Source organism: Anopheles stephensi, chromosome 2, assembly GCF_013141755.1.
Source record: "Anopheles stephensi strain Indian chromosome 2, UCI_ANSTEP_V1.0, whole genome shotgun sequence".
NCBI classification, from domain to species: Eukaryota; Metazoa; Arthropoda; class Insecta; order Diptera; family Culicidae; genus Anopheles; species Anopheles stephensi.
This window is the reverse complement of record NC_050202.1, coordinates 8517593-9663703: the sequence shown is the minus strand read 5'-3', so window position 1 is coordinate 9663703 and position 1146111 is coordinate 8517593. Positions and strand designations below refer to the sequence as shown.

Genomic DNA, 1146111 nt, shown 5'->3' with positions numbered 1-1146111 from the left:
TGCCATACCATTCAGTCTGCTTATCCGCACGTCAATGTCTAGCACCGTGTGTTCGCTTTACAGGTAATTCTTTTCAACATTCCATGCCAACGCGAATCGTACACCAGCTCGTTCCCGACACCCACATACAGATCCATGTAGAAATCGTTTTCGGGAAAAAATCCCGGCATTCGTAATGCATCCATAGATATGCCACGGAACTGGTACAGCTTCGCCGGGAACGGGCATTTTTTCGGTGCGTTTCCGCGACGCTTTACCTCGCGCAGCAGTATCTGACCGAAACGGTGCATGGACGGGTTGCGCAGAAACTTGCAAAAGTTGAAGGATTTATTTTGCAACGGAGCTTTTAACCCACCAGTTCCCACGTCGATGTACAACATAATGTTTAGCTAGGGACGGTAAACGAAAGCCAATATTTTGTTTGTTTTGTAGATGAGATCGTGATGGTTAACACCTACCCATGGATCGATGAGCGGTTTCTTGAGATCGATAGAAAAATCGACCTTATTCTCCGTCCCAGCATAGACTTGGGCGGAAGAGTTAAGATACTGTAGGTTATCCCTAAGGTCCACTCTCTTCACGGTCGGTATCACTTTAAACATACGGGTTGCCGATACGGGTAGGCAGATGGCAAACAGATAAACAAGCGAAACTTTCCACATTCGGACTGCTAACATCGCGCGAACAGTAGGTTGAACAGTGAAGAGAGTTTTGGAGCAAAGTTTGCGACTTTTAAACCAGATTCATTGGAAGCGTGAGCGAAATAATTGACCGCTGCATTAGCTTTAATTGCACCCAAGTTTTAATACACACGGGCAAATAATAGAGTGTTTCAGAGTGACGGTAATTAGCTGGACTGGACGTCGGAAACTGCAACATCGATAGAATGTTCTAGAATTGTAAAATCGAACATTCTGGTAGATTTTAGAATAAAAAAAAAAGATGAGGAGAAGAAAGCGATAATCGTTAGCTTCCAATGTTGACAACTAGAGGTCCACATGTGTTCTGTCAATATATTGCGAAGATTTTTCACTGGGTGAAGCGTTTTAAGCGTGTAGTATTTTGATTTTGAGTGTTATAAACGATGGAAAGATTTTCTGTTGATTGTGCGTTATGCAGATTAGTCATAGGATGCAATAAGCAAACTTGCTATGAATCAGAGACGGATCATTGTATTATCTAACTAAGCAGAGGCTGGAGATGCCCACAAGCGTTCAAGGGCCCAATTCAATTTGATATATGCGTATCTCCCTATAAGCAGGCTGTGTGGTTCTGGGAGACTCGACTATTTGTGATACAAAGTCTCGAACTCGAATGTCTCCGCTTGGCCTATGACTCTACCCCAAAACTTTAATTCTGCTTAAGACCTCCAAGGGGATTGATCCATCACTGCTTTGGATGTGTGTTAGGCCACAGAATTCTAAACCTACTCCTAGCCAAGAAGCGTTGTGTGCTTGATAGGTTTATTGATTTGCTTTACAGAAACGACTTCCACAAACAAACACGACGTCGCACCTAACAACGTTCTGGGGCAGTGCACTTCACTCTATTTAGCGTTCCATGCCAACGGGTGTCAAAGGTACGAAGTTTCGCCGTCCCCGTCAACCCGATAACATCCATCATAAAGTCGGCCTGGGTAAAAAAGGTGGGCAAACGCATCTGGCTCGTCGAAATGCCACAAAACTTGTACAGCGTGCGTGCGATCGGGCATCCGGTCGGTAAGTTTCCGTGCCGTTTCAGCTCCCGGTAAACGATCTGCACCAGCCGATGCGTTCCAGGGTTTTTGATAAGGCTGCATACGTCGATCGTTTGGTTGTAGAACGGGGCCTGCAGTGCACCGGAACCAACGTCAAGCCACAGGACAATGAGCAGCTGTAGGATGGAAGGCGGAGTAAAGAAAGCAATTAGCGCTAGATTCTTCCTGGTGTTATCCATACTTACCCGAGGGATGTGTATCGGTTGCAGTACATTAAAATCTAAATTTATGCGGCTCTCCTTGGCGGTGGATATAATTTCTATGGTTAAATTTACATACGCTGGGTTACTGTTCACTTTTACGTGCGTTGCAAAGGGTGTTATCTTATATCCAGGCTGCGACACTATGATCGGTACTAGGCTTAAGATTAGCAGTCGACAGAACATTTTTCTCTGATGGAAGGTCATCTGTCTGCTGGTTGCGGACAGCAGGATGATACTGCGAAATGAGCCATGCTTTCAGTCCGGTTCAGTTCAAGATGATTGTTCCGGTTGAAGGAATCCCTAATTAAAACAATAATGCGGTTTGAATGTAAGGGAGTGAATTAAACTCATTTTACCAGATATGATCTGCTTCTTCAACACTATAATAATGTATTGTAATGTGTGCAGTTTAGCGTTCAATTATTTTTATGGCTCGTTCTAATTGAGTGATTTTTAAAGTACAATTAATGTACTAATGCTTACCTTACTATAAACCATCTAACAGTCATTACTATTTTACATGATTTATTTGTCGACGTTACAGAAGATCATCATACCGTTTTTTTTAGTTTGGTTTATGGTCCATTTTATTTACTCGCACGACTACTCACTAGAATGATCGCTTGTTGGATTTATTGATTAATGCGCACCTTCTTCAAACGACCATACCATCGGCTATCGAATATCAGCGTCTTGTCCGCTCCTAGCCAACATTTAACCACCAGCTTGAAGTTAGATTCGGGCAGATAGACGGGCAGATGGATGTGGTTCAGTGTGATGTTGATGTAGCTGAGCCGTGTAGGCTCCACCGGGCAGTTCTTGGGCATCTCGCCGTGACGCTTCAGATTGTCGAAAACCATCTTCACCAACCGTTCGTTCGGACGCACGAAAAAGTTGCACAGATCGATCTTGCTATCGTACAGCAGATTGTCGATCATGCCCGACCGGACGTAGTAGCTGGACTGTAGCTGTGATGCACAAATAGAGAACAAAAAAACACACACACACACACACACATGAGACACACGGACAGGCGAGAAGTAATGCATCTTAAATCCGTACCGTAAGTGTGTTGAACTTCTCCGTCGAGGTAATCGACATGTTGAACGATGCGTACGGTGCGACATTGTAACGCTTTAGCGTTACGTTTGCATTTAAGTATCTCGTGGGGGCGGAAACTTCGACACTGGTCAAAATGACAATTAGCTGAAAGGCGGGCGGGCAGTTAGTGCATGAGAGTCCGGTGTGTTGGTGAGCTCGGCTTTCGTATAGCTCGGTACCTTCTCCGTTTTTGCACCTTCGACAAGTAGCAGATGGGCTAGTAGTAGGATTAAAACTGTAGGTCCCTTCATCACGATCTCTGGAACAGTAGTGGGCCAACCCATCCGAGTGTGATTGGCAATGAATAGCCGTACCGCTGGTGCCGACTGATACGGACCGCAGTTAATGAAGTTGGTAGATGCAACGATAAGGAATAGATTGGTTTGGAATTGGTGGAGATGTTTTGTCAATGATTACTAATTATGGTATGTACTGAGACTATTCTTATAGGACCACTCGCTGGTTTGTTGGTCCAATTGGCTTGCTTGCTCACTGGTGGATCTATCGGGTTGTTGGGCACATAGCACTGAATTTATACGAGGTGGAATACTCTTATACATGCCTTAGCATTCCAACAATATGACAAAAAAACCATTTGGTGGGACCGACGGGAAGTTGTATATTATGAGCTTTACATGTATGTTCTCTGGAGAAAAGGCTTACACTCTGGTTCTGGTGCATCTCGGTGGTTTACTTTGCGTGCTTACGTTAAGAGTAAATAAATATCAAGAGAACATTTAAGTTGGCAGGTATTTACGCTGCGTGGCGACAGGTTGCAGGACTGCCGTTCAGGGCAGTGTTTAATCGACCGATCCTAAACCTACCCTTTGTACGATGCATCGATAGGTTCAAGACTCGTCAAGCTACCGAACCACCGCGTGGCGAAGATTAAAACTTTGCGTGCCCTTATGTAGCCCTTAACTTCGATCAGAAAGTCGGTTTCCGGCACGAACCCGGGAACTTTAAAGCTGGACGGCGTAATGTTCAGCATCAGCGTAGCGCCCTTCGCATACGGGCAGCACGGTATTCTGCTGTGGTTTTTCACCGCGTCGTAAAATATTTTCAGCAACCGATTGCTGTTGGGCCGCCGCAGAAACTCGCACGCGTCGATCCATCGGCTGAGCAGCGCATTCTCGATCGCACCGTCGAGCGCACGTATCGAGTAGGTAAACAATTGCTAGAAAGCGAAGCAGAAAAAGCATGCCTTGCGGCGGAAGTTACAATTGCTGGGTGTAACAGCGGAAGCAGTCGAGGCAGCTCAGAAATCACCTTCATTTCTCTTATTTCACGCAGAGCTTGAAACTGTATCAAAAACGTCTTGTTGAAATCATCATCACCGATTTCCTCGATGGAAGCATTTAAGTACGCTTCATTGCCATATATTTCCGTCTGTGTGACGATGGGAAAGAGCTGTGGAAAATGATTTCGGTGTTAAAGCACATTGTATTGATTGCATCTCGCAAACTTCTAGGCTTTTGTTTCTTACCATCGAACCAGTGCTGGCAATGAAAGCCCAGCAAACACAAAGAGCCAAAAACATCCCAATCCAATCTTGCGCCATGCTTTCCGTTCAGTGGGCCGGTGGCAACTGATAGGCCAGAAATAGGTAGGCAAGATTTTAAAATGAAATAAACAAATGAAATTGCTCAATTGCGTTTCATCACGTACAATCAGCGTTGTGTCAAATTACTCCCGATACGATGAGCGTTGTGGTGAGTGTTTCGGTTGAATGCAAAGCCGATCACATTATCGGATAGTTGATGAAGGTTTAAGCTTTAAGCTAAAACTTTTCAAGTCAACCCCAACACGCATTTTGATCGGTTTTTGCTGTTACCGGAGCGAAGTCTGGTAGATCGAACAGAAGAAGCGTTACAAGGCGTTACAGTAGATTCTTCTTAGTATAGTAGAGTAACGGCTGGTTGGATTATAAGTGCCATTTGCTGTATTTCTTCGTTGTGTTATCTATTAGCTGGTGAAATTAGTAGAAAATATTCAAACTTTTCATCATATATAAGCCACCAAATGTTTATTAAAACTCTTTAGCTGTCACTTTTGGTTTGGATTTATTTGCCAGCCTCATACAACCCTGTTAGCAACGAGCTGCAACATTACACTTCACTCTGTTCACCTCTCCATACCAACGGGACTCGATCGTGCGAACCCCGCCCGTCCCTGTTAAACCGATAATGTCCACCATAAAATCTGTCTGCGTAAAAAACGCAGGCAACCGCATCTGGCTCGTCGAAATGCCCCGAAACTTGTACAGCATGCTCGCGATCGGACATCCGGTCGGTACGTTTCCGTGGCGTCTCAGCTCCCGGTACACGATCTGCACCAGCCGATGCGTGCCGGGGTTTTTGATAAGGCTGCAAATATCGATCGTTTGGTTGTAGAACGGGGCCTGCAGTGCACCGGAACCTACATTCAGCCACAGGACGACCATCATCTGTAGCGAGCGATAAAGAGCATAGAGAGTGATCATCGCCCTAGGTTAAGCCACAGCACCAACGTACGCGTGGATTGTGGATCGGCTGAAGCACATTAAAGTCGAGGTTCATCCGGTTCTCATTGATTGTGGATATAATTTCTACGGTCGTGTTTAAAAATTTTGGATTATCCGTCACTTGCACATGTGTTACGAACGGGGTGAACTTGTACCCTGACAGTGACACGGTCGCCGGTACTTGATTTAACGCTAGCACCAGATAGAACGATATGCTTCGAAGTAAAGACATTGGTACGGTGCGCACTAACAGCGATGGAATGGGCAGATCGCGTTACTTCCAGCCTAGTCATATGGGCGTAATCAGTAAATTAGTTGATAAAAATAGTAGCAATTCCGAGTGATTACGCGGTTGGTACATGATTGGCAGGGGTGCGTTACAGTCGATTGCTCAGGATTATACATTCTGATTATACAGCTCAGCTGAGCGTTAAATTGTGTTTCATTCGAAGGATTGGCAGAATAGAAGGAAAGGCAGAATGCTGTAGCTCTAAACTCCTGACACATAACGCTGAGAACGATGAATCCCCTGGCCAGATCCGGAACTAATCTTGCCATGTACTCGTCACATTAATGCTCAATCCGGTCTTATGGACCTTGAACTTCAGTACAAAGGGTGATTTCTAGAGCAATTCCCGTCCCAGATGGGATTCGAACTATTCCGACAGGCGGTTCGATCCGCTCGACTCAACAGTCGAAACATTGCTTCATCATCTGCCAATGGCCGATCGGCGATATGGGCTTGGTGGTAACTAAGATTTGGATCGCTCTAGGGAAGATTCTAAGGAGTTGAGGAATTAAATTGTTGGGATGGCTTAGTAGTATAAGAACACTAGCTCCATTATACTTATGCAGACAATGATGGGATCCTTCAGCGACTCTTACAAGCTTCCGAGCTTATGTACCGATCCAAACAAGGTTTGAAGGATTGTGTTCGCTTAGTAATATTAGTATATTGGTGATGCTGCTACTTCTTCTCTTTTGGCACTAATGCCTCAGGAATCGTTGGTCTGTCTATGACTTACTTAATCCAGGGTCAGTCTTGCTGAGACACGCTCGTTCCAGTGGCGGCTGAACTTCGAAGGAGCGGTCGCTCGGGGCTTCGACGGCGATGGATATCCTGATGGTCTTTCTTACAAACGAGCCACAGTTAGAGGGGCCTCAACTGTCGGGATTCCTCTCGGGGCCTCCAAAGTCTCTGATCCACCACTGACTCGTTCAGATAACTAGTATATCTAGCAAAGAGAAATTCCAACTGCTTTAATGATAAACATCATGTTCTTTATTTCTAGATTAAATGCAAGGTTACTAAACTAACCCGTGGACCACACCCATAAAGTTAGGAAGGTTTGCATTCTTACCCAACGGTTAGTAAAATTTATGCACATTTTCATACTTAACCAAGCTACCGTACCATCGTGTTTCGAGGATCAGCATCGTACCTGCTCGCGTGAATATTTTCGTTTCGATCATGTAATCCGTCTCCGGTATAAACCCGGGAATCGGAAAGTTGGTCGCGGTAATGTTCAGCGTGACGATGTATCCGGCCAGGTACGGGCAGTTAGGCACATTGCTGTTGCGTTTGGTAAGATCGTAATACATTTTCACCAACCGGTTGCTGTTCGGACGCCGGATGAACTCGCACAGATCGAACGAACGGCTCAGCAGTGCACTCTGTATCGCACCGTCAAACGCCCGTATAGAGTAAGAGAAGCCACCCTATAGAGGGATACAGATGTTACAACAAGTGTGTGGAATGGAACTGGAACTAAGAAGGAACCGTAACTGTCATCACCTTCAGGTCTCGTATTTCACGCAAAGCTTCCATGCGCAGCAGATACGTTCGGTTGAACTCATAGTCCCCTACCTCTTCGACGGTTGCATTCACGTACTGCTTATTTTCACGAATTTCATAACGCTTGATGATGGGATAGAGCTGGATAGAGAAATGAGAGAGAAGAAAACAAAAAAAAAAAAAAACCAACGCCCAAAAACACATTGCGGTCTTTAGCGCCTTAGCTGGTCGATAGTTTGCTTTATTTTACCGTCGCATCGGTTCGGACAATGATAACGCAGCAGGCACACAGTGCCACAAGGATGGAAATCTGTGCCATGTTTTCACCGCAACTAGTAAAGGGAACTAACAGGGGTGAAATGGGCCGAACGCGTTTAAAACGTTTTGCTAAAACGAACAACAGGATGGAAAACAAATTGTTGCTTTTCATTACAGTTAATTGATTCGGCTACATGAAGCGAACGGCCCCGACAAGAGATCGAGATCATCTGTTTACCAGCCAGATCAGTAGCAATTTATTTGAAATTAAGATCATCATCGTTTGGACTATTAACATTTTTGTTTTTGAAGAGGAAACTATTAGCTGACCAGGTCCAGGTTGTTCGGTGTATACCTCATAACGCAATCAGCCCATCGGAATGTTACAGTAAAGCCTCGGTATCATATATTCGTACCGTAAGTAACGCTCACTTATAAAATAACGCATTAAGCTAACGCTTCTAACGCTTCTCCCTAACGCTACGCTACCAGCGCCCAGTTATGCTGCTGGAAGCTTTTTAATTTTTTTCTTGTTTAGCGCCAATGGCGCCTCGTTCAGGAAACGGGTCAACTTACCGTAGTACCGTACCTCGATGAACGTTTCGAACAGTACGCCCGTTTGGTAGGAATTTTCGAAAATGAAACCACTCTCGGGCAGAAGGCCCGGTATGCGAATGGCGGACGGGCGCAGGTCGCGCACATACACCTGTGTCCCTACCGGAATCGGACAGCCGGTAACGAACCGATGGTTGGCCAGCACTTGATCGAGAAACAGCTTAATGAGCCGATCATTGTTGGGCCGCTTCACGTAGCTACACAAGTCAACTATACGCCTCAGGATGCGGTTGCTCGAACTCCCGGTAACGACGTAGTACGCGGCAGTTAGCTGGAAGCAGTGGTCGGAGCGAATGTTCGGATGGAAGGCGTTACGCGTTACGATACCTAGCCGCGTTACTAACCTTTACTTCTTTCAATTCTCGTCTTGATTCTACCTCGATGGTAACAGTCTGGTTCGTGTAGGAGTTTGGTTCGCCCAGGAAGCATGACATGTTGACGTACCGTTTATCGAACTTGCATTCCATCCGACTAACGAGGGGTAAGGTCTGGAAAAATAAAGCGTTACCATGAACCAAACCATCGACCGACAGACAGCTGAAACGTGTACGCACAGTTACAAAACAAGCGGATTGGTTGAGAGCTAAGGTTGCCATTACCGCTAACGAAGCCCACCAGAGTTCTAGCATGGTAAACGATTGTTCATGCACTGATAGTAACGGAGTTGCCGTTGCGAAGAGAATGAAATGTGCATTGACGCGGAATAAGTAGCTGTTCTGTGATTAGTTCTGTATTAATTGTGACTGTTAATAAAAGGTCAGTATTAAACTATTACAAAACCCACAAGCAATCCAGCTTTAACAGTTTATATTACATATATTTTACTTACAGCAAGGAATCATCCATACTCCTATTCTAAACGCCTTATCGAAATCAAGAAAGCTCACTGTTCATGACCCGCACCAACCGCCCATGATAACGCACCTCGACCATCGGCTCAAACAGTACGCCGGTATGGAAATTCGTGTCGAACATAAAGCTACTCTCGGGCAGAAAGGCTGGTATGCGTATGGAAGCTGGCCGCAGATGCCGTATGTAATACTTATCGTGCGAAGGGATCGGACACACCGTCGGTATGCGATTGTTGCGTTCGATGTGATCGTAAATCACCTTCACGAGCCGATCGGCGGCTGGACGCTTCACGTACGTGCACACATCGACGGTACGCTTGAGGATGCGGTTAATCGTATCGCCATTGACAGCGTAGTAGGCGATTGTCATCTGGAAGAAAAAAAAATCGAGAGATGGAATCGGATGAACAGCTTGATGTAGTACACAGCTCTGCCGGTAGATGGCGGTATTAAGCATTGGATAGTGATCTTAGCGCCAATATTAAAAGCTATTTTGTAGGCTACACTACTTATTTTTATGCACAAAACAGATACTAAAAAATTTCAAGAGTCAGTTGAAGTCCTAGTAGCCTACTGCGCCATGACACATTTATATTAAGCGTCAAATGGCTAACGATTGTAAAATCTTCATTCTCACCTTCATTTCCTTCAACTCACGGACCATTTCCATCTCGAACGTGACACTCTGGTTGGTAATGGATTCCGGTTGTTCGAAGGCGTGTGTGATATTGATAACTCGGTCATTAAACTTACATACGATTCTGTTCAATACCGGTATGAGCTACGAAATGTACGAAGCAGGAAAAAAAGAGTTAACCATGTGGCTCACGACAACCCCGCAGAACAATCGCACTCACTGTCATGAAACAGTTTATCGTGCTGAGCCCAACGAGAAGAATGATCGTAATGGGAACCAAACAAAGTTTGAACATTTTGCAATGTGCTTCCACTTACGCGCCCGTTGTCCGTTCGGCCTACACTGAGCAGCATGTGTGTTTATTTTCCTCTATTTGTAGAACGATTTTTAAGGCCTGTCTGTTCCATTTCCGGGAAGTTTAAAACATTTGTTTGCTTTTCGCTTAATTATAGTGGCGCGAAAAAAAAGTTCGAACTTAATATGACAAGGGGTGATTAGTGTATGGATGGATGTACGAGGCGGGTGACTATGTGCTCTAGGGTGGATAATTGATAGCTTATTAAAAAGTGCATTATTATTTTGTTTAATTCATTCTGGAACGTTCTATGATATCATTAGACAATAGGTAACAATATTATAGTATAAGAGTTATGTGAATCTTTTCACATAAAGTTTCAAATACGGTCCATTTATTAAGATATTTCTCATATTAGTATGGCCAGACTGTACCAAGTAATTTCGAACGCGAAGTGAAGAACATGTTTTTTGTCTTTATATGGCTTACTTAGACAAATGACATCCTTTGTACTGTTCGGCAGTTGAAGGGTAGTTCCTTAGACACTTTCTTTTATTTCAAATCCGCATCATCCGTCCATGGTAACGCACCTCGACCATCGGCTCGAACAGTACGCCGGTGTGATAGTTCGTGTCGAACATGAAGTTACTCTCGGGCAGAAAGGCTGGTATCCGTATGGCAGCTGGCCGCAGATGTCGTATGTAATATTTCTCCTGCGTCGTGATCGGACACATGGTCGGGAATCGGTTGTTATGTCTTATGTGATCGTAAATCAGCTTCACGAGTCGATCCGTTGCCGGGCGCTTGATGTAGGTGCACAAATCGACCGTTCGCTTTGCGATGCGGTTAACTGCACTGCCATTGTTGAAGACTGCGTAGTAGGCAACTGTCATCTGTGGGGGGAAAAATGGGAAGAGTAGTGTCTAGTTAAGTCTGGTCATAAGTATTGCAACGGTCATAACTGAACCTAGCAAGGCTGTTTTTGTTTTAACAGAGCCTACTCAACTCGTATGCTTTTCATATATTCACTAACCTAACAAATGCTATAAAATGAGCGCCACCTATCGGTAGCTTAGCTTACCACTTGTAGCAAACCGACTACTAACATGGAACAGCATCTATTCTCACCTTCAGATCCTTTATTTCACGTACCATTTGAAACTCAAACGAAACACTTTGATTGGTGACGGATTCCGGTTGCTCCAACGTGAATGTGGCATTGATGAAACGATCGTTAAACTTACAAACCATTTTATCCACAACCGGTATAATCTGTGAAATATAAGAGGCATATTTTAGTGGCTCTAGCAAAATGCGGAACCATTACACTTACTGTTATGAAACAGTTCATCTCGCTGATGCTGAGTAGTAGAAAAATTGTAATTAAAATCAAGCAAAATCTGAACATCTCAGCAAAGGGACGCAACGTTCGCTGTTAAGAGCGTACGCTAGACTACAGTGAACGGTTTTTTTCCTCTTTGGGGCGGATGTTTCACGTGGTGCCTTGGCGATATCCCGAATAATTAAACATTATCACTGTTCAATCACAGTTGTACTAAAAAATGTTCTAAAAAAATAACAAAATGATTAGTGTACCTGTGGGTTTAGGTGATGGCGTTGAAGCGTACGTAGTAAATTGTTTGAGTTAATTGGTGATTTTAGGTTTAGTATCAGTAGTTCACCACTTCAAAATGAGGAATTTCAAAATTATGTTAACATTTTAGACATTTTGTTATTTGCAATTGTTTGTTTCAAATTTTTATTACGTTTATGTTTTGATTTACCAAGTGTTCTAGAAAATGTTTTCTACGAAGCGTACCAATTTAACGTAGAACCGAAACTCGAACAAAGTTTCCCGCCGTACCGCGGACCGATAGAGCGCTTCGAACAGGACGTAAGCTTCGGGCAGAAAGGCCGGCAGAGGAACGTCGGCCGGCCGGATATGTCGCACGTGGTAGCTGCCCGGCATGATGGGACACTGGAGCGGTAAGTTGGTCCGCTCGCGGGTGTAATCGTACATCAGCTTCACGACCCGATCGGAATTTGAGTTCCGAAAGTAGAAACATAAGTCGACCGTACGTTTTGTGAGGGTCGTCTGAATCGAACCGTTCGGGTGTGTGATATAATAACTGAACTGCAGCTGGAAACGATGGGATGACGGCAAGCGAGAGAGGTTATGGTTTAGTGCTAGAGGTGCTGGGCAATCAATCTCACCTTTAAATCCTTGATGGTGCGTGTGAAATTCACCTCTAGCTCAAGCAGCTGATTAATCGGCGATTCTGAACGGTGAAAGGTGTGCGAAACAGTGATGCTTTGCACATTGCTTCTAAACTCTACTTTCTGGCCAACTGGTAGGAGCTATAAAAATGAGTTAGCATACTATAATTTAAGACATCACTAATATACTACGGTATGCTATAAACAAAACTTACCTTGACGAATGCTTTCGCTGGTCTTAACTGTGTTCCGAGCGAAAACAGAACCACGCACCAGAAGGGCACCACATGTCTCATGCTTCTGGTGCGAACACAATCATCACTATGACTATGACTGCTCCAAAATTTATTTATTTAGGTGCAATAAAAACTTTTGAGCTTAATAAGGGCTCAGTTAATTAGAATAGCAGCTTCTACTAATGACGCTCTTTTGATGATTGGCATTACTAAGAGGACAATCGCGTATAATTGGTGAGTTGATTGTCAGTTGATTGCTTTATTAAACGTACTGAAATCTATTTTTGGTATGTTTGGTAAATATAACTTTGTTTTGATATACTTTATGAAGCTCTCAAGGAAATATATTTATTAGCCGTTCATATTCTTCCGATAATTCTTACCAACTTGCCATAAAATCGAAACTCTACCATCGTTTCACGCTTCACCTCGTTCCGGTAGATGAGCTCCAGTATGAACTCGGCTTCCGGGATGAAGGCCGGCACTGGCACGTCGGCCGGCTTAATGTTTCGTATGTAGTAGTTGGCGGCAGGGATGGGACATCTTTTCGGTAGGTTCGTACGCTGCCGCACATAATCGTACACCACCTTTACCAAGCGGTCCGATTTCGGGTTCTGCATGTAGAAACACATGTCGACCGCACGCTTGAACAGTACCGTTCGAACCGTTCCATTTCCCGTCACGGAATAGTAGATGAAGTTCAGCTGTAGAAGAAGAAGCGAAAATTGTGTTAAAAATCTAGTCCCAACGCGCAACGAACAACTTCACCTACCTTCAGATCCCGCACGGGGCTTACAATAGTGACGCCAAAATCGAGCGACTGGTCCGTGATGGATTCGCGCCGATAGAACGCGTGCGACAGGTTAATGTTTTTCACCTTGCTGATAAACTCCACATCCGTGCCGTAGGGTAAAAGCTACCAAAAGAACCAAAAAGAATCGTTCAAGAATTCAGGTAAGTGCAGGTGCCAGAAGCACCCTTACCTTCACGAATGCGTGCAGATGAAGCAAATGGGACGAACATGCGAGCAGCACGATAAGTAGAATGGGAAACGAATTGGCCATACTAACCGTTGGAAGTAAAAGCGCACGAATGTTGAAGCGGCTAACGTTTGCTAGGAACGTTTGTTAAACGACAAATTTAATTGCATGATTATTGATAACTGATGCAGCAACAAGATACGCAACGTAATTTGTTAATGGGACGACGGGGCATGAGAAGATGAGTATTTATAGATTGGAATTAAGTAATTATAGCATGCTAGTAATATTTTCATTTTTATAGCATTTTTTTTAAATTGAAAATTAATTAGGGAACTGCTTGTTCAATTTTGGATTAACAAAATATTTGGAACAACTTTTTTCTACTATTCTAAACAAAATAGTTCACAAAATATTATAAAAATTCGAATTTATTAATTTTCTATAAACCGCACTAGCTTGCCATAAAATTTAAACTCCAGCAACGTTTCGTGCTTCACCTCCGAGCGAAAGATTTCCTCCAGTATGAACTCACTCTCGGGCAGGAAAGCCGGCACCGGAACATCGCCTAGCCGCAAATTGCGCAGATAGTAATTGCCCGCGGCCAACGGACATCTGAGCGGAATGTTGGTGTGTTTTCGCACGTAGTTGTACACACTGTTCACCAGCCGATCGGATTTGGGATTGCGTATGAAGAAGCACACGTCCAGCGATCGTTTCAGCAGTGCGGTTGGAACGTTCATTGCGACGGTATAGTAGCTCACTACTAGCTGTAAAAGGTGGAAAACGATTTGCTAAGGGTAGCGCGACTTTGGCGACAGTCAAATTTTACCTTGAGCTCTTTTATTGGACGGAATAGTTCGATATCACAATCGAACGTTTGATTGGCGAGGGAAAGCCGTGGACGAAATGCGCACGAGATGTTGATGTGCTTGCCATAACAGTTTGCCTCAATTTTCGTCCCGACCGGTACTAGCTGGATCTGTAGGGAGGAAACGATAAAGTAGAGGCAAATTCTTCTAATAATAATATTCTATTGATGAAACTATTACGCATTCCTACCCTTAGAGCGTTGTTTTCTGTTTTTAATGTGGAAAGAACCATTAGCACAGTGAGCAGCGATACAACGGACAGCGAATGTGCCATGTTAGCGCCATGAGCGTAAATAATCATTGGGAGAAAAGTCGCTGCACATTGCTGTCAAAATTTAATGTTAGGAACACGCTCAGAATTGTTCTGGAATATCGATTAAATGGCTTAATTTGTAATGGAACAAAATAATTGATAGCTGATATGAAACGAGGATAGGACATCAAAATTGATCAATCATAATTATGTACGTCAACTGTCTGATCCTTGAGATAGGGACACTTATTTCCTTTTAACTGGAACACAACAAATATTCATTATGGTTTTTGGCAGGCCTGAACACATGTGTCAACTCTGAGTAGATCAAGAAGGTTAAAGAGAAGTAGAGAAAAACTATACAAAGTTGATATTTCATTCCATCTTTTATCATAGCTTTTATAAATAATAGTTAAGTAAATTTTATGGCTCGCTTTTATGAGTAAGTCATATTCTGCCATAAATTAGCATTCCATAAAATGGGTTACTTAGCTAAAGTTGTACCATCCATAACTCTAACACTATTCAACGAAAAATAGATGCTTATTCCAATCCATTTGATACTACTTCAACTACTGTTCAGTGTTTTATTCCGTTTCCAATTTTTCATAAAGTTCCCTCAAAATTCTTCACTGCAACATATCATCCGATACACGCACCAACCGTCCATAGAATCGGCATTCCACCATCGGTTCCGACTTGATTCCAGAATAGTAATTGTTGTCAAACATGAAACTACTTTCGGGGAAAAATCCTGGCATTCGCACACTGGTCGGACTAACATTGCGAATGTAGTACGGTCCGGGCGGGATCGGGCACTTGGTTGGGATACGATTGTTGCGCTGCATCTGATCGTACACGCTCTTCACGAACCGATCCATCGATGGGCGCTTCAGAAAGGAACACACGTCCACCGTGCGTGATATGATGTGGTTTTGCGAGGCCCCATCGAGCCCGACGACATAATAGGAAAACGTTGCCTAAAACCATGCTCCACATCATCAACAACTGCTCTAATGTTTCGATGAAAACTGTCCACAATCTGCTGCCCTTGCTTACCTTCATGTCCTTAAGCTCTCGGAACATCTCCATTTCGAACGTAACCGTTTGGTTGGTAATGGTGTCAATGTTATTGATGGTGCGTGTTACGTTGATTATCTTCAGATTGTACTTTACCACCACTTTACTGAGAACTGGAATGAGCTACGAAAACAAAGGCATACAGAGTTATTTCGCTAGCGTGCGTTTGGTGAGAGTCTGGACCAACTTGCCTTAGCAAATCCTTCTGCAGGGGAGATGTACATGGCTAGGAGGAGCGCAAGGGCAAACAGGTCTCGTAGCATCCACGACATGTTTGCTACCGTGAACAATCACAATATTGAAGAGCTGATTAGCTGCAGTACACTAATGCAGAATCTTATGGCGCCACTAATTTTATAGCACCATGGGAATGAAGTGATTAGTGTGTAAGTGATAAAAGTAAATAAAAATTAATTAAATCAGTCGGGCTTTTTTCATTCAGATGAGCTGGCTTCCTATGGAGAAGATTTGCAATAGTGATATGAACGACAAGATAGAATGATTATTTTTAATTGCTTTAATTTTAATTCGTTATTTATAACCGGTACGACGACCCCTGTACGTCTAGAATTTCAATAGTTGTGCAATACTTCATAATTTCGTCTAAGGACTCAAAGGCCTCAGATCGTCTTTAAACAACGCTTTAAGTATTTGTTGAAAACAAACGCATTTGGATGGTAGTAAGACTAAGATATTACTTCAACCATTTTATTTATTTTATTCACTTAGAAAAGATGCCGTCCATAAGCCGTACCAGCTTTCCGTGCAGTCGAAACTCGACCATCTTCTCGGCCCGCACCTCCGAATAGTAAATCAGCTCGAGCAAAAACTCGGCCAGCGGTAGAAACGTTGGCACCGGTACGTCGGTTATTCTAACGTTCCGAACGTTATAGCTACCAGGGCCGAACGGACACCGCACCGGTAAGTCACTGCGCTCCTTCACGTAATCGTATATGATCTTCACCAGCCGATCGGATCTGGGATTTCGCAGGAAAAAGCAGATATCGATCGGCCGCTTGATGAGTGCATTCTGTACGGTACCGTTCCGTGCTACCGTGTGGTACAGAAATATCAGCTGTACAGATAGATTACAAGCAGCTTATTAAGTTCGTGCTGATGAGGTTAGTGAGAAGGGGCCTGCGTTTTGACTGCTGTCTTTACCATTCTTACCCTTAGGTCCTTAATTTTGCGCGTCACATCAATATTGCAATCAATCGATTGGTTTACGTAAGATTTCGGATAGTTCAACTTGTAGGACACGTTGAACGATCGCGTGAGTGTTTTAAACTCCACCTTTTTAGCGACAGCCACCAGCTAAATAAATTGTTGAAAAGAATGCATTTTTGTGTGTGTGTGTTTATAAGGTAAAAGAATAGATTGTTCGAAACATACTTTTACGAAAGCGTTTGCCGATCCCACACAATGTGAGTAGAGAATCACAATAATAAAGCAAATGAATACCCACTGCTTCATGTTCACGCTAGGGAAGTACCATCACGAATAGTAACAAGCAATGTAGGATGAATTTAAATTCTACTATCACGACTATCTTAATGGCGAGCAATACGGCCAGGCCGTTCTTTATGAATAAAAAAAAAGCTATCTTAATGGCGAAATAATGGTTGCCGATCGCGTTGCGAGATGTAAGGCCATGATCGTTTATTCGAATACTGGCAATTAATCGGAGACCATTAATAACCTGCTAAAGGTTGCATTAAATTAATGCAAATTTTCAAAAATAAATAGCAATAAATGTTGTTTACTTACATTTACACTACCATTGCCGGTTGACAGGATGACCCGGATAATCAAATAACCCGGATTATAGAGTTGAAGTCCTTTATCCCAACATAGGCTTGAGGAGCTAAAACAAGACAAATGGAGAGCGAGGAAGAGTATGAGAGCATGGGAGAGCGAGAGAGCAAAAGAGCGAAAGAGCGACAGATAGAGAGATAGAGAGAGAGAGAGAGAGAAATTAAGCATAAGAGAAACAACAGAAACGAACCGGCAAATGAAGCAGCTAACAGTAACGCTTCGTAACGCTTTTTCATTCAATTAAATATATTTAATTATTTTATTGCATGATAGGTAAAATATTCTCTACAATCCGCACCAATTTACCGTACAACCGAAACGAGGCCACTATCTCCTGCTTAATGCCGGAATAGTATTCTAGCTTCATCATAAATTCTGCCTCGGGCAGCAGCGCCGGTAACGGCACGTCGGCCAACCGTAGGTTGCACATGTGGTAGTAGTCGGGCTGGATCGGGCATCTCGATGGCAACCGGCTACGTTCCTTGATGTAGTCGAAGATGCTTTTCACCAACCGATCGGAACGTGGATTACGAAAGAAGAAGCAAACGTCGATCGAACGTTTCAGAAATTCGTTCTGTATCGTACCGTTCAGTGCGACAACGTAGTAGGACAGTACCATCTGTGTTGGGATATAATTATTCGTGTTTTTTTAAATTAAGTTTTAGTAGATGCAACGACTTTCTTTACCTTTAAATCGTTCAGCTTACGCGTGACCAAGATATTAAAGTCCAGTGATTGGTTCGCTAGCGATCTGGGATTGTGGAACGTGTACGAAACGTTAATAACTTTAAAGTTGCATTTCATCTCCACTTTCGTGCCAAATATTACTAGCTGTAAAATCAATAAGTAACGTTGCAAAGAAGGACTTCTAAGTAAAAGGGCAACAGAATTACCTTTACGAACGCATTAGCTGGTTCAAAGTAGTACAAAACAAGAACAACGGTTAGAATCAAAAAGGCCCCTGGATGCTTCATGCTGGTCACTCGAGGCGTGTTAGTACACGACTAAATAAAGGTTGCTGTCGTGTAGAGCCACATTTTTGCAGGGTTACAGCAACAAACGGTGAGATTACTGATAATCCATATGTTTTAATAGCTGTTTAATTAATGCTTCTGGCTGGTTTGATTTTCGTGTTGATGGCTGTTTACTGTTAATGGCATTATAATTGAGCATTTAATTAAGCGTTGAGAGTCGAATGATTTTATAATTAATCTGTCGGTTGAAGCAGTGTATTTAGTCGTTTTAATGTATATTTTGACCATTTATCTATCTTAAATGACTGAAGTCCCGATTTGAGTCCCGGATTTGATAAAAGAATTTTATTGTAAGCAAAATTTCTTCAAGACAAACCTTCCAGCACCATACCCAACCTACTTAAGACATTTGCTGGCCTAAAGCAAAACTTTTTGCACTATCCGTACCAGTCTGCCACGCAATCGAAACTCGACCAACGTTTCCGACCGTACCTGCGAGTAGTAGACGATGTCGAGAATGAAGTCGGACTCGGGCAGAAAGGCTGGAACCGGTACGTCAGCAAACCGAATGTTGCACATGTAGTACCTTCCCGGGGCAAACGGACATCTCGTCGGTATGATGCTGCGCTCGTTAATGTAATCGTAGACGCTCTTTAGCAAACGGTCCGATTTGGTATTCCGCAGGAAGGCGCACAGATCAACCTGCCGCTTGAGCAGCACGGACGATACGGTCCCATTCTTGGTCAAACCGTGGTAAACTAGTTGTAACTGTATCGATGAAAGGGATGTATCGTTATAAAGCCAGCCAGAAAAAAAGGATAAGGCTTACCTTAACATCTTTGACTGAGCGTTTAATATCGATTTGAAACTCTAGCGACTGGTTAGTGACGGAAGTCGGCTGATGAAAGATGTAGGAAATGTTGAACGTTCTAATGCTGTAATTAATGTTTACTTTACTGCCCACCGGGATTAGCTAGTGAGAATAATAAAAAATATTATTGAAAATTTAAAAAATTGCCTAAGTGTAACTCAACTTACCTTTACGAAAGCGTTTGTGGTGGGGAAAGGAATACATAAAATGATTACTGTATAGAGTAAAATTGAGAACGATTTCTTCATGGTAGCTGCGGGAGAAGGAATGCTAGATTATAGGTAGTAACATGCATACTGAAAACATTTTTATCAATTGATTAATCTGTACACTTTATGTACAAACATCACACCAGGATAGATTATTAGCCGAGATACAACTCATCAAAATTAAGAGTAAAGATCGAATAATTTTTTCAACAACATTTTTCCCATTTTATCAGGCTTTTTTGTGCTGTAAAAGACACATTTACTAAGCTTTCATTAAATAAGTAATTACAAATTATTACCCCCACACGCAATTATCTTCCCACTGCACACGATAATAAAGTCATTATTGCTCACCTTCATTTATTAAGCCTTCCCCAAAACCTAATCGAACAGTTTCTCCACAATGCGCACCAGTTTGCCGTAGAACCGGAACTCTACCAGCGGTTCCGACCGTACCTCCGACCGATAGATAAGCTCCAGCATAAACTCAGCCTCCGGCAGGAACAGCGGTATCGGAATGTCGGCTGGCCGTAGGTCACGCATATAGAAACTGCCCGGACCGAACGGACATTTCGTGGGCATGTTACCGTGCTCCTTCACCAGCTGATACACCCGGTTAACCAAACGATCCGATTTGGGGTTGCGCAAGAAAAAGCACAGATCGACGTGGCGCTTCAGCAGTGCACTGTAGGTGGTACCGTTCCGGGAAGCACTGTAGTACCCGAGTACAAGCTAAACGAAGGGGGTAAAAGTAGGCAAGGTGAAAGTGTTTACAGGCGAAACGAAACAGCATCGGCACCTTACCTTCATGTCCTTTATCTGACGTGTGACTTCGAGCTGGAAATCAATCGACTGATCGATCAACCGTTTCGGGATGCGGAACGTGTACGATACGTTAATGCTTCGGATGTTATTTTTCAGCTCAAGTCTACTGCCAACAGCGACTAGCTGCGGTGAACCGAAAACGGAGTTAAATGGAATGATCAGAGGCTTTGATATGTTTACATTACCTTCATAAAAGCATGCACAAGCCCGACGCTGGCTATGAGAAGCAGTAGTGTGAAGAATGCAAATGATTTCAGCGACCGCATGTTTACCGCAGTACGATGAACGGTAGAATGAAAGCCGGCAACGGCGTTGCAAATTTCAATGCTCGGTTAGCGTGCAGTTTTAATAAGGGTTAAATTGAGCATGTGTTGTTTGAGAACAATTTATTTCGGACCGAAAAAAGTGTCAAATTACAAGGTACTGTGTATACAGTAGTATGCGCATTATTACGAGCCTTAAAATAATTTATTTCAGAGAATCATCGAAAATATTGAAAAGGAGCATATAAAGTGTGAATAAATAAATGAAACATTTAAAACATTGAGGAGGAAAAATTAAATAAAACAAATATTAAAATTAACAAAATGTACTAATAAAAAAATAAATAAAAACTTCAAATAATCAAAAAAGCACTTCGTAAAACGTGGAAGAAAACCCCTACTTGGATTGCCAGTAAATATGGTTACTTATCGTTAATCTTCGTTTAACCGTGCAGCTCAATTACTCGGCTCGTTTATCACCACAGATTAAAGTGCTGAGTGTTACATTCTCTTCAGAGACAAACACACACACAATTTAATTCATATTTTCAAGCTTTATCTTACGTTTCGAACCACTTGCGAATGCTCTTAAGGAAACTTACACATTTCAAAACATATCCTGTGAAAGGAATTTTAAACTTTTACAAACCTCCCGTACCATTGTGACTTAAGGATCATTTTCTGCGCAAACAGTAGATTAAGGTCGACGCGAAAGTAGCTCGGCGGAAGCAGCGAAGGTATGCGCGCCTTGGCAAACGTTGCATTCCGCACCGAGTACGTACCGGCGCGAATGGGACACTTGCTTGGTATGTTGCCACGGAGCATAATTTCCTGCCGTAGGATTTGCAGCAACCGATTGCGGGCCGGTTGTTCCAGGAAGGCACACAAACTAACCGTGTTGTTGTACAGTGTTGTCTGGCTTTCTCCATCCTTCGAGAGGATCGTTAGAACGTCAGTGATCTAGACGGATAGCGATGGTTTTAAAAGTTCCTGAAAGTCTAACTAAGCTAAAGCATTGGCATTTACCTTTAGCTGCGGTACATCTTGGTTGAAGAAGAGGTCAATGTTGACAGCTGTTGCCGAACCGTGCCGAGAAATGGTTGCGTTCGACCGCAGTATCGGTGGATAATCGAAGACTTCTACTCGAGTGAGCTTTACACCATTCTGTGAAGATACTCAGAGATAAATTAAAGGACGGTAAACACTTTTGCAACTAATGCTTAAATGCACATACTCTGTTTGCACCATGTGCACTGGGCAGAATGTGGTAGAAGATGCTTAGGATCGTTAGTAGCTTCAAAGCCACAGTGGTCATCGTTGGTTTTATCGACATTAGGTACTATTGTGCTTTGAACGTATCGGGAACAAATACCAAATTTAACACTCTGTGCGTATAATATAATACCAAAATACCAAGCTTAGTAATTTAACCATTAAAATAGTTTTTTTTTAAATAAATGTGTCGTTCCTTTCCAAAATCACAGTGAATTAATTAGGTCAGACATCTGCATAGTTCAATCAAATCTTAATTAATGTATTTAATTGCTTTATTACGCATAAAAAAGTCTGTCCAAAACCAAACTGAACATTCTAGATCAATTTAACAACGCTAAACGGTTTGCGCCTGTCGCTATGCAATACGCAACACACGATTGCTAATTAAATCAATTAAACCTCAACCGGATAGGTACTTCGGTGGTTCCTATTACACAATAGCATGTCTGTTCCTAACAAAGGATCAAGTTAATGATCTCTTCCTACAGAAACACCACCACGAACGTGCGCGCGCGCGCCAGACAATGACCTCAACAGCAATAACTTCCTCAAGATCGCCCTCAAGACTTCCTATGCTACGTTATCTTCCTACTCCGAACGCGTTTACGCACGAAGACGAACGCTATCAACGCGCGCGATATCGTTTCCATATCTCTTCCACAACACTCAACCACAACCAGCAAGGGGGCTTACGGGATCGGAACAGCTGATCTTGGTACCGAATCTTCGAAATGAGAACGGGGTGCTTCGTTTCGCTTCCAAAGATCCCGTTATCTCGCGAGCACACACTCTGGTCTGGTGGATCTTAAGACGTGCGGCACAAGCTGTGTGAGACGGTACGCGTAAGCCGATCGAGCATGCTGTACTCGGTTGTCGGCGTTGGTTTCAAGCCGTTCGCCTAACGCGTTCGTTCAACTTCATTCGCGGTGTTGAGGTGCTGGTGAGTGGACCAGGTCCAGCGTAGGACCTGCAGTTTTTTTACGAACGAGGGGACCAGTCCGGTGTAAACAAATATGCAGCGAAGCGTCAATTTAGTGTTTACGCTGCTGGTGCTGCTGTTCGCCGGAAGAGACGTTAGATCGCGTGTGTACATCGAGAGCTCTACGGAGGGACTCACCGATTTGTTCTCGCTGGTGGAGAAAGACATTCCGAGCGAGGATGGTTGTAAGAGACCGGCTGAAAGCTTAACCAAGTTCCGTTAATCTGATGAGTTCTTTTCCTCTTCCTTTACAGCCTGCACCATATCGCTACACCGTGATCTTACGGCCGTGCAACCGGTACTGCTCCAACCAGGCACCGATCAGTTCGTATGGCCTCAGCTCAACAGTACCACCGTCACCCTCGACTATGGGCAGCCGGTGGAGTTGTTCTGCTCGCACGGTTTCCGGAAAGGTTCACCCGGTGGAAAATCTAAATCAGCCACCATCATCTGCGAAGATGACGGTAGGCTCGGTTATCAGTCCGAGCAGTACAACATGTCGGACTTTTCCTGCCAGCGGCCCGTATTCCACGTCGCCGAACGTACCGCTAGCCGCTGCTACGACAATGGGACGATTGTGCGGGTCGGGTTCAGTGTTGAAGCCGATCGATTCGCCCGGCTGTATGAGGTGTGCTTCGACGAGACACGCCTCCGGACGCATTACGTCAAACACAGGCTAACACCACACAACGCTCACCATCAACGGTCGGTGAAGAGACCATCGTTTCTGCAGGGCGCTTTCTACGGCGAGCTAAAGATGGCCGCTCTCTACACGTACGCAGCACAGCACGCCACACTGACCCGCATCCTTGGCTCGCCGGCCCGTGTGGACGCCCTGCTAGACAATAAGCGGGGCCTCTTCTTTGCCCGCGGTCATCTGGCCGCAAAATCGGACTTTGTGTTCGGATCGCACCAGCGTGCCTCGTTCTGGTTCATGAACGTAGCGCCACAGTGGCAACGGTTCAATGGTTTCAACTGGCAGCGGATCGAAACGGGGCTTAAAGCGTACGTAGCCTCGAACGATCTGCGGCTGACGGTGTACACCGGTACGTACGGTGTGCTGAAGCTGCTGGACGGCAACGGTGATCCGCAGGAAGTGTTTCTCGATTTCGACCCGAACCGTGATCCGGCGGGCCGGGTTCCGGCACCGGCCTTATTCTACAAGGTGCTGTTGGACGAGGATAATGATGCGGGACTGGCGTTGATCGGTGTGAATAATCCGCATGCCAGTGAGGAAGAGATTGCCGAGAGCTATGTGGTGTGCAAGGACGTTGCTGGTGAGGTTCGGTGGTTACGGTGGGATCGTAACGCGATCGCGGACGGTTACGTGTATGCGTGTGACGTGAATGAGTTTAACCGGGTGACGGGACATTTGGTGTTGGATCGTCCTGTCGGCGGGTTGTTGGTTTAATGGCGACGAAAATCGAAGGCGACGAAGATGAAGTTTTAAATTATTTTAGTTAAAATTGTTAAAATTTTATAGATTATCTTTGCTGAAAGCTCGTACGATTTTTTATTGCCGAATAAAATTTAATTAGGAAAGAAGAATGTTTGCACCGGAGCTGCATGGCCTACTTGTTAGGCGTGTATCGCTGTCCATCCGTAGCCCACGAGCAAGTGCCGTTCGTATGGTTCAGGATCACCACACGCTGCTGCTCAAACATACTCTTGGTGATCGTCTGACGCTTCCGCACGTACTCGATCAACACATCCGAATCGAGCGAGCCCGTTACGCGGTCCGTACCCTGTTTCAACATTTCGAACCCATCCTTACCGTCGGCCAGATAGGACGGCGCAACGACGTAGTAGAGCTGCTGCTTGTTCAAAGCAGTCATTTTACCATCAGCATCGACGATTTGAATTTCCTGCACGCGTTCGTAGGGTTTTTTGGAAAGATCCACCACCACCTTCATGCCCGACACCTGGATCGTGTTGAGCCGGAACTCATCGTCCAGCGTGAAGGAGTGATCGACTGCCTTCCACAGATCTTCACCCTTGAGCTTGATCATATCGACGGACGATCCGTACGGGGCGGCCTCAATCGCCAAACCGTTTGTGATTGCTTAGGAAGAGAAAGAGAGAGCGAGTGTTATGATGAGTGTGTGTAATTGGGGGGGTGTCCACAATGATTACCTCCTATTTGGATGGGATTACGGAAGTTTCCAGCCTGGATGATCGCCACTGGCTTTACGGTGGTGCTTGTATACTAGATGTGGTTGGAAGAACATTAGTATTGAATATGAATTCTGAGCAGCTTCTATCGCTCCATCACTTACGTTATCGGCGAACGCATCAGCAATAAGATCGCCCAACGTACACTCACACCATCGGCAGGATTCCCGATCCAGGAACACTTCCGTCTTCCCAATCTCTTGAGTTCCTAGACGCTTCACCTCATTGCGCCACGGTACGAGAGCCTTCAGAACTTCCGGGTCCTGTTGGACCGCATGGTTCATATAGATTGGATGCCCTTCCCAGCTCTGTACCTCACCGTGCTGATCAAAGTACACCGTCAACCGGCCAACGTATTTACCGAAGGAACGGGCCTGCGTTATAAGAACCTGTGGATGGATGACGGAAACCTTAGCCAAAGTTTGCCCAGGTGCAACTGCAACCCTTGCTCACCGTATGGTTGTTCGCCTTCGGAACCACAATCGGATAATTGCCTTCAATTGTGTCGTACTTGGTGTCGTACGGCACATTCGCGTCTTTGTCTAGCAGCAGCGAGTGCGAGTGAGCACCAACGATAACATCGATCAGTTCACCCGCTTCCGCTGCCAGCTGCTTATCCCCGTCCAGACCACAGTGGGACAGCACCACAATGATGTCCACCTTTTTCTTCTTCAACTTCTGTGCCTCCTTTCGGACGGCTTCGATCGAGTTGGATAGCGTCACCTTACCCGTCTGTGCTACGAGCTGTGGTGGAATGAGCAATCGTGGATTAGTGGGACATCCTCGATGGATGCTCAGGGTTTTCCATACTCACATGTGTCTTATCGTACAGAGCTCCAATGACTCCAACCCTTCGATCGCCAACCTTTAGCACAACGCTAGACTTGATTTTAGAGTCCTGCAGGTCCGGTTCCCCGTTCAGCTGCAGATTAGCAACGACCGTCGGGATCTTCATCTCCTCCAGCTCGGCCAGGTACGGTGCAAGGCCTTTCGGGCTGTGATCGAACTCATGGTTACCGAGAGTCTGCGTGTGGGTTTGTGTGTTTTTGCAACCAAGAGGAGAGAGAGAGTGCGATCAATAAACAGTTTTATCGGCTTCTACAAGGCGTCTCACCATTACGTCCGGTGGCAGCTTCTTGATCAGGTGTGCCGTCACGTTCCAGCGCAGCAGATTGTACCACAGCGTACCCTGGAAGTTATCGCCCGCATTGAGGTAGAGCGGGTTCTTCGATTTATAGTCATTCTTTAGCTTCTTGATCGTGTGATACACGCGCGCTATGCCGGCTATACACTCCGTCGGCTTGGTACAGTCGGAAGACTTCTGGCTCGTTTCATCAAACCTGTTAAAAGCGCACACAGTTTTTGTTTTTGTTTTTGTTTTGTTCGATCAATGGAGGCTCAATGGCGACCCTGCTCAGGAGCATAGCAAACCAACACACACTCTCCTCCACCGTTTTTGCTTACCGTGCGTGCAGATCGTTGATGTGGATGAGCGTCAGCGGGAAGGCATCTTTCGCCGGAGAATGCACACATTTTGTCCACCCTTCCTGGGCGATGCTCAGCACCACGATCGAAGCAAAAAGCTTCCAAGAGACAAAGCCACGAGCCCGGACCATTCTTTCAAACTTGTCGCCCTGACTGTGGGCAACCTTGTGTGAGAACAGCTGTTTGCAGAACTGTCTTTTATAGGGGATCGTAATGGGGAACCTTTGTTGTTCTTCTGCCTGTTCTTGTTACTTTGCCACAGCTGTGCACACGCTAGATCCGGGAGCACGCCTCGGATGATCGATCGGATCGGATCGATTGTGGTTGGAATGGTGGCAGTGTTGAGCATGTTGCAATCCCTGATGTCAATAGAGAGTAAGTAGCGCGTAACTCTTGTTGTGAGCATGCTTGATATTGTGATTTAAATGTGTGTACACCGCCTACCAGCTGAATAACGATGACTATTGATGCAGACGCCTTCGCACGATCACGATCACTACTTGTGGGAAACTGAGCTAGAACTTGAACTCTAATTTCAAGTCCAATGTCCTCTGATTTTTGAAGCGTCAAATTAAGCTACTACGCCTAAATACGACCGTCATTAGCATGGAAACGCTAATAACACTCATTACTAGAATCAGTGCAAGATGGCCGATAAGCCTAGTACGATCGCTCGGGGTTCGCTTGGGGCTATAAAATGGCGCCGGACCGTTGCGTTTAGTTTCATTGTCGAAATAGAAATGTTCAATAGTAGCCAAAGATGGATGTGGAGGAATGTGGCCATACTGGTTGCCTTCGCTTGCATGGTAAGGACTTGCTTTACACGGTAGAAATATCCCAAACTGACCTCATCATCTCCGGTGTAGATCGCGGGCAAAATCCTGATCACACAGGTTGACTACACATCGAACCCGGACTACCTGACGATGAAGGTGCAGGTCAACAACGAAACCGAGGGCAGCACGGTCGATGTGGACGGGAACCTCTTTCTGGATGTGGCACAGGGTGTGTTTGTGAACATTGAGCTTGACTCGAAGATGGACGGCGAGTACATGACGATGATCGGTACGAGTAAGGAGCTGTGCAGCAAGGAGGACACCGGCATGGATCCGGTCGTACCGCTGCTGAACGAGGAGCTGGAGAAATTCGGTAACCTGAGCTTCAACTGTCCCTTCGACAAGGTGAGTACGGGCGTGTCTCGCTAAGCTTTAGGAGTTTTCTAATTGAGTTTACGGTTGCTTTGCCAGGGCTACTACCGCATCCGAAAGTTTCGCATGAGCAACGATCATATGCTGGTGAAGATGGTACCGGCCGGGGAGTATATAGTGAAGATGGACCTGCAGCATCAGCACACGAATGACACCGAGAAGGTGCCGGTGTTTAAGCTGTCGTTTTACTTTGAAATTTCGTAAACCACCTACCCGCGTGTGGTGGGTTGGGAACGGGGAACCGGGTGGGCTTTTCTGTGGGACAAACGGAACAACAATAAATTCAAATGTATAGGCTCCAATGTTTGGGTGTGCGGGTGTGGATTAATTTTCTCGCGAATGATTAATAAACCTATCATCATGCGAGTTGATTATGGAGTGAGTTTAACTGTCAGTCATTCGGTCAATCAGTCAAGTAAATATCTTATATCTTTAAAGTGATTATCATACATTTTTATAGAATACAGTCAGGGAGCAACGAGGTCCTTTGTGGTCCAAGTGGTCATCAGTATGGTTCTTGAATTCTCGGTAAGTCACTGAAGTTCTTCATCTACGATTCCTTCACCTAAACGTCAACAAAACGGATGAAGCTTGCCTAGATTTGCCCAAGAACAGATGTCATATTATGGGCTCAGACCAGACAGCTTGCTATCGTAATCGTAGATTCTGGGATATCCGATAATGATGATGATAAACGATATTAGCCGAAACAAGGGTTATTGGAGTATATTCAATAGCCCTTGTTTCGGATAATATTGGAGTATCTCCAGGATATTCCTTCCAGTAGAGTTTGAAGCTATGGAGATTATCCTACAAGTTTAAGAGGGCTGACTAGTTATTCGATGCATTTCCTCTCTCACTCATAACCTTCGACACGAATCACCTTCAGCACAATTTTTAAGTCTTGCTGATTTTAACATATTCTCAAATCAAGAGCATTTAGAGTCACCACACCCAAGTTAAGACCTCGATGTCTTCAACAATCCTAACCAAGGGATATCACTTCCCGAGATCTATCACCTGGACGATCAAATACCGCGTGGAGCTTTATCCTAGTTACATTGAAAGGATTTCTAAGTCTCTGAGGATTACTAAAAAAGTAAATCTGAATGGAGTTCGTGTAGAGAAACTAGTTCAGAAAATTATAAGACAAAATTTGCTATTACGATATTGCGAAAAGCAAGTCTCGCATCATTCGGGAAAACCTGTATGTAAAGAAGCGTAATATATTCTGGCAAAGGCTTAAGTTATTTAAGATTACAATGCCTGTGCCATCCTAACCCCTTCGCCTTTATCCATCCAACCTAACGATGCGTCTAAACGGTTATTGCTTGTTGCAAGCAGACATGCAGTGGCCCATCCCAGCATGACCTCAAACGAGACCAGGCTATTTTGATGTATCCTGTAACCCCGTTTTTTCCAATGGTCCTCCACAGCCAATGGTCCGAACCGTCAGACATCCTTTAATTTGAAAGCACCGGCAGCAAAAATTTGCATATTAATTGAATAAAAGATGCAACCTACGCACCGGTGGGGGAAGGTGCATTGGCAGGTGGAAATGCAACCATGGAACGGCTCAATCGAAAGAGAGTAAGAGAGAGAGAGAGAGAGCGAGTACACGTCTCGATGCGTGAACAGTCGGTTGGAAATCGTTCACCGGAACGATGTGTAGCGTTTGCATGAAAAATGATTGATAGAGTGAGGGACAGACCTGCTCCCTTCCCACCGTACAGAGCATAGCCGGCCTGTTTCGGGGGTGCACGATTTTAATATGGCACAGCCCGGTAAAACACTTCGGGAAACACCGGCAGATCATTGTGCTCCGATGCTGGGGACGCTCGGAAACGAATCGCGCGATAGCGTCAATTTTGTTTGCCACACGCCCATACAATCGGCCGTAGTCATCCGGTGGAATTGTATCGACGCACAAAGGAGAAGGATGAAGCTTATGCGTTTTTAAATGATTGCCTTTATTTTGCGACCGGTCAGCAATTTGTCGGTTATTATTAAAATTAGTCGAACCGTGAAAAAATGGGTTCTGCAGCCGGCGTGCGGTTGCTATGCGGGATGATGTGGGAATGATTTTTCCTTTTGCACTGGAAATTGTTGCTTGTCGGTGAAGGGCTTTCTGGCGTGTGAGCAATTAATGGTGATGCCGGTTAAAAATGGGGGGGTCGAATGCGACGTTTATCAGATTTTAAATAACAGCTTTCGGTACGGTGATGATGATGGTATCGTTTATTTAAGCGCTGAAAATTGAGCCTTTAGTGAGGCTTCTTGGGGCAATACGGTCAGGTCGGTAATATCGAAGCAAAAATGAGGCATTTTATAGAGCTTTATCAAAAAAAAGTTTAAGTGACATTAATTGACAAAATTAAACAATTTAAAATAAAACTAGAAAGTTCAATAAAGTTTGATGAAAAGAGAAAAGTATGTGAGGCTTTTGAATAAACCAAGGAAATTATTTCTTTATTGAAACTGCTTAATTCTAAGATAGTTATTGAAATACAGATTTCATGGTTGGATTTAAAAGTATAAAATACTCAATCATATAAAATTGAACTCTAAATTGAATTAAAAGAATTTTATTAACATAATTTATTTCACTTTAAAAGCTTTACTTATTTTTAAACAGTTTTTCAAGTTTGAGGTTCCACAATTGAGCTGAAAGATTTTTTATACGACAGGACCGGATATTAAATCTCGTCTAGATCGTCTATTCGTATGTAGAACTATGAAGTCAAGGAAATCCGTAATGGCTTGTCCAGACCTCTCGAAGTTTTCAGAGTCAAACGAGAAGGAGTCAATTATATTTGCGGTTTTTGAAGTCAAATTTGTCTCAAAAAAATATTTCATAATTAACCTTTGATTTTGTGGGGTGGTCCGGTGGCCGAGGCGATAACGGTGCCGGTATTCACACGGCAGGAGCGGGGTTCAAATCCCATCCCGACCGCCTCCCCCCGTACGTGGGGCTTGACTATTTTACTACGGATAAAATTAAGTCACAGAAAGCCAGAAATGGCAGGCCAAAACCTCTCGAGGTGTAGTGCCAAGGAAGAAGAAGAAGAACCTTTGCCTAGGCCCTGATAAAAACTGACGAAACCCTCTTAGCCGCACGTTCGAGAGGAAGATGCTCAGAAGGATTGTTGGCCCCGTATGTGTGGCAGGACAATGGAGGAGCCGTGATGATCTCACTATCGTGCAGCGAATAAGGCACGTCAGGCTCCGATGGGCTAGGCTCACGTTATGAGAATGACACCGGACAACCCAGCTCGCAAAGTCATTTGACGTCGTCCATGAACGGCCGGGATAAAGGATTAGCAGTCGAAGGCGCCGGACCGTGTATGAAGGGTAGTAGTATGAAGGGTTGCAACTTTATCCTAAACCTTATCAGTAAAAACTGTTTTGCAAATATGACCTTATACATCGTTTAAGTAAAATTGTGTAGTCCTTCAGTCAGTTACAGCAAACCCAGCTCGGCCATTCCTATCTAGAGCACATTTAAAATCCTTTCTAATATCCACTCTCTTATCGTCCGTGCAGTCGCAAACGAAACGATTAACATTATTGAAATAAATTGGCTTGCCAATGGTGCTCGGTTGCGTTACATTTCCTGCCGTTCGGCTACCGGAATCCATCGTGCTGAGTGCCGTCGAGGGGGGCAACATGAAGCTACAACCAACCCAACCATAGCTGGATCAGCACATACTTCGGACGCTCCCGAAACACGATGTCGACAGTGGATAATTTTATATGCAAATAGGTCTAATCACGAATTGACACCCAATTACCGGTCACAGCCGGTTGTCGGCTGAAGAACCAGCACCAGCACCAGGACGACTGCAATGGTCGACGCGAATGCCGCAGCACAACGCGTTGGAGCACACGCGTTTTCTCGTGGGATTGGGAGTTTAAATTATGACGTCTGGTTCGGGATCGATTCTAGGCCCGGTTTTGCGTACGGACGTGCACGATTAGACAAAAGCGGCCGGCTGGTGCTTGGTCGGTCGGTACGTGATAATCGAGCCTCCCGTCGCAAGCCGTCGGGTGCGAGCGTGAATTGTAATAAACGATCTCAGCGACAAGGCGCATGTGACCGATACCCGAGGGTTGAACGATAAGAAGCCGTTGCATCCAACCGATGCCGATGGGAGTGACGATAATGAGTGCATTTTGTATGCATTTTACATCCGGGATAGCACATCGGTACATTAATACAGTTGGTGAGTGGATAAAGGCGTCCTGGGCGAAAGGATGCTTGCGCAGGATATCTGTCACGATTGATGTTGCATGGAGCTATTATTCATGCTCAACTGTTTCTTATGTGTACTCTCTTCTTATGTGTCATTTAAGTAAGATTAAAGAAGAGGTTGTATTATGATTATTTTAGCCTTATGTACAAACTAATATTAAATGCTAGTAGAAATATGAGTAATTAAGAGTAACGTATTAGAAAATGGAATAGGAACACTCGAATAAAATAAAATTGTGAAAGAAGGAATAGTTAGAAATAATAAAATCAAAACAACGTCAAGTAATTAAAAAATATAAAAAATGTATAAGAAGTAAAAAATAAAATTTAAATTAAATAAAATAGAAATAAAAATGTTACTAGGAATAACTCACACAAAATGCAGTTAAATCACAAAACGATAAACAACATAAAACTTGAACAAAAAATACAAACAGAAATCAAAATATAAAATAAGTATTAAAAAACAGCTAAAAAAGAAACAATAACAAATAACTAAAAAAATAGAAGACAATAACACAAAAAATCAATCAAAACATGAATAAAGAAGGAGGAAAATATTAAATAAAGAACAAAAGTTTAAAACAAAACCAAAAATAATTAAATAAAAAAATAACAAACACATGCTAGACACGTAGAAAACAGGAGGACAAATTTCCCTTCATTATCAAGTATTTTCCTACATTGCCTAAATTACTCACTAATTGACTTTATTCAGGACTTTAATTCAATTCAATTTCACCCAACATTACATCGCCGGAAAACAATGCGTAATGAAATCAGAGGCGGGAAAATTAGTTTCATTTTCTTTCAACCTTAGCAACAACACTTTTCCCCCAAGATTATTTTTCTTCTTGTTGTCGTTCGTAACAATTGTCCAGCGCAGATCATTACGTGCTGCTGAAGAAAATCGTTTACGAAAATCCCTAAATCAAGGTGCCGCACAGGTGTGAGCGCCTGAGTGACAGTTGGATAGAAGGGAGTGAGCCGTAAACATCAACCCCGGGAAACCGTGAACCGACAATCATCGGTCGTTTATGTATCCTTGACAGAAGACGCAGACGTGCAGGGATGATTACGGCGATGTTGCGCTGATGGGTTCGGGATGCTATCGTTGGCAACAGATTTGGGCACGATTATCACCCCCGGATGATGAGTAGAGGAATAGACGGATCGGAGGGAAGAGCTCCAATCGAGCGAGCCTGGTTGATTGTGCCCTTGTTAATCACAGTTAGGCTCCAATTTATCTGACTCGCTGACGGGTACGGTTGACATACAACCTGCTTTTTATGTTGTCAGATGAAAAAGAAGACGCCCTCGTTAATGGGCATCTGGTACGATGTCACGTAGGCTGGCGAGGAACCAGGTTAGAACGCAATTAGAGAGATAGTTGCAATGATGAGTGCTTGTAAAATTGCCGTCAATCTTGAATCTTGAGTCCTCGAGCTGCTCCAGGAGAATCCCAAGATTCGAAAGTGATACGAGCAGTGGAAAGGAATTTAATAACAATAATAATATTTCTTCAACCTTATGCTCGGACTACATCCGGCCCCGTCCTTTCCCGATCCATTTACTGAGCTCCCAGTTTATTAGGAAATAGTTCGGGTTTTGGGTAGTGGGATACGACTTCAGTCTAAGCGTCACCGTCAGTTGTGCCAGACGGAGATTTGGGATCGGTGAAAAATCTTAATTAGATTTTCTGTCCATTTTCTTCTGTCCACACGTTTGTTGGACGGTAAGCTAAAAAAAAAAAATCTCCAGTCTAGGCCTTCAGCCGGCTCTCATGAAGGTGATTTTTTCCTCATTAGTCCTCCATTTTCCCATTACACATGGCAACGGAACGAACCTGACGAAGTAAAAACTATCCTGGCCGTAATTGACGATCATGAGGTGTGTGTGTGTGTCTGTGTCTAGGAAAATGGGCCCGTTTCCATTCCAGACACCAGACCGTTTAAGCTAAGACGTAATTCTTTTTCCGGACACCGGACACTAACTGGGGGTGGAGGTTGTGAATTATACGATTGTGGGAGAGTACGTTTTTTTGTTCGCCTTCGTCTTCCTGTCCAGGTGTGGAAAGGTGTAGAATTTAATCATACTTATGGTCATCATTTTTCTTTCCGACGATTTGATTGCACCCTTCATTTGCCATGCAGTCAAATGTGGTGCAAATGGAGCGGTATTCCATCTTTGGACGCTCTCTTTCGGTAAGGAAAATTTGTATAATGTGATAAGGACTGTAAAATGTGGCATAAAAGTGCTTGCGTTGTGATGTCAGGGTAAGATTAAGTGCTACAAAAATGCTAAATATGAATTAAAATTTTTACCACGTTTTATTATCAATGGTTTCTCTAAGAAGGATGAAGTTGTGTTTCAAAAGCGGGCCCTCGCTTTCCTAAAAAGAGGTCGTTTAAGTAAAGTTTTGAAAATCTATACCATACCAATTGTTCTTTGAAGATTGGTTGGTTTCGACCCTGTTCCTGAACACAGGAACTGCATTGAATAAAGTTTTGAAATAATATTCTGAATACTTCTTCTTGGATGGGATTTGAACCCCGGTCCTGCCGTATGAAGACCGGCGCCGTAATCGTCTCGGCCACAGGACCGCCCCATTCTGGATACTGTGGAGAATAATTTTATTTTCAATAGAAGCAATCATTAAGACACAATCAGAAGTTTAAAGTAATCAATTTAAAGTAATAAAGTTTCTTATTTTTGGCATTTATTTTTCAATTTTGACATTTGACGTTTGGCCATCAGCCAAGTAGTTTAGTGGTCGTGCTGCTCGTACTGTTTTAGATGTTTTCTATCGTTAACAAGGTATATGGATATAGAAGGTAGAGTTGTTTTGAGCAAATTGACATTTCTCGACCTGACATAACAGTTCCGTGGTGATCGAGGGGAAGGGTATTGAGAAGAGTGATGGCAGCGTCGGAGGAGGCGCCGGTGGTGGTATCGCTTGCGATTTTTTGACGAAAAATGCAACCAAATATCGTCAATCTTCTGTGGAACAACATTTGATATGCGAAGATGACCCGTAAATTAGCGAAATTGCTCAAGGGATTGAGAATCGAGGCTGTTTGTTCATGTTTGTTGCCCCATACCATATGTTTTTGTAAACAAACTCTGACATAACTCGACTAAAATGTCGCCCTGTCAAATCGATAAAAATCCACCTTCTGAACAAGGTATGTAGATATAGAAGGTAGAGTTGTTTAGAGCAAATTGACATTTCTCGACCTGACATAACAGTTCCGTGGTGATCAAGGGGAAGGGTATTGAGAAGAGTGATGGCAGCGTCGGAGGAGGCGCCGGTGATGGTATCGCTTGCGATTTTTTGACGAAAAATGCAACCAAATATCGTCAATCGTCTGTGGGACAACACTTAATATGCGAAGATGACCCATAAATTAGCGAAATTGCTCAAAGGACTGAGAATCGAGGCTGTTTGTTCATGTTGGTAGCCCCATACCATATGTTTTTGTAAACAAACTCTGACATAACTCGACTAAAATGTCGCCCTGTCAAATCGATAAAAATTCACCTTCTAAATACATACACCTTGCTTCTGAATACATACACCAAAGTGAGTTGAGAGGAGGTGCCGTAAAAAGCCCGTTTTGACACATGGAAAGAAGTAGAAGACCGGCACCAGTTTGACGTTTACTTGACCGCATTGAATCAGCTGGTTATATGTGTTGTTTATCATTCTCGAAACAATAACATCATTATATGATTTGTTTTCTTCCATTCTGCTGTTCAATATCGTTCGGAAAGCTTAGATCAAGTGAAGAAATCAGGATATTGTAGTGTGTCAGTGCTATCTGAGGTGATTCTGTATTATATTTATAACTGTTTTTGTGGTAACGATTCTGCACCTATATGGACAGGGCAGCTGACTGTATCGGCGTCATGGACGGAGCCGGTTTGCATCCCCGAACTATTGGAAGATCCGAGATATAGGATCATTCCACTTTTTTGCCGATCTGCAAGCAAAAATTCATCAAGAGCACAGCAGATCCAGCTTAATCAATGTATGCTAGAGATCGCTTGCTTGACCAACAAAGAATGCTTGACCGCAGTTTGTTTACATTTCAGTCAAGTAAACGTCAAAATTTTTTTCAAAATGTCCGACCGAGAAATCGCTATTCCGACACCTCCTCTCAACTCACTTTGACATACACCTTGATCGTTAATAATAATATGACAACTATTCTTAAGGCTTCTCATGTCAGTTTGCTAATAGTTTGATCTGTCTTCAAGGAATTAATCAACAGAATATTCTCCTAAGAAATTTGTGACGCACTACTTTGTAAATGAAGTTAGTTATGTGGATTTTATGATAAGTAATATTTGATTTTCTATATTTTTTCTATCAAAACTATTAACTTTTGATATTTTTCCACCAGTGCTGTCTACTGTGCATGGACATCGCCCATTTATTAGAACAAGTGTCAAATAAAATTTCATCAAACAAACAATCAAACATCAACTCAGCGGTAACATATTCTTTATGTTAACTTTAATTACATTTTTCACTTAAGTAAAGAGCAGAAACTTAAGCAAAGAAGAGGATAACCATACTACTTTTACTTCTAATATCAATGTTAGTAAACAAAATTCACAGTTGACATTTAAACGTACGCTTACTGTTTAGTACTCGTTGTTTGCTCCTAGAGATTATGCTGTACGCATACACGACTACGATTCGGCGTAATAAGGAATTGTTTGGACTAGATTTATGAATAATGATTATCGTTAGAAAAAAAAAAATCAAGCTCTCGTAATGGAAATATAAGCAGTTATACAGCTTCTGCTTACGACACTTCACTCTCGATAACTTGTTCAAAGTTTTGATGATCTATTTTGATCTAATTTGGAGCCTTGACACATCAAATTTTATTGCCATTACAATAAAGAATTAAAATTAAAACCCCTAAACCTCGATTGACCAACACCAATACATCACCGGTAACCAAGCAAAGCAGTTTAAATAAATTAAACTTTTTCTCTACCGACCGATTGCTGGTAGCGCAATCCAATAAGGTAATAAGTCAATTAACAGACTGCACTGCTGCACGATGCCGTAAATTTCACTCAACACTTTGCTGGCCACTGATGGAAAAAACGGCATTCACACACCTACACGTATCTCTAAAACCTCTATCCTCTTAATTTTGCTCCCGGAGTTGGGCGGTTGGGCAATAAATCCAATTGGAAAAACGGTGGTCGTTTCTTGCCATTCCGGTGGACCAGTTACCCAACACCAGCTGTGGTCGGGCTCCTTTGCATTGGTTGTCGAACGTGGCGGAGCCATCGGCCCGTCGATGGGCGAAACAATATGACGCGGTTTGCGGCTGTGGAAAGTGTTTCGCTCGAGATAGGGAAATTTGGGACGTTTTTGGTGATGGATTGAAAAACCCCACCCCGGGTTGACCAGCGGAACCAGGGGAGATCTATTGTTTTCGCAACTTTGGAGCGTTGTGTGCCTTGGTGAGCTGGACTGAGAAAGGGAATCAGTCGGTTGGTCAAATTTTGAGGATTTAACTGTGCATTAGGTGGATTTTATAAATTCCTGGGAAGCAGTATATTAGAAAAGAGAAACACTGTTTGATATTTCTTATTACAGGGAATTTGTTAAATTGCAATCATTTGACCAGAGCCGTGCCGAGAAAAACCACTCCACAGCAAGTTTATTTGTTTGATGTTGCCAGCCAACCGACCATATCTGCCTAAACCATGCTCAACCACCGTGAGCGAAATGGGAAACTTTTTCCTCCAAAACCAATGGGATGATTCCGTCCACCGTGGGCGCTCCCTATTGAAATGTAAATCCCCCAAACGAGGAACTAAGGATGTGATACTTTCGACCCACCAACCTCACCACTGTCAACTGTCCAAATGTGCGGTCCTACCAGCTTCCCTCACCATCCCGGGATCTGGTGCAGCAGCTTCAATCAGTGTATAGTTCTCACCAGGGTTTTACCTCTTTCTGTAGAGGAGGATTTATATTTCCACCCCAACCGAACCAAAAAAACCCCCAACGCCGTGGGGGAGTGTGCTGGGTGGACAAGTGATATAAATTAAATTTCCCAAACAATAAATTGTGAAATTTTCAATTAGAATTCGTACTCGGGCAAACGGATGCGAACGGATGAGCAGCTGCGTCCGGCATATAATGTTGGCCGGTACGGTTGAGTGTGTGTGTGTGTGTGTGTGCTCTCCTTATCTCGAAGTAATTTTCGGGCGACCATCTCGGACCAGTTCAGTTTTGCCGCAGTTTGGGTACAATGTGTGTCGATTGTTGTGTCGAAGTGTCTTTCGGGGTGTTGCGATGAGCGGAAGAGTTGACTAAACCCGGAACTCGGCAAGCGACAATTTGGGACATAAAAAGGTTGTTTTTTTTTGTTTGCAGTGGATAAAGAAAATCTCCCAAGAGGAATGAGAGGACAATGTATTGATGTGTCATTTTAAAATGTTCGAGAAGGACTGTTAAAACCCGGATTCGATGTAAAAAGGTAAAAGCGAACATAATTACCGCAAGTTATTCGTGGTATACTTAGACTGTTTATGCTATCGAGTTGAACTCTAGTACCACAATAAGCGCTAAGTCTTTAATTATTTTTAAGGCCGCGCTCATTAATTTCGTTTTAATAAAGTCAACCCAGACAATCGACTTAATTATGAGGTTGATTAGAGCCGATGTTACATTTGAAATTAAAATTATTCTTCCCCAAAAGCTGCCTCTCATCCCACCACCATATGATCCAGCAAATAATTACCAAGTCCACAAAGTCTTTCCCAAGCAGCTCCTAATTATGGCTTGATGGTTTGATTCCCTCCAAAAAAACAAAAAACTCCTGGACTTAAAACAGTGCGAAAAGGATAAAAAGTATATGTTTGAGATCAGGCTCGACGTACGCAAATGACCGACCAACGGTTGGCGTTGGTTGATATTACTTATTACGGCACGGCGGGCACGAAAGCGCGACATTTGTCGCATGTCTGTGCGGCTGGCTCGGCTGTGCATCTGTGACAACTGACCACAGTCCATATATTATGGTAGTTATTTAATTTGTGCAATTAATCAAATGTCGCGCCCGCTGGCAGTTGAAGATTTCGAAAGAGCGCGCGCGTGTGTGCGTAAGACCATGGAATTGTAACAGGGATGGGTGAATGTTTCATTATTTATTTGTGGTTTATGGTACTTCTCATGTTATTTTATAGTTAAAATTGTAAAATGGAAGGGAAAACATGTTATAGTCAGTAACAATTGTAATAGATTAAAATATAGCGTTCAATGTATTCATCTCCTCATAAAGAGCATTGTGCGCCTGAGGGTATGCAATTCAAAATTACCTTACTGATGAGTGAGAAATGAATCTTGAGTGTTTTTCTATAAAGCAGGACACATTTAAATAAAAGTGAAATCCATTTAAAATACTCAGAAAAAATAAAACAACTAAAGATATAACAAAAGACAGGTGAAAAATCTAATTTTCCCACTACACAGCCAATTCAATCTGTATGAATACTGAACACCATGCAGAACTTTAGACTATTCTAACTTTCGTGGAAAATGTTACACATCTTCACCTTAGTACGAGATAGCACAATTTAACTCCCGAACCGGTTCAATCAAACTTTAGCTCTTCACACACGTACCCACGGACACACAACACAGTTGCATACTTTTAGGAGGAGTTTGTTAGAGTAAGCAACAAATTCGCGGTTTACTGAACGACACTTTTCCTTGCGGGGATGGTTATGTTATTTGGTTGTGTTGTACCGGTTTGGCCTCAGCATTTCCCGGGCACCTCACACCTCGTCTGAAGGAAGTCTCTCTGGATGGAGCTTTCAAATTTATTTCTTATTCTATACATGAACTCAACCGGTAGAGGTCGTCAGACTTTTTGGAACTTGTCTCCTGGTGGAACCGGAGATGATGCTGTTGTTGCAGTTTGAATTTTGATTACAAAATAAAGAACCACAGCGAACTGCATGAAACCGATTATTTTTGTTACCCATTGGACCCATTCTCATGACGTCCCCGCTGTCTCGCTTACCCAATGGAATTGATCATTGGTTTAAGCTAGTTTTTGTGTTTCCTTTGCTCAACTTCTTGCTTGAGCCACCTGTCCCCCGAGTCGTGTGCCGGTTGAAAAAGGGTTAGCTGCCACAAGTTTCGCACGACACTGTCAGTGCAACTACTTGACACCAACCAATTTCACGCGAATGTTCCTTTTTTTTTGGGGGAAGGAAGGCAGGATACTATGATTAGAGTCTGCAAGGGACGGCCACGTGAGAAGGTGAGATAATGCTTCTCCTGGGTGGACAAGGCGTTCTATCATACCGTCCCCAGGGCACTTGGTACAGACTGCACCAGACGGACTCGGAAGCCTATTATCGTTGGCATCCACATGCCCGTGGAGGGCGTACTCGGAGCATCAAGCAACAGGAGCTCACTGAAATATCAAAACGTCCCTAGGGAAGAATGAAAATAAAAACAGCCAAAAAAAACCTGCTCTTCTAGCACCAACCAGGTCCAACGTGTGACAGTGGCCATTTTTTTCCTGAGCGAGTTGTTAGCTTTTTAACTCTTTTTCTCAGCTTACTTTTCTCGTTGCCGATCGCAAATTGGACGAACTCGGGTGAAGGTTTTTTTTCCCCCCCCTGGTGGACAACATTGCCGCGTGTTACGCTCCGGCACCATGCTGTCTGAGGTTTTCTGCCCAAACCATCCCGAAAGAAAAAAAAGAAGGACGCTTGGCTGTCTTTTTTTTATTGGTGGCTGCTGCTGCTAGCTTGTTATCCCGTCCGCGCTCACACTATTATTCGGTGTTTCGATTGGGGCGCTTATATTTTATTGAGAACGCTTGCTTCCGCCTTGCCGTGAACCGGGACCGGCTTTGAACCGGCCCCGGTTTTTGGCAAAATTTATATCGTTTAGTTCCGTAAATAAATCATGTCATTTTACATTTTTGATATATCCGATTCGTGTTGGCTTTTTTTACGTGCTGGGAAGGGTTGGTAGTACGAAATAATCGGAATGAAGAATGCTTGTTATAAAATTATGGTTAAAACGGAAGTTTGTTATTTTGAAAATGTTATAATGTTATAATAATATGTTTTTAAACTTTACTCGTCTCTGTTATCTCTGGATCTTTGTAAAAAAATATATCAAAAGTATATTTAAGAAACTCATCACCAGCTTTGAAACATATTATTGCATACTTTTAGGCGCAGTACAATTGTACTGGGAAATACGCACTCGAAGACTCATTTTATCGAGCAGAAAGTATGATCAGATTAATGTTTAATTGTTTGCAAGATGTTTATTATCTTAAACCCTTACGTTACCTCAGTGATAAACTGATTATCTGGTAAACCTAAACAAATAATTCCCCAGCCGAAGTTCGTCTAAACATCTATTGGGACAAGACCAAACGGCTGGGAAGATCCTGCAAACCCTTGGTGCTCAAGAAGTCCCCGAGAAGGGAAAGCACATAATCTTGATAGCCATTTAGCCAGATTTATAGCCAAAAATTATCATGTTGAACGTAGTACTCGATCACTTGTCAGCCGTTGCCGTCCAGAGTTTGGTACGGCTTAGGCTTCTCCATAGAAATAGCCCACATTATCTTGTCCAGGGTTTCTTACATCTTTTGGAGTGGTTACTCTGGACCATCAATAGCTAGTTCAGACCTATAGACAAACTCCTTAGTTATCCCTCATCAGCTTCAGTTACACGTTATGGATATATCTTAACGTCCATCAAACGTCAGACATCAATCTTGAATTGAGAGAGAATGTTATCAAAGTTGAGTTATCTGGAGGTCTCATTCCTCTATATCATTTTTTTTTCTGTGGATATCTACTTCGAATTCAACAATTGCTTGTATCGATTCTATACATACCCTTCATTCGCTTCCACAACTTCAACGCATCGCAATGAATTATAATTCAATCGCATTATCATCACATATCCTTGTCCCCACACGAGTTGCGCCTCTTTTTCGCCCCAGACCGCTCCTTCTCTGATACAATATTATTATTTAACAATTTGACACGGCAAGCGGATTACCGCTGCCTTACTACCTGTTATTGTCTTTCCACTCAAAGGACAAACTTCCGAGAATGTGAAGCGAAATAGGATTACGGAATGCACGGAGCGTACGAATTGGATGATTATTAAATTGGAGAAAATGAAATCCCAACAGTTTTGGTGCGCACTCGTCTTTTTTTTTTTGCTGTTGCGTCTCCTAGATCTGCCAAGGACGTATGCTGTGGTGACATTATGGAGCGTACGAGACCGAGACAGGCGCTTCGTTGTGTCGTTGGAAGCTGCTGGTCCATATTGAAACTGCTTGCCAATGTTGCTGCACGCTGCGGACGACTGTTGCACTTGGCCCTGGTCGGACGGTGGGATGGCTTCCCGTGCACAGGAACAGCGGACGGTCTTCTGATCCGTCGTAATCATTGCCAAGGATCAGCACTAATATCACATTGCTCGGTTGCGCATTTATTCCGCACTGGTGAAGCTTCCCACCCGGGCAGTGCTCGCCGGTGGTCAAACCCGAACTATTCGCTGCAGAAGGACAGCCCGAGCGTCCTTTCCTTTTTGTGCGGCGCAAACCAAGCACAGAGGATAATGCAAATTCAATTCACAAAAATTTAAGTTCTAACTGCAAAAAAAAAAATAGGAAAAGAAGAGACACCAGCTTTGCAACCCCGTTCTCATCATCCTTACTCTTGAGGACTCCGCTATAAAGCGATAGTAAGGATTCTTCTAACAGGCGAGGTTTTTTGTTCGTTTTCATCTGTCCCAAAGTCACTGGCAGGTTATCCCAGTTGGGATACAGTTGGCACACGGCTAGGTAATATGACCATCTCCCATTGACCATCCTCCATAAGGTGAGTTTTTCCCTTCGGAAAAGGATTTTTCCCATTCTTTTCCTTTGCTCAGTTTGAGATGGTCAAACGGGTTCTAACTTTCGGGGAGTTGGTTTTTTTGCTGGTTTGTGTGGCCCTTGTTAAAAACAGTAACGAAAGGGAAGTTACCATTTTCGATCGAGTTTGTCTCAAGCATTTTACATCGGTAAAACAACGCTCCGAACGATTCCGGACGAATCAATTGATTTGGAACGATTTACTTTGACCGAGCGGGGGGGATGATTGCATCGTAATGATCTGTTGTAAAACACATGTAAGCGGATTTGTGAAGTAGTTTTATTGATTGGTGCGGCAGAATCTAGCGAGGTGGGAAATATTCCTGAAGCTGGTCTGGAAGCTGAGGATTTAGGATTTTAAAAGGTAAATTCGTTCTCAAAGTTGTACTTGAAGCTAAGATATTGAGGTTACATCGAAAACCGTTCAAATTGCAACAAAATGAGATGCAATAAAAAACTGTAAAATTGCTATAAAATGTACTTATTAAGCTGAACAAGACGAATATTTAGGAATATTTCAAAAATAATGTTTCAAATAAATAAAATTAGATAAGCTACCGTAATCATACTCCTAATTTGCTATAAAGTAATGCTATGATTAAAGTACAGGAAGCAAAGACAGTTAATGTGCGAAGTAAGATGTAAAAAATGAAATTTACGATATAAGTCGTACCATATTTTGAGAATAATTATTAAAAGTTCTTGAATCGCTAAAAAGATTTTGGAAATATACTTTTCGTGATGAAAAAAAATACTATAAAATATTGCTAGGGAGTGGGAAATATACTAAAGAAATATGACAGGAAAAGTTTAAACTGTGAGAGAATATTTTAAAACTAAAACATAAACAAAATTACAAAAAAAAATCGTTCAATATATAAATAATAATCAATAAATAAAATAATATAAATAATAACCATGAAAACTAGACACAGGAAACTGTCAAGCTATGCTATAAAAATGCTAGAAAACTCACTTAGTAGACCTGACAAAAAATTACAGTAAAAAACTTAAACTTTATTTTATAGCACCTACCTCGTTACGATGGAACGCCAATAGCTCTATTTTCACCGATTTAAATAGATTACACGACGCGACCTTTTACTGTTGATGACTGCCGACGGTATCTACCGTATCCACTAATACCATGAAAAGATCCGTATTCGACCGTTGAGCTAAACGACGTTTTTGTTTGTACCCGCGGACAGTGATGTTGTGACTGGTCTGGTCTGCCCGGTACTACTGTCCATTGTCATTGCCCTGCACATAACCCCTGAAGGATTCCACGATTTTTTTTCCACCATTGTTTTTTGCTGTGTCTTTCCCTTCGTGATGGTTAACCGTCATGCAGGTCGCTTCCGGGAGACTGTGGACAAAAAAATGGAATCATTTTTTTATGGTTTTACCTTTCGGCATGAATGATTTAGCTTTAAACAGCTTCCCCGGGATGCTGACCCTCGAGGGTCAAGCTTGACTAAATGCCATTTTAATACGATTTCCATACTAATTATTATGCAGATTTAAATTCATTATATTATTAGGTTGCGCACCTGGAAGAAGAGATGGTTGTTGTGGTGGTTAGAGCATTCGGATAGCGTTAAATTGAGCATTGAGTCATTTGGGTAACATTCATCTGAGAAATTAAGTGCTTTCATTGAATACCATAATGTATAGCAATCTAACTATTAGTATAAATAGATAAGTATACCAAAGCGAATAATAAATAATCATTAAAAGGACCTTAAAATAAGGTAAATTGTTCTCATAGTTTGCTCTACCGTTAAATCATTCCCAAAAATAGTATCCTCGTTAGAATTCCATCTCTCGTCCACCATCAAAACACAGCCAATTGGCACGTTCTAGTAAGGCGCGTAATTTAAGCGCCCTACTGCCAACTGGCTGTTTTAATGCTTGTTCCAGCCGTCCAATTTCTGCTTCTCTTTGGACGAAACTAAGCAAAAAAAAAAGACCATTATATCCCTTTTTCTCTTTCCTGTTTGCCGGTGGGATAAGCGCACGAACCGGGCATCCCACCCAGCATCAACAACACCGGCCATTAACAAGCACAAGAATCGATGCAAATTGTGAAACTATTGCACAATTTCGATGCCCCGTTCTGCTTCGCTTAGTGGCTCAAATTTCCACCCCGCTTTTCTCTGCCGCCCAGCCCGGGAATTAATTGGATTCGAACACTTGATTTTTAATTTTCCAACCCTACGGTACGATTCGCTTGCTCCCGGGTGGGCGTTGAATGCTTGCGTAGCATCCGTTTCGCAATTTCGTTTGCATACGCTTCGGCTTGCCGGGGAAACTACTGTTTGTGGAAATAATCGTGCCACCACCGATTTAGAACGATATTTAAGTCGGCTGCAGGAATTGCTAATAGATTTTCCCGTGCTAAGAAGATTGCTGGACAGCGTCGGGAAAACTCTCGAATGAGGAAAAATATATCATGCTTCTTGAGCAAGTAGAGGATATAAAAGTTTACTCCCCAGAATGCTCACTGGAAAAGCCGGCACATCCACTTCACGATTTCCGTTTAATTAAATTCTGATTTACGAAGATGGGAATTCTCGCTCCGATCGTGGTTTGTTTGGCGTTTAGTGTGATGTCTATTGGAGAGGAACATTATAACCGAAAACGGAACAAGGAAGACAGTCAAATTGGAAATTGGAGAAGAGAAATGAATCATAAAGGATTATTATTAGGCAATTATAGGGTCAGTCTAATCGCTTCGTACAGGATAAGAAAGATAAATGCGTGAAGTGCTATAATTAAATTTATAGCATTACGGCAGTAGTTTAAAGTTGCTAGTAGTTTAGTGCTAGTAGTTGAAAGCTCAACTTTATCATGGAAAATTTATAAGAAATAAAAGAAACAATTTGGAGTAGAGGCAATATCTCGCCAAAACCATGTAAAAATGGATCAAAAACTAATCCTCGCATTTTTATCGGCGCATAGATAAAAATATGCATCACTCAACTTCTCCGAAAGCCATCAAAATGCTCATAAATCTTCGTTTTCCCTATCGATAGACATGCTCATAAAAAAAATATCCCTCATGTCAAGCGGGACCTTTCCGTCACGCGCGCGCTTATTGATTGAGTGTGTCTCCTATCAAGGGAAAAATGCTACCATGACGAAAACGATGGTTGATCCTCGCCCCAAAACCGTGCTCGTACGGCGGTACATCAATCTGGCATCAGCCATTAGACACCCCAAAAAGGATAGTGGCTACCCTTTCAGAGCAACTTATTCTCAGCTCAGCAGGAGTACCTTTTAATCGACAACCGTGGAACGATATGCAATCATTATTATTGTGAATTAAATTTATAGACATCATCCGGCCGGGTAAGTGTGTGCAGCAGCACCCTTCGGAGCAATTGCAATTTCGCGTCGCTTTATAACGATCGCATCACGGACGACGTGACATTGATATAAATCAATTATGATTATCTTTGTCATCCCGTTCGTCCGGTGGTGCCCCATTCCTTCCAAACGAAACGTCGCTGTGACGGTTGTGGTCCACGGCTTTAAAGATACGACTGAGAGCGGATCAATTTAAGATAATCGTAAAAAACAAAAGCACAATTTACACAACCAATTTAATGAGCAACGGGTACGGAAAAACGGGTCGATCGAATGTGGAAAGGATTAACTTACGCACCCGTGGCTAGGTTTGGGGTGGTACCTTGTTCGGTTTCCGGTAGCCCACCTAAGTGCACAATGCGTATGGGTGGGAAATTCTGCAACACATTGGCGCTGCTTCTTTTTGGTTTTCTTTTTTTGTTTTCGGACCCAAAGCCACACATATTTTAATCAGCTTCCATTACGCATTAATGTCCAATGAGGTGTGAGCGAAACGGTGCTGGGCGCTTAAGCTTCTTTCGCTTTATTATGGCAAGCTTGCGCTATCGCATTATAGCAAAGTGAGGGTGAACGCTTGGCGTAGCAACAGCAATCGGTTCGGTGTGATGAACTTGGATTGATTATTTGCATTTGCAAAATTGAAGTGGAAAAATCAAATTTATTTGCAATAAGCGCATTGTGAAACAGAAGTTAAAGGCACAAATTAAAGCACCATTTATTTTTATTCGAATAACAGCTTCCATTCCCTGTCACAGTCGCTCGCCACCAAACCCCGACGCGGAATCGTCGTAAATGAACCGTAAAATGTTTAATGATTGGTAACAATTGTGGCAATCATTTTACGCCGGCTCTGTCCCATATGGCGGACAGACGATCTGGCGTTGGTTTTTCGGCAGGAGGCAGGAGACATCGCTCGCTCGCGGTATTTTATTGTGATAGATTTTGTAACAGGAACAAAAGCGTTTAAATAAGCACAGCAACGGTGTGCTCGGTGTGTTTGTTTTAAGCACCTTACTTCCGGCTGAAATGATGATGATGCACCACCGTTCACAATCGAAATGATTATGTGTGGTGCAGCAGATCCCGCATTATTACAACCCTCAATGTTGCGGCGTTTGCTGTGCACCGGGTGGGTTGGTTATTTATTTTATTGTATTAATATTGATTCGGGCAATAGATAGGCTCAACGACCATTATGGCGGATAAATCTCGGTGGATCTGTTTAATAACTTTTACAGTATAAATTAGTGATGGAATTATGCAATGAAAAATGGAAAATGTAACTATTCTTTGCTGCGAGTTGCACTGTTCGGATTGAAAGTCATTTGTTACACTGGTAACAAACACATAATAAATATGAAACTTGTTGACATTAATTTCGCCCAGTAGCATCGAAGTGTTGTGAAGAAAATGGAGAGAGCGACAGGAGAGTTTTGAGAGATAAATGTGTTATAATCGAGGGAACAATAACAAAAAAATTTTAGAGGGAATCGTGAGAGAAATCAGCGATAATCAAGAGAGAAATAAGAGAGAATTTGGAGAGAAACGGGATAGAAATGAGTAAGAATCGAGCGAGAAATAAGAGATAAATGAGAGAGATTCAAGTGAGAAATGAGAGAGAAAAAGGCGAGAAATGAGAAGGAAATGAAAGAGAATCGAGAGAGAAATGAGAGAGAATTGAGAAGAAATCAAGAGAGTAATGAGGGTAAAATTCGAAAGAAATGGGATGGATTCGATAAAAAATCGAGAGTCAATCATGAGAAATATGAGAGATAATTGAAAGAGAAATAGGAGTGAATCAAGAGAGATTCATCGAGAAAGAATCCAAAGAAAAATGTGAGACAATCGACAGAAAATCGAGAGAGAATCGAGAGAGAAAAACGCAAAAATCTCTCTCAATGGTCTCTCATTTTTCTCTCGTTTCTCTCTCATTTCACTTCCAATTCTCTCTCATTTCTCTCTCAATTCTCTCCCATTTTTCTTTCAATGCTCTCTCACTTCTCTTTTACTTGTTTATCATTTCTCTCCCGATTCTCTCTCATTTCTCTCTAAATTGTCTCTCATTTCTCCCTCATTTATCTCTCGATTCTTTGTCATTTCTTTTGCGATTTTCTTTCATTTCTCTCTCGATCCTCTCTTATTTCTCTCTCGATTATCAATCATTTCTCTCTCGATTCTCTCTCATTTCTTTATCGATTCTCGCTCATTTATCTCTCGATTTTCTGTCAATTCTCTCTTATGTCTAGATATCTCTATATCTCTATATCTATATCTCTAGATTTTTTCTCGATTTTCTGTCGATTCTCTCTTATTTCTCCCTCGATTCTTTCTCATTTTCCCTGGATTTAATGTTTCTCTCAATTATTATTCGATTGCCTCTCATTGCCTTCTCGTTTCCCGGTAATTCCACTCGCGATTCTGTCTCATTTTTCTGGGATTCCTCTCGATTCTTTCTTATATCTCTCTTGATTCTCTCTCAATTCTCTCTAGATTTTTCCCTCATTTCTCTTTCGATTCTCTCTCAAACTGATTTAATTTCGCTCTCGATTCTCTCTCATTTCTATATCTTTTATTTTTCGATTCTTTGTCATGTCGTTCTCGATTCTCTATCGATCTGTTCTTATTTTTCTTGATTCACTCCCACATTTATCTCTCTCTCTCTCTCTCTCTCTCTCTCTCTTATTTCTTCATGAATTCTATTTCATTTCTCTCTCGATTCGCTGTTGATTATCTTTAATTTCCATCACGTTTCTCGCTAATTTCTCTCGATACTCTCATGTTTCTCTGCCATTTCTCGCGTGTTTATTTCTGATTTCCCTCTCAGTTCAGAAAAACAGATAAAAAAAGTTTATCATGTTGTACAAAACAACGGCCCATTTTAAAATCAAACTAACGTATGAATCAAACTAACAACCAGTCCGAATGCCAAATTGCAGGTTTACGGTGGAAATGAAAAATTTAGTGAAAACATTCAGGCGCTTTACGATAACTGATTGGCTGCCTAAAGCCTGTAACGCACTTTCAACGAAACTCCAGTCATGAATCAGAAAATTGGCCATGAATGATAATGCAATTTCTTGATCTTATACTTATTTCTACCAGTGTAATTATGCACATCCATACGATGCACTCGTTCTCACAAGGTCCCCTAGAGATAATGCAGCGTTTGGTCTAACTAGCTCAATTGTTTACCGCCGATCGTTGCCATGCAAGATTAATATAGATTCAAAGAAGATTTCTAAAGTAAAATCTCAAAAAAATAAGCAAATCACTTTATACGGCGTGATTAAGGTTTTGTGTTTGCCACAACGATAACAATGACAATAACCGGCCGTCTCAGAATAGAAAACAGTAAATGCAAAGGTCAATTGCTTTATTGGCACCGTAAACAAATCCTCAAAAACACCGTTCCAAACAGTATTATAAATCATTGTTCCATTATCTCCCCATCGCCAGTACCAAGCTCGCAGTGTGGCAGCGGTGGTCTCAAGGCTCGATTTATCTTCGCTCAGCTTCTGCTAGATTCGCGTGCCACTTATCAAGCCTCCATCATCGTCCATCATAACGCTGACCCAGAATAATAACTCCACACCCTCTCGCGGTGCATATAACCGGTTTTGGGACGGGGACAGTGTGAAATGCAACGAATCGCCGTTGGTCAGTGCATCGGTGCATACGACCAGTGGCACTTGTGTTCGAGATGGTCCTCCCGGTCTGGTTGGTTCTGTTCTGTGGTGTGGTGTGTTTGGTAGTGTATCAACTTCGACGACTGCACAACTACTGGAAGGATCGTAATGTGCCAACGATTCCGGCTTCCTTTCCGCTCGGCAATTTCGGAGCACTTCGGACCAAATCCTTGGCCGAAGTATCGATCGAACTGTATCGTCAGATGGATCGCAAGGAACGGTTCTACGGACTCTCGATCCTGCTTCAGCCAACGCTCATGATCACCGATCTGGACCTCATCAAAGCTGTGCTCATCAAAGACTTTGCCTACTTCCCGGACCATGGAGTGTATCATAATGAGCGGGTTGATGCACTGTCCTGCCATCTGTTCTGTCTGGAAGGGGCCAAGTGGAAGACCATCCGATCGAAACTGTCGCCAACGTTTACGTCCGGTCGGATGAAGGCAATGTTTCCAATTTTGCTGGAAGTTTCCAAAAACTTTGCGCAATTCCTTCGCACCGAAGTGGGCAGTTCGGGTGAGCTGGATGTGAAGGATTGCTGTGCGCGCATGATGATCGATAACATTGGTGGCTGTGCGTTCGGGATTGAGTGTAACAGTTTCCATCAGCCGAACAGTGCGTTCCGACGCACGGGAGAGCTTGTATTCCACAGTCCACGCAATTCGCAGCTGGTCAGTAATCTGCTGCGGCTGTACCCCGTGCTGGGGCGTGTGTTTGGGTTGAAGGTGAACCACGACGAGGTGATTGAGTTCTTTACCGGGCTGGTGCAGCGCACGGTAGCGATGCGTGAGACGAGCCCTAACAAGCGTAACGATTTACTAGAAATGATGATCGATTTGAGAGATGGACAGAATGGCGCCGCACTCACGATGAACGAGCTGATGGCGCAAGCGTTCGGATTCTTCTTGGCCGGGTACGAAACTTCGTCCTCCAACGTGACCTTCTGTCTGTACGAGTTGGCACTTAATGAGGCGTATCAGGAGCGGGCAAGGGCTTGCGTTCAGCAGGCGCTACAAAAACATGGCGGTTTAACGTACGAAGCGCTAGGGGACATGGAATATCTCGATCGTTGCATTAACGGTACGATCACTGCTTTTTTTTGTACTTGTACATCTACCTCAATTAACACTGTATCTCATCTTCCAGAAACGCTTCGAAAGTATCCACCACTACCGATTGTACCGCGCATATCCTCCAAAGCGTACCGCATCCCGGACAGTGACGTGATCATACCACCCAACATGAAAATCCACATCCCGGTGTACGCTATTCAGCGCGATGAGCGGTACTATCCCGAACCGGACCGATTCGAGCCGGATCGTTTTGCACCGGAACGGGTGGCCGAGCGACATTTTAGCACATTCTTACCGTTTGGGGAGGGTCCTAGAATTTGCATCGGGCAGCGTTTGGGTGTGATGCAGTCGCGCGTTGGATTGGCCACGGTGCTGTCTAACTTCCGCGTACGGCCGGGTCCTCGGACGCAGATTCCGATCGTGTACGCGAAGGATGCGGTTACGCTACAGTCACAGGATGAGGTGTTCTTGAAGTTGGAGCCTTTGTAGATGCTTAATGTAGATGTTTTAAGGTACTTAAGGTTAAATAGATAGTTACTAATAAATGCAATTAAAGTGTTCAATAGTTTTTCATCGAGGAATAATAAATATACTTAGCTTTACGATCTTCATGCAATGACCTTGTCATTTGATTCGATTCATCCGACAGTAAGTATTCTGTTTTAACAAGCTTCCAGTTCCAATTATAGATGTTGTACATAGAATAGAGCATTGAGATCGGCAGCTAAAGTCGATAAGAATCATACAAAAGCTGGAGAAATGAGGTACAATATCTAATGTGGAGACCAGAATCAAGTGGCTCATAAGTACTTTACGATCTGAAGTGCTGCAGAAGGTCATATGAATGTCTGAAACCCTGGTGGCTCTATTGTTTCGCAACTTCCCAAGGAGTCAGAGAGTCCGATAAGGCAGATCTTGAACATCACGGGCATTATCGTGCAGGATTCCCAATCCATATTTCCCATATCTGCCCAGCAGACTATCCGTCACTTGAAAGGCGAAGTTCATGAAGGAAAATGGTGTCTTTATCAAGAACTCTCCCGCAGACAACGATATGGTATTATGGATAAATCTGATCTCTTTCGAATCCATTTCCAAGTCGAAAAAAATATGAATGTCAACAATAACTTCAAAATGCTTTAAATTTCTATCTGAAGTACACCAACAAGGTTCCACGGACCAAGTTTTTTCCAGGAAACTAAGCCAAAATTTCCCGCAATAGTCGAAACAATCCTCTGATGATAGCATGCACCCAAACGTGACTCGCGTGCTGAATGCACGCAAACCACTCCGAAACCTTCGCCCGAAGCCAATTTCGCTGATTGCCGTTGACTGTTTACCCAGCTGACGATGGTTTGTGCCGTTTCTTTCGGGGGGACAGCAAATCAGCACAATTGCCTACTACAAGCCAGGTCTGTCCACCCGAGTTTGACTTTCTTTCGCAGGGGGGGTTTTCGCACGGTTTCCAACGAGGCTGTTCCATTTTATTCGCCACACTGCAGCAACATTGATAAGTATTTTTTATTGGTAATTCAAATCGGTCAGCGCACGGTTTCGGTGCCGCTCGGTGTACACACACACACTTAGTATTTGCCCTTCGATTTACAACGTTTGCTTCTCCTGTGTGCTCTCCTTCTGTTTCAGTTCAGCTGGAAGGGAGCTTGCGCTACATGCTGTAGCATCCCTGTTCTAGACAATGGCTGACTTGCGACCATGGATGTCTTAATACTACTAATCTGGGGCGAAAAGGGCGACATCAATTCGTCGCTTCATGGTTTACATCCGTTCTTCATGCGGAGCTTCCGTTGATAGATTTGCAAGCAATTGCAGGCATGTCTTTTACATTTCCTTTTACTTCACATTCGATGCGATTTTCCATTTTCGTTTGGTTCGCCGTAGGAAAGCTCAGAAGCAGTTGGTTGCACTGTTCCCCTCAATTCGAACAAGAACCATTTACGTAAACTAGGACGAACCGAGCGCATTCGGGAGTCGCACGAAAGCAGGGCTAGTGGAAAAGAAATCATTCTGAAGCAGTCATCGTCTACCGCCATATTGAATTCACACGGAGCAGAAAGCTACACCGAAGGTGTTTTTTTTCTCTCTAGTTGTAATATCCCTTTCGCATTAGTATTCATCAGCGCCTTTTTCATCTAGCATTTATGTACAACAAACGGGAAACAATACAAAACTTACAAGAACACTTTTTGCATTCACACAATCACATCACACGCAAACACAGCTCGTCCATCTTCACACAACGACGAACTCATCATCACAAAGTTATGAAGTTGAAACTGAATTAAACCACTCGAAGCTATACGGTTACAGATCACAAAACTTTCATCCACCTAGGTTTCCCCCATGCTTTCCATTCTCTCACTAAATATGTCTTCCTTTACATTTGTTTCCCGGTTTCCGGGTGAAGCTGTAAAGCATCAACCACGCTCATCCTTCCGCAAACACGTGCCAAATTCACATTCTAAACAATCGATCAACCAACAATCAGCCATATTTAAGAAGATCGCGTAGACAATCGGGAAACCATTGAATACAAATACATTTGTGTTTTACCTTTACAGTTTTTGCTGTTTTTCTCTCAATAGTTTCTGTTATGGAATTATTATTTTAAAGGGTTTGGGGTTCGGTTTGTTATAGTTGAATCTCTCTGTCTCTCTCTCTGTTTTGCGTTATTTACTCTGTTTTATATCTTTCCCTTAACTTGCACTCTTCTTCTTCTTCTGTGTTCTTTGTGTCCGGTTTCTTTTAACCTTTTCCTCACTAATATTGCACTATTTAAATAGTTGTATTATTTCTTGCACGGGGTTTGCAGGGTTTGCATCTTCTATTACTGTATCTGGTATACTACACGTTAACGTTTCACATCAAGGACAAAGTATGGGAGTATTGCATTTAGCTGTTTTTGGTTTTGTTTGAGTGTGTGTGTTACAATCAACTGTACGCTCTATCTTACTATTTTGAGTGCAACTCGTCCTCTCTCTCTCTTTCTCACTTATTAATACGGTGGTTGTTGAAAGAAGGAGAGAGTTTCCATCAAACTTCCCTTCAGGACTGTTTGAAATGCAACGAACAAACGATAAATTGGACACAAATGTCATCCATCTTGTGATGAAGAAAACTGGTGGGAAAATCTTGAAAGCTTCGTCGGGAAATGCTAAAAAACGAAACTGATCTACAACTATATCTACCTTACTTTGCTTGGGTGCTGATTTTGACGACTGCGCTTCAATTCTTTGCTGCAACAAAACTGGATGTCACTTCTGCGCGTCGATGATATGAGTGCTTCCATGGTTCCATCAAGGTTGTATTTGTGGGTGTGTGTTTGTGTCCATTTGGCTACATTGAGTGCTGATTTAGAGCTAGCTTGCAACGCGTGAACTTTATGTCTATTACACCGATTGTGAAGTACGGCCAACGAATGTGAGTTCACCTTTCTTTCCAATGTTTCGCTCGTACTCGCCCATCTTGCCACGCCAGCAGCTCATTCGGTTCACATTGCTTCACCTCCAGCTGCGTTGTACGTTCTATTACATTTTTATTGATTCACGATTTCGAATTCTCCCCGTTCAAGATATCACACAGTAAGATTATGGTTGCTTTTCCCCGTAAGATTAATAGGACGCCCCAATCAGTGGTGTCGCTCTGTCGGGGTGGCTCTCGTCTAAACATTGATAAATCTCCCGGTTAGTCAGTCAGTCAAGATGCTGCTGTTTCGTATGTTTGTTTCCTTTATCATTTGCCACCATCGTTTGTAGCTTTACACATGCTCGGTTGGCTTTATTTGCAGCTTGCTCCTTGCCGCGATTAAGCGCGCGCGCACACACACACGATTGAAATCAAGTTGAGGGTGTAATTAAAATAAACGTTGAGCAGTGTAGGGTAAACACATGTGGAATTGCCGTTCTTACGCACAAAATAATAATTACGCACATAATGATAATAATAATAATAATGATATCGCGCATTACGTACACAACTAATCATATAAACAACTTAAAACAAAACAGGGTAAAGCTAACGTAAGGTTAAACGTAACAGATGCTAATAGGGAACACGAGCATTCAGATTAAAAATGTCCACACGGTTTAAAGGGCGAAAAAAGAAAGAAAGAAAAACACGTGCACACATCGATCACACTTAAGCGTTCCCTTTCGGGACACCAGACCACCGTACACAAGTCTAATTAAAAACAACATATTGCGCACTAATTACTCTTTCGCTTTCTTACTGACCCCGGCGCCATTGTTGTTGATGCTGGTCGTGGTCGGCGCATCTCCATCCTTGATGGCCATCTTCTCCATCAGCGGCACAAGCTTGTCTGCGGACGACTTCAGATGATCCTCTTTCGAGGGAACGCTGCTCAACGGAGCAGCACTCGACTGAGGAGCCGATTTCCCACCAGATGGCGTTGCACTTGTATTGCGCGATGCAGGAGGTCCAGATCCGGAAGTCTTTCCTGGCGCTGCCACTGCTGCTAACGATTCTCCACCCGAAGCACCAGTCGATGCCACCGATTGTGGAGGGTGGTTGTTGTTATTGACGCTATTCTGAGACGCCGACACGCTTGAAGGCTCCACTGTGCTACCGCCACAGGACGCTGTCAGCTGAAGTCCTCCCGGTCCACCGCCGGCAGCCGTCGTGATGGTGGAGTTTTGATTCGATCTCCAAATGCCAGCCACCGTACGGGGTGTGGTTTTTAGCGAAGTGTTACAGCAGAGCGGCGAGAGCACGCACTTACTCTCGGCAGCACTGCGTGGATGGAGCCGATCGGGAGATAACGCACGGCGCAGCAAAGGTGAGCTCGGTTCGGCTGTTTTCGCCCGCGGGAATCCTTTCTTCGTCGGAGGTGTCGGCGAACCTCCAATTCCACCGGCCACAATACCGGGCACGACGGCGGACGGAAGCCCGGTGGCGATGCCGATACCTGCGGCATTCGGCAGCCCACCGGGACTGTACGATTGTGTTGTGTTGGACGCACCGAGCGGATGCACCACCGGGAAGGCTAGCGGGCTAGACGAGCGTGTCGGTGAGGCGGGCAGAGGGGAAGGGCTCGGTGTTCGGGCCAGTGGTGACAGTGGCATGTGGTCGGCCGATTTCCGACGGTTCGAAGGACGTCCACCGGCAGCAGCGGCAGAGTGCAGCGCCTTATTGCTGGCACAGGGTGACGAGTGCAGCTTGTGCTTCAGGACGTGCAGCGTTGATGGTCGCTGGTACAGTGGAGCACCATCGTTGTAGCCGAGCGTTCCGCTACCGGTTGGAGTGCTTGGTGCGGATGTACTCGGAGAGCCCGGCGACGGAAGCGTTGGGTTGTAGAGCGTTCCGGCGGAGTTTAGCGGCGAGAGACTTAGTCGATTGCCCGGCGAGCTACCGGTTGCAGCTAATGTTGACTGTGGAAGAGGACCCACCACTCCAGCCGGTGGTCCAACAGGAGACTGTAACCCGGCCGGGTGTGGAATTGCACCAGGAACAGGCAATCCTCCGGGAGATCCTACCACAGGCCCGATACCCGGTTGTAGCAAGTTCGGTTGACTGCCCTGGAAGCGGGCCAACGATTGGAAGCTTCTGCTGGGCGGAACGGCCGACGTTGGCGATTGAATGCCCGCCACCATCTGCTGCATCTCGGCACTTGCGCGCTTGCTGCTTATCCGTCGGAACAGTGACGCCTTACGCTTCTTCTCGTTGTCTTTCTTCTGCTTACGCCGACTGTGCGTTGATTTTTTCGCAAACTTGCTCTGCCATGGTTCACGCTTGCGGCCACCGGTCTGGATGCTCGTGTGCTCGAGCGGTGTTGCCCGCAGACTCACCAGTTCGGATCCGCTTAGCAGCAACTGCAGAACCTGCGTATGGTACAGCCCTTGGACGGCTTCTCCGTTGACGTGTGTGATCAGGTCCGCAGGACGGAGACCAGCTTCGAACGCGGGACTTCCCTCATCGACGGCCATCACCAGATGGTGCATGGTGTAGAAATCCGTATCTCCGTAGTATACCCGTATCGTATGCACGGTGAACCCGAATCCGCGCGGTCCACGCTTTATGATCAACGGTGGCTTCAGGTTCGTGACTAGAGGGCTCAGTTCACGGCAGGGTGATGTGTCGCGCGAGCTAGCCGTGCTGGAACAGTTGCCCGCCGAATGCATCGTCGACGAAGCGATACCGCCCGTACTGCAGCCGGAGGAAGACGACAGGTTGGAAGCGGTCGTTCCCGTCGCATTACGACCCGAGAGGGAAATATTGCCTCCGCCACCGCCACCAAGCGATCGCCCAACCGCCGTTGTCACCGCGGACGATGAATCATCGGACGAAGTCATTGGCGAGAGCCCCAGGGCCGAGGCGGATTTGACGATGTGCCGCGAATTGCTGCCGCTAAGGTTGTGCAGCGAGTTCGATGGCGATGATGTCACGATTTGGGACGGTGTGGAAGAGGACGTTTCATGCCCACTTTGATCATCCTCGATCGAGATGGAGAATTTGGGCAGGATGCGGTTGTGGACGATCTTGCGCTTGCGCTGTATCTGCGGCGACACATCATCACTGTCCGTCTGGGAAGATTCGGGCGTGCTGAGCTGCTTCAGTGAGGAGAGTGGATAGAAGTCACTGAACCGTTTGTTCGTCTCGGGAGTTTCCGGTGTGCTCGGGGCGGCACGCATCGATCCAACGCTAACTGCCGTAGGCCGTAGATTGATGCCGTGATGGACCATGAAATCTTCCCGATCGGGTGTCGCTAGTTCGGGGAGATAGTCGAGATCGGGCGTTGATGGCATTTTGTAGCGCGAAGGATTGATGTTGAACTTACGCAGTTCGGGCGTTATGATGAGTTTGCTGATGTCGTTCGGCCGGGAGTGTGTCGCATCATACCCATCTTCGAATAGGCTCGGTAGTTGGGGTTTGCCCAGCGTCGAGCATGTAGTGATGCTCGGCGTTTCCACCACTGTCTCTCCCGTAGATGTAGATGTCTTTAGGGTAGAAGAAACCGTAGTAGTTGCAGGTGCAGTAGAGGTACTCGCAGGACCACTCACCGTTATCGTAGTTCCTGTTTCCCGCGGCATTCCAATCGCATCCGGAACCGAAGATCCTGACGATGAGGATGATGGAAGTGCCTGCGGAACGTTGGACGCATTGGGGGCCACAACAACCGACGGTATGTCGGCCGCCAAGGATCCACCGTCGTGCGCACCAACTCCACCACTAATCCGACTACCAGTGCTGCCACCGAAATTGCCACTAGAGTTGATGGACGCTTGCGAAAGGCTGTGCTGCTTGCGATACTGCGGCGAGTACGAGCTAAACGAACCGAACAATGGTGAGTCCTCCATCTCGTCCGTATCATCACCACAGATCTCGTGATTGAACCGATCGACGCGCGTATCGAAGTAGCTCGTGTCCTCCTCATTGTCCAGCTGTGGCACAAACTCCGCCTTCTGCCGCAGCAGATTGTTCCAATCGAGCCCGTAAAAGTAGCAATGCTCCTTCACCTCGTGTGCTCCACCAGTTCCGAGACGATCGCGAGGATTCTGCTGCAACAGTACCGTGATAAGATCCTTCGCCTCCTCCTGCAGTGGCCAATCATCTTCATCGGGCCACTCGATATCGTCATTGACCGTGTGCGCGAAAAGCTCTTCAGGCGTTTCGCCGAAGAACGGTACACAGCCGATCAGAAACTCGTACAGAATGATGCCCATCGACCACCAGTCCACCGGTTTACCGTATCCCTTGCGCATGATCACTTCCGGCGCGATATATTCCGGCGTACCGAACACCTGCTTGTCTGAGAACTGTCTTGTCTCGCTGTCCAGATAGCCTTCGTACAGATTCGTCGCCAGTGACATCAGGCCCATCTTCGATAGCCCAAAGTCCGTCAGTTTGATGTGACCGAGCGCAGTGATGAGCAGATTGTCCGGTTTCAGATCGCGATGCACGATCCCGTAGCTGTGCAGATACTCGACCGCGAGAACCGTTTCGGCAAAGTAGAACCTTGCCATATCCGACGGTAGCGGACCGATGTTCTTCAGCAGCGTCGCACAGTCCCCACCTTCGACGTACTCCATCACCAGACACAGATGTTTCTTCGTTTCGAACGAACAGTACATACTCACGACAAAAGGATTGTCCGCGAAGCTAAGGATATCCCGCTCGGCAAACACCTGCTCCACCTGGTTGCGCAGCATCAGGCTGTTCTTGTTGATCTTCTTCATCGCGAACCGTTGACGCGTTTGCTTGTGTTTTACCAAATAAACGGCCCCATACGCACCGTTCGAGATCAGTTTCAGTATGTCAAAATCCTTCTCATTCGGAACGGCATTGTTGGAGCGTGCCTTGAAGCTCTTTCCCACTGCACCTGCAGTTCCTGCGGTCGTTGTGGCGTTGCCAGTTCCGGTCGAAGTGCTCCCACCCACCGTGGCTCCTCCCGGTTCAGCGTTGTTGTTCAACACATTGCTCGTACTGCTGGCCGCACTATTCCCGGCCGAACTCGACGATCCCGACCCTTTCGGTGTGGAGCACGTCATGTCGTCACCACCGCGTGATGTGCGATCACTCGCGATCGAAGTATTCATATCCGCAAGCTCACTATCGTCCGCTCGTGCATTTCTATTGCTCCGCAAACGAGACCGCCGATCCACCAGCTCTTCCTGTTCCGCTTCTTCCTCCAGATCGGCACAATTCACGCTCGAGTTGAGCGACGCCGTTTCGATATTGAGTTCCTCCTGCAGCTCCGCTATCGGGTCACGGTTTAATCCCAGCTTCTGTATGATGTACTGTGGAATGTCCGCCTTGATGCCTTGCGTCACCTTTGCCTGTCCCTCAGCCACCTCCAGCAACCGGTAGAACTCCTCCGGATCGAACTCCAAACATTCGAGCAGCCGGGCCGGACGAGAGGTGATCAGCAGCAGCTTCTTAATCACACCCGTAATCTCCGGCGCAGCTTCGGGCGATTTTTCCCGCGTCTCCATCAACAGTCGCTCCAAGTTTTCACTCATCTCGTAGAAATACCGTGACGTGATCAGTTTGGCTTGCGATTTGTTCAGACAATCGCGTGCCATTTCCAGCACCTGATGATGCACGAACCGCACGATCGGCTGCGAGTTGCGCGCACTGTCGTTGATGATGTTTTTGTTCTCGTTGATAAAGTGGCTCAAGCGTTCCTCCATCTGTTGCGTCGCTTTCGGGAAGCGCTCCTTGTAGAACGTGTTCATGATGGAGATTTCACTGTCGGTGATCGGCGAATGGCTCGGACTGCTGAGACTGCGCGATCGCGGCCGATGAATCGGTGAACGGCATCCGCAAAAGTTGTTCATCTCGTCCTTGCCGGTAGGACCGCTGCCGCAGCTGCCCGAGCCTGAAGATCCCACGGAGGACTTCAGCGTGCAGTGCTGATGGGGAAGCGGACCGGATTGCGGTCCGGACGGTTGATTCGTGATGCTTCCCGGGCCTTGCGCAAATCCTACGTGAGCCTGTAGGCTGAGTGGTTGCTGCTGTTGATATAGCGTACCGCCGCTAGAGGCCCCCGAACCGAAGCTTGCTGCTTGTGGTGAGATCGACGAGGCTATTGCTCCACTGCCCGGTGCCCCAGCAGCACCCATCGCTAGCGGATGCTGGTGTGAGTATGGTAGTTGGTGTGTACCGGCTCCTGCCGGCAGGGAATGATGATGTTGGTGATGGTGGTGAAACTGCTGCTGCTGTTGCTGCTGCTGCTGCTGCTGCTGGAGAGCGTGATGATGCGCCGGCGGTACCATCGGATGATGCGGATGGTGCTGATGGTGCTGATGGTACGCATGGTGGTGATGATGGCTGTGATGCGTCCTCGCCTCAACCAAGCTCGGATTGCTGTCGTTCGACGAGAAATGCAACGACAGCAGCTGCAGATCGTCGTTGGTCGGGACGGCCGGAAACTGATGCAACCGTTCCTGGCTCGAACACTGCGAGGAAATGTTGGAGCTTCCGGGCGTCGTCACGTACCCGGACGATGGCAGCGAGGCGACCGACCACCGCCGACTGTCGCAGCTCTTCGACGCAGCCGTCGACGCGATGCGCTTGATCGGCATGAACGGAAACTGCATAATACTGGGCGAATTGATGCGCGGACTATCGATGGGACTAGCGGGAATGGGTGAGTGAGATCGGGGCGAAATGTTCGCAACGAAGCTAAGCCGATGCCGCGCCACGGCCGCACTCCGGGCGGCGGCCGCCGCCGACGATGACGATGACGAGGTGGGACGCTTTTGGCCGGCAAAAAAGCTACCACCACCCAGCGCACCAAGCCCGAAGCCGCCATTTTCCTTTGCGCTCAGCGAGAGCGTTGGTGCGGAGTTGCCGAGCGTGGAGTTGCGCACACGCACCAGGTTGGAGATGTCACTGCCACTGCCGGAGTAACGCAACGAGTGCGAGTGTTGTGGTTTGTAGGATGACTTTCGGTACGAGGCCGATTTGTGGAGGCTCGAGCCGGAGGAGGTGCGCATCACAACGGTCGAAGGTGATGCGGTCGGTCCCGTGCCGACTAGCGGCGAGCCAATGGCGGTTGTTGTCGGTGATGCTGCAGCAATCGTCGTTATCACAGGTGCGGTCAGTGGTTGGGGCGACACAGGGGGGGCCGCATGGTGCGGAGAAACACTGGCTGAAGATTTGCCGCCCAGCGGCGAAGAACAGGCTACCGGCGCACCGACAAAACCCGGACCCGGTACGGAGGATGCTTTCAGTAGCGCCGGTTTACCGGTCGACGATACCGCGGACGCCGTCAGTGGTGATTCAAGATGTGATTCGTGCTTCAGTGAAGCTCCCTGGTGCGGCATCGTTTTCTTGATACCCATTTTCGCCGGACTTCCTATCGTCAATGGTTGACTGTTGCCGCTAGCGACCGCCTTGCTGTCCTCCGGAGGGGGTTTCGAATGCGGTGGCTTCGACGCGGAAATAACCGTACTGGCGGCAAGCGAACTGGAACCCATCGGCACTAGCGCTCCACTATCCTTACGGTCTTTGGGTGCTGATTCTGTCTTGCGTCCAGGTCCCGCCACCGGTAGCAGCAGCTCCGGATCGTCAAAGTTTAACGATCGTACCGAGGAATGTGCTGACTTGGTTCGCGCTCCATCTGAACCTACTGTCGGTTCGCTTGACTGCTTTTGACTGACACTGGTAGACGTGGTTGTCGCGGGACCAGCTGTTGACGATGGTGGTTTCGTTTTGCCACCACCAGCTCCCGGTCCACCGCTCGCTGACGTTTTCTGACTCATGGTTTCTTGTAGCTCTCGGTCGTATTCGTAGGATGATCACCCGTCTTATTGCGGCCACTTTCGTCCTGCTCTAGCTCCACGACGGGGCGCTGCAGCGAAGGTTCCGGGATGTTATCAGGCAAATCTGAAGCGAGCACAACGGATGGGAACGGTTATCAGAAAAGTCTAACCAACCGCGAACGAACGCAGGGAATCGATCGATAAGCGTGAAAGCAGAGAACAGGCCGTTCGTTGACATAATGCACGGAAAGGAGAGGACATTGCCTTGAACTGTCGAAGGTCGATTTTTGTGTGGGAATGATGTTCCCCGGTTGAAACGTGCACTAACCTGTTCTAAGATAACACCATTTTGTTTTTTTGACTGCCCGGGGCTGCTGCCTTCGTCGTGTACGGTTGAAGGCTGGGAAAGGTGCCTCACAGTATTGATGCGCTTCGTGTGTTCCGCAAGCTCCTGAACGTTCCGGTAATAGAGAGGGCGTGTTCCTGTAGTCACGAGTAGAAGGAGAAAGTCCCTCCACGCTGCTATTGACAGGGAACAGTTTGAAGTTGGCGGTGAAATGCTCACAAAATTCGGTGCGCCCCTTTAGGTGACGAGGTTCCGTTGACAACTGTCCATATTTAACACCGCCTTCATCGTCGCGCGCTGGGTAAGAGGAAAAGAGGCGAAAAATAGAAAACATTAAAACGATTATAAAAACTGGTAAATGCAGTAATAAACGTTCATTTAGTACCCCTGAGCGTGGTGGAATCGTGCCCCCTTCCGACGGCCCATTGCAATGATAAGACGTGCCACGGTGCCCAGAGCGCAAGCGGAAACACGTTTCATTAGATAACGAAGGCAAATGCAATTGCATTCGAACTGTTCGAACGGTGTGTTGGCACAGGGTAGCCGAATGTACTGGGGCCTCCTCTCTACCTGGGCACCAGGCAGGCTGACTCTACGGCAGAGTTCCAGCAGCCGTAGAGTCCTTGATCAAGTGGCTACCGTCATCAAGTGGCTGTAGTTGCTTACCTCGCGCTGAGGTGAAGGTAACAACTCTGACTGCACGTCGGCGCAATCGTGTTCTGAGCCGTCCGGACCGGATTGTTCTCCTGGCAAAGCAAGAAGCAACACAAAAACTGTTGTTCCGATTGAAACGTATCCGGATGTGTAACGCATCCGGCCACGCTCTCCACCACGGGTTTGTTGATGGTGATCTTGATGAGCGATATCGGAAACACCGGTGTACTTCCCATCCCGCGTACAGTGCATGTGCCGCCTCCGGTAATGGTGTACCCATCCCATCTCGACACTACGCCGTCCGATAAAACCGACAATCGTCTAATGGACGTTAGGTGGGAGGTGGTGGTGTTCGCTTTCTATCGTTTCTCCGCCGTTTCTCTAATCTGTTCGCCAAGTTTGGAGCAAAAACCCCCCTCGAGGGTGGTGTGATGATGATGTTGTTTTGGGCAAATGTTTTCCTTTGTTCCCATTTTCGGGACCATCGATCAGCTTCATCGGTGCTGGAGAGGGTGGCATAGGTCGATCAGCTGTCCGTACCTAGACGCGATCGGCTGGCGCTGATGCCCTCATCGGAGTGTCTGTTTTTGGGGTGTACAATATTCAATATCCGGCCCACCTTACTTATGTACAATGATTTTTTTTTCTCTAAAAGCTGTACCTTCCGGACTTCGAGCCTGGTAAGGTGGATACGTGCCTGAAGAAGTGTAGCTGATTTTGAATACAGTAAGTAACTATCAACGCAATCACTTCATGCATTTAACATTCTAAAAACAAGTTTTACTGTTGGCTAAAATAAGCATAATTTAATTAAGTTTATTAAAATTCCAACAAATTCAAGCCGAAGTAACTTCATTACTCTGTCTGTTTAATATTCCACGGAAACACACATAGAAAAACTCCCCTGCGTGAGTGCGAACAAACATCGCATCATGCCCCCCCCTTTGCACTATCTTTTGCAGCCGTCAGTACACCACGGGCTACCCCATCGACGCTGGTTTCGCTGCCTACCCGGAAGGTTGACCGGTGCGTGGCGGTACAGGCTCGCGATCATCGAGCTCACGCGCCCGCACACACAGACCGCGATTGAGTAAGCAATAAATGGTTTTTAACTTTCAAACCCGACACTTCCGTCTGTCGTTGTGGTTCGCCGGAGATGGGGTCCGGTCGCACGCTATAGCCAGCTGGCCGCCGGATCAGATAGAAAGTCATCGGGACGCGATCGACCGTTGCAAAGGAAAAGGCAAGTGATCGGAGATTAATTAGTGGCTGCGCGGGTAAGCGATGGGAAAGGGCGGATTGATCGATGAGGTTTTCGTGTCCGATCAGTTATAAACTGTGGCACAAATGAAGCTCATTTGTTTGTACGCTAATTGGCCGGGTCTTCGAGTATGGCACCTCTTCATTGGGCGAATGTACTCGTGGTATAAAATTGATACTAAAATTATAAACAAAGCGAACCGTTCCAAGAAATCCGAACGTAATAAAAGCTACTACACCACCACAATATATCACAACATGTGAGGCGTGTGTGGAGCGAACGTTAAACATCCGAGGCGAAGGCAAACACACAACCTCTGGGCGATAAGGAGGGCAGTGCTGTTGATAAGACAAGAAGGTAATCATCATCGAAGCAACCATTACCGCAACGACCAACACCGGACACGGGGGCAGCTGCAATCAATGTCCACGAGACCGGCACCAAGTATCTCCCCGTCCAAACACGAGAGTCTCGCCTCGACATTCGAGAGTCACTCGTGGTCCCACACCGGCAGCGGGATCCAGTCGGGCTACTTGACTTTTGCAATTCAGGTTTCTCCCTCCACTGCACCCCTCTGCTGTATCATCAGGTGTACCGTGCGTGATTCATTTCGGTGGTCCAAAAACTATGAACCATAAAAAAAAACATCTCCATCTGACGGAGGCTAGGTTCCGAGGCTGTGTGCTTCGCTTCCGTTTCGAAAATTTTCCCTTTTCAAATGATAATCTGCATCGTGCACACTGGCACGTACATATTAAGACACGCGTTGCAGGGAGGAGAGTTGCAATTCACACACGAAATGCCCCCCCCCCCCTCACCACCCCCCGTGGTTCGTGAGTGTAACACATAGGTGTGGTTAATTGCTTGGAAATTGTTTTATATGATCTGGCCGACTGTGCGATACAGAGAGAGAGAGAGAAATCCCAAGCGACCCACTGAACCGACCGGGCGGTGTGTGTGTGTGCGATTGTTTCATTTTCTCCGGTCCAAGTCTGTGCACCACATCAACACCTAACTGATCCAGTACACCTCTGCGGCGTTGTTGTTGTGTTATCTTGGTACCGATCATCGGAGGCTTTCCAGTTTCGTGACCAGGTTGCTCTCACAGCGAACCCTCGTCGGAAGGCCATCGCTGGTGAACGGTGGTAGCTGATCATCTGGTTGGACAGGAAGGTACACCAGCAGCAAAAGGTACAAGGTTGATGGCACGCTCGTGATGATGGACGATGATGCTGATCTACAAGCGCGTTTCGCGTTCGCTTACCCAAAGCAGACAGACGCACACGAAGGGAAGGTAACACTAGAGGGGGGCAGGTAACCGGTAGATAAGCTGGCAAAAATCCTACCGACTGGTTGCGGCTGCAGGAAACATACCAGCCAACCGGACCAGAGATAATTATGTCAGGAGGAACAAAAAAAACTGCTCACAAAACCACACACACTAGCACTTTTTCTTCCACACAAGACGCTTCCAACAACGCTTCGCCGAGAGATCACTTCATGTGAGTGAATTCGGAAGCAAAATCGAGACTGCACCGACAAGTTCCCTGATCGTGGAACGCTACTGGTCACGTCGCGAATCGCCACAAACGAAGCACGTGTCAGAGCAGCGTGTCCTGAGTTGGGGTAGCCGTTCTTCCCCCCGAAATAGCGTCGTCTTAATCTACCGGCACCGGCGCAAATCAACACCCCTCGTGTGTGGATGATATGAAAATAAACCTCCTATTTTTCCGCTGACCATCAGTGCTGTCGGGTCAGGGACGATCAGCTGTATTTGACGGATATTACCCCGGCGGACGGGTACTATGCTACCTGCTAGGTATCTGTTTCGTGGGTAATGTGTAGGTAGCTCCAGGCGGTAAATTATAGTGGCGCCTGAACTCTCTTAGAACAGTCTAGCAGTCACGCGGTAGCAGTTCTGGACAAGAGTCATAGACAACGCTCGCAGAACGATCGCCGTACAGGGTAGGATTTAGGCACCACGAGTCAGAACGCCCAGTGTACTCATAATAAAGTGCGCCCTTGCCTACGAACCGACCCGGTCTACCGGTAGTCAAATTACTTCCTCAGACACACTGGTTTCGACGTGACTTTGGCAGACACGGGCAACCTCCAGCCGGGCAAGGTTAGGTTTGTTCAACCAGCACATACACAGTACGCGCCGGTTCGTTGTTGAATAATTATACACTCGATCGTTGAGGTTTTAGTGTGAGAGGAAGTCTTTTTTGTTGTCGTTGTTGTTTCCAATGTTTGGTGAGTGTTTGTGTTGCCCACACGTGCGTCTCTTCCGTCCGTCGAACGGCCCTGGAGAGGGATTCGATCTTGTGACCCATTTTACGAGTGCTTACGTATTTCGTGTCATTGTATGGTTGAGTGGATGAGACAAGAGCAACAAGACGATTGTTTTTTTTAAAGCGATTCATAATGAACGAATTAATCATATTTATTACTTTATCAGACAATCAAAACTATCAAAATTCAGGAGTAGATAATAATTTGGAGGTTGGGCCTTGCAACTCAAGGTTGACCAATTTAATAGGCACTATAGCACGATTTTTGTCGGCGGCGTCCATGGCATTGTGTATAGGTGCTTGCTGTTACAAACCGTAAGGTAATGGATCAAATCTCATCTAGACCAACCGAGGTGAGGAATTTTATTCTCAGGTTACATCGAGGGAGTGAAGAGAAAATACCACACATCTCCAGCTACAAAGTTCATTTGCCTCATATGAGTCGTCGGTCTCACCAATTACTACTGATCACCGATCGTCAAATGCATTGTTCATAGGGGCAGGGCTTTCCAACATCGAACTTCAACATGATTCTGAGGAATATCCCCATTACTGTTTGAGTTACATTTTCCAAGTATTCGGTGTAGAGACCTACTCAGTAACGTGTCCAGCTCATGGGACACTCACCTTGGTCACATATTCTTGTTCATTTTTTTTTTGTGCCTAGCATCTCTGTACAGCAGCATAAACAGTACGTGAGCTTCTACAAATTAGAAACGGAAGTATCTTGTTTGTCTAGCCGCTAGTGATCTTAACCGATACACCCCAGAGCATCGGGAGGGTCCGCTACGGCAGCACACACAAGGCTGCCAGAGCTTCTATTTGATAATGGCACACAGCGAGTAAATTGAATCATACGCAAACTGGGAACACCAAACAAACAACCCCACCCCAAACACGGTGTCTTATCAGATGAAACGCGTCCGTATAAATTTATGTGTATGGTTCGTGCAGCAGATTTACGATCGTTTGCCATATTTACACTTTCCGAACTGATACTCAAAAGCCCCTCCCCCGTCTAAGCTAGGCAGTCGTATGCACGGCCAGTTGTAGGAGCTGATCGGAATTAACGACACTTTAAATAAAGGCCTGCCCGTCGCCGTACCAAACCCTAGCAAACCCTGCCGTCACGAAGGTCATGGACAGTTGCACCGTCGACGTGCCGGATGACTAACGTTGCCCAAATTTATGTTTTGTTGGCAAGCGTTTCTATTCACACCGGGGATGACCACCTTAAAACATCGTTCGCATTCTCGTGATCGGTTAAAAATAGCAAAACACATTCACTCTTCGCCGGTTTGTTTGTTTCAAAAAGCAACTTCTCGCACGATCGTCCAATACAAACACAAACAGTGGAGCGTAAGGGTCAAAAAACGATCCTGGCTGGTTTAAAATGTATCACCTCCGCTAGCTTGTTTTCGTAGTCAATCAGCAAAGGCAGCTTTTCGCGTGGAGTAAAAACTTCGCCAACCGTACACAGAAAATGTCACGAGCAACAAATCACACCTCACATGTGGCCACGATTGGCAGCGATATCATGCCACTGACTGTTACCAGCCGGCCTATTACTCGCTCACTCACTAGGGGACACGACTGGACGTCTCGTGCCACGATCGTGGCTGTGATCGGTCAAGAGAACCGCGTCTAATTTAGCGAAACCGTAAGCGTGAAATACAGAATTTCCACACATGTTGGTTCGCTCACCAGTTGTGAGTCAGCCGGCAATAGCTTTTCCTTTCGTTGCCAGCCTCATCATCTGTGTCATGGGAGACAGATTTTAGCGATCAAGTTTAGGCGAAAAGATTGGATACCCTCAGTTCCCAAGTTTCAATGCCAGTGAAGTGCAACCTTTCCTTATGGATACAGTTGTTTTCCGTTTTTTTCTTTTCACGCCATCTCCCAAACGGCCAATGTCAAAATAAACAACTTCTGTTATTCACGAGAGCACTAATAACAGACAGAGCCCGTCTAATCCTCCTAAGAGCCCCAACATTTATTTTATCGGGGAGAGAGAATGAACATCTTAGAACATCCGTCACGCCGTGCGAACAACTATTAAGATAATGGATCGTGCTTTAAAGTCAATAAACAAATAGGACGCATCAGCTCAGCTCAGCTCCGTGCTCAGAATGCGAAGAGACTCAGGTGAAGAGTCCTATTAGGTAGCCCCTCATAGCCTTTGTGTTTTTATTTTAAAATCCGACCTGAACCGCTGTTACTATGTTTGGACATTGGTGGCAGATCGTTCATCGCTCACCAACAAAAAGAAAAAAATCCTACTCAACAGTCGCGAACAGTCGACCACACGTCTGGCACGAACAAATCGCGGCTCGGTCGACCGATTAATCAAGGGCATGTTTTGACACGAGTCCATATTTAGTGGAAACGAAGCGAACGAGCACACCTCGCTCGTACCGGTAAATGGGTTTTACTGGCGAGCAGCACAAATGGTTTTTGGGACGACATTTTTGAAACCACCGGCGGTAGTTGAATTCCCTCGCCCCATCATAGAATTCTCAAACAGATTTTTGATAATTAAGATGTTTTTCTTCTGCCAAACGTGTAACAAGGCGTGGCAGAATTAAACGGTGTACTAATGTTTGTTCCCACCGTGCCAGACACACGCAATCGGCCAGATAATAAACAGCAGCTGTGCTGTGGGAGACGAAATGGATAAAATCGGTACCGATTGACGTGTTTTCTAGACAAAAGTACAACGAGAGACAGATAGAGAGAGAGTGTTGTTGTTTTGGTGACACGATGTCTTTTCTCGTGCGTCTGCTGTTCGACTTGCGAAAAAGGTAAAAATAGCTACATAAACACCGCGTTCGCTACCATTTGTCGCTTTCGATGGCGTATCGTAAATACATGCGTTTGCAAACAAAATTGGATGCACGCGAGTAGCGAGTTTGATGTGCAAGTTGCCTCATGCATTATTCTTGATGGAGGTGGACCACTGGTGGACGAAGTTTGTCGCCAGATAAGCGGCATGCTATAGACTTAGCCAGGTAGTAAGCTCGGTAACTCGCAGATGTACGTTTGGATGACTACGTCCCCTGCGTGGGTTCAAATCTCAGAATTTTCGTTGTGGTTAAAACTGTGGTGAGATCAAAATTGTTAAGAAGTCCTTTGTTCGTGGTTTTTAAAGATGTATCCAATATCCAGCCTAGGCACATGGTATCATCACATCAAACATATACTCTAGGGTCTTTTCAGTAGCTCCTGAGTGTCACCTTATTCTACTAGGGGGTCACTAACAACTATCTACAGAATTTAGAAAATTGAAGTCCTTCGCAAGGTATCTTAGCCAAGATCACTTTAATTACGAATGTGATACGAACATGATGCTCATGAGCTATTTGATTTGACCACACGATTTACAACATTCTTCTTGTGAAGCCATCTCAAAATCCTGCCTCATTGCCAGATTTCAGTTTCATCAGTAGTTTTCAGTGGCAGGCCATTAAACCTTTTGGAGGGCGTCCCATCGAATCTGCCCTCTTTTATTCGCAGTGTAAACCTTAGAACGGTTAGAACACAGGACAAAGCCCCTCGACACACTTTCAAGGTACATCACGAACATGATTTTGACGAAGAATCCCCATGATCTACAGCAGCAGCAAAAAACTTCGCTTCACTTCGAGGCCCAACCGACCGACAACAGGTGTCCCACCACGACTACAACTGCTTACGGGAAAGGGATCACTTATAATTTTGCTTACAGCTGTTTTTTTTTTTGGTTGTTTTTGCTGCTCGACTACAGAGCTTGACCCTTCCGTTGATCCGGTAATTTATTCTGACATTAACTCAACGTGCGACGAGTGTTCCCCTTTCGCCGCCCGGTGAACGCAAACACTAAATACGCAGCTCGTCTTCACCGAGCTGGTGACAGCTCGAGCGGATGGCGAATCGGTGCCGGTTGACAGCCACGAATGCGCTGCTACTACTGATGATCATGCCGCGAGGTCGTGTGTTCCGCCGGACACCGCACATACCGGCGATCATCTTGATCGTACCTGGTTTGTGATGGGTGCGCGACGGAGAGTAACATCAGCTCATCAAAAGGAATTCAGATACAGATGAGATTAGTTTTTGTGCGGGGAATGGAAGTAGGCAGGGAGCGAGAACGTGACTTCATCAGACATTCTTGGCTGTGCGTATTTTGCGCGTGGTGACGAAAATAATCACTAATTATTCGTCCGATCGTATTGCCCCCGGGAGCGGCGTGCGTGTGCGAGACGCTGGGAGTTAATTTTGCATTTGCGGCCGCTACACTTCACGGTAGGGAAACCAAGGTTAATGAAACAGAATTCAAGGGCCACCACTCTCGTGCGCTGTGCGTTGCGGTTGCGGGTTTTCCTCGGTCGGTATCGAATGTGGACTAGCGCCGTATGTGGAGCACCTGGCGAGAGCGTTTACGCGATAGAATTACGCCAACCATCTTCAAGGTGTCGATGTTCAGGGTTTGACGGTGAATCTTCCACGGGAGATTGAAGCAAGATGCTAATAAATGTTTTACGAGATGTACGTACAACGTGATGCTCAATAAAACAGCAGTGCGTCCTCTGTAATGTTCTTGGGAAATGCGTGTTAATGCATTACTTATTACTTCTGTTCTGAGTTTCCTAATGCTTCTTAGTTACAGACTTTGAACATACAAAACTTTTCTTCTTTTTCGCTACTTTCCGCCTTTCTTGACATGATACGGGATTCGATTAACGATCCAGCCAATTCTTCAAATTCTGTTAAGGAGACTTCAGTCACTTTTATCCAGAACTCAGTTGTAAGATATGTAAAGCTGAGGTATTAAATCGTACACATTTCTGCATTTAATCATCATTAAAAATCCAATAAAGAAGGAGGAATAAAGATCATCGGCAGCGATGTACGACTTCGAATCGCATTTAAATATATTGAACTTTAATTTCTCCACGAGACCTTCAAATAAGGAGGTCGCTAATTAGATGCATACAATAATGCGCGTTGTTTATCACGATGCTCGCGAGTAGTGAGCGAGGAATACATTATCCAGCGTCGGTTCACAACAATAATCAATTTGAATGTTAATATTCCAAGTACATCTAATGATGCAAAAAATGTTGGCAAACTCCATGCGGGGATTAGCGTTTTTGAATAGCAAAAACCTTGGATATTGAAGTATTTGTTGGATATTCTATACTGCAACTTGCATGGGGCGGTCCGGTGGCCGAGGCGACAGCGGCGCCGGTCTTCACACGGCAGGGCCGGGGTTCAAATCCCATCCAGACCGCCTCCCCGTACGAAAGGCTGACTACTTTTCTACGGGTAAAATTAAGTCACAGAAAGCCAGAAATGGCAGGCCAAGACCTTTCGAGGTTGTAGTGCCATCGAAGAAGAAGAAGAACTTGTATACAAATCGGACTCTTCGCAAGATCTTAAATGTCCCAAGCTTCAACTACCTGCCAAATCCAAATTTCTTCGCTGATCGCTAAATCACGACAGTTCAAGCGACTGACTGAGCAAGGGATTCGATCCGCTTGGGAAGGATTAGAGTTGCCGCGCTCTTTCGAGTGTGCCCTTTCAAACGACGTCGCGAATGATTAGACGAGTGATTGCCGTCGGCGTTTGAGCTATGCTGCTGCTGCCGTTGTGGTATCTCGCCGGCGTTGATCTACTTTCCATTTTTTTCATTGTAATGAGTTTACGCTTTTTGGTACGGGTTGTTGGAACCACCGTCAGAGTTGCTGCCCGGTAGTTGCAATAGACTGAAGCACACTTTGGTAGCAGCGGATAGCACTTGGGGCGTTCTAGCGCTGAGAACGGCGTACCGATGTTGTGCAAACGCGTCACTCCGCTGCTGTGTTGCCGATTGCGGTCAACCGTGGTCGGGCGGGCGGTGCAATCGAGCTGGTTAAATTACTCAACCCAACAAACCAGCTCTCGGTGCGGGCCTGGTTAGCTAAAGTGTGTGTGTGCGTGCGTCTGTTTGCGAAGGTTTCGTTTTTTTTTTGTGGTTGTGCTGGAGAACCGGTGCGAAGGTGCAGGGCCATACGAACGTGCGGTATCCGCGTGCTAAGTGTTGCCTTCAGCTGCACAAGCTACGCTTGCGGACTAGTAACCACCCCACCGCCACCATGGTAGCCACTTCACCAATATGGCAATCGCGGCATATCCGAGATCCATAGGGGTTGCGTTTAGGAACAGAAAAAAAAGCCAGCAACCGCCGTTTGAGACCTTTTGTAAAAGCGGGTTCGCCGAGTGCTCGCATGCGCGGTAGAGCGAGTGATGGTCGGCCCGCGCACGTTCCATAATGGTGGTGGTGATCGTCACACACCCCACGTGGAACCCGGTGGAACCGGTGGTTGGGGCGATGCGAGGGAACCGCGCTTGCAACGCTATCTTCCCCGGAACTTCCACACACAAGTACGGTACTGCTAGACTAGTAGCAACTTCCCCAGCTAGCGTTTGCTAGAGATTGCGCGAGGGTCTGACTCTTTGCCCATATCGAGCCATAACTCGGCTAACCTTACGCCACACATCGTGCGTCTGCCCGGTTGTAGGTGTTGGGTCGCTGGGTTGGCTTTCAGGTGGCCCTATACTGTCAGGTTTCACCGTGCAGAAATGTATCGACAATTCGTTCTCAAGGTCAGGCATCACACACACGGTATGGAGGGAACAGTGAGTCACTCCGATTGCCAACGGCCAGAGGTCTTTCCCATCAGGCATTGCCCATATACTGCACCGGCGCGAGATTATGCACACAAGAAAAGAAAGAAGAAAAACAAACAGCTGGCAATTTGTAATAGTCATACGTAACAAATCTTGTCCTCTTTGTTGGAGAAGTAACCGCCCCCCTGTAGTGAGTAGCCCACTAAATGCGGGGAAATTAAATTGCCCGGATGACGCATCGCGATCATTCCGACAGCATCATCACGCCAAACCGAACAACCGACGTGTTCCCTTCTTTTCCCTGGGCAGAAGTTCGCCAAATTTGTACACACCAGCTTCAGCAGGCACAACCAGGTCACGCGTGCAGTGGTTTCTTGTGTGTAGTTGTGCAGCATAATCGTGCAAAAGGTTAAGAAACGAGAAAGGAAACGAAGCGTACGGGTCGTCCATTTTCGCGTGGACGTCCTCGAAAGCGGATGAAGAAAAGGCGGCGCTTAAATTTGGCCATACAGGCAGGCTAAACGATACCAGCTTCCTTCTTGAATGCATTTTTCTCTGCAGCCTATAATGGAAACGGTGCGCTCGAGGGGCGACATCATTTTTGCACATGTTTTTATGCTCTCTAGATGTGTGTGTGTGTGCGTTCCATGTCCATGGAAACAGGAACGGAGATTGCAGTTTAGAGTGTGCCAAAAATGCAAACTTCCTTCTGTAGTTTTCGTCGTCTTCGAGAGGCTGATACTCATCCGTCTTGCCTTTGTGCATCATCTCATGGGTTTCTCCTCTGTCTTTCGGGGGTATCCTTTCTTGCATCATTGTCCATCGAAAGCTCCCGATGAGTGTTTGCCGGACTCTCCAATAAAAACATCCCCAACGTGATTCATGGCGGCTCGCTCTTCTGCGAATCGACGATCGGCGAAATTTCTGACCATCCCGCGATCTCGCGATATCGATGAAGACGCGCCCGAGTACCGGCAGCCCGTAATAAACACACGCGAGCAAAATAAACACAAACGCAGTAAACGACGCCGCAGCGCATAGAATTGCGGACAAGCAAACGAAGGCAACAAAACTGACCTAATGGAACGCGCGGCAGGAAAGGGATTAATGGTACACAAACGTGTCTGCGAACAGGCTCTTTTCGCTTGCTCTTAGCTTCTCGTCCAACCACCGGTTTGCGAACTTTTCTTCAGACGATGATGATGATGGTTTTCTTTTGCACTCGCTCTCGAGAAGTGGTTTGTTTTGGGATCGGTCGAACGCAGCCAGGTTTCAACCAGTCACCAGGTTTCTTCTTGGTCGAATGGACACTTTTCTTCCACCGGTCGCCTTTCGCCGTCATGAGCCGCTGGCCACGGTTAGGCGTCAGCCAACGTTTCGCACCATCGTGACGCGATCGTAACCAACCCATGTGTGCTTGTGTCTGTACACGGTGGGATTGAAGATCGATTCGCACCGGTAAAATGGTTTCCAGTTCGGTTCAGCTGGTTTCCGTACAATAAATCTACAACTGAAGATAAGATTAATAATACTCTATCCAACAATGGAACTCTCACCCTCCATAAACCACAGCGGGCGAAGATGGTTTACAAAGATAATGTTCCTTCAGCCTAAACTTAACTCAGGCCACATAATGGGCCCTCATTGCACGCTGGGCCAATCTGCTGCTGTTTGGTTTTTGTGGTCGCTTAAAGACGAGCTTCTTGCTGATAAGTGTAGCAGCAACCCGAGATTAAAAGCTGCACCCCTTTTACCGACTGTTTTGCCGTCCTTCTATTAGATTATTCTAAGCTCGCCAGGAGGAGGCCAGCCGGAAAGGTGTGTCCATGAGAGAGAAGGCTAGCAGTTCGTGCTTAATTTAATTACACTCCCTTGCGAGCTGCAAAAAGAAAAATAGGAAACCACGGAAAGGGTCCTTCACTTTTCCTTTTTCCCGTTTTGCGCTAACCGTGTCATCGATTTGTTCCCCATGGAGCACAGGTCAATGCTTTTCCCGGGTTGGGTTCGAAGTAAATGTTTTCCTTTTTACCTCTTAATCAAATCAAGCTTCTCCGTCGGGTCGTATATGAAGGGGCCGGTAGGGTGGCCACCCTTAAGCAAGCATACCGGCAGCCGCCGGTATGTCCGTGTATTACACCTGAGTTTTCTCTCTCGCGTAATCTAAAATAAAATACAAACAACACGTTTGTATGCGCATGACCATGCTAGAGTGTGGGGTTCAGATGTCATATTTCCGAACCGACCCCCATCATGCAAAGCGTAGCCATCGTGGAGTATCCCCAAATGCGTGATTCATTAGAAAACGGTCGAGCGGGCTAGAGCCCGCCTTGGCTCCGCGGCCGACCGCGCACTTTCGATCGAGATTTTGAAGGTGAAGGCGCGTGGTCGAAGCCACCTCGAGCCGACCGACCCTCGGAGCGGGTTTTGTTGGGTGAACGGGGATTGCTTAGAGCTTAGAGCGGCCGTAGCCTTTCAGCCGTTTTTTGCTGTGGGTTTCGGACTGCTTATTTTTATGTGTTGCCTTCTTGCCTCGTTCTTCACTCAATTCGCGCGTGAGACGCGTGTATGTGAAGGGACAGTTTTGCGTCGCAAAACGATTCGCGGTCAGCACAGTCCTTCAGCACCGTACAGCCATCAGGGTTTCAAACGCCACTCAAAGCAAATGGTTGTGATCTCTTTAGTCTGACAATCCCTTTGGCAATGGAAATGCGCTTTTGTCTACGGATAAAGGAAAAGGTGTTACCGGCGGACTTACCTTCAAGAAGACGGTACAGATGATGGTGCCTTTTCCGCCAGGTAAGAAAACTGTTCTCGGCGACTGTTTGTCAAAGGGAAGCCAGGATCCTTCTCAGGAATCTCTCGGGGTGTGCTGCAGCTTTCACAAACGTTCACGAGTTCAGTTCGTAGCAAAAAAAAAAGAAAGCCCAACAATGGAAAACCGACTGAGAGAGCTTGTGATGGAACGTGAAAATCGTTCGCGTTCGATGTTGGGGTTTTTCCGGTTTTCGTTTTCGTTTACTCCTTCCGATGCTTCTTTTTGAGGTGTAAAATCAGATGAGACTAGGTAAACACAACAATTCCGTTTCAGGCCCTTTTTCACCGCCAGCTGCTACTACCCGGTGACAGTTTTCCTCCCGACACTCGTTCTGTCTCGTTCTCTCGGAACCGCGCTCTCTCTCTCTCTCTCCTTTACTCGTTCGGCGTTGCGTAGCGAACCTGGCAGCGCCTGCTATCAGTGAAAAGGATTTTCTTGTAGAACAGGAGCGCGCGCATATCACTACACACACACACGCACACCGTAACACACAGGATGCTCCAATTTGTTTTTCGCACTTGCTTTCCTTGCCACACGTACGGGCTTGGAGGCTCGTTTAGGCACGGATGGAACAACACGGACCCACGGGGTGGTCCCCCCCCCCCCCCGATCACAAGTGCACGCACGAACGGATTGACGCACATACGCTCCGTACACATACACACCACACACGGGCACGTAATCACACCCACTTCTCTACCACACGTCCCACGACGATAAACCTTCGTAGGCCATGGCCGACGAAATCCTAGCAATCACTGACTTGCGGAACGAATTTTCCCTATTTTTTCCCTCGCTCCAGGTGGTTCGAATATTATGCACGGGCGCACGGATTGAACTGCACAGCAAAGAAAGGACTCTTGCCCCTTTGCTTCCCGTTTTTTCCGTTTTCGCTGCTCGATTTTGCGGGTTATTTATCTGCTCGAAATTCCGATTCCGCTCGAGAATCGACCGAGAGGAAACTCCACTGTTTGACACACTTCTGGCTCACGCTCGTCGATGTTTCGTGTGCGTTCTGCTTCCTGCGATGCTTGCCTGAATGCTGCCGACGACCCGGTGATCATGGGCGTGCATCTTCCTCCGTTCGGTGCATCCGGCGACCGAGCAAATCAATCCTACCAAACCCACACACACACACACACGCACGTATGCACACACAGAAGGCGTTGTCGAAGGTCTGCTTGCGAGTGTGCTGGCCCACACGGCACGGATTATGACCGACGGGCAGGATGCAACACTCGTCCAATGGACGGAACACAGCACCCACCAGTCTTTAGTAGAATGCACCCGTTCTTCTTCTGCTGCTGCTGGCTGCTCCCACCGATAGGACAGCCAAGTTGCACTTGCATTATGCACCGCTCACGCGTCGACCGCGGTCGATTGATTTTCTTACCAGCAGACAGAGCAGCAGCTGCCTCCTTCTGCGCGAAAGGGGTAGAGCACGAATGTGCCAGCAGTGTTGCTGGTGAGAAGAAAACTCTCGCACTCGCCAAACAGCAGCTGACTGTTCCGGAATACACCGCAGCACAGGGATGGATGCTTGTTTTACGCTACAAGCGGCTCGCGACGGTTGCACTTTTCCATCTCGTCAGCAAACCACGGGCAAATTAATCCCCGACGACGACGACGACACGCACAGATACTTTTCATTCGATTTTTTCGTGACCTTTTTTCTTCTTTCGTGATGTTTTCGATTGACGGCTGATGCACGGTCAGCTATCGACTGAGCACGGGTTGGTTCGTTCGGGTCGGAGATTGACAGTTCGTGGTTTGACAGTTGCGGGTTCGGTTGACAGCTCGCTTTGAATTTGAAATTATTTTATTTGGTGAATTCGATTTCAGGTTCCAGTTTTTGCGTTTTCTAAAATATAAAACATAGCAAAACAGTCATAAAAATACGACATACGAAACTGCAGTCGATTTCGTAGCAAACAAAAAGCAATATTTACTCATGCCTCAAAAACGGTTAAAAAATGGCGGAGTAAAGTTGATGCCCATTTATTTGTTGCTTCAAGGCAAGCGAACGCGAGGAATTTGCACTATGGGCTAGAAGATCGTTATAAAACAATAATTTTCTAGTGACAAAAATACAGGTAAACTTTTAAAATAACTCGAGAATCTTATTTTTATTCAATTTCACTTCACGAATGAATAATTAAAATTACAGAAAAATCTTAACTTTCATTAAAAGTCGACCCGAAAAAATGGTTTGTACAGAAATTCTTGTACGGTACCCGTTGTCTCGCGCAAACGAAGGCTGCTTCCCATGCAACAATTTAATGTTTAAAAATTCAAAAAACGTTTTGAATAACAAATTTAACACAAAATTATTGGAAGCTTTTTGAAGACACAAAAGCGCTAAAGAAATTTCTGTAGTTTATTTCTGCGGTATTCTGTGATTTAAATAAAATCGTAGGCAAATGCCAGGCGGTCTACGATATCTGGTGCTGCCGAGTGAAGGCAAGCCTCGCTGCAGCGACGTCGTCTGCAAATCCAGTACTCCAATAACTTATTTATTATTACAATATCTGAATACGATTCTAGAGCAACGACAATGATGCAGTTTGGGACAGTCAGAGGACATAGTGATTAAGTCGTTTTCTTTTACACGGTAAGACCTTCATCAAATCATAATCGGATCGATTCCATGTACGTATAACTGAATGTAAAAGGCGTTAGAAATAGTTGACCAAGGCTGCTGAGGCTGTAGGGCCAATGAAGAAGAAAAAAATAATTTTTAGTCAATTTTCTTCAACACAATTAGAAAGAATGAAACTATCACCAGTTCCGGTTGCGCTAGCTTCTAACTAACGAAGACAAAGAATTGCCTTATTCTAAGGCGCTAATTCGTGAGTTTGAATCTGGCATGAAACAGATAAGACATTTACTAACAAGTGTACTCACCGACGGTTGTATTCCCTTGCCGACCTGCCCGAAGACTGCAGCGAGCGGTTTAAGAAGCTACATAAAATGAAGCGATAAAGCAATGAAACATTGGGCCGCCAAGATGAGCGAACCCGAAGACGTCTTTTCAATTTGCACAATCACTCGAGTGCACCGATTCAATCTAATTGGATTGGTACTCATCCATATGCATTCGCTCTCCCCCGTACGCTTGGCAAAGGGAAAATCCTTGAAGTTTCTTCTTTTGCCGATCGCGCACCGCATTTGAGGAATACCTCATTTTCTTGCTCCCTTCCTTTCGCGTGTCACTGGACGATGAGTTTGGGGAGATCTTCAGGAGTGAAGAAGAAGAACAAAAAGACCTACGCATACTCCGGCACCGTAACGAGCGCCAGAAAGATAAAAGCACCAGAAGCTCACTTAAACAGCGATAAAGGAGAAACCATTCAGCTCTTTTCCCTGGTCAATGGAGGGTATCGTGGAGGCATAAGGCGCTGGGGGGAGATGAATAGAAAAATAATTACATTTTCACATTTCACCCTCATTTCGGGACATTTTTTGTGTCTGTGAATGGTTTTCGGGTGGAAGGAAAATGGTGATGGGATACTCATGAGAAGGGACCAAAATTTACATCCTCTTCGTTCCATCGCCTAGGTACGGTTCGGTAAGGACATGCTCCAGCCCAGACACCGGAGACTATCCTTTTCATCGAGAAGAGCAAAATAGCAATGGAATAAAAAAGTGCTGAGATATGAAGTCATAAGTGAAAATATCTTTGACCAAATGTGTTTCTTAATGCCAACAAAATGGAAACCAGAAAAAAAGGACTTGGAGCTTTCTGTATAAGTTCAGTGGCGTCAAGTGGCTCGACTCGGGGGGCCGGTCGTAAACGTAATTGTGCACGATCACTGTTGAATGTGCGCTAGTTAAATTGAGCAGAAAAGAAACTCCTTGCGTCAGTCAAAAAGTGTAATCACGAGCATAAATAAACTTGGCAATCTACCTTCGACTTGGAGGAGTACTCAGCAATGGAATGGCATTTTAGGTTGACACAGCTAGAGAATGGTTCTGAATGTAATTGTAACTGCGGATACCGTCGAGAAACTTGCCAAATATGCATTAAAAACATGAGAATATGAGAAAAAACACCCCTCGAATGAGGCTGTGAAGATGATCATTAGATCTGTGCAAAGAGATAAGTCGGCATTCCTCCTGAGGCTAACTAGACATGCTATATTCGGAATACGAAATAGAATGGAAACGATTCACACTCACTATTTGTAGCCGGCATTTCGCTATACTTCAGGGAACAGTGTTTTCAAGTGCCTCGGCGGAGGTCTGCTCGTCTGCTCTTTCGTGATGACCTTTAGTACGCATGTGAACACTATCGCTTTTTTCTCACTGTATGTGGCCCTACCATTCAGCAGCATCTTGTCATGCACATAATGATGATGCTGTCTGGCGTCAGGTATGAATGCAGTCCGCACTGTAGTAAAATGTGTGCTCTTCTGGGTACATTTGTTTGCAAGTTCCTCCGTTAGACGCCGCAACGACAGCTGCGGCGTGTGGGATCGTAGTCAAAACGGGGGCTGCTTCTGCTGGTTGCTTCACCTGACCGTTTTACCAGTAATTGGTGTAATTACGGACAATTGGGAGTCTGTGTTCTGTGAATGCTGCTGGTCGGACCGGTGCTCAACTGCACTGCACTTAAGATGACGGCAAGTGACGGAAATGGCTAATATTCATTAGAGGCACAGTGTGAGCGCAGCGACGGCACCGCTCAACCGGAAAGCAAAAGTGACCGCGAGTGCGTGTGTTTGTGTTGTTGAAGCTCGCTGGCAGAAAGTATAATTATTTGAAGGTTGCAAAAGCTTACACGACGCTGCATTAGCATTTTGCGTTAGTTGACTTTAATGGGAGAGCATTTAATTAGCAAAGTCAATGGGCGGTGAGGATGGTCAGGTGGTTTTTGTTTGTCTTGTGGTGTAATGGTGCATAGAAGATGCGTTTTTTATGAAATTTTAAAAGCTCAACGTAGTTTAAAATGATATTAAGCTGTCTCACGCTTATCAGTAGGCAAACACATCTATAGCGCCTTGATGTATGCAATTAACAATATTTTTGTGATTGAGCGTTTCTATCGGCTAAATGATGTAGCTGCATTCTGCGAGCTCTTGAATTTATATTTAACAGAAGAGGAAAAATGACAGGTCAATATCTCTGAAGGTTGAAGTGTCACGTGATAAGTTCAAGCTAATTTTAATATCTCTAGAGTATTAATAAAGTAGAGAAAAACTAAACAAAAATCTTAAAATAAAATCGTATTGAAATAAATTATGTGTTCTTGCACTGTTTATTTAAATGTATTCATTAAATTGTCATAAATTGCTTGTTATCCAACTCAGCATAATCAAACTGCTTTTACGCCTAAATGCATGCAATAAATTCAATCACTCTTCCAAAACACGACTTAGTAGTAGTTTATTGACGAAGGCCTTCTTATCTTGTGCTACAACATCAGCGGGAACTATCTTATCTGTCATAGTAAGTCTTGCATGCTAGGAGAGGCGGTCTGCATTGGACTTGATACTCGGTCCTGCCATGATTGAAACCAGCAGCACCGGTATAGATTTTAGAATTTAAAATAGTACATCACAAAGATTTTTAATTATTTCAGTTGACCAAACAGAGATACTGATCGATTCGAATATCTCCAATACCCTAAAATGATTTGCATTTAATTCCATGAGCTCCAACAGTAGCCTGTCTTCTAAATATCGATTGGAGATTAAATACCAAACCATCATTGCATACTTTAAGGCGTTGATATCAGATTATACCAGCTTACAAACTTTCAACTCTCTTTCGCTTTAATTTCTTCAATTATTATTAAATATTTAATTCTGAAAATGATTTATCTTCTATATTCTAACATCTGACTGCAACTTCACGAACCAACCGACCCTCCCGCTTTCCTTCCCAGCAGCACCGTAATTAATACTAATAATCTCATTCGTGTGAAACCACGCGACACGACGTACCTTTTTTGGTCCTTGGTGTGCCTTTTAAGCGTGAAGAAATAATTCCTCGCCCTCCGGAAAAGGCATCCTTACATCCACGCCACAATTTCGAGCGGCACAAATTTCGCTCTTTTGAATTAGCCGTATCCGTACGTGTGTGTGTGTAGTGCTGGCCAAAATTTATTGCGACTCCCGTCGAAGCAGAACATCGTCGATACGCATCAACGATCTAATTGAAATGTGTTCCTTGTGTCTTGCGTGCGTGTGTGCGTGTCCCTGATTGTCCTCTTTATGATACGGCCAGGTAGCCAAGGTTGGCAATCCGCGTACCGGATGGTAATAGGAAGCTGGTGCCGAGCCGTCCCTGTGCGTGTGGTTATGAACAGCGATATTTATGGTGTTGTGAGCAGCACGCGGATTTCGTAAAACCCCCAAAAGGACCTTTCCACGGTCACAGTCAGCGTTTGTCGGCGATGCACGGCTACTCAGCAAACCCGTACGATAATGATCGAGGATCGGCTCATCCTATCGCGGACGGGATGGATAAGGATGCAGGAGATCGTTTCGATTGGATTTTCGGCATCCACCGAAGTCTGCTGCTAAAAGGGTGAACTTTTATGATATATTACTTCAGCGTCAGCAGGAATTGTAAGCGCAGGCTCGAAGCGCAGTCCAGCCATAGTTAGACACTCGTTTGCTTCACACGTTCGGCGTTCCGGCCCGCTTTGCATCTCTCTTTGCATCTCGTTCCGTGACAAGGGCACCTGCTACGGGAATGCCGTACCATCCTCCCCCGGGGGCGACATAGGTCAATTTCTGTGGCACACGTGTGGCAATATGCCGAGGCAACACCGACCGGCAGCGTAAGGCAAATGGAAACAGATGTTAATTAATAGCCTTCCTGAGGGTGATTTATGGTGACCGTTCGTCGAAAGTGAATGAATCAAATTAATTATCGTTTTTGGAGTGTCAAATGGGGCTGGATGTGCTAACGGGGGGGTGGGAACGGGGGGGGGGGGGGGGTACTGTTCTCTGTTTTTTTTCTCTCCCCGTTCCCGGATTTTTGGTTTGTTTGAAATTCTCCATCCTCACGCTTTTGTTTGGTATTCTAGCGACAGAAAAAAAAGAGAGTTCCGGAACAGGGTTTAGGAGCTCACCGGCAAGGGTAAGGGCGTTGAAGTTATCGATTACGCAAATCAATTTAATTGCAAATGGTGCTACCAATAAGCAGCTCATTTTTCTCGTTAGCTTCACCGGTACGTTTGGGGAATACGGGCGGACAATAGATGATTTGCTGTTTTAAAATGTCATTCCAACAAGTCACGATCAATGGAGCGCTAAATGGGAAAATGGTTGCGAATGGTAGCTGACTGATGGTTGCAGGTGAATGATAAAGTGTTTAACCAGTTAGTTGACTGTGGATAATCATTTGAAAAGTTTTTTTTTTCTATAAAGTAGTTCAATAATTATCCTCCTTCGTCTGTTTTTGGTTCTAAAGTTTTAAGAGGATTTAGCCGGCCATTTTTGACTTCACTGGCCTGATCTTGACCCCTAGCTTGATAACTTAAAGGTCCTGTGTACGGAAAGACTGTCCAGACGGGATTTGATAGGTCAATATCTTAGGAATTTTTCACATTTTGCTGGACTTTCCATTTGAAGATCATTTGAAAAGATGATTGCATATCTTTAGGCGCATAGTTGCATAGATTGATTTTCTTTTTCTTTCGTTTATTGTCATAACTGTCATTAGATTATTATGTCAAATTCTTAGCCAAAATACCTGTTTATGTATCATATATACCGCAATAATTTCCGCAAACCGCAATTAATTTAAGTAACAGGTAGTTGAGATTACAAGTTCGTTGGATCAAATCAAAATGGATCATCAATTGTGGCTTGTCAAAGTGATTCACTTCATCCAAATCATTCTTTAAATTAATTGAAATTTAATAACTATCTACTTGCCTTGGTTTTTGTCTTTTCCATGGTTATTTGTTGCTGGACATCAAACGAATTGCATTACGCCTAAAAGTATGCAATCAGATTTTATTTCGTTATTCAATGATTCGCTTCTCATGAGAGTGTTAATGTGATACGGAAATTAATAAAGTTGAGCAAATTATTTTTAAATTATTTCATTTCATTTTCTGAATCACCTCTCGGAGATAATCCTTTTCCTGAAGACAATCAAATCACCAGTTGAATCCAAAAACGATCGTCAGCTCCTTGTAACGTCAACATCAACAGTTTAATTCCACCCAGAAAGAGTCCCTACCTTATATTCGACCGTCCCAGACGTCTTATCGTGCCGTTTCCAATTGGGCCAGCCAATGAAACAGACAATTGAATTGAACCGTACCCAAAAACGGAAGACAAAGTACCTTAAAGAAGCTCATGTAGCAGGTTCCGGGAGGGGGGTGTGAACATCCGGCAAGGTGCCACATAAATAGCACTTTACATTTTCACGCGTTCAATATTTAATGAATGCCGGAGTGTACCGGGACAAAGCCGGCAACCAGTAGAGTCCCGGTGTCTCGGAAACCGACACCGGAACATGTCCTTGCGTTGCACATTTTCCCAAGGAGTGTGAAAATGGGCTTAAAGGAGCAGCACCAGCCAATCGTAACAGGAAACAAACAGCGACTTTGCCGGGAAAATGTGGACGGGAAGGGACTTTGCTTTCCATCACAGTGCATCTGCGGTCGCTGGCATTAACGAGATGTCGCGCAAAGTAGGGTTTTCCTTCCATCACCGCGAGTTTTCCCACCAGGTGGCAGCAGTTCTAGGTTATCAGACGTCCCATCCATCCGCAGCCACCGAGCCTGCTTGCCGTTCCACGATTGGGAACGGTGTGTTCTACGATTCGTTCCAGGGACGGAAGCGAATTTCCACCTTGTATTAGAATTGATAATTTGCCAACCGGATTTGCTCCGACACTCAGGAAAAAAAACGGGGGGAAAGCTTGTTGGTCGTTCTTCTTGCCATTGCCATTGTCAGGAGCAAGTAGAAAGTGATTTTTTATTCCCAAAACTAGGCAAAAAAAGACGAAAATCCAGGTGCATCTACATTTGACGTTTTTTTGTTGTTCTGAGTGCATTAAATTCTTCATGCAGAAGTAGGCGCCTTTGTGTGCAGTTGGGGAAGATCGTTTTTTTGGTTTGTACCGAAAAAGTTTCGTTTCGTTCGGTTTGGCAATTTGTATGCAAGCTTCGTTTTTCATCATTTCGTTGTGGGTGTGTGTGTGTGTTTTTCTGCTGGATGAGCGTCTCCGTGAGTTTGTGGGGTCTCTTGAAATCACCTGATAAAGCACCCTAGCACACTCAGCGTAAGGACATGGAAAATCGATTGGCAGATTTAAAGCAGGAAATGTTTGACCATTTGTATGGCGCTTCATGCTTCGCTTTATCGATCCACACCAAAGCCGTCGAGTGTGTGATAGTGAGTGAAAAATGGCTCAAATATTTATAATCTCACCTACCTACTTGTGCAACAATGTCTTCTGGCGTTTCGTTTTGGTCGAGTTTTGTTTATTTTTAAATTTGTTGTACGCTCGTTGAACCTGTTATTTGTTTTACATTTATTATAAGAAGAAGTTTCTTTTTTTATTGATTCTTGTTTTTCGTTCTATTTTCCATTTCTTCATTAATCTTTTATCGATGTTTGTGTTCAAATAATTAGCATTTTCCATGACATTTTGTCTTTCTTTGTTTATGTTGTCATTGTGAGGTTTTTTTAATAAGCTTGAGACTTTTTTTCATCTTTCGTAATGTAGTTTAAAGCTTTGCTAATCATTATTAAGCTTTTTAGGTTTTTATTGTATTGTTTGTCTTCTGCTTTATTTTTTAATTCTTTTCCTGTTTTCATGACGAATTTAATTTTTAGTTCAGAATTTTAAGTTTGATATTTTAACCTTTTTATTTGTTTTTTACATTTTTTCTTATGTTCCCTAGTACATAAACGTGTTTGATAGCTTTGATTTATGTTTCTTAATATATTTTCTTTGTTTATGTTTAAGAACGCCGTATGTATGGATTTGAATGTGTCAATTTGACCTTAAATAAATGGGTAGAAAATTCTAATCTAATGCTTGTTAGATGTGGAAAAATATTTGTTTGGTTTCTATTTGACGTATTTGATTGTCTTATTATACTGTATTAAACTGTGTGTTTTATTTTACTTTTTGGTTGTTTAATGTTTACTCTTATATTTTCTATTTTCTATTACAATTTGCTGTTTTTCTCTTTAACTTAAATATGTTGTCATGTTTAAATGATTGCTTTCAACTTTTTCTAAGAATCGCACACATTACAAAATAATAATTTCGAAGCTATCATACGACGCTCTCCACGCACTCAGCTCTTAAACTTCTTCCACCATTTTGTTTTTCCTTTTCCTATGAACGAAACGATAAACGATTTAAAGTACGACAGGAAACCAACGCAAAAAAAAGAATCAGCGGAATTAATCAACAATAGAACGACTAATCCCTGAACGACTGCATTCCTAAACGTCAGCTCTTCCGCTTTCCGTAGTTCGCGCTCTCGGTGGAAGAAGCGTTGGAACAGGGGCTGTTTTTCCCCACCCCCGGAAGACAACATTTTCAATTGTACGAAAAAGTTTAATCCATTTTCTGGACAGCTGGTTTTGTATGTGTGGCTGTGTGTATGTACTCTTCCGGCCGTTTTGCAATCTCAACTTCACACGACAATTCGCCCGGCAGTGCTATTGTTCTCCCGCATAAGGATGGTTTCTTTCATTGCAAAATGACCGATTTTTTGGTGCGATAAAAAGCCCGGTAGTGTATAGAAAAGTTCAATCCTTTTATCCTTTTCAGGAGAGGAGCGAGGAGGGAGGACGATAATAATAAGACAACCATACCTCTTCATACCTATTTGATGGATCTCCAGCTAGGGAAAGCTCACGGTTGCGACCGAGTAGAAGAAGAGGGAAATGAATAAATGAAGGCGATGAATTGCTGAGATTGCAATTGCATGATGAAGTGCATTCTAGTTCCAGTGCCGGTTGGGAAGGAGGCAACGCACTCACTAAGCACCAAAGCCTTGCTTCCACTGCTTCAATCCCGATTCTGATGGACGCTGGGACAAGTACGACGACAACGATGGCGAACAGTTTTTCTCATTTTCACACCCAGCTACGAAGGCTGCAGGAGGTTGCTGGAAGAGATTGGATGCTCACGGGGGAAAGTGGCTGGGGTGCAGTTGCATAAATGGAAGAATGGAAACTTGGATCGCCCGAAGGCTTAGGAACAAATTAGTTCATTTTCATTATAAATTATCGCCGAGGCTGCACTTAACGTAGAGTAATTATTTTCATTAGCATGTCAACTTTGGTGAGCAGTGGGCGAGGATCAGGAAGTGGGTTGGGGAGGGAGCACCCCAGGGAGGAAAAACCGGGCTGCAAAACCGACTGAAGGATACAGATGGCGCTTTTCTGTTGGAAGGGTTCCGCCAACCTGCAGTGGCAAATTCCCACGGGAGATGCCATTTGTTTCCAGGCCGGCAGATATGTGCTCCAGTTTGTGAATCCAGTGAATCGCTCGCTGCTTAATGGGTGACTCGCACTAGAAAAGGCTTTTCCGCAATTTAGCGGGGCCTATCTGATTGTGGCTTTCCCACCGTCCTCTAAATTCGATCAAATCAATAAATTCAATTCGAAGCTGGGGCGGGGATGCTGCTGACCTAAATTTATTGATCTGCCCTAGCAATGGATGAATGATGCCGGAGTAGGAAAAGATGCTGTCGTGAGGGATTTTAATGCGGAAAGCGTTCGCTCGTTCGTTCGCACCGTGTCTATAATCATAATCAAGTTTAGTGTTATTTAAGATTTATCCGATTCCATGGCACGTGAAATCGAACGCGAGACGAACGATTTGTCTTGTGAGGATTGATGCTGTGATGGTGATTGGTGGAAAGGAAAATGATGGAAAACTATGACCCAGGAGGGTATGTGTAATGATAGCTGACGGTTGGAATTAAGGTTTAAAGGACGACTGTGGTTGGTGATTACTTTCATGGCCTGAGGGAAGAGAGAGAGAGAGAGAGAGAGAGAGAGAGAGAGAGAGAGAGAGAGAGAGAGATTAGAGCTTTTGATACGGTACATTGATTTGTATTTAATTTTTTTAGGAAAATCTCTTGATAAATTTAAGCAACTAAACTCTTCTTGTAATAGTAGATAGTAGATGTAACGGATGTATAAAAAATAACAAAAAATGAGAAATAACAGATGTTAAATTAAATTGAAATATTTATTAAATAAGTGAAATGAAATTCAAGCTGCTGAGAAAACTTCAGTTTTGAAAACCATTTACGAAAATGAAGACTTTATACCAATAATAAAAACATAAATTAGCACAAAAGACTTACCAAACAGTTATAACGAAGCAAAAAAAAAATGGAATGAAAAATAATAGAACAAAAAGTAGACAAAGGAAGAAAATTTAGAAAAGAGCATAAGAGTTTAAAAAACATGATTAAAGTAAGATTTGTAAAATAATTTAAATGGTAATGAAATGAATAAAACTGCCATAAAAAATAACTCGATAGAAATGAAAAACATTAGAACACAAACCAAAGAAATCAAATAATAAGTAGATGAAGAGCATTAAAATGGATGAAAACACTGAAAAAAAGAACCTGAAAGATTAAAATAAGAACTGTAAAGTCATAGAAATCGTAGCACAATGAATAAAAGAGCCTCATAGAGCAACTAGTTTAGAAATGAAAAACACTTAAACAAAAAGTAAGGAAAAAATTATAACAGGAAATGTTCTCAAATAAAAAAAAAACTGGAAAACCCAAAAAAGGTTCAAATAAGAACTGTAAAAGCATATAAATCATATTTAAAATAAATTATTAGAAATGAAAATATTAAAACAAAGATTTAATTACACAGAAACAAATTATAAGTATAAAAAAATTTAAAGTACAAAAAAACAAATTGAAAAAATTTAAATAAAACTTGCAAAATAATCGAAATTACCAAGATTAATGAAGCCGTTAAAAAATAATTATATGAGAAAAGTACTTAGCCAAACCAATCAACCCACTGTTAGGTAAAAAAATGATATTTTAACAATTTTATGAAGCAAACAAATGACGTGCAATAAAATTTAAAGAGCCGCTAATGCTTCCCTCGTACCTTGAATTGCGTCAGGATTATGTAAAGACAACCTAACCGAGGAAAATAAAATGATCCCCAACAGCGTGACTCCGCATACCATACCGCAGATATCCCCACGACCGCAGCCCAACCACACCGGTTGAGACATCTTCATCCGATAGCCGTGTCACCGTGGCACAATAAAAGGTGTGTTTTATTTACCCAGACCGTGGATGAACCTTGCATCAGTGGCAACCGACCCTCCCGGGGAGTCGGTTTCGCTTCCGTACCTATTTATATTCCATAGCCAGAAGGATGAAGGCGGGCAGTGCAGTGGCTATGAATTTCCCAGCGGACCTTATCTCGGCGTGGCCCGTCGTTGGCTTGCTCGACGACGCATGCATGCTGAGCGGTGCCCCGAGTGTAGAGATTATATCCCGCATCGTTTAGCCTTTTTTATATGCAAATTCAGACAATTTTTCTCCTTACTCATGCATTTCATTCTCATTACAAATCATTCACGGTCCAATGAGAAGCGGCAAATGCGTGTCCTGTACAGGGTGGTATGGGGAGGTTTTTGGTTAAAACCCCCTAGAGAAGTTATAGTTGACTAGGAGATATAACCATTTCCTTTAAAATATGTGTAAAATATTGAAGAATTCTTAGTAAAACCATACGAAGAGCGCCTGAAAGTATGCAATAATCGTGCTCGGTGTAGAAAAGAACACAGGGAAAACCCTCCGGATGTGGCATGCGGTTCATCATCCATCATCAAAAGTGAACCAGCTCCCCCCAGTACGGTTCCCGCCAGGCCAGGCCAGGTTCATTGGGCGGCGAGTGCCAATATACTGTCTCGTGCCGATCCTGTCCGTGCGCTTGATCGAGCTTCCATTGCACGTCCTTCGTTTGTTCACCGCTGATTTCAGCTGATGCAGGCCGAAACCACGGCACGACGTCGACAATGATGATGATGGTGTATGACATCTATCTCACTTCCGGCCTTACCGGTATAAAGGTAACGAGCGGTAGAAGCAATCTTTCCCCAGCATCATCGATCCGGAAGACAGCTGCAATCTTTAACCATCATAATTTCTCAATCGTTCGTCGCGCTTTCTGGGTGATGGGGTGTGCACAATCCAGCATCCGAGGATATCCATTCGCTACGGCAAAGGATAAGAAGCTGGTTCACTGATTTATCCAATCGACGATGTGTCTTTGCATTTTGATGAACCACCATGCTCCTGCTCCTTCAAGAAACAAACTCGTCTTCGCTCGAACGATATTCTTTGGCGGGTAAAATGTTTGGTAATTGAAGGGGATACGAATTCGAATGAATTACACTTTAACGGTAGAGAAGATTGCGCTCGTAAAAGTAAGGTAGTTCCAGCATTATAAACACATCCCAGCAGCCGAAAAACCAACCGGAAAATGATAAAAATCAACCACAGTTGGCAAAAGGAATCGGTTTCATTTTTGTCCGGGAGGAAATTCTTCACGATCGACATCACGTGAAAAAGGCTTCCGATGACGCGTGTGTGTGTGTGCACCAATGATCAAAGGCCTTTAAGAAGTAAGGTAGCAGCAGTAGCCGGAAGAAAATCACGAATTCGTGTCCCCCCAAAATGGGACAGGAACGTGCAGATTCGTGGATGTATGATAGGAGAGGAGGAAGTGTCTTTGTAGTTCGGGTACGAATGGTTATCTCTCGGAAGCATATTCGTACATCCCGAATGCATCGTTACAAGCGGTTTCCGGTTGTGTTTGGCTGGATGGTTTTTAAACGGCTGATTGTTCAATCGATGTGCATTGTCAGGGTGGTGATGTTGTTGGGTGACTGATGTGGATTTTGAAAAATAAATTATTATAATATTTCTAAGTTTAATAGTATGAAATGTTGCATCGTTCTGTATTTATGGCCATATACGTTAATTACTGAACTCCTCCAGAGTAGCGCCGTAATGTATGCAATCAAATGTATAATTTTCGAATCAATTAAATAGCCTTTTGGAATATGGAAACACCAGACTTTGCTACTAAATTTGGGTTTATTAATTCCTTTTTCGGTTTTAAAATGAAGCAGAATTTTATTGTTGCATAAACTTAAGCGTTACGAAAAGAAATATTAAATATTTATACAAGTAACATTTTATTTACTTCTATATATGATTCAATTTTCATGCGTGCATTATGCATTTTTTCTTACTTCATTTTATCATTACACAAGTTAAAAAGCGAGCTTTTCATATGTACTCAATAATCCTAGATCGTGAAATTATTCTAATTTCAAACAGATTGCATATCTTTAGGCGCAATTATCTTCAGAACCAATTTTTAAATTTTCCTTGATTTATTACGTATTATTTCTAAGCATTTTGCATATTTACGTAGCTCAATGCGTTTTATTAAAAGGATTTAATATTTTCCTGCATCTCACACACCATAAGCTTCACAGACAAAATTAACGGACGAAAATCTCTTCCTTCGCTCGAACATAAGCCGCTACTTAAAAGAACCCTTCCCAATAGTTAATACTTTCATCGGCTAATCTGATCCTGTCTTATACCCACCGAGGAAACATTTTCACGCCACGTCACCTTCCAAATCGTCGTGTGCGCCGGGGATAGTAGAACTCTCGCGTTTTTCCGGTGTTTAATTCCGACAAGATAAACCATTGCCGACCATCGGTTCTTTCAGCTACCCCGGAGGTTAAACGTTACGGCTTTACCCCGACTGAGGCCGCTCCACAATCGAGCAAAACTAATCTGAGGTTAAGGTGCAACCGGGCACCGCCGAAAAGGGCAGAAAAGGGTTGATTCACGTTCACGATCCACTGACCCATCCATCGCCATCAATCAGAGCAATTGCAGGTGAACCGTGAAAAAAGGCGTCCCTTTTGTAACGCCAACGATCTAGGGAGGGGTTATCCGTGAGCTGGAACCATTGTACACCGTAAAGCGACCAAAAGGGTTGAGGAAGCCGGGAAAATAGGAGCACCGGGGGTACACCGTTTGACGGAATCCGGAATGGTGTCATGTCGTATTATACAGGATTAGGAGGTAAATCTTCCTTCGAGTGTTACGACGGTGCTCGGGGCTTAAAAGGGTGGGTGTAACGGCTCGTGAGTGGAAAATGTCATTTTGCCTTCCTTTCCAATTAACCTACCCATTCTCGAGAACTCCCCCCCACACGCACAGCGCGCCACGGTTCGCGCGTAGGCATTGCGTATTTGCGCACCTTGCACCCCGGCAAAGAACGTTCATTTTCAGTGGCCGGTTTTCGCTCTCGTTGCTCTTATGCAACATAAATCTCACCTCCGCTCCGCTCCTTCCCAGGCCTCTCGCGGTTCTCCTTCTCTTCTCCTGGTGGAAACGGAAGCGCGTTCCCTCACTCCTTCTCTCGCCGCTTATCCGTCGATCTGGACGACAGATTGTGGATCGATGTAAAGGCAGCCCCAGAAAACGTGTAACTACTTGTCCGTACGTCAAGTGTCAAATATCCCAGATTTATAGGCGATTGGTCGGGCATCTGGCCGTGTATCGGATTTGTGTCCATCTTGCATTTACCCCTTCGCCGGGTCAGCATCACCTCACCTTACCCGAACCTGAATGGTTACGGTTAGCGTCCACGAGAGGTCTTGTCCGTACAGACCATGCCGACTAGCGAAGTTTGTCTAAATCTAGTGTAGTGTATCGTAGTTGATCTCGCTGCTTGCAGGTACTTAGGTGCGTAGTATATGGAATTGTGGAGCATATTTATGCGATACAGTCACGATCGGTTTTATGGTCACATGATGCTATCATGTTTTTCTAATCCTTTTTTATATAATACTGTTTTTTAATATTTTTGTAATATTATGTTTAATCATGTTGTGTATGTCTTGTGTTGATTTAAAATTAATCATATTGTGCAATTAATATTTGTTTTGTTAGCTCAACTTTTATAGTTATTTTTATTAGTATTCTTTACTTGTTTTATTTTTAGTTTTTTTTATTTCAATCGGTCTGGTTGTAATGTTTTTGTTTGTCAATGTTATTGGTGTCAAGTTAATAATTCAACTTACGTTTGGTTAATGGAGTGATAGTTGCTGTCTTAAATATTTTTTATTTTGGCCATTTGAATACTTTATTAAATTTATCTCTTGTCTCTTTTCTTTTTACACTAATATTTTTTCTATTTTTATTCTTCTTCTTCTTTTTTTTCGCATTATCGATAATTAATAATCATTTTATACATTTAAGTAAATATCTAGAACTTATTGTGTTCCAATTTTTAGATTATATTGATTTAAGCACTTTATCTCGTTGTAAAATTGTGTTACTCACTGTACAAGAAAACGAATGTTATTGCACCTGTTTCGCAAAGGACATGTAATCTCCTTTGCTGCCCTCGTCTTAGTGCGCTTCTAACAACCCTTTCTTACCCGCTTCCCTTCCTTCCAACTGATTCATCCGCAGACGCTGTTCGTGCACGTTGTGCAAGTGCAACAACTTCATTGATTACCGTTCGACAGCCGTTACGATTCGCAACTTCGCTCGCCAAATTGCATGTACATCTTAATTCTAGTAACAACCCCACCACCCATGAGAGCCCCCCCTCCCCGAAAGGATTGTCGGTTGAAGCATGCTGAAACTCGCCAAGCCGGTGAGCCCGAACGCAGCTGCAAACTTTTCCAAAAATGGGTTTGTTAGCGTGTTTTAATAGCGAACGAGAGAGCGAGAAGCAAAGGAGGAAAAAAAACGCATACCCTGCAACCAGTATGCTCTATGACATGCCATTTGCCAGTAATTCTTGCCACACACACACACACAAAAACGGTTTCAGTTCGCGAAACGATTCCCATCAGATCGATGGTGTGAGGGAGCGAAAATAAAGCAAACAGATCACATGCGTAAAATGGAACGAAAACATACGTTTGCACAGTATCGTTGGTGTTTGGGTGAGTTTGGGTGAGCGCAGCTAAAAAAAAACGGAAAACCAATAGGGGCATATCTACGATGGTAACAGCGAAAAAGTGCAACAGTAAAATGGGACATTTAAAAAAATGTTTCAACCACCAGCAAAAAGGAAGAAGGGTGAGCCAGCAACGTGTTACTCGACCGATGGATGCACGAGCGCGACCACTGGAAGAGGACCTCGGCGCGGTGGGTATATAAATTTAAAATTTGTGCCTATTTGTTTTGACCCGCGGACATGGCTCCACGCGACCAACCGCTTCCCGGCAATGGCAAGTTCAAATTAATAATTTATGGACGATGGCTGTAGTACAACGCGTACAGCCGTTCCCGGATGTTCCCGGAGCGAACGATTTTCCGGCCGGGCAGGAATCATTCGCTCCTGTTCGGCGAGGAGTTGATGAAAGATGTCAAAAGGGCGCGCTAGACAGGCCGGCACTGTACTGGGGTTGTTTTACAACCCGACTGACAGAAGCACCCTGTCGGGAGGAGAAGAGTTTTCGGGAGAGCTTGTGTTGTTTGATAGTGCCACTTCAAAATGATAAATACTCGAAAGTGGTATAAAATATGGATGTCACAGTGACGAGCAAAATGGGTACAATCGTTGTTCCGCGCGTGGTTCAGGTTCGAGAGGTTGTCAGAGACAATCCTTTCGAGCAACGTCAGGCCTCGTGGTCCAGTGGTGAAACGCATTTTATGGCGCATTTGATGGACTATCGGGCAGAAATCTAATGTCAATGATAAATTCAGGTACGTACGGTACAATTGAGGGATCGATGGAGTTTTGTTTGCTTACCCGTAACGATGATTGCAATGTGCTTTTATGATGCAATGAGTGTGTTTTTTGTGAGTTGGAACGGTTGGGAGAAAAGGTGATCCCAGGAGGAAAATTAGGCAAACAGGGTGGCGTTTGTTGGAGGTGCTAAATAAAACATTATGGAAATTGTAATTTTTACCATGCATCAGGATTATCTCAGGAGATTTTAAATTTTAATGCTATTAATATTCTGTAACGAGCAGAGAACTGATCGATGCCTTGTTGTTCGAAGTATAAATCTATTTTTTATCTTTTCTTCAATAAAAAGCTTGTTCCTCAATGGGATTACTCGAAGGCTCTGGTCACATACACCGTAAAATTGAAGAACAGAGTCCTTACACATTAAACCTTATGTGTAGTCCTTAAGCGCGATCCGGTGGCCGAGGCGATAGCTGCACCAGTCCTCACACGACAAGACCTGGGATCATAACCTATTCAGATAGCCTCCCGGTACACAGGATTAACTCTCCAGCTGCGGATAAAGTCAAATCACAGGAAGACAGTACTGACAAGTCGAAACATTACGAGGTTAGGAAGTGCCAAGGAAGTCCTCAATTCTCGACATGACAATACGTTTTTAATTTTGAGACATTTGAGTGACAGGTAATAGAGCTACGAAGAAGAATATCTTACACCTAATCTTGATCTCGTCTTCATTGTGTTGAGGTATCCATCCAAAAATTTGAGAAATATTATCCGAGAGTTAAGATAAATCTTGGAGTTGGTCTAGACTCTACACTGATCTTTGATGGACGACATTGGAAGGTTTTGGTGCTCTGAGAATTTTTGAAAGAGAATGCTACGATGGACAATACACTAGCTCCACTACGAAGAAATTATGGAAAAAGGAAGAGCTCATGGCCATAAGGGGCTCTAATAGTTCCTCGGAGGAATATCCGTGGATATTCTTAGTTCTTCTTGGATAAAGAATCCATTGATATCCAAGAGTCTAAGCCCTGTTGAATTATTTGAGGAGCATAATCTTCTACAAATCAGCAGGATTTCAAAAACTTACAACTTCGTCAACATGACTTCAAATACTTGTACGACAACTCTCTTGACAACTTCGACAATGAATCAAAAACATCTTATCAACTCTTTCTTCGTTTTGCAAGAGCTATAAGGATACAAAATAAAGGTAATTTCGAAGCCCTACTCTCTGTTAAAAGTCTGTACGTTGTCATAAAAAGTTGTGTAACCTTTCACCGGCACAGTTAAACCTTTCGTCAACCATATGACCTTTATTTAAGGAACGGGGAACCAACCGAAAAGGTACCGTGATTTGTGTACGGTCCCTACCTGTAGTTACCGGGACAAATACGCTCAACACTTACGCAATGGCACTCCAGTTATTACGCTCATCAGAAACACGTACATGTGAGTCTCGACCTCCTCCCCGTTCCGCTGACTTTATTCTGCCCCCCCCGTCAGACTGTTCCAAAGATCAGAAATCGTCTTTTACGACGATGCTGTAATTGAAGTCAATTGCCTTCCATCGTACGGGATGCTTTTGGTCGGGTCGGAGGGGTTTGCATTCGGCTGCTACCGGCAGACAAACAGCGGGCTGTTTCGCAGTTCCGGTAATTAAATCGAAGTAATTTTACGTTCCAGCAAAAGGACGGCCCCGTACAGCTTTTCGCCACCGGGAGGCGGCTGGAGGGTGACATTCTGTAACCAACGGTGACGAAAGCCGTGGTGAAGAACTTCCCCGGGCCAGTGCATGTCGTAACTCGTGGCTCGTCTCATGGGAAATCAAACGACCGTACGGCGAGTGGCGTGGTTTGGCAGGTTCGCGTGTGCGTACCGTGAAAGCGAGCAAATTGAAATATTATTATCTGACTGGCTGCACTGGCACGAAAGGGGCAATGAGATAGGAAGCAACTCTGAAGGACATGCTCACACATGCAAAATTTAGCTCATAAAGCCGTGAGCCATTCGAGCTGGGTAGTAAATTGGCCGTACGGCAAATGTCAGTGGCTTAATATTTTCCCTAATGCTGCTTGACAGAGGACTGATCCTGGCAATCGAAAGGGAATTATAAACCCATTAAAAATGGCACTTTATCTACAGACGTGTCTACCGCTATCGTGCTGTGAAAGTAAAAAAAAACTCCAAAGAAAGGTTCCTGAGAGAAGGAAAAAAAATCGCACCAACTTTTCGCCCGGTTTTCCATAGTGTCCAGTTTTCTTGGACCGTTTACCCCATTCCTATCCACACCGATAAGTGTAATGAGCGAACTGTGTGTGTCTGGGGACAGAACAGCACACTGCGGACATAAAAGCTTCTCCGCACGTAAACTCCACTTATTAATCGCAAATTAAACACACCACTGTCTTGCTTTCCGGGGGGTTTTTGGGATTCTTTTCGTACGGCGACTACTGCACTGTGGGAATTGATGATTAAGTATCGTTATATTCGTTCTTCATGTGGTAGAATTTGTTTAATTTATTCTACGGAAGGACTGGTTCATCTGGCTTTTTGTTGGTGCCTTATGATGCTATATATAGTTACAATACTTTCCACAAGATGGCGCTATTAGGGATTTTTTTATATTCGAGATCCAGACTGTTCAATATAAAGCTTTATTATTTTTACTTATTATTTTAAGTTATATTTATATAAGTTATTGGAGAGTAAATTCCAAATAATGGAATCCATTTGATATAATTCAAAATCACTAGAAAAAAAGAAACAAGTGTTAGTATCTCTTATTATCCGGTAATGGAGAATTAATGGCAAATGATAGAATTCAAGAGATAGTATCTGCTAGTATCAAGCAATACGGCCAGATCGATGTATCGGAATAAAATTTCTCTTAGAATCGCTCGTAGTATCCTTCCTTACATTCGCGAAAAGCTTCCAAGTGATAGTAAATTAAGTGATAGGACCTCTCAGTATCTAGCAATACTAAGCAATACTCAATATTAAGCTTTTATATTCAAAGAGCTATTCTATTCGAAGGAGAATAGAAGAATAGAAGGAGACATTTTTATCAACTTTGTTCTAAGTATTTATCCCAAAAATGAACGAGTTTTCAGAGTTCATAAATGGAACGAGTATTTAACTGAAGAACTTAAGCTAAGGTTCTCTGAATTTTGTCCCAGCCATTGCCCATTGTGGACAACCGGAAGCCAAGGAAGCGCATCCTTTAGATAACAAACACCCGCCACAATCCATCCTCGGTACCGTGCGAGGTTGATACACTTGACTTCCGGAAGTTAGTGCCAACACGAAACAAGGGAGATGCTTTTTGGGCAAGCCAGAAAGAAGATGGGAAGGTAATGTTGGTAGTAGCGTTCCACCCTTCAACCCAGCAAACATCGTGCAAAACATTGGCCGCGAAACACGGACAAGCAAGTGTATAAACAATATTAATTGCTTCCTATTTTATTTACACTCAGTCGACACCGGGATCCTGACCGCGTGCTTCGCGCGTAGCCGCTATCGCAATCACCCGTCCGACAAACAGCAACAGCAACACACTAAATGGATTATATTAAATACTTTATTATCAAAAGTTTTTACATTACCGCTTGCATGGTAGTTGCAACGGGGTTTTGTAATGGTCAGTGGGGGTTTTCTCTTCAGCCAGCAACCTTACACAGTTTTCCCCATTCTCTCTCCCCAGTAGCTAGGTAGTAGTTGGAGGTCTTTTCTGTAAGGAAGTTTTCTTGCACGCGCTGCTGGTAGAGAATCTTTCATTAGCCTCATCGGTCAAGATTGCGCGTCGGCGTGAGTGTGAAAGTTGGTGGCGTTTGTGCTGGTGGGCATGTGATTACTGTTCTTGAGGTTCAAATTAAAAACCGGGCGGCAGAGCGAATAGAAGAATGAGTAGCAGGTTGTGTTTTCAACTCTCTGTTCTACTCTGCTTGAGAACGGGGAGTTTTTCTGTTTTAATTAAAATGGAAGTAGTTTTCTTATGGTGTTTGCTGCTTTTATTGAATCGTTGCTTAAGTTTTGTTTCAAACAGTAAGCTGAATCAGTTTTATGCACTTTAGTTTTCAAATTAGACGTTTATGTTAATTTTGTAGATAAGCGATTTAATTTTATATAAATTTAACTTTTAAACTTTTTTTCTATTTTAATATCCATTTTTAATTCTCTCCTCCAGCAAAAATGATTGTCAACAAGCAGTAAGTGTCGTTTTGCTACAAGGAAAATAATTATGTAGCTCTCATTATCCGATGTACAGCGCAAGACACACTACTTTACCGGCGAAACAAACAGTAACTGTGGATTAAGAGAATAAAAAATTGGTTCGTTTTTTTGCAAAAGCACTACAAATGGGAGGTGAGTGTAAGAAAGCAGAGCAAAGTGTCAGAACAAAACTAATGAACGGCGAAAAGCGTAGCACGATCACCATTTCCATTCTATTTTCTCCCTTTTTCCGCGTTTGATTTTTGCTGCTTAGCTCGTTGTCGCTCGGCATGTGTTCTCAGGAGCTGGAAGCAGTTTTTTCTTCCCCCTTACAAATTGGATTGCTTAAAATTTCGATTTTCTTTCCGCGTATTTTTCTTTTTCCAAGGTACAAGTACATTTTTTTGGGGCAAAAAACTCTTGGAAGAAAGATTGGAATATTGGAAATAAAGCTGGTAGTGACCGGCTCTTTTTGTTATATCCTTGTTCCTTTTCTCGATTCCATACATCGCACTCGTACCACGCTGGGTCAGTTCTTCCGTTCACGGTGAGGTGAGTTCAATTTTAAATGCTAATTTTTCATTTCACGATTTTCCGCTTTCCCTTCCGCTTTCGGCGCACACGTTCTCACGTTCGCGGCTTCGCGTGGATTATTCGCTAATCATTATCGCCACCAATGGTGTTCGGCGCCGGGAGTTTTTCTTCCCCGTATCCGGTGTCTTTAAATGTCTGTCCTTTGAATGCAGTTTTTCCCGGATCCGGAGGGCATTCACCGATGTTTCCACCCAGGATGAGGTGTGTTCATTGACACGGCTAACAATGTGATTATGGATTACGGAAGTTTGAAGTTGCCATCGTTGGATTTAAGACGCTTTTGGGACGGTTCAATTTAAGTACTCGGTATGTGTGTGTGGGTGTCAAAGTCTGGAAAGGGGATATTTAGTGCCTCCGGGTGACATTTGTTAATTCGGAGGAAAAACCCGGTAAGAGGACACCAATAGCACACAAAATAAATCACCATTGAATTAGTCATGCAAAACGAGTCCTGTAAATTAGCTTAGCTGAACAGCAAAGGAAATAGTGGAGTGAGTAGCGATTTTTTCTTCTTCCATGGAAATTCTCGAGACATGCGAACGTCCTCGTCGTCTACTACTTCCACACACCAGACTGCGTTGGAAGCGAAAATCCAACGCCCGATTAGACGGTGTGATTGGTGTGATAATTCTCACCCAACCCTCCACCCAGCCGAAATGAATTGTTTAGCCAGCTCGTTCACGCGAAACAAATATCGTAGTTTATCTTTCTCCTACCCAAACAAATCTGGCGTTGGGCTAGAAAAATTGGGTTCGAAATGAATGCTTACTCGGGTGTTGAAGATTGGCGGGTTGTTTAATTCATGAGATCCTTTTCCACAGCCCGCCTGAGCACGGCGTCTTTCTTAAGCGCTTTTTGTTTCCGTTTTTGAGGGAGCTGGGCGAACTCAGGTGACGAGCAATCGATCGCTATCGACCTTACTCGCGTCCGGGGGGAGAATCTGTCTAAAGGTGTCTTCAAGCTTGTTGAGAGTGCTAGAAACGAGGGCGTTTATTTGGGGTTTCTTTCCCATTTTCCGGGGGATTGGCAGTTGGAATTGAAAATGAGTTGCTTTAAATGCGTTTTCCTGGAAGATGAGGGCGAATGGGTTGATTTTGTTGAAGAAATATTGAGGGATTTATTTATGTTCTTATATAAAGTGCACCAGGAAACACATTCAGGAAAATATATCCCTTTCCACCTTACAGGAGAAACAGAGGAACGCTTCAACCAGAACTGCAATCCACAATCGACCTATCGAGCACGCAACGTCTCCCAATGTCTGAAATACATTGTCAACAACTTCATTCATCTTGCTACCGAAATATCACTTTTCCTGTCGAGGTTTCGTTTGCAAAGCTTGGAAGGAGTCTCTGCTAGCCGTCATCCGTCCTCCAAAAAATCCTCACCCAAAAAAGAAAAGACTTGAAAGAGTTTCCCAAAAAACGGATAGTCGATTCGTAAAGGCATCGTCGATTCGCTTTTGCTAGACATTGGTCTGTGTGTCTGTGTGGAATGGGATGAGCGCATTCGCCTGCCGTCCCGAGTGAGAAATGGAGGCAAAATCTGCATTTATATGTTTTAATATTGGAACCCCCTTAAATACATTTCTTTTCAATTTCCAATTTTACTTTCTTTCTGTCGTGTCGACGATAGGCAGCAAACAGGGCAGAGTTGTAGGAAATTTTCCTTTTCGCTTTCAATCTGATGGGGTTTTGCTTTTTTCGGAGTGTCGTAAGTTGCAGTAGTCGATATCGGACCAGGCTGCACCTAGCTCTTTTTTTGTGATTCAATTGCAGTAAGACTGGATCGGGATTCGGTGTGGTGTGGCGAACATGATAAATATCGAGCGAGCGACGGGATATCCCTGTGTGGATGATGTACAAGACACACGGGCGAACACACGTGAAGCTCATCCTTTTTTCGAGATTGAAGTAGTTTTGGGTCCTTTTAGCTGGAGCAAGGTTTGCCGAAGAAGCTTCCGGAGAAAAAAATTGTGCCAGAAAAGCGTATTGTAGGTTTAATGCATGGGATATCATCAGTTACACATTCGACAGGTTGGAATGAAGGTGTTTTCTGGGAGCTTAAGAAAATGGAAGCAAATCTTTGGTGTGTTGCAGTATTTTACACTTTGGGAGCTGTGCTTACAACTGTTTGCTGTATCTCGAGAGAGATGTGAGAGTAAATCGAGAGGGAACCGAATGAAATGAAACAGAGTCGAGAGAGAAATGAAAGAGATTCGAGAGAAATGGGAGAGATTCGCAAAATGAATCGAGAGAAAATTGGGAGAGAAATAATGAGAATTGAGAGAGAAATGAAAGTGAATCATGCGAGAAATAAAACAGAATTGAAAGATAATCGAGAGAGAAGCGAGAGAGAAATAAGAGAGAATCGAGAGAGAAATGAGGGAGAGTTGAGAGCCATTTGAGAGAGAATCAATAGATAAATGAGAATAAGTGAGAATCGAGATAAATTTGTGGGGGAATCGAGAGCGAAATGAGAAAGAAACGAAAAAGAAATGGGAGAGAAATGAGGGAGATTTGAGAGAAATATGAGAGAGAACCGAAAGAGAAAAGAGAATTAAATGATAGAGAAATGAGAAAGAATCCAGAGCGAATTGAGCGAGGAATAAAATAGAATCAAGAAATAAATGAGAACTAACCAAGAGAGAAACGGGAGAAAACCGAAAGACGAATCGAAAGAGAAAAGAGAGAGAACTGAGAGAGAATCGAAAGATAAATGAGAGAGGAATGAGTGAGAATCGAGTGAGAAATGAAAGTGAAATAAGAGAGAAATGAAAGTAGAAAAGAGAAAATTCGCTCTGATCTTTCCCCCTCGATTCTCTCTCCTTTCACTCCTTTTTCTCTCGTATCTCTATCTCTTTTCTCTCTCATTTCTCTTTCATTTCTCTTTTATTTATTTCTCGATTAATTTTGCTCTCGTTTTCTTCTGTTTATTATCTCATTTTTCTCATATTTCCCTCGTATTTTCTCTTATTTATCTCTCCATTCTCTCTCATTTCTCTCTCATTTTTTTTCTCAATTCTCTCGCTTCGTTCTCATTTCTTCCTCGATTCTCTTTGATTTTATTTATTATTGTTTTCTGGATTCTCTTTTGATGCATTTTTATTTCACACTCGATTCACTTTCGTTCATCTCTTAATTCTCATTTTTCTTTCTCGATTTTTCCTTGATTCTTTTTCATTTCTTTATCGTGTTTGGTTCTTTTTTTTATTTTCCTTGCATTTCTCTTCCATTTCTATCTCGATTTTCTTTCAATTTTGTCTCATTTTTCTCTCGATTCTCTCACATTTCTTTCTTGATTCTCTGTCATTTCTCCCTCTTAGCTCTCTCATTTATCTCTCGATTCCTTTTTCTAATCTCTCCCATTTTTCAATCGGTATGCTCTGATTTATTTCTCGATTCTCTTTTATTTCTCGTTCAATTCGCTCTCCATTCTCCATCATTTCTCCTATTGATTTTCTCTCATTGCTCTCTCGATTTTCCCGATTTTCTCACACGATTCTCTTTCGATTCACCCTCATTTTTCTTTCGATCGTTTCTCATTTCTCACTCGGCTCTCTTTCATTCCATCCAAAACGGCAAAACAGATCGAACAAATAGCAAAATGTAGCAAAACTTAACGAAACAACGGTAACATCTTTGAACGGAAAACAACGAAACAACGGAGAAAAATTACCACCATCTGCATCATTGACACATCTCGGCTGCAGATGCAAACACATTGACAAAGGACATTCAACAAGGACAGGAGCGTCTGCCATTGCAACTGTCAGCATGTCGAAACGTGCAGGGCCGCTCATCTATATTCTTGTGCTGTATTGTGTGGCACAACACAACATGCACCCATCCGTCTGACAGCGACACACACACACACACACCCACGATTGGTGCATCAACAGGAAGGACTTTCGATGCAACAACATTCGTTTCATCATTACTTCTGTTCTTTTTGCCCCGGTTCTCATCTCATATTTGTCGCAAGGTAATCGGATTGAGGCTGCTACAGATGCTATTCAACGGGAAAAATGTATTTCGAGAGAGTGTTAGTGACGCACTCGAAGGAGAAGGAAATAGACAGGCCGGCTTTCTATGGCCAGACATTTGCTTACCAAAGAAATCCTTCACCACCAGCGCCAGAAGAAGTCAAATTTTCATCCTCTCCTTCCCCCTCCCCCAAAAAAAAGTAGTAGAAAAAAGGGGCGAAAATGGACCTCAGTTGGGCTGGTGGTACGCAAGATTGAATGATGCGAACAATCCTTTGCTTGGTGCAAAATGAATAGAATGTGTATCCGGCTGAAAAGGAAAGGCAAAAAAGGGGCAGGAAGGAGGGGAGGACCCCAAACTTCTTCTGCTGTGGAGAAAAGATGAAAAAGATTTATCTCACAGCGAGTTGCTGCAATGGTAGAAGAAAGGTTTCGAAATGAAAGTCTATTTTATTATTTGATTTCATAACATTATAACTTTTTCCTGAATGGTTGTCGTACCGGCTGGCTGGCTGGCAGGCAGGCAACGACTCTTTAAGGAGAAGATGAAAAGTTACTCCCGCGCTGGGGACTGTAGGTGATGACGTGGCAACTTCGGCCCAGCTCACCCTTGGAGCTGAGATTGCATTTTATGCCACTTTTTTTTTTGTATTTTTGTGTATTTTTTGCCAAGCTTGTTTGTTACTATCATATTTTCACCTGCTCTGCAGCAGGGGTAAAGTTTTGTACCTAGAGTGTGTGTGTATGTGCGCGTGCAAAAGGCTAGTCAATTTTCGCAAAGTGCAGCTCATTGCCTCAAAACGAAACGGCTCTCGAAGGCTTGGAGCATTTTCTTTGATCACTTTGCACTTTGCCCACCACCTGGTTGTGGGGTTGGATGGGAGATAGTAAACATTTGCTGCAACTGATTGGATGGTGTGGAAGATTCCGAGGGCAAAATTTGGCCAGTCACCTATTACAGGCTGTGGAGGGTGGACATTTTTCGGCAGCTTCGAAAAGGGAGGGGGAGTTGGTAAAATTTGTTTACGTTATTTCTAGAGAGAGAGGGAGAGAGAGAGAGAGGGAGAGTCGGAAAAATTGGCTTTCCCTTCCCGAAAGTAAAAACTTTCCCGCCGGAAGGTATGAAGTTTTATTTTCCTTTTCCTGAAGGAATGCAGAAGATGAGCATTTGAATCGATTTTACAGGCAACAAAGATAAACAATCATATATTGAATGGGGGAGAAAGGTACATTGTGTCGTTCACCTGTTTGGAGAGTAGAATATCAGGTTGTTGTTTACGTTGACTTAAATTTTAAAATGCAGACCTTAATTATTTTTTTCTAGAGTCGTCGAGTTGTATAGAGATAACAGAAGGCTGAATAAGACAGAATAGGCCATCAGACAGCATATCCACTCATAACTAAAGTTTTGTTCAAGTAACAAAAATCATTGTCTTTAAGGGTAGAGTTCGAATAAAATCCTAGAGAAAGAGTCATTAGGGTCTCAAAATTGACCAACTACAACTAATTTTGAGTTTGAGGCTCTTGAAGCCGCGTTGGAAGAACTCCAGAAAATATTAAATTATGGATGACTCTTATCTATTGGTGTGATGCAAGTCTCTGATAGAGTGTCCTGTTTCAGATATGTTTAGTCTTCAGTTCAAGACTTCAAGGATTTTATACAACTTTCGAAAGCTGATTTAACCCTCCATCCTGGCGAATGGTAGTATTTCCATGAACCTTAAGCCGCTCATTGCCAGATAGAACGATATTTATCAGCACTAACTTAAGAAGGAAATGATATTTAGCTTTTGCGTTATTCAATATAGCTGAAGCCTGCTCTAGGTCTTAAATTATTGTTGAAAGTCGTCCTTCTGACTATCTACTTTTTCAGAGTACCTATCTAGTATTTGGATCATACCATCTCATCATCCGGATGATCTAATCATAATTCAGCTACTAAGGATATCTTGAACTCAGGGTTCTCTTTCAGCTAGGCCTTACATTAGGGACATACATATGAAGGAGCGACTCTATGGAAGAGGCGCTAAGGGCGCCGGTCTTCATATGGCTGAGCCGGGGTTTAAGTCCCATCCGGAACGTTCCCCTGTAGTGAGGACTGACTTTCTAACTACGAGGTGTCAATAAGTCTCGTAAGCTAGAAATGACAGGCATGACCTGAGAGGTCGTTAAGCTGAAGAAGAAGAAGGTTTCGATAATGCGATCATGCGTAACAATGATTGGACAACGACAGCAATCTCCGGCATTCATTATAACAACTTGCTGAATCACAATATTCTACATGAAATATTGCTACATATGGTGAGTTCTGCATCTTCAGCCTGTCCAGTCTGAGAACATTCCAACCTATATCGGTGTAGGTAAAAGGGTTCTCATCGTATCGTAGTTCGCAATCTACTTAGTCCACATGGTTGTGGAGAACAGTGTTTTGATCGGTGTAGAAGTCTTCATATCTTCATTCTCAATCCTGTACTTCGTATCAATATGAATGCTGATTTCGTTAGTTCTTAAGCGTCCATAGGCATGATCTAAAAAGTGTACTTACATGAATTCTTACTTCGCGTGTTCCATTTTGTTTCCAGTATCTGCTCATTCTATTTTTACACTCCGGAAATCCAAAAACAGTCATCAAAGGCACACGAAGCCGAATGTGAAAGCCTTCTTCAAAAAACACTGTCTCCTCTGTGTCCAACCCGACTAGCACGCCTAGCTCGAATCCTTTTATGTACGGGCCGCCTATTTTCGAACCTAATTTCGAATGACCAATTTGATTCCGGTCAATTTTCGTTGCTTCTAGCTGGTTCACCGTCCGCCGGTTGATCTTTGCCGTTTTGCCCAGCGCATTTTGTCCTAAATTTTCCATTCAATTTCTCAAACCATTAGAGGATGGCATTACCAGCCTGATTGTGGTCATGTAGACCGGTGGTCGATTGGTTACCCGATTGCTGAAGACATTTTGTGGGCGCATCGTGTGTTTTTGGTGCTTTCTGGTCCGGCGTTCTTGGCACCGATGAAAGGGTCTCTTCCGGGGGTTGAAAGGTTGATAAATTTGTAAGAAAAGAAGGCAAAAGAAGCACCCCATTTCCGGAAGGGTAAACAGGGCTGCAGTGGAATATTGTAAAACGGGCCATGTGAAATTGAAAAGAAATTGCATTAATGTTGTTTCAAGCTCTTGCTCGGTTTGGCTAGTACACTGCCTAGTTGTGCATGGTGTGGATGTTTGAAAGAATTTTTTCAAAAGGTTTGCTATTGAAATTGGTTTTCTCACTCTAAAATGATATCCAAATTGGAGTTTTATTCGTTAAAAAAAACTCGATTATTGATGTCAGATTTTATTTGAATCAAAACAGTCTGTCCTCGACGATTGACACACTTGCCAAAAATTAATATCGCTTCAGCACTAACTTTTAAAACAATTTCCGATGCCAATCATGCCTCCATGAAAAGCTGTTAATTTCAATGCAAACTTTTTCCTTCTTTTACATACCCAAAACACACACGCAAATTTCGGCGAGCATCCGTCATCGGTCATCAACCGTTCACTGTGGAGACTGTCCTGGCCAACAGTTTTCCCGTAAGCACATCAATCAAATTAAATGGAGCGACTCGCGGAGGAAAATAAAAACTAAATATATTTTCGCCCCAGTAATAAATGTCAGGCGTGTAGATATTTGCATGCCGATTGTACATTTCGTTGGATGAGTAATGTTAAATCAGTCGAAGCGAACCGAAGAGCGACAAATTAAAATAGAAGTGCAATAAGCAAAAACGGTGAAGCTTTAACATGTTCCCCCGGCCTAACACATCACAACTAACAGGCAGAAGCGGTATAATTTTCCCAAAATTGAGTTTTTTTTAAATAATTTTTCGTATGAAAAGAAATTGTAAATCAAGAACAAAAAAAGCTGTCACCTATGTCATAGCATGCGAAAGGAAAACTGTCAAACACATAACGCGGCCCCGGAGTTAAAGGGAATATATGCACGGACGGACCGGCCGCAAAAAAAAGGTTTCACCTCGGTTAGTCTAAATGGTGTACGAATGATGGAGGAAATGGCGAACACACTATAACGTTTTAAAAACGTTTTGCCATTCGCACCCTTTTCGCACACACACACGCGCGCGCGATAAATCAATCATTTCAATTGAGAGTGTTGGGACATTTTTCCTCCAGTGAGAAGAAAAATGGAAATAAAAGCATATAGGGATCGAAAAAAAACACAGTTTTGCATCTCTTTTGGCTTGTGACAATTCGACTAATTTAATTTTTCCCTACAGGCTTGAAATATGGCCTGAAAGGCCTGGCTTGGTTGGTCGGTTGGTTGGTTGGTGGTTAGGCAAAAAACCGGGTTTTTATATTTGATCTTTTAGCTTCGTTTAAAACGGTTCACGAATGCAGATAGGATTTTTGCTTTTTCGGTAGCGTTTTTTGTTTAAATGAACAGTACGTATCATTTATCATGTTCAATCGATCTTGAAGTGCAACGTCACGTTGGTTGGAGACATTTTTAGACCTCAAAGAATTTTTATCGCTTAAAATTTGGAAAACATTTTTTAATAATTTTTTAAATATTTTTGTTATAATTTTTAGTCGTTTAATTTATAATTGAAATTTTACTCTTTTTAGGTAATATTAATCTCTTCCAAAACTCAAGTTCCAATTTTCATCCTTCTACACCTTGCGTTTTTATACAGTGAGTCCTCCTCTCGTACCGATTTCAATACTCTTCTGCTCGATTTCCCATTTTCTCGCAAAACGTTAAAAGCGCACCCGTACGCGATGATGATCCTATGCAAACTCCCGAATTTTTTCTCCACATTTGTGTGTGTGTGTGTGTGTTTGTTGTTGTTAGCTCTCATGCTGCACGCTCGATTCCAAAGCTGTGTGCTCGCGGCATCATCCGCGTTGCATACATGCAGGCGGCCACAGTATGCGTTTCATGATCTGCGAAAATTAATTATATGGTTCAGTGGGTTAATTTGATTTTAAAATTTCTTTTATGTATGATTTGACTAGGGATGGGTTGGGGCTGGGAAGAGGTGAGAAGAGAAAGACTAGAATTAATCGTTGAGAAGCACAAGAGAGTTCACACCCGGAAGGGATGTTGAAAAATAATAATAAAATTTTTAAAGCACAAAGAGACAAAACTTTCTACTGTGTTCTGAGAAGCCCTCGTTGGAAGCGAGTCCTAATTGAACTGTCAAAACTAGTAATCGCAAAACCATCTCTGAAATGCAAACGAGTCGAAGGAAATACTGGGCTCGATTTTCGCTTTTTCGTGCTCCAAACGAACGGGCAAGCGTGTGAAAAATCGATCAAAAGCAGTAAAAAGTCCCGAAAACTATCGCACCTTTCCAAGCAAGCCTGACACCCGATGTAGAATGCGCTAAAGGAGAAGTCAACTTTAAAGAGAGCCAAAGCCGTGGACCATAACGAAAGGATGAAAATGTTGGACAATCCCATATTTCAGCTCCAAGAGCGTTCTCCAAGTGTAGAGAGTCTGGGTGGATAGCTGGAGTGTTGGAAGGTGCCGTTTCGCTATGCATAAGTTTATCAATGACAGCATAATACATAATGCCATATTGGACATGTCAGATGTGATTATGTGATTATTATTTTCCAAATCGGATTTAGGAAGCTTGACTCTCACCAGCCAGCCAGTCAGCCAGACCAACTGGTGTGACTCCCAGGTCTGCGAAAGGATTGTGAGTGTCCGGACGGCTTCAGGCACTCCGGTGTCCCCGGCAGACGGCTCACAGAGAAAGTGAAAATAGAGCTACTTCGGGACGTCTGGCCGATGCACATTTCCGACTGTGCCGGTAACGGGATGATGGGTTTTCCATAAATATGCAACACATAAATAACACATAAATAGCGCTCTCGGTGCATTCCGGTGGTGTGTTCAAACGGTCGGCCCCCGGTTCGACCTGCTTTCTGGCCTGTGGCGACATCCGACATTGGCTGGCCTCACCTCGGTGAGGCGCAACTGGCACTACATCATGCCGCCGGTGCCGTATTCGATCAGGATGTTTACCTTTTGAGCCTACGAAGGCGAATCAATACAGCTAGGAGCATCGAGTGGTGGGGTGAAGTCGTGGAGCGGAAGCACCGTTGAGCCTCACTATAAATTTGCTGTAAATTTGTCCTGCTCTTGCTCCAACTTTAGGGATACGAGGAGGAGGTTTTTGGGGCGCGGTGGTTGATTCAACCGATCGAAACCGTTTCCGGTTGTGTACGGACAGGTAGGCTCGGGTCGTTCTCGAACGTCTAAGCGAGTGTGAGTGTGTGTGGGGGCTCTAAAATATGGTTCAACATAACGCGACACAACAACAACAACCCTAACCAAGAACCACCGTTGGGTTGGGGTCGAGATTTTCCAATGGGTTGACTCGATTGACCTGACCTCGAGACCCTGCTCGCCGTGTGCCCGAATCTGCGTCGACCAAAAACCCCAACATACATGTGTTTTATGCTTTATGCTTGACGTTCGCAACCGGAAGTCATTCTTCAGTTGCCGTGTGTGCGTCACCTTTGCGACCCTCAATCCTCAGAACTCTCCCGCGGGAGCTTGAACCTTCCGAGATGTGTGAAAGCAACCAAAGGGAAATGACTTGAAGCGTCAACCGAGCTACCAGGAGAGAAATTAACCGGTCCCGAAAGCGTTTGACTTCAACTCCTGCTCCTCGCTCCTGTCCCGCGGGATGACCTCTCCGCCTCACTTGGTTCTTCGTGACCGTTTCGTGACATTGTGTCCGAATCGAGTGAGCCTGTCCGATTCTGAAGGAAATTGGCATTTGCATACTAATCATCAATATACAAATTTAATTATCAACTCCCGAAGCGTCGTCCGAACCACTGGCCATCGGTTCCACCGGGATGGAGGTTACAAAATCGGACCTCACAAAGGCCTCCAGATTGACACGGTGCAGGCCTGCCTGTGGGGGGGTCTGCCTATAGCCGGGAGGCATATTAATTTGTCCCTGCATTGTCGACACCGGGACAGCGTTGATCCTTCACCATGGCCTTCCTGTCAGCAGGAGGTGCAGGAGCGTCCTGGTGGATGACTGCAATGTGCATAAAATTAAGTACACACTTGTCGGACTTTACCGACGGCTGGCACGCCACCAACTAGAGTTGCAGGTGGATTGTGGTAGGAGTTATGATACGGGGCAATTAGAGAGTGTGGTTGTGCCGCATGCGAAGGATTGGTGCCGGTGTGTTTGCTGGGAACCGGGAACTGTCACACTGACTGGTGCGTTTGAATCGAGTGTGTGTGATGGTTGAAGGTTATTGATGTTTGATTGAGCAAATGTAGGTGGAGAAATATACCTAGATAGTAAGATGAACTACTCAAAATAAATTAATGTAAGTTGTTAATTGCTGTTTGATAAAAATATAAAGCAAAGTAGATGAGCTGGGATCATCTATAACATCCTTTAACACCCGAAAGTATGCAATTATTGTTCATTGGATTGCAATATTATTTGTACCATTTGTAATGTTTCATGTTCAACCGAGCTTGACAAGGATAATTTATTATAAACACTCAAGTTTTCAGAAGCTTTGTCAGCTTTTAATGGACACATACTGACTTAGAACATTATTATATACTTTTAGACTTCACCGTAACACTTTGAGGATACGCCAGAATGTATGCAATAATATTTCATGGGTAATGTTTCGGGTTGTACTGAGCTGGACGAGTTATCAACATTCAAGATTTCAAAAAGTTAGTCAACGATAGATGAGTTTAGTTTGATTTAGAAACAATATTTCGTTATTATTTCTTGGTTGCTTTTTAACAATACAATAGTTAAGTCTTTTTTCGGGAAAAATTAGTGACTTAGTCAAGAGCAGTTACAAAAACCGAAAATGTAAAAAGAGTTTGTCAGCTGGAACGATCCGAAATGACATCGCTTAGGATTGCTCAGCGTATGCAAATTCCATCATGATTCCGAACCGATCCATCACCTGTGTGACAGCTTGAAAAGCGAGACCATGTCTCCGTTAAACGATCATGATAGGTGAATGATACCGACAAAAAACCGAGGGTCTAAGCTCGTTTTAGATTATGCACAGAAAATCAGCCTTCCGCCGAAGAAAAAGAGTTTCTCGTTGACATTCGAGGAACCGTTTTTTTATCGGCAGAGGTTCCGGTCCAACACTTAGATGAACACACTGCTACCGATTTCGAACGCTGTCCAATTCCATGCTCATCACCGTCGCCATTCAACCGGTGGTGTTGTTGCTCCTGCTGATGCTTCTACTGCTGCTGCAAAAAACCGCTCTATCGCTCCGTTCCCATAAACACACACGTGCCCATAAATCGTGTACCCATTTTACAGTTTGGCAGCTTGCGAGTGTGCGGGCGATCCGAAATCGGATCAATCACGCCACGGTTTTTGGTCCGAGCTGGCCGCACGTCTGCCGATATTTTTGCACCGTTTGCCGAGATTCTTCCACCGTAGCTGAGGTTTCTGTGGAACGATGCAGCAGCTTACGATGGGTTGGATCGTTCATCATCATCATCATCATCATGGAAAGGCGCGAAAGAGGAAAGAGTTGTGCCCGCGTGAAAAACCTCAATGAAAACATCGGCGCAGTAAGCCGTGAAACGAGCAAGGTCTGGACGGTTGACGGCTCACTTCGGCCGCTCCCATTGCCTGCGGAGGCGAACGGACACAACATCTTGTCCGTTTCCAGAACTCACCTCACGCAGGACACCAGTAAGACCTGACCCGTGCTGGGGGGAAAAGCGGCTTTTCCCCAGAGCGGGCAGTGTTTGTCGAAACTGTTCGACCATGAAAAACGAAATCCGAAAGGAATTGCTGGTGCCTCGTGGTTACCGTGATAGGAGCCGTTCAAGTTCAAGGGACGAAACTAAACGTTTCGAAATGCCGGACCGGACTGCTGGCCCGGTGGAACTTGCACGGGACCGATAAAATGTTACAGCAATCCGGCCTCCGAACACACCCCGTCCAGGGGAATCCATAATTAATAATGCATGTTTCCGAACTCATTCTGTCACGTCTGATCTGATTGAAAATAAATGCCCACGGATGCCCATGTGGCCCATGCGTCTGTGTACGTGTGCTCTAGTGTGTGTGTATGTGGGATTGTAGCCGTGTTCGGTGGTCGTGTTGGTGGCCGCTCTGTGCCGTGCGAACCTACCTTATTCTCGCAGGAGTTGTTTCTGGCTCTGGTTGGAATAGTGATAAAAACGTTCGCAGCATGCCGATGGTCGGATTTCTGTTTTGGGAGATATTCAAATCGAGAGTAGAGGGCGCACTGAGTGCATCGGTTGTCGATTTGGATGGAATGCAAGGATGCAATGAGGGCTGCAAAGTGATACCGGCTTGAAAATAGGATTGAGGCTCAGCAACAGAGTGATCTAGTATGGGATTAGCAGGTCTATCCTATTCGTTTTTTGGTCTTACGATTGAGCTTGAAACGGCTTATTTGAATCAAACGCATCTTGGAAAGGACTTTAGGGACTTGCGTCTTCATTTTGGTTGCAACGATTTAGATTTTAGCGGGGAACGCTTTGCTCCTCGCTTAATCACGTAGCCTTATAAGAGATACGTGCACGTGATTGCATACTTTTAGGCGTTGATAGAAATAAATCTTACGTACAGTCCTTAGCTAAAATAAAATAAATCTTTCATATAGGGTTAGCTTAAATTAATTTTGTAGTAAGTTATAGTCAATAAAAAACACACATTTTGAAGAAGAAAAATATAACTTTCGACATATTTTAATAATTTTTCTGGCACCTGCTAAATTCCTCCATATAAAACAATTGTGTGAAAAGCTACAGACAATATTTTTCTCCGCTATTGCATTGGGTTTAAAAACCATTCAAAAATATGAATAGCTTAAGACAATTTTAATTAATGTCAATTAATTTTTAAATCATTTTGTTTTATATTTTTGGCTCCCTGCTATGCAGATTTTATGGCAAGAAATTGACTAGCAAAGTGGAAAGTTGGCAAATATCGAAACAACGTATTGCTTTACATGAGTACAGAAACTCGGAAACCTGTTGTATTATTATTAAACAATATATTAAAAAAAGATAAAATATAACAAAATATTAGAATTCTGAATATAACAAGAATTAGAATTAGAATTGAAGAATAATTCCTCTGTCAGGGTCGGCTAGGCACTCCTCTTGACAACGAGACGAACGCTCATGGTTTGGGTAAATCTTTAAAAAAATCCAGATATCGACAAATATTTGCTTTATACTTTTAAAATTACTTTTAAGGTTTCATAAAAGATCGAAACATTAAACCAACATCCAGAAAAAAAACCCTCCTCTCTCTAATGCCCCCAGCAGCGGGCGATATATTGTTAGGACAAATTGTTGCTATCCACCCGGCCATCCGGAATCAGCTCGGCTGCTGCCGATTGCGATTCTGCAGTTGGGTATGAAATCGAATTAAAACATGCATTCATAATTAATTAATGTTAATCAGCACGAAATGTGTCCCCGATTGCCGGACAAACCTACGGGCGCAGTCCAGCAATGCCGATTAGTTCCTGCAAAACCTCCAACCATAGGGCGCAGTTCGTACGGTAGCACAAATAGAGCGTACCGAGGATGAAAATGCGACGTTCCGGGAGGTCATCGAATGGCAGCAGATATGGCAGTAAATGGTGAGTGGGGGGTGGATCGATTTTACCGCCTCGAGCTGCAGTGCGTTCGATAAACGATCGAATGGCTAATCCCCAAACAGCGGGAGGCAGCTCTAACGATTTGAAGTAAGTGCAGTCGGTGCTGTGAAAGGTGCGCTCGGAACACGAGACCGGGCCTTAAAATGCACTGTAATGAGCGTTCGGTAAGATCGGGGGGTTTTTGTGTGTTCACCGCTTGCATACCTAATTAAACGCCTCTGCTCCGACGAATAATGGCCGCTTTTTTATGTATCCATGTGAGCAATTAATTGCAACTACCCGTAGGCAGCTGCTGAGTCGGTGTCGTCTAAGCTCACCACAAGAACGACTGTTAACGACAAATTGCGCGAGACGGTGCATGATTTGTGAGTGTGGGCAATTGACGTATGAATTGTCAATTAAGGTAATTTGATTAACTTCTTTTTACGATAGTGTCATTAGAATGGGCGGTTAATTTTTGTTGTTGCAGCGACCACAATGTACTTGACTAGGTGTGAAAATAGATGGGTGAGCTGCTTGCTGACGCCCTCTCGGAATAAAAGTCACACACAAATCAGACAGACAAATTGGATAATTATTAGAATGAAAGGTCATTTTTCATCGTCTAGACGCGAGGCTCGTACTGGCGAAGCGACACAGTTTGCATCATAATGCATGAAAGTTAGTGTGTGTGCTTTGTTGTTTTCGGCAACCGGAAAAGCTCTCCAAACGGTCTAATCTCTCGTGATACGTGTGGTCAGCAGGATCGCTACCACACTGACCGGCAGAAGAGAGCCTGGCTGTGGCTTTGGCCCTTGCGACCCAGTCTGATTGCACTGGTGGCGGTTTTCCAGCTGGATAAATAGTGCTTTCGCGTCCACCCTATCGGGGGAGGAGGAGCGCTGCACAAATTATGAGCTGTGTGGGAAAATAATTTCGCCGATTAGCACACCGGCAAAAGGACACACGGAGCACCAGCGGAACGACGAATTAGTTTATTAGCGAAAGCGACATCCTTTCGTATCGTGCCCGAGGTTAGCCCATTGGGTTGACCACTGATTAGAGCGTTTGGTTTTGTGTGTGTGTGTGTGTGTGTGTGTGTGTGTGTGTGTGTGTGTGTGTGTGTGTGTGTGTGTGTGTGTGTGTGTGTGTGTGTGGGTTTGGGGGTTTTGTTTGCGCAGATAAATGGGCCCGCGGCAAAGCTGGGGCTCGTAAACATTCGACGTGGGGTTGGGTTTGGTTGGGTGGTCGATACTGTTGTTGGCGGCTTGGGTTGACAGTCTTGTTGTACGTATGCAGCTCGTTTTGTGGTGTTTGTTGGAGAAGGGATGTTGGTTGAGGGATTTGCGGCACAACACTCGGTGTGTTCAAATACTGTTTGTTTGTTTAACAAGTGGTGCAAGTGCTGGTAACATTTTCGGGAGAAAATAAAATCATATCAGAACAATGGAATGGGGCTAATAGTATGTGTTAGATGGATTAGTAGGCGATTCGAAAATAACAGCTCTGAAACACGAAATTCGTTAAACTGTTTCTATGATAGGGGAGATTGAAATGATGCCTTTGACTGAAATATTCGAAGCGACTCTGAAATTTAAGGTCTAGACCCTGTTCAAACAGCTGATCCTAGAAAATACCTTCAGACGATCACTTCCTTGATATCACATGTCGAGCTGCAGCCTTTTAATTCCCAGTCAATTAATCATCCTTAAGAAACTCCTAACACTAAGGTCAGGGAGACGAGCACGTCCATTTACCCTCCAAATTTGTGCGCGTGTCTTCGAGAGACAAACGTTCAAGAATTTCTGCTATAAATCAATCCAGTATGTAGAACTCGCTGATGGTATATTATGATTCGTTCATGGCTCTCCTATAAAGCAGAAGCTACTGGTTAAAATGCTTGGATAAAAAAATAGGAACTAATATCTCATATTTGCCTGTGAACAGTGTTCCTCAAACTGCCCAGCAGTGATAGCCCAAGCTCGATCAAGCCAGCACCCAACTCAAAACACATGCGGTGCTGACAATACGACTTCAAGCCGCCATAATAAATAAATAAATAAATAAAATAATATCTCATATCCAATTTCGATGCCGATTTTCGCAGAGGTTATACAAAGAACGTTAAGAATTGCACGTATAAGTATCTTTTTCGAATCAAAAGCACCATCAGGAATACAGATGTATGGAACTCGCCAGCATTTCTAGAAGTTATTATTTGATTTGAAATTATTTGATGCACTTCAAGTGCCTATCTAGGAAATGTTTTGAAAAGTACTAATATTTACAATCCCTATTCTGGCTTGGAAATTTCCGAATCTGGTCCTCACAAAGGAGGATCGTAGACCAAATTTGGTCCATTCTGCAGTAGGGAGTTTTGACTATCCAACTCTGTGGTATATTAATAAGTTAAGCAAGCCAACAGTTTTGAAGGCCAGCATGAGACAGCGGGTCGTTAAGTCAAGAAGAAAGGTTCTAACGTTAAGAACCAACTCTGGAACAAGGACTCTAAGCAAAAGTGGCAATAACTCTTCAAGGACACTAGTCCAAAAAAGACTCCTCTGGCATCACTAACCTGGTAATGTCATGAGAATGGTACCAGACGGCCAAATGGACTGAGGAAGTGTGATAGGCCTAAACATTGATGGACTGGTTGAACAGACTATAGTTCTCGACTGAGAGGAGTTCTACGTCGGTCCAAGAGTCGTATTTCTAATTTACAGCTTACTTACATATAGGATAATTACTCAAAAAATATTGCTCACAATGATAAATAGAAAACTTTGGAAAGCAAAGTCAAAATAAACGCAAGAGAAATTACGTCAGTTGTGCCTATCTTGCAGCTCAAATGTTGCTCAAAATATTAAGTCACCACCGGGTTGGCTTCATCACCGTGATTTTATAATAATGCGACACAATTTAATTCTGTTTTCACTTGCCCAAAGATTGTATGTTAAAACGCCAAGAAGCAAAAAAAAGCACAACCCCCCGCAAGGCAGCTTCCCTGCAGCAAAAGTTGACGAATGAAGACATTTCGGTTTTCCAACGCAGCAAGTGGTGGCGTTTATTTTTTTCCTCCGCTCCAAAAGGAACTGAGGTAATGAGCAAACACACAGACACACGTTTTATTCCATTACATTCTTTCTAAATGACTTGAACAGCGGCGTTGTACGGTGGGTGCGGTACTCTGCATTGTTTTTCCCACTGGTTATCCACCGAAAGTTACAGCACTGATTGCGTTTATGACTGACTGTGGTGGGTTGGAGTTTTTTTTTGGTGTTCGTTCCATCGACTCCTCGAGAGTCTTAATCGACACCTTGTCACGTAACAAACGGTCACAGCGTGTTGGGTGGAAATAAAGTCATAAAATTCATCACCTTGGTCGCTTTTCACTCGGACTCGGAGGTTTTTCTTGTGTGCTCCACTCTCCCGCATTGGTCACAGCAAATCGACCATGGCGCACCACAATGGGTGGTCGAAACATCTTGGCTTCCAGAATTCCAACGAGCACAGGGAGGAGCAGCGCACAGCGTCACACTTCATGCGCAACGCCGAAACCGAGTGTCCGAACGTCCAAATAAAAACCCCCTCAAGCGTCGAATGGGAATTGTTTTTGACACTCGAGGAAACAATTAAAACGACGTAATTGGTTCGAGATCATCGAAGAATGTCGTACACTTCTCAGTCGAACGCATTCGCATGCTTCTGAGCGGCATGGATCGAATCTGGTTCGGGTTGGTCGGATTTTCTTCTCCAACCTCCTTTTCTTCGACCGCCACCGGTTTGGGTTTGCCAATAATTGGGAAATAAAATTTAATTATCACTTTTCGACCGTGTCTCGTTTCACATCATTGTGTTTTTGCGCCATATTTCTGCCCTTCTAACAGGTGCAGCACAGGATCGGGATGAAGCGTTGTGGTTGTGGTCGGAACCCCGGTGGTTCGTTCTTTTCCTACCCTCGCTAGGAACCTTTTGTCATAAGAGATTTTGCTTTGAGATTTTCCCTTTTCTTTAGCGAGGGAAAAGACTGAATGAATGAAAATCTCAGACGAGAAAAGATTTCCGTTGACCGAAAAGGGAAACCTAGAAGGAATATCACTCATTTCTGTAGGCAGTTCTTCCCGGTTCTTCCTGGTGGAGATACTTGGTTGAAGTTGTGACGGCGGAGTCTTATAAACAAGAAGAAATATCTTTCAAAAAAAAAGGAAAATCAAGACAAGGAAGGCAGATAAAAAATGGACGGTGATTATTATTAAAAAATGTCAGGCTCACTTTTGTTCTTCGGTGACAACACCATTCATTGGCGTGGAAGTCAGTCTGAAATGGTGCGAAATGTTGCGCCTCGGTGGCAAGGATTTAATAAAATGTCTTTTAAACATACTTTATCTGTTCTTGTTTAACATCATTAGTGTAGCAATTTTATTTGAACTTTTGGATTGAATTTCTTTCAATTTTCTCTTCTTTATTATCTTGTTTGTTAAACATATTTTTGTTTACTTGTTATTGTTATCTACTTGCAATGTTTTATATTGATGTTTTCTATGATATATTTAATCAAATCATAATTTTCAAAATAAATAAATAAATTAATAAATAAGTTAATGATAAAATAAATACAAAAATAAATAAATAAAGAAATAAATAATAAATAAAATAAATAAATAAATAGGTAAATAAACAACGAGATACATAAATAAATAAATACATAAATATATTAATAAATAAATAACACTTTCTTATGCTCTCTTTTAACATTTAGTTCTTTATTTTATTTACACTAGTTTTAAACTTGTAATTTAACTTGTTCTTCTTATTTTTAGAGGTTTTAGCCTATTTTCAATTTTTTATTGTTACAATAGTTCTTCTTATGCTCGTCTTTGTTATTCAAACTGAAAGCTTCCTTTTTTAATTTATCTCTTTTTTTGTTATAGCTGTTGCAATTTTCAATTACAAATTCTCTATCATTGCCTCCTAATCTTTGCAATTTCCTTCTCAGAGTGGAATCACGTCAGATTCTCAAAGTGAGTCAACGACACAAACACACACGCACACATGTCCCATATTTCATCTTCTTACTGTCCTCGTCCCCAGCACAACGTACGGCTTATCACTTGATTAAACGTGCGTTGAAGTGAAACCTATCACCCTCACCCCAGGTAGGTGTGACTTTCCTGTCCGTTACGCACTGATTGAAACATACCCGAGATAACGAGACGGAAAAACATCTAATGCAATTTTGATATCGATTCTATCCTCACAGCCCGTGTGTGGATGGTTGGGGGGGAAAGGATCCAGGCAAAAAGGTGATAATTGATGTTTACGCTTTGGGGACGGGCGTGTTAGAGACGAGGCATCGGGGCGCGTTGTTGATGGAAAAATCGAACATCAAACGTAGCATAGACGAAATCCAATATCGAACAGCACAGACGAAGTATCGGGAAGTTCTAAATGCTTCTGCTCTTTATGCAATTCCATCCCATCAAGCCCCGAAGAAGCAATAACCGAGGCATTGGGAGCGAGCCATCCAATATTTACCCCGGATTCGTTCGCGGAATGAAGAGCAACGATTCTGTCTCGAGATTGATGAAAAATTCGAACGCTCGAGAAGATTCGGTTTGTCCATCCAGGGCTGACTTCTTCGGTACATAGGTAGCGAACCCGGGCGAATTTATATGAAATTTCGACACTCGCTTAATGATAATCGGAGGTGAAATCAATCTTTGTTTGTGTGTGATTCGAAGCCAAGGTTCGTTGGGGATTGAATGAAAGCTGATGTGGATAGTAGTACTTTTCCCCTTTTTTCTATAGCATTATAGCAGCTTGGGGAGAAAAGGATTTTTGCCATCTATTTCCATTTCTCGCATTCGATCGTGTTAGGCTGGCTGGAAACGAAGTTGGTGAAAGATTTGCTTTTGATGAAGATTAGCTTCACTTCTACTCTTTCTTTGCTGTTGTTTGCCCGATTGTTGCAGGGGGGGTTTCTAATGATGCTTCCCGTACAATCCCGACCGAATCCCGACCGAAAGTCCGTCCGTCTGGCTAATGATGTCTGCCTGCCAGACCTCTGATAAAGATGGCTAGAGACGTGAGGAGGTAGAGAGCGAGATACTCATTCTTTTTCATCCCATTGAGATGTGTCAACACTCGTTGACACATGTCCTCTGGCACAACTAATGCATCGGGTGAAGACGTTTGACTTTTGCGTCGGTGAAGTCGGCTGAGGACCTCAGCGAAACCACACAACCAGGCAGCTCCCAAAAGGTTTCGGAGCAGAAAGCGTACTCGGCGACGGTTCAGGAAGAATTCTTAATCCGCTGCAATTGGCTGCTGGCAAGGATGCATCGTTGGGAGTTCGTTTCCCCCCCCCCACGAGCTCTGAGTACTTCCGATCGTTTCCTCGTCAATGGCGCGAGGCAAAATTGTCTGCACGCGCGGTTTCGAGTCGGGTTCATCTTTCGTCTCGTTATGCAGGTAATGCGCATACGGGGTTCAATTGCTGCTGCTGCTGCAGTCCTCTTGCCGTGGAGTCGAATGGTGCATGATTGCTGTCCCGCATTACCTGGGCCTTTGCCGGTAGCAGGAAGGATCGTAGTTGCCGGTTTCCCACTGAGCTATCTAAATCTTCTGCTGCAGACAAATGTGTGTCTTTCGATGGGCATCTGGAGCTTCAATGCTGGCACCCGATTCTCGAGGGGTGCTCGTAAGAATGGCGTAAGAACATGGTCGTGAAGGCTGGTAGCAGTCAGAATCAATAGTGCGAGCAGGTGCCGCGTGTGGCGTGGAAAAGAATTATAGTGAGAAAAAGGGAATGGAAGTGCATGAAATCAGACATAAGTATAATAATAATGCTCTTACGGCCAATAGATTTCATTCGCCGTACGAGCCAAAACCATGCGTAGTGGAACTTAGGCGTTGTGTGTACATTGTGGGAAGTCCTTAGAATTCTTGGTGTGCGCGTTTAGTTTTTATCTTAAAGAGTTTGTATCTTAAAGAGTTTGTTTGATAGAACTATTAAAGGGGAACTTGAATGTCCTGAGAGAGTTAATTTAGGTACTTAAGGTATCTTCCAAATCTTAGTTGGAATCAATAGTTATTAGTCTTCTTTACTCTTACTTATTACTGGCTTGTATTACCGTCAGTAAATGATGTTCATGCCTTCCATAGTCTCAAATATAGATCCTAAGTTATTAATACTAGTAAGCACGTCTTGTGTAAGTATCGGAACACGATATCAGTACATCTACTTCAAAACTATTAGCAAATTAAATCTTGCCTTCCATACCCAACTTCTCACACGAGTGGGTTTAGTGATGGGGAACAGTTCTTGGAAAAAATGTGCCTCCTTTGAGACTTTTTAGCCCGCAATCGATTTCTCGAGAGTGTGTACGAAATGCGTCCGGAAGGCAAGGCAGACTCCGGCGGCACGTAGGCAAGGGAATATTTTAAATTGATAATATTCATCGTTTTGTAATCGTCCTGGTGAGGGAACGATGCCAGCAACGACGTCGCACGACTGAATTTGTCATATATTCCAACCACACAGGATCGATCGGGATCGGTTCCTCCATGCCCCCGGGTTCAAACCCCCCCGGGTGGGTTGGTGGTCTCCGAGCTGCATGGTTGACTCCATCGACAGCCAATTTCGTAAAGGGAAAGCAATATTTTTGCTACTCCCGCAAACGGTCCCCCAACGGTAACTACTTCCGATGCTCTGGCACGAGTGCCGTTGACAGCGGGCTTTAAAGAAAAAAAGTGCCCGCATCCTTGCCCCATCCACCAGGAAAAAGTCAATTTGGTCTATTTTTCTTCCGGCGTTGGTGGGGAAAGTCTCGAAGACGCGGATGACGACATCGACGATGGCGATTATGACGTCGCTGTGCGATTTGGGCGATTCTACCAGCATTCGGACGTTTTTGCTCGAATACTCGATAGCGAGAGTTTTTGTTGGTGGTGGGGGTTTAAAAAAATATTCATAGCGCCGCAAGATTTTCCCAGCCATCGCTCATGTGTTGTGGGGATTGCGGGTGGAGAAAAAGCCACCACCAAGGTAAGAAAAGTTTCAATCAGAATCAAGCAAACCTTTCGTAGGAAAATAAAATAAAAAAACAGGAAGAAGTTCAGTTTGGGGCGGACGAGATTTCGATTCGATCGCTTTGTTTGGGTTATCTTTAAGATGGGAAATCGTTTTCTCGACAGGTTTGTGTGTGTGTGCTTTGGAAGAGGCTTCCACAAAGTTCACCGAGCAATAAAGCAGTCAATTTCTGGAAGGAAGAAAGTCCCCGAGCTCGGGATTCGTTTGGCGTATGTATGATGGGAGATAAATTGTGGAAATATATTCAACTGATTGAGAGGAAGGAGGAATGGGGGTAGGTTGGGGAGCAGCAGAAAAGATAAACTGCTATCGATCATTTGCATTTGGCACACACACAATCACTTTGGCAGCTTTGGCAGGTAGCTTTTCGTGTGACATTCGTACTAGGTAAATTGAAAGCAAGACGATGGGCGATAGGACTGAATTTGAGTTTAAAGTGACATAGAGGTGATTGTATCTTTCTCTGATACAATCAGAGAAATCTCAATTTAAAGGGAAGTTTTACTTGAAGCTCATACAAGAAATTTCCCACCAAATGCTCCGATACTTATTTTTCTTCAGGGCCACCACAAGCCCTTCGTTGAACTTTACCGGGCAATTATTTTACGATTTTCTTCCCTTTTTTACTACACCGTCACAAAATCGACGGATGGATGGTGGTGATTGTTATGCATTTCACAAGGTTTATTTTTATTTTCAAGAAGTACAAAGCCCATCGGCTAGCCTCAAAAGGTTAGTCAATTGAGGTGGTGCCAATTGTTCTGGGAAGGTAAGTGGGCTACTGGCATTGCATTGTGATTGTTGCTTTGAATCGGTTTGACGAGGTGTCGCTAATGGAAGTGGAAGGTTAAACACTCTTTAATGCGCTTCTTGGCTTTGATTTAAGTGTAATAAAAATATTTTTTATTGCACTTAAGGGTGTTAAGGTGGTTTGAAGGCATTTTTCTTAAAACGAAGAAAATTTGGTTGAATAGTGTGAAAACCCATCTTAATAACATTTTCCGAGGCACTATTCAAATTTTTAAAGTTAACTAGCCCAACTGAAGATTAACAAAAGACAACTGTCAAAAATACAACATAACATACAAGAAATTCATGCTTGTTTATTGGAGAAAATTGAATCAAATTTATATTTTTTCAATATGTTTGTTTATTGCATCTGAATATTTATAAACCAAAGGTTGATTCTTCATTATAAAAATAAAATAAATAAGGAAAGGTGAAAAATTTAGATATATGATTAGTTCTAAATAATTTAACATATACTTACTAAGAACAAGTGAATGGGAAAACCAAATAAGTAATAAGGTAATATATAATTAAACAAGAAAAAATGGAGGGGTATTAAAACAAAAAAAAAGAAATAATAGAAAGTAGTAAAAACGATAAAAAAGTAATGGAAAGTTGAAATTGAAATGAAAAAATATTCGTGAAAAATTGGAAAAGCAACTAAAAGTTGTAAATTTAGTAAAAAAAAGTTAAAAATGATGAAAATGATAAATGAAATAAAAAACATATAAAAAGTAAAATTAAAGTTAAAAAAGAAACTAAATAAAAAGAAGGAACAGGTAATACGACAGTAATAGGAAGACGGTCAGCACATTAGAATGTAGTTATTCAGTGTTTACAATAAAGATGAATATAGAAGAAAACCTGATAAACAATAAAAGGTTAAATATTTTTCACACAATATAAAAAATAAAGAACAAGAAAAAGAAAGAGAAAAAAAATAATTTTAAGCCCTTTTTTGAGAAATCTCTAACATAAGTGTATCAATTTCAATAATCGAATTAAAAAGCTCCAAGTATCAGAAAAACTACACCGGAAAATGACAAAACTTTCCACCACTCACAAACGAACGAAGAACACTATTTGCCAATGAAATCGCATCGCATGCCGGTGTGTAATGCAGTTTAATAAATTCTTTCCTTTCCATCAACCGGTCCACACGCTCCACACACGTGTGCCGTTGCCTTAACACACAGAAAAAACTCCCGGAATCATGCTTTTACAAGACAGACACATACGTAACAGACGGTACGACTAGCAAACTTCTAACGATTCCACCACCATCCTTGGAACATGATTCGTTGTACTTGCTTCACCATTTGCTAGTTCCTCGCTTTCTTTTTTTAAAGCATGGCGAAGAAAATACATCCCTGAAAAAGTTGGAAGGAAAAGCGCCACCGTTCATCCGTACAGAATGAAGAAAAAGTACCATCATCAACCATATGACAGCGAATTAATAAAATTGATTTGGTCAGCAGAGTTTTCGGGTGAGTCTCCTTCCTCCTTCTGGCGCATTGAATCCCGTACGTACCGCGTGCGCATTCTGCTGGCAAAATGATGGTTTGGGATGTGGGATTGCTGGGGCAGGATGCGCGACCATCAGTCGAATTGTCCCCGTGAAGGAGCGAGTTAATCGAATACGGTTGCCGATGACCGAGATGGACGAACAATTTCTAAAATCGTTCGAACAACTTTCCTTCACTTGTGCTGGGTCGCTCGCTCGCTGGTAATCGAACTCCCATGGTAGGGATGGATTCCTTTTGTGACACGCTCGAAAATGGCTAGCCTCACGGAAGGAAGCGCTAAACGACCTACATGACGACACGAGTGATCGAAATCGGATGTGGAAGCAGTTTTTAGCCGGTGTGTCGCTTTTACACTTTTTCCCTGCGTCTTTTGTGCTGCTGTTTTCGGCAGAACTTTTCTGACATTTGTTGGCCTCTTTTAAGTTGTGCAGTAATGTCCTTTAGCAGCATTAGAGGGAAATGTGTTACGATTCCGTTACATTTGTCGCAGTAATGCTTTTGGATTAAATAGCATTAGGATTCGATTTTTTTTTTGGTGTTGGTCATTTTTAGGAATGAAGTTTCCTGTGGGTGAAATGATAAATGATGAACGAGCGTTGTGCAAGTTTTGAGGATTAATAACTGTTGACTTTAGAGACTTGGCGAGTTACAGAGGGTTTAAAACTGGAACGGAGTTTAGAAAAGTTTTTTTTTCTTCCTTGACAGTACAACCTCGGGAGGCCTCGGCCTGCCTTTGCTAGCTATCTGGGACTTCTGGGAGCTGGACAGTCAGTCCAGTGTACGGGGAGGCGGCATGGTTAGCCTCGAATTCTTCTGAACCTCTTCCACTAAAACTTGGATAAGAAGGTTTAGTTAGTTTTGAAAAGAGTCTATATTCAGAGGAATAAAGAGAGGTGCTGGAGATATAATTGCTATACACAGTCCCAGCTTCGTTTGTCACGACAGATATTACAGGTAGCCACTGCAAGAACTGTAAAAAATCTGAGAATATTGTAGAAAAAATATAACTAAGTCACAGTAGTTAAGATTTTTTTGAATCTAGTGATTATTGATCCTGATTGAGTGGAGGAGGTCGCATGCATGAGCTGCCATTGGAGATCGGAGTACCTACGACGCTGAAGCTTGGCACAGTGCGTGGTGGAAGCTCAAGTTGCATCTGGAGCTTCCGCTGCTGTCGTTGATGTTGAGGCTACTGGCGACGCTGGGGACTAGCAAATGGAGAGGGTTCAGGTTGCGTGGGAACGTCGCTGTTGAATCTGGTACGTTTGGTGCAGCATCAATTTAATGATGCTGGGTCTTTCTTATCACTACAACTGCGATAGGTCTCTCTGGTCTGCTATTTTTGGCTTTCTGTGGCTTGATTTTACCAACAAGGTTGTCTTAGCCCTGCGTACGGAGAGGAATCTCGATGGGATTTGAACCCCGTCTGAAGACCGTCGCCATTATCGTCTCGGCCACAGGACTGCTCCTAGATGCTGACGAATTTACCTTGAATGGCTTTCAAGGATATTATCGAGGATTCCGAAAGTTGTATAAGGAAGTACTGGAGCTCATGCTAACATGTTGAATATTATTCTCCTGCTTTTCATAAAATACTTTCAAGAACTCTTAACCAAAAAGTCTCTCAAATATACTAAAATTTTACTCAAATTTTCAAGTACCTTTACCTCAATGGCCGACTTGTAGCCTCATGCATTAGATGATGCTTTAATTAATGATCTACTTCCTTTTCGCTAGCAATAAATAACAACATCTCCTGCGTACCTTTCGCTCTTGTTTCGATTCATTTGCATGTCGCTCTGCATAACTTATAAAGCAAACGTTCAGCCGGAAAATCCCCTCCTAAAAACAACGGAACACAATTTATGTGCTAAATGCTCGCATGCACGACGAGTTTGACATGTTTTCTGCAACGGCGGTGGCACGCGAAAGATAAGCATAAATTTATGAATCCATACTCGCGACATCCTTCGCGAGTTCCAAATTTCATCCGGTTATCAATTTTTAGGGTTGCCAGGGTTACCAATGCGGTGGTACTTGGGGTTGGTGTTGGTGATAAAATGTTATTGAATAATTGAAAACTCAATCGCTTTAACTCGAACTTTCTGCTCGGGTGCTGCGCGGAGGCCTTACCGACATAGCACGAGATGAAGAGGATGAAGGAGTTTGGGAAGAAATTCTTAATGGGTTCTCCCGCTATCTGGGTGGAAGGCACACTTTAGAGGGCTTCCCTTCGGTTGGGAAACTTCTCATTAGTCGCTGTTCCGTGACATACTTTAAACGTACGGCTGAAGTTGAAGTTCACCGCCGTACCACCGGTGCACTATGCATGCCGGCCAAGATCGATGAAAAGTTGCAAACGAGTGCGGTTTTCGGTGATGAAACGATCCGTGCTCGGGAAGCAATCGGTCTCGTAAGCGTGCAGTGGCCCTGCCGGGCCATTCGGAAGGAAACATCATGTTCGTGTTCGAAGGAGCTGTTAAGCAATTTAATTAACAAATTTAATACTTGAACAAACTCACAGACACAGCGGCAACTTTCTTCGGGGCGCTTCTTCTGGTCCCGGGGTTTTGGTGACTTCCGGTGAGCTCCGTGCGCTGAGAAACAAAACCCAAGCCTCGAGCGAGGTCTCGGGCGAAGGTTCCACCAAGAACAGTGAGCTGTGTGCTTGAGCCGTTTGTTGGCAGGCCTCTGGCACGTTTCGTACGGCCGCCGTTCCGGGAAGCACATCGTAGCCGTTGGCCCAAGCCGGCACAGTGCAGTCAACTGTGCAAAGAAACCGTGTACGGCGTCATCGTGTTGCTGGTCGGCTGGTCGGAAAAACCGCAACGAATGCAGAACCAGAACCACCTTGTTCTCCAACCCGTGGCGTGGAAGACGCAAGATGGGAAAACTCCGAAGCGTATCGGTTTTATGGAAAATTAGTCGCTCGAATACCATGGGCTGGCTTCTGCATCTTCCTGGGGCCGAGAAGCATTAGTCATTAGCCATTTTAAAATTACACATTTCGATGCGTCCAATTTGACTGCGGGACGGTTTGCGGGCTCGCTGTGTGGGTCGGAGCGTTGCCACAGACATTGTCGCTTTTCCTGCGTTTGTGGGCGCCCCTCGGGTTTACAGTGGGACCTTGTACCCGTCTGTGATGGGTGGTGGTACATCGGTGAAGCGATGCGTGAAAGTTTTGCTGTCTGTTATGCCGTGTGCTGTCGATGCGATAAGTTGAATCCGTCGCGTAGGGGTGTATAATCGAATTTGCTGGAAGGGGTAGAACAATTGAACTGAACGAGATGATAATTGTCACGCGTAATGTTCATTTTTCTCCTATTCCTTACATTTCCAAGGTGCTGCTCATTTTGAGTTGTTTTTGTTTTTTTGTTTTAATTTATCAATGTTGGTGTTTTTATATTTTACTTAAAGTTTTTTTTTTTCGTAAATGTACAATTTTTATCAAGCAATAGAACAGGTGTTAGAATAGTTGAATCTTGAATAAGAATTCAACATTTTTCGCCTTAAGCACAGTTATCACGCAGTTAGCGCTGCTATGTTTCAATTGATGTGACAACAAAAGGCTGTTCACTGATAGAGCCAAAAGTGGTGCCTGACAGGATCAGGGATCAAATCCCATCTGAACCATCGTGAGGACTCACTATCTAACTTCTCGGTATCATTAAGTCTAGTAGGCCAGAAAGGTCAGTCATGCTCTCAGTTGATAGGCCAAGAAGACATGGAGAGAGAGAGAGAGAGAGAGAGAGAGAGAGAGAGCGAGAGAGATAGAGAACAACTAACAATGACAGATTGGAAACCTTTATGATAAGTTTTATTGTTTCAAATTTTAATGAAAATGCATGCAATCGTTAGTTTATATTTAGAAAATTTATTTCAAACATTTTAACTTTAATGTACTATTTACTAATTAGCGTATCATCTACACTCCTGGCAGCATATTTTAAAAATTACTATGGGATTCTCTCCCTGTTATTTATTTTAGCTTGGGCATGTTCGGTTTTTAGGATACGTTTTTGGTCATATGAATAAATAAAATAAATGTTTGCATAGGAAAGTTAAAGGAAAATTAGATAAAATATTTATTTAAATTAATGCTCTTTAATGTCATTTTTTCAATCATTATCTTCTAATTGCGTTAAAGGAAAAAAAAATTTTTTATTCTAATTGAACGCCCGTTTTGTTTATGATAAAGTTGATTTTCTAGATACAAATAAATCAGAGCTAAACATTTCATCATCCCATCTGAAAACAATTTATTTACCTTGAGTTAGCCATTCAGTATTGCACAAGATACAATATTATGCACTTAAATCCATGCATGGCTTTAACCCGTTAACATTTAACCTTTTTAAACTCCTATGTTTACTTTCCTCCTTCAATGGTGCATTATGCAAGGATGCAAGCAGTAGCCTCTGAGCCGTTAAAAATGGTTCGACCTTACCGTAGATAAGTATCGCTCCAGTTTTTTTTTCTCTCTCTCTCCCCCTACAACAAGACCAACTACACCAACCCGAAGCTAAGTGGAACGATCAATTACAGTTTAGACGTAACCATGTATACTTGGCTAAAACCATCTAATCAACCCCCGGCTTACTTTATAGCACACCGGCACCATTGACCTATTGAAAATTAGCCTCGTAAACCCTGGCAGCACTGCCAGCCGGATTTACTCATCAATCCTCACACCAATTGTTAGTGCAGCTCCCACACAACTACCGGCCACTGGCTGACCGAGATACTGATTAATTCTTCTTCGCATGCAAAATACGATCGCATCAAAAGAGATGCTGTGTGCATCTGTTTTCCTCCGCCTCTCTCTGTATCGGGCAGAACAACCAGCGTCACGTGCAACCTTATTTCCATACGGAGAACGGTTATAAGGCCCATCTTTAGCTTGCAAGTGGGAAGTTTTCTGGTGTTTGTTTTGTTGAAGCTTGAGAAATGAGAACACACTGCTACTGGCGCTAACGAAAATCGGAAGCCACTCGTCAGGCACCGATTCGATTGGAGCCGGTAACTGTAGTTCTGTGAACAAAAACAGCACTCAAAATTCTTCCGCCTGCTGTACCCGGTGGGTGGCGCACGCACGCGTCGTTGTGCTGGAAAACAAAACTCCAACAGGCAGCCCTTCAAAACGACCCGGAAAACATAGTGTTAGGGAAACACTATCGAAATTGTAGGTTATTTTCATTCATGCGGAGGGCGCAAATTGTATGCTACTATGGCGAAGCGATCGTATAAATTCCGGGTGGCGTGTGTAAAGCTCCACACCCTCGGAGTAGCTCGATTTAGTGAGAGCTTTCTTGTCCAGCCACACTCGGTGCGGTGCAGAGAAAGACGAAAAAGCAATGATTTATTGAGCGTTAAGATGGAGGTTATTATTTCACACCAGTCAGGGTCCGGAATGGAATGGGCTCCGAGTGAGTAGGTTCGTTGTTTGGGACGTGGTCGGAAATGAAGTCATCGTCTAGTCCGACCGGTGACTTCGGACGTTGGTCCAAGTCGAATTGTAATGGGTGGTACGTGCTCTGGACTGATGCAGCCTCAGACGTGGCCCTGCGTGGCTTTCGGGAGACAAAAAGGTTTCGCAATGGCACGATTAAGGTGAGATTAAGGGTGGCTCATTGTGAGTCATGCGGTGCGTGAGGTCATGAAGTGATCCGAAGGTAGGCTGGAAACGTAAAAAAAAACAATCCCGCTGGGCTCAATGGAACTTTACTCTCTCGTGTCCGTCCCTGATGGGTTTCGTTATGACTTCGTTCTCGGCGCCACTCGAGACCAGCCTCTCCCATTTTCCGATAAAGGCTTTTATGGGCCTGGGAATCTTGCTTTCGATGGTTTTGATTTGCGGTCGGTTGCTTCCCGCTCGATGGTTTTTGTTTTGCTTACGGTATGAAACACCTCAAATGTTGCCAGCCGCAACACCGGTTCGTCACCGATCAGCCCGCCGAAGTCTTTCGTTGCTCGGACGCTCGGTTCCGGAATGTTGTGATGCTCTTCACACGCAGCAAAAAGGGGCTGCTACGGAAGGGAAGCATTTTGGAGCAATGTTCGATTGTGGTTTTTGTTTTCGTTTTACGGCTTTGCTGGATGCGATTTTCCCACCGAAGCCGATCCGATAAGCGGAATGCAACGGAAATAAAACAATAATTTGAAAATAAATCGCTACTTGTTTTCGGGAGCGTGTTTTTTTGAAGGTATTCAAACTAAATGTAAAGGTAAAGAATCGTAAAACTAAAATACAAAAACAGCCCAAGCGAAATAAAAGTAAAAACGTTGCAGGTTTGATCGTTAAAAGATCGGATCTTGCACACTACATCAGATATTCTGTGGCGGCGGGACTGTCTCACCACAAAGCTATCATAGATCTTAAATCTAAGATCAAGTGGTGTAGCAACGATTTCTGTGTGTGTGTGTGTGTGTGTGTATGTAACAATGGTTCAGTAAAACCATCAGAAACTGTGTACCCCCGCACACACGCAGTTTCGTCGCGTGCTGTGCCGAGGTTACGAGAAACTACAACGCCCTAATCGTGCAGAAGATGTTTAATCCGTTGTACGATCTGGTGAGCGAATAATTTTCACACCCTCCCGAAACGTGCGTAATTGTGCACGGCTTGATATGATGTCAACGATGCTAAGGTTAAACGATACCAGTTTTCGACACTAAACTCGCTGCTACCTGATGCTGCTGCTTTTAATGCACACCTAATAGCATCATTTAGGTGCGATGTTTCAGTGACGGGCGTTTTGAAAGCAGTTCAAGAAGGGAGATTAAAATTAAAAATACAACAAATGCGGGAAAACCGTGAAAAATGGTTGTAAATGATTAATTAAGCTGCTGAAAGGAGTTGCAAATTTTTAAGACAAATATTGCACGGCAAGTAGGAGAATTGTTTGAATTACTATCCCAAGGACGACCGAATGATCTCAACAAATATTTATAGAAGGCATTAGTTGTTTTTAATTGCTTTGACCAGGTCAAGTCTCTAAGCTAAAATTATTGCTGACCGAACATAGCTTAAGTCATAATTTTGATCCATCCAGTATTTCTATGCAGTTAAATTTAGCTTCCTCAAAATTTTATCTATTATTTTAGAATATTGTTTAAGTGTCCTTTCAAATATTGATGAGGAATATATTTTTGTATTTTTATTCTTTACCGATGGCGATGGCGATTTTTATTTAATTTAAACATTGTTTTCGATTCGACGGTTTCGATGAGATTTGGACCCCGGTTCATATTTCCAATAAAATATTTCAGCAATTGATCTAATGCTTCAGTCAAATGCTTCAGTTAAGCTTTAGACTAAGGATGTTTGCAACAGATTAATATACCATTAACTCTACCATTAGTTGAAAATATTTGGTAAAATTGGTGAGTTGTTTGCAATTTATGTAATGAATAAAGCAGTGACTGCCAACCTTTGGTTCTTAATTTCATTCACTTTAAAGAACAGTCTCCTGCGAGAGCTATGTCCTCTACATTGAGCGTGTATTGCTCTGTCCGATTTTTGCTCTTTGCAGTCTATAGAAATGCCGTATTAAGAGAGGCTGTTCTGCTGAAGATATAATTGCTCAAGTACTGTACAGATAAATCGATCAAAAAGGAGCCCCCAGCCCGTGTGAAGGTCATCGTAAATTATTTGACAGCTCACCCGGAACATTCTTTCAAACCTTCAACGCATATAATTTGGATGAAAATTGTATTCATGGTGTTGCAAAGCATTGCAGCTGCAGAACTGAAACGCTTGGACCACTCAGTGGATTATTAATCTTAATTTCACCTATTCTTAAGCTACTTTAGTTTGCTAATTATATTCACGAGATTCTTAGGCTATTTCCTTTAACCAAAAAACAATTATATATAAAAAGACAACTTTTAAATATGTTCTTAAAGAGTACAAAAGTTTAGTTAAATCGACCTACGAAATTTCCCCCCCCCCCCCCCCTCACTGTGCACTTTCGTTGAAAACCTCATGATCTCCTCAAGGGTGATATTAACTCCCTTCCTTTAGTAAGGTGCTACCGCACCCAATCGACAATGGGCGTTCCTTTGCTGAAGCATAACAGAATAATAGTTTAATTATGTTGCCCGACCGCACAGCGCTGGCCCCAAACCACCCGGCTCCGACCTGATGTTGTTGTGATCGCGTATCGTCGTCACTAGTCATTTAAAGCTTTGCTACCAGAACAATACTGAATTGTCTGTCTGCTTCTTCGCTGTGCAGTGTTCCATGATACTTCACATACGGTAGTTTTCTTCCGTATCGTGCTGAGCTATGTTGTACTTTCTACGTCGATTTAACGATGTTTTTTTCTTCTCATTTCTACACCACCTCTTTAGTCACCCCTTATTTTACCCTCTTGAAGTGAGAACCAAAACAAGATTCTTGTGGAAAAAACGGGGGTAGGCACGTATCTCATACAAGTGTTTCGAAAAGCCCGCATCGAACTATAATGCACATTATTATATTGGCTCATCGAAAACCGATGATCCGTTCTTTAGCGGACCGCGCCAAAGCAAAAACAGCTGAGTGGTCGATGATCGCAATTTGGAAAAAGAAGGGTGTGTGTACTATGTACGCCAGGCAGGAAGGAAGGAAATCGATCACCTGCTAACGGAATGAAAATGCTGCTTCGGCATTGGGGAAGGGGTGAGCAAAACCAAAAAAAAAACCTCAATAAGCTTAGGAAGCAATTATGCTTACGCTCATTGAAGCTCACACAGTGCACAATGTTGTTCTCACTTCAATTTGTGAGCCGTGTGAGCCGTGGTGGATACGAAGAAGTTGGAAGTCGGGTTGGCTACTTGAAGATCACTTTAATCCAATCCCTCTCGCACTGGGGCAAAATTACTACGAACCGGGGCTTCGGAATGAGCCCGGGAAGGCACGGGATGGCAGATGTGCATTCCGGCGCGTTATTGATTCTTTTCCCAACCGTTGATTCCTGCAGCTCAAATCGATCTTATCGGTCGAGAGGGATGGTTTTGAGGCTGATTGGGGATGATTGGAGGAGGCGGCAAAATAAGGGAGGAACATCAAAAGAAATCGCATTTCAATGAGAAACACCTGTGCGATACGATTTTTCCGACCGGTGATCGTCATGATGATGCTCTTACATCATACACCGGCAAGTGTGAAAAGAAAAACACGAATCATATTTTCATTAAATTGAAAATTCATTCTTTTACCCCATTGTGCACGGGCGGGATGGAACGCGAGGGCCTTTGGATCCGGATCCGCTCGAGTTGCGCACAGGTGCATTATCCGAACGACGGTATCCAGCCTGAATACCGTAACGGAGGTAAAACCAACAGGCAGAAGACGCTCGTAGATTCACGAAGAATAGGGGGCAAACAGAAGAATGGGCAAAAACCGTCGCCGGGTCCATCGGTTTGGAACGCGATTTATTAAAACCGCGAACCGTTTCGCGGGACGGACGATGAAGAGGAAGGCGAGCGAATGAAGCGGAGAGGTGGATGAAGCGGAGGTAACTGTTGTGGCCATCGGTTATGCTCGAATTGTTGGAATAATTGAGGCAATCCTTTAACGTTGCCTTTTCTGCGGTTAGGAGGAAATGGAGTGAGGCGATTGCAAGAAGATGAGATGCCTTCGGCATGACGCACGAACAGTCTTTGATGAGCTTGAGCGGCTGAAACGGAAATGATTGACATACGTAGCAGCTTGTGCGGTGATGATAGAAAGAAATGGGGATTGAAGGTTGAACTTTTATTTTGCAGGATTGATCGATCACAAGAAGGCAAGCTGGTAGAACATATTATTCAGGAAAAAAATGTAGTCAAATGTGCTATAATTACTTCTCTCAACAAACTTTCGCTCTCTTTCCGGCTATTGCTGTTCAAACAGGCAACCGATCATCACACATATCGCGACCTTATTGGCCCCAACATTCCAAGTCTTCAGGGGCTGGATTAATCCTCCCGTTTGCCGGGTGGAACTCGTCCGCGTGCTATGAGGTGTGAAATGCGATGGAATGTGGTGAACTGCGTTGAACCTGGTTGGCCGGATGACTCATGGAAACACACTTACACGCTTTCGTTCTCTTTCTTCATTTCATTCTGATGCCTGTCATTGTCAGTGGTCGTATTCTGGATTCATCTTCTGGCTGGCAGCCAGCAGCATTGACTTGGGCCTGTAAGTAAACTGAGAAATGTAACGCAAACGAACGGGTGCGATGGACGTTGGAGAAAATTAAAGTTTGTTTTATTTTGTTCGCGAGCTAGCCGTATGTGCGAAAGGTTGTGATCGTTTGAGAGCCCAGTTAGAATGAATGGGCAGGTAAATAGACGCTGAACAAAGAGAAAGGTGGCAAACAATTCCGGGGTTACAAAATGGGGCTAACTTGTGAGTGAGTTATTGTTTTGCAGCATTTTGCTAAAACTACAGAAAAGTAATGAATGGTTTTCTTACGATCATCTTATTTCAATTAAATAATATTGCTTCGAAGTTGTTGTTATTGTTATTGCGAGGGTCGATAATATTGCTGCCTTGATCTTTATACGGCATGATCATGTATCAAATCCAATTACGACTATTAAGTTATGATTTTAATGAAGCGCCGAGTGGCCGAGGCGATAACGGCACCGGTCTTCACACGGTAGGACCGGGGTTTATATCCCATCCGGACCGCCTTCCCGTATGCTTGGCTGATGACTACTCTACTACGGGTAAAATCAAGTCACAGAAAGCCATAAATGGCTGGCCTAGATCTTTCGAGGTTGTAGCGCCAAGGAAGAAGTAGAAGAAGAAAAGAATAAACGAAGAAAAAGAAGAAGAAAGATGAATGTATAAAACTAAAAAAATTGGAAAAAATATACAAATTATGAAAATAAATGAAGGAAATGTAGATTTGTTACAAAGTACACAAAAGGTGATGAAAAAAATAATAAAGAAAAAAAGGAGTAAGTCCAGAGGTGAAAAATAAAACATAAGTCAAGTTCAAAACATTAGTCAAATGTCTATAAACTTAAAAAAATATAAGAAAGATAAAATAAACATGCGTAATTTATATCGAAAACTCTTAAAAAAATATTAAAAGTAAATCAATTAAAAATTTCTTGATGACAAACCGGAAGAGCAATTAAAATCGAGATAAATAAGTACAAGAAACAACTTAAAGTAATAAAATAAAAGAATAGAAAAATAACATAAATACCAAAACAATTAAATATAAAGCAAAACAAAAAAAATTATGAATAAAGAAGAAAATAAAATAGCAAAAGAGGTTCAATAAAAGAATACAAAAGAGCTCAAGAAAAAAATATTAAACAAAGGAATAAATGGAGGACAGGGGACAATAAGATTGGAAAAAAAGACCAATGAATTCCACAAACAAATTGAATACACAAAACAAGCATTATTTTATCAGCAAAATGACACTTAACAGCGTTAACTCATACAGCTCGCTGTAGTTTAACGCAAAATTATCATCCACTTTACATCACACTCCTCATTATGTTTCAGACCTCAGCATGCCCTCAATAAAACAAACACACACTCACACATAAATTGCTCGTAAACGGTCGTTTTATTTCGTCGAAAACGCCACCACCGAAAAACCGTTCGATCGTTTGCCATGTTTGCCTTTCGCCGGTCGATTCTTCTTCCATCCTGCGCATGACATAATACACCACGATGGGTGATTGTTTTCAACCTACCTTTTTTTTCTGTACGAGGTGGTACATGCTGCGCATAATTTCTATTCCCTCTTCGCCAACCCCAATCTACACCTCGACTGCGGCCACTAGGTACGAGCGATCAATCGATCAAATAGACAGACTCGTAGAGCGATCGATGATCGGTCGACAAATTATTATTATTCCATTCACACAAACACGCACACGAGAAGCAGTGTGTGCGAAAGCCATTCGAAAAGCGTCACCACGATGTGATCATATTGTTCACGAAACACTCTTGCCCAAAACGCTTCCAACGCCTCTCCATTCCGAGCCCACGTCAATCCCACGAGCACGAGCCGAGAAAAACGGTCCGACATGGGTATCGATCGATCGTAGATCGTGCCGGATCCAATCGGAAATAACCGTTTCCGTTTAGAGATGGTATTGTTATGCTTGGGAAAGTTCCACCGGGCTCCAGCTCCAAATCGTTCGTAAGAGGGCAATTCTCCCTTCCCGAACGTTGTTGTTTGATTTCCTGACACTTTTCGGGTGGTTTCCTTCCTGCGGTATACAAATTCGAGGTTTTAGTTTTCCGTACCCAAAAACAGACAGGGAAAATTAATGATGCCGGATTCGAACGGGCAGAAAACCGCTACCACAGTCGACCCCACCAGCGTCGTTCGGAACGATTTTTAAATTAATAATCGTTGTTTACTAATGATGATGTTATGCAGCCACCATTTGGAATCAGTTTTAGGCGCTTCGAATTTCGGGGGGTTACGCTTTTCCTCTCTAAAGTGTGCGCTTTGCATCAACGGTTGGGAAAACAAAAAACACAAACGAAACAAAACGATCTGTTTGATCGAGCGGTCAAGATTGCATCTGACCAATACATCACACCGAAAAAAAGGGATTCCCGCTCGTTGCTTGGGGTGCACTTTTGATTTATGGATCGATCGCTCGATCTGGTGGTCGATTAGTTGGTTTGCTGGCAGGCTTGTGTACCGGTTCGGAGCGAAATAGAAATCGTCCGCACCTTGCGATGCCATGACTGGGCGACAAAAAGAAAAAAAAACAAGAAAATCAATCAACTCGGTAGGACAAGTGAAAAGAAGCGAGCAAAACACAAGACAAGATGCATTACAAATGTGATCATCTTCATCGGGAAAAGTCGTGTCGCGTGGATTGACCGTCGTCGGTTGAATGAATTGGTTGGCCATGTTCGTCAAATGCAGTTTAACTGTTCAGAGCGAAAGGTGAATGGGCCTTGGTTTGCAACACTATTTAAATCCATGTACGAAAACTACTTTCTTCGGTTACAATTTATCTTGTGATGTGTTTGTTGTTGTTCGAATGTGCACAGTGGGCATGTTTTTAACAGGTATGGGGTAAAATACATTAATTTTTCTTCTAGACTTATAAAGTCCCATCCATTTTCGAGTTCAAAAACTGTCCAAAGATGACGGAGGGTATCCAATGCTACTGTGGCATGTTTTTCCAATACAAATAAACATTTAAAGGAATAGATCTTATAAAACTGTTGTTTATATTTTTGCGCTTTTAAAGTTCACAGATAGAGGGAGCTGCCTTCATTATGTATTCTGCTGGTTTTTTCACTGGACTAGGGTTTAGCATAAAAAAACCAAATGTTATCAAAAATGAACAGTTTTAAACGATATTCGAAATTTTGCAGCGTAAGATCTATCCCAGCACTTGCACACGCCTCTGCCACAGACACGGGGTCTGTCCAATATTGACGAATTTCTCTTAGCCACGCTCAAGAGGAAGATCCTTTGAAGGATGTGTGTCCCTGTGGATGTGTGGAAGGACGTTGGAACAATCATTACAATATTGAGTCTTATGAGCTGTAAAGACCTCACCACTATTTTAGGTAGTTCTGGCCATGTCACGAGAATGACACCGAACGACCAAGTCCGTAAAATCGATTCAGGCCTTCTACATAGTCAGGGATCGAGGACACTTAAAGCCAGTCAAGACTTCGAATTTGATTTCAAGACCAATAAGTAAGTAAGTCATGCCGATCACCAATCAACCCTTTTTTATTTTAAATTAGCACTGAAAGTTATGAGTTGAATGAATTTAAAACGGACATGTTTTAATAGTATTCCAGATATTATCTTCGTATGTATCCACAAAAGTTAAATTAAATACTTCTTACTTTCATTCCCTAGATTCTCAAATAAAATCCAGCTTTATCTCAGAAGGTCATCAATTTCGAAGGTTTTTTTCCCACTAAATCACCAACTGCACCCAATGTGCAGCAAGAAAGATCTTGTTGATGAGATGTTATTTTGTAAAGATGAGTCCATGTGCGTGAAGTATGGTGTAGTATTTTTTTCTTCCACCATTTGCTACTGTATCGCCGCTGTCCTCAGCCCGAACTCATTGTGATGCAGCAGGAGCCACCTGGGAGGCGCACTGGTTTGACACTGAAACTGGAATGCCACGAGACATGACGGTCTTGAGTATAGCCGCCGCACGGTACATTTATGGAGCTTCGGTGAAGTCATTGGACGAAGACGAACACTCCTTCTCGGCGAACCGTTAGGATGCAACCGATGGTTCGTGAAAGTGAAGTGCTCTCGTGCTGCACCGAAAGGTTAACAGTCTGCCCATGATCCGTACAAGAGCAAGAAATTCGTGTGCTTTTTTTGAGGGTAACGTGTCCTTTTTTAAACGTGTTTGCTTGTACATCGCTTCTTCCAAATGTTCTTCTCACTTCGGCCAAATGTTCTTCTCACTTCGGTTTCGTTGTTTTGATTGCCTGTCAGAAATTTGTCTGGCTTTGCGCGGCGAGAGATCTTCAGCATTGTCACCCGCGCTTCACACTCGCGTGCTTAATCCGTGTGATTTGTTTGACGGAGGTCCGTCACCTTTGCCACGCGGCTGTAAGCTATCCGGCAAGTGTCCGTCGCCGTTCAAGGACCCTACGCTAGAAGGGGTTGCCGAAGTGGAAAGCAGAAATAAAAAAGCGTGCAAAAAGTCATAAATATAACCCATCACGTATGGTTCCACCAAAAAAACGATGTTGGTTCGTGTTTTCGTTTTATTTCACTTTCAAAAGACTTCAATGCGTGAGGTGTTAAGCGACGAACCCTTGTCTTCGATGATGTGACATTCATATACAAGCCTTCCTTTTTTTTTGGGGAGGAGTTTTCTTTTGTGTCCTGCTGTTTTTTCTTCGCCAAGTGCTGTTTTTTGCCACTCACATTCACCATAAGTCACCAGTTTTTAGCACAAAAAGTGAGAAAAAAAAGTATGCTAAAGCACTTACAAAAAAACACGAGGAACAGAAAATCATTCTCCCTCACCGAGACCAGTCAATCAACTTTAGCCCAGCTATTGTCGCCAACGAAATGGTGGTTGTTAATTATTTTGTTCTCAATTCTGTGTTGCGGTGGTGCTGTTTGCGAACCGGGTCCGGGCAGAAGACGAGTCGAGTCGGTGTAAATGGTAATCCCGTGCTGGAAGTTCTCGTTTTACGGTACGTTTCTAGCATGCATTTCTACTCGGGGAAGGCCATCATATTGCTTATGAAGTGGTCTGATGGGACCAGAATGCTGCCAGTGCGTGGTGTGCCCATAAAAACGGTGCGTACTTGCGTCCGGTTGTCTGGTATGCACTTGCAGATATCGTCAGGTAATTGTTGTCGCTGCTGTGTGCAACTTTGTACCGTGATGAAAAACAGAAGGTTCCCTTCAAAAGACATCGATGTGGATGTGTGTGTGTGTGCCCGTGCTCCGGCTGATAGTCTTTTGTTTACAAAAGCTTCGTGCAGATGGTTTCAGGTTCAGCCTCTTTTCGTCACCAGTAACAGCCATCCGTGAACCCTGGGAACCGGAAGTATGGCTCAGCAGTCGAAGCATTTGAAAAAAAAGGGGAAGACCTTCTTCCGGAATGCGCAGTGAGCACCATTTTTGGGAACGAGTGAAGCAAATGTGACACAAACGCGTGAGCAAGGGAGGAAGAAAGAGGACCAACAAAGGGAACCGGACCAGACAATCGTGCAGCCAGAAGGTCAACATGGTGCTGGTCAAACATGTGTATCGTGCTGGACGGTTTTTAGAAATGCATTTCCTAGGCCGTCGTGGGTGACCATGCCTAAGGGCGGGGGCAAAAAATTGTTTGCCTACCAAAGAAGGTGGAATAGAACTGGTTAAAGAGGAACAAACAGGGCGACCGAACTAGTTCTCGCGTCATCGCTAGGGGAAAAGGTAGCTAATGTGGCTGTTTTGTAGCAAAGGGTCGTTTTTAGGTTTGTTTCGAATTCTCCCTTCGGGGGTTGTGGCGTTCGGGCGCCGTTTGAATGTTATCGGACATTTGGAAAGCATACTGGGATCGAATGGGTTGACCGGCAGGAAGTAACTATTCTCGGTGCTCGGTCGGCTCGGTCGGTCGGTATGATCGATAAGGGAACGGTGCCTATGTTTAAAACGTACACCTGACTCAAGGGCTGTGGAATGCAGGTAGGGTGATTAATATAAATTATAGCTTAAGGGATAGGTTTATGTGTTTTTCATAAGGCAGAAATATTTAAATTAAATACATTTCCAATCGTTCTTCCTGTATTTTTATTTTTAATTTCAGATTAATTTTAACGTCAACTAGAAAAAAAATAAAAAATTAAACCGAAGGTTCGTCGCTTACCGCATGACTCACAACTTACTTTATAACTTGTAGCAACTTTTCCCCGGGGCAAATAAAAGTATTTAAATTAAATCATAAACCCATACCTCCTAAACCGTTTCAACCTTCTCCCTAGTTACTGTTCATTTCTAACGGACTGCCAACCCGAAACGCCATATCGCTCGCTAATGAAAACCGTCCGATCGTCCCTGGATGCATCTCGATCGCCTCCAGCAATCGCAGGTGTGATGCTGTTGTTGCGCTTTTCGAGCACGCGCACACACTTCCCAGCGAAAAGTCACTCCAGTCGATCACGAGATCAGTTTTCAATCAGCGCCACCGGCCACCGGGAGACTGCCAGTATCCGTCCCGAGCCCCTCGTATTACTGTAAAATATTCTTAGCTTTCTGTTACTTTGGCACCGTAAGTGCAGCGAGCCGCACTCTCACTGGTGCCGAGCGTGCGACCAAGTAAGGTGAACCAAGCGGCACTTTGCCGTAATTCATTCATTTCAAGTATTGGTTCCAGCGAAGGGTCCGGTCCGGGAGGCGTCATCCCCCCCCCTCCCCAGTAGTTGTCTTATTAGTCGGTCGTTGGTGCTGCACCTGCGATCACCTCGCTGCATAAGGATGGCCCAAAATGAAGCTCGACTGCAGCGCGTTTCTGTCGAAGCCGGTTCGAGTAAGTTAACATTTTAAAGCGAACCGTGATGCTTTTAAGTAATAACAATAATAACGTGCTTTATAGACCAGCGCTTAGGGTTTCGACCGCGCACCGAAGGCGAATTGGGTGGTGATCGATCGATCGGTCCGGGCTCGGTGCTGCAACTGCAACAACGGGGTTTACCGGTCTGCTGGAGGTAGCATAAAGAGGCCATTTCAGTTGGTGTCCGACCGCTAGACGGTACCGGTGAGTGAGAGTTTACGGTTGGATCCCACTTTGCTTAGGGATCCCCATAACATAGGCAGTCGGTAAGACGGCGTAAAGGTTCGTCGCCGTTACCGTCACACAAGCCGTTCGATTGTGTGGTTGCTTCCCTTGAGGCGTTTTGCTGCAGCGGTGCAGTGATCGTAGCTGAGTGTGTGTTTTTTCTTCTTGGTTGTTGTCTACCCCATGCGAGCCATTCGACTAAGCGTTCGATGTTCGCACATTGTTCCATTTGACGCGATGGGGTGCATTACACTGGCTACGCTGGCCGGCTAGTTTGTTGCTGGCAAGCCCTCACGGACGCAAGCTACGCACACTCGGCGCTTTAAACGTCGACACTCGTGTGTGTGTGTAAATGTGTACAGACTCACGCCATGTGGTGCGCGAGCTAGGAAGCTTCGATTTCGAATGTCCAGAGGGGAGAAAAACAAGCAACCAAAAATTGGGAACAACGCATGCACGGTTCGGGTTGGCTGTCCATCCGGAGCGTGACCCAATCGAAGATGAGGCGTCCGTAAATTAGATTTGTCGCGTTTTATTTTCACCCCACCGGTGGTGGTGTTTCCGTCAGCGGCATCATCATCAGGGCGCACTTTCAGTTCACGCCACCAATTCAATTCCATCGGCGACCCTGATTTGGCGACACTAATGGCATTTCGATGCATCGACCAATTTTTCGAGATTAAACCCTTTCGCTTGCCAATTGTTGTTTTTTGTTTTTTTTTCTGTTGTTGCGTGACAGAAAGACACCGTGAGCAACCGTGTGGCGATCGATTAACGATCAATCCTGCCTTCGCAAGCCTGGTGACGAGCGGTTCGATTTTCTTCATTTGCACACAGTGCTTTGGTTTGATTGAGCGATCAAAAAGGGCAAAAGGGGGTTTTAGAAGAACGGCTTTCACTTCTAGCTTCACTTAGCTGCAGAAGAAAAAAGGGGGCTAATCTATTAGTACAGCCAGTAAAACAAGCTTAACCGTCCATTGTCAGTCAGTTTTCTTTTTTTACCGAGAAAAAAAATGAATAAAAGCTTTGTTCTGCATCGAAAGCGTTAGTGATGAAATTAGGATTCGGTTTATCTGTGGTTAATCGAAATGTAGATTTTTAAGCCACTGCGCACTAACCGCCGGTGCAGCAACGTGAAGGCGGTCAAGCTTGGTAAGGGCCGGGCACCTCATCGGTCCCCGCATTGACTTGCACTTATCTGTCCGACCTAATGTTAATACGCAATCTAATGTCTAACGTATTTTTGTTCTCTCCGCCGCTTTCTTCTGCTTCGCTTTGCTCGTTGAAAAGGTAGCCTAAAAGGGTAGCTTATATCAGAATAAGGGAGAATGAGATACGGTGGGCATAAATTATCCGTCCGTAGCATGCAGTATGCAAGCGCGCGTGTTCCCAAGCCACGGCATGGTCAAGAGCAGCTCTAAAGGTGATCGCGAGATCGCGAGAGAGAGAGAGAGCGCGTGGTGCATAACAGAGAGTGGTAGGTGAGAGCATGAGTACCCATGCTGGTAACTCACGCCGTCCAACGAAGCACGGGGACTCCGTACAAACCGCGCCAACGCGTGTACGATCAATGAAGGGTTTACGCTGTAGCACAACGGACGCAGGTTCGTTGCTTACCGTGCCGTTGTAGTCGTTCGTTTCGTTTGTTTTATTTGCCTCAACCGTTGGCCTGGCTGTTATTGGTTTGTTTTAGTTTTGTGTGAAGTGTGTGTGTGTTTTTTTTTTCATTCTTCTTGAGATTCCCTGGAAGAACACCTGTTCCAACGAAGGTGATCGGGTGGAGTCAGCAAGAATTTGTAACTATTTTTCTTTCGGTTACCGTGGTGGCTGTCGTTGCGCGAGTTTTTCAAGTGTGATTCATCGGTGTCGGATTGCTTGTGGCGGTGTAACTGGGAATGGGAACAATTTTTCAAAACCCCGAGACATGTGCGGCTATGTGCGTGTGGTGAAGTTCGTTGAAAGTGACTTTGTCGAAGGGTTCTTTAAGGAGAACTTGTGCGAGCTAACGACTTTTCCTATTGCAGTGATCTATTGTACCGAATTTAGCCCGCGTTATTTACGAAGAGCAAAGGCTCAAGAAGAATTCCATCGGAAAGAGGCGAATCAGCTAAACAGCGGATCTACGATCCACGATCATTCAGCAGCTTGTTTGCTCAGCGGGTTCATGCAACACGTCTGTTATTGTTTTGTTATGCCCTTTTTTTCCTCTTAGTTTTCGGTGTGCGCTGGTGTGTGTTTTGCCTTTCCTCGAGCATCGTCCGCGTGAAGAAGATTTGTTTTATTTTTGTTCACAGAGCAGGCTCAAGTGTTTCTAGTTTGGCGTTTTTGGACAGCCTTCAGCTCGGGTTGCTGCTAACACCTCGGCCTAGCTGGTGGTATTATTCAAATTTAACGGTGTGAAAACGACGACGACGACGACGACTCGCCTGACACTTCCATCGATGGTGTAGTGTTGCTTCCTTTTACGCCCATCTATCGTAGCTTTCCAGTTCGAGAACGCACTTGTTTGCTTCTCTCGCTCTTTTCCACTATCGGATCGGCGTAGGTGAATGGCTGTCGCGCGTGATGCGCCATGTCGGAAGCGATCGCGCGTGGTTGCGTCGGAAGCGAACCATCCCTGGGATCGGATCGTCGCACTCGAAACCATGTTGACGCGGAAAACAATCGCCCTTTGACGGAAGACGTCCATTGGCGGTGGCAGTGTCATTGGAAAAGCAATTTAACCCCTTTTCCGGACTCGAAAAACAAAACCAAACCCCCCCCCCCTCCCCAAAAGGAAAAAAAACAGGAACGAGGGAAGCAAAACACAAGTGGACATAAAAATAAATTTGAGAACTCGTGGCGAGCGGGGAGCAAGTAAAATAAAAGAAAAAAGGGCGAATTTATGATATTATCGGGAGTGTAGAAAGTGATGAAAAATAAATAGATCTTTCGCTTCACACACACACACAGCCGACCGTAATGGGCCATTCAGTGTGGTTGGAGAATAAAATGGGGGATGCCGTGAAGTGAATCAAAAATTGTAATTTTCCGGGTGCCCTTTTTCTTCAAAACTGTGTCACCACGGAGCAAAAAAGTGTCCAAGATCAGGGTCGAAATCGGAAGAAGTTTAGAAGAATGTTTTTCAAAGTGTTTTACGTTAATGTGATCATTTTTTTCTCCGTGATCCACAGTGATCCGGTCCGGTCCACTACGGTAACGATACGTTTGAGTGCTGTAACAGTGTCTGGCAGTAAAACACAGTGACGGCGGACAAAAAAGGCATACTTTCTTCCTTCAGTTCAACCGTCAAACAAAGCTGGGGACCGGGTCTCTTGGGGTCCGCGGTGGTGATATCATCATCATCATTATAATTTTTACTTGCTTCACAAGTAACTTCAACTGTTGGTCGGGGAGACCCCTTGTCAGCCGTAGTGCTTAACGCGAAACCGCCACAGCCGTAATAAGAAGGTGCGGGTGCCTTTAATTTATACGCACCGGAGCGCTGCAGTGTCGCCGATCCGACCGCCGAGTCCTTCGCGGTACACCTCATTCTGAACGGACGCTTCCGTGACTTATGGGAATTAAGTAATTAAAAAATTTCGCCTCATCATCATTATTGCCGGGGCAGCAGCATCGTGTGACCACCAACTTCAACAAGCTCCAGCCCATTGCCCAGCTTGCGTTGATTCGGCGACCTCGACGTCATCAATCATCTCGTGTGCTCGGTAGAAGTGCTTTAGACAGTGTTGTGTGCGTACGAGTGCGTGTCTGTGTGGGGATTTGTTTTTTTGGTGCGAGTTCCGCAAACATAACCGATTGGTTTTACACAAAAAAACAGTGCCTGCCTGTCCGCCGCAAGTGTGAAAGTGTCTGTACAAGTGTGCTTTACTGTGTGTGTGGGACCGTGTGCGTCCGTATATGTCTGTTGTTGAATTTCGATGCTGCCACAGCGGATCGAAGACATAATTTGAAGTGTTTAAGTTATTTTTTCTCGACCGCCGAAAGTGATCCCACACAAGCCTTCACACTTCTGCGGGCGCATCATCATTAGCGGCGTTGGTAGAAGCTGCGATCATAAATTAACCATCCACCGGCGGCGGCCAACCGACAGAGTGACAGAGTGAAAGAGCTGGGTGCAAGAGGAGGAAGGAGCCATCGCACGTAAAGGTAAACAACCAAAATCTTGGTACAAATGTACAGTATGTAGGATTGGAAGGAAAACAACAACCAACCAGCAACAAAAAAATTAGTCAACTTTCACACTCTTTTCCATTCAGTTTTGAGCTCGCTGAGATGTGTGGATTTAAAAAACTGTTCGCAATGAATGTTGACCACTCTCACGTGCTGGACATTGGATTTTGGAGGAGGGGAGGAATCAAAACTCGTATCAGTTCGATCGCTCTTTAGTTAATTGATTCTGATATTTATGCGTTCGGACTGGTTTGGGACGGCTCCGAATGGAATGGAAGAAGCGGCTGCTGCTCTGAATTCGAATTCGTAATAATCTGGTCCGGTTGAAGGACACAAGCGGCGCAACGAAACTGAAACTGGACAGCTAGGCCTGCAAAAGAAGCCGAGGAATGTAGTAAAACAAATAAGTGTAGCATAATGACAACTGCTCTGGTTGCGTATTTTGAACCGGACTATTGCTGAGATAGCTGAGATGTTTTCCTCAGGACAACCTTAAGCTATGAGACTTACTGTTGCCAGTTGTGAGGAGAGAGAGAGCAACAAAAAAAAACACAACCACTGTCCAACAAGCATGACAACAGCGAAGAATAAAGGGGAAGGCAAAAAAAAAGGCAAGACATAAATACGCAGCCTAAAGCCCGAAGGAATTGGATGTCGGATAGGGTTTGAGGCGATTGCGCAAAATCGTCTCGTACGGGGCGCACCCAGGGCTCTGGCGTAACACTCCTGCCGGGCGTTTTGCTCGGAACGGATCGCGCCGAAAGGGAAAGGGAGAATATCGAGCGAAGACAACCGGCACATGAATGCTTGCAACGCCAGGCCACACAAGTGTGCCACATGTGTTGTGCCCGCTTGACACACTGTTCCTCGCTGTGCTCGCTCTCTCTCTAGAGTAGAGTTGGTTCGATGCAGGTTGCTGGACCGTTTGAAGCCTGGCGGTGGTTCGATTTCCAGATGAAATATTACCCCCGTCGGTCCGGCGATACTCCGGGCCGAAGTGTGAATGTGTTGTACGCACACGCGAATGTCGCATGCGTGCAAACAGGTGGACATAATTGATACCCTTGCGCGTAGAGTGCGTAGAATGAAAAAAAAATAACTCACCCAAGCCAGTACACGGGAGGGCGATAGGCGGTGCGGAGATGATCAATCGGACATGATTACGCGGTGTGATTGGAGTTCCGCGGACAGCTGGTGGTGGTGGCACATTGGGCCTTTTTGGTGGGATTCTTTGCGAAACCGAGAAATAGGAATTGATTAGATTTGATTTGATTTGGATTAAAGTCTGGTAATATAGCAGGACTCCAAGTAAGAGCTTTGGTGCAGTGTTTGAAAAAGCAAGAAGAGGAAATTATTTATGTGGATAATAATCGTTTGTAATTTCTAACGCCCGTACGAAAGGCTGACTACTTTTCTACGGGTAAAATTAAGTCACAGAAAGCCAGAAATGGCAGGCTGAGACCTCTCGAGGTTGTAGTGCTACAGAAGAAGAAGAAGAATTTCTAACGATTTTAAACAGATTTTTTGTTCAAAATCGAGTTGATAATTTGAGTCAGAAAACCAAATGCGAATATCTTGAACCAATCCACCCAGCATTGACTTACTGCTAGTGTTTGTATCGAGTAGCGGGTTAAGGTATTTAGAGGCCCCGAACGGAATGGCAGTTGAGGCCTCACACATTTAATTTTAGAAGAAATCAACAGGACTTCCCTAGCGGACGAGGCCCCGCTCCTAGGTTGATCCGCCACAGTTTGTATCTTATTCTGGGTCTAATAATCAGACTGCACCGGACCGAGGTAATCGGACTGCGGGGGAACGGTCCAGATTGGAGCTGAGCCCCTCTGTGACTTGATATACCCGTAGCTGGATAGTTAGGCTTGAGTTCAAGAATTTCAACAAAATCATACAACATTTAGACAATATTTTCTAGAGCTGCCTGGCACATTCAAGTCTGCCAACTGAGTTAAAAAGGAACCAATAAATATTAATATACTTGTTTACTTCTTTCAAATGTTTGGGGTCTCAGAATGGTTGCTCTTAATTTTAATTTTATTTAATAATGACACACTTTTGGAGGTGTTCTATTGTCGTAGATATTCCTTTTCAATGCTTTTCTCTAGAGAAAATCAACCCATTTGATAAAATTAAGAAATTCAAAAATGTTCAACTTCCATATTTTAACCAAGAATGTGTTCTAACGCTACCACCGTGCAGGGAAAACGTTACAGATTTGCATCATCACCCTGGCACCCCCTTTAAATCCTTCCCACCGAGCCCGATTGTCAAAGCATACTAATCGTGGTGTGTTTGCTGGCACGGGGGTTCGTCGCTTATAGCGCGATCACCTGTGATCACAATCTTTTCCCTCCGATCCGCTGATGCCGATTGCGGATTTTTCTTCACTTTTTCACCGATTCCGGTAGCCGCTGACAGCGGGTATCAAATAAAGGGAGCGAGAGAGATTGAAACCGGGAGCATGCGGCTTAATACATGCAAATAATGGGCTTGGTGTAGGGAAAGATAAAAGGGATGGTTTCCGTTTTGGTTTGGAGTCGGTCGGCCGGCCAAACCAAAATCGATACGATCGACGACGGATCGGTGGCGTGATCTCGTTTGCGGCTGAATGATAGGCCCCATGGCACCGCTTACCCGGGAGCAGGTGTTTAATGATTATGGAGCCATTTTTCATGCGCCCTCGTCGCCAAATTTCCTTACCCCCTGCGCATCCCCTAACAGGCTTCAGCTAAAGAACTTCATTTCCTTTCCAATGTGTCGTTCCACCCGATGGGGAGGGCTGTTTTTGCTTGCAAAAGGGAGGCCCTTTAAATAAGCACTTTTAAAACTGTTTCTCGCTTCCACCGGGTCCCTACCCGGTGACACAGTCTGCCCAAGTGATAAACATGAATCTCGCGGCCTTGTGACCTCGTAAGCGCAAGATGAAGATTGATGCCGGGTTATGTTGCAGTTCGCCAAAATTTCTTCCACCGTCCAGAGGATTCAGCGGCAACTGGAAGGAAAAATAGCAGAAAACGTGGGCAAAAAAACAAAAATCGCTCTCAACCGCATACTTTGCATGTCCAACTTTCTTTGACCCTCCTCACACGCGGGCCCGGATGGATCATTTGTTTTTTTGTCTCTCTCTCTCTCTCTCTATCCTTTCCTGGCGGTGCGTCGTTCTTCCGTGAAAGGTTTGGCCGGTGCGTGATAGGGGGTTTGAACCATTACCGAGCCGGAGAGTTAAAACGAAAACAAGACCACCGTGTGCCGGACGAGGGAAAACTGAAATTTTAAAAAGAAAACCACTGCCCGACACACGCATCGTTTTTTGGCAAAAAGGCAAACAGTGGAAGCTGGATGCAGAAACAAAGCGAGCAGCAGCAAAAAAAAACAAAAAAAACGGTTGTCTAAATTACGATTTCATTACCACCATTATGATATGGCCTAGTTCGGGGCATACGGCACGGTCTTTTTCAAGTGTTGTGTTTCTCCTTTTTTCCTGCCGAAGCCGTTGCACTTTTGCTGCTTGTTGATGTCCGCGGATGAGTGCGTTTTCGTTTAGAGGCGAAAGAGAGAGAGAGTTTTCACTTAGGTCAGGCGGAACGGAACGGCGTGTGGCCAGAAGAGGTCAAATGTCGGTTTATATTATCAGGCCGACTTTTCGGTCGATAAATCGTTTCGCACCGTTTGAATGTGTCGATCGAGGTTTGATAACGCCTTTTGAATGTTTTGCTGGTTAATGTTAATGAAGTAATCGACGGGTTTGCGAAATTGGTGGTAGCGACATTCACATCCTTCTTACGGGGTTACGCACATGTGTCGGTTGAAAGCGCTTAACGATTGATAAGGACGGTTGTTGCATGATGATTGATGTAAGAAGGCTTTTGGTGAATTGTTATTCAATTTTGATGTTTGTAGATCTTGCTCCAGAGCTTAATATTACGAGAGACCTTCAGAAAGTTTGATGTAGTTTTAAATGCTTGATGTCAACTTTCTATATCCTTTCGAAAGAACGCAATGCTAGATACCTGATGTTTAAGTAATATTGTCTGCGATCTAGAGACCAAATAGTGATAACATAGGACTTAAGATTACAGTGGGCGACAATTGTTCCCTCCGGAGTTGTATCTTTGATATCGGAATTCCTAGAGGACTGATATAGACAAAGAATAATATTTGAGAGGGTCGTTCTATCAACTTGGATCAATCTTGAATTCAAATCAAGTGTTTTGGAATCCTTAAATAGTAATTGGATGTAAACGAATTCTTGTCCAGGGGAATTGGACATGATATGCTATACATTAGAGAATCCTATGCTTTCGAACAGAACTCCGAGTATTCTGAAGAATATAGGCTCAGAGCTCTCTTCAAAATTATTCGGCATTAGGAATTTCTTTGAAGAAATTCTTTGGACATTGGAATAATCTAGCTATTTTAGGCAGGGATTTGAATTTTGATGTCCTTTTTCTTGATGAGACGGCCACTCTTGATGAGACGTCGGTTCAGTTTCATAACACTTGCTATGGGCATTGTTGAGCACTTATGGATAAAAAAAAACATAAAAATACTATTAACTCTACCGAAAAAGAAGCCCGTTAGAAGTCATTCCCCTCTTTTCCCAGCCGAAAGACTTCCCATCCATCCAAGGTGTCCAACAGCAGAAACCATCGAGTTCTTACGGTGGCGTTGTTCCGTCCCGAAACAAACGAATACAGCACACATTCTGTTCCACTCGAGTTGCTTTTTCCAACCCCACTTTATTGAACCATCAAACCGTAGCGTTCCTGCAGCCACAGCGTCATTTGTGTGTGTGTGTACGGTTCTGCATATCATTTCGGGTGGTTTTCTTCCATTAACGCGCTTCATATCAAGACCCGCCTGAGGCGAGGGAAACCCGCCCGTATTCCCGTTAAACGTACGGCAGCCCACCTGTGAGCGTCCAGAATTTCCGGGCTCGCGAATAATAATAGGAGGAAGTGTAAGTTTTCGGAGCCAACCGTATTGGTTGATAAAAGCAGACACCACAGGAGCACCACACAGAACACGGCGGATATCCGTCGCTTGTTGGTGGAGAATAAGACCTCCAAAAAATACGCACGCAAAATAAATCCTAACCCCCGAGGTCTCACCTTTTTTTGTGCGCAGAAATTCAGTCAGCGCCATCTACCTGGCGGTTGTGAAATTCTGCAGAATAGGGCGTTTATTGTCTAGGCGACTCACGCGCGCGCACTCCTATAACAACGCCGGCACAGACCCACTGCCTGTTCGAACGCTTCGTGGATTAATAATTGTGATTTATGAAGGTGCAAAACTGCACCGGCGAGAGGACCAACTCTTTGTGTCTGGGCCGGAGCTAGTCAAGGCAGGGCGTCATGAAATCTGTGCGAACTGAGGCGGGTCTTGATACGCTGGTTTGATTAATGCAGTAGCGTTTGGGGTTTCGGTACGCTTCGGCATCTTGGGTGGATTGTGTGTCGCCGGGCCGGGTTGACATTATGTGGCACCCATTTTTAATCGAAGCATGGGCACGTTGCTGTGCATTTACATTGAAGGGCACCGGTACCTGAGCTGGAGGAGCTGAGCTCTGGATAATTGCAGCTAATTCAATGTTTTATTGCTCTAAATGAATTAATTATATGGTGGGACATGTAGCTGTACCTTGAAGGAGCTGGGGCCTTCGATAGCTACAACTTCTATTTTATTTAGTTAAACACAATGCTCTTGAAGTTATCTTGAGTTAGTAAAGGCTTCAGCAGACTTGTTCTCAAAGTTAAACGTTGTGCTCTCAAACTTCTCATTGGCTCAAGAGACCTGTTGCCTAAAGGCAGCACGCCGATACAATACGCAACAAATAGTCGTCTAATCGCCGAAGCTAACTTTCTTCCCCAACTGGTTTTGCAAACAGAGGTGCATATCAGCCATCTCGCAAACGATGTAGACATTACCCGGACATATTGCTTAATTGATGGCGATTGACATATCAGTAATGAGTTATGAACCTTTTACCCCGCACCCCGCATGTTTGATATGCGATTCGGACCTTGACTCTTTTATCACCCAGATCGGATAGGCAAGACCCTCAAACCAGGCAATTAGGCCCGTTAGACATAGCAGACCACCGGGTTTCTCCCCCCTCCGAATCTAGCGTGTCGACAGGTTTCGGTACGGGCTAATGAGTGTCCACGATGTCCATGGGCAATTGTCAGCAGCTATTTTAGATTGAACCGAGAGAAGGTCACATTCCAGAGGTAACTAGTTTCGGGGTCGGTCCTAGAACAACACTTGCCTTATAATTACACCGGTACCGGTGACCGGGCTTTTTGACCTCTTGCGGGAGCTTGGTTCAGCCAGACACTCACCTGAAGTTTGGGGTGTAGCTAGCCATTTCTTGTCATTCGCTGGACGAAACGGTAGTTCACCGAAATACTGCAAGACTGCAAGAGAGGTCGTTGTTTCTTCCCAACCGAAGTCACCGAAGCGTAACGCCGGGTTGTGAAAGAGCGTTTCCCTTGGCTAGCTCAGAGTCGGATGAGGTGAATGTTGTTTCGGTGGTTTACGGTGGCCCGTTCCGAAGATCGTTAGCCTCCGATAGGGATTCCTCACGTACGATGAGATACAATGAGCTCCTATACCTCCCCCCCACACACTCTTTTCTTCGCGTGCTGCCAAGCTAAACCGCACCGAACCGATTTGATATGGAGTCCAGCGAGAAATATTAAATCAGTGGAACGAAGCACTCCTCGCCGGCACCAAACCACCGTGGTTGTATGGTGCGTGATCAGTGAGCAGAAAATAAAAGCAACACTATGTGGACTGGCTTCTCGCCAGTGATCAGCTAGGGCGATCACTGGTGGCGAAGAAATGTTTCGCAATGTGGTTCGGTGAAGAACTTTCCAGCCTAGCAATGCGTTTCCGCCGTCTGGATAACAGTGTTGCTTCGTCCGATTACATATAAATTTAAAAATTAGCAACACGGGAGAGAATCTGGCTAAAGGGGGGTTGGTTTGAGATAGTGGGCCCAGAAAGCCTAATTAGAATCGATGAATAAATAATCGACGAATGTGTGAAGCAAACAGCTGGGCGTCGTCCGCAGCTAATCCTCTGCCTTCGGTGCGTTAGCCTTGCTGGCGCGATTGCATCTGGTATATATGAATATGTATTACACCGTTCAAGTCGGAGCAACGGGAGAGACATACGTGAACCGTACGCGTAACGTTTCTAGCTGCAATAGCTTCCTAAGCAGGATTAGTCATTTCGTTAATTTTTCTTCTACTTTCGCAACTCACCACCAGGACAGTTTAACGACTAGACAATCCCCCGTCCAGGAAAGGGTGTTCTCATTAGTTGCGCTCTGATGACTTCGTACGTTATGCGATGGGATCGGGGCGACCTAACCCTGCATCGCGTAATACGCTCGAAATTAACAGGTTCGTTCTCTATCCTGCCCGACGAGTTACAGCTTGGATCATGTCTAAGAAGCTTTTCGAGCCAGACGTAAACCTTTCACGCGTCTGCCTACTCGTGATCCTTCAAGCGAAACATCAGGCAGCCAACAACTGTTTGTACACCGTTTTCTATTTGTACTGCGCCGTTTGCTTTGTGTCTTCGGGGAATTCTGGAAGATTTTACAAATGAATTCAATGCTCGTATGTCAACACGCTGGCCGTTAAACTACCTCCTTCGCTGATCACTCAGCTGTTGTGGTTGGAGTTTTTAATGATTAATTTCGTCGTGTGCTTTAATTTGTTGGTTTACTCTATCCGATTTTGCTTGCTTGCTCTTTTTCTTGTGAAGTAGCCCTCATTACCTTAAATATATGCATTAAGGCTCGCGCAAGCCGTTTTTGTTTGTGCCGGTGTTCGGTATGGCAAAATCGGATTTGATGGTTGAGTTTTATTTATCCATTTAGTTTTGCAATACGCACTTACCGGAGGTTGCCGCCGCGTAGCCGCTTCAGCCAAAAGCTTCCCAAAATGCTCTCGGGTGTAACGAAGTGGATTTGGTAGGCTCGTGTGGAACGCGCGTATCGGTCAAATCGGTTAGCAAAAAAAAAAAGAATCTATTAGCAGAGTATGGTTCAGATGAAGCAAAAGGAAAAAAAAGGAGATAAAAATAGGAGAAAACAATCTTGAAAGGCAACGTGCGGCATCACGCAACCTATTCGCGCAAGGTTATCCGCAGACAGTCGCTGATCTCTCCCTCGGTCGGTCTGTCTGCCGGCGTCGGTATGAGCCAATGGACGATCTAACGAGCAGCCGGTGATTAGCATTGCGCTTAAGTTTGACTTGAACTTATCGACCGCTTAGCAGCATTAGCGAGCAGTTACAGATAGTAGCGGCTACAAATTGCCACCGTGTGTCTCGTCCATCGTGCTGTGAATGGTTCACCTGTTTCGACAGTAGAGTGCTCGGAAAAAGAATCATCGATTCTGCTACAAATCGTGCTACAACACTCATCACACCCAAACTCGACTCGTGCCTGTCCTTGAGCCGGTTGGTTGCTGGAACTGGAAGCTGCAGTTCTGAGGAGAAGGAAACACAACTTCAACAGGATACCGAAATGTGTTAGCTCTTGTACGTGTGTTGTTCAATATCCGAGCGCCAACCTAATTCCAATGCCCTCCTTCATCTACACCATCGTGAGGTCATCATCATCAGGCAGCCCCGAAAATCCAAAATGCCGAAATGAAGTGTCAATCTGCGGGCCGTAATCTTTTGTGCTTGAAGCTGTCAAAATCACGCTTCGTCTCGTGCGCTTCCTCTGCTGCGGGCATCTGGTTGGCGAGGGCTCGTGGAGGAGAGCCGTATTCAAATTTCAAGGACCACCTGTGTTGGATAGTGGTGATTGTAGAAAGAGCACAGCAACCCCCTTCGGATGAAGGATACATGAGCACCCTCGAGCATGGTAAATGCGAAGGAGAATCGGTTAAGGTGGCACATATGACTCGGTGTTCTTGAATTGTTACGAAGAAGAAAACGTTTGGAGGTGTATAGAATTTTGGGGGCTTTTTTGCTTTATTAAATTACTTTGAATGCTTACTGTTGGGCATGAAGGTTGTAATGTGGGCGCTTACGAAGCCAAAGATCGATTAATCGATCTGATGTACTGAAAAAAAACCTGAGGATCTTATAGGTTTTCTTTGAAACTTAGAATCATGCACATAAGTTACAATACCTAGAATCTAAGAAGGGCTGGGGACACAGGATTTCTTGTTGCGTAGATTTGTTGACCTAGATTTGTAAAGAATATCTTGTGTTGGTGTTTTTTTATTAAATCAAATTGCTATTTTTAGAGAAATCAGTGCTATTGTCCGTATATGTAAAATTCCTTTACAGCTTGGTAAATGTAGCCTTTCAGCTCACTAGAATAAAAATGTTATTCAGGTGGGACTTTTTAAATGTTGTGTACTGTGAGATACAAGCTTCTAGCATCTTTCATATTGGTAGGGCTTGTTAAAGATCATGTATTAAGAGAGACTTGGATCGATTTATTTTAAGCGATATTATGTGAACTTCAACTTAACAGGCTTTAAAGTTTGGTGGGACACAAAATATGTTGTATACTGTGAGCTGCAAGCATAAAAAAAATCCTTGTTTCGGAAGATTATGTCTTTACAATCGTTATGCGATATGTCGTCTGATATCCGCCCATTTCAGCTGTTCATTCAGCACATCGTAGCGACGAAGCGACAGGAAGCAACAGTTAACAGACGGAAAGGAAATTGCGAAACATTGTCACTTCCTGGCTGCCGGCCCAAGACAATATGCATCCAGAGAAACCATTGCAACGCTATGCATAGCAGTCACAGCTAAAATATGCCTTCTGTCGCACGCGGCGCGGGTTTTGTTCGCTTGAGCACAGCTTGAATGCCATTTTCATACCTTTAACTTGCAAGGTTGCCCATCGCTGCTTCCTTCCAGCCCGGTGCCATATGGTGATCGTGCTGTTTGCGTACTTGCTCAAAGCTGGCGAGAAATCACAGCCACCTCTTCAACTCACGCGCTCCGGCAACTTTGTGTGCTTGGCAGGCTTTGGCTGGGAGTTGACGAGGGAAAAACCGGGTGTGTGTGTGTGTGTGTGTGGACGTGATGACAATCAATCAATTTGCTTTTGATCGGTAACGGCGTGCGCATACTTATCAGCCCGAAAAAAATAAAATCCACAAGCCGTTGGTGCCACCGAAGAAATTCCCGTCTGAAGTTCCTGTGAGCTTGGAACTGAGTTCTCGCCAGCTAGAAAGCATGCGAAGCATCCCGAACTGCACGGGTAACGCATCCTCCATGCTTTATCGTACCTGGAGAAAATTCCTTTCGTCAACGCCCTTCCCACAAACACACGCATTCCCTCGGATGCATCTTGTAGACGGGTGCGCTTACAAGCCCGTAAAATATGAACGGCCCACTAGAATCGCAACGGTGGCTAATGGTTTGCCCCAAAGCAATCGTGGTCGTGGAACGCATCGGAGCAGGCACCGGACCGATGGTGCAGACATCATCCATCCATTGGCTCGTTTGGCCGTCAGGAGTTACGAAGAAAAATAGCTGCCGTTCTGCGGGTGTGATGCGTGTGTTCTACGGTTCCCGGGCCGGGAAAGGGTGGCAATAACGAAATCACATCACGATTTTTGGCCTGCTGACTTCAGTGTGAATTTCTCATGCTACCGTACCGCTAACGAAAAAAAAGACAAACAAAACCAACATGCTCACGAGGTGAGTTCCTCGGGGATGGTTGTTTTTTTTTTTGCCGCTGGTTGCTGCTGCTTCTCTTATTTACTGTCACCCGTGGATCAACCGTGAACGTGAAACAATGTTTGGTGAAGCAAAACTGCTTTAAAGCTGCGCCCCAGAACATGCTCCTTAGCAGTGTGCCGAGAAGAGTGTACTTTTCGGACAGAGAGAGAGAGAGACTGTAACGCGATCGGCTGTTTCGGCCAGAAGGTTACCATTTTTATGAGTCATTAATGTTTTGCGAAATGGTGTAGCGGGTTATTTGGGGGCTGAGGTTGCTTGCTGTTTTATTTACTCGTACGGCAATTTTACAGATATACGGTTGCCTAACGAGAAAGGTGTGATGTGAATATGAGCACCGCACTTTTCCCGGTTGAAGGCTTGAAGCCCTCAAGATGGCTTTAAACTCTGGCTTTCGCTCTTCCTATATGCTTCTCGTCGTTGGAACACTACGGACATCGTACAAGAAATATGAATATTAAATTATTGTCAGGTCTTTTGGCATTTTTGAACGTGTATCACTGTGGCTTTTATCTAAGTAAAAGTAAATTATAGCATTTGAGAAGTTTCCCGTAAGATGGCGTTATTTATTTGAGGGCTTGAAGGCAGGTTGAGAACTTGAGCTTTCCTTTTATCTTTCTTAATGTTAGCACACATTGGGCATCGTTCAAGAAATATAGATATTAAAGTAATTTCAAACCTTTTTACACTTTTGATCAAGTATCTTCGTGGCGTTCATCTAAGTATAAGTAAATCATAGCAGTTCAGAAGATTCCCGCAAGATGGCGCTATTATTTTTATAAAAAAAATATAAAAAAAGGTTTTTTTTAAGAATATTTCAGGACAAAAACGCATATTTTATAATTCGTTTTGTTTCTCAAAGTTTTTCGATAGTCTACAGAAAAATCCTTTATTCCAAAGCCAAAGTCAAATTCTATGCCCACTGTAGACTAAAGTCCAAGGCTCCCAACACTTCTCATCTTTTTTTTTTGCCTTTAGTTGTCCATTACAAAACCCTTTCATAATGCTTCATATTCAATTCCCATTTAATGTGCTCCAAAGCTAAATTCTCCCCCTTCAAGTCTAAAGGTCTTCTGCATCAAAACAAAACACTCCGTCCCTTAATAAGGTAATTGAATGCGGCTGCGAAGCTCCAATTATTTACCCATCGCTAACCGCGGCCCCAAAATATCATTTAACCCGGACTCAGCTCGGTGCTGTCGGTGGTGCTGGCGCCAATCATCCATTCCGTTCGCTGGCTTGATCTTTTCGCATGCGCCAAGGTACGATGCGTTCGGAAGGCGTCACTGCAAAGGTCTTCTTGGAACAGCAACCAGGCGGAATTTGTTGATTTGCAACGAGCTTTTTTTTCGCGCAAAAACCAAAACCAACAACCGTTCAGGTTGGGTTTTGGATTTCGTTGCCAATGACGACGATGGGGGTAGATACGTGTGTGTGTGTGCTCCAAACACTAACGAATCCCTTATACGAAATGGTTTTGATCGATCGTTTTTCAAACCCCCTCGTTTGGTAATGCTAGACGAGCTTTGACAGCGGCCGACGGGGTAAGAGTGTTTCACGATCTCTTCAGCAGCCACGTGGCCCGAGGACTTTTATAAATAAAGACCGACCGGTTGTGTGTGTGTGTGTGTGTGTGCGTGGTTTTGCAAAAGGCGCGGACAAGATCGATTGAGTAGATCACGAGCCAACCCCGCAAGGAGAGAGGCAAGTCCACAAATCATATCTCGCCAGTACACTACGTCTTTAGGTGGATTGTCTTTAGGAACTGTTGAGCTAAGGTCTGAGGTTGCGAGTGTGTGTGTGTGTCTTGTAGAATCATAATTAGTATTCATATATTCAAATTGAACGCTAAGCGATATGGCTATCGGTGGTCTTGGTGCCGCCACCGCACCACCTTCGGGTCCGTGACATAATTAAGACACCTTCACCGGTTGGGGTGTCCCAGGGAGAAGAGACCTTTCGGTGTTTGCCATGAATCGTAAGCCATTGTGTGTGATGTGGATGGTTTCGGGATGGAGCTCGAAAGATCAGGCGTACCATTTCCCATCGCTCGCTCGATCGATCGAATCGACACTGGTGATGACTCTTCCGAACGAGGTCGGTAGGCGTCAAGTAGGCACACACTTGCCGAGAAGGAGGATCTAGCACGTCCGAGGTGATGATGCTAGGGGTTTACAACGAAATAAACACGCACGCGTATGGAGAAGCAATCGCTGGTAGCAAACGGTATCCGAAGAGCTCGCCGGTTGAAGAGTCTGACCCGCTTGCTGGCGCACACGCATCCGAACCACCGATTAATGTACAATGGCCGTTGTAACGCGCATCGTTGTAACCTCTCGCTGGTAGCACTCCGGGCCGGAGTGTACCAGCAATTAAATGCCTGGGAACTGCTCCCTTTTTTTGTGTTTTCCCTCGTTCCCGGTCTCATGTCTTGTTTGCCGAGCGCGAAAAGCGTCGTTCCGCTGTGTCGTGCAAAAGTCGTGACCGACTGGTCCTCGGCGTTCTCGCGGATGTAGATCACTTGCCAGCTCGGCAGGTTGGCATTCAAATGAATATGATACACCGTTCTTGGGGAGAGCACACCGGGCAGTGGTGCAGGAATGGAGCTAATTCACGCTGCTCGGGAAAGAACGGCTTCCACGGATGTAATGTATATCTCACCTGCTTCGGGGGACGATGTATGATGGTCGAGATTATTCCAATTACCGGATCAGGTGTACCGACATCTTAGACGCTTTGGGGGTTGCTTGCACCATGCTTCTATTTTTAACTGCAATTGAGCAATTCTAATGGAGGAATGTGGTAAGCATTGGCGTGAAGTATGGACGTCTAATTGTGTTTTAATGGCCTTTCGTCAGGAGTCGGGAACGGTAAGGTCATTTCTCAAAGACTCGAAGGTGTGTGTCTAGGTTCTGGTTCTTCTAACCAACCAACTTTCAGGCTTTAACAGTCAGCTTCTTCCTCAAGTTCGACAACGAGCGCATGTAACCAAATTTAGTTGTCCATACCCTAGTTGCGTGACATTTGCTGAAGGTCCACTGAGATGATTGGACATCACCAAAGTGAACGTCTAATGCCTAAAAAAAGACTGTATTAAGCTTACACAAACACACAAACACAGGTCAGGTGGTGCTCTCTAGGGTTTGGTGAGTCTTCAATTTTCGGCAGGCCTTATCTCGCCGCCTCGGAAGCAGTTAATAATATCGCGTCCCGCTTCGCACGGCAAATTACAATCAACGCACGCAACATAATTTCCGCTGACGCAAACGTTTGTCCGCTGGCACCACGAAGCCAAGGGAAAGGTTACGACGGGGAACTTGGTCACCGAACAACGTACGAAAGGTGAAAGAATCGATTTCCTGCGATCGATTGCAGAAGCAAATGCAGTTTTTTTGCTGCTGCTGAGTGGTGCTGCTTTAGGGGTGATCAGCAGCGTGGAGTCGCGTCTGTGTCTGTCTGACCTGCTTAAAAGTGGACCTCAGGTGCACCTGTTGCGTAAGCGGTGGGGTAATCTTCGGGTTCGGAGGACTTGAACCTGGCCAATTATCATCACGTTAAGTTCTGTTTGAGGATTCGGGTTTTTTAAGGGTTTTGGTGCAAAACAGACGGAAACCTCGTGCTTTGCAAATCGAAAACAGATATTGCTTGAAGTTGAACTTCGTTTTTTTTTGGGTGGTACCGACACAGACTCTATAATCTACAGGAACTGGTTGTAGAAATTGATCAATTTGTCTTATTTCGTGTTTTAACATATGTGTTCCTTTTCTCTTGCTCACTTCTTTCTGCAGCTCGAGAACACACACACACAGACCAAACGGATGCGGATGATTTGATCGAGCACGGATCATGCTGATCGCCGGGTGGTCGTTGCAGTCCATCGCTTAATCATGAACGGTAGCAGTGGTAGCGGTTCCGTTGCAGTTGTGGACCACCGTCCAAAGGTTCCTGCTGGCACTGCTGGTGGGCCACGGCATCATGCGGCAGCGATCGCATCCTCTTCCGCAGCGACTTGGACACCGCACAGATCAGCCAACCGACCATCACCCATCACCGGGCAGGATAGTTTACCGCGCAGGCAGAAGCAAGATACGCTCGAAGCCGAACGAAACGCAAGCGAGGATGAGGATGATAGTGGTTCGGTGCAGAGCGATGGGAACGAGTCCTCGTCCGGGACGGTGAGTGACTTCTCGGTGGATGAGATACCGGTGTGGATCAAGGGCGAGCAGCGATGGATATCGGGCGTTTCGGATGACACCACGTGTGGCGATCTGATCGAGGTGCTGATGCAGCAGGAACAGGGCGCCGGAGGGCCAACGCCGGATGTGAAGGATTACTGTATTACGGAGAGATGGCGGCAGGTGGAGCAAGTGCTGGACAATGGGACGAAAATTTGGCAGATCTGGACGGCTTGGGGGAAAGCGCAACCTGAGGTAAGATAAAGTCAAATAAGTTATTTTAAGCTCTTATCACGATGTCTTCAAGAAAATCGTCAATTTTTCTTCTTTTGATCACAATTTTGGTTTCTAAGTGTCAAGGATCTTCAATGTTGACTATTTCGACTTTTTGTTATTCGAATATTTTTGTTTTATTTTTTATTTCTTGAAGAATGAACCTGTTTACTAAAAGTTCCAGTTTAATCTCTGTGTCATATACTAATTCTCGGCTATGTTGACTGCTCGTTTACTCAATCCTCCTGATTGTGACACGCCTTTCTTTTTCAGATACTTTAGTATGATAGTTTATTCGTTTCTTGATAGTTCCTGAGCTAATTAGACGAAGAGTCGATGTAATATATAAAATAAATGGCTATTTAATTAAAGATGACTTTTTATGGCTAGACATCAATACAAAATCATCGAAGGACCATCTTTCATATAAATGTCTGGTAAACATCGCCATGATCATAAAGCTCGTATCCTATTGCTTGCAAGAAGTTGTACACAGTCCACTGTCCTATGTAGCAATCTGAAGTATAAAGCATGTCTTATAAGCGCCATAAATGGAAGTTCAAAGTCTGCTTAGAAATGAATGCTCAGTGATAATGATCGGCGACAACCGATCGAACGCTTAGTATGTCAAAAAGAGAGAGAGAGAGAAAAAAGCCGAACGCAAAAGTCAGTAATGTAAACCATTTTATTGACAAGCTGCTCCATTAGATGAACACCTCAAGGCTAGTCGTGGAACCGTTCACGTTAGCAAATCGACTTACAAATCGCCACCTCTAATCGCCAATACTAATGCGCTCACCATTTTGTTTTCTTGCTTCATGTGTGTGTTTTTTTTTTATGTTACTGCCGCAGGTGAAATTTATTCTTCGCCGTGTCGATGGTTCCCATGGTCCGGTTGGATCGGGAGGCAATGGTGCTGCCGGTGGCACACACGGCACGGTGGAGCGCGATCGTGACAGTGGTCGCGGAAGTCCTACGGGCAGCATCAACAGTGCAATAGTGCGTCGCAAGCGGCACCGGGCCCAGAAGTCGACCTTCGCCTGGATGACGCACGGCCAGACCATTCATCCAAAGTCGTCCAAAACGTCGATCGAACGGTTGATGAAGTTGATCCTCGAGCAGGGTGACATCATCCAGCAGCAGCTGTCAAAGTTGCGGTGAGTAAATGGTAGCGGGTTGGGCAGCTGGCCAGCTGGGGTTCTTAAGGATGATTTATGTTGAACTGATCGGTACCACTACGTTCACTACCTGTAGCGATCGAGAGATGCAGATCAACATGATCGAGGAGGAACGGCATCGGTTGCGTGAGCGTGAGCACGGTAAAAACTATCTCCTCGAGACGTACCTGAAAGGATTAACGGAAGCAACCGAGACGGATCCGAATGCGATCGATAGCGGCATTACATCCGAGGCAACAACTACCGCCTCACCGGAGATGGACTTTGCACCGGACCATGACTCGGACAATAACGCGTCGGCGAGTGGTGAAGCATCCTCGGTGAAGGAGCAGATAAAACTGCTCGAAAAAATCGTCTCACTAAACAAACAGATCCAGCGGGAGGAAGAATCTGCGGTTAAGCTGTTCCAGAGGGTCCGACACTACCAGCTCGAGGATCCACCGGACGAAGCAAAGACACAGCTTGAAGAAGCACTGGCAAAGCTCAACTCCTCCATCGACAAGGACAATCACGAGCTGCAGATGATCGATGAGAGTCTTCGCCAGTCGGATGCGATGTTGCAGGAGAAGACCGATCTGCTCCGTAGTCTCACGGAAGAGCTCAACCACCAGGATGTGGTGGATGCGAAAGTTATCATGGACTTTTCACAACCTACCCCGGTTATGCGGCTCGATCGAGGACTGGGAGAGGTTCAGGATAGTCATCAGCAAGTGGCTATGTCCCATGCATCTCATCCACCGTATCAGACGATGACCTTCGGACCTGGTAAACCTCTTCCAAGCTATCCACTGTATCCGATCGCCGAAATCCCCACGAAACCGGTCCCAGTCCCGGTAGGACCAGGCGAACCGGCAAAGATCGTTATAGCTAGCAACACGCTGCCCAGAAACTTCCAGCGTCCAACGCTGGTAGCGCCGAGCGGGTTGCCCGGGCTAACCGTACCTTCGGATGCGATTTCCGTGCATCAGATCAACAAGTTCATCCAGTGCAGCAACAATCTGGGCACAAACTGCAATACCAACATCGACGACAAGGTCTGTCCAAAGCAGCTGTTCCATTCGGCCGTATCCTCGGTAGAGTGTCAAAGCACCGTGAAAGCCTTGACGGAGGACTTTGCCAACATGGGAACGCTCGTGTAGAACGCAGAGAAGAACAATATTCAAACAACTTTCGCAACCAAATCAAACGAAACCGAAGAATTAGCAGTCGTGTTGTAGATAGAGCCGGAGCGAAGACATTGCAAAGACACATCACATAGTCGCGAGTTTATCGTTTAATACAATCCGTACCATTTAAGGAAGACAAAATGAGCGACGGTGGAGATATATGTTTGCCCCTTGTTATTGATTTATGTAGAAGGTGTGAATGTTTTGCGCGTGTGTGCGTGTGTATCGTTTTGTGTATCGCTAGGTTTGTGTTTGCTCCTACCGTCCAGTACAGGCGTCCAAATCGTAACGGCGCTTGCTGGCTAGTCAAATGGTAAGATTTCAAAGCATTTTTTGTTGTTGGTTTGTTTTTTTTTTCGCGGTACATGAGTAGTGTTGATCACGAAATGATGCATTATATCATAGAAGAGAGCTTTTGTTTAGTAAAATATCGAAGTAGCTAGTAGAATGGTGGGCAGTACATCTGGTGGAATCGTTGCAATTCGTGGCCCGAACACTTTAGAAGTGTGATTAAATAAAGATAGGGTGAATGTGGAAGGAAGGCGAATAACTTAACCAAAAACAAAAACACAGCACGTTCAATACCATATTTATACAAATTTACCTTCATGTGGAATGGCTCGATTGATAGAAATAAATGTTATTGAATAAAATGCTTTTTATTTAATTTCTTGTGGTTGTTCTGCGAGCATCAGCAACGAACCCTTCACTGAACTACGGATTGCATACATTTAGGCGCACGCTTTACTCGAGTTGTAAAATGCACTGATCGCGGCGCTAACTACGAGTTTGTTGATGCTTTTGTGATTGTTTTCTTCGATTGATATTGGAGCAACGATTTAATCCTCAGCTTTTCACCGATTTTCCACCGAAAAACCAAGAAAAAAGATGCAAAACAAAAACCTCAAAAAAGACACCATGCATTTGTCATGTAAATCACACCAGCGCTGGATGGTGAAAACTTTCCCGAAGCCCAAGTCTTGCCCAGAATCTTAAAACAAAAATCGTTTAAATCGTGGAAAACTGTAAATAAAAGCTTTCCGCGTAGGATTCAACCTCCGTTCTACTGCCGCATCCTTCGCTCTCCCAGTGAACGGGGTGAGTGTTGTTAAAAGCTGGATGAACGGTTGGCAACGGATGTCTTCTCTGGAAGCACTACGGTGGATCCCAGTAGTTGATCCGGAAGCCGTAATCACAATCCCTTCAGCGCCCGGGTGGGAGATGTAAACTTTCACCGTTTGCACCGGAGAAGAAGATGTTGCCCGCAGACGATTGCCTGTGTGCCGGGACGCGAACTCTTCAGCCCGAGCAGTAGACATAAAAGACACATCAGTGCAGTGATCCAACCGCGCCGCAGGATGATGCGCCCGAAACGGTTCGACTCGAATGTTTCGACAATTCTTTCCGCGCCAGAGCAATGAAATAAAAGTTGAGGAAAAATGCCGCAAAAGTACGTGATTAGCATTGACAATTCGCGTCGATGGGATGTGATTCGGAGGGGTTGGGTGCTGGCGAAGCCCTTTACCATTTACCTCGGAAGGGATCGCCGGGAAGAAAAAAGGAGCAAATCGAAACCATTGAAAATCCTTCCTTCAGTCGCATTAGCGAAGTGACGCAGTAGAAAGGGGGAAAGCACTGGGAAAATAGGTGACGAAACGAGTTTCAATCGTAAGTATAAGGAAAGTAAAGAAAAATCCTTCAACCGTTTGCACCAAATCCCAACCAAACAACTGCAAGAATGCAAAAGCGCCAAGATGTTAGGGAAACGGTTCGGTAGGATTTGCTTTCTTCCTCTTCTCGGTATGTGTCTGTTCTGTCAAGCAGACGAACATTTGGAGCAGTTTTCGTGAACATTTTGTGGTTGATTGTGTGTTGATTTGGATTCCTCCTCGTTTTTTTTGGCTTTGTTTCATTTCAAACATCGCTCCGAAAAGATGTGCTGCTCATCAAGTTTCATTGAACTGAACCCGTCTTTTTTTGCGGGCGATGGATTAGGAAAAAATGGGTTGTGGGAAAGTTAGCCGAGATTTTGTTTGATCGATCGTTAAAGCTCGGGTTTGAGCCTTTATGGGCGGAATAGTATTGAAGGCAGGTGTTTAAGAGGTGAAAGGATTGATTTTATTGGCGAAATGGTTTTAAAATATCTTTTTTAAACGACTAGGCTGATTGTTGGTACAAAAAAGGCGATTTTGTTATACAAATTGCATACTTTAAGGCGCTTTAAAGGGTTTTTTTTTATTTCATGTCGGTTTTTTTCGACTTAAAAAATATTTTTACTGCAGTTTATCTTCGTTAAATCTTTCTATTTACTTCTGCAGAAGTCTAAGATACCGCTCACGGCCGAGCATCGTCGTCTGTCAATATAATATCTCGGCCATTTTATCGGATTTATATAGGCCATCGCTCAGGCTTCCATTTCAGTGTAGATTGCCTCTTCTATTTATCATTGCTCTTCTGTCGATGTGGAAGGCCTAAAAGACTTCAGGGGATCTTGGTCGTCCGGTGACATTCTCATGACACAACCAGCCCGCCGAAGCCTAGCCGGTCTCCTTCCAATTTCCCAATCATTGCTCCTATCAATCAGGTCCAATCTTTTAAGCTTACATTATATTCAATCAACTCTCTCAGCATACCTTTGCCCCAAGAGCAAGCAACCTTCTTCAATCTCCATAATGGAGACAGTTTTTTGTTCGCAAATCTTTTATGTAAAATTATGCAATTAATACGATTCTCGTCGTTCCCGAGCCCCGAAATTAGCATCGATTGAACCATCAAAACGGTCATCAGACTGTAAAATTGCATTTCCATTTTTGTTACAACCCAGAAAAAGGGCACATAAATCCTATCCCGAGAAGAACTCGGTTTGCTCGTTGCCACACGCAAGATTAGTTGGCGCTGGTCACTAAATATTAATTTATATTTCACTGCAATTCAACTGTCGTTGCTTCTTAAGCGGATTAAAATTTTTGATCTGATTGGCTTCTTGTTGAGCTTCCACCAACCACCGAGCCAGCCGTCTGGCTCGTTTCGGTGCATACGAAAATTGACATTTGGGGCGTTCCAACTCCCAGCAACCAAATGGACATCACCCCAGGACGAACCTCGGTGCGATTGTCTCCGTGTCCAGGTGGGAATACCGACCGGTGCAGGGGTCGTCCAACCGATTAAGGTAGGGAAATGAAAGGCGGGAAAAACTTTCTAGTCTGGGGACAATTTTTCCAGCACAATGTGAACCATCATCGCTTCATTTTTTTTTGTTCGCCTCTTCTTCTGCCAGTACGTTGAATGGGTTCGGTTCGCGATTGTATCTACCGGGTCAGCTTTCCAGTGGCGGCGGTTTTATCGCTCCGGTTCCCGGGGTCCGGGTTTGGCGAAAACCGCGCCAACACTCCTCGTTGATTATGAATGCAAATCTAAATTAATAACATTTATCTCGTTCACATTTTCCATCTATTAAACGTTGTTCTGTTCATGCGGGTGTTCTGCGTGGTGCAGAATTTCGCCCTCACATGCACCGGGAGACAACCGCTCCGGGTAAAAGGGTTCACCCGGCGCAGGTTTTTTTCCTCCTCTTCCTCTTTGTCTTTGCTGCCAGCTAGCTCCAGTTGCCCATTTTCTGCCCAGCATCACCTTTTGCAACGGAACGGAAAACGATGTACCCGAATGTGCCGGGTGGCAATGTATGCATGTTATGGGTGTTGAATAAATTATCATTCGACGCTGGCAGTGTTGCCAGCGGCGAGCAGAGCCTCTTCTCCCCTTTTGTCAGGGATGACTAGCCACAGTCGAACCCCGGTGCTGGAATCTGGGAATGTTTTTGGGCTGTTGAACAATTCACCTTCCTTCGCGTGTTCCTCACAGTCGCCCTGCTCGTCAAACATTGGCAACACGGCCACGGGCAAACATTTTCCCACCTCTTCAGAAGCTATATCCTTGTTGTGTGGATGTGTGTGTGTGTTTTTTGGGAGAGTGTGGGTCCTTTTCAGCTACGAGAACAATTGTGATGATTGTATTGGGAGAGAGAGAGAGAGAGAGAGAGAGAGAGAGAAGGAGAGAACGAGAGCAGGCTCAACGTCCATCGAGTTCACCCAACCACCCGACGGGCACGGGTTTTGACGTTTATGTATGAGATTAACATTAATTTGCGCGAGCAAAATTTGTTTTAAATAATGAATTCCGAAACGTTCGGTGCGTACGTTGCAGCACTGCGATCGTGTGATGATGGATTTGGTGAATTCCGTATCAAACGAATCCCCGATCCCGCGTTTGGCGCAAGCGGATTGGATGTGTGAATCCGATATGAGTTATGATGATGATGATGTATGTGGGCGATGTTCAATTTTTTTTGTTGGTCTGTTCTGCATCCTTGTTCGCTTGTTCGACAACTGCGTTGTGTGATTTTTTTTTCAAATGGTGTTTTTTTTGCTTCCTTTCTCGCTCACTGTACTTACTTTTTCTAGCCCTGCGTTATATTGTCGATTTTTCTCGTGTTTGGTGGCGAAAGAACCTTTTTTTTTTCTTTGGTCGGTATTTGCGCTGTTTTGGGGTTTGATAATGTTTTTCAAAATGCTCTCTCCCCTCTCGGTGACGGGCAAACATTTCAATCCGGTTGCGGTACTCGCCAGCTCGTTTGGTTATGGATGAGTGGTTGCGCTGCGCCGTGCTGAGCCGGGATTGTATTGGATTGTTCGACAAACACAACTGTTGACAGAAGAGGTCAACTGGCGATGAGGCCGGTTCCAGCAGAACGGGAAACCGAGTGTTGAAGTGGGCTGAAGTTTGAAATTATGCACACGTCGAAAATATGATGACGTTGCTTGCTAACGGTTTGCATGCTTTTGGATGATGTGGATGCCCGGCGCTGGGGTAAACAACAAACATTAGCGATTTAATTTCCTATCTAGCTGGTGTGTGGTTGGGTTTTTTGTTGTTGTGGTAGTGATGAGGAAAAGGCTGAGGGGAAGGGATTGTGGTTCCCAGAATGAATTATTAAATTTCTACTAGGGCGTGGGAAAATAGAACTTTTCAATAAAGCTGTCGGTAGTGTCGGAGAATACGCAGGTTTGCTTCATGTTTGACTATGTTATTTGCTGTTGAATACTTAGAAATTTGAACGCTCTTGCTTGATGAAGAGTGCGAGGAACTTTCTATTTGTTTTTCGTATTTAAAACGTGAAGAAGAAGCATAATTGTGAGAATGAAAATAAATTGAGAAGTAATCAGATGAATAGCGTTTTGAAATTTCATGGCAGGCGTGAAACATTTCATGCTCGAAGCGTTTCGCGCCAGAAGTTATGCAATTTGGTGCATTTTTTCGTACTGCTGCTTCGTTTGAGTATTTTCTTCCGCTAAGGATAAAGTAAATATACTTTAAAATAAAATTAGTGTAATTTAAACTCTTCTTTACGCATCGCCAGTGCAAGAAACAATCAATGAAACGCATCTGACCGATCGCAATCTTCCGCAGCGGTCGGAATCACAAAACAAAGTGCGGGATTAATTGACCGTTCCGGAAATCCGGCCCCGTTACGCTGCTAGACGCCGCACGATACGCTAACGCAAAACCGTTCCGATTTCCACCATCGTGAAAGGATCAGGCAACTTTGACAGCTTGAAATCCAGTGCCGGAAGCTCGAAAGCTTTCCCGTCTCCCGCCCAATATCACCCAATCACGGTTAACAATGCCGTTTGGTTCGGGGAGGATTTACCGATTTACCGATGAGAGCCTTCGTCCCGGTGTCTCCGGACGCCCCCAGGACCGTGTTGTGACCGTTTGTTTAATGGCACAGTTAGTGCTCGATTCGATTGGTTTCTTATTTGATTCGTACCGTTTGATAATCGAACCTGCAGTAGGCTCTCGCTCTCTCTCTCCCTCTCGGTGGGTGACTGACCGACGCAAATCCGCATCAATAAATCGCACCCGCAAAGTCCTCGGAAAAGATGTCATGTCCGGTTGGTGGCTGCTGCTGCTGCCTTGCGTCCTTGTACGTTCCCACTTCGCTACGGACGAATCCCTTCAAGCGATAAATAATCATTCGATCGTAAACGGAAGATTACTACCAGGCCTGGATGAGGTGGGCTGTGGAATTTATGTTGCCCAGAGGTTTGCGAAAACGCGCTCCGGAGTGTCCGACCCAGGGTCTTTAAGAAGTTTTGTACAAAACTTTCGAACTAAGATTATGGATTTTCCACCGAATTGACCAGAGCGTGTAGTTGTTTATGGGAATTGAATGGGGGTTTTTATTTGCGCCCCTTTTCAGGGATAGCACTGCACATCGAGCGGGATTAGGGGAATGTATTTTCTTCGAGCTGACAAGACAAAACTAGGGAAAGCTAGGGGTAAAACGCCGCTTTACCGTAAGAGTGAAAGCAATAAAATGCATTAAATTCGGTAAGTCACTTGCGTGGAGTAGCTATGCATATATCTCACGAATTCGGTGCGCGTCCTGCGGGTCTTAGTCTAAATCCCGAACCAACTATTTATCGGATTCCGGAACCAGGGGGTTGGTTTTATTGTTTCACTCAACCGGCTCCTGTTGCTTTTCGCAGATGAAGTTTAGCCGCAGCCGGTTTTTCCACCACTCGTTTTTTTTGTTTCGCTTGCCACTGATATTGGAAAGCTGCACTCGCAAAAACGTTCTGGAACGCGTCGCCTCGAGGAACCTCTCGAGACATTGAGAGCTGGAGCGCGTGCAATGCAACTTTCGTAGCCTTTTTTTCCGGTCCGGTCCCAAAAAGATGGTGCAACTCACGTCGAGAACACGAGACACACTTCCTGGTGCGTCATACGTGTCTGCAAGGATGATTCAAAGAGTGGAGAACCAAAGAAAACCGAAAGAAATCCTAAGAAAGAAAGAATATATATCCTATCAGAAGATTTAAAAACCCTCCAACCGGAAAACGGTAAACTTTTTCATTCGTATTCTTATCAAGCGAGGGATTCTTGCTTCATGGGAGCGCTTTCTTTTACCTTCTTTCTCGCTGGGTGTATTTTCTTTCCTGCTAGGAACTTACCTTGGTGCCGGATCGAAGTTGCAATGGGGGAAAGGAACGCAAGCACGGTAGATAAGCGATCCTGATCCAAGGTATTGCTTCCCACTGTGTGTGAGGTTCTATAAGTTACTCCTATGCTTCCGCCAAACGATACCGATGTAAAGGACACCCACTTCAAATCACACACACTCACACACACACACACACTCCAGGTTCCGACTCAGCTCGGTACGACGGTAAGATGAAATCGGAATCAGTTTCTTTGAAAATTGTTTCTTTCCGATCTTGGTTGCCGGGTACCGTGCGCTACCGTCGATGCACCTTAGAAGTGCTTCTGGAAAGCTCACCGCAAATTGGAGGGAAAAAGTGTGCAAAGGGTTTTCCCAACACACACACACACACACACACACACCGTTGTCGTGTTGGGAGTTTGCCTCGAAGCACGCTTTAGTTTTATCTCTCTCTCTCTCGCTTCCTCTTTCTCTCGGTCGTCGATTGTATTGCAGAGGATTTGAGGATTTCGGGCTGTCTTATGAGTGCTTTTACTTTTTAGCAACCGGGAACGGGCTTCACTTCAGCATGCACTTTGTTTATGTATTTATCGAACATTAACATTAGCAGTACATCAATAGGTAGGGAACAGGTAAATCCGTACGAATAGATGGGTAGCTCATTTTGTAAGTGCTGTATGGAGCCCCATACTGCTTTTCGCAGTAAAGAGTGCATTAATAAAATAACGGACTTATGTTAATTTTTTTTTTGTCAAATAAAAGGTAAGATATAGCTGCCCGGAAGCAGATGAAGATATTCTAAGGAAGTGATTATTCTGAAGAAGCTATCTCACTCTGTTCAACGTCTTAGTTCTCCCGTGGAACTGATAATACTAACTCTTAGAAGCTTTTTTCTGGCGATTGTGGCTCAGTTCTTCAAACGGCTGGACCGGGGATTAAATCCCATTCAGATACAGTAACGGGTAAGATAAAATCAAATGAAGTTGAAGTGCCAAGGAAGAAGAAGCACACTGAGCTGGAACTACAAGTAGCCCAAGATGTTGCATTACGTGAACGACAATAGAGACTGGAGGATGACGACGAATCTGTCTCTAGCATCAAGTTTCCGAAGAGGACCCTACTTTGTTGTTCTTTGCCTCTGGGACTTGGAGTAGTTAGGGTCTTATTAGGTTTAAAGTATCTCAAGGTATATCTCCGGTCTCAAAAGGTGTCTAAAGTATCTCGAGGTATAACAAGAGTCAGATCCTTGTAAGGATACGAGAGACTAGAAGACAACATTGTTCCAAGGCATCGGAGAAAGTAAGAATTATTGATCAGATGGAAAGAAGAGAAGTATCGAAGATCGCTACCTTTCTAAATGGCCCTAAAAAAGGCCCTTAGAAATTTTGAGTGATCCTCGTTGTAAGAAGCTTCTAAAGCTTGGATCTAAAATGTCCTGAATGTGTTAGAAATGGATACTGCTTTTTAGGGATGCTTCAGACATTAAGTTCAAACAAGTCCATAATATTTTTTCTTGAATGTGTGCTCATAACTTATACGCATCTCTTAAGCTAGTTTAGCTCTATCACCCATTTACCTAACTTTATTCCAGCTCAATCCTTCCAAATCTCATCGCTCTATACCCGGTATCACGGTGGGATTGGTGTAATTGTTTTAAACTAAACGTACAATCAACGAGTACAACGGTACCGAACGATCCAAATCTCCCCAGCGTCTAAATCTCCATTTTAATCCAATCTCACCCGAGCAAGCTCCTTGCATCAGGCGGAACCCGAGGCTCGATCCCAATAATCCACAAAGGACAGCCAGGCAGAACACAAGGACATCCGCTTCAAATCCTCTGCAGTAATTCACCCCTGATCCGAATGCGTTTGGCCCGTGGTCAACCCATCAAGAACCCGGGGCGTTTGGTGCATCGACAAGGTGCCATCCACTACAAGCCACAAGCTACACTTAACGAAGGCTTGTGTTCCTTTTTGTTGCTTACAGCTTGCCGGGCTGGAACACGGACACCAGTGACATGTCGTACGGACAATAGCAGATTAGCATCATATCGATGGGAGAAAATTTGGTTAATTCGCCTAACCCTTTGCGAACCCTTTTGTTCAGCATCGATTAGGCACACTGTGTTGCCAATTTAAACAAGACATTTCGAGCGAGTTCTTGTATCTAATGCCATAGGAACAGGCACCTTGCCGTGAGTAAAAAGCAAAAGAATTTCTTTTCAGATCATGGTTAGGTATTTTTATTGCTCGTTTTTTCATTTAGTCTCGATGATATTGGGCTCCATTCTAATGGGCGTACGTTGAGTACGGTGAAGCCTAAAATCATCTACACCTACAATGATACGGTCTTGATACAAAGGATATAGCTCGGCAAGAATTTCATCGAGAATAGAACGTTCCACAGCATGATGCAACTATGGAAAGCGTAGTTTAGACGAACCTCTTACTCACGACACCTTGACCAGGCTTGGGGCTCTAACCACAATATCTATAAACATTTTCCGAATTCAGATTGACCAGTATCGTTCGTTTTAATCTGTTGCCCTTGTTGTGTGTTTGGGACCATCCACCATACCATACGCTGTGACTGCAGGTGAGCGTGTTGTGCCCGGGTTTCCGAGAAGCGAAATGAGCCCAATCAAAATCTCGTTGCTATCCGGTGCTATCTGGGCAAAAGCCCCAAAAAGGAGCGGTAAGATGCGTATAATTATGCGGTCAAGTTGAAATATTAAACCAGAGCAGCTCCGTGGCTTTTTCGGGTCCGAGCAAAAGGACATCTGTTCCGTTCCTTTCTCCGGTTAGAAGCTGAATCAGTATGGCAGGATGAGGCAAGTCTCTTACCACACTGGGAAAGAATTCCTCTTTTTATTGATGCTGTGAAGAGAAGAGCGTTCGTTGGAACGTTCCAGTGCTTCCTGTGGACACAAAGCAGTCGTCAGATATGCTGATGTTACAGTTCTTTTTGCGGTTTTTTCCCACCCAGCGTCATGTTTGGGGACTAGGTTTTCTGGGGCGAAAGGCCATCGGGGCATGTGTGGTATTCCTGTTGACTAATGCCATCGCATAATTGTCACTAATTGTGATCCGTTTGTTACGGCGGTACGATTTCGAGATGGGTAGTTGGATGGAACGTCGTTCGTTACTGGTATGTGAGAGGCATGCATTCGAGTTGAGCAAATGTTGTGGTGTGTCGCAGTAAACGCATCCGGTAGAAGTCTATGTGATCACTATAGCAGCAGATCATGAGCCTTTAATATCTAATCTAATATCTTTAAGTTAAAGAACATTACAGAACGGAGAATTGTTTGAAGAGATTTTCAAGTAAACTTTTTAAGATATTTAGCTAGAGGATAGAGGAGCTCCATACTAAAAATCTGGAATAGTCTATAGAACCTTTCAAATTATACCCATACGAACTAGTGATGGGTTCTTTGGAATGCACTTTCGGTTTCATTCCGGATCCGACCGGTTTAGTTTCGGTTCTTATTCCGAGGCTATTGGAACCGAATCGTCGGTTCCACGCAGAACTGTTCGGAATCGTCTGGAACCGTCGGAATCGACGGAACCATCAGAATTGTCAGAACTGTCTTAACTGTCGCAACCATCGGAATCGTCAGAATCGTCGGAACCGTCGCAACCGTCAGAACCGTCGGAACCGTCGGAGCCCTCCGAACCGTCGGAATTGTCAGAACCGGCAGAACCGTCTTCCATGGGTTGATAATTGTAATGAAGCTTGACATTAACGTTGGGGACGATGCAGGACTCTATTTACCACGGTCCCAGACGGTTCGTTTGAACAGTTCCAGAAGGTATTGGTGTCAATTTTTTTGGAATCATCCGGAACTGATTCCGGTTTTTTTGCCAGTTATGCTGATACGGACTTGGTGTGTGATACGGACAGGTATGAGTAGATGTGTTCTACAATTCTGCTTATGTATCTATAAACTGCATGCATGTTTTTAAGAGTATTTACGCTTTTTTTCTGAAAGAAGAACGAACTAAATGCAAATATCTAGCCAACCCTTACAACGACGACGACTCACGTCCTACGCAAAGGATCGTCTATTTCCCACAGAGCACGGTATCGGTGCTTCAAAACCGCAGCCTATACGCTGCATCACACCAGCTACACATTAAACCACGGCTATTATTCTACACGCCGATGACGCTGATGCCAATCATAAGAAGCAAAACCATCCATCACCGGTTAGCTGGAACGACACAAGCGTTGGTCGATTTTACCGGCGTGCCTGCGTAGAATGATGGTGTGAATGCCGATTTTTTCATGTCGTGTTTTTGGTAAACTGATCAAATTTATTCTCCCTTGAACAATGTGCTGCTGCATGGGGCCGTGCCAGGCGAATTTAACCTCTTTCCGATTGGATTTAAAACTGATTGCTCTATCGAATAACTGTGCGTCCCTTTTTTGCACAGGCATATTTTCCCATGTTTTCACCGATCGGTAAGATTAATTCGTTCGGAGGTTAAATTTTCTGCTGCATTCGCTAAAGCCACCGGCACCTCCTCAACGCCCGCAGCACCCTCTTGCTCGGAGTACCCCGAAGCTCTCTCGCTGAATACGCTGCGCCAGTTTTTGGGGTGTTTTTCGGGATTCATGGTGAGGCTCAAAAATTGACCAACGTAATCGATGCCACTAGCAATGAACGCAACCGGGCAGTATATTATCGTTTGCACGCTGCTAATGCAAAAAGCTTTCGGCCATACGAACATTGCACGGGGCGGAAAAAAAAACTCCACGGAAGAAAAATAGTTCCAAATCCTGATTTTGCTATCACAACCATACAAAGCGAGCGCTGAAGTTGAAGTGGAGCAAGCGGTGGTTGGGAATTAACAAGAGCGGGTGGGAAAGTGGCTTTGGCTGGGAAACGAATAAACGCTACATTTTATTGGACAGATTTTCCAATTTTACGGATCAACGACTTTTTTACGCTTCCGCGCTCGCGCACCGGATGGAGTAGTTCTTTTCTCCTCCGTTACGCCTGTAGGGTATCGTGTGTGTGTGTGTGTATCCGTGTGGGGTGCACTTTTCCAAACTCTCCGTGGGTGGATCATCCACCCGATGCCTAGGCTTCATTTAGCAGAAAATTATTTGCTGCAGTGATAGGTGTATGTGTGAGTGTTTTTTTTTCGTCCTTTCTTTCTTTCGTATTTATGTCGCTGGAAGTATATTAGTGATCCTGATAGGAATGCTGATTTTTAGAATGCATGATGGGTATGGTTAATAAAGTGTAGTATATTTGATAGAGGATCGCAAGGTCAGGAAATTTCTGGAAATCATTACGCATGAATCGAGTCATAACAGGTCCACTACTTATTAAATGTAGCTATGAAATCGTCAGTTCAGTTTAGTTTCACAATTTGCTCAGAGTCTCATGAAATTCCCAAATGCTTGCGAACCTTTGCACGACCTTTCCAGAGTCTTCGAAACATTAGCAAGATAGCTATTAATTTCCGAGTTGTATAAAATGAGTGGAAGATTCTAGGCTGAGATTCCAACATCCATGATCATCGTCCAACAATAGATGATCAGTCAAGCGAGATTTGTATTTACCAAGGACGAGATCAAGTATTATTCCTTGTGCCACAAGCTATCTGGCGTAATTGATACACATCGGAAAACATTAGATTCCTTGGAGAAATCTAATGAAGAGCTAAGTTTATACATAAGCAGTAAAACTTTGTGAAAATCTTTTTATATTAATCAGTTATAATGATCTCTGCATATTGGGGTTCGAATCCTATCCAGATCGCCTCCCCGTACGCATATTGTTATCTTTATTTGATACTAAACATCTACAGCGAATGGATCGAGCTCCAAAGTACAGGACCTCATGCAAGTGTCCAATAAGCTAATCTATTCAACTATCCAAGTACGTGATATCATTCAGTCTAATAATCCATCAGCTGGCCGGTATGATCAAACAGGTCGTTAAGCCAAGAAGAAGAAGAAGAAGAAGAGGAAGAAGAAGAAGAAATGTCCGATGCAATTATTGAATTCTTTACGTCTCCTGCAGCACGGCAAAGGAATGTGCGTGCTCGATTAGTAAACCTGTTTGAACGAGCTTTGCATATACGCCACACCGCAGTGTGAGTGTGTAAGTGTAGCGCTTCGTTCTGGTCCATGTGCGTTGAACGGAGTGCCGACGATCATACTTGATAGTATTGATATGTCCTGACGCGTGCTTCATAAAGCGATAAGATCGTATTTGTGTGGTGAGCTTTCTCGCAGTGTTTCAAGGCCACTCGTGGATGCTGCCTAGTTAGTCTTCGGTTGATCAACGTAGCTAACGCTTCGTTGCGGCGCGTTGTTGTTCGGAAAAAGCACGTGCTTTTATTGTGTTGTTCGTGTAATATAAGTGTTCGGAGTTGTGTGGGAAGTGTCGGTGTGATGAAATTTATACATGACGTCCTCTAGTGATTCAGTTTACCTGGGTAACTACCTTAAAAGTGTTTAGTGTTAATATATCGCTTAAAGTGTCCTATATTCATAGTGGTGTTCGCCTTTCATCCTGTGAGGTTCTACTTGTACAGTGCAGTGATTTGTGTGTGTATTTGAAATGTAAGTGACAGATGTCGTGAGAGAATTATTTAGAGGTGGTTGGTCTATGCTGATACATGCTTATTTTGTAGGAACAATCAAAGCATATTGAGAGAATGGAGATCAGTATATATTAAAGTCAAGATTTAGATTGCGAGGATCTCCATGCAGAGTCTTAGCCATTATTGTGCAGTCAGAATGTCTTTCCTTAAACATCTGATTCGGACTACGAGGTGAGCTACTAACTATTTCAGTGGACGATCGAAACAACTCCAGTCCAGCTTGAAACGATCATTTTGAACGTGTTGGAATTTCTACAGCGATCTTCAAGGTATGCTTAATGTTTCAGAAGCAGCGCAAATAATTGAAACGAGGATGTGACAACTATCAAATATGTGTCTAAGCATAAAGAGTATTTAATTTCCATTAAACTAAATCTTTAACAATTTAATTTTAAAACTCCATACTCCACTCTTGACTTTCTCTTCACTGTTTTCGGACATTCTCAAGGCTTAGCATGACCGTCTTGTCAAGAGAATCGATAAATACACAGCAAAAAGTAGACAACACACAGCAGGAAGCAACATAAAAACCATCGAGAATTGATTTATTGGTTGACCTTTTGTGGTTTGTGGTTATGTTTCGGTCAAATTTGGGTCTATTCTACAATTTGTTCGATGTCCATGTTAAGTAGCCATTTGCATGTTTTGGAGGATGAGGAGGATGGTTCTTTTTTGTGGAATAAATTTTCCCTACTGCAAGTAGAAAGGAAGCAGGAAAAAGAAGTTTCCTCCCGGGTTGGTAAAGCGGAAAAATGGTTGTAAATTTTATGACACTTCCCAGGGTTCGTTACGGCGTTTGTGTGTGTGTGTGCCTATTGTCGTTGGTTTGTTGCTGGTCTTCCGATGGTGGAGAAGCGCTTTTCGGTTCGTTGTACCATTTTTACACAGGAGAAGAAGATGTTACTTGGCTGGGTGGAAAAGAAATTGCAGTCAATCGAGTGATGGTGACCCAAACGAAGTGTGTTTTTTCTCCTCCAACAGCTTAATACACTCTATCGCCTTTTGGAGTTGAAAAAATTGGAGTGAGGCTGTAGGAAAGAAGTCCCACACACACACAGAGAAACATTCACATCCGACGTCCTTCCACGAAATGAAGCATTTGTTTTCGGAAACGGTTTCCAGGTTGTGTCCGCCCTTGTTAGTAGGTGATTCGGCGCCCAACCGACTCGGCGTTTGAAATTATTCAAATAATGTTTTTATTAGAGCCTGTTCTGCCTACTGCTCTTTCGGCCCCGAGAACGGGGAAGTGAAGCAGCCGACCTACAAAATTGTGTCTGGTCTGGGAGGATGAGTGTGGAGCTGGGAAAGTTAAACATGAAAATTCACGTACGACCAAACGGTGCCTTCTGAACCTCCCAAAAAAAAAAGAAGACAGAAAGAGAGGGAAGCGTCATACCAACCGAAATACAGGTCCTTGAAGGATCTCACCGTTTCGGGCTGCGGAACGGAACCCATCGGGCTTCTGGTTCGCTTTCTTTCATGTGATTATGGTGCCCGGTGCACGGTGGTACAGGATTATCCCTACACCGAGAGCTCAGCGCCTAGTGCAAGTACGTCATACATCATACACAGTGCGCGAAGGGACAACGGTGAGGCGAACGGTTGGTTTATGCAATTCGCAATTGGAGCGACCATGGACAACCACCCCCCGGTTGGGGGGAGGAGGAACTGGAAGGAAGGAGTTGGTGGTGGCACAAGAAACATTTTAATTTCAGATTCATATGTGAAAAGAAATTTTGCACAATTTACGCTTACCGATAGCCGAGGCGCTGTCCCTTCCATGCTTCGTGCGGGCGGCGAATGTTGCTCGTTTGTGTTTCGCTTCAAAGGATATATGTATGCTTCCTGTTTTGCTTGTTGCAGTGCGGTGGAAAAGTTGAACCCGGTGCAAAATATGTATTAACGGCTTGTTATTGCAATGCTGGGTGGGTGGGTGGTGCTCGTGGGAGAGTTGCATGTAGGAGAAGAATTTGTGTTTTTTTGGTTCGCTTCTAGTTGTTGAATAGGTGGTAGGTTAGTTCAAAGCAAGCTGTTTGATTCAGTGTGAGCTGCTTTTTTGAATAGCAATATGCATTCTCGATATGTTAGGTTATGTGTTGGATTTTTAATGGCACATAATTATTTAGATGCAACGAACGAAATTTTTAAAATGGCGTTAAACCCTGTGGAAATTTTAAAATAAATATAGGAAAATTATAAAAATTAAGTACTTATCACTTGAAAAAAAGAAATTAGGAATACATTTGTCGATGAATTGTTTTTGAAGAGATGTTTGATTTAAATTTTAACTTTTTTTATTTGAATTCTTTTTCATTTTATTCGTCGTTTTCATAACAGATTTTCTTCTCTCATTTGAATTCCATTTCTTTTTAAATGTTATTTTTTCTTTTGATATCTGCAACCAAATATTACTTTTTTTATTTTTGTGATGATGTCCTTATCTGTTCCGTTTTAAATGTTTCCTTTTTTCTTTTTTTCCTCTTCTTTCATTTATTCTTGCATCTTCCATTGATTTTCTTTTTCAATTTCTTTTTTTTCATTTTCTTCTTCTTCTTCTTCTTCTTCTTCTTCTTCGTTTTCTTATTCCTTCGTTTCTTTTACTGTTTGTTTTTTTCAGACTTTTACTTTTTATACTTTCCTGGATATCTCTGATTTTTCTGATCTTTGACTTTGCCATTGTTTTCATTTTTCATGCTGCGTTTATTTAATTGATTTTAGCTATTTATCCAACAGCTATCTTAGTCTTGGGCATAGTTTCTTCAAAATTTATGGAACTCTAGACATTATTCGATTAACTCCTACTAGCCATTAAACTTTTCACTAACAGCTGCGCCTTTACTTCCTTCATAGTTACAACGCTCCTGTATGGTGCTTTATATAAATCCTTCTAGTTATCCTCTCATTATCATAATCAACTCAAAGCATCCCGCTAGTGGGGCACCATATGGTAGCAACATCAAGCAGAAACTAGTTCCTTCCTTGATGCCCCACCCCTGGAGAAGCTTTTCTGAAAGGGGTTTTCCTCCATTTTTCCGCCGTATACAGATTGCACTTCAACGCATCCTATCTTAACCGTTTGCAGCTCGTTTGGAGAGTTAATAGGATGACTGGCTTCTATAATCGTCTTAGGTGCGTCTTCAGCTTACTGGCACCGGGGAAGAAGATGGCTTCGCCGCGCCCCAAACGACTGCTTGAATGGTCGCTAGAAAGTTGAGCCGTTTTCTTAAGTATTCAGCCACTTCAGCAAGCTTCAACGGGAGCCTTTTTTTGTCGCCGTATTCTTTCTCCCTGCGAAGCGAAATTATGCGCGAAAAGTCTTTAAAGTGAGGTGGGTTTTATTATTTTTAAATTCCCCTAGATTTTCCCGAGCAGTAAGGCGTGTGAGCGCAAAAAAAACGAGGACACAACACAACAAAAAAGAGGCAACAAATCCCAGCAGCTCAGCTTGTGCGACCGGTTCGTGATCGGTTTGTTTCGCTTGGTTCCGCTCCAGATCCATCGGGATGGCACTGGGAAACGGCAGGGCTCGAGGGCTTTTCACCTCAGCATTTGCCTCCTGCTTAAATGACACTCACGCGCCACTCGGCGGTACAGCGGACGCTGCGATGAATGAGCCTCCTTTTTGTGGGGGGGGCTCTCGGGATTGTGTGGATGTATGGAAAAGTTTTCCCTTTTGGCTTTCTGGTGGAAGAAGCCCCAGCAGTGAGTGGTGGCAGAGAAAACCCCAAGCAGTTGTTGGCTGGTTTGGTTGCCAGTGGGCAAAAGATACAAAACAAGAGCAAGCACCAACAAAAAAGGCGCTCGCTGTACATCGAGTCCTCCGCACGCCCCAAAATGACACAAGTATTCGTCACCAGTGTGGATGGGCGTTTGCGGCGAAGGAAAAGTTTCCCATCAAACTGCTTCAGGGGCTTCAACTTCATTTAGCTCGTCGCGCTGCCAGCGTGTGACGGGTGTGTGGTGGGGTGGCCCGTTGTTGGCCTGTCCGTGGTTGTTGTGTTATTTTGCCACCGGGAATGGCGAATGAAGTTGGGTCGAGGTGACAGGCGGGTGTACGAGAACATGCAATTGGTGCTGGGTGCCTTCGGTTGGTGCGAAATTATTCAACTAAAATACTCTCTCGTCATCATTTTCGGCGAAATGAAGGCAGTGGTTTCGGAGCGGGCGGTACATTAGCGATGTCGTAGGTCGATGTCGGTGGCAACATTTGGCTTAATGATGGCCCGCAAAAAGATGGTCCAAATGGGGATGTAGTTCTGTCTTAATTTATAGAAAACCAGTTTTTTTTAAATGGGGGAATTATTCTGGCAGTCATTTATTTGCTGCTTGAATAAGTTGTTGAAATTAAGACATTGCTAGTGTGTTGAAACTTCCTCTCTTAGCTTTACACTGGGAAGAATTTTTGATAAAATTCTTATGTCAAATAAAATAAAATGTAGAAATCTACCTGCCTTAAACACGCTGGATGTAAGCAGTAACAGTTTTTTTAAGTATCTTCCAGGTAAAGTATCATTGGTTTCGGAAGTTCAGTACCGGCTGCTCACCCGCCGCCTTTGACTTTTCAATGATGAGAGAAGTTTTGGGCCTCCGTTTTTTTGCTTGGTTTACCTTCTCGCAATATTTTTGGACACTTCCCAACCTCCGGCTTCCAAAATCCAACGATCCGGCCCGTGAAACAAGTGAAAAGTTTTTAATAATATTTGTTAAACTTTGCCGTTTTTCTTGGTAAAGTTGTGCCTGGGATTTCTGGATGTCTAATATGAAGGGGCTGGATGTCTCTTTTGGTGTTGGTTTCCTGATTTTGACTGTGAGGTTATCCTTGGGATCTTGTTGAGGGTGTGTAAACTGCTTACCAAGGCTAGATTTTGAAGAAAAGCTGGTGGAAAGCTTTTGAGCAAGGTAAGCAAAACGCAGTGCAAGCTTCAAGTGTCAAGGAAAATGAAAAGAATAAGACAGATTCAATAATAGAAAAAGTATAGGTAAAAATATATTTGGAAGAAAATGTTTAAGATGTAATCAATATTTTATATAAATTTATTGAATGGTCATATTTCTAATATGAAAAATAATAAAACCTATAAAAATGATACAAATAGGAAACAACTGTAAAAATTGAATTAAAGATGATTATGACAATTGTTTACACCGGCGGTAAACTATCCTGAGAGCTGCAAAAGCGAGCCCCAAACGAGCAAAATCTTAAAACGCCTCCAGCAAATAAATTGCACCATTGAAAATGTAATTTTCCCCGCCGACCAATCAAAGCTGGTCGGAGAAAGGACCCCAACCTCAACCTCAACAAATTATCCGAAGCAATAGAGTGATTCGGAAAGCAAGAGAAAGAAACGTTTTTCGCTTCATTGATGAGCCGCGGAAAAAGAAGGGGAAAAGAAAAACCTGCAACAGCTTCAAATTTGTCTGGCAAACTTCACACAGCACCAGTTAGTACACTGGAACCAAATAAAAAAAAAACCCCTGAAAGCGAGTAAAGAAAAATCATCTTTAAACGGAGCGGAGAAAAGTTTTCATTATTTCAGCCTCTTAAGAAACTTGCATTTGCTCGCCTTCGTTCGACGATTGCCTACCTTCAGGCGTCACCCAGCATCAGTCCGGGAATTGCTTTTCATCGCACCGTGAATGATTTGCATCGTCGAAACGGGGTTTTCTTCGATTCGGGCGAATCGATTGGTGCGGAGTTTTCCGCTTGAATCGATAACCTGTGCCGGGGTTACGGGTGAAAAGTTTCTCTTTTCGCAATTCGTGCTGCCAATTTATTGCTCGACAGGAAATAGCAAATCGGGACAAACCCCCATCCGATAAACGATAATGTTGTTGGGTGGTAGCGAGCGAGCTGGCGAAGGGGGTTAATTAGTGGACGCATGATTTAATTAACTGCGGTTGTGTGTGTGTGTGTGTTACGGGATCGAGAAGTAACGCCATTTTGACCCCAAAACCAGTGTGCTTTGTGTAGCTCGTTGGAAAGGAGCAGCGAAAGAGTGCGAGAGAGGGGCCGGAAACGAGCAATGACCTGTACGTCCGGTTTTTGCAAAATAATATCTTTCTCCCTCGAGGGAAAAGCGACGTGAAAATGTTATCGAATTTTCCCTTCCCTGCCCCATTCACTTGAAGCAACAAAGGTAGATCGGGAGGTTGGAAAACCGGAAGGAAGTAAAAAATTATCCACTCCAGACAGCGCGAAAAGCCACTCGGCCGTGCAGTGTGTTCGGGCCGGAAGTTTTGGCCTTGGCCGCAAAGTGACCAACCCTAGAGGGGGAAGGGGAGGGTTGGGAGATTGAAACAGGGGGTGGTGGGGCAGGAAGGCAATTCATCATCATTTAATATTCATCGACTACCATCGCCCACGGCGTTAAAACGTGGGGAGGAATCCGATCGATCGCCACTAAAGAGGTGGCGTTGTTGCACTTTAGAACTCACTCACCGTGCCAACTGGTCAGCCTGCCCATTCGCACCGCACGCCAAACGAGGTGTCATTAAATGTGTATTAAATAATTGAATTGAAAGGTACACTACGTGACCCAGATCGCGGCGGTACAGGTCAATTGGGCTCAGCCCGGGCAGGAAACGGTTAATTTGACCGGCATTATATGACGTTTCCTGGCGATTGTGAGGAGCCCATTGCTGGATTGCCGAGCAGCAGCAAACAACGACAACAGCTGGCTGTGTGCATTTTTTCGGAGCCCTGAAGGGAGAGTGGCAGGCGTGCCGGGAGTCCTTAAATACCCACATCAATTATCAGGCGACCATGTGTGTGTGTGAGAGAGTGGGCACCCCGTGTGGGTTGTTTATTTTTAAATTTTATTTGCCCAAAGTACGTTTTTCAGACGGTAAATATTTGAATAAATCGATCCGAGAGAAAAGCGAGTAGCACAGGAAAAGCGTTACGGGTTTAAATCGTATCATGTTGGACACGAAAAAAAAAGAGGCACAATACACTAAATCAAATTTACAAAAATAAAATAAAAACTACCGCACTGTTGAATCTGGCAACTCGGTCAGGGCAGCGAGAGACAGACGGCTCTTGCTGCGTCCTTATCGAAATGGCTGAAAGGCAAGAAAGGAAAAACTAAACCATGCCAAGCACAAAAACAGGGGTAGGCGAACGCTTTTCTCCCACCAATTCCCCAAACTAGGCTTGCTGGCCGTAGCCACCAGAGAGGCGGCAAGATAAAAATAAAATATATGAATATATGAATAGATCTGTTTCGGTATAAATAAATTCAGCCTGAACAACCGAACAATCGCTTGCAACATGTTGCGTGGTGACACGAGACTGTTGCAACCATCATGTTGCATCGCGTCCAGCAAATGGTGTCGCGCGACTGGTTTTCCGCCCAGACGTTCGGCTTCGCACTACACGGAAATGAATTTTCGCCAACTTTCCCGAACACCCGAACCCAAGCCGTACCGTACCGAGAGGGAAAAACAAAACCACATTCAATGGAAAACACCCGCGAAAGGCGGTTGTTGCAGTTTTGCCCGTCAAGCGAATGAACATTGCGCAGGTCCTGGCCAGATACGGTTTTGCTCCCACCCGTTACGAGCGGTTAGTTACATGACCATTGGGTGGGTGGATAAGGCCTGGTGTGTGTGTGTGTGTGCGAAACCCTCGCCGGCTGGAGAGGGTTTCGTGCCGTGCGTACCACTTGAGAAATAAACGGATTCTGAGGACCCTTACCTGAAGGTGGTTTTTTGATTAACAGGGTTCAGTATCTTTAATAACATTAAAATAGCCTAGCTGAGCTGTTGTTTTTTTTTGTCAGGAAGAAAGAAGAGGCGGAGAGACTTAGAGACGAGTGGTTGTGGGCTGTTTTGTGGGAAGAGATCAGAAATATGTATTTAATAAATGAACGATGATGAACCACCGGTCGGAGGCGTTCAATCGGTTTCGTTACTGATTGAGCATTTGAGTTACTTTAAGGATGATGTAAATAGGGGTTTTGGTGACATTTTTTTATTGAAAGCGTTTTCAAAGGTTTTTAAATGTTATTTTAGACATATTTTTCTGATTAAAATGTGTGCGAAACAGGTATAAAAATACATTAAATTAATGCATTTCATTACTTATTCTGAGTGTCTTATAAATGGGTTATTCAAGTCTTCATCAGATTATAATTTTTTCTTGTTAAAAATATGATTTATTCTTAAATCAAAATCCGTTTTATTCGAAGAATTAATAAGCAAAAATATTTGTGACGATTAATGATTTGAATTTATGAAATTATACAGATGAATTATATTTAACCTGCATTGAGTGTCTGAATTAAATAAAAATTATAATCTTTGATAGTTTTAAAGAACTCTTTCAATCTCATTGGACTTCAAATATTTAATTTAAAAAGTCTATCCTCGTTTTCCAGACAGAAAATGTCCATTCTGTTTCGTAATCTTGAAGTCACCCCAGTTGGTCTTGGAGCCTCCTTAAAGGAAACGCCTTTCTGCTACGTTCCGTTTTGTACGTTGCACCGAACGCCCGAATGCCAATTGTGCAGCTGCAATTTTGACACAGCATAATAAAAAGAAAACAAAACCACCGTCCAGCGCTTGCATCGTACGAGCCTGTGGGGGGGAGGTGTTCATCTGCTAGCTGCAGCACAATAATTATATTATTACGGTCAGGCCCGAATGGGGCTGGTTCGTTTCGTGCTGTGGGTGTTCGTGGTTGCCGAAGAAATCCGAAGCCTAAACCTACGTATGATGGGGAGCACTGGAGAATAATTGTGTCGCTGTCGGTTCGTTCGTTGGATACTTGCATTCGGGTGCTTGTTGGGGAAATGGTGAGTTCTCCGTTGAAGGACGAACAGTTCGAATTCGTTTTTGAGTGCAATTTGAATTTGAAAATTGTTTAAAATCCTCTAGAATATAATTTCGTTCTAATGAAGTGGCAGTACAAAATAAGAATATTTTTCGTCTAATAATTTAAAACTCAACAAAAAGGGAATAAACTCAACATATTCTTAGCCACCCAGCATCCAGACGACCACTCACTCGGCCGAGTAACTCATCCACCTCCAGGAACGGTATACTGCTGGGAATACACGACCGAACCATAGGCTAGGTCGAGCAGGATCCAACTCCACTGGGGAGCAGATTTTGAAGGTCGGAGCGCGGAACGTGAAGGTGGAGCAAAACGTATCACCCACACGAGCAGTTGCAGTTACCGAAGCTGCTGCTGCTGCTGCCGACGACGACGCGTCACACTAGAAGCGGGCCGTGTGGGTGTGGGTGTCCGTAGACACGACCGATCGGTAGACACCGAGCCGCACTAAGGCCAGTATATCGCGGTGTACCAGCGTGTAAAGACCTACCCATCATCGACCATTAACCCTCGGGTGTCGATGCTGTCAAGTGGCACTTGACTCCGGTTGGAAGGTTGCAGTCCGGGCAGAAGAAGAAGAATACGTACACAGCAACAGGGAAGAAACGATTTTCCCTCAACAATTCGAAACTACTCGAAGGCTTCCATAAAGTGTTGTGGAAGTTGTGTTTTAAAAAAATCTGTGCGTGAGCGAGTGATCCTTACCGTGTGCGTGAAGTTAAGATATCAGCAAAGATCTTCCAATCTAAATCATCCGCCTCCCAAAAAAAAAACCGAAAAAAGCTTTAGAACCCTTAGACAAGTTCGATCCGTCCCCTGCCGAAGTACAGTAGCAATCCCACCGGACAAGCGAAAGGGGCGCAAGCAGATTAAGTTTCGAACGTTCGGTTTTGTTTCCAAATTTTTCGCTTAGTTCCCGAGTCGACCTTCCCTCCCGCCATAGGGTGTACGGCCAACCGAGTTGGTTTGAAGCTCACTTAATTTTAGAAATGGTTGTGAACTAGTTGTTAACCTTCCCTGCAGAAATTAGTAAAGCGCCGGAGGTCTTTAAGTGTCCAAAGAAAAAAAAAACGGACAATCAAAGTAATAGTAGAGCAGCTAAGTCACTTATCCATCAACCCGCTTTCGGCAGCTCCTAGTAGTATTTCACCTTTAAGCAGTTAACAAACACTCTAGTGATAGCAAAAAACAAAGCGTTTGTGTGCGTGTTTGTGTATAAAAGTTCGTGTAAAAGTGAGTGTGTGTGTGTGCGTGATTGTGAAGGTATCGTCCGCGTCAGTGAATTACGCCGCTTTATCCTGCGTGTGCGGTGTACTACCATAGTCTACTTTTAGGCGCTAAAGAGAGCAGTCGACTACCCACACACTATTCTTCACGGTGATCAGGTCGTCAGCAAGGCATTCGGTACATTAAAGTGTGTGAGTATCGTATCGTATATCGTGTGAATATGTGTAGCGTGTGGTGTGCTGTCATAATTGTGCATCTGTCGTAGCACGGTAGTGTAACAGGCTTCACACCTTCCACGACCATCTCCCCAAAGGCACTCCTTACCAATAGAGCGAGAGTTTCTTTCATGGCACAGAAAACATGGCACATGAACCCACCACCAACTGATTGTGTGACGACTTTTGCAGATAGCAACTGACACAATCCCTCCACCTTCGCTTCCCGGTGGCTGGCCCAACACAGCTGGCACATGTCTTCTGGTGCCACCGTGGACCGTTTGCCCAACCAGACGGAAGAAAGCGAAGAACAAAGCATCGGGTAAACAATTGTCACAGCGAGACACACTCACACCGGCTGATGCTCTGATTTCTTTGTGTTTGCTCGCCTAAAAATTATCAACAGCCCAATCAGAGCGGGAGAGAGAGAGAGAGAGCTGAAAGGGTTTTCCAGCAGACAGAGGGAGGGCGCTTAAGGACACGACGGCCTGCGAAAAGAACAGAAGCAAAAGAAAGCAGCGCCGGGGTAGCATGTTTTTCATTTCACCGACTGCTCACGGGTCTGGAAAAACGACAGCAACGCTACAACAACGGTCGTGATTCGGGTCTTCCTGCGTACCAGCTGGTGGCGCATACTGCTGGACGGGGTCGTGCCGTTGGGTGTCGAACACTTTTTATCCCACTGTGTTCGGAAACCCCACACACCAAAACGCGGGGCCGCACGCGGAAAAATGTGTCCCAACGCAGCCAGGCGTGAAAAGTATAGGCAGCGGTTGTTTCTGGACGTGGTGAAGTTGGTCTAGAAAGCCGGAGGAAAATAAGAAAAGTGCTGTCCGTACCGTACCAGGAACTCCACTGTCTAATCGGGTAAAATATCTCCCAAGCTTCTTGACTTGGCACGGAGCTTTCCGGGTCGGAAAGAGCACGCGACACGTTCCTTTTTTGCGGGTTGCAGTGCTCTAGCTGCATCGGTTGCGAAACGTGCGCCACTGGCATTAAACTCGCATTGCCCGGTCCTGAACTTTGGGCAGGAACCCCGACTAGGTGTACGGTCCGATTGCTGGTAGCAATTTAAGCAGCACGTTAAACACGTAATAATTTCTTGGTCGCATCGTCGCTTTTCCCGTTCTTCCGGACAGTGCACATCCACACACACACACACAGAGGTCTCAAGTGTGAAGCACGTGCCGATAGTTCCACTCGAGAAGCAGTCAAACCCTCGAGGCAGACACACTCCATCTCGATCACGGAACCTTTTCCCGCACCACACGTACACACAAGGACGCAAAGGAAAGAAGTAGGGTACGAATCCTCGTTGGCTTGACTTGTTTTCTTCCTCCCCACACTATCGTAGTGCAAACGGTCGCAACACGCCAGTGAAGTGGAAAACGGTGTCCACCTCATCGTCCACAGCACTTGCACGACTTTGCGATCTCACAGGTCACAGTGAGTGGAAAGAACCAGGGTAGGGTAGTAAGTGAACGAATGGAAACGCAGAGACGCGGTGTGAAGTCAAGAAGGTTCCAAGTTTCGTGCAAGTGTGTACCTATTCCGGAGGTGTAAAGAAGGACCTGGCAAGACAAGACAAATCTAAGCGCGAAAAAAAAAGCACCAACGAACTTCTTGTGCACGCGCTCGAGGTAAGTGATATTGGGATCGCTGCTTGTCCGTGAGGGGGTGTTTTTTGTAGCTCGTTGAAGGTGTCCCTAAAGTTGATTCGTTTCTCACTTTTTTCTCGTTCATTTTAAACGGTTTTTTCTCGCTTTTCCGCTCTGTGCTGCTACCGTACCGACTACTGAATTTGGGATCCGCTCAAGTAGGGTAGGACAAACACCATCGTCCGGTGAATGAGGGGAATAAAATTAGGTGACAGAGCTGCCGGATTTTCCACGCTACGGGGTGTGATTTGTGCGCTGGTGTTCCTCACTGCTCACTGCCGGAATGAGGGATTTCCGGGATTTGATGGGAAGTTTATTGGAGTCATTTCAGTTTCTGGGCTCTTTTTTCCCTCTTTGCTTTGGCTTGCTCGCTTGCCCTCGTACCATCCTTGGCGCTCGTGATCTGTGAAGGATCAAAGTTGATTCTGTTTATCTAGTCTCCGAGTGGGTCGCTGTTTTTTCTATTTTGGTTGGTGGGACAGGATTTAGTGCAAACATATAGATAATTAGAAGCTCTTGCAAGGGGATTTTTCGTTTTGTGATAATCTGTATCAGACATTGAATGACATTGTTGTTAAGAATGGCGGTTTGTGCTACTAAAAGGAGACGAGAGCACACCATTAAAAATGTGTAGTAAAATGCAACAATCATGTGTTTGCTGATTGTAAAGCTTGAGACTTGCACACAGGATTAATTTATTTAAATTAGCTTTTTGAATGGTGGTTTTTGAAAATGATAGCCATTTTATAATTAAATCATAAAAATGGAATAATGAATAGCTAATTGATGAATTTAATCCACTTTTATCGTTATTAACTTCACTTGTCATTGTCAACTTACCTAGAGGTGAATGAGGTCTCAAAGACCCAAAGCCTCTATTAATAAACGAAAAAAATGTCAACTTAGCTGGTTCAATACTGAAGCCTAGCCCCTGGAGTTATGCAACTTATTCTTAAATTCCCTTCAAGTTTTGTTGACTGTATGACTTTCAGAGCAAATTTTACCAATAATCATTTTAATTGAAAAATCGTTTTGAATTCTAAACTGATTGAATTTTGGAGCATTTCTTACAGAGCTTTAAAGATGTTTCGAAAAGAGATTGCATACTTTCAGGCGTTGGAGCCTTTAATCTTAAAAGCCCAAGGCTTACTTGAGGAAAACAAAATTGTTTTTCAAATACCAATAAAATCCCAAATAATCTACCTTAAACCGAATTTATTCACCGACTTTAAAGTTTATGTCCCCAACGGTGCACTTGGAGATAATTAAAAATTGTCAGCAAACGTACATTTGCGTAAAAACTGTACTGCCACTTCAGCAGCCACAGTGCACCAAACTACTGACCAAAAATTGTAGCACCAAAGAAAACCAACGTCAATGCTTCTTTTCCACTTTTTCCCTCATATTGTTTTCCCGAAAATTTGCCACCACGGCTTTAGTTCCGATGTCGCTTTTACCGTGGTGTCTGATCGTCACTCACCAACCACCCATCCTCTTCGGTCACTTCCTGTACGGCACAGCAAAAGTACGGGAGTTTCCGGCACGAAAAAGTGTTGGAAAAATTAGTTCCTTTCCATTCCATTGTGCCGGTGTCTGCCACCAGACGAGATGGCCTCGGTTTCGGTTCGGTCACTCTGCATGTCACACTGGACGGATGCACTTTCACCGCAATCGAAACAAAGTCCGAAACCGTCGATTGGGACCGGACCAGACCGGGCACCAGGGCACCGGAATGTTGAAGTTCACTTTTTCCGGTTGGCAAATTTTTGGAGTCTCTCCCATCTCTCAGCCCTTTTTTTTGCAGTCAGCCCAACTTTAGTCAGCCCTATTTGCAAGGGTGTCGTTGTTCCTTCAAATGCCTGTTCTATGGGTGAAATATCCCAACCGGCGATTCTCTCCAGCGCGTGACTAGCATACGGAGATGGTCTCTCTCTCTCTCTCTTGCTCTCGCTCTGTGTTTGTTCTACATCCTTTAGCGACCATGCAATTGCGCTCGTACGGCCTAGTTTGACATGATTTTACTGCTGACAGTGATAATTGTTCACCGCTTATACCACTTTTGCTGATTTCGAGTGCTGATGCTGCTGTCAACCGACCGGGTGACTATGCGGTGACGGTAATCATGGTTAGTGATGCTGCTGATGAGGATGCTGATGATGAAGGATGGAGAAACTGCAACGGAATTTGGATGTTCATTAAATGTTGATTTAAAAGAGAGACCAATAGAAAATTTGATCTTTAGTGTATTTAAGCTCTTATATGAATAAGGCAGATTTTCGGTGGCAAATGAAAAAGTTTTGTAAAAATTTTATCAACTAAGTGAAGAAAAATTTGTTTAATATTTTACCCTATTCAGATTATCTTAGAATACACTCAAAAGAACAAAAGCGAACAAACTTGACCTAAAATGAAATATCCGCATCAGCTCCACTTCGAGATCGAAACAACTCTGCAAAACTGATAACAATGATTTAAATCGCGTCAAACAGCAGTGATAAAATCAGAACTTGTCTATAAGACCGGAAAAGTTCGTCCCCTAGTCAGCGCACGCTGGTACAAAATAATCCTTCAAGAAGTACACCAGTACCAACGCAGCAGCAAAAAACCCAACGTGGCAAAGGGACAACGCAAAAAAAAATCAGTTCCATCACTCGACTTTCCCGAACATAAATTGTGGAATGGTTGAGAGCTCGCGGAGGAAAATAACTTAATTAAAAGACATCCAACAGACAGCGCGCGGGAGAGTTTTGGTCAGAGCTTTCCTCGCGGCGTGTCGTCGCCTTGTGAAGGCGTCTTTGACCAACACGTCCTCAGGCCGGCGGTTTTCGGTTTACGTCAGCCCGCGATCCCGCTTCCGTTCCAATTTTCTGTCCAGTTGTCGGTTCCGGTATGAGCCCCCGGAATGTGACGACATCGCCATTCGGGCTTCGGTGTCTTTAGGACTTACGCTTTCGCTACTGCAGGCTGGCTCGAGATTCTTGTCTCGAGCTTTGTTGTAGTTCCTTTTCTGTTGGTGGCGCTATTGCCTCACAAATGTAGCTCCCGACGAACTGCATTGTATGCACCACGGTTCGCTTTTTTGTGTGTCGAGAGAGAGGAGAAATTCAATAATTATGCCAAACGGAAGGAAAAAGTTTTCCCTCATCGGGTTTCCCGCACTCCGAAGGGAAAGGGTTCCTTCCGCTTTTTCGGAGGACTTTTTTGTTGATGTGCAATTTTTCTTGGTCACCATGTTGGACTTCGTTTTTTCCTCTAAAGTGTGGGTTTTCTATGTGATTTAGCGCCAAACCCAGGGTGGGGTGTTAAATCAGCCAGCACAGCTCGCGGGCTGTGGGCCATTTCCCATGCAAATTTTGTATCCATTTTTTTGTTGCTGTGTTTGTTCACGAAACGTTTTCACTTCTCGGTAGTGGTCGGTGTTAGTGTGTAGTGGCTGAAATTGTCGTTTTCGTTCTTGATTGGCCAAGGGAGGTAGGTAAAAAAGAGAGGGCTCGGAATGGTTTCACTCTGCACCCAAGGAAGGAAGGATGCAATGGAATATTCTTTTTCCGGCTTTTACCGTTTGCCTTGCTCCGTTTTTGCCTCGCTGGTGTGACTGTCCGTAAGGCTTCCCTGGGTGGAGCGGTGGATAAAGTCAGTGAAGTTTCTTCGTTTCTACCAAATCCACTTTCTTATTGTTAGCGTTTTGCAGTGCTTTTCCCGAGAAGGATTGAAGCTTTGTCACCATTTGATGCTGTATGACTAATCGGATCGGCAGGATGAAAATGAGAGCTAAAATTGAATTCAATTTTTTATTTTTTTTTGTGATAAAATCAAGCTGGAAATTTTTCAAATCATGAGTCGTTTCCACTTCTTTGAAAATTGATTTTAAATAATGTGTAGAGATATTTACTAGAATTTGAGATTTTTTACCACAGAAAAATTTTATCAAATGGAGGCGCCTAGTACTTCACTCCAAAAACCCTAAAGTTTCCCTAAAGGTGTTCTTACGGATTCCCTAACGAATATATTTTCTCACCAAAATATCCATTTCAAATCACACTACCACTTCGCTGGATTCCCTCCGCTTTGGCTTAAACCATTGCACCGGTTGCAAGTGGTCGGAATAAATGAATGACTGAATAGCCGGGCATGGCAAGCAGATGCTAAAGCGGCTCACGGCTTATGTTAAGTAAAGTCTTCCTCGCCGCTCACGGGCGGGTCGGTCGGTTTGGCAGGCAACCGATTGCAATTGAAAATGAGACGGGAAATGAACGGGTTAGTATGAATGCACGATATTTCTAGAAGCTCCGTATGCTGGGAAACTGAATTTTGTGGAGCAACGGAAAATCATTATAATCAGCATAAGAAAGATTATCCTTCCGTTCGGAGCGTAGTGAAGAGCGCAGTGAAATGGATTCGATTTTGTGACAATTTGTCAGACACTTGCCAGTGTACTTACGGCTCAGTTCAGCCTCAGTTGGTCGATTTTGTTACGCGGATAGCTGACGAGAAGAAGCTTACGAAAGGATGAAAGAATATTAATTATGCTAAGGTTCCGATCGGCTTTTCAGTGTTCGTTGTCGTTTTCCCTTGCAAATTTCAGCTCAAGCGCCGGAAGTATGCAAAGCCTTTTTGATGTTTTAGTCTCCAATGACTGCACAAGGCAAGAGATGTATTCAATCACATTTGTGAAGTGTTAAACCCAAAGAATTATTGTAAAACTCAGAATTCAGCCTCTTGGTTAGTTGACTTTTACATCTTTAAGTTGTGAGATAATTGAACAACAAAGTAAGCAATTGATAAACGTAAAATTAATCTGAACATCGTAGCAGTCCTCATGTAACGTTAATCTTCTAAAAGAGAGAGGGAGAGCAGTTCATTCGTATTCTTGTCCAACTACTAACAGCGCTCGTCTCTTGCCACAATTAACCCAGCCGAAAAGCCCATCCCACCATGGAAATAAGTACCTTTTCCGAACTCGTCCCACTTCTTTCCAACTTTTGGCGAACCATCCCAACCCCGCTGCAGCTGAAGCTAGAAAGCTCCCTAACCCTCCTCAAGCAAGATCACAAACTAAGCAAGCTTTTCTTTCTGGGCCAGCTGGAGGCACACTCGATCAATTATCTGCTCGCGTTCGGCACCCCCGGAGTGGATCTGTTTCAACATCGAAAGTTTTACTACAGCCGTGACGGGGTCGGTTGGATACTGCTGCTCGAGCCTGCCAGCTGGAGCGAAGATTGGAGCCGACTTTGGAGTGAATTTACCGGAAATGGTAGTTTCGCGTTCAAAATTCGTTCCCTCGCAGCGGGAAGCCCGAGCGTGATGGTGAACGAACAGGATCGGCTGTGGTACGTGATGCATGCGATTCTGCGTGAAGCGGCCGGCGTTCCAAGGGGTGCGCTAAGAATGTCCACCGACGGGCAGATTGTGTTGAATCCGTTCTTTCAAGGGTTAAACCGGGAGGAGCTGGGTGAGCTGGGTAATTATCAACACTTCCGGCGGCCTGAACGATCGGCGGAAGAGAATCTGCGTGGCAGGAAGGAGTGTAATCTTGCGATGGATGTGTTTGATCCGCTGGAGAGCGATGTGTTGCCCGAAGGGAAAAGTTTCACGCTGCGTATGGACGATTCGGATCAGCTGGCGATGTGGAGTTCGTTGCATTGGTTGGGGTTGGATTTTTTCCACAAAGCGAACAGTAACGTGTTTGGATTTCTGTACAATGGTGATGGGCGTAAAAATTGGGATCTTCCCTTTATGGTTGAGCTGTGAAGAGTGAGAATAATAAACAGTTTGGATTGTGTTTAAGAAATAATATTAAAAAACATTTCTTTTCCTATTTCCTTCAATGAGTATGTTGATGTCATGACTGTGGTGTGTGTCTTGGCTAAAGCGATAGTTTCGCCAATCGTCCACCAGGGCACGCTAGCGTTAGCGCTCGGATTTTCCTTCCCCGTAACCGACCGAAACGAACGAACGAACGGAACTCAGTGTTCCGAGCCGACGGAGCACGAATTTTGCCTCCCGGTTTAGCTCCCGAACCGAGCGCACATCTCCCTGTGGAGTGAGTCGGATGAGGTTGGTTGTGGGAGGAGCAAACGCTTGAAGCGCACATTCATACGTACCTGGACACACACACACATAGCGATGTAGGTTTTGGTGAAGAATCGTACAATATTGCATCGCTAGCGCTAGCGACGAAAGCCGCTTCAAGTGGTAATAAGTTCTATTTTGCAGCCAAATTAAACCAAGCCAAGCTGTTCTGTCTACCTTTGCCGGGGGCGCTCATCCGTGGTGAAGGAGGTGAATCAAGGAGCGGAGAGGAAAAAAATGTAATTGAAAAAACAACCTCATAAACACACACACATGCGTTTCCTGGTGTGAGGTGGCTTGGCGAAAAGTAGATTTGGGTGACAAAACCTGCACACGTGTGCAAATTATAAGCGAAGACCTGGGTGGAAATGTAACGTGTTTGGTGGTGTTTGTGGTATGAAAGTTTTGGATGAAATGTTGAAGAAGGTCCTAAGAGCCGTCTGAGATTCAGTAGGAACATAAAATGCTGCAGGAACATATTTTAGTTTAGGGTGATAACTTCATACATCAAAACTTATTTTTGAGAGAGTTTTAATCAGAGAATTACTTCAGTAATTGTATTTGAGGAAAATCTAGTAAGTTGTAGATTTTAATTAAAATTTGACGGTTTAAGATTCAATAAAATAATCTTGACAAGCGTTTTGGCTTGCAAAATTAAGCATCATCATTCCTACTAAGGTGTGAGATAAGATAATAAATTCTTGGCTTGTCCTATGTTGGCGTGCCGGCCATATAATGGATTTCAAGGCTTAATGATTCTACGAAGCTAGATAGTCAATCCTCACTGAAGAGGAACGGCCCGCAAGAGATTTGAACTTCGATCCTGGCGTATGAAGACCGGTGCAGCTATCACATTTGGCAACAGTTCAATTGCATTCCGGATTCTAACTTTTTTTTTTTAATTTACAATTTAACTATCAAACAATATTATACTTTCTTCTATTGGTATAAAAACTCATATAGTAAAAAGAAACAATTTTTTGAAATAATTTAACTCGAAAATTAAGTTTTAACGACTAAATTTTAACAAAAATGTATTTTTTTATATTTTTCTGATAGACTTGTGCAAACATCTAAATTTTTCTTAACCTCAAAGTATAACAAACATTTCCACACTTTTGTTTACAGTTCACCGTATCAATGACAGCGCTCTGTTCTGTCGAATGTACACAGAAACCAAACACAAAACTATCGGGTTGAATCAGGAAACAGGTTGAAAAACGTCACACGAAAAGCGGTATCGAGCTGTGGTGAAGAATAACTACGCGCACCACAACGCTGCTGCCGAATTTGCATGAGAGCAAATTGATGAAAATAGGGACATTGGGAAACCAACCTCAAAAAAAAAAGAGCGCAAAGAGCGAAATGAAACAAAAGGAGCTTTTCGTTAGCCGTTCTCTGCACCGTTTAGCTTTCCTATTGTTTTGATCGTGGAGTTGTGCCTCTCTATATGACGGGAGGGGTTTTTTTTTGTGTCGGCCGAGTTTGGCCTGTCTATGCTCTTATCTACCGTTCACCCGTTCATCTTGTGGTGTTATTGTTGGCAAGGGCAACATGAATGTTTCACACGAGAAGGTTTCGAGCGTATCCGTTTTTCCTTCTGCCGTGTGAAGCCGTGTTGCACGGAGAAAGGGAATTGGAAATTCCGTCGCCCGAGGACACGTGAATTTTTGAATGCCAAATTGCAATCGATTGTAGCGCACGGTTGGTTGGCCTATTTGCGCGCACATTTCTACCTAAACGTTCGACTGTATCAGGATCATCATCAACATCATCATCGCCGACCGACGGGATCGGTCGCATGCATGAAACCGACGCTGGACCGGGGATTCATCGGGGAGAAATAAGTTCGAAGTTCAGCATGTGTGATTTTTATGGTAACGATTATGACGGGCAGAGCAGTGCGGTGGTGCGTGGTTGAGGTCGGAACCCGAGGGGGGGTGATATTGTAGAATTTAGTCAATTTCCCTTCAGTTCCGTTCTGCAGCCAACTCGCTCTCCCGTTCCATGTTTAGACATTGCGCGATACAGCATCACATCGGTCCCGGTGCACAGCAGATACGGGCAGCAGATAAAAAGGTAGCAAAGGCAAAATAAAATCGAATTGCAACCGGCAGGCATTTGTTAGGTCCGGTTTTTAGCCATCCGGGTTTTGCAGTACCCTTGCAGTTCGTAGAGGGGCAGTTTTGCCTCTTTTGGTGTGCTCTCTGGTGTTCTCTGCTTGCCGTCCGCATGGGTGATGCAGATACTTTATTGATAATGACAGTTCGATTGCAGGCTGCCTGTTAATTTGAGCACATATACAGATGGTGGTGGGAAGTTTGGGCTATCTCTGTGGAGCTTTAGGCTAGCGAAGGTTAGAATAAATGTTAGAAAATATGTTTTGAATAAAAGCTTTCCGACAAAGGCAGTCGTATTGTTCGCTTTATCATATTTTATTTCTTTTATACATTAACTTGTGTGCTGGGGTTTGAGTATAATTTAATTTAAAAAATATAATTTATACTATAACTACAAAAACTATTTATCGAACTGCAGAACAAATAAAAGATTGTAATGACTTATGAAAAAAGCTGCTATCGATAGCAGCCAGTACCCGTCCAATACGTTTCACAGACTCACTAACTTGATTGATCCCATATCTAAATAGCCAGACCTGAGTACGGGATAACGGACCAGATGGGATTTGATACCCCGCCTGCCGAGTGAAAGCTGACGCCAGTATCGCCTTGAATATGGAATTTTTGAACCACAATTCAGCTCAGACTAAAGCAATTATTTATCAAAATATAGCTTGAGGCAATTCATAAAGGAACAATACCGAGGTAGAATAAATTTTATTAAGCTAAACTTAACTACATTTGGACGAATATGGAGGACTTTCCTCTTCTTCCTTGGCACTACAACCTTGAAAGGTCTTGGCCTGCCATTTCTGGCATTCTGTGACTTGGGTTTACCCGCAGCAAAGTAGTCAGGCCTTCGTACGGAGAGGGGGGTCTGGATGGGATTCTAACCCTGGACCTGCCGTGTGAAGACCGGCACCGCTGTCGCCTCGGCCACCTGATCCGCCTTTTTTTGGATTTTTTCTTGCAATATTAATGATAAATTCGAAGTCTATTTTAGCCACCAAATGACAAAAACATTTTAAAGAAGAGCAAAAATTGAGTAAAGTCCCTTAAAATTAAAACTGAACTGAAGATTACCGAAACATTTATCAACTTCTCCAGTTCCTTTGACTCGATTTTATTTTTTGCTTTATGAAACATATCATTCAAGAACTGTCCTATCATGTCGTTAAAGTGTTTTTGAGATTCTCAGAAATTTGTAAGCATTTAACTTTGTCATTCAAACAAATAAACAAACCCACTCTTTATAAATTATTTATAAAACTCTATATGCACTGTAAAAAGTACTTAAAGAAACCATTAAAATGCTTAAAGTACATAATCGCTCATTTTTGTTGCTAAATTGTGTTTGACTTGCCCCAGCCCAGCGCTTACTGCCCAAGCGCTGAGGTAGCGCACGATGCCGCAACGAAAGAATGATTGCTTTCGCTTTTGCAACATCGGCCAGCTCTTAAGCAAACTATGTCAGATACAATTCTTTAAATCTTATGCATCCTCCACCATGCTTTCCTGCAGCCAGTAAACGCAACATCCCGCTCACGCTCGATAAACTTCGTGCCTGCCGTTCGTTCGCTGATTCGTAACGCAAAGAGGTTGACTTTGCTGCTTGCTACCGAACAATTATCCTACCGACTGCAGCAAGTACAAGTTGTTGGCTGAATAAACGAAGATACTTTGCCGGTTCGTTCGGTGGGTCCATCGTTGCCAGTACATTTCCCATTAGTGGAAAGGAGAGTGTGGTGGAAAAAGTGGGAAGAAAGTATTTTGCAGTTCGATCTTTGAGCACGACTTGAGGTGGATTCGATTTCTCGGCGTTGTGTTCGTGGGCCTTGTCTGGCAAGTGGTCTGACCTGGAAAAACGCTGCAAGAAGCATCCTTCGAACGCAGGCTGAGTTGCATTGTTGTGTGCAGATACGGGGGATAGGGCTATTGCTGCGTGATATGTATTGCTTCATCGAACCTGTGGCTGTACGAAAGGACGTCCTTGCAAGGACTGTGCCGCTGACTTCGTGGTCTGCCGTACCGATAAGGATAAGCTCGTCCTGTGGCTGGTCCAAGGGTTTTTGCCCATTTCGCTTCGTTTTCTACAAGTGTAAAAGACCGGAAGGTAGTAGCAATGAGTCCGAGGTGACGACAACGGCAGGGAACCTGGGCTGGGACGGTTGGTTGGCAGCTCGGAAGCAGTATTGTGTATATTCTCTTGCCCGAGCGCAACAAAAGAAACAGAGATAAATTGCAGGAGCAAGCGTGTTTTTGCAAGGAAATCATTAAGAACTTTAATCTTTTCATCGCTGCCCGACCCACGTTTGCGTTGCAATTTTCCTACCTGCTGGCCGTGCGCTGAAATGAAGTCTGCGTGCCCACTCGAAGGATCGCCCGGACGCCCGTGAGACGACGCTGCAAAGACGACAATGAATAGCTGAACTTCTCCGTTTTCTTCAGTAGGGAGACTCGCTCGCCCAGTGCCGCCGATACTTCTACCCCGGACAAAGATGGAAAGTGATCTTTGTCATTGCAGGACAACCACCAGTCCTTACCGGCAATACCTCACACGGCCAGCCATTACGGTCATCAAGCCATGCGGAAGGTTCTTAAGGCGGGCGCTAGCATACCGTGCGCTAGTGTGTCTGTGCGAGGACAGTAGTTTAGCACGGTGCGAGGGCGGTGGCGGATGTGCAGATAGAAATCGGGAAACAATCATGCTCCTTCCTCGGAGCATGCTGCTCGTTGCAAAAATGGTGGTCTTCTATTGTTGTGCACGACGGCCGTGGATGGCAAAGAAAGCTGCTCCAAACTGGTGGTCCGATGGATTTGAGGCAATATCCAATCCATTTCGATTATCGTCATCAGTGTAGAGTACGAGGAGTGTACAGGATACCGACCGTGGGTAATTCAACCGATTTCCCCTCCACCCAAACCCAACTCCACTACCGAGGGGGCGAAAAGACATTTTTCTCTTACTTCTATCGAAAAAGTTTTACTGCTGCCAGGATACACTTCCCGCCACCCCGGAGCGAGAAGTTATTGCTTTGTCCGGAATAGCGAGATAAGCACCGTGCCAGAAAATGGAAGGTGACGGGCAGGAGACAATTTTAGCAGTTTTATGATTGGGAAATTTATTTATATGATTGAGTGGACATGAATGTGAACGAGATGGTGGTTTAAATGCTTCTATGGTGAGCGGGGCGCAATGAGCTATTTGGTGCAGAATATTGCTGTAGATTAAAATCGTTTTAGTAGAAATGAGGAAACTACCGGGACGATTGCAATGATTGCGTGAAAAGTGTTATTTGAAACTCAGTTTTGTAACCGGAAATGTTTGCCACTACGGATAGTTTGAAGGTGCAGTGAGATAAGTCGGAATCGACTGTTAGAGTTTGGTTTGAGGAGGAAGCTTTCCGGTATAAGGTAATGCAGTTATCAACCCTAAATTTATCTAGTAAAGGTCCATTTGCTCTGAAATTCTTGATTTTGTAGCTAAAGTGAGAAGTGAGTTTAGTCGTCACACGTTATTGTTGTTTGCTACTGATTGTTTAGTGTCTGACAATTATGAGGTACTAGGCGTCTCCACTTTGTAAATTTAATTTGTTTTCAATTATTTATGGTCTGTAATCTTTTTTATTGAGGTTTTAAAAATAAGTGGTTATTATTTTAAAAAAAATACTTCAATTTCATATTATCATTTTAACTGACAACTCTATGAGGACTTGGAGGCCATTTCTGAATATCTTGACTAATATTATTCAGACTGATATTACCAGCGAACTTTCTACAACGGATTTGATGTTGGTTTGGTAGCGTTGGCAAGTGGCGCTGCAACCACTTCATGTACAAAAGGGCCACCAGAGGAAGTTTTACGTCTTAACACTAACTGCATCTCAATAGTAATCCTCCAACTAGATGCCTAAGCTCTGGTTCGGTATTTAAGAGTAACAACAGTAAAACAAATCAATCCAATAACATAACCCATTGATTTTAGAAGTCATTTTCAAAGCGAGCTTAGAATTTATTTCATTAAAATAATTTCAATCTTTATATTAGCACAAGAAGTGTTCTAAATTTTATTTCGGGTTTTCGGATACATTCTAAAGCATTCTAGCAAATAAAATCCAGCCAACAGTAAACCATCTGTCGTAAGAAAATTGAACATCCATTTTGAAACTTTTTTATAAAAGAAAAAGAAATCACCCAATATCATTCATTTCCCCTGGCTTCATCGGCGAAGCTTTCAATAATGTTGTTAGCGGAAAAAAAAATTTCCCCCACCAAGTTCACCTCACCATTCCGGCAGGAACAATACACTTCAGTTTAAGGGGCAAAAGTTTTATCTGGCAGTCGCTTTTGTTCCGAGCGACCAAATTTCATCCCCGAAGATGGCACGACCATCTGTTTTCCCCGTGCCGTGCAAAGAAAAATTCTGCAGAGAACACCGATTCTGCAACAACTGAACTGGATCGAAAGAGCGATCCTATCGCGCCCTGGAACTCTCCCGGACAGGGCTCATTTAAAGTGATGTTGTAAAAGTTTTTCCAATAATAATCACTAGCTGTTAAGAAGTTGCCCCTGACCGGGGGACTTAATGACAATGGAGAGAATGTGTTCGATGGGAGGGAGAAGTGATTTTTTCTTCTAGATTTGTGTGTGTGTTTGTGTTAGAATGGTTCATTTTGAGTTTAGAACATTGATCGAACGTTGATTAAACGCAAGAATTGAGAGGCAGAAAGTTTGCTTTTGTTTGATGATTTCAATTGAAAATTATTTAAGGGTTTTTATGCTGAAAAAAAAACGGAAGGAAATTGCGAACAATAGCCAGCATGTAACAAAATGGTGCTCGATTTTTTTTTATCCATTTGCTGTATATTTGAAGGACCAATGGCCAAAAGCGCAACCATTCCAACAGGCTCCAGCTTCGATCGGTTGGAAAAGCGTTTTCGGGGCTGAAATTGTTGCCTATTCAAATACAGGCCTCTCTTACGCCCCATTTTCGTCTCGGTTATCCACTGACTTTTATCACCATTTCACCGATTGGAGAAGCTTTTGAAAATGCAAATTGAAATGCTGGCCGGTACGACTTGCAAGCTTTACCAGACGACGATGAAGGGCGGTGGAAGGAGGCGGGTACCGAGGAGTGCTAAATTATTCGCATTGAAATCAAAATAAATCGTCCCGCATTCACGTTGCACTGATGTAACGGTTGGAAATTAGGGGTTTCTCCAGCCGAGGGAGGGACCGTCCGGAGCGGGATGGCAAGTGACCGGCATGAGCAAGGTCCGGTAATTATTTAAAATTACTTCAATCAAATATTCATGAACCTTTCACGTCGGGTGCCGGGGATGAATTTTGCTGCCAATCGTATGCCTCATCTCGCTGTTTCACTCTCTCATGCGCTCTGTCGTTCTCCTCCTCACGCACATATCAAATATCTCAGCACGAAGCAGCTCGGGGCACTACCCGGGCCCAGGGAGAAGGTATGAATGTCGTGCCATGTCCACTATCTCCCTTATCGGTGATTATGGCAATGATGACGTCGATGATGATTCCGATGGTTATGCTGGTGGTGTCCACCGATTACGATATCCCGGGCCCATCCGTTCCGTACCGTGTGCTGCTGCTGCTGCTGCTGCTGTACGTCACACGGAAAATCGGATGGAAAAGCAAATGGCGCGTGTACTACCTTGCACGGTGGCATGCTGCATACGTTTAGCCGTAACATTTAGCCCGGGATGAGCTTTTGTCCTGGCTGGTGGGTGAATTTACATACGTTCTTCGGTGGGTGGCAGAGAGAATGAGGTGGAGAAGGTGGTAAAGGACATGACAGACGTCGCTGGAACGACGTTCTGGCTGTCGTTTCCAACGCATCATTAAGGTTTGGGCGTTCGGCGTTCGGGTGGACAGGGATGGCATGGATTCACTACGTCTCGTGCAGACTGTGCTGGCAGTTCGTCGGTGTCTTGTGCTGGTGGTTTTGGCGCCTTGATGAAGGTCTTTTTGGGATGGATCGCAATCCGAACGTTGATTGGGATTGGGAGGCCTAGTGTCAATAGAGTGCGCGCTTGCGAGGCAATTGTACGATTCGGTTCCAGGAGGGCTTATAATGGTGCCTCTTGTGGAGACAATCGGTATTTAAAGAGAAGAGATTTGTGATTAGAGCAGAGTAGATTTGAAACATTAAGCTAAATGTTGAATTGATGCTGTAATGTAACTTATTTAAAATTAATTTTATTGAAAAATATGACCTTTGTTGTTAGAAAAGTAATAAAATACAATACAATTTTATTAATTTCAATACTAATTAATGAATCATTGTAATAAAAGCTATCAAGAGGTTTTAATAACGCTTTTCTAAGATTTTTTTATATTTTTGTAGCAATTTTGGTTTAATTCCTATGTTTTATTGTTATTATTCAGAATTTTTCTACGTCATGATATGTTTATAAAAAACTGTTTTCTTGTTGGACATTGACAATAAATACAAACCATTTTTTTATAGAAAATAAGAATCTCCCATCCCCATCTGTAAAAATGTTCTCTTTCATGGAAACAAAATTGTATGAGTTATAATTATTGTCAAACGACGTGTTATCGATTTCGAATATTCTTTTACTTCTTATTTGTCTTAATAAAAAGAGGCCACTCTTTGACAAGATTCGAAACCGATCGATTCAATCGCTCAATTTTTAAAAACTACCTCGAAGAAATTATTTAAAACTCGCTTTGATTGCTTTAAATTTCAACGATAAACCATCATAAAGTACTTGGAATGTTTAAAACTCACGTAATTTCACCTACCAAAATGCCTACAAGCATTCCTCTTCCTAAGTTCAAGTTATTTATGACATCTTAATCTAATCGCATTAGCCTTCACCCTCTCTGGTCTGGTTGGAATTGCTTACAAAGCATTTTCAATTTTTCAAAGCCCGGCACCGCTCGGCTGCCGTTCGCTTGGTTTTTGGGAGCACTACAAGGTAGAGTTCTACAAGGCTCACCTCATTCGCTCGGTTGGAAAAATGCAAAACCGTTCCGAACGCAAAACCCCAAAGGCTGCCCTAACCACAACGCCAACGGTGGTGATGCCGAGCGAAAACCATCCAATGCCCATTCCAACCACTAATTTGTGACCACCTTTTTGTTGCTGGTTCACCCTCCGATTCCGAATGGGGCTTGGATGGCTTTTGCCTGGCTCGGTGGATGTGGAAGCAGCAGCGAACCGTTTTAAAATAAATATATATTATAGCGGTGTTTGAGGTGATTAAATTAAAATAATGTCTTGATTCTACATTAAATTACGTTAATTTTACGTTTCGTGTACTCTGGGCTGGTATGTACTGAGTTGAACAGGTACATTGGGTTAGGTTTCTTGATTGTTGATGGTATCCAAGAGAATAAATAGTTTCAATTTTAATTTTTTTTTAGTCCATATGGGATGCACAAAATAATATCGTAAGATATCTTATATATTGTTTTAAGTAATGTATCATTCAGTATTTAAAATATAATCGAAAGCTGAGATTTCTTCTTAATTTATGTGGACAGCTTTTTATCTATTCAAATGATGAAACAAAACTATTATAAAACTAACTGTCCAAGGGTTTCAACCACCAGCTTTGTTTATTCACCGCCAGCTGGCGCTAGTGTTTGTTTGGCTCATTGTTCTTCTGGCTGCCACCTCTATCGCAGCATCAACCACCGCAGCCCGTCGGTAGCGTTAGCCAGTGGACAAATGAATGCTCATTAAATCTGCCGGCACAATTTCTCTCCCCCCTTAGCCCAACCTTCCGCCCCCCCCCCCCCCTTGCGACCCACCGTTGACCCTGCCCGGGTACTTCAGCTCACAAACAATGACATTAACATACTCAATCCAGTTTACCCCGTTGCCGAGAAGCTGTCTGGGAGAAGCTGGGAGGACCGCTAGTTTAAATGAGCACACATTTGTCCGTAGGAATTGCCTTCCAGGCTCTGGCCCGCTTCCGTCGTCGTCCCGGGTTCGTGATAAAGGGCACACACACACACACACACCGATTTCACATAGAGCTCGCAGCCGTTCTACTATCAGCAAAGTCGTTCGTTGTTTTAAATCGTGGCAACGGGCTAGGTAGCAAGTAACCTAGCATTTTTGCATACTGGAAATGGAGCCGTTGGAGGTTCCTTATTGTCTTTGCCACGCTTGGATCCAGGATAACATTTCACTCGCCAGGTATTTCCATGACCATGACCAACGTTTAGAGAGGGGAGAGCACGGTCGGTAACCGATTGTCCTTTCATAGACAGGTGGATTGAGAGAGGATGCTTTAATTTTAATGAGTTCAACCCATCTCGCTTGTGAACGATAATGCGCAATTGCCTGTGGCTTTGGGTCAACGGATCAGCAGCGGAAAACTGCAAGCCACCATTGTGCAGTTGAACTGTCACGGTTACAGAGTCGCCAGTTAAAGATGACGTTAAATTGTTGATGCTTATCGTTTTCTGCACTAACTTTTTCTGCAAATGGTAGCTGCTGCTCACAAAATCTGTTTGAGAAGTGCCTTGAACGATCGCTGTAAATACATCCAGGACCAATAGCACTCAGATGAATATCCGGCCAGTAAGGAAATGGAACTCAGGCTCGAATGGAAGGTGTAGAAATTCACCGCCTTCCTCCCCTAAATTGCCACACAGGTTTCTTCTCATATCGGAGCGACCGTTTAGTGCTGCAAAAGGAAGTCGATTTATGGTACGTGACACATGTACCTGCTGGAACGTACGTGTGTCCGCACACACACACACACAAAAGCGCCGAACCGGTTACCGGGGTTGAGCCACGTGAGAGATTAATTGTTCCCCGATGAGATGGAGGCGCCTGGTCGCTCAACGATGGGCGGGTACGATTGCGAGAAAGCGATTGTAAATTAGTTCTAAATTGAGGCAAATTGTTTTAGCGAAAGGCTATTGTGCCTGCCCATACCATCTCGAACGTACCCGATGGGATTAAGGGAAGAAAGGAGGGAAAAGGGAGGATGCCATGTGAGGAATGGGGGTGAGTGATGAACGTAACGGTCATTGGGCGTCGATTTCCTGCACGGCGCTAATGGACATCCTCAACGTGAATAGGCGAACGTGGCGCACCGTTCGCTCCGGTTGGCAAGATTAATTGGCTGGAAAGGATGGTACGGCTATTAAAGCAAAGTGTCCGCTGGAAATGGTCGGTGATGGCAATGGGTTCTGTTTTTCCAATACGCAACGTTGATTTTTAATGGTTGGACTTGCCTTTGGACGGTAGCTTTCAAAATTATGTTGATGTCTCTATTAAAAAAGCTTGAAAGATTTAAGTAGAACAGGTTTTTGAATATCGATTAGTATTGAAAATGTGTACACAAAAAGCAATGCTTTATTGGAATAATTTATTCATTGCTCTAAAACAAAGCTTCAGCCATGTTTTTTGTTCATCGATTTTGGGTGAAAAAAACAAGCCGCCGGTTAATCGAATTCTGCACCACATTGCATTTTAATTTAATCTTGTCACATTCGCAACGTATCCCAATGCGACACGCGCATACGCACGCCGTGTGAACAAACATTTCGCTTTGTCCGGTAGCCGCATTTTCCAATCGAACTCTGAAGAGGTCATCTGGAATGCAAACGATGATCAAACAAAGAGGCTCGCTGTACATAGATACATAGATGGGTGTGTAGTGGACTGTAAACATAATGTTGCTGTTTGTTGCTAGCCGCTGAGGACTGCAAAAGAGATTGTGTCAATAATAACTTATTTGCAGTTAGTAGCCTTTATTAGGGGAAGCAAATTAGAAGATAAAATTGAATATGATTTCGTAAGAGTATAATTTATCATATATTTTAAATGAATTGTTCTATATTCAATTTTATGTTAACAATTTAGTTCGATATGTATAGCATGAAATTATTTAATCACTCACGGGGAAGTTTAGAATTAATTGTGGAATATATCCCTTGTGGAGTGGAGAAGCCCTTTTGTGTAACATTGCAATCATTTAGTGGAAACTTGTGCCTAGCAAAGATAAGTTTTGTAATGGAACTGTGGAATTGCATCTTCAGCAAACTATGTTTAAATGAAGTGCTTAATAAATCTGTACATTCAAAATATTTTCAAGCTTTCCACAATACACTTGACAATCGGTAGATTGATGATCGCCTCAGGATTTATACGCAAAGATTGATGCCAACCTGATTAGCGTGCTCAAAACCATTCGGCCCGCACCAAACCTAACGAGCAGCTGATTATTTATTCCACTGTCAAATCCTTCCGACTATCCGCCCGACTAGCATCCCGGCTAGATACAATCACTAAATCGGAATATTTATGTTTGTCTCGTGCCGTCAACGTGCAACGTTCGCGTTCCTTCTTCAAGTCGATTAAATGCGACGAAAACGGGGGTATCGTACTTTTGCGCACGACTTGCCAGTACAACGGATCCCCGTACGCACATACATAAGCAAACATGACCGCAAACTTGAAGCCTTGCATTTCCGCTCGGCAAAAGGGAAGTCGCTCCGTCGTTGGCACAAGCGATACGATCCACTCCGACAAATCCAGGACAGGATGCCAATGCAAATGTACTTCGTGTACGCAACATACGTTCTGGTGGTGCCGGTACACCCGGATGTCACAGTCAAGACCGAGTGGGAAAAAGCAAATTCACACACAAACACGCACACACACACACACACACACACAAATGCAACCAAAAGTATGTCGGTGGCAGACCGAACCGTCACTGCCTTTTTGCATTACACACGGCATTAAAATGGTTGATGGCGGGAATAATAAATTCATCATCAAACAAAACGTGTTGAAAGCATTAACATTCAGCTTGACGTATCAAAATTGTGATTAATGAATAACAATCGTGGCGCGACCATATGCAGCTGACTGACAGACGTTGACTGAGGGACAGAGTTACATACAGAACTGCGTAGCAACAACAAAAAAAGCAACGGGAAAATTCCTCGCTTTTCCAACTGGTTTGCAGCCTGATGGTTTGCAAACCTCAGCTGGCTTGAACCGCATCATTGTGCCCGAGGTTTTGCGTTCGATATTTCAGCACACACAAAAGTCGTGCCTGTCGTGTGTTTGTTGTGTGTCAAGTGACAAGTTTTTGGTGAGTCTCGGGAGGGCACACTTACACAGCATGCAAGCAATGACAGCGTGCCGCTTCTTTGTGTGTGGTTGTTGAGAGAAAAATAAACCTCCGGTAAGTATTTCCGGCAAGGAAGCAGTGCTCCGTGCAGGAACATGTTTCGGTGATTTGGTTTCGGTGGGCGATAAATGTTTGGAGTAATGGTGTGGAAAATAGTTTTGCAATTGACAGTAGCGAAATTACGCTTGCGGTAAACGGAAGCGGGAACATGGGCCATGCATTTTGGGTTCTTCTCCTTATGCAGAACAACAGAAGTAACTTTTGTATTTTGGTACAATTGCTGTAGGGAAACTGTTGTACTGTAGTCGAGATCTAAAGTAAATTATTAATGTGACAAAATCGTTATTTAGATAGAGGTTGGATGCGTTGAACACGAAAGTTTCTTTAAATGATTCGATCTTTATTCTTGCTCAAGGAGATTTTTTCGACGAGGTCTATTGACGGAGGTCTTTTGCATGAAGACTTGAAAACACCTCTAGAAGGAGGTTTCATAGATGAGGTCTCTTGGTAGAAGTGGCAAGAGCTTCCCTGTAAGATATCACTTGGAAGAGGTTCCTTGAAAGAGCTCCCTTGGATGAGATTCCTTAAGCAATGTCTCTTGATAAAGATTGAAATAGGAAAGATTGGAAGAGGTTTCTTAGAAGAGCTCTTTTGGAAGAAATCCCTTGGGAGAGGTCTTATGGCGGACGATTTACAGACGAGGTCTCTTGGTAAAATGGCAAGAGTTCCCTCAGAAGACATCACTTTGGAAGAGGTTTCTTGAAAGAGTTCCCTTGATAGAGGCATCTTGGAAGAGGTACTTTAGACAGGATTTCTTGATAAAGATTTAAATTGGCCCCTTAGAAGAGGTTCCTTAGAAAAGCTCTTTTGGAAGAGATCCCTTGGAAGAGGTCTTATGGAGGAGGTTTTTATAGTCGAGGACTCTTTCAAGAAAAGGCAAGAGCTTCCTTGGAAGAGGTTTCTTGGAAGAATTCCATTGGAAAGGTTTCTTGGAAGAGATCACTAGGAAATGGTCACTTGGAGGAGGTTCCTTGAAAGATCTCCCTTGGAATAGATCTCTAAGACAAGTCCTTTTTTCGATGTCCTACGAACAAAATCTGTAACGCCATCGGCTAAACTCTCTAAAATAACAGGCAACATACAACTTTTTAAAAAATCTTATGTCATGGACTCCCTTATAGAATAAGATTATTTATAATTATTTTTAGAAAAACATACATCAGCTTACTTACTTCTACTTTCTAACTCTCCAAACAAGCGAAGAAGTTTCGAACTTAAATCCAGAAGGAATCTTCAAACAAACACATGCTCTATACCGCTCAACTCTCAATGAACTAGCCCAGCCAACCAGTATCAAATGAAAGTCCTACTAAAACATTACCACCGTCATCAACCATGACACATACTTTAAGAGACTGGCATTGCATTGCCGTTTGTTTGACCACAAGGCACTTTGACCGAAACCGTAAGCCTTCCCTTATGTTCTGCTTCCCTTATTTGCCCCTCTCTCTCACCCTCGCACTGGAAACAATTCGATCGAAACTTTATCAAGAAGTTCAAGTGACCATTAATCACACTCCCGCTGACTGACCGAGATGAATTGCAAGGTAAATAGTTGCGACGGGTATAAATTGCAGGCTGTAATTACGTCTGATCAAAAACTTCCTAATCATGGAGGTCGGTCCACTGGGCCTGCCTTTCCTTTCGGAATGGCAACGCTCGTGTTTCGAGCGTCTCGAGGCGCCAATCAGCAGAAGAAGCACCAACGACGTCCATGTGTGTGTGTTGTGCTCTAAGTTGGTCGAGCTGCATCGGCAACAATTAATTATTAAACCCGGTCCGAATGCAAAACCCCCTTGCTGACGATGGTGGTGGTGGTGCATTGCTGCTGCAGCAGTGTTTGATTTTCGATTTTGTCAGCAAGAAATTCTCTTTGATCGCTGCCGTTCGATATAATACGGTTAGCTGCAACACTCATGCATATCTCAGATCGAGTAAGTGATCGAAAGGTGAACGGAGGCCGTTCGTTTGTTTTGTGTACGGTCCGGACCGGAGAGTGCTCACACAGTAAAAGCCCACAACACTCAGATTGATGCCTGGGAGGGAGGTTCGAAAGTCAGCTGTACGCTGGTGTACAAATCCTAAATTCTGATACACAAACGTCATCAGAAAAGGAGGAGGCGAGTTGCGAGAGCTGTCCGGAACTGGTTTTGTGGCAAATCTAATCCAATCGAGAAGCAAATACAATCGATCCAGCCGTAGTGTTACGTGATGCTACTACTGGGAAAGGACATCGAGGTTTGAAGGATGAAGGATGGATTAAGTCGGAACCTTAAGTCAGGCTCAGAAGGATTTAATTTGATTGTATCCCAATCCCAATACCCACGTTGCATTACTTTCACTTTATTTCAGTAGCTTAGGAAATTTGGGTTCGAGTTTTCCACCGCGCTCGAAATCGATTTTTTGTCACACAGCTTAGCTCCACCAGGAACTGGGCTCGATGCTCCAATGCAAAACGGATAATGAAATCTACTTACCGATGCACGTTGCTTACCTGTCGTTCTCTCGTTCTCGTTCCTATTTTGCAGGGATAATCAGCAAAATCAATAAACAAAACATGTCCCGGTGGTTAAGGAAGGATTTCCGTTCGATACACTGAACCGACCGGCCACCCATTCGGAAACGGATCTCTCCCACGTGTCGGTGCTGTTGTCGGTGCAGTGAAGTGTGTTTCTTCGTACGTGTGCGTATTCGCTCGGGTGGTGAAAGCGGGAGCGATACCGGTGAGGTGAAGTGTGCGAGTGTATTTGTGATGTGTCGTGTCGTGGTCGGTGGAAAACATCCCTCCCAGCACCAGCGGGCACCAACCGGCAGCTGACTGACTGAGACACGGAGTGAAAACATTGCCGAGCCGATTTATTTGAGCAGCAGCAGCAGGAGTTTTGTGCTGTGAGTGTTGGGGCGGAATTTGGGAACATCGAGCTGCCCGGTCGCTTTGATCGCAAGCCAGCGTGTCCGGAAACGAGTGAAACGAGCCACCCGACGGTACGATGAGCGGCTATCAGCAACAAGGTAAGCGAACTGGGTGTGAGGTTTATTCAATTTTTGAAGCATTTGTCCGGTGCGAGGCACTGGCCGTTTTAAAGCAGATTTTCATTCATTTTCCCAGTTTTTTTTCTGTGCTCGTTTTTCTATTTTACCGGCAAAACATGGGATTAACAGAATGCATTAAGGCTGTTAATGAAAGTGTTCCGTGTTTTTTACTTCAAAAAACGAATTTTAAAGACCAGGAAAGAAATGTTTGGCGCAAAATATCTATTTTATTTTTAATATATCTTAACTCGAAAAAGAAGGGAACTGAACTGTGTATCGGTGTATGGGTGGGTGCATTATGTTGTTGCACTGGCATCCCCACTCCAGCATCAAACGCATCAACAAACGTCATTGTTGCCGTACATTAAATTGATCTTTTGATGTTGTACAGCTAGATGATTCCTTTGATTTCTATGCCGACCCCGGGTACGGATGGTGCATTTTATGGGATTTTTTTTGGCCATTAAACCGGACAGAACTCAACCCGGGGGAGGGGTTGAAAACTTTCGGTCGGATGAGTTTTGCAAACCGAAAGGCACATCGAAATAATAATGGGAGAAAAAAAAGGCCAGGCGAGCACATCAAAAGAGATTTGCCTTTTTGTGGTGGCGTTGAGAGTCAATCGCTTGGAGGTGCTGATGATGATGATTTGATAATAATTTTGCTATTATTTTGATTCAAGCTTTAACGGGGTTTTATTTTTTAATTAAAATTTGAGTATTCAAAGTTCAGTTTAAACTAAAGGGCACCAATGTCTTATTTTTCTAAAGATCTTAAGACACTACTTGCCATTTTTATTTCTAATTAATGATGTTGAATCCTTAGCATTTTTCAAGAGGATTTTCTCTCTTAACACATTGGCAACCACCCCTTGTACAATGTTGGCAAGCGTATTAAAAACCTGTTCGCATCGTACCGTCCATCCCCGAAGGGACAGTTTCGTTCAATTTTCCACCAAGGAAAAGCAACGCCTCGTTAACCATAAAAAAGCCCCCGTGCTACAAACAACGACTCCGCACGAACAATCGTTTGCACCTTGATTGTCCTCTGGAGACATCACACACACACACACACACGCTGAAACACACAGAAACACCTCGAACGCAATTATATGAGAAAATTGCCTTTTTCGCTGGCCTCGTCCATAAGATTGCATTATTACGATGATTATTAAATTGTAGCCAGCCAAACCATCCGAGCCTTGTGGGTGTGTGGCGAAGACCTGAGAAGATCCCACTCGGCCAGGGTGTTGGATGGTAGATTTTCTTTCCGGCTAACCGCTTGATTGCTTGCCTACCTTCCATATCGTCATCGTCGTCGCCATCATCGTCGGCACTATCAAATCTTCTCGCTCGGCCAACCCACCTTCGCCTATCGTATGAGGAAAATTTGTAATATCCTGTTCATCGTTGAGCATGTGGCATGTCCCAAGTGGCAATGGGATGCAATTCTGAGTGGAGGGAAAACCATCCATCGGGGACCTGATTTTCCTGATCCCCCAGCGGAATGGTGCCAGGTTCCGGTTCCGGTCTGGCAATCATCACCGTACTATAAAGTGCAGTGCAATCAACAATTCCTGAACCAGTGCCCATCATGGTCAAGGCGTTTTCGTGGGGCGTAGTTGTAAAGTAGGGAAAGAGTTTTATGGAAGTCGATATCATAAAGGTATGTTTGATGAGGTGATGGAGGTACTTGCGATATTGAAAAAAGTAGATTTACTCAGTAGTTTGAGAGCATAACAAAATAAAAAGGGCTAAACGAAAACATAACTTCAAGTGAGTTGCTTACTAGAATTACGTCTGATGCTACAGTAGTTGCCGCTGCTATAGAGCGACTCCAGTACTTCAAATATTAAGTCAGCTGCTTCTGATACTGCCTGTTCTACTACTCAGTCAAGATATTTGGATGCCCCGAGTGGAATGGCAGTTGAGGCCCCTCTAATTGTGATATTGGAGGGAAACAACAGGATTTCCCTCGTACCCCGAGGGGCCGCTCCTTCCGCTCCTAGGTTGATCCGCCTCTGCTACTTCCATAGCTGGTAATACTACAACTACTAATGCATAATTTTGGAAAGAGATGTAATTTTTCAATATTTTGACAGTGTAAACTCTAGGTCTTTTTTTACCCAAAGGACAGGTGAGGCCATCAAAATGAGTCTAAGATTGGTCTGAAGCATTCCTTCAGATCGGAGCGGACTCTTCACTATGTAGGATCAAACGTAATCGTGATTCTGACCCTGAACGTTTTTTAGCCCTACTTTAATATGGTTTTCTATGAAATGTGGATTTCTGTGGATTTCCCTCAAAGGTTTTTAGGTAACAATTTTTGATTACCCTTTATCTATTTCGTTGTATGATTAATAGGTTTAAATTTAATCCTTTGCCTGGATTGCTCATTAATGTCATCAATATTGACATAAGCTTGCGTCTCGTGGTATTCGTTATTCTTCAGAAAGATTTATAAAACCATTTTAGTTTTTTTTTAAATTTTTTTTATTAACTTGATTACAAACGAATCTTATTGCTAAGATTTTTTTATGAAATTAGGTTAATGGCTTTTCCGATAAATTTTTGCTATTTTATATTTCTCGTATGTGCCAGGAAAAAGGAACATAAATCCAAAGATGATTATTTTGGATCAGAATAATTTTTTCATGCTTGGCAATAAGTTTGTTGAGAAATATTAAGACTTTGAAAATGTAGAATAACACTATGCATAAATCCCTTAAAATAATGGACAAACAGATTAAAACCAGCTTGACCTCTTCGACCTCGAACTCCGTAGCAGCAAGCGTACCGGGCTGCGATGCAAATACGCGCTACGCCACGAAACTGTCAAATAAAGCAGGAAAGTTTAGAATTATTCATCAAGCTCGCGCTGATGATAAAAGTTTGTACCGTCGTTTCAATTTGAATTTTTGCACCACATCTACAGGCGGGACGGTTGTCTTTATGCAAACACTGGGTGAGCTAGATGGGGAGGGCGACCAGCTGCGACAAGGGTAGAGCTGATAACCGGCTGTCAGTTTTGTAGCTACCGTTTTTCTCCATACATACATGCACTCACACTTTCTGTACATCTTTTCGATCTTTCTGATAGTGGAGAAGCGCACTCGGGGGGTTGGTTTATTTTTTACTATCCTTTCCTATGATATTTTATCATGAAGTACTTTTCCTTCCAGGAGCATTTGCAGCTTCTCATGTGTGTGTGTGTGCGTGTGTGCAGCCGAGCTTAATGCAGAACCCAGTTGCATGTTATAAGCTCCCTAACGAACCAAGAGAATGGTGTTCGCTACACTCGATCCCTTGTAGGTTTCACATGAGTACGGAAGGGTTTTTTTTTCTCTCAGCATGTTTCGCTACGCTTTTTCGCCTGCCCGCTGGGAAGCTGGCGCAAAAACAGAGCGTCCTTCCGGGAACTGGGCCACCATCCTGCCCCCTGTGCCATTCCACTCCTTCCGCAAAACAGCGAGGGAAGTTCATCAGCATTCGTCATTTTCAGCGGAAATTTTCCACAATCCAATCCACGGCCATTGCCACCTCGTCGTTGTCGTCGACGTCCGCACCGGTTTGAGGTCTCATCAAGGTTTAAACGATGAGCCTTCGTCGTCACCGTCGACCAGCAGCATCGTCCAAGAGCACATGCTGGATGCATGCGCTGATAAAGGCCGTGTGGCTGGGCGCACAGGCGTCCACTTCATTTTCCTTTCCATTCGCCGCTACCGGAACTACTGGCGGAAAAGGGCTTTTACCCGGGGGTGATGGCAGGTGATGGCATTTCGATCTACTCGAGTGAATGCATGAATCATTGAAATTTGCACTTCATTTTCAATTTGAATTTCAAAAGCTACCGGTGATGAATGCTTTTACCCGCGTCCTCGTCCAGGCTTTACCGACCGCTGCCGCTGGCCGATGGGGATTTTCGTATTTTATAGTCCGCGTTTTGGACCGTTGCAGCGGGAATGTGTGTTTCGTGTGTTGGAGTATGGGATTTGAAAGCAACATTCAATGTTGGCATGGTTGGCAGACGGTATCCATATGCCGAGGGAAGCGATTCCGGTGTACTATCGGTATCGGTCTAGTACTTGACTTAGATTCTTGTGTATCGAACGGCATTGAAATTAACTTTAAAACAAATTTTTCGATTCTTATAAAGTCAAAAAATATCCAACCTAAGAGCTAAGAACCTAAGACCCAGGACGAATACCAATCAACATCAATTGTTCCTCTTTCCCAAATCTGCTTCTCTTATTGCCTTTAAAGCGCCCTTTCAAATGGCCAAAAAGGAAAATTTATTGTCACTTACGTACACACCTTACCAATCCAGGGTTTAAACACCTCGGTAGAAGTTTTTCCTATCCTACGGCACTCCGAGCAATTCACCGCGTGCCGAAAACAAGGTACAAATAATGTTCGGTTTTTTAATTAAATCCAACATTCCACCAAACCAAATGTACCAAAAACACAACGAGATGGCGCTTGATAAAGCACTTTTCCGCTGCTCAGTAATTTCGGCTGTGGATGAGTAGAATTTTATTGTTTTTCTTCCTCCATCCCCGCTTTGGTTCCGCATTGGACGGCGGGAATTGGAAAATAAGCTTCCCGTTTTACTCCTACTCTTGTGCTGCCCTAACTTCAAAGTCTTGCTAGCCTGAGGTGGCTTCTAAGGAGTTTCCAGCTCGCTTGGGAAACAGTTTCCCAAATTAATGATTTGATTTTCACGCCAGCGGACGGTTGAGATTCTGATGGCTGTTTTTTTTTGCTGGTGTTTGAGTGTGCTCCTTGTTTTATGCAAATATTTTATTCAATATCGATCGCGAGCTGTGAACTGGACTTTGGGAAGACGCTCCAGCACCCGCCTCCAAGTTTGCCCAAAAATCGATGAGAAATTGGTTCACCGTTTCATTTCATTTGGCGATTCTTTCGCTTTCCCTGCAGCCATCTTATTAAACTGGGTTTCTTTTCGCTCCTTGGCTTCGTTCCTTCAATAAAAAGTTATTGTCTTATCGACACCAGCGCGGGTGCGGTTCGGGCCCTGGAAGAGAAAATCGTACAGTGGTCACCGGTGTGGCTACTTACCCGGGTCGCAGCATCTCATTTCCTGGGACTCGTCGGTGCCGGACACTTTAACGGTCACCACCTTACTCATGATTATGATTTTGAAGCATCGAGACTTTGGAAAGACAAGACCAACAACAAAAAATCGAGTGGACCCGGTACGGATATCCGCCGATCGAACTGTTGCGAGAACGCTTTTGTGAGCACCGTGTTGGTGTCGGGTTTGGGGTTTCTCTTCCGGTCCCGAATCTATTGCTTCCATTCGACCGATTTCGACCGGCCGTTTACGGTAACGACTCTATTCTAAAACTCCAAATGTCCGGAGGTTTAGTAGATAAAATTTAATTTTGTCTATTGCAGCTACCGCTCTGTCATAGCTGCTTCGAAGCAGGGCAAAAGGTGTTTATGTTAAGGAGGATCCGATCTAGGGAAAAGAAAGTCTCGTTCTCAATAGTCTTTACGCTACGCTAAGCTCTCTGATATTCATCCGAGAATGGAAAAGAGCTTTTCTAGACCAGCGGTTTGCCAGAAGTGAAACGAAACGGGCTGGTACCGCTCGGGAGAGGGTCCGGAAATTTTTAGTCATAAAATTTAATAGCCATTATCATTCGATGGACATCATCTGAAATGGTGCTTTTTGTAGGGCGGAAGGCTTCAAAAAACGATACCAATCCAATGGAAAGGAGGCACCAAAGAGAAAGAGTTTCGTCAAACCAGGAGGACACAAGGATAGCGGCAGGAAAACCTTTTTTCCCCGTGTCCCGGGAGTTCTCCTGGAACAGTGAATAGGGCGAAAAGAATTTGTAAACGAGTCCGAATAAGCTCAATTTATGGTCAGTTGTTTCCCGTCGGGAAGCTGGGAATTGTTATCAGTTTTTTGAAGCTGGAAGTAACAAAAAAAGGGATAATGGATGAAAATGGCCTACATCGGCCTGGGCCGCTTGCTTGCTTTGAATATCGATTGATTTGGGCCAAACTTTGCGGCCCCAAACCTTTTTTGCAGGCTAACGAGCAATGGCTTCTTTAAAGTTTTTCCCCTTCACGTTTTATTGGGTTAAATTGCTTTATACAGACAAAAACCACACGTAACCGCACGGTTCCACAGCTCAATTACCGAAAACTCGATAATGTCAGGACGCGGGCCGAGCGTCGGTTTGGGGCCGACCATGAGCGAACGATCTAATTACGGCTGCTCTAAATAAGTTCACCACTACCACCACCACCAACACCACTGGGCTGGGTTGGTGCACACAGCGATTCGATTTTGCAACTGAGTGCGCGCGAATGCAGTGCGAACGCCACCAATGTCGGGCGGCCCATTGACACCCGGCAATTAACCGGCAATTGTACCTTTGATCGCCACTAAATCCCGTTTTCCCGTGGAGCGTTTAATGGTGTATTTATTTAATTTATTCAAATATAATTAAGCAGGATTCGGGCCGGCCTTTTCGATTGACCCGCAAATGGGTTAAGCGGGGTTACCTTGCACGTCCCTTTTGGCCGATCGGCTGTCGGGACTATACAGCCATGTAATGAAGCGTGCCCCTGACTGGGTTTTTGGTGGGGTTGGTTGGGGCTTTGGGGAATGATGGTTGGACCACGAGCAGGCTGGAATTCATAATGACAAAATGCAGACTCATTTATCATTCGCTTCCCTGGTAGGAAGGGCAGCCAATGTCGTTGGGGACTAATGGCAAGGAGGGCAGTCAGGTTTTTGGGGTTCGACTTTGGTCTTGGTTTAACGTGCCGTTTAAATCCCACAACTCCTATCGCCCTCTCTCTCTCTCTCTCTCTCTGGCTCACACGTACACCCTATTCATTATGCTATTGTGTTGGTGTGCATGTTTAAAATCATGGCAAAATACTGAAAACGGGATGTGTTCTCCCGGTAGGAACATTAGTGTATGTCCCCAATATCTCGCCTCGTCTACTCCCGTGTAAAGTTCATCCCTTTTGTACTTTATCCATCCAGTGTCCTGGCACGCTTTAGTACGTACTAACACACACGCACACGGACACGAGCACACGTACCGTAATTACGCATGCAGTGATGGTGCTCATCATTAACATCAACAACTCTATCATTGTCCACCTCGTTCACCAGCAGCGGCATCACTGTCGCTGTTTAGGTTTCACTTGCTGCCACTCCTTTGCGAAAGCCAAAAACCATGAACTGGATAACCAACGCTAACCTGGGGAGGATAATTTCCGAACCCATGGAGGGAACGCACATGAATTAGTTAGCTGAAGCTGTGTGGAGAGGCAAAACACTAATAGGGCTGACATGTTACACGAGCAGTTTAGGCGGTTGTTTTTTCGGGGGTTATGATTGATTTTTCGGAGATTAAAGCAGACACTTTTTGGTTGTCGGTCGGTCGCTGAAAAAAAATCAATCATTTAAAATCATTTAAAATTTAAAATACTGTTAGATTAAATGTATTGAAACAAATGTTTAATTAAATAAATGTTAATTGTGAAAAAAACAGAAAAAAATTATTTGCCTTATAAATATAAAGATATAAGAAGGTAATTGATTTTATTACGTAAAAATTTAAACATTGTTAAATTCAAAAAATCAACAGAAAGCAAGTAGAGTGAAAAATAAAATACTTGAAAATCAGACAAAAAAGAAATGAGAAAAGTCTTCGAAATATTGTTTTAAAAAACAAAACAAAAGATATAAAACAGAGGTTTCAGTAAAGAATCAAAACAAAAGCCAAAGAGAAGAAACAACATAAGAAAACGAAAAGCAAAATAATGAAAAAAATTTGCCTTCATTTTTTGGACTGTTCAGATTCAATTCATTCTATCGACTGTCGACTTCACGTAAATTGCCTCCTTCTCATCACCCTTTAAAGTAAGTTCGTGGTTGACAGGGCAAACTAATCTACCTCTCGTGGGTGTTAATTTTCCTTCTCATCCCCCGTTTTCTTCCAAAACCCCGCGCTTTACAATCTGTCAGAGAAAATGGCATCAGGATAGCGAATGCAGTCATTAGGGCGCTAACGGGTTAACGAAAATGGTGCACGTTACGATAATCAAATCTCGTCCCAGAATTTCCCTGTCAGGTGTCAGACTTACAAAGTGCAACTACTCTGCAGCGAAAATGCACCCTCAACCCATGTGGCCTCATCTTTTGAGTGCGCCTGGTAACGGGAGATGAAATTGAATTTGAATATATCATTAAATATCGACGCCCGAAACTTACGTCGATGATCTTGGGGTGCCATACGAGCCATGCCTGTGTGTGGTGTCCGTAAGTCTCCCGCATGGGACACACAAAAGACACCGAACCCATTCTCAGCTGCAAAAAGGAGCATCCAACGGGCTGATTGTCCTTTTGTAATCGAATTCCCTCTAATTACGAAATGGACCGACACACCTACTCCCGTGTTGCCAGTGAGTTCCCGCCGTCGGTGTTGATGACAATGGAAGGAGAAGGATAACAGCTTAGCTGTGCCAGGTGATGATGGTACTTGGCATTAGCGAACGCATCCCCATCAACATCCACCGAAAATGGGATCGAGATGGCGGTTTCTGATCCCGATAATGGGATATTAGAGTTTCGGACAGGGGACCCCCGGTAAAAAAACGGAATCCCACCTGCGCATCACTATTTTCAATTCACCAGAAACCTGCTGCAACCGTGCCAGTGTATGTGTGTGTGTGTGTAAGAGGGGGATGTAAGTTGGCAGCCGCCAGGTTTTGGAAATCTACGTGCGACGGACGTCGGACGAACCAACGTTTGCTTTGGCGAACGCACCAGCCGAATATCGCCGAGCACCATAAATTGATATAATATTATGCAAAACGATATGCTAATGAAGTAGGCAAGTGGATGAAATCTTTTTGATCTGCCGCAAAGTACCACGCCGAGGGAGAGATCGTAGGTAATAGGTTCGGTTAGATGATGTGCCAAAAATTCCATCTCGTTGCGTGTTTTTATGTCTCAATATTCGGCAGGGCGAAAGTTTTAGCCAACATCCTGGCATGGAGATTTGAAATAGGAAGCCCCGGACAAAGTTTAGCTCTTTAATCAAAATCTGTGTGCCCGTGTGAGTGTATGTTTGTGTGAGGAGAGTACTTTAAAAACGGTTGGGTAGAGTTTATTTGAATATTGAAACAACATTTGAGGCAAGTAAGTTGCAGTTTCTTGACGAGTTGTTTCGAAAAAAAGTCTGAAGAGAAACATTAAGGTAAGATAAGAGTGTGCGTGTGTGTGTGTGTATTTAAAGGAATAAAACGGCAGTATGGAAATTCCTAATGAACCACACTCATACTTCCAGCGAGAATTCCTGAGCTCAGGGCGTCTCTCTGAGTAGCACTGGCCTTACATATCGCCCGGCCTACCCCCAGACAAAACAGGTGATTTAATTCCACAACCCTATGAATATTAAATAAATTACCACCATTTGACAGACGCTCGACAAGGGCGGCTCGTTCCCAGTCGAAACCGCCCATAGAAGAGATTGGCCCTGCTCGGTCGCTATTTCAAGCTTAGGTTTCAATTTTCCTGCAAACTTCCCGCAGAAGCTGCGTGGCGAAGCGAGTGCGCCAGTCTCTCCCGCTCAGTGTGTGAAAATCCTTACGCATTTTCCGCCAGCAATCGATTGCTTCATTTGCATAAAACAATATTTATTGTTTGGTTGGGTGAGATTCGCTTGTTGGCCGCATGACGAGGCGCTCGGCACTAGCGGGTGTACGGGTCGGTGCGATAAGATGCGGGAGATTTGCTTTGTGGGTGTGAAGGCGAGGAACTGTGCTTCCAACGCAAACCACGCCGAATGGAGAATGAATTTCCAAACGCAACATAAAATAAGTCGATAATTGATAATGTATGATCTTTCCGACCCCGGGAGCACCGAGCTGGGGGGTACGAGCTGGCAGAATATATTTACACCTAGCGTTCCCCAGTCAATCCGCGCGAAGATTTCACCCAAGAAACTGGTGCCTAGAGCAATCTGCCACCTCTGCACTGAAATTGTCCGGGAAAGCGTCCGTAGCACGGGACGGGTTGAAGGAGCGCAACGGTTTGTTTATGCGTTGCTGGTGGATCAAATTTAATTAGCATAATGAGGAACAATATACACTTGAAGGGATACGACTCGACGACTCTCGAGGGCACATCCCCGGTGCCTTGATTGGAACAAGCGTGGTGGCAAGCGTTTGATGCCCACCGAAAATGAAGTGGAATCGGTTGGAGAGTGGATGTGTGTGTGTGTGCGTGTGTTGATTTGAAGCTAATCAACGGCCAGAAGGTTGATTTGTGCGCTGGTGTTGTGTGGTTCCACGTTGGAGCGTGGTGTGGGAATGCGAAATTACTGCACCATTTCGTACGTCACGGTGTAAAGTGTGTGTTTGAAATTGTAGCTGGAAACATCAGAAGAGAGCTCTGTTTCCAGTTCAGGTTGAAGAATGCAGTTTCTAGCGATTCATGCCATTTTCTGGTGTCGTGTTCTCTTGAAGTATCGAGGATCAATTTTCTCTTCAGCCTTCCTTTAAAGTCCTTACCATACTCAACTATTTTTAATAGCTTCGAATCAAGACATCTTTAATTGAAAACCACTTGTGAAAATACCTTTTAGCAATGGGGAAAACAAAACTTCTTGCCCAAAAACTTTTCCCAACGCGTGACTATGGAACGAGTCCACTTGCCCAATGCTTACCGGAAACAGTGTGGAAGCGCATGTCTTCATTTGTTTCGAAAACTACTTTTGCGATAATTATCGAACGAAACTGCACTTTTGTCACGTTCAACAGCTTCCTCTGGGAGTGTCTTGAGTGGGGGGGGGGGGGGGGGGAAAGAAAACTTTTCTTTTTAAGCATCCGTTTTACCCACCTTGCTCACTTCCCGGGGACTTTAAATGTGTTAAGGAGTGGTAAAAAAAAGTTGTACTGAAGTAAATAGTGCAACTGGTAGGTGGTGGCTCTTCTTGGAGCACTAGTTTTTTGTTAAAATTGTTGGTTAATTGAATAAGGAAAGGCTTATTAAGCGTCTTGTAAGTTTATTGAACTGAATAGTTGTGTTTTTAACAATGATTGATTTCATTATCATTTACTGTGGATCTCAGATCTTAAAACCAGTTTTTCTGATTGATGAAAATTAATAACTAAAACAAGGACCACTAAGAATGAAGAACAACATTTAAATAAAATAATTAAAAAAAAGAGAAACACTTAATAGCTAGCCAAATTAATGACATAAATAAAAAAAAACAAACACAGTCTTTTGAAAATCATGAGGCTGCTCAAATATTGAGAAAATAGCTATCGAATGTAAAAATTAAATTAAAAAAAATCCTTGAAAAAGTAAGAAGAGTCTTCTGATTAAAAAACGCTGACAAATCTTTATAAGACTTCAAAAGCTGAAGACAATGAAAACCACCAATACAGATATCCGTCTGTCTGTTTATAATGAAGAAAATTCCCATTTCAGCGAATCTTAATTTCATAAACAACTTGATCGTTCCCCGGGGGACAACCAAAGCTTATTTCCCTTAGCCCAAGGTAATAAATAAGTTATGGAAAAACCCCGGCGAGTTCAATCTTCCCCATCGTTCATAAATTTTACCCACTCATGCGTACCTTCAAATCGATCGGAAACGTAATGAAATGAGCAAGAAAAAAAAACCATTGGGAAAAGAAATATCATGAGAGAAGAAAATCGCTCAGCTCATTTGTACGTAAGGTTCGATTTTGATGCGAAATGTTAAATTTCCTCCAGCCGCGTGCGAGTGAGTGCGATTTTCTAATCCTCATTCAATTCATTCGCACACATTATCATTTCCGCTTGTTGAGTGTGTTTGACACGGGGAGGTACTTTTTTCGTCTGCCCACGGGGAGGTACTTTTTTCGTCTGGTTGGAAAGCTTTTTTCCCATCAACAAAGCCATTGCTCACCTTCATTTGCTCCGATGTGAAGGAATATTCGCCTCCACCCTTAGCAAGAGCCTGTCGGTTGTTTCTACCTTCCTACCTCCCGGTGATGATAGGAGAAAAAATAATTCGTCTTACCACGGTATTGCCTCTCGAGAATGGAAACGGTGCTCGGGAAAATTGACGGGGTGTGAAAAAGTAAGATAGAATGCGCCCAGTAAGACTCCGTTTTCTCTTTAGCTTCAACGGTACCACCACCTCAAGAAAAGCCGATTTTGGCGTGTGCGTTCGCACCCACGGACGGGACGGACGACTATCGGCACGGTTCGGAATAATCATCATCGTCATCACCATTATCTTCCGGTTCGGTGTGAGTCGTTGCTTCACTGGTTGGGGCAAAGCAACACATCGAAAGCTAAAATGGAAGTGAAACGTGGCAGGAAGGACCCACTCGCCGCCTGCTGTACACAGGCGAAACCGAATCCAATTTCAAGACTTTGCGGGTTGGTTTGGGTGTGCGTTGGTGAATTATAATTATTCTACCCGCGATACGATGTGGGGAGGTGGGTGGCCATAATCGGATATTTATACCACTTCGCGGCTGGGTTTGGGCAATGTTTTTCCGGTTTCGGTTAATCGTCTTGATTTATTTCGATTGATCCTAGGGTGGGAGATTTTCGGTGACTGAGTGCGGTTCTTTCAGGGAAAATGGTGTTACGTATGCTTGAAGGTAGAGGTGATATTCAGGTATGAAAAAAGATAGCTGAGACGCGCGAGTATTTTCAGATTAACGATGGGAAAAATATGATCACAGTTTCCCGGAAATTTTAATAAATAAACTGGAATAATTAGATACTCAAAAAGGAACAAAATGAACTTTAGGGCTTTAATAAATACTTTCAGGATTTCTAGAATTGAATTAAATGTACATCGATCGAAAAAGAACTGACTGATCGGATCCATATTTTAAAATTAGGCAGCAAGAGATAAAGACAACTACAGGCATTTATCTGCAAAGTAACTTTTTTTTTATTTGGAATGACATTAAATTTATTTGTTTTAGTCATCTCAATTTTTAAGTCAAACCTAATCTTAACTAGCTTCAAAATTACCAAAACATCCTCCGACGTCCACCAGTTATCACATCCTTAAATTGTGAGTGATTTTATTGACTACCAAGCTTCTCTGGCACTGAAGCCAAAGGGAAAGGCTCAGTACACTCTTCCTCGACTACAGAGCCACACGATTTACGAGCAGGCGCGGCCCATCAAACGTTTGTCACCAATCATTGCTACATCAAAACTCAACCACCATCGTCACCGTCATCATCATCATCATCATCCCGGTTGAATGGTTGGATTTAGTGCAGCTTTAGCTAGTGCAGGCACGCTAAACGGTGTCAAGCGTATATTACACGCTCATAATCGTACAGCCACCGTTCGCTTTTAGACCGATTTGCCATAAACATTTCGCCGATGATAAAAAGGGTGTTGTGATGGCGAGGCGAGTGAACAGAGTAAAAAGAACAACAAGGCGGAAAAGTCGCGCGCCCCGAAATGACGGACGTGATGAAGTCCTTAATCCACCGTGGAAAGCAGCAAAAATATCGCCACTAGTTGTCACATGGAATCGATTTATTATGGAGCGTAAGTAAGGGTAGAGCAAACGAGCTGAGCTGAACCCGGGAACCGATTTGCCCCACCGTGACGCGTGATGACATTTTCGGCTGTAGACAAAAAACCGTTGCTCACCCACTCAAAGCGGATCAGTACACAGTCAGCACAGCACAGTTTATGATGGTTTACGAGATGGTTTTATTTGATGACCGGCGGCCCATCGTGCTGGTTGTGCGCCCGGAAAAACAAAAAGCAACATGATTGTCGTACCACCACCGGGTAGCCATTCTGAGTCGGCAGAGAAAAAAAGCCTTCCAACACCAAGCTCATTGCGAACGCACTGCACGTACCCCGTGTACTCCGTGATGAGTGACGAGGCATTTTTGTTTTCACACACCGAAATGGGGAAAAGGATGCACTTATGTGTACGATGCCGGCGACGATGCCACCACGTCCGGTAAACGAGCTCCACGTGATGCTGCGGTACGGGTTTGATGCGTGGTTGTAATAATGTCGGATTTATTTGATTGCTTCGTGTACGGGCGGACAGCTTTCTTTCCACTCCCAGCCAATTGCACGCTGCAGTTCCATCAAGCGGTGGGCAGAAAAAAAGGGGTTTCTTCTTAGGCAGGAAGGCAACGTCGCCTCAAGGGAACGAACGAAGTAAGCGGGAAAGAAAACACAGCTTGTTCGCTTTTCATTACATCATTTCGTCTTACGGCCATGGGCGCAACGTTGGGTGGGGAGGAGAATGGGCGGCACATACTTTACGAGCACACGATGACTAATAATAACGCATAAATATTGCTATTACATGTTGTAGCACGCGTTTGGGAGCAACTTAGGCAGGGAGCTTGGGGGGGGGGGGGGGAATTTTATTCTCCCGAGGCATGGGAGGGAAAACTGTCCACAATCAGCAGATTGAACGAGATGTGCACGGTGTGGGGTGGATGTATGTCTACATTTTGCGCTGGAATTCCATGTTACTGTGAATAACACCAGTTGGAGTCTTCTTTAAGTGTATTTAAGAAAATTGCCAAAAATAATATGAGTATATTGACAAAAGAAATTTTTATAACAAATGTTTTACAGAAAATCAGAATTTAATAGCAAAGCAAAAGCAGAAAAATATTATTAAACATCAAAAAGAGAAAAACAAAAAAAAAACATTTGAAAAAAAGGAATAAAAAGAAAAAAGTATGGAAAACAAAAAACATAGGAGAAACTGTGGACGAAGAACAAAAAATTATTTTAAAACATTGAAAGTAAAAGGTAAATTCATGGCAGAAGAAGAAAAATGTCAGCAGATGAAGTAGAATTAGTAGCAAAGCAGAAAAATTAGAAAAAACATAAAGAAAGTTCGTAATAATATATAAATAAAAAAATAAGTTCTAAAAGAAGAAAGAGATTTAAAAAAAAACATAATGTGATGAATAGAAAATAAACGAGTAGATAAAAAATAACAAAATCAGTTTGATGATGAGAAGGAAGGTTTCGAAAATTAGATAATAAAATTAGAAAAAGCGACAAACATAAAAGAGGCATTGGTTTTTGGAGAAACATAAGACAAATCCGAACAACTATATTGCTCTTCAGTGATCCGCAAAGAAGGAAATGGAGCCGATAATGAATTATGGAAAAGAATTGGACTTACTTATCAAAACTTACAACCAGTTCTTTGGTGTGAAACTTGTTGATGTGCAGTGATATTTTATGGTAGAAAATAGAGCAAACGTCCAGCCGCACCGTGGCCAAGCGGGAACGGGAAAAAAATCCTCCGTTCGCGCAGAACTTACATGAAGCGTACGTGAAGTGTGTTTATATTGGAAAATTTTACCCATGAGTCCCTCCACGCTCACGCTGCTCTTTCAGTTCGCTTTTCGGAGGCAATGGGTCGAAAGAAGATTTTCCCGGAAGAAAATATTTAACTTGCCGCCACCGTACGAGTGATGCTTGTTACATGGACATGGGACTCGTGTATGCAGTGTAGCATTTTTTCTCTCCCAAGAAGAAGGTACAAGAAGGTACGTCCTGCTTGAAGCTTTTCCTTTGTCGACTCACCGAACGATTACTTACAGGAAAATGTAAACCACATCCGCAACCCCGGTCCACGGGAGCTGCGGAGGCCCTCGGTTCGTTTGTTATTTATAGCTTCAAAGTACATAAAATAGCTAATAATCATAAAGTTTAATACAAAAATTATGCTATTAAAAGTTTCACCACACACACACACACACACACACACACACACACACACACGCTGTTACGCTTGGAGCAGCGTGCGGTGGTTTGTGGTTTCTTCAAGTGTATGGGGTTTTTTTTTTGTTCGTCCTCTCAAGGAATTCCTTCCAGCGATGGAATGGAAACAAAAAACATGTGCGTCGTTACAATATTCCTAACACGAGGGTAGTCAGTCCCGACCGTTGACTGATTAGCATATATTTCTTCAGTTGCTTCGGAAGAAACCCTTCCCACCCCTCCCGGAAAAGACTACACGGCTTGTCGTCTCCCTTGTAAAAACCTTGGTAGTAATAGTAGCGCTAACGACAAGAAACAAGGGTAAAAACAACCACCACGATGGAAAACGAATGATGCAATTGAAAGTTTTCCATTATTTTGTGTCTCGGCACCCAGTTTACGATGGTCCTTCGTATCTGGAACAGGGACAGGTTTTCCATTGCCTCCAGATTGGCTATCGGGTTTTTTTTTCCTCCACTAGGCTGTTGGTGGTGGTTGTGATGATGACGATGTGTAGGTGTGTGTGGATGGAGTAATTTATTACATTGACTTAATGTAACATTAACGAGATGAATATTTACCATTTTGATTGAAGCAATGTTCCGGTCGATGCATTCTGCGTTGTTGCCTGCTTCATTCGCTGTTGGATTTACGCTGTATTGCCTGTTCGAAAGGGATTTTGGGTAGAGAGTAGTTTGGTTTCATCTATCAATAAAGATTTACATATTTTATAATGATCCTGTATGATACTGTCCTGGTTGTATGTTATTTTAAAACCAGTATGTTTTAATTAACTTTGGCTTTGAATTTTAATATTAACCTGCCCATAATATCCTTCGATAAAATATTAATTTAATGATTTTTTGTCAAGTTCGTTTTAAGCTTAACTATCTTTTTTTACAGTGCGTGACAGAAATATAAAACCATTGTTTTTTTTAAAGAATATTTAGCAAAACTGGCTCATTATAAATGTTAAAATGATGTTCTGCGCAAACCGTTGAGAAAATCCAAAAAAGCATTAACTCTAATATTTCTGATTATGTCTATTTTTTACAATTGTATGTTTTGGAAATTGAAAAATTGTGTTAAAAAATATGGAAAAAATTGTGCTTCACATTGAAACTTCATAAAAAACACACACAATTTAAATTTCTTATACTTTCCTCAAAGAAACTTCATACCGCCGTAGTTATCGTCCAAGGGGTTAAACCAATCCCTTAATCCATGGGTGACAGTCTTAGAGCATCTCATTATTCACACAACTTTCAAGGTTCATTAAGAAGTCCTTTCTGCCTCCGTCTTACTGCATAATAACCCCTTGCTACATCGTAATTCACCGCTCTATGTCTATCGTGTAAGTTCCTTTTGGGCACAACAATTTCATTATCTTACCATGCAACTGATCCCTTTTCCCGGTTAACAATTGGACGTGAAGCTATCGTAGTGGAAAAAGGACGCCGTGCAAAACTACCAACCGTAAGCCCGCTAAGTTCACACTTGATTCATCGCCGTGCATACAACCATCACCAGCTTAACCATTGTTGGTGTGACAATATTGCGTCGGGAACCCTGAAACCCCAAGCAGCTACTGCTTCCGGTAATGTACCGGTAATGAACCTCGGTTGATGGCGTCGTCTTGCGCCGGCATCGTGCTGTGAAAACTATGAACATTTATGTTCACCTTCGCTGCTAAGCAAAACGAGCAATGGATTAGAAATTTTGAAGAAACCCTTGGCTGTGGGCACATACTTGCTTACAGCTTCCGGCTTACGAGGGGGAATGATGCTATCATTCCGCCTCGATGTCCGTGTGGCCTAAATATCCCACTAACCTTTCTCCCACACCAGCAAACCGTAACCACCCAAAACCATACGCCTAATGACAGTGTGTGAAGAATTCTTAATTTCTTCCCCGGCAGCAACTTTCTTCCGGGTCCGGCCATTTGCATTCGGGTTGGGACTTTCGGATGGTGTAGCTGCTGGCGCGCGCCTAATCCAGGGCGGATAATCATCAGCAGTTTCGGCAACAAACCGACATACATCTTGCCGCGGTGTGTCTTGAACCTTCTCGACTACCGGTTCCCACAGTTTGTACAGTACGGGCCGGGAAAATTATTTAAATTTTATTGCAGAATTATAGCTTTTCTTGGTTAAAGGAAAGGAACGCGGCAAAGACAGCGGTGGGCAAGCAAGGTAAGACGCTCCAAAAAGTCACACAGACACATTCCTGAAGCAAGGCAGGAGGTTTCTAATCTTCCACACTAACGGAGGCGGCATCAGGAGATCGTTTAGCGCACGGAAGAATTATTCATCATGTCACCTTTAGCACACGGTGGCAAAAATTTGGACTATAAATTTGCACACTAATCACCTCTCGTGGCGGGATGAGAGTTTAGTGGCGGTTGTAAGATCCCCGGGTGCTTCGAGGTGCCATGGGACGGTGCCCTATTGTGTACGGTAGGATGGGTCATAAATGGGGCGCGTAAGTATCTTTTGCTTCTATTACGATAAGACTGGTCGCTTTCTTGAAGAAAAGATGGAACTTTAAGGAAGAATTTATTATAAAAGCGTATTTCTTTCGATTCCATTATTTATTTTATCGTTATCTGGCATAAAAACGTTGATTATTAGCCTTGTGTTAAATCCAAATTACTTTTCCGAAGAGCTTAAAGTCGCTGTTCCAAGTCAATTCCAAGACGATGCAACGACTAGCTTTGGACGACAAAGGTCTTTTGCCTGTTCGTTTTTCGTAGGCAATCTCATTGCTTTAAAACTGTTCGATACAATGATCCGGTCAGCAAAAGGTTTCAAGCACGCTTCCCTCGCCACCATAGTTGGGCCTCATGCTTACCCATCAACTGAACCGTAAACCAATAAAATACCGAAACATTGAGCAAACACAACTCTACTACCCAGAGTTCACCCGTGAAAGGTGAGTTGCGAATCTTTTTGCGTGTTTCGCTATTCCCAGTGTGCGCTTTTCTTCATCCGTTCGGTGACGCACGATCGGCTGTGTGTTTATGCAATGGGCGTTACGTGCGGAATGGGAAAAGTGCATAGGGCCGCCGTCCCTGGAGACCGACCGTTACCTCATCGGAATGAGTCACTGATATGTTGCAACACATTTCGTGTTTCATTCTTTTTTATGTAGGCATGATTTCTGGCCGTATATGAAGTCATGGTTCCAATCATCATCATCATCGTCATCTTCATCGTCATCAGCAATGGTCCCTCGGAGGGCCAACACTGAGCCTGCTGTGCCTCCCGGTTTGCTACGACTCTGTCCCGGTCGGGGAATTGAATCTAGGTCTGGGTGGGACTTGCTCCCAACAAACAACTTTCATCTCATTGACGTAGTTTTTCGGCGTATCCGGTTTTGGGTAAACAGATCACGTACTTTTCACGGGGCTGCTTCCTCCTGTCCCATTCTGTCCCGTAATTCTTTTTCGCTTTTATTTGCCACTCTACTGCTGCTGCTGCTGCTGCTGCTGCTACTTCTGCTACCAGTTTCCTATTTTCTGTATGTTTTATGCGCTCCACTAGCGAGGGTGGTTTCGATCGCGTTCGGTCCGTCATCGATTCTCGCAGCTGCCCGGCCATTGGCGCTTGTGTGTGTGTGTGACGGGGATTTTCCACACCTTTTGCCACCGGAGTGTATCATCGCATCGAGTCGAGGTGAGTTTCACTCTTAATTTGGAATTCCGAACCAGAAAGGCTCACCAGCCAGATGACCGGCCGAACAATCAACCCCGAGTGGCTTAGGGAAAAAGGGCATCAATGATGATGGTTCGATAGCAAACGGGACGCCGGGAAGTGAATGAGAGAAGGGGAGGGGGGGAAGCCTTTCGATCACCCGATTTTCGGATTATTTGCAGTCGTCTACCCGGTACAGTTCGAACTTTTTGCACCGAGGCAGTGGCCAATCATGCTCATTATCGTCGTTCGATGTGATTGCTAGCCGGCAAATCAGTAGCGAGGCCACGCTCAGGGGCCCGGGCAAAGTTGACTGAAAACATTTCCCCACGATTCAGGGCACGCGAGAGATGGCATTGTTTTCCCAGCTGACCTCAAACAGATGAACGCACACGGCTGGAAAATCGGCCCCCGAAGGCTTTCCCGTGGGTGTCCTCCAGCTTCCCGTTTCCCAAAACCCCACTCGGGGCAAACACACTTTAGAAGGAGAGCGATGGTAAAAGGACTATGCAGTGGATTTATTGATTAGTGGCAGAAGTTTGTTGCCGCAGTTTTCCGCAACCAGGGGTGTGGATTTTCTGGCACGAGCACGCGGGTTCGCAGAAGCGGTCAGAAGCGGAGCGAACAAAAACGTGCGGACAGTTCATTAAGGATGTGGAGAGTTTGTTAAACTTCACTCGTTGTTCGTGGCTGTCGCCCACGTTTGGGATTTTAGAGGGAGTAGAGCGAGGGGGTGGTGCGATTTTAAGTGCACTTGCACCCACGCCGGAATTTGCCTAATCAATAAACAAATTTCCACTAAGCACCTGCTCGACTGTGGCTGTGGCAAAATGGGGCGCTGAAGATGGAATAGAGGTGATGCTTTGGAATGCATACGAACATGCAGCCAACACACCCCAAAACACCAAATCATAGCACGGGGATCGATTTTCCCTGGACAGAATCACATTCCTGTCTCTGTGGTGGGTTTCCAGCAGTAAGGGTTGGGATGCTTTGTTTCATTTCACACTGGTCACCAACATACCACGGTTGGGCAGGAAGGGTGTTAAAATGGGGCCGGGACGCTTGGAGGAAGCGAATGAAAGACAAGTGATTTTGGTGGTCAATGATTCGGAGGCAGATGGCTGGTACTGGAATTCTAAAATTGTTCAACTAAATGCACTTGCTTCTGTGGAGGGTTTAGAGCTGCACAAGGAATCACTATTTTATATTCATGTTAAATGAAGTTCGAAATAGCGGATGCTCCCGCAATGAAGAAGTTAGAATGTTGGGATGATACTGGAACACAACTGAAAGTCTTTGGAAATATGTATCGGCATCAAAGATGTTATTTAAGTTACTGAAATTGATACTTTCTTACTTATCAGATTCTTAAACCGCTTCAAGATCATGGTCTACCACCACTCACGGTTTAATACACCAGTAATTGCTGAACTCTTAGCCGGTTTCTCCTCTTGGATATGGGATAGATAGCTTCAGACCTACCCAGCCAGCAATCACAAGGCATCGATTCACTATCACGTGTCTCAGTAATAATTTAATGATTTTCCTATTAGAGTGCTGTATCACCACCATGCTTAGATACTCTTCCTTGGTCCGACAGCAGGCCACCTCATGTGTTGAATTGTTTCGGTTATATGGAGTTGATTCTCCTGGTTAAACTTTCTTTTTGTTGAGAAGCACTATCTGATTTCTTAGAGTTCTCTCTTTCCCTCTCATTTCCTCTTTCTTTTCTCGGCCTAACGATCTCTAAGGCCATGACTGTCATTTCTGGCTTACTAGACTAAATGATACTATCAATTTGGCCTTATCGATGAATTTTTAATGAAATGACCAGCCCACCAAACAAGAGGCCTTGTTGTCTTTCCCCAAACAAGAGGCCAACACATTTTTTAAGACAATTCCTTTGAGTGAGTTCTTTGAGTAAAGTAATTCTTAAAATTGCCTCAAAGTAGTTGAGATCAAAACAAATATAATGGAAATATTTAATGTCGTCTCAGCCAAGGGATAGTAAGCAACGTATTCCAAGAAGTCCAGAATTCAATTGATCACTAAAATCATTGTTATCACAGTTTCTCCTTAATGCGCTTATAAACAGTTTTCTTTCCTTCCTGGAAGCTAAAAATACAATCAACTACATGCATCGCATTACACCGCAATGAGTTTGCTCGAGATTGATCCGTATGTAAACACTGCTGATGCATCAAAGCCAGGTGGAAAAACACTCCCATCAGGCGATAAGTCCTGATGGTCTGTGCAGCCTCCGAAGCTGGACACCAGGACGTGAAATGAAATTTTGTTGATGCAAGGATTAAAGCCTAAGCTACAGGGCGTCCTTGGTTTCCTTAAAATGGACGTCAACGCCTCGTTAACTATTCGTTCCACCGTCTGCATGAGTGAACGAATTGCAGCACATCGACGCATCTCAAACGATGCACCAGCTTTGGCTGAGAGCCTTTGTGTGTGTGCTTGTAGGAAATGAAAAGACAACACCTTGCTTGCCTGGCTGGCAGGCGCCGACCGAAATTAAGCCAGCTTCAAAATGTGTCTTTTTGATACGGGGTAGGCTCAATTGGTGTCTTCATTGTTTGGTGCTCCGAAATCCATGCTCCGTTTTTGGTGAAAAGTCCGCCCGGTGTACGAGGGAGCCTTTTGTGATGAAAATCTGGCAAACGTTTGGTACCGCTTTCATAGCGTCTCAGGCACTGGTGATGCGCCCAAGCACACACCACGAAGGGGAAAAATTAATTTTCCACATTGATTCCGTACGCTTAATCCAACGTTCACACCTCATGTTATTCAATTTTCAGGTTTTAATAGAATAATCAACCACCCTGCACTTTCCAAACCCCAAAGAAAAGACCAGGCTCTATAAGCTATGGCTCAATCATTCCTAACGAAACCGAACCACGCTAGGTTCGTCAACTGCGTACCGTCTCACCGTCAAGATGAGGAAAATCTACCCATCAAGCAATAACCAGTTCGCGGCTCACTTTCCTCGCTGTCATCATTTTTCTCGATGACTTTCTCCCGCAACTTGTGTCGGGGTGGGTTTCGAAAATTGGAACATCCTCATTGGGACCGAAAAGGGAGGGAGCCAGATTCGTCTGCTACGCTCGGGAATGTTTTCGGGGGGGGGGAGGTGGAAAACGGGTTCGCTCGGAAATTCTTCATCAGCAGTACTTCGTATTTCGCACCCATGCCTAAGCAGCTCGAGCAAGGAGATAGAAAGTAAAAGGGAATTGTTTGACGATTTTTTGGCCCGGTTGGAGCGTGTCGGTAGGAAAACATCACACGTAGGTACCCAAAATTAAACACTGTCGCACCGTGCCATCCTACCCAACCGTACAAGGCCTCACCGAGCGTAGGGAAAAGTTTATTAAATTAAATTATATTAAATTAAACCTTACCTCCTTGCCAATTTTATTTCGAACGTTTTGTTTTGCCGGTGATGGTGGGCTATCGGGATCTCGAGGGGAAAATGGGGAAAAACTGGTTTTGGTTTTTGGTCGCAACGACTCCTCATGCCACCCATGGTGCTTTGTTAACTGGTGGGATTTTCGTCATCATATCTACCCGCCCATCCCAGTAGCGTGAGAGGGATGAACCCATCGGGAACCTGTTCATGCTCGAGATTCGAAATCGTAAGCATTCTGGGTTGGGAATGGGGCCCAGTGGTTTAGGATTTTTGTTCAACAGGAACTCTGAACATCAAGGGACACGAAAACGAACCGAACCCACACACAGATACACACATCCACCCAATGTTTGGAATGACTATGAAATTAAATGTGAAATTTAAAACATTTAAACAGTTCGAGTGTTGTTGTTGGAAGGAGTTTCCCTCTTAGGGGTTCCCTCTTAAAGCTGAAAAATAGTGTCTCCATCCCCATCCCCAGTTGGGTTGAGTGTCATAGTTTTCCCGATTTTTTCGCTCCTCCCATCCATGGAAAACATAGCTTGTGGTTATTGTTACACACAGAGGAAAAAAAGACGTGGACAAAAAAGTCGGGTTTTTGGACTCCTTTTTCCCACATTTTCCTGATGGGGGTTTTCCCTACCGGTGGGGATGCAAAACCTTGTACCGGCATGGATGAAAAATTCGGCGACGATATTCGGAGATTTAGGAACAGGATTAGTTTGTACTTATTAGTTGTTGAGAGTAGTTCCTGTTTGCCTTTTTTCTGGGAAGAGAATGGTTCTCGGCAATCTTTTCACCCATTTAACAGGCCCACAAGGATAACGGAAAGGGAGAAAGGGATTACATTTACGGGATTTTTTTTTATTTTGGTGTGTGAGCTCTCTCTCTCTTATCTGTCTCATTCCATTTCAGCAGCCGTATATTAGGAGCAATTTTAATTAAAGTCTCCCTTAGGCTTGAAATGAATTCAATAACACTGTTATTATTGCTGTGTTTGGGGTTTGCTGTTTTCTTGCCCTGGGTTTTCTTGTAGCCACGAAATGCTGTTCCAAAGTTGGGAAGACAGAAATATATGTTTATTGCATTTCTGTGTTTCGTTTGGTTTGCCCTGCAAGAAATTATTTCTCAACTTTAAGGCAAAAAAATATTTAAATTATAGTTTGAACAGGATGTAAGTAAGAAGACTGTTTGAAGCAATTGTTACGTGATTGTGGACAAATAAATGTTTGGTGAAACTAAAGAAACTATCTCCTTCTGTTGCGGTGTCATTTTATTCATGAGACTTTCAGACTATATCCCTGAAGAGTGCTCTTTTGGCACCAGACAGTTGTGCAATTGTTCTTTCCCCCAGCCGGTTCACACTCACCCTGAGGAAGCGTGCAGAAAAGGCGACCCAACGACGAGTATGTGTGCACGATAGGTGGCAAGAAACATACGCTTTTGCGATTCATATTAACATATTACAAACGTTCGTGCCCTTTTTCACGCTTCTCGCCATATCGTCACCACGAAAGTCATCGTCACCACTGGCAGTGTCTTGCTTAACCCCCGTTCCAGGATGTCGTTAGCGTAGGGGACTTTGTTTTGTGTGAGCCAGAAATCTGCAAAAAAAGCGGAACAATTTCCTTTACACACCGTGCAAAGCTGAATTTGGAGCGAAAGTACAACATTGCAACCTAACAGGGTCCCGCCACCGTACCACCGAGCGAGCGGTGTAAAAGCACCCGGTAAAAGCTTGTACCTAACGCGTGTTTGATTTTCCGGCCGCGCGAGCCAGCACAAGACGGCAGCAGAGCGAAGGACGGACGGGCCCAAAACGTTCACAAATTCGCACATCGGTTGTGGGAAAAAAGGGCAGCAGCAAGAACGGTGTTGCTCGCTTTTTTGAGTCAGTTTACTTTTGCCAGCTCGACTGGCTTGGCAAGAATGGTGGAAAGGTTTTTGGATGGTGTTAACTTTTTCTCGCCAGCTTTGGAGCTCACCCGTTTGGTCTTCCACGGCCGATAGCTGTGGGTGTGAAAAGGGTTTTTTGGGAGGGTTGTGGGAATGATTTTGCCGATTGTGGTTACAGAGAGAAATGGTTCTTTGCTGACTAGTGGCGGGACTGATTTTAGCGAATCAGTTGCCCATTGATCCCGGTTGGGGATGTTCGCGAGGTTGGTTGGTTGAAGGTTTTTTGTATTGTTGTTGAGTTTGTCGTATTTAGTAAGAGGTTGGGATATTCGGTGTTGAAAGAAGAAAGTCAGGCGGGCTTTAGGAGTCATGGATAGCGTACTGGTGAATGAGCAATTTCAGGCTTGAATCCAACAGGATGTCGGAATTCGTGTCGTGCATTTTTGGCGATATAGATCCATCACCACTTTTTATACTATGTGGTGAATCCTTTATGGCATCTTTAAATGTATTTATTTTAAAAAAATACAAAATTAATATGAACTATTGAGAATTTCAAAGATATTTCGAATCATTCATAAATACCTAAAGTCACAACTTCAAAGCTGATATCGAATATGTCTCCTAAAATAAGTGAAAATTGAAATTTTCTTCTAGGGTTCAATAACTGTGACCTCTGCGATAGGGTTCTCCAATTCAAGAGCTACAAAAACTTCCATAAAGATCGTATAAGAAAATCAGAAAAAATTGAGAACGTTTCCCTTGAATGTCAATAGATGGCGCTAGCAGTCATTATTTGAGGCATTCGATGACTCCAATAGAACGTCTTGCTGGAAAGGATATTTTGATCATTACGGTTAAGAGGTCAGATAAGAAAAGGTATAAGTATTGGTAGAGCCATTATAACGAAACTTTATGTTTAATAATGTTAATAATAAATTAATAATAATTTAATATGTTGTAACGAAATCTGTACAACAATCCCAAATGGCGATATACATAAAAGAACGATCCGATCTGATAAAACATGTCTGTAAAGAAATTCTATGCACCGATCTAAGCTTATAAATGAGGAAGATTCAAACAGACGACTAATCAAAAGTGAGTTCTTACACCTTATTTCCAACTCAATTTTAAGATGCAAATCAAATTGTATGGAAACACGCCGTAACCTAATTGTGCCCTCACATCACCTGCCCTTCGTTCAAGCACACTCCACAGTGAATTGCCTCAAGCGACCGTGTGTGTGTGTGTATGTCGTGGTTGTTAAACGATTTATTGCCTGTGTATATACAATTTAAATAAAATTCAAATTAATTCAGACAAACAAGCAAACGTGGCCGGCATGTAGCCGCGGCACCCCTTTCGTGGCGTGCGAACGTGTACGTGCAACTTTTATTGGTACCTATCACTAGATAGTTTTTAACTTCAACACTCACTTGAAGGCCGAAGTTGATTTACAATGGTTTTTTTTTTCTTTTTCAAAACCCAATTTGAGTCCCGAAGAAAAAAAAAACTACTAACAGGAGACGAAACAAGTAAGGGGAAATGGAAAATCTGACGCGTTCGGTAAAGGGGCGAACCGTGCCAGCCGCTAATACCCAACCTATCGGCCTAATTATTCTCCTCAAATTCAACAACAACCGGTGAGATTTCTCCGAAAAAAAGGACCGAACCGGTACGCCTAATAACAGCACAAATTCACCCCTGAAGCGTCTCGAACGAACGACGCAGAGAGGCTGTCTGACATGGTTTTGGGTTAGTCTTTTCGGACCGGGAAACTAGGAAAAATCCCATTTGGTACTGTTTCAATTTCGTTGGGTAGATTAAAAAAAAACGGAAACAAAATATGGATGGATTCGAAACAGGGAGATAGATGTTGAAGTCTTCGCTCTACGGATGAAACCCTTCGGAAAGAATTGAAGGTTTTAGGTTTTTGTGTAGTTTCTGTTGGAAGGGTTTCTTTATGCTACCAACAGAAAGGAGATAGCTCAGCCAAAAGCGAGACCAAACACCCTGATCCAAGGGACGCTTGGTAGGGTAAGGGAGATGGGTTTTCCTGGTTTTGCCCTGGTCCTAAGGGATGTTGTACAGGGGCCGAAAGTGGAAAAGGGTGTAGCACGGAGTCTGTTATTACAGCAGTGCGGATTTATTTTATTACAACTGACGTTTCATTTGAAAACTATTTACCCATCGTTCGGTGAGTCCTGATTGGCAAATGGGATGTTGTTTGACATGGAGTGTCAGAATGAGAGAGAGAGAGTGAGAGAGAGAGAGAGTGAGGTCATTAGTGAGAGAAATAGGACAGCAAGCAGAATAGAACTTTCGTCCTGTACTGTGTTCAGTAAAATCTGTACTTAAACATTAGATCTCAACAAATTTCTACCAAAAAGGTCTTTGGATCTTACAAGAATCACTTATAAGGCTCGGTGGTTGAGGCGCCAGCGACTAAGGTTTTCACACGGTAGTATCGGGGTTCAAATCTCATTCGACTAGTTCACCCGTAGAAAAGACTGACTATCCAGCTACGTGGTAATAAGCCGTTAGATGGCCAACATGACCATGAGGCCGTTAGGCCAATGAGAAGAAGGAGATATGAGGTCTCTTATATCTCTACATTATATCCATTTTCTTGACTTCATAAAGAGAACTTAAAAATCAGATCCTTATGATTACAAGGAAAATATTTCAGATTTTTTGTGTTAATGAGGTAAATATTTTACGATAAATTATCTGTTAAAAGTTGAGTATTTCAATAAACTATCCTTACCTCCAACTACCATTTAGAATTTATTCTTACAACCTTCTACTCCAGCACGAATTCAAATTGGGAAAGAATGTTCCAAGACCATTCAGCAAACGAACGTAATGCAAAACGAAAGTACCATTGCTCTTTATTAGCACGCCTTGTTAAGCACTCGAACGACTTGCCGGGCCATCGGGTGCGGTAGACAACGAACCCCTTTTTACGAGCACCATAAACGAGTATACCGTTTGGAAAATTAAATTTCGCCGTTCAAGCTACATCTACTACCCATGGCTTGTCGGTGCTTGTTGAAATCTCCTTTCGCCGATGAAAATCTTGCACAACCACCAGCGGTTTTTGCACTGCACTGCCAATCAACCTGCCCTGTTTCGGTATGTGTGTGTGGATAGAGAATCGCGACGGTGGTGCAATTTGTGGTACATTTCCGAACGGCGTGGTGTTGTACAATCGAAAAAACAACAACCATAAATAAGCAGCACACACCCGACACATCTTGGTACGTGTCCGGGCACGCTCGTGTCCGGATTTTGTAAGCACAACGGTACGGGATAGCAAAACAATGGAAAATGATGTCGTCCTCCCGGTTTTTAGTCGTCATTGCGGCACAGCTCTCACCGCCCGAGTACCGAAGTGTCCGAATGGTTTATATCTTAAGAAAACGACACCACACATACATGCATGCACACACACGCACACATCGTCTTGGTTGAAGATAATTCTTAAGTTTTCCATCCCCTCACGCTCTCGCCTAGACTCTCCTAGGAACAGGAAACGGAGCGATTGGCCAGGGTGGAAAGGTTTTCCGTCGTGGGGTTTTTTGCTGATTGCAGTGTGACTTTCCGCAGTCTGGAAGACGGCACACATTGTTGTCAGGGGGTTGTTTGGCCTTTTGTTTTATGTTTTTAATGTGTACATGTTGCAGTGGTTGCCGTCGCTGCTGATGCTCCTCCGATAAAACGGCTACATTGTTGACGGTGGAAAGGCTTGCGATCCCAGAGAAAGGACGTCCGTTGTTTGGGTTTATAATGTGTTTTATTAGGAAGCCCGGGTGAAAAGAGCCTCGTTAGGCATTAGGAACGGAAGGTCGTCTTGTGCGGAATCGGACGGAGATCTGAAGAACTGTAATGAAGTGAGTCTCCCGGAAGTCGAGAAGAGGAATGGTCGCTTACTGATAGTACGTTGCCTTTTTTGCTGCTGCTACCCAATTGTTTCGTAAGAATGGTTTCAAATCTCGGCAAACGATGTAGTGGTCCTTGCATTGAGCAATAGTCAGGGCAAACCTCCCTAGCAAATTCTTTATCATTGTAATGAATGTCTGTACAGAAAAAAACCCAGTAGAATCCCATTCGCAAAGGAACACCATTCTCCCAAGGGTCCTCACTATTAATCATTTCGATAAAGCTCCTCTCGGCCGGGTAAACCTTTGGGATTGGGATTGCCAGCTTCTTCGTCCATTCTTTACCAACGATAGCACCGATTGTTGTTTGAAAAAGGGGACAATGAGACGTTGTTTTTTTGCTATCCACCAGGAAAAGGAATTAATTTCTCGATTTGCTCACCAGGCACCCTCGGAAAAGGGGGAAACCCCCGGTGCAAATGTCTTCATAATTTCCATCCGTCCGTGGGACGCTTTTATCGGCAGCAAAAATCACGGACACAGCGGCAACAAAAGAGCGCCTGATGATTGAGTGGTGATAATTAAGGTTTCCACCTTGGGAAATCCAGGGTACAACGGGAAGGCAAACTAAAGGCAGTAAAAGAGCAATTGACACATAATTGTCACCTGTGATGTTAAAAATTGGCTCTGATTAATGATGGAGTTATTACAACCTTTTCAAATGGGCTTTTTCCGTGTTGAACCCCCAAGCCAGCAAGCAATTAGTGTGACTATTACGCCAGGAAAGAGTGATATCAAGTTGAATTTTGTACCTTCTGGGTGGATTAATTTGTACGAGTCAGACCGAATTCCAGACCGAAAATTCTGTCCTCTAATTGGCAAGCCACACTTGGGCTCGGGCTGGATTTGAGGTTGGATTTTTCTTCGATTAAAAGCGACACTATCACCGTCCCGCTAATGGCTTTCCGAAGCCACATGTCACCCATAAATAGTGCGAACCCATTATTCCGCAGATCCATTCGGCTGTCGAGTGGGATTTCATATCTCAAATCCCTAACTCTAAGACTTCCCAATTAACTTCTCGCCTTCATCCACCGAAGTCATCCGTCCATGAAACGGGGGAGGGAAATCGGATGGGTTCTTTCCATTCTGGGCAGTTCCGATCACCCTTAGGGCCGAAAAGAAATGTGTCATTCCGGGGACACCGGGTTAAGGTATCTTTCGATCGTTAGCGAGAAATGAGACACCCGCTACTGTCTGGAGCAGGATCCGAATCACAATGCCGGTTTTGAAGAGGGAGAATCTTTTTGGTTTGGTGACACATTTCCCTCAATTTTCACCAGATGTAGACACGGCGTGTGGATATTCGATATTTAATTCTGGATATGTGCCCGACCGCTTGGTGACATTTGTGGAGTAATGAGGCCCGATAATGATTACATTGATGGGTGTCAAAATCGAGGGTTTGAGATAAGGAGACAGTTTTATTGGACGTCTAATAGAATTCTGAATTTTCTGATAGTTTGACAGATTTTTAACAAATGTGATTGCCTTTCGAATCAAATATACTTCGATGTTTTAAAAAACTTTATGTTAAGCGCTAATATGACCCTGTTTATAAAACTGTATCAATCGTTCTATAGCATATCTAAACAATTATCATCAAATTATACCCTATTCTTTCCTAAGTGCCAACTGCAAGAACCCTCATGCGAAAGAACGCTTTCGCAATCGCAAGTCAAGTGAGAAAACTGCTGTTCAAAACGCACGCCTATGCAAACCTTCCAAGTAGTCACGAGCCGTGTAGCTTACCGTCCGCTGACTCCATCGACTCATATTCTGACTTCCATTAACAAGATGAAAATTCGGCCCAAACCTCCGAAGCCACCGAAGTTGTTCAACTTTCTTTCGCCGTTTGCAAATTTTTCCCCTCGGCAAGCATCTCACTGACGGCCGTTTGTGTTATGCCGCTTCCGCCGGAGTCGAAGCAACGATTTACATCCGCATATCGGTCGGTCCGCCGTGTCCTTCGACCGAAGTCGAAATGGAAAAGTAAATATTTGCTCGTCAAATTCGCTTCGGTTTTGCGTGGAGTAAAGTGCATGGATGTAAAGCGTTCGGACACGCTTTGGTAAAACGTTGGCACCGTCGAGTACAGTCGGGCCAAGCCATTGCCATGGGTAAGTGAAATTTTTGGTGCAAAACTAACAGTTATGATTGAGCCACCGGCACGGCACACGGCCACGGAAGGTGGCATATTGCAGACTGCTGCCGCTGCAGCAATCTGCTCTAATTGAATCACATCAACGATAACGACCTCGTCGATGGGCGGATGGAACGACAGCGTTTCCCGCCATCGGGACAATGTGTCGAAGTAGCTGTTTGATTTTTCCCTTTGCTTTTGGGAGAAATTGTTTTAAATCGGTTTCGGAAAATTGATCGTATCGGACTCGGACCGACGTATGCCGCGTGGTAATAAGCCTAAGAAGATTTGTGCTAGTTTTTCAATTTTGACTTACGCACACGAGTTTCCAAGGCTCGCCGAAGAAAAGTCCGGAAGAGGAAATGGGACACCTAACAGCGTCGAGTGCGGCACGTGACCCATCCCAGCTGATACGTTTGAGTAACGTTCCTCATCGTTACTTACTGTTTGTACTGGGGTTTCACGGCCCAAGAGAGCTCTCGAAAGAGTCAATGAGTAGCGCTCGAAATTAGGCCCGCGTACTGTGTGCACGATTTGGTGATGAATTGTGAATAACGATGCCGTTGTGTAATGTTATCAAATATCGAACGCCCAACGCCAATCGATCGCAATCACTGCAACACAGTGCGTTTAAAATAAAAGTCACCCCACCAAACGGTAAGACGATTGTCGACAGGATCATCCGGCACACAATCGTCTCATCGCACCAGCCAGCGGATGGAAAAAAAGGGACACGATAATGTTGGATTCCGTACGCGGACCCGCAATCGGAAGCTGGAACTCGTGCCAAGCGCGTTTGTGCGAATTGCAACATGTGTCGGCTAGTGGCATTTTAAATCCTGCAGCATAATGTTGAAGCGCTTGGGTAAATGGGAACTGTTGTGCCGTGTGACCGTCATTACAGAAGAAATGTAGTCAGAAAAGGGAAAACAAGCGAGAGAGAGAGAGGGACGACGAGAGCTAAGTAGCGTGTTGATGTCGGAGGGTATTTGGCTCAGGAAGGCATGAAGCGTTTGACGTGTGTGATGGATTAAATGCCAGTTAGTGCTAGAGGGGAAATAAAACGGTGATTTATTTTTTTATAAAAATAGCAAAATCTAACATTTTTGATAGTAAATTATTGTATATGTTCTATTGAAGGTTCAGAGCATTGAACATTTAAAGAACATCCGTACAAGGTTCATTTGATAGAGGAGGATGTCAGTTTTAATCAATTCTGGAAGCTCAAACTATATGGAATGCGATCAATGGTTGATCAACCGAGGAGCAGTTTGGTGGTACAGGTGACAACGGTGCCGGCCTTCATACGGCAGAAACGTGGTTCAAATCCCATGCGGACCGTTCCCCCATAGTGAGGATTGACTTTTCCATTACGTGGCATATGAAAAATGGATGGATGAATGACTGAGTACAACAAATATGATAGTTTTTGCCTTGTTTTCCTCAATAAAAAATATTAAATTGGTTATCATTAGAATTAAAAATAATTTATTAATTTCATCCAATCAAAGTTCAAAAAAAATTATCTTTGTTAAAAGTTGTAAGACATTTAGCAATCAAAGTGCTTTTGGATGAAGATATCTTCCTTAATTGTTTATCTTAAACCATAATCTATTCACTGAACACCGTAATCGATTCCAAAGCGAAGAATTTCACGACGTAAACGTCTCATAAACATAAATAAATAGCATTAAGCCCGATTATTTACTAAACGATGCGATCCCATCACAAACCGTGCGTTTGTTGACACAGTCATCTCTTCTTAGACTATAAATATCAATCAATCAATGTGTATGGAAATTTTTACCCACAAACACACACAAACACACACGCGTACACGCACGTCACCAATCGAAGCAATTTTCTTATCAATCCTCAAAAGAAATTTCCAATCCCCAGCAGGAAACGATACCTTCACGGTTGAGATATGACGGAATTCATTTCCATCGAGATTCGCTTCGAGTTGCGAAACAATAAACCCTCGCACACACACACACATTTGTAGCCTTTAAATATTCGCCATTTTTCGACACGTGAGATTAGCTTCCCTGTGCTGAGCCATGGTTTCAAACACACGGGTTGCAAAAATTCATACGAAACCATTCGCACCACCCCAAGGGAAAATGGAGCTCGGTTGGGGATGGAAGAATCTTATTCAAATTTTACGATCGTATTTTGTTTGCACTTTGGTGGGTGGAGACCGTACCGGTTGACGACTTATTGCTTATCGTAAAGATATTTTGCCGACTTGGCGCTCCCAAAACCATGCCTCGATAGTTTCCACCGACAGGGTGTGTGGAAGAAGTCAAATCAATTGAATATCGAATTTGCACTGCTTTTTTGCTACTCTTTTCACTCTCGCGTTCGCAACGCATGGTTGCATAAATTCCCTGTCCGGACCAGGCCTATAATGAGAGGAAGGGTTGGGTGGATTTTTGCTTACGCATGACGGATGACGCCTTGCTTTGGCGCGATGCGGATAAAGACAACGCGGCTGAAAGATTTGTCACAGTTGTGGCGCAGTGCAAAATATTTCCTCGCCAGCTGCCAACCAGCCGAGTCAGTCAGTCAGATTTTCGTCAACAAAAATTGGGTTCAATTGGATGGCGTGCGTGGCCAACCCGTGGAAACTTGGGAAAACGAAATCCTTCTTAACGTCAATTTCACCTGTCACACGCACACGGCGTCTCGTGAGCACTCAGGTTGGGTGGAAAATCTTTTCTCCGCCAGTTTTTTTGTACCGAAGGGAGTGCAAATTTGTATAATTTTGCATTCAATTGTCTGACGGTGGTGACGGGCACCCTTTTGCGAGGATGTTGAGTGCTGAACCGTTCTAAACCTAAGCTGGATGTGCAGGGACACACACCGTGTGCTAGAGATGTAATAGGAAAAGTAAGACAAAAAAATGCGTACGAATGACAAAAAGAAAAACAACGAAGCCTCATACCCATGCTTTCCCCGTACCAGCCGGAAGCACACACCAAGCTTCACACCTGAGAGAAATTGTGCAAAAAAAAAAACGGGTCCGCAAGTGCGACAGCTGAACGTCATACGAGCAACGAGGTGGCTGAAAACAAACATAAATATTTCATGAAGACTAATCTCATTGAAATTCAGCGTGTTATGGCAGCAGTTGCCGCGAGGTTACAGGACGTAAAGAAGGCACCAGCAGCACGTTCGGAGTTGAACGGTTGAAAAAATGTATAAATTTTCCCAACCATCCACCCAAAAACCGTGGATGGAAAATCAGTCACTTGCGCCTCGCGCGTAATGCTCGATAGAGTGATTGAGGGGGTTTGTCGAGCGAGAAAGGAAAGCAAAAAGCCAGCAGCCGCATCCCGTCGCCCTGGACCTGGCGATGGAAGCATCGTAGCCAGGAATGCTCTAAAAATTGAGTGTGAAATAGACATTTCCTGCTTGTGCGATGTGTAGCATCTACACGCTAAATGTTTTTCATTCTCCAAAACGTTATGGTTTTGGCATCGTTTACAGCTCTTTGTCAGGCGAAATAGCGTGCGTGTGTGCGAGTGCGTTTTGTTAACTTCAAGCGACATTCGATAGGTGTTTTTGACGAGCGAAAAAGCGAATTAAGTCACACTCGTAGCACACTTCCTGTGGTGCTGTCATAAAACATGAAGCGTACGCCACGTCACGGCTTATGATTAAAATCATAAATATTACCGAGACCAAAATATGGCACTTAATCATGTCAATGAAAGCAAATCTTTCTGTACGGGTCCGAACGGGGATGGTTTATTCTTATGGCTGGTAAAAATAGTAGCTTGACGATAGATAACAAAAGCAGGTGGTAGGGAAAAAAATCGGTACACTTGGGAGGTGTGTTTTGTTGGCATGCTGCTGGTACCGTTTACGATTTTTTATGATATCGCTTAAAGAAGATGGTTGACTTCACGGACGTCTCTTCAGAGCTGCCTGATACAGCCGTGCATATGTGTGATGCTCTCTAGCCAGTGGATAGAGAAAGTTACTGTTGAGGGAGGTGTTGATTTGTACATAGTGAAAAAAAATTACAAAATGTTATTCTTCAAATATTAAATACTTAATATTTTAGCATTAAAGACATTAGAGTACTAGCAAACATCAACAAAATGCTCTAAAATACGTTTTTTTTTAAATTCAATCAGCATCAATATCGTAAGAACATATTTTCGTTTTTTCAGCATCAATATCGTAAGAACATATTTTACAAAATAATTTCTGAAATTTTAAATTCAAAACAACCTTCGTGTTCGTTTAAAGAAGTGAAATAATTGAAAGAATGTGGCATAAAAATTTTTAAAATATGAAAAATTCACAAAAAAATAAAAATACTCAAATGAAAGAACTATAATCACCAACAACAAACAAAAAATAAAAATAAATAAGAGAAACGTCACCATTTTTAGAAAATTAAATGAGGAAATCAAACTCTAAAAGACATGTAGAAAAATATAAGAGATATAACAGCATTAGCAAAAATTCTATGATAAAAGCTGTTAAATGGTTTGAAAGCTTATACGACAGGTGATAAATTTATAACAAGAAACATAAGCTAGCCATGCCGTTATCAACAATTCAAAATTTAAGAAAGACAAGAAAATAGCAGTTAAGATATAAAAGAAGAAGGCGGAAAAGAAGAAAAAGAAAGAGCTAGAAAAAAACAAGAAAAACAAGAAATGGTACAGCAACAAAAGAAGCTCAATTTCCAAATCATTTCGAATGAAAACTTAATTCAAAAGCATTTCAAAGTGCTGCAAAAACAATCAGTAAAAAAAAGTTGACAAAATCACTAACATATAAAAAATAAAGAGAAACCGCCAGGTTATCCTGTACATAAAAATAAAGGACGTGCAATAAAGGACATATATGAATGTCAAACAAACACAAAGTAATTAAACTCGCACAAAACATTGCTTGGTCGTGGCTCGGCACAAAGGCACTGGTCTTCGCACGACAGAAACGGGGCTCGAATCTAATCCGAACCATTCCTCCGTAGTGATGACTGACTATTCAACTAAGTGGTATCATTATATTTTGTTAGCCAAAAATGAGAGGCATGACCTAAGAGATCGTTTGGCCAAGACGAGAGAGAGAGAGAGAGAGAGAGAGAGAGAGGGAAAGAGAGAGAAAGAAAACGTAACTTGAGGCAATCAAGGGACGAACTATCAAGAACGTTAGCCTTTGAAAAGGGTTACTTACAATAAATCTTACTAGTAATCTAAAATAGCAAGTGAACATTACTGTCTAGAGAACATAATTTTGTTCTTCCAAGGGAAAAGGGGAATATTTATGACCTTACCTTATTAAAGCCCACTAGTACATATCACCCTTAAGACAAGCCAAACTACTACCGAAACTGATGAAAACGGCCTCATTTTCTTCATCGAGACAAAACGGAAACGAACTTCTCCGATTCAGTTTTCTTCCAATTTTACATTTTCACCCAAACAACCCAACCAAGGAGAACTGCTAACAAGCAAAGAGCGACAACATTTCATGCTCCATTCGATGGGGAAAAGGGTACTCCTTACTTCAATTGGTATTTAAGATGTAATACCGTGAGCTCCGAGTGCGCTTGGAACGAGTTTACACTTTCTAATGAATTAAAATAATGCCTTCACGGTGAAGCGAAAGCAAATAAGCGAACGGCGACGAAAGCGACAGCATATTTTCGTGGTCTACCGTTTGACGCTAGTACCTTGCTCGCAGTACCAGGGAGGGAGAAAGTTAAAGGTATTTTTATTGGTGCCAAACATAAATTCCAATAGTTGTTTTAGGCGTGCGAAACGGGAGCGCGAGTTTGGGCCGACACCGTATTTTTATGCCAATACCAATCGCGGTAGTTCCTTTGGGGGAAAGCGTCTTTTCCGGTTGATTTTTGGTCGGAAGGAGGAGCAATAAATAATGTTAAATTAAATTTTGTTACCGACTTTGCGGGAGGGTTGAGTGATATAAATTTATTTGAACGGTAGGTGTTTTGCGTCTCGATGGCGAGCCTTGGTGGATATGTGACCGGGTTGTGCAAGATGAAGTCAATTTCCATACGACAATTGATGGAGAATGTTTTTCCCCCACAATGAAGTACTCCCTTGGAGCTGTATTTGGAAAAAATTGTAAAAAGAATTTTTGTTACCTGATCAATTTCAAGTTTTCGTCTAAGATAATCAATAAAGACAAGAAAATCCTGGGGTTTGAAGAAGAGCAATATGTTTCAAAATTTATTAAAAGTGACGTTGAAGTCCCTTATGTCCCAAGCCACTGCAACAGATCACTTATCACAACCTTAGAACGATTTTATCACATAAACGTTCATCAAGGATCATTTTCGGCGATACCATCACAAACCAACCAAACATTTCTCAGGATCAGATAAATTCGAAATCCCTCTCTCTCTCTCTTTTGCTGGCTCAGTTTCATTAGCTCCTATCGTTTTTACCCTCCCGGACGAGTGCATTATGTTTATGCAAATTTCATCGCTCATTCGTTAAATTGTCTATGACTCGGTCGGTTAATGGGAACATTGAGCATCTGAGCGGGCCTTGAGTTCCTGTTACGTAAATCAAACTGTGCGTGCGTTCCCCATACATCGTACCAGCGCTGTAACTTGATCCGGATTTATTTTCCACCAATCGTCGCTACAAAAACATGGCCTCGCAAGGGACACTCGCAAGAGAATTGCACACGGGCCATCGAACCATGAAAAACAGCACCGTATTCGTATTAACTGTACGCAATTTTCCCATTTCGCGGTGCATTGCCCTTGAAAGCACGGGAACCGAGCAAGGGGGACAAAAAGGTACAAACCAGTCCCAGGGTTTGTTTGCTGCGTAAGCGCTCAGCGAAGTGAAAAAAAGAGAGAGAGCCAAAGGGAATTAACAACATTATTTACAAACAACAGCTCATAAAAGATTTTCACAAACATGTGACTATCGGTTTTGTTATTTTGGGTCAGTATTTTTGCTGTTCTTCTATCGTACGCAGCAGGGAGCCTAATGAAAGAATGCCCTAGAAAGAGGAAGAAAGTCCCGTGGATATTGAGAAACAGCTAATGAACCCCTCCAGAGTAACGGTAACGGTTAGGTGGTGAAAAATGAGCCCACCATGTGCTGCCGACGGTGACAACAAATGTGAATTGAATCGCAGTCAACTGCATAACTTCATTGCATTGCAAGTCAAACTAGACACCGGAACCTGGTGATAGCCTCGGGCGAAGGAAAAACATTCAGCAAGGCACCCTTAGCAGCCGATCGAGCCCGATGACCACCGAGGGATGGATGGTGCAGGACGATAGGTGCGACAGCCATGTACCATGGCAGTACAGGCCGTTTTTCATTCAATCCGACATTGAAGTGACAATTTCTTTTTGCCGGCGTTTGTACCCGCGCAGGGATGTGGATAATAATGACGCCAGCCACCAACCGACGAGGGTTGATCCTTGTTGAAAGGCAAGGCTCTGGCAGGGGCACAGCCGATGCACCCTGCACCCGAATGTACCTTTTTTGTTGCTCACGAAAGAACAATAATAAAGGACTCTCGCGCGCTCTCTCTTTATCTCTCTCTCCTATTCTTTCTCATTACCGCGATTCGATGATGGCAAGCATCGAAAGAAGGATCGCCGGAAATGGCGAGCGATAGGGACACAAACGGATGACTATATTTCAACCGAACCTTACATACCGCACCGAGCACCCTCGGTGGGACCCTCGCGACAACTAGCAAAAAGGTGCCGATTCTGTGGGCAGAGCAAAAGCAAAAAAAAAACACGGTAGCGTTACGCACGGACAGTTACATGATCCTGCTTTTCGCAGTGACCTCAGTGTTTTCATTTCACGCCGTTGCATCCGCTTGCGCTAAGGGGACTCTACTTTGGTCTGGGTTCCCTGATCTCGGCCGGGCTGCTATTAACGTCAGCTTGTCGGTTGTGATGATGTACGTCGGAGGATTGTTAAAGGAATTGGCCATTTATGAGATGTGCGTTGTTGTGAAGGTTCCTGCCGAGGTAGAAAGGTGCGATTGAATTTAATTCGGCGTATTTTTCCGGGTAACAATGAGCGGGACATTCCTCAAAACGCCGCCGGGGGTTTTCTAAAATGTATTGACAGCTATGCAAGAGGTGTGAAAATGGATTTCCGCAATTTTCGGTTGATTATGGTGTGCCTTTTTTTTAAATAGGCGAAGAGAAATAAAGGTTTAGCAGTGAGCATGAAGCTAAATAGTTTGATTGGATGGAAGTCTGAAGTCTAGATGAAGTTAATATTTGTCACATCTGCTATTCGAATATATTTAGTCTTTCTCAACAGATTTTATATTGAAAACAAGAAAAGGCATTTAATGAAGTACTTTTAAGAACTTTAAAAAATTTATTATACAATGAAAAATATTTTCTAAAACCCTAAGTTCTTAGGAAGACGAGAATGTAGCCCAATGACTACGAGCTTCAGCAACAGCATCTTGGTTTGAAGAAATAAATAATCAACGCACATGAGCGGTATCTTAGATCCATATTTATTATAGATAGAAAAAGTAAAGTTCATTGATAGTTGAAATCAAACGGCAAGCTAAATTTTAGTTGGAATTTAAAACGAATACCGAACGGCGCTGATGTGTTGCCTGGGAAGCGAAAATGTTGAGGTTTCCGAGTCTCACACCTAGATGGCGCTAGTAGTAATGGTTCTGTTTTCGGAACGACGAACCCGATTGGATTGATGGCAGAATTTTTTGCTTTTTATTCACAAATTTTAATCAATTTTTTTCTAATAATTACTTTCAAACTACTTTAAGAAAAGTATTATTAAATTTATACAAAGTCGAGTATTATTTAAATAAATGAAAATCAAGATAAAAAAAATAGTTCCACGTTATCTTTTGCTGTTTTGCAGCATGTTTTAAAGCAACCAAGGGGTCGCAATAAATGTTTAATTAAAAACCCGAAAGATTATCCTCTATCTGTGAGCAGTCCCATCTTTTTCCTCCTTTCCAGCAGTCCCAGCACGAGTCGCAAACGAACAGAAGTGGTTAATCCTTACACCGTTCGCTGCGTTGATAGCATCGCGATGCCCTTACCCTTCTTGGCGTAAGCATTCTACCAAAGAGGGAACAGCCATTTGGAAAGGGGTCTTTTGAATCCAAATCCCATTGACCGATAATTTTCCCATTCCACACCGCACCGCAGCATCGTGCGACTAATCCCTTGGTACGATTTTTAACACCATTTTAACTATCTTCAAAGCAAAGCCCTGTTTTCCCTGCAGCAGCATAGCACGAAGCCCTCTCGACAGCAAAATGTTTCAAACTGTGTAGCTGGCTCATATCGTACCGGACCGTTCGCACGAGAACGGCCTCCAAAATCCGACACACTTCGGTTTAACCACGAACGCGGCACGTAACATAAGCCCATCGTAGGCTGGCGAAGCGGCAACGCGTTCCGGGGGCAATAAAAATAAATTAAAATCAAATTGCACTATCAAACTGCAGTGCCGAAAATCGCGTTTGTGGATTTTGTTACCGGACGGTCGACTCAATTGCGTAGCTGCCGGAAGAGGAAGCCGCGTGTACGGTAGAACCTACGCGTTCGGGCCAATCGGGGGCCAATGGTCCCGCAAGGCTGAGAAATTAATCGAAAACAAATTTGATCTGTTATCTCGGCATGGAGAGCCATTAAAATTCGTAGCTGACGTTCATTTTCACCATTTTCCCCCGGAGGCATCGGGGTTGAGGTGTTGGTTCAGGTGAAGATGGGTCATATTTCAACCTCGATTGGTCGCTGGCTCGTTGGACGTGCGGACCAGGCAAACTACTGCTGGTTGATATGATGCACCGGTACACACATAATCCAATGCAGCTTGGGACTTGGAACCAACTGCTGCAGGGAAAAGTGAATCAGTTGGCTTTAGTGAAGGGAGGCCGTTCCTTGAAATGGTAATGCTCAAGTCCAGTATTTAGTTATCGTATGAAGATGCATTATGTGGGTCAACATTTAAAGAGACGGAGAGTGAACAAGAGAGAGTGCGGACATTGGCAACATGATGCGTTTTAATCGCCTTTACCATCCAGCCAATATTTGCTTATCATTTAATACGAATATCTCACATCCTGCTGCTCGCCACACAGTCATTCATGCGTTCAATATTTTTTTCTTCTTCTACTCTTCTGTGCTTTTGGCAGGAAAATCGCGCCACTATCCGAGATACTCGCTCAACAGCTCGGACAACGAGGATAGCCCAATCCACCGGTCAATCTACGCCCAACCGTACAACGCCATCGGCACCGCTGAAAGACAATCAAATTTCACTTATCGCTCCGCCAAGGGCAACGCACAGGCCGCACCACCGGTGGCCGCGGTCAATCCACTCAACACCCTCAACACACCATCGTCCGAGAACGGGTCCAGTGCGACGCTAACGGACGCGGAAGCTTCACTCGCCAGGGAAAATACGCTGCTCGTAAATAACGGTGAGTGGGAGAGTTTTGCGAATACTTTGTTGGATTTTTTCATGAGCACATTTCGGTCAGAACGATTGAGAATGTTTGACGCATCTTGCGTAAAGGTTTTGCTTTCGGTTTTGCAGATGACGAGTGAAGTGCTCAATATGTAGGAATTTTTTTTCTTCTTGTTTTGTTGTGTGCGTTCACGGGAATGGGGATTGTGAACAATTAGAGCTAATAGGAGTTTTATTGCGGCTGATGAGATTTATATTATCCACAGAGGGTGGAGTAATGGCACAAAGCAAAAATGCTGATAGTTAGTAGATGCAGTATTGAGTCGATGTGGAGAAAGGCAGCGATGGATTCCTTCTTCAGTAATATAGAGGGAGTCAAAAATTCTTCTGAGCATCTTCCTTTCGGACGCGGCTTAGAAGTTATCGTCAGGTTTGAACTGAGTTCATGTTGATTCTAGCATTCTCTGATAAAAGAAGTTCTTTAAACCTCAAATTGGATATCTCTTGACGCCATATAACAATATAACATATGTCTTAATCCATCACGTTTCAGTCGATAAATTCTCGCTCAATTCCTGGGCGTCTCCAGGGAAAGCACCACAAAAGACGATCCTATTAAAAAATGTTGGAATACCAATTAAAGGTCGATACTTACGACCCTGTCAAAGTGCATAAAGAGCGAGATTTTTTGGTAGTCCTTGCCAGTATTAAAGATTGTCGTTGGAGGCTCTTTAAGTCCAAGTTGATGCTGTGATAGCTTAGACTTAGACTTAGACTAGCTTAGACTTGGTCGAGGATGTATCGAGCTTGCTCAGAGACTTTAATCCAAACAGCCAATTTGTCTCAACTAGCTTCCAATAGACGTCCAATCTATTAGACTTTGATTGGTCTTTGAGCTATAAAACGATTATAGCAAAGACAATTTTTTTTTTTTATTCATAAAGAACGGCCTGGCCGTATTGCTCAAAGACAATTTTAATTACTTAAAAATATAACAGGCCATATAAAGGCTTATGGAAATATTAAATATGTGCCTTAAAGGTCCATCATCACCACCAATAGCAAATGACACTTTGTGTCCAAGTAATTACTGAACACATTTGTGTCTCATTGCACTCTCAGATCCAGTTCACATCACACACAAAAAACAGGCGGCTACACAAATTAAACCTCATCATGGTAAATTATGAAACAGAAACTTTTCGCACCGCTTGGCCAACCGCCAATTGGCATTTAATCTGTGCTGCTGAATTTTGCTGCACTTCTTCATCGTCGCCATCCGTCCTCCTCGTCACGATGAGTTGAATTCGATTCAAACATTCGGTGCTCGGTGGGATTGGTTTTGGAGGGGGGGGGGGGGGCCTCTGGTGAATATAAGCCTTTTTTCCTCGGAAGCAGCAAGTCCGACAAAATGTAGTTAGAATTCTTACACTTGCGAGCAGAGTTTCCCTCGGTGGGGAAAACCCAACCAGGAAGGGCCAACTTTCCCCCCCCCCCTCCCCTCTTACGCTTGGTTTGAAGCGAGCTAGCTGAAGTGAATAATAAATTCTACGGAAGTCAATTATTTCCCACAGGATTTATATTTGTGGTCATCTCGGAACGGTCCTCCGGATCCGGGGGATTGTACTGCAAAACGGAGCACAGCGAACTCGACGACACTGGTGAGATGGGTGCACCGAAAGGAAGTAGGGTGTGACAACCGAAATGCCAACGATAGTTTTGGTTTTGTGAGCAGAAGAGTTCGGTCTTGAGGAAAAACCAAAGTACTGGCTGCAATTTCTTATGCGGTTTTTTGGGATTGCAGCTAACTCTACGTACCCCGCGTGTACCTGTACCACGGGCTGAGTCGGGGTTTTTCCGTTTCTCCATCCAGGCGATCAAAACAGGTACATGTTAACCACAATGTAATGACCACCTGGAAATTCGGACACAAAAATTGCAATTTTATAACATGCTCCAAAGCCGGAGGGGAAAGAGTCGTAAAGCGTCGTATAATTGCCCAAGCGCTACAAGGGATGCAATTTTTGAGAAATGTACATTGCATTTCGGGGCTCCAATTGTGATGTTACTGGGTTTGGCTTAAGGTTTTTCACTCCAGGAAATCGTACCTTAACCGTAAAGATGATGTAGCAATGGTTTCGTTGTGAGATTTGTTTGGGGGTTTACCTGTTGACCAGATGAGTGTCGGTGTGGAAGGATTCATCAGGGGATAAAACGAGCCACTTTCTGAGACGTGAATCTCAGGCACCGAGGGTTCGACTGCTGAAGCATACGTGTGGTTGCAAAAGCGTTGGAGTAAGGGCTGCCAGAAGGATACACGTACAGACAATTTGCGAGTCGTTGTTGAAGGGCTCTTTCGGATTCGGTCTGGTCGGAAGGCAATTACATAGATTCTCTCGGCTAGACGATCTTATGTTTAGCGTGTGGGCGTTAGAATATAACTCCAAATCCAATAATGTCTTTGAATGGATTTTAAATTAAGGTGTTTGCTTGAATAATCTGCAGGGGCAAGTTGAGGATGCCTGGGACGTCGCAGATAGGTGAAGAAAAAACTGTAAGGAAAGTTGGGATTGAATGATTTTATTAGAAGTTTAAAGATATCAGCTAAAGAACAAGATTTGTTTTGAGATTACGACATTTTAATAACAAATCGTAGCATGATAATGATTTAACAAAAAGCAATATTTAAGTGCTAAGCTAGACTTTAAGACACTTTAAGGAATACTTTAGGAACTATTTAACAGGGCTTCAGCTTAACAACGTAACAAAAGCAAGTTCGACGCTATCCTTGGGAACATGACAGTCATAACGCATTCAGCACATTGAATCCTTCTGCACACAAACACACCGTATGCAACAATTGTAAAGTGCAGTGAAGCCACATCAAGCATCAGCATCAGCATCGTTCCATCAGCAGCAAATATTCATACGGCGGTCGAAATGTTTGTGCAGCCGTGAGGTGATGTTTTTCAATCGTACGACACGAGCCATGGTTAGCGCACGGAGCACATGCTGCGAGAAGCATGGGAGTGAGAAAACCACACTGAAAAAACTCCACCCCAGACTTCCCTGCAAGTCTGAAAATGGAGCACAAATTTCAAATCGTTCGAAATGTCGAACAAACATGCAAGTCTAACGAAATCGCAACCCAGACACCGGCACACACACACACATGCTGGCAAACCGTAAGCAGGATTTTATTTACATCATCAATCATTGTCAGTTGCATTGACTTTCATGTTTTTCTTCGCAACACCTACCCTTTCCACGGGTTGGAAGAAGGTAGCAGATCCCTTTGCAGTGAGAGCGTTCGATGTTGTGCAGATTGTGGGTATGTTTAAACCAAAGTATTTTGCAAACATACGAAAGTAGGCAGCCAATTCACTTTAAATAAATGGTACGCAGCTGGAAAACCACACCCCCCCGGGCCAGTCGGAATGCTTTTTTCTAAGCGTCTCGTGTTAAGAGAGCGAGAGAGAGAGAGAGAGAGAGAGTAGACACACTTTGCATACTTTCGGGCTGATAAGGGCAGGATGCATGTTGGTGTGCTGGGCAATGCTTTCGATCGATGTTTATGGTGATTTTTAAGCTTATGCCGGGGCGGTCTGGTGGCCGAGGCGACAACGGCGCTCTTCTTCACACGGCAGGACTGGGATTAGAATCCCATCCAGACAGCATCCCCAAAAGCAGGGCTGGCCACTTTGCAACGGATAGAATCAAGTCTCAGAGAGTCAGAAAGGGCTGGCCAAGAGCTTTCGAGGTTGTAGTCTCAAGGAAAAAGAAGTAGAAGTTTAAGAATAACGAAGCACTTTTACTAAGAAACGTTATCTTTGAATTACAAAAAAAATGTTGAGATAATTATATGGAGAAATCTGAAGTTTATGAATATTTAGGACCGGGTATAGGATAAGGCTTCAGCCTATTAAGTTGATAACCAATTAAATTCAAAGTATTTCATTTATTCATACCTTCCAGTGTATCTTTGATTCGGTATAATTTATGCTAAATTAATATTTCTTTCCCAAGTATTTGCTCTATCGATAAGCAGAAAGATGGAGGCGCCCAGTGGTTTTCATTTAATAAAAAAAAAACGATTCTTTTATAAAGAATAGAAATGCAACTTTAACGAAATAATTTAAGAGGAAAATCTATTTCTTTGAAATAGAGCCTGAACCGGTAACATTTTAAATTCCTTAGAAACAATGTACTATCTTTGCCCATTTAAATTCATACGATGCGTCATTAAATATTTGCACAAACGTTCATGCTAATCATGTAAACGGTCTAAGAATTCATTTCGTTCTTGCATCATCCAAAAACAGGAATAAAATTGCATACCCATGTGCTACCCATGTACACCGCACTATTGTCTCAACGCATCTTTTCCACCTTGGTTTTCCGTAAATTGAAAGGTGGATGACAACTGGCAACACGGTCTTTGGCAACAGGCTATAACTCGGGGAAACCCACCACAAGACACGTCACCACCCGGAGGCAAGCGGACGGCCAACCAATGCAATCAAGGATCGACCCACGTATGGGGACAGTCGCATTGAATCGGGACCGAAGCTGGATCCGTTTCACCGTAAACCCAGGTGCCCGGACCGGGGCAATCAACGATCGCTTGGGCATAACACACTCCCAACCGCTCTTCCCAGCATCCCGGTCATCCAATCTGTCATGCCGGTTGATGGTAAATCCACTTGAAAAATGTCAGCACAATAATATTCAATTACGGTCCGGATCTCACGTATGCTGGCAATTTCACCGTTTTCCCCCAATTCGGGGTGTAAGCAGGGGATGGAAAGCGGAGGAAGAAGAGCACACGAGAGTTTCGTATGTGTGTGTGCGGTTGAGTTGTGTGACCAAGAAGAAACCATCAGCCAAACCTGGGTCCACCCTGCTTGGTCTCACTCAATTTCATTTTGAGCACATTTCTTCCACTCGCTCTCAGGTTTTCGGTCGGTGCGATCGAAACGATGATTTCTGATCCCTTCCGTAAGAGGATGGATTGTTAGGGGTTCCGTGATGTCGCTCCCCCAACATCCCCGTATCCCAACCTTCTCCACTAGTTTTGGGTCGAACTTTCGGACTTTCCGTTTCGACTTTCTTAAGATGCTGAGCCGCAGTAGAATTCAGGTGGCTCTTCGTCTGCTGGCAAGCGGAAGGACACATGCCAAATCCTCACATGGTTCCATTGTTTGTGCAAGCCAAGGGTACCGGTACAGGTGCTGGCGCGTATGTGTGTGTGTGTGGTAATATGGGGAGGGTTCTTGTGGTTACTTTCACACCGGTAGCCAACGTTCTCGTACGTTGCGGATTGGCTCGAGTCAACATTCACATTTCCGAGAAGGTGACCGTTATTTCGACGCTAAAGAAACTCTCGCGGGAATTCTCGAAGCCTCGTGTCTGTGTGTGTGAGCAGTGACTTTAGGAAGGAAAAGAAAAGCGTCTTAAACGGAATAAGGTGCGCCGGGTCGAGTGCACTTGAGGTCCGGCACAGTTCATGCTCGGTGACGGTGAGTTTTATTAACATCTGTACATTATTTAAACATGTTTTTGAAATACAATTGCGAAATCGATTTTAATAAATATTTAAAACGATCATCATTATGCTCGATAAAAACTGATAAGCCTGCAACAAGATTTTATCGCTCCGAATGTCAATTTTGTCTCATTATTTAGATGCATTTGCACCAGGTTTATCGAACGCACTCATGCTGCTCGATCGCTTTAATAAGCTAGCATAATTGAGACCGATACACATACATGACCACTTCAATCGATCGTCCATGAAGCACTGGGCGCCTCCATCGCGCAATCGGTTGACCATTCGTAACGTTCCGGGCCGTGTTCCGTGGTAGCCTTTACGTTCAATCTTCTCCCATTAAGCTACCAGTTGGGAACCATTTGCTTCAATTACAGAAGACGAGATTGCTTTAGCAATCCATACACATTACTGCATCAAAACCAATATCAGCGACCAGAAACGCTGTGATCTCGCATCCAACCAACTCGCCAATCTTCAAACGGAGTTTTTCTCTCTTGTTGATAAACACAAACCTGGAACACTGGCGCACCACTGGCCAACTTCTATCGAGCACTGAAAGGGTTTAATGTTAAAAAAAACGCATCGATAGTATGGAATGGATAGCGTTTTGCCTCTATGTCGAGCCGATAATCCATTAGAAAAATTGGCATTTCCCGCGGTTCATGCGCCCAGTTCCTATTTTTACTTTCTAAGAGAACCTTACGTTTAACCGATAAAAACAGGGAACAAACTCATATGAGGTCTCCTGTTGGGCATACCTGCGAGGTTTAAGTTTTGCACATTGTTCACACATAATGATTTATCCTGCTCGTCACGGTAGTCACGTCCGTTCATCGCTGACCATACGCGGTAGAAGGCGAAACATAAAAAAACGACCAGAGACCACTTTGAACTGTGCTGTGCATGGATTTTTAAAATGCTAATTAATGCACCATCTGTACGTGCACAAGAAATCGGGCCAACCCCATCAGGCGAACCGGGTCCGCTAGCGCTCGTTCAGCTCATTCGGCTGAATCGTTAAACGAATGATTAGCTTGCATAGCTGCGCGGGTCTTCCGGGCGATATGCTTTTGCTTCACTTTTTGTGGTTCTGCGAAGGTGAACGAGCCCGTTTTTGTTCCTTCCTCCCTCAGCGGCACTATTCACTCACATCAGCGCTGGATCATTTACCAGTGATGCAGCACGAGTGATGCATCAATGGGCACCAAATCCGGGCACCTGAAGGAGTCTGGGGTTGCCGCGTGTACACTCGCTTGTTTTTTGCTTTCTCTTATTTTACTTCGTCGTGGTTTGTTTTGTGCTCGTACCGGTTCATCAGACACGTCCCTTGAGGCAAATGAACGAAGCGAGAAACATGAAGCAAAATGGGCTTTTGAGTGGCCTCTTAGCGGGAGTGCATGCATCGACACGCGGTCCCTTCGACAGGCCTGAACGTCCCGACCGGACCTCGCTTCCGGATCACCGACAGTGTGTGTGCATGTGTGTGACGTGTGATGTGTTCACGATGATGCGAGTCACTTTCTTCCTGAGCTGGGGAAAATGGTGGATTTATTCACAGCATAATCATTATGTTAAGTGCATCTGGTAGCAGGATTTTTCTTCGGTTGACTTCTACCACCTCTTTCTTTGGGTAGGTTCGATGAATGGGAACTGCTTTTGACCATTGATGACAAGCGTTACTGGCAGTTTTGTTTAAAATATTAATATGCCCTTAAAAAGACGGACTTGTATAAAATTAAAAGTTCCTTGATTTATATGGACTTCGATGAGTTCTGCGTTGATGTCGTCATTTTAACATTCAATTAAGAGTAATTGATTATCGGATTTGCGAAAATAATTTATATATAAAATACCTTGCAAGTCACAATGATTTGAAGCCATTTGCTTCTCCGAGTAACACAAATTGCACCTTTTTCAAGCGAATTTCGTACCTTGTAGTATTACCAATTTAATAAAAATTTCAGTTAAATTATAAAATTTTCTACAGAAAAGACATTAATATTGTAAAAAATCACCATTACTGGAGCCTATGATGACCTCTGCTTGAAAATCTGAGAAAATTTCCGAGCTTCTATCGAGCCAATATTAACACCTCGTTAAACCAAGAAAGCAATGAAAGAATGATTTTTACTTAAATTTATCATTAAATTCATGGATGCACAAATTTTACAATTTTCCTACAAAATTCATGGGCAAAATAATTTTCTCCCAACAATCCTTTTACAAAACTCATCATCGCCAGTCCAGCACAAAGTGCCATTCGCTGGTCAACTCTCAATTTCGCTTCATTACCAAACCAAAACCATCGAAGCCCATTTGGGCTTCATCCGCTTCGTTTTCAGTCCCCCCCCCCCACTCATGCAATTCGATAAAGCCAACTGGTCAATCGCGATTATCCGATTAAATTAAATTTATTTATTTAAATCCACCGACGGACTCCACGGAATCCGATTATCACCGGTTGCAAGTAATTGTTCCGTGCACGAGGGTGTGTTTAAAAATGTAAATTGTCCACTGACTTGCTCACTTGCTCGCTTGCTTGCTTGCTGGCCGGCTGGTTGAGTGCTGGGGCTAGTTTTATAGTGTTGCAAAACGGGAGGGGGCTGGGTGCAATAAAAAGATCGTAAAGAGAGTGAAATTAATTGTCCTTGCCGGATATGCGTTTGACCGTTTGCTAAATGCTAGATGTAGTGTGGCAGCCAGTACAGTTTGTTGGTTCAGGAGTAATTGATCGTTTGTGGTCGATTGGCATTAATCGAATGAGGATAGGCATCCTTTCATGCGTGTGTGTGTGTCTGAGTGTGTATGTGGTCCATCGACTAAGGGATGAGCAAAAATTAGTTTCAATTTAATAATTCAAGCGTTGCATTTAAATCGGCAGTTTTTGTGCCATCGGATAATGGGTTCATTCCTCTCCATCCATCCTGGGTGTCTTGTAATTGAGTTAAAACAAATGTAGATTAAATTACTGAAGCACCTGACATAAATCTTCCTTCCTTACACGCAATGCAGTGTCATCGTCACAAGCAAAGACATGCATCAATCTAATGTGAGGCTCACTATGTCACCCATCAAGCATTTTCATCGAAACGGGAGTAAAATGTCCCAGTTTTTCTTACACCAAACCAGCCTCATTTTGAGACACATTTATCAGCTCTCTCCCACAAACACCGGCACTTAGCACCTACGAATTTCGCCAGGGCCCCAAAAACGCTAACCTCGTTCGCTTGCTGCCTCTCCCACTCGATGATTACAACAATTTATTAGACTTTGGTGGCAGTCGGTATTCGGTGAAAAGTGGTAGCAACAATTTCGCCCCCCACCGCGCACCAAATACCGTAATGATAAAATAATTAGAAGTTTTAGTTTAGCCGTACACGAGGATCCCACTTTAGGATTGCCCGCATAAAACCGTCACCACCACTAGGAATGTGTAACGGGCTTAAGCTATCGTACCGTTCGCGGAGGCGGTTACGCTTCGACCCAGCGCATCAACAACCACCGGGATGGGACGATAAACATGAATAATAAATACTGTTAAGGATGTCGCTGGCTCGGGTGAAAATTATTGCTCACGGTGATAAATTATTTAAATTTATTTCTCACAATCTTGTGCGAGTGGCTAGATGATCGTTGACGTTTACTTTGGGCTTAGGACGGTTTTTTTTCCATCTCTCCACTGTTCGATAAAGGTTTTAGGGATGGCTAAGTACGTTCGATTGTTTCGGTAGATGAATTTTTAGGAAGGTAAATTAGATAGCAAAGGCTAGGCCTTTTAGGTATGTTTCGGTAAAATGTTAAAAGACCACTTCAAAATAGCAGATTTTATGGAAGCAACATTTTAAAAATCTCTTCTTAAGATCTTTGTTAGTTTGCTTGATGGAAGGTTTACGTAAATTAAACTCCTAAAGGAATTAAGTGAAAGAATGGATAGCAAAAGCGATAGTAGCACCGGTCTTCACACGGGTAGACCGGGGTTCAAATCCTGTGCAGAGCGTCTCCCCTCCACCTTGGACTATCCAGCTACGAGTAAAAATAAGTCCCAGAAAGCTAAAAATTGTATTTTTGCAAACTTTTCCAAAGTTTAGCATTGTTCTTTTTTTTATAAAGGCCGTATTGTAATTTTTTTTATATTTCATTATGAATCAATAAGCCTTCAAAGCTATTTATTCCATCAAATCAAAGGAATTATCAATTACAATATTTTTCTTCGTTGCCTACAATAATTCTCAGCGCGACTTTCATTCTAAATTAATGGAATTCACTTTCTGCAGAAAAATAAAACAAAAAAACCCACTAACGTTCACTTTTATTTAGCGACCACACCACCCATTTGCAAGAAAATCCGCTAAATACACCAAAAACCTAGACTGACGCTTTTTCCCCGGAATTGCAACCGGCGTAAGCTACGTACAACAAGCAACTTCGCCACCCGTCTGAGGATGTCATCAAATTTGTCTCAAGTGTTTGACGCAATGAATAGGCGTCGCTGAGACCTGGCCAGACCAGACCGTTGTCGGGCGTCTGGTCTTGGCTAAACAAGGAACCCCCTGGCTACCACCCCACCCGACTCTGCTCGTGCGATAAATGTGAAAAAATGTGTCAAACTGGTGTGTGTGTGTGTGTGTGTGTGTGTCCGTAGTGCTTTTTTCTCACTGACATCGTCCGTAGGCTTGCCGTAATTTCCGTCGGCTGCATCGAGCGATGCGTTTTTCCAACTGCACTGCTCTCCGTACGTTGTGATGCGTTCTGGCCGTGCATGATTGCCGTGCATATGCTTTGTGCTCTCCCGTACATCTCTCTTTTGTTCGCTTCGGAATGAAAAACCCATCAACAAAGTGTACATGTTATTTTGTTTTTGTAACAGCAAAGGTTACAACGCGGGTTTGATGGGATGGGAGGGGGTAGGAAGGAGGACGGAAGGAAGGAAAGACGGCTCATTGCAACAACGTGGAAGTGAACTGTCTGGGTGCGTTCGAGTGTGCATGAAAGACGACCGCCACTTCACCCTTTTGCGTTTGCAATTTGCACACATACACTCTTAGAAAAAAAAATCTGTCTCTCTCTCTCTCGCTCTCTCGCTGCATTCAGTTAAGATGCAGTTTACTTGCATGCTGACATGGACGAAGGAATAGAGGGAAAAAAAAACTTCCCGAGTTGCATCATTTGTTCAATGTGAATATGGTAGCGCTAGCGGAGAAGGCAAAAAACTGGTAAACCAGAGTACAAAAATCTATCGCAAACAGAGCGAGCCATTTTATAGGATTGCTGGGAAGTTTAAAGTCCTCCGGCATCACCAGGCATAAAACGCAACGCAGCGCAGACGGGCAGAAAGCGAGTAGGGCCACAACACCAGACAGCAGTGAGGCAGCCCGGTGACAGAGACCCGTGTCTCCGTGGGAACAGGATGGCCGTGGAGTACCGGGAAGAGAATGCAGGTCAAACAGCAATGTTTCCCCCCGGTGCGCCCGGTGTCGAAGAACTTTTGCACCGTGGTGCAGAACGTGTATAGATTGCACCGAAAAGCACGTCGAAAGTGTCTGGGATGACTTCCAATTGACTGCACGCCAGCTGCAGGGTGCCGCGAGTCGCTTCTGGAGGAAATCGATTTCCCGGCACACGGTGAACTGCCGGCACTGCCTACCCGGATTTCTGACTGCTCGCTATCAATTCTGTCTTCGTTAGTTTATCTCTTTCCTGGGCCGGGGTGCTATTTGTCTATGGGGTAGATTTTCAATTGAAGTAAATCCGGAAACCCGGGTTTAGCCGTAAGGTCACCGGGCGATTAGAGTTCAAGATCTTTTGCCCTCGAGTAAGGTGTGGAGGTAAATTTCTTTATCGGATGGAATGTTGCATAAAGGGTACTGTGAACAAAAACTGCTTTGCAGTAATAATTGATGCTGTCTGCGTTTGTTCAGATAAAAGGCTCAAAGATCATTAACCATTCACTTTCCATTTTTTAACGAGTTTTTTTAACGACTAGGCAAAGATACAATCAAATTTTAAAAGAAAATCGTATCGTATGACTTTATCACTTACCAGGCGCCTCCATCAATAAGTACATTTGATCGATTATTCAAAACTGTGGAAAAATAGCGTATCAAAAGAAAATTTAATTTAAGTTCATGAGTTCTTTACAACATTTTAATCTTGGTTGTGTGTTAAAACTTAAAAAAATTAAGCACATTCATTGCAAAACGAATAAATTTTAAAATTGTTGGTAGAAATGTTGCATCAAATTAATACTGCTATAAAAAAAAAATGCAAAAATATTTCAATAAAACAAATACACAATTGCATATCATACTGCAGGTGGCCTTAACGAGCCAGACTACTGCTGCTTGGTTTGAACCAACGTATCGTTATCGTCGCTTCAAAATGAGCTAAACAAGCAATCGAACAAAGCGAACGCTCTACGAATGAGTACCCTCGCGTGGAAAATGAGCAACCCCGTTAAATGAGTTACCTGGGTAAGTTCCACCGTGTCATCCTGTCTCAGTGAGAGATAACTGCCCCGTCGTCACAACAATGACGACGCCGACGATGATGACGGCCATGACGCTGCTGTCTGCTGAAGCGTGCACCAATGTGTTGCTCTCGAAAGCACGAGCAAAAGCTCCCCAGCTGCTCTCTCTCTTGCATTGGTGTGTGATCCTGCGTTAGTGTGTGTACGCGAGGCACGCTTTGCTCATTCTCAATTCCTGCAGTCCAACAGTCGCTCTGTTGACTATACGTACGAATGCTCGGATGATGCTCCACCGTGCTCCAAGTGCTCGCTTTCTCGCTCGAACGCACTGTCCTATCGCCGGCTCGCTCGCTCCTCGGTTGGCCGTAAACAACCAGCTGAAAGCGCACACAACCGAACGGTAGCCGAAGCAAGTGATCCATCGCATCGTTGTGTCAGTGTTTTGTGGTCCAACCAGCACCAGCAGCCCAACGAAATTGAACACAAAACTGACTTCGAAGGACTACGATCGTTCGCGTGGTTCCCTTCACATAAAACCCGAACCAGGCAGCTTCGCTCTCGTTTGCTGGTGGACACTGTGACGCTAGAAAATCCGAATCTGCTCCACAGTTTCCTTACAGGGGGTGGAAGAGGCGAAGAAGAAGGGTTTTCCAAGAGGGGGGGAGGGAAACAGTGTTTTCCACAAGTCGAGCCGCTTTTCCACGGTCGGTGCGCATATGGTGGCGTTAGTCGACGGACGATTCGAAACCGTTGCGGATGCGTTTGGTGTGTTTTGGGTTTCGGTTGTTCGGTGTGTGTTGAGGGTTTTCGCAACGATTCGTTCGAGCGCGGCGTCATCGTCGTCGTCGTCGTCGTAGCATTATGCGTCGGATCGCATGGTTCGCGTTCGGGTCCCGTAAACGATTGCAGTGCGTATCGGCTTGCGTATCGAGGTTGTGCGTGTTGATTGGCTGCGATGGAGCAATCCTTTGCAGCTGCACTTAAGCGTTACGGATCGTAGCGTACATGTGTCCGTGAGGCTGTGCGTGCGTCTGTGTGTGGGTGCGTGCATATGCATATGGAGTGGGTTTCCAAGCTCTGGTTGTGATCTTTCCATGGTTTTCGATTCGAAAACAAGTGTTTTATGCAATTTTAATCATTAAAAGGACCTTTCACTTAACCAAAAAGCAACCACTAAAACGTGAATAAAACGGCAATAAATTATTGTGCAATGAGAAAAACGAATAAATGTGATAACTACTAACTAAAAGCAAATTGTCCTTAATATAAGAATCACAGCGAAAGAGAGCATTTTGTTCGTTAAAAAAACACATCAGTTCACCGATTTCGCTGTCCGTGTCCGCCACCGTAGTTGGGGTGATGAGTGAAGTGTCGCAAAAAAAGATATACATACACTCGTGTGCAGCATAACGGAAAGGAATAATCAAATCAGTCAGCAGCCGTACAGGATTAAATGTACTATGCAATTGACAGCTCGGAAGGTAAGCTTTGTCGGACGACGGGGGTACTTTAGAGAAAGCCTCGACCAAATCGGCTGCTGCGATACAACAAAGAGCGAGAGAAAGAGAGAGAGAGAGAGAGAGAGAGAGAGAGAGAGAGAGAGAGTCCAGGAAGGGATGGTGTGAGGACGCAAGTCAGGGAATCTCCCATTCCCAGACCACCTGAAAGCTTGCAGGATTATCTCACGCTGTTGTTTAGTGTTTGATATGCTGTTTTATCTCCCGGTCGCCACCAGGAAGCGTCCTCTCCTGTCCCGTTTCTTCGCCCCCGCTCTATCCCGCTCCGTCTTTCTGTCGCTCACTGGCTCTCTTGAATAATCGCTTCGGGAAGAGATTTTATGGTGGAGCTTTTTTCCTTTGCGATTGTGCGAGAGTGTGTGTGTATTGGGAAGCTTTTGCAAGTTGCTTTCGTTAAATTCGAACCAGTGTTAGCGTCCCCGGTGGTGTGAAATGTCAAATCACGACGGCACGGTGGCGTCAGAACTCACCAACACATCGGCTGTTGCTGCTGCCGACACTTCCGGGTGGACATGATGGACACCTTCGAACGGCACTCAGCAGATGTAGTAAATGAGTGCTCGTTTTACTGAATGTTGATTCCTTTTTTGTGTTTCATTTTCACTCTTTTATTACTTTATTTTATATTCCTTTTATATTTATTCCTTAGCCTTTTTTATAAAAAAATACATTTCAATTTTCTTGCACACTATTTTGTTTCGTTTTTCCTATGCATTTTCATACTCTCCTTGATGGCTTTGCCAACTTTATCTTACTTCGAATGTTTTTAACCAAACAGCGTTCAATTTATCGGCAAACACTGCAGTGCTATGGCTTTCCATTAGCTGCATATACTCAGCGTGGTGAGAGCGCGTTTTCCCTTTTGCCATGCTATTTTTTTGCATTGCTGCACTTAAGCCCCGAAGAGTATTTGTTTTGATGCATTGATAGGATTTTTCTCGCTTGTGCCCGTTCTCCACTTCCCTTTCCACTCTCCCTCTAACTAGCTCCCTTTTACTAACATATCGTTAAACACTAACACACACGCACAGGCCAACATGATTCCCTTCTCGCTCCTTCGCTCTCAGTCGCATAGCTTTGTTGAATGTTCTGCGAGAGCAGTCCGTCGGGATGCTCGGGACACTCTAATACCCACACACACACACACACACACACACACATCTACTAGCCCACCCACACACAAGCGGCCACCCACACACCCGGCTCCCCCTTTCGGAACTGACTTCGGGGTTTCGGTGTGTGCTGGAGTTGCATTTGCTGCAGCCTTTGCCTGCATAAATATTTTTCCATCCAACGTGTGAAAGCAACATCGACATCGGTTTTTCACCTCGTTTGCTTCCAGCTCGTTTCACCACGTCCCACTGTTCCATTCTCCCACCCCGTGCACAAACCATCCTCCCGACACGGTGACCACCCGATGCACCGGTGCATAAATGAGTTTTAATGCGATGTTACGAATGGGATTATAGCGGGTATCAGCAACGCTCGGTGCACTGTGCACACTGGTACTGGGAAACCCCCCTCCCCCCCCCCCCCCCCTTTTTGTTGGAGCTGGGGAAATGGAAAAGCGACGTGAGGGAAAATATTTTTGCATGAAGTTTATCTTTAGGCAATAATTTCTCATTTATATCGGTGCATGATAATTGAGACGGTACGATGGCGTGCTCCTGGCCACGGTGGGTGGTTACGAAAGGGATGCACAGAGGGTCAGTGTGAGTCGGTGTATGTGTGTGGATGTGGGTCGATTAAGGGGTAGGCATCGACAGTCGATGCAAAGTGGGTGAAATTTATGGTTACTGTCGGGTGCAGCGTCCCAGATCGGAACCCACCTACCCCTCCTCCCCCACACCCACTCCCCCTGAACCCTGCCGGTAGGGGTGGCAATTTGCGGTAGAATAATAATTGGATTGAAAGGTTATCGAAGTCGTTCTCGTTCGGACACTCGGGAGTTGGCAAGTTTCTGACCTAACCCCCCGCTATTGGGACACATTTCTCTACCTTTCCTCCCCCATTGGCCACCTTCTCGCTCGTCATTGCTCCACACTTTCCGCACCGAGCAGCTTGTTTAAAGTAGGATTTTTAACGTTCATTAAAGAGCGGCGAAATTGAGCTTCAATCCCGTCCGAGCATACCGGGTCCGGGTGGCCCGGTATCGGTGATAAAATAATATTACCCGAGTCAACAAACCCGCTCACCTTCCTGCACTGCATCGAACATTCACCGGGCACTGCTTACCCAGCGTGGAAGGTGCATGTGTGTGTGTGCAGGAAGTGTTAAATTTGTAAGTTAGAGTGTTGGTTTTACGGCTTTGCTGTTGGAGCTGCTGATGCTGCTGCAGTAGGATAGTTAGTAGTGAGCAGCTTATTGGGCAGTTGCTAAAGTTTACCATCACACGAATACGTAGATTACGCTCAAGGTGTTAGTATGTGTTGATGTTAACGCACTTCTGGGTGCGACGGGTTATGAGCGATTGTACATGTTTGTTCTCGTTTGTGTGCGAGAGGTTGTCCAGGAATAATTTTCAAATAAAATAATACACTATTAAAACGTAAGCAGCGAGAGCAATGCACGATCCGTTCGCTGGGGATGGATCTGGAACACTGGTAAAAGAGTATTGATGCCTGATAAAATTTTCAAGAAATATATAGACGGAGATGACAGTCTCCAAGAATCTGAGGGATCAAAAATAATTCATCAATAATTATTAGAACTTATTATACAAGATTACACAGAGAATACAGAGCTTCAGCTTTTTCTACATGAATATTCAGCAGATGAGTAGCTTTCTTTAATGCAGCTCTTTGAGCAATCTTTCAAATGTACAAAGAGCTTCGTTTCCAATAATAATTTCCCCTCAATCCATGCTCATAACTATCAATTAATGATCTAACGACACAAACAAACTTCAATCCACTACTAACGTATACCTTTTCTTCATTTCTCTTCACAGGTAAGGCTTCTAAATACTCGCCGTCAGCGTCCCGTTGCCTTCGAACATGTGTTTGTTTACTTCAAAATTTGCCCTCGCCATGAATTTCTGTGGATCGCACCCAAGCGCGTGAGTTTGTGAACGTAAAACATAACCTTTGCGGCAGCCAGGTTTTGTGTACTGCCGCATCGAATTGCCGAAAAATTTGGCTCTCAACCGAACTGACCGACCGACCGACCTCTGCCCGGTTGACGAATCCATTTAGCACCGAAAACCAAATTCTGTCTGAGCTGTGCTCTCCACCGTCCTGTCGGTGGAAGCCTTAGTACTGGCCTGAAGTGGGTGAGTTAAGGCACTTGTCTCTTCCTACCCTTCGTCGCACTCCCGACCCCCGTCGTGTTTGTTTAGGTCCAGCTGGTGTTTGGACTGTATTTGTACTATCGGGAGCGATGATGACTATTTGCTTAACCGTTGTTCGGACAATTTGCCGAACGGCGCAACCTGAGGCAGTATGTTGAACTTTAATTTTCGCACCAAAACGGCCAGACCTTTTGCACCCTTTGCACCCTGGTTCTGTAGGTGACTTTTCCGGTTTAAGGGAAAAAAGATATCCCCCGACCAGACGCAGCTCGGTCAGCTTGAAATGATAATTTGATCAATTGCTTAGACTAACAATAAGCAAACAAACGCTCTACGGTAACATTTGGAGCCCCCTGTGAAGGGCCTCCGAAAAAAAAAAAACAAAATGCAACGAACCACACAATATGAGATGTTTTTAAACAGACAAAAGGATGGTACGGCACGGAAACGATCTGCTCAGAAGAAGCTTATCTACATTACTCTCCGAAAATCCTCGGGTAAAACTAGAACCAAACGAACAAAAGCGGCGACCGACTTCATAATGGGAAAGCGTTCCGAGAGTGTACGGCATGTCCGAATCTGGTCTGCAACTGGGCAACAGCGCTCGCAATTAGATGCAGCCAGGCGAAATAGGTCGTGAAAATGAATAATTTACTCGTCCGTTAGTACCGTTATCACCGGCGAACGCCGCACCCGGCCCATCGCCACGCAGTTGTGCTTTTTGGTCAAATGATTTTAATTTTTTTGATGGAACACATTCGGGATTTGTTCGGCAAAATAATAATGAGGAGTAGAGCCATTCACTGGCAATGTCCGGGCAGGTCCATTGTTCTCCATTATTATCCCACAGCTCTGGTGTCCCACATAAATAAATGTGAGAGAAAACATTAAGCGCTCGCACATATGTGCCTGAATGTTATTCGACTGATGGCTTTACTCTTCTTTTTCTTCAGTTCTTTGCGTCCTCTTATGCCAGCTGTAGCGACAGAAACGACAGGACAAACAATAAATAAATCCCAGCATTACCAGCAACCTGTGCCGCTGGAGACGATTGTGTGCCACTGGGACTGTTGATGCTGCTGGTGCTACTGCCCCAAAACCCCAGGGAAAGAATCACTTGAAAAGTCGAGCACGCTTGCTACTGTTGTCCGTGTGAATGCTCCACCTGGTTGGGCAATGCATTTTGCACACTACCCATCCCGATTTGGGCAGTTGTTTTTCTTTCACCCATTTTATCATAATAGACTTTCACGTGTATGCATCCGAGAGAGAGAACGAGAGCCTAAAGACAAGCATCACGCCTCGCTTCGGTAGGTCAGTTAAGACACATCAGCAAAGTTCGGGCTGAGACCCAGAAGAGTGTGTGGCACCGGATGGAGTGCCCTTGTGAATGGGTTGAGCAGAGTGAACAATTTTACGACAACACTTTTCCCCAGTTTTCGCCACACAATCGGAAAATGAAAATGCCCTCAGTTGTGGAATTCACATGTCATGAATCGGGATGGCCGATTCGGTCGGCCTTTCAGGAAGGATAATTGTTGGATACATTCGTGCAGAAAAGAGCTGCGGAGACACATGGTGATCATGGAGTTGTGTTGTTTACGGATCGGCGAGCTTTGCTGTACTGCTGATCGAATGTCGATTCAATGAGATTCGTGTGCAAAGCGTTGATCGTTGAAATGGAAGGATGCGTTACGGTAGCTACGGGCCTCAGAGCGCTTATTCTGCTCGTCTATCATTGATTGCCTGGAGCCTGGTGAAAATGTATAAAATCCAAGGTGAGAAATAGTTTGCAAATAAAAACGCTGAGGTTATGAAAATGTGAGAAGCAAAACTTCAAGAACTCTAGAAATAGGTAGAGCCTAGGTGCGCTATAAGACTGGTCCAGGTGCTCAATCAAGCGTCAGTCGGCAGAGCCATCCCGTTAGCGGTGGTTCCAGCTTTATACTGTAACAGGAGTTAGTGCTCCTATTGAGGAGCGTTCTTTCGTTGCGAGTAGTAGATCACCGTTGGATGCTGGAATTGTCTCATTAGCTCATTCAATAGTCAGTGTTGATAGTGAAGCTAAGACGTCTGGCATAGTGAGACGCCGAGACGATTCCTTCGGGATTTAAAACGCTTATACCTTTCATTTCTGAATATAACCCTGAATACGTTGGACGAAGGCTCATGAAGTTTTAAGACAGTAAATACATGACAGTGCCCGGCCTCCATAAGCTTCAACAAAATTACAGTACCTCGATACTTTAAGCAAGCTTCAAAGCCGATTCCTCTATACCCTCCTTTGTTATGAAATTGATTTCCTTTTCCTATTACTAAAAGACAGCTCAAACAAAAAAAAAGAACTTGGTAACGACAAAAGAGTAAACGACAAGATAATCGTAGGAAATATTTTCCTTCCCTTTCACCTTCCATCTTCCCCGACCGATCTACTCACCGACAAGTCACCACCGAGTCGTGTCCTCTACCAATAGCTCCCCAATTTCCAGCATCATTTCCCTACCCCAAACCCTAACTCACGCTCCGCGCCGAAGCATCCAGCAGCGCCCGATAAGCCGACAGCTTCACACCCATCGCAAATCCTTGAGACGGGATACACGCGCGTCGGACACACGAAAGGACATCGTTTCGCTGCGCCTGAATAGCGATGGATGACGAGCGATAATGGCTGTCATCATTATGATTCTCCCGTCGCTGATAAATCAGCCTCGTCGCTCTTTCCACCCATCGTTCCCAGTTTTTCGTCTTCTGTACTGCAATTGATGGCGTAAAGGAAGGCTCATTTTTTTCACCGTCCACCGGTATGCCGTACGCCGGTCCACCGTTACCACGAAGCCGTGGATCGCTTTCAGCATTGGGCCGTTGTAGCCCTAACCGACGGTAGCGCAAATTGGTGCGTGCATTAAGGTGAAACAATTTGCAGGTGATTTTCATTAGGCGCGATTATTCGGCCCGTGCAATGGAGCCTTCACTTTGATGTGTTGGTGAACGGTGGAAACGGTGAGCTTGTTTTTTTTTCCTTTTCGGGGTTTTGCAATACCCGCTGGTTTCGTTGGGTGTAAAGTTTGTGGTTATCCGATTTTGGCCTAGCGGAACCTTTGTAGTGGCAGCGATCCAGTGCTTAGATTTTCGGCACCAGTGATTTCTTTATTTTGAGCTGAAAAGCGAGATAAGAAGGTTTGATAAATTCTGCCGCGAAGTGTGAATGAGATTTGGAACAAAGCACATGATAAATATGATGATCTTCTTTGATCTCCTCTTCCTGGTGAAGAACAGCTTTGTGCATCCGGGAGACTATCAGGAACGTTGACCATTAACATTTTTAAGAGATTAATCCCGAATTTTGTGATTTCGGGAACGGCTTTTTCCTGTAGCAAATAATAACAAAAGGTGAGTTCGAAGTAAGATGCTTCTTTAAAACTCCAGTTAAAGAAACTTTTGACAACATGTGAGTATCAGCATAGCTCATGAGGTTCCTCTTCTTCTTACGTGGCTGTACAACCTCGAGAGCTCTCGGCTTGCCAACTCAGGCTTTTTCCTGACTTGATTTTGTCCGAAGCTGTATAATTAGCCTTGCTTACGGGCAGGCGGTCTGGATGGGATTCGAATCACGATCCTGCCATCTGAAGATCGGCGTTGCTATCTGCTCGGCAGTCGGTACGTCCCGAAAAGCTACAAGAGTACTCTACATGAACCAGTTTTTATGTATTTATTACTTAATTTTAAGTAAATTTAGTCTACTGTAATCACTAGTGTGTAACACCAGAACAAACATTATTTGTAAATTTCTACATGAATAATTGTTAGGAAGTAACGGATTATCGAATCTAATTACTAAAATTTAAAGAAAAGCACTAAAGTAAATTAAATTCTTCCAGTAAATTAATAGAAACATCGCTTACCTTTGCATTATGTTTTGGTTAACAAGGAAAAATCTGCGCCAAAACGCTCCGTTTCCATACCTTTGGATCTCGTCGGCGTAGGTACCCGACAGGAACAAATGCCATTAAAATCTTCAAACAGCATCATTACAATTTCTTATTAAGCCACTCGTTCACTCGCTCTCCCGTCTCGGTTTCATTCTATCTCTCTCTCTCTCTCTGTCTCTTCATCTGCCTCTGATTAAACGAGGAGTAGCGTGAGCTCGGGCTGGTGAAAAGCGTTCCATTTGTAATGGGATGCCACCGAGTGTTCCATTTGCATCGCGTACTCGCGCAATGCTATTAGTTTCGATGGTTGCAAAAGCACACACACACACCGGGAGTGGGAACAGTTGGAGCCTCATCGCGGAAAATCCCATAAAATACTGCACATAAGCACCGTTTCATTTTGCGCATACACACACGTTTGAGTTCACTTCAGCCAGTGGAGGAGGCTTTCGAGATCAGCGACCGGTCGGTCGGTTGGACGGTCGGTGTGCGATAGGAGATAAAATTTATGCAAATGTAGCGAAACTTCTCGTGTGAAACGGACCCGTTGCGTTTGCTGATTCTTACTGCTGCCGATGTGGGTGATGAAGTCGTGGAAGGGATAAAAAAAGAGGAAACAGCAAGCGAAAGATAGAGCTTCTCATTATATGGTAGAATGTAGAAATTAGCGAATGAGCAACTTCTTTATTAGCTCGCCGACTGTTGGCTTGGCGGGCAGACATAGAGAATGGATTTTGCAGAGCGGTGACACATATGGTTCCTATTTTTTTTTTTTCGGGGGAAACTTTTAGAAGAAGAATATAAAACTTTAAGTCCTTTACACGAGATCAAAAAGCAATATTTGAACGAAGCTCAAAATGATCATAATTAATAGCAATGTTGTAATAGAAGGAAAACTCGCTATCATTTCTTTCCGTGCCGTGATCGGGTTTTGCGCTTGACCCCGATCCCCGCTCCACTCAATTATCCGCGCACGGATGCCACCGGGAAAGCTAATTTGTTCACATAACTCATGCCAATTATCGCTCGGCTCGGCTGTTATTATTGTTATTAGCTCCCAAGTAGCCTCAAGTGCCCGTCAGATCAGTCCGCACAGATAGAGTTGGTCAGGCGGGAGGTTACTCCTTCGCGCTGTGTGGCGTTTTACCCTGGTACTGGAACACCGTGGAGAAGGTCCGGGCACAAATCCTCCCTCTTCGAAACATACATACACACACCCGCCACACATGCCATGACATGAATAGCAATTACTTTTTATTACATCTGACACGAACCAGGTTTGTGGCCTTCTCGTTAGATGCCCTCGGTTTTGGAGGGGAGGAGAGAGCGAGAGAGAGAGAGAGATAGCGAAGGGCGATGGTATAGATGGCAGGAGTCCTTGAGGTCAGAAAGCCATCCTGCCAGCTAGTGTTGGTGGCGCTGGTTAAATGAGAAACGGATTACAATTGCATCCGTGCGCGTGCTTTACACACGCGACCGCATGTGCTAGAGCAATGAGTAAAGCTCACGTGATTATTATTGCGACGCCCGGTACGCACACGGGTCGAGGGGTGTAGGCTAGGGGCGGGGGGGAGAGGACAGGTGTGATTGTAAAGGGAAGAAAAATGCGCTGAGACTACAGTTGCTCTAGGGACGCTCGCACTACCATAAATAGCGTTATAAAGCAATTAAAGCGTTAAACTATGGCGAAGACACACGAGACTCGAGCTCGGTTGAGCCCTGCACAGCAGAATGCACTTCGCATATGCGAGAGTGTGTGTGTGTGATGGGGAAAACTAGGAGTGAAAAATCAAACGTGTTTTTATTGCACTTTAATTGCTTTATGGTGGAATTGGTGCGATGTTTACAGCGTTGCTTCTCGGATGTCTCAATGCTGTCTGCTGGAGTGAGTCACACAGGGTTTCCACATTACGCTTTAAGCTGGACTTTAAATACAAGATGTAAAGGAAAAAGTGTTCACCAAATGCACACACACAGCGTTCATTCACATTCCAATCGTACCGATCATTAACATTACAATTGCCATAATCATCTGGCCACTTGTCACAATGAAATTCCTTGCCGTCGAAACCTTCTCACCTGAGTGTGTACATGTGTGTATGTGTAATTATGGCCTACATTCAACCAATCACTACCCCCCCAAACCCATCCAAAATGCACATTCACGTGCATTACTACCCATCATTGATCATAACCCCGGATGGATGGATATTGTTGCTGACAACAATAATGCTCGATAATTGCCTTTTGTCCTGCTGGCACATCAGCATCCTTCAGTCACCAATGGCTATTGAACTGGATTGGGGGGCCTTGTGTGGGGCCATTGTTCTCAGTGGCACGCAAGCTTTTGAACGGATAATCGGCGTGAAGTATTGATGATTAGGTGAGCTTTCCGTGGGAATGTTTCGATGACGGGTGAGTAATGTAAAGTCAAAATGTGATCAAACCAATTTCGGGAGGCGTTTTGAGATTTGTTAAGTAAGGTTGGGGAAAATTAGTTGCACTTAAGGAACTGGTTAACACTTGTTTTCTTTCGTTTGTTTGTTTTTTTTATTTTTTGCTTTTTTTGCTGTGATGTATTTGTGTTGTTTTCACATAGCTATACTTTATTCCTATATTTTATATATTTGTTCACTTTTTTATTTCATTCTTATAGATTAACTTGTTTATGATTATATTTTGTTTTCTTTTCTCACATTTTTAGTGAGTTTTCCTATTTTTAGTGAAATTTTTTATTGATTTTTAAAGCTATTTCTGTTATTTATTCATTTATTGAATTATTTATTCGTTTAACCATTTGACGCCGTTTTATCACTTTACGGTTTTATTGATAGATTTTATTTGGAGCTATCCAATATTTGTTCTAAACGGATCCAAAGCGGATTGGCACCCGATCAACAAATGCAGCGTATTTTTATTGCTCACCAACACTTGTTTTAATTATCCGTTCGAGGCCGTCCGGTATGTGTTTTCACGACCATTGATCCACACTGCGTCCCCGTGAGCATGGTGCAGGTTAGAAAGCTTTTGGCGAGATGGTTTTTTCTACCATCGCTCTTTATTTTCAAACCAATGTCCGTGGGACACCACGAGCTACAACAACAGCAGGATATGTTGTTTATGAGGCACAATGTTGGAAAACATTGCTGTCCCTTGTTGTTCTTGTGCGGTGGCGCCCGTTTTGTGCGAAGGTGTATGCTACGTGTAACCATAACAATGCGTGTGGGCGGCAGCGGCTACGAGCGAAAAATAGAGCACTGAAAAAAAAGAGCTCGAAACCGAACAAATCCTGTTTGGTGCAAAAATAATCTAAATTCATCGCAACACTGCACAACCGGCTTAGGTTGATGTTAATTCTACCAGCTGTGCTTTTTTCTGCTTTACAATAGATGGGTGCTTGGTGGGGCAGGTTTTTAATACTGTTTTGATTTAGATCAATTCTTATTTGTGTGCGTCTAGTTTAGTAGCGTGGCGGTCGTTTTCATGTTGATGTTGATGAGCTTGTTGTTTAAATTTTTGCGATTATTTTCCCAAAAAAGGACAATTAAATGATGAATCAGTTGGTAATTGCCGTTGAAGAGTATTATGCATTTTATTAAAGACACATTTTTCTCGGATTTCTACAGCTAATTACCAACTGTAACGCCTGTGTTGGAGCACATTTTATAACAATTTTTTTATTCACTAGCTTATAAATGGAAAAAATAAAGTGATCAAAGTGAAAAACCCAATAAAAAGTATAATTTACTTAAAAACAAAATCAACGCAATACATTGCTCGTTCCTGCCCGTTAAAATGGGTAGCTAATAAAGGAAAGCAAATCATGGCCATGAAATCAGAAACAAAATGGAGCAATGTTCATTACCACCAGCCCAAACCAATCGTCGGTTGCAATCGTGGCGGCTAATCTGCTGGCACAATGAATTTTAACGCCATCTGCAAAAGGTTACCGCCGGCCAACCGAACCAGCCCGGTGTGAGTGAATCTTTTGTACAGCTTAATCTGTTACAAGTAAACCTCGGCCCAGATCGAGCTGCTTGAAGGCAAGGCAGTCACACCATACAAACGGACGTTGGTAGCTGAGATAGTGATATCCGGATTTCTAGATTCCGCTTACGAGATTTGCCCAGCGTTGCCAACGACTCGGAAGGCAGTTCTCCTGGCAGTTCTCCTTCACTGGTTCAGGATGCATTTTTGTGCATTTATTCATGGCATGGTTAGGTTTTTTTGTGCCTTTTGCTTGGTTTTCTATTTTCCTTACTTTTCCTCGCCTAGCTTGTTGGCTAGTGGTGTGTATCGTTCGAAACTTCTAGCTTCTTGTGAGACATCAGCAAACCAGATCTGGTCCCTCTGAGTGTGTGAGTGGGCAATGGGCAGGTCTATTTGTTTTGATTGTGTGCGCATTGGCCGTAGTTTTTCCGTACAGAAAACAGACCGCTCGAAACGTCCACAAACGAGTGTTCGCTTAGTTGCAGCACAATCATCATCATCTGCTGCTGGTGGAAAACTGACGGCAAGGGAAAAGCGGGATGCATTCGGTGCATTATCTCGACCCGTTTCATCCTTCACATTGCTGGTATCCAAACACGACGACAGTCATCCATTTTCACGCTGATCCGTTTTCTTTCCGCCTAGCGGCAAGGATAGCTTAAAGAAAAGCCACACCGAAGCACCGTCGGAAGCAACACAACAGCACCACACATGCCAAGGGATCGCACGCACACCCCCCCTCCTGATGGCGTCAGGATGCGGTGGGCACGGACAGTGACTGCAGGAAGAAAAACTCCAGTCCCAGATCCAGTAAACAAAACACAATGTTATCCGTTTCGTAGCAGCGCAGTCCGAGTTCGAGGATGAATAATTCATTGTTTCTATCTTGATTGCTGATGCAACTGTCGTCGCCATCGTTGTCGTGCCGGTACGCTGTGGCCGCCGTGCTACGGGCCGGCACCATATTCTTGAGGGCAAACGAGACCGAGTACCGTTGGTTGTACTGCAGCCGGGTGCAGTGGTTGGTAGATAACGAGCATCAAAACCGGACCGAGGAGGAACACTTCATTACGGTGGACGAGCCGATTTTCTTGTCATTGGGATTTAAAGTGGGGCCGGGCATTAAGATCTATGTTAGAGATGGAGTTGGGTTGGTATGAAGTTGTTTCGGATTAGGTAGGGAAAAAAGGTAAAGCCAGGTACAATGCAAAATTGAAGGGACGAGCGTCGCATTACAAGATGATTGTAAATACATAATGTAAAACAAAAAAAATTGGATCGTTTGAAATTAAATGTTTTTATAAAAAAAAAATAAAAACTGAAAAATTCAAGTTATTTTCTTTTTATTTTTATGACTCTTGAAACGTAAATCCATCAAATAAATTAACATAATTATTAAAAATGGTTTAGAGTATGGCATTCACAAATATTTACCAAGTACTGGGCGTCTCCATCGCTATTATCGTCAAATAGAAGTTATTCAAAAAATTCTTAATCTTCATGGAGACAGAGCACTGGTGTGATTGAAGAGCTGTTGATTTTTTATTTGTGAACCTTTATTCAGTTTAATTTTAATGAGTAATTTATTTTACAAAAAAACGTAGAAAACAGGTTTTGGAATAATGTTATCGTGGCATACCAATTGTCTAAATATAAATTTTCTTTGTGTTATCTTGCTACCAGAGGAGTATATGAACCCCAAAAATCTGTACAAAACATTGCCAAACCATGTTTTGTTCCCTTGCCCTAGATGAATTGATATCTACGTTAATTGTATGATATAGTCTAATATAATAAAGCTGTTCATTCATTCTCACAGAATATAGGGCTTATGCAAAACTTACGGACCAAAAATGTGCTACTTTCTTTCACCCGAAGGTGGTTTAATAGTCTTCGGTTCATGAGTCAATTTGCTTGGGGTACATTAATCGATTTTTCACCCCAACCAGCTTCCGGCATCTCCACGGTGGAACTGGTGTCGTTTGATGCGTTTCTTCCGTACCACCCCCCTATCACGTGCTACACGGTCCATCTTGCGTTTCTTTTTTTCAGCTTTTGCATCTTGCTTTACATCACAACACACCATTCTGCTCCAGCACGCAAGATGCCATTCTTGCGTAAATATTAAATGTAAACATAATTTTACGGGCGAAAAATAAATTTACGAGTTAATCAATATCGAATTTATGTACTGACTTCATCCCTTCACCGTTGTTGGGGTTGCATTGGTGAGTGAGTGAGGAAAAAAAAACAACAAACGTCAGGAAGCGAAAACCGATGCCACATTGCGGCGCACGCACGCCCAAGCGTCTAAGAAAGTGGTTTTATGTCACATGAAAAATGCCCTTTCGATCGTTGCTTTCTCTCCTCTCTGTGCGTGTGTGTGTTGCATTCTCCTTGACCACTTTTTGATTGTTACTGCATGTTGTTTCCTTTTTAGCACCATCACCCACAAGGTCGGATGGTCGTGTTTAATATTGTAGAGAGAAAGAGAGAACGTAAAATTTTGTTTATGAGCTCCCGGTACATTCGATTCGAGGTCGTGTGGAGCAGCAATAATGTTTACAAGTTACACAGTCAGCGACATGCCGAGGCAACCATGGCAGGATACACACTTTATATGTCATCTTGTTGTAATCTGAGGATTGAACGAACAGCTCGTGGAAAACTTCTGTTATCAGGCGAGGAAAACGTTTGGGTGTGACATAACATGCACATGACACACATTTTTTAAAGCTGACAACCAGGTCAGCGTTTTGGAGGAAAGGTTTATGGTTTATGGCATCTGTATTCGAATATTTGTATAGTGAATACTTAAATTGCTTGAATAAGAAAAAATTCTGATAAAAAATTGAATATTCTTTTCAAAGGTTTATTAAGAATTATAAAAACTTTCGCCACGACATCCTTTCGCCGGGAAACAAATCGAGTTGCTTTATTAATTTTCACAGAAAAGAGTTTCCCTAGACACTTAAATTGGTTCACTCATTGTTGTCGAGGGTATTGCGTGCTCAAGAAGATGAAAGGACTAACCTTAGTCCCTTTTTGTTTTCTTTGTGACCGTCGTGAAACCTCCAAACGAAGCTACTCGCGAATGACGACGATGATAACGGCGATAATGATGATGATGAAAAATTGTCACCGACATTCGATGATGTCGCACCGAGACCGGCCTTGCGAGAATCCCAGACTTTTGTGGAAAGAAAATCTCTGTAAATAACAATAACAAAACTTAAGCAGTGCTTGCTTAAGTGGTCCTCCCGAAGTGGTCGCCAACCCCGGTGGGTCAGATTCCCACGGGGCAATTGGGGTTGAGTGGTGGCAATTTCTCCGCTCCCTCATTTTGTGCGGAAGTTCGGACGTACCAAACAGTTGCCGAAATTGGTCCGACTCGTAGATATGTTAAACACAAAGCAGCCGGAGCAATACAGAGCCCACCGAAAAAGCGGACAACAAAGATGGTCTGTTTGCTTCGCCTCACAGAGCTGGGATTAGAGATAAGGTTTAATTTTGGTTGAATTTGATGAAAATATAAATTACGCCAAGGCTCCCGGAAAAAGGAACGTCGCAGAAACTTACGGCAGGACAACGACACAAAATTGGGCGACGAAAACTTTTTTCCGTCAGTAGCTGTCCCTCGCGGGCACCCGGAGGACACAGTAAACACAACTGGGCCCAACCAAAATTTCATTCTTTCAACAACAGGCCGCATATCTTTCGGCCGGACTCGGGCCTCGGAAAAGCCGATCAAAGGCCAGCAAGAGGAGGGGAGGAGGGGTTACTCTCGAAAATAGGAAAAGTAAAAGTAATTAAGCAGCAAAATTGAATAAACAGTCTTAGTGCGACACAGCACGCTGATGATGGTGGTGGTGAAAAGTGAGTGTATTTGTCGTCGAAGCAATAGGAAAAAAGGAAGAAAAATGCCACGGGCGAAATGTTTGAGAACGATTGACAGCGGTGGTTCTTGCGAATGGTGGCGGTGATGAGATGCTGGACAGATGAAGTATGCAAATTGGTCGTTGAAATTGCAATTAAGCAGAGTTGTTTTTTTCTCTCTCTCTCTGTTTGCCCCTTGTAAGGCATGCGTAATTGTGAGCTGTAATTGTGAGTTTGATGAAGATATTTGTAATATGAAGCAGCCCACTGACGGCATTGAATTCTAGGAGATTTTTTGTTGTTGTCGTCACCTTGTAACCCTTTGTTTGGAGCGATATTTTGGAAGGAAATTATTAGGGAAAAAAGTTTAATCTTTTCATTTTATAACTTCCTACATTGAAGGCGAGTGTTATAGTGATCGAGGCCATAACGACGTCATCCTTCACCCGACAGGACCTTCAATCAAATCCCTTCCAAACCGCTTCCCCGTACGCAAAACCAGAAATGGCTTTCGAGCTAGTAATTTCAAAGCAGAAGAAGATATGAAAGGCAAACAAAGTCAGTCTTGTTTATTTTATATTTTATATATTAGAATGTGGCTTTTATAAATTGTATTGTAATTGTAATTTTGAGGGCAAATTTAATTAAATTTTATCACAATTTTCCTTGCTATTTTTAACCATTTTTTTCTTGTTCTTTGGCTCTACAACCTTAACAGGTTGATCTGATATTTCGATGTTATGTATAGTAATTTTAGACATTTTCTAACATTTATATCCTTTTATCTGGCTTACTTCTTCTTCTCTCTTGGACTAACGATCTATTAAGTTTGCGATCGACATTTCTGACTTATAAGACTTCTTGTTACCGCATAGTTCAATAGTCAGTCCTCTCTATAAGGGAATGGCCCCAGATATAATTTGAGCCCTGTCTTGTGGAGACCGGCGCCGCTGTCGCATCTATAAGAATCTATCTCTATCCACTGCGAATAAAAATCCGGTCTGGTTGAGAATTGATATTCGGTCTGATCACCTATGCCACCGAACGTTTTTATTCCTGTTATAAAAAAAATATTTAAAATTTATAGTTTAAATATTCAGCATTGAACCAAACTCTTTTTGGTTTGTCTCACAGATTATTTTATTTAATAAACTTTGTCTCAACTGATTATTGAACTATGAACTTTTGTCTCAACAGATTATTTTATTTAATACGTATGGCTGTGATTTAACATGTCCGTCTAGTTTTGATAAACATTTTCCATACAAATATTGAAATTCAATTCATAAAATAAAAAATAGATTACATTACCTAGAAGGTAACGATTCACTAGCCGAGCTGTACTTCCAAGGCTTCACTCGATTAATTAGACAACCTCCAGTCTGATTGCCACCTTACGCACGGGTACACATGTTTTTGCGGTACGGAATAGGTACTCTTTCATCGCACACCTCAGCAATGGTGGTGAACAATTTTCCTCAAACGGAGGATGAGGGGATCGTAAACTTTTCAAAACCAGCCACAAACCAAGCCAAAAAACCAGTCAGCCGAATTGAGCATGAGCACATTTTTAATGAAACTCTCAATTGGGCAATAAATATAAAAGTTAATTGTAGTTTTATTTTGTTTCCTTTGGGGTGGAATTTATGCTTCGCGCGAACGGTTTGCATCTTCTTCGTCTTCGGTTGGGGCCTGCAAAAACCTGCAACTTCATTTACACCGCCGTCTTTCGTCATCGCCAGTCGTCGCGCCGCGATGAGGTGTGCATAGCTGTTGTTGGGTGAAAGCAATGGCGCTGACTCAACTTTACGATGAGTCGGGAGTTTTTCGCCGTTGGGTGGGAGGGGAGAAGGCTGCTTGAGGTGGTAGAAATTTTCTCTCCGATTTACTACCCGACCGGTGCCGGGCTGCGAAGAAGTTTGTCCTGTGCAGTGCTGTCCGGGTTTTGTTGCAAAAGGCGGCATTAGATAAGATGAGCTGCCGATAGGTTGGTTGGATTGAATGAAGGGGGTTCGGGAGGAAGCCCCCCCCCCCCGGAGCATGTCAGAAACACGATCGAAACACACCCGGAAGCTGGGCACATCCTGTGGAAGAAGGAGTTATGATTAAAAATACTTTATTATACGACTTCCCGACGACGCAACGGTGTTCGCTGCCAGTCGACGGGAAAACAACGTTGCTGACGATGTTGATGCATGCCGCAAGCGATGCACGCCCCGGTGGTCCCGCAACACGCCCTGGTCTGGTGTAGTAGCATTTTCCAAGTTTTCCAACCCGATGCGGAAGCTGCAATTTGAAAAGCAGAAACATTTTCCTCACTTTCGTGCTAAACGAGCGTCAGCGAAAAAGTTGCTCTCTCTCTCGTGCTCGGTGTGGGCCTGGGGATGGGTTGGTTGGCTCCCAGCTCCCTCCCGAAGCACCACGGACGTTCAAGGAACCAGGGCGATCCGGGCGGTTTAGCTGAAGCCAAAAATTTAACGGGTCAAATCATTTGAAGACCTTGCCAAGAAGGTGGTTACCAAGGTGGCCAAACTTTTGCTACCGATGCAACAAGGTCTAACGAGTGTGTTAAGTCGTTTTTGCCAAACTGGATCGGGGGAGTGGGGATCCAGGGGTGTGGCGAGGGGCTAGCGGGAGATGGATGCTGGCAGGAAGGGTTAGAAAAATGTTTATAATGTTCCTTTAATTGGTAGTAACTTCTATCGCTGGTTGATTACACTTCATCGCAGGACTTTAAGCGCTCGAAAAGTGATCTAATAGGTGGTCGGGAAGGGGTTCCGGAAGCAGAGAACAGTAGAGAGAGAGTGAGAGAGAAGTTTCCGGTTCACGGTTGGTGCACTTTTATTTTTGCACTCGTTTCAATTCCAGTGCGAATCCAATCTTATTCCCGCTAACCACGATGACATAATTAAAACCCTCGTAATCTTCTTATAACGCTTCAGCCATGCAGCTTTCCGGCATGCAGCTGTCGGGTTGCAGTGTCCTTCGGTGGTGGTTGTCGTTGCAGCTTAACCCGAGATCCGAGATCTTTCTCGGGTTTAACTCCACTATAGTTAACCCTTTCGTTATGGTTTGTGGAGAGTTGAATAATTCTTTCAATTTTGGGGTTTAAGCACTTTAAATATCAATTTAATGTAAGTTTAGAAGATGTAATTTAACCTTAGAGACAAAAATTTCTTCGCCTTCCTATCGTGGAATCCATAGTAAAGACTACACGATGTAAAAATTAAAACCCCATCTGTACGACCACACCGAATAGACGATTCGCAAAGGATTAACAGACCGGAGCAGCGTACAAGCGAAAGGGAAAAGAAATGATCCCGAACCCATCTCATCGCTTTGCCGAGCATTTTTCCTAACCGTCGGTGGTTCTGCACTCCAGCTGGCAGCTCTCCGATTAGCTCTTATCGCGCTTCTGCAGTACTATTTACATTTCGTAAGGATTACTTGTAGTAAGTTAATTAGATTAAAATAATTACGCTGCAGCTTTTGTGCCGCTGGTCCTTCCGCGAATGGCTCGAGCCGTTGTGGGGCGGCTTATTGCTACCGGTGCTTTCACAGTATTCGATTTTGCTTGTTGAACCACTTGAACCACCCCCGGTCTCGTGGTATCACGGAAGGGAGTAAGGTTATTTTTCTCGTGAATTAATTCTTTCCTTGTTCCGAGATGTTTATTTGATGGAATTTCCGGTTCATGAAGTCTTTCTTGAACCTTGAACCTTGGATGTTCAAGGGTGGCTGCTGCTGAACAGCTGCAACACATGTGTAGATTGTGTCTTTGCTGGGCAGTGTGTCTCAGAGCTCGCCGCGATAAACCAGACAGAAAATCTCCCGAAACACCGAGATACCGACATCCGACCGGCCTGGGTAATCATTTTGCCGCAACAATCGGCTGCGGTAGCACCAACAGCGATATGACTGATAACACTGATATGGCGTTACTGATGATGACAATGATATGATGAACTGCTCGTTAATTACTGTGACTTTTATTGGACGAGTCTCACGCGGGCACTACACTCTCGCGCACGAACACCCGTTCCCGAAGTTGGTGTGCGTTTTCGGGCAAGTTTCGCCTTCTGGTGTTGGTGTGCGTGTTCTTGGGAGAAATCTCCCCCGGGGATCATTTTCATCAGCGCTAGCGCTGGGTTGAGGTGAGCATTCCTGCACTAGACAGCAGCGCACGGTTCAGGCAAATCCCTCGAGCAACTTTCGTCACCTCGGAACACAGCGGTATCGACGGTAATCACCGCCGGCGTAAGGTCAGAGCACTTCATTAACGGGCTTGGTGTTTGATCTAATTAATTTATAGCATTCTCACGAATGCTGCAACACCGCAACCGTACTGAGATGTTGGCGAAAAGCTGGTAGGAGCTGGAGGATTCTAATGAGCATGAGTCTTTAGGGTCTTCAAGAAAGTCAGTTGTGTAGCACATGAGGCAATGGTCGCTGAGACTTTAACTTGAACAGTAAGTGCATAATACCAAGTCCTTCCGACTTTGATTATAGTGACAATTTATGAAATCGCTTGCTGGAAAACGTTTTCCTCAACAAAGCGCGACCCTGCCAGTATCCTCATCAGTATTGCTATATCTTCCGTACATGAACAGACAAATATTGACTGACCGGATCTAAGCTCCAGATTTTTTATTCAACACGATAGTTAATTTGATTGATAAGACAGCACGGCGCACATGCCGGCACCGGATGCGAGCTAGTGTACGGATCACTATGCAGGGGGTGATAGATATTCAAAACAAGTAACAAACAAACTGCGGGACATGATTTGTACGATGGTTAGTTAAACACGACCCACAAAAACCGCCCGACACGCACTACTTTCTGCTGGCGGGCTTCACGTCGCTTCCAGAACGACGACAAATGATCAAGAACAGCGACATCTCAAGATGGCAACAGCAAGATGTTCTGTTTCTTGACACTGGCACAACTTTTTCCCTTCGCCCCTTTCTGGTGCTGGAACAGCGCAGCGTTCCTTCGCCCGGCAAAGCGAAACGAACATCAATCAGTAAAATAAATAATCTGAAAATTAAACAGTACTGATTGCGCTTCCTCTAGTCACTCTTGGCTCCAGGGATCGAGATGTGCGTCTGTACGTACGGCAAATTCTAAGGGTCCTGCCGATGAGGGCAGATAGTGAGCTGCCGTGCGTGGCCGCTTCGTTCCGTGCTTCGTTTATCATTACCTTCGATTAAAGTATGTTTTCTCACACCATCTCCGAAGGGTGATGATGCTGTGCGATTCATCCCGCCATTGCAATGTCGCTCAGCATAACCCTATCCAGCGCCCGGTGATAGTGGCTGTGTTGCATCAACTTGAAAATCATACCACCAAGCAGTTGAACCAAGCATTACGCATGAAAACCATACGAACCAGCAGTACGTATGAAATGGGAAAAATGTGTTGCGAAACTGTTTGAAGCATTCAATCTAGCTCGGAACCATCTTGTAAGACGTCGAACGTCGTGGCGTTCGGGAAGCGTTCGGGCGCACGAAGGGACGTTCACATTGATCCTTTGACTTGTAATTTCCTGCCGTGTCATGGGCAGAACGATAAACTAACGTCACGCGTACCGTATCGCGTGCGGTAAGTGGCGCAATGTGTAGATTGCTAGCTCGTAAAGAGTTTGTAAAGATGGAAGGTTAGTAAATAGGATTTAAGAAACTTTTAAGCTTAAGATTGTGTTGAGCTTGAGGAGTGTATTCAACGATTTTGCCACACCTTTTTAAGGGTCTGTAAAATTTCAATTTTATATTCAAAATTATAGCACTCTGCTGTTTGAATCTGAATTGATTATTTAAAAAAAATATTACTTTTCATTAATTACGACGCTTTGAGATTATTTTACGATCCTCGTATAGCTTCTTTATAGCACTCTTTATAGTACCTCAAGAAAATCCTTCACCGATTAAAAAAATGGTTGCTTTATACAATTCTTATTTTTAACCACTGCAGATAGTTTAGTTTTACTTTTAATTATTTATTTTTAGCTACATTTTTTATAAACTACATTTTATCAAAAAGTTAAGCTTTTATCATTGTAAAATTTTTCGTGTCATAATTGACAATTTTGAAATTTGTCTCGATTCGATTCGATATCCCTCAATCAATTCAATTGAACAGCTGTAGAAAATGGTGGACCCAAAGCACGCTCACTCCATTTTGTGAGTTCAATTGATAAATGTTACTGCAAGCAAGGCAATTCAGAATAACTTTTATTTTTAAATACTTTCATCCATGAAGCAAATTCCCCATCGAGCCCATCGAATTCCATCGTTTTGACTTATTCAATTTCCTTCGGGGTAATAGCGGTGTCGAATCGCTTAAATGTTTACGCGCTGGCTCACGTACTCGAACCTCGAGAAATTCCCCAGCAAAGCAGGAAAAAAAAACCTCCAACAAATGCTTCCCAATGACGATTGAAAAACGCATAAATAGCACACTCACATCGATGTCCTTAGGATCGCCGGCTGTACCATACCGTAACACAGGCAAAACTTCAAAGACGGTTTTGCGTTTCGGTAGAAATAACAACAACCAAAACACACATACACACACCGACAACAACAAAAAAAACCTCCTCACAAGAAAGCGTAAAGATAACGAGCCTGTGTGAACCGGGGAGATCATGTTGATATTGATAATCGAAGGCTGGAATAAATTTAAATAAATATCGTTTGAAGTCCTGTTGTTGACTTGCTCCGCATCTGTCGCGCCGGGCACATGCTAATGGCTCGAGTTTCCCCCTGCGGGTATGGAAAACAGTTTTCCTCTTGTTTTTTTTTTGTCCTACTGTTGAGACGATGTGAAAAAATGTAAAGACGTCATATTTCCATCTCCGTACTGCTGTCCGCGGAATGGTTTTGCGTTGATGGTTTTTCGGTCAACCTGTCTCCATCGACATGACACGCCATCGTTTAAACAAACGGCAGCCGGGCAGCTTCTTGTGATGGGTCCCCCAGTCATCCGTTCTGAGAGTGAGCCGGTGGACGCGGAGACAACTACCCCATAATGATATGATGTCTTACAGACAAATTACAATATTTTCGAATCCACCATCACCATCGAGGGGTGGGACCGTTTCGCGGCTACCATTCAGCTACGGAATGGAAATTGATGTTTACCTACCGTTCTCTGCGCAAGCTGCATTACGGGCCTCGGGTAAATATAATTACGCCATCGAGAAAAAACTTTCTCCCGGGCTGATGATGATGGTTCCGTCCATTGCACCGGAGCGCAAAGCAATATCGGAAAGCAATGATAATGTTTCAATAAGAAAATCAAACAACTGCCAGGGTTTGGCATGAGTTCTTCGTGGTTGAAGGTAGGAGAAAACTGCAACTGCCAGCAACTTCTTGGCTCGCAGAACATGGGCCAGAAGCGGTTTATTTCGCCCAGCCCCAGTTATCCAACTGGATCGCATAAGAAACCACGGTAAGCGTTGGAATTCTTCCATCCATTTCCGAGGCCCGGTGTGCGAAATGAATGGAAATAGTTTGTTTGGAGCGATAAAAACTGAGCTAGGCTGCGGAGTGCCCAAGAACTCCGATTCTGCACACCTCCCGTGTTCAACCGATAGTTGGCAAACCGGTGTTCAGGAGGAGTCCGTTTTCATAAACCATCGAGAAAGTTAATACAAATTTATTGTTATCAGAAAAGTTTTTTGATTAAACGCACACACATAGACTGGACTAGAGCGCTTGGGGTAACGAGGAACACAGGTACATAGCGTTCAGTTTTTCCTACCGTTTTGACTTGTGGTTTCGTAGCTGGCGGATGACTTGAGGTGAACGAAGAACAAAAAAAAGAGGTTCCCAACACCGTTGCATTATGTAGCAGCAATCTAATCTAATTCTAGCGCAATTGAAGAAAGAGTCGCAACCAGCTACCTTTCACCAAACTTTTAGATACTTTATTTGCCTTTATCTTAAAGAATTTAAACATTTCTAGACAGCGTTTGCTATTTTACAACGATTTTAAAGCCACCAAAGATCGGATTTAAAAAACAAATTGTAACGGTAGCTCCCGCCCCTTTGAGTCCATTTTCTCGCGAATTTTTCCATGACTCGCCGTTTTTCTCACCCCCTAGATCCGGGTTTTCGATTCGCAAGTCAAACTCATTTACACACAAATGACTTTTGTTCTATTCGTTTCGTCCGGCAAGATTTGGTTTCGCTTCGCTGCAGTAATAATCAGACAGCCACCGTTTGCTTGAATGTCCTCAAGGTTTTTTTAAAGCTAGTAAGTGTATTCGGATCTAATATTGTATTTCTATTTGTTAAGGAACTGCACCATCACCAACAAAATGATCTCGCTAGGTTAATTTTAAGGAAATGCCGCATCAGTTCCACACCTCGTTCTAGCAGTCCACACGGTTAGGGTAATCGCAGGTGCTAGTAACCAGATTGAAGTAAAGCCCGTTCATGCAGCTATACTTCCAGGAAGTGAAGAATGTTCTGTAGAGAGTTAACAGATCAGGATAAGCGCTCTTCTATTTCCTTAAAGACAAAGCTTACTTACCCATTCGGAATGCATCGGTAGTAAACGCTGCAGTTGTTTGGATCCCGGACGTATCCATTCCTGGGACACACGGTTGGTAGCTTGGATGGTTTTGCCGTTGTAGTTGTGGTTGGTTTAGTGGTGGTCGTTGTCGGCTTAGTTGTAGTCGTGGTCGGCTTGGTAGTAGTTGTGGTAGCTTTAGTCGTAGTTGTGGTAGCCTTAGTCGTAGTTGTGGGAGCCTTAGTCGTAGTTGTGGTAGTCTGACCATCCGTAGGAATTCGTCTGTTCAAGCCCGTATTGACAGCCGTCAGCAGTGGGTAATTTCCCAATCCACACTTGTTCTTCACATCATCATTTTCCATCGAGAACAGCGCCATCCCCGCTAGACCACGCGTTATGACGTACGAACCCTTCAACTTGATCGTTCGGTCCTGCTCGAACGTGGCCCAGATACGTTTGTTGTGGGCATAGTACGCCTGCTGAATCCCATCCAGCACTGTCTCCCAGCCAGCTTTCGCACGTTCCACACACAGCTCCGGGTACGACATCAATCCTTCGGTCGTCGTGTACGGGCCCTCATCGGCTCGGCCAGCAGTTCTCGCCCCAAGGCCCGTCTCGTTCGTGTAGTACAGCTTCATAACGTTCGCGGACGCTGTAATGCCCAAGATCAGCTTGGAAGGGGGTACGCCTTCCGCTATCCAACCGCTCACGATCGAATCCACGTTGAGTTGCGTTTCGTACAGTGTCGTTTCCTTGCCGCTAGAGTACAGCGCTGACTGGTGGCCCGTTTTACCGTCCCAATAGCTATGCAGATCGAACGCCATAATGTTGAAGTAGTCGACGGACTTCATCAAATTCGGCACATCGTAGCTGGACATGAAGAAATCGTTCGTGGGCGCAACGCTGATCGACAGCACTAGCCCGTACATGCGCATGTTAGCTGACAGCTCCGCAATGAAGTACACAAAGTTGTACCGATCCTCAGGATTGCCTCCCTTCAGCACCGGGTACTGCCAGTATACGTCCAGCCCATCGAATTTGTACTGCTGGATCAGCAGGCTCATGATGGACGATACCGCAGTGCTGCGCAGCTGGGCAGAGTTCATCATGGTGGTAAATATCTTCGACCCCGAAAGGCCACTGGTCAGTCCGATCATGCACTTTACGCCAGGATTCCGCTCGCAGATGCTTTTGAACCGTGTAAAGCCTCCATTCGTAACGTCGGTAAAGCTGTCGAGCAGCTGCGTCTTACCGGCGGCTGTCAGAGAGATCGAGGTGTACACGATGTGCGTGCAGAGATTGGAGTTGATATCTTCGATCGTCACTTTGCCTTCTCCGACGCGGTATGTGGCCTGGTTGTCGAAGAAACAAAACACTTTGTCTGAAATGAAGCAAACGTCACAAGTCGTTAGTTGATCAGTAGAGCTTTGTCGTTAAAGAATTAATTGACAATAATATGGCGATCATCAAAGAAAAGGCATATGGATTTGTGGAAGGATTAAGATTTATTAAAAAAAGGTTTTCGAGAGATGGCTTAGCACTAAACGCACAACAATAACTTAAGCTGAACAATCGGTGTTGAAGATATACGTGCAATTGTTGGTTTTCGGATCAAAGTAAAGATTAGTCGGGCACTTCAGAAGCCAGGTCGATTGCACGGGCCTGTGGGAAAAAAATGAATACGAATACGTCAGTGTTAGTAACTTTGCTCTCTGACCGGACATTCTGAGTCTACTTACAGTCCAGGGTAGCACTGGTAGAACTGAGCGCAATTGTTGGGATCCCTCAGGTATCCACTCGATGGGCAGACCAGCTTTTGATTGGGACGAGTAGTAGTGGTCGTGGTGGTGGTTCTGTAGGCAGTCGTAGTTGTAGTCGTAGCAGGACGTGCCGTAGTGGTTATGGTGGTGACGGCTGGCGTTTGAGTAGGTCCCTGCGTTGCCCCGCCCGTCCCGAACACTTCTTTGTACACCGCCGACGTGATCGGGTTCTGTCCCTCACCACAGATTCCCTTTGCGTCATCAGACTCGATGGACCAGACCATGACTCCACCGAGATTCAACTGCTTGGCGTACTGTACCTTTAACGCGATAGAGTACGTGTTGTCGTACGATATCCACTGATTGCCTCGGAAGGCATACGGGACCTTCTGCTCATTGCTGAATGCTTGCGTGTATCCTCCTGCGGCCAGCTTTTCACAAACTTCCAGATAGGACAGGGTTCCCGGCTCCAGGGTGTATGGTCCAGCATCGCCTGGCCCGACTGTTGGTGCTCCAATACGGGTGTCAGCAGTGGAAGCTAGCTTGAAGCTGTGCCCATGCACAGGAACTCCAAGGTTTAGCTTCGATGGGGAAAGTCCCGCACCAAGCCAAGCCTTCACACAAGCGTCCTGTTAAGAGAACTTTCATTTAATAAGAAGTGAAACGAGTTGAGCCTTGTCTCGTGTGGTACTTACCACATTGAGCATTTTGGTGGTAAAGCCAGTTTCCCAAGAATTCGGATACATCGGTGCATTCGCACCAGTCTGTGCGTCCCAGTACGCATGCAGATCGTACGCCATCAAGTTGACGAAATGTACGTACTTGTTGATCTCCGGCACATCGTACGCAGACTGCAGATAGTCAGCCGTCGCCGCAGTCGCAATCGACAGCAGTAACCCTTCCTGATCGAATCGCGCTCGAAGATCGCGCAGCAGCTTTATGAAGCCAACGCGATCCTCCGGCAAGCCACCACGCAGTGTCGGATACTCCCAATCCACGTCGAACCCATCGAACCCGTACCGCTTCACGAAGGCTACTGCCGACTCGACGAACACGGCACGCAGCAGATCGGAGTTGGCCATCGTCGAGTACGAAGCGGAACCCTCGTTCCATCCTCCGATCGCTACCAGCAGCTTCACATTAGGATTGCGCTGCTTGAGCTGCACGAAACGTGAGTAACCGCCGAGACTGATATCGAGCCAGCTGTCCAGAATCTTCACGTTTCCCTTGGTGTCGAGCCCAACGAACGTGTAGATGATGTGGGTACAGAGGTTCGGGTTGATGTTTTCCACGTCGTACTTTCCATTGCCGATTCGGTACGTTGCCCAGCTTCCAAAGTAGCACACAACGCGATCTGCAGGAGAATGGCGAGACAAAGCGAGAAACGATTATTCATAGTGCAAGTATCAAGCAAATCGGGAAGCAAGTCAAGTTGTAAGGATTCAGTAACTTTCCTTATAGTCGCCATTGAAAGATCAAGTACAAGAATATCAATAAAACACAAACACACACACAGAGAACCAAAAGCAACTGTGCTCTCCCTGTACGCGCGGACTCCACAAAAGGAATCTTTACACACGAGCTTCGCGAGAACACTTCATGCCTTGATGGGAGCACTTCTTTTTGGAACGGACAGAATTGACAGCTGTCACCGAGAGTCGAGATTCCTCTCCCTTGCTCTACCTACTCAAAACCGATCGATCACTTAGTCTATGGTAGGAGCTTTCCCATCTTGTTTGCATACCGGTGGCTGCGTTGATACTAGCAATGCTGAGCAGCAGTAATCCAGCTACCACGGCAGCCTTCATTGCTGACACGGTCGATGAGTTTCACGCTTTTCCAGAATGTTTTCCCTTAATCACTAGCCAATCTGCTCTCTCAACAAATGGCACTGAATATAGCACTAACTTGCAGGACCAGTGCCGGCAAGAACTTGCACAACAATCGTTCACTTTCCTGTCACGGGTACCGGAACTGAACTGAACCACCAGGCAGAAGGTGACAGCCATTTTTATACCACAATTCGGCGAATTTTAGTGCCGAATTTGCGACACAGATAAGCGACTGATTGTACCAAAATGGACGATCGCTTTATCTTGCGTGATCTGCAAAATGATGCTGGATGGAGGTGTAACATCACAGCCTGTTTACGCTAGCCAAACAGAATTCCGTCTGTGAGCGTGTTAGAGGAGGAGCTCATAAAGTCTGCCTAAGATAACGCCATTTTGGATGCAAAGCAAATGTTGAAGGCCTAGATTTTGTCTGCTGTAATGACCGGAAGTGGTTTTAAGTCAATTGAAGCATAGCTGTGGCATGATATTTTTAACTTTGATAGTCAATAACTCAAGAGTCCTTTCAACTAGTTTATTTTATTTGTTGTAATAAGTCATCGGAAATGCAAGGATTATTCAGATTGTTCAATTACAAGCATTCATCCCATTTAAATCCTCCTTTTTTTTCAAATTTTCATTCGTTCCTTCACATCAGCAGCGCAACTTTCTCCATCATAATCATTATCATCATCCGCTTTCGCTTCCATGCCTCACTCGTTCCCTCAAAACCCCTGCAGCTGAGGAATGGAAAATTGTTTTTCTTTTTCAACACACCCCCTTTGCCGGCTTATCTAATTCACGCTAATTGAATCCCGGGAGAGTCTTCGCGTAGTCGACCGCCCGGTGTGTATCGTCGAGAGGTGCACATGTCAGACACGTGCCGTGATTAAATCGAATCCAAATGATGAACGCTAGGAACGGTTCGTCTCATTTTATTTTATTTTTTCCCACCCGAAACTGTTTTATACTTGGATGGATGATGCAAGTTGAAGTAATTGCTTGGGTGGATGAATTTCTTATCAATTTTTGTGATTGAATGAGAGCAATAATTGAAGAATCTTCAGCAAGACACTGTCAAACATTTTTGTCTAAGAAGTTCAATAACAAAACCTTTGGCTCTATGAACAAATTCTCGAGGCTTGAGGCTTGTTTGAAGAATGCTTGAACTGCAGTCAATCTTCATTGGTTCGATTAAATAATCCAGCTGCTTTAATAATTTAAGTCGCGATATTATGAGAAGATATAAACAGACATTTCATGAAACATAAGGACTATTCCTAATGTTTAACTCAGCTTATCATTATGAAAAGGCGTGACCAAATTCGAAAATTGTACTTGTAAATCAATTCTTTAATATCCTCTTTCTCTCTTTTCAGGTATGTAACTTCAATCCTCTAGATCCTCAGCAAGGTAACCATATCTCTAAGTGATCTTTAAAGTATTAAAAAAAACTGATTATTTTCCAACTGATGAAAAAAATTAATTTTCTTCGAAAAAATTCTTACAACTGCTTATGCTTATCGTCTTCAAAAGAACGCTATCAAGAAAACATAATATCAGAAAGCAAAAATCAATAGCCAGAACCCATTTCTAAACGAATGCAAAACCACAAGATAAGGATAAGAAAGACCGAAACGGAAAGAGTGTGAGTGCAGCAAAACAAAAAAAAAAACTCCACCGCATCCCCGGCACCGTATGCAAATTCTTCGCTCGAAACTTGTTAGACAGCACAGTCGTCATATTTCCTCGAAGTCATATTTCAAACTTTTCTTACCTATCCGAACGAGTTCGAGCGCCACGTTGCCGCCCACCGCCCTGCTTGCCTCCGTTTGTAGGGAAAATTGTTCTTGCGGGTTTTTGTGGGGAACCCTTCACCGGCCGCACCAGCCCGCTGACATGCCACTGTCCACAATTTGCGCTGTGGTTGTCTTCGTTTCCCCCATCATCCCCAGAAGGTTTCGTCCGTTCCGTAGGAGGGCAGATAGGTTTTCAATGTGCTCGGTATGTAGGCGACAGAATACGCACGGAATAAACAATGGGGGCAAAAAACTGGCCAAGCTTCGCACCAATTTGTCCTCACTGGTTGGAAAGTTTTGCCCCCGTCTCGCCTCGCCTCACCTCATCGCTGGTGGAAAAACTCCGATGGCGTGATCCGTGGTATGGGGTTGTGCTGCCCAGGAGTACATTCTGGAAAAGCTGGACGGTGGGTTTGATAAGACACAGCCGAACCCGCCATGCCCGATGTATCGTCTGAGCTGGTACGTACTTCTGCCGCTGCTCCATCGCTCTCTGCGGTCGTTACACTCGGGTGTTGCTTCTTAAGCAGCGTGAAACTAACCCATCAACAGGAAGTCTTACCATGTGAAAAAGCGTATCGTACCAAGTGCAAAACCAATCCTTATCGTTCGCTTTTAGCGCGTGTAAGACGGAGCAACAACAACAGCAAAAAAAAGGCGTCGTCGGAAATGTTTTGCGGCTGAGAAGAAATATTCAAAACCGCTCCTTTTTTGCTCTGCTATCTGTGGCTATGGCACGGGGAAAAAGTCGGACTCTGGTGGGTAGGCGGAGAAGATGAGATTTTTAAGTTTTTCCACCACCACAGTGCCACCACGGTGAACAAATCCCCAACCGTGCACGGTACGGCTCATGGACAACTTGTTGGTTGTAACGAGTTTTGAAGTTTTGTCGCATAGTTTCATGCTCCGTTGTTGCTTACCCTGTTGTTATCACTCACTCCCAAACACTCCAACCCCAGACACTCCTATCCATCGTTACTGGATAGCGTTGGGTGTGTGTGTGTACGTGTGTGTTTTCCCCCCTTTTTCATTCCCAACTTTTAACATTGTTTTCCAAACTCTATCCACATGCATATCTGTCTACGGGTTGCTGCCGTATGGGTGTACTGTGGTGAAGTCGATCTTTTTTAATCTGTTCGTGTACGGTAGGGGCAGGATGGATACGTTGGAATCGGGAAGTGGGTTCCACGAATTGCTGTGTTTCGTGCGCATATGATTAAAACCTTATCAGTCGGCAAACAAGTCAGTAACGCCCAAGTGGGGCAGACACGGCCAGCACAACTGCGCACAGTAAGAAGATGCGTTTCATTCATGTGTCTCTAGGTGGGGTTTTTGGTGGTTGTTTTTCTCGCGCCCTGATCTTGATGCCCGTGACATTGATTTGTTGAAGTGACTAGCACGACTAGATCATGCTCTTGCTGCCTCCGAACATGTGCTATTTTGGGGATTTTAAAAGAAAGAGTTAAATCTTTTATTCGTAAAAGATTAAACTTTCAAATGAATAATATTGAATTGACAACAACAACTAGACGCGCTCAATTCATACGTATCGATTGAAGGCTCCCCTGCCTAGTATTGCCCAAAGGAAATGGAAATTAATTGAGCCGTGAAATTGATACCGGAGCATGTGTCACTCACCTCGAGATGTTAAGGCATCTTTAAATTGCGTCCTTAAAATGTCAAACGTTAAAATTCTCATCCCAAGGGTAGAGTATTTAAACTAAATCCTATTTTCTGGGATCAATTTATTTTTATTTATTGAGTATTACGGTCCGATGCCGTATTGTCATCTGGGATCAATTTGTTATGGAAAAAATGTAAATCAACATGTGTTGGAATTAAGTGGTTTAAAGGTAGGATTAATCTTTTTCCATCGTGATAAGTGATGTGTCAGGTTGCTCTTTTTAAAGAGGTGAGGGCTACTACTATGCAGCAGTGGAGAATTGAGACATCCAGGAAGCTCCACGATCACTGAGGGCAAAGAACTCGAAGAGTTCGTAGAGTTGTCTAACTAGAGAAGAGCTTCCTTGTGAGGACAGAGTTACTCCATGTGTGCACAACTTCAATTTAAAATGAGGACACAGCGTCATAGAGCAGCCGAGGCTTTTTATTGACAACTATTCTACAATTTTTATAATAAACTGGACCTTTAAGATCGCTTTATTCCTGCGAGTGAGTAAGGCCTTACAGAAGCTATTGAGCTCACTTTCAAATATTAATCGCAAGATTCTTAAAAAGACATATAAAAAATGATATGCCTTAATGAATGATGGCGTTTTCTATGTTTATTCAGAGTAACAGTTAAAAATTAATCATAAATTTAAAAATTAAAGTTGTATTCAAGCAAAATGAGTTGTAGGCAGCTTGGTAGCAGAGGTAACAATGGCAAAATTCAAATCCCTTCCAGGCCGTTTTTCGATGCCGTAAATCGCCATCTTCGAAGTTATTAAGTGAGGATCTACATTTTTTGTCAACACTGTTATTAAAGAAATGAGAACTATAGAGAACTTCAAACAACACTCTTCCCCGAGAATCTTTAGATAACTCCATTGCAATTCTATTCATACCAGCAAAAAAAAATCCTCCAACATTTCCTAATACATTTTAGGATTTTCTACGAACTTGTTACATTTAATATTACCTTTTTCGAGGATTTTTTTTTCTCCCAACAGAAAGTGGTTTTTGTTCCCGCGAACCATTGTTAGTTGATTTGATTTGTGGTTCAATCGATGAAAGCCGATTTTTTCTCTTGGTGAGCCCGGAACCAGTACGCACTGAGTGCTGGAGGAACCATCCCAGTATTAGAAAATGCTCGGAAAAACGGGGTATCGGCATCGGTACCGTCGACCTTGTAAGTGTTTAGAAACGCACACACATCCATACGCACGCCTACATAAGCTCGTCAGCAGTCTCCGCCAGTTCGTCATATTTACATTCATAACTAAATTACCGAGTGATTTGCCATTTTCTGCAACCGTCCCAGTTGGAAAGCCGAAGTCTAGAAAACGGGAAAACTGGTGACCTTTCCTTGTATGTTGCGTCCTTTTTTGTGCCCGCCTCTGGCTATGTCTTTGGTACCCGTGCCGTAGACGAAGACGAGAAACTGGCAGCTGTGGCTCGTTGCCACAGACGCGGTTGAAAGAGTGATCCGACGGAAAGTGATTTATTCAAATTTCGCCAAAAACCTCTTCCGAAACCATTATTCGTACGGCAGTGCGTATACATGTACGATGTGTGTCCTTTGCCCGTTTCGTTGTTGTTGTTGCATACGGTACGGCGTCAAACGTGTGGGAAAGGACAACCGGGCGATGGCACCATTGTGCAATGGGAATGCGCCGGTGCCGGAGTATTTGCGAACTTTATCAAATTTATGTTGGTGAAATTGAAAATTTGTTTCGTCGCCCTCAAGGATGATTTTGCTGACAGAAAAAGGGACCTCACATGCGTGTAACGAAAGTGTTTACTTCCTTCAGTAGATAGGTAAACATTTTTAAATATTTAACATTCATATCCGTATTCTTAAATACTTTCACAAACACACAGCAAGCACGAAGTTGTATCTTAGCATTTTGGCACAATCGGCATTGGAAGGTAGCTTTGCGCCTAAAAATAAAACCCCAAAAATATTGCTGAAACAGCACCAATCTCCATAAAAAAAACGGCGCCGGCCGTAAATATCAGCAAAAGTAGAGCACGGAAATCGTTTTCCGCAAATGATGAATATTAACCGAACCGAGAAGTCATTTTTATTTTAATGAATTGCTACCAGCACACTACTCCACACACACACACGCACACAATTTTAGGGGGAAGAAAATTAACATTCTTGTGTTCTCACCCTCATCTCAGCTTGACTATCTGTGCGCCTCTCAAACACACATACACACCTCCCTTTAAACATCATTTCGCTGAGAGTTCAAGAAGAAAAAAACGAGAATTCTTACCCGTCGGGGCCGAATCGTAAGAAGGAAGCAAAAAAAAAAAACAACGACCCACCCAAGACCCATTTCTGCATCTTCGTCTCAGTCTCAGGACACTAGGGAGTTACAGCTCAAGCTGGGGGAAAAAAACGAAACGCCATCAAAACCCCACCCCGAACGAGCGAGCGCGCGCGCTTGCAGCAAATGCGAATGTAATCAATTTTAAATGCGAAATAAAATGATTCCATTTTCCCATCCATCGGGCTCGCCCGGCCGAAGGGACGACAGTTGGTCACGGTGTCATTTATGCGGATGATGCTGATGCCGCTGAGCTCGCGGAAACGCCTGCTCCTAACGCGCAGCTAATCTTTGGTGTGCGCGTTCGAGTGTTTGCTCTTTAAGTGATGTGTTTTTTTGTGTTGTTGCTTCACGTTTTACTTCCAATGGCGAGAACTTCGGCCGCCCGTACCTTTTGCTGGTATGGAAAACCGTTTGAAGATGTCACCGGCGAGCGTCATCGTAAGATAACGGGGCGCTAGGTGGATGATTAATGGGTGTCGCGAGCGGTAGAGCGAGCGGGCCCGAGCTCGCAGCTGCCGTGATTTTTGCCACGTTGCGCATTTCGGGGCTGTTCCACTGATTTTTAAAAGAGCTGAAGGCGGGTATTGGGTGTGCGGGGAGGAGAACGAGGAAAAGTTTGTTAGAAAAGTGTGCATAATAAGTGAAAGATGGATGGGTGATGGCCGGTCGGTTGAAGATGGTGCTCGATGTAACGGTTACGAAATGGTTACGAAATTAACGTTACCTTAAGCAATGTGGGGTGCCAAGGTGTGTTTCGCTTTTGGGCGAGATAAGATGTTAATGCTGGAATTGATTTCCAGATTTGATACAAATTTGGGCTAATGAGATGTTTGAAAAGTTTTGCGATTTTATTTATTAATTTTAAAAGTCATAATCAAAAGGCTCACAAATTTAGGAACAATTTCATAATAATTACTTATATCTCTAAGTATTTTGAAATAAATATTAAAAAAATTAAAATGAGCTATCAAATATTTACCATATTGAATTGATGTGATTGAAAACATTTGTTTTGCTAGACGCATTACCAAATTAGTTCACGGATCAAGCCTAAATGTATGCAATGTCATTGAAAGGTTACTTTTTTCATAAAATTTTGATTTCTAAAATATTTTAGAATCGCTAGTGTCTATTTGTTTCCCATTCTTACGCTTTTATCTAGTATTTCTATGACTTTATATTATTCCTTCTTCTCCTTCTTCCACGGCACAAAAACCTCGAAAGGTTTCGGCTTACAGTGACTTGATTTCAGCATCAATTGGATAGCGAGTCCTGCATAAGGGAAGGGTGGTCTGGATGGGATTTGATACCCGTCCCTACCTCGCAGAGACCTGTTACTTACCTTTTTTTAATATTGCATGATGAGCAATCAGCTTGCTAGCATTACTTTTACAGTTTAATCCGTAAGTAAATTATATTTTCCATACACGCAGGTGTTACACTCTCATGCCGTAAAGTATAGTCTCTTAATAAAACATCTTTAAGGATGTAAATATTATAAAGCGTAGTGTATACGTTGCCTACATTTGAAAATTTATCGTAGTTTAGAAAAACGTAGAATGTTTAACAGAGTACATGATAAAATACATTGAGCTGTTTGTGAATCTCGCGAAAAATACGTTTGTTTATTGCATACATGAAGGCGTCATTTCTAACTTCCTTATTTGAAGTTCCTTTGCACCTTGTTTTAAACTTGCCTTCTAGAACATTTACTTTCGTGCAATCAAAAAAGTTTCCTGTTGACCTTTCATCAATTTTCAAATATTCCCTTAAAAATAACATGGAATCCCTTATCCCAAACAGAAAAGTGGTTGAAAATATGTTCATTTTTCTGAAGGACTCCACTCGAAAACTCTGTCGGCGTTCTTGCACTTAAGCCTTCCGCTTCTAACCATTTTCAGCCAAGCAAGAAAAAACATACACACACACACACTCATACACGAACTAGGGGTGATGACTAATTTCGCGACGTGTCACACCGACAACGGAACCTCGTGCCATAAGTCCACCCGGAAGGGCTCAATGCTCTCGGGCTGCAAAATGCCAACGGTCGGGGTTGGCCGTGTGTTCCGCTCAATCTATCAATCATGCACGGGTGGAAAAGTGCCGTCCCGCTAGGTCTCACCGAGCAAAGCCAGCCCAGTTGACACGACCGGGTTGACGAGATATTAGATTAAAGGGTATGCGTGTACTGATTTCCACCGGAGGAATCGTTGTTTTTTTTTTCGCGCGCATTCTATTTTGAAAGAACTGAACTGTTGTCGATTTCGACGCGAACGATACACCGAAAAAAGTGGGCCCCGGGTTTTTCGTGGCTTGTTCCCGCACTGCCAATTTGCTATTGGCGGAAGTTTTCGCCAACGGGTAGAGCACGTAGTTTAAGCATGCTTTCCCTCTCTCTCTCTCTCTCTCTCTCTCTCTCTCTCTCTCTCTCTCGCTCTCTCGCTTTCGGCCTTTCTACCGCCACCAAATTTGTCGATTCACGGGACACTCATGTTCCGGTTATTTGCAAAATCACGTTCGCCGACCGTGAAAATTGAACCTGTCAGCCACTTCAGACGAGCCCGTACCGTACCGGGTAGGTAGAGAAAATAACAACCAATCGAACTCCGGCGGGCACCCTACGACATTTTAATACACCAATATGCTACCGGTGTTTTGCGCCTAAAAAAGGGGTTATGGAATGGCGAAAAAACCTCCAACACCCCGCTTGAGTGGCACGTACACGAAGCTACGTCCCGGGGGTCCGGGAAAGTGGGCGCACGCAGGACGCTTGCGTTGCGAATTATTAATAATGAAACTAACTATCGCTTTGAATCAGTTGATTGAAATTTTATAAAACTTGTGTCCCTGTGCCCGAGCCCGTGTGTCGAGCAAAGTGCTTATCAGCGCTGATTGTTTCTGTACGCAGCGAATAATTGTCTGAAGCGTTTCCGGCCTAGCCAGGGTAGAGGGCCTTTTCAGGACAGACACGATAAATACGTGCACGTGCAGGAAGGATGGTATTTAGAGCAATGCATCTAGAGGGCAAATTGGCGTAAGAAACATTGTCTTCAAGTATTTTCTTTTCCACCGGAAATATGTGCCAAACGAAGGGTTTGCTTTTTTTTGGGGATTGTTGTGACCAGTCACCATATTGCTCTGGCATGAGTTAATAAAACTTAAATGAATTGTAGTTCGGCCAGTGGTAGGAAAAAAATGACACAAAAACCCGTTTAGATTTAAACAGCAGCAGCAGCAATAAAACACACTTGACCGGGAAAACGCTACGTAACGGAGCGTGGAAAGCGGATTCGAGAAAGTAAAGTTTGGTCCGTAATTTGACGTTACTTGTCGGAAAAATGAGCCAACCGTCGGTGCTTGTTTTTTTTCTTTGGCCCGACAACCAGTTACAATCGAACCAGTTGGCTTGGCTGGTTTGCGGCAAACCCATAAAAGTAATGTAAAAATGTTAGTTACATTTTATTGGATTGCTGCCGTCGCTTGCTTGGTGGCGCAGTTCTTCGATTCTTCCACCAGGTTCGGTGCCGTTTTTTTTCCTTCCCGAAAAACTGCAACAGCATTTTATTGGATACTGCGCTGAAATTTGGCCACTGGGTTTTTGTTTCTACTGCTGCTGTATCTCAGGCAAAAACGAAGCAATTCTGCAGCCGTTGCAGGGTGAAGTTTAATGTAGTTTCGTATTTCGTAGTTCGTTTACTGGGCGCTGCTTACCGTTTTTCTTCTTTGTATTGCTAACTTGCTTGCTGAGCTTTCTTTCCATTTCCTTCCTGATTTTGTCCGTTTACTTGCTCTGATTGACTTGGCTCTCTCTTTCTCCTTCTGTCGTTCTCTCACCGTTGATTTAGTTTGTTGAAGTTGTGCCAAGAATTTAATTTTTCTATTGAAAAGTAATTTCGGTGCTAGCTAAAGTGACATCCAGCTGACAGTAAGGAGGAGGTTAATGAAAGACGAAAGACGATTGAATGCAATTTGGAGTTTCGGAGGAGCAATAATCAATTCCACTAAAAGAATTTTGTTTTGATTTATCTCTGCTATTGTCATCCTCCGCTCGAAAGGTTTAGAATTACTTCACCTTCCACGTAACATCCGGTAAGTGTCTGGAAAAAGGACAACCCGAGAAACAAAACAAAAACTGCATCTCAAAGATGACATTCGATTGGTTGGTCGGAAAAGTTGATACGGATCTTCCATGGCTAGCAATTTTCGTTTACATCTTTGAAAGTGCTTCTTTTTGCTCCATTTATCGAGTAGTCGCCAAACAGACTCCATTCCGGTCGGTATTTATTTGTTCCCGTCGGCTGATGAATTGTGTTGTGTTGCAGCTTTCTGCTAGATCATGGTGTTGAGTTTTTTTTAGCTTTTTCCCCCCTCTGGTTGACATTCTTTTCTAGTTCTTGCTTCCGACGACGGTAACCGGAAGCGCGGAATGGGTTCGAATAGTTCATTTACGAAACAGGACCGAACGGGTAGCAGTGTGAAACGGTTGCCAAAAATGTTACATCGAAAGCATTACGTTATGCAGTTGGAAAAAATGAGAACCGAGGTTTTTTAGCTGGATGCAGAACGAGAAGAGTTTTGTGTGTATTTTGAAGTTTTTTAAATGTATTTCTGATAAAAAAAACAGATGAAAATGTCTTTAAATAAAATCTCTCTCTTTTTTGCTGTAGTATATTTACGTAAGGCCTCCATTTAGTGTTCTGAGTCTTGTGAACTTATTCCATGAAGATACCAATTTTCCTTGCCGACACACTTGATCGAAATCAGCTTCCAGGAATCAGAAAAAGGGTTCAAATCGTTTCCCCTTATACGTGTGTGTTAGGAGGGGTTTCAAGAACCTCCCAATAAGCGATACTGAGCAGTTTCATATTAATACGTCTCATTTGTTTACCAATCAACGCCTCCAATGGTTTGGTGTGTGGCTTTTAGTGCGGTGATTGAATAACTATCCATCGATACCAGACCAACAGAGCAGTAGCGGGAAAAGAGTTAAAGGTCCCCGAGGGAAACCCTTCCCAAAGAGGGATAAAAGCAAGGGAAACAAAAACAGGAAAAAAAGAGTTTGATCAGAAAAATATTAACCTCGGTGACCATTCTGACATTGACGGTCATTATTCAGTGCGGTAAGGGGGTTGCTTACCCATTTGATCGCCATAAGGTGGGAGAGTGGAATGATTTATCTTGCTCCAAGGAGGGTACCATTTAATGGAATAGTGTGTAATGGGTTGAATGAATGGTTTCACCTCATCAACTGTAAGTGGGTTAATCAGGCTGTAGTTTACTAAACAACAGATGGTGAAAAAAGGCTTCCAAAATGGCTCTGAACGTACTCTAAGCGTTGAAAAGAGTGAACATGTTCGCCCTAACATGTACAATAACTGCTCTTAAACATTATCATTATCCTAAATATTATTAACAGTATTATCGGTTCTACTGTATCCTATTGTTTACTTTATTTTCATATATTTTGGAGTATCTTCTCAGAATTTCATCTTGATATTGAAGTATGAGGTGGACAACTCCATCAACAAAAATTTAATTTGATGAAGACTTCGGATATCTTGTTGATGAGCTATTCAAAGTATTAGTTGCAGGATTCTCGACAAACAATACAATTACTCATTTGTTACATTCTTCTTTATAGCCCAACGAGGCTATCAAACCAGACATAACCGAAACAAAAGCGAAAAAAAATACCGACGACTATTCTGGCCTAGAAAGAACCTAAAAAGAGCTTCGAGATCTAAGAATCCCAACATCTATGATCTCATTCGTTCCCTCCAAATAAGTTTTCTTTTCCACCAAAAATAAAAAGGAAAACATTCCGTAAAAAAGCTCAAATTCTAGAAAAACATTCAAATAGCTCTAATAAGCCGATCTTTACACGGCTGGACTGGGGAACAAATCTGAACAAGACAATTGCCTAGTACGTAGGACTGACTATTGAGCTACGGGTACAAACAAGTCGCAGAAAGTCAGTAATGACAGGCCAAGACCTCTCGAGGTTTTCGAGGCCAAGGAAGAAGAAGCTAATGACACATCCTGTTCTCAACGTTTGAGGTCTTTTTTACTTAATAATAATGGCCAATCATCGTGCTGTGATTTTATTTTGTCACCAGTTTCAAGCGATTTGATTCATTAATCACCGTAAAAATATCGACTTTGTAATGTGAGTCCAGGGAAGCTGTAAAATATTCAATAAATCAATTATTTTTACCACCTACATGATACTTTTAAAGCCTCCCATTACCGATAATATGTACGGACGTGTGTTCAACGCATGTAAACCTCACCAAACGTCAGCTTGGTAGGATAAGATGGAATCATAAATTTTTATTGATTTCTGTCCTAGCCGAACCAATCTCCCCCGAGACTGGCACAGCCTCATCGTTCAACCAGATTGCTAAAGCTCCGTATCCAACCTATAGCCATTCAATCGGAACGCTTGCTTCTAGTCGTCCAAAAACTCTGCCCCCAAAAGTGCGGTGCCCTTTGGTTGCCGGCTCACGCACCGAAAGGTGCATGGGAAAGGTTGATGGTCAGCCTTTTAATTCCATACCAACCAGAACACCGACCGGGGGTCGGTACGAGATCGGTCTTTGGCAGATTTTCCGGCTGATTTGGTCAGACGGGATTTGGAAGGGGTCGGGCCGGTAGCGCGGGCAGTAGTAAAAAACCTTGACGACCGGTGTTCACTTTTTGCCGAACCGATTGGAAGCCAAAATACTGGAAGGTTCAGTAGGTGAGTTGGGTAAGACAGAAGCAGCACCGGCACACACGGTACGGAAGCATTTATTTGTGTATCGAATTTATTGTCCGGATAACCGTCCGGCATCTTTGAAAGATCGATTGGATTGCCAGTCTCGGGACGGTTGGTTCGATGGTTCGAAGACGATGGCAAAAAGGTTACCCCGGGAGCATAGGGCTCCTGCACGGGGTCTTAAACTGGTGGGGGGCTTCCCATAGAGAAGCCGTTTCCAATCGATCCTCAACCGAATCGAGTACGACCGATGGTGCTATAATATGTAAAATCTCCGAGGAAAATCCATCCCCTTCGCAACCTACCGATCCTCGCAGAAATTGGATACTGACCGGTTCCGTGCGGTGTTCAAACCTGCCTAGCCAAACAGGCCACAATTCGTTCGGTACGCCAAGGTTCCAAGGATTTATTACATCTCATTGAGTGAGCAAATCGGCAGACGGCACACGGGAAGAAATCGTACGACTTTTCTTGTGAATACACCAACCCAACCTAAGACCCACACAGCAACGAGACCGTCAGGATCGATATCCTTATTGCTGTTGTGCTGGAAATGTGTGAAAAAACCGTCCTGGACAGGACAGAAAACCACGAATAATGGTGGTGGCGAAGGTGGTGGTGGTCAACAAGTAAACTAATATTTTCTTTTGTGCCCCGATGGCTGAGCTTTCCATTTCCTTTTTCTTTCTTTTTTCCTACGTTTGTTCCTGTCCACCATTATCTTGAGCTCACCCGTCCTCCGTGTGTACGACGGCAAGGTGGAAAATCCTCCATCACGCTCGCACTGTGACGAGGTAAAATCAAACAGAAGCACACAACGGACAGGTAGCAAAAACCACTGGCGCTGCTGGTGCACAATCTTGAGAAGCCGTCCAAAAAGGAAAGCGATCCTTTCTTTACTCTGCTCTGTCCAGGTCCCTGCTGTTCTCGTCTCGATCCGTCGCGACAATTTGTGGAGATTTTTTGTTTCGTTTCGTTCTGCGCTGCTTTTTGTCCGCCCGGCACAACCGGGGAGGGAAAAGTTAAACACAAAAGCTAAAGCTGGATTTATCAAACTCCACTAACAATATTATCCGCAAATATTTGTTCGTGTGATATTTCTTTTTTTCCTGTTCTTGTTCAGTGTTTTGTACGGTTGGCATATAAGTTCTTCTGAGGTGGGTTTCTACTTTTGCTTCGTTAGCAGGATAGCTTTCAGTTTTTGTGTTTTGAAAATGATTGAAATGATAGGTTGTTTTCCAACTTGTAATTCAGTGGTTTGGGGTAGAAATTTGCACCAAGTTTTGGGTTATATTTTTAGGTTTTTCAGCTTTGGTTAATTGTTTGGTATTGGTGCTACTTTTTTTCAACTTTTTTTTTTATTTTCTTTCTTATATGAATATTTATATTCTCTTGAGTTTATTGTTTTTCTCTTGAATTTTAAATCACTGTAATTCAGTTTTTTTTTAATTCTTTTCTTCTAGCTTTTCTCGCTGTTTTTCGTTTGTTTTTTGTATTTTTAATTATTTACACAGATTCCGCAGCCATTTTCGTGAAATTATATTTTGAAAATTATATTCGTTTTCTTTGTTCTGTTTTCTATTGTATGTTTATCATTGTGAACTTTTCAGTTTTTTTTCCTTTATTTGAATTTTGATTGTTTCAGTTTATCTGTTCCTCTTTTTTGTTTTATATCCTTTCTGTATTTTTTGCTAGCTTTTGTAGTATTGGTAATATTTTTTTAATTTTTTTAATAGTTTTTTTGTTAACAAGATTGACATGTTCATTTACTAAGTTTCGTTTAATTTTTATCAATGTCAATATTTTTAAGTTTTTGGGTTTGCGTTGTTTTAAATTTTATTTTTCCTCACCTTGTCATACAAAATACATAAAGTAATTTGTGGTTTTATTGAGCAAGTTAAAACATTTCCAATTTCCATTATTACAAATTTTAATGAAGAAACAAACAAACTCAAGTCAACAAAACAATTACACTTCCCTAAAACAGCACTCTCGATTCACAAACCATTTAAACTGCTCACTATCGTACGCTAACTAGAGCGACTTGTCACGAGCTTTGACGTTTAGCGTCAAGAAAGGTAAAAAAGAACAAGTAAAATGCAGTATTGCCTGATAAAATTACTCATCGAACACGGTTGGCAATATTTGAGAACCCTTACGTTCGGGGGAGTTACCTAGGACTGTAACTGTTTGCCCATTCCGCTTTAGCGCTTCATTTCAGCTCGTTCCGTACCGTGCCGTCAGCCAATTTAATGTCTTGACAGTTCAATTCCTTTGATAGCAAGCACCTTCGAGGACCGTCAGTTCAGTGGTAAGTTCAGCCCTCGAACGCTTGCTGCGCTGCACGATGCCCGGTGTGAGTATCTCCTCGTGGGGTTTCTTCGGCAGGATACGCGTGTTCTCGCTCTCTCACCCCGAGCTCACTTTCTAAAGAATGGGTCGTTCCGTTGCGTAACGATGTGTTGTACGACAGTGAATGGGACACCGTTGCCTGCCCGTGGCATGTGAGGGTGATTGTGAAAACGCTGAAAGCAACATTACACTCTGCGAAAACACCTTACCTTGCTGCTGCTGCTGCTGCTGCTGTCCTGATGGGGAGGCTTTTCCGTGATTTCGAGGCCCAACATCCACACGGTCGCAACCCGAGACGTGCAACGTACACAGAATGTGACATGTAAATGATTAATGATTTTATTTTCCATGTGGAGGAAAATTATCTTCTCACCCTGCGGCGGCACGGGGAGCTCTGGAGCATGACAGGTACCGAAAACCGTTTATGCTTACAATGCTGCGGTACTTGCCGTTTGATGGGGAATAAGGTTTGCTTCCGCGACTTGCTTTTTCACGCAAACATATTCGCAACGACTCAGCGTTTATTGCTGCTGGCGTGAGTGTGTGTGTATCTAGGTTGCCGGTGATGTTGTGCCTGTATTAGACATTCTCCAGGACGTTGACCAGAAGGACAGGTACTCCCTAAGGATTCTTGATGAAGATAAAGCTACATTCGATCGATGTTGGTGGAGTTTACCGTTCCACTTTTCCAAAACTTCCCTCAAATTTACCATCCTAATCGTTCCCTTTTCTTCCCGTCATGCACGGCGCAGTAAATCAACGACCCGATAGCAGAAAGGTCGGAAGTATGTTGCATGGGAGCAGAAAGGTAGGCCCTCGCTGCGTGGCACCCGTATGCGAGGGAACGTCTTCTAAGGCATCACTTTTGCATCAAAACCGGTTTTCATGTCACCTCCACATGTGTCGTCAAGCGATACTGTCAACGCGTAATACGAAAAACCTCGGCAAGTCTTACCGGGAAGGTGGTCGATCCCGGATGACAGTAACAAGCGCATATGTCAGGACGCTTGGCTACAAGGACCTCACGCAGCGGATCCTTCAGGACGTTCCCAGCGTCGAGCGTCGAGTGACCGGTGTAATCCTTGCTTCAAACGTCCCGAAACGGTTGGCCATCGGATCGCAATCCAGGGGAAATGTTAAACATCTTCACCATCCTGTGTGTCCCCGGCCGTCCTGAGGTTTGCGCCATTGAACCCGTGCTCGTGGGTTGTGCTGGTTTGCTCGACCGGGCTTGATTGACAGTCCGTGCACAGCATGGAGTCATGGTGGCCGTTGGATTTGGGTGAAATTATCAAAGGAAACGCTAACTTTCCCGGCAGGAGTTCGTCGCTCGGCGAGTGTGTTTTCACCCTCGGCACTCGGCGAAGAGTAGTTATAAAATGCAGTGATTTATGTTTACGACAGCAAATGATTCTTGCGAACAAAAACTACGGACTACGGACGGGATGTTGGAGCGTTTGTGGATAGGAAGGTGAATGTGTGTCGTATATAGTTCCTGGCATCCCTCTTAAATCGATGCCGGGAAATAAAACTATCATAATGTGCCCTGGTTAATGTCTTATTGTTCGCTGGTGTAATTGAGTGTTTCGTATTATTTCATTACGTGCTTTATGGGCTGAAGAATAATGTCTTGGTAGGGAAGTTGCTGAAGGCACTTTTTCTTCTACACTTGTCTTCAGCCCATCGTAGAACAGCTATTGCTTCATATAGAATTTAGTTGCTTTATAATATCTTCATTTACTTCCTACGACTAGTAGGATTGTTGTGTTGAAAACGGTTTAAAAAAACATGATTTTGAGCGTGGAAATTAACCGTGTATATTCATAAGGCCATTGGGACATTGGGACCATTGACGTCCCGTATATCTTGAGGACTACCCAAGAATATTTAAAAGAGCTAAGTGTTGCCACGGCTTAAGAATTGAACGAATTATACGTCAACCAGGAAATGCCTTTATGCCTATTGTATATTTAAATCTCCAACCACTGGATCAAACTCAGGCTAGCAGAAGCAAATTCAACAAAAAAAGGTCTGTAACGGACTTTACCTCATTAGCAGAGGCGGATCAACCTCTGAGCAGAAAGAGCGACTGCTCGGGACCTAGTCGGTTAGGGGGGCTTTGTCGGCGAGGGAAATCCTGTTGCTTCCTTCTAATATCACAATTAGAGGGGCCTTAACTGCCTCACGGGGCCCGCACGGGGCCTCCAAATATCTTGACTGCTCTTGAACTGCTCATTAGGTGGCTCTACTACAACCACGAGAGGTCTTGGCCTGATTTTGTAGGGTTGTTGTGACTTGATTCTACCTTGATAGTCAGCCCTGCATACCGAGATTCGGTCCGGATGGGATGTGATACCCGATCCTACCGTGTGACCACTAACGATTCACAAGCTTTAAAACTGTGGTATAACTCGCTCTACGATAGCCAGAGAACTAGTTTCAAGGTTTCTGTTTTAAGTTTCTTTTAAACATCAATTTGAGTGCAATTATTACGCATAACTAGTTAACGCCACTCTCTCTTTTAATGCACCAAGATTTGCACTTGATGACTACTTGCCGATAAATCGACCTGGAAGTTCACGATAGTTCATGACAGCTCGCATGCTGATTCTTCCCTGTTCCTTGTTGTTGTTTATTTAATTTATTTTATGTTCAGGTATGATGTAGAACCTTCTAGCAAATTCTGACTGTCCTGATCCTGGACTTCATATTTCCAAAGCTTATTAGGCAATCGTTCAAGTGTAGTAACGATCAAGATCTAGAATCGTAATGCTCCTTACATTTTACTCTTATTGGAGTCCTTAGTAACTCTTCTTGGTGTCTTCAGTAAAAATATCTTGGAAGAATACCCTTGAGTCATAATATGTTAAGGAATTTAAAAAAATAAACAAATAATTGCTTTAAAAGATTTAATCACAAAATATTATACCGTTCCTGAGAAGAAAAAATAATCTAGCTCAATTAATCCCTCCTCAAGCGAAAGCTTTAAACCCGAGCTCCCCAAAACCACATTACCATTGATCATCATAGCCCAAGTGTGCTTCAATTATTCACACATTGCCTTCAAAACCCGATTTGAGCGTCAGGTTTTCCATCGCCGTTATGAAATGCTGCTCAATCATTGCTACCGTGCTCGTACACATTCCGGCAACCGGACGGGAGTGAAAATCCTCCCGGACTTCTATGTTTCCCGCCGTACATCGTTATGTTTGCAGGTGTGAAAACTATCATACAAATCACTTCCCTCGCTTTCCCATCGTCGATGCCCCAAACGCTACACGAAACCCGTTCCCAGCCCCCTTCGATCGTTACAACCACAATCCAGCTACGGCACCATTACCGTCACTACTCTCGAGGTTCAAACGAGAAGGAAAGCAAAAACCGAGGACCCAGCAACAACGCCAACACACACACAGGCAAAAAAGTGCACAGACGAGAAAGGGCACCACGAGATAACCGCTACCGTGAACGCGATGCAACGCAACAAACAAAAAAATCCAACCCTGCGGCGAACAAATAACAACTGTAACATTTCTATCAAACATTTCCGAGCGAATAAGTTTACGAGCAATCGAATTGTTTCCCAGCGACCACCAGTACCACCACCACTAGCCGAGCCTCGCTTCCATCTCCGGTACGATCATTCTGTTTGCGGGTTTTGTGGAAAGTTCATTCTGCCGGAAAAACCTGCAATGCATCCTTTGCTGCACCCGGTCACCTTTGCTGCACCGTTGGTCGGTCGAGCTCCGCAAATGATTCACATTCTCGGTTTTCGGTGAAAGCGTTGCAGGTGGTTGAGGTTCTGTTTTTTGGTTGAGGGGAAGGGGGGGGGGGGGGAGGGGGAGCGAGACACACAGTTCGTAACAAGGAACAGCAATGGTCTGAGGCTGGGGTTTTGGGGGGAACTGATGATTACAGATTCATTGCCAGAAGGGATTTTTCTTGCGAGCATGGTTGCGGTTTTCCGAGGTATTGTGGCGCTCGATCTGATCTGGAGAGGAGATTTGAACAATTATACACGGTGCTTGTTCGGTAACACTCGGTGTTGGAGTTCTATTTTTTGCTCCTGCACGGCAAGGTACAATCGATGGAAACTACTTATCTTGCGGCTAACTGAGAGTTGGCTTATCGAGTGAGGATGTATCGGCGATTACTATTTCCTTTCCTCGGACGTTATTAGGAGATGTGGTTAAAGTCGTACAATTAAGCGTAAACATTATTTGTTAGAACTCTTTTGTTGTTTTTTATAAATTTTCCTTTTTCCAAACTAATTCTGCTACAAAAACGAGTGCGCATAAATAGAAGGAAACTACTCTGATTACCTCAATAAATCATGGTTTACTTACTCCAGCTTTCGTATCAACAGTAACACGAACGCGATGCTTATCATTATGCGTTCCCCTCATGCAACCGGCAACTGGGTTGGTATGCTAAAACTGCACCATATGTAGCTCAATGCTTTGCTGCTACTTCCCAAACGACGAGTACCAGCAAGTAAGAGTTTAATCGATCGTATGCAGGGTGGAACAAAATTTGCATCCATCCATCCATTCCTCCCCGAATGGTAAAGCGTTGGTTGTTGTGCGTTTCGTAAATTAACACTTGTAAACCTGTGAATAATGAAATGAGCACCTTTCAATCGGTAAATATGTTGGTGTTTTTTGATGTTGGAAGGAGCGAGCGCTAAAGAGCATATTTTGTAACGAACGGCAGCGCATTTGATTGCTTTATTACGGGTGGTTTGAGCAAATGGACCCTAAGAACATGTGCTATTTGATATAAGTCGATTATTAAATGAACGAAATAGCATACTGTACATATGTTGAAACGAATTGTTTGTTTATAAAATAAATTTCTCTATTTTATGCTGTGCTCATAATAACCTGATTTCCTATTTTATTAAAGGTAAGATATACGTTAAAAGTTCTGTAACGCCTATGCGTTATCGTGTAACGCATATATATAACTCCTACCGCAACGCTCAATGCACGTTTAATCTTGTGCTTTTGTTTGCTCGCGGGATTTCTTGGCACCGTCACAAATATTAACACAGGTCAAGTCTTGACCACAATTCGTAGCTGTATAAGTTATAGACAACTAAAACGAAAAATAATGAAATATATACTGAGCTAATCAAAGTATAGAAAGTATATCGAAACACTTAATCTATAATGAGGTTTTCCCAAACAAAGGAAACCAAAGAATAGGAATCTAATTGAGAAGAGATTAATAAAGTAAACAAAAAATATTACCCAGTGCATCAGTATCAAGAACTGGCTAAAACTGTATGAATTCGTAGAATCGAAACAATTTTAGCATATTTTAGCTGTTAATACTTTGCAAAATAAATGATCCGGGTAATGATCAACAAATTATGCTACCAATTGATTTATGCTCACCCGTCCCAAACAAGCTGTGACTTTCCGGGGGGGAAAAAAAACGATACATTTTTCCACATGCACCACATGTGCTGTAGACACATTTTTTCCCGGTTCCTTCATTTTCCTTCAAGCTCACCTTAAACCGTGGAGGGATTTAAATATTGATTTTTAAAATTAAAAATGATATCCTGTCGTTAGGCACAGGCTGGACACGTTCCATGTCACCATCATGTGTTGAATGTTTAATAATATTTTTTTGCTATGTTCTGCACCACCCCAAGAAAAAAAAAGGTTCCAATAATCCATTACTCTTGGACCTAGTAGTCCAAATGTGCTCATAAAAAAGGGTGCTACTGGAAGGAGAAGAAAAAAAATGAGCAACATCAACACGACACCGGCAACGACAACTCATCTCTCGTCCGGTTAGCCTTTCTCTGTGTGTGAGTTTTGTTCTACAACGATCGTCACCTCATGAACGGTTAAAGGTCAAGCAAGCAAACGAAGGATCAAAGATTTTTTCATAAAGGGCGCATAGAAGAAAAAAAGAAACATAAATTCTACCACTAGACTAGAAATCTCGCCAATCCTCCTAAATGGGCGAAAACAAAAAACCTCCCGAGAGTGTTGGCACACGATGACAGCAACGAAAAGGCTAACTTAAGGCCACTCGGGCTGAAGTACGGGGAGCCAACCAACCAACCAGCCAACGAACGAAAAGTAGCCGAAAAGAAGCATGAAACATTTGCCGTAATTTGTCTCAAAATCAAAGCACTTTCTCATCAAGTATCCAAATATTTTCCGAGCCATGTGTCCCCATAGACAGCCCGCCTACCGGGAACCGTGAAGGTTAAGGTTCTGTCAGTTGTGTCAGAAAAATCGACATAGCTACACCACTCCCGGCAGCTCACGAAGGCAGCGTTCCCGCGTGCCGTGGTTTTTACTTTGCTTTACAGCACAACACCAGAGACGACGGCAACGGCTGTTGGTTGGGTCTCGGGTTTGGTTTTGTGTTTTATCTTGTAGCGCTTTGTTTTTTTCCGTTCTCTGGCCAGGCTCCACCGAACGGAAAATCCCTCGTGAGCCACTGAAATGAGAAGGGGAAATGCTTAAATGCTGTGAGTGAAATACGATAAAAAAGAGAGAGAAAGTATGGTGCAACGAGATGTCGAAAGTGGAAGCTGAGTGTAACAGCACAAAAAGAAACACAAAGTAAGTAACGAAGAGCTTGCTACTGAACTGCTGTCAATATGAGAAGGGAAAAAATGGGAGATGAAAATGAGAGCAAAAAAAAATCGAATCTCGTCAAACGAGCCACGCATGGAATGTGGGGAAATCCTCGCTTAGCGAGTAGCGAAATATTTACATAGACGGGTCATTAATAACAACAGGCGAAGTCACGGAGCTCGGACAGGCAGGCTGCCTGTGTGCCCTCCCGACTCGGACCACTCGAACGGGCGAAACACATCGACACTTCATACAGTTTGCCCATCATCGTCGTTCACCATTTTATAAATGTTAGAATGTGAGAAGGTTTTTGTTTCCTTTGAGGGCGACCGGTTCTCCATGAATGTCCTTGTTGGCTTTCGACATGATACTTTTGCTGCCTGTCCTGAAAGTATCGCCACCGTCGGCGTTCGCCGAGAATGTTGAGCTCGCGAAAGAAGCCCGCCCATATCGAGGGAAACATTCTTTATCTTGCCATTCATTCGAGGCAATCGGTTTTTTTCTTTGGTAGCTGGTCTCGGCTTCTGCTCCAGTGATCGTGGAGTCGTCCGGACGACCAGAAGTCCACGGTGTCCACGGTGTCAGTGCCATTAGATACACACAGTTCCACCCTGGGTGTGGGCTGCAGAGGGCGTCCTCTTAATGACCTTAAGTATTCGATGTCATCCTTGATTTGTGTCGCCGCTGTGTACGCTTGTGGCCGGGGCGAGATTCATGGGCTGGCATGGGGGAGTCGGCATAAATCACTTCACTGGGAGCTTCACTATTATCTAGAATTTTGAACCTGCCTATTGCGGATATTCAAGGACACACTCTGAGCTAATCGTACACGTGTAAGTGTCGTCAGGAACAATGAAAAATGAGAATCAAATACAATGAATAAAAGGTTAATTTCTGCTGCCCAATCGAATCGATTTGAATAATCGCTTTTTTGTGGCGTGAAGAGTTCCAACACTATTCTTGGAGGATATTAACTCGAATGCTAAATTATCACCCTGTACAACCGTGCACCCGAGGAGGGAAAACGATTGCCTGTGGATCCCCAACCCAACAGGGGTCCATGCCTCTGGGAGGGAGTGTTTTATTTGGCCAATAGGTGCGCGACAGATGACGGGCTAACTCCCAGCAGGATGCAACTCCGTACTCCGTAAGGTGTCCTTCGTACGGACGTGGTCCGGTCCAGGGCGTCCAACACCGTCCAACCTAACCGGATGCCATGAGAGCATGTGAATGTGTTTCATTTCGGTGGTTTATTTTTCCTTTCCGTAGCTTCCTCACTCTCCCTCTCTCTGTCCCCGCTGAAACTTTACCTTAGGGAGGTTCTCTCCTTTGCCAAGGTTCTCCTCGCCAGACTTGTTATGGATCACTTCATTGTAATTTATTTCCCATTTCTCTTCCACCGTACCAAGCATGTGTGTGTGTGTGAAATGATTTTTTTTTCCCGTGTGCCATTTGCTAAAAGTGTGGTTGGCCTGATGCGGTCTATTCCACTTTGAATAGAACACTAGACGGGGGGGTTTTTTCGGGGTTTTCCGGTTTCCGGTGTCCTTACACATCTTCTACCGCTGCTGTGATGGTTCTTCCGAATGTTTCGTACCATTTCGAGCACCAGTTTCCGGGGCAGGGTAAATCGGTTGTGATTGGGGCTCACGGTGACGGGTCTTCCTTTTGCTCGTTGTTGCCCGAGAAAATAATGAGGATGTCAAGTAGGAGATATATTAACTTGAAATTATTTCCTGACATTTTCGGTGCCCGTTTTCCTGAAGGATGGAGGAAATGTACTGCATTGAGAAGGATTTCAAATTTTATTTGAAAGAGTTTTGTTATGTTTGAAGGTGTAATATCTTAAAAAAACAAAATTAAGCAAACTAATTTGGAGCTTTATTCTTGAGAAACAATTGAAGCTGTTGGTCCCAAGAGAGGTCTAGTGGGTTAAAACAGCAACGGTAACACTCATTCAAACGACAGGAAAATCATCAATCAATCAATTATATTTCGCTTTGGAAGTTCAAATAGCTGCTAGGACACGGTGGCAATCCATTTGGCTTCTAGACTTTCTTCTACCAAGTATATGGATAGTCAATTCTTACTATGGTCCAAATGAGATTTGAGCCCCGGTCCTGCCGTATGAAGACTGGCCCCGCTGTCGCCCATAGCACTGAGCCGCCCCGGTATCGACAATAGTTGTAAAAATTGGAACCCAATATGATCTATAAACCTGACCTTACCGTAGAGTTAAGTTATACAATTTTAAGTAAATCTGCTTAGCTACCTCACGATTCTATTCTTCACTACTATGCAAACTATTTTCTACCATCAAACTGACCCATCACACAAAGGACAGCGACATCAAACTCCCAGTCCCACCATAATGAGCAACGGTCATCGCGTTTAACTCTTCGTGGCCCGATCAACGCTTCAGGCCACCGGGCGTGGAGAGCTTTAACAAAGCAATTTAATATTCATATTTCGCTCCCACTAGGAAAATAATGCTTACCTAGCGGAAAACCAACAAATCGAAGCTTCCCTTGTAACGGTACGAGCCAAGCCAGCTCGTCCTGGACGGCAAAGTGCCCTCCCGCACCAACCACGGGCTCATGCAAATGTAACAAATTTAGCCAAATCACGCGAGATGATTGTTTTAATTCGCTCAGTAAATAGAAAAACAACTGTGCAGGTGGGAAGGTGGAAACGATAGCTTTTGCTCCTGTGACTGTACTAGTACGGGGCACACGAATAATTGCAAACGAAAATTCAAATGTGCCCCACCGAAGCGCAGAACAAAAGCATCAAAAAGGGAAAAGCAAATCCGAATTGCTAAACCACTGCCCCGGTGGCTTTGGTTCGTGTTTCGTGTTTCTGTAGTGTATTTGTGCCTGTGTGTTGTCGGTTGGTAGTATTAGCTTCGCAACATTCTCTACATTTCCGGCACGGTCGGAATGTCGTGATTCGTCGTGGCTGACCTATGTGGGTCGGGCGAAATGTACGGCATTCGGCGAGTCATTCAAAAATTGGCAACCTGTAACAACTACCTTGCCTGAGCTGGAAGCCAGCGATATATTAATGCTGGAGTTTATTTTATGTTTCGTTAGGATGGTTTTGCTTTTTTTGTTTTGTTGTCCTCGTCTACAATGTCTGAAGGATATTTGTCTTTCAATTTGTTAGCCAAAAACCTGTTGGACATTGACTGCTGTCAGCATGCGAAATGGAGGTTATGAATGAACGAAATAGATTTGTTCGATTGAATTTGTTTACATTAATGACAGCATATTAATTAAAAACAAATTTGAACATTTAAACGCTTCGTTGAGCTCCGAATCAATCTCCAAGCTCCGAGTTGAGTAACTCATTTATCAATAAACTAGGCGAGAGCGAGTGCTTTGTAGTTTGAACCTCTATGTGGATCGTTAGAAGAAAACTCTGCTCTTCATGAGTGATGAACCGTCGAAAGATGAATAAACCGATATGAAAAGAACTCATTTTTCATTCATTGTAATGCCTCACCTTTTTTTTGCTCCCTCATAGCTCAAAATAACTACAACAAACACAAAGAGAGCACGATCTGGTTCGGTCCCTTGGCCAGAAGAAAGGATCCACCCGTCACCAAGATACATGCACATTTGCACCTCATTTCTTTTCAATTTAGCTCCCTATGCGGAAACTTTTCTCCACATCCAACGACGATCAAAGAACGACCGCTGGGAAGACAAATTCGTCTCGCTTCATCAAGCGAGGCCCATCTCTGCTCCGCGCCGTATATCCTTGCCGGAAAAGAAAAACCCTGATTCGTCCTACCCCGTGGTGCCTATCAATTGGGAAAAGATTCATCCATTTATCCGTTTCGGATGTTGGGAGGGACTTTGATGCAGTTTGTACCCTTGCTGGTGCTGATAGCAGTAGAACCAGGCAAACCACCACCAAGACTCTCGCCACACAGTAGGTGGCATAATTTGTACGCATTTGCAACAAAACTTTTCCCAACTCGAAGTACGAGGTGGGGTTTGGTTCGTCTACTGGCGCCAAACCAAGCTGCGTTAATCCTAGTCTCGGTTGGCTCGTCGGTCCCCCACGTTCAGCTGTGCGGGTTTCACGCTTGCGGAACTCAAAATAATGATGTCTTTTACCAGAACAGACGTTCAATTTATTTCGTATCAATAGATTTCCGGTTTTTTTTTCGGTCGATACAGTGAAGATATAGAGCAAGGCGAGCTCATGCATACCCGGAAGTGCGATTGGTACCGGTGGGTTTAATAAGAAGGAACAGATGATAAGCAGGGGGAGACCGTGGATGGGATGTAACGCAATTGCAGACTTTCGTTTGTTGTGCGATTTGTATCGCAACGGGAATAATTGAGCGTAGCTCTAAATGTCTTCCAATTTTCTTCTTTATTGAACTTTGCTTGATTGCAATTGTTGGTGGGTTTGAGCGAGAGAGAGACAGAGAGTGTGCGTGTGGACAAAGAATTCTGAGCTGTAATACAATTATTTAAACTTTGTGAATGGTAACAAGCTCTTTTTTTAATTTATTTGTACGTAGAAGATGATAGTATAAATTTTTGAACCTTCTTCAGTTCCGAAGTTCTGAGCAAACCTCTTCTAACATACAGAGTGTGCAGACCAAACTTGACAGATGAGTTTACACATATGAAAACAAGCAATGCTTTGAAACAGCAATAATCAGAGACGCAAAGCATCTTTAAATAATTTAAAAAACAAAGCTTCTTGAGAGCTTCGATTAAATTGAGAAACCCTAATAATCTGTAAAATTTAAATAGCCCACCCTGTATTTCTATTGGATTAGAGGTATCTGAATTTATTTATTCTATTTATTTTTATATTTTACTTTAACGCCTACGTTCATTAATGTTGGAAAAAATTGTTTTCACCTGTGAAAACAATGTTTTATTAATTATTATTTAATACATTTTGAAAAAATCAATGCGACTCAAATTTGAAATCTAAATCAAATTATTTTTTTTTCTTAGCTCTGTGATTTGAAGCTGCTGTCTTTCATGTTTTTCTCCAATTTTTGAAGTAAAAATTTAAATTATAAAGAAAATATTTTAAGAAATGCACAAATAAATCAAAAGATTTTTTCAGAAAATATTTTACTGAGGAAAAAACCTACCTATGATTGGTCTTTAAGACTGTCTTCCTAAACCTGTAAACTTCCATATCCACCACCACCACCACAGATTTCCACCAAAAGCAACAAATAAAACCGAAGCAAAAACAAACATTATTAAATCTACTACCGCAAACCAAAATGCAAACCAAAAAAGTAAGAAATAAAAATAGGTTTTCCTTGGCGAACATTTAACCTCATCGAAGAAAATGAGGTGAGCAAACTCTCAGCTCAAGGGGAAAAAAATGAAACCCCTCAGCTCAGCAGCCCCGGGGGTTGATGGACCGGGTCGAGATAGAAAGTTTTTCTTTCACGCTTTTAATGAATATTAATGGAGTGCGCACAGTATGGTGTGCGCTGCGATGGACGTCTGGCAAAAGGCGATCGTTGGTCTGATAAACCGGAACCGGTCTGGCCAGGTGGGTAGAAAGGGGAGAAAGACATAGGAAGGAAAAAGTGGCAACACCAAATGGCAACATTCTATGCTAAAAAGCCAACTGACACTCACACACTCACAATACCTATTCGCAGGACAAAGATCGAAAGATCCCGAAAACTTGCCGGAAGATGGCACGGTGCTGCAAAAGCACCTGCTAAACGATGCACTTCGAGGTGAATGTTTGGCATGGTCAAATGTTCGTTTCTGAATTCATTTATTTGTTTCTCGGGGTTTAACCGTGTGCATAAAACTAGTCGCATCAAAAAGAAAGCATTAAGAAAGCTATTCAAACGACTTATCGTAAAGCTTTTTGAGAGAGAGAGAAAAAAAGAACAGCAACAAATCTTCAAGAACTCCATCTTATCAACCCCTTTGGATTTAAGCCGGTGTTTTACTTCGCTAGAAAGCTTTGCATCTTCTCCTTTGTCTTTACTGAAGGGCGAGACCACATCAGCCATCAGGGATGGCACAAAAGAATGCACTCGCTGCTCCGTTTAGTGATTTGGAAATGACAGCAACTTTCAACCCGTTCCATCTTGGCTAACCGAAAGAATTTCCGTACCGACAGCTTTTTTTCTCTGGTCGAGGTAGACTTTCAACCTATTCAAACGAATAATTCTTTCACAAAGCGACGAGTTTGTGCCACTGCCGAGATGCGTCACCCAAAGAAAGACTGTGATTGTGAGTGACGTGTGAAAAGAAATTGCATCTGCAGAGGATGTGTTCCCTTCGTTCTTTATTTTGAGCCTTCGAAGGCAGCTCCAAAGCATTAATTTTCTTTAAAGGTTTAGCAGCGCATCCTAAAGCGTTGGTTAAACACATTTTCCAATCACCAACGAAACATCGCTTCGCTATACGACGTTTGATAAAACATTCCGATAAGCCTGTTCATACTCCACAAACCAACCGTGACGGGGAAAGCGTTTCATCCCACCACCTTCTATTAAAATTGAGGAAAACAACCAACCTGCCATTCACCGGGACACAGCCAGTACGATCGTTTGATGATCCATCCGAATCTGCTCGCAAACGCTCAGAAACCCCGTGTCGGGTAATGCAAAACCCGGTGCGCATTAGAAAGGATAAAACACCGTGTGCAAACTATGCAAATGCATCCGAGTGCATAAAACAGAAACCCGGCCGGGGTCGTTGCGTTGCATGCGGATGACATTTTCAATCAGTCTGACGATGCTCGGCAACATCGACGACGTTCGAGATGACACACGGACGGGCGGGTGACGAGTAGAGCTTAGTTGCAACTCGTTGGGATCGGGAGTGTGTCTGCGCTATTCCCCGGAAACCCGGAGCTTCCGTGCCCAAAACCAAAACCGATATCTGGGTGTGGAACGCTGAATCAGAAATTAAATTTTTAACCCATTGATTTCGGTGTTGCGCGCGGGTTCGTTTTTGTTTGTTTTGTTCGCGGTTTCTGGGAGTGAGGGAATGAAGGTACTTTTGGGAAGTTGGGAAATTTGTTAGGAAGATTTGTGATCGATCGAGAAGGTTTTAGGTGTTTTGTGAAGGAATCAGAATCGGATATTCCAATCCAATATTTTAGCGATTGAAGTCGCACTCGAATTTGACATCTCGTTGCCATGTGCAAAGCTTTATTTTAGCTTTGGATTATGAATATTTATATCTCATTTGAACGACATCCCGTATATCTTTATACTAGATAATTTGAAAGTTTATGTTGGATTAAATTAAAAAAAAAAACAAAGTGCCATGCTTTGTGAGTTGCAATTAAAATAACCATCACTCAAACCCCTTGAAAGCCACAGCCAGCAAAACCACAATGACAAACATTAAAGACAAAAAACATCGAAAGTGTTTTAGAGATGGAAATTAATGGCAGAACCTACGCACTCAAAACAAAATCCAACCCCCAGAAGTTTAACATAACCTTACCACATAAAAACACAAACCGAACCGTGCACTTACCCGGACAGCACACCAATCCCGACAGCGATGCGGGTTGGATAATCGATTATGATCGGTTAATGACTGCCACACCGCACCGCAGCCTCGGGTCACTTTGTCCGGTGGTGGTCCGGGTTTCCGGGGCGCATTTTTGACGTAGGCGTTAATTCGATCATCATTCGCCCCGGTGAGTCGTTAGTTTTAATGAGCGGGTTTCGGGGAATGGGAGAAACAACCCCATTTCATCCCACACCAGCCTAATGTCGATCTTTGGGAGAGTTTTTACTTTCTTTTCTTTATTGCTAAGGCTTCTGTGGTGGCGAGGAACCGAGAAGACGAAGGGAGAGGGAGTTTTAAAATTGTCACATTTAATTAAGATAAAATGAGAAGTGATGAGAAATCGAAATCTTAGGATCGCCGAACGCGTTTCGGGAAAGCATTGGAGGAAGCCTCAAGAAATTCTTTCCAGAGGTGGATAATCAGCTCCTAGGGGGCGGATGAGGACTGAGTGCTGTTTTAAAGTCCAAGTAGAATAGCATTAATTAGCGGGGTTTTTTGTCTGAAGTTATGTTGTTAATTTGAGAATCTCGTTGTGGATGTATCATGGAAGGCCGAGACAGCCATACAACTTTCGATCGTCTTTTTAAAACTTCAATTGCCAGTGACAGCAGATCAAGATTGATGGAACGCTATGGAAATTGATGAGTGACAAGTTTTGTATAATGAAATGTGTGTCACTACTTGACTGACGATCTATGAGTGTCGAATTTCGGATGAGTTCCGGACCAGATTTGACCTCGGGGGACAAATTTGTGGTGTTAACCTCGGTAAATTGTTATGGAAAGGGTTCGAATTTATTTATATGCTTTACTACATTCTTGAGCTTTTAAAACTGGTCCTTTGAGGTCCTTTTAATACTATTTATAAAACACGATCAACAGCGCCACCTGCCGGAATTACGAGTTACTAAAGTCAGGGCTACTCAACTTTATTTTGCCTATTAGATAAATTCAGTAAGTTAAGACTAAGTAATACGGCCTTCATGCCGATTCTTCACAGAAATATCTTAGCAGTCTTACGAATGTATAGGACTCTTTAAAAAAATCTCTTCGAGTTCCACCCAAACAAAACATCGTGCAGCAGAAAGCAATAAGCATGCGAATATTTCTATTCAAATTGCATCCATCCATTTTCATTAGCGTACCGACATTCATTCTAATAATTTCTGCACCATTAATATCAATCCCGGGATTGGGAAGCGTTTCGCGAGATTCGAAGTGTGAATTACACACACACATTTTACGCAATCCTGACTGCTCCGCTAAGCGCCTTCAACCAAAGATTTTTTTTCCTAAAAAATAGAAAACTCTTAAATAACTTTACATCCTCCAAAGACCAAACCAAAACAAAAAAGGCGATCAAACATCAGAGATTTGTAAATTTATTGCACTTCTGGAATTTGAGGTTCGATTTCAGTAACTTCACCTTATTCTGGGAGATTTCTTCTGCTTCGTTCGTCCATTGCTTATCTGCAATCATTTTACTTTCTTACAGACCATCAGACGAAACGAAACGAGCAAGGCGAGGCACGCAACAGACATAAAACGTTCCGCAATTTTTCCTGCCGATGCGCGTATCGGCAAAGTAAATCTTGCCAATGCTCGGGCTCGCACGAATGACCATAACGAATCGAAATAATGCGTTTTTATTACCGACAATCGGTAGACCAGGGTGGTTCCAGGCTGATGGCGCATCCTTTCTACCCCACAGCACGGCCAGGAGACCGAGTAGTGCGAGGACCCGGTTGATCGCACGTTTTTATGAACTTCAACCTTTTTGGGTTCGCCCCATTTACGGATGATGATGTGGGCCTCGGCTTTTTTTCCTCCCAGTCCCTCTTAGAAAGAAATGAAGAAATCGCCTATCGATTTGATTTCGCTTTTATCCCTGTCCTCCCGGGGGGAAAAAAACTAAAACTGTCTTAAGTATCAACTGTGGGTCGAAAAATCGGCAAATTCCTTCTTTGTTCAGCACGTTTTCAGAAAGGGGTTCCTAGGTTGGAATGGAATGGGACATTTGTTTGGGTAAATAGTTTTCCTCCCTTGCTTGGAAACTTTCCTCCACGGATAGCTGCTTTCGCAAGCCGGAAAAAGCAAGCATCGTAATAATTTTAATGTTTATCCACAGCGTCGTGGCTGCTTCGGCTTCGTCTTCGTTTGTGTGACTTTTGCTAAAAGCCATTTACAGGGGCTGGATTTAAGGCTATCAGATGAGTTTCCCATTTTGGCTTTCGCTTTTGCTTTCCGACTGATAGAAAATAAATAATTGGAAAAAGTCGTCGTTCGCATCTTTATGCATTGGCTTATTGGTGTGTCTCATTTTTCCGATGGGAAAGATGCCGACCAGGAGCTACTTAGAGCGCACAAACCGCTTTCCCTTTCAGTTCCCCAGCAGTTCCGGTTGATCTGAACATGTGTTTCGTTTTTGTGTGTCGATATGCCCTTCAGATATAGCCAAATAGCCCCCGGGAGTATACACACAGCACTCCCTCAGTCCATCCTTTTGACTTGCTGGGTACCATTAGGCAGGGTAAGGAATTTCACCAGATGAAATATGGTATTTACCCTGAAGGTGAACTCTCCTTGCTTACAGATTCGCAAACACGCACACAGACAAAAGCAAGTCTTTCAATCTCCTTCACGCATAAGATAAACTTTCGAATAAAGGCAGGATAAATAGAAAATTTCATATTCCAAACATGTATCACACTATCTCCTGAGCGTAAGTACACCGAAAAAAAGGATTTTCTCATACAACACACACACATATACACGGCCCTCAAAGGGTCATGCCAAACAGGGTTCAATGACTTATGTACAGAGCAGAAATTCGAAGGGCCCATTCTTGTTGCTTCTTGCCGAACCTAGCAAACCGGTGAAAGGTGACTATCTTCGAAAGGTTTCTTCCCTGTAAACCCTTTCAAGAAATTTTCGCTCAAGCTTCTTGGAACTAACACGAAGCGAAAAGGCATCAAGCAAGCAGAAAAAAAGGCCTGGAAGAATCTCGTTCTTATCCTTAATGAAATAAGCATGCAAAATTGATTGCAGAAACACGATCTACTCAACGCCATGTTGTGTTGCTTTTATTTGGAGGAGGGGACTCGAAAGGTTCTTCGCATTTTCGTCAGCTCCATCGCCATCTATTGCTTCTTCTCCGAACCAGGAATGATGCAGCACCTGCCGTACCTTTTGCAAGTAAATCAACCTTGCAAAATAAAGAAGGTGACAAGCGACCTCCACAAAAAGAGGTGATGATAGATGGAATGGTGCGGTCCTATTCTTAGGATGCCTTTTCCTTCTATCCCACTCTCATCTTTCCATCATTCGGGTACGAAAAGTACTCTCAAGCACTAAGGAACAGCTCGATGGGGACAGCCACAAAGACGAGGACTGAGGCTTTGCTCAATATGGGAGCCTCGCAGGGTAAGTGCACCGGTGAAGTGTGTCCGAGCGTGATGAACTGTCCACCCAAAAACGAGCTCACTTCTCCGGCCTCCTACCAGTCATCGGAGTCGTCTAAAGGCGTCCAAATTGAATAGCAAAAACGAGCCACGAGAAGGTACGATCTTAACCCATCTGTTATCTTCGTTTGCCCGGACAACACCGGACGATAAAGAAGCGTTTATCCTACCTACTCGGAAGCGCTAGCACGGAACCTCGGAACTGTTTGTCACGGAGGCACGAAATAAAGCGTTTTGAAAGCAGTGTGTTTGCTCGAACCGGGGGTACCTCAACACTAGCAAACAGCGTTTTTGGAGACTAAACTCCGGATTGTGATTCTTCCAGAGAAAACAGGAAGTAAAACAAAAAAGAAGCGTAAGAGCGATAGAAACGAAACACATTAAACCCAGAAGCAATATCAAGTTTTGTACTGGGACACAAGGCCCGGCCCGGGATGTCTTAATTTTGTTTGTCCCGTCTTTTGCAGTGCAAGATCGTGCCGGTTTTGGTGTTGTCGTTGTCGTCCGCGCAATTTATCTCTTGACATGCATCTCGAGAGGGGCTGGTTGGCTGGCACACAGTACGGAAAGAGCATTCTTAAGTGGGTTGCGCCTTAAGAATTGGAGCTGGACAGTTTCGGGATGCGAAGGCACACCCACCAGGCGAAAGGCTGAAGCGAAATTGGATGAAAGGCCACTTCAAGCGCTTAATTTTGTTTTTGGTAAGTGGAGCAAAATTGAATCTTGCTTCCGTTCGTGCGGACAGATGAGTTCTTGCGGTGTGTGTGTGTGTGTGTTTTCACTGTCTTTTTCCGATTATGATGATGTCTTGAGATTAGAGGAAAGATATTTAAAGGTTTATTTAGTGTTTTGAAGTATTTATTTAGCTATAAGGGTTTATGATTGTATAAGCAATTATATTTATTGTTATAAATTTATTAATTAATTTATGTATATTTTAGTATGACGGCTTGACGCCGTTTTGTCTTAAAATTGAATTTCTTTGTTCATAAACATACCCATCAATATGAAACTCTAATAGATTTTATAGACTCATAAATTATGAGGATTCAGAGAAACTCATCTGAGAATATTTTAAAATCATGAAAAAGTTTTCAAAAAATAAAAAGAGAAATAAAGACACATGCAAAAATCATACTTTCAAAAATAAATTAAAGTATTTATAAAATAAATTAAAAAATATGGAATATGAACTTTATATCATAACCATAGTTTTAAACAAAGACCTAAATTTCAAGAGCAGATTTTACAATAAATTGAACAAAAACAGATAAAAATGTAATCATTCATCAAATTAGCCAATACATAAATCCTATTTCGAAATCGTCACCAAATTCGTTAAAACAAACGTTTCTTCCCTTTAACTATCCAATACCGGAGAAATGCACTCGAATGTATCAACACCAAAGTGCACCAATGGCAATCGATGCGATCCTATCAAACAGCACACACTGAGACTTTTTCCTTGTCAGCGCTTTAAATCAAGCGCTTCCCTGGCCGTCAGCGTCTCCCGTGACCAAGGAAAGCGGGTCACGGGAAAATAGACCGGTAAGGGAAGTGAGTGAAGCAAAAGTTCCCTGGACTGTACTCTTACTCTACGAAACACGGCTCGGTACCGAAAGTGTATCATAAATTTTCAATGTGGGAAACGAAAAATATGTGCCAAACCACTCACCGCCGAACTGGTCCAGGAAGCACATCGAACCTGGCTGGCCGCTTGTTCCCAGTTCCATTCACGGTGCCATTTGGTGAAGCGTTGGTAGGGCTGCTTTCGGAGAGATTGATCGGTGGACGACGACGAGCGAAGGGTGAATGGGGGGGGGGGGGGGTCTTGTTCCACGAATGTTCACCCATTACCCATTATCGTAGGCTTGCTGATGACGATGAGCAGAGTTCTCTGTGTACAAAGCAGGGGATTGCAAAAGAATGCACTTGAGCCTCGTTCGCAATGTGGGGGCTGTTTGAATCTTGTTTAATTTATGATGAGCTTTCTGTGGTGGTATCGTTTGCGACGTTTGAGGAAGTTTTTGATTTTATTTGCGATTTCTACCTGGTTCGTGATATTTGTTTTGGGGTTTTAAATAAACTTATTGACACTTTTCTATTAAAAGAGTTACTTTATTAATCCTTTTGACAGCTTTTTGGTTGCTTCGTTTTAAATAATTAAAAGCGAACCAATACAATTTTCATTACAGATTCACCAAAAACTATCTTAAAATGAAAAGCACGGCAGACAAAAGGCTTCAAATTTTCATCAGTACTCAAAACTGTCTTAAAAACACCAAACTTCTTGTGTTTGGAACCCCCAAACCAAAAACCCACAAAGAAACGAAAAGACACAGCCCCTAGAGAAAAAAAAAGACTTCAAAAACCTCACTGCTCAAACCTCACCAGGAACTGAGGTACAAAGCTTCAGGAAACAGGAAAGCTTCTCCCACTTGGCAGGAAAATGTTCAATGTTGATGCGGTTTCGTCGGTGTGCGCTCCGCTGTCGAAGCATCCTGTTCAGCCTTGTGGGAAATTCGCGGTTTTTTGGCCGGGGCGGAAAACTTTCATTTTAAATATTTCACGCTACTGCTGGAATGCAAACAACACTTCTTTTCGCTCACTATTTCTGTGTGTCTGTGTGTGTGTGCGGGTCGCGTAAGGTGCACCGTGGCGAGCGTCTTTGTGGTTATGTTCTGGGTTTTTTTTTGTTTTCAGGGGAAGCGAAGAGGAAAATCTTTCCCAAACCCAAAAGCCCACGAACTATCGGAACTTCGGAATTCTGTATCGTGGTGATGTCGGAAGTCATACGACTATACATTAGTACTCATAGGAGACGTGCATTATTGACGATGTTTTGTGATTTGTTTAAGAAACAGGGATAATATGAGACAGCTCTTTCTAAAAAGTATCATACTTAAACGCTAACCACGCTCCCTTCTCTCTTTTCTTACAGGTAAGGAAAACATATTCAAATGGAAAGAAACATCACTTAAGGTAATTTTCATAAAAAAATTCTTTCAATACCTCTGAAAGCATTCGATAATCGTGCGAACGCTCAAAACGCCCGGATTTAATTAATAATATCGACAGCTGCCATGGTCGGTGTTGTGGCCATCCCCAAGAAAACTTTCCAATTATATTTAATACCGAATTAGTAGCTCTTGGCAGCAAATTTTTGTAGCCGTTTTTGTCGCATTGTGTGGTTTTGCCGTTGCCCCAGGGTCCGACTGGTTCTGCTTCGATTGTCTCCGGTTTCATTCATGATTTCCCAATGCATGTCTGCCATTTTTGGTACAAAAAGCTGCTAGAGCAAGGAAGAGAATTAGTTTTCAAAAGATAGAGAAAAAGCGACACGAAAACAAGGTTTGAATTAAAAACACCCAAGATAGTGCTTGGGAAGGGAACAAAGGCAGCCGATAGACAAAAGGCACTCTGGTGGTTAAGTTTAAATTAATTGAATTGCCAGCAGGTCGAGTGTGCTGGTAGATACGTTTGAGATGGGCGAAAAAGTCTCCCGGGAGCATGGCAAGTCTCTGCTCGATAGCCTCACAGACACACTCAACCAAACATGGCTTTGATGAAAATAAATCTTTCGCACAGGAGCTGGAAGGATTAAATGTTGTGCATTAATATTGCTGATTGCAAATCTAATCCCGGGAAAGCCAATTTGGGACATTGATTGTCCATTCATTTACCAAATGATGATCTATAGTATTGTGGAATATATGGAGGAGATTCTAGATGATATCTTGGCTTCAAAGCCTCAAGGCTGAATATTTGGAAAAATGGATCACAGACAACGATTTTGACTAGTTTAATTGATCAATAGTACCAACTACTTCAAGGAAAAACTCAATTTCAATTCCAACTATAATAGAAACAAAACAGTTCGAAGAACTTCCGAAATTGATGCTCAGAAACATGATGTCCCAAACAGCAGTTCTTTAACTGGAAACAAGCTTTTCTACCTACAAAACTGGGCGACCTTGTCAGTGGATCCTTCTACCACGCCAGAAGCAGCTTAACTTTCAATGCACAATGTGTGTGTGTGTGTGTGCGGTCCATACCATCTGTACCTGAAACCGAATACGCATCACACCATACTTGCACTAAAAAAGGTAACTGATATGAATGGTAAAAGCTTTTACTTTGACTTTCATTCAGAACATTTTTCACGGAATCCAATGGCTGGCTGGCTGACTCGCTGCCGGGCTAGCTGGCTGGCACACCGGCGGGGCAAGATACCGTGCGAAGGATTCGAATTTGTCTTCCACTTGCGTGCACTTGTCAGTGCGAAGATCAGGTGTCCCGGCGCACTCTACCTTGACGGGTGCAGTAATGTCGAAATGCTGTTCGTTTGGCGAGGGATGGGAATTTGCTTTTTTGAGCACAAAGAACACAATTCTTTTCTCGGGCTCTGTGTGTGTGTGTGTGCGCCACAAAACCCAACCAGCCCCAAATGTTATTCCATTGCTTGTGTGCGGGTCTTGTTTGCGTTTTGAAAGTTTAATACTCGGGTAAGTAGCTTCACCAGCTGCAGCGCGTCTTATCGTACTTCGCAGGGCATCAAAGAGCATCACCATTTGAAGACACACACACACGCACACACGAATATGGAATTTTGGGGTTTGAGAAAATATAGTTCTTTCCTGTCGTGAGCACCTGTGTGCTGTGCCGTAATAGTAAGAGGAAGGTGATTGAGTTGGTACGAAATACGCGCACTGCTAGATAGTGACAGTTGTCAGGGAAGACTGACGGACGACTGATTATGTCTCACCTGCAGGAAGGGGAGTAAATCTTACATGACAGGAAACGCATAACGTTTCCAGAGTAGCTTGAACTTGCATGCATGCATTTGCTGGAGAAGACGAATGAGCAGAGGTCTTTTAGTTGAAGAAATAAGTTGAAACTCTGGTGGATTTTCTTATAAAGTTACTGAGCCTTAAGGAAATTTGAATAACTCAATTACAGGACATCTATTAGAAAGTGTATTTGAAAGGAAAAAAGTGAAAAATTAAATATGTTCAACTACGTGTTATATACGTCATCATGCATCCTTCGACAACGATCACTGCGGGCGTTAGTTTTGGGCGGGTTTTAGTGTATTTCGATGAGAATTCTATTGAAACCGTCCAAAACTGAGGCCGGCAGTGTGTCCATACGCATCAGTGAAGATCACCATGGATTGGCAGTAACAGTGAGTGGATGTAAGTATTTGTTGTTCATGATAAGATCGACGAAGTATCTTCAGAATAGTTTGTGGGTGTTTTTCTAGGCCTAATGGCCTCTTAGGTCATGTCTGGCATTTCTGGCTTCTGGATTTATTAATAAAGGGTAGAACGACAGTCAAGTCCTCCCTATGGGAGTTCGGCCCCGATGGGATTTGAATCCTAGCCCTGCTGTGTGAAAACCGGCACCGCTGTCAAGTCTACCACTATATTCAAAATGCTAGTGTTTTCTTATTTAAAATATTATTTAATTATTTTTATTTTTTATTTGAAATAACGTTATGACACAACTAAAAATTGGATGAAGTTCAGTTAACTGAATTTTTCTTCTAGTCTCATCTGTCATTCAATTGTTTGTTATTCTGGTTGATGCATTAGGCAAAGAGTCCCTGCTTCTTAATTAAACGTTTTCCCTTGTTTTTGTGAAGTTTAATTTTCACTCCAGAAAAATTGCTGTAATTTGAAGGACCAATCCAACTCAATGCTTCCCTAAGGAATTCTGGTTTCCTGAAGAAAAGAACCGTTCCCTGCTGTGTCATGAGTTTATTGTATTTGTCTGTTTTTAAAATCACTTCCCCTCCATTGTATTGGTAATGAAACCCATGAATTTGATTTCATGCACTAAAATAAGGGATTTAACTGTTTCTTCACACATACAAGTTGCAAATCGTGCATTAAACACAACAGTGAAACGTTACTTCCCGTTCCATTCGGGCAAGGACTCGCTCCTCCCTATTGTGCCATGTATTGTTGCAGGAGACACTGTATACAGTGCTCCTCTGCCGCACCGTAATTGTTGTCGTTTCACCGTTTGCAAATGTGTAAGCAAATGTGTAAAAGTAATTTAAGTGCTGCCATGTTGACGACACTCACGGTTTGAAGACAATCCTCCCGCTGGAAAGGAATTCTATATTTTCTTTTTAATTACCGACCCGCGTAGACCAGACCTAGAGGAAGCTCGTTTTGGGTTATGTCTCTATCGCAGTGAAGGATGTGTAAGAGGATTCTTCGGCAGGAGATGGTTGCCGGGAACGCAAATTACTGGAAGAACCAACCCGAAACCATTGCACACAGGTAAGCGATGCCAGGCGGTTTCGTTCGCCTCATTCAGCAGTTCCCACTCCTCCAAAGATATCAGAGGGTACCAATTTGTGGATTTAATTATTTTATAATTGTTCCTAGAAGGAGTACGATGAGACACACCGGCACACCGACTTTGGTAATTGTTCCGATGTTGACAAGTTGCCAACGAGATTGTTAAACCCCTGATTTTCGTGTGGAGCACTAGCACCGGCAGAAGTAGCAGTTACCATTTTACGACATCCTGCACGCAGGTACAAGACAAGGAGTATCTTCCTGTCCTCAATTGTCATGTGCAGTCAAATTTAATTTGATGTGGAAATTCTTTCTGCAGCATAAAGACGATAAATGGCTTGTCGGAGGCAGTTATTAAACGATACTTAATGCATTGCGACAGGCTATTTAATATGAGGTATTCGGAGCAGAATAGTGGTCTTCAATTTCTTCTCAGTTTCTAATTGAATGTTCCCTACGAGGCGTGTTGTTAAAGTGTTGTGCTGGTGTCGGAATGCTTCCATATGCTCCACTTTGAAGGATATGATAGACAGCAATCATGCCAGCATGGTGGTGTGATTGAAGGATTGTTATTGATCCCCGGTTTCGTTTACTGCAACGTTGAAGTTGATTTGTAACACATTCACAACACATTGTACATCGCAATCTTTTTCCTTGAAGCGTATGCGCTTTCTACAAGGCTCTTTGATACTGCAAGGAGGAAAGGGACACGAACTAAATATCCCACAGAAACAATCTAAAGTACCAACTTTTTCGCAAGGTGTCCTCGGTATTATCTGCAACTTCAAAGCCACGGACAGCCCATCTCCCCCGACGAACTTTTCAAACCCATTCTCTTATCGAAAATCATCGATAAATCTTAACTAACTTCTGGCCAAAGAGTCATCATCACCAATAGTTATTACCTGCTTGCTACAGCAGATCCAGCTCGTTCACCAACGTTCTCAGCATACTGAACTCCACTCGTGATACGCTTATCACTCCATTTCTACCGCCTTGCGAATACGTACCGCAAAAGCCTAGACCTACCTTGTGAAAATCGTATAAATCTTTCGCCTTCTTATCTGTCAGGCTTGTGTAATGGAGGAAACTATTTTCAACTTTTCACCCGGCTGTCCGGGGTGTCTCTGTGTGTGTGTGTGTGCCAGGAGGATAGTTGGAACTCTATCATGTCTGTCAAATCGGTCGGCTGGTTTCCCTTTTGCTTGGTTGAATGGAGTGTCTGTGGCTTGGTTCGGGATGTGTTGAAAATTCGTAGTACGATAATAAGAAGTTTTTGGAAAAGCGAGATGGTTATAATAAGGAAGAGTAGGAGAGTTTTTCAATAAGAGAAGGAAAATTCATTTAAGTTAAATTAAAAATAATTTTAAATTATATTTTTCTACAAAATTTATTTTTGTAGTTAAACCTTTTTTTCTTTCATTTTTAGAGAACTATCAGCACGTAGTTTAAATCAACCCGTAATCCCTTCAAAAACTGACTTCACTTCCATTTTGTTTTCTCCATGCATTATTCCTCATTCTTTTTCAACCCTTGAAGTGCTTCTGAAAAAGCTTTTCCAGTTGAACAGGAAAAAAAAACACCGGACGAACAATTGTAAAGTCTACCACTGGGGCCGTGGAAAACGTCGGACGAAAACCCCCCGAAAGTAGATATATTTCATTTGACGTTTTTATGAAAATAATCGAAATTTATTAGATCATTATGAATTCATGATTATAATGCGATGATTTATTGCCTTCCCGGTGAATGCGCTCGTGAGTTCGCTACCTTTTCGCCACTGTACGAATCGATCTCGACAGCGGAAAAAAGGGACAGATTGGAGGAGGTGAAAGGCGTCTGAAAAATGCCCGGCACTGGGTGATTTTTTCGGAAAAGCTAAAAAGACACACGCCGGGAAAGATGAGTACATTGTGCTTGTAAAAAGTAGCAGGACCATTGAAAATGATATCACTCGATTTTTGAGTTGGACTTTTTGTGGAGTCTTTTGGAGCTTAAGCGGTTTGAAACCCTTCGGGTTCTAATTTGTCCTTTTTCATGTGTGTGTGTGTGTCTTCTCCCTTCACCTACCTACACGGAAGCGATAAAAAGGGAATCAATATTTCCATTCGAAAAGCGGATCGATCAGATGGAAGTACGTAACGTAAGGAACTTTCCACTTAGCAACAGCCAGCCACTAACCAGCCACAGCGCTTTGTCATGCGGAAAATGGAAACTTTGGAGCCACTGCTTCGATGTGCAACACTTCATTCGGTATCGTTCGGCGAGTTTTGTGGTTTAATATGCGGTGAAATTTTGGCGATGTGAGCGAAAATTTGCGTACAGTTTTTCTTTTTATCTCCTAGACATCGAAGAGATCTTGTGCTGATAGACTTGGGTTTGAGAACTTTTTAATTACTTATCCCGAGTGCGAGTGAGCCACAGTTACCTTACCAATTGAAACTTTTCGCCAAGAAAGTCAGCTCTCCTTGGGATGTGTTTTGGAGGAGTTCGAGTTGAAGAAGGAATGTGCCACAGAATTAGCTTAAGATTGATCTACTTAATATTTTGCTTGCTGTTGCTTCTTGCAAGGTTGTCTTTTGATTTTCTTATATAGTTTGGTTTTATTCAAACTTCACATCTGCTTGTTTTTTTTATAAAATATTTAATAATTTTTTCGATGAATTTTAAGCCCTTTTTTAACGTGAAATCCTGAAAATCCTGTAGTAATACTAGTATCCCGAAAAACATAACACCCAGCTGCCCTGCCCTGTTAATACTTTAATCAATAACAAACACTCAACGAACCAGCTTCTATTTACCTTTTCCAATTGCAAACGGCATCTACAAAACTCGCCAGACTGTGACGAAAGATGAAGTGTGCTGGTGCAACTGCTATCCTCCATCCTTAGTCTCGAGAACTAAAACTGGCATGAAAAAAAAGCCAGGCCTCAAACAGCTACTCTACGTGCGCACTTTGAATATCTGCCAGTGCGTCGTTGTGTGCTGCCGTCTCTGGCTTCATGAAACATATTTGCCAGAAAAAGGAAGAAAATCCTCCAACCCGCCGGTAGGTTTAGTTACAAAGTTTAACCACGAACCAAAGCATTAGAGCACGTTCGTGCATCGATATCCGGAAGATCCGGGCTGGGGGCGTTTTCCAATCATTGGAAAAATTCTCCCCACCCATCAGGTCCACAGTCCGTGAAAGAAGGCGGATGTCGGTGTTTTGCTGCCCATCGAAAGCGAAAGATCAACCATCAATGTACCGTGGGTCTGCTTGTCGTAAAAAAGGTCTGGAATCAGTGAACCGTTGTACTTGAAGAAAGAAGAAAGAGCCAAATGTACTTTGGCACGAGTAGTGTACACGCAGGCAGAAGTGGTTGCCTTCGCACCCGTCCGGCGTACTGCTGGTTGCGCATGAAAAGTGTAAATAAAGAAGGTTGAAATAGAACGCCTGGGGCGAAACGAGCGGTTTGGTAAAGAGAGATGGATGAAAAGGAAAACAGATTTGAAAAGTAGACACTTCGGACGAGATTTCGTAAAGTGTTGGAGAATCAAAATTTTTGCAAACCTGATCATTAGTTGCTGTTGAAAGTGTTGAAGGAGTGAAGTTGTTAATTAATTGCTTGCTAGACAAGCTCTCGGGGCGGTCCGGTGGCCGAGGCAATAATGGCGCTGGTCTTCACACGGTAGGCCCGGGTTCAAATCCCATCTAGACCCCTTTCCCGTACGCAGAGCAGAGCCTACTTTGCTACGGGTAAAATCAAGTCACAGAAACCCAGAAATTGGCAGGTTGAGGCCTTTAGATGATGTAGTGCCAAGGAAAAAGAAGAAGTAGTTACTCCTTATACATCATGTATCGATTCAAATCCTTGGTTGATTCCAATATTATTCAACCGCATCAACAATCAACAAGAATTGACAATTATCATCAATCCCACATGCCTACAAAATGAGCACAGTTCAATTCTAGTTAACTAGACCATCAATCCTTTGTAAACCTTCCCACCCGTTTCAATCACCTGACAATTACGATACAATCTTATCGCACCAAATGCATCAGTAGCCGGAAGCGTCGCGAAACGGTGTCTGAAAAATGATAACCAATTTAGCAAAGCCCAACACTTAATTGCTTTAAATTATATCAGTACCTTTCCAACGAACAGGCCAAGTGCTGCAATCCAATAACAAAGCGTTTTAAAATGTTACACAAAGCAAACCAGGGATCTCTTTTTGCGAATCTGATGCCCGTTTCCCGCTATCTTGTCCAATGAAGCGAAAGGAGAGAAAGAAAACCAGCCCGGAAAAACCACGACCAGAAGTAAACGAAAAGCGCGATACATCACCTGCTTAACCCGCGTACTGGTGCTGGCTGCCAGCAGAACCAGTTCCACCTGGGCCAGATATAATGAAAATGTCACAGAAAGAAATTAGAAATGAAAACGGCGTGGCTTTTTCGGCCGGGGTGGTGGCCGCGTTGCGAAAAGCACCAAAAGCTAACGACATAACCTGCAGCACGACAAGGCAGCAGGGCCCCGAGAGACTCGGCAGCGATTAAGGTGGCGCATCGGGTTGAAGGCGTTAGTAAGCAGAAGAGGAAAAAAAACCTTGACGCCTTTCCCATTTCCGGTGATCCAATTAAAAAAAGGACTCGGTTGGATGGCGTTTTTTGGACCATTTAGGTAGCAACAACACTTTGGTGGGATTTTTTGTACCAAACTGGCACACTCACAGTCGCTTATCGTTGGTTTAAAAAGGGAAGCCAGGAATGAAGCGCCTTTTGGATTGATAAATGTGTGTTGTGTGTGTGAGCGTCACACACGATTGCCCAAGACACTGTGCGACTCATTTCCATCCTTTCGTAAGTCCTCACCTCCCGAGCTAACGTCGCTGATCGACGTTTCGCAGTTCGAAAACACAGTTTCCCCAACGGAAAGCGAAAGAATCTCTATCTCGCATCACCCCAAACCCAACAGCGCTCGATGTGCAGGAATCGGATCCGGTGGGAAAAGCGTCACGAGATTGGAAATAGATTGGAATTCATTAGAGTCATAATTACATTCTAATTTTACATTCGTTTCCATTCTGTGTTCGTGATCGTCCGCCGTGGTGTTGCGAGGACCTGCCGCCCTGATGGCAAGCAGCGGAGACAATTTGTTTATCAACTCCCGCCCGGAGCGGAGTTTTTCCGAGTCTATTTCGCAGTGGATAACGTGGCACATGTACGGCACGATAAGCTGGCACGGAAGGCGATAAATCACCTTAAACGAATTGTCTTTTCCCTTCATGAATGTGATTGGCCTTATCGAAGGCGAACGAACGAGCGCGACTCCGGGTCGCTGCAGCAGTGGCAGTGGATGTGAACGAACGAATAATAAAGCTATATTTTAACCTTATGAGGGGGGTAATTTTTTAGACGGAAGCACATTCATCCACAGATCAGTGCTGTCAAAGATCTGGGTAGATCATGCATTACATGGGCTGGAGTTGTTTCACAGCAAATATAGCAGCATTTTGTGGTGGTAGTTAAGAAAGTATTTGTTACTGTTTAAGTTTCTTTACTAAGACGCTTTACTTATAATAAATTCTTTGCTTAACGTGTGCCAACAAATAATTATCGTTGGCTCAGGCGTTCCAAAACAATGATAAAATCATTTTGTTTATTAATATTAATTTACTTATATCACTTCTTCTATTTCACTGTTGGCATAACGACTTCTTATAGGTAATGCCTATAATTTCTGGTTTGTTATTAATACCGCATACTTATTGATACCGCATATTTGGCTGGTCAGTCCACACTATGGGGGAACGGTCCAGATGGGATTTGAACCCTGGTCCTACCGTGTGAAGACCGGCGCCGCTGTCGCCTCTGCCACCGAACCACCAGTTTATCACTAAGCAGCAGTTTAAGTGCACTAAAGCAAGATTTGTTCAGGGTATAACAGTTTATTTTGCAAATAACTGTCATCGTATAATAGTTTTCAAAACATGGAAGCGTTTGAGTTGAAAATGAGCTATAGTGAACATAACTGAACTCATTTTGTACATATTTTTAATTTTACTCAAACTACTAAGAAACTGAGTACATCATTCATTTTGCTGTAATCGTCATCGTATAACAGATTTCAAAACTTTGTAGCGCTTATCGTTCAAATGAACATAAGTAAACATTAGCATTAACTCATTTTGGAATTTATTATCTATTTAATATATTATTTATTAGAAGTTCAGGAATCAAAAAATCTATTTCTATGCGCTTTACAGTTCATTAGGGAAGTAATCGTCATCGTATAACAGCTTTCAAAACTTGGTAGCGTTTAGCATAAAAATGAACCTTAATGAACTTAAATGAACATCGCTACAGACGAATGGAAGCACCTGAGAGTCTCTCGCTAAAGGACTGAATTAACATCAAATAAAAAACAGTTTTGTGGCTAAATTCCATTTGCACCAATGCATTAGTGCACTCCTTTAGACGACGATGGCTTGAAGATAAACCGCTTCCTGTTTGAAGCTTCTAGCAACAACAAAATAAAACAAAAAAACGCGCAACCATGAGAAGGAAGCGAATCCGTAAGGCAACGTCTTAATTATGTGTTTTTGCTGGATGGATGAAAAAATACCATTAGTAGTGTAAACAATGGAAAGTGCTTTCCGTCGCCTGTTTTGTCCTGCTTTGCTATTTACGAAAGCTATTCAAAGAAAAGGTGTTCAAAAAACATAAATAAAGGTGAGTGATTCCTGTGAGGTGGTTTTCGTGAGGGAATTCATACAAAAAGGTTTTGTTTAAAGTGTTTAAATTGCGGTTAATGTGGTATTGAAAACATTTTTACAATACTCAAAATAATTTTTCCTTGAAGAAATCATTACCAGCCTTTTTTTACCTTCTTGAGCAATTCTCATTAGTTGCTTCGAAAAGCGTTCTGCCATCCAGTTGAATTCATTTCGCCGTCCATACATGAGTTAAAAATCCGCATCCGCTTTTGCACTCGACATCCGTCGAATCTGTTGGTCATGTTTCCTTTTGGCAGATGGTGCGCCTCGAGACGAATAGAGAGTACTTCAACACAGTCTTCAAAAGACGTTTTCTGGCTGGTGCCGAGTTTGGTGATGGCTTCGTCAGATCGGTCCATCCGGATGGAAAATCTTTCCCCTTTTCCCCATAGCTTCCACTGTTCCTTCCAAAGGAGCTGCGCCGCTGTTTACTGGTCTTTCATCATTTATTGAGTCGACCTCGTGGTCGTCCTTTACGCGATTAAATTGAAGCGCATCGGTAGCCGGGAGAAGCTCGCACAGGACGCATAGCTGAGCAACCCGCTTTGAAGTGTTGGACGAAATATAAAGGAGTAGAAATTTTTCATAATGCTCCATCCGGCCAGCGTCTACGGTCTTGCGAGAAGTGTAAGAAAAAGGGAAAAGGCGAGCATAAATTCTATCAATGTCGCTACGTCTTTTACGCAGCTCAGCCGTGCCCGGAAATATGAGTTTATTTCCAGTCCGTTAAGCGTTCAACTTTTTACTACTCCTAATGTCTACCGTGCCCTGAAATGTGCGATTTCATTTTGTTTGCTCATCTTATCCTTTTCTCACTCGGATTGTTGGAACAATGGAGTGATAGTTGAAAATATCTCTTTAAAACTGAAGAATGCAAGAGGAAATAAGGGGAGCAATTTATTTAATAAAATGTTCCTTCAAAGAAGCTGATTACTCAAAACAACAACAATCGATCAAATTGATTACACGTTGGTCACGTGTTGGCAATCATGTTGCTGCAAAACCATTTGATTCGTAAGTTTCCCTTAAACTCTTTCCCGCGTGAAGAATAAAAAGTCAGACAGCTCATTTTTCCCAACTGATATCCTTCTTTTTTCCTCCTTCAAGGGAAGAGATTCCTATCACCTGCAAAGTATTTGATTGTTGTTTTTTTCTTCTCTTCTTCTTGCTTTCCACTTAAGCTAAAAGCAAAAAAACATCGGCCTGCTACCAAAGGGGACAAACCTTAAGTCAAATAGTTCGGAACCGAATTGCATGACAGGTTTCATCAGAACGGGATTCAATCGACCAAAGCACCAAAACATTTCCCAACACCAGTATTTGGCCAATCATTTCCTTCCCTTGCTGGTTCTCTTGTTTTTTTTGCCTACTGTAATGTGAACTATATCTTTTAAATTGCTGCCAAAAAAGACGTGATTTCATCCCCAACCCACACACACAGTCATATAGAAAAAGAATCATAAAACTACCATCAGAATTTCCGGTTCGGTTACGTTTAAGGTGCGTCTGTTAATGGCTTTTTAGGGAAGTTATCCGGTTTTTGTTCACGTGAAGGCTCGACTAAAACACTGACTTTTTTCGAAAAACCGTATCATGGAAAATGGGTAGGGCCACTCGGTTCTCATTATGAGGAAAGTTCGTCGTTCCTTAACTTCTTCCGGGGGGACAAATCACGTCAACGAGAAAGAGAGAGAGAGAGAGAGAGACGAGGAAAAGCGAAAGAAAAAACTCACCTTCGTCTATGGCTATTTCCCCACAATGTATATCAAAGACAATGACGAAGAAGATAACGCAACGGTGTGCTAATGAAAGGGAAAACAACGACAAGGAAAACACTGAAACGTTCCTCTAGATTCATCCATTGCGTTTGCTCCATCGGCATTTGATAACTGGCAAATGGGACGTTGTTTATTGTGGTTCACTTTTTTCTGGGCATGAAAAAAACGTTTCCACCCGGAAGAGAGGTGTGCCATAGTTCATTTTTTTGTCTAGTAGAAAATGAAGGAAAGTGTGCCTTAATCCGGGGAGAAAGGAGGAAAAAAAACTCACCTCGAGGCACGGTCAGATAAGGAGTGAATAATCTTCGGCACAATTTAGCACGCCGTCTGCTATCGATGTGTCATGTGATTTGAAAGGAAAAATGAGCTTCTTTAGGGCGTTATCAAGATAGGACTTGCTTCGTTACATTATTTGATTTAAATATTCTTTTAGTAGAAAAAATACAATTAACTTTTTCAAACACAAAGTAGAGAATTTATTCCACTTCATTAAGCAATAAACACGATGAAAGGCAGATAACAATACAAATGCAATTTCTACTCTTCGAGTAAACGACAATTTAGCAAACCACGTTGATAAAACTTTCTCGAATGATGGCGAGCAAGAGCGAGCAGCGCCAACATGGCTGGACCGAAACTATAAAACAGCCTTAAACCGGCCAACAGCCGTAAAACTTGGAATGAAAATAAATGCAAAAGGTACCGCGCATGGAAATGTACGTTTTATGGTGTACAAAGTAGGGTTTGTGTGTGCCGTGATGATAGCTAATGTGTTGGAAGTTGAACAGTTGTTAACAAAGTAATACAAAACGTGGCGAATACCGAGCACATCGTTGGGTTGTGATATTGTGAAGAGAGTTGTTTCCATTCTCTGCTATTTTTATTCTTTCTGCTATAAAAATTTAAAATCATAATAAAAATTTGTAATATTTTTTCTCGTTTCAGGTAAATTTAATATTTTCTGGAAGCATGATCAACTCCACTTTTATAAAAGGCTGAAAGTGGATTCTATAGATGCATTAGGACAATCTGATAAGTAATAGACCGATCGTTTAGTAAGTAAACACCTATGTAATCCCAGTGGTTGCGAAAACTCAAGCACTAAGTACTGGGGCGGTCTGTGGGCGGTGCCGATCTTCGGGAACAGCAGCATCGGGGTTCAAATCCAATCCAGCTACTACCAAAAATGTTTATCGAGCAACGGATTAAAATCAAGCCAGAGGAAGCCAGAAATGTCAGGTCGAGGAGTTCTCTCCAGGTTGTAGAGCCTCGAAAGTCTTACCTCTTATAGTCAGTCTCTAATCTCAAACAGGATATTGCTTAAACCAAGAAGATGTTTGTTTTGTGATCTAATATACACCGTAGACAAAAGTTATATAATTTAAAACCTCTTAGAATCTTCTTCTTCTTCTTATTTGGCCTGATGACCTCTTGGGTCATATGCCTGCCATTTCTGGCATACTAGTCTTATTGATACCACGTAGTTGGATAGTCAGTCCTCACTACGGGGAAACGGTTCGGATGGGATTTAAGCCTCGGTCCTGCCGTATGATCGCCACATCCACTGAGCCATCCCAAACATCGAGCTCATCACTTCTTATGATACCTCTGGCATACAGCAGCCAATTTGTGCCAACCAGATTGTGACCAATACCTGTCTTTCAACAGAATAAATGTGACTAAATCAATTCATGCTAACCACAGCGTTGACAAGTCATTTACAGTTCAATTGGTCATACTGTTTGAGTGGATGTTTGGAACGACCTCAAACTGTCTCTGAGCATCTTCTGATTTACTGAAACAATTGATTCACTCAACAATATCTTTTCTAGGCTTAATTATTAGCCATTGATGAGCTCAGCTATTGATAGTAAGTGGTTGGACAGTCAATCCACACGGACAGTCTGGAAGGAATTTGAACCTCGGTCTTGCTGACGCATTTTCCATCAGGCCTCTAATTCTTTAAACGACTCTTTTTAAACCATAATGAATTGTGTTCGGGCTCAAATCAGTGGCGAATCAACCAAGGAGCAGAAGGAGCGGTCGCTCGGGACCTCGTCGGTTAGGGGGGCCTCGCCAGCGAGGGAAATCCTGTGGTTTCCCTGTAACATCACAATTAGAGGGGCCTCTACTGCCATTCCGCTCAGGCCCTTCAACTATCGTGACCCACCACTGGCTCAAGTATAACGGATGGTCCACATTCTAAAAAACTTCTCGTGAGAAAAATCAGCATAAACATCGCCTTCAATCTAAACTCATAACCATTTTCGTGAAAACTTTGCTCCCAGCTCTTACTCTTAAGGGCCATAGGTCCCGCAAGTGCTGCCCACCATTTTGCACCACAACCTGTACCGTTTACCTTGGTACACTGGTGTACACTTTATTTGAAAGCTTATCCTACCCCAAAAACACCTAAGGTGCTTTCATCCCGGTCGCCACAAAACAAAGCTGGTGAGCGAGGTTTGCTTTTTCGCGGGCATCAATCACGTGCGATCAATTGTTGTTGTTAGCGAGAATAACCGGGGAGAAAAACTTTTCAAATACAGCAGGTTACCACGTCGATCGTTCAACATCGTGCTGTTGAACAACAACTGTACGAAATTGGTTACTGTAAAGCAAGGTTTAGTAGCAGTTTGGTAGTTAAATCGGGGGGTTTTTTGTTTTGGGTATGGAATAGGAATCATATTTTTGAATTGAATAGCAAGCTGACACGATGCTGGTTCATATTTACTTGCTAAACTAAGGTTGTGGACAGGTGACGTAAGGAACTCGCTCCAACACGTTTAAGGCGATGCGAGTCAATATTTTGGCAACACTGCCCTCAACCATTTTTGATGCTCTGGGTTTTCTGATATTGTTGGAGTTGGCTCTTAAAACTTGAGTTGATCTACTGCTTATTGCCTCTTCTGATTTTTTGGAGGGAAAATGTTCAAAGCTTTATACGATTAAAACATGTCATACTCAAGTTCCCTTCAAAGTATATTTTTCCAATCGTCCATATTGCTCTGACTCACTTAGTAATGGCAACCGTTTCATATCGAACAAAAAACCGAAAATGAAATTAAATATTATCAACAGCTCAAAAACCCCGCCATCACCACAGAACTTTAATCGAGTCATGATCGCTAGATAACCATCAACGAGACATAAACATCGCCGAACCCCTATTTTTGCCGGCTGGTTGGATCGTTTTTCATTGTAAAATTTCCTTCTCCTACCAGTAATATTGCCCGGCTGCTACACCGCCAAGAACTCGCCAAGTCATTCGTTAGTCATTTCTGCATTCGATACAGCTAATGGGAATCCATAAGCGCCGGGATCCGATGCCGGTGCTGTATTTTATCTTTCGCGGTATCCGTATTCGTTTCGGCTTGTACTAAGGTTGCACTTTGACTTTTCGATCCAATGTCTGGTCCGACTGGAAGGGTGAAATAAAGCGCAAAAAAGGAAAAAACAAATTGAACTATGCGTTTCTAGACCCCTTGGCGTTGCGTTGTGGTTCGAGTCGGTGATCCGAACGACGACTGCTCATATTGCAGCTCATCGTCCCGATGTCTCCTTGCGTGGAACCGTTTGGAGGTTCATTGTTTTTTTTTCGTTGACTAGTAACGGACAAAAATTGCAGCATCATGTTGCAGCCACTAGCATTTGCTGCCTGTCACCTCGGCAGCAGTGGTAATGGCGATGTAAAGGCTACCCTAATGGCCACGATTCGAATGAGTTTTTTTTTACTCTCTTCTCGCCACCATTAATTGAACCCTTGCTCATTGCATTTTGGTTAGGCCGAGGGAGGGTTTTTTTGTCACTCAAAAGGTCGGGAAAATTGGAACCGGTCCAATGTTACTGGTACCATCTATTTCCGGGCTCCCGAACATCGGGTGTCTATTGATGAATAATCATTATTTTATGATGAATGACTGTTTAATCGATAGTGACGAATGAAAAAAGGGACGAAAGAGTTGTGGTCGGTAATCAGGCTCCCGCTTTTCGGTTGGTACTTTATCCCTTTTCCCAGTTCTGGTTTCCGTATTTACCGCCATTATTGTTCAAGAACTCACCAAACGCTAGAAGAAAGCTAGACTTGGCGCACGTAAATAGGTGCCTACAGCTCCACCACGAACACTGAAGTGACTCAGGATAATTTACCACCGTCTGGCAGCTAAATCCTGCGGCAAAACAACACGGGCAGGGTTCGCGTATCGCGTTGCCAAGCCCACAGGATACAACTGTCGGCCAGCCCCCCCGCTAACGAACACTCGGATGGGGCTAGTTAAGTCAGATAACAATAAATCACCTCAGATACTCATATAAAATGTAAATTTATTTTTCAATTTTAAATCTCCCTCACGTCTGGCGGCCGGCCGAGCAGGGAGAAGTTGCTTTGTTTTTAGCGCCACCACTCATGCATCCACTTCTTCCTTCTCTTGTTTCCCGGATAAGCAGCCCTGGGGCTGGCTTTCCTTTCGCAACGGGACGCACGGTTATGATGCGCTGATGGTTGTCTAGTCGTAGCGCACGGTGGTTAAAAACATGTGCTGATATGTGCCGCGGACTCTCACACCCCTGGAATGGTTTAGCAAGTGGTGCTTTTAATTTTACGCGGCGGAAAATGTGGCCTCCCAATGGATGGGAGGCGACGAAACAAATCATACCACGCCTCCTGTTACGAACCGCCGAAGTTGGCGCACCGTTTTGCCGGTTGCTTGGTCCTTGGTTGCGAGGGATCAGATCGGGTTCGGATGGATTGAAACGTTAATGGAACAACTCCTTTATTATTCTTTACATATGTTATCAATTTTTAATAAAAAAAGGAATATTTTAAATGCTTTTGTGTGAAAGCTTTCAGTCACACTTACATTTTTGTGAGATGAAACCTGAGAGACCAACTTTCCAAGCTTATCACTCTTCAACAAGCTTAACGATCGGCGTGCGTTTTTCCAGACCCTAGTGTCCATTTCCACCACTAATCATTCGAAGGCGTCAACGACCGAAGGATGGTATCGTATTTTGCAAAACACCCAACTACTCCGTGGCCCCCAAGCCCGTTGTGGCAAGTCGTGTAGAGTCGTAAATTGTTGCGCGTAGTTTCACGACTCTCTACTACGGACCAAGATGGGTGTGGGATGCATGCCAGCGCAATCTTGTCGGTGCATTCGTTCGTTCATCGCTTAGCCGTGTGTACGTGTGTGTGTGTGTGTGGAAGTCTCTGTCCAATAAACGGGAGGGTTGTGTACGTTGTCTACTTTATTACCAGCCCTTTATTCATGGTACGAAACGCAGCCTGGTCAGCCTGGCCTAGCGAGAAGTGGTTGGCTTAGAGTTGCTATTAAGCAGATGTGTTTATAGCGAAAAAACCGTAGCTAGTAATAATGAGATAAGCAAAAACTATGGTAAGAAAGGTAATTTATTATTTTATTTATTTATTTATTAAGTATAGAGGTAATTTATTAGTTGTGGGATTTTTTTCGATGCTTTCTCTTTCGATGAGACAAAGGAAAGAATAGATTTTTTTAAATATATTTTTTGAACCAGCATAATACGGGACAAATCATCGTGTAGAAACCATTTTTCATTTCCACAACGCATAAACCAATTTGTCCTACGCCAAACAAAACTGCCCCACTCATATATGGTTTATTGGCAAGGGCAAATCTCGTCAACAGTCCGCCGAATGACCATCTGGTGCTTCGGTGCTGGTCCCTTATTTTGATCGCTTGTACCTCAGGCCGGTCGTTTCTTCACGTCCACACGTGAAAAAGAAACCCTCTCGATGGTGAGTTTTCCACGCACTGATGCAATCAACCCAACGACGAATGGGACAGCTTTTCCCGAACCATTACCCTGAGTTTGGGTGATCTGTGTAAAATCATTTTAAATTTAATATATTTTGCGATTCCGTTCCGCTTTGACACACTTAAGCCCATGTCCAGTTCGGTGTTCTGATTTGGATCGTGTTCGGTTACAATGATTTCCACCGTTTTTTTTTTTGTTCGTTACCCTTCTTGAGGGATATGAGAAAATCGGTGGTAGAAAACTAAAAAAATTGAGTTGATCACAATTTACCGAAACCGAATACCGGAGTCTGGTGTGGCACACTTACAAAGGATTGTGTGACTGGTGGTGAGAAGTTTGGGTGCAGAGGAAAAATACAAAAACTTTACACATCCTTGCCGCATGCCCTCACCAGTCGTTGCAAGATTTCCAGCCACCTTCAGTCACGTGCTGAATCAAAATAAATTCAAGCTTCATTTTAGTGCTGTGTCAACAGATTGAAATCAACCGGAAGAGGAGTTTTGAGCTGCTGCGATGTAGTCTTCCTATCTCTTTCTTCCCGAAGCTGCCAAAGTCCAACCAGGCGAGGTATTTCCTGCAGATCTGGCCTCAGTTATTAGGAACAAGAAAGCTGCCAGAGGCCATTGAAAAGGGTCGCAAATGTTCTTAAAAATGCTGCTCATTCGGTGTTTGTCTCTGAGCAAGAAGTATCACACCAGCCGGTGACTGCTCTTCCGGTTCCGGGGTTTCACTTTTCGTCTTGAAGATGCTGCTCGATTGCACACCAGCTGGTGCCTGGGTTCGAGACATGCCGAAGTCGTGATGTGATTATGGACAGAGATGTTTTTGGGAAATTAAATTTTTCGACAGTTTTGAAATGGATAAAGACTTTGAGGGAGTGATTTTTGTTTAAGCTTAAGGTTGATAACAAGTGGCAGATAATAATGAAGAATGTGGAAAATTGTATGCAAGTATGGAATAAATAGATAAAGATATATTATTATTTGCTCATCTTTAATCAAATGCATATCGTTCACCATTACTGCAAAAAATTAGCTTATTCATTACTAGACAGAAGCTCATGCATTGATCAATGCGACTTGCCTACCGGATGAATCTTAAGAATCTTCATGAGATTATTTGGATTTTTTCCCGCTGCATAAGGTGCTTGTTGCACTGCACGCATTTTGACGTAAAAAAACTCATCTACTTCATACCACACAAACTCATCGCCTGCAAGAAGAATTCAATCCTTTCTACTTCCAGCGCATTAAGCACCTACATTGTAAGTAGAAAACGGAAAAACACAACACTGCAACTTATTTTCCTTCCTTCCAGTGCTTCCACTCGCACTCGGACGTAATTATTTCACTGCGACCGGAAGCACGAAACAATCCTTTTTCCGGCCCGTCCAGTGGGGACCAGAGGAGATCTGAGCCTGTGTTTAGTTGAAGCGGTGCTACGGGAAATGTGCTACAGGCTCGGGAGGATCGATTTCGATTGCAACCGGATTTTGGGCAGGCAGGCATACCACCCCACCTGGCACCTTCGAGCAGGGGTGCAAGCGGGGAAATTCTCCGGAAAATCGGCCTACCAGAACTCGAAGCACTACCGACACACACACACACGCATCCGCTACGCATCGGAGCGAAGCATTTTCTCATTCAGCCTTTCGCCACTCGACTTTGGTGTAGGATTAATTAACGGAAATAAAGGCACAGGCAGCGCCTTTTGCGCGCTAAGCGGATTATCATAATTGTTATCGATTGCAGTGGCTTTTCATCAGCCAAAGCCGGTTTGATGAGAGCGTGTGGGCCACCGGGTTGGCCGACACTCCACCCTGCCTGGGTAAATCCCTTTCCCGGATGAACGGTTCCTGGCACAAAGCTTTGTACTGCCGAGGGGTGGGATGGAGGAGTGAGCTGGAAAGGGGCATGGAAGGACAAGTGATACACGATAAAGGCGTCGCTGATATCATGATAGAAATGTTTAATACGCTCTACGTACAATTCGATGATTGATTCGATTAAAGGATCACGGGTAGATGGTTGCGCAAAAACCAACGAAATCACGCCAGATGCAGACCGAAGCCGTAGCGTGTGTGTGTGTGTGCGTGTTGCTGCTGGTGTTTGCACTATCGGAAGAAGCAGGGGAAAAAAAACCCGAGAAATGCGAGGCTCGAAACTGACCGTTGGCTAGATTCGTTTATATTCGCCGTTTTTTTCCACTACAGAGGACTCTCATTCAGTGCGAGTCCTCATGAAAAATCCCAACTCAAACACCACAAACTGGCTTATCAAATTTCCAGATTGCTGTTTGCAATAGAACCATACATAAAGGTGCACTGCACAAACAATATGGGTAGAAAAATGTGGGGGTAATTTAATGGAAAAAAAAACCCGAGAAGCTAAATCTCATTGATGTCACACAGATTATATCACTTTGGTGTACAATCGTCAAAATCGCTGGAAGAAATTGGGGAACGAATAAAACAGTCGAGCAAAATCAAAGAACATTTCAAGTCCCTAGCACCCTAGCAGACGAAAGAAAAACCTCCATCCATCGATTCATCCATCCATTGCTGCAATAGGTGATGGTGGACAGTACTGCATTCGGCTTTACCCTTGTCCAGGCACATATTAAGGATCAATTCAATTTCCGAAAATGAGGCTCAGTGAGGCGTGAAGAAAGAAATTGATTTTTTTTTGCGTTTGGAAAAACCGGTGATTTCATTTGAGGTAATGCTATGGAAATAGCTGTTTATTGTTTGATGAAACAAAAAGGCAGTTACGTGCTGGATCGTATTGAGGAGGTGATATTCGGTACAGAGATGAATAAATTTTTACAAATGTCGATCAAGAAAGATGATAAATTCAATTTACTCTTTTGCTATAAGAATAAGATAGGCTGCCTCGTTGCATCTACCTTCTCACCGTTACTTTATCACAAAGAATCCACTTTCACACTAAATCCAAATCATTTTACCCTTTTCATAAGAGTGAAGCTCATCTTGTCAACACTATATTATCGGAATCCTAGCCTTGAATGTGATTGTCACCAATCAACACTGGATTAGCACATTCAATTTCAGCCTCTCCTTATCCGAACCACTTAAGGCAAGCGTATGATAATTGGAAAGCAAACCTAATGTTTTATGCATTGCGAGGCTTCAAACGCCTTTCTCTAACTAAACGTTGAGGTTAAAGACAATGATTGGAAATGGCTGAACAAATCTTAAAGTAAGTCAGTTCTTTTCTACTTGATGTTCGACTTTTTTACTTTAGTTAGAGATACTTACTTACTAATTACTCATTGGGCGCTAGAGCCGCTTGGGTGGTATGGCCTGCTAGGTTTAGCGCCGTCGTCTGCCAATCGATTATCCCGGCCCTTCTCCTGCATCGACGCCATCACTCCATCTCAATTTGGGACTCCTTTGTCCGTGTGGACGGTCTGAAAGGACTTTGCGGACTGCGTTGTCCGATGCCATCCTCATGACATGATCAGCCCACCGGAGTCTGGCGAGTCTAATTTGCTGCACGATGGTGAGATCGTACAACTCCTAGATTGTAGTGACTCCTCCATTGAATTTTCACAGAAACGGGGCCAAACATCTCTCTGAGGATCTTCCTCTCGAACGGGACTAAGAGGTTTTGCTCAGTATTGGACAGAATCTATGTCTCAGAGGCGAATGTGAGTACTGGGACAATAAATGTTCTGTGCAGTCTCAGCTTCGTCCATCGCTATAGGTATTTTGAGTGGAGCTACGTCAATTAGTTTCTTCCAAGACTCTCCTTTGTCGTTGTAAACAGAATAAAGGATCTTTAGCAGCTAGCTCGATTGATGGCATGCTTATGACACGGCCAATTGGCATTTGCTCGATTATTTGAAGCGCTTCAATTTCATGGAAGAAGCTCAAGCCAATATGGTCTATGTCATCAGCGTATGCCAGGATTTGGAATGACTTAGTTAACATGTTTCAGTCTGAAGATTTTGTCTACAAAGTTTTAACCTTCAAATCTAAGATGAACCTCGATAGGACAAATCCCGAGCTAGTTTATTGACCTCGGTAATGTGCAGGGATAACCGTGAGATTTTTCTTCGAGAATCCGCCGAGCAATAGGAAGACAAAATCCGCACCAAAATCCTTCATTTCTTCAATTCACCCATTACGACCCATGCTCATCATCAGTTAGCTCATGCCGTTTCGCAAATCAATCTATTTATGATCGAATTTCCCTCAACCATTTCACCAAACGCACCAAGACGTTCAATTATCCTTCCACGCAAAATCACCACGAAGGCCGTGTCTAACCACAAGTGAATGCAATTTTCCTTTTGAAAAAAAACTTAAAGAAAAGCTGAAAGCATTCAATGCTACCCACATAACCACGCACGCAGGAGGCAGGTTTTCCCATCGTCCAAAATCGGTCAAATGCCTTCACCGCAAAGCAACTTCTAACGCAGGCACACCTAACGCCCAATCAGCCGGCGATCAAAATAATCATGCAAAATTTTCGTTTTTACCAGTCTCCTGAGACCCTTCCTGCTTGCGGGTTGGTTTTCCCGTGGAAAGCTCGTGTACGTGTTTATTTTATTTCGCTCACAATTTTGCGTTTTCCTGTTTTACGTCTTTTTTTACTGAAACAAAAAAAAAAACCAGCCAACCGTGTTGGGATTTACACGTGAAAATCCTTGTCATTTCTATCGCAATCATCATTATCGCCATCATCAGCCGTTTTTTTCGTCTGTGCCGACGCTGCGTATCGTATCGGCCCGAGCGATTCGCGTTTGAAGATTCAGGCTTTCGCTTTAGCCCGTTACCCGGGAAAGCGCGTACCGGGAGGGTGGGTTGAGAAATTTATTGTCTTCGATCAATTTCCCTACACAAGCCTTCAATATTCACCCAACAACAAAAAAAACAGCTCGTAATGGTGTGCAGACAGGTTCGCGTTCCCTGAGGAAGAACCCCATCCAAACCTTGGCCGTGCTGTCGTGCGGAAAGAAGGTAATGTGATTTTTTTTATTTCTCAAACTCTACCGCGAAACCATTTCTAGTTGTCGTTTGTGTTTTTCTTTTTTGGCGCATGTTTTCTTTTCCACTGAAAAGTGCCCATAAAAAAGGGAACAACCAATTTCCGAAAAGGCGCGAAATAAAATGCTTCTTCCATAAGCGCGAAAAGCCCCTCCGCTTTCCACCAATGTCCCTGAGGTGTTGGGGCGGCAAAAAGGATGCGACACAAACACACACAGCAAACCGTGCCTACAATCCAGTTTTATTTGAGGATGATTTTTATGTCACCGTTCGAACTCGACGATTATTGTCATCCGATAGGTAGCGGGCACACAGTGTTCGCGCTTTTCCAGGGTTTGTGTGTTCGCTCTGTTGTATTTATCTTTGTTCAGTTTTCACTCAAATCTTGCTCAATTGGACGAAAATGGATGGCTCGAATAAAATTCGTACAACTGTTGCAGGAACAGCGGGCCCGGAAGCCACCGCTGACACCGGAACTCGGGTGCTCTCCCCTGGGCCGTTTACCCGGGTTTCCCTACCGAGCGAGCATTCCCGACGGTGGGACGCTTTGTGACGAAAAGCAGAAGGACATGCGATTTTTACAATGATCATAAATTTAGATTGAAAATTGTCGCTTCTTAAGTGTGAACAAACCCCTTTTCTTCTTGGGATGGGCCGTGAGCTGGTGGCCTCCCGTGGTGGCGGCTGTCACGCCACAAACACTAAACAGCAAAAGGAAGGCGAACGTGACGAAATAAATCTTTTAAAAAGCGACGATTTAGCGTGTTTTGCTAAGTGAGATATGTCGGGGCAAATGTTTTTAGCACGGGGTGGGTTTGAATGTGTCTGTCGACGGGATCAACATATTAGGATGTGGGCTATAATTTGATTAATGCCATCGTGCAATATAAGGCCGCTAAATGTATTTTTTTATCATGCGCCATCAGTTGTTCCAGCTCCGAGAATTTCACATTAGAAGACAATTAGAAGTGGAGTTAAAATTATAAGAAAGATCTTCAATAAAAAAAAACTCTATAGTTGTTCTAACCATATGGTCTTCCTTGTCAGTCAGTGTCAGCCAAAGGACTCTTATGCTTATCTTGATGGCATTATTAGACCTCTCCCGTATTAGGACTTTAGTTGAGCTTTAGAGATGATTTCTCTAATGAGGATGTAAGGATTTCGTTACTTGTGGATCGCTCAACTGTTCCGTACAATGAACCTTGCTCCAGGTCTTCCAATTCAAAGCATGTTTTCCAAAAAATAAGTCTTGATGTTTCATCGGCGAAGCTCGATCGGACATGAGTCTCCCATCGATCCCTGTCAAACAGACTTGCATTCAAATCAAATAATCAAATAAGTCTACATTATTTAATAAAGTCTGTAATTTAACAAAATCAATATCTGTACCATTAAGAATGTTTAAAGTGTTAATTTAGAAAACCTGATGGTGCATTAAACTTGCTCAAGATATTAAAAATGCATCATCTGTCCTTCCATATCAGGACAATATTAACATTGTTTTCTGCACACGTTTCACTGTGGGATGAAAAATACACTCCTACGAACCACTTTGTATCCCCATTCGTGAGGCAATGAAAGTGAATATTCTTCCTACGCTAGGTCCATATTAAACATGATCGAAACACTTACCCACCGCTCCGTCACCGATAACAAGGACAACTGAGACATCGGCCGGTGAAACCGTGTGTACCTTGTTAAAGTGGAATCTTTATGCGACAGAACCAGCCTGATTTTTAATGCTGTCCAGAGCGTTGTGTCGCCCGAAGTGCACAAAAAAACGGGACAAACGAAACGGTCTGTTACGTATGCGACTCGCATAACCATGCAACGGGTACCCATTATTATTGACCAGCCAGCACGACCGACACCGGTAGACGAGCGCGAACTGTATCACAATCAATTTTCGCTGAAATGAGCTCATTTTCGTTGGCTACCTACCTCCAAATGGTGCCTCATGCTGCCCACCAGGGTTTTTCCTCGCCAACCCGAACGCCATTTATTTGGGTGCAATTTCCAACTCCCACCGACAAACGGTGCCCGTTGTTATGTTGTGGTTGTCCTTGCTGCCAAACGGCGCTACAAACGGATGGACACGATTTGCAGTGTCGCAGTAGAAATAATCAACCTTCCGAAAATTATCAGCTACGAGACAAAAGCGGTCCAAAACGGACAGCTCCCGGACCAGCCATAGGGAGGGGGGGAGGGGGGCTTTTTCCCGGCGAGTCGAAGCGTTGGGAAGTCAACCAACCGTAAGCCACGCCACGCCGTTGTCTTTCGCGTTTTCCCGGGCGAAGCGTATTTTCGGGTCCAATGATGTGGTGTCGTTTATTTTCTCGCTCTCGGCAACCGGTGGACCCTGTGGAGCGACGTGAAGCGAGCGGAAGGCTCGAATTTCGGGCGAACGAGCCGTGTGCAGGGGTAGAAGATGAAATGAACGGAAAATTATATGTTCAACAAAACCTCGGCCAATGGCAAACGGACGGCAGTGTCGAGCTGCTGCTTTGCTGTCGTAGTTGTAGCCGCACAGTCGTAGTGAAGCCGAACTAGTGGACTGGAATTGGACTGTTGTGTTTTAGGTTTTTACATGTTCCGTTTTATTTGTACCTCCGCGGTACCCGTCCGATCGGCAAGCGTGCCCGGTTGGCAATGACGATGGCGGTTGCTTTCGGTTTAAACGGTGTCTGCTAAATCAGTTCGAGGTTGGTAAAATGTCAGTCGATTGCAGACGACACGCTTCGAATAGATATGGCGGATGGGGTTGGCGAGGACCACTTTCACTGCCATTGCTGCGAAGGACGTTTTACATAAACTGTCGATGATTTTGGAGCGCAATTTGGAGCACTACATTGAATGGTGATAGGGGTTGTGTAGACTTTTTTTACGTTTGAAGTGAGCTAGATAGAGTTTGTCTGTTGGACATTATGTTGTAGTTTTGTACAATTTATGTTCTGAAGCTGCACCTGGATAAGATAATAAGAACAACTTAATATTTCATGAAATCTTCATCCTTAAAGTTATCTTGGGCAGATTCATCAGTTTTTAAAAATTTCTCTCAGTCACACTTAGTCTTAACTGGAGTTTTAGTGTTCTATTATCGCAATATCAAAATAATTTGTAAAAGGACTTCATAGTTCAAAGGCTTTATATGCGGTCTGCAGAAATTTGAGAAATATACCTTAATATTCCTATATAAATACAGAGATAGGTTCATTTAAAGAACTTCAATTTCTCATCTGTCCCATGGACCAATGAGGCAACTTGCTACTACAGGTCTCAGCCTACTATTCCTGTGACTTGAATCAACCCATCATTACGGAAAGGCAGGGTCTAGATGAGATTTGAACCACTGCCCTGCCGTGTAAAGGCCAGCGCAGCAGTTTTCTCTGCCACGGGACTGCTATTTGGAATCCGCACAGCAGCATCTGGACAGCTTCTTGGTAGAAATATTTAGAGACCGGTGAAGAAAAGCCTAGGATATTCCTATGTTAATATTAGTTGGTGATTGACGTTTTGATAGTCACCTTTCTTATTCACTTCCGAATCTCGCTCCTTTGAAAATATGTTGATATTTGAGAGGACCGTCAGTCAATAAATTCTTCGTCATTATCCAGAACTATCAGGATGAATACAGATTGGTCTCGGAAAAATCCAGCTTTAAAGCAGTGCTGATCTGAGAGATGCTAGATTGATTTTCAAACTTCTTCTCAGATTATGAAAGTCCTTATCAATTTAATTTAAGCCTAGCATTTTTATAAATGCTATCAAAAATCCTTCACAGTAAAGTCACCTACCATCGAAACATCATAACTGTTAGCAAATGCGGATTGAAAATTTGTCAAATCGTTATCACATCGTAACTGCGCGTTCTAATCGTCCCATTTCGATCCGTTATTAAATACAAATAGCCAACAGCTTCAGCAAACCCCATCCAGCCACACCACGTTCACCCATACGGTCGTGGCGGATGGTGGCGTTGGTGAAAATTATTGTATTCTTATTTTACGACTTGCAAAATCCAATCCTCTTCACGAGTCCCACCATCGGTTTGCCCGATGGTTCAACGTGCAGCTACGTGAAAGCCGTATCCCTTGCACCACTAACACCGGCTCGTAAAACCTCAACACATTCACACAGGGCTGCCGTCCCGTGTTGGATGTGAAGTTTGCAACATGCAAAAGATGAAACCCAGCGCAATGTGGCGACGATCACTAGTACAGCGGTTTCGCTCGCCAGGTGGATACGATGGGCCCCTTAGAATGTTGACGGCGTCCCGGGAATCGTGTGGCAACCGCACCGGGATGGGCCCGGGGAAAGAAAAGTCATAAAATCTAACGCTCGCCTACCAGAAGGGAGTTGGACCAAAATTTGAACCTCTTCGAAGAAACGTGGTGTTCCTGGACCGACCAACCGAACGCTGAGCATGTGGTAATCCATGGTTCGAAAAGGAAAACTGCACCACCAATTGTGCAGGATGGAAATTTCAATGTTTTCAAGACGGGAAATTGTACTGGAGCCATTTGTTTTTTCGCCCTGCGTCTGCAAGTGTGAATTGGGGAGGTGATTGTTGCGCTTTGCTGCTAAGGAAAGCGGCCAAGTGACAACTGGAACTGACACTTGTTTCGGGCCACCCTCGCTGCGCAAAAGTGCAGCCAGCTAATACCATCCACGGGCGTACCAATGTCACCGTATTAAAATAAACGACCTCAATTTATGTGCCGACGACACATATGAAATATTTAATAATATACAATATTGCACTTTTATTCATACGTTCATTACGGCGGATGAGGAGGAGATGTTCGGTGGTCGTCGACTCTTTATTACACAGTACACTGGGGGTGTTGCGTTCCACGCATTAGGGAAACGTTCCAGTTTTTTCGCACTCAATTCCCTCTTTCTTGCAATAGAAAGAGAGAGAGGACCGATGTATTTAACAGCCTAACTAAGGGTGTCTGTTACCGAGACATAGCAAAGAAAGAAGGGATAATGCAGAACTCATCCCAACACCGTATGGCACATTCTGTGTGGCTAATTCTGGCGGTGTGTGGTTCTGCACGTATCAATAAAAAGATTTGCTATGGTGCATACAATGTGTAATCGTATTCAATTTTGATCCTCACCACACTGCATTATACTGCTACAATGTGGTATAATGCTTCTACACGCAGTGTTTTGTTCAGGCCAGCATGATTTCAATTAGAACAATTGCGTTGGACATCCGTCAGCAACAAACTGTATGGCGTTCAAGCCCAATATCGATCGTTGATCAAAGAAAGTTTTCAATTTTATAACTTCGTACGTTTCGTGCGCTTGCTGGGTCGCCCGGAAGTACCGATACGCCGTTTTGCATTTTGCATTTCTATGCAGCTTAAAGTTGATAGGGAACTCTGGACAGGTAGAGCGAACGCTTGGCCTTGATGTTCTACCGAAACCGATGGACGGATTGTTTGGTAGAGAAGGAGTCCCGGATTCAATCAAAGAACACACTGCACAGTGTGAGTGAGAGTTGGTAAAAATAATGGCAAAAATATTAAGAGCATTACTCATTAAAACAATATGTTTGGTATAACTTATTGTTTAAAGCAAGATTGAATTAAAAAAATTAATTGTATGAGAAGCAAAAATTATGTTTTTAAAATTTTGTCCTTCATTTTTATCTGACGCATAGTGCAGTGACTTAGTATAGCCTGAATTCAATAATACTGCTCTTGATTGATTACTTGAACTCCGTTGTGAATAATTTATGCAAGCTTGCCGACCTCTTCAAACACCAACCACCCCTCCCTTAGGCCGTAAGCCCTCTCCCTCTAACCGCTCAACGCCATTGTTACTGTGTGCCGTAGCACGCCCCTGAAGCAAGTCAAGTTTTGTTTATCGTGCTGAAGCTGCGGCAAAGGGCCTATAAGCCGGCAGCCTTTCGTCTCTCATTTTGCAACCAATAACCATGCAACAACATTTCGATAGTTTTGCGATGCGTTGCAATTTCGCCATACTTTTTTGGTCGCAAGCACAACCCAAGCGGCAGGCTGGAAACGTTGGTTGACGTTTGATCGAAAAACTCCTGACCGTACGCCGTAACGCACGCAACGTACTGCAACGCACAGGTCTGCTTTTTTCGCTACCACCGGTGAACGGTGGTTCGCACCGGTGCCTGGATCCAAGATGAAAACTAGGTGCGTTTTTCCGGAGGCAGGAAATTTCATCAGTCTGATTGCTTTATTATTAAAATACGTCCATCAAAAATCCCGTCACTAGATGGCAAGGACCGGTGGCAAGCTAGGACGCGGGAAAGACCAACTTCCGGTTCGCTATTTTTCCTCCTTTGCGCACACATTCTCGCTCCTTCTTTAGCAAAAAGGAAGGCCATCTTTTCATTGCCCGCATCAGCATTTCCCCCGGCAAAGAGGAGGGATTTTGTTTTGCGTCCTAACCAAGGTCGAAAAACATGTCCGAAAGCCTGCCACCAAACCCGGCTGGTTCTTTCATCAGCGTTTCGCCGGTACCTTGGCTACCTCGGTGAAAAGTTGGACGGTAAGCTTTACCCCACCCCAACCCAACCTGATGACCGACCACACTGACCAGACGACCACCCGACACCCGGCTGTGCTGTGGTGCATTGTATCAGACACCGGTCGCTTTTCGGCTGTTTTTTTTGCGGGAGAGAACCTTCAGAAAATCCCTTTTTAATCATCATCAAACAGATTTCCGCTGCCTTTATTCAATCAACGGAAGTCAAGAAAAATCCTCACCCATTCCACTTGGTTTCCTTGCTTACTTCTCTCGTTTCCCGATACAGCACCAGCGAGTGTCGGGCGTCGATCATCACCATTCTACTAGCAGCACACACACACACACACACACACACCCAACGAAAGATGAGTTCTTGTTGTGAAAAATCAAACTCAGTGATAGACGGGGTCGTCTAGGGCTGTGAGCAACATGGGGAAGCACGAAAGCCAAAGATGGAAGGAAAGTTAATATTTTTAATTAGCATTATGATAGAAAACAATCAACCAAAACTTGCTCAGTCTATGGCGTCCATGGGATGGGCGAGAGTGTTTGATGAGGTTTTTCCCCGCCAAGGGGGGTTTTATTGGAAGCATGACGAGGTGGAAGCCCTAAAAGCTACAAGGTTGTTTATTGTTTGCGCCTTGTTTCAAGAGAGGGGAATCTAATATTGCAACTCACAACTTGTGAGCATGGCACAGCTAAGCAGTTTTAGTTGAAGTGAAAATTTAAAATGGTTCCGTCGTGCTCTGGTACCCTTATCGGAGAAGTAGTTACTGATATTGGTAGGTACTGCATGGTAGGTAATTTAAAAATCTCATCGCGTGGAATTGTTTACTAATGAATGTTGAAGAATTTGCAATTCGATGCCATGAAATTGAATTGCCGGTAACGAGATTTGATTTGTTGCTTTTCATAACTTACTCTAGGATTTATTTGTTCAACTTAAAGTCACTTATGACTCTTGAATCTGTTTAAATATTTTATTCTTTACTTTCACTTTGAACCAGAGATGGGTCTTTAATCGAGTTCCTTCCTACAGGAATCGAGTTCGACTCGTGGATGAAGCGAGTTCGGGTCAACACGTGGGGGCATCGATTTCGGGACGATCCATGGATTAGACCGAACTAGTCGAACTCACGGGTCGTCTCTAACTCGCTGCACCCACGAATCGATCCGAACCTACGGGTCGAACTCGCGTATACTTTGTTTCACCTACGGGTCGACCCGAACTCTTAGGATAGCTCCTAAGGAATACGATCCGAACGATTCCAGGGGGCTCCGACTCGGAAGGTTCGGGTCGTCCCGCCCATCACTACTTTAGAACTCTTCTGCCGAGGCCCTTGCGACTTTTGGAGTTTGTCCTGTCTGTTCACTTACTCGCTGTTGAGTCAAGTTTGACATTGGTCAATTCCAAGTTGGTACAAAAATGACGATCTAAGGGAAAATCAAGCCAACAAATACAAAAAAAACGATGGCTCGCTAAGCCCTCAAGAGGATCTAGAGACTGAGTTCTTAGGCTCCAAAAGACTATTTTTCTCCCTTCAAGAGCTTTGTCTATTGCAGTCAATCATTTGGAACACCTGAACATAATTTTATGTTCAAATTTTTCTACCTTCACTGAAAATTTAAAGAGGAGTGTTTGTTTTGATGATTTCGACTTCCGCTATGCTTTAAACTTCATCTTTAAATTCCCCAGCGAACACCACTACACCAAACACAATTGTTGCACAAAAAATTAAACCAGGGGTCTCACAATCTGACCAACCTTTCCGGAAAAAAAGCCATCACACATGAAAGAAAATGCCCGCACACAAAAAAAACACCTATTTCTCTCGCAAACCCAAAACGGACCCTCGTGGCCATGTTTGACAAGTCCCTAGGTGGAAGGTACTGTTTTGAGTTGAAGTGGTTTCCATTTCCTAGTTTTTGTTTCTGCCTGCTCTGTAACATGTAACACCGCCAGCAGTTTGAGGTTGAAGTTTGAACTAGGAAGGCAGACGAGTGGCCGGTGAACCTTTTGCTTTGATTTTGAACATCCTGTAACTGGTTGTAAAAACTCATGTCAACCGTTTTGCAATGCTAAATCAATGTGCGCGAGCAGGAAACCGGGAACGGAAGAAACAAAACGGCTTGGAATGATTTCTGGTTGTTTTTGTCGGTATTACCGAGCAGAATATATATACAGCTAGACGTACTTCCATCGATGCAATAAAACTATTAAAGAAAAGCGGAAAATTTTACACCTAATCTCGCAATCGGCGCTCTCGTGCGCTGACCAGTTGGGGACGGATTATTCAACTCTCGCAATGCAATTCAACGACTCGATTTGCATACGAATACCCTGACCGGATGGATATGCGAGGTGTGAACGGGGGCAAGAGGCGTTGGTGTTCGGGGGGGTACTGGACTACTCTTACCCCATTTTCGATTAATTGAAGTCTGTACAAGAACTCCAGAAATATGGCGTACTCCACCGAGTGGACCGTACCCCGGTAAGGCCGGAGTGATTTTATGCCCTTCCGTTGGTGTGCCTGACTGCAGAGTGGGCTCCGGACCAGGACCAGGGAAAACTAGATTTACGACCACCAAGCATCAGGCGTCCCTTTTTTAGTCCTGTGTCTAGTTCGCTCCGTTTCCTGCTTGTCCGGGGAGAAGCTAGAAGCCATTGATCAGCCAAACCCAATCCCAAAACCGTCGGTGAGTGCTTGCTGTGTGTGTGTGTCCGGTGTGTCGGTTACGGTACATGCATTAAATTGCCGTAATATATAAATTTCAATAAAGAACACCCCGGTCGTTCAGTGCTCGGTCGGCTGGGCTTCCCTGCCTGGCCTCCTTCGGGTTCGGAAAATAATTTCCCAACCCCAGCAGTGTCTTTCGGTGAGGTTGTCATCGTGCCACATGAAACACTAATTACATTAGGCCTGTATTTTATGTAGATTTTGCAGCAACATTGCCAGCAAAAACTCCCAGAGCCCCTTCACTTAGATTCCGGCCGGCCGGGACTCTATCACATCCATATTGAAACTGTCCAATAATGGGGTCCCGGGGTTTACCGATTTTTGATGACCACCTTTCTCTACAGTCTATTTCTGTACGCTCGGTTGTTCACGCTTTCGTAGGTGACTGGGTGATTTTCTGGGCTGAAGTCCACACCGGGTCATCCCAAAACCGAGCTCCCTCTCTATTAACGAATCCCTCCGGATAGCTCCAAACTGCACTCATTTTACGGTTGATTTGCAGGGCAAAAACCAGTATGGACGTGAGCTGTCTATGATGGTATGATTTTTACATCGAACGTCTGTCTTCTGGTTGGACGGGGCAGCCGTTTATCCAGCAAGCACCACCCTCGACGCCCCATCGAAGCAAGCCATCAGGCTCAGGAAATGAGGTGTGATTTATAGTAACTGTCCAGCGACCGTGCGAGGGTTTGCATGCCGAACCCTCCGCATGCTCTGTGACGAATTGCAAGAAAAACGCTACCCCCCTCTAGAATGTGAAGTGAAGGGTGCTCGAGAATCGTTGGTCTTGGTGGGTTCGAACATGGAAAGGCTTTTCGGCCGAAACGAATCCGGATTTTCTTTTGGGGAGTCTCACAGAAAAAAAGGGGAAAAACAAACGAATCGGCTGTATTAACGAAACAATGTATAATGAATAATCAGCACAAACCTTTCCTTTGGATCAGTGAGGTACGATTTGAGCTCCTTCTTACATGTCCGCATTTCCCCAGCTTTTTTCGTTGAGGATTGGGTCTCCAGACTTCGGACTCGCGTTGGAAAGATTGTGGTGACTCACACCCGACTCGCATGTAGCTAACGCCTTTCCTAACGGATAAGGATAATACCGAATTACCCGGGACAGAAAGTTGCGAAACGCGTACAAACCGTCCAGAGGGTTCTAAGCTCTGTGGCGAATGTGAGTTTGATTAACTTCACCAAATTATGGCAACCACGGTGCGTATGGTTCGATGACACAATGAAGCGCAAAAACTTTTTTCTACCACTGTTCGAAAGGGACGAATAAATCGCAGCCGTTTGTGTGACAGGGCTGCTATGGCTGACACACGGGAAGATAATTATTGTACGCAGTAACGACGGTGGACACGTGCGCTTGTGGCCGGGACGCTCCGACTCCGGCCCGACCCGGTACGTGACGTCGTCTGAAGGCGTTGATCATAGAGTCATTTGTGCGTAATTGCTTCGTTAATGAAATACGAAGCTGAGCTTCGAGGACGAGCGACACAGGAAGTAAAACACTGGGATGCTTGTTACTGTAATGGGTGGGTAACGTTAACGATGCATTCTATTGGCATGATTACGATTGCTAATTATTGTTATAGAAAATGTATACCACAAAAGTAAACTAAAAATAGTAAAAAAAACGTCTAAACACAAACTTTACTTCATCTCAGTTTGGGCCTACCACGCATTCTTGTGGACGGCTTAAAAGGATTTTCCGGACTGGGTTGTCCGGTGTCATGCTCAAGACATGACCAGCCCCTTCTGTTTTTTTTCTGATCATATTTCTCTCAAACGCAGCTAGTATGGTTGAGTCATTTTTTTACAGAGTCCATGTCTCAGAGGCGCATTCGAGTACTGGGACTTTAAATGCTCTATAAAGTACCAGCTTCGAAGTTTCTTCAGGTTGGGGTATGACCGGCTAGCAGTCAGAACTCTTGGTCGATGCTGACTTTTTACCGAAGATAGATGAAGTTTTGGGCGATTTCAAAGCCATGGTCACCTGTCTGTAAAGATTTGTGCCTGCATAATTATGGTTTTCACCTCGTTAACCTTCAACTCAAGGTATAGTATCGTTATCTCAATCCTTTGGAAAGCTTTTTCTACATTGGAGAGCTTCATACCAATGATGTCTATGTCATCGGAGTATGCCAGGATCTAGATTGACTCGTAGCAGATGGTCCACATGTTTTCTCCTTTGAGGCACAGTTCAGGGAACAAATCGTTCAAGCGGTTTTCTATTTCTCTAACCTATCTTCCTGCTTGTATAAGGGATGGTGAATGCCAAGATTACAAGCACAAGCCATTGATTCATCTTACCACAGCTCATCAACGAAATTTATTTACTTGCTTAAAAACTGGATAGACAATATGTCAGGCAAAATTCAATTCGTAAATTTTTGATCAACTTTCACCAGAATTATTGCTGAAATACCGAAGCAATAATCGATGTCACATTTTTGCATGTTTTTTAATGCCAGAAGCAGGGGAGAAACCTACTTCACACCAATGCACTTGACCGGTATTTCGGATCTGAAGTGGAGTTTTTTTTTTGCTGATCTGCTGATATTCGTTTGACATGTTTTATTTTATTCTCAATAATTTTATTTTATTTTTCATTCTCCGAACGTACAACAGCCCCCGGAGCGCTTCACAACTGTGTGTGATGTATGATGCTCGAATTTTTCTCCCTAAAGGCTTGAAATGCGCCACCGTCGAAATCGGCAATGATCTGTGCACTGCAGAGCAGTAAAAATAGCAGCTTTAATCTGTTCATTGCTTTGCACGGTTCATGGTAAATATTTAAACACTTATTCTGTTTCTTGTACCCACTGCACCGAGTACCGTGTCACACCAGACGATCGGAATGAATGATTTAAAATGTGAAATAATTTTAAAATTCAGTAAGCATTAATTGATTTCATACGTGCCGCTTCGTCTGCACCGGAGGACACACTATTCCATCAGGAATGTCACGCATTTCTTCGATGCATTTCAAAAATGTAGGCACTGGTACAGACAGAGAGCCGGTCTGACGTGCCGCTTGACAGAATCCATCCCGAAGAAGGGCTGAGTGTGAGCTGTCCATTTGGTTAGTGAGCCCTGACAATACGCCCAAGAACTTCGACCACTTTCCAGTGCACTTTGCCAACACCGAAAACGTCACGTTCTGCAGCTCACGAACGAGCTGCACTTGCTCGCCGGGGCTGATCATTACCCACCGATAGACCGAAACCAAAAAATAAGAGCCCCGATAGCAGTTTATTGCTTGCCGGTTCATAAATTAAGGACAATTTACGAGCCTGGTGATCAAACGGGCAACCATCGCGAACAAAACAAAGTGAAATGCACCATTTACACTGCCAATAAACGGAATGGGGACAAACACAGCAAACGGGCATCAACAACAAGTGCGAAATCGAAACTACCGAGGCTGCGCCCCCTGATGCAGCACCCAATAATGCATCACAATTCCGCGAGACAAATGACAGCAAATGGGTAACGGATATGTGTGAGCTTAACCCTGGTTTTTTTGTTGTACATTTTATTTACGTTTTGCTGGCACTTTTATTTCTCTTGCTTTCGCCTACGGCAGCGGAGAACTACAGCCGAATGGCTTTTGCACGCGGCTGTGGAAATGTAGGCAAATAATGCTGACTTACGTGATCTTTTTCGCGGTACGGATGTATGTATGAAGTAATTGAAGGATTTATGGCAATTGCAATGCAATCGGTGCGTTATTTATTAAGTGATTTTTCGAAAAAAAAAAAGCTCAATAATAGACTGGTAAAAAGGTTAATGCCATGTTTGCCGCGCAAAGGTTCGCTTAATGATCTCTGCACAGCTCGGGGAGGTTTTTCTGTTAAACCTTGATTTATACGGTTGTTGTCCATATTTGCCTTGCTTCTAAAATATTATTATAATCAAATTAAAATTTTCACAAAATTTGATCGTAAATTTTCCTTCACAAGCTACTCAATCCCAATCCTCCTTATTCCTTCGAGAGATGCCAAAAGTTTTAATTTTCAAAGTCGTTTTAAAGTCAATTTATTTCGCTAACGGGAGGTAACGCTCGCCGAAGGAAACGTGACCGGCAGGAAGTTTGCCCATTTTCGCCAAACGGTCTGTCACAGACGCTTTAAAGTTTGCCCAATTTGAAGCATTCGATTGGGATCATCTTATCGGTGTGGATGAAGAGTTCGCATCCAGTTCGCTGGACGAGTTTTTCAGACCTGCTCCAAGGATTCCACCTCAGTAATGGTGCTCGTTCGTGACGTCCCGAGCTCTGTTTTGAACTTTGGTACCCATTTTGGTGGATCAGATTCACTAACTTCATTGGCCAGGCAGGGGAGATCAGATACTGTTAAGTTGCACCAACAGTGCAGCGTGCATCGCCGAGGATGCACTTTCAATTTTGCTCTCAATTTTTTGTAGGGGATTTGAATCTTTACTGGGGAAAAAACCCAGGACACACACACCCTTTTGCCCATTCGCACGGAACATTAAACTCGGAGCGGCCAAGTGCAGTCAGTTCCGGTAGATGGCAGCTGGTCGGTCCACAAGTTGGATCGCGGGCCAATCGCTTATGCGCCGAACGCTTCACGTTCATCATGGTGAGCGTCCTGGCAAAAATAAAGTGAAACGATTCCTGGGCAGAAAGCAGGAGGCAATCGGGCAAGCGATCGTTGTCGTCGTCGATGTCGCCTCGCGTATGCTAATGTGATTATCGTGATTTATGTGCATGACATGTTAAATATGTACTTTATCGCAAATTTGTGTTAGCTGCCCTCGGTACGCTCCCGGGTGCACTCACTCGGGGGAGGTTCTGTTCGCTTTTTTTGCTGCTGCCGCCTTCCTTCAACGGATTCGCCCAGGATGCACTTTGGGATTTAGTTTTCTGCTCTGATTTTTTGCTCCCTGTCCCTGGCGTGTGTCTGTGTTGGTTGATGAAGGTTTCCTTTCCATGCTGCCGGCCGCCCAGTGCGCACATGCATCAACTCACCCACCCAGGCCCTGGTGCATATGGTGGTAGGGCAAGTTTTAATGCAGTTTTATTACTGCACCGTCATAGATCTTCATTCGCTCCATCGGCTACTTTCGGTACGCTGTGCTGTGATTATGCAATTTTTCTTTGGCAGAAGTTTTCTCGCATGCATTCCGGGATTTTCTGGCATGGACGGTGTATGAAAATGGGATGCAGCGGGTTTGTGTGTATGGGTGAGCTTACTGGTCGTCGGTGGTGGTGATGGTTGTTTTATGAGTTTTATGGGCGAAGCGTATCGAAATAAATGCCATTGAAGTTGGATTTCATTAAGGTGCAGCAAGATCAATAAACTGGTAGAAATTTTCTTCTTTAATAAATTATTTTGAATTAAGGATTTTCAAAAGATAAATGCTATTTTTTTTAACCATGCAGGAAAGCACTGATTACAAACTCAAAAAAAAAATACATATATAAACAAAAAGAGTAAAATCCTTCAAACCTTGTCATGGATGTATTAGGTCTACATGTATGAGCATGTTGAACATTTGATATGATTTTACCTGCGGTTTGTAACTACCAGAACTATGCTCAAAGTAGACCAAATAAACCTTAATTCCTCTTATAACATGCAATCATGTATCACATCAAACACTACTAACATATTTCTACTCCCTTCTATAATTCCAGGTAAGGCATAAAACTCCATCACTGGAATCTACACCCAACCAAGCGTAAGTACACAACCGGTATCGCCCCCTGTTTTTCGCAAACGCAACCGTCAACACAACATTTTTCCCTTGCGGTGCGGTACATAGCTGCCGTGTTTGCTGGGCGGAATGCAGTTTGAGTTCGCAAAATTTATCCATCTCACAACGTTACGGCTGTCATTACGGAACTTCTCATTATGGTTATGGACAAAGTTTCGGCCATCGGTTTTGGCGATGGCCTGTCGTTGTCGTCTCGGACACCAAACACCCAAATCAAAATGACAAGCTGGTTTACCACCAGGAGCAGGGTGTCAGAGTTACCAGAGTTTCCCTGCTCCCGAGTTACGCCGGACCGGTGTGAAGTAGAAGTAAGCACCTTGATTTGCCGTACCTTTGAAGGGAGTTTCATGGGCGAAACGTGGATGGAACATCATACCTTTGCCTGCTAGTTAACACTGATGTTGGAATTTAACTTGCTTTCACATATCTTAGACCTCATTTGTTTATCTTTAATAATTTGAACACATAACCAATGACTTTCAAGCGACTAAACTCGCCTAACCTAAATTTTGTTCCAGATGTCCAAAAATTAATTACCATTATTTAAATTGATCTCAAAATTTCCTTCCATCTTCTTCATCATCTCATCGAACCATCAATCAGCATAGAAAAATAAAACTGCTTTCTGCCAGCCCGGCATCGAAACCCCTCCAGAAGGAGCATATGTGGATCACTAAAATGCATCTGTGTGTACCAAGCACTTGAGTTCAGTTGTTGCAAAACTTCTCTCCCTGACAATGGCTGCCAGTTTCTTCCGGCAAATGTGTGTGTGTGTGTATTTAAATTTTCAACTCCCACCCGAAAACGCATTACGCCCTGCTGCGCCCCTGCACCAAAACCCCCGACGATGGCAAATTTTCACTAATAATTAAACTCATCAAATGCATCCCCCCGGGAGAACATCACAGTACCGGCCGATCCATTTTCGTTACTTCCGCTTCATCTGCAAGACAAACAGTGGCAGGGCAGGTCCGGGCCCCCTTCCCAAAGAGGGGTTCAAATTGCAATCGACTTCGGTGCCCGGGTCGGATGGTTTGGCTGCAAACCATCGATGATTGCATTCGGCCGGGCGAGATGCAATACGGTGCTGCCGGGTTGCGTCGCTGCATTTGCGATGCACTTTGACTTGAAGTGTGCTTGAAGAAAAACACAAATGTTGTACGGAGATGGAGTCGGCACTTTCGGTACGAAACAGCGTTACCAGGATGGCTCAGGATGTCTCATTGTAGCACCGAGTTTGGCACTAAAATTTTGGAGCGAAAGTTTGCGTTACGGTTGTCTGGCAGAGCAGTCGGAGGAAGTAAGCACTTGAATCGAAATGCAAATATACCACTCCAGGTTATATGTGGGCGACTGGTAGATAATGGATGTGCGAGTTCGATTAAGCAGATAAGTACCGATGCCGTACAGCAATGTTCAAGGAAAGCTTCAGGAAATGCAAATAACCTGGTCGAAGTGCAGTTGTGTTTAGCGTAAACCCTTGATAAAATTCCATCCTTGGATGAACCTGTACAATATTTAAAACAATTCGTTAATGGTTTTTCACAAAGGAATTTTACTCCATATTTTGTATGCTTCCACAAACCACCAGACTCTACTCCGACAATCGTGAAAATGAAGACAAATATGATTGCACTTTATTCTGCTATCCGCTCCACTGAATGCGACGATTATGGGATGCTCGGCGAGGCAGCAGCGTATCCGAATCGTACCGCGCTTCATACCATTTGCCTAACCCGATACACAAACGCGAGAGAAACTTGTCTTCAAAAGACAAATTCTACCGCATCCGTCCATCCGTGGTGTGATCTCTCGTCATGCGTTTCGGGGAAAAAAAACCCCGAAAATGTTTTACCATTTATCATCTTCACATACAATCCTCCTGTGTTTTGCTGCTGCTGCTGTTGTTGAAGGACGCGTATCTACCGCCCCGGATCCTTGAAGACTTTCGAAGGAGGAAAGAACTCCATGGGGTATTGTAAGGCTCCCCACACGGGAATGCTGCCGGTTCTGATCCGTGCACTCTTTTGTATATTCTTATTTTGCACCATGGGTTTTGTGGAAAGATCTGTTAGTTGCCCACGGTCGTATTTCTTTCTCCGACTGGGATACCGTGGTCTGGTGGTAATCATAATAAACGAAAATAAATTGTAATCGTCATGCATATGTAATTTATGCATCGTTCGTTCGTTCTCCTTGGTTCTCGCGGTTTTTATTTGCCATCATTTTATCGCTCGCTTGTAAGCTTCAAGGCATTTCTTTCGTTTGGATTGGAAACCGAGGTCCCTTCCTGCTAAACTGCATATCAGACAAGTTTTGTAAAATTTTCAATTTACATCTGAGCTGTACCGTTCGGTTTAAACATCAGGAAACAGTCTACCTTTATCTTCACACTTCACCACATTTCGGGTTATAGATTTTTCAATAAAAAGCATCATAAATATAGTTTTGCCATGGCCGGAGACACCGTGCACCGGAACCGAGAGACGGAACGGAACGTGTTTAAAGGACGTATCAGCAACAACAGAAGATGGCTCAAGTGGCTTCAGTACAGCGCAATACATAGTTGCTACTTTGTTTGTTCAAAAACCGTTTTCTCGATCCTTTCGGCACCGAGGGCAAACACTCACCTTGGCGATTCCTTGGCGAGGTTGAAACAGTGATGAAGAAAGGAAGGTTACTGGAGGTGTGCTGCATAGTAATAGTGAGCAATTCAAATAAAATATCCTCTTGTGGATTTACGCGGTCGGGTGCTTGGTAGGGAAAAGGAAACAACGAATGTAGACAAGAAATTCGTTACTTTTGTGCTGCAAATTTAAAGTGGCCGACGAAATGCATTTATTTTATCTGTATGATTGTTCAATTTTGGCGGAGAAGTAAGGATGTGATCAGGATTAGTGTGGTGAGGTACAGTCAAGCTTTTGAAGTAGAATAAATTGTTGTAAACCTCAATTAAAAGGCCTCTAAACTAAAATGGAACAAGTCCTCAGAATAGTTGGGGTAATATTTTACCAATATGGCTTCAATATTTTAAAGAGTTCTTCATATAGAAGTTCAATATAGTAAGATCCTATTGATCTTTAAAGGCCACTAAACACAACATGCCCACAAGAAATGTCAAATAATAGATTTTGCTAAAATTCAATTTACCAAAGTATCCCAAACATTTAGAAATTTTCTAGACTAGGACGATCAAATTCAAATTATCAAGACAGCAAGATGTAAGGATATCAAATAGGCAATATATCTCACAGGAATATCCAGATTCAAGATTCTGAAAGATAAAGATGAGGTGGTCCGGTGGCAGAGGCTATAACGGTGCAGGTCTTGCAACGACAGGACCGGGGTTCGAATCCCATCCAGAACGCCTCTCCGAAAGTAGGGCTGACTACTTTGCTATGGGTAAAACCAAGTCACAGAAAGCCAAAACTGGTAGGCCAAGACCTCTCGAGGTTGTATTGCCAAAAAAGAATCCGAAGAAGAAAAAAATGGAAGTCCGATGACCAAGGAGATAGTGACGTTGATTTTCACACGGCAGGACCGGGAATCAAATCCCATCTTGGCCTCGTCTTCCCGTACGCTCTGGAGTGACTATGCAGCTACACTTATTATCACGTAAGTCACAGAAAGCTAAAAAAGGCAGACCAGGAACCTAAACCAACATTAAAACTGTCTATGGCTAGGATAAAATTGAGAATATGATACCAGTAACATTGAGAATTTTGTCAGGCTATTCTAGATCAGCAACCAATGCAAGTCAAGCATTGCTGTTGGGATTAAATTTTATAGCAACTTAAGATATCAAAGACAAGCTGCATCATCACCATCAAGGATTTCTAGCTTCTCGCGAGCAGCTATACTTTCGGGCTACATCAGCTAGAATAGCTATATCATTTGAGCCATTGTAATATTAATCAAATAACTTAAAACGCCTTAAAAATGCATTTTATCGCTGCGCATACCGAAGTCGACATAAAATTTGCACTCTGTCGGCCAATTTTCACCTCAACCACGTGTGTTTGCAATATTTACCTTCCAATTCATATTCATCTCCACCCCAGAGTACTTCAGCCCTTAGACATTTGCCGCCTCCCATTATTTTTTTGCCCAATTCTTTGTGCGCCCAATTTCACTTCGCAGCACCATTTACCGAACGTAAACAATTCCTGCCAAATGGCTCATACCAACAACTCATTTTACCTAGCTCCCCATGTACAACACTGCTGCAGTCACCTTGAACGGCGATGCGAAAGAAGAAGCTCCTGGCTGGATTGCTGGAGTAGGAGTAAATTTATTTGTTTCTGATGTGACGATAAGAATTTTGATTATTTTCTTTTGCGCTATCGTTTATGCGCCCCGGTTACCCCGAAATACTTGCCAAAAACATTATGCCTCACATAAACATGCCGTCTGGGCACATTTTTTCTCTCCACAGGCTCCATTTCCATGCTCTCCTAGCTCACGCTTCCCGCCGGCTCCGGATGTTTTGCCCAAAATCCTTAAGAAAACAGTCTGTTCGGTACTTGCTCCTTTGCCGCTGCCTGCATCGGGGTAAGACAGGCAGGAATTCTTGTGTGCGACCTTCGTTGTGCTGATGGAAACAAACAAATACACGCTCGATTCAAATGGGGACCGGAAACGATAAATTTGATTCACTAGTCGAGGAGGACTTGCCCGTTATTGCCGCTTTCCCTTTCGATCGAGGGATCGTGGCCGGAGGGATGTGTGCTGGCTAAACAATTGGACTGCTTTTCTTTGGGTGGAAAACGGGGATGGAAAAAATACTTTTCCGCCTTACCAAAGGATGCAGCGAACAACCGGTAGAAGGAAGTGACTTGTTGGAAATTATTCGGCCTCAAGACCATCTCGATTCACGAAACTTCCCGCTTGGGTTTCGGAGCATCCTTTTATTTCGGGTCGGGTTAATAAAAACAATAAGCACGATCGGGATCCCGGTTTTTATGGTCATATTTTTTTGCCTTCTTTTATCAATTCCAAACCCGGAAAAAGGGATGATTCGATAATAGCAAGGATAGACCGATAACCGAAAAAAGAAACGATTCATCCACTGACCAATTGGACGCTGGATAATAATCAAACCCCAACCCCACAGGGTTTGACCATAGTCGGGGTTCCTTTCTTTTTCCCCGGTTTCCGAGTTTTCGATTCGCATTGCAAATTCGTTCCAATTCGATACGGTTGTAATTTGATTGATGTGATTTCGGTGGCGGGATTATCGGCGAGTCGGGGTGCGTGTGTAGAGGCCTCGATGAATGTTTAGCATAAGAAACAATAACAACAACAAAAAAGCCCTCGAAACGAGGGAAAAGCGATAAACCATCATCCCGAGGAAGCGCCCGGGTAGACGCGCACGGAAAAAGTGCCGATCTCATCCTTCACGCGCGGCTGCTGCTCGGGAAAAGGTAATGATGAGGCACAAAAAAAAAAGAGCGAAACGCGCACGATTTGCATGACTGCTCCCTGAAGTAAAATTCCTTTGATCATTCCGACAATGGGAAAAATGGAAGGGGGGGGGGGGAATTGTATGTTCTAGAAACGTGGAAAAAATGGATTGATAATTGAAAAGGCAAATAAAAAATGTTTGATGCGTGGCTGAGTATGGCTTTAGTGGAGAATTGGAAAAAGGGAATATTTTGGGACATTAAACGCTGGTTCAAGTTTTTTTTTCTAAAATTAAGTTCAAAGAGTTCTCTTATTCAATTCTTCCTCCAAAATCTCTTCAATCCCTTCGAATCGGTCCTTTAAAGTCTTTAAAGTCTTTAATCTTGTGATCTACTATCTCACCTCTAATGCGTCTCCATCGAGACGATCAGCTGATTGCATACATTCAGGCGGTTTCTCGAGGAAGCACACAAAGCTGTCGCTTTCCTTGACTTTGTCCATCAAATCCATTAGTCACGTTGGTGGATCAGAGGGAATAGCTTCCCTGGCTTTCCTTCCAACGACACACGATCGAGAATGACCTCGTCACACATTGTACGTACTCATGCTTCCAAAAAAACTGGAAGATAATCATTAAACTCTCATCACGTAATTCCTGAACGTTCAATCCCTGTGAGGATTTAGGTACGGTGGTGTTGCCCTCCCGCAAAGACACTGTGTGCTGTGTGGAATGCATCAGAAAATCACAAGATGTGATCAGCTGCACCAGTCACAGCTGAAACGACGAAGCACAACACATCAAAATTATGTTCAGAAACATTTCATCACCAGCTCACCAGCAGAAAAGGTGCTTCCGGATGCTTCGGGTGAAAGTCTCCTCATCCGCAGTAGTTCCGCACAAAACAAAGCGTCTGATGAAGTCGACCAAGGGAAAAGCGAACCGGGGAGATAAACCGTTGCTTTATTCTAACATGTCGGAATTTATTACGGCTTCGCCCGGAAGCACTGGCCGGACCGGAGGTTTCTTTGGCAACAAGCCGGCACGGCGAATGAATGTCCATTTTTATTGGCGCATAATGCTGCTGGCAGAAAGTTGCTCCTGTTCAGCGCTGACTTACAGGCGAGTTCCAGCAGCAACCACCTTCAGCAGGTTTAGTGTGTTTCGAAAATTAATTACTTGATAAAATAAACCCCCTGTACCGGTAATGGGTTGGTGCTGTGTGTTGGTTGGTTCAACACCCGGGTGATGTTTTCCATTTCGTCAGGCAGCATTCGGGAACGGAAAGCGATGAGGTGAAGGAGTATAAGAAATTTATGAAAAATTATGAGTCACGAATTTTAGGTTACAGTTCTGTACTTACTCAGACGCCTCAAATGGACTGGATATCTGTACTGGTTGCATTTACCGTAGTTGTATCGCCTTCAGAACCATAACCTCACTCTCTCACTCGTTCAGCAACCCCATGCGGTAGCAACATTTGATGATGACGGCAATGATGACGTTGCACAACGCTCTGCAGCCTAAAATGCATTCGATGGCGCTTTTCTTGGTGTGCTAGTCTCTCTTCTGCCCTCCATCCAGCTATTTTCTTTACGGCTGAGGACGCTCCGGTACAAATGCAAGCAGCGGCAGCATGACATCAACGATGGTGATTGCCGTTCAGCTGACGCGATGACGGATGAGGGTCTGAGTGTGGTGCGTTTTTGAGTAAATCCCTTAATCGAGCTGGGAGCTAACTGGATGGGTCATGACCATGAGGATTACACCAGGAATACCACCGAAGGACGGAGCATGCGAGCTGATGTCCTCCGATGAATCCGTAGGGGAAATGGCCTTTAGTGTGCATTGCATGCACAACAACGGATCAACAAGGGGAGGTTCTTCACTTTGAGACATCGTCGAATGGTCGTTGATCATTTTTGGTCGTCGCGTGGCAGGGAATGATGCAGCAAAAAGAATGTTTTTGTGAATGGAAATGAAAAATAATGTTCTAAGATACGGTTTAAAATGTATCATTTGCATCGCTTTCAAAAGGGTCTTTCTAAACTATGATAAATAAAACTTCCAGAAGCAAAATACTTAAAAAAAAAAAGTTCAAGTGGTGACAGAACCTTCTAAGTGGTTCAGGAAAACACTGAAAAAATCTTTACGGCACTGTGGCAGACATTTTGCCATTTTGCCACTGATTGCTCGGGGAGCGTATCGTTATCGCTCGGGGAGTTTTGGCAAGATTTTCCTTCATCGTCATCGTCAAGGTAGCAGCGTCAAGCTATTCTTGCAGTCACCTCTAGACGGAGAGCAGTTTTCATTCTTCTAGCCTGCATCGGGAGACGATGTTGTGCGGAGAAGGTTACAGTTTTATTGCAGAAAATTCATCATCAACTATATCATAACTCTCGGCGTGTTTGGTGGTTGCTCTTTCTTTAGGGTGGCTAGACGACTTCATCTACCAGGAGCGTGTTGATCGGTCGATTAATTAATCCAGCGGGAATTATTGGTAGATTGGGAGAGGTTATTTGCAGTACGAACGGAAGTACTAGTCAACATTTAAGCTAAAACTCGTCCATACATAGCAAACTTTGTTCTAAGTATATAATACTCTAGGTTCCGTTGCATTATTCTACACCTCAGTTACATAGATTGAGGACTTCCGAAATAAGAGGTATTGCAAGCTAGCATGATTATTTCATGGGATAGAAGTACTTGCCATTAAGCAGCTTCAACACATTAATTTTAGTTTAAAAACAGTTCCCTTTCTCTCTCTCTCTCTAAAGCTGATGCTTTATACCACACTGTTTGACCACAACTTGATCTCAAAGGTGCTAATCGAGTGCCTGAATTATTCATATCACTTATGTCCTTCACTTAGCCGTCGCTCTTGTTCATGATGCATGACGGAGTAGGGATCAAAAGGGTTATTTAGGGAACAAGCATTAATTAGTACAGCGATCAGGGTGTGCCACAAGCTACAGAGTTGCTTAAAAACAGTCTGGAAGCCAGTTTTTCTAATGCAATTTACATACTTCTATGAGTACGCTCTCTCTACATTTTTCTTCGTCTGCATATATTTCCTTCATTTAAAAACCCACCTACGATATCACACGTTCTATAAGTGCACCGCCATTTTATTCCTCTTTGCAAGGAACTAAGGAACCCTTAACAAATGTGTCCTGCTTTATTTGTTTGGCCCCCCCAGACACTGCATCACTCACCCACCAGCAGCCACGACGGAATGATTAATGAGACCATCTATTATATCTTTTCCGACGCGTTCGAATCACACTCCATTCACCCCCGCCGTGATGCCCGTGATGCCAATTCTGCCCATCAACCCTCCGGTTTTCCCAAGCAGCTCCAAACAGCCCATTTGTCCACCTTACCCTCCCATCCCAGTGAGGGTAAATACAACTCCCAGCCCCGGGGTTGGAAAAGTTTGCGTGACAGGAAGTTTTTAGGATGGAAGATTTCAATAAGTAGCTCTTCCTGGTTCCTCGATATCACGGTGAAATCCAATGGCAAAAAGGTGTGGCATTATCCCTTTCGCTTGACCATCGTCATCCCCCGTGGGGTTTGTGGGTAAGCTAATGTCTTCTTGGGCTCGCAGTATGGAAAAAAACGTGTGGAAAAGAATACAGTTTAGCGTTCCAGGATCCCCGAAAACGCTGTCGAAATGTGTCAAGCAAATTCCAATGCAAACAAACGTTGACGCAGCGTGCTGCGAATGGCTGGAGGGAATTACTCACCCCGTGCGACGAGCAAACCCAGCAGTGGAGTGGATCTCACACCGATACTGATCATGATGTATTAGGTCCATTTTGGGACCGACATAGTACACACACACACACACACCCCTTCAACGGTTGGTCCATCGGTGCGATACCGACCGACCCCCAAAACATTCCATGATAGGCTCGCAGGGCGGCTTCTGTCTAGGTGGCGCGGGTGGCACAGATTTTCTGTATCGTGATACAGTGTCATTCATTCGTCTGTTTGCTTATTCATTGAGTGTTGTCAGATACTCTCTGCAACGATCCGTGCATAGTGAGTGTGTGTGTGTGGGCAAAGAAATATATGTATCGATGGGTTATTTGAATAAGACCGGTTCGTTGTGCCCTTCTTTTCCTATTGGGAACATCAGTAGAATTTTTAGACTACGATCGAGTTACAGCTGGTTAGGTTTTCTGTTGATGCAGAAAAGACTTCACAATATTAAAGTATTTAAAGTGCTTGAAGTAACTGGCACACAAACACGCAAAACTGAAGCACAGTTTTGTCCAACAGTCTCAACTCACTGGCCCATCGTTTGTCAAATGAAGCGAAAAGACCAACCGTGCCGTCCGACAGTGTGCGGCATAAAAGTTGAAAGCGCATCACAACGATAATAAAGAGTCATGGAAATGGTGCATCAATACCGGGTGACGGCCGGGGTTTTTTGATGGTGATGTTAATGATGACGTCGTTGATGAGGAATTGCAATCACACCGAACATCCTCGTTTCTCGGTCATTCTCCCTATCCCCGATCCTTCCGAACTGCAAGTCAACGGTGGTGCGTTTACCGTGTTCTTTTTTCCTCCTCTTCTCTCTTCCTCATCCTTGTCACCATTGTCACAAGCACGACATGGTCTTTTAGCGACCCTTGGAATCGCAACCATTATTGCGAACCCCTGCCCGAACCCCGCTTAGCAGGACAGCTCGCCATCATTAGCTGTCACGTTAGGTGTGTCATTCTCCATTGTCGTTCTTTCTAATGCTGCCGGAGTCCAGGCCACTGGTGCCCCTGTTGTGTGTGCGTGTGTCCTTTGCATTCCCTGTGATGGATCCTTTTCTCTCTCTCTCCATCCCGGAGGCTCGATTGTGTTTGTGCTCATTGGGTGTCGGGACCAGAATAGCGGAACTAATGCAGGGTGACAACAAATACTGATTTCCCAATTTACCTTCACCCGTCCACCCTTTTTTTTTCGCCTCGGCAACACTTGATGGACACGTCAACGGAACTAATGAGTGGTCATATTTTAAATGCGCTTCCGACAGGAATAATTACCTCAACGCACCAACGGTATGGATGGGGTTTCCAATCGAGAAATTCCTTAGGGAGGGCGTTTTGAACAACACGACCCTACCAGAAGGATCTAAACGGAAAAAAACAACTTCGGAACGGCTACGCGTTCCGGAGGTCAAATCAATCTGTAAATGTTTGATGAAGTCCTCCGAATGTCGCGTCAAAACACGGGCAGGATTCTCCCCCGAGGGCAAGTGAGAGGCTCTGGTGAGTGATATCGTGTGTCTACTTTGTCGAAACAGTATCAGGGGCTTGTACAAACAGTTTTGCATCCCTGTGCTTTTGACCCTGGGCAGGATAGGCTGCCGAAATCAATCGGTATCATGATTTGAGGATCGATCGCTGAAGTTCGATAGATTGAATGGTAAAAGGTTTCTTTTGCACAAACAGCTTTGTGCCGGTTTGTGTATGTTTTTGACGAAATGGATGTGATGGTGAATGTGTGTGTGGCCCGTGGACAGGAGTTGTTGCCAATGTTCGGTATCAAAAGCACGAGAGTAAACAGCCCGGAGGTGATGAAGACGTTGAGCGAAACCTTCCGTTGATTGAATGGACTTGGCTGAGATTGAGTGATTAGAATTTTAAATATATCGAAAACAGTCGACGTGTGATTTTATCAAAGCTTTAAGGACTTTAGTTTCACGGATTAAGAGATTACAGGAGAAGATAGTTCCGAGACAATCAGAAGGACCTCTAGGATTTTTAGGTTAACAACAACGTTGGTTGTTGGATAGAAAAATCAAGAAATCTTCAAATTTATCCTTAAACAAATTACAGTCCTTTGTTAAATTAATATTTTTTCAAAGAACTTTGTGCCTTACATAAAAAATGACAAAGCAGAAATCAAACCATTTAAACCTAAACCACCGTCCGGAGGTTCATTTGCATGTTGCATTAGCTGCGAGCACACTTCATACCCATGTGTGGCGCTGGTTCTCCCACACTCACTTGACGCTGGGCGTACGTCACGACCCCTGCCTGGCCCCGGAACACAGTTGACAACCGTCACACGGAATGGACAGTGCCATCAAATATCAACCGGAACCGCAGCGTGCAATCAAGCACCCCCAGCATATCCCGGTTGCCATCAGCTACTACTTGCCACCCGCACCAACTGCAACGCTGCATTTTCTGCACATTCGGCAACATTCCACGAATCGTGGTGTGTGTGTGCGCGCACCAGGGTTTCCATGGTCAACCGGTACGTGCCTGGAGCCTGACCACCGTCGGGACCAGTCCAGTAGTGACTGACAGCGACATGAAGCGTAACATGACAGCACAAATTAAATGTGTTTGATTTTTAACCACTGGGACACATCGAACGATATTGAGCGCGGTGGTCGTCGGATATGAAGGGAAGAGCATCCGTGCTGCATCCCAAAGCGCTAACGAGACACACCGCTCCCCATCGGCGTTCCGTTGCGTGATTACAACACCTCCCCACTTTTTCTAATGATCTGTGGCCCACTAGCGGAGGGACCTGCTATTCCAGGTGGAAAAAATAATTGTTATTGAGAAGAAAACATTTATTATCTTAGCTTTTCAGCTCAACTCCCGATGCTGCTCATCAGTTCAACTCAGTAACTCCCCAAGCAGTTTTCCAGCAGATTTTTGTTTGTTTGCAGGATGCTGTCATAATTAATGCATTTCAAATTGACTCATTACTATGCAATGAGACGAGAAGATGAGACGTTTTTCTGCCAATTATTTAACCCATTCAGAGTAATGGAAATGGGTAGCAAAATTAGGGCAACCAAACCCCCTGATGTCGAACGCGTCGAAGGAGGGTTACGAATGGTTCCTTAACGCAACGCACTTTGCGAAGTGGTACTTCATTTTTACGATACGGAAAACGCGTTTTGAACAGTGAAATGTCTTCGCGAACATAAATTTTCCATCAACCAGCAAGTCATTCACGCCGGTAAGGGGTTAAAAGCAAAATTCCCTACTTAACACTTGACTTTTTGGGGAAGAAGAATGTCTGGAGTGGAAGGCCTCTCCCGGTGCTTCATACGGTAATGGTAATGATCATGAACGTTGGTCATTCAACCATTCCCATTACAGCCTAAGATGCAAATTTTATCAAGAAACCATCCTCATACTTACTTTTTACATTAATTTAGGGGTTATTTAATATTGTGTACAGTTTTAGAATATTTTCTTGAGCTAACAATTTTTAAATGACAAGTTTAGTAAAAAAAAATCACAACTCACAGGAATATTCTCCGTGTTAACGAGACGAAGATAAACATCCTATTTTAAATTCATTTTAATGAAATTTCTTCTTAAAACACAAAACATTCCGGCGACGCCCAACAACACGGGAAAAACCGCTAGCCGAGACAACCTACCCTGCAGCTTCCTTTCCATGGAGCGCGCCGAAACAAGCGTAGTACATTATGGATAATTTATTTCACATCTTCCAAAATCGCTTCTTCCGTCTGTGTCTGTTTGTCCCTTTGGCTAACGCGTGTGTCTTTGGTGGCGAAAGGGTTGGAACGACGAACCACAGCCAACCAATGTCGAGACAGTGTGGTGTAGTAGCAGTATTTTACTCACTTGCCAAATAAGTGAAACCACACGAACACACACAACACATGCCACCCTCCCAGAAGGATCGTTAAACTGAGTGACAAAATAAAATTAATGAACCTATTCCTGGCGCAATAACTCTCCCTCTCTCTCTCTCTCTCTCTCTGTCTCTGTGAAGTCTTGAGGGAAGATGGTCAAGAACGATTATGGTGTGGGGACAAATTCTTGCCCTTCAGACACTATTTTACACATGTTTAGTTTCTCAAGTTTAAAAAATGTGTTTAATAACAACTGTTGTAAAACTTCAAGAGAATCAATCATTCACCAGGAATGTCTCAGGACAAACAGAACCGCGTCGCATAAACATAAGGATATCTCCTTGTTCTTCTAGCAGCTCCTCTTGTAGGAAGACCCGTATTAGGAAGACCACACAATGCACACACCCGAGATCGGATTACACAGCCTCCGAGCAGGGTGACAGCCGCTGCTCCGTGAACAGGCAGCAGCAGCGTAAAGCTTCCGAAATCCGATAGACATCTTAATGCACAACATGTGTAGTGATGCGAAAGGTCTTACTGTGCTGCGCTTTTTGTTGTTGTTGCTTTGTTGTGGGAAACAGCATTTCATTTACAAACCCGTGTGCCTTTCTTTTTGGACGATTCGTTTATGTAATGCAATCCCGCAGCATATGGTCGAATTCGGGTTGCTCTCTACATTCGCTTCAGGAGAATGAGACACGTTCGATATGCGTCTTCGAAACCTTTGTAGCTTCTTTTCCCCTCTTCCTTCGCTTTCTATTTCTCCATTCAACGACATCAATGCTGATGCAAAGATTGAGGTATTTTCTTATTTAAAAATCCTTCGAGATTACCGCACCGTTTCGGGAGCACACCGAGCTTCTGGAAGGAAGGTGTGCGCTCGTTGCAAATATCGTTGCATTGTTTGAATGGATGCGAGAAAAAAAAGGGAGACGACATTGTGCACACTCACATAAAGCACCTGGGAGAAAGCGCATGCATTCCCTGCGCCACAGTCAAAGCTCAGCCAGACCGAACGCTCAAGAAACGCCCAGACGCTTATCACAATCTCAAACGTACCGGTTACGGGTACGTTCATTGATTTTGATCACACCCAACGTAATGGTGAGAGCATCCAGCGATGAAGACGAACCGATTGCTCGAGTCCCCGTGTGAGCGATGGTTTAAAAGGTACGAACTTAAAGGGCACATTCCCAACGGAAGCGCTACTGGGTTGATCTCGGTGAACTGTTCAGCAGAGATCGGAGGTCGGGTCAAAGGTACTATTCTATTCCACAACGATGCAAGCGAAGGATTCTTTGGATGAGCAGGAGAAGAGAAACACTTCAGTAAACATCTCTATTTTTTCAATATTCTTTTAGATACCTTTAATTCAATGAAGCCTTATTTTTTAAAGTATGGACTACCATATTGCACATCAGTTGTTAAGATTCCTAGATATTAATGGTTCAAACATTTGCTACTAATTCAGGAAATTTTAAGACATTTTACTAAAGTGACGTAAATAATGTTAGCAGACCCAAAATATTAATACATTACCGTAGTTGTGAACAAGTGCTCATGCAAAACAAATTATGAAGCGTCGATTTTCATTAGCTTCAGCTGCCAGTCGACCAGCTTCTCAACACAGCTCAATATTCATCATCACCACTTCCAGAAAGCCTCCCATAATGACCGAAATCAGAACCCACCGCAGCAAATAAGACAGATTAATCATCGGAACCGCTCAATCTGAAGCGGACGACGAAAGCTAAACCCTTCCATAACTTTCCCCATGCCGCGTCTAACCCATTCTAACCCCTTTGCTTCGATTTCGCCCAAGGTTCCGTTGGCCAGAACGACCAAATAACCAAGAAAAAAAGATAAGCACGGCACAGAAATACTTCAAGAACTTCAAGGCTGGGCGCACTCGTCCAGTCTGGACGAGAGCCTCGAGGCTCCCGAAGAAGTGTAACTTTCCAAATCACATTATCTCCCATTAGAGATGCTTCCGCACAAGAGGCGTTTTCGGGATCGTTTGGACCGAACTTTCCCAGTGCCCGCTGCTCGGTCGGCCCTCGCTGGCAGGACGGGAGATGTATAATGAATTATCAATTTCTTATCGGATTTGCTCGACGTCTGCGTCGACGATGAGCGTCACAGGGTCGGGTTTTTTGTTACCGATTGGCAGGACCACTTCATTCCCCGGGCATATCATCCATCAGTGAATCCGTTTTGCTGCCTGGGTCCCTGGGTGAGTTGAGGTTTTCTTTCCAGACGTCTCTCCGCGTTTCCATACCATTGGGCAGAATTTCGATTTAATTATTATTACTACCGATCTATTCATTACATTTCCGCTGGAGTGCATTTATCTTCTCTGGAGCGGGTTTCTTTTTTGAAGTGAGATGGTGTTTTGGTCAGGGAATATAATATTTAACAATTTGAAGCAGCTACTGATGTAGTACTTTAACCCTAAATGCAATTTATTATCGCTAGGAACATAGTAATAATAAAAGCAAATTTATGTACTATGATCATTTCTGTCGAAAGGTCATGAGAACATTTTCAGAAATTTCGGATCAAACCCTTCAATTCCTCAACTCATTTGATTAGCCTTCTTTCCCATAACCTCATAAATTTGCTTTTCGCCCAACAAAAAAAAGTCCCAAAATGTTCGATTTCAACATCTCATCCACCTGCAGTGTGTTGCAAGATTCATCAACGCCAGCGCCGTTACTGGCTCTCTCGCGCCCTGCAGGCAACCTTCTCGACGCTACCATATCTGCAGCACCATAAATCGTGATAAACTTCATCATCAATTTTCCGTTCGATGAAGCCAAAGGAATTGGTGCTTCTGATTGTACCTACGCAATTGCACAGCTGGGCAAACTCGTCGTCGTCGCTTTGATGCACAATGGCGATTTCATTCGTGGATTGTTCTGAGTCGGACCTTTTGTTTTTTTTTTTTTTGGTACGAAAGTGTGCTGGATTGTGGTACCGAAGATAACAAGATTGAATTGTACACTTCTGGAGCGAAGCTTTTTGTTTTTGTCTCTTTCGTCCAGACGACGGCTGCAGGCAGAAGGTTCAAAGTAATATTCTCAAATCAAATCGAAGTTTCATTTTTTGTTTTGCGTTCTGCGTGAAATAGATATCAACCGAAAATTTATTCATTTATTTTCAACACTCATTTACATTTTCTTTTGAATTTATTGTTTCTCCTCTTTTTTGGTTGTTTTTTTTTTGTTTTCTGTGGTGGAACTTCAACATTGAATATTATTCCTACTTTAAGAGAGCCCAATTGGATTTTGTTCGTGTTCCGCGAAGGACTCCTCATATCACTGTATCCTTGTATTGTTTTGAGCCAAATTTAGCTAACCATACTTACCGCGTGATCATCGGAGATTACGGAAGATAAACTGTTTATTGTACGGAAAAAGTACGAACCAAGGCGCACAGACAAAACAAAAATCCCCTAAGAAAATCAAGAAAAAATCCACTGTTTGCCTCATCTTCAAGCGTCTTGGGATTAGGTGTGTGGAAGATTGGGGTTGGTTTTTTCTTACTCCTCCTCATCCTCTTTGACGCCATACTCAAGTGCCTTCCATGAACCCTCCTGTTTTATTTCGCACCAGCCTGCCACCTGCACCAACCGGCCGGTAGCTGTTAAGACAGTGATGTGCGAACGAAGATAAAAATTACAATGAACGAGATAAATTTACAACTTTTAATGTAATCACCCTCACGTGCGTACTATTTTCGTAGCCCCTAGCCCGAGCCACCAACACGCACTGCATTTAGCGTTCCCTGCCGAAACTTTCTGACCCTTCGATTCAGTGTTTCGCGGTGCTCCAACCGACTTGCCCAGCCTGGCTGGAGCGAGCGAACGAGCGATGAGAGAGAGCGAGTGGATGCTAAATTCCCGACGGCATAATCATCGCCAACACCTTTTTCTCGGACTCCCGGTCCGGTGCCTTGCTCTTGCTTCTGGACCGGACGGACAGTCATTCTGTCATGCAGGGATTTTCCTCGTCCGTGAGGTGTCTACCGTCTAGCTACGTAAGGCATCATAATTAAAAAGGAAAAACGCATCCAAGTGCGAAGCTGCGTCGTCCTCTTGAGGGAAGCCTCTTCTCACCGGGCAAACGGGACAGTAAAACACAGGACGAATAACGGAAAAGCCCACTCCCCTGGACTGTGGTTGGGTAAGCTTCATAATCTGTGGAGACGGCGCCATCACCACTGTATTAAGCGGGCTGGATGGCCCACCGTTCGACGGGTGGGATTTTTCGAATTAAAACTTTTGATTACTTACACGAAGACGGCTCACAGGAGAAACACTCGACCAGGCTGATGCTCATTCGGGGCGTATACAGCTTGTTCTGGCCAAGACATTGAGAAAGGAAAAGAAAGAGCATGGAATTTTCCTGGACTTCAAATCCACTCCGAGAAAAATCGCTTAATGCAGTCTTAAGAAAGCGTGTCCACGGCTCACACTCGCATGTCGGCAGAATCCTCATAATCTGTTCTTAATTAATCAGATCAGAAGATGCTCACTGATCTGAATCGCAGGCGGAATATTATCACTAGCCGGAAAACCTTTTCTTACCCAACCACAGCAAACTCATTTTCAATAGCAAAATATAATCTTCCTTTGCCCGGTTTTTCCCCCTGCGAAACACCAGGAAAAATATCCTTCGGATGGGCGATGAGAGTGCAAAATTCTACGTGAATCCGCCTAAGCTACCGATGACTCCCGCAGTACGGGGGTTTTTTTTGCCCACGGGGCGCGAGATTTCAAGCCAACCACAGAGGTGGTTAAATACCGTACGTTTTCCAACCCACCACCAACTCTGTTGAGCCTCGGTACCGTGGCATTCCAACTCTCGTCTAGCAGCAAAGAAAACGGCAAAACCCGGAACACTCTCTGCCCGGTTACCAGGTAAACGCGTGGAGATAACGTAATCTGGCCCCACGGATTACGTCGGAATGGTGATTGAGCAGTAGACAAGTACAATCCAAAATGCAGCATTTTCTGACTTTTTTTATTTTCGACTTGCTTTCCGTTCCAGTATTTTTGCGTTTCGTTTTATCGCTTTGCCGCTAAGATTGAAACGGAACTAGATTTTTTTCTGCCTCCCAAAACTGTGTTCAATGAGGTTTGCATGAGCTTAAGCTAGGAAAATTTTCGAAGCACTTTTTTGGGTGTTGCTGTATTTCATCGTCAGATTTGTGCTTTTCGTTTTTCGCTAAGCTGACCATCAAAGTGGCCGTGGGATGGATATTCTCTTATTTTCGCTCGACTCGCTGCTGGACACTGCCGTGCAGTGGGTGGATTAGTGACCTTGGTAACTGGGCCATGAATAATGAAACCAATGGTCAGCGCTGGTTCAATGTGGTTAGCGAAAATGGAACGCAAAGCTAAAGGAAGGAAGGATACGAGAGCAATTGGTTAAAAAAAGCAGTTGTTCCAAAAAAATTATTTTACAGTAAGAACTACTATATTTTTTATTCTTTATGGATAACTAACTACAATTGATATGGTAGAATAAAAAAAGATATTTAAAATCAATTAATTAAACAAATCGAAAGTAGAAAGAAAAGCATTACGGAAAAAGAAGGAAATTCACGTAAAAAGAACCTAAAATATTTTTTATATAAAATGAAAACGATATGAAAGAAAAACGACAGTACAAAATAAAATGAATGTCACAAACAAATTAAATTGGTCTGAATAAAAAAAAACTTAAAACAAGAGAAAATGTTATAAACGAAGCAAACAAAAAAATAAATTCGGCAGACAATTAAACTCCTGCCAATGAAGAAGAAAAAACATTGGCAAACAAAAATGAAAGTTATGTAAGGAAAAATAAATTATGAATTAAAAGCAAAGAAAAAAACAAAATTAATAGAATAAAAAACCATAAAATAAAAAGAAAAATAAAAGAGTAAAAATCGAGTTGGAATTGAAAAATAGCATAACAAACAAAATTAAAACAGATAGTAGATAAAGTAAAAAAAATCAAAAGAGGTCATATCGAACAGGTACAATACTAGCACAATGGCTTGTCAAAAACAATGAGTTATAGAAAAACGAAACCAAAAACTGTTGTAGATAAAAGCAATAAACTAAACTAAAAGTACAAATAGATATAGATAAGCTAAGGAAAGGAATACAAACATGAAAATAATAGAAAAATGAACACAGAAAACAAAGTGAAAAATAATCAAGAACCGAAAAACACTCAAATACATCAATATGACCAAACAAAAGTTTTTAAATGATAATGGTTGTGGCTCCTTTCCAGCATCAAATTTTTAAAACTAATTCAATTTAAACAACCAACAACAAACACAACTTCTTCACCCTCCAGTAATTGCACCTTCACCTTTAATCTCGATGCTTAAATTCTGGTAAATAAATTCCTTCATCACATTTCACCCCTTTTGTATACCCAACTAATGACGTTCGAGTGGGGTCATCCTGTGTGCATTCTCGATGGTCGTAAACTAACTACTTTCCCCTTTCCCACAGTGCCCCCTCGAAAACTCCTCCCGCCTACCGGCCACCCCCCCGAAGATACGGTTGCAACATACACTTGCACCGATGATAATGATTATTCGGTGAGAGTTACCCGCACGGTTAAATGAAGTGCAATCGCAAATGATTAGCCTCTCCGGTGCTGTACCTTTCGCCTAGCGGCACTAATCACCTTCCACGCCCAACACATTCAAGCCGAGCGTTCCGTTGCCGCATTTGTACGAAACGGTAAGAAAGTATTTCTTACTACCGGATGCAATAAAATCCATCCTTTACTTCCCGCCCAAAAAAAAAAAACAAAAAGAAAAACTCAGAAGCCCCACAGTAAGCTGGCAGAGCGTTGGGTCGGTCCTGGGCCCATTCGTTTGTTTCCGAGTCCTTTCTTCTACGCCGGAAGTCATTATCTACCAGCGCGTTACGCAACAGCTCGTAAAACGTAGCCAAAAGCTGAGCACTCCCGAAACCCGACCAAAAGGGGGTGAAAGTAAAAACCCAACCCAACGGTCAGAAAATTGCCCAAATGCTGGAATGAATGCCGAGACACCTCAAGCTCTTGGGGGGGAGTGGGAGATTGCGTTGTAATTTATTTCAAGAACGTACGCATTCACATTCCAGCAGCGCCACCGAAAGTACTCCTTTGAGTATTGATCCTTGCCCAGTTCGATTGTTACTGCTGGTGGGTGGGAAAAGGAGGGAGGCTACTTACATTCGTTTGCTTTGAATCTGTAACAAGGGGGGTCGCTGGTATGAAGCACATTAAACGGGGCCATTTCAAAGGGAGAGAAAAACAAACCTTCTTTAATGAGTAACTTCTTTGTTTGTTTGCGGCGGGCGAGTCAAAACAAACCACCGGAAAATGTGTGAAAATGCTTGAAGAATGTTTTTAAATGTGTTTTAAAGGGGATTTTATAAGTTGAAATGTAAAGGTAAAAGACAATGCAAAACTTGAACTAAGTGATAAGTAAGTATAAATTACTTAAAACGCAAGAAATGGAACGGAAAAAGAAACAAAAATTAGAAAAAGTAATTAAAAAAATAATCCATTTTTAATCTATTTAAAATATGAAAATTGAAGATAAAAACTAACCAAAAAAAAATGAAAAGAGTTTTACAAAATTCAAAACAACAATAAACTTTAAATAAACAGATAAAATAATAACAAAGCAACAACAACAAAATAAAACTCAACTTAAAAGTAGTAAAAATTATAGTATGAATAATGCATGGAAAATTAAAGGAAGAAGAAAAAAACAAACTAATAGATAAAACAATAATTCAATTAAAATGCAACAATAAACTCAACGGCAAGAATTAAACAAATTGTACTCTAACTAAAACAGGAATAAACTTGAAACAAAAGACAAAAACATTCTTATTCATCTGCATTCCGATCGATTTTCACATAGAAACCAACGAAAAGAAACAAAACCTCAACACTCTTCCAAGTGAAAACGAGCGCAACATCACATCAGCAAAACGAGCTTACCTGTTTCAATGCATTCGAAGAAAACATCAAACCCATGCACAGTAACCCCTAAGGAATCATTCCCGCCAATCTGCTCGACCCAACCCAGATGGTCATCGTTCGTCGTCTTCGTCCGGCAGTGGCAATCGTTTTGCTCTGGTCTGTTTTCTCCTTAAAAATCCGCTTTTCCGATTTTCCGACAGCCAACCAAACCATTCGCGTGTGCCCCGATGCCCATCATCGGGCCATTCCTACCCCATCGCGGGTCCTATGCTAAAGATTAATTGCTCTGTGTCGAGGCTATAAATTTTGAATTTCCAACCCGAGTTTTCCCGGAGTTCTTTACGGTGGGTTCTTTCGCCTTCCACCTATTCTGCATCGAGGTTTTCCACCGTGAGTGACGCGAACAGTGTGTGTGTGTGTGTGTGTGTGTGTTTGGTGCAGTGTGGTAGAAAAAAAACGAGGAGTTTTCGTTTCGTTCTTCCGTATCGGATCACCGTGCTTGGATGTTGTCGCTGACGGGTAATGCCGATTGGGTGCAAAGGACCCTCTACCCGTACCGGACCTGAAGTGCATGTAATTGTGCGCACCAACATTGTGTGTGTGTGCGCGAGCGAGTGACCAGTGCCATGACCGTACGTCCTGGCAACTCTCTCACGGCGCTTCGGCTACCGTACCAGGCCACAACAATCGAATTCCAGGCGAAGGTGATGACCATCGAACCCGTCCGGCCATCGGCTTGAGCAGGATCAGAATCCGAGAGTGAGGATTAATTGCTGCGGTGGAATTTTTCACGGCCCTTTTACCGAACGGGGACATAGAAAACTGGGTTGAGCAAAAATAGGCAAGGAACAAAAGCATGCACAATGCGAGAACGTTGTTTTTTGTGTGTTGCTCCACCCGGAAGGAAATGAAGCAAAAGGACTTTGAGGTGATAGAGAAGAAAGGAAGAAAAAAAAGCATCGGAAACCGGCCCACACTGGCATATTTCCATCGGTGAGCATTCTCCGGGCAGTTCGAATAGCTCCAGGACGCTCCGGGACGGAATGTTTTGGGCCCTTTCCCCTTGGTTGGGGACGATTGATTGGTGTCGTACCGTAAGCGTATTGATGGTTTGGTCCGTTGTGGACCCTTCGAGACACACGAGAAGCATGCCCGGATCGTGCAGAATGCACTGCACTGGGACCAGTGTGGAGAGAAAATCATCATCCTGCCAACGAATAAAACTGCAGAACGGAGCAAAGATGCTAAAAGAACGAAAACAACACAACAGAGAAAGAGGGATCGAAAAAAAGCGAGGTGAACCACACAGACAAGCTGTGGAAATATTTTAGCCCATCCATCACCATCAACCGATGCTGCCAGACCGGTCGAAGGAATGAGGTGCATCTTTGGTGATTGGATGGTTACCGTGCGCGGTAAAACTAGGCAAAAAGGAATTTGTATTTAAATTTTAACTTTCTTTAAATTGAACCCCGAACCCTTTTTGATGCAAATTGCACGAAGAATTGCTTTGCATTCGTACGAATTGCATCCGCACTACCGTCAGCACATGAGCCAGCGATGAGTGTGAATGAGAATGGAAATTTGGTGAGTTGAATAAAATGTTTGCGAGGGCAGGCGAACGTTTCCTTGACTGTCTTCCTTTGAAGAGTCTTTGAAGGGATGCATAATTTCCAGGGAGGGATTTAAATTGAGTTTAAGTAAGGAAACTATAAAGAACATATTGGGCCAATTTTAGTTTGAAGGAATATTCCTTACCCAGCTCAAAACATAGGAAACATAGGAACCAACAAATGTAGGAATACTTTCAATAAATTTAGCAATAAAATACTTTAGCTAAAACAAATTGCATGTACAGTATGTGAAACAAATTTGAATGATTTTAAGGCATAAAAAAGAACAACAAACAATTGTTAAATATAAAAAAATTTCTTCACTTTATATTGTTCAGACATTATTTTACACATTGGTTTTATCTCAATTTTAAAGCTTTGCTCCTAAAGGTTTCGATAACTATATTTTTTTTAACGCAAGTGTCTATACAGAACAATATAATAAAATTTGTGAAAATATGAAGGGGTTGGATATCCTCTCGGTAATTCTTGAAGCATCTTTCGTGAATGTCATTTTATTCAACAAGATTTCCTCTATATCCTTCAAATCATATATACCTAAAAATATGCAATGAACCGTGTGACATTCAGTAGTGGATCAAACCGATTGAAAACCCTAAGCAAAATGAAAGTCGGAGGTCTCTACCATATCATATCTGCTGACTGAGGCTGAGTCAGAGGCTCTGCCAGTGGAGAAATTATGCGAGGCCTCTTTTGAGTCTCAAAGCCCTCTAAACGATCGTGGTGTCTAAGAGGTGAGATCCTGCTTCAAGGGTGACTCTTCGGTGGATATGAACGGGATCCCTTGTGAGCACGAGGCCATAATCATTTGCTTAGTGTGCTTTGTGGAAGTGACAACGGCGACGGTCTTCACACGGCAAGACCGGAGATCAAATCTCATCCGGACCGTTCCTCCGTAGTGAGTACTGACTATCTCCAACTACGTGATATCATATAACTAATTCTAGTAAGCCGGAAATCGCAGGTCGTTTAAAAAGTCGTAAGGCCATGAAGACATAGAGAGAGAGTTTGCTTATACCATGATACGTCTCTAGTGACATTTATTCTTAAATTACTTCAAACCACTGAGCATGTATTGAATATGCTTTAAGTAGCATAAAAGAACTTTTTTTTAAATATTCATAAAAACGTTTTAGGAATATTTTCGAAATACATCAAATCGTCTATTTTTGAAATTTAGGAATAATAACGTAACAGCCTCACTTTATCCTAATGCGCATCGTCAACCCACCTTGAAATAGCCAGTTAAACACGCGTGCGAAATCCCAAACGCAAACAGAACACGTTAATAATGCAAACACAATTCAGCTGCAACTTAGTTTGCACCCGGCAGCGAACGATGAGCCCGTCCCGGTGAGCATTCGGTGTGCATAAAAACATCTTTAACCATCGTCAAGATGTCACACTCATCTTCCCGTTTGAGGCACCAACCCAACCTCCAGCCAAGTCCAGCTCTCTGCAGGAAAAGTGCCCGCAGCGGGTGACCGATATCAAACGCAGAGCGCACACACCGAGCGAGCATTTTCACCGGGAAATCTTATCATGCACTTTGGCTCGGTTTTCGTCACCGACCCGTCCTGTCCTGTCCGTCCTGGTTCGTCCTGGTCCGTCCGGTTCTTCTGGTGGCTGGGGTGGCATGATTTGTTCACTAGTTTGGCTAGTGATAGCTCCCGTGTTCGGGTTTTTTTCTCTCTCCTTTATCTGTTTGCTTCGTCTTGGGTTCCGGAACAGGAAGTGCCACCGGAAGAAGGCTGGGGGGGGGGGGAGAACTGGGTGCAGTCAGCGCGCGGCTATGATACTTTGAGTTCGTTTGTTGGTCGGTTGGTCGTTGGGAAGGCGAAAAGGAAAAATCGGTCGCGAGAAACCGAAGCACCGCACCGAATGATAATAAATGAATGTGACTGACTGAAAAACGGTGGAAAACGCGAGCAATGATGAAAACCACCCAAATGATAGAGGCGCAAGGTCCCGCAGGGTTGGTGGACGTGAAGGACTTTAAGATCATAATGGTAGCGGTAAGCAATGGTCCTTCGGGTTTCTAGGTGTTTTACTTCTTCGGTCCGAATAGTTTTCCGACTGTTTTCCTTCTTCAGTCCTGTCACGGGAAACGTTCGCTCGCTCTTATCTTCTACCGTTTGTTCTGTGTGTTCGTCTGTTTTTCTCATTCTTGTTTCGTTTTCCCTTATTTTTCCTTCTCCTTCACAGGTAAGATGATGGAATCCATTAAGAAAATTGCAATTCTTTTGCGCTGCTTCGGTGTTCCGGTGATTGGAGTCCAAGCCGGTGGGTTCCGAGCATACCGGAACAAATGCTTTTAACCGGGCCGCCACGAACACAGGGAAAAACTGCATTGACAAACGGTGGAAGATCAATATCGGTGAGCATAAAATAAGGAAGCTGATTGTGTGTGTGTGTCACATTGGTGGACAAGTTTTGTCCTTTCTACCACCATGTTGAACTATGATTCTTGAGAGATACTGTGTTTACTTTTTTCCTCTCTCTTAAGGAAGTAAAGTTACTTCCTTTTATGTCTAGAACGAGGCTGTAAAAAAATGGAAAAGCTTTAACTTTCCGTATTGCACTTTCTCTTTGATTGTGGCGCATTTTCTGTCTCATCCAAATACTTTCGCACATGGATTTTTCTATTCACTCACTATTTCCTGCCTAGGAGTGCAAGGACTTTCCTGTGGTTGGGCATCGTACTAGGTTTCATAAAACAACTCTCTTTCATTCTTCGACTGATGAATGGATGACTGTTGCGTGAAAGTTTTTTGAAAGCAAGAAACGAAAACCCCTTTCTTCGGCTTCCTATTTTGTGCTAGTGAAGGAACTGATTCCTATAAAAAGTAATTCTCTAACGCCATTCCACTTGCAGGACACATGTGTGCGTACATGAGTCTGTGTCTCCGGATCCCGGATAAAGTTTCATGTGTAATCAAAAGATTAGCCAACAATGATTTCCACTTCGAAACTCGAATGCTTAACTTTTCGGTGTGTTGATTTCAGATGAGATCATACAGTTTGTTGCATCACACTTGTTGGGCGATTTCTATCGTCCTGTTGGTGGAGGGAACTGGTACAAAAACCTTCGTTGAACGATGGGCCAGATGGGAGAAAAAAGGGGTAACTTGTTAACGGATGATGAGATGAGTTCATTAAGGAGAATTGGAATGGGAGTCAAAATTTTTGTGGAGTTCGAGGGGAGTTTTTACAAAAAAATTGAATTTTGATGAGTTAAAGCTGGTTGATTTTCAGCCTTTCAGCCAGTTCGTATAAGACTTAAGCTTTTTAATGCATCTCCATTTTCTAGGTAAAGGCATTACGATCAGGCAATCAAGATTGAATGCAAATTAAAAAAATAGTTGAAATAGACATTAAAGTAAAATCTCTTAAATTTTACCAAATGTTTTGAGCTATTCTATTTTCTCGAGGAAAGACCTATCTAGACCCATTGGTTGGTCCCCAAAGCCAAGGTTCCCAAACCTACTGAGTACAACAATCTTTATGAGCTCCTCAAAAATCATTGAGGATGCCTTTAAAATCTGGGTGAAGCAGCTCACGAAGAATCGGCTGTTAAAAAAATCTTTCCTTATGCTTAGTAAATTTAAGCTTTAGTGATCAATATACTCCACTGGGGTTCCAGGGGCCGAGGCGATAGCGGCAGAACTGGGAATCAAATCTCATCCGGGCCGCGTCACTGTATGCAGGATTATGGGTAAAAACCAAGTCATGGAGAGTCAGAAAAGGTTCGTAAAGAGCTCCCGAAGCTGTAGAGCCACTTATGAAGAAGAAGACACTCTACTATCGCTTACTGACTCAATTTATTTCCGAGTAAATATAATACGATCAGGTTTGAGAGTCGAAAAAATGTTGAAAAGACTTCACCGATTTCGGATGACATGGTGTTGGGATCATGTCTAGGACTTCTAATAATCACATTCCAATCAGACTTTCATATAGACGATCTAGACTTGCAGACATAGGTCCAGTAGGGAAAGAATTGACTTCCTCCCATTATACTCATGCAAAAACTAGTAAAACCTTTGACATTGTGCAAAACTTTGAGGTCAAATTATTGAGGAATTCAGACACATCAAAGCGATATTCTATCCAAAAACAGGATCGTAACTTGCGAACCCATGCTGTCTAAGTCATTATTGGTAGGTTTCATACACTTTAATCAACCTTTCGATCCTCTATAAATTTCCAATGACTTAAACTTGTTTTCACTTCTCTTGTATAAAGCTGACTGTTACAACACACACACACACAGAATACACTTCGGCAACAGTTGCGTCGAAGGACAAGTGACAAGCGCACTTAAACAACAAGCGAAACTCCCACTCACTGCCAAGCAGGATGTCACCGACGAAATATTTATTACCTTTTCCCCGGTGTACCGTTCCAGGCTGTTGCAGTTGCAGCAGGGCTTTTTGTTTTTCACACCTTTCGCACCAGAAGGTAACGATGCGTTACAGTTCTCATATGCCCCTGTTGGTTGTTGAGTTGTAACGCACGTAAATCCGCGAGAAAGGATAAACTGTCCTTGTAAGTCCTTGCGTGCCACTCAAGTGCATGTGTTGCCGGAGAAATGTATGCGTTTTCGGGGGGAACCGGTCTAATAAAGCACTCATGACCAGCTGGTACAGGATTTGGATGGTGGATCGATGCGACTCCAACAAGCATGCAGGTGACAAGTAGCACGACGTTTGCTATTTAAATTGTTACGTGCCGTGCGATGTTTGAGGAGCATATTTAACCCTTACGTTTTACCATTATACTATGTAAATCCAACTATCGAAGGAATATTTATATCCTGAACAATCTATTCAATATGGAAATAGCGAATCGTCCCCGCACCAGCAACAACTTACCACAAGAAGAGTTTCAAGCAACAAATACTTCCCTCCGAGAAAACCCCCGAACGACCTTCACCATTCAGCAAATAGAGACATCCAGTCGGTGCTGCTTCACAAAGAAACGATTAGAATCGCATCACCCACCCAACCGCCAACGGTGGTCCGCCGATGGTAGAGTGCCTCCAGGGAGAAGAAAGTAAGGATCGGTTGCCGGAGTCATTTTTCATCCACCACCAACGGTTAACCGACGGAGGATCAAATTTCTTACAAGAACACGGCCTATCACATCCTGTAACGCGTCTCGCTCCGTCAGCCCTTGAGCACCTTCCGAAATAAAGCAATCTCGAAACAGCTGTTGACGGGTTGATTTCTCTGGCGGCCCCGTTTCTTCACCATCGTCGAACGTCGCCCGTTTCGCCGGAAGCACAGGCCGGCCCTTTTCATCCCTTTTACGCATTTTTCGGTCGAGGATTTATTCCCCGCTGCAATATATCATTTTTTATTGCATCCCGATGCACGACTGTTGCCCTCGTTCGCTCCGGTTGCCCCTTTCATCGATCGAGCCCTGATTCGAGGTCGGAAACGGTCCCTCGAGAACGTTCGCAGATGATATCTGCCAACCACGGTCCCGGAATCCTTTCACACCAGTTCGGTTCAGGAAAAATAGAGAGAAACGCAATTTCTACGATCGGGAGCTCGCAACGATTGAAATCGAGCTTGAAACCGTTTCATACGTCCCAAGTGTGTGTGGGGGGGTCTGATCAGATCTCGGGTGGTTTTGACTGCTGAACGTGACTGTGGTGACCGGTGACCAGACCACACGGACGTTTCGGTCACTACCCGGAATGGTGGGCCGAGGTGTATTGCAATTATGGCGCCAACCGGGCGTTAATTTTTGACAAATTAAATGACCTATGTGTGCGATGCTTTGTGGTTCATTTTTGTGGTTTACATGCACTGTACTGCGATGGGTTTTTATTTATTTCAAATGGTTTTAGTGGCTTATAATGAACAAAGGCATGTTTGAGAATTGTGGTGGAGCCAGGTACTCTTGGAAATATTGACATGCCACGCATGTTTGTTGACTGGAAACAGTTAAAAGTGTTTCAATTTTTAGGAAACAATAGGAAAAGTAAAGCCATTGAATTGAGCATTAAAAACTTCTGTGGAATGTGTTTGTTTCATTAATTCGTATGTAAATTCCTACTGAGTTTTCTCTCCCGAACTACAGTGCAAAGCATAACTATAGGATCAGTTGTTATTACAATCAGATTGAGACATTAAGGTCCAACTACTTTCACATTAATTACTTGTAGTTGATTCATCTAAGCTGGAGGTATATTCTGGAGGTATATTCAGTAAGTAGGTTGGAGTGTACTGAAGGTGTCAGTGTACTGGAGTGTACTGGAGGAGGGTCAGAAGGTGATTTTGTTATGACCAACTTTTGAGTTTTTTTAAAAAAGATTTAAAAATGATCAACTTTTTCATTGTACATTGACTTTTTTCCAAAACAAAAATTCGAAACTAATTTAAGATCTAATTAAATTTTGCGCCGGGTTGGATAATCAGCTTGCGGTGGATCAACAGGGAATTTTCCAAGAGTTCCATTATTTTCTTTCTAGACTTAACGACTTGCCAGCTTGGGCCGTATATGGCCGGCCTTGCTCAATTAATTAATTACATAGTACGTAACCAAATAGTCAGTCCCTGCTTCACGGAGGCGGTTTGAATCAAATTCGATTAATTTAAATTATCACAAATATGCACATAGTAACGGACAGCACTGTACCGAGGATCGAATAAAATTCATTAACTTTAGCTCTCCGCATGAATTTATTTTAATGACAATTTAATGATATGGGGAATATGCAAGCCACCGTATCGATTTAAACTGATCCGAACACCAATTAATGAATAATCAAACCAACAAAGGCATTTGCAGCCTTTAGTGGCATGATTCAATTCAAAATAAATTTAAAGTCAACGCTAGGAATAATCTCCTACCGAGAACCGCAGCGAAGCGATTGATTACAATTATAATAATTTCAATTTTACACACAATTCATCACCTACGCAGTCTGTGAATGGCGATGGAATGTTGTCGCCTGTCACGGTGCAATGCTAGCTTTGAAATTGCTGCCTTCTGAAGTGTTTTCCAGCACTAGGCGAAGGACTTTTTCTTCCCGAACGCAATTTGATTTGCTACCCCACTTGAAACAGCCTTTTTTCCTGCTTGGGCCCGTGGCGTGTGCAGTGCCATAAATTAAATATTGAGTGTGACATTTTATTTCTCACTGCAAAATCCCATTCCGCCCCGGCCAGGCACGTGTTTAACAGTGTGAAAAATCCACCCAAGCATCGTGGGCTCTTGAGCCGGGCCGGGACGGATGATGCGACCAGGTGATGCGGAATTTAATAAGCGGATCGTCGCATATTTGCACATTCCACCTGTGGGAAGATGATGCGCGGTCTAGTTCCGCGGGTACCCCGATTCGCAAAACCCACGGGTTCCACGCCACGCCACGCGGTTCCGGTGGCCGACATCTTAAGCTGCAGGTTATTGGCCTGCGGATCGTGTGCGGTTCAACTGTTGGCATGGTGAACTTATCCCGTGTGTTAAAGCATCTTGGCGCCATTGGTAGCGCTCGGGTCCCTTTTTTATCCTTCTTCCCTGTCGCGCTCTCTGCCAGGCATAAATTATCCACTGTCGCTCGAGGTTGATCCTGGTGCTTCGGTGCCGGGAACGGTTACGAAACGCGCTTTCAAGCGTTGGCGTGACGGTATGCCGCGCACACGGGTGCACGGGTAGGATCAAGCGACTGATGAAATCTTTCCACCACCAGGTGAGTAGCTCGCGAGAATGTACTTAGCCGACGAGGGTGCTTCTGCAAGGGATAGAGAAGATTACTTCAAAAAATAAAAACTAGGACACCGATATGGCTGGTGGAGCAGCTGGGGTTGACTAGCGCTTAGGAAGATGATGAAATGAGCAGTTTAATGAAATTCAAACGAATAGCTACGTACACCGGAGAGCAATATTTTAAGAGTTGAGATATTTTGTACAATACGACAGACTTTTGACATTATAAGCAATGCTATTTTTAGCATTAATTGAGAAACACGTTCACCCTTTAGCAAACGTAAATACTACGAAAAAAAGGAACGAACTTTTCCCATTGACTTCAGGGAACGCTGCCATTCGCAACTGGACCGGACTCATTTATTCATTGGCCGACGAATGAATGATGAGCTGGTCACATGTTGGCCTTATTCTTGAAACAGTCCCTCAAGGCTTCATTCCTCAATTTCGTTGCCATTACAGTCAAGCTGGTTGCAGTGGAACATTGGTTGCTCCCGGTTTCGCCACATGCCACATAGAGGCTTGTGCCCTTATGGCTCGCAGTACTGATTGACGAACGAGATCCTTTGTGTGTTTGTATGAATTCTAAGGCACAAATAAGTACTATGAATACGATAGTATCATCATTCAGTAGATTTTCAGTGGTGGATAAGAATTGCTGAAGAAGTTTGTTTGGTTTTCATTTCAAATGTGTAACATTGAAAAACTTTGGCACACAACCAGTTGCTAATATTATGAAGATCTATTATATCCTACTTAAACATAAATAAAACTGCATAAGAAACATTTTTCGAAGTTTAAATTAGTGATTGAAATATACACTCTTTAACTTGAATCCAATTTTAGAAAAATGAGATGAATCTTTAACTCACTCTTTAAGAGTTAGTTCCAGCTGAATGATTAAACTCTCCTTGCGGAATAACTACTCTCTCACTCTTTGTTTACTCACTCATGAGTTAAATGTTTCGTACATTCTTTTTTACTCACTCCAAATTTAACTCACGAGTGAGTAAAACATAGTGAGTTAATTAAAATGAAGCAAGTGAATAAAACATATTGAGTGAGTTTAAACAAAGTGAGTGAGTGAATGATTTGTCGGAGTTGAAATAACTATTTTTGAATATTTAAATCATCAAACTGATTGCTTAAATTTAACTCAGTTTGCACATTAATAGTCAAAATTTGTTCAAAATACTTACAAAATTATAGTCTGAATTCAAATTACCAAACCTTGTAATATTCCTTTCATGGGAAATATTGTCCGACCTTAATTTGCCGAAATTTCACATTTACTGCATTTCTTTCGAATGTATCTTCGAGCGTGTGATTGATGATTATCGCTATCCTTCAATATTGTCGCTTAAAACTGTCTAATTTGACTCATTCTCCCTGGTCTAAATCACCCAAGAAACTATCAGCTTCAGGCACATTAAGTGTTATTAACTATGCACAACTATCACTACGTGATTTTCATCCCATAAGGATGTCGCCCAAGATAATCCGTCCCGGCCAGGATGGCCCGAGTCGCTGATTTAAAACTCGTACTCGCTTCAAGCTATCGCCCTCTCCATTATTATGCTCCTCGTTCGCTTTCCACAAAATGATAGACTGGAAACATCCCCGGCTGTGCCCGAAACTTTCCCACATCCACACGCTCTATCGACTGCTTAAAGTCGCACAGCTCTCCACCCCTCTGCTCTGACCGTTAGAATTTTCCAACAATTTCAAAAACTGGGCATGCGACGGAAGTAAATTCCAACTTCGATTGATAATGGCACCGTGCTACGTGGAAATGTGCAGTTGGTGGAAAGCAAGAAAAAGTACCTAATACGGTGCCCCACGGAAACGTGGCACCGGGCAAGGAATAAAAATCGATCCAAGACATCGATCTCGGCCGTAATAAATTGAGCGCAATTATTTAAACTTTGCCATTGGGAATGGAATGGTTTGCCGTACGGGGAGGGGATTGGGATTGGGGTCGTGTCGGTGAAATCGCGCCCGAACAACTTTCGTTTCGAGGAAGCAGAGAACCTGCAGAGTGAAAAAAAAAACCCTGCGATCGATGCAAACAGTTTTGGTCAAAAGTTGTTGGCACAAAGTTGCGTTGGGGTGCTTCGGAACCTTTCGGGAACGGTTGCTGGCTGCAGAGTTTTTGTACTAGCGGGGATATTTTTGGGCGTCGAATGGGTATTTTGGTTGCCATGGGTTTTCGCAAGTGGTTGCTGGCTGGTGGTCGCTTTTCAATCTGGTCCAGTTTCGGTCCACTTGAGCTGGAAAACGATTTGTTCGTGTTCGGAATTGATAAACGGAGAAGTTGAATTTTTCCCGCTAAAGCGTGCGAGCGGCGAAAAGTTCGAATCCGGTGGCCCGTGTTACAAGTGCCTGGTTTGTTGATGGGTTAAGCACAACGCTGGTTCGTTCGAAGGCAAAACATGTATAAAACCGTGGTGAAAATAGTAAACAACACAGCATGAGGTTGAAAGTTTAAGGTAAAAGAGGCGTGAGTGTAGTGCAATTTTAAAAACATAAAATACTAGTTACGAAGAGGATAAAACATGTAAATAAAATATAAATAAGAGAAGAAAATGACATAAACATCGAACTGCTAAAATGGTTATCAAATAACTAAAACAAATGAAAGAAGACGATCACGATGATTCACATGAAAATAAAATAAGTTTAATTAAAACTAAATGAAAATCATCAAAACTATAAAGAAGTAAAACTAGACAAAGAAGTGAATAAACTAAAAAAACAATAACTAACTTATTCTCAAATTACAAGCCAAAACCTACATAAACGAGGAACAATACTAGCTAAAAACTAACAGATGGTAAAACGATATCTGCCCGACGTATAATGTATAGAAAATGGGTTTCTCTCTCTCCTAGCTCTTAAAGTTTTCCATTCAAAACACCCCAGTAAAAGTGGAGATTTTTTACTCTCTGTTCGTTCCTTACCATCTATAATAATTCAATTCATTAGCATATTCAAATAGAAAGTTTTCCCGCATCTTTTCAAACGATTTTTTTGCCTCCCATTCTTTTACTCCCACTTGTCGTTGGTTGATCTTCACGCGTTCACGGTGGTGTTGGTGGTGGGCCATTGTGGTCCTAGTGTTGTGGACGCGATTATTTTTCCACTATAAGCCGGGAAAGCGATACCGCGATCCCGAATGGTTTTTGGGCCCAAAAAAAAAGGAAGCATTTCAGTTCCACAATCTGTTCAGTTGGGGCAAGCATTTTTCAAAACTTGACGAGTGTGAGTTTGAGCAAAAAAAAGGAGGACCCGTGAAACGTGAAGATTGAATAACGCAAGCGAAGAACCACAAAAGAAGACCAGAACACGGCTAACGCCATCAACGGAGCGGACTGGAATTTGATTAAAAATGATAATCACAAGACGCAACCGTGCACGCCCTCACGCACACGCAGCAGCAGCACCAGCAGCAGCCTTTTATTAGTCGCTTTCATTGTTGGAAAGGCCCAGGATTCGGGATTTTGTGGACCACGCTCTGGTAAAAGGATTTTTCCACACGAAAACATTCAAAACGGGGCAACAGCGATCCCGGGGGAAAACAACCGAGAAAGGTGGAACGGCGGTGCGGGGGACAATTTTTCCGCTGGAAAAGTTTCTTTGTGTCATCATGTTTATTCATTTCCGGGCATACAAATCTGTCTAATTTGAATCGTTTTAAAATTGAGTGAAAGTGATTCACGGCCGAGTTGGTCCATCGAATCCGCTAATCCGCTGTGTGCCATCCCGACCATCATCATCAGCAGCAGCAGCAGCAGCAAAACCGTTACAACCATTCCCCTCAGTAACGACAGTCAAATTGACATTAAACGCTACGTGCTCAGGATTTTGTGTCGTCCGGAGAGTTTTTGCGCAGAGGAAGTTATCATTGCCTGTCATCATTATCATTCCGGCCAGCAAACAAAGGATACCTTACCGAGCGCATCTCATTTACAATGGGACATCAAACCACCGCCGACGGGGAAACCTGACTCCTTGCGCCCTGCACGGCACAAACGTGGCACCAAAGTTAGGCCAGGAATCAATTGCTCGCGGTTCACGGTGAATGGTTAGATTTACATGATGAATTAGTTAACTGTGGCGCATACCAAGCAGAAGCGAAAGTGATTTACCATTTTCTCAAGTTTGTACAGTGGACGTGCTCGGGGCGTAAGATGACGGCAGGATTTGGTGGGATAAGGTTTTCCGGGGACGTATCTGAGGGGACGTCTTCTGGGTAATCAGAGTTAGTCTTGGATTCGAGCGAGCTTTGAAGGTTTGTAGTAGCTGATCAGAAAATATATTAAGATCACGAATCTTTTGCAATATACATTGTCTTATTGAAAGCTTATTTGTGATAGTTACTTACTTGCTTACTAATCAGTAGGTGTAATCGCTTTGAGGTATTGGCCTGCAATCTTCGATACTGCACTCGGTCCAGTAAAGTCGTCTGTCAATCCAATATCCCGGACTTTCTGCCAGAAGGAAACTTAAGCAACGAAAGCAATTTGAGGCCTACCATGCTTTCTCAATCCATGTGGGCAACCTAGAAGTGGTCAACGGACTGGGTCGTCCGGTGCCATTCTCATGACATGTCGTCAATTCAAGTCATCTGTCATTAAAATATCCCGGACTTTCTGACGGAAGTATCAACGCCATAATTTCATCCCAACTATGGGCCTACCACGCCTACCCAATCCATGTGGACGATCCTAGAAGTACTTAACGGAGAGGGTGGTCCGGTTCAGTCCTCATGACATGACCACCAGATTCTGGCGAGTTTAATTCACATGAACGATGATGAGATCATCATACAGCTCGAAGATCTCGTCGATGTAGCAGCTCCTGCATCGTCCCTCCACACATACAGGGTTAAAATCGGTATATCATCTCACTCTCGAAGTTTTGGACAGAGTCTTAGATGTAAGTTTTAGTTTCCAGGTTAATTGTTTCCTTCGTACAAGGTTCAGAGGCTTCCTACAAGGCTCGGAGGTTTCTTCAGTCCTCTCGATCCTGATTATCTCTCTCCCGTTGGCAGATAGACCAAGGTTCCTAAAATGTTCAAGAACCTCTACAGAGTCCATGTTGCAGAGGCGTATTTAACTACTGGGACTCCAAATATTCTATTCAGTTCAAGATTTGTTCGGCTCAACAGGTATTCTGTTCACAATGTTCTTATCAGTGCTGAGTTTTGCCACCAGATAGGTGAAGTTTTGTTCCACGTACAACAATATTGCTCAGAGTTCTTACTTTGACATAAATTATTCTGAACTTTATAGATTTGAGCCTTAAATGGCCATTTTAAATAGTAAATATCCCAGGGTGTCTATTTTAAAATCCCGTACGAAAGGCTGACTACTTTTCTACGGGTAAAATTAAGTCACAGAAAGCCAGAAATGGCAGGCCGAGACCTCTCGAGGTTGTAGTGCCACAGAAGAAGAAGAAGAAGTCTATTTTAAAATAAGAAACGATTAGTATCGCTACAACCGTCAGCGAAATTCCACCTCCAACGCTGATCGGTTACATTCAAGCACACTCTCCCTTATCGCACCGTAGAAAAACTCCATCATGATTGATGAGCAATCAGGTGCTGATAAAGTGTCATCAATTTATTTCATTACCATCATCTAATGTTGAGCGAGCGGCCTACTGGGCGCATTTTGTTTGCTACTGTTTTAAATCCGACAGTACATTTGATGCCGAACCAACCGACGACCGCCCTCTTGTGGAAAGTATTTTCGAATTGATGAGCTCGATTAGATCCGCCTCCCTTGTCACTGCCCCCCCACCGCTTCCATTTGCCGACAGATCGAAAAGTAATAGAGGAATATTTTCCGCGCGGTTCAGCTCGCGGTCCCATTTCCCTCAACACCCTCGACCGAACCGCCTCGGTTCGATTAGTTAAGCTTCATGGGGTTTTAATTTCATTCGGGTTTTAAGCCTTGCCACGGTTTCGGATGCCTACCGACGCCAATAATCGAATCGTATCCACCTCCACCTAATCGTGCGCTTAGGCGCTCTCAATCATTCTTTCGCCATCAGTCATTTTCCGCACTGTTCGTGGGCCTGGGAAGGGACTGCGGAAGGTTGCGAGAAACTTTTCGCACCGATCGAATATTTGAATTCATCGGCCTGCTAGAGTTGGGAAGTAATGTAAGGGGGCGTGGTGGAGGTTGAACAATTTCCCCCGGAAAGGAATTCATTGGCAAGTGGAATATTTTCGGTGTAAGTTGATTTCATTGAGTAAAACAGTCCAAAAAGGGACCGCCATTTATCAAAAGAAGAAAAAAACACATCGCTCACAACACTCATATTAAATGTGGCACATTTTCCGATATGCGATGTCGATTTAATCGCACAATTGAGATGGAAAATTTTATCCCTTTTTTATAAGCGAGGCAGCCGAAAGTAAAGCGGAGATAAATTTCATTAGAGCATAATTATTCACGCCCTGCTTACGCACCACGATGAGCAAGTGTGTGGGATTGAAGGGGTTCCGTTTTGAGGGATTGATGCCGCCGAGTCCGCACATTCCAAGTGATGTTCCAGTTGTGGAATTCTTTTTAGTTTTTTCCTGGATCAATTCGATCGGAAAAATCGCGAAGTACAAATTTGGGAGTCGATTAATTTGAGTTTCGATTTATTTTTGATGAAATATTTTCCCGGAACCACAACAAACCTTTCCAAAAGAGTACCGGGTTTTTAGAATTTTTCGAAGAAGATGACCATGTGGAAAATGGAAAAGCTTTTCAATTCTATTATCAAAATAATCTTTTAAATTACTTGTTCGATTGATTATATCACAGGATATTCTTTGACTGAATCTTTCTACTTAATTTGTTCTTTATTCAAAAATTATAAAGCTCACCTATTCATTTTCATTCAAGTATTTTTATTTTATTCATGAAGAAAGGCCTGGCCGATTGCTCACATTTAAAATTGAGTTTCAAACATTAGTCGCAATCTTCAAGGATATTCCTGAGTGTTTTTTTATCAATGTTTATCAGCAACAGAAACTCTCTGAACTCACAAATTGGGTTATTGTTACTGGGTTATTGGGGCGATCCGGTGGCAGTGGCGATAGCGGCGCCGGTCTTCACACAGCAGGACCGTGGTTCGTATCCCATCCAGTCGCATCTCCTTACGTAGGGCTGACTACTTTACTACGGGTAAAATCTAGTCACAGAGAGCCAAAATGGCAGGCCGAGAGGTTGTAGTGCCAAGGAAGGAGAAGAAGAAACTCTCCATGTAAATATATGTGAGTGAATACGAGCAACAAATGAAGAATTTCGTATTGAAAATGTAAATACCAAGCTCATACTCCATTTTCCCAGAATTCAATCTTGCATATGTTTAACAGCATCACTGATCAATAACAATACGCCGAAGAATGGAAGAACCTTTTTTTATACTTCCTTCCTCTCACCATCCAAGGCGCCTTACGCTAACGAACCAAGTCCCACTCGCAGGGAAACAATCAGACGGACGGAACCATCTTGGGTTCGCAGACCGCGACAATTAATCATTCGCACGAATGCACACGTGTCACAGCCCGCCCGGTGATGCCCGGTGTTGCCTGTCAATGAGTTATGAGTTCCCATAATGCATCACATTATCAGCGACAATTAATCAAACTGTCGTTCACACCTTCCGTCAGTGTTGTCAAACCGACCCAATCTTTCGCCCACCATCCGCCCACCAGCTTCCTTGTAAAATTCAAACTATTTCCCCAGAATCCGAGTCCTTCCCGGAAAATGGGAAACTGATTTTGACACCAACCTAATCGGACCGACCCCGATATATTGGGGAATGCATTGAAAGGAAATGAACAGGAGAAAAAAAGCCATAAGGTCGTCTCTTTCTGGCTGTCATAAGTGAATTCATTAAAAAAGTACCAGTTCCTAGGAAACACGGGTGTGTGTGTCTGTGTGACTAAGGCATAATAGATCATTACTTCTTTTTTTAGTTTCTGTAACCCGTTCCTCTTTGTCTTGGGCTGACGTTTCGAATGCAAAACGGTTCTCTTTAAGATGGGGAGGGAGTTCTCCTGCTTCAATGCTTCAATCCGACGAGACGTTCATTAGCTCTTAGCACCGCTCGTTTCAATCGCGCGAACGCATCCAGCCAGACCGCACGGGTTGCATTCACCGAGGGATGGGTGGAAAGACAGGGCACGGAAAAAGGTGACAATGATGATGACTTGTGTAAACGGAACGAGTGACTAACTTTTCTTTATCGCTTCTCAAACGACACGATCACGGGTGGGCCGCACGGCGACTTCGGCTAGGAAGTGAAGGAAAACGGAACGAAATTAAAGCGATCAAGAGATAAGCCCTTTCTGTCGTTCAACACTTTGGCATTAGCCAGACACGCTACCACCCGAACGACGCGCCGTTTGTCCGGGATTTGGACGTCTTTGTTTGTGCTGGATGGATGCTGGATGCTCTTCGCTGCGGCGACTGGCTTGTTTTTTTTTTCTGCTCAGTCAGCATAAAGACATTAACCTTGTTGCTCTCGATTTTTTGTTGTGTTTCGTCTTTGACGTCGGTTGGCTAATGGAGGAAAGGATGCACCGTAACACGGACAATGAAGGGCTGCAAAGTAAAAGGTTAAGTTCTATTAGAAACTGACATGAAGTTTCATTAATTGAAACCTATCGAAAAGATCACTTTGAAGTATTAAAAGCTAGGTCTGGTTGTATATTTTTTCCGACACATTTACTTGGATTAAACGATACTTCCAGTCAGAGTTGTACCACTTTATCGGAAAAAGTCCAGAAGCCACAAATCACCACATCCTGCTGGACATATGGATACGCTCGCCATATCGATAGATTTCTGATAATGGTGTTACATCCCACTGACATTTTGCCTTCCAGAGCCGATCGATTCTTGGTCCCGACGGTTTGGTCAAGCTGACAATAGCACAACAATAATTTGCAGAATATCTTGATTTTTCCTCCAAAACAAACAGAATCCCTTCCAGCAGCTAGCCTCTCCGGCTCACACCCGCTCTTAGGCTTATGCGAAAGACAAACATCGTTTAAGATAAGGTGGAAAATCCTGAGCCCGGCACAACCGGAAAGGCTAACAACAATGTTGCTGCGCCTTCTACGAAGTGGAAGAGTCCAAGTAAAGTCAGAACCTCCGTTCGCAAAAAAGAAAGACTAAAGGTTAAAAGGCACACAGGTCACATTGAAACACGAAAAGTGAATGTCGATGGGGTATAGTTTGTTGGTGGAAGAGGATAAAATTGGGTTTCGACAGTAGGCACAGACCGACTCCAGGAAATAGGAATCCACGATCCCCGATAGCGTCCTATCTTCGAGCATTAATTGCACCCTTTGTCCCCGGGACTGTGCATTCTTGGGTCGTTGTATGTGCGTGTGTGTGTGTCGTGTAAGTGATCCAGCGTCTGGTGTCCTTCCAGAATTGGTTGCGGCATAATCCGTTCAGGGCGGTCACGGGATAGATGAGACAACAAAATTCGAAGCCTGTTATCAGGCAGAAGTAAACCATAGGTACCGGCGCCATAACATTGCATTTTGTCGTGGTTGGAAAGAGGGGTGGAGTAGAGGGGGGGAAGGGGCGTTACATTTTCCCGATACAAGACGGTATAAATCTCCGAACATACTAATTCATGGTGACTGGTGGGTTCGAGACGCATCGGTCGGGACGTTTGTCTTATGGGTGATAGTAGATACTTACAGCATCCTGGTACAGTGAGTGCTTTAGTTGAATGTTCAATCTTTTTTTCGAATCGTCATCGAATGTCTTCTCACACGATAGGACTCCACAATTAGTGCAATATTGCTTGGCGCTCGGATAACTTGATACTATTGTGTCCTTTACTGTGACAACACTGTCCTACGTAAGCAAACTTTTTATTGTGCTTTAAAAATATAATAAATGAAGAACTCCTGTCAAATTACTTTAGATATGAATAAAAATATTTGTATGAGGCATCTAGATATTGTTCACTTAGTATAACGAAGGAGTCGAAGAGCTTGCAACTACAACTTGGTGCCTTGAGTTCTGACAATATATGATCTTTTGAGCTTTGTTTCTTGATCTTGATCAAGCAAGAGATTAAACTATAAGAACATAAAATAAATAGCTCTTTTGTTCCCTCCTTATGGTGCATATTATGTCCTTAAAGAAATTCTAATCATGGGCGAAAGACAGGACCAAGCTACCTCAGCTGTTCGCTCCCAAGAAATTTCCATAGTGAAAAACATAGAATTACGATCAAACATACTCTTAAGCTCCTCACTGTAACAACGAAACAACCCATGCAACGTTTCGCACTCCTACCTCCACAGTATCGCAAGTACGCAAATAAACCCATCCGAAACCGTACACTTTTCGCCATAAATCACAATCATCGACCATTTATAGACTCCGCTTTCGGCGTTTGTCCTGTGCATATTTCCCTTCCTTCCCCCCCGAACGAACCCTTCACTTGCCGGCAATGCTATCTGATTCCTCTCACCCTGGGTGCTTTATGCGCCTTCGCTCATTCATTATCGCGTGGGATGTGTCCTGGGTGTGTGTGTGCTGTTTTTTTCCCCACCCTAGTCATCGTCTGCAACCAAAACGCTCGTCGATTCTTTGAAGAAGGTTTACCGCATCATCAGTAGCGTTGTTGTTGTTGTTCCCAAGCCACAACCACACCCTGTCCCAGCGCATCGATACAGCTGTGGCGGTGATGCTGTGGCGATGGTCGCCATTATGCCGGAAAAAGACACAATGTCACGGTACCGTGGGTGCAGTTGACGGTTGTTTTCTTATCACACCTTTTTCGGATACGCCCCGAAGCCTTTCCCGGGCACGGCGAACACGTCTAACACTGTAGACAATGTTCCAAAATTGTCAAAACATAAGCCTGACATGGGAATGTGTTTTTTGACGGTGGTCATTTTACCATACGGCCGAACACAGTACACAGCAAGAGTAAATTCCAGTTTAAAACACAACGAAACGAAACGATGCACAGCGTGTTTGCTAAAGCTCGTAAACTTTTGGCTGAAATTTGGCAACACATTTCACATTATTGTATGTAATATTTTCCCCGAAATAGCGTGTAGATCGAAAAGGATTCCGCTTTCCGACCAGCAGAAGCGTTGTTTGTTTACCGGCAGGAAGAGGATCATTTGTTATGATAAAATTATCATGCTTGTATTTTATCGTACGCGTAAGCCAAGCGTGTCATTCGAAAATCAGTAGTGGAAGCGTATGGGACTTCGCACTTTTCCCACACGGTACGCTCATATTCTCGAATCCACTACCAACCAGGAACAAATGCCTAGAGCCTTGAAACTCTGCTCTGCTCGTCCACGGTACGCCCCATTGGCCTCAGTGGCGTTCAGTCGAGAAGCAGCAAAACGTTAACCATCCGTAGGGATGAGATGGGCCACAGCATAAGCAAAACTTTTCCCGAAAGCTACCGGGAAAAGCTCACACTACCAATAGCAGCTGGAACAAGAAGCGGAGAAGAACAAGGCTCACGACTCAAGTGTGCTGAAAACCGAAATAAAACAGACACCGTGTAACACGGGCACCCGAAAACGCCACTCGGCGACGTAAACATACGCACCACTCAAAGCCGGAAAACCGGGAAAAATGCTCTGGAAAAACGCACCTTCGGAAAACGATGGCCACGAGGGGTGCGTGAGGCTGATGTGGTATTTATTTTTATTACAATTTGCATTATTATTATTTCTCCATCCAACCATCTTTTTTTGGCTCCGTAAACTCCCGTGGAAAGGCACATTCCTGCGATATGTGATATGCATTGTTTTGAGTCAAGTCGGGCGCTGATCGTGGGATGAGCTGGCTGAAATTAGGCAATATGGCAAAGTGTGTGTAGAGAAGAAGTGTAGAGTGTGGCTATAAATAAACTCAAGCGAAATGAAGACATGTGGAACGGTGGTGTTGATTGTTGGTGGAATAATTTTTGTTCACTTTCGGTTTTGCTGAGTTCAATAAAAAAAAGTATAAATTGGAAACTTTCACAAGTTACTTAAAGTAAAAAACTTAAAAGAAATAAAAAATAAAATAATAAAATAATTATTTAAGCTAGTAAAAGACTAAGCCACAAAAAATATTATGGCAATGTTGACCAAAAATAAGTAAAATAAACAAGCCACAAAAAAACCAAAAATGAAGAAAGAGAAAACAAACAAATAAAATATTTAACGAATAAACAAAAAAATTGTGAGGTCTTGAAGGTTTCAACAAAATAATCAAAGTGGACTATAGAGTTAGTGAGTAAACAAATTTATAAAAATATGAAAAAAAAAAATTTTTTAGTTGTAAATCCTCCTAAATTGTTATAGAAACACCAATCATCAAACATAACGAGAGAAACAAACAAGCTCGATGAAGTAAAGATAAAAACCTCCGAAAAGTTCAAATAATAAAACAGCTTAATGCACATGATCATCATGCATTGAAGAAAAAAAAAATCGTAAAAGACAAACAAAAAAGTCTTTAATATTTCATCATGTCTAATGAAACAAAATAAAATAGTTAAAATCAAAAAATGTGTTTAAAAAATTCCATAGAGATTAAGTTGATGCTTTTTTATGCAAAAAAGGGGGTAAAATAATCGATTCTTCAGTAACCACATGAAATTAAATAGAAAAGCAAAATCGAAAAACAAAACAATAGTTAGGAAAATAATTTTACAAAAGCGTTAAATTCTTATAACAAATATAAAGTTTTAATAAAACCATCCAGAACGCTAACACAACGAAGTGCCTTGTAAAACAAGCAACCACATCAAACAAACCGGTTCCAAAAACTATTTTGCCATCCGAGCGCGCTGGTTATTTTCATTAAAACTCCAAACCAACAATTAACAGACACACACACACAAACACATAAAGCCCCTGTATTTGTGCCCGATGTTCCATCCAACGTTTTGCCGTGTTTCGATGGTGCTTATGCAGAAATAAATTGAATTCCACTTGCACGTACCGGTCGTGCTTCGAATGCACTGGGAACATACTTTTACACACACTCTCGAGCAGCAAAGTAAGGATTGACTGGGAGCGCTGCCACTCCGGACAGCGCAAGTAGCGCTGGTTAGTGTGTTTTCGAAAATTCATTTCCTCAAACAATACACACAGCAAACCGGCGATAGATAGCAGCACATCACGCAAAAACCCCGATTGTCACCATTCGGTAGCAACCTTCAGGGGAGGATTGAAATAAAATAAAGAAAAGTGTACATGCACACACAATTCAAACAAAATGATCGAGTTTTGCCTGCCTGCTGGGTACGATTCCGATGCTAATGGGAATGAAATAAAACAACAACCGAGAGGTGAAAAAAATGGAACGGGAACAGAATTAAAAGCAAATGAAAAACCTTTCCCTGTATCTTCTTCCCCATCTTCCCTTTTCCCACCTATATCTTCCAACGCTTTACTGGGGTAAAAGCTCCGGGCACTCACTGGCACATGGCACTAATAGCGGCCATCGCTACCACCACAACTACGGCCTGGTCCGGTATTTGCATTTCGTCCTCCAAACGGATCCCCCACTTGGCCGCATCTTATCGGCTGGGAAAATCTCGATGGAAATAGTTAACACAATAAAAGTGAAAAATACACACACACATGCATCCACAAAATGGGAAAACCCGAACGATTGGAATGGAACAAATATTTTTACAAGAGACCAATTGATGGCTTCAACTGCGATGATGATGATGATCTAACGAATGTGTACGCTGACGAGGACGATTTTGTCCATTGTTTATGATCTTTCTCGCCAAACGAATGTAAAGGGATGTGGTGCTGGGAAACGATTTTCATTACGATCCATTCACGTCCTGTTTTTTTTCCGGCACGCGCTCCTTTCTGTGTGCAGACAATTCTGCCAAAAATAAACCTACGAACAACTCTCCCCGTTTTGGACGCGGGTCTCAGGACCTCCTCACCCATCAAAAAAACCTGGCCCAATGTCCTTTTGCTAGATTGTAATATACAAACAACAATAAAATAATCAGTAAAACAATAAACATTCATCAACCGGTGCTCGGGGAGGAAAAAGAACGTGCAATAGGTACATATGAATACAAGAGAAAGTAAGTGAGGATGAGAGAGAGAGAGAGATAGAAAGAGAGAGAGGAAAATCGAAGCACAAAGCTCACAGGAAAAAGAAAAAACTCCTCTGCCCCAGTCAGCGCCAGGATTCGGCTTAATTGCGAAAATACCAGCGGCCCCGTTATCGGAACGTGGTCAGTGTGGGTGGCCTTTGCTGTTTTGTTATTGTTTTTCTCCCCCTTCCTCATCGGAAAAACTCCACACCCTCCCCCTGTTTTTCCTCCACGTCGAAATTTTATATAAAGGAAGCGAAACAAAAAGAGAGAGAGGGAGATCAAACACAGAGTAAATAAGCAAACAAGTCAAAAGCGCTAACCGTTTCGATGGTGCTGAAAATGTTGGTCAACCTTTTAACGCCTACTCTTGAGCATTTTTTGTTTTAATATCAGTAGTGAAGGCATCGAAAATAAAGCCCTCAAGTTATTAAATTTGGTTTCCAATATGCAGCTACATTATTTATGTGTGTGTTTATCATCAATCAAAAGCTTTACGGACTGTCAGAATGTGTGAGTTTTTCATTCCAAATTTAGAATCCCTCATCTGTTATTACAGTTTTTCCCATTTTTCTAATAAGAGTTTTATGCAAAAGGAACTCATTAGGCTAAACGAGTAAAGAAAGTTGATAAGAAACGCTCAAAATAGGCCTCTGCGCCCAGCAAGGTAAAAGTCATCATGGAAAAACCCCTTTTCCCCACACCGAAACCGGTCATTTCGGTGACTTACGGGCGCTGATTTGTTTTATTGCTAAATGTTTTATGATCACACCCTGCTGGACCATTCCAACCGGCCATTACTTGCCTACGGCAACGAAATGAAAACAAATGCCCTAATGGTTGCATCACTTTTTCGTCCCCGTCGAAAATTGATCGCACGCGACCGCCAACTTGGAGAAGTTGGAACTGAGGACCTACCGAAGGCATAAGAAGGTGAAATTAATGTTTTTCTAGCAGGTCCTCGGAAGACCTCTGTGCGTTAGGGTGTGTGTTGGATTTTTTCTTATGAAGTGACGCTTGAATTATGATAGATATAGCTTTCCGTAGGGGAGAGTCAAGAGTCTTGCGGCCGTTACTTCAAAGATTCGCTCACTCAGTTAAAGCTTTCAAAAGGCTCCGTTCGGTGGGCCTATTTTCGAAAGCAAAAATCACCACACACACACACACATACACAATCTCATTTTCTAGCACTCAACAACCCCTTTTGGGCGAGTGGGCCAGTTGGAGGGGAAAAATCTGCTACCCCAGAGCTGCCATTAACAAAACGGCACCCGAAAATGTATATTTATTCCATTATTTATTCGGAGGTAATTTTTATGACACAAACGTGCCGGAAATATGAATCGATCTGTTTGGGGTGCAGTTAGGACGGACCTTTTGGAATGGGTACTGGGGTCAGAAAATTCATAACAAAAGAGCCAAATAAGCAATAGAATTAGGTGCTGGTGCTGAAGAGTAGAGAAGAAAAGAAAAGCCTTCACCAGAATCGGTGCGAATCGATGGTAATGGTTGGCCTCGATAACCTCGAAAAAAGCTGCTTTAGATGGTACATTGATAATTTGGCAAACGGGGGCACAAAATGGCGATGCGTAATGTGGATACACTGGCCAGTGGTGATAAAATTTTATCGCAGAACCAATGCTGTTTTAGCTAGCGAAATGTGCTCGTAGCAATCCTCTGTACTTCAAATTACAGTAGGCAAAACATACAGCAGACCCAAATAACATTGAATTGCATACGTTTAGGCGCTACTCATTCGAGCATAGCTCTATTACATCTGAATATATTAAGCATTTATTTGCTTTATTTCTTTGTTGAAGTGGAGTACTTGTGTCCTTGAAAAACAAACAATTCTCAACAATTTCTCAGAATTCTTAAGGTTTCGCCATATTTTGTTCTCACTCACACACCGGAATGTCACAACATATTGCTGACTCGTGTAACATTCTTCAATAAAAACCACCCACCCGCAGAAGAACTGCCCCCTCCCCGAACTCGAACCAATTTCCAGGAAAAACTTATGAATACATTGTTATCATAAATCATCCGGGAATCCATTTCAGCTTTGACTTGTTGGCTTGCTCGTTGGCTTGCCTTCGCGTGCCAGGTCACCCGCTACCGCTCACTCATCCCCCGTCACCTGAAGATAACAGCAATCAATAGGGAAGAACGTAGCTGCTGTGTACCGAGAGCAAAAAACCGATTCCTTGCCGAAAACCGGTGAAAAACTCCATCACAATAGCCCACACACACACACACACGCACGATTTGTGTGAACACTCGGTCTCGGAAGTGCACCACGAACCCTTTTTTGCGTGTGCAATCGAAAAAACGGGGGGCGGGTTGATTGTGACAACTTTGTGCTGCGTCTTGATCGTCGGATCGGAGGAGGACTCGGCCGCGAATCCACTTGCTTTACAATTGAGCTATTACGGGTTGTGCGCGGGAAGCTGATGAGAGCTCCCCGACCCATCCACACACACCAGTCACGGCACGGCAGGGCGTCCCTGTACATCTCGTCCCATTCCCAACCGCGTCAACATTGGGCTGATTATTGTTTGTTGCCGTTTTGGGGTAAAAAGGGAAAACTTTTCTTATTAACATTTAAAATGAAAATATTGTTACATTGTCGTGGTACTTCCGGGTGCTTCGGTACGAGGATGTGAATTAGAAGCGCGCTGGTGGTGGTTGTGATGTAGATGGTTGAATTTAAACCCAGCTATCCGCCCAGCACGTTTTGTTGCCGCTTAGCTGGGAGCGTATTTATCTATGTGAAATTCAATTGCTGCTACTGACTCTGGTGGTGGGTTTGAATGCTGACTGGGGATGCTTTTTATGTGCTACTTCCTGGAAACCAATGTTTTTGGGGTCGACTTTACCTGTATATCATGTAGCGCAAATCCTGCCCTTTGAGGAGGGGGCAGATGATTTGGGGATGTTATGGGAAAACTTTTTTTGGAAATTAAATTTTCATTTGTTTTGATTTGTTTATTTATTTGTTCGATAAATTTTCTCTATTAAAATGTTGAATGCAAAAGAATTACTGGACCTGTCCTGTGAGCATATTGAGGCCCTTTCATTTCTATTACTGACTTCTATTACTGATTTGGAGCAAGACAGCTTTTTGGATTGGTTAAGTGAGCGCGACTATTTCGGCACCAGATTACACACAACAGGCACAGGTATCAAATCCCATCTGAAATGCCTTCCCATAATCATTATAATCTTACCAGGTATTGGCAAACGAAACCAAAGTAATGGCTAATGATGACAGACCTACTCCTATTGAGGATGTAGAGGTATAGGAGAAGAATTCTGATCAACATGCAGCGATCCTGTGTCCTGGTGATCTTCCCAACTATTGATTTTCTTTGGGATCTGATGGACTTACAGAACTGGGAGTCAAGTCCAAGTCAGACCATTCTTAAAGAGTTGAAATGGTATGGCAAGGGCTTTTGCAGTTGTTGAGCTAATGAATGTGACAGGCACTCACAGTGTCTGAAGCTGGGTTGGGGCATAATTCTACTTCTTAAAAACACACAAAAATCTGTGTTTTATTCGGATATAGTTCAATCTGCTTGAAAACTAATTACTACTCTTCTTTGTTTGTTTAAAATATAGTAGCTGCCTCCCTTCAAGAACAAGACTTGCCCATTTTAAACTCATACCAAACGCAAGGTAAAGTAGCTAGCACAGAAACAAAATATGCAAAAGAAACAACCCCACTAGCCACAAATAAACCACAAAACTACACATGGAATTCACACGGCCCTTTGAAAACCCTTTGGCCAAAAGAAGTTGAACAAAAAAGAAACAACCACACGTCTTCCACACCAAATGGCACTCGGTGGATAAATTTAAATAATTTATTCATGAATTCTTATTAACATAGCTTTTTGCGGTGATCGTAGGTTCCGTAAACTCCCGTGTTTTCCGTTTGCGAAAACCCGTCAGCGCCCCTCAGAACTCACTGAAGTTTTTCTCACCTTCTATGAGGGTATGTGTGTTGAGTTTTCCAATAGATCGTCAGGCTTGAGGCTCGAACTAAGCCATTTCTACCAGGCAACCAGGATGCAGCCTGGTTCTGTGTTAGTTAACCTGCTTAAAAGAAAAACTGATGCCTTCTCGGAGTTTTCCATAGCTTTCTGGAAGGAAGAGAGAGAGAGAGAGAGAGAGAGAGAGAGTAAAATAACCAAACATAATTCCAAAAACAACACCGAGTAGAGAGAAGGAAGAGAAAAAACAACATACATGCAAGCAAGTTTAAGTGGAAAAAAGGTAAACGAGTAGTAGAAGAGTTGCACTTGAAAGGTTTTTCCCGAGTTCCAGTCGATTTTTCCTTTGCTTCTTTCATTCCTCTAGCACTAATTTTCAGCCGATTTTTAGTGCTTCATTTTCACAGCCCACTCCCCCCTGTGTGAGGTGTGCTTAACTAACGCAAAAATATAGCCACAGATGGAAAGTTCACTCACGGGAGTTTTTTCGAAGTGGTCTCGCGAAACGATTTTCCTTCAAACCCTACTCCATGCGAGAATTTCCTCACCGAGCGGTTGGTGTGTGTGTGTGTGATTGTGTGCTAACTTTTGACGTGAATGCATTGCCCGCGTTCGGTGCGCTTTCCGGGGCTCATAAATTTGATGGTTTAAGGTTGTTTTCCACTTCCTGTGCCTTGCACGAGCGTTTCGTTAGCATGCATCTGTTGGTGTATGTGTGTGTTTGCTTATGTATGGGTGGTTTTTGGAGGGCAAGAGGTTTGTTTTTCCTGACCTCCCTGTTCGGCACCGGCACCAAACACGGCTAGTTTCGTTTGCCTTTACCGTGCGTGCCGTGTTAAAGTTCCCGGCCGTTTGGTTGTTTGCATGTGGGCTGTTAGTTTTTGCTGCTGATTGACCGCACACAGACACCGACAAACTTAACACTCCGAGGGTCGCCCCGGGAGCAGTTAACTCGTCTGCACTGGTAAGCATATTCACCTTCTGTGGCCCATCGGAAAGCGCGAAAGGTCGGCCCTCGGTGCCGGTCGGTGGGAAAATTGATCCACCCGAAAAAGCCTTGACATTTCCACCCGATTGGGGATGTGGAATATTTTTGCATACACATCCTTTGCTTCAGACCCGGCGTTCGGAATGAATTTCAAACAGGCAAATGGGGCGACGGAAATCTTCATCATTTTCTTTACCACTACCACTGCCTCCAAAAGTCCAGAATTGAGTCCGGGATGTCGATCCAGAAGAAAACCGACCGACCTTCGAAACCTCAAACGATTCTGTATCCTGAAGGAATCGTCGATTTAGAGGAAGAAAATGAAACGCTAAACCGAGGAAAGAAAACAGCTTTTCCGGTGGTTTAGTTAGAGGAAAAACGGGGAAAAAATCAAGTCATACAAACACACACACGCTCACATGCATAAAAAGTAATCAGTACGATGAGTTCTCGTCGCAATAAATTTTCCATTCCGCTTGTTGACATTTCGACGACACATGTTTCCCCTAACCTCTAACCCCACCACCACTGCCCCCTTCACCACAGAGTCGGAAAAGCTCCACACAACTTCACAATGTGGCTTTTTGCTTTATGCTTTCTTTAGATTTTTACACTCACCCGTACTTTGACCTATTTTCCTCCCTAAACTGCACTGGGTTTTGGTTCCAGGATCCGCGTGGCGGGCGGCGTAGATCATCTTTTTCCCCGGACGTACTTTACCGACCGATGCGAATACTCCTACCCGCCTGGGGAAAATCAAGATCATACCCAACAAACCTAACTTTTTTTTTTGATATTCCTCATACTCTCCTGCGTGACAGATCCCCAGAAAATGGTTCGCAGTTTTGCATGGCAACCGGGCACCGGGAAAGTCTGCGTCGGGATGCGACCCATCACGACGTATGTCACATGTCGTTTTGATGAGGCTCCTCGGGTCCTCTGGTTGCGTTGGCAGCAATGGTTCGTATGTATTATGCATACAAATCGTTTAGAAGCGGCAGCGACACACCATGCCAACGGTGTCAATGCCAATGGCTGGTGATTTTTGCTTGCTCCTGTTTTCGGTGGATATTTTTTGCATTTCGGGAAGCTTTTGGGAGAGATTTGACGAACAGGGATTTTTTAAATGTGTACCTGATTTATTTTTCCAGAAATGATTTTTTTATAAGGTTTTAAAGATTCGAGTTAGTCAAACAGAACATAGTTAATTGAGGTTCTCAGTTTTACAGTGCGGTGCACAAATATACGCGCATTTTGAATTTTATTAAAGCTTGAAATTATTACTTTTTTTTTTTTTTTTTGCTTAAGGTTTTAGAAGAATTCATGATTTTTTTGTCAATTTTCAATGTTTATAAATTGCTCGGAGAAACATTTTCTAATTTTCTTCATGAATTATGTATTAGATTTTCTTGGGTATCTTTTGTTTCGGCCATCTGTCTAATTTTTGGAGCAATTAAAGAATCGATTCAAAATTTTCAATTCACTTTTTCAACAGAGCCACTATATTATAGATGGCCAATTTGTCTTCAGGAACCTGGATTAAATCTTCAGCAGGATCGTCCTCATATGACATATCCATTGATCTCGCTGTGCTTCTTTACTCTTGCTGCTAAATGACTGGATGGCGAACACCATCCTGGTGGGGCATCAATCTGGTATATTCACAGTCGTGTATCAACTGAGGAACGGACGACGAGGGATATCCAGTATGTCTTACTCACAAACGAGTCAAAACTAGAGGGGCCTTAACTGCCATTCTACTCGGGGCCTCCAAAGACCTTGATCCACCACTGCATATTTACCACAAGAGCTTTTCCATTGTACCCTTCAGGCTTTTGCAAAAATAAAAGCTTTAAAAAAAGCAATGAATAACATTGCTTACTTCAGATTTGAATTTTCCATCTTTCCTTAAAAATATATTTAAGCAATTTTACCTATAATTATGTTAAGCACTGTACAATTGCAATCGTTCACTCGCAGAGATAAAAAAAGCTGCTTCGATTGTTCTTCTGCGTTTCAACTGGCAGCTTGGCCTGGTGCCGTACCTTTCAGCATCATTTCTACCACTTTCATTAGCCGCTACTAGTAAAATGTCTCAAGGCACCAAAGCCTTCCCCACGCCAAAACGGAATATCATGTCAGAGCTGTATTCTGTACTGGCTAATGAGCTTTTCTTTCACTCCGGACGCGCTCCACTTGGCGAAACATGCTCATCTGACGCTAAGACAAAAAAAAACCTGTGCTTTTCCTGTCCTGTATGTACATCAGGGCAGGCATGCACTTCCAACATAATCCCAACCAAGCGTATCGGAAAAGTTGTGTGTTTAGGATTCGGCGAATGTCTAACCGGAGAGCTACTAGTGTGAACCACCCCGAACAAGAACCAAAACCTGCCACCGCTCGAACGACACATTGAACGGGTGTGTATCCATCTGGAAAGGAAAAAGGCACACACACACACTCACAGAAGCAGAAGGAAACCCCCATGGCCCCCCGCAGCCGTAACATCGCGCAACAAACGAAGAGGAAAATTATGCAGAAACAAATAAACACACAAAGCGCGCCGGGCAAAAGTTCGCATGTCAAGCGCTTTTAGCCGGGGGTTTTTTGGCCCGGTGAACCGGTGACGGCGAACCTTATGCCTCGTTATTTTCATTCCCGACTAAATACGGGCACCATGTAAGCGCAATGGACGGACGGGCTTGGCGTTCTCGCGCAAAGCTTCACTTGACTGGTGCAAACAAAAGTATTAAAATTCGCTTTCGTTTTCCTGAAAGGAAAGGAAGGGACCTGAATGAGAGCGCGACTTGGCCTAGGAACGGTGGAACGACTACGAAAACAGCTCCGGCTTCCAAGGACATGTGGAGGCTGCCATTCTTCGACACACAAAGCGTTCCTCTACCGTTTGCCACTTCGAGTGTGTGCTGGCGTGGTGTCCGTGTGCCGGCGTTGATGTTTGTTGTGTGGTGAGGTTATTGAAGATGTTCGTTGTTTGCCTGCTTAATGTTGTAGGCTCCGGTTGTCTCTGGTCTGGTTCTAGCCGGCAGCACCCAACGGCCCTAACCAACCCGCAAAAGCCATTGTGTTGTGTAGGCGCTCCCGTAGATCGGCGTAGGAATAAATTACACACTCGGCTTGTTGCGGGAAAGATGGCCTCGTTTGCACTCCAAAAAAATGGGGTTCTGATGAAATTTCGTCACCCTTGAAAGGCACCCAAAGTCACAGCATCAAAAGGCTTATTCACTTCAGTATTGTCCCATTTGCTAAAACACTCTCGGAAAAGTAATAAAGGAAGCAGCCGAGTTTTGGCGAAACAGTCAGCGAACTCCAATTTCTTCTACAATTTCAAGATGTGTTTATTGAACTTTTACCAAACTTCCCGATCCCGATTTCTGGGCCGCCCCCACCATCCCCCCGTTTTCTATCCAAAAGTTTCACCCGAAAATGGTTTAAAAGTGTAACGAATACTGAGGACACAGTTTCGGGCTCGTTTTCTCCACCCGGTTTAATGGCTTGCTGACTACTTGACCCAAGCGGGACCCAAGGTTCGTCGTGGGCTAGGCTCATTTATGATTCTACCCTTTTTGCTGGGTGCGCGTTGGCTGTATATTAAAACCGCAAGTGTTTATGTTTCTGCCACACCGGGGTGACTTGGGTGAAGTGATTTAAAAATCAAACTAGTTGCAGCGAGTAAGTTTACGAACCCAATCGTGAAGAAAACCGACCCGAAGTCAAGTTGATTGCCCCGGAAACCCTTCTCTAGCCGGAGGGATTACTTTGAGGAATTGAATTGATTTAATCCACATCACTGAATGCGTTTCTTGATGAGCTGATGGATGGTGTGAGGCATATTTGGAGAACTAGATATTACATAGACTTTAAGAACGAATAGCTCCTTTTTGTTAGACGCTAAATTATAAAATAGTTCCCAAAATGATTCTTCAGTTTGACAGAAAGACAAAATTGGAGCACTTTTTCAGGTTTAAAAAACTAAAGTGATACTAAAAAAATCGAGAAGCTAGAGGAATAAGAATGATGATAAAGAAAGGAATAAAGGAGCAGAAGAAAGGAAAAGAAGATAAATAAATACATAAACTAGAAAGAAAAGCAAAAGAAGACAAAGAATAAGAAAAATAAGGAAGAAAGAGTTTAATCAACATAAGAAGAAAACACGAAGAGATAAAACAAGCAGGTGTTTGACTTGAAATACAATTTTTCGAGTTTAAAGTACTTTTAGTTAATAGAAAGGCAAAAGTTGGTCATATTAGCATTAAAGGATCAGCTTCCTGTAGTCGTCCAGCATTAATCCAGCTCAATGGGTTTCCCAACAAGTATCACGCTTATTCCTCCAATTTGTTGCCCAGCGAGAGCTCAGTCAATCGTGTAGTTGCAACACTTCCATCGATAACTCCTCGGCACTAGCGTTCCGTCCTGTTGCTAGAAACAACAATCTCGCTGCTAAGGATAACCACAATTACAGCTAAATCTTCCCACACGTTACTACGGAGAACCACTTCCAGGTCATGGCTCCCATGGCACGGATTGCAGGGAGTGATGTTGCACGTTCCCCAAACCCTGGACGATGTTCGATTTAAAGCATTAAAACGCTGATCCCAAATAAGCTTCAAACACCCCCCAAACGCTGTCGAAGTGAAAGTGCTAGTTAGTGTAGGGGAGCTGGCGACTGGTGGGGCAAAGTGAATTTCCTGATTAACACTTTCCGACTTTATGAATATACATGCGGTTTTTACACGGATGTAAGCCACCGAGCAGCAGCACCATAATTTAATTTGATTTACTTTTTCGACCAAACACGGTTTGGCTCATCCGAACGCCAGCCAGCCAGCGTTGCCGATCCGATGTTGATCCGGGCTTGAGGTTTTTCTCGCACCAATAGTTGTAAACTGGCCGTTACTATCCCTACCCATCAAATCTTGGGTTGTTTCTATGTCGGGTTGTAACGTGGAGTACTCCGGTTTTGGTATAGCGGATAGAAAGGTGTACCCCCGCCCCCCTCTAAAAATCAGGGTACGGCTACACGTACCGCTCATGTAACGAACCGAATCGACCCGGTTACCGGATGCAGTTCGTCCGAGCTCCCAACCCCCTGTAAAAAGGAGAAGCGAATATTTCGACTGAGTTCTGGAATCACTCGGGGCGGTTTTTCCAGCTGTCAGCTTCATCGTCACGTTAGTCAAAAGGTGGCAAAATGGGATAATGCTACTACTGCTGCCGTTGCTGAACTTAAGGAATTCTCCCGACACTAGTTAGTCATGTCTAGCTACTGCAAGAGCAACTTAGTCTGACCATGGGCGAAAGGGGCTTCGAACGGCCGAGGGTAGAACGGCGTGAGGGGTTATGGAGGTGGTTTTTGAAGGTGTTGGCACGTGTGGTGTGTGTAGCAGTCTCCCGGGAGGGTTAGGGTTAGGATAGTCAAACTTAGTTTCACGTCCACTCTGCCGGCGTTTTGGCATGGTTTTGGTCGGGGCGGTTCAATGGAACATCTCGCCCCGGGTTGGCCTTTTCCTTCCCGGTGTACCGCTCCTTGCAAACGAATGCAGTGAATCGACTGCTCCATCAACGCATCAACGCGCTCCGAAATCTTCAAAGTTCAAAGCATTCGGGGTGAGGGGGGGTGGGTTTCGACATTCGTCTTCCGACCGGTCGGAACAATCGGCCGGTCGGCCCAGATATCTTCACTCGCTGCGGACAACTGTCGGTGTTGGACCAGGCTGCAGTAACATCCACCGGTTGCCATGGTACTTCGTACATGGATACTTCACCAACAACCCCATTCCCACTGGTATGTGCCAGGGAGTGCTCGTGCTATATCGGCACTCGTAACGCAGCTGGTCTTACGTGAAACGCAAATTATCGAGGATAAATTGGTCGATGCGTTGCCAAAGTTTTGGCGCAATGGCAGACGTGTACCCCAGGAATGGGTAGACACGAAGAAGGGAATGGATGCAGCCGGGACCAACCAGATTAATTATGATGCGGGTGATTTCCACTGGTGCTGGGGCGAGAGTTTCTTACACGTAAATACGTCTCAGTTGCCAGATGTGGCTTGACGCGAGCGAGAAGCGCGAGTAGTCATTCTGTAGCGTTCCTTCTGTCTGTGATGCAGTAACCGGCTCACGTTTCATTCGCAGCGCATATGGGGCCACTAAGCACTAAGAAATTTGGGAAAGTTTTTTTTTTGGTTTTTCCCTGGTCTAGCTGTAAGTAAGAAAATTGTTAGCGAATGTTTAACAAGATTGTATTAACGGAGATGATGTTAGGGAGAGTGTTTGGAGTCTTGGAGAATGCTCTAAATATACTTGGAGGAAGGATCATTTCGTAAACGCTGAAGATAGTTATCGGTGGATGACTTCATTAAGACTTCATACTATTCACCTGTTCGTTGAACATGCTTTTTCTAAGCATTAATGAAGACATTGGCTTCCAGTTTTTATGAAGTATCTAGGGGATTTTTTTAACCAACAGAATATGTTCAACGTTCAAACCTATACATCAGCGCATAGTCCTACTTCATGTTCTTGATGACTGCTTTTTGCCATGCATAACTTAAATGATACTGTTAGTCATTCGTTTCGAAAAGCTTACTTTTGAATAATGCAACTAGAAACAATAAATAAAACACACTCAGCTACCTGGCCACCTCCGACCAGTAAGGTTTATCGTCGATGATGTTGCGTCCCTGGCAAGAACAGCGCATGCACTTCATGACATTATAGGCTGACCAAAAAAAAAGTAACCTCCGTTCTTATACATTTTTCTACTCAGCACCAAGCTCTAGCCCCCGTGCGACTAGAACGATGATGTCCTTTAAGAAACAAAAAAACACGGCACTCCAGCCCAAGCAGAAGGTACCCATACCAGTCGGTGGCTATGTTTTATGTATCCGCATGAAATAAATTTCTAACTCAATGAAATCCTCGTCCGCTGGATTCTACGACAGCCGCGACGTATCGTTCAGTTCCGGTCCGTTCCCCAAAATTCTCTGTCACCGTGTTTGTGTCCGTTGATTTCCGGTTCCATCTGCGCGGTACGACCCGGCGGCCGGTGGCCTATTGTACCCTTGAGCCGTAGTGACCAGCTTTTTGCCATTTTGCATCCTGCAAAACAGTGGATAAAGCCAGGAAAAAGGACAGGCTAGCTGTTTTTTTGCTTTGCTTTCTCCGGTTTTGGAATGCATGTTCTATGGCGAGCAACCCCAAAAATGTTGGCCTATTGACGTGGACAGCGTGTGGACAGCGTCAGAAGGTTAGATCAACATTGTTCCGGAGGCTTTGACGTGCAATGTGGGGCTCAGTTCGGGATGCATCTAGACTTTGGGATAGGTTTTGGCTCTTTCACACGCACACACTTCCCTATGAAGCTTATTATTGCCTGTCGCTAAGGATTGAGGTTTTCTTTTGAAGGGAAATAGTCATTCACTGAACGCGTTTTTGTTCTCTAACCTCAATGAACGCGGTTGGCAAGCCATAAGTTAGGCAATGAATAGACACACATTTTACAGAGCTTATCTTACGGCGCTTTTCGTACAAAAATATTCTAGTTCTTATTGGAATAAATTAAAAGTTTTCATACAGTGATTTCACACTATCAGCGGATATTTTTTGTTTAATTTTGTTACATCAAGTCTAGCAATATGAGCAGACTTTTCCCAACAAAAAATCAGCTTTAAATTTTAATGAACTCACCAGAATAACAGATCCTGTAATTGTTCAGTTCTCGTAGTTTTCAAGTAAATTTTTTATGTATACACCAGCTACGAGTCAAGTCTATTTTTTAGCCTAAAAACTTGCATTTCAAATAAAAAATTGTCGTGCAGACCTTTTGCTTCAAACACACTAAGCATGTTATATTTATGATAAGATTGTAGTCAACCATTAAGGATTTCCATCACAAGGATTTCACAAGGAATCCACCCAGTTGTCCGACCAGCCGTCTGGTCGGTTATGAACAGGCTTGACCTGTTCCAAGAAGAAGCTGCTGCAGTACGATCTGCGGTCACTTTTAACCCTTGGGAAAATACAGTTTCTTTTTCTACTTTGCCTTCTCCAAGGAGCAGAAGAATAACGCAGAATAGAGGCGGGTGAGCGGTTGGCAGGGATTTAATTTCACCAAGCGGGAAGCCTTGGGCGTAAATTTGCTTAATCGTTGATGGACGAAGTGGTTAAGAGATTTATGACATTTCATCTTGAACGTGTTCCCGCGGCAATGCCGCCTCAGACGAGTAGAGTTATTTGCTACCTGAGCCTTTCGAGGACAGTTCCAGCAAATGTCTGACTGTCCAATCGTCACCATTTTTTGTTATTTGAAGGCCCAACATCCCACTGTGATTATGCTAAATCCACCACAATCCAACTATTCCCGCGTTCCTCACCCGGCGTACGCAATTCATTACGCAAACGGGCCCTGGAGGTGATGGTGCTGCATAAAATGACGTACCCAGGTAGCACCGGGCGCGAGGCGTAGCGCTAAATAGCTATCATAAAATTCAAACTTTAGCTTTCAAAAACTGCCTCCCATCCGGCGACCTTAGCGACCTTCAGACCAGCCAGGCAGCAACCGCCCAGGCGAATGAACACAAAATTTAGGTGATTTGCAAAGCGTGCAGCAGATGGAAAAGTGTTGAAGTGTTTTTTTTTTTTTTTTTCATTTGGAGGTTGTTGTTTTTTTGTTGTTGCTCCAATTTTGTTGGCTTTTTGTTTCTGCTCAACGCTGTAACGGTTTTTGCTTTTATTCGCACACCTTTCGCACAAACCCAATGCACGCAGAGCAAGCCAAGCCGGTCTGGGGCGGGAACGGAACGACTGTTGTGGATCATAAAAGTCCTAATAAAAGCGGGGTAATTTTGCAGTCCGAAACGAGCTGTAAATCAACGGCGATAAATTAAAATTAAAATTTACAAAATTTTCCAACCCCGCCTGTACGAACGGCTGGGGGAAGATGGGAGAAGCGAAGGACTCACACAGGGTGCGGTGCGTTCCGAACAACAATGTACTCAACAACCATCGTTCCTTTAGCACGGGGTCGGATTTTTGGTCGGGAGAGCGATGGCGAACGTTGTGCATGAAAATGAAGGGAAACTTCAAACTTTTCTCATACACCACAGGCTGCCACACTTGTTCCTGTTCGGCGGGTGGGCAATAGAAGCTTCACAAATACCAGCCCAAGTGATTGCTATAAATTTATAGCAAACGAATTAAACAAAAACAAAAACCAAAAGCTGTCCGACAGAACATGTGTAACGACCATTACGGTACGAGGCAAAAGTTTTTCCCCCCTGATGAGTTCCGCTGACCATTTTGAGGATGCTGTTGTAAAACTTCTATCCAGCGCTAGCAACGCAACCAGGACCGTTTTCACACCCAATACACTACCCACCCGGTACCGCGAATTGGAAAGCGATTTTCAGCGCGTGTGCTAATGAAATATGAAGGCGCACGTTTACTCGCCGGTAATTAACACACACAAAGCTAATCTGCCCCGTTCCGGGATGTAGAGTTTAATTTTATCAACCTCATTCACTGGGTGTTTCGTTTTTCTTCAGCTTATTAATCATTAACAGCACGTACGCTGCGTTTGATGGACTGTTGAGCTGAGATTGTTTTTGCTTTTCTGCTTCAGCTTTTTTTTTCTCGATGTTCTTGGCGAGGCGTGAAATGAAAGGCAGCGAGCGACCTATTTATGCCATTTGACTCTTTTAACGAGCATGTTCTGTCGGGCTGGGACATTTTATCACCCGGCAGCAAGAACAAAAAAAAAACACTCACACACCAACCGAACTACCTGATGAAATAGTCTGTTTTAAGGCAGGGAGTTTTACTCTCCAGTTGTAGAATATAGGCACCATTAAATAAAGACCGAACGGAATGACAAGCCCTATAACTCGTTTTAGAAGCTCTTAAAAATGTCCCTCGGAAAATGGAAGTAAAATGGGTAAACGTATGGTGCCGAGTGGAAATTAATTAATAGAACTCACTAACAAGCGGCACTAAAAAATGGCAAATGTTCTCACATTCAACCGGGAGAATTAATGGGCGATTTTTCGGGGGGGCAAGAGCAACATTACTAGGACTTTACTGTACGAACTTATTACCAGGGAAAGGTGAAGTGACGTTTAATGAGATTCTAATGGGTAGATTTGATTTAAGAGGACTTTTTAAGGGCATGTCACACTACATAGCCATATTGAGAAATTTTATGATCTATGTACATTGGTTTATGTTAAAAGTAGTTTTATTTGGTATGAAAAATTATTATGGAACTATGCCTCAAAAAAGCTCCTTATTTTTCTATGTCAAACAAAACCTCAAACGGTCTGAAGCATGAGACGACATGATTGATTCCTTCAAACTAACCGCAATTGGGTAGTCTAGTTAGAAATATCGTTGGTGAAGGATAGTTTGCAGCATTTGTCAGGCTTACAGCTCAAACTGATATCCTTTTCAGAACAAGATTTCTGTCAGTCAGCTCATTGATGAGTTCTTAGTAACTAATTAGGCTCGAGACCTAAGCTTAGACCTCACCTGAGAGCTGTTATGCAATACTATCACTCTAAAGTTTTTATAAGCTCCAGCAGCCGATTCCTTACTCGCTATAACATTAATTCTCTGGCAACTGTCTATTGAAGTCCCTTGCGACTTTTGTCTGGAGTCGAACCGAATCAACTTTGAACCTTTCTTGATTTAATTTATTTAAATGCCGAGGATGGATCTCATAACAAAGACTCAATATATTTGTTCAAACTTTCATTTAATTTACCTGAAAATTAAATTTATCTGTAAAATTAATAAATTCCTTGTAAAATATTTCATTCATGGTATAAAAATCACATTTATTCCAGGCCCCAACTTTATTATTTCTTGCACTTTTAAAATTTCCAAAACTTCCATCAAACAACCTTTTCCATCCATAATGGTAATTACTTTTTCCAGTGAATCCTTTTTTTTTTGATTATTCACTCGAATTTCTGGACGGCACAAATTTCCACAACAAAGAGATTTTGCACTTTGCACGCACAATTTTACTAATCCGATAATTTGCACCGAACGAACGATTCACCATCGGAGACCGTATCACACACACACACACACACACGCAGAACGCATCCAAGTCAATTGACTCACCCGAAAGCTGCGCTGCATGATAATAAATTCAACGGAAACTCGGACTGTCCGAGTGCTGATAGCGGCAGCCGCCGCGTACCAACCGGTGGTCGCACTGCATCCCACCCGCGGGACACCATTTTGGAAAATCGCTATCCGACGAAAGGGCGCACAGTCAGTCCATTTTGCTTTACATAATTACCTATAATCAAGTGAACATTGTTTGATTGCCGAACCAGGAATCCTGAACCAGCCCGGTATGCCCGCCCGGAGAGGGAGACTGCTCGCACTCGGCGAACAATGGATGCATTAGGGAGATGCCGGCGTCAGCGTCGCGTGGTTTTGCAGTGTCTCGGTGCGTAAACGCTTCGGTGAGCGTTTTGGGGAATAGTTTGTACCATCCCGCTTGGATGACTTCATCCAACCGGTGGTGGTAATTTCTATAATTCGGACAGTCGCCATGATGGAGGAAAAATCCATTGTTTGAGAGATGATGATGGCAGTTAGTTTACCAGCTTCCTTTTGAAGCGTATCCAAGCGGGATTTTCAGAAATTTTCTCGAAATATTTTCTCCTAAAAATACAACAAAATGATTCTTCAAACAATAGCCAATTCGAGTCGATTAAATGGACATTTTACACCCATCCCAGCGCCACGTGCACATAGCATTTTCCTGCTTACACTGCTTATTAAAAGATGCACATACTGTGTGATTGTGACCAGCAAGCGATTACCACGATTATTGAGATTAGATTTATAAGGTTGATTATCATTACCATAGAAATGTGCACCTCTGGCGAATTATAAACCAATGAAAAAGGAGGTACAATTTTCCATTCCAATTAGAGGAAAGCGGACTATTCGTGTGGAAAATTTGCCCAACTATGGGTAGAATAATCGCTACCGAAAGATGTGAACCTGGTATGAGTTGTTGGGAGAAAATATCAATTATTTGATCGCAAATCCAGGCAGACACAACCCGCATAGAATGCATCCAGACTAGTCAACTTAACCCTCATCACCACCAAACGTAGAGCGTTGGTGTAATTCTGGACGGTTTAAAATTTCAAATTAACCACGCCGAACCGAGTTCGTTCAGTCCCCATGCTCGCCTGTGATCGCTGTGCTCTGACGTGCTTCTTAGTAACACAAAGTTAACAGCACAGCTAATTGACTCCCTGACTCGACCGGTACCGTTCCATTCCACGAACCATGGATGCTGAGGTTGATATCTAGAAAAAGCGGGCCATTTATGGGACCCGATAATGGAAAACCGATCAACAACAAACGATTACCTACCTTTTTGGCATCAATTGCTTTTGTGTCTTTTAGTTGATGGGTGCATTTTTGGGCCGGCATGCAATGGAAAGCGTTCTCGAGTGCGGTTTCGATTGCGTGGAATTTTGTTTTACTTTATCAGAGAGGGGTTTGGTAAAATGTAAATCACTGTACAGTAAGTAGGACAAGGTGCGTAATCGATCGAAATTTTGGAACAGCAAGTCCTGGCCATTTCTGAAATAAACTCTCTGTCGGATATAGGAGTGCATAGAAATTGACAGCCATTAATGACACTATTTATGTGGCTCACGATTTTCCGCTTCCTAGCCAAAGTTCATGCTCATTCGAAGAAACGTATTACTCTTACATCTCATACAACTAACTTCCAATGCAGTGTGTAATATCTCATTCTCCAACAAAAAAATCAAATTAGATCAACCAAACCCTGATACTCTTGTCCATCAAATCATGCTCCAAATCAACACAAATCAATGTCCATTAAGCTGCAAAACCTGCAAAATACACACACCTGCTAGCCAACGCTACCATTTGACAGGAATCCTTTTTGCCTTCGGTTTGTCCCCGTTTCCCTGCAAGCACAACAACAAGCACCGAAGCAGTCGGAGTGCAGAAGGATGCAGCTCATCTGTTCATCTGCTTATCTGCTGTCAATTTGCCAAAAACTTGCATCATCGACAAACGATGCAGCCCGGCCACATAACCCTGACTGTGTATGTGCATATCTGTAGATAGGACAGAGAGAGAGAGAAAGAGAGAGAAAGTAAAAATAACCATGTCATAAACAAAACTCATGCATGCTAGAAAAATCTACCCACAGCTGTATGTGACCGTGTGTGGTTGTGTGCATAAAGAGAGATTGCAGTGAGGTCTAGTTACCCGGCACATGCTACGGTACACGCCCAACCAGAGCGCCCGGGAGCGACCGTTTTGTGCTTCGATTATCTTTCATTGCTGTGACATCTTCGAATTTATCTGCCTTCGAAAATGGGTATGAAATCGGATTTCGTAAATCCTTTCGAGAGTGTGTGTGTGAGAGAGAGACAGAAAGATAAAGAGATTCGAGGTGAGTTCGAGCTCCCCCGAACGGTGGTCATAACTGTCCCTGCCCTGTGTGGTAGAATATGTGTGTGTGTGGTGCTTCCTGCTGTGTCCTGCAGCGCAAGGTTGACGACTATCCTCTTGAGCAGATAATTTTTGCTGCTTCCCTTGGAGGTTCATATGGAGTTTCCCGAGAAAGCAAAAACTAGTACAGAGCAGATTTTCAATCCCCCACCAAAGCTCACACACACACACACACCACATGCCACATGAACGTTCCTAATACCCAATTCCCAATTCTTCCACATCAGCTCGTCCAAAGTCCAAACGGTGCGCTTGGTCTCTGGTCAGCACAAGGCTAGAATCGAGTACTGCAAAGGGGTGGAAAAATTGCTGACAGGAAAAGGGAGTTGGAAGAACCAAACAGAACAACGGCAACAGCAACAAAAAAAAAATCCCGAGCCAAAGGAAATGGCTGTTGCAGACCGCAACACGGCTGATGGGGACAACACTCGGACGAATGTGAATGAAAAGCTGCATCCTGCGCAACCAAACAAACGAACTTGGTCTCGGCCGAACGTCAGTGCCGTGACTGCATCAGAGAACTGCAACAAAGAGCAAATTCCAGCACCACCACTATCGTCACCTGGCTGGTCCAGGGCCAGCCCTATCGTCCAGGTCCAGTAGGGCAACCTTACCGGGTTGAATCCCCGGCGACAAGCGGAGTTCAAGCATGGGAGCATGGTGGCAAGAAGAAGCTGAATCGAAATTGAATAAAGTGTTATGGATTTTGTCGTTTCCGTCCGTACGAATAAGGTTACTCCTTTTGCGCCTTGGAAAGAATCGTTCTCCGGTCCACTGCTACCACGGCATGAAGGGACAGGGAGCTGACGTAGAGAAACAAGAGGTTCAAGTTATTCCCTGTACCCGAGGACCGGGGAAACACCCAACTGACCGTTTGCTCGAGCGTGGAACGATAAATAAAAATTTTATTTCTAATTCTTTGCTATTTATGAGTCGATGTTCTACGTTCACCTTGCCACTACTACCGTGGTATGTGTTTGATCACAGAACAAGTACAGGACCACTTTTTTTTTGTTGTTGCTTTGCTGTACTCAATCGTTGCCGTACTTTGTCCCTTTTTATCGAGACGGGAGTGGCGCGTTAAGTGCATTCCGAGAAATTTACAGCACTTCCAGGAGCGCCTTACCAAGGCTCCAGCAACACACAAACCGATGGTGAAGGGCGGTGAAAATTAATTTGCTTTGTCCTGCTGTAGAACATGGACCGGTCGATGGGTCGGTGCATCGGGTTTTGGATGTATAAAAATTGCAACCATGTCCTTTCCGGAGGCGAAGGACTTTTTTTTTCCACCCCCGGAACGGCAAAGAAAAGAATATTCACCATCAAACAACAAAAGCGGGCGCACTAACGTAGTGATTCATTAGGTGTTATTTATTTGGCTGCCGATAAGGGGGATCGAGAAGAGTTGGGAGAGAGAGAGAGAGTGAGAGAGAGCAAATACTTCCAGGTCCCTGGTGCCCTTTTTTATTCTTGGCAACGCTGACCAATGGATATGATGGTTCCGGTCCGTGGCTGGGCTGCTCCAGCAACAGCACCAGTTGCAGCAGCTGACGAGCTTCAATAAACGTCGAGCGATTGCTTTGTTCCAATTTTTATCGAAGGAATCGAAAGGATCTGCGGAAAAATTTGTAGCGCTCTGTGTGCAGTTTATGCATTTCTGACATGGAAAAGGCTAAAAGCGCTTATTTGCGGTGTTTACTGAGAAACCTTGCATAAAATATGAAACTATTCATTTTTTGATTAACGCTAGAAGGTTATGAGTTTCTCTTTTCTATAAATGATGCTATACATGGGCAATCATGGAAGCTGCTATGAATGAGCTGAAATGATTTAAAATGTAATGAGGCTCAGTAATGTGATCCTAAGTTATATGAACACGTACCAAGTCACAAACATCGCCCAGTACGGATGAAACCTGATCCAAACCTGCAATATTTAGTTCCAAATGCATTCTTTTTTCACTTACGTTGGAGTTAATCAAGAATCCTTGAAACAGTATTCAATCCCTTGCGTCCAGGAATCAGACATTTCTCAGAATTCTTTGATTCACGTAATCCCTTTCAAATCAGTTGTCCACTCTGAAGACCTTCTACATTCTGAATGTGCTCCAGAGACTCAGACTCCTATACGGTTTATTCCAATTCTAAAGTCTGTACTTCGCTAGGGATTCTTCTCAAGAAATTTATTTCCAGGACCAGGATCCAGAACATCAGGTGAGACATTTGAAGTATAAGATTCTACCATAAAGTCTGGTGCGCTGAGATATAACATATACAGCTCTGAAACGTGCTTTTAAGCCAAATTCTCTTCTGAACCTAATATAATTAAGACTCCAATGCACTCCTCAGTCAACTCTGGATTAAATTCTATTCAGGGAACTGTTTGGGAGTCGTATTCACTGAAAAATCTACCATACTTTGTGATCCTAGTCGAACCCAATCTGGTACTCTTTCTGAAACGTAAGATGCTCAGTTGCCTTTTTCGTTATTCCAACTGCTCTGATGCCTAGTCGTTATGCATTGAGAGATGTGAATCGTAGATAGATTGAGTCTTCCTGCGAGTTTTTTTTACATTTCAAACTATTCCTCGGAAGACTCTATTGCTTCATAGCAAAAACGAATATCTAACGTGGCTTCATCAGTAGCAGTCAACATCAAAACCTAAACGATATTGCATTGCAACGACCGTATGTGAGTGGGATTTCTCATTTACATTTCTTTTTTCCCCCACACGGCACCTCATTTCGGATATGTTAATTCGGAAACACAACTAACAGCAAATGAAACCTTCGCAAAACCGTTTTCGCAAAAAAAACTAATACAGATCACGATACAAGTGCTGCCGCTGTAGTCGACATTTCTTTGCAACTTCCGAGCAAACGATAGTGTAGCGTGATATGGGTTTGAACAGCGAGCACAAAATTAGAACGTTCTAAGGGAGACGTGCATGAATGAAAGTATTAAAAATGACACAAATCCTTGAGCAACAAAAAAAAAACGGTCGAAAGATAGCAACACCCATTCCGGACGAGGGAGGTTGAATTTATTTTAGTTAACGAAGCTATCGCGAGAAGATCCTCAGAAGAGGCTGGGTGCCATACCAGATGAAGTGATTTTTTGTTTCTTCTCTAGCTTGCAAAGTCAATATGTGCTCGGTTGGCGACTGGTAGCTTTTCGCCGCTTGCAGAAGGTTGGTGAGTTCTATGTGCCGTTCTGCTCCCACCCATCGCACGCGGTATAATGTCAAGCGTTGGTTCTAATTTGAGATTAAATAGAAATGATAAATAGCTACAGTTCTTTAACTCTTTTTCTGTGTATTGCTTCACCTTTTTTGTCGGGTGTTCGGGTCCATCTCATCTCCGCTGATTCTGCCTGGCAAAGCGGACTCACAATCTCTGACACATCTCTAGCACAGCACTCATTTACATTAGGTCACACATTCGTTGGAAATGAAGTTATTTTTGAACTCCAATCAAATCGCTGGATTTGTGCAGTGTTGCATTTGGCTTTTTTCGGGACACACAGGGACGTACCATAAATCCCTGCCGAAATGATGCGACTGCTCGGAATGGCAAGAGACCGACTTTTACAAAAGAGAAGGTGTTTGTTGAAGATTTATCTACCTCGAGACGTGTTCCAAATCCGCCCAATTCCGCCGCTAGTGACCTGTATTTGTTCACCCTAATGAACTGCGTGTTTTTCGTCGGCCCAACTCGTTCTGCCGCGAATTCCAACCGCGGTTAATTAGAAGTGGACAAAGTCTGCACCGCATGCATCTCAATCAGCTATTCTGCTGCGGCTGTTTTGTCACTCGCGTCAGTCAATCGAAGCGAATCGTGGTGCATTTTTTTTTCTGTTGCCTTCTTGAAGTCTATGCGATTGCAGCACGGCGAGGGACATTCCTGGAATGTGATGTTGCGTGTAGCGCACATACTCGCGCCCCCTCCCTTTATAAGCCTGTCGTGATGCTCTCCTAATGTTGTCACATTCTCAGCGGCTTTCGCATGAAATAACAACACCCCCTTTTCGGGAAAGAGTTTGTGGAATGCTCGTCTTGAATCAAGTTTAAACCCGAGCAAGACACCGTTTGACCTTCTTCTAGGCTAATTAACGTCTCATTAGGTTCGTGGCATCTTGTTGCCTAAACCACATTGTCGCGTTTCACACCACAACCATTGTACCATTGATACGTGTGTGATATGAACTTTGAATGAAAGTAAATGTTGTGCCCATTGAAGAGCAAACGCAAACGCAAATTCTTGGAATGTCGGAATGTGTGCATACGTGGCAGAAAATTATCTTGCAGGGCTTCCAAAAATAGTTCTGACCTTTTAAGAATAAGATTTTGGCTTCTCAAATTCATCACCTTCAAGAAGCATGTTTTTAATGTTTGTTTTCTTCTTCTCGCCACTCTTCTCATTCCAGGTAAATATCGCTCCGTGAACTAAAAATATATCTCACCATAAAGCAACTACATCTTCGCGCGCTGGAGGTAATTATTTATATTTGAAAACCCATTAACAGTGGCATATTTATGTGTGGCTGCCACGCTTCCCACTACGACTGGAAATGGGTCAATTATCGTAAAAAGAGAGCTTAACATCCCGAGCGCCTTCCCGTTTCACTTTCGCTGGCCAGCTTTTGGGGACGTTCTGAAACGTTCTGAGGCGACTAAAAATCGGGGAGATCACAACCGAAAGAGACGAGATCGATGGAATGGAATGTCACCAGTTTAGCAGTGAGCGTACCGAGCGAAGAAACTATTGTGGCCGTTGCCACTAGAAGCAACAGAGTAATCACCATCGACTGGGATTAACACCTCGTAAATTATGGGGACCGCTGGCCGTCGACAACCACGAGCCACGATGGGGTGGATGCTAGCGGGAGACATGCTCCCAGATGGGAAGCCTCAAGCGAGGCAACAAGGCCGTCTCCTGTGGGAAAACTTTACGTACACTTTACGATCCCTTCGTGCTACAATGTGACAAATGTGGGTACAGTGTTTAGGTGAGAATCGACAGTGACATCCAGCGAAAACGCACCAGAGCTGTTAAGAAATGTGTGAAAGAATTTAAGGAGGAATATGTTGCGATTGGTTATCGAATAATTCGTTTATGACTCCCAACCATGATTCGAGACTTCATACTGATCCGTTTGTTAAATTAAACTTCCAGAACTGTATGGAAAATGAATACTTTAAGACTACTTGAAACATCACTGTCGATCGACGCAAAATCTGATCATCCGTGTCGATGATGACACTCGGGCGCACGATCACCACCTCCACGATGTTTTGTCGCGTTGTGTCAATCTGTTTGGCATGTTGGACGTGTGCTGTCAGCGTGCTGTAAAATACATTCCCTCCGTCTTTCCCTTCCTTGGTAGCCCCACCAATATCCTTTGCTGGATCGCTGGAGGAACTCTACACCGAAAGACCCCAACGAATAAAAGTGCATCTGCATGTGAAGTCCCCGATCGTGAACGAACGAACGCGTGTGTGTCAGAAGTGTTGGCGTTAATGGGTCTCATAAATTCGTGTCCTACCCAGTCCTCTCCAGGGCACCCCAATTGATGCAGTGCACCAAAATCAAGTATCGCCGTTTAAGAAGTTTCCCAACGTTGGTTGTCTTCCGTGGTTCCTCCGTACAATTGCGTCACCCCAATCGAAGACTTCGGGGCTAGTATTTATGATCGCTAGGTCAGATGGAATAGGAGCGGGAGGAATCGTTAAAATTGTCAGCTAGCACCGGCCGCAAGGTAAGCTCCCGGATGCAACCACTGTTAGTGCCATTGTAAAGAAATTAAACCTCCGAGGACTCTACATAGAGCGGTACGATCGATTTTTACGAGCCGACAGTGTTTGGTGCAAGAGTTTTGCGCCGTTTTACAACCCTACCCAGAGCGCCCACAACAAAGTTAAACTCCTTCACCTTTTCAAGGGACTTGCGAGCAGTATGCTTCCCCAATAAGGACGCCTCACTATCGAGGTGAAATCGATTCAGATGCAACTCCCTCTTTTCTATAGTAAACCTTGTGTAGGTGTTATTTTTAACGCCAACACCCTCCTGTCGTAAAGAAATACGCGAGGAATACGTTTGCCCGTGAGGTGTTAAATCAATTTTTATGTCAGCTCGACGGGAGCGAGTCCTTCGAATGCCGCTTCAAGCGGTACTCTAAACATGTGCACCTCACGCCCTTCGGCGCAGGAGATGGAGAAAAGACGCTTTTAAAGGCATTTTGCGAACACTTGGAGGGGTTTGTCGATTTTTTTCCCTCGACTTCTTCCTTTTTAACAACGAAAAAATATACATCCTAGGGGAACTTTTGTTGATAGCATCTTATCATAACCCGAGCGATTATTGCACACATCACTTCAGCAGGCACCGAGAGTCCTTACCGTGGATGATCATATGTCAGTCTCACGTTCACTTAACGCCCGCAACCCCTTTCGGTAGCTGTTGGCGTGCAGTTTGTTGGGATGTTTTAAAGCAGGACAATGCAGCTGAACGGGTTTACGTTTAAAAAAGTGAGGGTGTGTGTTTATATCTTCGCTTCCAAACAACCAGGGCAACCCTTTCCCCTATTTCGGTGAGGCTACTTAAGGCACAATCCAGGCTCGATTGTTCACGCGTGGGAAGCCATTAATTCTCGCATTGGTTGTGTGGTACGAAAAACGCACAAACGACAATGAAGCGTACACATCCAATGCATTCTCATGTGTGCATTATTTAACCCTTATTTCTGTATTCAAGAAGTTGCACTTGAATTGTCATTTTGTAGGAGAAAAATAAAACAATGATTTAAAAATCAGACACGTACACTTTATAATCGAAAGAAGTTCTTAATTTTAATAATTCTTGAAGAGGAGTTAGTCATATTTGAAAACATGTTGCTTTTAAATTGTAATTGCTACTAGACTTTTTTTTTTATAGATTTCTGAGAATGCTGTGATCTGTCTAATCAAAAGCATCATTCAAAACACCAACTTAATTAAAAATTTCTTTTAGGTGAATCAAAAATATCATCATCCTTTTCTTTCATGAAGAACGGCCTGGCCGTATTGTATCTATCAAATGATCTTATGCACTAGAGATTAACGTTCACTCATTCACTCAGTCACTCTTTTCAAAGAGTAATGAATCTTTAAGGGTTCGTGAGAAAATGTTAAACAATACACTTCGACTTGGCCTAACGACCTTGGCTATGGCTTATTAAACTTAATGATACCTGAATGTTGGATTGTCAGTCGCAACTGCGGGGGATCAGTCCGGATGAGATTTGAATCCCGGTCTTGCCGTGTGAAGACCGGCGCCCTAAACTAATCCTTTAATCACTCCTTTTTACTTAAACTTACTCTGACTCTATGTGTCGGCTTAAGGCTCACTCCTTTTGATTTCAACTCACTCTATAAGAGTCAGTATATCTAGCGAAACTCTAACACTAAAAAGAGTGAGCTACAGGTCAGTGCAGAGAGTGAGAATAAGTTGAAACTAGAAAAGAGTGATTCATTACCTGGCGCTGAGACTGAGAATCATAATAGCTCCTTAAACTGAGTTGAAACCATAAACTCATTTGCAGGATTAAACTTACTCACTCACATTAACTCAGTGTCCACATCTCTATTATGAATTCAGATTTTTTTTTAAAGTTTTTTTTTTTTGTGTAGTGATGAGTATTGATTTATAAAAAAATTACTAGGCATATTATGGCTCGTTTAATATGTTTTAAAAAATGTTCGCAAATTCCTTTCCCTCGGATTGTGATCAGTCAATAATTTAAAACCCGTTTTAAAATGCATTCTCATCACGCTTTAAGCTGTCGCCATCTGGTTGATTTAAGTGACTGCATTTTCTTACGCCATTTTATCCTCATGCGACAAGTGTTTTAAAAACAGCCCACCATAAAAAAGATCCATATTTGTTCGGCGCTACACGCGCCCGTTGCTTTTGTCGTGCAATAAATCCTCTCCACGTATGCTTGTCAGTGCTTCATCAAGCGGCTGAAAACCGAACCGAAGCCAAAAGTTTTGCGCGAAGGTGCAGGGCGAAGATGAAAGTCTCATAAAAATCGAAATCATCTTCATCCGATGCTTACACGCTGCCCAATGCCACATAAGTGCGCAAATATGTCATACCATTGGGGAAACGGATATTTTTCTCTTCGGGTTTCGAATTTTTTCAAAGGAACAAGTTCGTCCAAAACGAGTGAGGAGGTCCATTTACATTCCATTCCCCGGGTTAATGGTTTTCATGCTTTCTGTGTGGTGCTTTATTACGTTGCTTAACATTAATTAAATAATGGTGGACGCGAGGTAAGGTATCATCTTTTAATAAACCTGTTCCTGTTTATTGAGCAGTTGGTTGAGTCAGTTGGAAGATTTTATTGCCCGTGCAATTCTGCGTGCAAAGTGCAACCGCGCTGCCTATCGGAAAGCAGTACTTTACCATTTTAATTCCCTCTTAGTTTGATAAGCTGGGCCTGTAAAAACAAAATCCTCTTACTGCTGCCCAAAACTTCCAAAGAACCATTGCCGTTCACCTGGAATTCGTTTTAAAGACTTTCAATAATACTGAGTCACGACATTGCCCAGTGCAGAGGGGCCCGAGTGGACCTCCCCAAAAGCAAAAGAATGCAAAGGAGCGTGTCGATCTGCATTTTCTGTTTTGCTTTGAAGAGAGAGAGAGAGACGAAACAACTTCAAAAAACCCTCCCGAAACTTCACCACATACGACAAACATTCGAAATGCATCGTAAATAAGATAAATTGCAAACGCTGTCGGGGTTTTATGATTATGGATTTTGGTAATAAATCTGTCCATGCTGTTTTTGTGTGTGTGTGTCTTTTGAAATGCCGTGGCACTTAGCACGAAGAGAGTGAGAGACCGAGAGAAAGAGAGAAAAATTATTGTCGTACAAAAAAAAGAAGCGACAGCATTTCCCTACAAGGCTTGCCTGTTGACGAAAAAATGATAGATTCCGCAGCTGATATCAGGTTGTGAAACCATTAAGAACAGCTTATAGTCCCGTCAAAGTTTTGTTCATTCGATTGCTGGATGTACTTTTTTGCAGCTGTAAGCTGAACCTCCCAAAGTGACAGCTTAGTTGAGGGCACTTACTTCAAAGCAGCTGAGACACCATACCGGGCCGCACAACGTCTTTGTGATCGAGCCGTAATGCAGTTAATGGTGCATTTCCACCACGGGTCCCGGAACGCTAGCTGACATGTTTCGGATGACGATTGTCCCGATGTGCAGATTCCCAGCGATTCTCCTCTTCCGGACATCCCGCTATTGATTATTACGGTACAAGTGGACCTGGTGTTTCGATGCGGTTTCCCCGGGAAGGCAGGAACCGAACCGAAGTTCGATACTTTTGATTGATTAACCCGCTGACTGATTGATGGGTTGCGTAGGTCGTGATTAATTACGCAGCTCCCGCCGGGCTGCGGATATTGTGCAGTCCGGGGCTGCCGATAGTCAAAGGTTTGTAAACCGCCATCGTGGAGGCCCCATCCCTTGGCAAAACGGCAAAGGAATGAATCTTCATCACGAATTTCGCGATGCGAAATGATTCTGCCCATATAACCCCGTGCGCTAGCGGCTCGTCTTCGGGCGAGCCATTCACAGTGGTGTGTCCCGGTCAATTACTTCTGTGGATGGCGGCAATAACTCAGCCCGCCGTTCCGCTCCATACAGAGCCGCGACTCGAGACGTGGGTGACATTTTAACAGTGCCCGGACATATTTATTGCCATCATTGACGATCGATTTGTTGTGTACGGGCGTGTGCTGATGATCTTGAGAAAGGGGAGGTGGAGCGAGGCGGTGGACTGCAAGATCGTATGTCAAACATCGATCAGCCTGCTCGGCGGTTGCCTGTTAGCTATCGGATATCAGAATTTGGAAGTTAGATTTCGGGTGCCTTGTTTTTGTCTTACGAGACCGGTAAACGTGATGAATTTTTCAATTCTGGTGTTGAATGTCACCCATTTCGAGGAACTACCGTTTGGAGATGTTGATGGTGGAGTTTCGGAGGGGAGTGGATAAAAACCTTTGATCAGCGGACGTTTGACGTGGGTCGGAGGAGGTGATGGGATTGAACAGGTTGATTTAATTTCTAATCAAAACCAAAATCAGTTCCAAGAAAAGGAGACAAGGCATCGTAGGAATATCATTCTGTATGAATATTGGCGATGAATTATAATGCGAACTAGCTGTCATGGAGCCCATTCTTTGAGATTGCTTCTTATTAATCTGCATCGATTTTACACATGATTTCTGTCTGATGAAGTCAAAAAAGATAATACCTCAGGATATGCGAAATTAGTAAGAAAATTAAAAGATGGCTAACGACCACTGGACTTTCTCATCAATTATTCTCAAACCTCTCTTAATTCTCGAGCAAGATTTCCTTTTTTATTTCAAACCAACAAGTCTAAGCACCGCATTTATCAAACACTTATCGTTCCTTGCCTAACTTCCAGTCCTTGAGTAGCCAGACTGATTTGCCCGATAAAAATAGCCTTCAGAATTATTAAATTCAACCCCTTTAATATGCGCGTTTGATGCTGTGCTGGCGATAGATGTACGGCAGTGGGTGTCACTTAACAATTAAAATATTGGCATAAAAGTAAAAAGAACAAAAACGTAGTTGGAGAACCACACCACACACAAAAAAAAAACTTATAATAAATGCACACGATCCAAAGCCAATTTCTGCCCGAACACGATAAAACCCACCGCCCGAGGATTAACCACCGACGCGATTATGTGCGGGAAGCATTAAGAGCAAATGCACAAAAGAATCCTTTATTTGTCACACACAATCACACAAACAACAAAAAACCGGGGGGTGGAAAAACCTGTCAAAACCAATTTGGAAAAGTGTTCGGTGGAAATGGAAGCGTGTTGAAAGATAAAAGTGTGTCAATGCAGGCGAGTGCGAGTGCATAAATGAGTGGAAATACCAAAAAAAACGACAATAAAGAAGGGTTGAAATGAGAAAGAGTGACGTTAAAGGCATCTTAGGTGAAAATACAGAAAACCACAAGTGGACAGCAGGATAACAGGAAAAGGGGTTGTATTGTTTTCGCAAGAGTGCTCGTTTGTGTGACGTTTGCTTGAAGTGTCAGGTCGTATTCAAAATTGTTCTCTCGTGTTAAATGGTTTGTCTTTTTTCGAGGGAATTGTGGGTAATTTTAGTAACATTTTACTAAGGCTATTTAAAAATATTCCTTCATGAAGGTTAATTTACCTTTTGAAAAGTTAAGCTACTAAAGGAACTAATGAGAAGTGTTCCAAGGATCAAAACCCTTGAGAAATGAAGAATCGCGTCCCAACGCAACCAACGCCACACACACACACAATACGCTGCATTTGCATTTCTACATCAGGCCATTGTTTTGCGTGATTGCACACGCATTTCTGCTTGTGTTCCCCCTTTTTCTTGAACCCTCGCTCAAGGACCACCGACTCAAGGAGTTCGATGTTTGCCGTGTAAAATGGACGACCCACGCTCTTAGGCGCTTTCCATCGGCTTCACACCACCGCCACCCCGTACACGCCCGAGTCGCGGGGGGCTTCGGGTGATGAAAAAGGGTTAATTAATCATGATGTTGTGCAAACATGATAACATTCAAACGCGTCCAGCAGCATTCCGGCGCGATGCGTATGGCGCGTGTAAGATCGGTCGCTCCGGAGATCCGTGCGTGTTTACCGCAGGGTGATTTGCATCCGTCCATCGGTTTGGTCGGTGCGCGGGGTGTTATCCCGGGTAAAGGTGTGTGCGCTTTTGCGGCCCGTGTGAAGAACATGCGTTCATCAGCAGGAAACCCAAGCAAGTCTGTCGCTTGTGGTTGGTCGACCGTCGGCCGTTCGTGAATGATTAAATATGCTAAGTAGATGAATGGTATTAGAATAATTGATGGCAGCCGTGTGGTAACGTGTTTGCGGGTGGAATCGGACATAAACAGACGCCTGAGCAGCGGAAATCGATAGACGGGTTGGGTGTTAAAAATATTTCAATGTATTTAATATACTTCTGGTGAGGACTGATTGAAACATGAAAATTTGCCAATTTTTTGTTAGTAATTTATGATGCTATTTTATGAAAGAAAAAGCTTAGATTGGCATGGTCCAGTGGCCGAAGCAACAACGGTATTATAGTGCTTATAGTGCTAAGAGAACCATCTGAAACAACTTAGGTTAAAAATGATTAGAAAAAAGTCCCCCAAAATTGGCTACTACTGAAGTCAGCTGAGCGATTTTGATTGAATGCGCCCAAGATTCCATAAACGACCAGTTAATAAATCCTTGAATTTTAAATCATTGTCTGACATCGATACGCATATTTTTCAAATCAAGTGCTAGAAAGTGTCTCAATAGCTCAAAAACTGTCTGTAGACTTGATTATTTTCTCTTAAAAAAGCTGTGCCTATACTTACGCTACGTACTGTTGAAAATTAGAATATTAATAAAATTGCAAAAAAATATTGACTTCATGCAAAACAGGGCTCCCAATACTATAAAGTATATAATGAAAGTACTATTTCCGCGAAATTTAGATAGCACAACTCTTCTACCATTGAATGATCCAATCGAGCGCATTACAGCAAATTGCGTCCGTTCCCATCCCACGCGAACTGCACAAAGAAACGCCATCTACAGCCAGCCAGCAAGCAATCCATTCAAACGCACTCGCATCCGCTACACCCAAAACAGGCCGGAAGCTTACATCCTCACGGACCGGCGGCCAATTGGTCCCGGAGGACAATCGGAGCTCATTAATAAATTCATCTCCTTGCGTTCGTCTCGTTGGGCGAATCCCATGTCCAAAAGGGTTCGCAACCCGACTTACATTACGGGGTCGAATCCTTTTACTCGAACTCTCTCCCCGAAAGAAGACCTCACCCTTTTAGACCAGAGCTCAGATTAGCGGAAGAATGGCAAGTAAATAGATTACGCGCAGCGTTTCAGCACGCAGCCCAAATAAAAGCAGGAATAAAAGCGCGGAAGCTGCCGGGTCCGGAAATTATGAAATATTCCCTGCCAATGTTGCTGTCGTCTTCTTGGCACGTGGAGAGGGGCAGTTGCTATTCAAGGCGTCTTCGGTCGCTGCCGAGCCAAATACGCAATCGGAGTTGCAAGCGGAGACAACGAATTTAATTAGCTTTCAATGCAGAGCTGCCATTCCCGCTTTATTGACGTGAATTGAGTCGCCGGACGACGACGACGACGACGGATGGTCAAAGTGTTCGAGTTCATTTAAGTCATCACGGGGAACGACTGGGATAGACGAAGACAAACGCTCCATTCGAACGGAACAGTTCGTAATGAAGTAATCAGTTTAAGAAACGATGCCACTTTTAAGACCATTTTGCTTCGACGGAGGGCGATAATGGTGAAGGTCGAGGACATGTTGGAAGGATAATGGTTTGGATTTATGAAATATTTTTTTCCTTATTACTTAGTGCATTCAAAGATGAAATTAGACTGCTCAAAGTTAGAACAACGGTGCGCGTAGAAGAAAGAGAAAATAGCTTCCTAGCCTCATTATTTCTAGCCGAGCATTTGTTCAGGACATGTGCTTGGTTCAATCTTGTTACAATCTCCTCGAGATGGTACACTGCAAAAGCCACCGACACACACACACACGTACGGTGGAAAGAAATCGTCTGGAAACGGGTGAAGCAACTGCTATGCTTTCCATTCATTCGACTTGTAGCATAATTAAACCAAAGACAGTCTCGACCCGGCTGTTCTGTATGTTGTGCTCTCTTGTGGTACAAAAGCGAAAAGAACTTTTTCCCCAGGTTGCAACTTACCCTTTGGTTGGACAAATGTGAGCAGAATGGACAGAGATTTACATCAAATGATGCACAGGATAACGGGGCAGCCGCCAGGAAGGATTCGAATCGAGTCAGGAAGCTGGTACGAGAACGGGTGAGATTCACACACACAAAAATAGCAAAAAGGGAAAGCTGCACTCAAAAGCAAAACTATTCTCTGTCTCAACTTCAATTTGTGCACAAGGTCTCAACGGGCGTCAATAGTGTAAAAGGACTTCCCTCTTTCAATGGGGCCTTGCTTTTGCTCTCCCTTCGTTGTTTCGCTCCTGCAGTTTGGATGTCCTGCATGTGAAAAGGTGTATGCCGAATGTATGTAGCAAATAAATGATAGGAAATAAATGGAAAGCGAGCATAAAAGTGGGGTTATGTTTCAATTTAAAAGGAAAAAAACATGCCATTGCTATACCATCCTGGATAGCCATCGCTGCCAGCGTGGGCTCTATTCAGCGCTTAGACTTAGTCCCGGGCGCAACCTCCGCAGAAGCGGATGAAAAGCGCCGAGAGTTCTGCATGTGTGTTGAAGAGGTTGTACAGGTTCATTAAAAAATAAAAACCCGGCGAATGGGAAAGTGAACTGTGTGCCTGGCGACCATTGCCGCTTCATCACACTATTCACACCCGGACAATCTAGAACTAGCCATCGCTCGAGTGTAAGTATGCTGGGGAGGATGGACCGAGCTTTCGGTCTGATGAAATGCGATGGCGACAAACCAAACGGGTTGGCGATTTGACAAAAGTCGCGTACTTGTATCTCATTTCGTATCAGATTTGTCACCATACCTTTACATGCAAGTGGGATGATTAGGGGCAAAATTTGCTTCTTATTATTTCTTTTGGTCTGTGTTTTATGTTAATGGTTCTATTTATTTATTTATTTATTTAGTAATTTATTTATTTATTCATTTATTTATTTATTCAATTATTCATTTATTTTCACTCTTTTTTACGGGTTTTCGGAATCAAGTTTTGTTTCTTTTTTTCTCGTCAAATTTCTCACCTGTTATTTTTTTTAGAATTTACTATTAATTGTGAGATATAAATATAAATAATTCTCCTCTTCTGTTCATTCAACGCATTTCTCCAAGAAAAGGTTTTTTTTCATCTTAATTTGCATTTCTTCATTTCTTCTTTATTCTTTCATTGTATTTTTATTTCTTTTTATAATACCATACAGTTTGAAAACCTAAACTTTATAATTTTATTACTTTTTTCATATGTTCTTATTTTATTCATTTTTTTGTGTCAGCTATGTTGTGAGTAGGTTTTATATCTGCATACAATTTAAATTTAGCACAAAATTGTTTTCTTTTTCTTTCTAAACTCAGCAGATAGCTATTGAACACTTTGACTCCATTGATTGATTCAATATTCTTACGTTCGTCGTCGTTCATCGAACCGTTGCCAAAATAATGAACGAATGGCGATGGTTCAAACGAAACTTCTCCATCGAAAAACTCCACCATGATCCAGCCAAAGCCCGTTCGCAAAAAAAACGACCCAAATGCTGCAAAAACTCAACTCACACACGCACCTTCATTCACGAGACGGAAGACTCCGAGAAGAAAAAAAAACTCCGAGCACACACACACGCTGCAACCAATTAAAATCAATTAAAACAATTATTCCAATTTGTTCAATTACACGAAAACAGAAATCATAATAATCATCATCATGCTCGTCATCCACCATCGACAGTGCGACCAGCAAACCGTTTGCCATATCGTTTCTTTTTTTCCCGTATTTGGTCGCTTGGGGTAGACAGGATGATGGCGAAAATCCTGCGGAGTGTGTTGTCGTTTGAAGTTGTGTGTTATTACAGAAGGTGAATGTTTTCTTTTTCTATTCTCAATTTTGTTTAACCTTCTTTCCTTCTGTTTTGCACCCATTTTCCCCTAACTGTTGTGTCATTTGGGAATCAATTTTCGGTCGTTAGCACTCTTCTTTAGTTGTGTTCAGGTTTTTTTTCCTTCTTTTAATGTTTTTTTTATTCTATTTGTTGACCAGTTGGTATTCTAATTGAAATCCATTGAACATGGACAGCGACCATCGCTGCTCGAGAACGTTCTAATACCGAAAGTTCGTTTCCATTTTTGCACACCCAAATGGAGACTCGGTGCTCTAACTTATTTTCGATTTCGTTCGCCCGAAGGGACAAATTGATCTGTAGCCGGGTCCATGGCCGCAGGTCACCAACAAAATAGCGCCAAAAATTGTTCTGACCACTGGACAGAATGTAATGAATGGAGCGAGAGAGCAGCGAGTTCCGAAGCAAAAAACTCACACTAAATAAAATGTTCCAAAAAGCAGGAACAATTGTTTGCACGCTGCTGATTGAAGCTTAACAAGTCACAACCACGCTCAGTGTGTATGCAGCATTGTGCACCGCTTTTCAGCACTGTTCTTCATCGAGGTTTGGTATAGCAACAACAACAAAAAAAGAAGTTCTTTCAATGGGAATGAATTGTAATGATTTAATTTAATTTTCATTCATTCACGTTGAATGAACATTCCACTGTATTGGGCACAGCCCTCGGTAACGTTTGCCAAGTGGCATGTTAACCTTCTGCATTTGCATCTCAATCAGCTTTTTAAGCTTTTTGGTAAATTTATACGGTTTGGGAAGCAATCGCGTGTCGAAAATGACCCTCATAAGAAGCGTTAAAGAGGGGTTACTCTTTAAGATAGCTTATCGAACTGTGATCAACAGTGATGGACAAAATAATAGGGCCGCCTTACTTTTTAATATCATAAAATCTTAAAAAAAATTAAGGTAATGTTTTTTATGTAAAATATAGTTTTAGATGCTGAGAAAACGATCAAACGAGAAAGTTATTCTGAGTATCCTTTAGCCATTCTCTTTGATCATATGGCCAAATCATATTGAAGATTACAGTAAGACTATTTATCAAAATTCAAATTCATAAATTTTTTAACACATTTTTTCACTTTATTTACGCTTTGTTATTCTCAAACATATTCTCAAAAGTATTTCAAGCAGTGGTAATGAAAATGCCATATGAAAGTGGTCTTAAACTAATGTCCAGCTCTGTACATCGTCTTGCATTTTTGAGATTGGCTTCTTCTAACTTCATCCAAAACAATACCCCTATAAAATACCACTTGTTATGTTGAACAAGAAATACTTACATTTTCGTGTGTGAGTTCAAAAATAGTTCAGCGAATCCCAAGCTTTAGTTCGTTTATGCCACCATTTTCTTAGAAGTTGTTCTCATCCTTTCCACCCAAAAGCTAGCAAAAACTATATCGCTGATCCGACGTGTTTCATGTAAAGTAGCGTTATAAAACACAAAAAAAAATCGGAAAACCACCCCACCATCAGTCGCAAACAAAAAGGCAAACGAAGCAAACTTTTCCATGAACCTTGCAGCATCAGCTAGCTAGCCCGCCGAGGGCAAAGTATGCACAACAAAAGCATCCATTTGCCGTCGATTGAAGTCAATCGAATGCGTTCCGTGGGATATGGTGTGCAGACGTGGGCTGCTGCATACCCCACCGAGCGCTCGCAAAACTCCAATTTAAATTACGGGAATCATTGCATTAGTTCCGATCATGTGCATTATGCGCAATTTTCCTGCTCATCTCTCTCTCTCTCGTGCTGTGTGTCCGTTGATTGCATTCGGTGCGATTGGGATCTCCAGCGGATCCGGTGGTTGGTTCCAGGGAAGTGGTGAGAAGTGAGAAGACCGAGAGGTAAGAAAACATTCCATTTTTGCATACACACTAGCCTTGTTCGTGTCGTATGCATTTCCACTTGGGGAAAATTTTCCATCGCTTTGGTTTTTGCCGTACTTGTAAGTGCATTTATTCGTTCATAATCTGCCCGTTCTCGGCCAACTTTTACAGCGAGCATATCGGACACGCTTTGTGGCACGCTTTGTGCAGAAATTGTTGTCCAGCAGTCTCAGTCAGAAGAACGATTGTGGGAATTTTCATACTTGATTAGGCAAGTAAATAAAAATGTTTTGTAAATATAACTTTAGAGGTTAAGGAGTGCAGTGCAAAAAAGGGAAACTAGATGCTGAAAAATGTACGTTATATAAAGACTTTAAAATGTGAATCTCACATACAAAAACTCTATTACAAAAATCAACGAAAGAAGAAAAATAATAAAAATTAAGACAGATAAAGAGAAATCACATGAATGAAAAAAATCATGAAAAATAAATAAAAACATAAAATAATGAAATGAAACAAGAACAATTAAATGATAAAATAAACAATCTAAAAGCAAAAACGAAGCAAACTAATCATTCAAAAATATGTTATAAATCAAACAAAGGATCTCAGGACTGAGAACACCGAGTAGTAAAACTAAATGACAAAGTTATTCTCTTATAATTTAAAAATTTAGCGGGAAAAATGAAGAAACAGAAAAATATTCAAAAAACATTAAAACAAAACTATTCCACTTCTTTAAAAAAGCTGAATTGTCAACGTAAATATTCCAAGCAATTTTCTTTCCTTGTTCGATTTCCTTGCTGACTTGCACAAAATGCTAAACGTACCAAACAAATCATCATTCCACGAGTGGGGCAAAAGCTTGCAAAAGATGAATGATGTCCATTTGCAAACCAAATCAAACGAACAAGACACCGACACACACTGCTCAAACAACAAACCCTCCGTGTGCAACCAATGACTCATATCTGCCGGCTGGCGTTCGCAATCTATTCACACAGTTTCGCATAGATTTAGGTTAGGCGTTGTTGATTCGATTTTCCCCATACAACCGTCGGCAGCACCGTATGTGCAGCATACCACATGCCGTAGTTGTTCGGGGGTTTTGTGTCCCCGAGCTGGCTGGGAGTACACTTTACATCATCTGGCCGAAAAACGCTTGCAAGCAGTTGGTACGGAGGCAAGATTTGGTTAATACCGATTGACATGACATGACCGGTGCTGACAGCAGTAGCAGTGAACGGCTACCGGCGCAAGCCTGACCGACATATTGTGCAGCTTTGCCTGCAGTGCTATATGTGGCTTTTGACCACCTGCCTGCTGTTGGGGGCTTTTGGTTCATTAGGAGGATTTTGCGATCTTTCGGATGGATGGCCTGATTTTAAAGGGGAGGAAAAATTGCTTGGAGCTTACCGATGGGGATGTCTGGTAGTAGTTTTTTAGTTAGAACCTTGATCAGTAAATCAGGTCTTGTAACGATTTTAGTTCAGCATATCAAAGATTTATTCCAGATATTTTAGTTTAAATTTCTTGACTAGCTTAATAGAGTAATTTACCAATGAAGATCCAAAGGTCCACCCTGAAAGAGAAAGGGAGTTCTCACGGAATGAACAAGACACAATTACATAACATCGATGGACGTTGGAATTGTTTCCGAAAACCGTCATCGACCGTGACCTAAAGCAGACCGGGAGCGGTACAAAACATATATCCCGTACGGCACGATTCCACCCTGAACTTCCATAATTGGTAAATTACAGTCTCTTTCGTTATCGGTCGCTCGCGATCGATCGATCGATCCGTTGGATCCATTTTTAGGCGACCTCAACCGGGCTGTTAGCAAAACTGCATCACCACTCACCCTCAAAGAGATTACTTAATAAGGATCCGACCACCCAAAACCCGGACACTGGACCTGTGCCTGTACGTGGCTGTGGTGGTCTGGATTGTTTTCAACGCTCCGGAGGGCTTTCTCTTTCGACTCCCAGCGTTCTCCAACGGCTGGTGGCCTATTAATATCGGGAACAAAATTTATGACTTTCTCGCGCGATGTTCCGGTTGCGGTCCGATGCACTTTGGTGCGCTGTCTCGAAGTGGAAAAACTATAAATTTCTCTTAATTGTACTGAAACGCACTTCACTCACACACGTACAACAAGAAATGGGAGGTCACGAACTGCGTTTCCAAGAATTCTCTCCTGCGCAATATCTTATCAAAACCGCCTGTATGGAATGATAACGACTGATGTTAAAATCACACTCAAACGCCAGGAATATTAGACCTCAAGACGCGTTCAACCAGGCTTAAGAACTCCGGCTATTAATCGTTGGAATGCTGAGATGTCCATTTCCACGAGGCATCTCACGAAAACAGCTGTTTTGTGCCCGTTTTCAAGATGTTCCTAAATTTGGTGGCCTTTAATGCACATTCGTCGCACCCGCTTCCCTGGGTCCCCGACGTCCCCAACCCCCCTTGGGAGCAGAAAACAAAAGCTTCTAAAGGAAATGCCCATAATAGAACAGCGCACACAGAGAGCACCGGAGCGCTCCCGAGACACTCGGATGCTGTAATGAATTTATGTTCATTAGTGATTCTTTTTTTCTTCGTTTCACTCTCCTCTCGTTTTGTTCGATCTGATCCATAGAGAAGCGTTTGGGTGTCCTTTTCTTGTCGTCTGTCCGGACGCTCGTTATGCGCTCGAAGTAGCATAACCTCAAACCGGCACCGCTCGTTCCCGGGACCCATCGGGGCTGACCACACAGGGCGGCAAGTCCGGCGAGCGATTTTCCGTCCGCCGGTTAGCGCATAGTGTCTGCAACAACACCGTGTCCAGCCATACGTCGATAGTCCATAAATTACCCTTCATTTGCATAAATAATTAACGGATATTGGAAGGCAGAATTTATCGCATTCTTCCTTGGTGTGTGTGTGTGTGGATGTGTCTGTGTTTGTGTGCTGTATTGTGGGGGGGGATCGAGATCCCCGGGTGCCACTTTTACGGTGGCTCCTGGATTTTAGCTCCGGAGCCGGTAATCTGCTGATGGGATGATGTGCAAGGGCAAGCACATGCCAGTGCGCTACCAACAGAGACACAACATATTGTCCCGTGTCCAGTGTGCTGGCAAGGGAACATTACTGAGAAGGGAGGAGCATGCGGAGGATTATGCTTGAAAGAAATCATCCCACATTGTCTGGGCTGTGGTTTGGTGGTGTCACTGGAATTGGTGATGACATCGATGAAAGATAGCTTTTCCAGTGTTTCTTAAGTTATGGGGTACTAAACAGTGATGACAACACTCATCAAAAAGTAACAAAACATCGTTTAACTTTCACTTTAACTTAGAAGATTGATAAGCAATGAGAATGTGAGACAAAAAGTAGAGAAAATCGAGGAAGAACAAATGGCTTATAAAATAAAATAAACAAAGTAAAAGAAATGCAAAACTTTTTCATGAAGTGCAAAAGAACATAAAAAAACATCAATAAAATCTATAAAAAATAAAAGTAAGAAAAAACACATGCAACATAAATAAGGAAACGAAAAAGATCAGCAAATAATCAGAAAATACTGAATTAAAGAAATAATTTTATTTAACAAATAAAAAATAAAATTAAATAAAAACAAACGCATTCCGAGCCACTGCTCCAATCGGCAATCGAATGTCAGCTTTGTGTCAGCTGATTTGCCCAGTTGGACTGCTGCTGTTGGACCAGCAGTGCAGTGCGTATAGACAATCCGGCCGGACGGGAACGGAATCGACGGCCTCGCCGGACGCCGATTGGCAGGCGAGAAGATTCGATTTGCAAGTAATTGGTTTTATGAATTTTTCATCAATAATTATACACCCCTGCAACGGTTTGCGTGTGTGTGTGTGTGTTTTTGCTACCATCCCAGCTCCATCTGTTCTGAACTTCTGAATGTCTCTATCGAGTGGTGCAAGAAAAAAAGGGGCCAACAAGAAGAAGAACAACAGACCCACAAACGGAAACAATGGAACGATGAACTTCCACACGTGAATGATTGAAGAAAGAAAATTGCGCATAATATAAGCATTTGCTAAACGAATTATGAGCGATATAGTTGATGATGTGCTTTGCGTAATTGGATGAAGCAGCGGAAGAGAGAAGGGGTCGCTGGGAAGGAGCTATTTCCGTCCACAGGTAGAGCACCATACGGTGCTCGATAGCAATTGTTGGACGAATTGATTATCTCACCGTATCCTTCGGCAACCATCTGGTAGCATTTACAGGATGCATAAGATTGATATTATTTATTGACTTAAAATAATTTACATTAACCAATATTTGAAGCAAACTCCGCAAGTCAACGGAGACATGCTGCTGAGTCCTCATCTCATCCTTCAGATAATAAATTATTAACTCTCCCCACGGAGTGAAGAACCTTAAATTGATTCCGCGAAACAAAACAAACTCCACAAGCCATAAAACTCCACCACCGTAGCGCCCACAACCATCGATCGCTGCTCAAGATCAATCAAAACCGCGAACTCATAATCACTTTTATTGCCTACCCTTGGGTTTCCTAGCGCCAGCCGTACTTTACCGTTCCCGATGCCGCTGTCAGCGCTACTGTCACACCGCACGATACGGAAACTTTTTTTCAAGTACCTTTTTCCGGACTCCACCGCCAGTCAACGCTCCCACCGGCGTACCTGTCCGTGGAAAATCACGGGCACATTATTTTAACTGAAATAAATCGCAAATATTCAAAGCACAATCCTTTCCGGCGGCGAATCACCTGTTTCGCCCGTGTGCTCGTCTCATCCATCCATCCACTGGAAGGCTCTTACTCTCTCTCTCTCTCTCTCTCGCACGCACACGCACACGTCTTCCGGTGGCTGCACCGCGGCGAAGAAAGCCATGCAAATATGAGCGAAGGAAAAACTTCAACCGACGATTGGTTTACATATTTTTCCACTGCACTGCATGCGGCAGAAGTTTTAATTAAAAAACTTTCGCTACATGGCGCTGCTGCTGCCGATTCGAGTGTTGAGTTTGCGATGCGGTTTTTTTTTTTTTTTTTGTCTTCTCCTTCTAGAGCTTTGCACCCTCTCAAGGAACCTCTTCGCCGCAAAGCCTTTTTCTTTCCAGGCCACAGCCTGCTGGGTGAGCTTTTTTTCCCTGCACCCGCCCACGATTGATGCGTAACGCAAGTCGGGGGGCGCTTCCGCTTACGTTCCAAGGTTTTTTCGAGCCGGGCCGCAAATCCGGAACGCCGACGTCGATGTTGCACAGGATGTTTGACAGGTTGACTGGTTTTCTGGGGGGGAGCGATTGTGAAGTTGGGTGCATTTTCTATGAAGTGTTTTCAAACACACCGGCACACACGCACTGCAGACGGTTCTGAGTGATTGATAGCAGGGTGCAGTGTAAAGGTAAATATTGGCACACAAAGCAAGGATACAATGTGTTACTGCACAAGATGGTATTTTGGTGAGGAATAAAAGCAATGCTGGATCACATTACAGGATCTATGTTATCCAATTTGATATGAATTTGGGAAGGGATGCTCACCAAATAATTATTAAAGTATTTCTCAATAGTTTTTATAAGATACATCAGACTATTTCATCTCAACTAAAGTGTCTTTGATAGCCAAAAGCAGAGGTGAAGAGCTGTAAAGACTTTTTGGACATGAATTCTTGATAATTTAAGAATTTCTCGAGCATCCAACTTTTACTAATATCTATTTCTTTTCAATTTCAGGTAAGTGCATCTCTGCAAGATAAGCAGTCTCAGTCTGAACTATATCCCCCCAAACTTAAGGTAAGCCAGCTCCAAAGCTGCGTGGAAAGAATTGAACAGTAGCCTCATTGTTCCTACCGAATCAGCTGCTCTACTGTTTGAAGCCTTACATGTCTCCCCTTGATGAGGCCCACAATGGCTAGAAGGCTCCTGTTTGCCATCGTCCGTAAGCAGACATTAGCATTTGAGGCACGTGCAGTATAGCCCTCGCTTGAAGCTATTTTCGGCACACCTGAGTTCCATGCCTTGGTGTGTTCCCTGTACATAATTTAACCAGACATGGCATTCGTTTTAACGCCACCACACCCGACTATCGGTGCGTACGATTGTCGAAGACGAATTTTAACAGCAACACGTACCTGGCGAACTCTGGTGAAGGAAGCATCGCTTCAATTGACCGTTGCATTATTAATCGTGATTCAACAAGAAGGAATGGAAAGAGTGCGAGTTTATTTTTGTGACGATTTAGAACCTTCACCAGAATTTGTGTCTAATTTTAGTATTTAAAATCAATAGCCATTAACTGCCGCAAACACTGTGATCAAAAATAGGATTGCTTTTATGTCTCATCTAACCCTCGCATAAAACCGGCTCTATTTGCTCACTTGATCCTATCACTCAAACCCTTCGGAGGTCGAGTCTCCATCTTTTATTCCTTCACACTCCAGTCCGCTCCCAGAGCCTCCATTTGCGCGTCTGCAACCATTAAAATCGCGAATGACCGCATCGTTCATCGTACCCTTGCCTCGTTGCCGTAAAAGTGCTCGTTGCAGCCGGTTCGGCCCAAAAATTTGCTGCTTAAAAATCCGCTTTATGCCACAACACATGGAGAGCGATAAATTACGGATTTAATATTATCCTCCACCGAGACACAAACAAAACCCCGACACCAGGACCGGTGGTTGTGAGCTCGACCGACCGACGAGAGGTTTGTTTGATTGGTGCACGGGGAAGTAGGACGAGAGAGAGAGAGATACACAAGGGCGGGGAGAATTGATGAGGACATTTCAAGCGAACGTCCACCGTCCTGGCACTCGGCTGGGTCTCTGACCGTCCGGCCGGTACTCACGATACACATGGACCTGGTGGCTAATTAATGATTTATTTTAGCTAATGCAAACAAAATATAAAAAGGCATAAAATGTTTAATGTACGTATAAAGGTGCCGACCACGACGGGCCGCTATCCGGGTGCTCGTTTCGTCGATTTTATCGTTTTATAGCGCTGTAGGTAGCCCTTCCGGAGGTAGTGCACCGTAAAATTGACTTTACCTAGGAAGTCCGGAAAAGGGAAGTTTTTTTTTCCCTCTTTAAGTGATACAGTAGAGTTGGTTCTTATTTTGAAGCGGCTTTTAAGGACTCTTGGCTAGAACACGTTAAGTAGGTAGGTGCCGGAACTAGAACTCCCGAGAGTGTTTGTGTGTGTTTCGATGGAAGCAAGTAACGCTCGCAACGACTAGCATATTAATTTCAGTTTCGAAACGGATATTAAGTCCATTTGAGCTCGCCTGGTGTGAGGATTATTTTCCACACGCTGCAGTAGTCGTTAGTGTGTGAGGCAGAATGTCGAAAAGTCTGGGGACACGCCGAAAAGAAACCGGGTGCCAGAACTTGTAGCAGGAAGCGTTCGTGTGTTGGATCGGTAGATTTGCTACGTGGTGCCGGGATTGGAAGAATACTGTTTGTTTTCAGAATCAAAACAGAATCTAGACCACTTTTTATTCTGTTGTTATTTGATGCCTCTGTGAATGATTTTAAGATTTGAAGCTGGGGTCTCTTACGTTGCCGTGACTAAGTCCGGATTCCTCGTTGAATTCCCTGAAGATTTTTGGAGGATTTTGGAAGAGGAGGATTTTTGATTCAATTTGATTTTAAAGTTAATTTATTTATATTCGTATGTACGGCAGGAATCGGTATAAATTCCCATCCAGATACTAAAGTTCAGATATCTTTCAATGATCAATTCCTTGAGGACTTTCCCTGTTTGTTTTTTTGATCTTGTGACTTTACTGGCATTCCTAGTTATATTGGTAACATAGATTCATTGTCCTGAACTTGTATTTCCTTTAGATTTAAGAAGAAGTTTACCAAACATCATCCTCTAATTGTCCTGTATGATTCCTCTAAACTACAAACAAACTACCCTGTTAACAGCACAACGCTAGTGTGATTTCGCAGATATACCACTCAAAAGCGTTCGTCAGCAAAAAGAACAACGAAGCACAACATCACTTTGCATTACTAGCTGCACCAGACCGGATATTTACTAATGCAAGCGAGGCAAGCACCGGGCAGATTTAATGCTGCCATCAACCAACTCGCCGGAGAAGATTGATGTGCTGGAGCTGCCGAGAGCCGAGCATTTGAATGCGAAAGAAATCCTACCGCATCAGCAGCTACCGGAAATGGCTTCAGTGCATTTCATAATTGCTGTCGGAGGGAGGGTTTGCAATCAAGGATGGCTTGTGCTTGCTTTTGGGGCTAGAAACGTTCTTCTGGAGCAAAAGAAAATTTGCCTGCTGGCTTGAAGTGATCGAAAACGGCTATTCGCTTGAATATAAATAATTTAAAATAGATTCCTGATGGACTTGTTTTTTTCGCTCTAGAACATAGATAGAACTTAGCTAGAATAGATGGGGTCAAATTTTCATTTAGCAGTGCCTGCCTGGCCAGACTTTCCATCCGCTTTGATGCTAACGAACATCCTGTCCGCTTTGTATGTTCCCAGCTCAACATTATCACGATGCCTGCGTACATTTAAACAGGGCTAAACGATCAATTGACTTCAACAATTGCTTCCCTTTTCCGGGCCAGCTTAAACCCTCCCCCCTCCCTCCCCCCAACCCTTTTGCTCGCTACAATCCTTTCGCTCTTTCCCCCCGGGGGACAGTCATTCTGCAAAATAATTGCATTCTTAATCAATTGACCTCAATCTGCATGCGGCAGTGTTGCTTGGTCGCTGCCATAAGTTGGTCAGTTGTTTCTACCGAGCGAGCGCGAGTGCCCGTACTAAGGGAACCACAACACACGGTCTCGCAGTGATGCCAGAGCACTCCCAGGAGAGAAGCTTTCCCGTCCCCATCGATCACCAGAAACAATGCCTCTGCTGACAAGGGCAGGAGAAAGTCCAGCCCTCCAGTCCACCAGTGTCGGCCGGCTGGTCTCCGGGTCTCGACTAATCTGCTTCTAAGCATCTTTGCACTTTAGGAAATCGAGGAATCTCGGTGCACCACGGTTCGGCTAAACCGGAGATGAAAAACGGGTCGATTTTCTCGACCAGCACGGGCGAAGGCTTTTCGCTAGCTCGGTCGTGATAGGTTCCCCGGTATCTCCAGACCGGGCTGGAATGCGCCGCTGAACTGCAGCGGTACGACGTGCACGATGATCCAGAGGAAACTGAATCGCACACCGGCGAAAACTATTGACTGCTTATCTTCCGTCCATTACGGATACAGTGAAGGACACAGGAAAAGTTTGGAGAGCGTTTGCAAATTATAAAAGACATAAGCATATTGATGTGAATGGGATGTGAATGGACGAACTTGTGTTAAATAGTGATTGATTATTACTGATTTTCCGCCTGACCAAATTCCCGCAAAGAAATTCCACAAAAAGTTCATTTTAAGTACATTATTTCCTATTCTCTATTATTGCGGACCATGGAACTGACCTTAGTTTACAATTAACTCTTTGTAATATAAAGTAAATCTAAATATAGAGGGTAAGTCTAGTCCATTATTTTATGAATCCATTAGGATGCTTAAAGTACGTATCTGAGAAATTCAAAGAATTTTCAGATATCTTTTTCTCCGCATATCACTGTACTTCTCGACGGCACAGTACCTCACAATCGTCCATCTAACGCTCATCTAACCACCCGGCCGGCCGACCGACAATTTCGGGTGGTGGTGAAGTTTTTAATCCTCCGGAAAATCCCTCGCCAAAGCAGGTAACTAGCGATCGGATCGGACTAGCAACACCGTACCATCGCCCGGGTCGCCCGCTACACCCAGACGAGACGCTGAAATCCTAGACTACACACCGAAGCGGCGCCTACCTTCCAATCAATTACAATTGTCCTCCCCCTAGTTTTCCGGGTTTGGCAGAAACACACGCGCCATCGCCATCGATGGATGGTACATCCCCACGCGAGTGCAATCGTACGACTGGCTTGTGTGCCAGTCGGGGAGATATTAAATGCATTTTAATAGCGCATTAACCACATTCGATGCATCGGGGATGCGAGTCGCGTTTCGCGAATCGCCCAGAACCGATCCGCCTCGGAGGTCCCGACTCCGATGGAGCAGGAGTAGCAAGAAGAGATGGAAATAAGTGCCTGGGGCAGGGATCGGGAGACAATACGTGTTCAATGCTCGCACCCTTTCCGCCCCTTTCCAGGAGGGGGTAGGAAGATCTCAACGTCTGGTCTCCCGGGCATCCCCATTTCGCCATGTAATCGGCCAAGTCCGGTACGAAATCACGGCGAAGCGTTTGATTTAAGGCCGAGTGAAACGTTCCGCGGGACTGCATGGTGCCCCATTGTTTTCGTGGCCGTGCCGGTCGACCATTAGCGATCGAAGTGATGATTATCCTGGGGCGACGTGCTCGGGCCACAGCGATGGCACGTTGGAAGCGTAAAACAACGGCGAGAGAAAGAGATCTGCTCTTCCCGATTATTTTGCCCCGACAACAGTCGGTGGTTCTAGACTTTCGGGGGTTCGGCCATGGGGGTGGTGGTGTGAGTGTTTGAGAGTGCATTCTCTGCATCGATATCGCTGTCAACTTCGCACCGTGATCGAGACGAACCGATCCAAGCCGTCAATTGCAAGATCTCTCGTGCGATCCGAGCTCTAGCCCAGTCGTTAAGCTGTCGATTGGCAAAACGGTGAATATGCCTTTTCAGCTTGATGACACATTGCCCCGGATGGACGTGACTGGAGAACCGTGAAGCATTAAGATGATCCTGGGAAAGTAATTATTTTGCGTACGTGAGGATTTTCCTAAAACCTCGATGCTGGATGTATTGGGGAGTTAATAGCGCCTCATCAGTGAGGTGAGCATCCCTTAAATTGTGACATAAAGATTGGTGCTCTGATAAGTAACAATTATTTCATCGAAATCGAAGCTTGAGTTTTAGTGTTGTGCATGTTTGAGCTATTTAATTCTCATCTCTTTCGGGTTGAACGATAAGAAAATAGGAACATAAAACTTTTTCGCTTTTTTCTCATCCAAACAACCCATTCCACAGTGGACATTACAGCTATTACACAGCATGTAACAAGATGGATGTGAAGTTAAACAGTGCCTTTTTTGTGTTTCCCGCGTTGCTGCACTTTCTTCACAGCTGCAGTATTTTGCTGCATTGCATATTTGTTTCCTTTTCTTAGCTCGCTGCCAAACGCTGGGTTTCGTCTTGAGCTTTGAGCACGGGACATAAACCAAACACCTCGACTGGTTATCGAGTCACTCTAGCGGAGAATGGAGATCCCGTGCCAAGGATGTCGACAATGTGCCGGAGTGAAACAAAGTAAAGGGTGATAAATTGATTCCGGTTTCTGCTGTTGTTGCTTTTAATTACCCTGAGAAACAATACAAGCAGCAATTAATTTTTCATTCCAACATTAGCTCAACTCGATCAGATAACAAGGTTGGTGATTTTTATTTGTGCTGTGTGGCACTCTTAAAAGATAGCTTTAGTAAATTTAAATACCTTGAAGCGAAAATAACATCTGAAGCGAACAATGTTCATTTATTCAAATGTATCTCCCAATCCTGTTGGGATTTTTGTAGGCAATTTTCACTTGTCCTGAAACATCCAGACAAGCAAGCCTACGACGGTACGGACCCTCTCGACCAACCGTCTATAAATTTTCGAACGGCCCGGTTTCTGTCGCCCAGATCGCATCGCCCAACGATACACTCCAAACGTGGCCCAAGCAACGCCGCGAAAGGTCCCAGCTCGATGCTGTCCCTCCTTAAACATTACCGGCGCAAAGCCCCGTTCGGAAGAAGCCAAGCGTCAGGAACACAATTGCTCCCCAGTGGAGGGTGCCGAGTGTCCTGTCATGCCTCGGTACGGCTTTTGATTCCTTATCTGCCCAGACGCCCCAGGCTAAAAGATCGTTCCCTCGAGTGGCAATCGGGTGTACTCTACGCTCGCACAACAACACACCGGGTTGCCTTTCACAAACGCACCTTGAGGTCCTTCTACATACACGGAAGGGTGCACACCATCCGTTGCCATTTGACCCTTGTGAATGAGAGCTGGGTCGTACTTTGCCTGGTGAGGAAAACTGTCTACCATTATCTAATGCCAAACCGCCTCGTATGTGCCGTCAATCCTGACTCCGTCTTCCACCGTTTCCACCACGAACCAGTCCCTAGCGAACTGAGGAACTGAGGGAGAATGATAGTTTGTCTGTCTGGTGCCGGTTCTCGATTTGTATTTTCTTTCGCTTCCTCCTCGAGGGCATCGCTCGTATTGTCTCACATTTTTAACAATTTATTACCAAAGAAAAGCCCCGAGAATGAGCTTCGAGTGAGTGGAAAAAGGAAACTCTTTGCACAGAGTACATGCAGTGCACACACACACACACACACAGGCACACATTCGGAAAAAAGACGTGCGGAGATAATTTCCTCCGGTCTATGACCGGTGTCGTCCACCCGACCCCACCCTTAAGGTTCCTGCACACCCAGGAAAAACCAAGCGAAACCTCGACTATGAATTTTCACGCCGATATTTTTTTTTGTTCTCTCCTCTTTTCGCTTCTTGTCAGTGGCAGTGAAAACGTAACCTCGCGAGCCGGCCCATTGGAAGGTGAAATTTATTGTTTCTCATTTCACGTCCACCACCACCATCACCCCCCCAGCTCACCCTCCGCCCCAGTGTATGGCCTTCCGTTTTTCCCGGGGTGAAGTAAACCAAGGGTTGCCGGTAACATTCGCAAACATTTTCCCAACGTGTGCGCGACATCGTGGCGTAGCGATGGTTCACCTTCTCACCACCCTTGAGCACCACCCGCTAGAAAAGGGATGGGACGGGATGAGGAGTCTCATTAAATTTACACCCCAACATTCGCTCCCCCCCCTCAATTTCCAGGGCCATGGTGGCTCGGGCGGGAAGGTTAAAGTTTTGCGATGCTTTCGATCTTTCACTTCTTCCTTAAGCCTCCAAACACACACACATGCATACACTCAGACACACGGGCGCGTATACCCCCGAGGGCACGAATTAATGGACCGGAAACAGGAAAAGAAAACTCTCCGACCCGAAGGAATGCGCCAGCCATGCTCGCCAAAGTTCTTTGATGCAATGATTTTCCGGAATGCAAAAAAAAAGTCGTGGAGAAGGAAAAGAGCCCATACACACACACACACACGAGCGCGCGCAAATTACAACCCGGAGTCTAGCTAGAATTCTAGGTGGGACGGTGGGTGGTGGGAAGTGTGAAAGGGACCGTTTATGGAGATTACACACGACGTAACGTGGGGAGTTTGAAGCGATAAAAAAAACTTTTCTTCCATCAATTTCTCGAAACGTTTGGTTCGCAGCCAACGTGACCTTTTCTGGGGTTTTTTTTCTTGTTGTTGTTTGGTGTCCACTTTTGGATGCGACATTATGTATTCTGAGGCGATAGCTGGTGCTAGTTTTGGAGCAGTTTGCTTTAGTTTGTGCTGATTTGATGTACAAAATGCGATTGTGCTTGTGATTTAAATTACGGTGTTTTACTTATTGTTTGTTAAAGCCAGTCCACAGGAAACACAACTTACAACGAAACTGTGATTTTGCGGAAAAAAAAATGCTGAGAGCTTTGTATGGAAACATGGCAAAAAACCGAGAATATTTTACGGGATTTGAATGAAAATTGGTGGAGTTATTCTCATTTTGGCATCTATTTTGTAGAATGTTACATAAACTCTCCTTGAAACAGACGAACAAGTTATGCTTATTATCACTTGATAGGCTAAGAAACGTCGACAGCTGCGAAAAAATCTTTGCAAGGATTTGGACCCTTGATGTTTCTACCCTTTTAATTTTATCTTGTTTAACTAGACAAACTAGACAAAGACAAACTACTACGCAAAGAAAGTTCATCCATTTTTAGGAAAGGGAAGTTCATACCAGGTGTAACAAGGATTGCCTACATGTAGGCGTAACAGAATGTCTAATATGAGAAAAGGATAACAACGAATATTAAGATGCTAGAAAAATGCCCTCAATCCCCCTATTAAGATGCTAAGGGACGGTCCGGTAACCGAGGTGACAGCGGTGCCGGTCTGCGCACGGCAGGACCAAGGTTCAAATCCCATCCAGACCGCCTTCCCGTATGTAAGGCTGACAACTTTACTACAGAAAGCCAGAAATGGCAGGCCGAGACCGCTCGAGGTGGTAGTGTCAGGGAAGAAGAAGAAGAAGGAGAAGAAGAAAGAAGAACAATAAAACATCATCTAATTAAGAACCAAATTAGCTAAACGATCATCAATAGCTTCAACTTCTGTTTGAAGAACCCTCAGACGTAGCGGCTCTATTAGATTGTCTTGGAAGTCCTTGTATAGCAGGAGTAACACATGAAACTCGTGTTTGTCCTATAACACAATTGTAATCTCTACAAAAGCAGACTCTCCTTTCATTAATTTGTTGAAAAAGATAACTCTTAACAGCTATTGGACTGATAAGCACAATGTCCAGAAACGATCATCATGCAGTATAGATCATCAGTTCAACAGTTAATTGTTTGAGATAGATCTCAGCGAATCAAACAAGTAATTACCCCAAGAAAATTCAGTAAACTATCATCGTCTTATTCCAATCAATCTCAATAAACAATTTTAAACAACATTAAAGAAGGTGTATTAGATTTTAAGATTTAAAGTACCTATGAGCCTTTAGCTATCAAAATTAGCCTCACTGTCCCCTGAAATATAATTTATTTATAATAAATCTAAATAGCTTACTTGATTTTTTGTTACTATTTGATAAGTGAAATCTACAAAAAATCACCATAATACCTTTTTATCTCTTGAAATGTCTTTTGCAACAAATCTTCTGACCAGATGTACCATTGTGTACTTCACTTCCTAACCTACAAGAAAAGAAGCTGCAAGATGTCGGATACAGCAAAGATCATTCGAAATGGTTTTAAATACTTTACGCTAATGGTTCATTGCATTTGCTGGTGGAATTTATGTATCTTCTTATCACACCCATGCATGGAAAGGTCCTATCCATTTGGTCTTGTACATGTCTTTGCATATAAATGCTTCCAACCAAGCTCTAGCCATTCAATAGTTCACCTCACCCTCTCTCCCAAGTCCGTCTGGATACATCTCTGTGCTGCTGCTCTTTGCAACAATGTAATGCCTAGTTTTTGTAGTCACTTAAGATTTATCACCCACTATCGACATTTGTTTACAACAACCAGCCAGCTTCGAATAAGCACACGGCTGGCTAGGGTCAACTTCCATCTTACTGGGCAAAACTGGGCAGTAGTAATAGCGGACGGATCCTCCCTACCAGGATAAGCATCACCGAGTGCAACCGTTCTCGGCAAAGTTACATTTTCCAAATCCAAAGCAACGCACACACACGCCATGAGGACGTTCTTTTAAAAAGTCATTCCGTTCTCCGATAAGCACACAGCAAATGGAGGTGGAGCGTTTGAACGAACGAAGCACGGGAAGCTCGAGTCGGGTCCGACCCCATCTTTCTTTAAGCAAACCGCCATTGAATAATCACCCATTAACCGTAATGAACACGCAACCAGGGTTGCGTTTCGGGGGCTGCCCTGTGCTTCCCATGCAGAGTCCATTATTGCAACCGATTATCTCCGTGCGGAGTACGATCAACGCAACGCAATGTCCGGTGCGATTGCATTGCGCCACCATTGGCTCTCGACTGCCGCCTGCCGTTTGAGGGTGAGATTAATTTCTTCATTTAATTGAAAATGTTTACCCGGTAAGCAGGATGTGTACCAGGGCTGATTTTGTGCCGCTCGTGTACCGCTAAAACAATGAACAGGTTACATATGGCGCTCGATTTAGCTACGGCACCATCTCCGCTGGGTGCTTCTGCTTGCTAAAGGTACAAAGCAGCGAACCTCACTCTGCAAATGGTCAATAAAAGGGGGCAAAAAACAGGCTATTTGTTGGGGTCATCTTCGATAAGGAATCGGGCAGAGGAGCAGTGCGAAGGTAGAGTGGATCCATTTGCATTCCACTAACCGCTGGCCACGGAGCACTGAGCCGCGTTGTGAGGTGAGCTTTAAACCACCTTCCGATTGCGCTGGTTGCATGCTCCCGTTTTCCGATCGTAACTTAACTGCAGTTTCCCCGAAAGGATAGAGAAATAAAAGAACGGGACGGTTAAATATTACCGGGCTCGATAAAAATAACATAATAAGCGAATAAATTACCCTCGGACAAAACGTTGGAAACGACGCAAGACCACAACAGCTTTGGGTTCAGCTTTGATAACATGAGCCCCATCCAACCGATCGATGCGTTGGTTGGTGCGTTAAATTGAAACCACATTTTGCACACTTCTACACTCATTTGGGTGCTTTATTGGCATTCGAAACAACCGCCAAACCCTGCAGGGATCTTCTACACCCGATGGGCAAAAATTCAGTCATTACAAACACTTGCCTGCACAAATCACACGGCATGCCAGTCGGTAATCATTAACCCTTCCCCACGTGCAAGATACGCATCGTTCAGCGCCGGGACTCCTTACGGTCTTCTTTCGGTGGTACGATGCAAATCGGTTGCCCATTGTGCAATCATTTAATCGGCGACGGCAGCGCCCACGAGCACGCAAAGTTTCCTAGCCCTTCAGGATCCTTCGCTTTGATCGTCAAACGATGATCAACGGATCGGGCTAAAAGATCGTAAAATCACATCAAATCGTGCTCGGAGGCATCGATCAGGTCCGGTGATCCGATGGTTGCATTGATTGGGCAAGACCAAACAACGCCCACCGGTCGGAACGACGGGCCTGCGAGGGACAAGGGAATAAATTGCAATTCTCCTTTGGCACTGTTGCGAAGGAGAAGCTTGGAAGGAAGCGTGGATTACTGATTCTATTTGAATGAATTACAGTGTGGTGGAAGATATACCTCGAACGAGTTTTAAAAGATCAAAAACGATTTTGAATGAACCCTTTTCTTTGGATTCTTGAAGAAAACATCAGTTCAAATGATCAAGTTCAACAAATCCACGCCAAGAAGAAAGTTGTTGGGAGTTCAGCATAGCTAGCGACTTTAGTCCTTAGAAGATGTAAGGAAATCATAGAACTTAAGTTCTTAGAAGAGGTATAAGATTGTAAAGTTTCGCCACTTCTTCTCAAAATATACACTATGAAGATGACAGGTGAAATCAGGTGAAAGACTCACTTAGAAAATATCTAACTTAAAACCATGGTTGTGCCTGGCTTATGGCTCCTCTTTCTAATTGAGAGTTGCCATGGGATAGATCATGCAAAGCAAGGTTGAAATGTTCTGGATGAATGTTAACGGAAGCGTCGTTGGTTTTAAATATAAACTGAGATTGATCATTAATGATCCTAGAATCAGCAACTTCGAGAGGCCTCGACCTACCGTTTCCGACATTCCTTGATTTGAGTTCACCCATAGTCAAAAGTATTTCAATAAACTGCATTTAACAGCGATGAATCTTTTAAAAATTCATAATCCTTACCTCAAGAATTGCTAAAGCGTCCTCTTGCTAGGGCTAGATGCTCTACTCATATTCACAGTACTCACAAGAGCTTCTGACCAATGAGTTGCTTAAAAAGTTCATGAAATCGTAGAATCTACTTCCCAAAGAAAGATGCCCAGAAAGGAAATTAAGGTACTTTTGATACGAGGGTTTCAAAATGTAAGGTAAGGTCAATATCGCAAAGGGCTGATGGGCGATGTCATGGAAATTATTTGGCCCGTTGAGTATGTTTATGCCCGCTACATCCATAAGGCCTGTAGGTCCGAATTGAAAAATGATATTAACTACAGTATCAAAAAATGTTTCATAATCAATTTCTACATCTTCAAAATACCCTTCACACACTGTACCGACGATCAGCCGAATGCAACCCAACCACCAACCCATCCACCAGAGCTGCAGGTAATTTGCAGCATACGAAAACGTAAATCGTTCTTCGTTCTTCGCTTTGGTTGCCGTTTTATTTCTCACAAAGCCCAACCACCCACACGGTCGTCCTCCCGACCCAACCCTACACAAATCCACATATGCATCCTGCATGCACACTCGGATGCATGCTAAATCATGCAGACCGTCCCGACGCGGCCCAGCGACCACAGTCGTATGCGCCCGTCGCTACAGGATGGAATAAAATAATTCCAACAATTCTTCATCGCATTTTATGAACTCCTAAAGGGCATATTGTATGAAAATAACATCGTCCCCCGTCATCATCATCATCATCATCAGCATCAAAATCCTGATCACCCTCGCCACCAAACAGCACGATGCGCGGCTGCACGCGATTCTCAAACGTCTCTCTTTCCGCTGTCTTCGCTGAGGTTTGGTTTAACCTTTTTTTTGCTTTTCGCGTTCATTTCTTAAACAACGAAGACGTCGTAGCGCGAAACGTCTCCGCGCTCGAAGACGAATACTTAAACTTCCTTCGGGGCAGACTGGTTGCTGCGAGGCATAGACACAAACCGGGGAACCGTGTTGCTGGTGGTTTTCAGACCGAGAGAGATGGAAATTGATTCTGAAATCAAATATATTAACAGAGCAACACCAAAACGAGTCGCGAATGCTAACAGATACTGCAGTTTGTTTACAGTACCGTACGTAGGTGGACAAACCCTTACGGGGACATGCTGGTAGATATTATATGATCCTGATAAGCTTATGTTTTTCAATTAGAAAAGCTATATTTATTGCCTTCAAATGGGAACCTTTGTGATTGGAATCGCGTTATCGATTCTTGAAGTGATGATGAACTTTGTAGAACTTCAGACTACCTGCTGATGAGCTTGATTAACTTCATTTAAAGTCGTCGCACAAAATAAGTATTTCTACCAAGTTTTTATGTTCACAACCCCCAAAAAAGAACTCCAATCGATTTTTTTCAGAAATTCCCGCTCAATTCTTTGCATGCAAAATGTATTCAGGAAGCAACTCCTTTTCTTGAAGATTGTCGCAATCGACACTGGCACAGCCCCCCGGAAATGGTATGCCGCCATGGACATAGTAATTTTCCCCCTGCTTTAGCGTATATTCAGAGCAGATTCGCCCGCTTGTACGAGCACGCTGTTTTTAAATTGAAACGCGAATAGAATCTCGCCTTTTCTCACCCGACCCTCGGCTCCTCCGGAACGACGAATCCTCACCGACGTATCCACCGAAAAACCCCGTTATGGATATGAAAAATTCATAGATCGCGTTTCTATTCTGCGTTGAATATTACTATCAGTTGGCGTGGTGGACCACATGCACACATCCCGTCCTCGATGGTGGTTTCGCCTTTGCCTTTGTTCCTTGAAGGGTGCTGTGAGTGTGTGCATATGCGAATATGTATATACGCGAGGTCACTTTGGCGTGTGTGCGTGAAGAGCGTACCAAACCGGTCGTCTACTTCCAATCTGGAAGCCCGATATTTCAATCCTGGCTACGCGTTCACACGGTGCAGGGAATAAAAGCTGGAGTATGAAAAGGATTCTATTTCTAGTCTATCACCAATATCTATTGGCATTTGGTTCCATCAGGGTTGCTGGTGACGTGATCCGACTTCGTCAGGGGAACCGCTCCAGGTTGATATTTCGGGAGTTTTTCCTGCAATGCAAAACTCACCCGATGACTGTCTGCGCGCGCTAGAACGATGGGGCAGAAGGGGCCAGCCAAATGGTACATTGATTTGTGATTTGATGAGCGTTCGAATCTGCATATCAAAAGGTGCCCTAGGGCTGTGAATAAGACGGCGGTGAGACTGTGATACGGCAGAGTGGATGTTACTCGTAAGTTTGCAAGTTTTGTAGCAAATATCGTTTCCTGTCTGGATTTTTGTGTTTTGTTTGGAGAACGTCTTCAAGGTGAACTTGTATGCTCAGGTTAAAGATTTTGCGTCTGAAGATACAGTTTTGCTTAGTTAGACTTAAATATCGCTACAGAATAATTTAAAATATCTTCAGTTAACATGATTAAACGTTCATTCTTCCAAGCAATGGACCAGCTTTTTCTTCTTCCCAGTTTCGCCCACCACAACAACAAGCAAAAAGACACTCCCATCACATTAACGAGAACTTTTATTCGCATTTCAGAAAGCTCAAGTAACGAACTTTATCGCCCTGTTGGTTTGCGTGAAATGATATCGCCTTCCGCCACGGGACCTGCAAAACTTCCAGCTTTAGCGAATAATTTTATGAACCCCGCAAATGATGGCATATTTTATTTTATCTTTTAACAATTCTTCGAGAAATAATTGATATCATTTCCATGCGGCCCAGCAACGAGTTCCATTTTGCAAGCCAATTAAAGCCGATAATTACTTCTGCTGGACTTTTCGTTCCTTTTTGCTTGTGAGCAGGCGGAATTATTACGACGGCGAGAGTCTTAAGAAGCGAAAACCCCTAGCAAAACGCATTGCGTAGGATGCCGACCAGCGTGAGGAGTCACAGTGGGAAGCAGTCGCATGCTAAGAGCAGGCAGGCTTAGGCTCCGGAGCTGACGCACCGTACCGGCACACCGGAATCGCGGCCAGAATAAATACGTCAGTCAGTCAGCCGCTGCGGCGTGTACTGCCCGCAGATATTTGCGCTGTAAATTAACCGATATTTGTTTCGGGGCTTCATTCGCACTCACCAGCACGCCCCCGGGAACAGGCGTGAGCCTAAGCATCACGAGAGCCGCTAGGACACGTGAAGGATATTTCTTTTTTGCCCTGCTCACAAGCCCTGTTCGAGCAAATGAAGAGGTTGCACGATCGCTTAATGTCCGGGCATAATACGCGGTGCATGGGACGGGTGAGCGCGCGAGAGCATAAATTTATATCCAATCATTAAATAGCTGTAAATGGGCTGTAAATCAAAAGTGCAGCAGCTCGACCGAACCGACGACCGAGTGAAGCGATTTTTATTATGAAAGTCAGGCAGGGACGCTTGATCGTAATCCCGATCGCTGGCCCGGCTGATGGACGGACGCTATTTTTATTTTGCGTTCCGTTCTTGGCTTGTGCTTTTTTACTGCCGCACCGAACGATTCATTTCCACTAAACGGTGTCGGAGCGGCCTTCTTAATGGGTACACACACACACACCTTGCACATTTAATACACCAATATATCGGTTTCGATTTCATACACGCTCGCTGGGGCGACCTTCACCCTGCTTTTCGGGGGAATTTCGGTCGACTTTTCGCCTGACGAGGTGTGTGACGTCCAGTTTAATCGTTGTCGTGAGTGGTTGCGCTACGTCACTCGTCGGCAAAAGCTGTGCCGACCGTCAAAGAAACGATACATCATGCCTGGATACAGTTTCGGGATGGATGAAACATGAGCCATCCCGCATGAGCTAAACGCTCGGACCTGCTCGGAAGTGCTTCCCATAAAAATTGCTTGATATGATCTGTTTTCAGGCAAGGCAAAAGGCTACATTTTAACCACCCAAAATATCTTGGCAATGCCTCAGGTCCTGGCCTATAAAACACCGAACAGGCAGAGTGGACACATGTCTACGCCGAACGCTTGGTTTCGTCACGTACGACGTTCAATTTGGTGTTCGGGTACCCCCGTTTAGCCAGATGATTCGTCGTCATCATTAATTTTGGAAAGCGACACTCGACGAGACAAATCTCTCTCGCGCTCTTGTGTGTTTTTTTTCAGCTCCTAGCATTTTGTTAGGTTCCGGTACGGTACCTAAGAACTCCCCGAACGCAAGGAACGCTGTCTGCAAACTTGATGAGGGATGTCCGGACATGCTACGGTCTGGAGTGCTGTGGGAGGATTAAAATTCTAGACACATCAGGTACTCCAACCAGTGAGACCTTTAATTTATTGCTCGATCGAAAATGACTCCACAGGGAAGTGACCAGGATCGATAATGTTTCTGTTGCTTTTTCTCATTCTCCATTCTCCAGGAAATTCTGTCAGGTATGTTGCCCCCCCAAGAAGAAGCAAGTATCATCCTTCGCGACTGGGAGAATTTAGCCAATGGGGTCTTCCAATTCGATAGAATTAATACGAAAAATCTGCCAATCACAATTGATTGGCAGTAAAATTGTGTTGCCAGTGCGCTTGATAGGGCGTGCGGATATTCGCCCCAAGAGGTTTCGGGCGCACTGGTCGCTGTTCCGTTGTTGGAGTTTCCTACTTTAGTGCTAAATTTTATACATTTTGCTTTACTTTTATCGGCCATTTATTTATGGACTCAGCATTTCATTCTTATAATAGCGCTCTTAAAACATGCTTTTAAATAATATTGCCTTCACCATAATACTGGCTCCAAAAGGATGTCCAGGAGAAACTTCAACAAGATTTTATTTGATTGAAACCGTTTGAAGTCATGCGTCAACTTGCTGCTGCTCTCATACGGAAGCAAACAAGAGGCGCACATCGCTGATGTCCGAGCCGGTCTGAGAAGCTGGGAGGAAGAGAAATGCCACTCGAAACCTTTCGCAAAGCAGACTCCCTCAAAAGAGACCACAAAAGGGGCCTCATCGGTCATCGGAAGAATAGCGGGAGTCTGGCTGGATCGCGCGTCATCCAACCACTAATCAGCTCACAACGGCTGGGATCTCTTTGCAGTTTGGTGCTTACCACTCAAAACGAGCCTCAAGAAGTCTAGCCTACGAGGAGTCCAACCGTAGCTGATCAACAATGTGGTCATAATTGACGGATTAGAATGACATTGTTCGGGTACGGAGCGAGAAACGTCAGCCAAAGACCTGCACAGGACAATGGTGACCTCTTGATCGCGAGGGTTACAGTTATGTGTGGCGTTCTTTCTTTAAGTCTTCGGACGATGATTGGGACAGCTCTGTTGACACAGCACAATCTTTGGTGGGCGATTTGACGAAGAATTTCGTCTTCAATCGCTACTTAGGGAGGTATGTGTTAATTAAAGGAAATGAGTTGGTGTTTTCCTGTATGTCGTTGAACAACCAGACTCAGTTAGCTTGATCGCTTAATCCGATTTTCTTCAAGATCTCTGGAGATGATGTCAGAACCGAGAGGAATTTATCACTACTTTAAGACATTAAAATAACAAACAGTTTTAGTTAAAAGACTGAATTGGCTCTGGATATATTCCACAACTTCCCAAATGCTTTGACATTCGGCGATCCACACGCCCTAAAATTAATCTAAATCGTACAATATTAAATCAAAGCTCAGCTGCGAATAAATTTATCCCTGCTCCGAAACCGCAACCTCCACCGGCTACCCGTTTATCATTTTTGTCCACCACAAAATTGCCACTCGACACTGCTTGATTGAACGGGACGGGACAGAAATTGACATTCCGCTCGTTTTGCGTTATGAATCCAGGCCCGTATGAATATTTTGCTCTTCAACATTTGTCCGAATACTGCCCGCCTCCCCGGAACTACCGTTCAATAAATTCATCTGCAGTGTTTCAAATTTCGGGCAAAGGCAGGGCGTGTAGAGATGGCTGGCGAAAGCAATGTCCAACCGTCCGGCACTAATCAAATAGATTTCTACCGCTACTGCTGCTGCTGCTGCTGCTGCTGCTGCTGCTGCTGCTGCTGCTCGGGGAAATCTCTCCCAATTCCACAGCAACTACTTCGACCCCGGCGTTGCGAAGATTGACCACAATCGTAAACAGTAATTTAATTTGCGATTATAACGACCGACCGAGATTGGACGACCCGAACAGGCAGCAACCGGACGGTGAAAGTGGTCTTAGGGACCAAAGTACAAAGGATTTCCTCCGTGCCGGGTTGAGAACGACTGGAAAATTTCCGTGGCGCAGGAGTGTGAGATGGAAAAATCAATTCAACCAGTGCCATTTGTCTCGTGGCTGCGTCGAGCGTGTGTCCGCCAGAGATTCGCAAGAACTTTGAAAAACCGTGCGGGGAAAGATCTTTCGCTCGTTCGAAGAAGAAGCCAACACGACTCAGGCTAGGCGCTTCTTTGATGTTACGCCATTGTCTCGACCGTTTCCCGAAAGCCATCCACAACGGTAGCGCTACTTTATGAAGTTCCACGATGACAAACGACGATTGGAAAAATGAGATACGAACGACAAGGGTTTTCGAGGGAGAAGAAGATGCTGACATCCGCAAGCGTGAGGACATCCACGTTGCAGATGAATAACGTTTGTAGCGTTGGACGGCTGATTTGAGGTCCGGTGCGCTAAACGGAGCAGGATAAAAATGCCGATAAGCGTCTGCGGTGGCTGTCGGCCCCCGGACAAGAAAACGGAAAAGCGATGCCATTTCCGGGCAGGAGATCCGGGTCCCCCCTAGGTCTCTATTGTATCGTTCACGGATCCTTTCCCATCGGACCGGACTGCTGGACATCCTGGATGAACTGGTTGATTGGAGTGCGGAGTGAACTGATCCTTTTCCTTGGCGTTTCCGGCTGACCCAGTCGAACGCTGCAGGAAGCACCACTTCGTCTAGCACAAAAACAATCGTCACTGCGCCATTCGTCGGTGAAATGTCGCCGCACGGTGGCAGCACGATGGTGACCCTGCCGACTGCGGATTCTTAATTTTATTATCACCATTGATTTATTGCGGGTGTTTATCGTCGCATTTATCTTCGGGGTTTTTTTTTTGAGTTGGAGGCAAGTTGTACGTGAGCTCCTTCGGGTTGTGTTGATTGGCCTCACGTGGGAGCCGCTCGTGTCCTGTCAACAGGAATCAATTTTGATGAACTTGTGGTTAAGTGGATCAACTGAGTGTACGATAAAGATTTAAAGAATCCGTGAACTTAAACGAATGAAGATACTACAGATTACTTAAGAGACTTTGAATTTCAATATGGAAGTTTAAACCGAAAGCTCCACTCAAGTCTTCAGATGCTCCCACGATAAGCTTCAACTAGTCGAAGGAGCTTCAAACCACAAATCCCCGCCCGGAAAATCGTTCCCAGTTAAACACAATTATCACCGTTATTAAATCGTTTACTATTCCATCATTTTCCCACCACTCACACCACAACCGAACCGATCCCAACTCTTTCGCAATAATCCTGCCGATTCGAATATATATATGTGCACGTAAGAACCATTTACAGTAACAACGGCACCGTTCCGCAATTCTGGAAAGAGGCAGTGCGAGCCGGCTGCGGATACGATCGTATCGAAATCTCATTTTCACCTCAACATGGCACACACACACACGGCCACACGATTCAACCCAACGGAGGGCATCCTTTCGAAGGGTTGCAACCAGCAATCCAGCAGCAACTAATCAAAATGAAATCGATTTTGACACCTGAGAACATCGGTGAACGTACGCTGGGAACCGCTCATACATCCTGGGTGGGAAAAAAAAGGATGCAAAACCCCGTATTTCACATCCGACCACTCGGTCGAAGCATACGAGGTGAGCTTTTTCCAGTGTGAAAATCCATCCATGCAACGGCATCACGTCTTCCCATTCACCGGATGCTTCGAACAGAAGAACAGCAGAACCAGCGAATAAAAAACAAGGGCACACCGTATTCATTCGGTCCCACCATCAAAGGATGGGATTGAGCGAAAACTAAAGCACAAAATCGGATGTGAAGGAATTTTGCCACCACGATCATCCTTCCATTCCCAAGGAGCCCTGGAACTACCTTACCCCTCGAAAAAGGGGTTTGGCCTTTGTTTCCTTGGTAGAAGGTAGAATGCTTGTAACGTCGAGTTCTTTTCTGTTCCGCGTTCCAGAACGCGCGGAGACCCTTCGATAGGGTGGAAACCATCCCCATTTATTCGTAACATATGCACCCGCGCGCGCGGTCGGGCAGACATCGATAAAACCCACGCGATTCGAAAGATCGAATCGAATATCGAGACACGGCTCCTTTCTTATTCGCTGCGATATTCGATACCGGGGCTGAACTTACACATGCATCCGGGGCCCCAGCGAAGGTACGACCGGGTATCGGTATATTTATTATTTATCCTGACCGCCCTCCCTTATTGGCTTTATTATGATTTCCCGTCTTCGATCTCGAACCGTTTCAATGCCGCCGCGTATCGACGAGGTGCATCCAACAACTGCTCCAGCGCCGCAGCGCCTTCTAATGCGATTCCGTCGAGGTTCGGCGATGGTTGGATGGTTTTTGGATGGGATCGACGAAGCATAAATGTCGAGTGAGGCAACCGGCACAACCTGCATGTCAGCATGCGGAGCTTTATTGTTGCTTGCCATGGGTGCGCCCGTTCGCCTTGCCGACTCCCCTTATCCTAACCTCAAACGCCTCAAATCATCATTCAATACACTTCAATAATACAGCATAATAACACGTTAAATATTTGAAGAATAGTTATTCATACGATTTCACGATTCACACTCCAACTCCATGCAGCTCACTGTTCACAAGCATCATGTTCACGGTGAAATGAAAATAATAATCACCATCACAGGGGTTTCCAGGTTCGGTGGTTGGTTGGTAGGTTCGGGCAAGGAATAGAAAGGTCGGCGGCTCTATTGAGCAGTGCGTGATTGTACGATTTCTGCTCCTCCTACTCGGAGCTCGGTGAGCAATGATCGGCCAAAACTGACCCCTACACGGAACCTTACCGTCTCGCAGCTCGGTCTCATACCGACCGAAGAACCTGTTCGATTCATTTTCCAGCTGACCAGAACGGAGAAGAAAAAAAAAAGCCTTGCCACGATGCAACCATCGGGAAGGCTTCGGTCGGTGGGTGATGTGAGTGAGTGAATGAAAGAGCGACTAAAAAGGATGAAAAGCAACTGTAACTGTAAATTTACTGACCTTCGATCGACCAGCCAACCGGACCTTCACCGTTGTTATGATTATTGCAAACAATCGAAACCACTGGCAAACGAGCGTTCGTTAGTGGAAAAGCGCCGCGACGTGAAGAAAAACCCTCACCCGATGGCAAGCATGATTTATGGGTAGCGGTAGTGGAAAAATTAGCCAGCACCAGAATCGAAAAACCCCCTTGGTCCTGGTAGGCTTTTCTTTTCCACCCATTCTCCTTTCGGCCAGCGCAAGAGATCATTACGCATTTGAGCAGGAATGTTAATATTTAATGGTCTCATGCAGTCCGCTCACCATTCGCTGGTAATGATCGGGCACACACAAATCGCCAATTTGTGATTCGTTTTCTTTTCGCTTCCTAGGAGGAATTATTTCGTCCCTGATATCGATGACCGGGAGAAGGGTTTTAAGGACGCGAGTTGGTCCTGGCAGCATTATTAATGTGACTAAATTAATCAGAGGAATTATCGGTGGAAATGCAAATCAAAGAGTGCATGGGAATCGGTTCCAATTGGTAGGTTAATAGGATGATACAATCGTTGGAAATGATTGGTTTGGTTTGGTACGCTTGCAAGTGCATTCGAATGGAAGAGAAAGTTTTAGGAGAGGTTGAGGCTTGATTAACTTAAAGAAATAATTTATAAATTGTGATAAGAACTATTTAAATAGATTTACATTACTTCTACGTCTTATTTCAGTACTTAATCGCTAAACCTAGTCGTCGATTTGGAGCGTTTCAGGTTAGGTGATTGATTTAAGAAGCTTTCATTTATCTATTCACACCGAATGGAGTCAGCTTCTATGGAGTCAGCTTTATGGCCTAGAGCTTCGTTTTCAAGCTAGCACTCTGCGAAAGGCCGTGGTTCGAATCGCGTTCCGACTATTGCTCAACCCAGCGACATTGAGAAAATGTTATTAGGTGAGAGAGATTTAGTGAGAGATTATTTTATTTTATTTATTAAATATGACGGTCCGATGCCGTATTGTCACCACCGCATGTGGTGACTGTGAATTACATTCACGCAGAAAACAATTAACAAAATTAACTAGGCATTTCCTCCTAGTTATTTGCCATATCCCGGGCATGCTCGGTTGTGACGGAAGATGGGTGGTTGTTGTCCATTTCTATTGGGTGGGTGTGTGTGTGTTGTAAGTATTTAGTGAGAGATCATGATCACAATTCTCGACAAGTGCGCATTAACCGGTAAAAATGAGCTTGAGACCCGTAGCTTGACTTTTACCTCACTATACAAGCTTCCCGAATAAAATCCCAATCGTAAAGGCTTTAACGATACTTTAAATACTTCCAGACGGTTGGAACAATTTATGCTCAGCCTCAATTATCACTACCCGAAACGGCAACCTACCGAAACGACAATCCCCTTAAACGGAGCTAAACTGGAGCTGGGAAAGGCGAAGCAATTTCTACGCAAATTAAGTCCCACTAGTTCCCTCCCGCGTACATGCAAACTTCTCCCCAACATAACCACCCTCCACATTGCCAAAACAGTCAATCCAGCCTTAAGGAGCTTACGAGCCAAATTTACTTTCGATGATTGGGTTCGAGCTTAACAAAAAACAAAAAACGAAACAGCACAACAAAATGGCACTATCGTTCACGGTAATAGCCGAAAATTTAGTTCACAATCTTCAAACTAAAGCTTTGCCGAACGACGAGCTTTTCTCTGCTCGAGCATATAAAACAACCCAGGCTCAACAGGTCAATTGCCCACGACAACGGGTAGAATGGAAAAGGTGATTTGAAGACAACAACTCAACCGCAAACCCGTCACCCGCAACTGGGCCGTCCGCGAACCTGGTAAGCTTCTTAGCGTGGCAATAAAACGATAAAAATCAATCAAGACCCCCGAAAGCCCAACTGGTGAGTGTCTTCGTCGCACCCAGCACGTCTAGCTTCGGTTGAGCAGAAAGGGACACAGTGATCAGTGAGAAGGAAGCAAAAATAGCGATCGATTTTCGTGATCCGCTGTCCCACTGACTCGACTTTTACAAACTAATGCGAGTGTTATTTGGGTGCTGCTTAAGCTCCGGGACTCGGACGAAATCTGAGACGCTCAATTGCATTGGCCGAAACACACGGGCACAACGGAGTGCGGCGAGAGCATTACGATAAATATTGGTGAATTATTTCATCCCCCACACACACACAGTCCTCCACCGAATCAACCGTCAATCCTACGGAACCTTACGCTTTCGGGTTAAAGATTTTAAAAAGACATCCAGTAATTCAGGCACGGTTGCGAGTGAGGGGAGAAAAAACAGACGATGATTACGTACGGATAAATCAACTCCTGAAACGCCCCCGTCACTCGGTCCCGATGCGAGCGGTCGGCCGGCCAGACCCATTCCCGGGAACGGTCGGTTTTTCAAATGCACCGACTCCGATCAATACCGGGCCAAACGGGTCATCGGTTCGGTAAGCTGGGGAGCGGTTATGCGATACGTTTTAACAGCGTAATTTGTACATAATTTTTATGAGCAAGCCCAGAAATTGATAGGTTTGCCGGTAGAAGTTCACCACCAGCGAACTCGAACCACTCACCACTATCGGAAAACTGAAACCGATGCAGAGCATCGATCATATTTTTTTTTAAGCTTTATTTATTGACGAAATTGGTTGTGAGTATGTTGTACCTTCTCGCTCGAAATTAAGCAGCGGCAGTGGTAGGCGGCGCTGAACTAAACAAAGCGTTACAAAGTCCACATCTAAGGTTTCGCATCTGTGGTCATAGTTGGGAGCCTATCGCAAGGCTCGTGCCTCGTGCGGAAATCTGCAGGGAAGCCCGCACACCAGTAAATGCCACACGAGCCGCGATGGGGCCGCGGTTTCGATGGCGAGCTTTTCGGTGCCGCACGGCTGTCGCATGGATGTGTTTGGTTGATCTATGAAGATCTGATAGTGAGATAGCGTATGGGTAAGGTTTCTATCCGGGAGTAAAATGAGTGGTTAGCTGGAGGCTTACGGTGGAGGAGATTGCATCTGGCGTTGGCCTTTTTGCTGTCTGGTCGGTGTCAGGTGTGGTTACGACCGAAAAGGGATTGGTTGTCATGGGAAAACAGAATTGCTAAACAGTAACATCATGTTTGGTTCATTTTAAGGAATTCCGCGTCAAGTTTATTTTTAGAAAGCCCTTTTTATTTTGACAAAAGGGACTTCAACTGGGATTTGAATTGGAAAATTTTTAACTCCTTTCTTCAGATCATTAAGAATTTGAAATAAGGCCGGCAGTATTTAAAAGTGGATGGTGAAAAAGGATTTGATGGGATAGCTGGTCGTTTGGTTCCGATTCTCATGACATGACGAGCCCACCGGAGACAGGCGAGCTAAGCCCTTTTCGCCCTGATAATAGACGAAAGAGGTCCAAACGACCCAAAATCTGATAAAATGTAGTATTGGAATTTATTTTGACCTTTTGAAGTGCCAAGTTTAAATGTGTGGAAAACGAGAATTGAATTGCAAATTAATTTACACAAAATAACTACAATCGCTCAATACTATCTGCCATTGTTGGGTGCTTTAAAGTCCCACCGAAAATGAGACCATACCTGCCCCAGACTAACAAATCGATTACAAGTGCACCCACCGCAGCAGCACTTACACAACCACTCAACAACAATTTAAACTTTAAAGTACCGGTCCGCGCTCCGCCACCCTCTTCCCCCTGCCTAACCTCAAACCCTCCATTTGCAAAAACGTGAGCAGCTGTCGGCCGGCGCGGTTGTCCAATTCGGTCGATCAATCACCATCAACGGTCCAACAAGCTCCAAACGCGCTGCTGCAAATGCCACCAAGAGAGCGAACGCAGAGGCACCCAGTGCGAAAGCCCCGTCACCTGAAACCATAAGTCAAAACCGTGGTGCCACGCCACTGGCACGGGACCAAAAGCGTTCGCGGGACCAGCGTGACCGCCACACCATCGCAACCGGGTGCAACTTATTGTGTGATGAATGACCCAGTGAAAGTGTCACACTTTACACTGCAATAAATTAATTAACCTTCCCTCGCAGGCGGCTCACGAGTGGCCGAGGTCGGAGGGGGGGGGGGGGGGGGGCGATGTGGTATCCTGCATCCTGTTGCTACTGCTTTTCAAACAAACAAATGAAAAAAAAAACAAGCCCGCTCACAGATGTTTCCTGCAGCAGCAGCAAAAAAAAAAAGAGCAGGAAACTAAATGGCCATGTGGATGGGCTTTGGAGCATGGGGAGGAAAAAAAGCAGTTTAGAGATAGTAACTGGATTATGGCGTAGAATGAAAATGGGAGAAAGGAGTAAGAAAAAAAATCGACCAGCAAACGTTCTAACTGCTGCGACCTGGGCTGTGGGCCAACCTCAAAGGACTAAACGGCAACATCCTGCCGTTGGACGTGGCCCCCACCCCTCCCCCTTTGGGTCACCCTCCTCACCCCAGCTCACCGCACCCTAGAGACAAATGACAAACAATAGAAATAAATTTATCGTGCAGCAAATGCATCTGAAAAGTTTGGCTTGCGCCTTCACTGAGGCACGCCATGGTCGCGTTTATCCTTGGGAGAGAGAGAGAGTTGGACCAAACGCGATTTGAAATAGTGCGAATTGGTGTGTGTGTGTGTGCACTTGCATAACTTGCAGTCCAGCCCACGGTTGGAGAGATATTGCAGATTTTACTACCAAAACCCGAGGGTGGTAGTTCACTTTATGGCCCATCGTTAGGCGCAGATGGCGCATGCCGCTTGCTGTCGACGATTTAGCTCGTGGTAAGCATCATCACGTCCCCACCGAGCGGCGCTCTGCGTTCGGGTTGCGCAACTTTGTTCCTCTACTAAGTCCCACAAAACACCGGAACGTAGCAGCAGCAGCAGCAGCAGCATGTTCGATGAAGCATAAATTGTTCCAGTCGATATTAATGTGCCGACTAGCGAGAGTGGTTGACAGAAGTAAAAATCCCTTTGGCCGTGGAGCCGTGGAGTGCTGCTGCTGTAAGGCTCGCGGAATGTGCGGTTTTTTGTTGCATATTTTTCATCCCTCTCACCCTCGGCTATCCTATTAATCATCAACCGATCGGTAGGGCCACCGATTTGTACACAGCCAGCGATGATTGGTCAGCGGCAGAGCAATTCGTCCAGAGTCTCGTGCGTAAATCCTCAGCTTAGTCAAGATGATTGACTTCGTCATCCTTGGGCGGGTAGGATGGGCCAAGAAAAATAATAAAACTCCTGTATTAAAGCTCACACACACACACACCGGCACACACACACACACTGCACCAAATTGCTATTCATTTGTCAGAGAGAAAGGTAAATCTCCGTACCCATCTTCAAGTGCCAAGTTACCATCGTTCAGGTCTCATCTCCAAGAGAGCAGAGAGCTTCTTCACCAATCTTCACCACGACGCGACGTTGCTTGACCAAAATCATCATCAAATCACCGATTACGATAATGAATGTTTATGACGACGTTGACGACGGGCGAACGGCTCTGTGCGCATTGCCAGCCGTACGCCCACCTTGGAGGGGGGGAATGCATCGTTACGATAGCGGCGGCGTAATAAATAAGGGAAATTATCAAAGTTTCAGCATCATTTAGCGAGACTAAGTGTGGTGTTTGTTTGGCTGGCTTTGGCCCGCTGGTACGGTTCCAATGCTGCCAGCTACACGCGGGACCAAGGCGCCGGGACGGTGTTTGCTTGCGAACGACAAACGTGTCTTGGCACGGCGTCTTGGCGTACCGTATGACGATTGTTTAATGTACTTTTTTCCCCCTTTTCTCTCTACCCAGTTGGACTGGTGAGTTGGAATGTGAGTTTACCTAGTGTTTTACCTTGCGCCGGCTAGAGTGAGTCGTATTTTGTGAACTGGAAGCAAATATCACATTAAGACTGCATGCTGCTTGTGCATCGGTAGGAATGGGTTAGGTGTAAGAAAAAATGGAGTTCGAGTCAGATTTATTTTATGTTATGTTTTTTCCTTTTTTTAACTTTGAAAGCAATTTGATTTTATGAGATGTTTCAATAAGTTTAAAAAGTTTTTTTATTTTCTATTACGTTTTAGTTAGAAAAATTTGATCAAAGTTCTTCTGTTTGTTTTTTTTCGTTGATTTTTTAATTTTTCTTTTATTTTAATGTTTTTTTAGATAAACTTGACATTTTGTTATATTTTTTCATATTTTCATCTTATTGCAGCATACTTTCAAACATTATTGAATAAGTTATTTTTGTGTTTTCTTCACTTTTTTATGATTTTGTTATCCGTTGTAAATATTATTGATTTTTATGCAATTATTTCCGCTGTTTCTATTTAAAAATCTAGAGATTTTGTAATTCATGAACAATAAAGCATTATTTACTTAAAATTTTCAGAATTGTGGAATTATTTTGTATCATTTCTTTTCCTAATATTACTCTTTATTTATTTTCTTATGCTTTATAAAAATGAACGTATAAATAATCTATATTCAAAATTTTATAATGATATTCAACTGTAATATATCTGTTAAACAAGTGAAAGTCAAGCAGACGCTAAGCATAGCCACAAATAACGACAACATAAACAATCCATTTATCATCTCTCCTCAATATAGCCATAGCTCATCGCAAACGGTGCATTGGTGCAATTTTGCTGCTAACGATGCACTTGTGGCTTTATCACCCCGAAAGTCCAGCCGCGCATCGATCCCGGTTATTGGAAGACCTACCGCCGATTCTGGTCACTCGAACCGTGGCCGGACTACCTGCACTCACCTGCTGGCAGCATGTTGCTAAAGACCTTTATCGTCCCATAAAAGCCACACAGTTTCCATAATGGCACAGCTTGAAATCACTTTATTCCTTTCTGCCTTGCCTGTTGTTATGTTTTCACCTTCCCATCCTTTCCTTAACCTGCCTGCTCCTTCTCTACAGCATCAGCGCGGATTCACACAAACCGAAGACTATGATCGACGCCTACCACTGTTACCGTTCGTCGGGGACTTCGACAAAACGGCTCAAAATCGTACGGCAAAGAATGTGCTGCCCGGTCTATCGCTTCTTTCCGCTTCTTTCGCGCTGTCGTTCGTACGCGTCCAGCTCATTATCTGACCGTTTTGCTGCCTTCTCCCTGGTTTTATGGCAACATTCTTAATCCGGCCAGCCGAACCAGATTGAAAGAAATTCCCTTCTAAACGGTCATAATTTGATTTTTATTATGTTTTCTCTTGCTTGTTTCGTATCATCTGCATTCGCGGCACGGGGGTTTTTCTTCAATGATGATTACCACCTCTTTTTCCTTCTCTCGCTCGTCTTCTTTGTTCCCCTCCGTTGAGGGATTCGAGGACGGGTGTGTTATATTTTGAACATGAGTAAGTGCATTACACAGTGGGTAACAGACAAGAAACAATGCGGAACGTAAAGCCAGATAAGAAAGCATAACATTGTTAAGAAACGTTGAACAAATGATCCTTGTTGGGTTGAAAGGAAAGGAGAAGAAAGGGAAGAGAAGGTGAACGAAAATCAATATCCCGAAAAATTATAAACGGAAAACCACCATGAATAGATCCGGGAGCCAGATGAGTGAAAACGGTGGGGCAAACGGGAGGTTCGTTGCTTACCGCGTCGTTCAAGTTTTGTTTTGATTCCCATCGCGAGAAGTCTTTTGTTTGCTCGATCCCCACGAGACCACGAACCCTTGGACGGGATCTTCAGCCATCTTTCGACGGTCTCATCCCAGATCATCTTTCGTTCTACGTACGGTTCGGTTCGGTTCTGGTGATGAGTGATTTCAATTTTTAGCTACGCTTTTCAGCCTGGGCAGGGCCCGTCTTTTCGGACATGGCCAATGGACAAGCCCACGGGCAAGGCTAGATTTAGCGGGGTTGGGTCTCGTGAAGGATTCGTCACGGACACCGCACGAGACACCCAACGCAGCGAAGCACCGTGCCCGGTCGGTGCACGTCCTTCACGTCCGTCTGATAGACCATGGACCGCCTCGGCCCACTTTGGACCGGGCATGAAAAACTTGGCGTAAGAAGAAACCCGGCCCGGTCGGAGATCATATTAAACTGAAATTAAAAAAGGCACAATAATGAATGTCTCAGTCGCGGCCGAAATTCAATCCAAACACCTTCGTACCGCTCGTGCTCGTGGCTCTTCACTTCGCCCCGCAGACGGAAAGCGATCGGGGCTTGTGAACATGGATTTGATGGCGCACCACCAACCGTGCGCAAACTGCGTTTGGATTTGTTCCATAAAGAAGAAAAAAACAGAGTGAACCGAAAACTTCCGATAAACTGTGGCGGTGCACGGTGAGACAACTGAGGGACAGAAAATAAAAATAAAAATCAACCATCCAAATTATTTCTAAATAATTTGCTAAAAAGACCAACTGCCAATGTATTAATGGTAATAATAAAATATTTTTATGGATGAAAAAATTAAATGATTTTGTTCATTCCCGCTATGTTTTCTTTTTCTTCTTATTTTCCTTCCATTGTTCTTTTTCCATTGTTGTTCTTTTTATTTCTAATATTTCTTTCTTTCTACTTCTCTTACCGGAAACTTCTTCTCCTTTCATCTTTAATTCTTTTTAATCTCCTTTTCCATAGTTGCTTGTGCATATGTTTCCTTTAATTTTTTTTCTTTGTTTTCTGTTTTTGTTTCAAACAAACTATTTCTTAAATAAAAAAATAAACCATGTCGTTTTTCAATCTTTCCTCAAAAAATGATTTTAAAACAATCTTTTCACTTTTGCATATAAAAGTTGTTTTATTTAAGGACAGTTATTGACGCCGTTTTAAGTGACTCTACAGAAAATTTGTACCTTTTACGAGTTTTTCCAAAGTAGGGACTCTTAATGTGGATTAATTTCAAATAATTAAAAACACAAGTCAAATGTCCTCCCACTTACTGCTCTTTGTCCCACCGTGAAGCGGTGGCATTGAACGATCTAGCGAACGTTTTGTAAAATCTCCCAAGCACCAGCATTCGATCAGTTTCGTTCTGTTTCGGACTAACAGACCCAAGAAAAAAAAAATACTTACAAAACCGATTCTCAACCTCAGAAGAAACCGTTTAATGCGTTTGGAAGCGTTTCGAGCTGTTTTGTGTATTTTTTTTTCATTACCATTTTTTCATGGCCCTCTCCGAACCTCCCCTGTCCCACCCCGTTGCCCCATCCGGCACAGGTGAGGAAAGATGAATGACATTCGCACAGCGGTGATCCCGAATTAATGATGGCACCGTAGCCTCGAACATTTCGGTCATAATTTCCGTCGCTCGTCTGGGGCCATGTTTTGGGCGGTACAAAATCAAAACACTCTCATCCCGCTCGATTCCACTTTCAGCTTGAACATTTCTTCTGAAGCGGTTTTTTCCCCTCGTTTTGAACCCAGTAAAGACTGGGACTTGTTTAAGGTGGCTGGAAGCTTACCGTATCCGAGGTGCCGGAGTAAATGAATTATGGCGACATGATGGAGCGGACCCATTGGCGTTCGATGTAGTGTTTTGACAAGCCACGGAAAATTGATTTCTTCTCATCTTTTCGAGACGCGCTGGGAGTTCCGTGCCGAGAGCGTTCGGTTGGGGTTTTTTTCCCCCCCTCCTCCGACGATGTGCTTTATTGCCTACGATCTGGACAACATTATTTGGGATTGTAAAAGAAACAAACGCTACAGTCGGTGAGAACTATTCGCTGATGATCGTTTAAAGCGTGTTATTACGATCGTAAATGTGTAAGGTTGTAAAAAAATACTGTAAGTTATAAACTGATTCCGCTTAATGCACGAGTGCAACAATGTTGAGATCATCAGGTTTTGAGCAATAATTTGCGAAAAAAAATCGGGAAGCTGTGTTACGAGTAAAATATAATGTGCTCCAGCACTTCAAACTTCATACTTGCCGATTTTAATCCTTCTGGCTATATCATTGGCTCTTTGGCTTCCTGTCACCTAATGTTGGAAGGCCTGAGATAGTAAGGTTACGTTAACCAACATTTTAGCTTTAACAATGAGCATGTCCAGTATAGTAAAGAATATGAGGCCAAGAATGTTGCCTGCGCAGGAATTTTTTTCTTCAGATTTGGACTAGACAAGGTTATGTAGCTTGAATAACCTGTTCAGCTTTCGCCTATATAAGCCGGACTAATCTACCAACCTTTCCGAGGTCCTTCAAAAGTTTTTCGGGCTGGACCTTATGTTGGTGGAATAACTGTAAAGACTCTAGCTCCTCTAGTCACGTGATGTTGGATGTCCTGCGACAGTTCGTACTCGTATTATATGTTTGAGTTTTCCATTTGGATGTGAAAATATTTAACCATACAATAAAATAATTGCTCAATCAAGGAACGAAACAAAGTAAATTACTCTCTTCATATTATATCATCCTGAGTGAGTCCTCCATAGACCCCTCCATAGACTTCCAACAGAGACTGCAAATACTCACGCTCTCGTTTGCTCGTAACAACTTTCAGCTACTTCTTTTCTTCCTCTTTTCATTAAGTTAATTGAATTACCTTCTTAAGCCTCACATACCGGTGCGGTTGGTTGAGCCTTTGTACGAGGGATTCTTTTACTAGTTTCCTGTGCTTGCCCATCTACCTGTGCATGACTTTCCCGAGATGGTTCCGATGCAGGCCACCCAACAAACAAACAGCAAATCACAAACCATCTCTAACCAGCCGGTGAAATGGTTAAATATAGTTTACCCGAGCCCGAGAGTCAAAGAACAAACTGTGTGTGTGTATGGACTACTTCCACCAGCCGGAAGTTGAGTGAATGTCTAGCGTTTTCCACTCTTTTCCATTGGCTTCTACACATCGCGCACGGAGGTTTATAAAATAAAACTCTTCAAGACGCACCACTTCCGCGCGTTGGTCGCTTTTCAATAATACAAAGTGCTCCCGGTAGAGGGAGCCACACATGCCACTCGGGCGCCCTTCGGACCACAGGCGAGCGAGCGTGTGCGGGCATCAAACATTCACCTTGCAACTCGAGGGTATGTTTTTACAATTTAATTGCACTGATTGCTTACAATGGGCCAGCTCTGTAGAAGCAAGAAAAAAAATCCCCATCAAACTCACTCGACCGACGGGAAGCCTCATCGGAGCAGCAAAACTGCATCCTCATAATTGACCGTTCCGATTCCGAACAAAGAATCAAGAACAAGGATTCAGGTTTGAGAACGCTGTAAAGGGCACAAGCGGGCCGGTTAGCCATAGTAATGATATGTTTACTTTTCCATCCAGTCTGGTTGCAGTGGTTTCGATGATCCACGCAGCAATTTTCATCATTAGACGACTCCTGTGTGTGTTTTTGTGTGGAGGATCATCCAGCATCAGCGCTGGGGGAGCGAATTATGATTTTTGATTTTTAGATGGCCCAACTCGTGGTCTTGCTCGGTCTCCGGGGAGCAGCAGCAAAAAAGGCAAGAAAAGCTGAGCAATGCGGAAAGTGAAGTAATCAGTGTGGGTGAACTAAATGGATTCGATTCCTTTCCCTTTTTCTCTCTCTCTCTCTCTCCTACGCGATGGATTTGCTTCAGTGCTATTTCATTACTACAAAGCAAAAAATCTTGCTCCTCAGTAGAAGATCCATCATTTGCATTTGCACAAGATAAGACAATTCTCCCAACGGGAGGCCTCCCGGTCTGTGGATGAGATGCAATTTAATTAAGAAACCATTTTTTTTTTTCACCCATAATTACAACCCATTCCGCGCTAATCCAATCTACTGCGCGTGGAAGTGAGCAGTCGAGTAGATGGGAATGAACTGCCTAAAACGGGAAAAATTGTTCGAGAGGGTCCTTGGGCGATTGTTTACAAAATCTATCCGCCAATCAGAGATTCCTCCGGGAATATGGGAGTGGGAATGGGTGGACAGCGCTTTTAAAGATTAGGTAAGGTGGATCCATCATGCCGGTTAAAGAGTTTGAAGTTGAAGTTGATTAATTGCTTCGAGGGAAACGAAAAGGTAAATCAGTGAAAACATTTTAACGATAATTCTTGCCCAAGTCACACTTGTTCTCAACGTTTGGGCGTACATTATCTTTAGCAAAATCCAATTTCTCACAACCTCTCGAGGACATGAAGCTTGATAAACAACACCGTGCGAACATTTCGTAGAATCAATTGCAATTTCCAGGCTGCAAATTTTCCACAACAACCAAAAAAGCAAAACTTCCCGCAGCACGCACTTTCCGGCTCGCGAATGTGTGTGTGTGTCCCCGTGGGCTACCCAGGCTGAAGTTCATTTATGTCACTCGCCAACGCACCGAGACCGATTTCCAGCACATCGCACCGGTTTGCATCACCGGCGGGCGTACCACGGCGTACTAAACATAAACATGCCGCATTATGCTTATCTTCATGAGCCGGACAGTTATTTTCCATTTTCGGGGGCTTCATGTCCTTCAATGGGCCGGACGAGATCTAATTGTCGGACATCCGTCGCCGGGGTTCTGTGTTCATTGGGACGGTGATTTTTGGCAGAACAGTGAATCGAACATTACCTGACGTCGGGATGGACTGGATGTCCGTATCCGTTTGCCGTAAAGCATCGCCCAAAATTACCAATCAATTCGTGGTCAACATTTGATTCGCTGCTTTGGGCAATCGTTCCCTACGCGGGGCCCGTATTCCGATACGCTTGCTGGCGGGTATGAGACATGATGTAGCTCATTGCACGAGAAGGATCGATTTTGGGATGGAGTTCCGAAATTTTGACACTTCAGGAAATATTTCTTGCAAAGTCTTTATTAAGATTGAAAACACTTAAAAGGTTCCTTAATCAGTGCCGGAAATTTATAGTTTGAGCTAAACATTTTCAAAAGTACTGCTCTAGTTGATAAGAACCTCAAAAAGAGCAAAGAAATACCTTCTCCCAAACATGTTGTCCTTTCGTAACGATATGCTTCCGGAATTCAACCGTGACTGTTCATCTGGCCGTATAGGTCTGGCTCCTGTCTAGGAATCTACAGCTACACAGGACTTTACAGACCACAGAACACTCAAGCTCGGATGCTTTGGTGCTGGTTAGTCAAGCAATTGCGATAAAAACCCGACAGCCTCTGGAGTAGGCATTGCCCCAAAAGCCAACCTGCACCGGCAACCGGGAACCCCAGAATGCTGATGAGCACCGAAACGTTTTGACGAAAGCAGGGAAAATCTTGATGTCTGTCTACTGTTGTTCCGGTCGTTGAACTTATTTATCGAGGGAAACTACCAAATTACCTATCCCAGGTTTGCAATCTGTTCTAACTACCAAGCAGAGAGAGAGAGAGAGTTTTCTTCGGCCGGTACGTAATTAATTAATGGCCACGCTTCAAAGCAACAAATGAATGGACAAAGAAAATTGCGCTTTTCATCCACTCTTTGTTGTGCAAACTATCACCGAAACCCATCGTAAAATCGCATAAAAGTCCTACCGGGGGATAGAAGGACCACTTCCAGTGGACAGCATTACGAGCTGACCGTATCGTACCGTTGTTGTTGGCGTAAGGATCGAGGCAAATTGTGTTGAGGGCAAGTAGTTTAAGCAATGTACAAATATTGACCAGACCGTGGACACTCTTGGGCTGAAAACAACAATATAAAGATTCGACCGTTAGAGCCAGAACCCTGCACCTTACCGAAAAGGGATCCGCCGGTGGGAATGTGTGTGTGTCCGGTGCAGTTATCCTGCAGACGAAATCACACCCAGGAGGTTAAACCCTCGGGAGTTTTGAGGGCCATTTGCAAGGTGGGCCCCTATTCTGGGCAAAGACACACACACACTCAGGCACAAATAATCGTAATCGGACACCACTTGACCTGGCAGATGACCATGTGAGTTTTCCCTGGCCCTTGTTGGGTAGTGACATCGAAGGTAAGGTCATTTTTAACACAGCCACCAGAGGGCAACACATCTTGGCGGTCTTTCCGGGCTCATTCGGAAACGGATCATGGCGAACCTAAAAGCAAACTTCGCAAGCCAAGAAAGCGATACGAGCGTTGCCGTAAAGAAAAGCCGGGACTTCGATAACAGCCGAACAGTTCCGAGATTGCCTAGGGATTTTGCCCTGTTTGCGTCATTTATTGATTCGACGACCGAGAAGGAGAGAACGCTTCTGGAGGCGTTCGCGGTCGCGCTTACAGGCAAGAAAATATGTGTCTATTATTCGACGATTCCGATGCCATGTTGTGGAAAAGTTGCCGAGGCGCGCGATCGATAGCGACATTCCGAGCGACTTGGACCATGTTCAGCCTTGGGGACGGGGGGAAGCTGTTTCAATGTCCCGATGGTGATGGCATTAGCGAATGACACTGAACACATACACGGTGCAATGGAGCAACGGCGGCAATCACGGTCGAACGGACCAATATCCGAAGGGTGACATTAATTAATTATTTTCCCGTGTCTCCGTCGGTCAAGCAAATGTTCAGCCGGTGGGACATTGGACCAGGATTTTACTTTGTGCTAACACGTGTCCGCACGTGTGGTCAGTGCTCGGCGTAGACGTGTAAATAGACCGTGAAAAGGCAAGATAAGGCTGGTCGGTCATAAATGGAGACACCGTCATTTGGATTCCTTGAAGACATTCAATGTCGTGTCGTGTAAAACTTAGTCCTTCTTCTGAGAATTTTCGATGCTGATTTCCAAATTCTTGACCTATTCGAGTAATGAAATATTGGAAAATACTCATAAAACTTTCGGGAACATTACAGAGAAATTATAACCTGCATGTACCTACATTAAATACTGTTTCATTATTAAACACAGTTCTCTGTGTTCTGTCGCTGCCACTCGTCGACGCTCGGTGTAATCTAAATCAAATACTGGCCCGTTTGTGCATCTGCATCACGAGCGCAATCGCATGTTTACACGTTGATAAATTAATCAGCAACGCTTCCCGGGAAACCAAATATCGTCCGGACGTTTCACTTCGCCGAAAAACTGGAACCCGGTTTTTCGGACGCGTCCTATTGTTCCACATAATGGACAGTTTCACATTTACCATCGGAATCGGAATCGTAGCTCCGGAGTACGGTGGTCATGGTTTGTACCACACCACACATCAAACATCTGATCCGTAGAATTTTGAATGCCGGACTAACTAAATCTACTCTGGCACTGGCACTGCATTTCACCGGACCTTTCTTCTCGCGTGTGTGTGTGTCCAACCTGGTTACCTGGTACAGTTTTGGGGGATGGAAAAAAAGTAAAAGCAACCGTTCGATTTCTCGTTGCTTCAGAAAAATATTGCATATTCTCTGCGCAATGTACAGGTTATACAAGCGGGGTCACGTACTGGCGAAAGTGGTCGTCGAAATCCCATATTGACCTTTCGGTAGATTTCGACGGTCCGCTGCATGCCAGCTATCACAAATTCAATCACTTAACCTGCGTCACTTACGCCCCGAAACGATTCGGGGCTGGGCAACGTAACGGCATTCAACGACATCAAAGATCAATTGATTATGGATCAACATATTCGTTGCTGGCAGTTACATAAAGTGGGGTACTCGCTCGGTTGATGTAGGTTCGGGACTGAAAAGCTCCCAGGGAAGAAAAAAAAGGGAAAGGTTTTGGAGCCGTTCGAGATGGACGAGAGTTTATTTCGCTGGAAGGTGTTTAATCTCGATTTTCCCATACTTTGGGTGTATAATTACTTACTGCTAGTGTGAAGTGCACTGTGATCAGGAAACTTTGCTGGAAGACCTACTAGTTTTGTTCTTTGAAAAAAATGGTAGTGACCTTCGAGGGCCTGTTCAAAATCAACTCAATTTTTCCAAGTCTCAATTACTCTTACTAAACTTGATATTTAATTTATAAAAGATGTAGAACAGCTTGTGGACAAAGTAATTTACCTAGACGTTGGACAAGCTCAACTCCAAATGCGCTATAAATAAATCGATACAAAATCCCTACCCAACACACATGTCCACAACTGTATGTGTGCCGCTGCCACCTAATGTCATCTGTGAGCCGAACGTCGTGCATCTAGCGTACTAATCTCCAAACTCAATCTCGCGCAACTACTCCCTTTTCCATTCTCCACCTCATGCACTACCCCCATCCATCCATCTATCCATGCGGCCACACAAATATTCGATGTCCGTCGCCGACGGTTTGGAGCGGCTTAGAGGAAAAATAAATTTAATCTCGAAACGCCCTCCCCGAAATTACCGATTCTGCAACTGCCCCGACATCCAATTGGGCCGCTGTCGGAAAACGCCGGCCCGCACAGTGACACCCAGTTCAGCGGAGGCAACTGTCGCGGTATGCTCGTTATTGGACGATTGAATAATTGAAAATTGTTCTTATGAAACTTTAAATCACAGCAAAATCCGTCGCCTACACCTACGCCGGAGTTGACAAGCGTAGCGCCCGACGAAGGTTTGATCTACGGAACCAGCTGGCACTAATGTGTATCGCTTTGTTGGTTGCAGCAGATTTATGCCCGCCACTAGCCTGCCCAGCCCACCAGTTCCAGTGGTCGATGAAAACGGGGCCAGTAGTGTGCACCGGGAACGACAGCATCCCGCCAGTAGGCCGTACCAGAGCCACTACACGACGAAAAATCACCTTCAATCGGGTAAATTGTTGTAACGTTTTGTTCCATTTACAGCTTCGAACATCAGATCCCTCGACCCCACCATCGGTGGGTGGGCGAAACCGTTGTTTATTAGCGCTGGAGCATTCGGCAGCTCGGGTTGTGGATTGAAAGCGCCACGAAATGGAAGTTGAAGTTGAAGGTGAAGGCGGCACTAGAAGAGAGGTCGCTTATTTTATGATTCATGCTCTTTGACTTCGAGCGGGAGTCTTTGGAGTTTGGAAGTCTCGGCCTACAGTGAATGGCGCTTGTACCGTACCGTATGAAGAAACTCGCCCGGGAATGTTTCGTGATGCCTCGGGAGCGAATCAACCATAGAGTCATCATCATCATCATCGTTTTCGTTGGATAACCTCGGAGTGATGTCGCGCCACATACGTTTTGCCTCTCGAGGAGGCTCTTGGCAACCAACAAAAAACACGCGGCAACTTATAATGCCAATAATGGTTCATGTTGAAGGGTTTTTCGCGTCACGATTTCGATGAGCTTTGTGTGCCCTCGCACAGCCCGTCTAAAGCCCACCTAATGTTGTGGCTGTGTACTAGCGTAATCGTTGTTTTGTAAATTAATTGCTAACAATTATGATTCGATCAGGCTCTCCCCGTGTGCTCTGGAGCTTGCTAGAGAAGAAGCGGTTTGCGTAAAGGTGGTCGTGATTGTTGCTACCCAGCACAGTAAAAAACCAACCACCAAGCGATCTTCCCAAGTACTGCAGTGGTGAAGTGCAAGAAGATGCAGCGCATAGCATCCCATAAAACCTTGATGATATTTTCCCCCCTTAACGCTCACTTCATCTTGTTTTTTTGTTCCGCTTCCAAAGTAAAGAATGGAATGGATGTGAATTGTGGCGCGAACATGTCAATACATTAATTACCGGGGAGGTGTGGTGTGTGCCGGTGCGAACAAAAAACCTCGCCAGCATCAGAAGACATCAGCTGCCAGCAATTTATCGGCGATCCTTTTTGTCGGTCAAAGTAACGACAAAGTAAGATGGAGAATGGAGAATTGCTTGTTTACCTTTTGTATGTTTCTCTCCGGTATGGCACCGTTTTCGAGGGGGTGGGGGAGGGGAGGGGTAGTGCATATGTTTACTTTATGAGTGGCGCTCATCGCATTGTGCTAAGCTGCTGACCTTAATCGAGCTACCATTAATCGATCGAGACTGACAGGAGGGTTGAGAAATGGGGGTCACAAAGGGTGATCGAAGAATGTACCTAGAGAGTAAATTACCTTCACTTCTTTTTAATAATCTTGGCTTCTGATGTGCTAAGCTACACTTTGATTTATTGACAACATTCCAATAAGTAAATTAGATAAAGGAACTTTTTACAGTGTACTTAAGATCTTTTTCACTGTTTGGTGGAGTTGTGCACAGAAGTTCGCTTCATCGTATTTGAAGCGATTAGAGGATTAATTCTTATTCTTCAGGCTTGACCTGTGAGTACTGGATTCCTCGACTTTAATTACACACGAAGCTGGATACTCAGGCAGTCTTAAGTATGGAGATACAGTATCTGTAAAGGATTTGATACTAGGTGCTACTGTGTCCTACAATTCTCCATAATATGCCTGAACAAATAAATTATTCCATGAGCTTATTATTTATGTTCTTGCTAACTTAAGGATTGATTGGATTTCTTTATAAAAAAAACATAATCAATCGTATGTTGATTCTTTTCAATGTAGGGATTTCTTCGTTCGTGTTTGCGCCTTAAGGTAGGCAACCAGTGGAACACACTTGAGGATGAGGAATGAGATCGTGTACAGAACTAGACTAATGTACAGACGATTTAAGCTATCACTAGTGAAATAAGGATAGTTGTGTAAAATTGATGGCAAATAAGATTGTCTTGATACAACCATCGTCCAAAAACAAGCTAGAGAATCTCAAGGTAAATCCTTAATTTCTCGAAACATTTTAAAATAAACAACAAAGCGGACCGGGTCAAAAACGTACAATCATCATTTATTAGACGAAAATCGGAATAATGTTCCTAATGATCCTCACCACATCATTATCAACATCAAATTCACGATTTTGCCCTTTCTTTGAAGCAACTTATTCAAATAAGCCCTTAAAACCCTCAATCCACCTGGCAGTAGATCCGTTTGTTTGTTGTTTGCTGTTTGTTTAGTTTTTTTTTTTGCTCCATTCGTTCCATTCGCCAACTAAACCGAGAACCCAACAATTTCAACACCTGAGCTTCCTAATGAACCCTCCTCCGGGTAATGGATACAAATGTCTCTCTTCGCTACATTTTCCCGCAAACAAAAACGCTCATGCAATCAGCAAATGCATGTGCATTATTAAATCCACCACACAAAACGCAACCTGCACCACATTAGGCAGCAGGAATGGGGAGCGTTCCGTATGAAGCGCAACAAATCGAAGCAACAAACCACGCTCCCGGCTCACGATCGAGCCCGGTAGCACGTAATCGCACGGCACGCTGTATCGCCTCACAGTGCGCCGAGCACCGGACAAATGGATCAGTGCCAGTCGCGCGCACGTTACACGTTCGTCACTGCACTACAGGCCCGGACTGTGTACAGCCGAACGAAGCGGAAATGCTGCTGCAACATTGCTAAAGTGAGATAAGTAGGGCTGATAGCGGGAGCGATAGCAAAACGGGAAAGAAAATATTATTTGCCATTCATTGAGCAGCTATCTGGGCGCGATAAGCGGATGGGAAGCTCACTCGCAACGCACGCACACGGTCCGACAACATTTGGTCTTGATCTTTGTAGCGTTTCGCACGGGTTAGGAAGGATTGGTAGCTCATCCTCTTCCTTGTCAGTAGAAAACCTTCCGAAAGGAGCAAGGAATTACTTGCCTTTTAGTTGAAGCCCGAGCGGAAACAGAAGCAACAAAAAGTTTGCATTTATAATGGGAAAAATGATCTCATGCAAATGTGCAACCATGCAGATGCACGCCCGGCTGCTGGCATAATTCTCATGGGCCAATCTCACGCAAGACGGGACGCACTTGAGTTTTAGGGAAGCAACCCCTAAAGCCACACATTGGGTGTGGTGAACCGCTCATAATCCTTGGAGAATAAGGATCTAGAGAAATGATTCAAGCGGCAGTTAGTTATGAAAAGGGCTTCACATATTTTGAATTATTTATTTGTTTAATTAGTTTTTAACATTTAAATTTAAAATTTATTTTAGATAAATGTATCTTTACTTTTTTGCGAAATTCCCATTTTTATGCTTAATTTTTATATAAAATTGTGAAATGGTTAATTTTTTTGTGTATGCTGGCATGACTTTCCTAAGAAAGGAAAATGATCTTTTTTCTGCGCTTTAATCGTCCTTTACTAAACGCGTTCCATGGAGCACACTGAATGAGCAGCAAATGTACATCATCAGCCCTCTCTTCCCATACCGCTCCCTTTCCCTCCTCCCTTCGCACTTTAATGCAAAATGCCCATGGCTCCTCACCCTGTCCTACCGTCCTTGGACCGAAGGGTACCCACCAAGCCACACTCAGTAGAGCAAATTACATTTCTATTATTTGTTCGCTTCCATTCGTACCTTGAGCCGGTGTTGTGTCAGGGCCGTTTTTGAGGTGTAACGCTTACACCGCCCACTACCCACAAACCCCCGCTCTCCTCCACCATGTTTACTTTTCCCGTTTTCACTACACTTCCGTTTCGCCAAAGTTGCTTGTTCTTCGGTTCTCACTGCTGCTGCTGCTGCAGTATCACACACACACTTTGTTAGACGCACCATTATTTTGCATCTTGAAGTTCGGTTTCACGATGTTTAAGTTTCCCTCCTCGTTCTGTGCCGTTGTTGCCGATTCTTTCGAGTACCATTTCCGCGTCCTTTCCTACTGTGCTCAAACAACAAGAAGCAGCAGCACAACAACAACAGCGAACCAAAAACAAAAAAAAGACTCCCAATCCAACGGTGCTTTGATGTTGAACTTTATTTGTTCATGCTAACTTTTACGGTAAACTTTAATAAAAACGCACGCCAGCGTTACCGAGATGCTTAATGCTCACCGCTCTCATGATGCCCACCATTATGTTTATGCCCTGCGAGAGCCTGGTGGGAAATACTACTCTGTTGATGCTGAAGTCTTGGAGAGCTTTCCGGGGGAGGGGGGGGGGGAACTGTGAAGCAACTAAAGCCAGTGACGTTGGTTGCCGATGTGATAGAAAGAATGCCCGCTTTTTGGAGAAGTTTTCTTCCTAAAGTACCTCAACAGCTCAGTAGTGGGGTAGTGGGTAAAGAAAGCCGAAGATGATGTTGGCCGAGCGCTGGGGTAAGCCTGGGGACCGAAAGAAAGTCATCGCGTACAACATTCCACTGTAGCTGTATGCTCGGGAGCCACTCGGAAGTTGGCAGATAATAATTTCTAATGTAATTATCCTTCCAGCAGCAGCAGCAGCAGCACAATCCTCAAGTTGCAGTTGCCGTTCAAGATGGCGGCTGCAAGACGCACGCACGGTGGCTTGCAGCAGTACACGAGAGGGGGAAACAAAAAACTTCTCCTCATTACGACAACGGCTAAGTACCCCGGGAGGAAAAAGAAGAAACTGGTCCCAACTGTGGTACTGGCGGGAGGCACTAATGGCACATAACCACCGAGGAACCACCGTCCACAAACAGACATTGTGCGGGTGAGGTTCGAAGAAAAAAAAAAAACGGGCCGCCCGGTGGAAAACTTTAAACACTTCAACAAAGAACATTCCGATGGAATGTTCAACTCCCGCGCGGGCCCATAGATCACCCGGTACTCGGAACACCCGGGTGCGGGCGGTTTGCCCGGGAATTCGCACAACGAGTGCCTAATGACGCTTTGCTACCCGAAAAACCGCAGGGATTTTGTTGTTGTTTTTTTTTTTTGGTCTTCGCTTGCTTGAGACTTGATCTCTTTTTCTTGGAGAGATCAGTAACGCCTGGTAGCCTGGGAGTCATGCACTACTACTCTTCAAACCCCGATGGGGAGATCTTCGAACCGGCTTCTAATTGAAATGCTGTGTTGTTGTTGTCGTTGTTGGGAGGAAAAGTTTTTCGCGATTGGACCACATTTCTGCGTACCTCTGGAACTAGTTTTGTCTTACGGGGCGGACGGATTGTGCGGATGCGTTTGATTAAAATTACTCTCATTTTCTTCCTTCTTTATTTCCAGGTAAGACACTCGGGAGGAACTCTTTCGGTCTTGGTTCGCGGAATGGATGCATCTATGAGGACTTGAATGGTATAGGAACTGGTGCCAAGGTAACGCAGTTGTTATTCAGATTTTTAACAGATACTTGCGGAAGAGAAGGAAGATCGTTAATAGCCCATGCTTTAAGCTCACGAAGACGCGATCTCCCTAGCCAACTCTTAAACGCCACAATACTATGCCCCAACCGAATCCCTTTGCTTCGCCAATATTCAACTTTAATCAGCTAAGTATTCGCTTACGTACAATGCCTGCTTCATCTCAATATTCATCACATAACCCTACCCTCGAAGAACCTGCCCAGCGTGTTCCTACCTAGTCATATGCATTGTTAATGACAAAGGCTTTCTCCCTGCCAGCTCGTCCCAATAAAATAAAACACCAACACCAGCCCAAATGCCCAAGCATTTCTTTGCCACTTTACCAAAAAACCTTTCGCACTTGAACTTCTGACCCAAGTTGCCCATTGCATTAAATGTGTCGCCGAGAGAGAAAGAGAGCACACGTAAAAAAGTGTCACACACCTTTAGCTCCAACAAACGCAAACCGAACCGAAAAGCCCTTTTCGAGCCCGGAAGAAAATATCCCGAAGGGTATCCGGGAGTCGGTACCTAGTCCAACCCACCTGGGCGGCTCGCTCATGTGAGTTTCATGCCGTTTCGTGTTTCGTCGAGATTAAAATGTAAATAAAATAATGAGCCCGCGAGGCCCGAAAGTTCACGTGATCTCTCGCGGGAGGTACCATCCATTTGCGTATCCTGTGTACACGGTTGTGTATGGGGTCAGAGATGGGGTCCAGCTCCAAGCCGGGAGACGACTGTGCTTTAATCTGCTTGCCGTGCTCCAGTTACGAGTGCTGGTGGTGAGCCTTGGTGATATGAGCCGGGTGAGCTAATCCCGCCAGCTGGAGTTGTAGTTGGAAAGCATTGCCGAGTGGAGATTATTTACCACAAAAACCCACACACACACACACACACGAAGCTCAGGAAGCTTACAGCAACGTCAAACTTTAAATATGGAAGCTCGGAGGAGAAAAAGGACAGGTGACTAAATTTGTTGGCGAGTTCTACAAAAAATTAAAAACAAAGCTCACACACATCTTAACAAGTTCCCAATTACAAAACCACTCCACCCGTCGGAGACCCTCTTCCAATAATGTCCGCTTACATGCCAATTCCACCAGTGCGACCATTTGGTGGAAGTTGTCAAGCGCAGAAAAAGCAAACTTACCCACCAAACCACGGAGTCACGGTGCGGACTTAGTTACTTCAGGGAGAATGGTTTTCAAACTCCACTCTTGACAAGCATTCCAGCACCGCCCGTGTACCTGCTGACGGGACCAGCCGACACGGATCCATACCGTTGCTCGTGTCGAGAGATCCCACCGGCCAGATCTAGGTCGCGCGAGTCGCAGGGTAAGGCCGCGTCAAAACCGACCACGCTTCAACCCGCCGAAACCACAAAACCTCCGCGACAACTGGACGATTATGGTGCGCCGGTGCTGGTGGGAACAGCGTCCCAGACCGGTGAAGAACCGGAGGACTCAATGTCAGGAGCGTGCTGTACCGTGGTTGTAGTGTCCACGGTGTGCATACGGAGAACCCGAGCTGATTCGAGATACACTCACACTTTGCGAGAAATTGCAAATATTAATGATATTCAAATGAGATTCCCAGTGCCTCCAAACTTCACTGGCGGTTGTTCTCTGCTTCTCCGAGGTGGACCTTCGCCAGCGTGGGCCCTTCGCGTCAGTGGAATGCTCTTGCTCTAAAGCCCCGAAGTGGTGCATTTAGTACTGCACTAGACTAAATAATGATGCTGCTGCTGCTACTGCTACTGCCACTGCCACTGGTCTGCTTCGGTCTGGTGGCAACTTGTTCCGTTCAACTTTCCCCGTCGTCGAAGTCAGTCGAACAAAGTCGGGCGAAGTTCAGCCTTTTCTCGCACCCGCAAAACCGCGAACCCATTTGGGGGGGGGGGGGGGGGGGGGGGGAGAGAGAATTTCTTCCACTTTCCAGATTTGCGAACTGTGATAAGAATTAGAATGTCATTGTCGTTTTGGGGTTGATCGGTGCGCAGGGCCGGGACAGGACCAAAAGTTTTATCTCGCGCAACATCCCGCGCTACGCTACGGAACAATGGCCACGGGTCGGGATACACTTCACAATCTTGATTGCCGCAACGTCAGCTGGTGGTCCCCGGGTCTCGGCCGGTCTGGATATATCTCCGGCCCCGAGGTTTTGTCAGGCACACGGATAGTTTGGGAGTCCACATACTGCGGGACTGTGATATCTCCCCGGACACTCTACCTCGACGCGGGATCGGGGGTGATTTAGCGAATATTTCGCTACAGTAACACGCATCCCATGCCGGTGGTGGTTTTTGCTGATGTTGGTCCGATATGCTGCTTCGATGCCTACAGAACGCTCCAACAAGGAGCTCATTTACCCGTACCCGTATATCCTCATCAGTTTGAAGAAGATCGCAAAATCGAACATCGCACATCTCCGCCTAAAAGGGGGCCCAAACAACGGTGGAGGAAAGTTATGAATATTAATGATGTGTCGTCACTGTCGACCGTCGAGCTCTTCCTGCTTTGTGGGACGGTGGACGGCGCCCACAACAACGGCCAACCGAAAGCGATAAAATCTATTAACAAGCGAAACTAACCTGTGTTCGTTTTCGGGTCAATTAAAATGTGATTCTCGCTCAGCCGTCGTGGTCGTCGTCCGCCGCACGATACACGATCGTTTTAGATCATTTAAAGAGCTTTTTTTTTGGGGTTTGGGGGAGAGTGGAGTCGCACAGGAGGACTATTAGACCGATATCCCGCCAGGATCTTTCAGCGCGCGGTGTTTGAGCGCGTGGGTTGAGTGGGAAGTGGCATGTTGAGCGAATGGAACATCCGCAATCGGTTGTCGTACGATGCTGGATGATCGATTAGCTGTGAATTTTTGATGAAGTAATTACGCGGTGGCTCATTAAGGTTGGCTGCGCATGTTGTGATCGATCGATTGATGCTCTTGTTCGTTCGTTAAGTTGTGCCACGGTGTTTGTGCGTGTGTTTTACCGTCTAATCAACGATCAACGTGAACGTGATCGGTCGAGATTTCTCCAGTTCAAGGTACAGTTAGACAGGAAAAGGATGTGGAAGATTTGGGACGAGTGATAGCGATTTGTGAACATGATTGCGAGATAAGAGTGTTGGACGAATGCAAATCTGGAGATCATTTTATTTGATTCCTGGGAGAATTCTGGACCAGAGACATCATGATGTTACCTATCCAATGAACACTAATCAATTAATGAAACAGTCCTGAAATATGTACATCAAAGTCCTGAAGATCAGCAGAGTACACAAACAGATATTAAGAAATCATATCTTGAGCTCTGTTATCTCTAAACCTCGACTTGTCATGAAAATTGAACCATAAACTATCTCCTACTAATTTCTCTCGCTTCCGGACGCTCAATTATGCCGTCACCACGCATCATGACTCGCCCAGCTGACCGATTGGTCACCAAAATTCCCACCTAGTCTCCCCAGTTAACTTAAACCGTCTGGTGCGCGCCTCATGCACAAACTATTTGCCGACGTTCCGATCGTCATAAATCTCCGCACAAACACGCATTTGCCATTTGTCTTGGCGGACACCCCAATGCGCGCTGCAAAACTTTTGTAAAGCAATCGGAAGATGCTATCGCGTGGTGTCTGCTTGGGGACGACGACGACGACGACGACTGCCTCCCGCGGTGGGTGACTTACGCGAACACATCCCATACGCAAAACACACGCTGCGGCACGCAAACGCAACCGAGCTGCTAACGACGCAACGGGGAGATTTGTCATCTTTTTTTTGTTCGCTTCACCTCTCTGTTTTCAACCTCATCTGCTTTATTTCTTTTGGGACGTGTTTTTAAAATTCTGCGAACTGAGAAGTTTCACCCTTGCATTGGTTCCCTACGGTACACGGGAATCCTTGTTGGAGTTTGAGTCATCTTGAGACGGTGTGGTGGAAGACGGCCATGCTCTGTTCCATTTCGGATCGCAGCGATCCATCGCTTTGTCTCTAGCAGGTCAGGAAAAAGGCGTACAACGCTCGTTTAATGCAGCTGGTAAATCTCTGCTCCTTTTTGTACATAATTTTTACATTTAACTCTTCTTGATGGGAACATCTTCTACGGACATCGCCTTTTTTTGGGCAAATAAATGCCTAGAGTTTTGTAGCAACCTGGACGTGCAAGCCATACATATTTTAATGACCATTTTGCTGTGCTAGATTTTGGATGAGATCGTATATTTTTGGGGAAAACGTTTCGATCAGATAACGGATCATTTGTCGAACCTTTGTCATTGTGGGGATCGATCGATCATGATCTTGACCGATATCCCAAAAGTCCTCCCGAAAAAAAAAAAATCGAGGACTCTCTCAACATCGTCAACTCAAAGGCTTACCCTATCGCGATTCAAACACACACACGCAGTCTCGCCAGACGACGATCTGCACACCGGAAATCGTAAACAAATATCGCAATACTTCTATCTACGAATAACGCAACACTGCGCGCCGTTGTTTCATCTTGCTGTTGCCCTGGAACCAAGATGCGGTTCGTTTGCATTCGCGATTTGTTGCAGCACATGGTTTGGCGCACATGTGCGGTTCAAAGTGTACAGTATACACGCACGGCAACAGCATCGAAAAAAAAGTCCACACGAATTAAACGACATCCGGGCGAGCCTGGATAGTTGTGCTGGAGAGCTGGAGAGAAAATAAAACAACCAAACCAGACCACACTTGGCGTGGAATTGAAATGCTTTCGGGGTGGTTTTTTTCTGCTGCTGCTTTTCCCTCGTTTTTTTTTGGTTTTTTGTGCAATGGTGGTAGGCGGACAGTTGACGGATTAATCTGCGCCACGAGTAGGCTCATTTCCTGACGCGAATAAGTCAGCACCGGCCAGGCCGAGTCCCACATCGGACGGGTTGGGAAGATTATTCGTCCGACGCTGAATGGCAGCCGTTGAGTTGGAGACAGACCGAATGACAGATTAAAATGCTTGACGAATGTGCGCGGCCTGTTCGTCCGAACGGTTACCGAGATTGTTGTGTGTGTTTGTATGGTGTTTCAATCGTGCATTACAGCTAGCGGTTTAATGGCGATAATAATGTTATTTGTTTGTCGTGTTTTTGTGCTATAATTAAAGTGAACTATAATCTCTTTCTTCGGGCTTTAACATCTGGCTAGACTTCAACCAAGTCTTGTTGCATTTTTAAACATTCTACATTCAACATTCTTTTCCTACTAAAAAAAGAGACTGGAGGATAACCAACCATATTCTGAACTCAAGTAGATATCCTGGTTTACTTCCTCATTCAATTATAGTTAGCTATCTATATTTATTTCCAACCATCAACCAAGAAATCATAATAAACAATTAAATAAAACTCTCCTCTCACGTGAAAGTGCCAGCCACTTCCCACCTAACCATCAGGCCGACCGATAAATTAAACTCCAAACAAACAAACATTACTTTGAACGACCATTCCGCACACACGACCCACGCGAACGGGCAGACCTCCCTCCGTGTTGGAAGCGGAGGTTAGAAGTTAATCGAAATCCAGCGCGCAAACCCGGCTACCTAACGGATCGAAATCGTGCCTCAATCATGGAATCCACCGTGGGCTCCACGAGCTCAAGAGCGGCACCCTCCCGAAAGGTACGAAGGATCTGAGCAATCGGTCGTCCATTTTCTCATTATCAATCAAGCGCGCGTTTTCTCCGCTCCGAGCGGTAGCGTTTCACGAACGGTCGATTATGTTAATATGCGCGCCACATCACCTCAATCGGTGGGCATTATTGGGGTTTCCTCCCAGGGCCGGTACTTGCTAAATACATCGATTAGTTGAGGGGTAGAGAAAGTAGTCGGTAGAGAGAGAGAGAGAAGGAGTGTAGGGTGCATGATTAAAATAAAAAATAACGACAATTCGTAGGCGTGAGTTAAGGTCCACAAAAAAGGGTGTGCTCACGTTCAAGAGCAATAAAGGGAAATTAGTCACCACAGGGCGGATAGCATCTACTGTGCTTTCTTTGTGTCCGTGTGTGCAAGAATTGGAATAAAAAGTCAGTGAATGTATCTGCTTTTCATAAAATCATCATCAGAATACTTACGCGCAGAATACATTCCACGTCCATCATACGATCTAATTGCCCTTTTGTTCCAACACCCTACCGACGCTGTCTCTGGACTGTGTTGGTCCGCTGGCTGAGTCAACATGACGTATCCATTCTATTTACCTTCCGCATGCGTTACTCACCCACAACTCGTTCATTAATATTCCGATCAATGGCTGACAGATCGAGCGCTCGTCTGAACGATCGTGCCGAATCGATTGACTCAAGCGCTGGAGTACTGGAGGACACAGGAAGCCATCGCAGTTTTGCGGTACGGCAATAGAAAATAAATCAATTAATCGGTCTCGGCCTAACTCACCCTCTATTCCCGTCCGGAATTGTCAAAACAAAACTCTGGCCCGGAACGGAGACAGAAAATCGCACAAATTCCTGCAGGCCCTGCCATACTGCCGTGAGTTGCGTGCGTGTGTCATCGATCGATTCCGGGTGTAAAAATATTGGAACACAACGCTCCATAACGCTTCTGTCACGCTTTGTTTTCTTTAACGCGCTGGGATCATTGGGTGAACCCTGATAAAGCGATTCTTATGCAAGTGCAAACGCATCCAACCGTCAGGTCTATCGGGCGGCCCTATCAGCGCAACCGATTGAAGTGAACCAATCATTAGGCGTGCCTGTTCGGCATCAACTATCCGCGGAACTGTTGTCCGGCGATGCTCTAGGCCGCTGGTGTCGTCTTTATTGACGTACCGATAAGAGACGCGACTGGCTGTATGATGCAAGCATCCCGCTTCATGTACGCTTGATGGCGACCCCGTACGAGCGTATCCCGAAATCCAACGGATCACTAGGTTTGAGGTCGTGCGCTTTTAACCTCGATTTTTTTTTTTTTTTTGTTGTCTCGTTTTTGTTTTCAATGACCGATTTAATCCGCTTGCGAGCAGTGTGGTGTAAACAAAAGTAAATTAATTTCTGTACTGCAGCAGGCTGCTGTCATCTGTCGATTTGATTACGGGTTACGTGTCTGGAAAAACAAATATTTGTACGAAACAATAAACTGTCGCATAAATAGCTAGGGGGTTGAAGTGGATTTGTTCTACAGAGATCAGTTTTTTTTGTTATTAGTTCTATATTGCTGCTGGTTGTAGGTCATGTTGACAGTGAAATTCTTGTAGTTATGCATTGCTTTTAATTATTTTTATTCTATTTGGAATTAAATTAATCATTTTACATGTGTTCAGAATATATTTTTAAAATAATACTCTGTAAAAACCATATCCCATGGCGTATATTTAATGTACTGAACAAATTTTACCGAATAACAATACAAAAAAAAATTTAGAGCTAATTTAGTAAGTCAAACGAACAAGCAATTTAAAAAAAAATCTCGTTGATTCCCAAAGAACTTTATCGTGGACTTTAATGACCGACTGATTACATCGATACGGTGTTTTCGATCTTAACTCGTAGATGATCCCTTTGAGGGACGGTTTTTGAATTTAACTGTACTTTCCTGGTACTATAGACCGTGGCGGAGGCGACATCGCCAGCCTAATCCCATCCCAACCCAACCGCCTTCCCCAGCAGGGCTGACTTCTGTACTACTGATATCATTAAGTTATAGAAAGCCAGAAATGGTAATACAGTGCCAAGGAAGTACTTTTCTAAGAGATTTGTTATATTTGAGATACATTTACAATTCTCAGTAATATAATAAGCACTGCTATGAAAACTAGAGTAAGATAGAGTGTCACTAAATTAATCAGTTAGCATTAATGAATTTGAAAAAATCTCTGATGGTTCCTGGCTATCCTTTGATAGTAGTATTGCGAGATTCCGATAGAGGGCGCTGCTCAAAAAACATGATAGTGGAGAGATGAAGCGAATTAGTCCGATATTTCAAAAGCATTCTTTGTGTTGAAGTTATCCAGAAATGGGTTCCGTCCTTTGAACGAACTCCCAATTTCAGCATTGTTTCTCTCACTCACCCGAATTTGACCTTCGTCGAATCTGATCGAGTTCCCATTTTAACTCCCAATTTACGATATCCCTACGAAAGGTTTAGATGAACCTACCATAATACAAAAAAGTCATCTAAAATCACGCAAAGACAGCGCGACAGAGCAAAAACAGTTTATTCAACTCTAGGCTACAACAGCAAAAAAAAACACACCGCTTCCCCAACGTTACTACCCATTAGTCTAGCAAGGGCCTGCTATCAGTGACATAGAAGGCAGCCAGCCACGCGAGACCAACAATTTGTACAAACAATTTCGCGAGCATAAATTCGAGGCCAAATGTGCATAATAGAGCGCAATCTGATCGGTCACCGTGGAGTGCAGAGGAGTGAGGTTATGTTCCGAAAGGAGAGAGAGAGCGAACGGAGAAAAAAAGCTGCACAAATCCTGAGCGTGTCCGCGTAAAAAAATTCCATTTACGGTCTTATCAGCGAATAGCCTGGTCCGGACTGGACTCCCTAAGCTGGTGCCATGTGTGCTTCCAGCTCACCCACCCCCAGCGTTCGCTGATCTGCGGAACGAAGATCCGATCGGTTTATGTTGATTTTTCAACCCCGTCCACCGCCAACCTCGCCCTTCTTTCCCACCCACCAAACGGTCGCAAGTTCATCCTGGTGCATTGTTATTTTTATGCCTACTTTAAATACTCCCGGTGGAGGCAGCTCGCCCCAAGCGGTAGGGCAGTAATGGCAGTACGGAACTGCACACTCGTGACACATTCATGCCCACGCCCTCATGCACCGTCGTAGGGAAAGAATCGTCACGCCAGTCCCGACACGCGTGTGGGTGTCCTCCAGTTGCAGAATTAAAACCCGGCGCAAACAGCAAGGCGAACGCAACAGCAACAAAAAATTATCGAAATCAGCACAACCCCTTACCGCAGTGTGGAAGGTTTCGATAAAAAGTGGCAAAAAAACCCCAACTGCCAGCCTTGCTAACTGACCACAGGAAGTTGCGATTGCGATGGAGAACTCGGGGAGAATATTTCGGTTTCAGGTCTTTTTTTTTTAGCTGGTCGCGAACTGCATCACTACACTGCTGGCACGATTGAGCGCGGATTAGACCCATCCGATGGCTCGCCCCATTAGGATCATCGCCATCTTGGGACTTACGGTGCGAGGATGCTAGGAGTTTGGGATATCGGTATCGGAGGGGTGAAATATAGTTCGTTGCCATGGTCATTTGTCTAGTGATGTTTTTGGACAGCGCTTTTTCGATGGGTCAAGAGTATCGGTTATCGTATTGGGAATTGCCGGGCAGGAAAAATATTGTTTAGAAAAACGGAGTGGTAGCTATGATGTTTCGTGATGTGTTGAATAATCTGTTTTTAACTTGTTTTGTATGTTTCTGTAGTTTTATTCATGTTTTTTGACTTCTGTTGTTTTCTGTTTTTTATATATTTTAAATGCGACGCTAATTTATTTTTCTAAATTTGTGACCTGAAATTGAAAATAAAATTTAAACTTCACTATTTTTTGCTCACTATCTTTTTGGTTCACGTTGATAAAAAAATTAAAACCACTCAAACACAATTAACGAACAAACAGCCACTTTACAGTCCCATTATGTTAATGCATCAAAACATACAAATTCGCGAAATATTTGCAGCACACTTCGCCAACAGCCGCAGAGCAAGATCGGAATTCAGCTCCTCCCATGTAGAACGAAAAACCAAAAAACGAAATAAAACTACTTACATCACCTAAAATGGCATCGTACTTCCTGTGGACTGCCAAATACAGAGCCGAGAGTCGTGACTGAACCGTGCGAGAGGTTACGGCCTGCGAACCAACAAAAACGCACAGCCTATCTCCCAAATGGAAGCGATAGAGGATAAAATTGAGCCTCTGTTTTCCTTCGCTGATGATCGGCTGGCAAACTATACCGAGGAACGGTTGGCAAAAAATAAAATAAGCCCCAGCAGATGAACACTTTTGTTTTTACGGCCTGGTGTATTAGCAAGCCCCACCGAAGCGTAAAGCAATTTTTGGTTTTGACGGCATCAGTCAAAACCACCTCCTGCTTGCCGTGCTCTAATCGACGACACTGTGCAGTGCAATCGTCAAATTTTCAAGGCTACACGGAAAAGACATTCCACCAAGCCGCAAGTGTTTTTGTGTGTGTGTGCTCTGTGCCGCTCGGCGAATTCTTGATAGTGTGGCACCAAAAATCTGTACCACCATCCGTCAATGTCGGCCGAAGCTTTGCGTGGGTAAAATGGAATGATGCGGCCAGATTCGGCTCATCTCGAGCCGTATCGAATGCAAGAACCGGGAGGGAAAAAACATATTAAACGCTGATGAAATGAATCCCCATACGACGGGAGGGCTGAAAGTACATTATACGAATCAGAATCAGTTTCCTCAGACTCCTTTTTGCTAAAGATCGTAAGCACCAGAAGACTGCTTGCAAAACACGTCAAGGGTTTGCCCATCGGAAGGCTCGCCGCCGGGTTCCTTTTATGGTGCTCAATCCTTTCGGGGGCAAAACTAAAAATGGATTCGCAACCGGCCAGATTCTTCGCTTACACAGATATTCTTCCCCTTCGCACAGAACGCACCCGTGCGTTAGAAGAATCTAAATTGAAAAGTTTCAAGTACATCCACATGCCGACCAAACGGAATCGGGGAGTGGAAGTAAAGCAAACAGCTCAGCCAACAACTAAAAAACTGTTCTGTTTCGCAAACGTCTTGAGCGAGTTGGGGGCTGCTGCTGTTTTTGGAGTTTGGTGTTTCATTCAACTGTCCGCTTAAACGATGCACGAAAGTGGTGAAGGAGCGAACAACCGTTTTGGGCGAAGTTTCCAAGGTTTTGGGAGGAGGGCTAATTCTCTCTCTCTCTTAGCTAGATGGTTATTTCCCCATTTCAAAGGTTCCATCGTGAGGATGTATGTTGATGGTGAAATGAATCTTGTACCTTGTTGGGTAAGATGACATAACATTGCATCAACGCACGATAGATGTAGGGAGAACGATTGCTGAAAAACTTTAGATAATCGAAGTTTAATATGAAGTTAATTAATTCAAACTTATCAAAAATTTTTAAATTGTTTAAAGGTGTTGTAGGCTTGTTATTGATCTATCCTTTATCTTCATATCCTGTTGCTACTACTGCTGTTTCTGCTGTTACTTCTTCAGCCTCAACTTCTATTTCTTCTTCTATTTCTACTTCTACTTCTACCTCTTCTTCTACTTCTACTTCTACTTCTATTTCTACTTTCCCTGTTTCTACTACTTTTACTTTTATTTTTATTACTGATTCTTCTTTAACTGATTTAACTCCTTATTGTGCTTCTATTTATATTTCTTTTTCCATTGTTATTTCTACGTTCTACGCTCATTCTACTTTTTCTTCTAATTCTTCTTATAGCTGCTTCTACTTATATTTCTTTTTCTATTTCTACTTCTACTTCTGCTTTTACTCCTACTTTTAATCGTACTTCAATTTTAACTTTTACTTCTCCTTATCCTGCTAATTCTAATTCTATTTATGCATTTATTTTTGTTTCTTATTCTACTTCTTCTTCTACTTTCTCTTTCTTCTTTCACTTTTCCTTCTATTTTATTTCTATTTCAAATTCTTCTTCTACTTCTACTATTTCTTCTATTTCTTTCCTTCTTTCTCCTCTCTCTGATGCTTCTTCTATTTCTACTTGTTGTTTCTTACTTACTCTTACTCTATTCTAATAATTTTCCTTCATTTTTATTTTGCTTGCAATTTCCCTTCTATTTTTTCCTCTTTTTCCTTATTGGTTTTTGTACATATAATTTCAAAGTTATCATATCATGCTGGCTATTATTCGCAAACCAAAAATTCAACCGTTTATTCAAGAAAACCATGCAACATTTTACAATTGAAAACATTTATATCTTAAGTGTAGCAACCCTAAAAAGAACAAACGTCTAAAAACCATTCCCCATCATCTCACCACCAGCCCATGCCCAAATATCTGCATTTACTCACTTGATTCGCTGTCCATCAAACCGGAAACAGGAACGTGTTGCGCATCGGCATGACCAGAATCCAGCTTTTTCCCCACAGTCCCAAAGCCCACACTGTTGTTCTGCTACCATGAAAATCCACACACACACTCACAAACATCACCGCCGCACTGCAGCAAACAGTGCAGAACTGCAACGGTACGTCGATGCATACGAAGCGCAGGCACATCCTAATGATGCAAACAGAAGCCCAGAAGCCACCATCATGCCGGCGGTAGCCAAAGACCGCCAGCAAAAGACGGCATCCAACTCCCAAAAGACCGACCCGGTGGACCCGGCGGTGGCTGGACGTCAATCGTGGTTGCTTTCGTGTTGCTGCCGCTGTTTGTTAGCGTTCGCGCGAAATCAGACGTTCGCATCGAAACGTTTCTTATCTCGAAACGAGCAGATATCCATCTTGTAAAACAAACTCGTAACGTGCACCGGGGTCTCCGTTTGCGTACGGGTGGGCGTCCTCCGGCGAAACGCGCTACGATCGCAATCAAATACTGAAACGAACGGTCTTCCCCCCCCCCCCCCCGCCCTCGCCAAAACATGCACCTCATTCCGCACCATTCTCGCAATCAGCGCTGCATTCTCAGGGATTTGCCGAAAAATGCTCAGGTAACGCGAAGCAAGGCGGTCGCGTCGTTGTCGTCAATTTTGTGCTATTTTCTTAGCTGCTTACTTTTGGTGACCGCCAGGACGCCCCGTTTTCGGTCAGGTTTCATATTGTCTTCGTTTCACATTTTAACGCGGTTCGGTTTCGCTCCCTTTCGTTTGCCTGTGTTTGTGTGTGCGGAATGGCACAAAATTTGCATATTACGCTCGAAGCACGAAGGTGGTGGCAAAGTCGCAGCTTTATGAGCGTTTCGACAATACCGTACAAACGCAACACTGTGCGACAAAACGACCGGTAGCTACCAAGTTTGGGCTCTTTTGGGGCAGCACAAAATTAGAAACATTTGTTGCAGCTGCACCAGTGTGAGTTGACGCGAACGGGTTGGTGTTTGGCTCGGGAAACTTTTGCCTCACGGAAACAACTGCAATCGAAATTAACTTCCAAAAATTAAGCTTTACCATTGGACGAAATTGCACCGAAGCGAAGCAAGCTGCCGGCTGCAGCGAACATACTTAAGATTAAAGTAAATACAAAGTCTCCCAACGATTGGCTATTAGCGTTCGTCACCCGGTCAGGGAGCTCTAATGAGCAGCCTGCAGCATAAATATGGCACCACCACTTCGACTTCAGCTTCAAGGTGCACCCACCCAACTCCAAAACCTCGGTCCCAAGCCGGGTGGAAAATTGAGCCACCAAATGGCGACGACACCGTTCGTCAGTCGTCAATAAATTCTCGTCCCCCCCGTGCAGGAAGCTCACCACTTTCATCACCTACTTGTTAAACCACTTTTCGGGAGATGGCTGGCCCACAACCTCACAATACACAACGCCGACCACACTAATCGATCGACGTGAGAACGTAAGCCGTACCCGTCGTGTTGAACCGTTCGCTTTCTTGAACCTCAAGCAAGATCTCTCGCACTCGCCTGCGACCGCCACGTCGACCGGACGGTGACGATGAAGGCGGTTAAAACAAGCAAACGAATTAAAAACACATGTTCTCCGATAGCGTCCGAAAACGACGACATTCATGTCCGATGTCCATTAACTCGCCGCGTCCCGTCGCTCGCTTGTTTGGTCCGGGGTTTTGGTCGAAGATTACAAGCTTCCCCCCCCGGGAGCTTGCCGTACACAGCCCACACGAACCGTATGTAAGCGTTCACCTCATTTGGCTTAGGTTTATAAATTAAAGATTATCCTTATTATTGTGCATTTCGTTTTGTACTCCTGTTCCGTTGCTGTGTTGTGTTTGACGTTTTATTTTTGGGGGCCCATTTTGGAGGGCTTCACCTCTCGTGAAGGATTGTAGGCCGCAGACGCCACACAGCTGACCAAACACCGTCCACACACAAGTTAGGAACCTTGCACACGTCGTAGCTCCCAATTTCTTAGGTTTTCCTTTTCGCTTTCGGGAACTCGGACAGAACTGGAGCATCGGGAGGAATGGCTGGAGGGCATGGAGAAAGACCACTTTGTTCAATGACTTTTCCTCAACAGTAGCTCCTCGCAAGAATTTCTGAGGCTTCGTGAGCCCTTTACTTTGCTGTAGTGCTCTTCTCGCTTCTCGATCCCAATCCGACCGGATCGATGCTTAAAATGTTGCCTCTGGCCAACTTTACGATGTCACTACTTCACCACCAGCACAACCACCATTCCGAGATGCATAAGCAATCGATTGGTAGCAGACGAACCTTCGGCGTTCGTTCGAGAATTGGAAGCGACATTCACAGTAGCCAGGCACTGTTTCGTGCCAGCACCACGTTAAGCTCAGCTTCAGCTAACCATTCTCCACCATGGTGCTCTTCTCCGGCCGGAATTAGCAGCTTTAGGAGAGGTGCATAATATTTCGATTCGTTTGGGCACGTCGTTAGCCCGGGCTAAGATGCCGTGTGCTTCGACGGTTTCGGTAAGCGACGCGGGGATTCATTAAAGGTGTTGACTGATGGTGTCGAACATTAAGATTGATTCGAACGAGCTGTGAAAAGGGCAAACCTCCCGGGTCGGGTTTTGTGTGTTTGCGAAAGGTTTGCGTTCATATGACGGTGGGTTAACGACTGTGTCATTTGTGTCGGCCGATGACAAAAAAAGGTTGTGAGAAATTGGACGATGATTATTGCTCGTTCTAATTAAATGGGAAACGTTTGTCGTAAAATGTCGTCGCCTCAGGATATGTTTGTTCGGTTTTATTCGGAAAAAAACCTTCTTGTTGCATTTGGAGAATCGATTAACTTTTTCTTGGGCTTTCATGGATAAGCTGTTCGCTGAAAATTTGAACCTGACTACAGACGAATAATCGGAAAGGCGGTCTGGATGGGATTTGAACGCCGGTCATGCCTTGTGAAGACCAGCGCCGCAATCGCCTCAGACACCGGACATTATTTTTTAGTGGTTAATATGAAAGTTCCAATTATTTACCGTGAGATTTACTACGCTCAAAATTTTCTTCGAATTATTTATTCATTTTTAATTTATGTTATCATGTTCATTATTTATTTTTTTCATATTTTTTTATATTTTTCTAAGTTTCCTATACTTTTAACTCAATATTAATTCTTTTGTCAATCTCTAACTTTTCCTCCTTTGAATATGTTTTTATGTTTTCATACGACATTGTATAAATATCTCTAGAGTTTTACTAAAATTATTTTGTGTATTAATTTTTTCATCTTTTTTCGTTCAATATTTTGAGGATCAATCGTTGATCGTCGATTTCAGGCATGCAATATTTTGCTCAGTTTCCCCAAAAATCTCATTTAAAATTGTTGCAAGTAATGATGCATTTTATGATCATTTTGATCGCACCCATCAAATCCGCCATCCTGTTAAAGCGTCATCCAGGTAATGAACTAATTCTTCGATCAGCTTCATTACACGCTCAACCACCACCATGACTTTGATCTTTTCTTTGAAGCGATTTATGATTTACCTTCAAATGCCACCGATTATTGGGCCCCTTTTTGTGTGCCTTGCGCGGCACATTCGACCGAAACCCCTTGCCGAAAGACGCGTAAAACTTCAAAGTAACACCTCCCACCCATCTCACGCCATCGTTGACGTGGACTTGTGAAAAAGATCACGGGACTAAACAAAACTTTGCAATCACTTGCGAAATATTGCACATGGCTGTGGAGTTAAAAAGGCATGGCAGTTACGCGGCATTCCGGTTTCCGGACCACGGTCGGACGGTTCCCTTTTGCGGAATTTCACATACGCCTCCGTACACGCAGCAGAGTCCGGTCATCCTTACCGTTCGTTCAGTGAACCTCAGTGTGCATCCTACACCATTCGGCTAAAAGCTGACTCAATCCGCACGACCATAAATCATCGTCGCCCGGAACCCAATCTCATTAGCTACGGATTAATGCAATTGTCCTGATCTGGTGGTTCGGGTGAGGCCCTACCGTTCATTAACACCCAGCCGGCGGAATCATATTTCCAGCACAAAAAGCCTTTAAATTAAGTGGAAGCGACAGGGCAGGCTAAATGCGAGGGGAAAGCAACAAAAAAATAACAGAAACCAATCCGTGCCAATCGCAAATATCACTTCACGAGTAATGGAATCCTTCCGTGAAGTTGAAGGCAGAAGAGCGAGACAGAGACACACACACACACACACAAAAACATACAAACCTCATCGAAGCAGATTTTTGCGTTTTTATTTACTTCATTAATTGGCCACCACCTCACGCTTCCGTTTTCTGGCAGCAGAACAAAAAAGCAATGCTGGCAGCAGATCACACGAGAGCACTCGCTGCCGGTGCTCGTTGCTTCATCCTCAGCCATAGCCGTACTGCATTTGTCATGCCAATAAATAAATCCGATCACAACAGCCTCCGCAAACGGTGGAGAAAAAAAAACACCGAACAGGCTATGGACTTCTGCACCAGCACTGAGCGTGGCACCGAGCAAGCAGAAGGAAATTATGCAGATGCGTGAGCATAAATTTGAATATATCGTACCCGGGGTTTGTTTGCTTTGTGCTGGGTGTTCTGGTGTCTTCCCGGGCCTCTGTTTCAACTTTGACGGGGCGTATTGTTTTAACTTGTTTGTCTCGGATGACTTTACCATTATAAAAACAGGCGAAAAGACACTCTTATAGGTGACACGGACAGTATGAACCTCCTTCACAAACCTTCTAAAAGCCCTTAATGCACCGCCGCATGCACCAAAGATCGAAGACTTATGATGAAAGCTCATGGAAACGCATCATCCAATGTATCGTACCAGCACCGTGACATGCAACCGACCGGTGTGTGAATAAAACAAAGCATTCCAAACATACCAACACACGCAAAACGCTTCTTTACCTTATCATAACACACTCCTATGTTAATTTCTGCGAAACTGCACCGCTGTGCTGAGGGAATGGATTGATCGTGCCTGTGCTATTTCTTGCGCTAAGAGTGGAAAACATGCAGACCATTTCCCACATGACTTCAAACGGTCAGTTAATGTTGAGCGTTTTACCAGGAAGAAGTGCGCTCTCAGTATGGGCCAAGGTTGGCAGAAAAGAGATGGAAAGCACAAACATATCGCACGAGAAAGAGCCTCAGTGATTCATAATGTTCAGTTGTCCGGATCGTATCGGAGCATTTAAACGTACGGCTGAACTTGGACTTGGTACTGTACTGTTGACATCTAGTGCAGTATCGTAAGTGTATCTTGTTTAGTACATGCGTGGCAGAAGTTCTTTGAAGATTTAAAGAGGGCTGAAAAGGACTATTTGGTTAGGTTTTCATTCACTTATTTTTTTAACAGGAGATTTAACAATTTGAAACATGAATAATCATTTGAAATATTGAAACATTATCTTATTTGATAAAATGAAACATTGAATTCTTGAAATATTTTTAAATGGTGTACTAGCAAAAATAATTCGCGATGATCTTCACACGGCACGATCGCCTATCGAGTCTAGTCACGGATAGTTTCCAAGTTTGACCGATTCCAAGTCCTTACTTATCAGACGCTACAATCGCTTCGTGGTCTTAGCCTGTGGACGGCCTTAAAAGGCTTTACGGGTTGGGACGTCCGGTGCCATTCTCATGACAAGTCCAGCTCACCAGAGACTGGCTAGTCCAATTCACTGCACGATGGGGAGATCACTAAGAGAGTTTCCTCTGTTTTGAAAACAGTCCATGTCTCAGAGGCGTATGTGAGCATTGGGCCTTTCAATGTTCTATAAAGTCCCAGTTTCGTCCGTGGAGAAAATTCCTCAGGCTGTAGTATGACCAGAAGGTAGCCAGCATCCTTCTGTGTAACTCCTCATCAATGTTGTTGCTGACGTTTCCTGACGTAGGTGCTCTATTGGAGTGTGTAGGGTGAAGTTTTGCTTCTGTTACATAGAAGAGCCTCAAACCAATAATGTCTACGTCACCAGCGTATGCCAGGATCTATATTAAGTTGTAAAAGAAGGTTCCCGAAGCTTAAACTCCCGAGTCACAGATGGTCCTCTCCAGGGCCAGATTGAAAAGAAGACTGGCAAGCCTATTCAAGATTCCAAGTCCAGCATCGGGTAACCTAAGCCAAGAAAGCTAGTAATATCTGAACAAGACCTCTTGAAGTTGTAGAGCCAATTTTAAAAAAGTCACACCAATAACTTGGAATTCCTCAAAAAAAGAGTCACTCGCATTTTAAAACTCAACAAACGAATTACCTTGCTTTGCATATTGCCATGTACTTGATAGCATCCTTCATGCCCAACACTCGGAACTACCCAATGTGGTGTGAAACAACCCAATCAAACCATTCTCAATCGATTGCAAAGCAAAACAGTGCCCGAACGCAGTGCCATCCATACCTCAGAATGACTCGCACAACCTTAATTTGCACTGTTGTAACATTTTCCCCCTATCACAACACGTCATGGTTAGCAGCAAAAGATCGTAAAGCAACGACACCTCCAATCGACACTTACTCACGTAGCAAAAACACCAAGCTCAAAGGCGGAATGATTCCGCGTGTCCTAAATTGTCCTGGTTTCGTTCCCGCACGATCAATTCAAATCCGCAAGACCCAACAACCGAAAAAGTTGTGCCAAAAATGTCACCTTAACGTTGGCAGCTATCGTTGCATCTTTGCTCCGGGGGCTTCCAGGACACACGGACACGGAGAACCAAATGAAAAATCGATCTTTTACGCTTGTTTGGTCATTTACTGACCGTGAAGAATCCTTTATCACCCCTTATTTGGGGATGGTCACCAACAACAACAACAAAAAACAGACCCTGTTCGACACATTTCCATGGCGAGAAAATGTAACGCACGATTGCCGGTGCCTCAAGCCTCATCAAAACCCGGGGCGCGAATTTAGCGCGAAACAGTTGACCGTAAAGAAATGTAACAAATTTGTTTGTTTATGCAATCTTGGCAGTAAATCCACAAGTTTGGCACGCGGAACAAGGCAGCGGGAACGTGGCGACAGGCGCTGCTCAGCCACAGCCGAACCGGGCAGAAACGACGACGACCACGCTACAGCAAGATCGCGTGCATAACTTTGCATTCTTGGGGACCGTGCATCGGTTTCGGGATGGATTTTTCCTCGTTTTTTTTTCTCTCCCGTTCCTTCGTTTGCGTGCCAAACTTGTGCGATCTCTTCGGTCGCAGCTTCTTTCGCCAAGTTAGACAACAGCAAAATGGACATGTGTAGCTAAGAATACGGAACCGGCGTTTGTTGGTCGCGTTTGTTGGTTGAGAACATTTTTAAACTAATTAAAACAAGATTCCATTCGCGCGCGCTTCGCAATCCTTTGCTCGAAGAGGGAAGTCAAAACTGGAGGTCGAACATTACTGTTGCTGCACCGTGCTTTTTGATGTGTTTCCGATTTTGGGAACGATGTTTCGGTTCGGTGGAAGATCAAACTGCGGTGAAGAAGGGAAGGACAGAGAGGCTGGTGCAAGGAGGAGCCGAAGAACTGTGGTTTGTTCCTGAACTGTATGGAAATGAGACTTGAAAGTGATTGGGTTCTCGTCGGGAGGTCTAATTAGAACGAATTTTAGGTTATGGAAGCAAATGTTGTACTAAACATGATTTATAAAATAATAATTCTGTCAAAAGAGGAATGAAAAAGCTTGTAAAAATTGAAGTTTATTAGTGATTACCAAGAAATCGCTATGTGATGAGTTGGAACTGTCAATTAAATACACAATTGAGAATTGAGCTTTCTTTAATATAAGAGTAACATTATCTAATTAACAATGTTAAATAAATATGAAATATCTGAGAAAATTAAAAAAAATATGAAAGCTTCAACAAAAAGTATTAAAAATAAATCAGAAAAGGAAGAAATTAAATACCTCAAATAAACTTAAAAATATATAAAATAAATAATTAAACAGTTGAAGAAAACACTTCAAACAAAACAATCACAAGAGTTAGGCAAACAGAAACAGAACAACTAGTAAAGGAAATAAAAATAAATAAATAAAATAACACAGTGTTTGCTTTTTCATATTTTATTTTATCGATCAACTTGCTTGATTTTGTTTGTTTTTATTTATTATATCTTTTTGCTTTTTAAAAGATTGGCGTATATTGTTTCTATTTTTTCTTTTATATACTTTCCACTTTGTTCTATATTTTTGTATCTATTTTTCTAAATTCAGTTTTATTGCTGGTAGTTCTTATGTATGTTTTCTCTTTTTTATTTATTTTTTCTTAAAACTCTGACAATAAATTAAGTATAACAAACTTTTCTACTAAAATATATTCTCCATTTCCCCGCGCAGAGCTATCACCGACACTGTAGATGAAAGAACATCCCCCCATAGAGACCTCCAATTGGGGGTTGGCAAACCAAAAAGGGCCAGCCAGCGACAGTGCGCACAGCAAACCAAGCACAGAAACAGTACAATAATTGCAATTATTTTCCGTTTCTTTTTCCTTGCTTTTTGCCCCGTTCAGCTGCTTGCTTCTTCCGGCTCCATGAGCATGTGGATGGCGCGAGATGGCGTTGTTTCGATTCATGTTTTCTCTTGACTGTTTCCGAACTCCAAACACACACGCGCTCATGTGCAAAATAGGGGGCGCAAGTTCTGCTGACGGGTTTTTTCTACTCTACCAGCGCCGGCGCATTTGGAAATGCCCTCGAGCAGTGACTGTCTGTTGGTGCCTTGCGCCAACTGAGCAAAGATCCCAGCTCTCGGTTCCTTTGGCCCGCACGGAGCAAAACATTGCCCAAGACCCCAAGTCACCCGTATGGTGGTCATGTAATTTTCGATTTGCTCTGGCGCATACCGGTTTTTTCTGCCAGTGCCAGGAGAAGGACCCGACAAAAGTAAGCCAGAACACGCCCGGGTACGTAGGCGTACGGCTAACGTGACGGCAAGAACAGTACCCACAGCCACAGGAAGCCTCTCTCGGTCGAGAAAGCAATTCTCGTGCCCTCGCGAAATGATCATCATTTCGTTCATTTATTCGTTTGTTCGTTTTGAATAAATTAATGCTCGGCCCGTTACGATTGCAGCAGTTGGCTGGTTAGGGACTACATTCGTTCGATTTCGTTACCCAGCGCGGCTTTGTGTGGCTGCTTCCCGTGGGTCAAACATTGACGCCCACTTATGCTGTTCGCATGTTCGCATGTACCGGAAAGTTTTGTGCACACACGATCAATTCCCCAGGACGGGCTGTCGCTGGCGTTCCGTTCTGGCGTTGCGCTTTTGTTCATCCGTTTTGCCTTTTTGGCGATCGTGTGTGTTTGAATCAGACTTTGCATTGAAGTTAATTTATTTAAAAAGAGTGTTGAAAGGAACGACATCATCGATAATCGAACTAAAAATTCTTTGCTAAAGAAAGGCACAGCAAGGATCTGGGTTTGAAAAGCTTTTATATACTTTAATTTCTATTTATCAGTTGTTTTTTTATTTGCTTTCATCTCTTGCTACGCACAGCAACTACTTTTCTATTATTCTTTCTTCTAGTTTTATTTTTGTTATATTGTTTGGTTTGTTTTTTCTTTGCTTTGTATTTTTCTTTTAGTAAAGCTTGAGAGTAGAGTACATTTTTATATTTTTTTTCGATTTCTCTTAATTGTTCTGTGAGTTTTGGTTTTTATTTATTTATCTTTCTTCTTCTTTTTCACATCTTTTCTCTATTTTTTATTATGTTTGTTTTCTTCTCATGTTTGTTATTCATTTTTTTGCAATTTTCTAAATATTTCTTTTTTCATTTTGATTTATCCTTTTCTTCAACTTAGTTTTAAAATTTAATTTCGGATATTCTTAATACAATGGAATACTGGATACTACATAAAGTATTTGTGTTTTTTCTTTTGAAAATTTTGAGAGTCGAGTAAATTTCTTCATTTTTTTCTCTTTCTCTTAGTTTTTAATCATATTTCTATTTTTTTACTGATTTTACAACAAGCGATGTGATTGAAAGATTTCTCTTTATTCCAATTTTCTTTTTCATTTATTTTTTTTACTTCCAATCTTGGGTTTATTTAACAACAAATCTCTCTGTTTAATAATTTAATTTATCATTTGGTCTGGTTTCACTATATTTTTTTGCATAAAGAAATAGAAAAATGTTAAAAAATACTACTTTTTAAGTAGTTTTATAGATCAATCCCACAACATCATTTTTTTTCAACAACATTAATCATTACAACAACATTAAAGGCTTTATATCTTACAACAACATTAATTAACAAAAGGCAAATTTTAAACTGACAAACACCAATCCAAAGCCCTCTTACAGAACAATTCACTCCAAGAAACCGTCAACCGACATTTTTCGTTCTTCCTTCCTGCCCTAAACAAACGCTCGAGTCTTTCGAGCGGAAACGACCGTCAGTCGGTACTTTCATCCTAAAATAACATTTACCCACGCAACGCGCAACACATTGCTACGGGAGATATGCATTCCGGACGGAGAGATTACAATCCCCGCGCGACAGACAACCGACGAGCTAAACGGCCAAAAATGCACTGTAAGATGAGATCAAGGCAAACGAGCGAGCGTGCAATGTTTGAGTCAATATTTTGAGTCATTTAAAGGATTTATGAGCTGCACGGCCGAACCGAGCAGCAAGCGACCAAAACTTTCCAGCTGGTAAAATAATTTCCTTTCAAATATGTATGAATTATTGCTGCTTGGGTTCGGGGAGGATGCATTTTCACACGTTTTGCTGAACGAACTTTTTCTAAAATTTGTTTCCTAACGTCCTCAAAAGTATGGAAAACAGTAGAATATTGTTCTAACTTTGGATGGATCGACACCATCGAACGAGCAATTACATTTCGATCACACATCGATCGATCGCTCTAATCATTTTCCGGTTTCGACTCGACTGATGACGAGTGACGTTTACAACGGCTCAGAAAATATTGCTTTACGCTCAATTTTCTCTAGGGAAAAACCACTCACCAAGAAAGTGGGATAAATCGCTTTACCAGGCTTTACCGTTCCAACCCGTTCGCTGGTCGGCGGCAAACTACTGACGACCCCGTCCGTTAAAGACAAATTTCTCATGCTACCAGAATTCGACAAATAGCTCTAGCGCGAGCTCAAAGTGCTGCTGCCGTTGCCTTTCACATGAAACAATTAGTTGCTGCTGCAGTTCTGTGTTTAGTGAGGCTTCCAGAACATGTCGCCAGGGTGCGACTTGAAACACCGGCAGGAGAACAACACGCTCGGATATGTGTGTGTGTGTGTGTGTTCTGTGTGTGTTCTGTGAGCTGTTTTTAATATTGTTCTTTTCCTGTCTTCATGCTTCTTACCCGTGGTTCTGTGCGGGAGATCGGGCAAGAACGGGTGTCCATGGGATACGGCTGGAACCCCAAAGAACAAGTCGCGTTAATCTCGCGTCCCGTCATCCATAAGTGATTTTCCGTTCGATGGGTTCGTTCGTACTGTTCTGTATGCAAAAGCGAACCGAAAACTGGTTACCCTTACCCTCCCGACAAGGTTCCAGCGTTCCCTTCCGCGCTGTGTGATAGGTTTGTTTTACTGCACGGTACATTATGCAGTCGGACGCGGCTGTACGCTGCTGGTACATGATCGGCATGGGACAGACCGTTCATAACAAGAACCATATGTGGTCGCCCGTGGAACGTCTTGAGAACCAGCGAACCAACCCCACGAAAGAGATGATAGTCGACAATGCAACGCACCCGACCGCATGTCCGAACGAACGAGAACCGAAATCTCTCGACACATCCCCTCTCGACACACACTCCGAACCTTACCGACGCTTTCTTAACGCTGGCGGATAACGGCAAAGGGAACCCCGGGGTTGGAAACCACTCACCAAAAAATTATCTTCGAAAAAGTCACGTTTTATTGGTTTTAACAGGATCTTCTTGAAGCGCGCGCGGGGCATGGTGCTGATGGAAGGATGCGGAGGTACCTAGGTAATGGAGGCATAGAACTGGCACCTTGGCACCCAAGAAGCAACCGTGGAAAGAGGAATGAAAAGATAAACACCCGGACGCACTTGAGACCACCTTCCCGAGCAAAACAGACCTTCGTCGGAAGTTCCCGTCGTTGCCCTTCCCGAACCGATAGCCGACCTCTGGGCTACTTCAAGAACTGCCCGGTCTTGTGGGCCGTTGTACACGAACGAAAATATTATCAAATGTCAATACATCAAACAAGCATTAGCCAGCTCGAGTAGCTAGAGCTTCTTGGTCGGCTCTCAGGACACTCTTCAATGGGCCCGTCTCGCCAAGTGTGCTCTCGGTGCTTCCACCTCGGTGGTCCTTGTATCGGTGCACCGAAGCTGTTGATTGTCACACGGCTCGGACCTAGACCATAAACCAACTGTCCTGCAGCGTTGGGTCTGCTTTTCGAGGAAAGCAGATTACGAAGGAGGGACCCTAAGCAAGTGTGCCGTGTGCTTATCAGCTCATCCGATAATGTCCGATATAAACAATTTGTATGTGTGTGCCTGTCCTCTGGAAAATGTCAAACATTGGGTTGACGGGAAGATGTCGGAATTTTGAATGTCATTGCCATGATGCGCAGGAACGTTGTGACTCACGCGTACTTCGATAAGCCTCCCGGCCCCACTGATAACGTCCTGCACCGCTAGAACTTATTCCACATAAACTTATGACTTGTGGACAAAGCATTTTACCGAAGGAATTCGACACTGCTATCCCTTCGGATGCCTTCGTCAGGGCACCGGGACACCTACATCAGTCAACTTTCCTGATAAAACCTCACGCCTCAGGTCCTCACGCCACCGGGCAAACCTTCAGCGTGCGCTGCTATTACTTTACAGCAGCAACAAAGCCTTCCTGTCGGACACGGAATTGCCTTTCGGAATTCACGGAGTGGTACCGACGGACGGGAATGATTTTATTGCCCACTTTGCACCGGGGTTCTTTTGCTAATCCACACTCCACATCTTCCTCCGGAACATCTTTATCCGAGCGCTGGTTCTAGCTGTGTGTGTGTGTGTCTGTGAATCATTCAAATGTTTCACCGGGGATCAATTAAACCCCTGATCGATTTATGTTACCGGCAAACGGAGCACTGGTACGGTGAGGGAAGTGATCTTTTCCACCTTCTGCCATCGGTGCTATGTGCGAAAGTAAAACACATGCCACCGGAACACGTTAGCCGAGAGCGCACAACGGCCAGCATCTTCGCATCTTAACTGTGTGTGTGTGTGGAAACCGGTGTCCCAAACGATGAGCCAGGGCTTTGGTCTAAGTGCCACTATTAGCGTTTGCACTTCGGTAAGGCACAGTGGGAAGGATTTCCTTACCCGTGTTACTGATTTATATGGGGTATTTTTAGTACAATACTGAAGATCAAGTGAGGAATCGTAAGAAAAAAATTAGGACCTCTCCAATAAAATATTAAATTCTTCGCCATTTTTGTTCTTGCAGAAGCAAGTTATATTTTGGAGTTAAATCAATTTCGATCAAACCAGGGGTAAAGCCCACTGTTCTGAATCCTTCACCTGCAAGCCCACCACATGATGCACATCAGCTCCCGCCAGTGAAGGTGCGAAATGACTGACAGAGAAGCATTCCTCAATGCAGCTCCATCGTTGCTGCTCAAATGCATCCACCGCGTCCAAAGCGTTTTCTCTGCACCGGCAGGGTTTGCCGGTGTTGCAATCGTGAACCCACACGGTTTGCTCGGTACGCTTCAGTGGGCGTTTTGTGATGTACCACCGGGTACATCAGGTTGGGTTATTGATTTTACACCTCGTAGAATCCTGCCCCGTATGACGACTCCCCTGGTGGTGACTGAAATATCACCCCACCGGGAACGCTGGTGCTGGAAGGAAGGCATCCTGCTTGGAATCCTTTCCGTTTCCAATCGCTGAGCGGTTGGTTTACGATAGCGTTGGGACTTGCGGCGCTCAAGCAGTGGATAAAAGGAAGATTTAAAACTGGAGCGCTACTAGCCGTTCTTCGACTGCAGTAGCCGGTTCTAATGGGCATTCCAAAACCGAGGAAGATTGTGGTATATCAAATATTCAACTCAAATCGACGGTTCACACGATCGGGACCGAGTCTTTCGAAGTGCTCTGCTGTTAAATTAAGCAGATCTTTTCGTGTGGAAGCTAACTGGATACCATATTTCTTTAAAAACACACATTTCACAAACATTTTCCCTGCGAGTAACAGCAGCAACAGCAGACCTATGTCTCGTTATACTTCAGATCCACTTTTCATCACCACTTGCCAGTCGGGCAGTGATAGTCGAGCTTGTTAATTGTACTCCCATGTTCCGCGCTACAACGACCAGATTCCGAGAAGTCCTCCTTATGAAATATTGGGTACGAAATAATAAAAAGGCGAAGAACACGCACACACGCACGTACAACAACATCAGCAGTCGTCTTGTGCGGCGGTGTCGTGCCTTATGGATAGATAGAACCGAACCCGCCAGACCTGCCGGAAGCCACCCAGACCTTCCGAAACAGTAGCGCAGCGTGCTGGTTGAACAGCAAAAACCACCCAGAAATAACATCTTTAGTGCAGGCACAACATTAAAACACACACACACACACAGCTACACAGACGCCGAGTCGGTTCGACTTCATCCTTCCATTTTGCTCGCACGAGGAGAAAAACTCCGACCGGCGATGATCAACTTCCTCCTTAAGTGGCTTTCCAAACATTTTGTTTCTGTTCTATTTTTCCCAACCTTCTCCCGGCACGGCTTCTCCACCACGCTCGGTTTCGGTTCGAATTAGTGCTCTGAAAAATTAATTTTCCTCATTTCATATCGAAGTCGAACATGGAGTGTTTGTGTGTATGCGAGCGTCTGCTACAAAATGTGTATGTGTCTTTCTTCTGTGTGTTTGAATTAAATAGGAAAGGAATTTTGAGCAGATTGGTATGTTGTGTGATGTTTACGTTTGGAGACTGATATTCCTAGAAATGGTCATATTTAATGACCTGGTGAACAATGTGTGGATCTTTGTCAAGAATGCTCCATCTCGTAAGGGTCTGTATGAAACCATTTTCATATCTCGGTATTTTTTAATACTAGAATACAGAATTTTTATTATATTTTCATTCCGATTAGCATGCCTTTTATTTGGAAAGTTGATAACGAATTGTTAATTCGGTACTAATTGATGGGAAGCATAATTAAATTTTGCTTCATAACAGATGGCGCTAGTGATTATTAGTAATCAGAGCTGACAGCAATCGACGATTTCAACAATGGATTAAGATAAATGATTTATAAATAATAAAGAACATAAGAACTCTTTTAAGAACGTGAGTTTGAAACGAGGATAAAAATTATAATAAATGAAGGACATGGGAAAATATAGACTTTAGAAAACGGAAAAAGGGACGATCTGGTGGCCGAGGCGAAAACGTTGCCGGTCTTCACACGGCAAGGCCGGGGTTCAAATCCCATCCAGACCGACTCCCCGTACGTAAGGCTGATTACTTTACCACGGGTAAAATTAAGTCACAGAAAGCCAGAATTGGCAGGCCGAGACCTCTCGAGGTTGAAGTGCCAAGGAAGAAAAGAAACGGAAAAAAGATTCAAAACTCACGAAACTCTTAGAAGAATCTGATTTTAAATTAACACAAAACATAAAACAAAAGATAATGTGAAAAGAGAATACAACACAACCAGGAAAAAAGCTATAAAGAGAGAACAAGATATTTGACTCTAATTGTTCGAAGTGCACAGTAAAGAGCTGTCTTCCTCTAAAGAACTTCAATGGAGCAATTAGACAAATAAATGTAAAGAATTCTCAATTTAAAAGTGCCAAATACAACAGGAAAACATTGAAAATTAAGGATAAAATTGTACAGAAAAACAGCTAACTCAATTTTCCAACAGATGGCGCTACACGCTAGCAATAAAAGGCTAAGTTAAGTATAACATTCTTAAACTAGATTACGATCCAAACTTTTGAATTTCTAGCTCCGCTTAATGCAACTAGTATTAAACGCCAAGGAACTCATCCAACTACACCTTCTCCAATGTGTTTGTTTTAGCTTTGAAACATGTTCCGCGTAAGCTTTACACCGGCAAACAACCATTACAAACATGCTGCCTTACGCGAATGCCGTACAAGAGAACCCAACCACCGGCCCGATAGGAGCCGGAGTCAAGTCAAGTGTTCTTCTCTAACTCGAGTGGATTGTGCCGAAGGTTTTCGGGGGCCCACAGTGCGATTCCGCACCGGAGACCACACCACTTCAGCCCACTGTGCTGCCTAAGCCCCCCACTGAGAGCTTAAGCCCTGACCGTGTCCGGCTACCGACCGAGTGACGGACAGTCGGTCACATTTTCAGCTTTCAGGCAACCCCAATGGGAGAATTATATCAAGTGCTGTTCAACGGATGCTCCTGCTGCTCCGGCGCTCTCAGATATTGTCGGAGTTTCTAGTGCTTCATCCATCTACCGGAGTTCGTCCCGACCGAGGTTGGCACACCTGACTGTAGGCCCGTCGAGAGGTGACTGTTGTCCAATTGAATTAAAGTCGATTGTTCGCGGTGCCTCGCCGGAGGCTCGCCGTTCTCATTGAAGGTGATGTACGTGCTCGAGCATTAATCGCCGGGCGACAAGAAACCGATGGACCGTTAGGCTCAACTGGAGCTGGACCAGCAATCGCTTCGGTGGTTCAGTGACCTCAAACTACCTCATCGGAATGCTCGGAAACGCGTTTAAGACCATCATAAAGTTGGTGATAATATTACCCAAAAAAAATGGTGATCCTGCCAAGCGAACAGTTGTGGAGCAATGCTGAACGAGAACGGCTGATTAAAATCATCTTTCGCCGGTTTTTATGTGCCCCATCTGCAGGCAAATCTGGCCGTGAACGGTTTGCCAACGTAACGGCAGAAGAAAATTAGAAAACAACCGTCTCCTTGTCGCCTTAATAGGATATTTCTTCCTACGCCGCCTCGGCAGCTTCACACAATCATCTTACAATGTTGCCAACCGTTCGGCAAAGGCAGCTCGTAATAATATCCTAATAAATGGTGAAAATCACACCATTTGAAATGGAATACACAGTACACGTTACGGAAACCTTTTTTCCGGGGTCTATAAATGCACAAACACTGTGAGCAAATAGTCGAACAAAAAACAAGGGAAAATAGCACAAAAATAATATCATGCAAACAGACACACACACGATAGACTCGAAAGGTTTTTACTTTGGTGGCCCTCTTAAAACCAAAACAACACTCGAACGCGATACTCGCATGTACGTAAAATCAACAATTTAATTTCACTCCCCCCCTCGCCCAGCTTTCAACCAGGAAAAAGCTCTCAATTTTCCGAAAAATACGCACACACCAACACTCATAGGTAAAGTTTTCCGGCAAAGCGCCCGCACACAAACACACACACATACATCCAAATGTGAAAAATATGCACACCATCCAAAAAGTGCTTTTTGCAGAAAATTTTCCCCCCATTTCCCAAGGAAATGTAATGCAAGGGGCATTCACCGGGATGCTTTCCCGGCCCAAACCCAACGCTCCGAACGTTTTTAGGCACGGGGATGTCTTATCCTGGGCCTGGCTCCTATCCACACTTCACTCACCTCAGCTCTCGAAAATCCATTTCGGAGTTTATTTTTGCCGGCAATTTGGTACGCGGAAAATTCGGGTTCCCCTCTTTACCGCTTTGCCCCATTCCTTACTTTCCGGGCGGGACTGATTGGAAGCGCTTCGTTCTGTCTTTTTTTGGCCTACTATTTCATGAAAATAAAATCCCTCCCTGGTGGAGCAACGAGGTGCTACGTGGTTTTATTTCTCGTGTCCCGTCGTCTCGGTCGGTTCTCCAATTTTCTCCCCGGAAAAAACAGGCCTTCCTTCGGTGCGAGAGAGCCCCCGTGATCGTACCTGCTGCTAGCATTTTATTTCGTTTATACTTTCATTCAACTTCCCATTCCCGCCTACCCATGGTTTGTGGTGGTTTGTCGGGAAATCAAAAGGATCTCCCATCCATTCCTTTTTTTTTTGGCGGGGGGCTGGAAAACTCTGGCCCCACGGCAAAGGTTAAGCGAATGGTTAAGGTAAACATTAAAGCCTTCAGGAGCTCGTTGCTCGCGCGTCATTTATTGTACCACCGGTTCGAGATGGCATTTCGTAGCCGGCTGACGAGCAAACGATCCTCTTCCTTTTGCCGAAGTAAAGTGCCGCGATTGGCACTTGAAGATCGTGCCCGGGAGGGTGGCTTTTTATGGCGTAGTCCTTAATTGTGATCCTGTAACATTGGTTACGATAGGTGGTGGCGTTCGACGGGCGGGTGGGGTGGTTTGCAAACGGGAAGAGAGATTTTTAATTTTGTTGCCATAAAATCAGGCTACTTTGGAGAAAAGCGCAGCTTCTGGAGAGCTTGCCTAGTAAACAAATCAGTCACTAAATGGAGTAGGAAGGAATGAAGATATTCAATTAGACTATTAGAGCCTCAGTACGCGAATCGATTGAAGCAAATTTTATTTTATTTGGTGAAGGTGAAGCTAAAAAGTTGAACAATTAATTTTTTAACTATTATTTCTAAACTTTCAAATATTGGATTTCTGTCTGAACCTTTTATTATGTTTCTTGAAAAAAATCCTTTTATAGCAAATCAAAAAATAAACTATAAATTTCCCAGAACCAAAGAGTAAAGCGGAAGCCCCATTCAAACGCCGCTAAAAATTAGCAAAACCTTTTTCCTCCTCATTAGCCACCCTTATTTCCCACGACATTTTCCTTTCGCCCGGAACTGAACCTTAAGCTCAAGGTCATTTAAAGGAGGACGAAACAAAAGCTTCCGGGAAGATGCTCCCACCCATGGGAAAGGAGTCTCCCGCTTTTCCCTCACGGCTCGGTGAAAACCCAAAGCTTTCAGTCAGCAGGAAATGCGTTCAAGGAAAGCTTTTCCTGCCCGGTTCGCGTCCTCCTCCTTATCGTGAACGACTATTTAACCTTCCTTGCTCTCTCTCTTTGTATCTCTCTTTTTCTCTCTTGCTATTACTTCCTTTTTTTGTTTGCTCCCTCATAAATCGGAAAATTGGGCAAAGGGTAAGAAAATCAGGAATCGAACTAGTGCAACCGGATGCGAGACGGTTTTGGGGGAATAAAAAAGGCGATGGAACGGAAAAACACAGTCATCTTCGATTTGGGTGTTTTTCCTTTCGCTTCACATCCTTTTTCCCTTCCTTTCTGTCATCGAGGAAAATCTTGGCTGGGAGCATCGACCCACATGAATCGTGGGAAGAAAAATGATCCTAATCTTGCCCGTTCCGATCGGTTCAATCAGCGCTTTATCGTCCGCCGGTTGGCCGTTTGTTTTGCACGGCCATCCTGTGTGGACGGGTTTTCTTAACTTCATTTTATTTCACACACACACACACGCACCAACAGCTCACCTCTGTATCTATCACAAGCGCAGCCTGAAAGTTATGACTTTTCCTTCCTTTTTTTTCGCCCTTCAAACAGCATTAACACCTTGCCGGAATCGATGGGTCGGTCACAACAGGAGCCAGTTCTAAGCAGTACACAAAATCGCAGTGGAAATCAATGGCAGGATACAGAGTAGTTTGGGACGAGGGACGGAGAAAAACGAGGCATCCGTCCCAAACAGTGATCCGGTACGCCGGAAATCGAATTTCACATTCAAATCCAATTCCTTTCACCTTTTTCCGTGCTACTGCGGAGGGCTGAGGATTCACCTTTCCAGGCGCTTTCTTTGCCAAATTTACCTTTGAGGCCGAAGCCTCAGGACGAAAAAAAAGAAGGACAACCTACTTCAGCTTGTTCTGCAGCAGGTTTCGGGTGCCATTTTCTTATTTCCTAATCAAGGAAATCAACCTTTAGCAGTGCCGTTCGGTAATCACACGATTGAGCAGTTTTAGTGAGGTTGGGTGGTTGGTGTTTGGGAGTCTGCCTTTTCCATTTTTTCCGGCTCCCGGTCCGGTGTTTGGTTTCGCTTTGCTAAGCAAAAGGAAAAACAAAACACGAAAAAACCAAACATCATTTTACGGTGGAGTCCCCTCCCTGGTTCTGGCCGTCGAGTTGGCGAAAACTGTGCTGGGGCTTTCGATCTTTTTATCGATTCTACGGCACACCAGAAAGGCATGATGTTTTGGTTTTTTGAATGAAAAAGCTAAATGTTCTTCAAATGATTGAAAAGAAGGAGAAGAGTAAATTTCAAAAATATATTCGGAAAACTTCTAGACAAATTAAGACAATCAAAAATAATTTTAAAATATAAAAAAACAAAAGAAACATTAGATAAAACTCACTAAATATACACAAAATGTAAAATCAAACAAAAGAAAGTAAAAATGAACAAAACCAAATTAAACAAACAAACCGATACAGTCTTGCATTTAATTTGCTTTTATTCGGAAAAACCCCTCTCCTTCCTTGCTTTGGTTTTTATTCCTCCTTCAAGCACACATTACATACCCATGCCGGGATTTCGTCTCAATTTTCCGAACCATTCCATTCCCGGTTCCATCGAATTTTCCTCGCAATCCTCTACTGCAACAAAAAAAAACAGAAGCAAACGCCCCGGAAATGAACCATCATCTGCAGATCTGAATGGTAACCTCTCAGCCGTTCACACAGACAGTGGTGAGATATTTTTGGTATTTTCACTCCGTCTCCTCCCTTTCACCCACACCCCACAACATTCTCACTTTTCGAAGTCATTGCTGAGCTTTTGACACAATTCCGGCACCAAAGCAGGGTGACGAGCACACACACACACACACACCCACAAACAATGGCACAGGTGTACGTTGGCTGGAAATTGGGCAAAGCTCAGGGTTTTCGGTGCCCAATCCGACACTCATTTTCATCATCGGAGACACTCAGTTGCCGTCTGGGAGACAAACCGCTCGCCTGTGTGGCTGTTAAGGATTTGTCAAGTTCATTGGAGCATCGAGGAAACGACAGCAGCAGCATAAAAGAAGCTCCGGGAAGCTGAACCCAGCTGGAAATGTAGGGAAAATCGATTTTGGTCGCACTTCGGGATCGATCCTGAGTATCTGAGGGTGGTGGGTTGGAGACAGGGATTTTGGGTTTCAAGTGGATTTCTTTATTCTCTTATTGTTTATACATTTTATTAGCTTTTTATTCGGTTTAATTTAGTTTTGAATTTTTGATAACATTCTTTACATTTTATTATATCTGTTCTCTTCCTAGGGCAATAAAAATCCAGTTACTACGCAAAATAAAATTATAAATTACAGCATTATCTTCACTCATCTCAACACTGTCCGCGAATGTCCTTGACAAGAACATAAACCAGTGATCGAATGATGAATTGCAAAATAAAACTCCACCACCACTACCCCGGCACCGTTTGATGGCGGCCCCCGCCCACCAATATCGATCTCGATTAACTTCGATGACAAATGGCTCACGGGACCGGAAGTGCCTGTAAGAAAAAAGAGCGGCTAAATACGACCGAACAATAGAAGCGGAAAGCACAGGAAGCAAAACGGTTGAAGAATTTACCAGTCCAGTCCTTCCCGTGCGGTCGTGTTTCCTGTCCATATCGCTCGCACATTCATTTTTCCATCCATCCATCCATTCGTCGGTTCGGCGAGTTTTTTTTTTTTCGGGGCGCCACTTTACCGTGTTCCGGTGTCAACTCGTGATTGTGTTTTAATTTTTCCCGTCCCAGTTTTTTTTTGCTTCGGGAAATGGAAAAAAGTGAGAGAAAAATTATTAAGGAATGTTGCTTTCTTTCGTTCTCTAAATTGTGTGCACTATTCTCATTAGCGAAATGGTGGCGATTGGGACGTGATTGTGGAGGACATCTTGAGTGCTGCTCTAAAATCAATGGACGGCGGTCTACAATAAAAAGGACACACCTTTCCCTGAACCGCATCTGCTACCGGGTAATGAAAATCGAAGCTGTAAAACACAATCACAACCTTTTTGCCCATAACGATAAGACAATGGGCATTTGAGAAAAGGCTGGAGTCCAGCAGCGGGTAAAGAAAGGTCTTTGTCTAGCTCTAAAGGCTTCATCTTCCCTTCTTGGTGTTGGTTTGCAGGCCCAGAAATCATTTTACATACTGTCACGTCCCAACTGCAATCAGTTGCAAAGTAAACGATCGAAACAAAGGGAAACGATGCCGTCTTTATGGGGAGTGTTTTCCATTAGAAAAAGACCATTCAATATCGATAATGTGTGTGTGTGTGTGTGTGTGTTTGATTGGACTGGGAAAACTAGCTCATATAGGAAAGAATTTAAAATTTTATTTCTCCCTAACTCTCTTGTTGGTAGGAAACATCTTGGGAGAAAATCAATGAAAAACAAGTCTAATATTTAAAGTGTGAAAAATCGCTCCAACAGACCATATTTGCATCCATTTCTTTAACCTCGCTCAATTCCACCATCGACCGAATGCGACATCTTGCAATACATTTTATTTATTTTTCCGCGTTTTTTCCCTTTTCTCTTCTTGCAGGTGAGTTCATGGTGCGACTGGGGAAAAAATAGCCTTCCCAAGGCAACACCTTCTCCAGGCTTAAAAAAGGGGCTGCAAAGTACACGGACGATAGCGAAATAAGCGCCATAAGGGATAAAACGGCGCGCACGTGATTAGGAAACGGAATCCACATCCGTCGGGCGTGGGAAAAAAACCCCGGTGGGGGTGAAACCGTGGCGGGGTGAGTGTGTGTGTGTCGAAAGGGAAAACTCGTGGGGGGAAAAGAGTTTACTTCACGAAAAAGTTTACGAAACTGGTTCGGTGAGGAAATATTCTTACCCCGGCGTCTCAATGAAATGTTACGTGCCCTGTAGGTTTGCCGTGTTTCGTGTGTCCTTTGAACTTTCATTTTGTCACCTCTTTTTTTTTCCTTTCGTTTTGTTTTACTTATGATTTTAACGGACTCACGAACCGTCACTTCATTTTTGTCCCAAAACGTCTGTCGAATAGAGAGTTGGAATGTAGAACAAGACCAAAAAATGAAACCGGAGTGCCTCAGACAGGTGACGGTAGACACAACGGGGGGAAAAAACTCCTCAATGCCAATCTGAAGGTCACTGCACGAAGAACTTTCCCCGTGTTGGTGGAAGCACAGCTGGAAATGACTCTCAGGAAGCATAAGGCATAGACAAACACAAAAAAAAACTATGAAGAGTGCAACATTAAATCAGGTTTCTTTAAGTTGGTTTGGAAAATTGTTTTTATTGCAGCTTTTGAAGAAACAAAACCCCCTTCACGACGAAAACTTCCCAACAGGGTGAAGAAAAGTCATTCACTTTCGTTTGTTTTGAGACTCCCAGACGGTAGGAAGAGTTGACAAGCGAGAAAAAGGCGTCGAAATTAAAATGCCATTTTAATGCGATATTCGTGAAAAATCGTATCATCGTGCGCTTCGTGGAAGGAACATAAAGAGCGAAACATTATCACACCTGGCTGTGTGTCAGAGTTGGTAGTCAATGTGAACGATCGCGATGATGAAGCTGATTGCTATCTATTTTGGGGGTGAATATGATATTGATGAGGTAAGAAAGTAAGAAATAAAGCAAGCTCGGTGATGGTTATCAAGCTAGTATGGATATAATATTCGGTCATAGACACAAGCGGGTGACATCGGCGAAGGAAAGTGTCTATCCTTGAAGTGCAAGCTGACTAGACGGTGTGGAAAAGGTAAGCCCTTGGAGGTAGTTTCGCTTTCAATATCACACTCAAGGTGGAAAGCAAAAGATATTACGGAGGTGGCTGATAGCTGTCCTTCTATGTAGACGTGTGGAGATTGGAATATTGGCAGACGATTTTGAGGAATCTTTGCTCAGATGTTGGAGACACGTGTTGTGAGTCTTGACCTTACCATCTTCTTGAAGCTTTCCTGATGCAATGGAGAGTTCTATACACGTACAATCTTTACTTGAATAATACCCTGAAGAATCTTGGACTCAGATTAAATGGTGATCCAGTTGTACGTTCACGTTCTTCATCATTCAACACTCTATCCTATACGACTTTCCGAAGATTTGGCTTAGTTGAATGGCCCATTCTCACGATTTGACTAGTCATCAGGAGCCTGACAAGTCTAATTCGTAGAGGATTTTATCTCGACTGTTTAATCTCGAGGTGTCTTGGCCTGCCTGATAATTGGTTTCCTTCACTTAGTTTTACCCTAAGTCCTCTGTAAGGAAGGTATCTCCGGTCCTTAGTCGCTAGAATATCGTCTCAGTCACCAGACTGCGCCCCAGAGGAATCTTGAGCTCATTGTGAACTCATCAATATTCTTCCATATGTTCGGAAGGAACTGGAAATCTATCTCTCAAACGAAATTCAGAGTCCTGATTAGAGTACAGAAATCTCACATGTGCTCAAAATCAGACTGACACGACAGGTGTTATGCGAACAACGTTTCCAATACGGTTTGGATAAAAATTTCCTGAAAAGTCTTTGCTGCATAGACAAACTCTAATAGACATGAAGTCTATGTCATCAGTGCTTGCCAGACGCAGATTTAAGCTCCAGTAGAAGATATTTGGGATTTGGCTTGCTTTATCATGGAGTTGAGCAGGATTCAACCATTGCGTTTGGACCCCTCGATGGTTATAAGGAGTCTTCAAGAATTTGAAGATACTTTTTCCTTTGACAGTACGGCCTGACAAATATGGCTGACTTTGATGATTGATACTCCTAAAAGAAATATTCAGACTGGTTCTGTTAGGATTTGCAGCATCTGTTGAGTCGCAGTTAATACATTCTACGAATTTACTATTGCCGTATCGTACATCCCCTAAGGAGCTCATAAATCGTTCTAATGTTTCCTATGCTCAACTACTCTCCCTACAGATATTATTAAAAATTCGCATAAATAAATACAACAAATTTCGCACACAGCCGCACACACGTGAAATGAAGCGAATCTTCTATCCCCTTTAATGAACCTAGAAATAATCCTATGAAACCGACAGACATCGCCATGGACGACCGGCATAATTCGATTTTTAGGCTTACCAGTCTCCTCCCGGGGTGAAAGAGATGTCCGCAAAAAACTCAACATTCACCTATACTGCACAGGATCATTAAAAGATGTGGTGCAGTTAGCAAAAAAAACGCACCAAATTCCCTGATGAGGAAATCCACCAAAAATTAAGGGTTATTTGAAGAGGATTCACCAAACAGAAGAGAAGAAGAAAAAAGCATCCCCGTCTTCGCTCGAGAAACAAAGCCAAAAACCCGCTCATGCGACGCTAAGCTCTCAAATCTTAACTAACGATACAAGGCACCCGGAATATAGCGACCAAAAAAGAAAGAGACGCATACCTCGCACGCCTTTCCATCATTTGCGTTCTACACGTGCCCATCCTTTATCCTTTCGTGCGCTTCAAAAAAAAATGGAATGGGCGAAGGAATAGAAGGAACACTGCGCGAAAACCCATCCGCCCTGGGAAGGCAGCCGGAGTGTCCCGGATTTTATTCCCCATTCCTGGGTGTCGTGTCGCCAGGCTGATGGAAGCCTAGGACACGGAAGACTTCCTTTAGAAGTTTTTACACCCAACCACACAGCCACACATTCGGTCCAGTTGAACTTTGCTCACTCGCTGGCAAACGGAACTCCAGTCCCGTTTCAAAAGTGCAATCGTCAAGAAAATCAATCCATAAAGTGATCCCATTAGGATCCGTCATCCAATTCGTTGCCAGGGGGATCGGCGGGTCGAGGGCTCGGGAGGAGTGGAAAAGGATTTTCCAAAGATTCTTCTGCCTTTTTTTCTCCTCCTTTCGGCCTGTTTTAGCAAAAGTTGCTGCTGCTGCGTAAGCTGCTTTTCCGTACATCATCGACGTACGCTGGTAACGAGCGAAGGTCGGCGGGCCCTTGGAAAATCAAAATCAAATTCTTCGACCCTCTACCATAGCACGCCGAGGCATGGCTCGGGCATCAGGCCCCGGGACCTCGGGCTGGGCAGACGTCACATATGCTAAACATAATCGAATTTCGAGCCTCCACCCCGGTTTGTGCCATTAATACGCATCGAATGGCGAAACCGAGCATGTTGGTGAAGAAATGGCGAGGTGGGGGGGGGGGGGGGGGAGAGGAGAGCCAAAATCGAAAGGAACAAGCAACGAGAGTTCTTATTAAATGCATGAAAATTCGATCGATAAGCTTGATGGGTGGAAAATATCTGGCCTTGATTGAGCGATGAGCTAGCGACGCGAAGGGCGAACAGCAAGAAAAAGGGAAAGTGCTTTGATTAAACGTACGTTGGAAGACTTTAATTTGAGCTATTCTGAACGGAACAGCTGATTGTTTTGAATAAGATAATATATTTTTCCTAAAAAGTTTAGGAACTCTTTTTCTGTTTTATTTATCCATCGCATACTTTTTCCTTATCCTTCTAACACCTTCGCCATCCCTGCAGGGAACGTCAAACCGTATGTATCTCGTCCCCAACAAAAGGCCCACGCTGACTGATGCAAAATAGCAAAGTTGTCTGCTTTTTCCCCTTCCATCCTAGCATCGGTTCACGCAAAAATCTTAAACCATACCCGCATCCTGACGATATCGGGCAAAGACGGGAAAATAAAACTTTCGCTTGTATTTCCCTTTGGGGAAAATGTTGAGCAATGTGAGTAACGATGCTCCTCCGGACGGGCACGATGGAAGGAATAAAGGTTCACTCTGGATTCCTCCCCCCCCTCCTCACGCCCCATATTCCGATCCGTAGTTGCTCTAGCGCCGCTAGATTCCTTCAGTAGTATCAGTTCGTAGCAGGGAAAAGCTGGAGAAAATACGACCAGGGCCTGGGGCCAATCCTGCGAGATGGATTTATGCAGTTTAACACTTAAGGATTTGCCTACGGGGTTCGCATCCCGAATATCCCTTTTTCTCGCTCCCCGACGCTCTTTTCCTCTAGATCAGGGTTTCCCTTTGCGTTTAAGATGAGACAGAAAATGGGGGACGAGAAAATCCTTTCCCTCGGCCTTAGAGTCGCCGAAGATCCTTATTAAGAATATGCCCTATTTCGGTGCTTCTTTGGATCCCGAAACTCGCATGATTCACTGCAGCGAGTGATGGTAAATCTCTCCCTATCTCTCTCTCTCTCTCCCTTTCTCTCTGGTGGAAATCAATGCTTGTCCTCGCACGAGCAACACAGGGTGGTATGAATTGTGTACCGGAGGCGATTAGGAAGATATTCCCGAAAAATTCAATCGTCCTCTACTCACCAAGACTCTAAAGTGGGATTCGCGACTACTGCTACAATCCATTCGACAGGCGACCACCAGATTGTACACGCCAGAGTGTGGATGGGTGTATGTGTGAGTTTTTCCAACCCGGTCGGTCCTCTGGAAAGTCAAGTGAAAGACGAACAGGCCATTTCGGATGGCAAAAACGTCACATCGACAGGGTGAGACAGTCCGATTACTTTCTCTCGCTCGCCCAATATCACCCATGGTGAGCTGATTGCAGTTTCACTCGGCTGGGTGAGAAAAAGGACCAAAAATCGAACTCCCAGAAACAGCCGACCGAAATTTCAGCATCGGGATTCTGTGGAACTCCCGGTTTTGGGCCGTGAGTTCCTAGCACCCGACGACGTCGACGACAATAATGGGTGCCCTACGGCGGTGAGAAAAAAAGGACACGGAAAATGTTTCAGCAGCTGGAAAATGAGGGGAAATTCGCTACCGTAGCGAAAATGGCTCTCTTCGCCGCGTGGAAAACCCTCTCGGGTTTGCTCTCGACGTTTTTTTGGGTGGAAAATCGATGAACATCTTCACGTCTTTCGCTCTGTCTTTCTGTCTCTTTCACCACCGAGAAAGGTAGAGTTTTTTCCTAATTTCCAGAGGAACAAAAATGCGAAGTTTGCTCAATTTTCCTTGCCGTGTCAAAATGATGTTGAAAATAAAGAGCTAGAATGTGTGCGAGAGAGAGCAAATAACATAAAACACAACATCGAGCATCCGTCTCTCAGCATCAGCTGCATAATGGGAGAGCAATCTCTTTCACAGCAGAACACGCAGTTTTTCCCACTGTTCCTTTCGCACACACACGCACACTGTGCATGATGTTTTACCCGATCGAAGCACGCGTGTGGCTGCGAGCGAGCGAAGGAAAGAGCGAGAGAGCCACAAAAACAGAGCGAAACCCGTCCTCCCGTGAGCAGCAGGAGAGCGCGAGAGCTGGTCTGTTTTCGCAGCACTACACTGGGATCCGGTGCACACCGGAATCGGTCAAAACTCGTCGCGAACGGTGCGGTTTCGAGCAAAAAGGTGAGCAGTTCGAGCAGTTTGATTTTGACCGTCAGTGCGTGTGGACGTACGTTGCGTCGTCGCGTCAGTCCACGCTGGAGAGTGTTCGCGATCGGGGAAAAATCATTTTTGCATCCGTACCTTTCGAACACCAGTTCGTGGCGTTTAGTAAACCATCAATCGATAGTTGTGGCAGAAGCGAAAGAAAATATCCTTTCCATTTTCACGAGCCGGTACAGCAGCTGTTCTGTGGTACGTCCGCTTGATTTTTGCTGTGTTTTACTCTCTGTGTGTGGCGCGTTTTTTCGTCCCCGGGTTTGTGTATCTGTTGTGTATGTGCCGAGCATTATCAAGTCCCTCAGAATCAGGAAAATCGAATGAACAGAATGAGCTGAATCCTGTACAAGCTTGTATCCTGTTGTTCTGGGTGAGCCTCTGGGTGAGGGCGTCACAAAATCCGAAACCAACTCTGGCACAAGTCGGCATCAAGTACGGCAGCATCATCACCAATCTCATCAGCATCATGTTCGAACACGCACAAGAATGTAGCTGAGCAAGAGGAGCCTTGTGTGTGTGCGTGTATGTGCGCGTTCTGCTGTACATCTGCTAGTGATAAGCACATGTTTTGTGACTGCCCAAAGGGAAACTATTGTGAAGTTAAAGTATGGTAGCAGCGGTCTAGTTGTGAATGGATGTGATGACGAACAACGCTTAAAGCCCATTGAGAAACGCAGCTTCACAGTGAAAACAGGCGCGCGTGTGTGTTTTGTGGTGTGAAGAAAAAGAATTGGTGAATCCTACCGCTGCTCCTGTGTTCTTGCTATCAATCACGGTAGGCTCTGATGTGTGAATATCATAAGCAAGTGTGTCCCAATCGAAGAGCAGAAGTGTGAAGTGTGCGGATTTTGTGTCGATTTCTTGTGATTCGCGTCAGTTTGTGGAGGATAACGCTAGTTTCGAGAGTTTTGCGGAGTTCCATTAACCAGACCTCAGCAATATCCCTACAGCATTCATCGCATCTTCGGCATTCATGTTCAAGCGTGTACAGAAAGTGAGTTCACAATCCGTTTTTTCACCATTACCTATCCCTCTAGAAACCTTTGAGGTTTAGTCTGCGGTTGTATCGTTCGCGTAGTAGGCGCTGCTTTAAAGGCATGCTACGTTGCGGAGGTTTCCTTTCCAATTTTTATCCTCGACCTCGGACGAAACAAAAAGTGCAAGAGCAGTGCTTCAAGACGGTTCCAAAATCTAAGGAAACCAGCGAGAGAGATCCCCTTGGCCGTCTTTGGCCGTGCCAAGAATTGCGGTACCGTGTGAAAGCCCCGAAAACCAAAACAATAAATCGATAAACACCCTAGAATCTCGCAACCCCCCTCGCACGGCACGCTCCCCGGACGGTAGTTCGCGAAAACCAGGAAAAACCCACACATAGACACCCAAAACCCGGAGCTGGGCATCGTGGTAGGCTTCTCGGAATATCCTTAAACCGTGGGAAAATTCTCTGCGAGAGCGCGAACAACACATCTTCCGTCCGATTACGGTCGGAACAGGATTTGTGTTTTTCTGTTTAGGGACACAAGTTTCCACAACATCGGAAAGCAGTTGTTTGTCTTATGTGATGTGAAAATTCCACAATTTCTGGAGTATCACAAATCCAGATTCTGAAAGTAGTATGCCAGAACCAGCGGGTCGGTGAAACATTCGTGAAACCTTGGTAAAATCCCGCTCACGGGAAAATCACGGGTAACCAAAAAACAAAAAATGCGAAAAACGTGCGTCGCAGTTTGTCGTCCTTTTTGGCCTCGTTTTTCGCTCTCGAGAGTTTCCAACGTCCAACAAAAAATCATACGAAAGGCGAAAAACTCTCCTTCGGATATTGGCGCTCTCGGTGCGAGTTTTGCTCTCCCCGGTTCTCTTTATTTGGCGGAAAATTCTGCAAATTTGCTCTCTCTTTTTCTCTCAATTTCGTACTCTCTCTCTCTCTCTCGCTCGGTTGAAGTTTTCCCGATTTTCGGCAATGAAAATGTTGCGCTCTTGGCCCAACACACGAGCCCGAATCCCGAAGTGCTGGGGCCGGACGACGACACGGTGATACCTTCCCGATGGTAAGGAACTCTGACTCGTCTTGCAACCATCCCCTTCTTCTCCTACGCTCCCTTCACTCGCCCTCCACCACCCTTTACAGCACCTTCGAAGTACAACAATTTCGGAGTCGCCTGTTATTTTCCTTCCTTCGCCAACCGTTTTCGTATCCTTTTCGTACAAGGCCAGCGAAAAAATTGGGCAAAGAAAAGCATGAAGGGACGATTTTCGGAATGGGTGCTTGGATTTCAGCTGAGCCGTAATTCGAGCCGTTTTTCTTTATGTCTCTTTCATTTCCTCCTCCTCCTTCCCGGGTCCCCGGGGTTTGTTGGCGGTCGTAGCCTAATTTTTTTGGGCCACGGTAAAACCTTTTTCCCCCGGTGGTGGCTCTTGCGTACAGCATCCTTCGGTTTTGTTCCATTTTCGGTGTGTGTGTGGGCAATTTTTGTTTTTCATCTGCTTCTCCAACAAATTCTTACGTACTTTCGGTGTACTGGGTTACCAATCTATTTTTTTTTTTGCTTCTATTTTTCGCACAACGTTACGTTTTCTTGGGCTCCGTTCGATTGTTGGTGACCCCGTTTTTCGCGTTCCCGGTGTGTGGAGAAATGAATTATTGAAACCCTTTCCACCACCCACCCACACACACAAACCACGCTCCACATTGTCGGCTCCTAGTCCGGCTCCTTTGTACGACATTCGATGACGACCTTCTGGCGACAGCTAGATTGAACCCTCCCAGTCCCAAAAATCCCAACCAACTTCTTCCGCTCCAGAGTTTCTTTCTTTTTGTTTGTTTTGCTTCAACTGCGAAGCAAACTGGTTGGGTTTGTTTTTTATTAATTTATCGATTTCTTGGTCCCAACCCTGACAGGAACAAGGAACGTTATGTCAGCTGTGGCGCTAGAACGATTCTGATGGAATGCGTCTGTGCGTAGGTCAACGTCAAATCGTTCCTTATCGAACTTTGGGCCAGATAAGCCTGCACAAGAAAGGGCAAACACAGGAGAGAAACCGCTCCTGAAACAAAAACAGAACCATCCCTTAAAATCTAGCAACTACCTTTTGACGGGTAGAACATCCTCAAGAAAATCCTGAGCTGTTACCTACCGGGTAACGCTTTTTGGGACTTGGGATATAAACTTCTGGGCCTGTCTTATTTTCTGCCCACATTTACCTGCGGCTTCCTAGAAGAAGGCCATGATCAGCCGTGAGAAGCGATTGGTGGTCATAAAAACCCGATAAGCGCCAGCTTTCTTTCAGGGCACCTTAGCGGCTTCCTACGGATTTTTTTTTTCGGGTGACATTCCGTGAGGCGTGAGTCACGGTTCAAAATTCCGCTACCTGTGCCTCCTGTGCTTTCCTATGGATGGTGATCATGTACGGACCTGGTCTAGGACATGGGTTTTGTGCCATTCAAAAAAAAAACCAGCAACACTGTTGCTGTTGTCTTATCTTCCGCTTTCTTGTTGTGTTTTACTGATTGTTTTTGTTCCATTCTTCCATATTATACATCTTTAAGCATTTTTCTCTGTTTTGTACCGATTTTATAATCGTTTGTTTTTCATCGTTTTTGTTTCTTCTCTTTTCTTTTCTTTCTTTTTGCTGTTTTGGTTTTCCGGATTTTCTTCTTTCTTCTTTTGTACCGTTCCGGATTTGCTGCTTCTTTTTTGTGTGGTTAAAAACAATCATCAGCACTGCCAACAAAGGATGCACCTGTCGGCGAAGAGCAAGGAACATTTGAAGGACACGCTCAACGATTTATCATTTTTTCCGGAGAAAATACCTTCACCGAGTGAAAAGTGTGACATGAAAAAATGAACATCCTCGGTGCGGTACAGTGAATTATGAACGCACGGCCAGCCAATCCTGCCCCGCTATCAGTGACAAATAGTGAAATAATTTAAAAATTTATGAAGCTCTGGAAGATTGGTGGAAAATGGATGTGTTTCTGCGCGATTTTTTTGTTTTTGCTCTCATTGCTCCATGTTACGTTCGTTCGTGTTTGATTTGTTTCGTTTTTCCTGTTTTCCCTTTGTTTTCTACCGGAACGATACCCGTGTGAACCTGGTGCGTGTGTGTTTGAGTGTAGCTTGGGATGGCTCATTTTCCGGTTTAATATATATTTTAGTTCGTTGGTATTGGTGAAGTTCCATTCTGCCCATAAACGGTGCCGTTCTTCAATGTTCTGGAATGAAGCAGATTTTAAACACGAAAAAACTGTGAAAAAGCACATCACAGACCGTCCCGGTGAAAAGTTGCCTCAAAATACGAGAAAAGTGGTGGATTTTTTTTTCTCTTATTTCGAAAAAGTGCAAATCGAAAGCGTGTGTGTGTGTGTGCGTGACTGGATGGGCAAAATAATTTTATTTTCCACACGTTCTCAACCGCTCGCGGATAATAGCGTTTCGGGTATTATTTTTGTGTTTTTCCGGGTTTTTTTTTTCATTTGTTTTTTTGTTAATTCGTGCGATTCCTCCTACACATTCCTGCTACGCATTCAGGCGAACTGGAAATTTTGTGTTCCCCGCACTCAGATATTCTCCACTTTATATCGTCAAAGAGTCCGTGTTTACGCCGTTTTTTTTATTTTATTTCACCCCGATTTGGTGTTCCATTTTTTATACGTTGGTGTTTTCATTATTCAGAAAAAATATTTTAATTTCATTTTCTACATTTAATCCATAGCGATATGCGTGTCCGTGCGTTAAAAAGATGTGAATGTGTTACGCAGTGAAAAGTGCCGGTGAAAGCCATTTAATGTGGCGCTAAAGTGCAGTGTGCGGGGCATCAGTGAATTTTGGGCCATTTTCGTTTCTTATCCTGTGCATCAAAATCCCCATTTTCCGAAGAGAGGCAGGAGAGGAAGAATAGAAGAAAATTGTGGCAACGGTGTGTTTTTTTTATTTCATTGAAATTTTTATTGAATGTTTAACGCGAAAAAGAAAAACGAAACAAGCTAGTGCAAATTAAAGTTTCTGGAACCGAAAGCAAAAAAAAAGGAAAGGAAAATTGTTGGAAAAATTGTGTTCTAGTAGCACCACCAACACCGACCAACCGGCAGAGGTTGGCCAGTGGTTTCATGCGGTGCCTGTAAAGTGTGTGTGTGTGTGTGTTTGGCCCAGTGCCAATGAGCAGCGCAACGGTCCGGTACTGCATTCCGGCGATACACGGTGCGCCCTGCACCAGTGCAACTGCAACGGTGTCACTGCAACGGCCGTGCCCGGCCCAGGTGCAATGAACAACTCGTACGAATACGACGCGACGATGGAGTGTCGCGAGAACGGTGTCCTGCGTGGTGCCATCAAACACACCAACCGAGGTTATTATTATTTTCATTTTGTTTTTCATCCTTGTTTGGGTTTGTTTTTTTGATTTTTTTTTTTCGTTTAGTTTTTCTCGCTCTCTATGTTCTGCTAACTTGTTTGTGTTTGATTTACAGCAGTAACTAACATTTAGGTGTTTTTTTTTTGGGGGAATTGTTTGCTGGATTTCGAATAACGGCGGCTGTTGATTTATCTAATCGTTGTTTGCTTGTGTTTACTGTCAACAGCTAGACAGCAGCGATGTGCTAAAGCTGTGTTTTATCATCCTTATAATTGTATTGCCATCCTAACACAACGTTTCGGCGGTACCCTGTGTCGGTGAGAATCAGCGAATAAATTGCTGTCAAGCTAGAAATAGGATTTCCGGTCGCTTACTTAACACTCTTACTGCCAGATAACAGGCTTTTCCTTTTACCTCCATAGATCACCGCTAATAAGGCTCAAGTAATACGGTTCGAACGCCCCCCGCCGCACTAAGGGTTGATTGGCCCTCATTCCCAATTAAATCGCCAACAGTGTCGATGTGTGTTTGTTTGTGTCTGTGTACAATAATGAACGGCAAATGAAAAACTAACCTGTCTGTCCATCCCATCAAACTCACACCCACACCCAGCTGGAGCGCAAAGATCGAAAGGATAATCCAATTTATTCGATTTTCAAACTCCTCTCTACTTGAGCTTCAAGTTCAGCCCGGGATAACGAGGGACCTGACCATCGTCTGACTTGTACCGGAACTTTGGGGAATCCAGAAGCGATGATGATGGGGTCCCGTTTGTTCGGGAAAAAGTCATTAGTCGGCACACAACCAAAACGAAGAAAAGGAAAACCCCTTCGAGAGAGAAAAATAATGAAGTTAAAGGTGATGACAAATACTCGCCCGAGTCTGGGCGACAACAACAGCAACGGAAAATCACCCAACAGTGAGTTGGAAAAGAATCGTCTGCGCTGTGTAATCGTCCGATTCCGAGGTTTGGTGGTGCTGGAATACTAGGGAACATATTCGGGTAAAGTTCCGCTTCATACCAAGGACCGAGCTCCCAGTGGAATCGGCCGATGGAAATTGATTTTCATGCATACACACACACCCCGACGAGTTTCTGTTTTCCTACTCCTGTTGGCCTTAGCGTTTTTCAGCGCCGAGTGGGAAAATTCTGCAGGGAAAACAATTTTGCAATTTATCATCTTTTTCGGTGCGTCCTTCGGTGCGATTTCGGCCTGGATTTCTAACGATTCGCACCGAATCCTTGGGGAAAATCGCCTTTAAGATTGCCCTTTGCCTAGTTTTGGCCGGGTGCATTGTGTTGGTGTTGTGTTTCTCTCTCTCTCTCTCTCTCTCTCTCTCTCTCTCTCGGTGGATCAACACAAACGAGTGGATGAAATGGAAATGAAAAATTGTACCAAGTGACGAGAAGAGCCGTGATGTTTCAGGGAGGACATCGAAAATCTCGTTTTCGCAGAAATTCCCCCCAGTGGGATCGTGAACATTGCGTTTTGTTTTTTACGTCCCGAACGAATTTTGACCTAACGAACAACGCTCCAACATCCGATTACATCGCTTTTTATTATTTGGCCTGACTGGTGCTTTTTCCATAAATCTTATCGCATCACAATCGCTTTGCCAGCCTCCCCTGCTGGCCCGCACCGGGTGCAGAGATGAGCTTTCGCACGGCACGGGATGGTGTTGATGATGATCGTGGCGGTGGCCGTGATGACGCGGGTGAGAAAAATCGATAAGAATTTGAAGGTGGTGGAATGTTTTCATTGTCATTATATGGAGATGCTTTCGGCTCGTTTGGCATTTGTTCTATCCCTTTTAATCATAATTTTGCTCACGCTAGCTTTGGGCGAAATAGAAGCCTAGACACTGCGCTAGACCTAGACAGGAGAACGGAAAGCAGGGCTAGACACAGCATAAAATAATAATATCATTAATATTGCTACGCACAGTTGAATTTTTACGATGCGCTAGCATAAAAAAGGGGAATTCTAGAGGCGGTTAGGGATAGTGCTATTATCGCACCATGGTTTTGAGGTGGACATTAGGATAAAAATGTCACGAAGAACGGAAGAAGTAGGTTAGTTATTTTGTAAAAACCAAGAATTGAATTTTGTTTTCTCCATTATCTTCAAAGGTATCTTGTAGCATAGCTGTATCAATAGTAGGGAAAAATCGTGATATATATGAAACTATGATTAATGTATTTTTTATATTAAAAATATTACCAAAACAACTTACTTGGAGCACAGCATATTTTAACTCATGAAACATGAGTAACGCACAGAAACTTCGAGCCATGTAAAAGGCTAATATCCAAATGTTAAACAATTTCTGTCAAATATCTCAGCTATAGATTTCAGCTTTTTACCGTTCTAGAACTTCGCACAATTTGGGGTTATTCTTAGAATTTTATGAATTTCTAAATTTGAAGCGAATAAACTGATATCCAAACCCACAAAAACTAACCGTGTTTACAATTATATTAAATCAGTTTCTTCAATCTAATCAATAGCTTGACAGCGCCATTTGCATGTCAAATGCCAATATATTGAATAGTTGTTCTTAGCTTTTTGAGTGCCTATTTTGAGTTATATGAAGATATAAAAACCTTATCCCTTTTATGAAAATAAGACAAAAATATTTTTTAAGTATAAAACTATTTTGAAAATGAAATGCCCATCCACGTGGAGTAAGTTGCACCATAGTGCATCGCAGGCAATTTACTCGTATCATATCTGCCAAGGATGCCTACGACACAGGACACCATTTTCGTACGGTTTTCCACCCCCCCGAAGTACGTCTCGTAAAGGGTCTGATTGCGCTTCGCATCATTTGCATATCAATCAAAAATTAAAACAATTTATGGCCTTAAATCGTTCACCGGGATTGTATGTGTCTCTCTAGCCCTGGCGCCCTTTGGTGGTTTTCCTTTTACAAGACCGCCGATTCTTCCTCGATGGGTTTTCACTCCCTTCCGTGCATGCAGTGCATGCGTTTTTTTTTTCACCACTACAATTTTCCTCCAAATTTCATCTCCTTCCTATTGGCATTCTGCCATGTCGTTGCTGAATTGTGTGGCTGTCTTTTTTCACCTTTTTCCCGCTTCAACCCCATGTGGGTTAGTTAAAAAACATTTACATAAAACTGCTATTTACGCATACACACACGACGAATATGTCGCGTGAGGGATAAAAAAAACAGAGTATCGTGTAGTCAAAATAGGTGCCCTTCTCACTGTCAGACACCGGCCGTTGAGTGAATCCTGTGGTGAAGTGAAAATCCGCAGGGGACTCGAACTCGATTTTCGATTTGGAAATTAAGTGGTTCAGCGTAGAAAGAGATGCAGAGACGACAAACGCCACGCACTGGAAGGTGCAAAAATGTCACCCATAAATGTGTCACCCCTTTGTACAGCCCTGGCGCAAAGAACAAACGAGCTGCCATGATTTTTCTTTCCAATTATTGTTGTTGATTTTCCCCCCGAGGCGGTTTTCTTTTTCGACCTTTTTTTCGCTCGCATTTCGTCCAGTCCAAGGGTGAATCGGAAGGAGTTTGTCCACGGCCGTCCATATGTTGCCGTACCGGGGACAACAGTCCCCCAGTTTTCTGCCGTGTGTTTTCCTCAATCGTTTGATATCCAGGGCACTGAAAATTATACTACACTTCACTCCAATGCCTCGTGGAAATGGAACGGGCAAGCAGGCAAGCAAATCACATTTTATTCGCTCACGAGCCTTTTGCTCAATTAGTACACAACCCGCAAGGGATCCCGTGGGGGCGGAGGTTGAGTTTTTCCTGATTTTCTTATAATTATCAAAATTCCCAAACGACAATCTGGATGGTCTTAAATTACTAGCCGCTTTCAACTGTTTTGTTTGACATTCATTAGGAAAAAGAAATATTAATTAGTTTTCCCTTCCGTTACCGAAGGCTGGGTGCCCCAGGTTTTCGGTGACGTCTTGAGGTTTTTATTAAATTTTTCCCTGTGATATTTCTCATTTTCTTCGATTGCTCCGTTTGTGTGTTTTCGGAAAAGGGGGAGTACATTTTCTTAGCTTTTCTTCGCGTTTCCGTAATGCTTGTTTGCTCATGCGACACAATCACGAACAGCCGTACCGTCCAATTATCGATTTTTGTGCCTTCCAAACTTTGCCGGAAACTCAATTTCCACTACCCCGGTTGAACCGGGTGATTAAGAAGGTGAAAAGGGTGGAAAAGCACGGGGGAAAACAGCTGCTAATCGGCAACGATTACAGCATGTACTTTCATTGCCAACCGTCGATGCTTGATGCCGCCTAATCTGAGGTTAGGTTCCTTCTCACATGTAATGTTTGCTCTTACGGGCTAGCCCATCTCTCTCTCGCTGTGTGTTCTTGTGTGTTTGTATAAGTAAGTCCTTCCAATACCTCCGATTGAACGTCACCAAAAGAAAATCAATCGATGACAGCAGGGAAAATCTTTTACTCAAACAAAATCTCACCCATTCCGAAGGGTTCCGAAGTCAAGCCCGAAGAATATCCTGCCTTCCAGCCACGAAAAACGGGTGGCCAGATATCCGGGCGGTGAAAACTGTTGTCACCGTTGAGAAGGGTGTGACACGATTGAAGAGAAAGCAGAAGAAGGCAAAAAAACGCACCCGGGAAAGCGAGACATTTTATTCCCTTTCGCGAAAAGAACGCGCGCGACAGACATTTATTTCCGTCGTCCGGTCAATCTCAGTCGCGAAAATTGATGGCAACCAAAAAATAAAAAAAATATAGCGAAGGGAATTGTGGTTTGTGCCCTTTTTTGGGCGTCTGCTACCGTCACTAACTGCCATCTGTTTGCAACAGATGACGGTGCCACTGACGGCGGCGTTTTACGCGCTTGCCGCTCTGAAAGTCTATCGCAGTTTTAAAGAAATCGGAACCATTTTCTCGGATTGTTTTCCCTGTTTCGAAGGGTGAGCCTGTCGGTTAGGTTAATCAGCAAGAAAGGTACGGCAAAACTGTCATCGTAAACAAATCCAGATGTTGGTTTATTTAGATGGATCCTGCCACTTTTTTGTTGCGCTTTCTTCAAGGTTTTATTGCCTGTTATACGCGGTTCAATGTTTAATGAAACAGATGCATATTTATTTAAAAGTACGGTTTATGCTCGTACACCAAATTTAACTCCCTAATGGACGCACACACAATTCATTGCGTAGCGAGAAAATAGGTAATGTGCACGCATTTGACTGATTATAACGCGTGCGCCAGTTTGTAACAGCAAATCGGGAATCCAGAATTTAGACCACAAAATGGTCGTGGCTTTTAGCGAAATGAGCATTATTGAAAACGGGGGAAAATCAAATCAAAATGCTCCCCCCCCTCACAGTCTACCAATTCTAACCGGTTTAACACTCATCCCGGCCACGGCAAATCCTTTCCGTGGCTAGGCTAGCGTGTTTAATCTTCCAACTGCAAACCTCCGCCCACAAACCCGCCAGCAATCGATCGATCGATTAATCGAATAATTATAATTAAATTGGAAAATGTGCTTCGCTCTCCTCCGCGCGTTTCTATCGCGTGCAAGGCTGGCGGGCATATTTTCGAGGTTCGAGACTGGTAAATAATAGCATGGGTGTTCTACGAGGTGAAAGCACCCAAGGAACGAAACGATCGTGACGGACCGTAGTCCGTGTGGTCCTATAAAACTTTAATGAATATTGTTGTACGGTAAGAAATGCCACCGAATAGCTTAAGGACGATGGTGAAGTACGGCTTGCCTGCTTTGTTCATCCTTATCAATTTCATGTGCAATACCGTAGGTCTTTTTGAGGCCGTTTTGTGCTGAACATGGATGGAGCTGATAGGGTGGCGAGTTGGATGAAAATGGTGCGGGAAGAACAACTCATCACTGAACACGTGTGATACGGTAAGAATCGAAGGATATGGGCCTGACCTTCTGAGAAGGATGCGAATGTTTGAAACGTATCATACAGGGGGACTCCAATTTTACTTTGAGTGACAAAACCTGTATGACATGAAGTTCAGGGTTCAAGTAAAGGACTGCAAAATCAGTTTTGACACTGGATTTAAATACATTTTGAAAGAACTAAGTTGCTTTATGTTACCCAGTTCATTGAAGTATTGCCGACTAAAGTGTTGACCAACTTAGGATTCCTGGTAATGTTGGTGCTTCCTATTTGATTCAGTGAATCTTATGTCTCCGTTGGACAAGAATTTCTTCTCTGTCTCGAGACCAGATGCTCAATGTGCAGGTCAAGGTTTAACGCAAAATTATTAGACTAGAAGTTAGACATAACGTGAGACTTAGAGACTTCAGGAGATTTTCGCTATATTTTTGTGGAGATAGCAATTTTCCGGATGTAGCAGTATGAGGGCGATGATCTCGGCGCACTCTTAATCGTAGCTGCAGAGCCATCACTTTGAGAATTAGTCCCGCGAACATTTTTGTTCCTCAACCTTGAAGATCTTTTGTCTGATATAAGACATACCTCAGATAATCTCCATGCTTGATGATATAGACCAGATTTAACCAGACTTATTTCTTTTAACAGGTCCCATAATATGCTCTAGAAGCGTTTAAGTTTTTGTTTTTGACAGCAACATTTTCTTCACCGCAAAACCATCATTACCAAACATTGGACATGGATTGAAATATTTGCTTTAAAAAAATAAACTTCCACTACCTCGCGATGCGATTTTTTTCCTCCGTTTTTCCATTCTGTCAATCACACCAAGTTTACCGCGTGCCCGCAGGAGAGGCAAAAAAACGGGCCAGTTCATGTACCCAAGTTTTATGTGTACTAACTTTGTGTCCGCCTTAGCCTAGCCGCTCTTTGCTCTGCACAGACTTCTCCCTCCACGCCGGCAAGATCGATTGCCGGCAGGACCGATGCCAGCAAAGTGCAGTAAATCATTTCCGACAACCGAAAAACTTGGCCAGCAATTTTTCCACGCACCCCGGGCTCGCGCGCTTGGTGTGTTCAATTGTTGGTCGAAAGTTTTGGTCGATGGTAGTTGTTGGTCTTTTTTTTTTGGTGTCCTTTTTTTGGTATTTGGAGAGTTTTCTTCTTTATTTTCATCCACCGATGGTTTGGTTATTGAGTGCGGATGGAAGGAAGAAATCGATGCTTCGTCGGATGATTTTCTCGGGGTGGGCGAACATTGTTTGGCGAACCTTCGAAAATAAGAGAGTACTTGAATGGCAGGGAAAAATACATGGAACCAACCGTACGGAAAATCCTCCAGCTACTAGAGCATCATAACGTCGTCAGATGATGGCGCGCACACACACACTAAAAGGCACACCACCGGCATTGTTGGCCACGCGGAGTAAATATTTGGCAAAGTTTTCTCGTTTTCTCTCGCCGCCCGGCTGTACTGTAAGAACTTGGAGACAGGTTTGCGTGGTGCGGTGTGCCACCTTCAGTACGGCCGCAATTCCATTCGCCAATTGATGCTGGTAGCGTCAACAAGCGGGTAGAAACTGGGGAGGAGAGGATAAAGTTCTTCCCAGCCTTGGTGTAGTTTGTCCTTTTTGTTGCTGGTCGCAGTTTACACCGATTGAAGCGTTACATCCGAAGAAATGGGACACAGCCATGTGGCGTACATGTGGGCCGTGTGGATAAGGATTCGGGAAAGAAAAGTGTATATTTATATACTACAACCGGCACTACCTTGCCGGGGTATTTTTTTTTTTTGTGTGTGTGCCGTCTCATGCTGTCAAGATGTTTGGAAAAGAATCCAGAACACTCACACCGAAGGGTAGCGTAAGGACATGTAGCGCTTCCCAATGTCCGGACACTGTAAAGCGTGGGATAAACTTTTGTTCAAGCGTTTTCTCGTTCGCGCGCGCTACAAGCAGAAATAGTACGGATATTGTTGGTCATTAGTGGCCAACCTTTTTGTTCCCCTCCCTTTGTTCAGCTGTTCTGACGAGTTCCGCTTAGTGTGTTCTCTTGAGACATCCTTCCAGAGCCCCGAAGCGAGACTGAACGTATGGTTCACGAGAAGTTTTGCTAGCCCTTAGTTCAACATCCGTGAAAGGCTGTTCACATCCTGTGCTTGACCTCTCAAGAGCGAAGTTGAGAAAAATAGTGACTCATTCGTAGCCGTGACTACCTTCACACGAGTACAGCCCATATGTCACAAGCGGTTCCTTTTCTCACGATTCAGAGCTGGCGTTGTTGTTTTTCTACATCCCCAAAACAGACATCAAAGAGCCGTATGCCCGACTGTATGTGTACTTCCCGAAAGTTGGGCAGGCATTTTTTGCGGATCTTGTTTTAATGATTGCTGACACTTGTTCTAGAAATGCTTGAGCAAACGGACGGCTCAAGATCTGCACGCTCCAAGCGTTCCGCTCCATCCTTGCTAGCTGGCAATAGTGCTAAGGAAAATCCTTACTACTCGTTGACCTCTTCCGGTGAGTGCACCATCACCGGGCCATTCTAGAGCCATCGCAACCTAACGAAGTGCGACAAATTTCGCGCCTCTTTAAGCGCTTCCAAAGATCCGATCTTGCGTCGGAAAAATCGGGCAAGAAAATGGGAAAGGAACCTTTCTTCCCGCATCGCAAATCCCTCGGACAACGTCAGTCGAGTTCAGTAGTGCGGGGATGCAATAACACAATATCTCGTACCTCTTTTTCGCTGAGCTGCAGAAGCAGCAGCATCAGCAGCAGCAACCCGTTAGAGACCATCTTCAAAGGAAAAGTCCTTTCCATCATCAAGCTGGAGAAGCTTGGGAAAAATTTCGTAATTTCTCAACACACACACACACTTCTGGCTGGTGAACCCTTGCTGTGGGTGAGTACACCGAAAAAAAATAGCAATCCGCTTCGCTTGATCTTTTTCGTTTACTGTTCCGGCGAGCAGCAAAACGATGAAGTCAGCGGTGTTTCGTTTTATTTGCCTCCTTCGCAGCCGCCCTTTTTCGCATCACATTTTCCACAAGTGCAGCAAAATGCAAGCAAATTGTGCAACGATGTTGTTGTTGCTGTTGCCCCACCTCTAGTCTGGCGTGTTCCATCTCCAAGGGAGGAAAAATTAAGGTTCCCGCGGTTCCCGGCACCAACCGATCGTTGTTGTAATGCCCGGCGTTTTTTGTGTTTTTTTTTCCGCTCGGTTCGTATCGAGAGAACCCAGAGCCCGCTGCTCCAGCTGTCTGCTGTAACATGCGCCCTCCAAAAAGTCCAGCCGGCCAAGGATGCCGGCGGAACGGTTTGAACGAATAAAAGTAAATGAAAAAGTGAGAGATCAAGCGCGCGCGCGTGGAAAACGACGCGAAGCCACACCAAAAGCCCGCGCCGATCCAGGTCCTTCGGTGGAGTTCCAGGACCTTCGCAGTGATGCTGTAAGCTTCCAGCTGAGCGTGTTGCCATGGTGCGAGGGTACGGTACGGGGTGGCAAGAGGGGTCCACTTGGGGTTGTGAAAAATCCACAAAGCAAATTTTCGCTTAGGAAAACGCGGGGGCCGAATGCAGGAGCCCACAGTGAGGAGCGAGTTTTCGGTTCAGTAATTTTTTACGATTCCACCAAAGCGAAGGGTGCATCACAGAAGGAACTTGCCGGAGAAAAATAACACAAAACTCCCGCACACAACGCACCCACCCACCACCGAGTTTGTGCTGGTGTGGCTTCAGGAAGCTTTTCCCGCTGCATCCAGAACCAGAGTGTAGACCGAGACGGGGAAAACTCGAAACAGAGCAAAAGTCGAAACCGAGCAATGGTTGCCCGCTCGGAGCGAAAGCATGCCTGGGCTTCCGGGCGAAAACTATGTGCGAACCCCACAAACCATACACAATGCAGCAGACGGGGTGGAAGTGTACTTGAGAGGTGTGGGTTGCAGGGGGTGAAAAATCCTTCTGCCATTTCAATTACACACAGTTCAAATATCAAAAACCTTTGCGTGTACTCGCGACGTGCCCGGCCATTCGGAGGCATTCCGCAATTACGTTGGTGCGCACTGTGCATGGTAAGCTCGCTGTGTGTTGCTGCTTGCATTCGACGGCCGAGATGATGCAACTGCATCAGCAGCAGGAACAGCCAGGGAAATTTAGGAGCGTAATTGTAGGAACCAGGATAAATCCTCCGCACGTTGGTTTTGTTGTGATGGTTTTTCAAAATGTGGACGTCAGAGTTTTTTCCCCTTGTATTTTTACTACCGCTGCTTGGAATACCTAATCGGTTAGGCTTCAAAGATTGTTGATTTAATATGAACTTCAATGTCCTTAAAATATTCCTAAAAAAGCTATAAGGTACAGTAACTGTTTCGAAACTATGGTGAACTGGTTTGAAGTTGAAGAAGAAATTGAAGTTGTAGTTTCGTCCTTTTTCCAGGAACTTTTAGCTTCGTCTATTCCTTTGAAACTTTGTGAGCGCGTAATAGGTTATCTCGTTTATCGGTTTTTAATATTTATTTGAAGATTTTTATCTAGCTTCATGTTGTAAAACCTCTTTCAAAGATTTTCCTAGTCACCAGTGTCACTAGGACTTCTTCAACACACCTCAGGATTTTCCTATTTTTGCACTTCCACACAAACATCAACCGTAGCGAATAAACACCATGCACACGAAACCCCACGGTGTTAGGGTCTTCACGGTGTGACACGTTCCGTCCAGTTGCCTTCGATCTTAGCCCACACTGCTTCTACTTCGACTACCACCACCAGAGCATCCACGACGCCTGTCAAGTTAGCCGGGAAAAAGGTTTTCAGTTTCCATCCGTTTGGTTTTGCGGGAACGTCTTCCGGTGAGGAGCGCAAAACCACACTCCGGTGGGACTTCTTCTTACCGCCCAAAACCGTACAACTTCTGGCCCGGGGATGTCCTTGGAAGCTGCTGCTGCTGCTGCTGCTGCTAATGTGTGCTAGCCCCGGTGGAAATTTTACTGTGGCCCTTTAATTATCGCCACCCGGACGACGGCGAGAACGACCACTGCCGGTACGAAGTCGAGTTTTCTGCTCGAGTGAGTTTTGATTAGAGTCATTTGCAAAACAGCTCGGGCTATTTGCCCGGTGACACCCGTTTGGCATCAGCTTCCAGCGTTCAAAGGATTTCGTTGGTTGGGAGAAACGCCCCCCCCCCCCCCTGGTGGTGGTTTGGTGGAGGCTACGGAATGCAGTTTTCACGCTCGGGTACACCGCAACCCCGGGGGTTCGATTGGTGTGAGTTCCATGGTAACGTGGTTTGTTTTTTGTTTGTGCCTTCACGAATGCCGTTGTTTCATCAAATCTGCGTATCTTGACAATCCGCATCAAATCCTGACGATGAGCCGCTCCAGCGGAGCGAGAGAAATGATTCGAGGTTTTTGCATATTGTTGTCGTGATATTGAAGCGTAGGAATTGCTTGCGGTTTCATAAACTGTCACTACCAGAACTCTGTCCCGCACTGGTGGTTTAGGCTTTAATGTATCCCCTACCAACTAAAGTGTCTTCGATAGTTTTTGATCGGGAAATTAAACATGTCTATAGTTTGAGGACCCTGCTTGCCCGCCAGAATAACGCTGTGGACCAGTGAAACAAGAGCCTTGAAACCTGGTGCAGCATAAAAATTATGAAGCCCCCATCAAGATCGGCCGAGCCCACACATGCGAGAAATCGAACTATCATTAATAACCCATTTTATCCTCGTACGTTCATCGAGGTTCCAACGTTCGCGGGCGGGACTCGGGAAAAAAAAAACTGTTATCGACTGCCACATTCTCCAGCACCGATGTCTACTGGTGGGCCGGCCACAAACCGCCCGAACATTCCCGCCTACTTCTGAGTCCGTGTTCCATCTCTCCGGGATCCCAGATTCCCTGCCCGGCGTCGCTTATCGCCCATCCACGGACACGGATCATGCTGCGAGACACGTTTCGAGTCCCGATCCCGGGGAAACGCTAGAACGACGAGTGGGTGGAATTATATGCTTGCGCCAGAATATGGGAGGAAGAAAGCAACAACAAAAAACACACGGAGCAACACACATATGTCCGTGGTTCCGTTCGTGGAAGGGATGAGCGTTTTATGATTGAAGGGAGGCGAAAAAACGCGCCTCTTCATCACCTGCCACAGGCTAAAGGTCAAACACGACCCAAACAGGCTATGTTCTTCGGGAGAAAGAGCTCGTGAGGCGTCAGAATACACACGGTTCGAAGAAGTTGACTCCTACGAAAGGTGGGCAACATTCGTGGAAAGTTCCTCCCGTTAATTAGTCTCCCAAGCGAACTTTAGTCAGAATTCTATATACGCTTCGCTCGCTTACTTGTAGGTCGTGAACGTGTAGGCAACTCCATTCATTTATCAAAAATCCTCCAAGATCTAGGTTTTCGGCGCGCGGGTGTTTTGATAATGTAGGGTACCTCGTGCTCGATATAATACCATCGACATTGCTGGTAAGGACAGGCATATAATTCTCACACACACAGACATAACGCACGATTGGAAATAAGCGCAATGAATAAACGATCAATCAGTTTTGATGTCACCCTGTGCTTGGTTTGGCGCAAAACTTGTACCTACAGTCGCCGTATCCCAACACACACACCGCGTATCGTATGTGGGTTTTTACACGGCTTTTATCCATTTCCCATGACACGATCCGTGCGTATCGAAAACCCCGGCAAAAGGCAAACCCAACGCTGCGAAACTGTCAAACATTCGCCCCTCGCTCTCGGCCATCGCTCTCGGTCGATCGATAATGATTCTGTTAAAGCTCAACGTGTCCCGCACTCACTGTGGCTCACTTAATTATGGATCGGACGGTACACGGGCACGGGCGCAAAGCGAAGAAGCGGGAACTAAATCCATAAAGCAGGAAAAATGATGGATCAATTCATACTTCATTAAATTTGACACAGTCCAGTTGGACGAGGGAAGGGATTCCCCCATGGGACGAGCCAATGGACGTGTGTGGTGTGAAGGGATGGGATTTTTTTTTTTTTGGAAAAAGATTCGACACAACATCCCGAGACAAGAAGACCAACCCCTTTCTGCTACGGCTGTACATCTCCGGGAGTAGACGAAGCCAAGGCGAAGGCAAGAACACAAGTAACGTAACGCTTGAACGTTAGTTTGACCACACGAGCCCGGGAGAAGAGCCCACTAATCTATCTACATTACTCGGGACCCGGAGACCCGAACCCCCCGGACTACGGTCTAATCTCCCTTTTTAGCTCACGAATCATTTATCTTCTTCTGGGTTTTGTCTGTGCCGCAAAACTTGTCCAGCGTTGGATATCCAAGCGCCCTGGTGGACATGGTGGATCTAACTGAAGGCACTCCGTGTCTTCCGTATGGTGTGTCGTATCCGAAAGAATTGTGATGAGAAGAAAGAAGAGAAGAAACAGCATACATACACACTGCAACAACAGCACACACACACACACACACACACACACACACACACACACACAAAGATATGCTTTTGGGAAGGGTTTTTTTTTCTTCCCGTCTTCTGGTAGTTATCTGTTGTCGGAGATTCTCTGGATATGGCTGTACAACTACCAAAAGTGAGGATAAAACCCATCCCGGCGCGTTTTGTATGGCCGGGAAAATGAGCATGCGGGACGCCCAACATTAGTGGTGCAAAGTGTAAGATTAAAAAAGAACAACACTTTACACACAAGGGTAGGGTGATGTGTGCGCCTGTGAGGGAGAAGGCCGGGAGTGCCGGGAACACAATGAACACCGAGCGAAACAAAATGTACATTTACGGACATTTAAAAATCCTGTCAGAGTGAAAATGATTGAATACATCCCATTGTAGTTCATTAGCAGCTAAACATGTCAAGCGACACGCGGTTGCTCTGTGTGGGTACATTATTACCCTAGGGCCCTTTTTCTCGCTCTCTTTCTCTCTCGGCCCTGGCTGGTGTCTTGTGCCGCAGGTTCTTCCAAATATTCAACTTCATCACTTTTGGTCCCTTTGCCCGTGTTTTCGGCTGTTGATGAACAGTTACGGCAAAAAGGGTTTTTTTTTCTCGAGTACCTCCAGGGCGCTAGAGCCTTCATTATTTGGAAAATGAGTTTGTGGTTTTTCGGCGTTCCTGGAAAGGGGTTCCTGGGAGAATTCTTGCAGTTGGTCTTCACCGGTTGACATTTGACAGGTCACACCGGTTCTTTATCGCCCAAAGTTCTGAGGCGCTCTTCTAGAATTGCTAGAATTCCCAACGGAGGCCTGACGTCCACCAGTAGTTCTGTTATTATTGTGTCACCATTATTGGCACACACCTCTCGCACTCTCTCTCGTTCTCTCCCTCCGATATGTCCGTATCCATCGTAACTTCCTCCCCCCGGCTAAACGCCACACACGATAATTGATGTAAATTGATAATTTATGTGTTGCGATTTGATTTATCATACTGCTCCGGGCTGTGTAACACCTCGGTACAACGCCATGTTTTGTATCCTTTTCTTGTCGATCGATCGGTTAACTGACGCCTCCTCCTCCGGTTGCGGGTACTCGCACGTAAAAGTGTCAATTAACTGACGTTTTACGATGTTTAAATCAATTAGCCGGCTGTGTTTACGCACCCTGGGCTGGAGTGCACGGCGTTCGCTTCGCTGCTCGTTACATGGCAAAGATCGCTGATTAATGGTTGTCGTTTGGAAGAACTTCCAATTCTGCCCACCTCGCGTATGTGTGTCGTCTGTTTCTTCACCAGCAAGACACTTGCTTTCCATGTAAATTGAAAGGAAAGTTTTTTGTTACTCTTTTATGCTTTGTGCTCGTTTTTGCTGTGCACCGTGTGTACACGGGGAGATCCTCAATTTCCTGCACACACGGTGATTACCTTTAATAAGCCGTCGCAAAGCAACAAGCTCCTTGACGAGTTGCTTCTTGGTCGGTAGTTTTATTTTGTTAGTGTTATGCCATCACGAAAGCAGGTTGTCGGAAGCTGCGTATTGATGTCGGACAAATATCTCAATCTTGTTCCAACCATCTCCATCCCAATGATACAGCAATGAAGTTAAAAGCTTTCATGTTCAACGGTGCACAATCTCTGGGATCGGTAGGCAAGGTCGGTTGAAGCGAAATGGATCTGTTTTGTTTTTATTTTTCAAAAATGGTATATTTACCAAACTCTGGAACGCATTTTGTGGTTTTCGATCGTTCGACACGTAGCGCAATTCCATTCTTGCGATGCTGGCAATATTCCGACCACAAGCAAAACAAACATCCAGAACGCAGCTAATGCCACTTCCTTGGTTGTGTTTTGCGTTGAATCAATGATTTTTATTACCCAGCGCTACCGGTACGCCTAATTTGATGCGTGCAGAAATGGCATTTCCTTCTTCACGCCAAAAAGCTCCCAATTTTCCGTGAAGTACACGCGCGCCCGCGCCCTATCTTACGCTGCATCAGCGTCCCGGGTGTAGAAAATGTCAAACGGTTTCGCCCGCTCGAAGACAAAATGAGCGGCAGATAAAAAGTAAGATCTCATTTTCTTGTCACCGCCGCCGCTAGCGTCCGGGCATGCGATACGTGTGCCCGGCAAACGTCGAATAATGCCATTGTTTACTATCTTTACAATCATCAATTTATATTAATACTAAATGCCGTAAAAACTTTCCCTCCGGAGTGCGCTATGCTCTGCTGGAGGTATCTCTGTAAGGAGCTGGCGTAGGTTCATCGGGCGAGGACTGCCCCCCAAAAAGGACGCTCGTTTTGGGTTCTGCCCGCCGGCAGATTATGTTTTGAACAGGGCCGTGGCACAGGCGGATGACACTGGCGATGTTGGTCGCGGGGAGAACTTCTCGTCCTGTTCGGTGTCCTGCTAGTAAGAAGATTAGTTAGTTCACGTTGGCCCAGGAGGACGGTTGTTCACGAGGATGCAGCAGGGTCTTAACGAACCCAAGAGCGGGCACAAACACACACACACGTGTCGTTGTTCCTGCTGGTGTGACAACAATGATAATAGAAAGACAATTTATCCCATCCATTCGCAAAGATGATGGGGGAAACGTGAGAAAAGCGACCGACTCCACCATCGATGCGGTACAAGCGATAGGCATCCGGTCGTATCTTCTATCACACCCAGTACCCTCCAGTAAGCATCGTCCTCGTGCCTTGAATCGCGGCACCATGGAAAAGTGCACCGAGGCGAAGGCGAGATTGACTCTAATTAAAGTTATTTCAACCGAAATATTGTACGAAATTAGATTTTAATGGTAAATTACCTCCCATTTATGGGGAGACCGTAGACGAACTAGACGAGCTCTCGTGGAGCTCAGGAGGTTCAGTAGAAGATTTGTCGGCGCTCTTCGCAACGTTTTCATCAAACTGTCGTCGTCGTTCAGTTTCAGTCGAACTGGTTGTTGGGAGAGTAGCTTGTTAAATTAATTTTTATTTCCCCGTCAATGGTTGGCTGGTCCTGGATCCCTTGTTCAATCCGTCACCCATCGGGTGTTTCCGCACCGCGTAGAAGTTGCACGCGCAGTACACTTCATTACTGGGGGAAACGCTCAGCGTTCCTAGAATTCATCAAATTACGACCAGCCCCATCGCACAAACAACCTGCGTTTCGGGCCGACAGACAGCGGAAAAGTTTTACAATACACTGCCGTGCTGTAAAGCTACTAGGCCTCCATAAAATCGGCCGATCGGACGTCATTTTTCCTAAGAATGCCGGGAGGGAACCAAAGTTTCTCCGTCACCGGTCGGTTGGTACTAAATCGATCATCCGATTCGAGCCAAACAAAACAACAGAAAAAAGTCACCCGCCCCGGTCCAATCACTAATTAGATAAACTCCCGTCAACTAATGGACGAGCTCGGTTTAGCGATCAATCGATCGGGCTGGACTTGAAGTGTGGGACTCCGCGGGAGAACTTCCACGGCGCGGGTGCTTCTAAAGGCAACCGGGCAACGATACTCAATGTAATCAAACTTTGGAACAAACTTACGATTATTGCTTTTGTTTGGTGCTTGCCGCACGGGTGGACCGCTTCGATTGCTGGACGCTGGAAGTCGCCATAGCCGAGCGAATGGCGTTCTTGCGCTGAGGGCTTTCTTTTATTGTTTTAGTTCTCAAGATGTCAATCTTGTGAGCGTTGACTTCAAGACTTTTTTTTTTGTTTTGATTGTTACGTTTCGGACGTCATTGCGGTGTGACATCCACGGTTGGCATAGCGATTGATTTTTAACCCTCGATTAGAGTACGAACTTCCGTCGAAACGATCGATCGTTAAGACAATTCTCTTGCGCTGAGAAAATCTAAAAATGATGCCATGCTTAATGCCAACCTGACATCACTTGAAGGAATTGTTCCTCGCTGTTTTAGTTTGCTCTTATCGATTTTAAAACTTTGACTGTTTGGATCGCTGCTACTAGAGCGCAAAGCACCCATGCCTTTCCAGCTCGACTGCGCTACGAAGACAATTTACCATCACGAGCACCGTGCGGTAGTGACGCCCCAGGTGGTAGTGCTATCGAAAATTATGATCCGTCTCGACGCGTCGGACTTCACACGGTCGTAAGCGGTGCGGGTCGAGCCCCAGCGCAGCAGCACGATGATGATCGTTTATATTAATAGGCTATTAGCTAAAATCTCCACTTCCATTACCAAACGGTGCTACGCGAATGGAACGCAAATGGAAGAACACGGTCCTCCGAACACATGAACGGTACGCGTTTGCTATCGTGGGTTGCGACGGTGTGGACTTAAGGTTTCCTTACACGGCACACTCGGGTAAGGCTTGCTGAATGACGAATGGGTCAATATCTGTCAAGAATTTTACCATTTTTGATTGCTGCTAATGTGCGAATCGGTTTTTTGTGTTGGGCGAAACAGCCGACCGTGACGCCCTCGATGATCCATTTCTGGAGCCGTACCGGGTGGGGTGTTTGTGTTGGAATGCAATCAAAAATGGTGCGACGTCACTTGGTGTTGGTGAAGTTCGTCCAGAGGAAGTCAGGAACCATCCTCAAGCACACCAACTGATGCTAGAGATATGAAAGAGTTGCAGTTTTTATACTCTCTCCAGCAAGGTCTACATGTAAAGGAAGTAACATCTGCAGTATGTGTACACTGGCAGACTGGCCGACTACATACAGGCCCGGTTTGTTTCCGCCCAGTAATGAATTCGGAGTGTGAAGTAATACGGAGTGCTCCAGACAGACTGACACGAACAAAAAAATGTACACCAACACAACACCCGGTCTCGAGAATAAGGAAACAAATGGTGACCAGCTGTGGGTGTGGAGTGCAAAGACTCTTCGCCAAGTCCAAGGAGTCAACGGGGCTGCATGAGGTAGCATGGAGCACAAGGTGCACCGTTGGAGTAGCGCTAACGATACACCCTTGGACGGATCGTCTTCTCTTAAACGATCCCGGAGATTCCTTCGCGGATGGGGTCGCGTACGAGACACACCCCGGCCATGCAAAGCCGCATGGGGGCCCTTTTGTTGCTTCTATCAAATAATGAAATCTAAATTAAAATTAAACAATTCGCTTAGTACGCGGCTTCCTTGTTGGTAGCATGCGGTTTAGGTCGCATCGTGGTGACCGACTATTCCACAGACATAACCGTTTCCATTTTTTGTTGTTGCTGAGTGGCCCCTGCTTTCTGTATGCTGGTTACGGCTGTATCGTGTGTACAAGATATCTCGAGCGAGCGAGCGAGAGAGAGAGAGAGAGAGAGAGAGAGAGAGAGAGAGAGAGAGAGAGAGAGAGAGAGCAAAAGCAAAAAGCATAATTACACCACTCATTTGCCAGATTGTGTTGTGGCAGGCGCTGGTACACTTACTTTGCCTTGTTTACACGACCACAATGCATGATGGTGCCCAACCGCGTCGTCAGCTCCCAGCTGCAGCTACTCATGTCACTTGAACACAATTACCGTTTTGCGACCCCCGCCGGTGTCCGGCACTTGAGTCCTCGAAGAGGCTCGCGGGCTCTCAAGGGCACCGCATTGGTCCCGATTGCCCGTGTAGGTCGTGTGGATCGAAAATTTCACTCGTTCAGCACCCAGATTCCCTTGGGGGATAATAAGACAATCGTGACTGGTAAAAAATTGAACTTCTCAAGAGTAGCTTCGGAGACTTCCCGCTCTGTGCCACTGTTGAAAGGGCCACCGCTTCACCATCGATCACATCCCGAAATCGAACGTTCGAGTGGACGCGACCGAACCGCGTGAAACTCGGATTTCAAACCCCTTTCACTTGAGGTCGTTGTGTTGCCGCGGCGCCTACCTTCCAGGCGTGGCAAATTTCAATCAGTTCCTAAGTACCGCGGCCGGATCGCCGCTGCGATTCGCTCTCGGGAATGATGTGATGAAGTTGTCAATTTCGTGCTCGATCTTCCGCTTCACGAGCAAAATTCCAAACCCCGTACCGTGCCCCGGCTTCGGAAGTGAAGCTGCGAAATTAATTAATCAGAATAGAGAGCGAAAGTACTGCTGGTGCCCGGTGTCCGGAAGCGCCGTCGGTGTGTAACGGTCTCCCTCGCATTTAGCGTGGGAGGATAGGGCCTGTGGGAGCCAAACTTTCATCCTTTCGCTGCTGCGAAACCAACCAATTCACCACGCCATCCGGTGAATTTTGTTTTTACTCCATTGCTTTATGAGAGGAGGCCTTTTTATTTATACTACCTCTTAGGTTGTTAGGCAAGCCCCGTCGCCATCGTTGTGTCCCTTCCCCCCCAACGTTTCGGTTTCTCGGGGGTTTTGAGTTTTTGAGCGAAAACTTTGAACGAATTCTAATTACGGGGCTCATTTCCGAAAAGTTTCATCGCCCCTCCCGGACGAAGACGACGGTTCGTTAGCAATCGTCTGCTCGGACACAAAACGCTAGGCTTCTTCTCGGTTGAGGGTTGTTTTGGGGCAAATGGATGGTGCCCGTGCCGTATCAGCAGCCCGTGTGACAACTCCGACTCGGACGCTCGGAATTCGAAAGGATAACGAAGCCACTCGCCGGTTTTCGGAAAAGTGGATGATGCTGATGATTTTCTTAAGAGCGCACTACTACCGGGTACCGGGCTCTGGAGATCGGGAGGCAGAACACAAGCAGGAAGAAACAAAATAAGACCAACGCTCAACGAACCAGATCGGAAGTGCCATCGGATGCGAAGGGCAAATTTGCCCTTCCGTTTTTACTGTGCTCCATAAAGTTACAATATTTATAGAAGCAATGGGCCTCCCTACTGTGGGCTTCGGAACCGGGTCATCGGGATGGGTTTAAGGGTAGACCATAAAAAAGCACGCACCGAAATTCTCGGCGGAGATCTCCTGCGATGCGACCCGGAGGCTGGAGGAGTTTGTGCAAGATCTTAACTTGGAAGATGTAGGTTATTTGGTTACTTTGTTGTTGGTGTGGTGGTCGAAAAAATTGCCCCCTGTGCTAAAGATTATGACGAGGGCAAACGAGCTTCGTACATTCGCTCGTGCACCCACACGCAACTCAAGTAGACAAAGTGCGGACCAAGAACGCTGATGGCAAACAAATAACCTCTAGCGGTACATTTCGATCCGATGCCCAAATAACAAGACTCGGGTTGATAATGGTGGAGCGTCAGTGCTTTGGCATCAGTTTCAACTCCAACTTTAGCTCCCACTTTTTTCGATAAGCTCGGGTCTGATCGAGGTCGAAGAACGCGACGCCATCGTTCTCGTCTATCTTGAGTCCCCCCCCCAAAACTCACTCGCTGTCCACCAAACAGCCCACGGTTTGGGGCTTCTGGACTGAGTGGTTGCTTCCTGCCCCTGTTTGTGTGTGTGTGTGTATTGGCAACATCATCGAAGAAGCGGACGGGTGGAAAAAAAGAGATTTAATTAACAGATAATACTTTCCTTTCGCTATTTTTTGCTGTTGCTCACTGTAGTTCTTCAGCTTGACTTATGTTCGGTTCCTAGCCTCACATGCATTTAGCCAGATCTCAGATGGAAGTGTGTGGATGTGGAAGAAATACATCCAAGTAAACCAAAGCGCCAAAGATATTGCGCGTTGATTGTGCTCCAGCTCCAAACAGCAACCTCTTGGGCGATTTTTCTAAATGTCAAAATAGTTTTGTTTTCTTACGGACAGACCAAGACAGCTATTTTTCCCTTCATCTCGGCCTTTCGGGAGGGCTAGCTGTGGCGTCAAGCTTCACTTCTCCACGGAAAAGTCGTCTTAGCCAACTGAACCTGCTCCGTCCAGTTCGCGTACGTCTTATAACGGATTTACGCCAACAGTCGCCCACGTGGTCTACGGTTCATGAGTTGCTGCACAAGCATGTCTTGATGGAACCACACACTGCGCTGTGTGTTGTGCCTTCGCTTAAGTGAGGCTTTGGCCAACAAATTCTTCTCGCTTCTTGGGATAAAAACGACGAAAACCCCCCCCAAACCGGCAACAAACTCGTAAGAAACACTGATAAACGCATATCCGACGGAACTGACTGGTCCGCTTCGGTGGACGGAAGATGGCGGAGAAAGAAGCGAGGTGAAGTCGTCTTTTTCGGACGGCATGCCAAAGAAAGCTGTGCAGCAGATGAAGAAACCACAGGATTAATAATCCCTTAGCTATTGGTTTTCTTGAGAATTTACGAGCCAAAAAGGCTCGAGTTTCTTCCACCAGCTCTCTGGTATGGCACAACTTGCGACGTACTTCTGGTTGGGTTTTTCTTTTCGGGGAGGCCAAGAACTGTTTGCATGTAGCGGCGTTATATGACCAGATGCTGATAAAGACTTTTAGTAGAATAAATGAGTGAAGTAGAGCAATAGGAAAAAAATGACAGAGTGAGAGAGAGAGAGAGAGAGAGAGAGAGAGAGAGAGAGTTTCTTCACCAAAACTGGAGGTTTTTAAGCTGCTCAAGTAATAAAAACTTGACAGCTTTAAAACACCTATTTTGCGGATTAATCCCCCCAATTCCTAACGCATAAATACCCCTCCCTAATGTCCAGATTTCCCACCAGAGAGCTTCTAATCGTACCCGATTCGATTGCATTGTTCAATATCCTGTAGAGTTTGTCGGTTTTTTGTTCGCCTCTTCAACGACTTTCGGACGAAATGGACCCAATAGTGATAAAAATAGTCATCGTTGTCGCCGTAAAGTAGCAATAAAGAAACATTAACGTCAAGTACGAACCACCATCACCACCAATATTCACCGCGAGTGAGCTCACTCCAAATCCGTCGATTGCCACAATTAATTCGCCTGTTTTTATGATTATTGCCCACTTCGCCCTTCTTTGGCCTGGGGACCGCGGGACATATCTTGGAGAGTGATGGTAGCCCTACGATTTGTATTTATATACACAGCGCGTTTGTTGAAGATTTGCGGTTAACTTCCTTGCCGTTAGACTCGCTGGAGCAGTTATGTTTTTTTTTTTTTGGTGTCTGATAATGACGCGCGCACTAACTCGTTGGGACGAGCGAATTGCGAGCTCCACACAAGTAACCATTTTATCGATTGCTACATCCGGTGTGATAAAATAGAGGAGTCGTTACGAGCAACTGGCCACTCAACATACAACTGTCCGAGTCACATAGTGGAAGATTTTCTACCATTGCCAAGCGATGGCTCACTGGTACGATACCGAGTGCGAGAGCGAGAGAGCTCCTCAGCAGTATGGGTCTATTTCCGTTGACAATTCAATTCCGGGGCTTTCGGTTTGGCCTTGAATGCCGGCCTGTGGGTTGGGTGAAGTTGTCCAGTGTCAAAAACGACAGCTTACTTTTTGCTTCCTCAAAATCCCATTCCGAGGGATTTTGAAGAGCCTCTGGTCCAACTCGGGAGTTGTGCTGTTGTTAATTCCCTGTTTTGTTTTGATATCTCCAAGATCGCCTGGACAGCTCAGTTGACAACGGAAGCGGACTCATCATCAGTATGCGCTCCGTCCAACCAAAAACCCGAGGCACACAGACACGCACGTACCAGACCCGTTCTAAACGCGTTATTAATGAATGCCCCGTGGGACAGCGAGCGACACATCCCGGCCCGCTTTTGGGCCGTCCACCATTTATCCCGCTTCTCCGTGTAGGCCTTCAGGGGACTCTTCAGCAAACTTCAACAACAACAACGTATCCTTATCAGCGCCGGTCGATCGAAAACCATCGCTCGCTCGAAGGCGTTTGTTTCAAGACTTTAATTGGGCACCTCGAAATTCCCGAAAGTGGCGCGCGAGTCTGGAAAATCGAGATTTAATCACTTTATAACGTACTTCCTGGCAAACGACGCGTCGCGTCGAGGTGTCCGGTCGTTTTTCGACACACACCCGTCCCGTCCTTCCCTTTCGCCCCATCACCTGGAACAGTTTAAAAAGCACGTCTTCAGTGTGAGTGTGTGTGTTGTGCGCCTTCGCGACTCTAATCGTTTACGATCGGTTATGTCTTGGCCGCCGGCTGGTTTCGGTAGTGCTGATGCTGTGTGTGTCCCCCAGCCGCTACATGATGGCGTGATTTTTGGCGGACAATCATTACCGCAGACCGGTAGGTGACTGATTGAGGTCTTAATTCTGACAGCAAGCGGGTAACGCCGGAGCTGCTACTTGAGCAGTAGCGACCATCGTTTCGCGTTTCGGCGCAACGGGCTCCAAAAATTAATGTTTGATGATGAACGACGACGACCGACCGACCGATGGGGGTCGACCGGCAGCGTTGTGTATCATTATTGTTTTCCGTCCTCCTTCTCCCAGCGTTCGAGACGATGATGGTTAAACTTGCATTTAAATAATCATGCCACCTCGTTGCACGTAAAGTGTTGCTAATTTTTAATTTACCCACCCAAGTCCTCGCCCAAGTCTCACTTGCTTTCTGTGTAGTAGACCACCGAAACGAGTCTTTCATGTCCAGGCGGCAGATTTTCGGTTTCTCGTTGCGGGACATTGTAACAGGATTTTAGACACACACACACACACACACACACAAGCTCGGTCCGAAAGTGGAAGTGAGAAATTACATAATTCCACCCAAAGACGCCGACCAGACCCCTTAACAGGTTCGAAGTTACGGAGTGCGTACCGACCTCCTAAAAGGGCTTTCCGTGTAAATCCTTTACAGTCGGGTTTGTTCGGCCATCGTTTCAGAATGGAGGGAAACGAAACCTATCCAAGCTAATTTTAAACCCCTATCCTGGAAAAAGGATGCCGCCTCCGTCCACGTTGTTGGTGGATGCTACGAATATTATAATGTAATTATCTGTCCGTTACTGAACCTAACCCGGTTGTGGGAGGACGCGGTACCTTGCCCTGAGTGTGGACCGGCAGTGTGTGAGTTATATTGCTCACCATCGTCCAATCTCGTTACATTCAGCTTGGATGGGGCTTGTTCTGTTGTAAGCTTGCACTTACTTCGTACTTCTTTTTTGTGTTCGTAATGTTTTAAATCCTGCTTTTGCTCTATCTCTCTCTCTCTCTCTCTCTCGCCGCCACCAGACAACTATCCATCTATCCATCTCCGGGTACGGTCGGTTGGGTCCTTTTGGGGCGTGTTCTTGGAGCATCGTGGGTAGAAGCGATATTAAAATAATCGCTGAAGCTCACCGAACACGTTGTACACTGTCCACGGACATAAAAGACCCCCTGTCCTAAGGGAGGAATCCCCCGGTAGGCAACACTGACCCGCGCGCGAGAAATAGAATATTGTTCCTCCAGCGACGAGCGGTGCTGGAAATCAGGATCAAAATATGCAGCTTTCGGTACTTGTACTTTGGCCCCGGATTTTCGCCCCCGTTGCTGTTGTTGTTCCGCCGGCGAACGAGGATCCAGAGCCTCGGTTGTACTTTAATTAAATACAATACGCGCTCGGCAGGCGTTAGTTTGCACTCTGATGAGCTGCTGATGAGGAACAGCAAAACCGAGGACGTCCATCAGCAGAGATATTGTAGGAAGAAGGGTGCTTCGGTTGATGCGGGTCTTCTTCACCGTGATTGTCCGACCCTTGTCGGTGCGCAATGTCGTCCGGATGGAAAGCGAGATCCAGCGAGCGGTCTGCCGTCTGATGCCTTCATCTCCCGGCGCTGTTCACGACGAACGGAAAAACGTTAATAAACGCCTGTTTATAGTGAGGAATTTTTGATTTACAAAGTTGTTTACGCGGCTGGTGCAGCTCGTTGAGTGAGTTGAATTAGTTCTGGTGCGGGAGAGTTTCAGTACCGAGCTTCTGTGTCCATGCTCTCTGGACGAGCCTGCAATGAACAAATGCTTCAAAGGCGCAAATGTGATGCACTACGAAACCAGTACGCTCCCATAACCGTAAACAATTAGAAAGTTTTTAAGCACGGTTTATGTTTATGATGCATCGGTTCAAGAATGTGAAAACAATCACGCTCCAAAAGCGAAGAATGCTGTGGCCAGTCACGATCTCCCTGGATGTCCAGTTGCAACGCGAAAGACCCCACAGCCTATCGTACGTGCCGATGATTGGTGGCGTTAAAATCAGCAAACAGTAACCCTCCGGGTCAGATTTGTTGTCATACGGTATCGATTTAGGTAGTAATAACATTAAACAATTTTCCCCGGTCTCCCGAAGACCTCCTCAGTGCGATTCGATCTATATTTGGATCCTAAATAGCTTGCGAACTGACATAAACAAGAAGCTCTTTAGGTCGCCCCTTCGCGTTCCAATGGTTTTTGGCCCGTTCCGTTTATTTATCTAACGCAACAGTGCTTATTTAGTGCCTCATCAAAATATTTTTCGTGCAGTTAAAATATATTTCGCCCCCCCCCCCCCCCCCACCGTACCTTAATGCCACGACCTCGGACGAAGCGGTGGAGCTTCGTTTGGCTTCATGATTTACGGGCGTGAATAAAACATGCGTCTCCGGGTATCACCACGGATGACTTATGCTGGTCGACGGTTGTCCAACCGGATCGAAGCGCTTTTTTTTGTATGCGTATTATTCGGAAAGGTACGGGAACGATTTAAATTCCCAATAAGAACGTTCCGGAGACGGATTAGAATCGGCGCTTGGGATCTGCCTGTCGGTGGGACATTCTTTAAAGCGCCTCTGGACAAAAGGGAAGTCACCTAAGGACAGGATCTTCAAACCGATGACTGGTCACAATGAGGGAGGGATTGTGAAGATAAAACACACACACACACACACACACACACACACACACACACACACACACACACACACACACACACACACACACACACACACACACACACACACACACAAAATCAACATTCCTGTCCGTAGGTCCCCTCCATTCACGATGACATCATCGATTTTTGTCTTCAAGAATTCATTCGGTGAGAAGCCATTCCTTGAAAGGTTCTCAATTTCCAGAAGCGTGAAATAACGTAAATCGATTAATGATGTTGCCTCCTTGCCCGATTTTTTAATGGAAAGGGCGCGATGGCGCTTGCTTGCCTATCCGCCGCTAATCGTCCAAGAAGTGCTGGAGCGGACCGCACACGATGACTCGATGCAACGGGGTTGGTGTTGGTCGGCATGATAGGAAATCTCGCTTTCGGCTTTTGCTTGGAAACACCCAGCTGCAGCACTGTTGCTTTTGATTTAAAGCTAAAGTTTCGGTCGCGCCACACGGTCCTGCTTTTGTTCTGACCACACGGTCGCCTGGTGTGTGTGTTATGTCACGTAACGCGCGACTACTTTGTGCCGGCACAGTCCAGGATTATTTGTTGGCGGCTTCAGATCAAAAGCCAGCCAATGCCGAGCCAAGCTGCTACCGTTGTTGTACGGGTGCGAGAAATATGAAACATGTACTTCTTCATGTCCGTGCCGCTACCATCCCGGGGGGCGCACCGCCATTGGACGCGCCCCATTCATTACGCGCGCCACGGAGATTTGTACGTGCCTTAGCGGTCGCCAGACGCAAACACCAAGGGCACGATTGCTTGGGTGTAATGCTTCTGTAAATAAAACGAGTACCGCTCGCCACCGACCGCGGTTGGGTGGGTGAAAAGTGGATGAAAAGGAAATTTTAATTGATTTTCACTTCACAATTCCATGCCGCTGGCGTTGGAGTTGTGCCGGCCCGATTTCCATCCGCCAGAATGAATCAAGTGAACACACCAAGAACAACGAAAGATTCAAAGCTGTGTTGGGCCTCGGATGGTGAAAGATAGAAACAAAAAAATTGAAAACAACACAACAGAAGACATTGTCGTCTGCAGGCGTTGAGGCCGGATTGGATCAGTCTTTCATTTCATCACGTTTCGGTTCCCCATCTCCGAGAGCGTGTCCTGAGATGAATCTGCACTGGCGAGGTAGATGGCAAATAATCAAACTCCGTACATCCGAGTTCGTCGTTCACTAATCAAAGTTTTGTTAATTGTTTCCAATCTTGCCGATGACAAAGAACCAATCTTCCCGTTCTCCGCCTGATGGTAAGAGGTGCCTCCGAGAGATTGTCCTTTCTTGAAGGTCGTCTCCGGAACTGTGATTGAAGTTTTCCATCCTCCTCAAATTTCTAAAAACTGAAATCATCAAGTTTCTTGCCTGCTCGAATGTGAAATGCCGGGCATCGGGGGGGGTGAAGGTGGAGTTGTAATTTCCGGTTCGATTGTTTCGCTAACCAGCAGCCCAATTTTGACGGAGAGAAACATATTGCGAATGTCGTCTCCAAAAATTTTGAAAAGATGTAACAACAACCGAACGAACGCGTGTTTGCCCGTCACTTAAACAGCACGACAAGTGCACGACGCCTGCGAGTGTGATTTTGTGCTTGATATCACCTCAGTAACTGACGCCTGGCTACAACCAGTCGGAAAATATGAAAATTACTCTCCCCAGGTTCGGCTACATCCACGTCAACTTCCCGCAGATGCCGCCCCCTAGCCGTGAAGCTATTCAGGCATGGCTCAGTGAAGACCTTTAAACGGTTTTGCTGGGTGTTTCTATGATCATGCTTGCCTATCACCCTCGTTCTTTCATATTTTTTTTTGTGTTGCTCCTGGGGACTCTCGTTTTTCTAAGGTCTGGTTGGAAAATTTCGGTACCCAACCGTCTCCACCACCCGTCGGGAGAACGCTATTCAGCGGCGCTGGTTCAGCTGGTTCCGGTGTAACGGTGTTGCTACACGTGCGCGCACCCTATCCACGTTTGTGTGTGTCCTCCCATTGTCAGTTGGGACCAATTTCTCATCAGAAAGGAATTTTGTCTTTTCCCGTTTCCTCGTCACACTTGCCGTCAGAATCGGCACTGTTTTGTCCACAGCACAGTGCGAACGCGAGTCATCCTTTTGTGGCGAGGGTTTTCCTTTTGTTGTACGAAATCCACCCGCCCGGGTGCTGTCGTGGGAGCGGGGCAGTGCAGGGCCGTGCCAGGGACAATCTCTAGCGCAGAAGCATTCATTGCTAAGGACTAGACATTTTCGGGCATATCGTGGTGGAGCTTTGGCGCGTTTTTTGGGAAGAGCCAAAACCTACGGGTAAATCTGTGGAGAAGCGCACACAAAAAAAGGTTCGGCAAAAGCTGAAGGTTTTCTTTCAGCCCCAAACACTGGCGGGCTTGTTCGAACACAATAGACGCCCATCCCGCTCTGGTCCTCGGGAAGCTTTCGGGGAGCGGGTCGGCCAGGATCTTTCCCACCGCACGCCACGCACGGCTGTGCTAAATTTTCTCCATTGTTGTACTAAACATGGGCCTTCCCGGGCACTCAATACGGGGAGGGGAATGCGTTGTTATGCTCTCGGCATATTTGCCGACATCTTCCTGGAAGTGTGGAGCGTGTGGAAGTGAAAACAGGCACAGGACGAACGTATCAGGCAGAATCCCTAGCAGCGGTGGCCCAGAAGATACAGATCTTGCTTGTAGCAACTTGCCCTGTGGTATCGCGGGCTGATGACGATGTTGATGATGATGGGCAACACCTACAGTGTTTTGTGATGGGCTTGTGTCGACATCCCACCCGGGAGCGGAAGAGACCCGTGCACATCTTCATCGGCACGTCACGTAGCGTGCGTGTTTTGTACATGTCTTATATTTCGATTTGAGGTCCATTTACGTTGCTACGTCTTCCGCAGTTGACATCCAGCATTCCCAACCGGTTCAAACTTGTTATGGTAAACACCTCAACGTGATTCCTGTTGTCAAATCATTTCCGGAACCTAGTATGTTTTATTCATCCCCTAGCAGACACACACACACGCATGTGTGAAGTTCGCTTGACGTGACACCTAAACTTCTCACCATGGAGCTTCAAATCGATTCAAGCGTGTAGCGTATCCATTATGGAGCTTTTCTTGGTAAATTCTCAATCGACCTTGTCTTCATGACGACCAGGTCAATTGAAGCGGTTAGTCGAAACTATTATACGCCCGTCCCCGAGTTACAATGGTTTCCATTGGAGGAAACTGAGCACTCGCCTCAAGCGGACCAAACATAACCTCTGCTAAATGGAGGTAAGCGGCATATTTACGGCCAGAGAGATATAAATCTTGTTCACTTGAAAGCATCCGATGTTGGGCTGAGCAACTACACCGAAGGTAGGAATTTCGCTCTCCCACAGGTCGCTTCCGACTTGCACCGGGGATTTTGGGAAGGTGTACCACTCCAAGAAGCTCAGCGCCGTGCCATCATCATCGTCGTGCGTCGTTTTCGTTTCGTTTCACTAAATGGACCACGATCACCCAGGCCCACGTTCCCCTTACCTCAACTCCGTCACTTGAACTCCTTACGCTCTAATGGCGTAATGACCCATAATTTCCATCGAAAATGGACATAAATCACATTCCGCGCGTGTGGGTTCGCTGCCTCCTTTTGGCGAGAGGAAAAAATAGCCAGCACCAGCATGAATCTCCTTCTTGCTCTACCTGGGCAAATTTTCGGATGTTTTGCGAGCGGTTCCTGGTGCCTTGCAATTACGCAATCCTGTGGCCTTGTCAGGTTTCTGCTCGAATCGGGGGGCCCACCTGCGTGGGTTCCGATTCACCCACCCACAGACGGAGGGAAATAGTTCCCGTTTTGCCCCCGCAGCTTAGCGGCTGGCCCATCATCATCTCCGCATCAGCTGGTAATCGCTATCATTATCATCGTTAAAACTCCTACAAATCGGCCGCTCAGTGTGGGATTTTGGCGATCTTACCCGGGAAATGTTTTCATCTTCGTTTAAGAAAACCACAGCATATCAGCGTAATTGATGTGTCAGATAGAGATATATTGGAAATGGTGTTCTCGGGTGGGATGAAGTAGGTCACCGTGTTGGTTCCGGGTCGCCAGTTGGCAGCATGTATCTCGCTGGGAAATCTTCACCCACTAATTGGCACCTCTAATCGGATTGGCTGGTACTATCACGATCGTAACCAATTTTTGGGAAGATTTTTTTGAGCGAGAATTCTGATGACTTCCTTCCCGCATCAACACCAGCAACAACTACGCGTCACATCCGGGAAGTGATAAAGTTCACGCAAAGGAGACTGCATCCGTCTCCAGGTTTGTGAGCCTTCTGTTTTTTTTTTCTTGAATGCAAACTGCCGCAGCTTTGAAGAAGAGGGAACGAATATCCGAACGAAAAGCCTCTCATACATTTACATAAACAAATGATAAACATAACCATTATCATAAATACGTACGACGTCCCGGCTATTGTTTCGGATGCAGGGCTTTGGTGCGGGAGCACCATAAGTAGACGGATGATCTTCAATTCCCCGAAGTCACAGATTCGGAGCTAACTTTTCTATCTGCTGGTGGTGTTGCTGCCATGCTGCCGTGCTGCGGCTAAAGCGATTCCGATTAATATGCAATGTAGCTACATCTACTCAAAACCGATCGGCGTACGGCGAAACGAAGGCGAAGGAGTGGGAACCAAACTAACGACACACACTGACAGCATCAACATAAGCATACACTTATGCTACTTCTCAGCCGAAGCTTTTGCTATTAAAGTCCCACCTCTCCAGGCAGGGGGGAAGGGTCAGCGCGACCCGAAGGTGGCAAATATTTATGCGCCGGGGAATGCGTAAACGAAGATATCCACCCCAGCAGGATATCTGGAGAGTGGGACGACACGGTAGCCAGCCGACACCACCAGGCTCAGCCGGACGAACCGTCGTGGAAGGAAATTGTAAACCGAAAAGGCTTCGACGAAACTAAAGAGCAGCTGTTTGCTGGCTTACTGCCGCCTGTTTTTTTACCTCGTCGAGGCTCTATTTTATTTATTTCATAGCCGTGGCTTGGTGACTTCCCCGGAGTCCGTGAATGGAGCGAAATGAACATTTTCTTTTATTGACACGCTAATAGAATCAATTAACACAACCTCCTCCTCCGCCGGCCCTCAGTTTCCCTGGGAGTTCTCGCCGAGATGTTTTTTTCTTCTTTCTTCTGCTGCTGCCCTGAAACCAGATGCTCGAGTCCTAACCTCCGTTAGAGTCTCCGTTCGGATGAGCTGTGCTGAAGGTGTTGTCCGAGCGAAGCGTTTATTTATGTTTACTTTTAGCGTCTCGTTACTTGACTCCTTTTGCAGGCAGGGTGTCGTGAATGGGGAAGAAATCTATTTGAATGAATCCCGTCCATCGTGGGCTTAACCGTGATGGTTGAAGGAAAGTGAAGCAGGCAGTATAGGCGTTATTTTTTTTTTGTTTCTCTCGATGTTTACAGTATTTCATACGAAAGAAAATTCGAAGAAGCTTTATTCGATTTGGAGAAAATCGGCTTATTAATGAGGGAAAGGGTGGTAGGGAGCTTTCTGATGCCTTGCTTGTTGAATTTGTGAAGCTTTTTACAGTGAGAATATGGTGTGGTGCAGCTGGATGGATGATAGAGTTTACCTTACAACTTCACAGACATAAATTACCTACGCTTTCAATATCTTGCTTGTGCACAGATTCTTTAAGCAATTAAGTCTACTTCTTCCAAGTGGGATATTGTTGGATATTTTAAAGCTCTCCAGTGAGATGTCGCACTAGAGAGTCTTTCTTTCAAGCTAAACGTTTTGCTGATAGTAAGTTCTTGCAAATCAGCTCAAACACTCTCTTATCCTTCGATTTACGATTCTTCCTCGCGTAAAACTCCACACCCCAACCAGAGGACATTATTTGCTGGATTTCAACGGTCGGACGAGAACTTGGTGAACCTTTTTGCACTCTCCACCATCGCTTAATCGGCTTTCAACATCATCAAGCATTATCATCATTGAAGGGGGTTTCTTTCATTTTTACGATTGGCAGTAATTACGATGAGAGGGCATCGCTAGTTCACCGATGCCTTCCACATCCACTGCCTGTATGTCACATAATTTCCCGATTATGAGAGAGCCGGCCAACTCCACCCATCTCAGAGGGACATTGGCTCGGGACTAGCTCGGTTCGGTTTGTGCTGATAGTGCGTCCCGAAAACCGCTAAGAGGCTTAGCTGAATGTGAGTAGCTTTTGTGATATTTTTCGATTTGCGTCCGACGAAGCTTTCGCAACCGGGAGTATGTGTAAATTGATCCTTCTAAATTTTAATCCTTCATCATTTGCCTTCATTATCGGAGATCCCGGACTCATCGATACCTGTAGCCATGTCAGGCTTTTTGCCACGAGACCACGAGAAGTTGTGGATGCACCTGTGGAACAAGAGCTTCAAGAGCCGCTAAGCAGATATTCCTGAGCAGCAGGAAGACACGGAGATGAAATGTCGCAGCCATATTTCAAACGAACTTCAATGGATTATTTGCATTTTAGTCTGCTATAAGGCACGGTCGTAAATATCGACATAATTAATATGCGATCGATCGGCGCGCGAATCGTTGGACGGTCGTACATTTGACGACGATGAGATTCTTCATCGGCTCTGCTTCAGGAGCTCGGATAAATTGTGATCCGTGCTTTTGCATCTTTGCGGCTCTTTCGGGGGGAGCAAACGGTGTTTCCAGCCTGCCCGAAAAGTGTGATCGGTCCATCGGATAAGACACCTTTGGGTTGCGGTCTGTGTGTGTGCGTGTGCCCTGGGACCAGAACCAGTTAATTAGCGCGGTTTGTCTCTGGCGCGGGTTGAAGTAGCGGACGGTGAAAAGCGGACGGTTTATGGGTGGGCTTATCGTTGAGTAGATTTTGGAGCTCCAAAACCTCCCGAAAAAAAAAGAGAAGCAAAGATTCTGTCCATTTTGCATTTAAGAAGGTCCGTTTTGTTTGTTTGGAGCAAGTGAAATTAATTCCCCCGGCGGTGGAAAGAAGACAGATGTCACCTGCGATCACTATCAGAAATAGGGAGGCTTGAGCCGTTTTTTTTTTGCTGGCTTGAGCCGTGACTTACACAACCAAAAATTCTTCCCTTATATCTCGACCCGATCTGCAACGGCATCTAGACCGTGTTTTTTTGGAGGGGAGGGAAAAATAATCCGACACGGCACACGGTCGGGGAAAAAAAACACGGCGCTTCAATGGGCGAAAAATCAAGATAAGGAGGCATAATTCTTGCGAAGGTATTCCATTGCTGCCCAATTCCTGAATCATTCTTTGTCGTTCTCTGCGCTTATCTTGCTGGTGTCAAGTTTTCACCAAAGTGATATTCTACAGGGCAGGGACAAAAAAACGAGCAAACAGCAGACAACCAAACAATGTGCCACTAGGAAAAACTGTAACCAACTGAACCGTGTAAAAAGCAAGGGTATAAAATGAAATGAAATAGTCAAACATTCCACCAGCTTGCTTTGAGCATTTGAACGTGCCTCCCCATGCAGGCTCAGCACTAGGTGGAAGAAAATTGGTTTTTGGGCCGAGATGCTACAGGTAGCATCTACCCAGGCTAATGGAACACGGCTACTGTGCTGTAACGCCAAACAATCGGCTCTTAAGCATAAAACAGTGTACTTCTTTTCGGGATTCTCTCGCACCCTCCCAAACGGTACGGTGGTGTGGAGCCAGACACTCACCAGTCGAAACACAGATTAGAAAGCTTTACGCTCGGAATGGCACCCGGGCTTCCCGAAAGCCCGAAATGGAATTTTAGAATTCAATCTTCCAAACCCATACGTCCGCGAGACAGCTCACAAAAAGAACAGGAACGCGCGCGCACAAAATTACACCGATAAACATTAGCCTAATCGTGTTTGGTGAAAATGGTTCCACCGCTCGGCGTTAATCCGTTCCACTTCATGGTCATCCGGGCGTTTTGGGGCGAAAGACCCGCACGAGTGGGAACTGGTTATGAAGCTTCCAACCAGCAACAAAAAAACCTCGAGAGAAGCTTTTCGGAATGGGACGGAAATATTTTGACAGTTATGTGATAGTTATGTGTAGCGCGGCATGGAAGAAGTTTCCCGCTCACCTGCCCCGTGCTGGTCCGGTCCGGCTTCGGTTGGGCAGCTTTTTTTTGTTATCGGCAACATTTAATCAAACCACAGTGACACAGCGCAAAGTGAATTGGAATCATTTATCTTATTCGCCGCCCCCTAGGCACCCCCGAAGCGTTCCGAGGCGGAAACAGCGTGTTTGATCTTGTCCAGTTTTGTGAAGGCAACGAGAAGGCAACGCTGCTCCAGGAAAAGATCTATTTACCCGGTGTAGTTTCGGTTTTCTGAATAGCGGAGCCCATCACCATCAACACCAACCCTACGGAGAGTGCTCTGGTGGCGAAGAGTTTGGAATAATTCAGCTATAATTACCAATGCCCCTCCGAAAAGCGGTTCCGACATTTCGACCGGGTGAAGACTTTATTTATGTGGGCTCAACATTTCCAATCGAAACTCTCCAGCAACTGCAACCTACCGACTGCAAACATTTCATTATCATAATTTGCTCATTAGACGCACACAGTAAGCGATTTCGGCATTCCTCCAAATTAGACGACCACTCCACAAAGCAGATGCGCTTTTGATTCTGGAGAAAGTAAAACCCCAACTATTCCTCGTACCTGCTATCTGAAGCTGCTGATCTACCCTGCTGGTGACTTCTTCATCATTATCTCTCGGCGCACCTGGCAGGAGCGTTCCGTTTTTGAAACTTCCTCAAAACCAATTAATCATGTTAACGAGCGTGATGATTTAATTAGGTGCCTTCAAGAAGAACTGATGTCCCACCGAGCGAAAGGGGTTAGTTCTTTGTTTTTTCCCGGGGCTGTTTTCGGCTAGAAAAGCGAAAATTAAGGTCTCAAGCGAGAGAAAAAAACGGTTTTGTCAACTTGCGAGATCTAACTGCCGCGGGATTGATTGATGTTGCAGCTGGCAAGACATCTTCCAAAAGAGTGCGGTTGCTTGGAGGGGTTTCCTCGGGTTGCCACACTGTAGGTGGCCTCATTTGCGTCGGAAATCTTTGCTTCCACTGCCCGCGCCAAACGAACTTCATGGCGATGGATTATCGCGATTAGTGTGTGAAGCCTAGAAATAGAAAACATTCGATCGTGGCCTTTGGTGTGGTCTCGCCCACGATATGTCGCACATGTTTATGCACACGTAGGTTGAGCGTATGTCTCCAACAGCAGGGCCCGGTGTGTCACAATCCTGCAACAGAAAGATGCATTTTTCATATCCTCCCCACACGCACAGGCAATCGAATCTCGGTGTCACGCTCACGGTGTTTTGTCATTCGACGTCTCTTTAGCCGTGGGCCTGCGTCACTCACTCAGCAAACGCTTTGCGTGACAGCCTTTTTACCTGCTCCTGCCACGCTACCAGACTTCACTCATCAGTTGGCAGCCATTTAACAGATTTTTCCTTCCATTCGTTTCACAAAGCAGTAAAGCAACGAAACACGTTGTCGTCTCCGTCGTCTTCCACTAAGAGCTTGCACACAACCCTCTTGCTGTTCCAACATGGGAGTAGGACCTATTATCAAATTTTATCACCCGAAAAGATTTCGGACGCATTAAGGCCAAATCTACCCACGGCTTTAAAGAAAAGGGGGGAAAAGCGAACGAAACATAACGAAGCATATGATGACTCTGGCACACAAATAATGCAGCATTCCAGCATTCACCAGCATCACCGCAACCATCATCAGCAGCAATGACACCAGCACCATAAAAGAATTGATTTCTCGTAAATGTGTGCGCGGTGCAATAAAAATCTCTAGCGCGCGTTTTACCGTGCGGCTAGATCGTCTGCTGCCCGCGCAGTTGTGGGGTGCCATATAAAAATATGATTTGATAATGGATCCACCGAATCCGCCGGCAACATCCATCATCGTGGATTCTCCTTCCCGGTGTTCTTTTTTTCTTCTTCCTCTTCTTGCTTGGAGCCAGCATCCGAAGCACGGGAGGGGAGGAGACTAATTGATTTAGTAAAGCGTTGCGCCCGCCGAAACGATGGACATCCGCTGTGTGGCATTTAAGAGTGGCCAAAAGGGTGTGGAAAACCAGAACATGTTGCAAAGCGGTGGTGATGGTAGTGGTAGGAGCAGTTGAGCTGAGTGGATCTATAAAACTTTTATGTCCCCCGGGAGCTGTTTTGCTCCGGCAGACTGGAGTTCTGGTATTGGGATTGCTTGTGTGAGTTTTTTTTTGCATTTCTTAGAATGTTCATTCGGTTACAACTTTCTTAAAATGTGTGTGATTTTGCCTCCTTTTTCGTGTTTCGACAGCCGAGAAAAAAGGGGGCCATAATAAGGAGGTTTGGGAAAAAAATAATACACACAAGAGTGTTGTAAAACTGAAATGTTTTCCCCGAATTGCACTGACCATTTCTTCTAACGCTCGTAAAATTAACGATAATTAAGTTCCAGACATCTTCTAGCGGATGAGGAGATTCGTCCCAAAAAAACAACCTTTACCACTGCTAACGAGAGCCTGTCAGATCGGCAGAATAGTACAGTTGGTATGAGGCAGCTTAGGCACAAGCTCGGTATTGGGTGAAATCTCCGCTGAAGCGAGAAGAGGAGGGGTGTTCATACTAAAAAAGAGTTGTCAACCTTTATGAGAATATGTAATCCAAATAAAGTATGAAGTATGATAATATTCTTCGAGTAGAAAAAAAGTTTATTATTTTTTTAATTAACATAAAAATGAAACACAAAAGTTAATAAAACTTAAAAATAAAGAAGTAAAAATTAGCTGTTTTAATATTGTAATATAAATGTAACATAATATATAATGTTCAATTAGACTTAGAACTATTAAAAAATATATCAAGCAGATTTCTAACGTTCTTTTCTTCTTTCTTCTATCGTTACAGGTAAGCAATCGATGCCAATGTAATGTGGCTGCTGTACCCCATACATAGCCGATGCTGAGCTTTCCCCTAGACTGAACGGATCATCACTAACTGTTTAAAGTGCTTCCATATCACTTCAATGATAAAACCTCCATCCCATCCTCTTATTCCACAAACAACAAATTGCTCTTTATCGCGCTTATTGGCGTGAATTTGCACAACCGTAAAGGGTTAATCCATCTGGGTCAAGGGTGCATGTTTGCGATGCCCAATCCCTAACCTCTTCCCCTTTTGCCCCGATAATAACCCGAACAACCAAAGCAAGAACAAAAAAAAACCTCCCCGCCGAAATCGGAACTCGGAAAATCGAATTGGATCCAACATACGCGAGCATCAGCGGGCCGCCGCCGCCCGGTCAGCGGAATTCCGTCAAAATTTTCGCAAAATTCAAACACATGAATTATCCGTTTTTCCGAAAGTCTGAAGGTGTGTATGCAAACTGTTACCATCTCGCTGTGAGTAGTGCTAATGTGTGCGTGTGCAAGTAGTTGTGTGCAGTAGTTGATAATGCGAGCATGCAGATATTTAGGGAGCGAAAAAAAAGGGAGACCGTTCCGAAACGATGATTTATGATCAATGGCGAGTAATAGACCACGAAGGTACTGTGAATGCGTACGAATGCCAAATTCAATTCCCGGGGTTTTTGCGGGATACCAATGAAGGTTTGCTAATGAAGTAGCATCCCCCTACCGGCTGGATAATGAGCACATTTAATAATCGTATTCTAAAAAGGAGGGCTTTAATGCATGAAAATTTATTTCCAACTTGCAACGAGCTTTAAGAGTCCTTGCAGCCGTAGGGTTGGCTCGTTAGTGCCAGTGGCCCACGCCACCGAGTAAACCACACTCTGTATGTATGCAACTCATCGTTGTGGAGTTGTGATGTGTTTGCCTGTGCCAGACGATCACCATACCAACATGGTGCACGATCATCCAGCAGCCAAGCACTACTACTACGGACGCCCACAGGGCTCGGTGATGTTCGCTGCGCACCTCCGGGCGGCTTGTTTCGGTCTCTTTTGAAGGGAACATACAAAACGACCAGACCAAGGCTGGAGCAACAACAAATCACCTAAAGCATCGTCTACCTTTGCTCTGTTTCTCGTGGAGCGCTCGATCGATTCTTTCTTGGGTGAACTTCGGCGGACCAAACTCAATTACCGCACGGCCCAAGACAATGCAGCCCCGGAAGATGCGAGATTGATGCAAACATCAATCGGGAAGGCTCGTTTATTTATGCTGATGACGATGTAAATATTCCATTTTTGCTCGCTCCAGAACGTGTGTGTGTGAGTGTGCGCGCGTCGGTACTGTCATGACGCGCCAAATCCGGGCGACCCGGGCGAAGAAGCGCACGAGTCGTCGGATTTCTCCGGCTTCGACAGTCCATTAGTGCGACGACTTTATACGAGTCTGGAATGGATGGCAAGTAAAACGAGACAGGACGCAGAAGAAAGAAAAAAACAACAACACCGTAACAGCCATTTCCATTTACTGTGGCCATAATTTTCTGTGCACTGTTTCCATGAAGCACCCGAATGGGTGGCAGTAGAAAATGGCACTCATTAATCAAGCGCGGAGTTCATCAACAGTGTGTGTGTGTGTGTGTGTGTGTGTGTGTGTGTGTGTGCGGTTCGGGGCGCCGAGAGGTGTGCCAGTGGGTGTGTACGTATGCGAAATTCGCGTACTTTATTTCTGGCGTCACTCAAAGATGAAGGCAATCAGTTCTGTCTGGATCTCCTCCACCGGCTAGCAGATCGGATCGTCCGGGAGTGCTGGGGTGCGCAGGTTTCGGCCCACGCTGTGTCGGTTGAAGTGTGGCACACATGGCCACCAAGCGCAGGCATTGCTGGGGGGGGAGGGTGGCGAGGCGAGTCCCACTTCAGCGACAATTTATTTGATTGAGAGAATTGATTATTACGAGATAATGGAATCATATGTGAGTGGTTCTGGATTTAATGTAAACATTTGTCAACACGAAAGTGAAGTTGCGATTCAGATTCCACACGTCAGGAAACTGCCGGGTGCTATATGTTTGGAACACTTGGAACTGGGGGAGAGAGAGCGAGAAAAAAGAAGCGATCGTCCATACATGTTCGGTGTACTTTATTTCTCGAACCGGTGCTTCCTCATTCAACCATGGGGTTTGGTCCATAATTCTATTTACTCTCCTGATTGCATCGTATAATAATGCAATACAGCGCGACAGTGTCTGCACACGATGTACGACGCTGAGAGCAGGAGGTTCGCCACGGTGGTTCTGAATTTCGATTGTTCCAACGAAAAAAAAAAGAAGGAAACTATAACACACAAGAACTAAGAGCAAGAGCAGCCTCGGGCGGAAACAAAAGCGAACCAACTGATGTGCCACCAGCTGCCAATCGTCTTCCGCATCGCAGCGCCCGAATTGGGTGATCATCCGATTCCCCAATCTGGCAAACAATCATCAAGATAAATCGTTAGCCGACATCTCCAAAAGCAGAACTAGGGAAGGGGTTGGAGGAAGGATTCGTGATTTTTGGTTCCGCACTTCCACTCCAACTCGAAGGGTTCCGAGCGAAGGGTTTTGTAGAATCTGGGCAGGAAGGATTCGGAAGATGTTGTGAAAATCTGCTATACCATCCATTGCTGATTGCATTGGAGTTGTCCTAGATTTCCGGACTAAAGACTACGGCTACCCTCCTGGTCCTGGTCGTTGGAGCGTTCCTTGTCTCAAGCCATCGTGTGGTGCTCCTGGTACAGTATTTATCACTGGACGCGACGATGGATCAATATGTAGCCAGGCGTCTCTCGGTGTCCGGCGCCTTGCTACTGTCTCCCGGACCATAACGTCCATTTCGTTTGGAACCGGGATGCTGGAGAGATAGAAGCAAGGAAATTTACTACAACAAAAGATGAAATATTTCAACGATCTTTTTCATCGCCGTCCCTCCCCCCACCAGCGTTTAAAAGCGTCCGCACACATATATAACGCATCCCAGTTCCGTGGCAGGACGTGCCTGGTGTGTTGGGCACTATTTGTGCAAACTGTGGCGTATTGGGTCCCGGTCGTTGTCGTCGACTGTGATTTTGTGTGCAGCTCTTTTTTTATTATTTGCGTTGTCGCTTCACTTCTCTTTTCGCTTGCTCTGTTTTTGTTGTATGTTTGCTGCTAAACACCCTCCTGTCGATGGTGTACTTCTTCCCAACGCAACGCTCTTCGACATTTTCTTTTTCACCATTCAAACGTTGCACCGACACGATGTACCAGCGGATCGGAACCAACAGTAGCTCTGCCTTCTTTTGCTCACTGCATCAAGTGGGGGTGACAGATGGGGACCCGCTCCATACACACACACACACACACACACACACACACGCTATCAGCTGTGTGTCGTCCTGTGGAACAGCTTCTTCTGCTCAGCACACAGCCCAGGACCATATACATCACCAGTGCGCGATTGCGAAAGCAACAGGAACAACAGCGCCACAGCGGACAGGAATTTGAAACCGTACAAAAATGGTGGTGATGGTCGGACAGCAGGATCGTATGCGGGCGACGTAGATAAATATATTTGTTTACCTCGAAGTCTCTTGGAAAAGGCGCGGGGGGGGGGAGGGGTTGGAAGATCTGAGGAAAGAGTGGCAACACGGTGGACTGCACAAAAAGACAGCCAGCTAGATAGCTGGCACGAAGAAGGCCTGGAGAGATTCCGTTCTCTACTGGCGACTTGGCGACTCTTGCTGCGACAACCAGAAGATTCCAAGCTACCCCAGCCATCTGGCACGCAGGGGGTGTGTGTGGTGTAGCATGGGCGCGACTCCACCGTAACAGTGGCTGTGTGCGGTGCGGTGAATTGTTTGCCCGACAAACGAACGATATACAACAGTGAATGGAAGTCGTCTACAAGTGCTCCATAGAAGGAGCTTGCTGCTGCTGCTGCTGCTGCTGGTGCTGGAACTGCTGCTGATTGGCCTCCGGATGTCGGGTGCATTCGTTCGGTATGGTACACGGGGTCGATACCACCATCATCACCAGCAGCCGTAGCACCAGCAGTACGGAATGCATAATAAAACATTTTTGGGATCGATCTTTGGAAAATTTAAATATTGTCTTTTACTCGGGAGATCGTTAGGGAAACTCCGGAGAGACCATACCATACAAAATGGTCGACAAAACAATCGACCCAACTGTGCGGCGCCCCATGTTTCGGGGTGGGGTGGAGAGCGCAACTGTCAAAATACTCCACTGATGACATTGTTATGTCACTGTGTGGTTTAAAGCGAAAGTACATCGAAACGCTGCATGGGTCTTTCCGGATTCTACGGCACTATCTTTGGTGTGTGCACCAATAATGTGACAACGTGAGTTGCCACTTAATTATACGCCACTGGCTGTGCCAATGGAAGGAGTAAGCATTGACCGAAGATGAGGTCGTTTTGTTGACCGTTTATGCATTAATTTCGTTATCGTTGCCACGGCTACACGCCGGCAGGATTAGGTTCGAGTGGGCTGAGCACACCACACCACCACGATCTCAAATCTGGCCGCGCGCTGGGTTGGGTTCGCTCAATTGGCGCTCCAGTCAACCGGACTGGTCGAATTTAATCAGCAACACCGCGCGCATTTGGTCGGCCAACCGATGCGGCCCTTCAAGATGTAGCCGAGCGGCTTAAAAGCTCGGATGTTAATAATATGTTTATCTAAATGGGCACTTCCAGTGATTTAGCACGTTTTGAATCACCATTGCTCATCGCCGACCCAGAGCACAGGGTCCAGTGGTGTGTCCGGTGGGTGCGAGTGTTTCGCTGCCTCCACAAACCATCTGTTCGACTATCGAACACACAAGCTTGCTTCTGGCGTTTTTTTTTATTAATTCTCACCATTTGACACCTCTTGTGTGGAAGCGACTGTGAAGCGGCCGACGGTGAAGCCCCGACCGGGGGCCGAAAGATTATCGGTCGGGTGTGTTGTTGGGAAAGTTTCAGCTAGCGCGCTGCGTGAATTTCTCACGACCACCACTTCCAATCGGTGGACGATCTCAAACGATCCCGCGAGAGGGTGCAAATAAAGAAAACGCCGCGATATGCACACGCAACGTTGCTGCTGCTGCTGGCCCGTAAGATGACTGCCGATCGTTCGTGGATCGATCGTTCGGTATGCGGACCATTCATTCAAGCAAATACAGGTCAATGCGGGCGATTCTTCGCCTCGCATCAGCAGAGAGACAGAGAGAGAGAGAGAGGCAGGGTGTTTTTATGACTCTGCTTCTCCTCCTTCATCAAAGCCACTCCTGTGAAGCTCTCAGTAGTGTAGCACCAGAAGCAGTAGGTCCCATTTAGGTTCAAAGCACAAGAAACAGCAACAGGGGTTAAAATCCCGCCTAACGGAGCATAAAACAAACCCCCTTTTCTGGATGCAATAAACATCGCATCCCTTAGAAGTGGTCTTTCTGCGCTCCTAAACCAGCACTTCTACCCAAGAAGCATTGGAGCATGCCCAAGATGGGCAAGACCTAGGCATTAGACCAACGCGCAATGCCTACGGCCACGGTGACAGTGAGCAGCGATTCATCTGCCAGTTTTGTTGCCAGTCACAGAAATGTCACCCACTGTTACCAATGCAACGAGCAGATTCGATTTTCGATGAATCCTGATGTACACCGTGTGTTGTGTTACCTTCATTAGGTCCCATCAGCAGGAGATGCTTTGATTTTGCAAAAAGGCCCCAGCGACAAACACACACACACACCGGCAGCAATCCGATCAATCGATCTTCGGGATGGATGGATTGGCTTTAAATGAGCGATTGATTGAACGCGCATTCGGTGGTAGCGTTTGGACGGCCATGTTAACTTGAGAACTCTCATTCGGACATTCCATACCTACCTGCCAGGCGAAGGGTAATTAAAATGGACACTGACCTGTAGGGAAATCAATCTTGACTTGCTGGCTTGTTGGGATGTCGGAAGTCACAAAGATCGCGGCGGTACGGTTCATAAACCCATCTCCGGCAATTAGTCCCCTTTACGAAAATGACGAAATCGGGTGACGGTCAGTCGGTCGAGAGCACCCTTCGGTCACCCCCTTTCTGTTGCTGAACATTGTACTAATTAATCATACCCGTTCTCGTGACGAATGCGTATGCTTTTAGGTTCTTTGAACTGTGTGTGTTTGTTGTTTTTCTTACCTTTTTTTTTAAAGAAAATCGGCATCACAACTGTAATTTCACAAAACACCCAGAAACTTCGTTTCCTCGGTTCGTTGCGCTTCCGGGACACGGGGAAGTTCTTTAATTACTTACACCAGATGCCACTTTGAAGGTGAAGACGACGTTCCGTTCGCTCAACAGCGCTCAGTCAGCTCAGGAAAACAACTAAATTCTGTCATCATCCGTAACTCTTTGCCTGGAGAGAGCGGGCGAAAGACCTAAATATAGACATGTTCACGCAAACTAATGACCGCGGTGAGATTCCGTCTGTAGCGATTTGTTTCTTCGGCTCCGTCGGCCTCCGACAATCGGAAAGCCTTGTCGGCACAATTCGACCACGGGGAGCTGAGAAGTTCTTGCCGGGGGTTTTCTGTAACGCACCCACACACCCGTTTCTGTGTGTGTGTGTGTTTTCCATGTTCTGCGTACACTCCTCGGTAATCGGGCCGGTTGTTGCCGAACCGATTGAGGTCATAAAATTCAAAACTCAATGAACCATGGACCGAGGATGCCGTTTTGACTGTTTTGGAGGTTGTGGTGCAACCTCTGCTGGAGTTCAATGGTCGTAAGAATATGTTTAATGAGCGCATCTGAAGACCGTGCGGGGAGCCAAACACCCCGCTCGATTTACTTCCAATAACGATCCGAGCGGTTAATGGCTTCCGAGCGGTTGTGGAATTTATGTCGGATACTGTTGGAGAAACAAACACAGTTGTTTACAACGGTTGGCATGCCGCTGACGGAGGAGAACTGTGTTATGCCTGAAGTGTGACATTAATAAGCTGGCATTTTGAAGTACTTTTTTTTGGGGAAACAAAACTTGTTGTACCGCAGTAAAATTGGGGTACACACGACATGATTATAGCTTTCATGAGGATCAGAAAGCCAACGGCGTGCATCCTTTTCATTGGTGGGCATTGTTATCCAGAACGGGTTGGCCTGCAATAATGATTCCTGCGGATCAACCGTGTGCGTGTGAGCTTACGCCCGCCCTACATGGTTAGTGCATGCACGAGGTTTGTCTTCCAAACTTCCAGTCTCCAGGATCATAGTTATTAATTTGAATAATGATACACCACCACCACTGCTGCGTAACTAACCTCAAAAACCCCCAACTGTCCAACCTGGAACGCCCATTTCTCCATATCATTTCCGTCATGACATGAGACTCTCTACTGGCAGGTCCTTTCACGCCGAAGTACACAACAATAAAAATGTGCCCAAAAACTTACAGATTAAACTGATACCCGAATCAAGAGCTACCGGATGGTAGAGAAGAGAAAAAAAACACAAAAACGAACGGCAAAAATGTAAAACCCGTCACACCATGCCACACCCGTTACACCCGTTGCACTGGAGCATGAAATGAAGTTGGGAGTAAAGGTTCTCCCATTGCCGTTGCCGTTGGGAAGGAAGGCACACTTCATCCGTGTAATTTTCAAACGACCCGCAGCACCGGCACCAAAGAGATTGAACCTTTTCGGTGAGGAGTGAAGAAATTGCCGATGAAATTTGTCTTTTGCATTATAATTAGTTCGTTTCAAAGGTAGCATCGAAGCCTAGTTTTTTTTTTTTGTCGGTTCGATGGCAGTCCCGAAGAGATATTGTAACTTTGACCCAGACATCTTGGGATTTTGAACTAAATTGGCAAAGTTCATTCGTCGTTCGACAAGAGTTCGGATTCGCGTTCAAAGTGTAGAGCCAGGAAAATATGGAAATTCTAGTAAATGGCCACGCTGAACTCTGCATGCTAAGGAGAGCGAGCGAAAACTCGTTCAGAATAGCCATTTTTAAAAAGGGAGCGAAAACTGTCGACACCATCTGGTCACCTACGAACCTTTTCTCATGTAGAAGAACAGATTCGATTCGGTACCAGGGTTTTCAGCTTTTCAGCCGTTGATGCTCAATACAAAGAGAGGGTGTCTTTAAAGTATACAAAAATAAACATTGGTTAGCCACAGCCAACACAAGCTGGGAACAGGCTGGAACTGCCCGAATCGATCAATCGATCCGGCATCCGGCTGGTGGGCATAAAAAAGCTATTAAATAACACACAGTCCCGCAACGAAGCGGCCATATCGAATCGTAGCTTCCCTGATGGAACTTCCAAACGAACCTCACCAGTGGACGAACAATGGTGAATGGGGTTCCTTAGGATCTCTAGGTGGCTAGCGTATGGAAAGATCACCAAACTAGTTTTTGTTCTATTTTGTCCCGCTTTAAACAAACAGAAACAGTACAAGAACGTTGGCTTCGGGAGGAGAAAAAAACGCAAGTGTGAAATTAATTGAAAATTAATCGTAAATAGTTCGTAACCGCCTTGCGGAGTTCCTCGGATATTGGATGGTAATGCATGAATAGGACAGCAAAACAAACATCAAAACTAAATTGAAGGAATCAATTTGGCTTCGTTTGTGTGTATGTGTGTGTGTGTACACACGTCTCCCGACGGTTCAGCTTTAGGACCCAAAGATCCAGAAAACCTACTCGTTAGCGGGTTGGGCCCTCTCCAGGGATGTATCGATCGTTTATCATAGATCCATCCCGAGTGCGGCTTGAAACGTTAAAAAAAAAAGAAAACCATTGACCCGCACGCCAAGAAGGTCTCGGTCAGGTTTATGTTTTTTCCTGCCTGCCAGGCTCTTCCTTCAACCGGGAGAATCGCTAATTTTCGAATGGGGCATAATAAAGCATCCCATAAATCATGGACTAATGAATTCTTCCTCCGCAAATGGGTGGAAAGCGAACCGGAGGAGAGCGGCTGAAAGGGACGCCCGAAAAACGGGCCCGAACCCTCGATTCCCTTACGACCTGCCACGTATGTGGCACGTATGGTGCTGGGGGTCGGTTTTCTGTGGCGTCGATCGACAATTAATTATTTGCCTTCTCCGTCGCGCGAGAAAACTGTACACGGTGTTTCGTGTTGTTCGCCCAAAATACGTTCCAAGTTACCGACACGATCGTGCGCACACTTGACAAGCGGCGGAATACCTTCCCCAGTAAACAGGCACACCAGATGTGCGCGGTAGGTTCGAAATTATTTCGGGAAAAACCCTTCGCTTGGAAGAACGTACGCGAGAGGTTTCCTGAGAGAGAGATCTTCCGAAAGGGTCGCCCTCCATACGCCATCACGTACCGGTACTGCTCGGTTTGTTGTTGTCGACCTTTATCGGGTCGGGCCCTTCCTATATGACCCACGCTCTTTGACAGTTGAAACCGTTTGTTTACATCTGCAGCAACCTCCAGAAAAGTCATCAGGGTGCTCTGCTGCGCCGGAATGCCATTTGCGCCAGGGCTTAACGGTATTGACCTCCGGAGACAGCAGCTTTAACCGCTGGAGGGTACTCGCTGTCGATCGAGTGTGTGTTTGCTTGTGTGCTTTGAATCGACTGTTGTCGGCACAGTCGTGTGTGTTCTGTATATGGAAATGGCTCCATTAATCATTTCCCTCCCCAATAATCGGCCCATTAGTTATGAGGATTCGATCCAAACGTCCGACGTCCAACAGGCCAACAGCCGGCGGAGTGTGGTGAACATGATCCAGAATTAGGTCGAACGTTTAGGTCCAGTGAGCAAGAGACACCTTTTTCGGGAAGAAAACACGGTAGAAGAATCGGTGGCCAAAGTCACAGAGCGGGAATTGGAGAGAGAGAGAGAGAGAGAGAGACAGAAACCAAGATGCTAAACGATCGCGATTCGATCGTGACCACCCTTACCGATGGTGACCAACGACGACTAGTCACGCACAGACCGGGTCTAGCTTCGCCACGGGTGACCCATTAACTATGACATCCCTCCTCCCCAGTTCGCGACATCGTTTAGAGTAGCCACACGCCGGAACATGCCGGAAATTCGGTGGAAACTATGCTAACGGCACGGCTCCAATGCCGGCGATTTCCCAATGTTTTTACCGAGGTGATCATCATCATTGCTCGTCTCTGTATACAGACACACATTTCCGGGCGACTAATTCGTGGCTATCTGCTGATGACCTCCCCTACTCCCCGACTACGGGTTGAAGTTGATGATGATCTGCTGGCCCAATCGATCCACGCCTACCTCTCACGCTTGACCATTGTCTGGTTGGAGAGAGAAATTAGCGGTTATTACCCTGCTGGATGTCCAACGACGGCTCGATTGAGAACAACGAACATCGTGGATTGATGATGCGCCTTAAACTGTGGATTTTTTTTTCTCTTAATCTCTTTCCTCTTAAGATGAGCGATATCGTAGGAAAATGGCACGGTTTCTGTACCGTCGATTTTCCTTTTGTTTGGCCTACCCAAACCGTCCTCCCTGCTGGAAGATGTCTTTGATTGTAAGTCATTTAGAAGACCGTCGTTCAATCGGTGGGAAGTGACGCTATGCCCGGTAAGACTTTCTCCGAAAATTGACTCCCTAAGTGACACCGTAATGAACGCAATTGAGGAAAAGCTCGTCAGCACGCTCTAAACTACCGGCTGATAGCGCTGGACGGTTTGGTGGAAAGTTTTGTGCTCAGAAATACAGAAGGGAACAAGAAAACCAGCAAAAAAAAACACGATAGCCGGTGAAAACTGTCAAAATCTCACCGACACCTAACGTCACGGGCTGTGGAACCGTTTGGTACTGTAAGGGACGACCGAAACCGTATGGACACCGTTTCAGATGGTGAAGAACGCTGCTCTGTGTGTGACACTGACAGCAACCCCTCCGTACATCCCTGGGACGTGGTTGCCGCAGGACGTGGGTGAAAAATTTTCAGCTTCGAGCCAACATTAATTAAACTGTCAATACCGATTGCCCGATAGGAGCCCGCGCGAGCGAGTGTTCGCGGAAAACCCCGTAGAAAGCGCGATTGTTGGAGCGCTGGCGAGCAGGTCGAGGAGATGTGTCCAGAAGCAGACAGTCGAGAAATGGGACGACAAAAAAAAGTCCTGCCTCATCCTCCCACCGAAAATGTGCACCTCAGGAGAGTTGGATATCTGGTGCTTTTTTTTCCCTAACACCAGAGCCCGCTCTATCCATCCTACTGTCAAACTTCTTTTCATTAGAAAGTTCAACCGAAAATGGCAGAACTCGGAAACGAATAGCGCGCCTTCGCTAGTAGCCCGATAGAGTTTGGCTTCCGTTTGGGTGGACGTTCGTTTTCTACCTCCGATGCTCCGAGCTCATGTAGATGATTTTTTTTCGTGCTGCTTTGTGTAACTCGCAGGCTATCAGATAGAAACCGAAAAAAAATTAAGGAAAAGCCACATCATCCTTCTCGGCGAAAAGTTTTTTTTCCCCGAGTTCTGTTTCGGTCATCTTTTGCGTTAGTTGACCACGGTTGCACGGTGGGAAGAAATGGCCAGTGCGAAAGTTGAAACCATAGAAAACAGGAGGGCACCATGGCACTGATAAACGACGAAAGTTTCGCGGCCTGGACGACAGTGAACGATTTCCCGGTTGCGCATATAGAAAGGATTTAGAATGGTGGGAACCCTGGTGCCCCGGTGCACACCGGCGGATGGGCCGTTCTGGACGGGACGCGGTACGCTAGCCCCGCAGTAAGTGAGAACGTCCTATCGCGATAGACCTTCCAGCAACTTCGTACCTGCAGAAAAACCTGCAGAAAGCAGGAGCGAAAAAATAAGGACCCTCCAAATACTTTATCTTTCCCTTTTAATACGGACAGCAATATCTTCATCTCGCAAGAAAACCGCAGCGATTTTCACGTCGACGCCCAAATATCCCAGGCCGTCGGCTAGCAAGAGTCCGCGTGCTCCGTCAGCGCACCCTGTGGATCGCAACGAAAATCATTTACTCTTCTCCAACGTTAGGCAGTCGTGGTGTGTGTGTTGTATGTTTTTGGGAGCTATTTTGATAGAAAAGTGGAACCGAACCGGTGAACTCTCTGTGGTGGCCTGTTGCTCTATGCGCGCCCGGCTGAACTTTGTCCACCATCGCTCTGGGAGCTGTCGAGATGAAAGGAACGGAACAACTTAAATCGGATAAAAAATGTTTCCACAACTGAAGTTCTCGGTGTAGTTTTTGACATGGTACGCACAAGGCACACAGACCACGGTGCTCCAGGCATGTCGGGAGCACGGCGTCAGCATCCGCGTCCAGATATACCTCGGGGGATCTGACGAGGGAGGATTATTCCTGCTCTAGAACAGATTCCGAAATTGAGGGTGCTGTATGACACGTTTTCCGCGCTCCTTTAGCACCACGGACTTTATTTATGGCTCTCGGATGTCAAAGTTTAATGGTCTCGCCGGGCCAATGAAGGCATGGCCCGGTTGGCAGCATCAAAATATTTTCCCAACCTCTACCGCGGGTACCTTTCGAATTGTGGAAGTAGTTCGCGCCGTTATTTTCCTCTGCTGGTCTGGAGCTCAACCAGCTCATAGAGTGTTGGTCGCTGTTTGAACTGTGACGTTCGACAACTAGATGCTGCGTACCTTAAAAACCGCATTCGCCCGAAACACGCTTTTACAGTGTGTCACGTCCTCAGGACGTCTCACAGTTGGATTTACTGGGGGGGTTTTTTTATGAAAGATCATCGCCGAACTGTGCCGGGCCGTTTCGAGAGTGATGTTTTTCTTTCTGATGAGTGGATTTACATGCTCGGTATGGCCGGCCCATCCCAACACCAAACAGCGGCGGATTAGTAGTGGAGTAGATGCTCTTCAAACATTTTCCCAGCTTTTAATCTTCAAAGGCTAGGCTCCGGGGGAGCAGTTACGAAAATAACTGGCACGGCAAGCAGCAGCCGGATGAGTTCTGAGCTGTTGCGTTTGCGGGTTCGGTGAGTTTTGGTGAAAGAAAAAAAAAGAAGTCGAGGAACCCTCGATGTAGTACACTATTGATGTCTTTCTCGCCCTCGTTTTTTTGCCTGGATACTTTCAACCACTTGGAACTCGGGCCAGCATTAGACGGATACCTATCCAGCCGTTAATTTTGCACACTTAATCAAACGAATTGCTAACGCTGGGAAACACATCTTCACATTTCACCGGCTTGCTTTCTACGTCTCGGCGGCCGATAGAAACCATTTCCAGCCGCATCTCCATTTGTTTTTGACATTTCTATCAATGGCTCCGGATTTGGGAAAGATTTATCACCTCGACCGGTTCGGTCGATCTGTGTCCAGCGCTTGTGGGGTGGGACGGATCGTTTGTCGGGCCCCATACCGCACTTGGCATGTGAAACTTGGACCGGAGATGTGCGCAAGTAACTTCCAGCTTTCTTCCACACGGTTTTCTGTACACAGTACTGCAGCCATGTAACGCGGGCAGTAAGAAGCTGCCCGGCGACACCGTATACAGCCACCACACCAAACAAACAACCATTGAAAAGCTAAATAAAGCGCACCAACAAAGGTATGCCTAATTTAAGAAAACGACCAGCCCTGTTCCCACCGCATCGCATCATGAGACACAACAAGCCGGCACAGGAAGGAGGACGTCGAGAGTGGAAAAGCATATTTCATAAATTGTATTATATTGTAATTTTCCCTCTGCCCTAAAACGTCGAACTCTGAATGTATGAATCGATAAATCAAACGCAACTCGGGGAAAAGAAGAAATGTGGCCGAAAGGCGCAAAGAAACCGCACCGAGTCGGCGGAGGTCCCCGGAGGCAACAAAGTCAAAAGAAGGGTGCAAGATGAATACAAAAATGGCGATGGGATATGTTGGTCGCCCCCCTTAAAGCTGGGATTTACATTGGCGCAATTGTTTCGTCTTGCACGGCATCCATGTTGGCCAAAGGATTGGATATTGGTTCCGGGGGGATACATCCGCCCTGGGAGATTGTTACGGAACATCGTCGGGTTGAGTTGAGATGTCATTCAATTCTAATAAATCATAATCCGTTACCGCTGCCAGTCAACCAGAAATTGCGAAATCGACAACGCAGAATCGCAGTGAAGTTTCTCTCCTTCCTAAACGACATGCGACATTGTAAAGAATTTGACAATCGTCCAGACTTTTTCGGGATGGTTCATTCGAAACCCGAACCACTGCTTCTAATTGCCTATTATTTGCGTTTCTATCAATGCGTCGATGTCTGCTAGGTACGGGTCCGTTATCTCCCTTGACCCATGTTGGAGGCCGCTTGTTGTTGTGCTGTGTCTTGGAGTTGATTTCCCTGTACGAATGTCACCTTATGTTCCGTTGGCACAAACAACGACGATGGCCATGTTTTGCGGTGAACCGGCGCTTTCCAAATGCTATCCGAAACGATGCCTTTTTATTATTGCGTAGATCGATCCAATTAACCGTACACACACCAGAGTCCAGAGTGCCCAGCATGCAGAGTGTAGCATCCGTGGAGTCACCAACCAGACCCGTATGGTGGCTGAGTCTCGCTCTCGACCGAAAGTGCCAGGCATCCGTGCTTAACTTCACAACTTAACCTCACTTTAGGGCTGAAGTTGGTGTGTGTGTGTGTGCAGTCCAGCAAACGAGGACAAACACAGGAAGTCATCAGGGAAAACCACGAGGAGAGCATGCGAGAAAACAAACACAATGGCTAAGAATGTTGTTGTGTACGCTCCTTTGGCGACGGGCGATCAGTTTTGGGGACGCATCGGGTGGGGGGACTCACTTTTGGAGTCTCTGTACAGTGGGCGCCAAGCCACGATGGCAAAAGGTGGTGGTGACCCCTTAGACTCAATTATCGCAAGACAATAGACAATATTCTATGCCATCGACTGGGAGGCTTGTCGTTATCGCAATTTCTCCCCTTTTTAGTGGAGCATTACCTTTAAACCACCAGCATCCCTGTGTGTGCATCGTGTGCAAGGCATGAGTCCCGGGGAGGGATTGGAAATCGTGCGACATGTCATGCTTGGTGGGTGTTGCGTTACCTGACGGGAGCACGGAATGTACTTTCCGGTGCGCAGCAATGAGTCTCTGGCAGTGTCGCATTGTTGTAGTTGGTTAATTTTGCGGTCTACCGTAGCATAGGGGGAGCATCGCTTCAAGCATCGTTTACGCTGTAGAATGTGACCGTCGGTTGTGATGTGCGTCAGTGCGCTCTACCGACATTATTCAATTGCTTTTCTCTAATGTAGCACATACTCTTTACATTTGCCTTCACGTTTGATGTGTTTCTAATAATAACTAATAAACCATTCGTTTGTTTTTCTCTCTCTCTCTCTCTCGTTCCAGGTTCGTATTCTAGAGGATGTGCGTGTAGTATAAGAGGCTCCGAGTGCATCGACAAGTCCGCAATTGAACAGATCGTGATAAAAACGAATAGGATGCCTTTTGGTCGGTAGAAACTTTTATAAAAAGGGACCCGGTGCCAAGCAAACGGGAGCGGAGAGCAAGATTAGCAAACAATAGGTCCATCGGTCATCTCTGAAGACCGAGACCCCCTTTTTAACATAAACCCTGTACAACCTTGATAATAGCACCCATTAGAATCCATCCATACTGCGGGGAGCAAGAAGTCCCATAGCGTTTAAGGTACCATCTCCATCCAAGTCCACACACACACACACACGCACCTCATTCTTTTTCCCGTGAGCCCCCGATACATTCGCAAAACTCTTCACCAATGTTCCCAACATGGGTGAGTGTTCATTCCACTTTTAACCAGTCGGTTTCGTTCGTCTTCCTGTTTGTTTCGCTTTTACAAGTACCGTGTTTCCATGTGTGTGTGTGAGTTTTTCTGTCTGTTCACCGTTAACCTATATCCCTTTTTTCCATCCGTTTGACCATCGTCCAACAATAATCAGCATCTTGTGCAAATTTTGTATTTCAAAGCTCTACTATACACCTTTTTACTTTCAAGTTTGCATACACGTTCGTGGTTCGCATTTTGTGTTTAGTTTTTGTCTATTTTTCACTATCCGTTTGCTCACCTCATATGTTGTTCATGTTGCTGTGACGTCCTGTGGTGTCCTGTTCTTGCTTCCTGTGTCCTGTTGTCCTTTGCTAGTGTTTTTTTCGCTGATACTGATATTAACTATTTTTTCATCTTTGTGTGTGGCACTTAAAAGTATATTCAAGTATAACAAGCATTTCTTCCATTTTGTCCTTAATATCTCGTAAAAAGCGAGACAAAAATTCAACTCCTTTGATTGGACTTAGCTAAGAACCTTTCAATCAGGAAAAAAGAGCACCAAACAACTTTTGACGTATCGAGATTAAATGCTTCCAGGACCCGATACATCCCACCCATGACTTATGTTTCAAACACGGAGCTAGCTGTCCAGAACCTACAAAATGAAACGAAAATAACTCCAAATGAAGTTGACTAATCTGTACAAATATTGTGACAAGCATTAATCTCTTCTGGCTATTTTCTGTAATCCAGCAACCGTTTGTCCCCCCTCAACAAGTCCAAGTCTTCTATTGACCAATACCATGTAAACAGGATGTTTGATTCTATCTTCGGGACCGCCAGCACTTCTTTAAGAAGCGTGTCCCTCTATCTGAAACCAATTTCTTTTATGACCGACAAGGGGAATGTCGAGGCGATAGGCTCTTACCGGTTGGGCGAAATTCAATTTTCCATCACCAAAACTTGCACAGGAAAAAAGGTAACGCTCCCTATCCGAACAATCTTCTAGACGCACGCACGCAAAAGTCAATAAATAATGCAATCCTGCCTAGTGTTTGGAGCTGTAGGTAGAATGGGATTGGAAAATGGGAGTCTAAGGTACTAAGGCCTGGCCGGACTTGTGACTGCACTGGAATTGTTCGGCAACAGCAGAAGCAGGACTTTTTGATCCGATTGTCCAAACCTGATGTTTGTCGTCCTTTCGTTGTAAATAAATAAACATGGCATATTGCGAGTACTGCTTCGCCAATGCTTTCTACGTGCTAGATGTTTTTAAAACATTGTTTTGCTCCGATTTGTGACATACTGTTGGACAGCTTCAATAGCGCGTGCACATCAATTGCATCAAGATTTTGTGCGAAAATGTCTCCCCTTATTTTCGGCCATCTTAGGTCACGTGATCGATATCTTAAAGAGAGCTTTACCCCCCGAAAAAAAGCGGCACTCTCCCTCGGGACATTCGGTTTCGCAAGCAGTGATAAACGAATCCCGCCATTCGTTACGTGGGCGAACGTTGGACCAAGGAAGGAATTTAATTCCCTGAATTCCAATGCACCTTTAATAGCCCAGCACGAGCATCATCGATAACCGTTTTCGATGTTGTTTTCGTTTGTTCTGAATTTTCTGCGACAAGCTTACGCTAGTGTGTTACATCAGCGCGACAAGGCTCCAGCACTCGTGTCCATATTTGTACGCCTTCGTTGGATAGTTGTCTAGCGGAGGGGAGAGTTGTACCTTGCTGCCCGTTCCTTATTTTCTTGCACGCTGCCTTTACCTTACATTCATTATCCGTGTGTGCGCATCGTGTCCCTTTTCGTCTGACTGTAAATAATTATTCAAATAGCGCCATTCAAAGTCACTTAGTACAGCGTACAAACTCCACGGCCTGTTGCCTTAATCAGGCCCTCAAGATCACTCAACTTCCCGAACGGCCGGGGTTGGGTAGAGGGGTGGCCGCGAAGTTTGTCACGCTGGTACGGCATTCGGTGCGCCGGCACCGCATACCTGAGGCTGTTGCAAATGGAGTCGATTTATTGTTGGGTAGTTTGTAAACTCGAAGATATCGCCCGCAGCCAAACTCATGCCCACCGTACGGTGTGTGTTCAACGGTTTGCTGTTACAAGCCTGCTGGATGTTTGGTTGCTTCTGTTCCGGGATGGGCCGGGATCAGCCCGGGCTCCTGTTGGAGCTCCTCTTCTTACACACGCAGCCACCTTCATTGAGCCCGAGCGCTTCGTGTATGCAAAGAGAGCGAAGCACTTGGACGATAGTCGAACCATATCACATAATGACTTCAATTGCCAGCTCTCCGGAGGTATTGCGGAGGTATCGGGGAGGTGCTCACTCCGTTGGCAGTCAGAAGTATGGCTTCCTATTTGTAAAATTCTATAGGCATTTGTTCCTTGACGTTCCTTTTTTTGCTTTTTGCTTCGTCGTCCTCCGGTGCCGTACAAAACCGTCTGCCATGTCCCACAGTGCGCGCGCTGCATTATTATTGCTCGGTCGATTCTTGTTATTTGCAATCCCACCGGGATTACAGCACCACTGGCGCGACAACCCAACAACGGAAGCCCGCAGTACCGTACGGGATCCGTTCTAGACGACCGGCGGCGAAAAGGAGGCACAACGGCCGCAAAAAAACAGCGAACAAACTTTGTCTACTTAGTTCTTGCGCTCGTACACCAGCGAGCACGACAAGTACGCACGGAGATATTTTCTACCTTGCGTTTCCGATGCTTCCTTCCCGGGTGCCCGGGAGTCGCGAGATGGTGAGGAATAAATTGACTTTACTTTTTTGAGCACACACTGGCCAACCTTTCTTCGGTAAACTTCAGCACGCACGTCCACCACCAGGGCAGGCCGTTTTCGGTGGTATCATCTTCAGCCTCAATTACAAAACTGAATTTATTAAAAAGTAGAATCTCCGGTCGAAGATATGCCACAGAGAGGAGCCCTCCCTGGAGGGCACCATGTCCCGGAAGCATCATCAACACTGTGTCGTACAATCGAAATCGAACGCATCGCATGGCAGTGCGAGTGAAGTTGTCGACCATTTCTTGCTGGAGTTTTGTTGCTTCGTATCTTGAGCTCCAGCGCTGTGCCTCTGTCGGTCAATAATGCTTCTGTTCTCTGTACCCCGCCATTTGGTAAGAAAAACACGTGCACAATATTTTACGCTCGCGCGAACTTAGATTCCGATTTTTCCACGCCAAGCCGCCGTAACTCGTCCCGTGTTTTTTGGCTGGAAACGAACAATCATCATCATTCCTTCTTGGCCCAATGCGCCGGCTGGGAGAATAGTTCACCGTGCCTTAAACGCACTCCGCTTCGGAGTGGACAATAATGGTGGCCACCGCAATCGCTTAGGTTCAAACGAAAAAGCTCCGCAGCAATGGAAACGTACGCCAGAATGCATACAAAATACGACGGGATAATTAATAGCTGTCACAAGCCGCACAACAACGAGACAAACCCCTTTGGCAACTAATGCAAGGCGCGTCGTACGTACGCTTTTTCCCACTCTGGGCAGACCGGTACGAGGGCTGCAGAACATAAAAATAGGAACGCAGGAATGCTTTCCACCTTGGGCTACCGACGGTCAACTTTTAGCGCACTCTTTATGGGCCACCATCACCAATAAAGGTGGAGGCCTCTGACAGTCGCTCGCCTTGCTGTCCTCCCATGGGAACTGTCTGTCCGGTGCGGATGGTACACCCGAACGAGACAAGACCGGAATTACAAATCTAGGTCGGCAATTCGCTTTTATCGATCGCTGGTCCGTTGTCATCGATCGCTCGTTGTGCCGATTCCCGGTTTGGGCCTTACACGACCAGCGCTCCGGACGAGCTGAGCTGTTGGAGCAACATGACAACCGACAACGGCGGTTTTGATCGCCTGGGACATCACTCGTCAGCATTTGCGAGTCTGCAACGCATCCCGAGGGATTCCAGACCGTCCAGACGGAGGTACCTTAGCAGTGGCAGCTTATTAGTTAACTAGCAGTATCTTCTGTTGGCTTTGGCACCGTAAGAAAAGGTCGTCGACTTCAACAAACATAAAAATCCTTTTTTTAACACAATGATTGGCACATTCTGGACCATTTTGCGTGAAGAGTTGGCCATACTCGTTGGGTTACATCAAATTTCCGTATCCGGAATCTTACGGAAATCTTTTACGAAACCAACCTACGGAAACCTTAAGCAGCACTCGGACCCAGAAAACTTCATGTCCGTAATCAAGTAACCATTGTAGCCGCGTGTGGGCGGGATAGGCTGCTCGAGAAGGACATGTCATGTAAACGACGATTAGGTTTTGTCAACCCGTCAAATATGTCAATCGATGTCCGCATGGCAAACACACGCCTCATAACATGCCACCCACCCGGAAGGCTTTCGGACCGGGTACGTAAACTTTTCCCGGTAAATATGGACGTCTTTTTGAACTTTGGAGCCATATTCCCAACAGGGTGAGCCATACTTTCGGAGGTTTTAGCAAGGCTAGAAGCGAACCAGGAAAAAAAAAACCACCCAGGATAATAGAACGTCCAACACACACACACGAGATCCAGTTAGCCTCAGTTTGTGGCCCCAAAGTTCGAAGAATCGGAGTCTACGGCTGACATTTCGCCTGTCTCCCAGGTCTCCGGTAAGCGGAGAAGATTTGCTAGAAAATGGTCTGACAGCCGCATGACGAGGGTTTGATGAAGTTCTCGCGAATATAATCCCCATTCCCGGGGCCTCAGGACCACGTTCCGGAAGGTCCAGCTTTGGACGGTTAACGTTTTGTTTTTTTTTTTTGTTCGCTCCCCTTTTTTTTTGGGGTAAGATACACTCTTTAGTGTGTGCGACATTGCATGCAAATAGCGCAGCGAGGAAACAACATTTGTGCCTCGGGTTAAACCATCCTGGACGCGTTTTTTTTTTTTTTTGTGTGTGTGTCCACTGCTTGTTGTGTATGCCTCCTTTATCAGAGTCATGCCTGGTCATTGAAGCACAAAATGGTCAAAGCTGGCAAGCGTGCCAATTGTGAAGGACACGCATCGGCACGGTTACGGTATGGTGTACGTTCATCAGTTGGCTAGCGAAAGAAGGTTCGCTCTGGAGTTTGTTTTGTTTTTGCAGTGCGGACCGTTCAGAACACAGCGAGATACGCCCGACGGTTTACTTTAGCACGTGACATGACTTTCGTTGTCACGTTCGAGCGCATCGAGCGCGGGCTCATTCGCACCCAGGCACCATCAGGACGTTTGTGTGTGTGTTCATCCCTCTGGCGGCTGGTACCGACAGGGTTTGCACCTACGCAGCATTCATTCTCACGCCGCGCACAGAATGCATAAGCGTCCGGAACCAAACGCGAGTGCCATTTTTGCGTTGCCGCGTGTGTGTGTGCGCTTTTTTGTAGTTTCCCTCTGCGCTTAATGCTATGGCGCGTGTTGTTTGAATTCGTAACACCAAGCGCAACGGCACATGCACGAGCTTCCGTAGCGAATTGCAGGATTTCTGCGTGGACTAGCCGAAAAAAAAATCAACAAACGCGCAGGGCGAGCCTTCTTTCCGTTAGGCCCAACGCATCAAGGAACAGGGAAAAAAATGTCAGTGAGCCTGCATCGCACAATGGTTCCGATGCGGACATTGAATATCCTTAAAAGCACTTTGAGCTTAAATAACACCGAAGACATTATCAAAGCATCGTTTTTGAAGAGATTCCTTTCTTGTTCCGTTTATATCGACGTTTTCAAAGCTGTCAAACATGCACATGACAGCTCTTCTGGTCAAAGTCAAATGTCTGAGGAAGATTTGATATTATCTCTTCTTGAGGTTGAGGGTGAGTGTTAAAATTGTATATCTCAACTTCATAGCAAACTGCGGCTAATGGCAATTCTAGAACTAGAGTTCATCTGGATCTGGAGCAGACTGTCATATCTTTCATTTCTATCCTATCCAGTCTCAACTTATTGAACAAATTGCTCCCACTGTCCTTCCCTGCACCACAGTGCACTTGGGTGCATTTATCCACGGTGCCGTTTTTAAAAACGCCGTTCGAAATTCGCCCAATGTGCCATACCATCATCCCCAGTTACATCCACCTCATCTACATCCCGGCCCAGCAAAGATCCCAGCGCCTTTTGTTGCGTCGGAATTAGGCACGGTTCTGCAGCAGAAATCGGGCATAGGGAAGTCTGCACGAGTGCACAAAACAGGGATGGAAACACGAACCAGAACCTGGTGGACTAAATAAACTCAACACACCAGACTCTACATACACATCCGCGCGGAGGTTACTGTCGCGACCTGCAGCAGCACGATTGTGTGACCATTTCTGTCGCCCTTGTGTGCCCTCGCATGCCACACACAGGATCGGCATTGCGTCGTGTTCTGTGGATGAATTTTCCAAAAAAGGAAAATCCCCTTACCGCGCGGCGGAACCTGAATAATGTGGACGGGTTTCGGGCTTGGTGCTCTTAGGCGGCGGGACAATGCCGTCGAGCTTCGGTTTGCTGCCATACCACCGCAGCTATGGCTGCTATGGGAAAGTGCTTCGAAGCTGGAGCGGGATGAGGCTGGTTGCGGGTTCGTACTACACCCATGAACAGAATCGCTCACATAAACTGCACGCTTATCATCTTTATTATTGTTATTAAATTGTTCAATTTCTTCAATTCTTCGGTTGGTTGGGTGGAGGAACAGAGCGTGTGTGTGTGTGTCTGCTGCATCTGCTGCTCTGCCAGTGGTGGAAACAGAATCCCTTAAAAGGGAACTCGGCGTAAAAGGGAGCTAGCTGGCGCGTATTTAAAGTAAACTGCACCCTGGAACGTTGGAAAGAGCAGCGGGGACGGGGCTATTAAAATGAAGTGAAGACATATAGGGAACCTGCAAGTTGCGATGCTTTCAGGGCAATTGTTCCGGTTGTTATGCTGCGATAAGCGCTACCGATCGTATCTGAAATCGTATGTTAAGAGCAATAAGTGCATGCTTTTTATTTGAATTCTTGTGCTGCTGCTTACGGAAGCGATTTATTAGAGTTCTGTGCGGAACATAGAGCTCTTGTAATATCTCTTTTAATCAAGCAAACTCTCAGAACCATGAACTTCAGGTCGATATTTTTAGAACAAAATCAACTCCAATCACTCCACTCCACAATTCTTCCGGGACCACATCACGGCAAGCGGAGTATACCATTCAATTAGCCTCGGTAATGATGGTTTCGTTTATTGATTTGCGTCGTTCGACAGCGAATCGTTTGCATTCGCTCGTCCGTTCCTTCATTTCGCTTTGCGGAATGCATTTTCGCACAAGGCATCCTCTCGAAGCACGCGATGTCAGCGGTCGTACGTCTGTCTGGGGCGTGTGTGCATGAAGCCGTTCGGGCGCGGGAACACTGCCACGGGAGCCACGATTGTTTCCATTCATTCTGCTGTCTATTTGTTGTTTAGCTGTTATTCCTTGCATTTATATTAAATTTTCTGCATTGCTTTTTCGCGGTCTCGGTGGTGCGGTTTGGAGGGCAAAGGGGTTCCCCGAGAGTACGGGGAGCCTAACCACGCACAGATTCCACGCAGAAGCATATCCATAACGAGACGTGGCACAGAGGCAAGGAGAGAGGGAGCGAATTCTGAAGTTGTGTAGGGCTCTTATATGCTGATAGTTGGCCCGTCCAGAGTCTTGGGCGAAAAATTGGACGATGTTCGGTAAAGAGCTAACGCGAAGAATGGTAGCTTGTGCGACTGCGGGGTCGGTGACAGCTTCGTGCCGCTATTGGTTAGCAGTAGCAGTGACACAAGATAATGGCCATGAAAAGGATGTTCCGGCGCAAGGGTATGGCTTGGAAATCGCTGGGAAGAAAGAATAGCCAGTAGTCAGCGATGTTACAATTCTATTGTTAATTCCTGAGCGCTGTGCCACTGGGCTTCCGTGACTTTGCGTGTGCACCTCAACCATATAATAATGTCTCAAAAAGGCACTCCCCCGGACATCTTCCGTACGGTGGACAGTTGCTTCTTAGCTTCTTAGGGCCTTTTGTAACCGAAAGGCATCCTTTAATTCTTCCCCAAAGTTAAGCAGAGGTATAAACATATCCTCACCCGACAAGCACACACACGGGTCGGTCACCATGGGGTCGTACATGACATCCTGCGGAAAGTTTGTGTCCGCCCGCGTCACACAAAAGAGAAAAGGTCTTAACCCGCCGCCATCTCGCAAGCAAAAACAATAAGCATTTTTCTGTAGGCTTTGTTTCGGTCGGGCTTTTTTTTTTCGTTCGTGTTTGGAGCCCATAATTATTACCTTCTTAGGGCTTGGGTGGCCCAATCCCGATCCCGAAGAACAATGAAACCAACATGTCGTTCCAGGAAATCATATTAAAATATAATAACAGACTCAGCATGACCGGAATCGATCGGCACACACACCCGATGTTTTGGTTGGTCGGGATCCCCAGTTCTTTGGATGTTGATATTGAATGTCCAACGGTTCGATGATTTCGTTTTTTTTTCTTCTCCAATTCACCTCCTGTGCTGATGGTCGTAAAAATCCGTCCCATTCGCTTTGGTGTCCCACGTGTATAACGGAGGCGTAGAGAGAGAGAGAGGCTCAGGTGGGTCACCGTTGCGTGACTGGTCGGAGGTGTGATCTACAAGACATTTGCTGGTGGACCTGGACCCTTTCTGTTGGGACAAAGCAAAAGGTTCGATGAGAAACGGAGCTTGGGTTGTCGAAGAAGTGCGTGTTTAATATCCTCGTTCTGAATTATATAGGTGACAAAATATTTTTATTATGTTTCCCCTACGTCTTCTATCACCTTCCATTTCGATCCCTGATGTTCTTCGTGATACAATCGCACTACTGGTGACCAACTTCGGATAAGCCTACCGAGCACACGGTTGGGATGCGGACTTAGAAGACATCAACGAATCTGGCGCCTTCTGTTACAGGCTGGAACTCGGCAGTGGACCGGAGCAACAATAATGACGTTGCGAAGCGCTCGCCTCCTCGATGGAACCTTTTTTCGTTCCCTTGCTTTATGTCCACCCCGGGGACAGCACGTAAACGAGTCGAAAAAGATTCCTGTTTATTGTGCGCTTCTTGCCTCCTCGGAGCGTAGAGATTCTTGTAGAATATGCCTTCACTCAACAACAAAAACTGGCCAACTCAACGACACAACCCTGCCTCCAGTAATGATGGTCCATGAAACCTTTACGTGCGTCCATTTTAACGCAAGCACACCGGGCCACTCTCATTTGCCGAAGATGTCTGGGATGGTTCCGAACCGTACGCACACCCCGTCCAAGGATTCCAAGGATGGACGATGGACATTTTATTCTACCACCTTCCTCCCAGGTCGGACCCGACCCGGCTGCTTTTTATGACGCCTTACTTCGACAGGTCCTGCGTACTCATCTTGTAACCTGCGGCCTTTCATTTTTCTCCAGAGAACCATCACCATTGCTTAAAAGCCCGGGGGCCACAAATGACGCACATACACAACGTTCGCTCGGTTGTGCGTTATGCTGCCAGGGATTGACCCCGCCGGACATGGGCCGGTCCCAGCGGTGTTCAATTTAACATCGATTTCTCCTGCCCGGATCTCGGCTCCCGGGAAGCCTGGTCCAGGATTACATTTCTCGGCAGTCGGTACGGTGAAGTCTTACTGACCTCCGTACCATTGGGGACACCGTGTGCACACTTGACATAAATTAAACCAATGCGCTCACACGTAATAAGGCCTTCTGGCCTTCGCCTCCATCGTTAGGCGGTGTGTGAGCTTGAGGCCCGATTTCTGGTCGTCGAATGCCATCGACACTGACGTATCGTGCTCGGGCCAAGGGCACACTTCAGCCAAGGAAAAACAAGGAAACGACAGACTTTGAAGTCCCTCAAGACACTTTGTGTGGACTTGCCGAGGTTTTTTTTCTCTGCTCCGTACGGTGTCGAATGGGTTATGTGGCTGGTAAGTGGCAACTGGCATGGGTTTTCTGTTCTCCAGAGACCTACCTTATCATCTGCCTGCCTAGCCCAGTTCCAATATTGCAATATTCTTCAGTTTCTACAAGTTCTTTTGTCAATACATTTTTTTCCACTCTCCCTCTCTCTCTTATCACTGTGACTGGCTGTTGGCCGGTGTTTGGGATGGGTTTGGGCATTTGAAGAAAAACACAAGGCGAGGAAAATATCTCCATGCATGCATTCGATGAGGGCCACTATCGTATCGCCAAACCGGAATGGTTGCTCTTTTGCTGGAAATGTCAGCGTCCTTTGGCGTATCGATGGAAGCCACACTCCTACAGCACAGTGTCGAAGTGCTTCCAAAATACATTATCCTCGGGTTTTGCAGAAGACAACAATGTACAGCATGAGCGTCCAGTGATGGTGAGTGAACACTCATCCTTTTCGCTCTATAGATGGTGGTCCAAGTCCTTCTTAACGGAGGCCGGGGCGACATATTAAGTCAAGTACAAGACAGCAAGCTCTACCCTTGTCTGTTCCGCTTCTTCACCGAGCCCGAGTTACCCAACTGTATCGGGGACGCTATCTTTAAGGCCTCGTTTAAGCACACACACACACATACACACACAGAGAGTATATCCTTCGATATCAAGGATCGTTTGTTTCGGCAACGACCAGAACATCGGACGAGATTGAGATTGGTGCCGGGCGTGCGAAGCAGGGGTTGGGTTCTGGATGGAGAGGCGTGAGAATGAAATGGACAGGCCAACAATGTGGGACAACAGAACACCGGGACCTGAGAAGTGTTTCTGCGGGAATGAAGGAAAAATGTGGAAGAACATCTTAATGCACCAACCACACACACGTATCTTAGCCCAAAAGAACGATGGTACAAAACATTGTGTCTAGTGTCTTCGTACGACAATGACATTGTCATGTAGTTTCTGACTTTTCTTCCACGAGTTTTTCATGGCACGAGCAAGGAGGTTCACGGTGCCCGGGCTTGACAGCTACATTCCACTTCCGCATGTGCCTAAAGTGTTTTCTGCCACCAGGAAACCACCCCGAGCCCCGAGGTGGATCCTTAAATGTTAAATGTGCCTTCGCTGCTGATACTCGGCAAATCCTCGTTCGGTTGGCCAGAGTCGGTTTGACGTGACTCCGAAAATAAAGCAAAACCAACAACGGACACGGATAATGAACACGAGGATTAATAGAAAATATCTGTTTCTTGTGTGTGGTGATGGTGATAGTAGTTGGGGAACCGTATCCGGGAAAAATCCTTGTGAGGCCTAGACCAAGGATAAAGCATCAAGGCGTGCGCGTACTTAAGGCTGTGTGTTGTGTGTCTCATGAACTCGGTTAGGTATTTTCCCCACTGGTTTGTCAACCAGCCCAAGGACAGCTGAAGGTGAACTTTAAGATGTTCGAGCTCTGATGAAGCTCTGACGCAAATCATAAACCGTAATCAGTGCCATCACAAACCTGCAAAAGGACCAGCGACTCACCGTTTGTCATTTCACCACGATATCCTCGATGATGCGATAAATCGGTCAATGGCCCCCGGGTCGCACAAGCAAACCCTTTCTCCGCGCACGCAAAATTTCATTCCGAGCGTATGAACAGATTTGGTTTCGCGTCATTTACCACACAATCAAGCTTTTCCCGCGAACTCATGGAACTCCGTGGAGTGGTTGCAATTGATCCAGCCAGCTCTCTCGCCCCCGGTTCTGTAGCAACGCAGTGTTGGAAGCTTCTCGCCCATTTAATCGTGCATGAAATGGACACACTCACACACACAAAGCTTTCGCCTTACTGAAGACTTCGCGTCCTTCGCGTGGCGTAATGGCGCAAAGTTGACGGGCGATGGAAAATCTTCTTTGCAGCGAGCGAGGGCGCGAGAAAGGGGGCGAAATGGATACAGCGTCCACCCCCCCAACCCAACCAACTCCAAACAGGGGTCAGCATCAATTTTTGCAACGTCTCTAGTGTGGGTGACGCAACGTGGAAGGGTTGGGAAACACGGGAAGGGACAGTTTTTCCACAGTTTCTCGTTGTCTGCCTGATGCTGTTGGGCGCAATGGTGCGGCACCATGATCGGCGCCAGGGTGATTATATTTGATTTTTGATAATGCTGCCAACTAGCGGCGGCGCTGTGGAACGAGCGTAAGGAACGGACGGACAGGGATCGGTTACGCGAGCTCAGTTCCGGTATCCGGTTTCCTCTGTCTCGGAGGGCTTTTTTCTTATTTTCCCCGGGATCGTTTTCAAGTTTGGCCAGGCACCAACTGGTCTGGCCGCGTAATGACGTGGTTAGCATATTGGAATCAATTCAGCAAAATTGTCCTATCCGTTGAGCTCTTCTTTCTTACGCCAGGACTCGCTGAGTTGGATCAATGGCGGTGCGAAGAACTCGCTAATGTTGTAGGAACTTCACCTCAACTTTAATTTCAACTTACTAATTCAACTCTGGTCTGATAAAAACTGAAAGAAGAGCAGCTCAAACCCGTGAAAAGACAAAATATTTCTTATTTTATTCCTTCACTAAAATGAAGCATCTTCTACTCATCGTTCTGTTCCGGTGTGTGCATCGGATCGGTCGCTCGTAAAACGCTGCCAGCCAAGGCACGGGAACAGATATCTCCATATTGTCTCTTTATCGCGGCCCCATAAAATAGGCACCATGTGTGTGTGTGTCCGTGTCCCTGTCTCCATTGCTTGGATGAGTTCTATCGCATAAGCTTCGCTTAAACTCGAGCGTTAAACTCTATCCGCTCTTACCAACCACCGGTGGGAATGGAAAATGGGAAGCGATTTTTATGGCACCGCTTTACCCCTGTGTCTGTCTTTTATTTAGAACCCAAGAAAACGTCTAGAAATAGGCACGGACCCATCGATGGCACACACTTGCGAGCTGCCTGCTGCAGAACAGTCGGCACCACACGTCATAAATGGTTCTTTACTTTGAACCGGTGTGGGTGTGTGTCAAAGCTAGTCACTCTGCACAGGCGCTAGCAGAACCAACCTGACACTGGACACGTTGTTCGTCCTCGTATGCCATCGAGTGGTGTAAAAAATACGTAAAAAAGGTTAACACACAACCTCCTAGGAACGAAAGTGTGTCGTAAAAAAAAGAGGCAGGAAATCTCCTCGTATGCCCTCCTTAATTCGAAAGGTGCCTCGTACCACACGCCAACACTCGAGAATGTGCCTGGTGGAGGGCATGCATGGGTGTTATTTATGTATTTTTGTTTCCGTCGCTGTACGAAGAGCTACCGAGCCGATTCGATTTGCTATGTTTTGTTGTTGCCCCGACCGAAAGCAGCGCCCTCTGGAAGTTGGAAAGTTAACTACCGACGGCGGAAGGAAGTGAGCTCAGCCAGTAGGTTAGAAAAAGTACTACTCTTCCACAACCGATTTATTTCATAAGCCATCGGCCCCTGGGTGAACCCTTTTTCGGGGCGACACATGCAGGAAGCACGGCACAGGAAGTCCCATTAACAACATCCGACACGCAACGCTATTGTTGTTGCGAGTGGCGTACGTTGGGCGTCCCGTGCGAGACCTCTAACGCTAGACAGCCACGTATGTCACGCCGTATTTTGAAGGATTCGTTCAATATGTTCCGGTGGTTAAATTTTACGGCTTAAGGATTTAAAATGACCCACAACGGTGGTCGTGGAGGTGACCTGGATGTGGTAATGCCACGGCTAAGCTCAGGACGTTTCGCTTGCGTTCTTTTTGCAGAAAAGAGGTATTAGCTGATTGAGTTATTGCTTACCGAGCGGGTTTTGCGTTAATCTCTTCGCTTATAATAATGGTCACGGAAGCGGAAGCGATTTGTGATCCACTGCCAACCGTTTAACCGTTTGATGGAAATTATGTGACCTTGGGGTTTGTCGGAATATGTGATGTCCTTCCACGGGGTCCTCATAAACGCCGTATGTGCAGACAGTACGAAGCGTTAATTCAATCATTTATCTTCCGTCGCATCACTCTATCTCGTAGCAAATCGCGTAAAATGGAGATGACAATATACATCCATTACGTTTTATCTTCGCTTTTTAAACGTTACCCGAGCTGCGGGCCAAAAACAAAACACAACAACAACAAGACCTATATCGCCCAAAACTCATCTGAATGTTTTATTGTTCGGCTCGCTAAATAAACCCATCTCAGATCTGATTTCATGCGTGCGAGAATTGAGATCATCTTTCAAAAGCCCTCCGGCATTCCATTCTAGACGTTTTCGACCGGCACCCTGAAGAAACGCTTCCGGGGGACCTGGGCCTTATTTGGGGGCAAAAGTTTTACCCACGCAAACCAAAAGCAAAGCACAAACCTAGAGCTAAGCTTCGCGGCTGCTAAGTGCTGCTGGGTCGTAAAATGGTGCTCATAAACGGTAGAAAAAAGCCTTCGAGCAAATGGGAAACACTTCAGCAAGAAGAAACCAGCCATTGGCTATAGCTGACAAGAAGCGAAACGGCGCTCGTCATGTGTGTGTGTGTGTGCGCGCAACGGGCTTTTGCCACATTTCATGAGCCCTCTTAGAGGTTTCGAATGTTATTTCAAGGCCCTCCGATTAGTCATTCCGGTGATGGGCAGGACATCTGACGAAGAGAAAACAACCGTAGCTGTGGGGCTGTGTCCCTAAGCCAATCGAAGATAACTCCAAACACAAACATTGCCCTCCAAATGTGATAAATATTCATAAACACACATGCGAAACCTATCGCAGGACACACTCGCCCCACTTACAAGGATACTTTCGCTACTTTGTGTCTGGCTTTTCTTTTTGCTTTCTTGCATACTATTAGGCGCATCTTGAAACAGGACGAGTGGAGCGATCGTCTCCACTGCTGGCTCTCACTCTCTACCTGCTGTTGGTTTATTATGACGCCCTTTTCTGGACGTTCGTTGCACAGGAAAACCGGGACACACCCCGGAAGGAAGAAAGGAAGAGAGAAAGGACGTTTTTTCAATTTACCTACACTTTTAAACTAATTTTATGGCCTCACTCATCGTGGCTCGTCCGCTCGTCGGCAGACCAGATGTGTTGATCGATGCAGAAGAGGAACCTCCGAGGTCCAAATGCTTTACGACAAATCTTCCCGGTTTTCATCACCTTTCCTTCGGACTTGTTATCCTTGCGCGTGCTCCTTCCCTTCCTCTCGTCTCTCATCTCATTCCCATTACTGGCACCTGAGTGGAAGATTTGACCGGAAGAAGAGATAAATGGTTGGGACTTCTTGGGTTATGTTTTATGGGCGCAAAAGAAAAGCAAAAAAAAAATCCCCCCCCCCCCGCCTCTACTTCCAGCTCTTTCGGAGTGATGTCCAGTGCTTCGGAGTGCTTTAAAAACTTGTCCTAATGGCCAATTGGAGGGAGGGAAAAATAAATAAAATTTAAAGAAAATTGCTATTACCTTCCCTCATTATATGGCTACACCAGCCCACACGCTCTCCTTCCACGTTCTGGTGTTTGGGCGAAGTTTTTTTTCTTCTAAATAGCTATTATTGCGTCCGTTCTGAGACCGTACGGCCACACTCACTTTTCCTTCTTTTACGACGCATGGTTAATAAAATTCCCTACAAATAATTTAACATAAATTATGCAAATATTTTCCAACAGCCTGCCGGGCCGCGATCTCCGTCGCTTCTCTCGTACTTGAGTGTCGAGTTAATTGGAGTAGTTCCGTTTTTTTTTTCGGTTGGTTACTGTCCGTTTGCTTGTCTGTCCGTCTATCCGTCTGTCTGTGTATCTTTGGACGTCCTCTTCAGAAACCGCGCGTCAAAAATCCGCCCGTCTGTCAAGCTTGCTGCTTTCTGCCAAAAAGCAATTCTCCGCGGGATCAGGGCACCAAAACTCTGCTTTAGGGCGGTTTAAGATTTTTTTCTCCCCCGGCCGGGAAGGGTAGATCGTAAATCAGAGTAGTTTTAATGGTTTTGGGCTCTACTGGGCTCTCCGTAAGCCCGCGTCACTACTACTACTGCTGCTGTTGCTGCTGCTGGTGGCTCCTTAACACCAGACCGTACGCCTAATTGACCCGCGCGTGGATCGTTGAAGATGGTTTGCTTTATATGGCCGTGTAGCATCTTTCGCCCAAATTTTTGTGGGTCATACCAATTCTGTTTTATTTCTCACTTCCGGCTGTGGGTTTGTTTTTTGTTGGTGGGGTTGGAGAAGGATGGTAGAATTATTTGCTTGCGTTACGATCATCATCATTTGACGAGCGGCAAATTAGAGATTTCCCCCCCCCCCCCCCCCTTAACACCCTGCAGCAGGCACAATGACACGGAACATAATTATTTAATTGATGCACTTCACCTGGAGCAACGTTTGATGTTTGTCTGCTGTTGAGGTGAGTCGGGTGCATATTAAACAGAAGGGATGCACTTGGCGAGCGTGCAGCCTTTGTTGTGCACCTGACCGGTCTAGAAAATATATGCACACAAACGATTGAAAATTTAACCCCCAAATCAATTCCTAACGATGGACGTGCGTTAGTGTCCCTGGAGCTGCAAACAGGTGAACCTCAACCATAGGGAAGTACAATTTATTCCTAGTTACGCTTCATGGTTGCAGCAATGGACCATTATTTCAGAGCACTTTGATCTTTTCTCGTTGAGGTTCCGTGTTCGGAATTGGGGGAAAAAATTCGGCAACTATACAGTCTGCTAGCACTACCATGCTAGCAGACTGTATAGTCCAGGACGTATCTTGTGTAGAAAAAATACGCCTATCTCTGTGTGAAGTACGGATCTGATACGTCAGAACACAAATTATAGTAATCATTTGCATTCACCAGTGCCATTTCTCACTCTCTCCGGTTACACACGAAATCCAGGAATCACAGGGATTCACGTTGATTGCATTGTTATAGTGTCCGCTGACAGTACAGTGATAAGACACGATGTCGAGACGCTGTTTGATCGATAATAACACTGGGCGAAGGCAAGTAAATTTATGTACACTTACCTTCACCGGCTTGCCCAGGAAGCTGTTGACCTGTGTAAGGATATGACGTACTTCTGGTCACAAACCTGTCCACATCCAATTTATATCCCGAGAAACTAGCGTTGGAAGTTGGAAGATGAGCCAGTTCAACACTTCATAAATCACCTCCCTCCTTACAGTCCTCGGTGGCCGTCCAGGCACCAGACGCACCAGTTCGTGGAAATCCTGCACACCTTCACTGCGCCATGTTTTGCTGCTCCAGATGGCGATGATGTTGATGATAATGAAGCCCGGCGCACACTGGCGATGGTGCTGATGATGATGATGATGCGGATAATAATATAAGTGATAGGCTCGATGCTCATTTCACCTGCGGCGTACAGTTTGTACCAATTATAACCGCAAACCCCTGAGCTTCCAATTCACCGCAGTTGCCCAGCGTCGGTGCGATCCTTTTCCGCACGGGTGATACAATTATTGACGCGCGCGCTCACTCGCCTGCAGAGACGCGTGTAGGTTGCGTACGCATGACGCATCACCCGAAGGCATATCACGTGGAGCGAGAGTCAATCGATTCGATTCGACCTGTTCGATCTTGTGTCGACATCAGCGCGCCAAAGGTTCTCGCTAATCGAGTGTTCCACTGTCGCCCCGCGACTGTGGGCATCAAATTAACGTCACTCGGATGCCAATTGCCGCCAGCTTGCTGCGTGGCTGATTGTCACCCGTGTTTGATCAATGTACCCGACCTGTCATCGGGTTATGCGACGTATCGCCATTTCGCGAACACTCTAATCATGGGGACGCCACCATCCAAAATGGCGCCGTACAGGAGAGACCTGGTACTAATCAGACCTCCTATTAGGTGCTGGAAATTAATCGATACAGATCTAAAACTCCATTTTGACAAACTACAAATTTGCTAATTTATGTGTGTTTTTTTTTTTCTCCTTCTTTCTCTCTCTCTCTCTCTCTCTCTCTCTCTTTGTGTGTGTGTTTGTTTGTTTCCAAATATTCCATCTGTGTTTACCAAATGTCGTCTAATCGCACTTTTCTCTCTCTCTCTCTCTGTTTTTGTTCCCCCATTCTCGATAACAGGCTGTCTCCTGGACGGAGTTCCGCCTTCAGCTCCACCGGATGTACCACCGCGCAATCCAACCATGAATCGAATGAATGGACGCGTCACCGGCAATCCTACCGAGCTGGGTGTAGACTTCGAACCATCGTGTCTGGTCCGGACACCGTCCGGCAACGTTTACATTCCGAGCGGAAATCTAGGTAAGTGCATCAACAGTTGGCACGTGGGGGGAAAGTAGGGCCAATGGACAAGCGATCAAATTTCAGTTGGCACCATCGTAGAACATGGTAGGTGGTCCGTGTCTAGCGAAGAAAAGCCAACCAGGTCTGCCGTCTGCCTGATTTGGGTACACACGTTGGCGAATCGGGAGAACGCGGCTAGCACCTCCACTCGATCCGTAACCGATGCTTTCCGGTTTGATAAATAACTCACCATAAATCAAGGAGATAAACAAACATAAACCTCACACGTCGGAAAGGGATTGGCCCGGGAAACTGCGGGAGCGAACGCAAAACGGTGGAGCTGGACACGCGGCGGTACGAGGGGGGTTTTGGTAAATAAGATTTTCCACCGAAAAATCCCTTGGTGAATTTTTAAACAGTTTCTCCGACGCTTTTGGGTCTTCCACTACATCTGGTTGCTCTCAGGTAGTGGAAGTTTCTTGCGAGTGCCTCGCCGAAGGTGTTAAGGTGCGCGTGCTCGGGGTGATACATTGGGTTGGGATGGGTTGGTTAGTGGAACCCTGGGCTGGAATAATTGAAACGTATCAGTGATTCATACTTGCCACAATTGGATCGAACTGGTGAATTATTGAGTGTAGGGGTGCCTGGGATACGAGGAACCATAAAGTAATTTACCGGGAAGGCTCCGGCGGTTCGGATATTGGGGCAAATAGTTATGGGGTTAGGGTTTTACGGCTGTCGTAATTCAACACAACCCATCAACTTAATGCAATTGGGGAAGCGATATTGGACCTAGGGATTTGGTTGGATTTTGCTGGAGTATTTATTGGAAGTCATTCTTGGTGAAATTCTGAACTTCAAGAAATAGAGATAAACAGTGTTCCTTATTAAGGTATAACTATTTCCTGGGAACGGAACTGTTTACTGCTGATATATCGCTGAACATCTTCTCGGTAACGCTGCACAACTTTTCCGAACATTCGGAGGACCCTCCAAAACACTATAAACTATCACATCGCTAATAGTACTGTGCACGGAAGACCGACAAGCAAAAACCTCGCGTTCCATCTGTCAGCGGGTGCATTATGCAAGCGGATCAGCCAGATTCGGTAAACTCGCCGGCATCGCACCGCAGGGCGGTCTCCGACGAAAGAAATCACTCGAAGTACCGTACCAACAAATTGCCATTCTTCAGCCCACTTAAACGTGAAAAGCTTTAACTGCCTCTGCGAACAGCAAAAGGAAGGGACGACTGCAGCTCGGCAACAAACGATACGCTCGTAAACAAGCCACTCGAAATGGTGATGGTGGTGGTGGTGGTGGCGGTTCTTCCTTCTTTCAAGAGGAATATTCGCCGGATTTGATTGTCAAAGAAATTGTGTACGTACGTGCACATGTATCGAGTAGCGTACGGCAAGGAGACAACAGGGAACGTTCTGTTCTGGTGCCGCGCAAGGAAGATCTTCGCCCTCACCACCGTCCGGCGCAAAGAAGTTGAGAAGCGATTTTGAGTTGTGTCTGTCTGTCTGTCGCAACCACACATCAACCGGAGTCGGACCGTTTACATCAAACGATTGGCCACTTGGCTGGACGATCGTTCTGCTGAAGTAAAAGCTCCCGTTTACTACAGCAAAAACGGGCGGGAAGCGAGCGACAGTGCCATCATCAGTAAGCACAACATGCACATGCCTTTACGCTGTGGCCCATCATCATCATTATACTCGGGTACTTTGTTTGTCCCGGGCATCCGAGGGAAGGAACCTATCTTACCTCGGTAAGGAACTGTACGCCTTACCGTCTTCAGCCGTAGTAGCGTGAAGCATGTGGAGTCGTTTTTGCATATTTTTTTCCTTCTCATCGCCGGCATCCTCAGTGCTCGGGCTTCTATAATGGGTCGTCAAATTGGAAGCCGAAGGACGGAGCGGAGCTGGCTCCTCCGGATCCAGCTTCTTCGAGACATTCCTGTAATTCGGTTGAATAACTATCCCAATATATGCAATAAGCAACCGAATGGTTCTCCGGCTCAATGGCTCAATAGTGCTCGGCGGGACACGCTTGCCAGGCGGTGTCTTCGTTGTCAACCGGGTGTCGTCGTCGTCTGGCCGGTAGCTGGAACAAATCACATGGTGTGTTGCACGTAACTGTCACCGCAAACGAGGTTTTGTGCTGGCAAAAGCGTACCAGTATTTATGCTCTCCTGCATCTCTTGCACGGCGAGAACCTGCAAACGGGGAGGACCTATGGCGGCAACACACGTAAGCAGGGATTTTGCGTCGATACGGACGACGCCTGTGCCCTGCTAGTCGTTCTAGTCACCGATGCTCTTTCTTCCTCCTTCCTTCGATTTCTCACCGTTGCAGTTGTGGAGTGTGTGCGTTCGTTTGGAAAACTTGTTCCATTGATGCTGCTGCTGCTGCTGCTGCTCCATAGCAAAAACTCCCTGACAACCAAAGAAGACTTTGACGGTAAACTTTCCCAGCCGTAAGGTGGTGCGAAGAAGACCCAGGGCCAGTAACGTCCGAGTGTGTGGACGGTGCGTATGTCGGCCGAACCCCACCGAACAGCACAAATCCACCACAAGACGGTAGCTGCTCCTCGTGGGAAACGGAGTAAGTCCCGCTGACGTGTTGAGGATTTTGCAGGCGTTGTAACAATTCCTGACCGCTTGCGAGCACCGGTCGGGTCGGTGAGCGAGGGTCCTTGTTGGTGAGCGTGAGGTGCGACTTTGCATGTATCTCAGATGTGTGACACGATGTGCATAAATTTTATCGGTAAATCCGTACGAGGGAACGAGGGAAACTCCTCAACCCACAGGTTCGGCATGCTTCGGTAATGGTTGATCATTTGATTTCCCTTCCGGCCTCTTACAGAACATCCTTGTTAGCTCCGGTAAAGGATGCAGTGTGTGTGTGTGTGCGTGTGTGTGTTCCAGCTGTTCCCGCATGATAGGCAAGCTCCAGAAAGATAAAGATCATTCATTAATGCAATTAGATATATTTTATGTAAAACAGACACCTGAAGCGAGGCGGGGTACTGGAAGGGGCGCTGGACGCGATTGGAGGGTCTTCAGCAAGTCTTCGTACCCAATCGATTCGTTTACTCCCTCAGCAAAGGGGCGTTTTGTATCGATGTGTTCAAGAATTGCAATTCAATGTGATAAACGTAGGTAGGAAGGATGCAGCGTCTCGGCCATGGGAATCTGAACCGACCGAGCGTGTGTCTTTAGTATGAAGCGAAGCCTATGTTTATGCAAAACGTAATCCGCAAACTCCATTCACCAGAACACGACCATTTACAGTTTTGCCGCATCTTGCGCTACCCTTACCCCGCGTCCCGCGACCCACCCGGTGGATGCAGATGGAAGGGGTCGGACGATGAGCGCAAGTTGATGTTTATCTCGTCTATTGATTAAATAATTGTAAATTTTGTGGCTTCAAGCAGTACGTGCCAAGTGGCGCTTTCGATTGTGCCCGAACCCATCCCGAAGGGACAGATCATCAAGACGTTCTTCATGGTGCCGTTTGCCGAGAGAGAGAGAGCGAGAGAGAGAGAGAACTTGCTGGCTGGTAATTCTCACGGGTCCACTGCAAACTGCAGACAAACCGCAGCAAAACAGCAGCATGCCCGTGACAGTTACATGAGCATATATATGTAAATTCTACCTCCGCACGGTTACGCGACCTTCCATCGCTTTTACCGCCGTAGATAAGGATATCGGCTGCAGACGAAACACAGCCAAACCGTTGCATTATAGCCAAGTAAACACGCTGCACGATTATTTGTTTATATCCGTTTGCCCTCGTCCCAAGACATTCGGCGGTACCCTCGGCATGTCCCGCATCAATGTGACGGTCATCTCTTTACCGAGGGAAAATACGAGTGTGTGTGTGTGTGTGAGAGAGTGAGAAGAAAAACCCCAAGCCTCCGAACGAAAAATTAAACAAACCAAACAAAACGTTGGTGGTGCAACACGACAAGTGGGTTTTGGCAGGGCTGAAGCGCCTGCATATGCGCACACAGACCGCTGCTGTACGCGTGTATGCACCGAAATAACCGAAAACATAAATTTCCGACACTCCACTTTACATGGTACATCTGTCTAAAAATCGTTGTTGTTTTAAATTGAGAAAATATGTGCAGATCACTTGCAGCGGCAGCAGCAGCACCAGCAGCTAGAGTAGCAGCGGTCCCGAGTGTTCCACACAGCACATGTGGACACACGCGTGAGTGTGTGTATTTTTGGAAAAGGTTGGAAGGCTTTCCATGAGGCTTTTTTTTTGTTTTTCATTATTCTAAAATTGAGATCTGACTAAAACAGTGCACGAACAACCAGAGGATAGACACACACAAGTGTTTTAAAGTTTGCATTGCCATTGCCGCTGCTACTTTATAGTGCCGGGAAGTCCTTACATCACGGACTCGAACCGGCTGGCTGGGTTCGTTAGTATGTGCACTCGTGGGGAAAAACAAATTGCCTCCCTGCAAACCCCCGGGGCCGGATTGTTTCAAGAAGATCCCTGTGTGTGTGGCTGTGTGCATTCTCTATCCCCGGCTGTGTAGGTCAACTAAGCATCCACGGCATCAGCGTCATCGTACGGCTGTTACTTCGGCCGCTTGGCTATGGTACGCACGGCCACTCTCCGTATACATCATACACCTTCACGTCAGCAGTCAAAAGTTGGTGTTTGTGTAAAGATTGCCACGCCAGCCCACCTCGCCATGCCTCTGACTTCCGGTGTCTGGCGTGCGCGTAGACTATTCGACGAAAACGATTGATTCGGGCTTGTTAGCAACTCATATTCATTTGGTCCACCAGGTTGATCGTATTCTGTTCGAAAGAAGGGAGATTTGCTTTTTTGGTTTTGTTCTACAACTGCCTACCCATCGATTCGGCACTCAATCGGTTAAGTAAACACTTATTGATAAATGGATCCGTGGCGCAGCTTGACTCCGACTCCTCCCAGGGTGCTGCTGAACAGCTGAATAGTACTTTTTACGATATAGGAGAGTGAGAAAAAGAAACGGACGTTTGCAGGTAAACACATCACTCACTTGGATGTAGTTTTAACGAGAAGGTTGGTCAATATCCAGGTTCAACTGGCCTAGGTACAAGTGTTTGTGTGACGGACATTCGGGCCGCTAGCAACCGTCCGAAGAATCCACAACGCTTGGTGTTTCTCGATCCATGCTCCACCACTTCACAGCTACCCAGAATTACGGATGACTTTGTTGCTTCCGTTGCTCTACTGCACCCGAGCACGATTCACTGCAAAACTTCCATTGGAAAAATCCCCAATCCACACGGGATCTGGAGAGATTTTTCCACCTCGATAACTTCTGACGAAACGTGCCCGTTTGCAAGGCTCACCAAACTAGCCTTAATTATGGAGGAGCTTCTCCACCGAAGGTCCTCACTCCCACCACGTGATGGAAAGCGTCCAACCGTCTCTCGGAAGCTCTCGGATCGATACTGTTGCCGATACGATCGGCTTTATCCATCGGCCTGAAGTGATTCAGGATCTACCTGTGAGCAAATATTGACCGAGAGCACTAAATTCTGGCGCAGCAGTGTTCGGATGGGTGCCTGCACCAAAAAACCGTCCGATCCGACGAAAACTTTCAGCTCGTTCGTCTGCACGCATCACTGAAGAAGACTTTTGGCCATAAGTCTATGCCAGTGTTCGATTATTTTGCTAAAACATGTATGGGAAAATCTCTTTGAAATCTTTTGCTATCGCTCGGTGCAAAAGTGTAGCTTTTTCGATTTTAACCCACACCACGTTAGCTGGATTCTGAGCTTATAATTTATTTAGGCATATTCGCTTGCCACTGAAGAGGAGGGTCGATCAATTAATTATTAATTCTATCTAAACTAAACGCTTCCTTCAGCCAATTGCCTATTTGGCTCTGCTGCACAAGGTAACGGCAATAAAATGGAAGAGTTAGCCTTAAATCGATCAGGATTCTGCTTCCGGAACGATAGCGATGCCTGGGGCAAACCAACGTTCGGTTACTTTTGTAGCGCATGTAGCGAGGCAGTTTCGATAACGCTAGTTGGCTTCTGGGAGAGAGGAATTATTGTGTCTTATCCTCGGATTTATCGGAAGGATTTAACTCTTCCCTGCCGGTCAAGACCAGTAATCGAACCCCTGAAGGCATCACGGGAATCACTTGTCCAGAACAACAGCTCCAGGAATTGGTGCAGTATTGGGACTGAAGCGACAGAAACAACACACACACGCACCCGAAAGGATGATGATGATGATGATGCCCCCCCGTTTGGCAAGACTCATCCAGACTTTTATCTGACCCGGCTGGCCGGTTGGTGTGTCCCTAGATATCGTGATGGTTTTTGCTGTAAAGCGAAGAGCAGTTTAATTTACTCCTATAATTGCTCGGTTGGTTTTTCGTTGCGACTATCTATTTTTGATGTCCGGCTCGGTGCTGCAGTGCTTCCCTTTGCATATTCCCTTTCAGGGGACCGGACAAGCCATTGACAACTCGTAATCGGGCAAGAGATTTTTCCGGAGTGCGGCACACGACGACATTGCAAATGACCGATGAGCCCTGTGGAGCGATCCGAGTCGACTCACCCCAACGGGCTAATGGGATGTTTGTGGTCTTGTGCGATGGTGGTGTTCCGTGAGGGTAACAGGCAAAAACGACTGCAGCGTGTTTCCAAACATGCAAATAAAAACCAAAAAAAAAAATAAACGACTGGCTGTACGCAAACCTCAAAACCCTTAAATCCCCTCCATTTGACAGACGAATCCTGACCGTGCGGACAGATCCGTCAACCCGGGTTACCGAGCCGTAGACCGGTACCCATCCCATCCACACGCGCACACTGCCAGAGCTGAGCTCTCCGGCATTGGTCAACCGCAGAATGTAAATTAACGATATTGCATTCACATGTCCATCAAATTATCGGAACAATTACCGTCACTCGGAAGCCTCCGATGCCCGATGCCGGCTTAGCACGCTGCAGGTTCGCTTCAGGAACGCCGTACAAGCCGGGATGCGTACGCCTCCAGTAAGCGAGTGTGTGTGTGTGCCCACTACGCACACACTTGGAGTGCGTGCGTGCATACTATCAATTAGATTAAATTAAATTAAAGACTTGAAGTGGCGCTCGGGTTGTGCTGAACCGTTGTGCAATGGCCGCGGGATGGATTTTCGTCCAATAAGCGCGATTTCGGGGTTTTCGAAAGCAGAGAGGTTCCAGCGGGTGGCATGCTACACCAACAGCGCTGGGAGTAAACGGGGTTGAAAAGCAATTTGCGTTAATTTATAGTCCCTGACAGCACGGGAAGAAGTCCCGTATGTGGAAGGTTCTTGCCAGAGCTTTGCTGCTGCTGTGAAAAGCCGAAAGCTCTCGTCGAAACTGCACCACCAGCAGGTTGAAGGAAATCGCTCCATCGACGATCCTTTCTTGACCTCCGGTGACTTTTGCGGTGAGGCCAGCTGGTGGACAAAAGGCGAAAGGTGCTACTGCAACTTCGCCTGACGTCAGTGGCTAACTCGATAGCGGTACTTTTGCGCTATGCAGAGCAATTTTCCTAGCTGCTGCTGCTGTTGCTGCTGAAAACCTATGCTGTTCTCGGTAGCTACACTTGCACCGGGAGAATGTTTGCATTCCTTTTTTCACATCATAGCACAGCATATACAGATGAGTGCAATTAGATGATTACTGGCCAAAGGTTGCTGAATGATTAAAGCAGTGCTCAGCAATTCTCGGAACCTCCTGGTGTCAGTGTTAATATGGACGAATGCTCCGAAATGCACTCCAGCGCACATGACAGACGGTACGCACAGAGCAGCAATGTCCCTGTTGTCCAATTTTGTCCTTCCTACGATTAGTTAACCTATTCACTATTAGTTATGGAGCCTCTGTGAAAGTGTCCTGACGAGTGTCTCGCCAATTATAGAACACAGATTAGATGCTGGACAGCAATTTAAGGAGTCCCGTTCTGTTGCTCTGATGGACCTTTTGTGTGGAGGAGATCTTCGGCTACTGCTACAGCTCACCTTCCAATTTAAAACGGAATTTTTTCGAGAAGATCTGAACAGGTTTACAGCAAGGAAAAAACCTGACGTCCAATTCTAAACCATCTTTCCGCTCCAATGGATCCGAAATCTGAATGTCCCTCTTTGATGTCCAACCACACCCACACACACACACACATGCGCCACTGAAGTTCGAGTAGGCCACATTTGTGCCAGGCTTTTAGAGTCAGCCGGCTTTTAATGAACACCTCAACGTCAACCCTCTTTTTCGGGAAACCTACCAGATTTCGCATTAGCAAATAGTACCTGTACCACACTCCCTCCAAGCTGTTCCGGTTCGGGTTTGATCTTCATCTCCATTGAATGAGTCGCCGGTCGGCTTGGCTCAGGGAAGAAGACATGCGCTTTCATGTGGTTCGATGCACTCTCACTTTTTGGTGAATCCCCTTTGGGCGGCGGCGAAGGGATTAGTGCCACTGTCGCGTTGCACTTTGATCAAGAAGGCCACCGGGCTCTTCTGACTCTGCCGGCTACCATTCTTCAGACCGTCGCGGTTAGTTTGCATCATGGCCTGCGTCAGTTTATCCATCGCATCAAATTCGATTATCTGAAACCCTCGTGCACATCGGTGTCCAGGGACGAGACGCACAGTATCACAACCGTAACCGTAGCGTGATGATGATGATGCAACGTTGCAACACCGGTGCAGCGGTTCTACCGGGTGAGCTGAACCAGGTGTGAAAGGTGAAAAACGAAACCGCTATGCATCTCGTGCAGCAAAGTCGTGCACCGACGCCATGTCCGGAGTCAACTTTGCCGCAATGTGAGAAGGCAGTCAGTCAGTCAGTCAGTCATTCAGTCAGTCAGTCAAGCAGGCAGTCAGTCGTATGCAGACGTATTTTTCGGTACAGTACCCTGCGAGCGGTATGCGACTTCATATAGCGTGTGTGTGTCATTAATGGTGTTTCGGAAGAGCCTTAGGAATCCTTCCGTTTCGGAGCGTTTCTGGGGCAGCATAGCACAGCCGAGCATTCGTTACTTTATTTTGTGAAACACATCAAGAGTTTCCCTGAAACTGGGAGCCAAAGGTTTAAGGTATGACTTTATTTCCTTTCTTTCTCGCCCGGTCCTTGCCTGCCTGCCTGTGTCCTATTTTCAGCCTGTACTCCAACACTCACGCTTCCGTACAGCTAGGAGCGACATAACGCGCCCGCTACCATAACGTTTGTTTTACTTCTCGCTTTTGGTAGGCGATCCCATCCCGTGTGAGGTGTTTTCCATGAAAAGCATCTGACGGCAAACGGGTTGAGCCAACACACACACACACACGCACGCGATTCTGGCGTGGGTGACGGGCAAACCAAACAGCACAAGGGCCGCCCAGCACAACAGGCTACAGTTACCGTTCAACGCGGGAAAAATGGATCGCTGTAACCTGATTCACCTGGGTAACCGTATCCTGCGTCATTCGCGACGCATTTGTTCCATGCTTCCGTACACCCGAGGCACGCAGTCTCGGTCGCTGCCTGGCGCGAGTGAAGACACGTGCGAGAAAACTCCCGCAGTGAAGGTACGCAGAACAACATCGCAACCACACACGCGACACGGCCGTACAACTGTGTCAATCATTTTTTTCGGGACGGACGAAAAAGGTGTTTGGCGTCGGGTGTGCGATTTTCCGAGCCCTTTGATCTAGTGACACGCGGACACTCTGCGGGGTGGGGAAAAGTTGGAGGAAAAGCTAGCGGGCACATAAGGATGGAGTGTGATTCACGCCATCCAGCCTGACTCCTGCCTTGCATTATCCAAACCCTGGAAACGGAGCACCCATTCGCGTTAAACGTACCTACGCGACGCGAGGACATTTGCATCCTTGCGATGGACCAGTTCCCGCACGTGAGCCTTGCTTTCTACACACGGCAAAACGTGCTCCCTCTGTGTTTCAGGACACGTTGCCACGGACGGGAATAAAAATAATTGCTATTATCTTCACATTTCGAGACCACACGGTTCGATGGAAACGATAACCCCGTCGATTCGATCTTCAGTATCTGCCGAAGGTGCTCAGCAGTTGTCTTCCGAAAAAAGAACGCTGTAATGCAAATTACGAAACCAAGCTTGAAGTGGAAAATTAATTTCCTTTTTGCCCAGAGTCTCGTCAGAAATTGAGGTAGGAGATACTTTTAATTTTATTAAATTTTTGAAGTGAACCTCACACTACTCCCTGAGTGCACTGACCGCCGTATGGCAATGTTTATCTTCCATTAGGGGTATGAAAGTCTTTTATCTGCTCATCAGCTGAATTGAATGATGTCTGGATGCACATTGGGCCTTGCACGAGATGAAGAGTGCATTTAGGAAAATTTACTGAAATTTTATTTTTAGAAATTTTTAGTTTCTAGAACTCAATAAACTACCTTAAATCGTGGTAATGGATGAACTATTTCATTCCAAAATTTGTCCAAAATGATCCACTGTGCCCTGTGGCGAGATGTAGTGTGCAGTGAGATATCCGCCAGTGGCTGAACGCTAAGCAAACATTCACCACCATGTTCGGTAGAGTTAGTTTACAGTAAGGATGTATGTGTGTCTTCACATTCCTTACAGCACTTCATCCCGTCAAAGTGCATCATCATCAGTTGGAGTTAGGATTTTCAGTTGCATACGCTTTACATCCATACCGTGCAGCCATCGAAATTTATTCATTCATTAAGCCAGCAAATTTTCATCATCCTTTTACCGAAAGTGCTTACATGCCCGGTTCCCCAGAGTTCGACCCGAGCACAAAAATCTGAAGTTCCTCTGTTGTTTATTGGAAAATTTGTGAAATTGTGTGGTTCAGTGACGTGGAAATAATTCGATTGCTTTACATCCATCGTTATCGAGCATCGGACGATGATTCTAAAATAATTTTCCAACGTCCAGTGGAGTGTAATCGTCCAGCCGGTGGTGGAGCGTTGGAAAAAGATCTCCACAATTTGCATAAAGTTCTCAACGCTCGTTTCAATTGGGAAAGCGAATTCGGGACTGCGGAACTTTAAGCACTCGGCAAACAGAATCGATAAAGCTGGCTGCCATCGCCGGGCTTAGCTCAAAATGCCCTCTGCAAATACCATTACCAGGGCTAATTATTTGAAACCATTTATGCGTGTACAGCTGTGTTCGGTGCGTTTTTTGAGGACTTGGGTCAGGAGTATTTTGTGCTGTAATTCTTTTCGTCCTTTTTTATTTTTTTTGCATTTCAAAAGCTTTTTCTTTCCCTTCCGTCCATCGCCTTCCATCATTACGACATTCCCGTGTGGATGTGCCCACCGTGCCACAAATCTAGCCCGCACTTGTGCGCTCACGTTCTCGGCGTTCTTCATGCGCGAGGTCAGATCAATTTAGCGTTTTGCGGCGAAGGGAAAAAACGTAACCGAGCCGCACGCAAATGCAAGACGTGAGATTTTGCTTTCCCAGCAAAAACGACCACAAAAACTGGTCAAGCTGTACTGGTGGGGTCATCGTGCTTCCTCGTCCCGTCCGTCCGCGTCACGTAAGCAGCGTGGTGTCATTGGTGTGTGATTTGAAGTTTGAAGTTGTTCGCGCGCCCTGACCACGACCAACCAAGCTCCAGTGATGCAGGAAAATGTGGATAATTGGACCAAAGCGCTTTCCGGGCGCGCCCGTTCGGGGGAACGGAGAGCGAAAGAAAAGCAACCAAATAATCCTCAATGGAGCGCAAGGAGCCCCAAATTTATGCCACTCACGTCATCGACAGCTTCCAACTTTTTTGTGGGCTTCTCAGGCGTTTTTTTTTTTTTTTTTTTTTTGTTGGTGAACCATTTTTCCTGGTGAAGTTGATGATTTTTCCTTCGCTTTCTTCTCACTGATACAATCTGCACTGTGGAAGCATATTATCAGCTCGTCGTCTTGACTGGGTGAAACTGTGGAATGTGTGCCCGCTCCCGGTAGAGGCACCCACGTCGGTGGTCCGGTTCAGTTTGCCTCTCAAATGTGTGTTTTATGCTGATGTGCTCTAAAGCGTCGGCAAACGAACCGGTCGGTGCCTTACCCCGAGATTTATGTGATGAGAAAGTAACGAACGGATCCATGGCGAGAGGACGCTGAGGAACGAAAAATGTTTTATACACACCTCTAACGATGCAACGAAGCTGTCTTCATTAATTAAACCATTCTCTGTTCTGCCCGTTCCGTTCTCTCGTCCTGTCTCACTGATTTGATGTCACTTTTTTTTGTTCGCTCGTTGTTGTCACCATCAAACAGGCCCGTTTGATGGACATCATCACCCTGTTCCAACCACACGAGCACACGGTCACGAGGGCACGATACGACGTGGTAACACCTCTAACGAACCCCATGAAACACTTTGCATTTTAATAGAGCCTCGGTCTGTGGCGTTTAATTTTTATGTGGTAACAGTCACAGGTTGATGTGTTTTTTTGTTGTATCGTCCCTCTTCGTTTCCATCTGTATTCTACCTGCAAAGTTGGAGAAGAAACCGAGCGCCAAGATCCTACGAGATTAAGCTCTAAACAAGGGTAGACACTTTTTGGTAGAGGATCGTTTTAAAACTGCCTCCAAACGGGGCAGAAAGTTTTCCAAGCTGGCCGATGTGTATCGTTCCACGATCAAGTGATATTAATATTATTCGTGCACCAACTCGTAAACTCTAGGCAGCAACAACGAAAAAAAAGTAGAGCAAACAACTCGAACCGAAAAAGTGTCATTAATTAGAAATTAAGCTTTAGGGGTCTGTATCTGGCGGTCGGTCGAGAAAAAAAAGCACGAAGCGCGCGAAAGGATGGATGCGGTAAAATGAGAATCGCTAATGTCTTTTGCCTTCAAAATGGCCCAAAGATCAACCGCGCAGAACTGCAAATGAAGAACTTTATTTTTATTCTCTCGCCGTGTTCTCACCATTTCTTGCTCTGTTGTGACAGTTTTATGGATGTCTCACTCGTTTGTCACAAGCCAGTGACTTTCCGTGCAGTTTCTTTGACTTTTTTTTTTGCGTGAACTTCCAGAAAGCGAACTATAGGCAATAAGGCGGTGCGTTTCCCATTCCTTGATGCTCCATAGCCAATGAGTCTGATCAGGTAGAACAGTCGAAATCAGGCTCAAAACAAAAACGAGAAGTTTCCAAACAAAAAAAACAAACGTCTGCATATTTCCAACCAAGACAAACGGCATTCCAGGCACGGGGCACTGTTGGAGGACAAAAAAAAACTGATGCCACGGTTCCACCCTTCCATCCATCCAGCATCACGCGGCACACCATCCGTGCAATAAAAGCAGGAAGATAGGCAATTAAACGACCATTTGTTTATGACTTTGACCCCAGCCCTTTCCATCTCTAAGCCGGGTGGACATGGAAGTGGATGTGGACACAGTGAGTGCATGCGAGACATATTTCACACCAGGCGAACCCACTCACTCACTCCATGTTGGGGTTGTTAACCACAACGGATGCCAACCACAACTGGCGCGAGTTTGTGGGTCCGCACCCGGTTTACGGACCCGGGCCGGACCCCAGCGGACTGGCGGCGGGGGCGCAGTTGATTAATGAGGTTATGTTTGGTGCGCTAAGAGACTTTTTCGTGCTGGAGAGGTTCTCGTGTCACGTGGCGGAATGGACGAGTGAGTCCTGCGTTTCTGCGCAAAATCATTAAATCCGTTGGCTCCACGAAGGTTAGCCTGCTGGAGGTCATTGGAAGGTATTCAATATTGTGGATACTTGGAGGGAATTTTGATTATGTTGTTTCTTATGTTCAAGATCTATTCTTTCTGAGCTTTTGAGATATACTTTGAGTAAATAATAGTTTACACTTCCATTACATTGAGGAGTTCACAGAAAGTTCTCCTCAACTTGACCTATTGGCTTTCTTGAGATAGCTAAGTTGAACATGATGTCTAGCAATGTCTCCAGATTGTTTTCGGGACAAGAACTCGTAAATGAATTGAAACATTGTTTGAAATTCGCTTACATTCTACCACAGTTGACATCCAAACAAATGATCCAGCGGAAACATTGTGGCTCGCGGAGTCCAAACTAGTCCTGCTTACATCCGCATTCTTGTCCCAATTTTTCTGAAGTTCATCAAATTCCTCGCTTCTCAAAATCTTTACCTCTGTGTTCGCCTCAACTAACAGCAATTAAGATTGCAGATTAATTTTAAGCGTTTTTCTAAGAATTCCTTTCTTCACCCGCTCAATTCCCGGTTCGGTGTTCGGTTCGGTCGGTCGGTTAGCTTTGGTCACGTGGACGTTTGCATCCCTCGAGATGCGAAACCGAAACCGCTCGCCGCTCGCCGTTCGCGGCAAAAGCAAACATAAACCTTTCCCAAACAGTCAAGTGCTCCCTCCTGTGTTCTCGGACATGGTTTTCGGGTAGTGCGAAGGTAGTGCCGGGCGTGGGTCAAACCTGTGGTGAACGCTGAGTGGTGGTCGCGAACATTTGATATATGATGGCTGTTGGGGTTTGCCACCCATCCAGCCTTCCTTCGTTCGCCCCCAGTTTGGCGGTAAGCGTGCTCTTGTTTTGACGTTGATGGTAGTAACGCTTTTAAAGGTTATGTAACGTTTTTCGAGCACCCTAACCGTCTCCTTGCGCCCAGTTCCAGCCGCGTCGTCGTCGTCGTGCGTTTCTCCAAGCAAACCGGCGCTCGAACGCGACACCGAACCATTCGTCTTCCGTTTGTGCGTTTGAATAACAAAGTGAGATTTTTACGAGATTTTCGAAACCAAGCGAACGAGATGCTTTCGTCGACACCGCTCAAAAACATTCAGCACTCTCGAGTGTCCGCGACGGAGCCCTTGACGGTTGTGAAGAGGTTTTTTTTCCTTTCTTTCTTTCTTTCTTGCGTTTCGCACGTACCTACAAACGAACAACTTTCCACCGAAACGAACACATGACAGATTGCTTGCCGTGCCGTGCCGGAGAAAATGGTGCGATTTTTCGCTGTCCTATCTGCCACCCGATAAGAGGTCTGCTCGGCGTCACCGACGACGGATCAAGATGGGATGGAGTTGGGCAGAGGTGGTGAATGGGAGTTACCGAGCCCGTTAATGGATTTCAATCTTTTCAGTTTTCGTCCGGAAAGTCATTAGCGTTCTAATGTTATTACCCTACCCGGGGCAGAGCACCGTACCCGAGGCCGAGATTATCTTTGAAGCGATCGATGATACGCCGTTTAGGAGGTGATAGTTGTTTGGAACAGCTTAATTAGACATTAGTGTCGCTCGGGCTCTCTCAATCGCTAGACAAACATAAAAGCCACGCCAAGCTCTTCATTTGCCTGGAACGCGAAGCAACATCAAAAAATGTTCGGCAACTATCTCTTACGGGGGTGTAACGAAGGGCTTTTTGTATGGTTGTAGAGGTCCTTGAGCTAACTTACTAAGACATTAACCCTTTTTCTCTCTCTCTCTCTCTTTACAGGTAAGCACCGTCAAGCTATAACTCGTTGGAACTTATCTTGGAGCTAAAAGCATATATCACCGAGGATGTATTCATTAGGGAGAAGCATTATCAAGGTACTCTGGAGTTTTATATGATGGAGTAGGGAATTCCCTGTGACAACTTCATACAGTTCTTCCCAAAAAGCGAGCTACTCACCAAATCCATCCGTCAAACATTTTGATTGCATCTGTCAACCGCGACACAACCCTCCCCGAATGGGTTCGTCTCAACCGCACTTTAGAGCACACCGTGCTCGAAGCCGGGCAACCATTAGCGTTTTACGGTTTGTTGGCCGGTTCGGAAAGTCGGTTGTTGTCATCGGCTGGCGGCCACAGTTAATTCAATAAAGCCCCATTTCGGTCAGCGCGACTCGGGGTCAGCCTGACTCCAATGCGCGCCATGTCCCGTCTGTCAGTATGCGTTGGAATGTGTGGCTCAATGGAACTCGCTTACGGAAAGTGGAATTTAGCACCGTCACATCGCTGGAACACCGGGACCATGATTCGATAATGTGGTACAAATTCGATTATGTTTGTGTATTTGCGCCCCCCCTCTTGGTGCGGTGGTAACCTACTACTACTACTGCTGCCCAATCGAGCCTCGCCCAGAGGAATTGGAATAGACTCCAATGGCCATGTGAGTTGTTTCATCTACGCCGTCATTGTTGGACAATTTGTGTGTGCGCGTGTGTGTGCTCGCTAGAACTGTGCGATGGTCGCGAGTCCCCGACAGTTTAAAGTAGAAGCTCAACTTGATTTTTACCAAGAACTGTGATGTGATGTGTCGGCCGGACTTTAAAACTGTTGCACTTGGTAAGCTCCTGATTGCGCCTTCTCATGAAAGCTACATTGTTAAGGTTTCGCAGGCAAAAAATTGCATAACGCACATACAAAAGGGCTGAAAGGTTCAATCAACTAGTAGACAGCTGCCCGAGAACGGTATCGATTCTTACTGCACTGGACGTGTAACGAGACCCCTTCAGCCTTTCGCCGGACTTGCTGGATATCTGACTGCTGCTGGCCTGAACCGTGGTGGGTCTTTTTGTTGTGGTTTTACCGCTTTAAGCCAACTCCTCCACAGTCACTTCACGTGACCGTTCGCTCACTCAAACGCTCGTTGAAGTATTTCGCACTTTAATACCACCCGGTTGGACGCAAAGGTGTAAATTATTCGCACGTTCGCATGCAAATCCGCACGTCACCTGGCGTACGAAGTTGAAGTTCGCACTCACCCGGGGTGGGCGAATCGCACGTAATGCTTAACGGTCAGTGAGCATATTAAATTTTACTACTTTTCCCACCCACGGACCGGTTGAACCCGAGGAACCGAGGCCCTTTGCTGAAATTCTTTCCGTATTCTCTTATCCGAAAGACTAACAAGGGCCTCGTATCCGGCGGCTTTCGTATCCGGATTGAGACGTTTCATAAGATGTGGCCGGCTTTTTCGTGGCCGAGCATCAGGGTTAAGTACTCCCGGAATTTCCCGGTTCAGGGTTGCCGGACATTCGCTCATCCGTAACGAAGCTCGGCTCGGACGATCCCGGGCGCCTACACCAAACAGCACGCATGAAATCTTTCGCTAACGCGATCAGATGTCCATCCGGGTCGGGCTTATTTTAGACATCCTTTTCATTCCAATCAAATTGCTTCGGTGGAGTGATCCGGTCTCGATTTCCCTGGAAAGAAGGATTCTCCAAAAGCATTCCACGTGCATTTCATCATTTGTGTAAATACTCCCACGAGCCGCTGGCAGGCACGAAACCGCTGGACACAATTTTATGTCTGATTTATTTCCAAACATCCTAACAGGTTAGGGTTCTTCGTTTCCTTCACTATGTTGGTTCCTTTTGGTGGGCTACAACTACATCATTATTTTATTCGAACAGCAGCCAAATCGTGCATACAATTCTCGGAAAACGGTTGTGGATGGACAACCAACTTCCTTTAAGGGGTAATATTTCTTAATTATGGTTGCTTCCCTCGACTTTGCTGCACCAAGGCAACCAGCTACTTTCTCCATTTTTATGCCCAATTTGTACCTAATTCTTCCCCGTCTTATCAACCGGCAACCACCAACCATCGATCGAACGTTTCCCCCTTATCAATTTCCACCCGGGCATGGAAGGATAGCTGTGTGTGGTCCTGGGCAGTACAGTCGCCCATCACTCGCATCATTCGCAAGTCAAACCTTTTCGTAAGCCGCCCCCCAAAAACCCGGGTATTACTAAGGTAATATCGTCCATGGTAACGCCGTACGTGGAATGATATCTCATAACGTACGAACAAACCGTGCTGGGCGTTGGGTTTTTACCTTCATGATGGCGTGTTTAATAGAACCCTGTGACGACAGCGAACGAAGACGGGGCGAATGTTCCGAGATGCGCCGTTCCCGATTACCGCCACAACGTATAAACGGTCCAGAGAGAATCACTACCCCTAATCCCCGGGCAGATGGGAACCCTAAATGAGAATGATAAGAATTTCGCTTTCATTCATGGTTAACTGACCTTAAGGAGGAGTCCCTTTCGAAATTTGGCCGACTTGTGTCTTCTGCATGTGCGACCATACAGCTTGACCATACGGTAGCCATCGCTTTCTTCTCTCATGCTCAGAATCTTGTAACCGAAAGGAGAGAAAAATAAACCATGTCGGCAGGCTGAAATTCTTCGTTACAAAGAGCGCCAGAATAAAAGAAAGAACCCGCATTAGACCCGAACACACACAGAAAGCGAAAGGATTTCTACGGGCTAAATACGCCCCAGATACTGTTCCCATTTTTGGCTACGTGAATAGGATAGGATTGCGTGCGAGGAGATACTGCATCCTGATGAAGCTAGTTCCACTGATACCCGGTGGACTTTAGGGACTGGCTCATCCCTTTCAACCCATCCCGAAGACATTCGGGGCAAATCTTGATCTTTCCCGTTAATGGGACACATTGTCGACAACTTTTACAGGGGCAATTTTCTTTACCGGTCAGTTCGGGGTTTCAGGTCCAATGTCCAGTTGCGCGTGGACGGAGGACAAGATATCTGTCGAATTCCTTTCAGTTTCGCCGCCAACATGATTGAAGGTGGCGAGATGTTGGGCAGGCTAGACGAAAAAAAGTATGTCCTTTTAAACGAGGATCTGCACACACTCACGGTCAATGGTACGTAATCAGAGTCCAAAAATCTCAGCTCATCACTCGCTTTCATCTCTCTCTCTCTCTGATCCAATTCAATGGCGGTACATTACGGGAATTGAATTTCTTGCAAACAGCACAGGCACAGTACGAGTCTGAAAACTGTTTTGCATATTGAATCCGGGCTTCATTCATCTCTGCCGTTGCGGACAGCAGGCAGAGAGACATCAGCAACTTTCACCCGAAACAACGAAACGCAACGGAGCGGATGGTGGTGGTGCGGTCCCTCGTGAGCGTTCATGTAGAACATTGCCATTTAGGTAATTATTTAACTGGCCAGTCTATGGGCACCGTGTGATGGGACTGTGAGAAGCGTCATGTTTTTCGGCTCGCACTCTCTCCCTCCATCCAGAAACATCTCCCCCATCTCGGTATGAAAAACATAAAATGAACATAGGACCAAGCATTAGCTCCAGGCCCTAGCCGCTCAACCCCAAGCCGCTGGTCGTATTTTTCGGCAGGGGTTTTGTTGGGGGGCAAAAAAAAAAGCATAGCGTTGTCTTACAGCTTCGTTAATTACCGATGTGACCCGTCGTGTGACTCCCCGTATCGCTGTATCCCGGTGACCTTCAGTGCAGACCCGTGGTTGCGTTCCCCGCGCCCAGCTGTGGACCGAGCGATTACGCCATTCGCCCACAACACTGGCCGCGCGCGTCTTATCAGAACGCGCTGGTCCACTTCACTTCCGCTCATTAATGGTTGCGTTGGTGAGCGCTTGCAGGCTTGTTTGTTGGACAGCACCCGTCGTCTTCCGTTTAATTAATAATCACATTGTGTGGAATGTGTCACACGGAGCGCTGGCAACGTTTTTCGTCTAAATTGTCGTCTTTTCGAGCGGGAGGGGAGTAAAAGTTTAGGAGAAGAAGGTTTTTTTCTGTTTTTTTTATGAATGGTAAATGGCAATGGCCTAATTTTTCGCCGTCCCTTCCCACACAACTAATTGAATGTCCTCTGTGGATGTTGACTTTTCAAGGCTCTTTCTGAAACGTCTGAACGTGGAATGCGATCCCCTATATGTTCTGCTAGGGCCGTGGTCGACAATGTGTGTGGATCTTGGCTGAGAGTGATCCATTAAATGCTGTTTAAAGTTCACCATCGATCATTAAATATGTATTTGAAATGTTAGAGATGGTTCATCTACAGAAAGACATTTGTCTGACCAATATTTTTCTGACCGTTTGCTCGCTGCTCCAAAAAGTTGCCGATCACTGACCACTTTGCTTCAGGGCCCCAGTAACATCAAGAAACAATTTGTTCGTTTATTAGAGTCAAATGATGTGCCGTTTATTCAGTTTTTTTTTTCATTCTGGAAGACCCGAAGCGTCCCAGAATCAAAATCAACTAATTTAGACTTAAATGTGTTTTTCCTACACTTCTCCGTACGCCAGCTCTCCAAATGAGACATTCTTACGTTGAACATTGCATAGTAAAGCAGGCAAAAAAGCACAAACACACCCACACAAACCACTCCCAAATGAATATGATTGCTAACGAGAACGGAATCAGTTTTCCCGACGCAAAGAAAACCTCTCCGCCGAACGGAAGAAAACTCCCAAATGCGGTCCAGATGAATGTGTCGCAATCATCGGTTGCTGTTTCCGGTTCCGGTGGGTGGTGGGGGTTTTCCTTACTTCTTTTTGTCGCTCGATTTGCTTTCGCCCGAGTTCTGCAATTGTCCAGCGTCTTTGCTGCGAACGTTGCTCATGGTGATGATGATGATGATGAAGGTGTCCCCGTATCGGCTATGGCTGTGGACTGCTACCGCTACTGTCATCCATTTTAAGCGAACAGATTCAAACTACTACCGTCCGTTGGAATGATGTTTGCTGTGAGAAAACAGCAATGAATTATGGACTCACGACATCGGTGGACATCACACCCCCCTTTTTCGCCCTTTACCATGGCGTACGAATGCTAACATCATCACCATTAGTCATTTGTCGTCTGTCGTCATTTTTGGGATTCGATTGCCGGAGTGCACGACACACGAAGACGAAGGGTTATGATTTGTTGGCAGTTCCGCGACCGACATACCATCGGACGGTCGGCGGAATTCTCTCTGTGTGTGTGGAGTGCATTGGAAATAATTTTTCAATTAAATTACATGTGCAGCTTTTCCGAGAGTTCCTGCAGACTCCTGCAGAGCGTACTTTGGCAGAACGAGAACACCGCCTGACGGCAACAATATTTTGTGGACTGTTTCAGCTTGCTGGTAGAAGTAGTGTCACTAGAAGTATTATTTATGGACGCAGCCGAAAACATGCGTCCGAGTGTTGTCGAAATGTCGCTTGTCGGTCGACTCCAGAGACACACTCCCTCGGTGCAGGCTCTTCGGAAACGCGGAAACCGGCAAAGAGTTAATATTAATTATAAGCTAATTTTGTGTCGTCTGATAAATTGAAGCTGTCGCGTGATGTTTTATTGCAAAACGCGTGTAAATAGGGACTGCACAGCGACCCAACCCTCCAGGGCCGGGCGAAGATCCAGACGCCAACTGCGCTGACTGACGCAAATTGATTACCATTTATGAGCGTTGCTTGCTCGACACACACTCCCGCGTACGTACCGCATTGCTTTGGATGAGTGGTTCGGATCGGGTGGAAAATTTGTTATACTTTCCATCATCATCATCATCCCGGTGCACTCGGGCTCTATGGAAAAAAGGGGTTTTTTTTTTTCGTCGTCGTCGTGAGCGAGGGAAAAAGTCACTTATCTTGTCGCCGATGACTGCGAAGGGACTAACGGCACACGTTAAGCAGGCGTCTGTGTGGTGTAAAAATATTAACATTTCATCTTGCGTTTGATGGAAAAATAAACAAACACAAGCCCAGCCAGCTCGGTGAAGAGTTTTCGATAAAGAGTTTCCCAGCATCGTCGTGCTCGTCATACTGCTGACGCAATATGAAACTGCCGATGAGTTGCTTCCGCCGTTTGGGAATTGGTTGGATGGGTGGTGTTTCCCCACCCCCCCTTTCACGACTCTTTCTTCACACGCAGCGTTTTCTTCCCAGCCCAACAGGAAAAACCGGGAAGTTTTTCACCACGTTTTTCCTGCGAATACCCAAAATTTTCTCAGCAGAGGGGAAAAAAACATGCCGGCGCGTTTTTACTGCTGCTTAATTTGGGGAAAAAATATTGTTTTTTAATTGCCCCGAGGTTGGCATCGATTAAGATGGTTTAATCGGTCTGCCGGCGGCTGAGCGCCGTAGTTCTTTTGTGTGCATAATTTATCTTGCTCAAATGTGTGAAGAAAATCGGTTCTTAATTGGGTGCGCTCGAAGGCGTTTTTTTGGAGCAAGATCGTTTGCAGTAGCATTATTTGCTTAGTAGAATTTTTCCATTTGAAAAACCGGATCATTTTCCACACTTGTCTATTCCTCGCACGGTTAATCAAACGCTGATCGTGGGGGGGGGGGGGAGTGAAAAACCCGCCAGCTGAAGCAATGAACCACCCAAACCATATATGGACTGGATGGTTGGGTATGCCTGTTCGTTGCGGATGTTTAAACTCCCCGAAGAAGGAAGGCAAGGAAATTCAATTTCGTTGAAAAGCGTGCGCTTACCACACGCTCGTGTGAAAATATTAAAGAAAATGAAAGCAGAAATCAATTTTCATTTTTCATTTCATGCCTGCGTCGCCGCGTTCGGCGCGTTGACGGGAGTAAAGTAATCGGGCCCGTTTTTTTTTCATAAGACCTTCGGGAAAGGTCAGCGAGAATGACTGATTGATTTCTTTTGTTTGGTAGGGTTGAATCACTTTCGTAGGATGGGTGCTTTTTTCAAAGTACAGTGTGCACCATAATTATATGGTTACTTCAGTTTGAAAATGAGAGTTCTTTAGAGATTTATCAAACAGACGAAACCGACTATCAAAAAATTTTCTTTGTTAAAGTAATGTTTTTTTAGCCCAGATAAAAGCTGTCTTATATTCATGTCTGGCACTGTAGTTTGTAAACGCATGAAATTTATCGCTTCTCCGTAGCATATTATCAACGGAAAGTGGTGTAAAGTAGCTGTGGGAAATAATCTCCTGCTCCAAGCCTAATTGAAAATCAGTTCTTCTCGTACAACAGTCATCACTCGATTAGGAATTGCGTCCTTATGAATCACATTTCGCTAGTCTGTTCTACTCTACTCATCCAACTCTAGTTAAAGCCCGAGTTCTCAAGCAATTTATTGCCCAGCCAGTAAGTGTGGAAATTCTCGTTTCGCAGCCCTTGCTCCATTATTTGCTTTGTTTATAATCGTTGGTCGTTGAGTAAATTTCATATTTTCAGAATTTTCAATTTACTCCAAATATAAGTGCGTTTGAGTGTGGGTGTGTGTGTGCCTTCAGGGACGCCGTGTGTTTCTCACCGAAAAACCGCTACGAGCTAAAAAATAAAGCGAGCGACCAGGCTTCAAAATTACGTCCAAAAACCGCTCGTTCATTATCTTCGCTTCAGTGAGCGTCAACGAGAACAGCAGCCCGCCCTTCCCGGGGGGTGGGCCAATGGGTGCAGGCGGGCTGGAGTTTGTTCGTTAAATTTATTAATTATTTATAGAAACCAATTTAAAATTTATCAAATCGTCGGCGGTGCACATTTTCTCGTCACTTCAGGCTAGTGGCGAGAGCAAGCGGTGCGAGCCAGCTTCGAAGAAAATATTGGACAGTGTCGAGAACATTTTCTCCCCACGGTGGAAGGAAAAACCACTCACTGAACGAGTGAGTAGCGATCGCGCTTGGTGACGAATGCACGCGTCGACGGTTTTTCCTTTTTTTTCCAGCCACCGGCCACAGCGACAGTCGTCGTTTCCGTGTGTCCGAGAGGCGTGCGCTCGCTCCGGCTGAAGCTGCGAATCAGCAAAACTAATTAAAATCTAATTACGCACCTTTTTCCAACCGACCCTCGCGCTCCTTCCTTCCACCGCGTCATTTTTAGTGTGCGAGAAGGTAAAATAAAACATTTCCCCCCTTCGCAAAACGTAGGTTTCGAGCGGGAACGTTAACCTGGAAACGCCGCCTGGAATGCTGCCGGATCTGACGTTTATTACAATATTATTCCGGCAGAGGTCGCTTTGATCTTTCGTCGCGAGCGGCGCCGACAGCAGCCGGTTTTCCGCGACGACGGAGAGCGCACAAATCAAGCATAAAACGGTTAATTTTATTAGGCAGCGCAGCGAGTGGGTTGGATGTTTTGGTTTTTAGTCCGAAAATTAGAACAGACATCGTTTCCGGGTTTTCTTGCTCGTATTGCCGTCGTCCTTTGTTTCTTCTTCTTCTTGTTGCTGCGGTTACACCTGCGGAGCAGAAAGAAGGAGTAAAGATAGTGCGATACTTTTGAAGTCAAGTCAAGGATCGCTCGGTGGGCGTCGGTGGTCTCGCTTCGCAACGGTGCTAAGTCGTGCAAATTCTATTTAATCCTCCGTTCCTCTGTGTTCCCCGGGTGGAGAAAAGTGTCACCCGAACAGCACTACCCCAATACCGGCCACGAACCGAACCCCCCCCCCCCCCCCCAAAACCTAAATGCCAGGACAATTCTATTCAATTAGCGGCGCGTGGGCTGCTGAGCGAAAGGCAACCCGGTAGCGCGCTACTTGAAAGCTTGAATTTCAAATTAGGTTAACAACCGCAAAAACCAAAAACCTTCACCTGGGAAAGAAAAACCCCAAGCAAAAGTCCTCTCGCTCCCTTTCCTGCATCTCCTTACTTCCCTGGGAAAAAGGAAAGAGCAAAGAAAGCTTCCCAAAGAACGGCGCTCGAGTGCGACATTCAACTTCAACCGTCTCCGCCATTTGCGCCACCCATATTTGCCACCTTCATCGACAACTTCATTGGGCGATGAAAATGTCTGCCACCACCGAACCCAAATCGGAAGGGGGGAGTGGGGTTGTCTGTTGTTGTGTTGCGAGTTACCAACCCGCCCCGTTTCCCGGCGTTAAGTTTTCCCGTCGGGCAGGGATGAAATGATAATTAAAATTTCGCTTTCAATTACCTGAACTGCGTTGTGAAAACTGCGAGTGCTCCCCACCGACCAGTCCCAGCGGTGGTACTGATCGGGTGGGGTTTTGATTTTCCAAAGGCACCTCCCACCCCCAGCCTGGTCGCCTTGCTTGCCGGCACAGATTTTCACTTCGGCGCGAGTCGAAAACTTTGTTTTGGTAAAGAAAAAACGCAACAACCTTCTAAGAAAAATGAGTTTCAAAGCTTGCGTCGGTTGTCTGGAATGGAAGGCTAAAGTGCCATAAACAGGAGCGCGCGCAACACACTAAGCTTCGTACAATTTGCGGATTAACGCGTGTTTGTGGAGAGTGGTAGAAAGGTAGAGGAAAATTATTTTCCATTCTCGATTCATTGTTAGACGCCGGGTGATAGTGAACGGTTTTGTTGAGGACAAGGAGTTTTCTTGGTAACCACAAAATAAATGCTTTAAAAGGTCAAAACGAATCCTCCAATTCATGCTTGTGTTCATCTGAGGAGTTCATTTAGAGGGATTTAAGCTTTCAACCTAATATCAAATATCTTTTGAAGAATCCTCGGTGACTTAGTCCACACGAGGCTCCAATCAATTTCTAGCCTAGCATTCCTTGTTCCCTGCTATCGATTAGTCCTCAGTAGTTGTACGATTTAAAGTCGTAAGAACTTGCCCTAGAACTTCCCCCAGAGAAAAGAGTTGAAACTGGAAAAAACACTTATCCGACGAAATTTGTACCACCCGGTTTGCTCCCGAGCCCTCATTCTTCTGACGAAAAGGAAGAAAATAAACCACTCGCACAATATGGCCCAAATTCCCATAACCCATTAACCTGGAATCGTCGTGCGGGTATCGGTATGCAAAGAATGCCCTTTAAAGTCGTGGAAAACCCGGGGCTAGGAAATGAAAATGGGTTCAAGGAACGCTTCTCCGTCTATCGCCCACAGCCGCCCACCGCCAAACGTTACGCTCCGACACGATGTGAGCATGGAAATCTGCTACCAAAGCTTTCCGGGATCCCGCTGGGCTTGGCTGATCAGCGTAATGGCAACCGTTTACGCTCTTCACCTTCAGCACTCTCGGGGCGTTGTTTGAGTTTCAGCTGTCATCGGATGTTTTCTGCCACCCCGCCGCTCGCCAAAACTCTGCTTCCTTTCCCATGCGCCTCTTGAGCCTCAGCCTCATGGCAGATTTAAATTACACGCCAAGCGCATTTACGATTACGATTTCCTTCTTCTCTTATCCCGCCGTCGACGGAAGGGGTTGGATCGATAACAATGTTGCAAAACGGGGCAGGCATGTGCTGACGGTACGCGTACTTAGCGGCGATTGAAAATGTCACCCGGTTGGTGCGCTTTTTTCCTCGGACCTGCAGGCTCCCGGAATCGGTATTGGCATGTGGAAAAACGCTCACAATTCGAGTGCTTCCTGTTCTCTCCCTCTCGGTTTATTTTTATTTTTGTTCAGCGACTTGTCCTTGTTTGCTACTAAAAACATTCGCAAATGGAGAGGATAATCTGCAAGGTAACTGTCATATGGCTTTGGGAAAGAGCTCACCCAGCTCTTTCTCCCCCATTTAATGTGAGCTTTAGCTGCAGGGAAAGTTGGCGTTCGAGCAAAGGACGCTAGAACGAGGCACACAAAAAAATTACATTTAAAATGCAGCTCTTCAGCAGAGGAAGCCTAATGGTAACTTCTAGCAATTCGAAAAAAAGTAGGAAGTTAAGGTTATTTTTTCAGGGTTTTTTTTAAACAACACCCTCAATCCGGAAGCAAGCAACCGTAAAGCAAACACTTTTGCGCTACCACCAACAAATGGTGCAGCGTTTATGAAAGCTCAACCATCCTAAGCCCTCTGCCTGGTGGCGGTGGACACGCTGTTGCGTTGCCGGCACAGAAGATTCTCCAGTGGTTGGCCTCACTAACTTCTGACTGCGTCCTGCATGCATCCTTCGACTCCTTCCCTAGACCCTCTCTCTCGTTTCATATAACAAAAGTTTTGAATGTTATTAAAACATCGTCCTTGTACGCTTGCGCCACGCGCGCGGTTTTAACACCAGCCAACTCCCGAATGCAACATCCTCATTTGCACAAGATGCCGTGGTGCACCGGCTAGTGGTGTCGCTAGCTTCCGCCAGTAATATTTTATATCTCCCGCGCGCCGCACAGGATAATGATGAAAAGGGCACGGCTGCGGCTGGTGGTCGACGATACGGACGATGCCGCTGCTACGGAGCGAACGAAGACATTGTGCCGACACATCTTCCGGGGCATATACAATTTCCACCGGTTGATGATGATCATCGCCATCATCATCCTCGCGCCGTCAAACGACCGCCGTCCCGGCCCCCTTTGCTGCCGAGATGTGAACGTCTTAGTTTCGCTTCTTTAGCCACAACAAAACTATTACTTCGTGATACACTTTTCCCGGAAATGGCGTACTCTTGTTGGAGGTTTTTCCGCCTGTCTTCTTTTTTTTTGCTTTCTCCTCGAAGGAGAGAGAGCACGACTGGGAAAAGGATAAGGAAACCGACTTCTGTAAGCCAACGATGGAAAAGGGATAATGTTGCATACAGTATTATTACACGCGCTACCACGCTTCCACCAGCTCTCTCGCGCTAACTCTTCAAGACTTTCCAGGCACGCTGATGATTTCTTACGTACGGTGGGACCTCATCAGGACAGCTACAACCAGGAACGACGACGAGGTCGGGGGGGAGAGGGATCTCTCGGTGGAATCACCTCTAGCAGCACCACCTCGCCATCCCGGGGGTAGAAGTTTAATCAGTTTCCTGAAGTATTATACCATAAATTAATTAATTTCAACGCAATTAGACATTAATATGGCTTTTTCCGTTGCCCGTCGACGGCAGCGGTCCTCCAGGAAGTTCGCTGCACGTGTGTGTGTGTGTGTGTGTGTGTTGCTGTTGTTGTTCGCCGCGCAAAGATCTTCAGGGTCTGTGCCGAACATGTTCAGAAACTCTGAGAGGTGGTGAGGGCCAACCAATAACTCGTTTACCTGCTTTGTGTTTACTAGCTGAAAATGAATGTATTCTTGGGCGAAAGGAAATAGAGAGAGAGATAAAGAGAGAGAAGAAAAAAACAGCCCCGGAATGTTTCGTTCGCCATTTCTTCGAAGAGACATACAGCTTCCCATTGTTTCGGTTTGGGAGCTTAGGAACTCTGAAGCGCGTCCCCGCGTGTCCCAAAAAACTGTTCAGTCATAATTATTTCTACTTCGTACAGCCACATCAAACCATAAATGTCAACGAAATACGCCTTTTTTTGTGTGTGTGTGTGTATCCATGTGAAGAGTGAAAGTAGTAAGTCGATACTGGGCGATCCTGGGCGAGTTGCGACTAGCGCGAGCTAAGGATTCATTATGCTTTTTCCTCCCTTCAGGTCACGTACTTCCGATTCGTACGTTATGCTGCGGATTTGCACCACGTCTATCCATTCTGTTCCACCCTCAAACTGCTGCAGATTATTTGTGTTAAAAAGGGAGATTTTTCTGTATTACATCTAGTAAAGGTTTTTCTTCTCGTACCTTCCGTGTGATGAGATTTGCCACCGATTACAGCGCTCGGTGTTGTTTGATGACGCAACCGGAGCTGGGATCCGGTTGCCGAACCCGTTGCCGGCCACGTTGCGCAACACCGGTCGGTTGTGCGAGACCGAGACACAAAACCACGCCACACATCTGTCACCTTCTGTCGCAACTACGCCCGCAACGGCCAGCAAACCCGCACGGTCGACGCAAAACGAGCAGAACACTAACATTTCCTGCATCGTTTAAAAGCGCATAAAAACACGATATTTTAATTAAACGAATTCCCGTGTGACAGATAAATTCTAAGACGCGCGAGAGAGCGCGCTCGCGAGAAAGTGCTCGTTAGTGTCAAACGTCACCGCACACCCACCCCAAACCCTCCCCCATCCTTACGATGTTTTCCAGTGCAACATGACATTTATGGGTACCGGTTACCGGTGTGTGTGTGTGTGTCTTCGCCTTCAATCGTTGCTCGATTGGGTGGTGTTGTTTGGGGGAAAGACGTGCGACGTGGAAAAACTTACCCAAGTTGACACGAACAACTCTCAACCGGGTCCCGGTTCTTCGAGTCGACGGGTTGTTTTCCGCGCGGCTTTCTCTCCCCAAAAACTAGAGCTTCTTAATTCTCGTTCCAAAATTACCTCGTGTAATTTAAGTAACTAACACCCCCAGCGACACCTTTATGGTCGTCTTGAGGCACCCGGTGTACGGTGTCGGCTGCGATCACGATGGCGATGAGCATAATTTTATGCAAAGGAGTAAGTCTCCGTTTAACATAATCACCTCATAGAAATGGTTGTTATATTTATGGCTAAGCATTCACCATTTTTGCCTCCAATTTGTCACCAGAACCGGGCGAACTTGGCAATGCATTATAGATTTACGACCGGAAACACGTGTTTTTTAGCTTCGTTCTGCTTCTTGGCTGTGATGTGTATGAACACGCTGGAATTCTAATTTCCCTGACGTGTTTAAATCAGTGCAATGCGAGGCTTGTTAAAAGCGACGGCAAGATGCTATTTTAGATAACTCTTGCTTTTTTTGTAGTCGCCTCGAATAACAACAATTGACAAACAGCTCCGGAAGCAATTCAAGCGGTTTTCCGTTGAAGTGTAACACACATGAATTCTTTTCTCTGTATCTCAGTACATTTTGATGACGTCAAGAAGAATTTTCCGGAATCCTCTATTTCGGTCGTCAAAATAAGGGCTTCGGAAAATCGATACTATAAAACACAAACACACAAACGCACCAGGAAAAATCGCTACAAATATCCCTTTTTACTGTTGACTTTCGAATTGAGACGATTGGGAGCCAGCGAGGTTGAAGCTTGTCGTACGAAAAACCAATGGAGTAAAGATTTTGAGCCAAGTATCCTTTTTCTTCCTTGACATCGTAACAGAACAGCCACAAGTCACGAGCAAGCAAACACACACACACGTAAATGCATGTAAGTGTATACACATTACGGCATCAATGTAAGCCAACGGCAAACAATCACTTACCAAATATGTCGAAACCTTCCGAGAAACGCAACGAAACAAAAGGCGAATGGGGATGATTTTTCGCTTCTTTTCGTTCATTCTCAGAGTCGAAAAAGTATGATAGGAAGACGAATAAAGGGACGAATGGTTGTGTAAATATTGGTCCTCTAGCTACGATGTTTCTTATACCGTTTTTGTCATCGATTTGCCGATGAGCTTTAGCGAAATTGGTCACGTATGAAAAGTCCATTGTCCAACCCCTGTGTGTGACTTTCAGTGAAGTACCATGCGCCTCCATTGGTTTGGTTTTTTTTTAAATATTTTCCAACCGATCGAGAAAAAAATTCCAATACTTGCAGAAACATATTAACACATTTTCCGTATCAATCACAACTAATTGCGTTGTTTTATTTCAACAAATCAAACGTGAAAAGCAACGCGCAGGAGGCCTGTGAGAGAGGCCTCCTCCTAATTACCGACACCGGGTGGGTGCGGACGCTCTCGAGGTGGCCCGTGCAGTGTGGTGTGTCAGCGGACCATAATTAACGGTATTAAACATCGATAAATTAGCTAAACGATTGATCACAGCGCCCAGGTAGGGCTTTTCCCATAGCCCGGTGGGTGTAGGTGCCAGTTTTTCTCGATTTATTATTGCTTTCAGGGCGAAAAAGTACAGGATGGCAAAAGGTAACCAAAACCGCCAGAACTGGGTGGTACGGGGCGTGTGAAAAGGTGATGTGGTGATGCATAAATCAATGTATGTGTGTGTGTGCTGGAACCAGAGCAAAGGGATAAAGAAAAAAAGGAAAACAAAAACACTACCTTCACAATGAACGTCACGCGGGCCCTTGCTAATTCCCAAACATCATAATCCTTCCGCGCAAAGGGTTCGTTCGTTCGCTTTTGTAACACGTTCGGAGGTCCCCACACACAAACACACACACACACATAATCGGCCGATAATTGGTGGATCGTTTCGGATTGGAGGACTTTTGCTGGAAGCTCTATCGAGCTGAAATTATTACAACATAAAATGTTGGAGTCGAAACAAAAAAGACTAACACTTAGCTGCGGGCTGGATGGCGCTATCAATTCGCATCGGTTGTTATCCTTTGAAAGTTAATTGGTTCAGCTCTAGCGCTTTGGGTTGTTTTTGTGGATGAAAATTTGATGACATCACTTGCTAGCTGTGGGAACTAGTGTGGATGTATCCAACTTTGAAAGGTTTATTGTTGATAAACAAAAACAGAAGGCTTTCGCTGTGATGCAACCTAAATAATCCACATCTGATAGCTCAGAATAGCAAGATGACTAATATTGTTATGTTCCAATGGCTATAAGGGGCCTTCAACGACTTCAGAACCTGCTCTGTTTTATCTGCAAAATATTTGAGGACGATTCCTCAACTATTTTCAAACCTAGAGAGTTCTGGCGGTCTTCAAGAAGAATAGTGATCCTCGGTAGAACGCTTCCATACGTAGCGATTTGCTACAGTGATCTCCGTACACAATATCTTAAATCTTGACCCTATCCTCAGATTCTCCACAAAACCTTGAAGAAGACGGTTATTTCTAGCAGGGATTTTGATGTCAATATAACCCCATTAACTGGAATCTTCGGTACGAACTTCAGTGGAAGACAGAGAAATCTTGTTATTATCAGTCAGCTGTCACTCAGTTTCAAATGGATAGTCCAATGTTAACATCACGCTTCCCAGAAATATAAGTTTCCTCAAATAGAGAGTACCGGTCTGAACATTACAGATCTAGACTTCCAAGTCTCTAACTTCTTCGAATCACTATCAATTTTGTCCAGCAAAATTGAGAGATTAATGAAATCTCTGAAGTCCAACGCAACGAAGTAATTGGGTCTTCGGAATTTATTCTTTAAAAATGAAAGCTCTTGCCTTTTTTGGTGTTTTCAAGCATAGATGAGATGTTTTGACATTCAAATCACAGTTGACGACTAATCGAATGGTGACGACTACTACTTCGTTGGGAGTTGGAATTGAATTTAGACTTTAATCTTCCATCGCAGGTAGATAGACCACCTAGTGGCATGAAACATCATTACAATCAAACAATTCCTTTTAATGCACACATCGCTCTACAGCTGCTTTACGCATTTTTCCCATTTTTAGTGTGGGAAAGTTGTCACATTACACCACTAACGAAACAGATGCATGTGTCCGTCATGCGCATCACTTGATCTGGCAATCAAATTTAAAAGCAACACAAAAAAAAGCATATCTACAGCCTGGCCCATGGTGGAAACCGAACGACATGGTTTCACCACTGTCCGCACGGCCCTGGTGCTTGATGTTGCTGTTGTTGTTGTTGCGCGCCTTTTGTTGATGGTTCAGAAGCGCGTGATCATAATTTGTTTCAATTAAATCCAATTAATCACAGATCGCTCAACAAAACGCCTCCGTTACTAGTTGTTTAAATGCCCATTTAAACTCCCCCCCCCCCCCCTCGTCCTCGGAGTGCTCCTACCGCGCCTCACCCCTAACCGCACTCCCCTCAGCCTTCTGAAGAGAGTGTTTTTTGCTTCTCTTCTTTCTTCTTCATTATGCCCGCTCATTGTTGGTGGTGCGTTTTGATGTGTTTTATTCTCGAATGTCCTTTTTCCACGTGTGAAACAATTTGTTTTCCCCCCTTCTGTTCCGGTGCACCGAGCACACCGATGCGTGCATGCAGTTTTGTGTTCACGTGTGTGTGTGTGTGTTTTATCGTATAAAGCATACAACATTGATCGATAATTACTAGCAGTTGTGTCCCGACCAAAACCAGACAACAAGCGAAATACAACAACAAAAAATAGCAACCGACCAGTTTTTGTTCCAACACAACAAAAAAACAGGTGTGGTAGATGAGCCGTTGACAGTTTTGTGATGAAAAATTAAACACCTCCCGCACATGGCTTTTTCCCATCCCAAGCATTTGTGTGGTGGCGGTGGCTAGCTGCCACAGAAAAACGCATAATGGAACACAGCACCGAATGATAAAACGCAAAACCATAGCCTCATAGTAAACAAAATGAGGTGAGCGTGAATGGAACAGGCGGAAAAAAAATAAAAATGGACGAATAAATGGCGATGCGAGCATGCAATAGACATAAACCTTTCGAAGCTGACACACCTTGCAAAAGCGTGAAAAAACCCTCTGTCACGAGGCTCACGTGGCTTCCTGGGTGGAAACGGCAGCTCTCTAATTTGTGGAACGCCCCATGCGGGGGGGAAATGTGGGGCTCGATGGGTGATGAAGATTGAAAAATCAAAGCTACAACCGTGTGCGTGTGTGATTTTCTTTACCCACTTGTGTTATTTTTTAATAACATGCGCTCTAGAGTTATTCAATTGCATGTTGCCACTCCCAGCGGATCGGCCCGATAATCCTACCCCATTCATAATGTACACCAGTTATGATAAGGCTCGTTTGTGTGCTTTCTGTGTGTGTGTATTGGACGCCGGGGAAATAAAAGAAAACAATCAAAGTAGATTAATTTGAGCTGGGATTAACGAATTTATCTTGTTTAGATCATCAGCGATAAAAGCGAGCCGTTTGATGTGAGGAAAAACACCCATCGAATCAAAGTGGATTAGGTAACGCATCCTTTGCCGTTGTGCATTTTTACTCACCGATAATGAATGTGTAGAACAATGGTACTTCAAATACTCTCAACTTATTTGTTCCTGCCCGCGCTCAAAGCTACATCTGTTGGCGAGCTCAAAACTTTCCAAAGGATTTCTATCGGTAGGGAAGATTCTTCAACTTCCGATCAATAATGCTCACCGCCAATCTCCAATCCACCTCGCTGAGACTACGGCTGGGCAAAACAATAAAACATCTTTCTCGGAAAAGCATTCCAGCAAACTCTAGGACGAAGAAACTTGCCCAACAAAACCCTCGCCCGACGACGATTTCGATCCCCGGCGAACAAAGGGCGATTGAAAAGTGTTTCCGAATTTCCCACGTGGGAAATACATATGCTACTTTGAGGGAAAGTTGCAAATTGAACTTTGGTCCCTAGTTTTGCACACACACACACACCTCTCGATGGTCGTTGGCAGTGCTGCTGCACCTGCACCATATCGAGCTGAACAATGTATGTGAGTGAACGAGCTGGAGAAACGAGAGTGTTCCGATGTGTCAGAATTCAAAAACATTGAAAGTCTCCAATGTCCCCCTAATCCATCCTTTCAGGCGCTCTAATGCTGCAGGACTTCTTCCAGAGCTCCAGGAATAGCGCAAATGAAGTTCCGCTCGAGAACTTCAGTCCAACCACCTTGCACAACAATATGTGTAACAATGTTCTACCAAACTTTGCCAGCCTCGTCGTCGTCGTTCCGCACGCTCCAAATTTCTTCTCCTTCTCCAAAGTCGTCTAATCGTGGGGGTCTTCACACAGTGTCCCCTACGGTTCGGAGGAAATTTATTATTGAATTAGTAATATCTGCGACACAAAACGCACTTCATTTCCATTTTCTCCCCCACCCTCCCGGAACAGAGTCGTGAGCGCCCACAAATCACCACAAAAGCACCACCGTGCTTAAACCCGGATCGAATGAAGATGAGTTTCTGAGAGGGATCCATTCAGGGTGCTCCATCTCTTTCTCTCCACATCCAAATCCCACCCACTCCTCCCATGTTGGGGAATGGCTTTCGGCACGAACATAAAACCGCGCTACCAACATATGTCGTTTTGTCACCTTATACCTTGTTGGTGCGAGTTGCCGATTTCTAGCGCTGGCTGGCTGGCTGTGGCTGCTGGAGGCGGAACAGTTTTCGGAACAGTCCATTACGCGTCCGCCTCCGTGACTTTCGTTTCGGGGATGTTTCGGGTGGGCGGGCGATAATTAAAATGTTGAAATAATTAAATTTAATATATTATCTCCACCGGTTTCATGGGGCATCTCACGGTCGGTGGAAAAGGCACGCCAGACTGCGAAAGATGTGTAACACCACGACGCCTGATGTGACATCTGGCCCCGGTGTTTGATATTCTCGCGGCCACCGAGTTGGGATGGGAGTGTTTTAGCTTTTTTTTTCTTCACTTCCTATTCTCGGTTACACCTCAACCAGCCATCAAACTATCTGTCGGAGCGTAAAAGGTTAACGCCAACCACAATTCGATTGTTGATGGAGGCATAAATTACTTGTTTGACGTGTGACGAGCGCACCTCTCTCTCTCTCTACCTTGTACATGTTGTCATGTTGACAGCGCCATCTATCGATCGAATAAGAGCAACTGTGCAAACAGAAGTCGACTATCAATCAGGTCGTGAATTGCTAAGATGGTGGGTCTTGAGTTGCGAGAGCGATATTTATTGCCGCACGGTAGCTGGTAAGGAAGCAAAAAACACGCATTAGAAAGATTACCCACTCGGCGTGGTTTCGTGGGCTGTCCCTTGATAAATGGAATTATTTTCGTGGCGAATCATTCCCACTTGGTGAAGTGAGCTTGAAGTTGGCAAACAAGCGTTCAAAAATGAATGAATATGAGCAGTGTGAGCGTGGAGTTTCCCAGCAGCTAGTCTTTCAGTTGTCGTTGGCTTTTGGAAGGAAAAAATGTTAAACAATTACCAACTTTTGGGGGCAAAAATGGAGGGATGTCCAGGAAGTGTGGGAGAATGGAACGTTTGAAATTGGCTTCTTTGCTAACAATTCACCAAAAAGGTATCTATTCCCAGTGGACAAACCTCCGCTCCAGTAATTCTACCTTAGACCCGAGAAAGCACCCGAGAAGCTGGTAAGTAAGTCCATCACCACCAGGTCCAGGGACCATCCTCAACACCAAAGGGACACTCGGGCTCGGGCGATTGCCATTTGTGGTTGTGTGACCAGCTCCTTTACCCGTTCGCTTAACCTTAATCTTTTGCTGCTCCAGGAAGATAACGGGTCTGGGTGGGAAACCGTGTCTCCAGATCGCAAATGAACTTCACAGAGATCCCCTTTGGGGAACTCGGTAAGCTGGGAGAAAAAAGCTGTAAATTTAATTGAGATTATATTATGGTCTTAGCTCGGCAGTTTATTAATGATAACTGTTTGATGCTGGGAAATTGCGAGATCCACCTCTTCGCTGAATGTCCCATCGGAGTCTACGGATTCGGACGGACCGTTCGGATTATATGGTAAGGTTCGTTAGATTTTACTACCGTTTCTCTGCTGGTCGAAGTAATCTTTCTCCGTTCAGGCAATTCTATCGACCTCCGTAGATTGGTCCGTGTAGAAACGTTTGTTCGTATGGCAGAAAACTGTTCTAATTACCTCCTTCTCCAGAGAGAGTGAGAGAGAGCGTGGTATTACACCGTCGTCGTGTTGTGACTCCGTAGCGCTTGATCGTTCACCATCAAGACGTAATTTCTTCGGACAGCTAGACACTTCACTTTGGCAGGATTGCTTCCTGCTTTCTTTCCACTGCACGATACACAACCATCGGCTAACGTGCTCTTAACCGAGCAGTTCCAGTTCGAAAAATGGCAACATGGGAATCATCTTGTGCTTTATTTTACTTTTTTTTTGTTTGGCTGCCCTCTTCTTAAACCGAGGTGATTCGAGACCACGCCATACCGCAATCACGACTCTCCGATGGGCAATCCTTCCCAGTTTTCCTTTCGGCTCTCGCCAACGGAAGAAGGACCGGGTGCGGTGTCTTTACCACTCCATTTGTGCGAAGCAGGGATAAAACCTCGCGGTTCAGACTTTATCCCGGTGGACGTCGAGTGTATAATAAGAAAATAAGTGAAATAACGAGATCACTTTCTTCGCCCATTGCGGCCCTGGGTATCTGTTTCCACAACATCAGGCAGCGTGGCGTGGTGGGTGGTTTTTGCGCCCGTTCCACCAATTTTTGGTTAGTTGCTTTGGTGAGCAACGGCAAAAAAGAATAGCTCCTAATGAAAATGAAATGAATGCGGCCCCGGTGCTTCACCGCTGGGAAGGAGAAGATAGCTCGACGGCTGTGAAGTGGAGACGACGGCATCTTCAGACTCCGTATGCGGGATATCCTTTGCTCTTGTGTTTTTGTCTGTCTTTTTTAGTTTTTCCGAGGCAGGCGTTTTGCTAGCTCACACTGCTAGACAGAATGGCTGCTTCTTGCTTCATCCTTATCCTTTTTTCCACACACACACACACTCGTCCACGTTTCCACACTCGACAAGACAAGATGGGGCCAGACAAGTCAAATGCTCAAGTAGGTTTAAGGATATCTTTCTCTGCGATTCCATTCGATTCAACCCAACAGCCGGGTGGGTCCGTTTCCGAGAAAACTGAGAACCCAAACGGCCGGGAACATTCGTCCCCGAATTCCACTGCCCCGTGCCAGTTGGTTTGGGGGACTGGAAAGGTTTCTTTCTCCGTGTTTTGCTTCGCCCGTCGTCGAACCACCGTCACACTCACACTGACACTGACTGTACAGCGTCCGGGAAATTCCAGCTCTCCTCAGCACGAAACCTCACGAAGAATGGTTGAAATGTGTGTAATCTTATAAATTACAACGTTAATGTCTTTATTATATAATCCCCTTGATTTAATATAGATCGCAAACGAGGTGGACACAGGAAGTCGACTCTTTGCTCGCTCTCTCTCTCTCTCTCTCTCTCTCTCTCTCTCGCATTGTGGTTTGGGATGGGTTCCGTGACGTCATTTCAGCAATAATTAACCCCCGAAGATGGATGTGTGCAATCGTGTTCCCGCAAGTCGGCCACCGAAGAGCACCAGCCAATGAGCCTGTTAATTGATGCGACTGTTAAACAGATTAGCCTCACTTACATATGGTGGCCGGCGCTGGCATGCCTAGGATGTGGACAAGTTTTTGGAGGAACGGTTCGGGGCAGTCCTTCTGGCAGTTCAATGTTGCTCCACGGGGAAGCATGTGCTCAGAGCGTGCCAAGCGAAGAAGAGTTTTCCTATTTAGTGTGTCTCAGCTGGGGCGGCAGATGGCTGGTGGCTGGTGCCAACTTGATGAACAAGTAGCATTATTAAATTATGTACAGACACAGCGAGAGCGCAGGCACATGATTAGAACGTCGAGGTAGTGGGGCTTTCAGCAAGTCTGTTGGCAGGAAGCGATGCTTTAAGCCGTGGTACAGGGGTTTCGGCTGCTTGTTGAAGAAGGGTAGCATTTTTGATGCTATAGAAAGTCTTGAACACTGGAAGAAATTGGTTGTTTTTTAGGACATCCTGATAGCGCCATAATTACTTTGCTTTACAACGCCACTTTCCCAAATTTCAGTGACTGCTCTTAAAAAGCACAACCAAAGGACAGTAAATCACTTTGCAGAAACTGTGATTTGCTCGTTTATGATTTCACCGAAAGTGATTTGTTTCATTTTTATTGCTCCGTAAATCTCTCGCAAACAAATGAATTAAATCTAACCTTGGTGGAAAGCGTAAAACCCACAGAAAGACAGAGAGAGAGAGAGAGAGATATTCAACGACTGCCCACCAAGTCCTCACCAAACCAAATACCCCAAAAGCGGCAGGGTACGCATCCTAGAAAAATAACATCGAACTCATCCCCGGCTGGAAATTGGATTTGACTCGCATAAAGCGCACACGAGGAGAACGCCATTGACCAGCCCGGAGCCGGCCGCGTGGTCCGTCAGGAATTTGAGCCGCGTGGACCGGAGCGCTCTAACTGAAAATGAATAATAAATATCAAATTACTCGCACGACCGCCTTTCCGCTACGAAAATGGTTCTTTTTTTTTTGGTTGTTGGTTTGGGCTCGCAGGGACTACAGTTTGTTTAGCTGTAGATTTTTGGTTTCCGTTGGTTTTTTTTTGTTCGGACGTCTATCGGTTGAACCTTCCCAACATCGTCTAAGTTTCAGCGCGACCTGAAAATACAGAAGCAAAATGGTCGGGATTTCCACCGGTCGGCGATGTGGTTTTGGTTCAGTTCGCGCGGATATGATTTCCAACAACGCGCCGTTGGGTTTTTTTCCTTTGTTCGACCATACCAGCTCGGGAGCCAGCTGCTTGGGAGGACCCACTCGGACATGTAATTGATACCGGAGTCAAGATAAGGATTATGAAATTGGGAGTTATTATTGCTAGTTGGCGTTTTGAGCTACCGCGCCACGTATGGGGGGTTTTTTTGAGACCAGGCTTCGCGGTTGAAGTTAGGTAGTAAGTAAGGTTATAAACGTTCTGTAACCGTTCACGGATTAGACATGGAACGGTGCGTTGAAATAATGCTGCGGTGGATAAGCTTTAAGTTGCGGTGCGGTGCGAGGCTTGCTCGGGAGGTTGGCGATTGAGGCAACTGTAACTAGGCGAAATTCAAGTAGCCATCTTCTGATCCATTGTAATGCCCTCGAGCTTCTACCGCTGCTACTGCTGGAGCTTGCAAGAGGACGCGAAGCTCAGCTTTCCTATTCCACGGAACAAACCACGCACTCCACGCCACACTAACGCAGTCCAAAGTTGTGCGGTGTGGTCTGCCGTGTTCGATTTCAATATCCATCGCTTCACCCCACGCATCCAATTATTATATCGTTTATAGCGAAGCCTGGGGAGAGGTGAGGGATGAGCGAATCGCCACTAAACGTCTAACGTCCGAAAGCTGAATTTCGACCTCCCAAAGCGGGCCGAGATTCAACGGTGGTCAATGGCACCGAACGCAACCGAGAGAACAATCCAACGGCAGCTGTCAAAAGTGTTTTCCAAAGACCTTAAAATCTGACGTTTATAGTCGTGCGCTCGATAAGATGGCACCCTGCCAGACAGAGAGCACACAGCACAGCGAACATCGCCGCTGATTAACATCGGCCGACGCATCGCCTCTATTTGCCCCATTCGTTGCTTTATCGCGTCTCGCCCCCAGCCATCTTAATTAGGTTTAATCTGCGCAGCCCAACTTTCATGGAGGGTTTGCGCGATCCTCGTGCTGCCCCTGTCAAAATGACAAATCAAAAACCTACCAAAACGCGCTCCCCGTACAGCCTCCGTAACAGAGAGTACCAAGTTCCGTTCCAGTAGTTGTTGCCGTTGCTGCCGAGCTGCCGTGTAGCTGTCAGAAAATTCAAATTACGGTTTCCAACCAATCACTGGGGGCCACCAGACAAACTGCTGCTGCCTATCGATCAATCGATCGATTTGGATAAAAACCCTGGCGGTCGGTTTGTGTTTGATCGTGTTTTCCCGTCCCGAGATGCCCCACCTGCCGTGAGCGTCATTTGTCAGAAAAAAAAACAGGGTAAATGACAATCCGGGCCAATCCGGTGGGTGCGTTCGTTAAGCAAAACAAGCATCCCCGCTAGATAGATAACGTGGCTAGGAAGTGCCAAAGCGGGATACGCAAAAACGAGCATGTGGAGAATGCCGGGACACACACACACAAAACCCAAAACCACGCACGAGTGCGCCCGATGTTGACGTTGATTTTTGGGCCCGTTCCGTGTGTGTCCCGGACAGTAAGATTGAAATCTGATTAGTGAATCTGGGTCACCGCTGGGGATCCTCTCGGGGAAGTGACCGTGTGTGTGTGTCACAAGGCGAGGGATATTTCATTTTGCTGCTAGGACACACAGACATCCGTACGATCAAACAGTGCGTTCACGTTTGTTTGGTCGACGACGCACAAGTGAGACAGCGAGCGAGCGATTCCCAATTCCCAATTCCAGCGAACGGAACCGACACGAAATTAAATAAAACAGCGAACCGACAAAACGCAAACAGTTCAGAAACTACTTCAAAACACCACAAATTTTGAAGTATAGTATTGGGGGGGAAGGCCGTTCTGGATGTCAGTTTAATTGAAAATTTATCTTTGGAATCGATTTTTGTTGGTGGACAAAAAATCACCTGAGCGAAGGATTTGGACGATGATAATTGAGATACATTTTTTTTCCCGATACCCAACAGCAGACTACATAGCTTCAACACAAATTCTAATGATATCCCTCTATCTCTCCTCATTTCAGGTAAATACACAACCCCGTAAACGTATCACGTTACAAGCCGGGATGCAATCAACGAAAGCGTTTCCTTGGGTTTGAAAATTGGTAACTTCTATCAATCGGCGTCAAGGTATTCATTACACTCGTTGGTCCCGGGCAACTCGCCACCGAACCTCATGGATGGATGTGTGTGTCTTGCCAAACACCAGAACCAGGCAAAACTGTATATCATCAGACTCGGCCGGAGTGGCCATCAGCGGCCATCAATCCGTAAACCAATGTTTGTCCGCAGGATTCAACCATTGCGAGGATCAAATCAATCCTCAGCTGAGCGCTCCGAGCGCTTCCACCCCAGCACCAAGCCATCAACAACGATCAATGGTCACCGATGGCTGCCGAGGACATAGAGCTCCCCGGTTCGGACCTTCAGCACGCTAGAACGCGACCAACAACCGATAGATGGTTTCTATCGATGTGACAGATGATTTTATTACGTCAAGCTCCCGTGGATGTCACCGTCGAACGAGAAGCGGACCGAACAAGCGAGACAAGGAAAAAACCCGTAGCTTGTTTCGTTTGAAGGCTGCGGTGATTTTGTGTCCACGCCCGGGCTTCCCAATCCCTAGCATTCGGTTGTTTGAGTGCTGCACGTGCGTTGTTATTTCATTACCCTCAAAACCCGATCGAATGCCCGTCGCGTTCGCTCGTGCCTCAGACCGGCAAACAACACACACACACGCCGCACCAGGGAAAGTACCGAAAAATGTCTAGCTTACGGTGTTTTTTTATTTTTCGGTTTTCGATTTGCGAGTTCTGAGAGTTTCTATCGTCTATAGGGTGTGCCTGGGGTGGATCCTGGAGGCCTATTTCGGATGGTCCTGCGTGCTCGAATAGGATTGAAAATTGAATTTTGATACTTCAACCCGTTCTCGTTCTCGTGACTGTGAGAGGACGCTTGCCGACGAACGTCTGCATTTGATGGCACGGCGGTGATTTCGTAGACTAACCCGGCGTATGCGTTTTGGAAGACAACCTAGAGTTTTTTAAGCGGTTTGCGAGCCGTCTCCTTCCTTGACTGAAGCGAATGAAGCGGGGTTGATGATACGTGCAGGTGATGCTTAAACATTCCGCCTCCCCGGAACTGCGGGAATGATGAGCCTAACAGTCCCCTCCTTCGGTGGGTGGTATTGTGGCATGCGAAGATGCGAATCTGGCATGTCGGGTTTAGAATTTCACGCGTTCTTGGCATTTCTGAATCACATTTCGCCTATTTTCGCTTCTCGTGCGCCGCCACGTTCAAGCGAGAGTGGATATAATTTCGATGCAGATCCTATGCTTTTGGAGGGCAAAGGCACCGAGCAATCGAATCAAATCATGGCAGGATGTGTGTGACTGTCATCAGCAAAAAAGCGCAACCGATGGAAAAATCATACGATCGGCATACAGTTTCTTCCTGTGAATTTCATTTTCCTATCGCTTTCCTCGGGAGCCGATTCCCTGCAAAAGTTGTCTCGAAGCGAAATCTGTCACAAGAAGCCCACGCACTCGTCAAATCTTTACGCCAATACTGGGGTTGACGTTGACAACTTGCCAGAAATTGAGTTTACCAATCGTGTGCCCGAACCATACGGTAGCGATTTGTGTGTGTACATCATATTTCACCTCCCAAGCTTCCGGCCAGTAGATTAACTGGGCGAGACAGGACCGCGCAATACAGGAGCACGCAAAAATAATGATGCTGTCCGGACAGTCGTCCATTGTCTCCATCCCGCAAGCGAATAGTTAATGAGCTCGGAATTTGGTGGCCCAATCGGGGGCTTGTTTTTGCAGCCGTGAACAACGGTCGGTCGCAACAAATTGCAAGCTCGCTGTGGTAAGCAACGGGTGCAAATGGTGTTCTAATTTATTTATAATGCGATAATAATGTACAAACATGTTCACCTCAACTTCCCCCCCCCCCCCCCCAACGATCTTCTCTGGCTTGGATGGGAGGTGCGGTGGCCCATTCCAGTTTTGCAATTGAATTCTCACACAATTGAGGACCAATGCACACGGTCGATGGTGGGATGGTTTTCAATTTCTTTTTTTTCTGTGCTCGTTGTTTTATTTTTCTCCAACATCAATGCAACATAAATATATCACCGTGCCCTGCCAGGTAGATGACATAGTCGCCATTCGACATAAAACAAAATTAATTAGTTTCAAACCGATGCATTATTAAAGCGACACAAACCGGCCGATTGCTTGCTTACTAATGGGCTGCTGGCTGCTGTTACAGTAGCCAGATTGATTGAAACGGCACAACCAAGCAAAAAACGGGGAGAACAAATAGAAAACTGGGAAAATGGCATGCAAGAGTGTATGGGTGCGAATGTTTTTGAGCAGTGCTTTGGAGCTTTAGCTGAATAGCCTGCAGGAATCGACTGTCACCTCGAATATTTTCATCATTTTAGTTTCCTCGGGGCAGTCCGGTTGCCGTGGCGACAGCGGCACCGGTCTACACACGGCAGGACCGGGGTTCAAATCTCATCCAGACTGCCTCCCCGGACGCAAGGCTGACTACTTTGCTACGGGTAAAAACCTTTGCTACGGATAATTTTATTATTCAAAGCTTCATTCTCTTATTCTACTTGATTTTTCCACTGGGTTCTTACAAAAAATCAATCCTTTCTCACCCTCTGCTGCTCATATGCTTGCACATAATTGCATTATCGGCGCATAAATTCGCAAATATCGTAAAAGGATCTTCGCAATCCGTGCATCCCCGGTTCTAGGGCGGATCGCCAACATGAAAGAGGGTTTACCGGATGCATTAATTATCTACCAGCGTCCGGCTCGCACGTGACGTCATATGCACGCACGGGTACATCGCAGGGCCGGCTTTCTGTTGTTTTTTTTTCTGCATGCAACAATCATCATCTTTCCCTACCAGCACGGTTCCGAAAAACCTAACGCACTACCGTTGACTTCCGGAGGCAGGTTTCCATGCGTGCGTGTGTCACTTTTGTTTTTCCTTTAGCAAAAATATGTTTTTCACTCCATTTTAAATCCATTGCATCCCGAAGGCTACCCAAAAAACCCCGGTACGCGCACTGATTATTATTATTATTTCCGTGCAAAATCAAATTATCTGCCTTCACTTTGATGTTGAGGTTGGCTGCCTTTGCTGCTGGTTTGCTTTTCCTTTTTATTCCAGGCTAGTGGTCCCGGCGGAAAATTTATTTAAATTTGAAAAGCAAATATTGCGCACAGTGTCGTAGCACTTGAATCTCCAAATCCCTTAAATGAGTCGTTTCGATATGGCTGATAGAATCACCGGTTAGGCTGAAGTTTACTGCTGGCTTCCCTAACACCGAAAACTAACACCACGGTGCTCGGCCAGCGCGACACCGTCCGCCTGTCCAGCTCATTAATGAAATGGACGTGAAGATAAATTAAATTAACCACACGCGGGCGGACCCCAAATTCCACCCACAGTAGACGCGGTGTGCGCTCGCCGTGATTGGCGAAAATTTCAATCCTGTGGCACAAATTTAAATCCTCAACCCTGCACTTTGTTGGACTAGGATAAAAGATAAATTTTCTCAAAACAACAGTGTGTCCCGCAAACACACACAGGACACTTCCCACTTTTCCCAGTTTTTCCTGCCACCGGGACCTGCCAGTTCGGGAGTTCTAATTTGAGTGTTCGGCAACAGCGTGCACCAAAAGCGGTGAAAAGCGGTCTTTCTAGAGTGTTTACTTTGGAATACTTTTTGGAATGAGCGAGAGAGATAGAGAGAGAGAGGGAGAAAGAAAAAAGCACGCAAAAACAAGCCCGGAAAACCCCAAATAGATCGAACATTTTATGCAATCGTGTGTTTTGGGCCGGTTGGCTTGGCTGGCCGTGATTCGGGAGTGAGAATAATGAACCTTTCGTGTGTTTGTGTGCGTAGGATTATTATTCGATTGCGGATGCTGATTGTTCGGTTCGGTGTGTGTTTTTTGGTAGACAGAAAATTAGATTGAGGTGTGTGTGTGTGTGAGTGGTTGAAAAAGAGCTTCCCGAGATGACCCAATATTAGCTCCTGCTCCCGTTCTAACACCACCGGTACGCGAAACCCCTTTCTCTTGATAGTGGTCTGTGTGTGCATTTCTGATGGTCATAAATTTCTATCAATTTGTTTAAATTCGCACCCATTATTGCTATTTTATTGGCTCCGGGGTTGGTTTTATAGTCTCCGAGCCTTTTCCCCCAATCCCATTCCACGTAAGACCGACAGGAGAGCGAGGGAGAGATGGGAATGGATGCAGTCAACAAAACAATCGAATATCCTGTTTTGCAATTAATGAAATGCGGCTTTCACAAAACACGTTAATTAGCTCCCGTGCTCCAAATCCACCCTAGTTTCCCTCAAACTCACGCACCCTAGTTTCGGGGTTTTATGTCCTCGGTTTCCTTTTTTTTGGAGAGGGATTACGTTGCTGCATGTTTTTTGTTTATTTATTTCCTCAATCGACACCGACTCGTTACCTGATTACCTGGATGTGTATTTTCGAACAATTTATGCAGCAAATATTCTCTCCATCGAGCATCGAACTGCAGATTTGTGGCCTGCATCGGCAAACAAAAGCTAAGCAAACAGGCACGCTCGCACATCCTCCCGCATCGAGCTAATTTCGATAAAAAGCATAAAATTATAATTGTTCCTCTCTCTGTGCGGTTGGATTACTGCATGTTTGAAGAAGGGGGAAGGAGCGATTTGGTCGGGAACAGTACCGGAAGTAATTCATGTTCGAAATGTGCAACCATCGTCGGAAAACTCGTCCACTTCATTACGAGGAATGGGGCGCGGAAACAATGCCTAATGGCTAATTTATTTAGCCCGCTTATTTGCACAATTTTTAACCATCAGTCAATAAATCAGTCCCACCGTGTGTGTGCGTGCATGTATGCAGGGATTGCTATTAGTGATTACTTAATTTTACAGCAAACATGCGTGCGCGTGCGGTTTTGTTTTTCCAGCAAAGCAAGCGAAGCAAATACTAACCAGGAAAAACCATCCCCGATGTTTTGTAACATCGTTGCGCTCCATAAGATCACAGCAAAATCACATCACATCCTGAGATTTTTGTTCCGAGTACGAGGATGTGCATCCGTGCAAGACAAGCAGCGCATCCTTGCACCGTCGGCAGCAGCAGCAGCAACATCACCAGCAGCTGTTTATTGCTTTATGGAGCCATTCGGTGGAGAATAAAAACAATAAACATAAAGTTAATCCTTCGCCCTTGGACGCCATGCATTGAGTGTTGTGCAGCTGCATGTCTGTGGCATCATCATCGTGCCGGTCGTCGTTGTCATTGCGTCTTTTGATAACAAATTAAATAAATGAATTTCCGTTTAAACAACACGCTACTGGGCGGTGAAAACCAAGCGGTTCGCGTGCACCGTTGCACCCGGCAAGCGTTCTCGTTTGAATCATTTTCCAGGACTGCACGGGCTGACCACACAGAGTCAGCCACACAAGGGCACGACCAACTGCTGTTTAGATAAGTTCCACATTAGACACACTCACGCCCATTAGCAGAGATAGCGGCGAGTGTAGTTTGTACAGCTTTTAATGCGATGCAGTTAGACTCTAGCCCCGTCCCGGGAGGGATAGAAGTTAATGTAATGTCGTGGAAGTTAAAGTTAATTCTACCCGGGCTCGGTTGGAACTTTGGGTGGAAGGAGCCTAGACGAGCATGGCAAAAATAAACTTTGGGCCGCACCGAGAACCAGAGAGGTTATACAAATACTGGTTGGAGTTGAGCCGTAAGGGCGATCGTTTACATTCGACACCTTGCTAAATGATTCTTGGATCATTTGACCCCCTTCTCCGAAACACTCTCTCTCTCTCTCTCTCTCTCTCTCTTGCAGGAGGGCGTTTGTGTACTTAATACTTAATACTCCGGTTTTTTTTCCCTTTTAGTAACATTATTTTTTTCCACCACTTTCCATCAAAGCATCTTAGACTACTTAAGGGTTCTGCACCGAATTCATCAGGGCCCTGTTTTTATTGCACAGTCCCTCAATTCTTACGATGATATGAATTTCTTTCCTAATGAGAAATAGATGTCTTTCGGCAGCGGGAAAAAAAGGAACCACGGGAAACGCCTCCGTCATCCCGACGCAAAAGATGAATCGTATTAATGCAGATCAGTACACGCAAATCGGCAGGACTGGTGGAACCTGCTCCTTTTCTTTGCCATGTGTCCAGGCGGGCTGCTCAAGGAAAAAACTTAATGAATAATGAATAAATCGCCCATTGATGCAAAAACGGAGGTATATGGAGAAAAAAGGGTAGAATGAAAATTCCCGGCTCTCCGTTACCCCTTTTCCACACAATAAATAAGAAAAAAACGAACCCCTCAACACTACCGCAAGACGATGGAGGAGATTGGCTGCTAAGGATGGCAGTTTGTATAAAGTAGCGAGGGGAAGCGAAAAACAGCTCAAAACGTCTTAAAGTTAAAAATCATGCTCGCATCATTTATCAGCATACATACACACCGGTATTCCGGTGACGATGCTGGTGAGCTTGTTTTTTTTCCTATACTGTCGCTCTCGTTCTTTACTGTTGTGATATAAAATCTCAACTTCAACGAGGAAGTAGTGAATGCTGGTCTGGTTGAAATTGATTAAAAAATTATGCGGCACCCATCTTTGCCTTTCAGCCGGTGTTGCTCTATTTTCGTGTGGTCGGGCGGATGGATAAGGACAAATATCGGACTATTAATACAGTGCTTAGCGTAATTATAGGTTGGGTGTTTTTAAAATAATTTTTCTTTAAACTTTTTTTTCTAAACCATGATATTTCATACAAAGGATTCGTTCTTTTCATGGTGTTTATATATTACACAAATAATTATAAAAGAAAGGTGTCTTCAAGTTAACAGAATTTAAAAATTGGTATTTTTTAACTATCGTGCAAAAAATTTATATAATTTTTTTTCCAAAAACATTTCCCAAAGTAAAAAAGCAAAAAAAAATGGCAAAGCAATGCCAAGCTTGAAAATTATAAAAATAATTTTATTCAAGGATTTTTTTGAAACTGGTGACTCGTTGAGATATCATTGTTGATGAAAATCAAATCAATGAAAAATGTAAAAAAAAATCTTTCAACACTATAGAATCAAAATTAAATTTTTTACGGACCTTTTCTCTTGTTTCTAATTATTCAAAGCCTCTTGCTATGAATTGCATAGGCTCTTGACTAAGAAAAACAGAATAAATAATTTTCAAATTTTTTTCTTAATTATTTAAAAATAGTACAAAATGCTAAAAAAAATACTCCCGATGTAGTCATCCCTAAAAACATTTTAATTCATCTATTCAAACTTCTTTTTTCACGCATAAAAATAAAAAGTAATCCCTTAATTATGCTACACACTGTACGCATAACCATCCGTCCTCTTCCTTATGGTCAGCGCACCCAAATACGACGTATGGTGACACGAACGATTTAAACTGCTTAACAGATTTATATACCTTTTTTACGCCCCTGATTGGATGCTTAACGAAAATCTTAGCCCATCCTACCGGATGACGCATTTAAAATTAATACATTGTTAATGGAGGGAACATTTTTCTCCTGCTTCTTTTCATTACACGCTTTTTCATCATTGAATCGAGCTTCCCTTGTCCCCTGCTTTTTCGGTTCGATGTATTTTATTACGCACGTAAAGCGGGCAACGATTAATAAGTGTCACAACTAAGCGAAATAATTATTAAAAATGATACTTCATTTCCTTACCGGGCTGGCGATCGTTCAAGCGAGACACCACACACACACACAGATCATTCGAATGGCAAATTAGGTGGAAAAAATATCATCCCCCCGTTACCCTGCTGCGTTGCAAAAGCGCATTACCGGAGCAGCAGCAGATGAAAAGTGAAATATCATCAAATATTGTATATGCCAAGGTCCCTTCGTGCGCCCAAAACCTCGCCGCTTTCTGCCACCAATCACCGGAGTAGTCGTATGGATCGGTTTTGAAGATTAAGTATCGTTCGCACAGCAAGAGGGCCTCAGCTCCAAAAAAAGAAGAGGTATTGCTTCTCATCGAATTGCTCACACCGGGAGGAAACTCATTATCGATCCAGCAGTGTTGTGGTGGGCCGCCAAAAACCCGTGGCGCATTTTTTTTGTCGGTGACCTCTTCCGAGCCCCGAGCGTCATTTGACGGTCAGTGACCGGTGTCCATAGAGGCATCGTGAATATGGATTTTTGTTTATTTTTCACAATGGTTTACCTTCTGGAATGTCAGCACCCTTGCTTTACAGTTTTCTTTCCGCCCCAAGCGGAATTCATTAATATCGTTATTAATTGTTATTTATTAAAGCAGATTTTTGGGAAGGAGCTTTTATGAGGCACAGGGGTTCACCATTACACCAGCTTCGCAAAGGTGCTAACATTAGGCCTCTCCTGGGGGATAAACTCAACCCCATGAACCACCCTTAAACGTCCAGCAAAAAAAACTATAACGTGTCAAAGAGGAAATTTATTTTACATCATTAAAAAATTCGTCACTTTCGGTCCGTGCTTCAATGTCCACGCCGGTCTACACCGGGGATTTTATTGCTTCCTTGACGCGTTTGCGTTTTCCACAATTTTCCATAACAGCATGCAAAAGAAAAAAAAAAGGAAAATAACCCGCACAAAAAGAGGCCCTTAAATCCCCACTGCAATCGTCGGAGAAACAATTCCACTTGCTGCGTGTTGGAATTATGGTGAGCTGCCACGCGTTCTTCCCAGCAGCAAGACTCCGAAGACTTAAGCAAAATATTTCAAACCAAAAACAAAAAACCTGCAAACGAACACCCCATAAAACAAAGGGAAATAAAAAAGAAAGAAACAGTCCCAACACGAGCAGCACATCCAACTTTGCTCGACCGTATCAACCCTTCGAAAAACGGCGCCCGGCGTCAAATATTCCGCATTTCCACCGCATAAATCCACCCAGTCAGTTGCTCCTTCCTGGTGGCGGGCGGTGGCCTCATCGGGTGGTCATCGGGAAGGTGGAAAAACTTCCTCCCACTCATGCTTGTGGTGTGGTGGGTCCGCGGCGTTTTTGACATTAAGATGCACTTAAGACACTTAATTTATAACAAGCGTTTGTTTTTCGGTGTGTTTTTCGCCTGTCGCGTAGTGTGAGTGCACCGAGCTCGAAGATGGTACGCAAGCGATGTTATGCTTGTGTCTTCTGGTGTGCCGGAGCGAATGAAGAAAAACCGACTTGTGAATAGAATGGGCAACAAAAAAAAAGAAGGAAAACTTCCCCAACAAAACCACCATGCCACGAGGATTGCAATTTCCAACTCCGTTCTTCTCAACACAAGGAGAGTTCTTTCTAAGGAAATTTTCTGCAACCTTTGTTTTTCTTATTGATTTTTTCGCATCGAATGCAATTCTTTGGTAATGAAAATTCTTCCCCCCCCCCTTCTCCAACTAGAAGACCAGCCAAAACTGCCAAAAGCGCAACGATGCTCGGGGGGCTTAATTTACAGCCACCTTAAACTCATCGCCTAACTCTTGCCCGCTCAGTTACAGCGACGCTCGTTTTTCACTTAATTTTTCCTTCGCACCGAACTGGAAGAAGAAAACAACGGTGCTAGCTCGACGTTGCTCGACCAGACCAAAATAACTCAAAGATGCTTAAACTGCCAGGAACCACACCGCCACCAACAGCATCGTCCAGCAACTTGCAGACGCATATTATTTATAGCTCCGTGTCGTTGGCGAAACTACATCCGCCCAAGATCACTGAAACCGTGTGCGGAAGAGATGGCGAACTGGCCAACAAAACATCGCTTTTTTTGTTTATACTGTGCACAGAAAAAGAACCCTTAAACAGCTCCATGGAACGAGTTCGAAAATCAAATGAAATGGAAAGGCGACTATAACACATCCGCTTCGTTCCAAAAGAGGAGTCATTCCTGAAGGTAGATAGGGACGGGAGAAAAAATAATTTAATAACCGAAAGATGAAGTGGTTTCGACCCAAAACGGCATCACAAAGCAACAAAAAAAAGAAGAAAAGCGGTGATAGTTTTAAATTAACCCAACTCCCAAAACACGAAGCCATCGCCCGACTCGTATAAGGCTTTTTGCCGGGGCGATAAACAATCGGCACACATGGGGTGAGATGACTGCTTGCTGTGCCGTTGTGCGCAAAGCAGCCCATCAAATCATAACGCGAAAGCATATTTCGTTTCGCAGCACAACACATTCCTGGAAATCTCGTGCATCTCTCGACCGGGCCAGACCAGCGCCCACGTCTACCGAGCTGCCGTCAAAGGCGTCCCCAAGATTCTGGAGGCGTTACGGCGATCCTCCTCACATATGATGGCGGCAAAGTGCATTTGGAAATTGCAACTTCGATCACGGTTGCTCATAAATGAACCGGTTTCGGGAGAATTCTCAACTCACCCGGGCTGGTGTCTTATGGGGTCCTCGTCCAGAACAAGGTGCAGGGAAGGATCAAGGTTAACTAATTTAGCTGGTCCGAAGGGGGGGCGCAACAACCATCCCGAAGTACGCTGAGTCACGGAAGCAGTTAAAGTTTGCCCTTTTTTAACGTGGCGAAGGGAGTCTTGAAGTTTGTTGGTGCGGTAACCGAGGGTGAGAAAATCGATTGTCCGGACGATTTTCGCTTAATTTATTTTTCGATTTGAAGATGGTTGTCTTTTTGCCGAATCCCGTCTGTCGCTGTTTCAGGTTTCCCGCTGAGCTGATCGCTCATACATATATAGTTTGTATTACATTTTGAGTTTCCGCTCACGCTGTCTTCTCTGCATCGCCGTAGGCTCCACAGCCATTTACTGCCGTGCTTCTCATCATCATAAATTTATGATTTATCGGTAAGACAGAGTGAGTCTCGTGGGTAATGCCGGGAATGGCCCAGTGTCACTTGGAGCGGCAGGCGAAGCACGCGGACAACGCACTAACGCCAGACGGCTCCGCTAAAAAATCGTGGCTTTATTAGCGAATTCTTCACATAACGTGCGCGTGAATCCACCAGAAAACAGACGGACGGACGGATAAAGAGCGCGCGCGGCGACAGTTGGCAGCCGCGAAATTAATGACCGCGTCTACAATGGAGTTGTTAGAGGCTGTTGCCTGTGTTTTTGCTGATTGATTGTTAATATTTCGTACTGCTTCCTTACCTCTTTTTTTCTTCTTTGCTGTTTGCTCGTTGAACCTCCGCCAGCTATTTCTTCTGTTTTTGGTAGCCCAAACGCTTGGAATGGTTATGTGGGGAAGAGTTTTTGAATTTTTATGATACGCGATGTTTCACCAGGATTTATTCTACCTCGGGTTTCCACATGCTTCCCAGGCGAGCGGCTGCCGAAGAATGTACCGAAAATCTTAAGCTTTGCACAAGAAGCTGGCCTTAAAAATATGCGTCCCCATTTATCAGTCTTACGCGACGGACGGAGGCTGCGATTCCGAGGCCCATAAGGAGCTGAGCTGTTGTGTCAACTGCTGCGGAAGCCACACCAGAGATCGTGCTGATCACACATACCCGAAATCCACAACCAATCTTTTTCACCCTTAAAGGCATCTGGGGTGTGTTGTGAGAATCGTTGATGATTTGTTTTGCCACCGTCACCCATCGGTGCTGCTTTGCATGGCGAACCTTTCGTAAGCCGATTTTAAGCAGTAGCTTTATGGGCTGAGAAACCTGTCCACCAAGAGAAGAAAAAAACATAAACCAAAGCAAGCATACCATTCACCTGATGATGATGATGATGCATACGCCACGCCAGCTATTTCGATGGATTAAGCGAGATTGCTGTTACACGAAATGTTCGAGACTGCATCTAATTGATGCAAGCCGCACAGACACCGCACAGTCACGAGGCTTTAAGAGGTCTTAAGGGGTAAAAAGCCACATAAAACACACACGCCACTCCACGGTGTGTATACACACACACATCAACTTCGAAGATGATGGATTAGGTTTGGAATTTGGAGTTCAAAGAATCAGCCATCGTTTATGTTCTTTTTTTGCTTGTGCTTGTTTCCCCCAACCTTGGTATCACACAGTTATGCGCTTTAAGGATTAAGGCCCGCTTTCTTCTTCGCTGGGGGTGAGAATCACGTCCAACTGTCCAATGCAACTTCCCACTTCAACCGGGACACACCTACGCGCGGTTGGAAGCAATCTTGCCCCAGCAATCGGGCAGTGAAGTTGTCCACGGACCACTCAACCTACCCACTTGGCGTCTTCGGAAGCTGCTTCGGAGCAGTTGGAAGAGGCTTGAGCCGCTGGACACGCTCGCTCGTCTAATCTGATTAACGCCGCTGCTCCGCAGTGCTCGTTCACAACAACCGGTGATTGATTCGTTCTGGTTGGTTGTCCAGCTGCAAGATTCCTGGATTTACCTGCCATCAGGCTCCTCCCGCTAACGCTGTGAGTAATAGATCGACAGCGGAATTTTGACAGTTTTTTCCCCGGTTTTCTAGAGTGTGCGCGCGCGATATCTCGCTTGTGTTCGGTGCGAGATCCGCTAGCACTCGAAGCGTTTGCCCAGGGATCCGGAATTTCTATTTCTGATAGTATCTTCCTTTTCGTCTATCCAATTTGAGCACCTTTTGCTACACGACTGCTTGGCTGGTAGTAACGGCAGAAATGGAGGGCACTTCCTTATCGGGTGTCATTGATCGCTAAACGGTCAGCTCTACTCGAATGGTTACAATCGGACCATCGATTTATCCTGATGTATATGCCTATCCCGCACCTGCCCGCAGCTGCAGCACGAGGTGTGTTCGAACACGGCAACAACCGAGGCACAGGTAGCATATGCGAAGAGCTCAGGCACCCGGGCGAGAACCAGGAAGCTTCTCATAATACAATCCCCCCCCACCCTCGATGCTTAATGGGGCCCACATAACCTTAATGGAGGATCGTTAAAGGCTTTTATTTTCCCCATCCATTGCTGTCGTCTAGCGGGCCGTTCAAGTTCCCGGAGGCTCTCCAGAGCTCCGAGAACGCTTCGCATCTTTTGGTGAATCGCCGCTGCTAGCGCCGCTCAGATTTCCGACGAGGACAAACGGAACATATTCTATTGTTGTCCATTAAGGAAGTTGACGACCAGGCATTACCCCGGCGTGAAGATCCGACTGGATTTTCGGGTCTTCCTTATTGCAAAGGATTCACGACGCCGGTGAGTTCCATAATGAGCTCTCGTTTGAATTTATTGCTCCAAAATACGATGGGACACCCGGAGGAGCCTCCATTTTTGTTATTGTTTTGCTGTTCGCCTTTATCAACCCGATAGGTCGATAGGAGGAATCTTTGCTTCTTTTTTATTGCTGAAGGGATTTGGTTCTTGGTCCCCTGCAATCGTTCCACCTGCACCAGTCCTGTGTCCCGCCCCGTCACGACAGTGCTTTAAGACTAAAGAGCTCATTGAGCTTTTTGTGGATGCTGGATGGCTGGTGGCCTTGCCGCCATTCCGTCCCCGGTCCGAACAGGCTGAATACCATTAACAATGCGTGAAGCGCTTTCTCACTCTTCGCCGTCGAATTTCGCCGTCTCATTTCCATTTCTCGGCCGGTCGCGGGCAAACCCCGATCTGATCAACTCACCCACCCTCTGCATCTGCAGCATGCTTTGCATCTCATTAACGTCACTTTCCACGATCGTGCTTTTTATGTTTTATTTTGTACACTTGGTGCTCCGCCGCAGTTCCCTTCACACCCACCGGTCTCTCCCCAAAAGCGTATGGGGGGGATTATCCGATTTGAGTGTATTTTATGTTTTTTTAAATTTTTGGTTGTCTGTTTTACTTTGTTGTTTTAAGTCTCCGCTCTTCCTGCACACTTTACCCGTCCGGCAGGTTCGGTCGGTTTTGATCGTGTACTGTTTCGTTGCGTGACTGGGCCCCAGAAACTAGGAATAGGAGGGCCCACCACCGAGACCTGTCAAGAGAGTAAGGGGGGGGGGGGGGGTTGGGGAGTCCAGAAAGACCAGAGCACAAGAAACAACTAACCAATCAAGCAAATGTTTTAGCGGTACGACGACGAAAGGCTGTGGAGCTAATGGTCGGTGTGGAGGCCTCGTGGTCTAAACGAAAACATTTTGTAGAACATTTCTGTTCCACCTATTGTAAGCTGTCACGTTTTACCAGCTTTGCTAGTCTGTTTTGGATGGTGCGTTTTGTACCTGCTTCTTGTTTCTTGGTTCGAAAGTGTCGACTCTTCTTGCTGGCGTTGTTGTGTGTCTTGAATGCTCTAGGAATGGGGTGTTTTTGTAGGGGTTGAAGGCTCCAATATCTTCATTCATCTTGCTCGACGATCTCACAGTCGGCGATGGTGGACTTTCAGATAGGAATCGTGGAGACCTCTCCCCCCCCTAAACCATCGGCCCCCCAGGTGCGGACACTGTCCCACCGAAAATCCATAAACCATTCCCGTGCTTGATGAGTATGACGAGATTTTCCATCACTCCCAAAACACGGTCGGAAGGTCCGGTGGTACAGGGAGGGAAAGACGAAGAACAATAAAAAGATAAATAACTTCATAATAAATCTCCCGCAAAAAAGCATTCCAATGTTTATAGATATTAACATTTTAATGCTTTTTCCTGTCCCAATCATCGTCGTTTGCTTAAGCGGCGATGGGGAGCGAGATGTACAAATGCGGGCCCGAGCAACCCAAATGAGGCACAGGCCATTCGAGCCTGCCGTTACACATTTGCCAAAGATACACACACAGCTCACGGGCCCCACGGGACAGTAATGAAGCTCCGGGCGCAATGGTTGAAGGTGATTTAGACATTAGCACCGGTACACGCCCGCTGACGAGACCCGGTCGAAACGAGCCTGTCGAAGGTTAGATCTTTACGAGATTGTCCGTTAATGGGAACGACTTCGCAAGGTCCGCGCGGGTGTTTTAGTGGGGTATGCCGTGGAGATGGAAAAGAAATCATATCGCACGCTGATGAGAGGTGGCCTAGGTGTATGTAACAAAGTTCCCAGGAGTTTGTGTACTTGGACATGCTCGTCTATATATTCGCTCACAGGGAAGATGCAGACTATTAACCACCAGTTCGCAATCACTTACTGACAAATAGTTATTTTTGGTGAACATCCTCCGTTTGTCTTACAAATCTGATTTATTTTTGCGACCCTTGTGAGCCCCCCATTTGAGAGTTTCCATCAAGTTACCCGATTCTACCGGACGCACATAATCTGTTTTACATATTGGGAATTCCCCTTTAATATCCCAACGGCAATAAAGAAAGCAAGCCAGACGAAGAAAAAATTATAGCAACTCAAACCTAACCTCAAAAGAGAAGTTAACTCTTCCCCCGTAGCTTGCGAGGTTGTCATCAAGCACGTCAAGCATTAGCCGGACGGAAAGGAAGCAGCAACACCCGGACAAATCGTACACACAGCTCCCATAACGGTTATGAGTAGTAAACATTAATTGCGAATCATAAATTCCTCACACCCCCCCCCCCCCCCCCCCCCCCGTACGCTCCACTGTTGCTCCCCTCCCCGTGGACGACATTGTAGAGCCGTGCGACAGCTCCAATGTGTCTCGCTCTGGGATTAAAGTCGTTGTGGCGAATGTCGGTACCGGCCATGATTGCCTCATAAACTGACCGGCCATTTCTACGACCGAGACACCGAGAACGGACTCGACAAGTGTACTACGTAACCGCATCCGAGCCAAGTTGAAGTTCGTGGACAACAAAAAAAAAGGCCGGGGTTGACATTTTCCCGCCAACGGGGTGACATTACCCACGACGAGTGACGTCGCTGAGTGACAGCAAATTGCATTAATTTCTACCACGACTCTACTCCAAAAACCATACGGTGTGTCTCTTTATGGTTTGGTGCCCCGAGCGCACGGGCGTGTGGTTTAGAAGTACGTCTGGGTGCTGCCGTTAAGGCCTGGCCCTAATGACTTACAAATGACTAACACGTCGACCGATGACCCTTCTGGTGACTTGCTTTAGGAGCAGTAAAAAAAATGCACACACGCTTTGCGAACATGAATGTTTATTAACTCCCGAAAAAGCGCTCGCCTTTACTTGGTGGAAAGTCGAGACCATAATCCAGCCCGAAAAAGTCCTGTTTTTTTGCCCAATGGCTAATAAAAAAGTGAATCACAAGGCGGCCGCGTTTCGTTCGTGATTCCGCTGAACTGCATCTCCAGACACTGAAGAAAAATGTTGGACTCCAGTGGGACCAATGCCTCGGGACTCAGAAACAAACGCTTGCAGAAACGGCAAACCCAACTTCCAGAATACGCTCTCGCCTTCCGTAGCTCCATAAATCAAAACATGGATATATATTATAATTTTTAATTTCAAAAATAAAACGAAACACTTTTGCGGACGTAGCTGGTAGACGGCCGTTGCGAGCAGAACGGCGAGGATGCTTGCTGCATTCCATGCCATTCCATTCGTCCGACTATTCCAGCAACGATCCAAAACTGTATCATCGTATCTCATCGCAACATTGAAGCGACCCGGGGTTTTTTTCTGTTTCGATTCGACATAAAAAACACAAATCATACGACTGTCTCATGGTTCTCGGCCTATGCGCAGAACAGCCTTTACAAGCGAACCATGGGTGAACTTATATGGGAAGAACTCATGAAGCGGTATGGAAGGGTACTAACCAATCTCCCAAAAAAAAAGAACTCTAGAAGGCATTGCCATTGCCAACTCTCAACGCAAATGAATTGCAAATGTCACCATCGTCACAGAGCCAGCACCGTATGTTGTGTGTGTGTGTGTCGGGGGGGTTTTCAGACTATCTGGTCCAATTTGGTGCAACATTAGACACAGACCGGGGGGAGTCCACGCAGCCCAGACGAACGGGTAATCAAACGGGAAACCATCAAATCATTGGACATTTCAGGAGGGCATGTGACGCTTTTTTTTTGCTGGTGCTGCTGCTGCTGCACATTCATGCAACCCAAGACAGCGTGTCAAGTTGAGTTTGTGTTTGGAGTTATCTTCTCACACTCTCCAACCACCTCTATCGCTGGTGATGATGATGATGCCTCTGATGATGATGGTTAATTAAAAAGAGTTTTTCGACAATATTGCAAGATCCGTTTTTGTTTCGGGGGCCATTTTTTTCCATCCGACATCGATTCGTTGATATGAGAAAACGATGATGACTTGTAGTTGTGATGAAAGAGAGACTGACACTTGTTTGCCAGCTGACCATCCGTACGGCGATTCAAATCGATCTGCAACCGGATATGAAATTCCTCCTCGTGTGAGGACTACCCCGGTTGGGCGATCGAATCAATAATTGAACAAACTTGTCCGTTAGCATCACCAGCGTGTTCAATTGATCCGAAAGCAGTGATATAAACTGCAGCAATTTTATGAACGCTTCAACATGGCAAATCCTCCAGTAAACACCAGCTGTGACTTGTGCACGTTCGAGAACGCTTTTGTCCTTACCTTCCAAGGCGTTTTCACAGGGGATGTAGTGTGGTGACTTTATATGAATCATAAAATGCTGGTCCCAACAAACCCAACATCTCCCTGTCTCGGGAAGTCAACGCTGGTGACTTGGAGCTGGACCTTTCTGCCGAGGCTAGGTAAGACTAGCCACATAGTAAGATTTATGCGAGTCATGCGAGAACGAGAATCGTTAGAACGAAAATTAAGCTCACCCAGCAGCACCCGAGAGCCTCAGCAGGATGCCCCAGGTATGCAGCACACAACCAAGGAAGCTTCCATCCTTGCAGGGCATCGACAGTCGTTGGCCAAGTAGTTGGCCGGTAAGTGCGCGAGGTAATGGGATCCGGAACCGCATGGACGCTACCTCCACCACAATGCCGGCCGGGAGTGATCTCTTAACAGTTTTAGCGTACCAGAACACGAAACGGCAACTAGTGTAAATAAATTAAATTAATTATATTTTCCTTATGCATGGCTTTGGTCGGGGAACACTCTAACCCGGCGGCGGCACGACACGAGCGACGGAGCTGCCCTTTTTCTACTGCCAAGGGTGAAGATTATTACGAAGATCGGAGCTTCAACGATGCAGAGAATGTGAGCGAGAGACCGAGAGAGAGAGAGAGACCAGCGTGTCGTCACCCCCTTTTCGCTGCCATTCTTCCCTGTGGAGCTGAATGCGCAAAACTTCACCAAGCGTGTGCTGGGCCGAAGTTGAAGGCGATGGTGAAACTACTCATAAGTCACATATCGTGCCACCCGTGCGTTGTATAAGTAGTTTGATAGACCCACCTTTCCACCAAGGCGTTCTGCCCTGCAGCCGGCGAACGCTTTCAGGCTCGGTTGGGCCACAGAAACAGAAGCAAAGTTAACGACGACGAGGTCCTCCTCGGGATATATATCTCGGTCACAGTTTTCTTGCTCGAGTGTGTATCCGTGTCGTGTCGTGGTTATCGTCGCCCATCACCACCAACCCAGCACCACGTCATCAGGGCGCTAGGTCAGGTACTTCGGTAGCGGTCCACGCTAGTTTGTGAACTTTTGCCGTCCTAATGGTGGAGGGACTTGTTTGCGTGTCGATCGACCTGCTCTGGCACCTTTCTCCGGTCTCCGGCGTGTGTGTGTGTGCCCACACACGCATTGCACACATGCTCTGCTGCCCGCTGTTTGCTCTTTTGCGGAAGGACATAAAGATTTCACTAAAATAAGGTGGCGAGTGAATTTATAGGGTTATTTGTGGAAGCCAAACCGGTGGAAGCCGGTCGACCGGGGCACCACCGATAGGGAAGCTATTATCGCGTTGGCGAAGATTTACTACTTTAGGCTCTCTAGGTGCTGTTCGGGCACGAACCGTCCAGCCCGCCCGGTGACGACAGCCCAAAATTTGGGGCCCGCTCGTACGTACGCGGAGCCCGACTGCCTGGGCGCAAATGGAAAATCAAATTATATTAATGTTTGATAAATTGCGTTACGAAGTAAATCATATGCAAAATTGACGGCTTTTTGTAGCCCTGCGAGTGGGTGGGTGTGGTTTTCTTGAATGCTTCCGTGCGAGTCAACGCTTCACGCGAGTCTTGCCGCTCAACTACTTTCCGATTAATGAATAATGCAGCATCGCCTCACCACACCAGAAAGGTTACAGACAGATACGGTGGGGGGGGGGGGGGGGGGCATGGGCGACTAGCTCGTTGGTGGTCTCTAATGGAAAACTGAGAAGCCAATTACGTTACGCAGTATTCCACACGCGGGTATGCGGTGTCGCAAAACCCCATTCTTCCAGCACACTTCCCGACGAAATGATTCGAATCAATTTTCGGTTTATTACGCACAACATCCGTACCAACCTCCTGGGGAGCGAGAGAAGCTAGGTATATTCGGAAGAAATTGCTTCACACCCGAATAAACCCAGAGTTGGGGCGTATTCCACCCACCGCTGGTGCCATTGTTGGAAGCATTAATAGTTGATGGTTAGAGCTCGGCGGGAGAGAGAGGCCCTGCTGGATGATGATGAGATGGGTTGTGGTAGAGATATTTATAGGAGCTCTTATATGAACCCGGCATCCATGAGCCGGAACGTGCCAACAGCCATTACGGTGCTTCATTCACGAAGCAGCAACGTGTCCCCAAGAAATGACGCCAGTGCGAAGCGCGAATGTCACTCGCTACCCGATGCGCGCGTAATCGAGAAGCGCCAGCTGTCAAGCTGTGTGTTTGTATGAGTTACCTCGCCCATTGTCACCAGGTGCGATTGTTTTCACCCAAATGTCACCAATTGCCCAAGGACCCGCTTTACTTCCTCATCGAAGTTGACAGGTACACCCGAACCTCGTAACACCTGTCAAAGTTCATAATGTTTTGATTTCCCGCGAATTTTCCCGGCCCGCGATCGATCGGCAATCGGACACCGTCCGGGCTCACGCAAGCACCGGAGCAAAGCTCCAGTAAAAAAAAGGCGGCTATAAATTTAACTTTTTCGCTCAAAATTTATTTCCATCCTCGTTTCATCGCGCGATGCCGCTACACATTATGACAATCTCTTCTATCATCATTTGCAATCGTTGAGGGCACTAAAATAATAGCACCGGTAGCAGCACACGACTTCAGCCAGGATTCCCAGGATTTTCCTTTCTTTTTTTTTTTTTTGGAGGTAAAAATGCTTTACGATTTCTTTTCAAGTCAAGATAAATTGGGGATGAAAGGATAACAACGGTGACCCCATCCTCCGCCACGCTAGGCCGAGAGCATTAAAAGGTGGAAAATAAAAGGCACGCTAACGAATTTTCCTTTTTATTTCCCTCCATGGTGTGGACCCTTTCGTGGCTTGTTTTGTGGACCCGTTTAAGGGGGGGGGGGGGGAAATAATTCTTCCACTGCCTCTGCCGAAAGCTTGATACACACACACTCACACACACACACACACACACACAAATCGTTTCTTTAGGCCGCCCTTTTTCTTTACAACCAAAAAATCCTCGCAATAAGGGGGTTTCGCTGGTGGAAAACTTTACGGTTCCTGGTGTTCCCTATTTTCCCTGGCACCAATACCCCTTTTGGAGGGCCCGCATTTGGGGAGGGAAAATTTTATTTTCTTCTTAGACGCCCTTTCACTTATCCCATTTTCACGTGGAAAAACAATGCACAGGGAACGGGGCCTCCAACCAGGGAAAGCCTCGGCCGAAAAAAAAACCCCGAAAGCAAATGCAAAACTCTTGTAAGAAGTATTATTTATAGCCACGGATATTCCCGGCCAGCTTGGGGTTTGTTGGATTCCGGGGGACCAGGGATTTTCTTCGGGGCCTTCTATATCCCTTTCTACATCGGAGGACCTGGTTTTCCCTCGTTCGTTAACCCGCATTAAGACGGAGGGGAATGCGATTTTCCAACGTTTTGCTTCTCAATATTTTTAAACACACCCAAATATCGTTCCCAAAGTTTATTTTCATCGCTTCGAGCTAGTTTTATTAATTTTCCATATCTGGCTGCTGTATTCTGTTTTCCTTCCTTCTTATTACACTGGATCGATTGAATGCAACTGAAGCTCCTTCCTTGTGGGTACTTTTTTTGCCAAATGAAGGCTACCCATACAGTCCCTTTCAGGTTGTACAATAACTTCCATCCAATATTGATTGCAACGCAAACATTCGGCGCTCTCTCATAGCCAGAGCGAAAGGAATGAAATCACACACATACGCACACAGAGAAAGTGCGCAAAATCTATCTCCTACGAAAACATGCGGAAATGTCGATTGTTTTTGTTTGCTCTGCCATCTAATTTTCCGCAATCGAGACACATCCTGTGTCAGCCGTCAGCTCCGAATTTCCCCACGAGCGTGTCACAGGGAGCCGCTCGCTCGCCTGCTCGCTCTTGTTTGCAGTAAGTGTAATGTTTTTCTATTCGTCTCAGGGTTTCTTTTTTGTTGGGTCTCCCTCCCGAAACAACGCAGCATCCAAGTCATGTGTCTCACAATGCACAATCTTTTATTTTAGCAACTTGGTTTGGCAGCGAATTCGAATCGGCGGCGAGGAGGTACAAAAGGAAAGGAAAAAATGCGAAATGATATATTTTCTTTGTATACATTTTCCGGGTGGTAGAAGCTAAAACCTTGCCAGCTTCATGCCGATTGCCCGGGTTTACTGATTCCCCCCTCGGGGAAAGGTTTGCTTGCCTTGCTTCTACTTCTTCCTCGACCTTCGTCCTACACAACTACCAAAAAGCGTTCCACACCCACCGGGCACGTGCATGCGATACAAGCAAGGCAAATCATTTATTTGACAATTCAATTAATGTCACCCAGCGTATATCCGGGCCCAGGACCAACACACAAAAAAAAAACGCCGCACCGTATATCGGGTCACGTTGCGACGGGTCCGTCCCTAAACCGGAAGTGAGCCGATATCCGGTGGCAGTGGTGGGAGCTACAGGCGGAAGGGATGAGAAGCAATCCAGGTCATACCTGATGCGCCAGTACAGCATCCGGTCCGTGCGAAGCGAAAAACGCAAATTATCCAATCAAAACGTTCACCACCCACTCGCCCAGATGATGGAGACGCGTGTGTGTGTGTGTGTGGTGGAAGTTGATTTCTTGGAGTTTGCGCCGATTGGTGAAGCAAACAAAAACGAAGAATCAGAAGATTGTACCACCAAGAACTTGTGCGTTGCCATGGGCCAAATATAAGCATCATAATTGCGCAATATGTTCGTTTGGGCGAAAGATATGCGATACACGGTGGCTCCCCAGCCACCAGGCAAGCCTGAACATGGCAAATGACGATAATGAACTGCGTATACATATTTCCCCAAAACAGCCCGAACGAAAAGTACCAGCGAAACCGGCTCTTCCATTACACCAACGACCAGCAAAAAAAACACAACTCTGTATGTCTCCAAAATTGGATCGCAGAAAGTCGTGCCACGGGAAATTGGTTCCTCGAAATTCTTGTCCACCCGCACGGACCTACCCTTACCAAAACTTTCGGCCCATCAAGCTGGACAGATTTTAAAACAAAACCACCCTCCGCAGTGATGGTGAAGCGCAAAACCTTCAAATATACATTCAAATCACCGGCGAGGTCCACCGAGAGATGTAGACGAGACGAGAGACAATGGAGACAATTTATCAGACATCAAAAACTTTGACCGGTTTTTTTGTTTTGTTTTGGAAATGTAGTAATTCAAATCACCTGTCCCCGTGTGTCTTGGAAGTGTATCTCACCGCCTGGGGTGGGTAAATTTCCAAGAAGCGACATCCTCGAGTTGGGAATGGGATGGAACCTCGTGGAGACTTAAAATCGGACATTTATCTTCATTTTCTCTGTCTCGGGATCATGATATTTCTTCATTTGGCAAAGCGGTTTGAGTGATGGCATATAATATAGTCTATAAAAGCCTAAAAGAGCGTTAGTTTTCAACTCTCCTGAAGATCTTGTCGACTGTATCATTGACCTCATACGACCTACTGCCACGTGATGGCCCCTCAGTGGTATCGATCGTGAAAACAGTGTTACATTACAACTGAACGGCCTTGCATGCATAATCCCACCCGAAACAACACCGTCCACCGTGTATTTAAAGTGTAAACAATGTATTTCTCCAACAGCTCTCAGGAGCTCACACACAGGCACACCGCGGTGAATGTAGAGGTACCTTGATGTACCTTTGCACGGGTTTACCACCACGTGTCTTATCTGGGCCAAACCGACCATGTAGCGAATCTCCATCCCTTTCGCTCTCTCTCTCTTTCTCTCACGCCACATTCCCTTAGCCCTAAGTGTCCTGAGAGTTACTTTAGACGACCTAGCTTGAACATGCACGATACCTACATAGTGAGGCACCGTACTAAATGCCCATTTATGCTACCGTTAATTCCTTGGCATTAAAACTAACCTCCATTCTGCTCCTCGGTGGTTCGGTACGATATCGAACCGGGTAGCACGCCGGTAGGACCAAGGGCCATACTGCTGGTAACATTACGTTATGAGTAAACTGTAACACCGGCGCCGGAGGAGGATTTACACAACGCCACAACTCGTCAAGCCGTTCCACTGTCACCCGCGTCGCTCCGCAATATCCTCGTTTCACGGAAAGAATTCATGGGAAAGAATTTCTGCTTCCTTCCGGTGGGTTCCGGGTCCAGGGGAAACTGTTCCCCGGCCAACAGAATGAGGCTGTTCCAGCGCATCGTTAGCTTCACTTCCTCCGTATCGAACCAACTTTCCCTGCTTGATGATACAGTGTCTGTCAGTAAGCACCTTCCCCGGATAGCCCCGAGGACCCCCATCCTGGACCGTTCCCGGACACCGGGAACGCAAGATGGGCAAGCAAATCCCATCGTCTCAATCTACGGGGCTAACAGGGGAGCTAAAGTTGTACAACCATCGGCTAGCGTAAGCGCAAAAAACCGGGGGAAAAACTTTACTGTCCGCCAGCAACTTCTCCAGCTTCACAACACTACCCCCTGGTCAGCACCGTGGAATGGATAATGCTGGAGGGGATGTGTTGTCTACTGTCTACAGCACGGCAAACCCGGCGTATGACGTTGCGGACATTACATGGATCTTCGCCTGACAGCAGCAGGCAGGCGAACCTCTCTCCCACACTGGACCTGACTTTAGAGATCGGCGGGAGCATCGGGAGCAAAAATATCCGGCAAACCACCAGGATAAAATGTCCGGGAGACTACTGGTTGACGTCGGACGAGCGACAACACGTCAGCCGCGTACCGTGCGCGCGTGTTTGATGAAATTTGGAGTGAAAGTTGTATTAAAAGCTTTTAAATTAGTTTATGGACGGTGGACTCGAGTGTTTGCCCGGGTCCGAGAGTTAATTAAAGTGGGTGGATAAATGCTTGCCCGCCATTGACTTCTCGCTCCCCGCCGGCGATGGGGGATTTAGTTGCCTCGGTAGAGGAAAAAGTTCGAAGTTTCCTTCATGCATGCAAAGTCGAGTGGTTTGCAAATATGTATAAACGCACGCATAAACTGACTATTGACGAGGCGGAAAGGGGGGATTTGATCGTTCGGTCATCATCGATCGATCGATACGGGGGTTGAACGGGCGTTAGCGGTTTCATTTGATGTGCATATTGTATCTGATCAGGTGAATCGCTTAATGTTGCTATAAACCGTAGAGCATTTTATAGCATGGTATGGGGCAGAGTTTTAATTTGCAAATCAGTAAGCCTTTAATTCTAACGCAATTCTTTTCTTGTTTTCTTCTATTTGCAGGTAAGCACCACAAAAGTACATCAACTGTTAACTTCAGCCCACGTAAGAAACCTTCCCGCGAATGCTTTATATTAAGTCTTCCACTAGCAGTAGTTGATGAACGGGAACTCGGAAGGAATTAATAATTAGCGAGAAAATTAACGCAAAACTCGCTATCACCCCTCCGCCCAACACCGTCAGCAGCAGAAGTTAATTCGTGCACTAATGAACTTCGCTCTGCGTTCTGGCGATACACGGTACATGCGATATGTATGCGTTTCGAAAATTGCGCACCAACAACAAAACCGCCTAAATGTAGGCAACAGATTCTCCAAAAACCTGCCTGTGCCCATTATTACGGACCGGTGCCGGTGTACTACATTCTCCAAGAAGCCGGCCCCTTATTTCACCTGGAATTTGGTGTGGCGCACGGAGCGTAACGCTGCAAGGTGGCAAGGATTTTGACCCCTTTTTTGTCCCATCCCTGTGCCATCTCTGGCACGACCAAAACGCGCGCACTCTGGAACACATTTCTTAATGTCCTTTGTGCCGCCCTGCCCGTACGCTCACGAATTCTAATGTACACCAGGAGCGAAACGCCACCTAGATTTCAATTAGCCAAACAACATCCGTACAACCCCTCCTGCTTTTCCCTAACATCCGTCACCCTGTACCGCTCAGAATTCTTCTCCTGCCAATAAGTATCGTTTGTTCTCGTGACGTACATCGGAGAACTTCCATCCAAACCCCATTCCCGAAATACCAGAAATTCGTCAACTTTCTACAGCGCGCCTGACGTGCTCACCATCGGCCGTGACAAGACAAACATAATTTCGCCCGAATAATTTCGCGCTGCTGAGTGGTGGTTCTACGGGAAAGCGCGCGAGACATCATCACCTCAGACCACCAAGAACCAAGGAACAAAGACCAAAAAAAAAAAGACCGCCCACGCTAGAACGCCAGAAATCATAAGGCACCACCACCATTGTTTCGCACCTTGCTGCTGTCACGGTACGGGGTTTCCCGTTCTGTGTCACCTAATTTTGTGATTTCAGGCAAGAAACTTTGCGCCCGAGATTTGCGCCCGGCCGGCGAACTGCCAGGACTGGGAGAACCGTTGAAGTGCAAATACGCGCTTTCCCCACTATGTAAGCTGTTGCTGCTGCTGCTCTAGACGAAACTTTATGATAAAGCAAATATTAAATATAATTTCTCAATGTTGCAAAGTTATTACCAAATGGTGGCCAACCCAGACGGGGACCATAGGGGGTTGTATGGACTACGGGGAAAAACGTATCAGGGGGGAAACATGCTGTACCAAGGGTTAGGTCGGTTTCTATTGAAACATCGGATGAAATTAAAACATAACCCTTTTTCGCACCCGTTTCCCTCCCGTTTTTCCTCAGCCCCATCCTCGGTGAAAAACCTCCCATGAGCTGCGATGAGTTCGGAGTGTATGTTTTTGCGAAACAGCGGGGGGGGGGGAGTCCCTGGAAAAGTCGTCAGCGAAATAATCAACCCTAGAAGCGGGCGTGTAGAACACAGCGTTCGTCCTTGACGGTGCCCATCATGTTTAAGCACCTTTATAGCCTTACTTTTACAAATGTTTGTCTTTTCTTTTTGGGAGGTGTGCTTTTTTTTGTTTCTTTTTTGTGGTACGAGTTCTTGAAAAAAGGTTTTTTGCTATGCCAACGCTCGCTTGCTTTTTCCTAAGGTAACTTTTCACCGTAAGTGTTCACGAGGAGCCTTATGCTCCTGGGAAGGAAAGGAAGAGTGAAAAGAAAGAGATGGGGGAAGATTGTTTCAGCCGCTCGCTCTAGGTTATTATGTTCGGTGATGAGCTTCTGACATTAGAACGCCACCACCACCACCACCACCGAAAGAAGCCCAAGCACCGACAACAGCGTCATCGTCAAAAATTGTTGCGCCACTCGGCCACCTAACACACGACACACACAGGTACACGCAACGGGCAGACAGCCATTTTCATTACTACTTTGGGACGCTACCCATGGGAGAGAACAGCCTGCAACCTTTCCAAAAACATGCAAAGTCAGTCTCGGTTTTCCCCCTTTTCTTGAGCGATTTTTCCCTGCCCGGAGTATCCTTTCGGTCGCCGGTTCGGGGCGGCCTTTTCTTCGGCCATAAGAAAACAGGATAATCACCTACCTTGGCGCTGTCCTTTTTCCATTGCCACCTACATAGGTCCCCCTTTGGTTTGGGCTGTAACCTTTCAGAACTGGCGGGAGGGTTTTTCGTTCCCACCCACTATTATAATGGTCGGAAAAATTCACCTTTACCGGAACTGCGTTTTCCCTGCCTGACGTAGTACATGGGAGTGCTTACTTTTCTCTGTCTCTCCTTCACCGCTCTTTTTGTCTTTCAGTCAACAAATGAAAGCAAGGGGTGTTTGTAAGGAAATTAAGTTTTCCCACTCTTTTTTCTCTCCTTCTTCGCTCTTCGAAAAACGGGAAGTAACACTTAACACTACCACAATGTTTATGCTTTTGTTTGTTGTTTTTTTTTTGTTTTGCTCCTCTTTGCTGTGCTATTTACTTGCTTTTTAGCCTTTCTAAAGTGTTCAGGTTACAGTGCGGGACAGTAACAAAAACACGGATCCTGGGGAATATGAAGGCGATGAGTTTGTATTTGATTGTTACCCCCTTTTGTCAGCCATCCAGCCACTCGTGTGTCTGTCTCTCCCGGAAAAATAGAAACCAAAACTGTGGGTTGCGAGTAGTCATAATTGGCAGCACCTTTTGCACAGCTTCAGAACAATCTATTTTTTCCTACCTTCACTGATTATTTTTGACTTCCGTTTTTCGGTGTTTCATCCCTTCATTTGTACCGACTCTTTACTGCAACTGCTGCTGCCTTCTAATTGTCCTGTTTTACCGTGCTCCACAAACACTAATTGCGTGCAGGATCAAGGGGAAAAAACGAGGAAGCAAATTTGTAACAACATTCACCCCTTGGGACAGGAATCTACCATTTAATTTCACTTCATTTTCACCGTTCTTAAGAATACTGGATGGCCTGCTTTTTCGCCCGTCTATTTGCTCCACTTGTTAAGCGCATTTGGGTCATTGGGTAATTGTGTGCCATTTTTTCGGAGATTGAATGTTTGCCCCGAACGCTGGGGAAGGAATTCCAGCATCCGCTGACGAACGGTGCATGTAAACAAATTAATCTCCTGTCAAAAGTGGCTCCGGTGGAAGATCCTGAGGATTTTGGGTTATTGGACTCAATTTGTCACACAAAAACTTGGACACACAATTGGAATTCTTTACCAAGAGTCCTTAAAGCTTTTGTGCGAGTTTGAAGCTTGCCAGTCAATTCTACAGCTTCACAAAGCCGCCCCGAAAAGCCACTCTTAAAGTTGGGTACCAAGTTTTTTTTTTGCGGGGAAGCATTAGCTTTTCAACCCACCACTAACCCTCGGTGGGTTAAGGACAGGCCTCTTGGCTAGACTACCTGAATGCCACTCCACCCACGGCGAAACCGTTGTTTAAACCATTTGTTGTTTGAAGTTCCAGGTGGACCACCGTCCACACCGAGCGCCGCAAAAAAAAAGATAATCTTTGCCACCGAAGAATGCTTCTCCAAAGTTCAGGGTTGGGGCCTCAACCGGGTTGTTTTTTCTTCTCTCCTTTGATGCCGGTACGAAGAAGGTACCACCACCAGGAGATTCGACAGTCGGCTGCCATATTAACATTGTCATTCTACCGGTAGGATGTTCTACCTTCTCGACATGCTTCCGGTACAACATCCGACCGAGCGGCAAGTGTATGAGGTGGTGGCCGACGGGCGGGAGCTGTAATTTTTCGCCACTTGTGTGGCCATAAAACGGAAAGTCCGGGCCGGAAACGAATGCTGAAAATGTTGGTGCGGAATATTTTTGTTATCATAATACCTTTACAACCGTACAATTCGAGAATGGTCTGATGGGTTTTGGGCCGGGTGTGGGGTAGGAGCTGAAGAGGTGAGGTGGAACGGTGAGGCAAACGTTTCCGCCCAGGGTTTTGTGCTGATGTCCTGCTGTGCTACACACAGGATCTAAAACCTTGGATCGTAGAACTTCTAGCAAGACAAATCCGGCCCTTTCGCCCGCTTGGTATCTGCTGCCGCTCGCTCAAGTAAATCCAGCGCGTAGAACTGTGGACTGTGCAGGAGAGTTTTACAAAAAGGGGTCGATATCAAAGGCTCTCGTCACAGCAGGGTGTCCAGTTCCAGGGTTTTTCCGGCTGGCCCCCAAACTCCCTCTCTGCATGGCACAAGCATGTTTTGCATACTTTTTAATAGCCATCACCACCAAATACCCAAAAACCCACCAAACCCGAACCGAAAGGCAAAATATGTCAGCAATGGCCCGGCGGAGCCCACAAATGTTCCAGATGGAATGGTTTTGTCCGAGGTCCACCGGCAAAGAAAGGGACACTCGGACATCTCGCCATCGTTCGGACATACGCAGTATGCAATTTATGGTTCCAGCTCCCAGCCCTAGTCTTCGTGGTAGCCACACACACACACAGTCCTGAATACTTCGAAAAAGACGTCAGCTTGTTAGAGAAAAAGTCACCTACCCGATGCCCCGCTCGTTCCGGTCTAGCATCGGCAACAATGTTGATCACCCGGACGGATCGGGTCCGGGAGTCCCCCCACCGCCACCAAGACTCACCCGGCTAGTTCGGGGGATATTAATAAATTTTCCATCATTTACACACCGTTTGCTGTGTTGGAGTGAAGGGGCCAGTTTCTTCGATGGCGGAAGGCAAATTTCGAACCCCGTCGGTCAACTATGGGCGGGACATTTTTAAGCATCAATCCAGACGCATCCGGTCGTGCAGGTCAGCTTTATTCGCATGCGACGATTTGTAACGACGCCTTCAGCTGGTCTATACATGCAGGGAACAGATTCTTGCCCTTTGTCCAGAACCACCAGAACGGACCGTATTCTGGCTGCTCATGGTGTGTCTGGCTCTGGAATATCCTGACGCTTTATCAGAACTCTTCACCGAGAGCCTTCTACCATAACCATCGTCATCATCATCATCATCATCATCGTCGCCATCATCACAGTCAAGCGAACGGACGATGGACAGTAAAACCGGATTTTCTTCACTTGAAATATTTAATTTATCGCAATCCGTAGTCTAAACAGCAAATCCGACGTCGTCGTTGGCCAGAGCGATAAAGGAGGGAGAGAGGTCCGGCCAATCTCTTGGCTTTCGGACTTGGCTAAGGACCAACTCAAGGACCATCTCGGGAGCGCTCTCGGAAGCGCCACCGCCCGAGCCCACTCGTTTGATGAAGATGCAATCCAATTTACTCTCACGTCCACACCGACCGGCTGCACCTTGCCTTCCCCTTGCGCCGCGCACGTTTGCCCGAGCATTCACGGCAATCTCGTCGCTCAAGTGCCCTCTTATCTCCCGGGAGGTTTTTCCACCGCAGAGTGCTGCGGGCGTCCACCCCTTGCACACTTGCAGACCTCCTTAGCGATGGCGAGCGATGTTGATTATGGATGCACCCTCGTGTGTCAGCATGTGCCTCAACGCTCCAACCAGGAAAACCTGCGAGCGAGAGCGAAATAGTAGTGAAAGCAAACAGTTCCGTTCATACGCACCCGTTGGACGAAACATTCTAAACGCATCACCGGTAAGGCTGTCCACGTCGGCTATCGCACGCACTACAGCAGGCAACTTTCATCCCATCAGCTCCCAGCGCAGTGCAGGGGTAAAATCAATGGTCTGCAGAAGCTGTACGGGTGCTAGGACTAGGGAAGCGCAGAAAACCGCTAGTCAACAGTCCACTCCACTCCACGGGAAAACCTTCGTACCGATGAATGGGCTTTCTAGGAATACAACTTCTCACTCCTCGGTGCTCGTTTAAATAGTTTGCTTTATTATTGCAAAACCGTAATGTGTACCGTCGTACCCCACTGTCTGGACGCATTCGGTACGAACTTCAGCCTCCGGTCTGGCGAATGGGAGGTTGCTCCTCCTCGAGGTTTATTAAATTATTGCACGAGCCTCTTGTGAAGTTGCCCATCGGAAAGCTAGAACCCTCCACCAAAGGGCAATGACTTTGCAATGAAAGACGGGATTTTAAAAAGTACAGTACTCCAATACCGCAGGTACTTCGATGAATGGACCACATCTCTTTGGTGGGGAGGCGGGTGGAAACACTCGTAAAAAGCTAGAATTCGCCTACCGAGTATTACTTTTCTCTCGCTTTTCAATTGTTGTCCTGTGGGCTGTGTTTTTGCGTCGACGCCAAATCTCGACGCCAACTTGTGAACGACTGGTCGACGTCCCCTGGCTGACAATCGCGTCACGAGATCTTGCTGACCCTACTAGGTAGGTCCATCCGCCGGTCCAGTTTCGAACGTTCCGACATGCCGGTACAGACGTAGACAATGAAAGAAGCCATCAATTCGCTTCACTGCTAAACGGTTTAGAATGTGCAACCGACACCGTCCGACCGACCGTCTGTTCCAATCTGTGTTGCGTTCTCATGTGCTCAACTTACCACCGCAAGGACCCGGCCCGGGAATCAATGCAGCGCGTAACGACGCCTCCATTCAGGACTTTCGGGGGGCTGTCTCGGTGGTGCACATAGGGCGTTCGCCCAAAATAGCTCTCCTGGCTTAATGCTGCCCTTTTCACTGTCCCGGCGCGTTACCACGGATGCACCGCAAAGATCCCTATCCGTTCCGTAGGGATAGGATCTCCCCTAGCCTAGCCGAACCGCACCGTACCGCCGCTCGCACACTAAGCTCACAAACTCTCCGAAAAATCCAATCATCATCAATGGCCGTGAACCGTGGCAAGCGAGCGAAAATGGCGGCAGCCGAAGCGAGAGGGCACCTCTAAGTCGCTACTGCCCAAAGCCGTCCAACATGGAAGACCTGCCAGCTTGCTGCTGTCTGATGCCATTCCGCTTTTCATGCCCCAAACAACGAAACGTCAGCCGGGCGAACCCAGGCTTGTTTGCTTCCCGAGTCAGGCACGGACATTTCGTGGTCTGACATGCACAACCATCGCACCGAACCGACACGGCCGGTTGTGCGGAATGCCAAATTGAATTTTATTGTTATTTTGGAAAATCTATTAAAATGGTGTGAAATTAATAATAAATTATATTAGATTTTATAGATTTATGCCATCGCAGTGCAAAAACCACCACCAGAAGCAGAAGACGCTTGTGGAGGATCAGCTCAAGGGTGCGTCCCTTCGATTCCGAGGTTTTCCGTCATCACAAGCTTCGGTAACGATAAGTGAAGGGAAAATAAAAATAACAGCCTGGACTCGGACCGGGACTCGTCGTCGTCCTCTTCGCCAAGGATTTGTTGTCCTCGTGGTCGTCGTCCACCAAAAATTTTCCATGCTTTCTTCGATTTCACTTTCACAGTGCTGGGACACATTCGCTTTCCGGAGTGGAGGAAAAACCCCGGAGAAGCAATCATTTTGGCTAACCGCAGACCCGCACACACCCGCCTTCGGCAGCCCAACGGACGGCCAAACAGAGTGAATTATCTCGAGCCCCTCATACATTGGATACATTTTATGAGGGGATTTTCGTCCGGGAATGCTAACCCCAGGAATCCTAACACGGCTGCACGGATAGACCACCCCGGTACAAGTGAGACAGGGACGCTGAATTAGCGATTAAACTTATTGCCCCACACGTGAGGAATACGAAATTCGTCGTTCGTTTTCCCAGGGCCGGAGTTTTTGTCCTGGATACGTGTACCGTGAACTTTAAGGAAGGCAGGTCGTCTACATTGAAGCATAGTTTTACAGCACTTCTTTTAGTGTGTTTGGGAATCGATTCTACCAGGAAGCTAACCAACCAACACACACACACACAAGCTCACGAACTCACCATATCGACTATGGCATTTAGAGTAAGGACATGTCTGCAGCCTGACCCAATTTCTCCACCGGGAAGCGTACGAAGGCACGCAAATATTCCATAAACCAAGCTCATGCCGAGCGCGATGGAACGCTTGAAATTATTTTATTATTGCACTTTAACGCAAGAATCGTTTCTACTCTTTGCAGGGGGGTAGGAAGCAAAGGAAGAAGCAAGAACATAAGCAGCAGGGAAACCCTGGAAGCCGATGTGGGCGAAGAAAACCCACAAAAACGCTCCCCTATCCCAGGGTGCACTTACACTGAGAGTGAGACACCTGCTGCCTGGGGTTTGCAGCAACCCGTTGAAAAATTCTCCCACGGTGCAAGAACGGAAAATGTCCCCCCCCCCCCCCTTGCTGCCTTCCCGCTCCAGACTCCTTCCTTTACACACGCTTTTCTTGCTTCGGGGTAGGGGAAAAGAAGCGAACGAACACATGTCCCGACAGTGCCATGAAAAGCGTCATAATCGAACGCTTTCTCAAGGATGCCGTGGGATGAAGGTGGTCGCTTTACTTTGATCATGAAGGATTCGAACAAATTGCCGTTATGCTTACGGACGGTAAGCTCCCTCTCTCTCCCAAGTCCCTTCCCCACAAACCACCAACCATCCCCGGAGTTCGAACGTTTCCATCGCCAGCCGCTTTCTTTTGAAGCTGGGTGGAATTTTTGCCTCACATACTCCCGGGACCACTTGGGATATGGTTGTGGGGGCAGCAGAGAATCTTATCATTATCATGCTGCTCGAGCACTACCGATGGGCCGAGTATGTGTGCGCGCATAAATTATAGGATGCTTGCTTTTTTTTTTCGCCCTTTCATTTGCTCCACACCGGTTGCAATCGGTAAGTAACGATGACAGGTGCAAAACTTTACCTGCCTGTGCAAATCCCGATGCAAAGTTTTCCACTAGAATTGGTTCTTCTATCTCCTGGGGTGAGGTTTTCGTTCCCGGTACTTACCTGCTGTTTGGATTTGATTAGGTTTCCCTTATTACGCATCTTGTGTGCGTGTATGTGTGCGAGTTTCTGTAATTACAATTTGCTTCATTAATTCTGGGAATCGTTTGAGTACTGATCGCCATTTTGCGAAATGGGTTTTATTTGAAGTTTGAAGAATTGTGGAAAAGCGGAAGATAATTATTAATTTTGAGAAGAAAATCAAACTCAATCGTTTTTCTTACCTAATACTGGGAACTAGAGGTCCAAGTCTCCAGAATATGGGACTTTTCCTAGATTCAGCTCAGTAGATCTATCGCAGATGTCAGGGTTCTAATGTGGCTTACTGTTCAAAAAGTCGGAAAACTAACTCTTGAAATAAGTCTAGAGTTTACTCAATCAATTAACCGATTCCTGAGCCGAATTTCCGATTCTCAGATTCTGAGTCTAAATAAATCCGTGGCTTAAGCAACCTCAATTCCTCAAGGTATTCAATGGCATCAAAGAATTGCTGCCAACAGGGTAAACAGGGTCCCATTTTATGTCCTTATCATATAAAACGCTACATTATTTCTACCCATACTTAGAACTACTACACATCCCCTTAAACAGCTTCAAAATAGGAATTCTTGGAGATGGGATTTTCTACAACTTTCACGAAATGTTGTCCAAATGACGCTTCAAACTGCTTAGCTGTAAGAAAAGTTTTTCCATCTTCAAACTTTTACGCCCTTTTTATTTGTACATCGTTAACGATGCTGCAAAATTAATCCAAACTTGACAGGATTGTACGTTTCTGTGGGCCGTAAAGCTCCCGGCGGGCTGTGTTCTGCACCTACGGGATGCGTGTACACGTGTCATCACGACCCTCGCTGGAGCAGTTTTCGTTGCGGAAGTTCCTTAACAATTGCTTCCGCTCCAACAATGCGTAGGCCACACATTTAACATATCAGCAGTTTGGTATTTTTATTTTACCTCGAACGAACACATCAGCTTGTTGCTCTCGACGGTTGCTTCCTGCGGTTGTAGTTCTTTGTCTTTGTCGGCTTCTGGTGGGGTAGCGCAAAGTTCGCGATCTTTCATCAGCTGACTTCTGGCTTTCGTTGTGACTGACTGACTGACTCACTGACTGTTTTGCGGAAAAGTCTCTTCCTCCCTAAAATAGGACGCCGCTCGGTAGAAATGCGGAGTTCCATTTCCATCTGCACACGCGGAAGATTCCCAACCAGGCATGTGGACCACCACCGTGTGTGCTACTATGTATTTGTATGCATGAGCATTACATGCCACTGTGTTTATTCAGGTTTTCTCGAGGATGCCAGAAGGTCTTCTGAAAGTTAGCAAACTTTGCCACCGTTCCGCCCAACCTACCTCTCATTACTGTCCGGGTGGTCCTTGTCCCTCTAAAACCACCCTCTCGCACAAATGGTAACACGCACACATACACACACACACGAAGCAGAAAAAAAACACACAAGCGAAAACAAAACCTCTTGTTTGGAGAAAACATAACCTATCTCCGACTGTCGTGAGTCGCCGGCAACGCAACGGATCTTCACATGTTCCTGCACGCCCCGGCTCCGGATAATACCGTATGTGTGTGTGTGTGTTTGTTTTAACTTTAACGAAGGAAAATATTGTTCTTCATCGAGCCCTGCCACACGCAGAGCGCTCTAGCAGTATTGTAAAAAACACACACTCTCACACACATCTGTACGTCATCCAAAAACCTCGTTTGCAAAAGGGAATTTTCGTTTCTCAACCTTTCCACACCACCATCCACTTCCTCCCGGTTTGGGAAAATCGTGGTGGAAAATTCGGTCAACTCAAATGCGCACGTGCTGAGAAAATCCGCACCATGTCGCGCCGACGGGGTCTTCCGTTCCAGGTTCAGCTGTGCAGTAAAGGGAGGTCATTAGAAATTCATCATCGCCCGGTGCAGTGCTCGGAAGGTTATGGGTTGGGAAGGATTGAGAATTAATTGATATTTAGCCATAAGGTATGGGACTGTCCGTTCAGGAGTAAACCAAAGGAGGAGGAAAAAAATCCCCCCCATGGAAAGAGGGAACGACACATATGGCCAACTCTCAAAGAACCACTTACGTACTTACTGCTGCTGTTCCCCATCCAGTGCTGAATCCTAGACCGAGCATTGAATTCGCAACAATTTATTAATGAAGATTGCTATCAACAACGGCCATCGGAAAAATCCCTACTTTCCTACTGCTGCCATTGTCCTACTGCACCATTTATTTCCAACCCCATCGCCCAGGACCAAGGTTCGTTCCGACTTTAATGAGCGAGTTTTCCTCCGCTATGATAAACATCGCATCTTCCATCAAGCTGGGTGTAGGGGCGTACGACGCACCCTTTACTTCTGGCTGGCAGGCAACTCAGTCATTAGTGCAAATATTTTTGTGGGTTAGACACAGGTCCGCCCGATTGTGGAGATGATCCTGCCGTCGTCCTCGTGGGCGTCCTGGGCCGGGGCGACGTTGATTGGATTGGAGATTATCTACCTAGCCGAAGGCCACCACTCGTAGGTCGATAAAAACCCTGGGTATGGAATTAGGTCCCGGTCCCCCCTGTTCCCGTCCCTGCTATTAAAGCAACAACCCCTTTAGGGTATACCGTCCGGATATATATACGGTACAATTACTTTTGCCACAATTTCTGGGCTTAAAATGGATTGCTTTAAGGTGAAGAGTTTAAAGTTAAAGTTCAAATACACTTGCACCGCCCCATTGTTCGATGCGTTCCCCGCCTCATTAGCCTTTGTTTTTCCGGGTCTTGAAGAAACACAACACCAGCCGGAAAACAGAAAACTCCGTACTGATGTGGTGTTAAATTTCTTCTCTTGTCTTACGCTCTCTCTCTCTCTCACTCTCAAACTCCCTCTAGATCACATATCTTCAGTTAGCTCAGACCATCCAGTGGGGGTAGATCTCATTTATCACAATTTCTTAAGCAGCAACGTGCAGCTCTGATAAAAACCAATTCATTTGCCCTTCGTCATTTGCCAGATCACATTAATCGGTTCCTTACCAGCAAAACTTCCTTCCCCGGGCGGTCGACTGCATGCAAGTGCCGTCCGAAATTACTTCTTCAACTTTGTCAACTTCACTCCGCTCCAAGCGCGGGCCGGCGCAAGCTGAACAAACATTAAACAATGATTAATTAGTGTAAAATCAAAATGAAACATAATCACAATCCCGCCCCCTCCGATTCCAACCTCGCGTCCGGGGGGAACCTCCAAGGAAAGATCTTATCCCCTTCAGTACTCTTACCAAAAAAAGCCAAAAAGCGACACAAGAATCTGCAGTCGAAACCAACCGCAGATTAAGATAAAAACTGTGTTTCCCCCCCCCCCCCCCCACCCCCTTCAGCTTCTGCGTCCCGAATACCATCGTCCATCTTGAGTGTTGTTGATGTAACTTCATCCGGTGCCCCGGCAAAAACCTCGGGACAAGAATCCAATTAAGGTTCGCTTTCGAGTCGAGCGAGTTGTGTTGTGTGTCTTTGTGTTTTGGGAGGTTTTTCAACCCGCGCAACGGATACAGTATGGACGAGCTGGAACTTTAGCTTCGGTTTTGACAGAGCCCTGACAAATGTTGGAAAAGGACGATTGATACCACGGTCCCAGGGTGCGGAGTAATCTATGGACGATGAATAGCAAATGTTGGTGAGGAAAGTAAGGAATTCTCACACATTCTCGTGCTGAACCACTTTGATACACTGTCTGTGGCCCAATACATCAACCAAGCAAAACCTGGCAAATGGCTAATAATATTCTTCATCATCACCGCGCCAGACATCTCAGATTGCCTCCCGCGTTCCCTCGCCAGAGAGTAGAAAATGTCAATTAAGAAACATTAAATCGAATGACTTTTTGGAAAAACGGGACAAAACCCACCGGAGATCCTAAACCATTGGGTCTCACTCAGGGCACATGAGTCTGTTCAGCAACGACCACGGGTGAATGAGTTCAAGTGAGATTGATTACAGTCACTACATCGGGTGCTTGGTTGATGTGTCTGAGCCGTCACCACACAATAGCGATGGAGGTGAATATTTAATTGAAAAATAACAATAAACACAATAACCCTGTCCTGATCCAGCGACAGGCGACAACCTCGTTCGTGGTTAATAATTAGGACGTCGGGCTTCCTTTCGGACTTCGGAACACAACATTCCACGAAGGATATTTTTGTCTGAGGAGGAAAAAACTAGGAAAACCCCCTGTCTGTCTGCGTTGGTCGATAACGGCTAACTGAAGAAGGGTGAGTTAACATTTCGTGGGGAAAATTCCGGTTTTTTTTTGGGGAAAAATTTCCCAAAGAAAAAACAAAACCTTCCCGAGTGCTCAGCTTAGTGCAATGTTTCCTGCTTTTCCTAACTGAAGGACGTTAAGAAAATAGCCACATTCACAGGGCTCAAACACACAGGGTGAATTTTAATTAATTTTCCATTGCAACTCTGTACCCAACCGGCCGCAGTGTAAAGGGATGACTGTTTTGAATAGCAAATCGAGGATAGAAAGGGTTTTTGAATCTGGGAATTGCAGATAAGCCGAAAGGAAAAAGAAAAGGGAAGGCCTTGTGGACGTATGTCAATGGGTTGTTGAAATCTTTTAGGGGGTTGTTTGGTTTAATTTTGTTTTTGTTGATTTCTTTTAAAACTTTTTCCCGGAAAGAGAATTATGTTAATTAGAACGATTTTGAATACAACTTCATGAGTTTTTAGGGTAAAAATGTAGCTTAGTTCTTACAAATTTTCTCGAACCAGCCAAGGATCAATATTCTGATTCGTTTGCTAAAATTAGCAAAACACATACCAATCCCAAATCACTTCCCTTTTCTTCTGTGTGTGCGAGCGAGTGTCATCAACCGCAAATATTTGCTTCCTTATCCTTTCGCCCCGACACAGCCCACTTGCCTAATGGGGTTTTTCCTCGGTTACCCCGTTCACTCCACACACCCAAATTGTGCCACACCTTTAACGACTCCCAGCACGCGCCAGCCACAAATTCGGTGGTGCCTCTCAAGACTACTTTCTTCGACCATACGTGTGGTGTACGTATTTGTTCTAGCGCTGGCAAACCGCTGGCTCACACTAATGAAAGTATGTCGTGATTATTGATAATTTGAATTAATACAAATGGACGGTACCGGTCGGACGAATACCGGACCCACCCGAGCCTGCTGCAAGCCTTCTTTTCCACCCCACCCAGTGTATTGAACCATTGGGAAGCGTCGTTTTTTTTGGGAAAAAAACTTTTCAGGAGCCTATTTCGTATGGAGCTTTAATTAAATTTCGAACCGAAGTGCGTTGTGGCTCATAATGGTGTCTCGCTTCGATAAACGGTTGGCCTAGATTATCCAAACACCAAACAGCCTAGGACTAGGGAGCCGTCATTTTTCCGAGGGGCTGAATGTGGAAATATATTATTCCAGACCGAGTCCTGATGACGATGTGTCGCTATGTGAGAGTGTGTTGGCCCAGTGGAAGAAATGTGTACGATTTACATTTCACCAACCCAGGAGAAAAGAACCAAGGGAAAACCCCCCGTGCCAGGTCCAACCAGGCAGACCCAAGAATTCATTCATTTTTCAACGTTTGCCAGAGGCGATTTTTCAAAGCATATCCTTGCGACAGAACCAGGTAACCGGTGTGGTGCTTAGGTCACGCAATGAATCAGGCTCGTTTACCACCACGCCTTCGCTGGTATCCCCCCCACCCAAGAAGCGAAGGGAAAATCAAGATTTTCTTCACCCGGGTGGTACCTTTAAAGAAAGGTTCAGTAAGAGGGAACGTAAATAAAAGCGAACACGCGCGCGCGCGTTCCGTCGTCCTTCCTTCCTTGCTTATCGCCATCAGCTGGTTGCCCGTAGAACACGCGGGCTTGCTGCGGAAGAATATTGGAATTCTTATCGTGATTATTTCCTCGTTCCTTCCGTTTGACGGTTTTTTTTCTCTCTCTCTAAAAAGCCCGACAGACCACCTGCACCACCACACCTAACCTAATCAAAAACCCCTTTTTGCGAGTGAACGAATCGAATAATCGATCGGGATGGGATGGACGTTCCCGGGTGTGGTATGGGCACACACCACACATCGGAACGCGGTGCGATGATACATCACAACGGTGCGCAGGGAAAAGGCTGGCAATGCTAGCAAGAAAATCAAATCAGGAAAGTGATTTTTCCTTCAAAGCCCCATCAAAACCGTTGCGACGTTGGGACAGTGTAATGCTCGTTCCGTTCCATCTTGCTCGACACCGATAAAGAAGGACAAAATGGAGAGGAACACTTATTTATGTGCCGTACCGTTTCACCTATGGCATACATTTTTTACCCCAGCCCACCCCAGGTCTGTAGTGCTCCAGGGCTAACCTGGAATGAATGAATTGAAAATCGTTCAATTTGTTAAGTATTGCAGCATCTAGTGTACGCCCATTACCGGCGGCAGGGATTCAGTCAATACGCTATCGAACCCTATTTGTTACCAGCCCATTCAGGCTCTACCTCTAATGGTATGCCAGTGCTCGAGATATGAAGTACGTGCGTTTGGTTCATCTTATCAAATATTCATCGCCGGTGAATGATGACGATTTGGAGCGGGGTCGATCGAATATTCAATGCTACTAGGAAGTGCTTGAATACGGGGTTTTTGCTTCTCCTGACGTCGTTGTTGTGCTAACCATCGATTGAAGAGGAGTTTTTTTTTATTTAACTCAGTTTTGAAAAGAGAGTTGGATAATTAAAATGGAGTTTTTTGGTAGAATTTTTGAAGTTATTTTTGAAATTCATCGACGAAAGTGGACTTTTTGCGAGCATTGCAGTGGAGCGTATTTTGATCGCTTTAACTCCACGTAATGAGGACTATGCTTGGATCCGAAATTTGAATTTGAGTTCAGTTTTGTTCAAGGTGTTTAGATGCAATAGGCTCAATTTTGAGAATGTGTTATACATTGCCAGAAGTCCGTCATATCGAGAGAAACTCTCAAGGTTTTACGTGGTGGAATTCTAAAATTTGATTTATATTTGAAAGTTGCTCAAAGTTCCTACACTTCAAAAATACTAAAAGCCTCTACCTTTAACTATAATTATCCGCTAGTAATAATTTGAAGAAAAAAAAACGCCAATCTCTCTCTCTGGACTCGAAACAAAAAAACAAGCCGCCTAATTCAAGTACCGCGTAACTCGGCAAGCTCAAGTTCTCATTAGCTGCAGATGATCGTTAAATTAAACATTTTTCTTCGCCGCTTTCGCTATATTGACACTGGATCCTTATTGGTCACCGCTCACCCAACTGCCTCGAATCGCGCTAGACAAATAGACTCTTTCGAATATTTATGAACACCCGGGCCGAGACTCTGCGCGACTCTTGCCTTCCGACGCTATCCGTACTTCCGTACCACCCCCCGGAGACCGGCCAGAGTGGAGGTTTGTAATTATATTTTAATTTCAAAGCATGCAGCCGTAAAACTGTCACTTTCGGTGATATTTTATATCAATTGCCAGCCATAAATCGCGCTACTGAACAAGCCGCGCATACACACGCCCGGCCAACCCGGGGGTGCCTCCACCACCAAGACCTATGACCCCGGGATGCGTCCGGAGTACTGCTCTGCACTCTTTTCTCGAGTGTTCCACGGTGGGACTCACACTCCTCCTGGTTTGGAACAGATGTTTCCGGTTTCCGAACGAGCACGGCAAATGCCGATGGCTCCGGTCAAGTGAATCATTAATTACTTACAACCGCCCGCTCGCTTGGGAGGACACCCGCCTTGGACAATTCTAACCACAAGTCCTCGTCCCCGATGGTGGGACTAGGGAAAATTTCGAACCGAAAGACATACACTCGCATACACGCATGCTGGGTGGAGAGGGTGTCTCGAGCAGGCCACGTAACAATTAAATTCCGATTCGTTCGCTCACACCTCCCGAAATTCTCGTGTCCCCCAAAACCACAGAACTTTAACTAGAACTCACCAAGAGAATGTAAACGTGGAGCTGGGAGTGGGGATAATCGAATCGAGCTGCACTTAAAGCATACACTCGGACTCGCCCAAATCGCCGACAAGAAAATCGCTTTTCAACACCTTCCTTCCGACAGGGTTCCGTTCCATTAGACGAAGGCCCCCTCCTTGCGTATGACAACGCCCGTAACTCATCCAGTTCCTAACTCTCCGGCACAAGATTAGAAGATTCCGGCACACTGTCTTGTTCTTGGTGCCATTTAGAGGTGGAAGGGAGTGAACAATCGAAATGGCACGTGGAACACTCGTTTTGGGGCGGAGGGTACCGCGCGCTAAACGTTTCTCGTCCGCCTTAAACGGCGTAGTGCGTTTGAGCGCTACTGCCGAGCCGAGTTGCGAGCTGCCTCAAGCATAGCATCGGAACCCCTGGGTGGGCGGGTTTGGATTTTGGTGTTTCCAAAATTGGATGTCCAACCCAACCCCAACCCAGTTGAAGTTGGTGCTCGCCGCCATTCGGCAAACCGAAAATAGAACATTAATAATCGTTTCTTTAATTGTGGCACATTATCATTCGGCGCGGATCGGTTTAAGGCGGGGTTCTCTGGGAAAACTTTCGGACCCAAGTGGCGGACGGTGGCGCCTTCCGAGAGTTACGTTAAGTGCTCCCCGCTCGGTGACCGGGGGCCGCTTTTGCGGCGGGTGAGGTTGAAGTTTTATGTGCCACCTACAGCGTCGTTGACGCCACCGATCGGAGATGAATATTAAGCAGCTCGGAAGAGGAAGAATTTGAATATCGTGATAGACACGATTGCTGTGAGCATGAATGGAAGGTTCGTCGAAAAAGCCGCCACCGCCGCCCGATAAGATACGGGTGCCAAGGCAAAAAAAAAGCCAACCGTTTTCGCCACCCGAACTTCTGGGGCGTGTGGGAAGCGTTTTTTTGTCAATCATCGTGCTACAGATTCTGCTGATAGACCGGCTTATTATGACGAATTAAAATATTGACGCAAAACGATATGCTCTGGGCGCGGAGGGTTTTCGGAGAGTTGCCTGAACCGAACGTCTGGGCCGTCTGATGTTATCGGACCATGTTGAGGGCAATCAGTATCAGCAATCGGTGATGTCGACTTATCGATTAGGATGACGTTTACCAAACTTCCATGTCACGATCAAGATACCAAACCTTTACAATAGTGAAGTATTTGTACACAGAGTCGTCTATTCTGGGGTTACAACAACTCCCAAGAGATCCCAGTGCACAATCCTTCAAATGCTTCAACTATTCGTCGACGATTCTGTTGATTTTGTTGCACACTAGCAGCGAACGTCACCACATCAATTCGCCTCGGCCAGAAATTGGTCCCTGCCACGTGGCTCACCCCGCAACGTTCCGCGTATTTTTTCGCCATTCATTTCAATCAGTCAACACACCAAAGTTGATACAAGCGTCGTTCGCTGATTCCCCGAAATATCCTGGCGAAATAAAATCGTTAAGGTAAACAGGATGTTTTATGCTGTCGATGGAAGAAACTGTGCCGTTAGTTTTCTCGATACTCTGTCGAAGGGTCGACGGGATGAAGCATGCTGTGGCACTGTAGAAAAAGGGGGTTTTGCCAGCAACTATCCCTCCTCTGAAATCCTTTCTCCGCGGAAACGCACACGCTGTGCCAGATGTGCAGTGGAACGCAGGACGATGAGTTTGCTCACCGAAGATCCTTCGGGACTGCAGGAATTTCGATGGCAGCAAATGCCAATGTTCCTACAAAGCGCTCGAAAAATGTTTGTACTATTGCTTCGTTGCGAATCGAGCGCAAAACGATTGCGATTGCTATTTTTCGGTGGAAACTCGGTACTGCTGCGCAATTGATGTGACTGACGTCCTTTGTCTACGCTGCTTTGGCAAGTTCAAAGCGCGCGCGTTCAGATAAACGGGCCATGTGCTTTCCCTTTCGTACTCGCTCCGTTCAATACTCAACCCTTACGTTTGATGGCACAGTTGCGTTGGCTGGTAAATAATATATTCCCCGAACGAAAAAATGGGACCTCATCCTTTTGTACCACGGAGATTTTGTACCACGAGATAAAACATTTCATCTTCATCGTCACAATATAGTTACGCGACGGCCTGACACGCACGGTTACCAAACTCTTCCAACCGTACAATGCGCGGCACGTGCCGGGAAACATTAATAATACTGGTACGGAATAGAATGGCTAGAAAAAAGACAGTTCCCCTCCCTTATCCCGAATTGTTGGCGAGGGTGCGCTGTTTTGCATGTCCATGGTACCAGTTGTGTCCTAACGCGGTGAAGATATATCATCATTATAAAATTTCGCGATCAACTGCATGACCTCCGGACGCTTTTTTAATGTCACTCCTCCGTTTGGAAGTACCTCCTACTCCCAATGTGTCAATATTGATCTTGTAGTTTAGCGCCACCTTAATGGGCTTTAAGTCTGGTGGGTGCGAAAATCCTTAGCACAACAGTAGACGACGCTCTATTTAGAGAACATCACCGAACAGTCTACCATTTCTTTCATGTACTCTTTGTGATGGATTAAAGAACTCCTCGTTCGGCGGTGTGGGTGCTCACTCTTTTTTTTTGTGGAGGGTTGACGGTCCTCACTTTCAAAAGACTCTTGCTTTACCGCCAACAATAGACACTTCAAGCGCAGACGAGTTGAGGAGAGTCAGTCAGCCACACGGGACTGAGCGTGACTCACTGGTTTTAAATTAAAAAATAAACTCCATTACAAAGTAATAACCTACAAAGAATTACACCACATGTGGCCAGAAATTCTCGATTGGACATTGTGCCACAAACTATGAGCCCAGCGTCAGCCCATCATCATCACCCCGGCACACAGTCGGTTGAGGCGTGAGAGATTGATATTTATGTTAATTGATTTTCGTCACCATCATCGCGCTACCCTCCAAACACGTCCAAATGGCAGAACAATGATGATTGGTCTGCAGCATCAGCTGGAAGTTCGTTTTTTTTTCGGTGTGCCGAGTTCTCCAAACCCCATCATTAATCGAAGTTCTCGATCTCCATTTGGGAGGCATATTTTCGGTCGTGAGGACCGAAGTGGGAAGGTTGCTGAGCACTGAGGTTTACTGAGGTTTAGAACAACTAATAGGAACATACACATAATTATAGCTTGGCACCTTTGTCGGAGAGTACCAACACCTCAGGAATGTTTTTTTTTTTCCTTTCGATCCCCGTCTCCTATTCTTCTCTGCTTTAGAATCTACCTCCGCTTCTAACGTGTTCTCACTTCGTCCACCCTTTTTTTTTCTTTGCTCTAATTACAGCAATTAACAACAAAGGATCACCGATAGACTACAAAACCGGGTCCGCCTGCTCGACACCGACGAAGGACACGCTGAAAAGCTACGATCGCAACTGCATGGGTCCGGTACTGCCGCCCCGCAGCACCATGTGCGGTCCGCCGGCGCACCACTACTCGGCGCCACTCAACTTCCGCAAGGGCTTCACCTTCACCAAATGTACATGGAAGTGTACGGCTATCTTAGTGATACTATTAAGTGTTATACTCGTTATAACATTATTATTAACAGGTAATTGCACGCTTTGATACGCCTCACGTCCCACCCCAAAACGCCCAACACTTTAATCACCTAATTATAGACCCATCTCGTCCCTCCGGTCCCGTGGGAGGTGTTAGTGCTAGTGGCAGGTCCTGCCACCCGGTTACTCGGATACTCCACCAGCGGAACATGACTACACACGCGTGCTCGTCCAATATTGGCTGACGTGATATGGCGCAAAAAGGGGCACGGATGGAAAATTCGCGACAATGTCCGTGTGGCCTTATGTTACACTGTCCTCCCCAAAGTCCCCAAAAAAAAACAAGTACATATCTGAACCCTCTGATCGGGGGGAGTTGGAAGCACTTTTCCAAACAGGGATAGGGAAGGATGAAGTTGTGCTACAAAATGTTGGACCATTTGTTGCCTTCAATGCAGCGGGATGGGGGATTTTTTTTTCGGGAGAGGACCCCAGTTGACAGCTGAAACAACCGAAAAAAGACAACGCTAGATTGTAACACGATGTGTGTCCAGCACAGCCGCCCTTGTTCGACCTACGCAACGACGCGTCGAAGCTTTGTCCATGTTTTTTTTCTTTTTTTGCGGAACCCTATACCGACGCAACCGATGCTAATTTTGTATGCCGTGTCAGAGAAGATTTAATTCCAAAAAATGGCGAGGCAGAACCTTCACATGGTAGGAAAACTGGCACACTCGTTACGGCACAAATCACTTCCGACGGGGAAAATTTGAGATTTCGGTGGAGCCTGGTGAAAACGGAAACGCCACAACATACGCTCACACTCGCAGTTGGAACTCAGAATTTGCAGCTCCAAAAAAACGGAGGATGGAATACAAAAACAGAGCAACAGAAATTCTATACCATATCATTAGACGAACCTTTGTCCGAAAGCGGTTCCAGTTCCGGAGTTTTTGGACGACTTTTTAATCACTTAATTTGTGTGGCGAGAGTTCCGAGGCCGAATTTGCACATTAGTGGGAACAACATTCAGGGTCCTCGACTGGACACGCTTTGTGCTTCAGTTGACAATTAAGAACGGTTCGGAGAATTAAAACCATTGAAGTTTGGGAGATGTTTGAGGAGTGGGAGGATGATATTCGATTCATCCGTTCCTCTCAGTGCCTCAGTGCTGGCTAATGAACATGATTTACTAACCTTGACATCTGGGATCGAATTACACTCGTCCACGGCGGACAGTTGCGGTGTTGCTTGTGTGCTTTAATCCCCCTTTTTGAATATCCCAAAAGGAAGTAACGCTCGCTGGGATGAAGTCACACGGACGTCCCTCGAAGATGTCCATTGACGGGGTTGTCTCGCCCTTTTTCCCTTGTTCAGAGGAGATTTAGCCTGAATAAACGATCCACTTTGCATCCGTTTTCAACATTCGATTCCCTTGCCCGTTGCGCGTCAGCTGCACCAGTGAAAAGATGATTAATTCCAGTGGCCCCCGGATTCTTACAGGATTCTCACGATCTTCCGGGTACACATAACCGATCCTTCCCTCGGGGCCATCCGGAGAACCGGGTGCTAAAGGGAGGCACAGTTCAATAATGAACGCCATTTGATCCTCTTTACCTTATTTTTCGAAGCATTAAGATGACTTTGTAGGGCTTTTTTTGCTCTCTCTCTCTGTGTCCACAAAGTATCCGGTAGCAAACGAATGTATCGCAGGAAGCCAGATGGGTCGGATGGGTCGTTTTTGAATCGCTTATCACATCCACTAACCGTTTCTTTCTTTCTGTTCGATCCTTTCCATTGTTCGCGTCTCGTTACAGCATCTAACGTATTAAGTATATCATATCCAACCACCAACCCCTGTACAGTTCTAGTCGATGAGAAGGCAGAAATCTCCGCAGCCAAAAGCACGATAGCGGACGCGAACCGGGCCGGCATACCGGGTGGCGGTGGCGACGGTCTCGGTATCGATCAGTCCTCCCTATCGCAATCCGGCGCTTCCGGTCGGCCGAAACCTATCGCAGCGGACGAATCGTCCCCGGCGTCGTCGGCAGCGTCCGGTGCGGGTACGGCCGGCGGCTCATCCTCGCTGTCGGCTGCGTCCACGGCAGCCACCGGCAAGGCAGGCCCCGGTGCGGCAACAGGCACAGGTACAGTAACAGATAAACGCATTGTTGCACCCTTACGTACGGTAGAGTTGTTGCACGCTGTTAGTGGTGGTGGTGGTAATAACGATGGTAGTGGTAGTAGCATGGTTGTAGTTGTTAAGCGGTCCCGACGTCAGGCAGGGGCGGCGGGTGACACCGACACCGGAACTGACACCGGCAGCGTTGACCGCAACGATGGGCCCACTGACGGACGGTTAGATGATAACGATTTGTTGCATGCCTCGGTGGTTGATGTTGACGTAAACGCTTACAATCAAGATACTGACGAGGGCGACGGTTTGGTCCCCGAGACGTCTAACCAGGGCAACGATGAGTTGCTGGTTCCACCGGGTCGGCCATTGACTAATTTACTTGTGGCGGAAAGTGCTGCCGGTGGTGAAACTGCTGTCAACAATGAGCGCGATGGTGATGAGCTTCGTCTAGCGGGTATGGATGTTCCCGGCTCTGCTGAAGACATCCAAGCACCGGATGATGAAGGCTCCGGCATCAGGGCAGCAGGGCAAGATAATAGCATTTTTATCACTAATGATAATGTCTTGCCGCCTGCTACCACACCGCCGCCGAGTTCCTTGAAGATGTCGGAAGAAAGCTATCCTTCAACTACACCATCCACCGAAGAAGTTATCAACGCACGACTGACCTTCAACGAGGATGAGAAATGGTCCAACGATGACCCGTCAGCGGTTCACGGTGGGATTTACGCTCACGTACCGCTGGACCAGTCTGAGGTAGCGTTGGTCAGCCTGGAGGATGGGCTGGAGCTGGGCAAGGAGCGTGATAAGCACTACTACAAAACCATCGAACAGGTGGCGATCAAAGAAACTGCACCCAAACCGCAGGAAGAAGAAGAGGTAAGAATCCACACACTACCCGAGTCGGTCGTGCCGGTTCCATCGTTCCAGCCAACCGTCCCGCTGTACCTTATCAACGAGGTAAACGGCACGTCATCCCAGGACTCGTCGAGCGAAGGTGCGGAACTCCCGCGCCTGCTGGTAAACATTTCCATCGCCACCGATCACGGCACGGGCACGGTGCAGCATTCCGTGTACGTCCTGCAGGTGTCCATACCGACACCGCCCGAACATATGCCAAGACCCCCCGATACGGACGAACCGAAGCCAGCGAACTTTGAGCAACCGCCACCAGTGGTTCCGCAGTGTCCTCCGGAACCACCACCAGCACCACCCTGCCCAATCAAATGTCCGTCCGATTCGCTGTTCTCGCGCTATCGCGTCATCGACGTCCAGGAGGACGATAGCGAATTCGTTGAGCTTGATGAAGACGGGGAGAACCTGGCCGTCCGTGGCCACCAGGATGAGTATGAACTTTCCACCGAATCTCCCGAACCACTGGCGGTGGAAGCCAACGATGGTTTGACGCAAGAATTCCGCACCACAACCACACAGGAACTTACTGACGGTGATGATGGTGGTGGTGGTGGTGGCAATGGTGGCGGTGATGATGATGCTGCTACTTCTTCGACATCCACCATAGCGACGGCCACATCCGCAGCGCAATGTCCCGAGGTAACGCCACCGCCCATTCTCATCCTCGAAGGTAGGCAACAACCGAGCGGATCCGCGCGCGCTTCCCCAATAAACCTACCCCGAATTCCAAGCTCCATCCCTCCCCCCCGATCATCAGGAACTACGGGCAGCGCTGCTTCCCACTGTACATACGCTGGTAGTGGTGATGCCCATGCGATAGTGTCTTCATCAGCAATCGATCCGAAAAAAGCGGAAGGCGAAGCCCACGGACGGCGAAAGAAAGCTAACCTCAAAATGGATGGATGGTAGAGTCCTGCTTTAAATTCAACGCCGTACCGGGGAGCATACATTCGGTGTGCTACTGCGGTGGCCCGCACCACTAACACCACGCGCCTTTCCAGTTGCTTTAGCCTCATCTGTACAAAATGCGCTTTAGACGCTCCTCATTTGCTTTTCCGCTTGATTTGACCGCTTTTACCTTAGCGCTTTCTCTGTGTGTGATTTTGTAGCTTATCCTGGTATTAATTAGTATGCACCGAGCGTACTCTTTTGTGTGTGTGTGGGTAGTTTTTACACGCTCGGAATGCTACAACCCCAACTCTCCTTAGACCACTAACTTCCATAGTGATTGGCCTCAAAATCTCTTTGTACAACATACATACTAACGAACTGTTTTTATTCCATTCGCTTCTCTTTCCCTTCTCTTCTCTCTCTCTCTCTCTCTCTCTCTCTCTCTACATTTCTGTCTCTATTATTTCTCCTAACCCAACCATTTTCCGAATGTTGTTTTTTTGTTGTTGTTACCACGGGGCTCTACTTTTTGGCGCACTGCCGTACTGTACTTTCCTTCTTTGGCCGTCCCCGGGATCATTATTGAATGTACAATTCCATGTGTGTGTGTGCGCCACGTGGGTTACATATGGTTGCACTCGTACCAACTGTACACACGCACACAAAAAAACCCCCAAAACACAAACACACCCATGCAACGAACTACAACAGGTGCACGAACATTCCCAGCACGAAGCTTCCCACCGGACGGTACCACCTTCTCGCAGATTACGCTCGGCCAGCGGCTGTCGAAGGAGATCCCACCGTACAGCTACTGGAACATGCAGTTCTACCAGTCGGAACCGGCGTACGTCAAGTTCGATTACAGCATCCCCCGAGGCGCATCGATAGGTGTTTACGCGCGCCGTAACGCCCTGCCGACCCACACGCAGTATCACTTCAAAGAGGTCCTGAGCGGATTCAATGCGCGCCAGACACGTGCCACTCATGTAAGTACATCCTCATCATCAACATCATCATCTTCTTCGGGGCCGGGCGTGTCCCCTTGCTGTCTCAAGTCTCGTTTGCCCGTAGGGTAGAATTTAACCAGTTGGTAAAGTGGGCGAGTGTGGCCGTACACAACAACCCCTCGATAAAAACAATTCACGCCACACTCCTCCCTGGTCAAAATCCTCCTAGGCGGATTGGTTTTTTTTTGCTCCTCTCCTAGAAGACCCTTTTACGATCCATCAAGATCAGACACAAAACTGATTAATTAGAACGATAGCTCGGAGCGCAGATCGGAAATTGACTGGATTTGCTCGAGCGGCGATTCTTTCCGCGCACATGCGGTAATTGAATGCTGGTCCAGAGTTGGAGGGCTATTTTCGATTCCGACGCTTCTATTTCTGTTCTTCCCTTGTTTCCGAAATGACTGAGTGACGCATACTGACGTAACTGCTTTCCCACGTATTCCCACGCTTCAGAGTTGCGTGTTTGAATATCCTTTAGCGATTTCCTAGTGGACGCGAGTTCTTCCGCCGGACTCCACATGGTCAACCTCATTTGTTGAACGATTTATACCTCACGGGCTTGCTTGGTTCTTTCTCTGCCGTTCGCTTGTCCCCATATCCAAAAAAGGGATCACAGCCCTTGTATGTGAACGCTTTGCGTGTGAGATGTTAGCGATAATGAAAAGTTAACCAAACAACCTAAACGTCCCTCGTTGGTTTCGAGCTCTGATTCCAGCGGCGACAAGGTCGCTGAGCAAATATTGATGCAGAAAAGAAAAGAGCCAACACTCGAAAGAGGAAGCCTCGCGGGCAGGGCTAGAGTAGAGAAAAACATAGTGACAACAGCAAGCATAAGGGGTCACTTTCGGGGTCAGAATGAAAAAAAAAGAATCGAATCACGCACCTTCAATGGGCGTGAATATTCGTTAACTAAACATGAACATTAGTTCACGAAAAAAAAAACCCTTCCCGCTATCTTGATAGGATCTCGAGGCAATCTACTGCTTTCTGTATAAATTATTATTAATGATATCGTTCGCCCCTTCCATCTGCTTCTCGTTCACCAGCCATCGATGCGTCGTGAGGTCACTCGCTACATGGAGCCGGGCCATTGGTTCCTGTCCATCTACAACGATGACGGCGATGCACAGGAGATTGCGTTCTACGCGGTAGTCGCCGAGGATATGACCCAGAACTGTCCGAACGGATGCTCCGGTAATGGTCAGTGTTTGCTAGGACACTGTCAGTGTAATCCTGGTTTCGGTGGCGACGACTGCAGCGAGAGTAAGTATACTGACGTTAACCTCTTTCCTTGGACCATCACGTCATCCTTATTCTTTGTCCTTTATTTTTAGGTGTCTGTCCCGTGCTCTGCTCCCAGCGAGGTGAATACATTAACGGCGAGTGTCAGTGCAATCCGGGCTGGAAGGGCAAGGAGTGCTCCCTGCGACACGACGAGTGTGAAGTTCCGGACTGTAATGGACATGGACACTGTGTCAGCGGCAAGTGTGCATGCGTCCGTGGCTACAAGGGCAAATACTGTGAAGAAGGTAGCATTTATAGCATCCATTTTCATTTGTTTGAGATCTCTTTTTTCTCGTTCCGTGTTTGGGGACTTAAAGTTGTTGAGTTCGAGTGCTCAGGAACTCGTTGAACTACTGGAAGCAATATCTCTCTAGGTCACTCTTTATCACTATCTTTTCCCCCCTGTCTCTCTTACTGTGCGCGCGACTCTCTTGTGTACTAAACCAACACTAACACGTAGCGATCATCCGCCGTAGACACCATACGCCTCACTCACCCGTCACCGAGTAGTGCCCAAACACACAGTAGTATATATCTGACGCTCGCTCATATCATACTAACCCTTCTGGAATAATGCAGACCAGATTATAGCGATTATAATTTAAACATTACGTACATCTGCTAGTGATGGATCGTTGGAGAGCAATAACTTATTGAGACCTCGAACATCTCTTCTTCTAGTTGACTGCCCGCACCCGACCTGTACCGGACATGGATTCTGTGCCGAAGGTACCTGCATCTGCAAGAAGGGCTGGAAGGGTCCGGACTGTGCCACCATGGACCAGGATGCTCTTCAGTGTCTTCCCGACTGTTCCGGCCACGGTACGTTCGATCTGGACTCACAAACCTGCACCTGCGAACCAAAGTGGAGTGGTGAGGACTGTTCGAAGGAGCTGTGTGATCTGAACTGTGGACAGCATGGACGATGCGTTGGCGAGACTTGCAGCTGTGATGCTGGCTGGGGTGGTGAATACTGCAACAATAAGCTGTGCGATCCACGCTGCAACGAGCATGGACAGTGCAAGAATGGGACGTGTCTTTGTGTTACTGGATGGAACGGGAAACACTGCACACTGGAAGGATGTCCTAATGGGTAACTGGGCTGGAAAGCTTTTAGCTGTTCGAACAATTGGTTTACTAATGGAGAACTTTTACTGTTTTATAGCTGTTCCCAGCATGGTCAGTGTCACGTGAGCGGAGAGCTGATGTGGGAATGCCGCTGCTACGAAGGCTGGGACGGCGTGGACTGTTCGGTACCGCTCGAACAAAACTGTGGTGACAATAAGGATAACGATCGCGGTAAGTACTTCAGCTTTTGGAAACGTTTCTTGAAGCCTTCACACTAAAATAACCTTCATTTAAATTGTCCTCATCCAAAAGATGGTCTTGTGGACTGCGAAGACCCGGAATGCTGTGGCAGTCACTCGTGCAAAACGAGCCAACTGTGCGTTTCGGCCCCGAAACCGATCGATGTACTGCTGCGCAAGCAGCCGCCCGCCATTACGGCCTCATTCTTCGAACGCATGAAGTTCCTGATCGATGAGGGCAGCCTGCAGAACTACGCCAAGCTGGAAACGTTCAACGAAAGGTAAGCGGTCAAGCTCGTATGCTCGAATGCTGCCCACTCCACCACGTGCTGTGGGCAAAGCATTTTTGTGCTGTATTTTTTTTTCGTTCTGTTTTATTTACTTGTTTTCTCTCATCTCGTGTTTTCGTGTTTAATTTTCCACCGGCCGTTGCCCGTTGAGTGCGCCAAGAGATCAATGATTATTTTTATAGCAATTTGAAATGCTAATTTGCAAAAAGGCAAACCAACGTGGCATCATGACCGGTTGATTGGCGAACAGTTGCAGCCGTTTCGTTACCCCTTTTTTTACTTTTGACGATTTAAATATTTTCCTTTTTTCTCCTTGTGCACACGTTTACTTTAACATTGCGACTTTGTAAACGTTTGCATTGGTGTCGATTACGTGATGATGATCGATGTTTTGTGATGTGTTTTACTTTCATTTTGGTTTACTTGCAAACATTTATCTTTCTTTTTTTTAACTAAATACTTGTTTTAAAGTGTTTGTTTATTTTCTGTTATATGGTAACTGTTCGCCATAAAAATTGCTGTTCTGTTATTTATGGCTAGCTAAAAAATAATTAATAATTGTTTGACGAGTTAACCATAAGTAACAGCACCAGCAAAACTCGATCGTAAAACATCATACATCAATATAAATATATATACACATTCTGTTATTATATAATTACTATATAAATATATTATGTTGTGCCCCCGTCTATTTATACATCCTCCCGCTAATTGCCATTTGTTTTAATTTTCAATGTTCCGCATCAACCAAACAACAAACAGAATCAACTGCAAACAGAATAAAAAAAAAACCGGAAAAGAAAAAAAACCCCACCTCACCCAATCTCACACGCTGTAGGAAAAACTGAACCTTTTTACGAACCCCGCACCCGGTGTGCGAAAAACGAAAACCCACAAAGCGTAGAAGAAATGATTTTTGTACAAACACACATTCATTCAGCCCCCCCGAAAAAATGCAGTTCCAGTCAGAGAAAATCGTACGAAATGTGTTGCTGCATAGCAGTACAGACCGACAGACTACTCGTACACACCGGCCGGCACACAATGTCGCGCTCACTCACTCACTCAATTTTAAAAGCAAGATAAATTAAACCCATTAAAGGCATCGGCAAACATTGGCGCAATGTAAACAGATTCATACACACTCACAAAAAAATGGATCAGCATTTTTATTTTTGCGCCAATTTGTACGTTTTTTTCTGGTTGCTGCTGATGTCCTCCATTATTTACAAGGACATTCCGTCACAGCATTATAGCATTATGGCGCGCGACAATGGTTGTTAGTGTTCAAATGTTAAAGATGCCATAATGGTTTCTTCATTGTACACTGTATTGTGATCTGTTTGAAACAATGCAGCAAATGTGTGTGTGTATCAGAACAAAGTGAGATCATTTTATCATGAAGGTTTTTTTTGGTTTGGTTTGCACAAACACACACACACACAGACCTCTTTGTTGCTGATACTGCCGCGGGTTGGTTTGCAGAATTTTCCATTATGTATCGCAAATTAATACATTAAATATTAATCATCATCGAGCTCTTGGCCGTGCCGCCGTGCATCCCCTATTATACTGTGGGTGGTGACTGCAGGCACCGGCCTCAGTCTCCGCACGGGGTGTTTGAAGGGTTTTTGTGTCACTTTTCGCAGCAGGTGGAAAAACCACGCGTTAGCAAAATTCCATCCCGCACACCGACGGGTTAATCGATCGAGTCGATTTCTCGTCCTCATTCAGCTGTGCTACGGGTTAAACACAAAAGCTCCCCCGATTTCGAATGCACTGGCTGACTTTTGTGCAGGAAGGGCATCAACCGCAGTCCTTTCGTGTCCTCCATACCCTTCCACACCCCGCGCCTGCTTCAAACCACCCCCCGACATTAGCGCCAGTACGAATCCGGCACAGAAAGGCTGTGAAAAATTAATTCATACTCAATCGCTCGATGATGATTATAACACCAGCACTTAATGCGATAATATTTTAATTATTACCAACCGGAGGCCCAGATACTTGGTTTAAATTGCGTTGGTTAGCTGGAGTTTGCTTTAAACTGCTCCGCTCGCTACACACCTGTAAGCCAAACGGGCGGTTTTGGGACGGCAACAGCCGGCTGGACATGGGCGTAATTGGCATACGAACTTTATGACGTCTATGCGTTGGGTAGATATTCCATTTGCACCGTGTGCTGTGCTTGCACTGTTAATCAGATCAGAGGACACCGCTAGCAACATAGTTACAGGGCATCAACGTTCCCACAATGCTATTTAATTCGGTCGGAAAACAGGTCTGCTCTAGGTAGAACAGTTTTATAGCATTGATAAAAAGCTTAGTAGATTTTTTATTGAACTCGATGTTGAAAAATCAGCTATAAATTTATAGCTATTATTATACTTGGCCCACGTTGAAATATTTAAAGCGAGTTTTAGTACACCATTGGGTGATATAAAAAAGGATGTTGATATTATACATAAGTTAGGAAAAGTGCTATAAAATTATGGCAGGTACACTATCCCTTCTCAAACGCTACTAACATCGTACCCAAATCGTTCCTTAAGTAAAGATAACAGCATATTCTAAATTAAATCCCGCTCTTCTCGAGAGAACTAATCTAATCCACTGTTTCAATTTTTGCTTTTCTCTCCTTCCATTTCTCTCTCTCTCTCTCTTTCAAACTCGGCTAACCACTGCTAATACTAACCACTACTAAACTACTACTACTACTACTACTACTACTACTATCACCATCACTTCTATCGCTTCGTGAATGTGCAGCGTTTTTTGGAATCATTTTAATGCAAGGTAAGACCCCGCGAAAAAGAGGAAGCAAAAGAAAAACATTCTAATGCTTGATTGGAAGTTTTTTTGAAGTTAAAAAACTAAAAATTACCACACACGTCCGGGGGTCAAAAGCATACGCGAGGAAAAGAAACGGTCGTTAAAGAGGAAGAACCATTCTAAGTCAAGCTCACCCTAACCAAACTAACGAACTAACCTAACACTGCCTAGGAGGTTGCCCACTCTTTTATTGTACTTCCTTGCCGATCATATTTTGAACGAGTTGATCAAATCAAAGCCACGCGAACAAAAAAAAAACAAAAGGAAAAACAATGTAAAACTGTTGCGGAATAATTCCCTACCCCGTACTCACATTTTCCAAACACACACACTTCCATATCACCCACATCCATACAAACCAACACCAGCATCTGCTAGCTTCCTGTCCGAACCTGTCACCTACCTGTTACTCCACGTATCAATCATGGTGACATTTTGTGCATGTTTCCTGCTACCCTATAGAATGCCTAATACCAAGGCTTTGATGGCCTAAACCGTGAGGACAAAGCTCACTCCCGTACACCAACCCACACACCCATCCATCCATCCACCAACCACCTAACCACCAACCACCGTACATATTTGTCCCATTTGTTGTCCCATTCTCGTTTTCCCATCGTCCCTACCAACCAACCAAGAAAAAAAATCAAGCTTCCCACTTTTGATCTTCAGTTTTGTGTACCGTGATACCGAATTTATGTTTTTCAATTGTGTTTCACTCAGAACACACCAACACCAACCATGTTTCACTAAGCGTATAGCGGCGTATTTGTGTTTGTAGTGTCCTACTTTTGCGTTCTGATTGTTGTGTTCTGTTTTTTTTCTCTGTTGTATTGTGATAATATTTTTAAATATTTGTATACGTTTTATAGTATGTTTGTATGTGTGTGTGTGAGTAAGTTGTATGATTGCGTGTGTGCTATAAAAATACTAACAAAGTATGTCTTGTGTCACGTGTCATGTGCACATGATCAGATTATCAAGAGTAAACTGTGTGATTGTGTTTGTGTGGTATAAAAATAACTACAGTATGTGTGAAAGTGTGTGTGTGTGTTTTTGTAGGAATATTGTTTTGAAATGGATTATATGTGCTATAAAAAAATAGATTTAAAAATGGACACATCATAACATGTGATTGTGAACCATTTTTTTGTCCGGGAAGAATACATGTGCGTAAGAGAAAATTGTATGACTGTGTATGTGTGATATAAAAAGTACAAAAGATATTTTAAAACTAGCCGACACATGACTAGTGCATATGAGTTGACACAATTGCCAAAAAAAAAAACAGTATGTGTGCGTGTGAACGAGAGTAATTAGAATTATGCTATAAAAAAGCATGTCAGAAAATATTTTAAAATATTTGACTAGTTCATTAGTTTGTATGTGCGTTTAAAAATAATGTTTTTAAAATAGCTTTAAGCTCTATAAAAAGCATAAATTGGGAAAAGGGATTTTTTCCGTCGACTGTCCACGAGTCGACAGAAACAAAAACCAATGAGGTAGTAACACAGTGACCGATATCCTTCATGAGCCTTTCGTATGTGTCTATTAACACACACACACACGCGCACACACATATTTTTACTTATTACCTTTGCCGTTGCTGCGTAAATGCGTAACTGGTAATTAAGCCTTTCAATAAAAGAAAAATGTCAACCTGTCAAAGGGTCAGGCCAGGGCGGTCGGTCGGTCGGCCTGGCAGGACCTTCTTGGTCACTGCACCACCAGCGTGACTTAACAAGATATTCGCTCGTGTTACCCAGTGTCCCTGGTATTTTTTTGGCTACCTCAGCTCATGACCCACTTATTCTGATACGCTCCCTGCTGGATTGGTGCCGAAATTGCCGAAACAAGCAGCAAAGCAAGAAGCAACCGGTGCCACCAGTGTTCCGGTTGATCCCTATCCGGCAAACACCAAATTTTTGGCCAGAACACGGCGACATCGCACGGTAACCCAATTTTAAGGGCAAGCTTATCCACTGCACCGGAGCGCTTCGCTGCACACGTTCGTAAATAAAATATAACCGAATCATTTTCGGTATGGTGATGTCCTACTGCTCATGTGGAAATTTTTAATGGCACCAACGGCCCACCGCTGTGTGTGTGTGTGCGTTGAAACACGCCATGTGCAGTTGCGGTTCGTGTCCTGCAGTTCATAACCAAAAATTTATCACCCCGTGTGCGTACACGTAGCCCGCGTGCATAGCGATAAAGTGGCAATAGCGCAGCCAACATGCAAAAAACGGGGTCACCATGTACACATTATCAAGTTCTCGAGGGAGACCGAACGCACGGACGAACGAACGAAAAAAAACCACACACACAAAAGGGTCAATGCATATGTATGTACGCGTTTGTGCTACTAAATTGTGGCGAGTCGACACAATCCCACCCCACGGCCCATGCGAGGTCCCAAGTGTGCGGAATGTTCATTGAAAATTTTAATGCTATTACATGCAGCACAAATATTTTAGCTCCGGGATACAATATTAGCCGATTTTACTTCCTTTTTTTATTTCGCTTGTAGCGATGCAATTTTTAAATCGCTCGGTACGCTCGCTAATTCTATTATCAGTTCATCAATTTATCGTTTGCTGGTTGCAGGTGGCTCGCAGCCTATCTGCCATTTTGTGTGCCATGCATTTAATTAGATTAGAAACTCACCGAGTTTGCATGTTAGCTTAGTTTAGCGCCGTCAATACGTGAAACGATTTCTGTTTTTGTTTGTCGTCCAAAGTACTTCACCACTGTCCCCAACTCCTAACCATACAGCCCTACACGAACCCCCGTCTGCTCCAACATTTCCAACTGTTTGTCCATTGTGAACTCTAGTGTTGTTTAGTAAGATATGTTGCTCAAGGAACATGGATGAAAGGGAAGCAACGACCCGTCGGAATTCCTCGCGCACGCAATGCTCTCCTCCGAACGCGAGAAGTGCGTCCACGGCGAAGCATTACTAATCGCTGCTTTGTTTGTCCTTACAGCCGATCGGCAGTGATACGCGGACGTGTCGTTACCTCACTCAACATGGGTTTGGTAGGCGTGCGCGTCAGCACTTCGACACCCCTGGAAGGCTTCACCCTGACCCGTGACGATGGATGGTTCGATCTGATGGTGAACGGTGGCGGTGCAATAACGCTCCAGTTTGGCCGTTCGCCGTTCCGACCGCAGACACGCATCGTGCAGGTGCCCTGGAATGAGGTTGTGATCATCGACACGGTTGTGATGTCTACGTCGGACGATAAGTCACATCATGGAGCACCGCACACGTGCTTCTCGCACGATTACGATCTCATGAAACCGGTCGTGTTGGCAACGTGGAAGCATGGGTTCCAGGGTGCCTGTCCGGATCGTAGCGCCATTCTGGCGGAATCGCAAGTCATCCAGGAATCGCTCGCCATCCCCGGCACTGGTCTTAATCTCGTGTACCACAGTTCCCGTGCAGCGGGCTATCTATCGACGATCAAGCTGCAGCTAACACCGGACACGATCCCGCCAACGCTGAAGCTTATCTATCTGCGCATCACGATCGAGGGTATACTTTTCGAGCGTGTGTTTGAGGCGGATCCAGGCATCAAGTTCACGTACCCATGGAACCGGCTCAACATTTACCGGCAGCGTGTGTACGGCATTACGACAGCGGTGGTGAAGGTGGGCTACCAGTACACCGACTGCAAGGATATCGTTTGGGACGTGCAGACGACGAAGCTGAGCGGACATGATATGAGCATCTCGGAGGTTGGTGGATGGAACTTGGATATCCACCATCGGTACAACTTCCACGAAGGTATCCTGCAGAAGGGCGATGGTTCGAACATCTATCTGAAGCACAAGCCGCGCGTCATCCTAACTGCGATGGGCGATGGACATCAGCGTCCGTTGGAGTGTGGTGATTGTAATGGGATTGCGACCAAGCAGCGATTGCTCGCACCGGTGGCTCTTGCGGCAGCTCCTGATGGTAGCCTATACGTTGGGGACTTCAACTACATCCGAAGGATCATGATCGACGGAACGGTCCGCACGGTGGTGAAGCTTAACGCAACGAGAGTCTCCTATCGCTATCATATGGCACTAAGCCCGCTGGATGGGTCTCTGTACGTATCCGACCCCGAATCGCATCAGATCATCAAGGTACGCAACAAGGATGATACGCACGATCCCGATCACAACTGGGAACCGGTTGTGGGTAGCGGTGAACGTTGTCTTCCAGGTGATGAGGCTCACTGCGGTGATGGAGGATTGGCACGTGATGCCAAGCTTGCCTATCCGAAGGGGGTTGCCATCTCTTCCGACAATATCCTGTACTTTGCTGACGGAACGAACATTCGCATGGTGGATCGGGATGGCGTTATCAGCACACTGATCGGGAATCATATGCACAAGTCGCACTGGAAGCCGGTCCCGTGCGAAGGAACGCTGAAGATCGAGGAGATGCATCTTCGTTGGCCGACGGAGCTGACCATCAACCCACTGGACGATACTCTGCATATAATCGACGACCACATGATCCTTCGCATGACACCTGACGGACGTGTGAGAGTTATTGCCGGAAGGCCTATGCACTGTGCAACTGCTGGAAGTGGAACAGGAACCGGTTTGAGCACGGGCGTAAGTGGAAGTGTGTCTACGTCTCTCAACTACGATACGGATCTTGCCATTCACGCGACACTGGTGATGCCCCAGAGCATCGCTTTCGCTCCATCGGGTGATCTGTACGTGGCTGAGAGTGATTCGCAGCGCATCAATCGTATTCGAGTGATTGGAACCGATGGAAAGATTGCCCCGTATGCTGGCGCTGAATCGAAGTGTAACTGTCTCGAGCGTGGATGTGATTGTTACGAAGCAGATCACTATCTGGCGATCAGTGCGAAGTTCAACACGATCTCTGCTATCACTGTGACTCCGGATGGTCACGTGCACATCGCTGATCAGGCCAACTATCGCATCCGCTCGGTGATATCGAGCCTGCCGGAAGCTGGCACCTCGAAGGAGTACGAAATCTACGCCCCGAATGCACAGGAGATCTATGTGTTTAACCGCTTTGGACAGCATATTGCCACCAAGAACATCATGACTGGGGAAACGGTGTATAGCTTCCTTTACAACGTTAACACATCGAACGGAAAACTGAGTACGGTGACGGATGCGGCAGGCAATAAGGTGTTCCTGCTGCGTGATTACACCTCGCAGGTGAACTCGATCGAGAACACGAAGGGTCAGAAGTGTCGGTTGAGGATGACACGCATGAAGATGCTGCATGAGCTGAACACTCCGGACAACTATAATGTGACGTTCGAGTATCACGGACCGACGGGACTGCTGAAGACAAAGCTCGACTCCACCGGACGCTCGTACGTGTACAACTACGATGAGTTTGGACGGCTGACATCGGCCGTCACACCAACGGGCAAGGTGATCGATCTTACGTTTGATCTGAGCGTGCAGGGAGCTACTGTGAAGGTGACGGAGAACTCGCAACGTGAAGTATCCATGCTGATCCAGGGATCGTCAGTTGTCTCAAAGGTCGGAGAAGCCGCCACCAAGACGACGGTTCTTCTCGACGGTGGTACCACAAGTGTATCTCCATGGGGCAACGCAGTTTCTGTGGAGTCCGTTCCCTATGTGCTCCTGGCGGAAGTTGACCCCTTGCTAGGTGAAAGCTATCCAGTCCCGTCGAAACAACGCACAGAGATCAATGGCGATTTGTCGAACCGATTCGAATGGCGTTACTTCATCCGACATGTCCCCGTGCGGGGTAAGAATGCTCGCACTTTGACTCAGGTCGGTAGAAAGCTTCGCGTAAATGGTGAAAATCTGCTGACGTTCGAGTATGAGAAGGATACGTCCTCCATCACCGTCTCGGTGGACGATAAGACTGAGCTGTTGAATGTGACGTACGATAAATCTTCGCGCCCGATCGCCTACCGTCCACAGTCGGGCGAGTACGCCGATGTTGATCTCGAGTACGATCGGTTCGGACGACTGATATCGTGGAAGTGGGGCAATCTGAAGGAGGAATACACGTTCGATCGGGCTGGCCGACTGAACGAGATCAAGTACGGTGATGGTAGCTCAATCGTGTACGCGTTTAAGGACACGTTCAGTAGTCTTCCACTGAAGGTGACAACACCAAGGCGATCAGATTATCTGCTCCAGTACGATGATGCTGGTGCGTTACAGTCGCTCACTACTCCACGTGGACACATCCATGCGTTCTCGCTACAAACGTCGCTCGGATTCTTCAAGTACCAATACTACTCACCGATCAATCGCCATCCGTTCGAGATCCTGTACAGCGATGAGGGACAGATTCTGGCCAAGATTCATCCGCACCAGAGTGGCAAGGTAGCGTTCGTGCATGACAGTGCTGGCCGACTGGAGACGGTTCTCGCGGGACTTTCGTCCACCCAGTATACCTACCAGGAAAGTACGAGTCTGGTGAAGCAGGTGGAGGTGCTCGAGCCTGGATTTGAGTTGCGTCGCGAGTTCAAGTATCACGCCGGCGTTTTGAAGGACGAGAAGCTCAAGTTCGGTTCCAAGAGTGGGCTAGCGTCGGCTCACTTCAAGTACCAGTACGATGGTAATGCGCGGCTTAGTGGTATCGAGATGGATGTGAATGGTAAGGAGCTCCCGATCGTTCGCTTCAAGTACGGACCGGCTCAGGGAACGCTGGATGCAGTGAGTGATCTCCGGATCACGCGAAACGCGTTCAACCGTACAGTCGTCCAGGACACTTCCAAGCAATTCTTCACCATCACCGATTTCGATGAGCATGGCCGTGTGAAGAGTGTGCTGATCAACATCAAATCGTTTGATGTGTACAGGTTGGAGCTTGACTACGATCTGCGCAACCGGATCCGAACTCACAAGGTTATGGTTGGTCGCTCGACATCCCTCGACAAGGTGAACTACAACGCGGATGGACATGTGATGGAGGTTGTTGGAACGAACAGCTGGAAGTATGTGTACGATGAGAATGGAAACATTATCGGAATTCTGGAGCAAGGTGACAAGACGAATCTCGGATACGATACGGGTGATCGTGTGGTACAGGTGGGCGATGTTGAGTTCAACAGCTACGATGCTCGTGGATACGTGGTACGACGAGGTGAGCAGAAGTATCGCTACAACAATCGCGGCCAATTGATACACGCAATGGAGCGCGATCGGTTCCAGACCTGGTACTTCTACGACGATCTCGGTCGACTAGTCGCATGCCACGATGAGAAGGGTAACGTGACACAGTACTTCTACGCCAATCTGAACGCACCGGAGCTGATCACCCACATCCACTACCCGAAGGCTGGACGAACTTCGCGACTGTTGTACGACGATCGTCATATGCTGATCGCGATCGAAACTGGCGAGCAGCGTTACTACGTGGCGACGGATCAGAACGGTTCACCGATTGCGCTGTTCGACATTGGTGGTGCAATTGTGAAGGAGATCCGGCGAACTCCGTTCGGTAAAATCGTGAAGGATACCAACCCGGGACTGTTTGTGCCGATCGATTTCCACGGTGGATTGCTCGACCCGAACACGCGCCTAGTGTACATGGAGCAGCGGCTGTACGATACGGGTGTGGGGCAGTGGATGACACCGGCCTGGGAACAGCTTGCAACGGAGATGCGCCATCCAACGGATGTGTTCATCTATCGCTTCCACAACAACGATCCTATCAACCGACGTGAACCGGAGGGTAACTACATGAACGATCTTCGCTCCTGGTTGAAGCTGTTCGGATACGACGTTACGAAGATGCAAGGATCTCGCTACACGCGTGACATGATCTACAGGCCAACGGCGACGATCAAGTCACCGCAGCTAGCACCCGACTTTGGCGTAATGTCCGGCCTTCAATGCATCGTGGAGAAGGTTGATGAGAAGTTTGCCGACTTTGGATTCATCCCCAAGCCACTGCTGAAGATGGAGCTGAAAACACGCAATCTGCTCCCGCGTGTCGCTTACCGTCGGGGTGTGTTCGGCGAAGGTGTTCTGATCTCCCGAATCGATGGACGAGCGTTGGTCAGCGTGGTTGACGGATCGAACAGTGTCGTTCAGGATGTCGTTTCGTCCGTGTTCAACAACTCGCACTTCCTGGATCTCCACTTCAGCATCCACGATCAGGATGTGTTCTACTTCGTGAAGGACAACGTGATGAAGCTGCGCGACGATACGGAGGAGCTCCGACGACTTGGCGGTATGTTCAACATCTCCGCACACGAAATCAACGATCACGGTGGAGCGAATGGAAAGGAACTGCGTCTCCACGGTCCGGATGCGGTCGTCATCATCAAGTACGGAGTTGATCCCGAACAGGAACGTCACCGCATTCTGAAGCACGCACACAAGCGCGCTGTCGAGCGAGCCTGGGAGCTGGAGAAGCAGCTCGTTGCGGCCGGGTTCCAGGGTCGTGGCGATTGGACCGAAGAGGAAAAGGAAGAACTCATCTCGCACGGTGACGTCGATGGGTGGATCGGCGTTGATATCCACAGCATCCACAAGTATCCGCAGCTGGCGGACGATCCGGGCAACGTTGCGTTCCAGCGTGACTCGAAGCGCAAACGTCGGAAGAGTGGTGGAACTTCGAGTGGAGGCGGCGGCGGAAGTCACAAGGCCAAGCGAGAGCATCGTCACGAGACGATAATCCTGCCGCTGCCGGTGGCATCAGTTGCACCTTCCACCTCCGTTCCAACGTCTTCGGTGTCTTCCGCGACATCAACTTCTGCGTCGGCCGCATCGTCAACGTCGTCGTCGTCATCATCGTCCCCAACTTCACCATCGTCCTCGGTGCCATCCTCGGTTCCAGCCGTCGTAGTCACTGCATCGGCAGCCACGGTACGACCGAGCACTACGACGTGAAGCAGGCACTCGGTACGAGACGATCGAGCGTAGTTGGACGATGTTCTAGATATTGTGATATACATAGGAGTTACTTTCCTTCCGCGCGTACCTATTTTGCGTTCCGTCAGTGTTGTTTTCCTCCTTCCCGAGATATTTTGTAAGCCGAACCAACCCGTTGTGAAGGTAGTTGAACGAACAAATCAAAAGCCCGCATTAGGCGTTGACTATGGAAGACCTGGGCAGGCATTTTGTTTGTGTGTTTCCAATGGAAAAAGAGGTCGCTGTTGATGAGATATTGATGTCCATGGTATTATTGACGGTCGGGACTTACTCATACAAAACGCATACACTCACTGAGCACGTCATAAAGATGCACGAACTCCGATCACACTCCAGATTGCTTTTAGGAAAAACGTATCTAAGGCGCATCAACATCATCCTCCCCAAAACACCCCCTCCATGACAAGTAGTTATACACACACATATATATATATTAGCGGCAATGAAGTGACGTGGAAGTGTATAGTTGTAGGTAATTAGCACTGTGGTGTAGGTAATATAGTAGCGGACACTAGGGCACACGTGTGTTTGTATTCGATGGCGTCGTTGCAGTGCCATTCAAAGCTCGATCCAGGTTATCGTTTTTCGCGTGTGTGTCACACCCTGAAGGATGTTGACGAATCTCCTTGTTTTAAAGCAGGAAAACTCCACTAAACAGTAGAAGATTTTAAAATGTGAGTGAAGCAGATTTTATTTTCTGTTCTGCACTTGTGTAGGGCAGGGTTACTCTCTCCGACCGTCGTAGGGATGCATCTGGAAGATTGTGACGCACCAACAGTACAGTTTAGCCGTGCCATAATCGTACCCGAATTCAACCGAACAACGTGACTAGTATTGCGTGCGTTACGGGTTTTTCAGATGTACCCAATTGCGTTACACCGGAGAGTTGGTGGCTCAGCTCAGCCACAAAAGGATTGTACAGACCATAGGCATAATTATAGAGACAGGAGCTTCTGAACTTCGTTTTTTAAAATGCCGGCGGTATATAATAGCTGTCTAATAACACACACACAAACACACCACAAACAATACAAATGCTGCAAGCTTTTCCCAGCTTTACTGTCCCACTTCCTTCTATTTTAGTTAGATGAACACACAGAGGCAGACACACCTAGTAGCGTTTTTTCGCCAAAACCCACCAAATAATAGATCGCAAAAGGAGTACAGAACAGACACGCTAAAACGTAAACAGATACCGATTACAAAATACCACTCAAATGGTTGATAAGAGAGAAAGGGTTTTTTGCATCGATTGTGAGTAGATAAACAAAGCAACACACACCCATACAGACATTCTTTGGCTTCTACAGGGTATTTGTAACAGTGAGCAAAACAAGCAAACAAACAATTTGCATGTACAACCAGAACAGCAGTAAAATAAAACCAAAAACACACAGATAGAGAGACGCATAGTTGAAATATGTAAAACAGCAAACAATATTAAAGTAAAAAATGGGAAAATCTGAGAACAAAATAGGAAGGAAAAGAAAGAGGTTAAACAAACCCATTAAATAGATATAAAAGTGGTAGAATGTGCAAAAACGCGAGCGGTGGAAAACCGAACATGAATCTTAAACAAAATTGGAAGTTTATAGCGAAAACAATACACAAACACTCTCGACAAATGACGTGCATGAGACAGGCGTAAAATCACATGCAACAAAAGGAGGATTTGTTTTCCGTTTGCGTTTGAATCAATGTTTTCTCTCTGTCACATTGTTTTATGGTTCTGTGAGATGCATATCCAATAGAGAACGTACTTTTACTTCTGGCCCTCGTAGTGTGCTCTGTGGAAGTTCTTGTGTGTCTTGACCCTTCTGTGTATATGAAAGCGGTAGTAGGAAAGTGATCGTGAATTTAGTTGACGAGCAAGTTGACAGCCATGGACGTGGTGAAAACGATTTTCCTGTGAGTGAGTACCGTTCATGGTGTGAATGTGTAAGTGTATGTGTGAGTGTAATAGAAAAAACAAATTTGCAATCCTAGACAACAGAACTGACTGTACATCCGGGCGGGCGGGATCGATCGAGCTCGAATAAGAGGATGCTTGTTTCCCGCTCCATACACACAAAAAGCAAACCCCCCTTAAAGTGTAGATTGTAATGAGCAACAAAAAAAAAAACTCGAGAGAAAACAACTAGCGGGAACTGGAAGTAGGATGCGGGCCGGATAGGATTAGTCTTATAGACAAGGCGCGAGCGGGGACTGGTTTTTTTTTGTGGGCAAGGCAGGAAATAAAATGTAAGCGCAAACTCTACTATCTAATAGATCGGCGTACCGACCGACCGGTTGAATGATGAAATCTTAAAAGCAATATGAAGAGCGAGTGGACGAATGGATGCGATTGCATACGGGCGAACAACCCTGCAATGTAGTGTTGTACTAAGCAAAAAGCAAAACAAATATTACAACAAACAAAAAACCATTTGGATAAACGGATGAGTGAGTGTCACGGCAAACCGATGGCGGATAAAATATCGATTGTAAACGTTGTGAAGCTGTAGCTGCTATTTGTTTCGTTTCCCTTTCTTTTGTTTTTCTCACTCAAATGAAACAAAAAATATCTTCCATCATGCCCCTTTGTAAATCGTTCGACAAGAGAAGCAGGTAGGGAAAATGTGATTGGAAATCGTTTCTTCTCAAATCTCATTTGCATGATTTTGTGCAATCAAAACGACGAGCAACAAAAGGAAGGAATAGAACAGATTAAAAAAAACAGTTGAAGAAAACGGAAGCGTGACAAGTAGAGTAACTAATAAGAGCAAACAAATTAGAGTTGGCAGACAGCGAGAGAGAGAGAGAAAGAGAGAAAGAGAGAGAGTCTTTCGAGTTTCGTTTGTGTTAAGTTTTAAGTTCATCCTAGAACGAATGTATCGAGGTTCTCTCTACTAGGTCGTCCTTCCCGTCATCACCAAGTCACCCTTCTGTCTGAAACCATAAGATATGGAAACGAAGGGAGAAAATTGGAAGGAGAATAGGGGTAGCATAGCGCGGTCGGGCATGCATGTAAAACTTTGTAAATAGATTGTTTAGTAATAACAAAATGAAAACATTACAACAACAAAACAAAACAAAAACTCGACGAAGAGCTAGAAAAAAAGAATGCTGAAAAGTGAAAATGTGTAAAGAAATGAGTGAAAAGAGAAGAAGAAGAAGAAAACACATAGGAACGAAACCGAAAACGTCCCCAGCATAAACGAATAAAACACACTGAGGAAAGCGCAAAAAACAAGTGGATAAACAACAGTTGCAAAAAGGCACATGATAATGATGCATGTATCTTTTTCCTTTTTTAAAAAACGAAACCCCAAACGGAACACGATGTGAATAGGATCCTATTTTAGCCCCGTTCTATTCCGTTCGGTTGACACATCACCCAAACCCAATCACATTGGAGCCGTTGAAGAGGGTCATGCAACAACACTTGAGGATGACTTTTTTTGCTTTTGTAAATAAACCAAAAACTAATGATAAATGCAATACTTTGCGTTCCCGTGACGGGGATGAGAATGATAAGCAAGTGAGAAGAAGCAAAACATATATAAGAAAAATGTGAAAGTCAACAAAAGAATTGGCAACTGAAGAAGATAAGAATAAGGAAGAGAGAAAGAAAAGAAAATCGAGTGCAGTAGTTGTAGAAAGATTACAAGAAAAAAAAGAACCCGAACTTTAGAACAAGCGAAAGCCCCCCCCACTTCCTTCCCCATAATCAGGTGATGAACCGGGGCTGGGATTTTGTTGTACCCCCTTCTGGCACAGTACTACTTGGCAACTTGGTAGTAGTGGCAAAAGGACAAAAAAAAAGCATTGGACGACCTTAGAAGGAAAAAGCAAAACAGATACCCAGGCCATGGAGGTCCTGTTCAGGTTCTGGTCGTGAAATTGTATAAATTTTACCTAAGTATAGTAGTGGGCGGAAAAAAAGGAACGAAATTCGTGAATGAAGAAACAGCAAAAGGTTGAAAAAAACATCAGCACGTAAAGGAAGGTTTGAAAAAGAAAACAAAAAGGCAAAAACATACAAAAACAAAAACGGAAAAAAAAAGAAACAAATAACGTAGTAGAAAAAAGCAAACAAACAAACAAAACAGTGAAAATGATGTGAAGAAAAAAAAAGACGATTCTGGAGGGCGGAGAATAATACACAAACACCGTAATAATAACATCAACTGAACCAGGAGTGAAAGACGTGGTAGGAGAAGGAGAAGGAGAAGGAGAACGAAAGCAGCGGCGGCGAATGCTGACAGCGGGAGAGGAGAGGTGCGGCAATATTATTACGATTATTCATTATTATTATTATTCATAAAACTAATGAGGAAAATAAACATAAAAAATAATAAAAAAATACAACTGAAGTTTGTTTGGGGGGTTTTTTTTTGTTTTCAACAAGGAATCGAAACATTTGAAAGAAATTAATAGCAAAAATAGGAAAATGTTATGTGAGTTATAGAGCTTTACGGTTCAAGATCGCATTCAAAGTCTCTCAGACCTCCATCATCGGTAGTATCCGGATTCTCGGTTGGATCTATTCCATTTGATTCAGCTCCGAATTTCTAACTTTGTGACACGTGCCTTTGGTCCAGCAAAGAACTTTCACTTGAAGGACTGTTCTAGAAATTAAGAGTTGCACGAACTGATGAAGATATCCATTGTAAGAGCTCGTAATCCAGATCTACAATCCGTTGCTTTGTACTGAACTGCAGTACTCGGTCCTAATAATGTGCCTGATTTCTCAGGATTCTGCTCCATATATGGGCTTATGGGCCCTTAGAGCATATTAAAAACTATTTGACATTGATGCAATTTGATGACATCCGAGGTGACGGCTTTCTGCTAAGCATAAAGTATTAAGAAAAAGCAATGGACCTCTGGAGCTTATAGTGCAGGAGGACTGCGGAAATTGGCCTTAAATAAGGTCCTCTGGTTCCAGGGTAGTTTAAGAAGCCTCCATAATCTTTTTAACTTGTTCATAGCTGAGTTCATCATACTCGTATGAGAAAACCACCATCCCGTCCCCAGGACTAAGTAGATCTTGAGGACTACCCAGAATAAGATTTGATGCACTTCCGCTATTTGACCGATTTTTCTTTTTCTTCCTTGGCACTACAACCTCGAGAGGTCTCGACTCGCCATTTTTGATTTCTAGCGTCATGATTTTACCCCTATTTTACTGGGGTCCGCGTACTGCAAGGCGGTCTGGATGGGACACCGTTGTCGCCTCCACTACCGGACCGGCCCAATCTGCTACTGGACGAAAAGCGTCTAAAGAGGACTCCTGTTTTTCTAATCTTTTTCTATGGCACTCCATCGATCACATTGATCATATTGGTCGGATAGCTAACAGGACGCAATAAGGCCTGTTGGATAGTATGCTGGCAAGGCTTACTAGGTTTGTTGCAATGATAATAATCAACATCCCAAAAACCAAGGGCATGCATCGAACACAGGATCATGAAAGCCTGAGACCTGGAGGTCCAACTCTTATAAGAGAGCTTATCACTCCAGATCTTGGAATAAGTTGATGACAAAGACAGTATTGGTTATGCGAAGTTGTTTTAGCCTATCTACAAATACTGAGAAGAAACGCTTAGCATGATTTGAAATTATTTGAAGGCGTTGAAACTTTCTCCGGAAAATCTAGGATAAGCAAATGACAGACGACAGAGGGTGAGCTAGAACGCTATAACTGAAACTTCTGCAGCACCAATCGCTAGAGCTTAACACCTGTAGGAAATAATTATCTGTACTAAGCTAATAAAAACGGTCAACGGAAGACCAAGTCATCATTTTGAAAGCTGTTTCAAAAAAAACCTTTTACATACTTCACAATCCATTAAAATTATGTATTAATCGATAGAATATCCTGACGCTGTATATTCATGCCCCTCGCCCTCCTTTCCCCTCCCCGCCACCAACTTACATGTGCGGTGGTGCCGGTACCGGCACAACACCCATCGGCGGCGGTGGAACCGGATTAAACATCGGACGACCCGGATGTGGCATACGGTGCACGTTAGGTGGCGGCGGTGGAATAATCTTCGGTTCCAGCTTGAACGAAAACTGCAGGAAAAATTGTTTGGTGTTTTTGTTCCAGTGCGTCCAGAACTTGCCCTCCGTTTTCTCGACCTCGCGCGACGGCACCTTGAACGCGATCGTTTCGTACGGTTCGGCAGCAAACAGCAGGTACTGCCACTTGCGGTCCGGTGGTTCAATCTTTTGTTCGTACGCCGACATGAACCGATGGCGCGGCACAATACCGTCCGTAATTTCCGGGTAATCGATCTGGAAGAGTAACGATTGTTGCCCATTCTCCGGATCGCGCTGCTTCGTCACACGGTAACCGGGACGACCGATCTTGACGAATTTTTTCGGCTCGATGCGCGGCTTTTCCGGCTGGATTACCCACGGCGCTTCTTTCGCTTCCTTCGCGGCACGCCGGGCAAGATTGGCCTGATGCTTTTTGCCCTGCGTGTGGGATAGGTAACTGCCCTCGTTGTTGTGCAGCGTTAGGCACAGCTTACACTCGTACGAGCCGAGATGGTTTTTCATGAAGTAGGGATCCTTGTTGAGATCGATCGTTTCCAGTGCGAGCTGCCGGAGCCGTTCACGCCGGTCGCGGTTGCTCTCGGACCAGGAAGCCATGCCTCCGCCGCCGGTTTTGCCACCGGCACGGTTTTGGAAATCCATGGTGCTGCGAAGAACGGTAAGAGGATACGTGAGGTGTACGGTAAGGTGACATAACTAAAAGAATATAAGTAATAACTTACCAAACGTTATATTTATCGGAAAATTAATGGAAATTCGTCGTCAACAAGCTGCGCGTCCCTGGAAGAAAAATATGTAAACAATGCAACCATCACTGACAGCTCGTGCTACTGCTTACAGCGCCATTTGCACTATTGCGGGAAGTAGCGGAAGCACTCTTCCTTCGAGCAAAGGATGAATGCAATTTAAAATAGTTTTTCATTTTCTCTTCAATTTATTTAAACGTTCCATAATTTTCTATTCCGTTGTTAATGCTCAAATTTAAGCTCTGAAGTTCATTCTTTTTCATTTACATTCATTTGCGAATTGCATTTCTTCTCCCAAATAACATCTAGGAAAATCAAGAGAATGTCATCTTTGACAGCACACTTGGAAATTGTTATTTGGGAACAGAAATTCCCACCACGGCCTGTCATTCGGTCTGACCACACCACAGCCGACACAGTGCAGTCGTGAAATTCGTGTTTTTGTGTAAATAAAAAGGCTGGAGTGTAAAAACCGTGCAAAAATGCTGCATTTTCCCATCCAGTACCAATTTTGGAAGCTTTAGCGAACAGCCAAACCGAAGTGCAGTGCAAGGTAGATAGAAGCGAAGCGTTATCCACTCCGGGCCAAGGGAGAATACCACATAATTGGGCGAGGCGTAGTTTTGGGTCGATCGGCGATGCAATTCCACGTCGATTTTTCGGTGTGTGTGCGAATCGAAATAAGAAGAGGGACCGGAGATAGAAAAAGAGAGAAAGAGGAAAAACTGCTACACCACCCTCCGGGGCATCTTCCGGTCGGGTGGCTGGCTGGCTGCAAGTGCATATGGTGTGCAGGCGGAAGGAGAAATTCAATGTTTGTCGATTTTTGGATCGAAATGCTTGTTTGCCTCTCACGAATACTTTTCTAGTACATGTTTTCTTTTCGTTTAAGTCATTTGATTGCTCATTGCTTGTTCCCCCTAATCGTACCGGCTGCAGTTATTACTGGTCGTGCCCAATCACAAAATTCGGCCAGCGCCTACTTTGACGCACTAAAGCAACATACGACGGGCAGCAATGCGTGACTGACGCAACCCAAGTATGTGAAGCAGGGAGAGAAGCGAACCCATTCCTCCAGCGAAACGGTCGTGTCTGACCTCTTCCGGTCAAAGGCCGCTTGCTGTCGTCTGTTTGTAATTTGTGCATTTTAATTTGCAGCCTGCACTCGAACCCGTTGCGAGCGTCCACTTCTTCTTCCGCCAGTTCTTGTCGTGCCCTTTGCTGGCAGCAGCCTACTTGGATTGTCGTTGAATCGGAACGAAGATGTTTATTCTCCGTCCATCATCTCATCCTCCCGGAGATTGTTATGGTTATCGACAATCGGCTAGAGAGAGAGAGAGAGAGAGCGAGAGATTGATCCCGCTGTGTGAATTAGAGCGAGAAGGAATGGTGGGAGAAGGACATTTCAACCCCACTCGTCTTTCATTCAATGGCATCAATGTTTAGCTTTATTTGTCCGAGCATGAATGACTTTTTGCGCGAACGTTTGTTTACATCAGCGAGCAATCGTGCGAGCGAGCGAGCGAGCGTGTGAGGAATTTCCTTCCGCTAAAGAATGCATTACGTGCCTGCTAAGAATTGTGCACACTTGTTGCCCCTTCGTATCGGGTCCGCATCGGAGACGACTTCTCCTGCGTTCTTCCCTCGAACCCCATAAACGAACGAGCCCGATAAGCAGGGCGAAGCAGCATAAAAATAACAAAGCAAGATAAAACGTTTGGAAAAAAGCTGCTAATCAGTGTGTGTGTGTGGTTTGCGGTAAAATGATTTACCAATTCTGTTGCGAAACATCGCAGCTGGTACGGTTATCGTTCGATTTGTTTCGTTGCGTGCCTTTCTTCGATCGATTACTTACAATAAGTTCTAATAATTATCACTGTTTTTGCTAACTTTTTTCCCTTATCAATAGACCCCGCGAGAGTGTGATACACATAGCCACAAACACAAGCAATTATCCATCACAGTACCATTGATACGCTAACACACACAACACACCACCGTCATCATGGCAACGAATTCGCATGACCTGGAGGTAGAAAAGAAGTACCTGGCGGACATCGAGCGTGCCAAGGCGCTTAGCCTTGAAACGCTCGAGCTGGAGAAGATACGGGCGAAGCAGCGCCAAATGACACCGGAACTGGCCAGCAATCCGAAAGCCGTCTCGCAAACGCTCGAAGAGTACCGGGCGTATCTGCAGCGTCGTGTCGCCTGCGGTACTGGCAAAGTGCCAACCGCGCCGTCCGGCAATAGTTTGGAACCACCGCCCGGCACATCGTCGGGCCCGGTACGGCGACACAGTGACTGTCGCAATCCGGGCATACTGGTACCGAAGACGGGCGCCAATGGGCAGGATGAAGCGGATTTGATATCATTCCAAGCGGTGCCAAAGCCACCCGATCCGAAGGAGGAAGCTCGAAATAATCTGAAAGAGCTGGTCGAACAAATGCACCGGTAAGTGTACGAAGACGCCTCCTAACAGTTCTTCTCTTGCTTTTGATAAACTTACTATCTTTTCTCTTTCTTTCAGCCTTCAAACGCAACCTCCCGTCGCTGGCCAGTACGCAGAGCAGAGCTTTAAAACGCAACGCAGTCTCAGCTTGTCGGCTGCAAGCTACGGGTTCCAGCACGCACCATATCAACCGGTCGGAATGGCACAGCCACCCGGCCCACACCTTCAAGGACCGTACAATGCCACCTCGATGCAGCTGGTGCCGTACAACAGTCAAGCCTCGAAACCGAAACCGCTCACACCGGAAGAACTGCACCGGCTGTACAATAGTCCTCCGGTGTACGCTGTTGCAACGGCCGGAGGACCCGCCGCAATAGTAGCTCCGCCGGTTTACCCCGGTACAGCTACACCAGCCCCCTCGCTGTACGGTGGCATGCCATCGGCGTACGGACCGGTTCCGGTGGCTAACTATGGCCCATCGTCATCACTACCTCAAGCGGCACCACCTGTTGCGCCGGCCCAGTACGGTGTAACACCCGGCACACCACTCTATCCTTCGTTGCAAACCGCCGGTATGAATGGAGCGGCCGCCACGTCCGTGGCCAATCCGGAAACTGCTCTGGTGCACGTGCCAAAACTGGCCGCAACGGGACGCTCCTACTCCCAACCGCAAAGCGTCATGACGAACGCTCTCAAGCGCCAGCCATCCCCGGCAAGGGAAGCGACCAGCAGTGGTGTTGTGCTGCGGCCGAAAAGTGATCCAACCGCCGCTCCACCGCCCCGGCTCGGCGCCAAGGGTACGGATCTGATCGATCTGGGATTCGAGGACAATCCGCGGGTATCCGTGCTGGAAGCGTTCGATCCGCTGCTGTGCGGGAATCGTTCGTCCAGCGGTAGCAGTGCGGATGATGATAAAGGTAAAATCGCACACTAAAACGATGGCTGCTCACGTGCAGCAGCGTGAAGTACGGTAAAGCCAGACATGGAGAGGGAAGAGCGAGAGAGAGAGAGAGGGAGAGAGAGATACAGGAACAAAGAGTGACAGGGGAAAAGGAGACAATAAGTAACTAGTATTTAGCACACTGCCATTGTTGCAACAATCATTTGCTCAAATCATGCTTCTGAGGGTGAAAAGCTAATTTTACAAAATGTATTTTTTATTAAATTTTTAGTATAATCTTTATAGAACAAAATAGTACACCAAGTATTCACGATCACTGCTGCTAGCTTTCAGGGGGTAGTGCACTTTGGCCAACTGAAAAATGGAATTCTGTTTTTGGACACTTGATGTTCATAGTGCCGTTTTCCGGTCCGGCCTATACTTGAGGAAAACTTCTTCGGTCCGGTACACCCAATTGCATCCTGGCATCTCCGATCGGAGGACATCACGAAGGTCACAAACAGTTGGGGAAAGTTGGCAACGTTTTAAACTAAACAAATCAGTTTTTCGGACCAATAATCCAATCCACCCATGATAAAAGATTTAAATTTTAAATCGCCCTTTAGACTACGAAGTAGAACACACCCCCTCATGCTGCCAGAGAGCAATACTAAGTTCGAGCGCGACACAACAAACTTGTCCGTGCCGTAGGTCTGTAGGTCTCGGTGATAGAGCACACCGCGCGCGCACACCACATTATAATTATCGTTTAGCACAGCTCTTCCAGCACAACGGCAAGCTGACGCGGAACGGCATACACGAACGTTCCGCGCGCGCGTCCGGCTGATTAGTGGCGGCTTCCGAACCGTTTGACTATTTTTTTTTCTCTTCTGTCCCTTTCCTATTGTGGGGATAAAGAAACGAGAGAAGCGATTTAATCACGCAAAACACTTGCGCTGAATGGGCTTTTGTTTGGCTTAGGGAACGTTACCTATTCGCGTTCTTTTGTGAATGGATGAAACATTTGTTTAAATTTGCCTGAAGCATTACGAATGGAATGGTTAACACTTTCGTTCGTTAATTGGAAAGCTATTTTAGCCTGTTGGTATGTTTCGTGTAGAGATTTAGATAATTTAAAGTACCAACAGCACGTAGTAGAACATACCCTAGCGCATCGTCTTTATCTCCGTCTTCATCTTATCAGTTGCCGCAGGGCTTGAGTTGAGGGCTTTGGCCCATTTGTTGTCGCAAGCGTCCCTCCTAGTGGGTGTGTGAGTAGAAATACTAAACTTCTGTTAAAAAAGCCATCCGGGAAGAACCGATCTCCCGCCGGAACTGTGTCCTTATAAAATGTGTGCCTTCTATACGAAATCAAAGTGGAGAGAAGCGGTTGTAGTCGTTGTGGCAACAGGAGGTGGTAAGGTGTCGCGTTGCTTTATCCGTCGTCGTTGCCTTGGTTCGTTAGGCGGTTTAGGGACAAAAGAAGCGTTACGCGTAGGTTGACGTAATGGGGAGAGGCGCACCTTTGCCTAGTACTTGAACGGTTTGATAACGGTCGTTTTTCCAGGCCAGGCCAGGTAGGAGTTTAGTTAGGCGAAACAATCGGCGAAGGAAGGGAACCGTCCGCGAACGTCGGTTGGTCGCGAGTGGCGTCGTAAGGCGACCGTAGAGGAACAAACGAACACAAACCCACCCACCCGAATCATGTAATAAAGCTAGTTTGCTCTTCCCTCCTCAGTAATAATGCTGGCCGTACATGTTTTACTCGCTGTGATCGAACTGTTAACTCCGACAGCGTGCAGTTAAAATGCTGAAAATGTTGCGCGTGCGAAGATCTTCCCGGAAGACTCGTAGCAGGTCGGAAGGTCGGACCTCGAATCGGATCGGAGCGCCAGTGAATCGTTTCGCGGTTCTGTTAACGGCTTTTCTTCTTCTTCTTTGCTTCTCCCCGACAGATGACACGGCCTCCACGTACTATGAAGATTACGATCCGTTCGATTACATCTACACCGGTGGCACGCAGTATTCCGATCCGGTGTATGAAGCGGTCGTGAATCGGTCGCTCTCGGACAAAGCGGCCACCCCACTATCCCCGCCAGCTTCGCTGTACGGTGCCCTGTCGGGCAGCTGTTCGTACGGTTGGGTGTCGGCCCCGGTAGAAGCAACCGCCTTATCACCGGTGGGCACGGAAGATGGCGAACCACCACCACTACCGCCGCGCAATTCCACCGGTGGCTACTGTCACACGATGCTCCGCGGTGTCCCAGCGGGACAGCCGGATGATCAATCCAACTATGAGCTCATGCAACGGAAGCTGGCCCCGGCGAGTGGCGTTGAGCGGCGCACGACACCGTACAAGCTGTACGAGAACGTGGTGATTGTGAAGAGCTACGACAAGGAATTGATTGCGTTCTATAATATGGTGAAGCAGCTGAGAGGTTTGTAAAAAAAAGTGATTTGATATCGTTTAGAAGAGCGGTTGCTTAAACGCCGTTACATACTTGTACTGCAGCGCAATATCGAAGCGATGATCCGACGAGCAACGTGGGCCACATTGTGGCGGCCGAGTTCGAGAGTCGTTACGTGGAGGGGACAAGCATTAAGCTGCTGGTACATCCGGCCCTCGATTGCTTTGCCGGCGGGGATCAAACGAAGGGGCAAATTGATGGCTACGGACCACCGATACCATTTACCTGTGATAGTGAGTATAGTGGGAGCGATTGAAGTTGAATTTTTCTTCGCTTTCAAGGCGTCCGGATTCGAGTGTGAGGCACTGTAACTGCGATCAATGCCACTGTCTACTTCCAGTTACGACAACGGTGGAACATGTGATTGCCCAGGTGTACTGTGCGCTCGAGGGCCAAATCCGCAACACGGTAAGCGATTACGCGCTGAAAGCGATCGGCATCCAGGAAATCCTGTGCGTCCGGTCCCGGCTGAACCAGCTCCAGTGCGTGCACGACAGCATCAAGCTCGAGCACGACGTGCAGCTGGGCTTTATCCCGAAAACGGCACGCACGATGAAGGTGATCGCCCGCACGGCGCAGGACGATACGAACGAGGCCGAGATGCGGCTGGAACATCTGCTGCCCAAAGAAACGGCCAACGCGATCGGGTACGACGATCTTATGATACTGCTCGAAACGCTCGAGGCGGAAATCGATAAGCTCCAGTCGTCGGCAGACGATGGCCCCTCTGGCCGGACGATACTGACGTGTTCCGGTGTGATACAGGCGGTTAAAGCGATCTGCAATCTGCTCGGACCGCTCGATACGCTGGAGATCGCCAAATCGATCGAAGATTTAAGGGCTTGCTGTGATCATGGACAAACCGTGTACAGCTACCGGGACAGTGTGGTGGACGAGCAGACGTATAGCAATGGTAGTTTGGCGATCGTGTCGGAGAGTGGTGATTATGCGGAGGTGAAGCTGAGGCCTCGCACCATCCCGGAACAGATCCGCTACCGGTGTAACGAGGTGCGGCACGCCATTCAGAGCTTGCTGGAGATCTACGCGCAAGCGTTCCGGGTTAACTTTGGCGTGAATGTGCCGGAGTACAACACGAATCCGATCTCGATCTGTAACATCTCGCAGGCGGTGATGGTGAATGTGTCGTGTCTGCATCGGCCACCGATGCACTGGCGGCACGACGAGTACAATCTCGGTGTGCAAATCTATCACGGTGCAAGATACATTAGTGAACCGTACGTGGTGCAGTGTTCGAATGAGCTTTCCGGCATCTATCCGCGGCTTACGTTCAACTCGTGGATAATGTTTCGCAACCCGGTGTGCACGTTGCCCCGTGAGGCTCGTCTAGTGTTGGTGCTGTACGGGTGTATCCGGGAGCCGGTGGATGGTGGCGGAAGTGATGGAGGCACGGCGGGCAGTGGGACGGGGACAGCGGCACCGGGTGATAGTTCCGGTCCGGAAGGACGCATGACAAAGGTGGAGTTGGGCTGGAGTTCGTTGCAATTTTTCGATTTCGAGCGTAAGATGGTGCAAGGCTCGTACCTGCTACCGATGTGGCCACCAACGACGGACAAATTCTTCGGCCCAGCACCATCCAAGGGGACGTACCCGATAGGGGGCAGCTATCCAATACTGGGCATCGAAATCCCGAGCTACGGTGGAGCGGTTGTGTTCCCGGAACCGATACGAAACTTGCCTCCGGTGGTGCAGCTGGACTTTGCCAGCCTCGATCGTAACCTGCAGCAAGAGCTGATCGATACAGCCGAGCAGGGCTACTCGTCGGACAAGCTGGAAAAGCGTGAAGTGCTGTGGGAAAAGCGTCACTATCTGCACCGATTCCCGCACGCGCTGCCGAAGATTCTGCACGCAGCGCACAGCTGGGACTACGCTTGTCTGACGGACCTGCATGCGCTGATAAAATCCTGGACGGCGTTAAGCCCCGTCCAGGCGCTCGAGCTGCTGTTGCCACGCTATCCCGATCTGGAAGTTCGTCGGCAGGCGGTGGAATGGATCTCGGCAATGGCGAACGATGAGTTCGTGGACTATTTGCCCCAGCTGCTGCAGGCACTGAAGCACGACACGTACGAAGGATCTCCGCTGGCAATGTTGCTGCTGAGAAAGTCGCTCGAATCGCCAAGGATTGCTCACCATCTGTACTGGTTGCTGCTGCACAGCTTGCCCGGAGAAGCGCCCCAGAACATGATCGATGCTCAGGAAACGGCCTGCGATGAAGTGCTCATGAACCAGGCCCGCTACCACAGACGCAATCAGCTAATGCTGCGCGCTCTGCTGGCGATTTGTGGCGAAAAGCTAACGGGAAGATTCCTCTCGCAGAACATTATGTGCAAGCGATTGGGTGAGGTGGCGCAGAGCGTAAAGCTGGCGAAGGACTCACATCGTCTGCAGGTTCTGAAGCAAGGGCTCGAGTCGGTCAATCAGATGCTGATCGACAGCCCGACCGTGCTCCCGCTCGAACCGGGCGCCGAAGTGACCGGAGTGGTGGTGCGCAGCTGCAACTACTTCAACTCCAACACGCTCCCGCTGAAGATTAATTTCGCCGGACCGGATAAGGTGATCGTGCCGGCCATATTTAAAGCGGGCGATGATCTACAGCAGGACGCGCTAACGATCCAGATGGTGCGCATTATGGATAAGATGTGGCTGAGGGAGGGGCTCGATCTGAAGATGGTGACGTTCAACTGCGTTCCGACCGCGTACAAGCGCGGCATGATTGAGCTGGTGTCCGATTCGGAAACGCTGCGCAAGATACAGGTCGAATGGGGCGTGACCGGGTCGTTCAAGGATAAATCGATTGCCGAATGGCTTGCCAAGCAAAACCCAAGCCAGCTCGAGTATCAGCGAGCGGTCGACAACTTTACGCGATCGTGTGCGGGCTACTCCGTCGCCACGTACATTCTCGGCATTTGTGATAGGCATAACGATAACATTATGCTCAAAACGTCCGGCCATCTGTTTCACATCGATTTCGGCAAGTTTCTCGGTGACGCGCAGATGTTTGGCAATTTTAAACGGTAAGTAGTGTGGATGCAGGTCAGTTTTCTCTCTTTCAATTGCGCCTAACTTTAAATCGGGATGCGCTTCTTTGCTAGTGATCGAACGCCTTTCGTACTGACGTCCGATATGGCGTATGTGATAAACGGTGGCGATCGACCATCGGCCAAGTTCCACCAGTTCGTCGATCTGTGCTGCACGGCATTTAACATCGTCCGGCGGCACAGTGATCTGCTGCTGCACATGTTTGCGCTGATGACCACGTCGGGAATTCCGGGCGTAACGGTCGAGGCAGTCAATTACGTCCGCAACGCGCTCCTGCCCGGCCAATCGAATCCCGAAGCAGCGGCAACGTTTGCGAAGATGATCCACATATCGCTCAAGTCGTGGTTTACGCAGTTCAACTTCTTCCTGCACAACATTGCCCAGATGAAGTTTTCGGCCGAAACGGGCGATGGCGAGCTGTTGAGCTTCATTCCGCGTGTCTATACGTAAGTTTGGAGCTTTCTTCCAATTTTAAAGTTCAACAAATTTAACTTAAACGCTCTGTTTGTCTTCTGAAGAATGGCACAGGATGGCCGTCTGAAGACGGTCTACGTACACGGGTTTCAGAAACGATACGATCAGGAAAAGTATTACACATACATTCTGCGGGTGGAACGACAACATCAGCCGGATGCAGCCTATCTGTTTCGCTCGTACAAGGAGTTTTGCGAGTTCCATCAGAAGCTCTGCATGCATTTCCCGCTAGCCAAGCTGCATAGGTAAGTGAAATAGGATTAATTACAATTCACTCCTGGAGATAAGCTCCCAAGCGTGCATCGAGAACTCTCATGGTTTTGTTTGGGTCGCGCATACCATCGACATGATATCAGAGCTGCTATCTGATAATTTGATAAAGAGATTTTAGTTTTTTTTTGGCAAGGAACGCTCGTGACTCACACGCGATGAGTCAGTATTTTGTTTACACTCTCACTTTGCCAATTATTCCACTTTCCTAAAGAAAACCTCCCTAAACAGATAAGCTTCATAATATTTATTCGTTCGATTCTGGGCAAAAGCTTTCTAGGCGGACGTTTCCGACGCGTTTGAGTCACTGGCACGCGCTCTTGGTGGTGGAAGCTGAGCCGGAGCATCATTCCGGCCAATGTTTTCCAACTGCCCGTGCGCTCTTTGATTTCGCATGCCCCGTAGTGTTCGCGGTTGGGCAACCGGTTCCGGAAGGTTGCGTGGCGAGGCTACTGCCTGTGTCATGCCGGTGCGGAGCGATGCGGGAGCGTTCCGCAGCACATCCGGATCGATCTGCGTCTGTGCGGCCACTGTTTGATTAATGCTGGACCGGTGCTTCTGCACAAAGTCCCAGTTGAAGTCGTCATCCGAATCCGAATCGGAATCTCTACCATTCGGCGTCGTAGTAGGAGGTTGTTGGATGTCTGTTGCAGGGAACTCGACGATCTTACGCTCTGAAGGTGTAACGGGAGTATCTTGCGGAGTGGTAGCTCGTATTGATCTTGGAGGAGGTGTCGGTATCGCCGGGGCTATTTCGTTGGTGAATTCGACCATGCTGGAGGTAGCCTCGACCGGAGTTTGTGGTGGTGGTGGAGCACGCTTTTTAAGGATCGATTTCGGTTGTGGAGGAGATGTTGGTGGATTCGATGCGATCGCTACTTTAAGTATCGGTTTCTGCCTTGGTGGAGGTGACGGTGACGGTGATGGTGATGGTGATGGTGATGGTGTCGGAGACGGTGTACGGGTTCCCGTAGACCGTTGCGAGCCAAGAGTAGGAGAGCTAGAAATCTTCACTCTCTCGAATATCGTATCATCTTCAGACGCCTTCTGTACCACTGGTTCTCGGTGAGGTAGTACAGGTGATGATGTCTCAGGTCGCGTCGACATGCTATCACGCTCTGGGGCAGGACTAACAGGTTTGCGCATCTTCACACGTTCGAAGATAGCATCGAAAGAATCGTAGATCGGCTCGTCGAGTTGCTGCCGTTCCTCGGCAGCCAGCGGAACGATGTACTCCGGTTCGTTGCTAACGTCCCGATGGACAGGACTTGGAGCAGCTTCGCGCAATGGCAAGGAATTGCTAGAGGTCGTCCGCGGAATCGGTGTAATCGGCACTACATGTATAGGCGACGATGGAGGTGAGGATGTTGTTGAAGCGACTCTCGGAGTAGGATCACTCAACACTTCCACCGATTGTGGTGATCGCAATTCGTGCAGCTCATCACCGAAATGTTTACTCACGCTGTTCGTGGCTTCTTCGTTGGTCAGATTTCCCAAAGATTTCGCCTTGGAAACCCCCTTTCTGGCGGGTGGCTTCGGTGCGGCATAGTTCGGCTCGGGTGGCGTGTCGTACTCGGCCGCATTAAGCTGCAATCGTTCGACTGGAGGACGTACTATCTTATCACGGCTATCTGCCTCCATGACGACATTGCCCATTGAGACGGGTCTGCTAACGGAGGAGATTCCGGCAGGTACGACGGGTGCCGGCGATACTGGTGGCGACCGTGTTGCACGTTGCGCTGACACTCGGGCCCGCAGCGTGGACGAGGACGAGGAGTACGAGTTGGACGAGGGACTGTCTGTAGACGTGGTTGGTAGGTTGCCGTTTGAGCGAATTGCTAGAATTGTGGGTGAGGGTGGAATTTGCAGACGTTAGCCAATCGACGGTGGACAGTAGGGTTTGCTGGTCCTTGCCAATATACTTACTGGCACGAGCGATTGCTTGCGGTGGAGGTTCCCAGTAGGACGAACGGACGGGTTCAATGTAATCCTCAAAGTGCGCACTCTTTCGATAGACTCCGATCACTGTTCCTGCTGTTGCCTGTTGAGATTAACGATAGAACATACAAGACACAACGTTTAGACGCAAACTGCGATGTTGTGGCTGGTTCTCTAATGTCTACCTCTTTTCGTCGAATGTCCCGCTCCGGTGCCGATGGTATCCCATCGAAGGTGATCCGCCGTCGAAACCATTTCAACTTCAAACCCATCTTACGAACTACTTGTGTGAGGAGGACTCTCGCCAGAAATTGCACGTTAAAGTGTTAACTAATATCCGCAGAACCTTCCGATTGTGATGACACTGTACGACTGATTATCAATCCAAGTTCGTCGGTTGCTTTGCCCCAGACCGGTCTTCCTCCACTAGATAATGGTATCGCGGAGGAATGAAAGCAACGGAACCACCCGCTCTTACGGTGCGTTGATTTGACGGTCTTCGCTGGTCGATCGCTTGCCGCCGATATCTTATCGCAGAATTGTTCCGATGAAATAACCGACGCCGATGGTCGATATAAAGGTGGCTGAAGGCGAGGGACCGGCATCGGCAAATGGAGGGACCCGAGGGATGAACACAAGCTGCAAAGAGCGATTCCCGTGAGAGGCCGTACGGACAATAATACTTAGCGGATAAGTTTATACTCCCGGATCACAACAATTGGGGGAACACTACAAATGGCGCATAGAGCATCATCGATAAGGCCAACTACTTGCCCTAGTTTATCAGCTCGTGAAGGAAGGCTTAAAAAGACATTGGAACAGCTAATACTACGCGATTGTGAAAGACGAGAGAAAATGTTAGGAGCTAAACTACAGCAAGGCTTAATGTTGTAGCAATTTTCGTTATCTTAATTGACAAGTGTTTCCTACCCATTGCCTTATAGTAGTCCTCGTGGATGGCAGCATTTGGCGGCGCTTTGATAATAAGTGGCCTCAGACACGATGACATTCAGCGTGTGATGTGTGTGTGCGTGTGTCAACTTTTGTGTCTTTGGCCTGTTCTGATTCCCGCTATCTGTCCACGTTCTTGCTATTTTGCAGCCTGCCCTCCGGCATCCATGTTGGCCGCTCGAACGTTAAGGTGGTCGCCGAACGTCGTCTTCCAGAGATACGCCAGTTTCTCATCTCGTTGTTTAACTCGGCGGACGAAATTGCACATTCCGATCTAGTTTACACCTTCTTCCATCCGCTGTTGCGCGACCAGCAGGAAGCTGACATTAATTCGGCCAAAGTGAAGGGTAAGTGTAGCTGACGCTCACAACCATCGTGGGACCGTTTCATGAACACTTCGTCTCACCCTTCACAGGTACACCGGCACCGATGGAGGACGGACAACCACCGCAGGTTGGTGGGAAGATAAAGATTTCAATGCAATACCACCGGGACACGCTGATCGTGATGATTCACCATGTGCTGTCGCTGCCAAACACGCCCGGTGGCCAACCGCCCAACACGTACGTGAAGGTGTACCTGAAGCCGGACAGCTCGAAGGCGACCAAGCGTAAAACCAAAGTGGTGCGGAAGAACTGCAATCCTAGCTTTATGGAAACGGTGAGTGTGTGTATCCCCTGTCGGAATCCGCCCAGGCTAACCTGTTTCCTTTCCCCAAAAACCCCCCCCTCGCCCTTTCTGTTCCAGCTGGAATATCGACTCCCGCTCGAGTATATCCAGAAGAAGGTGCTGCAGGTGACGATCTGGTCGCACGATTCGCTGCAAGAGAATGCATTCCTCGGTGGCGTTGAGCTGCCGCTGGCCGAAATAGATTTACGACGCGAAACGATACAGTGGTACCAGCTCGGTTACCTTTCGCGTGTCTAAACCGGTACAAATCGGGTCATCGGCTCTGTACAATGTCCAATGGTTTTTTTTTTGTTTCCTCCTTTTCTCGTATTATTACCGTTGCTGTGCATTTCTTTATTCTAATTGCCTTTATGTTTAAAACCCCCGTTTCTGCTAGTAGTTTGTCACAGTATACTCAAAAGCCAGGAAAGAGAGGTGTCTATGGTCTAAAACAGGTTGTGAAAGCGGGATGTGTGAGGTAGCGGAGAAAGGACGGAAAAAGGAATTGTTGATATGCACTCTAATTATATCCCTGTTACTTGTTAGCTGCTTAACCGAGACACAGACACAGCGAAAGTTTTGCAATCATATCATACCTTAAGAACAGAATTAGCTGCAGCAACTCTAATCGTAGGTTTACGCTTGCCAGAACAGAACACGCTATTTAAGATAACAATCGTTTTTTTTAGTTCAGGAATTGTCTTTTTTTCGCATTTTCTTGATCGTTTAGGATACATTATACACCGATCGAACCGCCGGGATAGAAAAGGATACGATTATGATGTGCATTCGTGAGGTTGCTTTTTGTGCTTTCGTAGCTGCCCCCTCCCTTATGTGTTGTGTTAACAAGAGGATATTTTATTTATTACTGTATACTACGGCACATCGACTGACACAGGGACAAACCAGCGTTTGTGTGTGTGTGCGTGTTCCTGACCTGATGTTGATCGAATCGAAAGAAGATAAATGAGAAGAAAATATATCTATACTAAATCAAAAAAACATTCACCCCAAGGAAATGGCGCTCCGGTGGGTGAACAGTTCGCAAGACTGCTTGCGAGCATGCATGCGAAGTACGCGACGATTGGTCCTCGGAAGCTATATGTTGGGCGAAAGAAATGAAGTGTGCGCGATACGAGCGGATGTGCTTATCAGGGTTACAAACATCGTTCAGGTGAATATTTGTGCCTATCGTATCTTGATGATCGTCGTAACGCATTTGATTGTGGCGGCCGAAGGAAACAAACAAAATACTGTGTAACGACAGGAGCACATCTTTGAAATGTGATGATAGCTTGCGAAGCTATCGCGACGGTTCGCCACTTTCGCTGAACGAGAACCGTTTTCAGGTGAGTTTATGTATGTAATGTAAGATAGATGTTACTAACAATTTATTAATTTTTAACTTGTACCCGTCTTTCGGTTGATAAGTATGAGAGATAATCAAACGAAATGAGCTACTAAACTGCTGCTCAGACTCGTTATCTACTTAAGCTAATGAAGAACTAATTTTAGAAACAGTTACGGCTACAGAAAGCTTTAAATAAAGAATATAAAACAAGGTAACGTTTTGCACAATAAATGTTAATGTCTCATGGAATTTAAGACGGGTTTGGTAATGTATATTTGATAGTTTCATAAAGTGTTTTAGAGTATTAAAAAAGTGGTTAATTAAAGTAACTATTTCAGCTACAATAATTGAAACAGTCTATTGAAAATAATTTTCAAATTTATTTATTAACATGATGAAAAAGATAGTTATTTAAATCGTTTCTGCAACAAATATTAAATATTGGTAAAAATCAGCCTGATGTTCGTCCACTTATTCATTTTCATAAGTTTTAATATTTAAAACCAAAATAAAAAAAATTAAAATACGTAAAAGCTCTAGCAATAGTAACCCTGCAAATCAACCGAAAAGCTCAAAGCTCCTGGCTACGTCAAACCCGTTCCTATATGTTCGGTGTTCATTCAAGCTCCGTGTTGCGTTCCAGGCGGAGTTTAAATTACAAAATGCACTGATTGTAGCCTTTTAAATTGAATGAATGTTCGGAAAATGGAATTAAATCACTTTCATATGATTTTCTATTACAAAACTTCGTTAAAATCGGTTAAGTGCCATTCAAAAATCCCCGTACGAGAATTGTTTAGAAAGAAAGGGCAGATGTAAATTGGTATGTCTAACACTGGCGCGAGCGAGATGGGAGTTTGTGGTTCATGATGGCAGGGCAGCTAAACTTGTGGAACGGACCGAGTGGAGAAAGCTTTGTATGATAGAAATAATTTAATAAATTTAGAGTTGACTACATTCTTGAGATTGGAGTACTAATGTAAAGAATATTTAACAAATTTGAGTGTGGATTTTATGTAGAGTCGATATAGTAACACTTAAAAGTATAAAACAGTTTAATTAAAAAAATAAAATGAATTGAAAAAATACCAAATTGTAATTAACACATTATAATGTTGCTTTTTTACTTTTCTAGGTCAATCAAACCATTTTATGCGAAAACATCTTCATCACCGACTTCCCGGCTAAGCTACTAACAGCTCTCCTCATGACGCCGGTAAGGTTGCCCATCCCTGGACCCAAGCTTGGCCGATGCGTGTGGATTAAATTATGAGGAAAATGAACATTTACTTCAGCGAAAGCAACGTTACCGAGCGGACGCACATATACCGCGGCACAGTGTTTTCCGGGCCCTTGTACCTTGTAAACCGCGTTTTCTTTTTGGGTGCAATTTTATCGCGTTCCACCGTGTACACTCGTTCTGTGCCACCGCAAACGGAACGCTAGCTAATTGGCCACCGAAAGTTCACGGGCGGTGAAGAAAATAGCGAGCAGCAAACGGCAACCCATCCATACGCGCGTGGTGAAAAACGTTGGTGCTTTGGCCGAACCCAGCAACGGTTTGTCCGGCAGCTTTTCCCGGCGAGGAGGGAATTGTGTGAATTTTTTGCGAGTTGCTGTTAATTTTGTTGTGGAAGTTTGGAATAGTTTAAACTGTGTAAAAGTCCCATCGGATCGTTGTGAGAAGAAAGTTGGTTCAAACATTAGCGAAAAACGCTTCGGAAAACATATTACAATAGCGCATTTTCCGGCAAAGTGCAGTGTGTGAGATACTCGGAAGGAACTAGGAGAGCCGCATTTCCACTAGGAAAACTGTCGCCAAGTAACGCACATAGCGCACATATGGAAGCGAGTCTACGCCGGCAAACTACTCCGAGCTCCAGCGGCATATCGGTGGCGCTTCGTACCGCAGTTTGAAGTTTAGAAAGCTAATCATTGCGTGCGAGATAATCAACTTCCCTTCTGAGCGGGCGAGACTCATGCTCTAGACGAGATCCGGCCAACATGTACGCACACCCCACCCGTATGCGAGTGATGAAGTAGTCGCACTTATGCTGATAACTCTGGCAGCATATAATCGTGTAACGCAGGGCGTAGTGAAGTTTTGGTGTTTTTTGCAGCTGTTGTTGTGTGAGAGCGGGGGTCTTTAGCCGGCCATCATCATCATCATCGTCGTCACACAGAGCAACTAGACTCACGAGACTACTCGAAGATCCCTGCCTTCCGTAGTTTCCGTATCCGTATCAACAAGTGGCTTTTCTACCGTAGAGCGTGCGCATCGGGCACGAATTCTTCCGCCAAGAAATTCTACGTTCCAGACCGCGTGGTCCAGTGCGCTTCGGGCGTGTGTGTGTGTGCCGTGATCGATGCGAGCGAAGGAATTTTGATGAAGTGAGCCTAGACTAGCGTGTAGCGGCCGACCAGTTTTCACTATCACCCGAGCGGGGCGAACCTCAGAAAACTGACCGTCCAGAACCTGCCCAGAACCTGAAAAGTGTGTGTGTGTGTGGGTGTGGAATGAAAAAAGCGCAACATAATTAGAGCTAATTAGAGCACCACGAAAACCCTGAACCCTGCGAAGAACCGAGCCGATTCCGAATCACGTGGAGCTTCGGCAGAACGGAACGACACTCCCCGGCCAGGATCATACAAACGATTATCCTGAAGAGCGCGAATCCGCTCACACACCATCAAGAATTTCGCGCCGGAACTAAGCGCTCGCTCGGAAGTGTTTGTTTGGTTTGGGTGTTACGAAAAGTTTGGTGTGTTTTTTCCGATTTCGAGTGTCGAGTGTGTGGAGTGCCTCATGCTTGTGTTTGTGCGAGTGTTGGTGTGTGCGTGAAAGAGAGAGAGAGAGAGAGAGAGTCGGTACAAGTGCTGTGTGCTCCAGTGTGCTGGAATGTGTACCAAGGTACGCGACCCGGTCAGTGACAGTGAGTTGATGAATTGGTGCTGCTGATGCTGATGCATCTCAGGATCAGGTTGTTCTAGTGCGCACGTGTGGTTGTGTGTGTGTGTGTGATCTGTGGGTAGTAGTATCCAGCACGGAAAAGGAAAGAAAAACAAGAAGGAAGCCCAAAAGTATCCACCGCCAAAGGTGTCGTTTGGCCGAACACGGTAGTAGCAGAGTTGCCTCCCACAGCAGCGAGGAGGAGCGTAGCGTGTTTAGTGTGTGTGTGTGTTGGTGTGTTCCTGTCCGATTTGCGGGTGCATCAGGCACCTCTTAACGGCCGTCAAGCTGGATTACCTAAACGCGATGGATTTCGACGACGGGGACCTGAAGGATATTTGGGACACCGATCTCGATGCGGTAAGTGTGCGCCGGCAAAAAAACATTGCCAAAACAGATGTGGCACGGCAATTGCTTTGAAGTTGCTGCAGACTTGAAGATGTGCGGGATGTCTGCTTCCCAGACACTCCGGGTGCATTTCCTGGGTTGGTGTGCTCGCACAAGAATGACTAATGCAGCCGCAGCATCCAGACCAACTCGGGGGGAGGCTACTGCTGGTGCGAGAAGTTAGCCGTGGGCGAGTACAACGGGTCGACCATGGTCGGAACTCCGCGCATAAAACATCACTATTAATAGCGCGGCGGACGGGGTTTGATGAGAGTCGTTGTTGTTGAACCCGCAACCCGCGTCACATTTTTTTCGTGAACCCAATCCACTTTCTAGCCGGCGGGATGAGAGTGTGAGTGTGAGAGAGAGAGAGAGAGTCCTCTGATATATGCGTACACTGATGGGTCCAACGCGCGGGATACGGGTTTCGAGATTAGAACATGCGTCGTGGTCGTTGCTGTTGTCGCTGGTAAAGTAATTGAAGCATGTGCACCACCCCGGACCGGAGAACAAATCGCTCGGCTCGGAGGAGGAGGTTCGTATCCGCATGCCCAGATCCAGATCCAGATACGATCGTTCAACTGCCGGCACTTGGAAGTGAGAGCACATGTGTTGTTCGATTTATGCTGCCATACGCTGTTGCCGCCCACAGCCTAGCGAACTCCGGAGGAATTGGGTCACACACACACACACACACACACACACACACACACACACACACACACACACACACACACACACACACACACACACACACACACACACACACACACACACACACACACACACACACACACACACACACACACACACACACACACACACACACACACACACACACACACACACACACATGCACACGGGACTTCCGTCAGCGCGCGGTTGCGCCTTCTTGGGAGGTATCGGTGCTGGAGCGGCAGCGGAGATTGATTTGGGACTTTCGATCGAAACTAATCAATTTCTGGCGTTGCGTCTGGGTGTTTGGTGTTTATTATTTCACTTCCTTTCTCTTGTGCACGCGTTCCGCACTGTTGAAGTGAAAGTAAAACATCGTGTGACCCCGCTCCTCCCTCCCCAAGTTTGTTGAAGGGTAGGTCTGACGTTGTGGAATTTCTTGTGGCAGCAGTTGTCGTCCTTTCTTGCTGCAACCTTGCTTTCTTTCCCTCCCAAGGGAATATCGACCTTCGTCCTGGCTCGGGGGCTCGACTTGCTGGTTGCGACATACGCACGACTTCCACTCAGTACCTGATAGAGCTGGAAAAGTAGGGATTGAGATATAAATCGATTAGGCAACAGCAAGCAGCGACATCAGCGCCACCTTTTCCCAGCGGTCACCCATTTGTTTTTCACCCGGCAATAAGTGCGCGGTATTCACTTAATCTGCTGGTGGTTATGGTGGTGCAAGTAAAGGCTACGCTTATTTGTACCCCTTTCTTCCCTATCCTCCCGTTTCCTCCCCTCTTCGTTCTCCTTCCCAAATGTGGTGGCCAATTCCATGTGCCCAACCAACCGTTACTGATTGCACTTGCTTGCAGCAGCAGCAGCAGCACCAGCCAGTGGTTCGGCAGGTGAAGAGCCAAGAGGTAGACTACCTTTTGGGCAGGAGGTGGAGGTCCGCTAGTTTTTCCGGCTATTTGTGTTAGAGTGAGAAGGGGAGCCTAGTGGAGAGGCTTTTTTTGTTTTGGAGTTGAAGAGGATCCCCACACGAACTGGATGGAAATCCATTGCTGATAGTAAAACAGAGCCCAGAGCACCCTGCAGCACGTGTGTGTGTGTGTGTGTGAGGTAACAGACAATAGAAATCATGACACTTTGCCCCGTGCCGTGACTCTTGGAGCCTGGGTGGAGCAACAGCAAAACAGGCCCAAAAAGCAATCATCACCACCGAAATGTTGCCCATCATTTTCATCAACGTCTTTATACGATGAGCACCGATGATGATGATGTGTGTGTGTTACGACAGGTGTGAGCGAGGAACGGCCGGTGCCTGCCCCGTCGACGCATGTTTGACGCATGTTTTATGAGTTTTCCACCATCACCTCCGGACATCATTCGATTAAGTTGTGGATGGGTGGGTGCTTTGTATCGGCCTACAGTAAAAAAAAAGAGGGCCACGAAAATTACTCTGTCGAACAAAGTAGAACGATTTCTCCCCGCCCGGATCGCGCGACACATTCAATTCCCGATGTGACATTACAACTTCAGGTCTAAGCGCCTGGAAGGTGCACTAGAGCGGATGTTTATCAGGATCTCTGCTACATTTGGAACCAGAATTACGTTCCAATGGTTTTGATGCGTAATGCGCTTCCCAATCACGCTAATCTTCTTCTTCTTCTGTGGCACTACAACCTCGAGAGGTCTCGGCCTGCCATTTCTGGCTTTCTGTGACTTAATTTTACCCGTAGAAAAGTAGTCAGCCTTTCGTACAACGCTAATCGGTCAAGTGTATTCAGAAACTCTCATATTTTTTGATGCCTCAAGGTGAGTCTCGATCATCGTTCCGCGACATTGGACAACTTACATCGACATTCCGACGCCTTCCGATCCGATCCGTTGGCAGTCTTCTGTGAGTGTCTGGGTCTGTAGGAAAAAGGTGTGGCCCACGGTGTACCCTTTCCCCGTCACATTCCAATCCCGGGTGGCCACAGTTGCCTTTCACTCGACGCTTTCTGTTCGCTTTTTTTTAGCCTTCCCTCCACCCGATCGAGAGTGATCTATGCGATGATTGTTATGATTGTTGCGCCGTAAATCGATCGACAATGGTGGTGCCGTCGTTGTGTCGGTGTCACTGATCGACCCAGGCAGACTTTGTGTTAAAAATAATATAAATTTCCTCAAGGCAAACTATTTATATTATCAATTTATGGTCGATACGTGACGCCGAATGCGTCTAATCTCAATCACCATTGCGCCGGTAATTATGGAACGCCTTTCCATCGGCGTGTGGGCTTATGCAAGCCCGACTTCCTGCCCCTTCTCTATATCCCTTTGGTAAACCGTTCCCATCAGGCAAGCGGACAATCTTATCATGCGTCCCGTAGGCACTTGTTGAGTTAATCGGAAGCGTATCATTATAAAATACATTACGCACACCGATATGATATGGGTGTCGGACCTTTCGCGAAAGAGTTCGAGGCAGCGAGGAGGGGGTCGGAGTGTCCAAAAACCCATCGAACTACAAAGAGCCTGGATTAGAAAAATAACCTGCCCCTGGTTTTGTGGCAGAGGTGCTTGCACTACATCATAACAACCACAGGCCGAACCTGGCTTGTACGTGTAGGTGTATTACATCCGGGGCATTAGAGGGGTTGGTTGATAAGACCTGGTCCAGAGATTCCCTCCGTGCTAGAAGAATCGTCGTCTTTCATTGAACTGCGTCATCGATTGTGGGACTTTACTGGGGCGACCAACGGTACGCTGGGGAAAACCCCTGCTCTTCGGTCATCAAACTTCAACAGCCACCCTCAGGCCCGGTGGGTACCGAAGACTCGCGTGATCGGAGATATCTCCAGACGACTCGGGATGACGCGCTGTTTATCCAGTGCGAATTTTGGGAGCATAATTTACCGTACCCTGACCTAGATTTATGGAGTACATCCTTCAGAAAAAATTGCACCCAAACGTGTGCTTGCTGTTTATAGCACAAACTATTGGACGACAACTGGCCGAGAACAGGAGAGTGAGTGAGTGTGTTTACCGAGTGGCGGAACCCACTTGTGGAACCCAGCACTGATAAGAATTGTTTCCCGGCTAATGGACATTGCTCGTCATTGTGTCGGCGTCCCCATGGCCCGGTCCGACAATGAAGCGCTGGGCGAGAGAGAATTCCCCCGAACTGTATCACCACAGTACTGAGGCGATGCCATGTGATCGCGGTACCTACAGTGTTGTTGTTTACTACACGCCGAGTACACGGCTGACCGCTGGTGTCTGTTTGTCGCCTGGGCCTGGGATTCTGGGAATCCCTTTTTCCCGTCAAAGGGTCGCAAGGTAATCGTGATGCAAGATCGGGCGCGAACATGGTCGGCGAATTCTTGAGAAATGCTTGCGCCCGGATGCAGCTTAACCTTTGCAAACACCCCCCCCCCCAAGCATAGCATAGGGTAGAAGTCTTCGAAGGTCTGGCCGGTGTTGAGCAACAAGCACAGAACTCTGGTAGAAGCAGAAGGGGTTTTTTGATGTGAGCGGTTTGATAACGAGGATCGAGCGAGATATCGTTGCATTCGCCATTAATACCCTCGGTGACCACCACCTGGACTCCGATAATGAAGTGCGGACAATTAGGTCTCTCTCTCCCTCTCTCTCGGCGACATGCAAGCGACTCCGTACCGATCGTGCTTGCTGCGGGTTCAGCACAAAGGCCTAGTGCAGCGGCCACGTGTTGCTAATCAAGCTGCTCGAGAGGGCTTTGGAGAATTACGGCTAGTGCCCTGCTGACTCCCGATCGCAAGTGCATCACACTATCGAACCAAACCCGCCATGAACCGATACAAACGCGAATGCTACACGCCTATTAAGACGAAACATTGGACGTGCATCGGACGGATAGGACCTGTTGGGCCTATCGCCGAGAGGTGCTTGGTGGGGAGGTTCCTTCTTCCAAATCAACTGGTTTATGAGGGCAATTTGGTGTGTAGGGCCGGCCGGGGTGTTCCGAGATAAGCCAACCACCGTACCAATACCAGCTCGAATCGTATTGGAGCCTACGCTACTGGACCTGTGTGGCGCTGCCGGGGTTTCCCTGCCCGAGCATGCTCCCTTTTTCGACAATCTCGGTTCTCGGGCCAGGCCGGTTTTGCCGGGCGCTTATCGCAGGTGCAGGGTATTACGAGATTTTCGGGCCTGGGATTCGTGCTGGCGCTGTAATCAATTATTCGCTAATCGAGTGCTCCGAGTTCGAGTATAGCGTAACAGCGCAATACACCGGCGCACTTCGTTGGTGCGTAGCCGAGGCGTGCTGGTGAGATTGTTCTCGAACGGGTGGACAGTGTGGTCTTAGAGACTGGGTCGGGTGGGCAAGCAGCAGCAGCAGCAGCAAGAAAAAAAGGGAAAGTGTCAAAAAAGAGGCTCGTGAATGATGGCGACCTTGACGTTCGGAGGTTGGAAACGAGTTCCATCGGTATGAGGGAGGTTGCGTGGGCTTTTGGCGATAATCGTCCGATCAGCCGCGGTTGGGCGTGTCGCCTGTAGGACGCCCTGGTCGTTTTGCGGGAAATCCATCTCACTTGTTTGTTCTTGTTTTTATGTCTTGAAGCCGGAGTCAGAAGCGTAATCAGATCTACATCTCTCCCGTTTACAGGTAGCCGGTCGCATCTGGCACGACATTTATCAGCGGATGTTGGGACGTTGGGCAAGATTTGAGGTCCGTCCCTGTGGGCGGTAGGGGTGCGAGATTCGTGAAGGTCTGGGTAAATTTGACGTTTAGACTATCGCCCACCCCCCCCCCCCCCCCCAATGAGCTCTCAGCTCAGTACTTACGGATTGCGATAACACCGCACGGCGTCAGGTTGTCAGGGGCGACCGGCTCGCGCTGAGCGGAAGTTAATCACTTTGCGAACCGCGCCAAACGGTCAGAAAACCAATTTAGGGTTTAATGTTTTACAACCGACCATCTCTTACTCGCGGGCCTTGAGAAACACCTGGAGAAGTAATGGAGTACATCCTCCGTGAGCGCACCTGATAAGCATTCCACTTCCTGTTTGAAGGTTGTTTGCTGTTTGTAGGGTTTTTTTTGCATCAAAAGTTCGGACCTAAGCAACAATGTGGAACACACACAGAGAGAGAACCTGCCAGATGCAAAAGAGGATGCGCGCGCGGCAAGATGCATTCCGGTGACTCACGAGTGAACCCCCATCTTTACATTCGCGTGTAGTTTCGTGTCTAACTAATAGACCATGACCATGGGAGACGGCAAACAATGTTGGCGCGTTAAGCCGAGAAGTCAAGTCAAGTGTCTGATTCGCGTCGAGTGTAGCGTTTTGATTGCGGAAGCTAACAATCGAGTTGACTACGCGCAGTATACAAGCGTATGCTGTGGTCGAAGGGTCGATGAGTCGCGGGACCTCGCGGGGTGGGGGGTGGGGGGGACGGCAAACCCACGGACCGAGTTCTGATTGAGAGAGACGAGTGAAAGAAAGCACCGTTAGAAATGGTCTAGCATTAGTAGATAAATAAACGTGAAGATAGATGCGATGATGGGCACATTCTTGTTGGTCCACCGGTCAGCAGCAGCAGCGAAGTAATGGCGCAGGTCCGCCGGTGAATCTTTTCCTTTTCTTCCGTCGCGTCACGCTCAAATGGGCGGAACACACACACACACGGACAAAACCACAGACGCTACACCAACACATGCGAGTCTAGTAGACGATCGCATCATGGGAGTTGGGCGACGACATGCGACCAAGATCCAGTCTTCCAGCCTGCCTTGGTTATTACGGGGGTGCATAGAGAGAAGAACTGGACAAGCGGTAGAAAAAAAAGCACGGGCAGCCAACAAACGCAATCGGAAGCAAGAAAGAGAGAGTGAAAGATAAGAAGTGGCCGCGGGAGGCCAACATGTGAATTCGCGTGTGTGTGTGTGTGTGCCCTGTACGCGCACATGTGGGTTGGATATCGTGATGATCGCGTGCGACTATGCTGCCATGGCAACGGGCGAGCGAACCGGTGAGTGCACACAGGCAAACCCCGAAGAAAACGATCGCGATCGCGGGCCCGGCAAAAAGGAAATGCTTCTCCCTTCTCCCCAACACACCCTTCCTCTCACTCGGGGTGGAAATTTGCTCCACAGCGCGAGAGACCGAAAGGGTTTCGGCGAGCGACGATCAAAGCGGAAGTTAAACATGAACGTCCGATCGCGTGGTAGAGTGTGACTTGGAGTTGGATAAGAGAAGAAGAGGCAAACGGGGAGGAACAAAGCTATCGAACAGGCAGCCGGGGGGGGGGGGGGGCGTGGGGTTCCGCGGCGGGGGGAACAGATTGTAAATTACTTTATGAATGCAGGCGTATCCCGCTTCCCCATCGGCCGCTGGGTGTCTCACAAGCATCTTGTTTGTGGAAGGAAGTAGCTTAAAGGGAACATGGCTAAAGTGGGTACAAGCGGGCCTCTGGATCTCTGTGACGAGTGGTGAAGCAGCGAGAGGAAGAATCCTGCCGTGAGGAGAGCGCTGCCAGATGGGACGGAACGGAGGAAAATTGTATGTTTGCGCACGTGTAGCGCACACTGCACATGCTTTTACTGCATCCACAGGGAGTCGCCGAGCCGCCGTATGCCGCTTGACGCGAGAGATTGTGCGAGCGTGTGCGCTTGTGTGGACCGCGCTCTGGGTTGCCGTGATTTACAATCCGTCATCAATATTTATTGCACCCTCTTACCCGGGGTGGCTTCTGGCAAGTTGATCGGCGACGACGGTGGGGTGGGTGTCTCTTGCGCACAGGTGCAATCCCGGATGTATGATGGCGGAATGATGAGAGGTCCTGAGGAAGTTACAATATATGCATCGGGGCAAAACAAAGTCCGGAGTGCCGAAGAGTCTGGATGTCTGGTTGCATCAGTTTGCATTTTTGTCGGTAATGGAGAGGCAAGAATTCGACCAGAGATCCTCAATTTCCGCACAAGCAGAATTATGTTCTGAAAAATATTTGTTGGACTTTACGTAAGGGAATTCTACGAGGGAGATATAGCCTCAATTTATGCTCCAAATGAATCCAAATCTCTGGTTGCAGTTTTGTTGCAGTCGTCCGAAATCCTCTACCAAAGATCCTCAATGTCCGCTGCGGGAAGAATTATGTCTGGTTCATTTGCTATGCGTATCGAATGTCGTAGAATACGGCCAATATGCGAACATCAATGACAAATGGGCAACGGTGCGCAGGCAAGACTCTGGATCCGGTATCCAGTAGTATATCAGGATCTTGATCGTTTCTCACCCCATATGCTCCCGTATCTCGACTGCACCGCCATTACCTTACGATCTCTTAAGCAGTCAGATCGATCACAACCAAACCCGATCATCATCGTTTAGTGGAGGTGGTTGCTCGCTCGATCTCTCTCTCTCTCTCTCTCTCTCTCTCTCTCTCTCTCTGCCGCTCTCACCAATCGCCCAGAACCGGATTCTCCCGGCGTGTGGTCGCGCATCCGCGCATCTTTTGTTTTTTTTTTTTCTTTCTTGCTTAGCTTCGCCCGAACACGTGTTCCGATGACGCTTACGCGTATCACGCGAGACGGGCATTGACGTGATTGGGCGCGCGGGAGTACGAGCTTGTGACGCCCGCGAAAAACCGGTGTCGATCGTCATGGACTTACCGGCCGGCTTATTGGGCGAGGGACCGAACCGAAGACACACACAACGACCTTTAGTATTAGCTCATAATTTATATATTTCTTCCTTCTGCCGTCTCTGAGTTCAGTGGAGGGGGCAGAGCGATCCAGGCCAGCAGCAACGAAAAAGAGCCGATATGTGAAGCGACGCTTATAATGCGTCTGGAAGATTAAATTTACCTTGCGCGAGTTGCGAGATTTACCATTTTTGCTCATTCGCGCGTCTAGCGTCCTCTTCGTCGAAGCGCGCTTTTCGGGGCGCGCCAAATGTGTGGTGTCATTGTCTGGTTAGATTTGGGAAGATCCAACCGAAATGGCAGCAAAAGCGCCCCGAACAAAAACGCTCATCGGTAACAAGTTTTGCAGGCGTCCAGGCACAGTTCTAGAAGAACTGTTGGGGATGGCTTGCGAACGTCGTTGTTGCTTACTAATCGTTGCTTCATTTGAATATATGCAGAGGAAGAACGTGGTGCAGAAAGACACACACGTCTGTGAGCGAGATGAGTCTCGATCTTGGCCGGTGATAGTCGGCTTGACAAAAAAAAAATCTAAATCAGATGCGATGAGATGGGCAAACAAATGGGCTTTCCAAATGGATTATTACTGGGCCGTGTTGCCAGACAGGAAACGTGGTTGGAGCTCTCTCTGGGGCTAATGTTTCAGTTTGTTCCTAGAATAATGCCTTAACAATATGATCTTGAAATTTTAATTGTTTTAAGACTGATTACACTTACAGGACTTATGACGCGAAAATGAACCGGAATGAACACAAATGAATGCTACCGGAGCGATCGAATTCAGACATAAAGCTGAATTTTTAAGTTTAAATTTTAATTTTCTATAATTCAAACGCTGATTGTAATCGATCAGATACACAAAAACACATGTTTTCCTACTTTATATACTTTCCCTTTAGATGACAAGCTTTTACCTTAGTAAATGAAACCCATCATCTGCTCGATCGTCACCTGATAATCCCAATCTACTGCCTTTCATCTGCTACATTTATTTGAGCCCCTTTTAGTAGTTCGGTGTCATTTACCAGCAAGCATAATTTATTCTCTCTTGTCTTGTTTCCCCCCCTTCCCCCCTGGCCTTTTCACTTGTTCGCTTTCAAACGTATGATTAGCTTTAAAAATGTGTGTGTGTCTGACTTTGCCCCTTTTCTTGTGCTGCTGTGAGTTACCGGAGTTTTTTAACGGATTTTTTCCCGTTGTGTCATTCCCGGATGATGCTTATCTTATGGATGTATGAATGTGTGTGTGTGTCTTCATTTTTTCCAAGCCTTTTATTGTACATCATCATCATCATCTAATCGACTTGTGGTGCGTTTGATCGGCGTCTTTTCTTCTCCATCTCTACCACTTTCTTTGGCTTTCATTTCTTCCCCCAGCAGCAGCAGTGAGATCGAGCGAGACCCGAAGCGGCGGTGTGTTGTTGGTGATACAATTTTCCATTCCATTTTTCCCCCGCGGCGAGCGAGCGGTTTTTCGTTGTTGTTGTCCGGTCTTTCACATTAACAATTTTTCGCTTTCAATTGAATGTACACATTTCTAAAAATATCACCAGGCGGCGATCTTTCGGTATGATCGCGTTCGTTTGTTTTTTTTTTGTTTTGTTCGGCCTTTATATTTGGGGGAGTGTGGGAGGATTTGTTGCGCCCCCTTTGGAGGGTGGGGTGTGGGGGGTGTGGGTAATGTGCTGTAAACAAAATGGGGAGTCTTGTACCGGAGCACGGATTTGTATTGTGATGGGAAAGGTGAGATGAATTGTTCAGTAGAATGGAAGTCAATCGTCTGATGGAGGACGCATGATTAAGTGCAAGTCGGTGTATAAATTTTTTAAATAACTTAAGAGTTTTATACAAACGTACATATATTTGCAAAGCTTTTAAAACACGAGGAAGAAAAAATAGAACGAAATTCGCCACCTCGAAGAAACCCACCGCTCTCTTCTTCTGCGCTGAGTAAAGGCAACCTTCCCCGGTGCCATGCCGCATCCAATTCGAGCCCCGTTACCAATTGTGCTAAATTTCGGAACTAGTTCAGCCAAAACCGATTCGTACCGATTCGATGCGATTTACGAAACTTTCGGCTCAAAATCGATTGCTTGCGGTGACCGACCACCTTTAGTCGTCGGTTAGAGCTTTGTGCGGCGTTTGATTTTAACGCCTAACGCCTAGTGACGGTTCAGCGTTACCTACGTCAGCAGATACCGTAGCGTCGAAAGTGCATACACTCTTCTTCTGTTTGCTTCTTGTTGAAGGTTGCCTAGGTTTTTTGTCCACACACAGGAGAAGCGAATGGAAAAAAAAACTTTCGCCAAAGAAGGTGCGAATCCGATCGGGTCGTGCACAACCCTGATCGTGGCTGCGATGTGTTGGTGTGAACCAGGTGAATGCACTTTCGGTTGCGGCTCGTTTTTTTGTGGGTTTTATTTTTGGACACACCGAGCAACTCAAATGCACCCGGGGTAGGCCATGTTTTTTGGCAATACGCATTTTCCGCCACGGGTTTTTCACGCGGGTAACCACCGATTCGTTGTGTTGCTTGTACGTTACCTGTACCACCCAGCGGTGACCCATCTAGGCCATATGACCATAGCTCTATGACCCATCTAGGCCATAGAGGGTAGAAGGGGGTGAGAAAGGGGGTGTGGGTTTTTCCCCCACCTTCTCGGCAAAAAAATTGCGCACATACACACCACCATTGCGATTGCCGAGCCACGAAATGGTTTGAAATTTTAAATAAATCGATTCCGTCCCCGAAAACCCGCATTTGTCCGCGTTTTTTAGCTATTTCGCAAGCTTTCGCGCCAATTGCTCCTCTCTCTTTCTCTCTCCTTCTCTCTTTCCCTTGTCTGCGAGTTTGTTAGTAGATGGCACATTCGTTAGCACGCGTTTTTTGTATGTATTTATTGCCATTACTGTGTGTGGTGGTGGAAAATGAGTAAAATATTTTTCACTAATATTGCTCGCCCTATCACCGTTTGGCTAGTGTTGTGGTGCATTTCGGTTTCGAATGATTATCTCACTTCACCTCAATTCGCTGTTGCCGCCAAGTGCAGGTTAGCTGAACGTGCTGCAGCGGACCAGTTAATGAGGAAAGGCCCCGGAGAAGGGAGGACAAACATGCAAATAATTAATTTTAATTCTTTTAACTCTGTCTGGAACGATGATGACAACGGACGACGCCGACGATGATATGATGGTGGTTGACATTTATAGCGTTCCACGTTCCTGTTTGCTCTGCAGCGCACGGAATGGTATCACAGATCTGCTGCTAAATTATGTCACTGTGCTCGTACGAGACGGAACTTGTGCAGCATACAAGCCGTATCTCATCATTGTCGCGAAAGGAAGGAAGGCAGCGAGCGAGGAGAAGCAAAACAAGACACCACGCTGCCTGTAACGACCGAAAGCGATCCTCGTTGACGGGAAAGGCTAATGGGGTAGATAAGACAAGGCAACGCTCCGAGGCTCGGCGCACGTGATCTTGTCCCGCTCCTTCGGCTGGAGGATGTCTTCAAGAAAAAAATAAACTTCTTCCGACCATTTCCTGTCAATCTGCTCCGGCGGACTGGACATCAGCGAGAGCAAGCAGCAGCTAGTTTTGCATAAAAGACGCGCGCGTGTCCCATGCATTTTTCAGCGATTGTTTTGCATTTCTGATGAAAATCTGGCTCGACCAGACATCCGAAGCATACACGCCGGTGCAGTGTTGCCAGATTTATCTGAAACAAAAAAAAAGCCCCAGAAAAAATATTTTGATTACAGCTCTTCGGAACTTGAAGCCTAAGTATTACTCATTCTTCAGGAGAGTTGCCTAACTTACGTAAACAGCACCAGGAAAAACCCCAACCAATATATTGTCTCCAATTCCAGAATCTCCAATAAGATACTTTTTGTATCAAAACCGACTATATGTAACTCGAACCCCAACTATCCGACTGTTGACGTTGTAGACGCCGGGATTTACCGGAGGTTGAACGTGCCCCAGAACGCGCACCACTATTTGTAAACGGTTCTACCCCTGATGAACACATTTCCGATATCTCCATCAGATAATCTTCATCTCCAACCTTCAGCAGAGATGCAAAAAACGCTGAGCTTTTAAAGCGAAATTGATTACTCTGCTCTGCTCGAGGTTGAAATTATGTGATGAGAACCGATATTGACGAGTGGAGAGTTATGTGACCAATCGGTTCCGTCCACTTGGATAGGAGAATTGCAATCGGTGGATGAATAATGCAACGGGGTGCTTCTGCTTTATTGGGACTTTCCTTGAGGTCGAAGGTAGTTGGGAATGATTGTCCAAACTTATGACCTCGGTGCGCTTCCGAATATTGAGCCGTGTGCTTAATATGCACACAGCAGAATGGAAAGAGTCTCCCAGACCAGCCCGAAGAACAATAGGATTTTTATGTAATTTTATGGTCAACTTCTGGTTTATGACTTGGCCGGCTCTCACGTGAGCAATAAAAAGAAGTGCCGTGTTGGGACCCGATATGCTTTCACCTGCCCTGCTGATGCTTCACACTTGACATTTGCCATGAGCTTTGCGTCACACCGCGTTGCTGGTGTGGTCTCTACCACCCCAGGTAGAGTACTCCGGGCTGCGTCCTTTCTCTATCTATATCGGTGATTAACGATCGACCAATCAACTGGTGATCAATCATATGCGCGTCTCGTCACTGGCGCGCTGATTTGCGCGTGTTGTTTCTTTTTCCCATCCCTTTGGAGTTCTCCGACATGGGCGAGCAAGATTGAAAGTTTTCGGTGGCGGCGGCGGTCCCGCTGCTCGTAGCGACTCATCTTCAAATAGTTTTTGTGTGTTGTTCAATGAAAATGTCAGAGTTGATTTCCCTGCTTGATTCGCGCAACTTCGCTGAACGGGTGAAGAATTTGGGGAATCCCTTTCCAGTGATTGAATCCTAATCCTCGCTCACTTCAGACGCTTGTGTGTGTTCGCCGGAGAAAGGAACCGCAACAGGTGAATGAAAATCGTTGACCTTTCACTTGTACATGGCCCGCCGCGACGGGGCTTTCGGGGTGAATCTTCCGCTTTTTTCTTCCTTCGCTTCTCTTTTAAGCTTGGGAAGCAGCTCAAGAGTGGTGCGCAAGCCACAGAGAGAGAGAAAGAGAGAGAGAGATCACGAGATGAAGCCGGAGTTGGGTGGGAAGCACGCACGAGAAGTGATGTTGATGAATGTATAAATATTAATATAAGCCATAAATTAGATATTTGACTTTGGGTCGGTAAAGTGACGTTTTCGTGTGTGTGTGTGTGAGTGTTTGTTGAGTGTATATGAACCAAAAGTGAAGAGCTGTGAATGTGAATTTCATATGTTAGTACAGATGCAGTAGGCCATGGGAACTTTGGGAAATGGGCTTTCGGGTAGCTCTTTTTATCTTTGACAACTAAGAGAGGCATGACATAAGATTAAAGTTGGGAAAATCAGTAAGTAGCTCGTAGAGCAGCTTGCGCCTATATAAGCTTAGACGAATTCCAACGAATCATGGCAGTGTGAGGTGCGAGGTTTTCGGCTCACAAGGCAGCAAGAAGCATCTGGCTCGCTTCTTCTTCGGCTTCAACGAACTTTAGGGAAAGCTTTCAAATGAACGGCTCCCCCAGCTGAACGTGTTTCGACAAACGTTAAACGCCCCACAGATCTGGGTCTAGGCGCTGTGCTCTATGGGAAAAAGCGAATTAAGAAGAGCTGTTTGGGGGGTGAGCGAATGTTTCGCGAATGTGGCGCTGCTGTTCATGCGTTTCCGCTTGCTTTCAAGCAGCAGCTGTGCAACAGTAAGCGAGTCTCTGTGTGAAGCACCGGCCGCAGGTAACAGAGGGAGGCCACTGAATAATTGTGGCAGAAGGGCCTCCAGTTTCCGGACGTCCGCAGCTTCCACACGCAGTAGCTGCTCCACCGTGGGGAGATGCAATCAACCTATTTTTTTTGTTTCGAGCCCCGGGGCGAACGATCGCGTACGATCGGATCCAGATCCGGATCTTGATGGAAGTAACGCATGAATCGCAGTAATTCCCGGCCGCCCGTCGTCGGGAAATTGGGCAATTGCTAGCAGCTTTTGGTTGTTGGAGCCGGCCGGCCCGATTCCGGTTGCATTCGTCACGCTCGGCTAGAGGAGCGAGGCTGTTGTTTTCTTTTTGGTTGCAAATTTTTTGGCCATGTGGCTTATAACATCCAAGTAGCGGGGAAAGAAAACGAAAATCCAAATTAAGCGAATGCGTTACAGTTGTAAAGCTGGGAGAGAAATTTGCTCCCCGACAAAAAATTGGCTGGGAAATTGGTGACGCTCGCTTGAAAGCACTCACACCACACACGTGATTGATTAGAATCACACTAGGCTTATTTGGGGGGGGGGGGGGGGGGGGGGGGTGGCAAACCAGAACGTGTTTTACTTTTACAATACAAAACGGTAACACGCGTAGCGCAGCGAACAATGGGTGTCCGACGTGTGGGCCCATCATCAACCAATTTCCCAACGCACCGTCATACGTCAAATTCAAATTTTGGACCTTGTTAATGCCCCTTTTATTTAGCTCCCATAACGTTCGGTTCATGGTGCGCATTATGGTCACCAAATGTGTTGATGATTTGTGGAGGCTCTCTTGTTCCACATTCAGGCGACGACCTTCAGAATTGCATTAAGCACACACACAATTGTGTGTCGGAATAATTCACTTAAACAAATGAAAAGAACCGGAAAGCGGGAGTTACGAAGGTGATTTAAATTCATTCGCATTAAACCACTCGCATCGGGGCGTTCCAGCTATTGCCAGCGTTGGGAAGGTGATGTTGTGGTAACCTTTACTCATAATTTGCAATGAAATTTCTTCAGGGTTTGTTTGTGTGTTTGACAACACTTCAGAGCACCTTCAGCGGGCAGCGGGGAGGGGGACCAATCGAAGGGACAGCAGAGGTCAGGCAAGAATTTCATTCAAGTGCTCCCTTCCGTCGCTATCCCGAAGGAGGGAGAGAGGGCTCTTGAGATCTTACCACATCGGTGATAACCAGTTGGGCTGAGTTGAGCAACTCGGCTGAGCTCAATACAATCGTCCCGCGAACTACTGGCGGGGTTCTGGTGTACCTGAACTAGTAATTAATGTAAACGAAAGGAGACTTTGGAGTGAGGTCCTGGCGTCCCCAAACAACTCACCGGACTCACAGTGTCAGTGCGTTTCCTTTTAGCATCCATCATCACCATAATTAGGTGTACGGGGTTGGGTCAATCTCGGGTCTCGGGATGTCGGTGCCCCGGCTAGGTGAAGCCTGATGTCTTGATCTCCTTGGAGCGTACGTTGCATCCAGCATTGCATACGAAGCATAAAATAATAATGCTAAAGAGGAACACCGACACTGGAGTGTGTCCTTCGTGCAGCCTACCTAATAATAAATCCACACATGCGTACTCACGTGACCCTGGTTGGTTGGTGTTGGGATGAAAACGAAAAACTCCTCACGCTCACCATCAAAAACAGGTTCCGTCCGAGGAGGTCCGGGCGAAGTGATCGTCTCTCCTCGCCTCCCCCTCGTCTCTCGCTGTCATGGAGGCCTGCAAAAGCCGGCCGGCAGACGATCTGCGCGGTGTTGATCATCATCATCATCATCGCCCCAGCGTCCTCATCAGAGACACGTGCAAAAGGGTCACTCCGGTAGGGGACGTGGTATTAAATTTACATTATATCACCACGCAATCCAGGGCGCCGTGAGGTCATTTCAAGATTGTCGTTGGCTGCGTTCTCGTTGCACTGGGCAGAAGCACGGTGACGATGGACGGGACCGGCGGGGTTTCAACACCACCAAAAAGCCCGGTTGACCTCGAAAATGTTTTCATTCTACGGTTGGTATCGAAAACGCATGTTTTTACCTGCAGATTTCCAGGACCACCACCACCCCCACCACCACCAGGGGAGAACCTGTCTGACTGGCCGGCCGCCTATCCCTCGCGAGTGAAATGTGAACGGATGCGCAGTAGAGATAACGCAACCGGAACGCGTGAGAAGCGTGCACATGGTCATTCGGGGTTTTTTTTTTCTTCAAATAGGAGGTAATGAAGCATGCATTCGCGGTTTGTTTGGATGCGACAAACCCCCCCCTCGGGCATGAGGAACCAGGCTGTGGGGCTTGGGCAGTGGTGAAGAAGAACACTTTATCATTGTACGAGCGGCTGCCACTGACAGACCCAATGTGCGCGTTGATGAGCTATCAATTAGTGCGACTAAAACGTCTCCGAGACTCGTCAGTAGTATCGCGCCGTACATCGTGGTGTCGTGGTTGGGTATCGGGAAAGGTAGAATTTTATCGGCAGGCAAGAAGGGAAAACACCACGCCAACAGCAAAAACGCGACAAGTCTTGTTTTGTCGTTTCTAAAAAGTTTCAATTAATTGATAACAATGGCACCAGCACACACCACACCACACACGCCGGCCAACATCAAAGACGTGGACAGCGAGCGAGACGAATACAAGCATCGATATCGCAGACGTCCCACCGATGGCCAAAACGATAAATGACAATGTTATGTCACTGATAACGACCGCACAGTGACAGATGATGATCGTGAGGGGAGAGTGAGAAAGTGAGTGGACCTCCCAGGGCGGGACGCAGGATCCACAGCAATCACCATCGCCAAGGTTCTCGTCTGTTGTGCCCCCCCCCCTCCCGGCATCGATCGATCAATCTCGCGCGAGATCGCGAATGTTGATCAGATTCGGGAAAGGGTCAGCGCAAATGGATGACTTCATCGGTAAAGATCCGGCATTTTCGGAACAGGAATTTGTATTGGACATGTGCTGGACCTGTGGAGAGGGGGTTGTAGAGATTTGTCTTGTTCGAACACGAGTTGGACAGACCTAGGCCGAGAGATTTGGACCTAATGGACGTCCACAACGGAGGGCAAGCATACAAGCAGAATCCGCAAGTTTCGCGTGGGAAAGCACTTAGTCTTTCGCAATGTCAAAATTCGTGATCGAAGATTTTGTCCGGGCGATTAGCTTCGGGAGGACTTTACGGAAATTCCAGACCATCGAGAAAAAGGGAAAGTGCTCTGGATAGAGCAGCTTGGTGGTCGTGATTGTGCGCTAAACGTCTTGTAAACAAATCCTTCTTTATTGGACGTCAATTCTGTGTCAGTGGCTTGCCAGCTTAAGGTCCTCTGTGTTGTCGATAGCCCAAAAGGGCTCGCTGCTACTACTACGACAAGAATTGGTGCCGACGGCTCCGTTCAGTGCGTGACATGTACCTCCGCCAAAGCAGACGTCCGTCCGTTAGGCGAGATAGTGGCATAACGAGCTTCGGTCAGCACTTCGGGCGCGGACTCCCCGGGGTGGCAAAAACGATGGCCGATGGTGGTGTCGAAAAGTGCGAATTATGCGTGTGAAAGAAACTTTACACGCGTTTATGCATTTTTCTACGTGTCAACGGGCAGTGTCGCGCGAGCCGGCACAAAAACTGGCCCCACTGCGCACAACGTGCAGCAATGTGCAAACATCCGAGCAATTTTCGCGCCCGACTTATCGTAGTTCATGCCGCGGCTGCAGACCTCAATGATGTGTGCCAAAGCACAAAATAATGGCGTCCCGAGTTTGAAAGTATTCAAATTAAGGAAGATGCTTGGATAACTTTTTCTGAAGCGAACGGGGTTCGGAAGATGGCGTTGCGTCACCGCGTGGTGCCGGAACAATCGAACCATTGCAGGTGATTCGCGTGCCGTGCCGATGGACACAAGCAAACGGGCGCAATGTTCATCCAGCGCCGGTTGCAACAGTCGCGGTTTCTGGCCTGATTGTGTTTGACCAATCTGGCGGGGTGACTCCCGGTTCCGCCAGCCGTCCCGGACAAGAACCCGGAGATACAAAGTGACAGGCACTCGTCGACAGTCACGTTTTCTTGCATTCCAGGTGCGCGAGAGCGGACAGAGCTCCAATTGGCTTTGGCCGGTGTAAAGGTGAATAGGGCTAAAACGACGCTGGTTCTTCCTACTTTCGCTTCGCAAGCACATGATCGATTATTATGCCGTAACCGGAGAGGTGTCCAATGTTCTTTAGGAGGGGGGAATAGTGGGGTAACCTGTTAATGGGGGGACCTATTGGGCAAAAAAGCCGCTTACGACACACATTTGCCCACGGGGCACAGAATTCCATTACATCAGACTTGAGACAAAAACCAAATTCTCTTCAGATCTCTCGTCTAGGAGTACATCCTTCTCAGTCCATCCACCATCCAAGCTCCAGATCTTCATTCTCATTGTCTCGGTTGACTACATCCGCCTGGGGGGATGGTGGGGAGCAGGAGGAGCAGAAGACGGACGGGCAGGTGTGATGTAAAACTACTGCTTTCTCCGCACCAGTTGCCCTACGGGGACGCCAAAGAGGAAACACCTCCAAACGCAACTCCAAACGACTCCAAATGCCCGGAGATCGTTGGCTGGGCGTCTTAGAACCCTGCGGGTAATGGCCAGCGGGACTCTAGCTATGCGCTCGATCTAGCACGAACCGTTTCATGTTTGTGGTGTGTGTGTTTGGAGCACCACGATTGGACCAACTCCACCACCAGGGGGAATGTTGGGCGGTTTTTCGCTAGCGTTTCGGACTTCGAAACGAAGCGAAGGCTTTTTAATCAAGCGGTCTAGGAAAAAAAAGCCGATCGGTAGAGCGTGTATGAGCTTCACCATGAGAAGGAAAATGCACGCACACACACACACACACACTTCTAATTGGTACCTTGCGGTTTGGCGCGAGAGATGTACCAGACACACGGTAAGACAAGAAAGCAGGAATGGACTTTAAACGCTGAAGTTCGATCGTCGAAACGTCTTAATATTTGCTCACCAACCCCACGCGCCTTCAGGATTGCTGGAGGGAGTTGACCAGAGGCCCCAGTCCCGGTCTGGTCATCGATCCCGGCAGCTCGCGCGATCGCGTACGCTATGCGTTAACGATCACCAGGAGGGAAGTTGCACGGTTCGTAAGCTCAAACGTCACTAGGCTTCTAGGCAGGTCACAAGAAGAACTCGTCCGATGAAGGGGGGGGGGGGGGATTGGAGACGGTCGGAGCGTTGCGAGGATGGGTAATAACACCAATTAGAAGTTATCCTTCCGACGAGCCCCCCCCCCCCCCCCCCTTTACTGGGTACACGCAGCGATTGACCCGCTTCGCTGAGCGGCTCTGGTGTTCTGGTGGTCATGTTGCGGTCCAAGTCTTTTCCGGGGGTGGGCTTTTCTTTGCTCTCTCGAAAGAGCTTATGAATGTAAAGGTAAAAATGGAAATAAATAAACAAAGTATTAACACCTCGGGGATGGATGGATATAGATTCTAGTGAATGGTGGGCGATGTATGGAAAAAAAAGCAGGAAGAGGAGGCATACATCTCAACAGAAGGGCACGTGAAGAGGTAAAATCTTAAACACCCATTAAACGTTCGGTTGCGGTTCGTTAGCCATATTAAACAATTGCAGTGCATTAGTAGAAAAGTCCGGGGCTTTTCATTTCTTTTCTTCAGCAAAAAATATATGCAAGAAAACAACAGATCGTTCTTATCGAACTGTGTTCTGAAGCAACATCGCACGTTCGGCCGTGGTCCTTATCAGCTCAGCTGTAACGAACGGTTTGATCAGGGTCTAATTCGATTTGGCGCTATGGACGGCGCCTGTGTGTGTGTGTGTGTGGTGCAACGGTCCCTCACACATAATCGCATCCAATGTTGCAACACGAGCAGAACGAACGAATCAGCGCACCAGGGTTAATTAGGTGCACCAGATGCTGCATCGTGTACAACAGGTCCCTCCATGTTCGCGTCCCAAGGTCTTGTCCAACTCCAACCAGCGAGAAGGTGTTACCGCGCGATTTGATTAGAATTGGAAGGGTTGAAAGGTGCGGACCAAGAAGAAGAAGAAGCCGGCCATCGCTTACAACGGTGTGTGCGACCGATGACCGATTAAGTTAATCAATCTTTCTCCCCTGCCATGGTTCGCTCGCGTGGCGTGGAAGTTTTTGAGATGGAAAGTTAGAGTTATCGCTGGACCCCACCGAGGCGGTCTTCACGTTGCGGCGCGGCCTTGCACTTGCTATTCCTAAGCCTCTGCTCTACTCACACACACGCACGTAGGAACGCTGGGCGAAATGGTCGTCGGTTGGCCTTTTGCGATGCATTTCACCTTCTGCATGGCTGGCGATCGGATACCGTTTAACCTGGAACGAAGCTAAAAAAAGCTCACGCCGCGAAGCTACCAAGAGTAGAAAGGTTTTCACGACAAGATGTCTGGCCGTGTCGGTGTGATTGGGGTCTCGAAGGTGGTTGGCATTTCTTTCCCGTAGTGAAAGAGCCTTCTCCATCGCTTGGTTGATGGCTCATTTGAGGTGTGTTGAATTATTCATCGTACAGGTGAAAGGGGGAAGATGGGAGGGCCGTGCGGCGAGGCAAGGCCGCACTAGACCTCATCAATACCAATGCAAACTCTCACCCATCCCAGGTGCTCTAGCCGGAGATGGCGGCGTGTATGTGAACCACCGGGTTTTTCGGAATTCCACATCTTGAATTGCTCGGCGAAACAACTTCGGGAGGCTTCAAGGGTGCAACATTGTTGCAACTGCTGCTGCGATGGCATTTGGCATCCAAATCGTGCCTTCTTTCCAACCACCAAGAATGGCGTGCTATCGCGCGCTTGCTTTCTCAACCCCCGGCCGACTCTCCGACACGTCTCCGAGAGCGAGAAGAGGTGACTAAGCTCCGATAACCTTAGTCGCTACGGACTTGGACCGTTTGGAGCTTGAAGCCTCAGAGCGGGGGATACGACTTGCGGAGGGAATGAAAACAAGCACCATTTTACCACCGCGACACATCCGGGGGTGGGTCGTAGGACGTAGGACAGCAAGAAGGCAGCGCAAGAGTGGTGTGTTTGGCATTCAAGTGGCTGTTTAGGCTCACCAACAGAAACAACATCACGGCGCGTTTTTGCTCTGATTGATTGAGGAGGTGCTGGTGGGCATGCGAAAAACGGAAGCACACCGAATGACCGAACGAGCTCAAAACAACAACAAAAAAGAACCCCCGAAAGAAGAAATATCCGGTGAAATGTGTGTGTGTGTGTGTGGGGAGTTCATCTGCGGCCGCACGTGTTTTTCACCTGACACGATAGAAAGTACTTTCGTTTACTTTCGCAAAACCGATGGTGCGCGAACGATTTATCACGACTCTTTTTTTATTTTCGTTGCTGGAGCTGTGGACTTGTGGAGACCGAAGGAGAGAGAAAGAGAGAGAGAGAGGGAGTAAAGGGGGCTTAGAGAGACCCAAACTTTCAGCCACTAAACGACGCCTTTCCGACGAAGATGTCACATGGACTACTTGATCGGATTTATAAATCGAATCTAAGCTCCCTCAGTCGAATCGATTCGGCTCATTAGAGGGATCACGTAAAAAATACGATACACGAGTCCGGAGAACTCTCCCAGCGCCCGAAAGCTCTTATGTAAGCATGGCAACCGGAACCGTAGCTCCGTCACAATCGATCGACTCTCGATCGAACATCTTCCACCTCAGCTTCACCGTGTGCACGCGAGTTCCACCAGAGAGTTAGCGAGAAAAAAAAGGCCCAAGAATGGAATCGGGAATCGGGATTTACATAAATACAGAAGAATATTATCTTACCCGTGTGCGCATAATCGCCATCCCTCCACTCCCGCCATCCTTTCTTCCAACTGTCTCGTGCATCCGGAACATCTCCCTGATACCCGTGTCAGGAGATCCCCGGGAAGCAGGAGGGAAGTTGGAGAGGACGAAAAGAGGGACTGGAAGAAGAATGTTGCTTGTTAATTTATGTTAAAGATTTTCCCCGTTTCATCTTCGTCGTCCCTCGCGTTGTTGGTTTTGTTCGCGCGTGTTAGCCCCACCGAGCTCGAACTCGATCCGATCGTTAATTTTTCGATTCGCTTCACAGCATAATCCCCTCCGCCCGTACGGGGCAGCAGGATGCACCGGGCAGGTTTCGATGTGCGTGCACAGGTTGTGCTGGGCGCGATAGTTCCCCGGTTAAGGTACCTCTGCATGATAGCAATCTTAATCGCACACTGTAGCTGCAGCTCACCTCTGGAGCGGTGACAAGGCAGGCGTACGGACGGCTATCAATTTGTCAAGATCTTGGTCGATAAGTACTCCCTCGAAGAATGGTATGTGTTGATGGTTGTACATTAGTTTATTTAATTTTACCAAACCGCACTTCACATTCCGAGCGAGTTCTCGCTTATCAACACTATCGGTGATACCGATGCGACAAGTGCTTCTCCGGACATTGTGGTGGACCTTGGTGGACTGCAAACATAACGAGCTGCTAATTAGAAAATTAATAACCACATTACACAGCGGCTAATGCAAGATGGGGCACTTGTTTTGGACCAGTTTTCTGAGACGAAATCTTGCCCACGAAAACAAACGTGTTCGACGTGTTCGGAGGGCTTGCTCGGTGAGTCTCTCCGTACGAGGCTTCTGGACTGAATCCGCTTGCTCCCGGGGGGATAGGAATATTTATTCAAATTCAAATCAAGAATTCCTACACCAACCATGTATCCGTTGGGCTTCCGCCTTCCGAGCGCTTAGTCGCACAGGTGGTACCATCTGGAATGTCCCGGAGGAGGAAGCGGGACAGCGGGACTGGCTATTGATTATGACAGTGATCGCGATCGGTGATGAGGTGTGGGAAAGAGGAGCCGAGGGTACAGGCAGGTACCCACTAGGGCAGCTTAATAGCGATTATCATATCTTTGTGTTCTTCCCTTTTTGACTTATCCGCGAGGTAGGCTTTGTGTGGTTAGAAGACACTATCGGGATGGTAGGACCTTTCGGGGGTTTTCCTCTGGCTCTTCACCGTTGTAACCCGTAAGCATCATTAGTGATATCATCGATGATATGGAACCGGTTTATGCTTCCGACGCTACTCCCCTCAAGGGTGTTTGTCCAAGGCTACTGCTGCAAGCGAGAAGCGACCCTTGAGGTTAGCCCGACCGAACCCACTCGCCGGGATCGGTGCCAGATTCGGAAACCTTGCGCAGAAGCATGTCAGGAATGCACCCATCCCGTGCGGAGTTCCAGCAGCGTTCCGAGGACTGTGAGGTTGCCTGATTTGCAACCTGTTGCAAGCATGTTCGTTCGCTTCGTTATAAGCGGATAGACGGTACTTCTGGGAAAATTGTTCACCTCACACCACCGGATCGCAGCGGTGGAAATTTGATCAATGGCTTGCGGAATCGTGTTTCACGATTTAATGCTATCTACCAGCCACTTCTCGCCTATCGCTTCCGTTACGAACCGCTAACTACGTGATCGATTCACAAAACAGTGTGTGTGTGGTTGCCAATTTAGTGGAAAATGTGAGTGTGGAAGCTTCCCGGGCCATGACTAAAGCCTTTGCCGAGCGGTATGCATCCTCTTCGCGCCGTGTGCTGAACCGTTTGATCTATCGACCTACATGGTCGCGACCTGACATCGCTACCCAACGTTAGCTGCCGTTTCGACCGCCAGCTTGAAAGGCTTATGGGTGATTAATTTGCTTCACCCGGTTTCCCAAATCCCGACCGGACTTTTAATAGGGTGTATCATTTTCAACACAGATTTGAAGTTTGTTGGTTGCTCTCCCGAAGGCCCTCACGCGTGCTTTTCTGTGTTTTTGGAGCTTCCTACGCGACCAGAATTCCAGATCCCAGATATCGGATAATAGCGGTGAAGTAATCTGTCACCCCTGTAGATGTGTGGAGGGAAAAGGTCGCAGCATATCCCCCACTGCTCGATCGGCCATTAATCAGCTTCTCCTGCAGGTGTGTTGTCTCGTATATTCTAGGGTTGGTCTCAAGGAAAGGGCTTTTTGGGTTTCCGTTAGGTGTCACGGCACGACGCATCCGTAAGGGTAGGGCCCCAAATGGGATCATAATGTGGTGTGATCGTTCAGCTTAATTAGACGGATAAGGAAGATTTATCACGAGTGTGAGCATTACAAGAGTTTGATGAATAGTAGATCGAGTCACCAGTAAACTATAGGACGAGGACATCCGATGACAGTTATCACAACTTGCTCGACGTACAATTACGATCGACCCTATCGATCGGTAAAAGATCAAGCCCGTGCTGCAAATCCTCTGCCCGCAGCAACACTTTCCCTGTTCGACCCCGTTCCCGACGGGGAGATGCACGGATGTGTGAGTCCTAAATACCAAAGACCACCGGCAAATGCCACGACGGTGACTTGGTGTGGTGCATCGGCAAAGAGTACATCGAGATCGAACGCGAGCTCTCGCTGGTACAGGCATCGTCTTCAATTTCTTGTGCTCCCACCGTGGATGGCATCATCATCCGTGGCTAATGGATTTTATTAGACAAGCCTGTCGGGGAGGGGGGAGGGGGTGATGACGTCCATGCAAAATACCGGTATTTTCACCGGCTGTGACTATGGTTACGGCATCCGTCTCACGGAGCGATGGCATTAGCGGATCGGTACGGCAGGCTCGCCATCGTAATAAAACCGAGCAGGATGATCACATCCCTACCCTCGGGGGCCGGCGGACGCTTCCTCACGAAGAAATGCCGCTCGGTGAAGGTAACCCAATAAACATTAGCCGAACCGGGGGCCTGGTGGACTATGGCACCAGGTGACCTGCGTGCCTCCGCAGACTTTCTGTCGTCGGTTCGTGGGAAGCAGCTTGGGTGACCTTCATTCGGGAAAGCCGGCTCGATCTCGTCGTCTCGTGCAACGGCTAATGGATTAGACGTGTGGCTTCTGCTGCGGCACAGTTTTTTTTTGGTTTTGTCTCTGTGTGTGAGATGAACAGTGCGCTTTAGTGCGGCTGGTACGGACATATAATCGGTTCTTTCTTTGTCCAATGGAGGTTGGCAAACTGTTTACCATAAATCACCGGCGCGATCCACTAAACGGATTGGCTAAATGATTCAATTAATAAAGCTGACCTGCAATGAATCATGACGCCGTGATTGGGTTACGGCCATCATTATCCGAGTCTCTCGCTTCGCCTTGATCTTTTCCGGCCGGCATCATTCTCGAGGGAAGCGCCCATAAGATAAGTGCACCAACTTGACGACAATCATAATTTTGGCACGATTCCGATGCTTAATTCGATCGGTGGATCGAGATGTTGGCTGTTGAGAGTTTGAGAGCCATGTATCGATCATCCCTCTCTGCAAGATCGTTTGAGCCCTTTCAACCTCAATGCCATTAATCATTTTCCTTCGTCCGATCGAGGATCTTCTGTTCTTGGCTGCCATCGCCATAAATCATAAGTCGCCAGCATGTGTGTGTGTTGTACCGAGATCACCTTGCATGCAGACTCGAACGAACCATCGCAAAACAGGCATCCGTAACATTCAGGCGGCCATGGCGGCCCGTTAGCTAATTGGTGCAGATTAGAAGCGCAAGCGTATTAATCATCGGCTAAAGCGCGGTGCCGGCCGAAGCACCGGTAGATGTCGGAGCAGCTAATTGGAATGAACCCGTGGGAGGGTTTCGGTGCCGGTTCGCTGACCATCCGTGGTAAGGAAGCGGGCAGGAGTTTAACCTTTCGCTCTGCCCTTTTACAGCCGAGCAGCCCGGGAGAGCGTTTTTTGATATTTAATTTTTCGCAACACAAGCTACTGCCGCGTTTGTATTATATGTCCACGTATTCGAAAGGCGAGATATGTTCTGGTGAAATGTCAAACGAATTAAGGCTCCGGCGGAATGCCGAGCAAACCGGACATTTTATTGCAGCTTTTCGGTGTGATGGCAAGGTGCATTTTATGAGGTGGTCGAAACACTTTAAATCGAAGCTTCTCTACGCAGCGCAGCTCGATTGCACTTTGCTCCCTTGCTCGGAGTGTGGCTTATGCAGTTTCTAATGCAGCGTTGTGCTGAGCCAGCAGGTTTATGGTAGGGGGTTGTCGTTCCGTGCAACCCATTAACCAGTCTAGACGGACAGAGAGAGCGACACCGCTTATGTGGTACAGTGAGGCAAGCCACTTTTTAGCCGTGAGGAAGTAAAGGTAGGGTGCCTTATCTCGGGTGAATTGTTGAGTGAGCCTTTAATTTGGATCTTAATATTCATCGCATAAAAATGACAGATAGCTAGCTAAGATGCCGACGACGACATCGCAGGACACCATCTGCACACCTTTGTTGAGCCATTGACGCCTACGGATCTCAACTCTCCTTCTGACACGATTCTCTCCGAGGGAGTCATTTGTCGCCGTTACATGCAATTAGTTCCATGGCGGCTTTAAGGCGGCCGGTGCTCTATGAAGTGTGCATTGCGGGGAAGAAAAAGGGTCCCGAGGACCCATGGTCGGGACACCAATCGGTTCTGCTGTCTGCTGTTTGCTGACGGTGGAGTGGTGACGTGATGACGATCGATCGCGTGAGTCTGCATAAATTACGTCTCTCTCTCTCTCGCTTCCCATGTCTTAACCATTCCATTCCCTGAGGCGCTGGGATTGCGAATTCGCGATCGCGATCCTGCATCGAATAGAGCATAGATTCCCTGTCCGCAAACTGGTTGAACTTTGCGGGTTGTGAGCGTTCCAGCTCGAACACTTCACACCCTTCTGGCTGGGAGCAGGAACCAGCCGGAACACGTTCGGAGTCGAGGATCAAGGTGGAATATTTTGGAAATGCCAGATGCAAATGTGACCCACCGGACCGAAATTTTCAAAGCCACAGAGGAGCTCCTTACCTTGGGGTGTTAGACGACTCGCACCAAGGACCGCCAGAGAGGTCTTAAGCTACTTGTTAGCCAGGGGGTTTTTGGGGAATGTTCTTCCGACCCGTGTAGGATGTATGCAGCCGATTGAAGGTTATCTTTTGTGTCTGGTGCGGTGCATTTTGGCCTTCGCTAGCCAACGGAGGTGTTGCGGTGTTCTGCACGTATGGGTGGAGTCGAAAGTGGTTTCCATTCCTTCCGGATACATTCCCAACATTCGTGGAAGCAACATTGTAGACGGCAAACAAGGTCAACGAGCAGTCGAACGGACAAATTAGGTTATGGACGATAGAAAGCGCGAAGAACGTAATGCAGTTAGCAGGGGCAAAAAAAAACAGGTAAACGCGAATTAGGAAATGAAATACTGTTTTGCTTGGAAGTTACATGAGTTAGCCCAGGAAATTTGGTTTCTTACAGCAACTTTTTCGTGAGCAAATGTCAAGCAGATGACAGTTGATCTCCTCCAAATATCTTCTTGTGATTGTGATATTTTCTATTGCTTTCAATCGGCTTTCTTGGCTCCTGGTGCGATAATCAGTGTTTCCCGAGTCGTTGTGATGCTTCACATCGGGGGAAACAATAGACAGCGCCGGCGCGTGATCATCACTTTAAGGGAAAAGAGATGGCGTGTTCGAGTTCTTCACCTCAATGAAAATGTGACCCCACTCTCCCCATGAACGATGACGATGATGACGTTTCCTCAGAGGCCTCAGAGGACAGACAGAGGGGGGGGGGGGGGGGGGGGGGGGGCTGAAAATCCAATAAGACTAACCGGCAAGCAAAAGCGGCACTGGGAAGTCGGGCCGGAGTGAGGTGTTGTTTCTCACGCTTCCAAACAAAACGAAAAACTGCAGTTAACCTCGTAGCGGCTTTCCGCGTGTGGAAGCCAACTCCAACGTGCTGTTACTGTTGTTTGTGGTTTGAAGAAAATGGGGATATTTGGCCTTTTTTGTTTTAAGGGTCTGTGGTTGAAGAAATACGCCTAGACGCAAACGCTCTCAAACATTCATCGGGAATTAGGGTAAAGAATGGGGTGAGAAGAGATAGGGGGTTGCATGGAAGGGTTTAAAAGCAGGGCAAGATTGGACATGCAAACTGCTTTGGCCGTGGTGAGCGTATGGCAGCGGGGCACTCTCACGTGCCGGCACCCGGCTAGACTTGTGAATGAATATTCATTCCACCCTGCTCCTGCTCACTCATCGTCGCCTTCGGGGCGTCGCCTCGGTACATCCCTTTTTCCGGTGTCGCTGCGAACCGTCCTCAATATTTCGCACCTTTCGTGTAGCAAAATCGAATGACATTGAGATGAATTTTCATTGCCAATTTTAAATATTTTGGACCCTTTTTTCCTTTCCGCCTAGCAAAATTCGATTCAAACATTCCTCACACTAATTGTTTGACCGCAATTTGTCCTAGTCGCAGGCTAGCAAAGCGAAGGTAAAGCAAAGCAACCGATTAGCAAACCGAACCGATGGGTTGCCTTTTCCTGGAAGAAACCGTCCGCGCATGCATTAATGCTATGCAAATGCGCTGCTATTTGCTTTGCAGGATGAGATTCTGTGTTTTCTTCCTCTATCGGACAACCTTACAAAAAACGGGAACCCTTTCGCTGTGGCAGATGTGTCAAGGTGTGGAAAAAATGGTGAAGAAGAATCGACCGATGCAAAGGAGGGTTGGGGAGTTTTGTCGTCTATTCTACTCGGATGTCTGCTCTGCGAGTCGCTCGTTTTTGCATAGCTTCGACGAAGAATAGATCGTCTCACCGTCACGGTACATGATCGGTGGGTGTGTGTGTGTGTGGAGTGAGAGACCCACGGGGAGATGCCATCGTGTACAGGTGCTTTTCTCCCCGCTAGACCAAAGAACACCAACCAACAAAGGACCAACAAGAACAAGCTGCTCCGAAGACGCAACGGAATTCGATGCGATTTTATGAGCATTTTTGATCGTCCGATGGTTGATTGGTGGCTTGCAGCGACGATCGTCGACCGGGTATTATATGGTCGGATCGTGAGGTGAATGTTTATCACCCACGAAACTCGAACTCTTGCTGAACCAGATTCGGTGCACGTTCGTTGATCACATTCTCTGGTGAAATGGGTGTGCGATGGTTCTTGGGAATGCTAATTAATTAGAGGACTTCCCAGCGATGCATTATAGCACCGAATGCTGTTGGTGTGGGAAACAAGAGTGATGGAAGGCAAAACTCACGCAGGTGTGTGGATGGATGTGAAGGAATGTTTTAAACTTCGGGACAACAAAATGTCATACACCTCGGTAACGGTTGTCGGTTCTCTTCCTCTTTGAGTGGTGTTCAAACCCAAACGGCAGCTTAAAGTGTCTGGTAATGATCGGTGGGCGGCCGTGCGTGAATTGGGAATCGTTTACGTTCTACCGATGCACGTTATGCGTTTTCTTGTGAAAGGTTGATCTGGTGGACGGTTGTCATCTAGATTCGTTTTAATTGGTATCATACAGTTTGATTCATGGGACCGTCACTACAGTGCGGCGTTTTTCCATCCGGTTTCCTGAGTCTTCCGATCGTATCAGCAGCATGGAGCATGGGCTGGGTTTTACTTTTCACCATGAGATCCGTCCCGTGCCCATTGTCTCTCTCTCTCGCGGTTTGTGTGCCGAGTGAAGAAGAAAACATCAGATGAAACAATTTCCTGGCCCCAAATCAAACCTTCTGAGGGAAACCGGACTGTGTTTGGTTTACTTTGCTCCTAAACTAGTTTTCCCTTCAGTGTTTTTCTCACTCGTTTATTAATATTGTGCTTTTTTCGTTTGTTTCTTTCCACAGGTAAGTAACACGCTATGGAGAATGGAGTCGGGTGCGGCATGCGATAGTTTTTTTTATGGTCGCTGAATCATTATGGCGCTGGCTCCCCTCAGGACGATTCGCCCCCGAGGGGAAACGGAGGTGAAAAGTGGATCTTCTCATGGGTGAAGGTGAAATCTGGTCCATAAACCGGCATGGGCTGCATCATTCTACAGTGGGCAGCGTAGTTATACAAACCATTTTAATGAGACTAAGTCAAATAATTTCGGTCCGGTGGTCGAGGCGACATTGGTGACGGTCTTCAAACGGCAGGACCGGGGTTCAAATCCCATCCAGACCGCCTCCCCGTACGGTAGGGCTGACTACTTTGCTACGGGTACAATCAAGTCACAGAAAACCAGAAATGGCAGGCCGCGAGACCTTTCGAGGATGTAGTGCCAAGGAAGAAGAAGAAGAAGCTTAACATAGAAAATATTGTGCATCCCGGATTCCACAATGTTATTACTAGTTTAATGCCTGTTCTACGCTCTGGGAAACCCTGTACTGTTTGCACATATTTAGTTGATCAAAGCGTTAAAATAATATCGAATGTTTTACTAAACTCTTTAACTAATTTATTGTTATTTTAAATATTTTTTAACTGGCAGGAACATAATTTTTATTCAATTAAAATATTATTGTGTTCGTATGCTGCCTACTCAAAAATCAGATGCTTTTATAATTATGCAATGCACTGTACGGCGAGTTTTAAGCCACAATTGAACATCTCCCAAAAGCCAGCTGCTAACAATTATTGTAAGCTGGTTTTCTGGACAATTGTTTTAACATGGCGTTAATTTCTGTGAGTAATTGTAACCGATTTCTTCCCGTGCTGTGCATGCCATCGTTCAGTTGTTAAAGAGAAAAACTTCTTCTTTTCCGATTGTGCAAACAGCGAGGCGAAGAAGATGACAAACCCACACGGTAATGTTGTGTTTTTCGTGGCCGTTACAATTTCGTAATTCAATTATCTCGGCCCTCCAGCAACAGCAAACAGCAAGCCCAACCGTACACAGCAAAAAAAAAAAAAACTTTCTGAGAAGCCATTCGCGTTGTCTTTTGTGCGCGCGGTGTAAAAAGGTAGACCGATGATGGGCTTCCGCGCGATGCCGATGCCAACCACCACTGAATGTCGCGTTACGTAATTGAATTACAAGCGCAAGCGTGGTCGCGCATCGCACCCGCGTCAAACATTTCGGGTGACGGATGCCGGCATTATTGCATCGGTACGATACACCGATTTCACACGATTCACACGCGATCCCGGACCGGAGATTATTGCCCTGGATGGGATGGAGGAGGTGGAGAGATGGGTGGGTTGGGTTGGTGGGTGAATCACACTATTGCGAATTTTCTCCCCCCCACCTCCCCCTTTCCTCCGTTTCTCCGCTCGATCGTAGCACCGAAAACCCGGGATGACACCCAAAGCAGCGGGCTTTTCGGTGCAGTTCTCACGGTGGAATCGGTCTAAGCTTTCGTCACGTTCCCGGGTACGAGATGGATTAAGCTCGTTCGTGGTTTGTGCTTTTTTTTTCGTGTGAGTGTGATCATTTCTTTCCCACCAATCCCTCCCTCTCAACATCCCCTTCCGCCAGCGAGAAGGCAAACGGTTGCATGTTTGTCAACCGAAAAAATCCGCGTTGTACTGCATTTTGTTTTTTTGCACGACCGTGATCGTGTGGATCGAGTGGAACAAATCGAACCGATCACTGTTCAGATCAGATTGACTGCACGAAGCTGGCGTCATCCGGCGTCTCCCCTCATGTGCCCGAGCTCGAACTCGTACAAAGCCGCACGGCAATAGAAATCAGTTCGGTGCGGTTCGTCGCCTGTGCGCTGATCGTTGAAGTCTTTCGTTCGCTAGGCGTGAAGCAACAGCACAATCAATTCGCTTCTCGCGGGCGCTCGCGCGTGTGTTTTGGTTCGTTTTGTTTTGGGGTAAATAAAATCCATTTCTGAAACGAGACTAGAACTGTGGAGTTGGTGGGTTTTTTTTGGTGGAGTTCAATGATCCCAAATCAATCCGTAGCAAACCGGCCGATACCCACACGGAGGCAATCGCGCGTTTCTGGTGATCGCGCGATCGTGCACATGATCGAATCGAGTGTGACAACGCCGAACTGCCCCATCTGCCAGGTTCTTCCTGCTGTGGTTGAAGCTTCCCAAAATATGGTCCCGAGTCAGCAGAAGCAGAAGCGAAGAAACGGTTGCGGAGGAGGGTCTGGTTATTGGACTATTATCTAACTTCTCAAGTTCGTCATTCATCGCTTCTTCGCCGGTCGTTCGTTCGCCTTGTGGGATGGCCGGTTTTGCTTTTTTGGAGGGCAACAATAACAAAACAGGTGAAGATGAATACCGACCGGACAAAAAAAAAAAAACACAACTACACATCCCACTTGGGAACGATCGCATCTTTCGCTCTCTCTCTCTCTCTCTCTCCACGCGTGCGTTCGATAGGCCCCAAGCGCCAGGGAGACCATTTTCATCCACCTTTCTCTCGACAGAAGGAAAAAAAAGAAAGAAGACAAGCCCCACTTGAATGGTTTGATTTCTTGTTTATATTTTGTTTCGTCCTATTCCGCGTGGTCCGCGTTTTTTCGGCAGAGTCCTAGGTTCATTCACCTGTTTTTCTTACCGTTCGCGCTCGCGCGTGTGTGCGTGTCTCTCTCTCTGTGGCTCTCTTCCTACCTCCAAAAAAAAAAAAGCGGGATGATGGAGTCTTCGCATTTTAACGCATTTTTTGTTCGGTTGGTTGTGTTTCGGGAGTCTCTTTAGCCAGCCACTCTAACTGTGCCTGGAGAGACTTTTCTTTCTCGCTGATCGCTTTTCCCGCGAGCTTGTGTGCCTTTCTACCGCTCGTCTTGTGCGTGTGTGTGTGAGGGGGGGTTGGAATTTTTCTCCCGCTGTTTTGGGGTGGCTTTTTCCATTTTTATTTTTAACTTTGGGGTGTACTTCTCATTCGCTCTCTTTCGCTCTCTTTTGCTCTCAGTGGGGTTGTTCTGTTACGAAACTGTTGCGCCTTTTTTTTGTGTTGGCCTTACCGGAACCAGAGTGAAAGGAGATTGATTTTCGCGTCCCCCTTTTTTGGGGTGTATGGGTGCGTGATGCTGCTGCTGTTCTGCAGCATACATACATTCTTCACCACCACAACACTCCGATCGAGGCCGTCATCCCGTTTTCCAATCTTATTAAGTAAAAACTGAGCATTGGCATTCCGGCAACGCAACACACGCATGTATTGGTTAGCGTGGTGTTTTCTCGCTTGCACTGATTCGCAGTGCCCGGTTTGGTCTTTATCTCTCTCTCTCTCGCTGGCGAAGCATTCAAATGTTTTGTGCGGAGAAAGGCAAAAGATCGGAATCGAGGTTCGGGTTGGTTCGGTTCTTTTTGAATTTGTTTTATTTTCTGTTTAAGTATTGGCTTGTATTTTATGAGTAAAAAAAAACACACACTCACACACACACACACACACACACACACACGCAGGAGAATGTCGAATCGAACAGAAATGTCAGCGAAATTGTTGGATCGCCGATCATTGGCGCGCTTTCGCCCAACATATCGCGATCTTGGAGCTGGTGCTAAAGATTCTGATTCCTTTCTCTCCCTCTCTCTCTTCCCTTTCTCCCCCTTACTCTCTCTTCTTCCTCCCTTAAAATTGCGAATGGATGTTAGCACTTACTGTTAACAATGTTCTGCCCGGGAAGGTTTTATTTTTTTCCTTGGCACACACATTGGCAGCCGATCGGTGGTGGAAAAAAGAAAATAAATGGCTAACCCGGTTTGGCTGGTTTTTGGGGGCCACCGTGGAAAAGGGCGGTGACCACCGAATGGGAAAATAAAGTTCAATGTTTTATTTATTGCCCAGCGCGAGGAAGCACGAAAACAAAACAACAAAAATCGGTTCGAATCCACCGTTCCGAAAGGGTCGCCGTGAAGATGTCCCAGCATTTTTCTAGTCGACCGATGTGTTCTCACCACTTTGGTCGATCATAATCCGGATTCGGTACGAAAATTAGACGAGACGAGAATGCCTGTAACATATGTCCACGGGGAGGGATCGATAGAGGGTAGAACGCGGTAGAACGATCATCATTATGTCGGGACGTATGGTTGTGATATTTTTATCGTTCTCACGCTATGCGCCTTTGCATTTATAAGATCTAAATCATCTGCAGCTCGATCGATAAAATCGTTTGATTGAAAATTATTCTCACCCGGCCGAATGCCGGCACGGGCGTTCAAAATGGAGCATAAAAAGAGCTTCGATGTCCCGGGGTGGCTAACGGGGCTTTTTTTGTTGGTAGAATTAAAGATGATGCCATATTGTATTTCTAGCTTGATAAATGTTAAAATACCTTATGTGAAACTTAGGAAAAAAAATTGAAGACTTTTGGGAATATGTTAAACTTCAAGAAACTGGTCTTTAAGTTGGTGTCTAAATTTGGTAACAAAATATTTTCTTTCCCTTCCTTTCGTTGGTGATGAACGTTGGAATTCGCTCTCACTTGTGCTATTTTTAACGATCACCCCTAAACATCGTACTCGGTCCATCAAAATCCTGTCTCAATTTTGCAGTTGTATACATAACGGATGCTAGAGAGTGGTGAAAAAAAACTCTCCCCCGTAGAAAGTAATAGCTCAAAGAGAGTTTGCAAACAAAAAAACCCCACACGCAGAACCGAGCTAAATGTCACTGGGTCGCACGCAGCGCGAAAAGCTCAAAGCATAGGTCAAAGCGAATCAACCCGCTTTAGAGCGGTTGGAATTTAAGCTTCAACAGCAACGAAGGAAAGAAAGCAAAAATTTACCCCGAAACAGCTTACGAAAAATGCGTGATCTGCGCATGTGTATCAGGGCCTGGCGTGCCCGGGCTTCCCATCCATCGTGGCGTAGCAAAAAGAAAAGCACGTGACGAAATGGCATTTCTTTCTCCTCCCTTCTGGGGGACTTTCTTTCTGGACTGCTACACACGGGCGGCCAATCGAGCCAGACCAGAAGAAGGTTTCACAAGCTTACATTGGCTAGTTCATGATCACGATCGCGATCGTAGAAGAACAGGAGAGCAGCAAGAGACTGTGTTTGCATGCCGGCTTTGATCAACCTGTTCCACCGTCGTCGTCGCCGTCGAGTTTGGAACGATTTTTGGAGATTCCTGAACCATCCATGGAAAGAATAAAGGAAACACACCACCAACAAACAATCGAAAAAAAGCCTCCCGAAAAGGACCCGCGCGGGCAGAAGTGGATGTTAACGAAAAGGGTAGACGAAATCATCATCGATAACCAGTTTTAGTTGTGATATAAAAGCGAATACACGTCTCGCCATCATCATCATCATCATCATCATCGGCGTCGTTGTCCAATTGCGCGTCGCGAGTATTGCCCCCGGGGCAACGGTTGGACAAAGCAACGAGAGAAACATTCCGAAACGGTTCGACCCTACCGGGATCGCTAGTGGACACCAAAACGATAAGAAGGAACTTCCACACGGTACCGCTGAGAACTAGGTCAGCCCGTGGGGCGTGGGGCTTTCGCACAAACTCGTCCTTTTATGCGCTCGTTGACCGATGGGTATTGTTTCGGACCGAGGGAGTAAAAAAGCAGGCCAAGAATTGCGATCATATTTCAATCTTAACACGACTGAATTGGGATCGGTTGGAAAGTGGAATTCTGCGAGGATCTCGTGAAGTTTCCTACGAGATCCCGCCGTACTGCAACAATCTGTCCATTGTTGATCGTGCAGCTTAATCATCATTTATTATACGATGAGCTTCAGGAGAGGACTTTCGGAAATTGAGACATTGAAGATAAAGCGCAAGACATCGTGCCTAGAGGGTAAATAATTTGCAAGAATTTATTCTGACAAGATCATCAGTATCATCTCAGCACCATCAACGCGATAACTCCACCACGATAAGCTTTATGTCGCACAACCTCGCTCACGATCGTTAGCAAGAGCTACAACTGAAACAGTTCTCCACCGCAACAATGTTGCATCGCGTAACGAACCGTCCCCTTACATTGTCCCGAAGCGGCCGGGATACAATGTTTTGATTAGGGAACCCCTCCATCATCCGGTTCATCCGGTTCAGGACGCACAAACAAATTATGCTCACCGCTCCTGTCAGATCTACATTGTACGGTGAGGCAATACTCATCACGAAGACTAATCGGTTTGTGCCGTATCGTTGCACTTCCCCCCAGCCCCCGATGCTACTGTGTGCAAACAAACCAACGGGAAAAAACGAAAGCACTTCATGTCCAGCCGGGGCTAATTAGAGGCTAGCCGGCTAGCTGTCCAAAAGGTTGAAGCTCTATTGTCGCAACAATGTCGTATGCGATGACAGCAACACTAGAGTTCCTGGGCTCGTACCGCAACCGTAGTAACCTCAAGAACTGGGTCGTAGTCGTGCAGATGAAGTTGCTTCTGACTGGCTCGAGGCTGTGATTGACGAGCAATTCACACCTCCCGGTATCGGTCGGACGGTGTCCAGTTTCACGGTCGTTCTCGGTGCGCTATGTCACCGAGAGGGTAAGGCAGGTTAATTAGGTTCCTGTACCGTATCTGATCCTGCTGGCGATGGTGATCACGAGATTGAGCGAGGTGAGAGAAGATAAGCATTCGGGCTCCGGGACCCTCCTCCACGTCCAGAAGTCCACAGCTGGTCCAGAGCAACGCGCTGTGACATGCAATGTTGCATTCACGTGCAGAATGACTCTCAGCTACCACGCTCTCCCAACCGCTTGTGTCAATAGGAAGGCAAAATTAAATAACGCCCCGTAGAAAAGCAATGCAAATAGATTTATTTAGCAAGCCCTGTCCGGTTCGTTGCGGTTTGCTTGCGCCACAGGACAGTGACAGGAAGCCATTCACACCTACGAAATCGTACAACGGTACGCGATGGAATGGCGTGCCCTCCCACTGTAATGCTGCCTCGGGAATAGGGCTAATAACTCAACGTGTCTAGCCGTGGTGGGTTGTGAGTCCTAGGGTGTGTGTGTGTGTGTGGGGAGAAGTACAATCCCGTCCCTAGGAACGCTTAAACTGGAGCAAGTTCAGGGACACCAGGATCAATATCAAGAGCGATTGGGAAAGCCGGTTTAGCCTAACGTGGAGAGCTATTTTTAGAAACCCCAAATTATAATTCTTAGCGGTGATAGGTGTCTCCCATGAATGGGGGAAAAAAACAACGGCCTCACCACGTTTTGTGCAACTCACGTGAGCTGTATGTGAATGCCATCGTCGTCGTCGAGGTTCATCGTTGTGACACACTCACCACAGCTGCATTTGGCGATGGCGTAACTGCGTAACACAACGATTTCCCGGATGTGGCGCAAGCTAACAACAGGAAGAGGGCGGAGCAGCGACACTGATCGACAGTCACTGGCGAGTGTGGCGAGAGCTCTGGCAGAATGAAATTAGATAGTAATTCCCTTTTGTTTTAACCCCACTGTAAGCGATATCGCACGGTAACAATTCTTTGACGGATTAATCCGATTGGAATATAATTTCGCCAGGTTCTCCCGAAAAAAAAGAGCTGGATAGACAAGCTCTAGGATAGAGAAAGGTCTCGAGTTTCGTTGCAGTAGTCCAATATTGCTTTCCACCGACTCTCGACTCAACAAATCCTCTTATCAGTTACGTAATCCACTCGATTTCTTTCTGCACGTAGTGTATTAATCTCTCCAAGTCCTCTTTGCCAGGGTGAGGTGAGTGTTGGTGAGTAGACGAGAGTAGCACCCGCTTATCAGCTACCTCGAGTGTTTAACCTATCCTGAACTTGACCTTCTCACTGATGCGCTGATTGGTGATGTTTGGACGGTTGCAACCGATTGCACTCTGCTCGGTAGAGATCTTGAGCCTTGATTTCATCCCGAACGTGCATGCGACTTGGAGAAAATGTAGTGCATTGCCCTCATTTAGCCACGTGCCGTTTGGCTAAGGGCTGCAACCGATTTTGATAGTGAGCCGATCCACGACGGGCTATGGCGACCGTTTCTACCTGCCACCAGCTTCGGGCGATTGGGCGTGTTAGGGTCAAAGTCTTGTTCTAGATTGGTGTGTAAACAGCTCCGATGTTTACCTGCGCTGACTGTCAGAACCGTGCAACCGTCAGCAGGTTTCGCCGTTTTCTGCACACACCGGGGCGCGAGTCTTTGCCACTGCTGACGACTGCTGACAGGTTGCGATCGTCGGCTGCTCATGTTTTGGCGTTTTACCTCCAAACATAGCATTCCAGCGTGAAACCGGGACGCGAAACAGCACTGCCGACCTGTTAAATAGGCTGAGTGCGAGTGCAATTTCATTCTAGAACCGCTGTGAGGAGTTACCGGAAAAAGTTACTTCTCCCACCGATAACGCACCGCCACCAGTGACGGAACATGGCAGTGGTTCTTCCATTTCTCTCCACATCTCTAGAAGGCGTAGAAATTCATCAAGAAAGGGGGAGCTTTTTTGTTGTTGCTTCTTTTCCACATTTTTCCGCTGCATCATCGGCGGTACCGGTTCGGGGTTCCGCGCTCAGGTGGATGAGTTCCGATCCGATCCATCCGAACGAATAACGATTAATTAATTTCCAACAATTGAGTTTGTTGGGTTGAGGAAGTGTAGGGGTTGAAGTCTGCGGAGGACTGCCCCTACTTCCTCGCCTTTCCACAGGCCCCCTCCTCCTCCTACACGACGCCGATGGGGCTCTGTTGGGTTGGGTTTGGATTTGTTTCTTTATTGCTGTGTTAATTTCCTGTTTAACAAACCCTTTAACGATTTTTTTTTTCTCGATCCGACAGCAGGTAGCTTATGGGATGTTGGATTGTTTTTTCTTTTGATTCGCTTCTCGTTTTATGAGCTTATTGAAAGAAGATAGAGAAGCTCATCGAAGATTGTCTACCATGGGAGGTGTGAATTGTGTGTTCCTTTTTTACAAGAGATTAAGGTGAGTTTAAGGCGCAAATGTGTTTAAATGCGCAAAACTTTAACTTGATCGCAAACCCACCTTGACCGGATCGTTCTGCCGGAATGTGCGTTCCATGCCCAAAAGGTCGCCACCAAACAACAAACTGACAAGCGGTGCTGACTCTAGCCAGCGCACGCTCCCTATCGCGAAGGGCATTGCCGGCTAGACGCGTACGCCCACCGTGTTTTCGACTCGGCCCTCGCGGGGTTTTCTTTTTCTTCCCTCACGTTCACCCTCCCATTCACAACCATTCACACATCGCGAGTGCAATCACACCGGTCATGATCAAGGCTGGCTGGCTGGTTGCATTCGGGGTCTTGATTTGGTTTATTTGGTGAGGCGCATATTGCCAAATTTAGCTGATCGCAGCTAACACGCGGACGCGCTTATCAGACGCGGGCACGGTCGGTGAAGTGGAGGAAGCCTCGGGGAAGCGGTGTCGATTGCTCGCGTAATCGGTGCGCTGTGATTATGCACCACCGGCCGAAATGGCCGAAGAAAAAGAAGAGAGCAGAAAAGGCAATCCAAAGTTGCAGTGCAGGCAGGTTTCGAGTTTTATGCATGCATGCTCTGTTCCTAAGTGTTCGGTTCGGGGAGGAGATTGCACCGTCAGCAAAGTCCGGTACGATGACTTCGACCTTTTTTTTTTGAAGTGCGAGAGAGCGAGAGGCGTACGGTGCCACTGTCAGGTGATAAGTTGGGCCCATCAACTGGCGTGTTTCGTTCTGACGGCAGAAGATCGGAGTTGGTGGACTCTGGTGCGCGCGATAAGAGGGCCGCAGAGAAGAGGGAGCTTGGGGGGGGGGGGGGGGGGTGAAAGTCACCCGCTAGGGACAGGTTCGCAATGCGCCGCAAAAAGTCCACTAGCAAACAGGTTCGCGTTTTAGTTTATGGAGTTCGGAGCCTACATTTTAAGCAGCAGCCAGAACTAGCTCCTTCCAAACTCCTTCCCGAAACAGGTTGGCAGTGGAACTCGCGCTTTAGAGATGTAAATAATGTCTGCCACGGGCAAAGAATTTGAATTAGAACGCCGAAGATGTGCCGACGACCGGCTGCTACGCATCGACCAATAGAAACAGGTCCCCACGCTCACCATCGTCGGATCTATGCTAATTAAATTTATGTCACGGATATTACGACTATTTCACACTCCCTCCTGCGTGTGTGTGTGTGTGTTCCTCATTCCTGCGTTTCTTTAACTTCAACATTTCGGTGTACCGAATGTCACCGTTTCCTGGTGGGTGGGAGGGAGAAATAGGAGGTGAAGCGCAACCCGTTTGTATACATCGAGTGTCGAAAAGTTCAAAGACCTCCGTACAAACACGACACCACTTGATGCGCGTCATCGGTGCGATTTTGCGTACCGCGATCAGCCTGCCATAGCGGGGCCTGGACCTTGTTCTGGAATTTTGTCAGCTAACTGGACACAGCCACACACACACACACCCGTTGGTATCTGCGTTTCAATCGGAGCTGGTGAAAGCAAGCGAGGCCCAAGGAAAGGAATCCATTTTGTACATGTTTCTGACAGAAGCAAAACGCACGAGGTTGAATTCTAGGTTGATCCAGTGACATTGAGGATCATGTCTGCCTCTTTCCTTCTTCAGGAATCTTCAGCAGCACACAAGGCAGTCTGACGTTTGTGGAGGAAAGGTACTGTTCCTCACGTACGACCGTGTGAGTTGTGTGAGTACGGTCGCCGACGTGATGTGCTTCACTGAAGAAGTTTGAGGCATGAAGGCGTTTCTGCATTTTAGTTAGGGGCTTGGTCTAAAATCGCATATGCTGAGGCTTCTTTCTATCTGTTTAAGTTTATTTAAGCTTGGAGCATCGATTGCGTTACTTGAGCTCAGTTGGTCTCAGTACATTATGCCTATTTCGAAGTTGTCGAGGAACATGAGACATATGGCTGTCGATGTTTGCCTTCCAATGTCCTTCTTATGGATATGGACTGGACTCCTCACAAAAGACGAACACTTGCAACAATTACTTAAATTTGTTTCCGAAAATTAGTTTTTGATGCTATCGCAATTATTGTTCAGATGCTCTAACGGTAGCAAATGTCAAAGCTTCTAGTGTGACAATGTTGACCGATCAATATCGACTATCACTTCGCCTTACAGAGACATCTATCGGCAAACGGCGGAAGTAAAGGCTTTGACGTAACTAAAGTTATTATCTTAACGTTCCTATGCACCTCACACCTTCGCTTGAAGCATCTTGATTTATCTGCTCTTTAATTTCCTCCTTTTCCTGCCCCCACCCGTGAACAGTTTTTCCTCCCCATGCAGCTGATTTCCTTCCTCGTTCCCGTTTTCACATCACGCAACGTCCAATAGATCACATCTTCACTACCAGTGTGATGGAAGGATAAACATGACGGATCGATAGAGGTAGATAGAAGAGCTGATGAAAACAGAAAATGGGAAAGCTACGAACGTAACTCCCGCCTGCCCACAGAGGCCTTTGAACTCCTCACGCAGTGGAAGGAAGTGGTTAGAGGCAAACACACACACAAAATCAAACCAAACACAGAAAAAAGGAAAACATGGCACGCTTGGTAAGCCGTCAGGGTGGTGGTGCTTGTGGCGCGGGAAATGTGCCCGGAAAATCGATCCACCGTTTTTGCATCCAGTGAAACGAGAGGAAATAGGGAATGCTGGGTGCGGTTTCTGTGGTTTGTTCGGTAGCCAGGGAGAAGGTCCGATGATCGGTTTTAAGCAACCAGTACAAGCGCGAATCCGTTTCCTTCTACCTTTAGCGAGCTTTCCTTCCCGGCCATTTTCCCGGCGAGAAGGGAACAGGGTTTTTACCGGGCTTAAACCTTTGCTAGAGTGCTATTTAATTTCCCATCCGAGCGGAACGGCGAAGCCAGAGGGAGGAAGGGAGTGGAAGCCTTCAGGCCTGTGGTCCGCGTATGCAATTGGGTGCAAAATGGAGGTTTTGCCTTCGTAACGAGATTGGGGTGTGTTTGCTCGAAGGCCTCCCTCGCTGCGCTGCTCCATACAGGAAATTAATTTCCCATACGCGCACCCCGTTCGCCTTCTTCGCTTGTTTCCCCTCCCCCCGTTTCCTTGTGATCGATTTGAGGAGCTTAGATCGTCTGCAGACCGATAAATCATAACGCCCCGGCATCATAAACCAAAACACACAGCAAATGCCGATCGAATGCATGCTCGGAGCATGTCGATCGTTATGCTCCCTCAGCAAGCACATGAAAACAAATAATGACGGTGAGCTTTCGGGGGGGAACAAGGGGGGGGGGGGATGGGGTTGAGGGGTGGCGGTGGGCGACGACCACCTGTTACCAACATGCGTCGACCGACAGCCCGACCGGCCCGATGTTTTGACGCACACGCCTCACCGAGCTTGTAGGCTGTGGGGAGCGATACCGAAGGAGGCTTGGTTCCTCTCGAGCGGAAAATTCTCTGCCTAGGAAAATGCTCACCGTGCAAATGACCTGTGGACGGGGTGCCAGGCGGTCAAGGTTCTGAGAGAAAGAGAGAGAGAGAGAAAGAGAGAGAGAAAGCTTCACAATTTTCCGCCAATCCTTCGACGGAATAGGGGAGAATAATCTGGCTTGCGTTCTTCTCTACCGTGTTTCCTTCAGTTACAAATTTGGTTGCGTTTGTTTTTCCTTTTCAATTTTCCCGCCAGAACAGAAGAACGAAGCGCAAGGCATGTGCTGCTTTACGATGCTAATAATGATGTTCTCGGGCGAGGCATGGAGATGCTCACTCGTGGGCACTCATTCGCGATTGCGTGAAATGCAGTATTAAAGAGCCTGTTGTTATGTTTTTCTTCTTTGTGGGGTGGGGTGGAAGGGGAGGGGAGCTGTTCGGAATGGGGTCGGAGGGTGTGGTGCACTCTCTCTCTCCCATCCTCCATCACCTAACGCATCCCACTCAATAAAGGGACGCGTGCCAGAAAGAGGTTCTAGTGGCTCTCTCTCTCTCTCGCTCTCTCGTTCTCGGTCTCTAACTATCTGTGAGCGTTACATGAAAACAGCGAAATATGGGAGCTTTCGAGCGGCTCAAAAGCTTTTTTGTGTACGCAAACGCAGGCAGGCAGGGCACAAGAAAGAGGTTAAGACAAATTATTCTACTTAAGAGAACCAAAAAAAAAAGAAGGAACACGGACCAAGGGGCATAGAAACGCTAAACACCTTGTTGCGTAAAAGAGATAACGGAGAGCCGGGAACCAAGAACATGGCTACAAAAAATGATGAGATAAAAATCCTCGATCTCCACCCTCAACTTGCCGAGGGGGAGCTGAAGGGAAGATGAGCCAGGCGCGATAGAGCGCAAGAAGGGAGGCATGTGTTTGGAAATGCTATGCTCGTCGGGTCGTTCACTTCATAAATCGTTCTGTGGGAGCTTTTTCCTCTTCTTTTTGTCTGGTAGTTCTTTTGGTGGAGTCTTTTTTTTCGGGTACAAACGCTAGGAAGCCATCATCACCAGAGCCGATGGCTGGTGTGTATCTGGGACGTGAAATCTCGGCATCTTCGTATGCTTGAAGAGGTCACAGCAAGCAAACGGTGAAGTGAAAGCAACCGGTCGCTTACCTGGTCGCTGAGCACATTGATCCTTTCTGAGGATCGCTGGAGGTGGGCTGGGGACACGGCACGAACGAACATGACTTAGACAAATTCCTCTGTTCTGTTACCGGGGCAGCTGATTGATTGGTGATCGGGCGAGAACGGGTGTCCGTGGAGGCGAGGAGAATCTCTCTAAAGACCTCACTGAAAAGGAGTGTTTTTATCTTCTTAAAAGACGTTCACTGGCTTGTTACTGCTCGCGGTACATGGCGCCAGAATGTGGCTGCGAGTGTGAGAACGCGCACGGGTCCAGCAAAAAAGGGTTCGATCGTTTCGATTGATCGATCGATCACTCGGGCTTGTACGGAGCGCGCGGTGCAGAGATGACGGATTAGATCAATAAATGGAAGCTCCTCGGCTGGAGAGCATCGTTAAAGAGCTTCTGGCGTTCTCAGCGTTACGCGATCGCTCTGGAGCAGCATTCCCCGGCAGCCGGAATTCTTGGAACGGCTTGAAGCTCAGCCCAAGCGCATTGGAAGTTGTGCGGAGCGTCATAAAATAAATCAAGTCACTTGAGCTCGGCTTGAAGAGCGGCTAATGAAGGGAAAATAGTTTTACCAAAGTATGACATTCGAGGAAGCAAGGCTTATTGAGCTGATCGGTAAGGTGGCGCTAAGCCTCACTTTGATCGGGCTCATTTATTACATCCCTCTGCTTTAGACACCATTTCTGAGGTAGGAGTGCAGTGGAATTCTGAGAAATTTGATAAGGCTTGTTAGAACCGATTGATAGTTCTTCAGACTCTTGGCTTCCCTCAGGCTCTTGGCACTCAGAGCTTGGTTGTGTTCTCTTCCGCTTGAGACTTGGAGCTCCTGGCATAAAATTATTTCCCGGCGAGTCCTGTTTAGCGTCTTGATAATATAAATGGGCAGGAGAGATATACAAGGGCAAAAAGGTCAAAGGACTTCTGGAGCAAGTCAACTCCGCTAAGCATTCAAAGCTCCGTAAAAGTAAGAGACAACTTTGAAGCTTTTACGCCCCGTTCGTGAATAGTTGTTCTCCACGACTTCCTTTATTTTGGTCGATAGCAAAACAAACAAACTTCTGAAGCATTATCTGGTATGACCCGCTAACCAGGGACACTCCACTTCACCTCTAACCGTCCACCTATTTCTGCTCCTCCCAATAGCAGCACATCCTGTCTGGAGCAGCAAGGGCCAAAGGAATGACAAACAAGCCCCGGTGCTAAAGAACCTGTTCGTTTGCTTTATCGTCTCAGCTAATTATGCAATTTCTGTACCATGTACGCCCGGGCCGCGAAGGTTTCACCTTTCCCTTTCGCCTGGCGTGTGGTGTGCTTGAGGTGAGCATTGATTGAGCACATACATCGGGCATTGGGCGATACGGCAAGCAGCGTTCCAACAGGCGACAAGCAAACACAATAGCGAGCGAGTACAACACCCTTTTAACACTAATTGTTCACCCCAAAACGGCTTATCCACTCGTGGTTCTTGATTGGGTGCGAGAACATTGGGTGCTTAGCGAAAAAGACCTGGTGGCATCAAGCGACAAACCGTTGTTGCCTCCACTACGATATCGCAGAATGTGGTGGACGAAAAAGAAATAATAATTAATTTGCTTCCGGCCAGCGTCAGTCAACTTCGATGCCAGACAGTGCGCGATGATGGGATGGGACTCAACACGGGGGAACTCCCAGCTCCCAGCCAGCCCAGGGAAGTCCCCGGGAAAGCCGGAAACCGGAACGGACTGGAACGGAACCACGGAGAGAGCTTGGTCGCCCGGGCACGGAAAGGTGTGGCGTGACGGCTTGGGCATAGACGCTTCTTCTATTTATTCGCCTCGGTGTGCCTGCTAGTGCTTGAGGTTGAAAATTTTGCCATTTTTTTAGGCGGGTTGTGTTTCTATTTTTTGCAACGCCTATCTGTTACGCCGTTTTTCCCTGCTGCCTGCATAGGACTTCCCGTGGGCGTCGGTGTTCCACCGTCCCTCGCCTCCACCCAGTTGGTACTCTTCGATAGTCGCTCAATTACGGGTCTCGACCGGTGACGACGACGACGCCGGCGAAGAGGACGGATTGACGGAGTGGCGAAACGGCGCGCAGAAGATAGGTCGCCTATGATTAGGTGGATACCATGCATGTCATGCAATTTCGTTATAACTATTATCAGAGACCGTCCGCCATTCGCCTACCACCAGTTCGCACTCTCGTTGCCCCTTTCTCCCCAGGCTTTCGGTGAGAACTGACGGCGATCGTAAAACTCACGACACTTGCACCGACCACAGGCAGTTTTTAGCTGCCGGTGGAACTCGGGGCTCCCGCTAGCATTATGCTGGGCGGTTTTTTATTCGTTTGTTGCTGCCGTTGCGTTCCCGTTTGCGATTATGCGATCACCTTTGCCTGGGTTGTGCGTCCCCCCAAGCAGGCGTTTTCTTATCTCCGGCAAATTATCATTCAGTGCACGGTGAAGAAAGTCGGAGGAGGGCTCTCGGTACACCCTCTCAGAAGAACTAATGCTCAAGAAGGTTACGTGGGCGGCGTAAAGTTTAAACTTCTTGCGACTGTGCTGTTCTTGCGTTACCCACACACACACACGCGCGTCTATTTTGTCCAATCGATATCCGACTCGGAAGGAGGCGTATGAATTTCACCTCGTTTTTTTTTTTGCACCAATTCGCACGAGGCACGAGTTGTGTGAAGCTGATAGGATAGTTTTAATGAGTACGGTTTATCTTTGCCTTCGGTTTACATCGCTTTGCTTTCGGTGTAGAGTTGCTGCGCACCTAATGTGAGTGGGTGGAAAATGGATCTAATGTCAAAGAAAAGGAGGAAGAAAGAGAGTGGGTGAGTTGGTGCGGTTTGCGAAATGAAGCCATATAATTCTTCTTTCGTTGCTTGTTGGTGATTCACTTCCGATCGTTAAATAGAAGGATTAATAATGAAGTTAATGGGGTATTCCTCATAATTTCTATCTAGCATTGGAATAAGTTAAACCTTCCTCTACTACTCCTCTGCCTTCAATCGAACTCAATTCCGATCAATCCTCACCATCAACACAGTAAACATAAGCAAAGGGGTAAAAACCGGTCACCAAACTTGTGGAGAGCTTGTGTCCGCTCATTTCGGGACATTTCGGTCAAAAGTCGACCAACCGGTCGGGCAAAGTTGATGGACATTGCCGACACACCGCCGTGACATTAAGCAAAACTCTTCAGAAACTAAAGCAAACAACGCAGACAAAAAACCTCTGATCTTAAAAGATCTTTTAACCCGTCAACACAGTTCGGTTCAACATCACGGAATCAGCCGGATTGGAACCTATGGGAAGAAGAAGTTTGCTGAACTAACCGGAGGTCTCGTGATCCCTCGTGCCTTAAGTTGCAATGTCTGTACTTTATTTAATGTTTCGTTTTTTATTTAGGCTTGTTTGACTGCTTTGCGGTCAAGCAGACCGATAACACTGTTAGCACTGTAGGTTTCGATTTCGTGCCCAGTTGCGATGGCGGCAGTGATGGAAAATGGCATTTTACGACGCACGGCCGTGATCGTGGTTTGGTGCTTCCGCTAGTGTTTCGGGATCGTTTCGCACATTTTAACGCGTGTTGATAATAAAGCCAGCGCTAGGGCACGATCTCGAGTAAGGCCGTGTCGTGGGTGCTGGACGGGGAGGGGGGTTTTCTTTTATGGCGGAACCAAATCGTGCAGCTACAAGTTGAAATGCTACAAAGAAAGTGAGAAAGTGGCGGTTTGTTGCTAGGGAAGAGGCAGAGAACACGGGTGCAAATAGGACGATATTTGCATTTATTTACAGTAGCATTTAAATAGAGTCTGTTTTGTACTAATGAAATTAAGATCGATTAGTATCCGCCTTATTTTCATGTACTTTCTTCTGCTTCTTTCTTGGTCTGCTCCTATGGAGTACATCTTAAGAACATGGCCAGGCGTCCAATCCGTCTCTAGAAAACAGGGTCCCCACTTTCCCCGCTGTATCCGATCTCCCTCAGGTCTTATTCCACTTGATCCGTGCCCTAGCCAGCGTAGCCTTCCAGCTTTGGCAACCATCAACATGTCTGCATCGCCAAACAGCTCAGCTAGCTCGTGGTTCCTTCTCCCTATCCAAACGCCCTGCTCGCACACACCGCCAAAAATGGTTCGCAGCAACTGCCTTTCGAACTTGGTGTGGGCTTTGGTTTCCTCCTCCAGTATAGCCTGGATTCTTCTTGCACTATATACAGCTCTATTTTGGAGCGAAGAACTGGGACATCATGAGGCAACTTGCATCCCTCAGGAATAGCCGACTTGGCTTCTAAATCGTTTCTCTATTGTAGAATGGGAATAATGTCTTATTGAGGCTAGGTTCATACCTATAGGCGAAGGTGACTCTGAAGGTGACTTTTTAGTACCGCACCTTGGACCAACAAACAACACAGTTTATAAAAATTGATCCAAATTTCCCGGGATCATCCATGTCTTAGTAATGGACGAGCATTCCGAGTGATTGCTCGAGAGTTTTGGAGAAAATTAGTTCATTTGTGGAGTTGCATGTTGACGTCAAATTCCAAGTTCTTGAAGAGGATTTATCTGAGATAAATTTTTCCTTGGAGGCTACCTGATATTAGTGTCTTGATCAAGATATTGATGTAAATCATAAGACAGATCGTTCCAGGCAGTTCTTTATGAATAAAAAAAAATAATAATAAGACAGATCGTTGGTTCAGGGCTTCTTACTAGTCTCTCTAGTCCCTCAGATATCAGAAGCGTTAGTGAAAGCGGCGCCGGTTTTCACATGGCAGGACTAGGGATCAAATCTCATCCGGACCGTCTCCCCGCATACAGGACAGGACGGTTAAAACCAAGTCATGGATAGCCAGAAAATGGCAGGCCAAGACCCCTGAAGGCTGTAGTGCTCAGGAAAAAGAAGAAGTAGAAGAGCTGCCAGTATATATCTCTAAATTAGTCTTGTTTTTCATCCGATATTAAATGCATTCATTCATTTTACACTCCAGATCACTTGATAGCTTCATGCAACACTCTAACGCGCATTTCGGGCAATGTACTTTGTACCTTTCGACCCCTATCAAACTACGCACGACTGTACTAAAACACACGTGCTTTTATTAAAACACGATTAAATAACCACTTCATTAACTACAAAACAACTCTTTGAAAGTTAGGAAAAAACAAGCGCCCAACATGTATCCAACAAAACAGAACCCTCTGTCATAGGCCCTAACCGAGCCAAGGTGGGGGAAAAACACCGATTTGATAATCGTACCGTTTTATTTAGAAAACACGCAGAGGGGAACAGCTTTCAAAAGCCCTTGAAAATTTTTGGACGGATAAAACAATCCTTTGCATTCGTGATAGCGCGACACGGGGAGTTGCGTCTGATGGTGGATCACCGCCGAACCGTTGTTAGAACAGTTGTTTCTCTCGCTGACAGAAGACACACAGTTCTCCTGCCCCGATCAACCTGTCAATAGCAGTCAATGTTCTAGCAGCGACGTCGCTTATTCTCGAGTCTTTGTCGTCGAGGTGGGGACCCTTTGGCATGCCTTTTCAAATGGTCATACCGTTCCCATATCCGGTATCACCAACATGTCGAAACCACCCGCCAGCAGCAGCAGCAGCAGCAGCATACTGGCAGACGCGTTTTATGTCGTTTTGATTGCTCATCCGTCTTCATTTGCTGTATGATTGCTTTATTACATGCACCACCGCAAACCGAAATGGGAAATCGCATCCGATCCGGGTGCAAGCAAGCAGGACGGCAAGATGGCCTCTCTTGTACCGCCCCTTGCCACAGCTCCGTGGATGTCCACCGGGCAAAGACCGGGCAGTGCTATGCGTCATAACGACGCTATCGAACGAAGCAGTCGTCGGCACGGTCGGTCCGGCTTTTCCGCTTTCAATCGAAGCCTGCTCATTAGTCAATTATCATTCCCCGCGAGTTATTCGTTGTCGATGAAGCACCGTTACGCTCTACCCCTAAGCGAGAACCGATGTCCACCGGATGATGAGCCGGGGTGAAGTAGCGGGTAATTTGGGGTGGGGTGAGTGGTTCTCACGCTCGTGTCTTTCGGAGTTCGGTTAACTGGCAACTGGAGGTCCGGATTTTTCCCAGCAGCAGACTTTCCGCTCGGGTTTGCGGTTCGCAAAAACCGCCGATACCGACTTTTCCCTTTCGTACAACTGATTTTTCTTTCTGCTTCTCCCATCCATTGCAGGTAAGTTGCTCGGAGGACTACCATATGTTTTCCCGGACGCCCGCGCCCAAGGAACATGGCAAAGCAAAAGTGGCTCGTTATCTGACCTTTCGGATGTTTGTCAGCGGCCGCGTATCAAAGCGGCCGTGGGTTGGGATGGGAGTGAGTTTTCCTCCCCACTATTTTCTTCATCCTACGCTCGAGATGCGCGCCGTGCGGTGACGTCATCGATAAAGCAACCAACCGACCGTCGCGGAGCTTATCACTAACAAGTGTGACGACAGCGTGATATCATCGCCCACGGCCGGTGCTCAGGTTTGTGAAGGGTTCGCATTTCGGGATTGCTGGCACTCTGTTTTTGGACGGACACAACGGAACAAAAGGGAGCGAATGCCGCCCGATTGGGACAATTGCGTAGCAATGTACAAACGGTTTCGGATTGTCTGCTGTTGCCTTGTGGTTGCCGGGTTCGGGCCGGAATTGATTGCAAATCTATGTTCTACTAATGAGACAATTAGATGTCCGTACGCAATTCGGCCGGGCACGTGATGACGCTCGGGACAAGATATGTGAAGTAAGCGGATCATAATTAACTCTTAAAGTGAATTGTTGATAAAAGCGGGGATTTTTGAATAAATTTTTATTTCATATATTGATAACAATTTGGAGTGAAGTGGAGTTAGTAGAGCAAAACAGTAAAAAAAAACAATGATAATATTGATAAAACTGGAAGAAAAAAAAAATTGGAATATAATAACGAACTTTACAAAGACAGTAGAAAAGGTCCACAAATGACTATCACCGGATGAACTATTTGAAGGATGAATTTCGTCCAATGATATTCATTGTTCATTTCTTCAGCTTTCGTGGAACTTCTTTCGACTGGGAAATGGAAATTTTGAAAAAATAGAACTTGACTCGATTATATGATTTTTTTGAGTTCATTTTCAATCAGAATGATCGATTATTTTATACTTTGCATCAAAAAAACATCTACATATTATTGAATTCTTCGTCTGGATTTATGGGACCCAAAGCCTCTTTAAATAAATGAAAATAAAATCGTCTAGACTGGACTCTATCGTTTCCGGAAGCAATCGTAATTGGCGTTCATCCTTAAAGATAGTCCATGATGATAGGAAGGAATTTAAACTTTAATGTATTGTTTTAAATATATTTATTTGACTTTTCTGATTAAGTTTAACAATAAAATAAATATCATTATTTTTATTTTAATTCGCTTGAAGAGCTATTTGACTCTTTTAGAAGAAAATTGAACATTTAACTCTTACCGGGGCACTTAAGGGTTAACCATCGTCCCACAAACGTCCGGTAGCGGTTCAGCTCACTCCTTTGATGCAGTAGTCAGTATCCACGTGCCATTTTCCTTACAAACTGTTCCTTCTCCCACCAGCCAGCTTCTCCCAAAAAAACACAAAGCAACAAAAGAAACAAAACACAAAACGGCAGTGAAGCACCAGACAAATCTGTTACCAAGCGTCTCGAGGACTTCCGAAGCCCGGTCGTCATCCTGCACGGCAACTTCCGGCCCCCGGCCACGCTTCGGGTGCTGGCTGGCGTCAAAAATATCACGTCACACCGCGGGTGGTTGGCTCGGTGTATGTTTTATTTAATTTTCACGCCTGACCGACCGTTCACGCCGTCGTCCAAGGACGCAGTACGAACGTCGTCGTCGTGGTTGGCGTCGCCGTAGATGTCCTGTTGCTGTTTCCCTGTGGGCTGCGGTGGGGCTTACATATTACAGGTTCCAAGGGGTCGACGAACTGTCCGGCGGGTGTTGGGCACAAAAAAGCGCTCATTGATTAGGCCCAGGTCTCGGTCCTCGACGCCCTTAACTCTCTGCCCTAACCTTGTGTTCGCTCCGCTGTGTGTCGCTCTAAATCATGTGATGTGGGTTGTCGGGATTGTGTGCGTTTTTCTTTGTCTTCTCGAAGCAAGGTGGCGATGATGTAATTCGATTTGCCGAAGAATGGGACGCAATAGAGCAACAAAACAAAGCAGCAAAAAAACCGAGGGGGTGTACTCCTGAATCCTGGAATTCCTCAACTCCAGGAATTCAAACTACGTAAGCAGCTGCATAGGTAGGAGGTGTTTGTTTGTATTTTTCCGTTGTTTCTTTGCGCACCAGAAACTGCCGTTTGCTTCGCTGCTCCATTCATCATACGCCGCGCTAGGACAAAGGACGGCGGTGTGTGTGTGTAAGGATCACACACATTTGTCGCGTATTGCGTCACGAAAGGACACACAGAGTGCGTAGGCGAAACGTGTCGTCTGTGCTATTTTTATCTGTTTCTCTATTCGGTTGCTATTTCTGTACCACGGCACCACGGGATTCGCCAGCAAAGCCGTGGCTAATGGTTTTGCAGGAATGGTACAGCAAAAGGGGCGAGTTTCGATACACCTCCAGCGAATTCTGTTCGGAACTACGTGCGAAATCATCAGGCCGGGTCCATTCATTCACTTCGGATCAGTTGCCATTATCGCCCATTACGGGGTGGGCAAGCTTGAAAGCAATGAGCGGGAGATGAGAATGCGATGCGAAGGAAATACAATAGCAAAACAAATGCACTATGGGATGGTGTTGGGAAACAAAGCAAAAGAATTTCTTCGGGATGTTATGAGTCCTAAAATAAACAAAAGGAAGAGTTTACTAAGAAAAATGAACATCATTAATACCCAGAACTACCTAGTTTTTGAGATTCAAGGCCACAAAGTATATCAAGATGTTCGAAATTTATCATTTTTAGCCCTTTTTGCCGCCAGTTTTTCAAGCAAGCTCAACTCTACCAATTGTAAACGATTTTAATGGATATTATTTATCTTTGATGTGGCTCTTTATTCCTTGAATAAAATTTTAAATCTTTGATAGAATAATCCAATACATTAACAGCAGCTTTTTTCTCAGGCAAAATGAAGTCCATGATTGGTCTTGGATGGCTTTGTGCCGAAGAACAAGCAAACAAAAATGAAGAATAATCGCTATGTGAACTTTGAAGTATAAAACCTTAGTTGAAATACGTAAAAGCTCAATTTGACTCAATTTTCATCTAGAGTCTTCATGTATAACATCAACAGGTTATTTTGACTACCTTTCTCGGCTAACTTGCCCCATAGTGCCTAGTTAACCCCCGCACGTGTGTGGGTGCTGCTAACGACTGGGAAAAGTCACCAACCGGAGTGTTAGCCCAAGGCTCAAGGATACCTTTTAGCCCTTGCTTAGACTAAACACACGGTGTAGGGTCGGACGGTCGGCTTTCCTCGGGAAAATGGTTGGCAAAACAATCGCTTTTAATTATATCGTAATCATCGCACGTTATATGCGCACGATTCAGTGAATCGGAACGCAAAACGACGCCGATCCGGACGGATGTTGTCGAATCATAAATAATGAACTAAGTCCTGCCTGACGTCTTTCGGAAGGAGGAAAAAAGAGAGGAGGGTGGGGGAGGATGGCATATTTTTAAGAAAAGCGAAAGGTGGGTGGTAGATTGAGATGGTTCTTGCGGCTAGAAATAGCGCTAATGTAGGTCAATGAAGAATGCATAATGTAAGACCTTCCCGCAATTGCTACATATTAACACTGGACCTGGATCCGCCTATTTGCATGGGTCCGATCCGACGACCGGGGGGGTTTATAAGCGTTTTTTAATTGATTTTAATAAGTCATAGGTTACCAGCACACACACACAAGTTTGGAAAAGCATTAAAACGTAAAAAAAACCGTCCCAAAAATAGGACAACTCTCCCAGCCCAGGCTGAGCTTAAATCGAGTTTAAATTCCTTAATTTAAGGCATTTTTTAAACGTGTCTTAAATTTCCTTTACCCACCACCACCATCGCATTTGCGAATGCGATAAACTCGTCGAAATAACAGTCGACACAAAAAAAAGAGAGATGAAAACAAAAAACATAAAACCAACAAAACATTACGCGTCCGGGTGAAGTGTGCGGTCAGAAACAAATAAGACAAACGTGACGGAAGCCTACCGAACCGGGGGGAACCGGCAGCAGTTGTTGAAGCAGCAACAACACACAAAAAACTGAAGCGCAAAAGGAAAGGAAAACACATTTCACAGTAAATTTCGTTCGGGGTGGCAAAAAAAAAAAAAATGCGGGACCAGAGCCTTTTGGGAGTTTGTGCAGATTTGCACCCGAGATCTCGATCGCTCCGTTTAATGCTTGCCTTGTTGTACGCCTCACTGTTATGTGCTGCAACACGTTTGGGTGTGGTGTGTGTCCATCGTCGGTTTTTTTTTTCTTCTTTCACTGCACTGTTTTCTCACAGGACTATACCTGACCGATCACACGGGTGGTGGTATAAATTACGCGACGCACGCTCTTAAACTGAGCCCCGGTCATTATCTTCCATTTTACGCCATCGCCCTCGGTGGACCTACGGGGAGGAAGAAGGGGCAGGAGGAAAGAGGGAGGGAGAGGAGGTAGGGGTAAGATACATGACCCACACAACCCACAGCCCGCCCGATCCACGACAAATTCGATCACTTTCGCAGATCAAACACGCCCGGCCCGGCTCGATCAACTTCTGATCGGCCATTGATCGGGCTAGCCACCTCCTCCCTGGTGGTTTGCTTCGCCGAGGACTTTTGGTGAAAGTTGGGGAACGAAAGCACTGCACCCGGATCCTGCATGGGACACAATCGGACAGGAAGGGGGCTCTGGTACTGGAGCAGGGAAGGCTTCACGATCGGCAAGATGGATAGGTGGTCGATTGGATATCCTTTCGGAGCTGGTAGGGCGGACGGCAAATTAATACACTTGTCCGCCGAGTTCTCGTGAGTAGTGGTGGGTCCCTTGCTGGGGGTCACGTTAGGGTATGCAATTGGCACGTTTGCACGGATGCAGAGGCTTCTCCGGGTGGCCCAAAGGTCGCAAGACCCCTATTGCTGGGAGGGTGTGATCGTGCAGAAGAGAGTGGCTATTTTTCCAATATCTTGGAGTTCGGGATTTAGTGTTCAGTAGCTATAATTATAGCAAGTTGCTTTAAGTATTTTTTGGCATTAAGTCCCTTAGTTTTTATCATGTCTCAACGTGTTTGGCTATCTGCAGTTTAAGGGTACACACTTTCCAAATCGTAATTTCTATCGAGATATTCGCACTGCTGAAGACGTCCATAGGTTTGCCATATTTTCTTTTCTTTCACCACTTGTGGGAGAAAGGCACGATCTTTGCCCTCCCGTTCAGTTCGATCGATTGATCGGAGTCAATCGGAACGACCCTGCCGACTCTTCTCCAGCGTTAGGACCACCACCATTCATCATAGCAACCTGGCCCGTTCTCCGGTCCTGCCTGCCCTTCTTCAAACGAGTCCTGGGGCTTCTGCTGGTACTCCGGTTCTCGGCACTCGGGTATTGAATTAGAAGGTCGCGCACTCTCCATTGCGAATCGTGACCGCGTGAGTGTGGCCCAAGCTAGGGCTGGCTAGGGTAGCCGTGTGCAGCCATCCTGTCTGCGGATCGTTTGCGGTCTCGTTCTAGGAACCATGGAGCATGGTCCGCCCCACCGGAGCTAGAAGTGAAGGGCATCGCTGTGCAAAAGCCACCCCCGGCGATATTTGGAGCCGTAACATTGTAATAATCTTCCAATCGATCGAGCGCTACGATCGGTGGTCGGGGTATTGATTGCAGGTTGCGAAGATTGGTTCGTGTTGATTTAATTAATTAGTTCGTGTTGGCGACGGGCGGTTGAGGATACCGACCGAGAGCTGTGCATCAGGAGGCGAAGCGAAGATTTACGATCGTTTGGCCAACTGACGTTTTTGGTGATCGGGGAGCGAGCTGCTGGCTCGCGGAACTGGGTGGAAACTGTTTGATGCACGGATTTTCCCCTAATTCAATTAAAGCAGTACGTCCTTCTTCAGCCTCTCGTCATCGATGCTCCAACCGCTGGTAATGCAAGTTTGGTGAAGTTTACTTTTTTTTTTTCGGTGCTACGGTGAATGATCGTCACGAAAGGAGATGCGAAACGAGGCAAGCATTAGAAATAGAGGCAAAGCGTAGTGATGGATAAAGCGTGCTAGGTAAGGTAAGCGATCGAGAGCAGTAGCAGTAGTAGCGGTGGGTAAAAATAGCAACGATTCAACTGGAATGAGGTTAATTCTCAATTCCGCGGCAAGCAGCTCTTTTTTTTTCGCGGCGGATAATTTTATCCCCTCTGCAGAAGCACAGCATTAGTGAGGGAATTGGTGGAAAGCCCAAGACCATCACAGGCACAGCTCGTTGGGCCGCTTGTCGACAGCTAGTCTGCCATCAATTTCGCGAATCAAGATTTGCAAACTACGATTTGTGTGTGTGTGTGTGTGTTTTTGGAAGTTTTGTTTAACGGCACACCCGAAAGCCGGTCGTCCGAAACGGAACCATCAATCAAAGCGACTTTTTGCTGCTACCACATCAACACATCAGACACATCCGGTCCAGGTCGGCCGATTTCTTCCCAGAAAACCGGAGGATTAGTGTCACATTTCCTTTTCCACACGCGGCGTAGTTCGTCAAATGCGCACTGATATCTTGCTCGAGTGACATGGGTCTTGACCTCATGATGGCTTATCGGGTTAGGGGAGTTTAGGCTTCAGTGAAGGGGTGTTGACTCTCTAATTTGCATACTGCTTCGCATTGAAATCGTTAAACCCCGTGTTGGTTGCCCGTTATGGGTGATTAGAAAGATGGGATTTCCAGCACTATTGGCCCTATCTCGTACAAGTCAAGGCACAACAAATCCCAACAGAATTCCTCAAACCCAAAACAAACCATCTGGAGATCGGGTTAAGGCTGAGGACTCATTGGCTGCTATCTTCACATCTTGTTTTCTTCACGCAACACGCGATAACGGACGCGTGCTTGAAGATGAATGGTCCGAAACGAAGTAATGCTTCCTGTCTCCACTCGAAAAACCACGAAGAAGAGATTTACGTCCCCCTCGGCCGAAAACGGCAAGCTACCTTTGTAATGTGTTTCGGAAATGGTGGTTGTTAGCTTAGCCGAGGCAACTTTACTAATGATTCTAATTCATTAAGCGCGGGCAATAGAAAGAGTTGTAGAATTTATCATTTAAATATCACAATTTAAGATAATTTGGCATTTTTCACATTGGAAGAACCTTAACCTAGATTGTGGGGTTTTGCTAACAGGGGAAGTACTTCTATCTGGACGGTGAGCGTGAGTTGGAACCTCCGTTAGTGGAAGTTTTCTTTCATCTCACTGCAACAAATTGCAGAACAAAGTGTCTTAATTACCGTAGTGCCGTTGAGCGGTTCTGATGGCATCGTGCCTGCAAACTCGCGCTGATACCTCAGCTCTACCGGTATTCGTTCGGCAAAGATTTGTCTTGTAAACCATATTATGAATAACAGGCATGTGACCAAAGAGGGTCATTAGTCCAAAACAAACCCCCCATGTGCTTCATTCCCACTGAGTTAACCACGTTGACCATGAGAATCGGAGAAGGGGCCAGCTTTTCGCTACTTCGTTACAACCGGTGATCGAATTTCCCGCGGAAAGGTTTAATTTCCCAAGACGCCAGTGCCGTCGTCTCGTAAGCAAGGGGACGCGCTACGTAAACGCTGCTCCTGCAACACCCACGGCGTCCCCACAGAGTACAACCGCGTCATGAATGGCGTGAAGTGAAGGCGCCGGACGAATCAAATTTCTTCGCGTCCGGAATCGATGAATGAAACGCCAAACTGGTGTGGCGAAGTGCGGTGAGTCATCGGTGGCGTGTAAGAGCGCGCGTGGGCTTTGCATGCTCTGCGGTTGAGCTAGGGAGACCCGAGTCATGAAGCTCGATCCGCGCCATATGTAGGTCGTCAACAGATGCAAACGGTCCATGGTAGCGTGATTGATCCCATTGGTTGGTGGTTGGACTCTCCGTCGTCCTGTCATCATCATCATCGTGTTCTAGCGGTGTGCTGCAGAAGAGCGTATTGGCTGACGCGTAATTGCAGAGCAGCTCGGATGCCCTACAAAAGCGCGCGAGTCCACCCCAAAAAGCCCTCGTAAATTATAACTCGCGATCGATCGAAGTTGTGGTGTGGCGTATTGCTACTTTTTTTTTGTTGAGAACTTCTACGGATGCAGCGAAATTGTTCCATCATGCCGAAGGGAGGCAGCGAAATAAACATCCACTGGAACCGGATGCATTCTTTCGGTCCGGTAAGCGAATGACTCCAAACTCTGCCTCACGGACACATGAAAAAGACATCAAGCGTCTCGATGACATAACCACGATATGTGTCACGGGGCGGAAGATAGAATCTCGCGTAACGGCATTCGGCCAGCCAAACCCACCATATTGACTGGTGGTCCGTTCTTGTGTGCGCTTCGACTGATCCGAATAATTCTGAAGAATTGAGGGAAGAGGTCAACTCTTTTTTTCGGCACGAGCTCGAGCCTGTTTTTTTTACAGCGGCAATATAACGCACACTTCATTGTAAGAATATCAACGTAATACTGCTGGTGCCATAAATCAGCGGAACACCACAAACTGCGCGTTTTGAAGTGTTCCATGTGTGTTGCATAACGCACATTTCTCCTTCGGGCGGGGGTTTTCCGTGTGGAGAGGGTTTTACAGCCGTTGTAAGGCTTCGCTACCAGGAGAACCGGGGCAGAGTGTTGTGTGTGTGATTGGGGTCGCAAAACCTTTGCGAAAATCCAACACAAAAAGGGAACGCTGGTTGATTTATGGTGGAGCACTGCGCCGCGGATGACAACGACAACGCGACCGGACACGCGTGTGTGCTTGATGCCAGATTTTAAGTGATTTTTTTTTGTCCTCCCAGATCCTCTCGCTCGTCAGTCCAACAGGGCCATTTGTGGGTCTAATTCGGCAAGTTAAATTGCAACGCGGATTGATCGAAAATTGCACGCCGCACATTTTGAAGACCTCGCCTTGTTCATCAGGTTCGGGTTAGGGCATTGCAATCCGATCGAACCGCTGATGGGGCTCCATCGTGTCAGGGCTCTCCTCGTCAGGGAGATTTGCACTGCACCAATCTCCACATCACAATGCCATAACATAACAACCAGTTCCGGCTGGTGGTTACTGGTGGCGATGGGCGGCAGTGGCAACTCCCTGCATTGACTAACGATCGCTGACCTACATACGGCGCTTCGATTACGTCGTTGTCGGCAGTGTCGTAATGGGCTGGCAGAATAAGACCTGTCCCGGTCTGGGAGCGCACATAGAGTTTTTGGAGATATCGAACCGAATAGAACCAAACGATCCACATCAGTTCTTGGGACCCTTGCGATCGTATGCCGTTAGTGAAGGCCGTGACGCGTGACGACTAACTGTACAGTGTCGTGAGACATAATTGTCACATCCAGCAGCAGCAACTGTGGGACGTATCTCTCCAATATTAATAATTTTTCGACGAGGTGTGCTAATTGTACAGTCACTCGTTCACCTGTTCTACTTCACTTCACGGCCAGACCCCTTCTCAAAGCATCTCCACGGCGAGTACTCTTAAGCTATAGTTTCAGAAAACACTTTGTGTAACATTATCTCCAACTTTGAGTTCCACAGTTTGATAAGAAAAACTTCTCCAGTAACAAAAACTGGCAGAACCTCTTTACGGACAGGGCTTTGCCCGGGGTTTTTCTTTTTATTATTATGTTTTAGAAGTTGGCTCAACCGTGCAAAGCGGAAAACCTGTTTTTCCCCATGACTGATAACGCAAATTACACAACCGTCGGGAAGGTATGTACCAGCCCCGACCACTCCAGGTTCAACCAAACCCCTGGGTTTCAGTTTCAGGGGTCGGTCGCGATATTAAGGGCCAAACCGTTCGGCTACCGGTATTGGCCAGCAAAGTCAGATCGCGCGATTCGCGTTATTAAACGTCGATTTTGTGCTTATGTTCTTTTGATGCATCCCCTGCGAAACACATGTGCGAAACAGCTCTCCGAGCGGACGAGATCTCCGGTGTGTGTATGAAGTCTGGAGCGTTTCATGCTTCGATTGCCCGGGTAAGTTTGCTTTGCTAGGAGGGATTCTTCCCAAACGGGAGGTTACATGATGCGCACGCTCGCCCTAAGAACCCTTCGCCACACGTTGTGTTTGTGCAGGTGCACGTCTGCGCATTGATAAGTCGAGCTGCGAGAGCAGTACACGGTTCCGGTCTGGTGACGGCCCGAGTGCAGACCACGCATCTCGAAGATCGACCGGAGTCGGAAGTTCAGTCGGAACACGTGCAACCTAGCGGAAACATTCGCACGAGTGCAATAGTTGGCAGATCCATCACTAGCTTCAGCCGTATCGAATGCATCTGTGGATGCCTGTGTTCCAGGACGTCGCACTCGGGGAACAAGGCAAATACGTTTATGATCCACCGGTTACCTTATCGGAAAAAAAGTGCCAGCTACACACGCCACTAAACCGGGCAGGGATTTCTTCTTAAGCTTTCACGCTTATCGAAGTGCATCATACGCTAAAAGCTTTTTATTTGAGCGAGCGATCCCTATCACCGACGTCCCAACATTCGGGAATTGGAGTACTCCACCAGGTTTCCAAAAAAAAAAAAAACAAGCCTTGATGTGCCTTGATGGAGAAAGCAAATTATCTACAATTTACCCAACAAAGAGATACATTTCACGAGTGAGACATTCTTGGCCCTCCGGCCATGCCGAGATCTTGCGTTTTTCCTGCGTCACGTGCACACGACAATCCTCATAATTTTCGGTGACGCTCCCTCGGGCTCGGGAAGTGCGTGATGAATTATTCTCGTCGGTTTTTTTTTCGGTTAAAAATCGCTTTTCTTGCTTGCCTCGATCATCGTGTTTGGGGTAGGCAAGCAAGCGGAGGGCGTTCGGCACAGGAGTTTCGGGGATCGGTCGGCTGTAGCATGGGTTTTTGTCTGCTTTGACAGCTTATCATTAACTGTGTGGCTGTGTTCCCCGAAAAAAAAAAAACCAGTGCACTGCACCATAGGACCCAGGACCACCGTATGTGAAAGTGGACTTTTGCGCGATCGTGGCCGGGCGTGCGTATTGTGCGTTGCGTCCTGCGTAGAAGTTCGAACGTGCGCGGGGTGGAAAAGCTGGGAAGATTACAACCTGTTTGTCGGCGAGTTGGACAATCGGACAGGCGGAATTTGGGAGACGGCGGGACTCGTGGATCGTCACATGATTGAAATGCGTGTATGTTTTGTTGTGTGTTTTGTGCGTTCTCCTCCTGACGCTCCGCTTCGCGCCTTCCCATAGGCTTATCTCCCGATGTCCGTCCGGAGTCCGGTTCTGGCGGGTCAATCCCGTTTTTCTTCACACACACGCACGCGGTAAAGGTTGTTTGCCTTTTGTTTTGGTCACACTGGTGGCCAGCCCTGGCAACACGGATTTTTTGGAAGCTGGAAAGGCGTCGTCATCCCGAGGCGTTGGCCACCGAAACATGTTTCCGAAAGGAACGACAGCTAGAGGACGGTGGCTTTTTTTCTTTCGAATACCGGTCCGGCCACTCCCGCAGAACTTTGGCATACAAGATGATGTGTGTGTGTGTGTGTGTGTGCGGTATGTATGGTGGCATAAGAGACGGGGAGATCTCGGTGTCGAAATTGACAAAAGAGAGAATTGCCGTTATTCGAATGAGCCGAGGCTCGAACACTCGAGCCTCACGTATCGATAATATCGCATCAACCGGCTTATGAAAGGAACAACATTAAAAACATAAAATGCGTTAAGAAAAGAAGCATCGACGGAAAGAACGGAAAACAGAACGGGCCGGCCAGCTGTGGCGTGGTGGAGGAGTGATGGCGGTGGAGAGTGTCCTGGAGATTAATGGATGACCGCGGTTGATAAGTGAGGTTATGCTGCGGCGTAGACAACTAGACTTTACGGCACACGGGCAAGACGAATGGAACTGTGGCTCAGATGCGTGACTAAGATGGAATCTCGCAGGCGAAGATGATGGGTACAAAGTTCTTGGACAGTTTCTTGACCAGTTCCCCAGATGTTCACAATTTGCTTAAGGGAAGTCATTATGTATTTAATGTGTAGAGTTCAGAAATTAGCGACCTATTTTTAAAATCATTCTGGCATTTACAACTGATTTAAAAGTTATCCACAAGCCCTCTTTCACATGAGAATAGCTTCTTATTGACGAAATTCTTTTCCACTTTCATCATTCCTTCACGTGCAGCAAATAAATTCCTTCTCTCAAACGAGTCCTACCACCCTGTGGCAGAATTTGAATAAAACTTTACTTTTATTTAAATTGAATGCTGCTTTTGTCCACCAAACTCATAAATACTGATGGCCATTTAAAAGACCGAGAGAGCGCGGGATAGCGCGAGCGAAAGACTTGGACCTCAAAACGTTACCTTGTGTGTCCGAGTAAAGCTGGGAAGCATTAAGCTCACCCGTTTAGATTGAATATAGCTCATGGGCGCGGAACGTAGGGAAAGATTACCCCGTGGTGTGTGGTGCGGGGCGTAATTGTGGACATCTTGGTTGCGCCACACTCAGAACGTTCACCTCGCCATTTCGTTCTGACATCGTCCCGACAAACAACAGCAAAACACATCACACACACGCTCGAACGGTGAAGCGCTATTACGCGCCTTTTCTTACTCATTTCACTGCTCTGAGTTTGGCACTCCCTCACACCCCCCATTACTTTTCGGATAATCTTGGAGGGGAACCTGTGGAACCCGGTGAAGAGTTGGGAGGAGTTTGAAGTAAGGGCAAATATGAGTATTCAAAGAATCGCACAAACACGTTAGAGCATACCCGCTGGACACGGGAGGCATTCTTTAGGTTTCGTAACATTCCAGCGTTCTTGCAGGCAAGAGCTCCACTCCCGCTGTGTACACCGGTACGCCAACAACCTCCGGGAATGGTTCGCCCTCCACACTGCTTCGCATCACAGTCATGTCCATCTTCCTGGATGGTGCGAAAAGTAGCCTCAAAAAAAGCCCCAGCCCCCCGGTGATGGACACATGCTCTGACAGACGATCCACACCGCAAGAATTACTGAGCACTGGGCATCACTGCTTTTTGAGGGGTGCAAGTGCACGCCCAAGGTGGTGTACACCTCCAATCTAAGACGCATCTGTCCAGTTGTCATCGGATCGCTCGGGTATTATTCGCATCACAAAGCGGCATAAATTAAAGTGACAACCACGGGCAACGATGGGCAGTATCACGGTAGAATTTCACGCACGCCACCGCCGATGATGAGTAAGCGTTCCGGGTTCCAGTTTGGGGCCATTGACACCGGGACGCCCTAAGTGCGACGCAGATTTGGCTGGATTAAAGCCGTGCGTCGCAAGACACACACACGACCACCGGCTTGACCACTTCATTCATAATAATGCAATCTCGAGCGCAATCGGACGGCTGGAATCTGTGTCCATGCCGTACTCCGCCATCCTCGGATCTCGGACAAATTGGCGTGCATCAATTTGTGGCACAAGTGGCGGCGCTACGGCGTAGTAGAATTCCGCACCGGGTATTGCTCATCCGCCGACACTTGCATTCTTGCCGATGTTTTGGGAAGGCATTAGGTACAGTGACTTCCCGGTTGACCTACTTTCTCAACCCGCGGATCGGCATTCGATAAGCGGCCCAACTCGAGGCGCGGGGAGTTTGCGAATCTATTTATTTGCGGCGTAGATTTTCCAAATTTGGGGACAAACATACCTACGACAGGAAAAGATCTGCGCGATGATGGTGGTTCCCTCCCCGATCGGGTAGGGACCATTTGTTTTCGATTCGGTTCCACTGTCAATGGACTGCCCAAAAGCGTGTCACACATGACGCTCGGTTTGAGGAATGGTACGCCGATGCTTACTCATCTATTTAGCATAAGTTTGCGAAGAAGCGAGGCGCGCGAGCATTAGCTCAGCCGTGGTGAGTAATCGCCAGGCGGAAGTTCATTGCCATCGGTGTGCGGATCGGTGTCAAGGACGGGTGTGGCTCGGGAGTTTCTTCACCCGCGATATTCGCAGTGCCCGAGACACGCGAGAACTCCCTCGGTGTCTAGAGAGAGAGAGAGAGCGATAGAAATGGATCGAAAAAGGGTTGATCATGCTGGCAGTGATATCTTGCTGACTTCTGTTTAATCCGTCGTAACTGGTTCACTTTTCCCTGCTGACGAGTTTGCCCTTGATTTGCCGCTGGTCGGAGGTCTTGAATTCCGCACATTCTTACCTGGTTGCAGGTTACCGAGCGCACGAAATGCACCCGAAGCGCAAAATGGGTAGGAACGGGCCGCAGTCCATACCAGAAGATCAACACCGGCGATTGCCTCGCTAATCCCGAGGCGTGTCCCGAGCGCGAAGAATGCTGTCGATCGATCGCAGGGCTCGTGGATCGGTCCGCAGTTGGACCGCAAAAGCCAGGGGCGATGTTTCTCAACCTCTGGGTAGGTCGGAATGCCTGGGTCGTGGCCGGTCGGCGGTGTGTAATAGTGCAACGGGCGACGTGTCGACCGGGAAAAGCGTAAAAGGCCCCCCGTCACACAAATGCACCGTTATGGGTGCCCTAGCCGCTGGGGTTCGTACGATTGTTCGTGCGCCCGAGATCTCCATTGAGCTGCACAGCCCTTTCGAAACGATCGATGGAGAAATGCGCTGTGCGCGTTGGAGGAGTTTCTGAGGTGGAGTAGTGGTGTTAGAAACAGCGGCCAATTGTCAACCACTTGCAATTTTACAGCGAACGTTGAGTAACGTTAGCTGCACACGGGGTAAACGTGTGAGTCATCGTAGGCTACGGCCTACCAGGCGGAGATTAGCTTGGGTTTTCGTGTAGATGCAGAGCGAATGTCTAGCCCAGTTCTGATAAAGGTATTAGCTTGTTTGCGTCATTCTGTTTGCGTTATGTAAATAAATCATTCGCAACACAATCACGCATTCGGTGTATTACAATAATATTGCAAAGCGTGTTAAATAATCAAATCGTTCTGTGTAATGATTGATTCATACGCAGTTACCAGTGACCATGATCTCTAGGAAGCATTTTGTCTAGAAGGTCGTTTCAGAAATTTATAAACAAAAATTTTAAGGAACTTCAAAGCAACAAAATTGAGTATCGCAGTCAAATATAAAGAATATTTATGAACCTTTCTCTTGCTAGTGAGATGGTCCTCGGAAGAACTAAATTTATGGGCAAAATTGATAATTTTCCTGCTGATGCTAGTGATCCTCTTGAAGAGCCATTTTTAGATTCTTCAATCCCCTGAAGCGTTTGATTACGAATCTCGGTCATAGCAGAGGGACTGGGATTGATTTCGGGCCCGATCAAATTTCGCCGTGGTGTTATGCAAATACGAGCGATAAGAGTCTTTGCATACTAGGTGTGTGTTAGAAAAAAGTAACGGGATTCTTTGAATTTTCGCAGGTTTTTGAATGACTCAGATCGTTGAAATTTTGTTTAGTTAGTGAGGAAGATATGTTCGGGACGTTGCTTCTCATGTTTTATGTAAATATCAGTTAGCTTTATTACATTTGCTTGCTTGACTGGGGCATTCTAGAAGTTCGGACGAGGTTTGATCAGCTCGGCGATTCTCTGGGTTTTTGTTTGAGTCAAAGGCCTGCCAACACAGCCAATGGTTGCATACAGCTGAACAGCTGCTAAACAGCTAAATCTCCAGCTATCTGGGACATGTTTGTCAACATAATGGGGAAGTAATTCTGATGAAAATTAGATCTTTGGAGCTTAGGATTCTAAATAAAAGTTAGGAATGTTGGGTGTCCTATTGTGGTCCTCAAACATCTCTTCGCATCACCAACAAATATAGAATAATAATTATTTTACTTAGCGGTGTCTTGTCTTCAAACTAGGCATTAAACAATATCATCACTCTCTCTCGCGGTCTACCTTGATTCATTCATAAAGCTGATACTTGATACCAAAAGCGCCTCATATGCAGTACGGTGCCCACACGCACACACAATTTATGAATGAACAAACAATGTGTGTTCCAGATTCGAGTCCGAAGCGACCGAAGCTGCCCGAGTGATGCAATTCAATGGATGGTCAAACAGATGGTGGGTGATCACGTTGTGCATCCGGCGACGGATCGGACATTAAACCTTGCCTCGTGTAAGCGTGTCGGTGTGTGTGTGTGAGTAAAGCCGATAGCTGAGCACGAGCTGGACGAATAATCCCTGCCCGTCGTTGCTCTTGATCTTGCAACGCGCTTACCCTTGACCGATAAGGAGCGATCATGTGCTCACTGTTCACACAAGCCGGACCAGAATTGCAGTCGTGTGCAGTCGTGTCGAGATAACCGCTTCGAAAAAGTAGCCCCATTGAATCTGAATGGAGCATTACTCGAATAGCAGTCAGTATTCCATTGATGCTTCGAAGAGCTAATTGTATCCACTCACTCACTATTTGGAGTACCGTGAGGTAGAAATTATACGGTAACAAAAACGAGCGCACCCTACTAATCAGTGTGATAGCATGAAAATGAATTCGTTACCTTCACCGAGGGGAGGGGAGGAAAAATCGCCCCAAATTGCGGAAGCTGATCGATGAAAAATGAAAGGAGAAAGTCATCGCTTATCAGCAAAAGGTAGACATTAAAATAAAATTACGTGAGAGGGAGAGAGAGAGAGAGAGAAATAAATTAAATACCGTTTCGCAAATCAATAACTATAACGAAACGGGACCGACACAGCATGTTATTCGCGCAAAATCAATCACGATTAATTATACATGGGCCACGGTTTCGGGGGTTCGTCGTCTGTACCATCGGCGGTGTGATCAATCTTTTGTCCCGGAACCCGCTCCCGGAGGCTGATCGATACTGTGTGCTGCGGTGTGCTTTTTCTTCTGAACGAAAATGGGGGAAGTAAAAATTAAAAAGAGGCGAAAGATGGCAAGAGGGGGGACCATTGCACCGTGACGCCCTTTGTTGTGCGATTTTGATCGGGTCAAACGAGCCTTTCGAGTTGCAATCGATGGGTTTCGGTTGCATCGCTCCATGGCGGAAAAGCGGGAGCCCCCTTTGTGTGTTAGTGAAAGGATAACATGCAAATTGCGTACGGAAAGTTCGGCAAAAAAGGGCGGAAAGTTCAGCGAGCGCAGTACAAAAATGGCAAAAGCTTTGAGCTTTATTTTATTGTGCCTAATAACATGGCCAGCATGGTGTTGCCGGTCTCGAGAAAACATTGTTGGGATTTTAATCAGTTTAATGTTGGGGTAATAATTGTTCAGTATGCTTCCAGGCTCGATCTGAATTCGTAGTTTATGAGCTTTCTGCAATAAAAGAAATCAAAAATGGGTTCTTTCAACGGTTGCTAACATTTCTTTTTGGATCTTTAATTTGGCCGAAAAAGAGCCCATAAGGAGTTTTCCAACTTTGAAGGCCACCAAAGAGAAAATATTAAATATGCAGGAGAAAAAATCAATTTTCTCACTCCAAAACCGTTTCCTCCCCAAGCGTCAATAATGAGGATGATCGTGCATTTCGAAGGTGTCGTTTAGGTTCGTTAGCTGTGTGCGCTTCACCTCCCTGCATACTTTCCCATCTCGGGGCACAGTTCCACCCGGCGGGTGTTTGTGTAAGTGAATCGTAAGTGAAAGATAGACACATTTGACATTTGACGGGCTTTTTAGCCCCGGTACCGCAACACACACCAAAAATTGGCAAACTCGTTCCAAACATTCGAAAGGCAGTTCGGTTTATTCGAGGGTGAAAAATGATGCTTGTAAATGGTGAGAGGCGATTTATTTAAATTCGTTCGGTTTTCATTCGTTTCGCAGGCTGGCAAGGCAAGGTTTGGCTGGTGATGTTAGTTTTTCCTTGTTCGCCAGGAACCTGCACACACCGCTCCACATAAGCCGCGTCATTATTATTATTTGTTTGTCCTCCGGCGAAACAAACCCCGGCCTGCTTGCAGCTACGCTTCACGCAAATGTCAACACACTCAATTGAAGGCGCACACTCCCGGGCCATTGACGAATGAAAGGAAACGAAGCGCAAAGGAGTTTCACTTTCAATGTTTGTTGCCGTCTGCATCCTAAAACTGCACCTTATTTGGGAGCCGTTTTGTCAGCCGATGCGTTCTATTTTTTTGCTCTGATCCCTTGTGTCTTGTGGTGTGAAGTGCCGCAAGACGGAAGATTCGCTGCGCTTCATGCATTAATGCAAGCTCCACTTCACCATCGCTAAATATTTGCAAGCAGCAAAATGGAGCGCTTTTTTGGGCAGAGTTTGTTTATTGTGGGGTTGTGAACCCATCACCTTACTGACTACTTTAAAATACGACCATGAAACTAAGCCAAACCCCTAACGCGAACCCGAGTAGAGACTGGGAACGCGGGGAAAAACAGGGAAAAGCTCTGATGAAAATGAGACTTTTTTTTGCCTTATTTCGCGCGGCCTGTGTGCTACCGGTCTTGCCCCGCGGCTAAAATTTTGATGATTGGACGACGTTGCGTAAACCCTTCGTTTCCACCCGAAAACTGCGAACAACGAAATGAAACATAGATTGATTTCCTTCGGTGTCACGCGCACTGCGGGCTAGCTGGCTGGTGCGAACGGATGGGAAAACCCATCAGCCAAGCCGGTCGTCAATAATTTTTCAAACACGCAGTTGTAGTCGGCAACACGGTGACCGGATCGTATTGTGCAATCGGACATGGGGTGAAGTTTTGCACCGAAGAGAAAGACAGAGAGACAGAGAGAGCGGCAATTCCAATCGGAATTGGCACTAGCGCAAAATCTGCAATTCGCCCAAAAGGCGATCGAGCTGGCTGGCGTGCTTTTTAGGTCAAATGTGAAACGTGTGTGTGCGTTAGGATTTTGGTGCGTCATGCGGCACCTCGCCATGGGCAGCTGTGAGCAGCTGGGACCGAGCAGAGATAGCTAGCTCTCGTCACCGGCCCGCGCGTGTTAGATCACTTGTGTGTTGGCACACGAAACCGATTTTTGACAAAATCATCGTCCATGCCGGGTCGCGGACCAAGCGAGAGGGAGAGAGAGAGAGAGAGAGAGAGAGAGAGAGAGAAAGGGAGAGAAACCCCCGCCCGATTCTTGACAGCGAAACAAGATCACTTAGGGCACCACAACTGACGACTCCACCCAAGCCAGCCTGATTCACCACGATCAACAGCGGCGCTGTTAAATGGAACGATCAAAGATAGGGTTGTATCGAGAAAGGATGTAGGGGAGCAGCATATGTGCATTTTGTAAGGAATTTGCGTACGGGGAAAACGGTGCAAGGGGAGAAGGAGGGGGGGGGGACGGGATTAGAGGAGCATGCGGAGCGAAATAGTTCAAGGAGTGAAAGTCATACTGCCGCCGACAAACGATCGACGAATCGGCGGCTTTCGGTTGCTTAACGGTTCAAATCGTTCGTCATGGTAAATGGTGGTGTAAAAATAGATGAATTTTAGCGGTGATCTGGATGGGGAGGGCGGATGGTGGATGGAAAGGGTCAAATTGAGAGAGCGGATCGATGAGGGTGGTTAGCATTCTTTCATGCCCGTGCCCCTATTTAACCTTTTTCGGGGCGAGGATTAAATCTTTGCAGGGTGCGAAATCGAAATTCGGAAAAAATGGGGGTTCAATACAGTGCCATTCCGATTATCCGGGATTATCCGCGAGGCACTTTTAAAGCCGGATATACGAACGACACGGATTAAAAGAATTTCTGATTTACAAATATGACATCTACTAGATTTTATATGATATGATCGAGTGGTTGAAGTCTAGTTGAAACCTTAAAAAACCCTCACAAAGGACATAACCAGTATTTGGCATTAAACAAAATCGTATCGAATTTAAAAAATCCTTCAAGAATGGCTCGATAAGACCATTATTATTGCTTAATCAACCAAACCTAACCGGCTTAATGCAACTTCCGGGTTGATACATAAATTTCGGGTTGTTCGGTTACTGATACTCGCACTTTCTTAAGCTTGTCCAGCGAGCTGCTAATGAATAGTTTGATTTTTCGAGAAACGTGAGAAACATTTCCCAACAGAAGAAAAAGGACCTCGTTTAATCGGGTTCGAAAAACGAAGAACGAAAAAAAGGGGCCGCTCGCTGTAACAAGCTCATTCAAATAAGCCTCCCAGGTTTTAATGATATGACCGGTGTATCGGCAAAGCAGCGAGAGAGAAAGAGAGAGAGAGAGGGACAGGCAGACGAGAAATATTACAACCACGGTCACGCACGGTAACGATTAATAAGATTGTTTTCTGCCTTTTTAATAATCATAATCGTAAAATACTAAAATAATAAGCGATAATCGGTCTCGGCATTTTCTCGGCTTAACCGGCACTCCGCTGTGAGCCCCGTTTCTTTCCTACGCACTTCTTTTCTTTCTTCGAAAAGAGAGAAGAAAAAAAAAATGCTCGATCGAATTTAAGGTACAGGCAGTTACGTTGATAGCACTTTGCTTTTAGTTCGCGCCGACGCCGAAGATTGAGAGAAAAGAGAGCAAAAAGAAAGCCCCCAGAAAAGGATGATGAGAAAATGCCGCTGCGCGCGGATGAAAGTCATGTGAACTGTTGTCCCCAAAGGGAGTGGCCGTCGTCGTCTTCTTGCACAGAATAAAACACCCGAAAAAGGACTTTCCAGGAGGCAACGACTCGTGAGATTTGGATTCTTTTATTCTGCTCGGCTCAGTATCCTTTACCAGCCAACCGGTCGGTGCAGAACCGAAGAAAACAGAAAGGATCACGGTGAATACGCTGATGCAGCGAAGAAAGAGAGCAAAAGTGAAAGAGAAACTCAGATTATGCCGCACGTTGCACAAGCCCTCACACACACACGCACACACGCTTTCGTTCACAGCTCAATGAGAAGAAAAAGGGCCGCGGCGTGCATTGCGTGTGCTGCTTGTTTGGCCAGCCGACCGACGAAAGGGCCCCGCCGGTGAAAGGATCTTAGGTGTGCCGGAAAGGACGCGAGTGGACTTGGGGGTGGAGGGGGGGGGGGGTCGAGATGGAAGGAGGGAGGGGGATAAAATGCACCATCCAGGGCAGCGCGGTGATAGCGCTCGGTTGCGCTCGCGCGCGCAAAAGGGATATCAGGTTTGGAAAATGAAAGTAGTTCTACCTGTTTCTTCGTGCGCAGCAAAGTGTCGCGCACCGATCGAGTGCTTTGGCGTTTGTCGAAATGAACGGTGGATGCACGTGATGCAGCAAGAAAGAGGAGGGATAGGAAACAAGGCAACAGAAATGTACGACCTTTCCTTTCTTCAAAACCGAACGGCTTTGTTCTTTTCGGCCCTTGGGCGATGCGTGAAGGTAGGAATGATCGCGTTTTGCTTGTTCTTTCGACTTCTTTTTCTATACTTGTTCCATGTGTTCTTAGTTGGTGAAGCACATGAAGACACTGAAGGATTTATTTGTGCTTTTACATTGAAATTGTTGCACAGCCAACAATGTAAGCAGAGTGAAATTCTCACCCAAAAAAAGGGGGTTCGTCGCTTGTTGCCCTTGTTGCATGATCGAAGTCGTTTGTTTTATCTCTGCGCTCGAAGCCTAACCAAGCAACGTCTATTAAAATTAATTAAATTGAAGCGTTAGAGCGCGCGTTCGTTCACATCAGAGGTTCATTCTCAGCCACAGATGAATGGCGGTTGTGAGAAAAAACAAAAGAAGTCGGGAACGAGTACTTTGTTTACCTTTTCGGGAAAACAACGCCTCTTCAATCGGGTCAGAATGAGAGTTTGATGAGCTACAGCCGGCTTTCTTGTCACATTTTTCCCGGCGTTGGGCCTTTATGGGAGAACATTTTGGACCCCAAACAGGTGCGCTTGCTCAGCAGATGCGAGTGAGAATCGCCACGCACATATGCTAATGATGGGAGGATTAATTTGTTTCGCTGTTCGTGCGCCTAGAACTCCCTCATCAATGTGCGAGCATTAATGCGTTAAGGGCCTGTTTTTATTTCATTCAAATACGGTTGGTTTAGCGTAGAAAAAAGAGTGAGTAATCGACAACGGCAAAGAAAGCCACCGAAGGAAAATGCCTTCCCTTTAGCCGGGAATGTGACTGGGAATGTGGCCGGGAATGTGCGTGTGTGTGCTAGCAGAGGGAAAAGCTTTACCGTTACTCCTGCCGTGTTGGTTGGACCGGTTCCATTACTGGGTGGAATGAGGCGCACCACCAAGCCTTCCGGCACCCAACTACAACAACTTAATCTTGGCCTTTTGTTTTAAAAGCTGTTTTAAATCCATCATCATCATTGAGCCTCGCGTCAGATTGTTTTGCCGCCTGGCCGCGGCGCAGCGGACATGGCGTGACAGCCGCCGTACTTTCACGAAACGAACGATCATTTGGGGGGTCATAAAATTGAAATTTGAGCCCTCAAGTACACTTAGCGAAGGGAATTTAATTCGGATCAATCGCGAAAATAGAAACGAAACTGAAAAATTGCTCTTTAAAAGTTCCTTTTTTTCCTGCCACCCAGTTCTCTCATAGGGCGCCGATTTGTCATACATGTGCCGGGCAGGAATTCCGATTGAGGATAATTATTTTACCCGCCCTACCACGCCGGCACCGTTACCGAATGGGATCGATTTATTTCGCGCGACCGAGCCCTCCGATAGACACTTTAATTGATGTTTAACTTTGCTCAATCGAATCCACCAATGTGCGCCATGTCTGTGTGTGTGTCTGGAATGTGTGATTTTTAGGCTCGGTTCGGAATGTCAACTTCGCCAACGGTGGACAAATTGGTTCGATGGCGCCCGGCGACATATAAGCGATCAGCGTGAACCATTCTTAGCAGCTTACTGCATCGATCATCTCACGGCTGGAAGTTGATCAAGCTCTACGCGTTGATCGCCTTCCAGAAATGGGTGTCCTCCGATCGAGGATCTGATGCAAGCGGCATTGTGACGTTTATGGTACCGCCGAGAAATTGAGAACAGTTCGTCCACCGCTCACGTGAGAGCTCTCGGTGCGTTGTTTTTAGCTGGGCTTTCGTTTCGTTTCGGCACAATTTCAATCGAGCTGCGTTCACACTGCACCTGCGGATGAATAATGTATAGGCCGAACGAGCACGTGAGATCATCGAAGCGCATCCATCTTAAGCGATGTGTGTCCAGTGCCGCTTCCGGATAACGTCTCGATCTCTTACTCTTATAGCACATTATGCAAACAAATAGAGGCTGTTGTTTTGTTGCCGACCACCACACCAATCAATATTTATGTGACAGAGTTGTTTTTAACGCAGTCTCGCTTCCCTCCCTTTTTCCGCAGAACCTGCAAGACACACTGAAGATGTCCAACTATCCGGACATCCAGGACTGGATGGATCCAAACTCCAAGCTACCGCCGGTCATCCTGAACGACAAGCTGATGACGGACGCGATCATCGGGACGTGTATGCCGATCAAGACGGAACACTCGTACAGCCTCAACTCGGACGGTGATTCGCTGCCAGACACGATCCCAGATTCACCCCACAGTCTGCAGAACAAGATGGATGGTAAGTTTGCGCACATGGCTATGAGTTCTCCACCCCGCCCTGGGGAACGAGGGCAAAGTTTCCGGGTAACAGGTTCCTAGTCGTGACGGTTGTCCTCGAGCACGCGGGCTTTGCTGCTTTACGTAACGTGTGTGTGGGGCACACTTGGATCAATATTGGCGATGGCAGGAACTTGTGCCCCCCCCCAAGTCTACCCTACCTGCTTCCACCGCTGAAACTACCTCCCGAACAAATGATGCTACTGTGGTGGAACTGTTTCGAAGCTGTGACGTACATCGGTGGCTCGACGAACAGCGAGCTCCACTTCAATGTCCCTTTTAAACCCCGTTGTAGAGTGTTCTAGATAACGCGGGTCGGCTGTAAGAGGCTTCCAAGAGCGTGTGGTGGAAAATATTTGCCCAAGTGCCTCGTACCCAGGGCGCGAGAGAAGAGAAAAAAAACCCTCGTGTTCTTCGAATGGTATTCGAGTATCTCGACATTTTGGGAGGATTTATTGGCAGTCCACCATCCCATTCCACCTCCCGTAGGATCCAGTTAGAGCAGCTGGGGTGCTAAAATGTCAACCCATTTGTCCAGAGCTGATCCGGTACAGGTCCGGGAGGATCAACGGATTACGCTCGCTTATTATGCGCTCGAGTCGATTAACACGACATTTCCGTCCGTGATCATGCGTACGCGGTGGTGGGTCTTGTAGAAGGCAAACGCCAGACAGGCAGCACGTTTCGCACGCCAGTTGCACGCGAGATCGATTGCAGGCATGTGTTGCTGTGTGCGGCAGACCAGACCAAATCACCAACTGCATGTCTGATGGAGGCTTCCGTTGGGCGTTGGGTGAAGTGGACCAGCGCCGTTGGTAATCTAATTCCCTTGAGCGGAGTTGAGGTTAGCCTGTGGTTTCGTGTCGATGTCCGTTGCACTATGGGATTTGAAGTTCGTCTAACTTATCTCAGTAATTTCGCAAGTAACGCCAAAAAATAACATAATAGAACTTCTAAACAGGAAAGGAGACAAAATCTCAGCTGATCAAACACACGATCGATCCGTCCTCAAGGCTATCAAAAGACGCACATTTGTTCAACCGATATTCAAGGCCTCTTCAGGTTCTCGTCGGGACCAATATCGTCAGATGTGGGGAGAAAACAACTTCCACCAAAAAAAACAACTTAAAGTGAATCATTTGCGCACTATCCAGGGACACTAGTCGCGCTCCGGGTAAATGAAACTTTAACGTGTTCATTTTTATGGTTTGATGGAAGAGCTTCAGGTTTGCCAAGCAAACCGTTAAATGGTATCAAGTAATCGTTAGACGCAATGCGATTACAATTATTTAATAGCGAGTGAACGAGTTGTTTCGCCTGGCAACGCCATGTAGCGCCATTAAGCTCCCGAGGATTACTTGCATGTGCGGTAGAGTCGGTGGTGGTCCAACGCCACACGCTACCGGTTCCAAGCTCTGCTGCAATTGAATGGATCGCGCTGTGGTGGAAGCAAACCTCCTCGTCTTCGTGCAACAATGTTGTCCCAGGCGTGCATCGGTGCTTGTAAGTCATCCAGGGCACGATCTCGAACGATCGCACTGCGAGGATCTCACTCTCCCTGGAGAGTGAGTCTATGATGCTGACGATGAGATGTGTAATTGATTGGGAAGCTCTGAAGTTTAGCAGCACACGATCGTACGATCCGCATCACGACCGATTTAGCAGTGGCGCTTTGGACGAGTTAGCTACCGCCTGGGATCCTCCTGGGAACCAAAGCGTCACGAAGGAAAGCACTCGGGCAAATTCCACAGCCTCATTCGAGAGGTGTATGGGCGCTATCGCTGCTGATGATCAAAAGCTGTGATCGTGAAGGTGATCGATGTTTGCATTGTGTTTTGAGAACGTTCGCCTACTTTTTTCTGCGAATTGCACAAGCCTGTCCTTGGCGCTAGGAGTGTGTCCCCATTTTCGAGCAGTGTGTTTTGGTTTTTCGACCAAAAACTTCGAACGCGGATGACTCAGCCCGAAAGGGTATACGGAGACAAGGGAAAACCATTAATCTAGCTGCGATTGCAATCGATCTCGGGGGGGAAAAGGGCACTCAGCCGACACCGGAGCTTCACAGCCAGAAGCCGATGACTAAAGATTGAGTCATTTGCGATCAGCTAACATCCAGGTGCACATAGGTCGAAAAAAGAAACGTGCGTAGCTGATCCGATCACGCGCTTTCTCGGCGATCCCTCCCCTCCCCGTCAGTGTCTTTAGGGTCAGTACTCCCCCAGGAACGCACACACACACACACGTTCAGACGTGATCGGTGTGACAAATTGAACCGCGTATCCTGTTGTCCCTTGTTCCATTTCCTCATCCCACATCCAATTAGATCAGCAAGGAAAGTAAAGAGCGAGACAAGACGGTCATGTGTGCTCTATTTAGTGTCGAATTCTCGAATTCATTTCGGGGTTTTTTTATGTTTCACCTACTCCATTTTTTGTGTCTTGTTTTTTTTTGGTACGTCAAAATGTCAGTGACGCACGCTGGTATGGTGTGCGAAAGTTGTCTTAAATGTCATAATAGTCGCTAAACTTGTTCGAGATAAAGGTGATCGGATAAGCGGACAAACTCCCCCCAAAAAAAATGGAAACGTTATCCCAAGCACGGGTAATGGCTAAATCGCATTGTGTGAGTGTGTATGCAAGGGGTGCACTTTTGCTAGTGAGACAAAGTGTATTAACTGCCTAGGAAAAAAAATAAACAAACTACAAATTTGAAAGTTGAAGTTGGTTCAAGGCTCAAGGAACTTTTTTGTTTTGGCACATACAAATTGAACTGTTGTTTGCATAGACAACTATCACTTCCAGCTGGATTTATTGTCATTCTTTGCCAACTTTAACTAAACCGCGCATCGGCATGGTAGCAAATTTGTTTTTCTCGCTCCTTTTCACGATCATCACCATCATCATCTGGATCGCCACGGCCGGATCATTAATCAATGAATCTTAAAATTCCAAAAATAAAACAAAACTGCAAATGAATTAATGCGCAAACGCGCGGAACGGTTTGCAGATAACACGTGCCCGGAATGAATCCCGTAAAACACGAAAGCGTGTGTGTGTGATCGTTTTCCGTGATTCGTTTCGCGTCGTTTCATCGTTCCTGAGGCCAACAACAGCCACCGCTATTTGGGCCAAATTGGGGCCGTATCGGCTAAATACCGCTACAATGTAGCATCGAGTGGAGCTTTTTTTTTCTCCCCCAGCTCGTCTTCAGCAGCTTTTTTTGTGTTTGTATCCAATGCGTTTTCTTCGACCAGTTCTATAGGTTTTATCGACAAATTGGATGTGTTTGATGATAGCGGGCGCTTCTTTCTGTTGCTTCTGCTTCTTTTGCACCATCACGGATTTCGCTTAAACTTTCATGGATACAGACACCTTAATCGGAGTTCCGAAAAAAAATTGGGGTGGAAAATGCTAAAGACCTGAGTGACAAACTTGTTAAGAAGAGGGGGCGATTAAGTGACGGACCCCGGGGAGTGTAGGTTGCATGGTTGGTGCGTGAGAAATTTAAATTTCAGGCTGGACACTTGGTTTTTTATTGTTGTTGGGAGGTTTTAGTGCACCCGAACCGGAAGTAGTAATTTTGCTGCTGGAATCACCATTTTAGAACCGTTTAACAGTTAAAAAAGCTTAATTTAATTAGCTGTTGAGAATGGCTATTCAATGGATTTTTATTAAAAAAAATCTTAGCCGAAGGATGAGGAATTGCTTAAAAATTTATATAAAATATCTCTAAAGTGAATATTGGCCAAAACTTGTGACTCATTCTTTTTCCATCAGGTTCATTGAACCTTACCTTCTCGTTTGACTCGGGTCCAATTTTGTTGGCCCTAGCGCCTCGCATCGAAACAAACTGGAATGGCTTAAAAAAGTCATTTCGCGCACAATTCGCATAATCAGACTCGAAGGTACTAACTGTCATTTATTGCTCCTTCTCTCTCTCTCTCTCTCTTTCTCTCTCCTCAATAAGACACTATTTTAAAAAAAATCTCAACCAAGCAAAAGAAAGAAAAAAGACATGTCACATACCAAACGTACGCAAATAAAAATAACAGAACACCAGGCAAAATCTGCAACCAATTTGCTTTGATGCGTGAAGCGCGTTCGGCTTCACGTACGCGGGCACGAATTGCACTTTGTTTTTCCTTCTTTCATTTTTGTCATTTTATTCCCCCTTTTTTAAAAGCCGTCATGAAGATAAAATGGTTCGAATCGGCGATTTTTTTTCTCCCACCCCGAAGGAACCGAAGGCAGTGGTTTCAAAAGTGAAAACAATAAAACTTTTCGACAAGATTGCATAACTTGCTCGGGCGAATTTGTTTGCTGCCATGTGCGTTCCGAGGCGCGTTCTGCTGACGCTGGTGACTTTTTGCTGCGTTTTGGGCTCTCTCGGGAGTGAAAAGTGGAAGCAAAACTTGTTCTCCCGAAAGCCAGCGCAGGGTACTAATGTCCCACCACCACCACCACCAGAGAGTCCGTCAGAGTTTTGTCCGCTAGGGTTGGCTTTCGCGAAGATATGAAACATTTTTATTTCGTTCCATTTTGTTTGCTTTAGCGCGACACACACCGGCACGCACGCATAAGAACCGGACCGTTTTAATGGCTTAGCAAATATGTTAATGAAGTAGAAGCTGGGTTGGACTTTGCCGAGCATTTTGGTTGTTCTTTGGAAGTTTTTGGAAGTTCCCTACGGAGTTTGCGGTGCTTGCGGATCGCTGATCAGTTCTTTATAGTTTCCCGAGAAGGAGAACACTCTCTGTAATAATAAAAAAAACCCCGAAAAAGGATAATGTGAACAAAAAAAAGGAAATGGAACTGAAATGCGATCAACTCGATCAGTTGATGATGATAAGAGAGGGCGTGAGGATGCTGCTGCTGCTGCTGTTGCTGCTGTTGCGGAGACAAATAATTGAGAGCGATCGAGTCGGCCATCTCTTGCTTCTGGTCTGGCGGCATCGGACACTTTTTGACAGATATTTTATTTTCATGCAGATCGCACCGGCCCGCTTAACGATGCTCATTTGACAGGTTTATTGAGAATTTTATTGCTGCTCTTTGTATGTTTTGCACAGTCTTTTACATATGTGGCCGCTTTTTTTGTTGTTGGTTGTTTCTTCGAAGTTTTTCTTTGGTAGTGGAAGGAAGACGGTTTTACTGTTACGTCGTTGATTGTTATTTAATGATTTCCTTTTGGTTGTGATTTTCACGCATTGAAGTAAATTGATTTTTTTGGTGGAGATATATGTTATTATTAATAAGCACACAACATTGAATTTTAATTATAGTTTAAAAATCTTTCCCCATATACAGTGGGTAACATACCTATACTTACTCATTTATCAGCCTTAAGGACTGTACGTGCTTGGTTTTCTAGGGCCATCCACATGACAAAGCTATCCATCGCGAAAGGTATTTTGAGTGAATAAGTTTCCTCAGGCTGTACTACGCTCGGTGGACAGCCAGAACCCTTGCACAAATGCCAAAAGCTATGTGGATTTCGGGTACTGACTTTAAACCTCTGATGGACGACTTCAAAAGAGCGATCACTTTTCTGATCATCAGCGAATGTCAAGATCTGGCTCAGTCAGGGAAGATGGTCCCTGGAATTTTCACTACCGACTTTTCGATGGCCTTCTGTAGCGCCCTTCTCCCTCTAGCGCAACCACTTTGTGGTAGCAAAAGGCCCTGAGGAGTAGAATAGTCTCATATTTATCTGCTTGCAAACTTCTCATCTCTAACCAAAAATATGACACCAAATAAAGACATTTGAGTAGGTTTTATTGTTCTTTCCAATGGCTTGACCCATGCATTAGCCTATTCTACCGCAGCGAAGAAGTAGTTTTCTTCGATCGTTCAACTTTCCCATCACTTCTCCCGAGCGGACTGTTCTTGCTGCTTGATATGATAGTTATTATTTGCCTATTCATTCCTTCATTTCCTTACCCGCCGGGCATCTGTCCAAGATCTGGCCCTGTTCGAGCTAATGTTTCTACTAATGTTTGTGTCGACCACCACCGACACTGGACTGGACACCGTGACTCTCATCTCACCTAACCCAGTAACGACCCATTCCAACCCATCATACTTTTATCGGTACGAAGAGACAGCAGCAGCAGCAGCAGCAGCAACAACGACAGCAAACATAAAAATATCCCTCCCGAAGTAATAGTAAACACGAAACTAAACGCCATTCACAAAGCGAACGGGAAGCGAACTAAAACAATTGACATAATTTCTGCGCTTTCTTCCCAGGTATTCGGTGCTTTTTTTCTCGTCTCAAATCACCTTCAACCGAACCGTCCACCCGTCCCGTCGTTGGTCACCTTTTGCGTGGCTCTGCGTGCCGGGAATTGGATGCGAGCACTCTATCCGTTTATGTCTCACGGATCTTTGCGCGATTGCATTGATGTCACTATTTTGCTGGGAGCTCAGCTTCCCCAACTAGCGCACTGATTGCTTCCCATTCGGTGTGTGCCCTGTGGCTGTGTGCTTTTGTAGTCTGCTTCGTCTTTGCTTTGCCACCCTTATTCTCCACTCCAAACATGACGCCGTTCTTGAGCTGAATGAAATTTCATTCATGGCAATAAATGGCACAAACGCACACACACACACTACCACCACTTCAACTGCAACTTGGGACGGATCCATTTCACTTTACGGCGAGAGGGCCCCGTCCCAGATCCTAGGATAGGGCGTCCGAAGTGCTCTCGATTTGTTTTTTCCTTCTCGTTTTTCTTTGCTTCCCGGCACCGTCTTTCGCACGCCACTATCGTCCACGATCGGCGATCGCAATCAGATGCCCAGAGCACTCTGTGGGGCCGGCCAATGTTTTGATCTCGATCTCGGTCGGATGGCTGGATGGGGTTCGCCGCTTTGCTCAGTCCCAGTCGCTCACCTCCCTGGAGCAAGGTAACGCAGGCGAACGTGCTGACAGACGGCGAACTATTCGAGACGGGATCACGAGATTGAGTCATAGCCCTCGTAGCTGATCCGTGCACACGCACACACTCGAACGCCCCAAAACCCACGGATCCCGGCCCGAACACCAAGAGGGAGTGTCTGAAGTGATCGTGATCAATCGTTCAGAGTGTACAGCCTATCGAGATGATGAGGGGTGCGTGTATCTATCCCGACACCTAATTCTTGGTGGTCTTCTTAATGTTTGTAAAAGCTCCATTGATTTATCTTCTGCAATCTTCGGTCCCTCCCGCTTCCTCAAAAAAAACCTCTCTCTAATCGATGTCATTGAACCTTGCTCTTATGCTGCTTGAAGGGTAAAGGAAAACAAATCCCATTTTACGCACCTATAATTGCCTGTCTGTTTGCGACTTGTCTTCCTCCTCCTTAAAACAAGTCCCAGTGTGTCAAACACTTCGAACACGCTCTGTCCGGCATCCGGCTTAGTGGTGGGACTTTTAGCACGTGTTTACAACCAATTAAAGGCATAAAAATGTCGCCAAACGACACACATACACTTACCACGCTCGTATGGGCCGGAAAGCCGGCGAGTACGATTGCTCTTAATGATGATCAACTATGGCTGGAAGATAGAGGCCGTACTGGATAGCGGATAGCTTGCGATACCTACCACACGCACTAAGATGAAGTCAGCCAGATAAGCAAGATTCTGTGCGCGGCTGTAGAATGAATTATGATGAAACGAAGTCGAGAAAGATTAGCCATTTGTTTCGCCTGTATGTGCGTGTGATAAATGGCTAGGGTTCTCGCTGTTCTACGCAATCATACTGAAGTCACTGCGGCTGATTCATCGCTCTCGCGCAAAACATAAATCTTGCATTTCGCACTAATTGCCTTTTAAATTTATAAATTGGTTGCTTCTTTACCCCTGGTCTTTCTTGCTGTATAGTAAATGTAATAAATTTACTAAAGGAAAATCACTTCCACCTATTACTGAGCACGAGACGGAGAGTTATGGAAACGTTTGTTTTTTATTGATTTAATTGTTACCACACGGCAATGGGGTTGTTTATTGTTCACCGGGGAAATACAATATAAAAAGTACATATGCTCCTGGACTATTTGTTCCACGGACACGGTCCCTACAATCAATCAAACATCCCATCTCTACCGATGGCGCTTCGTTATTGTGAAATGGGCTGGAGAGAAAGAGCCTATGGAAGGTGGTCGGCTAGTTACAGTGTGGGACGTTGATGTAAGTGCAAGTAGAATCGAAAGATGGTCTCGAGGTGCTGCAAGTGATTTATTAGGAGATAATTTATTATACCTTTTAAGGTTAGTTTGATGTCGACCTTACCAAAAAGATTGATATGATAAATTTGATAATTTTGATCTGAGTTTGATTTTGCAAAAAATCGTTGGAATAACTTTTTATGGTTATTTCTTTCTTCTTTCAAAAGATTGTCCTTCAAAAGAAACTAGTCTCAATCTTCCGTAAAAAATTGAGTGCGCCTAAACAAATGTCGCTCACTGTAGGCACCGAGCGCAACCGATCACATCCGATGGAGGCGATGGGGCTGGGAAGTGACAATAATTGTACAGCCGGCTGCATACATACTTGATTTATCTGCATCCAATTGCATTTGTCACTTCCATCATGTTCCGCTGTTGATGGGGGCGGTGGAGTAAACTGTGGGAAAGGGGGAGTTTCCGAGGAGAGGTGGTAGGTAGGAAGCTTTTTCCTACCTCCGTTCGCGCGCGCATCGAGATTATGAAATTCTGAGCACGAGACACACCGAGCCCGGGTGATGATGATGGACGATTTGTTACATCAATTGCACGCAACTGCACTTGCAGCAGCCATTTGTGTTTTTCTCCTTCCCCCTTTTTGCTATTAGCTCTCTCTGTGTGTGTGTGATTCAATCGCTAATCCACGTTCATCTCTCGTCTGCCTCACAAATAAGCCATTATATGGACAACCACCATCATCTGCGCCGCTTTTCCCGCCACGATAAATCTCACTTTCGATCGCAATTGCAACTCAGCCAGCCAGCCAGCCAGCGCCCCCCCAAGGGGATGAGTGTGGTGTGAGGTGAACAGAAACGAAACCGCCTTGACAAATGTCCCATTTCGCGTACCATTACTGCGCCGATCGAGCCGTCGATCGGGCGGACGGGAAAATTGATCGCATCGCGGCTCCGACCGATTGCCTTCGCGCAAGGGTTTGCTTGTGAAGCACACTTCCGGATGTGAATGTGTGCCCGGTGGTGGTTGCCCGCTGTCTCAACATTGTTGCAAAAGTATGCGTTAAAGAAAAACAAAATAAAACATCGATTGTGTTGGGTGGCGAACAGCCGGGCAGAAGGAGGAATCGTATTAAGGATCGCTTAGCAAAGCACAAAAACGAACCATAAACGCACAATTGCAGCGGGTGAAGAAGAAAAAAATGCGCCCCGGCAGGCGAAAATCGAACTCAACCACCCCGGAGGGCGTTCTGTTTTACTGTCGGTAAACCACAAAATGGTGCGCCTTTCGTCGTGGTACAGGAATGTGGAAATGTGTAGCAGGAAGAAGGCAAGACAGGGTGAAAGGAATGCATTCCAGTCCCGTTCCATTGAACGCGTTACGATTTATGGGCGAAAAAAGGTTCGATACTTGGAGGAGGTCGTCGAGCGAACGGAGTGAATGAATCGGGCCCCCTGAACTGACTTTTGAAGGAAACTGCCTCAAAAAAAGAACAATTTTCTGCTGGGGAACATTGCGAGGAGAAGGAAAAGAAGGTGAGAAACAGAGATACAGAGTGTGAACCGCTTTGCATGGAAATTCCGCCGCACGGGTTCCGGGAAAAGCAGCGCCACGAAAGATTAGATCCAATGACAGGCACAATGAAAAATTGATGAAATTTTCAATCCAACCACATGGCCACCAAACACCGTCCGCTTATCGAAAATGGTGGTGAAAACCGTTTAGCCTTAGCGAAAGTGCAGCGTCCAAACAGGGGCAAAAAAAGAGAATGGAACACCGGAACAATCTCTCAAAAGGAGAGACCAGAAGCAAACAAGAGGAAGAAGCTTTTTCTTTCGATCGTACCTTCGGTCGTTTCTGGTCCGGAAATAGATGCACCAACAACAGCCGGACCTAACTGACCGAGTTCAAACAATGGGGCAAATGAAAACACGAAACAATCGCCACCACCCACCAACCTAAAGCACGGGGGGGGGGGGGGGGAGGTTTTTAGCTGGGACTGGGAAAATGGGTTTAGTATTTATGACAGTTGGCCGGCGGAAAGATGGAAACGAAAGCGATCTCTTGCGTGATTGAGTAGTGTTTCGATGGGAGGTTTGTTAGAAAGGTTTCAGGGTACTTGGGGCTAATCGAACTGCATCCGCTTTAGTGCAGGTAGTAGAAAGCCCACTCCAGTAGGGTTTTTTGGACAATCTGTTTGGCTTTTTGGGGAAAATGCTCTTTGGGTGGTTGGGCTAGATGTTTAAGTAGAAAGCTCTTGATATTACAGGAAGCTTAATTCAATTTGGCAATTCGATATTTATCTATTGCTTGGGATATGTACGAGTATCCTTCAGTTTATTTTCCAGTTCCTAATGTTCCTGATGGAATTTGTTGGTCCGTTGTATCTATCTATTAATCTATTACTAATACGGCGATTTTTGCAAACAAAACCCGTAATAAATAAAGTTATTATTCAAAAACAAGCTACGATCGCTCGATCCTACGCGATAGTAATTAGTAGCTGTCAACAAGATCAAGTATACGTTTTATCCGTGATGCTCAAATATCCGGCACTTAAAAAATCACATTGATCCCGGATAAACGGAATAGTTGTGCCTTTCGATTGAGGTGCTAACGAACATAGACCAATACCGTGATGCTATAATGTCGAGCATGGTGCCGAGCACCATATTTTATAGCATTTAGTGTGACATTTTTCTCCAATTCTTGTTTAGGGTCTCCTTGTCTTAATGTATCTTCTCAACGGTTGTATAAAAAGTAACATCTTACTTAAAATTTTCCAAAAATTAAGTCAACCTCATCATCCACCTGATGCGAGGTGACGATCGCACACACAATTTCTCCTGCCAACACTCATCCAATCGGAACGGTAACGCGATGGTGGAATTGCATTAAGCTCCCACCTGCTTTCGGTGGTGGATATTTGAAAGTATCGAAATTAAGTGAGGCAGTCTGCGGTGACGATGATTCGTCGTTTGATTGGCGTAGATGACGAGCGGTGTGTGAAAGTCACGGTGAGAAAGAACTGTGTTGCCACCACAAAGTCTACGGTGTAAAGCAAAAAGGGTTTTCTTTATCTGATTAACACTGAAATTTGAAACTAGATGAAGATAGCGACACTATCGAGAAGAGAGTTGTCCATCTAATCGAAGTTAATTAGTGGCTTTGACTCTTATGACTCAAATAAAAAAGATAAGCGAGTCCCTACTTACCGCGCCGTTAATAGAGTCACTTTTTAAAGGTTTCGCAAGAGCTCTCAGTGGAATATGTCGCTCTTCTCGCGTCTAACAACCAAACAAACGAACCAATCATCACGGAACCGCAAAACGGATTGCCAAATGATGATCACAAATCAATCCGTGTGGTTTGCTTCCTCCGTCCGGTGAAATCCCATCCCCGCTGCACGACTCTGCATGACTCATCGGCGATTGCAATTGCAGTGACGTCCACGAAACCCCTGAAAAAGAAAAAAAACGATTTGAAGTCGTCGAAGGAGCGTCATTTGGGTGATGCGGTTTACGTCACTTACGTGGAGCAACCGAGAGTTTGGATTGTGGTTGTTGCAGCGCCACGATTCGTAAGACGATCATTATTGCAGTTGCAGACGGCCGTCAACCAGATAGATCTTCCTCGAATCCTGTACCACTTCGTTGTGGTTGCATCGACGCCTATCGACGATGACGATGATGATGATGGAATGTCAATGCGGATGATGCGGTCGATCGATGCCACGCAATAGTATGGTGTGGCGTCTCCTAACCTACCGCTGCCCCACATCCCTCGCAACGGAATCACAACTATTTCAATTAAAATTTAATGAATTTCCGAGTTTCCAACATGGAACGGGCGTTGAAAGGGGCACGCTTCGATCAATCGATCAAGCGTTATGGCTTGCGCGACTTTTCCAGCGGAAAAATTGGACCAATTCAGTGGGGCCGGCGTGTGAGCAGGTTGTCAATTAGCACGAAAATGCGGCCGAAGCGTGTGCTCATGCTCACGCGTTAGCCGCGGTGGACAACTTTCAACTTTGCACGGACTTATATTATAATCATTCAATTAGGAAAAGGGATTGCGCGACGATTTTCTGCAAAACGAGCAGGAACCTGCAAGGAGCACCGACGACGTCCAATGCCATCTGGAACGGGTTTTGTTTTACTTTTTTGTGTGTGTGCTATCACTCGTCCAAGGTAGTGTTGCAGCTACTAGTAGCCGCCAGCCATCGTGGAGCCTAACCACCACCACCTGGTTGCACCGCTGCGTTGCGATTTATTATGGTTATTAATTAGATGAAGATAATTTTCACCTGCATCTGGGCGAGCGGGCACATAAGCGTGCTACCGTGTTGGGGACGCATTCTTCGGCTCGACCGTCTCGATAACCTAACCGTTTTGCAAGCGATCATAATCATCGATGGTGTGTGAGCTGGCTGGGGTTGTGTGATGGAAGAAATATGGTTGATATTTTGGCTCTTCCGATCGGGATCGCAGATTGGCTCGTTAGACGGTGAACGGTGAGGAGGGACTGGTTCGGATGACTTTTACGATCGACCATATTAATTATCGCGCTTATGACTTTTTCCATCCTAAACGGAGCCCGTTTCTGCCTAACGAGCCACCCGAGACGTGTGAATATTTGGACAGGGAATACCTTGTTGGGGGGGTATGTGTTTGCTACAATGTAGAGATCAGGAGATAAATTACTCGATTGACAGCTTCCATTCCTAGTCGTGTGAATGTTAATGCGCTGCGCCGCAAAAGTCATCTAATGCCATCGATTGACGACTATTAGTTGATATAAATTGGATATGCTGTCTCATTAGGATCAGCAGGGAAGTTATTGATATGATGCGGACCAGTACTATCGAGGAAACAGGTACTTCTTACATAGTAGCATAGACGTCTGCTATCAGTGTCTGAAGAACGCGAATCCTCAATATATCGGTCAACGGCCATTTTTGTATTTACCCTTCCAATATTCTAAGAAACTTGTTACTATGAAAATTAATTACGCTGAGTTTGTTAGCGCAATTGCAAATCTTTCGATGGTATCATCCAAATGTCTGCCGAACCGCGCTAATGTTTGAAGAGCTGCATTAGCTAGAAAATGAAGTTTATGCAGATGATAACCTCGATATCGATACCGGTACAGTGTAACTTTCCGCCAGAGGGTTTTGCCGTTCCAGGCTGAGTCTATTTTCGTTGCCCATTCCCACTGCTCCTGCCCTCTTACGTAACGGAATTGAGACCCTTACCGAACCCCACCCGAATGTCTGGAGCAACCAGCAACAGGAGCAGAAAATAAATGTTTTCCCCGCCACAGGCGTTCAAACAAACCTACTACTCCGAATACTGAACGCTCACACCGCCTCACTATGAACGCACCTGTCAAAACAACGGACAGCGCGATCTGCAACTGACATTTGTGCGTACTGCAGCAGATTGGTTTGACCTGAATGTTGTTGCGGCTAGTGTTTTCCCGCTTCGGCGGCGCAGTACCTTCAATCGATTCCAGTGCACGAGGATTTATTTTTAACATTGCCCATTTTCCTATCGATTGATGCTTATAATTGTATCGTTTCTTTTGTTCTTTTTCTCCTTTGCAATATCTCAGCAGATATGGATGAGGAATGCTATCCGGCAATCAGCATGAATGGCAGCAGCAAACATCAGCACATCATTCACAGACAGAATCACACGAACTCGCTGCTAGCCAACGGGCAAACAAGGGACAGTAAACCAACGTTTGCCGGTATGTCCCTGCTCGCGAACGGTGGTCTGTCGAATGCTGCGTCCGCAGGTCAACAGCAGAGCGCACAAATTGCCGCCAATGGCGGCGGGTTCCTCACCAGCAATGGCAGCCTCATCAGCAGCAACAACAACAACAATCACCTTGCGGTGAACCATAACCTCAACCTGAAGGAGAGCATTGCGGGTTTGAAAGGATTGGCCGGGTTCGGTTCGTCCTCTTCCTGTCACGATTCGTCCTCATCCACATCCGCCAGCATCGCTTCCGATATCGACATCGACGAGACGACAGTGAAGGAGGAACCACTGTCGCCGAGCTCGAGCTGTCCACCATCACCGATCGGGTCGGGTTGCGGCGGAGGCGGCGGTAGTAGTGAAGGTGGTGGAGGTTCCCTGCACAACAGCTTCGGCGTCTCCGCGGTAAGCCTTGGAGCGTACGCCCATTCGGATCTTGTCCTCGAGCATAAGGTAGATGTCGGGAGAAGCACCGTCCACCGTGTGTTCCGTCGTTAATTTCTTGCCCTTCAATTCCTTTTCCAGAATGGTTCCCTCCAGCTGGCATCCGCCACACAGAGCCTGCTCAAGAATCAGCAGATCATGATCGCCACCAGCATTCCACAGCAAAGCTCAACCACCCAGCAGCAGCAGAAGCTGGTAATGTCCAAGCTAAACATCAAGATGGAACCACAATCGTCCGGGTTTGGGCTGCCGCCGACACCACCGTCCTCGCTACCGAGCGACGAATCGGAGGGCAACCAAAGCCCCGAACATCACGTCTCACCCATGTCTCCGCCAACCGATATCGGCAGCACGTCCAGTGGCGCCAACTCGACGACATCCAGCCGCCGAACGTCACTGCACGCGAGCAGCACCAGCTCGGGGGCCGGTTCTCAGATCGGCAGCACCGCTGGTGGGCAGTCGGCAACCACTACCTCCCGCCAAGCGTCCGGCGCTAGTCACCACAGCTCCGCTGGTTCATCACCGTCCGCCTCACAGTCGACCACCAGCTCGACGAGGCAGCCGATCCACACCCCGCTCATCAGCAGTCAACCGGTACGTCGTCCTGAACCCGCTTTATGAACCACGTTATACTAACATTGTTTCTCATTGCCTCATTGCAGAAGGGTTCCACGGGAACGCTCATCTTGACGGAAGAGGAAAAGCGAACACTTCTGGCCGAGGGCTATCCAATCCCGACCCGGCTTCCGCTGACCAAAGCCGAAGAGAAATCTCTCAAAAAGATTCGGCGGAAAATCAAGAACAAGGTAAGGCATTAAAAGCAAGTTCTTCCATGGCATCGCTCTCACCTCGATTGGTTCCCGTGTTCTAGATCTCCGCCCAGGAAAGTCGGCGAAAGAAGAAAGAGTACATGGACCAGCTAGAGCGTCGGGTGGAGATACTGATGTCCGAGAACCTCGACTACCGCAAGCGAGTCGAAACGCTCGAGGATTGCAATCAGAATCTGCAGACGGAGCTGTCGAAGCTGCGGCAGCTCATCACCCGACAGGGCGCTCGGAAGGCGTCGTAAGCCGCCCCCAACCATACCGTCCAGGGCGGTCCAGGCGTAACACAAATGTACAAATTTAATTGCTAATGTCCCGAAGACGATGGTCGTGGTCAAGCGTATAAGGGAGTATAAGGAACGATTTAGCCTATTTACTTACTAGACCGACCCAGATCGATTCGATCGAACCGGCCGGTCTTGGGGAGGAGTATCGTGCAATAAGGAACAGCGATAAGGAGTGATAGGAGTGGTGAAAGTCTTCCGCAGGCACACATCCTAGCGAGGGATCGGCGATGTCCTCTTCAGAAATTTCAGCAGTTTGTTAGTGCGATATCGCTGTAGAAGGCAGGCCTCACCTGTAGGGCACGGAAAGTAAGTTAACATTCCAAAACCATGTTGAGGTGGATGTTGTAGCACCTTTTAAAATGTAATTCTATCGAGAGAAGCTGGGACTTTCGGGGCTGAGGGATTCAGAAGAAAAAAAAACGTGTGCCTTGTTGTTTTGTAGGTACCGTTTTCGTACTTGTAACGGATCTTTTTAAGTTTTTCACAAGGTACAGGCTACCTTACGAACGGAAAAATGGTTAAACTGGGGATGGGCTTTTGGTTGTGCTGTTTTTGTCTCTTGATATACAGTTTTTGTTACCTCGCTTTGAATTTGTTTAAACTTAGCATTTACACCGGCCTGGCGTGAGGCAATGCAAACCGCCACCAGCGCCATCTAGCGGTCGCTAGCGCAAGCCGAATTCGAACTTGAATTTCGTCGTTGTGCTATCGACGTTTTCGAACCGGGTTTTTTGCACGTTCTTTGTTACAATTTTATAAAAACAAGTATGTAAAATTCTTTCCCCTTTTTACCGGTACTCTTGGAGGTAATGTTTAAACGACGCACGAAAAGAAAATCGAGTAAATCAGTTGATCTTTTTTTACCTTTTGCACCAGCGCATATTAGTAAAGTAAGTTGCTCACAGCTGCTGGAAGGGCACACAGCAAAGATACCTTGGGGAGGGGGACCGCAACGTAGCGAATGTAGCTGTAAATATCGCACCTTTGTTCAGCGGGTTTTTCCTACCCGCTACTCCTTGTCGGGAGGAAAAATCGGCGAACGAAAACGATCAACAGTTCGGGACTGATTCGGGTAACAGTTATTACTTTGTCACTAATGCAATGTGGTTTACATTTGCTTGTTGTTTGTTTGATTGTTTGTATGTGGGGCAGGCAGGTTGTTTGATTATATTTGTAAGTGACATTCATTTGCATGGTTAAGAGCTGTCGGTTATTGTGTAAGCAGCACACCCATCCACAGCACCCTGAGACGTGTGTGCGTGTGCCTGGGGTTTTAGCATTTAAGCATTGTGGCGTGACACCCAAACCAATTTAAACCGATTAATGATTTTGTATATACGAGGGGGCACTTTTCCGGAAAAGCTCAACCGATTTTTTTCTCTCTCGAGTGTCAAAAGTCGTACTTATCATTTGTGTGCGCTATTACAACTTGCTAAAGGGTCTCTAAACCCGTCTTAATCCAGAGAGAGATATCCGAGTACGGGATACATATTTTCTTACGCCTGCTTTACGGAGGGCAAACAGTCGTTTAGAGCTTTTACACGGATGCAGTAGAGAATGGGAAAGCGAAAGAGAAAGAGAGAGAGTAGCAAACATATTTACAACGATAATAGGCTGATAAATGATTAATTTTATAAAAGAGAAAGGGAAAAAACAGTGCTGGTGGACTTAAGGTAGACAAATTGACCAGCAGAAGGCAGACTGGAGTGCGCTTAGCTAAGAAAAAAAAAACTACACAATTATACAGAAAAAAACACACACACAAACCCCCCTTAAATAATATAGAACAAAATGTAAAAGATATACCAGATAAAAGAAAACTACCTATTTATAGCGAATGTGTCAGAGGAACCAAGCGATGACTTAAGTATATAGTTGGTAAGAGAGAAAGGAAGAAAGGAGTCTAAATAAGTAAGAGAAAAAGCATAAAAATGTGAAGGAGACGAAGAGAGGAAGTTAGGAGAGCTTAGGCACTTCTCAAAGCGGGCCGTTAATTTCAAACCCCTATTCAATCAATTTCGTTAGTCGGTAACGTTTACTTACGGATAGTAGCGATTAAGGTTTAGTTTAAATTACACAGTTTATTATGTTTTTTGTTTTTCTGGGTAAGAAGAGCATCGGTTTCCGGCTAGCAAGCTAGAAGAAATCTTTCGGAAGCTGCTGGAATTAAAAAAACGACGACGACGACGCAACCTCTTTCGGACATTTGCTAGAATCGATTCGGGAAGCTTCAAATTCTGCCATTTTAATTATTTAATAGTTCATTCATAAGGATAGAAGGAAACAAACAAAAGCATAAAGGGGAACAGACACACACGCAGACACACTCGTAATCCGACGAGGATTTCGATTTGAAGCGCATGATTTAGTTTAATTAGCAACACATACATTGGTTAAGGATAAGTTCTTTATCGGTTTGTTTAGCGTTATGCGAACGCGAGTTAGATGAATTTTTGTTTTGTAATTGAATTTAATTTATATCTCTCATTGGACATATCCCTTGGGCCCAGCGCTGGTAAACGATGGTCGGGCAATGGGTGAAAGACCCGCATTGCTGTATTGCATTTGTTTTAAAGATGTTCACCTAACTGTGCGTTTTCTTTCGTAGGGAAGTAATCATAAAAAAAAATCAATCAATCACGTTCCAACGACGACTGATCATCCGTTTGCTGTTTCGCTTTTATGTAAATTAAAATTAACTACTTCGGATCGTTCTATTTTTCGTGGCTCTTATCGAGCTTCCATTTTGTTGTTCTCAAGGTGCAATTATCAGCTGTTGATTATGACGAAATTGTTTTATTAGTAGAAACTTCTGTGCAATCGAAGATATTATTTAGAAGGAAATCCTGCCTTTTTTTGTTACCTGTTAAACTGTTTTGCTTACTGTGACAAAAAGATTCCTTATTTTATTTTATCAGTTTTTATGATAATCTTTGGTCCAATTCCTGCTTTTCAAATGAACTGTCAATGTGTCGGTTTGGCTCGGTTTTTTAACGACCAAAAAAAGGAACAACGGCTCTTGAAGTCTAAAAATACCATTCTCTATCAACCCTAACCTACGAGAATCCGACCCATCTTGCGCAGGAATCCGTCGAATGTTGGCAACGAGGAAATTAATGAAAAAGATGCTCCAACAGCTCGAGCGGTGAAGTGCATGAGTCAAAGGTGGAAAATTCTAATCCAATTCCGACCAACGCCGACTGGCATTTGCACCCAGCCGCAAACACGCTCGTCGGTCTGGCTGCGTTGCACATGGTGCTGCATGTGCAGTCACCTATTTTTAGTCACATCGGTGCAAAGATCAGTAAGCCGTTTGCTGCTAAACTGTGTTGGTTTGCCGGTGACCGATCGACGAGTGCACATCTTACACTCCCGCTGGCTGCAACTATTGGACGGCCGGAAAACATGAAATGCATTTACCAGAACGCGCAGAGAAGTGAACAGAAGAGAAAGTGGAAAAGAATAATATTAACAGTCAAAGTGGTCGAAGAATATGTTTGAACCAAAAAGATGAAACCCCGAACAGACAGGAAGGAAATCAGCAACCAACAAACAAGGAAACCACAACAACGATTAAAGGCGTAAAGGCGCGAGATCGAACAGTAGTGTGTAGAAAAGAGGGGGGGGTTAAAAAACCCAGGGAGAGTTCTGGGACTTAGACACTTAATTGAAATAGTTTCGTTTAGTAAGATTAGGCCTTTTGTTTCTTTAAGATTTGTTTTTTTTTCATTATTATTGACTTTGTGCTTAACGTTTAAGGCCTTCACTGTTCGTTCCAACTAGCGTATTACCGTGTTTCTTCCGTTAGTGTTTAAGATTGGATAAGCGAGAGAGAAAGAGAGAGAGAGAGAGAGCTAGTGTGTGTGTGTGTGGAGTTTTGTGAAACGTATTTGGAGAAATGAAAGGAAAAATTGGGAAAAGTTTCCAGCTTGGGAAAACACTACCACCCCACATATGTGCAACAACCAATACATGTGCAAGAGAGAAGAAGTGTAGGGCGAAAAATGAACACACACACACACAATATGGGTTTGAAATAAAATTTCCTCACTTACATTTATTGTAACGAGTAACCAGAATATAACAAATTGCGTTCTTTTCTTATCAATTTTCCCAATTTCCGATTGTCACACATTATTGCTCAAATCTTCCCTCTGAGCCTGGCGGCACGATTCTCCTTTTTGGCCACCAGGCGAGCAGAGGGATGTCAAAAAAATAATGTTCATAAACGAAAGATTCCAGAACGAGGTGGTGTTTTTCGATTCACGTGCAACAGAACACCAGCAGCAGGCAGCATTTTTCGCGACAGCCAGCCGGTCGGACAGACGGCCGGAAAAGCGCATTCCACTTCATAGCCGCTCGGTGGAACTGGATGAAAAACCGGGATGGAAAAAGGAAGGAAAATGACTAGACACCCGCCCGCGGGGAAATGTTGAGATGGGGTTGGGGAAAACTAAAAACGGAAAACTGCCCCCCTATATCCTAACGAACAGCTGTGAATGCGGTGTTGCGGATTCTGTGACGGAGATCGATAATCGACGGTAGAGTGTATGGGCGCGTTTTATGTACCGACCGACGTGCTAGGCTAGTGATAGTTTTCCACCGTGCGAGATGAAAAACTGCGCAGCATCCAAAATTAAGGGAGAGAGTGAGAGAGAGAGGGAAAGTGAAAATTTGGCGAGAAACTACTGCACGCGTAATAGTTTTGCTCTTTGCGTGTGATTAAGACGAGGTGGAAAATTGGTGTGGAAAATGGAGCTTTCACGAGGAGCTTTCGAGTTTTTTCTCAGACAAAACTTTGGAACTGTATTCATGGTGTGCCAGGAACTGTTGTAGAGTTTTATAATGAAAATCCTTTTTATAATAGTTGGATTTAAATCATTTTAATTTTAAACCAATAATTTTTCAATTTTTTTTATTTTGCAGTTTAAAACCTCCGTATTCAATTAGTTTTTCATATCATAATTTTATTCTCATTTCTTTATTATTTTTCACGTAAAGTATTAAATTAAATTATTTTTTTTTGTGTGAGATGCTTCTTTAACGAGAATCTATTTAAGCAACGAATATTTTAAATTTTAGCAGCGCCATCTGTTGGCTAATCTTTGAAACACTCAGAGCTTCCCTCAGCGTAGTTTCAAAAATATCCACCAGAGGCGCTCTTAATGCTTTATCGAATAATTATTTAAATTTTTATTCTTTTACAAAATTGTTTGACTATTTTTCTATTTCCATTCAATAGCTTAAATATTGTAGGCACTTTAATATTTTTAAAGCTTTGAAAGATCATTTATGTTTAAATTGTTTGTCAGTTTAATAATTTAGTTTTTATGGCTGTACGGCGTGGCCTGTTTTATGGGAAAAAAAATTAAATTTGATTATCATAAACTGTTTTTCAGTCAGTCCCGCTGTTTGATTTAAAGGCAGTTCGGGTTAGTGAAACAATTTCAAACACATTTCTGAAATATTTTATTGTATATGCATTGTATATTCATAAATATACAATGTACTCAAGGCAATCTAACTGATTTTGGAATCTTACTCACTTATTTTTAAACTGCGAATTTTGTTTTTGCGAGCTCAAAATAAAAATAAAATGCTTTCAAGTCTTTCGCCGATATTTTACAGTTCATACTGGATTGATTTTTACACCTACACTTCACTCCATTTACTCACTCTCTCTCTCTCTCTCTCTCTGTATTCCCTGACCCCAGACAACTTGCCGCTGGTTAACCTTGACAGTTGTCTCGTTTCGGGACTTCTCTTGTGTATCCGCTTTTCCCCATTGGGTGCTTTTTTGTATCTTTTCTTACCCCTTTAAAACAGGATTTCTGTGTTGCTCCCGCTCTGTGAACCTTTTTCGTCCCGTACGCTGTTGTGAATGCACATACGCACAACAACCCGTTTGGTCAGCACGCGTGATGCAAGAAGCCTGCCGCTTAATGCATTTCAAGCCGAGCAAAGTCCTACGGGGAATCTCATCGGCTGTGGTTTCGCTCTCGTCGCTCGGTTGCATCTATTTGCCTCTAAATTGTCATATTTTGGTTTCCGATTGCTTTTTGTTTTCGTCGTCGATGCAGTTGCGTTTGCGGATGCGCATCACGATGCGGGGAAGAAATCGTAATAAATGCTTCCTTTTAGAATAAATTTATGAAGCTGTTTTATGTGAACCTTTTATAGGAAGCTGTTTAACTATTTTTTTTATTTATAGAAACTTTTTAACTATTAAACATTAAATTAATCCCAACCAACTATAGGCTCTTTGAACCTCCAAGCCAGCTAGAACGAAACAGACCGAGCCTTCGAGGGAGAATAAACGAGAGCAAACGATTGTCAGCAACAACGATGCTTTTTTTTCTTTTCCTTCAAGGACTCTCTCGCCAGGATTCTTTCCTGGCACAGCCAACCCAAAGAAAAAAACTCTCCATGTGGGAGTGGCCTTTTGCGTCCCCTAGTGAAAAAAGTTTTACCCAAGACATAAAAAAAACACCCAGCTCAAGATGTTTCCCCTTGAAATGACCATCTTCAGGGTGGTTCTTATGCCATTTGATGGATTCGCTCCCAGCTCAGTCTGGAGACGCTGGAAGCTAAAAAGGCGAAATGTGTGTTACCTCGAGCAGACCTTCATAAATGCCCGGCGTTCGGTTAATGAATCGTGATTAATTGATGTCTAATTGCATTTAAAATGCTGCGTGCTGGTTAATGGGGGGAATCCTTCTCCTCTTATTCCAGAACATTTTTGAGGTAGAAAAGAGTTTTGATATAAATTTTTGAAGTTCAAAATAAATAATTCTTCGTCGCTCATCATTCACATTAAAAGAAAATTACGTGTCAAACATCGTCAAATAAAATACTTTAACATTTTGGGGCGATCTTTTATTAATTTTCTTAAAAAAAAAACCTTTTCTGAAGCATTTTTTAAACATTAAATTATGCAAACAAGCAATCGACATCCATACCGCACGAAACGGTGTCTCTTATTTCTTGTGTCAATTCCATTTATCTTTATTATTCTTCCCCATTTAGCTATACCATCAAAACTCATCTGTTTTGCAACCCTTTTTTTGTTCGGAAAAACCAAATCAAACATCTTTTTCTTTCCAACAACCATCCCTCAACCCGGCCAACCTCCTAATCCGGGATGTTTAGAAAACAATTTGTTTTCCGTTAGCCATACTTTGCATAAGCGGTTTTGAGGTGCGTGTTTTTTCTGCTCTGTCCTGGCATTCCCTATACCACAATAAACCCTTCCATCCGTAGGGAACCCTGTTAAAGGGAACAAATAATAAATTCCGGATGCTCTGGTGACACTTGACTCCTTCACGATTACGGGCCAATCATACCTGGGAAGGGCTGCCGAACGTGGTCAAGGACGAGATGAGCACGGCACCAGCGCTACCGAAATTGCTTCGAATGACAGGGTAATTGCGAGGAAAAATAGATGAATAATTAAAAGTGAAGTTTGCCGTGATGGTTTGCTTCTTTTTTTTTTTACTGTCAAACACTTCCTTAAGTAAAACGGTGACCCAAGCGTCGAGTGAAGACGTTTCACTTAGGGCTGTAAGTGGCGAACGGGGTTTTAACCCTTACCCTTGTGAACGGCTCACCATTTAGATAAGCAGTTAGCAGGGTGGGTCGTCGCGGACTCTCTTTCTCGCTTTGCCTGTGCACGGGAAGAACGATGACAGCACGATGTCCAATAAAAAGTATACTTAAGCAAGGTAAATGGAATTAGCGATGATTGCTGATTGTTTCGGGGCTACGCCAAGATTCGCTAAAGTTTGGTAGCGATGCAGTGAAACCGTTACTACCGTGTGGATTTTATTGGAAGGAGCAGGCGATTTCAAATAAGCATCCAGAACGATTTAAAGGGTTTGAACTAGGGAAAATGCTACAGGTGTATTGTTATGAGGTGCTTTAAAGATATTGCAAGCCATTCAACTAGCACGCTCGCTTGGAAATTTTAATGTCGGAAAAATAATTTTTAGGATTAAAAAGCAGCTGACGGGAGCTGGTAAAGGTTGAGTTCAATTTTACCAAAATTCTCTGTTGCAGATGTCTTGAGCAATTCAGGTCCATTCGAGTCATAGTAATCTGATAAAAACTGCATATTCTAATCTTGAATAATGATTTATTGCCTTTGGGACGTACAGAACATACAGGCCCCGTATTTGTAGAAGAACAATGCAGGAGCCGCTTCAATGATGATCTCTACGGGCTGTACGATGATCTCACTATCGTGCAGTAAATTAGACTCGCCAGGCTCAAGGTGAGGTGGTCACGACATGAGAATGACACCGGACGATCCAGCCCGTAAAGTCCTTTTAGGCCGTCCACACGGACAGAGGAGGTGTGGTAGGTCCAAATTGAGATGGAGTGATGATGTTGATGCGTTGATGAGATGGCAGACGACTGCGCTGGACTGTGAGCGGTGTCGAGGATTATTGCAGAAGGCCAAGACGGCAAAAGCGGTTGTAGCGCCGGATGAGTAAGTAAGTTGAGTTTCGGCTACGGTTGAACACGGTAGCACCGGGGATCGAAACCCATCCAGGCAGCCTCTCCTTACCCGATTCGTCAAGGAAAGCCAAAAAGTGGTTGATCGAGACTTTTCGAGGTTGTAGTCCTTAGGAGAAAGAAGTTGAGTTTAGGATTGAATGTAGGACAATCAAAGGAGGTTTGGATATTCTAGAAGATTGACCCATACTACTGTATTGTATCAAGGAGATTGTAAAGAGTAGATATCTGCACGTCACTCTAATGTAATATGAGGTGTTTCTAGCTAGTAAAGAACACCATGACTCTCACTTGATCTGGACGCTTTGAATGCATCTACGTTTTAAGGGACAGGATCTACCGGATGCCCAAGGAAGTAAACGCTAGTCAACGAGATCCAATTATCAGTGAGGCTCTCCACAATAACTTGAAGAAGTCTCCTTTTGAGGTGATAAAGATCCCAATGCTGTTGATATTTATCCAATATGGCGGCCTGGTCTTCACACGGCAGAGCCACGGAGGACTGACCATCCAACTACGTGGTATCATTAAGTCTAGTAAGCCAGAAATGGTAGAGAAGACCTTTAGATGACGTTAGGCTAAGTAGAAGAAGTTATCCAATTTCTTCCGAATGCTCTACGAACGGCCACGAGAAATACTGTAAAATTTTGTAGAACTCAAATTACCCTGCCTCCAGACCAAAGCATATAATGTATCTTTATATCTTCAGGACCTATGCTTCTTTCCTTCCTTATTGGCCTTACGACCTCTTAAGGTCATGCCTACCATTTCTGGCTTACTAAACTTATTGATACCGCATATTTGGATAGTCAATCTTCACTACGGGGGAACGGCACATATGAGATTTGATCTCCGGTCCTGTCGTGTAAAGATCGGCGCCGCTGTCGCATCTACCACCGAGTCGCCACCTTTGTAGCACAAGTCACCAAATCGGGCCTCTAATAGCTTGAAATGATGACATTTAGGATCCATAATAAAGTTTGTATTGAGCTTTTTGGAGTCATCAGCTTATACTTCATAATAGAACTGCATTTCCCTACTATGAAGAGTGTTTGGTTAGCAATAGGACTTCAAAACATGACACGACTCAGGAAGACTGTGCGAGTGATGAATTATTCTATAGTGTAAAAATAGCTCTTAACACATTTTTCTTCAACTTATGAGCGAATGTTGTAGAACTCAAAGCTAATGACATTGTTCTTAATCGATACACTAACTCGATACATGAAAACAAGGCAATAAAGGGACTCTTTTGTCCTTGAGAGACATTCCACCTCTTCCATCTTCGCCAAATCCACCTCGTCTAATTGAATTGAATTTATTTAAATTCAGCAAGACAAATGTGTTTCCCTCTTCTTTGTCCCTCGCGCGAAGACAAACTTCCTTTAAGTGGGAAAAATTCATCCTCGGGAAAGAGAATTGGAATGTTGAAGGCCTCACCACCTGGAACCTGGGGCTTAAGGAAGTCGGCCAAAACGAAGCCGTGGACAATTCTTCTAACGACCAAGCCAACCGACACGAAGATACGCGTGCGATAAGACAAGTTTTCTCCACCTCGATGTTTCCTTCCTGCAGTTGAGATAAAGCTGCATAAATTTCCACTAGCAAAAGCATCACACCACCGACCTTGATACCTTGGGCGTACAAGATAGATTTTGGTGTTGAAGCAAAAATTGGTAAATTCGCGCGGCGACTGGACTGGTTCGCAGTGGGACAAGAGTTGCTATCTTGTCATCAGCATAAGAAGACGCACCCCATAGGCAAAAGTTTTCTTGCCGAAAGACCATTTCATTCGGACAGGAACAAGGAGCAGAATATTCTCATAAAAAGCCACGAAAAACGCTACCAAGCAGCAGAACTTTAAACCCTTCAACGGGTACAGCTCTTAAATCGGTTATCATTGCCTAGCCGAGCCGAGAGCCGTGAGGTGGGTTGGAGGTTTTCAATTTTGGAGCAACGCTGAAAAACCCCTTTTCCTGCTCGGCGGAAACACCCGGCCCAGGCTCCAACCCGAATCCCGTCGGCATTTCGTCAGCTTTCGGTGCGTTGGGAGCTGCTTCGAGAGGAAACTCAAAACTCAGTCTTTCGTTGTTTTAATTTCCCGGGTGCTAGCTGTCTCAGAGACAGCGTTGCGTCAGAGAAACAGAGTTGGAGTTGGAGGAATTCTTCATGCTCCAACAGTCACCATCTCAACGGCGCCTTCATCTCCATCCGCGGAGGCGCTGCTACACATAATGGGCAAAATAATCGATTCAAAAGTTGCCTTGGCGTAAATTATATTTACATAAGACTTTTGCCGGAGACGGATGAATTCCGCTTGAAAGTCTGGTGGAGGTGCATGCGAAAAAGGGTATGAGGCTTTCGTTGAATTCTTTACCAAACAGAACTTCAAATTTTCCACTCCTTGGTAACTAAAACAAAGACACAAAGAAGCATTCGCTCGCTGTTGGTGCCTGGGAAAATTGATAAAACCGGTCCCCAGTTGCTGAGTGTTTTTCCTGAGCACAACCCAGGCACCAGTTCGAGGTGCTTTCACAATACTAATCAACGTTCCAAGATGCTCAGAAACGGGCTTGCCTGTGGTGAGCGCCCCCCCGGTCAAGTCCTTCGAGCTCACATGTCAGGGCGCATGTCTTCATAAATTTTCCACCGTCTTCTCTTTCTTGCTGGTGGAGCTGCGCGAAAGGATACTCCAAGACGTTTGGGGTCTTGTGGTTGTCTCGTTTTCTCACATGCATCCGGACATGGGGAGCATCTTATATGTAATTCGATTTTCTCTTGGTGCAGGAGCAATGTGCGTTGGTTGGAGGTCCAGGAAGATGATGAGAAAGAGCGGCCTTTTGAAAGTCTTCAGGTGGGATGGGATTCACATACGCAAAAAGGAAGGTGTTATGTGTTTTTGGTAGGTAGAGAAACACACTGGAATAATCGATAAATGGCAAATTTAAAGCGACTCAAAAATTACTGACAAGCAAGTTTTTGTCTTAAAATACTAGTTTAAAGAAGCAATTTTGTGTTAAGAAGGAACATTGAAGGCTAAATATTTGTTCCTATCGCAACCATTGCAGGAAGCCTCTAAGTCTTCAATATTTTACACTTCAGACAACAGAAATTTAGAGAGTTTAGAGATTTAGAGAGAATAATGGGGCAGTCCGGTGGCCGATAACGGCGTCGGTCTTCACGCTGAGCTGACTACTTTGCTACGGGTAGAATCAAGTTACAGAGAGCTAAAAATGGTAGGCCGAGACCTCTCGATGTTGTTAGTGCCAAGAAAGAAGAAGAAGAATGTGAGAATATTAGCAATTTCCTACAGATAATATACATAAAGTCCTTATAATTATACTTATTAAACCATCTCTACTATCTTTCATCTTGCGACCGTCATATCTTGTCTAATGATTATCGATCTGTAACTTGAATAGCTCGTAGTGCAATAATGAAGACCTGCTCAAAGAATAATGCAGACCAAATCAAAACGAATTTGATTCAATGATTTAAAAAATAATTTTAGAAAAATCATGATCTATCTCTGATGACTCAGGCTAAGTACTTTAAGGCCTTATAATAACTTGATTAAGTTCCAGCTAAAAAAGTCTTAAGATACACCGCTTTAATACACTCCATAATGTAACATATTCATACGAATGTAATCTAAGATCACGAAGATCCCGCCGGAACCGTACTTGACCCGTGTTTACATGGTTCTTTCCTTGTTCAAACTAACACCCGGACAGACAAACAAACTAGTCGTCCCATACTCGGATCCCGTGCTCATATTGTACTGGATGCAAAGTCATATCAATTGCTGCAAAATAAGTCACTCACACACACACACACGATCTTTACGCTGCATCCCCACAGATAGTCAACAAAAGATGCACTTTACCACGCAGCGTTGCATGGACCGGCAATGGATGCACAGGGAAGGGCATGCATAAAAGGGGTTAGGTGGCAAAACTGGTGCCGGCATCTATTTATAGGGCAAATATAACGTTGTGCAAATAGCAGGGGGGAAAAACGGCAAAGACACCAACACGAAGCGCGACGATAGACTTCCAGCAGGCGAGTAACAAGATCGAGCAATTGTGTGGAACCGAAAGGGACAAGCATTGCAATCCAAGTACGACGCAAATGCACTTTGAGCTCGGTACGGAGAAATGACACGACGGCTAGCAGTTGAAGGTTTCCGCTGTGGTTTGCTGTGCCCTTTTTTCCATCTTGCTCTTCCTGGAAGCCATTACTCCTTGAGATTGCGTTGAGATTGAGTACACACAGCTTGCAGATCACAGATGCTTCTTTCACTGTTCCTTCGCAAATCACACTCTACCAATCAGCGCTTATCAGCTGTAACTGACTCAACTTAACATTTGAATGCACCGTTTCTTTCAACCCGTCTTGCTCGTTGGAAAGATTCACACAACGCACACCACAACTCACGGAAGCATCTCTTCAAGGAACTCAACCCCCCTAACGTCACTACGAACTTCACCAGCACGCCACCAACGCCGCTGGGCCTTTTGTTTTGTAGGTAGTTAACCGCCTTTCACGAGGAAATTGAATTCGCTTCTGTGAAAGGTCTAACAAAATATTCAACCGAAAGCAGAAGGACACACACACACTCTCCCTTGAGCACCGCCCGTTGAGCCGATCGATCGGTTGAGGATCAACCGGGACGTATCGGGACACAACGGTCGGTAAAGCCGGTTCGGGGACACGGCCATCAAGAAAGTCGGCGGTGTCCTCGCTTTCCGGTACTGGCATTCTATAGTGTTTTCCCGGACATCACCGTGATGCGTGATATGGGGGGGCACGCTGCTACTACGTCGCGCTGTCGTCGATGGAGCTTTTCCGCGTCCAACCCGAGGTCCGGGGCACGTCCGCGAAAGCGTAACCACCGCAGGCCACCCATTCCGAGGGGCGGTGTTACTGCGGTGAGCTCTCGTGCAACGGTACCCGTACTGGATTGGCCACGGAAACCAAGAACAGAAGTGTGCACGACGAATTCCTCAGTAAGGGACTGCCCGGCCGACCATGGTCTTGTTGAACGTTCGGGGACGTGTTGTGCTAGCGATTGCTAGCGATTGTCGAGTACAAAAAGGGTTGTACGCCCTGCTCCACAAAACCCAGAAGGTCCTTCTCGCTCTTTCTTTCCCCTAAACGCAAGCTATCTTTGTCTCGTGAACCGCACTCGGTTGAATCGTGAGCTCACTGTTCGCTCACGGCACAAGATCGCCTTCGTAGAGCTGTTGTTCCAGCGGGCGTTACACAGCGGGCCGAAGATGCTGTTTTGCTAGGCATTCGCCTCAGAGAGCTGTTAGGGCTCCGAGGGTCGGGTTTAAGTTTTATTTGCAACAACCTTCAATTTCTGCTCTCCTTAGACGTGCCTTTGATCCAGCTTGCCTCAGACCATTTCTTCATATTCAATGACTGATTTTTATCTCTTTTTTATGAATACCTTTCAAGTCCAATTTCATGTCACATTTTTATTTTTATAATGTGTTCTGCACTTCTCTTCTTTTTTCCTGTGTTTTCTTTAAAGTTTTCCATTTTTATCTTCTGTTTTTTCTCATGCTTTCCTTTCCCTTGTAAGACATTATTTTTATTATCCACATGCTCTGTTCATGTCTTTTTCAATTTAATTTCACTACATACATGTACTGGGTGCAGAAAATATAGAAAGTGTCTCAAAACTCAACGCAGAGAGGAGCAGACAGAACAAGCAAACAGCGACACATAAAACACAACCTCCAGTGCGCGAAGTACCACAAGCCATTAACTTAAACGTATCATCATACGTTCGTCTCTCGACGACTTACACACCAATTCATCGAGCAGAGCACGGTGCAGAGCAAGGGACAGAGGCAGGCAGACTGGTTGTAAATTAAAATCCACCCTCAAACATCGTGTCGGACGAGAGGAGCGATGGTGGGAATGCAAGACAGTAATGCAATAAAAATTGCATTCTGTCGTATGGCTTGCAGCGGTTTGGCAGAGGCAGAAGGTACTTTCTTCTCTTCGCACTGAGACATCGCGATCATCTGTTAATGTTCGGTGCATTGAGTGTGATGTTCGTGGAGATGGGAAGAGTGAGAGAGGCGAGAGAGAGAGCGAAGTGGAAAAAAAGATCCAAGACTTGGCTCCCGACCCCACCGAGGATTATATTGTGGTGTCGTGTTGCATACGAGAGCGCGTGTATGGAGATGCTGTGGATCCCGAGTGATGAGATGTACGGATCGGTAGAGATAGATTAAGATCGAAGATATTTCGAATATTCATTTTTTTATTTACTATTATAGAGCTTAAATATTGCATTTATCATCGAAGAAATTAAGTCAGCATCTTTAACATTTTTTATTTTAAATTTTTGGTAAGCGGAGATGAAAAATATTGAGTCGTTCATTGAGTCATCGTCTGACCCTTATTACCTATAATGGGCTCTTCTTCTTTATGTGTTGGTTCCTGTATTTGTGTTCTTTTCTGAGTATTTTTTTATTTTCCTTTGTTTCAGTTCCTTCTTAATTTATTTTTTGTGCTTGATATATTTCTTTACTATTTTTATTATGTTTTATTTATATTTTTATTACAAAACGTATTTGCTTATATACTCTCTACAAGACTTGGTTTTTGTGAGTATTATCAAGAACAGCTTATTTATTATAATTAAATACGGTTTTGTTTTAAATTAAATTATTATATAAATTGCTTAATTTTTTTTCTTTGTTTCAAGTAAAATTTAAAGAAAATATTTGTTAAGTAAATTAAAGCTTATTTTAGCAATACGACCAGGCCGTTCTTTAAGAATAAAAAATAAATAAATTAAAGCTTATTATGTCGCTCAAACGTGAAGATTTTTTTCTCTATTCCAAAACTCTTTTTTAGCATTTTTACCGCGGTATTTTTTTCGAATAATTTAATCATTATTCAATAATTTGAAATATTTGATTTATATTTATGCTATTTGGAAATATAAGCAATATTTTTTATTTCTCTGACGCACGGTCAGATCTAATAAAATATTTTCAAATTTTCAGATTATATTCAGCAATTCAGTCGGTTCCACTTAAATAACGAAATAAACATTCTTATTGTTATTATTTATATAAAAAAATTTAAAGATTAACTTTCAACACGCTAGCAGAAATTATTTTCGATAGACACAATATTGAGCTTGCCATATAACGCAGCGCTTTTATAATATCATCTGGATTATTTGGGATGTCTTCTTTGGTAGTTTTTATATTCTGAGATAGCATTGTGATATATTATAGAAAATACTTTAACACCCAATTTTACAAAATAGTACATTATTTCAATTGCATTTAAAAATAAACTCCTGGCACTAGCTCAGTCACAAAGTATTGAACGTTGTCTATTTCACATCAAAACTTTGTCCTATAAATCAATTTAATTTTTGATTTATAGTTATAATATATTTAAAATACAGAGCTCTTTTATGTATACAAAAGAGTAAAGTACACAAACAGGTTTAATTATTTTATTTTCATTTAATTTAATTTGCTTGCATGCTCACACTTTCCCTTTTCTCGTTTCAATCCACCCCCAGTCCACACACACTCTATCTGTCCCAGATTAGAATCCAGGACGCGTATGCACAACTGGAACAAACCACCAAACACACTCGCTATTAAACAACCGGCCAAAAAACGCATCGCACAATCGAAGCGCATCCTTCCTTGCCACCAACACACCGCGGGTGCAATGTGCAGCAAGAAGCAAACCACCGTCCAGATCGTTCCACACGCTGCACAGACACCGCTCTAGGACATCACCGGACGACCGGCTGTTCGAGTAAGGTAAGGTGTCCCGACTTTACCCCAGTGTGTGTGTGTTTTTGTTGCCTTTTGCGACGCGTGCCAGAGGGTTGAACCCTTTGACCGCTTTTCCCGACCGACCAAAAGGTGCAGTTCGCCGCTTCTTTTGACTGGACCGCGTCTCAGGACGGGACACAGCGATGGCTAATTGAACGGTGACGAACGGGACGGGATCCGTAATCCGGTTGGCAGGATGCGAGACGGTTGGGGGAAAGTTCGGTTCCGCTTTGGAGCGCCGAGTTGTGAAAGTTGTTTAATAAAACGGGCATAACGGCATAACTAATTCCATTCCAACCGACAAACTGACGAGCACGGGCTCCGGAGTCCGACGAGCAACCCCGACCAGCAGTTGCGCTTAGTTTCGAAACTATGGTCGCTATATGGTGCTCGAGCTCGACTGTGGCTGGAGCTCCTTTAAAATTATTGATTTTTAAACACCCGTCACCCGCCGCAGCTCCGTCCGAGTCCGACCAAGGACAGTCCCGTTTGAGGATACGCAAGCGAAAGGGTTGATGCTTCGGTTCGTCACTGATTCATTAAAAGTTCCTCTTGGCTCCCTCTTCGTCGTTCTCTTAGCCAACATGATGAAGGAAAAAGGGGTGCAAACATGTGTGAAAATTAGAACATTAATGCTCTAAACGCAACCTCCACCCGGCTCACCTCCTTCGTCCTTTTCGAACTCTTTCCCACTTGGGGCATGCAGGGATTATGTCAAAAAATCCGTCGGGACGAATCCTCATCCCATGGAGCCGCATTGAGACGAGTCACGTTAAATGACAGTTAATGGTGGTTTGGGTCGTTTCCGGAAGCAACCATACCTCCGGAAGAAACCCTGTTCCCGAGAAGTTAAGACATTCCAGATTTCGGTCCCATTTTTCTCTCCGCTCTCTCTCTCTCTCTCTCTCTCTCACACACTCTCTCGATCAAGGTTTTTAGAGGACCTGAATAGCGGGAAGGATATGTGGAAGTGGAAACGAGTGTGGTTAATGAAACTTTCTCTACAAAACCTTCACATCCCACCAGCACCGAGATTACATATGTGAAGTTTAATTACATAGCTGGGATGAGAAGTAAATATCCCTACTCTATGTGAGTTTCTATGTGCTGGGTTTGAATGCTTTAAAAGGGTTAATGTAATTTTGGAGTTTTAAGAAGGTACGCGTACAAGAGTGCTCAGATCCGCTTTGAAGAGGTTGAGTAGAAGTATCGATTTTTTCGGCTGGTAGCTTGTGGTTGCCAGCCTGATTTAAAGGGAGCTTATAAACTTCATAGATATTAGTGTAAAAATGGCTATCAAAACACTCTGAGTAACAAAAGGCTTCGTTTAGACGTTTAGACACATGGAATTCTTCTTATTGCATTGGTCAGAGCTTAGCGGGTCGAAGTGACAAGACTAGGTTGGTAGTTCCTTACCAGGAAACTTGGTCCAGGAGCCTTTATGTCTATAACTATTGCGCCTTCTCCAAAAAAAAATCTTAGTTATTCGGATCGACCCTAGAATCACAGTTTTGCCTTCAAAATAGTTGGAGAAGGTCCTCCAGTTAGGTTTGCACAAGAAATATATTTACTGATAGCAGATGATAGGTGGTGCAGCAAATTATTCATGCAGGGTGCAGAGTCCACACCCTTGTTAAAAGACCCCTCATCTTCACTTGAAACTTCTTGATAATGGCTCCGGGATCTTAAGTCACCCATGTTCGCCTCTGAACAAGCTGTAAAGACAAAATAAGGCCAGCAAATCTCTCTTGCTATAGAATCTTGCTATGAAGAAGAGATAGTTGATGTCAACGCTTACTTCCACAGCTACGATCTGTGTCCAGTAGATCACATTATTCATGATGACCGAATGCCTCTTTTCCTTTTTCTATATCCAGTATCACCTACATCTTCACCCAATGATTCTACCAACACTTCTCTAATTTAACTGATAGACCAAATTTTGTCTATGTTCAACTCATGTCTACGTTGAAGGTGGTTGAACCGTCTTCAGGAAATCTTCCAAACTGGTCTACTAGCATCTCCAATTTTCCCCAAATGTAGCGGAACAAATCTACTCCATCCCATCCCACAAACTTCCTTCAAAGAACCTCCAATTACGCTCACGGTCACACCTGAACGGAACGAGCGAAAATAGCTTCTTCAATTGATGAGCAAATTGAAACCGTCCTCCGATGCGGATCTCAAATCACTCCAGCTCTAACGTTTATCCTGTTCGTGCAAAATCCATCAAAACATGGCTTCCGGTCATCAAGATGTTTGCGTACAGAAAAGCCCGAATCTGACACGATCTCGCGTCTGACAGGGAGATTTTCGCGTACTTAATTACAACCTTGGCTGCCAATGGCCGTCAACCGTAGCTAAGACGTTTAACGGTTTGCCCTTTTGGGATCGGTTTCGTGGGTATTGAATTTCCGATTGATTGTTTTAACATTCTGGTCTAATAATTGATCTCTAATGTCCTCATTTTTATACCTAAACGTCCTTCTACCAATCTAAATAATTTCTAGTGTCACCCGTTTGACGTAAAGTTCACCATCTTAATCTCAGTCAGCCCATTCCCCCCAGACTTTCCCATGCAAACCATTCAATCTTCACGGCCAACCGTTTTTCGCCGCACAACTATTCGAGTTATTTTAAACGGATCGCATTACTCAAATACCTGGTTTTACCTTCTGTCTGCCAGTGCAATCGCAGTCTGGCGATCAAGATGTAAATGAAGATAAATTGGCGCTTCCCATTTGATCGTAGTGATGATATGTGAATTAATTAAAATCACATGCCTGACAAATTACCAATTTATTGCCAGGGTTAGGCGACGTGTTTTCGGACATTTGTTCGGGGTTGGGGTTGGCATTTTTTCTTGTCGGCAGCGAAAGTGAAGAAAATGCTGAAGCGGTCTTCCACACGACAAGGACAGGCAATCCGGAACAGGGACAGCACAAACCAAACAAGTGTTGCGTTGCTTCGTATCGCACCGAGCATCGGGCGTAGAGTAAGTGCAGCTGCAATTGCAACCGACATGAAATGTATGTTCGTTGGCAGCAGCAGCAACGGGACGGGTCGAAAACTATTTCTGGCATGTTTGCGCCAGAATGATGGGCGTACGATAAACGGACCTCCATCAGTGACTGCGGTGAGGTCGAGGATCGGCACAAAATATGTCTGCCCTACCGCAGCCGAGACAGGTTCTTGAGACGTAAGGAAGGGTCCGGTGGGCTGGATGAGCGATTTATCTAAATGAGGCTCAATTTATGTGCCCCGTTTCGCTCGAGCTGTACCCTACGCGTGGTGGTTGGGCCTCTAGAGCTCGCCGGTGGAAAAATTATTAAAATCTCGCAACTCATCAACAACGCTGCTTCCGCATCATGAAGAACAGTTTCGCTTTTCTGTTGGATGCGTGACAAAATGACCTGCGGTTATGAGTAGTTCCCAAACGTTTGGAGCTATGAAAAATTGCTTATTAAATGCGGGACGTCCTCTTATATTTTGCCTGAGCTATTCAATTGTATGATGGCTCGAAGAAACGTCCGTCAGCAAACTGCTATTTGGCAGTGCGTTGCATCGTCGTCTGTCTTGTGCATGATTCATCAGAATCATATGAGAGAGTTTTCTAAGACAATTTATATTTTTCTGTCTGCATTCGTTTGGATCGTATCCAACAAAAGACTTCATCATGGCAGAAGAACTATTAAGGCTCGTTCTAAACTGCTTGAGATATTTTTAGAAGGTCATGTGAAGAGAAAAGGCAAATTTATTATTTTTGCTATAAAACTGTGATATTCAAAGATGTTATAGAAATTGGTATTGAACGGATTATATCTTAAAGATTCAAATGTTATATATTTGCTTTATTTCAACCGAGCTCACCCGGGATAAGGTGCCCTTACACGGTTTGGAGAAGGAAATGTTTCCAAACCATCGTGAATTGTACTTACATTTGTATTTTAGCTTTTAGCAATACGGCCAGGCCGTTCTTTATGAATAAATAAACAATATATATAATTGCTTTATTTATATTTATATTTTATATAACATCTAAAAAAAATTAAAGATTAATGTGTAAAGTATGCCATTTAATACCTGTTTTCATTTGAAAGTCATCCGTCAGAGGGACTATTCATTGCACAACAAATAATTTCGTCATCTTCTTGGCTGTCCATCCTCGAAAGGTCTTTGTCTGTTATTTCTGACAGCTGACTGATTGGTTGGTTAGTCAGTTTATAGAGACATTAGCTTCTTTAGAGATTTCATTCGCGTCTTAGGTCTACTTATTCTGGTGTCATTGACTTCATTAGCCCGTTGCAGGATACTCAGTCCTCAGTCATAAGGAAAGGGACACGGTTTGGATGGATTTTGATATCTTTTCCTTCGTCTTACCAGCTGATACCGAGAGCAACTGTTAATATTTTTTTATACTTGAACTTGTTCAGCTATTGACTTGAGTTAGCAAATCATCCAAGAGAAGTATGACTTAGTATTGAAAAATACTTCTAACACTTAAAGCCTAATGTTAATTGTCAGAAAATATATTCGTGTTGAGGGAAGACTCATATTATTATGATAAATTGATCTGTTATTGCCAAATTTCATAATAATTAAAACTCTTACAAACAGTTCTTCATAAAATTGTGTGCTATAAAATTGCTATAAGTTTTTAAGTATACCATTGATACAGCTATAATAACTCTACGAAGAGCGTTTTCAAATGGAAATAACGGTTCCCCTGCGGTATTTTCCACATTATAATAACTGTTTTATTTAAATCTTCCAGCTGCCCCAAAAAGAGCTACAAAATACCTTGAAAAGACCTTCCATACTAAAAATGTATTTATAAAAACACATCCCAGTTTTTTTCATACCGTCCAATCATAGAACGTGCACCAATCTCAAGGACGTTTATGTAAAAAAAGAGTAACATTTTTCACACCTAGCTCTGACACAAAGAAGGAAGGAAAGCATAAAAAAGCATCCCTCTCTCAGCGTGTGATCGCACGAAGACCACTTAGACCCACACAATACGGTGCCGCAGTCCTTCTGGCGCAAATTTTTTCCCTAGATTTTCCTCCCAGGGAAAAACAGTTTTTTTTCTCTCGCTCTTCTGCGCTCATCCTTGACAGGGAACGTCCCACTGTTCCTCGTTCTTATGTACTGCCCTTCAACACCGTGGAGTGCCGGGAAAAAGGTTTTTTTTTTCGCTCATTCAACCCACCCCGTGGAATTTTTTGTTTTCCTCCCCTATTCTTCAACCCCCCCCCCCCCCAACATCGAATGCTAGTTCACTTCCTCTAGCGTGTGCGTGTGTGATTCGCACACCGGAACCATCAATTGCTCCCTTTCGCACAGTTCTCCATACTTTTTTTTTGCTGTTTCGTTTTGTGTTATCCACCAGTTCCACCATGAGGAGATGGCCGTACACCCACAGCCATACGGGGTGGAACGGTTATTATTTACCCACGGGCTAGGGCTAAGCAAGGGAAAATCTTTTTTCTCCCCTTTTCCACAGATCCTCTTTGATAGCGGAGAGAGAGTTTTTTTTTGTTTTTGTAAGACAGTTTTACTCATTTATCGCTGATGGAAGAAAGGAATAGAAGGAAATAGAATAATTTCCCATTTTCTCCATTGGTCGTGTTGGGGGATGAACTTACCCCAAACGAAAGTAAGGAAAAAAAGAAAGTGAATAGTAGTTACTCTCGGAGTTTTTTTTTCCTGGAAGGGAAAATATGTTTTACTTTTCGCCTTTGGTCTGTGGCAATGCTGTTCTGTCACTTTATTGGTCAGTGGAAATTTTATTCTTTTTTGCGATGCTAAGAGCTGAGGTAGGTGGAGCAATATGATCCTATCTGGACATTCTCTGGCTCCTGTCTTGCTTCTCCATTTTGTACAGCTCTTTTTCTGGGGGAAGCTTCAACATTCTATTTCCAAATGGAAACCCACTCAAAGTTTTCCCATGACAGCATTCGAAGCTACTTTAGACCGCCCGGATCTCAATCACATCTGATCGCCGACCGTGTTTCGACCTGCCCGATTTAGTTTCACACAGCGTATCGTAGGCCGAATGATGTGCTAACTGCAACCACTCAAGGTAGCTCACTCCCTTTCGTACGGATAATTAATTTCCATGCAGGAAGATCCGTCGTGGTCAATGCACTACCTCACAGCGCACGTACTTCACCAGCACTACACTGCTGCTACGGCTTTGGAACGTAACATTTCTTAATTAACCATACGAAACCACCATACGAGCATCAAAGATTGGACATCTCACGTCCAACGCGCACGGCCACGGATCTGACACCAAAGTGAGTGAGAACCAAAAATAGACCTTCGCGTTGGACTGCGTGCCGGGTTCCGGGCTGTCGGAAGGTTCGGTGGCACATTTTCCGTTAATTGTTCGTGAACGACTGGGCGACTCCGTTTCGGGTTTGGGCCGGCTTTCCCATCTGGCGAGTTGGTTTGGAATAGCAAACACACAGACACACACGCGCACGGCGGGATGTTGTTAATGGATTGCGCACGCGTCTTGTGAGACATGGTCAATAAGAAGCAAGGTTGATGTTGGTATGCGTTATTAAGGTGCGAGCGATCCTCCCAGAGGGAAGATTTTCCTTAGTAGACTTTAAGTACTTACATTTATTAAGAAATTCATTTGTTCATATGTGAGTAGAGAAATTCGTTTACAAGACATAAAAGATTGCTCTAGAATTTTTCCCTAAACTCTAAGTAATTTCGCCCTGTATACTCATACGGATTATCCGTGCTGCATCCATTTATTCTTGGTAATAGAAGCGTTAACGGAGCTACTGAGCGAACATATATTCAGTTCTAAAAGCAATAATATGGATTATATGGATTATCCGTGCCTTTGAGTTCTGTTGAGGAGATATTAATTTAAACAATATTGCCTTCAGCGATTTGAGAGAAAATATCTGAAGAATGTACAACAAAATCCAGACATTATTACCTTTTCATCTTCTCCAAGAATCGTAATATCGCTTCTATTGCCCTCTGCACTATACATGTATTGGTGATCTTCACCTATAACGATATTGAATTTCACGCATTCTTCTCCACACACAGCCGCACCGATCACGAGACTACCGGACCACAAACCATCGCTAGCGTAGCATGCTAGGCGCTCCACAAGAAACCCACCCCGAACTTTGACCGTTTCCATCGACAGACCGTGTTCTATCAAAAGCAAAACTTTAGCACTACAGACAGCTACTACAAGGGCCCGGAACAGGCAAGCCCTGCACTGCACATCCTTCCCTTCACGGCTCACTCTATTGCACGCCGACAGTCAAACACACCCCGGACGGGATGGATTCTTGATACTAGCGGAAGGTAAAGCTTCGAACCCCCGCTCGGAACTAGGACATACAGATTCCTTCCAGCTTCTTATCAAGCTGAGGCGAATTTGAATGTTACGTTCCCGGCGGGAGCTTTGAATCTTCTATCGGATGTGATTGGTCTTGGTTCATCTCTTTACCCCGGGACTGTGAAACTGTTGGGCAGGCTGCAGATGAGTGTGAAGATGGGATTGTTTCGCAGGCGCGGCGGTCTTCGCTTTCTGGGTCCGTAATAGGTCTGAGTGCCATTCCCGTTTTTGGAATACCTTCCTCCAAAAGAGAATTCAATTTCCTCGGGGAAGGTATATAATATTATTTAACAAAATAAGATTAACACAAGAGTATTCGTCTCCCTTGTTCGATAAATTCAGGGAAAACAAAGCACTCTGTCTTCTCTGTGTGTGCAACTTCAATAGAAATTGTTCCCTCGCACCAGATATTAATAGATCGTCTGGGTGGGGGAGTCGTGCGTTGTTTTAACGCACGGCAACCGTTTGACCTCGTGTGCTAAGTCTTGGACAAGGGACTGCTTGCTTTGCGTCTCGCGACTGTTTGTTTTGGAAACAGAAAATGGAAAATTTTCCAACCGTGCTCAGCTTGTCAAGAGCGGGTGGCTTGAAGTTTGACGTTGAAACTAGAGCACGTGGGTATATTTTCGTGCAGTGATCATTTTACAAGGTTATGCAAGTGTTGTTTTTGACTTTCTTGGTTGGTTCTGTTGGCTGCCTGCTAATGAGTAAATCATTCAGGCGGAACTAGAGCGTATCGGGGTGCTCGGTTGATTGTTTAAGTAATTGTCAACTATCGGACATCAAAGATGAGAAGAGGCTGTGTTATATGAGAAGATGATCGGAGTTGAAATTGACCATGAAAGTAGTTATTAGAAAATGTATATATTGATTCTTGTCAATGAACATCCAGTCTTAATGGTCGATGAGAGCTATTAATACATATAAACGTCGATGGCATGTGCCGCAAAAATATGGCTCGCTTGTAGTTGTTGAGTGGAAACATGACATCTGTTGCCTTCTGCACTTTGTTTCCCATTTATATCTTCCGGATTATTTTTCTCAAAAGTCATAACATAATGTTTAATTTTCCCCACGTAAAATATCTTTCTAAATTCAGTTTCCATTTCCATTCCATAAATAAAATGCCGTGTCAGGTATTTGCGATCTGGTTACCTCGGCTTTCGGTGTTCATGGATCGTCAAATTTACGCTGCCTGTCACGCTGCTAGCTTCTTCTCCACCTTCTCATTTCGCGAAAAAGGCGCCAATGAGCTGTTCGCGAACTCCTCTGGCCAGTGACACAAGGTATCTGCTTCCATTTGGCACGTCCTCAACTGGCTCGCTTGGTTAATTGATTATTTTCACATTTTAATATTTTATCCTCGCAGCGAAACTGCACAACAGACGCTGCCTTCTGCGGTAAGGTATTCCTTGAATTGGGAGGAAGAAAACGTGACGAAATGAACTTCGCAACGAGCGATGGGTAGGATAGAAATAAGATGGAGATTTATTTAGTAGTCTCCTGACTACTCATCCATCTCACGGTGATGGGGAAAAGGAAAAGCGAAAAAACGTTTGGCACACGGACAAGTGACTGTCTTCTGGTTAGCAATCGTTCATAAACAGGAGGGAATTATGATGTAGTGAAAATTTTCGTTGGCACAACACACATGTAACCAGTCGTCGGGTGCCGATGCAAATTGTATGTACAATTGGTGGTCGCACACCTGAATGCGGATTGACTAATGGGTGGAAGAAAATATGAAGAAATTTCTCGCCAAGCAACTCATCTGTGAAGAATGTCGTCGATAAGTTTGTGCATATTTTTCTGCGGCTCTTAGCAAAACCGTTTGAGGCGTGTGTTGCCTTACCATGGGAAGGAAATAATAAACGGTCCAAAAATAATCCATCTTTGATGGTGGTGGAACGCAAAACAATACGTTTTCTGCCACGCATGTGCGCTTGGGCGTTCAAAGAGCATTTGAGATTATAGTATGGTTTTGATTGAGAAGCCTGCAAACATATTTTTCTGTTAATAATGTACATTAAACGTTATTTGATTTATTTCTGTATAAAAATTCTTTTAAAGTTTGCCAATTTTTTCAGATATTTGAATGTTAAATATGATTTTCAAATAATTAAAAACTTATAGCAATCGAGATGATAATAAACTTTAAGGCGTTTTTTATTATTTCCTATTTATTTCATCAATGTAAAATCCATTACAGTTTATTGTATTAAATTTATTAAAATAATTCAACCACCAACGTTCATAGTGCTCGCAAAGCCCAAACTGAAATTTCAACACAGAGGAGCTGTGCGGTGTGCATACTTTCAGGCGCTTTTTCAAGCTTCCAAGCTTCAGAGCCCTACAATGTGCAAACATTTGTAGAGCTTCAGGGTATTTTCCGTTTCATTTATCCCGACTGCAGAAGCTGCGAATAAACAGCTCATAGATTAATAATTAACTGCTTTGTTGATTTATTATCAAGTTTTTCTGTTAAATATACTGTTTTTTAATTTATTTACTCAATTTGCTAGGTTTCTCGGTGTTTTGGATGTATTTTTTCGTCAGTATTTTGAATGAATATAGTAAACTTGTATTAAATTTATGTCTCATTTTATTTATTTTTTATTTTTTATGTCAATAAACAAGAAAAAGCAGTTCCTTTACGTAAGAAGAACACAAGCTCAAACATAAATCAGTCAACTTTATATCCCTTACGCTGTGTATTATTGCTATCGCACAGCACATAGCGTATCAACTCGCTAAATGGTTCGATTCGTTCATTCGTCATTTTATAATCGGATTCCCGGAGGCTGGTTCTGGTTTCATCTTCAACTGCCGCTTACGGCGATGGAATGCTATTCGGTTCCATTTCAGAACGCCCGTCAATCGGTGCTCCAGAAATTGAGCACTGGAAGAAACAAGTTCCCAAAACGAGCGCGCTTTGCCTGTCAACCAGTTTCCATCAGATGGTCGACAGACATTCTCGATTCGGAAGCAAAACGGTTGGCCAATTAGTGTTGGTGGGAAGAGTCTGGTCTCTTTGAGGCGATGATTACAATGATGTCGTACAAGAAAGATCGCTAGCAATTGTAGCTGCAACATGCCCACGTGATTGAGAAGCTTCTCTTGATTAGCATGCATTAACCGATTAACTGGTTAGAGACCTCGTCTTCTGTGGTGACGTCTTGAAGTCTCAGTAAGCTAATGAGCTTTATTATTTCTTATTACCCCTCGCGAGGAAATCAAATTCACTGTTGCGTAGGGGGCTTTCAAAAAACAAAAAAACCTCTTCACGAGTGACAACAACGCGACCAACCGCTAGTGCCATTCAACCATACCACTAGAGAATGCATTGGTGCAAACGATCGGCTTTCTCCTAGGGGACAGAAACAATTACGTTTCCTTTCCGGGAAGAATTAGCTGCATCGATTGTTTAGCGGGTGCATTCCGAGCAGGCTGGAGAAGACCCTGACGGAGACAGTGCCGGTCGGTTGATGCCATCTACAGAGGTTTGCGAACGAGTTGTGAATGTAAGGGTGATGTTCCATCCCGTCACCGAGAGTGGTCACGAAGGGTGAATCAAGAAACCATAATCATGACCAGAACTTCACCAGCAGTGATATTGTTGAAAGATCGGTGACATGCTTCACTAGCGATGGTTTGCGCTTCCAACCCTCCAAGAGAGTGCAAGTGAATGAAACAGCTGACCGTCCCAAAGTCAAACCATCTCAATGGCTTCCTCCAGTCCTCCAGACGGGTGAAATCATGCCGTGGGTTGATGTGTCCACTAGCCCGCCAAAAGTGGCCCGCCTCCCACTCTAATCCGGCCAAACATTTCGGAACCGGTAAAGATCGTGACCCGGCAGACGCGTGTTTGCCTCAACGTTTTATCGCCCTCTCGTCATCTCGCTGGCTTAATGGCTTGTTCCGATGGTGATTTGAGCGACCGGCGTTGGACGTTCGTGGAGCAAGCCAAAAGCTAGCGAAGGAAAAAAAACACTATTATAATAACGCTTCGAATGAGTCTCTACAGCAGCGGGAAAGAAAGACGAGAGATAAAAACAACAACAGCAGAAACACTCACCCGCCGCGCGCGCCTTAAACGGTTGTCCACCGGCATCCAAATTTGGGCGGAATAAATTAGATCAACCGCCCGTGGGCATTGCACTGCGGGTGAGTCGTAAATGTCAGGCGCTGTCTGTAATTGATTTTTCAGATGATATTGTGATTGCATACACTTTCGGGACGCCGAGCGGACTCGGTTGATTATGAGAAAGAAATACGTAAGTTTTGGTTGTTTGAAATGAAATCTTGTTTGAAGTAAGTAAGTTTGAATCCCACTCTCTTCTTTATTATTTTAATGTAGCTGAAGCATGTGGCCGAAATGTGTAACTCAAGCGATTTTTATTTAATTTTTTATTAATTTTTTAAAGACAAAATTTTTATTTATGTATCTTTTAATGTTATTTATTTTCATTTTCATTTTAGGTAGGCGGTTAATGTTATTTCTATCTATTAGTTTTTCTCAACCTTATTTATGTTACAAGATTATTGTATTTTTTGTTTATTAAATTATTTTGCAACATTTGAAACAAAATCGTTCAAAAATCAATCTATTTGGTTGAAGACTTGACTTACGAAGCTCCATCCGAGACACGAACCAGGAAATCAGCAGAGACAAGAAACAAGTAACTAACAGCTGATTCATGCTTCGAACAAATCATACGGTATGATTAGTTATACCTATGCTTAATGATTTATTTATTACTTCATACACATTTTGAAACATTTAATTCAAATTCAGAAAATGGAATAATTCCAACATAAAATTTCAATTTTCAATGTTAAGTGTGCCGACCCCTGAAGAGATCAGAACCCTACAAATGTCCCTCAAGAAATGGAGCCGTATGAACTATTCGTTAGATCTGGAGGAATAATTTATAAATTTAAAATAAATAATTCCGGATTTTGCTATTTATATTAAGCTACTGATATGAAATTTTACACTTCTTAATGTAATAAGCATAGTAAAAAATGGCCCTTTGGCATATATGGAATAGACCATGTCTCTTGCATATGCCTCTTAACACGATTAAAACATATTGAAGCTTCCATATCCGTTTAAACTCTTTCTGAAGTATAATTCCCGCATTCATTCCAACATTTTTAAACATCACTACTCATGCATGACCAGTCCAGACATAAGACTCGACTTCAGTCATCAGCTTCTCAACGCTTTTTTTTTCCACACAGGAATATAGCTTTCTTTTAAATCGAGAAAAAAATAAACAATTTTTTGACGTCCGCTGGGAAATACACTTTCCCGAGCCGAAGGACGTAGAGGACTATGGTAACATAGGCAAAGAAAAACAAACACCCCCCCCCCCCCCCCCCGAAAAAACACCACCGCGTCCAAGCCAGTTCCAATAGCTAGACAATCTTGAGCCGTCCGAAACCGGAGAATCGGTTCGTTACAAAAATAGTGCCCCCGGTCGCTAAATGTTTGGGGAAGGTGGTTCGTCTATGCACCTGTCACGGTTCGCTGACAAAATACGCCACACACCACACAGAAAGTCACGTCCATCGCGGATCGGCCGCTGGACGTCACCTACATCACAACACACAGATGTGTGTGAGGCCAGTGAGAATGGCCGGTGAACCGGCTTCTCGCCGGTGGAAATCCATCCAAAGGCGGGGCCTCGTAATATGATACAATTTCCCAAAACCGCTCTACCCATGATCAACCGACCGCTTCATGACCTGTCACAAACGGAAACCGATTGCTGGGCGTGATGTTGCTAGAGGGTTGCCGGTTTTCGGTTTGCGCTATCCAACAGGCGAGTTGGAAACGGCGAGTCAGTCACGGGCGTTTGCCAACGGCCGGGCAGACCGCGTAAGTCGGGAGTGATTTGAGCTTCTTAAACGAATGTGTCGAAAGGAAGTGACAGCTTACGATTTTCGCAAAGGTGCAGAAGGTGTGGACGGCTTTTGAACGTTGCCCGTTGCCGGCCAATGTGAGGACGGATATGGGGTCACGGTGTGGTGCAAAAATGTTGTTACATTTTGGATTAAATTGGATTTTTTTCTTATATTTGAATGCTTTTTATTCTTGAGTCTGATTTTATGCTGTTTTCAGAGCCTGTGTATTGCAATGTAATGAATAAAATGTTAATGGATCTTTTTACCTTTATTTGGTCTTATCTACTATTATTTATTTAGTTTTGTTTGTATTTTTGTCTGTGGTTGATACTTAAGCTTTATTTTTATTGGTTTTTAATATCCGTTTTTCAATGTTTTATTATTTTTGTACGTTTTTCTGTAATTTATTCGTTTCATAATCTATCTTTTTTATTATTTATATTTAATATCAATATTTATTGAATTATTAGTGGTCTCTGCGAAAATGATTAAAAAACTCCTGTAATACAAAAGCATTTGTCCAATCAGTATAGTACTTATTTTTGTCTTGTTTTTGCTAATTTAATTATGTTTTTCTTTGTTTCTTTTTTTTTAACTGATTTTGAATACTTCCTATTCATTTTTCAGTATATTACTTTCTGAACTTTATATTTTGCATCATTAATTTATGTTTTGTACAAAATTTTCTAAATATTTAATCTCTTTGCTGTATTACTTCATTTTGTTATGAAATTATCTTTTTTTATTAACTATATTATAATTACTTTATTTTTATTTCTAATACTAATTTATTTATCAATTAATTTACTACTTTTATTAATTTTTTGAGCACGCGTTAAAATTATTCTTTCATAAATCTAGTATTTTCTTAATTTAAAATCATTCCAATATTCTAACATTTCATTATTTACTAAAAACATGCTTAGGAAAATTAATCTAGTTAATAAGCGTTATAAAATTTAAAATAATAATTTATTAAAACCCATCCCAGCTTGGACACGATAATCGTATGGTGAACAGTTTAATACCCAAAATATTATGTATACTTCATCCCTTTCCCACAAAATTAATGGCATCACTTTCTGTGGATTCACTCATCCATTCTTTAATGGCTGCAACATATCAAAACTTCAAAACTCTCGCAAAACCCCCAAAACCGTCATCCAACCCTAATCTCTATGTCGGAAATTTGTCATTCCGGAAACGATAAACTATTAGATGGGAGTCACCGGACTGCATTTGCAGAGGCACCCACAAGATCGGGCCGGGTTAGAAATTAATAGCATCTTTTATGCTCCAAAGTTTGTGGCCTACACACCGAACGTTTCCGAAAATGCTGCCGTTCATTAATCAACAGCAGATGAGTGTGGTGCTCGGGTACGAACGCTCGCTCTTATGGCTGTTGTTCGTACGCCCACATCAAAGATGTTGTTTTCGGCTCGAGGTTTTGAGTGTTGGTTGTTTTTTGTTTTGCTTCCCAAAAGGCATTTAGCTGTAGCTGTTCATCATAAGCTCTGCTCGAGGTGCTGCGTTCTCCATGCTGACATGGTTGGGGTGTATCAGTTTCAGCAGGAGTTGCTGCTCCCAAAAAACATGTTCCACGTGTGGGTTGCGACGGACACGAAGAGTGAGAAAATAGAAAGTGGAAAGCAAACAATCCGTAGACAACCGATCCGACTCTTCATCTCGTGAGTGGAAAGAAAAACGTCGTATGGATCAACATTGGATGAAAATGTACCAAGACATGGGTTGCACGGGAGATCAGCAACCAAGCGAAAGATACACCGATGGGAAGCACCGATCGCTAGACTGCAGCCAGACTTAAAAGACAGCACCGTCGGCGAATGAATGTACACACGCTAGAACAGACATTTTCAATTAGCCTGTCAAGTGCGCTGATGCTGCCGCTGCTACGGTGGTGACATGTTGGGTCGCGACTTTTGCCACCGCTGGACGGAAATTGGTTCCGAACAGTTGACACATCGCGCCGCGCATGCAACGAACGAAGATAGATTGCAAATTGATGGACGTGACCGAGTGGACCAAGCGATCAATAATCGACACTGGTCGGCCAAAGGTATGTGTTTGTTGTGACTGGCTAAAGATGTGGAACGGAGCCAAGAAAAGATGTAACGCGGGCATGACGCAGACAAATGATGCATCGTTTTTTAACGTAACTTAGAAAAATTGAGTCATAGTGCAACATGACAAGTGGGCGTTGAGTATCGGTTGAGAGAGATGATCCAGGGATGGTTTAAAAATTAATATCCATTTCTTCACACTTCCTGCTAATGCATTGTAACCTCACGCAGTATTTTATGAGGGGATATTATATGAATATCTAGTGTCAGAGGTAGGCACTAGATGGTATGCCTATAAGCTTAAGACAGTCAATCGTCCTAGCTCCACAGTCAGTACTGAGTAATTCAACAGCAATTGGAGCTAACCAGAACTCAAAGGTCTTGTGCCTCTGACTAAGGCTAAGGTCTTAGGTTCTCCAAGAAGACATTTTCAAGATTCTGACTGGCATCCACATGATATCCTTGGAAAAAGTCTTATCTAGTAAGCATTTGATTTGAATTATATCTCATCTTCCAAAACGCGTTTTGAGATCCAAATCTCAAGAATAACCACACTCCAGGTATCATAAGGCGCGTTTAATGGACTAACATAGTCTGACGTATTATCTCAACAGTCAATACTGAACATTCAAAGATCAATTGGAATTGCCAGAGTTCAGAGATGATCTTCTGTCCATATTGAAGACATTGTCCTGTATAAGAGTACTAGTGGTCACTTTATTACAATAACAGAGCTTCATTACACCGTATCTTTAAAAATGGATCGAAATGGTATCAGGAACTTCAACAATGCATGAGTAGGATCTTTTCGGTTTCTGGATCTCTCTGACATTATGCTGATGCCATTGGAAGAGGTTGATGTAGGGATTTGAATTGTGCAGTTCTCGAATTCCATTCAATTTTTTTTTCAATCCTCTTATCACTCATAACTACCACTCACCAATAAAATAAGAATCCTTCTTCTGGATCACTGTTTGAATGAATACTCTCCATTTGATTTGCCTCCTGTGTGGTCTTGATCAGTATCAAGAATCAAGCATGAACTCTAAGCCTAGGACAGCAATTTATACGCCGCAGTCGTCAAGTCCTTCGTCGTCATATAAAACTGCTATTTCTGGCTCCGTTTGGTGGACCAATTATCGCTATAGAGTACAAGGTCTAGCTAAGATTTTTAAGTTTTAGATTGAAACAAAAACAACAACATCACCGGCAACTTCAAAACCAGATGTCTATCCGTTGCGATATAATCGTCTTGGCGCACTATCTTTGCACCATGCATGACTGCAATCAGTACCGAAGAACCGTTCCGCTTTATTAAGACGACAATCTCCAACCTCACAGCCACCTTGCCGAATATTTCGCCAGCCGACACTTTGTGCATTGTGCAGTGCGCCAGCAATGATCACCCTAAAAATAGGTCTATTTAGCACACTGATGAACTGATTCCACTTCCTGCAGTGACTGCAGCGTCTCGACCCCGCAGGACATGCACCCCTCTCACGGCTGTTCCTTTCTTGTTAGCATCACCACCTACGAGCGGTTGTCCGTGGCGAGATGCAGTCCGGCCACTATGAAACCATGGCCATGCTGAGCTGCTCGCAGATAATAACACCCAACGGTTGACGGTAGATCGCACAAGAAGATTTCGCCCCCCCGTAGAGTCGCGTTCTTCGCTCGGGTTAATTATGGGTGAAGTGAGTTTCCCACCGAGTGCATCCGACCAATGCAATGCGATCGACGGATGGGGATGGACAGGCGAGTGATGCAGGCTAAGGGGAAGAGGTGAAGCGTACTTTCCGGAATGTGACAAATTCGCGCCACGTATTTTTACGCACGTTGTGGGTTTTTGTATGAATTTCTTTAGGAATGTAGAGACTTTCAAGGCAATGTTGGTATTTTTACGGTTGTTTAATTCGTTGAGGAATCTAGGTTAAACTTTATCGCCTCATTTAGAACTATTAATGTAATAAAGTAAATAAAACATGTGTTATTTTAATGGCTTTATCATTTTCTAAATTTTATGTTAATGGATGGATTTATCGAAAACATTGTGCCTGTTTCCAAAACATGTTAATAGAAACGAGACAAAAATGAAATTTTCTTACTAATTTTCAAAGCAAAATCAAGCGAAAGCGATCGAATAATTCTACGAAAATATTCCCCCCCAACAACCGAAACCTTGGCTAAAAGTTTTCAAAACGGACACACGGTTTGTTTACTCGCAGGAGTGAAGAAACAATAAACCGACCCACCAGAACGTACCAAACAACTCGATCGAGGCCGACCGAGCGGCGCCGATCGACGAAACCGAATTTTCCAGCACACACCAACACACGCTGGATCACTGACCAGTGCTGTGCGGAGGGAAAAGAAACCCCGACGATCACTTTGCACACGCCATGAAATCCATTCTCTCAACACTGCACTGCATTTTCGTTACATCGCTTCGGCTTTCAAGCAAAAAGCCGTGGGCGAAGGAGAATGTATTTGATGGTAGGCTATAAATTATAACATTTCAACCCTCACCCCCAAATCCTAATCCCAACAAGGTGTGAGGAGCAGTAATAAAATGGATCTTTGGGCGCGCGGGAGATGGAAAAGGATAGCGAACGCGGTTTCGAGGCGTAAGAGTGAAATGTTCCGCATGGATGACTGGGCGTCTCCATCGACGATGAAACGTGGGATGGGAAAAAGTGACCACCCACCGTAAGCGATGGGAGGTGTGGTGTGTCAACCGCACCTCCTTATGCCCGACACCGCAAAAATGCACCATCATCACTCCCATCGGGAGTGATTTCTACCGCCAGCTCAACCGGACCGACAGCGCTTAACTATCGCTAGCTGAGCATGTCCGGCAGATGGGAAGAGCTCGATCACGATCGTGCGCTAGACTACACAATCGATGTAGAAAGTTAGCATTTGAGTAAATCGTACCAGGAACGTACCGACCGAGGTGGAACGGGTGAATACGGTGCGGTGTGGGTTCGGGGAAGCTTGGTGACGGTGATGCCACCCTTAGGTGATGGTGCCAATTGTGTGTGCGACCACCGAACCGGATTTCCTACCGGCCGTGTCGATATTCGCTCCCCGATGTAAGGCCGGAGTCGGTCGTCCCGATTTTTGCAACACCTTTCCTCAGAAGCGAATTCAATTTCCTCGGGAAAGGAGATCATTTAACAAACAAAAAAAGTCAAACAAAAAGGAATATTTTTTTAGTGCGTAAGATTGTAGTTTTAAGTGCAAATTTTTGGATAGAAGCTAAGTGAGTCGATAGTGAAATCGTGTCCAGGAAGCTACAAAAATTTAGTATATTTGGTGTTGGAATTAAAAAATAATCTCTCGTGCAATTCTACAAGCCACCATGCGTCTCCATCGATCGCTTATCGATCGATTGATTTGGTCAGGGGTGTCAAACTGTTTTTTGTTGGAACTGGAACGATGGATTTGGTTAGGTTTTTGCCTGTAATAGACGTTTTCTTTGGTAAAGTTCTTCCGAAAGGTTTCAAATTTGTTCCTATGTTTTTTTCTTATCATTAAATTTAAAGTTATTAGATAAAATATTAAATCAATCTCCATATAAGTATCTGAGCTCAGTCTCGGTCATCTCCACTCTAAACACATCGCACAAAGTCATAATCTTCCCTCATCGTCTCCAACTTACTCTCGGGTCATAATTCTAGTACAAAATTTGAAGAACGTTCGCCACAGAAGTCATAAAGCATGTCACCTCCATTACCCACCGGGCGCATAAACCACACAGGCTCCCACTGACACTAAACCACAGCAAGATTTATCGCCGATGTCACGCAGCAAACTGGTGAACGCGAATGCAATAATTAATAGCGACCGTAGGAGCAAGTGTCTTCACGTCGCTGTTTCTTTTGCACGATGAAATTGCACGCACGCAGTACAAAATTATGAATCAACGGCATGAGCATAAGCGATGAGTTATGGTACGCTTCCGTCCGTACGAGCGTGCCCATTGCTGCGTGATGGAGATGTGGTTAAGGCCGGTGACAACTTTCTCTCGTACGCGTATCGGGACTCGGGGCCGAAGATGTAGTCCCCGATCTCAAGCGGTTAGATCGGTTTGTGAGTTGTGGGAAAGCAAATTGTTTTAGATTTAGCGCTGACATGGGTTGCGGATTGTTGTGCGTGATGAAAAATGGGTCAGAATAGCTACAAGACGGCCAAACAAATTTTATGCGTGTTTTATTTAGGTCAAAACAAAAAGAAGTAGATCGGGTCGTACTTGAACTCGTCATCATTTTGTTTATATTAACAATATTTCGGTTCAGAGAGGAAAACTATTTTTTAAAATATTTTCTCAAAAATATCAAGCAAAACAGCCTCATAAATCATAATAAAATCAAGGTGTAATCTTCTGTGGGCCAATATAAAACTATACACTTTATTACCGTAAACAATAAATCACACACAAAACACACTTAAAACACCATGATCCATTGTAATTCCCTTTTATTTCATTTCACCCCACCTATTGTGCGGTACGGTGCTGGTGCATAAATTTTCCCCCAAACACTTTGTTTGACAGGCGTTGAAATGAGCTCGAAACGAATTGACATTCCACGGCGATGGTCCACTGCTTCATCCGGTTCAACGCCTTACCGCTCGCGATCGTGATTCGTCCGATGCGCCGGCTTATTCCATCGGGCTTTACTTTTTCCACTTCGCGTGCCCCATTAGCGTCTGCATCTGCCTCATTTCCGGCGATGGTGGAACGAGCAATCGTTCACGAGCCATCACGAAACGCACCGACTCGTGCAAAGTTGCTTTGCCTGCTGTTGGATTATGATCTACGGCCTGTGTTAGCGCCGTTTTTTGCCCCGAGAAGGTACTTTGGCGAGGATTCATGCAGACGCGTGATGATGTGGACGGAAATGCCATGGTTGAGGATTTTATGGCGATTAATCTCGCAATCATTTTCTTCGCATCGAAAGACGCTCTTTTATTGAGGAAGGGAGAGTCTTGGTGGATCGTGAGGAATTTTCGCGTGCAGTACCTTGGAGTGGCTAGTAAAGGAGTGCATCCACAGGTAATGTGACCAATTCATAGCGGGAATTTCAGAAGAGATTTCGGTATAAAACGATCACCTACGGTAGATTCACTTGCTCGATAAGAAAGAATGGAGTAATATACTAGAGAAGTACTTAATAATAATAGTTTAGGATTTTACCGCCAGAGGGCCAGCCGCGCTGGTGCAGCGACCAGGATTTTTGCGAATAGAAATTATATATAAAAAAGTGATGTGAAATCCTTTGTCAAGATATATTACATATTTAAATTTTTATAAATTTTATATTAAGTAAGAGTTCCTAAAAATTTAAAAAAAAAGAGGCTCTCATCAAATATTGTAATTTATTTAAAAAATACTTTTTTTGAGTTGAGCTTCAATCGCATATTGCAGAATTCATCCCACCCCAATTCCCGCTGTGATGTAGATGGGCAGCATGTAGTTTGCACCTTTCCTCACAGTTCGTCTGACAGGTGCTGAAAGCGATCGCCAAGAACAGCTCAATTAGCTCCCATTCATTCAACCAGCAGTATCGGATGTACTTTCGTCGCAATCAGAACCATCTCAGCATGCTGCCCAAGTCAAGGAGTTAAGTGTCTGACTCTTTAACAGTCGCTCTCTCTCTCTCTCTCTCTCTCTCCTTAATTTGCTCTCACACCCAGCAGAGGTAGCATCACATCAATCAACGTCCCCGCTAGCTGTCACACAATTGGCACCTGTCAATTCAAACACGCGAGTCGCATGCCATGCAGTGACAGACACAACCTCGACATGCTTCCCCCCCCTCAAGTGAGATCGGTATCGGTTACCACTTCCCACAAAGCAATAAACACTTGTCGAGAAATGACTCCCTCAAGAGGTTTCCTGCTTAAGAAGATGTTTACTGCTCAAGCCATCCTTTTGCACCGTAAAGCGTTACTCGGCGATTATAGCGCCCCAGAAGTGGTTTGAAACCATTTTCCAGATAATGCTAATGAAAACCGCCACTAATGGGCATACGAAGCAGAAAACACTTACAAGCGTTCCGGGCGCTTGTAGCACACTCGACTTAATCGGTTCTGCCGTGTGCAAACGCGAACGATAGCTCCCCGTGTGCTCGCTGCATCGTTTTGGAACCGCAGACAACGCACACCTTTCGTTCGCGGCGTGCGGTAGGAAGCTATTTTTAAGTTTTCCTCCCAGCACGTAGAAACACGCACCGGGTTAGAGAATGAAATCATAATCATAACCCGGGCGTACCGAGTTTCCTTCCGTGCTTTTTTTTCTTCCTTTTCCCCGATCGCTACTAGACGATAAACAAGCAGACGAGTTGTTCCGACCAGAGAGCTCTGCGTTCCGTTGGTTCCCGGAACGAAGCAAGCAATAATTTACGCCTCGTTCTCGCTCGATGTTTGTGGAGAAAGAAAATTTATGATAAGTTTTCCACCGACGACCACCGAAACAAAACGCAACAACCTTGCCCCGGTTTTGCGGGTTATTTTTTTGTGCGGTGTGCGTGTGTGTCCCACTCTCGAACGGAGAGTTTGTAGATATTTTAACTTAAACGACTTGTTTTGAGGGGTTTTCCAACTTGGGCGAGGGAGCTAAAGAACAAACAAAAAAACATTCTCAACTCAACCTTGCTGGAAGGTGTGGGAAAGGAAAATTATGTTCCGGTGATTCTATGGGGACCGCCCTCGCTTTCCCAGCATTCCAACGGACCAGCCAAAGTGTGACAGTTATTGGAGGTGAATTTTGCCGTTGGAACGACCACCGGGGCACATAGCTGCCCTCTAGCATTAGGGAGGGGGGTTGGTCATGTTGCTAAGGTTTTGCTTTTGCGTACATTCAGCTGACACTGCAAACCATCCAAGTGGAGATGGAGCGTGGGGGGAATTTCAAGGTGATTTAATGACAGGACGGAAAACAGATAGATTTGAAAGAAAATATTTTGTGTATGCTAAGATTCATGGGAGAGAGATTTGACTTTGATATGACTTTTTGGTGGTAGTGAGGTAGGTTAAAGATCGCAGTCCGATTTTTGTGCTAATTTAAGGTATTGTTGGAGTAAATAATTTTTAAAAATCAACTTCAAGTGTTTACATTGTGAAATCTTATGCTTTAGATAATTTTTTACTCTCTATGTAGCAACGTATGGATCTCTCTAAAGTGGAAAATCTCAAATCTAGCAGACGAAAGATCTCTTTGTACATAAATATGTTTACACGCCTGAAGTTATGCAATATTGGTGTCAAAGATCTGTATATGGACTTTTTATTGAATTATTTATTATCGGACTTGCTAGCCTCGATAGAGTAGAACACAGGTGGTGTTTCCCAACAAAAAGACTCTAGAGGTCCGTATAGTTGTCTTATTTCTGGTCGGCTAGAGCTCTGGATATCGTTACAGACGGAAGGAAATCTAATAGTTTTAGTTCTGAAAGGTAAAGAGATTAAGATGGAACGATCTAATAAAATCTATCTAACACTCTGCAACCAATTCATAACAACTCATGCTATGCAAAGTAAGTGGTGTGGTCCCACCAGACATCCTTTTGACTTCCAAAGTCTGATGACAACCCTTTGTATCCCTCAGAGTCAAAGTGTCCTTAAAATATTGATTCACCAGCTTGCTTACTTCCGAAGTTAGAGAAAAATTAAATTTTCCAGGATACGTTTAGTAGGGTTCAGGTTCCAATATTCCGACGACGATGTTTGAGGAAACCATCAGCAAGCCAAACACATCAATCTATTCCCTCCGGAGAGAAATATTTCACGCCACTGCACTGCATCAAACCATCAGGTTGCAACTAGAAAAGTTCACTTCCTAGACTCCAAGCTTCCCGTAAAGCTATACACCGTGAGACATTTGCGAGGTTCCGGCGCACCCAAACCAACGGAAAAAAAATCTCCCCGAGTCCATTCACAACGCGCGTACTGTGTGTGTGCATTTTACCGATACACCCTACAGAAGTTGACTACGGGGAAAACTCATCTTCCATCCCATTTTCCCGCACATCAAGCTCGCTGCAAGAAAATGGGATGGAAAACAACGATTCGGCACGACACAAAAACAAAATCTGTGCGCATGTGTGTCTCACGGGAGAGCGAAAGAGCGCCATCATCCCCTATCGTCAAGACAACGGCAACCGCAGGAGATTGTGAGGGTTTTTTTGTTGTGCGAGGACACCACCAGCGTACAATGGGCAGCTTCACTCTCGCTCACACACACACGCTCGTTGTCTGGCGACAATCGTAAATAAACATCATTGTTAGGCGCCAACTCGGAGGGACACCAGGCCTGCTCTATAAATGCCGGGTGATAATGCTCCCCCGGCAAGCGCCCGGAGTTGGGGATTTGGAGGTTTGCATCTTCTGTCCCGCTTTCGCTCGCACTTCCCTTTTGCTAGACGACCCAATGCAGTCATGTGACACGATCCGTGTTCCGTGTTTCCTCTTCCACACGGCACGTACACGCCACTCGTCTCGGCTACCTCGACCACTCCTCGACGGCACTCTTCAGTTTTTCCGGTTTGGCTCCACTTGGCAACGTGGATCCGCATTATCTGTCGTCACAATGTTTCTCCCCAAGCACCGGACCGGCAACTCATCATTCTTTTGTATTTTTAAAGAGTATGCTGGCTGGTGTGTTTGCGTTCCTTTCAGTTTCAGCACCACCATGCCCCATATCTGCATGGCCATTTTTCCATGGTGTTGGCTTTTGTTCTGCGGTTCCATGGTCATGCAGGTAGCGTTGCCATACGGCAAGCAATTTTGAATAGCCCACGTGGCCTATTTCACACTGAGTGGATTTCGTCTTGTCCCTGTGTCACCCCCCCTATGCTTTACCCTCGGGGGGATGATAATGACGCTGTTGGTTCCTCCCTCTTCACACTGGTTGGCGCCTCCCGATGGTGCGATGGGCTGCGAGCGAGGCACGCTTTTTAGTGTAGCTCGATAATCTAGCTGCAAGGAAGGGTGGGTCATTTTTTTTCCATACCACGCTCGCCCACCTTCCCCCATCGCCCATCGCGGTTCTGCATTTACTTCCAGCGAGTTAGTCAGACGAGTAAGCCATCGCTAGTGAAGCACGTCGCACGGTGAACATCAACCGTGGACGAAATCGCCCGCCCGAAACAACGATTCGTCGAAGAAAACTATATCGCATTACACAAAGCCGTTGTCGCTGTTGTCGGCGTCGCCGACGTCGTCGTGGTCGCGCTCATCTTCCTCGTGGGAAATCCTTTGTCCCTTCACCGCTACGACGACGCCGTCTTCCGAGTAGCTTTAGCATCGTCACCCGTTCAAGAACAGATACCATCACGCACTCACGCTCCGCGTACGGAATTCCATAAGGATCCAATTTCCGGACGGTGCGTCGGTGTTGTGTGGCTGTTGTTCCTGTCGCTGATCATCTGTCACGGTTGCTTGCGATCTCGCGGCAGCCGTTGGTTGATGAGCAGTCACGGTAAAGGACAGGGTGAAGTTGCTTCCGAGCGAATGGAAACCGCGTACCGTAGCCACAGAAGGCACTTGCGGATGGAACCGGGCGATAGATATAGAGACGGCCGTCAGACAGACAGCGGCACAGAGACGCAGCGCACATGGCAAACAAATCTTCTTTTTGAACAAACCTTTCGGCAGCAGAGAATTCAATTTCCTCGCGAAAGGTTGATACGAACAAACAAACGAACGAAACGAAATTGGGAAATTGTCCTCCAGCAAGAACCAGTCGAAGAGGCACGTACACGCAAACACACCATAAGGAAGACATAATCGTTCGCTTTCGATTATGATATTGACGTGATTGTGTTTGTCCACACGATGGTTTTGTGCGGAGTTAACTCTACTCCACTTCGGTTGGCATGTCCTTGCTAATGGAAAAAGAACAGGAAAAAACGGAAAAAAACCACCCGATCCACTTGAGTCCGGGTTGCGTGCTAACCGACAATTACCCGTGCGGACTCCTCATCGACGGTGGCAGTCCTCACCGGTGGAAATTGCGTTTGATTTGTGGTTTTACGTTGCCATCCACCCGAAGCCACCTGACGACGTGTCGGACAAATTGTCGAACAAAAATCCGGACCTTTAATCGCTGGTTGGACCATTTCACCCAACTTAATCGGTGATGGTCATCAGGCACTTTTTCTTGCTGGAGAGTGAAAGTTTGATGGGAGGGCTTGGGAGTCACCATTGGATGAAACCCCCATACATCTGCTCTGTTTTCCACGCCTAGTTCAAGTTGGGGGGGGGGGACATCTCGTGGAAAACTCTGGCTCCCCACGCGTTCAAGTTCGTTCGCTTATCGTGTGATTTTCCACCAACCATATGGTGGAAAGGACGTAAAGAAAAAAAAAACATAATCGATGTAATCGATCGTTTCATCGATACTTTATTTTCCTTTCTTTTGTTGATGGGATAACACTTTCGGACAGATTGAATGGTTCTAATGGGATCGATTGAACGCCCATCTCCGAGCAGCGTGTTAAGTGGATGTGCCTTTTGTTACGCCGGAAGCATCGCTGGTGCCGGATTTCATGTTTTTCATGATGCCCGCCGGTAATACTTTTTTTGTTCTTCTTTTTTTACTCTCCCGCAACACCAATAACGACGATTGTAACGATTCGATCTCGTGTTTCGATTTTCTTTTGGCCTTTTCCTATGCCACCGTAACGGTCGTTATGTAACGTGCGCACGTACACGCACGTGGCGTGGCGAGGGTGCGGCTTCATGGAAAATTCATGTCACGTGACTGCAAGGGCGAACACCGAGCCGAAACAAAGCTCTGCAGCGCGCATTCCCACCACCCACCTTAACACCCACCGCTCCCCACTCTCTCCACCCTTCTTTGTTCCCTCGAGAAACGAAGGAACAAAGCGGACGAAAACGCAGCATCCAGCACGAGCGGAAAGAGCGGGAAAAGCGTCACAGGACTGAACTGGTGGGACGAGAAAAAGAGAACAAAACGGCCGCGTCATACACGAGAGTAGAGCTTTGTGTCCATCAGCCGGCAACAGGTGGTTTCATCCGTATTATCCTTACCGCTATTCGGCCTGGAATCGAGGAACAGCATCCACAAACATGACTCTCGCTCTCGCTCTCTCTCTCTCTCTCTCTCTCACATACAGACGCTCACGTAAGAAAACACCGAAAACGCGCGTTACCATAGCAACCGGAAGGCGTTACGTGCGTTACGAGCATCATCAGTGTGCCTTTGTGTGTGTGTGTGTGCGTTTGGGAAAAGTTAGTAAAGCGGGTGGATAGAACATGGCATACCGCCACACCCAAACCCGATGGCCGATGGTTGATGGATGGCTTTTCCCTTTATTTTTTCCCCCATCCATCCACTTTCATTCACGCATTGACGACGAATTTTCACTTCCCTCTTCCTCTCTCCACTCCTTTCCTCTTGTTGGGAGGTTATCCACACCCACTCCTTTCCTCTTGTTGATAAAAGTTTTAGAGAGTTTAGCTGGGAATTTCCACCACATCAAAGAGAATCATTCCACTCCTTTTTTTGTTGCTGGTTCGCTTCTCGGCTCATAATATATGGATGTGTTGAACGGGCTTGTGCGTCTGTGTGTGTGCGTGTGTGGGTTTATGATCTGATTCGAATTGGGATTAAATTATTACCATGAACACCGGAGTCGTACTGGGACGTTTGGGGGTTTCGTGTGTGTGTGTGTGTGTGTGTGTGTGTGTGTGTGTGTGTGTGTGTGTGTGTGTGTGTGTGTGTGTGTGTGTGTGTGTGTGTGTGTGTGTGTTTGCTATACGTCAATGGCAAACCACTCGATTGCTGTTATAGATCGATCGATGGATGGGTAAATTATTTGTTTGCTTCATATCAGTTTTCCAGAAAGGGAAGCATCTACTCGAGAAGCGGATTATTGCTTTTCGATATGTTTGGTAAATTTTTGATAGAAAAATTGTTGAATTGTTTTATATAAGGTGGAAATTAGTTATTGAATCAGTTCATTTGTACCTTGATTACTACATTTTCTTCTCTTAATTTTTCAAGTATTTTATTACTTTATTCTTACTTATATTATTAAACCTGTAACTAGGTAAATTTAAAAAGTATATTAAAAATTGATTGATATAACTTTTATTCATTGTTGTGCCGTCGGAAGGGCGTTGAAAATCTAATCGTAAAATAATAACCTTTTCCTAGTCACTACAACGTTGAAAGGTTCACTTGGGATTTGAACCCCGCACCTGACGTGTGAAGACCAGCGTAGCTATCGCCGTTACCATCGGACCACCTCATAATATTTATTCAGTCTTTATTATTTTTTCCTGTTTAAGTACAATAAACCTAAGGCCAAGGAATATAACAGACTTACAGTGGTCGACATTAGAATAAGACGACCTAACATTATAAATTTTATTAAAATGTCTATTTTTTGCGTCATACAACTTAGTTGGAAAGTTTCTTGCCATTATTTTCTAAACACTTGAGTCAGAAAATTGAGTAAATAAAAATTTAATATTGATGTTGACTTCATGTAATTATTCCTGAAGTAAAAAATGGTTCATTGTTTCGGGTAAAAAAATAATACAAAAATTTTAGAGTTTAGAAATGTTTTTCCCAAATTTTGGTAAGATAAGAAGATGCCTTTTAGATGTATCGAAAGCAGTAGTTTGAAAACTGAAACACTTTTATTTTTGTTGGTCACTGTATTCTATTCTATTCAGCAAATTATATCACTTTTATTTAGAGTATTTCACATTTATTTTACTTAAATCACAGAGAGTTTATGTACTTTTAAAACCACATTAAATATCCAACAGCAGTTGTTCAAATATGAAGCTTCCAATTCCACTCTATACTTGGTTGAGTCCATCCAGGATAAGATGCCCTTTAAAGATTTAGCGAAGGACATATCTCCTAACCAATTTGCATTGCACATGTTTTGTAAATTAGTTCCAAGCAATGCTGCCAAAACTCCACTCCATAATTGAAAAATCCTTCATACAATTTAATGAAGTGTCACCCGCTTTACAACTCCTAACGACTCCATTCCACTCACACGCACAATATGCTCTAATTTCCGCCACCGACACCTTCACCGTGTTGTGCTGGTGATATTGTTTCGCCTCCTTTTTTTTACGACCATGCAGTACAAATAACCATTTGCCGGTTCAATCTACATACAAGCGTGCCATATTGGGGCTGTGCTAAGGGGGAACAGTTTTGTTCTTTCGTTCCTGCTTGCTTTTTGAGTTGATTTTTTGTTCACATTTTAGCAAGCTCGAAATTGCTATCTTCAAACATACAGCCAACATGGTTACGGTTTTATTTCCGCGCATGAATGCCTTTCCTGCATACGGCAACCAAACGACAACTATATAGGAGCTGTGGAGTGTTGGGCAGTCTTTTTGCCCCCCCCCCTCCCCCCCCGCTCTCATCCAGCGGATCCTTCCCAAGTTTTCCGAGCTCCTTCCTGAACCTTGCAGCAGAGGGCAGTAAAGTGACCATTTAATTAGATTTGCTCAGCTCTACTTGCACCGCTGGCAACGATGACGATGGTGGTAGCCGAGGGCAAACTAGTGTAGAAGGTAGAAATTGGTAATGAAATTTTACGACCACCGACTCCACTAGAACTACGGTGCGGTGTTGTTTCTGACACAGCTGGCAGCCCACGGGCAGACTGAGATTGGTTGGGTGCACATTAACGGGCAGTAAAAAAAAAGACGATGGCTGTTGTTGTTAAACGCTACGAAGCTAAATGTGGAGTGCTTTCAAGTGCATGCTTTGGGTCATAAATCTCGTTTTAAATTGGCCATTGCAGTTTATCTGTTTGATGCAATTATTTTAAGGAAAAATCGCATATAACTATGACTTTTCTTCTTTTAGATGAACTGTATAGTATTGTTATGCATTTATTAGCTGCTTCTTATGATATTCTTAATTTCTTGTACTATTTTATACACAAAGAAATGGTGTTACTTCTTAATTTTTGTTTTATTTTTGAGCCTGTCGTACTTATTTGACTTTTTAACTTGACATCAGATATTTAAAAATGATCTTCTAATTTGTCTTTCTTTTTCACTGTTCAACTTTTCTTGCATTCAATGCGCAAGCTTCACATTTCAAGCTGCATAATCTGCTAGCTTTTTCGCAACAAGTTCCAAGAACCATTTTCCTGAAAAGCTTTCCAAGTGTTCCTTTCATAATCGCTTACAATTCTTCCACGTGTGATAGATTGCTTGCAAGATGTGTTTTTCATATCATGCAAGAAATTTTCCCTCAAAGAAAATCAAAAGAGTTCCATTTCCTACCACGCAAATTCAAATTGGTGTTAGCGAAACGAATTTCCCCTATTTTTTCACCGCTTTTCCCTATGTACAACGCCCGCAACCAATCGGAAACGTTTACGCTCAACGGTAGCCAGATCCACCCGCCATCATGCGAGTGTTCTGTGGGAAAGCGGGAACAATTTTCCTACCCAGTCAATGACGCCGACCGTTGACAAACGAGTCCCGTGAGATGTGGTCTGTCTCCGGTCTGGTCGGTCGGTGTACTTGGTCTCTGTGTTGTAATGGTGTCACTGTTTTTCGACGTGATGTGATTGTTTGATTGAATTTAAACGATACTGCTGTTTCGCGCGTTGTTTTATTTTAATCTTCCGGGATTTATCTACCTTCGAGGATTTTTTTCACGAGGAGATACATTGAAATCGATCAACTAGTCGCGAATAGAAGAAAGAAAAAGGGCAGAAGTTAGTAAAAGTCAATTATTCCGCCCGAACAACTTCGGTTTGTAGCATGCAACGAATTTTTAAGTAGCTAAAGTTTGACCAACTTTTTATGTTTTATTTTCCCTTTTTGTTTTACTAATTCTTTCCTAATAACAAGCTCAGTCCTCATTGCCATGTGTCAATATACTTGAAGCACTCAATAAAGAAAACTCTTTTGCTCCAGCTCCAATAACACGCCCTTATCAATACAATTGCTCGTCGTTATCAACCAATCGATCGAAACAGGGTTGTTTTATTAAACTGTTTCATAGCCAGCCACAAACCAGTTGATTGTTTTACGTTTTTGCGTACTTTTATTTCGTGAGTGCTTCCTTTCTGTAGGTGTTAAATAACCATAGAACCTTGTTTCATTTTATTTTTCACCTCAAATACACCGTCGGACACTACTTATACAAAGTATAAAATGAAGCTCGCAAAAACCCCTCTGATTATGGTCCGGCGTTTTGTAAACATCATCAAAGGTTAAATTTATCTGCAAATCCGCTTTCCCTGCATTTGATGTTGCCGGTACCGGGTACTGTAATCCGATTGCTTCGCAATTAACCGATGATGTGACATTTTGTCCCTTTACGCCCAGCACGCCGCACGATAAATGTCATCGTCAACCAGCCGTCTGTCGCTTCATTTTCATAACCATAATTCATAAGTAAATATCACACCCACTTCACAACGCCCGTTTTTGCTGGGAAAAGCTATCAAAGGTATCCAAGCACGAGGTGTAATACCGTGCCGTAGCCACGTTACGGTTCCGTTGCTGTTTAAAGGCCAAATGAGGATTCGGACACACGTGTCACAGGTTTATTTTCACCCTCGGCGTTCAATTGACTGTTGACGAGGATTTTTTTTTTCGGCCCGTCGAAATGGAAGATTAATCAGCTTTGTGAAATTGATATTCGAGAGCTGGCCAATTGCAGTTATTAAAATGGTATATTCACTCCGTTTCGTTCTCACTCACTCTCTCTCTCTCTCTCTCTCTCTCTCTCTCTCTCTCTCTCTCTCTGTTTGCTTCTGTTAGACCGTATTCAAACACGTCAATTATGGTAATTGAAATTTATTTAAACCGACCAACCACTCGCTTCCATGTCGATTCGATTCTATTTGGTTTGTTTGCCACTCTCCTCGTTCGTCCACACGTTTTTATAATGTGTTCATTATGAAGCTGCTGGGTGTAAAAATGTCCTCTATTGGCCATTGATCCCTCAGAAGCTGGTCGTTCAGGCACCCATCGTAAAAACGCACCCATCCGTACCGGCAGCTGTGAAGCAAGGCGAGAAGCAAACAGAAGACAAGAAAAACACAAACACACAACATCAGTAACAATCAAACTGCACCCAAGGGAACTCATTTTCGGACGATTGCTTGCCAAACTACAAACAAGAAACACGTGTTCTGGTGCCTTTTTCTTTTTATTTTCTTGCAGTAGGGATACGGATTGTGGCAGCTCTGGAACAGATTGTCCACTTAACTGGTTACAACAGCTCCGTTTTAATCAGCCGTGACGTGAATGTGAGATTCCTGTTCATTCGGACATCATTTGTCTGGTCATTGCAAGAGGTTTGATGAGGGATTTCTCGAAGAATGGAGGATATTTCTCAGAGGGATTATTTTCTTTTCCTTCTTCTTCTTCTTCTTCTGTGGCACTACAACCTCGAGAGGTCTCGGCCTGCCATTTCTGGCTTTCTGTGACTTAATTTTACCCGTAGAAAAGTAGTCAGTCTTTCGTACGGGGAGGCGGTCTGGATGGGATTTGAACCCCGGCCCTGCCGTGTGAAGACCGGCGCCGCTGTCGCCTCGGCCACCGGACCGCCCCAATGTTTTCTTTTCCTTAGTTGTTTCTATTTTAGCTTTGTTTTTATGTTTCTTTTACTTTCTCTGTTTATTTACAATTTTTAAATATTTTTAAATTTTTTTTTGTTAGATCGTTTAATATTTGATAATTTAGAGTTCATTTTAAGTGTTTTTTTCAATCAAATGTCTTGTTTCAATGTTGTATCTTTATGTTATGTTAATTGTGTGATTTATTAAATTATTTTGAGTTTCTTTACATTATTTTTTCATGACATGGTCTTTTTTCTTCTCCTTATCTTCTTATCACTTTTCTTTTATTTTGTTTTTATTTGTTTACTTTAGTTACTTTCCTTTTGTTTATTAAGTTTGTGCTTCGTCTTACTTTTGTTTTGTATTGAATTGTTTATTATTCAACAATGTGTTGTAATTTGCTTAAGTATTGACTCATTTATTTATTTAATGAATTATGTAAAAAATATATAATTTTTGTCTCTATTTCCTAAAAAAAAATAGATAGTTCTCTATAATCCTCTAAAATTACAATTTGAATATTATGTTTAACTATACATTTCCTTAACAAAAAGTTCTGAAACCCATTTACCCTATTTACTGTTAATTTTTCTTTTAATAAAATCAATTTTAAGATATTTTTTTCATTTATTTGTAACACCATGATCCTCTGCTAACAAAAAACACAAAAGCATCCCATCCTATCTACCGTAAAGAATCTTCACAATCATCAATAGCTAAACAAACACCGCTTAACTTTGTTCACTCCCTTCCAGGGGTTGTACCGGCGCCGGTTCCCATGGGAATTATCGGGAGCAAGGGACCAAGCAACAATCCACCCGCTCGTTACCCGTCCTAATACCATTGTGTTCTGATTTAGTTTAGTTCAATTATGATTATTTTTTCCTGCGCTGTGTTGGTTGTTTTTTCTCCTCCACCATCGATACAAGTGTTGTCGTAGGGACTAGGGACGCTGCAGGGAAACGATTATGTTCGAATTATGCAAATGTCGGATGGTAGCAAGGTACTTGTTTCCTAATTATTTCTCTCTTTTCGCTGTGCACAACGAAATGGGCATGGCAGTTCCGGTCACGGTGGCTGATCTTGGTAAATGATTTTTTTGTTGTAGTTGTTGCTTGTGCTGGTGATTCTCTATAGTAAAAAAATTATTACTTCTTGCGAAAGGAGTTGAAATAAATTGCGAAACGTACTTATTGTACTGAGAAGTAAGGTTTGGAAAAAAGCTTTTATCTGAAGAATGCTACCCTGTTCACAATACCTCCAAGACGCAACAAATGACCAATAAGCTGATAACAATAAACGAGATAACATCTGCACTAATTCAATTTCCTGAATTGACCACAAATATCGGCCAGCTTCGTTCCGATACAATGGGAGGGGGGGGGGGGGGGGGAAATAATTCGACAAAATAAATCACCTCCATCACCTCAGAACCTAGGTCTCAGTCCATCACTGCACTGATTGCTGCTTACATCTCTTGGCCTTTCGTCATCACAATCGACAAACGATCGGGACCGAAATAATCCTCCACAAAATATGTTGCTCTTCAGCAAGGACTGTAGAGGGTGCGTTTGGCTCGCCCTTTCTTGAGGATCTGTTATGCTGTGTGTGTGTGTGTCTGTTTGCTTGTAGTGGAACGCGAAAAGCGGATTACATCTGGACTTACTGCCAGCAAGCAGCTGGTTGCAATCGGAACGCAAACTCACCGCTAATGGTGTGCAATATTCTGGAGATTTTGTTAGGTATTACTCATCGTTATTTTGCACAATTATAGAGTTAAAAATATACAAATATATCATCAAAAAGTAAGAAAAATATTCGCAAACGATCTTTATCTTAACCCATAAAATAGAGACATCAGTATTTTCTTACAGTGATCTACTGTTTACTGTTTTCAATTTTATTTCCGGCTTACTATACTAATTGCTACCAGTCCTTGCTATGGGGAAATGGGCCAGAAGAGATTTGAACTCCAATCCTGTCGTGTGAAGACCGGCGCCGTTATCGCCTTGGCCTTTATATTTTATTTGTGTTTTATTTCTAATCGTGACCAAAACTAATGGACTAAACACAAGTCAGGTTAATTTTAACCACCGATCTAAATCATCTACCATTGAAAACCCCACTTCTCTAGCGCGACACTATTCTTTTTATCTGCAATTAAAAATGCCTGTACAAAGTATCCAAATAGTTCCTTTTTCCAGTAAAAAGAAAAACATCCACACAGAAAGATCATCCTTAATCGGATTTCCGGCTTGTTCGCACACGATGCAAAGGGAGGAAAAAATACAAGTTGACTTTGTGAAATTGAAAATCCCGAACGCTCTTGCCCTACTGCCTCTTTCCATTCGAGTGAGATCAAAATCTCGAGCGTGAAATTGCGAAATGCATACAGGCCCGGGGTTTTCCCATCCTACAAACCGGGATGAATAGTGCAATAGCTGAAACGAATGCTGCCCAGAGCACTACTAATCGCCGATTAATTTTGCCAGCTCGTTCGCTTTGGAAACTGCAACCGGGGAGTGACCTGGCCACCAGAAGTTTCCACGTCCGGATGGTGGTGGTGTAAAGAAAAAATCAATTTAGCAAATCGGATAAGCGCAGCGATTGAAGTTCGGAGGGCTAAAATCGTATCGCTATTTTCGAGGACTTCTTTGGTCCTTTTTGTTTTGCATATCGTTTGCCGATCGGCTTCCGGGCGCTGTGCAGAGGCTAGGCTTACAAAAGCAACAACGGAGTGCTGGTGCATTTTTTGTTCGCACTCCTAAGCCCACGGTACCGTGACAATCCCTCCGCTCAAAACGAGCTTCATTTTGAAGTAATGAATTGATAAATTATTTAAACCATGGACGTACACTGTTTTCCATTGAATCGGTTCGATGCCGGGCACTCGGGTACGGCAGAGACAGATTAGAGATGCGTCAGGGAACCGTTTCATTGCTCGATTTCGATCGACACATGTTTTCTTTTTGTTCAATGACCGGTTATTCAAGAATTTGTGCTTGTCACCTGGATAACTATGGACCCGAAACAATCGACCCGTTTCATTGAGACACAGCACCAGACACATCTTGTCTACGGTGTCTACCAACACTGGCGGGCTCACCATCTTACCGCCGCTGAGAAGTTCAGTTCCAGCACACACCGCACCGACGCTACACGCACGATCGACGGAGACATGACTCAGGAACAGTCCACCGTACCGGACCTGAACTCGCCACCCTTCTCGCGGCTGTTCGTTCTCTGTGGTAAGCAGGTGACGACCGGCGCACTCGAGGAATTCTTCGCCCCGTACGGCACGGTTGAACAATGTCACATCGTGCAGGATCAAGCTACCGGCCAGTCGAAGGGTATCGGGTTTGTGAAGTTCCAGAAAACGTCCCAAGCAGCCCGAGCCCTCAAAGAAGCGGACGGTAAGCACATCGAACCGGAACCGAAAGCAATCAAAGTGGAGATCGCTTCCAGGTAAGTCTCGAGCGTCTCCTACACGATTTCGAGATACGTCCTGACACTCTCCTCCGTTTGGAAAATCTAGCACGGTAGAATCAAAGCCCTTAGACTGCCTCCGGCTGAAGGTGAAATGTCCCGCCGATCTGGACAGCGACGCGGTAAAGGCAGAGTTTAGCAAGATCTCAGCCGTCAACAGTGTTCAGCTCGTACCGGACAAGAAATCCCCCGGCAATAATGTAGCTTACCTAACGTTCGAATCGTTCCTCGATGCGGCACTAGCGTTCGAAACGGCCAAACCAGAACATAAGGCAAAGTTCGCTAAGATTAAGCCTCGCAAAGTTAGTCTCGAATCGCAGCCGCAGGAAACGAGAGGATTCTTCCGGCCGGTTACACGTCGTCGTTCATCGGCCCTGCTGCCACCGACCAAGCTGACCGTTCTGTGCAGTTCCACCTTAACGCAGAATCAAATCTGGCGCTTGTTTGACATCATACCGGGACTGATGAACTGCTCAATCTCGCATGACGGTGGATCGATCTCGTCCGCGACCGTTACCTACAACAACACGCAATCGGCCAAGTACGCCCGGGAGAAGCTGCACAAGTTTGAATATCCGATCGGGGAAAGAATTGTCGTGCGGGATGGAAGCGAATAAAAGTGGTCTCATGAAGTAGTTGCTTCAAATAAACTGTCGCATTGTAAGGTGTTTCTCGGAGTGAAGCATAGCGAAATAAAGGAATTTCAATCAAGTAATTTTATTTGCATACTTGTGGAAAACCTTCTTGGACTTCTTGGTTGTGCGGCATGATTAAAACAAACCGTCGAAGATCCGTGACTTTTTGGATATAAAATTTTTTGAAGAAATAGTTCCTTAAGTAAAATGTAATTACAACGATAAAACGTAAAGTTAAAGAATAAAAAAAAAATTAAATTAAAAAATAATTTCTGCAATATAAATATGTCCTCAATCCACATCTAATTTGTCCCAGTGTGCGCCTGGAAAAACTTCGTTCCAAAACAGCTGATTGTTTGACGTCTGTCATCTCCGGGTTGTTTAGGTTGTTTACGGTCGTTTTGCGTGAGGAAAGTTGTGGAAATTCTCTCAATTTACTGTGTTTTACTGTTTAAAAATCCGTTTAAATCAATTTTACAATCAAATCATTAGCAATTCCCGCTGTGCCAATAGAAATACAAATTAAGGAGCTGCTGACTGTATCGTATTTCTCGATATCCTGACGGCAAGGATTCACCTCCTTCCGGTGTGTCCTTCAGCTGGAATTAGCAATAAAACCATGGCAGATCCTAACCGAGCGAAGGAAATCTCCGAAGAGCCTCCAATGTCGAGACTTTTCATCATTTGCGGTAAACAGATCACGAAGGAACAGCTGATAAAGCATTTCGAACCGGACGGATCGATTGAGGAGTGTGTGGTGATAACGGACCGCAAAACGGGCCAAGGCAAGGGTGTTGCTTACGTAAAGTTTGCGAAAACGTCGTCCGCTGCTCGTGGGCTTCGAAAAAACGGTACCATCGTGGAAGGTGATACACGCCCGATAAAAGTGATGATTTCTGCCAGGTATGAAAGCGTTGGTTCGGTGCCATTATTCGCTTCTTTCTAATTTATTTCTTTTTTGTGGTTATCCTTACAGCTACAATCGTGATAAACAAAGTGATACATCGGCGGACGTCAACGAAAATCATTTCCTACGCCTCTTCGCCATCGTACCGAGCAGTCGAACGGAGGAACAGCTGAAGGAAGAGTTTGGTTGTCATGGAACGGTAACGCAGGTCCGGCTCGTACCGGACAAAAAGAACGACAAGCAGTGTGCGGCATACATAAAGTTCACCTCCTTCCTCGAAACGGCACTAGCCATCGAAAACTGTAATCCGCAGTATAAAGCGAAATTTTGTGTCCCACGCAGTAAGCTGCAGCAGGAACGGGAACAGAAAGGACAGCCGGCGGTGGATTCGGCTAGCCGGAAGCGAGCACATTCACCGGATCGATTATCGGCCGTGCGAGGCGACACAAAGCTGGTCGTAATCTGCAGTAATCAGCTTAATCAGGATAGACTGTGGCGTCTGTTTGACATCTGTCCTGGGATGAAGTACTGCAGCATTATCACGGCGAGTAAGTACACGATGGAGCTCAAATTATTGCTGCTCAGTTATATTAAAATTGGAAACATTTTTAGATGAAATAAACATAACAGCGGCGGCAGTCTATTCCAGTCGCGAAGAGGCACAACGAGCGGTGGATAAAATCCACGGCCTAGAATATCCAATCGGAGAAAGGATCATCGTTCGGTTTGAGGAGGAATTCAAAGAGGAAATCATTACGAAGGATGCCTTATCGCAGTTCGGACCACCGAAACCACTCGTGTCCGAACTAGTGCAGTGCGTCAAGAAAGCGTTCTTCATCTGTATGCCCGAGGCGGTTTCCGTAAAGCTCCTGACGGATGCATTTTGTCGATTCGGGGATCTTATCAAGGTGTATCTTGTACCAGGGAAAAGGCACGGCTACGCGGAGTTCGCCAGTGATATTGCGGCAAACCGTGCTATTCAGCAGCTCCACGGAATGCAGTTAGGTGATTGCCGTCTTAAAGTGCTGGAATGTGCCGAATACACAGGAGAAAATAAGCGAAACAGGATGGAGCATTAGGAACCAGGACAAAACCATTACCATGGGTGAGCCTGCTACCGCTATTTATGTTTGTTTTAGAATACTTTTTCGTTCCGTTTGTCTTTTTCGTTCGTTTCAGATGTGTTCAAGACCCTTTGGGGAAGTAGTTTCGGAGTGAATCGTAAAATGCTGGCTGATGATGATGATGACGCGTAACTGGCAGAGCTTACCATAACTAATCGTTGCTATCTTTTCCAGGTATGTAATCATGATGTTTTTAACCAGAATTGCAATACAAATTGTTGGAGAATACACAACAACGAACTAACACAACTTTGGAATACTTCCCGGATGGAAAGCTAAACCTTTTGAATTAGAAACCTTGAATTGCTACACCAATTACAATTTAGAAACGCCAATACAATTGGTAGCACTCTAAAGATGAGCCTAAACTGGAAAGAAGAGTAAAAGAAAATGAATTCAACTTCAACTACATCTGAGCTACATCTTGTAGGAATTTGGAAAAAAACCTAACAATTTTTGTAGAAAAGAATGGAAAAGAAAACGAACTAATTGAAATAATAGTGCTGATTTAATCGAATAGAACCCTTCACTATTTATTCTCCAATATTACGTACTTAGTTCTTTGCTTAGGTCAGTATTTTATATTTAACCGCATCTATTAGACATTCTATATTCAAACCCGAATCCATATTCTGTCTGCTCTCTTGGAATTGCGATCACAAAATAAAATTCACAAGATTCGCCATGATACTTAGTAAAAACAAGCGGGGTTTATACACTTTTTAAAATATTGAGAAAAGTGCGATAAGTACAAAGACTATAGTCCGGCAATTTGCTTGTCACCGTGTACAAGAACAACCTTCCGATGGTATGGTTAGAAATCAACTGACTCCGTTTGCCACTGCAGATGGAATCTGTGGCGAGCATTCCTTTATTGGGAGCTGCGCATGCCCAACGATCGCCATATTTCGTAAGGATTCTTTCAAAAGTTTTTTCAAAATATTTATATTACAGAAGTTCATGATTTTTTTTTTAAATTAATTTGAGATTGTCTTCAAGGATTGTGATATAAATGACACGCAGCTACACATTATGCCTTTGATAAGATGGTTGCTTTTATTTGACTGATGGGTATATTTACTGAATATGTTACTGCATTATGTTACTATTTGCTTGTCCGGTTAGAGCTATATCAGTTACACTGGATTGACGATGCATGAGAAAAAGCTTACCGCGTTCTATTCATTACGCCATGTTTAGAGTTAACATTTACGAATGCTATCGGTGTTACTACTGCTATTCTGCACACCTTGCTATGCTACATCAAATGTGATACGTTGCTAAGAAGAAGCGGGCATGGCTATTAGTATTTTACACTGACGACGACGATCCTTTTGACCAAGTGATCAAGTACACTTGAACTGATAATAGGGGAAACACAATGACGTATCACACTGATACGGCTTCTGTGATCGTCCGGGTTAAAAAGAGTATCTTGATACCGAACGAAGCCTAGCTGCTGGTAGCTCATGTGCTGTATTTATGTCCAGGGAACCATATTTAGATTGCTTATAGTTTGATGAGAAACAGGAGCCCATTTTAAACAACTCCTATACGATACAACGTTTTTCCGATCACCCCAGCTTAGATGTGATCCCGACCATCGTCCGGTGGATGCTTACAGAAGCAATCCGGCGGACATGCAATCGGTGTCGTCTCTGTTGGACAGTAGGTGCATCGCTGATGATGGTAGTCCTCGCTGGAAGGATAATGGAGGGGGGTTAGTTAGTTTACTGCAGACAAAGTTAAAAAAATTCTTCCGAGGATTCACCAAGTACATTAGGCGTTTTAATGAACCTGGTGCAAATCCTCTTCTTAGTGGTAAAGTTTATGTTACAATTGTTTCACGATTGTTGTCACACGTTTGTCACACATTTAAATGGGAAATGATATAAAAAAGGATTATTATGCTTCTATCAAACCCAATCTTCACACTGAAGAATGTCACCCATCAGACGAAAAGATTCCCATCACACCATGCGTAGCTCGTAGTCCCAATATTCCTGTTGCTGGCGAGCGATAATTGGTACTGCATAATTGATGAAATTAATTATAAATTTACCAGCAACGACAACATTCAGTTGTTAATCCGCTTCCGTTACCTTAGCAAGAAGTGCGTCCTTAATTGCTCCGCCGCTTCCAATAAGAACGGTGATGGCACAGATCTTTTGACGGTTTTAAGCCGCCGTGTGCTGCACGTTGTAAGACGGAAGCAGCCCTTCTTAAGCAAACGATCGGATAATGAGCGAAAAGTAATTGCTCCTTCAAGGCTATCCTGTAGGAAAACGAATGAAAAAAAGCGCATTTAAGCACCTTAAATAGTCCTCGGTTCGGGGTACAACGGCTTTAGAAATTGGGCGTGTGTCGAGTGGATTTGTTGAGCAAAGTACTCGTAATAAACAAACTATTTCTCCAGTGGAAGTTTGACCTGCCTTCCGTCGGTTCCCTATTTTGCAAACAAAAATGATAATGTGGCAAGAGCGAGAGAGAGAGAGAGAGAGAGAGAGAGAGAGAGAGAGGGGGAGAGAGCCTCTGTACGCCTTAAATGTAGCGTAAATCCTTTTCCATGGGAAAGTTGCAAGGGTTCTTCGCTATCAAGAAGCCAGGGCTAGGTCTAGGGAGTGTCTGTCGCTTTGTTTTGAGAAAAACCGGGCATGCCCGGTCGTCCGAGTGCGTTGTAACACTTCATAGCCTTTCCAGATGAAGGGTGTAATTGAATCGTTAAAGGTGGCGTTATCACTCAACGGATGTAGTAGGGTGGCTGTTCACGGCCATCCACCAAGCCCATCGGGATGTTTTGATTGTTTCAAGGGATTGTATCTTATTCCTATCGGCTTAGTACCGATAAGTACCGTGTTTGGAAAGGGGGGTGGGTTCTGGTAGCAATTACGGTGTAGAGATGGTAATGCATTAGGGATTATGTTTATGGCAAACAGATCACTTGCTTGCGGTGATAGATTTTTACAGACAAATATGGTCCGAATATTTACAAAGTTGTAAGAAGCATTTATGAGTTGTCGAGAACTTTGATAAAAATGTAAAAAGTATTCAAATAATAGAACGTAATTGCTTTTTGAACCTGTCTGTACATTTGTTGCCTAGCATTGGTTGGACTTAAATTGTTAAGATCGCTTTATCCTTCCTTGATTTTTATTTTTTAAACATTTCTTCATCTTCTTCTAGTGCCAAACCACGAAAGGTCTCGACCTGCGCTTTCTGGCTTTACTTGACTTGAATTTATCAGTAGCTGGATTCGTACGAGGAGGATGTCTGGATGGGATTTTATTCCCGATCCTGCACGTGTGACGACCAGAGCTGCTATCACCTTTAGCCTCCGATATTCTTGACACTTCATTCATATACTGTTCTTCTTGGTTTAAAGGCTATTTAAGACCTTTTAGGCCATTTTCTGACTTTCTACGGTTGCCAATACTACATACCCTTTATATCGGTTCCATCTTGTGATGGGTGCCTAGTAAATGCTAATAACGGACTTATAATTGCTTTGATATCATCTCATACACTCAATCTTATTTCAAAATTACTTTCAATGGCTAAAGTCTAATTTGGTCTTCACACGGCAGGACCGGGGTTCAAATCTTATCCAGACCGCCTCCCGGTACGCAGGCCTGACTACTTTGCTACGGGTAAAACCAAGTCACAGAAATCCAGAAATGGCAGACTGAGACCTCTCGAGGTTGTAGTGCCACGGAAGAAGAAAAAGAAGAAAGTCTACATTTCTTTTTAATGTATTGACATTTGTACGGCTTTAGACCTTTCAAATATATTGAAGAGTAAGTACAATTTAAATGAAAAAGGTAAAAGCTTCTTTATATGTTCTAAATTTCTGAATAGATATTATTAGTTTTGAAAAAGTTCTATCATCCTCTATCATCTACGTGTTTCAAACTGATCTCAAATGATATTACTTACAATAATAATATTTAATAGTTTATTAATATTAATATTTAGCTACTACAAATCCAACTTATAACTAAGCCACTGAAAAGCTTATTGAGTGCATGTAATGTTATGTAAATAACAAAGATGCTGAATAAATAAACCTTTGAGTATCACTTTGCTTTAATTTTGACACGACAATGCCAACATAAAATCCCGTCCATTATTCTGTATGGAGCAATGATCAACCCTCTGAGCGGGTAAATAATGTTTCGGTACAAAATACTGGCCCCTTTTCATCTCCTTCCAGATGTCTGGAGGCTTTAGCGTCAAGGAATATATTAAGCAATTCATAAAATCGTGCGATTCATTTGAACGATATGAGGAAGAAATAAAAAGCATAGATATTAATACAAGTTGCTATTTGAAACAATAAACAATAAAAAGCAAACTTCGATTTACCCGTTCGCTACACTCGTAAGTTCATCTAATTGGCTGAACGACCTGCTTGTTCTGTGTTGGTACTGCAAAGGTGATCACTACGCACAAGTAACTCTGTTCATTATTTTAAACTGCATTTCCACCTGTTGCTCACATGTAGAAACTCTCTGTCGATGATTTGTATACAACTACGGATCACAAGCTGTTGTCCTACACGTCCATTCGAACAAGTTACAGGACAACAGGCTGTTCTTTGACTCTAGAAATGTGTCAACATGATCACGCTCGGAGTCACTCACTATCACTTACTGTTCCAGACACAAGGCCTCATTACACATTTCACGTACCGTAAACTGCACCAAGCGTATCACAATTGTTTGTCGAAATTGATTCCAGGCACAAATCAACAACACTTTCACATCACCAAACGTATCACTATGATTCGATTACTCGAACGCCACTCTCTGTTACTAGCATCGGATAACAATAAACGCGCCCAGAGGTAGACCAAGGCTCGACTGCTGAATATTTGAACGATCCTTGCGTTGCGTGTGTCATTGCGTGGTCCGTCGCTCGGTAGCAATGCTAGCCGTCGGCAAATGCCGCTCCAAACAGGCCTGCTACGCGCAACAGATCGAGTAGCGTGACGGAGATAATGGAAAATTGGTTCACAACTTAGCAGTGCCGAGGAAGCCTTGGGGCTGGGTGATGTACCATCTCGGGGGAACAATAAGGGCCGAGCAAACGCACCCAACACACACCGGAGCTGGCTGAAGCGACAATCTATCGCCTGGTGGCGGGAACGCGAAATACTGCGCGCGCCTGAATGTATGTAAAGGAATGACAGCGCAGCGCTGAGTCTCCTGATTGGTCGTGCTGCGGTTCTATTGTGAGGGCGTGATTTGCTGCTACCACATCGCTCTACTACAAAATTCAATTACACATACTAAGGAAATAGATATGTTGCTACGCGTTTATTACCTCTAGCTCCATTCACTCGTACCGGCAAACCGAGGCCAATGCCTGCAGTGTATTTAATAAAGACCTTGCCCGGACGAAGCTTGTCACAAATTTAGACTAAGCGTCCCGTTCGTCGGATCCAATTTTCCTGGATCCTCCTTTTGCCGCTCCCATTCTACCCCGGCCACCTTGTCTTTGTGTCGTTGGATATAATTGTTTTATAAGCTTCATTCACCGTCCGCCATTGTGTGGAGGTAATAGAATTTAAACAAGACTATTGATTTTCCTACAAACGGAGGTAAAAAAAAGGGATGGGAAATGGCAGCATCCGGGAAGCAATCTGACTGAATCATTATCGTTTACTTTTTCGGTCCGCAAAAAAACCTCACCATACTGACTGACGTTGACTTTTCGGCTATGGCAGCCAGCACACAGCATGCCCTTCAGCTTCAGGAAGATAAATGAGAGCACAACTCACACCCAATTTATACCGGAGCGTTCCACGGGGAAGAAAACCCCCCCGTGTGTCTACGTGTGTATGTGTTTGTTTGTTTTCCCCCGGGGAGAAAAGGGCTTGCCTTCCGCCGTGCCTCCGTTCCTCACCGGGGTCGCGTAATTGAATGCGATTTGTGGTGTGAAAATTAATTAAATACAAATTGAGTTGATTATCGGTGAGCGTGAAGTTCGCAATCATCCTGCGCAAATGCGGTGGATGGGTTGGTGGGTGGGTCTCTATGTGCTGCTGGAAAACGGGTTGGATGGGATGGTTTTTGTGCGGGACGCGACTGAAGCGAGAATGGGTTTGCTTTATTATTCATTTTTCAATTTTCCTACAAAGCGAACCCGAGCCATCCCGGGTGCGGGAATAATGTTGGCATCGGTTTGGTTCGGTGTTGCAGTTTTTGCAGGGCGCGAGTTTTGAGTGGTTTATTGCCGTGGGAGAAGGCTGTCGAATTATGTATGCATTGTTTGCAAGGATGAACAGTTTATCCCATTGTAGAAGTGGTTCAGTGTAATTTAATCGGATAATATTAATGATAGTGTTTCTCTCTTGGAGGGTTTTCGAGTTTGGTCATTGGAGAATTATTATTTTTTACAATTATTTTTGTTTAAAAAAGATTAAACATTGTTGAACAAATGAATTGAATTTTACCTTAGTCTTAGACGTTACTAACATCAGGATTTATATATAAGATTTATAACCAGTTTTGATAATTTTGGAAATTTTATTTATTTTTAAATAAATTACTATGATTTATTTTATTTTCTTATTTTTTATAATAATAATACAATGATAATGATTTCACTTAATATACTTTACACGACAATACGGCTAGAACCCGTCAGATTGAAAAAGAAATGGATAATATATTTTATGCTAGCTTAATTTTTAAATTAATTTACTTAAATTCACTAGCCTCTTTAATTTTTTAACTTATTTTAACTGTTATTAAACCTTTAACAGAAATTAAGCTAAAAAGGTCTACTACACACTAATTTCTTTCCAAAAGCGCCAGAAAGACAACAGTGGTCGGCGCTTGAACTCTACTGTATGCTCCTCCTGCTTTTTCCGCTAGGAACTCCTTGCACTATGTATTTTCAAGGACATATGAGGCATAACAAAGAATTTTGCTTGTATAATTTACAAAACAATATTTAAAAATATTTACCGATAGCTTATTTGATATTTTATGGCTCTACAAAGAACTCATCATCAATAAACTAAGGTGAAAACAATCGCTTGCAAACTGATATAATATAGCCGATTCGTGAAAGGATTGTGATTGGTTTATTTACCTTTCAAAAGGCGGTTTTGGAAGCGTTATTTAAGGCTGCGCGTACGCTATTTACTTTTACCGCGACGGCCAATCTTTAATTATGTTTCACTCCTCCTCCTTCGTGGAATGTGCATACCAACAGGGGGTGGGGGAAGTGGTGAAGAACGGTTGGGCGGGGGGTGGCATATGATGCATCTCCGCCCAGGGCGGTTCTTATCCATCGCTAACGCACCACGCACGCACACTTTCATTGACCGCTGGCCGGGACCGGAAGCGACCATTCCTGATTCGAACCCACGGTTGTACGGTTCTGCGTGTTGGGCCCGGGTTGCCGGACTCGTTGCACTCGCGGGTTCGCCGGCCATTGCGCTGGCCAACCTTTGGGGGCAACGGGCCCGGGCAAACGCACCGCGGCAGGTCTGGGCGCAGAGTTCGGCGACGGCAGAAGCGACGAAGCTGGGCGTCATCGTTTGCCACTTCCAAACTTCGGCGGGAACAATCGGAGAAGCTGGTGGCGCGAGAATCGTATCCGCGATGCGGGGCGGTCTCCACCGCCGTTCGGTGAATAACGTTCGTGATCTTGCTTCCGGCCGACTCTAGTCGGGCGGGACCTGATGGTTTTTGAAAGTACGTTTGCAAAAGAGAATTCAATTTCCTTGCAAACGGCATAAGCAAATCAAAAATAAATATATTCCTAGGATGTCTTCTTGAATCAAATGCCAAAGATTGCTTTTCAAACGGCCAGGGAACAAAGCAGTTGATAGAGCAAAGTCCTCCGGAGACTCACAGATCATAAATTGCATCGCGTGTTGAGACGTATTAACATCGCATAAAGTTGTATGCAACTTATGCTTTATGCTTTCAACCGCGTACAAGATTGAACGCAATCGTCAGTTTCGACTTGCAAGCACGTGCTCTGTTATACAAAGCTTCATCACATCGAACTTATGAAACGCTACAAATGTACCAATTACCCTTGTTTTGAATAATTTCATCAAAATCGTATTTGCTTTTCACAGAGATTTATCTAACGACAGCTTGAAGCTCCTCTGAAAATCCATCAAACAGAATAATTATTTGCAACTTTGACTCATACTCCAAAGTTGGGTTCGTCGTTTAAAAATCAACCATAGCGATGGGTAACCGTCAATTTAAATTTGCAGGGTTTTCGCGATGGAGCTATGGAGTCGCGCCAAAATTTTTGGACTCTTTTGAACATGAAGAAGAGAACAATATTGTATGTATTAATTTTTCCAAAAATTTACTAAAGTTTCAGCATTTTACAACAGCTAAAAACAAAACTTAAATACTTTGAAAATATCTACTTATTTTTTAAATGAATCGAGGAAATCAGAAAGACACTTCTGCATAAAGGCACTGTTCCAGGTTATTCTTGTTCTTCCTTGGCACTACAACCTCGAGAGGTCCCGGCCTGCCATGTCTGTAGTCAGCCCTGCATCCGGGTAAGCGGTCTGGATGGGATTTGAACCCCAGTCCTGCCGTATGAAGACCGGCGCCGTTATCGCCTCGGCCACCGGACCGCCCTAAGTTATAGAAGTCTTAAAATGAGGAAAAAATTCTCAACAGTCGAACAACGCGAATCAATATAGCAAACTGAACAAATTTCTGACGTCTCTGCAAATTTGTTACTAGCAAAACAAAAATATATCAAAAGTATTTCCTATAAGGTCTTTTTGAAAATACTCCACTGAATCTTGAAAAGAGCTCAGTCTCGAATTTCTCTTCTTGGTCGCTTGAATATCTCTGGTATTTAGCTAGGATTTATCCAAAAACTCTCGAGCATGATTCCTATCTGTCATTTTAAATGCTATTTTATCATAACACGATCAACCTTCTGTTTCCTTCACCGTGAAACAATATGGTCTAATTAACATTCAAATTTTGATTGAAATATCTCGGATGTGTTTTTTTCTTCTTCGTATTCACTCTATAATACCATCACCCGATTGTGTTTCCCGATTCTTGCATGAGCGCAAATAGCATGTGCCTTGGTTGTGTGTGTGTTTTTTTCTTCTTCGTGTTTTGTAAATCATTTTCAACACGCATCCTTCGGCAGAAAACAATCCACGCACACCGGCTACCCCCTAGCGTCCCGGGGTGTCGATGATTATTACGTCGATCGCGTCCCATTATTCGAAGGCACGAGTCCTTTGGGCACACGCTCGCTCACCCTGCTCACACTGCGTAATTACATGCCATGCCGCACCGTCGTCTCCCGACTACCCGTAAAACCCACATCGCACCCATGGACCCATGAGCGGTAAGCGGCCTCCTTGGAAGCCGCTGTACGGACCGACTCGGTGTTGGGTCCTTGGGTTGGGTCGTTTCACCCGGTCGGAGCTGGCACACTGGCGGGTACACACGGCCACGCCTGATTAACTATGCACCCTTTCAATCACCCGAACGGCTGTGGCACGTTCGATTTCCATTCCGAGACGGCAGAGCACAGCAACACAACTAAAACTATTATCGGAATCGAACCGAAACCGGGTTTGATGGTTTGATGCAACGGCCACACATCTGGCTCTACGCTTCCCTCTCATCCCCGGATGTGTAAATGTAAAGAGTGGCATTAATAAAAAAAAAAACGCGGACACAGAAAGCCACGCACCAAAAATCGAACCTATCGAACCCCTTACGGGCAATAGGAATAGTTTGATTTTCGCTATTCGGGCGAGGGTTGCAGTCGAACCCCTAAAAACTCAAAGTTCGATGACACAGCGTGTGTGTGTTTTTCGGTTGGAAAACAGTGGAAAAAAACTGCAACTGCACTAGCGATAGTCTCGCACAACGGCGAGGCTACGATGCAGTTTTATGCAAGCACCGTTTTTTATCCCTCACCAAATTTTTTCCACCCCTCACAGGAACAGAGGGTTGCGTTTTTTTTTCCACCCTTCGAGGATGGGACAAGTACAACCGACCGAACAAAAAAAAAATCACCCCTCACAGAAACCCCTCGACAAAAAAACTGCGACCGCTTCAGTTTTTTTTTCGACGACGCAGTTTTTTTTTTTTGTTTAATGTATTGCCAGGATATTCCTCTTGCGCATATATCTCTGTATGGGTGTCATTTTTTATGTTCAAACTCACGAGGGGACGAAAAATGCCGTTCTCGATGGTCGGGGAGAAGATTTACAGTGAAACGATGGAAGAGCAAAAAAAAAACACCCCGAATCGTTCCATTTACGGTAGTAGATCGCTCGGTTTTTTGAGGTTAGGATGGGCAAAGGAGTGGAGTTGGCTGGGAGTGGAGTGGCCCAAAACGCAAACGCCGGTGCCGAAATCTCGCTTCCCCTTGCAATTTTTTTTCTCCCTTTCCACCCAGCTATGCGTTGATCTTTCTCGTCCTGTCCTACGTACTCTTTTAACCACCTGCGTCCTTTTCCATCGCACTGCGGGAGAGTGTGTGTGTGTGTGAGTGGTGTGTTTTTCCCTGGAAAGCTGATTGGAAAATTTTCCACTTTCCTTCCGGTGGGGAAGCATCTTTTTATTTTCAACCGGTGGGCAACATCGAAGTGCCTGTATGTGTGTGTGTGTGCACCGGCTCAGACAGCCTCTTTTTGGCGGTGTAAAAGAAAATTGGTGATTTAGGCACACAAAAATGTCCTCCCTCCAAAACCCACTTTCCTTCTTCCTTCCTTAAGCACCGTGGCTTTTTCCTCAAGACAGTGGTTGGTGTAATGTGATATTAAATTATGACATCTTACAAACACATGCACTATCCGAAAGGCCACTACGACCACCATCAACGCAGCCACTTAGGGTAACATCTGGGACCGAAAAAAATTGAGAAGAAGCCGTGTTGTGTCCCCACAGATTTTTTTTCTTCTATTTTTGACACCGGGAGGAAAATCTCATTTTTCACATGTTTCCTACAAACAATGTGTGTGCTTTTAATCGTGGCGATAGATAAGACGAACGTTGAGCAGTGTTGCCAAAAAGAGCATTATTTCAAAAATATTCTTTAACGTCTTACCATATCAATATTTTTTTGTATTTGTTCTTGTAAATACTACTCCGTTCTTGTAATTTGCTACTCCGTGTTGGATACGAAATGAAAGGATGCATAAGTTTTTCCGATCGAGGATCCATGCCCGAGGATTCACTTGAGCCATCAGACATTTATTTTGAGGAGTTTGACAAGGACTGCAAGTTTTGCATAACAATGTTGATCTTGTCCAGTATTTTCTAACCTCCAGATGCATATTTTCCATCGAGAAGGCCAACATACGATACATTCTTGTCATCCTCGGAAAACTTCTCTTGCATTAGAAGGGCCCTCACTACATTTGCGTGTTAGAAATCTATTCTCTATTGGAAGGTTTGCTTCTCTCTTTTGATGTTTCAAATCAATTGTAACAAGCCACCAAGAAATACTTCATTCTTCCCAAGCTCTTGCAATCTTCAAATGCAGATTCTAGTCTGTTTCGGCCATAGCTTTCTTAAATCAACTGATTTGGTCTGTTCTTTGCCATCACATGGAAAATATCTCCCAATATAGCATAATTTGTCTGTAATGAATCATAATTCTCTTCTTTGGCCCTGCAACCTCGAAAAGGTTTGGCCAATCAGTCCTGTTTAGCAGCTCCTGATCACACACATCTGATCCAACCAAACGAAGAAAGATCGCCTTGGAAGATCTGTTTTACTGTGTGGTCTGTGAACGTTTCTCGTGAATTTTTGAGCTTAAGAACATAAAAAGGGATCCTTTTTATGATGCGAAGAAGAAATCATTTCACCTCTTACCTTCCAACAAACATTTCTGCTGTGGATAGTAAATCTGACCCTTTTATAATCCAATTAATCGCAAAATCTACAACATAATCAAATATTTACCCTCATCAAGCAGCTTTCACTTACCGATAAATCACCACTGGCTAATCAAACCCCCATTTCCCATCATTAAACACACATTTTAATCGTTTTTCAACGATTTAACTCTTATCTGTACTTTTAATTGTAATGGCACTTAGCTCACCTCCACGGCCTGCTTGGACTAAATTCTCCAATAAAACTGCGCGATTATCGATCTATAATTATCTGGTGGCGCATACACCAAACTCTTCGGACCGTTGTGTGGATAGAAAACCCGAGCGCCACACTCGCTCAATAATAATCACAATCGGGCATCGGGAAAATCGATCGGAAATTAAGTAGACATGCGATGCAACTGGCAAAACAACCCACATGTTCCACCCTAAGCTATGTGGTGCTCCAGGGGCGGGGGGGTTCCACATGGGGTCTGATGGGCGACCGAGCAGCCGAGCTAGCGTTCAAGGGGGTTTTTGTTTTCTCCGTTTCGGTAATTTATGGGCATTATAGGTAGGCCCGGCTGTTATTGGGCTTCCGCACGACATGTCTTCCGGTGACGGCGAGGTGCATCGGCAACACGGTGTACGGTACGGAATTGTCACGGCTGTACCATTGGCTGTCTGTCGCTGTATGTAATTTAAATAACATTTGCACCATCACCGTACGTCACTGCAGTGCAGCCCCACCAGCGTCCCCAGTATCGATCGACCCGAGTTGTCTAGAGTGTGTGTGTGGGATATTTGAAGCAAATTGGTTGGTGTACTACAAGCTGCTTATTAGAAATTCAATGCGTTCATCAAGGTGATCTATGCGATTACAATTTTTAGTACGAATTTTATGATTCATTCTGGCAACACTTCCCCCAAAAAAAAAACAAGACATCCCTTCTTAAGCGCGTCTTCAGGGATAACAATTTTTCACGGTTTTGACGTCGTGCGTTTGGCAGAGTCTCTCGACCTCAATTCCGTGGAACGAAACACAAAAAAAATCCTCTCCTCAAACAAACAACAATCGCCACAAGCTGGGGCATGAACAACGAGCGGACGAACGAGTGAACGAAAAAAACACTGAACTCTTCACGAGCGCAAATCATCTCATTTAATGGCAGTGAATCCGGCCAGCCGAACGATTACGATTGCTTGTGCGTTTACTCACCAGACACTGGCAAAGAACAAGCAGCAGGATACGCTTCAGACTGTGTGTGTGTGTGTGTGTGTGTGTGTGTGTGGTGCTCGGAGCTCGGTGCGACAACAGGCGTCATTACCTTACCGCGATGGGTGAGGGAGGGATTTTTTTTTGTGTTAGGTTCCTGCTAGTTCCTTACACCGTCAAAATCCCAAAATTCACCCCCAGGAGGGTACACGTGGAGAGATTTTTTCTTTTCTTTGTTGACTACTTCCCCTACGAAAGCGATTTTTGGGAGGGTTCCTTATCGAGAAAAACAAACGCCCGAAATATAATACAATGTTCTGGTTAAGGTTGGTGTTTGGAGAGGCGTACAGTAGCTGGCAACTATTGCTGCTATTGAATGTCGATGCTATTGAATCGATGTAATGAGTTTTTGATATTCAATCAGCCTGAAGTCCTTGTGGACTAGGGACGAGAAAGATCTCTCCAACGTATTCCAAGTTTTACAAATTTCGTTTTTATATTTCTAATACCTCTACAGAATCGAAAACAGTGTAACGCACTGTAAATCATCGAGGGAAATTAAACAAAAATGAGCCATAAACTTGTGGTGTCGGTGCATTTTCCCTGGCCTTCCCCATCGCAACTCCAATTCCAAGCGGGTGATATTCGATTCCTTTTGTCATTTATTCCTCCCAACACCAACCACCCAACCAACATCCACTTTCACATGCATAATAAATTCATTTTTAATTAAAATATTGGCATGATGGGTCGCCCGTGTCCGTGCCGGGGAAAGCAATCAGCAGAAAATCAGAAGCAATTTCTTTCAACCTCTAATGCGCCTGGTGTGCAAGGACTCACACCACAACAAAAGATCGTTACTCCCTTTTTTGCCATCGATGTAACAATTGTGTGTGTGTGTGTGTGTGTGTGTGTGTGTGTGTGTGTGTGTGTGTGTTCGGCTCCCGATTTCGGTTTAATGATTTTTGCAAGCTTCCCATCTCTCCCGGCACTCCAATGTGGGCCCATTGGAAGACGAATTGCAACATTTCCTTAATGAAATTCATCGAAATGAATTTTTATCTCGATCTCGTTTATTTTCACTCGTCCCGGCCAAGGCCGAAAGGCGAAAGGCGGTTGGTGGTGATGGTGGGCTCTTCGTTAGCAGCCAACCGTGAGCTTCCGGGCCTTGATTTGGGGGATCGAACCACCGCCTAAACGTCTGCCCACTCCCATTATAGGGGTGATTCTTATTTACATATAATTAATCGTTATCCTGGCGGGCGGGTCGAGTGGCGCCCGATGAGCAAGAAGACACACTCCCACCGCTGGTGTCCGATTACGACATGAGCAAGCCAGCGGAAAGGTTGGACAGAAATCAGCGGAAGGTTCATCTGCGCTCTGGCCTTTAAAGGGCAGAAAGGTTCAGCTTCCGGAATTGGGCACATTAGCAAATATGCGTCGCATACGAGTTGCAAATCGCACATCCCTCATTTACATCACTTGACTTTGATTTGAATGTGCGTGATGATGACCGCACTATGGACAAACGGCATGTCTGGATGTGGATGACGCCAATAAAAAAATAAAATGGCGATGATACATGTCCGTGTTTGGGGTCTTAAATTCTTTATTTTTTTCAATGACTCTTGGACGATCACCTGCTCATTCGTTTTGTCCAAATATTGGACCAGATTCTTTGTTGAAGGTTCACCTAAATACATTACCATTAAAAGAATATTTGGAGAGATCGTAAGATATCCTCAGACAATGTGTGTCCACTCTGAAGATTGTTGCAAATCAATATTCATCTTCTTCAGGAACTTCACAGTCATTCAAGTAGTTGATCTGAATCCTTAACCTTAAGAAACCACGAGATGATGTCATCAGTCCTGAGCGTTCCTGGGACCTGTACATTATTAGACCTTGTCGCCTTAAGACGACGACGATGTTAAAGGGTTTGAAGCAACTTGAACCATCAATCCAACTTCTTTCTACGAAGATGAAGCCAATAGTGTACAAAAATCTTCGAACCCTTTATATGACCTTGATAAAAAAGGATTCCTTATTGTAATTTATTCGTAAGTACTCAAAAGTAATTTTATTTTTGAAGAATATCAATTCTCTTCAGTTCATTTTGTCCATTCCAGCATCCCGTTGTGCACATCACCGTCCATCACGCGATGATGAATGCGAAACAGACCAGCAAAAAGGCCTGTGCTGATTAATCCCTATCTCCAACAACTCCATAATAACCCGTTGTCTTCGGCCACAAAATCCAGAAAGGGTTGTCCTTCATCCAGTTGAAACTCTTTCGTACCGCCGTGCGAATTTGGCTGACATCCCGAAACCGACCCCGAACTTCATGATGCTACTTCTCATCCGCGGCTGGCAAGCCCTACCCCGTGCAACCAAGGGAAAAAAGGGGGCGTGAAAATGAGTTAACAAATGTATCGCCCCTCTTTATCTTGATCCTATTAGTTTATTGCGTAAATTCTGCGTGGCCACGTTTTGCAACGGTGATGAGTAACTGCCTGCTGGCACCCGTCTTTGGGAGGGTGGTTGGTGTTGGTCCACCTTCTGTTTTCCGGCTCGTGCCCATAAGAACGGTGCGATGCGATCCTGTCTCATTACGACGCTCCCAAGAAGCTCGCCAGTCATTAGTGGCGTTGCGACTATGGTTGATTGGGAAGTGTGCTCCCGGTGTTGAATTGATGTAATTTCCAATGTCTCCCGGGAGTCCGGTGTGGCCTGCTGGCCGTACCGGGGAACGAGTGGACGATTGTCATAAATCTGTTGATTGTGCTGCTTCTTCTTACGTCGGTCGAGATGTGCGTGTAGATATGTGGATATTATTAAGCCACGATGTCACGCCAGTGGAGGGAGCAGAATATGTTGCGTACGCGTGTCCCATATGCTCGGCGGTACTACCAATTGGCAGCATTATGCTTCATAACTTGTGCTGGAAAATAAGGCATGATTTGTGACTGCGTTGCGTACGTTGAGTAAAAAAAACATACACACCGACACGTGTAGGAAATGGTTTCTTATGGGCATGATATCTTGCACTGATATCTTAATTGGGAAATTTACTGCAGAAATACGTGTTTTGTCAGGGAAATACAGCATGGAAGCATTTTTTTTTTATGATGCGTTTTTATAGTTAAGGGCAAATGATAGAATAATAGTTCGTTTATTTGCTCCATTAGCTGACAGTCCTGTAAACCACTCTTTCGAATTACGGTTGTTGAATGAGTGTTCTAGGTTCAGAAAATGAGCTCATATTGGTAGTATCTGTTGCACGGCTTGATTATTTAACAGAATTTCTTAAAAGCTTTTAATGAGTGCATCAGACATGCCGAAAAATAGGTAATTGTTCTTTCCGGACTCTGGTTGTAAATTATTTTATCCGATGTAGCAACTTAAATATTGGATCAAAATTTCCAATAATTTCGTGGCACAACTTGTCTTGCACAGATCAAGTCCATGTAAGGAATCGCATCCTTATTTACGTTTCTGTTATTCAATGTATTTTGAAACCACTTCGTCACCACAACATCTCAAGGACTTAGCACCCTTCTGTTACTTGATGTGGGGGACAGAAAAGACTTCAACATTGTCCGTCTTAGTAAATGGTAGCCAATGTTCCTTGTAACCTTATCCGGGATTTTAATGCCCATTTGGCCTATGAGACCTGACAATGACAACCGAGATCTTAGGTACTAGGCATCATTAAGTCTTCAGATCCCTATCCCTCGGAAATTCTTATCAGATTCTGATGTTTAATACGGCTACTGACCTTGCTACTACTTCGCAGTTCTCATCTATCTCCAGAATCGAAAAAACTGTTGAAAAGCTAAGGCCTGCTTAACAATTATCGGGATCTAGCATTCTCACAGGTAGAGAGGGAGCTAATAATTGTAAAAGAACTTCAGACCTTAATCCATGATTGATTTGGCCTCAGTTTCTCCTTTTGTAATATCGTGATTCCATGAGATACCTCAGGCAAATTTTCTTTATAGACAATAATACAACAGCAGCTCATTAAGGGCTATTTTATACTTCATGGCATGATATGGCTAGTGGAGAACCTACAGTAAACTTCATCATTTTATCAGTTCTTGTGTTCAGAAACTACTGATGCAACCCTGACATAGTCCTAAGCACAACGAATAGATCATAATTGAAAAATAATGTCCCAAATTTACATGTCCCTCCCCCACGCTCCATCGTTATCAACGTGATTCACGTTCATTAACTCTGCTTGACGCGATAATTTCCACCGTCCCACGGTTGTTAACCCTCGCCGTTGGCCACCATTTGTCCCACCACCGGATGTCGCTTCTACACTCATCAAAACAATCATCAGCTAGCTAGAGCAGAGAGCAAACGCAAACCCCCTAAACCCGGCAACCGCTCCCGAACCATTGATTTCATGCCGTGACAATGTCATCTGGCTGCGTCCACTACTGGCGTTGCCTCGGCCAGTACTAGCCCTCCTTCTACCGGAAACCACTCTACCGGGAAACCCTACAATTTTACGCTCGATAGCGTAGCGTCTTAACGCACCGCGTCACGACAATTTCGGTCTCGGGCCTTCTAATTCATTTTTGTTTTCGATTCAAGCATTCGGGACGTTGTTGATTCTTTCTCTACTAGAGTCCACGCTCGTAGCAAATGATGATGCCCTTTCCGGAGTCACAAGTAGCAGTATTCCTGTGCGGTGAGTTTGTTGGACGACTACTGGAAGATAGCTCGGGCGAACCACACACAGAAAAACAGCCGCTTCCCGTTCCAAAAACGCTTTATCGGCCCCAGAAGCAGAGCCCGCGTGTCACCGTGGTGTGGCGTGGTCATCAAGTCATCAAGACCGATAAACTTGACCGTACTAACTTCCTGATAATTACAAGTCATTTTCCACCAGGAGCGACCACAAACCGTTGCCGGTGTCCGTGTGTGTGTGTGTGCCAGCATTCGGATGGAGGTTGGCATCATCACGACCTTCCTTCGCTCGAATTACTGGCCGTGGTTTTCTGCTTCCCAGCGGACAAAACAACACGCCAAAAGAACAAAGCGCAAAACCACAAAAACCACACCGGAGAAGGACTAAATGTAATCTAAGACCGCTGGGCTAGCGTAGAACAGCAAAACAAAATGAAAACAAATTACTTACCTCACTGCCTTTGAATGTTTTTTTTTTGTTTTTTGTTCTTATGTTTTTTAGGAACCCCCCACTTAGTTTTACTGTGGCATAATTATAGCTTCACGTTAAGCGAAGGATCCCCCACTGGCAGAGAAAGACGTCGCCCTAGTCGCGAGGCAGGAAGTAGGAATTAATTCGAGCACACATTTTAAGCTTCCTTTAAGCGAGGCGACACAGATGAGGGAGCCGCTCGCTGCCCAGCTTGCGCTAAGATTTGCGCTCGAATTAACGAATTCCTCGAGGAGGAATAAGAGACACCGACCAAAACAACTCCTACCTCACTGCTTGCTTCGAACACAAGACGAGAAGAACCCAGCAATTTTTGGTACTCAAAATACTCGTAAAACATAATCACACCTAAGGCTCATCAGGAGGGAACCTTCCAAAAGATGTCTCACACTCTCCAACAGAAGCGGATGGTAAGAGACTGCGTTTTTAATTACGGGCTACTGGCCAGAGGCTACCCGGCCGGAGGATGGTTCGGTCGGTTGATGAAGTAGGATTTAAATAAGATTTACTCCGAAGCAGGGACGTCCTGCTGCTGCTGCTGCTGCTGCTGCTGAGGATGTTGGTCTGTTCACTTGCTCCGATGGAATGTGGTGGAAAAATTGAGCTAATCTTCTGAGGATGATCTCGATGTAGTCTAAGGATAACTTTCCTAGAACCTTACCTACTGCTACTGTCAAGCAGCAACCAAGAGCGAATTTCATTGACCATAAGGGATGATGGACTCGTTGTTTATCGATGGTTCGTCACGTCGCCTGCAAGCTGTTGCACCACCAGGAAGAAATGTCCTGCCGAGCGAAGAACCGTTCTCCATCCGAGAACCGGCAATTAAATGCCTTCCCATTGCTCGACTGTTACTCGGAAATGGGGAAAAAAGAAAGAAAAACCCCGGACAAGAAATAACAATAGACGTTGTCCAGAGTGGTTTTTTTTTTTGTTTTGGTCCTGAGTGTCCGTCCGGGGTGTACCTGTGTACGGTCAGGCAAACAAGAAGCGCTTTCCCCGTTAATTGGTCAACCATTTGGGCATGAAAAGTCAAACACAAACAATAGAGCAACACGAGCGGCTGTAATCGCTTCAGTTGTTGTTGGTCATGTCAGCCTGACGTCACACGGGGGACTGGACGTTGAGCATGCGGATGAACAAACACAGTACATCAGCAGCAGCAGCAGCAGCAACGCTCTAACACTTGACCGTGACGACGTCATTCGCTCGATTCCCTTTTGGCCGACACACGGCGCAACAGTTGGTTTTTCGCACCCTTCTTCACTAAACTGACCAACGAAGTTCGGGAGGACACACGACGAGATCCGTGCTGTCCATTGGTTTCGGTTTTCACAGTCCCCCTATCGCTCTCTCACACGGTCAGGTCAGTCAGCCTTTTGCTGGCAGTAATAATTATTCCGTAATCCGCGTATAATAACCACCGCCGTACCCCGGGACGCTTAGTCCGCTTAGCTCCTTCCTGTTAGCGCTTCTGGATTCGTTTCCCTTCCAGGTCCAGGAATCATAATTAATTTACTCCATCCATAATACCTTTTTTTTTCTTTCGGGTGCTTTTACGGGCAGAGTGGTCGGCTCGGTCGCTGCGGGACTTTGGGCATCCGGAGTTTCCCACTGACCAGTGGGTTGGGAGAGAGAGAGAGCGATAGAGCGAGTGGGATTTAGCGTGTTGTTGACCGCGCCGGCAACACGTTAGCACTTTCACAGTACAGTGCGTGTGCGATTAATAAGATTTTGAGCGGTTAAAAGGTGTGAAAGTGTGTCGTTTATTAACGGTTCCGATTACCATTTTTCGCATCATGTTTAACGTTACTTAAACGGACATTAATTCTAAAGCGATTATTGCTTCTTAAACTCCTTGAAAGCTTTTATCTAGTAGAAGCTTCCATATGATGAGCTCCTCTGAGTTATATTGCTAATTATAAAAAAACATATTTTTATGCCTAAACTATTTAAACTCACCTCACTGTAAAAAAAAACCTCTCACCAACGAATCCAGCTAAATTGTATATTCCCGGCAAACGGAATTGCACCTTAAAAGTGAACTCTCCAACCCACATCTTCATCATCGGCCTTCTCCGATACCGGCCCGGCGATATTACGATGCATTTATGTGGCCGTGTTCGCAGCAGCGTGTTCGAGAGTGTATTTAACAAATCACTTATCACCTTCTGCTCCCTTCCATCTTTCCGGTACCCCCCCCCCCCCCACCTTTACGTCAACCCACAGCCACAGATTGATGGTAAATTTAACGTGAAATTAGTAAATTATCAGCTTTGGAGATTTCAGCAACAGCTTTCGAGACGGCTAGCGTTGTGGTGTGATGGTGCGTTTCCCATATGCCCACGGCTGCCCCGATCGAACCGCTTCCCATCTCGGCTGGATCGAAACCGTAAACGAAGAAGTCACGGGATGTTTTCGCATTCTGGCTCGATAAGAAGAAAGACAAATTAGTGCGGACGTGCCCGAACCGTCCGGTGCGTTTGCCGTTGACCAAATCGACACCGTCGACCCATCGGGCAAGAAATGGGCACTGGACGAAAGCGGAGAGCGAAAAGACATCCAGAAAACATAAATAACCAATTCGATAATCTTGTACCGAAGTGTTAAGTTATTTGACTTTTCCATTTGTACCTTGTTTTTTTTTTTTGTTGTTGCTTCGGGATGTGTCGTTCTTTCTCTGGGGGCGAAACTGGAAGAGGGGGATGGATGGAGTCGGCCATGTGTGGTTCTATCTACTCGGTTCTCGGTGGTGGATGCACTTTGTTGCGCCCCATTAAATGCACAGGGCTTAGAGTCGACAGTGTTTGGTTGCTGCGTCGTTTGCTGGTTTTATTATTATGATAAATAAGAGTCTTTAAAATTCCTTCTGTAGATGGTGAGGCTGGAAGGAGAGAAAGAGCATTCAATCCAGGGCTTTTAAAAAGCTTGAACTCGAAGCACTTTTTTAAGTTCGGTTGGCTACAGTAGCTCATAATACATAACATCTAGTTATTTCTTCCATATATGGTGCTTTAGTATGATTGGTATTTCTTAAAGCTTCTCTCCAAGATTAACCAAATGGTATCGATAGTCAAGCCGCAAACATCTCGTTCGATTTTACTTGTTATATCGGTTTCCTCTTATCAGCATTGTTATGCTTAGTCAATGAAGATTAAGATCACCTGTCTCTGTATGGAATATGTTACAATGGCTGTTGGTGAGACAAAGACGGTTGTTGTAGAGTATGCCGTCCAGCGGTATTTGATAGCAATAGCAGGAGCTTATCGGATGCTACAACCGCTTTTGCGGTCTTGGCCTGCTGGAACAGTCCTCGATACCGCTCACGGTCCAGCGCCGTCGTCTGCCAATCGATTTTCGGCCATTCTAGCGGACGCATCAACGCCATCACTCCATCACAATTTGGGCCTACCACACCTCCTCTGTTCGTGAGATCTTCCTAAAAGGACTTAGCGGGCTGGGTCGTCCGGTGCTACTCTCATGACATGACCAGACCACTGTAGTGTGTCTAGAAGAGCTCGTCATTGTTGCGGCTCCTCCATTGTTCCTCCACACTAATGAGGCCAAAAAAGTCCTTCTTAGCATCTTCTTCTCCAATGCGGCAAAGAGGGTTTCGTCAGTTTTGGACAGAATCAACTTGTGTTGTCTGTGCTAACTGTTGAATACTACGAGCTCTGTGTTGCGTATTACTGTTACAATAGGTTACTTGAAGAAGTTATGGATGTTTTGTACATTTTACAGACTCTGAGGCATGCAGTTATCCACAATTTCTGGAGATATAATGTATACAGATTGCAAAGGTTACAGTGTGACATTGATGATCGATTAATATCCATCTATACCTCGATCTGAGACGACATCTATTGGGAGACGCTGGAAGTAAAGATGGTATTTTTAGAAAATCAACTCAAATTCAATAACAAAAAATCCAAATTTCCATCTCATAAATACAATTAAAGCTAAGCATGATAAATGCTCACACCGCCAGAGGCCGAAAAAATATATCACGCAGCTTTTCTACCTCGCAAAGGCCATTCATTATACGCCACGCCAAAAGCTTCCTGCTGCACATTAATCATATTGATTTCGCACTAATGGTGGCCTTGCTTTCGATGCTTTTCGCTGCGAAAGATTCGGTATATTGATATTTAATTTTCAACCAACCGTTCACATCAATATTATTACCAGAGAAAATCAATCTTCCACACAACGGACGCGACTGTTCAATTATTATTTTTCACCCAAAAGCAGCGAAGGATGTGGCTGCCGGATTGGGTTGAGTTTGAAGAAAGAGCGAGCCAAACTTCAAACCACCGAACCACCGTGGACCGAACCGAGCATTATTTATCATTAAAATTATCACCAAAATGACGACAGCACACCGACACAGGCCGGGTTGGTCGTAGGCCTCGCGCAGCTTATAATCATAATTTTTGTCCCAATTTTTAATAAACGTCCCTGCGCTGGCTTCTCTTCCACGCTTGCGACTCTTCGCGTCACTCGTCAATTCTTCAACATCGCCGGGTGTTTTTAGCCATTTTGCTTGAGGAATTATTAATTTTAAGCTTCACTCCTAACCGTTGCGATGTTGTGCGAGCTCCGATGGTCATGATGGTCGCCACCACACGTCATCCACACCATCTCTCGCGCGTCTCTTCCTCCGCCAGACCAGAGGTGATGCTTATTATTATTATTTTGATCGTTTCTCGTATATTTTATGTTTCTACCCACACCTCGAGCAGCATCCCAAGGATCGTCGGAATCCGGATCGGTGCGTGTCGTCCCGCTTTTACATCTCTCTCTCTCTCTTTTCTCTGACCTCATCGTGCAGTCATCCAACGCAGACAGACACATTGACCAAGTCATTTCAGGTGCGCCCGTGGCCACACTTTGTTTCGTGTTTTATTATCCTTTTGCTTGGGGTTTCACTCGTCCCCTCCTCCGACGCTTCCTTCCGACCGATCTACCGGATGCTCTGATTTCCTTCGTTTTTTTCCCATCTTGTTTTTTTTTTCTACCACCGTTTGAAGCGAGAAATGAGAGATGCAAAGGTACTTTGTGTGCGGTGGATATCGCATTCCCATTATCTACACCTCGAAGACTTTGTGTCCTGCTGCTTGGTGAGTACGGCAAGCCCAGGAAGGTTTCACGCAGGCACACAACAACAAAAAAAACACACACAACTCCATCCCGGGGTTCGCCCGGCCCGGCCCTGTCATGGTTTATTTTTGTTTCGATTCATTCAAAAGTTGAAAAATTTACTGTATTGTTATTTCGGACAAACGGGTTTTCCAACACCTTTGCGCGGTTGTGGAGGATTAAAGGGTTGGAACGGAAATGGAGAAGAAGTTGGAGAGAGAGAGAAAGGGAAGGCGGTTTCTTCGCTCCGTCGTTTGAATCCATTTCTTATGGCGAAGACGATCGAAAGAGTGACACAACGGACGTGACAGTAGTCGGCTACAGTGCGCTGCGTTAAGATATGATCATGTTGGGTTTAGTTTTTTTGGTTTTCTAAGCTAAAATGAGTCGTAAAGGTCTGCAGTTCTTCAATGTCTTAGCGGTTGGCACCATCAAGGTTAATTACTTATTCAAAATTTAAATAAAAGTTAAGTAAGCCTAAAAAATACTTAATAATTCCGCTTTTAAAATTTTCCGCTAGATGGCGCCCCTCAAATGCGTCTTTGGAAGTATTTTTTATCAGTTACAGTTGAATTACCGATCTTTATTCTTTATATTGCTTAGTTGTTTTTCTTTTCCGGTGAGATATTTCCGTCGGGACAGAGAAGTCTTGATAAGGCATTGTATATGATGGGTAATATGTTGGTGCCGTGACCAGGATTTATTATTTAAATTCTCAATTTAACCTTAGTTTTTTTTTCTTGTTTCCATCCATTAAGCTACACATAAATAAATGGTTTGCCCAGTAACCGATCATCACTGTCTCTCCCACCGCACATTGGCTTCTTCAACCAAACACCGGAGCGCAAACGCACCAAGAAAACCAATTCTCGTTCGCCACAAAACACGGCAACCCCCCGAAGGTGTTTGAAATTAGAATTGTAAAAGAACACATAAAAACATCAAACCAGAAGATCGTTCATGCTTCTTCCTTCCCGTGTTGCCCAGCCCGAAGGCAGGCCCATCATGAGACAGGCGTTGGCTGGGGCGTGTGTTTGTAGCAGCAGTAAAGCAACCTCCTCTTCTACAGCGAACAAATCTCTGGAGAGGTCCGTGGAGCTGACTGAGCGATGAAGAGTCGGGATAGAAAGGGTAGCAAATAATAAAAAAAACCCAAAACCGGCTCCAAGGTGAGACAGGAACGATATTGATAATGGTTCGCCAACACCAAGCTCCACAGACACAGACACGTAAGAACGCGTCGATGCACACCCACAGAGACACATTTAATCATGGCATCGCTTGTCACGGTGTCGAACCGTTCCCGAACATAATTGATGATGCCAACGCCAATACGCCAGCTGGGTGGACAATGATCCGCAGCCCGTTCTGGAATGTTGTCCTACATCTATTCGGGTCGGGTTGCCATTGCCGGAGCGAATATGCGAGGGAGTGGTACTGCTTTATGATCCCGGCCCGAATGTCGCTCTCTGGACCGAACGCGGGACCAGGAACGCGTGATTAGAATGGCCAAAAGTGGTGGTTGATTGTTTCCCGAAGCAGCAACGTTTCATCGACCCCGCGAGCCGATTCGAATCGCGTATTAAAGCGAAACCGTTGGTAAAGGGGAAACACTGGCACAAAAACCATAGTAAGATCGCTTAGCAGAAACTCGATCAGAGCCGGCACACAGCAAACGTTGGCCGGACCTGTAAAGCCTCCTCAAATACGCTGGTCAGACTTGTGTGGCTTATAATTTTGTATTTATTTTCACCACCATCACCACACCGGGTCTGCTTCACCTTCACCACTGGACCTGTTGGCTGGTGCTTTTTTTGGCACAGAAAATCTCCCTCGCGCAAACCACAGCTCAAACGGCTTGACGAGCGAAAGAATGGGAAGAAAAAATATAAAAATATTGCTCGTACAATTACTGTTGCTGCGGTGTAAGATCGCAACGAAAGAAACAGAAAATTCCCCCCTCGGTTTCTTACAGACGCAGCAAGCGAAACTTGTTCGGCGTGGAGACGAAATTCGTCGATCATAAATGGACAGTGATTTATTTTCGATGATGATTATGAAAATGATCCACGTTGATCATGACGATCCACGCTCGCCAGCTCGCAGCGATCTACGGTTTGTTTGGGAGTAAAGGGGAAGGCTGTGGTGAAAGGGGAGTTGCACGGATGAAGGTGGACTGCGATCGATGATTTCGTCTTTGACGAGGGACGAGCTGTTGGTGGCTATAAAAATGGGCCCCCAGTGAATTAAACTACAGTGCTGTACCGATGATTGTCGTCAGCAACGTCAAGCCACTTACTTCTAAAACGGATTTATAGTTTTGATTTATAGCAGCCCGATGGTATGAAGCAAGGTATTGTTATGTGTCGTATAATTTTTTTTTTAATTTCGTTTTGTCATATTATTTAAAAGTAAGCGAGACTACGATAAAGACTTTAAAAGGACCTTAGCAGACGAATGGGCCACGATAATCCGTAAGAACTTTTGCAATTGTTGAACTGCTATTAGACACCAAGATAGCAGTACGGCCAGGCCGTTCTTTATGAATAAAAAAGATTAGACTACAAGATCCCTAAGGTGTCGAAGTTATTGGAAGTGTGGGTCCCTTTGGACGAAAAGGTTTTCTGGTAGTCAAGTCCGTTGGACGAAGGACCAAGATAACTGGTAGCCAAGACCTCCCGGTCAGTGAGGTTTTTTTGACATGGCATGAGGTCTCTTAGTAGATGGTTCTTCATTGCCACTAAGATCGCTTGAATCACCTGATATCTTGTTAGTCGAAAACCATGAATAGTGAAACACTTCAATTGAAGAGATCTCTTTGATGACTTAGTTTCTTGGGAAACGAGGCCTCATAGACAACTAGAACTGTTAAAGGACGAGAACCAGAATCTACTAAAGAGCCATTAGTAGATGCGGTCTCTTGATGGGCAAATTCGGTCGGTCAAAAGGTTCGTAGTACGAATAGTTGTTGTGATAGCCGATACCTCCTGGCCAATGAGATCTTTTAGACGATGAGGTCTCTTAGTAGACAATGCCTCATGGTCAGAAAGGTTCCTTGGATAACGAGGCCTCACGGAGAACCAAATCTAAAGGACGAGAACCCTTAGACGGTGAGGTCCCTTGGATGGCGTGGCTCTTTAGACGATGAGGTAATGGCTCTTGTTAATCAATGTTCCTGGAATCAAAAGGTCCGTAGGACTAAGAGTTCCTTGTGATACTAGATTCCTTAAGAGTGTTCCTTGTGATACTAGAGGCCTCGTGGTCGGTGACGTGCTTTGGACATCCCGTCGTCAGATTAGATATTATGGCCAGTGAGTTCCCATGGATGACGTGATATTCTCTAGACGATTGTGAAGTTTTAATGCGAAAAGCTAAATATTAACATTGCTTGTTTTTCGATGTTTTGAGCATGGATTGATAGGGAAATTAATAAGCTAATGGTTTAAACTACAATCTTAACTCACTTTAATGCCCAAATTATAGCCTAAACTCTCCAAAAGAATTGAGGCTCCATTTTTCGAGTAACCCACTGTCCGTGGATGGTGAAGGTGAAGATAATTGTCCCTCGATACGTTTGGATTCGAGCACCTCGCGAGCGCCCACCCGCTTACCACTGGTCCGAATCGGGTGGGGGAATCGAACGGGAACTTCGCTCGAAACCCCGCTCGGAATGGGTGGGTGGATGGACGGTGGAAATAAATTCAAATTTACAATGAGTTTCATCTTTTGAATAGAACATCTTTTTCCCCGCCGTCTTTCGCGCGTCGTACTTCATCCCCGAGGGATTGAGCTCAAAAGGGAACGAACGAACGGGCAGACGCAACTAAAATCGAACCCTCCGGTTTTGTGGTCGATTTGGATTCGGTTGGTTCGTTCCGGAATTCATCATCGATTTGTTTTCGTTTTCCATCCACCCGCGGGGCACCTTTTGCCTGACGACCCCACCGTACAACAACAACAACAATAAAAAAACACCAACCTTCGCATGGGTGTTATTGAACTGGCCCGGTTGTACCGCAAGAGCGAAACACCGCTCTCGCGGGACGCATTCGTGTAAAAGCGTCGGTGTATTTTTATAACTAACGAAAGGATAGTGAGACTGGCAGGAGGGGAACAAGGAGAGATTGAAGGGAAAAGAGGTCATCCGTTGTTGCTTCGTCCGGGCCCCGAAAACAAACGGCCATCATTTGGCCGGCGAATGCATTATGCAACAACGCACCGCGAGTAATGACATTTGTGACGGGCTCCGTATTTTTATTTCTGCTTTTTTCCCGAACCGAGTTTGGCTATTCATGTGTCACGTTGCGTTGTATCGGCCCTCGCCGGTCGGCAATCATTTTGTGCTTTTCCGCGGCTTTGAACATGTGTGTGTGTGCGCGCGTGTGATTGTACTGCTGGCCTTCCTCAGTCAGCTTTTTAATAGGACGCAATTATTCATGGTGATCACGAAACGAGCCCAGGCTGAAGCGACATGGTCGCATTTTGCTTTTGTTGACGCATCATAGCTGACATTCAGCGTGACGTTTGTCATATTTGATTCTCTCATTTAGAGCGCCAATAAAAGCTCATTAAAATGTTGGGGATGCTTATTGCTATTCTCTCGGCAATAAGCTCGGCCTTACATTATCTTGCACCTCAAAGCCCTTGCACTGTAATCTTGACCTTGATCAAGGTGTAAGACTTCAAATTGTAAATTACACGCCTTCACATCAACATCCTTACACTCATTGCACCCTGTGCAATAAAACGCCTAGCTGCTAATTAAGCAGCATCTCCGGGGCCACTGCCTTCGTCGGCGACATCTCAATTTGCCGAGATGAAAACCCGGCACAGCGCACGCGCACCTTTTTTGCGCGAAAGAACAAATCACCACCCAATCACACCCTCCCCCCCCTATCCCCCACCCACACATCCGGGTGCATCGTATTAATAAGTGCCGAAAAGGGAGGCACTGTTTTAATTACTGAGCGACTTCGATGCTCGATTGAGCGGGCAACCTTGATCCCGGTGATCGTTGGTGCTAATTAAATCAAGAAGCATTGCACGCCCCGGTGACGACAGTTGACACCAGAATGGCTACCGTGCTTGTGTGCCCGACTGGAAGGTCTGTTTCCTGTGCTCTTTGTGCTCGTTAACTGGCGCAACCTTACGGGGAACGCTTTACGAACGAGGAAAAAGGTTATCTTCTTGCTTCCCTTTTGGGCCCCGGGTTGACCATCGAGGGTTGACTCAAGCGATCCCCCTTGCTGATGATGTGTAACCGGAGTGTGTGTGTGTAGACCCGAGGTCCAAAAACGGTCACTTTGAAGATACGCATCTTTCCGCCCAACCAGCCACAGCGGGAGGAGCAGATCGTTTGTAGCCGGCAGACGACGCGAAAGACGTGTGATATTTCCTTCCATCCCATTCATGGCACGTTCGTTCGGCAAAAGGCTTGACGATCCTTGATACATGAAGCAAGCCGGGGGAGGGGAAGAGATGGGGGCGATACCGGAGGTTGATTCTCGCAAGGGCAGGATATTTTTTGTTGTTTGGCGCAGTTCGCGCATTTCGCTCATCCCTTTTTTGCGCCGAGCTTAAACAACTGGTGCGTTCCGTGTGTGCCTGATCGTCGCGATAAGCCCCCGGGGTTTGGGGCCCGGAACAACAACCACTTTTGTGGCCATTGTTTCGGAATGGTAGTTTATTATTATTGCTGTTGTTACTAGTTCCTTTGTGCGATTCGGCTTGTTAGGCTGTAGTTTTTTTTTCTACCCTTGACCGGCGAAAAGTATAAAGGATGGGCCCGATGTGACGATTGCAAAAAGCAACGGCTTGGCGAGCGTCAAACCGCGCCACAGATGAGGCGCGTAAAGGCGATCACGGTTTGGCTGCTGCGGCGATCAAGCGATGTGTGAGCTCGGTAGGCGACAAAAAGCCGCCAACTGCGGGAACCCCGGAAAAAAGGTGCAAAGGCTGGCTTGGTCGTGCATTGGAGACGGCAGCGGTCACACAGGAGTGAGAATCACTTACTTGTATCTTGTGCTCATGATCAAAGGGTGTAAGTTGTGTTTTATTATTTACGGGAAGAGAGGCTTCATAAAAACTTATAAGAAATCTGTTTATTTTTATGAAAAAATCACGAATTTTATCAAAACTTCTTAATTTTTTTTATCAATTAATAATATTAATGTTTTCCGGTTTCATAATGATAAAAAGAAATATTTTTAATATAAGGCGCCGATAAATCCGGTGGCAGTCCGCTGGCAGAGGTGATAGCGGCGCCGGTCTTCAAGCCTTCAGGACTCTGGTTCAAATCCCATCCAGACCGCTCTAACGTATACAGGGTTGATAGGTAAAATGAAGCCACAACAAGTCATAAGGTGCAGGCCAAGACCTTGCGAGGTTGAAGAGCCAAGAAGAAGATGATAAATCCATGGGGTTTTAAATTATTCCTTTGAAGTACAGACAAAATATTATCATAACCTAAGTAGAATCAAATCAAATATATACATAATTTTATTTATTTATTAAACCATCTTTAGCAGCTATGGCCAAAAAAGTCGAGGAACCTCATTTCACATTCTGATCGGTTCCTTGGAGTTGTACAACGCTTCTAAATTTTGGTTCGAAGCTTCTATCCCTAATAGTCGAACAATTTAATTAGGGATAGGGCTTTGAAGGATCATTCAAATGCTGTCAAAATGTTAAACAAAAAAAACTGGATGGTATTATCTGAAATTCATGTCTTAAACGAGGCCATCGTTGTCGAAAATGATCATTTGGCAAAATTGCAGTCAGTTCGTCGTCGAACTTACAAACTAACAATTGCTCTCAGCAGCCATAAACGTCTTAGGAACTTGAAACATTGGATTTTTCTTCTCTATTTATAACGTAAACCTATTAACTTTCTTATTCCTTGAGAATTGAAACTACCCATGCTCAGCTGTTCTTCATTAATTTTATTTAAATTCCAAACATTTAAAGATTTTTCACAGAAAATTAAAAAAATCACAGCAACGCTCAAAGCTCACCCCAAATGACCAACAAACTCAACCCATGACCATGAACATTCTACATAATAGAGTGAAAATAACAAAGAAATTTCTACCTAAAAATTATGGCTCTCCAAACAGGACCACTAAGTCTTATCGAATGTTTTGTTGCCAAATGATGTTACAAAAGATCCCGCGAAAGCAAAAAAAAACGCCCCACGAATCCCTCTATCCCTTTTGGGTGGAAGGATTCGGGTGGATGAGCTTTGGATGGCCCAAAACGGGTAAATAAAACACACACACACACACACTTGCCGAATGCCAGAAAGAACAAAAAAAATACAGTTCGAGCACCCAACATTCCTTGCTCCCTTTGTCCTGCTGGTACAATAATTTGGTTCCGATTCACAAAGGAAAACAGGGAGACCGTGTTCCTTCGCCGTTTTGCTACCACTTCCACCACAAAGAAGCAAAAGAGGGCCCCCGGAACGATGGGATTAAGCGGGGTAAGAAACGGACCGTGCGCCGCGAAGGATCTGGATATCAAAGCATAATAATGATGACCATGCTAGTGGACCGTTCTGGTTGCCTTGTGCAGGGGAAGAAGTGAGAGTGGGGAAGTCAGGATTATGGTTTTACGAAGAAGTCATCGACGAACGGTTCTATTGTTGCCGTGCTTGTGGCGTTCTTTGCCCAAGGATTTTTGGCCATACGACGACCATACCGCAGACAAACATGCACAGTCCGCCTCATGCAAAAGCCCTCTCTCAGTTCTGCTGTGCTGCCTTTGCTCCTCCGACTTGGAAAAACGGCAGTGAAAGGGGGCGAAGAAGAGGCGAGTATGAGAGGCGTGCGGATTTAATTATAATCGAAGCAGAAAAAGGTTTCAAACTTACATTCTTTTCTATATCATTAAATCAATTTGAAGGCAATTTTGCCCCAGTTGGGAACAGAGCTAATGCGCTGGTCGAAGAAGGGGATCGGACGACCGGATCCTTTGTCCGGTTGTTTTGTTTTTTTTTTTTTGGGAAGAGTAAGAAATGGAAAGTCTCCGGACACTGTTGCATTTGCTTGAAGGAAGTTTTCGGAACCACGGACGGTACACGATGATTTGACCCTGCCCAAAAGGAATCACCTTGCAATCCTCTGATGGAAGTTGCGGGAAGTCGCCGCTGGTCATTTACGTGCCCTGCGAGCGTTTTATGTGTGTGTTTGTGTACGCGTACGATTAGCAGTAGTTTCTTACGCTTTTGTCTCATTTTACCTCATACGCCGAAAGGATTACGCGGAAAGGATGAAGGTGAGAGCGTCCACGAAGGGATAAAAAAGAAAATGGGCAACGGCTGAATCACGATATCATCGGACGTAGGGCGATGAAAGGAAGAGGCAGGGAGCCGTGCAGCAAAGTGAAGATAATCGCAGGTGTAATTACACTCCACGCTTCCACCGTGGGTTCCACCGCGGAGTTCTTCAGGGCGCTCACGATCGTTTGATTGCCGGGAAGATTTGATTTTTCGGCGGGCTCCACATGGGCTGCCTGCTGGTTTGGGCGATTTTCCTTGCGTTTTTCTGCTGTTGTTTTCGGGTGGCGTGTTGTGTCCCGTTTGAAACACCAGCTTCTTCTCGTTCTACGTGAGCCACACCGTTTATTCGGTGATCGGTGGGGGGGGATCTTGAAAGGGCGATAGAACGTTTTTTAAATGTGGTTCCTCCTTGAGCGTGTGTGTTCGAGGAACCTAACGAACGTGTTTTGGTTTCCCCCACTTTCGATAATTATTGTACCCATCTAACGGGCGAGAAGGCTCAGGAAATCATAATTGTTACGAAAGGATTGTTAGACTGTGTGCTGTGCTGAAATTACAAGCACATGTTCGTTTCTCGTAGCTAATTAAAGTTGATTTGATTTTAATTGTTTACTCGCTTGCTGTCTGGTTGTTGCTGATAAGATTAGTCTCTCGCGCACAGCGAGGGGTCTTCGCTTATTTACTTTTAATTAGCTAAAATTTTAGTAAAAAAAAACTTGTTCAAGCCAGATCTTCTTCTCTGACATAAAATATCATTTGTTGTTACTGACTAGGACGCTGACAAGATGTTATCTTCAGAGGATCAAAGTCCGAGTGGTTTCCTTTAACAACTTCACCTTAGTCTGAGTTCTAGTTCTAGATCAGTATTCGGAGGATCCTTAGCAACATTTCAGTTCCGGGTATATTTTCCTGAAAATTTTATTTTATACTCATACTTTAAAGTTGAACTTGTCACTTGAATTGGAAAGAATTATTCACAATACACTTTTCTGGATGAGTCCTTCTGATGATCTGGAGAAGGCCTTCTCGGAGCAGTTTGTGATAGTGTTCTTTCTTTGCCATTACAACCTCAAAAGGTCTCGGCCTGTCGCTTCTGGCTTTTTGATTTTACCCGTAGCTGAATAATCAGCCCTTCGTACGGGAAGGCGGTATGCGTGCGACTTGAGTCACGGTTCTGCCGTGTGAACACTGGCGCTGCTAACGCCTTGGCCACTGGATCTTGGGACCGCCCAAGTTTCTGGAACCTTCTTCTTCTTCTTCCTTGGCACTACAACCTCGAGAGCGAGAGGTCTCGTCCTGCCATTTTTGGCTCTCTGTGACTTGATTCTACCCGTAGTAAAGTAGTCAGCCCTGCGTACGGGGAGGCGGTCTGGATGGGATTTGAACCCCGGACCTGCCGTGTGAAGACCGACGCCGTTATCGCCTCGGCCACCGGACCGCCACCGAAAACAAATTACGGCTCAAAACTGTTACTGAAGAATTGCCAATTGTAATTGCAGCGAAGATTTTCCTAGAGCATATCCGCTAAGAGGAGGCTGAGGATATGTAGCAGCGAACAAAGCGGCAGCCTCTCCGTTCTTCACACAGGGATCAGGTATAGAAACCCGTCCGAATGGACTCCTCGTTGGACGTTGAACTTGTGACTATTCAGCTAAAAGTATGTTGAAGTCTTGGAGAACAGTATATTGAGCCAGAAAGGACACGCCGAGACCTATTGGGGATGTTGGAGTCATTGATGAAGAAGATCTCTAGATCTGGGACATAGGATCCTAATTGTTATTGGATCCACTTTATCTCTCTTCAAGTTAATAACTTTAAAAAAACGATGATTTATTAATCTAACGTTTATCAAGTCTACCATAGTCCTTTTTCAAGAGACCACTTAGGGTATTCCTTCAAATTCGCATAGATAAGTCCATAGAGCCTATGAAATGTTTTCATATCAAGCTATGTTATGTGAGCTATTGGACAAATATTCGTTGTTACGGGCGGCCCGGTGGAAGATGTGACAGCAGCACCGGTCTTCACACGGGAGTACCGGGGTTCAAGTCCCATCTGTGTCGTTCCCCCATAGTGTGAGGACTGACTATCCAACTATGCGGTTTCATTAAGTCTTATAAACCAGAAATGGCAGGCGTGACCCTAGAGGTCGTTAGGCCAAGAAAGAAGAAGAAGGTTCGTTGTTAGCTCATTACTTTTTTAATTTTTTATAGAAAATATCACAGATTCAACGGACTAAAGTCTTCAAATTTCATACATCACAAATCAATTATTTTTTGAACAGCTCTTAGATTTATATGATTCAAATGATTTATTTAAATTACAATTTAAAACAGTAACTAAACTATTGCAATAACCGAACAGGCAATAAACTGCAAAGACAGCTTCGACTTCGATCTCCTCTAGAAAGTATCTGCGCTCCCTTTCCCATAAACCTGTAACTTAGTGCAAGGGCGTATAGAAAAAAGAAACCATCTCCTTTCAAACTACTGGCATAACGATGGCCAAAGATGATGGGCCCCTTCGTCAAAAGCATACGCTGCAAAACCGAACCACACAAGCTATATCGGTCGACGGTACAGCCGATTCCCTTCTTCCCGAGTGCGTTTGTTCTGGTTTGTTGGCCAGGATGTTTGCCGGGAAAGGAAGATTCTGCACGACCGACCGACGGGCAACGAGCGAGAGTGCCTTGAGCTTCGGTGTCGGTGGCAGAAAGCTACGTTTTTGCATAAATCATAAAACACCATTAAAAATATCGCGGCATTCTTTATGATGCATTTTTCCATCCGCGCTGTGGACGAAAAAACCGAGAGAAGGTTAAGCGTCACTTGTCCGCTGCCTCCGCAACGCAACGAACCTCGCTGCCTCAACAACACGATCGTAAAATTAGGAGGGCTCACCGGTGGAGCAGCGGTGATGCGAAAGCCCCCCGGAGGCTTATTGCGATTTTTTCCTTCCTTCCATTCTACACTTACCGATAGAAAGGTGAGGAGCCTGGGGCGAGCAACGAGCAAGGAAAGCATATCGAGACACAATCGACAGGCCCGCTCATACTCCTCGCGGGCAAGCCGTGTCCCGGCATTATTGTAATGCTCCATCCATCCTTTTACGCTTTGTTCTGTTCCATTTTGCTCTTCCCAGCCAGCACATCGCATCGCTTCTTGTTCTTTAATTCCGACGAAAATCCATGACGCTCCAAATTGTTCGATTCCGCAAAGACTCAAGAGAGAAAGAAAAAAAAATCCTCCTGATACCGTGACCAGGATCGCGCGAGATCACTTACAACAGCTTGGGGGGGAGCTTGAGACAAAGGACATTGAAACCACCTTAAGGAGGACCCTCTCTTTCTCTCCAATTATGTACCGAAAAATGGTTGCGAACTCTGTTAGGGTAGCAGCAAACTTTGTGTCCTTTGTTTTGAGGCGACGCGCCAAAAACAAATGCCAAAAAGCCCCGGACAATCGATCGGAATTGTTAGCCCGCGTTGATGGACGCAGAGAAAGGGCGAAAAAAAGCGGAAGTGATGAAGGTAAAATACGCCACCATATTAGGAGAGTTCGCCCTCGTCCCAGTTTCTGAGGGAGAATTGCGATATCTGATCAGGAAATGCTTTGGAAAAAAAAGTATTATAATAGGATGAAGCGGCACCAGGCGTCGTTCCAGCAATCGATGAGACCGAAGAAGTAAAGCGAATCGAAAGCATAAAAAACGATAGAATAATTTATTTTAATTCGATATGCACAAAAACATCCGCATTCGATTGCGCGTCCACCGTTCTTTTATTACTATCCCTCACCTTTTTTTGTTTGGTACCTTTTGTTTTCCTTCACCTTTCGCCCTCTGCATTTATCGGGCAGCGCTCTTCCTGTAAATCTTCCTTGGGGTGAGCCAGTAACAAATCCCCAAAACGAATGGGCAAGTTCGTTAAACGCGATATCCCTGTTGCTATTGTTGGACATGTCGGCCCTTACTTCGATGGATGGATGGCTGGATGGCTCCTTGAAGTAATAAGGTGTTGAGATACCGCGACTGCCTTATTTTCGTGTGATGTGTTGAATTCGGAAGAAAGGAGGATGAATAAATTGCAATTTACAATTCCAACCCTCGGCGAATTGCATCGCAAACATGAATCATGCAAGAAGCAGATGGACATTGGTGTCCAGGTCCAGGTGTTGTTGTCCGTAGGAGTTGGACGGGGAACATCGGAACATATGGAAGGATAGCACCACTTTGCATACGAGAGTGTTGTGTTTCGCTGTCCGGCTTCGTTAAGGGGCTGCCCCATAACTGTTTTATGGCACATCATTTCTGCTGTCCAGTCAGCGCAGAAAAACATCCCTTTATGGTGGCTATGTAGCATTGAAGGGCATGAGCCTCGGGGTGGTTTTTCGCACTAAAAATGTTCTCAATAGGCATGCTAAAGCTTACAATTTACATTTACTTGCATGATTTATTTCATTTTATGTCACAGAAAATACTCATTCAGCATCACATTCGTTCGTCTTCTTGAAGATGAATATCTCTTCTTCCAGCAGTTGATGAAGGCATCAATAATCCTCCGGCCGTGGCTGAGTCCGTACCGCTCGGCGGATGTGTAAATTTTGATGCTGCCGCTTGTTCACCTTCACACGAGGCAAGAAAAACAAGCTTATCTGCTGCTGCTGCTGCTGCACACTGCACCACTGCAACCACTCTCACGTGGGGGCCTTCGTTAATGAACGATCGTTTGCTTCCCGGGACGGGATCGTTCCCTTGCCGTTGTTGTTTTCGGGTGTGGCTGTTTCAATTTTTGCATCCAACCGCTTCCCAAATCGGTAGCAAAGTTTTGTTGCGTGTCATCATCAACACCCATCAGGCGGAACAGGGGGTGTGCATGGGCAGCGAATGCACACGCGGTAATGGGAGGTCTTCTTGAGGCAGCAGCAGAAGGATGATAATGACCATCACTGGGTGGGTTTTGTTTTCGGGAAAGATGAGTTCTGATTGCTTCTCGGTGAAGTGCGGCCCACTTATACCGTGGTGCGACATTGTTGTTCGATGAAGCAACGTTACCATGGTGAAGAACAAGGCAAAGGTAACAGGAAACAAGCGACCCTCTGCTTGCGTGAATAATGATGCAACTTCAGTGGAGAGTCTCTTCGTTGAAGGGAATTGATTGGAATGATGTTCGATTGAGTTCGACATTATTCATCTTTTTAGGGTGCTTCGCTTTTTTATGTTTGTTTCCATTTGCTTTGAAGTATTCATTTTAGGGATTTTGTGTGCATAATTTCTACCCACAATTCCTACCAATGCAAACTCTTTCTATTTTTCTTCTCTTTTTACACATTTTTCCGAATTGATCTACAAATAGTTGATTGATTCTTATTATATTCTTTTAATATATTTATTTTGTTTATTTTCTTGTTCGCTTCTATCTTGTTTTCATTTATTTAGAAGAATTTAAAAAATTGTATCACAGGTGTTTGTAACAGTTATTGTGTCTTATTCTATTCTTTATAGTTTTTATTTCCGTTATTCCTTTTTTATTTTTCATTTTTGCGCTTTTACTCCTTTTTATTTTATTATACTAGTTTTTTATTATTTGTTTTAGGCAGTTCAGATTTGTTTTTCTAATATTTATGACTGTTTTAGCGTGTTGTAATCTCTTACTGCACAGTTCTTAATTCAATCGTTAGGAACTTCACTGACGTGAGTTTTTTAATTGTTTGTCCACCTTTTACTTTTAATTTGTCTTTATTGGAGAACAGTTTAACCCTTTGCAACTTCTTTTTATGATATTGTTTCATAATTTTTACATGTTTAGTTTACTGCTCTATTCCCCTGGTTTGAAGCATCTACTTAAACATTTTTTACATATTTTGTTACACAATTAATTTCAATTGCAAGTTTTTTCTCTTCTTCAACAATGCATTATTTTCTAATTGATTTACAGTTAACAACTCAACCATTACAACCCGCTCTGTTAGAGCAAACAATCATTGCGTTCATTGAGTTTCACCACTTCCTTCCATACAAAGCACACGCACCCACAAGCGCATGAATGCAACAAAGTATGAAACGTAATTTCAAATGATCAGCCTCACAATGCAATCCCAAACCGAAGCAACCTCACCTCAACACACACACAGTGCACAATCACAATAAAACTATCGTCCATCCCGTCTAGTTTTGAATTAAATTTTGCGTGAAGCTCCTCCCAGTTCGGTGGGAGCCGATGCAATTGTGCATCACATTTGGAGCAAACATTTATCTCTCGGTTCTCTTGCTCTATCTCTCTCTCTTTCGTGCACCGAGATCGATCCGAGGGGTAGAGTAATGCAGTTTTCTGCTCCAGTTCGTTCAATGGGGGTTTTAGCGACATCTTCCCTTATCGTGTGACGAAATGGGTGTACTCTCTTTCAATCACTGGGCCCCAGGGTTGGCGTGTATCTCTCTTTAAGCTGTCTCTTTTGATGTGACATTCGCAAACGTAAGGGTTATAGACACTGTAGACACACACACAAAAACACTATGAAAGTCATGGATCTGAGTGCATCGAACTCGAATAGTATTGACGAGGGAAGTAGGAGGTCTTCAACAACTTTCGGACTTCAGGAATATGGAGTCCCTTTCTTGTAATGCTCAGCCAAATTTCACCTGGCATGTACGAATATCATCATTAATCACTGTCATTCAAGAAAGGTATAGAGGACCACAACACCTCCGACAAAAAGGAAAAATTAAGGTATGGAAGCTCTAGAACTCAAAAAACATGCATTAGACACTTCCGCCTTTTCGGACTCCATTCTCGATTCTTGTGTTCACCTGACTCACGATCGATTAATTGTCACTCACAGCCCACTGAAGGAACCAATTCCTGGAACTTCCTTCTCCAGGTCATTTCCCTCGTTTTCACTTCGTTTCGTTTCACGGTCTCGGTAAAGAACACAGCGCAGCGCGCACCGTGGATGGAGGGAAGCTTCAAATCCGACACTAATTCACCATTAATTATGCTTCCACGCGGGTTCGCCCCGTCAGCCGCAATAGTCACACAGTTTAATGTCACACCAGTAGGCATTCAACTCACAAATCCGTCACGATCACCACCCGCGGCAGCGCAATAACCAGAGCCCCAGGGCACTCAAACATTCTTCGACTCACTTGGATGTGAGTGTTGCTCATGGAGCTTGATTGATGAAAGCGGACGTTGTTGATTTGTCCGCACATTCCAATTCCTTCTCTCCACGCACATACAACCACACACAGGCACACACACACACGCACCTTCCTTCAATTTCTGTGTTTATCTCATTCTACACACCGGGACCACTTATCGAGGATGATTTTTTGGGCAGCTTTAGACGCCCGGAGACGCATCGCGCCTGGATTTTTTTTTTTGTGGAAGGTAAATTCGTCGAACAATAGCTTAATTATAGTAATTTATAATAATTTTTTTCCTTCCACCATTCCGACCGTGCTTCCGCACGCTACTTCATGAGGTACAATACGGATCGTTAGGAAAGGGAAGGAGAGAAAAGACATAGGGAGAGAGAGAGAGAGAGAAAGGGGAACACGAAACAGTGAGAGAGAATTCTAGGCCTTGCGGCCATCAAAAACCCCTCACTCCAACACCAACCAACGGAGGTTGCTCCACATGCCGGCGACGGCGACCCCCGACGGGGTTCCTCCGTGCCTTTTCCCACCCGCACCCACCCACCCCCTTGTTTTGTGTTGTTTTGTTTGGTACGATAATAACCCCTCACGAGGAAATCAAATTCTCTTCTGTGACTTGAGGGTATTCAAAAACTGGTGTTATTTTTTATTTTTCTACGCGGATTTCATCTTGCGTTTTTTTATGGATTCTCTTGAACAAGCGTTGTTTGCTGCTGCGGCGTCGCGCTAGCGAACGACGATACGCACGACAAGCCGGGTGATGGCCGCCACCATCCGCATTCGCCCTACCGCCCGATGGAAGCCCTGGCGTGCTCCCCGACAACGTGCGGGGCGTCAAGGTGTGAAGATGAAGCCAGCGACCAGAGACCGGGAGGAATGGGCCGTCACCGGGTATGCGAAAGGATTGTGGATTGATCGGGAGACAACGTGATGGAGCTTGGACGATGGTGGGAAGGGTGCGTATGGAGGTGGAGAGGGGGGAGGACAAGAAGGATAACTCCGGTGGTGTAGGTTGGTGTAGACCGTCCGAGAGAAGAGGAACGGTGTGGAGGGGAGAGTGAGGAGTGAGTAGAGTCAGCCAAGAGCAAAAGGCAGAATTGGTCGAACCGCGTGGAAATCGGAGCGAATCGTCCGCCCAATGCGATCTCCTGTGTGTGGAGCTCCTTCTCCGGACGGTGGGCGACCTTCTCCGTACCCCGACCCAACACGCTTTCTCTTCTGGCGCACGCGTGGATACGGACAAGTACACACAACCGCACAAGCACCCACAGGGACACTCTCCTACCTCACCTGCGTCTGTGAGCGTATGACTTGCCCGCTTATTACCGCCCGAGCACCAGTCAAGAAAAGCGGATCAGGCTGGGATGGGAGGGAGCGTACACCCGGATCCGGATGTGAGAGCCACAACACAAGGAAAGACACCGAGAGGAACTACACTCCTATCCACCTGGTCCTTCCTATCCACCGTTCATCCTGGCTGTTCCAGCTCGTCCTCGCTCCCCAACACTGATGTTCCACCGCTCGGCAGCCTATCCGCCCATCACCTGGGAGCTACCTCCCGTACCCCCTCGCACCCACACACACACACACACGCACTCACTCACACACCGTCAAGGATTCCGAACACGCGTCCGAAACCGACCGCACCAACAATACCCTTCACCCGGCAACGGGCACCAAAGTCCAAGCCGTAGGACTCCGACCCACCAACACGACCACCGTGCGAAGAAGCGACGGGACAGACCGACGACCACTCCGAAATGCGTACGAACGAAAGCTCTGGGGTGAATAGCGGTCGCTGTTGTTAGCACATCGACGAGCTGCGCTAGCGATTGTTAAGAACCAGCGAAACAGAGGGAAAGCTTTCGAATGTGCATTAGAGTGAGCAGGAGATGAGTATGCCTTCGCGACTCTTGCCGTTGCTTCCACGTGTGAAGAATGCGTTGATTTCGAGCTCGATAGCTTACTCTGTCTGGCTAGTAGGGTGAGCGATGTGCTGTCTTTCTCTCACACACAGTTGCGAATTCAAACACCATCAAACAGGGGGTTGCAGATGAAGTAAAGACACCCTGCGTAAAGAAAGTACCAGGGTGAGCAATTGCTAGGACCCAACCTCTTTTTGTGGAGCAATCTTTTGAAGGCATTTAATTTTTGGAGTTGTTCAGATGCTTAAAAGAAGCCACACAGGAAGATTATCTTTGAGCCTTCCCTGCAATAAGCAATTCCAATGAAAATCTCTTCAAACTCCCGCTGAGCACCATCACGAGAGCTCGTAGAAACCTTCTCATCTGAAGGTCGCTAGAATCCTCCAAACATCCACCAAAGGCCCGTTAATGAACGCAATGCGAGGCCAAAAATTTGAGTAATTATAACATCAGCCCGGGCCCGGGTGGAAACCAACATCCCTGGGTCCCGCGAAACACTTGATCGGTGGGACTCGTTAAACACAATGACGGAGCATTACGACCATCCGCCACAAGGGCTTTTGGTGAACTGTGTGCCCGTGTGCCCGTGTGTGTGTGTGTCTGTGTGTGCACATGTTTCCTAAGCCAGCATGAAATTCGAGCCCAAACCAAACCCGAAATGATTGAAGTGTGTATCCCATCATTGCCTCGACATTGCTCAACTTGCTGCGAAAGGGTCATTAGGCATTTGTTTCCTTTTCTGGCGGTACGTGTACGGGTTAGGTTTTGGTCTTATTTGGTTTTTCGGGGCAGTAGTTTTCGGTAATGCTTGGTGCGTGCAATTGAACTGAACGGGAAATTAGAGTGACCACCGTTGTTCGCACATGTCACTTTTAATAATGGGGTCCGGAGCTGTGATAAATTGCCCTCAAATGTCATTTTAGTGTGAAATGGGTTTGAAGAGCTGTGGTTCTATGAACTGATCAACTTCATCGAGGTTTGGTTTGTAATTGCAAAAGTTCACAAAAACGCTTCAAAAATACGAAGTCCTTCCAAAAGACTTTAAAGCGCCATCAGCTTCATCTGAACTCTTATTTAATGACCCAAGACTTCTTGAGCTATCAAAAATTGCAAGTTTAAACAATTTGTTTCTTTACTCTTCTTCTTCAATACACACGCTAAAAGAAAAAGCATACATTACCTTAAACTTCCCTTAAAGTAATTTATTTTCCCAGTAAAAAATCACCATTCAAAAGTTCAAGGCTCACCCGAACCTCCCGAGCGAAGTAAACCACCGGGAATTGCGTCATCAGCGCCGGTGAAAAATGAACCCTGCGAGGTTGAACATTTTGCAGCCAAACAAATAAATAATCTACGCCCGCTCGCTCGTCCCTTCCCGCCATCGTTCAGGACAATCAATCAAATACCACCTCCAAAGATCCGAGCTCCGGCTCATCCTTCGCACTGGAGGGATAATTCACACCGAAAACAGCTCGTTTTGATGATGAATCGATTCGGACGCGATTTTATCGATTGTTGTGCGCCAGCCGTATATGCTGGCCGATCACGAATTTCATTCCAATTATTATCGTCAAACCGGTCGTCATGAATATTTACTGAGCCGAGGTGTAGTGGGTACATTATTTCAATCCGCGCCTGGCCTTGTCGTTTGTTGTTTGTCGGGTTGCACCAGGGAACCACAAAATCAATATTTCCTACCCAGTGGATAGGAATATGTGGCAGGATTTTGTACTCTTCTGCTGCCGAGAGAATGAAAGGCTCTTTTCGAAGAGCCAGCGTGATCCTGACGGGGTGAGTTGAAACGTCTTGTGAGTATGTTGTCAAGGATAGCAACAAGCTAACGAAAAAAACACACACATCTTCTCGGGTGAGAGAAACCGGGTCTTAATGTGCGGACTCGACGAATAAAGCTAAAAAAGGTTTAGGAATTCTCTTCACTCAGCGCTCCGTCCTGTAAGAAAGCGTCGTCTTGCTTGGAGTCTTTGCCGGAGAGAAGAGCGTACGAATGAATATAATGTATTATTTAAATTCTGTCGACCATTCGAGAACATCTCGGAGGAAAAATCGATATCTTTCCTTAGCTGCTGGCGAACAAAGAGATGTTTTGTTTGGGAGCTGCACGGTTCAAGGCCTCGTAGTTGGATGTAAAGATTGAGATGCTTTTTTATGCTAAAATCGCTTATACATTTCAACAGCATTAACAATCGCTTCAGTAATCGCCTTAGCACTTCATCGAGAAATATGGCGACCATCAATATCTCCCAAGTATCGCCCAAGCTAATAATTACCCTATTTTGTCGCTGTTGACCTCCACACAAAAACGCACGAACGATGATCCCCAACCGGAACACACGGTTACGCCCTCTTTTTTCAACCCTTGTGCAAAATTTTTATCAACACAAAATCAAGCCGCTTTCTGCCCGCGATAACGACCCCTAAAAGGAAATACAAGTACCACCACCGCAAAAGGTGCACTTCAGGTTCGTGACTCAATCAACCAACTCTCTCAACGTCTTACGCTGATTTGCTGCCAACTTTCACGGGCGTAATGAAACAAAAAAACGAAAACGTCGTAAAAACAACTCCCCAAAGTAACCAAAACAAACGGCGCAAATTGAAGCTTAATTAAAACAAAAGCAAAAGCCGAAGAAACAATGTGCGACACCACCATCGAAGGCAACGAATGAGAAGCGTCCGCTCCAGCCGGTCGTCTCGCTCGCACTAATGAGTGAACGAGTTAATTAATTAAGCTTTTGTGGGGCGGTAGCGAACAAAATAAAAAAGCTCTCCCCCACAAAAAAAGGGGAGCAAAACCAATGAAAACGAGCACCGGAAGAAGAAGAAAAAGAGGGGCAGAACTAGCCGTGCGGTAGATGAACGAGTAGACTGGGCCAGAGTATTTAGCACAGACAGGCGCACAAGATGGAGACCCGACTTTGCTCTTTTAATTAACATCCTTCTTCGTTTGGGATGTTTGTTCTCGACTCACACAAGCGCACATTCCGGCAGAGCTCGCTCAACATAAGAGCAATCGTCTATTGACATTGCTCGATACAGCTAGGGAGGCGTACTGTTGTAGTGTTTCTCTACGCTTTTGCGGGGTTCCATCTCATTCACGCTTGTTTGTGTGCGAGTCCAGGCATTCTTCCTGCACAGCATCCTCAGGATCCCCATCACCACCGTAGCAATGATCAGATCGTCTCCCCATAAGCTGAGTGAGTAATTAAGCAAACCAACCAATCAGAGCGCCATAAACGTGGTTCAGAAGCGAATCAGGCTCAGGCATTAGCGAAAAGGGGGGAATGATGTGTGTCCTTATCACATCCTGCCGAGAGTGTGTGTGTGTGTGTGTCTGTTCTCGATACACCCTTTTGCTCTGGTGGGCAAGAGAACTCAACACAAGAGGGATAATTACTCTGTTGCTAAATGAAAAACGCTCGTTACATCTCACTCTCTCTCTCACTCACAGTTCGGTCAGTCATCAGCGCCTGCTTCGCCCGTGAAAGGATACTCACCACCACCAGTGAGCAATTAAAACAACCGAGGGCACAATAAGGAAGCTGTGCGTGTGACTTGCTTGCTCTTTCTGTCCCGCATGTCCTTCGAAGCGCCCGAGATGGCCTCCCCATGCAGGCTTCGCTCCGGACGGCAAACTTCCAACAACAACGAAATTACGTTCGCTCCTTCGTGTTTATCCTTTCGCCCGCTTTGATACACTACTTCCATTCACAAGTTCCGGTGTCTCTCACTCTCTTAACCAAGATGTCCTTGCGCAGCGCTCTCTCTCTCTCGCTCGCTTTCTGCTAACTCTTGCCAACTCTTTCGCAGCTCACTCATTAACTAAAACACACCCTTTGGCACGATGCGGAAGGCTTACGGAGGAGGTTAGTTTTTAGTCGCTTCACCGCGTCTACCGTCAGGACCTAGGACAACGGCTAGCCAGTTGGCACGACCGTACGTACGGACGAACCAAAAACACGAAAACACAGAACGATTTCATTCATTAACGCGCGTGCCGGTTGGGAGGTTGAGATTTTAATGAATGAATAGGGAGTAGACGATGGTTTTTTGTTGCTTTTGCTCTATGTTGGTGGGTTTCTTCTTGGGGTGGTGGTTGGTTGCCTGTTGCAAAGACATTTCAACATGCCGGGTGTCGCGGCCGTAATGACTTAATTGGTGGCATTATGTGGTTAAAGTTTTTTTGTTTTGTTATGGCGTGCTTTTTTTAATAACCGTAAGGAAGTTGTGATTGTGTGGGAAGCGGAAAACTACTATACTGCATAAATTAGTTTTCCTTCGCTTGGCAAAGGGGAGTGAAAATGAAAGGATTTTTTTTGAGATTTTTTTCCTTCTTGTTTTGTTATTCATTGCGCTAATGTATTATTCTCTTTGCTTTGTTTATATTTATTTTTCTATTGTTATTTTACTCTCTTTCATTTCTTTTGGCTTTCTTTTCTACTTTTAAATAAATTTCTTAAATTTTAAAGTCAATAGGTTTCTTACGTTTAGCTTCAATCTTCCATCTTTTAGATTATTGTTTTTTTTATGATTTCTTAACATTAATTTGCTCGCTTATGTTATTTTATTGCTTAAAAAATTTTTGAACTTTTTACTTATTTTTATTTGTTTCTTTGTTTTTTATTTTATTTTTGTATAAAATTTGTCGTACTTTATTATTTTTTTACAAAATTCGTATTACAAAACCATTTTTCGACGCTATAAGTTCAACATAACTCTTACAAAATCGCATTATGCTCCTTATTCACAAGAGGTTTTTTTCTACTGACCACTTTACTTCAAATTTTATTTCTTAATGTATTATTTAATTTCTTTTAACGTCTAGTGCTGTTTTTAAAGCATCTAAAGTGAATTAATTTTTTTTTAAGATCACTTTTACTGGGAATTTTATTTATTTCTAAGCACGTATCAATTTTTCAAAATGCATTATTTATTATTTTCTTGATAAAGTTCTACTTTCACGTTAGTAAATTAATTTAAAAATAATGATTCTTCTAATTTTTTACACCTAATATGACTCAATAAAATTATTTTAAAATATTTTATTTTAATCATAATTTAAATCTTGATAAAAAAATGTTCCCCTCAAAATCGTATCACTTGCAGTAATAAATCCATCTGCAAACCACCCATCAACTGCCCACTTCGCAAAAGAAAGAGGCGTGATAGCGACGAAAAATTCTTGTAAAACATTAGCGCTTAATTAATTATGTTGTCGGGTGTGACGTTGGGCAGGTCCCGGCCGACGCTCAATCGCACACACACACACCCGTTAGCGAGTAGCGTAGGCTTTCTTTCTGCTGCTCCTTTATGTGTGTTTTTAATTTTTTGTTTCCATTCCTTCGGTTGGAGTGTAAGTTGGCTGGTTTTTTTTTTTTGTTTTTCGTTCGACGGTTTTCTGCTTCCACTGGTGTAAGGAGGCATCACACCGTGTACCGCCTTCAGGTCAACCCGGGGTTGATGGTTTATTTACTCTTGTCTTGACTTAATGCACTGGCGGGATGGGCCACCGTCGGTGGGCCACTCGTGTCTCGTGTCCGTCTTATCGGACTACATCGGTTCTACTGTTGGTTTCTGACTTCATTAGCACCTCGTCGACTTTCTCGATGAATGTTTTAGCGATGGATTGTGTGTGTGTTTTTTTTCGGTTCTTCGTTGGGGTTTGTTTTTTGTGGATGGTAGATAGAGCATGCAGCTTGTTATGTTGTAACTTCCTCCTGTGGCTTTTTATACTTTTTTAAGCTTTAAAGGTAATTCTTTAAAGTAAACTTTACTTCATTTTCCGTAAAATATTTTAAAAATACTCTTACCTCTAACACAAAAAATATAATTAACTCATTCTTCATAACCGAATTTAAACTTAAAGTTAGTCCAAAAAACACATCCGACGGAACTGGCTCATTATTGTCGAATAAATTTTATTGCCCGCTCCAGCTGTTTCTGTCCCAATGCTTCTTTTTTTCTTTTTCATGGGGGTCATGATGGCGACAATTTCGTCACGCTCGAGCATGCAACAAATTAAGTGTGAGCATTGTTCCACCTCGACTGGCTGGCCAGCCCCCTGTTTTGCCTCTGCCCAGCTAAAACAGCAGTAAGAACAAGTGCCGCAGCTCGTACAGAAAACATAAACGGGCAGCTGGCTTTTCCTTCGCCGTCACGACCGTAAATCAGTGACGGCGGCCAGATTTCGACCAGTCCGTGAATTGGTTCAATGAATTTTAATTGATACTGATTGGATCAGCGCTGACGGTAGCCAAATGGAGGGGGGGGACATTATCTGATTTGTTTAGGCGAGAGCGAGCATGGGACTGCCATTCTAGTTCGTGAGAATATGCTAAGAAGTATGATTGCTATGGGTATTTTTTATGCGGGTAATGGCGTTGTGGATAGAAAATTCGATCAGATTCTTATCTAACTTTCTTTAGACTAAAAAATAATTTTTTTTTTATAAACCGAAAAAATGGCAATAAAAACTGTCATCTGTTCAATCGCATTTTCCAATCTTAATAATTGCTGCTATGCGATGCTATCTTCAAATTACATTTAGTCACGCTAATTTTGATTCGCTCGGGGCCGAAAGAAGAAAAAAGAAAATTGAAAACCTTCCTTCAACGATACAAAATACAGACGAATCATTTCTTGGCTGTATCGATTTTTCTTGCCCTTCGTGGGCTGGTCGTCATAACAGTCAGCGTCTTTCTTTTACTTGACTGGTCTATCATCGAGGTACGTGACGCATAATGTGTGTGTCTTCCTCGGAGAGTGAGGGAATGCCTTGTAAGGAGGGGAATTTTAAAAAATATGAATGTCAGAAAAGTATGCTTAAAAGGAGACTTGTACATTAACGTTTCAGTGATAATATATTGTAAATATATTTTAGTTAACTGTTAGGGAATTATATCAAACTATTTTTTGTCCAAATAATTCAAGTAAACGTAATTTTCAAAACTGTTCCTTTTCCTTGCTCCAAGTGCTCTAAAGATACGATTCAGGGCAAACGCAAAATAAAATTTGCCGTCGCTAACGTAATCCTGTTACCAACGTCGTTCTTTATTCCCTCAAATTGCTTTTCCCTTCTGGCGCACGCGTGGCACACAAACAACCACACAACACACCGACACGCAGCGGGATGGTTTTCTTTTAGTTTGTTTTCAACTTTTCCACACAATCATGCTTCATTTTTTTCCAAGAGAAGCATTTCAAATGTAGAAATTGTTCCGACGTAAAATACGCGATACTACAATGGAGAATTCTCATCATCCAGAATCACACTCACCACATAAACAAAAGGAATTTTGCGTCAAACAAATTTACTTTCCTTTTGCAAAACATAAAAAAATTATACAAAATGATGTAAAGTTACACATTAATGCTGCACGAGCGAATAAATTGCCTGTTTGTTCGTAGAGAAGCTGAGAGCGCTCAGTTCATTCGCTTTTTGCTGTAGAATCAGAAGTCTATAGCAATGTATTTACGATATTCTTGTTAACAACCATATGTGCTACGCTAGCGATTGTTAAAACTGTTCCGGTTATTCAGAATACTATAGCCACAAGCGATTTGAAGTGTGCTTTAATCTCCCCTATTATTTTACTTGCATTTTTTTTACAATTTATCTGCAGCTTTTTGGCTGTTTAATTATTTAAATATTGGAAAATAATCGTAAATGAGTTTTAAATTACAATAAAACCACTTCTAGGTTTTTTTTACAAAACTTTTACATTGAGAAGCCATTTTGAGACATTTGTAGTGTTTCTCTCTGTCGGCCAAAGCTCTCAAAGCACCTGAGAAGCTGCGGTTGCTCACAAGAGGCATCAAACGCCGTCCAATGTTGTATGCAAGTGGCGATAAGCTAGGTTATAACCGCTGTGGTAAGATTGCAGTCTCTACATCAACTGTGGTAATATACAGACGTGTGCATAGTATTATAAATTTTGAAAATATTTTATTCAGTACAGCAATTAATATTCATTGTGAAATTCAGCTACAGAATATCTCGTACAATCATGTAAATTAATAAAAAATATAGAATTTAAATGTATTAAAATTACTTCACTTCCACTTAGTGTTAAATTTAACCATTTCTACGAATAATTCTTAATAAATTTATATTTGTATATAACTAAAAACAAATAATTTAAAATTTTATAAAAAAATGAAATCTTTTCCAACGATTGACTTTAAACAGTTTTGCAGTTATTTATTGCACTAGCAACTGCACAAAAAGGAAGCAAAGCATTCGCCCTCGAGCATCCAGCAGCAACAGCCAATCAGCTGCTGTTCTTTCTACATCCAAAGGAATTCGGTACATGCGCAATATTCATCCGATAAATTCCGTCCACCGTAAGCATCCTTCCTGAATGCATCGTTTTTTTCTGTCGGATCAATCTATATTTCCCCAACTTTGTTTGTTTGCAGCTCAATGATGCATTCGGCAACAACATTCGCGGATTCATTCGAGGCATTCATTTAGCCAGCTGACTGGAAGACTGTCTGCCGTCTACTAAAGGACTGTGATTGTTATTGTCCTGCTCCTGGAAGTGACGATGCCAAATCTCAGTTGATTACGCCGCTGTTTGTGCGTTCGTTTGATCGCCTCCCCTCGTTCGGTGCTGTTTGTTTACCCGAGTGTAGCAAAATGAACACGACCGGGGTGTCATTCCGGTGGGAGGCAAATAGACCAAACTGGGAAATAGGTTGAACAGAGAGCAAAAAACAACCATTCGGATGGTTGATTTTTATCAGTTCCCTGTGTGCTGGATGCAAACAAACAAAAACCGAGCGCCAACCCGGGAAGCAAGGTTAACAGTCGCTAGTGTAGCACGCCGCTCGCTCGATGAAGGTTGTCGCGATCGCTCGCGGCAAACTCGCAGTCATTGTTCTACTCGAATAGCAAACAAAAATATTTTTCAAAGGAAAACCGTTCCGAAGGACCTCTTGCCAGCATTCTTTCATCCCTGTTTCCTTTACCTTTCGTTCCTTTTGGGTTGGTGGATTTCCCACGTGGCAATTGACCAATCAATCCCATGCCACATTATGAGTGTCAACCTGCTCCTTCTTCCTGTTCGATCTCTAACTTCATTTCCAACTCTTTCCAGTCCCGTTCCCAATGCGGTGGCGTTGGTAATGAGCGTTTTCTTCCTTCCCCATTTTCTCTCTATTCGCTTGTTCGTTTAGCTGGTGACCAAGAGGGATGATTAAGTTCACATTTTCCGGGCAGAAATATTTTTGCAAGCAGCGATTATACGCGGTATAATCGGTTGAGAATAATAAATTAAAGCAACGTCTTTTTGGAAGTCCCAGTGGCAGCAGCGAATTCAATTTCCTCGCACTGGGTGTTGAATGATCAAAATCAGAAAAATACAACCAAAATCAAAAGTGATTCAGTACGAAAATTAAATAAAAAACAAACATAGAGCAAATAGCCCTCAAGAAGTGGTTTTAATTGTCTTTCAAGTGACTTTTTCAGGAAAGGTGAACATCCTAAAATGTTATTATGTGCAACAAAGTGGTGAACCTCATTAAGATTAATAGCTACAAGCAACAAAACGTGACCAGCCTGTCTCATACACGTGTCAAATTATTATCTTGCGCTACAGACGCGAAAATAGCGCATTAGAACCTAATTGTCCTCAATCGAGCGCTTCTGCTCGGAATGCTACCCCAAGAAGATCACCCAGACCGTGCCACGTATAATGATAATTGTTACGAATAATACTATCACGGATTAGCACGCTCACGCTCAGGCGATGCTCACGCGTACGGGTGAATAAATTTAATGAGCCAACACGCCAACGCCACACCAGAGAGCAGAAATTTCCCGACATAGCGGCGGAAAATCTAAACAAACAACTCTTGTCACCATCGGTCAGTGCTGAAAGAAAGCAACCAGTTCTCATCAAGCCAATGGGTCAATAATTTTTCTTCACTTCGCTTTCTGTGCTGGGAGGAGAAATTTATAGCGAAAGTAATTTACCACCACCATTCACCGGTACTGGCCGTCACAGACCGTGGCGGAATCGAACCGTTCGTAGCCAACAAACCGCGACTAAACCGACCGAAATGCAAACAGATGCACGGTGGGTAACGGGCGCGAAAATCAAACCACCATTTTACCGCGGGGCGGGCGGTTTGAACGGGACAAAATTTGAATAATCGCCGCTGCTTCACGTCCATCTGAATATGGGAGGGCATTCCTTTGTTCCTTTTTCTTTGTGGTGGAATCCCAGACCTCTTGCCCAAATTAAAATGCAGTGAAATCGGGCAGAACGTAATAACTTCGGCCGAAGTGGTCGTCGGTGATTGTTCACTTTTCCCTTTCCTATTTTTCTCCCGGGTTTATCATTTGATTGTTCTTGCTTCTTTGACGCTCTGTGCAATTATCTTCCGGGCGTCCCTGTTGTCAGCTCGCAGAAGAAAATTACTTTCTTTGGTGAAGCAGCGAAATGACAAGCACGTGAACGTGACCGTAGTGTCAGTACTTACGAAGAGGTGCAAGCCGATGGAGACTAAATAAATGGCTAGTATTTGTGGAGAAAAATGGAGTGCAATATTTTTTAATCGTCTAGGACTGGATTATTGTGGAAGCAGTGGCCATTTGGAAAGCAATGAAAATAAGCGAGAAAATAAGTGGAGCCTAGTGGAAATGATTGATGAAGCGACCGATAATCGGTTTCGATTTGGGTTTTTGTTGAATGAGCTTCTGAAGTAATTTTAAGAATAAGTCAATACTATTATCACAAAAAAAATGAAAGGAAGATTTTTTTTACTTTAAATCAGTTTCTACGGAACTTCACCTAAATATCTTGTCAATTTTCTCATAAAGTTATTCGGCCTGTCGGTTCTATTGTCGAGGCAATAACGGCGCCGGTCCTCACACGGCTAGACCGGGGTTCAAATCTCATCCCTGACCGCTTCCCCGTACGTAGGGCTGACTACTTTGTTACGGGTGAAAACCAAGTCACAGAAAACCTGAAATGGCAGGCCGAGACCTCTCAAGGTTGTAGTGCCAAGGAAGAAAGAAAAGTTAAACGGGTGGTTCGGTGGTCGATGCGATAAATCCGTCTACACACGGCAGGACTGGGATTCAAATCCCATCCAGGTTGGTGCTCCGTATGTAGCAGTAAAAAATCTACTACCGTGGCTCATGAAAATTTTAGATTTGTATATTTTTGGCCATTTTTTAATAATTTTCTTCTTTTTCTTTGGTCTAACGATCTCTTAGGTCATGTCCGACATTTTTGGTTTACTAGAATTAATAACACCACGTAGTTGGATAATCAGTCCTCACTACGCGGGAACGGTCCGGAAAACTGTTGCCGTTATCGACTCTACCACCGGGTCGATCCCAATGCTTTTCCCAATTTTTTTATACTTTTTTCTTTCTCTATCTATTTTTTTACAATAAAAGCATGAAAACCTATTAGGGGAAGAATTTCCTTCCCTAGGTTCCAAATTTTCTCAACCTACCGTAATAAAATTCACCAAAAACCTCAATCAAAGCAAAGGTTGGCTATGGCAAAAGTATCAAACAGTCGAAGAATTTATATTGATTTTCCTTTTTTTCTCTTTTCTTTCGGAATCAGCTCCATCAAAGAGCAAAATCAATGGATTTTCACCACACACACAAACACGCACACGCACCTTTGAAAGAACCTTTGAAAGGGCAACCTTTTACACCCAGTGCAAGAAATGCTGGGAGGAAGCCTTAGTCGATGATTGCTTCCGTCAGCGGAAAAAAGGACACAATGTTGCCCCTTTTTTTATGCATCGCTTTCGCCACTTCGAACCTTCCCTAGGAAAGGTTCTCCTTTACTAATGCTGGGAGGGAAGAAAAAGAGAGGAAAGGGAACACATTTTACATTCCAAATACATCACTGTCACATTCGACATATTCGGGGTTGGAAAAGTAGGAAAAGCCAGCGTTGTACGTACCGGAGTCTGGTCTGGTCTGATCGTTGGTCATGTCTGTTCCATCTGATTGGTTCTCGTTCGATGCAGACACGGGATTGGGATTGTTGATTTCAAGAGGAAATCAATAATACTCCAACAAGGGGATGCTTCGTGCAAAAATAAATCTCTTTTTAAAAAAATATGAGTATAACCCCAAGAGCTGGATATTCCACTCGAATCCCTCAAACAAACACTTAAGATTGCTTTCAAAATTCCAAACCTCATTCGACTTAAACTTCGGCGGGTCAAGAGTTAATCAGAAATATCGCCTCAGTCTAGTCTCGATCAGATAGAAAAGGAAAAAGCAGAACAAATCAAACATAAACAGTCAAGAGTGTGTTATTGCGATAAACACAAAATCAATGCCCACTGCTGTCCATCAAGCATCGGATTCGTGCCAAATAGTCAAAAGCATTTTTACTGCTGCTACTACCAGTCAAAACGATACGGCCGCAGCCTGGCGTAAGAAAAATAAACGTTTTGACCTTTCATTCTTCTTTTTTTGCGAAAGATCCATCAACAAACGGCGGGCGGGTGTTTTGTTCTTTTAAGCCATTTCGGAATCGAACGTTTGACGAGTTTTTCACATCACATTTCCACCACACACACACACACACACACACACACACACGGTCTATCCAAAAGTATCGATGAGAAGGCCTATTAAGCTGACGCTACGACGCACGTTGACGCCATCGTCTGTCAGCAAGATGGGGGAGTGTGTTTCTCAAGGCACGTTTACGGTGAAAGAAGATAACCAAGTAAAGGTTTTAAGAGTTCAGTGACGTAGATAGAAACGGAGAAGTTATAGGAAAAGTGAAGAAGATTGTAAAATAATACGATTCCGTTTAAAGCTTTATTTTATACTACAGTTATATATTATCATAAGTTATCATTTGTTATGTTCTTCTTTTATTATCCTCTTTTTTCATTTTTTTTCTTCAATTATATTTTGCAGATATTTTTTCTTTTTCTTCTTTAACTCTTTTTTTTTTCTTTTTTTTTTTCTTCTAATGCCTGATGCTAAGCATATTCAATTAATATTTAAATTTTAATTTTCTTGTTTTTCTTTATTTGATATTCTTCAGCTTGAAGTATTTTCATATCCTATTTGTTCTCTTCTTTATACTAAAGATTTTTTCTCCAAATTCTGATATTAATTTGCATATTTCCTTATTATGCTACACTCTCGCAATGTTAATTCTTATGTCTTGTGATGTTTGTTATATATTTTTCTTTATTGTTTTCTTATAACGTTATCATGTTTGATAAATTTATTTAAGTTTATGGCTTTTTTCTGCATTTTCTTTTCTTCAATTTAAAATGATTATTGCTGCGAATAAATAAACACAAAACGCACATTTCTTCCACCACCGCACCATCCATTTGGCAAATTTTCCCGACTCAGCGAGGAAAAAAATGAAATCCGCCATCAGTTCATCATCAACACCCACCAGCAGCTCAGACACTCATTTCCGTCCAAAATTGTAGGTCAATGTCAGGTGCAGCGTCAACTTTTTTTTTGCAACCATAACAGCTTGGCAAGAATATTTTCCTTTCCTTTTCCCATCGTTTTCTTCCCATAGCTGAGAATAAACACCTTCAGCATTTGACGCTTAGCTGGGGTGTGTGTGTGAATCCCGAAACCTCAGCTTGTTTAATTCATATTTCCAACATCAACACCCAAGATCCAGATGATGTGTGATTCATCCGTTAAAAAAACACACAGACAGCACCATTCATGCACCATCTGCCTGCGTGGATAAAAAATCGGCTTTTCAGATTTCTTTTTTTTTCAAATTCTAAAACTATTTTAACATTTGCCTGACAAACTCAAAAAAGCAATCAGAGTGAAGATCCACTCAACTTCCTACTTCACAAAACACACCAAGGAAACACTCATTCACCACCAACCAACAACATTACCGAGCAGCGAACGGTGTTCGGTTTTGATGAATGATTTATTTCTGGAGCATTACAAAATCTGGTACACAGAAGGCGGAAATGTCGTCGGCGGTCGGTTTGCTGCTGTTTTCCTCTAACACGATGTCACGATCGGCCGGCTCAACGAGCGGCAGTGCCGTAAAGAATGGCGCGCCGCGTCGATGATCGTAAATTTTCGCCGTCCATTCCCATGTCCCTGTACAATTTTTAAGCCGACTGACACGGCTGTACTGCCGACAATGTTCTCCCCCGAGTCCTCTGATGAGACACTGCTAGATCATCACCAAAACACCGCGATCGCGCACTGTCGGTTCTCGCCGCAGCACTGACCGAACCGAATATCGAGCAGATCTCACGCTGCTGTCTTTGTTTAACGGCCTTCTTATCTGGCTGAAAAATTGGCCTCACCCGATCGAACGAAAGTGGTGCACGAACCGAATCCGAATCTGCGCTCGTGTCGGCGGCTTAACGCATCGCTAGCGTAACACGCGGCAAACAAGAGATAGCATACCGATCGTCGATCGTGCAGGCTCACGTACCGAAATCATGTCTTGATTAGAGTAAAAAACAACATTTCTCGATTGAATGTAAGATCTTCTTGAATTTTTGTCAAAAACCCTCTTCCTATCAGTACACCGGACCAGATATCGATCGCGAGGAATGTGCGGAACTAGCTGCTAGTTACCGCCGTTTGTCGTGGTTGTGGTTCCCGGTCGCTGATAGAGTGGGTAATAATTATAACAAAAAGGAAAATTGGGGCTCAGGGAGGTCTAGCTAGGCTATAATAGTACAAAGGGCCTGATAAATCTCGCTGTTGTTTCACAATCCGCGTGTCTGCCAGCACAGGAATGTGGCCCCTTCTGATTGTGTCTGTACCAATTCTATGCGTGATTGCATCGGCTCTATTCTTGGTTGTTTTTCTTCGGCTGCCAACCTTCGAGTGCACGTATCGTAACACCGATTGGCATTGTACGCACGACCGGCCGGGTAGCATTATACTTAGTAGAGGATTAATTTATGGGAAACCCGCGTCCCAAGCGTGGCATGTAATTAATTGGGCTTGAGTGGATAAGAATAGCGCACCAAGCCACGCGGCGACAGTGAATTTACGCAGCGCACATACCTTTGATCGCCGTTTGCCAAATAGACGCGAACCGGGGAGGCTTAAGATTAAATTATTTTAGTTTATTTTTAAACAAACAGAATTTAGAGTAATTAAATCCTGAGGTGTGTTGTATTATTAAATTTATTGTTTTTAATTTTACAAGCTTAAAGAACTCCTTGAATCTTTTAATCAATTATTAACAGGGAAGCGACCACACTCACCAATTGCCTTTGCACCTACAAAGTATCACACTGCCAGCTGCTACACAGAGCGAATAATTTCTATTTGCTCCATTTTCCCCCGCCCTGCTGCCCAATGTAAAACCCCTTTTTGGCATGTTTATTTAACCTACCATCATTAGCTAATGACGTTTGATAAATCAATGTCCAGATTGGTTCATGTCGAGCGGCGAACATATCTGCCTGCCTGGACACATTCGCAGCTGACCCAAGACCGCCTAGGTTGAATCTGGGCTGCCTTTTCCCTTCGTTCGGGGTTGCCTTGCACGTCGACCCGGGTGGATAAATATTTATACAGCTTGTTGATTTTGAGCAATGCTAGAGAACCGGAAGATGGATTGTATCCCAACCGAGTGATTGAGTCACAATGGGAGTCATGTAGCAGTCTGGAGTTATTGGATGTTACTTTACTATCTTTTGTAACTTACTTTAAAAAAGGGATAATAATGCTTGGTCATGCATAGAAGAATATATTTTTATGTATAAATAGTTGTTTAAATTTACTTCCAAACCACACATCCGGTCGTCATCGATGTGTTTACATCTTTATAATAAATAAATGTGCAAAACACTGAAACTGTCATCATGATGCAACATCACAACATCACAAAGAATGCGAGATTGTTTATTTATCTTATCTAATTTATGGGACATTCATCACGGGAAGGCACAAGCGAAACTTGTTACACTCACATCGCCATGATGTAATTTTTGTCCTAGCCCAACCAAAAAGGCACATTTTAGGTGGATACAACGTTCGATTAGAGTTCTATCGTGCTAATCCTTTACTTCCTCCCGGAGGCATTTGCCACATCACCGCTGCCTTAACGGATGTTTTTACACCCCTTTTTTCCCCCTTTAGCAAGGGCTGTACGAGACGAGAAAAAAAGCAAACCAAAACACACACACAACATCGACAAACCGTCGACCATAATTGAACGATGCTGACACTGATGCAGTGGAAAGCCCGGCAAGCAAAATCGCCCCCCAAACAACACAACCATTGTGGCGAATGGGTTTTACGCAGCCCGGCTGCATATGTGTGAGTGTGTGCCACCAACAACCAGAACAAGGCATCTGACGCCAGCTGAAATGTGAGATATTTCAAATACCAAACATTGCCGACGACTTTCCACAGAAGGAATCGGTGGAAGCTGGTGGGTAACAAACAACACGCGCGCGTAAAACCGATGTACCGTACAGAGAAGCCAAACCCAGACCAGACCGACCAAAAAGAACAACTAATTGAAACAAAAACAAACGCTTCAGTGCACTGTGTGCTGTGTTGACAAAATGGATGGGGGGAGGTAGGCAAGAGAACATCGACACCCGGATTCGAAGCGGCCAGAAGCATTAAAAACGACGGCGGAAAACAATACACAAATCTTCGAGCAAAAACGGAAAATGAAACTCATTCCTCGTAGCTACAGAAACGCAGAAATCTACTGAAACGTGGAAAATCTCTAACGACCGAAGTAGATAAGAGAAGAAGAATCCACCAAACGGGATGTAATCGGGCAAAACAAAAGGAAAAACTGTCAGCTCGATCAGAGCTATATTGCTTCATTCATTCGTTCATTCTTGCCGTCTTTTTTTGTGCGTGTGTGTATGTCTGTGGAACCACGGAAGGCGGGACAAATCCTTCCATTCCCGTCCCGGTTCGGATCGCTTCGGGAAGGCTAAAGTGCAAACAGATAGCGAGACCGGCTAACGCAAGAGACTCCGGCATTGTTTGCCGTAGATATTTTGTTACGTCGAGACGTACTGTGTGCTTGGCGGGGGTGGGGGGGGGGGAGGTTTTCGGTAGTGATTGGTGCCCGGTTCGATTGGGTCGAGTGAAAAGTAGTGCGTTATTGAATTTTTCATTTTTCAAAGTAGCTTGTTTAACGATAATTAATTAAATTGTTTAATTTACTTTAATCGTTTTCATAATAAAAATATTATTTATTTATTCAATGCGTTTTGTTTTTCTTTTCTTTTTCTGTTTTCTGTTTTCTTTTCCTTTTCTTTTTCTTTTTCTTTTTTTAACTTACTTTTTTACTTACTTTTTACTTTTACTTTTTTTCTTTTCCTTTTCTTTTTCTTTTTCTCTTTATTTTTCTTTTTATTCTTTTTCTTTTATTCTTTTCTCATTTCTTTTTTTCTTTCTCTTTCGTGTTTTTCTGTTTGTATTCATTTTTTCTTTTAATTCTAATGTGTTCATATAACAGAAACCGGTTCATTTTTAATTAAAATTGCCATCGGTTTGTTTCTTTAGTTTTCCGATCCGAAATAATCAGCTTTGTATTTAAAATATATCCATTTTATTTTATTTTTTGTTTTTCTTACATAGTTTTTATCATTATAATTATGTTTTTATTATTTTATTATATCTTTTATAATTAATTATTGAATTCATACAGTTTTCTGAGCGTTTTAAAACCTTCCCAAGTACCTAAAGAGGCATGTAGCTAACGAGTGATCAATGTCGTCGTTTCTCGATTGCTTTTCCTCCGTCCTCGACTGCTTTTCCCGCTGCTGCTCACTCTCACCCACCCTCAGCTAACACTCAACAAAAAGGCAGTGGAAATGTAATTAAATTCACAAACAATGGAGTCATCGTCGGTCGGTCGTCTGTCTGTTGCGAAGCAGAGTGAGTTCTCCCCAGCCACACCAACAGTCCAACAAGAAACCAGAAAAGGGTGTGCATTTACATGCCACTCGAGACCGGAAGTACCTACCCAGAACGTACGATGCTGAAAACCAACCGCCGATGGCATCGGTCAGCGGGGAGATAATGCAGTGAAAAAGAAAGACAAGAGCTGGATTAAAAGCGGACGCCCGGTACCTCACTGGCTGCGTACTTTTGAGGGAAGGAAATTAGTGCGATATGGTACCGTTTAAAACGAGTTTGCTGCTTATTCGAGCGTGCCGTTTTTTTGCATTTGATTATGCTTCTCCCTTAGTTTTTCCCCAAACCCCGATCTGTCCCTAAAGCAAACCGGACTCCGGCCGGCTAATGGATGTTTGTGTATCATGGAAATTGATTTTTTACTGCCACTGCCGATTTGAGCTACTTTATGGAAATTTAAAAGACTCGAGGCCATCAGAACTTCTGTCCTTCCTGTCGAGACTTTGCCGGTCTTTCCCAACCAAAAACCCAAGATAATTATGCCTGAGGTGGTTTCGGTGATTTCTTCTGCCCGGTGTCCGGTGTTCGGTGTGTGTCACTGGCAAACCATCTAATCAACTCTAATCCACAACGACCAAGGGTGACCAATTAATAGGCTTTAAGTAATTTAAACTTTCACCGAGTGGTTTAATGGGGGTGTTTTTGTATGCTTCCTCTCATTTTCCAGCTTGTTATGATAATAAGGCTGGACAAGTGAGTTTGGAGAGATAATAAGGAACATGTCTTGCATTAAAGCTAACAGGAATCGTCCATCTTGAAGCTTAAGGTGGATATTGATGGGAGTACCTGGTTTATTCTATCCACCCAAAAGCCAGATTGATGCTTTTGAACCGGGCAGGAAATGAAAACATCTTTCTCACTAGTTACACCACAAATCCTCACCAGGAAAATGGGAAAACGGCGAATTGAAGCAGTCGTCGTACCGACTCCGACCAAGAGAGACAAATCTTGTGAACAACATCCGTTTCATGCTCGGTTGGGAATTTGGAAGAAAAGGGATTCAGGATTTGCGACTGAAAGCTTCCAGCCTGGGTTGTTTGTGAGCATCTTTATGTGTACCGAGAAGACAAAACGCATGTTTCTACGTCCGGCAAAACCGTCCCCGAAACGGCAAATGTCGTAAATCTTGCTAGCGAAAGGAAACATTTACCGAGACTTTACGGGCGAAGTTGCTAACGATTTTACATCTATGCTAATGTGCCCTCAATGGTTTTGCTGGGTGGTTTGAACTTTAATCTCGTAAGATCTTCTTTTAAGTTGAATTTGCTTGAAAGGAGAATAGAGATTTAACCAACTTTCTTGTGTTTCAATTGTTTAGAGAGCTCCTGAATCCTCTATATCTTTAATTATCCAACACAGGCTTCAAGGAATCACCATCCTATCAGATAAAACTTCCTCCTTAAAGACTAAATCATCCTTCAAGCTGTCCCACGGCATCCCTAATCCATCGCTTTCCACTTCATGGGCCAATCAAGTGGAAACCCCTTTTCGCTTCATCCGATAAGAACCCGAACACACCGAAGGTAAACATCATTTGCGGTAAAACACGCCGAACCGTGCGGCAACAAGAGACACTCGACACTGTTTTGCACGCACTGCAAATAACTTTTGCAGCCCTTCGTCTAGACGCAACAAACTTTCTCTCGAGAGAGAGTGTACCGGGCTCCAGGAGGTTTGAGATAAAACTGCCGAGATAATCGTTTTGTGGTGCGGTTACAGATAAGTCTGGGCAAGGGGGAAAAGTTAAGATAATGGGTAATTTTATTGAGTTTGTGTCTTTCGAGTGTCTCGACTCTCGTGAAGCAATTCCAGACTGAGACTGAAGCTCTTAGAAAAGGGAGTCATTTGTAAGCTGCCAGTAAGAAGGAAATAAGGAGCGCCATCTAGTGACGACCACTGGCAGCTGTTCCAACCAACAGCAAGGTCAGGACAAGATTCTAGCGAACAAAGAAACCAGCTAGTCAGGTTCTTTACGGCAGACACAACCAAAAATCGTCCACAAGAGTGAGCTCTACGATCAGATAGCTCTAATTGATGGTGAAACGTCAACACTTTCGGGTGGCATTGCGGGTCCTCTCATCAAGAACGCTCGTTGTTGGGAAAACGAAGGAAAAAGGGAGGAAAAGTTGTTTCCTTCCGTCACATCACACCGGGGGTTGTTCAAGTTCACGAGGCACAAAAGGGCACGCAAGATGTTTGTCTACCCCGGTCTCGCTGCTGACAGCTCGTCAATGTTGATGATGATTGACGATGCAGCATTTGTATGCGAGAAAACGAATCCCGTGGTTTTGCTTCAGTTTTCGCTGTGGTAAATCCCCACGCCAGTAACGTATGGGTACTTCAGTTTCGTTTTAAGTTGATTTTTTGATGAAGTCCGTCAAGCAGTTCATATTTCCCTCATGTTCGCCCCTTATGTGCCGATGAATTATGGTGATAGTTATGGTGGATGCTTCATTTTTTCTTTCCTATTTCAAATCGATATGCATTAAGCTGAGAGGCTATTGCCAATAAAGTGCCATACATGATCGGAAACAGTAGACAGAAAACTGCCCCTGAAGATCTGTTTGTACAATAAAAAACGATGGTTCCCTCTCTATCTGCCACCAGGAAAAAGGGGGAACAAAAGTACAATTTAATTGCCCCATCATGAAAGACCGCTTACGTCGGCACCAGCGCTCGGCTTTTGCCACCAGAAATCGTTTTATGATCCCTTCGAGAACCGCACGAACGTTTTATTAAAGTTGTCTTCGAGGCGGCGACAAAGACGACGACGTACTGCGGTCGAAATTCTCCAGACATTGCCCAATCCGCTCGGGCTCGTATTTCTGGGGTGTGCCGAAGCCGATGTGAAACTCCCTTGGCCGAAAAACATGTGTGGTTGAACAAATTCTACGTTGATTACAAACGTTTCCGAAAGTGCACCGTCGGACTCGTCTCCACACTATTTCTACAAGCGACCAGGCGCCTCCATGAAAAACAAACCGTTGCTGTTTGTTCGCTCGTTGCTCGTTAGGATGGAAGGAAAAGTTTTATCGTCCCAACAGCCGGCTACCCTCTCTGTCTGACGCACCGCACGTCATGTTATTGTGGTGGAGCATTTTTGATTTATTCGTCCACCCATCCACCAAAGCGTACGCAAAATGTGCAACGGTTATGCTAACGAACTGGAACTTCTTCTTGCCACCGTGTGCGGTTTCGTTGCTAGCTTCAGCATCAACCACCGCCAGTCAACCGGCGCACAGAGCATGGAAAAGGTGGGTGAGCGAAAAATAATTTGAATTTTGTTTCTCATTACTTTCGCTACACGGTGTTCACAATCGTTACACGGGCTGGAGGATTTATGATAATTGCAAATAGATGGGAGCACGTCTGTGATTTTTGGAGTGCTTTTCGTTAAATTAAACATCAAATCGGAAAAGGCGTCTTATTTTTTTCGGCAACGCATTTAACATAAAATATAACCTCAAAATCATCTACCAAACTCATCAAATAGCAGTCACAATTTTATTGATCATAACGTTTTCCCCACTATCATTTCCAAACTATCGCTCTCCTCTCGACTCGACAAAGCCATCTGACATTGCAACGAGCTGGTCGTTGTTTTCACATCGCACCGTCAAGTGGATGCCACACTTTATGGAACTGTTTTCCCGATCAAATCATTCTCATAACACTCACATTCCATATACACGGAAACACCAGCACACACAAAGAGAGGGTTGGTCGTGCAATGGTTGAAGTGGTGAATTCAAAGCGAACGCATGACATCAGTAGATATTCTCGCTTAATGCCTCATTCGTGATCGTTCAGCGGGGAAAGCGAATTATTTTGCCGTATTTTCGCTGGCAGCTTGCCAGCGGACAATATTTCAGCGCCCGCCAGCAGAGCAGTGTCGGCGAATGGCAGTCGAGCAGCATCAGCTGACTCAGGTGCCCGGGGAGGATTTACTTTGTATATGTTGCGGAATGTTTGCGATGAGGTGAAAATTATCACTTAGTAAGTTATTTTTCTAACAAAAGGCAAAATGTTAGTAAAATACTAAACTAGTCACATTTTTTTAAAGAATTTATCAAAACAAATCAAAACAGATTATTCTCGCCTTAGTACAATAAAGGATGAATATTGATTTATTTCCAATTATCGATTCTCACTGGACCGTGGAAGAGAATTTCGAAAACGTGAAGGTGATTTTTCTCGCCTTCTTTGCATAATGAACCACGTTCCACCGGGGCGAAAAAAAAGAAAAAATCGAACCAAACAACCAGATTGTGCGTTTCGGAACGCTGCAACCCCGAGACTTGGTGCGTCAGCATAAATTTGCATAGACACGATATCCACCATCAATATAGATTGCCCTTTCCTGCCAGTGCCAGTGGAAAAAAGGAATCAGATCAATAACAGTATCGTTTTCCTTCTGGGGGGGGGGGGTTGGGTTCTTCCCCATTTCCCATTCTGGGAAACGAACGGAACGAAAAGAGGACATCGTAAAGTAATCCCATTAAGCCCTACCCATCAGCACTGAGCGAGGAGCTAAGGCGAAAAGGAGTTTTCCTTCGTTTCCACCGGGTTGCTGATGAGGCAGTTCTCGTGTTCCCCCGTCGTGGTGGCGTGGAAAGTCTTCGACGCTGAAATTTATTATAATTGAATCATTAGCGACAGCCGACGGTTTAAATCGTGCCCCGAAGTACGGGATGAGTTTGTTCGTAAATTCGCGAATGTAGGAAAAGCTGTTTGCATTTTCCCCCGATTCGGCAACGCTAGTGGCGCTTAACGTCTTGCGTCATCAATTTAGCTCACCACCTTGAGGACTGCCCCTTTGCCGGCAGCACGGCAATGACGGAAGCAATAAGATATCGATTTTTCATCCCGACCCAAACTGTGCTGTGAGCCGTTTCCGTTTTAGGGGGCCACATCGAAAGCTATGGGACGTGTCGCGACGTAGGCGCCGTTGAACTTTGACGATTCTATGTATCGATTTGGCATAGCACCGTTCCTCGGGGGAGGGTTTTCGCCTTGTGTCAGCGTATTCATCAAAGACACTTCTCAACCGGCAACCCCCAACTGCTTTCGACTGTCTGACGGCGACACCACAACAGATACGATGATTAATGGAATGCAACTCATTCACGTGGCGTCGGTGAAGGTAATTTGCCACAGTAAAATGAATTCTTCTTCACGTGTTCTTATGGCATCAAATCATCGGACCGGACCGCGCTAATGAATGTCATAAATGTTGGCCACAACCATTTCTACCCTGCTCATAAACGCGTACGCTCGGACAAACACTTTACGATCCCACAAATTCGGATCCGCACCACAACACCTTGCATCCAGCTGGTGGAATTCCCACAATTTCTCACCGTCTCCCCGACTTTTCACCAAGAATTTCACCACCTTTGTGTGATTCCTGCTCGGCATCGCTGCTTCATACCTTAATCCGCTGTGTGTCGGTTGGAATGTTGGCCGGGTGTATAAGAACAACATGCTGAGCGGCTCGTTACCCTCAAGACCGCACACCGCCACGATGCATTTTCCAACGCCCGCCCGGAAACGGTATTGCCGCAGGATGGAAAAACTGTTTATTCAACCTCTTTCCATCAAATTCGGTCAATCGGCTGCTGAAGGATGGTAGCGTTTACAGAATGAGAACGGGGTTTGGTTTACAGTTGTGGTGTTCATAATAGGAGCAGACATTACGTTAAAATAGGAACATGTTTAGAGGTGACTCTTTTTAGTGTTGGTGCTGATATTGTTAGCATGGTCTGCCATTTCTGGCTTTCGGTAACTTGAATTTACGTACGTGTAGCTGGCCTGCGTACGGGGAGACGATCTGGATTCGAATTGATCCAACTGTGCGAAGACCGGCGCCGATATCATCTCGGCCATCGGACCGCCTTTGGGTGAATTAGATTTTCGCAAACCAACTCGACTTCAAGGTGACCTACTATATCATAGATTGGGCCTGCGAATTATGGAAGGCCATCCTGCAGTACAGACTTTTTGGGAAGTTGATAAGCCATTGGAGGAATAAGATGGAGAAAGCAATGCTAGAAGAGCATTCCTGACATGTTGGGAATGAAATTCAAGTTGCTGGAACTGTTTAAAGCTTCCAACAGAAAATTGGATGACTCTCTTTATCACGAAAGACAGGAGATGACAGGAGTTAAGTTTCAACTCCCACGATGTTCATTCTGGCTCTCCATTGCTTTGATTTGAAGGATAACTTCAACTCCATCTGGCATACATCTGCGACGGAGTGCGAGACGTTCAACCGACTGACTCTATTATTATCGAGTATTAGATTTAGGATCAATCCAACCAAGACAAAGAACCTATTTGCCAGAGAAGATTACTTCGATAGATCTCGACTAGGAAGAATAATATCACTCAATGGAGACGATCTCGAGGTAATGGAGGATTTCTGTTACCTTTGCTAAGATCATTCTTCTTCCTTTTTAGCACTACAACCTTAAAAGTTCTTGGTCTGGCTTTATTGGCTTCTCTGGACTTGATTATATCCGTAGTTCCCGAACTGTCTCAATCATTACTTGAGATAATAATTTAAAAAGCCAAGTTGGTAATGCTTTGTTCCACTCACTTCATAGCCGCAGAAGATCCCAGTAACTCATCTAGTGAACGATGGCATACTCCGCACCGATACATCCGAAGGTCTGTTTCATATCACACTCACACACTTGCCTTATTTCGAGCAGCGGATTCTAAGGACTATCTTGACGGCGTTCATCCACAGGGAGATTGGAGTTTAAGCAGAAAAATATGATCTGAGGTACTTACCCAACCAGATATCCCTACATCAATCAAACCAGGAACCTGAAGAGGATGCCGGACCAGGCCTCAACCTTACCAGAAAGGTAATGATGATGAATATCTACTATCAAGACCAACTGGTCATGGCCTGGATAAATTGACGTCAAACCTTCCGAAGATCAGATAAAACCTGAGATATAGAAATTCAAGCCTGGGACGAGTTTCATGGCAAATGTATAGAGTCCAGGACATGTCAGTACGTCGTACTGAACCTTGAACAGAGCAAGCAGAAAGAAGCAGTTATGTTTTCAATTCAAAACAAAAAAGTAATAGCTGCAGAAAACAGTTTGTGTACCTATTTTCCGAGATCATTTTCCAAAATCTTTTTCATCCAGTGTCTCATATAACTATCGCACACACTGTATCTGCCTCAGACGGGTACAAGGGCGCGTGTGTGACCATTTCGAACCGTCTGTCGGGAATGTTTACTTTTACTCCGGGCCTATCCCTTCCCCTACTTTGCTCCGTCCTTCTCCACCCCATCCACCTTAACGAGTAGAGGCCAAAGCCCCGAACAGGTGTTTCATTAATGTGTTTTTACAACGCAGCAAGCAAGCAGGAGCCAGCTTACGCGTGTCCGTACGGTGGGGCTGGTTGATTTAAATCGTTTCAATATGGTACCCATTTACAGAGAGTGGCAGCAGTATTTTGATGATTTGCAGCAAACCGCCCCCGAGGCGTAGATTTAGCCGGCCAAGCGTTGGCTGATTGAGGCCAATTTAAAGCCGTCGAACGGTTTCGGTCAATCAGAACTCACAAAACCTTCCCTCGAACGAACTCGGTAAAATGGTTCCATTTCACTCTTGACGCGTTCTGTTTGCTTTCCTCTCCAGCCGAGGTTCCCATTAGAAGCGATATTTTATAAAGCTTTCCCTGCGCCAGTTTTTCACCCACCCTCACGCCCCGTCTGCTTGTTTTATGGGGAAAAACCCCGTCGGGAACCCATTAAATAGCGGACATTAATATGGCTCGGGTCGAAAGGAGCATATCGGTCCCGTAAACCCCATTTGGCGGGAGCTGGTTGGTTGAGGAAAATGGTTGGTTGGCCAACTGTTCCGTTCCGAGCGAAATTGTCGATCATCATCGTTTTCCATCATGTGTCCGACCGAAACTCACGGGCTCGTAAAGCTCGTACCAGGGGTTTTGGGGGCGCAAAGCAATAAAACCCCCTGCTCGATTGATATTTTAATTTAATTTGTACCATTAATATTGCAAAAGTATAATCCTTCCGAAAATACACCAAAAAACATCCTCCCTCTTTCTCCCGTTCGTTTGTTCGACTGTCGACGACATTTGGTGCGGAAAATCCATGTTTATGTTTTCGCATGTGTGGTACACGGCACACGGGGCAGGACTTAAATTCTTGTCGCGTCACAGCTTCGCTGCTTCTCCAGCCATGTTGCTGTTATTTTATCGTATTTGTAGCGCCAACCGACGTGGGACGTGCGATTATGATCATACGATGGCTTGGAAATGCTGGAGGAAAATCCCCGAGAAGAAGGCTATGTGCGTGCGTGTGTTCTTTCAGGGTAGCAAATTTACGACCATGTCTGGAATGTTGTCGAGCAAACGGTCTTTCGGTGCTTTCGGCCTTTCCCAGCAACAGACTCGCTAGAATCCAAAGGAAAGAACACGAGAGCGCCGGTCTCAAGTGTTGTTACTTTAACAATTCCCCTCCCGAAAACAGCCAACGGAAGGAAGGAAATGTTTTTGTCGGTTTTTCGGTATTTGATTTCTTTAAAGCGAATCAGGAGATAGCGATCGCGACTGCTTTGCCTTTGGATTTGATTAATGGTGGCTTCGTGGCGGATTTTCCGATTTAGTCACATCGAATTGGAAGTTGGTTTGGAGAAGTTTCAATATTTACCCAACGAAGAAGCACCACCAGCACCATCTTCGCCCGCTGCAAAACGGAACAAAGCGTGCCAATGTTGAATTACGAGTTCAATTTGACACTGAGTTTAATGAAAAAAGTTCCAGCTGGAAAAGGAAAAGGAAAACAACTCTCACTTTCCCTCCAACATCGACGTGCCAAGCCGGTATGATTTTCCGGTGAAAAAAAGAGACAGTAAGGAGAAAATGGAGAAGAAAGTTGTGGAACTGTTCTCCTTGCTAGTTGCCAGCCCCCCGGCAACAGATTACAGCTTTGGGAAGTTATTAAAAATTCCACCGAGGTGTTGGGAAAAACTTTTCCTTTCCATTACGAGCGCAGTCCGGAGGGGTACAATACGAGGTGATAAGAAAATGCTGGGCGGAAGCAACGAAAGCAAGCAGAAGTTTCAGTTGAATTATATTACAGGTATGCCGGGTGCCCTTGGAGAACTCATCCCTGAGAAGGCGAAGATACACTTCCCGTGGCAATCCTTTTTTATTTTGCACCCCGAACCCGGAAAAAGGGAAGCTTATTTTCACTCCGCAAGGGTAGCATCACCCAAAGGACAGCTGGCACGTAGTAGATAATTAGTTTATAATTAATGTTATTCTATCGGTTGGCTTTGTTACGAAGCAGCCTAAGGACCGTTCGATTCTGAGGCGGCCCGAGGCTGGAAGGGATTCGCCGCTGGGAACGGGAAGCTCATGATACTCATTTGCATAAGCTTGTTTGGTTTACTAATTCGAACAAATGAGACGTTTCGGGTGAAGGTGTCGGGCTTAAAGTGATTGAGACAGTGATCACACAACATAATGACAACCACGGACGATGATGATAGAGTTTTAGCATCACTCATCACCAAAAATACATCTGAAATTGTATAAATATTTAGTAAAGAATAGAAAGATTGAAAGCAGTAAAACAGGTACTTTTACTCTAAGAATATTTTATAAATATAAATATATGTCTAGTTCTTATATCGTAAATCACCCTGTAAATGAATTTCCCTTTTATTGGAAGATGCATTTTCATCATGACCGTCACAGAAGCCCTACCAGAACTACTGAATCCTCGATGACATCAAATCGCAAACAATCGATATTGATACTTCCAAGACTTCAATAGACCGAAACTAATGAGATACGACACCAAGTCCAAAATCAAGCTACCTAACGCTTCCACACGCTATAATCCTCAGCGAGGAAATCCAATTCGCTGCTGACTGAGGATTGACGAAAAACCTTATATCACTTCGACAAGTGCTTATCTTTTGTATATGTACACCAGACTCAGCCGACTGTGGCTGGCTGGTGATTGTGATGGGGGACGCATTAAAGGAAATTCATTTCTCCGGCGATCGAGTTGTTCCACTAGCGATGGATAACATGTTAACGATGACTAAGGATAGCATAAAGAATCGAAGCCACCACTCTTCCAGAGTATCTTCAGACACGAAGTTATTGCATTTTGACGGTTTGTCTTTTTAATTTAATTTTCAGCCAAACAAATTTAGTAAAATAAGTTAGTGTACATTTATTGAATCTCTATTTCTATTGCACTCAATAGAAAAATGATAGTTGGAGCTTCCTTGGAATTGCAATCATTTGAAGGGGAACAGATGAATCAGTCATGGCATGCGCAGTAAGTTATTGGAAGTAAATATACTTGAAGCATTGTTTTCCTGCACACGATACAACAACTGAAAAAGCATTCGTTCTAGCAAGCTTTTACATTTTGCTATGTGCTTTCGAATAAAGCTTTTTTATACAACTTTAGATATTTTAAAAATAAATCGTTATAAAAGAGCATTTAGATTCCAAAAGGATAAGAATTGTGTAACCAATTCGAAAGCCTTGTCCACAATCATATGTTTTATTGTCACCCATTTCCTTAAACTGTAACTTTAAACTATTTTCAAATATTTTTTTAAAAATTAGCAGAAGTCAGTTAACAGTATTACGTTCAATAATTAAAGAAAACACTAATTGACAAGAAGACATACATTACTAAAAAACAAGATTTTCTTTTCAAACATCAACTGCCAAACTGTTAGCTACCGCTACTCGAATATAGGTGGCGCTTTCTACTTAAATAAGCACCTGAATGTAGGCAATAACATGCTCCTTTCCTACATTTTTTTCATCCAGCCTCTAATGTGTATATTTGTAATCTTGTAAAATACATAATTTTATTTAAAATTCAAGGTACTTTACCATAAATTCCTCAAAACTATGCTCTACTTCATTCCCCCAAAACATCTTCCTATTATGCTCCAAGGAATGGTACTTTACGGATGCTGCTCTGGAAGGGGGTAAAGGATGTTGACGTTCCGCTGGTCAGACTTAGTGGCGCCAGCCTGACTAGCCAGTCGATCTGACACAATACGTTACTGTTTTTTTTTTTTTTTTTGGCTGGCTGACGCTCGTCATTTTTACACATATTTACTACGGGAAGGAATTTTCTTTTCCATCGCTAGAACAATATGTTGACCAACTGATGTAACGATGCGGCGATCCGCATTGTGGTTTACATTGTAGAACGTAATAACGCTACAACTACAGACATATCACTTTATGGAAATCATGAGTTTTTGGATTGTCCTCTCGCAGTAGTGAATTCAATTTCCTCGGAGGGGACCGTGTGCGTTACAAGCAGCTTTAAGAAATGTATTGATTTTGTAACAAATATTTACAACCGGAGACTATCTCAAGGCATTATTCGAATTGATCATAAAATAAAACTTAGAAAAACCCAGCATTCAATTGAAACTGTAAAGTAAACATACCCAAAAATCAATAAAATAGGCTTTGGATCAAAGATGTTACAACGATTCCAACTTGAATATAATTAGCTAGTCAAGCTTGTGAAATATTTCACCAAAATCCCTGGCCAAGGATAATCTTTCAAAGTGTGCGGCCCACACTGTACCAATAAAAAGCTTCTCGCTCAGGACGAGCTTCATGGAATCCACCGTTTCTCTTCTTGGTAGCCGGTTCATCGCCTGCCCCCCGTCATCTGAAGCCTTTACCCGCTGTGGCGCACAATTAAAACGTCACCGCATGTCAAAAAACGGGATTTGAATGAAACATGACACTTTCCTTGCTGAAGGGTCTGTAGCAAAAATTTGGAACCCGTTCAGGAATAATACAAGCACGAAGAAATCGAAAACATTGCAACGCGATTTTAACCAGTAAGAAAGACACAAAGCAACGTTGCCTTATGTGATACCACCAGTTATGCTGCTTATACGTTTATGCTTTCGAGTGAAGTTTTGTATTTTTCTTTCGCCTTGCACCTGAGACGGTTTGACATCTCGTCATTTTCGGAACGGGTCCGTCCATCGGCGGTCGATGTAATCTGATATTAATATTTTAATTAGTCCATCAAGCTTAAGTCGATAAGCTAAAATGAGAAGGGTGTGGTACGGTGATGGGAAGACAACCCACGATTTCGGAAAAAAAGCCTAAGAAACCTTGGCTTAATAAATCAATGAGGCTTCAGTTTTGGGGCGCCAGTATAAAATTAAGCATGGACCGAAGCGCACGCTGTTTTACGATGCCTTAGCGAAAACAAGTTACCAGTTAATCGTATTTTTAACCCAACCCGAAAGCAGCGTCCGTACATGCAGCATCCAGAGTCGCTCCCGATCTCGCTGGGAAAGCGCTGTACGGAGCGTGTTGTTTTCGGGGTAATTATTTTTGAATTCTTTTCGCAAAAGAGAAATTTGTGGAGCAGGAAAACTTGACCACAAAATTTCCTCGCGAAAGGAAAACCGTAAGAAAATAAGCCATGTGCAAGCTTTTCCATCTCGAAAGCCGCCAGTCGTCTTGGGATGATGCTTGTGCGTAGCGCCATCTACTGGGGTATGACATTTATAGTGTTCTGCTCACTATGGGTCAAATGTATAGCAGCTGGTGCATTATTTGGATAATATTTTAGATATTTGTTAAATCTCTTTTATTTTTTGTACGATTTTTTTTTTAAATTGCATTTTTATTCAAAAGTTAAACTTTCTGAACAAAAAAAAAATTTATTTAAAAATGTTTGAAAATCAATATTTTCCATAATTATTCATAATTTAAAATAAGTATTTAAACTAGATAATTTTATTTAATTGCTTAACTAAAAACCAGATCATCAACCTCAGCTCCAAGGGTTCCCTTTTTTAGACTTGGGCTCAGTAACTCTCTTTCTCACAACCAAGGTAAACCTAGTACTCGTTTTAATTATGTCCATGCGATTATTGCTTCCGCAATCTCTTCCACACGCATTCCTTTCACCTGGGCGATGATATCAGCGATGTCCAACGCTAGGAAGAGACGCTTCTCTGTTTCTTTGTTCCAACGCTCCAGCATCCGTGTCTAGACAAGAACCGGTGGGTAGTGGTGACCCCCAGCAAGGAATGGATATTTAAAAAAAAAAGGAAAAGAAACATAACTTACAGAAATAAGCGGATAATATCAAACGAAGGCTAAAAATGCTATGCTGAATGCGCAATTGGACAAAGACCTTGCTCTTTCTCTCTCTCGCTCGAGATCGGTGTGCCTGGAGCCTGGCCGGTGGTAGCCATGCTGCTGCATTCATGTTCGCCATGACCTTGCGCTTTGCGGAGGTAACGTCGTGCATGCGTAGTTCGAGCTTCGCATAGCGCAATGCGGCATTATCGGGTTCCCAAGACCTTGGGATCTTCGGGGAGCACAGTGACAGGGACTTCAGCATGGCAGGCGTGGTGTCTGGAAGCTGTGTCTTTGCTGGTGGTGAGTTGAAATTATTTCCACAATCAACAATCGTAATTAAATTTATTTTAAATATCTATGAACTATCAATCCCTAAAGAGAAAGATATTAAGCACCTGATGACAGCTTCCAGATAAATGGTCGAATTAACAACTTTGTATCATACCGGTTAGCATATTGCAATGCTTTCTATCGAGAGAGTCACATTTCTCATCATGCCATCGATCGGCAGCTTCAAACTGCGGGGTCTAAATCTCTAAAACTTCCCGCTTCTAATCCATCGACCCGACCGATCGATCAACGTCAGCCGTGAGAACACGGCTCGAACGTCACCAAAGCAAACCGCAACACCGATGCACGGATGGACACGCTGGAATGGCGTCGATAATCCTTCGCTTTTACTTTTCCCTCACTCGCATCCATTCGAGACATCTAGCCCAACGCTATTCATTTCTTGCCGCCTTTCGAAAAAACATTCAATATTCATTGGTTCGGATCGGATAGCTGAGAAATAATTACACCGCTTGGGCTGGTAATTAGAGTTTGCCTTACGATTTTTTTCTTTCCACAAGCAGCCCTTTATTCCCTTCAGACGATCAATCATGCTCTGGTGTCACTTGGGCATGAGCACATAAATTACGGAGCTTGAACAATGGAGAAGCGCTTGATGAATTGATTTGTGAATGAGTGTTAAACTAAGCGATCCGGTCTATTTAAAACTGCTTCTTTGTAATTATTTGCTTGAAGAAAAAAACAACCCACTCCCTACTATACCTTTCACTAAACAGGCGCAAAAGGTTAAAAATGTAGCCCTTGTACAAGCGGAAAGATTCTACTTCCTTGATGCGAGACGCTTATCAGCACCACGAGTGACCCTCGGGGCGCCATCGATCGACAATGCAACAGAGTGAAATGTTTTGTTGCTTAGACACAGCAGCTGGTTTGTTTGAGTAACATTCACAACAGTAAGCATCCCATCTCGGCACGGTCAGTTTGATAGGAAACCGAGCCCAACAATGTTGGTAGGAACGTGCAAGTGACGGATGGATGGTTTAAACGATTGTTTCATAATAAAAGGTGACCTAGAAACATGGACACATCGGGCAGCATACAACGTGCCGACCGAACGTCTTATCACGTGATGTTTGCTTGCTGTAAAATTTGGCTTAATGGGCAGAGCTTCACTGAGATCCCAGTAAGATTTTCATGCTGCACATACAGGTTGTTTCAGATGATATTGCAAATGTAGCACATAACTTCGAACAGTCAGTACTGGCCTCTTCATCGAAGAATGTAGCTAGTTTATATAAACTCTCTTGTAATTTAACTATTGAACGCTTGCAATTTTTCTGTAAAGAAACTGGAGATGCTCCAATAATAACAGTATGAAATTATGTGCTACAATTATGATATCAACTGAGATCATTGCCTATAGTGTACACTGTTCAGTTTTTGGACAGGACGTCTTGTGCTACTGTAACCTTAATTGGAGCTATTCTCGTTAAAAGCCTTGAGACATTACCCAGAAACTCCTGTAAAAATACAACAAACAATTTCTGAAAACTATTATCCAAACCAACTAACCTTAACTGTTGCAAAAATCAAAGATGTCAGATTTTCCACCCACAAGAACCATCTTTTCGCAACAAAAGATCAGCGCCAGTAGGAAGCTCCACCTACTTTTTCTCCACGCGAACCGGACAACAATCGGCTTTTCCACCACCTCGAGGGTGGGAAAATGCGGAAAAACTCTTCGCATTGTTATGTGCGCTGACAATGCGCAGCGCATTGTTATACGCCGTACGGTATAGCGCCTCCTATTCGATACGTTTTTTTGCTTCCAAAGGGTAGCATAATGTGCCAAAAGAAAACAGGTGACTTGGCAAGTTGCGAGTGCGAATGAGCGAAACGACTCAACTCGAGTCGGCTGGGAAAACTGTTGGCATCGAACTGAACAATACAAAGGCCCCTTTTTAGCTGAGGGACTGAGTGACGGTATTTTTCTTGGCAACGAACCGGAATTCTATCCCACCGAGTGGGTGCTTTTCCGAACGCGATCCTTGGTTGCCAGGCGTTGTTTGACAAGTGAGATCGCACGTGATACGTCAATGGCCATTGTCGGTGCAGTGATTCGTGGTTTTTCTTTGTCTTTTTCACCCTCTTTTAACCCGAATATTCTTTGCTCATTAGAATGATGCTACGTACTCAGACCCCTCTGTCGTGCAAATTTCCCTCTCATTTGTTTAGTCTCGTCTGCTTGATTTTCTTAATCAATCGGAGTTTGCTTTTGTTTTTCCTATCTCTTTGTTTAATTTTTGAAGAGCACCCATCGAGCAGCATCCTTATTTGCCCTTGCGCTCTGTGACACACAGATTTTCCCCAGGAGAAAATACACCAGCCAGGAATGATTTCTACGACTGAAAACAGCACCATCACCACCCAGGATGACAGGTGAAGGTATCACTGGAGATGGAAGCAGCTGAGGGTTTTGTAGATAAATTTGTTTTAGCCAAACTTTTGCCCGAACCCGTTTGATCTTTTTGCCTGCTTTGCGTTCTGCTGCTCGTTAGGGGAAAAGAAAAACACACCCAAACACACCCGTGAATGACGCACGTGAATGTGGAAATGTGTCGATCGGGAAGAGAAGAACTGGGAAGCGGACCGAAGGGATGGGTGGCATGAAAGGTTACAAAGTAAACACAATTTTCCGTATCTCGTTAGCGATAATTAACAGCGAAAAGCGACGGTGAAGAGTTCCCATTTTTTGGTAGAAGAAATTGCTCATGAAAAGACTTTTCAGCGTGTCGATTTTTCTTCAACTTTGAAAAATTCGATTTGGAAGATTTTTACCAACAAAACGATGCACTGTAAGGATATTTAGGTTTTTCCTGTTTGATTTTTTGCTTCGTTGTAACTCTTCTTTGGCACTAGACGTCTTCAATGACGAAGCAAAACCTGGATGGAAAATGTGTCTGTCATTTTCTATAGTCGGTTAGCTTGTTTTGAGAAGAGTTAGGCTCGTATTGAATAGCATAACCTAAAGTTCTTTTTTACTTTCTAATCCTTTTTCTCATGAAATCATGACTTAACCAAGAAGAATTTCAAATGAAAATTTTAAGAAAAAATATAATAAAAACTAGTCCATTAGAGTCCCCAAAATTTTCTCGTTCTAAAAGAAAATCATTGTTTTCATTTTCTATTTTGAAAGGTACAGTGATGGCCATCAGAGTAAGACAAGTTTATATTAAGAAAAATATTGAAATAAATAATAAAAGATTTTTTTTGTGAACCGCACCATTGCTAGCTACATTTTACTTCTAATGATTGTTAAATAAACTGTGGCGTCGTTGGACATTCATAAACAACTTAAAGAATCCTTGTAGGCCCACATGACCTTTTAAAGAGGCACAATAAAAAGCAAATGATTTTTCAAGAAAACAATATGAATTTTAACTGCCATTTCGATCCGGCTTAACAAATATTGAGCAGGATCAAGTTTAAAATTTACTAAATTGTAAACTGATGACTTATTGAAGTCAATGTCATAAAATACTGGGTTCCTCATTGGCCTATTTCTTCATATAAATCAAAATTATATATAAATGTGCTGTAATTTTGTTTTTCGAAATAACTCCTTCTTCTTCTTTGTCACTACAGCTTCGAAAACTCTCAGGCTGCCATTTCTAGCTCCTTTACTTTGTTTTTTCGTAGCTGGATGAGCAGATCCTGCGTACTCATATCTCATTAACGGCCTTTTTTTAAACAAGAGGGATAGATGTCGCGATTGCATTAAAAATATTTTCATTTTATTACAACAGAACGACAAGAACGTATTGCTGTTTAATAAAACAAACCTTATGAAAAACGATAATCATTTTCACACTTGTCGGTGGCGAGCCATCATACTTATACTTGGAAATAAATGAACAAGAAACAGGCACTTACATGAGTGACCTTATTCCATTGGCCAGCACTGTACGAACGGAGCATTAAAATCTGTGCCATACGAAGTTTTCTATAGGCAATGACATGCAAAATATGGATTCGATAAGGAAAAGGACATTTATTGATAAAAGTCGCTCATCCCTGTCACATAACTATCATTAATAAATGATGTAACTTACCAGCTTGTTATTTATCCTATGATGACAATTCGTTTTCATTTATTAAAATTTCTTTATCAACTGTTTTGATTAGGAAGATATTCCTCCAGGGAACGGAAATATATCATACAGATGTATGCAAATAAGTTTGCCTAACCCAACTAACCCGCGCTCAAAGTAAATAAACCGAAACCGGCCCAACTTCAAACGGAACGCTCGGCTCGAAACACTCGGCTTCCGTTCCGACAGTTATTGTAGCACAAACAAGTCTAAGTAAACACACACACACACATACGCACCCTCACCGTAGTAAACAAACGTAGCAAAGAGTTCCCGTTTTCCTTTGCTCATAGTGAATCGGCGGGTCGGCAGGGGAAAAACTGCGAGACGCAAGTTTCCCACCATGGCACACTTCGATTTATTGACTGTTCGTACTCTCGGACGACAACAACATCAAGAAAAAAAAGGGAAACAGAAAGAGGACAAGTGCCAACAATGGGATGAATGCGCCGTAGCACTGTCACACCGATAACTGATGACGTTCATTGATCGGGCTGAAGCTAGGATGATGTTTAACAATGGGTTTCGCAAATGGGAAAAGGAAATTTCGAACAATTTAGGGTTTCCGGGTGACCCGAGTCTCGGTGCTTGTTTTCTCTGTGTGTGTGTGTGTGCGATCGTTCCCATTCATTGCACAGGATCAATAGGGAAAATGCGGACGAGACAAGGCAAGCAGTAATCGGAAAAACCAACATAAAATGGATAGAAGAGTGTTGGGGTTTTTGTTATGAAAAATGGATAAAAAGCAAGTACGTGTTACTTTGACAAAAAATACACCTCCTATTTGCTTTTTGGGAGTCTATTTTTTGCCGTGTGTCCTTCTTTCGGCCGGAAGGAAGTATGGACGATTAAGATTAGGATTGAGGTTTCCGGTTGGAATAGATTGTATCGAACAGACTGAAGAGTTCTGACTTATTTTGAAAATATAGAAAAACATTATTTATCAATAATACATGCTCCTGAACACCGTCAGCCTCATCCATATAATTAATGGATTACAGGATCCTCTCGAAGAACAAGAACCTCGTTCTACATTCAATGAGCCGTGCACTTCTACATGAAAGGCCTATTCATATCTGTGTTTTTACTGAATATATACAGAACCGAAGCTAAAACACATACACAGAACAACCGTTTGATCCTGATAACAAAAGGATCAAGCGTATATGCAGCGTTATTATGTTAACGCATTTCCATTCCAACGCAGAGCGCCAACACATTGGCAGTTGGTCAGTTGGCCTTTCATCCCGGCCAGAAGCTCCGATTTCTACGCACAAGCCCGAGCGCCCACTTTCATTAGGAAATCATTAGCCTTTTGATGGTTCAATAAAGCATCCCCTAATCACTCGTGCTCCCTCCGCAAGCGCCGGATGGAGAGTCTCCCTTCGTTTTCCCTGGAAAAAACACAATCCACCAAACAACAAATCAACGAACACCATTGAAATGGAACCACTTTCTGCCCACTCAATTACGTATCGAATGCCGCAAAACATGTGTGCGACTGCATCACGTGCCAGCCTAACCTCACTTTACGATCGCTACCAAACGGAGGGCGTTGGGCATGGGCGAGCTGAAATGAAAATGAGCAGTCGTCTTGGGATTTGGAAGGCGCAAGAAGTAGAGAAAAAAACCGCTCCCCCCATGTTCTAAACATCTTTTAAAGAGGCAACTCGTGTGGTGGACATTCAACAAATAGCGAATGCTCGACCATCTACCCGAACCCGTAGCATGCCTTTACAATCGAAGCCGAAAGGGAAGGAACGCCGGTCTGTTGCGTTATTTGATCCTTTTTTTTGCGGGTGATTTTTTAAGAGGGTTTCTTACCCCCTAAGTCCCGATTATATCGTCAAACTTTACCGATGAAGGTACTAATCACGTTGAGAGGAATTCTTTCGCTACTTCTTTCGACCATCCTCGAATGAAATTTTTATTTGACCAATCAACTCACACAGAATTTTATGTTTTTTTTTTTTACAAAGACTTTGTGGAATAAATTATTTAGTAAAACACGATAGATCCTTCCCATATTGCTTCTCGCCTTGGCCGGTGTCCAGTTACCAGACACCAAGGACCCATAAATCAAGTCCCATCCATGGCTAGCTCACAATTTAGCCTGATTAGGTTCGATTCGGGTTGCGAACTGTATCGGTATAAATTTACAGGAAATGGTCTTTACCCTTTTTCCTGAATTGACTTGGCTGTCCGGCTCGTAATCGTAACCGCAAAACATCGATCCATAACGAAGCGACGAGAACCCACACCGACCCAACCGAGTTGAGGTTTTCTTTTTTCAATTATCATAAAAATTAAACATTTATACTCTGAACCACTCAAACAGGGAAAGCTCTCTTCATTTTCCAATTTTCCATCGCTTTTTTTTTTACTCTTGCGTTGCTGTGGAGTGCTATAATCCTGTGCTCTGCTGGTGACATTTATCGATTTCTCTGACGGCGGTCACTTTGGAGAGCGTGTGTTGCTATGGAAAAAACCCGAATGGAAGTGGATGGCAAAAATATGTTCTTTTTCTGCAAAAAAAGGAAAAAAGCTAGTACTTCAACACAGTTGAAACAGACCGAACAGGCCATTTTTGTTCTAATTTTGCTCCATTTTCAAGTATGCAGTCTGGAGCAGGAAAAGTAAAATATGATGCGTTATTTCCACAGACAGAAAAATTTGCGTCATGCGCAATGTTTTCAGCCAAATACTTTTTTGCTTGTGTCATCATGCATTTTATTTGCTGACTGTCAGCACATCCCGGACATCCACCAAACATGCCCGACACGTTGCCAACGGGCTTTGATTTAACGATTTTCTCTCGACCCGTTTCCCTCTCTCTCTCTCGCCTAGCAAATTATTCATCTCCATCCATTTCACCGTAATGCAATCATAACGATCATGTAATACAGTGTTTGACAAGCATCAGCCTCACCGTAATCGAGTCCACGAGCGCCTAATCCTGGCCGTCACCACGCCATCATTACCATCCCTAATCGTGCGCCCGATAAAATGCCTCCAAGCGTCAACCGGCACGCGGAGAAACATGAGTAGCATAATTTAACGGACCCATTTTTGACACTAATCCCTCTATCGCCGCATCGAAACATCCGTCGATACGGAAGCATCGATGGGAGCGTAAATATTTTCGCATGTCCGTGCGTTTTTGTGCGGCCTATGGAAGAACTATCTTCAGTAATCTCCTCTTCCTTGTGTCGTAAGAGTGGTAGTAGCATGAGAGGAAAACTTACCTTTATCCTGAAAGCTAGGAAAGTCTCACAGGAAAAGTTTGTCAATCAAAAATTAGTCCCCTGGGTGTTAGGAAGGCCCTCGTGTCCTTTTATCTAGGTTTTCGAAGTAAAATAGAAAGTAATTAGCAGAAGGAGACTTTCCTCAGAATGGATACGGTATTATGAGTAGGATTTATATGGGAATATAAAGCAGTGTTTGACGAAGAGCTATCATAGGCTTGTGGTAAGGTTTTTGGTTTAGTACACCGATTAGTGTGGTTCGAAACACAACTGGATCGGGTTTTCATTACAAGGGAATATCAACTGTTACTAGGTGAAAAGACTATTCTAGTGAGTCTATTTGAAATTTGGATGATTATTTTAAACAGGAAGAGCGAGAGAGAAAGAGAGAGATTATATGAATTCAAAAAATCGTATCCTTAGGTTAATTTTGGTCACCATCAAAGAGGCCTGAAAAAAACCTTCGAAAGCACTATTAAAATCTATCCTTAAGCCTTCTTTAAGTTAATGTACCCTACCTTTATTGTCATAATTTGACCTCAATTTAAAATGTCCTGCATAATTTATCCCTTTCGGAAACGAATAAAAGAAGCATTTTCCTATCCAACAAAAAGGATAGACCTTCTACCGGCAGCAACTCTCTAAAGGAATCCATCAATTGACCCGTATCTAGTTCAGTCCATTGAGAACGAGCCCACTCTAAAGGAATGCCGGAAATAGGTCCTCTAATCCATCAGCTAGCCGGTTCGGATTGCCGACATCGAATAGTGTAAAAGGACATTCGATTACAGTAAATCACACAGTGGTCCTCTCACCGGTCGATTAAAGGGATGAAGCATCCATGAGGCAATCATCCAGGGCTAGGGGGGGAAGAGAGTAGGGGGGAGAGAAAGGGGAAAGAGGAAGGAAAACATAGCGACGTCACGGTTCTTTACACCATCCGGTAGCAGCAATTGAGCCTGGCCCGCTCTCTGGTGCATTGTTTGTCAGTGGACGGAACACATTATTACACTGCTTGCTGTAGTTATAAGTTCAGCGTCGACTTGTTTTTTTTTTATATTTATTTTGTTGTCATTACTGGGTGCTATAATTGAAATGAAAAGCATATTTGAAGCCGCTAGCCAACCCGCTCCTACTCTTATGCCCCTCACTGTACCCAACCACCGATGGCAAATCATCATCGGAAAGGGGTTTCCCTTTTGTCAGCGAAACGGTTCACAAACACTTTACTCTCCCTCTAAACTAACCTTCGGCTTTTTATCGCCCTTTCCTGACAACAAGCACACGCGTCTCCCTCCCAACTATTTACCCAACAGGGAGAAACCGGTGTGTCTTTTAATCCCTGGAATACTGAAACTGGAACACTGAAACATCGCATGGGAAAACTCTATTGTAAGGAAAGTGATAGGAACATGTTGATGCTGTTTTCTGTTTTCCTTTGGACTTTGCGACAAAAAGTGATATGAAAAAGCGGGAAAGCTAATAAAAAAAAACGCAGGAAACACTACAAGCAATAAAGAAAACAAACACGGAGCGGTACGACGTTGTCATCACCGTGCCTGTAGATCCCGCTCATCTGGTGGCACTTTTCGACATTTGCTTACCGCACGGTGGCCTGATCTGTGCTGTGTTTATTGTGTTTGCATAATCATATACATAATGTATGGCGGTCTAATAATGTTTCCTTTTATGCGCTGCCCGTTCGGTTGTTTGCATTCATGTGGGTTGTGAGCTCGTTTTTCTTTTTCGTCTACTTCTTTTGCCCTCAATCCTACAACTGTTCGCTCAAGTGGTGTAGCTTTGTAGTTTTGTTTGACATTCGGATCAGGCGACTGCGTATCAAAGAACTCTCCCTGCCCTCGACTGCGTATCATTTTCTCCGTTGTGATTTCAGCAGTCGATTAAAAGGATATTTAAATTACTTTTCGGCCCGCGTGACCCTTGTTGGCGGGTGTCCCTTTTTGGTCGGAACGCACCCAGCAAATGATGAATCGTATAATGTGGACCTCAAACGGTGGAAACATACCGGCCAACCGCTCTACAACATAATTGGGTGCACGTTTGGAAAAAAATGTGCCGACTGACAAAACTGAGCCCCCACCAACAGGACAATCGGGTGCAACAACAACAACCGAAAAAGTGCTGCCGTAATTGAAATTTGCATTCGGCTGCTGGCCGCCCCCCAAACCGTAGCAAGGGAAAAGAAGCCGACTCCCATTGTAGTCGGCGAGTTCGATTGAAGTTGGGTTTCGGATGTGTTTGGAGTTTGCCGCAAGCAATTCAACCGGGAAGGATTTATTGACGACAGCTTTCAATGCAACCCGGGCGGGAGCTGGAGTACAAGCCTAAATCCGGATTAAGCGAATGGATTGTAATTGAATTTTACAACCTTCGGATGGAAACTTTCGGTAAGAAGACTCGATCCGGTAGCGCAACCTTTAAATGTGGTTACTATTTTAGTTTCATATGGGATGTTTATCAAAAGAAAATAATTCCATGGCATAAGAAAATGCGTACTTAAATACAAAAAAAAAATTGAATAGAATTTAAATCTTAATCAGAATGGTAAATTTAAATTTAATTAAAATGAAACAAAAACCTCGGTATTTTAAGTAATGAAACAGTAGCATGAAAAGCGTATTTTGTGTCAAAAATTGATGAAAATAATTATAACCATTACAACATATTCACAAACAGCAAATAAGAAAGGATAACATCGATCAAGTCAACAAGAAAACCTAAACAAACTTAAAAAAGTGAAATAAAAAAGAGAATAGAGGCAAAACTGATATAACAATTAAAGCATAAAGAAACACATGTAATTCACAAATTAATTCGTTAACAAACAAAATAAAGTTATAAAAAAAATCCTTAAAGAAAGAACTAACAAAAGTCGAGAGTGAAACAGGAGTTAATAAATTGTTAAGTTTATAAAGAAAGAAACTAAGTTCAAGGGAAAATTCAAAAAGGAGACCAATGTCAGAAACATGATCAATAACAACTAAAAATTTTAAACTAATATTACTAAATAATAAAAATAAAGAAACTAGAGACAGTCAACGTTCAAAGAGCATATAAAAGATGCTCAAAACACGATAAAACTTAACAAAACAACCTAAAAGGAAAGAGTAATATAAAAAAGAAAATGTTTAACTACTGATATAATAGAACATCCACAGCGCTTATACTAAAAACAACAATTAAATTTTTAATTAGAAACACTTGCAAACGACTCATTCAAACAATCCTCGAACAAGTCTGCCTAATTTGTAACGTATAACCCATTGTTGTGAACAGGTTTCCATGTAAGAAAAACCAACCTCCCCTTTCAAAGTCAACAAGTTTTCCCACCTCTAAACTCCCGGCCCACTGGTGTGGCACGGTTGTGGAAGCTTAAAGTGGCCCTTGCACGTGCCACCGAGACCACAGCCGACAATGAATCGTTCGAGGCTGAAGGTGAACCGCAAGGATCATTTGTCGGCTGCACGGAGCGGATGGGAAAGGGAAAACCGCAGAATCCTTAAAAAGGCGCGTGTTTTCCCGAGAGGACATGTACCGGAGAAGTGAGAATTGTTCGAAGGATTGTAGCGCAGGGTTGGAAAACTCATCCACACCTCCGCACGGTCGGTCTAATCCGTCTTTACCGCTCGTTACAATATGGCTCGTTACAATTTTTCCTCAACGCAAACAATGGATTGCATCAATAGCGGTCTCCTTCACAGCAAGCCTCCTTAGAAAATCTGGAACCACCATCATTGGAAACTCATTTATCATCGTCTGTGCTTCGATTGTGAGTGGGGGACATTCGCTCGACAGGTTTTTCAGCATCCAACTAACAAAAGGAAAAGCTTTCACGCGGGTGTAAAATAAATTGAAAATCTCTGCGTCCCCCCGTGTGGTTCAGGCAGGGATTGCTTGCCGTTACCTTTCCTCCATATTCCTGGCTGCTACTGTTCTGCAGCTCAAGCTTCGAGTGTTTGTCGTGAAAAAACATACATATTTGCATAGAGGGACACAGGTTTTTTTAACGGTAACAGTTGCACAATATTAGCATCAGCCAGACGTCCCAGAGGTCCGGCCCGGCCGCGTCGATAAACATCGGCCACCGAGCAGTGACATACTTCCAAGAGCAATATTCAAATCAGAACGCTCGGAACGCTTCTAATCCGTTCCACAAGACCTCCATTGTGCAGCGCGCGTACGATTGTAATTCTGATTTTAATCGACACAAAACCCTGTGCCCTTTCGGCTGTCCGCTTAGAGATCGCTCACCTTATCGCGCGGTTTAGATCTTATTGATGTTGTACTAGGTACAGTACAACCCCAGACCCCAAGAACTCTGGTGATGAGCGACCGTACAATTATCTGCTTTTAATCGCTCTACTCTCGGCGGTTCTCATTTCATTTCACTTAAAGTCCAATCCATTTTCCTGCGTTCCAAGTACGACCGTCTCGGGCGCGGGAAACACAACAGGAAGAGTAGGACATTATTTATGCATGTCCCAGAGACATCGCCGCTTTGCATACGAATCTGGTGGAAATGGATGTCACAAAGTGAATATAAATTTCACCAAACAAGAGACACACAAGAAGCGTGTGTGGTTTTCACACCTTTTTCGGTGGGACATTTGGAAGAATCCACCCGTTCTAGCTCTCAATAAGATGCCATTTTATATTCACAGCCCACCTGGGGGAAGGCGCACTTTTAAAATGCGTCTCGTCTCGTTTTATTTTCCCGTTTGATGGAATGTCCGGAAATTGTATGACGAATTTGTATCACCCTTTGCGAAACACACACACAAACACACACACACACACACTCACACACAAAGTCGCCATCGTGTCATCCGTCACGAGACCAGTTTCCAGCGAGAATATGTTTCTTGTGCGAAAGGTGTGAATGAAGGGAAGGCCGTACTGCCGTGTTGTTGCTATAAATAAAACTCTCCATCGGCCCAACGGCATCGTAAATCGCTCGCCAGGCAGCAAGTTGGGGAGCTGATGCGTTTTCATCGGGGCAGGGAGAATACGACCGGTTGCTCCAGCAGCATTGGCAGTGGGATGCATGTTGGTGAACCTTTTAAAGATGTTATTGCAATAGAGGGATGTTTGGCTGGAAGGAAATGCAGGTTGATGATGGCTGGAACTTTTGAGTACGAGCTGCTACGTTGTTGAATAACCAGTAAGATTTCAATGTATAAGATCCTAAACCTCGACCTTTGATATGGCTTAGAGTGCGTTCTATCACGTCCCAAAAATAAGACTCTAGCTACAAACACATAACAAGGAAACAGGACTTTTATAAGTTTAGTTGTATTTGAAATTCTATTTTTTTTTTCTTTAATTGAAAAATAAGAGAGCCAGAAAAATTAATCCTAATTGCTTGAAGGTTCTCTTCAACACTACCTATCAAAAGAATTTGTCATGCATCATGAGAATGACACCAGACAACCCAGCCCGTAGAGTCTTTTTGAGTCTTCGACATGAGCAAAGGAGGCTTGGTAGGCCCAAACTGATATGTGATCTAAGATGGCCTTGATGCGTCCTCCCGAACGGCCGAAATATTGCATTGGCAAACAGCAGGATTGGTGCAGCAGCCCTAGACCGAGTATCAAAAGTCCTTGAAAGAATCAAGGCTAAGTGGAATGATTTTTTGTTATTTATCTGAAGGACGACTAGACTTTCTTAACAAAATTACTTAAAAAATGGGATAACATTTTTAAGACAAACAGTTATATTAAAAACTTGATGTACTAACTATCAAAGTAACTTTGACCATTCCTGGCAAATAGTACCTAGAGATTCCGGTAGAGGGCACCTGTTGAAAGACGAGAGCGTCGAAGCTAGCATTTAAAGTTCTCGGTTGTAATTCTATAACTCTCAATAAATTCGACCACGTCTACAAATTCGAGGCTAATTGTATATAACTTACTGCTATAATTTTGAACACAACTGTATCCCTAGCTCCAGGGGATGATTCCAACCGAACACCAACAGTGGCTCCGTAATGGCAATTTGAAAAATTGGTATCAGTTGAAAGAAAAGCCGGAAAAAACATACACTTCCATCTATTATACATCGAGCTTCAACAGAAAAAAAAAACAAACCGACCACATCTTGACTACCGAAAAATGGGAATGGTTTTGATGGAGATGGTTTTTCAGAAAACAGCGAGGCCAAACCGAAAACTTCGCTATTGCAATGGGCCGCTCTCCAGAGATGACGTTTCTGACGCATCGGTCCGAAAATAGAAACCCATCCAAAAGGGGAAGGCAACAAAAATGGAAATGGGAAAACCACTCCGATGCTCCAGCGGAAATCGTGATGCGTTCTTTGAACCAGGTGGAAGAACCCGAAAAAAACATAAAACCTCAAGTTGGAAGTTGTGGATAGTAAAAAAGGATAAAGAAAATACTGGAAAGGTGAGGTTCGAACGATCGGAATATCCAGACACCGCCCAGAATATCCACTCGAAGGAAAAACGTTAGCCATTCATTATGATTATTGACTTTTCCCGATGCTGTGCTCACCGATGAAGCGAACAAACACAACAAGGCTTGGCAGACTCATGGCAGCACTCACTTCACTTTGATCATTTTAAGTAAAGCGTCGAAGGGCATCGAAGGATGCATAATTTGGGAGGCGAAAACATTCCGAACCCAATACAGTATCCTTGAACGCGTCTCAAGTATTGCCGAGAGGTTCCTGAGAAGATTTGCAAATGGAGCGTCTTTCATACAGGAAAATTTGCTTTATTGTGTAATTTATAATTTTATACTCTATTATCATAAGCAAAACATTCCTACATCCGGAGACGCGTAAAGCGACAACGCTCTAATCTCATTTCCAGACATCCGCCGGAATAACAAACGTCCATGAAACGTCCATCCCGACAGCCATATATCTCTTTCTCCCTCTCTCTCTTTCTCGTTGCCAAAGCACACTCTACGACACCATGATGAATGGTCTTAAGATCAGCGTATACGGAAATAAATAAACAGCGCGGAAACTCTTTACCATTGGGAGATCGTTGACGATCGTCGTCTCCAACTGCCCAGCAATCTCGATCAAGTTTCCTCACTTTGCTTCCAGCTAGAATAAAAGAAAAAAACTTCATCTATAAAAACATTCAACAACAATAGTACTTTCATCTGCTTCAGTCTCAGACAGTCCGATCGTCGATAGACAAGCTCGTGTAGATCGGGAGGTGCATTTGCCAAGTAAAACAGAACCCAGATGGTACGCTTCAGCCAGCTCTTGAATGAAACTGCCAAAGGGTCTGACAGCGACGATCAGTGTGTGTGTGTGTGTTTGTATGTGATCTACCACTGTATCGATGGTACAGGCACGACGATCCATCTTCTGCAAGACATCCAGAAGAAAGCCGAGACAGGAAGCGGCCGTGTTCCATGCCGATGTTTTGAGGGCTAAATTTAGAAACCCAATCTAAATTCTTATGCACGTTTATGAACTTCAACGCTACACTTGACTCATCCACGTGATTAATGGATGTAATTTCTGGTGGAGATGATGGAGGCTTGTGGAGCAGGGGCCGAAATTTGAGGGTGAGGGATTTATTACGCACTCCGGAACACTTCCCTGTGCTCGGGTGTTTGATGATCCGGATTTAGAAGACCTGTGACCATGTTCTGTCACGGAGGATTCATTGCGTCAGCTTGAATATTAATTACTCTGGAGGATGCCCCCAAAAGTTGACAGAATTTTATCTAGAAGTGGAAGAATAATATTCAAAAATCCCTTCCCTCATATGCTATAAAACAGAAAGCCTCAGAACAAAAAACGACTCGATAATGCACCTGCTCCCTGAGCTAACATCAACAAAGCTACGTACTTCATCATCAAAACAACACAAAATTTCATAACCTCTCGAAATTTAATTTTGGGATTGGTCTGTGAGGAAAAAAATCAAAACATGATAAGGGCTTCTAATGCTATAAAAAATAGATTCGTAACATTGAGCAATCGTACTGAAGCGAAGGCTTCAAGAGATAAGCCTACCTCAACACTTGGTCTTTCTCCAATGAAGATGAATCACAGACAGAAAAAAAAACAACAGGAAGAGGTCTTGGTGAAAACAGGGAGAAATGATGTGATTAAATAATTACATAAGGTAGAACTCGTAATGCACTTTTTGAGGATTTTTGTATAGCATCTTCAGCCTAAATTATCTACGAAACTAAGGTCAGTCAGTTATATTTGATATTATTTGATTATTTGTTGTAAGTTGACACCTTTAACGAGGAAATTTAATTCTCTACTGTTAAAGGACTTTCCAAAAACGTTCTTATTTTGTTCAGTTTATTGCATTTAAAATTCGGCAGTGTGAATTAAAAACACAACGTGATACTATCAATCTCTCTCATGACGATTCATAATGGACGCGGGTGGAAAAGTCAACCGTTCCCGAAGCGCTCGCACACGCAAGGGCGGATACGTCCGCGACCGCATCCGTACCGGGGCCTTACCCGGGCAGCGAGAACGCTACCCTGCCGTTAGGACGACCCCATAGCCCCGCCAGCTCACAAGAATCGCCGCGGAAGGAACATCCCTCTGAAAAGGCTCTCACACACACGGCACGTCAGCGATAAGAACAGAGTGGACCAGGATTTGAGTGGGCTTGTACCAATGAACCATGGCGACTAAGCATGCACCAAGAAGCCTAGCCCTTGGATACCAACTTCACCGGGGAAGAAACACTGCCCCACCTGTCGACGTACTGTCAGCGCTGCTACCGCCACGCTCTCGATTCCTTCGATGGACATCAGCAAACCGGAACGACCACATCCTTTTAATAGCACTCCAGTAGCGAACCGTTTAAACGCCCCGCCCGAAGGCAAGCTTCCGACGGGGCTGGGCTCTTAACTGGAACGCTGCAAAGGGTAGCCATTCGATTGGAGACGCCATCGGAAGGATAGCGGAGCTCACCGGACAACACCAACAGCACTAACACGGTCAAACAATGTCTTCCCAGTTGATTGGCACCCCTGGAACTAGCACTCCCGTGGAACAAAGCTTAAAACTCCTAGAACACGGCACAACCACTCGAGACCCCAAGCACTACATCCTTGGCACGCTGCTGGCAATGAGCTGCAAGCCCTCGGCAAGGTTTGATCCAACACGGACGGACCCCGGTGAACTAGCTGGGGCGACTGGAGCCGACGCACGGCTGGATAAGCGGTAGGGAGACTTCCCAACCAGGGGAAGCCCCAGGGTCGGACGGACACTCCGAAGCGCTTTCAGGACGATCTCATCTTCACCCGCACCATCGATGCTCGATGCTATAAATTCCGGCAGTCTGGCCGCAGCATCCACCAGCATCTGTTATAGCCAACCGGACGTGTTGCGCTAGCGATAGATAACTGCCCGCGAACGCTTGTGCCTCTCAAACGTACGTACCGCAGTGCGCAGCCGTCAGTTGAAGCGAGCAAGCGAGAACCTGGCTTGTTCCAGTGGCAACGGTCGGTATCGTCGGACAGGGCGAGCTCAGTTTGTCCGCAGCATCCAAGTGAACCGGTTTCAGTAACTCAGCCCGTCCGTTGGTCGTTGGATTATTTGTATGGCTCCAAGCAGTGCATTGACAGTACGCACTTTGGTGCACTGGGGTGGAGTCAAAGTCTGGACTTCGAAAGCGGAAAGACCTCAAGGCTTCAAGCGTGTGTGTACAATTAAAACATCATCAGTGGAGATTACAGCGAGACCGGAGCAGAACATTCCCTGTCCAGTCCCCGCACGCTACACAATCAACTCGATTGTTCTATCTAAGCCTCAAGACGCCAAAACCTTCGAGCGATCTTGCGCGGCACAATCGGATGCGTTCGAATGCGTTCCGACCGCTTCCAACCGTAGCCCGAGGTCAACCGGTTCCGTTTGCGATCGGCCCCGACAGGTCACGCGCGTTTGCATCGTGGATTCCGCCCGCGGGAAACAAAAGAACCCACTGTGAGGGCGATCCGGGCCGTTTTGGCAGAACAATGATCTTTCATTGTCTATCGTGGGTCTCCTCGAAAAGAAAACCCCCCCGAGGGGACTCTCGAGATAGTGATGACGATGATGGCAACAATAACAAACGGCTCTTATAATGCGCCGATTGCAAGATGCTGACAATTCTCCAACGAAACATGTGCTCAACAGCTGTGTCAGGGTGCCCTGAAACACAAACAAAAGAGGCACGTTAATGCGATCACCGCCCCTCCCCTTGGAGCTGTTTTGGAGCATTCCTCCAAGACGATAACTGTCAGAATTCCCCAGTGCCTGGACTGGTGACATAGACTAAATATGGCCGAAATTAAAAACATGACATCAGCATCCCCTTTCGGTTTCGGACGCAAACAACAACCGCCTCCTGGGGATGATCGGCCATTCAGAATGATCACCTCTTTCTGCTCTCAGTCTCTTACGCACAGTGGATGATCCCCGGCTTTATTGCCTGTCCTCATCAACAGCACAACACTTAAGATCTGGATCGTAAATTGTCTCTTTTCGTGACGGCGGGTTTCAATTTTCACTCACTTCGACTAAAAGCATGTGCCCCGTCAATCAGGTGCCAGCATTAGCACACACACACACACACACAAACACACCTTGGAAGAGGAGTTTTTGTTGACAACAGCGACAAACAACGCTAATGAGTGTTTGCTGATGGAAAAACTTGTCGCAGCTTGAGCTGTGTGAGACTTGGTGACAAATTATTGCAGGATAGAAAACATGAGAGAAAATGGAGAGCAGACATGGGATTTTTGATAGTTTTTCCTGCTGATTTGCCTTTTTCTTATAATTTTTCCTTATTTTTTTCCTTATTTCTTTAATTTGTATCGATCCTGCTCTATAAAGCATCACAAGCGATTGAGTTACTTACCATGAAAAACTTTAAGCTGGATGATGAGATTAGCTACATACGAGATTTGAACCCAGACTAGGCGTGTTTGCTGAACCGTTTGTCATGGCCTGCTCTGTTTAACCGAATTTCAAGCCTACTGTTGGAAGGTATTAATACGGTGACATGCCACACGAGATAGAGATTACTTTTATTAGCTTCTCAATGAACTAATCCAAGGCTTATGCTATTTGTGTTGTATAAAGTTGATTAAAATTTGTTTCTATTAAATTGATTATTATATTAAAACTTTATTCCTTTCTTTACTTTTTTTTAACAAAAATTCTCATTTCCAAACAAGCCCTCTTAAATATGTTTATGATACTGTTTATTTCTTTCAACCATCTTACTCACGGTCTCGTCATATCATCTTTCATTCCATCTTAACTACCCGACATAAACATTTCCCTGACCACAGCCGACGAAAGACACACATGTGTGACCGCCTAATGCGCTTTCCAGGCTACCAAAACGAAACCACCACTCACCGTATCCAATCACCCGAACTAAGCGCACGAGAACTCCCTCCCATTTCCCATCATAATCATCGCACTGGTCTTATGTCGCTTAATCCGACAGCAAAAGTCATTACGGAATTATGCTACTACCAGCGGGGCTAAAGTTTGACACTGCTCGCAAGACTCACTGCTTGCCGGTGCAAGTAGCAGAAGGGCTTTGGCATTTTCCATTAGCGCGCTTGTCAGCCGCAGAAGCCTTGAATGGAAGCTGAAAAAAGAAAAAAAGATTAGCAAAAGCCCTAGGACTGCCATGAAGCTGCCTTGGTGGCAGCTCGGAATAAAAGGACAAAAAATTGTGATCAAACGATTGGGATACCAAGACGTCTTGGGATGCGAAAAGACATAAAAAAAAATATCTTGATGTCACCCATATTTCGACCATTCCCAGCCCCCGAAAGCTAATTATGAACATGTTTTTCCTTTTGATTTAATATTCAATCATCAATAAGTTTTCTGCTTTGAAACGCGACATTACTCAAACAAATCAATTTTCCCAACAACATTTTTTTTGCTCCTTCCCACCTTCAACTCACACCCTAGCCGCCGCTTGAGAATCCTGTTGCTCGCGAAATTATAATCATATTCCCAGTACACGGTAATTTCCGAACAATTGTACCGAGATTTCTCACGACGCCACCCATGGTTTGGGTAAATTAGAGCAATATGCGTCCCGCTGGGAAGCCGAAAAAGTTTTTCCGTTCTTTCTTTCCCGCCGTAGCGGAGATTCATCTAGTACCGGGGGGGGGGGGGGGGGGGGGAGAAATGAGGTGTCTTTTGCTTCGAGTTTCAGCTCCCATTGACAGCTTCATCGATCGAAGGGAAAGGTAAAATCGAACGCAACGCTGCTAATGTCGGTCCGGAAGTGAAGCAATTTTCGTTTGCTTTTTCCTCTGACGATGGAAAAATCTATTACAGCCAGCTTAGCGTAAGCATCTTTTTCTTTATTCCGTTTCTTTTTTTGTTGGTGAGGCTTTGTATGACAAATGGGGCCTGTTATCAAATTTTCCTGATTAGCATAGCATTTCAAACAAAAAACTGCTCAACCCAGGGTAGCAGGACAATGACTCACTAATAAAAACCCCCAAATTTGCGAATAAAATTTCAAATCATTCCCAGCTACATCTGCTGCACCTTCGCCACGCACTCACACACACAAGAAACCTGTTGTCTGTTGCAGTGAAATAAAATATTCGCACCCTCCTAAATAATAATAAAAAAACCTCGTACGGATTGCCAATTCCTTAAGCTTGTGACCTTCAAACCGTACCGTGATGCGTTCCAGCAGCGATCAAGTGCAACATGCAACATGCAAATGAGTATGCTTGTGGCGAACGAGCGAGGAAAAGGCAACAGCGCGATTGCTTATCGAAATGCTCAACTTCTGCATGCTACATGGGACCGGAGGCCAATCGACCGGAGGAATGGCACAATTCTACAACGAAACGCGTATCATTCGCGGACGGACGACCATAAGAAATAAAAATATAATCCCAAAAGGATGGATTCCGTCGTGCGAATGGGAAATGATCGTTCAATGGTTCGCTCCAGTGTACCTGCACAGTGGGCAAGGAAGGACAAATAGAAGGACAAAACGAGTCTAATATTTCTTTGTGCTGATTTTTAAACTGTGTTTTAGATTTAGTACAAATAAAAGATAAAGATAAAGAAAGAAAAGAAGCGGTCCGGTGGTCCATCGAGTCGATAATGGCACACGGCAGGACCGGGATTCAAATCCCGTCCAGACCACATCTCCATATGTAGAGCTGACTACTTTGCCAAAAATGGCTAGCCGAGAGCTCTCGTGGTTGTAAGGCCTTGGAAAAAGAAGATAAATTAAAGATTTCTATTTTTCTAAACTTTTCCGCTGATTTCCATTTTTTTAATAGTAACTACTTTGCTATGTGCTTACATTTGGCATCATGATAAATTCTATTTTACACTGAGTGTCCAATTTGTTGTCCATTTTTTAAGCTCGTAATGTCTTGATCTACAATTTCTGACTTCTACTTATTTACTCGTAGCTGGACAGGCTGTCCTGCGTACGTGGAAACATTCCGGATAGGATTACATGTCTGTCTTATCTTGCCTTAGCTACTAACGAATCTTCTATTAGTCTACCAGTTTCGTATTATTATTTTTTATTTAACGGATTCTTTATATTTTTTTTAAACAAACCATTAAACAATTTGCTCTGTGGAGTATGAGAAAAATAGAAAAAATTATTAAATGTTTCTTTTTCATTTTCAACAAATAATAATCTCTTGGAGATTACTTTTTTGGCCTTTTGTTATTTCAGTTGATTCTGTAGTTTAAAGGAAAAAAAACATGCATTGCTATTTTGTCCACCTGCATTCCCGTTATGGAGTCTGAGTCGGAATTAAAATGCAGGCTAAACATAAAGTTTAACTGAACTGAAGTATTACTGAATTTCCCATGATATTTTTAACAATATTCCCAGGCTATTTCTAATGAATAATACTCTTAGTGAACTATTCTAACTAGCTATATTAAGCTACTTTGAACATCCTTCGCTCCATCAATATTCAAACAAAACCCATTCAATTTCTTAATGATTCACAAATGATCTACAGTGTACGATTTCTCTGCCATGATCTCTCTTACTTTACATCTCCCCCCCCCCCCCCCCCCCCACCACTCATCCCGATATCGAGCCCATATCGCCGCGTACGGATTCCTGACACAGCGTGAGGGCCAATGAACCAGAACGCAACCGCCTGAGCATGGCAGCAAGCAAAACCTGCCTGCCGATGGCGTCCGTTTGAGAGCAGGTTTTTCTTGTTCCCTTCGATGTACGGAGTTTGCGAACATCACCAACCAACCAACCAACCGGCCAACATTTCTTAAGGCCATATCGATAGTGCAAAGATTAGTAATCCCAACCGGACATCCCAAGGCCTCCCCCAGCGCAGGGAGACATCTTGCAGTTACCCCCGGGGCAACCTGTTTCACTGGCTGTGGGGATCTGCCACCTGCATCGGGTTGCATCCACAGTTCTTCAACCTCGAAAAGCAAAGTCGTGGTGCTCGTTATAACGAACTCCACTCTGTACTTGTGGCTGGCAATGGCTATGGCTCTTGCTAGCCATCTAGCACTGGGGAGTAAATCCCGCTAGACTTAGGGGCTGGAATTTCCTGCATTTAGCTGTAAAAGGAAAGGCCTAATGGGGTCGTTCGGTAACAATTGCCCGTTTTATGTGTACCGGTGCTTCGTTACAGCCATGTCCATAACTCAGCCTGTCCCCCCTTTTTCAGAAGCCATTCCTTCGCGAGTCGAAATTTCTCAGCCAGCCTCTACGCTAGCTGCTTTGCATGTTTCCGTAAGTTAACTGCACCATTCATAATGAGTTAATAAATTGTAATTATTCCATTAGGAGGCTGCGCAATCAAGGAAGGACGCAAACCAGTTCCAACCAATTGCCACGGACTACGCTCCAAAATGCGTCCATTCTCGGCTCGGCAGGCCAGCAACGCGCGACCCACCGGTGGCCGCAGTAATGGCGAGTAATTTTTTATCGTTTTTTATTGTTTCATCTTAAACTTTTATTTGTTTTGCGTCCCGGCTGAGATCGTATTCATCGCGCTAGAGATCGTATCGGGATCGAGTGGACGAATGGTGCCTGAAGATCGCCCCGAAACCCTTCAGGAGGTTTAGGAATGATGGTCTCCAGTTAGCTTGGTACAGGTTTGAGGCCTCACGAGGTGTGTGTGTGTGTGGGTTTGTTGGATGTGGTTGCTGAAAGCTAAGCCACCAGGCGCGGACCAGTCGTTAGCGATTCCTTTAACAGGTTCCTTGTTTTGCAGGACCGCATGTCGATAAGGCATGAAGGTGCTACGATTGTGGGGGACGCAAATGAAGCTGATTATGGATTGAGAAGTTATTGGAAGAGTTGAGGGATTTATTTAGTCGGTTTTTCTACCATTGTTAAAGGATTAATAAGGATTTTATAAGAATATTTGAGCATCTCACTTATAAGGCTTTTCTAGTCAATCTTCTCATCATGAAGCATAAGCACATTCCTTCCAACACCTTATCCATTCGCAACGAACGTACTGGTCACTCATCTCGTTTATCTCCTTCCCTTTCTGAAGTCACCTCCATTAAGCTCCTCGCCGAAAATTCTGAGCCTTCTTAAACTTGAGGCTTACACCAGGCTGAAAGTGTTTGTTTTCTCTCAGTTTTCGCTTGTTGCCAGTGATTAAAGTTTTTATTTTTTCCCAACCCAATCGCGAATGCGGCTTTTGTTTTTATATCATTTCATTATGTATGGTGTGTCTCCTCCGTACGCAGTTGATGGTCTCGATTTCATTACAAAAAGCTTCAAAGGCTTTTCGCTTATGAGGGTGGCGGCGTTCACAAACCGCCAAGGAATGGCGAATGCGATGCGTACGTGAAGATGGAACGAAATTAAAAATAAAGCAACAATCAGTTTTATGCCCATTTTTATGGCACCCATGTCGGTTCACCTCATTTGAAACAGATTTATTTTCCATACATACAAAACACTTAACAAACTTTCTGTTTTGTTCTTTCCACCGTGATAAACATCTCCGGGAGTAAAGAGAGCTTCAGTGTTCCATTCCCAAAAATCATTTTCTCTTTTGCTGTTACCCTCTTCGCGCTTTTATGATAAATTTTTAATGCTTTCCGGGAGTTCGTTTTAATTACTGGCTCGCGCAAACAAAAATGTCAAAAGGTACGCAGCTGAAGGAACGATTCAACTCAAACCAATGGACCTTGAACGGTTGATAGATGGGATGGGCTCAAAATTCATGCATCAGTGTACTGGATTAGTTTGTTTCTCTCTCTCTCTCTCTCTCCCACTGGTACACTCTCCGTTACCAAATTCTGCTCGGTCTATTAACTAATAATATGCTCTAATTTGACGTCATCAACGGTGACATTATTCGCTGTAATTTGAGTTCTATTCAAACCCACCCATTTGGGATGGGAGCTCCGCGCGTACACATCACGTTGTCGTAATAATCAATTCTCGCTAGGTCTTTTTTCCGAGGCCCGATTTTAGCAGCATCCGATAGAATAATGTGTAACTGCTACAGTTCAACACGTAGTCGTAAGCATACCGTACAGATAAGGATCTTTTGGGTGATGAAAAGGGATGGAAATGGAGTAAGGGGAAAAGGGAGCACGAGAGATTTTCTGACCTGATTAACGAACGCGAACTTTGCCCTTTTTCCAGGGTGGGTGGGCCTTCGGTGTATCGGTATCCTCTTCGTCAGATACAATAGTCCGTGAAGCAATGGAAGAGGACTTACTTTTCTTGTTTATGAAACAGAAGAGTAGTAATGTGGTTATTATGAGTTTTGTTTTTGTAAATCTGCAGAAAAGTTATGTTTAGATAGAATATAAAATAGAAAAGCTAGATAGAAAAAAAAACTTGACAAAAAATTTCATCTCTTTAGCTGTTTAAGGAAAGAAAATATTCCTTTTTGGAACTTCAAAGCTGTTCAAAGTGCTCATGGAAAGATTTTTTTTATTTGTATACACTTATTTTGCACTCCATGGAACCTTTTTATAAGAACTGAAGCATTGACGCACTGAAATAATAGAGATTTCTTAATCAGTCTTCAATCAAACTCGACCTGCTGTAAAATTTTGCCTTAAAATGGACTCTTCAACTAAAGCATCTTTTTCTGTGTGGTGAATGATTACATTTCTCAATTCTATAACTCATGATTGTTTACAAAAAAATGCGTTAAATGTCAAATATATTTCAAAAATAAAAAAAAAATTAATTGTGATATGTGTTTCCCACAGAAACAGGCACATGAGCTGCTTAAGAGCTGTTTAGATGCTTCAGTTTCTTTACCGTTGCTTAGCTGCTGTATCTGCCGTGAAACCCATTTTTCTTGGCTGTTTAAGACGTAATATTTTAGTTAAGTCGAGTTTTCATTGTTTTATAAATTATTCAAATAAATTATCTTCCCTATACGAAAACCATAATTCACCAATCAAGGAGTCACCAAGTTCTAGGAGGATAGACATATCATCATCTTTCACTCCATCAAAACAAAATACCGACCAATTTCAAACATCATCAAAGCAAATATGTTCCTTTTCATTGACATAAAAGTTTCCTTCCACACTACTACCGGCCACATCCAACATCCTCCACGCCTCCACATCTCCCATTGGTGGTGTTTTTGTAAGGTGCAATTGTCCGGCTTCTGTTTTTCATGGGGCCCCCGTGTTTCCGTGGTTCACCCCACGGTTGGCCAGAATCATTCGAGGGGAAAACTTTTTCATACCCCCACACCTCTCTTTGTCTTCATTTATTGCTCCCTTTGCTGGGTGGAAAACTTCTGAATAGAAGGACAAATGAATGGAAAATGGACGTAGATTTCGCGTTGGGCCGCCGGTTTTCTGTGGCTGGCCCTTTTCTTTGCTAGTGGATGCGTATGTTTATTTATTTCCCTAAATGAGAGCAAGGATCAAGAACAAAATTACGAAGGGGCGTATTCGAAGATGTCCGAAGAAAAAAAACGAGAGAAAGATCAAAAAATAATAATCGCATAATGATGCTGTTTTCAGTGATTCACTTTTCTCCTGTCATTTCTACCGAGACTACAATTATTGAGAAGAGATGGCTCCATTTCATATTGTAATGAGCATTAAACAGATCACTTCTTGTCAGCTTTTTTATGATTCACAACCGAACGTACCGAAAATTAAGTAATTGCTTATTTATTAAAGCGAAAATTACACTCTTCCGACAGCCCCGTCCTAATGTTTCGTATCTCTTCCCAGTCATCCAGATGGAAAACATTCGATAAGCGAACCATCCAACCCAACCCCTTTGAACCTGTCCTAACACGGGTGAGGGATGTACATCCCCGAGCCCGAACCCCGCAACGGGAACTGTTTATTATTGTGGCCCAAATGGCATTGGCCCTTTTAGGATTAATGAGCGAGCAAATCGCTGCGCCACAGTTTTACGGCCGATGAGTGCCAAAAGACGGATTTTCGGGTTTTGGTTTTTGTGCAAATTGTGGTGTTGTTTTTCCGGTCGAGAAATGAGCCAAGCTGCTTAAAATAAATCCTACCCAATAAGCGGTGGCCAATGTGATTCGATGGATGAGTGGAACTGCAGGCGAATTTCATATCTAATCGTATTTTATAGAACTAGTCTGACAGCAGAAGTGCTATAAATTGAATAGTCAATATGTAGTAGTTTGATGCGCATTAAAATGACGTCTAGTTTGTCAACTCATGCCAAACTGTAATTTATAGCATCAGTTTAACAGATTGATTGCTATAAAATAAATAGTATTAGTAGCTGGTAATTTGTCTCTTGGAACCTATCGAATTATTCTCATTTTTGCAAGTCTGCAAGCATGAGCAGGTGCAAGTCTTCTAAACTCATTCTAAAGACCCATTCTCATCAGGCTCATCAGATGCTATAATAATTCTTCCCCTTAAATCGGCTAGACAGAGGACAGAAATGAATGAAATTATGAAGCATCTTTGTGGATCTGCCCTTGTATGTCGCACGTGAACTAATGAGTCGTCCTAAGGAACGAGGGTGAAAAAAACAATGATGCCATAATGAGACGCTCCAAAGGAAGCCTCTCACACAGGAAGTGTTACCCGCCTCTTAACTTCCCAGTGTTCCGAGGGTACGCAAATGAAATTCTAAATTTTGAATGCTTCATAGAAAACATTTCTTCACGGCACGACATGGTGGTGGCGATGGTGATGTATGGGTTCGCAGATTTCACAGAACACTAAAATGTCCCCACTTCATAACTTGAACCCCATTCATGTCCGACCAACGATCTGGTGGCTGGCTTTAACTCTTCTACTGGATACTGTTCTACCTTCTCAAGCATCTGCATGGTCGTTATATTTAGAACTCGCTCAGATCAGATCACCGAAACACTCGACGGTACGATCATCGGTGGAAAGTTATTTCACCCATTTAATACACACCCGAATGGGTACTCTGACATATGCGTGTTTGACGCGGTGTTCCCGTGTGCGAATCATACTTGTGCCAGCAGGTTTGGAGTTTATTTTTGGACACTTATGGTCCCCATCGCACCGACAGACACATGTGGCACAAGATGGATTTTTTTTTGTCAAGCCATGCCCCGCACTGGTACGAGACAGGAAATGCCAAAAAGATTATGCTCCTGTACATTATGCTCGTGCATAATTATGCCGGGCTTGTCTGGTGAACGGTTTTCACATTCTAATAATATGTGTGATGTTTTACATTTGTCCAGCGCGAAAGGGCATTTTCGCAGTGAGCACATCATTTTCCACACAATAAATATTAATAAGTGCCCTTCCTTTACGTTTCCCGGGGGCACTGCATGCCGACCTTTGCCATTGGAAAAGCAAGATGTTGTACACCAGCGGTTCACCCTCTAGGGCAGCAGGATATTTGCTGTACGCGACAACAACCTTTCCCATTTTCCCGTTTTCCAAGTGAAGTGCTGGACACGGAATCCCATGGAATGGGAGGAAATCGTTTTGGGGTACCTCGTCAGTTAGGGCTTTTGTATGAATGAAAGGCCGCCCTTCTGTTGGCATGAATGATATGAATGGACACAATATGAATGGGGTGGTGCTGCTTTACTATTGTTGGATTGACTCACACAGGAAACCCTAGCACAGTCGTAAAGAGGCGGATTACGAGGTAGATTACAAGTCGGAGGAAAAATTCTTTGCGGACACTGAGTGTGGGAAAATATGATGGGATATTGAGTCATATTTAACAAAAAAAATTAATATACCTTTAAAGGAAACTTTTTGTAAATTTTCTTCCAAAATGTATATTGACGCACTATAGTAATGAGGTGAGAAAACTATGAAACTAGGAATTATCACATTTGTTGCACACTTCTGCGACAGTGTGTAACATAACTGTAAGAGCACTTGTTTTATACAGGGTTCACACAGTCAATCGGTCATCGTGAAATGTCTGAATGTTTTCTCTAAATTTCACATTGCCATCGTAAACCTGTAATTTGGCATTTTGAATCGCTTAATGGCTTTAATTTTAATGTTTAACTTTAAATTTTAAAGAGACAATAGGGAAATGAGAAAGAAGCGAGAGAGAATCGAAAGAAAAATTAAAGAGCATCGTGGGATAGATAAGATTATTATAACATATTGGAGAGAGAAATCAGAGCGAAATGAAAGACAATCGAGAGGATTGAGGGAAAAGTGATAAAGAAATGGGAAAGAGAGTCGCCAGCGAAATGAGCGACGCGACGAAGTGAAAATCAAGACAAAAATGAAATAGAATCGAGACTGAATCGAGAAATAAATGGGAAAAAATGAAAGAAAATCGAGAAAGAACTATGAGAGAGAGTTGAGAGAGAAAAGAAGGAAAATTAAGAGAAAAATAAGAAAGAAATGACATGAAATTGAAAAAGAAATGAAAGAGAAGCAAGAGAGAAATGAGAGAGAAATAAAAGAAATTGTAGAAACAAATGAGAGAGCATCGAAAGGGAAATGAGAGAGCATCGAGAGAGAATCCTAGAAGAAGTAAGAACTCTCTCATTTCCCTTTCGATTCCTCTTATTTTTCTCTTGATTTTCATCCTTCGTTTTTCTCTCGTTTCCCTTTCATTTCTCTCTTAATTTTCTCTAATTTCTTTCTCAATTTTCTCATATTTTTCTCTCATTTCTCTCTCGATTCTCTCTTAATAAAATTTCAATTCTTAATATATATAATTTCTTAATAATTTCATTTTCCTTGCATGTCTATCCTTTCAAGACATATTTTTTATTTCTTATTCGGATGTGTATTTTGACAGTTTATTCAAACATTCTTTCTTCATGACACATAGCTTGTGTCATCTGTTTTATGTTTCTTAAAAAAAGTTATCATACAGTTTTGCTTAGCACTGTACAAATCATAAAGCACTAAAACGGTCCACTAAACCACTACCACTAGCACACCGTCCCCACATCCTTACATCCTTACAAAGGGTGCCATAAACATACAAGCGGATTACAGTCCCACAGCTTAAGAAGCAGCTCCCGCCCGGTTCTGTTTCCACCTGCCGTGAAAGAAAACAGTTTCCTTTTTTGTCACCCTCTCTCGGTTCGGTCTTTAGTGTTAAGGCACCCCACCGCACTCGATTTCCTTCCCTCACTCTAGCGGACAAATAAGAACACGTGTTAATGAAGGCCTTCGAGTGATGGAAACGGCAGTAACAAAAGATGGATTACACCACAAATCCGAGGACAAATCCCAGCGTCTTTCCATTCAATGCCACCTTTCTGAGCTGAAAATTAATTTCATGAAAATCGTTCTCGATTCTTTTGAAATCACAGTTTTCTTTTCACTTGCTACAGAGTTTTCCATTCCGCACAACCATCACCGATATTGCTCATTAAAATTCACATCACATCCTCTTCGCTTTGAAAAGAAACCGGAGTTTCCTTTCAATGTAGCACAAATCCTCTCTATTCATGGCGTTGAAATCACTTCGCAAGAACAATGAAGGAATGTTCCGTCGACCTTCCGACCGAGCTTCTTCTAACCGAGTAAAAACCCGAGTCGGCCCGAACAATACATTCGCGAGCAAACGATTGTTATCCTGCTGCTTCGGTACTGTAATCCAACCGAACGCGCAACAGGTGGAAAATCCGACCGAAAAATTTGGTACCGAAAGGGCCGGCCCTTCGTCGTCGGGGGGTGCCGTCTTTTGCCCTGCAGGCAATATGTATTTTTAAACTTCTGTACAACGGCAGCAGGAGACGGAAATCTAATTGACGCGTACGCACCCGCGTTTTGCAAATTGACTGTGGAAAATTGTTCAGTTTCCGGTTTGCGTGCCCATGTTTTTCCACCAATGTCCCGGTGAATGTTCCTTTAGCCTTGCCGACTGCAAATGTTTGGTGCTGGGTTTTGTTTTGTTATGATTTCTCTTACTCACTTCGGTATTCCTTTTTCTAATAACTTGGTAATATGGGTAAAACACGGCACCGAAACACGGCATCCTTCCCGCTGTGTCATGGTTTGAAATCACAAAACTTTGCCCCACCCTGGAACGCCGCGAAACGCAACGGGCCAAATTAAGGAAACGGCATTTAGGCATTCAATTTGTTTTCGTTTGTTTTTCACACCAGGTCACCTTTCGCAAAAGGGGTGTCGGAGCGTTTTGGTGCACTTGATTTTTGGCCCGCGTCGAGGGTTGGATTAGAAGAAATTAGGAAAAGTCCTACCGGAAACGGGGACTACACTGGGTAACTTCGTTAGCGTAGGGTTCGGGAGGTAAGAATATGTTGCTTAATTGAGAATGTTTCACGCATTGGGATTCCTTTCGTGCCATACGTACGTGCGTGTATGTGTGTCTGTATATAAATACGATTAGGAAGTGACTAATTAGTTGCCATTGATGGAATGTGCTTAGGAAGATTTTGTAATGTAAAGATACAATTCTTCTTTCTTGGCACTACATCCTCCAGAGATCTCGGCCTGCCAGTTTCTGGCTTTCTGTGAGTTGAATTTTCCCGTAGCAAAGTAGTCAACCCAACGTTCGGGGTAGCGGTCTGGATGGGATGTGAACCCCGGCGTCGCACATTGCTGTGTGAAGACCGGCGTCGCAATTGCCTGAGCCCCAACAAGATATAATTATATAACTTTTTAGGTAAAAAAATGCAGATGAGAAAGAAAAGATTAAACAAATTTTGCGAATCGAAAAAAATAAGATAATCAATAGGAAAAACATGTTTGACAGTTGACATAAAACAATGCAGTGATTCCATAATGATTCATATTAAGCATTTTTTTAATATCTTAAATTGTGCTTCAAATATGAGCAGATTGTGACATTTGAATAGATATTTGTCGGTATTATTCCTACTTAAGCATTTTTTTTTTTACTTCATGACTACAAAAAATAGATATGAAATTTACAAAAACTTTTTTTACTTTTAGACTTTTATTAAAAATATATTTCAAATATTTTAAAATTTAATGATGACTTATTACCTAATTCAAGTAAAACTCAATTAATAAGATTTAAAAAAAATATTAATAGTTAATATCAAAAATTTTAACCATTTTTATCCACTGTGAATGAGTCGAACTCTACAACAGTAACGTTGAACGCTGCAACGGTTTATTTGAATGATCAACGCTCATGCTGTTGTAAGGCTTCGTTGAAAGCTATTACTTGGCCTAGTTCGAATGTTGACATGTAGGGAGCGTTTTCACCAAAGCACGTTGATAAATTGATTTTTATTGAGCAAATTTTAAAACATTTAATATTACTTCATGATTAACATGGCTTCAAGGTACAAAGACATTATGCGTCATGATTTATTATTCGTTAAGTGTTTAGATATCAAGCCAGGATAAATAAATCTTCTTCAGCAATAAATCGTTTGGTTTAGGATAAGATTTTGAGCAGTTTTTAATGCTTAAATCCTTTGTATTTAAAGTCCATAGCTCTCATTTACATCAAGCCTTAATAGTTCACCCGATTAAAATATGTCGAAACGCTCCAGCAAGGAAATTTAATTCTCTACTGCTGAAGACATACCCAAAAATCGATAGCAAAATATTTTAAGTTTACCGTGTAAAGTAACGTATTTTGGCTATCGCAATATTTGAAGCTGATTTGTGATGATCAACGAGTACGTGTTGACTGCCGACGTTTGCCACTGTTATATCCGTCGTAGGTTATGTTCCACCAGCGATGTTTAACTGGTGGTGATGTCCATTGAAGAAGAGTGTTTCTCGTTCTCAGACAAGAAGACAGAGGAATATTTTTAGAAAACCATACAATTCTTCACACCTTCCGTCGACGAGACCGAAAGGGTGAGAATGACGTACGGGGCACGTCACCAAACCCGTTGATGTTGTTTTGATTTCTGTTTGGCTATTTACACGCTTAACAATGGCACAGCACAATCCAACGGCGTCTTCGCGCAGGTGTGTCCAGGTGCTTCCCTCGCGTCACTTCACGCCACCAGAGTCAGGAGATAAGGTCAAGATAAGATGATTGCTGCCCGTTTCTCAAGTCTTACGGCTTTCGGTGTTTGACGCAAGCGCACGAGAGACACGTAAGTCACACACGCACGTTCTACACCACATGTGTGCCCATTCGGACGGCGTGTTGTTAACGTTATGTATGTTTTTATGTACATCTTGTCGCCGCTTTCGACACCTTTCGCTCCTCAGGCTTGCAGCTTGCTAACAGCCGTACAAATCCTGTAAAGCGTAGAAACGTCTTCATTTTCTACTCGATAATCCGCCCGTTTTTTGTCACCCCATGCGCTAGGAGTAACTCATTTTTCGGAAGATTTATAGAACAGTTATTGACCGTTACGGGGAAACGAAAATGTCCCCCCTGTGGTACACCGACGCGAAATGCGCGTTGATGAGCATGTGTGAGCTTCCCCAAGCGGGCAGGGATTAGTTTGGTGTAGAGTTTTGGGTGGATGTCGACGATATTTTGAGCCAAACGGTCTGGGATCCTAATAGAACCGCTCTGCTCTGTAGGGGTGTGAGTTAGTGGTGCTGTAACGCACAGTGATGGATGTAAAAACTGATGCAGCGTTACAATTTTCGTTACTACGATTTTAAAATTATGTTTTCCTTGAATTGAAGTTGTTTTAACACCCCTAGGTACTAATTACCACGTACTTGAAGCCTTCATTTCTGCTCTTAATACTCTCTCTCTCTCTTTCACATAACGCGTCACCTAGGAACCTTACAATTGTTGCAATGCTCTTAGTATTTTTATAGCGACAGGGTTTTTCATGTACAAAAGAACATGTTTAGAATTTAAAGTAGAGAAAGTAGACTGGATTCAAATAAAGTCAACTGGGTAGAAGGGGTTCAAATCCCTTCCAGACTGCCTCCCCGTACACAGAGCTGACTGCTTTTCTACAGGTAAAATCAAGTCGCAGAAAGCCAGAACTGGCAGGCCGAGACCTCTCGAGGTTGTAGTGCCAAGAAAGAAGAAGAAGAAGAAAGTAGACTGTTCGTAGAGGAAGTAGATATAGGGGCAGTCCGGTGGACGACCGGTCTTCATAGAAAATAGACTGTAAATCCTGGTCTCGATTAAGTGTCCCGTTCACAAATGTTATCATTCATTATAGATTTTGAAAAATGTCTCTACCTATCTCCTGCCTCCTGCTTGCTTAACTTTTTTGTGTAGCTGTAGAACTCCACGAATGTCACAGTATTCTTAGTATTGCATCACTTGCAGGGTTACTCATGTATGAAACCAATGACCAGAATTTTGGGTAGAGGAACAAGATTTCTTCTCGACCGAGCTCACCCGGGATAAGGGGCCTTTCACGGTTTGAAGAAGGAAATGTCTCCAAACCATCGTGAATTGTTTTAATTTTTATAATTTGGTTTAAGCAATACGGCTAGGCTAAGAACGCTTGATGAATAAAAAAAACAAGATTTCTACTTCTTCTTTTTTGGCCTAACGACCTCTTGGGTCATGTCTGCCATTTTTGGCTTACTAGGCTTATTGATGGGCGGCCTGATGGTTGAGGCAACCATGGCACCGGTCATCATACGGCAGGACCGTGATTCAACTCCCATCCCCCACTGACTATCCAACTACGTGGTATCATTAAGAAATGGTTGGCAGGACCTAATAGTCGTTAGGCCTAGAAGAGAAAGAGGAAGAGAGAGAGACTTATTGATACCGAAATCGAAATAGATTATGGCTAATCTCCTGATAGCGTAATCTTTCAATTGTCGCTGTGATCTTAGTAATGCTTCAAGGAGAGAGAGATCCCCTGATGGCTTCATTTTTCATTCAGCTTGCTACAGAACCTCACAATTGTCGCTTACAATTCTCTTAGTATGTCTGTACTGAGCAAAAACTAGATCTCTCTTTCTTTCGGCCCTGATATCCCAATCTATTTGAAAGAGAGATGTTTGTTGAAAAATCTCACTGTCTCAGTTAGTTATAGCTAGGGTAGGCCTTAGACAATTTTCTTAGATCAAAGAATTATTATTCAAATGCATACAGTGTTAAGTTTTTGAACAGATACTTCAGCTATTGGAAGATGAATTTTATTCTATCCCATAAGCTATTTGATTTTTCTCACAATCTTTATCACATTGCCTCGCATTGACATATCGATTTAAACCATTCATAATCACCCATCTCCTAAATGCAAACTGTCCACCCTTGTCGTTAGGGCGTAATTAATTGATCGTCCCCGCCTCAAAAATTTAAGCGTCGAGAGACTGAGAAGCGTTTTTTTCCTATCTCAACCCATGTCTTACGTATAATTACGCTCAACAAGTCGATGCTGTTTATCTTTCAGCACATAATTAGTCGCCAGGCCCGGACACGGGCTTCCGAACAAATGTGTGCACACATGGGGATGTGCGTGTATGTACGCTTCTCGTTTGGTTTGACTGTCTAAAACTGTCTACCATTTTCCTTCACTACATCCGTGCTGCCCGTTTAACGACACAGTACATCTTGTAGGAAAAACGGAAATACGATAGCGAAAAAAAAAACACACACGGGAGAGAAGAAAAAATATACAAACCATGCCGCCGCGAATGTGCAATTCGCAGCTCGCTCGGTAGCTAGAGGTCGCTCAGCTGTTTTCTACCGCTGGGATGGCTGCGCTACCATTTTGCCAGCTGCAAACACTGTTTGCGTAGGCCATCACATAAAACACGCAAACCGACCGCGGTGTGTGTAAGGGCACGCGAGTAATGCACACGCGTCCTGTGACACGATCGGTATGGTGCGGATCTCGCGCACTAGTCGAAATTCCTTTGCTCGCAGTTCCACCGAATTCAATCGCTTCTACGCGAATTCTCGCTCGTAAATAATGTTCGAATTAAAATGCTTCCCCCGTACGATGCAACTGCTGGATGATACTTCAGTTCCATTACCGACTGCCGGTGGTCGGGGGTTTCTCGACTTCCGCACGCGATACTTGAACCTTCTCGTCGATGATTTATTTTAAGATCAATTTTCTCATCGACTTTACGAGGCCAAACCACTCAGAGTGGGGTTGAATTTCCTCGTGCAGTAGTTTAAAATCCGAAACCCGAAAGCAAAGAAAGACACATAAATATCTAACCTTTCGGAAGGGCCTTCAATTGGTCCGAGCCGTGCATTATCGGATGTCTGTCAGTCAGCGTCGGTGACGGTTCACTGGGACGCTTTCCCAGCCGAGCGAGCGTTTTCCGCGCGTACCGTCCGATGACTGACGAGGTGTGATAATTAACATCGCATTTACTAGCAAGCTTCACAACCGCAGGCTCTGCTTCGCACGTGCACGGGCTTCCCACGTCATGTCACACTAGGTTCTTTGGGTGGGAGAGGGTGAAAGGGTGGAAAGAGGCGCTCAAAGAAAAACAGAGGAAATAAAAACATGTCAATAGGTGGTCGACATTTTCTGTTTGATGTGTGGCTTTTCAGCAGAGCGATAGATGTGGGACAAGGTTGAAGAAGAACTATTGGAGCAGTGTTGCCAAATGTATGCAAAGAAATATTTTTCAAATAACTGTAACTTGTTTAAGTGTAATAGTGTGCACTGAAGTAATATTTTGAAGCTAATTTGATCAAAAATAATTTTTAATATTTCCTGGTTTCCTGTTTCCTGATTCAATGTTTCCTTCTTAATTTTGTAAATCTTTTTCATCATAATTTTGACAAGTTTTTCTTTACCTTTTTTCTTCTTATACTTTATCTTTGCTTATTTCTCTTATTCTCTATTTCTTTTATACTTATATTTCTATTTCTCTCTTTTCTATGTTTTGAAGGCTCTTTCTTTAAAAAAAAATCCATACGCCATTTAAAAAAATCTTTCTTTTCATTCAATTTATTATTACTTTGTTAATGGTTTTTGCCTTTTTTTTCTTTCCATTTCGGTTTATTGCATTTTTGTTTTATATATATTTTTATGACTTGTTTTAATATTTTTTTCTGTTTTATTCTTTATTTAAATTATTTTATTCCTTTTGCTGGCTCTTGCTTTCTTCTCCTTAGACACATTTTTTAGGCAATGTTTTGTTTTATGTTTACTTTTCTTGCCTTTTTACATCTATATTTTTGCAAACAAGTATGTTTTTTAACTCTACTCTACTTTTTCCCCCTTTTAATTGTTTTATGATTTTTTAAATCTTCTGTGATTTGTAATGTTCATCATATTTCGTAATGTTCATCAATTTGCTTCTTCTCCTTGTTAAATCATTTTTCTGCAACATTTTTGTTTTTGCTTTTGTTCTTATAGTTTACTTCTAATCATATTTTTATAAATTTACTCTTTACTTTTATTTATTTTACTTTTTGTTGCAACAGTTAGACCTTATATCTCGCAGTTATGTATTAAAAATATTTTCTATGGATTTTTTATTAACAAATGAGAAAGTAGATAAAATATGATTAATTGGCTAACACTTATATTCTACCTAACGAATTTGTTGAACACTACAAATTGTTTTTAATTATTCAAACTTTTTTTTTGAAAACAAATCCTCCCCAATCAATAATGATGAAGCGGTAAACGTTTTTTTTTTTCGCTCCCAAACCCTATTACTAATCCCCAATGTTGTAACACTTTGTAAGGCTTTCCGTTCCCGCCTCAACCCATCGGCCATTGTAGCAACATTGTACCAGCAACACGCTTCTCCGATGTTTCCGTCACCCATAAAACGATGATCGATGATGTTACCCTCGTCTAGTGAAGAGTTGCAAGAGGAAACTCGCCAGTTTGCTACCAGCGCGACAGATAGTAAGAAGAACCAATTTAAACGCACAGCAGATGTCTCGGCCCAGCGGACGATGTCTCACCGAGCTTGATTATGTCGTTTGTGTTTTGGAAAACATTAATAAATCGCACCGAACAGCCGTCAGGTTTGATTTCTTTCTTGTTTTTCTCATTGCCTTTTTCTTTTGCGTAGTGCCTTCTTGAAGGCGCCATGGTTTCTTTCCCGAGCGAGCGCACCGTACGCAACAGAAAGCAAACTTTGTGAAGCGTTAGAAACAGATAAAAACAGATTTAGCTACAGATGCGACAAGCTGGTCGCTTGGAGGATGGGGGAATAGTTTCATTAGGAATAGAAGCAAAAAACGCGACACTGTTTTGATTCTTCATTTTGCTTTCCGCGTGTGTCCTTAGCTCGGCCAGCCCGCCCGGTAAGATCTACCTGTTGTAGTTTTATTCACAGTGTTTTTGCATGTAATTTATACGAAACATCATCGCATTACACTAATAGGCAGTGTGTCTGCGACCGGCAGACAGTGCCTGTGAGAAGCGTTTTGGCAGCGGACCAACGTGCACGGCTTGCTAGAATCTTCCCTTCAGGACGCCAGGAATTTGGACAATTGACAAATCACAGAGCGTGTGGAAGAATTTGCTCATAAGAATGTTCACAGCTAGTGTTGAGTGGTATTTTTTAGGCATGTTTTTTTTTGCGACCTGCAGGACCATACATGCGCTGGTTGGTGTGCATATTTGTCGTTCTGTCATTAAACAGGGTAGCTGCTATAATGACAGCTATATTGCACTTGCTTTGGCATGCTTTTCCGTCTGGGGATGACTTTCCCTTTTTAATTGTTTGTTTTTGTGTTATGGTTTATTAAGGTTTTACGTGTGATTAAAGGCTATTAAAAGGGTTTCGATCCAACAAATGAATGTAATTGAATCACTTAGGGGAATGTTTCAAATCCATAGTGGAATATTGTAAATGTATTGTGGAACTTTGCAATCATATAATGGAATCATGTCACCTTACGAAGTACGAAAATAGCTAACAATTATTCAAAAAAGTCGAAAATGGTATTTAAATATCCACTCTCTGATGCACATAAAAAATCTACAGTCACATTACAAATTTCCCTTTACTGTGTACAAGATTCCATTATATGATTGCAAAGGTCTACAAAAGGCTTACAAAATTCCACATTCCATCAAAAACATTTCCCTGAATGAATCTATAATTCCATTATAAGGGATTCATTCTTTTTATTGCATCCGACAACCATAATTATGGAAATCAGCTATAATTTAATATCGAATTATTTATAAATATTTCTTTTTAATATGCCTTTATAGCCATTTTATCAACTATTGCTTTTACTACAAAAACGATTATTTTAAAACCGTACCTACACAGAAGCAAAACTTATAAACCATTTCTTGTGTCTCTATAAATCGTTTTCTTAATCATTTGCTATAAAAAATTATCAGTCTGGGTGGTCTACCGAGGGTGCCTTTTTTATCGTACTGCTCCTAATAGGAAATCAACAACAGCAGCAGTCGTACAAACGCCACCCAGTACAGCGCACAATATTTATGAGCCGACAGTATAAAGCAACAAAAATGCACAATGGGCCATAAAATTTGCCATCGCACATTATATTTTATGCGCCACATCTAAAAACGACGAAACGGACCGAGGCTACGTTATGACATGGGTATGACAGTTTTGCAAATGTAGCGTTCGGTGCATGAGATTTCTGCACAACATTGTTTAGAAGGGTAGCTGTCGGCCGCAAATGATTAATTAGTATCTGCCAACTAAAACGTTCTCGTATAATTTTTCCCATGAACGATGCATTTCTTCTGCAACAAAAAAACCTGTTCAAGCGACTACATCACACTTCACTCGTCACACACACACACACACACAAACACAATAAATCCGGAAGTCTTTTGTTGTTTATTCTTTTACGCAAACTACCCTTGTCAAGGAAATCGAATTCTCTTTTGATTAAGGGTATAACAAAAATTCAAACATTGATATAGTTGTAGATTAGCTTAGTACAGAAGCCATCTGTCTGATTGAACCGGACCGGGTCCGGCGCCGTTCGCTTAGTAGCTTCGGCAGCGTGCTCCCTTAGCGTTAGCTAAGCCGGTCCGGTCACCTAAATATGCCTCCCGAGCGAACCGTGCGAAGGTGGACAAACCGAGCGAGCGAGACGGGGCGAGCGACCGTGTGTTGGACAATCGTCTGTGCCGCCAAAAGCGGGGAGATTTATCAGTTAAGGGAGCAACCGACAAATCGCGCAATGGAAATGGACCCACGAGCAAGAGCAGGATGGAGGAAAACTCAATAATGATGCCGCTGATTCCGCTGCCAGCAAACGACACATCCCGGCTGTGGTCTGTAGGTTTGGGGCTGAACACAGAATTTCCTAACAATACCGCGCCAGTAAATCTAACAATAACATTTCCCAGGCCCAGCATACGGTTTCGTAGGGTGTGTACACGTACGCGTCTCTGTATGTATCTGTCTCGCTGTATTCTTGAGCATAGAACAAATATTGTGAGGAAAACCGGGAAGGCCGTTAAAGCACGAGGAATAAAGAATTATTCGGGCCCTTACTTATGTTTACTCGGAAGAAAAAATATTCTGTTACTTTTCAAACACTAATGGAGACGCCTGGTTGTTCAGTAAATGCTAATGGAGACGCCTGGTCGTTTTCTCGTGACCACGTGTGCGACAATGTTTTTTATTTTCGATTCGCAATAAATTCCGGCTATAATTAAACCTTTTTCCATTCATTTGCAAGATTGCTAGCACACTTTGCTCCTGCTCAATGTTGCATCAAATCAGCATACCGCAACCGTGTGGCAATTAAAAGTACACCACATTTCGACGCACTTCGACGACCGACCGACCGACGGAAGAGGTTCGCACCACGCGACCGTGCCATCCGTCAAATTCTCGATGCTCAATTAGAAACCATTACTCAACGTCCACCAGCAAATCACTTCTCTTTCCCCCTTTTGCCTCCCTTTTATGCGGTACAAGCAGAAATTGACATTTCCTTCCGCAGTGTGGCGGAAAATCGTGCACCGATTCGCGAAACACACCTGGCGCCAAATCGGTAAACCGATTCGGGCCGATATTGGTGCAACAGGCGGAGATGCATCTTGTCCCGTCCCCGTGCTGGGTTTGGGCGGTGAGCAACTGCTAGTAGCTTAATTAATGTCAGTCGAGTGCCATCTGTCAAGTGTCGTCGTGGTGTCGTGCGTGGCCAAGAGGTGGCTGGAAAGCGGTAGGGACAAGATGCAATGGGTGGATGGGAGTTGCAGTGCAGTCGAACGTGTTCACTCTTCCAGCGCGTGGCTGAGGTTTATGAGAAAGTTAGGTGAATTTAATATTTTTTCTTGAATATTTAAAAACTGTTGAGACTTCACGTTTTTTACTGTTAAATTTATTTCAACCACTCAATAAAATTTGTATGAAAACTTCGTATAAAAATTAATAAACTCTCTAACATACCCAACTCCGACTGAGTCAGCACCTGTTCAGCGGCTCGAAGTCAACCGCTCTTCCATCCAGCTGTGACAATTATGCACGCCAGAAAGATATTCGCCCTTGCGGCTTACCTAGAAACTCGGCTTCCTTCCCATTTTCCCATCTCGTTTTCTTCTTACGCATGCCTTCCCTACAGCACAACATAAATCATCAATATTGTCCCCTTTGCGCTAGGAAATCACGCCCCAAAAGCCCGACCAGCGAGTGGATGGCATAATTTCAACAAATATCAACCGCCATCCGCCACATTTAAGCAACCAATCAACAAACACACACACGGTGTGTCACGGGCGCACGCAAACACACCTGTTGATGCATAAATTGGCCACGGCAATCACTGCCACCAAGGGTAAAAAGAGAGGGAGAGAGAGAGAGAGACCCTGCATTGAATTAATTGAGACCGGGATAAGAATGTTGGGCGAAATGTTTTTGTTGCCGGCACGTGCTGGGAAGGGACTACAAAGTATTCTTCAGATAAAAAATATAATGCAGTTCGTAATCGATCTTCTTAATGATTTTCCAACGAGTTTTCCTGTAAACAACACCTTGTCACGATCAATCAAAATAAGCGGGTGTGTTTCGTTGGAGAAATAATTTAATAGCTCGTTGTTTTAGGTTTCCCCTTCTGGATGTAAATAAATTTTTAGCATCGCTAATAAGTGTGCAGGTGTGCGAAGAACAGGGTAGTCACTTTTTACTGTTTATAAATATTACACCTCTTCACGGTACACATCTTCATCTCTAATTTCCATCTCCTTTCAGGTGAATTAAGGAAAATGAACTCCCAAAAACATTATGCCCACACAGACGTCATAGTGAAATTGTATCACCTGTTTCTATGAGGCAAATACTAAGTTCCCAACAATCTTAATCCTTTAACACGCCTTTGTTATTTTCAGCCCCTATTAGTGCGGACACATATCCGTAAGAGAAGACTACTGAACTGTGCTTACGTAGATTTGCTGTGCGTGCGGCAGTGATTCATCCTGCTAATGACAACGGTAAGGAGACCCTATTTTTGACTTGACGTACTCAAAACAATCCATCATCCACGTTCGTCTGATCTCTCGCAAGGCGTGACGCGCAAACGGTGATGATTCGCGTGTCTCCGGTAACCGGAAACGAGCGTTGAACACCAGCAAGCAAGCAGCACGCAGTCATGTGACTTGCAGTCTAATTTTATTCCTTTTTTTATTGAATTCACATAGATAACTCTTTTCAATTTGTTTCCAATTATCTGTTCAAAAGATAAAGATAAGCCTTTTATTATAAAATTATTTTAAAAAAAACGACCGAAAAATCGATTAAGCTCAAATAACGCACTGCGCTTGATGCGTTATTATGATTACGCGCCTAAATGTAGGCTATCCGAACGCATCACGTGAAGCGTTGCGTTATTTGACTTGATGTTTTGCATTTTATTTTGAATTGGATGGAATTTTTCCCACACAATAAAATTCCCAGAATTTTATTGCTCCGGTACGAACAATAATTTTCTGTAGAAAAATAATGTAAAGGAATTAATATAAACTTTCAGTGGAAATAAATTATTTCTTTTCTCACCATTACTTACACTCTCCGTCCCGAAGAGGAGAATCATGCTACTGCACGAAATAATCAATATTTTGGGGCCAATTTCGCTATAACAGCTTTTTGGGAGAAAATGTCAAAATGTGCCAAACAGTTACGGATCGATCCATTTTCGCAAAACTCGACCGGCCTCGGACACAGCAACAATAGCACGGGCTTCCACCAGGCCGTAAGCTGCAGTCTCACACCGCGTACGTAAGCCAGAGTTTACTCCTACCGGGAACCAACGAGCACGGGTTGCCATTTTCACCCGAATCCGTGGAGGGTATCCTGAACTTTTTTCATCAACAACACTAATATAATTATTCATCTTTATGCTTTATGATAAGCTTTTTTGTGTGTGCGTGTGTTCCATACCTGTTCCGCCTGCCCGCCGTATACAACAATTGGGCACGAGGGAATTTTCGACTTTTTTTTTCTTCCATCATCTTCCCTTCCCGGAATGGGTCCAATTACTTTTTCATTTTTGTTTATAACGGAATAATAAAGAGTAAAAAACAAGGAAGGGAAACAGGCTGATTGTGCTAGCGCAGCAACCCTGCCCCGAGGCAGTAAAACTTAACTTTCTGCGAATCATACCCGTTGGCGCTGCTTTGGGTAGAGGCGAGGTGGGGCTAAACTTAATCCTCCTCCAAAAGGGCAGGGGGAATCGGAGCCGAAAGCAGCAATTCACAAGCTACCGGGAAATGTGCCCCGATTAAGCAGAACGAAGCATCCGGGAAATGCTAATTATTGCTCAATCTTTTCTCCATTTTCCTTCACCCAACCGAATCCCACAAGCAAACTCCTTCCCCAACAGCAGTTGTTTTAACCTTTGAATGGTGTATCTGTGTTTCAGTTTTTTTTTTCTTTCTTTATTATTATTTTCGCTCTTCTGACAGGCAGAAAAATCCAATTAAACCGCTAGGATAGTAATCTGACGATGCCAATAATATTATTAAGGATACACAATAATAAAAATAGTATATTATTGATAGTAATCTAGTTTGAGTTATCACTACTATTACTACTACTACTGCATCCACACACACAGAGCCACGTGTGAATAGATGTGTGCTGCCGGTGCTGGCTTGTGGACTATTATAATATATTTACTACCTCATCCTACATATTATTTTAAACCTGTGTTAAACTCTTCACCCTGCTCTCGGCTTAAAATTTGATTGCTTTCCTCGTCGTATAAGTCCGGCTCTTCACATACCTTCCCCTTTATAACTGTACAATGCTTTAAAGCCACCAACGAACAAATTATCTACATGTATTACCATAATTTAGACCGTCCTTCTTCGTGCCAAACCGAACAGAAAAGTGTTAAACGCACAGCACTACTGTTAAAGTTTGATTCAGACTCGTATTTAGACCATCTTGTGTTTTCTATTGATTATTTTTTTTTTAGTGTGGCTTGTGTTCGTGTGTAGCTTTTTAAGAGCCTTATTACCACATCCACATTTCACTAAGTGACTTCACAAGGCCTTTTCTCGCTCGCGGCCAGCCAAACGTACCTCACTCTCGCGCTTTTCTGGTGTATAAATCGTTCAGAACAGTATTTTGATGAACAGAGTTGTACGATTCTCTCTTCTTTCCACAACTAGAGATTGATTTTACTTTACATTTTTGTTTAGATATTTCCATGGAATATGAGTGTATTTTTTTAAATCGTGTCTCATATTTCATCCTGTTTTTCTTTTCAGTTCTTCACGAGCTTACACACACTGTGAGACATCTGTATCCCCCCGCATATTTTTCTACACCCCTCTCTCACCTTTACATTAAATTTAGACTAAACTCTTCCGGCCGCGCTTGGTGCACCGCGAAAGCAACAACTAAATATTAAACTAATCTCCACTTAAAACACAATCCATTGTACAACGATAATTCTGGCTAGGGGAGCGCTTATAAACGTAAGTAAATCATTGTTCTTCTCTCAATGCACACAACAGTGCGGTGTGCACGTGCATTCCGTTGCTCCATCTGTTTTTAACTGTCATAACTGTCCTTTCTTCTCTAAATTGCTTAGGTATGTAAAATCCTTCCCATAACGACTACGGTGTAATAAATACGCGTACGCTGCTGTTTGTCTATCGCTAAACACTATTACACAAAACAAACACAATACAATTTCTCGCTCTAGACAACTGGGGAAAGCATGAACGGGAGATAAACGGGTTTTTGCTAGGGCTCGCTGGATCTAAACGCATTCGCTACTGAAATACTGATTCTGGTGGTCGTTACACTACAACAGTACATACACAGACTGTTTGACTGCCCACTTTTCTACTTCTATTGTTTTTGGTTAACTAAACTCTCCCCTTTTCTATGTCGAAGGAAACGGATGGAATGGAAATGCAAAATAATTTACTAATACACCTACACTACTGTAGTGCCCTTTTTCAACCACCTTAGGTAAATGGGGAGGATGAGTGAGGATTTGGGAAGGGAAAGGATACGAAAGTGATAAGGTTGTGTGCGTGTGTGTACCGTTTTCGACAGTAATCCTCTTGCGTTCTATATCTCTCTTTAGCTACAGCTCCATTGTGCTCTCAATTGTGAATTTAAGTTTAATAACAGAAAAAATGCTACAAAGAAAGAGAAGCACACATAAGCAAACAAACACACGCAACGATCATCTATCGATCTTCTCTGACACACACACGCACACAAATACAGTAAAAACAAAACAAAAAAAAAAAGTGCGCCAAAAGCAAAATTAGGACATTCTCCTTTGCCGGCGCTTAAGGAACCGCTTTAGTACGATCATCCAGTGCGACGAAGCAGACGAACACGCTGATGATGTCGATGGATGCTGCTGATGCGATCTACTAGCAGAAGCTCGGACAGCGTTACCTTGCAGATGTAGCCGTTTACGCCACCGGTAACCCAACGATTGTATCTTCATCATTTTGCCGCACGGTCTTCGGGCTACGGTTTGAAACGATCCATTACCCCGCTTTCCCAGCTTCACCGGTAGCGGATGGATGGCGTAGTAGTAATGGTGAGCACCGGAACTTTTCACCAAACATCTCATCACTACCGCAGCAGCCGTTGGTTTGTATCTTTGGCCCGTTTTTTCCCGAAGAAAGCACGAAGCTCCATTGTTGGAACGTTTTCCAGCGCGTGTGACACCATCTTCGTCATCATCGTCGTCATCGCGCTCCTCGTCAGCCGGGTCGTAAACGTCACCATCGAGCAGCTACGCGTTGGAGTAGAGATGCTCGTCCATGGGCCGAAAGCGAACCCGCTGCCGGTAGTGATACTCCTTCAGATATGACTTCAGTGACTTTGGTAGCGTCAGCTCGTTAATCCCGTCGTACGTCGTATTGCTCACGATCACTGCCCGGCAGAGTTGCTGCAGGCTGAAGCTAAAGTTACGATTCAGCGGGAACGTTAGCATCGGTTCGAAAAACATCACACAGGACGGATCCTTGTAGTGTTCCAGCAGTCCCGTTACGGTCGAGGCCGTAAACACACCCGGATCGCGTGAGTCGAAGCTACAACACAGAATCAATACAAGGAAAGTTAGATGTTGAGCAGGAAATAATAATTACACGAACCACCACACTTACCTAAACTTGTGATTGAACTGCTCTATCCGAGCGTGCAACGACCGGTTGTACTTGCGGAACGACACCGAAAACAGGAACTCCTCCTGGGCCGAATCGCGCAACAGGAAGGTACCCTCCGGCTTACCCTCGAGCAACCGTTCCGCCTCGTACCGATCCATCTTGCCCCAGTAAAAGCTGCAGCTGGTAATTTTCTGCAAATCCGGCACCAGACAGTGGATGAAATCGACCTGCGAATGGATGCGCAACCGGCCGAACCCGGCCCGGCCCGCCGCACACGCACCGGCCGCATCCAGCGGCTGTATCAGCTTGTTCGCCATCAGCAGCCCTCGCTGCATTAGGTCGCGGGAGTAGATGAACGCGATCGGATGGTTTGCGGCCGGTCCGGACGCGATCGTGCCGCCGGACATGAGGCGACGCGGGTGGAAGTTGGGCGGTGCATCTACACCTTCGCGGATTTCCAGCTCCCGCTGGATGCGGGCCCGTTCGTCACAATCTTCCACCGAGAAGTCATCGCTAGAAGTAGATTAGAAAAAAAACATAAAATTTTAATGAGCTCTTGAGAGGGGGAGGTAATAAATGGAGTCCCCTGGAGGATATTCCAAGCCGCAAAAAAAAAACGAACTGCTCTTGATCATGTGCAGGAAAGCGATTATTATAACACTACTCCGAACGCCCTTTCAGGATTGAAGATTCATTCAATCAAGCGCACTTCCAACGAAAACTAGCATCGTAGCACAACAGAATGTTCATTCACACTTCATTACGCGTCCGTTCAGATGGAAATGAAGAAGTGGCTGTTTCTGAGTGCACATTGAACGGAACGGAGCGCACTTACGTGCAGCAAAAGAGCGATTGCTTTGATTTAAATCGATTAAAACATAATGCGTTACGGGGTGAGGGCCAACAATCAAGGTACCGATTGTTTAGTTGAAGTGGAAAACTTTCTTCGAAACACTCTCCAGCTTAACCACCACACTTCTCAACCCGGTTTGCAGCGGGGATGAGCAGGTTTCGGGAAAATCTTCATCACACACAACAACACGACCAGAAACGGATTATTCCTCGCAAGCTTAGCGAAAAAGCGTCCCGATCACACGCGCCTTTAGGCTCACACGTACCTGGTGAGATCAAACAGAACGGGTGAATCCGACAGCAGTATCACATCGCTGGCAGCCGAGTGGTTCGATCCGAGGGGAAGAGTGCCGAATAGTGCACCTGCCGCTGCTGCTGCCGTTCCGCCAACACCGGACCCCGCCGCCACCGGTCCGTGGTGATGATTGGAAGGACCGGGCGCAGTCGAGAAGAAGAACGACGGATGATGGTCGGCAACCAGGGCGGCAGCCATCGCGTGATGATGATGGTGGTGATGGTTCGACAGCAACGAAGCAGGTATTGGCTCTGGGCTGAGTGATATCATCGGCGCGCCACCAGCTATCGATTGTGCTGCGGATGGCGATGGGCTACTACTAGCGGCGTTGCCGGCTCGGAGCGAGCTTAGCATATGGAGATTGAGTGGTAGCAGCCCGGTTCCTTGTATCGCTTCCTCTAACCATTCGACCGATTCGGCCGGTCTGGGGCTGGCAGCAACACGGGATGGTCCTGCTGCTGCTGCTGCTGATGTCGGCGCAGGCGATGATGGCGGTGGAGGCGATTCGCTCACCTTCCGGTAAGCCGTACAAACGCACGAGTCATCCTGGGAAGCGAAAAACAACACGTTATACATTACACACGTTAAAACACCCATCTTCAAAGGCACGAAACGGCGTTTACACAAATCTCACATCCACCAACGCTGCTTACCTTATCCGTTTCGCCTTTCAAAAGTTTCGCCGAAGCTAACAGCGAGTTTCCGCGAAGCATCGGCCCACTTCCAACGGTCGCCGACACAATACTGTTGCACATGTCCACGGACATCATGCCCGCGGTGGTGCCCGTTGACGCACAACCACTGTTCACTGCGGACCCTCCCGCTGCTGTCACCGGTGCGGCTTTGGTCGTCTGCTTGTGGACACCCGTCACTGTGCCGTTGGTGCGCGATTGCGAGGACCCACCACCGCTGGATGACTTCAGCGAGAAGGGCCAGTTAGATTTTTTCGATTTACCACCACCGCCGGAAGTTGGCGTGTCATTGGGGCGAACATTTTTCGAACCGTTACTGGCACGTTGCTGCTTGTGTCCACTGCCCGGTATCCAAGAGATGCGGGACTTTTGGTGCTGCTGCTCGGGCGGTGACACACCTTCGGCGGGAGTTGTGCTGTTAGCACAGCAACTTCCGGACCGTGCGTTAGACGAGCGCGATCGCCGACCAGCGAACGATAAGGAACCGAACAGTGTGGACGCGGTGGAAGATGATGACTTCCGGTTGCAACACGATGCTGCTGTGGTCGTTGTTGTTTTAGTAGACGTCGACGACGACGACGACGACGATGATGTAGCAGCCGTAGCAGTAACACTACCAGACGTGACCGTGGTTGCTGGTGGACTGTCACTGGTCGTGTTTGCTGAACTCGTCGAAGCCGCCGCGCTGCTGCTACTGGTCGGAGTTGCTGGTGCTGTTGTTGTCGGGTTCGAGGAATTGTCCTCCAACGCTACGGTCCGTTCGACATCCTCCTCCCTCCCACTGGCGATGGGTGCTGCCGCCGCCGCCGCTGCTGCAGCAGTAGTAGTACTACCACCGACGGCAGATGAAGTTGCCACTGATGATGATCCAGCTGAGAGTGAGAAGGGACGATAGAAAACAGAGAGCACAAGATAAATATAGAGATATTGGAGAGAGAGAGAGAAAGAGAGAGAGAGAGACCAGGTCCAGGATGCTGTGTGCGTGTGTTCGCATTGCACGCGATGGGAGAAGCAACGTGAGCCGATGAAGGGAGAAACGGTACACGGGACGAATCTTATTAACTTGGAAGCACTTCCAGGAAGCTCGGGGCTAGAGCCAGGGCGCAAGTAATGCTCAAAAAGCCTCTCCGATATTATATCCCGGAACCAAAACTCATCACCACCACCACCATCAGCATCGTTCGCTGATCCCTTTTTCGGTGTTGGTGTCCCCACGTGTGTCCTTCCTTCCCTCTACCTTTTTGCAGACCATGCCGGACGAAGTGGACACAAAAGAGATTGAGGAAAAAGGATCTTCCGAAGGGCAAAGCATCTGGCTATAGAATGACAATTAATTGGGTACGTGATCGACAACAGAGTTGTGACACAGTAAGACACTTAAGTGTGTATCACACAGCTCATTACATCCCCGGCGAGGGTGCAGATTGGCACGTTTTGTTGTGGCAACTATTTTCCGAAAATCTAATATCATTTTGAAAATGAACAGGTTAAAAATGGACATAACATGAAGAATTCAAAGAAATGAAATTTATCAAATAATTGATTTAAAATAAAACTTCTCACAACGATTTTAGACCCTTCCAGGACACTAGGATTTTGCGTTAGACAAGGACAAAGCAGCTTACAACGCGTCCATGTATTTTTACAAATCGGTTACACCGTAGGGTGTCCTTCCAGCAGCCCAAAAATGGTGAAACCCAAAAATTGGAAATCCATTTACGCAACCAACCAACGAAAATGCGGCCGCACCGCACCCGCCGTTCCTGGAGGGCGAGAACATCCGACGAAAATACACATTCCCAGAATAAGCAGAATAGATAGCCCAACAACCAGCAGGCAGCACCACAGTTGCTGTGCACACGCAAGAGCAGTATCAATCAGCGCGCGGACCCAGGACATTCCGGCTTTTCTTCCGGTATCAGGCGAACGCAAATTTCCAAAACCTCGTTCCACGCGGACCTGGCGCTTGTCTTTTGCAAAAGCCTTCGACGGGAGGAAAGCAGAAGAAAAATAGGACTTGAAGCAAAAAAAACCCGCAACAAACGAGCAGCAGACTATCGGAAGTACTTATAGGATACACTCCCTATTCTCGGAAGGACACAACAGGCTACTTTGTTGTTATTTTGTGGCATTCCGGGTAGCAAAAGTGTGGAAAAAGATAAATTTTGCTAACTTTGTGGTAAAACGGGGATACTTTGTTTTGCGCAACACGATCAAACGAAAGCAGAGTTGAAGCAATGATCCACACTTTGAAGCGAGAGCCTCATCACTCTTTCGACAAATTGAGGTAGATTTTTACAAAAATTGCTTACAAGAAGACTTACTCGTAAGAGGCGAATCAAATCACAATTTTAGCTAGACGCACGCTCTTCACAACGCACCGCACAAAACGCAATCAAGCGTTGTGTGGCACTTCCGGACACGGCCACCAAGAGGATTGTTTCGCTATCACTCAAACGTATGGGCATGCGCGTGTACTTCCCTCCCTCCTCCCCAACAAACAATAAAGAAAAAGGATAACACAAAACAGTTTGCAAACCAACCGGCCAAATACGTGGAAATAAAACTAATCTGCCAACCAACAATTGCCACGAATTGATCCTCCTGGTATGCCCTTTTTGCCTGCCGAATCAACCCAAGTACAGCAGAGTGTTGTGTACGTAGGAAATTGCTAGGAACCCAAAAAAAGGAAAAGGATTTTTTCTGGCCCCGGTGAGGTCAGGATCTCCCAGGTCCGCGTTGCGTGCGTGTATTTGAGTGTGGTGTCCTTCTGCACATCGCTTAAAGCTGTTCCTGTTCGCAGGTCATATATCTCTCCTTTGTACAAAAGTACCAAATTCAATTTCCTGAGAAGCTGTGTCCTCAGGACGAATATCCTATTGTGCATCCCCACCTCTCTCCTGCCTCACATCTCTTCTAACCTTCATCAACAGTTTTCATTTGCATGTTTTAAAAGCATGGCCATACCCTCCTGCTCGGTAGACTCCCGAGGACTTTATGGGATAATTCATTTGCGCTTTGCCGGACACCATTTTGAAAGGTGTGCCTCGTGTGTCCGGGGATCCGTTTGCATTCGCTAACAAACCGCCCATTCTTCTGCTAATTCGAGGATTTACTGATTTCCTTCCGTGAAAGGGATTCAGTGTAAACACGAATCCCACCACCCGTTCCCGGGGAGTTAACGCACACAATCAACGGTTGCTGTTGACGGCAGCAGCAGCAGCAGCAGCACCGGATGGCCCCCGTGTGCCCGAGCAAGAAAATCCGAAACCCAACCCCGGCTCGTTAACTGTTACCGTTTGATCCCAACGTTACGAGAAGGCAGCGTCGTCTTCTCTTGCCCGAGTACCGCAACACCAACCTTGACGTTTGTCTCTGTGTTGGATTTGAAATTTTCCAAAAACTAACCAAACGAATCCTGACGGAACCTTCCGTGAAGCGTCGCATAAATTTACATCAAAAAGCCTGCAGTCCAAGTACGCAGAAATCTACCGGGTCATTTTCAGCAGGCGATAGATAAAAGCACAGGGATCTTTGCAGTTGGTGTGGACAGATTCGCACACATCCGCAACTTCCAGCAGCAGTTCCCGGTGCGAGCAATAGTCGAGCATATGATGATGCCCCAGCACGGCAAAACACGTTACGACAAGTAGAGCACGCAGTGGCAGCACCAGCAGCATGCTTATGCTTTATGTTCTGTTGGATGGCGTATCTCTGCCATATGTACACGCTCCTGCTGCTGCCTCCTGCTGTCCGCTTATCGCACCAGCTGCGCCATTACGAATTGTTTGCGGGGGCAATTGGTCCTGGTTTTCGGTTCGGTTCGGCGAAGCAGCTGCAAAATGTGCATATGATGTACTCGGTTGCCGTCTCGGTAGCATACGCTACCTCGATTGAGTGACATGTATTGTGGCCCCTTTTCGCAACTCCTCATCTCCAACTACCCCACCCGTGAGCTCTAAAGCAGAGAGAAGAAGATATTCACCTCTTCCAATAGGCTTATTCTCGCTCCAATTGTTACGATCGGCGAGACAGAGCGGTTGGCAAAAGTGGGTCTTCTCGAGTGGTAACCAGCTCCAAAGAAACGCGTGTCCAACAATCGGACGCTTCGCAATCGTCATCGTCATCGTCGACACAAATAGAGCACCACACATCACATAATATCATCTCGCTCGCTCGTATCGCAACAAGATTTGCGCTACTGCCGATAATAGGACGACCCTGCGCTTCCACCATTCTCACAGAGCAACACAAAATTGTCGGCAAAAGTTTTGACCGATGACGTACCGTACGTACCACCTCCGTCGCGCGGGGTACTACTTTCAGGGTGGGCCACGCGAAACACGTTGTCGCGCACATGCGAGACAGAAATTGGAAACAAATGCGAGCGCAAGATGCTGATAATGGGGTCCTGCACCCCGGGCGAGGAGACAAATTATGGCCGGATCACGCGCAGGCGAAAGGTTACACTACTGGCGGACCCGCGATTGCGACAAGAACGGGCAGTTATTTTTTAATTTAATTGTCCTGAGTCCTACTTGTGGCTGCTGTGCGAGGTTTCGCGAGCTTAAAGGTCTTCCCGGGCCGGGTCCGGATGAAGATAGATGCGGTTATTTATTGTTTTCCAGCGCAAGAAGGAAACATTTTTAATTATCTTGTAGAGGGGACGAAGTAGAATTCGCTAAATCTAGATGATTTAAATGGTTATTACACTGAAATTCATTTACAGTGGAATTGAAGTTGTTGATAAGGACGACCATTAAATACCAAGAAATCATAACTATTTTCAATTCCGCCTAGTTACAAGCGTAACGAAAACGAAAGTGCTTTCTCCGAAGCCATCCAATCGATAAACGAAACATTTTCTAGCTGTCATTAACTTCGCCAAAATTAATTAAATTCGCTTGCCATTTTGGTTTTGATTTCCTTTCAACCCAATGGCTGACACGCACGACCCGAAAAAAAGGCCAAATGAAGCATTACATTTGAGGCGAAACAAGTCTCGCCGATTGGACAACATTAATCTACATTAATCCACAAACAGTAAACACGCGCGCTCCAGTGTACGGTCATAACTCTCACTCCTTTGCGCCTTCTCCAAATTCAGTTGCGAAGTCACACCACACACACACACACACACCAACCATATTAATCCACAGCTAATAGAGATAAATAATAACCCCGACAAAAAAAAAAACATTAATGATCCACCAACAACCCAATTTAGCACCGTCTGGAAGCACGAGGGTCACCTTTTTGCACCACACTGTCGCTCACAACACAAGCCGAAAACAAAACAGTAATGCAACAAAACTACAGACCCCAAACAGGAAAGCGAAGTTAGCGGCTCATTAAGCTGTCTCGGATGCGCACGTAATAGCCGGGGGTCAAAAACTTGTCCTCGTACACGTGTGGGGGGCGGGAGGGGGCGTTTGTTATGTGAAATGGTATCATCGTTATCGGAAAACTTTGGAAAGATATACTTTTCCTATTAATGAAAAGGCAGCAGCTATCGAAATTCACGCCCGCGAATTTTGACGTCCATTTGACCTGTCACGATTACCTAATGACATTAATTATTTCACTGAAATTGGACCTGCTTTGCCCGCCCCTGAGTATTGACGGTTGACTTTGATGAGAAAATTCAGCGAACTCTCAAGAAGATCACTTTATAGCGACAAATCGGAAACATCTTGGCAACGGCAATAAAAATAAACAAGCCAGAGTTACAGAGCGAGAGCCATTCATCGTTTCTACGAACAACCGTCACCGGTCACCTTTTTGCTAACCGCCCATATGTATAGTTGGTAACACGTAAATCAAACAGAGTTGTAAACTAAAGTAATCGCTTCCAGTGAACGCCTCTGCCTGCTTCTTCGGGCAACTGCTCCATCAATATGTATTTTGACAGATCGTTCCGTGGATCAAGAAGAAGCGAGGCGTCGTGATAGCTGATGTGATTAAGATGGAAAGCCTTTGATGATGGCCATGCAAAATCGTCACGTTCTACGATTTCTGTGAAAAGTTCATCGTAAAGAAGAAATGTAAATGTAAAGAAGAAATGCTAGCTGTTGCACCTTCCCAAGAATAGGGTCAGTTGCCCATAACCATAATATACCCGTGTTTCTAAAAAATCTGGTCGAGATGTTCTCCTCAGACCTTCAAAATTTTGGCAATCCTGACCCGAACAATTCTAGAAACTAGCAACTAATCCTCTCGCACTCTTCCTCTCCCGAATGGCATAACTCGACAACGATATCCCATTAATAAAACCATCCCAATTAGTCACATAAGTTAGGCATGTGAAGTGTACTGCCGAGTTCCTGGAAATTTGCTCGCCTTCTTGTCAATTTACAGGAATTCCGGCACGGAATGTACCACAAGGTATAAGCGCCCGTTGTGTGTCTTACAAGCAAAGTTTTTCCGCTAATTACTAAGAGTAGATATCCGTCCTAAGCCTTTTGAATGGCCTTTGAAACGCATAGCATCGTACCCTTCCCATCCTGTCATGACACATAAAAGGGTTTAAACGCCACGTACCGAACAATAGGCATAACATGAATCAGCCGGGCTTCACAGGTACATTCAAATGAAATTCGAACCGTTTCCTCCCAAGACAGACAGACAGACGGACGGGACTAGACGGAGAATGCTCTCCACACTTCAAGGGAGAAACACTAATACCCGATGTGACTCATAACCCCGCTTTGAATGATCTCCCGGCTAATTCCCAGGGGGGAAAGTATTTACAGCCACCACACCACCATCGGCTTCGTTTCGTTGCTGGTTGCTCGCAACACACATTCCACGACAATTAACGCTGGAACGAAGTTCCCATCTATGCTTCCCGTTTTAGCATCCATTATTAATACCTAATTGGATGACCAATAATCCTCTGGTGGTTTTGTCTTGCGGGGAAACTTGTTGCCACCCCCCCCCCCCCCCTTTTCACCGACTTTACGCGAGGAAGAATTGGAGGACCTGAGTTCGGTGGTGGTTGAGATTAGCACACTCCGCAGTATTCAAATGTACAGAACTCGCGCAGCGGGTTGTTGACACTCGGATTGGTGTAGTTCTTAGATGTTGACCCGGTTTAATTGCTATTGATACGGGTTATGAGGAGCCCGGATAAGAGTACCTTCAAGATATTACATCAAACGCTTCACTTTTCCAACCGATACTCGATACTAACCTTCGGAGACTGGAGATCCACAGTTCTTGAAGGGCCACAACATCTTCAAATATCTTTTGTGAGCCATATCAACTATCACATCTGTAGATGTGAGACTGTCCACAATCAAAATAAACTCTTCAATGCACTCTTCTTGAATACGCACACGAAATAACCTTTAACTTGTCTTCTAATTGACACCAATCTGCAAACACTTGCACTCTCTCCTCGTGGTGTACACTCAGGCACGATCGCCCCACAGAAAGTAAACTTCGATTCCCAAAGCGCAACTGTCACCCTGCACCGTCGCCGAAGAACTGCATTAATTCGGCGAGCAATCTTCACTGATATTGAGTGTACCACACGCAAACAGACGGCGTTCTAGCAGCGATAGAGGGTGGTGGTGGTAGTGGTGGTCTCTGTGTGGTGCACGAGCACGATGCGGTGACGCATGCTGAGAGAGCGTACGGCGTCCTCCTGCTGCTGCTGCTTGCTGCTTGTGTGCCGCTGAGGGATGATCTGAGCTTGATCGTTCACTCTCAAGGAGTGCGGCCTGCACGCGGACGTGCCGTACCAGTAGTCGGTTCGTATTAGGCGCATTAAACCGCACGCTGGCAGAACAAAAAGGCAATAACAAAAACCGACCCGAAACCCCCTGACACAACACCGCTGCGAATCGCTGAATCGTAAAATCGCGCCCTCACTCCACTGGTTTAAATAGATGATTCCAGCCAATGCTGGTATGGGAAGAAACGCGAGCGCGATACTGTGGAGAAGAAACTCCGAGGCGACTTGTGGGGTGACTTCCTTCTAGAGACACAGGGTCGACGTCGTGTGCGGTGTGTGTGTTTGTTTGTTAGTGTGGTTCGTCTAACAACCGCGAAGTGACCCGTGTTAGAGTCTCTATGTCACTGACAGCAGAACAAGCCAGCCCTCCCCGCGTCGATTGATGTAGACGAGACGACGAGCGGAAATGGGATCTCTGAGGAAAGAAGTTATCAGTATCGCTTGGTTGCGTCGCGATCTACACCACCACCACTACCAACCAAGATCACCTAACCCTCCGCGTAGAGGGGTGAGATTGTCCCCTGCAAAGTATGTCCCTGTGTTGCAGATGCGAACGCAACAACACTTGCTGCTACACGCGCGGCCCAGCCCAACCAAAAAAAAAAAAAACTTCGCCAGGAGAACGAGGCCACATGCACACAACGGATCCCATTCATCGGGATCGAAAATCGTCTGTGACTAACCGTGAACGAACACGAACGATCCTGTTCCGATTCTGAGCGGCTGGTTCGCGCAGCTGCAGTTGTTTACATTAGCTTAACGCGCTCGCTCCCTTTCTCTCTCTCTCTGCCAATCTGTCATTTATGTACGTATCAAACTCAATCGAGCCTTTCCTCACAAGTGCCTCACACACCCTCCAGAGTTCTCTCTTCCATCTCCTTCTTCGAGGCAGTTTCAATAAACATAAATTTATAAACATCACAATCGGTTCTAATACAATAGCTTCCGCCGCTAATCAAGCTGGCCTACGTGAGCTTCCTCTTCCCGACAGTCAGCCTCTCCTTCATTCTCGTCTGCCAATTGACAGTTGCGATTCTCACGCCTGGTTTAACCGGCCTTATCACCCGTCAACATACCTACCACAACTGCAACAGTCCCCAGGGGTATAGAGAGGCTATTCCTCGCGCTAATCTGCTCCGGTGAGGCTCGGTTGCGCCTTTTGTGGCGCCCCACTTCACATGCACCCTCCACACGCTAAACGGAAGTTCCCACAGCCGCCGAAATAGTGCTCCCCCTTGCAGATTAGTACGAGCTCGAGCTGAATTCGCTGCGATCAGATGACGACATCCTCATCATCAGCGTCCTCTACGCTTTGGCAGCAGAATGGTCGGGAAATGATGCAATAGTAATCCCGTCTTGGCAAGATTTTGGGACCCGAGGATTCGAATCCGAGCGGGACTCACCAGGGTGACATTGAGACACGAACATTCTAGACCAAACATTTGCGAATGTTTGACGGGAAGGGGAATTATTTATTTTTCCACAAACACACACACTCCGTGGGATGATGTTTTCTGGGCAGTTCTCGGGAAAGCTACTCTGGAATCCCCCAGTAGAAGTAGAGACAACATTTGACACATGATCAGAATGTGATAAGATGATAATGGCAGCGCGTTTTCTCGCAATTACTGTGCGATACCGATCACAAACAATACTTTCATTTTCTAAGAACAACTGTCAAGGAAAACACAAGTAAGTCATTTGTCATTATTTGGAAAATGTAAGGTCCGAATGTGTCCTAAAAATTTCGTAATTGGATTCCCATGTTGAGGGCATCAACGCCCAGAGCGGACATCCTTCTTTCGTAACACATGCCACATCAAAATGAAGAGGTCTTTCTTCTCTATCACTCTACAAACTAATGACTTGGGATCATTGGGAAGTATCACAATGAGATATAAGATCTTACTCCCAAACCCAATGCAATAGGACCTAGCCTGACCAACACTGCAAATTTAATACAGTGATTGTTAAGTAACAACCACCAAAAACTTCCATAAGCTCTTACCTTTCCTGGATGAATAATCGGCCATTATCCAGAATTCCGAACCATTATCTGCCCAGCGCAGGTGTTGTGACTCACACCGATAATTTAAACTCCGGTGCAAACTGGTATTTACAAGGGAAATCTCGATTGCTCAACGATTAACAAACATTGCGAGCAGGAGGATAGCGTTCCGAACCAACAAACGATAAAGCAAGACACACATACCGCTACAAAGGCCTTCTTACACCATCTTGCGCCACATCTAGCATGGTTACCTTCTTATCAGCAACACGCTATTTCTGTTCTCTAGCTGCTTATCACATTCCTAGCATCGTAGTAGGGACCCGCATGCCTAGTACCTCCGTTTACTCATAATTATCGGAGGTCCGGGTCCAAAAATAAACACATGATACACTCCCCAAAAAAAAACCAAGTTTGCTCACCCCACTACACTATCGATAGGGGGGCTCACTCTACACAAGCATCACCCTACGATTCATTCATAAAATAACATTACCCAATGAATGAAACTCCGATATGGAAATAGAACGCAACCATTCCCTCGCAGGGGACACAACGGAAGAAAGTGATAAGAAAATGACCCACAACAACATCACACACACACACACACAACAATTCTATTAGCAGGCAAAGCGGAAACGATTTAAGCAATTGAGGCATGATTTCTTGAGAACTTGAAAAGCCAAAGCGCAAGACGACATTCTTGCCGCATGGCGAATGGGAGCTCACTATCTCACGCAGGCAGTAGTATAAACGGTGCGGAAAACGGTTGTGGAATCGCTTCTTCCACAGACAAATAGGGAAGGGAGATTAAGCTGATTGGGCAGTGGCCACAGATAGCGGCCAGCGAGTAGTGTCTAATTTATGAACTGTCTCAATTATCATATTGAAAGCTTTAATTCAATCAAACTTCGTCCAGGAGGACTTCCTTTCTTTCCCCCTCATGATAAGGAGGAATAGCGACACAGAGTGAGGGGATGGTGTGGCAGACGAGTAGGAAATTGTGTTTGGACACGATTCGATTGCGATAGTGGCGTTCCTAAGTTGTTTTAGCTTCCAAAACACTACCCCACTCCCATTCGTAGCAGATGACATGGAAAACTTTAAATCCAACACCTGCAGTTCCCTGTAATGGTTCTCCTTGACCTCATTGGTCGCGATCCCCGGTTGTGACGTAGCTATATTGCACCGTTAGACCGGGTGACGAAAACACCCGTTACGCGTATGCTACTGGGTTTTGCTGGGGGGGTGAGTTGGAGCTGAAAGAAGAAACCCACCGGTTCTTGTACAGCAGAGCAGTACTTGGAGTAGGAGCACGCAAGTTTAGACCCTCGCTGACAAACGCAGGAAGACACGGCGGTGTATTTGTACTGTCCGAGGGAGAGGGCGGGGGGGGCTGATAACGCAACACCTTCCCGGTATTGACTCACATTTCTGGACGGGTTCCGGGGAAGACCTGTGTAGCCCTATCGGCGACACCCTACCCTAGCTCCCTCCTTAACACCCCACCGACATTTCCATGGGTTTGTCGAGCCGTACGTACCGCAAACGCAAGCAACCATGTACGACACATCATGAACATTGTGTTCTCTTGCGTTTGGAGGTGCCTGTAACTCCACCTCTTCCCGGAACCTCTTCATCTTTCAGCCGTTAGTCGAAATATCCGGCGAGTACTCTTATCCAATTCGACCCTCTCTGTGCGTCTCTGTGTGTGTGGTGATATGTATCTTCTACATCGGACGCGCACAGCACTCATGGGAAATTTCTCCCGCGCACACACACACACACAGGGTGCCGAAACGTTATCCGGTTATTCGGCGAACTGGAAGCCAATTTCCTTTCTTTTGGCGTAGCGTGCAAGCCAACCGTCCCCGATGCCATACCATCGTCATGATTCATGTAGGTCGGAGTGTCGGAAAACCTCGATTCGCCGAAAGCTTGAGATAAGAGAAAATGTCCATGTCCGTGGGCACGCAGACACTTGTGGTGCTGCTGCCATGTGCCGTGACTGCATCATATTGAAAAGAAACGTTCTGGCTCTGACGCGTGCTCTTGGTTCATGTGCGCCTGAACGATGAGTTGCTGTTACACTCTTTGCCGAAACAAAAAATGTGAAGAAGTTTAGACCGTGTTTCTTGACACACATCTCCATCATCAAGCCTGCTACACGTCATGTGATTGTATCAGGCCGAGCGGAACAATTGCATTTGTTGGTTAGTATCTTGAACCTCATCGTCGACATCATAACGATGACAGGGCAGCATTTATAATGTAACAGAGACAAATCACAAACCCCAATCGGTATCGGAGCAAACAAACAATTCATCGGAAACTGTACAGGCAGGCGATCCGGAATCAAAGCTTTCTCTTTCACATTTCTGGAAAGGAAAATTGCCTTTTCCTCAATGAGCCGAGCAGCAGACCATTGCAGAGCCGCTATCAATACATGATATGCTGATGCTGTTGATGCTGCATAAATTACGCAAACAACACCTTTGAGGAAAACGTTAATGGGAAAACATAGCGACTACGCCAGCGGAGGGGGGTTCATGTACTTTCCATGCTAATGGGACAAACGTGCGATAGAACGAATAAAGTGCATCCATCCATCGCACTGCACAGTTTTCCTGCAAAAACACTCACCCGCACACAAGCACACTACAACGGTAAAGATAGTAATATCCAATTTTCCCATTCCTCCGCGAAAAACCACTTTTCCACGAACGAAGGCAGAGATGCCTTTGGTGTCACGCAAACACACACACACACACACACACACACACTAGTGGAAGACGCTTTCGGATAGAGCGCGCGCACAGCTTCAAAGAACCACCTAAAATTCGCAGGAATCGTTGGAAATGATGGAAAATTTCTTTTTCCCAGCCAACCCACCCAAGGTTCAAAGAAAAGCGTCCACCCGCAAGAGACAGAACAGATCGGCAAAAGGTGAGGCAAAGAAGGCACCAACAAGTGATGGCACACAACGCGGACGTTCGCGCGCCCAGATTGTTCGTAATTGAATTCACAATTTTCCATTCTTGTACACACACATAGTGTGTTGCTGGTTGTGATGATCAAAGTGTACCGGCACTTCCGGAAAATTTGCAACGCCATTCATCCCACCCCCCTTCGCCAGCAGAACAATCTCTTAAGCGCCCGGTATGGACCACCGCAGGTTGAAAAGAAAGTCGCTCCGGGGAGTTTGCCGAGAAATGACTTCTTCGGTGCATCATCTGCCAGCCAGCACTGCCAGCCTGCACAGCAAGAACGAGAAGAACGCTACTGCTGCTGCTGCTACTGCCGCTTCATGCTATGCATACATTTTCCTTTCCTCAGTCAAATCGGTGTTGCGGATTTTTTATTTTTCCTGCATAGTGGATCACCCTGGCGCTGCGCTATTAACTATTAACGAGCCACTCCCCGACTTCAAAGAGCCTGTTTGTGTGGAAACATTCATTACAAAGCGCCCTCCAAACATCCTTCTTTTCAAACAACACCGCATTTCTTGGAACACTGCTGGAGAGCAAAAGATTGACGTACCTGTGTTTATATTCCTTTCCAGGGATTGTCAGGAGGAGGAACATTATTACACAAAAATTAGCTTTATGGTAAGAAATCGCTTATGGCGCTTTGATTACACGGGTCTGCATATACTCCGTAATCCACTTGACCTTCATCTTCATACGATAGAAGCAAAGTCTAGACAGCAAGCAACTCATTAAACTGTGGTTTGCGGCAGTAAAAGATTCAAACAACATCTTCGCCCCTGAGCCGAGAACCTTTGCCCTTGGTTTTGTTTTTCCCCGATGACCACACACCGAGCGAAATCGTAAAATACAGCTCCGTGCAACAAGGCAACAATAAAATAGTCAAATTTTATGGCCCACATACATACGCTACCATCCTGCATCCTCATCATGAGTGGTGATACTGCAAATAGATAATCCGTTATGAGCGGAAAATCTTCAAGAAAAGGTTCGCAATGAAATCACAAAATGATTCGTAAATAAATTCTGAAGTTGCGAAATAAGGCATGGGCATGCTTGCATAGGGGTCCCCGTTTCTACATTCCACATGAGGTCTGCCCGCACTCGCAGATTCCATAAATGGGCGATACAGAACAGAACCAGTCCGGAGAAGAAACCCTCCCCTGCCCATGACGCTCCACCGTGTAATGACACACGCAGTGCAAGATGTCCGGGGCGGGCGCGTAAACCACAGCGCATGACCATACGAAATAGTTTCCCACGATCCAAGGTCTAAAAACTCTGCCCCGAACAAGAGAACCTTCCCCACCCATGCTGTCCCACACCATCACCATCTACACCTACCTTTAGTGTTGTCCGGCGCTGTTGAAATCTGATCGTTCGCTTGGGAGACGGTCGTGCTGTTATCCATCGCCGTCGCTAGTGAAGTTACCGCCACAGCAGGACCAGCAGCAGCAGCCGGTTCTGGCACATTTACGCCACCGGTTGCCACCGCAGGTGTTACCGCCGGTTGGTTACTAGTGTTGAGAATCTTCTCCTCCACCTCGCCAACATTGCCGTTGTACATGTTCGTCCCATTTGCAACGGAACCCGCAACACCGGATCCACCGCCACCACTACTGCCAAGCGATCCAACACCGCCCAGCGAACCACTGCCAGAAGATGCATTGGCAGCCATAGCCATGGCACAGCACGTCGGACATTCACCAACACTGTACGGATGTTCGCCGCTTTCCTCCGTCACGTTATTGTTGCTGCTTCGCTGTCCTGCCGTGGCAGTAGCAGCAGCCGGTCCCAACTTCAAACCCTCCAGCTTATCCTTCAGATCGATATCGATGTCCATAAAGAGCTGGCTGGCGGTTGAAGCCGGTGTCACGGTGGATGCTCCACTGGCGGCAGGGCTTTCGGTTGCAGGGCGCGCTATCGCACCATTGCTAGAACCAACCATCATCCCAGCAGGGATCCACTGATGCTGTCTCCAGTCGATTGTGCTATTGCTGGGAGACACCAGATCGGCTGGCAAATCAGCGATACCGCCGCCACCCGTCACTGGATGATGGTGATGGTGCAGATGGTGATGCAGATGCATCAGATGGTGATGGTGATGGTGGTGCAGATGATGGTGATGGTGATGGTGCAAATGCCGCAACCGATGCAACAGATGGCTGATCGTGGCAGGATCGTGTCCACCGATCATAAACGACAGTGCTGGCTGGGGTGTCGTCGCCGCCGCCGGTACTGCACCTGGACTCGGAACATTGGAAGACGACATCGTTGTGTTGGTGACGGCTGGCGACGATGTCGTTGTAGGTGTAGGCGCCGAAAGCTCGTTATTGTTCAACCGATTGTCGATCGATCCGGTAGTGGTGCAACCGCACGCACTGTCTGACTCTGTTGTGCAGGCTCCAACATTACCATTCTCAAGGCAGGCACACTGTTGTGGTCGCCGAGAAAGTAAGTCGTCTGCAATAGTGACATCGCTTTCCGCAGGTCCAGCTCCAACACCTCCAACTTCCTCCGCCACCGTCGATGTGTGCTCCTCTGTCTCCACCGCGCTGGCGGCATTTGGTTCCATTTTCAGCATGCAAATCGTAATGGTAACGGAGCTTTTAGTGCCGTCTTCTTCACCGTCCTCCTCCGTCGAGCTGGTGCTGCACTCGGTACGTCCCTCGATGTCACGTTCGGTTACGTTCAGCGCCGACCCAACAATCGGTGCGACATCTGACGCACTGCTGTGCGGGCCCGTGTTACACTGCACCAGGTGCTCGGTAGTCGTTACGACCAGTTTATCCCTTAGCCCACTACCGCTACTACTGCCGCTGCCCCCCACAGCAGCTGCCTTCTCCTCCTCCACGACACGTTTCGCTGCTTTTTTCTCCTTCTTTTGCTTCCGTAACTGATGCTTCTGCTCTCGCTGGAGGCGGCTTTGTTTGCCCCCCATGAGTGTCCGATCCGATCGTTCGTCTACGACTGGCGATGTCTGCGACGACGTTCCTGCTTCTGCTGTAGCTGCACAATCGTACGCATTTGGGCACTACTACGCGGACACACAAACTTTGCGCCGACTGACTGCGAATGATGATGATGTCGATGCGCACACGTTTGGTAGTTCTCCCTGCCCGTCTGGGGTGGTGGTTTATCTTACTCAGCTACTGCGCAGTCGCACTTTCTACGCACTACACACACACACACACACACACCACACCTCGACTGGCGCGACCTGACTTTGTTTGTTATGCTGCGTCGTGATTATGTGCCGCTTCTCCAAGGTTCGATTTGCCAGAAATTGGTCGACCATCGATCACCGCACACACCAGCAATAGTAAGCGCAACCGATGTTCCCGCTCGATGTTGCGTTCCTGGAAAAGATTAAACGTTTATTAGATTTCGTTCGAAATTCATTTCTATATGCTGCGTGGGGTTTTGTGTCATCGTCAAGCTGTTTCCGTCCTACTAGTGTGTGTGTGTGTGTGTGTAACATGCCCGAGAGACGGGTAAAGTTCAAGGGCACCGGATTTAAAATTCTTGCTAACTATATTTATAATCTTTCCATCTATAACACAGCATTTCTGAGCATGGCTGCTTTCGTAAGAAGCGGTAAAGGTTATTCTGGTGAAAAATAGCATAATTCAACCTATACACTGTTGTACTTGTCCCGCGTGTATAGCTAACTTTAGACCCGGCTACTTGGAATTCCGATTCAAATTACATAAAAACTCGAGTGTAAAGTGTGTAAAGTGCTAGCACAAAGGACCCAGCCTAGCTGTAACTTATCTAGGACGACCTCCAAAACGAGTTTCGGTTCTCTGCTAACCCTCCCTATCGTGCTATCTTGCCAAACACCTTGCTGTCGATATTTATCCTTGACAACTACACCAAAGATACGCGCGTAACGCATGCTGATCATTACACAGTCCTTTAGTCGCCGAAAGCGTCGACCCTGAGGAAAAACCAAGAACCAAATAACCCAATTTGGGCCGGGTTGAATTTAGAAAAGCAAAATCAAAACATCGCCCAAGTATGCGCATGGAAGGGAAGCTGCTGCTTCGTGATTTGTTGGTACCTTATCCATAATTCAACCCAACACCTTTCCCTGCGTTTGGGAATAGACACTGGAGCACTGAAACCGAGACAGCGGCAACCAATTTGTAATGTAAAGCGCAATCATTCGTTCGGGTTTACCCTCTGTGCCGAAAGTGAAGCTAAATTGAATTAACTACAGCTAAGAGTCGCGCCCCTTCCCAGTCGTAGACAGCGGCGAAATAAGTCTCGCACCGCAAGGTCCTCTTCTACAAATTCTTTACACATGTTCTAAGGTATCCCCACACCCACACCAAAGTAACCTACTTCGCGAGTGCCGGCGCTGCTCGGTGTGCTCAAACCCCCCCCCCCCCCCCCCCCCCCCCCCACCATAAGGAGGTCAGTCTGAAGGACTTGCTATCGGATTTATATCGATCGATGATGAAAAATCACCAAGAGCTGTGCGTTACCCGTGTGGTGGTGGTGGTGCTAGAATTATTCCCTCGATACATCATGCGCCCAAAAGAACCTTACCTACAACAACAACAACATCAGCTTCCCAGTCCCCTGGACACAAGCGTAGGAACGGGCGTGGAAGACCTGCCACTACACAAAAGCTCGGACGTGTACCGTGTAAACAAAACCCCCGCAATATGTGCCGTTCATAAACAAACACGACGGACGGTCATTTGGCTATGAATGGCGGGTGGGCAGTCGCATTAACCTCACGATATTTTATGAACAACACACGACGACGACGACGACGGATGACGTTTGCGTTACGTTAGAATGACCAGGAATTTGCACACGTGACATACAACGCATCATCGACAGAGTTTGCTTACGGGCGTGTTGTTGCTCAACGGAAAGGGGCGAAGGAAGTTGGCTCAGGGCCATTCCGAAAATGGGCCATCACCGTTTATCTCTATAACCGTCTGTCGATGCGGCGGATAGGGACACACACACACACCTTAACTCAACGTTGGTTTGAAGATCATTACAGCAAATGTGAAAGAAATATTAACGTCACCGCTTCAGCAATTCATTGAAAAGTTCCCAACCATCACAGAATAATATTCTAATTCGAAACGAAAGCAACTTTCGCAGAATTTGAAGCACCACCTGGTAGCTTATTCCTCAGAACAGAGCAGAAGCTCACCATCAGTAATTAGTTCTGCGAACGAGCGATTTCGCAAGACACACAGAGAACCTGCGTTTGCCCTTGCTTCACATAAATCAATGCGGGATTCGGAAGAAATTCACACATTCTGGGAGAGCACGAAAAGAACGAGCCAACAACGTCTTCAGAGGTGCGAAAAATAACTCACCCAAGTTCCGCGGGTTTCGTGTGCACACACAGTGTGGCAGGTGTGAAGAGCGTTAAATTGACCGTGAATATTCAATCCATACCTGACCAGAATTTCAAAATAATAATTCATACGCTAGACGCACTCAGCGCAACTCTCCTGCAAAAAAAAAAAACATCGACCCCCTTTTGTTGCACCATTGAGCATGGGGTGCCGATGTAACATTGCTGGACAAAGACACGTTCCAGGAAAACCCGTTCGTGTAGATAACAATTTCCTTGAATTCCAATCCGCACCCATAAGCCTATGCTTTCAAAATTAAATATTTATCGCCCGAATAGGGGAGTTGTGAAATTTGGTTTGAAATTGGAATTTGTTACGAACGGTACCTCACAATTCCTGGTATCCGATGCAAATTGTTCTGGAACGTATCCGCACAGTATTGCTTGATAATGTAATTATCAAGCCTGGCATGAGAGGACGCGGGCTGCGTTCCCTGCATTTGCTGATAAACGTGGCAATTTTGCAAATGGAAATCAAAGTGGAAAGTGATTCGGACTAGCAAACAAACAACGTTTGCATTATCCCTCGACACCACTTTTGCACAGAGCTTTGAACTTTGACCTACGGGAAAATTGGCCAGCCGTTCCACGAAAATTGGGCAAACTTTTCGAAAACGGAAAACCACCACCACACCATTACAAACCCGGATTCGCTTTGCTTTTTAAAACTTATCAAAACACAATTTTCTATGGGATATTTCTGCCGTACCACAGCAGCGCACAGCATTCCTTCCTGGAATTAAGATTTTTTTTAATGGAAGGCAAAAATGAAGAACCGTCGCCTCCAGGAATTTTGACTGCAATTGTGTAAAATTTCTGCGAAAGTAAAAACATAAAATAAATCGATATTGTCACAAGCAAAACATCGTTTGTCACTTTGGACTGTTTTACTTCTCTCGAAAAGTGTACAAAATAGTGAAGCAACTGACCTTCTGCAAACACATAGAGCGAGGCGGAGGAAGAAAGTCCTTCAGAAAATAAAGTGCTTTTGCTTTGGTGCTTCGTGCTTCGAACAGAAAAACTTTTTCCCTTTGGAATTCTTGTTTCTTTTTTCTACTGCTGCAAATTTTAGTGCGGGGTGAATGGTTTCAGCCAATTTCCAACCCCCTCCCAAAAGGTGAGCCCGATTCTGGGCAAAATAAAAATAAAACCATTATTTTGACTTTTGATGTTTTCTTGGCACCACGGATGCTTGTTTTTGCAAATAATTTTCGCAAACCACCACCACAGCGGCAACCTTGAATTCAATAGCGAAACATCATTTTGGCAACATGGCAAAATCTAAAAACAGATCTACATTTTGTGGTAGAAGAGGAAAAAGATAATAAGGTTGAAAATAAAACATAAGAACCACACATGCGTAAACACAAGCTTGAGGATTGAAGGTGCTAACGAGAGTTAGAAGAAAAATTATTAAATTAAAACACAAAAGTAATTGACAGATAAGTAAATAAAGGAAAATGAAAGTAAAAAAACTTAAACGAAATAAAGATATACCTGCTTGAATGATGTAAACAATTGCTAAAAACATTAAAATATTAAATTAATTAAATCCATTTTTAAAAGAAAAATAGATAAAAAATACCATATTATGTTCAAAATTAGTAGCCAGTGATTAGATACATGTTAAAGGACATTTTAACCACACAGAAGAATGTTTCAACTGTACTGTGGAACTTTGCAATCATATAATGGAATCATTCAAACAGTTGAGGGGATTTTTGCAACGCGACCGTTTATCTGCACCTGGATCAGAACCCTGTAATAACCCCTAACAACAAATGTTTTTGTTAAAAATTGCAACACAAAGTAGATGCATTAAATATTTATTTACCACAACAAAATAAACAACAAACGTTTAAAAAATACCCAGTGTGTGTTCAACAAATTTCCACGTGTCATACTAATCACTTCATCACCGAAGTCAATCGGGCATGATGAATCAATTTCGATTTCCAGGTCCAAATTGTGGCCTTTTTCCTCGCTGATATTTACTTTGTTTGATGGTCAGTCAGTGTCAGTTAAAAGAAATCGACATGTGGGGCGCGGGAAATAACGCACGCACCGGCCAAGCAGATGCGCAAAAGCAGCATGCGTAAGAGAAACACATGCGGCAAATGATGGGTCGTCTGCTGTGACGTCGACCACATTACGCGATCGCAAATTCCTGGAATGGTTCAAATGCTTTGCGTGTCTGCGCGAACACACCCTTTTTGTGCGCGCGCGCACACGAACACTGTAACCATCGCATTCGATCGCTTGATATCGCTGCCCACAGGCTGGACAGGGTGAGTAAGAACGAGAGCGAGCGACATCATACCAATTTCGAATGAATTTGTTTAAAAAATGATTGCAAGATTCATGGGCGCCCCCGCACCAAAGGGGTGTTACGGGGGTGGAAATGTTTTACATTTCCTTATAATTTCATCCCCCTGAATCCCAACCATTGTCCATTCTGTGCGAACAGTGGGCTTTTCCTGGTAACTTGAAGCTGAAGTTGAAATTACAAAAGGTCTCTGTCGCTCTGCTCGACACAACAAGGCAACCATTTCAGCTTAACAATTATATTCTTAACAAGCAAACAAAATGTTTAATTCCATTGCACAACGCTCAACGAGTTCGGCGAACACGGTTTGCCGATATATTTGAGTGTGAAAAAGGGGTTTCCCGTTTTTTATTTGGCGTTTCCATGCGCAACCGACGCGCGAAAGCCCACCACACAATAACCAACCGGGTCGGGATTGTTACGTTCGACAATGCCATTTTATACAAAATTCTGGAAAATTATAATACAATTATAACCACCTCACAAAAGAAAAACTCGTTCATTCGCTATGGAAATGGCAAATACAAATACGCAGTACATTACAAGCTTCCAAATTAACTGTCGAAGGAAGGGCACAACAAGGAACAATGTGCGATTTTTATGCTCTTTTTTTGTGTCGATTCGACCACATTACAAAAAAACATTGTGCTTACTTTATTTGCCTTTATCCTTTTGTGCAAAGTACTTAAAGATGAATGATTTCAATTGAAAGTTTATTTTTTAAAAGTTTTATCCCCGATTTGGTATTAAACAATTGTTTGAATAATATTACTATGCTTTTGTGAACTTTTTGGAGTATTTGAAGACTTCCATCTAGTTCAAATGTATTCTCTCTTTCTCTCTTCTTGGCCTTAAAACCTCTTAGGTCATGCTTGACATTTTTGGCTTACTAGACCCTAAAGAAAGCAAGTAGTTTGATTGTCAGTTCTCACTACGGGTGAACGATCCGGATGGGATTTGAACCCCGGTTCAGCCTTATGAAGACCGTCGCCGTTGTCGCCTCTAATACCGGGCCGGTTTTAGCCCCAGTTTGAATTAATTGGGAGTTGAATAATTCTAAATTAATATTCTAACAATCGTGCAGTGAATAAGACTAGGCCGACTCCGTAGGCCGGTCATGTCATGAAAAAGGTACCAGACGACCGAGCACATAAAGTCGTTATGGGTCTTTTAAAAGGGTAGAGAGGAAGCGTGAGAGGTCCAAACTGATATGGAGCGATGACGTTGATGAGTTCGCCAGAAAAGCCAGGACTAGAAGGCTAATTTTAAAACTAGAGAACCCTTGTTCACTGAGCAATTTCAGTACCTTTTTTAAGTTTTGCACCCATTTCAGGACATTAGCGAAGTCATTATTATTAAACCAATTAGTAGACCTACAGATTTAAAATGGTTATTCATAGCACACAAGAAGAAACCTCACCTCAACTTCCATTAAATCTTTACCATACAAATATTGTGCTGCAAGCCCAATGGAGCAATCCCACACACTCAATTAGAACGGGTCATCGGAATATATTCATCAGTTCATCCCCCTTGCGGACACTGCAAAACCCCATTTCCGAAGCACATGCAAACCAAAGCGCCAACCATCGGGCAAAGCAAAGCAAAACGTCAACGATTTCATGTGTACACATAATTAAAATCATTTCTTGGGATTCGGTGGATGGAACCTGCTAAAATATTCACCAGCAGCAAACAAGACAACAAACAACAGTCGTCGGAGTCGTCGGATATTGTAATGTCCTGTCGGTGTGGTTGGCTGGGGGTTGATCGAATTCACCCTCACCCAGGGTCAGGAGAAGGATGGATGGATGGCCCGTTCATATGTTTAATTTTCTTTGAATTCCCTCCCATCGGGACACACGCACTACGATGACGCCAGTGGGCACGACGGTGGACGCCAGTTGGCACAATTTTTCGAGCACCGATATGACCTCACACACACACACAGAACGGCGCACAAGCAAATGCTTTTATAGAAACACATCAAACATTGGTACGGTAAGCCCACACAAGCTAAAGTTTTTGGGGTGGGTTTTTTTTTGCTGTAATCTTCTATTTTGCTTGCCCATTCCCATTTGGATTTCGTGTGAAAAGCTCCGAACTTTTTTTTTCTCTCTCTCTCTCTCTCTCTCTCTCTCTCTCTCTCTCGCTCGCTTTCCACCGCTTTTCATCCTCGTTTTAGCGAACGTTAACATTAGCCGTACTTAATTTCGTACCACCGCGAGACCTAGAGTTCTGGGAAATTCTAATTGGATGCCACCGAACCACCCTAGGTTTTCTTCGCCGTAATACATGGCCATCGCCGCCGCCGCAGCAGCAGCAGAGAGAAAGCAAGCAAACGGGTTCATTCCACTGATTTCGTGGAAAAGTGACACCGAAAATTTGAACCTCCGGAGCCAATAAATAACCGCAATTGTAAGGAGTGTAAGGGTTTTTATTTTTCTCACTGGCGGTACGGAAGAAAATAGAGAAATTTAGGTCCCGAACACTTTATCCAGTAGAAGAAGGTACACCACCGCACGGAACTCAATCCCGGGGATATACACTTTCCTTCGGTCCGGTTTCCCCCGCTTCAGTTACCAGCGCAACATGAATGTGGAAAAAGAGTTCCGAGAAAACGGCAATAGAATTTCCCAGTTACCGAACACACTCAAGGGCAGTTCAGTCGTTGTGCGAAAGTGTGTTGGGGGGGGAGAGGCACCCATGTATCAAATAACTATCGGGACGACAACGAACCGAAAGAACGAAATGGTAATCCGAGCTAGTTTTTCCAACTCCCGGCCCGGGATCGTATTGGGGATGGAGTTAAATTTTCCAGAATTTCCTTCACTCTATCCTACCCCATTGCTCCCCCACAGCAGTAGTGTAATACTGTACTGGTCGATGATAGAAACAAGGCATATCTAGGAAGCACTAGGCGCGTGTGCCGCGTCGTGGTGGCGTACAACACTTCCCAGGAAGATGTGAAGTATATGATTAAAACACATTTTTCTATGGAAAAACGATTCAAAAACATTTCCCCGCGCGGTGAATGGTATCGTTCGATTGGCAAAATGGGGCCCAAAATGGGGGCCCGTGATACGCTCCTGTCATCACAGCACCACCGCTGTGGAAAATGATTCAATCGAACTACTTATTCCGGTTCGCAATGGCTGCAAAACAGGATGATTCACTATCGTAGAGTACCGTTCGTGGAAGTTTGTTAGAAATGAGTGAAATTGTTAGTTTAAATTTCACTTGAACTCGGTTGGGGCGTACTTGATTACCATATGCCAGGGTTTGATGATGTACCCGGAGCCGCAGACTGTAAACTTAAGCCGATGCAAATATCCCCTGTCGCAGGATTAGATTTCTGTGGAAATTCTGACGCATAACCCTAATAGAGTGTGGATTTGTTATGTTGCTCAAAAAACTATCAACAAAATGTTTTCTCTTAGTTTAGTTACGGAGTTGATAAACCCTCGAGTTCGAGTCCAAGTCCTACCGGAAGGTGCCTCAAGTTTGATAGCGATATTTGCGACTTTTATCAATAAGTTTTAAGAATCCAATTCCGAGCTCGAAGTTCGTATATATCAGTAAGTTCACCCTACAATTTGCGACTGCGACTCGAAAGTTTAAAGTTTCGACAGGTTTGAGATACTGTTGTCAGTCTCCGAAACTCATACGAACTTGCTGAAGTTCGTGGAGTTTTGCTAGGAATCTGAAGATCTCCGGGTATCAAGAGAATTGCTTGGATTATTTGGTACACTGTAAAAAAGATTCTAAACTTCCTCAAAAGGAGCTCCAATCAATTAGACTAAAAGGTTCTACCAGTGTTATAGCCGTCACAGATGTTCGCCCCATGTTTGAAGAACAGACATACCCCAATAAGAGACATGGACATTCAATGCTTCAAAAAACTGACCATGGATCGGTACAACAATCCAGTATGACACCAACGCTTATCCAATTCTACGCATTTCCCTCCCATCGGACTAACGGTGCTAAAGCTAATCCATTAAAATGCATCAAACCGCACGTCGATTGCTTCTGACCAATAGCACCCCTACCCCCCACCCCATGCTTTACCCCGCAAGGACCGATGCACGAAAGGTTTGATGCACTCGTCCAACCGAACCAACCAATCAACGGGGATGGGTTGATGCTCTATGGAAGAGTGATAGGGTGATTTGCATTTAATTGAATTTCATTAGTCATTCTACCGGGTGCTTTACGCCACACTTCATGGAAACATGCATCGATCAGTGAGGTTCGGTGATGAAGGCGGTGACCACGACCGGTCGAAGAGGCAGGAGGAAGGAAATTAAGGAGCACCATTGTGTTGGAACCACACGTCGGCCAGTTGGCTCTGCATTAATTGCTTATTGTTCCAGCTATTCCTATGTCACGATACAGAGATCGACAAGGATTGCTGGAATGTTTCCGGGTGTGCGGTAAAGCTCAATGCGGGTTCCCATCTCCGTTGCTCCGATGATGTGATGAGGTGTTGAGTATCGATCAAAGTTACAAGAAATCTCCCTTCATTACGACTGGCCACACATGACAGCAGGCTGAACTCTACCGATAGCAAAAGAAAAAAAACGAGGAAAACGAACAACACCGGTACACTCGTCGACAAACCAATTAAAACTTTCCATTACCCGAAATTGTAAAGCTCACCCCGGCTGCACTCAGGGGCTGCTGTTGCTGCTGTCGGTCGTTTGTCGGCCACCTGTCTTGGGGGCAAGCCAAGTACGTTTGGGCAGTATACGCACACAGCAAAGCTCGAACCTGACCTGAAAGTATCCGGGAGTGCATCAAACTATCAACACAGAACAGTTTGACATGCGCTTCTGCTTCACACGGGGGATGTGGATGGTGGTGTTCTTCACAACCCGGTTCATCGTACACACGAAGAGGGCAATAGCCCACCACACAACCACCGCGGTGTGTGTGTGTGTAGAAGAATGTGCGCACAAGGTGCACCGAACCGCCGAAACAACCGAACCACTGACAGTAGCTGGAAGCGAAGTAATCGAAAGAAAACACACCGAGAACCTGTGAAGACGCCCGGACCGGACTCGTTCGACTGAAGCAGAAGCAAAACCCATCCAACTGGAACCCAAGTAAGCGAGAGGGGTAATGTTGATGAACCATCACCACCACCACCTCCAACCACCGTAACCAATCCACCAGTCTCCGAGGAAGATGCGACGAGCACCGATCACCGGAAGGAGAGCACACACACACGCAACGAAAACCACGCGCGACTCCGGGGGGCATCACCAGCAACAGCGTATTTCTTCGAATTCATTCACGCATTACATTCTCCTCTTCTTCGAAATTCGGAGTATTTTGTTTGATTAAAGTTCTACGTTTTTGTTTTTTTCGGTTCGGAAGACGCGGCCCGCGCACAGAGTAACCGATCGCTTACCGTGAAGACTTCAAGATCTTCAACTTCAACGGGGGTTGCACCACGGCCTCTCGAAAGAGGCCAATGGCCATTAAACGTCATCCGGAAGGCAACGGAATCCATCATCATCGTATCGAGAGTTTGTTGGTGTGTGTGTGTTTTTGGAGGTTCCAACAAGCTCTTCATCATGTTCCACTCAAACCCCTAGTGAAAGATGAAGAAGCAACGTGCATCTTCCCGTCCTTCAGGGGGCCAAGATACCGTGAATCGACCAAACCAGTCTTCTCTCGCGGTCCACTCATACCGATGCGTATATACATGCGTAAGCGCAACTGCCTTCTTTGGGTCTGTTGGTCCAAAAAAAAAACATACAAACATAACACATGCCTCCCGGGGTGCAGACGTACGGTAGGCAGCGAATGAGCACAACCTCACCCCATCAGTTCCAACAAGATCGAACCAACCGAAAACCGGTCAGCAGCAGCAGCAGCAGCAGATTGACATCTTCGTTGTGTGAGTATGATATCTCCTCCACCGGAGGAGGCAGCTCAAGCCCTGAGCAAAACTGCGACACAACAAGCAGGTCGCAATGGCCCCATATAAGGGTTCCGTATGTTGCCGAATGCAGTTTTTAGCTCATGGACAGGAATTGAGCCACAAGCCGAACAAAAGAAAGAGCGAACTTCAGATAAACATTACCCCAAACAACGTCAAAAATCTTATTTGTATGGTAATCTATCACACACACCATTATTGAGCCTTCACTTTGAAATGAGATGATCGTTGCGAAGACGCAAAAGTTTCTGTGCTGGACAATATCTCCCAACGGTCGGAGGGTCTGCCTGCCGTCCCAGACGCAACATTGCATGACAACACACACGCAAGGGCATATTGCGTCAGAGAGTCGTCCCCACACAGCACGGCAGCACAGCACACAAACATATCAAAAGAAACCCTTATGTGAAAAGAGCGAGATATGATGGCGCACCACACACGTCAGAGAACCTTGTACGTATGTTAAAATTGCTAAATGACTTCTTTTCAAGGAACCACGATTTACCAACGCGAAAAAATAGATCTTTCGGTACAGTAAGCTCTAAATATCTTTACCAGAATTGGGTATCGGAACATATTCCGGAACAAATCCGGACATTCTTTGACGACTTCTCTGACAGGAATAAATCTTATACATAGCATGTCGTTCCTAGAACTGGTCCAAAGTTATCCCCAGATCGTTATCATGTTTTGACGGTTATGTCATTCCTTTCTAGGCTTATAATCATATTGTGGTATCAGACTTGAGGATTAACGTTGGTACGTCCTTTGACAAACCTCCATTGAGAGGTACCAAGGAAGAAGTCTACAACGGATGACCTAACACAACATTAGGCCCGATTTCAAGAGTCTTGTCCAAGTTTGCAGTGCAGAGCTTGTTGTCAATACTCAAATATTTCTGTCGCCAGACATAAGAGTGGGACTAAACAGGAATTGTGAAATTATTTCAGCAAACCAAAACAAATGTGAGTCATGTCTGATAAAACGGCCTGGTCGGCGTTTCTCAAAGTCTCAAACAAGTCTTCAACAATTCAGATTAGAATGCCCCTTTATCTTATCAATCCCGACCTTGTGGTGTGTTTGTAATGACTTTAACTATAACTGTCAAACAGGATACTGTAAACAAACCTTATTAGACCCCACACGATTACAGTGGCAAGAAATTGACTTCGTAACGTGATGCGATAACGCGCTTGTTTTATCTTGTTTATATGTTTTATTGTTTTATAAGACTTTCAACTGCCTGCCAACACTTCTTGGAAACGACGAAAGGCTACAATTTCCTACCTTATCACGCAATACATAATCATTCGATTCCGCGCAAATCCTAACCAATTACGCAAACTATCACTCAAGCTTGTAATTAAGAAATTTATTTACCTAAGGATATTATAGTTTCCTAACAGGCAACAACAAAAAAAAAAAGGTTGGCAATCAAGTTAACCCCCCGTACTCATGCCAACGAGTCTATTTCCTGCTCAGTAGGACGGATGCTTGCAGACACGGGGTTACCTGGCAGCCTCCTGCCTACTAACAGGTCTAATTATCCATGTAAGGTAATTTGGCTTCGAATGCCATTATATCCCTTTGCCATTCCTTTTTCGACATCTCTTTCTATGGATTCTGCGCCGAATGTAAGTCCTTATTCAAATCATCCCTAGACTCACTCGCTTTTTCCTCCCTATGCCATCCTTAAGGAGAGCCGACCCATTTGTCCTTCAACTTCATTTTATATGTCTAATTCATACAACTATTCCCTGCTGGTACACACACACCGGCCGAACCGCAGGTAGGCAAATTTATTACACAGATTCTTCAAATCAACCTTCGTCTGATGTCGGATCTGGCTTCCAGTTCCCTATTATCCTGTTTTACATTTCCTTTTTTGCTGGTTTTCCGTCCGGACAAAAAGGTTAAAAAGGACATATATGGGCTAACCGTGACATATAAACACAGCTTGTCTTCCTACCATGGACGAACGCTCTCTCGCTCTGTACCACCGGTTTACCTGCGCTCACACACATGCGGCACGCAGATGTCCCGCCAGACATGTGTCAGCACCTCCAGCCACCGGGTCTCGGATCTCCTCATTCCTGGCTACGCGAGCGTTTCTGTCCCTTTCGGCGAAGGACTCGTACCTTCCACCACACATCGGCGTTTTCTGCCTCGCCTCGCTGTCTCGTTTACTCCTAAGGCTTTCCTTCCCGTTTGCACGGGGCTCTCAGTTTTATTGCAAGGATTGATGGTCGGATAACATGCTACCCACTTTAAAAGACCGGCTTTCCAAGCTCCGACCGCTTCTAGGAAGCCTCCTAAGGGACCTGTGTGAATGCAACAGAATTGGTCCTTCGCATCGCTTTTTGAAGGAGGAATCGGGCCACCGCTCTACCTCATGCCATTTACGCCCGATCAGGTTCGCTTTCAGCTGGTGCGTTTGTGTGTGGATGGGCAACTGAGGGAGAACGCTCCGCTTCTCCGAAGTGCTTCAGAGGGATATCTCGCTGGCACACAACACTACCCCGAAGGACAGCTTGCGCGCCTAGCGCACAACAATTCAACCTAAACAGCCTACGCATATGGGTTGGAGAAGAGCTCTAGGAAGCAGCCATAATAGTTCCAATACCATCACCGTCTCCGAGCGTAAAAATATCGCTCAAATTCTCTCGATATCAAGGAAATAGAATCCTTGAGTACTTGAGTCGTCCATTCGCATCCCCTTCTTTATCGCCGCACTGTTCGTCCGAGACCAGCTCCTGTTACAGATTTAACGGTCTGCTGCCGTCGCTTCCTTGTTTTGGAACATCCACAAAGAAAATTCGAGACACAAACAGCACAACGCACACAACAAATCGAAAACAGTGCAATTTGAGATGGTCGCTCCCTTTTTTGCTATTTAACCACGTCCCGAGATCTCGTGACAGATGCGTAGAAAAACAAATCTGTTAAGCATTTGTGTGTCTCGTTTGGGGTGGTCAAAACGCCTCCCGACAAAAGGCCTTAGCCGACCAACTTCATTGCGGTAAATTGATGTAGACAACCATTGCGAACGCCGATTAATGGTTGGCTGGAGTACCTATCGTTGCCTCCCGGCTCAGCGTTGACAGCGAAGGCGGTGGCGAGAGTGGTGGCTTGTTGTTCGACCTCCCCAGAAGGAAGCTCTCAATCAGTGACACAGACGCAATATGGCCAGACGGTCGAGCATATCTTCAGCAGACAGACAGATCTAGTAAGACAAGACAGACCGATGGCCACAGGATGTTGTGTCAGTTGAATTTTTTAACATTGCACGTACACCTCTCTCCAGGAAATGTCCAATTTGTGTTAAAGCGATGTAAAACATCTCCTCAGTTCCGGTTCATCAAACTCACCTTCTGGGTTGCCGTAGTAAAAACATCACATTCGGCGAAATCAAACTCTCGAACGGGGTTGTGAGTGATAAGATATTGGGATACCCGGGTCCTCGTTTCTCGTACCAACAACACCATCGATAGGATAGCTTGCCATAAACGCTAAACAAAACACCGACATGACGTGTGTCGAAGTCAGCTCGTTTACGTTCGTCCAATGTTTCTGTGTTTTTTTTTTTTTGTTCTTCTGCAAAGTGTGAAACTGATTTCTTATCTTCCAAGAATTCCCACCGACGACGAAAGTGTGGAATCTATGTAAACATTCTTTTCGGAATAACAAAACGGTGCTAGCTAGATAACAGCTACAGAAGCTATCTGATGTTGTGGGTGGCCACACACAGCACAACAGTACAGTACGTCGTGGTGTTGAGATATTGCAAATATTCTGGCACACACGACCTACCGCCGCCATGTTATTTGCTTTGTAATACGCCACAAAAACAGTGGTTTGGGTCGTACCTGTGCAAGAAGCTGCAGCCAAAGCCAAAAAGTTAAGCTCCCTGTAAGACGGCTGTAAGTTGCATGTAAACGAGCGCATTTTACCGGCTGATACATGACACCCGATTAAAGGTGCCATTATTCTCCGACCGAGCATAGACAACAGGCTAAGGATTCCCCCTGTAATGATGATGAAGGCGTTTCTGTTTGGTTGACAAATGCTCAGATCTAGCGATTCTGTTTTCCATTTTGTGGCATCTTAACCTATAAATCAAACTTGAGACACATCCAACCAACGCTCCTGAGAGAGCTTCAGTAATAGACTTAGCGTTTGGCGTTCACTTACTAGCTATTTGTCAACTCCTTCGATCACGCGACAAACCCTCCCCCCCCCCCCCCCCCCCCGAGTGTGGGAAGATTAGGTTAAATAACCTTAACTTGTTCGAGACCGCCCACTCTCCAAAAACAATTCCAACCACTTACATACACGACGACGTACACCTTTTGTTTTCTTGTAAGGAAAGTGCCATTTGCTAAGAGAAGAGACAATTCGATAGCAAAATCCAACCATGAGTCAGACAAGACCCAACGCAAAAAAAAACGCCAAATCTTTCGCAACAATCGTCTACCACTCGGAGGTCCGGAGTTCTGACGACCAGCACCACGTGTTTGGGCCACCTCCGGAGCTTCAGTAGTAACCCGGCCGGCCCCTCCCCAAGTCTGTCGAAATCAAATCAGAGCACAACAAAACGGCCGACGCAACCGGCCATTTATCATCCCACATCCGACAAATGGTGTTGTGTCACTTCCGTTCAACGCATCATCCCCGCGCCGGGTAAGAGGTGTAAGGGCTTTTGCCGTGTCTCTCTGTGTCGGTGGATGAATCGTTTCCCTTTTTTTACTGCCACCCGGGACGTTATTAGTCAGTCGCAACATTGTACGAAATTTTCGTCTACTTTTTTCCTGCATTCGCGTACTCTCTTTGTACGCTGCTTCCGGTTTTGATACTGTATAGCTCGCTCAGTAGCCAACTATCGACGTCGAGCGGGTCGAGCGTTATCAAAAATAGAAATTGATGCTAATAGATTTGATTTAATAGTTCGAATTAATGAATCATAGAGCTGTCGCCGTCCGGCAATCATTTGGGGGTGATAGCGGTACTATCCAACTATGGGTAAAAACTCAAGGCACAAATGCCCAAAAATGGCAGACCGCGGGGTCATTCATTATCACTTATCCATGTTTCAAAGGGATGTAACACAATACGGATGCATTTCACAAACAATTAACAAATTAACGAATTCAATATTGACATAATCTACTGCATTGGGATGAGAGCAGGGACGTTTAATTCCACCAAACAAGGCTATTCTTTGCGCTAATTGCCAGGGAGCGGCACTGCCGTCCATCACCATAATGAAGCTATCAGCGTCGCGCTCATTACCCGAAAAACTGTGCTGTGGGACACAGTCTCAGTCTGCGCCACCGAAGAATGATGGATGACAATGATTTGATAGTCTGGGGACCAACCAAACCAAAAAAAACACCTCCCCTCCCTTAACAGTAGCTTACTGGTATAGGGGTCGAATATCAATCGATTGAAGGGAGTAAACAAGCGCAGCACACCCAACCTGCCACGTTCCGCAATAGTTAGAAAGGTAGAGAGAGCGTGCTCGTGACATTATCTGCTACACCAGGGGAAAACCCCAAAACCCTTTGCAAGCGATTCGGGAAAAAGTAGTCGCGTCACATGATGGAGTAGAGTATCAGAAGTGAGTAAATAAACCGCACGCACGCACACACGCTTCCAACTGTAGCAGTTGACGCAATATCCGGTTCCACAGCACGTCAAATAAAATATCGCCATGATCACAACATGTTGATGATGGCGACCGCTGATATGATTCATTCACTAAACTGTACGCACATACGACAATGGTGAATAGTGATTTTTTACTACCGACGTACGTACGTATTGTGTACGGTTGTTGATGTTTTTTGATAACAAAATCACCTCCTCCATTTTCTGCATCGTAATGATGAGAATCATGAAGAGCAGCAACTTCTTCAAGTCTTTTTTGAGGCTTCATAAGGTGAGGTAAGACTCCTCGCTGAAGTCACTTAAAACATCAAATGACTTCCTTCCTTTTGCTTTTGTTGGCAAAACACATCAGATAGTTCATTATTCTCGTGTGTAAGATCGAGTGTAGGGAGAAAAATAAAACCCCTTCCGAAAATCAAACTGCACCCGAGTAGGATTGGGCGTTTGGTGGTGGTTTCACATTCGCTCAGTTCATTCCGTCACACTTCCTGTCACAGCATGCAAAAAAAAAGGTCAAAAAGGCAAAACACACACACAAAAGGGAAAACAGAAACTGACCGCAGAGAGATCGTTAACAAATGAGCGCGTTGGCATGGGAGATTGTTGCATCTGCCAGGAAGTTGGCCACAAAACCGCACTCTACACACACACACACCCACTTCCGTCCATTCATCTGCCGGGTGCCTTTCCTAACCGGAAAAAGATGGTACTGTTTGCCGCATTTTCTCTTGCATAATGAATGCGATTCCCACCGGGGGCACCGGCAGCATCGGTGGGGAGGGAAAGCAAAAGGGGGGTGAAGTCATTTTCCGTAGCTTAGGAACTGATCTTTTGAGATGTTCGACGAGATGGTTTCTAGTAACTATTAACGTTTCTATATCTATATCTTTTGGTAGGTATCATTTGGTTTGGAGCAGTTATGGCTAAGTTTAGTCGAGGAACCTCTGAGCGAAGAAGTTGCAAAAAGTGTAGAATATCTGACATTCTCATTACCAAGAATATCCCAAAATGTCCATTAACGGATAGATAATGCTACAGCGTTGTAAGAGTTTTCATTTAAAGAAGAGATCGTTTGTCTTTGTGAATCTTGGATCCAGAGACCAGTGAATCCGCCCGAACGATCAAGATTGTCCTCTGGACAACCTGTGATAGTGACAAATTGTGATACTAAATTCGCCTTCCAAGTCTGAGACTTAATAAAAAATATCCTTTTGACACTTCCAGTTAAGACTTCCAAGTGACCTCAGAGGAGCAGAATAGTTTCTATTTCGGGGGTAAGTACTACTGAGGATTGACAGTCATTCAACACCCAGAAGGAAATAAAAACTTCGACCTACAATAGCCATATCTGAAGTCCCAGTACTAACTGTGGAAGGACCTCTCGGAAAGACAATACTGATGTGAGGAACGGTTATTGGATGTAGGATTGGAGCAACCTTTCATCCTTTTTAAATCAAAATTTAAAAGGAAACCTTGTTCCCCTTTTAGTGCACAATCTGTACCATTTTGAATCACTTCCGATGACTCATTTGTTGTGGGATATAAAGTTCCACACCGCAAACATTGGAAGCCATTTAAGCGTCGATGAGAAAAAAACTCTCCATTACATTACAGTGCCAAAATCGTATACGGGAAAACAATCCGATACCACAGACCGATAGAATTAAGGCGATAAGGATTGTTTTGACCATCCCTTACTTCTCCGTGAGATTGAAGCCAAACAACATTAACGCAAACTTTGGTAAGTATGATGAACACAAAAGACCGATCTCGTTACAGGGACCTTTAGGGGACTACATTTTTGTTGCTGTTTTGGGTGAAATTTTGTCTTCTACCTTTTACATCCAAGATTGATTAAATTAAGTCGTTGAATGATAATAATAATAAAACATGGAGAAGGAAAACTACCCGATCGACGTTGATCGAAGCGAAACTTAACCTGAAAAAGTGAGATCTTCCCATGCTGATGGAAAGTCGTACAATCGATCGTTGGTTATCCAACGACGCATCCGGATGGGAGAAACAAAAAATGTACTTACAGCAATAGTAGCATTACACGTTGGCCATGTCAGCGCATGAGGAAGTCACAAATCGTTAACCACCTTTCCATCGGAAGCAGATCCACAACTTTCAAAAGCGGTTCAATAGGAAAAGCTTTTCAACGAGCCTCCCCCCAACCAAAACTCAACACGGTCGAGTGCGAAATTGTACAATTAAATGTTGGTTGGCACTAGACGGATGCAGAAAGAGATAGAGCGATTGTGCGAGGAACAACAATTGATCGACTCCGGCCTCTGCTGCTCGCAAACTCTTCAACAAAACCTTCCTTTACTACCTCCTAGTAGAGTCTGTACGGCAGTGTCTGTGAGAGTGTGCTATTTGTGGAGTTCGGGACGGTGATGCATTGCGATTGAGAAAACATGTTTTCTTTTAATCATCTTTAATCTATCTCGGCGCCTAGCCGTTCCGCCGAAGAAGACGTCGGCTTTGAGGTGCGGTCAACGGGGAACACACCATCGGCGTTACGTCAGGCGTCATTCATCAGCCGAGTGCACGACGACGGCGAATGGGCCATGGTCGTTCACGAAGTTGGGGGAGGGCGTAGAATTCACTGAGCGAATGAATGAATTTCCATCTTCCGTCAGGGACGGCGCGCCATCTTCTACTCCACACGGCCGTGGAGATTCGTGTCTCGTTGCATTGCACACGCAACGCAATGCATCTTCCAACGAGAAATGCAGCTGCGCTGTCCTATGTGTTGGTGTCGTTTCGTTCGCCAATAGCATTAAAAATAGATACCATTAAAAATTTAAAACCACACCAACGCCGAGCCTAACTTCGAAAGAGGAAGCTCATAACAATAATCCCCCGCTCACACACACACACACACATATAAAGCCACAAAGATGCAAATAAAAAAGCACAATAGGCACTATTGGCTTTGCAGTTGTAGTGTGTATGCAAATGGTTTCGCAGCAAAAAAGGTCCGTTTTTTGTCGATGCACACTTTTGCACAGAGCCGTTCGCTGTGTTGTTCCCTGATACACATTGTTCTATTTATATGGTTGTGTTTTTGGTTGCTACTGTAACGGCAACAGCCCCGTCACTATTGTCTTTGAATGCACCACCAACACCGGAAGTTGGTTGCAGTGGACAATAAAAATAGGATTAACAAACAACGACAACACAAACACCACCACTACATTCGTCAATATGATGTTGAGATGTTGGATATAGGGTGGGTTGGGGGGGCCATATTGTTGATGAACAACAGTTGCCAACAAATTTAAACACAGGCCCAACAGAGAAAAAAAAAACAAATACACGGCCCCTGAAGGCTCTTGGTGCGCACACCGAACGAATCTAGGCTAGATGCCAAGGTTGATGTTTTGTTATTGTATCGGGGAGAGGTTTTTTTGCCGTCAATGTTGTTGCTGTATGTTTCTTGACGATTTTCCTACAAACAACAACAGCGCAAACTAGTAGTTTGTGTTTTATTTTTTACCTATATTCATCAGTAATGGACTAGGACCTGTCCGCTGTCAAAAACTGACGAATTTCTCTTAGCATCGTTCGGGAGGAAGATGCTCAGAAGAATTTGGTTGGTCATGTGAGGAGAACATCACCGGACGACCCAGCTTGTAAAGCCATTTCAGACTTGAGCAGAAAGGCGTTTTAGACCCTAACTGAGATGGAGAGAAGGCGTACATGAGCCGACAGGCCGCCAGGTTCTACCTTCGTAAAGAAATCAATAAATAAATAACGCGTAGAAAGGTCCTTAAGGCATTTAAACTTTAACAAAAATCGACATTATTTTCAAGCGAGCTGTAGACATTAACCATTTTCGAAAGAAGGTCATTTGAGTCGTTTCGTTTGCGTTATTCGTCTCGCTTTTTTATCAATGCACCTAAACTTACCTCTTTTATTTCAACTGTGGTACAGCACAATACTATATCTCTTTTCCTCTCGATGTAAGCTCATCTGTCATATTATCTTAATATTTTACAATTCCACTTCCGGTACACGAGTTTTCTTATTGTTATTTGCTCTTTTTTTCTGGATTTCCGCTTGCGCCTTCGTTTTCGATGCACTTTTTCGTATACTTTTTTCAGCACACAAACTGATTAAACATTTTCTCGCCTTCAAGATCAATTCTATTCGTCATGCAATTAGCCTACAAAAGCACTAAAGCTCAGACTCACTCACTTCACTGCACTTAAAAACCCTGGTGGAAGTTTTATTTTTGATTTCGATTACCACAATGGAAGTGTATGAACAATTTGCTGCGGAAAAGAAGATAATAAACGGGTTTTTATATTTTGCCTTTTTTACTCATTTGTTTTGTTTCATAGAAAAATTAGCATCACTTTAAAACTCTTTCACGCCGAAAGACCGGGTTTCGAATCCTATTCGGAGCTCCGGTCTCCCCTTACGCAGGATTTTATATCAAAATCAAAGACCCTCTTGGGGTTTTGGAGCCAAAAAAGAAAAAGACGTTTTAATTAATATGCGCGTCAGTGTGCCGGGATTTAGCGCGACATGGGGTTTTCGATCGTATGAACCGTGTGAGAGAGATGAAAGGCATATGACCGGTGTTGTGGCTGGCGATAAGGACGAGCGGATGTAAGGAATTTAATTTCATTCATGAAACACGATCCACCTTCAAGGGCAACTTGATAACCTCGACATACACACACGCCGATTCACGGAGGCAGGAACACATTGCGTCAAGGTGGAACCGGTCGATTCGAGGTGGTGTATCAATGCACCACTGTAAAACTGCATTTGCGCTTGGTTTACAGGAAAAAAAATGCATCAAGAAAACACTTTTTAACACTTTTCTAGACGGATTTTGCATTGATAACAGAACAAATCAACCAACAAGTAGTCAACCAAGCGCCGGGGTTCTAATCTCAACTCAAGCGAAACTTTTGCTACGCCCAAGGCCTGCTGCCATCATCAGGGACGACTTGTTTATTCAAGAGGCGGAGATGTAGCACACCTCGATTATGTTGCACAATGTTTACCACACTACAGATGCTTCTGTTTGACATAAAACACATGACACTGGCTGCAGCGATGATGGTGATGCTTCTCTGTTCCACTTTCTTCACTTCAACCACAACTCAATAGTGCTGGAAAACTTCTACGCAGCAATAGTTTAGCGCACACACAGACACGCGTACACCGGACACATTTTCACCACAATTACAAACCAATAATGCAGTTTTTTTGTGAAGGTTAGCATCGATTGCTCACTACCTTGTTTTATGACACTCTTTGCTGGAGCCTCTGCTTGAAATGGACTAAATGAACCATTTTTTCGCTCTCGTTTCAAGCCCCCACTTTACGTACTGCTTGCATCAATCATCGATTTCTAAACCACAGTTGTCGTCAATATTTTGCCACGAAGACGGTCATCGTCAACAACCGCAGCCACACACAACACAACCATCGTCTGCGTCGCAGTAGTTTCTATTCCGTCATCCCGTTCGACACTCGCAATAGTTGACGACGACGTTGTTTGTTTGCTTGCCTCTTGCTGCGGTTACACTACCACTATTACCACGCTAACGCATTCCACCTATATTATTTCCCTCTGAAGCGTACGCGCGTACACTTTCCAACTCATTCATACGTTTACGCTCTCGAGCATAATGTAATCGTGCGCTCTCTTTCTCGCGCTCGGGCCGCTCGCAGCAGCCAACAGACGATCAGTCACGCACACACACACACACACGCGCGTACGCACTCAGGCAAGTGCAGCAGACTTTTGGAATCCGCGCAACCAGAAGCACAGAGAGAGAGAGAAAGAGAGGAAGGAAAACAAACGGTACCCCATCGGCAACCATTGCACGCGACACACACACGAACGGCGAGAAAAATATGCTGTGTAGGAAAGGCACTACCCACAACTACTACCACCACAAACACAGGGAGAAAACCGTGCAAAAATTTTAGCTTAGCTTTTGCTTCCGATTCGGGGTTATTCAGGCTGATTGATTCGCCCCTGCTTGGTTGCAGACAGTTTTTTCTAACTGCATTGCATTACAGCCCTTTGTGCATGTTTCATCGATATTTTTAGCTGATTTCTTACAGACAGCATTCACTTTGTGCTGCAGCAATTCGTCCCTCTCCGTCCGTGGGTGTGAGATGGTGAAATTGTCACCCCTTTGCAAAAGCATCTGCTTTTAATCAGTTCCTGCTCACTTTAAGCACGGTTCACTATTATTTTACACTGCTAAACGATAGTAAGCACGTTTCGCGTTCAGTTTTACCTCACAGAAGTGAAAAAGATTCTTGCCCGCACCGACCACACACAAGACCTTATTTTCGTGCCCTTTTTTCAACTGAATGCGATGGGACTGAACTGAACTCTGGAATCATTGTGCATAAACGGACGAGCCGAAGTTTAGCCGAAGACACCAAACAGGGTTTGTTCGAAAATACGCTGCGCTTTCGAACGTGTTCGAACGTGCGTTTGAAAAACGGTTGGTTTGTGTATTTTCAGACCAATCATTTATAATTAAAGGTTAATCATTTTCAATAAAAAGTACGAATGATAATCATTGTATGGATTTAAGCTATTCTAAATTGTAAATTTATATCTAATAATATAGAGTTTGAAGTCATAAATATCCCAGAATCCCGTCACATTGCACGTAGAGATCTAACAGAATCGCCCGTAAACCTAGTGTTTTCGTGAGGCCTGTTACACAAAGTAGCCATTGCTTGATCCTCCACTAAGCCCACTGGCCGAAGTAACCAAAAAAGTCATCAGTGTCCAACAACACTTTCCCTAATTTTTTCAGCCATAGATTGCTACGATCCCGACTACGCGATTCCGAAGGAAAACACCGCGTACTACACATACTCCCAAATTTTGACCATCTGCTTTATACGACTGTGTACATTCGACGCTTGCTTGAAATTAAAACCCTGCCAAAAACTTGCTTGCTTTTAGCTATTCGATTTCATGCTTCTGCTCTGTTTTGCTCCGCTCATTCTCGCTCTCTCTCTCTCACTCTCTCCTTCTGTCATCCATTCTCTTTTTCTTCGAATCCTCCCATCGAGCGTACTGTGTGCGTATGTGTTTACACTCGCAACACCGACCACACATCGAACCGATGGTGAGGTGTTCCGTTTTTTATTTGGCAATCCTGTTGTAAATATAGGCCAGCATAAGTTTTCGATAGGCACAGGTTGTTTTGGAGGAGTGTTCCGTCGTTGTTAAAATGTTGTTGTTGATGTTTTACTGTGCATTGCTGCCGCGTACCTGCAACTGTTTGTTGACTGCATTCGAGTGATTCACAAATTCCGCTCCCGCCTGTTGTGACGGGGAATGTTATTTACGTACGTGGAGGAACACTACGCTGGTGTGTGTGTCTAATCCGTGTAATGGCGTGATGTTGTTGTTATTATCGGATGTTGTTGACGACATCACGAAAGACCTTAAGTAGGACCGACCGTGGCGCTGGGAATTCAGTCTTCGACTCACCACACCAACGAACGCAAGAACAACCGTGAAACAATCGAGGCATCCCACTAGAGCCAGTGAGGTCGTGCCCCCCAAGAAAGAAAGCAAAGGAAAATAAGTTGAACTGAAAGTGAATGGACTCGTGAATAAACCAATAGACAGTGAAAGAACTTATTGCAAGCGGCATAAAACAATTGTCACAGTTAAAGCAAGATTTTCGTGAAGTGAAGTGTACAATATCAGCAAACGTGCCAGCAAGTGCCTTTATCCCAGTGGGAGGTGGTATTTGCTTAATTTAGTTCTAACAAGCACGAACGGGCACAGTGGGATTGTGCAATCGTACATCAGTAGTAGGCGAGCATTGCCCCGGCTACTAAGCAGTTGAGAAAGCAACAGACAGCAGCAGCAGCAGCATCATCAGCAGCATCAGCATAAAAAGGAAAATTAGAAACAAAATTGAAAGTATACAAAAAAGATTACTGAAGTTCGTAAAAAAAATTGTGCACCTTTCATGCACCCACACGTGCGTTGGTGAAAACGTGTGCTGTGAAAAACACTTGTGTGTGAGTGGAAAAAGTGCTAGATAAATTAATAGTGTGATCTAAAAGTGGACATTCAACCGAGGGCCAAATTCTTTGGAAAGAACTATGCAAATCGAATACAAAAAGTGTACCAAATTGTTTTCCGGCTGTGGCGTCGCGTCACTGTAAGTATCACCATGCTTCGGCACATAGCTTAAGACACACCCCCAGACATATCACGCCACCCGAGAAACGTGCCCTTGAACAGGCGCCGACTACATAAGCGCGCGGAATGCGCGAAACATATTGCGTATCAGCGGGAAAGAGTTGCGCACTTCCCACCAGTCCCATGGCGCGCAGCTATGTTGTGTGTGTGTGGTTGTTATTGTTTGGGAAATAGTTTGTTGAGCTCAGGCCCACATTCGCTAATGGTCATCTGAATAATCTATTTTCAGGTTGGGTGTATTGAGCTATGAAGCATACCGGACGTACGCAGCACTTTCCTCGTTGGTTGACACACGTGTACTAGATATTGACCGGAAGCGCCCAGACTACATATACATCAAGCACCACATCTACCGGCAGTCGCTGCGCGAACGTGCCCTAGATGCGGAGAATCAGCACCGCCTGCTTAACATTGTCGTACAGCCGTTCGAGAAATGGTGGAAAGCGCTGAAGCATTCCGTTGCCTGGCGACTGCTCCGGATAGCCCAGCAGGGCGATCAGGCCGAGCGGCTAAAAGCCATCCATCAGCTAGCACAGATCGATCATTTAAAAGGTTAGCTCTTGCAGCCCACAGGTCCTTAGTTCGTGGTATAATTTGTCAATCCCTTTTCATCTTGCCTTATCTCTAGATTGGGACTTTCAACATTTGGCACAGCTGTGCGATCACCGAACGGCGATCTCACTAGCCCGCTCCAACTGTGACACACGCTGGTTCCTTCCGCCACGCCAATACGGTGTCGAGAAGGAGATGCGCGAGGTGTTGGTGGAGATGAAATCGCTGCTGGAACTGCTGTCACCCCACAAGTGTGCGGCTTACGCGCTGGAGCAAACGTTCGGCAGCTCGGGACACATTCGCGAACCGGACGGTGATGAGGTGACGTACCAGATGTCCCCGTCCCGGTTCGAGTACGACCAGCTCAAGCAATCGCTCAGCGCCCTAATCCACCTGACCGGGTTGGTCGGGCCGGAAGGTAAACAGCACTGCCGGCGGATTGTCGATGCCGGCGGATTGCTAATGCTGCTCGAGGCGGAAAAACTGTTCCGTGGCGATATCGATATGAAGCTGCTCATTAGCCGGCTGGTGGGCAATTTGTCTGCGTGCGAGGGACTGGGTTACGAGTTTTATGCGAGCGGATGGATCGGTATACTGGCGCGCTGGAAGCGTGACGTGGATATGCGCATGCAGGTGACGGCTGATCTGACGCTGGAAAACCTCGATCAGGACGATCCGAACGGGTTCCGGTATGCGCCGAAGGTGTACCCGCTGCATCCGCGCGGTCGCCAGCAAGCAAAGCCGGCCGTCGATGTGGTGTTCATCCATGGGTTGCTAGGTAAATGGCGGCTTTTTTGTGTAGGTGTGTCCGGAATCGTATTAATGTTTCAAATCGATCCTTATCTTTTGCTTCAGGAGGAGTTTTTGTGACGTGGCGTCAGAAGGATCTCAAACCGCAGGCTGCCAGTCTACTAGGTAAGAAACACAAAGACGTTCATTTAGTGTCCACATCGTGTACCGATTCGTCCTCCACCAACAACAACGACATTGCACTGCAACGACCACCACCACCATTGGACGATTTAACAAACCGCACGGACCACGCGCGCAGAGGGCCAGCAGCTAGTGCTTCCCGCTGGTACAGAAGTTGGTCCGCGAAAAAATCCTCCTTCGAGGAGGACGCCGTGGAAGGCGCAGAAGGTAAGCGTAAGCGAACGGTGCTACGCTCTTCCCTTTCTTTTTTCTGCAAACATGTTCACACACACGACGTTCGTGTTCGATTCATATGTGTCGCGCCATGCCAAACAAACAAACGTTTAGAAGCAAATTGCTTGCTCGCAGACAGTGCACCGGAAATATCTCATCCCGCATTGGAGGGTTTATTTGTTTTTGTCCTTCTCGATCTTGAGCAGCTGATTAATGGTTTCCTTTTATTTCCTTCACTTTCAGAGGGCATTGCACCGTACAAAGATGAACTGCTTACGTTCCAAGAGTCAACCACAGCCGTACCGCGAGATCCATCGATCAGCGACACCGAAACCAAAGAGCTAATAGAGGCACTGCAACAGGAAGAACCACTCGGCTCAGACTGGACTGTCGTTTATCCGGACGTACCGCTGAAAGCGGACGAAGACGCCCGATCGGGAAAACGATCTGCCACCGCTGACGGAGCCGCCTGCAGCGTGTCGGGAGACAGCTGGCTACAGGAACCGCTCGAATCCGGCCAACGTTCCTTCTGCTGGCCGATGGAATGGTTACCGAAAGACTTCCCGAGCATCCGTGTGCTTGGGCTCGATTATGATTCCTCCCTGTCGCAGTGGTCCGCAACCGGCTGTCCGTGCGAAAAGTACGACGGCAAACTGCAGAAGCGAGCGGCTGAATTCCTAGAAAAGCTTGCCACCTCCGACGTCGGTCAGGATCGGCCCATCATCTGGGTAGGCCACTCGATGGGAGGACTCCTGATCAAAAGCATCATGGTGCAGGCCCTCGAAAGTCCGAACCCAAAGGTGCGCCGGCTGGCAGAAAACTCCCGCGTCGTCATGTTCCTCGGTACGCCCCATCGGGGTAGCGGTGTGGCCAAACTGAAGCAGCACACGTCCGCCCTCGTCTGGCCGTCGGTCGAGGTTCAGGAGCTCGAGGAAAACTCGTCCCAGCTGTTGCATCTAAACAAAACGTTCCTGCGGGCGGTCGACGGGCTAGGGCCACGCAAACCCGAAATCATTACCCTCTGCGAGGGACGCCCAACCGTACTGACCTCGTTCAAGCTTGCCATACACGTCGTGCCGGAAAGTTCGGCCCGCATCGATGCGGGCGACTTCTATCTCACCAGCGAGGATCATCTCAATCTCAGCAAACCCATCTGCCGGCAATCGTTCCTTTACCAACGGCTTGTCGGTGCCATCCAGGATGCGATGCGACCAAGCGGAGCGGAGAGCAGTGTGCCGGTGGCGAAGGCAGCCCTAAACACTGCACACCACCACCAGCAACAGCAGCTTATTTTCCACGGCACGAAGAAAAGTGGCAGCTCGGCATCGGCCGCCCTATCCAGCCTGTACACGCAGCTGAAGCAGTTTGAGCAGCTGATGAATGTGTTTCTTTAATTTTTGGTTCCAGGAAGCTGAAGGCTACCACCACCGTTGACAACTGACATCGCATTTGTTTCGATGTAATGAAGTGATCTTTTTTTCGTTTTAAGTTATTTAATTGCTTTTTTGGTAATGTTAGCTTAGCGCAACAACACTTTTTTGTAGTTGATGTTATTTATTTGTTTCTCTTTCTATCGCCATAGTTTATGGTACTGGTACCGAAGCACAAACCGCGAATATTTACACCGAGAAAGTATTTTGTTGATAATAAAATGAAACTGAACGAAATTTAAAAGATTTGTTGGACTCTATTGCCTTCCGACATCATAGTTTTGTTAGGTATCTGGCATCTCTAACAAGACACTATTGAGAAGGTCGTGGCCAGATCTCCTCCAGGACCACGACGAATAATCTAATACGAGTCGCAACTTTCCTGGATACTCTTCTGAAGATTTACGCACCATGCTACAAATCGGGAAGCTACCTTTTCAGCGTTGCTGTCGGAACGAATATAACACAATCTCTCCAATTCTTCGACATGACTAAGATATAGATTGAGCCCTCCAATAAAAGAGCTCAATTAGAGCTCTAGGTAATAGAGGAGTTCTGCTACCTTGGAACGATAAGAATTTCGGATCTTGCTTCCACCAGCTAGAAGACATCACCCTCAGAAATGGGATCATTGGAGCTATTTTTGATCCTATGTGTGAGAAACGCTTAAGTTGAAGGATAATTCGATTCGATTAAGCTGGAACGAGCTGAGGACCCAAAGCTATTCGGATAAAAAATCATACTAATGAACCCGATTTATTGTATCGCTAATCGTGGAATGAATGTCCAACGATCGAATATTTATTTCACGATAAGTGTATCCCCATATCACACTGGGGACACACCGCCCGTTCTATCCTAAACATCCTGCATCAAACGGCTTCCTAACCGGATTATCACAAAAGTATTTGCTGGCTGACGTTACTTCCCGTCCATCTGAAACATACCTCTCGTGCCAGCTTTGCTAGCATCGAGCGTAACTTTGAGGAAGTAAAATACGTGTTCGTAAGGATGCTCGTGTCAAACTGTTCAAAGCTCGATACTCCAGCTTCCTGCGAACTGCTACGAGTTCGTTCGCGAGATAGTTAGACTTTGCGTGCTAAAAACAAGGTCGTATAAGTGTAACGAAAGTAACATGCTTAATGGAAACAAGAAAACAAAAACGTAAAAAACATAATTCTAAAACAAATCTGCTGTAACACGACCACACTCACTGGGGGGTGGTCAAACTAATCTCAAAGCCAGCGTTCGGTGGTGATAGCAGCTACTGCGGTCTTCTTAGGGTAACTGGTCCGTTTGTTAGCAAACGCGCGTTAATGTGGAAACATATTTTAAAACAAATATTGAGCTTCCTTCCCAGATAAGCTCCTGTTCCTGTTGGCTGTTTCCTGTCCTGGTACATCCGTAGCATTTGCTGTGGGGTAACTTACACTATCTAGCTTATGTACATCCGGCGGACTGCCGTAGCTTCCCCTGTCACTCTGCTCCATATCACGCTCCGTGTCTTTGGCTTCAACTCACGCGATTGATCATCTTGACGAGCTCGGTGTAGAGGATGCAGTTCCGGCTGCGGGGCTTACATATTTCCCGATGGTCTAGGTGCACTCCGCAAACTTCACCGATGCCGGGATCTGAGAAAGGAACCGGCAGTTTTCAGTTAGTGTCCGTACAGGAGCCGCAGCAGGCAATTTGGGCGATTGCTTACCGGCAGAATCAATCCCGACGATGCGCAGGTACAGTACGGACATGAGCGTCATGGCCGTTTCGACGAAGCTAAACACGTCTATCTTCAGCTGGCCGCTGTGATACAGGGCAACGAAGCGGCTGTGTAGCTCCAGAATACTGGAACAATCTGCAGGAAGAATACAACTGGGTTAAGTTGTCCTCAGCTCGAGAGCCCTGCTCCAATACTCACTTTTCTGTATTTCCAGCAACTCCACCGATTGACGCAGTAGAGGCAAATTGAAGTCCGCCAGTGGAGATCCCCGGTGCGGTACGGAGTAGAAGAAGGTGCCGCGCGAAGATCGCCACAGTGGCTCGGCCGCTGGACGACCACTTTCCCACGCATCGACCAGAATCTGCTTGATGAAGATGCCACCCTTCGAGTGTCCCACCCAAACAATGGGATGACCACGACCCACACCTTTCGCTATCAGAAGATCACTCATTTCTCGAGCACGATCGACCAGGTTTGATCTGTAAGGAAGCGGAATGCTTAATCATCAAAGGCCCTGATAGTCGCTCTTTCTGTCTCTGTCTTACCGATTCCTTTTGGTAATCCAAACCGGTCGCCAAAGGTACGGGTCGGTGGTGTAGTTGACGGCGATCACGCGCACCCCGGGACAATCCAGCGGAAGCCAATCGCCCGGCCAGCAAGGGGACCAATTTTCATCTTTGGTAGGTTTCGGTAGCTTTCGCTTAACTCCTGGTGATGCTGCCGAAACTCCCTCGTCGATGGTGGACGATTTGCGACCGTGTTCCTCCTCTATGCGCAACCGGAACGTGGGAAAGCTGTACTCCACATCGTCCGCAAAGTGTACCTCGTCCGGTTCGCCACATTCGTACGTATAGCGCCGGTGAGCAAACTCGTACGAAGTTGACCGCGACTCATCGAACGGGGCGGTCGTGTTTCGGCACGTGTTTACCTCCGCGTTGCTATGCTCCAGACCATCCTCCTCGGCGGGGCAATCGTACTTTGGCCGCTTGGACACGTGCGGCGGTGCGAACAAGTTTGCCCTCGAATGGCGTTGCCTTTTCGGTGGTCGCAGTGGAGGCTTCGGAGGTCGTTCGAAGTTTACCAGACGACCTTCACTGTTCCACAGGCCCTGCTTCCAGGTGTTCACCAGCGAACCGTGCAGCCCGTGGATGAGCACGATATCGGCACGTATCGGTTCGCCCGGCGGTGGTTCCGCGAGCACAACCAACTCGACGCAACGGTCCGGTAGATGGCGCGGTACCCGTAGTGTTGCTAGCGCCTGTGTGTTGGGCACCGTTGGAGCGCCCGGAAGTCCGCTCGGTTTGATTGCGATCGTCGGTGAGGTGGAATCCTTGCGCAGCTTGATCACCCGCAGCAGTGGATCGATCCGGTGTGCCACTAGAACGATGAACAGAATCCAGGTAAGACAGGACGATATTTGCTGACAGCCGATGGTGTCGAACGAGGCCCACCCATCGTCCACACCACCGACCGAAACCGTTATCGTCGAGAACAGAACCATAACCGATCGACGGTACAACAGTGAATGTGGCGCTCGAAACGGTAACCAACGCTCTGGACCAACGATGATGAACAGCGTTCGTGCGCTGGAGCTCGTTCGTTGGTGGTGGTGGTGGCGGTCGAATCCTAATTGGATTGGAAATTATTTTTATCCCAAACCGTACGACAGCTATTGATTCCCGTGCGCTACGCAATCAATGTAGCGCTGCAACGGAAAGCTGCACGCTAAGACGGATGATGACGGTGCTCCATTCGGAAGTTCGGTCCGGAACTCCGGACAGGTATTAGCACGTTTATATAAACGGTATCGATTCGGGAAGCGCAGGAAGAATTCGCAGCTGAATGTTTGATAAGATAACGACCGGTGAGGAACATCTTGAAGTGTTTTTCAACGCGAAGTAAAGTGGAAAATTGCATTCGCTTGTTGTTATGAACAAATGGCAAACATTCTCATTCTCTCTGCGCTTTGCCGCAGTTGGTCACCATCTTTACATGACGACTTTAGTGAATATGTCTCAGTGCTCGCAGCAAAAAACGCGATCATTAGTCATTCGTAGTTTTATTAGAAATTACTAACATCAATAGACATCGGCAGCTCCTCTAATCTGTTTTGGGACTTTTGCCAACAGATGATCAATCCATATGCCTCCCTAACCGGTGACTAGAACTCAATCCTAACAGCCTAACCTCACCAGGCAGTAGTAAACAGATCGTGCATAAACAGGTTGTTTTGTTATTAGCAAGGGTTATTGACTCGATGCCTGTACGTTCATCCGATACCATGGTGCACTACAGCAAAAACACGACGTACAACCATTCCCCTTTGGTCCCCGTGGAACCATGTGTCCTTCTCCCGCCACACACGTGCATCACTTTTACTGAACGTCAATCATCCCGCCGGGTTCAAACTATTTCCGTCTAATTCGGTCACATTTTCACACGGAATGCTCCCGGGGGTGGGAGCAATCTGCAAGCACCTACCTTGAACCGAGGACAGACTCATCGATACGGTGTTGGCCGCCACCGCGAACAGTGTCGTCAGCAGGCCATGGCTTTCGCGCACCTTCCGGAGCAGTGCCAGCACGCTAAGACCGCGAAGCCCTTTCCAGCCACGTGCGACACCATGCGTTACCGGTAGCATCAGACGGATCAGGACACCCAGCGCCATCCGGACACGGTTGTTCGGTGTGCTGCGGAGAAGCAGAAGCAAAGGACGGTGGTGCTGTCAATCTACGGCATGCAAATGTGACCCATCAGTTCGGTATCCCGCGTCAAGGACTAGGTTTGTGTTTTGCAAAAAAAAAGGTCCATTTCTAACACTATTTCCACACACACACGCGACCCGAAGCTCGCACCCGTCATCGGGACAGCGGGTGTGATAAGCCAGAGGCGCGTACGCAAACTCGCTGTTACTGAGGCCCGGTGTACGATTCGTTGATAAAGCTGGTCAATCGTTTAATCACGATACAATACGGCACCAAAAATAATCCGAAAGGGATTAACCCCTTTCGTTTTGATTTCGCTATAAGACGGTGACTTTTGGACAGTATGCGTGAGAAAACCCAGCCTGGGCTACACGTTGACTTTGTGCGGTGCGTACACCTTTATCATCATTTGAGGTGAGTTTACCCAGCCAGCTGATAACGCCGCTCTCATCGTCAAATGTAAATAGCAGATATGAATCAGTGCACCTCAAGAGGGCCCTAAGGTAGAGGACAACGAAAGCAAAAAATGGCACTGTTGATGAACTGTTTCCCGAACTGTTTGCCAGATGACGATCACCCCTATCTTATGCCCGACCATGGTCGGGGGTTCTCGGGCTCGATAAGAACGTGCGAACTTTGCTGGATGTGATGAATGTGCCCTGCGAGATGATGCATCGCCCAACTGGAATACTTACTCAACCACCACCGCCACCTCGCTCGGCTTCGTCATTAGCTGCATCTGACAGTCCGACTCCTTCACCGTCAGCTGTTCGACGGCATCGGCCGTTATGGCGTTGGTACAGAAGCTCACGGTAACTTTGTTCTCGTTGTAGTCGCGATCATCGTCGCGATCGCTGTGTCGGTGATCCATCGGGCTCGTATCCATCGGGCTCCACACGCTCATACCGTCCATCATCGTAATGCTACCGTTTCGGGGCCGATGCGAGCTGCCGGTTGAACCGTCAGCCGCATAGAGACAGTAACCCACCACCGACGATGCACTGCTGGATGTGGCCGTGTCCGAATCCATGCAGTTCGCGATCGTATGCAAGCGAGGTCACAGTAAAGTGAAACCGGCTTTGCGTGTGTCTTCGATTGTTCAAGGCAACAACCACCGGTAGGGGCCACTTGGTGCGAAAATTGTTACCTCCAATTTACACCACTTGAGAGGGAGTCGTCGCTTTGCGTTTTTTTTTTTTGGGGTTAGAGAACAGTGGCCACTTTAGTGGTGCATCATCAAGACGGCTTGTTGTGAGGGAGAGCTGCAGCTTCTTGTGCCGCTTGTGTCGCTTGATTGACGGTGATTTATCTGCAATGAGCGAGAAGATCACATGGAAGATCACAAGTTAGTTGCTGTTTGTTTTATCTACTTAGGTCAATTGGGAGTTCCTGGAGGAATTCATTAAGCTCAGCAACAGGAGAATTCACTCAGTAACATCACGTGCTGTCGTCAGTGGCCTCTTGTCAATCATCACAATCGATCGCTTCGAGGGTCAAACGGGTGATAATCTCGCCCAGATGTAGGCTAATCTATAGTGAAGCATCTTCACAAACTACTACCGCGTGGAGGAAGTGAGCTAATCGATGTGTTGTTTTGCCGCCTGGACGATGTAACTCTGTTTAACACCAACTCAATAATTACTGCATTAGTACCGCCTGATCACAGAATGAAGCGATTAGTAATCGCCTTAACGTCACTTTTACTGATTAGGTTTACAAGCAAGCGTTGAAGTGTTTATGTGCTACCTATTCTTGTCTAGATCTTCAATGAAGGTGATAACGAAACTTTCTCTCTCTTCTTTACTTTTCTTTATGTACAAAATCTCGCATGAGTCGCTGACACCTCTTAACTCAAGGAAGATAAAGCTGCTCAGAATCAGCAAGGTCAGGGGAACAGAGATGATGGCTTCGCCACGATCTGCAACACCCCCTGCTAAAGCTGACGGGGTTGGTTCGGTCGGCTTTGTGTTCGGTCCGATAAACGGTGTTACCGGTCCGTAGTACCGTTCCACCTGGCCAATCACCAGCAGGTCACCTTGCTGCTGCGAAGCACACAATTAACGGCCACAGCGACAAGGCGACGGCAGCAGTGGGAGCATTTTTGCTGTTAAGTCACTTATTTCCGCCCGTACGAAACACGGCGCAAGTTGTTCGATTTAATAATAAGCCGTTTGCCTGTTGGTTTTTTGTTTCGTTGCCGTAGCGTACTAACAACACGTCTAGGGCTGTAAGCTTCCTTCAGCGGCTTTCCCATTATCGAATGCCAAGCAGGTGGTGGAAGGTTTTGGAAGCTTTGCGATTTTCTCCCCAACGTCCAAAACACACGCGCAATCGGTCACAAAAGCAGGTTGCCAGTTACGTTTCCATGGCGCTCGGCGAACTTGACTCATTCGGACGTATCCACCATGGTCAGTTCTTTATGCCGCCTCCTTCCCAACACCATACCATCTGCATATGAATGATGCAATCTGATGGTCTCCCGCCGCCGGTACTGACCCACGTTAATCGATGACCTTCGGCCTTGTGTTTCGTTGGTTTCGACCAACTTTAACCTCGCGTTTGGAACATTCGCGATCAATTGCAGTGTATGTATCGAAAACGAGGAAACGAAAACGCGCGCGCGCGCGCCCCATTGCGTGCAACGATTTTGATTGATTCGCGGCGAAAAGAGGGCTCGTGTGTGCTGTTGCAATTTATTTGTCTGCCGTGATGCCATTGGGGCTATGGTGGGAGGGAGGGGGGGGGGGGGGAGTTGCATTAAAGTTTCACGATAAAGCGACATGTGCAACCGAGAAGGAGTCCAAGGTCCGTTAGTTTGATCGGGCTTACGAGGTTTTAAGGAGTGTTATCTGCAACGATTTCTTATCAGGAATCTTTCATAGTTGATGAACCTTTTGCTTTTCTTCTAGTTTTTGATGGGAATAAGTCAAACCAAACATTGAAAGACACCAGGTTATATCCCCAAAGCTCTTATGGTATTCCCGCAGTGATTAGATGCGAATCTCTTTGTGTCTACCAGAGTTCCAGGCAAAAGCTTATCAGCGAACGTGACTTCATAATTATGTCAGTTCTAGTTTTTAGTTTGCAGATTTATTCTCCCCACTGAGATAGCAGAGACCCGAAAGCACATAAAGGTCTGCTTTACCATCCAGGAAGCCCCGCGCAGATCGGTCTGTTGGCAAATATTTTTCATACTGTGTTAATTAAACAATTCTCCTCAGGCACTCGCCTTAGTAAAGACATATGTTGTTTGTCCGAGAGAACCTTAATATTTCCGCTTATCAGCCGGGAAGTTGCGTTCCAGCAGTCATTACTTCATCGCAACATACACACATACACGATTAAATTCATTCAACCAACACCAACTAGCAAGTCCTACGAGACGCCACACTATTCTTATCGCCAGTAGAGTCTCGCGCCAATCACCATCTCAAGTGTCAACTGAAAGCGTCACAGAAGCTGACCCGAGCAGCCGGTGGCCACTGTGACGTGTGCGGTCACGTTCCGGAACCGGTCCCCATAGAGATCGTGGAAACCTGAACCGAGCCGCGGTCCAGCGCCAGAGTGTGCCCCGAATGCACACTCACATGGCACCCCGATTTGCATAACTTATTCCGCCTCGATGACCGCCATGCCACAGCGGTGATGATCATCATCAATAAAATGTGGCGTGCCTCCATAAGTAACGCCGCGATATACTTCTGGAGAGATCACATTTGCATATCGGAATATATTAAGCATGTTCTGTTCGAGCTTATGCTTTAGCAAAAATATCGGGACAACAGGGTTCCGCTTGATCGATGTCAGTTTTGCGATATTGAGGAGTCATTTGGAAATTGAGCAAAACTTGTAAAGGGGATTTAAAGCCTAATAATAGCTTATATGGTGATGTGACCAAATGAGCTGCTGAATACAGCAGCAAAAAAGTCAAACGGACGGAAACTCTAGCATGAGACTTTCTTTCGTTTGCGTCGGGAGACAGACGGAGGATAGCAGGTGTAATGGGGCGCGCGTGTAATGATAGGCTTGGAACGAAACATGTGCCTGTGTGTCCGGTTGCAAGTAGCTGGCTCCAACGGTAATAAGTGGTTACAGATAACAGCGATTTCCCAGCTGCTTCACTTTCAAGTTTAAGGCATTCCGGTCGCAAAAATGACTGCTTGCGAGTTGCTTTACGAATCGAGCCGGATAGCTCGTTGGAGCTCCTCTAGCTATGTGATGAGTTTATTCTTACTTTGTGTGAATGAGGTTCTCCCCCCGCAGATCAGATGCACCAAAAAACCCGCTTGTCATCTATCGCGATTTGCATCGTGCTACAATCATGTCGATGCAATTAGGCGATTCTTTTCGCTAACAGCGTTAATTAATGACAGCGTCAAACCCTGCCTGATAAAAGGAGATAGCGTGCGTCGGCATGTGAGGCCCTCGCCCAAAAAAAAAAAAAACTTGCATGACGTACTTACACCACATGTCGGTCGGGCTTCAAGTAATCGACCGACCACTTTTGGGCAAACAGATTTTGCCCAGATGTACATTTCACACTTCTTATCATCCTTTTGTGAACGGCCGGGCCCGGCTTGATTGTGTTCCAAAGGGGCAGGTTAAGCTAGTACAACCGAGCCGATGACCCAGACCGACGCGACTGATAGTGGACCTGGCATTATGACATTGTGACCTGTGGGACATGTGATAAGGCACACGCCGACGTTCGCGGTCGTTAAATTCATTGAGAGTTAAGTAGCTGCCAGATTAGCATTCCTCTGCTTCCTATGCTTCTTAAATGAATAGAAGCTTAGAAATCGATCGTGTAGCATGTAGTATGTATCCTGGGAGATAGGAGGAAAATATCTCTAAGCTCAAGTTTCACCCCAACAAAGAAAGCGACCCGAGTTCAATAACCCGTTGTGCAAAAATAAATTTGCAAAATGTATCACATCCCCACATCCAGACAGGCCGTCGACACGGGATGGCGGTGACACTTTCACAGCGTTTCGTGCCAACGGCCAGCAGGGAGATTAACGCGGACCACGACTATCCGCTAGACCGCGGCTTATCAGTACCGGTAGCGATGGGGTTGATGCGGCTGGTCCGGCATAAACAGAGACCTACACAGGAGCAAAAAAACGGGCTTTACAACCACCACGGCGTGGACGATGTATCCCGTGACAAAGAAAATCTAGAGCAGAGTATGGCCGACTCAAGTACGGTACCGGCAACACCGGCCTAGACAACACACTACTGCCACCGTTCTGGGGCGGAAGAAAACGAACTCGTTCCTAGCGGAAACTATGGCATCGAGCAGGCAGGTTAATTATAGATTCTGCCAGTAGTTTTAAAGCATCCATGTTCACCACTCGACCGCCGGTGGACAGTAGTTGACAGGTAAAAGACATGAGGAGATTGTTTTTTCTTCTAGCTAATGGAATCGGATTGTTTGGTGGGCTGGTGGGTTGTTTTGAGCCGATTGGCCGGTTAGGATAATGGTGTTTGAATATCCGTGTATATACGTGTGAGTGTTTCCTTACACGATTTGCATATTGCGCTTTGGTGAGGTTATGTAAGTTGGGATAGAATAAGACATTAGTAGATCTTCATCGTACACCTCTAAGTGGAAGCTGAAGTTTTGAGGTTCTTTTTTTTTACACACAGTTTCAAGAGGTCAAGTTTATTGCTTCTAAGAGCAAAAAAAACACAAGCACCTCACTAACGACGTCAAACAAAGCCGTTGCAGTCATTAAAAAATAATCAAAATCAATTGAAACACTTCCACATCGGTGGAAGCACATCGCCAGCACGACAGAACAGACCACGATAACAAAAAAAAAACCGCCGATGCTAGAAGCGAGATATTCTGACACACGACGCAGGGAGGGTACAGTGGGTTGAATATTGTGTACCAAATTTAAGAGGAAGCATATAAATAATCGCCATCACCAACACCGGTCCGGTAATTGTTCACCTTGAGAGCAGACATCTCCTCGGGACACACTCGGATCGTCATCCGATCACAAAAACCAGCGCCAGTGTACGCGATCACTAACAGAAGCGCGCGGCAAAATGGCGGTCGGATGTGACAGACGGGCAGTGAATGGCAGAGGTCAGTCTTAACAGAAATCATGACGATTTCGGCGACTATTGGGCACACCAATTTTGTGTGCACTACTTGGCGCCATCGGTGGCGGTAGAGCAGCTTCAACTAATCCGCCATTCCTCGAATAGATCTTGGGCGCGATCTTGTGAGGCAACCACCAACGCATCTAGCGAGCCGTCAAACATGGTCCACCAAACCACCGAAAGGGGACGCTCGGTAGTGCGTTTCGATATTTTTATGTTTTGCCGTTTTCTTTCTCTTGGCGCACACACATTCGCCCGTTCTTCTTGGATCTCGTTGCGGGGGCTCGTGTTTCGTGTGTGTATTTTTTGGGGAATGTCGGTGGTTGATGGGATTGCTCTACGAGATTCAAACGACACCGAAACCGATTGGTCACACGCACACTGCCAACAGCTGACTCCCGTACAAACGAACGCTTCTTTCAACCGTTGTTGAGCCAGCAGGCATACACAACGTACGTATACACACTCACAGCTAAACACAACACACCCCTGGTTCTATTTGTCTATGGGGTGGAATTGGAAATGTCGCCGTCTTTTGTTTCCGCGCGTTTGCTGCTGTGCGTGTGTGCCCCTCAGCTGTTTGTGGACACACAAACGCAAACGCAATTATGAAGGCACGCGTTCACTCACTTGTACGCAACTTTTGCGCACCATTCACGCAACGACCACGTGCTTGGGCGGAATGGAGGAATGTGTGATGCCTTTTGTGCGGAGATCTGTCTACACTTGTGTTGTCAAGCTTATGCATTTTTTTTGGGTGACCAAAAATAATATTTAAATCCACAACCGCCGCTCACCTTAGCCGCATAGCCCGGAACGCTGTGTACCACTCACACCGAAAACACACCCGTTCAAGGCCACACACTCAAGCAGGACCGGACAGATAGCGGAGGATTTGATGGTCCCGAAACCATTCCCAACCCCCGGATGGCCGATAACGCGCACACTTTAAAGCGCCCGACAGTGGGTGAACACTAGACCCCGCAGAGCCGATGTCACATTCGATCGCGAACCAACACTCGAAACAAACGATAACCACAACAACAACACTGTACGTTACCGTACACGAACAAGCACAACGGGCGTCCGCGTACCGAGCGAAACGGGGGGCTTTGGGCGACGCGCACGGATCCGTCGTTGGGCGCTCGCACTCTTGGCTCAGCGGACGGCGAGCGCACGTGTGCACGGGGCGAAAGGAAACAATCGAATGAACGAAACGCGCGCACGAACCAACCACTGGCGGTGTAGTTTCCGCGGCGTTCGGGCGTTCAGCCTGTCATATGGGAACGCGAGCGCGCGCGCCCCGTCTTCACAATCACCAACAAAGAGAACTGAAGCCACTGTGTGTTTCGGTGTGGTCGGTTCATCTATTCATTCGGTTGTGTTTTGGTGGATATAAAGAGTGAATTGGTTCAAACCACAGACTTAAGAGTAATTTTCTATACTCGCTTATTGTGCTTAAAAACACAGATTGTCAATTAAAAAAGTATGTAAGTAATATGTATTATACAGTTTAAAACGTAAAACTCTAACTAAAATACTTAAATATTTTTTTGGCCTTTACTTTCCGTCCAATCCCATAGTGCGAATGATACAAATATGTTAAACAAATGACTGCATTCTTGAACCGCCGTAGTATGGTGCAATAAAGCATTTCGCTCAGCTCAATATTGTACTTTTTAATACTCTTTTCCGTCTCACGTCAAGGAAAAACGGATGCATTATATTATCAACAAATGCAAACACCATTTTTTTCACCCCAGCCGAAACACGCTTTCGAGACTACTTCGTGATGCAAATCGTTTGTTTCGATCATTTAGCGCTCTGCGGTTACTAAGCGCAGGATTTCTCTCCACGGTTAGTGAGGTTGGTCAGGGTGTGAGAACAACAACCGGCCCAGGCGCTACAAAAAACCGCGAATACGCAAATAAAAACGGCATATTACGCCACAGGGCAGAGTGAGCCAAGGCGTCTGTTGTTCAAAAAATAATGAATAAAAAACCCCTATAAAGGCATTTTTTTTAATTGCTTAATCTCGCTTGCTCTCATCAATTAATTTAAGTTGTACAAATTGTGTTGAAAAAACTTAGTTAAATTATAAAAACTTAACTTAATGAAACAGTCTTGATTGGATTTATTGTTTAGTTTCATAACGCGAAAATGAACAGCAGCGTAGTAGTGTAGCGCACTGTAGATTCGTATTTGGGGGATGATTTCGAAATTGCGCCGTAAAGTATGCAATGCGTATTACACGAAGTGTGGTGAATTCAAACACACAAACGGTGCAGAACAAAATTTTGAACGATGAAACGGTTTTCTTTTGTTTTTATTTTAATTTTCCTTAAATTTTATTGTTTTTACTTGTTTGTTATATTCTCAATATACAAATAGAAACTTTAAGAAACTTTAAGAAACTTTTAAGGTTAAAAATTGCTTAAAAAAGAGTTTTTTTTATAGAAATCTTTTATAAAGAAAGAAATGATTGATCTTTATCTTAAAAACACACATACTATGAGATAGTACATCAATATATAAACAATACCGAGCCGCTTATCGCTTAACCCAGCAGGATTTTGGATCGCGTGCAAGTCATGTGCTTCTCATTATCAGCAGCGTGTAAAATGAGAGTAGTAGTGTGTACGCTGCACGCGGGTTTCCTTGATAAGCCTTCGAACCCTTCCGCAGAGATATCATCGTTCATTAACCACCCAGCGGAAAGCGAATGAGGAGGTCTGCTACGTCAATAGGACGTTTATCTTATTGCTTCAATACCACCCCCGGGTGGCTGATTAAGTACTTTGGACTAGTTCAAATTTGCACCTCTTGTTGTTTTACGTCGATTCTTCCTGCTGCTCATAACAGCAGACTCGCTACGTTCAGTTGTGGTAGATGGCCAGTGACGCGATTAAACTCATTAACCTCACATGCATACGAATAGCCGCGGGATAGGTTTTCCCGCTCCCAATTGATCCACCCGATGCGGCTGCTTACATCGGTGCAGAAGATGTAGTCCCGGCGGATCTCCTCCAGCGAGATGTGGACATTGTTCACACCGATCAGCACGATGCCCGAGTTTTGGGCCTCGTTGTGCAGGATCTTGTAGTACACCATCGGTGCACGTACCCGCCGGCGTCCGTTTGCATCAAAGTCCAGGAAGATCTCTTGATGATCTCCATTACCATCGGCTTGCGTCTGGACTCCCCAAGTTCCTCCATAAACACGCACATTAATATTGCGAGACGCAACGAATGTCTTGGCCGACGACTCGATGCGCTCCCAATTGCCTGCATTAAAGTTCTGCCACTGCGGGGCAACATTCAGGAACCAGAAGGTAGCGTTCTGTTGCGTAGCGTACACGAAATCCGCTCGAGCCGCAATGTGTCCCCGAGCCATATAGATACCATTGTTGGTTGTTTGCACCAGCTCATCGGCACGGGACTGTGAGTTAAGGATGGTTGCGATCGTCTCACGCTGCATGTTAACCGTGTACAGCGTGTTTACGGTCACGCCCGGGTAGAAGTTTCCCTGTATCCAGCCTGGTCGAGGAACTCCCGCCTGGAAGCCCGCACTCGCCGGTGTAAACTCGTGCACGACGTAGTGATTGTCGAACGTCACCTCATCGTGGCAAACGTCAAGTATCTTTGGAAAACGGGCCCCCAACTCGAAGCCAATCTCCACAATCGTGGCATCGTTGTAGCAACGGCTTGTAGTGCGACGTGCCACACTGCGCCAGTTAGCCGTGCAGGAGAACTGACTAAAGCTGTACATTTTGCTCTCGTAGTTGAACTGATCGTCGATCACACACGTCACCTTAATGGAAGTTTCCGAGGGGTACAGTGAGAATCCAGCCGAGCAGGCTAGCTCAAGCGTTTCACCCGCGTCTAACGTCAGCACACCACTGGAGGTGGATGGATACCGGAACTGGTCCGTGTCCGGTATAAGGAACAGTGGCTGAGGCTGCGGCAAACCATTATTAAGCGGAATAGCGCATCCAGTGGCTGAAATGCATCAACGGATAGTGTTATTTATTTGGAAGTTAGAATTTGTACAGCATAAAATTAAACATTTACCAAATCCAACGATTTCCGGAACATCTACTGGAGCATCATCAGGAATATCTCGCTGCAAAGGTATATCTCGACCCCATGCTGCTTGGCCTGCCAAGAGCAACAGCACCACAGGAACTGAAACGAACTTCATACTCTTGCCTACCGATTGGACATATTAGTGGTGAAGCTTTCCGCTTTTATAGGTAATTGCCCCATTAACGAATGTACACATTTTTACGATAAGCACTAATCCCCTCACCTAAGACGGCAGATTCCAATAAAACAAGTTGGTTAGCAGAAAGGTAGCCGAGGAATCTCCTCAAACCACTCACCAGGATCTCACTCGGACTCTTGCCACGACTATTTCGCCGAGATACGGCGATAAGATAATCGTACCGGTTGTAGTCGTCTGTATGGCTTATCTTGGCAAATCTTCAACAAGACGAACATGAAGTCTGTTTGCTATGTTTTGCCGTCTGTGTTTCACGAAGTTCCTTCCCGCGTCTCGTCTGCTTTGCACGTGGATAATTCGCAAAATCAGTGCTTTGGTGGGATGATACCAGCTCGTGAGTTATTGAATTTTGATCCTAGAACGCCCAGTTCTACGTCATGCCGTCTGGCACAACTCACTCGCTTGCGGCATGTTGAACTCGGGTGACTCGGGTCGGCAAAGGGCTACCGAATCGATTGCCTTATCGTCTTGGAATACCCCAAAACAATACATCCGCTGGAGGTGTGGTTTGGTGGCGCTTCAGACCTCGATGGCTATAAAAACGACCGTGGCGATGTGTTGCTCAATGCACTTTCATCCCGACAAACGTAGCAATATGAGGTGGGCGCTCTGTTTGGTAGCCGTTTGTGCGATTGGATCGTTGGGGGAGGCGCGCGATATCCGACAGGACATTCCCGTTGAAGTTCCGGAAATTGGAAATTATGGTAAGGATTAATCAGGTTATCTTTTTAGGAAATTTCTTTATCGACAATTAATTTTCATTATTCTGGTCTTTCGATTCTAAAGCTACCGCCTGCTCAGTTCGTACGACGGGCGATATGCCTCGTCCACAACCGCTGGTCCTGATCCCCGGTACCGATCAGTTCCGCTATCCGAGCACAAACAATGGTCTGCTGCAGCTGAATGCCGGCGAAACGTTGGAGCTTGCCTGCCAGAATGGGTTCGCCCTGTTCCCGGGCAAAACTTCCATCATCATCACCTGCGTGATCAATGATCAGTTTAACTACGACAGTCGGATGATCGCGTTCCGTGACTTTGCCTGCACGGAGAACTGGTTGAGCAGTGCGCGTCGTACCGCGCAACGATGCTTCAACGGTGCTACGATAGTGGAGATCGGATTTAATGTAGGTCCTCGGTTCCCGAAAATCTTGGATGTGTGCCACGATGAGGTGACGTTCGACAATCACTACGTCGTGCACGAGTTTACGCCGGCCAACGATGGATTCCAGCAAGGCGTACCCCGGCCAGGCTGGTATCAGGGTGACTTCTACCCCGGCGTTAACATTAACGGACTCTACACGGTCAACACACAGCGAGCGACGCTTGCGACCATCCTCGGCTCACAGTCACGAGCGAACGAGCTGGTGCAGGGAACGGACAACGGTATCTTCATGGCACGTGGTCACATTGCGGCCCGAGCGGACTTTATCTACGGAACGCAACAGAACGCTACCTTCTGGTTCCTGAATGCTGCCCCACAGTGGCAGAACTTCAATGCCGGTAACTGGGAGCGTATCGAGTCGTCGGTCAAATCGTTCGTCGCCATGCGCAATATCCGTGTACGCGTGTACGGAGGAACTTGGGGTGTCCAGACGCAAGCTAACGGCAATGGAGATCACCAACAGATCTTCCTGGACTTTGATGCAAACGGACGCCGGCGGGTACGTGCACCGATGGTGTACTACAAGATCCTGCACAACGAAGCCCAAAACTCGGGCATCGTGCTGATCGGTGTGAACAATGTCCACATCTCGCTGGAGGAGATCCGCCGGGACTACATCTTCTGTACGGACGTCAGCAGTCGCATCGGGTGGATTAACTGGGAGCGGGAAAACCTTGCGCTCGGATATTCGTACGCATGTGAGGTTAATGAGTTTAATCGCGTGACTGGCCATCTGCCACAGCTTAACGTAGCCAGTCTGCTCATATAGAGTGCGCGTGTGGGGGGAGGGGGGGAGGGCTAGTTTGATTTCTTTTATCGCTTCAATTCATGCTGAATGAATTACAATCCATGTGCCGTTAATGGCGTAAAATATACCTACAAAAGCTTCGATTAACTCCCGTGCCTTATCGTTCCTTCAGTCCGGACAACTTTTTGGCTATGTTGAATTGTTTCTCTATTGGGAAGAAGGCGTCGAGGTACGCAGACGCAATATAGTACAGCTTATCAGAACGATAAGCCGATTATCTGTGACGACTATTTCGAATATTCCGCACTGGAACTGGCTTAGAGTCTGCAAAAGGAATCCATCGAATCAGTTCAATTGATTCAGTAGAATAGGACGGACAAAATGTTGGGTCAAGTTCTCGCTATATCTTGTCTCGTTGTAGTGAGCCACCTGAGTGGTGCAGCTGCTCGTGATATCCAGCGATCGGAGGACTTAATACGATGTGAGGAGGTGTTCAGGGAATTGGAATCTTCATGAAGGTTAAAGTAATTTCGTTTGTTTCGTTTCCAACAGCTGGTGGATGTACGGTCCCATTCGCCTCTCTGCCGTACCCAGCGCAACCTCTCATTCTTATTCCAGGCTCGGAGAAGTTCTGGCACCCTCAGGACGAAACTAGACAGATTCTGTTCCCAACGAGCGCTCCGGTTGAGTTGGTTTGTCGGGATGGGTTTATACTGTTCCCCGAGAAACGTTCCATCACGATCGAGTGTGTTGCGAACGATACGTTCGCGTACGATGGAAACCACTACCCAATGGTGGAGTTGGCCTGCACATCGTACTGGTTAAGCTCGGCCAGAACCACACAGGAACGCTGCTTTAACGGTTCATCGATTGTGAACGTGGGCTTTAATCTCGCCGCAAACCGATGGGTGAACGTGTTCGACGTGTGCTACGATGAGTCGCTGTACCATACGCACTTTGTCCGCCATCACATGAACCGTGCGAATGGTGGCTATCAGTCGGGAAATCCTCGTCCTTCCTGGTACCAGGGTGCGTACTATGAGGAGGTCAACATCAACACACTCTACACCGTCAACCGGCAGCGCGAAACGATGGCCATCATACTTAACTCACAGCCACGGGCAGACGAGCTGGTACAGAACACCTCCAACGGGATCTACATGGCCCGCGGACATATAGCAGCTCGGGCAGACTTTGTGTATGGTACGGAGCAGAACGCTACCTTCTGGTTCCTGAACGCAGCTCCCCAGTGGCAAAACTTTAACGGCATCAACTGGGAACGGGTTGAGTCTTCGATACGCGATTTTCTCGGCCAGCGTGACCTGGAAGTGACCGTGTACAGCGGTACGTACGGTGTGCAGAAGCAGGCGGACGGGAACGGCGATTATCGGGAGATCTGGCTAGACTTTGACCCGACCGAGGGTCGTCGACGTGCGCCGGCACCGATGCTGTACTACAAGATTCTGCACGACGAGCGTAACAATGCCGGTATCGCGATCGTCGGTGTTAACAACGTCCACATACCGACCGAGCTGATCCTGCGCGAGTACGTACTGTGCAAGGATATCGGTGATCAGGTCGAGTGGATCGACTGGCAGCGTACGAACGTAACGATCGGGTACTGTTACGCATGCGAGGTTAACGCATTCAATGCGGCGATCGGTAATCCGCATCCGAACCTGAACGTGGCCAAGCTGCTTACGAGCGGTGCCGGCAAACGGTTCGCACAATCGCTCTGGGCCATGATGGCTGGCCTCGGGCTGCATGGTGTTTTATTTTTCGTACGATCTGCCCTTCGTGTGCAGACTGTGTAGTGAGACCTCACCGTGCGGGACACACCATACCACTTCCGATTGACGTCACTGTGAAGCATCTGCAGCACAGTGGGTGTGAACAATTGAGGTTGTCGGTCAAAAAGAGGGCCAGTTTTTTTTTTGTAAAGAAAGATGCTTTAGGAGACTTTTTTATCAGTATTTTAATAAATTTGATCAGAACAAAACTAACGGGTCAACTAAAGGGTTGAAAAAACTCAAATAAGACATCGTGTGGAGCATTCTATAGGTCATTGCTGCTACATCCATTCTGCACCAATTGACACCTTAGCCAAATGCTTTGCCAAACGCTCTCATTTTCTGGGTTAAAATGTTCATTTCGTCCCTATTTTCTCTGCTGCCTCTGTGCGAACGACGATGCGACCGTTTAATGTCGGTTTACCTAGAAACCACCGTGTGTGAGCGTCGAATTCTGTTACTGTTTCTAAGACGTTAATTATTTGGATTTTTCCCTTAACCGGTCTTCTGCCACCATCTTCATCTGTTCGATGAACCACAAACAAACACAATGCGGAAAGCCATTTTCGGCACACACAACCAGATCGGTAGCAATTGATCGTAGAAGTTTTTTTTTTTTTGGGGGGATGCCTAGGCGCGAAAGTAAACGAATGTTTTTCCCTTTAAGCAAAACAAAGCGCCCGCACGGTGCCGTGATCGTGAAAATGGTTGCCTCTTGTTGGGCGAGTTGCAACAATCCACCACCGTACCCGCAGACGGTTGGCATTCGCATAATGGTCGTCTCGCTTATGAGATGCCCATAGCCACACGGGTGCGAATAAGTGCTGGCAGTGCGGTACTGTGGAAGTATTGTATTATTCGTATTAAGTTGATATATTGCTGTAATTTCTGTGACCTTCAGCCGGTGTGGTCTGGAAAGGGGAATGGAATGAATTCCGGGTGCAAGTGTCTCGTAAGTGCGCAATCCTGTGACAAGCAAATGGAATGTGACGGTATCGTGCGTGATTGATGTGTGTTCAGGGTTGGCGTTTGTGTCGGTGTGTTTGCAACGGGCTAATTGGGCGACATTAATCGATCAATGAGGGTTACGATTGGGACGAAAGCTTTAGGATGAGTTTGCGATTTTATTTGTAAAGAGTGGTTGGATATTTTGGAAAAGCATTTTAGTGCAGTGAACTGAGTTTCATATAAAACTATAAAAATGATGGTTCGTAAATAAATAATTGGAGATTTTAAAATAGGCTTTGAAATTTGTGTTGCCTGAGTATAAGAAACTTTAAGAATTTAAATGAAAAATATTGAACTTAAATAAAGATCTCCATACTTTAAGAGAGTTTTCCAAAAAGGGAGACGTATTCGAAATAATATTTGTTCTCTCGGTCGTTTAGCCAAAAAAAAAGCTTTTCGAATCGTTTAATTGTGTGTGGCAAAGGAGGTGACGTGTAATTAGTCACAGCTGCAAGTTAAAATGAAAGATTGATGTGGTCGGTTTCCTTATTCCCTGTGCCAAAAACCATGCTAACGAGGCATAACAGGAGCTAATTGGGACGAACAAAACTGTTTCTTTTTAAGACGTCTTTGACGACGTATTTTGAGCATTGGGATCCTTAAGCTCTGTCCCTTCATTTACCAATTTTTCCTCTAAATTTCTTCCACTGTAAGCCAAGAACCTATCTGAGTAAATGACCTGCACAACCTCATTCCAACTGGTTCTCCTCATCGGTCTTCACTAGATCGTTCAGCACCGTTTTGGGAGGAACAAAAAAAACCGTTTAATAATATCAACAAACCCCGAAGAAAAACTGCGAGTGGATGAATAATATACCAATTAGCAATATGCAATATGATGAGGTACAGAAGAGCGTCGTGATTTTTCCACCACCGTTCTTCACTTTCCCTCGACGGAACGGAATGTGTTCATGAGCATGGTGATCGCAGTCGAACGATACATTCCTCGGTGGTGAACCGTGCTCTGTTTAGTGTTTCGTGTATTGGATTACACGCAACCACGAAATTCCATTCATCGTGCTTGTGCTAAATTTGCTGAGGTGTTGAGAAAAATCGGGAGGAATATGTGTTGCATTCAACACCAACCGGACCCGATGGGATCGTTTTTGAATATTTTAATATATTATTTTAAAATATTTTTTCACGTATGAGAGTAGTATTTAGCACACAATGCAGTCTACTACACTCACACAACGCTCACCATTCTAGTAACACTGTTAGTAATTACACGTCCTTTCAGCGCTCGGGTAAGTGCGTGCAATACCAATGGCAACTATGAGAAAAAGGTCTTTGATTTCCCTGTCATATTCGAAGCCGTTTCCAAATCAACTAGTTTTGTTTGCCATTTCATCCAAGGAGCCTGCCATAACAACGGATATTACTCCCTTATCCACTGAAAAACCCTGTAAAAACAATAAAAAAATCGCAAAATGAAATAATTAGTGTTCATAATGAACTCTATTTCTCTCTCCCTCTCTCACACTAATGCCACCTGTTGAAGTTACAATATTCATCCACCCAGCCGTTAAACACCTTCGGGGAAGTAATTAATACTAAGTGGTATCATTTACCAAACAGGCGCCACACAGCAGCGCGAATGCTGAGATCATAAGTCATAAATAGTAAACCTGTCGTCAAGATTACCACTAAAGACATCACCCATAACTCTCTGCTTCATTTGCTTTTCTTACGCTTCTTACCGCTCAGAGCAAAATTTTTCCCCAGCTCTATCTAATCATGAGCAGGAGCTTGAACTCAAAGGGGCAGAAAAAAAACCTAAGTCTAATTTTAAAGGACTTGCTGCACTCGCTTTGCTAAATGACCGTCGCAAATCAATCCGCAACGAACGATGACAAATTTCCGGACCTCCGGAAACCAACCTAGCACAGGTTTGGGATACGGCCGATTTACGTTTGTTTTTCCCTCGACCAAGGTTAACCAGAGAGCGCGCGCGCGCGCGCACCTTTCCAAAAAAAAAAAAAAAGTCCAAAAACTCCCCAGCATGATTGACAAAACGTCCATCCGGCCGGTCCAGTCCGCTTTGTCGCACGCCTTCACGTATCATATTTATTTATGCCTGTTGTTGTTCGTTTTTTTTTATTTGTAAACGGCCATTTCTATTTTTTCGCTTCTATTTCCATTTTTGCGACCGTAAAGCGTTTTGACGTGCGCTTTGTCGACTCGAATGATCCTTAAGGGTTGCGCACCCCGTTTTGCGAGGACTGGTGCGCAATTCGTGGCAGCACTGCTGAAGGGAGATTCATATTTTTCGGCTTTCAACGCCGCTTCTGTTGCGGAAAGAACGACAACTGTCGGTCATCCGGATCGGTGCCAGCTTTCAAAGGTCTTCAGTACGCTACCGAAAACGAACACGAATTCGCCAACACACGCAGACGCTTCCGAACAATGTAAGCTTGAGTTTAATGTGATAAAGTGAAGTCGGTTTTGTTTTGTATTATTAATTGTTTATAGAATGTTTCGTTTAAGGTGTAAGTGATAAGTGGTAGTGCAAGTGCGACCAAATAAGCTCCAATCGAACAATCGAAGGCGCACATGTGAAAATAAAGGCTTCTCACCCTTAAGGCGACCCCATTGCATAAGTGAAACGTGCCAAAAGATTTCACTTTTTTTTTGCGCGTTTATCAAAAGTGAGTGCGTGCATAGCAGTGTTGTGTTATATCATCATCGACACGCGTACATTAAGTACGCGGCGCAAGTAGCTAGAGGACCCTTTCGTGCAAAGCGATCCAAAAGTGCACCTTAACCAACGTCAGTCTTCTCGCTTTCTATGCTACCCTAACAGCAAACGGGTAGTGCCGTGTCTTACCTCCCCCCCCCCCCAATACACCGAGTGTGTGCGTGTGTTTTCGAGTAAATGCTGTTAGGATGAACTTTTTCAACCCACAAATTCCACGCTTCCTGGCACACTTGCCGGAAGACAACGACGACGAGCAGGGTGAAGCACAGCATCACCATCACCACCAGCAGCAACGACGGCGGCAAGCACCGACCCACGATGAAGAGGAAGAGGGAGAGGATGAAGAGGAGGAAGAGGAGGAAGAGGAGGAGGAAGAAGAAAATGATACTAGCGACACCGAGGACGACAGTGGGATCGCAGAGGAGACGCCCGCACCGGACCACTTTGCCAATCTGAGCATAACCGATCCGCTGAGCGTGCAGAACAGTGCGTTAGACAACTTTTTTCACTACTGGTAAGTTACATACTGCTGATTTTTAATATGGGGAAATGTTTATAATATAATCAGAGACCAATGATCATAAAAACAAATGAAATCGTATTGTGCTCATGGTGGTGTATGAATAAGTAATATGTGAAGTACAGTTCGTAGCATAAATATATGGGCGTTTAGTTTTGGAAAGCAAAATGAATTCTGGAAGAGATAGATAAATATGGTTGGGCGAATAAGTTAAAGAAAATTAAAATTTCATTGAAAGTAGTTGAAAAAAAAATAAAAAACAAAAAAAAATACTAAATGAAAAAAAATCCTTAAAAAATTCCTGTCACGTTTTTTAAATTAAATGTACAAAATAACGAGTCAATTGAATTAAAAGTCCATAATTTTCAATATAATAGACGGTAGAGGGTGGCCAAGGCGATAGCCGCGCCGGTCTCCACAATAGGATCGGGGTTCGTATCCCATTTACACCGTTCCCCGTAGTGAGGACTGACTATCCAACTACATGATATCAATAAGTCTAGTAATCGAAAAAATATGGCATGACCTAAAAGTTCGTAGGGCCAAGAAGAGGAAGAATTCCTAAAAATCTTACAGTGTTACTCTGAACTCGAATGCTCCTATATTTATGTCACGCACTGTATTTTTTTTCATTTACATGTTTATGTTTTATTATTTAAATTCTTATCATTGCGCGACATGTAATTAAATCTAAAGCTCATTTCGAATGACAATCGTATGACAAACTGTCTGAAAAGTCATAAAAAGGTATTCTTTTAACACTTTTATGTTCGCTACCCCCATCAACCACCACTATGCGCAGACAAATCTTTCGCCGCTCGTGATGTTGCTTCGCCTTTTTCTTTTACCAGCTGTGACGTATTTCAAAAGGTGTTAGGGAATAACAAGAGAAACAAGCCAGAAGATCACCTGCTCTCACAACGCCCAAGCCCAGATCCCTGTCACTTCCTCACGGGCAAACACGCACACACCAGTACGCAGCGTGTGGACGAACAGGGCAAACGAAAATAAATTCACATTTCTCTCGCAGATCGTAGTCCATTTGTGCGATCTTTTTTTCTTCTTAAAAAACTGCGTACGCTTCTCTTCTAGCCGCAAGATTAGTGATGAAGATTGTTCCGAGCAATGGAATTCGTTGTTTTGATTTAGCGAAATATTTAACCATCTAATTCATCAACGGCACACCGTCAAGGAAGACCGCACAAGGCTTAGTGTTGTCTGCGAAATGTTTTGTTGCGGTGTAACAAATGAGCAAAATTGCAAAACTCGTGCAAAACGTAAACCGTTGATTGATTGCAACCAATTTTCAGAGAGTCTTTTTTGGTTAAATTGAATTTAATTTCGTTCATTCTAAAATCGATCGTCAAGAGGGTACTCTGCGTTCGTCGATGGAATTTTTATTGAAACGTTTGAAACGCTAAAACGAAACGTTTACTTGCTGCCGTGCTTGATCACGGTGCCAACCATCTGGCAGGAAGGTTAAATCGAACAAGAGAGGAAGTGATTCAAGAAATAAAGAAAAAAACAAACGGTTCATCCTTTCCAGACGCCACTTGAACGAAAATATTTGCACTCACTTGAGCCAGGCTTGGCAGCTGGTGTGCAGATTTCTATTTCCAGCAGAGCTACTCCAGGTTGATTCGGAAGAGTCTCCCATTTGAGCTGGAATGTGTCTAAAGCATCGAGATTAGAGCTCCCAGCTGTAGGAAATTAAACTTTTAGGATAGAATAATCCACCCAGTATAACCTTGAACGAAGCTTGGGTTCCTAATTGAACTATTAAAAGCCGTGTGGAAATCGTAAAATGTAAATCTACCTCGAGAACAATAACTTCCAGTTGGTAACGACAACCCATCTCCAAGGGTTGGGTTCGCCAACAAGTAACTGAGGCACTGCAACACACAGCAACACCAACCTGATCCAAGTTCAACCATTAAAAGCAAATTTATAGCGACATTCACCGATCATTGGAAAACGATCTCCTCATCTCGCTCACCCCAACCAAACCAGACCGGACGCGATCTGCTGACAGGATTTATTTTTATTATTCTAATTATTACCAGCGAGGATCGAAGATCTCGCTCTCGGCTATGGGGATCGCCCACACCCTCTTCCGGTCGTATGGCGTATCATTGTATGCGATCGCGATCGAAATGACGCGAGCGTCTGTGACGGTTTTTGGGGGAACGGTTTATATTGACGTCAAACGTATCCGGCCTTTTTTGACTGTGAATGAAAGAAAGTAAAAAAATGAAAGACATCGAAAGGAAAATACTGCACGCTTCAAGACAAATGGGAAAGAAAAACATTGTGATCCCTTTCTTGAATCCACGAGGGTAGCGTCCACGAGCACGAACACGCTGCCGATTTGGGATGGTTTTGAAGGTATAGGAGGAGGAAAAAAGAACTCTCCACAAGCAGCTAGTAAAACTATGTGTCAACCGGTGCACAGAATTTTCCACGATCGGCTGGGGAATAAACCCTACACGACTCAAAACGACCGATCGCAACGTTTATTGGCACACCCTAAAACCGACGGGAAAACAAAACTCCTCCGCAAAACTTTACAAAACCACTTCAGCTTGAGTGCAGGGACCGTCAGCCGGGACGGTGAGGTTGTATTGGAGCAGTAAAAACTTCACCACCTCACCACCGTTCACGTGGAAAAGCCACTCCTTTCGCGTGGAAAATTGCGAACCGTACGGACATGATTACGTTACGGCGCCAGGGGGTTTGTGTGGGGTTAAACAAACGTCGGAGGAGATCCTTTTTGGAGAAACCGTTCGATGGTGGGTAGCGAATGCGTACGCACTTGCAGCGGTGGCCTTCGGAAGACCCGGTCCGGTACGAGCACAGTCAGTCGGTAGTGACAGTCGACCGTTGGCGGATCTATATCTCCCACGGGTCCCCAGTACGGGAATATTCGATTCTTGTGCTGTCAGACAGCCGGTGGACAGTTAAAAGAGTGAAACACTGTGTGAGTGTGTGAGACTCTGTTCCTCGTACTTCCGGTGTGTGTGTGTACCTGTTGTGACATTAGGCAAATAATGAGATAGCAGGGAACGAGATTAGGAAACGTGATCGTGTAAAACCATCTGATCGTAACCAGAAGTGACATACATTTTCGTGCAGATCTGTCCTCTCGGTGAAGTGTGGTTGCGTACATACGGTGCCTTTTCTTGCCTTCTTCTTTAGTTCAATTTAAATCAACTGAGACATACCGCGAGACAATCCCGTCTGGTGGATGCTATTTAGACAACCGCATCCACTCATTAAATTTAAGAAGCTACTTCCATCTTCTGTTGCCGTGTGTCCCATATTTCTCTTACAAACTGCTGGCACGCGCCCAAAAACACCTACACGCACCCACCTTGTTCTGTGGGACGAGCCGCTTCTTGCGGCTAATTATTGCTACCATTGCGTTATGATTTAACTTGAGCGGGTGTTTTTTTCTATTGGGAAGGTGGGATACTACGACAAACTTTACGATTTTATAAATACGACACAACTGCACGGTTTGCGTGTCCGGTGTGCATGCATAAAAGGGTGAGGGTAGATCATGCTTGCGAGTGAAGCACCATGCGTCTCCATCGAGTATCGAATTCGAATCTTCATTTTTGTGTGTTAGCTACGCTTAACCTTTTTTCTTCCACGATTCCTCAATTTAAAGGCAATTAAATGTGTCATAAACAAATGCTCTCCCGGTTACGATTTCCACATTCAACCCACCGGCGATCGTAACGAACGCGCACAATCATTGCACAATTGCATTCCTGTGTGCGTTAACGGATACATTTCTCGACTCTCTGCCGGTTGTTATTTTTCCTGTCGTAGTAAAAGACGTCCAAAAGAGAGCGTGAGCGAGACGGAAGAGATGCAGAGTGACTGACCGGCAGGTTCGAAAGATGATTCATTTGACAATCGGTACTTTACTTGACGGGTCATCACCGGGACGTTGTGTGTGTTTTTTTTCCCCTTTTTCACCCCCCCGAGTTCGAGTGCAACTAGGCCGTTCGCGTGATCAGGCGATGGTCCTGATCGATCACCGTTCCACAGGGGTCCACCGCAAAGAAAAAAAACCGGTACGGTCAGCCGGGTAGGGAATCTTGTACGAATCGGAACGTGTGTGCTATGTTTAGACGCACTAATTTTGTAACTGCACCACCGGTTGAAGTGTTTGCTGCGCTATCTCGAGATCATGGGCCCGAGCAAGCTTGCAAACAACGGACCCCCGTAACGGTGAGCTCTCCTGAGACGTGTGCTATTTTGACTGTATCGTGACGGTAGGGATCTTTCGAAGTTACTGCCACAACCAAGGAAACGTTGCGTAAGGGAGATTTTTGAAGAGCGTTGTAGTAATGCGTTTAATTTTGATTGGAAGGAAAACTATTGTATTTTAATTTGAAGCACCTTTTTTATAGAACCTCAATAGGATTCTAAGAAATGTGTCTAAAATAAATGGAAATGATTGATAAATTAAGGGATTTTTTGCATCGTCCATCGTTGAAGTGCATAGTAAGCTGAGTCATACTGCGGTGTCTTGAGTTCCTTCCTAATATGCTGTTCATGTCATAAAAATGATACCAGACAACCAAATATGTAGGTGTGAGAGGTGTTCACATGCCATACACCCTAATTGAAATACAATGTAACCGTCAAAGAGCACAATAATCTGAATCAGGGTTTCGATCCATGTAACGAATCTCTACAATCATATAATGAAATCTTGCAAACAGTTATGGGAAATTTGTCATATTGTAGTGAAAAGGGTTAGACCGAACAATAGGCAGAAATTTTATAGCTAGTTAAAAAGTTCTATAGCGGCGTTGCAAATCCCCACTAACTGTAGGCAGAGTTTCACATGACATTTGCAATATTCCGCCATATATTTGAAACATTTCCCTGCGTGATTCAAGAGCTCCATTATATTGATCGAAACCTTGTATTTGCAGTGATCAATTTCGTTAGTTTAATAGTTTATTGATTTATATTGACCCCATGGGTTTAAAAATGTTGTTTATTTAATAGCTTGGCTAGGAGGAAAAATGGTATAAGTATTCATGAATGCCCCCATTTTGGTAAGTGATAAGCCGTCGGTGGGTTCGAAAGTGGGAAAGGTCATGACATGGGAATGACAGCAGACAACCTGACTCTTTATGTGTTTTTAGATTATCCTCATAAATAGGAGTGATTTGGCAGGCTCTAATTAAGGTGAATGGATGAATGTTGAAGGGCCCTCAAGATAGGGATCGTATAAAGACAATTCGATTACTACGAGCGCTTTAAATGACTCTTTCTGTTTCTGCTTTGGCAGAACTAGAATCTCGGGACCTTTGGTTTCCTTGACCCAATTTTCCTGTTGCCTAATACTTGGTCATGCATACGAGAGATCCGCCCGATTATGTTTTGATGTCCGGTGCTGACCCATGAAATCCGGAAGACATCGTTACAAAAATATTATTTTAAAAAAACTGCATGTCAGGGGCGGTCCGGTGGCCGAGGCGACAGCGGCACAGTTTTCACACGGCAGGGCCGGGGTTCAAATCCCATCCAGACCGCCTTCCCGTACGTAAGGCTGACTTCTTTTCTACAGGTAAAATTAAGTCACAAAAAGCCAGAAATCGCAGGCCGAGACCTCTCGAGGTTGTAGTGCCACAGCAGAAGAAGAAGAAGAAGCATATAAAAAAAATCTTGCAATATTTCCAACTCCAATGCGAAAATCCCCTGTAAGACGTAATAAATTTTGATCCACGATCGAGACAGCCCTCAGCGATCGTAATCTATTTGCTTAAGAAGTAAGAAAAATAAACACGCACTTAACATTGACATCTGCTGAATGTGGCTGTTTGACAGTCAAAGCATGTTTTTAAAGATAAAACCAACAGCACATGTCGTTCAAACCATCTGCTGCTACAAGCCCATTTACTGCTCCCACCAATCCAATCCAGTTGAGATAAGCAAATAAAATATTTCTAAAACTTTAACGTACGTCACCGGATGGCTGTCCCGCACACATCACTCAGTAAAATGCAAATCGAACGATATGTTTGTGCAACATCAGCCCGGTGTTGCTTTAATGGTAACGATTTCCTGCTTCGATTGTTGATTGATTCGCTTCGGTGGGCAAATAAAACCGTTGCGACTAGTCGACTCCCAATCGCACGCCAATCATTTCTACCCAAACAACATCAGCGCCAGAATGGGCGAATCTAAATCCGATCCGATGCGGTGGTCTTTTGCTGGTGATCTCGTACTGATAGGACTAAATTTAGTTTTTCTATCCGTCTTTCCCTATCCGAGTCTGTCCCACCACACCCGCCGAACCGGTGCCGATACGATAAACAAACGAATTGAATTCGGAAACTAGTGAACGGCATTTTATGCTCCTCTACAGGCCCCCTGTTCACAATCTTTTGGCATGGATCTCAATGGGAGATAGTGATTGTTTTGTTTGTTTATTACAACAGGCATGTTTTTTTTACTTGCTACAGTGTTTTTTTTTTCTTCTCCCTCTCGCCCGCCCGCACGCTCGCTTGCCAGCCACAAATAGGTTGGGGTTAAAAAGTAAATAAACACGCACGGTTCCCTTGGTTTAACGCCATCATCGACAGGCCCAATTTCGCGAGTTCTTGTTCCGGATAAACGATGCGTTTCGGCGTTCTGCGATGCATCGGAAGGAAACCACTGCCTCGACTGCTAAGCTCGAGGTAGATGTCCTTGTGATCGTTTGTGAGGGAAATCCGTTTCCGTGACCTACCCCTTTCATGTTTCTACTACCCTGGAAGTACGGGGTCCGGGTGCGGGTAATTTACATTTGAGGGCAAGGCATCTCGGTACAGAACGTGTAATGATTTAATTAAACACACTTTTTCACTGTGGTACACTGAAGTTGTATGGGCGATTGTCAAGGATTTTTCCCGGCTGAAAGTGAGCGTCGTGATGTGATGACAGCGAGAGAAGGACAAGGCTATTTTAGTTAATCCCCTAAGCAGATTAAACATCGTTTGAAATTTGGTTCAAGGTTAAGCGCTAAGCAAAGAATCCGAAGTGGCAAACACTACCGAATGTCGATGGAGGCGCCTGGTCTCTCACAGTAGGAAACTGGCTGCGTACTGTAGATTAAAGAACAATCTTTGTAAAGAGTTGCAAGATCATTTTCATAGCCATTTCTGCTATTTTTTAGCCATCCTTCACAAAATCTCATCATTATTCTCCTCAAAACAACATTGTTGTGTTCTGTTGATTGTTTCCATTTGTGTATGACTTTCAGTTGTAAACAAACTGCATCTTGGAAATCATTTCTAAATGTGCATCAGCAACATCCAATATTGCAAACAACACTTTCCAATGTATCGAGATGATCGATTCGAACCAATTTGTTTCAGAAAACGCGTGTAGCACTCTTTCTGTTCCATCGTTTCGTAGAAAATGTTTCTTTTTCGTGTCTTTTTCGTCGTGTACATTAATATGCCGCTGACCACAGACCAAATCACCCATCACGCATGACTCGTTCGATACTTTAACGACCGACGAAAACTGATCCCCCTTCAACGGCGACTTAAAAAAGATGAGTTCGTTATTTATCTTCCGGGAACCACGGAACAACCTTATCCCGCCCCGTCAAATTGCCGCTGATGGATTGATTTACCACAGTTCGAGGGAGGATTGATCTTTCCTGCCCAGCGTATCTAGCGTGCAGTGTTGATGGGCGTTGACGGGGCGAAGGATTAAAGAGGCGGTCTCTGTGGTAATACCGATGGAGACGCATGGTTACTCATGAATGACAGAAGCTTAAGCTGAAGAGAAAAAGAAAAGGCAATTACAAGCTTCTCGCAACGTCTAGCAAAAATCGTTCGGTGGACATTGTTGCGTCAGTGAAGAAAATGAGCAAAAATAAGCAATAAATCGTGGTAAAAAAAACATGCGCTCGTTTTTTACGCTGCGGATGAATGACTAAAGTGAAGCCGAAAAAGAAAACTGTGGATTTTCCCCCATCGTCGTGCGTGACGTGCTCGTTGGGCCACACGTACACTAGGATGGAGTTAATGAAATGACGTTCGCTCGTTCGGTAGTATCTTTCAGCCGCTGTTCCGGTGTCAGTCGCACGCTTTGTCGCAGATAGGCAGGTGATCGTGCAAGGACTACAGTGCGAATTAAGAACATTTTTCACACGAAAAATACAACTTCAATTGAGAGTGATTGTTTATCGAAAAGTGGAGTCCGGGTTTCCTTTGCATCCCACCAACATTCGACCATGTTTAGCTTCTTCAAACGTTCAAAGTCACAGAAAGGAAAACAAAAACACGATAAACTGCAACTGCCACCTGAATCGCAACCAACGGAAGAGTGTGACCGCGAGGAGCACGGACCCGCAAAAAATGCTCCCGAAGACGTGCGGCCGCCCGCAGAGACGTGTGCGAAGGTTGCGTCTGATGCGTACGCAAGCGCAAACGCGCCACAGACGGGTGCGCTAACAAGTCATGCTGGCGACGAGGAAAACCAAGCTAAAAATAGCACAAGTCGATCACAACCACCACAACCACAAGCATCAACACCAATACCAGCCCCGGTTCCGATGGGAAGCATCGGAATTTTGGCACCTTTGCCGGTGGGCTGGGAAGGGCAGGGTACTGCAGAGCAACGGCAATTGTTGCCTTCGAAGTGGTCCGCTTCGGGCGTTTCGAAGGGTGCGGACGAAGCGAACGGTCCACAGCGAACGGGCACGATCAGCATCGATCGAGTCAGTGCGAGTGGTCCTACGCGCCAGTACGGTTCGGACGCGAACGATCCGATCCACGAAAACGAATCCTCCCCGCAGCAGCAGACGACGGTTGTCCCCGGGTACGACGGTAGTCGCGAAACTTCGACCAGCCCGATCGATGACAGCGCTGGCCGGTCGAGGGAAACGCAGCCCAACGCGACCAGTTCGAATCCGTACGCGCCACCGAGTGAAAGTGCAATGGCGAAAGGGAAAAATCGACGCCGTTATCAGCAACCACAGCAACAACAACAACAGCAACATCAACAACACGTGAAAGCAACACAGCATCCGAATGGGCTTAAGCTGTCCCTGCCGAAAGGTGATTCCAGTGGAGGTCAGGATGCGTCCCAAGGCAAGCAACACCTGTCAAACCTTCCGGCGGCGATGACTATCGTTACGGTCGAACCGATCAAGGTTAGAGAGACGATGGTGGAGGCACCCCGGCAGGGTGATGGGGCAACCGAGCCCCACCTACCGAACGGTGACGTCACCAAACCCGACGGTAACAAACCAACACGAACAGCCGACGCGTTAGCGAAGACACGCACCAATGACGGCGACGAAAGCGTGGCACTAGTATCGGAGAACGCATGCGCAACACCGTTGGCAGCTGTCACTAACACTAGCGCACCACACACCGTTGAGAACGTCACCGGTGAGCGGCAGTTATTAAATATCAAAAATGGTTCACCCACTAGCACGTACGGCGACCGTCACGAACACTACGAGGCTGCCGGGGAAGTACGGAACACAACCACACCGGTAGCTGAGGATCGTGCCCTCTGTTCGTCGGACGCGACGATCCTGACCGCCAGTAGTAAACCGGTCGCGAACCTTACCATATCGGAGTCGAATGCCGCCAACAGGGGCGGTGAACGAGCAGAACCAACAGTAACCGAGCAGCCAACCATCCAGGAAATGGGCCAACAGCCAAGCCGTGCCGGTAGCGAACAACGAGCCCAAACGACAGCGAGGTCTAAATCATCGTCACCGCCGTTACCACCGCCACGCAATCAGCGCACGCCGTCCTCAGTACTTCCTTTGCTTGATCTTGAGTCGGCCACACGTCACACCACGGTTGTGACGATCGTACAGGATGCTGCTGGGGACGATACTAGCGACGATCGGGATGTCTTCTACGAGGCAACCGAAACGATCGCACCGGCCTCGCCAAGTGCGCCGGACGATCGACGAGCAGACTCCGGGACCGGTGCCACCGGTACACCGGAACCGATCCGCGCTAGCTTGGTGCTTAAGCTCGCCAACCATCCGGACATCCAGAGCCAGCAGCGTGAAAGTCCGCAGAAGAAGCAGGTTAGCTTCAAGCTAACGCAGAACGGTAGTGATGATGTGGACGTGACCAGTGTCGACAGTAGTGACGTGGACAGTGACAGTGAAGAGGCCCAGCCAGCCATTCAAACACCACCATCACCATCCGACACCACACCGTACAGTGGCAATCGTTGTACTGCATTTAGTGAGAGTCATAACAGCAACCCACCGCCATACGGCGTCAGTGCGTTCGCGGGTGAGCAGGGCAATAATTATATCGAGTTTCAATACGATCACAGTGCAGTTCCGGGCGAGCCAAAGCCATCGAAGGCGGATGGCGGCGAAGTGGAAAAGTGTGCCGATAAGGAGCAGACCGCGCCGGGCGTCCTGATCGAGGACAGTGTTGCCAGCCTACCGGATGTGGTGCAGCCGTCCAACATTGAGCCGACCACCTTCAGCACCGTTGACAAGATCAACAGTGAAATGTAAATATTCCTTGTGTCCTTTTATGTGTGTGTGTGTGTTTTTGATTAAGATTAATGTGGCCAGCAGTTCGCGTTGACCAGCCCGGTGTCGGTGTAGTGAACGATCGTTAACCATAATGGCGTAGTTCTTGGTGACGCGCGTTTCTACCACGAATTACCCATGCGATCGTGTAAATATTTATCACAGCGAGTGAATTGCGAATTTTGGACCCCCGTACCTAAGGCCATCTGTAGATGGTCATTTGCTTTTTTCCGATTCTTTTTCCTGGTGGCGACTGTTTTGCGTTCCTGTGTACGCGCGTGTACTTTTGCGACGCAGCTGGCTCTACTGTATCTGGTTCACGATCCTCTGTTGTACAGTGCACAGATTAAGAAATTGATTAATTTACTGCTCCGGAAGTGACAGAATGGGGATCGTGGGTCGTTGAATGCTGAACGGAACTTTGGGACGCAAAAAACCCTCTTTTTTACGGCAGGTGATAAAGACTGGTGTGCGGAGAGAATTGTTTATATCTGCGTTTTACTTATTCGTGCTTGTCTTGCAGTACATTGTGGCCGAAGATCTCAAAAATATCTGACTCATTTCCGGCACATCGCATCTTCTGCCGATTGACGTCAGTTTTTCGGGTGGTGCGTGGGAAACTTGCTTTCTGCACACGCTCTCTCTCTCTCTCTCTCTCTCTCTCTCTCTCTCTCTCTTTCTCTGTCTGTTAGTGGTCGACCCTTGGAAAATGAATCATAGAACGAAATTACTGACCAGCACGATGGTCCTAATTAGCATCAAACTGCATCATGCTGTTAATTGCATTGGAGTGTAGCTTGGGAATTGCTTGTTTTATAGGGACTTCTACTGCTTCTTTGGCCCAATAATCTTAGGCGGTCACAGTCTAGCATTTTTGCCCTGCGAATTGAAGAGAATCCCTTTTGCTTGGTGGGATTTTGTGGGAAATAAACCATAAGCTAAGGCATGGTTAAATCCACACTTATCCACCGCTTAGCTGACCCACTTGTCGAAGTGCGCAGAAATTAAGCCGCTGATGCATCTCTGACACGCTTCCATCACCCAGAGCATGATGAAGCTCTTCTTTGTAACGAAGCAGTTAGTGCTGCAGGGAAAGTGTACCAACGATAAAAGAATTAACCGTAAACCCCATTTCGCCGACGGTTTCTTGTCTCGTCAAATCAGGGACAGGCCTTGCGTAAGTTCGTTCTTTTTAAGAGAGCTTCATTTAAAAATAACCGTCCCTACCTTCGGTCTGGTTCCTAAGTGCTTCGCAAGGTAAGCGGTGCATGTTTGCAAAACTTCTTCCTGCTTGGCTGGTAAGTACGACAGCACTTACCGGGTGCCTTCGGTTCGGATACTAACCAGCTGACACGGTGCCGTCAAACTGTCTGCCACTGTAAGGATTATTATCATCATTGGCTAGCTGCTCTTCGTACTACCCTCGCCAAGCTGATATCCGATATGCTCAACGAACGAGTGGTGAATGGTGAGATGGTGAATGAAAATTATAGAAATATTTTAATGCGTGTCGTTGTAAAGCACGCCATGGGAAGAGAACGGAGGCAGAAACGCAGTGAAGTGAACGATGGCTTGCATTTGTTGATACAGACCGTCGAGACACAGTTTTCACCATCGTCGAGAGCGTGTATCGATTTATTTTCACTTGGCAACGTTCCCCCGACGTGATCAATCAGTCGGTGAGATCAAACGGAACGCGTGAGCGTTGATTTGCTGCGCTGCCCTTCTGTAGGCATTTTATGTTAAGTAACAGACGACCTCTCTGTATATGATTCTTGCTAACACTGGTTAAAAAATATTCTCTGCTTCGATCACTCGTTCTAGGAAGGATCTGGTCAACCAGGAGTCCCGGTACAGCGCCAAACTAGAGGAGGCCGAAAAGCGTGTCAAGGAGGCAAACGTTAAGGTCTACGAACTGCAGCAGAAGCTCGATGCTGTCGAGCGGGATGCGCTGCTCAAGGAATACAACGTGGAACGTAAGTTTTAGACATACTCCTCAAAACAGTCCACCAGTTGCTCTCTCGGTCTGCCAGTAGGAACTGTAATATCCACCTGACAGCAGTTAGAGATAGAAAAATGGCAAATTGATGAGGGCACACACGCGTACGGCGATGCTGTCACGCGTGTATATAGAATTCGGTGCGAAGCGTGGGTAGATATTTTCCACCCAGAAAGACCGACCATAACCTCAGACAGATGTCAAACGCATCTCCCAAATACTTCTCAGTCTCGGTCGGAAGACGGAAGTTTTTTTTTTCAGGGCCCCGTCCCAAACGATTCGTTCCGCTCGGACGTGTTTATTGACCAAAAAGACTCATTCAAACATCTTTGATATGTTGATATGTCTCTATCTCTCTCACTGCGCGGTAGATCGATCTTTTTGAAACGCTTGGCCAACGCGCGTCATCACATCTTCGGCGCGACGCAACACACCGCAAAAGCGTGGATGCGTTATTTTTGTATGCGCATCGTTGCCGATTTTGCGCGACGCTACTAAACCGGTGGGACGGAACACCGACCGAGACAAAGACGTACTACATTATCGCAGCCCGATCACTGTGTCCGCTTTTCTCCTGCATTGCTATTTTGGTGCAAAGTAAACAGAAGAAGTCACGGTGAGACGAGATCCGCACTCACTAACAAAGACTTCCTGCTGACCTTGGGACGGGGAGTATTGGAAAAGGTTCTGGTTCTTCCAACTAAATTAAGGTTGACAGGCAAGAACGATTGAAGGTGGGAATGGAGCACGGTATTAGCTAATTGATGTCAAACGGCATGGGTTCATGACCCGTCTTCTGGGTGGACATCCTCCCGAAAAAGACGGACAAGATGTACCAGGTGAAGAGGTTTAGCGACGTAGATTTGATCGCTGCCAAGTGGAAGCTGATCTTAGATTAAACACGTAGCAAGCTAAACAACGTAGAACATGGATCTCTGACCACATGGATCTTAAACACAGATCAGGGATTCGAGAGTCCTTCGCTGAAGAAGATGGTGTAAACACCAAAATGAAATCCAAGTAGCTAGGACAAAACAAAATAATCTAGTATCGCATTGCAGTAGGCCTGGACGCATTTTGTTCCACCGTAACGTACCTCCAATAAGCATGGGGTCCAGTAATTCTAAAGATTTTAAAAATTTATCCAAAGAAGGTATATTTCGCAACTTCGCCTCAAACCATTATAATCTCACGTTCTCACTTCTTCATCGCACCCTCTCCAGGTCTACAGGCGGAACTGGTGGCCGCCCTAAAGGAATGCGAAGGCATACGGGCCCGGCTGACGACGCAGCAGACCGAGATGGAAACGATAAGACTGAAGGCCTCCGATCGCGAGGACGAACTTAATCTCAAGTATCAAAATTTGGAAATCGAACATTTGGAGCTAACGGAAAAGCTGGCCGAGGTGCGGAAACTGGCCCACGACCTTAACAGCCAGCTGATCGACGCTAAATCGGAAGTGGACCGGCTAAAGGAGGAACGCCAGAAGCTGCTCGACGAGCGTACCGAGGAGCAGAAGGTAATGCGCGAAGCGCTGGAAGAATCGGTACGCGAACGGGCCCAGGTCGAGGCAAAGTGGAAGCAAACCTTCGAACAGTTGCGCGATGTAAATAATGCGCGCGAGGAAGATCTGATGAAGGACTGCGAGTTTACGATCCGTTCGATGCAGAAAACGTGCAAGGAGAAGATGGAAACGGTCGAGAAGGAACGGAAGCAAGCACTGGAACAGGTGTGCCGGCTGGAAGAGTTGGCACGCAAGCGGAACGACGAGGTACGTCATCTGAAGTCGTACGAAGCGGAGGTGGAACAGCTGCGCGGTCTGACGTACGATCAGAAGGAATCGCTCGCCGGCATGACCCGACAGGTGGAGAGTTTGAAGGCCGAGCTGGAGACGGCATACAACAAGCTCGAGGAGGAGATGGTCAAGGTGCAGCAGATTAAGAATCGATGCGAATAGTAAGCACACTGGAGCTGGGAGTCGTTCATAGCAGTAGTACAAGAATTCCCTTTTTTCCCCTTTGCAGTCAACTGTGTGAGAAGGAACGAGAAGCACTCAACCGGATAGAGATTGCACGGGGCGAAATAGCGATGCAATGGGAGGATCGGCTACTGCACGAGATGAACCGGCTTAAGGTGGAGCTGGAGCAAACGCACATGGAAGAGCGCACCTCGGCAATCGAGAAGCTACGCCGGGAAGCACTGGCCGAAACGGAGGCCATGAGTCAACGGTTTAGCGAGCGTGAAAAGCAACTTAAAACTGAGGTAGACATAGACGGACTCCTCCAGGAAGAACTCTTACCTATGATTGATCCATCTCAATCCTCTCCCTAGATCGAATCTCTCAAAGCGAAGCTCGAGCAGCAAAAGAAAACGATGGCAAATGCGCAGTCCGAAGCTGACCAAAAGCTTCTCCAGTCCCGGATGTACGTCGAGCGGGCCGAGCGAGAACACGAACGCAAACTGGCTAAAGAAATATCCGCGAAGGATGAAATTATTGGTTAGTGAAGCTAGGCCACTTGACTTTTTCTGTAATTTCTCACCGTCGAATCTGTCTTTTTCGGAAACAGAAACCCTCAAGCAACAGTTTGAACAGCAAAAGAAAGAATTGGAACAGGACTTTAGCGAACGGATTCAACAGGTACAGGAAGAGTTTGCGCGGGAGATATCCGATACGACCGAGTTGATGAAGACGGCACACAAAAAGGAGCTAGGTCGGTACCAATACCGACAACACTGTGAGCCCTTTACATAAAAATATTGTTTTCTTTTTTAGAAACACAATGGAAAGCGCTCGTTGCAGAGAAGGAAGAAGCGCTGCATCTGATGGACAGTCGAAACCGAAACCGGATTGAGGATGCTGAGAACAAAATCAGGTAAGCAGACATTCGAAACTTCTTACCTTTCCCTAAACTCGACGTTCCGAGAATCCCTTCGTTCCCTGTTTGTATATCTTCTCTGTGTGTGTGTGTTATGATCGTGTGTTTGTGTAGTTTTTGCCAACAGATATCGCTTTTTTGCAGTAGCTAGCCGCTATGCTTTGTACTACTCATTCGAATCACACTTACGACCCGTGAATCGATCGATTATCAAACTTCCTCAATAATCCAACCTTTAACAAATCCAACCATCATTATCAGCTGGACAAAATTTCAATTGTACATGTTTTAATCATCGTTATTTACCGGAAAACAGGCACAAAAAACCACGTGTTCCTTTCGAGCAGCATTCCTTTGTGGCGGGTTTCGAAGGAAGATGGCGGCTTTTACAGTAACAACCAAAAAAATGAGAGAAAATAGAAATTAGAGAATTTTCTTTGGATGTTTTTTTTTTCTTTCGTATCTTAACGTTTGTGTGCCATTTTCATACTCTTCTTGTACTAGATTTGGTATATTGCACCATCGTACTCCTTATCTCTGCTCCTTACCAACTTGTTCATTGTCACAGTTTTCCTACTTTTTTTTTTGGTGTAATCTTGTGACTTGATTCTTGATGTGTGCAACTCATCTTATCTTTTCCACTGCATTCATCATTGTGATAATGGTTATTTGTTTCTATTTTCTCTCTCTTTCTTTTCTCTTCTCTCTCTCTCTGTTTCCCCCCGTCTTCCAATTGCTTACTGTTTTTTTTCGGTAAAAAACGATGTCTTAAAATGCGTACTTTTGCTTTTCATATTTGATTTTTTTCCCGCGATCTCAGTGTTGCTGGTAGCTCAGTTCAACACGCTGCAGACAAGCAGGAGCAAATGCACCATGCGGTGCGCAATCCACTGATACAGCTAATACTGCTGCTTGTGCAACTGGTCAAAGGAGCGTATCCGTTGTTACCCTCGATGGTATTCTACCAGCAGACACATTCCTTACCGTTGGCATCGGCCGTGCTACTGCTAACGTTCGGGCTGATCATCTACTGTCAGCTGCGTATCGTTGCTCACCATTAAAGCGCTTACATGAGCTGCTTGTTCAGCGGTTAAAGAGCTATAAGGGGCCCTGCATTGCAAGGAGGTGCCGCAACGCTGCATAAAACTTATCTTGTTGAAGTGATCCTTACAGTTGTGAAACTATGTTTTATCCTTCCCAAATTGCAAGAATCTATTGGCATTTATCCGCACTCCAACTGCACCCGGTTGTAATTCACACCGACACGCGCACCACAATTTTCCAATCCAAGTTGCCTTTGTTCTTGAACTACACTGCCTTGTTAATGAAATTTAGCATTTACCTGTTTGTTTTTGTGAGTCTCTGTTAATGGTGAATAGTTTATGCCCTCCGTTCGTGTTGCGTAAACTATTTGCGCCGTTTTGTGAACGCAAACAAGTGGCTGTTAAAGTGTGTATGAACTCCATTTGCCAATAAATAATCGAATCTTAAACCGTTACCGAAACGACTGAATGTTGATACGATACATCAACCTTACTCATATTCACCACACTGTCGCGTGATCGTGCTATACGATTGCATCCGTTATTAATTGCGTTCATCTATCTCGTCTTTTTTTTACGACACATTCTTTTATCTAAAACCAACAACAAATACCCCTTTTCAAACACCTCTCGAAATGCATATCCATAAACCGTTTCTTTCGAATATTCACCAACAAATTCCTACCTATGAATTTCCTTCTGGTCTCTATTCGTTCTTACACGATCGCTCCCGGCTTCACCGTCTGCGCGAAACACTATCGGTAACAACCCAAACAAACAAATTCGAACCCATCCATCCCAACAGAGAGCTCACGACCGGCCATCAGCGGCAGCTAAAGGATCTGCAGGAAGAGCATACCTTCGTGGTGCAAAGTCTGGAAACGCGGGACACGAAGAACGCGCAAGAAATTCAAACGCTCCATAAAAAGTGCCGCTGCCTAACGAGTCTGTAAGTTGTACGCCAGTAGTTAGTTAGTGGTTACTCATCTTCACTGTTCCATACTGTTCGAAGCACGATTGGGCTGATAGAAAAGAAGTAGCGTAAAGACCATCCATTAGTCACATCGTATGTGTACATAGTATCATCACCATACTTACACGTCATCCATCTTATTTGCACGGCTCATGATAGTGACCTGTTACACAATTTATGTCTACGAGGGTCACTTACTTGTTGACTTTTACATCGACTTTTTTACCCAACAAACAGTTACAAGAATTTTTGTACTTAGGTCCAGTATGATCTATTTAAATTATCATTTTTATGCGCCTTTTCTTTCTTCCCTCACAGTTTCGAAGAGATGCGTCTCCGCTACGAGCGACGAGAGTCTCGCATGGAGGACCTGCAGCAGATCGAAGAGTTGAAGATCGTGATCGAGTCACAGGAACGTGACCTACGTCAGCTGACCGAACAGCTGCGCGAGTTGCAATTGCAGCAGGATCAGCATCCACCGCAAACGCCTCGCCGTTCGAAGCCAAATCGAGGCAGGCAGCAGAAACAACAGTCAACTCCGCAGCAACAGCAGCCCGGTAACAGACAACAGCAGCAACAGCAGCTTCAGGGTAGTAAACAGCAGCAGAAAAAAGGACGTCCTCAAAACCCTCCTGCAGAACCGCAACAGATCAATGAAATCCCGCTCGTGGAGGATCACCGAGAAGTTGAGGAGGAGATCGAGTACGTAGAGTCGGGTCCATCGGATGCTCCCCAAGTGGTCATAGTTCCATCCGCTCAAGTGCTACCCCAAATGGTACATCGATCGCAGTGTGAAGTGATCTACGAAGAGAATGAAGCCGATATACTGCGCGAAGAGGAGGAGGAAGCAGCACAATTGGTCGAAGAACAGCAGCAGCAACAGGAAGATAATGTTGAGGACCAGCCGAATGTGGAAAACGAGGAACCGATTATAGAAGAGGTTCAGGACAATATGGTAACGGTGGTGGATGTGCCCGAGTCTGCGATACAAACCGAAGATCGAGTAATACATTCGACAACTCCGACGATTATTGAAGAAATGGATATCGACGACATGGCAGAACAACAAACCACCGACCAATCGTCGGAAGATAGCTGTTCAACCGATGTCGCAAAGTCGATCATTGTTGTACCGATCGAAAACGTAACCGAACCAATCACCCAACGTCCGCGTGCATCTTCAGCACCAAGAATTATCATCACCGATGACGAGAAAGATACGGATGCACTGGACCTGGAGAGTACGGTGGTGGAAATATCGGAAGATGCTTCTCCGGTTGCAATTGAACTAGCGCCCGTATTTGCCAAACCTTACCCGGCCGCCACGAATTTGGTCACCGATAGTGTTGGAGATAGCGGAGCACAGGCGGTTCCTTCGACACCGGAGATAGTGGTACCCCATCTACCGGAAGGAACCTCCGTAGACTAGTGGGATTGGACTATAATCGTACTCCTATGTTCCCTATGTACGGCTTCGCGTACACTTTATCTCTAGTTCCATGTGGAAATGTATTATCTTTTTGACGATTGAACATATCTTACATGTTAGCTAACAGCAGCAGCAGCAGTATAAGAAACACTCCATAATTATTTTCGTTCGGATCGGACGGATGTGGTGTTTGGTGTCGTCGTCCACAAGATTTTGCTTTAGCTACTAAGTCGTTCGATTTCGGTCGACTGTCACCCTGCTAGCGAGAAACGGTTCCATTCTAATGTCCGAACCCCTGGCTGGTGGTAGATAAACGGGGCAGATATCGCTTTTGATACCTTCCAACGTTTTTTGGTTAGGTTGGCCCAATCGCCCAACCGTTACTAGTTATTGCTATTATTTCTATTATTATCTTATTTTAATTTCGCTACCTAGATTTGCTCTTTCCGGCACTGTACATATAGCTATTTACTTGCCTGCACATTGTAAACGTCTCCTTTGAGACTTTCCAGCGCAAGTTCGACGGATCAACGTAATTGAGTAGTACTTAATAAACGAAAAGTTCAAATAAATTAAACAAATGAGCTGGGTGTTTGTTTTTTTACTTCACTTTGTATTCCAATTATACAAAGCCAAGGAATGTATACGCTCTATGTAGGTGATTTATTAAACGGTTAAGTGATGCTTTCAAATTTAAATTCACAATGATGTAACAACATATTAAAACTCGTCGTTCTCGAACGGATGATGCGGATGTCCGGCAGCACTGTACAGGAATATGGACAGAAAGAAAAATGGATTAGTAAAAAGGTCATAGAGATCAAACACATTATCAATGCTCAATTAAGCACCAAATGGTTACTGCCGAAAATTAACGAACTCAATTGCCGTTTAGTCGCACACCATTAGCTGTGGCTAGTTCTCTACTTCTTCATCCAGCAGATAACCCTATCCCATTATCCCATGCGTGGTGATAAGAAATAGACAGCCAAAAAAAGCGACAACCAAACTGCTCGCATTACTCACCTCGTGATCGGTACCAGCCGTCCATTGCAGTCGAACGTATCGATCAGCGCCACATCGTCCTTGGTCAGCTCGAAATCGAACACATCAAAGTTGGACGCGATGCGCGATTTCGTCACCGACTTCGGAATAACCACATGACCGCGCTGAATCTGATAGCGGATAAGGATCTGTGCCGGCGTTTTGCTGTACTTCTTCGCCAGCTCGACAATCTTCGGATCCTCCATCAACTGCGGATCGTCCGGCTTGGCCCAGGGACGGTTCGGCGAACCGAGCGGGCTGTACGCAGTAATCACCAGCCCACGCTCGGCACAGAACGGGGACAGTTTGCTTTGCGTCAGGTACGGATGGCATTCGACCTGGTTGGTAACCGGCTTAATGGTGGCCGCTGCCAGGACACGCTCCACCTGCTTCGAATTGCAGTTGGAAATGCCGATGCTTTTCACCAGTCCGAGTCCGACCAGCTTTTCCATCGCTTTGTACGTATCGACGTAATCCACGTCCGAGTAAGCGGTTTTGCCGTTCGCGTCCTGCGGGAACAGTTCCGCCCCCTCACGGTAACCCATCGGCCAGTGAATCAGGTACAGATCGATGTACTCCAGCCCGAGGTTCTTGAGCGTCGTACGGCAAGCACCTTCGACCAGATCGGGCCGGTGGAAGGTGTTCCACAGCTTGCTGGTAATGAAGAGATCCTCACGCTTCACGACTCCTTCGTCGATTTTGGCCTTCACCCCTTCGCCCACCTCGTGCTCGTTCTGGTAAACGTGGGCACAATCGATATGGCGGTACCCGATATCGATCGCATCCTTCACGGCCTGGGCAACCTCGCCGGGAGGGGACTAAAATGAAAAATAGTATAATGACCACTGCCAATTAGTATAAACTGATTTTTGAGTGTTACACCTTCAAAGCTGTTTAGCAGCTGTTTAGTGTGGACTGCAATTGTAGTCCGTTCTATCCTCTCATCCCTGATGTTGGAAATCGTAAGGCACATCCTGATAACTTGTTTTAACAGACTTTTGCTCTCTCTACTAGAAAAAGACGATAAAATCTAGGATAGTGATAAAGGGAACAGATTCCAGCCACTCAACGGTGTTGTAGGAGTACTCTAATCCAGCAGAATCTTTCATAGAAACCAATTGTCTGATGATTTTATCGCTGAGGAAATTACATTTAGGGGTCAGATAATCTGTCTCAAGGACGAAAACAATGTTAACAAGATTGCCATTATGGATCTGGTGTCATATTTGAGACGATGGTGTCTCCGTCCTCCCAATATACTCCCAATTGACCTGTACAAGGATCAATATATTTTTGTGCCTTTATACCATTACTATGTAGCCAAGACAGATTAGCAGCTATTCGACAAGGCCCAGAAAGAGTTGGAAAAATGTCTCTTAGGTCCTGGTGAAAATATTTTTGAAGAATCCTTCTTGAATACAGGATTTAAGCAAAACTTAATCCGTTTTTCATCACCATCCAACTAGTAACGGTTTGAATAATATATATATTTTTTTTAAATATACTGAGCACCGAAGGGTTAACGACGAAAGCCGGTTGACACGCGCGGCTGGTATTGGTGTAACCCCTTTATGTTTACACACACGCACGCAACGATACAGGAAGCCGCGAATGTTGTTCCGTTTGTTTAGAGACCAATCAAAGCAAACAAGGGAAAATATAATCTACAGGTCTCCTCCAACCGACCGCTCCTTGCTTGCATTCCACATTTGCAAAGTCATTCAATGCTCCACACACTACATGACCTACCCTTCAAAAGAGCGTCCCTAGCTATGCAACCAATCAATATGTAACGGGGTTGGATGGGAGTTGAAACGCGATATAAAGGTAAACATTCAATGACTGGGACAGGTTCATTAAATAATTGAACAATCGAATCGATAGCGCGATACACATGCACCCTAGGCACTTCTCGTTGCAGTTTCCTTAATTTCCGAGATTGCCTGAGCTTCACTGGTGGAATTATGTAATTAACCAGACGTAGAAGTACAACCGCAAAATACTTACGCCCCAGGTTCCCAGCCCGAGCATGGGAATCTTCTGCCCGTTGTTAAGCGTCACAAATGGAACCTTCGATGCCATGTCTGCTTCCACACTTCACACTTCACTCTAGAGCACAAGCACAAACAGAACGGCAAACCCACGTACGAAACGACGTCCTACGCGCTTCAGCACCGAGCAGCAATTGAAACAACCGGCGTACGTACACGCGAGTTTTATACAGTACAATATGCTTATCTCACACGGCACAAGAGATAATGGTGCCTTCGCTTAGCGTGTTCACAGGCTAGACACATACAGGGTCGTCAGTCCGGTGGAAATGTGATTTAGTTTGCGTGTGGAATAAATGACTTCTCCGTGTGTAAGTTGAGACCCGGCCTTTCGCGGTCCGCATCCACTACGCATCGACTGTCAACTGTCGAATCATTGATTTCGTTCCGCTAAAATACATAGCGCTTCCACACATACATAGCGCTTCTACGCGAGCACGCCTTTACGCACACATGGTTGTGGATTGTTTTGCGTAAAATGCGCATAGCTAGCGACTAGAGAGATAAAACTAGGAAAACATGGAAAACTGAGCTAGACGTCATCGTTGTTGGCAAAAGTTTATAAATAAATCGATTAAACCAATATCAATTCGATCGATCGTTTATTGCCCATTTCCTTCGCTTTCCAACCGTTTTTTTTTGTTCTGTATCTCTCGCATAATCATACCCTTCGAACGAAATTCGATCCAATAGTTAGATTAGGGACGGGCAACCTTTTCCACGGTTGACTCAAGAAGAGTAATAAAAAACGACAAGTTGTAACACATTATCGAAGGGTGTTGGGATGGTATCATTATCGTCGTTTTACCATGCCCCGATAAGACACCGACGATCAAACCTTCACCATAGATAAGCTAACAAATGATCATCATCCTGCCGGTGCATAAGCCGATATGTTTCATACGTTGTGAAATAAGATTTTCCAGGCTTTTTTTTTTGGTTTGGAGAAACGACAACGATGTAATTTACTCAACCTCAGAACCATTCATGCGACCGTTATACAGTTTAAAACGCTTTCAACGGTCATCTGTGCGCAACGGAGGTTCAAACACGTGTTCGATGACAGTTTGAAAAATATTTGAATTTTTGATAATTTTTATTTGAATTTCACATGTTTCACAGCCGTTTTTAACAGCCAGTGAGAGAGAGACCAATTTGGAAAATGATTTTAATTCGGGAAATAGCGTTGAAATAGCTGATGTTTAGCAAACCGTCGTATAACAGTGAGGAGATATTTCACTGCCAACTTACATCGCGTGGATGACGGACGTGTTTTTTATTTATTTCGTAGCTTTAAAAATAATCATAGTAATTGGAAAATGAATATAAATTTTTACATAAAACTTAAGGAATTTTCTTATTGTCAGAGAAAAATAGAAATCAATCGTCTTCGCCATTCCGCACCGAAGAGCGTCCGATTCTCCGCGAGAGCCAAGATTAGATGATCTGCTCTAATCAATCACACCGGCGGTTGGAATGGTGGTTCCCTTCTATTCTCTCCTGCTCTCCGGTGTAGTACGACTATTTATACAAAAAGGAACCTGTGCGCACGATCTGCCTCATCGGAGCGGTTCAGTTTTGTGTTTAGCCAGTGCGCTCTCGGTACAGAATCATCTGAGAAAGTCAAGCAGGCCGGGTTCTTCCGCAAACGCCAAACATCTCAAAACAGTGGTTTCTATTTTTCCATCAACGACTTCAAGTGCTTCCATCCAAAAACTTCAAGTGCTGCAATATGGCTTGTACCGTGGTTCCGAATGCCATTTTTAAGAACGGCAACAGCATCCCCATGATCGGACTGGGCACCTGGAACGTAAGTATATTGCGCTGCAGGTGGCATGAAACAAACACAAACCGATGATGTGTGCCTTTTTTCTACAGTCTCCCCCGGGACAGGTTGCGCAGGCCGTAAAGGATGCCATTGACGTCGGGTACCGGCACATCGACTGTGCTCATGTGTACCAAAACGAGCATGAGGTTGGCGAAGGAATTGAGGCTAAAATTGCTGAAGGTGTCGTCAAGCGGTATGCAAAATAGATATATGATGGACTAGTTTTTTTTTTTTGTTTTAATGGCGATCATTAATTCCTTACGCACTTTTGCCCGCCAGAGAGGATCTCTTCGTGACCAGCAAACTGTGGAACACCTTCCACCGGCCGGATCTGGTTGAGGGTGCCTGTAAGACGACGCTGACGAACCTCAAACTCGATTATCTCGATCTGTACCTGATTCACTGGCCGGTGGGCTATCAGGAAGGGTCGGAGCTGTTCCCGATGGGACCGGATGGTAAGACGTTCATATTTTCGGATGCCGATTACGTGGATACGTGGACCGAAATGGAGAAACTCGTCGATGCCGGGCTGGTGCGCAATATTGGGCTTTCCAACTTTAACGCCAAACAGGTTCAGCGTGTGCTCGACATTGCACGGATCGCCCCGGTAACGAATCAAATCGAGTGCCACCCTTATCTACACCAGTCCAAGATTACTTCGTTCTGTGCCGCGAACGGGATCATCGTGACGGCGTACAGTCCGCTCGGATCACCAGCTCGACCCTGGGTGAAAGCAGACGATCCGGTACTGATGGATGATGCTGCGGTTGGCGAGCTGGCCAAAAAGTATGGCAAAACTACGGCGCAAATTTTGATCCGCTACCAGATCCAGCTGGGACACGTCGTTATTCCGAAATCGGTTACGAAGGAGCGAATTGCATCGAATTTTGACGTTTTTAGCTTCCAGCTGGATGATGCAGATATGAAAGTGTTGGCCGGATTGGAAAGGAATGGACGCATCTGTCCGGAATCGAGCGCCTTTGGACATCCGCATCATCCGTTTGAGAAGGAAGAATAGAGGGGAAATATTCCACGCATGGAAGGGGTGTTTCTAGAAGGAGTTTTACCAATAAAATACATTTTACTTCGTGTACAGTACACGCTTTGAAATTGTAGCCTTTGTTACACAAACTGTGCTACTGGCAGCCCTTGAACTGTGGTAAAAATCACACCGACCTACTTGGATGCAGAAAACGAGCTTAATTAGTAGGCCTGTACTAATAAAGCTGCGTTGGCGATGCAAACAAGCAGAATGGTTCCTCGTGTGCTTTTAACGAACATCCAGAAACATCTCAGATTGCGTTTCCCGTATAATGCCTATTCATGCTGATAATAGCATCCCCATCTGTGCGCTCCATATCCCCAACCGCATTACGTATCACTCGAGTATGGTCAAGTCGAAGTCTGCGGATATGTCTTGTGGTTATGTTGTGCTGCACAATTTCATCATGGCCTGCTAGTATATATTCAACCGTGCTTCTTGGACCGCGTTTAGTTTGTCAGAGTTTAGTGCAGAAATTAAACGGAACCCAACAACAACAAAAAGCATAAATATGGTCGTAACCGCCACCCTTGTGACCCTCAATAATGGGCAAAAAATGCCAGTGCTTGGACTGGGCACCTACAATGTGAGTGGCCGATCGTGGAAACGAGAATTAGCAGCAGAGTGATTGATAATGTGCTATTTTTGTGTTCTAGCTGCTAGGACAGAACTGTATCGATGCGGTAAAGACAGCAATTGACGCGGGTTATCGGCACATCGATACCGCATCCCTGTACCAGAACGAGTCCGAAGTTGGCCAAGCAGTGCGGGAAAAGATTGAGGATGGTACGATTAAGCGCGAGGACATTTTCATTACTACGAAGGTGCGTTGACGGGTAGCTAGTACTTGTTGGAGTAGAATGGAAAAGTGATCGTTTGTATCGGTTTTGCTTAGCTCTGGAATACATCACACGAAGCGTCCCAGGTTCGGGAAGCGTTCGATACATCGCTGGCCAAACTAGGTCTAGAGTATGTGGACCTGTATCTTATGCATTCACCAGTTGGTGCTACGGTAGATGCGAATGGAGCAACCGTTCTGACCGAAGTCGACTATGTCGTCACCTGGAACGCCATGGAAAAGCTGCTCGATACTGGCCGCGTACGCAGTCTGGGAGTATCCAACTTCAACAGCGAACAGCTGCGCCGAGTCATCGAGAATGGTACGATCAAACCGGTGACCAATCAGGTCGAATGTCATGTACGGTTGAATCAGAAAAAGTTGATTAAATACTGCAACGAGCGTGAAGTCGTGGTAACCGCGTACAGTCCACTCGTTCGACCGGGTACTACCTTCGGAGCGGAAGAACCTACAGCTCCCAAACATGCGTTCGAAGATGAGCGGGTGTTAGCGATTGGCGAACGGTACGGTAAAACACCGGCACAGGTGCTTTTGCGCTATCTGATCGAAATCGGTACCGTGCCCATCCCGAAATCGGGCAACCCGGAACGCATTCGTCAGAATTTGGACATTTTCGACTTTCGGCTTACACCGGAAGAGGTACGGTCGCTGGATTCGCTCAACACTGGCCAGAGGTTGGTAAAGTTTGAAATCGCCGAAGCACATCCATTCTATCCGTTCGATGCAGAATTTTAGTCGGTGTCCCAATGAAAGAAACCACACGTTGTTGCGATAATCGGACAGGGAGGAAGTGAATCTTTATCAGCAGCACTATAAAAGCGATACTACCGAAGCAAACATTTGCAACACTCGAAGAATAAAGTTATCGCTGGCTTACATGATTTTTCAATGACTTTTTACAATTCCGATAAGAATTTACGATTGCGTCATAAGGTTCAATATTTCGAATTATTTTTAATATTTTTTCCGGATCTTGTCTAAAGTTAGACAAAAACATGCGAGCTGTCAATTCTTCCGATTTTAAATACCAAATAAATAAAAATTTCAGAAAGTGCTAGTAAGTCACCCTCTAGGGAGGTTTGTCGCGCCGTGGTCGTCATGGAACCCGAGAAGGAACGAAATCAGCTGTTTCTGTACTCAATCGCAATGTCAAAACAAGTGCCGACGGTTCGTCTTTGCAATGGACACGAAATTCCGGTCCTCGGTTATGGGACATACTTGGTAATAGGCGCTTGCAAGTGCCATCCGCTTGTAGCTAGAGAACTTACCTACCCGTTGATCATGCTTTCAGGCCCAACAAGGACAGTGTGTGGAGCTGGTGAAGAAAGCAATCGACATCGGGTACCGGCACATCGATACCGCTTTCCTGTACGAAAATGAGGTCGAAATTGGACAAGCCGTACGGGATAAGATCGGCGAAGGAGTTATCCGGCGTGAGGACATATTCGTAACGACCAAACTGTGGAACACTTTTCATGATCCACAGCACGTTGCGGAAGCGTTCCGGCGATCGTACGATATGCTCGACCTTAGCTACATCGATCTGTTTCTGATGCATTCGCCGATGGGTTTACGCTTTGCCGGGTACGAGTACGCGGACATGCAACCGAAAGATGCCGACGGAAACATGCTGTTCGACGAGACAGACTATGTGGAGACGTGGAAAGCGATGGAAAGGCTGGTCGCTTCCGGGAAGGTGCGCAGTATTGGGCTGTCCAATTTTAACAGCGAACAAATCGAGCGTATTCTTGCGGTAGCTACAGTGAAACCGGTAGTTAATCAGGTGGAAGTAAATCCGGGATACGATCAGCGCAAGTTGATTGCGTTCTGTAAGGAGCGTGGCATAGTCGTGACGGCGTACGGACCGATGGGAAGACCGCATCGGACGACGTACGGTAATCGTAACGCGCTGGGCGATCCAAAGGTGGTGGAAATAGGGCAAAAGTATGGTAAAACTGGCGGGCAGGTTATTCTTCGATATCTGGTGAGTTCAACGAAAATTTTCTTTTGAAAAAATGGTTAGGTTGTTACAATATTGGTATTCTTTTGGTTTTTTAGATCGATATCGGAACCATTCCGATCCCGTACTCAACCAACGATGAACGCATGCGGCAAAATATCGATGTGTGCGATTTTAAATTGACCGAGGAGGAGATTGAATATCTGGCCTCGTTTCACTCGGCCCGTACGATTCCATTTTTGCCACTAAAGTCCCACAAGTACTATCCGTTCAATATCGAATTTTAAAAAGGGCATACCATTTTCTTTAACCTTTAGGCTGGTTAGATTACAGGGTTGATTTTTCTTTTAAAAAATAATAAAGAAAATCGTTACTTTTGGTATAGGCAAAGTGAAAGGAACAGTCAATTGGACTTGATTGTTGAATGAATTCAATTCCACATCACGTTTCATAGCTAATGTTTATCCGGCCACTTGAACTTTTCGAATTGTTATCACTTATCAATGCTCACATAACCAAACAGGAAAAAAACTACTTCCCGGCAATTACCCTTCAAACCGCCAAACCAATTCGTATCCGTTCATATATTTTATGAACCGTGAGTAATTATCATCAAGCGTGAACACAGTAAACTATTTTCCAACAGAACGCAATGCTTTTCTCCAGCGATCATTAAATAGAACAGTAACCGCCATTCAAAAGCAAAACAAATCAAAGTAAACAAATGGTTTACACTACAAAGGCCACGGTACAACTACCCAGCCCACTACGATCGCGCGCCACCGTTGATTGCATCGCTGCAAATGCACATTTTACGATGATTACCGACCGTTCATGACGCCATCACTTTATGGGGGAAAAAACGATGCACATTATCTTTACGCTCACTCACATAGCTCATTTGTGTGCAAGTAACATTTATTTGCAAAACGATTGGATGAATACTCTTCACGGTGACCTACGGTGATAGGGTTAGAAAGGACAGGAAGCGGACAAACAAATAGACACCGACTACGTAACGGGGGGTTTCAACACAGCTCACGGCTCAGTACTCCAGGTTGAACGGGAAGTACTTATGCTCGCTGCTGAAATTGAACGGTACCGTGCGGCCACCGGTATTGAATCCGTCCATCACCTTTATCTCGTCCTCGGTCAGCTTGAAGTCGAAAATGTCAATGTTCTGCCGGATGCGCTCCAGCTTGGACGATTTCGGAATCGGCAGCGTACCAAGCTCGACCAAATAGCGTAGCACAACCTGCCCGGCACTCTTGCCATACTTCTTGCCAATGGCCAGCACACGCGGATCGTCCAGCGCGTGTTTCGGTATGTCCTGGGTACCGACAACCGGATCGGTCAAATTCGGCCGTCCCAGTGGACTGTACGCCGTGATGACGATGTCATGCTTGCGGCAGAATTCGATCAACTTCCGTTGGTTAATGCCAGGATTGCACTCGACCTGATTGGTTACCGGTTTAATTTCGCAATTAGCTAGCAGACGCGTCAGCTGCTCGCTGTTGAAATTTGATACACCGATGCTCTTCACCTTGCCCGACCTGGCCAACTTTTCCATCGCCTTCCACGTGTCGAGATAGTCGACATCGGAATCGATCGTTTTGCCGTTCGCATTCATCGGCAGAAAACCGTCCGGTGTCCAGCCCGAAAACTTCCACCCAGTTGGCCAATGGATAAGGTACAGATCGATGTAATCTAGGCCAAGATTATCGAGCGACTTTTGGCACGCTTGCTCCACATGCTCCGGTGCGTGAAATGTGTTCCACACCTGTAAGGGATGTGGGATGCAATTAGCGACGGAGCTTCTAGAAGAACATCACCATTTACTGTCACACAAACCTTCGTTACGATGAACACATCTTCCCGCTTGATGACGCCTTCCGCGATTTTTGCCCGTACCGCCTGCCCAACCTGGCTTTCGTTTTGATAGAAGTACGCCGTATCGATATGGCGATAACCCTCGTCTATGGCCATCTTTACCGCTGCCACTCCCTCTTCTTCCGTCGCCTATATCGACCGTTTGGGAAGATAAGGAAGTGTGTATATTACAGTACAACTTTCCGGTTCAGCATCCACTATTGATGAACTCGTTATCTCGATGGAGCCGCTTCTTACCATGTACGTGCCAAGCCCTAGGACGGGCATATCAAGGCCATTGTTGAGCCGAACAGATGGGACTTGCGGTGCCATTGTAGTAGAATGGATGCGATGTGTAACGATGAGCAAAGCTTTGCGTCCGCTGCGATCGGTGAATCGTGTGGAACTGACCGCGGTTTCGGAAGACGCTGTTCCTGTTATCGATCGGTAGAGTTGCACCGGTGGTGTGCGCCGACGAAGATAGTGGTGATGTAGTATTTTCTATCGTCGCTTCGACGTGCGTTGTTTGCTGATTATTTGCGAGGAATTACACCCCTCACGGTGTGGGTGATGATTGCATAAATTAATCACAACTTCTCGTCCAAAGTTGGGCAGGCGAAGGGACTTGTTTATCGTACCTTTTTTTTTGCTCAATATAAATACGCAGCTGTTTTAGTTGGAGTTGATCGATATGGTGTTAGAATGTTGGACAAATTGATGATAAAATAGTAAATAAGCATAAAACAAGAATTTATAACATTATAACATTTGTTCAAAACAATTAAATTAACGGTGAAACTTTTCATTACAAATCAAACCGTTTGATTGAATGTCTATACACACCTTGGGAAACTGTCACATCGGGCGAACAATACAAAAATGCTCCCCGAGAGCTTAAGGTGTGGTTACACGTAGAATAATTTCAAATTTTAAGCTTACCTCATGAAAGAGATAATTTCGTTAACTCGAACACAATTGGTACGTTGTAAATCGTGTTCAAGTACGAGGGTTTAAGGCGCTATCTGCATCAAACTGCAGCGATGGGAGAACGTTATTCGATTATGCGATATAGTACGGTGAAATCATTTCAGTATTATTAATGCCCCGATGCTTCGCATTTAACACATTCAACATCATATCACCCAAATACGGGTGATGTTGAGTAGCGCTAAGTAATGCTTATTTTTGAGTGAGTCTATTTATAGTGAGCATCTCTAGTGTATTGCGTGTGTAATATGCAATAGGGCGTTTGCTCTCGGGAAACAACTGACACCTGCCGTTTTCCCAGCGCTGAACGTGCGAAAAAGTCTCATTATCTGAAAAATACTTCAACTTTCCTTTCCTACTTTCCTACTGCACTAAAGTGTCCAGGAAAAAAAATGGTAAATTGCCTATTGGATCTCAAATTATATGAAATTACTTTCAGGTAGAGCCAAACGACGAAAAGTTGATCGGTCTTGAAAAGTGAGCCGCGATATTCGCGTTTCTCACCAATCCTCAGCTCACCAACTCACGTGTGAAGCGTAGTGTAAGCGTACCTTTAGCAAAGTTCACACTCGGTGTTTGCTGAATTGTGACCAACCGATCCGATCCGATCATTGTGCTCTCAGGAAGGAAAAACCCGTCCAACTGAACGCAAGCAAGCTCGCGGCGCTCCGTGTTCCCGTGCATTTTACCGTGAGATTGTGTGTGTGTGTCCGTGTGTTACCGGCATTTTGGTAGAACCAAATCACGAAGCAGCGGAATTTGTGTAATTTTATCGTTCATCAACTAAACAGGTAATTTATTCTTTAAAATGGATAGTGAAAGGGATTTTCGCTTGGTAACAAGCGGGCTTGCAATGGATGATGAAATACTCGAGAAGTAATAAGCAATTTAGAATGTGTACACTGGGTTTAACCACAAAAAAAAGTATGCCAATAAGTGATTTCAATCGAAATTTCCGCATTTCCTACGCCATTTGTGTGGAATCGAAGCCGCCGGTCTTTTTTTTTGACCCACGCCAAATTTGAACCCCTCAAAGTAAGCCATTTTCTATTGGGGATTTTTTTTTTCATTCCCTTGTACTTCCGAATTGCCCACCCGGATACCATCGGAATTCAATCGATTTTCCATCAGAATACTTTTGCTATTGTTTCTTGCTCTCTCTATGTGCAAATGGTGGTGGGTTTGGCATTCCGTTTCTATGACAATTGTTTCACATCAGCCACGACGCTTATAGCTAACCAAACTATTCGCCCGGCTTCTAGCATTTTCTAAGCACTCGATAACGCAGTGACGGCAATCTGCAGTAGTTACCTCTCCACTGCCCCCAATACCGTCCCACTTAATCCCTCGTAATCGGAATGTGCCTCACAGGCGTGTTGCTAGAAACGTATTGTGTGGATGATTGGAGGAAGTAATTGTAATCGTTGTTGGCTGTTTCACGGAAGATTAGTTCCGAGCGAACCCATTCCAGCCACGGGCTCACATGAGAGCATTTTCCTCCCAGCGTGACGTACACACCATCACCCCACTCCCATCGATCTCCGCTGTGTCGTGGATCGCCATCTTTTTTTTAATGCCTTTTCTTCCCACCGGCGCAAGCTAATAATTGACTTCCTTTTTTTAATGGTGGGTCTGTAAAGCCTCCACATCTCACACGCGTGGAAGGTTCCCGGTACAAAAGTGAAAGTATGGTGTTTTTCGGCAGCGCTCGACCGTGATCGTTTGAGTTGTGCTGCGAAAAAAAAGCTTGACAATCAAAGGGCAAAGTGCTGGGCTGTAGATGCAACCCGACAGCATAAAGCAATCCGATGGTTGCTTCGTGACGGATTTTCACTTACCCATGTTGCTGCTCCGTGTTGCTCTGGAAACAATAAAATACAGAGGAGGCATTGGAATTACGCAACACTACCGGCATGCAATCCGCAGGCATTACTCATAACCGGTTCTCCTGCAGCAGAAGCATGGAAACTCAGACGTGAATGAACGCGAGGACTGGTGCTTTTTGCTTCCTCTCGCAAATGTATGCGTCATTTTATGTTACAGTTGAATTACTGATGAGGTAATGAAATAAAAGAAAAATCTTTTTCAATAAATGTGTGATTTTTCTTCTCCTGTTTATAGCCTCCAAAAACACCATCATCATGCCAGTTCCGGAGCTCCAGAAACCAGCGCCCGCCTTCAAGGGAACCGCCGTCGTGGGCGATCAGTTCAAAGAGATCAGCCTGTCCGACTACAAGGGCAAGTACGTGGTGCTGTTCTTCTATCCGATGGACTTTACCTTCGTCTGCCCGACCGAAATCGTCGCCTTCTCGGACCGTGCGGAAGAGTTCCGTTCGAAAAAGTGCGAAGTGATCGCCTGCTCCACCGACAGCCACTACACTCATCTCGCGTGGATCAATGTACCGCGCAAGAATGGTGGGGTGGGCACGCTGCAGATTCCACTGCTCGCCGACAAGTCGATGAAGATTGCCCGTGATTACGGTGTACTGCACGAAGAGTCGGGCGTCCCATTCCGTGGACTGTTCATCATCGACGATAAGGGCGTTCTGCGTCAGGTCACGGTGAACGATCTGCCGGTCGGTCGTAGCGTTGACGAGACGCTGCGCCTGGTGGAAGCGTTCCAGTACACCGACACGTACGGCGAGGTGTGCCCGGCCAACTGGAAACCAGGCAGCAAGACGATGGTGGCCGATCCGAGCAAATCGAAGGAATACTTCAATGCTGTTAACTAAGAAGGTGTAATGGGTTGATCTCTGCCAGCCAGAGTCCTCTTCCTTTGCCGTTCACCTCAACCGATCATACCAGTAGTAACAGCAAGACAGACACACGAACTCAAATTTATACACGAATCTTTTGGACGGATAAGACAATATGTGTGTGTGTTCCGGGCGTGATGAGATGGAGTATACGCTCCATCATCTTTTAAGGCGGAACACAAACCCCTTTGCATTAAAGAACATTCAGGTTGAACTTGAAGCAGGGCGCTCACTCCTGGGTCCTCACGAGGAGAATAATGTAAGAGAAGCTGTGGAGGAAAAATCGTAAAGAATCCCCATTTGTCTAGATGGTAAAAAACAACAACTATATATCATACAAACAATATCATATGATGAAGAAAACCCCCATGAGCTGAGAGCAATAAAAATGGAAATAAAGTATTGATTTTTTGTAGAATAATTCGTGTTTAGTCTTCGGGGTGTTTGAGTTGCCGGTTGTCCGAAATTGACACTTGAAATCGAACACATGAACATCACGCACAGACCAACCCAAATCGCCGGTCCGATTGTGAAATTTGTTCGGTTTTCCACGCACATTCGTTCCTTAGCGCGATAAGAAACGCGAACTCCTGTTGTTGGTCACGTTTTCGTTGATAACCGCGTTTCTTCCCCCGATAAGCCTTGGTGGTCGAAGAACAGCCAAGAAAGAGGGAGAGTTCCGGAAGTTTCCCCATCGTGCCCACCTCGCACGCTGCACGATTAGCTTTTATATCGATCGAACGGGCTGGCACGCGCGCTTATTTGCATTCTGTTTGACCATGCAAACAGCAGTTACAACCTCGCCCGTCAGAAGTGGGCTCTTCATTATGCGTGAGGTGGGTCACCGCATGCCGTCATTAGCACCACGAGGACACTCTCGATTCAAATGACCGTACAGCTCAATTAGTAAGTACTTGTCTACCAGCCACGCGTATCAGTATCAGTAAGGGTGGACACTGGAGTGCAAACAGAACAGCATCGGGAAACGCTCATCAAGAGCCTGCTTACGACAAGCAATTAAATTGATACTCTCTCTAGCTTCTAGATTCTAGCAGGGAAGTCCTATGGGCCACTCATTTGTCTGTCTCCGACAATCAACGCGTAAACGGCGTCTCCAATTACTCGAAATTCCTGTAAGTCCGTTCGGTTGATAACCTTTCGGAAGCAACCACCTGTTCAAAATGACGCGAGTGGACGTGATAAGCTCTGTGCGGACTGATAAACTGAACATGAATTGGCGAATGTATCACCCCCATTAGCGGCGAGTGGTCACTCACGATGGGGGTGGGTCGACCCGAACTTATACCGGGTCGGAGTCATCCGTAACCGACCTGGAATCGGGTCAGGGTCGTTTTCCTTGTTCCAAACGGGTTCGGGTCGACCGGTAAGTTCGACGAGTTCGATCTTATATCCATGGGTCGTCCCGAATCGAATCACTAGGGGTCGTTGCACCCACCGGTCGAACTCGATTCGTGCAAGAGATTCGTATGAGCGATGACTAGTGGTCACGTAATCATCAGTGAACTTTACACCGTTCAGTGTCATGGGCATGGTTATATGGGTCCGGTTTTATCAGGTGATTTCGTTCCCCATCGTCGTTACTTTACTAGCACAGGCTAATGCGGCTTAATCGGCGTGAGAGCACATGCGCTTCCTCAGGGGAATATGGAGCATGTAGCGTCGGCGTGGTGAGATTCGCTAATCCAAGTTGCTGGAAAGTAGGTTAAGAGTTGTTGCACTCTGTTGTTCTTAGGGCTAAATTTGAGGTCTTTTGATCCTCTCAAGGAAGGGTTTAATGGTGTAATATGGTGAAGCCTTTAAAAGCAGCTTGGTTTAAGGAGCCTCACCAGCCGGAAGGTCTCGTTTATTAAGAGACCTTGTCGTGCAGGAGTCGTTTTCCGTCCATGGCCCTGTTTGTTCATCCCCCAACAGTTGAGCCGTTCATGGCACTTCCGGTACCTCGAAACATGTCTCTTAAATTCTTCGTTCATCATGGCGGAAGATATCGAAGATGATTCCATAGGGGAAACACGGGGAACACCCGGAAAAGAATTGGATAAACTGACGATTGGTTGCAAATGGGAATGGCAAGGTTGTCTGGTCGGGGTTCTCAAACAAATCCAGCTAAATATTGTTTTTTAAGGCGTCTGTAGCTTACAGAAACACAAGTTTACAGTAGAGCATTTAGCCCTGAAGGTCTGTTGAAAGGTGGTTGTAGCTAGTGTAGAGAGACTTTGTCAATTAGTCAGTCTAATATCATTCACTTCACGTCCATTAGGGAAATCCCACCGTCTGATTTACAATATCCAAGCTGTTTTATGATCCTGATGACTAATTTAAATGCAACACCACTCGTGAATGTTCCCCACTAAAGTGATAAAAAGCGATTTTTTTTGCTATTTTGTGATGAGTTGGACTGTTTCTAGAAAATTGTTTATTTTTAATCTTAAAATACATGGGAAAGACTAACGAATAATCTGCCTATACCAACATGATTTTCAGTTCCTAGTGTTAGTCAAACTCGGACTGTACGGCATAAAGGTGACTCGGCTAAGAGACCTATCGTGCAGGATTATTAAGTCTCCTTTCCTGTTTCATATCGTTTAAAGGCTTAGAATAGTGTGTACAGCTTAAGCTATGTCTAAATCTACAATACGACGCACCATGTAGCAGAGGAAAGCATCGGAACAGAGAACTAAATCACAGTCAACCAGGGCTCGGTATGAGAAGCAGTAGTCTTTACAACTACTACTTCAACCCAAACCCGGATGACAACTCGTGCCCTCAGAACTTTAAGCTAAATCCGGGACCCATGGCAAGCTGCCGCGCTTCGGCGTACGTTGTACCGCCGAGATGGAACCCTGCATTATCCGGCACCGCATCGTCACCCTGCAAAAAGGCGAAAGGATGAATTAGTACGAGGGCTTCGGAAGCAATCGATGTCACCGACTTACCAGCTTCTTAAACTCTCCACCACCGCTCGGTGGTTTCGGGCTGGAAGCGAGTGCCTTCTTCAGCCCAAGCTCGCTCTTCGCCGGCCAGGTAGGAAACATGGCCGGATCGATCGGCAACGGCAGCTCCTTGAAGTAGTTGTGCTGCAGCGCTACCTCTGCCGTCAGCCGCTGCTTCGGATCGAACGTGAGCAGCCCTTGCAGAAGCGAAATGCCCAGCTCGCTTGTGAGGTGGGAGAATTTTTTCCTCAAGTTCGATACCGGATACTCGGTGAAGGTCATCTTCTGCACCGCTGGCAGCTCGTTGTAGCCGGGCCAAATCTTTTCGTTCGGTGTGCCGAGGTCCTTGAAGATGCGGTTTAGCTGGTCGATTTCCGTTTTTCCCGGGAAGAGCGCTGCCATTGAGAGAAACTCGGCAAAGATGCAACCCACGGACCAGATATCGATCGGGGTGGAATATTCTTTGCAGCAAAGCAGAAGCTCCGGAGCACGGTACCACAGCGTTACGACGATCGAGGTGTACGGTTTGAGGGGTGATCCGTACTCGCGGGCAAGCCCAAAGTCGCCCACCTTCAGGATTCCTTTGTGGGAGAGCAGCAAGTTGGACGTTTTCAGATCGCGATGCAGTATCCAATTGTCGTGCAGATGGGCGACGGCACGGAGCAACTGCTGGGTCAAACACTTGACCTCACCCGGCAGGAACACCTGCTTCTTGTGCTTCATCGTTTCCATCAGCGATTTAAGATCGTGCTCGACGTAATCCATCACGATGAAGATTTTGTCCATGTTGCTGCCGACCACGATCTCGCGCACGGTCACTATGTTCGGGTGCTGTCCTTTGAGCAGTGTGTTAATTTCGCGCAACGACGTTATCGGGAAGCCTTCCTTCTCTTTCTCCATCTTGAGGCGCTTCAGGGCGACAATCTCCTCGGTGCGTTTGTCCTTCGCCCGATACACTACCCCGTAGGTGCCTTCCTCGATGCGATTGAGGCAAAGGAATTCTTCCACCGATCGGCAACCCTGAATCCCAGGGAAGTAGGGAGGAAGTGTGTCCTTCACTTCTACCTCTGGCGGAACATCCGCCGAGGGTTTTACCTCACCCGCAGGCTTTCCCTCGTCATCGTTACCGTTATCATCGCCACCGGACGGTGTGTGCTTCTTCGGATCCTGTTCTCTCGAATGGCTACGGGTACTTCTTGAGCTGCGACTATCCCGTCGGCGAGTATTTCGTCGAGGACTTCGGGACCGACTCCGGGAGGCGGAATCCGATCCCGAATGGGTGTGATAGGAATCCGACCGGCGATGATCGGATTTTGCAAGCTCGCCCACCGACAGCGGACTTTCCGGTGGATGTTCTTCATCCTCCTCACGATCCCCCTCGGAATCAACTGAACCGTGAGAGGAGCTCGTTGGAGAATGAGAATTACCGCGTCGGTTTCGGTGCCGCTGAGTACGCTCCCGTCCTCGATCACCTCTTCGCTTCGTACCTCGTTTACCGCTCGTCCGTCGTTCGTCCTCACGCTCATCTTCCGGTACCATCTCAACATCATCGTCCTCGTACCGCTCCTCCTCCTCTTCCATCTCCCCATCATCGTCGTCCTCGTCCTCTTCCTCTTCCTCCACTTCGTCATCCGACTGGTCGGAGTGTGATTCCGATACGCTCCCTCTGCCACGTTCCTCTTCCTTGCGCAAACGTCGTGCTTCTAGCTCTTCCCGAGCTAGTTCCTTTCTGCGCAGCATTTCACGGTCCGCTTCTAAAAGCTTCGCACGTCGCTCGTCCTGTTCTTTCTCTTCCGCAGTGCGTGGAGCATTCGAAGCTTGAGTCTGCTGCTGATGGCTATGCCCCTGATAGTGATGATGCTCGGGACTTTCGAGAATTTCTACTACCTCTGCCGTAGCGCGCCTACGCTCACCGCCACTATGGTGTCGCGTTCCACGTTCACGCTCTCGCTCTCTCAACTCAATCCCTCCTTCGTCCTCTTCCCGGTGCCTGCGATGCGGATCCCGCTGTTCCCGCCGACGATGTTCGCGCTTCTCCGCATAATATTCCGCCTCTTCCGTATTGTGCATTTCGGTGGCTTCCTGATGCACCTCCCGGTGTTCCCGTTCGCGTCCCTCGCCACGTTTAGAATCCCTTCGGTTCTTTTTGTGCAACAGTCGGGTACGTAAATCTTCCATAATTTTCTCCGGATCGGTGGCTTTCTCCTCCACCCGGCGCTGCTTTTCGTTGTACTCGCGTTCGCGCTCCCGCTCACGCTCGGTCCTTTCGCCACGGTGTTCCCGCTCGCGGTCTCGATCACGTTCACGCTTGCTGTGATACGTTTCACGCATTTCCCCATAGAATGGGTTCATTTCGTACCGTGACGAGTGATGTTTTTCGCGATTGCTTCCTTCCCGGCTGCTACCACCACGATCCCTTCCGCTACTGCTTCCGGTGCGTGAGGACGAACCCTGACCACCACCTGAGTGGCGATGCTGTTGCTGCTGTTCACGGCCACTCTGTGCGTGATGGTCCCGTTCGCGGTAGTATTGTTCACGTTCCATCCGGTTGCCTCCTCTGTCACCACGTCGCTCACCTCGCTCCCGGTCGCGGTCACCTTCCCGTGGTTCCGTCATCATGTGATGGCGGGCGTGCGTTTGCTGCTGCAGATCCTTGGCGTGTCGCCGGTCCTTGCCCTTCTTATCCTTGCGCTTGCTCATACCATAGTAAGCGCTGCTTGCTTGCGGAGGCTTGATGTCTAGCGAATCCGTCGTTTCCTCGTCGTCGGAAGGGCTTAGCTCGACACCGCTCATCACTTGCCCATCTTCACTTTGTTCTGCATCACTCATGATTTTGCACTAGAAATAAAACAAAATTAGTTTCACAACAGATAGGCGCCGAGCAGCTCCAGAAACGATGCGTTCGCTGACACACGGCGACGCAGTGCAAAGCTGTCAAACTGTCAGCGAGCTGTCAAAAAGGCCGATTCATGCCTACACCACCTGGGCACAATTTGCAAAAAGAAAAACATAAACAAACGATTCTGCGGCTCTGGAGCACGCTTCGCGTTCCGTGCTGCCGTATTCAATAAGTAAAATAGTTTAACTAAGACAACTTTCTTGTGTAACACAATGTACAAGCTAGTCAAACACAGTATCCGGCTACCGGTGGCGATAAACCGTGCCAGCATACATCGGGATACCTCGAACGATATAAAACCAATCGGACCGAAACCGGACCTAGACCCAGAGATGGAAAAACGTATCGAGGAAGATAAGCAACGGCTCAAGTGGCGTACCCCATACTCGGAGCGCCCGGACAGCTTCTACAGTGCATTCAAGCTGTTCGCCTCAGAGAATCGTAATTCCGAGCTGGTGGAAAAAATGCAGCAACCAATCGATCTTTCACCGTCGTCGATTTTGGAATGGTGGAAAAAGCGGCGCAACAGCGTAGCAGCACAAATGCAAAAGTTTATCCCCGAGCGGCATGCTACGCTAGGAGATGATATTGCCACGGCTCACTTTATCGTTCATCGGGGTGGTTCCGTGAGGTACACCAATGGACAGTGTGTTGTGTAACTTCAGTGGAGAATGCTGATTTTTTTTTGCCCTCGTTTGTAGGTTCCGCGGAAGTACGCAATGGACTAAAAAGGATGAAGATGACGAGTATGATTTGCCGCGCCATCACGTACCCGGCATGGCGCTGGAAGAGGTACGCTGCGATGGAATGACACTGTATTACGAAGGAATGGAAAACATCCAAAAGTTGCTCCGTTTGAAACATCTCTCGTTCGAGAATGTGGCACTATTCGACGACTGGTACCTTGATCGGATCTCCGGCAATACGTTACCCTCCCTGGAGAAGCTAAATTTGCGTGGAACGGCCATAACGCACCGGGGATTAAATTGTTTGTATCGTTTACCTAGCTTGAAGCTGCTGCTTATAGACGACCCGGAGAAAGACATTTTGTGGAAACTAACGGTGGCCATGCTCGAGGAATGGAATCCAAACCTGCGGGTCGTCTCGAGTGAATAAATTCGGTTGGAATAAAAATGATCGTAGCAATCCTGCGGGCTGTATAAACCCGGGGTTTCGCATGTAAACAAAGGGCACATCTTTTCTGTCCGAATCTTGATCCCACCGGTGGCGATCTGTCAGTGGGAATGTTTATTTGTGCTTGTTTTTGACAAATTTTTGTTGGAACTCTTATCAGTGCAGAGGGGACATGGGTTTCGGGCGTTGAAGCGGATTATCTTGAGCGTAGCCCCATTACGAACTGCTGCGTAGGTGAACGCGATGTCAATTACTGTAGAAATAAAGCTTCGCCGAGCGAACAAAGTTTACTATGAAGGGGTACGTATACGCCGCCAGCGCGAGACACAATAACATCCGTCTCGTTATTCACCACAGGAAACTGTGTCGGGTGTGGTGCAGATCGTTTGCGGATCGGAAACGAAGCACGACGGTATTACGCTCGCCCTGGAAGGTTCGGTGAACCTTCAGATCAGCAACAAGAACGTGGGAATCTTCGAAGCACTGTACAACAGTGTCAAGCCGATCACGCTGCTCAACCAGCACTCGGATCTGGCACCGTCCGGAAAGCTACCGATCGGTCCGAGCGAATTCCCCTTCGAATTTCCTCTCATCTGTCCAAAGGAACCAAAAACGCTGTACGAAACGTATCACGGCGTGTTCGTGAACATAACGTACATGTTGCGCTGTGATATAAGGCGAAGCTTTCTGGCCAAAAGTGTCCAAAAAACGCAACAATTCATCATCCAGTATCGACCGATGGTGGAACATCCGCCGAAGGAGGTACAATTTTCGATCAGCCCGGATACGTTGCAGAAAACGGCCAAGGAACGGATTTCCATTCCACGGTTCTTAATCTCGGGAACGCTCGATTCGACCGACTGTTGCGTGACGAAACCGTTCACCGGAAGCGTAACGGTGCACCATACGGAGGTGGCAATCAAGTCGATCGAAATACAGCTGGTGCGGGTGGAAACGTGCGGGTGTGCCGAGGGTTATTCGCGCGACGCAACCGAAATCCAGAACATCCAGATTGCGGACGGGAACGTTTGCCCGAAGTTGGCGATACCGATCTACATGACGCTGCCAAGGCTGTTCACGTGTCCGACGTTGATAACGAAGAATTTTAAAGTCGGTAAGTGAAAGGACGGAGAAATGGTTTATTTAAGCGATATAGATGTTTTATAACTAAATTTTAAATCTTTTTTAGAATTTGAGGTGAATCTCGTAATAATCTTCGGTGATGATTATCTGGTGACAGAAAACTTTCAAATATTCCTGAACAGAACGGCGTAAATGTAGTAAGTCTTTCCATCCCCTCCACCTCATTCCAACTACGCGGTTAATATTCGAAAGCAATAAAAACGCCACCAAAAGGAACAGATATAGATAGAATGCTTTATTAGCTGCTCGAGACTTGGACCCTTTCAGCATCCAGCTTACAGTTAAGTGCTTGCACCTTTATGGCAATCCGTTTCCTTACATACAGCTCCACTAAATCACGTCCCATACGAGGATGACGATCAGTAATGAAATCGATCAGCCCGTTAGCCAATCCAGTCTTTTTCTCGTGCATCGCATTCCGTAGGTACGATTCCAGCCTTTTCGCCTGTTCCGTCCACAGTGGCGAGGGTGTAATGTCCCCATCGGAAGGTTTGATGCCATACTGACCATTACTTTGCTCAATCGTGACCGATTGCTCGCCGAGATAATCGTACTGATGCCCCAAACGAACCACTAGCAAATGTGTCAGAAAATCACAAGCATTCTGGTCGGATGCGTTACGTAGCTCCGGATCGACTGGATCATCTTCTCGGCGAAGGTGTTTAAGGGTACCCGCACCCGCCAATCCTCCCAGTTTTAAAATGCTATTTGTGACATGAGAATCTTGTCCCCCGTAGGCAACTGCCGCGCAGAGAGAGTACAAAACCTCATTCATCGAATGGGGCTGTGAATCATGGCGAAGCGTCTCCTGCAATTTCACCATCGTTTCCTTCATCGGGACGGTGCTCATCTGTACGATCGGTATCGCTCCGATTTGCCCGGGATAGGTTGCTCTTAAATCGGCGAGCAGCTTGCGCAACGAGTTGATGGACATGAGAACAGCTTGCGGAAGGAAATTATTGGCCGAATCGGAACATCGTATCGTTTCCATCACGTCGTACATTCCGTCCAGCACAATGTTTTGCTCATCTTCACAGACACCGTAAGGTAGTTTGGTGATTTGCTGCTGTTTAGGCTCGCAATTGTCCTCGGAATAGGTGGTGGTCGTACACAGCTCGTACCAATCGATGAAAAGATCGAACAGTGTAGTCAACGTGGACAGAAGATCGCTTCCTTCCGCACCATCGTCGTTGGAGAGGTTTCGTAACGTGGTTGTGGTGGTGGAAGATATAAGCTCACGTGAGAGATCTGAACTCCACGGCATATTATCGAGCTTCTGAAAGGTACAAAAAGTATTATTAGGCAGTTATAATATACAATTTCCCCCATCAGCCAATTCAGCCGATTGGCCTGTGTGAAGCTGCAGGGCTCATACCTCTCTGTTAAGATATCGTTCGTAGATTGCACCGCCCTCTGTATATCGAAGCAATGGCATCAAGGTAGCGCTGCTAATCGACAGATTGTTTTCCTGCATTACGAATCCATCATCGACCAGTACCCGGTGGATCGCGACCAACGTTCGGTCCGGACAAGCGTACACGTATATCGAACGGTCCGTTACCGGGTGTCGTATGTAGTGCTGATCGATGCTAACGTTCAATGTGCGCCATAAATCACTGGTACCGTGATCGCAGTCCGTCGTTATGGCAACCACCTGGTAGCCGATGTGATGCAGCTCCGTAATTATTTTTTCCACCATTTCTCTAGTGATGATGAGATCGAAGTCTACCTGAACGATCTGTTGCCATGCGGAGAACAAACCTTGCACGGTAAGGCAACTCAGTTGAGCATTTGGTCCAATAATTTGGTCACGCTTGCTATCGTATCGGTATCGTACGGGTGTGCTGGTATGAAGCAGATTCAGTGTGCAGATGAGCTCGATGTCGTTTAAGGTTTCTGCACGAATTTGTAACAAGCGCAACGCCGTTGCATTGTGACTCGGTTCCAGATAAACGCCATGAATCCACCGTTCAATTTGTGTTACTTCCGGCAACGGGTAGCGCATCTGTAGGCGCATAAAATCGTACGCTTCCTTGCTGATGCATCGTAACCTTAGGGCCTGTACTAGCTCCCCTTCCGTCCATAGCACTTGCAGGAAAGATTCGTCCGGTCCGTCCATGGGAGGACCGGCCATAATCGTGGCTAGCTGTCCTTCCCCAAACCGGCCGGATAGAATATCCGTCACGCGATCGTTGACATGCCGGTTTTCGTGGTCTTTTAATTCTTGCAGCGAAATGGCAGCGTTCACCATTTCCGCTTTGGCAAAGTTAATCCGCTCCGTCTTACTGTCGATTGTGCGCTGCAGTTGCGTAATCTGTATACGCTGGCTCGCCGTTTCCTGCTCCAATTCTTCGATACGTTGCACCATTTCCCATTCCGTCATGTCCGATTTGTCCGGCTCTTGGGGGGACGAATCCTCTACGGCACGCTTCCGAAAGGGATTCACAATCTCTTCGGTCACGGGTGTTTCACCGGTCAGTAGCTTATCTACCTGCTCTTTCCGCTTCTGACGATCATCCTCTTCGCTCGATTCGGCTGTGGTCAGTTTTCGCTTTAGTTGCTGCTTTGGCGTTCGAATCGTGGGCAGAGCGTCCTTCTTCAGTGTCATCCGCTTCGTCCCGTAAAGCAGTTCCGCTCGTAGGTCACGTTCGAAGCATTCCGGTTCGAAGTGGTTACTGCAAATGAATTTATACGACAGTGGGGGGAAGGTATCTTTCGGAAGACCGCACAGTTCGAGCCACTGGTCGAGTCGTTGCGGGTTGGCCGGGAATTTGTGGTACGTGATGCGTTCGAATGCATCGTCCGTTTGGGCGTCTGTTACTGAGGATCGGTTTTGGCACAGTGCGCAGACCCTCGGCGAACCGCCTTTACCCATTTCGTATGTATTAAATGCGCGGCACACATCGATCGAGTAAATTCGTTGTTCTTCTTCTTCTTCTATTTTGTTGAAACAGGGTATAGCCTTCTATGCGTATGAGCAACTATTGTTCCCCCCACATATTCAAAGGTTAACTGTTTCGTTTGGGCTTTCGACTGAGTCCTAGGACTGCTCAAGAGTCATCTACCCGGTTGCGGAGTCTGTTGTTTTTCTGCTTGGTCTGTTTGTCAGATGAGTGGTGTTATGCTTTTCGTTTATGCTGCATGTTTCATGTCTTGCTTGGTTCTATTCAAAGTGAGATTTTTGTTTCTCGTATGAATTTGGTTATATTTTTGACCATGCGTCCGTTCGGCTCTTTCCATTTCTCTAAAAATGCGTCGAAGGAGATGTCGTATTTTTCTCGTTGGGTCTGGTATCTGTTGCAGTAAAAGATGTTATGTGTTCCTGTTTCGGGAATATTACATGCATCACAGTTTCCGTTTTCGGTGATTCTCATTTTAAATTCGTTGTAAATGCGCGATGGGCGACGCGTTGCGTGACAGCTGTTTGTTTACAACAGCAGCCGATGAAATAAACAATGGCCCAGGTGGCATATCAATCGAAGGAGCCCGCGCACGAGCTGTCTGTTATTTTAAAAAATTTCCCATCATTATGAAATGGTAGCCGTTCTGCGCTGTCCTTCATAAAATTTTGGAATGATTTTCACACATTTTCATGTGTATTTCATATACGTACAATCGCATTTGAACACTATTCAAGCCATACAAATGCAGACAGAATGTTTTCTTCTTTTTGAATTTCGTCAAATAAAGTGCGAAACGTCACTGTGTGCTGTGTCGCCGGACAAAAATAGTGTGTATTTACCGGGAGTGTAGCTTTATCATCTATTTACTACAAACTAAGAGTTTAAAAACAACACACAATCCTAACATCGCAACCGCCTGATTGAAGGTCAGTCCTATAACGTTGGTTTGGTTTTCATAAATTCCGCTTTAATGCTTTCCCGGTCGGCTACTTCTGGCAGGTAAGGAACGATTCCTTTCACCCGTCGATCTGCACGGATTTTATTCTGCACCAGGAGAATTCAACAGATTAAGCTAGAACCATTTCCTTTACTTCCCACTGCGCTACATACCCAAAACTCTTTGCAATTGTTGTAGTTTGCATAATACAGCTCGCACTTGCCGTGGTCGAAGTTGTTCTTGCTGAGACATTTGTACGATAGTTCCTGTTCCTGCAGATGGGCAGTGAGGATAAAACAAAAAGCTTTGAATAGAGCTGTTCATTTTGGTAATGCGATTAATACTTACCTTCAGACATGGATTATTCTTTTCGGCTTCGTAATTCTTCGGCATCGTGCAGGAATTGTTGGCGGGTTGTGTTGCGTTTTGTTTGTGTAGGAAACGAAACAGCTGACTTTGACAGGTGTGTTATTTATGTATTAGGGAGTAGGAATGTGTACGTTTGATTTCCAGGTTCGAGGATTCAAAACGGCGGTTATTTGAACTTTTGTAGGACTTTTCCACATGTAGTCATTTTTTTAAGGACAGCCTCGATTCTTTTACTTACCTATCCGGTGCGACAATTGTTTGACAATCTTAACAGCTTTAAACCTCTAAACCTCTCACGTTCCGTCGATCCATCGTCTAGCAATCCAATATCCCGTATTGTCTAGCTTGCGCATGGCAATTTGGACCTACCACCAAAAATTGATTGCGATCTATAAAGACTTTAGGGTCTGTATTGTTCAGTGCCATTCTCATGACGTGATCGGATCCACCGGAGACGAACGACCGTAGCTCGGCGCACAATCGTAGGTATATCAGGCAGGCCAAGTCTCAAGGTCGTCTGTGTGCACTGGATGTAGAGAAGATTTCTCAGTGCATCACCTCGGAGTAGCGATCACCTCCTCAGTACATCATCTCGGTCCAATTATTTTGTGCAGGTCGACCGGTCTTTTCCTTTCAGTTGCTTTATTTCACCACGCCGGTAGTACAGGCGAAATCAAAACAGTCCATAAGAAAATTAATTAACCACTGTAGTAAAGCCGAAATAGCGACTTGAAATATTCCACCAAATTTGTTTACATCTACCCCCGTTCTTCCTTTCCCTATGGCAAAGTTGTTTATTTTTAGCCGGCATGATAACCAGATAACGATCACACTGACTGCACTGCACAGTGGCTTAGCGTTCTCGTCGACAAAAACAGAGAAGACCTTGGATCTTTTCCTTCCGTGACGAGCCACAAGCGCGGAACGGAACCGTTGATAAACAGCTGTTTTGTTTGTTTGTTTAGCGGTTCGAAAATCGAAGTGAACGGAACGAAATTTTATCCACCCGAAGCTAGAGCGTAGGAACTGGAATAAAGACGCTCAACCTTCAATCTGGGTCAGTGGTGTATGTACGAGCGCCCACAAAGTGGGATGCACTTTTTCTTTCTCAAAATATTTAATGCACAATATCGAAAGATAAACAAACAAATAAAAAAAAAGATGATCTTTCGTACTTGTTTTCATCTTCCATCCAACCCCCCACAGACGCAAACGCGTCGCAAGACACTCGAAGTCGCGTAGATAAGGCGTGCGAGATAACGAGCGCATCACACAGCTTTGGGCGAGAGTGGTCGGTCTCCCGGACAGCAGTGGGGTCAATTATCGTGTGTGTCTCGTGAGGTGGATGAATATAAAACAGTTCGCCTCAGATCACGTCCCGAGCAGTATTAAATCAGTCGTCAGTCCAGCACTTTAGTCAACAAGTAGCACCCTTCGCGACCATAGCAAGATGAAGGTTCAGACGGGTAAGACTGGGTTGGGAGACAAACATCGCGTATGATTTGTTATAATTTTGTGGGCTCATTTTTGTTTGCTGTTTCTAGTGCGTGGTCCAGTGGATCCGGAGCAGTTGGGTTACACGCTAACGCACGAGCATTTCACGCTCAACTTCGATAAGATGTACTCGGCGCCACCGGATGCGGTGGAAGAGTATGTCAGCAAGCGGATTACGCTCGAGAACGTTGGCTACGTGAAGCAGTACCCGTACGGTAGTCGGTACAACATTAACTTTGAAGACTTCGATACGCATCAGGCCGTGACGAAGGATGTGGTGGCGTACAAGAAGTTCGGGGGAGGATCGATCGTCGAGAACACGTCGCACGGGCTCGGGCGTAACCTGAAGCTGATGCACGATGTGTCGAAAGAGGCGAATGTGCATGTGATCGCCGGGACGGGTCACTACATTCACGCGATGCAGGATGAGGCAACGCACGGGATGAGCGTCGAGCAGATGACGGACCTGTACACGAAGGAGCTTCTGTTTGGTGTGGAGGTGTCCGGGTTGGACGAACCGGTCAAGTGTGGCTTTATCGGTGAGGTTGGAAGTGGATGGCCGATAACGCATTTCGAGCGCAACACAATACAAGCGACGGCAGAGGTGCAGGCCGCGATCGGTTGCGGCGTTTCGTTCCACCCGGGCCGTGAACGGGATGCTCCGTACGAGATTGTTCGGCTCTATCTGGAGGCAGGCGGTAGTGCGTCCAAGTGTGTGATGTCGCATCTGGATCGGACGCTGTTCGAGGATGAGGATTTGCTGGAGTTTGCTAAGATGGGCACGTACCTGCAGTTCGATCTGTTCGGTACGGAGTGTTCGTACTATCAGCTGAATCCCGAGTCGTACATGCAGTCGGATGAGCAACGGATTCAGAAAATTATACGGCTGCTTCGCGAGGGTTACGAGGAGCGCATTCTGATGGCACACGACATCCACACCAAGCATCGGCTGGTAAGTGACGGCTGGAATGACGAGGACCGGACGGTTGTGATAGCGATTCTGATAATGCCTTTTTGCAGACTTCCTTCGGCGGACATGGGTACAGTCACATTCTGAACAACGTACTGATGCGGTTCTCGCTGCGTGGTATCGACATTAAGACGGTGGACACGATGACCATCAGCAATCCGGCACGTTGGCTAGAGATGAAGGTTTAGCATTCGTAGTGTGCGTGTGATGAATGTGTTGGCAGTTAAGGAAGTATTATTAGTGTTCCGTGATGTAAGGTTGAAAAGTTAAGGAATATTGTTCAAAAGCGTTAAAATAAACGATCCCAGTTCCCGTGGTTCTTATTAGCCCTAGCCCTATTACTTCTTCGGCTACACGAGTGCTCTCCGCACAAGGACATCTTACGGATCGCAACGATGTGCAGTTTCAGCTCGTGCATCCTGTTTCCAGTAGACGATGGTGGTTGGCCGGAGAGGTCGAATGCCCTTCTTTTCTGCCCCCTTCTACCCTCTACCCCGACCACCGTCTAACCCACAGCTCAACACAACACAGGGATTGCGAAGCACCGTCCGCTATTGGGTACGAACAACTCGCCCCGTTTCGCGTACGTCGGCGAAGTGCCTTGGTTTGTTTTCTTATCTTTATTACTACTTCATAAAAGTTTCACAATATAAATTTAAATTTTCCCCACCCGTCCCGGTCGGGTGGCCCAACCCCGGAACTAGCAACTCTCGAAACGGAACGGATGCACTGTGCGGGAAAATCATTTATTCGTACATTTCGTACCGAAACACGGGGGTTTTGCATCTTCTCCGGTGGACATCTTTTGTTTGTTTCGCTCCAGGCTGCTTCAAACGGTGATGGTGGGTGTTGCTCATGGGAATTCAGAATAGGAAATAGGAAGTTTTGCCCGCGAAGGTATCGTGCTGGTGGGAAAGAAACGCAAGCAAAAAGGGCTGTGCAACGCTTTTGCTTTTTGAGACTTTCTTACCTAGCGAAAAGGGGAAATTCGACTAATGAAATTTGTCCAGGGTTTTCTCACACGGTGTGGGTGATGTTTGGGGGTCACCCAAAAGTTTATCCGTCCGGCGTTCTGGCATAAGAAACCAGAAAGATTACGTCAATTGTTTTGCGAAATCGGAAGGCGCAAACGTGGATATTTGCTTCAGGTACCTGGTACGTACGGTGCCCGAGGGTGTCGTTGCGGAAAAAAAACCGACGACAACAATGTGCTTGCTCGGGAGAGCGAAAAAATAGGGATTTGTAGAAGAGTTTTTTCTCCCCCAGTTCGCTTCCCACCGGGAGTGGAGTGACTGTTTTCGAAAGATCATTTGCATCAATTATGATGACCGGAACGCCCTGGCCCCGGTCCGCCCCGGAATGGTTTGTAGAGGGTTGGAGTTTTTTTGTTCGGTTCTTGGGTGCCCTTTTTACCGCGAAGAAAGACCGTCAATTTTTAGTGCACCAAAACTTTCGCCAACCAGGTCGCCCAAAATGCATTACTATTAATGTGTCGAAAATCAATGCGAAAAGTTTTTGCACCAATGGATTCAATCAGGTCCCGGGCGGAGTGGTTTATGGTAAACGGGAGAACTCATGGCTGGTTTGCGATATTTTTGACTCAAAGTACGCGCGGTTTTTATGGTTCTTTATTAAGTTTGACCGTGACTGCGGGAGGCACTGGCTTTATTTTATGGCCAATTGCAGAACAAGAAATAAAGTTGTTATTTATTCGAGAAAAAGTCATTCGAATGGTCTCAAGGTCAGAGGAATTTGTACGGGACTAATGCAACGAAAAACAAGTCCGGTATGTGCGTTTGCAATATTGATGCTTGGGGATGAATCTGTAAATGAGAGGCCCTGGACGATGAGGTCTTGAGAGATGTCCGAATGATGGTGATGTCAGGCTTCAGGCGACGATTTCTTCGTTGGTGTTTATGTTGTTCAGAGTATTTTCTCCTTTTTAGCGTATTACCTACGACAACAGAATTTTCCTTCGATAAATCAAGGGCGTTTGATACTTCATTAACTTGTTATTGCGTTTCATATAGGTTTTTGTGTTTTGTATTGACGATTTGTACTTGTCATTTACTTTATTTCTTTTTTATCTCTCGTTCGGATATCTCCTGCATACAACTTACACATTTCCTCTACAACTTATAGATATATTCTAAGATGCTACAAGCACCATCTATCCATTTTCCATTTTAAACTCGATATCCTCCTCCAGGACACTTTAAATCATCATTCCGCTGTTAATCAATACGGCATTAAATCGGTTCAGCAGCCGACATTCGGTGTCATTAAAAGCACAACTCCAGCCCAACCCGGCATAAGCTTCCTCCTGGGAGCACACCATAAACATTTAATTGTCCACTGCTCGGAGCAATGGGAAAGGATACGAGCGTCCACCACACGGAAGCTGTCAGTAGCTACCGAAGGACAAACTGGACCAGCCCCATACTGACCCGCCTGAGACACGGTTCCCCAACGTGTGTTTTGCCTTCTTTCAGTGGAGGTGAGTGTGTGGCAGAAGAAGCAGTTTTTTTTACGATGAAACATAATCCTTTTATAGCACATGGGATGGTACCGATTTCCTGGCATTTCACCACCACCTGCGCTACGACGGCAAGTCTACGATCTCTTGCGGGCCGTATTTAACGGTCCGTTTGCTTGGAACCCGTTAGCGAAAGACCGCAAGTCAATCGAACAGCGCGACGCGAGAAGAACAAAAAAGGAGCTTTCGATGGAGACGCCTGGTGGCTGTTACAAAAAAAAAACCCATGTGGCTAAAATGGGAAGCGTGACAAGTTTTGTTTGCATCCTGCCACGAACGGTGAGCGCATACTGTACGCGTAGATGGATTTGTTTACGTCTTTCGGTGTCGGCAATTTATGAGGTGCTCGAAAATCGATCACCAGCTTTATTGTACCGCAGTGGCTTTAACGATTAAAGGCTCTAAATTGAAGCTCGCTGGCGGAGAGGAAGAAACTTAAAAGTTCTGTGTTTGTTACGGACCATTCCAAGCAATTGGTTTGTTTCGATTGAGGAATCCTTCTGGCACTTGAAATTCTATATCGAGTGATTGCCAAACGCTGCTGCTCTCACATCGTGCTGACCGGTATGGGCAGCAGTTGAGCCGTGAGTACCCTGGATGTTGGAATCCTGCCACCACCAAGAAAAGGATATTTCTCCTACATTGCCAAGCACCGAGAGGGGATATTTTCCTGTGCGCATGATCAGTAGCAGTAGGTTCCACCTTCCAGTGTGTGTAAGCTGAAGCGTCAAGCTCGGATGCCGCGCGTTCTTTGCAGAAGTGCTTCGTATACGTTTGCTGGAATGGAATGAGATGGTTTGTTTATGTGCTACGGTAACCGTTCACATCAGATCATCCGGAAACACCCGGTGAAGAAGAGGTTGGAATTAGGTTCGGAGAAAGGGAATGGGGTCGAAACTTTCGCAGGACGCTCAGAGCACAGGTTGCCCTTCTTTGAAGCTCCGCCGTCTCACACGACTGCGACGCTGTTTGGGACAAAGTTTGGGAAAGTTTTAGGTCTCGGTTACTGTAACTAACGGTGAGGTTGGCAAAATTTTAGGCCTCAGCCGCTAGCACTACGCCACACTGTTGCACACAAAGATGTCACATTCCTTCGGGGCTGACACTCTATTTCTTCTTTCGCTTTAGTCACCTGTCCAAGAATAACGGCGTTGGGTTGGGTTAGGTTTCCTCCCCGAAAAACAGGGAACAGTGTTTAAAGATTTATGACAATTTACCGGAAAAGGTTCATGCATCAATGGCGTCCCGATGGTTATTTTCGGGCCCGGCTAATGTTTCCGGTGCGTAGAAGGAAGCATAGAGTTATGGGTTAGGGGTTACATACATCTTGCATGACGAGAGCGCCGTATCTCCGTTAATACTAGATGGTTATGGATTAATTTTCACGACTGTGCGGAAACAGAACCGTCCCTGGTTTCCGGTAACGACCGACGCACACTGTTGCGGGGTATTAGAACGATGCAGTCTTCAGTTGCATTGCAGCGAAACAAGCATCCTTCCATTGTTGCTGCTGCTGCTGTTTAGCGTTCGACTTAGTTTGTTTGAATTATTAAAAAGTTTCTCGCGTGCACTTGTTGGGTTCTCTCGGTGGGTTTCGTCGCGGTGATGAAGATGCGGGCAAGGATAATGCTAAGCAGCAGCTACTGAGAACAAGCGCATCACGTGTGGTGTAGAATTTGGAAGTAGGTTAGAGCATATGGGTACACAAAAAAGCTGTGCTAATGTAATATGCGTTCGTAAAGAAAAGTTCTAAGTATATACAGCATTATGAAAGCATAAGATAAGCAAGATCATGTTAAGATTCGGAACAACTTTCGTCCTACATGATTGCTCTTTAATTAGTGTTCCCACCACTTCACCCAAGGTGAACAATTAGTTTAGCAGAAGAATGTTACTAATAATTACTTCCATTATCAGTTTACAGGAATCTTTGCATCACACAACGCATCGAACACAATCACTTTCGGGGGGAACGAACGCTTTTCACGAGGCACAAAATTGGGGTTATGCATAGAACAGTAATAATCGCCGTACCTGCTGGCTATAATAAATCTTGCATAATGCGTTTCAACGATGGTTGGCTGCCGTAGACGCCGTACGAACTGGACGTACAGAGTTCATGTCGACCACAGGCCGACTACTAGTTCGGTGGCTTTCCGTTGTAATTGCACTGGAGGCTCTCTAGAGTGCCGTTTTGGCTCAGCTTCTATTACATGGGATGGATTTAATCGAATAGAGCTTTGGAAAAGTGCATTCAGTGTGAGAGGTTACGAGGGCGACTCGCTCGGGAGCTGATTGAGAAGGGTTTGTCTGCTAGCTAGATAAGTTTTGGGGTAATCCCTTTCCATGTTTTTTATCTTTAGATAAGTCAAAAACAACTTAAAAATGTTAGATTTACACTGCAATACAAAACATGCGCTATTATGAATATGCTTAATGGTTGCGCCTGAAGGTATGCAGCTTCATTTTAAATGAAACCTCTTTTTTGATATTTTTATATATTGCATACATTTAGGCGCTTGGCTTCAGATGTGTAAAATATGAGCTTTCTAGAACCTTAGACTAGGCTCTTTGAACTAGATCCCTTGAACTAGGCCGCTTGGACTAGGCCCCTTGGACTTGGACTAGGTCCCTTGGATTAGACCGTTTGGACGAGGTCCCTTAGAGCAGACCTCTTGGACTAGGACCCTTGGACTAGGCTCCGTTGAACAGGCACCTTAGAATGGGTTACTTAGAATAGGCCCTTTGGAAAAGGCCTGTTGGACTAGGTCGCTTGAAGCTAGTGTCTGGGACTAGGCCCTTTGGATTAGGCCTTCAAGACTAGGCTCTTTGGACTAGGCTCCTTGGAGCAGGCCTCTTGAACAATCTCTCTTGGACTAGGCCATTTGTACTTGCCCCCTTGGTGTAGGTCCTTTGTACTAGGCCCCTTGGACTATGCCGCTTGGAATAAGATGATGAAATCTATTCAATTGAGAGGCCCTTGAACGACGAGATCACTTGGTAGATCAGACTTCTTGAACGAAAAGACCTCTTTGACTCGGAGGTACCGTGCTAGGATATATCTCATGCTTTTTTATGCTTTTCATAAGAATCTACATTGTTATGCAGAGCGTTATCTCCCTCCTTTACCATTTGCCTGTTTCGTTTCACAAAGTGTGCAGTCGCTGCAAAAACTGCAAGACGCCTGCATGAATTCCCACTGTACTACGATGCATCTCTAATTGTAAATGCATAAGTAGTTGCTACGGGCGAAAAAAAACACACACACACACACGCCAAAGCATATTTTCCGGTCCAGTTAACTTACATCCGCTTACCAGCCCCGGTCATATGGCGGCGAATTGTATTAACAAAAACACCGAACCCAGTGAGACAGGAAAATGGGGCCGGGGTTTTGCGATGCGAAATTCTGCGCCAACTCATTACGGTGGCCATTTGGATAGCGTTAAACGCCGGGTTTTCGGACGGAAAAACGCAGCAAACCGTGATGACATGCACCATGGACGGAATGCCACTGCATGCCGGGCTCCGAGAAGTTGTGTGCAAATGGATGGATGCAGCCTGCAGGTGGATCCCGTTGTCGGTGTGGATCTTGCGAATGGTAATAGTTTTACATGCAATATGCCGCACGTATAACGATGAAGCGAAACGAATCCGACGGGTAGAGGGATAGCCTAGGCTCTGTGGGCAAGTGAAAAAGAACTATGGCTTCTCGGCCATTTTCGTTCCCGCAGATCCGCACGCTCACATTCTTCACCCGCTGTGGCAATTGTTGTGTTGTCAGCACAAACCTCCGATAACACTTCCGTTTGCTGCAGTGTGTTGCTCGTCGCTGGTAAGCTTCAGCCAGACGGTTTGGACTGGCAAAAGCGACCCAATGACAGGGGAAAGAGGTTGAGTTTTGCTTTATTTTCCTCAGGGCTTGGTGGAAATTGTTCCTCTTGCGAAAAATCAGCAAGCCATGGGTCGGCAGGTCTGGCGTCCGAAGGTGGACCGGAAGGTGCGGGGCACAAACAAATAAAAGGTTACCTGTGGTGAGTCGAAAGGAGAAAGAACGAAAAAAAACCCCACTAAGTCCCTGCTAAGCTTTATCCGCCATATGAACGTGGGCTCGTATCTCGTGTTTGCGCCACGCTACTTGACGATCACGGACTGTTCTGGAACCGCTGGAACGAAGACAGTCCAGCAGTGTTGATTATTTTATTTATGAAACATTCTCACGTAAGTGAAAAACTTAGTTGCACACTAATTACGACCAAGAGTCGGGCAGCAGTTGGTTAGGGACACTCTTGTTCTCAGTCATGCTATAGTTGTGTGTTAACCAGGCGTTGATCGAGTTGAGAAGGCCTTCGCAACGCACGCATGGAAATTGGATGACGCAAAAAAGGGGGAAAAATGAAACTTAAAGCTTCGGCTTCACTATACATAATTAGTATTGACTTTAATTAAGCTAATACTATGCAGACATGAATAAGGGTACAAGTTTTGTAATGTAGTTTTTAAATAAAAAAACACTAGCAATGTCTTATTTTGCCACACCAATTTACAGCGGAATAATTACGTTGGAGTAAAATGAGCCCGGAAAGCGAACCAACACGACACGCACAAGTTTTTCCAACAAAACTAATAAAAAACATCCATTCCAAAGTGTCTCTAACATTATTTATCTCTGTCTCGTGTTTTTTTTTTGGCGAGCGCTCCCACTCACACACCGTTGCGTTAAGCGGGGACCGTTTTACTAGAAAAAAGGGCAGCAGCTTACGGCCCTTTTCCTGACCAAAGTGACCGTTCGTATGAGATGCGGAATGCAGATGTAAGGTGGGAGTTTCGTACTGTTTGTACATGCCAGTCACGTAAATAGTTAGCTTCCAACTACTTTTCAACTGCTTTAGTAATGAGCCGTAGCCATGAACCCCCACCCGTTCCGTCCGGAAATGGCAAACGAAACCCCGAAATGCAGCTTCGAACCGTACGCTGGAAGTGCTAGACAATTAAAAACTGTGCCAGATAAAATGTACACAGTAAAAGTGCTTTGCATTGTCTGTCCTGCGGGCCAGTTTCCGGTTGGTAGATTTGGGTGTTTTGTTGTAGTTAACAGTAAAATACAGGCTGAAGCTTTTCGCTTCAATTGCAAAATATGACCAATTAGTGTGGTGTGTTATATCCGGATGATGCCTGTACGACAATCGATACATTCCAATCAAAAGGGAATTATGATGTGAAGTTTTTATTGGTTCTCCCCATTGTAAGGCGCATAACCATTGCATGAGTCAGTGGTGATCAAACTGGCCCGAGAGAAGTGAAACAAACCAGTTACTATTAATTCATAAATTAAATGTTAGAATGCGCTGCGCATAAGGTTTTTGCATTTCTTTTTTCCCAGAACTGGATCCCTACTCTAAGATCCCGAATCCCTAGATCTTGATCCGGTTGCCGGATCTGGGATCCCGGATCCGGATTGGAAGGGAGCGTACGAGCGTAAGGTATAAATTAGAAAGAGCAAGAAGTTGGAGAAAAATTAGAGAAAGATAGGGAAATAAGATAGATGAGCTGGAGAGATAAATAAGAATGAGAGAAAATCGAGAGAGAATCAAAGGAGAATCTGTCTGAACTTTTTATCTCAATGCTCGCTCAATATTTTTTATTTGTTTATTAATTTTCTCATAGTTTTATTCCTGTTTTACTCGTATTTCTGTCTCGATTTTCTTCCATTTTTCATTCACTTCTCTTTCCTCTTTTGTTATTGTTCGCTATATTATCTTTTGCTCTCTCTCGATTATCTCTTATTTTTGTCTTTATCGATTTAATTCTCTCTCTCTCTCTGTCTAAGAAAATATCTCTCTCTCTCTCTCACTCACTTCCTCAGTTTTTGAAGTAGGGTTAATCTGCGTCGTCTATACTTCAGCCCAGTGTAATTCGCCATTTGTTAGCAGGGCTGCTATAGCCGCTCTCTAAAACAAAAAAGGCCTGCCAACCCCTGAGGCCAACCCCTGAGTCCTTTTATGATAGATATTCATGTCTAACGCACCAAACATTGTTGCCATAATTGAACCAAAACTAATGCACTGCAGACAATTGTGTCAGCAGGATGTTTCTTTCCTCTTTTTTTTTGTTCCAATGTGTGTCTCTTGTGTGTGGTTGTGGGAAACTTTCGCACGTTGAGTGGACCCCAGACTCGAGCCTATTCTTTGCATCTCAATCATGCTTGGTAGCATAATCGGGGCCTAGCTAAGCTTTGTTGCTCTGGTGCTTTATGCGGAATTCCGTTGTTCGCAACTTACCGCACACGATAGTTTGGTTTGATTTTAGTGTTCTAGTACGCATCGATAACTACCGACAAACTGTACGGTACAATGGCTGGAATTTGTTCGTATCCGAAGCGCCGCAAGACAAACTTTGAGCGGAAGTTGAAAGCTACTTGTGAGAGCTGGTAGAAAGTTGTGCCACTAGGAATCGGCACACATTACACCGACCGATATCTAGTGGGAGCGAGAGTTTCCTGGTTGCTTAAGAGTTGGGCTGGGTGTGATAAGGGAGCGACAAATGGTTGGAGTTATGGGCAGAATAATCTGCACAAAGACACCATATGACACTGCTGCAAGGAAGCGGGACAAACAATAGCCAACTACTTGATGCCATGATGATGCATCATAACAATGTCTATTTATTGCTTGCGAATTAGTTTTATCTCCCACGGTTTCAAGGGTACGGTTGCCGGCCATCTTTCGTTGCTCGACCGAACGGCTTCGGGCACCGGCTGTACTGCACTGTAGCCGTTGTTTATGTTTCGCTAGAATGCGCTTCTCACAATCTTCCTTTTCCGGGTGTTCGATCACCACCACCAGCCCATGGCTTTCGTTCCCATCTTTGGGGATTTGGAGTCTTGCTCGGTCGTTGTTGCATGCTTCTATTTGCTCTTTTCCACAGTTTCTTGGTTCTTGGCAGCCGGGTTTTTTGGGGTGCTGAATAATGCACAGTTGCTACCGTTGGTGTGGAGTAATTTATTGCTTTCGTACACGTTTTCGTTTGCGCTAGTTGGCGATTTTGGCGTACAGAGGAATTGTACTAGCAGGCAGGCAGGTCGCCCGCCAGGTCGTTATGTGTGGTGTTTGTGTTGCCTAATGCCAAAAACGAAACAACCAGCGAAGGATCCGGCAAAGACGTGCCCAGTTCCTGTGCTGTGCACTATTCCCAGGCACAACCTGCTGCTGCTGCTGCTGCACCACCATCGCAGTACCGGTGGGGCGAAACACCTTGACGGTTTCGTCAACAGCAAAACGCAAAGAAATAAACCTATATTTATGTACACAAAGCAAGTGGCAAAAACAATCTCCGTCGCTCGACCCACGGAGCATTTCGATTCAGCCGGTGTTTTGCTGTGTGTTTGGGTCCGACTTAGACCAATAGAAAGTATGCTTTATGAATAATAAACAAATAAATATAAAAGACAATAGCGTTTATGATTAGTTTGTCCATTATTTTACCTCTTCCGGGGGACATATTTATGATGTTGCACCAGGACGCGGTGCCACGGGTGTCGCTTATTTGCTCCTAGTCAAACTTCTTACAAAATAGAGATGCAATTTGTGTTCGGTGACGGTAAATAAAGGGGAACAGTATTTTAAAACTATCACAAACTTCTTGAAACTAGTTCATTCACCAAACGGCTGACCCAGCACAGCATATCGCTTTCTTCGAAAACTGTGTTGCTCTCTGCATTCTCTTTCGCAATAATCCATTCTTAGACACATGCCACCAGGGACCAAACTGCCATCCACTGGCATGGTATGGGCAGCACGAAAAACGCATCATTTTCCAGCAGGACACGCTCCGCTACAGAATATATTGCATTACAGCCAAAGTTTTATTAACGTTAAAAAGTAGTTTTGTTCTTTCGGGCGGTTCCAAACAATTTAGCCCCTGCCGGTGATTCGCCGTAGGGGCGCCACTTGATGGACATCTCGTGCCCCGTGAAGGATCAAAAGTGAGCAGGAATTGTGTTGTGTCCTTGGGAGAGGGTTGTAGCTTGTTGCTTTCCACTTGACTTTAGTCCCGCGTTCTGCAATGACGTCTAAGTAGCTGTAAGTTCCGAAAAGAACTATATAATGCGACCGAGCGGAGGAACGACCAACGTGGACAGGGAGCCATTAAATAGTCAGTGTAATTCTACTGACAGGCGGAAAATCGGGTTTAAAATTGATGACACGAGGTCAGCGATGGCAGGAGAGTGAGAACGTAGCACGTAGCAGGGAAAGAGTCCTGAGCTGAAGTTAAGTAGCACCGACTTCGGACGCGTCTCGGTCGACTCGGGATATTGGAGCCTTATGGGGCGTTAAAATAACGGGCGGAGTAGCGTAGCATTTGATTAATTGGAACTGATGTTTGAAAGTACTTTTAATAGGGCAGTGCTGGTAGGTAGAATCCGAAAATCAGGAGGGAGCTCAGAAAGCTTTAAAAGTAACGAGAAAGTCAGTGTCCTTTACATTGATCGATGAAAAAGTGAATTGAATGTGAAACCAACTCTCAATCATGCACGAAGTGACTGTCGCCGGTAAGAATACTGGATCTCCACATTGTGTTTCCATTTATTTCTTGCTGCCTTCCTCCGTCCTTTTGCGATTAATTAAACATTATTGAGAAAGTTTTAATTTTTGAAGACGAAACACTTTGGTGACCCTACAGCAACAGCAACGACATAGCGCATAAGATGAGGTTGATAGTGAAAGTTACAATCAAAGTAGCAGAGGAGAGAGCGTTCTTGACAGTAGCCGGCTTCCAGCGCCATCTGGTGACAGATTTTGTGCTCAGCATCGTCGTCGAACGGTGGGCTAGAGTCCCAAAATGGCGTGTTTCGTTTCAATATCCGTTGGCATCACGTAGCTTCCGGACGGTTTGAAACATCTTGCAGTCGCACTGTGGTACCGTGTAACCTCGGTCGGAAATGCTGGTCGGAATTTAATCAGCAGGGCAATATTCCCAACCAGCAAGCCGGTACGTAATTCTTCATCGACTGTCGTTGGAGTCGTGGGGTCGTGTGCGACGTGGAGCATCGTTCGCCGGGCTGGAAACCTTCGCCGTCGAACCATTGTGTGTGTGTGTGCTGTAGGAGCATAAATTTTGATGGTTATAAAGCAAGAGTTCTTAGTTAGTTTGGGAGACCGCTTTTATCACGCTCCGTCCAGTGTGTTTGTGCGGGCCACAGCATGAAACGTGTTCAATACTTGCCATCGAAGGCGCTAAAAAGGGGAATGGAATGGAAAACATTTCATTTTCATCGCGTACGAAGCCGAGCACGATTATGTACCAGCGTGTGATGCTTTTATCGAGCCGCGGAAGAAGTTCCTTGTCATATTTTGCGCCCGCCGCTCGGTTGGAGAAATCATTTCAATGGTCGGTTTAACATGAAAGGGAAAATCGCGTGCTCAAGATCTCCCAGGGGCAGCCGGTAACGATGATTACCTGTCGCCGTTGCCCACATTGTGTGTATGTGTGTGTGCTGCTGCTGCTGGTGGCAGTGGCTGCTTTATGGTGCGTCGTTAGATGTCGTCCTAAGATTTAAATGTCAACGGAAATGGAAAGAGGATGAATCAAAAGCGGCAACCCCCGCAACAAGAGCCTGTCCTGCTGTTGTTGTTCGCATTAAAAACGGAAGCTTGTAATCTTTTCAAAAGCACGGCAACTGGGGGTGGGGCGAATGAGGTACTGGTCCGGTGTTTTATTAATTAAATTGGAATGATAAAATACCAACTTTACCATCATCATCATCATCGTCGCACCACTCACACCGGCCCTTTCCAGCACGAGCCCTAGGTTTTTCATCGCGCGCATTCAAACGCGGTGGACGATTAACAGTGAACAGAATTAAAGTCCAGCAGTGGACATGGAAACCGTTTCCGGTGCGAGGGGCAGAGGAAGAGGTGTTGAGTATTGCAGATGGGCTGTTGATTATGAGTGGCGTTAAGAGCGAAACGAGTGCACCGATAAGCGGGACTGCGGGTAAACGGTGCGAAGGCGTTGTTTTGTCTTGCTATTTCAAACAAGCTTGGTCGCTTGCCATCAGAACGGTACGGTTCGACAATCCGGATGCTTAATGTTGCTCAAGAGTTGTTTTATGGCACGGCTTGAGCGGGAAAAGATTGAGCGGGAGTTGAAGTTATGGCGTGCGCTTGTGTTTGGTAATAGGAGCTATTGTTGGATTCGATCGTTCCGGGAACGTTTGTCGCCTGTTTGGAAATGAAGTATAACTCATTAGATCACTACGCCAATGGCCAGTGACGTTGCTCATAGAGTTGAAGAGATGAACTGCAAAATTTAATGGGAGAAGGAGATGGATTTCATCTCTTCACTTCTCGTTCATGGCTATATTTCGATTATTAGACCAGGAGAATGATACAGACTTCTTGCACGATGAGACGAAATCTGGAATAAGACTGGTTGGATAGGTCCTCTTGATTGAATCCTTTCAGATTGCTCTCCTCCTAGTTGAGTCTCCTCTTAGATGATTCTTCTCTCAGGCGAATATTTTCTTGGACGAGTCTCATCATGGACGAATTTTCTTCTAGAGCAGTCTCTTCTTATGTGAATATTTTCTGCGACGAGTTTTAGACGAGACTTCTGTTAGACAGGTCTTCAGTTAAACGGGTGTAATGTTAGACGGGTCTTTTATTAGATTAGTCACGTCTTAGGAGAAGTCTTCTTGACAAAGTCCTGGACGGTGCTCTTCGTCTTGGACGAGTTCACTTAGATGAGAAGCTCGCTGAACAAAGAATTGAAAATAATTGAGTATTTTATACAAAAAAGACAAAACCTTTGACTAAAATCTTGTCCAAATATATATTTAAGTAGCAATAAGGAAAGACAGCTATCAAAGAAGGAAACGAAAATAAACACCGTTATCGAAAAAGCTCCGAACGTTCTCGCAACGTTCGAGTTCAATAATAGCTCTGTTAAACCTTGGTACTGTGCTGCAGAATGAAAAACTTTGGCATTTTATCGTGCTCTAAGATCAGGAAGATTGGAGGGAAAGATGTTCCGAAAGGCATTTTTAAAATAATGTCGTCTTATTATGGAATTCCTACTGGAACAAGATGGTGGATGATCGTTAAAAAGAAATCGTCCTCGTAGATGCCCAGTTTTGTTTGCTAAGGTATTGGTTTTGGAATTTGCTGACAAAAACTAATTAATTACGTTAGAGTGTTTGTAGAGGACACCGCCACACCGCCATCACGTTGAGAGCTACTATTTATTTGTAACTCACTTCAATTGAATAAACAGATCCTTTCATTGCCCATGTCTATTTCGTTCATACTACTACTTCATTAGCTACATTAGCGGCAATCAGTAAAAGAAAAAAAAAAAACAGATACATTAACTTTCCCATTCATCATGCACCATTTAAACCCACCCTAAACCAGAATCGATTAGCAATCGGCAACGAGAGAAGGCTAATGAAGCATCGTTAGGGAAGCACGTGGCAATTTCAATCCCCCCTCCCCAGGTCATCATACTTTAGACTGCATTCGATTGCACTTAATCGTGTTCACACGAAGGTCCATCGATCCATCAGATCCAGCCCGGCAGATAACGGAGCTACCAATTTCTTGTGCCGACCGTGGTTCCCAAAAGCGACCTTTAACGAGCCCCAAGAGGGTTCGTCTTTCCCGGTAGTAGGTCGTATCGGTGACAGGTCGTAAATTGAACTTGTCATAATTTACGAGAGCAAAAAAAAAAAGATGGAAACAACTCCTCAGTCGACACTGCTCGAGACACAGCAGACCACACAGTACCGTCATTAATTGATAGTAAGTCGTCAACGGACAGTCATCTCGGGCGCCCAGTATCGCACAGTTGAAGCGTCAGAGTGAACGGTAAACTTTAACAGCAAACGGCAGCAAGCATTCATCAGCGTTTGCTGGGAGTTCGATTTTGGCACACTTTGTCGACGCCGTTGCTTGTCGGTCTTGCCGACCGGTGATGGTGACATCGTTGAGCTATAAAATAGCTCCGTACGGAGTGGCAAGAAGACATTTTGTAATCGTTAGAAGTGGCGATAGGAGGTCTTCGTGCCCGTCACAATTGGTGTGGTTGGAAGTAAGAAATGTCGTGTCGTGCGTTTGGTTTTTTGCTTCTGATTCCCGTTTGAAAAGATAGTGATATAACGTACGGTGATGTGGTGCTGTGCTGGTGAACGGCTGTTCGTTTGCTCGTCATTATTGGAATTGATTCCGAGACGAGCGTGTGTTTGCTATTGTTACGAATCAAGCTAAAGAAGCGATGCGAATTCGCTTAGCATACAAAAGAAAGATAAGGTTTTACTGCGCGACAGTCAGTCAGTCAGCTAGTTCTATTGATGTGATGTGAATAGCGAGGAACAAAAAAACAACAACACGCCAGGTTTCAGATAATGTAATCGGTTGTTGAATGTTTTGCTGTCGCACGCCATTATGTTTGGGTGTGAATTTTGAAGCTTTGTTGATGTTTGTGGCTATTATTGTGGCTAGCAAACCGCGTGTTTGCAGAGGTTATAAATCGATTACAGTTGAATCGTTTGATGGGAGCTGCATAATAATTGTATCATGTGTAATAATTACAATTATCCCCCTTAATGTACAACCCGTCGAACGATTTAATCCCGAGGTCAATTGTAATGGAGGCCGATCAGCATAATTTAATTTAACGCTGCTCATCACTCATCGTAAAATTATTGTATGCCGGTTAGGGAACGGCTCGATTCGTTTTAATACCATTTCGCACCATACAATGCTGTTATAATTGGCGCAACTCACCGACGCCAATGGAGCATGTCGTGTGTTAGTTTAAATCAAGCCTAAAGGAAAAACGAATCCAAAACCCGATCATTATGAAAAGGGGTAGTGAAAGTTTATGTTTAATTTTCATCGCGTTCTAAGCGTACGGTGCGCGCAACAGGTCCTCATATGCTCGACCGTACGTGAAAAGGCTCGCCTCCCGTAGGTGGAAGAAGACCGGCTACGGATGTTTTGCACAATTTTGAATGCGACCCCTAATGGGCACGTTGAGGGGTTTAATGTGATGCGGCTTGATGTGCCGCTCGACCGACATCCTTGCGTGGTTGTGTGTGAATGGTGAAATAAGCTCAAGTGAAATGCAAACGGCAAATACGCACATCATCCCGGCAGAGAAGATGTTATCGTACGCCATACATTGTGCATGTCAAACAGGACATGTGAGTGAGCGACCAGGCGTCCGCTTTTTTTGTTGTTCCCTTTTCCCTTTTTGCTTGCCGAGCTTTCCGCTTCATACTTCCGTAGCATGGGGCTTATCGTGTCCCTTTTTATTTCCTCTGTGCATCTGTCCTTGGGGAAAGCGCGTGCTGAAACATGGGGCAGATCATCGTCGACAAGCCGCAGACCTACCATTTTATGTGTTGTCGAAGCAAACAAACAAATGTCTAATTATTTCCTCCGTCAAGCGACTCGCTCTGTACCGACTCACTGCTTCTGGCGAATAGCTGTGGCAGTAGCAGCAGTAGTAAGCGAAAAAATCATGCAGCACAATTCGTATGTTTGTGTCATTAACAATTATCTTCCCGGCTTTTCCACGGTGAACACAGAAGCGATGGGTCGCCGAACAACCACATCATGTCGCTGTGTCGTACAATCGTTATCGTGGCCGTATCTTCGGTCCATCACAACCATCCGTCTATCCGTCCATCCAGTACGCCCGTCTTTTGTTGGCTTGATGCCGGGAGGGACCAGTTGTGCTGTTGTGTGCACCGTTTCATATTAATTAAATAAGACGGAAGCCAAAATGCGGCACACCGTTCGTAGTCGTCGGCCTTGCGGAAAAAACCGGGCACACGGTAAAAGAAGGAAAACATAACTCAGGGAAGAGTGGGCCTGAACCAGTTGCTGGTGGTCCAGTGCACACTAATACTAGCAAAGCAAGCTGGCAAGCAGGGAAAAAAGGGGCTCGTCTTCTGCGTTTGAAAGGAAAATTGGAAAAAATGAGCAACTTGTTGTTTTTTTTTGCGTTCGGCGCCTTATCTGGGAGAAGGTACGATACCCGACGAAGTAAATAGCTCTCTGGCTTCTTTTACTGGCCTCGTGTCAGTGTGTGCGAGTGGTTACTTTCTTCTCGTTACTACTACCACCGTGTAAAATGTGGTGCTGATTTGAGTTTTTCTTTATTGTATTTTCCTAAGCATTGCTTGAACTTGATCTTTGCTTGATGAAAGTCGTAATTTGAAATTATTTTTTATGCTTTAATTTGAAGTTCATATTTCACCCTTTTCATTCATTTAAGTCTCTTTTAGTCCTTCAAATTATTTATTATTTTTTATCAATTTTATAAAATATGTTTTGAATTATTTAAAATGAAACAACCGATTTTATTTTCAAGTCCGTCTGTATTGGTACACATCTAGCAGGCCGGTGATTCGTGGTGATGCTGCTGCTGCTGCTTCTGCCGATGTATTTGCCTGAGCAAAAGATCACGCCAGAGAGCAAGAAAGCGCAAAACAACCATAAAGCATGGCAACACTGTGCCTCAGTACGCTTTATGTATGTGTGTGTGCGTCTGTGCGAGTTTGAGAGCGAAAACCCCTGTTGGCACTGCTGGCAAGACTCCGAGACGCGTGAGAGATAAATACTTTAAATTGAATCAATTTCGGGCGCGTACAACCACCGACCACCACCACACACGCGCCATTGCGAGTCGGCTAGCCAGTGTGTTGCTGTGTGTAATGGTCGGTGTGTACAGTCGCAGTAGGCCACGCGTCTGGCCGGTGTGTTGGTGTGTTGTATTCGCTTGCGTCGAGCACAGTTGGCCGTGCGATGTAGAGCCGCAAATCGGTGGCGAGCGAGCAGTGCGTGTTGTTTCCCCGGTGCTAGAATCATTATCGCAAACAGCATTTTGTCCAACAAGTTTGGTTAGTGTCATTTAACAGGTGGTACGTGTAATAAAGGGTTTGGTGAAGTAATTATTACACCTGAAGCAATAGAACACTGTTTCACAGCGCATAGGGCGAACTTGACAGGTGTCATCACGACTGAGAACGGTACGGTGGTGGTGATGGATGTGGTGGTTGAGGCGAAGTACATATAACTCTTAGCATTTTCCGTACCGTAAGAAAAAGCTGTACAGCGTGGCCGGAATCTTACGAAACGGAGAGAAGCTCGTGAAAATTTCGCACCAATACGGCTCACCGTGAGCAGACCGATAGTTTCATTGGTGTGCGAGAAAGAGTGGAAAATTGGGCAGCCCGCGCTAGTGTGAGTGAGTCGGCAGCGGTTGCCAGAGAGCGAGAGCGAACCGGGGCAGGTGTGTCTGTATGTTTGGCGTAGCAAGAAAACGAGCGCGAAAAGCGACTTCACTCAGTCAGAAAGCAACAAGTTTTTGCCGAGTTCGGAAGGGCTTAATGTTTTGATTTTCCCTACATCGTCCTGACAGCTGACGGGTGCTACAGTTTGGCTCGTTAGCGCGCGTTCGGGGTTTGTCGCTCCGGTTTCCATGCGTGTTGCTTTGGGTGGAAGCTTTGGTGGTGGGTGGTGACGGTGGGTGGTCGTGGCCCGGGTGGTGCTCGTGCATGTGTGTAAGCAGGGGCCGGGAGGTAACGTAGTGCGTGTGTGTTAGAGTTGTATTTTGATAGTTTAATGTGTGGTCACGGTATGAAATCCTCGTGGCGTTGTTGTCATTCGCCAATTTTCGATTAGAAATTCTTGAAGAAAAAGTTGGTTTATTTGGGCTTTAGCGGGGAACTCGAAAACCCCAATGAGAGGAAAATTTAACGAATTTCCCTCTCATCCAGGATATCTTGGAATCGACCAAACGAAGTGAGTTGCAGTGAGAAACACTCCGGATACGGAACGGAAGCCACCAAACCCGATCAAAAATGTCCAGACCTTCGTCGTTAGGTGGATCGGATGAGGAGGAGCAAACCAATTACCACACACCGGATGAAACCGGTCTAACGAAATCGCAAAAGGTGGCCCTCATCGCGGCCTGGAGTATCGTCAAGAAGGATCTGGTAACGCACGGTCGGAATATTTTTGTGATGTAAGTCCTTCAAGCTGTTGTTTCACGCAGTAACAGTGAGCTAATGTTTTCCGTCCTATTCGCAGGTTCTTTGAGGAGTATCCACAGTATCTGGACTACTTTGATTTTTCCACCGGCAGCGTGGCCGAACTCGGGGAAAACCGATCCCTCCATGCGCATGCACTGAACGTGATGAACTTTATCGGTACGCTCATCGACTACGGACTTAACGATCCCGCACTGCTGAAGTGTAGCCTATCGAAGCTGGTACGGAATCATCGGAAGCGAAACGTTACCAAAGAGGATGTCGGTGTAAGTTACCCTCGCTTGTGACTTGTTGACAGGAATTGTTCGAAAACTGATGCTATTCAAAACTCTACACTAACCTTTAGGCCGTCGGAGGCGTTATTATGCGTTACTGCTTGAAAGCCCTCGAGCAACATCGAACGAAAACGCTGGAGGAAGCGTTTGGAGCATTCCTGGGGACTGTGGCGGCCGCGTTCGAGTGAGCGCCCTCACAACTGTTCCTAGTGTTCAGAGTCAGTCATCATTACCGTTTGTGTTATCATCCTTCTCATCATCAACCTATCACCATCTTCACCAGCATCTGCGGATCGGAGAGACTCCTCTAACGAGATCAACGAGACAACAAAAACCCTCCCCAAATCGCTGTTGTCCAACAATTATCTTGATCAGGGTCGTCAGGGCGTCAAAACATTAAAATCACGTCCTATAACTCTCCGCAAAATGTTGGAAGTACACATTCACACACACACACACATCGTCGTCACACAGCGAGACCTATACTGCTGCTCTCTAGCAAAGAAAGGACAAGAAAAACATTCCTATGTGGTGCAGACGTGAGGCTTTTTATGATCAGCGTAGAATAAAATTTGAGTATAGTATACTGTATGTCTTGCGTCTTCTTTATCTGTCGGTAAGAATTTTTTTCTTTCCACCACTGTACAGGTGTGCTTAGTGGTAAGCGAGCGAGCGCCTTTATCTGCAATGATAAATGTCGGTTTATGGAGTTGATTAAGTGCATCTTCACCTTGCCCTGTCTGGGGGACTTTATCCCCATTCCAGCGTTGGGGCGATTCAGCTTTAAAATTTATCGTCTTTAGCGTCACGGAACAGCAAGAGCGAAAGAATATGTTCCCTGTTCGAACGATCGAACGAGCGAAGTTTAGAGTCTAATTGAGTTCAATTAAAAGCAATAAAGAAAAGTTTGTCTAACGGATCGGTTTCGTTGCCCGGGACCCGGGGTACGGTTTCGCGTACAAGGGTGATGATTAATCTTACCTCAACGGTTCAGCCCGAACCGGATCTTGGATAGTGGCTGCATTTCGTTCCATACGTCTATTATCGGAAAAGTTCCCTATTGTGCTGTGTGCCACCAAACACACGCCGTGTGCAGCGTTGTGTTGTGCATCCGGAAATGCAACTAGCCCGCTCGATGCCATTGCTCACCGGTCGAACAGGTCATAAATCGTTCGTGCCACCGTAGCGTTCGTTCTGGCACGGATATCCGGCACGGCAAAACGGGGTACGGACTTTTCGCGGATAATTTACTCCGCTTCGGTTACCGGTGTGGTGTTCTGGCCGCATGCATCCGGCTGCGCGGATGGATGAAATATTTTAAGCCAACAGAATTGCTAGCACCGTACCCGTACCGAAGTTTTGTTTTATCTGATGCTTCCGTTCTGTCGATGGTTCATCACGTACACTGGGGCTGGGCAAGCATCTCGCCGGTCTATTGTTCGATCCCTTCTCGTTCGTTTGACGGGCGTTCGATTGCTAGCCAGTTTTCAAAGTTTTCTCATGGGCACTGCACACCGTTCGCATCCGTTAATCAGTGGTTTTTAAGAAGCTTTAGGAATTCGGTGGAATGCCGAAGGGAAGAGAGCACGTAAGTGTGTTGCGCAGCAGGGTTATAATTCTTTGCTGAGTCTTTCGGGAAGGTAGCAGCAGCACGGGCATCCCAACCGTACGGGATGGTCTGTATTGTTGTTATCTATCGCATTAGCTTAATTTAACATGGCTCATCCCGATTGGGTGCAGCGTGAAGAAGCGAGTGAGGGGGAAAGTTTTCCAAAGTGCACCACCGGCCACCAGTTACTTGATCCACACGTTTTTCTTCGCCCCTTCGCGTAACGCCTCGATGGAGACGCCTGGTGTTTTGTAATTTATTGGTGCACAATTCTAAAACGCCCTGACATAAGCAGTGCGCACAAAGTGGCCAATGATAAGAAGTTACTGTAAATCATGGAATAAGTTGCTGGGAGTACTTTTTCTGCTTTCTTGGGAAACTGGTCCTCCCAGGAGCTGGCAGCGGTTGTTTTGTAGACGAATGATAGAGTCTCTGCCCCGTGTGAACAAAACAAACATCCTGCGGGGTGTTTATAGTTGGAAGCCAAAGTTGCTGGGACGGAACTGAATTTTGGGAAGGATTTGCAACTCATCATCATCATCATCATCATCATCATTGAGCAGTTGCACAAATAAACGGTTGTGTGCATTGTGTGGAAGGAGTCGAGACGGCGGTGAGAATAATACAATTGCAGCCAGAGTATAGAAGTTTAGCAAACACTCATTTATGTTGCTTGATGCACTTTTTCGCTTCTTCTTTTTTTGCTGTCTGCTGTCTGCCCTCCATCAGCGTACAAGCTACCAGTTGCTTAGTCGCGGCAAACCCGTTTCCCGAGAAAGAGGAGTTTTGCAACTTATCCATTTTAGCATTCCTGGGTTCATCTTGCTATTTTATTGTTTTTCCTTCCTCGCTTTTTTTTGTTTTGCTGTCCAGCACCGTCTAGTGGATGGAGTTTTTTGAATAATGGCAACCTTTTGCCCATTAGTCCCAGCACGGCAGGAACGTTTGAGCAAATCACACAAAAGGCGGAACAAAACGAATGTGAGTCTGGCCTGGCGTGAAAAACAACCCGAACGAAGGAGATAATGCTTGTTTGGAGCTTTCGGACTATCGCAAAAAAAACTTCCTCATTTACCCCGTTGCGACGAGCCAACCGGATTGTACGTGAAGTGGTGTTTTCCGTTTTACCACATCGTTTCACATTTTCGTTAGCGTTTTTGCGTTTGGCGCCCTTGCAACCGGAGTACATATTTCTTCGGGTCAAAGGGTGTGCGCCAATGACCACGGGTTAGAGACGGGTCCAGTTGTGCCACTTACAAATCACCCTTTACAGCTCACCCAACCATCCGGTTCCTGCCATTTCTCTCCTTTTCTGATGTTCATTCTTTCATTTTCCCTCGTTCCCCGAGAAATTAAGCTAAAACTGGCTAGAAAACAGATTAAAACCATTTGTTTCCCGAAACGCTGACTAGCTGGGGCTGGTGAATTCCGGCGTGCAAAACTCCTTTTGCCATCAATCAACGGCGCGCGACCTCCCCCGAGCCACGCTGAGCCACAGTACACATCGTCCAAAAATCGTATCCCTTGTACAGCTTTTGATTCATTCGCTGGCCACCGACGACTGTTTCATCGACGTTTTCCCTTTCGGCAACATTTCGGTTGAAGATAATTGATTTTAACACTCTCGAGCAGGAATGCCGCCGTTGGTATGAGTTGGGTTGGGGAGAAACTTTTCCACGAACCTTTCTGCTGTGCTGAGTTCTCGTGACAGCTGCGTGTTATGTGTGAGAGGCTGTCATTAGGTTGCGAAAATGGTTCGCGTGAAGGTCAAGCTTTTATTGGGAGGAGAGTTCGATATGAAGGTTTTTTCGGTAGTCCAGGGAATAAGTTATGCTTTCGATGACATTTAACAAACATCGAACAATTGGTTTTTGACGGCCGAAATGAATACGAGCAATTTTCTTGTGAATGCTATATTTAGCCAATTACCTTGTCTAACCAGCTTCTCGAAGTCAGCAGGTTGGTTCAAGTGACGGTGAAGAAAATAAAGACAGCCTAGCGATGGATTTCTGTAACTCTAAAAGGTTGCAGAGAATTTTGGCCTCTAAAAGGGTTCCCCAATATGCGACTTGAGCCCTGTATCCCGCTGGCAGGAACAGCTATTCAACTATGGTGAAATTATTCCAAGGAAAGCTAAAATTGTCCAGAGTTCCTGTAAGAGATCGTACTGCTTAATCGACAAATAACAAGAATTTTAGCCGTCTTTCCAAGTTCTTAGTTTCCCTGGGCTCCTTGAAAATGTACGCAAGTTCTATGAACCCATTAAATTTAATCAGATGCTAGTAGCAACGCTTCAATATTCCAACGTTTGTGGTGGAGTTATCGTGGTCAAGTTGTTGCTTAATCAGCTGTCAAAGAGCAATAGAGTTCTTTTTTTATTTGCTGTAAATGGAGAGGGTTTTTCTCAACATTTTCTATGTTTTAAATGGAATACACTCTATATAATCATTCATTGCATTTTATTAAATATTTAAGTGCAAAAATCGAACAATTCGCGCTTGTATAGTAATAACATCGGAACGACTGCGCTCACAAAGGAGCATTATCGATTCCTCTAATGCACCGGCGCATATAGCAAACAATTTCCCCACAAAACAACTTTCTAGTTTTAAAGTTTTCCCACCATTTCCACCGATAAACTAGCAGCAAAATCACCCACACAAAGCGCTTTATCGTTGCGTACTAATTTTAAAAGTTTTTCTCTGTTCATTTTCCATCCATTCGCTTCCAAACAATGTGCACACAATCCATTGGATTTCTTCCATGGTGTGTGTGTGTGTGGTAATGGTGGTGGCACATTGGCGCGCCTGGAATGATACTGCCGGTAAGATAATCTCATTTTCACCTCACAACCATTAATAATAATGCCATTCGCCTATTCGCAATCGATCGTTCGGGCGGGCAAAAAAAGTTTCTCCGCCTAATCGAGTCGAAAAATGGTTAGCATTGTAGCGTATTTATTTATCACCCCGATGGCCACAACCATTTTCCGTAACGATTCCGTGTGGTTTCGCGTTTATCAGTTTGGTGTGGAATGTGAGGGTGCTAATAGCGATCGGTTACGGAACGTTGAAACTGGCGCTTTGAAGCATCCATTCTTAATTCGAGCTGTGAAAATTGTCAGCTGGTGTAGGTTGTTTCTCAGTAGAAGTAAGTAGCCTTAAAAATGTGTTAAATTGTTATAAAACTGCGGTGTAAATATTTAAAATAAATCTAATTTCACCTATCAGTCTAAACATATTCCTAAAACCCCACAAAGCTTTATGCCAAAGCGATGAAGCAAAGCTAGCACAGCAAATATTGATCGGCACTAGCTAGTACTTCCAAAAAGGCTTACATGTAGCACACTCAATCTGCGGTGATGTAGCACCATTAGTGGAATCATGTTCACAAACAACTATTAAACCTTAAATCCTCATACTTCGACCCCCGTGCCTCAACCACAGCGGATCGGATTTTGATCGATATCGAACCGGGCAGGTGTTCACGAGAGCCTAGACCTGAAGTTTCTACCGCTTGATGTGCTCGGTGTTTGTGTAGATAGGTGGGAAAAACACTCTCGCGTTGAAAAAGCTGCAAATCTGGTGGGAACAATTTTTAAGCCTAATGAAGCAAGTGTTGAGTGTAAAATAATTCTTCCCCACACGCGTAGACATCCGCACACGAGCGTTACCTTACTTAACCGCACCGGGCCACGAATGTTGTACCACTGCACGACTATTGGAACAAATCAAGTGGAAATTGAACAAGGCAATGAGATTGATTACTCAGGTTACTCGCGTTTGTGGCCGGGCGTTTGAGATCAATCAGCTCGAATCTGGGGGTACCATAATGCCAGGGGGTGAACTTTCCGATGAGTAGGTTCAAGATTTGTTTGCCTACGCTTAGAAGGAGATTTTAGCGTGCGTGTTTTCAAGCTCACATAAGGTGATGTTGAATCGTTTTATTTTATTACTTGAATGGAAGGATGTTATTGTGCTATAATTTCATTATCATTTGAGGAATACAGATGAATTTTCCAATTTTTAATATTTACAACTTCTTCAAAGTATAGACAAGCCATCAACAGTACGAGGAAATAGTAGAGCTTGATGCAGATATCCGTGGTACAGTAAGATCTCCCGGCTTACCTAATTACAGCAAAATCTTCTATCAAAACAAGGTGCAAAAATCAAACATTAATGAAAACCATTGAAAATCCCTTGATAAACGCGCACAATCAATCCGCCGCGTCTTGCACGTAAGCGCTGGATCGCGTGATGGGGCGTAAATTAGAGCACATTAATTTTCCCGCATCGGACCAAAGCCGAACGGAGCGAAGAATCAATTTTCGTGTAAGCTTTTGTAATTCATTTCCTCGTTCATCGTTGGCCACCACTACCGGGGACCAAATCCAGGTGACCCCGGTTACCTTGGCGTATCGTGTGCCAAGCGCAAAAGATTCACTCTGGATTGGAGAATTAGGATGAAATCCAACCCAGAAAAATTCGGCTCCCCCACAAAACCAACCTCATATTCTCCGGTTCTCGTTGTACGTTGTGGGTTGTGGGAAAATATTATCACGAACCACCAGCGGCAAACTAATCACTTTCCTATTGTACCATTCCATGCCCAGTCGGTCCGACGGTACGGAGCTTTCCGAGGGTATAAGTCGTTCGCCGATGCTCGGATGTGTAGCGGTGACCGGGAGACTTAACACTTTCCATTTGCTAGGGGTTATTAATTTCGGTCCAACGGTGAGCCACAAGTTGGGGTCCGTACGCCCTGCCTGCCTGCCACAGTGTTTTCCGTAAAGCGAAAGGAACCTTTAATTTTAAATTAATTTCGGTACGCGGTACCACCATTTATGGGTTTCCCTCCGGTACTGGTCGGGATTTTCCCGTACCGAGGCTGTCCTTTTGGTACCGGCGCAATTGAGAAGCAAATCGTTTGGAGCGTGTTATGTTATATTTGCTCGAGTGGACTGAAAGGGAAATTATTTCATCTCAGGAGTATCTCCTGGTTGGTGATTTTGGGGGTGGAAGTGAGTGGATTTGTTCAGCAAATCCAGCGGTTGAGGTGCAAATAGATGGAATGATTGAGTTTGTAGAATAATTAAAAAACAACTAAAGTAGTAAAAACAACACTTGAGTAAACTAAATAAAAAAGGGGTTTTGGCAGTCTGTTAAGGGGTTTATAGTTGTGGCTGGGTCTAAGGTAGTCCAGCATATGTGACAGTTGTCCTAGGTTCAATAGCTTTGAAATTTAAGGTTTACATTGATAGGCAAAGCAGAGGACAGCTATTGGCAACTTTTAGATGGTATAGAACGAAGCGTAGTGTTAGGACATTTTTCAAATCAAATTGTGCCCACAAATTTCACATGAGATGGGTAGAAGTAACGAGTACGCTAGAGCTAAGAAAAAAACCTCCCATTCGATGTCTGAATTTGAGTATAAAGAAGAAGTAATGAGTTCAGAAGGCTCATCTCAGAATCTCTGCTCCAATGTAATAGATCGTTAAAGTTCCTCTTTAACATCGTCGTGGAACCAATTCAAGTTGCTGCTTCTACATGTTGGAGTTGGACTTTCATTTGTCACATCATTGTCCTCTAATTCTGCAGTTTGGATTTAAATTCTAAAAGCTATATATTCTTTATGTCCTTTAGAGCTACTTTCAGAGGTGGACTTGGTCTAAACTTATAAACACTCTAGCGGTACAACTCATGTTATAGAGTCCTCGACAAACTACACAACCTTTTTTGAAAGGCGCTTCTTGAATTTAGGGATTTTAATCGGCGAGGACGCTGGAAACTCGTCGGAATAATTGTACCTGGTGAAGCAGTCCGATGGCCAAGTCGATAGCGGTCTCTACACGGTAGCTATGGATATCTAAAATCTAAAGAGTGGGACCATTGGATATAGTTTATTAATTAAAATTATTGATGGTATTTTTTGGATAGCAGGCAACATCAGGTGCCATGCATAGCTTTGTAATAAGAGGCGGGTTTAATGAATTTGAGAGAAGGCATCTGCTTGGACCTTGACCGTACCAAGGAGCATTGGCTAGAGGACTCGTCTAAGAGATCGAATCATCGGCTAAGAGACCTCAGCTCTTGCTCTTGCTAAGCTAAGAGACTCAATGGTTATCCGTTATCCAAACGCTCTTTGTTATCGAACTCTTTGTTTTGAAGGTCAATAAAAAATAATAGTAAAATGAGCAGAAATGAATAAAAGTTTTAAACAAAATTGTTGTTCTGGACATGAGTGATTTCACAAATTTACGTCGGTTTCCCACGTTTCTACTTGCTCCTCCTACCGCCCCTATGCTGCTCCAACGGATCAGAATCGCATATGTTTTGGATGGCATCGTTGCAACTCCGAGTAGAACCCAATGCTAACAGACATACGTCCGACTCCTGTAAAATCTCTGAAAAGAGACGTTCAACCTCATCACTACTCAGGATCCAAACCATCCGAAAGAATTAAATAGAAATTCTATACATTCTCGCTGCCACTTTGAAAACATGTGACCTGTGTGTCATAACATTAGCTTACGAAAGAAATAAAATGAAACCATCGTTTAGGATACTGTGCACGGTAAGCCTCTGGCCCCAATAGTCCTTGTCGTCGTCACACCGTTTTCGTGGTACATGTGCCGATGTGCCGATCACCCAAAAGAGTGGTACTCTGGTTCTGAAAAAATCTGCAACCTTAAAACGTGCCTCGGTGACCTCCTGCCGGTGTGCAATTTTTTTT

General features: G+C 45.0%; 53 protein-coding genes and 4 long non-coding RNA genes across 100 annotated transcripts in view; 26 read left to right on the top strand and 31 right to left on the bottom strand.

The window, feature by feature from the left end:
• The window catches only part of LOC118503814, a 766-nt gene extending 89 nt beyond the window's left edge, over positions 1–677 (bottom strand). The window contains exons 1-2 of the mRNA XM_036037512.1: positions 459–677; positions 1–389 (exon numbers count right to left, since the gene is read on the bottom strand). The exon at positions 1–389 is cut by the window's left edge and continues 89 nt beyond it. Coding sequence (XP_035893405.1) covers positions 39–389; positions 459–677 — 570 coding nt within the window. The 3' untranslated portion in view covers positions 1–38. The remainder of the gene's footprint in view (positions 390–458) is intronic.
• LOC118503816 overlaps positions 1–16454 on the top strand; it is a 21234-nt gene extending 4780 nt beyond the window's left edge. The window contains exon 4 of the mRNA XM_036037516.1: positions 16382–16454. The gene's annotated coding sequence lies outside the window, so the exon portion shown is untranslated. The remainder of the gene's footprint in view (positions 1–16381) is intronic.
• Positions 1483–2142, bottom strand: LOC118506234. Its single transcript, XM_036043083.1, has 2 exons — positions 1942–2142; positions 1483–1872 (listed from the first exon to the last, which is right to left on the bottom strand). The coding sequence occupies exons 1-2, from the start codon at positions 2140–2142 to the stop codon at positions 1516–1518; spliced, it is 558 nt and encodes a 185-aa protein (XP_035898976.1). The 3' UTR covers positions 1483–1515.
• On the bottom strand, positions 2558–3343 carry LOC118503817. The gene is made up of 3 exons (XM_036037517.1): positions 3240–3343; positions 3022–3165; positions 2558–2927 (listed from the first exon to the last, which is right to left on the bottom strand). Exons 1-3 carry the CDS (start codon positions 3309–3311, stop codon positions 2592–2594), a joined length of 552 nt encoding a protein of 183 aa, XP_035893410.1. The 5' UTR covers positions 3312–3343; the 3' UTR covers positions 2558–2591.
• On the bottom strand, positions 3711–4623 carry LOC118503812. Its single transcript, XM_036037510.1, has 3 exons — positions 4547–4623; positions 4330–4470; positions 3711–4237 (listed from the first exon to the last, which is right to left on the bottom strand). Exons 1-3 carry the CDS (start codon positions 4619–4621, stop codon positions 3881–3883), a joined length of 573 nt encoding a protein of 190 aa, XP_035893403.1. The 5' UTR covers positions 4622–4623; the 3' UTR covers positions 3711–3880.
• LOC118506227 lies at positions 5150–5912 on the bottom strand. Its single transcript, XM_036043065.1, has 2 exons — positions 5574–5912; positions 5150–5506 (listed from the first exon to the last, which is right to left on the bottom strand). Exons 1-2 carry the CDS (start codon positions 5793–5795, stop codon positions 5150–5152), a joined length of 579 nt encoding a protein of 192 aa, XP_035898958.1. The 5' UTR covers positions 5796–5912.
• LOC118503805 lies at positions 6823–8966 on the bottom strand. Of its 4 annotated transcripts, none has more exons than XM_036037501.1 (4): positions 8576–8966; positions 7609–8502; positions 7359–7499; positions 6823–7282 (listed from the first exon to the last, which is right to left on the bottom strand). In XM_036037501.1, exons 2-4 carry the CDS (start codon positions 7786–7788, stop codon positions 6932–6934), a joined length of 672 nt encoding a protein of 223 aa, XP_035893394.1. In that variant the 5' UTR covers positions 7789–8502; positions 8576–8966; the 3' UTR covers positions 6823–6931. The 4 variants fall into 4 exon arrangements, with proteins under 4 accessions (XP_035893394.1, XP_035893393.1, XP_035893392.1 ...); XM_036037500.1 differs by having other exon boundaries at positions 7609–8719; positions 8786–8801; XM_036037499.1 differs by having other exon boundaries at positions 7609–8966.
• Positions 9068–10160, bottom strand: LOC118503815. Its single transcript, XM_036037514.1, has 3 exons — positions 9940–10160; positions 9720–9863; positions 9068–9452 (listed from the first exon to the last, which is right to left on the bottom strand). Exons 1-3 carry the CDS (start codon positions 10012–10014, stop codon positions 9105–9107), a joined length of 567 nt encoding a protein of 188 aa, XP_035893407.1. The 5' UTR covers positions 10015–10160; the 3' UTR covers positions 9068–9104.
• On the bottom strand, positions 10412–12592 carry LOC118503811. Of its 2 annotated transcripts, XR_004905218.1 has the most exons (4): positions 12447–12592; positions 12229–12372; positions 11348–12154; positions 10947–11286 (listed from the first exon to the last, which is right to left on the bottom strand). XR_004905218.1 is itself a non-coding variant. In XM_036037509.1 (3 exons), exons 1-3 carry the CDS (start codon positions 11420–11422, stop codon positions 10572–10574), a joined length of 555 nt encoding a protein of 184 aa, XP_035893402.1. In that variant the 5' UTR covers positions 11423–11763; the 3' UTR covers positions 10412–10571. The 2 variants fall into 2 exon arrangements, 1 of the variants encoding a protein (XP_035893402.1); XM_036037509.1 differs by lacking the exons at positions 12229–12372; positions 12447–12592 and adding an exon at positions 10412–10907 and having other exon boundaries at positions 11143–11286; positions 11348–11763.
• LOC118503813 lies at positions 12749–13576 on the bottom strand. Its single transcript, XM_036037511.1, has 3 exons — positions 13451–13576; positions 13240–13383; positions 12749–13171 (listed from the first exon to the last, which is right to left on the bottom strand). Exons 1-3 carry the CDS (start codon positions 13529–13531, stop codon positions 12827–12829), a joined length of 570 nt encoding a protein of 189 aa, XP_035893404.1. The 5' UTR covers positions 13532–13576; the 3' UTR covers positions 12749–12826.
• Positions 13614–14766, bottom strand: LOC118503807. The gene is made up of 3 exons (XM_036037503.1): positions 14510–14766; positions 14280–14429; positions 13614–14217 (listed from the first exon to the last, which is right to left on the bottom strand). The coding sequence occupies exons 1-3, from the start codon at positions 14618–14620 to the stop codon at positions 13882–13884; spliced, it is 597 nt and encodes a 198-aa protein (XP_035893396.1). The 5' UTR covers positions 14621–14766; the 3' UTR covers positions 13614–13881.
• LOC118503819 lies at positions 15108–16037 on the bottom strand. The gene is made up of 2 exons (XM_036037519.1): positions 15632–16037; positions 15108–15552 (listed from the first exon to the last, which is right to left on the bottom strand). The coding sequence occupies exons 1-2, from the start codon at positions 15662–15664 to the stop codon at positions 15202–15204; spliced, it is 384 nt and encodes a 127-aa protein (XP_035893412.1). The 5' UTR covers positions 15665–16037; the 3' UTR covers positions 15108–15201.
• On the bottom strand, positions 16328–17133 carry LOC118503809. Its single transcript, XM_036037507.1, has 3 exons — positions 17045–17133; positions 16823–16966; positions 16328–16727 (listed from the first exon to the last, which is right to left on the bottom strand). Exons 1-3 carry the CDS (start codon positions 17123–17125, stop codon positions 16374–16376), a joined length of 579 nt encoding a protein of 192 aa, XP_035893400.1. The 5' UTR covers positions 17126–17133; the 3' UTR covers positions 16328–16373.
• A 569-nt stretch (positions 17134–17702) lies between these two features.
• On the bottom strand, positions 17703–18842 carry LOC118503808. Its single transcript, XM_036037504.1, has 3 exons — positions 18361–18842; positions 18155–18298; positions 17703–18086 (listed from the first exon to the last, which is right to left on the bottom strand). Exons 1-3 carry the CDS (start codon positions 18439–18441, stop codon positions 17727–17729), a joined length of 585 nt encoding a protein of 194 aa, XP_035893397.1. The 5' UTR covers positions 18442–18842; the 3' UTR covers positions 17703–17726.
• Positions 18843–18858: 16 nt separating this feature from the next.
• On the bottom strand, positions 18859–19560 carry LOC118506223. The gene is made up of 3 exons (XM_036043060.1): positions 19480–19560; positions 19271–19414; positions 18859–19209 (listed from the first exon to the last, which is right to left on the bottom strand). The coding sequence occupies exons 1-3, from the start codon at positions 19558–19560 to the stop codon at positions 18859–18861; spliced, it is 576 nt and encodes a 191-aa protein (XP_035898953.1).
• Positions 18892–21246, bottom strand: LOC118503810. The gene is made up of 6 exons (XM_036037508.1): positions 20532–21246; positions 20326–20469; positions 19876–20253; positions 19480–19565; positions 19271–19414; positions 18892–19209 (listed from the first exon to the last, which is right to left on the bottom strand). Exons 1-3 carry the CDS (start codon positions 20610–20612, stop codon positions 19903–19905), a joined length of 576 nt encoding a protein of 191 aa, XP_035893401.1. The 5' UTR covers positions 20613–21246; the 3' UTR covers positions 18892–19209; positions 19271–19414; positions 19480–19565; positions 19876–19902.
• On the bottom strand, positions 21243–21964 carry LOC118506222. The gene is made up of 3 exons (XM_036043059.1): positions 21844–21964; positions 21636–21773; positions 21243–21569 (listed from the first exon to the last, which is right to left on the bottom strand). The coding sequence occupies exons 1-3, from the start codon at positions 21940–21942 to the stop codon at positions 21243–21245; spliced, it is 564 nt and encodes a 187-aa protein (XP_035898952.1). The 5' UTR covers positions 21943–21964.
• A 204-nt stretch (positions 21965–22168) lies between these two features.
• Positions 22169–24305, top strand: LOC118503804. Its single transcript, XM_036037498.1, has 2 exons — positions 22169–23048; positions 23118–24305. Exons 1-2 carry the CDS (start codon positions 22898–22900, stop codon positions 24272–24274), a joined length of 1308 nt encoding a protein of 435 aa, XP_035893391.1. The 5' UTR covers positions 22169–22897; the 3' UTR covers positions 24275–24305.
• A 35-nt stretch (positions 24306–24340) lies between these two features.
• LOC118503803 (apyrase-like) lies at positions 24341–26702 on the bottom strand. The gene is made up of 7 exons (XM_036037497.1): positions 26500–26702; positions 26150–26375; positions 25850–26059; positions 25489–25779; positions 25140–25424; positions 24997–25069; positions 24341–24925 (listed from the first exon to the last, which is right to left on the bottom strand). The coding sequence occupies exons 1-7, from the start codon at positions 26649–26651 to the stop codon at positions 24435–24437; spliced, it is 1728 nt and encodes a 575-aa protein (XP_035893390.1). The 5' UTR covers positions 26652–26702; the 3' UTR covers positions 24341–24434.
• Positions 26703–27166: 464 nt separating this feature from the next.
• LOC118503802 lies at positions 27167–28102 on the top strand. Its single transcript, XM_036037496.1, has 3 exons — positions 27167–27326; positions 27387–27701; positions 27768–28102. The coding sequence occupies exons 1-3, from the start codon at positions 27168–27170 to the stop codon at positions 27930–27932; spliced, it is 639 nt and encodes a 212-aa protein (XP_035893389.1). The 5' UTR covers position 27167; the 3' UTR covers positions 27933–28102.
• Positions 28103–35627: 7525 nt separating this feature from the next.
• On the top strand, positions 35628–36043 carry LOC118503801. The gene is made up of 2 exons (XR_004905216.1): positions 35628–35806; positions 35868–36043. It is a non-coding gene; the product is annotated as an uncharacterized LOC118503801 (long non-coding RNA).
• Positions 36044–49735: 13692 nt separating this feature from the next.
• On the top strand, positions 49736–51665 carry LOC118503800 (probable cytochrome P450 6a13). The gene is made up of 2 exons (XM_036037495.1): positions 49736–51061; positions 51128–51665. Exons 1-2 carry the CDS (start codon positions 49996–49998, stop codon positions 51541–51543), a joined length of 1482 nt encoding a protein of 493 aa, XP_035893388.1. The 5' UTR covers positions 49736–49995; the 3' UTR covers positions 51544–51665.
• An 866-nt stretch (positions 51666–52531) lies between these two features.
• Positions 52532–78020, bottom strand: LOC118503798 (microtubule-associated serine/threonine-protein kinase 1). Of its 4 annotated transcripts, none has more exons than XM_036037494.1 (4): positions 76250–78020; positions 62623–62937; positions 57866–62418; positions 52532–57793 (listed from the first exon to the last, which is right to left on the bottom strand). In XM_036037494.1, exons 3-4 carry the CDS (start codon positions 62292–62294, stop codon positions 55281–55283), a joined length of 6942 nt encoding a protein of 2313 aa, XP_035893387.1. In that variant the 5' UTR covers positions 62295–62418; positions 62623–62937; positions 76250–78020; the 3' UTR covers positions 52532–55280. The 4 variants fall into 4 exon arrangements, with proteins under 4 accessions (XP_035893387.1, XP_035893386.1, XP_035893384.1 ...); XM_036037493.1 differs by having other exon boundaries at positions 52532–58025; positions 58089–62418; XM_036037491.1 differs by having other exon boundaries at positions 52532–62418.
• Positions 78021–143687: 65667 nt separating this feature from the next.
• LOC118503797 (ras association domain-containing protein 10) lies at positions 143688–164504 on the top strand. 3 transcript variants are annotated; one of them, XM_036037489.1, is made up of 5 exons: positions 143688–143809; positions 145301–146276; positions 160834–161475; positions 162346–162650; positions 162748–164504. In XM_036037489.1, the coding sequence occupies exons 3-5, from the start codon at positions 160933–160935 to the stop codon at positions 163808–163810; spliced, it is 1911 nt and encodes a 636-aa protein (XP_035893382.1). In that variant the 5' UTR covers positions 143688–143809; positions 145301–146276; positions 160834–160932; the 3' UTR covers positions 163811–164504. The 3 variants fall into 3 exon arrangements, with proteins under 3 accessions (XP_035893382.1, XP_035893383.1, XP_035893381.1); XM_036037490.1 differs by having other exon boundaries at positions 143689–143809; positions 145741–146276; XM_036037488.1 differs by having other exon boundaries at positions 143689–143896.
• A 22217-nt stretch (positions 164505–186721) lies between these two features.
• Positions 186722–722187, top strand: LOC118503793 (teneurin-m). 11 transcript variants are annotated; one of them, XM_036037475.1, is made up of 14 exons: positions 186722–187720; positions 211342–211825; positions 252890–253177; positions 612529–612708; positions 698047–698313; positions 700081–700410; positions 702936–703195; positions 704266–704482; positions 704554–704748; positions 705185–705596; positions 705669–705802; positions 705884–706091; positions 708873–708899; positions 711923–722187. In XM_036037475.1, exons 2-14 carry the CDS (start codon positions 211804–211806, stop codon positions 717798–717800), a joined length of 8418 nt encoding a protein of 2805 aa, XP_035893368.1. In that variant the 5' UTR covers positions 186722–187720; positions 211342–211803; the 3' UTR covers positions 717801–722187. The 11 variants fall into 11 exon arrangements, with proteins under 11 accessions (XP_035893368.1, XP_035893366.1, XP_035893377.1 ...); XM_036037473.1 differs by having other exon boundaries at positions 186723–187720; positions 702918–703195; XM_036037474.1 differs by lacking the exon at positions 186722–187720 and adding an exon at positions 189260–189384 and having other exon boundaries at positions 702918–703195.
• LOC118503794 (radial spoke head protein 9 homolog) lies at positions 194109–195198 on the top strand. Its single transcript, XM_036037485.1, has one exon. The coding sequence runs from the start codon at positions 194338–194340 to the stop codon at positions 195151–195153; it is 816 nt and encodes a 271-aa protein (XP_035893378.1). The 5' UTR covers positions 194109–194337; the 3' UTR covers positions 195154–195198.
• On the bottom strand, positions 289687–294045 carry LOC118503795 (probable chitinase 10). The gene is made up of 5 exons (XM_036037487.1): positions 293804–294045; positions 292755–293413; positions 292039–292688; positions 290321–291724; positions 289687–290256 (listed from the first exon to the last, which is right to left on the bottom strand). The coding sequence occupies exons 1-5, from the start codon at positions 293865–293867 to the stop codon at positions 290160–290162; spliced, it is 2874 nt and encodes a 957-aa protein (XP_035893380.1). The 5' UTR covers positions 293868–294045; the 3' UTR covers positions 289687–290159.
• Positions 450072–527705, top strand: LOC118503796. Its single transcript, XR_004905215.1, has 3 exons — positions 450072–451430; positions 496008–496096; positions 527668–527705. It is a non-coding gene; the product is annotated as an uncharacterized LOC118503796 (long non-coding RNA).
• Positions 722188–723654: 1467 nt separating the features above from the next.
• LOC118503792 (splicing factor 3A subunit 2) lies at positions 723655–724724 on the bottom strand. The gene is made up of 2 exons (XM_036037472.1): positions 724610–724724; positions 723655–724533 (listed from the first exon to the last, which is right to left on the bottom strand). Exon 2 carries the CDS (start codon positions 724527–724529, stop codon positions 723759–723761), a length of 771 nt encoding a protein of 256 aa, XP_035893365.1. The 5' UTR covers positions 724530–724533; positions 724610–724724; the 3' UTR covers positions 723655–723758.
• A 294-nt stretch (positions 724725–725018) lies between these two features.
• On the top strand, positions 725019–738791 carry LOC118503788 (phosphatidylinositol 4-phosphate 3-kinase C2 domain-containing subunit beta). 3 transcript variants are annotated; one of them, XM_036037464.1, is made up of 11 exons: positions 725019–725186; positions 726543–727084; positions 727161–727999; positions 729918–730400; positions 730475–730663; positions 730771–733462; positions 733541–733933; positions 734006–734206; positions 737271–737467; positions 737536–737780; positions 737868–738791. In XM_036037464.1, the coding sequence occupies exons 2-11, from the start codon at positions 726639–726641 to the stop codon at positions 738045–738047; spliced, it is 5865 nt and encodes a 1954-aa protein (XP_035893357.1). In that variant the 5' UTR covers positions 725019–725186; positions 726543–726638; the 3' UTR covers positions 738048–738791. The 3 variants fall into 3 exon arrangements, with proteins under 3 accessions (XP_035893357.1, XP_035893358.1, XP_035893359.1); XM_036037465.1 differs by lacking the exon at positions 725019–725186 and adding an exon at positions 726014–726432; XM_036037466.1 differs by lacking the exons at positions 725019–725186; positions 726543–727084; positions 727161–727999 and adding an exon at positions 728015–729827.
• On the bottom strand, positions 734353–736577 carry LOC118503789 (proline-rich protein 36-like). Its single transcript, XM_036037467.1, has 3 exons — positions 736355–736577; positions 736158–736272; positions 734353–736069 (listed from the first exon to the last, which is right to left on the bottom strand). The coding sequence occupies exons 1-3, from the start codon at positions 736439–736441 to the stop codon at positions 734508–734510; spliced, it is 1764 nt and encodes a 587-aa protein (XP_035893360.1). The 5' UTR covers positions 736442–736577; the 3' UTR covers positions 734353–734507.
• A 145-nt stretch (positions 738792–738936) lies between the features above and the next one.
• Positions 738937–835100, top strand: LOC118503790 (cyclic AMP response element-binding protein A). Of its 4 annotated transcripts, none has more exons than XM_036037469.1 (7): positions 738937–739138; positions 740276–742450; positions 815279–815507; positions 829321–829919; positions 829992–830504; positions 830573–830716; positions 830782–835100. In XM_036037469.1, exons 2-7 carry the CDS (start codon positions 742397–742399, stop codon positions 830977–830979), a joined length of 1737 nt encoding a protein of 578 aa, XP_035893362.1. In that variant the 5' UTR covers positions 738937–739138; positions 740276–742396; the 3' UTR covers positions 830980–835100. The 4 variants fall into 4 exon arrangements, with proteins under 4 accessions (XP_035893362.1, XP_035893364.1, XP_035893361.1 ...); XM_036037471.1 differs by having other exon boundaries at positions 829318–829871; XM_036037468.1 differs by having other exon boundaries at positions 829318–829919.
• A 20322-nt stretch (positions 835101–855422) lies between these two features.
• Positions 855423–856635, top strand: LOC118503787. Its single transcript, XR_004905214.1, has 3 exons — positions 855423–855605; positions 855882–856031; positions 856115–856635. It is a non-coding gene; the product is annotated as an uncharacterized LOC118503787 (long non-coding RNA).
• Positions 856636–882439: 25804 nt separating this feature from the next.
• Positions 882440–883534, top strand: LOC118503785 (RNA-binding protein 45-like). Its single transcript, XM_036037461.1, has 2 exons — positions 882440–882793; positions 882864–883534. The coding sequence occupies exons 1-2, from the start codon at positions 882507–882509 to the stop codon at positions 883429–883431; spliced, it is 855 nt and encodes a 284-aa protein (XP_035893354.1). The 5' UTR covers positions 882440–882506; the 3' UTR covers positions 883432–883534.
• Positions 883535–883674: 140 nt separating this feature from the next.
• LOC118503784 (RNA-binding protein 45-like) lies at positions 883675–886181 on the top strand. Its single transcript, XM_036037460.1, has 4 exons — positions 883675–884352; positions 884426–884904; positions 884969–885461; positions 885655–886181. The coding sequence occupies exons 1-3, from the start codon at positions 884069–884071 to the stop codon at positions 885433–885435; spliced, it is 1230 nt and encodes a 409-aa protein (XP_035893353.1). The 5' UTR covers positions 883675–884068; the 3' UTR covers positions 885436–885461; positions 885655–886181.
• Positions 886182–886517: 336 nt separating this feature from the next.
• LOC118503786 lies at positions 886518–890662 on the bottom strand. Its single transcript, XR_004905213.1, has 3 exons — positions 889843–890662; positions 887583–887755; positions 886518–887509 (listed from the first exon to the last, which is right to left on the bottom strand). It is a non-coding gene; the product is annotated as an uncharacterized LOC118503786 (long non-coding RNA).
• Positions 890663–956984: 66322 nt separating this feature from the next.
• LOC118503782 lies at positions 956985–958357 on the bottom strand. The gene is made up of 2 exons (XM_036037459.1): positions 957372–958357; positions 956985–957223 (listed from the first exon to the last, which is right to left on the bottom strand). Exons 1-2 carry the CDS (start codon positions 957579–957581, stop codon positions 957089–957091), a joined length of 345 nt encoding a protein of 114 aa, XP_035893352.1. The 5' UTR covers positions 957582–958357; the 3' UTR covers positions 956985–957088.
• Positions 958358–1000659: 42302 nt separating this feature from the next.
• On the bottom strand, positions 1000660–1043151 carry LOC118503781 (mucin-19). 3 transcript variants are annotated; one of them, XM_036037458.1, is made up of 7 exons: positions 1043024–1043151; positions 1040663–1041028; positions 1018758–1020772; positions 1004642–1005552; positions 1003960–1004534; positions 1002842–1003354; positions 1000660–1002766 (listed from the first exon to the last, which is right to left on the bottom strand). In XM_036037458.1, the coding sequence occupies exons 3-7, from the start codon at positions 1020352–1020354 to the stop codon at positions 1002469–1002471; spliced, it is 3894 nt and encodes a 1297-aa protein (XP_035893351.1). In that variant the 5' UTR covers positions 1020355–1020772; positions 1040663–1041028; positions 1043024–1043151; the 3' UTR covers positions 1000660–1002468. The 3 variants fall into 3 exon arrangements, with proteins under 3 accessions (XP_035893351.1, XP_035893349.1, XP_035893350.1); XM_036037456.1 differs by lacking the exon at positions 1043024–1043151 and adding an exon at positions 1042008–1042384 and having other exon boundaries at positions 1000663–1002766; XM_036037457.1 differs by lacking the exon at positions 1043024–1043151 and adding an exon at positions 1042101–1042384 and having other exon boundaries at positions 1000663–1002766.
• Positions 1043152–1043833: 682 nt separating this feature from the next.
• Positions 1043834–1048341, top strand: LOC118503779 (protein SERAC1). 2 transcript variants are annotated; one of them, XM_036037451.1, is made up of 5 exons: positions 1043834–1044928; positions 1045199–1045521; positions 1045598–1046299; positions 1046377–1046661; positions 1046911–1048341. In XM_036037451.1, the coding sequence occupies exons 1-5, from the start codon at positions 1044870–1044872 to the stop codon at positions 1048059–1048061; spliced, it is 2520 nt and encodes an 839-aa protein (XP_035893344.1). In that variant the 5' UTR covers positions 1043834–1044869; the 3' UTR covers positions 1048062–1048341. The 2 variants fall into 2 exon arrangements, with proteins under 2 accessions (XP_035893344.1, XP_035893345.1); XM_036037452.1 differs by having other exon boundaries at positions 1043835–1044928; positions 1046377–1046436.
• A 511-nt stretch (positions 1048342–1048852) lies between these two features.
• Positions 1048853–1059837, bottom strand: LOC118503780. Of its 3 annotated transcripts, none has more exons than XM_036037453.1 (7): positions 1059431–1059837; positions 1053215–1053828; positions 1052296–1052504; positions 1050360–1051191; positions 1050013–1050293; positions 1049803–1049949; positions 1048853–1049728 (listed from the first exon to the last, which is right to left on the bottom strand). In XM_036037453.1, exons 2-7 carry the CDS (start codon positions 1053547–1053549, stop codon positions 1049610–1049612), a joined length of 1923 nt encoding a protein of 640 aa, XP_035893346.1. In that variant the 5' UTR covers positions 1053550–1053828; positions 1059431–1059837; the 3' UTR covers positions 1048853–1049609. The 3 variants fall into 3 exon arrangements, with proteins under 3 accessions (XP_035893346.1, XP_035893347.1, XP_035893348.1); XM_036037454.1 differs by lacking the exon at positions 1059431–1059837 and adding an exon at positions 1054080–1054207; XM_036037455.1 differs by lacking the exon at positions 1059431–1059837 and adding an exon at positions 1053890–1054043.
• A 1263-nt stretch (positions 1059838–1061100) lies between these two features.
• Positions 1061101–1062873, bottom strand: LOC118503777. Its single transcript, XM_036037448.1, has 2 exons — positions 1062704–1062873; positions 1061101–1062631 (listed from the first exon to the last, which is right to left on the bottom strand). Exons 1-2 carry the CDS (start codon positions 1062831–1062833, stop codon positions 1061487–1061489), a joined length of 1275 nt encoding a protein of 424 aa, XP_035893341.1. The 5' UTR covers positions 1062834–1062873; the 3' UTR covers positions 1061101–1061486.
• Positions 1062874–1063464: 591 nt separating this feature from the next.
• LOC118503776 lies at positions 1063465–1064971 on the top strand. The gene is made up of 2 exons (XM_036037447.1): positions 1063465–1063618; positions 1063701–1064971. Exons 1-2 carry the CDS (start codon positions 1063468–1063470, stop codon positions 1064843–1064845), a joined length of 1296 nt encoding a protein of 431 aa, XP_035893340.1. The 5' UTR covers positions 1063465–1063467; the 3' UTR covers positions 1064846–1064971.
• Positions 1064972–1065154: 183 nt separating this feature from the next.
• Positions 1065155–1067864, top strand: LOC118503774. The gene is made up of 2 exons (XM_036037446.1): positions 1065155–1065305; positions 1065377–1067864. Exons 1-2 carry the CDS (start codon positions 1065206–1065208, stop codon positions 1066636–1066638), a joined length of 1362 nt encoding a protein of 453 aa, XP_035893339.1. The 5' UTR covers positions 1065155–1065205; the 3' UTR covers positions 1066639–1067864.
• A 5826-nt stretch (positions 1067865–1073690) lies between these two features.
• LOC118503773 (myosin heavy chain, fast skeletal muscle) lies at positions 1073691–1090284 on the top strand. Of its 3 annotated transcripts, none has more exons than XM_036037444.1 (10): positions 1073691–1073817; positions 1078913–1081358; positions 1083205–1083356; positions 1084603–1085335; positions 1085404–1085641; positions 1085711–1085876; positions 1085947–1086090; positions 1086153–1086252; positions 1088104–1088247; positions 1088590–1090284. In XM_036037444.1, the coding sequence occupies exons 2-10, from the start codon at positions 1079095–1079097 to the stop codon at positions 1089698–1089700; spliced, it is 5052 nt and encodes a 1683-aa protein (XP_035893337.1). In that variant the 5' UTR covers positions 1073691–1073817; positions 1078913–1079094; the 3' UTR covers positions 1089701–1090284. The 3 variants fall into 3 exon arrangements, with proteins under 3 accessions (XP_035893337.1, XP_035893336.1, XP_035893338.1); XM_036037443.1 differs by having other exon boundaries at positions 1073697–1073851; XM_036037445.1 differs by lacking the exon at positions 1088104–1088247 and having other exon boundaries at positions 1073697–1073851.
• Positions 1090285–1090290: 6 nt separating this feature from the next.
• On the bottom strand, positions 1090291–1093159 carry LOC118503778 (aldo-keto reductase family 1 member B1-like). The gene is made up of 3 exons (XM_036037449.1): positions 1092752–1093159; positions 1090727–1091562; positions 1090291–1090466 (listed from the first exon to the last, which is right to left on the bottom strand). Exons 1-3 carry the CDS (start codon positions 1092824–1092826, stop codon positions 1090421–1090423), a joined length of 957 nt encoding a protein of 318 aa, XP_035893342.1. The 5' UTR covers positions 1092827–1093159; the 3' UTR covers positions 1090291–1090420.
• Positions 1093160–1094235: 1076 nt separating this feature from the next.
• On the top strand, positions 1094236–1095733 carry LOC118503770 (aldo-keto reductase family 1 member B1-like). Its single transcript, XM_036037440.1, has 3 exons — positions 1094236–1094605; positions 1094674–1094816; positions 1094903–1095733. Exons 1-3 carry the CDS (start codon positions 1094528–1094530, stop codon positions 1095639–1095641), a joined length of 960 nt encoding a protein of 319 aa, XP_035893333.1. The 5' UTR covers positions 1094236–1094527; the 3' UTR covers positions 1095642–1095733.
• A 114-nt stretch (positions 1095734–1095847) lies between these two features.
• On the top strand, positions 1095848–1097403 carry LOC118503771 (aldo-keto reductase family 1 member B1-like). The gene is made up of 3 exons (XM_036037441.1): positions 1095848–1096251; positions 1096322–1096489; positions 1096561–1097403. The coding sequence occupies exons 1-3, from the start codon at positions 1096177–1096179 to the stop codon at positions 1097257–1097259; spliced, it is 942 nt and encodes a 313-aa protein (XP_035893334.1). The 5' UTR covers positions 1095848–1096176; the 3' UTR covers positions 1097260–1097403.
• A 182-nt stretch (positions 1097404–1097585) lies between these two features.
• Positions 1097586–1098896, top strand: LOC118503768 (1,5-anhydro-D-fructose reductase-like). Its single transcript, XM_036037437.1, has 3 exons — positions 1097586–1097745; positions 1097816–1098508; positions 1098583–1098896. Exons 1-3 carry the CDS (start codon positions 1097623–1097625, stop codon positions 1098769–1098771), a joined length of 1005 nt encoding a protein of 334 aa, XP_035893330.1. The 5' UTR covers positions 1097586–1097622; the 3' UTR covers positions 1098772–1098896.
• A 460-nt stretch (positions 1098897–1099356) lies between these two features.
• Positions 1099357–1101081, bottom strand: LOC118503769 (1,5-anhydro-D-fructose reductase-like). The gene is made up of 3 exons (XM_036037439.1): positions 1100612–1101081; positions 1100336–1100503; positions 1099357–1100264 (listed from the first exon to the last, which is right to left on the bottom strand). Exons 1-3 carry the CDS (start codon positions 1100684–1100686, stop codon positions 1099530–1099532), a joined length of 978 nt encoding a protein of 325 aa, XP_035893332.1. The 5' UTR covers positions 1100687–1101081; the 3' UTR covers positions 1099357–1099529.
• Positions 1101082–1101923: 842 nt separating this feature from the next.
• Positions 1101924–1104517, top strand: LOC118503772 (peroxiredoxin 1). Its single transcript, XM_036037442.1, has 2 exons — positions 1101924–1102131; positions 1103462–1104517. Exon 2 carries the CDS (start codon positions 1103482–1103484, stop codon positions 1104070–1104072), a length of 591 nt encoding a protein of 196 aa, XP_035893335.1. The 5' UTR covers positions 1101924–1102131; positions 1103462–1103481; the 3' UTR covers positions 1104073–1104517.
• Positions 1104518–1106738: 2221 nt separating this feature from the next.
• Positions 1106739–1109978, bottom strand: LOC118503762 (cyclin-dependent kinase 11B). The gene is made up of 2 exons (XM_036037426.1): positions 1107051–1109978; positions 1106739–1106985 (listed from the first exon to the last, which is right to left on the bottom strand). Exons 1-2 carry the CDS (start codon positions 1109874–1109876, stop codon positions 1106881–1106883), a joined length of 2931 nt encoding a protein of 976 aa, XP_035893319.1. The 5' UTR covers positions 1109877–1109978; the 3' UTR covers positions 1106739–1106880.
• Positions 1109979–1110029: 51 nt separating this feature from the next.
• Positions 1110030–1111139, top strand: LOC118503766 (distal membrane-arm assembly complex protein 2). Its single transcript, XM_036037435.1, has 2 exons — positions 1110030–1110577; positions 1110648–1111139. Exons 1-2 carry the CDS (start codon positions 1110159–1110161, stop codon positions 1111060–1111062), a joined length of 834 nt encoding a protein of 277 aa, XP_035893328.1. The 5' UTR covers positions 1110030–1110158; the 3' UTR covers positions 1111063–1111139.
• Positions 1111140–1111189: 50 nt separating this feature from the next.
• Positions 1111190–1112443, top strand: LOC118503765 (vacuolar protein sorting-associated protein 26C). The gene is made up of 3 exons (XM_036037434.1): positions 1111190–1111380; positions 1111438–1112194; positions 1112270–1112443. The coding sequence occupies exons 1-3, from the start codon at positions 1111324–1111326 to the stop codon at positions 1112353–1112355; spliced, it is 900 nt and encodes a 299-aa protein (XP_035893327.1). The 5' UTR covers positions 1111190–1111323; the 3' UTR covers positions 1112356–1112443.
• LOC118503763 lies at positions 1112443–1115770 on the bottom strand. Its single transcript, XM_036037427.1, has 2 exons — positions 1113599–1115770; positions 1112443–1113499 (listed from the first exon to the last, which is right to left on the bottom strand). Exons 1-2 carry the CDS (start codon positions 1115096–1115098, stop codon positions 1112462–1112464), a joined length of 2538 nt encoding a protein of 845 aa, XP_035893320.1. The 5' UTR covers positions 1115099–1115770; the 3' UTR covers positions 1112443–1112461.
• A 150-nt stretch (positions 1115771–1115920) lies between these two features.
• On the top strand, positions 1115921–1119222 carry LOC118503764 (phosphotriesterase-related protein). Of its 5 annotated transcripts, none has more exons than XM_036037433.1 (5): positions 1115930–1116052; positions 1117237–1117498; positions 1117639–1117898; positions 1117977–1118878; positions 1118947–1119222. In XM_036037433.1, the coding sequence occupies exons 3-5, from the start codon at positions 1117883–1117885 to the stop codon at positions 1119082–1119084; spliced, it is 1056 nt and encodes a 351-aa protein (XP_035893326.1). In that variant the 5' UTR covers positions 1115930–1116052; positions 1117237–1117498; positions 1117639–1117882; the 3' UTR covers positions 1119085–1119222. The 5 variants fall into 5 exon arrangements, with proteins under 5 accessions (XP_035893324.1, XP_035893326.1, XP_035893325.1 ...); XM_036037432.1 differs by having other exon boundaries at positions 1117223–1117498; XM_036037429.1 differs by having other exon boundaries at positions 1115930–1116125; positions 1117223–1117489.
• LOC118503767 (coiled-coil-helix-coiled-coil-helix domain-containing protein 7) lies at positions 1115929–1116534 on the bottom strand. Its single transcript, XM_036037436.1, has 3 exons — positions 1116412–1116534; positions 1116237–1116335; positions 1115929–1116170 (listed from the first exon to the last, which is right to left on the bottom strand). Exons 1-3 carry the CDS (start codon positions 1116454–1116456, stop codon positions 1116060–1116062), a joined length of 255 nt encoding a protein of 84 aa, XP_035893329.1. The 5' UTR covers positions 1116457–1116534; the 3' UTR covers positions 1115929–1116059.
• A 13949-nt stretch (positions 1119223–1133171) lies between the features above and the next one.
• Positions 1133172–1138358, top strand: LOC118503758. 9 transcript variants are annotated; one of them, XM_036037419.1, is made up of 5 exons: positions 1136486–1136732; positions 1136862–1137021; positions 1137220–1137467; positions 1137533–1137758; positions 1137839–1138358. In XM_036037419.1, exons 3-5 carry the CDS (start codon positions 1137304–1137306, stop codon positions 1137953–1137955), a joined length of 507 nt encoding a protein of 168 aa, XP_035893312.1. In that variant the 5' UTR covers positions 1136486–1136732; positions 1136862–1137021; positions 1137220–1137303; the 3' UTR covers positions 1137956–1138358. The 9 variants fall into 9 exon arrangements, with proteins under 9 accessions (XP_035893310.1, XP_035893318.1, XP_035893309.1 ...); XM_036037417.1 differs by lacking the exons at positions 1136486–1136732; positions 1136862–1137021 and adding an exon at positions 1133172–1133299; XM_036037425.1 differs by lacking the exons at positions 1136486–1136732; positions 1136862–1137021 and adding an exon at positions 1133214–1133233.
• The last annotated feature ends 7753 nt before the right edge of the window (positions 1138359–1146111 follow it).

What these genes read in the sequence shown, in the direction of transcription:
- LOC118506223 (XM_036043060.1), bottom strand. Translation starts at nt 19,560, where the DNA reads ATGAAGAAATCGTTCTCAATTTTACTCTATACAGTAATCATTTTATGT. An exon ending in CCACAAACGCTTTCGTAAAG is followed by an intron (nt 19,415 to 19,479) that starts GTAAGTTGAGTT and finishes TATTCTCACTAG; the next exon opens with CTAATCCCGGTGGGCAGTAA. An exon ending in GCTCAGTCAAAGATGTTAAG is followed by an intron (nt 19,210 to 19,270) that starts GTAAGCCTTATC and finishes TCATCGATACAG; the next exon opens with TTACAACTAGTTTACCACGG.
- LOC118503797 (XM_036037489.1), top strand. Translation starts at nt 160,933, where the DNA reads ATGAACGGTAGCAGTGGTAGCGGTTCCGTTGCAGTTGTGGACCACCGT. An exon ending in GGGGGAAAGCGCAACCTGAG is followed by an intron (nt 161,476 to 162,345) that starts GTAAGATAAAGT and finishes TTACTGCCGCAG; the next exon opens with GTGAAATTTATTCTTCGCCG. An exon ending in CAGCAGCTGTCAAAGTTGCG is followed by an intron (nt 162,651 to 162,747) that starts GTGAGTAAATGG and finishes CACTACCTGTAG; the next exon opens with CGATCGAGAGATGCAGATCA.
- LOC118503779 (XM_036037451.1), top strand. Translation starts at nt 1,044,870, where the DNA reads ATGCAAATCGAATACAAAAAGTGTACCAAATTGTTTTCCGGCTGTGGC. An exon ending in ACAGATCGATCATTTAAAAG is followed by an intron (nt 1,045,522 to 1,045,597) that starts GTTAGCTCTTGC and finishes CCTTATCTCTAG; the next exon opens with ATTGGGACTTTCAACATTTG. An exon ending in GTTCATCCATGGGTTGCTAG is followed by an intron (nt 1,046,300 to 1,046,376) that starts GTAAATGGCGGC and finishes CTTTTGCTTCAG; the next exon opens with GAGGAGTTTTTGTGACGTGG.
- LOC118503793 (XM_036037473.1), top strand. Translation starts at nt 211,804, where the DNA reads ATGAGCGGCTATCAGCAACAAG. An exon ending in GCCAGACACGTGCCACTCAT is followed by an intron (nt 703,196 to 704,265) that starts GTAAGTACATCC and finishes CTCGTTCACCAG; the next exon opens with CCATCGATGCGTCGTGAGGT. An exon ending in GGGCAAATACTGTGAAGAAG is followed by an intron (nt 704,749 to 705,184) that starts GTAGCATTTATA and finishes CTCTTCTTCTAG; the next exon opens with TTGACTGCCCGCACCCGACC.
- LOC118503817 (XM_036037517.1), bottom strand. Translation starts at nt 3,311, where the DNA reads ATGAAGGGACCTACAGTTTTAATCCTACTACTAGCCCATCTGCTACTT. An exon ending in AAGGTGCAAAAACGGAGAAG is followed by an intron (nt 3,166 to 3,239) that starts GTACCGAGCTAT and finishes CCCGCCTTTCAG; the next exon opens with CTAATTGTCATTTTGACCAG. An exon ending in AGAAGTTCAACACACTTACG is followed by an intron (nt 2,928 to 3,021) that starts GTACGGATTTAA and finishes TGTGCATCACAG; the next exon opens with CTACAGTCCAGCTACTACGT.
- LOC118503798 (XM_036037491.1), bottom strand. Translation starts at nt 62,294, where the DNA reads ATGAGTCAGAAAACGTCAGCGAGCGGTGGACCGGGAGCTGGTGGTGGC.
- LOC118503784 (XM_036037460.1), top strand. Translation starts at nt 884,069, where the DNA reads ATGGCAGATCCTAACCGAGCGAAGGAAATCTCCGAAGAGCCTCCAATG. An exon ending in AAAGTGATGATTTCTGCCAG is followed by an intron (nt 884,353 to 884,425) that starts GTATGAAAGCGT and finishes TTATCCTTACAG; the next exon opens with CTACAATCGTGATAAACAAA. An exon ending in CTGCAGCATTATCACGGCGA is followed by an intron (nt 884,905 to 884,968) that starts GTAAGTACACGA and finishes AAACATTTTTAG; the next exon opens with ATGAAATAAACATAACAGCG.
- LOC118503772 (XM_036037442.1), top strand. Translation starts at nt 1,103,482, where the DNA reads ATGCCAGTTCCGGAGCTCCAGAAACCAGCGCCCGCCTTCAAGGGAACC.
- LOC118503810 (XM_036037508.1), bottom strand. Translation starts at nt 20,612, where the DNA reads ATGCGGTCGCTGAAATCATTTGCATTCTTCACACTACTGCTTCTCATA. An exon ending in TTGTGCATGCTTTTATGAAG is followed by an intron (nt 20,470 to 20,531) that starts GTAATGTAAACA and finishes GGTTCACCGCAG; the next exon opens with CTAGTCGCTGTTGGCAGTAG. An exon ending in GTCAGATAAAGGACATGAAG is followed by an intron (nt 20,254 to 20,325) that starts GTAAGGTGCCGA and finishes CCCTTCGTTTAG; the next exon opens with CTTGTACTCGGGTACTACAG.
- LOC118503758 (XM_036037417.1), top strand. Translation starts at nt 1,137,304, where the DNA reads ATGTCCAGACCTTCGTCGTTAGGTGGATCGGATGAGGAGGAGCAAACC. An exon ending in GGTCGGAATATTTTTGTGAT is followed by an intron (nt 1,137,468 to 1,137,532) that starts GTAAGTCCTTCA and finishes TCCTATTCGCAG; the next exon opens with GTTCTTTGAGGAGTATCCAC. An exon ending in TTACCAAAGAGGATGTCGGT is followed by an intron (nt 1,137,759 to 1,137,838) that starts GTAAGTTACCCT and finishes ACTAACCTTTAG; the next exon opens with GCCGTCGGAGGCGTTATTAT.
- LOC118503774 (XM_036037446.1), top strand. Translation starts at nt 1,065,206, where the DNA reads ATGTTGGGTCAAGTTCTCGCTATATCTTGTCTCGTTGTAGTGAGCCAC. An exon ending in ATCGGAGGACTTAATACGAT is followed by an intron (nt 1,065,306 to 1,065,376) that starts GTGAGGAGGTGT and finishes CGTTTCCAACAG; the next exon opens with CTGGTGGATGTACGGTCCCA.
- LOC118506234 (XM_036043083.1), bottom strand. Translation starts at nt 2,142, where the DNA reads ATGTTCTGTCGACTGCTAATCTTAAGCCTAGTACCGATCATAGTGTCG. An exon ending in AACCGATACACATCCCTCGG is followed by an intron (nt 1,873 to 1,941) that starts GTAAGTATGGAT and finishes TCCATCCTACAG; the next exon opens with CTGCTCATTGTCCTGTGGCT.
- LOC118503767 (XM_036037436.1), bottom strand. Translation starts at nt 1,116,456, where the DNA reads ATGCCGAAGAATTACGAAGCCGAAAAGAATAATCCATGTCTGAAG. An exon ending in AGAATAATCCATGTCTGAAG is followed by an intron (nt 1,116,336 to 1,116,411) that starts GTAAGTATTAAT and finishes GCCCATCTGCAG; the next exon opens with GAACAGGAACTATCGTACAA. An exon ending in ACAATTGCAAAGAGTTTTGG is followed by an intron (nt 1,116,171 to 1,116,236) that starts GTATGTAGCGCA and finishes CTCCTGGTGCAG; the next exon opens with AATAAAATCCGTGCAGATCG.
- LOC118503809 (XM_036037507.1), bottom strand. Translation starts at nt 17,125, where the DNA reads ATGAAGCAGTGGGTATTCATTTGCTTTATTATTGTGATTCTCTACTCA. An exon ending in CGGCAAACGCTTTCGTAAAA is followed by an intron (nt 16,967 to 17,044) that starts GTATGTTTCGAA and finishes CAATTTATTTAG; the next exon opens with CTGGTGGCTGTCGCTAAAAA. An exon ending in GCAAAATTAAGGACCTAAGG is followed by an intron (nt 16,728 to 16,822) that starts GTAAGAATGGTA and finishes CTATCTGTACAG; the next exon opens with CTGATATTTCTGTACCACAC.
- LOC118503769 (XM_036037439.1), bottom strand. Translation starts at nt 1,100,686, where the DNA reads ATGGCACCGCAAGTCCCATCTGTTCGGCTCAACAATGGCCTTGATATG. An exon ending in TAGGGCTTGGCACGTACATG is followed by an intron (nt 1,100,504 to 1,100,611) that starts GTAAGAAGCGGC and finishes CGGTCGATATAG; the next exon opens with GCGACGGAAGAAGAGGGAGT. An exon ending in ATGTGTTCATCGTAACGAAG is followed by an intron (nt 1,100,265 to 1,100,335) that starts GTTTGTGTGACA and finishes CATCCCTTACAG; the next exon opens with GTGTGGAACACATTTCACGC.
- LOC118503780 (XM_036037453.1), bottom strand. Translation starts at nt 1,053,549, where the DNA reads ATGGATTCGGACACGGCCACATCCAGCAGTGCATCGTCGGTGGTGGGT. An exon ending in GAGGTGGCGGTGGTGGTTGA is followed by an intron (nt 1,052,505 to 1,053,214) that starts GTAAGTATTCCA and finishes GCTTCTCCGCAG; the next exon opens with CACACCGAACAACCGTGTCC. An exon ending in GAGTCTGTCCTCGGTTCAAG is followed by an intron (nt 1,051,192 to 1,052,295) that starts GTAGGTGCTTGC and finishes TCATCGTTCTAG; the next exon opens with TGGCACACCGGATCGATCCA.
- LOC118503778 (XM_036037449.1), bottom strand. Translation starts at nt 1,092,826, where the DNA reads ATGGCATCGAAGGTTCCATTTGTGACGCTTAACAACGGGCAGAAGATT. An exon ending in TCGGGCTGGGAACCTGGGGC is followed by an intron (nt 1,091,563 to 1,092,751) that starts GTAAGTATTTTG and finishes TTTTCATTTTAG; the next exon opens with TCCCCTCCCGGCGAGGTTGC. An exon ending in CGGCTGGTACCGATCACGAG is followed by an intron (nt 1,090,467 to 1,090,726) that starts GTGAGTAATGCG and finishes ATTCCTGTACAG; the next exon opens with TGCTGCCGGACATCCGCATC.
- LOC118503815 (XM_036037514.1), bottom strand. Translation starts at nt 10,014, where the DNA reads ATGTTCAAACTTTGTTTGGTTCCCATTACGATCATTCTTCTCGTTGGG. An exon ending in CGATAAACTGTTTCATGACA is followed by an intron (nt 9,864 to 9,939) that starts GTGAGTGCGATT and finishes TACATTTCGTAG; the next exon opens with CTCATACCGGTATTGAACAG. An exon ending in GTGAGTTGAAGGAAATGAAG is followed by an intron (nt 9,453 to 9,719) that starts GTGAGAATGAAG and finishes TTTTTCTTCCAG; the next exon opens with ATGACAATCGCCTACTACGC.
- LOC118503768 (XM_036037437.1), top strand. Translation starts at nt 1,097,623, where the DNA reads ATGGAACCCGAGAAGGAACGAAATCAGCTGTTTCTGTACTCAATCGCA. An exon ending in TCGGTTATGGGACATACTTG is followed by an intron (nt 1,097,746 to 1,097,815) that starts GTAATAGGCGCT and finishes TCATGCTTTCAG; the next exon opens with GCCCAACAAGGACAGTGTGT. An exon ending in AGGTTATTCTTCGATATCTG is followed by an intron (nt 1,098,509 to 1,098,582) that starts GTGAGTTCAACG and finishes TTGGTTTTTTAG; the next exon opens with ATCGATATCGGAACCATTCC.
- LOC118503795 (XM_036037487.1), bottom strand. Translation starts at nt 293,867, where the DNA reads ATGAAGGCTGCCGTGGTAGCTGGATTACTGCTGCTCAGCATTGCTAGT. An exon ending in TAGTATCAACGCAGCCACCG is followed by an intron (nt 293,414 to 293,803) that starts GTATGCAAACAA and finishes ATTCTCCTGCAG; the next exon opens with ATCGCGTTGTGTGCTACTTT. An exon ending in TACCAGTGCTACCCTGGACT is followed by an intron (nt 291,725 to 292,038) that starts GTAAGTAGACTC and finishes TTAACGACAAAG; the next exon opens with CTCTACTGATCAACTAACGA.
- LOC118503763 (XM_036037427.1), bottom strand. Translation starts at nt 1,115,098, where the DNA reads ATGGGTAAAGGCGGTTCGCCGAGGGTCTGCGCACTGTGCCAAAACCGA. An exon ending in AACGATATCTTAACAGAGAG is followed by an intron (nt 1,113,500 to 1,113,598) that starts GTATGAGCCCTG and finishes TGTACCTTTCAG; the next exon opens with AAGCTCGATAATATGCCGTG.
- LOC118503813 (XM_036037511.1), bottom strand. Translation starts at nt 13,531, where the DNA reads ATGGCCAATTCGTTTCCCATTCTACTTATCGTGCTGCTCGCATGTTCG. An exon ending in ATCTGCACGCATTCGTGAAG is followed by an intron (nt 13,384 to 13,450) that starts GTAAGGGTGCTT and finishes TTCTTTTGGTAG; the next exon opens with CTTTTACCCTACGGCACGGA. An exon ending in GCCCCGTGCGGGATCTGAAG is followed by an intron (nt 13,172 to 13,239) that starts GTAGGTGAAGTT and finishes CTTCTTCTACAG; the next exon opens with CTGAACTTCATCTACTATTC.
- LOC118503792 (XM_036037472.1), bottom strand. Translation starts at nt 724,529, where the DNA reads ATGGATTTCCAAAACCGTGCCGGTGGCAAAACCGGCGGCGGAGGCATG.
- LOC118503770 (XM_036037440.1), top strand. Translation starts at nt 1,094,528, where the DNA reads ATGGCTTGTACCGTGGTTCCGAATGCCATTTTTAAGAACGGCAACAGC. An exon ending in TCGGACTGGGCACCTGGAAC is followed by an intron (nt 1,094,606 to 1,094,673) that starts GTAAGTATATTG and finishes TTTTTTCTACAG; the next exon opens with TCTCCCCCGGGACAGGTTGC. An exon ending in GCTGAAGGTGTCGTCAAGCG is followed by an intron (nt 1,094,817 to 1,094,902) that starts GTATGCAAAATA and finishes TTTGCCCGCCAG; the next exon opens with AGAGGATCTCTTCGTGACCA.
- LOC118503765 (XM_036037434.1), top strand. Translation starts at nt 1,111,324, where the DNA reads ATGTCAATTACTGTAGAAATAAAGCTTCGCCGAGCGAACAAAGTTTAC. An exon ending in ACAAAGTTTACTATGAAGGG is followed by an intron (nt 1,111,381 to 1,111,437) that starts GTACGTATACGC and finishes TATTCACCACAG; the next exon opens with GAAACTGTGTCGGGTGTGGT. An exon ending in AACGAAGAATTTTAAAGTCG is followed by an intron (nt 1,112,195 to 1,112,269) that starts GTAAGTGAAAGG and finishes AATCTTTTTTAG; the next exon opens with AATTTGAGGTGAATCTCGTA.
- LOC118503766 (XM_036037435.1), top strand. Translation starts at nt 1,110,159, where the DNA reads ATGTACAAGCTAGTCAAACACAGTATCCGGCTACCGGTGGCGATAAAC. An exon ending in CATCGGGGTGGTTCCGTGAG is followed by an intron (nt 1,110,578 to 1,110,647) that starts GTACACCAATGG and finishes CCTCGTTTGTAG; the next exon opens with GTTCCGCGGAAGTACGCAAT.
- LOC118503781 (XM_036037458.1), bottom strand. Translation starts at nt 1,020,354, where the DNA reads ATGGGGGGCAAACAAAGCCGCCTCCAGCGAGAGCAGAAGCATCAGTTA. An exon ending in TGAAAGGCGAAACGGATAAG is followed by an intron (nt 1,004,535 to 1,004,641) that starts GTAAGCAGCGTT and finishes TTCGCTTCCCAG; the next exon opens with GATGACTCGTGCGTTTGTAC. An exon ending in CAGTTCAATCACAAGTTTAG is followed by an intron (nt 1,002,767 to 1,002,841) that starts GTAAGTGTGGTG and finishes TCTGTGTTGTAG; the next exon opens with CTTCGACTCACGCGATCCGG.
- LOC118503785 (XM_036037461.1), top strand. Translation starts at nt 882,507, where the DNA reads ATGACTCAGGAACAGTCCACCGTACCGGACCTGAACTCGCCACCCTTC. An exon ending in AAAGTGGAGATCGCTTCCAG is followed by an intron (nt 882,794 to 882,863) that starts GTAAGTCTCGAG and finishes TGGAAAATCTAG; the next exon opens with CACGGTAGAATCAAAGCCCT.
- LOC118503805 (XM_036037499.1), bottom strand. Translation starts at nt 7,788, where the DNA reads ATGAAAAGCAACAATTTGTTTTCCATCCTGTTGTTCGTTTTAGCAAAA. An exon ending in TTGTCCGAACCGATGCGACG is followed by an intron (nt 7,500 to 7,608) that starts GTAAAATAAAGC and finishes TTCTCTATCCAG; the next exon opens with CTCTATCCCATCATCAAGCG. An exon ending in GTGAAATACGAGACCTGAAG is followed by an intron (nt 7,283 to 7,358) that starts GTGATGACAGTT and finishes ATCCCTCTATAG; the next exon opens with GGTGGCTTCTCTTACTCTAT.
- LOC118503794 (XM_036037485.1), top strand. Translation starts at nt 194,338, where the DNA reads ATGGAAATAAGTACCTTTTCCGAACTCGTCCCACTTCTTTCCAACTTT.
- LOC118503804 (XM_036037498.1), top strand. Translation starts at nt 22,898, where the DNA reads ATGCAGCGAAGCGTCAATTTAGTGTTTACGCTGCTGGTGCTGCTGTTC. An exon ending in CATTCCGAGCGAGGATGGTT is followed by an intron (nt 23,049 to 23,117) that starts GTAAGAGACCGG and finishes CTTCCTTTACAG; the next exon opens with CCTGCACCATATCGCTACAC.
- LOC118503802 (XM_036037496.1), top strand. Translation starts at nt 27,168, where the DNA reads ATGGCCGATAAGCCTAGTACGATCGCTCGGGGTTCGCTTGGGGCTATA. An exon ending in TGGTTGCCTTCGCTTGCATG is followed by an intron (nt 27,327 to 27,386) that starts GTAAGGACTTGC and finishes TCTCCGGTGTAG; the next exon opens with ATCGCGGGCAAAATCCTGAT. An exon ending in TCAACTGTCCCTTCGACAAG is followed by an intron (nt 27,702 to 27,767) that starts GTGAGTACGGGC and finishes TTGCTTTGCCAG; the next exon opens with GGCTACTACCGCATCCGAAA.
- LOC118503803 (XM_036037497.1), bottom strand. Translation starts at nt 26,651, where the DNA reads ATGGTCCGGGCTCGTGGCTTTGTCTCTTGGAAGCTTTTTGCTTCGATC. An exon ending in CTCTGTACGATAAGACACAT is followed by an intron (nt 25,780 to 25,849) that starts GTGAGTATGGAA and finishes ATTCCACCACAG; the next exon opens with CTCGTAGCACAGACGGGTAA. An exon ending in CTGATGCGTTCGCCGATAAC is followed by an intron (nt 25,070 to 25,139) that starts GTAAGTGATGGA and finishes AACCACATCTAG; the next exon opens with TATACAAGCACCACCGTAAA.
- LOC118503790 (XM_036037468.1), top strand. Translation starts at nt 742,397, where the DNA reads ATGGATTTCGACGACGGGGACCTGAAGGATATTTGGGACACCGATCTC. An exon ending in GGGACACCGATCTCGATGCG is followed by an intron (nt 742,451 to 815,278) that starts GTAAGTGTGCGC and finishes CTTTTTCCGCAG; the next exon opens with AACCTGCAAGACACACTGAA. An exon ending in GGCGGAAAATCAAGAACAAG is followed by an intron (nt 830,717 to 830,781) that starts GTAAGGCATTAA and finishes CCCGTGTTCTAG; the next exon opens with ATCTCCGCCCAGGAAAGTCG.
- LOC118503762 (XM_036037426.1), bottom strand. Translation starts at nt 1,109,876, where the DNA reads ATGAGTGATGCAGAACAAAGTGAAGATGGGCAAGTGATGAGCGGTGTC. An exon ending in GTGGAGAGTTTAAGAAGCTG is followed by an intron (nt 1,106,986 to 1,107,050) that starts GTAAGTCGGTGA and finishes GCCTTTTTGCAG; the next exon opens with GGTGACGATGCGGTGCCGGA.
- LOC118503771 (XM_036037441.1), top strand. Translation starts at nt 1,096,177, where the DNA reads ATGGTCGTAACCGCCACCCTTGTGACCCTCAATAATGGGCAAAAAATG. An exon ending in TTGGACTGGGCACCTACAAT is followed by an intron (nt 1,096,252 to 1,096,321) that starts GTGAGTGGCCGA and finishes TTTGTGTTCTAG; the next exon opens with CTGCTAGGACAGAACTGTAT. An exon ending in ACATTTTCATTACTACGAAG is followed by an intron (nt 1,096,490 to 1,096,560) that starts GTGCGTTGACGG and finishes GGTTTTGCTTAG; the next exon opens with CTCTGGAATACATCACACGA.
- LOC118503776 (XM_036037447.1), top strand. Translation starts at nt 1,063,468, where the DNA reads ATGTGTTGCTCAATGCACTTTCATCCCGACAAACGTAGCAATATGAGG. An exon ending in TCCGGAAATTGGAAATTATG is followed by an intron (nt 1,063,619 to 1,063,700) that starts GTAAGGATTAAT and finishes TCGATTCTAAAG; the next exon opens with CTACCGCCTGCTCAGTTCGT.
- LOC118503807 (XM_036037503.1), bottom strand. Translation starts at nt 14,620, where the DNA reads ATGATTATTTACGCTCATGGCGCTAACATGGCACATTCGCTGTCCGTT. An exon ending in CAGAAAACAACGCTCTAAGG is followed by an intron (nt 14,430 to 14,509) that starts GTAGGAATGCGT and finishes TCCTCCCTACAG; the next exon opens with ATCCAGCTAGTACCGGTCGG. An exon ending in GTCCAATAAAAGAGCTCAAG is followed by an intron (nt 14,218 to 14,279) that starts GTAAAATTTGAC and finishes CACCTTTTACAG; the next exon opens with CTAGTAGTGAGCTACTATAC.
- LOC118503782 (XM_036037459.1), bottom strand. Translation starts at nt 957,581, where the DNA reads ATGCTGAAGTCCCTGTCACTGTGCTCCCCGAAGATCCCAAGGTCTTGG. An exon ending in CGAGAGAGAGAAAGAGCAAG is followed by an intron (nt 957,224 to 957,371) that starts GTCTTTGTCCAA and finishes GTTCTTGTCTAG; the next exon opens with ACACGGATGCTGGAGCGTTG.
- LOC118503773 (XM_036037444.1), top strand. Translation starts at nt 1,079,095, where the DNA reads ATGTTTAGCTTCTTCAAACGTTCAAAGTCACAGAAAGGAAAACAAAAA. An exon ending in GGCACACAAAAAGGAGCTAG is followed by an intron (nt 1,086,091 to 1,086,152) that starts GTCGGTACCAAT and finishes TTTCTTTTTTAG; the next exon opens with AAACACAATGGAAAGCGCTC. An exon ending in TGCCGCTGCCTAACGAGTCT is followed by an intron (nt 1,088,248 to 1,088,589) that starts GTAAGTTGTACG and finishes CTTCCCTCACAG; the next exon opens with TTTCGAAGAGATGCGTCTCC.
- LOC118503819 (XM_036037519.1), bottom strand. Translation starts at nt 15,664, where the DNA reads ATGGAGATGTTCCGAGAGCTTAAGGACATGAAG. An exon ending in GAGAGCTTAAGGACATGAAG is followed by an intron (nt 15,553 to 15,631) that starts GTAAGCAAGGGC and finishes GCATGGTTTTAG; the next exon opens with GCAACGTTTTCCTATTATGT.
- LOC118503808 (XM_036037504.1), bottom strand. Translation starts at nt 18,441, where the DNA reads ATGAAGCATCCAGGGGCCTTTTTGATTCTAACCGTTGTTCTTGTTTTG. An exon ending in CAGCTAATGCGTTCGTAAAG is followed by an intron (nt 18,299 to 18,360) that starts GTAATTCTGTTG and finishes TTGATTTTACAG; the next exon opens with CTAGTAATATTTGGCACGAA. An exon ending in GTAAGCTGAACGATTTAAAG is followed by an intron (nt 18,087 to 18,154) that starts GTAAAGAAAGTC and finishes ATCCCAACACAG; the next exon opens with ATGGTACTGTCCTACTACGT.
- LOC118503812 (XM_036037510.1), bottom strand. Translation starts at nt 4,621, where the DNA reads ATGGCGCAAGATTGGATTGGGATGTTTTTGGCTCTTTGTGTTTGCTGG. An exon ending in TTGCCAGCACTGGTTCGATG is followed by an intron (nt 4,471 to 4,546) that starts GTAAGAAACAAA and finishes CATTTTCCACAG; the next exon opens with CTCTTTCCCATCGTCACACA. An exon ending in GTGAAATAAGAGAAATGAAG is followed by an intron (nt 4,238 to 4,329) that starts GTGATTTCTGAG and finishes TTCGCTTTCTAG; the next exon opens with CAATTGTTTACCTACTCGAT.
- LOC118503788 (XM_036037464.1), top strand. Translation starts at nt 726,639, where the DNA reads ATGGCAACGAATTCGCATGACCTGGAGGTAGAAAAGAAGTACCTGGCG. An exon ending in ATGTTTGGCAATTTTAAACG is followed by an intron (nt 733,463 to 733,540) that starts GTAAGTAGTGTG and finishes CTTCTTTGCTAG; the next exon opens with TGATCGAACGCCTTTCGTAC. An exon ending in TTCATTCCGCGTGTCTATAC is followed by an intron (nt 733,934 to 734,005) that starts GTAAGTTTGGAG and finishes TGTCTTCTGAAG; the next exon opens with AATGGCACAGGATGGCCGTC.
- LOC118503811 (XM_036037509.1), bottom strand. Translation starts at nt 11,422, where the DNA reads ATGTTCAGATTTTGCTTGATTTTAATTACAATTTTTCTACTACTCAGC. An exon ending in AGATGAACTGTTTCATAACA is followed by an intron (nt 11,287 to 11,347) that starts GTAAGTGTAATG and finishes TATATTTCACAG; the next exon opens with ATTATACCGGTTGTGGATAA. An exon ending in GTGAAATAAAGGATCTGAAG is followed by an intron (nt 10,908 to 11,142) that starts GTGAGAATAGAT and finishes TTCCCCCCACAG; the next exon opens with ATGACAGTTGCCTACTACGC.
- LOC118503777 (XM_036037448.1), bottom strand. Translation starts at nt 1,062,833, where the DNA reads ATGAAGTTCGTTTCAGTTCCTGTGGTGCTGTTGCTCTTGGCAGGCCAA. An exon ending in TCCGGAAATCGTTGGATTTG is followed by an intron (nt 1,062,632 to 1,062,703) that starts GTAAATGTTTAA and finishes GATGCATTTCAG; the next exon opens with CCACTGGATGCGCTATTCCG.
- LOC118506227 (XM_036043065.1), bottom strand. Translation starts at nt 5,795, where the DNA reads ATGTCTTTACTTCGAAGCATATCGTTCTATCTGGTGCTAGCGTTAAAT. An exon ending in AGCCGATCCACAATCCACGC is followed by an intron (nt 5,507 to 5,573) that starts GTACGTTGGTGC and finishes CGCTCGCTACAG; the next exon opens with ATGATGGTCGTCCTGTGGCT.
- LOC118503800 (XM_036037495.1), top strand. Translation starts at nt 49,996, where the DNA reads ATGGTCCTCCCGGTCTGGTTGGTTCTGTTCTGTGGTGTGGTGTGTTTG. An exon ending in TCTCGATCGTTGCATTAACG is followed by an intron (nt 51,062 to 51,127) that starts GTACGATCACTG and finishes CTCATCTTCCAG; the next exon opens with AAACGCTTCGAAAGTATCCA.
- LOC118506222 (XM_036043059.1), bottom strand. Translation starts at nt 21,942, where the DNA reads ATGTCGATAAAACCAACGATGACCACTGTGGCTTTGAAGCTACTAACG. An exon ending in GTGCACATGGTGCAAACAGA is followed by an intron (nt 21,774 to 21,843) that starts GTATGTGCATTT and finishes GTATCTTCACAG; the next exon opens with AATGGTGTAAAGCTCACTCG. An exon ending in AAGATGTACCGCAGCTAAAG is followed by an intron (nt 21,570 to 21,635) that starts GTAAATGCCAAT and finishes CTATCCGTCTAG; the next exon opens with ATCACTGACGTTCTAACGAT.
- LOC118503789 (XM_036037467.1), bottom strand. Translation starts at nt 736,441, where the DNA reads ATGGGTTTGAAGTTGAAATGGTTTCGACGGCGGATCACCTTCGATGGG. An exon ending in GGGACATTCGACGAAAAGAG is followed by an intron (nt 736,273 to 736,354) that starts GTAGACATTAGA and finishes TAATCTCAACAG; the next exon opens with GCAACAGCAGGAACAGTGAT. An exon ending in GCAAGCAATCGCTCGTGCCA is followed by an intron (nt 736,070 to 736,157) that starts GTAAGTATATTG and finishes CCACAATTCTAG; the next exon opens with CAATTCGCTCAAACGGCAAC.
- LOC118503764 (XM_036037431.1), top strand. An exon ending in TCCACACCAAGCATCGGCTG is followed by an intron (nt 1,118,879 to 1,118,946) that starts GTAAGTGACGGC and finishes GCCTTTTTGCAG; the next exon opens with ACTTCCTTCGGCGGACATGG.